Source organism: Lissotriton helveticus, chromosome 2_1 (genome assembly GCF_964261635.1).
Source record: "Lissotriton helveticus chromosome 2_1, aLisHel1.1, whole genome shotgun sequence".
Classification (NCBI taxonomy): domain Eukaryota; kingdom Metazoa; phylum Chordata; class Amphibia; order Caudata; family Salamandridae; genus Lissotriton; species Lissotriton helveticus.
In genome coordinates, this window is record NC_136059.1 from 2,118,811,010 (window position 1) to 2,119,964,442 (window position 1,153,433).

At 43.5% G+C, this 1,153,433-nt stretch overlaps 1 protein-coding gene across 1 annotated transcript; it reads right to left on the reverse strand.

Annotated features, from left to right (window-relative positions):
- Window positions 1–184,321: 184,321 nt before the first annotated feature.
- Window positions 184,322–721,110, reverse strand: GPM6A (glycoprotein M6A). The gene is made up of 7 exons (XM_078677082.1): window positions 720,542–721,110; window positions 477,557–477,749; window positions 397,708–397,864; window positions 341,020–341,173; window positions 304,846–304,922; window positions 267,573–267,638; window positions 184,322–186,713 (listed from the first exon to the last, which is right to left on the reverse strand). Exons 1-7 carry the CDS (start codon window positions 720,576–720,578, stop codon window positions 186,561–186,563), a joined length of 837 nt encoding a protein of 278 aa, XP_078533208.1. The 5' UTR covers window positions 720,579–721,110; the 3' UTR covers window positions 184,322–186,560.
- Between the last annotated feature and the right edge of the window lie 432,323 nt (window positions 721,111–1,153,433).

A 1,153,433-nucleotide genomic window follows, 5' to 3' on the forward strand; every position in this document is an offset into this window, starting at 1 on the left:
CCTTTGAGAGTGGGTGTGTGAGTGGCTGTATGGGTCTGTGAGTGGCTGCATGGATCTATGAGTGGGTGTATGAGTGGTTTTGTGGGTATGTGAGTGGCTGAATGGGTCATTGAGTGGGAGTGTCAACAGCTGTAGGGGCCTGTAACTGGGTGTGAGAGTGGCTGTATGGGTCTGTGAGTGGGAGTGGAAATGGAAGTGCCTGTCTGGGTGTATGAGTGTATGTGTGAGTAGTTTCAAGGGTGTGTGAGTGAGTGGATTTGTGAGTTGGTGAGTGGATGTGAGTGGCTGTATGAGTATGTGAGTGGGTGTATGATCAGCTGTATGGGTCTGTGAGTGGGTGTGTGAGTGGCTGTATGGATATGTAAGTGGGTTTATGAGTGGCTGATTGGGTGTGTGAGTAGTTGTGTGGGTGTATGAGTTGGTGTGTGAGTGGCTGTATGAGTCTGTGAGTGGATGTGTGAGTGGTTATGTGGGTGTGTGAGTGACTCTATGGGTCTGTGAGTTTATGTGACAGTGGTTGATTGGGTGTGTGAATGGGTGTCTGTGTGGGTATGTCAGTAACTGTGTGAGTGACTGGGCCAGCATGGAACCTCACTTTCCCCTTTATCCAACAGGAGTTCACAGTTTTGCACAAAATGTCTACCCAAATGCAGTACTTTCTACTGGTTAATTAGTAAGTTCTACCTCAGTGGGTAAATGTCTAGTGTGTATTCTACACTACTGCTGCCTAATGAACCATGAGGAAATGTCTCCAGCGATCTTATGTGCGTTTTGTCAATGTGATTGTTCCTCATGCATCTTCATCCAGAAATCTGTGATAAAATTAATCCTCGTATAGAGGAGATGACAGGACTACAAAGAGGTAAACTGCCACCAAGCAAGTGTATTCCTCTTAACTATATGAAGCAAGTGCTTCTTTGTCTGGTGGAGATGTCCTCATATTCTTGGGCATCAAGAATGTGTCACTAAAATCTTTGAGAAATGCACTGGGGTCCTATTGGTAAGCTGTCCATCATCTTGGCAAAAAAAGACGGGAAACCATTGCATACTACTGAGGTCAATGGGGAGGGGCAAAATGGGCAGAGATTCCAGGTGATTTTGCACATTTGCATACTCATAGTCAATTAAAGGGAGTACCATAAAGTCTGCTCGCACCAGGAGAAGCCAATAAAATGACATCACTGCTCGCTAGTTATAACATATTACAAGCAAATAGTGAAGCTACTGTGCCCCCTCCCCTTCACGATCCCCTCTGGTGGGTGCCCTCAATGATTACACTTGTTGAAGTTGGGAGCTCTGTCAGTTAAGAATAGCAACAATGAATCCTCTCACAGGGCATACGGACTAGCTACCTCCTGCCCTGCCTCTGTTGCCCTTTAGGAAGCTGCAGACCAGCCACAGAAGCAGGGATACTTTACCCCTTTCTTTTCAGGAAATATGAGTCTGTCTTCATGGGTGCAGAAAAAAAGGTAGTTTGGGGTCCATACTTTGTTTCTTCAGCTTAGCTCCCAAGTCAAATTGGACTGGCTTGGAAGCACCACCATTATCCAAATTAAGCCATCCAGGCCATGTGTGTATAGTGCGTATAGTCCTTGTCATGTAATCAGAAAAATAAAGCTGCAAGTCTCAGAATGGAAAGAATGGAAGGACTGAATAAACTACTCAATTCTGACTTGAAACACCTTGACAGCTCTTTCGCTGGTTGGGGAACAACACTTGTGGGATAAAATGCCCCTGCTTACACATTAAAATAATATTTACATTTGGTCTCCTAACTAAGACTTTGGGGCTTCCAATATTATTATGTACTTTTGGGGGGCACAATATAGCCTACATAACATGCTGGGAAACCATGATGAAGATTTTACCCATTAACTCCCGCATCCAAAGTGGGTTTGAGTATTACAGTAAAGCGAGATAGTTCAGCAGGTATGGTGCCTGTGTCTATTTATAATCTGTATTTGAGAGAACAAGGGCCCCCTGATAAGGATAAAGTTCCTGGGTCAGGGCAAATATTTTTTGGAAAATAAAGAACCCAGGCAACACAAAAACACTGGCAAAAGTTCAGGTAACAGAATAATAATAAATAATAAATAATAAGGCACTAGATTAGCACAGACATTTCAATTTAATAAATTGTATAAAAGTGTCACAAACAGGCATATGCATCAACGGAAATACCTCCCGGTAAAACAGCGATTCGGAAAAACAGGCCGATACCGAACGCAAAACCATAAATTGCAATGCATCAAACCGAAAATCGGAAAAAAATAAAGAACCGCTAAATGGCCCCGCGGTAAATTACCGATTCGTTAAACAGACATTCGGAAATACCGAACCACAAAGCAATAGTTCGGAAATACCGATTAGGCAATAACGAATGGAAATGGTATGCATGAACAGTCGCTAATACCGGAAATCCCCAAAATCGCTATTTAGCATGAGCAAAATAAGGGGAATCACAATCAGGAGGTAAAGTTAACAGAAGGACAGAAAAAAAAAATAAAACCCCATCAGCAGGTGCTGACAATCAGTTACCCTTCATAAATGCCCTGGGAAACCCCACATGTACACCAAAATGGCTGCCCTGTACGTGCTTGCTAGGAGGTGGAGGATCAACGCCCAGGCCCAGCGCAGGAGGATGATACAGGACAGGATCTTCAGGGTTCGCATCACTTTGCTGGGGCAGACCGAGGAACAGGTGTACGCCAAGTACAGACTGAACCGTGCCATGATAATGCACCTAATAGCAGACCTGACACCCTTACTGCAGCACGAGACCCGTCGGACCAACGCCATACCTGCCCATGTGCAGGTGCTATGCTGCCTGCACCTGCTTGCATCTGGAAGCTTCCAGGGGGTAATAGCTGAGACAGGAGGCGTGTCGCAAAGTGCCTTATCACGCTTTTTCCACCGGTTCCTAGAGGCCATGCTGACATTTCTCAATCGCCACATCACCTTCCCCAGAACCCCCCAGCAGCTAACCCGCACCAAACGGGAATTCTACCAGGTGGCACAATTCCCCCATGTCATCGGGTGTGTCGACTGCACGCATGTCCCCATCTGTCCTCCATCAGCCACCGAATACATTTACCGCAACCGGAAATCGTATCATTCTATAAATGTTCAGGTGGTGTGCAATGCCAAGTTGATCATTACCGACATTGTAGCCCAATTTCCCGGGAGCACACATGACGCCTACATTTTCCGTCACTGTGGCCTCCACAGGCGCCTGATCAACGGAGAATTCGGAGAGGGACACCTACTAGGTACATATAGCTGCATCATCGTACTCCCCATCCACTCCTTCCCCACATGTATAATTCCATTAATGCTGATTACCATTCTCTCCCCATCCTGCAGGTGACAGCGCATACGCATTGCGTGAATATCTCCTCACGCCCTATCTCAACCCAGCTACCCCGCAAGAGCAGCGCTACAACAGGGCACACATCAGTACTAGGAATGTGGTTGAGCGAACATTCGGCATCCTGAAGAGCCGCTTCCGAATACTGCACAAGACTGGAGGTGCTTTGCAGTACGACCCAGTGACCTGCTGCCAGATAATTGCTGTGTGTGCCATCCTGCACAACATCGCCACGCGCAGGGGGATACACATAGAGGTGGAGGGAGAGGAAGAACTGCGTGCCCAGCAACCCCCCCCACAACACCAACAGGCACATGTGCCCAACACAGCTGAAGGGCAAAGGAGACGGGCATACATCACACGGAATCATTTCTGAGACAGGTAAGAGAGTGACTTGACAACAGGAACAGTTTTGCAAGGGTTTAATGGGCATGGACACCTGACTGGTGCAGAAAAACGTAACACAAACAAGCTGCTGCCGCAGCGAAAAAAACTAGCAATGTCCCTTCTCAGAACAGGTGGCGCGTGAGGCACTTTGGTCTGTCCATGGTTACCTCACCAAGGACAGTGTGACTATGCGACATGTTTACTTCCGTTTGCCGCGTACCCCCAGTCTCTTGTCCTGTGACTCCTCGGGTTGTACACGATGGGAGTCAGTGGCAGTTGCACTGCGGCCACTGCGCCTCCTCACGCTGGTGTCCGGCAGGGAGACGCTGCTGACACTGGAGGCTGCCTCACTCCCCTCTTCCGCCCCCAGACTGCTGACACTGGCTGACCCTGGCTGCAGTTGCTCCACTGCAGTGGTCACCCTCTCAAGGGCCTTTGCCACATCCCCACAAAAATGACCTAGATCCACTTGCAGGGACACGGACCTGCGTGACAGCACAGCCGTGCTGTTGCACAGCTTATTGATGGCCTTGTTTGTGGTATTCACTGCCAGCATGACCTGCCTGTGACGCCGGCGCTCACTCCTTTGGCCTGCGAGTATGGCACGTGTCAGTTCTTGCAGGCACAGCTTGATGTCTTTGTTGCCCGCAGATACGGCAGTGGTGTGCTCACGCACTGCGGCAGTCATGTTGCCTAGTTTGTTGCATAGTTGTGTCATGCTGAGTTTCATGGCACCCATGTGTCTCCCCTGCAGGCGCTGGACACGCAGCATCCGGGCCTCCACTACTCCGTACCCTCCGGACAGATCGACCGGTCTTGCAGCAGCCCGACCCGGGGACACAACCCTCTGCCTGATGCGCTGTCGGCCTGCAGTGTGGCTGGTTGGAGTGACGACAGCCTGGCGTGGAACATTTGGGTGTGATGAAGATTGATCTGACTCCATCACGGACAGGGCGGCAACATCTGCTCTGTGGCTCTGCGGAGTGGGCAGCACTGGTGGTGGTGGTGTCTTGGTCCGCGAGGGTGGTGGTGGTGGTGTCTTGGACTGGGAGGATGGTGGTGGTGGTGGTGGTGGTGGTGGTTGCCTCGGCCGGGAGGACGGTGGTGGTGGTGGTTGCTTCGGCCGGGAGGACGGTGGCGGTGGTGGTTGCTTTGGCCGGGAGGACGGTGGAGGTGTTGTCCGGCGTGGTGGTGAAGGGGAGGACATGACTTCAGCTCCCTCTGAGCACTCCGCTTCTGACAACACTGGCGTCTCTGAGATGACAAGGTGGCCACTGTCGTCTGAATCGATGGGGGATGCATCTGTGTGTGAAACAGTGCATAGTTAATATCATGGTATGGTATGTGACAATAGCTGTGGCATCTCACAATAAATTACTTTTGTTGACTGACATTTGACCCTTGGCAGCTGTATTCATCTCTGGGCTCAGGCATGCACCCATTCATGTATTGACTACATCTCCCATGGTGCAACACAGTGGTGAGGGTGTGTGTGTAGGGCAACGCTACATGTGCACTGGGTCTGGCATGGGGGAGTGGGCAGGGACTACGTACACGCTGCATCGTTACGCTGGCATGCCTCTTACCTTGTCCTCCTTCCGCAGCACCTGAGGTGTCCAGACTTGTGACCCCCACAACAGCTTCACGTTCTATGGTGGCCTCCACTAGATCCTCCAGGTCAGTGTTAGGCGTCACGTTTGATGGTCCCCCTCCTGTGCCAGCAGCATCCCTGACCCTCTGCGCAATCTTCTCCTTGGCCCTCTTACGCAGGTCGTACCATCGTTTTTTTAGGTCGTCGATGCTGCGGTGGGTGACTCCGCAGGCATTCACCTTGTCCATGATGCGCAGCCACATTTTCCTTTTTTCTGCCTCTGGCACCTTAAGCGACAACTTGCCAAATATGCGATCATGGTTGCTGCTCACACTCTGTATGAGGATTTCCAGCTCCTTATCTGAAAACTTTCGTTTTCGCTTTCGGGGTGTGTCCTTTCCATGCTGGGGGGCCTCCTTCTCCATCTTGTCCTGCTACCTTTTTCCTGCTTGCTTCTGGTTCAGTGTGGGACCTCAGCTCCTGAGCTCTGCCTCCTCCTCTGTGCAACTCCGGACACTGAATGCAGCGTGGGTGTCCTACTTCCTGGTTGTGATGTCATCAGCCTGCTTCCGAAGCGTCGCGTTATTTTCCCGTTTTCGGTATTACCGAATCCGCTATTACCGGATCCGGTAATACCGACTCGGTATTTCCGAATACGGTTTTTGTTACTCGCGCTGGCGTTTACTCGTTCTTTATTAGCGATTATTACCGACTCGGTAATTTTTACCGATTACTTTGATGCATCGCGGTTTGCATGTTCATATTAGCGATTCGTTATTTTTCGGTATTACCGACTGGTATTTACGAACGTTGATGCATATGCCAGAAAATAATTCATTGACATACTGATAAAAAACAATAAAAGATCTCTTTCAGTGTGTATATAATAGATGCATATTATTTGTTTATATAATTAAATGATACAGTAGGGAGATGGTTTCCATCTACGGTTTCGACACGTTGAAAGTGTCTTCTTCAGGACACTACCATCTTGTTACTGAAAATAGATAAACAAAGTATTTTAAAATTATCTCTCTGTGCTAGGAAGTGCACAAATGTTAATACATTTTATTTAGACAGTAAAACCAGTGATTTGATAAAGTGACGTGATATACCGCATTACATCAGTTCATTCTATTTACTTTGTTATAGAAAGGCTATTAACAAGACATGATCCAGTTAGCAAGACATGATCCAGTTATAACAAACATTTGTCATTTCATTACAAGAAAACATAATTGGGAACAGGAGAATCACAGAGGTTGAAGAAGAAAATAGAGATAGTACATAGGTGCTTAACAAAAAAGAGAGATACTGGTATGCATCCTTCACAGAAAGAAAACTGGTGTGTCTCCGGTCGATGTTTTTAATATACATCTACTGGGGTGATCAGGAGTTCTTTTTTACCTATTTGGCTGTACTTAGATTAACTACCCTGAGAGAACTGAGGGGAAATACAGAGGGTAGATGATTAAATACGGGAGATACCATTATTGTTAGGAATATTATTTAGTCAGTTAGGGTATGAGATGTCAGTGCTTACCATGTATTATATCTTCGGATAAATTTGTATAAGGTTAGTCAGACTTAGTCTGGTTGAGGAATAAGCACAGGACTTCTTTATCTATTTGTATCCATAAAAAAGAAAAAAAAACAGGAGAACCACATGTTTTCAACCTCTGTGATTCTCCTGTTCCCAATTATGTTTTCATGTAATGAAATGACAAATGTTTGCTATAACTGGATCATGTCTTGCTAACTGGATCGTGTCTTGTTAATAGCCTCTCTATAGCAAAGTAAATAGAATGAACTGATGTAATGCGGTATATCATGTCACTTTATCAAATCACTGGTTTTACTGTCTAAATAAAATATATTAACATTTGTGCACTTCCTAGCACAGAGACATAATTTTAAAATACATTGTTTATCTATTTTCAGTAACAAGATGGTGGGGGCCTGAAGAAGACACGTTCAACGTGTCGAAACGCGTAGACGGAAACCATCTCCCTACTGTATCATTTAATTATATAAACAAATAATATGCATCTATTATATACACACTGAAAGAGATCTTTTATTGTTTTTTATCAGTATGTCAATGAATTATTTCGTCACACTTTTATACAACTTATTAAATTGAAATTTCTGTGCTAATCTAGCACCTTATTATTTATTATTATTCTGTTACCTTAACTTTGGCCAGTGTTTTTGTGTTGCCTGTGTTCTTCATTTTCCACAAATCTATTTATAATCTGCACACAATAAATTCTAGATCCTCACACTTTTGTGCCTTGGAGGATATCAAAATTGGCACGATTTAGAATAGTAATATTAAGAAAATGTTTTACATACCACTTTAACCGTATTTTGAGGTACTATGAGTACCAACTGTAACTATTATCTAACACAATTGCGTTCACTTTATCAACCGCTGAAAGTATGAGTTTGCTGGGCCTGGCATGAAACCTGTAACATGTAGGCTTCAAAAAAATCCCAGCAGTGAAAATAATATACCTAACAAAGATGTCCCCAGTGTACGTTTAATAGATTTGGTACCACATAGCTGTCAAAGTGAAACCATTGTTATAGCCCTGGGCTTTCATTTATTACAATGCATACTGGAAGATGTAGTCAGAGTTTCACACTGATTTTAATGGGGACATAGAGGCTCCTGGCAACACCAGCAGTTGATGGTTAGGCACTAGTGATATTGTTGTAAAAGATAGCAAATCAATTCACCATAGGCACACAAAAGTATGGACAGTCTTACTGACTTGAGAGAATATCAGGTTCCAGCTCTTCAGCACTTCCACCCATCCCTTTCTTTGACTGGATTAGTAAGGGTTAACAGAGGGGACATGCTTCAGTCCAGCTGGTGCTTGTACAGCCTGGCCTAAAATACCCATGCTAATTTCGGTCTTCATACCAAAATGTGTTTCAGTGTTTCTACAATGTCTCAACGCGCCTGAAAGCATGTGTGTAGCTTATAGGAGCATAGATCTACGGCAAGCAGCGTTGAACTGTAGGTACATAGTAAGGAGCATTGCCCAGCAGTAAGTCCACCGAACCATACACAGATGAAGCCAGTGGATGAAGCCCTGACCGAACCAAGGACGGCAAGCCCACTGCCTGGAAACACGGAGAGCGTACTGTAGTCCACGGAGCTTTTCCACTGGCTGTCAAGGCACGCAGGAAGAAAGGGAAAAGAAAAAACTGAACTTTTTCACAAAAAAGAATAAGCAATGTAATGTCATATCTCAAGTTAAAAATTAGAATGTTCCTGCCTCTGTTTGGGCTCGCATGAAGCAAGCTCTGTTTATACGATCAAGTGTGACACCTTATCAGGGATCGATACCCAATGACATCACATATAAATGGCCCAAACACATTCACCCAACTTATTAAATCCCTGATGCACTAGAGGTCAAGTTTTAATGACATGATCAGTTGTTTTCTTTTACAGGTTTTTTTTATATCTGACATTCCTAACTACATAACTGAACCTGCATGGTAACTCTCTTTCCTCTGTTCGATGGACCATTAGTGGAGAAGTTGATGGTAATACTAGTACTATCTATCTATTTATCTATCTAGTTAGCTAAATAATCACAGTCTCTGTAAAATTAATAAAGTTTATCGAAAATGTGAGAGAAAGAATTCTCATTGCATACAAGTTACAAGGCAAACAAAGAAAATTCACAAGAGTGAGAGAAAAACATTAGCAAAATGCAAACAGTGTCATACTCATCTAATGAACGAAATGCAAATGAAGGAGGGGATAGGTGAAGAGACAGAAGTTTCAGAGACAAAAATACATTTGGAAAGGATTATGCAAAATGTGGAAAACATGAGTCTATACTAACCCAAAGATCTCATAGAAATACTACCTCCTGGCCAAGGTGGTAGGGGGGGGGTCCCGCGTGATAGAGTCAGGGATCACGCGGGACAATGATTTCAGGAAACAGGAACGGGACTAGGACAGTATCAGCTAGGCCTCTCTGCAAACCGACGGAGAGCAACAAATCACCCCTCACTCTCTCTAATGCGCTCTCCACACACAAATCCCACCCCTAGGGCATCCCAGTTATACCCTAAAACCTATATGTCCAACTCACAATAGTTTAAACAGTTTTCGGAACTCGGTCTCTCATTGGATGGTTTGGAGGGTGGTCAATCACACCACCATGATCACATTCATAATTCCACAGTCTTCTTCGTTTTTACATCGTCCTCATTACTTGATCCACGACTTGTCAATACACGTTCATTTATTCATAATACATGTAACAAACTTCATTGTTCACATGAGTCCTTTTTGTTGTGTCCGTAAAAGAAGTATATAAACTGACTTTGGGTCCCATGGCCTGTCACGTCTCTTGGCAGACAAACAATGTTTTTCATAGCTGATCAACCTTGGCCTTTCACACTCTTCTGCAGTGCTCAGCTTTTCTGTCTATTTATTGGGTTATTCATGCTTTTTTTCCAGCCCCCATCTACTATGTCAACTTTAGGAAATGCAGGCCCATTCAGCTCACTATGACGAATAAAACATAGGCATTTATTAATCACATGAAATGCACGTTTCACTGTTTACCACCCACCTTTGCAGTATCCCACGTTAATATTTTTTTAGCAAAGCTTTAAGCAAAAGCGGCATTATTTTTTTTATTTTTAAAGTAAGATGCAAATCCGAAATGCAGCGAAGTTCCTTCATGCATTAGTTCACATTAGTGCACACATGTGCAAAGCGTTTTCCCGTGTATTTATGTGATTAATACCTTATTTGCGACTGCACACAGTTAGTAAATATTACGGGGATGTCAATTCGAGCAGGTTTTATTTTTCGCAAAATCCTGCCCCATCAGATACAAAATATAATGATGTAGTTCTGTTTCTGAATGTAGCAGGGAGCGCTTATACACCGCAGAACCTCACGGTGCTATAAGACCACAATAGTAGACAAATGCATGTCAGCAGCTGCTGGATGCAGCCTCACCAGGTGAGGGTGTCTGTGAACGGTCAGTAGCCAAGATGAGTTAAGGATGTGAATTCAGGGTGCTCAACACCACGGTGCCCGGTCTGTGGGAAGCAAAAAACTTGTAGCATGCCTATAGGTGCGTTGCACTGCTGGACTGAACTCAATCGCCTCAGCATCAGCAGTCTACAACACAACATAGAGTGTCGATTCCTTTCCTACCCTCTCCATGTTAAACCTCAGATTCAAGGTCACATGTACAGAGAGCATCATTAACTACTCACTTTACTCCTGTAAAATGTTCAGCTCACCACTCCACGACCACCCACCACCTAGGCCCCCAAGTAGGAGTGATGGTGCCCCTGTACAGCAGTTTGTTCTGAATGCTCACAGAATACATAGTAGAAAAACACACAGCACATAGTTTGTCAGAAGGTTATCTCCGATCATGAAACCAAGCTAGGCATAATAAAGTTTTCCTTCTAAGTTTCCTCCTCTGGTAGTTTGTCCAGCAGCAACAAAGTGTCCATTCGCCACAAAGCCACCCCTCTCTAACTTTACTTAAATCCCCCCAAAAAGCATGCCCCCAGGACTTGCCCACGGTGGGTATGGTGGGGGTGTTGGCTGACATAGAAATAAGTGTGGGAGACCTGCTTGTTTTCTTTCCACTGAAAATTCATGAATCCACCACGATTTGTGCAGTGGAAATTTAGAAAAAATGCTTTTGGTCCAGTCAAAGTCCTTTGGGTACCCCAGAACCAGGCCTGGAGACTCAGGGTATTCCTACCCTGTCCCCTTCTCTTTAATTAACGTTTTTGTTTGGGACTCAGCTGAGTCTGAGTCCCAAAATGATTGCCAAAACTTCCTGGTTGAAGTGTTAGCAGCTAATCAGATCTCAGCATGAGATCTTTTAGATTCACGTAGTGTCCACGCCTCTGGATATAGATGTTTTTCCTTTAATATCTCGAAAACCACTTGATGGATTTACACCAAATCACACAAAGCTCTTTTTGGACCAAGGGCTAGCTTTCTGCCAAATTTGGTGTAATTCAGTCCAGCAGTTCAGGCTGTAGTTGTGTCAAAAATCTCTAAGTGAATTTACATGGGAAGAACCCTTCCTTTTTTTTGGCCTGTGCTTGACAAATCACCCTGAAACTTTCCATAGCCAACAAGACACAGCATGACAATTTTCTTGGAAATGTTTGTGAAGACTTGTCCAATGACGTGAAGGTTCTAAGCAAAGCAAACAATGCTTTTCTTATGGAAACTAGGTCCTCTCTATAACTACCTACTGCGACCGCTAGTAGGTTTTAAATATATATATATGCAACATGTTACAGGGCCATGTACAATTCCTAAATAGTGAGTTGCAATTCATATGCGACTCGCTAATTAGGAATTGTGAGTCACATTAGGAAGGGGCGTGCCAAGGGCGTCACTTCCTAATAGCAAGTCTCTATCGTATGTAAGAATGTTTTGCGACTGCAATTGCGGTTGCAAAACACTAGCAAATTACCGCCCTCTTCAAGAGAGTGGTAATGGATTTGCAAATGGGAAGAGGTCCCTAGGGACCCGTTCCCCTTTGTGACAGGCTTCAAAAATATATTTTAAGTGACCACTACCTGCCCTTAAAAAATTAAACAAAAACGTTTCATTTTTTTTAAAGGCATCCCATTTTCCTTTAAGGAAAACAGGCTGCATTTAAAAAAAACTTCTTTATTGAAAAGCAGTCCCAGACATGGAGGTCTGCAAAAAGAGGCATTTCCCTATGTATGTATATGTATGTGAGCTTACCAGGCAGGTCCTTTATCTGGGCCTGCCTGAATACCTCCTCCAGCGCTTGCAGGTCACCCAGAACGCTGCTGCGCGTGCAATTTTCGGCCTTCACCGCCGCACCAGTGCCTCCAATCTCCTTGTATCCCTTCACTGGCTTCCGGTGCGGAAGAGGATACTGTTCAAGGCCATGACTCTCGCTCATAAGGCCTTGCACGGCAATGGTGCCAAATATCTTCAGAGGAGGCTGGACTTCTATCGACCTGTACGATCCCTCAGGTCAGAAGCTTTGGCTCTAGCTCGGGTGCCACGCGTCAAAACGGCCCGGCTAGGCGGCCGGTCCTTCAGATTCCTTGCTCCTCAGCTATGGAATTCTTTACCGGTGTCCTTGCGAAACACCGCAAACCTGCTTGCCTTCAGGAAAGACTTAAAAACCTGGCTGTTCGCTGGATAATCTGTCCCCTCTTATAGGCCCCTGCTCTTTTAGTGTTATGTTTTTCAGCTCTTTTCCTTGGTCTGGAGCTCAAAGCGCCGGGACACTCCTTGGAGTAGCCGTTGCGCTATAAAAGTCCCATTTTAACATAACATTTTAACATAACATAACAAAGAACAGGGAGAGTTTATCAAAAGGTCTGTCATGTAGCTCCTACAAATCTATGTAGGATCTGCGCGTTTAGACAGCATATACTAAGGGATTGGTGTCCAGACTGATTCCAGACACCCACGAAGGATATACTGAAAGGGGACCTGCCCGCAATAATTTTTGTCAATTGCCTAGGAGAGGTCCTTTGTATTATAAAAATTGTCCTGAACCCAAGCAACTCATATAACAAGTTAGATTTTATCAAAATATATTTTTTATTTTCATGAATTCATTATCATTGTATATAGATATAAATAGTTATACATCCAAATAAATAAACATCTTGACAACAATTAAATGGTGGTTCTGACTTCATACTAACATACCCTTCACATTCTTACAAAAAACATTCACACATAATGAATTCATGAAAATAAAAAATATATTTTGATAAAATCTAACTTGTTATATGAGTTGCTTGGGTTCAGGACAATTTTTATAATACAAAGGACCTCTCCTAGGCCATTGACAAAAATTATTGCGGGCAGGTCCCCTTTCAGTGTTTGATTGTTACTTTCCCCATCGACCTGCCTAAATTGATGTGGGGTCCCCCTCCGATTTGAAGAAAAAAAAAAAAACCCACGAAGGATATGTTAGTCTGTAGACCAGCTAGCTCACAGTGCCACTATGAACCAGTCTTACCAGGGAGTGAATAGTTTCTGGCAACTATCAAACATGACACACCTGACCCCTCAGGATTGCGGAAACAGTACAATACTTTTCGCTCAGTCACTCGTGCTCACTTTATCTCAGAGAGATACACAGAATGAACGGTGGAGACATTTCCAATAAGTATTTATTGAACCAGCATCATTCTAATATAAAATATGTGTGATGCAACCATTAGACATAAACAGATGTATACCGTTATTAGCACCATTAACGTAAATAAAGGGTAAAATTCTATCATAGTGCTCAAACAATGAATATGGGCAGGCGTATATACATAACAGTAATAAAACATACTCCTACGATGCAAACCCTAACCAGATGTACCTAAATGCACCTAGCATGTATGTAGGTGTATAGCCAAGAATACCCTTAGGATAGAGCCAACCCCATTACCTGATGTGGGAAAGCGAAGGACCCCGTCTTGTTCTTGAGATCAACACCCCGCAAGGGATATCAGACCACTGTGTGCTGGAGTGTCTGTGTGCAGGGACCTCAGCGTCTCACGTCAGCGAGTCACCACGGAAGTCTTTCTCCTCTAGTTTGCCCTACAAAGACGTAGTACTTATATAGCCAAAAGGTACCCACAGGAGTACTACCTAGAAGTGTACTGTGGGCATGTTGGGCAAGGATAACGATAGAGGTGACACTTATACAGTGTTATTATGCAGAAGATGGTCATCCTGCCGTGATACTTAGGGGTCCATTAGGATGATGGGCGGACTTTGTCCGCCCACCATCCTGTCGTAGAAGGGGACCGCCCGCCCTAAGGGCGGGGGTCCCGTGGGCAGCATTAGGATGCGCCCGCCACAGTGGCGGGCGCATCCTGCATTCATTCCATTGTGGCGGGCGGTGCATTCAGCACCGCCCACCACAACGGCAGGAAGGCATGCTGTGCACTTCCATGCACAGCATGGCAGGCACCGCACGGTGCCTGCCATGCTGTGCATGGAACTGCTGGGGGATACCATAGGTACCCCCCATGTGCACCCCCCACCCCCCGAGTCCTTGGGGGCCCGCAACGGGCCCCACAAGCAATTACCGCATGCCTTTCCGTGGCGGCATTGCCGCCACGGGCAGCTGCAGACAGACATCCTAATATGGATGGCGGTGTCTGATAGACACCGCCACCATATGGTCCCATTACCGCCCAGGCCGCAATGCGACCGGGGCGGAAAAGTGGTGGACGGTGTTTTCATCCGCCGCGGTCCCCCCCCCCGCCATCCTAATATGGCGGGGGGAATTAGAATGCGTATGGCGGGCGGATTGCCCCCGCCAGGCTGGCGGTGGCCACCGCCAGCCTGGCGGGGGCAATCCGCCCGACATCCTAATGGACCCCTTAGAATCCTCATGCATACTACATAAGGCTAGTTTTCGGAGAAAACTACATGACAGTCATGTAACACCTAACTAGGTAAAAGGTCAGTGCCAGACTCGTTATGTAGAACAATGGTAGGACAGATGTAGGTAAAAGGTTGTGTAACTACCCAGGCCTATATTGGGGTACATTGGGGTTCATACCAGGTCTGTCTTAGATCTTAGAGCCTGTTCATGAGAGAAGTCCAGAAAAAGTTTGCAACTTAAATCATATTACTTAAAATATGTCAGGGTCTCTTCAAAATTAAAAAAAGTGTTTTGACATGTGGAAGTTTTGACATTAATATGGCACGCTGAAGCACTGCAGTAAGAAATAGGTGACGAACTAAGAGGCAAGACAGTTGTCATGTACATGGCCGACATTATTACAGAGGAACATTACAGTCTATAGGTCTGTTCAACAATAGGTTTTGTTCAACTGGTATTCTGAACACACATATTTGAAAGTACTTTATTAAGCATTATTGAAGAATAAGGAGCTTTGCCAAAATAAAATCTTTGCCTAAGATCTCACAATTTAAGTAGTAAGTTGTGATTTATACGGGTTTGCTGGTATCATTTTGTACACATCAGTCACTAAATGGGTATTTGTAGTTTCTTTTTTATGTGAATGCTTTGTTTTTTCCTTGTGATTTTTTTCTGCAGTTTAAATGTAGCGCAATCTTTCTGTGAGAACCACTAACATTACACCACATCACATTCTTTTTTTAAAGGCACGTGGAGAGTACATTGAAAAACCAACAGTAGGGTTACTGAACTTTTTAAACTTTTTGCAATGCCCCCACACTCACTGACCTTGCCTCATAGCACTCAAGATCACAGCTTCATTTTTGTGTAGTTAGAGCGCTGAAATCCTTGCAGTGACGAAAAACAACCAAGACTATTATAGAAAGGGTGGCTTCCTCATTCTCTCCTCTCATTAGGCAATGTTTTATTACCCAAAGGTTTACTCAAATAATAGCACCGCACACTACAAGTGGAAAGCTGTGCTGATTTTATGGACACTCTTTAAAACAAGCATTTGCAATGCAACGGTCTCGCCTTTGCCAAAGTTAGAGCTATTGGCATTGTAAATGACAACATTTTTATTTATGTGTTGGCTTTGAAAACAGATAAATAAATGGCATTGTCATTTACAATGCCAATAGCCTAATCTCTCGCAAATGCGACACCTATTGCATTTGGAGCCACACAAAACCGGATCACAAGCAGGCAACGGAGGCACACCAAAAGCGGACCACAAGCAGGCAACAGAGGCACACAAAAAGCGGATCACAAGCAGGCAACAGAGGCACACCAAAAGCGGACCACAAGCAGGCAACAGAGGCACACCAAAAGCGGATCACAATAAAGGCAACAGAGGCATACGAAAAGCGGGTCACAAGCAGGCAACAGAGGCACACAAAAAGCAGGTCACAAGCAGGAAACAGAGGCACACGAAAAGTGGGTCACAAGCAGGCAACAGAGGCACACGAAAAGCCGATCACAAGCAGGCAACAGAGGCACACGAAAACCCGATCACAAGCAGGCAACAGAGGCGCACTAAAACCCAATCACAAGCAGGCAACAGAGGCGCACGAAAATCCGATCACAAGCAGGCAACAGAGGCACACGAAAACCCGATCACAAGCAGGCAACAGTGGCACACGAAAACCCGATCACAAACAGGCAACAGAGGCGCACGAAAACCCGTTCACAAGCAGGCAACAGAGGCACACGAAAACCCGATCACAAGCAGGCAACAGTGGCACACGAAAACCCGATCACAAACAGGCAACAGAGGCGCACGAAAACCAGATCACAAGCAGGCAACAGAGGCACACGAAAATAGCAGATGGGTGCAGAGTATTATTTGGAGGATTGAGCAAACACACAGGCCCTTGTGAGGGGGAGGAGAAATAACCAGAATGGGCAGAAACCTTAAAACAAAGGGGAGGCTTCGGTAACTGAGTTGGAAAACGCATTATTAATGTTATCAAAACCCTGCGCCCTGAATGTCAGACCCCCTGAAGGTGACTAAATACCAGGGAAACGCTAGTGAATAGGGTCATTTAAAGGAATCCTGTATAAACACTGTGTGAAGCACAACCATGTACAGGTGGATTTCCGTGAATAAGAGACATTAATTTTGTGATGAGGTACAAAACATCATAAGCCCACGTAAGTACGGCGTGTACCACGACCATGCAACATTGGGTCTGTGTGTTGTGAAAAGAGAAAAGCACTGAATGCATGTGGAGTTACAGGAATAATGAGCCTTCAAGGCCAAGACCAATACCAATTGGTACGCAGAACACAATTAAGCATAGTAGAAAGAGCAGGGAAGAGAGCAGTTCAAAAAAATCAAAACTTAGTCAATGGGCCGTGTGAATGTAAGTACTAATGCCGTGTTGTGTTTGTAATCACGCGGTGTGACCCCTGGCAAATTAAGGTGGGAGTGCGGAGCTCGAGAACAGCTGGCCAAAATACCGGGAAGTCAGGGGACATAGCAGATTGCCAAAACCAACAGCACTATGGAGGCCTAGCAGGAAAAATTAACTGAGGCCTGTGCACAAATCAAAGGGCAATCGAGGTTGGAAATAGACTCACCAGAAGCATCGAGATGACGACTGAGTAAATCAAAAGAGATGCCGGCAAGCAAGAAGGCGGGGCTTATATGGCTGACGTGCTGGAACAAGCCAGAGGGAAAAAAAAAAAATGATGACGAATCAGTCGGCGGCAGGTGAAGTTCTGACAGCACATCCACGGTGAGTGCTGAGCACTAGTTGGCAGACTGCAAGGGACCTTCATGTTTGTGTATTATTGCGATAAACTAGTGCACGCATGAGTCCTTCTTCCATGGTTTTGACCATTGAAGATATTTTCAATAACGTTTTTTTTAAAATAAAAAGTTCCGATGTGGGTGCACCCTTTGAGGTAGTTGCTTGCCAGTCCTGTTTATTTGTTGGTGCAGGGAGGAAGTTTCCCGAGCGGACGAGTGCAGCAAGGGGCGAAAAAAACGCACATCAGAACAGGAAGTTGGTTGGAGGCAATTTGAGCTACATTTTAGGAAGCATATGGTTACACCATGTGACGTTACGTAGTAGACACCTAATGCAGTGAGAACAAAGACATTTCTGTGAAAAAGAAAGCATTGTCCTTTTCAAAAAACCTTGCGTTGATGAAACTGAAAAGTCTTCTGTGATGGCATTTAAAGGAAAAGGAACGATTTAAGAACTATTTCGAAGCATTCCATTTATCTTAAAAAAGAGCAAGAGAAACAGGCTGCATTCCAATAAAAAGGAAGTCATTAAACAGCATGCCGACAGGCGCCCCTCGCTGCTAAATAATAGCACCTCTCCCAGAAAGGACCTATAATTAACGCAGCAGGTCTTCCGGAGAGGAGCAATTAAATTGAATGAACGCGCAAAAGCTGTTCATTTGAAGCACGTTCACAGACCTGCTCGTCGGAAGCGCGTTCACAGACCAAAGTCTGCTCGCGCACTTTGTGTGTAAACTTCCATGCAGGTGAAGTGGTGTGCCTTTTTGTTCGTACCGGCACACACAGTTTGCTACCTCTTACTTTTTGTTTGCTCTCCATACTTGCACAAGTGCCACCATTGCCTATGTAACATTTGTTCTTGTGTTTGAGTGTCCTCCATTTATTGCAGTATTATACCTCTACTCGTACTTTGTACGCTTTTGTAACCTGCACACATGTCACTTTTTCCTCTTGTAATGCACCGTTTGCTACCACTTGTACTTTGTTCACTCACAATTGTCACTTTTGCCTCATGTAATGTAACTTTTGCAATTTGTTAACTTGTATTGTTCTCTTATATCAGTTCTGTTCCTTTTGTAAAACGCTCTGACACCTTCGGGTACAGTCCACGCTATATTAAAACGCATAAATAAAAAAATACAATGGGCAGCTTGCTGCTTGAATGGGAAGGGGTGGAAGAGACGCACACGCATTGTGGGCGTGCACATTGCCGTGGTCTGCGGCTCGTGCCCCGTGGCGGCGCCTGCAGGCTTCACCGTGCTCCGGTCAGTGGGTGCTGCGCAGCTCGGCGGCACCTTCCTCATGTCGGCTCTGCAGCCCAACATGGACACCTCTTCCCTGGCGCTGCCCTCCGACCACCAGCTGGACCAGCGGGACCGCGAGCAGCTGAAGAATGCCGGCGTGCAGGAGCAGGTGCGGCTGCGCCCCATGCCAATGGCGCGGCGCAGACCTACGCAGTTGAGTGCACGCCTGGGGCAGGGGCAGCACTGCCCGGGGAGGGCCATGGCTGGGGGGGGGGGACGGGGGCAGGGGTGGACGGTGAGAAGCACCCTTGGTGGAGGGCTGCCTATTATCAAGCTGCTGGGGTTGGAGTAAATATTCGGTAATTGTGTAAAAGTGTATAGGGACACAAGACACGTATGACAGGTGTCATGCACAGAATAACAGAACAGTATTTAATCAATTGTTTTGCATAGAGTGGACATCATCCCAAGGCATGTTTAAGTGCTTTACACAGAAAAGCATTTGTATATCTCATGGGTTAGGCGACGAGTATATATAATGCATAGTAACTTAAAAAGGAGAGAAAAATACAATCATCTAAAAATGTCTAATTTGTATGTACAGTCATTTTTTCAGTACCAGCCAGTTAAAGGGTGAGGATGGGGCAATCAGACGGGTGTTATAGTTTATTGTTGTCAATATAAACGTGCTTAGCTGTAAGGGAGAGTGAAGGATGGGTTTGGTGGTGGTCTGGGCGGTGTGATTATGTAATGTGACTAGACTGTCCACACAGCCTGACACATGATGTGTGGCTGGGGCGTGTTACACAACACAGCACCAGGTAGGCCATGAAGCTCTAAACGCGAAGGCCTGTTTAGTTTCATACTGCACTGCAATTTCGCGCGTTCACACTGTTGACTCGAGCCAGCTGTGCACGCTTTGTGGCAGGCGCGTCTTACGTGCGCGTCCACAAACCAGAATCACCGCGCGTACCCCCGTCTGTCCCTCTTGAGAGGCATCTCGACGACAATAGGTCTCGAGAGCGAGACCTAAGAAACCAAATTGATGGTTTATTGAAGTAAAAGAGCATGTGAAGAAGTACACCCCAGTTGCAGACTACAGACCCTAGGTATGGTCTCCAGGGCAACTTTACTGAGTAAGAAGAGCAAACCTTGAAATCTTAGGTGTGGAAAGAGATATCCCTATAGGTTACTTGCACTGACCCAGCTATCTGTCTGCTGTCACATTCTTCTAAGCTTATTTTGTGGCACGGCTCCAACCACGTCTCGGCTGGGGGTATTTATTAATTTATGCGCAGGCAGAAGCAGCACTGAACTCACTGTCTCTCTCAGCATCGAGTCCCCCGCTGTGTATGAGACCTACGGTGCAGTGGCACAGCCAGTAGCCACCTCTGTTTAGCTAAGGGCAGGCCCCGCCGGGGTCCATGGCGTCTAATTGGGCATTGACTGTCTGTCAATGATTAATACCAGTGCCGCGGGCGGGACTGGAAATTAAATACGGCCAGGGCAGATTGCAACATTTGTCGCACTCTCAGCCAGCGCTCATCAGACAGATCAATTAACTGTTTGTTAACTATCTGTGCCAGCCACTGGCAAGTGAGTCTGCAGCAGGGAACAACTGAGCCGGCACACAGCTGTCACAGAGAGGACAGGCTGCCTCAGGTCACAGTGCTCAAACACTACAGCGTAATTATATAGCGTAAATATCAAAGTAAATAATATACAGTAAATAACAAACTAAACAGTTATAGTACAATACAGTAAATATCATAGTAAATATAATACAGTAAAGAACAAACTAAACAGTTCACAGAACTTACCGCAGTATGCGTCTTCAAGTAGGGAGTGGCTCCAATGTATGTCTTAGAATCCCCGTGTTTGAAATTGTTAGCAGCACGTTTACATAGAGCATTAGTAATATTTGAAATACTGAGTAAACAAAACTAAGTGCAAAAAAAGTCCTAAAACATGCCGCCCTAATTATCGCCTGCTGTGCAACTTTAATTCCTAATGAACGCGTGGCGCCAGTAAGACGCCTGCTCCCGGCCTGCTCACGATCACAACAAAGAAAGTAATGATCACAGTAATTATCACAGCATGCCGCCAGGCCCCCAAGCACGTCTCCCGGAGAGGTTGCAATATGTTATGTTATGTTATGTTATGTTAACATGTTTTTGTATAGCGCAAATCACCACTGGTCTCTAAGTGCTCGAATAGTAAGTAAACAAATGTAAGACGCCTGCTCAACAGTTGTCCGGACAGGAGCACTCACCTATAATTAACGCCCAGCAGGAACCACTCAAATGCAATTGAACGCGCAAAAGCTGTCCTTGGGAAGCGTGTTCCCATTCCAGAATCGGCTCGTGGAAGCGCATTCACAGAGCAGATTCTGCTTGTGCACTGGTCTGTCTCTGCCGCCCTTCACGCTTGTCCAACTTTTATTTCTTTTCAGTGTCAGCAGCTTCAGCCTTCACAGCTAGTCCCTTGTCTATGTCTCTGAGGGTGTGAGCTGACCCAGCCCATGGCTGCCAGAGCAGGTTCACAGGTCCCCGGAGAGTACTGCCTGCAGTGCACCCCCCGGGGATAAAGCGTTTTTAATGCACTTTGAGCACTGATAAAACATCACACATAACCATACAGAAAACCTCAAAATGTCAAACATAAGCAGCCGGGAACTTGACACCTGGGTTGTTAATAACTACAGAGAAGGGTAATTTTGAATGTTACTGCGAGTTTTAGATCAATTTATTTTTAATAGCTGGTATGCTTATTTATAAAGACAATAACTTACAATGATTTATTACATTAACACATTCAGTCGCACTAAAACTTCACACATAACCATACTGAAAACCTGAAAATGTCAAACATAAGAGGCGGAAACTTGACACCTAGTTTGTTAATAACTACGTACAAGTTTAATTTGGAATGTTATTGTGAGTTTTAGATCAATTTATTTTTCAATAGGTGGTGTGCTTAGTTACTAAAATAATAACTTACAATGATTCATTACATTAACATACTCATTCGCATTGCTGTTGCAAATAGGTGCAGCTCTTCCTCTGAAAGTCTTCAGACAGAGCGATGCTCAGTCAGAGCGCCGTTTGATGACGTATTATTAAGGGCGCGCGGCCAATCGAAATGCACGCTGCTTTGTTGCGACACGATACGGCGAGGAGTCGGAGATGGCGTCGCAGCAGATGATGCAGATGAATGCTCAGATGATGAACGTAGCACCAGATCCCAGTGAGGGTCTTGCACCCCCGGGGGCACAACATCACGTCTTCTCTGGTTCCATGGGCCCTGTTCAGCACCCGCAGCAGCTTCAAGATTTCGACCCTGTGCAAAAGTACAGGCTGCTTATACCACAACTAAAGGAAAGCCTGCAGGTGAGAACCCTCGCTCGTTACGTTGCTGATTTGGGTTTTCGTTACTGGCGCATGTGAACTGTGATTTTTTTTAGTCTTGAATCTATACTTTAAGCCAGTTGTACAAACACTTATGCTTGTAGTTCATGTCAAATTGGTACCCCGCAGCTCGAAGCTTAATTTGTGGGTGACATGGAGTGTTCTGGTCATTTTAGCTAGACTACCGCAGCAATTGCAGCCCCGTGGAAGGTACAAGGAAGAGCGAGCGATTTAATATGGTGCATCTCGAAAGAAAACCTCTCATGTTTAACTCGTTGTTACAGGAACAGCCTTGTCAAACGAAATAACCCAGGCCAGAGTTGTTGGTTAAAAATGTGACTTCGACTTATACATCTCCCTAACTTTACCTCTGTACTGCTCAGAAGATTTGTTTGGAGTTAGCCGCTTTAGAGAGTAGTATGCCGAGAAAAGGGGTGCTGAAAGACTGCATGCCACGCCAAGAACTCCCTTCTGTATAACCCAATGTGTGGGTTTAAATCTGTATGTCAATACGTTTTTCTTTTTCTTTTTGTATGTTTCTGTAGTAGGTAAGGCATCAAGTTTTTCGGCCACACTCGAGACCTGCTCGCGATTTGGGAAGCGGGGACCGCATTGGCTTTCTCTCCATGTGTTGATGAGGGAATGGTCTAAGTGTTAGAGTCTTAAACCACTGTGCACGGTATTAACTTTGTCCCGTAAGTAGCAACGTCCAAATAAGTAGTTCCGTGGCCTAGAAAATATATCCAGATATTTGAAGAGCAAAACATTCTGGGTGTCAGGATATTCTGAACGGATTAATGTAGTGATATTAATACGAACAAGACACTGCTTCGTCAATGTGCCAGACCTAACAAGAGCCCGGTGAGGTAAGAGGGAAGAGGGGTGTGTGTGTGTGTGTGCCTGGGTGTGTGTGTGTGTGCGCGCACGCGCACGTGTGTGTGTGTTTGCTTCCGTGAGGGTGAATGTGGAGCAACAGATGTGCACGGCGCCGGGCTGGACGTGCGCGTCCATAGACCAGAATCGCCGCACGTGCCCCGGTCTGTCTCCCTTGAGAGGCATCTCGACGACAATAGGTCTCGAGAGCGAGACCTAAAAAGGCGTCTGCTTCCTTTATCCGAGAACCTTTGGATGTTCTAGCGCTTCTGGGTGGAACTCGATCTTGAAGACGAACTGCCTTCGGACTGGAAACCCAGCCACGTGAGAGCGTGTCCGCATCACGCTGCCCATCTCCTGAACTGTTTACCAGTCCAGTTTGCTCCAAGGGGCACACCAACTAAAGATATACACTTGACGCTCCTTCCAGATGTCTTTATTTTATGGAACCAGGACAACAACAGAAGAAAAGAAAGCCCGAAATGTTCTCGTAAGGTGAACATCACCAGGTTCCTTGGCCAGTTGGCCGCCATATTGGACAATCCCAACATGAAGTCTCTGCAGGTAAGAAGGCCTCATGGGTCTGCTCTGGGAGCCGGAAAGGGTGTGGGATTTTGGCCTTTTTTGGACCCATTGTGCTTTGGGCTTAGGAGATTCTTTTACCCAGCCCGATGGCAATTAATTTACAGATTTCACTATATTATGCGCGTATTCTCACCTGTTACCACTTGGAGGTTATACGCTGATCTGTGCTGTCGACGCTCTCCAAACTAAGGTAAACATTACAATATGAGATTAAAAAAAATACATATCATAGGGAGATGCCTGTATCCACAGCCGTTATAGGCAAGCCAATCGGGAAGCCACACTCGAGTTCTGAGCACTAGCAGAAAATAATTACATATGCATTCTGTTGATTTTCCATCTTTTAATTCGAACCTGAATAATGAAAACTATTTCGTGGTGGATAGTAGAGTAAATCCTGCAGCGCACTCCAGCGGCCATGCACTCTCACGCACAGTTCTGTTGAGCAGTACTTTTCTGGGGCGCTAATTGAGAGCACTAGTTTGATGTAAATTTCAATTAAAGCAGTGGGGTAGCACAGTTGTCAAAGGCCCTAATTGAAACAAGAAAACAAGAGCCCGGTGAGGTAAGATGGAGGAGGGGTGTGTGTGTGTGTGCCTGCGTGTGTGTGTGTGTGTGTGTGTGTGTGCGCGCGCGTGCGCGTGTGTGTGTGCTTCTGTGAGTGTGAATGTGGAGCAACAGATGTGCACGGCGCCCGGCTGGACGTGCGCGTCCACAGACCAAAATCGCCACGCGACAATAGGTCTCGAGAGCGAGACCTAAAAAGGTGTCTGCTTCCTTTATCCGAGAACCTTTGGATGTTCTAGCGCTTCTGGGTGGAACTCGATCTTGAAGACGAACTGCCTTCGGACTGGAAAGCCAGCCACGTGAGAGCGTGTCCGCATCACGCTGCCCATCTCCTGAACTGTTTACTAGTCCAGTTTGCTCCAAGGGGCACACCAACTAAAGATATACACTTGACGCTCCTTCCAGATGTCTTTATTTTATGGAACCAGGACAACAACAGAAGAAAACAAAAGCCCGAAATGTTCTCGTAAGGTGAACATCACCAGGTTCCTTGGCCAGTTGGCCGCCATATTGGACAATCCCAACATGAAGTCTCTGCAGGTAAGAAGGCCTCGTGAGTCTGCTCTGGGAGCCGGAAAGGGTGTGGGATTTTGGCCTTTTTTGGACCCATTGTGCTTTGGGCTTAGGAGATTTTTTTACCCAGCCCGATGGCAATTAGATTACAGATTTCACTATATTATGCGCGTATTCTCACCTGTTACGACTTGGAGGTTATACGCTGATCTGTGCTGTCGACGCTCTCCAAACTAAGGTAAACATTACAATATGAGATTAAAAAAAATACATATCATAGGGAGATGTCCGTATCCACAACCGTTATAGGCAAGCCAATCGGGAAGACACACTCGAGTTCTGAGCACTAGCAGAAAATAATTACATCTGCATTCTGTTGATTTTCCATCTTTTAATTCGAACCTGAATAATAAAAACTATTTCGTGGTGGATAGTAGAGTAAATCCTGCAGCGCACTCTAGCGGCCATGCACTCTCATGCACAGTTCTGTCAAGCAGTACTTTTCTGGGCCGCTAATTGAGAGCACTAGTTTGATGTAAATTTCAATTAAAGCAGTGGGGTAGCACAGTTGTCAAAGGCCCTAATTGAAACAAGAAAACAAGAGCCCGGTGAGGTAAGAGGGAGGAGGGGTGTGTGTGTGTGAGCCTGCGTGTGAGTGTGTGTGTGTGTGCACGCGCGCACGTGTGTGTGTGTGCTTCCGTGAGTGTAAATTTGGAGCAACAGATGTGCACGGCGCCGGACTGGACGTGCACGTCCACAGACCAGAATCGTCACGCGTGCCCCGGTCTGTCTCCCTTGAGAGGCATCTCGACGACAATAGGTCTCGAGAGCGAGACCTAACAATATACAGAGACTCTCCCCACTCCCGAGGCAAATTCAGAAGCAGTGAGAAGGAGGAGGAGTGTGTGTTGGTGGACCGGCATTCCTTAGAGAGACATCTCCGGGAAGACTGGCAGCAAGAGGCTCTGCTCTGCTGTCTTCACGTTAAGACAGACAATATGCAGCGCCAACAGACAGCCTGTGTCTAAAACAACATGGAAGATGACATTTTCTTTACATTTCTCAGGCTCAGATCATGAAAATGCAGGCATCTGACACATCAACTGATTTTGTGGTAATATTGCGATTTGTAAAGTTGTGAAAAGCTGGGGGGTCTATTTATGGAACACTCATAATGTATTATTTAATAATTTAAATTATCCATTGATTTTTTTTATCAATTTCTGTAAACGATTGATTAATAAAAGTAATATGAAAGAAACTTATGACTTTGAATAAAGATGATTTTCTAAACTCTGAATAATAAAACCATCCGGGGCATATGTATTAAAAAAATGTTTTGCGAGTCCTTAATAGCGATTTTTAGCGAGTTTCTGTTAAGGACTCGCAAAATTAAATGTATGTAGGGGTCGCAATATTAATTGCGATTCCTACGTATTCCTTGATTGCGAATTGCAAATTGTGATTTGCAATTAAGGAATACCTTTCCATTCCTTCTTATGGACCTAAAGGCCCATAGGAATGAATAGAAAGACATTCGCAATTTGCGAGTATCCATTAGGTACTTGCAAATTGCTAATACAATTTCAAGGGTGTCAAAAGGACACCCTGTCACACCCCTGAAATATGCATGTGTGCACATGTGGCACACATACATGCCCTAAGGGCACATATGTGCGCCACATGGCACTTTGAAAAATGTGAAAAAGTGCATTTTTCTAGGAAATCGTGACTACCACCAACTTGAAGTTGTTGGCAATTTGCGATTTCTTAAGGCAAATTCGTACAACTTGGGTGCTTTCAGAATTGCATTTAAGGAATCGCAATTTGTGATTCCTTAAATGCATTAGCAAAAGAGGGAATCGCAATTTGCGATTCCCTAATATGCAAAGGCCTTTTGGGATGATACATCCCAAAAGGCTTTATCCCATTGGCAAACAGGCTGATTCTGAGACAGAATCAGCCAATTTGAGAACAGGAAAAAGGCTTGATACATATGCCCCTTAAAACTTTAATTAGCTCCCATTATTGACTAGACTTAAGATAGAAATTGTAATTATTTTTTATACAATTATTTGCTCCTGATCTTCTCAAATACAACGATCAAGGGCTATTGACCTATTGGTCTGAAAATTACAGTGGCGATCAACCCTGATTGGGATGGCAAACTGGATTTTATTTAAACTATTTCCCATTCCAAAAAAATTAGTGGCAGACGAGCAGTTATATTCTGAGAAGAGGAGCTATAAATACTTGCCCAAATTAGAGTAATGCCCAGAACTTGAAGGCTGACGAGGTGCAATTTCTTTTATAAGCTTGCTGTATTGGAGGAATAAAGATTAATAGGGTTATGCATTCTCAATTGTGTTTATTGTTGTCTCTATTAATTAGAATTGCAGTACACTTGTTGAATGACTTGGTGATGTTTATGTGTCTATTATGAAGGAGTTGAATAGGTTTTTAAGCTTGGCATAGCCTAAAATCCTGGGATACTGAGATAAGTATAGAAGAAACTTATATGGTTTTTTTGCCAGCTAAGATTTTGTGGTGTAGATCGTGAGGTATCCTTGACTACACATTTGAGGTAGGGAGTATAATAATCTGTTGTGATTATACTAATATTGGTTGATGTTGGCAGAACCTAATTGTGCAAAGGGTGAAGCTACATTGATTAGAGTGATTTCCTGCTGGTCGAGATTTCATTTGTGTGTTCAAAAATCTTTAGTGTGTGAAAGCCAGAAGGTGTAAAAAGCCTAATATTCTGATTGTTGAGTTACCTTTTTATTTTCTGTAGTAAAGCAGACAATGATTTAATATTTACGTTTGTTTAAGATTGTAGAATTGTGTCTATAAGAGAAATTGTAATGATGGGAGAACCGCTGCAATGAGTAAGAATATATATCACAGTGTGCCGCAATGAGATTGGTTGGTTTGTCTACTGCAATGCTGTGATTGGTTGATGATGAAACAGGGTGCTGCGCTGTGATAGGTCAGTTGTTGTTTGAGTATGGCATCGAGATTGGTGAATGAGTCTTCAAGAATTAAAACTGACTCAAATGGAGAGAGAAGAATTGAGTTTTATGGAATAGAATCAAAGCACTGAATTTTGAATTGCATTTCTAAACCATTTGTTGTTGAACTTTGCCAAAATCATGCAGTGTCCTAAAGGAGTTAAGAACTTTGTGAGAGGTGATGGTACAAAAGCTGCACATTATATGACAATGACATTGGGATTGCGCTTTATAAAACACACAAATAAATACATTGCATACATGTTTGTGGCTTTGTTAAAGGAGCAAGTTTACTGAAAAGGAGAGTCATTTGAGTTTTCCAAGATATGATACATTTGAGTTGAGAATTATTAAAACATTGAACAAGAATATGTGCAACATGAAGCCACCATGACACTAAGGTATGTAAGTACTGTTCCTATACCAGAAAAAAAAGAAGAAGAACAAAAGATTGACAAACACAAGGTGATCCTTAAGATTATTTCTTGGCACCCTCACACATCCAAAAGGATGTCATGCTTTATCATATTGTGTTTTACTTGTAGTTCCAGTGCTGCAATGCCCTACGGGCCCCACACACAGTCCCTTTAACAGAGATCTTTTTTTTAAAGTCATAATGAATTATGCATGTGTAAGGGCGCAGAACAGGTGGGGTGGACTGAGTGTGAATGAAGTAAGGTAAAGTGAAACTAAAACTGTTTAAGGTATACCAAATTAAGGTTTAATGTGGTGGTTCCCTTGGCAGGGTTAAAAGTGATGAAGGAAGGCTATTGTAAAATCTTAATGGACCCAAATAGCTGAAATGAGTGGGTGTCGTCAGGTCGACATGTTTCATGCCTAATGGTCCAGCCGGACCCTTTGCACTTCCCCAGGACCTAGAAAAGATCCCTACCCCACACCTAGGAAGTGATTTATCGTGTTAGGTACTCCCCTATATGTAAATCACTTAATAAAATGATTGTCTAACCTAAAACAAGAAATATAAAAAAACATTAGACAAACCAGTTGTTATCATACATGATAAGGTGCTTCTCAAGTTTCGCACAATGCTTTAAATGTCTCCTGCTGGTAGACATGCTCATGCTAATATTGGCACGGACAAGGCGCTGTGACGTGAAAAGAGTACACACAAACACACAAAACAGGCCAGGCAAGTGGACACTCATGGAAAAACAGGAGACAATCTTGTTTAAGACATATAGCATAGAATGAATGGTGTGCTCTCTTGTGAGAGCAAGGATCTTACCCTTTGGATCATTCAGTAGCTCCCCTTAGGTCAGAAGCAAAGCTGCTAAACTGTTAAAAAGTAACAATAATGAAAATACGGATATAGTAAATCAAAGAGGGAAGGGATGTCAAAGTAAGGCTCAAAGTCATATTTGTACTCACGTGGAGCAGCGCTGAGAGCCCTAGATACCTACCCTCCTCTTCTCTCCTGGATCGGTAGTGAGAAGAGGGGAGCAAGCATATATGAAGTACCAGTAATCATTTAAATTAGAGCTGGTTTTACCATTATAGATTCAAGACTGGAGTGTGGAGTTAAAACAAAGGTTAAATGGAGACCAATGAGAAGTCAATACCAACAAAGAAATCCATGGGTCTAAAAGTAACAAAACAAGCTTGCAAATTGACACTCAAAGTCACACAGGAGAACCTGTGGGCTGATCCCTTTCAGGACCATAGTTGGCATGCTTCATCATTTGGGTTTCTCCTCTTGAGATGAGGCTACTTATCCGTGCACTACGGGTAAGACATTTGAATAACTATTATATATGCAAGTTGCCCCCCATTTGTGTGCAGAAAAGATTATCACACGCTATTCGTATAAATTGTTTGCAAGCATGGTCAAAGTGACTGCATTTATGTTTTCCCATTGTGCTTTGTTTCTCCTTTTCATTAGGCACGACCAGTAAAATCTGGACCTGAAAATAGCAGGATTACTGGTTTGAAACTTGAGCAATTTCATTTGTATCTTTTGCTCTACTTCACTGTTCTCTAGCAGCAGCACCCTCCTAGGTCCCGAATAAAGCCTTGACATCCTATATGTCACCCTGGCTGAAACATGTAGATCTCTTCGTCTCACAAGTGCAGTTTTAAATCCATACTGCAGGTGCACTGTTTTTTAATCCTCACAGCGAGAACAAGCTATAAAAAGCAACTTCTTTGCTCCCGTTGGAAAAGTTTTAATATCACTCCCTTCAAAGATTATTCTTAGTTGCGCTGCGGTCTCACTCGACTGACCTTTGCCTCTCATCTTTTGGATTTAGTATATCCTCTGCAGAGTAGGAATACAAAAACATCCCTGAGCTCCTTCCTCTGAGAGAGGGAGTTGTAGCCCTTGGTGGGACTCAGTATTCTCACCAAAAGGAGAAACCCAAATGATGAAGCATGCCACCTATTGTGGATGAAGGATTTCGTCCTGAAAGGGATCATCCCCCTGCTTCTCCTGTGTGATTTTGCGCGTCACTTTGCATGCTTGTTTAGTTACTTTTAGACCCAAGGATTTCTTTGTTGATAATGAGTAAATAATTGGGGACGCAATTCTTGTGGGTCATTAAAATTCCCCCAGAGTCCCCTTTAATTCTTTGTCTACAGGACCAATGGGAAGTGCCACAAGCGCTGTGCAAGCATATTGGTGCCAATTGTGATGGACCCCTGGCATGCATGCATTTGCGTGCGTCTATGTAAAAGTGGCTGCCATCTTGGATTGTGAAAGAGGGCGTTTTGTGGCCCTACATAATGTGCTGAGTAGATTGGAGCACTGTTTAGGCATTTGTGTTGGCATGTGGTTCTATACCAATATCTTAAATAAATATGAATATGGCCCAAAGACCAAGCGTGTGTGTTACTAGGGCCTAAAGGTAATAGAGGCTACATCCTATGTGAGAACATTTGTAAGTAGTCAGTGGAATAGCTGTGACTGCCATTTTCAACTACTGTTGCTGTCTCATCGTTCTGTGTGGAGTGGCTAAAGGCATAGTTGCCTGATGTATAATGATATGAACTGTGAATAAACTGGCCTTTGACATGTTTCAATTGGTGCAATGATTTGGCATTTGTGTTGGCATATCACTCTAAGCCAATATCTGAATTATATAGATACAGATATGGTCCAGGGACAAAGCGTGTGAATGCCAAGGACTGACACCAGTGCGCTGCATGATGGACCAAACTTAGGGCCATATGTATCAAGCTAATTAGCATTCGCAAAGGCCGAAATTAGCGAATGCTAATTAGCAAAATGGTATGTATGTAACATGTTTGATGCAAAATAAGGAATCACACATTTTGCTATTCCTTATTTTGCGATTGCACTTAAGGAATCGCAAAATTTGCGATTCCTTAAATGCAATGTATCAAACAAATATTAATGCAAAAATGCCAATAAGGATTCGCAGATTACCACCAACTTCTAGTTGGGGGTAAGTTGCGAATACTTTTAAAAATGCAATTTATTTAAATTTCAAAGGTGCCATATGACGCTCATACATGTATGTGCGCCATATGCCCCCAAATGTCATTTTCAGGGGTGCAGCAGGGTGTTCTTGAGACACCCCTGCACCCTTGAAAAAATTCCTAATTTGCGATTAGCAAATTGCTAATCGCAAATTGCCCCTTCATTCCTATGGGCCTCCTGCTAATCGCAAATTAGGAATGGTAAGGAATCGCTATAAAAAAGCGATTTTGTACATACATACCGTTTTGCGAATCCTAAATAGCGATTCCTTAAAAATCGCTATTTAGGAATCGCTAAACGGTATGATGATACATATGGCCCTTAGTCTTTACCACAATCCTTTCTTGAACGAGATCCCTTAACTTGTTGAATCCAGCTCCTTGATTCCTGCAGACGTCTGTCTGTCAACATGATTGAGACATAAAGCTAGGGCTAGTGCTAGAGACCATTCTCCTGCATAGGCTTTTCTGACTTCGTCAGGGATAAGCACAGAAAAAGATGGGAGTATTACATCCTCACCGGTAGGGATGTTTGGACAAACTGTGAGGGCCAATTGACCTCAGCTCAGGGAATGTTGTATGCTAAAGTTACATTTTCCAAGAATATTACTCTAATGGTGCGCTGTATGTTACCTTCAATTTGTATATCCAAATTATTTATTCTGTCTGGAGCCTGACTCTCAACTGTAAGAAATGTATCAGTTGCTGTCGCTAATCAAAAACTCCAGGAGATTCTGGTGCACTATAGTGACTTCTGTCATGTTGCTGAGGAATGTCACTCACCTCCTCCTTTTCAGGAGAAGAGTTCTCAACATTTGTGGCATATTTTGCAGTTATAGTCTCAACTTTCTTTTTCTGAAATTGGGAAAAAATTGGGGAAAAATTGAGGACATTTCTCTTCCTGGATCAATAAAAAGAATAATTTTTCCCAACAGTTAACCTCCCTTACACCCCCCCCCCCCCCCCCTGATTTTCATCCCGGATCTGAACTATAAGTGAATCTGCCTCTTTAGTTGTTCGGATCATGTGTATGTGGTTGTTCCACATGACTCGCAATGTGGCTTGGAACCTTATTTGAGCCTTTGTCTCTAGACCATCTAGTTCAGCTAGTCTCTTCCCCAGCTTCCATTGCCTTTCTGCTGTTATGTGTGAAATGTCAGACCTAATAGAAAAGGAGAATGCAGGTAGGTCAGAAAAGGGAGATGCTATGCTGCCTGCTTTTAGGGCTGCTGATAGATTCTGTTCTTTCACTGAGTAGGACAGAAAGTTCACCAAGATTTTCCGTGGCTTTTGTCTTCTGGGATACCTTTTAAACGGGTCTCTGTGTATCCTCTGGATTTCGTTCTTTAAATCCACGTTGGAAAGGGCCTTCAACACCGTTTTTTCCAGAAGTGAGATTACAAAGCCCTTTATATCTTCTCCCTCAATAGCCTCTGGCATATTCAAAAATTTCAAGTTATTTTTGCGTGAGTGGTTCTCGAGCCTTTCCAGATCCTCTTTAAGTTCTTTATTCTGCATAGCTAATTTCTCCAGTTGAAATGAGGTAGACTCTATTGCATTCTTCATCCTCAGGATCTCTGCCTCAATTACCTCAGTTCTTGCTGTAACCTCTTCTAATTTTTCGGCTAAGATTTCACAGGAAGATTTGATAGCGGCTTGATTTGCCTCTGACACTAAAAAACTATTTTCCAATTCGGCCTGGTTTGCTTCTGAAACAGAAAATCTACTTGCAATATCCCCTTTCAAAGCAAGAAGGATATCCACCAAAGAATGGGATTGCTGATCTTCATTACCTTCCTTTTCACAGGCATGTATATTCCCCAACTTGTCCCCGTTTCTTTTAATTTCGGGAACTTTATGTACAGCCTAAGAGGCAACTTGTCCAATGTCGGAACCTGCAATGTCTACTATATCCGCCGATTTTTCAGGTTCTAAAACTGAATATCTGTTGGATAACGTAACAGTAGGGTGAACCCTTGACGTATTGTCCCATATCTCACTAGGCCATATAGGTTCCACTTGTTCTACCAGTTCAGGCGTGAATGGAGCTGGGGGCTCTATTTGGTTATCTTTAGACTTCGGACTCTTGACTCATGTGGTTTCCTTAGTGGCCTTAATAATCATAGAATTTAGAGAGACCCCTTGCAACATTGTGGGTGGGGATTCGGGCATCAGCTTATTTTCCAAACCCTCGTCCACTACTGATGGCATAGGAGGGGGAGATAGAGATATTACTTTAGATGGTGCTTTAGCAGATACTTTAGCAGTTGACAGCAACATTACTTGATAAAAGAATTTCAATGATGGAGTAATTCTAGGTTTAGTCGATATATTTTTCTTTGCACGCTCTTTTCCTTTCCCTCTCCGAATCCTTAAGTTGCGCTGTTTCGCTGACAGTTTTATTTCTTCCACTGGTGGTGGTTTACGTTGTGATATTGAGATTGAATTATCACTTTTTTGGCTGTGAGGTGTACTGCCCTCGCTTTTACTGAATACCTATTTAACTGGGGGGGGGGGACTTCCTTCTTGCACTTTGATGTCTTCCTCCTCCATACAGTCCTCAGAGATTTTTAAGCATTTGCTGCCCCCAACCACCTCTTGTTTTAGTACAGCCTCAAAGAGAACTCCTTGCACAGAACGTGCAAATCTACTTTCTCCTACTCTCTCCTCCTCTCTAGACTCCTCTCTCCATTCCCTGCAACTCCTGCTCCTGTCGCCCCCTCCTACCTGCTCTCGGGGCAAGGCTCTCCCAAGTCTTAATACGCCTCCACAATTTTGAAACAGGAGGGGGCCACTCCGTCTCCGTTCAGAGGCAGCAAGCACCCAGCGCCATCCCGATAGCAGCACACCAGGGGGGCCCCCGAAGCTGACTCCGACCGTGCTGAAACCTGAAGCGTCCACCCCTGGGCTCACCTCCAAACTCCAACTCGCCGCTGGCTCTCCCCGCATACCAGGCTGCGATCGCTGGCCGCGCCAAATGCGGAACGAGGGGGCAGAGCGGGGCAAAGCAAAGCACAGGACGGTCTTGGAAAAACTCAGCCGAACGCGACACCAACAAAGAACTGCAGCCGCATCCAAAAAAGAAGGTAATCAACTCTGCATCGGTCAGAATCCGTCACCAAACATTCTCTAAATTAGGGGGTAAAGGTGTCTAGAGGTCGCGACCTCTTTGATCCAGCATAGCTTGAGCCTCCTGCTCGGGCATCCACGACCGATCACTCGGCGGCCGCCATGTTTCTCCTCCCCAGCCAGCAAGAAACAGACATTTTTTCTCAATGTGAGGCGGGGTCCGAATAGGTAAGAACCTATTTTGGAAGGTGGGGTTCCTCAGGTCAAAGGGAAGCAGGGGGGGTCACAGTGGGGTGGGTTTCGGAAGGGGGATTGTGGGGACGGGGCACTGGGTGGCAAAAAAAAAACAAAAAACTGTCCTTACTCCATAATTTACGGATAAGTAGGCTGATGAAAGGGCTTTCTCGCCATAAAGACAAGCTTAACACAAATCGTATAAAGCTAAGAACAAAATGAAGGGTCGGAAAATTCAATTTATGTCTTGGAACCTGAACGGCCTGAGATGTCCAAGAAGACAGAGATTAATATTAAAATATATAGAACTTTTACCTGCACAAGTATTTTTGCTGCAAGAGACGCATTTGAATAAGTCAGAGTCTGAATCAGTATTTGCAAAAATACCCTGGCTTCAATGTTTTTGTCATTCTCAACAAGAAATGAGTACCCATGGAGTCGCCATCTTGGTAAAAAGGGAAAGCACATGTATAATAAGATCATTCCAGACCGACCAAACAGGCAGATGGATCATCGCACTGTTAGATTTTGAAGGGGAGAAACTGACATGCGCTTCTTATTATGGTCCTAATATAGATGATCCCCTCTGTCTGGTAAAATTGCAAGACAAGCTAATCATGGGAGACCCACCATTTATTATAGGGGGAGATTTTAACATCCTGCTTGACCCCGTAAAGGATAGATCTAACATTAGTCATATCATCGGTACTCCTAGAGCTCGAAGAGTTATGAAAAACCTACTAGTAAACATCCATGACAGTATTACCTAAACTAACCTTCCTTTTTAGTGCGCTCCCCCTTATTTTTCCACAAGATAGGATAAATAAAATCCAAGGGAAAATAGGTAGTTTTATCTGGGGCCAGAAAAGTGCTAGGTTATCCTGGAAAAAACTACGAAGAAAACTGTTAAAAGGAGGGCTGGCACTTGCAGATATAAATCTATACTTATTGGCCTTTCAATTTAAGGGGATCAGGATGCTTCTATCTAATCCATCAGAAACCGCATGGGGTAGATTATTAGGAGAACTTGTCTTAACCGAGGGCGGCAATGGACAGGCGGGGTTCCTATATAAGTTTGGGGCCCCAAGATTTTTTAAGAAGGTACGCCTTAAGGTGTTAAAGGCAGCACTTCAGGTATGGTATAAACTACGACGAATCTGGGGTGTAGGCTATTATTCTCCATTCGCATCAATCTGGGACTCACCGGGTACCCCGGCCTGTTTGAGAGCCTCTTTAGCAATCCCGATAAGAAGAGCTGGGTTAGAGAAGTGGTCAGATTTGGTAGACTCGGATGGGGTTCTCCCCTGGGAAGCACTCTCTGATAAGATAGGGTCCATATTCTCCCGATTTAAGTACCTTCAGTTAAGATCTTGGTTTGAGGCGGAGGCAGGAGAGACAGAAGGCAATTGGGAGCTAGAGCGGCTATTTGAGAGTGTTTTCGCGAGGAAAAAAGAGGTATCATTTGGTATAATAGCCTATTAGATGCAGTAGACCAGGATGTTCCTCTGCAGGTAGCTGTCTGGAACAACATCCCACTTCATCAAGAAGCCGAAATTCTGTTCGAGTTCTCCATAAAATTAATGTATAAATTCATTAAGCCGGCCACACTTAAGAAAAACCACTTCTATGTTTTAAACAGGCTATACTATACTCCAGCGAAGATAGCCAAATGTTCTGGCCCCTCTACCTTAGTACCATCATGTCTGAGGTGTCACATTAACAAGGTGGATGATATACATATGTTTTTTGAATGTGCAGAACTGGGCAGATATTGGAAAGAGGTGGGCGAATCCTTATCAGATATTTTCCAAATGCATATAGCGGTAGACCTACCTCTGGTCCTCTTTGGTGTGAATAAGCAGGAGAACACAACACTGTTACGGCCGCAAAAGGGCTTGCTTCTTAATCTGGTGGTTTTTGCCAGAAGAGAGATATGCATAAGATGGAAAGATCCTGCCCCTCCAACAAGGGAAAGTTGGATTAAAGCCGCTCTTCGCATGGCGAGCCTAGAATATGAAGTATCATTAACGTACATCTGGTCCCCTTTGACATCATGGGGACGACGCTTGCATATGATAAATGGGTGATAATTGGAGAGCAGAATATAAATCCAATGATTACGCCCAGTCCTCGGGATAAAGAGGAAGGCCGCGGATGGCTAGATGGATGCAGTAAGTCAGAGGGAGTACAGTTAGCATGAAGCAGCTTGTCAAAACTGCTATGTCTATGGGGAGATGAGGACAACATTTTTTTTTTTTTTTTAAAGACATTTCTCTTTCTATTTTATCTTCACGTCAGATGAGAGTTGTGAGTCCCTTTCAGTTTCACGTACTCTTCCTATCTGTGGTCAGAATGACCTCCTCTCTTGTATTGTGTTTCTGCCGAGTCCAAAAACGAATTGAAAGGATGAGTATCATAAAGTGGAAAACTATCAGGTGGCTGTATTTATGTGTGATCACGTAAATTATAGCATCTGTCAGATGACTCTAGAGGCGGAGATCCCACTAGAGATTTAGCTTTTTCTTTAGTTTTGGGTTTGTCCTATTATTTTTTTTAACAAACTTCTGGTTCAGATTGGCAATATCCCTATCAGAACTAGTTGTGCTTTACTCGGTCTGGTTCTCAAATTATTGTGTTCTATAGAAGTATACACTTCAGCAGTACTCCTCACGTTCATGGTTGAGTAGTGCAACCAGCATGAACTGCTGGCCTATAGCCAAAGAAGCTGCTTCGCCTTGAATCTTAGACAGAATGATTGCGTAGATTATGGGAAAGTTTCCTTTAGTTTTGTTCCCAAATCCAGGGCAGCAGCGGCCCTATGCTTGTTCTGTATTTGTTTTAACACCTCCGACAAGGCTGCCATAGTACCACCTGTTATGGCATAGACAGTGGCAAAGACTGTGCCCCAAGGGGTGCAGTCACCTGTTAAGGGTACCATCCCATGGGGTAAGCACATAGTCAATATTCTGTGCTTGTCTTCTGGTCCCGTAAGGGGAAACACAACTTCAATTTGATCCATTTTTTCACGGCAATCCAAAAAGGAATTTCTTGACAATTTGTATTAATTTTGCCCATAATTGAATGGACAATTGTAGGACTTATGATTAACACTGGCAACAGAGCTTGCCCTGCCATGCTGTCTCTGGCTGGGAGAGACACCAAGGTGAACAAAACATATTGAGTGAGCGTCTATAGAGTCTAACTAGACCATTGTACAATTGTTGTAGCTCATTAACATTGAGACCTTGTAGATGAGGGTATGATGTATAAGCAGCTACCGCTGTCCAGGTCGCCCCTTCATTACTAAGGGAACACATGCGTACTGGTGCAAGTACATGTATAAGAGAGCATTAGGACACATTTTGATGTTCACTATGTGAAAGTGGAATTTCCAAGAGCAAATACGTTCTATATTGTTGTGGTGGGGGTGGATTATTGTATTCATAGAATGTTCCTGAAGTAGCATCAACAGTCAGAAAATTTACCCAAGAGTAAAATGCTTCTAAGCAATGGCCATTGCGGACCACAACCACAAAGATAAAGACACCACCTGCAGCCCCATGGCCATGCAAAGTTACATGTGTAAATACTGCAAGTCTGCAATTGGCAGCAATTGGTATAGGATGTGCCTGCGCCATTTGAAAAACAGCAATGAAAACAAAGTGCAAACAAAAATATGGGCAAACTTTTTAAAGGTCCAAGCTTGAACAACCAACAGAAAAACGTAGGTACTTCCTACAAATACTGTGGACAATATATCCCCAACACCACAGACGTCTCCAGTGGTAGGCTTGAGGCTAGTATGGCACAAGCACCACTCAGAAGACCTGAGCATTAGTATCAGATTCTGGTTGGAAACAGAGCTGTGCCTTGGGAGAACAGTATGTCAGAGTGTAGGGACTGAGTCTCTCTACCACGTCAGGCCCAAATGAGACTAGATCACAGTACCTCACCTGAACTCCTAAACTTTTCAGAGTAGAAGGTGATTTCGGCAAACCTAGAGCATAAACCTCTAGTCCCAAAAAGAGTCATGGATACAGATCATCACCTTTCGCTCTCACTCATGCATGTCCAAGGTAAACAGAAGAAAGACACAAAGGAAATTTACAATATATTTATTGAAACTATCTTGGTCTATTTTGAAGCAAGTGTGCTGAGATTAGTAAACAAACACAACTAAGTAACATAATCAACATTACTAGCAGGCTGTAAACTATGTACGACCTGACCACGGCAACTAATATATCTATCTATATCTACCCTCACTATGTGAGTACAAGGATATAACTAAGTGGACTTTGACAAGGTATTAACCTGTAGATCTAAATATATATCAGTAGAAAATGTTTGACTTATTCAGCCATCCTGTTTGAAAATTGAACCAGAAAGGAAATGCTTGCAAACACAGTATAACTGAAGCAAAGAGGTTGAAACCAGCTCTAATGCCTATTAGAACCTGTACCTTTACATATAACAGAAGTAAATATGTGTCTGTTATGACAAACTGTAAGAAGAGACGTTATGTGTCAATCTCTGCTACCTCCACCAGAAATTAGAAAAAGTTTAGTACAATTTAGAGGTACCCGATCCTAGTGCTTTCCTTTGGTCTTCCTAGACACCATTTAGGGTTGCACTAGTAGCAGCTAATACCCCAGGTATTAATCTTTCTACTTTTGACACTGCCCTTGTGACTCCAGACTCAGCTGGTGGTACAAATGGCAGGATCATTTTCTCTCTATGATACATCAATTCATGGAGGAAAAGGGAACAAGAGTCAATCTGATGTTGATGTCAGTAAAGGAAATCGGATTATTTAGCACCATCTGCTAATCCAGGGTTTTCTCTATGAGCTTGCTAAGCCAGGGACACAGTAGGCACCAGAGTTTATTTGGTCTAACATGGCATGCATCATTGATACCTGTTGTTTCTAATATATAGAGAGCTGGCTTTTGATCAGCCCTCTTTAGCTATTGGCTTCTTGGTGTGACTCCCCACTCATTTATCCATTGGTTCGGCACATTGTAAATCACACATTTGACATTCCGGGAGGAGCATTTCTAAATCTCTATCATGCTATATGTCCTTGGCGTACTTTTCTACCATCTACCAAGTGGTTTGTTTGCAATGAATGAAGGACTCTTTTGCATCTGAATAGTATACTCAATCATCTCTCCTTCAGCTCTTTATCTCATACATGCATTGTAACATTTCATTGTAGTAGGACTTATTTTGAAGCTTTTTTCAGACGTTGAATGCAAGTTTGACCTTATGATGGCTGCCTACATTGATTTGTTGTGATTACATATTGGGACAGCCTAACTAACCCCAAATGGTTATCCCAAAATCGTGTGAGATTCACCTCCTGCTGTTCTTCACCCTCCTTATAACTCTGGGATAATGGTCCCTGCTTCATCTTAGCCCTTCCTTTATTGACACTACTTCCCTGTAGTTCAAGGATTATGTATCCTGTTGTACCCCACCCTCTATGTTACCATGGCTCATGGCAGTCTTGGCTTTTGCTCTACATCAACCTTATTGTTACAGCTTCACCGGTGCTCTGTGATCCTTGTTCCTACTGGACCATACCCTTTCGGTTATTGTGACTCATGGTGTTAATGGCATCTATTCTACCATGGCCTCCTTTTGAGCACTTAACTGCCATCACAACAGTCTAGGTTTCTCCTCTGCCACTCTGATGTCCAATAGTTAGCTTGCCAGGTCAACTTAATTATTTCCAATGTTGTAAGCCCAGTACCTCTCTGATGCATGTGCAGCTCATTTGATGTGTGTGAGGCCATCACTTCCTATTAAGGAAACTCCCCCTCACCTTTTTCTACACCAACTGCTCTCCTCAATCCTATCTAGAAAGGAACAAGTACCCCCTCTTGTTGTTACCCGTTATCCCTCTGAGGAGCATGGGTACTGGACCTTGATCATGCTCCTTGTCCCTCCGCCCATATGTTACATGTGTGTGTGTGTTCATGTATCTGTGTGTGTGGTGTGTGTGTGTGGGTTGTGTGTGTATGTATGTGTGTGTGCTATCAGTAATAAAACAGAAAGCTGCATGATCAGGATATCTAAGCCCTTAGAGCAGCCACCACTACAATAACTGGTTCGAAACCTGAAGAGTGTGCAGAGCAGCTGCCACATTTATTGCACCTGCTAAGTAAACATTTTAGTTTGTTTTTAAACAACAAAATTCAATGTCCCCGACATGATAGAGCTTTCTCCATGTGTGTGAGGGTCACTGAGTGACTTCCCTGTACAGAACAGCCATTCCTCTAATGGAGGTTCTAAAATAGAGTGCTGTGGACAGAGCTATAACCTGAGGGCCCAGTAACGATGATCCCCGGATCAATAGTTTCGGATATCAGGGACAGTTAAAGCACTGACACTGGAAACCCTGCAGTTCTAAGACATCTAAATGTGATGGTGAAACAGCGACACTTTTGATCACTGGATTAATTTGGAGAAATGTGAAACGTTGAAAAGTTGGTTGGATAGTTTATCCAGTTATGCAGTGCACTTGGGAGTGGAGCGTGGAATCTGCGCTCCCCACTTCTGTAGCAATTACAGTGCTAGGGCTAGCACTTCCCTGTTTTGCACGCAATACGCTAAATAAGGTTGATTATAAGACTAACAGTTAAGAATGGTGTGCATACCACCCCTTTCATGATATAAATACAATAGCCCTAAATGTTGGTTTTGCACCCGGGACAAAAGACATTTTTGAACAAAGAGTGAGAAAGATTGAATATTCCACATCTGGGAAAACGCAAAGTTCATGGCAGCAATTATGTTCTTAGTAATTATGTTCTGAGAGCGAGAATAAAAAAGAAGAACAATCTGAGATATATTACAGACATTGCAATTGAAAAGGATGAAAATTATAATGATGTTTTTTACACTGACGATGGTTGCTTCTTTCCATAAACAAGTGCAGTCTGGGTCGCGTAGTCCACAAGGAAGCATAAATAGTTTCAGGTGATCGGTTGGTTTGTTGATGAGGGGTGGAGCATGTAGACTCTTAATGGTGCTTGATTGCATGGCCAAACACACAAGAATTCCTTGGTTGCTGAAAGCGTTTGCCGAGCGACCATATGAAAAAGAGGAAGCAGGTAAAGAGTTAAGCTGAATTATTTAGAACATAGGTACACGGGTGTAAAGAGAAATGCGGTTCATATAGACGGTATCAGAATGGGAAGTTTTCCGCATGTATTGAAAGAGAGGGGTCACATGGGAAATAGGAATGTGTAAAGAGAGTCTGAACTGCTTTGTGCTCGGAGTTTAATATAAACCAATTATTAGAATACGGAGGAATATGGCATTCAGCAGAAAGCACAAGATGAATTTAGAGTATGCTCTGTTTAAATAGAGGGTATCAGCACAAAACTATTTAGGACATGGGGTAATATTTGTTTATTTCATGTTATAATGTCTAGCTTGCTGGGTGGATTTCGATGATCATGATGATGAGGCACTATTTTAGTATTTTAGATTTTTGGAAATATAAAAGTGAATAATTTACTGTTGAAGTACAGACTCTTGTGTATGCTTTGAAAAACGTTATTTATTTGGCAATGATGAATTTTTCTGTAATTAATTTTATAGTGACCCCCGACGAAGGTCTGATGTTACAGCCCGAAATGCATTGGGTTTGAAATAAAGAGATGCTGCTCTGAACTATCTGTTGTCGTTTGGATTATATTTTCGAAGAAGTCCGGATGGGCACACGCAAATATGAAAAGCCTCCAAAATACATTTTGTTATGGATGTGGGGAAAAGGAGAAAACAACATTGGAAAGACTTTTGATCACTGGATTAATTTGGAGAAATGTGAAACGTTGAAAAGTTGGTTGGATAGTTTACCCAGTTATGCAGTGCACTTGGGAGTGGAGCGTGGAATCTGCGCTCCCCACTTCAGTAGTAATTACAGTGCTAGGGCTAGCACTTCCCTGTTTTGCACGCAATACGCTAAATAAGGTTGATTATAAGACTAACAGTTAAGAATGGTGTGCATACCACCCCTTTCATGATATAGAAACAGCGACATTGGCAGGCATGGTATTCACTTTTTTGGGTAGGGTCCCTACATATGCTCAAATCTAACTATGGAACATAGGGATAGATGTGCAAACGTTTTGCGACTCGGTAATCAGTCGCAAACTGATTATCGGTCACAAAATCCTGAAATTAACATTTAAGAAATTCTTTTGAAACCCTAAATTTAGTGTTGCACATGATTTTCATTTAAGTTTTTACCGACTCCAAAAAGTGAATCGCAAATAGGAAATCGTTATTTATGAATCACTATTCTTATTGTCATTCCATTCGCAAATAGCGAATGGTCATAGAAAAGCATCATTTTGCACATGCAATTTACCACTACCTCGAATCAAGTGTTGTGCATGTGCAACCTATATAAACGGCAACAGAATGCATCACATCTTCCCGAAATGGTTGCTCTGTAAGTCATGCCAAGAAGAGTGAGGTTTTTAGTTGGGTCACATAGAAGGAGGAAAAGACAGGAGAGAATATTCAGACTGAGGGTTATGCTTTTTGAACAAACAGAGTAAGAGATATACAACAAGTACAGCCTTAGTAGTACAGTTATCCTCGAGCTAATTGCTGATGTAAAGCCACAACTTGAGAGACACACCTTATGCAGTAAGTCCTGCCCCCCCCCCAGGTGCAGGTTTTATGTTGATCACTTCTATTAGTATCTGGTAGCTATCAAGGTGTGATTGCAGTAGCTGGTGATGGCTAACAGAGGGCCTTTTCACAATTGTTGAGTGTATTTCTAAATGCTCTGTTAATGTGCATTGAGACCTGTATATATTTCCTACAGAAATGCACACGATTTGCACATGACTAAGACAGATTTTTATCGGATAGCCAACTTTCCCAGTGCCATAGGCTGTGTAAATGGTAGACATATGCCAATCAACCCACCATTTGCCGCTAATTATATATTAGGCAACATTCATTGATTATTCAAGTGGTGTGTGATGCTCAGTATGCGATTACAGACATAGTAGCATGGTTTCCAGGGAGCAGCCATGATTCTTTCATATTAAGACACAGTGGCATTTAAATATGGCTACAAAGAGGAGACGTTGATGATGGATGCATTTGGGGTAATGTGTTTATCAATAGTATTTTATGATTGAAAAGCATACATATTGATAATATGATGTCTACAAATCTACATTGTCATTGTAGGTGAAAGTGCATATTCCATACACACAAGGATACTGACTTCATATCTGAATGCATCCACATGGAGTGAGGGTCGTTACAATGTTGCACATCGAAAAACTAGGGATGTCATTGAGCTCAAATTTGAAATAATGAAAAGTAGATTCAGATGTCTGCACAATAGTGGCAGTACCCCATAATACCCTCCTGAAATCAGTTGCAAAATTGCAGAAACATGTGCAATGTAGAAACTCGCGGAGGTGTGGAAGTTACGGTGTGTGAATCTGAATCTGACGAGGAGGAAGAACAGCTACCACCACGTAAAGATTATGATGCATCTATAGCAGCAGAGGGCTGACCATTACCAATAATCATTTTTCAGGGTAAATTAAAAATTTAGCAAATGATAGTAAATAAACACCTAGGGCAGATTTACAAGCCCATTGCACCACTTTTGCGTCACTTTTCCCATGTTAAAAGTGACACAAAAGTGCCCCAAAATGTCTGTGTGATTGTAAGCCATAAACAAAATGTTCCCCTAAGTTTCTGATGGCATGCAAGCAAAGATATGTAGCCTTGCCTCATTTCTCAATATTTTAACAAAAGAGTGTAATATATGTGTACATACACACACAAAAGCAAAACTACATAAAAAGAAATGACTATGATTCATATTTGGAATAAACAGAAGTGGTAGCTATAACTTTTCCACCAACAGCACTGTGACACCTGGTTTCAAGCAGACTCATAATTTCACTGACAGAAATGCTGCTAACACTAGATTGACCCTTCCTTTATGATCATACTACCTGACTGACACTTGCTATATGAGTGGATTGGAATGTATCTAATGCATTTGTTATTTGTATCAGTCCTCAAGCTACATCACTGCTGTATTGACCCATTTTCACGTGTAGGTTGACACCTTAACAACACAGATGTAGCATTTGCTAGTCTATTAATAGAGATGGTTAATCCATCAATGCGGACAGACTGTTGACGTTCCCTAAGTTTCTGATGTACATGATCTTTATTTAATTCCTTGCTTAGAGTCTTTCTAGCATTTATTAAACTGTAAAGCTTCACAATCCTCCCACTTTTATTTTCTGCAAGGGTCGTTGCAATTTTTCTTAATCCTGTGGAAATACTTTTCTCTATATTAGCGGGTTTTGAAATTTGCAAGGTTTTTTTTTTGCAGACACTGAACCTTGAGCATTGATGCCTCCAAGCCACCCAAAACTTGATATTTTTGGGAAACATCCCCACTTCTAATACTTGTTTGGGATTGAGTATTGCCAAACAACGATTGTTTAAAATTAATACATTTGTGACACCTCACCTCAGCCTATAGTGAATTGACTACATCTATAGGCATGCACTGTTAAAATACACGTCTTTCTTATTTTACTAAAATATATCCACAAGCATATGTTTCTTTTAAATGTTTAATATACACACATTTTGTCAAGCCTATAGTATTTGATATGTGTTTAGACAAACCCCTATGTTATTTATTTACATATAACAATATTGTAGTACACATACCTTCAGAGGCTCCTGGATTCTCTAATGTATCAATTGTGCTCAATCCTACAACTGATTCTGGCTCCAAAGGTGTTTCCACAACTTCCTCAATTAGAGTTGATGGGGGACTATTGGGAGACCTCCTCCAACTGCTTTGCCTCAGGTACCCGGGTTGCTACCTTCTTCTTAGTTCTTCCTGAGGGCATGCCACCTTTGCAGGTTTCCTCAATAATCTCTACGTGACTCCAATTACATTGATTTTCCTGCATTTACTTCCAAATAGATTTTTCTGGCTTTCCAGCACTATGAGGGATGATTTTCCAAATAACTGATCATGGTGGTAAACACCTTTCTCAGTTAGTATCTCCAGTTCTTTTTCAGAAATATGAATTTCCTTTTTCCTAGCCACAGCCTCCTTGTCGGTCTCTTTTCATTGGCATTTTCAAGTGATATATAGGTGGATGGCAAAAAGTCAAAGGGGCAAATTACCAACATGGCTAAGAACTGGTCAGAGCAGGCATTAGTTTTTGGCGATAGCGGGAATATTTCCATCGCTACGCCAGCCTTGTTAATAGGTGATAGTGACGTTATAGACTGCTTTCAGTCGCTAACGGGTTGGGTACGCCCACTTTGTATGTCATTAGCGATAAATATCGCTGACATGCAAAGCGGGCCCCAAACCGCTCGCTATCGTCTTCAAGCTGTCGCTAACTGCTGTTAGCGACAGCTTGATAATAGGGCGATCGAATTTTCGCTGCTTAGCGGTGAAAATTGCATAGCGCCCCCCTTGATAATATGCCCCAAAGAGATTGGAATTGGATTCTCCTGATGATTTATACCAGCGATCCTCTCCAGTGTTGAAATAAGAACTACTTCCTGGATTTTATGTCATCAGACACATCCAAAAGAATCATTTGCTATTTGTGAAAACATTTGCTATTTAGGGAATCGTTAATAGTGATTGCCTAAATAGCGAACCTGATAAATACTGATTTGCTAAATCACGCACGAGTAGTTTTGTCTTCATGATGTCGGTATTACTTAATTGCCGATTGCTGATATTTGCTATTTGGAAATCGCAATTCAGAACTTCCATACGTATAACAGATGGTGTAATTTGTTATTTTGCAAAAGCAGCATTTTCACAGCTAACTTCCGATTCGAATACTACCTCCAAGCTACACTAATTGCCGTTTTAAAGAATCCCAAAAATGGATGTGCACCTTTTCATGCAAGCACTCAACAGGTTTCTGTGAGTTGCCTTAACTAAGGCAAGGCCTCAGCTATTGCAGGCCCTGCCCTGGGAGAAGGGATTATCAGGCACGGATCGTATCTGGACAGAGAGAGAGAAAATAAACTTTATTGGGTCATTCCTAACCGTAAAGTGCATGACTCAAATACAATATTTCGTTAAAACGCAGTCAAAATATATAAAACATGATTTTATTACTGAAAACCATTCTGATTATTACATGTACTGGCATATAACCCGTACCAAAATTTAGTTTAAAGTTTCCCTGCCGACTCGTTAGTCAAAGTCACTTACTAAATTGCCCTTGTGGGGGACAGTTCACATGTTCTAGGGACGCCCCTTCTTCTTTTAAAGTTTAGTGTGCATTTACGAGTCAAAACGGACTTTCAAGTACTCCTCCTCCTCTGGGACAGTAGGCAAGTTCCTGGGACTCCCCTTCCTCTTTTGTGGTGCAGTGAGTGTGTGCAGTCTAAACTGACTTTCAAATACTCCTCCATCCTTGTTCTACTCCCTGGGTCCTTGATTTTCCTGAGAACCCAGGTTTAATCTACCTTTGTTTTAAAATGAAGTATACATTACTTGTGGCCGATTTTCTTATTTTACATTCTTGCTTATTGAGCCCTGATCAATTTCCTTTTCGACACTGTGGAATTGTTCATTCACCAGGGTTAACAATCATTTGCAATGCAATTGGTCTTGCCTTTTGGACTTTATATGTATATAGCAATGCAGCACATTAGCCTGGGTGCTGAAACATCTACTGTTCTTTAACATAGAGGGAAAGTAAGTCCAAACTGCGTGACATGCCAGGTATGGGAACACAGGGAGAGAAATATTGCCTTTCAGCTGGAAATGGTATAGTCAAAAGCTCTGTTTTTAATATAAAATCAGTGCCTTCGGTGGTCATATCTCTGAAAATACAAGATTTCAAAAAAATATTATTTTCTACGGGTGCTCGTGGAAAAAGAATTTCTATGGAATGGAATCTAGAGAATGCTTAAGTGATTCTGGTATTTTACTGACCTCTGCTGGTCGGTTTCTATCAAGAAAGTTAAATAGAGGCAGTTGCCAGAAAAATAAAAAGAAGGAAGTCCCTCAGCAGAAAGCAATTCTGGTATTTTACTGATCTTTACTGGTCATTTTTTATCAAGACAGTTGAATAAAGTCAGTTGAACAGAAAAAAGTCCCTACGCGGAAGCAGACAAGTCGTAGGACTGATCTCCAGAGCCCACAAAGTACATATACATATAAGTATATACTAAAGTATATACAAGAGGTCTCGAATACTCTACCTAAAAATGTTACTCCTCACTATGCAGAAATGGAGGCACCACCCAATCTGCTGGTAACTGCTTGACGGCAAGTCCAGTTTTTCAGATTCAGAAATATTGGTTTGAGGAGAGTCTTTCTTTGGTCCATAACTATTGCTCATGGGCACATGAGGTGACATATAAAATCCTATTTGTAGCTGCATAAGTGGTAATTTGGGTCTGGCGGCTTGCCTTTCCATGTCAGTTGCAGGTCTTTTGAATCAAAGTGCCCAAAACTTTGTTTTAAAGCCAGGGGGAAGAGGGCCTCGACGTGTGCTTAGGCACTCCTATTTTTTGTAAGAGTTTATCACTGCCCAAGCGTGCCGCCTGTTTGCGAAACTGTTTTTGTCATGTGAATATGACAACTTGTTTGATGATGAGTTAGTGATCCGACTAAACACTGTTCATTCCATACTACTTTCCTATGCTTCCTGAATTTCCAATTGGGCCAATACTTTCCAAAGGTAGTCTCCCCATGAATTTGCTTGTTTTTTCCCCATTTGTGCCTGGATCTCTTGTAGTATTTTATCTAGGAAACCTGAATCGATATTCCTATTTTATGCCCTTGTCCGGTTATAATCAGTAATATCCATACAATGGCATAATAATCATATCCATAATTCAGTCGTAGCACATGCTGTCACATTAAGCAGGGCTACTTCTCCGGCCCCCTAGTAAAGCAAACCGAGTTCTCTAAACAAAACCAAGCCTCCAGCAACCTGGGAAATCCCCCTTGCTTTTGTTTTGATTTCATCCTAGAACTCCTGTAAAGCACTGTAAGAACGGCCAGTTCTTAGTGACATCTTTATTGACGTCTTATGTCCAACCTTACGTCAAACCCAGGCTTCTTTCAGGTATAAATATACCAATGTTGCCTTAAGCAAACACACGGTGGTAATTCTGGAGCAGAGCAGCTATCTACTTCCGAAAACCCAGCTGATGCGAGAGCCCACGGACGCTGCCCCTCCTCCTTGACACGCTGAGAAAGACGCTGTCTTTTCTCCTGCCGAGAAATCCAGCTCCGGCGTTTCCAGCCTACCCTTGCGGGTTGCTGGGATATCGAGTCCTGAGAGAGAGATACCAGACCTCCTGCTTTCTATTACCCAGGTACGGAACTGACAAAACCCTTACAGAGAATTCTTGAGTCAGATTCTTGGCAAAACAAACTTATCTTAAACTGCTACTTACTTACTCCTTCCTGCGTATTAGGCTTAGGTCAGGTACACCGGGGTGGGCGTATTTAGAAGCACCAGTTGAGTACGATTAGTCAATGTATATATGTATGTATATATTTTATCTATTTTAAAGTATCATATGGCTAAGAAACCATATCAATGCTTTTACAGTATTATTTTATAATCCTCCTTTTACTGTACGCACTTTACTTTACCATGAGCATTACAATCGTGGCAATTCATTTCTCTTGTATGAGGAAGAAGACTGCTTAATAAATAACACCTTTTTATTGAAAACGCCCGTCTCTCTTTTCTCTGCATTCTGGTGAAACTAAGTACGCACATTTGACTGGGTGAAATAGCTGTCTATTGTTTTCACACGACTCTAGAGATACACTCTTATTCAGGGAGAGCAAAGTTGTCATGTTTTATGGTTGTCAGAAGCTAATCCCTTCTTGTCTATCCAGGGAAGTTAAACTCCTCCTCGTTTATTCGAGAAAGTTTCTAGTGACCTCTGAGCTAGCTGGCAAACCTTAAGTCTAATATAGTCAGTAGAGACCTAGATAACCTCAGTCCTACGTCTACACTGCTGAATATATTATTCCAATGCGCAGAGCCTATTGGGAATATAGGAACTACACTACATGGCGCCCAACGTTTGGTAAGGCGATAAATCTAACGCAAGACGTTAGAGTAACTCAGTTGTGCTTTTTCACACAGACCCTTTTTCCCGTAAATACTCCAAAAGACGTCTGGAGTGGGTAAAAGGTTAAAAATCCACCGGAACTTAGTAGGAAGAGATTTCTATGTATAGTTTTGGTTTAGTCAACGTTGAAGGATACAGTGTTCCAAAAATATTGTGCACCTAATCTTTGTTTCCTTGAAACCTGATCTGCAACAAAAACCTTTCTGTCAGTAAAAATGTCAGAAAGTGAAGAAGAAAGGGAGGCAGCTAGAATAGCAGCTCGACTCCTAGAGGATGACACTAGTCTCCTGCAGACCGACCCGAATGCAATACTCATTCCGGTCAACATAAGAAAAACTATAACTCTTAAACTTATAGAGAATGGACTAACATCGAGAGGTGGTATAGTCGTATTCGTAATTGAGGCACATGAATATCGGCAGACAGAGGTATTCTATTCATGGATAAACTTTCCAGCAGCAAACGCTGTCACACACGAATTCCACTATTACAAAATAGAGGAACCACCGGATGAATACACTCCTTTCGAGGAGGTGGAAATCCCACTAAAATACCAAGAGCACCTGCTCTGGTTTAAAGGCGCCCTAAAACATAATAATCACATCACCAGGCTCGGTCCACTAGGTAGACCAGGAGCAACGTGGCCGGTTCTAGCCAGCTACACACCACATCCAGACATTGAAAAAATGTCAGTACCAGAACTTTTAGCACAGCTAAAACAACTGATTAAAATACATAGACAATTAGTCCAATATGTAATGCGGACTTCAACAGTCCAACCAGCTATTAACATTCCACAGCTGACCCCTCATCAGGGGAATACAAACAAAATTACACCACAGAACATTCAATCATGTCTGGGTAAAGTACCCGCAAAACGGGAACAAATTCCATTCTGGTTAGCACAAAAAATCACTCAAATAGAGACAGTATTTCCGGATACTACCCCTACTGAGAAACACAGAATTCTGACTATCTGTCTTCCAATGGGGATCGCACCACATGTAGAGGACTGTGACACTTGGGGCACAGTCTTTGCTTCCATTTACACAAAAACACATGGTGTTCCGTCCATGGCGGTAATACCCGATGTACTAAGACAGATTCAAAATGAATACGGTCCAGAACCTGCTTTAACTCTGGGTATGAAATTACTGAAAGACTTCAAGCAGGTCTCGGCTATATTATTAGCCAACATAAAAGGGGAAGCAGCATCTGTGGCGATCCGCCAGAAACTGAAAGAAACAAATATAGCAGAACAGCCATTTGAACTTGCCAGAATCATAGAAAATCCTATGAAGAACTAGAAAGAGATAGTTTGGGTGGGAAACCCGTAAAACCCCAACTAACTGAAAATCCTGAAAAGATATTTATTAAAAATAATCTAAAAACTCCAAAAAAGAGCTGGGATGGAAATAAATAATCCACTCCCAAAGAAAAAAGATTCCAGTCCAGAGGAAAGTCTCCTCGGCGGAGAGAAAGATCTCCGGACCAAGGACACAAGTCTCCCCAGAGGGAGCCCTCTGAGAAAAGATACAACCTTAGAAATAGGGATAATCTAAAGAAACCTGATAGATATCAAGATATTGATACACGTCCCTCTTGATCTTTTCAGACTTCCTCGCAGAAATCGGAAAGATGAGGACGGTCACAACAAAGGGAAGAGCACGTCAAGTCCAAAGACAAAGAACCTGCTCATCAAAGTAAAAATAACACTATTTCCAAGAAAATAGGTAGCCACCATTAAAATAATCAAACATGCCGAGGATACTGAGGACAGAGCTGAAAAACGGAGAGTGGGCCCAGACAGTGCTAGACAGCGCAGCAGAAGTGACCATAGCTCGCAAGATCCTGATGAATCATCTGGAGACAGTGGACACAAATGAATACATTCAAGTGGAAACTGCAGACAGCAGAGTTAGCAAACCTCATAAAATATACGAGATAACATTACGTATAGAGGGAGATAAGACTAGGAAAGTAAGGGGTCTATTTTGGGATAACCTTTCCAAAGGCTGTGACATCCTTTTAGCTGAAAAGGACTGGCCACCAAAGTTTGTCAGGGAGTGCCCTCATGGCGAAGAAATGATTATGCCTGCCTTCTCAAATCACATTCCAATTCATAAAAAATATACACTTGCAAGAAAGTGGGCAGTAGCCCAAGCTCCTGCATTATATAAAAATCATGTAGGATGGGATGATGACTCTCCTCCTCACAAAATCCAATTAAAATGTCAACCAACTGCACAAAGGCAGTACCCAATTAAGCAAGAAGCTAAAAAACAGGTCAGGGAGATCTTAGATCAACTTGAATACCAGGGGGTGATTGAAACATGCACCTCACAAATGAACAATCCTTTATTTCCTGTCTCAAAGCCAGATGATTCATATCGTCTAGTTTTGGACTACATACACCTTAATTCATGTTGCAAGACATTTGCAGTACAAAACTCACACAGTGCAGCACTAATGAATAACATCGTGCGCAAAAATACAAAACAACGATAGACATCTCTAATGGATTCTTTTGTCAAAACATTGCACCTGAAAGCAGGTATTTGACCGCTTTCTCAATAATGGGCTCGCAGAAAAAATTTCTGTCGACTCCCACAGGGGTTCAAGAATAGCCCAGGATTATTCTCAGCAAGAGTAATAGAGTTACTACAAATGTATGATGATGAGGCATTATCTTATGTCGATGACATCTATCTAACAGATGATGACTTGGATACTCACTTGAAAAGAGTGAACACCATAATACTTGGGTTCGCAGCAGAGGGTTACAAATTCAACTTTAAAAAATCACGAATTGCCCATCTGACTGACCTGTTTTTAGGATATGAATTATCAAGTGAAGGCAAAAACCTAGCAGACAACTTCTTAGAAAAGTGTGCTGTACTCCAAGCACCAAAAACGCTGAGGAACTTACAATCAATACTAGGTTTCCTGAATTTCGGAAGAACATACATTCTAAATTATGCAGAGAGGGTTAAACCTCTCTATGAAATAATAAAACCAGATTTTAAACCAATCAATTGGACTCAAAAACACACAGAAATTTTGAGATCATTGCAAACAGACATGTTAGCTAAAACAAAATTGCAAACTCGCGACAATACACGCAACCTTGTAATCCGAGTCATCCCAGGAAGATGCGGATTTACGTACCTGACCTCTAATGAGGGAGAAAAGGTACCAATAGCATACAAATCACACTTGTACTCACAAGCTGAAAAAACATTCAGTCTTGCGGAAAATGTTGTAAATGCGGTTCAAACAGCTGTAGCAAAAGAAAGAGCCCAGGTCCAAGGCAGACGGATTACTGTTTTAACAGCAGAATCAGCCTTCGAGGCATTAACAAGCCCATGTAACTTAACTACTGTGGCATTAGATCCAAAATGGATACAATGGGAAAATTCTCTTGCTACAGAAAAAGTGAAATACTATTTTGACCCGGAAATGAAAAAATTGAAACATCTAACATATGAAAGAGAATATCCTCTGCCTGACGACATTCTGCCCATACAACTTTACGCCTGCGTAATATACACAAACAGTTATGCAGAACCCTCAGTTTGGGGAAAACAAGCTTATAACGCTACGTGCGAGGTTGTCAAATGCCGGTGGCGCGGAGGTAAATTGAGACCACTGGTAACAATGTCACAATCTGTAAAAGACAATTCAGGTCAACAAACTGAATTAATAGCTTTAAATATGGCGCTCGACATTGCCGATCGCGAATTCCCGACACTAATAGTGTGCGATTCGCATTCCTGCGTCAAATCATACAATGAAGACTTGCAGAAATGGGTTGAAAACGGTGACACAGGTGCCACAATTAAGCAAAAATCGCTTTGGGAACAAGTAGTTCTTGTAAAGAAAGAACTACAAAAGACTCACGTGATACATACACTGAGTCATCAGCGTGATGGCGTTCACGCTGCAGGGAATTCATTGGCTGAAACAGCAACAGCGGAAGCAACTAAACCGGCTTCCGTAGCCACTAAAAAGCGTTCAGAAAAATACATAGACGGGGAAACCATGCTGGCGGTAAAAACGTCTTTAAAAGGCGACTGTGCAGCATTACCCGTGAATTATCCACTAAATTATACATACATAATCGATGCAAACTCCGTTCCCTTTACTCGAATCCCTGGAGTGGGGGATAGAGTGATTCCAAACACGAACAGGAGAGTCTTGCTAATAGCAGACGCACACATGGGTGAAGGTCTAGGGCACCGAAGGATCAAGGAATCCCTGACAGAATTACAATCAGAATACTGGTGGCCGGGGATGAGCCTGCAACATTACAAATTTGTAATGAGCTGTCAAAACTGCAACAGCGATCGCAGAGGCGAACCGGACGAAGTAGTGCCAGAACACCTAGTATAAAGCATAAGGCAATCTATACGCATGATTAAACAGGAAACATGCGTCCCTATGTATATTATTTAAGACTAGATTCACTTAAAATGTAGACCCCAGCGCTCGGCTGACGCCAGAACTGTTATAAAATATTTGCGAGTCTATATCCGCACATACGCAATTGGCATGCTACATTCTGACCAGGGTCCTGCTTTTAGCTCTCGAGCTTATAAGGAGGCCATAACCAGCATGGGCATTGCATTGCGGTATTCTTGTCCCTTCCATTCTGAGGGAAACGGGATTGTGGAAAGAAAAAACCGAGACATAAAGCAATCTATAACGGCGAGGGTATTAGGTACGGGTACTGGGTGGGTCCAACATTTAACAAGTGTCCAACGTAGTCTTAACAATCTGCCAGGAAATTCTCTAAAAGGTTTCAGTCCGTATGAACTATTGTTCGGTACTAGAATGCATATTCAGGACTTAGATAGTCAGACTTCAGTGATAGAAGAAAAATGCTTTGATATCAAAGATCGTTTGGCTATTTTACAGGACTTAAATGAAACAAGAAAAGACCTGAGCATCGTAAAGCTAAAACACCAGCCAACAGCCACTGAAGAGAAACCACCTGTCCCAGCAAGGCCTGTCTGGATTCCAAAGATTGTGGATCTGGTCAGAGATAAGATCGCGGTGAAGAAGGAATTTGGGCCTTCTTACAGAAAAGCAGTACCTGTCTTAGCTGTCAACGGAACAAGATCAGTTGTACTACCACCCCTTGCTGGTAAAAAGGAGAACCGAGTTGTATCCATCGACCTGGTAAAACCACCATCATGTGGCCGATAATAAGTAGTAGGCCCAGTGGACTCCCAAGAAATAGCAGAAGACCAAATCTTGCTACAATCCAAGAGGTTCAAACTTAGAGACTAATCACATTTGATAAACCTGCAGTGATTAAAAAGGGACTATGCAATAATGCCATGGAACTTGTGCCTCTTGAAGCCCAAATTGAAACAGTTCATCAAGAAACATCTGTCTACAACGATGTAGCCAGAGACTATGCTAATGAAACAAAGAAAATTCCAAAAGCAAATGAAAATCCGGAAGCGATTCCAACAATTGACAGAACTGCATCTGGCTACTTCATCAATTTCGATGACTTCTCTGAAGATCCAAGCGAGCCTGAAGAACAGCCAACAACAAAATCTTTTAAAGACAAAGCAAAAGAACTCTTTCATGAACTAAAAGAAACCTATCTGATTTCTCCATGGATTGAATTTTGGATTGTGTTAGGTGTACTTTTCCTCCTGCTTTGGCTCATCATGGTTCTTTGTTTGGGAAAATTCATTGAGGGAAAATATAGTACAATGGACACAGCAAGTCAGAACATCAACTTGGTCCTAAAGCCACACAAGTCATCTCACATCGAGAAAAGAGAACAATCATCTGTGAATGTCACAGCCAATCCAATACCCGGTGGGGTAGCTTGGGACAAAACAGATTACGATATTTATGGCCCGGTCGAGCTCTTGAAGTATCCACACCAGTTCAAAATTTCATTGAGTGACTTTGTAAAACCAAGCACATTCTCTGATGATTGGGACTTTGAAAGTATTAATGATATGATGTCAGATGTAGTAATGTCAGCAAAATTTACAGAACATGATTACTTGCAGGGTTCATCTAATTAAGACGAATTGTACTGCTACAACCACTTTGCGCATCACTATTTGCATAAATCTGCTCAACCTAGACATTTTTATGAGAAATTCCCATACTTCTCAGGGTTTAACACAAATGAAGCAGAAGTGTTTTATTTCAAAATGTTAAATAAGACAGGAATGAAAACAATGCTGACAAACACTAAATTAATCTATTCAGAAGCATTTTATGAAAAAATTACTACATTTGGTTTTGATTTTTGGAAAAACAATATTGAAACAAAAACAATCTGGGGTACAAAAGATTGGCAGGTCCAAGGTATAGAATCTTTATTTAGAGCCTGCATGATCCCAGAACAAATTATATTCTTGAATGATACCATTCAACAGACAACCTGTCTTGGCCTAGCCAAAATTAAAGACTTGAACAAACCGTCTATTCCAAAGCCAACACCTGACAATAATAGCACTACTGATGTTGAGATAGACGTATCCCATATTTTAACCAAAACAGAACACATCCTGATTGGAAAAAAATGGTTGGTCTGGCCCACAGACACAAATAACTGTCAAGATAGATTCTTGAACAAAATACAGGGGTTCAAATTGACCAGGCCAGACCCTAGATACTCCCAGAGACAACATCCAGGGATAGTAACAACATACAGTGTAGGAAAACTCTGCCTCGAATGGCTACACACATCCACACTGGCAGAAATTAAGCAACACTTGACTTTACTTAAAGACGGTGCTGACTTGCGTGATTTCATAATGGGAGCACGCAAACAGCATCAAAAACGTTTCATAGCAGCCGGTATATATGCAGCTTACAACGAAGCTTGGAAAATAATGCAAATTGAAACAGCAGAAAAAATACGGGAAATTGACTGTATTAATTTGGAAAAATCACTTTCTGTTGTGGACAATGGGTTAATGACTCTGTCTTCCAGAATATGTTCACTGGACAGCATTGTATCATCTGCTATAGATATAATAGAACAGGACTTGTTAATGTTACAACATGGTCAGTCCCAATTACGTTCTATTGTACAGCTTGGCTGGACATTACAAAATCTGCGTTCAGGCTACGTGCCTTGGCGTTTAATCAACACAACATCATTATTCTCTATCTTTAACCTTACGGATACACAATTCTGAGCATTGAAAAACTTGAGAGATTACCATTGACGATGTCAGAACGACCTGTCATTGAATGGATAATACACGGAATAATAACTATTCCGATAACAACTTTCAAATTTAAATTCTGCCAAGAATATATACCAGCAGGCCAGTATGAAAGGTTGGGTAAAGGGTACATTAAGTCATCATGGAAATTACCTTACACACACACATGTTATAGTGAAAAGGAACAGAATGTATTTCTTAGTGGTAATAATTGTAAAAGATCACTAAGTGGTATACTTCTGTGGCAAGGTATTAACTTGCATGGGGCCTGTGAGGGGACTTCAAATAACCTTTCATGTCACCAGCATGGCACACCTGCCACTCGAATAGAGCCATTCTTTAGACGGCTTTCAAACGGGAGCTATATTCAAGTAGTGGACCACAGATGTTGTGGCATGGTGCCAGGAAAAGCTTATCTAGTTAGCGTTAGTTCCATGGTCACTTGCTGTATGCAAGTATTGTTTCCAAACAGCACTCCAGACAGGGAGGAAAACATTTGGCCATTTTTGAATATCTCTTCTATTCGAATTGATACTTTAAGCAGAATAAAGTCTGTCCTTTTGCAGACAACTGTGCCCTTGACGTCATCAAAAGAAACGTATGATCTGCAAGTCGCAAGGACAACGGCAGAGATACATAGCCTTTTATCAGCAAATTGCCCCCTATATTTCGCAGAAATGTTAAGCCAAATCCTAAATATGTCCGATACTGGAGGTATCCCGCATGTATTTAAGACACTTTTTTCGGGACTGTTAACACCCTTCACAACAGTTCTGGGCATTTTTCCTAATTTTGTCCATTCTGTCTTTGGTGGCCTACCACTCCTGTTGGGACTCGTAGCAGGCATTTTATTTTTGATTCTCCTGCTTCGTTATGGCAAGCCAAAACGCAGACAAGACTGCAGCAACAATGGAAGAAACGATCCTAGCTATACGCTATCGGGACCGCATAACTAAAGTCCTTGGATTAGCCTGGCTAAGAGATCTGAATATGACCTGGTTTCTTTCATTCAGACCCATCTTGCAGAATTGTATCTTACCTGTGCTTCGATGTATGCTATGCGGAGAAGAATGCGTGTTGGACGTCTGTCTTACACTACAATCAGAAGTACCATTGGATACAGATACTTTGCTAAGTCCTGTAACGGCTCATGCATCGTGTTGTCCCCAGCGGTTACCCATCCTGATGACGGCATTCGTTGAAACTTCACCACTGCGATTAAAGGGTAGTGAAGTATGAGATGAGAGCAACATCACCCAGGTACGACCTTCTGTGAGCCCTGCTGATCCTGTCATCGATGATAGCAATCATGCTCACGACTGCACAGTTGCGGCATTTTCCAACTTGGTTGAACTTTCACCTGAAGCGGTAAACCACTTTTTTGAAAGTCTGTCTGAAATGATGTTTTTCCCCCGAACAAAAAGAATAACTTTTAAGCAAACTAGTACACAGCGTTCCCTGAACTATGAATTCGGCCTTCGACTTTGATAAACAAAAGCTACTGAACATATTTGGAACTACATTTTTTCTCTCTCCCCTGAAAGCGAAATTATTTTTTTTCCCGATTCCAAAATATTTACCTTTTTTTTGGCACATGTACTCTGCTTGAAGTAGAACTATTCTTAGAAAACAGAGAACAGAGCTTCTATTTTAGGAACTCTAAAGACAATATAACATGTCAGCCTCTAGCACATTTACAGCAACTGTATTTATATGTGATGGAATGGTCTCGACCCTTTTTTCTGTATTAAGAGCCATTTCATGTGTAAATTTCGCAAATCATTCATGCCAATATATATATGCATCCTTTTTAGTGAATGATTACACTGCTTAAAAAGCGTACAGTACCTATAATCATTTTGATGTTTTTCATACACCATTTCAAATGCAAAAAAATGTATAAGTTGTAATAATTATTTTAATAGTTTATAAATTAATAAAAAATATTATAAATTACAAATACATTTACAAACATAAAACTTAAACATAAATAAAAAGTAAAGAATGATGTTTAATAAATTAAAAAAATTAAATATAACTTTAATATTTTTAAATTTTTTAAAATTAATGTAAATGTAGATGAGCTTATATAGCGCACAGCTACCCGCAGTGGGTTTCCTGGCGCTTGCTTAGGGAACCCTTCCTGATATTCCCCTGTGAGATAGCAGGGTATCCCCTGTGTGAAAGTCAGGCATCCCGCCGCGAGGGCCGTTGTGGAGATTAAGCAAGCTGTTGCCCAGAGTCGCAGAGTGTGAACCCTTGAGTCGAGGAGGCACCAGGGCGAGAATTATCGAGTCCGTGGAATTTTTAGCCCAAGACCCGCCGGGGCGGGGAATTGAACCCAGGTCCAGGACCGATCTCAGATTCCGGGTCTGCCGCCTCTAACCCCTGGGCCACACTTCTCCAATTAATTATATACTACATTATCTAAATGTATACAAAAAAATTAAATAACTAAATAAATAAAAATACTATTCAAAATCCATAAGTAAAAAACAATACATTAATAAAAATGTTGGAAAGCATAGAACTTAAAATTACCATTCCAGCTCCAGGGAGCACAATAGTAGAGAAACCGTTGTATAAGCGTAGAGGTAAAAATTACTATTCCAACTCCAGAGAGTGCAACAGTAGGGAAAACATTAGATAGCATAGGGGTAAAAATTACTAATCCAACTCCAGAGAATGCAACAGTAGGGAAAACATTGGATAGCGTAGGGGTAACAATTACTATTCCAACTCCAGAGAGTGCAACAGTAGGGAAAGTGTTAATAGCGTAGGGGTAAAAATTACTATTTTAACTCCAGAGAGTGCAACAGTAGGGAAAGCGTAAGATAGCGTAGGGGTAAAAACTACTATTCCCACTCCAAACAGTGCAACAGTAGGGAAAACGTTGGATAGCGTAGGGGTAAAAATTACTATTCCAACTCCAGAGAGTGTAACAGTAGAGAAAACGTTGGATATGGTAGGGGTAAAAATTACTATTCCAACTCCAAACAGTGCAACAGTAGGGAAAACATTGGATAGCTTAGGGGTAAAAATTACTATTCCAACTCCAGAGAGTACAACAGTAGGGAAAGTGTTGGATAGCGGGTAGGTAAAAATTACTATTCCCACTCCAGTGAGTGCAACAGTAGGGAAAACATTGGATAGCGATGGGGTAAAAATTACTATTCCAACTCCAGAGACTGCAACAGTAGGGAAAGCGTTATTTGCGTATGGGTAAAAATTACTATTCCCACTCCAGAGAGTGCAACAGTAGAGAAAACGTTGGATAGCATAGGGGTAAAAATTACTATTCCAACTCCAGAGAGTGCAACAGTAGGGAAAGCATTGGATAGCATAGGGGTGAAACTTACTATTTCCACTCCAGAGAGTGCAACAGTAGGGAAAACGTTGGATAGCGTTGAGGTAAAAATTACTATTCCAAATCCAGAGAGTGCAACAGTAGGGAAAGCGTTGGATAGCGTAGGGATAAAAACTACTATTCCCACTCCAGAGAGTGCAACAGTAGGAAAAACATTGGATAGCGTAGGGGTAAAAATGACTAATCCAACTCCAGAGAGTGCAACAGTAGGGAAAGCGTTGGATAGCGTAGGGGTGAAAATTACTATTCCAACTCCAGAGAGTGCAACAGTAGGGAAAGCGTTGGATAGCATAGGGGTAAAAATTACTATTCCCACTCCAGAGAGTGCTACAGTAGGGAAAGCATTGGATAGCGTAGAGGTTAAATATAACATACTTATAAATAATTGTTGTAAATAAATTAATGAAAAATTACATTTTAAAAAACTCTACATCATTTGCAAATACCCATTAATAATTATAAAAAATATATTTACAATTGAATAATTAATTAACAATAAATTAACAATAAATACCAATAAATATTATTTAAGAAATATAAATTACCAAATAATAAATATTGAACATTAAAATATTTTTCAAAACAAAACACATATTAATAATAAAAAATGGATTAACAATAAATAAAATGGTAAACAAACTTTTTTTGTAATGAAAAATTATTTACCAATTAATAAAATTAATTTCCAATTAATAAAAAGTAATTAACAATTAAAAATATCAATTACCAATTTTAAAAAATGAATTACCAATTAAACAATTCAATTGCCAATTAAAAAATGTAATTACCAATTACAAACCTTAATTACCAATTAAAACATTAATTGCCAATTAAAAAATGTAATTACCAATAACAAAGCCTAATTACCAATTAAATAAATTTATTAGCAATTAAATAATTAATTACCAAATATTATTTAATTATAAATAAAATAATTATCAATATCAATTAAAAATAAATAATTACTTAATTACAATTAAATTACTTCCCACCCAATTCCCCTATAAACCCACAACCCGCTTCAGTACTAAAACATAAAATTTCATTAAATATAACATTTTTAATATATAAAAAATAGTACACATATAATTTAAAACAAATAAAAAACTTAACAAAAAACATATAATACATACATATAAAATACATAATAATATATATACCAACAAACAAATATCGATATTAATAACATTGAAATTAGTAACATCGATATCATTGATATCGATATTACTAACTTAGATATTACTTACATCGATATAAAAAAAATCGATATTACTTACCTTAGGGTCGATATTCTGTCCAACGATATTCTTGACCACAATATTCTTCACCTTCGATATTTTTAACTCGATATTAATGTTGGTCGATAATTTGGAATCGATATTTTGACTGTGCACCGAAATCAGTGTCCAAATTGTGCCTGTATCAAAGGATTATGACTCATGGGCCGGATGTACAAAGCATTTTGGCGGTCACAAATGGCCCAATTCATAGGATCAGGCGTTTGTGACCTCAAAAATGCTTTTTTAAATGTACAAACCTCAAACTGTGAATTGGTAACAAGTTAGTGGTCCTCAATTTGGATTTGTAGGCCAATACTAATTTGGTATTTGGATAGGACATGTTTATGGTGTCCTTTCTATATACGGAATGGTAGTGCTATGTGTTAACGTTTTGTGACCAAGGGGCATATTAGCAAGAACCTCGTTAAAATTATTGCCGTTTTAGCGGCAGGAAATTGCCACTAAAATGGTGATAATGGGCTTGCTAATATGCGTTATAGAATTCCAATAGAAGCCCAGGTTAGATGTCCTGCATATTTAACCTGGGCTTCTATTGGAATTGTATAACGCATATTAGCAAGCCCATTATCGCCGTTTTAGCTGCAGTTTCCTACTGCTAAAATGGCAATGATTTTAATGAGGTTCTTGCTAATATGCCCCAAAATCCCAGCCACAGAACATCCATATTTTACCACCTCTTCAATGGAGGTGGCAGGCCATTGACAAATGGGACCTCTTCCCCTGTTGAGAATATTTTTGGAGAGTAGGTAGTGGTCCATGACCATGGCCTACTCTTAAGAAATGTAAGTTAAACGTTTCGGGCCTTATTTGTGAAGCCCTGCATCACATTTACGCCACCATAGCATCACTTTTTGTGATGCTGCGGCAGTGTAAATAATGTGCCACATTGCTACCTATTTATGAAGTGCTGCATCAAGGCAGATGCGTCACTTCGTAAACCCCTGCTCTACATTATATGTGTGTCAGGTATAATGTATGCAGGGTGGGCGTTCCTCGGCATCAAAGCCTCGTAGAAGTGGCAAATCGTAATCTATAAGATTTCAGTGAGCCACTTCTAGGACACCATTGTGTCAAAACCTTACGCCTGCCTCATGGCAGGAGTAAGGGTAACACAGGCCCTTTCACATGGGCTTGTCTCATGTGAAAGGACACATTGCTGGATTGCGTCTGTTTTCAGACACATCCCAGCATGCGTCACTTTTGCGCCAACAGATACGTCAATCATACTGACGTATCTGTAACTCCTTGCGACATGATGCGCCGTACTGTAAATACAGCACATCCATGGTGTCGCAAGGAAGGCACACTGAGAAGTGGTGCATCACTGCTTTGTCGCAGCAATGCCACACTTCTCCTAAATAAGGCCCTTCATTTTTTCTTTTTTTAAACACATCCCGTTTTCCTTTAAGGAAAAGGGGCTGCATTTTTTTTTAAAGAATGCTTTAGATAAAAGCAATCACAAACATGGTGCTCTGATGACTCCTGCAGGCGACCATCCATGTGATGGCTATCATTTCTAATGAGATGTAAACTACCTCATTAATTTTCATGAGAAAGGTCAATTTGCAACCTACTAGGAATCTCTCATTAAATCTAGAAAGGTTTAATACATTAAGAATAGCGATTTCCAAATTGCAATTCACAGAAAATTACAATTTGGAAAACACTATCCCCAAATGTTGTACATCTGGCCCCAAAGTCATTGAGCCTCATTAATTAGCGGACAGTAATGTAATATACTACAAAAAAGGAAGTGCCTTGTCCACCACTCAGTCCTGCTGCTTCATATACTGGTTAGGAGAATGCACTTTTTGACTATACAATCGTCAAAAAAGGTGTATGCATCCACCACCATTCGCACAGTGCCATTCCTGTAGGGGAAGTCTGTATCTACTTTAGCAGTCCCAGAGACAAAAAAAGTTGTGAAATTTTACCCAAGCACTAGATGCAAACTCAACATGAGGGAGACATTAGTTTTAATTTTACTAAAGAAAGACTCATGGTTTTGGGGGCTTTGCAGGTACCTAGGAATAGAGAGATTGAGGGGCTCAATTGTGTGATTGTGATGCATTGCAGCGCTGCGCAGTAAGTCACCTTGCTGAGCTGTGTTACAGTGAAAGGGCAGGAATTTACTGTTTTTAAGGCAATAAGGTCCATTACTGTCCTTTCCCTTGTGCTGGTGCCTTTTTGGCAGCCTAGCGCCTACACAGGTACATGCATGCAGGATTGTTTTTGTGCGGGAAAGGGCACCTTCAGGCCCAAAATAAACCTGGGAGGCATATTCCTCTTTCTATGCGTGCTATGGAAGAAACAAGAAGAAATAGAGAGATTTCTCCTCGTTACGCCTCCCCTGAGAAGGAGTAAGATTTTGGCACATTCCCAGGTTTACAAGTTCTTGTAAATCTGGAGATGCATCAAAATCCTTGGGAGTTGCGTTGTAACACATACTCGACGCCCATGGAACGCCTTTCCTGGACAGAGGGGCATATTATCAAGGACGAGCGATACATTATCGCCGCTTTTATTGGCAGGAAACTGCCGATAAAGCGGCGATAATGGGCTTGATAATATGCTCTATGAATTCCTATCGAAGCCCATGATAGATGTCTTCACATCTAACATGGGCTTGGATAGGAATTCATAGAGCATATTATCAAGCCCATTATCACCGCTCTATCCGCAGTTTCCTGCCGATAAAAGCGGCGATAATATATCGCCCGTCCTTGATAATTTTATTTATTTATTTATTTTAGCGATTTGTACAGCGCATGGTGACCCGAGGGCATCCCCGCGCTAAAATCTTGAAGGCGAACCTGAGGGCAGACAGGGGGGAAATTTTTATTTAGGGAACAGTATCGTTTTCATATATGCCCAAGAGTATCTTAACTAAGTGATTTGTGCTACATTGCGTTACTCCATGTTTTTGATGTCACTGTGGGGCATATTATCAAGCCCATTTTCGCCGCTTTAGCGGATGATTTTGGCTGAAAAGTGGCGATTTAAATATCGCACTATTATCAAAGACACACTAACGCCTGTTTCCTTAATTTAGTAGCCATTTTTTCTCCAGTTTGCATGTCAGCGATTATTATCGCTACTGACATGCAAAGTGGGCGTTCCTCACAATGTCTGCATGATTAATGTCAATTTGCAAACACAACTTCGCACTATTAACAGTACGGCCCCAGCGATAAAACAAACTGCGCTAACCGCGGTTATCGCATGAAGTTAACGTCAGTTTTTTCTTTTACTTACCTATGCTGATAATGCAAGGTGGATCGCCATGTTACGACCACACTCCCCTATCAGCAAACATCTCCATAATCATCGCTGGATTACAGGCGATATTTCTGTTTTTTGCAGTTTTCTGCCGCTAAAACGGCGATAATGTTATCGCCTGTCTTGATAATATGCCCCATGATGCCCACTTGACCCTAGGGCACAGACCCCTCGCTCGATGTTGCTCAGCTTCATCCACCCATGAGTAGGAATGCAAATCGAGTTTCCTTGCTCCAAGAAGTGCTCAATCCACATGCAACATGGACTGTTATGCGGGAGATCTTTTAGGGGTTAAAGGGTACCTCAGTTTGATCATAAAAGCCTGCGATTATAATTCAGGGAAAATTCTAAAGACAGATCCTAGACAAGTCATCTTACATTGAATAGATAGTGATCTAAATTGGTATTATGACATGCAGTTTATCACATCCCTAACGACAGGTTGCATACCAGTCTTATTTAAAGTTTGTTATTGTGTACAAGGGCTATGCAAGACTGCCTCAGGTTAAGGGAAACAGTAGAGCTCCATGCCTTCTAAGATGCAGAATAAATAAAATGCTACGTTTAAGTTATTGCTTTAAAAATACACTCAATGTGTTGATAAGCGCAAAGCAACTAACTTAAAGAAAGATTTTAAGTTTAAGGTGCAAACTTTAACATTCTGAATGTACGCTGTAGTCAGATGATTTTCTTCGTTCGCATATAAACTGAGACTCTAAGTTACAGGACCAGGCTGACATCTCGTGGCCATTCTGTGTATTTTTCTGGTCCATCGGAGAACACGCTGCTCATCCAGGCTATAGAATTGCGTCGCACTAGGGCTTATGTTGCACGCTCACTTCTGGACTACATCCCGGGACAGGAGAAATCAACTTTTACTGAGCGCCATTGACACCACCACGTGGATTTAAGGTGTATGAAAAAAGCAATACATGTACAAACTTACCAAATCATTTAAACATACACACAGACACAGCACCAGTGCTTTAAATGGGCAAGTACTGTCCGTTACTCAGTACCGGCACTTCTTTAATTTGAAAGGGAGAGTACTTGCGCTTCTCAGCACTGCTGCAATACTTTTCATGAAACTTCACATGGGCAGATGGGGTTCTCTAAATAGGTACTACCTGCACTTCTACGTTTCTATTTACAGCACTGCCTAGGACAGAAATCGTTTTAGTTTCATTCTAGAATGACAAAAGTAAAGTCCACATTTGTAAAGCGCACAATCACCCGTAAGGGTCTCTAGGCGCTGGGGGCCGTCGGGAAGATTAAGCAAGCTATTGCCCAGAGTCACATGGTGCTGGGCTAACCTGCTGCCGGAGCAGGGGATCGAACCGTGGTCCCCAGATTCCACCGTGGTCCCCAGATTCCAGCGTCAGTCGCCCTGGCCGCTGCGCCACACCTCTCCCCAAAGAACATGGCCACAGAATACAGTATGGATCAACATTTTTTTTTTACTTCACAAATACTGCCATGTAGAAGAAATAGGTACAAAAAAGGTATATACCATTCCTTTTTTGTAACTATTTCTTCTTCGTGGCCGTATATGTTATGGGGCAGATTTACAAGCCCCTTGCGCTGGCAGCACGTCACTTTTTGTGACGCACTGGCAGCGCAATACTCTGTCCCATATTTACAAGGACAAGAAAAGCCACCCTGCGTGGCTTTTCCTGTCCTTGTAAATATGGCCCCTTAACAAGCAGCACTTTGGTTGAAAGAGGCGTTCCATGGGTGTTCCCACGCAACACCCATGGAACGAGACACATTTCCAGATTTACGATTCCTCGTAAATCTGGAAATGATTGTGAATGCTAAATTTATTCATTTCTCCTCATTTTTGTTTCCTGTTTCTGTGCGCGCTGTATTCTGCAGCACACATTGAAAGAGGACATCATGTCTAATGATTGTTTTTGTTCAGGAAGGGTTCACTTCCTGAACATAAACAATCATTGAAAGAATACTGGGGCATATTACCAAGGGCCATTATCGCCGCATTAGCGGGACTTTTTCCCGCTAATGCGACCATAATTTTATCGCCCTATTACCAAGCTCTCGCTAACACCAGTTAGCGACAGCTTGTAGGCGATAGCGGGCATTTAGGGGCCCACTTTGCATGTCAGCGATAATTATAGCTAATGACATGCAAAGTGGGCGTGCCAAGATGTTAGCGACTGAAAACAGTCGCTAACATCGCTATCTCCTATGATCAACACAGGCGTTGTTTTGGAAATATTCGCGCTAAGCGCGAATATCTCCAAAAGCTAACGCCTGCCCTGACCAGTTCTTAGCCATGTTATCCAATGAGAGGTGGATAACATGGCTAAAAGCATTGTCACGGTAATGCGTGAATATCGCTGTATTGACAGCGATATTCACGCATTTCGCCTGTTTTTTATCGCTCCTAAGATAAACCTTGCTAATAGCAAGGTATCTCAGCGATAAAATAGGGTGAAGGGCGGCGATAGAAATATTGCCGCTAAGCCAACACAGCGATAATTATCGCTAGCTGTTGGTAATATGCCCCACTGTTTTTCAACTTCAAAGTGTGCTAATGCAGCACTCATATATAAGTTGAAAAACGACACTTTAGATTGTTTTTGTGCAGGAAGGGAACCCTTCCTGAACAAAAACAATCTCCCAACAATGCAGGCATCCTTGCACCATGGTGCAAGGGTACCTGCATCAGCACATGGTTGAGGTTTGTGCGCGAGCACAGGGGGAAGCACTGAGATACGTAGCATCGCTGTGCTTTACAAACTAACGCAGCATGGCGAAGCAAAATGGCTTGCTGCACCGTGCTGTGTTAGTTTATTGTAAATTTGCCCCTCTGTGTTTAATATGCGTATATATGTATTTAGTTTGAGCCAGGGGTTGCAGATGGAGCTCACGGACACTTATTTTAGGGGATCGGCGTTAGATATTGACTGTGAGCAAGAGAGGTTAAAACCCCACAAATGGGACCAAAGGAGGAGGAAGAGAAATGCAGAAAAACTGAACAAAGGGAGAAGGCAGAGAAGGGCAAGTGTCAGACTAAAGGGTAGTCTCTTGTAATGGTTTAAAGAGGCCAAAGGGGAGCTCAATAGTTTGCAGCCTTGGTAATCGGTGTACCAATGTTTTAATAGGATGAAGAATAACGTCATGTGTCGCATAAGGGCTTGTCCAAACAGGAAGATATAAAAATTGGAACCATATAAACAAAGAAGAAAGTCCGAAGTCAGGTAATGGTCCAAGTGTTGACGAATATAAAATCAAAGCATCCTGGTCCAAGTATCATAATAAAACACCTGGGAAGTTATAAAAGCACCTGCATATACCAATTGCAAGGCTCCCCCATACGGATGTCGTGACCAAGTGTCCTCAAACAGACCGGAGGATTAATCGTAGTATTAGTCAAGTTGTCCCAATGGTGGATGCTGAGATTGTAGAGGGTATAGTCCAATGCTCACATGTAGGTGTGTGAGCTCATATAATGGTCGTCCCTAGAAGAGTGTTCCAATAAACAAGAAGCGTGAAGAGTCCAGTCTGTGTAGTAGCGGAATAGGTATTGGATCTTACCCATTGGACTATACCCTCTACAATCTCAGCATCCACCATTGGGACAACTTGACTAATACTACGATTAATCCTCCGGTCTGTTTGAGGACACTTGGTCACGACATCCGTATGGGGGAGCCTTGCAATTGGTATATGCAGGTGCTTTTATAACTTCCCAGGTGTTTTATTATGATACTTGGACCAGGATGCTTTGATTTTATATTCGTCAACACTTGGACCATTACCTGACTTCGGACTTTCTTCTTTGTTTATATGGTTCAAATTTTTATATCTTCCTGTTTGGACAAGCCCTTATGCGACACATGACGTTATTCTTCATCCTGCTTAGCCTTGAAAAAGTCTTTAGTACTTACCCCTAGTACTGACGAAACACGTGTCGGCTGTTTTTTTGTCAAGCTTACTCCTATGGAATTTTGAATAAAGAATATGAGAAACTGAACTCCGTTGTCCAACCATCAATCTCATTGAAAAACCTTTTGTTTATTGAGAATTAACTAGGAGATTTATTAATCTGCCTGTATATACTTACATGTTAGGATTGTGCTAAACCTGACCCTCTTGTTTAATATGTATCTGGCCAATCTTTGATTGTCATTAATATCTCTCTTGGTAGTTGGGGATAGTGGTCTGTACAGCACTCCGTCTTCATAATTGAAGTTTTGTTACACTTCCAGCACTTAGCATATATTTAATTGTTAACAGTGAATGTGCGGTCTCTTCCTTTTGGATACACCACTACCGTCTCTCCCTCTCTAACAATGTTTTAATAGCACCAGCCGCCAGGTTCTGAGCAGAGCTTTGGGCACTGGTACTCTTTCTTTCACGTGATACCTGATAATAAGTTCAAAAGCAAATAAATTGTTCCCATAAGATGTGCCCTCATCGGAGCCTTGGCCAAACACTGTGGAGTGTGGGGGCTCCTGCCCAGATGGCTGGTCTACAAAGAATTACCGGTGGCGGAGCATCCATGCAGCGCCCAAAAAGGGGGCACATGCAGACGAAGACGACAGCAGCACATGCTGACACTTCTGGTGAGTCCTGCTGCAGAAGCTGTGCTGCAACTGGAGCGGAGCTGAGAAGTGGCGAGGTCAAAAAAATACATATGCCAAAATGTCTCGCATTTGCGAGAGTTAGAGCTATTGGTGGTGGTAAATGACAGTCTTTTACCTATGTGTAAAGGAGTGAAATGGATGTACGTGGTGTGGGCTGGAATTATGTGGGCTGGATTGAAATTGATAGTTGTGGAAATGTGTGGTGTGGAATTGTATGGTGTGGAGTGGATGTGTGTAGTAGAATTATGTTTCACGGTGTTCAGTGAAATTATGTGGATTGTAATTATGTGGTTTTGAGTGTACTGTAATTATGTGGAGTAGTTGGTTAAATAAAGCATTAAGGTGGTGCTGGTCAGTAGTTTATGCTGGCAAGGTGCGTGTGAGCTAGTGAATGTGTATATGTTGATAATTCACATGACCATAGAAAAAGCGTGCTGGGTACAAATTGGACCAAATGTGGTTTGGATACTCTAGGAAATGTAAAGTCCTTTATTAACCAGTATAGAGACAGATGAGAGAGAAGCAACATTCAAATAAATTACATTTTGATCATGTGTGAGGTGTTGCGGAGGTAGTTTTAATAATTGAGGACCCTGTGAAAGTCAGACATCACCAAGGATGGTTGTGTGCAATGGCGGCAAACATGGCTCGTGGGTGGAAGGGAAGACGGGATCGCCGGTCATGTGGGGATCGGTCATATTAATTTTTAATTTTTTTTAAATTAACTCATCTTGCACCGATCCCGCATCTCCACTCCTGCTCTCCTCCGTCTCGGATGGAAGCACAGGGGCCCTACTGACCAATCACAACGCTGCAATGCAGCATTATGATTGGTAAGAACTCAGGCTTGTTCTCCATGCAGGCTGTAATGCAGCCTGCATGGAGAACGGGGAAAGTGCACATGACTGGTTTGGGTGGCCTGAGAGGGCCGACCAAACAGTCATTGAGCACTTAGAAGATCAGAGCAGCCCCGCCCTCTCAGCCGCCCGCCCATAAAGCAGCACGAAGCATAAAATGATAAAAATGTAACTTTTTAAAAAAAAAATTTATTCTTTTTATTGATAACTTTTTTACACAATATTTTTCCCCCCTGCACCGGGGGTGAGGAACATATTACTATATACATTCAATCCTATTTCCACAAAAGAAAAGAAAAAACAACTTATGCTACAATACACATAGAGGAACATATACATCAGGAAGAGCTTAAATTTAGTTAAATTTAGTAATTGATCAATCCAATCATGTGGGGCATCTAAATTTAACAAAAACCATACGATACGTTGTTACCCACTAGACACTTATGAGTCCTCCCTCCTACCACAATAAACATTACAAACCTATATATTATATACATTATATACATTATGCTTCTTCTCTCCATTTTGCTATCGGCTCCCATATTTTCAAACCTAATTTCCTCCCATACTTTCCTTTTCTAGAGTATATTGCTTTTTCCAAACTATAGATGTTTAAGACCTTAGCTAACCATTGTTGAAATACTGGTGATGCCTGATCGAGCCATGCTGAGGCGACACATAATCTAAAGACAGCCATTGCAACAAAAATAAAATAGCAGCCCTCTCCATATGCATTGCCTGAGTTCACTCCCAGTAGCACAATCGTAGGGGTTAAGTTGACGGTTATTTTCAATGCTCTTTGTAAAAAATTTTGTATTTCATTCAATATTATTGATAAAGATGGGCATGTTGCGTAAATATGAATTACATCGGCCTGCAAACTTCCACATCTAGGACAGTTAGTCCCAGTAATCGCCCCCCATTGTGCGAGTTTTGCTGGAGTATAGTACAGCCGGTAAATAGTTTTATAATGCTGAGCCTGTAATGTTGCAGAGCACAAAATATTTCGTCCCAATTCTAATGACAAATTAAAACATTCCAAATCTATATCCAACTTAGTCGACCAACTTTCCCCCCACTTAGCCATGTCATCCGGTTTTGTTTCAATTAACTCTGCATAAAACCTTTTAATAGTGCAGTTTACTCCGTTATGTATCGCCTCAAGTATAGAGTTTTTCTCAAATCCTCTCGGGCCCCCTCTTTTATTCACCAAAAAACTTCTTACTTGAAGGTATTTAAAAAAATGCCTTGTTGCCAAATCATATTTCTCCTGTATTTGTACAAATTGTTTCATCCCCTGTGTGCCCATCAAATCCCCCACTTTTATAATACCCTTCCTATACCATTCTATGTACACTAGATCAGAAAAGATATCCTCAGGGAATACTGAATTATCTTTTATTCTCGTATATCTATTAATTTTCCCCAAGCCATATTTCTTGGTAAAAGCTTTCCAGATATTATGGGCACCCAAAATGGTCTTAAACCGTGTCCTTTTGAAGTAAGTTGTGTCAAAGTGTTTCAAGAATATATTTTTTACCTCTTCCCCCAACAATAAACCATATATTGCTAGTGATCCTAAATCATCCTCCCCTTCTGCTTCTGCTCCACCTATCAATCCAATCATATACTGTAAAGCTGCAGCCCAATAGTAAAGTTTCAGGTCCGGTAAAGCCCACCCACCTCTCTCTCTTGGTAATACCATAAATCTTGCTGCTCTCCTAGTTTTACCTTTAGACCAGATAAATCTATTAATCATTCCTTCGATCTTTTTAAACCAGAGATTATCAAACCATAACGGGATTGTCCTAAAAATATATAAAAATTTCGGTAAAATTAACATCTTTATAATATTTACTCTACCAACTATTGTAATGTGTAAATTATTAAGTCTGTCTAGATCTTTCCCCACCTTCCTTATAATAGGGTCTATATTTAATTCTACTAGCTTTCCCAGCTCTGCAGTGATCGTTATACCCAGGTATGTTCCAGTCTGCACCACTCGTGGATCTTGACACATTGCCTTAGTATTTTTTATAATCTGTGTTTTCCCAGTATTTAAAGAGTAACCTGACACTTTTCCAAATTTTATAGCCTCCAGTTCCAGATATCTAATAGCCTCTGTGGGTACTGGTGTTACAACAGCCACGTCATCGGCATATGCAAGTATCTTACAGTCCCCCCTGGGCGTAACAACTGGAGGTATATTCCCGTTCCCTTCCATTCTGCGTATTAACGGGTCCAGATATATAGCAAAGAGTAATGGGGAACACGGACATCCCTGTCTAGTACCCCTATTAATTCTCACTTGTTCAGTTATTCCCGAGTTTATTCTTATCGTGGCCACCGGGTCCCTATACAAAGTCTTTATTGCCGTAAGAAAGCCATTTCCAAAACCCAGTCTTTCTAAGACACTCCACAGATACATCCAGGATACACGGTCAAATGCTTTCTCAGCATCTAACATTAAGACCACTAATGGTTCCCCTATAACTTCCATTTTATCAAAAAGAGTAATTAATTTCCGTGTATGGTGCGTGGTTCCTCGTCCAGGTATAAATCCATGCTGACTAATAGTAACTAATGGTGTTATTACGCTAGCGAATCTTATTGCTAATGCCTTTGAGTAGATCTTTGTATCGGTATTCATTAGCGTTATTGGTCTGTACGAACCCGGGTCTGTGGGTGCCTTTCCTTTCTTTAAAATGACAACTATTTCTGCACCAGACCAAGAGTTCGGTATTGATAAACCCCTCTGTGCCTGTTGCATTGTATATACCATATCCTTCCCTAACTCTTCCCAGAACACCTTATAGAATTCTAGCGGGATTTTATCCGGCCCAGCTGCTTTGCCAGATGCAAGATTCCTCAGAGCACTTCCTATCTCCTGTTGATCCACTGGATTGTCTAGTCTCTTTCGCTCTGCTTCATCCAATTCCACCCCTGCGTAGTCATTCAAGTATGCCGCTATCTCTCCAGGATCTTTTACATCGCTTTCTTGATATAGATTTGTATAAAATTTTCTAAAGACTTCTCTAATTTGATGCACACTCGTTACCACCTTTCCCGAACTGTCTTTTATTGCCTTTATCTCCCCAATCGATGCCTTTTGCCTTGCTCTGACTGCTAACATCCTGCCTACTCGATCACTCAACTCATAACATTTTTCCCTATTAGTCACATATTGTTTTGCTGCCTTTGCTGTTATATATTCTTCTGCTTCCATTCTCAATTTCGCTAACTTAATTATAGCAGGATTTGGTACACACCCATTACTATTGGGTGCATCTACACCCTTACTCACTTCTTCCTCTGCTAATAGTATCTCCCTTTTTAAAGCCTGGCTTCTCTCTTGTTCCTGCTTCCTTTTCCTTACTCCAAAACTTATAGTCTCTCCCCTCACCCCAGCTTTAAAACTACAGTTGCTGTATCTCTATTTATTGTCAGGTACTCTGCTATCCAAATTTTCATGTGTTGGATATATGCCTCATCTTCCAACAGTGCTCTTTCAAAAGTCCACCCCGAGCCCCCCCTTGCCGCTGATAATCCTTTTAGGTTAATAATCAGGGGGTTATGATCCGCCAATAATCTTGGCAATCTCTCAATATGTGCGCCTTCAACACCCTGGTTACTGACCAAAAAATAGTATAATCTTGCACTTACTTTATGCGGTGCAGAGTAGTACGTATACCCATCCTCTCCTGGTTTGAGAGTATCCCAAACATCCAATAACCCATTATTCCTGGCTAGTGAGCAGACTGCTTGAAACACTCTTCTTTTCCTTCCTTGGTATTTAACTGGGGGTCCTAACCCCAATCCCAGGCCTCCTGCGCCATTAATGTGAAAATCCCCTCCTATTACTACATATGGGGCCCAAGTTGCCAACTCTATATCGACCTGTTCAAAAATTTCCGCATCGTCCCCTGTAGATCTGTATATAGAACCAAGAGTTACCCACTGTTCTCCTACCAGGCATTCTATCAGAGCCCATCTCCCCCAAACATCCTCCCATTTTTTCCTAGTAGTAATGTCTCTCTGTCTTGCTAACACTGCCACTCCCCTATTCCTAGACCCCTGTCTTGAATACGCTAATAAAGAAAGTCCCAATTGTTCAAGCAGATAAATTTCAGACACCTGAATATGTGTTTCTTGCAGTATTAGGAAATCTAGTCTAAGACTCTTAATTAAAATAGCCACCTTCTGTCTCTTTTGTCTGTCATTTAACCCGCAGACATTCCATGTCATTATTCGAGTATTCATTCTGGATTATTAAATGAGTCAACATTTCTTATATCAATGCACAGCTCACACCTTATACATGATGAACTAACAGCCATATAAAAATCATACAGTTTTCTTTTATTAGTCATTCTCTTCTGACTTGCTTCCTCTGTTCCTCTACAATATCTCCAAAATTTTTGTTCCTCACCCCCCCCTGCCCTCCCCCCCTGAGCTCCCACCCTGACTATCCCACCCCCCCTACTGGCAAATAGGTCCATAGGACCTATGTGCGGCAGCTGTGACTGTCTGGGAACACCGTATCCCCCACTCCCCCTTTCTTAATACCAGCCTATGCAAACAAGATGAAAATATCCTATATATATACAGCTTCCTAGCTTACTTTACTATAATCATTTGTACTTCTCATCCATTTTGTGTGTTTTTACGGCTTCTTGCTTCCTTGCGCCACCAGAGCTACCGCTCGCTCTTTATCAGCCTGTGTCTGGGACTGTGGGCTATTCTCTTTAAACCATATCAGAAACTCCTGAGCTTTGATTTCAGAATGAAAAATTTTAAACTGTCCATCCCTTACCACTTTTAGCCTGCTAGGGAACATCAGGTACGCCTCACATCCCATTTTCTGAAAAGGCGCAATCAACTCCCGCAGTCTCCACCTCCTTTCTACAGTTGTGTGGCAGAAGTCAGGCCTAGCAAAAAACTCGACATCTTTATACCTGCACTTCGCCTGTGGTTTTGCCTTTGCCATTATCTCCTCTCTCAGCAGATAATTACCAACATATATAAGTATTGCTCTAGGTTTGCTTGATACATTCCCCTTTCTCTGTGTAAATGGAAATCTATGTGCGCGCTGTATCTCTGATTCCCAATCCCAGCCTTCTATGCCAGGGAGCGCACCCTTGAGTAGCTCAATAACGTATGCTCTCACATCCTGCCCCTCTTTCCCCTCCGCAATACCCAGGAGTCTGATATTATTTCTACGCTGCCTATTTTCAAATTCTTCCAACTTCCATAGGACATCTGATGTAGTCTTCTCTTGCTCCTGCCTGGACTCCTGCCATTTCTTCATTTCATCCTCCAACAAACCAGTTCTTTCTTCCACCTCTGTGACTCTCCCTGACAAATCTGCGTATAACTTGTTCACTTTGCGGAGAGATCCTTGTATCTTTTTACTTTCCTGCCTGGCTCTGCGACTTTCCACTCTCGCCTCAGTCTGTATTTGCTTCAACATTGAAAACATCATTTCAAACCCTTTAGGTGGTGATTGCCCTTGAGACTGACTCTGATTCTGCCTCTGCCTTTGTTCTGAATCTTGCTCTGATATTTCTATAGTACCCATATTTTTTTTATCTCCTGGGACCCCAGCAGTCTCTTGATACATCTGTGACGTTGCAGAGTAATCCCAATCCAGTCGCTTTGCAATATCAGCATTTATAGGACTTACAGTATTTTTTGATTTCCTTCGTTTTTTGTCAGAATTTTTGACTTACGCTTAGCAGGTAGCTTTTGAACCGAACCCTCTCCAGATTCTGATGTGGCTACTGCCTCTATTGCTGACCCAGACAATGTTTGAGGAGGCTACAGAAGTGTTCCCCCCCCAGCTCCTCTTCCCCGTCCTCCTCCTCCTCCTCTTTCCCGTCCTCCTCACCCTCACCCTCATTTACAGAAAAAAAACATTCATCGGAAGGAGAGCCTGGAATTACCAAAGGGTGCCTGCTAAAATCGCCTCCTTTTTTTGTATAAAGTTCATCAGCATCTACAATAGCCATGTCATTCACTGTTATCACGGGTCCGGATTTAGTAAGTCCTTGAGTAGATCCCACCCCCGTAGTATCTTCTGGAGAAAAAGCCATAACTTCAGCCTGTGTTTCTGTACTTACTTCCCCTGTTAATCCCCCTATTGCTGCCATTTCCTTATCCACACACACAGAGACAGTCCCCTCTTCATCATGGCAACTACCGTTATTACCATTATTCACCGCCCCTTGCTCCTGCCGAGTTAATGTCACTTCTATTTGGGCTATACTGTTCGCTTGCTCTTGGTTCGCCGCCTGTTTCTCCCCTTCCAGTGAATCACTCTCAGTCTCGTTCTTGCCTCGCTCCGCTCCACCCGCCTGCCGCGCTACTCCTTCCAACTGCTTTGAAGCTCCTTGCCCCGCCCCTTGCTCGTTTGCTGTGACCGTTGCCTCCACGCTTACCGGTACTGTCAGAGCTGAGTCCATAGCGCCGTCTTGATCCAAATGTTCTGGAGCAGGGGCAGGAGCAATAACTGACTCAGCCACAACAAGTTCTGCGGAAGCCGATGTGTTTACTACTGTCCCGCGAGTGCCGGCGCTGACACTAACAGGTAAAAAAACCTCGTAAACTGTAGGTTGTCTCATGGTTGTCTGTTCAGCTGCTTTACCGCCTGTGTTGCATTTCTTGTTAGACGCCGCCTTGCTTTTTTCCTTTTTCCTCTTCCTCTCGGTCGTGCTGTTAGCTACATCATTCTTAACAGCGCTCCTATCTTGCTCGCCATCACGAAGATTATCGCGCTCCTCCTGACTCCGAAGTATTTTCTTCACTCTGAGGTTAGCCGCCGGAGCGTCCGACTCGCTCCAGGTAGCTCTCTCCCTCTCTTCTCTCGCGTTCTTCATTATTTTCGGAGCCATCGTATCCCAATAGTTAGATGATGTAGCTAGTACCCTTCGATAGTATGATTGAGTCCAGCCGGTAAATTTAGTAATCAGCTGATTTGAGCGTGTCAGCACCCACACCACTGCCGTCCTCACCGTCTGGGCGGTTGATTCTTGTCCATATAGCTTATCTTCAGCTATAATCGAGGACAGTAAAATAAAATCTTTCTTGCTCTTTTGCCCAAGCAAGTACACCATATCCTCGTTTTCTCGTTTTCTCCATGTACATCAAGAAGATTTCATCCGCCGGTCTGCCTGCACGTTTCCATCTTGACTCAAAAAATCAGGGAGAGAGGAGAAACACGTCCTCTCCCTACAGCCTGCCAGCGGCCATCTTGCCGACCTATTTTATCATGATACTTTAAAAAAAAAATTAACTTTTTAAAAAAAATCCTTATTTTTCTTTTGTACACGTACAAGCATTTCAGTAGCCATTACCATGAATTAGACATTTTCCAACAGGAGTAAGCTTTATAACATGGTAAAAACGAAGTTTACACAGTCGCGTTAAATAACTTGTTGGGTTACATCTCAGTAACATGTATTGAACAATTACAGTTTGGCGTATCTGGTACAGTGGTTTTATTACCAATGATTTAGCTTCTTCAATGTGGTACTTACATGCTATATCCTTTAGGTTAACAATATTTCCATTTGGTTTCCCATATCTTGCATGTCTAGTGGTTATGGGTGTGTCTAACCAATTCCTGATCTGTTATGTCCCTCTGTCTCCTTTTCCTCCAATGCTTTGCGGTTGAGGTATGCCTGATACGGCCCTCAGATGTTCTTTGGGATGCGGTGTACTGGCATAAGGGCATTATAATTATCTGATTGTGTGTAGCAAAAGAAAAGGTAGTGCACCATTCAGAAAAGGTGGGTGTTGGGCCCTTAATCCAGCGCATAGCCAATCTCCTTTTAACTATTACTATGCCAAGCGCTAACAGTTTGCAGGTTCCCTTGGGTAAGTCTTTGAAGTATCCCAGAAGGGCCACTATCAGTGTCTTAGGTTTGGGTGATCCAGCCATGTCTGGCAGATCCGCGAACACCTTGGCCCAGTATGTACACATCCTAGGGCAGTCCCAAGCAAGGTGTGTGAAGTTTGCCTTCGTAGCCCCGCATCTTGCACAGTTATCATCTTCTCGCAGTCCGTATTTAAACAGGTGTGCTGGAGTGTAATACACTATGTGTAAATATTTAAAGTGTGTTAGGCAGTTTCTACCGTTTTGTGAAATAGATTTCGCACTTGAGCAGCAATATGACCGTTGCTCCTGTTATATCTATGCCTATTTCATCGCGTCATTCCTGTAGCGCCTTCATGTGTGTAGAGTAGGTTCCTGTCCTTATGAGTGTGTATAGTTTTGAAACTGCGAGCTGCAGGGATCAGGATCTGGAATAATGGGGCATATTATCAAGGACCTGTGTTAAAATTATCGACGGTTTATCGGCAGGAAACTGCTGATAAAACGGCGATAATGGGCTTGATAATACGCCCTTGTTAATTCCGATAGAAGCCCATGTTAACATCAGAACATGAGCTTCTATGGGAATTAAGATGGGCGTATTATCAAGCCCATTATCGCCGTTTTATCGGCAGTTTCCTAGCGATAATTTTAGCACCGGTCCTTGATAATATGCCCCACTATTCTTGCGGCTCCAACATGCCTTCTCACACTTAGTGACTGTCTTGCTCGATGATAATGAAACCTTGTGAGCAGTGATGTCTCTGGTGTTTGTGCCTGCAACTGATCCCACGTTTTGACCACCCCCTCCAAGGTCTAGTCACCCATGTTTCCTATGTTTAGTTCATGCATGGCACAGATCAATGCCTTTTCCTGATGAGATGGTAGCCAATCGCACCATTCAACTGGCAGTTTAGGAGAATAGAGGAGTGTAATCCTCCGTAAGCCTGCCGCCCTTCGTAATTGGAATCTTGTAATCCCTACCGGATCTATACCATTATATCGTCTCTGTGATTTACTAAGAAGATATTGCAGAAGAGATTTATTTATCTATTTATTTATAGTGGTTCACTTCTTCTCTCTCTGGGCCCGATTCACAGAACTAACTTAAGACAAAATCCTAAACTTACTACCATTTTAGTATTCACAGAAGGCACTTACTCATTTTGGTATTCACAGAAGGCACTTACTCATTTCGGTATTCACAGAAGTTAGGAGTCCTAACTTTAGGACTCCTAAATGCCTTCTGTGAATACCGAAAGTCTTAAAGTTAGGATTTTTCTCAATTTAGTAGTAGTAAAGTTAGGACTCCTAACTTTAGGACTCCTAAATGCCTTCTGTGAATACCGAAAGTCTTAAAATTAGAATTTTTCGCAATTTAGTAGTGGTAAAGTTAGGACTCCTAACTTTCAGACTCCTAAATGCCTTCTGTGAATACCGAGAGTCTTAAAATGAGGATTCTTCTCAGTTTAGTAGTAGTAAAGTTAGGACTCCTAACTTTAGGACTCCTAAATGCCTTCTGTGAATACCGAAAGTCTTACAATTTGGATTTTTCTCAACTTTACTACTACTAAACTGAGAAATATCCTAATTTTAAGACTTTCGGTATTCACGGAAGGCATTTAGGAGTCCTAAAGTTAGGAGTCCTAACTTTACTACTACTAAATTGAGAAAATCCCTAATTTTAAGACTTTCGGTATTCACAGAAGGCATTTAGGAGTCCTAAAGTTAGGAGTCCTAACTTTACTGCTCCTAAACTGAGAAAATCCTAACTTTAGGACTTTCGGTATTCACAGAAGGCATTTAGGAGTCCTAAAGTTAGGACTCCTAACTTCTGTGAATACCGAAATGAGTAAGTGTCTTCTGGGAATTCGAAAATGGTAGTAAGTTTAGGATTTTGTCTTAAGTTAGTTCTGTGAATCGGGCCCGTCATGTGTAAGTAAGGGGTCTCGTAAGGACAGTATAGCCAATAATATGCATGCATTGTTGAGCTGCACAGCAATATATTTCGAGGTCTGGAGTGTTGAGCCCACCGGCTAAATACGGTTTAATCAATGTCTCCTATTGTACTCACGGTTGCTTCCCAGCCCAGGCAAGTCTGATCATGGGGGAGCGTAGAGTGTGAAAAGTGATTTTGGTAGAGGGATTAGAATGTTTACAAAATAAAATAGAAAGCATGGGAAACAATCATTTTCATGAGTGAGTAACTCCCTAGCAATGATAGTGGTAGACGGATCCACTACTCAATGGCCTCTGTGAGTTTCTGTACAGCTCCCCCATAGTTTTCCTGGACCACTACTTCGGGATCAGTGTGTATTTGAACACCCAAATAGCTTGTTGGATTCATGCCCCATGTTATGGGATAATCCATCTGATGAGGGATAGTATTAGTGGTTAATGGAAATATAAGTGACTTGCTCCAATATATTCTAAGGCCAGAGTGATGCCCGAAACGTTCTACCTCTTGCTACGTGGGCATAAGGTTCTGCACCGGGTTTTGTATATACAAAAGAGTATCAACAGAGTATGCAGTTATTATTAATTTATATTGTGGAAATGTTATGCTGCAATGCCCATGGTATTCTCTCAGGGCACAAGCCAAGCGTCCCACTGTCAATGCAGATAGTAAGGGGGGGAGTGGGCATCCTTGTGAGTGCTTAATTTGTAAAATATGAAGTGCAGGTGCTTACATTTTTTTAGGAGGCCCGCCCACTTCCCTCGGCTCCACCCATTTCCCTCAGCTCCACCCACTTCCACCAATGGCTTCTCCTGGAAGTAAGTGAGGTCGGATTCAGGAAGCCCTGGGACTGCTTTGAGGTGTGCGCGGGCAGTCACACAGTCCTGTCATCCCACTGCATACAGTCAGCATAGCTGCCAAGGTTTCAGATTGCCATGTGTGACATTTTCAAAATTTCTGTGTAATTATGAGTGACATTCAATGACTACGAGTGACACATTCTCCCGAGAAAAATCAAGCAATGAAGACGATGGTAACATATAAAAATATGAAATTACACCCATATGAGCAACGAGAAACTCTAAGAAGATCTTAAAACTGCTGCAGAGTGGCAGAAATGGAAGGGCACTAATCTACTGCCCTGCTATAATTTTTAAAAAGACTTTACTTATGCTCATGTTGAGTTGACAATCTCTAAGTTACTAAATTAAATTAGGATTCATTGGAGAAGAGTGACTGCTTTATTGCCACAGGTGGTTGAAAGGGCTGTTGATGCATCAAGTTTTGTGATGTAGGGCCTGTGTTAAACCCTGCTCCTAGCCTTATTCAGCAGTAGTGTAAGCCTCTGGCATGTTGGTTAAAGAGGAAAAATGCACACTTCTTCATTAAGTGCATATTTAAAGTCACACAGGGAACAAGCAAGGTAGATAAGGACCTTGGGTACCAAGTTTTTACCAGAAACAGTGGTCCTTAAAAACAAATTATAATTACAATAAATATAGACTAGAATCAGTGTTATATTAATGATGTTTAGCCGGACAACCAATTTAATTAATCAATTAAATGTAAAAACAAATAAGAGCACAAAAATGGAATGTGATGCAATCCTGTGTATTATATCTGTCCTGATCATGATCCTACTATGTTTGTAACGAGGATCGAAACGTCGTTGACTTGTTTAAACAGTGTGCACATTAATCCATTGTGTTAAAATAGATTTACTGTTTCTTTGAACGCTTCCCCTAATTATTACTATTGACCAAAAGCTATTTTTGTCTTGCCTGAAATGTCTTGTTGTCCAGATGTAATTGTTTTTTTGTTTGTGCAGGATGCAGGATTGTGTCCCATTCCATTTTTGTGCCCTTTTTCGTTTTTACATTTAATTGATTAATTAAATTGGTTGTCCGGCTGGACATCATTAATATAGCCCTGATTCTAGTTTATATTTATTGTAATTATAATTTGTTTTTTAAGGACCTCTGTTTCTGGTAAAATCTTCATTAAGTGCAAGCAGAGTTAATCAGAATATTTTATTATTTTCAGTGCAGGGGTAGTAGTGTATCCCAGGAAGCAGAGGTGGTACAGGGTGAAGTGCCCTTGCAGTGAGTTACTGGGCAGATATCAGGCTTTGGTGTTGGCCATCTGCATGCTGGCCTCGCTGGGTTGCTAATCTGTGTCAGATGATGCCTGCTCACAAACACACCCATTACAGAGTGCATGGCCTGTATTTGAGCACCCTTGCAGCCGGGGGCATGACAGCACATACAGGCTAAACCTACCACAGCACAGCAGGTGTTGCGACCGAGGAACTGCCTGCTGCATAATTCCACCTGGGGAGACACTGCTATCGTAGGGTGAGACAGCATGTTCTGTGGGTGTCAGCTGCTGAGTTGGCTGAGATGATAACAGTGCCCAGACAGTGCACACTCGCTGGATTTGAGTTGTTTTGCATTCTAGTGTACGTTTTTGAAACTCTATGGGTTTTTTCTTTGATGCAAACAAACGTGCACATAGTTAAATTTCCAATATGCTACATGCCTCTTTCTTTTCAAGCATGGTGTTTCAGCTGTCAGCGGCTCTGCATACTCTTACTTGAACAGATAAGCAGAAACGGGGATAAACGTTCACACTGCTGGAGTGAGAGGCAGTCGGGCAATGTGTGGGGTAACCACTCAGACTCACGCTGGAGGGCCCTTGGTACGGCCAGGTCTCATGCGCTGTAAAAGCTATGAATCCCAGGATTACCTTGGCAGATTCTGGGACAGGGCCGGTAGCGCCAGAAACTCCACCAAGAAGGAGCAGAGGTAGGCCAGACTGCATAATTAGCATTTTATTTTGGGCTGACATCTTCCTTATACTTTTTTGTCTTATTCTAGTGGTTTGAGGTTTGCGAGTGCTTCTTTCACATAAGTTGAAAAAAACACTGTTGATGGACAGAATGTAGAACAATGTCATACATGCACCCCAGTACAAAGATCTGGGCCTAAATCCATCGTTTTTTTGCACTCCACACCACCCTGGGTTAGACATTGGCTATATGCAAATCAGCTCTGACCCTGTGCCTCATGGGAACAGTCCAGTCCGAACTACCAAGCCATGTCTTTCCCAGACGGGATTCAAGCATCAAAGGACCGGTTTCTGGCTATCAGCCTTCATCAGCCTGGATAGCTTGACTCCAGTGGTGTGGAGAGCCTGGGACTCACGTCTGAGCATACCCAGCCCACTCGGGGTGAAAATTGCAAAAAACACAGTTGATGGACAGAATGTAGAACAATGTCATACATTCACCCCAGTACAAAGATCTGGGCCTAAATCCATCGTTTTTTTGCACTCCACACCACCCTGGGTTAGACACTGGCTATATGCAAATCAGCTCTGACCCTGTGCCTCATGGGAACAGTCCAGTCCGAACTACCAAGCCATGTCTTTCCCAGACCGGAATCAAGCATCCAAGGACCGTTTTCTGGCTATCAGCCTTCATCAGCCTGGATAGCTTGACTCCAGTGGTGTGGAGAGCCTGGGACTCACGTCTGAGCATACCCAGCCCACTCGGGGTGAAAATTGCAAAAAACACAGTTGATGGACAGAATGTAGAACAATGCCATACATTCACCCCAGTACAAAGATCTGGGCCTAAATCCATCCTTTTTTTTGCACTCCACACCACCCTTGGTTAGACACTGGCTATATGCAAATCAGCTCCGACCCTGCGCCTCATGGGAACAGTCCAGTCCGAACTACCAAGCCATGTCTTTCCCAGACCGGAATCAAGCATCCAAGGACCGTTTTCTGGCTATCAGCCTTCATCAGCCTGGATAGCTTGACTCCAGTGGTGTGGAGAGCCTGGGACTCACGTCTGAGCATACCCAGCCCACTCGGGGTGAAAATTGCAAAAAACACAGTTGATGGACAGAATGTAGAACAATGCCATACATTCACCCCAGTACAAAGATCTGGGCCTAAATCCATCGTTTTTTTGCACTCCACACCACCCTGGGTTAGACACTGACTATATGCAAATCAGCTCTGACCCTGTGCCTCATGGGAACAGTCCAGTCCGAACTACCATGCCATGTCTTTCCCAGACCGGAATCAAGCATCCAAGGACCGTTTTCTGGCTATCAGCCTTCATCAGCCTGGATAGCTTGACTCCAGTGGTGTGGAGAGCCTGGGACTCCCGTCTGAGCATAGCCAGCCCACTCGGGGTGAAAATTGCAAAAAACACAGTTGATGGACAGAATGTAGAACAATGTCATACATTCACCCCAGTACAAAGATCTGGGCCTAAATCCATCGTTTTTTTGCACTCCACACCACCCTGGGTTAGACACTGGCTATATGCAAATCAGCTCTGACCCTGTGCCTCATGGGAACAGTCCAGTCCGAACTACCAAGCCATGTCTTTCCCAGACCGGAATCAAGCATCCAAGGACCGCTTTCTGGCTATTAGCCTTCATCAGCCTGGATAGCTTGACTCCAGTGGTGTGGAGAGCCTGGAACTCACGTCTGAGCAAACCCAGCCCACTCGGGGTGAAAATTGCAAAAAACACAGTTGATGGACAGAATGTAGAACAATGTCATACATTCACCCCAGTACAAAGATCTGGGCCTAAATCCATCGTTTTTTTGCACTCCACACCACCTTGGGTTAGACACTGGCTATATGCAAATCAGCTCTGACCCTGTGCCTCATGGGAACAGTCCAGTCCGAACTACCAAGCCATGTCTTTCCCAGACCGGAATCAAGCTTCCAAGGACCTTTTTGGTTTCTGGCTATCAGCCTTCATCAGCCTGGATAGCTTGACTCCAGTGGTGTGGAGAGCCTGGGACTCACGTCTGAGCTCAGACGTGAGTCCCAGGCTCTCCACACCACTGGAGTCAAGCTATCCAGGCTGATGAAGGCTGATAGCCAGAAACCGGTTCTTGGATGCTTGATTCCGGTCTGGGAAAGACATGGCTTGGTAGTTCGGACTGGACTGTTCCCATGAGGCACAGCGTCTGAGCTGATTTGCATATAGCCAGTGTCTAACCCAGGGTGGTGTGGAGTGCAAAAAACGATGGATTTAGGCCCAGATCCTTGTACTGGGATGAATGTATGACATTGTTCTACATTCTGTCCATCAACTGTGTTTTTTGCATGCTTCTTTCACATAAGACCTGCAAATTGTATTATGAGCAAACTACGTTAGTTTTTGTCATTTCACTCTGTTTCCTTCTCACTGTCAAAATGGCACACCCGTCTATATTAGAATTATTGTTTTACCTTTGTGAACAAGCGTTTTAAATCTCTTAAAGCAGAAGACAAGTTTGACTTCTATTTTAAGCCTATAAGAAAACTTGCGTTTGCACTAGGAGGAGGGCCATGCTGGTACGGGCCAGCAGCAGAGCATGACTATTTTTCCCTTCAGAGTGATAAGCGTGGCTCAAATCCACCCGAGTGACTTACCGCACTCCCCTATAATTACCCAATAGTAAGTCAGCCGGACAGTGGAGAAGAATAAACAGAGTAGCCACAAACTCCCATATGAGAGGGCCCTGTCCGACCTCACCCCTAAGAGTGCGCCGAGAGGACTGCCTCATCTCATCACAGCAATACATTATAACATGGTACAGTGGAGTAAAACACGCCCATACTGGAAAAGTACTGGACCCCGGAGAGAGTGAACAATGGCCTCACACAAGAGGCATCTGCACCTGCAATAGCAATATTTGGTTATCTGTGTCCAAGGCCGCGGAGCCAGACCTCAGCATCTCCAGCGTATAGGAACAGTACTGATAAGAAGTTTTGCTATTAGTTTCGATCACAGTTAGCCAAGAAACAAAACTGCTGCGTTCAGGGTTTTTCCTATTCCTACGGGGGGGGGTGAGCAAGTGCAACTCACACGCAGAGAGAAGCACTCCAAAATGGTGGCACACAAGCTAAGCTAAGAGAACTGAATAATATCACACGCATAAATGAATAACGAAATGGGGAATATAAACGTGAATGCATAAATGAATATATCATTAGTTAGACACATTATGCTAACTCATAAGCGTAAGTGTAAGTGGGCGGGGCATCGGAAAATGAAACCTATGAGACCCTCCTTTTAGCATTATGTGGCTAACATGGGCACAGCCTTTATTAGCTAAAAGGTAGGGTCTTTACACAACATTCTAGGCACGGGCAACATATCACTCGAATATATCATCATCGATAAGCATCAACCAGTGAATATCATGGAGCTCAACATCCTTTGAAACAGGATATTGGCGTGTTGGTCTCTTAGGAACTCGCAAATTGCTGGCACACATGGAACAACAAGGGGGGAGGCAATAAACACATAAGCAACAGGTCAGCAATATACAAACAACTCCTACAACATCCATCAGAATTTTCCAGCCCCAAGAGGAGAAAACACCCCACAGCCATGTTTGTAGTGACCAAGTACCAGTATCTTGATGAAGTTCAGCAGCTAATCTATGGAGTTTCTGTACCGCTAAGTTAACAGTCGGGCCGAGTCAGGAATATACACACAACAAGACGTCCCGATGACGCGACAGGCTCCACCCCTATCTGCAAGGATGACGTCGAGCACCATCCGATTCTGGATCGTAAATAATCTCATAGCCTGCATCTCAACAGACATATTGGCTGCAATGTCTGCCTCAGTATTTACTCCTTTTTTCATCACCCTTGACAGTCTCCGAATACCTCTACTGTTAAAGATGGGACCCCAGAACGGTAGTAAACCCTTAGAAAAATCCGTCCATTGCTGCAAAGAAGTGTCGGTCTGATCTACATCCTCAACTTGAAGAGCCCTCCTTTTACGCTGTCCAGGCATCACAGCAAACCGACGATGGGTCTTATGATAGTCTGAGGGTGCTACATAGACAGGAGGAAGCAAATAAGCCAGATAGCAGACCCCACCCCAACCCTCAGGCAACCACAACTATCCATTGTCCCCACAAACAAAGTAAATGTTCGGGGGAGTGACTAAAGAAGGACTAAGGGGTAGACGAATCGAAGCAGTCACATTGCAGGAGCTGTCCCCAACCTTTATAGGACCCCTCCCTAAAATACAGAAAAATGGTGAGGGCCCAACAACTGCCAGGGGTACCAAAGAACGACCACTACTATTTGTCGAAGGAGGGTGTCTATAAGCTAGAGAAGAGTTCAACTGTAGAAGACTCTCCCTCACTTTGTCAGTGTCGTTAGGGGTCACAGATCGTCCTACTTTCCTCGAGCACGTGTCCAGAAATGTCTGATCAAAACGTCCGTCAGTAAACAACTGTCCAAGGGAAGAGGTGGGCACAGGGCGTACTCGCATCGTCAAAGTCGATCCTTTACTAGGCAATCGAGGGTCCAGAAAATCAGGTTGTTGAAAGAATTTCACCATGCCAATTAAGGTGTACCAACCCACACAACTATTCACAGGTATTAAAGGAAGTGCCAGCAATCTATCCTTTTTATATGCAGCAGAAGGGAGCAACCCACAAACCCAACAATCTGTCACATTATACACGGCATGGGCATGATGTAAAGTCTTGATAAAAACATTATCTCGGTAGCCCTTTCGCATACATTGTTCACCATAATCAACAGTAACCATATTATGTTCGGGAAGGGCAGAAGGGGTAGGGATAAACTTGTGAACAGGATAGGCCTCATCTAGGAAAAACAGTATTCCGAGAATTATTAGAAATACGATGATGAATATCACAATGACCACAATTTTTCCTTTTCGTGACAGAGCAAGCCATGGAGAATTTGGTTCTGGTCTACGAGGAGCTGAAAAAGGTTGCTCCTCCTCAGGGACGGGACGGCCAAAGGGGTACATGTTCCCTAACTAAAAGTCAAAAACTAAACTAAAAGGGTATTCAAAAAAAGTTCCAGTCACTCCGAAGCCGGCCAGAGGGGTTCTTCACCCTCAAAATGGATCTTCTCCCTGTGTCCGTTAAAGCCTTACAGGCAGGCTTCTATTGTTCGTGCCCTAATCCCACGACGGAGTCGCACAGCTTTTGCAACTTAGGAGCACTGAATCCGGGCCCAGGCACAATCCTAGTATCCCATTTGACAATATCTCGACAGTGCACCAGGGCTCTTACCAGCAGTCCATCCCTAACACTTAACTATTCTTCAGCATTGTTCTCATCTAATCCCTATCTCAGCCCTTCTTCCAGTGCTCAGTTCTTCTTCTTCTCCTTTCTGGGCCGCAGATTATAACGAGTGCTCCCTCGCACCTCTGGATCTGTGAACAGAATGGGGGCTCAATGGCAGGGGACTTATCCGCTGATGCTTGCTCACTGTGATCAGGAGAGGCCTCACCACTTGCAATCAGAGCTGGCCTCTTTGCTCTTTGATCCGGCTCCTCTCCCCTCAATGAAGCATCCGAGAAGGGTATATACCGATTAACCACTTTGCATTCGTGATCAGCGACGCCGTCTCTCACCCATTCGTTATATGGCAGCGGCAATGGGACGCGCTTAACATGAGATGCATGCGTCCATGCTTTGCGGCCCTGGATCCGAAGTGCGGTGCGGGTGGTGAGGAGCACCTGCCTCGGCTCCGACCACCTGGGTTCCAAGCAGGACTTCCGTTGGTACTTCTTCACGACAACCCAGTCCCCGGGCTGTATGGTGTGGCCTGGCCCCTCCGGCAGCGGTTTCAGGGTGTCTGCTACCTGCTGATGAATAGAACGGAGATCTTTAGTCAAAGCATACAGGTAATCTATCAACAAAGATATTCTATTTCAGAGAAACATTTTGGTCTAGGGACACCCCACACGTTGGCCGGGTGGCCAAAAATGACCTTGTGGGGTGAGACTAGTGTGAGGAAAATCCCAGGACGTCTAATGTACACTGTAAACAATCGGGATGGATCATCGGGTTTTTTTCGTGGAGACGTGGTTCCCAACACACGAGCGTCGGAGCAGCACCATCCTGCTGTCCGCCTGTCGTCTACTTCTTTAAGAGACGGCTGATTCTTATTTTACGTGGAGGTCGGAATTTCTATATAACACGAACGTTCGAACAGCACTACGCTGCTGCCCGCGTATTGGTTTTTAATTTAAGAAACGGCTTTTCCATTTTCTATGTGGAGGTCAGAGATATATGTACAACGAGCGTTGGAACAGCACCACCCTGCTGCCCACACAGTATTTTTAAATTTGAGTAACGGCTGTCCCATTTTCTATGTGGAGGTCAGAGATATATATACAACGAGCGTTGGAACAGCACCATCCTGCTGCCCTCGCAGTATTTCTAAATTTGAGATACTGGTAATTAACCTTATATCCGGAAATCAGACTTATTAAATACGCGAACTGGAACAGCACCTCCCTGCTGTCCTTTCGCTTTTTAATCACCTAAGAACATTTTTTCTTCCGGAAAGTAATTGAAACTATAGGGGTCACCACCTCCCATCACTGTTACTGTATGGATAGAGCATCCAATGTTTGATTGATCCTTTGTCTCCTGAAGAAGGCGGTTCGCTGCCGAAACGCGCGTCGAGTTCTTATGTTCTCCTTTTTAATATTTGATGTATTACATGCTTTTTCATATATGAATTTTATATATTGTTCTTGTAATTTTATGTTGTTTTGATTAATTGAACTGTTTGCATTTGAATTATTTTCTACTCCAAACATATGGGCTGACCTTGTTGTCATACACTATATGTTGTTGTTTTTAAATCAAAATTTATTAAAGATATATATTTTATATAGATAGATTTACATGTTTGATTTTTCCTGCTTGATTGTTGATCCATCCCGATTGTTTACAGTGTACATTAGACGTCCTGGGATTTTCCTCACACTAGTTGTTACCCTGCCCTAGGAGTCTATATACTACCCAGGGGGTCCTTGTTACTTTCACTTGTGGGGTGAGACACCTGTCTTCGAATTGACTGTCACTCTAGTGGAAAGCAAAGCTAGGGGGAGTGCATCTGGCCAACGTAACCCTGTACTCTCTTGTATCTTGGCCATTTTCAACTTCAAGGTCCCGTTAAATCTCTCTACCAAACCCGCAGCCTGGGGGTGTTGTGCTGCATGAAACTTTTGTGATATCTGCAGTCCCTTACATATCTGTTCCATTAATTCAGCATTAAAAGATGTACCGTTATCACTCCAGATCACCCGGGGCAAGCCATAACGGGAAAAATACTCCTTTATCAACATCTTAGCTGTTGAGATAGCCGTACAATCCTTAGTTGGGAAAGCCTTCACTCACCTACTAAAGGAGCATACCACCACAAGGACATATTTAAGATTGTTGACCCTCTCCATTTCAATATAATCCATTTGGATCACTTCAAATGGAAAAGAGGGAGGAGCAAAATTGCCAACCGGAACAGGTGTTCCCTTTCCAGGATTATGTCTTAAACAAACCATGCACTGCTGCACTAAATGGGTTGCCACCTTGGAAATGTTCTTGTTACTCCACACTGGATCTAGTAATTTACATATTCCCTTCGCACTAATATGAGCTGGCCCATGAGCCATTGTCACCACTGAGAGGACATATGCATCTGGAAGTAGCCACCGTATTTTATCTGACACATCCGTCCAACACTCATCCGAGTGCAACCATCCCCCACCATCGAACCATGTCCTCAACTCATTCTCAGTCGCTTTTCTTGTATGTTCCGCACACTTTGTACATTATTCGCGAACATGTTAACATCCGGTACCCACCTAGCTGGTCCTGCCACAAACATTTGTGGGAGTTTTGGCCTAGCCGTCTCCTTTGCTGTTTGATCTGCAAATGCATTTCCCCGTCCTACATCATCCACCACCACTTTGTGTGCACTACATTTGATCACAGCCAGTCGTCTGGGGAGCGTCAATGCTGTCAATAGTCGTAATATCAATGGACCATTCTGAATCCTCTGTCCATGTGATGTCAATAAACCCCTTTCTGCCCACAGTCGCCCATAGCTATGAGCCACGCCGAAGGCGTATTGGCTGTCAGTGTAAATATTCACGTCCAGTCCTTCGCACAATTCACACCCTCGCATCAATGCTATTATTTCTGCAGCTTGGGCCGAGTCATACGGGACCCTAGATGTCTCCACCATTTTCAATGTTGTGACTGCGTATGCTGCAGTTGAGGTACCATCCATAAGTTTAAAACAGGAACCATCAACATACAGCGCCCCGTCGGGATTTTCGAAGGGGGTGTCCTTTAAATCTATCCTTCCCTTCGTCTCCTCCTCTGTCCGAAACAAACAATCATGGACATCATCGTCCTTTTCATCTGAAGGGATGGGTAGCAACGTAGCCGGGTTCAGAGTGGCACATCTTTTAATCGTAACATGGGGTGCGAATAATGTCATCTCATAACCAGTAAGTCGAGCACTAGTTTAATGCTGCATCTGCGTCCTGTTCAGTAAAATATCCACAGCATGCGGTACCATTACTGTGAGATCCGAACCCAGCACGAGCCCCGCCGATTGTCTAATTGAGACCGCAGCAGCTGCTGTAGCCCTTAGACAGCTCGGCAACGCTCTCGCCACATTGTCAAGCATAGCAGAAAAATAAGCGCAAGGTCTCTGTTTCCCTCCAAAACATTGAGTTAGGACAGACAACGCGGAACCTTCCGCCTCATGTACATAAAGCACAAAAGGCTTCTGGTAATCAGGAGTTCCCAAAACAGTTGCAGAACACAAAGCAGTTTTTAGTAACTCAAAAGCTTCTTGACATGCTGGAGTCCAGGGTAGGGGTTCGCGCACCTCCTTAGTAGTCAGATACAGAAGGGGTTTGGTTAGTAAGGCATAATTAGGTATCCACTGATGACAATACGATGTTATGCCCAGAAATGCACGCACCTCTCGCTGCGTGTTAGGTACAGCCATGTTAGTTATCGCCTTGATGCGCTCCGGTGTCAACCTACTCCCCTCCTTCGATAGGAGATGACCTAAGTAGGTAACCTCCTGTCGACAGTATTGGAATTTAGGAAGGGACACTTTGTGTCCCTTACGAGCCAAATGGTGCAACAATTTTACAGTGGCATCTCGATACCCCTCTTCGGTGTCAGATGCTACGAGAATATCATCTACATATTGCAATAAAACATTGCCCTTGGGGAGTTCCAAATCATCCAGTTGAGCCTTCAAAGCCTGACTATAAATGCTGGGGCTCTCGGTATAGCCTTGAGGAATTCTACAAAATCTGAAGCTTCGGCATGCCAAGGAGAATCCGAAAAGATAACGCTATCAGGGGGTACAGGGATACTAAAGAAAGCATTTTTTTTAAATCCAGAACAGAAAAATATTTGGCTGTGGGAGGGATCATTGTTAAAATTGTGGTAATGTCAGAGACCACCGGATATTGTGGCTCAACCACCTTATTAATGTGGCGCAAATCAATCACAAATCGATAGACATCAGGTGCACCATCACTTGCATCGGCAGAGGGTTTTTTAAGGATCGGGAGAATGGGGCTATTACAAACGTTAGAGTCTGTCTCCTCCACTACGCCCGACCGTATCCAATCCTGTATTATTTGTAGCAAAGCCATTTCACCATCCCGGGATATCTTGTACTGAGGTATTCGTGGCAATCGGGCATCCACCTTAACCTTGATGGACACGGGGGCAATATCCATCTTTCCCACATCAGTATCACTACTGGCCCACAAAGTCTCTGGAATTCCCACAAACTCAGCCGGAACAGGCTTGACTTTTGAGAAACACTGCTGTGCATGCGTGGCAGTAGTACCCAAAGTGACGTACACACCGTCCGTGGAACAGTAAATGGTGCCATTCAATCTCTTCAACAAATCCAAACCCAGCAAATTTTTGCCACAATGCGAAGTCAAAAGGAAAGGAGAGTCAACAGTGAAAGGACCTATCGTAAGAGCAAGAGGCTTAGAAATGGGGCTAATCACCGGAGTGCCTGAGAACCCTACGGAAATATTATTTTTGCCAGACAGAGCCGCCCCTGGGACCTGAGAACGTGCTACAGAACTTTTCATAGCACCCGTGTCCACCAAAAATTTCTGAGGGGACCCCAACAAATCCGCAGTCACATAGGGTCCTCGTTGATCAACATCCACAGAAACCGGTCCCATGCTCTGTCCTATGCTGTCCTAGTTATGGGAGAATCCAGTCAAATCATCCAAAGCATATGTGTCATTGTAGTACTGTCTGTCTTTGCCATGGTCACCTTCTGTTTGAAAATGTTGTCGGTCCCTCTCCTCATCAAAGCAATTTCTCCCTGGTCGCCTTCCTTCATCAAACTGCCTGTCTTCCCTGCGAAATCCACCATGACCTCTACCTCTGCCTGTTCCAGCATTGGACCGAAGCTCCGGACAATCTTTCCACCAGTGCCCCTCCTTTTTGCAGTTCGCACACTGATTCGGCCCCAGACGCTCTCTCTTCTCCCCCCTTCCATAACTACTTCCACCTCGACCCACTACCATAGGTGGTGCTCCACGTCCCCGACCCTTCGACACCTGCTGCAGCAACACCCTGGTCTTCAAATCTTTGGCTTTCTTTTCCTGTCTGTCTTTGTTCTCATTCTCTCTATGTTCATAATACTGAGCCATACTCAGAATACCAGAAGGGGTGGATGTCGTCCACATACTCTCCGATGCCTGCAATCTAGCCGATATTTCCGGTAACAAATTTGTTACGAATCTATTAACGAAAAGTCGTAAGCCCCCATCCTGGGAAAGATCCTGACCACTAAAATCCATAAAGGCTTCCTCGAAACGAGTGAAAAAATCTGAAACCGCTTCATCCTTTTTCTGCCTACATGCAGTCAACTTATCCCAATTCACCTTCTTTGGAGGAATAAGGGAGTGCGTATATTTTATTATTCGCCCTGGTAATGCTAAAATCTCAGCTTTCGGCTTCTCCCCTGGTTTCCGCTCCTTGTCCCAATCCTTAATTTCCTCCCAAGTACCACCCAATTCCTCCGCATGATCTATACCCTTTACCTGTCTCCACACATCCACCGGAACCAGTAATCCAAAGAACAATTCTGGAACCAGTAATCCAAAGAACAATTCTATGTCTGCTAAAGTCATGACTGTCGAGGAAGCTGCTTCCGTCAACTCTTTGTAATAAGCAGTCGGGTTTTTTCTAGAATCAGGCAACTGCGCCTTCAGCGCCAACACCTCGCTCCGTTTCCAAGGCGTGTATACCCACTGTTCCTGGAAGTGAGCCTCCACACGAGCCATGGTCACATGATGAGTTACTGGGTCTACCACTTCAGGCACTTCAGGATGGAAAATATGGTGGACTTCATGCATGGGATGCACTCCGGGAAGATGGGGCCCTCCTGCTGCCGGTAACTCATTCCTATATTCCAACAAAGTCCGCAGACTCCGTAACACATCCCTCATCCCCGTATTAGCCCTATAGGCTCTGTCCTTAATGTCATAAAGAACCTGGGGTGCCGCTCCACCATAGCCCTGCTCCCACAACGCTATTAGTGTTGTTGACATATGCCATAAAGCATGTTGCTGCATCAGGGGCTCATAATCCTTCATCGTGGACCAGATGTCTTCCAGTGCGTAAATATTATTCCTAGCCCACTGACAAGCCTGATTAGCCACTACCGTTTTTTCATCCAACCCAACAGTAGAACGTGTAAGCAATTTTCGTACCTGGGTAAGTAGCCCACTTCCCGCACCTTGAGTCGGGGCCGGCAACTCACCTTGGTGGGTAGCGCTAGCAGAAACAGTGGGGAGTGCAGAAGAGATCACAGAGGAGGCAGGCGGGCTTGTCGCAAAGAAAGAAAGCAAGGGCGCGGTCACGGAGGAGGTGACAGAAGATAGTGTTTGTTCAACATCTCTTAACAAAGTAGGTGCCGAAACAGAGGAAGTAGAGGCGCCGATCAAGGGAGGAGTAACCGTTTGGGGAACTGAAACCACCACAGGGGAAGCAGAACCAGTCAGCACGGGGTACAATGATTGCGGAGCATACGGGGGAGGGGGCCGGGCATTCAAAATGTTCTCCATCTCATCTTGCTCTTCCTCTCTTACTACATAGCTTTTATCTGTCTGTAACCTATGAAGTCTATCTGCGCGCTCAATCTGTTTCTCATTCTCTTTCTTTCTATGTTCTCTCACTTTTTTGCCATCGTCTGCACTGCTCTCTTCTGAGCCACCTTCTCTTCTCTCATTTGTCGTTCCCTTACTTCCTTCTGCCACATCCTCAAGGAATCGAACATACTCTGGCGACTACGCCTAGCAAATAATCAGTCCTGTAAATAATCTAGTTTTGCCACATCGAAAGAACCAGTCAAGGGCCACTGTAAATCTACGTTCCCCTTTGTATATCTATGCCACAAGGTATTAAACAAAATCGGAACAATCCATGTTTAACATACATTTCAAAATTAGGTGAGCCCTCCACTGGGGCGGGTTGGCTACCAGCCAATCTAGTGTCCGAGGCGCCGCAGCAGCACCCAAGGCACCGTAGCTTACTGAAACACGGCATTTTCACTCAATCAATCACGCACCACCACAAATTTACACTCTCCCTCTCACCAACTCCCAGACCGCGCAATCACTACCCGGTATGCACACATATATTCATGCTTCCTATGCGTCAAATCCCTACCAAACACGTGTTACCAAAATGGGACAAGGCCCGTCGATTAAGTCCTGGGGAACCTGGACCCTACCGCAGACCGAACAGTACACACACTGTTCCGAGATTGGGGAACACATCCACCTCCCAGGCGGCCCTACAAACCGTTGCACGCTTTACCATGGGAGACCCGGGACCCGTTCCCAGCGAACCCCACACACTAGGGGTTCGGGTGAGTCCCAGAATCCGCCCGCAATGAGTCACGCCTCGACCGCAGTACCATCCGGTCGGATGACCACAAACAAACGTCCACCCAATCTCCACCAAGTCTGTCAGGGCGCCACTCGTACCCTGAGTTCCCCAGAGCACACTAGCCCCAGGAGCACACCGGTTCCTCAAACCACTAGAGACACACCGGTCTCTTGGAGCATCCCAGCTCCCTCAATCAACAGTCGGACCACTCACCTTCTATACGCGGTACCGACCTCTACCTTTCTCCACCACCGGCTGCTGGGACCAACACGGTCAGCTCCAAAGTTCCGCCTTCCAGACCCCAGCGCAGGATCATGAACCGGGACCTCTCCCGATCAGCAGGGTGGGGCAGCGCTGCGAGAACCAAGCTCGGCATCAAAGTGGGTACCCAGACCCACCGTGCCGACCAGAGGGTCCCCGGTCTTCTGCTACCCACTTACGGGTAAGAAAGATCCTTATCGCGAGGTCCCTGTTCGGACGCCATCAAATAAGCATGGCTCAAATCCACCCGAGTGACTTACCGCACTCCCCTATAATTACCCAATAGTTAGTCAGCCGGACAGTGGAGAAGAATAAACAGAGTATTTTATTAGGCCGAAAACTCCCATATGAGAGGGCCCTGTCCGACCTCACCCCTAAGAGTGCGCCGAGAGGACTGCCTCATCTCATCACAGCAATACATTATAACATGGTACAGTGGAGTAAAACACGCCCATACTGTAAAAGTACTGGACCCCGGAGAGAGTGAACAATGGCCTCACACAAGAGGCATCTGCACCTGCAATAGCAACATTTGGTTATCTGTGTCCAAGGCCGCGGAGCCAGACCTCAGCATCTCCAGCGTATGGAAACAGCACTGGTAAGAAGTTTTGCTATTAGTTTCGATCACGGTTAGCCAAGAAACAAAACTTCTGCATTCAGGGTTTTTCCTATTCCTACGGGAGGGGGTGAGCAAATGAGACTCGCACGCAGAGAGAAGCACTCCAAAATGGTGGCACACAAGCTAAGCTAAGAGAACTGAATAATATCACATGCATAAATGAATAACGAAATGGGGAATATAAACGTGAATGCATAAATGAATATATCATTAGTTAGACACATTATGCTAACTCATAAGCGTAAGTGTAAGTGGGCGGGGCATCAGAAAATGAAACCTATCAAGAGCACAGGCTGCATGTACCTCTGGTCCAGGACTCAACAACTCGCTGAACTTGAAGCACCACCACCACTCCTTCAGTGGGCGCGGCCGAGGCCATTAAATGACGACTGTGCAGTGCAAATGGCGGCAGGATGGCGTTGCCAAACTTAAACTGACTGCAAGCCACTTACTATAGCTAAGTGTCGTCAGTCCATCTGCGAGTTCAGTTAACACGTACTTGCACAAACTAAGAACAACACGTACTCAGTAGCAAACCTAATCCGTTTATGTAATTTTAAAAATGCAGACTCACAGCGTATATGCTTCCTCCACTGAGCAAGTTCAGTCCCTCGGTCCCGACGGTGAGCGCGCACCATTGCCGAGGCCTCTTGCGCGCCATGCTGATCCTCATGCTATAGACGGTAGTACTTTTTTTGTGGACAGTGGGCACTCACTAATCACACTAGACATGAGCAGGGACTCACAGCAGAAATTAAATCTATTAGAAAGTTCACATTACCTAAGAGGTTCAGGAGCAGCAGGCCAGGAGCCACTGTATTATTTATTTTCACATGTTCCCTCCAGTAAGGAAAATGCCCGCCTTTTGCTGTTATTCGAGTCACCTCAGCACCATGTCAGGAGCAGGAAGCGGAAGCGGAAGCGGAAAGGCGGCGGAAGTTAGAGCCTAGGGCAAGGTTTGAGAAGCCAGTTTGAGAAGTCTGAACTGCCCTGGACGCTGCGCTGCTTTTTTTAGGCGGTACAAAAGGGGGTGGTGATGGACGGAGCATCTGAATCAATCAAACACTCAAACCCAGTCAAAAGATCTGGGTTTAATCCATCACCGTCCCTTGCTCACTTTGCCACTGAATTCAAGCAAACCGGGCTGAAGAAGGCTGTAATGCCAGAAACCGGTCCTCAGAAGCTTGTTTCCAGTCCAGAGAAGACATGGCTCGGCCGTTCGGGCTGGACTGTTCCCATGAGGCACAGGGTCAGACTGATTTGCATATAGCCATGTCTGAACTGGGGTGGCAGAGTGGGCTAAAGAACGGTGATAGATTAAACCAAGATCTTTTGACTGGGTGTGAGTGTTTGATTGGTTCAGATGCTCCGTCCATCACCACCCCCTTTTGTACCGCTTTTTTTAGGCAGCAGGAGAGACATGATTACAGCCAGGGAGAATGATCATTATCAGCCTTATGATCATAATAAGGCATTGCTCCACTGTGTGCTCTCTGGCAGTCCCAGGGAGGCAAAATGTGCCTCTTAATAAGGCATGCGTTGATGAGGAATTTAATTTGAAATATTTTACGACGTAGACCCAGCCCTGAGAAATATGTGCCGGTGCTGAGCACCAGAAAGCACCAGCACAAATTAAGCACTAGTGATTGTTATTATTGGGGCAGAGAGCAGACCGTTCACGTGAACCGGCGCAGTAGGCCCAGGATATAGGACTTTAATCAGCTTAATGAACACCTCCCCTACCCTGACTCATCGTAGCATGGCCATTAAAAATCTCCACTCCACCGAGTCAAAAACCTTTTCAGCATCAACGAAGACTGCCGCAGCAGGCGACGACAGATCAATGCATGTGATGATGCAGAATAGTGTGTAAATTACTAGTGAATGATCGATTAGGTACAAACGTGGACTGCTCAGGTGCCACCTCCCATGGAAATAAGGGGACAAGTCTGTCTGGAAGAATTTTGGCAAATAACTTAGTATCTGTATTAAGCAAGGACAGTGGTCCATAAGAGGAGCAGTGTTCCAGAGGCTTACCAGGCTTTACCAACGTAATCAGGGTAGCTTCACACATAGTTGGGGGGGGGGGCATAACACCATCTGTAGCTATTTCTTCAAAGAGAGTAAACCAAGTGCAGAATCAGTTGGTCCTGGTAGGCTTTGTAAAGGGCTGCTGTTAATCCTTCTGAGATAGGGACTTTATGACTGGGCATGTCTTTTAGAGCAGCAATATTTCATTCGGGCATAGTGGTGCCATCTACCACTCTCTATGGGAGCTGGTCAGCCACGTCATTGTTATGTGGGCTAAATAGCCTTCTGCTGAGTCTTCTACACCTGGGTGGCATGAGGTATTGAGATTTGTATAGTAATTCTGAAATCTGTCAACTATCATTTGCATCTCACAACTCTAACACCTCATTCACACCACGTACAGGCCGGCTCAGCGTGGCTAGTGTGGCGCTAGGTCTTTCGCCTTCCCCATACACTTTTGCAGTGGCATATTTTCCTAAGTGAGTTACTTCCGTTTAGGCTAATTCGTTGTATTCCTTAATCCATTCCCTGAGCTAGGTAACACCTCAGGAGTGGATTTTTCCAGTGGCCTGCGTTTTAGCTCTGTTAACTCAGTTTCCAATGTCTGTAAATGGCTCCTAATGGAGCGAAGCACCCCTGCATGTTTTCATATATTTACACCGCAGATATAGGCTATAAACGCTTTCCAAATAGTATCCATTTTGGGGATGCTACCTAAATTGGCATTGAAGTAATGCTCTATCTCTTGCGAGAGCGCCTCTCTAAGCACTGTATCTAGAAGTGAGTACTGGGAAAAATGCCACATGTTCACCCTGGGCAGGGTATCATCTATTTTTAGTGTCAGTCTTACTGGGGAGTGACCTGAGTATGTGCGTGGTAAGAGCTCACATTCTGTTATGTAAGGTACTACGTTTTGGGAAGTGAACCAGTAATCTATACATATGTGTATGTTGTGCACTGATGAGTAGTGGGTATACTCCCTGCCCTTAGGTGCGCGGTGATGCCACGCATCTACTAATCTATCGGCCTCCGCAATTGCATGATGGCTTTGGCAGCTGATGACAGTTTCCGTATGGGTCCCCTTGATCTGTCAATCTCTGGGGATTGTACACAATTAAAACAGCCTTCCCAAAATGTTGGCATCTTCGTGTACTTAGCAATATTATTGTATGATGAATGATCGATAAAATTGAGGGTCATCATAATTTGGTCCATATATCCCCACCATCCGGACATCAAAGGTGTCCTTCCGGCAGCGAACTACTATATATCTTCCCCCGGGATCGAAATCTAGTGTATGTATTTTGATATTAGCTCCATGCTGCACCAGTACCAAAACTCCATGTGCATGTGTTGAGAATCCAGCTGCTATACAAGTGCCTTTCATTCTTCTTTGTGATAATAACCCCGTGTGGGGTGTCAGGTGTGTTTCTTGCTGTACCGCTACATCTATATGGTGTCTCTGTAAGTATAAAACCTGAGTGCGAATTTTCCACTGGTCATTTAGACCTCTGCTGTTTATTGAGGCTGGGTATATCACCTTCACACACACATTGAGGGACTGAAAGAAGATATACCCAGGGCCGGACTGGCTACCGGGCAGTTTGGAATGCTGCTGAGCTGGTGACTGATTTTTTTAATGGGGACCTGCGTCAGCTAAACATAATTCATTTGTCTTTCAGTATTTTGAAGCACACGCAGGTCTCCATGAACAAAATCAGTCCCCACTGCAGTAAAATCAGCCCCCAGCTCAGCAGCACTCCAAACTGCCCAGTAGCCAGCCCGGCCCTGGATATACCTTGGCTGCAAATAACCTGAACTCACCTCTGTTATTAATGTCAGGTAGATCACTATACACATTGGATTAGGGGTCACCATATCAGTTGAGTTATAACTAATAGTATGAGAATACCAATAGCTGACAATTGTTTCGTAAATAACTCCATTTCTGCCCATTGTGGGTAGCATCACTCAAATTATCATGCTCAGGACATGGCACGCACACCGATCTTAAAGTTTGCCTTCCTTGAGTTTGTTAAAAAATATTAGCCAGATACCAGGCAAAATGAACATTGTAATCTGGCCTACTCTATCTAGGTGGTCCAAATAACGATACACGTGATTTCAACTCCCTTGAATCCAGTGTGTAACGTGAATGCGCATTCTCTCTTCAGCATGGGTACTTCCACCATTCTTTGTGGAATTGTGGGGCATATTATCAAGGACCGGTGTTAAAATTATCGCCGTTTTATCGGCAGGAAACTGCCGATAAAACAGTGATAATGGGCTTGATAATACGCCCTTGTTAATTCCCATGGAAGCCCATGTTCTGATGTTAACATGGGCTTCTATGGGAATTAACAAGGGCGTATTATCAAGCCCATTATCGCCGTTTTAGCAGCAGTTTCCTGCCGAAAAAAACAGCGATAATTTTAACACCGGTCCTTGATAATATGCCCTCTGTTTTTAATATTTAGTGTTTTTTTCTCTTCTCTAGTGTGTGACTTCAAGCCCACCCTTATTGTATTCCTCTATGAGGTGTTCTATAATTTAGATGAGGGTACATGAATGAATTTTTTGTGATATGTCTAGGTGTAATCACCGTCCACATGTTTTGGGCACTGTTGTGTAGTGATTCACGAACGATCACCTACATTTTTCCACACCTAGGGGCAGATTCCGATTCGGTAAAATCCAGTCCGAATCGCCGTACGGAGCGTTTTCCCATTCGATTCGTACAAAAGACCGTACAATTCAAGAAACCGTACGGATCACACTCGGAACACGCAGTACGCGATGTTCGTACGGATCGCAGCAGCCTTTTAAAGACCCAGCAAGTACGATTCTTGTAGACACTACTCCGTACGACTCTTTTCTTACGGGAGCGGAAAACATCCGGAAAAGCTGATTTCGCCTCGTAATGCATACGGAACGGACCCCCGGGTACGGTGCCTATACCCCATGATTGCAGGGGTACGGTTCGTAGGGGTACGGTTCGTATACCCCATGATTGCAGAGGTATGGTTCATAGGGGTACGGTTCTTACACCCCATGATTGCAGGGGTACGGTTCGTAGGGGTACGGTTTGTACAACCCATCATTGCAGGGGTACATTCGTAGGGGTATGGTTCGTACACACGATCATTGCAGGGGTGCGGTTCATAGGGGTATGGTTCATACACCCCATGGAACCATACCCCTGCAATGATGGGGTGTACGAACCGTACCCCTACGACGTACCCCTGCAATCATGGGGAGTACGAACCGTTCCCCTACGAACCGTCCCCCCGCAATCATGGGGTGTACAAACCGTACCCCTACGAACCGTACCCCTGCAATCATGGGGCGTACGAACCATACCCCTACGAACCTTACCCATTGCACGGTGCGTATGTGATTATGTGGCTCTCTGTACGAATCGCTCATACCGGACGTTTCCGTATGAATCGCGTTCTCATTCCCCGGTCCGGATCGTACTTGTCGGGTCGTACAGCATTTTTACTATTCGTACGGTTCACTGTGAGGGTCCGTGTCGTACGGATTTTCCCTTGCTTTTCGTACGGATCGCAACGATTCGGTCGTATATTTTTCGTACAAATCATACTACGCGATTCGGACGGGATTGTACGATTCGTACGGAGAGGGCTATGGATTCGAATTGTCGTACAGATTAGCTTACTGAATCGGAATTGGCCCCTGAGTGTTTCATCTTACGACAGTGGAATGCAATCAGCCTTTTCATTCGTGCAGCATCAATTTTCACATTTGGCTGAACATCATCTTTCTTGCAGAGGCATGGTCTACTAGCAGTTTAATTTATGTCAGTTTCTGTTCGTCATTGGTTTTACCTTTTTGTAATTTATATGTTGCTGGTATTTTGTGTTTATGCCTGTTGTATGGTAAATTGGTGTGTAAATAACCAGATAGAGATTAGGGATCCTTGGTCCTGAAGAAAGTTGCGCTGAAATATGTAACCCCACAGATGCAGCAGTAAACATAACTCCTAGACTTCTAGATTTCTAGACTGTCACCTCCTAAATCAACTTAAGGCAATTCCTGATTTACACTTTCCTGAGATTTTTATCTTCATTTGTCTCTGGATCCCAACCCCTCATCCATATGCACTCCCTGGCCACTCACAGGTGAGCCGGCCCACCACTAAAGTGGTCTCTGGCAAGCAAGGATGACCAAAGATGAAGCATGACACCAGGGGTGTATGAGGCCGGACCGTTCAGTTTTTTTAATTGATTCTTAGAATAACAGGGATAATAACATTTTAGGATCCCTCAGTGACTCACAGAAACTACCAAAGAACCCTGTGTCTTTTGGAAATGGACAAATATTCCACAGTTTTACCCTAGTTTGTCTCATTTGCTTTGTTGTGTAATGTAGTTCTCAGTTTGCCCAGACAGCATCACAATGGAGGATACAAGTATATATACAAATATATACAGCCCAGCTTCTTCCCCTCGACCTCTACATTTGTGTGGCTTCATATTTTTAGCAACTTCCCCCTGCATCTACTCATGTGACCCACTCTACCAAATGGTTAGGATAAGAGAATGCGAACGTTCTAAAAGTGGTATTTTCAGAACTGTGAAATAAAAATACAACTTTATTACTAAAAGGGGTTTTAAATTACAATACCTCAGCCACCAAACATATTCCTACTTGCTCCCAAACAGAAGTTGCACTTATTAAATGTAATAAGCTAACCCTATGTTATCCTATGGGAGAGGTAGGTCTTGCAAAAGCAAAAAACAAATTTGAGAGGTTTTTCACTACAAGGACATGTAACACTTAAAAGTACACAGTGTCATAGTGAACACCCCATTTAAGCATCTTAAGCAGGAGCTGCAAGTGAACCTGATAGGATGGTGAACTTGGTCTCATAAAGTGATAATTAGTTGGTTAAGGGGCACCTCTGTCTGCAGACAAAGTGGTTGTAAGTAACTGTACAGTACTGTATACCATGACAGCGGGGTGGGTGGTGGGCTAACATGCACAGCAAAGGAAACAGAGGAGGCAAACAGATGAAATGATGACATTAGGGAACATTCCAGAGAGAGGGACTATCATAAAAAGAGAGCAAGAAAGCAAAAAAACTGAAAACGCGTGTATGAGAGATAAAAATTAATTGACAGAAAGAGAATAGAATTTGAAGAATAACGGGGTGGGTGGATGAAAGGGTATTTACATGGATCTACTGATTCCACAAAAGTATGTCTATGTATATTAAATGGTGAAAGGATGGATGGAGGATGTCTGGCTGAAGGGAACAGGCGAAAGGATAGACAAATGAATAGATGAATAAATAGAAGGTCCAAAATGGACAGATTGATGGAATGAGAATGAAGAGATGAAAGAAACAGGTTTACTCAATTAGCAGGCTAGGTGTCATTAGTGGTATGGTTCAATTTGTGGGTATTTCAATTTTGTGACTTGAAGTATATGTTGAACCTTTTAAATAAAATGCACCATGCCTTATGGGCTGTTTCACGCCTAACCTAGGGGTTACATATGTATTAAAATGGAAGGTTTAGGCCTAGAAAACAAATATTTTGCCAGTCGAAATGACAGTTTAAAACTGCCACACTACAGCCTGCAATGCCAGCCCTGAGACATGTTTAAAAGGCCCTTTTTGCAGGGTCACCCCACAACATTTTGCCTTCCTCCTGTATTTTTTCTGACCTGTTGTTGGTTGTTTTATGACTCTGGGCATGTTATCACTGCTGATAAGTGCTTAAGTGCATGTGCTCTCTATGGTAAACTTGGTAAGATTGGTCTACACATGTTTGCCATATTTAATTTACCTATCAGTCCCTTGTACAGTGGTATCCCATATACCCAGGGCCAGTAAATGAAATGATACTCGGTGGCTTGCAGTGTGGTTTGCAGTGCTGATTTCGCCACCCACGAAAGAAGACTTTCAAACTGCGTGCGCAGTTTACTGCTGCCCTGACGTGGCATCTAAAGTAGTTGCCACATCTGCAACTCCCCTTTTACCTCAAATCAGGCACCCCTAAGGTAGGCCCTAGCTAGCCCTATGGGCAGGGTGCAGTGTAGGTAAAAGGTAGGACATGTGCCTTAACTGTGTGGCATGTTCTGGTTGTGACAAACAGCCTATTTGGTTTCTCAATGTTGTGAGGCTGCCCTCTCATAGGTTTGCTTTGGGGATTCCCTGATACGTGTTTCAGTGGTAATTCTTGACATGAGAGGGGTAACGCCACCATGTTTGGTATGTTTGCAATAGTAGTGATAAATCCTGCTTATTGGTGAAAGCAGATTTATGATTACTATTTTAGAAATGCAAATTTTAGAAGTGGGTATTTCTGTGTGCTAAGTGTCTTTGAGCCTGCCTGGATGTATATTGACTGTCTGGTTCTGACTGACAGGGGAGAGGGGGTGTGGATTCACTCCAGCCAGTGCCTGCGGGGATTGAGGTGTGTCCTGCCCTCCCTGGGTGACTCAGCGGTAGGCTGAGTAGACCTTGGCTGAATTTATATTAGCGGGAGGAGTTGTCCCTTGCAACTGAATAGGCCCAGTCTGCATTTAGAGTGGTGGGAGGAGTAGCACCTGCACCTAAATAGGGCTGTACCTGCCTTCAACAGTGCTGGCTCTGCCCCACTGTGGTGTGTCTGGGGCCAAGGCTTTCACTAGGAATGTAGGGTGTTGTGCACTGATAATTGTATTATAAAGTGCCCCCACAACAAAGACATTTGGACTATAAATACTGGGGCTGTGACCCCATGCTTGTAGAACTGAAAGAGAAGGCACTGCATGGGACTTGTGGCCGGCAGGCTGCTGGACTGCCCTGAGGAATGGTCTAGGAACTGGACTATTCTGGGGGGCTGAGAGAAGGACTGCCCCTATGTTCTGAAGCCCCTCGTATTGGCCTGCCTGGTTGAGCCTTGCTGGCATGTCCCCAGCACTCTTCCAGGAGGGCTGCTGTGCCCCAAGTCTGGGCAGACACAAGTGCTTTGTTTTCTTTGGTTCCTTGTATCTGGACTTGGAGCGTGATGCGAGTAGTTGCCTGAGCCCTAAGTGTGAGCTCCTGATGCAGTCGAGCATGCGGAGCGCTTCATTATTTCTGTGCCCTGAAGTACAGTGCCCACACCCCAGAAACGCTTGGTGGGTGCTTTCAACTTGTCTTCTGAGCCAGAGAAGTGGAGTCAACCTTCACAAATGAGGTGTGCGCAGGGTGTGTTCGCGCCATGAGAAGAAGCTGCAAGAAGTCAGGTAGAGGCTGAGCCTGGTTGTGGGTGAGGCCCAACAGTGGGAGGAAGCATTGTTGTGGGCAGACACAAGCCCAACCAGGAAGCCCAGGTTCACCTGCCCCCTGGCCTGTGGAAAAGAACTCGGCTCAGCCCTGCCTCTGGCGAGACACGTGCAGAGCAGAAAGAGGTCCATTCGCCAGCATCGGCCAGGAGGGCTGCACCGGGAAGAGAGCCGTAATGGAGCCCACCTGGGCCCGGCCTAGCTGCATCAAGAGGAAGTCGCTTGGGTGGCCAGGATGAGAAGAGGCACTTTAGGCAAGTGCGAGGTTGTGGGGACCAGCCTTTCGTGAGAGGAGGACTCCCTCCATGCGGGGTCAGTGTGGGTGTCCCCCTCCCTTGTTTACATGTACTGGGGGCTTTATGAAGGGTCGTTGGGGGACAGAGAGGAACCTCGACTGAGGTCTCCGATTCCCCTCATAAATCTGACTCATTCCTGGCCCTATCACAGCTGTACCGCATGGTTGCAGGGCAGTTGCACGCTTACCTCCTGTTGGGGGGGTGCATTTCCTTTGACGACTAGAGGTAAATCTCAACGGAGGCCCCCGCTCCTCCTGTTGAACAGAAGAGGCGCATCTGAGGTCCCGATTGGGATCGGGGTTTACTGCATTCCTGGTTGTAGGCTGGCAGAGGACCCAGAAGCCTACCAGGAAGGGATCAGGGTAGTGAGCAGTAACTCAGAAGTGGCATTATATGTACAGTGAAGGTGTTGTTGTACTGTATGCAACGTACTAGCATTTACTCTAGTGCACTGCTGCTGATGTTGTTTATGCATAATGGGTTGTGCTAAGTGCAATCCCACCAGTAGTTACTGTATGTAATCCCAGTGAAGTGAAGTCATGACTAGTGCCAGTGGCACAGTGTAATATATGTGATTGTGATCTAATGTGTTTCAATGGATAATACAAAAGAAATTTTTATATAACCTTTTGTGGAATTTTGTTTACGGTGTGCCAAGTGTGTCACTGTTGTTTGAGTGTGTCGCGCAAACGCTTTACACATTGCCTCTGGGATAAGCCTGACTGCTCTGTCAAGCTAACAAGGGGGTGAGCAGGGGTTATCTTCAGTGTGTAAATCCCTTGCCCTGACTAGAGTTGTGGGTTCTGCCTGGCTTAGGAGCATACCCTAGCCAACCAGAAACCCCATTTCTAACAGTGGCACAATAATTGTTGCTGTTCCACTAGTAGCAATTCATTTCCAGGCCCTGTGTAAATGTGGTACCACTTTTCCAGGGACTTATAAGTAAATTAAATATGCCAATGTTATTATGTTTAAAGGAGAGAGCAGAATTACATTAGCTCTGGTTAGCAATGGTAAAGTGTTCGGAGTCCTAAAGCCAACAAAACCAAATTCAGCAATACAGGAGAAGTGAAGGCAAAAGGTCTGTGGGTGACTCTACAGAGAGGGCCAGGTCCAACAAGCATCATTTCCTGCAAAATGACATAATTCGGTTGGGAATAGGGGCCAGCCACTGTGTTCCCCTCTAACTTCTGCTGCAGGTAAAGATGACTCGAATCTTCATTCGGCTTTGATCAATGCTACTTTCACAATACGCTTTACAAAGAATGATTATTCACACATCTTGCAAACAATCTCTGAGGAGGAACAATGCCATTATCAAAATAGAAAAAAAGAATAATCATTCTGTGACCGAAAGTTGTATTATATGTCAGTTTTTTTTCCAGATTTAAATCCCATCCAACTTTCTTTTAGGATATTGTGACTACTAGGGCCAGGCCCCTACAACACGTGTTCCTGCCGAAAGTTCTGCTCTCATTTGGTGTCAACATATGGCAGTGGGAAGTGTTCCTGTCTTTGAAGGTTTGAATAGTTTTCACTTATGTCTCCAACTTTAATGGCTGTTCCAGCTGTTGCTACACTGTTTTGGTTGGTATACATGAAAAAATAAGAAATATACCTGTCTTTAAAAGGCTGCGTAGGTTCTGCACACGTCACCATTTGGATAACTCTTCTTATTGTGATTACACTTTCTGTGAACTCAGAGTGCCCCACTGCTTCTTGTCTAGCGTTTCCAATACACTAATTCCTATACTCAACTGAGCCACCCAAACACTTGCTAACAAACAGTAAGGATTTGCACAGTATAAAGTAAAACAACTTAAAGATACATCTTGCATACACCACCTACATGCAGCTACCACAACAAGAAAGACCAGAGTGGTGGTACTGTACTTCACTGTTTTCGGTGAAGGACAAGAAACCCTGATCAGACATGGCAAAACTGTTAAACTCATCTCCATACTGGCCTGGGTGGTGGGGAAAATGCCCATCTGGCAAAATGCCCAGTTCGTACAGGATTTATTTTGCTCAAAGTAACTTAATGTCAGCTAGTTCATCTTACTGATGTAAAATGTTATATTGTCTGAATTATACCAACAGGAAACTCCGGCACTCACCAGAAGACATTAGATACCAGGGGCCTCATTTATGAGGTTGTGCGTCACTTTTACACCGCCGGTGTGTCACTTTTTGTGATGCACCAGTGGCGTAAAAAATGTGCCTTGTTGCGCCATATTTACGAAGTGACACATCGAGGTAGATGTGTCACTTTGTAAACCCCGCGCTACATTATACCTCTGCCAGGTATAATGTATGCAAGGGGAGGTATTGACGCAAGAAAGGTTCGTAGAAGTGACGTAGTGAAATATATGAGATTTCACTGCACCACTTCTAGGACGCAAATGCGTCAATATCTTACGCCTGCCTCACAGCAGGCGTAAGACTGATGAAGGCCCTTTTACAAGGGGCTTGCCTCATGTGAAAGGACGCATTGCTGGAGTTGCATCACTTTTGTGACACACTCCAGCAATGTGTCACTTTTGCGCCCTACAGATACGTCAGAAATACTGACGTATCTGTAACTCCTTGCGACATGACGCGTCATACAGTGAATATGACGCATCAATCATGTCGCAAGAAGGGCGCACTGAGAAGTCACGCATCGCTGCTTTCACGCAGCGATGCGTCACTTATCATAAATGAGGCCCTCAATGTCATGTATATCCCACACAGACAAGACTGCCCATAGTTGCCTAGCATGTAGCTTACAAAAACGCCATCAGACTGCAGGCTAAGACGTGTGAAAAAAGAAAAGAACAAAAAAGCAGGAGGTCACCTACTGAAGTATAGGAGGGTGGGGCGTGAGAACAGTAACTAGGATGAGGCACACAGGCAAATAGTTGAGAAGAAGAAAACAAAGAGAGTGGAGACAGGCTGCAGAGAAGGAGGCCAGGGCAGACTGCTAATTATGTGAAGAGGCTAACGGTAATGGGAGGACCGCGGTGATCCCTCCTGTGTCACTGGATATGCAACAAAATGAAGTGGCATAATAAAAATTCCACCTCTCATGGACCCCTCAATCAGGGTATATTTCCTAATCTTTTACGCAAAGCAGGACAGCAAGCAAAGTTGCTGCGCGTGTGGCACTGCATGAAAAGGAGAGAGTAGAAATGCACCCCTTCCAGCACAAAAACAATACATAGAGGCATTTTTCTCTTTCTATGTGTGAAGAAGAATGCAGAAGTAACAAGGTAAAATAAATATATTTGTCCTCCTTATACCCCACTGGGGAGGGCGTAGCATTTTGACATATTGCCAGGTTTACTAGCATTAGTATATTTGTGAATGTGCCACAGTCCATTGGTGGAATTATGGGAACGCCCATGCTCCACCCATGGAACGCCTCCCAGCTTGGAATAATTCAGAAGACAAGCTGCAGCGTTGCCTTACATTTCTTCGCAGAGCTATGCAAGGCGGAACAGATATATTACTTAAGTCAGCGATGGAAGTGTTCTTGTTCCTCATCACATTCTGCAAGGGGGGCTCTTCCTTTTATGTTACGATTCTGCCCAGATTAGGCATTCGAGGTGCACATGTAGCATCTGCGACAGACTGCATCCAAATGGTCATGTTGTCATTTCATCTTGCTTATGATATTCCCCACTAAATCAGTTTTGTGAGGACCATGCTACGAATGATTGTACTCAAAAAGAAAATGGACACAGATCTAATTTCACAACGCTGCTAGGCCATACTAATAATATAATTACAGCGGGATATTTATATTTGTTAGTATAACTAAAGAAACCCACACGTAAGAACGTTCTTTATTATCTTGTGACGGTGTCCACTGTATATGATTTAATTCACAGTAAACAATTATGCTCGACCACAGGTTACCCAAGACATATTATTGTCGAACATCAATCAATTTTCAAAGAGAGATTAGGCGTTAGAAATAAATGCGCAAATATCTTTACACTGTCATTCCACAAGATGGCAGCATTGTGCAAGTTTTAATTTGAGAAATGTATTTTAATCACCTTTAGAGTGCAACATGGCCTGACTCCATGAACTAGTTTATACCTGAGTTTAAAATCGGGCATTGCCTTTGATAACTTAGTCAACATAAAGTACATTTCTTATTCTAAATTTGAATTCATTCTTTCAAAAAGGCATGTAGAATAAAAAATACACACACATGAATCAATTAAACGTATTTAAAATACGGACGATCGATCATTCAAAGTTAATGAAATTAAAGGGTTAAGCCAGTCAAGAAAACTAAAAAGCAAGGAAAGGCAAGGTCTGGTTGTGTTCAAAGCCGAGGTGATGTAGAAGGCCACCTCCCTGAAAATGCCATCTCAATCCCTCTGGTTTCACAGTACCAAACCTTCTTTGCAAAGTCTTACGTAATGCTTCTCAAAATGGACAGAGATGCTACCTCCTTGCCGGCAGGGAAGCTTTGATGTATAGTAGAATAAAATGCAACGAAGTATCTTGCCCTCCACCCCCTATCATGCAGTCACAAAGACCTGTGCAGTTTTTATTACAGGGCTACTTTTTTGGGGGTGGAAGCCAGGACTGTATGCATTCTTTGTCTGAACTGTTTAGGTAGTGTCTGCTCTTTTACTTTGGGTATATTCAGTCCATTTGTGGTTCATAAATACTCAATGCTTAAGTATGGCATTAGCAAACTGCTGTGATTTGGGGAATATGGGGGCTTAATGCTTACGTATACCATTAGCAAACTTATAGTTTGGCAAATATGTTGTATTTTGTCTATTGTATTGACACTCTAGAATAGTGTGTACGTGTAAGAAATTGAGTTATTGGTTGATTGGGGTGTAAGCCCTGGTCAAACAGCAACTGCAATCCTTGTCATGGTAAGGCACAAGCAAACACGAAATTAACCTGCGCGGGATTACCCCCTCGGTAACTTGGCATGGAGCAGTCAGGCTTAACATAGAGGCGAGGTGTATTTGTGCAACACTTTAAACAGTAAAACAGTGAAACCACACCGTAAAAGGAGCCCACAACAGATTTAGAAAAAGAACGTGCGTTTAATACATAAAATAAGACTAAAACAACAAACATTCAATTAGGACCAGAGATTTTTGAACTTCAGAGGTTTTTGTGAAAATAGCACCATAAAGTACATAGAGCCAACTGTGGACGTTTGGTCACGCCAGACCGGGAGAAAGTCAAAAGTTCAGGCTGACTGTGATGCAGGAACCTGGTTAGCCCCGCTAATCAGGAGTACCTTAAAACCTTGTTTCAGAGTGTTGCATGGATCTGCGTTGAAGATGTGTCATGCATCCAAAGCAATGCATCGGTTCCGAGATGCAGGCAGGCTGCAGTGCAATGTCCTGTTGCGTTGTCGCTGAGGACCCTTTCAACGTGCCCTGCAATGAGAAGTCTAATGTTGTTGATGCGGTGCACAACTGGCAATGTATCGATTTCAAGGAGCGGCAAGACTGTGATGTGGAGTTTGTTATCATCTTTGAGGCTGCTATCGACAAAAGATGCAAGGACCTGTGCTGGTGATGTGCTGCCCCTTCGGGGCGATGCATCGGTTCTGAGGACAGCAGGGGGGGAACTTGGGTTTTTGCGATGGTTCTGCTCTGGGATGCTCCGCTCAGCTGAGGAGATGCATTGGTTCTGCTCAAGGATGTGCTACTCAGCGGAGAATATGCATCAGTTCCATTGGCAAGCACCTTAGGCACACTTCCAAAGGTCCAGGACTGGGGTGGCACCCTTTGGTGGGGTAGAATCCAAGTTAAGAGAGTCCAAGTGCAAGGTTGTTGGAAGCCTGTTATGTCCCTAAGGCTCCAGATCAGGAGGCCAGCAAACTTGCCCTTGGAATTACTTTGGGTTCTAGTGTGAATAGATGGAGGTCCAACCCTTCTTACCCAGGCAAGAGGGCAGCATGTCGGCACAGCAAAGCAGGAGACCAGCAGAGTGCAGTCTCGCAAAGTGGCAGTCCTTCAGCGGCACAACTGTCCTTCTTCCTGGCAGAAAAGCCACAGGTACAGAAGTGTACCGAAGTGGTGGTGTCTGAGGTTGTTCTTTTATACACAGTTGGGCCTTTGAAGTGGGGGAGAAGCTTCTAGAGGCACTCCCCTTGAAGTGCACCAATGTCCTGCCTTCCCTGCTCGGGCTCCAGACTAACTAGGGGAAAGGATGTGGCCTAATGGCTAGGGCGGTGGATGTCAAATCTGGGTAAACAGGTTTGAGTCTCAGCAATGCGGCTCAACATCCTGTGATTCTGGGCAAATCACTTAATCTCCCAGTGCCTAACACAAATTAATGTGTCCTTGTGTAATGCAACTGGTTCTCATGTGAAGCACGCTGATACCTGATACCTACGGTTCAAGTTTGTGCTATATAAAATTCTGGAAAACAAAACTACAGGGTGTATGCAACCCTTTGTGTAGGGACAGAACACAGCTTAGTCAGGTGTAAGTGAGGCTGGGTCCATCTCCTCTCCTTGCATCCTGCCAGTGATGGCTATTCAGTCACACCTAAGCTCCCACTGTGTGTAGCTGTCTAGGAGGAATACACAAAGCCCAGCTGTCAACTACACCCAATCATGTGACCCAAGACAGTCTGTAGGCACCAAATTAATATGGCAAGAAAATCTCTACGTTCTAAATGTGGCATTTTCAGAATTCGAATTTAAAATCCATTTTCACCATAAGTTAGGATTTTTAAATTTGGATTCCAGAGACACCAAACTTTAACCACTTTTATCTTCTGATTTGGAAATAATACTTATTAAATGTAACAAGATTATTCCAATGTAATCCTATGGGAGATATAATAAACAAATATATGAATTTTTCACTACTAGGACATGTAAAACTTAAAAGTACATGTCCTGCTCTTTAACTACTTTGCACCCTGCCCTCTGGGCTGTCCAGGGCCTACTCTAGGGGTTAATTATATGTATAAAAGAGGATGGTTTGGGTCTGGCAAAATATTTATTTTTCCAGGTCAAAATGACACTTTAAACTACACCGATAGGCTATACAATGGCAGGCCCAAGACATGTTTAAAGGTCTACTTAAGTGGGTGGCACAATTAGTGCTGCAGACCCACTAGTAGCATTTCATTTACAGGCCCTGGACACTTATAATAAGACTATACTAGGGATTTATAAGCAAATTAAATATGCCATTTGGGTATGAGCCAATATCACCATGTTTAGAGGAGAGAGCACATGCACTTTATGACTGGTTAGCAGTGGAATAGTGCTCAAAGGTTTGAGGCTAGCAAAAGAGAGGTTAGAAAAATGTCAGGGGAAGGCAACAATTTGAGATCAAACCACCACTAAGGCTGATAGGTCTAACAGTATGGAATAGAAAATATTACATACGTAACAAGACAATGTAGTTCTTGGAATTTTATGCTCTGTCAGTTGGAGCTGGGACCTGGCAAATAGCTGTTGCTGGTGCTGGACATTACATTAAGCAGATGCGTCACTTTGTAAACCCCTGCGCTATATTATACCTGTGTCACGTAAAATGTATGCAGGGGGGCGTTCCCTCGCAAAAAGCCTCGTAGAAGTGACACAGTGAAATCTGTGAGATTTCACTGCATCACTTCTAGGACGCTGTTGCATCAAAATCTTGCACCTGCCTCACAGCAGGCGTGAGACTGACGCAGACCCTTTCACATGAGGCTTGCCCTATGTGAAAAGACGCATTGCTGGAGTTGCGTCACTTTTGTGACACACTCCAGCAATATGTCACTTTTGTGCTTACAGATACGTCAGAAATACTGAAGTATCTGTAACTCCTTGCGACATGATGCGTTATACATTAAATATGACGCATCAGGTATGTCGCAAGGAGTGCGCACTGAGAAGTGACGCATTGCTGCTTTCACGCAGCGATGCGTCATTTCTCATAAATGAGGCCCCAAGTGACCACTTTACTCATCCGAGGATGGATGTGGAGGAAAGACAGGGCATGCTGCATGGATGTTCGGTGGGGGGTTAAAAGGTGGGGCACCATACTGATCCAAAAGCAATTAGAATGAGTGGCGCGTGGGCCCTCTGATTCAGGAAATAATTCAATTCAGTACAGTACATTGGGCCACTACTGTCTGTAGAGTGCCCCTGTAAGGTGTCAGAAGCAGAATTGCCATGCCATTACAAGCCGAAAGGGCCGCAATAATCTCACCATGGAATAGGGTGTAGTGAGATTCCAGTCAAGAATCAGGGCAGTGCGGCAAAGGGAGCCACCTTGCAGGCGCAGAGCTTAGTAGACAAGATCCGGGATCCTGTAGAGGGGCATGTAGACTTAACTAGTGCCCAAATATCCACTGCCAGCAAGGTCAGTAAAGTGGTGCTGCCTGGGATGGCTCTGCAGTCACTCCTGTGAGCCAAAGTAGTCGGGGGGAATTTGCAGTCAAAGAGGCTCTCTGCCCTCTTGTCTACTATCGGCCTTGGGAGAGCTGCCTGCAGCAACCAGAAATGTCTGTTCTCTCCCAGGGCCGTGGATGTGGCGTGCAGGTCGGTGTCCAGGCTGATACCACTGAGATGAGAGGAAGGATTGGAGGCCTCAGCCAAGCCCAATGACCACAGTTGTGCACAGGGGAGCTCAGTAGCCCCAGCTGGCCATGTTCAGCACCACTAACTGTTACCGGTCTTCATAAGGCGGTATCATTCAGCTTCCATCTGGCTCATGGTCACCTCTCCCGCATGCTGCTTCCCTTGCCAAGGCATAGGTTTCCAGCACCCTCCACCATTCTGAGGTCATCTCAGGAGGCTGGGATCGGCTGAGCTTTACAACAGAGATGCCACTTGCCTGCTACTCCAACCTTGATTATGATTAGATAACAGAGCATGCCTGTTACTCATATTGCCTGGAGGGAGGTATACCTAAAGATGTCGAAAGACAACTCGTCTCTTTTTAACATTTTTATGTGAGGGATGGTGAGACCCAGATAGTTTGTCCAGTCTTGGGTCTACCCTTATTGAGCTTGATTTCTGAGACTCGATGGGGAGTTCAGCCACTAAATTACATTTCTTATCTTTCCCAGGTCTCTAAGTACCAAACAGAATAGCTGGCCAGTCTCATTTAAGAATGTTTCCTATGGCTGATTTATGAATGTCGCACGTAGCTGCACCAGTATTCGCTGTATGATGCTGCTTATAATAGGTATTTATCGCCATTGGTCTGGTGAAATCTGGGGGCATATTATCAAGGACCAGTGTTAAAAGTATCTCTGTTTTATCGGCAGGAAACTGCAGATAAAACGGCGATAATGGGCTTGATAATACATCCTTGTTAATTCCCATAGAAGCCCATGTTAACATCAGAACCTGGGCTTCTATGGGAATTAACAAGGGCGTATTATCTAAAGTTTGATGGACAGTACTCTGGCTATCAGGGTGGCGCAATACATTACATTCTCCACCCTGGTGGACTGCATTCTGTCAAATTTAGAGAACACATATGGGCCATTGGTATTCTCTATCCCTTGACTGGAACAACAGGCCACTTTAGACAGCCATCCACCAAACATTAACAAATGTTTTGTTTCTCAAAAACACTCCCTCAGCAGAAACTAATGACCCCCCCACACCCAGGAAGGTTTTTCACTGGGTAATTATTTGTTTTGTTCTGTCCCTCAATGTACAAATAAAACAGACAGAAAAGAGGGCATTACACTGTCTACCCTAAGTAGGTTGGGTGATGTAATGTCATTCGTAGGATAGACTGTAATTCTTTGGGCCATCCGAAGAAGACTCCCATTCACGGAGACAATGGGGGCTTTGTTGACAGTCCACCTGACCCTAAATAGGGCATGTAGAGCGTCATTTGGAAGACAGGTTACTCAATTGTTTTTGCAACAGAGTACCCTCTCCGCCAAACGGCAAGTCATCACCCAAGTTACAATATAAAAGACTCATTGATGTTGCTACACTGATGCTAGGTGCAATAGTTGAATATAAGATGATTTCACCTTTTAAAAACTGTTGATCCCTGCCTGCTGGTATTCAGTGTTCTGGCTTTTAAAGAAAATAGTATTCGGTTTATTTATATATTTTCAGTCCCTGAAAGCTGAACTGGTAAATCCTTGTCTGTGAATCACAAATTAGTTGAACATACGTTTGAAACTAACGCTTTGTCTATCATCTGTTTGCTCTTTAAAGTCTAAGAGGCATATTATCAAGACAGGCGATAAAATTATCGCCGTTTTAGTGGCAGAAAACCATAACTAATACGGCGATAATGGGCTTGATAATATGCTCTATGGCGTTCCAATTGAAGCCCATGTTAGATGTCCTTCACATCTAACATGGGCTTCAATTGGAATTCCATAGAGCATATTATCAAGCCCATTATCGCCATATTAGCAGCAGTTTTCTGCCGCTAAAATGTCAATAATTTTATCGCCTGTCTTGATAATATGCCCCTAGGTGTCTTAATAAAGAGCTAGCCAGTTAAATTAGCTTCTACAAAGTGCAAGCATTTGGTATCATGTGGCTGGACAAACCAGCTATAGATTTCCTACTTTTCTGTGGAGAAGGTTTAATTTGCAAGTGAAAACAGTTGTTTGAGCAGTTTATCAGTTGCAGAAATAGGCAGTGTTACAATTAGACTCACTATGCTTACAACCTTACATATGTTTGTGATCAGCTAATGGTAAAACTCACATCAGCAGTGCTGTCGTGGTCAAAAGTTGATGCGTGCTATTGCTTGCCACCAGTGCCATTGCTGCACTGTGTTTAGGCATAATGTTTGCAAACATTTCAAACACGAAAAATAAACATTAAATCCCTCCTCCCTTGTAACATAAATCTTGGGAATTAATTTCCAACAGGAAGGCCTTTATACATCACCTTGGAGCACAGCTGCTTTTCCTCAAAACTCCAAAACTGCTCCCACCAAGTAGAGCCTATGTTGATCAGGGTGAGTAGGAGTACATCAACAACATTTTAGTGTAGCAAAACAATAGGAGAGTCTCTTCATCTCAGGGCACACCAAAGGGGTTTTCTGAGGAGCATCTCATTTTACGTTTTTCGGATTCATCAGGATCCGGAGTTATTCAAACTGTTATCGAACCCAAAAAGACAAGACAGATTTGCAGGCACAAAGGAAACAATATAGTTTGTGGAACAGGTGCAGGGGAATCCTTACAGCAAACAGTGCGAATCGCAAAATTCGGCCGTTTGCGATTCCAAAATCACTTTTTGGGATGCATTAAACAATTTTTCAAAAATTGCAATTTTTTGCAATTTCTAAAAATGCGATTGCATTTAAGGAATCGCATTTTTGCGATTCCTTAAATGCAATGCATGAATGTTTAAAAAATTGCGAATTCGCAAATAGGAGGAGCAAATTAACAAGAGGTTGACCCTCGTGTTAATTTGCGAAATCTTTCAAAAATGCTCAAAAAAGCATTTTTGAAAGTGTCATGTTACACACACACATGTCCTTTGGACCCCCCTCAGCACCCTTGAAATGCATTAACAAATTGCGATTCGCAAAATGAAAATCGCAAAAAGTTAATGCCTTTCCGTTGATTCCTATGGGCCTCTAGGCCCATAGGAATCAATGTAATGCCATTCCTTAATTGCGATTCGCAATTAAGGAATCGCAAATACAGAAAATTAAGAAATCGCTAAAAAATTTCAGATTTCTTGATGCATAGGAATTTGCGATTCCTAAATTGCGATTCCTTAATTTTTGCAATTTAGGAATCGCAAATTCCTACAATGATGCATGTGGATGTAAGCCTTTCCATGTCTTGGGGTTTGGGAAAGGTCAAATTCCCTGTATAAAATGTGAACATTAGACAACCAATTATCTAGAGGAACATACGGGCACATGCATCAACATTTCATTTAGCGATTCCTTATTTGCGAAAAATAAGAAATCGCAATTAAGGAATCGCAAAATGAAATGCATCATGAAAATTGCAATTTTTTTGCGATTCGGTAAAAATCGCAATTTTTACCGTTTCGCATTATTTTTGAGATTCTGTATTTGCGAATTCGCAAATTGTGAATTCGCAAATCGATAATTTCCCATATTGGTGCATTCCATGACATCACAACCAGGAAGCAAGGCCACTGATTGCACACACCTGGTCCCAGGGAGAGCTGGAGGAGAGGCAGTTGGCAGTTGGAGCTCAGCTAGGAGGTACTGGAGCTGACTGTGAGCCTGCAGCAGAAGGGGAAATGACGTCAGAAAATGTAGGAGAAGAACTACAAGCCAGAAAAAGAAAGATTCAATTTAGTGACCAGGAATTGGAAATACTAATTGAGGAAGTAACTCACAGGCAGGTCCAGCTTTTTGCAAACAATCATTGAAAATGCCTGAAGCTGCGAAAAGAAAACTAAGGCTTGCAATCCAAGCAAAAGTAAATGCTGTTGGGGTTGTCCACCGTGACATTACAAATGTACAAAAACGCTGGTATGATCTGCGCAGTCGTGCAAAGGAAAGGATTGCCAACAGGATGAAGGCAGCTAAGAAGACTGGCGGAGGAACACCCAGGAATAGGCCTAATACCCCCCTTGAGGACTTGGTGGAAGGCACCCTTACTCCAGAGGCAGTTGTTGGCGTATTAGAAATTGACACCTCAGAGCATGCAGACACATCTAAAGGTAAGAACACAACATGTGTGTTGCATGGAAATGAGAGTTTGAGAGACCCCTAAGTTTGTCGTAGTTCTTAAGAAATTGTCCCCTTAATGTAGAAAGTGAAATGTATGAAATTGCAGTAACTAGAACCCCTTTCACTTACTGCACTAATGCATCATGGGAGTCGTAGTCACTTACAAATGTAATTCTGAAGTACTATGGCAATGACTGTAAAAGTGAATATTTTACAATATTAATGTAATGCATTATGTAGGTTTTTATTTGTAAAATACTTGATTTTACACAGTCATAAGTGCAAATGAAACAAGCATTTGCAATGCAATAGGTCTCGCATTAGGAACGTTTGAGCTATTGGTATTGTAAATGACGATTTTTTTATTTATGTGTTGGTTTTGAAAATAGCTAAATTAATAGCTTTGTCATTTACAATGCCAATAGTTTTAAATTTCGCAAATGTGACACCTATAGCATTTGTAATGCAATATGTGTTGTATTTACGTACCTTAGATGTATTGATATTAAAAATAACAATGGCTTTTATTTTTTTTAAATAATTAGTACTTAAATAAAAGTTATAGTAATTTATAATGGCAATAGCTTAAACTTTTGTAAATAACTTTTGGGAAGATTATGTTCAGTGTATTTTATTGTGACGAAAATCCAAGAACAGACGTGAAATATTAACTTTTTTTGTGACATTTGTAATAAAGCTTGAAACATTGAGAGAACATATTTGAACCAGTTGTTGTTGAATTGAATGGTTGCACAGAGTGATGCTGTGGCGTTCAGTGGTTCGGAGCGATGCTGTGGCATTCATTGGTGCTGAGTGATGCTGTGGCGTTCAGTGGTGCTGAGTGATGCTGTGGCGTTCAGTGGTGCTGAGTGATGCTGTAGCATTGAGTGATGCTGTGATGCTGAGTGATGCTGTGGTGCTGAGTGATGCTGTGGCGCTGTGGTGCTGAGTGATTCTGTGGTGCCGAGGGATGCTGTGGTGCCGAGTGATGCTGTGGTGCAGAGTGATGCTGTGGTGCCGAGTGATGCTGTGGTGCTGAGTGATGCTGTGGTGCAGAGTGATGCTGTGGTGCAGAGTGATGCTGTGGTGCCGAGTGATGCTGTGGTGCCAAGTGATGCTGGGGCGCCGAGTGATGCTGGGGTGCCGAGTGATGCTGGGGCGCCGAGTGATTCTGGGGCACCGAGTGATGCTGGGGCGCCGAGTGATGCTGGGGCGCCGAGTGATGCTGGGGCGCCGAGTGATGCTGGGGCACCGAGTGATGCTGTGGCGCCGAGTGATGCTGTGGTGCCGAGTGATGCTGTGGCGCCGAGTGATGCTGGGGCGCCGAGTGGTGCTGGGGCACCGAGTGGTGCTGGGGCGCCGAGTGGTGCAGGGGCGCCGAGTGGTGCTGGGGCGTTAAGTGGTGCTGAGTGATGCTGTGGCATTGAGTGGTATTGAGTGATGCTGTGGCGTGGAGTGATGCTGTGGCGTGGAGTGATGCTGTGGCGTGGAGTGATGCTGTGGCGTGGAGTGGAGTGATGCTGTGGCGTGGAGTGATGCTGTGGAGTGGTGCTGTGGTGTGGAGTGGTGTTGTGGAGTGGTGCTGTGGCGTGGAGTGGTGCTGTGGCGTGGAGTGGTGCTGTGGCGTGGAGCTGTGGCGTGGAGTGGTGCTGTGGCTTGGAGTGAAGCTGAGTGATGCTGTGGCATTGAGTGATGCTGTGGCGTTGAGTGATGCTGTGGCGTTGAGTGATGCTGTGGCGTTGAGTGGTGTTGAGTGAAGCTGAGTGATGCTGTGGTGTTGAGTGATGCTTTGGGGTTGAGTGGTGTTGAGTGAAGCTGAGTGATGCTGTGGCATTGAGTGATGCTTAGTGATGCTGTGGCGTTTAGTGATGCTGTGGCATTTAGTGATGCTGTGGCATTCAGTGGAGGGATCCGTGAGTGGATGGATGGATGGATGGATCAGTGGGTGGATGGATGGATCAGTGAGGGGATGGAAGGTTGAATGGATCTATGAGTGAGTGGATGGATGATGAATGGATGGATCAGTGAGTGGATGGATGCATGGACGAATGGATGGATGGTGGGTGGAGGAATGGATGGAAGGCTCTAAGTGGATGGATGGATGGGTGGTAGGAAGAATGGATGCATGGATGAATGAGTGGATACACGGATGGATGTATAGAGGAATGGTAGTCACCGAGACAACTCAGAGCACAAAGTACGCAATCAGTGCCTGCGTCTATGCAAGCCTCACGCACACCTGCGATTATGCAGGATCTGGGTTCTGCCATTATGCTATCTGCGTGGCTCACCCGCCCCGGCTCTCCCTGCTCCCTCCCCTCCCCTTTGTACAGCGGGAACAGCTGTGCGAATAAATAAGCCTCGAATGAAGGCACTTTATGTCGCCCCCGCCGCCACGAGTCTGCTGTAGTGGCTGAAATCGGCCTCAGTACAATGGGAGCCGCTCCGCAAGAGTAAGATAACAAGCATCAAAGGGCCGAGAGAGGGAGAGAAAAGAAAGCGCGAGGGGGAGGGAAATGTAAACAGAAAGGAAATAGGAACCCCTAGGCAGTTTAATGCGCGGTGAACGTTCTGCAAATGGGTTAATTCAAAGGAACATATCAGAGGGGACATGAGGGAGTGGGGAGAAGGGGAAGGGAGTAAAAGAAAACACGGCGAGAAGGACAACCGAAACAGAAAGGGATAGAATGACAGAAGAATAAAATAGCAGAGAAAAGCAATGCAGAATGAAGGGGCGAGAAAAGGGGCGAGTGAGGCTGTGAGAGGAGAAAGGGTGTAATGGGTGTAAACGAGCAACGGAGAAAGGAGAAAAGGGAAGGGGTGAGTAGTAGAGAGGAATAGAAGAGGCTGGCAAGAGAGAACACGGATAGAAGTAGGGGGGAAATTAGGTTGATGCCAGAGATAAGGGGTTAGAGAAGATGGAAACGGAGAGAGGGAAGTGGAGAAGAGAATGGGCGGGAGGGAAGAGGTGGAAATGAATAATGGAGGGCGAGGGACACGTAGCGATGGAATGGATTTGAAAAAAGTGAGATACTGGAGGAGTGAAATAGAGAGAGGGAAAAGAAGAAAATGAGTCAGAAAAACAAATTAGTGTCTGCGGGAAGAAGGGATATCAACTAAGTGAAGGCGCTCAGATGAAAAAAGTAGCGCTGTATAACAAATGCGGCATGTTAGAGAAACATGGTGGCGAGTAAAGGTAATCAATGAGACATATGGTGTGTCACGTAAGTAACGAAGTTCAAAGTGATGGAAAAGACTCTCTACTTTATATGGAAAAAGATAAGAATAGGCAGTGGTTTGTTACCAGGAGACAAACGTTGCGTCCAAGATCTTAAAATGCAGCATGCCTGATGTTTCAAAAATGTGGACTGGTATTTTATGCTGGCATTTGTTCGTGAACACATTACAGGGTGCCTGGTGGGGGCAGAGAATTAGGCCGGCATCCGTTTGTATATACATGCCCGGATGGGGCTGGCACAATGAACCCGTATGCAAGATGGTTCAATAAATGCATGGCTGGGAGGCACGCTGAGCCTGATGCGCAGTGAAGGCTCGTGAATGAGTTAAAAACGGGGAGAAAATGCATTGACAGCATAAGCGCCTTGTGTGCCAGGATCTTTAAAAGGGCAGAGTGCCTAATGTTACAATGATGCGGAGACATGGCCTGGCGGCCGTGAATGTGAAAGTACCGCTGGCCGGCCACGGGCAGTGAATAAATAGGGGAGGAGAAATGGAGGACGCGCAGAGGAGAAATGCCTGAGGCCGAGCGAGCGCATCCTGGGGGAAGCTTCAGAAGCCTGTGGGAGGGTGGCTGATTGCTTTGATGTGGACGCAGATGGTGCCTGTGGGGGAAAAGCGAGTGCTTGTGTTCACATGAACTGTTTGAAATCCGCCGATGGTTTGACAAATTATTTTGCCTACTAAAATTCTCCCCTATCCATTCCTTACGGAATGGGATAGGCGAGCCCTAAAAATAAAAAAAGGAGCTGCAGCTGGACTAACACTAAATGTGAAAAAAACTAAAAATGGAAATCTTATAAAGTCTCAAAATTGCCAAAGGAGAAAGAAGATAGCCAAAGACATAATTTTCTTAAATCACAGCCACGGCGAGATAGCAATTGCAGCCCTGTAGGTAGAAGACAGCTACTACTGAGAAGAAAAGCAATGACAAGTCTGGACAAAGTAACAAAGACATCTCGCTGACAAAAAAAATACAAATAGTTAAAGCAATGGTCTTTCCTTTAACAGTGTATGGATCTGAAATCTGGACTAAAAAATGATTATAGAATTGACGCCTTCGAACTTTGGCACTGGCAACGGCTTCTGCATATCCCTTGGACTGCTATAAGACTGAATCAATCTCTACTTGACGAGATCAAGCTGGAACTTTCGCTAGAATAGTTTATCATAAAAATTAAGCACAAATATTTTGACCACATAATGAGAAAAGAAGACTTGGGGGGAGGGGAGGGGATGATGGAAGGAAAATGGAAGAGAGGAAGACCAAGATCACGGTTGTTAGATACAAGCAAGAATCTCCAAGACCTAAAGAACTCTTATCGACCGAAACAACGGAGGAATTTTATCCATTTAATCACCAAGTGTCAGACACGGCTGAATAGATAAAGACAACAGTGATTTTGGGAAGTAACCACTACACACTTTATACTAATCTATGCTTAAAACAGGACACCCGACAACAAAACATCCAAAAAACAAACCTTTCTTTCGAGGATAACTATACTGTGGTTAGAAGCCTTAGAAAATGAATTTTAACACAATGTATTTCCCGTTGATACGTTTCTACAACCAATTTTTAGTAGAGAATATGTGCTTCAAGGTAGCATGTAAATACATTACCAAAGTCCAACATGAGAAGTATGCAAATATTTTGCAGTAGTGGATACAAAAATGCCACAGGTATTTTGAATTCATTTTGTAGATGTCTGTGGCACAAGGAAGGAAACATTTAATGCCTACGTATACTGGTATCCCAAAATCATAAAATACATTTGGGACCTCTAGGTACCAGCTGGTCATGAACAAGCTATTAAAAAAAAAAATGAAGGCAAGAGGCCCCTACAACAAACAGGAAATCCAATTCCTGTTAACCAGAGAAAAAAGTTGGCAGACTATAATCAGTAACTTTTTTGTGTTTTTGATAAATAACAGAAAACTACTCCAATGGTGATGGAATTTTTCTGTACCCTACATTTCTATGAGAAATGGTGTCATTTTTCTGCGTGCAATGATAAAAGAACTAACAGCTCGATAAAACGTCAAATTAAGAACAGTATAATACATTACACACAAAAATTAACAAAAACACATTTATGACAGGATTGGTCTTCATGAAGTCACGCAAGAATGAATCAAAAACATAACTAGAGATGTACTGTTTGTAAATGGAAAGTAAAAACAATGGAAAGTAGCAAAAACTCCTTGACCTGTGCAATGTGATGTCGGTCAATCTGTGTCCAATTAAATGCAATTATAAGGAGGGAAAAATACAAATTTACCACCGTCTCTCTCTCGCACCCGGTGAGTATGTGCACTTTTAGCCTTGCTGTGTCCGTATCGTCACTGTACTTGTTTTCAGGACTATTGGACCACCGCAACATTTTATTTGGAGGTGAAGGATCTGCATGATCTTGCATCTTTTCATGGCGGTGATCCCCGGAACTAGGATGAGTTTTCGACGAGTATTTAAGAGACTAAAAAAAGAAAAAATTTGGACACTTCAACAAAAAGAAAATTATTTCTTAGGAAGATCAAAGATTTGTATTTTTTACGTATTCTCTACTGCTGTTATTGTGGAGCATCGAGTAATGTGCACAAACACTTCCTGTAAAGAAACTGCATATGTTTAAATTGATGCTCTGGCCAAAATAACATACCAAACTTTGCTAGTAACGACAATAATCAAATGCTAAGAACTTTTTTGCGGGTTTTTTTAAACTACCATTTAGATTTAATAGTGGCTCTGCAACAGCTTTCAGATATCCATTAACACTGGTCCACAGACTATCCTGTGTCTTACAAGCAGATATGGGCAAAAGCATTTGTAGTTTTTTTAGATCAGAACTAAAAAAAAACTTTGAATAATTTGCTTATGTACTGAAGGCATAAATCAGTTACTGATTTATAATTTCAGGATTCTCTCATTCAGCGGCACCACAAGTCAAGCCAATGCTGTCTAAGAGTTGATGCTACCAATAGAGGAAAATGTATATACTAGGGGAAGGAAAAGACAAGCAGGGGAAACACCACTGGTTCAATAGTAAACTATGATGAAGTGAGCGAAGAGCTAAAAATATAAGCTCGATAATCAACACCACAGCCAGGCAGACCCCCATGGTCCAAATGTAATGCTCATATGGCGTTAACCTATAGTCATTTAACAGGTTGGCGTGGTTTGTATGGCAGCTGAGGCGATGTAGCTCACTATAATGCAGTAAAGTTAAGGTGTAAGTATTGTATTTGTGACAGGTCTATTAAAGTAGTAAGTCATTATTAAAACATACTTCACGTAACACGGGGGTGTAACATACAATAAGTAGGGTCTAACAGTGTTTTAAATATAAATATAGAAGTGCAGGTACTCTTTATTTGGAGTACCTGTTCGCTCCTAAAAAAAAAAGTGCTGGAACTCATCCACTGTAATGTATTGCAGCAGTGCTTAGAAGTGCATACACTACCCATCATATTAAAGAAGTACAAGTACTCCGCACTAGACAGTACCTGCCCATTTAAAGCACTGGTGTCTACTCATAAAAAATAGTAAAGATGGTAGGAAATACAAACCTGCAAAAAAGTTAAGTGTTGTAAAGCAAAAGGTTTAATGATCGATTTACTTCCGCACTTTACAATCATATTTCACAGGTAATGATTTTTCCACTACCAGCACACCCAACACTATTTGTAAAATAAATACGTCACTGTCAGTCGGGGGTTTATCTATTAATTGTAATATGACTGCGAGGGGGCATGTTGATAGGTTCAGGCCTGTACTCTTCCTAGGCGCTACTGCCCTGTTACACACGGGACCATGTATGCAGGAGGAAGGGACTGGTGGAGGTGGGGCGCTGCTATAGCAGGGCACGACCCCGCTGGCTCTGCAGCACCGGGGCCTGCGCTGCCCGGAAACCTCGGACTAAAGTACGGCGGCCCCAGCTGCGGAGAGGTACCTGGGAAGGCTGCGACTCTCGCCGGTCGTGACAGCTGAAAAAGACCAATAGAAAGACAGCATAGAGGGGGCCGCCAGTCCCCGGAGAAGGGGTCCGTGTTATAGGGTGACATAGCTGCCAAGGTTTCAGATTGCTATGTGTGACATTTTTATAATTTCAGTGTAATTATGAGTGACATTTCATCCATTATGAGTGACACTTTTCTCGCCTAGCAAAATCAAGCAGTAATGATGAGGGAAATTTATAAACATAAGAAATGACAGCCATTTGAGCAACAAAAACCTCTAAGAAAATCCTAAAACTGCCCGAAATCACAGAAATGAAAGGGCACTAACCTAGTGCCATTGTAAACTGATCGTAGTTTTTTGGAGGAATATGCAGTGCATCATTGGTACAGTCAAGTGCTTTCAACAGTCCGAAATCACTGTGGTAGCGTTAAATGTATAATAAATACTTCTGTCTCTAGTAAAGTCACAACAATACACTAGTGCACCTAGGTGGGGGGGGGGGGACGGAGGTGCCGATGTCCTTGAGAACAATGTCTATGTCTGTTACACTCACTGGCTCAGCCAGTGGCGAAGTTATTCTGCCCCCAGTGACGACGCTGGTGAGGAGCTCAGAAGGCAAAACTGGTCACGGTGGCACAGCTGTGCCATTGTGAGAAGCGCCGGCCCTAAACCCCGCCAGCTCAGCCTCTCTCAGGACTCAGTGCAGAGTTCTAGAATTGCCAGGTCTTCGAATAAGAATCGGAACTACCCAATACTACACTAACCGCTCACAACTGTAACAACAATCTATACACGGCAGCTGCGGAGAAATGTTTACAAAGATGTCATGTTTGAAGATTACAGTTTAGTTAATACCTTCCCTGCCCTCTCAGGCAGTTCATTCTTCATGGCCGTCACTGTGCAGCTGAGCCCGGCTGCGGCCCGGCAGGCTTGGTCCCATTTGCATGATATATCGCCGCACCTTGCCTAACGACTCCCGCCGCAGTTGCACCGGCCAGGACATGATGGTGTGGCTGCAACTCCAATGACTGCCCAGGTCTGTGCGGGGGTCTTAGCTCAGCCGCTGCTCGGGCCCATTGCACAATGTGTCATGCTGCGAGGCAGCACGGCCATTGCATGCAGCCTACCAGAGTTTAATTGAACTGTACTACCAGCCCTCTGGCGATCATCACCACCGATGTTGACGGCGGCCATGAAACTCTCAACTCAAGTGAGTGACTACTCAAGTCACTCGATGCTGGCAGCCTCCTGCAGGTCCAACGCTGGTTTTATTGGTCCCGAGGACTCTTCGCTGCTATACAACACAAGCCGTGAGCGTGCACGCTCCCGAACTTCCGGTTTCGGGATGTGCACGCTCACTGCTGTTGTGGGACCGTCTTTGCAACACTAGGGCTCAGCTTTCAAAGCGAACAGTTGCCATGCAATTGGAGATATCAGAATGTTGCGGAGATGTTGCCAGGGGCATGATGAAACTCATGAATGTTGTAGAGGGTATGCAAAGTGAAGCTGCAAGTGGGAGCCTACTACATGTTGGTGGGATTGATGGGGGCTCTAATGTAAGTAGCCTGCTTGAACCTTCTGTGCCTGGGGGACACCGAAGCACCAGAAGAAATGAAATTGCAGAGAGGCCAACTTTGGTTGATGCAAAAAATTCTGGAAAGACATTAGGGGTGCGTGGACGCAAGAAGTAGGATATTATTTAATAACCTACATAGCTTTTGTACAAAGGACATCTGAAGAAAATGCATTGCAATGACTATGAACAGTAAATGCATTTTAATTTGCTGTCAACAAACTGCATGCACTAAGATGTTTTAAGTACCCTTAATCCATGCTGAAAAAAACAAAAATAAAAAGATTTCAGTTATGCAGAAAAATGTGTTGTGTGGTTCTTACCTCTATTAAAAGTAATGTTGAGTTATCTCTGCCCTTCGTCTTCTCCCCTCTGCTGCGTCAGGTCCTCGTAGTCTTGGTTGTGGTTGTTGAGGCTGGTTATCATTGTAAGGTAGTACATCCTCCTCCTCCAGTTCTATGCCTCTTCTAGTGGCTAAGTTGTGCAACATGGCACATGTTGCAACTATTTTACAGCATATATCAGGACGATATTGTAAAGCACCGCCAGTCGTATGTTGTATACGAACCCGAAATTTGAGGACACCAAATGTTCTCTCAATTACGTTGCGAGTTGATATGTGTGCGTGGTTGTAGTGCTGTTCTTTCCGTGTAGCTGGATTCAAATAGGGTGTGAGAATGTATGACCTCACAGCGTATGCACTGTCACCTATGTAATGGGATGGAAGATACACATTAGGAGTACAATATGACAACAAGGTTCAGAGATGTATGATAATTGAAGGGAATATATTTAACAAGTAAATAGCCATCTCCAAAGTCTCCGGCAAGCAGTCGTGTGTGTATGCCACTATGCCTAAAAATGTAAGAATCATGGGCACTTCCTGGGTAACTTGCAACTAAGTCAGTGATTATAGTTTTGGAATTGTATATTACCTGAATGTTTAGTGAATGGTAACATTTCCTGTTGCGGTAAATGTACTCATTTTCAGATGGAGGACAAATGTGGAAAATGTGCCATGTTGTAGTAATCTAATTTAGTTTGTAGCAATTCCTGTGGTGTGCTGGGAAATGAAATGTAATGCCTAATCCTTTGTAACATTGCATTGAGGAAAGCATTAAAGAAACGCGATAGGGAACTCTGGGACACACCTCCAGCAGTAGCTATGACACCCTGGAAGGACCCCGACGCAAGGAGGTGTAGTGAACACAAGACCTGTACATGTGTTGGTATGGCTTGTGTCCTGCGTGTCTGTCTCTGCAAGATTGGGTCTAATTCATCTATCAAATCCAAGAGGCTTAGAGACTTGTTTCTTTTTTTTGAGAGCAAGTTACAAATAATAGGTGAACAGGCTTTGCATGCATGCTTGCGGATATTCGTTTCAATGTCCTTATGTTACTGGATGTTTTAATTATGTATTTATTGTTTGATTGCTAACAATTTATAGTGAGAGGTTTTAAATTATTGACTGTCACAAAATTGGTTCAATTCTAAAGTATTTCAACAAAATTGCTAATCAGTTCTTATTATTCCTAATGTTATATGATATGACTGGAATGGAAAGTCAGCTGCACTAGTTGGTGCCCTGTAAGGGGGCCAGTTACCGTTTGGCAGAATGATTAATCTGCTATAAATCAGCAGTTCACCTTCCCCCATCAAATGTGTGGCTCTTCTTTACTGAGAGGTGAAGGAACCTTAAAGTTTTTGACTGCAGGGATCCAGATGCCTCCGCTGGTGGAAACCTCTTGCAGGCGATTCCTGTATGGAATAATATCATGAAAAGAGGGATAAAGAAAGCCTCCCGTTCTGCTATCACGTTGATCAGTGCTGCCTCTCCCAAGCACCGACCTCTGTGGGAAAGGTATCCCTGAAAAGGGGACAATGTTCCCTTTCAAAGGGTACCTCTCCAAAGTGTATTTCTGCTTTGGAATTGTGCCAGGACCGGCATGTCCTCTCCCCAACAGAAACGGTACAGTTTTACTGCTCCCTGAAGCATATTGGGGGAGGGAGACAAAAGCCCATGAGATACCAAGGAAAAATGGTCAAAAATGAAATAGAGTATGGTCTCCCACCCAGGCATCCATCCATGCCCCAACCGCAGAATGAGCCCAGCAGTCTTTCTGTCTCCCGGTGGGCAGATTGAGGGAGGATTACCCCATATCTGCCTACCAAGCGAGGAGCAAAAAGTCTACTAGACCTCAAAGAAACAAGGCAAAAAAGAAGAGTTGGCGGACCCACTTGAGGCATAGCTGTCTTTCTTCTCTGCCCTGGGGGAACATTGGAGGATTTATTTGAGCCTACTGAATGCCAGGGCTATTTTGTTCAAGAAATATCGGTGTGGGGTCAACCCATTCTGATATCAGGCTCCACCCCTAAAGCCCCAACAGTCTTTCGACCCCCCCCCCTCCATGGGAACTAGAGTACTCCCTTCCCCATGATGAGCGAGAGGAAATGTTGATTCTTTTGGATTTAGTTTTGAAATGTATGCATGAATAGTAGTGGTAAACCCCAAATTCCTTTCACTTGTCATGCCGGATGGCTGTACTATTCAGACTCAGGGTCAACCTACAACCAGGAAATCCTATTAACCCAGATGTTTCTGAAAACTAGTCAGTCAGAGGAGCCAGCCAGAGGAGTCCATGGTATTGTGACACAGGGGGGCATATTTCCAAGCCCCCAGCGCCACAAGAGCGTCACTTTTTTGGACACTCAGGTGGTGCTGTGTGCTGGCCCATATTTACAAGGTCACAGAAAGGCACCCTACATGGCTTTTCATGACTTTGTAAATATGGCCCCTTTTCATGCATCACTTTGCGTGAAAGGGGTGTGCAATGGTTGTTGCTGTTAGCGTTCCACCGCAACACCCATTGCTTTTGATGCTGACCCAGATATACAAGGATCTGTAAATCTGAGGCAGCACCAAAAACGAATGCCATTATAAAGCAGGCATTAGAGTGGTGCAATGAGGAGAAATACCTTTACTTCTCCTCCTTGTTTGCTCTTTCTATGTGTGATGCATTCTATAGCACACATAGAAGAAGCAAATCACCTTTAATATTTGTTTATGTGCAGGAAGGTGTCACTTCCTGCACAAAAACAATCATCCCTGCAATGCACCATGCTGCAAGGGTAAATGCCTTGGCACTAACCAGCTTTTTTTAGTGCTGGCGCAAGGGAAAAACACAGGGGTGCGCCATATTCTTGTGAATACGGCGCATCCCTGCATTTTGTAAATGATGCAGCGCAGCACTTCTAAATTACGCTGCGTCATTTCTTTGTAAATATGACACTATGTCGTGTTTTTTACTCACAGTGCTGGCAAATCTCAAACTTTTGCTTAAATCATACATTTTCTTCATATTTCTTAGCACCGGGGGACAGCAATAGATCAAACCAGAGACCATGCAAAGTCATTGCGTAGTAGGATCCACAGACGTCACACCACCATGGACTCCTGTGGATAGCTAGATTTCAGACATTTCTTGGGTTAGTTGATTGAGCTGAGTGGCTGCCAATATGTGCCAAAGAACTGCTATTACCTATATTGCCAGAACTAGTTGATTTTGATCTCAAACATTTGATGTCTCCATGTTGCATTTTGAGACCTTGCCTTTTGTGGCACTAGGCCCACCTACAGAGCTGAGGCACTGCTTCTATCTGCAGAAGTTTGGAAATACAGAACAGAACATTAGTTATGTTATACTGATTTTCTCTCCATTTTGGCTTTCAAATTTAAGCCAACGTGCAAGAAAGAACACATTTTACAGAATCCGCTCTGAATTATATCGTAGCATTGGAACCCACAATTTAGAGTTGCACAATTAACTACTATTCCTCAACACAGCATCTATGGGCACGTTTAAAAAATCTATAGGTTTTCGTCATATAAAATTTTCATTATTACATTTTACCGTACGAATTGACGCATAATCGAAAACAAATGTATATTCAGTGTAAGCTGCAGCTAAAAAAATCATAGATGAAAAAGCTGTCAGCTATGTGTATTATCTTTTATTTACATAATGTCTTTCTTTGGGTAAGCCATTAGCGGTTTACTCAAATGAGCCTTTCGAGAATTTAGAATGTTGTCTAGTTTTTTTAAATGTAGCGGCAAATTAATCATTCTTGACGCACCCCGGCATCAGAAATATTTGCGCTGTGTGCAGCATTTCCCAATCCCTGCACCATATATATGCAGCATTTATGATAAAGCGCTCTATGGTGCAGGATCCCAAGATGTGTCACGATTCATGACACAAAGTTGTTAAGAATTGGCGCAAAGTGCTGTAACGCAACTATTACCTACGTAACACAAAGTTGTTTTGCGTGTCATAAAACACCTTTACATGCTGCAAGTCAGCATTGCACCACGCAGGAGTGTTTGAAAAAACAAACAGAGTACCGCAATATACTCAATCAATACCCCCCTAAATATAGAAGAATGGATAGAGCCTCAGAAAGCCATGAAGGCAACAACTTAAACCCTGAAGATCGTCCAACACTCCAAGGAACAGGAAGAGAAGTCTAACCTCTCACAGGAGGAGTGCCACGTACTTATCAGTGAGGTGACAAAAATCATCACTTATTAATTGTCAAATCCAAATTGCCATTAGCAAAGAAGGATGCGATCTGGCAATCCATAGTGGACAAGTTAAACGACATTGCGCAATCAAAAAGGACTGTACTGGAGAGCAAGAAGAGGTGGCATGACTACAAATGTAGGACCAAAGAAAAACTGGACCGGAGGATGACCAGGAAGAGTTGGACTCATTGGAGGAGCAGGTGGCATCCCTTATTCCAACAGAGTTGGTAGCTGGAGTGGAAGGTCAGGACAGTGTTGAGGTAGAGGAGCAGCAAGAAGTACAGGGTGAGTAAAAACAAGGAGCCATATTTTTGAAACTTTCAGGCAGCACAACACAACAAGACACCTTATTGTGCTGCAATGCATGAAAGGGAAAGGGCAGGAAGGCTCCACATGTAATCTCTTCCTTCAAATAACTGTCCTTTCCTTGGACAGTGGCAGTCTTTGCAACCCAGTGCCAATGCTGCCCTCCATGACGCAGGTGTGCTTGTGTTGGGGCTTGGCAGGCAATAGTGTGATATCGCTTTGTAGAAGGTCAACTTATCACCTGAAAGGGTATCTCGGGCCGAGTAGGTGCATGCTCTTCAAATAGGATCAATTGAAGAGCCAGGTGCACAGTTTCTTGTTCAGATTCCTAAGTGACACAGCTGTCCTGATGTGCTGGGGGAGGTTGTTCCAGGTGAGTTTCATGATTGGTTGATGTAGATGGTGGCTGAGCTAGGTGGGCCCCTGCCTTGTAAGCATGGCTGAGCATCTTGAACCAGCAGTGTTTCTGTATCAGGATGCATTGTATTTTTCTGAGGTGAGGTGTGATGTGTAATGTGGGTGTGTCAAGGAAGGTGAAGTACTGGTCTAGTAGTGGTATTTTGGATTGTTTGCCTCTTGTGGAGCAGGTGTGCAGGGAGGCTGTATTAAAGAGTATTGCTGTCAGTCTCCATTTGATGAGGAAAGAGAATCCACCAGGATTTTGTCGGTGATCTCTACAGTGGTGGGGAGCAACCAGTGTTGTTTAAATACCCCTCACACACCAACAGGCCCCTTGGTGTCATGCTTCATCATCGGGGTCTTCGCAAACCTCTACGGAATGCGGCGTTCTACGACTCACGACTACGTAGGAGCACTGAAGGTGAACTATGTGTCGGTGTGTGTGGAGTGATTATGTGTGAGTGGTGAGGTGAAAAAAGTGATGATTAAAAGATACCTGGCTGGTAGGGAAAAAACAAAATCTCTTTATTAAGTCCTTGGCTAGTATCATTAATAAAGTGCAGGTGAGGTTGTTTTTACTGATTATGGTATGTCAACCTCGAAAGTGCGTCGACATGTTTCGGAGTCGAAGACTCCTTCTTCAGAATGAGGATGTGCACTGGTTATCCTCACCTTACTCACATGTATAAGTAGATGTTAAAGTGTGCTCTACAAAAATAAATAATAGTGAAATGTACCTATCTGTATTCTAAGGAAAGTTTGTTGTGCCCAATTGGCGTTAATCAGAACCTGTGAATGAACAAAAATTCACTTAAAACATAATATCTTATTAGGACAAATGTTTAGAAAAAACTGTGTTGATACACAGGAGGGTAACGGCGAACCAAAAATAAGGTTCAGGAACCCTGTAAAAAATGGGAAAAAGGAAACATGGACAAACATATAGACAAGGACACACATTAATTATTACTGAAGGTCGCCATTGGATTTCATAGGGTGGAAACATCAGAATGAGAATCACACATTATTCAATATATACATTGCTTACTTATAGATAAAGACTAAGTAGACTCATGAGCCAAAAGCGTGGTATTGGGGGTTCTTTTTCCTGCTCAATGTAGCAACCTGTGGGATGTTAAAGGAACTGAGTTTTAGGATCTTATATATTAATTCGCAATAGAGATACAGACAATCAAACTCTGCACCACCACACTCACGGTTACAGCACGGCCAGGTAGGCTGTCATCCACTCAACGCGGCTCCGACGATGTGTCGGTTCGTTCTAAACAAACATCCTTTTATAGTGCCTAAGGATGTTCTAATTGACACCTAATTGAAAGCGGAATCGGCCCAAAAAAGGACATAGTCCTTAAGTTATGATCCGGTTCTGCGTGCATACGATGGGTGTGTCTGATTAAAAAGAGCATGCGCGAAGAACTGACATTATTCGTGAGCGCATGCGCGAAGCGGTAGTGTCTGCAACTCGCGGAAGCGTTCCAAGAGAGTTTGTAGACGCTCGTGCATGCGTCGGTGAGAAGACCCCGATCCGAGATTGATTCTCTGGCTATTCCTCAATAAATGAGAGATATATACAAAGCCCTGAGACCTCTAAGATAAACGGGGATAAACAGGGATAAAGGTTACCCAGACAGATGAAAAAACGAAAATAATGTGGAGTAAGCAGAGTCTCTGATGACCTGACTCAGTATTACTCAGTATGACTCAATATTGATGACGTCTTGGTCATCTGGGAAGGGAATGATCAATCGGTTGCAGATTTCATGCTTTGGATCAACAACCAGAATGCCTTTCTGAAATTTACCCACCAGATGTCCAATGAATCAATGGTGTTTCTGGATTTGAACATCTACCATGAGGCAGGGTACCTAAAAACCGAAACACATTTTAAACCCACAGCTAGGAATTGCCTCCTTAGGTACGACAGTTTCCATCCACGTCACCTAAGAGAAAATTTTCCATACGGTCAGTTCCTACGCTTACGCCGCAATGTCAGGGCTGACATCAATCACACAAAAACAAAAACATGAAGACCATAATACACAAACCAATAAATAGACATACAAAATACACACATTTTACAAATTACTAATACACTTATAGATATATAATTAATACATAATACACAAAGCATGGGTTCCATGAACAGAACTTATATCACGAAACTACCCCTATTATAGGCTGAATAAGCGAAGAAGGAGATAGATCTGCCCCGTTTTTAATCAATCATAGGCTCTTCAAGAGTCCAGTTTTTTTCAATAGTCACCCATTTAGTGCTCACCAAAGTATCAGTGCCACATTAGATTCAGACAAGAACACATTCAAGTTTATAAAAAAATATATATCATTTTTATTTTTATTTACTTCATGTTTTAAAGTGCATCTAGGCATATTCATTTATTCAAACATTTCAATATAACAAGATAAAAAACACCCCATCAACAACCAGTCTTCCTGCATTCAAACTCAAACACATTCATCAATCACTAACAAACATTCTCATACATAATTCATTCATTCAAATCAGACAGGGATTAAGAAATAATGCTCTGAGAACATCCTGAACATGTCCTCTCAGCCATAGGCCGGAGATCGGTGATTAAAGGTTCAGGGCAAGTTGTTTCAACGCCTATTATAGGCTGGCACATAAAAGATCTCAGATTGCATACCATAAAAAAGGGACCTAAAAAACAAGTGTATACTAGTATTTGAATCTCAGCAACATCAATGCCTGTGACAGGCTGTATTTAAATGAGCAAAACACACAAGATGATGAACTGAATGTTGCACAATGGCAAAACATTCACCCCCAGTCACAGATCTGGGTTTAATCCATCGTTGTTTTGCTCACCAAACCACCCCAGTTCAAACATGGCCATATGCAAATCAGTCTTGACCCTGTGCCTCATGGGAACAGTCCAGACCGAACTGCCAAGCCATGTCTTCCCTGGACTGGAATCAAGCATCCTAGGACCGGTTTTTGGCTATCAGCCGTCTTCAGCCAGGATAACTTGAATCCAGTGGCGTAGTGAGCACGGGACTCACGTCTGGGCATACCCTTCCCACATAGGGTGAACTGCAAAACACACAAGATGATGGACGGAATGTTGCACAGGGTCAAGACCGATTTGCATATGACCATGTCTGAACTGGGGTGGCTTGGTGAGCAAAATATTGATGGATTAAACCCAGATCTGTCACTGGGGGTGAATGTTTTGCCATTGGGCAACATTTCGTCCATCATCTTGTGTGTTTTGTATGTAAATGAGCTACACATAATTTTGTTTTTAACAACATACAAGACAACTGCATTTTCTCTTTAAGGAAATTCTCACCTCTACACTGTGTATGTTGATTATTTTCCAACTGTATAACTTGAAAGTCCATCCCATCCATATAATATAAAATGAACAATCCTCCACATTAGATCTTCAATCTGTTTAAGGTGCCTGTGGTTAATACCAAAGAGATTCATCAAACCCCATATTTGTTTCATGTGTAAAAAAACACTATATAATTGGACTTTGTTACAACAAACCCACAGTCATCATGTAAGTCATCCCAAACCTATGACCTAGTTATCTAACATTGATGTTAGCCGTTTTGGTCAATAATATATTACGTAGACTTTTGGAGGTGGTAGTGTCTCCTGAGAGGTTTAGAATGATCTGGGTGACATTGGTGTAAGAGATTATGTAGAGTCCCTGACTCTGAATGATGCCTGCTAGAGGAGCCATGTATACGTTGAAAAGATTGGGGCTGAGTGAAAAGCCGTGCCAGACTCTGCAGATGAGGTCCTTGGGTTCTGAGATGAATGCAGGGAGTTTGACCCATTGCATGCTTATGATTAGGAAGGAGGCTATCCACTTGAGAGTTGATCCTTGGATTCTTGTATTGTGGAGTCTTCAACATCTAACAACAGTGATGTTGCCAGGCAGCTAGGAGCAATCAATGTATCCATCCAGTTCTTGGAAAGAAGACTGGAGGCATTAGGTCATCTTTGCAGGCCAAGATGGATTCTGTCATGGCATCAACAAGTGCCCTCAATAACAATGGCATTGCTTTATTGTCCAACAAGCAACCCCTTGCCATGGACCACCATGCCTCCTTACCAGCATTCACAAATGTTACTGGGAACTTGGGAATTTCAACTTCTGCCTCTGATGTTTGTGATTCAGAGGCACGTAACATTACTCATCTGCCTCCCATTCAATTACCACAAATTCCATGGGAAGCACAGCACTCAGCAGAGGAGGAAGATGTACAGACCCCAAGAACCAAAACTTCCTAATAAGCATTTGTGAAGACCATCTGGTCAGTTTTATGATATGTCCAGTGTAGGGCATCATTCCACCTTCTTTGGAACCCAGTACAGTACTCTATGTTTGTGCAATAGGTGATCTTGTCCACCTGTTCTCATCAAAAATCAGAAAATTTGCTGATGTCAATTTGTTTCTCCACACTTTTCACTTGTAACTCAAGTAAATGTGAAGTCACATTTCTACCAACATCTATTTGGAAGCACTAAACATTGCAATTTGGGACTATGTGCTTATTGTTAACAAGCATACTTCTCACATAATGTAATGTGTGGAGCTGAACCTGGTTAATAATGAAAAATATCGGAACACATTCCCAGATTTCTATGGTCGAATCTCAAAAGTCTTCACACATAATGTAAAAAAAAAATAATCTTACTTTAACCTGAAGAAGAGAGACCTAAAGTTAATTGCACATGCTTTCTTTGTATGTGCAACTACAACAATGACATCTGCTACAATTGTATTACGAGCAATATGTAGTATACCTATGGAAAGTCAGAGTAAATCAACAAGCCACATCTTCTTGGTGGACAGAGGGAGAATATTGCAAAGTACACAAATACTCACCACCTATATATGGGATGTGTGAGGTATGTGACCTCAAAACACAATTCCACTGATCCATATATGCTGCTAATTAAATATGCCAACATCATTACATAATTTAAGTAGCTCACTGCTTATACAAATGTTTATCAGCAAAATATAACTCTGAATGGGTGTACCAGTACTAGCTAGAAACTCATGCCCATATATGGATTTGCATTGTACTTGTGCCACACAAGGATAACGCAATACTTTGAATGACAATTGGCAAGACATGCAAGGGCACCTTGTGTGGCCCTGTGTATCATGGTATCAGGTGGAATAATGCAACACAGCTCAAAATAGCAGACTTATGTAACTATGCCCCTAAGAGGCGACACATGTTGAGTGTGAGTGCATCCACACAACAACACATGAAATCGTTCACACACCCACATTTTGCAAACATGGCAGACCAGGAAACCTGTAACAATGCTACACCTCCCCAGGGGAGGGCAAATGAGGAGATATATGGCCAAAACATCTTGATGTGTCCTCTTTCAAAGTGAGCTGCATTATGTGGCACACTTAGCAAAAAGTAAATGCCTATGAAGATATATTTTGTCAAGGAAGGTGTGGCTTCCTGCACAAAAAATATCCAGCCAACAATGCAGCCCCCCTTCTACTATGGTACAAGGGTGTCTGCTTTAGTCTAGGCAGCGGTGTTTGGCCCAGTGCCTGCACAATAGAGCTGAAATCTCTAGTATCATGTAAAATCCAACACTCACCTGCCCTCTCCCTTTCCCTCAGGGCTCTACAGTAAGGATACTGATGTGCTATGTGTCAAGTCAAATACTGGCCCCACTTTCAGTGTCTAACACCTTGAATGCTACAGCAATTCATCCATGGTGCTGAACTTCCTTAAATCCCTATATACTCAGGACTAATTGAACATCATGTTCTCATTTTAAATCAAAAACTTGGAGGCATAGTCACAAGGAGCTATGGCTGAATTAACGGCACTTCATCGCAGCCAGAGTCATGATAAATATATCCCACCATTCACAAGCATGTTCTAACAACCAATAGCACCAGTTTTACCGCGATAGCAGCTGCAAAAAACATTGCCACAGAGGACCCCCGCAACTATCGCAAATGAGATGCAGAGTAGGCATTCCGGTGCAAAAAGCCGCGACAACACCACACCTCAACATTCACAACGGCCAGAGAGATCGGCGATAAGAACACTAAACACGTGATAAGTCGCACCAGCAGCAGGAAATTTGCACCTGCTCTGACCTGGTGTAAAGTCGGACGTCAGCCTGCACCACAATTGGGAGCCCAGCCCAGGGCATCATCGGAAGGGCAACAGATGCCATGGAGCAACTGATTTTGCAGGCCGCACACCGAAGAGGGCCACACAAACCTCCCCCAGGACCCTCTCCCTTGCCCCCCTAGGCAAAGACATGCCACATCAGCTACACCTAAACATGTACGAAATACGTCACAGAAATGAGCATTACACATTCACTTTCGAAGCAAACAATTAAACTTTATTGAAACAACACAGAAATTAAGTAAAGACACATGGCAGCTCCCCTCGATACAATCCGTAGGTCACAGCCTGCAAGACAAAAAACATGATGAGAAGGTGTGTCCTGCACACATCAAAGAATGGAGAGAGAGCGAAGTAGAGAGAGAGAATAAGAGAGGGGGAAGTAGAGAGAAGAAGAGAGGGGGAGAGAGAGAAGAAGAGAGGGAGAGAGAGAGAGAGAGAGAAGAATAGAGGGTAGAGAGAGTGAAGAAGAGAGGAGGGAGAGAGGGAGAAGAAGAGCGAGGGAGAGAGAGAGAGAAGAAGAGAGGGGAGAGAGAGAGAGAGTCGCACCCAGGCCACACTACTCACCTGCTGCCACCAGTGTGTCTCCAACCACTTGCCGGTATGTATAGCAGCACATCAGGTCACACATCTGAGACAGAGCCTTCACCTGAAACAGAGTACAGACACATGACTGGCATAGTACACACACTTGCACAAGACAACATCACCCATCCACCCATGCACATCCAAGCAGTGGCATCCCAGCCCCTCCCGCCGCCCATCGGAGCATGCCCGCCCATGCACACCTAGGCCACACTGCTCACCTTCTGCCACCGGCCTGTGGACTGCAGGTCCCACCATGTGCCTCTGCAAGGCACAAGCCTGGGCCCACAGACATGGCACACTCTACATCATGCATCCACGCTGCGCTGGCCACCAGGGATCACGTCTGGTGCTGGGACTTTATTACACAATGGCATGGGACAAATCAGTGCACACGGCAACATTGCAGCCTCCACAGCCGCCCAGCGGGTGCCACTGACTCTGTGACCCCGGAAGCAGGGCCACGTGGCGGTAGGGCCGTGCAGGCTGCTGGCACAGCCTACACTGTGGTCCAGCAAGGCACACAAATCCTGAGCAGTCCAGATTGCCAGGACGGGCCATCATCGCAGGCTGCACACCCGCTCAGTGGCTCAAGGTGCCAATGACTCAGTGTACCCTAAGTCACCATCCCGTGGTGGGGTGCCAGTGCCGGCCACAATGCAGCGTGTGCCACAAACCCTGTCCAACCCCAGTCAGCGTCCCATGGCGGAGTGCCTGTGCCGGGCAGAATGCAGCATCTGCCACAAACCCTGTCCAGCCCCAGGTAGGCATCCTGTGTTGGGGGGCCTATGCTGGCCGCAATGCAGTGTCTGCCACAAACCCTGTCCAACCCCAGTTAGTGCCATGCGGTGGTAGGCCTGTGCAGGCCGCAATGCAGTGTCTGCCACAAACCCTGTTCAACCCCAGTCCACGCCATGTGGTGGTAGGCCCATGCCGGCCTCAAGGCCTCGGGTCTGTCATACAATCACCACCGTCAGAGGGGTACATGATGTCATCGTCCCCTTATATTTGCGGGGTCACATGGCCTGTGACGCCTGTGCCGGGTGGGTGTGGTGTGGGTGCAAACCTGCCCTCAGGGAGTGGCTGTAATGTAATGTAATGTATGTATTATTGTAAAGCGCACTGTTACCTCGTTACGTGGTGTCCTGGCGCTGTATACCGCTGGGGAACCTGTCCGGGCTTTCCCTGTGAGAGGGCACCCCAAGGTGAAGCCAGGCATCCCCGGCGTTGCTGGGGCCGTTGTGGAGATTAAGCAAGCTATTGCCCAGAGTTGCAGAGTGGGACCCATGGTTAGCGTAGGCACCTAAGCGAGAATTATCGAGTCCGAGGACATTGACCCAAGACCCTGCCGCGTCGGGAATTGAACCCTGGTCCCGGGCCGACCTCTGCTTCAGGGTCTGCCGCTTCTAACCGGTGAGCCACCCTTCTCCACACTGTGACATGCTGACAACTAGACCAGCGACTTGCAAACCACCAGCGAGTACGCCTGCGATGGGTAGCAATGAGTCCCCCCCGGAGCGTGAACAGAGTGGTGTGGCCTGTCGTATGCTGAAACAGGGCAGGGCTTGCAGAAATTAATCGCAGGCACTGGGCGTGGTTCACTCCATGTCCGGACAAGAAAGTGGTTGGTGCGTGTGTCCTTGTTGTGGTGTCCACGGGACCTGTGACGCAATTTGCTCTGTAGCACACTCTGACTGGCATCCCACAGGATGAGCATCATTGATGCAAGGGAAATACCTAAGTATGGGCCGAAAATTAGTTTGCTCGCGGAATTTGTGGATTTTCCGCAATTTCGCGATCCGCGAATCTCGCGAAATTGCGGAAAAATCCCCCAATTTGCGAGCGGTACGAATTTTTTCCAGGAAGCACTTACAGGTTACAGCAGGTGCCCAAGTTGAAGCTAATTTCTTTGTAACCCTGTAAGTGCTTCCTGAGTGGCGCCTCCAGAGTTCGTTGCCTACTTGCAACTATTCTCTGACCCTGCTCTGACCCTCGAAGCAGGGTCAGAGAATAGTTACAAGTATGGCACAATGCTCCTGTCACAAAAATTAAACCGCAACAGGAAGCACTTACAGATAAGGAAGCAGGTGCCGGACTTGAAGCTCAAATTCAGTAACACATTAACCAGCCCCAAATTAATTTGTCTTGGTTGAGGCTGACTGTGATCCAGAGGGTGCTGTGATGAACCAGAGGGTGGCAGTGGTGAGCCAGAGGGTGGCAGTGATGAACCAGAGGGTGGCAGTGGTGAACCAGAGGGTGGCAATGATGAACAAGAGCATGGCAGTGGTGAACCAGAGGGTGGCAGTGGTGAACCAGAGGGTGGCAGTGATGAACCAGAGGTGGCAGTGGTGAACCAGAGGGTGCTGTGATGAACCAGAGGGTGGCAGTGATGGAGCAGAGGGTGACAGTGATGAACCAGAGGGTGGAAGTGGTAAACCAGAGGGTGGCAGTGGTGAACTAGAGGGTGGCAGTGGTGAACCAGAGGGTGCTGTGATGAACCAGAGGGTGACAGTGATGAACCAGAGCCACTAAAGAACCCTCCCAGCAGACCCAGAAGCAAGAAGGCATCCTGGTTCACCAACGACCTCAAGGACTCCAAGAAGACCTGCCGCACCCTCGAGAAAGCCTGGCTCCTCGACCGGACCACCGACAACATGACCGCCCTCAAACACGCTACCCGCAAGCACCACCAGCTCATCCGCACCACCAAGAAGAAATCCCTGAAGGAACGACTGGACAACAACGCCCACGACAGCAAAGAGCTCTTCACTATCGTCAAGGAGTTCTCCAACCCCAGCACCGGCACCAACGACATCACTCCGTCACAAGACCTCTGCGCTCCCTCGCCTCGTTCTTTCACCGCAAGATTGCCGACATCCACAACAGCTTCGGCGCCCCACCCACGCACCCAACCGTCGAACCAACGCCCCCCACCGCCACCCTTCGCACCTGGACCACGGTGACCACCGAAGACACAGCCCGCACGATGAACACCATCCACTCCGGATCACCGACCGACCCCTGCCCACACCACGTCTTCAACAAGGCCGACTCCACCATCGCACCCCAACTCCGGAACATCATCAATGCCTCCTTCAACACCGCCACCTTCCCGGAGAGCTGGAAGCACGCCGAGATCAGCGCCCTCCTGAAGAAACCTACAGCGGACCCCACCAATCTCAAAAACTTCCGCCCCATCTCGCTCCTCCCTTTTCCTGCTAAAGTCATCGAGAAGATCGTCAACAGACAGCTGACCGCCTTCCTCGAGACGAACGGATCCCTCGACCCCTCGCAGTCCGGCTTCAGAGCCAACCACAGCACCGAGACAGCCCTCATCGCAGCCACCGACGACATCCGGACCCTGCTCGACAAGGGGGAAACAGTGGCCCTCATCCTCCTGGACCTCTCCGCTGCGTTCGACACGGTCTGCCACCGCACCCTAGTCCAGCGCCTCAGCAACATCGGTATCCAAGAGAAGGCACTGGAGTGGATCATCTCGTTCCTCGCCGGAAGAACACAAAGAGTCCGCCTCCCCCCGTTTCGCTCCGAGGCCACCGAAGTCATCTGCGGCGTCCCGCAAGGATCTTCACTCAGCCCCACCCTCTTCCACATCTACATGAAACCTCTCGCAGCCATCGCACGCCAGCACAACCTCAACATCATCTCTTACGCCGACGACACCCAGCTGATCCTCTCCCTCACCAGAGACCCCGACACCGCCAGAACCTGCCTACACGAAGGGATGAAAGACGTCGCCGAGTGGATGAAGGACAGCCGCCTGAAACTGAACTCGGACAAGATGGAAGTCCTCATCCTGGGATCTTCGCCCTCCGCCTGGGACGACTCCTGGTGGCCCCCAGTCCTGGGCACCGCACCCAAGCCAACTGACCACGCACGCAACCTGGGCTTCATCCTGGACCCCTCCCTCTCGATGACCAGACAAGTCAACGCCGTCTCCTCATCGTGCTTCAACACCCTGCGTATGCTTCGCAAGATCTTCCGCTGGATCCCGACCGAGACCAGGAAGACTGTCACCCAGGCACTCGTCACCAGCCGACTGGACTACGGAAACGCCCTCTACGCCGGAACCACAGCCAAGCTACAGAAAAGACTCCAGCGCATCCAGAACGCCTCCGCCCGACTCATCCTGGATGTCCCCCGACGCAGCCACATCTCCAGCCACCTGAGGAACCTGCACTGGCTCCCCGTCGACAAGAGGATCACGTTCCGGCTCCTCACCCACGCACACAAGTCTCTCCACGACCTGGGCCCCAAGTACCTCAACGACCGCCTGACCTTCTACACGCCCACCCGCCAGCTACGGTCCACCAGCCTCGCCCTCGCAGCCGTACCACGCATCCGAAGAGCCACCGCTGGAGGAAGATCCTTCTCTTACCTGGCTGCCAAGACTTGGAACTCCCTCCCCATCCACCTTCGGCTGACCCAGGACCATCTCGCCTTCAGGAAACAACTCAAGACCTGGCTGTTCGAGCAGTAGCATACCCCTCCCCCCAAGCGCCTTGAGACCCTCCCGGGTGAGTAGTGCACTATACAAATGGCATGATTGATTGATTGGCAGTGGTGAACCAGAGGGTGGCAGTGATGAACCAGAGGGTGGCAGTGATGAACCAGAGGGTGGCAGTGGTGAACCAGAGGGTGGCAGTGATGAACCAGAGGGTGGCAGTGATGAGCCAGAGGGTGGCAGTGGGGAACCAGAGGGTGCTGTGATGAACCAGAGGTGGCAGTGATGAACCAGAGAGTAGCAGTAGTGAACCAGAGGGTGACAGTGGTGAACCAGAGGGTGGCAGTGGTGAAACAGAGGGTGGCAGTGGTGAGCCACAGGGTGGCTGTGATGAACCAGAGGGTGGCAGTGGTGAACCAGAGGGTGGCAGTGGTGAACCAGAGGGTGACAGTGGTGAACCAGAGGGAGGCAGTGGTGAGCCAGAGGGTGGCTGTGATGAACCAGAGGATGGCTGTGATGAACCAGATGGTGGCAGTGATGAACCAGAGGGTGGCAGTGGTGAACCAGAGGGTGGCAGTGGTGAACCAGAGGGTGGCAGTGATGAACCAGAGGGTGACAGTGATGAACCAGAGGGTGGCAGTGATGAACCAGAGGGTGGCTGTGGTGACCCAGAGGGTGCTGTGATGAACCAGAGGGTGGCAGTGATGAACCAGAGGGTGACAATAATGAACCAGAGGCTGGCAGTGGTGAAGCAGTGGTGTACCAGAGGGTGGTGTGATGAACCAGAGGGTGGCAGTGATGAACCAGAGGGGGACAATGATGAACCAGAGGGTGGCAGTGATGAACCAGAGGGTGGCAGTGGTGAAGCAGATGGTGCTGTGATGAACCAGAGGGTGGCAGTGATGAACCAGAGGGTGACAGTGATGAACCAGAGGCTGGCAGTGGTGAAGCAGTGGTGAACCAGAGGGTGCTGTGATGAACCAGAGGGTGGCTGTGATGAACCAGAGGGTGGCAGTGATGAGCCAGAGGGTGGCAGTGGTGAACCAGAGGGTGCTGTGATGAACCAGAGGGTGGCAGTGATGAACCAGAGGGTGACAGTGATGAACCAGAGGGTGGCAGTGGTGAACCCGAGGGTGCTGTAATGAACCAGAGGGTGGCAGTGATGAACCAGAGGGTGACAGGGATGAAAAAAAGAGGGTGACAGTGGTGAACCAGAGGGTGGCCCAGATGGTGGCAGTGATGAACCAGAGGGTGGCAGTGATGAACCAGAGGGTGGCACTGCTAAACTGCCTGGGAGCCCTGTGGGTGGGAGCCCCCATGCTGCTGAGCTGCCCAGGGGTTGTGAGCCCCGCGCTACTGAACTGTCCTGGGGCCCAGTGGGTGTGAGCCCCCATGCTGCTGAACTGCCCCTTTACCCTCTCAGTGTGAAAATCATTTGTGCTCAATTGCCTGGGAGCCCTCTGGGTGTGAGCACACATTGTGCTAAGTGCCCCCCTGCCCACAGTACATATATACCTGTACCACACAGCACCATTATGCTCTTGCACCATGAAGTCTGGTGTCTGGATGCTCCTCATCCGTGTAGGTGGTACCACCGTCTGGTTAAGTCAAAATGTAAAGTCATAACTTGATACACAGCACCAATAAACATGTGTCCCCCCTGGCACCGGTATGCGCATGTACCAGGCATGCAGCACCCACATGCCACTGCACCCTACTGCCCAGCGCCAGCATATGCCTGTACGAGGCAGTTTAATATGAGATGGGACATTGTCCAGCAGCAGCAGCTGCATGCGCTTGAACCCACTGGGCAGGATCAGAATGGCTTTGTACCAACACGCGCAGCAGAGCTATCTTGGACATCTGAAGGTTTCTGGGGTCCTGTGCCAAACGTATTTTTGCATCCATGAGTTTCCCGAGCACCATCCCCGTGTAGCTCCTGTGACCGGGAGGCTGCTTTTTCCTCATCTGCTACTCTGCTCGGTCTCTGACCCTTTATAAACAAGATGCATGTGAACTCGCATAGAAGCCCCGCCCGTTTGGCCCCGTCCACCACACACTAGCGGTATGAAACATCTTCCCGCCCGTCCCCACTATAATGGCCAGCTCACTCAAGGGACCTCTGCGCCTTTTGGCGCACTGGCAAAGTTACAGGCACATGTGGTAACATATTTGTGCAAATGGCAAAAAAATCCGCAAGTTCGTGGGAAAATTCGCAAATTCGCGGATTTTTTTTGCCATTTCGCGCGAATCCGCGGACCGCTAATTTGCAAATTTCGACCATACTTAGAAATCACTGTGCCTACATTCATCCACACATACATACATGAATGATGGATGACATGACACAGCAGTGCGTCACTGGATGTTTATTGCACATCCAGTGCTTTTCCGCAGCTGGAGCGATACAGGGCACTGCTGAATACACCACACTATATGGGCCCGTAGAGGTCCACCCAGAGTCCAGCCGTGGACAAGTACTGTGGAAGAGGAGGGGTGCAGTCCGCAGTCTAGTTGCCATGTCATTGGTCATCAAACAGGATGTGACGGTCCATGTCGCTGTCCAAGGTGAGTGCATCTGAGTGAATCGGGGGTCAGTGGAAGGTAATGACGCCATGTACTGGACCAACCAGGAACAGGCCAGGTGGCAGAAATGAATCCCACTGTGACCTTCTGATCACAAGCCCATCCACGTCCTCGTCCCCGGATATTAGCCCTGCCCCACCTGTGGGTGTTGCTGTAGCTGCTGCGGCACTGTGTGTTATTGACACCTCAGGTGCCAGAGGTGGGTTGTCAGCCGCACTGTGTGGCACTAACACCTCAGGTGCCAGAGTGGTTAGGCCTGCTGCACAGGGAGGCATAGCTACACCAGGGCGCCGAGATGTGGATGGTGTGGGGGCAGCAGCATTCATCATCGCCACGCCTTGTGGCAGCAATGCCATGATGAGGATCTGCAGGGCATGGTAGATCCCAGGTACATTCCGCTGATGTTCAGCGGTGGCTGCCATCCTTTCCTCCTCCATCCGCACCATGTCCTCCATGAGCCTCTGCATCTGTGGCAGCTCAGGGCTGGTATCGCTGGAGCCACTCTGAGCGGACAGGTGTTCTTCCCTCCGCCTCATGACTCCAGCCATGTAAGTCAGGGCTCGTTGGAGACCATGTAGTCAGGCTACACACCCAAGGATTGCATCAAGTCTGCTTGCCATATTGCCGAAGTCCAACCGCACCTGCTCTGCGATCTCCCTCTGGCACTCCAGCACACGGAGTTGGAAGGCCATATGTTGTTCCTGTGGTTCTTGGGGGGTGCTGGGGCCTCCTGCTGGGTGCTTTGGGTAGTGGGTGGAGTCTCCTCGATGCAGCTGGCCTGCCCTGATCCTGGAGGTGAGTTGCGGATGAGGTCAATGATGTCTTGGATGGCTTGGGTGTCGATGCTGGTGTTGTCCTCCTAGTCATTAGTGAAGAGTGGCTGAGACTGCTCTGCAGGAGGTTTTGACAGTGCCCCTGTGATGTGAAGGGGAGATGGTGTATTACATGTGTCCACATGTATGTAGCTGCATGGTCTATGTTGACATTCAGACAGCATGGCATTGTGCATTGTGACAGTCTGTAGATCTGGGCGAGGACCCAGAGTCGTTGTGGGTGTGCACTGTGCTCTGCTTGATTGTGCATGTATGCCATTGTGCCATCTCCACCCATCCCCCCAGTACCTTGTGGTCACTCACCCTGTTGTGTTTGTGTTGTGTCCTGTCGAGCAGTGTCCGATCCCCCGACACCGGCCACAGTCTCCACACTGATGACTGTCGACACCAGCTACTCCATTTCATCCAGCTTGAGCTGTGGCGCTGGGCCCCCACCTCCAGTCTGCGTTGCTACCTTCAGGTTGGCGGAGAGTTTCTCCATTGTCCGCCGCTTGATGTCATTCCATGGCCTCTTGACCTAGTCCACTGTCATCTTGTGCTCCCCGACGGCATTCACCTTGTCCACAATGTCCCGCCATATTCTATTTTTGGTGCCCAATGACACATTGGAGGTGACAAACAGTTGTTTATGGTGTTCCATCACCTCCGTGTCTATGATCCTATTCGCCTGCGGACTGAACTTCGTCTTCCTCTTCTTCTTGTCTTTGCCCTTCCCTGTCCCCGAGGTCCCGGGCTGGTCGTCCGGGATGCTTGTGAGGTTGCATGCGTCCTCTGCGCCTGCTGCGGCTGCCTCCATGGTGTTTGGGTGTTGGTCAGTTGGTTTGCTTATCGCTGGTTTCCTCATCATGCTTGGGCCCATCACAGGTTTTTTGGTGTTGTGGTTTGTGTTTTTGTCTCCATCGAGGTGGTTGTATCGCGGACATTGTCCACAGTTTTGGCAGACTATCGCATGTTACCACCGTGTTGTGAATTCCACGTTGACACAGGGTTATTTTCCCGCGATGGGCTGCGATGTTGAAAGTTGCATTACGCTACTGTTGCGGTAGCTATCACACATTCTTGTGAATATACACCATGATATTTAAAAACACTACCTAACCCTATCTAGTCCACACTAACTAGCATTAAAACTATCCCATACTAACCAATCTAACAAGTAACCAATCTTAACTACTGTTGACAATGACAAGACACCCCAGCCCCCTTAATACACATAGTTCAGTGCACTGCAAACATAACCTACATCCTAAATATATACTACTTACGCATATAAGCCTAAAAAAATACATATGTTTTGTTATTTTTTAAAGAATCATTATTTTATAATACAAAACATTGACCCCAAACACTAACTTACCATAACAAAAACGTACTATGTAAATGCTACATTAAAACGTCTTACTTAACTGTAACTAAGCTACACTATACCTATACCTACAATAAACACTAGCTATGAACACTTATAATACTAATTGGAAAGGTAGAAAAAACAGGGAAGTAGATGTCCTGAGGGAAAGTTCTTGGCTCAGATCTGTGTGGCAATGCTCTGGAGAGACTCAAGTCACTTCAACAATATCAGCCTCTGTCTTTTATACACCTTTGCCATCTTGGCAATTCTCTGGTCTGTACGATGGAACCTTTTGACAAGGATGCAGCACCTCCTTTGTTCCTTAGCTCTGTAGCTTGCAGCTGCTGTCCACCTGAGGGTTCAGGGGTGGGCCGAGACCTGCTTTGCAGGTGGGTTGCCTCCAGAGCTGATATTGACAGGGGTGTCTTCTTGGGCTGTGACCTGGTGGATTTCCCCATATGCCTGCTGCCTTCCCCATCTCATAGGTACGCATGTGCATCTTATAAAATGCAAGTGCAACTTTGCAGATGTGTCAAAAGCCTGCCCTTATCAAGGCTAAAGTTTTAGCCATGCCTCTTGACACGTGAGCTAGAGAGAAAATCTCACTTCATAATAGGGCACATTTTGTATGTGCATCAATTATTACAAAATCTAACTGACATTGTTATGAAATTATAAGTGCCAACCCATGCATACACCTAGTATTGGTATAGATAAATGTTCACTATATCTTCATTACAATTACATTTCCAGTTACGAAATGTCAATCTAACCAGATTAAGGTCAGTGTAGATGTGTAAAAATTATCTTTTGTCACAATATACTACCACACATTTCACCCATACCAGGTAACGCCATTCATTCTGATGTCACAATGGAAAAATAATACCCATGGCCCAGATACGTACACTTCTGGTATTGGTCTTGTATCACGCAAGGGGGTACAAGGCAAAGGAAAAACCCAAGGGAGATGTGTTCGGGTAAGCAAGGGCAGCTTGTTTGTCTGTGCATGTCTTGAATAATCTGGAGTTATGGAAGGTATCACAAATTGCCAACTTGCCTTACTCTGCAGCAGGGAGCCATTCCATAGAAAGATGGTGAGTGTCTCACTGCATCAACACATTTTATTTTGATGGCTTCTCAGATTTAGTATCAGTGCTAGACCTGGAAATGTGTTGAAATGCATCAAGCCTACAGGTAAACCGAAACCAGGAGAAATATTCCAATTTTGCATTGTTGTTACCTCGTTCTCCCTGTGCTGCAATTTGTAGCACACAAAGAAAGAGGAAAAATACTTTCAGGAGTTTGTTTTTGCAGGTAGGTGTCCCTATCTGCCCAAAAACTGTTTTTTCTACAACACAGGCCCTCTTGTAGCATTATGCAAGGGTGTTGGCATAGGCGTTAGACAAGCAAAAGTATGCCACCACTAGGAAAGGACAGGAATGCATGAAAGTTTGAGATAAATGCCACATAGGTTAGATACTGCTTATGAGGCTGGCACTGATTTGTCAATATAAGGGAAATCTAGTGCATATGTCCTGCTGGCCAAACTTAGGCCAATAATTTTGTATCTATGCTTTGAGAAGTACTGGAGTTGCAAAGGTTTTTCTAAAATGATATTGCCACTCTGTGCTCTATCAGATACTAGAATAACTGAGATATGCAGGCTGCTATCCACGGTACATCTCCTAGGCCATAGCACAATTTTCCTACCATGTGGACTTCTACCCTCACAATGTGCCTATGACTCGTTGAGAGCTATTGCTTTGTAGCAAACTTTGGATTGATACATAAGCTGCCCTACTTCCATGCAGCCTCCAGGGCATCAGTGTAATGGGGCTGTTGGCACTCCATTCAACACAGGTTAAACATGGGCACCTCTGATGGAGGGTCGGACAAGGATTTCAACAGCTATACCTTAGGTGAGTGGTAATAGTGAGGGAATGTTTGAATGACATAGAAATGTGTCACTCCCCTGTGGCAACACATGGTGAGAAGCCAATTGTACATTTTATAGGTTGTAATCAAGATACCTCTAAAGTTGGGATGTTAGTGCCACATTTTGAAGCATCTATTGGTTGTGCAATGATTACAATGTGATAGATAACCTGGTGGCACTGTCATGAATGTCTATGCAAAGTGTAGTTAAGTATGACACCCAGGTACTGCCACAGGTTTAATATGCCCATATTGCAACTGGGATAAGGGAGAAATACTTACCAACACCTATAGTGACACTTCATTCACATTAACCCAGCTCCTTATTTATTTGACTATGTCGAAAAATTTAATTTGATGTTTGCTCAATAAATCCGAGTGATTTGTTGCCAGGTGAAGACTACCTCACCATACACATTACGCTGTTACTACTATAATGGATCACATTCAATTATTATGGAGCTACAAACATGTTGTCAAGACACTTAGCTTCAGGGATACTGATGCGGAAACTATCAATTTCCCCTTGTGAACAAGGACCATGTCCACCTGCAAAACAAGTATAGTAAAATTTCTTTAAAATTAGAGCACCTACTCACAGTTCTAAATCGAAACTAAGCACTATGACATACCAGTGTTGTTGCAATGATTCTGTGTAAAAATAGAACTATGCCTGGGATCACAGAACATCAGTATGTAGGGATTTATTCACCCTAGCACCTCAGTAACTATGGGCCCAAATCCAGACTAACTCATAGTGCTTTACATTCGCTTCTAACCTTCGAGAGTGGCAGGTAAGTTGACACCCCAGAACACAACAATCTGAACCCTTTAGGGGGTCACTGTAACAGGTCATCACCTTTTGTTCTCACACCCATATGTGTCCACAATAAACAGAAAAGACACATGTCAAAAGCTTACAATTTTATTGAAACTATTGTGCTCTATCATGAAGCAACTGTGCTGCAATTAGAAAGCATATACAAGTCAGCAATGTGATTAGCATGAATAATAAACTGTACACAATGAAAAGGCCTGTCTTAGCGATTGATACATCTGCCTAAGTCTACCATCACTATGGGAGCACAGTAATATATTAGAGAGCACTGGAATTAGTGCCAAGCCCCATACCTGATGGTCATAATAAGTTGGTCTACATCTCAGACGCGTAAACCTTTCATCTCAGGACCTTTTTCCTGCAAGCCTTACTCCTTTCTGTTTTGTCTTGGCTTCTATGATAAGAATTGTCTTGTTTGAAATACAGCATCTTGATTTCTCTATTATGCCTATGTGTTAGAATCCAACCACAGAGAAAAACAGGCACAATGTTGTTTGGCCTTGTACAAAATATTCGGACTGGATCCCAGCAGAAAAGCTAAATAACAAAACATGTACAGCCTATTTAGAAAATAAAACTGTGGCACAAAAACATGTTTGTTACTCTGTAACATGTGCAAAACAAAAGTGGCCTACTACGTGTGCAGTTAGGCTAACATAGGGGAAAAACTTCAGTGAGCCCCACAGGGACCTCACTACAGTGTAATAGCACATTCCAACACCATTAGACACCTATGTATACATTTGCAGATCAAGGAACTCAGCTCAGATCTGCCTTAAGGTGAAAGGCCAGAAATGTCTCACATCATTCGCCAAAATCATGCTTCATGCATGTGCTGTTGTAAGAACTGCTGCCCAGCTACATCACAGGCCCCCTTGCAACCTGACGCAAGGATGCAAACATTGGCACTAGGCAGTCAAAAGGGTGCCAGTGCTGGGAAAGGACAGGAATGTGCAGTATTATGTTAAACATGGCACATTCCTGCCCTTTCCATTTCACATATCACAGCAAGATGTCTTGTTGCACTGCCCTGAATTAAATATTGATAAAGGTGCCCCATGGTACATAAATACTAGCCTTGCCACATAGACATACCTTATATCTTGAGCAGCATGGATAATGATATGTATTGTGAATCTAGCCTTGGGGCACATTTAGTTATATATTGTACAGTGTTAATCTCACAAAAGTGAGGGAAAACAGCACAAAATAAGAAATTCCAATTTTACCTACAAGCCCAATCCTGGCTCAGTGCTGGAGATTGCTAACTTGTAACCATCATTTCGGCAAAGGACTGCTTTGCATACTTAGCTTCAAGAGTGCTAGCTCCATGTAATGCAACAAAGTAGTTATGCCTCGCGTGATGCATTGGGTGAAAGTTTGACACATCTGGCACCAGGTGTTACTCTACCTTGCCTTGTGTTTCACAAGGCATTCACACATCACAACTAAATGTTGATGGTGATATGTACCTTAACTAAGTTATCTACGTAACTACATGCTGATAGTAATTTTAGACATACCTAGGGGGCCTCCAATTTCCAAAACCAGCAAGCCTAGCACATCAGCCTCAATGGTGACAACGTCCACCCATCGATGTTTCAACTGCGACACCGAGCGGTATTTATGGCTCCATCTTTGTCATGTGCCACCTCACACACTCCCAACGGTACTTCCGATCCTCAGCTTTGTTGCTTTAGCTATCCCGTCCTCCAGCATCAAGCATCTTTGACAAGTAGTGTATGAAAAGCATAATCAGTGCACCAACTTCCCCCTCAGTAAATTTACATCCTCTCCCCTTCTCAACAAGCCCTAGCAATAATTATCCCCAAAAAAGCCCCTTCAACCCATAACTATACCTAGGTATATACTGCCCCAAAATAGACGAACACCCTTCAATACCGAGACAATAACAAATACAAAACACAACACTTAGACACAAAAGCTACAGAAAAAAACACTTTACAGGGACAGAACAGACACAGACTCCACCAGAAAAACCCAACAATCCACCAAACACTCTAAGAACTCCTCATACTATCAGCACCAACCAACAGATACTAGCAGATAGTTAAAGTAACATTTACACTTCCTGGTATGCAGCTACACCCATTGCATAATTTCCAGGGTGTGACAGGCAGTTTGTAATATTTTGCATTGAGTTTTCAAATGCATTGCTATTCAAATGTACATTGCATGACGCACTACTCTCTCCCAAACAGCGCAAGGGCTGATGCTATACCTATGTAACTAAATGTAAATGTAAATGTACAGGAATTTATATAGCGCAAATCACCAAGCGGTTTCTAAGCGCTTGCTTAGGGAACCCGTCCTGGTATTCCCCTGTGAGATAACCCCGGCAGGGTATCCACAAGGTGAAAGCCAGGCATCCCGCCGCGAGGGGCCGTTGTGGAGATTAAGCAAGCTATTGCCCAGAGTCGCAGAGTGTGAACCTGTGAATCGAGTAGGCACCGGAGCGAGAATTGTCGAGTCCAGGGACATTTTAGGACTCAAGACCCCGCCGAGCCGGCAATTGAACCCTGGTCCCAGGCTGACCTCTGCTTCCAGGTCTGCCTCCTCTAACCAGTGAGCCACACTTCTCCACTATGCACTGGACTATATAGTGTAACGCACATAGCAACGCAAAGCATATGTTTCCTATGCAGTGGCCGATACAGTGCAATGCACATATCCATGCAGTTTCACTTTGCATTGCTGTAGTTGGGCTACTTCATGACCCTTTGCGTTTCTGCATGAAGGCCACACAGTGGCCTGACTACAGAAACGCGGAGGGCCATGCAGTGTCCCAAATACAGCAATGCAAAGGGCCATGCAGTGGTCCAACTACAGGAAGGCAAAGGGTCATGCAGTGCCTCAACTACAGCAACGCAAAGGACCACGCAACTCATAGGTTAATGATGTCCGATTTACCATCACATGGAAGGATCCAGTAATGTGCGTTGATGTTTTTCATCAAGATAGTTAAGTGGTAATGGAAAAAACTGTGACATATATGGATATGGATACATATTGCAGATGTACATGGGTGCCTACACAGTAATGAACATAAATAGCCATATGTTTGATACATACATGCAACACAACACAGCAAAGTCCCTTGCTAGCCTGCATTGTGTTAAAGAGAAGGTGCTGGAATGCTCCATAATCCTCCTTATGTGTAGCATTTCTGTCCTTTTATAGGGCTGGTACAGTTTTGGCTACCTTGCACCAACACAGCCACCCTTCCATCATCTTTCAAGGGTGCCTGGCCTGCAGGCAGGTACTTTTTGTTGCTGGAGGGTACACCTTCCAGAATATACACAACCCTCTGAGGCATGTTTTCATTCATAAATGTGCTACTGACTGCAGCACACTTAGGAATTGGAAACAAGTTGGTCTGAATGCAATATGTTACCCGTATGCACCTCTGGTGAGGTGTTGTACAACTAGAATGCATCCATGGTCCAGCATTATTTGTCAATCTGGTGATGGGTCCGAAGTCATGGGTAGATACATGGTAACTGGCACACACCACCTTCGGCAGACCTCTCTGCTGGTGAGCAAAACAAATCTGCTTTTTGCGCAGACTTGGATTCCTCTTTATTCTTTAGGCCACTCAGGGCCACAGAAGGTGCCAAGGCATGGCTTGACAAACCTCATTTAGTTTTGTATTTGCTCTTGTGTCCCTTGTGTAGATCAACTGTGTCACAACACTTAATAATTATGCCCCAAAGTGTTGCCATCCTTTATGCACAAGTGTGTCTATCATTCACAGGTATTTATGTAGCTGACCATTTTATGGTTACTATAGTTTCTGGCGTTACAAATGCTATTTTGACAATGTCCACACACAGTTACCAATTTGGAAGGGATCTATGACTCAGGGGCCACGGTTATTTTCAAATGTTTTTGTTTACCTTTTACAATCCTTACACACTCACACATGACTGTATTTAGTATATGATTCTTGCTCACTGTAAGGTTGACATCGACTCCATCACCTCATTTAGTACAAGTGGACCTCACAACATTCACAAAGACCAGCCTTTCTATATATTGATGGCTCACATACAGGTCCCTAGGCTTACGTGTATTGTTTAGGTATAAATTGAAACTGAACATCATAAATTGTGTGACATCAACATGTCTCAATAGATAGTTCAACTGACGCCTATGGCATGATACAACATAGATTGAGGTGAGCTTCTATGAGCCAAATGATAGGATTAGGATGTGTGTAGATTGTCATAATTGACTTAGATAGCTTCATCTATTAGACATCAGGCTCCTTTGCACTCACACACAATTGAGGACTGTTTGTTAGTAGTGGACATACTGCTGATGATATACCAGTATGGTGGTATATGTAACTTTTAAGTAGGAAATTTATTTTTTGCTGCAGTTGTCCCCCCACTTTTTGTTGTCTTTTTAAATACTGGATGCTGATTATCAACTCTGACAGTGAAGTGATGCCTACTAACCAGGCCTTAGTGCTAGAGCTCTTTTCTTAAAGTGATGTATGATTGTTTTACAATTGTCTAAGGACATTAGCACCCCTGTAATTCCCTAGTAAATGGTACCCCAGGTACCTAGGCCATGGGTACTAAAGAGGGTCCCTAAGGGCTCAGCATATCTTATGCTACCATAAGGGTCCCACACACAAATTCCACACAGACTGCCATTGTAGTCTGTGTGACATGGTGTACACCATGTTTGAAAACATGACATGGCACACTCCTGTGTGTCATGTCAAAGACATTGCATGGACTACATGTAAATCACTCGTAGAGCAGGCCTTGGAGTCCTAAGGCAGGGTGCATTATAGCACATATGAGAACATATCTGCATCTTGTAATGTCTAGTTTCATTGCTGGTTATTACAAGTGAGTAAGGAAGCCAACTTAAGGTATGTCCTGGGCACTGGTCAAAATGAGTTTCCCAGTTAAATAATGGTTTCACTGAAACATATGCTGTTTCGTATGAAACACCTCAGAATAGTAAACCCACACTGATTCCAGTGATGGATTTATTAATGCATGCACCCAGAGGGTACCTTAGACATACTCTCTGAACCCTGCTAGTCCTCTAGTGCACTGGCTGACTGGTTCTGCCCAGCCCGCCACCACAGATAGGTTTCTGACCTGTAGGAGGTGAGAACCCGCTCTCAGAGGTCAGAAACAATGCCTGCTCTGGCAAGAAGTGTTTACACCTCCTATGACAGTATGGATAGTAAATTAGCAAGTCAAGGCAGGGAGCTTCAAAGAGCCCACAAACTTTGATATGCAATCCTGCCTTCCCCTAAGCCTGAGCCTCATTTGGCACCAGGGCAAGTGGGAAATTAGCTATGCAAGTAGGCATATTACACATCCAGCCTATTCACACTCCTAGGGTGGGCTACATGAAGTGAACATGAAAATTAGGATTTCAGCATCTTGGTTTTGGTGAAATTAGGAACTGTGGGACAGGGTAATGTCCATTCCCATCATCTAGGGGGTACAGGGACCTCAAGGGAAAGTAGCCGATTGCCTACTACCCATCACTCCCCTTAACACCCCTAAATTGTTTATTTAGGTGGCTCCCTGCCACCAGGAACTTCGATTCCACTATTGGGAACCGACAAAGAAAGAAGACGTGAGAACTGCAGACCAGCACCAAAGTTTGAAGCAAAACCCTGCAGGGCTGTTGTATTTTGACTTCGTTAAGAGCTGGACATCCTCCCCAAAACCCCAGGAGGACTGCCCAGCACCTTAACAGCTTGGAAAGATCTTCCTTGGAGAAGAGGAGCTGCTCCCCTGCGTCTGCATTCACTGCAAAGCATCTGATGGTCCACTGTGTTGCTAACCATCGGGCTCACCAAAGAAGCAGCATGACAGAAGAAACCTCTTCATACTGCAGGCGATGAGATCCATCTCCTTGCCAAGTCTGAAAGGTCCAGCACCCCCAGAAGACACCCAGCATCAATACATTGGGAACCGGAGCAGTTGGAGCAACCAAGGCTTGTTGGTGGTCCAGTCTGGACTCCAACAGCACAAAACAAGACCTACAAATAAGTGACACCAGGATCTACAACACCGGCACAGAGAGAGGGCCTGCTGCCCTGTTGACCCTCCTCACCAGGTCACCAAGACACAGAGTGAGTCTCTAACCAACCGCGACTCAATGCCTAAAACCGCACCTGCACTGATAGCCCCACAGCCTGAGGCTGAGGGAGGCGACAGTGCCAATGTGGTCCTTCGATCCCCAAGGCCTGAGCCCACCCTTGGGTTTGGACAGCCTGGCCCTCAGTCACCACCTGCAGTCTCTTTCTGCATGAACCGAGAGCATCTTCAGCAGCTCTACCCTGCCAGACACAGCACCACTGCACATGAGCACTCCAGCTTGTGTTTGAGTGGACCAACAGTACTCTTGTGTGCCCAAGACCCTCAAGACTGGAGCCCCCCCTGTGGGTTGTACCAGACTGCACCCCAGTCCCAGCTTGCAGCCTCTTTTAATAGGTGCCGTTACCCAATGACTTGAATGAGGCACCCGAGGCGAAAAGGCACCTCTACCCCCAGATGCCACAGAGCCAACCGAGGTGACCTGTTGGTGCAGCCTTGGTCCTTGCCCCATACTTATCTTAAATTCTAAAGAAAAGTTTTGTAAGTCGTTGTCAAGTGAATGTACGCAGTATATGTTTTTCCCCGATATGATAACATTACCGCTTTAAAGATACACTATAGAGCATTTTCTAAGTCTTGAAAAAGCACTATCTCAAAAAGTACTTGATTACGATGATTTGGTGTCTCAATTTATATTTTTATATTTTGGTGTCATATTTCTTTATTTTGTGTGTGCTTTGCTAACTGACTCTGTGTGTTCAATAAATGCTTAACACTATCCTATGATAAGCTTAAACTGCTTGCCCACACTAACACAAAAGAGAGCATTTGGTATTATTATTTTAACCCCTGTAAACCAGTAAAGGTCGCTTGGAGTCTCTGCACAGTGTACCACATTTTGGTGCACTATATAGAAAGCCAGCTTCCTACAGATGCCAGACTAAAGACTAAAATATCTTTGGTTTGATCTTTTGAGTTCCAAGCCTTCTCATCGCTCAGATTACATGTTTGTGTCTCAACCTTTTTGGTTCAGTGTGAATACCAGTATACAATTGCCCTTGATTGTGATTCATTTGGTATGCACAAAATGCTGTATCCATATCTTCGTACACATAGATGTTTGTCTGCTTTTGACTACACTTATCATAAGTGTCTTTGCAGGATACAGCTGGAGTGGCACTTTGTGTTTTTTAAGTAAATGTGATCAGTACTCCCCTACTAGTGTAGAATTCGCACAATACATTGACATTTAGTGTGGTATCCATTACATGATCACCTTCAACATAGATATGTGCAGATGGATGCACACACATGAACAGTACTCATTGGGTGATAGGCCTTTTCATCTAGCATCTTAGTGACAATCACTACAGTACAAATCTGATTGTTGTATAACTAAACCTAAGTGGGACCTGATTTTCTATGTATGTCATATGTTTGATAGGCCACATTGGGACCTATTTTAGAGACATGTCAACCTTTGACCAAGTTTCAGCCATTAAATAGTCATTTTACATTGTGGAGTTAAATTATGCAAATGGTACTTGTATGTTGAAGCACTGACAGCTGAACAGTCACGGTGATGTGATGGGGTTATATAGTTTATGATCCATACCTGGAGGGTCATGAATTTATGTTGGCTCATATATATGGCCATTCAAATCAGTATTTCTTGATTATGGATCTGATGTCACACATACCTAATTAATTACTTTAAAATATTGGCTGTACAAAATAACAGGATATGTCATGTAGATGTCTGCTGCATCTTCACATCTTTTTGATGACTGTGACATTGATTAGGTCACCCTTTTCAAACAAAATTACATGATGCAAATGTGAAGATTTTTTGATGTATGAAAATGCATTTATTTTGACTATTTACAAATCATTGCCAACAATTTGGTCCTGTCTTACGCAACCTGCTATTGTGGGCTCTATATATGCTTCAGATGTATTACCCTCTTCATCTTCAGGTAAGATTGCAGTCTTCTAGCCCCTTGGTACATTTGTTTCAAGACAGATGTTATGCAATATTGCACAGACAAAAATAATGTAACAGATCAGAGGAGGTGAGTACAGAAGTCTACCACCAGATTTGTAGAGGCATAGAAAATGGGACTTTAAGACCTCAAACATTTGCTCCACATCATTTTGAGTTTTGCTCATTGTTCTGCTCATCTGTTTGGGGATTTTGACATGAGGTCATGATCCATGGCTACAAACCATATCATTGGTTACCTGAAAAGAGGAAAAACCAACATGTTAACTTTCATGTTTAGCCAGAAGCTTTACTATGATAATTAAGTTAGGATATTTGTATCGGGTACATGAGAATTGCACTCAATATGTATGCAATTTATCCAACTTAGGAACAGATTATCTTGCATACATTTTGAACTATATAGGTAGTGACAGTGGCAACAAGTTTGACACTCAGGAAACAACTCAAAACGCTCCTGTTTAACCCCGTCACTGCGGCGGCTATTCCGCCGCAGTGCTAAGGGGCGGGGCGGAAGAGCGGCGGGCGCATGCTGGTGATGGAACCGCTCCATCACCAGCGTCGGTTGCACTGTGCTTATGACGGAGCGGTTCCGTCATGGCCCGCCCCGCTCAATAGAACGCTCAGCGCAGGTGTGGAATCCGCGCAGGCGTGCCGAGCGGGCCATGACGGAACCGCTCCGTCATCAGCACAGCGCGACCGTGGCTGATGACGGAGCGGTTCCGTCATCAGCAGGGGAGGGGTTAAGGAAGCACTGGTCACTGTCTAACCTTTCAACACTGTGGGGTCTTTTGATCTGCCTATGACCTCTGGCTGCTCCTAAGAAAGCACTTAGAGACCCGCTGGTGATTAGCGCTATACAAAATACAATTACAATTACTCGCACATACATTTGTCTACTTTTCACCTATGATGTCCTTCCTTGGCTCCATACCAGTTGTACAGCATTAGATTAGTTTACATAATTGGGCATGGCTAGTTGCTTAGTAAATGTAACCAATATTAAACATATAACATGAATATTTAAATTGGGTTTATTCAAACATCAGCTAATGCTTTTTGCGTTGCGAGTTGTCTTTCTGAACTTAGAATGACAGATATATGTTGCAATGTAGCCCTTTGTCGTGTGAGACAAAAATATGTTGAAATAAGTGACTTTATAGTACAATCCTGTCCACAACACTCTCTTTATTTACATGTATGTATGTAATTTTGCCTTTTTTGCGAATTTGTACTTATATGCCTTGATTCTTACACCATTTCTTTAGTATGAGATGGTTACATTTTTGATTGTAAATACACTGTGACACCTTACCTTGGTTACATTTTCACCTAGCTTATTTTTTAGTGTATATCATCTTTAACAGTTTATTAATTGTGTCAATTTTACATTGATGAGCTGAGATGCAGGAAATGTAGCCAACGTGAGGCATTACATTTTCATTGATAACATTAATGAAGTATGTAATGTGACTTTTTATCTACGTGTATATTTGAACCTTTAATGTTGGAATGCCTGGGAATTAGCTGGTCCTTGATCTTGTAGTATCAGATATGTACCTAGAGTACAAATCTAAGGAATATTTGAGCCTACACTTTCAGTATATAACATACGTAGAATTTAGATGTTCTTTTCCATTTGTGCTCCTGATACTTTGATCAGCCTACAGATATACTGCCATGTGTGACACATATGCTTAGGATCACAAGATTTGGTCAACAACTGTTATTTCAGTGGGAAATATGCAACTAACCTGTACCTGTCACACCAAACGTTTGTAATCGTGGACCACATGATTTTTCAGTTGATGTCTTTGACATTGCAGAAATTGTGGTTCTGTCTGCTCACATAGTGTGACATGAAACAATACTTTCAATACAAAATCAGCGAGGTTATCACACAATGGGACATCATTGGCTACATTTTAAAGTAAGATACTAGCACTATGTGCACATAACATAAGAGCCAGACACAAAGACAGAGATGGCTATTATTTCATACCTTACAAATTACAAGTATTAGTTGGTATTGAATAGATCTGCTTTCCTTACCAATGAGTAGGTCATTCCCATATCTGCCATTCTCAAACCGCTCATTGATGGTACTGTGGAGAAAGATGTATGCATCATGTGCACTTCCTGGAAATTCTGCGAGGACATTGATGAACATTCCATGATAGCCCACTATTACCTGGATATTTATCGAGTAATTTTGCATGTAGTTTCTGGACCGGTGAGATGTGGCTGGAGGGGTGCACAAATTGAATATGTGCGCAATCAATGGCACCAAGCACTTGATAGAATCCAGCAATGATGTAGAAGCCTTGCTTGTTATCTAATTATGGTAACATCGTTTTCGGGAAGAGACGATAGAGGGATATGAGTTTTATGATGGCATCCAACACAGATTGGAGAAAGGTAGAAAGTGCTCCCTGTAAAATGGCAGATATCTGGCCTACGTGATTTGGAAGAAACCTGAGGCCAACATGTGTAGCGTAGATATCAATTTGACATGTGTAGGGATGGCATCCGTCCTTGCAGTTGCTGACTGGAGACTTGGTACTATCTTCTCCAACAATTCCATGATGGACTCCCTCTTCAGTGTGTAAAACTGTATGAGCTTCTCTTCCCTGACGTCAATGAGGTATATGCTCTGTTAGAAAACACACCCTTCCTCTTTCATTGTCTACCTGGTTGTCTCCTACCTGCTCCTAGTTGCAGTATAATGACCTCTGTGGCGTCCTGGAGCTTGCCATAGTGTACTGTGATGGTGAGAACTTTGAACTACAGCCACTGCATCATTTCCTACACCTGAGTTGCCGATGCACAGCAATCTGACACATTCTATTGTTGCCTTGCCCTGCGCCACAAAGGATGATGCAATGATATGATGTTAAATAAAATTGCATTACGTTTGCATTGAATTTTCCACAGAAACTCCTACATTTCATCATGAATTCCTGGGTGACGTAGCTGGCTTCAGCGTTGCAATTGCACCACACAATTCCCAGAAAACGCCGCATTTAGGCTCTTGTATCATTACTTAAATTTGATTAATTATTTGCATCGCCTTTGCGTCACACTATGTCAGTCAAGAATTATCCAAGCCCTTAGTAAATATGCTCCGTATAGTTTTCTGGGTTCAAACATGCATGTTATACCTGTTTCTACTACATATGGCAAATAGATTGAAATCACAAAAAAATAGAAAAAAATGACTACCACTTAGAAAATTGTAAAGAGTGGTTAAAAACGTTTTTTAGCAACTCTGGTTGTTACTTAAAACTTCGAAGTTGGTGATGTTAGCACTACAAACCTTTTGTTGAAGACATTTTAAGAAAATAATGCTCTTTCAAACACTGTGCTTTTTGCCCATTTTCCCCCAGAAAATGCTATATTTTAGATGTTTTCTTGATTCTCTCTAACAGAATCAATAAAACCTATGTATCTTTAGAATACCCAACATATCTAGAATAAAGTACCCAAATCTGGCCTGAGTATATTTTGTGAGAAAAGGGTAAGACTTAAGTGCGAAGAGCCCTAATTGTCTAAAAATGCATCATTAAAGGAGCAGGAAAAGTCTCCGCACATAAAGGGTTAATGTACAAGCACTAATGAACTCAAGTGGCTTCTGGAACTAGAAGTTTTATTTTAGATTGTCTGCGATCATTTATTGCCAGTAAATAACTTTGGACATGAATAAGGGTAATAGTTCCTAAACTGCATAAGCTAAGTAATAAACAAAAATGCCATTAAAAACTGCAATCTTAATTTTTGATGAAGTCCTGCTAATCAATATCATTCAACATTTTGGTTTGCAAGTAAACAGAAACACGTTGCATATACTGTTTGACTTTTTTTTAACAAACCATTCGTTAGTGTCAAATGAAGTACTGTACTTCCGTGCCTCAATTTATAGACCTGAGAGGCGTAGCAAATCAATTTTAAGATTTAAAATGAACTTTATATGTAATATCCACCAGATGTCAGTATTGTGCATGGTTTAAAATGAGAAGGTCTTATTTCTAGATGTCATCCTTTTACAATACCTGTGCAAAATACTGTTCTTATGAATGCTCATACCAACTACACCTTAATGTTCACGCAATCTTATTATTGTCTTTGCATAATTAGCAGATGGACGTCGATAATGATTATAAACGTCTTGAATGTACTATTTCCTACAGTTAAAGCAATGTTATTATTGATGAATGAGCTATGACTACTAAGCAGTGATTCTAAAAATATAATTGTAACATAGCAGGTGTTAGTTCCTCGTGACATAGAAGTAATCGCGACACGAGAGTTTATCCTCACTAAGGGGCATATTAGCAAGAACCTCGTTAAAATTATCGCCCTTTTAGCGGCAGGAAACTGCAGCTAAAACGGCGATAATGAGCTTGCTTATATGCGTTGTAGAATTCCAATAGAAGCCCATGTTAGAGGTCCTGCACATCTAACCTGGGCTTCTATTGGAATTCTATAACGCATATTAGCAAGCCCATTATCACCGTTTTAGAGGCAGTTTAATGCCGCTGAAACTGCGATCATTTTAACAAGGTTCTTGCTAATATGCCCCTAAGAACCGCAAAAATACATCCCTTTATGAAGCCACACTGCTCAACAATTGTGTTTTGCTCGCTTTCGCTAGCACTCTTTCCTCTTCTCTTAATTACTCCAAGAGATCAGTTTTTGTTGGGTAAAAAATAAGAATAAGAGGGGAGTCATAAAATACATATTCCTAAAACATTTTGCAAACCTATAATGAACCTATTTACATCAAATTCTCAATTTAAGATGGAAATTACAAATCCTGATACGGTGGACCTGATTGTCAGGCACGTCATGTGCTGAGTGCATTTACACATTTTGGTGGTAGAGATGGCGAAGTGGGAGAACTGGCGGGCATATTATCAAGCAGGGCATTAAAATTATCGCCGTTTCAGCGGAAGAAAACTGCTGCTAAAGCGGCGATAATGGGCTTGATAATATGCCCTGGAGAATTCCAGTAGAAGCCCATGTTCACACCAGAACATGGGTTTCTATTGAAATTCTTGAGGAGGTGAAGCCTCTGTTCCTTACTGCAATGCAGGGGAGGCGAGATGACTGTTCCTTACTGTTTCGGGGAGGTGACGTCACGATGGTGCCGAACCAACTGTTCCTTACGATGGAGTCGGGGTCACCCACGTCGAGAATCGGCTCCACAATGATGATGTCGGCTTCGGAGTCGATGCGGCACAGCAGCAGGTGTCGGGCCAACGTTGCAAGTCGGAGCAGCGCTCACGGCTTTGGGCAGGTTACAACGCTGCCCGCTGGCGTCGGTGTGGCACAGCAGCCAGCTGTAGGAAGGTGGATACCTGACTATGGTTAACCCAGATTTTTCGCCTTGTGTTTAGCTGGTTTTCGACTTAATTGGCCTGGGATCCTGCTAATCAGGGCCCCAGGCTATCTGCTCTCACTGTAAAATGGACTCCATGCACCTTAGGTACATCACCAATTGGATTGGGTCACCTTATGAGCCTATGTATAATGTACCATGGGTACCCAGGGCATAGGTGCACCAAAGGCCTACCAGGGGCTGCAGCATATCTTTTGGCATCCCTGGCTGGCCATCCAAACTGACACAACTGGCTGATCACTCAGCTGGGGCAAGGTCGTGTAATCACCCATTGCTTAGGTATAGTATTCCTATACCTACCATTATATATAGACACATATGCACCTATAAGTCACTCCTATGGCAGGCCTTAACAATCCTGAAGGCAGAGTGCTTGGTTTTATGTGAGATGGTGCTCTAGCATGAGCTGAGCCTGTCTTCAGCTTTCGGAACCATGTCCTTATAGCTGTTCTATGATATAGCCATACCATATACTCTTACGTGCATTATAATCCTCGAGGTTGAATGCTAACTTTGGTTTGGCTTTATCAAAACATGTTGTGTAAAGTGTCATACGCTTTGGAATACTACCCCCTCACCAGTTCTGGTGACAGGGGTAGCATTCCACCCTTCTAGAGGGAGAAGACATGTTGTTCTTACTAATCCCGGTTAAAGCTAACCAGAGCCTCAGCATCACAAAATGGATGCTGCTGCCACAGACACAAGTCTGACCTCCTGCTGCTGGGAGTCCTTCCAGCGAGGGAGGCTTGGACAATAGGTTTCCTGTCTTGGGAGGTGCTAGCACCACCCCAGACAGGCTATAGTGTATTGGACAGGGGGGGCTGAATGAAATGAGACACAGCCTGGGGCACACAAGGTGTCCCATGCATAGTCCGGTTCAAACCGGTGCTGGGGCACTCCAGCCCCAGCTCTGGCACGAAACTGGACAAAGGGAAAGGGGTGTAACCACCCCCTTCCCTGGTCCCACCCATAGGAGGGACCTAGCAGATAATCCAGCCCCTAAATTTGGTATATAGGTAGGAGCTGAGTCCCAAGACTTTAGATTTATCCTGACTGAAACTTGAAACGAAACTCTGGACCTTCTACATTCTACTGCAACTATAAGACTGAAGAATCTCCCTTGTGGTCAAGGAGTGACCACCCTGTGCAAGCAGGCACCATCAAGCGATCAACGGTTTGCTTTGTTGACGCTCCCGCCAGAGCCCGAGCACAGAGCCTGACAAGACCTGGACTTCCAGACTTCCAACAGCGCGATCCACAGTCACAGCAGAGCTGAGACCCGTGGAGGCGACGAGAGACGTGAGACCGGCCATCTTGGAAAGCCAGCGAGTTGCTTTCCGTGCAACTTCTGAGGCACCTTTGAAGTTGTGCATTGGGGATTGAGAAGCCCCATCCCCGAGCACCAACTGCACCGAAGATCAGCCCTCCACACTCCACGAGTTCTGCGTGGGGCCCTTCTGCATTTTCCTGCTTGACGCGTCTGTCCAGTCACTTGCCCATTGGCTAGTGGCCTCTGTGATGACGAACCTTTTGATTTACACTGCTGGTCTGGTTGTTTCAGACTGGCCCTTGCTTCCCTGAAAAGGAGAAGTCCATCAGACATTGCTGGTCTGATCCGTAGGCCATCTTTGCTTCCTGCATGAGTTGCCTTTGCCAATGCTTGTTGACTTCAATCCGGAAGCCGACACCGCCAAGAGTGAGAGCCTTCATGGGACAGTCTGTATCCAGCTCCTGGTTGTCGTCAACACCTCCTGGTCCACGTGGCTGCAAAGACAAGCTTCACAACATCACCTGATTGCTTCACGACATCGCCTGGTTTATTCCTGGTTCCTTCCTGGTCACTGGCTAGTGACTCAGACTCTGTCCCCTCTGCTTTCAGGTACTCTTCATCCTCTATCCACCCTTGGATCCACCCGGACATTTCCTTCCTGGTCGCCTGCAGCATCTTTCTTCAAGGCTCCATAGGATTCAGCGACGAAACCCGACACACTTTGACACCTATGCACCCGCTTCCTGTGGGTGAGGTAACGCGAGTACTTCGGTACTCCTGTGGAAATTTACTATCCTAGTGTCTAACTTTCAAGTAGCTTTCTCCTTGTGCATCCGGAAGTGACCTAAAAGAACTAGTTTCCAATTCTTTCGTTCCCATTCTAACTCTATGGTAACTTGCGTGTGTGTAAAGACACTGCACGCGCATCCCGTGGGCCTCCTGCTCCCTATCCTTTGGTAGTACAGCGTAGCCCCAGTGATTCTCCAGGCCCTAGGCCTATCCCTTGTTCGTGACGTGGTTCTTATACCACTATTTTAATATATGGTTCGAAGTGCCCCTAGGGCATTACTGTATTTGGTGCAACTTATTGTATTATAATTGAGTATCTTGTTATGTGCTTGTGCCTCTGACCTCATAAAGAGTCAGATGATTGTGTTAGAAATAAATACATATATATTTTGATATACAACCTGTGTGGTAACCTTTCACTTGGTATTAAAGGGGTTTCATATGGTAAAACAGCTGGCTTCACATGCCCTCTTGAGTTTAGCCTAAGACTGCTTTGTCCATGCTACCACTAGGATAGCTGGTCTATAAGGTTGACTTTACAACCATCACCATAAGGGTTGTTTCGACTGGTGAGAGGTGCTCACTAGAATAGTGAACATCATATACCAGGCCAACTTCTCACACCAGCGTCAGGTCTACTTCGCAAGTTGGAGCAGCACTCACAGCTTCAGTGCAGATTACGGCGTCGCTCACCTGCGTCAGTGTTGCAATTTCCTTCTGTAGCAGCTAAAACCGCGGTTCTGTATGCAGGCAGACAGAAGGAGTGACGTCTTTGTGTTCCTGAGACTTCAGAACAGGAGGCAAGCTCAGTTTCATGCTCTTGGAGATATTTTCTTCAAGCAGGTGACAAAGCAAAACAGCAAACTTCTTTTTCTCCTTTACTTGGCAGCAAGCAGCTACTGCAGGCCAACCCCAGACAGCAACCAGCACAGGGGCAGTATTCTTCCTCAGTTTCTCCGCTCTTCTCCTTGGCAAAGGTTTCCTTTTGTTTTCCCAGAAGTGATTTAAAGCTCTGGGGTCTGGGTCCCACTTTTTATACACACAAATCCTCTGTTCTCTGAAGGCAGAGGGGGTCTGTACCCAGCCAAAACAAGTTCTGTCCTCACCAGGTAGGTGAAAGGAAATCGACTCCCCCTTCTCTAAATTCAGCCCAGGTCCATTCAGCCCAGCCCTGACTCAATAGACTGCTGGAACCGCTGCCCTCTCTCTCAGTCCCTGTCACTCACAAGCCAGACATGCAATCCACAAACCTAGCAGAGGCACTCTGGATGGTTAGGCAAGAAAATACCTACTTTCTAAAAGTGGTATTTTCAAACACAGAATGTTAAAATCGCCCACCCTTAAAGATGCACTTTAACATTCTGAGTTCAGGCATACTGAACTTTATTTTCGTATCTGATTCCCTGGGTCAGTTATGTTCATAAGATGTTATAAGCAAACTGCACATTCTGGCCTATGGTAACAGATAGCCTTAAAATGGTGAAAAACAAAATTGGCAGTATTTCACTATCAGAGCATGCCACACACATCAGGGCATGTCCTACCTTTCACATTCAATGCACCCTGTCCACAGGGGTACCTTGGGCTTACTTTAGGGGCGACTAACATATAGAAAAGGGAAGGGTTAGGGACTGGCAAGTGTGTGCACTTGCCAAGTCGACATGGCAGTCCTAGACTGCACACAGGCTCTGCAATGGCATGCCTGAGCCACATTTTACAAGCCGCTTCTGTGGGTGGCACAATCAGTGCTGCAAGCCCACCAGCAGCATTTGATTTACAGGCCCTGGGCACACATGGGGCACTGTACTAGTGTCTGAGAAGTAAATCAAATACCCAGTCATGGAATTACCATACAACAATTTACAACAGGGAGCACTTGCACTTTCGCACTCGACAGCAGTAGCAAAGTGCTGAAAACATCTAAGACCAGCAAAAACACAGGAGGCAATCGAAAACCCACACCAATGGTGCCAACTGTAACACTGTTAAACAGTTTTTTTCTCATCTTCTTGTGTCCTGTATTAAACCAAGTGGTGGGCTGCATCTTAGATTGTTGTCAGCACCAGTTATCCTTTTGTTCACAAAAGTCATGTATTTCGGAAAAATGGACTGTTAATTGGAGGTCTTTGCCCTTTAGACACCATACCACAGCTTTTTTGTTAGGTGCGATTTTTAATTTTTATAAATATTGTATGTAGATAATATTTCAGTATTTTTTTGCATACACAAAAAACGTGAAGAAGGGACTCGGAGTAGCTTTACATAGTTTGCAAACGGGATCTTCATCGCAGATCTCCGTTGTCCGGAGGTTGTTTAGCGCTGACTCAAAATAGGAACTGCTAAGAGCTGCAATGTGATATCGCTTAAAATAGAAGATTTTTTGAGGAATGTTTAAGAGACAAATCTCAGTTTCGCCCAGTAGGCCAAATATCTTGCACAAAGTATTTGTGTTGCTAAATTGAATTCTATTAGAATCTGAGGGGCATATTAGCAAGCACCTCGTTAAAATTATCACCGTTTTAGCGTTGTAGAATTCCAAAAGATGCCCAGGTTAGATGTGCACGACATCTAACCTGGGTTTCTATTGGAATTCTATAACGCATATTAGCAAGCCCATTATCGCCGTTTTAGCGCCAGTTTCCTGACTCTGAAACGGCGATAATCTTAACGAGGCTCTTTCTAATATGCCCCTGGGATTGTAGGGTGTACTCAGGGAGATTGGAGTTAATGTCTGGTCTAGTCATGTTGCCCCATAGGCATATAAAGGTGCTGTTTAATGCATGGACTGTGGTTTTCAAAGAGGCCTGATGCACTTGTGAAACCCCTGCTCCTTATGACAGACTCCAAGATACTTGTGGCTTTGACCCATTTAATTGTGATGCCATCAAATTACCAGTAGACGTTTTCGAGAATTTTCCAGTTTAAAGTGCCGATCTTGTTTTTTAATTTATTTATACTGATGCTATTGGTGATACAGTATACATTTAGCACATCAGTGCCCGTTGATGGCCTATCCGGTTTGATCCATTATTGTGTCATTGATGTATTGTTTCGATGGAAAACCAGTTTGATTGGCAGTGCCTTGTCAGCTAAGTGTGGGTCCTCCTGAAAGGGGGTTAAGATGCGACCTTCTTAAGTCCCTTGTTGAATCTTCTGTGCCAAAACCCATAGCGACAATAACTTATCTTTGAACCATGTGTCAGTTTATTGGTTTATTATGACTCTGAGTAGGGATGGTTTGATATGCCATCTTGTTACTTTACCCATAGCCTCCTTCTTTGGTTGTTATCAAAGTCCTCTGCAAAATCATTGAAGGCAGCACTTCTTGACCTGCTAACTTTATAAAGATAGTAAATTGTCCCTTATGTAACAGTTTTCTTTTTTTAAAGGACGTTTGAAAAGAAAGGAACAGATTTTTCTCCAGCGGCCACTGGTTTTAGCTCTTCATTTATTACTTTCTCAAAGCCTTTTCCCTCAATGTCCAATAAGGCAACTAGGCAGTATTTGCAGGGGTATTGGAAGCCCTTTTTTGTGGATAAGTATTAAGAGGGAGTCTTTCCAGCTTACTGGTTATGTGTTGGTGGCAATGCAACTTTTCTACAGGGGTAACAGAATTTTGACCCTTAAGGATTGGTCTGATTTCAACTAGTTCTTTTCAAAAACAGGAGCTGAGAGAAAATAGCGGTGCCCTCCACTCAATCAATTCAACACAGAAACAAAGCACTATTGTACTCACCTTACCGTAAAAAGCTACTATGGAAGCTACCAACTTTAGCTTACAGCAAAGAGATAAGAGAGTCAAGATTTGGTTAAAAAAACAGTGCTATATTTCCAATCAAAATTGAAAAGACTACATGCGCGATGCAAGGGACTAGGAGATGCCTTGTGTCAGCAAAAACAAACTGGCTGTTGGCTAGCAAATCTAACTTGCATGGCTTCTCATCCTTACCATTCTAGCCTGTATGCTGGGAAGCGTGGCTAGGAGTTCAAATGTGTGTGTTTCAGTAGCTATTGTTACTGCTAATCGTGGTAGGTCGCTAGAGCACTAATCTACACCCATATGGTCTCATGAACGATTGAGATAAAAAATCTAAAGAACTGTTTAAGTATTTTAATAGTACAGCCCTAGGATCATGAATAAAACAACAAAGTACATGCTCTGACCATTACAAATTACTGACTTATTTTATTGCCCAGTGATTTTATAGCAATTTCTACAGGGCTCTTGGACCAGGAACTCAGCTATTTTTTCACTGCACCTATGTCAAAATATATTGATCATGGGGAGACAAAATAATCAGTGATAATAGTAAATACCATCAACAGTGATTATCAGCATAATTGGTGATTGGTAACACAAATGAGGCAATGGTAATGAGTGTCAACGTGTAAAGTGTGTATGAGATTCATTTAATCTAAATGTACATTTTTTAATTCTTTTGGGGGATTTTTCCCAACCCTCTCCTTTTTTTAAATGTTTTTAAAATGTAACTTTTTTAGGAGGGGAACCCCTCCTTTTTTAATTACTCTTAACACATTTTACCCTAACCTACCCCTAAACCCTACAATTATCCTTGCCACCCTATACTAGTACCCATCCCTATACCCTAAAATACCCTTCCACCCCTAAGCTCTAAAATTTACCTTGACACCCTACATTCCTACATACCCCTACATCTTTAAAAATACCCATAATGCCCTATACCCCTTCCCACTCCTAAACCCTAAAACTACCCTTACCACCCTATACTCTCCAACCCCATACCCTACATAATATTAATTTCTAACTTCTTCTTATGATGTTAAGCACCTGTTAAGCACCTCTATGGCCACAGGATCGAAGGTAATAACTAATGTGATGCAGTCAGGTTTTGATCTTCTCTGGTGTTTCTCCAAAAGAACGTCCCTAGGGTTATTCGAGGCTCTTTTGAATTTATGATTAATGACGCATCTAGAATAAGCCCTTTGGCTCAGGTAATGTTCCAAATCTGTGGATTGTTCTACAAATCTCTGTCTGGGAACCATTTCTTTGGTATTGAAGGAACTTTCCCATAGCCAGGTTTTCTCTAGGTGATAAGAACTGTAATGTAGTAACACATTTCTATCAGTGAGTGTTTGATGTAAAGAGGTCACCAGCCAGTCCCCTTCAAAAGAAATATTCAGATCGAGATAAGTCATAGAGAGGCAACTAACCTTCTGTGTGAAATGTAGATGTGAATTATTGTGGTTCAGCCATTCAAGGAAAAAAGAAAAATCACTTTCCTTTCCCGTCCAAATGCACATGAATTGTCAATGTACCTCTTCTACATGCTTATTTGAATGGTACATATTGGGGTCATGATAGATGTAATTGCATCCAAAGAGTCCAACATAAATGCAGGCGAAGCTTGGAGCAAAAGTCCCACCTATAAATGTCCCTGATACCGAGAGGTGCCTCTCCTCCTTGAAACTGAAGAAATCTAGGGGCATATTATCAAGGGGGGTTTATCTGCGCTTTTTGGCTTTAAAAGCCAAGAAAGCAGAGATAAAATTATCTCCCTATTACCTAGCTGTCGCTAACACCAGTTAGCGACAGCTAGTAGGAGATAGCGACCATCTTGGACCCCACTTTGCATGTCAGTGATATTTATCACTAATGACATGCAAAGTGGGCGTGCCAAGATGTTAGCGACTGGAAAAAGTCGCTAACATCGCTATCTCCTATTACCAACTTTTGGAGATATTCGCGCTAAGCGCGAATATCTCCAAAAGCTAACACCTGCCCTGAGCAGTTCTTAGCCATGTTATCCAATGGGAGGTGGATAACATGGCTAAGAGCATTAGCTCAGTAATGCATGAATATCGCTGACTTTTCAGCGATATTCATGAATTGCGGCCGTTTTTTATCGCATTTGCGATAAACCTTGGTAATACCAAGGTTTATCTGCGGTAAAAATCGCCGCAGCTCAGCGGTAAAATTTTGTCTCTAACCAAGCAATAGCGATAATTATCGCTATTGCTTGGTAATATGCCCCCTAGTTCTATGCACTGTAGAACAAGTCTGATGTGTGTCTTAAAACCATTTGTCAAGAGTCTCGGCAACTGCATTCAAAGTCTCATCCTGAGAGTCAAAAGCATTTCATTGACTTGAAGCACAAGCAAAACATCAGTCGTGCCCTCCAGATAGGCCAGCTAGGTTATCACACTCTCCTATAAAAAGAAATCATACAATTGTGATAAGGGTTCCAAGACTGATTTTATCCCAGAGACAATGGGTCTGCTCGGGAGTGGTCACTGGTGCTTGCGTCTTTTTTTCTGTAGATGTAAAAGCAGAGACCTGCGGTTCCAGGTCAATCAAATACTCCCTCTCATTTTTTGTAATCCATTGTTTTTTTTCTGCTTCCTGTACCACAACTCAGATTGTTTTTCAAAGGGTCCGAGGTAGGCTGCCTTTGATGAGGGATACAGTTTTTCTAAAAGCCAAAAGATGCTGCACTTCAGCCGCGTGATCACTGGTGTTCATGATAACCTGAGCTCCACCTTTGTCGGCATGCATAATTACTATTGTATCATTTTATCCAGCAATTTTGTATTACATCTCTCCCATCTTTGGTAGCGTTATGAAAAATCCTCATTCCAGATTGTTCCACGGCCGAGATGTTATTCAAGACCATTGGTTTGAAAAAAAAACACCTCCGCTCCCACAGACGCTCGTTTTTTCAAACTTTAGCAAGCTGATTTACATTACAATTGCCTCATTTTGTGTTGCCACCCGCATTTCGTGCTCATAATCACTATTAATTGCCTTTACTATCATCACTGATAATTTTGTCTCTCCTTTTTCTATTTATTTTGACTCAGGTGCTGTAAATAAATAGGTGAATTTCAGGTCCTTCATCCCTGAACAAATTGCCATAAAATCACGAGGCAAAGAAACAAGTCGGCCATTCATAACATATTATTGAGATTAATGCTGTATCTCTGGTAACCTAGCAACAGTAGCAACAGGTACTGAAACACATACATTTTAACTCCTAGCCCCATGTCCCTGCATGCTTAGGAGTTTTTCAAGAATAAGAAGCACTGTCAGTTAAATTTCTTAGCCAACAGGCATTTGAATTTGCTACAATGAGGTGTCTCCTAGCCCAGCGCATCGCAAATGTTGTCTTTTCAATTTCGATTGAAGATACAATGCCATGATTTTGATTAGCCAATCTTGTTTCCATAGGCTTAAGTAGCTAGCTGGCATGGCTAAGGCCATAATAGCTATTTAAGTAAGGTTAATAAAACAGGGGGTTGTTTTGTGTTGCCTGGAAAAATGTAATTACGCTGCAGTAATCAGTATAATTTAAATAGTTTTGCATTGCTCTTTTGGCGTGAAATTGCCAAAAATTACACGATTATGACCGTTCACATTATTATGAGAAATTTGCCCAAAAAATCCTACTGCAACCGCAAAGGAACAAGGAATGCAGTAAGCGCGAGCAGCTGCTGTTTGTGTTCTATTGCATTTATTGTTAGTTTTTTAATGCAAAATACATCTTTGAGTCCATTTTGCATGCGAGGATTCATTGTGTGGTTACAAAATAGCAAAAAATGAATTTTATGTAATTATGCAACAGCAAAATGAGCAAGTTGCGCCCGCCCCTAATTTAACCGCATGCGCGCTAGCGGTTTTCTCGCTGCGCGCTGCGTTTTGAAAAAACCCGCGTTACGTGACGAGCTCAGCTCGTCATCCGCGTAGCGCAGGTTACGCTCATGACGAGCTGAGCTCGTCATGAGCGTAGAAGGGGTTAAACATGGTTTCTAAAAGGCCATTGAGGGCAATGCCGGCATTGCTATGGAGCGACTTATGGGTGCACAGTACACCAGTTAGCCTTAAATATTTGTTCCGTGTCATCAAAGAAATTCGATTCAATAAAAAAAAATATTCAAATTCAAGGTAACTCCATGATTTTTTAATTCAGAAATAGCCTCTTTATATGATGTGACCAGCTAGCGGGAGGGAAGTTGGTAGTGCCACTAACTTCTCTTTTTGTGAAAGGAGGGTTCACCAAATTCCAAGATGTTCTAATGACTTTTGATTTGTCCAGTTATTAGCATTGCATTCTTTTGGTTGTTTTTTAGGTGTAAATTGAGTTGTACCAAAATGATTCCTGAATTGGTTGAGAATATATTGGTAGCACTGAACACAAATGAATTATGCAAGTAGATCAACATGCCCCCCAGGCGTAGCATGAGAATGATGTAGGCCTGGACAAAACGTTAATTTAGCTAGAGGATGTGGATTAATTTTGGGCTTTCGTTTTTTGATGCGAAATTAAGCAATTACAACCATTTGAATAATTATGAGCAATGTAGCACATAAATCCTACCACAGAAGCACAGGCAAAAGGAAATGAGCAAGTGCAAGCAACTGCTAGCTGCTGCTGTTCATGTTCTGCTGCGTCCAGAGCTATTTTCTTAGCAATAAAAGCATCATTGGGTAGGTCTACTCCTTTAACAACTACGGGGCATATCATCAACGAGGCGATAAAAAATTATCGCCGCTTTTGCGTCCGTTTTCGGGCGAAAAGCAGCGATCATTTTATTGCCCAATCAGCAAGGTCACGCTATCGCGTGTAACCTTGCATTAGATAATTAAGACTAATAAGATGCAAAGTGGGCGTTCCTGCCCTGCACATAACTGGAGAAATATCGCTAAGCGACATTTCTCCAATTATCAACAGGCAGGCTAACCTGCAGAGCGACAAGCAAAGTAGCGATAACCTCTGTTATCGCTACTCTCCTTACGCCACGCCTGCTTCAAGACTGACTTAGCCATGATATCCTATGTAAGGTGGATATCATGGCTAAGTATGCCTTGCCCTATCATCAAGTTATCTCCAAACTTTGTGAGATTATCGCTGGATTTCCAGCAATATCTCACATTTGGCAGTTAGCGCTTGGAAGTTTATCGCTTTTGAGATAAGCGTTGCTAATAGCACGCTATCTCAGCGATAAAATTCCATGTTACCCAGCGATAATTATCCTAGGGCTAAGTGCGCTTAGCGATAATTATCGCCGGTCCTTGATGATATGTTCCTACCTTTTTACCTGGAGAAAGTTAGGGGCATATTATCAATGCCCAGCGATAAATTTATTATCGCAAGCTCTCTCTGGAATTTATCGCCTTGGTAGCAGGTTATTAACAACGTGTTACTCCATGGCAATAAAAATTCCAGAGATAGCGAGGTTATTGCTGTTTTGCAGGGAACATCACTGGTTTTCCAGTGATGTTCCCTGCAAAACGGCGATAACCTTGCTGATATGACCCACAGGGTCGTATCAGCATAATCCACCCCAATGTTCGGGATAGGTAAGTCTGCATTTTAGCAGACGTTAGTTTTGCGAGCAAACAGCAGTTTTCTCCAAAAAATAACGTGTGCTAAAATGCTGGGGCAGCCTTGTAAATATAGCGATGTGAACATCAGTGATATTTGCAAGGTTGCCCATCCGAGGTACGCCCATTGACGCCCACTTTGCATCTCATTAGAGATGCAAAGGGAGGCTTTGGGAAAAAGGGTGCTAAAATGCATGTTAGCACCCTCTTGTAAATAGGGTGTTAGTTTTATCTCCGATTTTTTGTCTTTTCAAGCCAAAGAAGCGGAGATAAAGCCATTGTAAATATGCCCCATTTGTTAACCCTTCTGCCCTTTCCCCCTTATTTCTCCTTGGCACATTAACGACGATCAAAACCTTCATTCTCACTCCATTAAACATTGAATCACTTGTGCGGACAACACTTACTCTTTTGTTTTTTCAGATGGTCTACTACATTTGTGGTGTTTACATCTTCTCTACCCTTTCTGCACCTTCTCAAATTACCACTAACCAGGCTCGAAGGCATTTCCACACAACTCACTATGGCTACCTTGTATCAATACTACATGCACACCTCCAGACATCTTACTGTACTCCCTCTTAATGTAAATGCTCTTACTCACCATGTGAAATGGAAGAAAATCTTATCCTTCTTACACCCAGATAAAGTGTTCATCTAAGAAATACACCTCTCCAACTCAGAGAGTGAGAAACGCTGCCTTGACTGGGGAGGCAGGGAGTACCGACAAGGAAATGGCTCCACCGCCTATAAATCCTGCCGTAAAGGAGGGGTGGTAATCCTGGTCAGGAATGGACTACCGTTGTGGGTCCAAAAACCGTGGTTGACACAAAGGGTCACTAATTACTTCTTAATCAAGTATTAAGAGTATGTCACTTATTCATGGCTCTGTAAATGTCCCGACTAGGAGCAAAGGATACTTTTTTTCAGGGAGATAGATTGCATCCTCCTTCCCCTGCCTATAGTGTTTTTTAAAGGCAACTAGAACTTAGTTTTGGGCCCAGGTCTGGATAAATCAGACATTCATGAGCTCTATTATAAAAAATGGCTGGCATATTCTTACTGATTTAATTTCCAGCCACTCACTCACTGACCCCTGATGACTGTCTCAAAGCAGCAGCCAAGACTTTCAATTACTGTACACTTTGCACACGTACTAGGATTGCCTGTTATCTCATAACAACTACCCTTCTTCCATTCATGCAGGCCTTAGAGATTACCCTGAATTACACTTCAGAGCATTATATTTTGTGGATTTGCCTGGTCATAAGACTCCCAACACCCTTGTTAAGCCAATTGAACTTTAATGCCAGTAGGTACAGGACCAAGGAACCAAAACATAAAGTGCAGGCTTTGCTACACAAACTCGTAGAAGGCAACACCCACTCGGTATCCTTCTTCCATTGGCTATATTTGCTATTAGAAGCGGGGAAGGCAATCCTTAGAGGGGAATTATTGAGACACTTTCGGCCACATGCATCAATGTTTCCGTTTGCGAATTCTTAATTGCGAAAATTAAGGAATCGCAATTAAGAATTCGCAAACGGCTATGCATTAAAAAATCGCAATTTATTTTGCGATTCCTTCATTTTCCTTAATTGCGATTCACAATTTGCGAATCGCAATTAAGGAATCCCTTTCCATTGATTCCTATGGGCCTATAGGCCCATAGGAATGAATGTGAAGGCATTCTCATTTTGCGATTCGCAAATAAGGAATCGCAAAATGAGAATGCAATTTCAAGGGTGTAGGGGGGGTCCAAGGGCATGTGTGTGTTTAAAATGAAACTTTAAAAAATGCACTTTTGTGCATTTTTGAAAGTTTTCGAAAATTACCATGAAGGTTAACTTCATGGTAATTTACCACTTCCAATTTGCGAATTCGCAATTTAAAAAAAATCATGCATTGCATTTAAGAAACCACAAAATTGTGATTTCTTAAATGCAATCGCAATTTAAGAAATCGCGAATAAATTGCGATTTCTTAAATTGCGAAAAAGCCAAGAAGGTTAATGCATCCCAAAACAATGAATTGCATTCGCAAACGGCCGAATTTTGCGATTCGCACCGTTTGCGAATGCAATTCAGTTTGATACATGTGGGCATTAGCCCGTAAGAAAATATGGGTGCATAAGGCATACCTTTAGTTAGAAACACAGGTCGCCCATCTCAACAAGAGCTATGCTAAAATGAATTCTCAGGACACTACAGGAACTACTTTGAATGAAATCTGAACTTAACATTATCTACTCCTCTCAAGCAGAAATATCTCTCTTTACTGTATATAGCAGAGGCATAATGAAATGAGTGAGAAGAAAGGTCACCTACTTGCTTATCAATTGCGGCAGCAAGAAGCATCTCACAATTACAGCAACTTGAAATGACTCCGGAGAATTGCTGACACATACTACTAACATTATATCAGTGTTCCACTCCCTTAAAAAAAGAAAATACATATCTGAAGGTCCCACCTCACCTGGATTTTGCTGAAGAAGAGATAGGACAGGTCATTGATTACCTACCTGCTTCCAGAACATCAGGGATAGATAGGTACTTGGCGGAATTCTATAAAACAACAAAAACCGAGTGGTTCCCCACCTGTGCAATATGTTCAATGAAATTTGGGAGGGTTACTTCCCTCTCACGAAGCTAATAAAGCCAGAATATCTGTCAAGCTCAAGCCCAACAAAAAACCGCCAGACTGGGCAAGCTACTGGCCAGTTCTGCTTATTAATGTTGATTTGAAGATCTTAGCTAAGGGGTTAGCCGATAGGTTTAAGTTACACTCCTATTAGGTCGGTTTCATCCCACGCCAGTCATCAGCCTCTCACTAACGAACATTGGCACATGTACTATGGCAAACCCATGGTGTGATGGATAAGAAAAAGGTGATTTATCGCAATGCCGAGAAGGTTTTTGACTAGGTGGAGAGTGGCTATTTATTCAAGGTATTGAATTACATGAGTGTCAGACAGAGATTCCTGTGAATGGTTAATGGTTATACACTGGTCCCACTGTAGTAGTTTTTTGCAATGAACATTTCTCCTTACTCTTCCCCATTAACAGAGAAACAAGGCAGGGGCACCCCCTCTTCCCCCTACTTTTCATGCTCACCTGGGAACCCTGATGATAGACATTCAACAACACCCACGATCCATAGAATCCCTACCCCCAGCAGAGGAGATGAAGGCAATACTAAATGCAAAGGACATCCCCTTGGCCTAGTCTACACCAGCTAAATCCCTAGCTTATCTCTCATCCCTAAAATCTGATTTCTCTGCCTTCTCCAGTTACCAAGTCACCTGGGTTAATGTGAAGTTATGCCCTTAACCCCGTTTACTACCACTACTTCACTGGGACTCCAACCTTTCCAATGAAGGATCTGGGAATTTTACTGAATCAAGGGCACTCTAACATAATGGAAGATAACCTGCATCCCTTGCTGTCCAAAATCAAGCTAGATATTTAAGAGAGATGGTTGGTCTTGAACCTGTCAATATTAGGCAGGTCGCAACAGGGTAAAGGGAATGATACCTGTGAAGATTCCGAAAACATTTCTTGTGGACCTCTCCCACATGATTAAACTGTTCATCTAGGGAAGGAGAAACCCCTTGTAGAAAATAAGCAAATTACACACCAGCACAGAAAGTGAAGGTCATTGACTGCCAAATCCTGCATTCCAAATGGTGCATCTTTGCTATTTCTTGTACTCCACACTTGAACATCCGAAGTGAGTCTTAATCGAAGATGCTCTGTTAGGTGAACTTGAGGTGTATTGGTACTTCATATTCAATGGAGAAACTGAAACTTTTTCGCTCTCTTCGTATTTTGCAGTCTACACATCACAGGAGGCACAAGGCACAATGTGTATTGCACACAAATGCACAGCTGCATGTGGGTGCTCCATTGTAGGACAATGGCAACATTTAAATTGCATGTAAATACCCTGTATGGACGGATTTCATTCAGCAAGGGGACATGAAACTAGACCACCTATTGTTAGATAGCAGGATGATGTCCTGATCAGTAACATGGACGAGAAACAAGCTTTCGCCCCAATTATCATAGAGATTTCAACAATTGACACAATGCCTCACAGCATTCATTGGGTCATTTTCCATTACCCTGTTGTAGAAATCTCCATTACGATTTTATCTTCAGGCTTGGGGAACACACAGAGGGATGGTCTCTGGGTTATATACTAGTTGATGCAACCTTCTAATCCCAGACATGGACTCAGCTAAAAGACTGGTGGTCCAATAACCTTCACTTTGACTTTAGAGATGAGGATTGGGCTGACCTATTATGGTACCATGATAAACACCTACCAGAGGCTGGAGTTTGGATGTTGTAAGATACTGCACAGGTGTTGCTGATCTCCGCACAGACTATTCGAGGCTCAGATCTTGGATTCCTTCTGAACGTTGGAGGTGTAGCTGTCCTCACAGTGATATAGTTCCTATTATGTAAGCATGCCAGAGTTGAGACCCTATTGGATGACGTCCTAACAGAAATTCAGAACATGGTGGGGTTCACAGGGAAGGTAGAAGACTCTATAACACTGATTCATGACATCTCTCATTACCTGTAGTTTTGCCCTAGGTTAGCTTATAGTTCACCAAAGCTCTGGCAGTTGGTTCTGAAAAATGGGGAAATTCCCCATATTGCAGTTATGGGTCAAGGAAAGGCCTCCTATGTACATAAAATTAACAAACTGGAAGACCGCCTATCCATCTTCGACAAAACTTTGCGTCCCTTGTTCCAGTCTCAGGGGTGAGTGCTCTATTTTGAGACACTTCTAGGGAGAGTTAGGCTGTATTCTGTGCTTCTTTTGCACCTCCCTTACTAGCTTTCTGACACCAGAGGATTCCAGCCCATAGTAAGGAGGGGTCCAATGGATATTTCAGTTCCCCCTTCGATTTAGGTCAGAGTAGACACTCCCATATCTGCATTCACAGGAGGTGAGGTCTTAAAGGCTTGATACTCAGTGTTTCTTCACATTTGGATCTATCTTTCTTTTCTCTTTTCTCGTTATTTACTTTTTATTAGTATTGTTCAAAAGAGGTAAATTCAGATGCAGGGCATTTGGGGAAGTGAGGGGAATAAAGAGGGGCAAAGGGAGAGTTTTGTTCTTGTTGATTATGGTGCAGTGCACCATAATAAAAAATGTAATCACTTGGATCTTGTGGACATTCAGGCGCTAAAACTCAGTTAGATCCCATGACTTCCATCATATAGACTTACTACCTAGCGTTACTATTGCTAAGCATGATCCTCGTATATAAATGTACCTCATGAAAAATTAGCAGCTGTGGCCACAATCATATGGCTGATTCAATAATTGATAAGGATTTGTCCGCGCACAACCTCTATTATTGAGGTAGGTTTAAAAAGTTCAGTGTGCCCCTTGGGTGTGTACTCCGGTCTAGTACACTATTTTTAATGGTGAACTGCATTCCCTGATATAGGAAACGTCCCCTTGGGCTCAACTGGGCCCCATAAGAGGTTATCTTAATGCTGTTTTATAACGCTGTAGGCCTGGTATAAACAAACATTCTCCAACTAATGTTTATTTCTTCATATTTTATTTTTCATCATATGATTTCAATCCTGTAGTAATTTTGTACAGGATATTACTTTCATTTTCTTAATTCATACTCCTCATGCTCCAATGAATTTCGGGTTAAACACCCTTCGTTAGGGAACAAAAAGCTGTGAATTAATATAAGGGAGACTTAATACATGAGGGGACTCTGTATGTAACTGAATTTCAGATGAGCGCTCTGGCTTTCGTAGTGTTAAATGTGCCACTAACACTGATAAATGAAAGGTGAATATCGTGTTGTGGTGAAGTTAGTTCACGGCTACATGCTGCTTAAGGTTAGCAAAAGCTGACTTAATCTAAAGAAATAGTCTTCGTTACTGGTTACCAACATTGTTAGCTCTCACTATTAAGTGACCCAGGTCCAAACGAGAAGTTGGTGTGTGTGGTACAATCATCTCTGAGCTCGATGATGTAGTTAAGCCACATCTCGTCTGAGTGCTTGAGTTAAACACAACTTTGGTGTCACATCATATGTACACGTTAATGAGTCTAAGCATGCAGTAAGGAAACCAAGAAACTTACGGGAGTAGTCGCGTGTGACATTCTCCAACGGTTTGACCGGCGCACCGATTAACTTAGTCTATCAGCAGAGTGGATTACTGCAACGGCCTCCTTTTAGGAGAAAACGAAGGGCAGCTCAAAAAGTTGCAAGTGATCCAAAACACGGCAGCAAGAGTAGTCCTCAACGCCCCCCCCAGGACTCCCTCCCTCCCTCTGCTGACTAGGCTTCACTGGCTGCCAGTGAGGGCACGAGTACATTTTAAGACCCTATGCACTATCCATAAAAGTATGATAGGCAAAGGCCCAAAATATCTGGCCAACATCTTCCTGCCTTATGCCCCTGGACGTACCCTTCGTTCCGGTAACCAGCAGCTTCTGCAGGTGCCCAGAATAAAAAGTTTCAGACAAGGAGGGCGAGCTCTGGCCCATCTTGGACCAAAGCTCTGGAACTCCCTACCTTCTGAGATGAGAATACTTACCAACCATCTGACCTTCCGTAAGGTCTTAAAAACGTACCTATTCCCCAGCAATTGATCCCTCTCTGTTTATATGTACAATCCATATTCATCTGAGGATATTCTTACTGGCAAAGCGCGGAGATACCCCTTCGGGGGTCTATTCAGGCGCTATAGAAGAATATAAAATAAAATAAATAAATAAATATCATCAATGTCTACCCTTAGGACGCAAGATCACACTTTCTAACAAACACGGGTAACGCATTATCGTCATACTGTTGGAGAACACCACGCACAACTACTCCCGTAAGTTTCTTGTTTTACATAGGTTTCCTTACTGCATGCTACATCTTTATCCAGAAACTCTGTTGATATGCTACAATTAATAACGCAGCAACAGGGTTATTATACCAAGACTATTATTCTCCTTCTTCTTAGAGTTGCAATGACACACTGAACAGCATGTTTACAGTCTTTTATCAGGAACACAAATAGATCTGGGAAAGATACCATTCAAGGGTCTTAATACATGGGGCATTTATAGTCATCTCAAACAATCTCAAGCTATGTATGAAAGAAAACATGTCGGCAAGCAAACATTTTTTTTCATTGTGATAAAAATGAGGCAAAGCCTAGGGGAATTCATGTCTCTGGCAGATAAGCTCCAAAAGGTGGCAGAAATGGAAACAGGATAAGTGCCATGACCAAAATATGTTATTCAAGGACAAACTAAGACCCTCTGGACACACCCCACAAGAGTGGCAGAAAACAGACAACTTATTGAGTCCTAGTGAAAAGACTGCGTCCACATGAACATCTTTTTTTACATATGTATCTATAACCATTTGGTAATCCTGCAAATAAAAGAATAACCTGTCAATGTGAATAATCTTCTACTGAAATATCTGATATACAATTTAAAAGTTAAATAGAATTTCAGGCATGCATAGCAAAAAATACTTCTCCAACTACTAGTAAGTACACAAAGTACACAAGTGTATTTATTACATTTTGCAAGCACTTTGTTCTACATTTCAAAAACGCCACCATCAAGCTGTTGGCACAAGTATGTACAAAACAGATCAATTGTAATGCTGCTACAAAGCATTCTTTGTGAAAATACAAACTCTAATACCAGAAAAAAAGCCAAAAGCATTAACATTATCATTACATGTGTTAAAGGGACATTATTTTAAAATTCATTACACACTGCTTTGACACAGAACTGAAACACTACATTACATAATTTTGAGATTCATATTACTTTTTTGCAAAAGAACTGTAATACTGCACATAAAAAAACTGTTGAACCAGTAAGACAGCCAACTTGTGGAAAAATCAAAGTATCTAAACCTACTGAATGCATCATCATGCAACAAAGAACTATAGTAATATCACTGTGCACTGCAAGGGCTGCTAAAGATTACCAAGGATGCATGATCAGTCATAGAACAAAGAAGAAATTCACTTCAAAATTGTATTAGGAATGCACTTACACTGAGAGAATTCACGATGGTCCAATAAGTGCAAAAACTATAAATGATGTTTAACACTGGCAATATTGTCTTGTCAGGCTACATAAATGTAAAGACACTTTACAGCATTCTTGCAATAGTAGCAGTTAAGCAAAGTAGAATAAAGAAACACCAAATTTGGTCCAATAATACTGCTTGTTTTTGTTTGTTTCTATTACTTTTTTAACATTCCTTTTATACAGGTACTTCTAATAAAGTCATATAATTTACCTTTCTTCAAAAACAAAGTCAAACATATCACTTCACTTTTAGACAGTAAACTTTAAGATGATCCTTCCTGCACGCACCTGTTGAACTTATTGGCAGGAAAGTTCTTAATCACACTTTTACACTGAGAAAACTATTGCCAATACTTTATACATTTAAATATTGTGTATATTTAGCAAGATGCAATTGCTCTCCATTTCTTAAAACAAGTCAAAAAGACTTCTTCTGATTGTATGTTTATTGTGCATGATTGAAGTTGCCCAATGTTTCTGAGACTAAAGTCAAACCTTTTTCACCATAATTTGGATGCATGTCTGGCAATGGTACTCACATCTGCATGTCTGTTCAGGCAAAGTGACCTTACTTGGAAAAGAACATTTGTAGAAACTTTCACCACTTGAGAGATGCTCATCTACAACTAGTATTCCCTCAACAATTTCTCCAAGCTGACTGGCAAATATCCTAAGAAATATATACTTAGCAAATTCAAAAGGATCTTTACTATTTCAGAAATTATTTCTGACTTTCCAAATTGTGCTCCAGTGGAAATCCCAATAGATGTATCCATTAGTTTGCATCATTTACATCTGCTGAAGTAAAGATAGGTATCACCACCAACATATAGGCAGACTCAATTCAGCATAGAGGAGGCAATTGAGCATAAAGTTGACAAGTCATTATTGAAGCTCAAAAAAGGAGTATCACTCAGCTGGAAATGGTAGTCAAATGTTTCCAGGAGAGGATTGCTCTGTTACATCTGCACAGAAAAGACAATAGCTGAACATGCATATGCATCACGGTGTGCTAGTAGCTCACAATATGAAATTGCTCAACCGTTAGAACTTTACAGATGTAGATTATTTTTATCAAGTGCCCATAAATAACAGCATTGCCTAGACTGTTCTGAAGTACTATTTACCCATTTTATCTTGTGGCATTGCACCATTGGCTTTAATGTCTGCAAATTCATACTTTCATTATGGTCCATATGTTGCCAATCCACAGGTAGCTTTTGCCAATGAAATTCATCAATATGTTACACAGTGATCTGCTAAAAACCATCACTTCAAAACACGCACCTGTATTTAAATTAGCTTCAGAAAGCAAAACTAAAACATGTAAAAAAGTTATTTTTGTTGAAAAACACATAGGAAATGATGCAAAATGTGTTATACATAACATATATAAAGTGAATAAAAAATCAAACACATTTCTTTATATACCATTAATTAATAATTGTAGTTGAACAAAGCCAAATTAGTCAATGAGAAAGCTTCATTGTAATTAATTTGGTCACAGACTTAATTGACAACCAATTAAGAAGTCTAGTGGTCCTCCACTAAGATTAGAATTTGTGGAGACACAAGTGTCACCCTTAATATCTTTTATGTGAAAAACACAGTATTTGTTATGGTTGTATGGTCTTCATTTAAACAAGAAAGTATTGAAAGGTTAGAAAGGAGAGGCATCTCTTATGTGTATGCATTAAGCCGCTCTTTAGAACGAGTAGAATGAATGTCATGAAGTTCTTGCTCCTCCTTCGATTTAATGTCTTCATACTTTTGCATCCGGCAAGCATCTTTCACATAGGCCCAGTTGGCAGAGAGAACCATAAGGTAGTGGACCTGCAAAGAAGAATATAACGAATTTCCCATTTAATTATTTGCCTGCTTTATAATGCAACATTGTTTTTTAATTGAAAAATATTTCACCATAGTTATAAAACTGTATACCTGACCAATTAAACAACAGAGCAAACCAAATAAAGAATTTTTTTAATAGAAATCTGTTCAGTGTACTGAATGGATATTATGCAAATTTTAACAAGTAATTGTGCCTTATGGGTCTATGAGGGCATGGTTAAATAGAAATTAGGAAAAACGTTTTTGCTGCACAATCTATAGAACAAGACCTTTCATGTACCATAAATGGATGCCAATATTTTGAATGAAAACAGCCATGGATTCACTATATGATTTCTTTTTTAAGGTGTATACTTGAATTTCAATTTTACTTTCAGCAGGCAACACCTACAAGTGCAAATAGTTAAATACAGCTACAGACAAACATTGAATGAGCCAAATGTATGTCCCGGGTCCAGCAGCACCACAAAAGATTATCTGACACCATGATTGACTTCCAATGCAGCTTTCCTAATGTGCCCCTGTGGCAAAAGCAAACTAATTTAAATGCATGAGCAAAACCTTATTTAGTAACCAGGGAATAAGATTTTGTCCAAGTCTAAAGTATGCCTTTTTGCTGCATATATGTTATAGTCGGAAATAAGAGGAGATAAATACTAATAGAACATAAAATAAAACGAACAGAAACAAAATCATCCTTCCAATATTCTGTGATGAGATCAGGAGGCACCCTCAGAGCTACAGGGGTTGGATTTCTAACATCCTTGCACAATGATTTATTCAATGCTCCAATACGAATTAGAAATCCAATCGGACTGCAAACCATACACACCCACTGTGCAGGAAGTACTTTCTGGTAATGATCAGTCTCCCACGACGAGTTCAGGGACACAGTGGAACTCCAAAGTTTCTTTCGTAAATGAATAACATGCTCAAAATGGTGATAAGAAATGGGACGTGTATTTAAAGATGAATATTTTAAAATTATAACCTAGTGCATAAAATATGCATAAAATATGAATGTTAACCACTCAAAATGCAAAAAGCAATGCAACTAAGCAAACTGTGGTCAACCAAAAGAGCGAAAACATTTCTAACATAGGGGCATATTGTCAAGCTTGGGCGATAAAATTATCGCCGCTTTATCGGCAGGAAACTGCCGATAAAGTGGCAATAATGGGCTTGATAATATGCTCTATGGAATTCCAATCGAAGCTCATGTTAAATGTGAAAGACATCTAACATGAGCTTTGATTGGAATTCCATAGAGTATATTATCAAGCCCATTATCGCCACTTTATCGGCAGTTTCCTGCCGATAAAGCGGCGATAATTTTATCGCCTAGGCTTGATAATATGCCCCATATTTATTGTGTTCTTAGCATCCTAACACTCTTGAGCTATTTGTAAGCTTTATGCTAATCTTTTGCTAAATTAGTATATAGCTAGTCTGCTATAAGTTTCTCAAGATGTATCACACATCATTATTGTGTCTTTGTTCTGAAATCGCAAGTCAACTATTCCCTGTCACAGATTGTTCAGGGCTGGAAAATAAACTGAGACAGGCTGAAGACCACTTCTTCTTGCTGTCCTTGATGTTGTCTTAGACTGCGGCTGGTGGTACTGCGAACCACTGTGATCTTTGACAAGACAGTCCTAGCCCAAAGTTCCTCTCTGATCCCTCTCTGAATATGATTCAATACCTAGGTTTTTATAGTATCTAAACACTGATTTTATCTTATATTGTGAAAACAAATGCAGAACTTGCACACACCGAAGCATCCACAAGACGAAAAAATCATGGCAACAAATGCATCACCACGATACAGATATTGATTACATGCATCCGTAACTACAAACAATAAAAGCATGTCAGTTTAGACACTAAGTCAACATGATTGTATGTTAACTCAGATAGTACGTGTGAATGATGGTATGTCAGCTTAGACAGTAAGTGGACATGATGTTAACATTTTCTGAACATGTCTTAACAACTTCCACTCTTTATGAAAGGGATAGGAGAGTCTGAGGATAGATGCAGAATAAAAATAGGACAGCCTGATAGGGCCAAACAATGGAAGTGGAAGAACCTGATCAGGAACTGCCACAGTGTTCATGAAATCTGCACAAGAAGTTCTATAATAGTTGTCTGTATATTACCGATGTTATGGGTACTCAGAAGATGTTCTACTGTGTTTATAAGTCATTGCCAGGCCATATTGCACAAAATGTCAGCGGTTAGTAAACGGGAATGCCCCAAATAGACCTTTTTACAATCCTTTTTTTATATTGTTATTTCCAAATTCAAGATTAAGCCACACATGAGTCTGCATTGAAACATCATTCAAAGGCCAATAAAGCATAATATTGTATCTTTTTTATGGCAGGATCATTTCAATTGTAGGGCTCTGTGTAGATTTCATAACACAAGTGTAATTGCATGTGGAATGCTTTGCATAGTTGACCTATAGCTTGCTGAGTTATTACATTATTTTGCTTACACAGTTGCATTACTTTTTGTGTGCCTGGATTTGCCTAGCCTAGTCTGAAATATGTAGAGTGATGTTGCATTACATGTTGTGAGGAATTGGGTTTTTGGTTGAGGCGGGAATGAGCTCTTCTCAAGCCACAATGCTTGTCAGGGTGAACCACAAAACCTAACCTGAGCTTAGTCCTCTGGTAGTTTGGCACAATAGCAGTCAGACTTTAATTTAGAGGCAATATGTTAAGCTTTAAGCAGGACACAACCAGTAATACCATGAGAATACACCACAAGAATAATCCCACACCAATTTAAAACAATTGAGTCAAATGTAATACATAATTGGACATTAAAACAACACAAATCCAATCATTTGAACTTGAGATATGCCATTTAAAAGATTTAAGGTAAGTATATTGCCTAAAAGCACAAAGCGGCACTCACAGTTATTTGGTCATGAGAGACTGGGTGAAAGTCCCAAGTTCAGGCTGACCACAATGGAGCGCATGCCAGATACAGGGACCAGGTTAGTCTCACTGAAAAGTTACATTTTAAAGTTCAGTGCAAAGTATTCAGTTTGCCTTGGCAGAGGCCGCAAGGACAGGTGGAGTGTCAGGTATGGGCATCGTTGTAGTATGACGAGCAGGCTGGGCATCTCGGCTGGTCGTCCCGGTAGCACAAAGATCCTGTTGGTTGTTGCAGATGGTCCTTGCTGGAGATTCACGTTGATGGTTACTGTGGGTTGTAGTGCGAAGAGCAGATCTCGCTTTGCCAGTCATGGCTAGCAGTTGCTCATGAACGAAGAATCTAGCTCACTAGAGCTTGGTGATGCCGGTCAGGGCAAGCAGCAAGATCTTGGAATGAAGGGGCCCATTCGTGGTTAAAAAGAGCCCAAAACCCACAGGATTTCTCCTTTTCTTTTAGGTGTAGCTCTACTAATGTCACACCAAGTGTCCAGGACCTATGGGGAATCTCTTGGGGTTCAGGAGCTCACTGTAGCAGTGTCCAGCAGGTCTCAGGCAGGTTAAGTATACCCGTTAAGCTGGCAGTTGCCGAAAGGCCTCTGGAGCTTATTGTGCCCCTGTAGCTCTGAACAGGAGGTCAGTCAGTTGACCCCTGGTGTTAATTCAGCATGGGATGAAGGGTGCAGGTCCAGTCTTCCTTCTCAGGCAGCAGGATGGTCCACTGCCAGCAGGGCAGTCCTTCTTCTATAGTATCCACAGGTTCAGGAGAGTCCTGAAAAGTGGGCCTGAGTTTCCTATTTTTGTACTTGGTGCCCCCTTTGAATTGGGAAAAGCTTCAGTAGCTTTTCCTTGCAGAAATGTCTGGAATTTTCTGCCTCTCAGGCCTGGTCCCAGTCTCTCAGGGAGCACCATAGTATAATGTGAAATCCTATTTGTGAGAGCTGGGCCAGTGCCTTTGCAGTGAAAGTGTGGTAGGTGACAGCACCGTCCTCTCATCAAGCCAGGATAGCCCATCTGGCCAACACCCAGACTTTCCATTGTGACACTGTCTGGGAGGAATACACAAAGACCATGCCAACTACACCTAGTCATGTCACCCAGGATTAGGCTGCAGGCAGTAAATGGTTAGGACAAAGAAAATGGCGACCTTCTAAAAGTACAAATAAAACAGATGATGGACAGAATGCTGAATAAATCAGACATTCACCCAGTCACATATCTGGGTTATATACATTATTTTTGTGCTCGCCACACAATTCCAGTGTGGGCCCAGCCGTACGCAAATCAGTCTGGACCTAGCTCCTCATGGGAATAGCTCAGCTGGAACTGCAAGGCCAGGTCCTCCCTGGACTAGAAACTTGCATCCTAGGATCGGTTTTGGTGTACCACCCCTAATCAGCTGGTCTAGCTTGAAACCGGTGGCATAGCAAGCATGGAACCTATGTCTGAGCATACCCTTCCCACTTAGCATGACAAACCAACCTTTTAAATGCAATGCATCCTGCCCTATAGGCTGCTTAGAGCCTACCCGAGGAGTGATTTATATGTATTAAAAGGGGAGTTTAGGTTTGGCAAAAGGTTTATTATGCCAGGTTTTAATTGCAGTTTAAAACAGCACACACAGGCTATAATGGCAGGCCTGAGATATGTTTTAAAGTACAACTTAAGTGGGTGGCACAATAAGTGCTGCAGACCCAAAAGTATAATTTAGTTTACAGTCCCTGGGAACCTCTTGTACTACTCTACTAGGGAGTTACATGTAAATTAAATAATCCTATTGGGTGTAAGCCATTTGTACCATGTTTAAAGGAGAGAGCAAAATCACTTTAGCACTGGCTAGTAGTGGTAACAGCCACCAAAAATTAGTTCAGAAATAGGAGGGGTGAAGGCAAAAGGTTTGGGGGTGATGCTGCAGAGAGTCCAACACTTGTGTGATGTTTGCAACATATTTTCCTCCAGGTTTTAATTTTGTAAGACAATTGCATCTTTTTTTGTAGCAAACAGATTGCTGCGAACTGCAGATTTTTTCTCAAGAACAATACACCTTGTCCTACCGCGATGAATCACAATGTCAGATACACCAAGCGGGATGCCCCAGTTCAAACATTTTACATTTTGTTTAATATGCAAATGGAGAGGAAAGTCTTTCGGGGGAGGGAGGGCAAGGTAGCAGAATGTATCCTGAGACGTCAATTCAAAGCAAATTGGATAGCCATAGGGCATAATTCGGTTGCAGTATTTGATTTAGGCTTGACCAGCTTAGAACGGGAGAAAATCAATTTCTAGTCCACTGATGGCCGACCTTCACCCACATACTTTTTCTCGTTGAAACGTAGTCTCTTTCTTCCAGCAAGGCATTAAAGGAGGCTATATCTGATGAGGGCTGTACGAGGCCCCCATATCTTTTCACTGAGGGTCCACTGAAACGGATTTGCTGCTGCAGAGAGGCTTCAAGCAGGATAAATCTGTTTCTTCAGCCCACCCTAGTTGCGCTTTCGCCAGACCGTCTCTGGCGTTTGCTGCGAGCTCCCTGGTGAATGTGGGTCAGAAAGTGTCTAAGTTCCAAAATTTTGCTGGGGTAAGCCCTTTTTCCTTAGTTCTTTACCTAAGGCTCTCAGAAGTCAGGGTAGGCTCTTAAGACTATAGGGCATGAACCAGCAATGACCTTGAGCAGGGTCCAGTGCAGGTCTACTGGGACATGGCAACTAAGGAACCAGGGGAAAAAGAGGGCCTCAGCTTTTTGTGTCCCTTTAGCCACACAGGAGATAAGGATACTGACCTTTGGATACTGACCTTTGGAGTCCACATATTTTTCCTGGACACAAAAGAGTGCAAATCTAGTCATTTTGAACCCTTTTCAGGTTACAGCAAGCAGGGGCCAGTCCTCTCCTGATCTTCCACAGGTCCAGAGGTTGAGGATGATTGATGGGTCTACTATAGCCAATGGTGTAAAGGTTCAGAGAGGTATTCCTACCCCCTTTTCCAGCAGCTCCTGTTTGCCCCACTACAAACAATTCCAAGTGCACCTTGCTTCTAAAATGAAAGGTGTGGGAACCCTTCTTCCCTTGTGCAGAATCATTCTGGTACACCCAGTGGTGTGGCACTGGAAAGGCGCAGTCTCCTCTCTTGTCTCCACTGCAAACTGGTTTTGGGGGCAGTTTCCTTCTACTTGGGTTGGAGCCAGTATGGCTAGTGCAGGCCTGGGGTACAAAGGCATACCTTTGTCCGGGTCTACATTTACATCTACTTGTGAAAGGAAAGGTTTCATCTTGGTCCCATTCAAGTTAGTGAAGTTCTTGGGCTCACTCTAACTCTCCTTCTTGCAAGGGGAAGAAACACAAAACACCACTCCCAGGCTACTGAGAGCCAAAATACCCAGGCCATTGCCTCTGGTGTCTGAGCAGCTTTCACATCTCATTGCTTGGGAGGCAGGGGCATTTGCATATACATTCCTGAATGTACATGTTTCTATAAATATAATTCACACATTCAGCCTTTCAAGAACTGCACTGTCTGCACTCATTTCTAATAGCTTTGCATCATAATGAAATAATAATACATTATCACACGACAGAGAAGCACTTAAGTGTTTCTTTTGAATGCATTTAAATTGAATGATTAGTTTTCATAGCTCACATATATTCAATTCTTGAAAAACGGCAGAGTCCATCTCAAGTTCACATAAGTTTTACACCTGACAGAGAACCTGCTCATATCCATTGTCATAGGCCCACGCCCAGAGGTCCTCCGTATCCACTGATACACTGTTCCACACCTCCTTCCTCTTACCAGAATGCACTGCATTAGTCTATGCCACTTGACTTCCCTTGAATGAAAGCACAGGCCGCAGAACGACCTTTCATGCCTCAGGAGAGGGCTTGCACCAGAGTTCAAAGTGCCTGGTAGCCAGCCCCAGCTCAATAGCCTCTTAATGACAGGGCCCACTCTAAAGAAAGAGATGATGGGCTCCTATGCCAACTGCTAGTTTCAGTCCACATCTTTTCATATGTGCAGCATTTGTTTTAACTCTTCACTTTGTGCAGGCAGTAATGCCACTGATGCAAGTACTGTTCTTCCCTTCTCAAGATGTAGGATAGTACACTCAGACTGGGAGGCAATAGTGTTGCCCAACAAGTGTTAGTCTACTGCCCAAAGATGTAGAGCTAGTATGTTTGTATATCAAATTCCGGACTTAGACTATAAATTCATAAAAGGGCTGCCACAACTGATCACTGAGATTACCTCCTTTCAATTATCCAGCCACTCAGGTACAGTTTATCATAACGACAACCACCAAAAGGCTGTACACTTTGTTTATTAGCCTATTAGTAGGAAAAGCATTGAGAATTGTTGAAAACTTAAGTCAGTAACACAAAGTATGAATAAAATAATATTCAATATTTTCGTCTCATTCTCTTTCACTACTGCTTTCCTAGCAGTTTCAGGCTCTGACTGGTGGTAAAAGTTAATGTAACTTTGAAATCATAGAGCTGATATAAATTACTGTTTATTGGATACAAATCTAATGAAATCTATTCTTTGTGTAATTTGCTTTATAAGATGGCTTTTAGGACACTATGACATTAAATAGCTATGTATATGAACAGTTAACAACTCTACAGAGCTAATTACATGAGTAACAGCCTAAGTGTTGTAACTGACAATCATTTCATCTCTTGGAGAAGTAAAGAATATACTGACATAATAAACAGTTTTAGCCTGAAAAATCAAATTTGTCATATCTAAGGTCTGAGAAATCAGCTTGTTGATTAACTGGGGTGAGAGCCCTGGTCATGCAACATCAATAATCCCATGCAGAGTGATACACAAATAGTCACTAAATTAACTGGTGCTTAACGCTGGGGAGCTAGGCACAAAAAGCAGTCAGGCTTGACTTAGAGGCAATGTGTAGAGTATTTATGCAGCACGTAAACAGTAATAAAGTGAAAACAAAACACAAGAAATATCCCAAACCAATTTAGAAAACTAGAGCATATTTTAGAGAATGATGTGATACCCAAATGACAAAAATCCAATTAGTAGAGCAGAGTTATTCATTTTTAAAGATTTTAGAAAAAACGATGGCCGAAAATATTAAAATGCCAACTGTGGACATCAAGTTGCATGTGACTGGGTCAAAGGCAAAATAAATGTCTCACCGCAATGGAGTACGGTTCTGATAAAGGAAGTGCATTGGTCTTGGTCAGCACTTACCTTCAGACTTAAAAACATTTCTGAGACAAATGTTCTGAGAAGGTAAAGTTCAGCGGGACAATGCTGCAGGAGATGTCCGAGGAGGGAGTGCCATTGTTTGGATAGCCTTGGGTCAAAGCAGATGTGAGGATTTCCACATTGGGGCCTGATTATGATCTTGGTGGACGGGCTACTCCATCACAAATGTGGTATATAGCCCTTCTATTGTATTACAAGTTTGGTAGGATATAATGGAGTCGTAAATCGGCGGACGTGGTATCCATCATGTCTGTGCTGGTGTAACCCTGTCCACCAAGATTGTTATCAGGACGTTAGTCTCTGAAATGGGAGGGATGTACCTGTAGGCAGTTCCACGAGCCTGAATACCCCTTTGATGAAGGTCTACTGAGAAGGATTTGCTGCTGTGAAGAAGAACGTAGCAGGAGAAGCCGTAAAGTCAACCCAACCGGTGATGCACCTCAGGCTGATGGGCAAGCAAGTTGGTCTTGGTCTCCTCCTGATTCTCAGAGCGGCTTGTAGACAAAAATGTTAAACTTCCCCGCTTTTGAATATTGTCTATCTGGAAACATTCATCACCTTCAAGGGCCCGGGACTGGTGAAAAACCACTTGGAGAGTCCGGACTCACTCGCACTGGATACAGGTGTGGGTCCAAAGTAAAGAGAGCATTTTGTGTCCTTGAGGCACATATCAAGAGGCCAGCAAACTAGTCCTTTGGAGTCACTCTGGTGGTCAATGTTCAAGTTTCAAAGCCAGTCCTTCTTTCCCAGGCAAGAGGGCAGAAGGGAACAAAGGTGGCAATTCAGCAAGGAATAATAATAGGTAAGTGCACCTACAAAGGATTTAAATTCATGCAATTAATCAACATATTTCAGGACAATTGCTTGGTAGTAAAGCCCCAAATGGTGGCTTACTAAAGAATAATCTAAGCATAAATTAAATGATTTTGATAGAAAAAAATCAGTAATTATTTAACACAGGAGTGTGAAATTCTCAAAGCATAAACAAGTTTAATGTGAACAAAATAAGAAAGGGGGTACACTGAGTTATATCAGAACACCATGATAGAGGCTGCAAAATAAGATACAGAAGTGGTGATGCCTTCTAATCATAGATGTAAGCATATTTTGTCAAATAATATCTGATACAAAGAAAAAGTCCAGACAAAAAAATGAAAAATTCTTTGGGGCAAACCAAAGCTGTGGAAGTAGATGAATTTGTGGACGTTTCGGTCTTTTGTGGCATAACTGTCCATTAGATCATCTTCAGGACGAAGAGAGGAGAATTTGATCAAACATAATTCTTAGAACCAGGTAAATCACAACAGTTAAAATGGAAATTCCAAGTCGCAGACATCGGAAGGGTTATTTGGTGAATTGATTAGCGATATCAAGTGACTCAGATATGTACAATCCAACTTTGGATACTTTTGATATACCTAGTTATTAAATTAAATTCCCATTTGACCTTCTTCTTTCAAATTTATTCATGTAAGCTCTTATTTTCTAAAGCGTGATGTGTCAACGTTACTAGTCAGGATATAGACGGATAGTGAGAGCTCCGCGAGTGTCTTGCACCTGAGACATGAGCACACACTGCAAGTGTAGAATGAGGACCGCCATGGTGCTATGTGAATGAGCATTTGCTCGGTCATTTGTGTATGTAGACTATGTGGTGAAAGATTCCTTTGTGTTTGCACAACACAAATTATCATCACACATAATTACTCTACATGACACACAATCTCATTCCACATAATTCTATGACACTCAATAGCACATAATTATTATCCATATAATTCCACTACACAACATACCACATAATTCCACTACATAAATCCACTCCACACCAGATAAAATAATTCCACCACACACAATTCCAATCCAACCCACATAATCCCACTCTACACCACAGACATCCACTCCAATCACCTCTAAACCAAAATACATGGGTAAAATATATTGTCATTTACACCACATATATCCACTCCACTCCAAGCCAAAACACATGGGTAAAAGACATTTACAACGCCAATAGCTCTAAATCACAAAAATGTGAGACCTATTGCTTTGTAAGTGCTTGTTTTTCTTGTTATTTATGTTTTTTAGGACCTGACAAATGATCTCGAGCTACTTATTTCTATCTGTTGTGCTCCCATACACTGTTCTTCTTACTTTAATGTTCTAAAATGATCAACAGTAATGTTGAAAAGGTGAAGTAAAAAAAGTCAAACTGGGCGCTGATGCATCGCAAGTGGTGTATGCGTATGCATCATGATGAAAGCACACGACGGACATGAAAAGATAGCAAATAGTGCATTAACCGCTATATGTATCAACAAACCATTTTGCATTTCCTAAATAGCGAATTTTAAGGAATCGCTATTTAGGAAATGCAAAACGGTATGTATGTACAAAATCGCTTTCCAATAGCGATTCCTTAGCATTCCTTAATTTGAGATTAGCAAATTATCAATCGCAAATTACCCCTTCATTTCCATGGGCCAGGAGGCCCATAGGAATTAAAGTGCAATTTGCAATTAGCAATTTGCTGATCGCAAATTAGGGATGTTTCCAAGGGTGCAGGGGTGTCTCAAGAACACCCTGCTGCACCCCTGAAAAAGACATTTGGGGGCATATGGCGCACATACATGCCCTCGGGGCATGTATGGGCGTCATATGGCACCTTTGGTTTTTATCAAAAAAGATTTTTGATAAGAATTCGCAAATTACCACCAACTAGAAGTTGGTGGTAATTTGCTAATCCTTAATGGCATTTTTTGCATTTTATTTGTTTGATACATTGCATTTAAGGAATCGCAAAATTTGCAATTCCTTAAGTGCAATCGCAAAATAAGGATTAGCAAATTTTGCTATTCCTTATTTTGCATCAAACTAGTTTGATACATTCCATTTGTCTAATTAGCATTCGCAAAGGCCGAAATTCGCAGAATTTCGGCCTTTGCGAATGCTAAATAGCTTGATACATATAGCGGTAAGTGTGCACGTGCATTGCAATGAATGCTAGCACATAGTGGCCATCAAAGATTGCTGCCAATGAATCATTAAGTATGTAAAGAAACACATGCTGAAGTAAAAATAAATAAAGTGTGCTGTGATGATACTGGAAACAATCATTGGCAAAACCAATATATCAGCCTTTAAAGGAACGCCCATTGCTTTTGTCAGTGGTGATATAGGACTACAACATCTCTAACTCTTGTTGCTGTTCATAAGTTTAAATATGACTATATCATCTAAACAATAGGGTATTCTATAACACGGGAACTGATAATAGGTACAAGTAAACATAATAGATTTGTTATTTATGTTCATACAAATAAATGTATTAAATCATTACAAAAATTACATTAAGTGTAGTGTTTATGCCTCAAAGTAAATATACATTTTAAAGGAGAACCACAGACTAACAAACACTGGATTCTTCTCAACACCAATGTATCACGCAACCAATAAAAAATGCATAGAAGAAAGTGTTTACAACTTTGTTACTGTATTTCACTCCAGATTCCACCTTCTCTCTAAACTAGAGTTCTCCAACAAGTAGTTCGGAAGCTATTGTTAGCTCTCCAGCTACCCGTGAGTGGAAATGGAGCCCATCCTATTATCAGAAAAGATATTATTGAGTGAATTAGGTATGTTTCCAAAATTGGAAAATATATTTAACAGTACATTAGGTGTACTTTCTGTACTGGTAACTTGATGTTTGGAGACAAAATAGGTTTAAGGCTAGTGGTTAAGTAGATTTATTAATATTGCTTTGGTAAGTCTGATTTCTGATGTTCTTTCCTAGACATTGTGTATATGAATGCTATGCCATTTAGAGGCATTCAAAATAAAAATTGATAACATCTTTTCTTTTCATGGTAGCTGGTGGTGTTGCCAGATGCATGAGGTCATCACTGCTTGTAATCTTGCATGCAATGGCTATGAAGCGGTCACTCTTGCAATTGATAACTTGTGTTAGTAGCTCGGGATCATTTTCATTGACCATAAGCAGCTCTTATTGAAGAAAAGGTTGGAGACCCCTGCTCTAAATGTTCTAGTGGGTTTCGAACAAGAGATGTAGCATATCGAAATGCGCACCTTAATTGCTAGGTCTCGTTATTCATGTTCTAATATTAATTTGTATGTACTGTGATAGTTGCAAATGCTATCAAATATCAGTATATTGTAATGTTATACATTATTGTCATCCTGCAAGAGATAGTAATGAAAAGAAGACCCTAAAAGTCTTCTGATTTATTAGACAAGAGTCGCACATCGATTTCCTTGCAGTCTGCACCTTCTAAACAAGCATTTGCAATGCAATAGGTCTCACAGCATTAAAGTTTGAGTTACTGGCATTGTAAATGACAATGCTTTGCATAATTTTTTTTTTACATTTGCAATTGGTATATAAACATTGTTTGTGAATGCTTAGCTATTGCTTATGCGAGTTAGTGTTAGTGTTTTCTGACTCTAGAGCAAGCTGTGATGGCGGACCCATTACCGTGCGCTGTCACTGTGCCCCTGTTCCATCCTCCCTGTACGTATATCAGGGTGTCTTTGCGTCAGCCAGAGCATGTCGGTATATCAACACGAGTGTCCGTTAGCGTCTCCTGTGTCGCTATTTACGGTCTCTGAATGAGCCTATCTCTTCCTGCCCTAGTACAATTTCAGTGTTGCCTGTTAATACTTTGTCACACTGTTCTGTGCTCGTGCCTGTTAAACGCCCTGTGACAGTGTCTCCTTCAGACAGTGCTGTCCTTGATACCCGTCATTGCACTGTCAGTGTCTCATTGCCCAGTTTCAGCTCGTTAGGACAAAAAGCATGAAATAGTCACAGCAGGGTCTACCTATAGTGTGCTGTCTCTAGTGTGCTGTCTCCCTGTAGTGTGCTGTTTCCCTGTAGTGTGCTGTTTCCCTGTAGTGTGCTGTCTCCCTGTAGTGTGCTGTCTCTAGTGAGCTGTCTCCCTGTAGTGTGCTGTCTCCCTGTAGTGTGCTGTCTCTAGTGTGCTGTCTCTAGTGTGCTGTCTCCCTGTAGTGTGCTGTCTCTAGTGTGCTGTCTCCCTGTAGTGTGCTGTCTCCCGACTCCCTGTAGTGTGCTGTCTCCCTGTAGTGTGCTGTCTCCCTGTAGTTTGCTGTCTCTAGTGTGCTGTCTCTAGTGTGCTTTCTCTAGTGTGCTGTCTCCCTGTAGTGTGCTGTCTTCCTGTAGTGTTCTGTCTCTAGTGTGCTGTCTCTAGTGTGCTGTCTCCCTGTAGTGTGCTGTCTCCCTGTAGTGTGCTGTCTCTAGTGTGCTGTCTCCCTGTAGTGTGCTGTCTCTAGTGTGCTGTCTCCCTGTAGTGTGCTGTCTCCCGACTCCCTGTAGTGTGCTGTCTCCCTGTAGTGTGCTGTCTTCCTGTAGTGTTCTGTCTCTAGTGTGCTGTCTCTAGTGTGCTGTCTCCCTGTAGTGTGCTGTCTCCCTGTAGTGTGCTGTCTCTAGTGTGCTGTCTCCCTGTAGTGTGCTGTCTCCCGACTCCCTGTAGTGTGCTGTCTCCCTGTAGTGTGCTGTCTCCCTGTAGTGTGCTGTCTCTAGTGTGCTGTCTCTAGTGTGCTTTCTCTAGTGTGCCGTCTCCCTGTAGTGTGCTGTCTCCCTGTAGTGTGCTGTCTCTAGTGTGCTGTCTCCCTGTAGTGTGCTGTCTCCCGACTCCCTGTAGTGTGCTGTCTCCCTGTAGTGTGCTGTCTCCCTGTAGTGTGCTGTCTCTAGTGTGCTGTCTCTAGTGTGCTTTCTCTAGTGTGCTGTCTTCCTGTAGTGTTCTGTCTCTAGTGTGCTGTCTCTAGTGTGCTGTCTCCCTGTAGTGTGCTGTCTCCCTGTAGTGTGCTGTCTCTAGTGTGCTGTCTCCCTGTAGTGTGCTGTTTCTAGTGTGCTGTCTCTAGTGTGCTTTCTCTAGTGTGCTGTCTCCCTGTAGTGTGCTGTCTTCCTGTAGTGTTCTGTCTCTAGTGTGCTGTCTCTAGTGTGCTGTCTCCCTGTAGTGTGCTGTCTCCCTGTAGTGTGCTGTCTCTAGTGTGCTGTCTCCCTGTAGTGTGCTGTCTCCCTGTAGTGTGCTGTCTCCCTGTAGTGTGCTGTCTCTAGTGTGCTGTCTCCCTGTAGTGTGCTGTCTCCCTGTAGTGTGCTGTCTCTAGTGTGCTGTCTCCCTGTAGTGTGCTGTCTCCCGACTCCCTGTAGTGTGCTGTCTCCCTGTAGTGTGCTGTCTCCCTGTAGTGTGCTGTCTCTAGTGTGCTGTCTCTAGTGAGCTTTCTCTAGTGTGCTGTCTTCCTGTAGTGTTCTGTCTCTAGTGTGCTGTCTCTAGTGTGCTGTCTCCCTGTAGTGTGCTGTCTCCCTGTAGTGTGCTGTCTCTAGTGTGCTGTCTCCCTGTAGTGTGCTGTCTCCCTGTAGTGTGCTGTCTCCCTGTAGTGTGCTGTCTCTAGTGTGCTGTCTCCCTGTAGTGTGCTGTCTCCCTATAGTGTGCTGTCTCTAGTGTGCTGTCTCCCTGTAGTGTGCTGTCTCCCTGTAGTGTGCTGTCTCCCTGTAGTGTGCTGTCTCTAGTGTGCTGTCTCTAGTGTGCTGTCTCCCTGTAGTGTGCTGTCTCCCTATAGTGTGCTGTCTCCTCTCCTAGAGTGTAGTCAGTCTTCCGTGCCCAAGTGAAAGTGAATGTCGGCCACTTGACTCAATGCCTTGCCATCCTAATGCATATAAGTGTCTCCCTAATTGAACATGTCAGTGTCTCATCTCCATTCTGTCCGTTTCCAATGTCCCAGTGTACTGCATGCGACTCCTGTCCTAGCGGTCACCGTCTCTTGTTCCAGTGTACAATGGTGTCTTATTCTACAATGCTCGCACGAGACCTAAAAAAGGAGGCATTTTAATTTCCTGAACAGGAAGTGTTTGTGTTCCGGGCTCCCAATAACGTAGTGTTTGCATCTTTTCAGGAAGGTAGACAAAGAGGGAAGGTACCTGTTATTTAAATCCATAAGTAAGGTAATATTTACTTTAATTTTTATCCATAAACAGCACAAAAATCTTTTTGGCGTAACAAATGCCCTCAACCCTTAGCCAGCCAGATTGCAAGCACGAAAAACATCACTTCTTCTTTGAAACATTTGCTTTAGTTGTGGGCATATTTACGTGAAATCCATATTGCAATCAGAAAGTACATGGTGTTCTTCACAAGGCAACACATTCACTTGTAAGGAAATACTTATGGCCCATTAGTCATCCAATGGCTTGCACTGCAAAATGTTCTCCTGCTTTACTGTGTTCCACCCGTGGCATTTATAGGGAAGAGAGTGTATCAATAGTACCTTAAGTCGCTGAAGCCCTTCAGCAAGTGTAGGTCTCACTAGCTGACACAAAAGGTCACCCCATATCATACAATCATCCTGTACTTTCTTGTCTGTATGCTCTTCACTCATATGGCTTTCCTCGGCTAGCACCCATACATCTGTATCTCTGACCCAGGCCTACACAGAGGGTCTAGTATTTGCAAACCGCTGTATGGCTATCCGCCTCATGGGAAGCAGAAACCCTAACAACACAAAACGGCTCCTCTTCCTTTTATTTTGGGGGGAGAAGGACCACTCATAGGAGACCATGCCTAATCCCTATCTCTGCTCGGATCCCTGATACCACCCTTAATCTGTCGGTGACCTCCCTCCAGTATTTTACTATCCCGACACAAGTCCGACCATATGGCAAACATCTGCACCCACTTCCATCTGTTAGAAATGGTAATAACAACAATACAGCACCATAAATCACTATGCTGCTTTGCTAACTGTGAATGAGTTCAGAACTATATTTTACATATGTGCTTGCGGCGGTACCACTATTTCTGGTTACCCAGACCGTTTTAAGATCTGGAGTTAGCCAAAACGGTTTGATTTTAATCAAACAATTGATATATTTACCCCTTTGATCTATCTGACGGACATTCACATTTTTGTTTCACCCACCCCAAAATGCAGCATGGGGCACAAGTCAACCACTCAGCCACTGGCTTACCTCAGTGAGTGATCATTCTGCTCTTGCTCAATGTGCACTTACACACAAGCCCTCTTGAACAGTTTCATAAAACCAAAAAACAAACATTGGCAGCCAACACCATGCCGAACATAAGGAAATGATGTCATGAACCTAGGTCACCCACCCCATGCTGTTAACATTCAGTGCTGGAACTTGTGATCCTCGGTTGCTCCCCTCCTTCATAGCAATGGCGGGACCCCAGTTACTTATTTACCTTAAATACTTTTCTCCTTGCAGTTCGGTGCAGTGTGTCACACTTCAGCTAAAAACAAATAGAAACTTTCCGTGGGGCGGGACTTCCGGCTTCGGAAGCCCGCGCACGCGCCCACGGAGAGAAGCCGCGCCCACGGAGAGAAGCAGTGCTGGTGACACGGGGCTCCCATGCCCTAGAAGAGCCCCGCGGTGGCGGCTGAATTCCGGAGTGGCGGTAAGTGGGCGGGCGCTCAGTGGACGTGTGTGTGTGTGCGCGCGCGCGTGTGTGTGTGTGTATGCGACGGCGGGGGTGAGTTCTCTGTATGTGTGGGTGCGTGCATGGGCGCTCGTGTGTGTGTGTGTGTCTCTGTTTCTGCGCATGCGTGTGTGGTGTTGGTGCTTCCCAGGAGACAGGAGCTGAGCGCGTTCGCGAGCGCGTGGCCCGCTGAAATCGCCTCCTTGAAGAGGCAATGCGCGCGGCCAGGTGCTGTCTCCTGGGAAGCACAGTCAGTAACAAAAGATCTCCTGGCGGACACAGCGCTGACGCGCTGTTACGCCACGAGACCTAAAAACAGTAGCAGTGGTTTTGCCCTATGGTTAAAAAAACCTCTGCGAAATATATTCTCTTAAACAAACGCACCTTATATAGCAATCTATCTGTACCAGCGGATAACATTTTCGTCACCATTAACGTCATACAATAACCTCTGATGCATGCATCATGTTTTTAATATTATGAAGATGAAGACCCAGGGCTGGTATCATTCTACATGCCAGGTATAGACGTCATTCATGGGATGCCAGGGGTCGCAGCTGCGATCCCTGGCTTGCTCTCTGCCATCCGTATCAGTGACCCTGAGACCCCTGCCTTCAGATCAGCAGGCAGACAGAGCGTGCAGAAGAAATATTTTTTCCTGAAGGGAAGAGGTGCAGAACAGTTTATCTTCAAACTATGTAATCAACACTTACATATATGATTATAATTGTGGACAATGGCTGATAGTGTTAACATTTTTCTTAAAAGTATGTACCTGGTGGCATATCCAGTTGACCAGTAATAAATGTGTTTTTGGTCAGATTGTGCATATGTGATTTTGGGTATTTCTTTAAGCATAGTTTTGTTTCTGTGCACACAGTCCGGCTTTTCTTTCTTGGCCGATTTCTTGTACACCTATTAAGTTCTCCAATCACGTAGTTAAGGAAACATAAAATAATTTCTCATATTGTTTTAACCAAACGTCTTTGTGCGAATGCACTCTGCAATCCTGCTTAATGACCAGTGGTTAATGTGCCATAATTAGTTAATCTAAAAGACATTATGTACACAAGGCTGCTTTTCAAACAATGCAGGGCCCTGCAAATGCACGTTTCATGACTCCAATGGGACTAGTGGCAAGAGAAGCACGGTTGTGCTGGCTGTGATGAATTTCTTGAAACTTCTCTATTTTAAGCCTGATTTATTTCTGCTGCAGGCTTTTTTCTTATGCTTCCAATTTCACGTTTTTTTTGTTTTTACATTTTCTAATCCTGTCTCCCAGTGTATGAAGAACGGACCATTGGTTTGTGGGGGGAAATATATATTTTTTACTCTGTTTATTGAAATTTTGCACATATACACCATAGAAAACATATGGCATTCACATATTCTCTGAAATACAGAAAAGAGAGTGCAGTCTCTAAATACAAAGTAAGGGGATTAGGGTAATCAGGGGATAATGGTCACGTCACAAAACTGCAGTGTAAACATTTTGCACTTATTGCCTTCTGTATCATTACAACTTGGCGGTTCCGCTCTTCCCTCACAGTTCAAGGAGGAACAAGAGACAACTTATACAATGCAATTCCCAGCATCCACCTGGTGGACCACCTGTGACCTAGTGTGAGCAGAACAACAGTTCTATGATTGTAAGTGGGGAATATCTACTTGCAGCATGGAAGTTGCTATGGTGAGGGCGTGTGCGCAGGGCAATCAGAGCTTTACTGCCAAAGTCAGGAGGTGAACAAACCTCATATATCCTTGCTCCGGGACCTAAACGGCATAAGCTCCCAAAAGGTGGATATTTGTTCCTGACAATATGTGACATCCTGCAGCCAGCTCATACTATCGGGGGTGAGGTGCCTGCCCCAGTGTATAGCTACTCTGTGCTTAGCTAGTAGGTGCAACATGGCGATTAGATGCCGATTTGCAGGTGGGGTATCATTTACATATACCAGTAGGGCCACTAATGGGGAGCGACTCAACTCCTGACCAGTTATGTCTGCAATGTGTTAGAACATCTCACCCCAGAACCCTGTAACCAGCGGGCTCGTCCAGGTCAAGTGCAGGAATGTGGCCGGTGGGGCCCTACGATGCAGTTGCACCAGGGTGCGATAATTGCAATGTACAACTGTAAAGTGTATCAGTCTCAGCCGATCAATCGGGGATTAGTATTCTAGCTGGCTGCAGCAATACGACCACTGAGCCACTGTAATAGGGGGGTGTAGATCTACCTTCCAGGCATCTAGGGGTGGTCATCAGGGAGGTGCTCTGAATAGTGGTGTAGAGGCGTGTTATTGTCTTGCGAGCAGAAGGGTCTGTAAAGTGTTCCAAGACAGGTAGGGGTGGGGTCCTTGTTGATTGCCACGTAGGTTTGGAACGGTGTCAAGTATAACCAGAGATGGAAAAATTGGGCTTGTGCACAGTATGTCTAAAGTGTGAGGTTCGGGGCCCCAGTCCACCCTGTGCCAACGGGAGGGTGACAAGCTCCTAAGATAATCAGGGTTGTTCACCCATGCATTTCAGACTAATCATGCAGGATTTAAGAAGCTTGAAAAATTGTGAAGTGAGCAGCATAGAAATGTTAGCAAAAAGATACCGCAGCTTGGGCAGGAAAACGATTTTTGTAATTACTATTTGTTTTGCAAGATTTGGAGGCAGCTTGGGCCAGATGTGTATTTTCTCGTTTATCCAAGTGATCATCTTACTGTAATTTACATTCCACAGTTGTATCTCTGCTAAGCCAGATGCCCAGGTAGCGCACTGGGCTGCCTGCCTACTCTATTGAATAGTCTGTTGTAAATTTACATGTGCCATCAGTGATTGGAGAAAAAATGGATTTAGCTCAATTTATTTGGATTCCAGACTCGCCCCTTAATCGCAGCAGTTTGTCTGTCTTGGTGCAAGATTCGCTTCTGGTTCCCGGACAAACAGTGTAATGTTGTTTGCATACATAGAGACTGCCAACCCTCTAGTGGTGAATCCTATGCCTCTGTTAGCTTGATGCTGGTGCAAGCATGCTGCCAATGGTTGCAATGCAATGGCAAATAAGTGGGGTGACAAACGGCACACTTGGATCATGCCCCGGGAGATAAGAATAGGGTCAAAAATTAAATCGTTGACACGCACCAGGGCAGTGGGAGAGGCATAGAGAAGGTGTATCTGCAGTATAAAAGTGGGGCTAAGGCCATGCTGGGCTATCAATCAAAAGAGGAAATTGCATTCCAGTGAATCAAATGCCTTTGTGGTATCTAACAAAGTGGCTACTGCAGAGACGTGGGGGCAAGATGATGCATTAAGGCGAATATGGTGCGTAGGTTGTTTGATGTAGAACGTCCGGGTATGAATCCTGACTGGTCGGGCCTTACGTTTAGCAGGAGAAGCAGCTGCAGTATCTTTGCTAGAAGTTTGGCTAGTATTTTGATGTATGTATTTATCAACAGTAAACAGACTGCAAGAGTCACAGAGGTTGGCAAGTTTGCCCGGTTTCAACAACGTTATAATAGTGGCTTCCTGCATTGAATGTGGTAGGGTCCCAGATTCTAGAGATTCTTGATATACCGCCAGGAAACGAGGGGTGAGTATGGTAGCATACTCCTTGTAAAAGGATGAGGTTAGCCCATCCAGGCCTGGAGCTTTACCTCCTGGTAGGATTTATATGACCTGAATTATCTCTGCAGTGGTGAATGGTTCATCTATATAGGCGTGTTGTGCTCAGTCTAGCCAAAGTAATTGAAGTGTATCAAAATATTCTAACAGTTCCGTCTCCGCAGGCTGTGTTGCAGAGGAGGACAGCTGGGCATAGAATGCAGTCATGGTGCCTAGCAAGGCAGACAGGGAGTACACCAGATTAGAATCCACATCCAGCAGTTCAGTGATGTATGAGGATGTCTTGGTTGGGTCGAAACAGGTTAGCCAGTGTTTTACTAGGGCGATCGCCCTCTCTGTACTGCCAGGCCTGAGCATGGCGGTGCAGGAATCGTGTCTCCTGGATGGCCTCTTCCTGGAATTCAGAAAGTTTCTCTCTAATATGAGCTATGAAAAGCGGTCCTTGAGTTTGAAAATATTGTCTCTCCAGATTCTGAAGGTCCCTCTCCAGGACATCAAGGGAGCGACTTATACCCTCAGTACTCCAGATTGTTTAGCGATACATAGACCTCTAATCATGACATTTAAAAGCCTCTCACAATGTTGGGGCCGATTGCACTGTGTGTGAATTGAAATCGATGTACTCAGGTATTCCCCTGTGAACTTCTGCCATGAATACAAAATGAAGTTATACCACTGGCTGGAGGTGCCAAGTCTAGGAGTGGGGAAAGGTCAGTCGAATCTGTAATGTAATCATGACTGGGGCATGGTCTGAGAGAGTGTGAGGTAGGTGCCTTCCTGATAGGGTCCAAGATTGTATGTCCCAAGATATTAGCCAAAAGTCCAGTCTTGACTAGGCAGTATGCTGGGTTGTTATACAGGTGCCCTCTCTTGTGGTAGGATGCATCTGCCTCCAAGCGTCCACTAATAAGTTGTCTTCTGTGAAGTTTTGGAGCATGGCGGTTTCCTGGGGGTGTTGGCTATTGGAGGTGCCCACCCTGTCCAGGTGTTCTTGCATAATTGAATGAAGTCCCCACCCCAGAGTAATGTGGAGTTTCCCCGCTATGCTATTTTTGACAAAATGTGGAGAAAAAACTCAGTGTTGTCACTGATGGGACTGTAAATGGCAGTAATATTGACCTGTCTCCCATGTAGTGTGCCCCTAGGAGGACGTATTTGCCCTCTGGATTCGTCAGAGCTTGGGATGTCTTCTATGGGAGTCTTCTTCGAGTTAGTACTGCCATCACCTGGAATAGTTAGAATAAGCAGATGGGTAGATGTCTCCCTACAAGCATGCCCTCAGCCTGGTTGGCAATGTGTCCCCTACGTGCTTCTCCTGTAGGGGGCAGACAATCAACTTATGCCTGAACAAATATGAGTGCACCAAGTGTGTTTTTCAGCAGTCATTGAGTCTGCAAATGTTCCAAGTTAAGCATGTCACTGTAGCCATATTAGGTGTCAGAGGTGGACTGAGCGTAGAACCAAGTGACACGAGGGTGCGGAGCCATGCTCTAACAGTCAGATAGTGCAAAAAGGACTGCACACAGTAATAGCAGTGAGCATTATGAGCGATCCCTATGTTTAGCATATCTAGCAGGTGCTTCAAACTTCATCCCAAAACTCATCAAACAATAACAGCTTCTGAACCCTCCCATCACTCAACCCAACCCCCCAAACAGGTTGTGTAATTTACTCACCTGACCGACCAAACAAAAGGAAGAAAGACCTTATAGCAGAAGGGCTACAGGGAATTATCCCTGAGGGACTAGGAGTCGGGGGCGTACAGCCATGCTGCCTATGACTGGGTGACCGAGACTTGTTCTCTTTAGGGGATCTTTGCAGAGTTTGGAGCATTATAGTAGGTGTGCCACAGGGTTATAGCAAGGGTATGTCTAGCTAGGCAGTCGCCTATGTAACAAAATTAGCTACAACAGCAAAAACAACTTAGCTGCAAGCTGAGAGCCAGTCAGACCTCAACGTCTATGCATTGTCCCCCTAGTGGTACAGTTAATCATTGTTACCCAGTTTGGCGTTTGCAGAGTAGGGTGCAGAGGCTGCCAGGGATCAGTGAGGGCCTCCAATGTGTTAGGCAAACTTGAGTGTGGATTTGGCATTGGTGAAGAAGTGAATATATTCCGTTGAAGGAAACTCGCAGTTTGGCTGGGTACTGGAATGCGTGGTGCCCGCCACCCTGCTGTAGAATCCAATTGGCCAGGACAAACTCTCACCACATTGGCTGAACTAGCAGGTTGAAGTCTAGTTAGAAGGAGATATTCTTCCCTTAGTACTGCAATAAGCCATATTCTCAAGGCAGTTTTAGTATCACATCATGGTCTCTATAGTTCCATAGACGTGCCACGATAGGACACGGGGTTGCACCCACTGTGGGTTTAGGCCTGAGAGAGCCATTGGTGCACTCCATGATGAACTCAGCTGACAAGTCTGTGGCAAAAAGGTCATGCAGTAATGTTTTAACAACGTTCTTCATTTTGGATATGGCTGTGATTTCAGATATACTTGTGATGCAGAGGTTGATTCTCCTGGATTGGGCCTCCAGGTGTTCATTTTTAATCTTGATGATGTTCAAGACCTTATCCATTTGTAGTAGCTATTTTTTGGATTCTGCTTGGAAGTTGTTTGCTGCTGAGGCTCTGTTTTCAAGCAGGTCAAGCTGATTTTCATGCATGTCCACCCGATGCTTGACGTGGTCCAGCGAGTTGTAAGATGGTCTGGTTTTGAGTCTATAGTTTATTAGCTAGTTTTCAGATCCATAAGTTTCATGCAAATGTCATCATCTTGCAGCGTAGTTTCCTCCAAGTCTATAGCAGCAGGGTCAGCCATAGAGCTGTGATCGAACTGACAAGTGAGCCTTTTTTCAAAAGTGAGCTTTGCTTGCTTTGTGTCATGCTTCCCCATTATAGATGTGTCTGAGTTGCTCTCCGGAGCCGGTGTGAAGGCAAGAGCGTGAAGAGCCAGACGGAGTTGGTGCACACGTTGCACAGGCATGGCATGGGGACGAACAGACCCAGCATTGCTGACCGGGGGTTGGTCTTAACCCTGATAGAGGTTTTTTCAGTGCTTAATGCACACTGAGCCTGCCACTCACAACCTGACCCTAGGCCAAACTGTCCGCAGGCCGCAAGCCAGTGCAGATATCCAAATTCTCCCCTGGGAGCAGTGGCAGGCACAGGCCTCCATGAACGCTTACTGCTGATGCTGGTGGGGTGTTTTGGTCCATCAATGGAGGAGCCGATCTTGCCAGCTAATGAGCCCTGCCAATCTTCTCCCCTACACATACTCCTTGTTGCAGGAGACTGACTTCTGGTAAGTGCGCTGTTATGTAGGGTTCAGTTGGAGTGCACTTGTCTCAGTTCAGGCGTTGTTCCCTTGCACTTCACTCGCAGCTCGTTTGACACAGGTTTGTGCCTTGGGCCCAGTGCTCAGATCCCCTCGCTGTTGAGGAGGACAATTCATCCAAGATGGAAAAACTCACAAGGTTGTTCCAGCAACCGTCCCTGGTCCGGCCCCCAGCAGCGTCAGCACGTGACTCACCTCCAGTAACTCCCGACAAGCAGCCCCAGCAGCAGAAGGGCATGCAGCCAGACCCGAGCGCTCAGACTCAGTAAGGTGCAGGCCCGGGCAGAGGAAAGCCCTGGGCAGCACAGTTGTACTTAGCACACCAGACTCCAGTTCCAAGGTAGGTCCGGGGCCACCAGCAATGCATGCAATAGGGCGATGGCACCAAAGGGTCTCAAACTCAACTCCCCTCATGGTCGCTACCCAATTTACGACAGTCCTGGCCCGATGTCTAGTAGCGCCATCACAGGGACTGCTGATGGGCGCGTGGGCCATCTGTTCTTAGTCATGTATTTCCAGCGGCAGCAGGCCTCACCATCGGATCTGCAGCCTCAGCTCTAGTGAGGATTAAAGTCGGGCGCTTTTGGAGTGAGGCAGCTGGTGATCTCGTAGTTCCAGTCTCCACCACACAAGGCCCAATAGATGCCCGTAGTTGTCCTGCAGTGTATCTGCTGCTCACTACAGTTTGTTAGTGTCAAAGTGGAGATGACTGGTGCCAGTGAGCGTTGTGGTGGTACACCTGCTGTTTCATTGATGTGTGTCCCTTTTTTTCAGAAGATTATAGCAGGATGTTGTTCTTGCCCGCAGAGCCACCTTAGAGAGCAGCCATCTTGCTGCAAGGCAAAGCCATGAACACCCCGCGGGTAAAGATGTTTAAATGTAAATGGCTAATGGCATGTAGTGCAGTGCAAGACTTTTTGAAACTGTCTAAGCCACTTTTATTTGTACCTCTCTCATCTTGGTGAAAATAGAGAAAACATTTAGTTGAGCAACCAAAGGACTGATCACCAGGCCTTTCCAGTCTGCCTGTTTACCTGATGAATGTTGGAACTGGGCCCTAGACAATTTCCAGCTCTGGTTCCTGTAAGAACCTGAAAGGCTGCTTTTCAAATCTCAAGTTAAAATGAAATTTGAGGCAGCAACATTTTGACAACATTTTGCATAGGCTTCTTCAGTTTTTACTATCCCAGTAGTGTAAGAAGTGGGTTGAGTAGCATAGTGCGGGGATGGGGATGGTTTGGTGCATAGATTGTCTGGTGTATGGTATGTAGAATATTCTTTTTTCCGCAAGGATTTCTCCTCCACAAGTCTCATGCTACCATCACCCTTTGCTGGATGCACATGCTGACCTAGAGTTAGAAGCAGTACCATTCAGCTAGACGTTCCACTGCTTCACTTTACTCCCTGCTGACAAATCAACAATTTTGCTTAATTCAAGACATTCTGGGAGCTGGTATATTGGTTCACAAATGAATACATTAGAGTTTCTTCAAAGCAATATTTTGTAAAATGAATGTCGAGGGCTGGATACTCTCTTTTATGCTGAACTGGAATGATGATTCGACAGTGCAGTGTGCTGCCTGCATTACTCCGTGAACATCCAGATTTAGTGGATGAAGCTGGTCATGCACCAGCAATAGGGACTACAAAATCCGCACAAGCGGCTGAACCTGGTCACAATCCATTTACTGCCATTCGCCAGTGCAGTCTGTCCTCCCTCTGCGCTGAAGCATATATGTTTGCCTCAGGAATGCATTAGTGCTCCAAGGGACCTGGAGACTGAACTATTTAAGCCTGTATCATTCGGTTATGCATTATTCAACTATAGAACATACTGTATATAATAGAACAGTTAAGCGAAGGTATTACAAATGTCAGATTTCTTCAAGCAACAGCCAATGTAGTGTTTTTTGATTGTATGTGAATACATTATGCTGATATACAAACCAGAACATAGATTAAGATTTCTGCAAAATAATAATATATTTGTAACCTCTCCCTTCAAAGAAGCAACAAAAATCTGATCGAGGAGGAGTACATTTGTAGCACTCTTGAGTTTTTTCAACTACTGTGAGACATACAAATGTACTAGATTTTTAAAGTGCTTATAAAGTAACTGTGAATTTTGTGGGTAATTATTTTATTGTTTGTTTGCACTGTGTGTATGTAAGTGATTTAGGTAGTTAGGACTAAATTGCAATGGCAGAGATGTGTGTAGGTGAGGAAAGCAACAGTGCTGAAAGTCAGAACTGAGGTACACTGGCGACCTTCCAGGTTTTCAAACAAACTGAACTTAGAGGCAATGTGTAAAGTATTAATGTAGCATATTAAAAAAATTAAAAAGTGAAAACACAAAAAAGGAAACATCCACACCCGTTTAGAAAAATAGAGTGAAATGTAATAAATTGCGTGACACCAAAATAACAAAAATCCAATTGGTAGAACCAGAGATATGCAATTTTAAAGGTTTGAGGTAAGTATACCACCTAAAACCACAAAGCTCCACTTGCGGCTATCTGGTCATGCAAGACCAGGTGAAATTCACAGGTTCAGGCCGCTGAAATGATGTCCCACTGAAAGGTTACCGTCATAGTCAAGCTTGAGTAATTCCAGTAGCGGTGGAAGGGGCTGCGATGAGCAGGGAGAGAGTCACGGATGGTCGTTGTTCGAGCCTGATGAGCAGGCCAGGCTTCACTGTAACACAAATTTCCTCTTAGGCTTCTCAGACTGTTTTTGCTGGAGCTTCACGTTGGTGGTCACGGCAAGCTGTCCATGCTGTAGTGCAAAGTGCAGATCCTGCGCTTACGGGCGTCGCTGGTGGTCGCTGTGGCATGAAGACTCGGCGCCATGATCTTGGCTTGACCGGGCCCATTCACATTTGCAAAGAGCCCAAAACTTCTGCAGAGCTCAACTGATGCCACAGCAAAGGTCCAGGACCTGAGGGATACTACTTGGGGTTTAGGAACTCACTCCAGCAGAGGCCAGTAGGCCTCAGGTAGATTTATTTGCAAGTCCAGGCAGCAGGCTAGCTGAACATAACCTTTCACCTGTCTTGAAGGAAGTTGTCCTCTTCGGTGACCAATCCCAATTGCAAATCAACTGGGACAAATACCAAATATTTTCTCTCGCCACGACAATGATACAGTTGGAGTAACCCCAATCAATAAGTGGACCATGGAGTCTGTGCGCTATCTGGGCATTCAGAGTCATACTGACCCAGAGGTGGCGATGCACAGAAATTACTGAAAGGCAAAACATCGCCTCACTGAGGTCCACCTTCCCCTTTCTCTTTGTGGTCACATTACCATCATGAAGATGGTGTAGTTACCTCGTTTTTTATTTGTGTTTGTTAATATCCCAATGCTGCTTGCCAGTATGGTTTTTTGGACTCTGCATACTCTGTTGGTGCACCAGCCATGGGCTGGTAAGCAGTCGCAAGTACAGTGGGATAACGTCTCTCTCATATGGAATGGGGGGACTTAATGCCACAGATCCTGAGGCTTATTATAGAGCGGTTCAGTGCATGTTCATGTTTTATTGGCTCCAAGGCCTGGCAGACCTGCCCCATCTAGGGCTGGAAAGAGATGCAGCCTCTCCCTCTTTGCTACCCCAATTCTTGTTCAGTAGGCTGGTGCATTGTTTCCATGTTTTCGATCTTTTAGGTCCCCCGCAATGCCTCAGGAAGAAGGCGCTGGACCTGCATCTTGGATCCTTATTATACTCCCCTTGACTCCCACTGGAATGGTGCATATGGTTCCCACTGGGTCTGGAGCAATCAGCTGCAGCAGCACTCCGTAGCTTTGGAATATGGAACATGGGAGACTTCCTTGAGAATAAAGTTCTATCCAACTGGGACCAGGTCAGTGCCCAGTGCTGCACCTACTATACTCTCAAGTTTCATTACTATTGAGTAAGTCATATGATGAGGACCTTATTTCATGATACACTAGCAGAACCACTTGAGCTGCCAGCCCTCACATACATATTAGAGGTCGTGTCACCAATATGGGCATTTACTACACTATATGCCTCCTTCCATGAGTTTAGATGACCTAGTGTCACCAAAGCTCGCTATGACTGGCGCATAGACATTAGCGACGTGCAATAGGCTTACTGCTGCTTCTTAATTCACACAGTTTCTTTCAATGATCACCATCGTCTTTTGAACTTCAAATACATAAACCGTGTATATTACACCGGGGCCCGATTGTGCCACTATGGCTTATGCAATGACCCCCACTTCTTATGTTGCGGGACCGATGAGGGTAATTTTACGCATGTAGCGTGGCACTGTCCCAAAGAACAACTCTTCTGACGAGATAATCTTGGTCCTAGAGGAAGTCACAGGGGAGGCTGTGCCCTGTACACCACTGATACCGCTCCTGAGTTATGATAGGGAGGTCCAGAAGGGCTACCAAAAACTTGTGGCCATCAGTCTTCTCCTGGTATGACGCAGAATAGTGATGCGCTGGATGAAGTGCCCCTTGCCTACCATGTCAGAGTGGCACAGGGACATGACCTACTGTAATACCCAATCAGACGCATACCATGGCCGTATGGCAGCATGTTACCGCCCCAATGATGTCTGAAGCCCATATCAGGAATACATACTGTGTGTACAGAATGATCTGGGTGAAATGAGGAGGCAAATGTTTTTGTCTCCTCATGGCAGCCCTGCCTGTTTGATGGTAGTCTGGAAATAGTAGCACTCGAGTGAGCAGACAACAGAGTCCACAGGGAGCAATGGCTCCTGTGTCATATTACATATGCTGCTTTGTAAATGAATGTCCTGCCCCTCCAGACCGTTGAGTAACCCTAATTATTTTTGACTGAAATATCTGCATTGATTGTTATAAACACACCTTTGCATTGTGTATTCATTTTGACTCCTTGCCTTGATAGACATGTACCAGTATCGCTTTTCTATTTGTTCGATGTACCGCAACTGTGTCGGAGATGTCATTTTTTCATTGCCTGACTGTTAAACTCAATAAAATGAAAATAATGTTTTAAAAAGAACTTGCAGTCCCTGGATACTGGTGGTACCACTGTACTAGGGACTTACAAGTAAATTAAATGTGCTAATTTGATGAAGGCAATTTTACTATGTTTAACGGCGATAGCACAAGCACTTTAGCACTGGTTAACAGTGGTAAAGTGTGCAGATTTAGCAGGGGTAACATTTGCACATTTAGCAGGGGTGAAGTGTGCAGAGTTCTAAAAGCCCACAAAAATAAGTTCAGAAAGCAGGAGAGTCCAGGCAAAAAAAATAGGGGAACTGACCCTACAGAAAGCGCCCAGTGGCGTAGGGAGAGGGGTGCGGTGGGTTGCGGGCCGCCCCGGGTGTCATCACTGAGGGGGGTGACAAAATGGTTTTAAACACATATTTTTGCTATTTTGTCAAGCCGGGGTGAAAAGAAATTTTCCGCACCGGGTACCACATGACCTTGCTATGCCACTGAAAGGGCCAAGTCCAACATGGTACATTCCAGTTTTGAAGCAGCAGTCCATGGTATGATCCTGTTATTTTCATATACAATATGGCGTTCAGAGCCTCTTCCACATCTATAAAGCATTCACCAGAGGATACTCAGCACTATTTGAGTCACTGTACAGCTCTGCAACACATTTCTTTGTTAAAATATATTCTGCGGTTGTCATCATCCCTTGGTGAAGTTCCATCCAATCCATGTGTTAGGCTTGGAGGAATGGTTACACACAGCTGTGGAAAATGTGGAATGAAAGGTGGCTTTTAAAATGTGTTGCGAGTAGAAATTGAGAGAAGGACAGACACATCCCCTTCATGGTTTTTCAGCTAAACTAAAACAAGACGTCCTTCTTCTGATTTAACAAACATTGTGACAGAATGGTGTTGAATCTTTCAATGAGATAAATAAGAATCTAGGGGCATATTATCAAGGGGGTTTATCTCCGCTTTTTTGGCTTTAAAAGCCAAGAAAGCAGAGATAAAATTATCCCCCTATTACCTAGCTGTCGCTAACACCAGTTAGCGACAGCTAGTAGGAGATAGCAACCATCTTGGGCCCCGCTTTGCATGTCAGTAAAATTTATCACTAATGACATGCAAAGTGGGCGTGCCAAGATGTTAGCTCGTTAATGCATGAATATCGCTGACTTTTCAGCAATATTCATGCATTTCGGCAGATTTTTATCACTTAAGAGATAAACCTTGATAATAGCAAGGTTCCTAAGCGATAAAAAAATCGCCGCAGCACGGCGATAAAAATATTGCCGCTAAGCCAACATAGCGATAATTATCGCTAGTTGTTGGTAATATGCACCCTAGTTATTTTCACTTAACTGCCATTGAGCAAATACAAACAATGTTCTACTTTTATCGTCATCTTACATGTCTCAATGGCAAATGTTATTTCCATTTATAATCGCTGGAGACATACCATGCACTGCAGCTGCTGCTCCTGTCACTTTCTAGCATGTCACTGAAAAACATGCTAACCAGCTGAAAGGGTTTTATTTGAAAACCCAGAGGCAGAGAGTTCCAGACATTAGCTATAGCTCCAATGAATTAGTGCTTCTAGGCAAAATGGGTTCTGAATCTTGTTACCTCTATTGTAGGGAATTGTTTACCTTCTAAAGAATTTTGTTGATTGATATCCATAGCATATCAAAAACGTAAGAGGTATAGCTCAGGTATATGTCTTCATATGCAATGCAACATTATTTAAATTGCTTTTGAACTGAATTGATTGTGAATTTTTTTTAAGCCAAAGAGCGTATGTAGCATGTGGGTATTGGGATCAAATATAATTGTGACTGTGATTATTCGTATAGCCAAATGGAGGGTTTGTCAGGATTTTATCATCACGACTCATAGGCAAGAGTACACATGATGGCAACGTCACTCAAGTTGATTGCGGGGTCACCCATTATAGAAAGGGTCAGAATTGGCAACGATGGAAGTCAGGACAATGGGAAGGTAGACCAGCTACACCTCTAGGCATTAGTGACACAGGGAAATAAAGTGAGGCTGCTTCCGGGGCAATGGTAGCAGAGTACATTTAACACTTTTATGGATGTGGCACTACAATATGAGGTTTAGGGCCAGATGTAGGTAGGGTTTTACCGGTCGGTAACGGCCGAATTCGGCCGTTACCGACCGGTAAAAGGATTTTGAGATGTAGGGGGCAGAATCGGTAAATTTACCGTTTGGTAAATTTACCGATCGGTAATTTTACCGAATCTGTAAATATACCGGTCTGTAAATTTACCGACCGGTATTTTTACAGATTCGGTAAAATTGATATGTAGGTGGGACTCTTATGAGTCCCACAAGGCCTAAGAAATCGGTATTTTACCATCAAATTCAATTTGATGGTGAAATACCGATTCAGGTGTGCATGCACATGTGTGCATGCACACCTGTGCCATATGACAGGCAGACCTGCCCTTAGGGCAGGTCTGCCTGCCATATGGCCCCCGACCCTTTTTTGGGGGTGCTAGAGGGTGTCAAAGTGACACCCCCTGCACCCTTGTCAAAATCGGTATTTACCGATTCGGTAAATACCGACCGGTAATGCCCCATTCATTCCTATGGGCTTCAAAGCCCATAGGAATGAATGGAGCATTACCGGTCGGTATTTACCGATTCGGTAAATACCGATTCTTAACGATTCGGTAAATGGAACATCTGGATGTTCCTACATACCCCCACTTCTTATTTACCGATTCTTAATTACCGAATCGGTAAAATTCGGTAATTAAGAATCGGTAAATAAGTTTTACCTACATCTGGGCCTTAGCCAAATGTAAATTCCAGCATTCATTGTGGACAGGTGCTGTATTTAGTGGCGTGGAAAAGGTATTGCGTTCTGAAGTTATCTCGGGATACAGCTGATTTTTGTGCATGCTCTCTGATTGGCTAAACCATAGCATAAACAGATCCACAATAAACCGAGACACCACTTCAAGTCCTGGAGGGTGTGGGCAATGTGAGACATGGTACTGTCAAGATTTCATCATCGAGAGTCAGGGGCAGGAATAAATGATGACCAAGCCCCTCAGATGAATTGCAGAGTCATCTGTTATAGACGGGGTCATGATTGGCAACTATTAAAGATAGGATTATGGCGAGTTAGATCAGCTAGACCGTTATTCACCATGGGGAAGGGATTTCTTAGAGTAAGGATTGCTTTTACAGACATCACAGCACAGCACATTAAACACCATTGGAGACTTATCTCTGTGCATGGCAACATTTTGGGACTGCTTTCTGCTCTCAACAGTCCATAGAATTCTTGGTGTCTTCACTTGTCATTTGTTCTCCCTTTTCAGTTTAGTTTTTGATTCCTTATTGCCTTTGTGATTAAGCTAGTATCTCCTGTTTGTTCCTTGTTTTGGTCTGTCCTGTTTGAGATCTTTGAGTCTTGTTCATTATACTGAATGTACTTGCTTAGCTTGATATGCAGTTTTGGCTACTTACGATTTCTATCCAAAGAAAACATAACAAATAATCCCTTATTTTCACCAATTTACACTGTAGAAGCCGATGCCTATACTGTCCAGGTTTTACCATTACCTTTCTACAACAACAAGAGAGCAAGGGCCTTTTCTGTCCTTTAAGGTTTTTTCAAACATTCTCATTTCAAGAGTGTAAGTTGTCTAGACCTCCAGAGAGATTCGGAGAAGGCTGGTATTTTCTCAATTCCTGTACATTGATGCTCTGTTTATCATTTGGAGAGGTGAGACTGGAAAGGCACTGAATTTGTCACCATGCTGAATGACAATCAGTTAAAATTAAAATTGAAGTGAAAATAATTTAGAATAACTCTGACCTCCAGTATACATAGAAAAGCTACGGCTGGAAGCACGCTGTTGCATGTACAGAGTGGCCACCCAAATGTTTTGATACAGAATATTCCTCATGGTGAATTTCTAGAAATTGCAGTACGGATGATGCCTTTCATTCTGAATGTACCAACATGATGAAAACATTATGTCTTTCATTCCGTCATTTTTGTAAAGCGCTCTGATATCCTTTGGGATCTTGTTCGCGCTATATAAAACTTTATAAATAAATATATGAATAAATGTAGGATCAGGGAATTGGAACAGTCCTTCAAAGGGCAAAAGAAGTATGTAGGAAAGAGCTGCGCATTCCTAAGACACAGCTTGATTTCTGGTCTACTTCTAAATTCTGATTTATCACTGCCTTCAACAATAAGGCAAAAAGACTGAGAAACAATCTGGGCAAACACTGGCAGATTTTGCTAACAGATAATATCCTGGCAGGGGTACATGGACACCTACCCTACGATAACATACATGAAAGAGATGACCTTGAAATACAGATCGAGCAGGAATTACATCAGTGGGACACCACCTAGTGCCAGGGAATGCAGCATAGGGGTTTTCACCTGTAAAAGATGGAAAGCCTGTAAAAAAAACAGTGTGAAGGTTGCTAAGTTTTCTTCGCCCCTTTTCGAAGTTGAGTAACCCATCAAGTGTGTCCATGTTGGAAACAATATGTAGAGGGAGCAACTCACCCAGTTAAGAAGCATATTTTAGAACATTTGACATCCATAAAAGATGACAACAAGCAATATCCTGTGGCATGCCACTTTACCAATCAGCACAATGGGGACAACACTTTCCTGAGATTTATTGCTACCAATTGAGTACCTCAGACAAGTAGAGGTGGCAACAGAATAACAACCCACAGACAACTAGAATATAAGTATATTGTGGAGCTGGATACCAAAGCTCCTGCGGGGGTAAATATTGACAATGAGTTGTATACACATCTGGGTTAAACATGCTGTTATGGTAAAATAATGTGTTGTTCCTTCTCAGTATCTTTAATGATGTTAATGTGGTTTTATTACACATGTGTTTTTTTCTTGTTTTTCTTTTTTATTTTCACATACAGATCCTTAGACTGTTTTGAAAAAAATGTGACCACTGTCTGTATGATCTAAGACCATTTTGATCTTTTTTCATTATTGAACTTATGGTTTGGTTATTTGTTTGATAGGTGAGCTTACCTTTCATGTCCAATGATAATTTTGATAGGCGACACCCTTCTGTTATTAATGCATTTGTTTATGTTACGGATCCAAACTGTTTGTAATATATGACTGTCCTTTTGCTTTGCATGAGTTGCACATTTACATTTCTTGGATATTGTTTGCACATGTTGTTAATTTATATGTGCTCTTTTCTGATATATTAAGCCCACTGTGGTGTGATTATCTTTTTATCAGTTCCACAATATAACCCACTTGGGTTTTATATATATCCATATATATATCCTGAACTTCGTTGTCTGCCTGAATACCTCCCACATACGGACACGAACCACCAGATGAGCTTTCAATATTCTTTCTTTATTGTGATGTCACCATTACACGTTTCGGCTCGAGTTGAGCCTTGATCACATAGCATGACGCCACAGTCTCTTTTTTGGCTTTTTACAGTCACATATGCTACGTGCAAAGTGCAACACTCAGTGCAGTCATAGACATAGAAGATCTAAAATTTACAGCTCAAACAATACATGTGGAGTTTATTTGACATATGTAAACATTATGAATGGATATTGCACATAAACATTTATGGACAAATATTTTCAAATAAATATTATTGCATAAATATTTTTAAAATGGAATTGTTATAACCTTAAAATAGTTCACAATTTCATAAAAGGAAATCATTACATAGGTGACGATATCCTTACATTATAGTATATGTGTCTACCTGTAAAATACACTTTGGTCACATATTTCAGTTCCGTCTTCATAAAGTGCCAATAAGCTATACTGTTGTTTTGCTATTATTGTGACTATGTATCCAATGCACGTCTTAAGGTGCTAGTGTGTTTAAAATTGGTGTTAAAGTGACTGGTGTCGCTACATTGTAGATACAGACTTTCACATCACGTTGCTACTGCCATACCCACAATGGTGACTACATTATATCCACTGTGGTGAGTGTTTGAATAATAATGCACCTTTCTAATAATGACATTTTTTGTTCTTTTGAGTCTGCCAAATTCTGGGTTTGAATAGCTCATGAGGGTAAAAATAACTGATGTTGGCTCATGAGTATAAAAATATTGTGTATTCATCATTCCACCTTAAATTTCAGATATTAAACATCAATATTAAATATTAAATATAGAATATCAAAATTAAAAAAATCTAAAACCTAAAGGCAAGTGTTTAGATCCTCTGTTGTATCGAGTCCCCCTTGGTGTTTGGAGTCCATTTCTATGATGTATCGGGTATCTAACCTTCGTAATTTTGTCTTTCTATTCCCACCTCTCCTACTGGGTGGCATTTTAGGTCTAGACTGTTGGACACTTGATACTCCCTGAAATGTCGTGCCACCGGGTATATGTTGTCCTGATTTACTATAGCTCGCATGTGCTGCAGTGCTCTTTCATGTGCTTGAATTTTGGTACTTCCTATGTATTTTAAACAACATGGGCATAGTTATACATAAATCACATGGTCTGTCTTACAGGTTAAAATGTTGGTGATTTTATGTTCCTTTGTACGGAACGGGGTCTGGTATGTCATTCTATTAAGACCCTGCTGGCAAGCCTTGCATGTTTTGCACTCAAAGAAGTGTTTTTGTGTGTTGAGTCAGCTACTTCCCTCTATCACTTTGGGGATAGTTTTCACTAACTTATCTCAAATGGAGGGTCCACTGCAACGTGTGATTAACACTTTTTGGGGTAGCAAGGGTCCTATTACTGGATCACTCAACACTAATGGCGAGTTCTGTAGCTTTGTTTTTTTTCTAGTTTCTTGTTGATCCGGATAACCTCTGTCAACCTTGTCCCTAAGTAACTCAGTCCTGTCTTGTCAGTCCTGTCTTGTGTCATTGACTTAGCAATTGTCCTGTCGATTACTTTGTGGGTAATATATATATATATATATATATATATATATATATATATATATATATATATATATATATATATATATATATATATATATATATATATATATATATATATATACCCAGACTTGCTCCTTCCGACTGCCAGTGGCTCCGTGGGAATTGGCATACACACCGGCAGAGCACGCCGGTAATTAATCCTCATGTCACTTTTCAAAAAGTTTTCGTACGCTTTCAGTAAACAATCATCCACCACACAATGATTCCAAGGGTGTTCACGTGAACAATGCTTCTTTGAAAACATGTCGTTTTGGAAATAAACACCCTTGGAATCATTGTTTGGTGGATGGTCGTTTACTGAGAGCGTACGAAAACGTTTTGAAAAGTGACACGAATATATATATATATATATAGATATATATATATTGCCGCTCCGATATCTTTTAACTCCAAAAGAAATCCGGCACTCACAGGAGAAGTTTCTAGGTTTGTTTAATGACAGCAAACAAACACTAAGCAGACAAACGCGTTTCGGTTTCCTTCGTCAGTGTCTACTACTGACACGAAGGAGGCAGGTTTAAAAACAATTCGTCATTTCAGGCATGTTCATAGAAAGGAGACTTAAGTAAAACCCTGTGAGCAAAGTTATACCATTGTCTATTACATTCTGATACTATTGTAAGGACGACATATAGTAATTTTATACATTTTAAATTACAATTCGCTTATTTACATTTATAACGATTGATTCGAAGACCTAATTAATCACATGATTAATGTGCCTTTTATTTCATTACTACGTCGTTTTTATAGGTGTGTTATAAAGCCGTGGATCGGCATTTCTCACAGGGTTATTACAAATTATCACATTGTCAGGCAAAATTCTCCTCCTCTTACTTTCTTAAGTGAGATGATAATTCTTCATTTTTATTAAGACCTGTCGGGGCCTTGGTTTGTAGATCGATTATATAACGGGACTCCAACCGTCTTAGTCTCCGTAGTCTATCCCCACCCCTTGGGTCCACAGGTACACAGTCTAGTGGAAAATAATGTAGTAATTCTCTTTTGCTTTTGTGTCTAATAGCAAAGTGTTTCGCTACGGGATAATTGAAATCCTTATTTACAATAGCTCGTTGGTGCTCAAGTATTCTGAGTTTCACATTTTTGACTGTACTGCCTATATATTTCAGTCCACATGGACATATTAGGCAGTACACAGCATGGGTGGTTTGACATGTGAGAAATTTTGAAATTCTTTTCTTATCATTCACCCCTGGTATCTCATATGTGGTTACTCTTCTGCTGTTCTCACATGCCTTACACTTCCCGCAGGGGAAGAAGCCTGGCATATCTCTTATTCTCCCTGTTGTGTCTATCTTGTCGCGCAAATGGCTGTGTACAATTTTGTCCTTTATTGATCTCCCTTTCCTGAAGGTAATTAGGGGTGAGATTGGGATACCCTTCCCTATGATTTGGTCAGTTTTAAGGATATGCCAGCTTCTCTTAAGTATTTTTCTCAGGTGGTTTGAGTCTTCTGAGAAGGTAGTAATCAGCCTGAATTTCCCTCCATGTTTGTCTTGATCCTTTTCTCTTTCTTTCAGTAGCTCTTCTCGAGGAATTCTCTCTACCTTTTTAAAGGTTTTTTCTAAGAGATTTTCGTTATATCCTCTAGATTTAAATCTACTTATGCTGTCTTGGGCTGCTTTTATGAAGTCAGTATTCCTTGAGCAATTCCTTTTGATTCTAAGGAGTTCCCCATATGGTATGCTTCTCACCAATGGAGGAGGATGGCTGCTTTTGGCATGTAATACCGAATTGCCGGCTGTCGCTTTTCTAAAAAGCTCTGTCTCAATTTTCTCACCCCTTAAGGTTACTCTCAGGTCAAGGTAATTTACTGTTGATACACTTATATCTGCTGTGAATCTTAGATTGATATTGTTCTGATTTAGTTCAGCTACAAACTCTTCTGCAGAACTAACTGACACTTCCCATACAAGGAAAAGGTCATCGATGTATCGATACCAAATTTTTAGATTTTCTGCCCATTTCTCAAATTTGGGGCTCTTGGTGACCTGCTCCTCCCACCAGCCGACGAAAAGGTTCGCGTAGCTGGGAGCGAAGCAGGTCCCCATCGCGGTCCCCGTAGTCTGCCTATAAAGTTGTCCCTGGAACAAAAAGATGTTGTTGAACAAACAGTACTTTATGAACTCTAAGAGCATATCATTATGTTTTGCAAACTTCATAGGTTTTTTGTCAAAAAAATACTTGATTGCCATCAGTCCCTGTTGGTGATCAATGCTCGTATAGAGACTGGTTATGTCCATAGTTATTAATATGTACATTGGTTTGCATATCACATCCTTAATTTTGTTCACAAAATCTTTAGTATCCCTAATGTATGAGTTTAGCTGTAAAACACTCTGAAAAAGAAAATGGTCAATATAAATGGACATGTTTTCTGATACACTTCCGATAGAGGAGACAATTGGTCTCCCCGGTGGATTCTTATTGTCCTTGTGTATCTTGGGCAAATGATAAAAGGTGGGGATTGTCGGGTTATTGTTTTTCAGGAAAAAATACTCATCAGTATCTAGCATGTTATTGCTGTGCCATTTATTCAGTAATGTTAAATATTCAGTGAGACTCTCTTCATATTTAACTTTTGTTGTTTTTTCATAGGATATCCCATTGTCCAATTGTTTACGTGCTTCTTGGCAATATTGTTCCCTTGACATCACCACGATGTTTCCACCTTTATCTGATGGTTTACAGATTATATTCTCATCCTTGTCCAATTTGGCTAGAATTTCTCTTTGTTCCTTAGTCATATTTGTCTTTTTCTTTTTCATTTTTTTCTGATTTTTCCGAAAATTTATCAAATCCTTGATTACAGCGTCTGAGAACGCATCGATAGCATCATAAGGCATCGTAGGTACGAATTGTGAGGGGGGTTTAAAGTTAGTCGTTGGTGCCTCTTGTTCGACTCCCACTTTTCTAGTTCTTTGTGTGAGTGAGTCTTCAGACTCCCTGCCCTCTTCTTCTTCCGTTCTTAGGTCTTCCAAGATCTCCCATGTAGTGAGATCATCGATAGTGAGAATGTCAGTTTCTTGTATATTCAATTTTCTCTTTTCTTTCACAGTTGGTTTTAATTTGAAAAATTTGTGAAGCTTCATTTTGCGAATGAAGGCGAATAGGTCAATCCTTGTCTGGGTAAATTCAAGTCTCTCGTTGGGACAAAAAGATAGGCCCAATTTTAATGTTTTTTCTTCCAATGGTGTTAATACTTTATCGGTGAGGTTGATAATTGTCAAATCATCCTCCTCTTCTACCATCTTGTTCCACGTTTGCTCCTCGTAACTCTGGAAGTTGCGCTGTTTTTGCCTTTTCCTTTTCCCCTTCCAGCCCCCTCTTCTGGTTCTTCTGTGGTTTCCGGGGGCTTGCTTTTTCCTCCCCGCAACCAGGATGCTCTGATTAGATTGAATTCTAAATGAAAAGGAGTTTTCTGGGGTTTCTCTTTAGAGGAGCCTGCCATTTCATCACCAGATTGATCATTCTCCGTAACTCCATGCTGTGCACTGCCTAATATGTCCATGTGGACTGAAATATATAGGCAGTACAGTCAAAAATGTGAAACTCAGAATACTTGAGCACCAACGAGCTATTGTAAATAAGGATTTCAATTATCCCGTAGCGAAACACTTTGCTATTAGACACAAAAGCAAAAGAGAATTACTACAGTATTTTGCACTAGACTGTGTACCTGTGGACCCAAGGGGTGGGGATAGACTACGGAGACTAAGACGGTTGGAGTCCCGTTATATAATCGATCTACAAACCAAGGCCCGACAGGTCTTAATAAAAATGAAGAATTATCATCTCACTTAGGAAAGTAAGAGGAGGAGAATTTTGCCTGACAATGTGATAATTTGTAATAACCCTGTGAGAAATGCCGATCCACGGCTTTATAACACACCTATAAAAACGACGTAGTAATGAAATAAAAGGCACATTAATCATGTGATTAATTAGGTCTTCGAATCAATCGTTATAAATGTAAATAAGCGAATTGTAATTTAAAATGTATAAAATTACTATATGTCGTCCTTACAATAGTATCAGAATGTAATAGACAATGGTATAACTTTGCTCACAGGGTTTTACTTAAGTCTCCTTTCTATGAACATGCCTGAAATGACGAATTGTTTTTAAACCTGCCTCCTTCGTGTCAGTAGTAGACACTGACGAAGGAAACCGAAACGCGTTTGTCTGCTTAGTGTTTGTTTGCTGTCATTAAACAAACCTAGAAACTTCTCCTGTGAGTGCCGGATTTCTTTTGGAGTTAAAAGATATCGGAGCGGCAATTTGAGACGTGGGGCGTCACCACGACAGGCACCCGCCCACGAGTGCCCCGGTTCCTTGACGCAACAGAGCGGCAGATATATATATATATACACATATACATATATATATAAAAAAATAGTGTGGGGGGCCCCAATCCCCCCCACTCTGCCCCGGGGACTGCCACCCCCCGGGGCTCTACCTTAATATATGCGGGGGGTCATGGGGCCCCCCCACTGTCCCGGGGGGGCCTCTAGTAAGTGCCACAGAGCTGTGTTGTAAAGTGTTGTAAAAAGGGGCGTGGCCTCTGAACACCTCTCTGCAGCGCAGCTCCCTGGCGCATACTGGAGGTACCTGGTGGGCTAGTTGGCCCCCAGGGGACCTCCGGATTGAAGAGGAATTAATTCCCCAACTTAAAATGCGCCACAGGGCGTGTTTGCACCCATGTCACTTCAGGCCCTGCCCCTTCCTTCACCATTGTACAAATATTCCTCTAAAATCAGCCGAACTACGAATTCCAACTTACTTACCTGTTATCAGGAGAGAATCCAGTGCTGCATCTTTTAGCCCAGCACTGACCCTGAAAAGTAATTCTAAGCATACTTATCAGTAATTTGTATTTCCTTCCATCGGAATCCATTGTGTGGTGTTCAGCAGAAAAGTTTCTAAGTGTCCATTTTTGAAACGTACAAATATTCCTCTAAAATCAGCCGGACTGCGAATTCCGATTTACTCACCTGTTATCAGGAGAGAACCCAGTGCTGCATCTTTTAGCCCAGCACTGACCCTGAAAAGTAATTCTAACCATACTTACCAGTAACTTGTATTTCCTTCCATAGGAATCCATTGTCTGGTTTCCACCAGAAAGGTTTCTAAGTGTCTATTTTCACAAACTAAAAATATTCCTAAAAAATTGCCTGTATGACTTAAACGCATTCTTTCAACTGTTTACAGGAAATGCAGCAGTGCTGGATCCAAGATCCACCACTGAGTAAGAAAAAATGACAATAGCACTACTTACCGGCTAAAGGGATTTCCTACCATAGGATAACATTGGTGATTCCATGTGAAAACATTTCCAAGTGTCAGCTTTTAAAATACAATAATATTCCTTAAAAATCACTACTGTAACTAAAATGCTTTTAGTCAACCATTTATAGAAGATGTCCGAGGACTGAATCTATGATCAAGTTCTGTGGTTAGAAAAGTAATCCATAAACTAACTAATTGCATTTCACTAGAAATTCACATTGAGGTCAATGTTGTATTGTGTTTGAAATTGTGTTGCCCATTGTAACAACTGTAACTACTGTACTTAAAAGTCTATTGCCTATTTGCAAAGTGTTTAAACTAAAGTAATTCATTCTGAGAAAGTAAATTTTGTAAGGTAATGTATAATGTAAATATAATGTAATTTATAAAATAAAATATCTAAAAATAAATAGTTTAGAAAATGTAGTAAATCAGTATCAAAAAAATAAATATAACAATTAATACATTTAAAAATTGTCATTTACAAAACCTTCGAAATTCACTGAAAAAACCATAGGTTTCAGGCCTGATTAGGGGGCCGATTAGGATGGCGGACGGACTTTGTCCATCCGCCATCCCGTCGTAAGAAGGGACCGTCTGCCACAGGGGCAGAGGTCCCGTGCGGCGAATTAGGATGCACCCGTCACAGTGGGGGGTGCATCCCGCATATTTAACATTGCGGCGGGCGGTGCTGAAAGCACCGTCCGCCGCAATGCTAAAAATGCATGTTGTGCGTTTCAAAGCACAACATGACAGGCACCGCGCGGTGCCTGCCATGTTGTGCTTTGAAACGCAGGGGTGTACCATAGGTACCCCCCATGTGCACCCCCCACACCCCCCTTCACCCTGGGGGCCCACAACGGGCCCCCAAAGCAAAGACCGTATGCCTTTCCACGGTGGCATTGCCGCCGTTGAAAGGCATAAGACCGCCGGCATTGTAATATGGTTGGCGGTGTCTCGCAGACACTGCCACCATATGTAGGCACTTTTTTACGCCGGTCGCGAAGGCGACCGGCGGAAAAGCGGTGGACGGTCTTGCAATCCGCCGCGGACTCCCCCGCCATCCTAATGTGGCGGTGGGTCATTTATGTAAGGATGGCGGACAGATTGCCCCCGCCGAGCCGGCGGTGGCTACCGTCAGCCCGGCGGGGGCAATCCGCCCACCATCCTAATCGGCACCATAGTTAGGAATTAGCATTTTAAAAAACCTTTGAAATTCGCTGAAGAAACCATAGGTTTCAGGCCTAATATAGTTAGGAATTAGCATTTATAAAACCTTAGAAATTCACTGAAACAAAACAGGTTTTAGGGGTGTTATAGTTAGCTGGACATTTCACTCGTACAAAACCATTGAAATTCCTCCAATATAGTTAGTTGTACTCACTATATCTTGCGTGCCCGCAATCCACTGCTGATGATGTCACATATTACATCATTCATGACATGGTCAGTGACATCACTGATGACATCTCAAATGACATCACTGATGACATCATCCACGTGACAATCAGATACACCTCATCATACACTAGTATAACCTTTCATTACTCATTGTAAAATACAGAGTACCATATTTGAATCCATGGACACAAGTTTCTAAAAACCCACTCAGTGATTCCTAGATCTATACACACATCTAATCACTTACCTAAAGATTCACTCATACATGCAGTCAATGATCAATAGAACACTATCAAATATACTTATACACCTATATCGACATTACACACCAGCACACATCCTATTCACTTATAAAGTCATCATATTCACTTATGCAAACAATGGATCATACTTACATTTACTTAGCTACACACTTATACAAACACCATGTTATCTATTCATATAGATAGTAACTCAAACTTAGTGTGTTATAAAAACACTATTACAAGTATACAGTTATCCATACAGTCACTCATACAATCACTGAGTCTTATGTATACTTATTTATATACAACAATTGACACATACTCTGTCTTTTATTTTTCTAGTTTGTTGGACATGTACCATTGAGAGAGATATTTGCTCATCACCACACCCATAAAGATATTCACTCACCCAAACAACTGTTAGAACATGTAGTTTTAACTTCATATACCTACTGAATCAACTATTTGCACATCTTTGGCCAGTCACACCCCCACACCGAACCACACACACATTCACTCTCCCATACAAATACTCAGTTAACTAATCAATATCAAATATAGACTTTCAAATAGCTAGTAACCAACTGGAGGAGAAGTTTACACAACAAACTGACAAATTGATACAGATGTTCACACAGTTTAGTCACTATCCAATATATTTAGTGAGACACTTTAAATTAGCCAAGTAAACACTGCTACTATCACACTGCTACTAAATCCTCCCTCCAGATATTTATATTTATATATCCACTCATTCTTCAATGAAAATGTATATATATATATATATAATACATATTTAAATACCGAACCAAACCACATTCACTGGATGATGTCATCAGTGATGTCATTTTAAATGTCATCAGTGATGTCACTGACCATGTCATGAATGATGTAATATGTGACATCATCAGCAGTGGATTGCGGGCGCGCGAGATACAGTGAGTACAACTAACTATATCGGAGGAATTTCAATGGTTTTGTACGAGTGAAATGTCGAGCTAACTATAACACCCCTAAAACCGATGTTTTTTTCAATGACTTTCTAAGGTTTAAATGCAAATTCCTAACTATATCAGGCCTGAAACCTATGGTTTTTCAGTGAATATATATAGATATATAAAGATGATTTGTGTGTTTATATAAGTATATAAGTACATATTTATATATAGTATTGAGTATAATATTAATGTTAAGTATTGTGTTAAATATTAATAGAATATATTTAATTTACGTCATATTCAAAATATATATTAAAATATGTAACATTTGCTACTTTAATCTCTGCTGATATATAAAACATCGATGTTTTTATCTTTTTTTGTGTCATTATCAGTGTCAACATGATTTTGTGCTTACCAATGTAGGATCACAATATTGTAGTAAACTGAATTTTTGAAACAGCATTTTTGTCATCCATATTGTTTACCATGATATTGTGTCAGTGATCTGGTGTAAGTGAGTGAAGACCAGCAACTAAATCATTTTTTCACGACTGGAGGAGGTGCAAAGTAAGATGAGTTTGGGAATGATTAACATTTTAGTCTAGTACTATGAGAGTAGTGGGAGTAGGGTTAGAAGTGGAATTAGGTAAGAGTATGATCAGGAGTATCTAAGAACAGGAGAAAATAAGAGTAAGATGAATGCCAGGCATAAGAAAGTGAAAGGCAAGGAGTAAGTAGAATTAAGCTTAAGAGTAAATAGGCATAAGTGTAAAACTAGGGGTAGGTATAAATTAGCATAAATTGTATTAAGAGTAAGAATACATAGAAATATGTGGGTAAAAGTAAGTATAAGAGTGCAAATGGTAGTACCTTTGTAAGAGTTTGTTCAGTCTTTCTCTTCATCTACCCTTAAGCAGACCCTATCGAAAGGTGAATACAGGTTCCCTTGCGCAGAACCAGGTTGTTCCTCCCACGTTACCAACTCTTTGAGAGGAATAGGCCTTTCCTTGTGGAGCATCGCAGTGAGTAACTCTGCAGCCTAAGGATCCTTGGGACACTCTTTGCTGCCTCTAATTCTAGACATTTTATAACTCTCTTAAATGTCAGTTTGATCAGTTACATGTTGCATGTTGTTTAAATGGAAAACATAACTGACATAATCCACACTAATAAATCATTCGGAAATCACACCCCTTGTAAATGCAAGTCGGACTTCTCTGAAGTTGACTTCTGTGCAGGCTTACTCTTACAGCCCTGATCTACCCTTCTTTTTGCGAATAGAGTTTCAAAAGAGAAAAAGACTCAGCTAATTCATTCATACCTCAGAGATCGTGAGTACCTAGCTGACTGTCAGATAAGATTTAGCTCAAAGAGAATGAGAGGAATGATTTAAGGTCATATTACAATGCAGCTATTAGTTTAATTAAATGATGGATGGCTGACTATATTGATTGCTCTGAACTTAATTGCGGCGTCTAGTAATATAGAACAGACAGAGTTCAATAACTGCTGTGAGCAGTAAATTGCCTTTTAGGAATTCGTTTAGGTGGGATATATCTATTTCCTGCTGAAAGAGTATAATGTTTATGCAGTTGCTAGATTTTGGACTCCATTATGAGTTGGACAATACTGGGGAATGGTAAATTTGCATGCAAATTTACTGCTAAAGTGAAGTAAAACTGACCCGGCATTAATGACGAGTTTAACCCCATGGAATGGGAACTATTGCAGAGGCAGTTTTTCCCAGTTTTAAAACCACACAGGGGGCATATATACAAGGAGTTAACGCCACCAAAACATGAATATTTCCGATGTTCTGGTGGTTTTAAGTCCTTCTCCTTATTATTATTATTATTATTTAGTAGTATGTAGAGCGCTCAGCTACCTCCAACGGAGGTGTCCCGGCGCTGAAGATACTACCTCACCGAGGGTAAGTGGGATGAAGAAGGGGGATGATAAAATAGATGAGGGAAAAGAGCCAGGTCTTGATTTTTTTTCGGAATAGAGGCTCTGACTTCAAAAATCTTACTTCTGTAGGAAGCTGGTTCCACAGTTTGGAGGTGGCCACTGCAAAGCCTCTTCCTCCCGTGCGGGCAAGGCGGAAACGGGGGCAGATCATGAGTCGGAGATGGTTGGATCTAAGGTTTCGGGAGGCTTGTGAAACTTTAATTCTATGGCGCAGGTAAAAAGGACCTCGATCATTGATAGCTCTAAAAGCCAAGGTTAAGGCTTTAAATTGAAAACGGAGTCTCACTGGGAGCCAATGAAGTTTGATCAGATGGGGTGTAATAGAGTGGCGGTAGGGGATGTTGCCGATTAGCCTGGCTGCTGCATTCTGGACTCTCTGTAGTTGGTTTATGAGGTACGCCGGGGCACCTACATACAGACTGTTTGCATAGTCCAGGTGGGCTGTGATGAGAGAATGGACAACTGTTTTCCGAGAGTCTATTGGTAGGTATGGGATGATTTTTTTTATCATACGAAGCTTTCCAAAGCAGGAGGAGGTGACTTTATTAATTTGCGTCCTGCAGGAGAGAGTATTGTCAAATTTGAAGCCCAGGTTACGGGCCGCTTGAACTGGGTTCGGAGGAGGGTTGAGCTAAGTCGGCCACCAGAGGGTGGAGGGTGTGGGGACTTTCTGATTGAAAAATAAGACCTCAGTCTTGTCCGTGTTGAGCTTAAAATTGTTAGCCGACATCCAAGAGGCAATATTCAGCATGCATTGGCGAAAGTTATGAAATGATTTTTCGGAGTGGTCTTTGAAGGAGAACACTAATTGGGTGTCGTCGGCGTAGAAGGTTACTTTGACGTCCCATGATTCAATCACTTTTGCAAGTGGTTTTAAATACACATTGAATAATAGTGGACTGAGAGCAGAACCTTGCGGAACGCCCCAGATCAATGGTTTCTTGGAAGAGAGGAAAGAGCCCAGCATCACCTGTTGGAATCTGTTTGTAAGGAACGATTTGATCCAGGAGAGGGGAATCCCACTGACACCTACCTCTTGCAGACGATCAAGTAGTGTGTCATGAGAGATGGTGTCGAATGCTGCGGACAGGGCGAGGAGAACCAACATGGCCTCCTCTCCCCTGTCCGTGCATTTTTGAATCGACTCGGATACCTCAAGAAGCGCTGACTCTGTACTGAAGTCCGGTCTGAACCCAGATTGACAATCATGGAACAACGAGTTGGATTCAAGATAGAGGGACAGTTGCTCTTGAACTACTTTCTCAAGCACTTTAGCGGGCTTGGGCAGGAGTGATATTGGTCAGTAATTGCTTAAGCATGAGGGGTCGATGCCAGCATTTTTTTTTATTGGAATGAGCATCGCGTGTTTCCAGGCAGAAGGGACCATACCCGAGAGGAGAGAGGAGTTCCATATCTGGAGGAGGGGATCAATAACTAGAGGTGAAATTTCGTTCATGATTAAGGCCGGGGCTGGATCCAATGGAGAGCCTGAATTACATTTTTCGAATAGGTTCAGGGCATGTTCCTTAGTGAGAGGATGGAAAGCGGTAAATGCGTGCTTGCTGAAGATGACAGGGTCCTTGGTGGTATTGGTAGTGTTCTGGAGAATAGTTTCCGCAATGCTGGATATTTTTTTTCCAAAGAAGTCTGATAAATTTTCACTCAATGCTTGTATGGGGGGATGGAGATGGACATAGCACTGGGATTGGTAAAATCTTTAACAATATTGAAGAGGGTTTTGGAAGAGTTTTTTGCTTTTGCAATGGTGTCAGCGAAATAGGTGCTCATGGAGTTGCGTTTAAGTTTGCGAAAGTTCTTAAGGACTTGTTTGTAGTGAGCTTTGGCTTCTGGGTCATAGGCCTGCCGCCACTGTCATTCCATCTTTTTGCACTTACTTCTATGTTCCCTTAGTTCCTGAGTGAACCAGGGGGCTGAAGGTTTTTGTCTACGGGAGGTGAGGGTTTGTAGCGGGGCTAATTTCTCAATAGCAGTTGTGAGATCATTGCTAAATATACGGACCGCTTTATTGAGGTCATCTGGAGGAGAGTTTAGGCTGTTATAGTATAGTTGTCCTAGGGTAGAGCATGATATCTTGTGCCATTTTCTGCCTTGTGTTCTAATGGCAGACTCTTTGTTGATAGTTTGGGTAGAGGATACCTCAAATGGGATTAGAAAATGGTCTGACCATGTTAAAGGTAGGGTTTGGAGGGTTTTTAATTTTTCGTGGTTAGAGAAGATAAGGTCTAGGGTATGACCTGCAGTATGAGTGGGGCCCTTAACTCTTTGTGTCAGATTTAGGTTTTCCATGGATTCTAGGAAATAGGAGGCACGGTTGCAACTGCTTATATCAACCTGGAGATTGAAATCTCCCAGTACCATGAAGTGGGGATGTTTGATAGAGAGATCTGCTGTGACTGCCAATAGCTCAGTGATGGCAGATTGGGGGGTGTTCGGGGGGTTGTATACCAGGATCCCTGAGGCAATGGCAGTCGTAGAGTCCGTGACCGAGAAGTATAAAGCTTCAATGGGCTTTATCTTTGTGATTTTCCTCGAAGTGATTTTTAGGTGGTTCTTTAAAATTACTGCAATTCCTCCACCTGCTTTGGAGCCTTCACGGCCTAATCCAGTGAAGTGGTAGCCGGTGGGTACGGCGAGAGAGATGTCTGGGTTAGAGGAGTCTTTGACCCAGGTCTCTGTAAGAAATAATGCGTCCCAGGAGGTGGACGAGAGAAGTAACCAAATATTATTTACAAGACGGCATTAAGGCACTTAATGTGGCTTAACGCCACATTGTAATTAATGCCATTGTAATTAATGCTCCTACTCACGCAGGGGCTTATCATCGTTTTTAACATGGGAAAAGTGACGCAGAAGTGGCGCAAGGGCCTTGTAGATCTGCCCGCAGTACTTAGCATGAAAGAAGTGTGCAATGGTTGTTGCAGTGGCCATTATGCTGTGATACCCATTACATTTTGCCGCTGCCCCATATTTAGAAGGTATGGGCAGCGCCAAAAATATTGCCAGGGAGTATATTAAGCAGGCGATATGAGGAGAAATGTTTAGTTTCTCCATGTATTTTGCTCTTTGCATGTGTGCTGCATTCTGAAGCACACACAGAAACAGCAAATTGCCTGTAAAGATTGTTTACAGGCAGGACAGTGCCCCTTCCTGCACATAAACAATCACCCCTGCAGCACAGGCACCCTTGTAACATGGTACCAAGGTGCCTGCGCTAGCGCTAGGCAGCTTCTTCAGTGCCAGCTCTAGGGGAAATGCAGGGTTGCAATGCATTCTTGTAAGTACATCGCATCCCTATCTTTTGAAACTGTTACCAATTTTGGCATAACACAGCACTGTGCCAGTTTCTTGTAAATATTCCCCTGAATTTCTTAGCGCAATGAGGCTTGGCTGCACCTAAAGCCTCATGTCATTTTTCCAACCGAAATTACTGGTCAGTGTAATATCTGGCTCTCCAACACCAAAAACAAATAGGTGTTGAAAAACCTACCAACACAGAATCGGCAAGAGCACTCATTACCCCCAGGTCCCTTATGTCCTTGTCCCATTCAATACTAAGTAGAGATATCATCTCCTGACAGAAAAAAAAAATCTGAAGAATGCTGGGACACTAACCCGCCCCTCCCACCGGGAGTACATAGGAGGTACTTACACAGAATTTCGCCTGTTCTTTTTTCTGTCTGTCGAGAGTATGGTCATGGATGCTGGTGCTGCTCCTGCTGGGCTGGGGTGGCGTGCACTTCTTCTCTCCTCCCCCCGCCCGGCTGCCTGGCTTTGCAGGCGGGGGTGGGGGGGTTTGTTGCTCTGCCTCCTGGCCTGCCGGGCTTCCCGGGAGGCAGGGTTGTTCCTGGCTGGTTTCCTGATTACTGGCCCTTTGCAGCTGGTGCGTCGCCTCCCGGTTGCTTCCGGGTCGCTGTGCTCAATTTCCTGTGGCCTGGCCTGGTGGAAGTCGAGCTTCTCTTGCTCCCTTGGTTTCCGGCTGCATGTTGGAGTGGGGGCCTTGTTTTAGTTGGTGTTTCGGCCCCCACTCTGGGTAAGTACCGCGTAGCTGTGTTTCTCTGCTTTCCTGCATCACGTTGTCAATGCACTGCCTTGCTTTCAGCCAAGTTGAACAGACGGTGTGTCAATGGCTTATAGCTCGGAATCCTGATGGCTGCAATGGACTGAGCGCTGCACATTGTCCATCTGGTGTTGTAATGATCGCACTTGTACACTGACTTAGGATCCCAATTCAGACACAATCGATGTTTCTACTTGGGGCGTGAGGCACCTGGTGTTGGTGGTGTTGATTGTTTCTGCAGTCCTTTGTAGTCTCTCTGCATTGTATGCTGTGTTTCTTTCCGGCTGGATCTCCGGGCGATGGGCTGGCTCTCGGAGTGTCCGCTTCCTGCGGTGCTCGCAGGCTCTGAAGGGCTCAGAGTTCTATGGCACTCTTACCACCCTCCCCCAACCTCTGACGGTGTTGGTGCCTTTCTCTCCGGCGTCTTCATGGTCTGAGCTGCTCCTGCTGCGTTTGAGTGTGTGTTCTTGTTTTCTGCTGTGCCTGGCTCACTATTCTGTGCTGTCTTGTCGATTCTGGCGAGGTTTGCAGGTTCTCTTATTTCCTGGATATTGCTGCAGGTCTCGGCTGTCCAGGAGTTGTGTCTGGGCGTTTTGCACTGCTCTGTTGCAGGTTTAGCGCTTCTTATGCTACCCGTAGTGGCTGGTTTCCTTTTTTTTTTTTAACCGCTACCGGGACTCAGATCTTTGGCCCTGTTTCAGCTTCTGTTGATCTGTGGGGCTCCCTCATTTTGACTTCGGGTCAGGTACCGGACTGTGGCGAGTATTACTTTTCGGGGTACTCGCCTGTCCCTCGACAGCTTTGTTCTTGTTCTGTGTGGGGGCTGTTTCATGACAATTCACTCCTGCTGGCGTTTTACAGGTGTGCTGGCAGGGAGCCTCCTGTACTCCTGCACCTGGGCAACTTGTTGCAGTCGCATTCCATCTTCTGGGCCTTGTGCAGGGTTGATTGTCTCCCTAGTTGGCTGAATGTTGGTTTGTGGGGTATGGCATGGTCCTTGCTTGCACTTCGGGCTCCTTTCTCACTGGGCAACCTTGGATGGTTGTTCCAGTATGTGTTGCCCTGTTCCTTATGCTGCTGTCCATTTGTTGATGGGCTATCTTCGTGCAGTGGCCGGGTTGGCTTTCTGGGCCCATGTGTCTGGTGTTTTTTCCGTCTGGGCCCCCGGTGTTGCCAGTCCGTGGGCGCCTGGTCTCTTCTACTCCCGGCCCTGGCCTGGACTTGGCGTTCCCTGTGTCTCTGAAGAGGTGCTCTGGGCACCAGTTCCTCATGTTGGCTTTGGTGGGTCCCTGCCCGTTGCTTGTCCTGGAGGGTGTGTCTGTGGCTGTAGTGCTGGTTATTGTCTCTATTATCCTGCTGCTGTACTGGCTCTCATGGTTCCGTTCCATGTTGCCTTTGCCTGCGTTTCTGCCTGGCTCTTCTTGACGTACTGATTTATGCTGCGTTTTTGTCCTGGTTCTCTGCTGGCCCTTACATTTGGGCAGAGTGGTGGGGTTCCTTGGCTATGTCCTATGCCTTGGGTTGTTGGTCCTGGCCTCCGGTGTTTGCCTGTGGCCTTTGCTCCCTGGGGTTGGCTTCTCTCCTGATTGGGGTCGCCCGTCTGTTTTTTCCGGTTGGGGTCCTTTCCTCTTTTCTCCTTCCCCGGGCTGAGGCGGGCACTGTGGTTCTGAAAATTCTGGACTCGTGTAATAAACTTTGCCACAGTATGACGATTTTGGTATCAAAAGACCGAGAATGGCCAGTACACTATGTACAAGCATTTTCTTCATATTCCAGTAACGATTTCACCTCGAAATCGTCATTTTCGTCCTGAACCCTTGGCTTCCATTTTGTGTACGGCAGCCATTTTGTGAGTTGCCCTCACATAGGCTTATAATACAGCCAAATTCAATTCCAGAGGACACGTACACCTTAATTGACTTCTCTTTGACCTGGGCAAGCTGAAACCATTGCCCCAGGCCGAACCTGCCCGGCCAGTTCCTTTCCCAGTGGCCGAGCGAGATAGCATCTTGGCACAACATGCCATAAACCTTTTCATCGCACACACACCCTGTCTAACCTTGCTCACACCTGTCCCTGATTCTTTACATATGTCTTGTTTTATGAGGAGGAGGTGCCCGTTTTATTGGGGGTACACCGATATCTGATGAAAATGTTGGGCCTTGCCGGGTAATTTGTTGTGGGCTGGACAAACTGAAATATGGGCTTGTCATCATGACTCTGCTTTTTCTTTGTAGTGGAAATATGTGAATGGTCAACAGTAATGCCAAGAATGTTTGCCTAAAGCTTAATATTTCGTATAAAAAGAGAAGCCTGGCTTTGTAAGATTGAGCAGTCTCCTGAGAATATACATCGTGATGTACTTCTAGGACGCCTGTTACTTGATTGCAGCCAATAAATTCGATCTTTGACTTCACCTAGAAGACTCTGAGTTTCTGTGTCTGAATCAAGAAAGTACTCGAGGTCTTAGGGGGTACCCTGACACCGCTGGGTTACCGGTTCGGTACCGGTTCCGAAAAATCCAGTACCCCAGATGGCGCCCAACGTGGAGCGATACCAGCGGTACCGGTCCAAGCCAGAGGTTCGTGAGGAGCTTTGTGTGAAAATTCTGGAGGAAGGCCGCCACTTCATCGACCCCTGCATGTCGACGTGGTCCGAAAGTCTTTGCTGCGAGGTTCCCCGCTTCCCGACGGCTACGAAGGACTGCTGCCCTGGCTATCACCCTGATTTGGACCCTTGATGTTTGGTAGAGCGAACCGATAGGCGAGTCTTCTGGTGACGTCATCGATATCTCAGTTAAGTATAAGTGGAGCATCTCCCAGTCCTTAGTTGGTTCTTAGTTTTGGGTATCCCCTTTGGGATCTTTGATTTGGAACTTGCAAGTACCAAAGCCGAAGGACTCGTGTATTCATGAGAATATCGTATTCGATAATCCTTTGAAGTTTGAAGCTAGACTAGTGAGCGAAGATGACTGGTCTTAGCAGACTTGGAAATTTGTTTTGTCTTGGTTGTAATAGGGATTCCCGATTGGAGGACTCGTGTCCGGTTCCTCCGATTGGCACTCCAACTTATGAATTGTATGTGAAACATGGAGTAGGCCCCATCACATATAATGAAGTGTGGATCCGCTACACCAGAAAAGATGGTGTTCTAAAATGGCCCCAATATGGTAGCTTTGACACGGAAATCCTAGATAATCTAGAAGTTAAACTTTTTAAGAAGAAAGCCTGGCCGGCGATGTTTGACTCTTTCCGCCTATGGCGTAAGGAAGCCAAACAGAAGGAAATTAAATTAGAGAAGAAAAGTAAGAGAGAAAGGGGTATTTCGATAATGCAAGCTGCTATGCAGTATAAAGATAATAAAGAAGAACAGATGAGTGAGCAGTTGCACAGGCAACGTAAAATGGTAAACGATAAATGTTATCCAGTTTTGCCGCCTCTTCAGCAAGATGCAGCAAAAGACCTTGAAAAAGATCCCCTAATGTCGCATTTGTTGAGTTCGCCACCACCCTATGCGCAGAATGCTACGTCACCTCCGCAACCTTTAGTTGCGCAACCTTTGGTTGTATTGCCTCCTGCTCCTCCACAACCACCAGCTGCCTTACAGTTGGCTCCTATTCCTCCGGTGCAGCCTCCTCAAAGGCCACCGGCTTTGACATCTGCTCTTCCTTTACTTCCTACAACTTTGACTACTATAACGACTACCACTCCTGGTATTCCTCCTGACACTGCCTCTGCGTCTGCCTTGCCTCACCCTGCTTTTCCGCCTGTCCTTTCGTCGACTTCTCCCTCTGTTCGCCAGAGAGTGGCTAGCACTGTCACTAGTCTCCTATATCCTCTCTTTGGAGCAACAAGTGTAACTCCTGACACAGAGCGTAAACAGTTACGTAGCCAACTGCCTGATTCTAGGGAGAAGGAAACGTTGAATTATTTGGCACATAAATGGGTTACCGACCCAACGAGGTATGGGCTAGAGTCTGTTATGGATGTCTTCCATCAGTGGGAAGAACCGAAGCAGAGATACGTTTTTGACAAAATGTGTACTTTCCTTTGTGAGGATAGAGAGGAGAATGATTTGGAGCCCAATCCGTCTGAGTTGTGCCATGTACGGTTCGAGTTCAGGAAAGGCGCAATTATGGGTTCAGATGTTAAGAAAGCAGTTGCGACGCTGTTGTCGCTTAGGACTGAAGGTGTTTCTCGGTCATTGTTTGAGTCTGATTCCTCTGTTAAAAGGAAGGTCAGACAATATCCCATGAGAGAAGTTCCCCCACAATGGAGGGAAGGGGACCAAGCAGCTAACCCGCCTATTCAGCCACACTTTCAGCGTGTTTGGGTACATGTTCCTTGGAAGCGAGCTGAAGTTTTGGCCCTTAAGCAGACATTGCCTGATCCCCGTAAAAATCCTGCAGGATATAACAAGGAATTGTCACAGACTGCAGGCTCATGTATTATGAATTTAGCCGACATAGACATGTTGTTTGGGAATGTTGTTCCACAGCCTTTATGGGGAAAGATTCGTCATGCAGATCATGATCAGGAGTTAGGCGATTCATGGGCTAATATTACTGCTACAGATGCCCGACAAGTTGGTGGTGCTAAACCAGAGCCTTTAGTAGCAGAACTCCCTGATAAGATCATTAATTATATGAAAACTTTAATGCCCGCGATGCGTGTGAATTGGGATAAAATGTCTGCGTGTAAGCAGAAGAAAGATGAAACGGTATCAGATTTCTTCACCAGGTTTGAAGAGACGTTTGTCGACCACAGTGGTCAAGATATGAGTACAGAAGGTGGCCAACGGTTGTTCGTCGATAAGTTCGTGCATAATTTGTTACCCGAGTTGTGTAAGAAGTTGAAAGATTCAGAGAGTTCTTGGGCAGTTTCCTCTTCAGCATAGATATTGGCTACTTCACAGTATTATGAAAATAGAGATAAAGATGAGAAAGATAGAGCAGACAAGAAAACGAAGGAGTTAAAAACAAAGGTCCTTTTACAGCAGGCGTACCCGCCTCATGGTGGTCAGAGTAACTATCAGCAGCCTCAGCAGTTTCAGAGAGACACGCAAAGGACCGAATCCCCTCAACAACGTTTTCCTGTAGGCCCTAATCAGCGTGCATATTGTAAAGAGGAGGGTCATTTTAAAAGTAGTTGTCCTGCTTTATTACAGCGCATGAATGGTGTTTCCAGCGCAAGAGGTCGAGGTATTTCACAAGCACCTAGAGGTAGAGGACGTGGAAATTTCCCCCAGAACGCGCGTTCCTTTCCGCCTCAAAATTCAATGAATAAGTTTGATCAACAGAATAATGCGTCTGATAGGACAGCTCAGTACTATGCTGATGACTACTATACAGAAGATGAACATATGGAAGGTAATGATTGCTAGGACAGCCATAGACAAAGAGAGGGAGTTGTTTCAGTTCCAGTAGATCAGAGTGGACCTTATGTTGAGGTGATTACATCAGGTGTGTCAGAGCCTTTTCTGTTGGATACTGGTGCTACAAAGAGTTCTATTATGCACTCTAAACTCCCTGGCGCACCTTTGTCTGGCGAAACGAATGTATCAGTAGGTTTCTCTGGTGCCCCAGTTGTTGAAAATGGCAATGTATATGCACATAAGCGGCGTTCATTTGTGTTCACTGTACCCCTTGTTGTAAGCAGAACGGATATCGCTAAACCCTGACTGTATTATCCCGCCAGCATAGACCCATGCACACACGTACTCGACTGCCATTTTAGGCACCATGGCCTCTCTGCCCGTTTGTTCCCGGCACCCCTCCCCGCGCGCACTGCTCATGCATCGGCCATAAGACCCTCTCCCTCTGCGTGACCCTGCCCTAGAAGTAACACTCCTGCTTGACCCACACCCCCCATTTCCTCCCAAGAACACCCTTCCCCTCAGCTGACGACCCCCCCCCCCGGCTGCACTTGGCCTCTCGACCCGGTCCCAAGTCCTAAGACCAAGCCTCGTGAATGTACACCCCCCCCTTTTCCTGCCCAGCATAACAAAACCGTGGTACACCAGCTGAAGTGCCCGATCTTATCGCCTGCCCAACCTTTGATCTGATCATCCCCTCCTGCCCTCGTGTCCTGTAGGAATGTCCATCTGAGAGATCACAATCTCTTGTTACATTCAGGAGGGGAGGATGACATCTGACCGACTGGTATGGGAATAGGCCTGAAGCTGGGATTCCAAGCATGTTTTTTCCTACTTCAAAGTGTCTTTATTGTAATAAGGAATGTTTGTGCATCGTAAACATGTGTATAAAAGACGAAGCCTCAGAGAAACTGGGGGGTGGGGTAGTGTAGTGTGGGGTAGTGTGGTGTGGTGTGGGGTGGGAGGAGAGAGCACCTCCTGAAGACACTATGCGAGTGTCCGAAATGACAGGCTCTCCTCATGAGAAATAAAACGCTGTTCTTGTTTTCCTGCTTCCAGCGCCCGTCTCTTTATTTGGTAATTGTTCAAGATGGGAACTAAGAGGCGTCCTGCGCCAGCAGCCTGGGCATCAGGTGCGTTATGGGCTGACTTTTCCACAATTGGCGCCCAACGCGGGGCCCATCAGCGACATAAGGTCCGGTAAGAGAGGTCCAGACGATGGGGTGAACATCTAAACGATTGGAGTATACCTGCCTTGAGAGGGCCCTCGTCCGGCTGCCGATTGAATGAACTTCACCGATTCCGAACGGACCTCTCTCAAGTGACCTACTGTCCTGACTGGAATCCCACAGGAATGCTGCGGTAAAAACATGGAGAAAGAGAACGATTGGGCGCTGGAAAAGGGAAGGCGAAGAATTGCCCACACGGTCCGGTCCGGGTAAGGTTAAGTAGGACGTCTTTACGTCCGATTGGTAGGATGGCTTTATCCATCTGATTGATTGATTGATTGTACTTGAAGTATTGGTTCCCTTTGAGACATTTTCTATTTGCAAACAGCGATGAATAGGAACGTTTCTCTCTCTTTGCAAATAGTTAAGGATAGGTAATGCAGACGTTTGTCCCCCATTGTAATCCGTCATGCCTATTTTTCTCCCCACTGATTGTTTGTTATCGATTTTTATCGATTATTGCTCTTTGAGATATTCTCTGTCTACAAACAGGGAAGAATAGAAATATTCTGCCCCCCTTTGCAGATAGTGAAGGATAGGTAATGCAGATTTTTGTCCCCGTTGTAATCCGTCATGCCTGTTTTTCTCCCGATTGATTGATTGATTGTCTGGACATTTATTGTTCAAGGAATAGTTCTTTTAAGGTATCCTCTGTTTGCAAATAACGTAGAAAAGAAACATTCTGTCTAATCTTTACTAGTAGTGAAGGGTAGGTAATGCGAACCTTTGTCCCCCGTTGTAATCTCCCGGGCCTATCTACTCCCCACTGATTGGTAAACTAGTTCCACCCGGACCATTTATTAGAGGTAGGTCATCTGGCTCGACCAGAGGGCACCCCTAATAAAAAGGACATATGCAACAATAACGAAGTAATCACCGTATCCTGTTAACAGAAACTTTAGCATGAAACACGCTAGAAAGAGAAGAAAAAAAAAGAAAAAAAAGGAAAAAAGAAAGAGAGAAAGAAATAAGAAAGCAAAATCAGTAGGCCACTGATGAGTTTTTTTTTCGCTACAAATAGGAAAACGTTAGAAATAGCTCACGATAAAACACATGATTTCGCTAGAAATAAGAAACGTTAAGAAATAAGTCCGTAATAAGAAACATGAAAATGGTGAGAGAAGCCAAGCTTGACATCACGGCAGCCACGAGGCAACCAGGCTTCGCCACCCCTCACTGCTCCAAACATGTCTGTCCCACCGCCTGCCACGCCCCAATAACAGCAACATGAGACAGATACAAGTCAACAGATACCTACCCCCATTCTGGAAACTCCCGAAGTGCAACAGGTTCGCGGCTACGCCCATCCGGAAGACGAGATCTTCGGCACGTGTAGGGCGGGTTCTGCTGCCAACCGTCGGCCGGAGGTCGTCGAGTAAGGTCGGCCAAAAGAGGAGCCGAGGCCGACGGGATCCGGGCGTCCCCTCTTCTTTCTTCAATAATGGCTGCGACAACACGGGGGGGATGTCTTGCTCATGCCACCGACCCCCCCCTCGCATCTCCTGGTCCAGCCACGGCCTGGTAGAAGCTCCCCGGCCGGCCCTGAAGCGGCACCTTGCAGGCCACCGGGGGGGGGGGGATGTCTTGCCTATGCCTCCGACCCCCCCCTCTCATCGCCTGGTCCGGCCATCATGAATATTAGCGCTGAGAAAAACGGCGTGGGGTGCGCTGGGAGGGAGAGGCGGCGCGAACGAGCCTCTCCCACCTCCCCAGGTGGAGGCCCCCAGCGGCACCCCCAACGCTCCACTCACCCGACGAGGGTTCGCCCACTCGTAAAATGGCGGTCGACCCTGCTGGAGCGGGCCCAGCGTGAAGAGATGGCCCGGTTGCTTCTTGATTAAGAAATGAGTCCCACAATCAGAAGTGTTCTCCTCGACTTTGAAGATTCTATAACAGCCACGGGAGACCCCGACCCCCGCGGACACCTCCGATGGGGAATGACTGCCATGATTGTCCGCGGAACGATGAAGATGTGGCCGCGAGACGTCGGCGCTCCCATGCTGACACCAGCCTCAGTTTGAATGACTAAAATCCTGCAGACTACAGTTCGGATCAGTTCCGGTGAAAACCCAGTATGACCCAGTAGAAAAAAATTGTTGCCTCCCTCCCCCCTTTGACTGATGGTTCATACTGCCGATCCTTTCTGTTATCCTTTAACAGAACTTTTGGACTGCCGAAAGAGGCTCTGGGCCAACCACGAGTTGGTGGAGATTTTGACTATGCCTGGATCTGCCTGGCTGCTCCCAAAATGGCGCTGGTACAAATGAAACTTTCAACTCCTTGTTGTACCCCGATTGCTCAGCCTTGGTGTCATGAAATATGTATGCAGTTTTTAAACACAATGAATTGATATGGGATGGGTACTGATTATGTGTTCGGACAATGAATTGAAGTGAGATGGGTGCTGATTGAACATTCGGACAATGAATTGTTGTTGAGTTTTGGCGCACCATGATTGTTGAAAGTTCGAATTTCAACACTTATGATACTCGCTCACACTGAAATTCCGATATGATTTTATTGCACTTGTCGTACTTTTTATTATGAAATCAACGACCACCGGCTCCATTAGGTTTTCCACTAATAAGTATCCCCACATGTACAATTCTGGCCGGCCCACTGGGTTGTAGGCCCGTATTTATGCACCAACATTTTTTATTAAAGATTTTTGGAAAAAGCAAACGTAGTTGTCACGCGTAAATTGGTAAGTTTCGAATAAATGACCACTATTTCCGATATAACTAGATTACAGGTGAAATGGCTCAGCTCGACAAGTTAAGGGTTAAAAAGTATAGTACGCAGAAATATCGCAAATATGAACGGTCCAGGTTTTTGTTGTATGTGTTTTGCATTTTTGTACAGCCTAAAGCAACCGCTAAAGATCCTGGTATTTAGCCTCTACTTTATATGCTACCTGTATCAGGAAAGTTGTTTTAAACTGCCCCTAAGTCACCCCGAAGGAGTGCCACCTGACCCCCCTACACACGATCTGTAATATCACACTTGGGCGACCTATGCTATCCACAGGCTTCCGATAATCATCTCTCCCACACTAAACGGTCCACCTGGGCTCTAATGCCAAGTTGGCAGGGACTGCGTCCAGTGGAGATAGCCCGAGTATGTAGTAAGTAAAAGCCTTTTCGAGTTTATGCGCGCTGATGTGTTTTTAAAATGCTGCCCCCGCCCCCCTTCTTTTTCCCTCTTTCTGCAGGTCACATCGGAACGTCGACTAAAGTACGAAAAGGAAAATGGTGATCTAGCGGACAAAGATGGGAAAAAGGGGTTATGGTGCCTACACACGACGAGCAAAGGATACTATTTCTCTCCCTGAACTTAGCGCTTGGGAGGACAGCCTGAAGCGGAAACTACAAAATATGACTTCGCTTGGCACCCCGAATAATACAACCAAGAATGACGTGCACTAATGAATAAATTACTATGTTTAACTAAATAGGGAAAGTTTAAGGAATATTCCGAGGTGAGGTTTACCCAAGTACCCTCCGCTTGGAGGACTAGGAATGTTGCCAGTGTTTAAAATCTACTACCTCCTTTTCGCACCCTCATAGACATGAAACTCAAAGCTGCCCTATTGTTCTCCCAACTGACACCCACTGTTGCCTCAGCCCACTGTGAGCATTAGCCCGACCAGGTTAGTTCTTGACCAATTGCCAAAAGCATAAGTGTGTGCAACCAAAGCCACCAGTGGAGGCAGCCGACGATAAACGAGAAGAAAAAGGTAAAAGAGCTTAGGATGCTAAGGATGCGCAGCGTACAGGAAGAGATCATTTTGGCCAATAACTGTTCTATGTTTTGTCTTGGATTTTTGTATATAATACCATTAACTGTTCTATGTTTTGTCTTGGATTTTTGTATATAATACATGTACTGTCTCCCCCGCCTGAGTTTGTGTGTACTAATGTGTGGATCTACGTCGTCCCTCTGCCTGTGTTTCCGTATTACTCGACCCCTGCTGTTCTGTGTTGTGTGCGCACTAAATGGCCTAATATTGTACACGTCTCTCTCTCTCTCTCTCTCTCCATGTCATACGTGTACAGAATGGTTCATTTAGAGTGCGGACTCTCTCTCTCTCTCTCTGAGGGTCACCCCGTTCCCTCCTCCCTTGTATGGTAACGTTGTGCCCCACCGGCACACACCTAATTGGGTCTCTTCGAACACAAAGGTGTTCGGCAAAATTGACAGAAACTAAAACGATTGTAACTTACCATATTACTACCTCTCCTTTCTGCAAAACGATAGAACCCGAGTTGGTAATGAAAGAAAGGACAGGTAAGACGACTGATGTCCCCTAATCTGGCCTTTTTATAGGGGGACTATAACGTCAATGGTCTTCTGTTTTTCAGTTAATTAGAAATGCAATTCCCAATGCCCAGATTGCCTCACCCCTCTGCACTTAAGTGCGGATGTCCAAAGCGTCCTCGCTTCTCCCGATTGACCCCAGCTCCCTGTCCAAAGCGTCCTCGCTTCTCCCGATTGACCCCAGCCCCCTGTCCAAAGCGTCCTCGCTTCTCCCGATTGACCCCAGCTCCATATCAGCTATCCCCGGAGCGTAATTGATGACTTTGATTAACCGTTGCTCCCCAAGAAAAGCATGTTTAACCTCTGCCCCCCCTCTCATGATGATAACCCCCTGCTTGCAAGAGTTAGCCGACCCCGAAGGGAAATGTAAGATTGTCAGTACTTGGGTTAAAAAGAAAAAGGGCGAGTCTCTACCTAAGAACTCGATTTCGAGTTTGATATAATACACTGTCGATAGGAGTCCGATTTCTCTCCACGTACGTCACGAATGAACGCCAAATAGGCTTACGAATTCAGTGGAAATGCCCTCCTACATACTCCATAAGTGATGACTTCTGACTGTGACCAATGAACCTATCCCCCACCTACTTAGGATTGGGGACGGAATTGAGATGTATAAATGTCTTCTCCTGCCAGTTTTTCTAAAACTTGTTTTGTACCCATTCAAAGATACAATTACCGGAGGAGAGGAGCTGGACGTGACGCACAGCCTGGCCACAGATCATGAAGCACGTGTGACCGCGACCAAAGGTGGAGTCGCAGAGCAACGAGACGCGGGACGAGGCACCACTCTCAAACTCGGCAGATGAAGGAATGAGGGGATGCCTTGAAGCCCTCGATTTGCTGACCCACTCGTGCCTGAAGTCCCCGTCCCTTTTGAGCCCGACTGATGGGCCTGTCTGCTCGTCATCCTTTGCTCCTTTGGTCCCTTGGTGTGTTCAAAGATCTGATCCCACTCCGCCCTCTCTTCCCTTGATTATTCAACAACATCACCCTTTTCACGTAACTTTTGACTATAGAATAAGGTTTTGCCACGGAAGAAGAAAGACACGCAGGTGCCCAGCATGAGGCACCCCTAAGAGGATCAGTTAGGAAACAGGACTGTGATCTAACAGCAGAGGACTGATCACACCCTGCGACGCGTAAGGATGAATCCGAGCTGGACCTATAGCTCCACCGCCGGTGCTCAACAGCGCCAACAAAAGAAGACGGACTCTGTTAAAAAGACATTGTGACGAAGACCCCCCCTTCCTGAACTTTCTACTCACCCCCTTGACTAATTGCTTGTATCGAACTGAATTCCTCCCTCAACCATTTTGTATTGCTTTCTAAAAAAACGTTTCATTGGTCACTCATGTATTTAGTTTTCCAAAAGTTTCTTATAGCACTGACAAGACCCGAAGGTATCAGAGTACTTTTACTGTATGTTGATGTCACCGGAGAGAAAGTCTGAACTTGATTCTATAATGTTTCGGAACATTTTTCTTGATTGACCCCGACTAAGTATTATGCCGATCTCTAGACTTGTATGAATAACCCAACAAATGTAAAATCATATGTACCGCATTCCGCCAATCGTATCGACTGTATAGAAATGAACTAGCTTATGTAAAAAAAGCGGCGACTGTTGAAAATGGCAATGTATATGCACATAAGCGGCGTTCATTTGTGTTCACTGTACCCCTTGTTGTAAGCAGAACGGATATCGCTAAACCCTGACTGTATTATCCCGCCAGCATAGACCCAAGCACACACGTACTCGACAGCCATTTTAGGCACCATGGCCTCTCTGCCCGTTTGTTCCCGGCAACCCTCCCCGCGCGCACTGCTCATGCATCAGCCATAAGACCCTCTCCCTCTGCGTGACCCTGCCCTAGAAGTAACACTCCTGCTTGACCCACACCCCCTATTTCCTCCCAAGAACACCCTTCCCCTCAGCTGACGACCCCCCCTCGGCTGCACTTGGCCTCTCGACCCGGTCCCAAGTCCTAAGACCAAGCCTCGTGAATGTACATCCCCCCCTTTTCCTGCCCAGCATAACAAAACCGTGGTACACAAGCCGAAGTGCCCGATCTTATCGCCTGCCCAACCTTTGATCTGATCATCCCCTCCTGCCCTCGTGTCCTGTAGGAATGTCCATCTGAGAGATCACAATCTCTTGTTACATTCAGGAGGGGAGGATGACATCTGACCGACTGGTATGGGAATAGGCCTGAAGCTGGGATTCCAAGCATGTTTTTTCCTACTTCAAAGTGTCTTTATTGTAATAAGGAATGTTTGTGCATCGTAAACATGTGTATAAAAGACGAAGCCTCAGAGAAACTGGGGGGTGGGGTAGTGTAGTGTGGGGTAGTGTGGTGTGGTGTGGGGTGGGAGGAGAGAGCACCTCCTGAAGACACTATGCGAGTGTCCGAAATGACAGGCTCTCCTCATGAGAAATAAAACTCTGTTCTTGTTTTCCTGCTTCCAGCGCCCGTCTCTTTATTTGGTAATTGTTCAAGATGGGAACTAAGAGGCGTCCTGCGCCAGCAGCCTGGGCATCAGGTGCGTTATGGGCTGACTTTTCCACACAGTTAGAAATCCGATTTCTGACCCTTTGTCCCTTTCTGTTGGACCTTGTGAATTCGAAGCACCCCTTATTTTAACGACAGGTTGTGGTGAAAACTTGTTAGGATTGGATCTGTTAAAAAGATTGTATGCGACTTTGTACTGTTCTCCTTCGGGAGTACAACTTACACTGGGTAAGAAAGTGGTTTCTCCAATGTATTTGTCAAGGGATAAACTTCCGACAGAATTGTCATTTCTTCCTAAAATTCTTTGGGCTACTGGTCCTAATGATGTAGGTCTTTTGGAAATACCGCCATATGTTGTAACATTGAAAGCCAATGTTAAAATGCCACGTATTCCACAATACAAAATCTCTAGTGAAGGTGAGAAAGCGTTGCTAGCGATCATTTATGATTTGATTGAAAAAGATGTAATTGAAGAGACAAGAGGCAACGTTTGCAATAGTCCTGTTCTGCCCGTTTTGAAACGAACTGACCCTTCCCAGCCACCTGTTTACAGATTCGTGATTGATCTTAGAGAGGTCAATAAAATAGTTGTGCCACAATTTCCAGTTGTTCCTGATATCACTGCCCTATTGACTATGATTCCAGCTTCCGCGACCTGGTTTTCCGCAATTGACTTGAAGAATGCTTTCTTCAGCATCCCGATTGCCGAGGAGAGTAGGGATATTTTTGGTTTCAGTTTAGGAGGTCGAAGCTTCTGCTTTAAACGCGCTCCCCAGGGCTACTGTGAAAGTCCATCAATATATAGTCAAGCTTTAAAAACACAGCTTGATACGATTGTTTTACCTGATGGCGCTAACCTCATTCAGTATGTAGATGATTTGCTTGTTGCTGCAGATACTGAGGAAATCTGTATATAAGCCACGTTGTCTTTATTGCGTCATTTGTGTGATTTGCATCACAAAGTGTCTCTCTCAAAATTGCAATATTGTCGACAAGAAGTGACCTACTTAGGTCATCTCTTGTCGAAGGAGGGAAGGAAACTGACCCCAGAAAGAATTCAGGCAATAGCGAAATTGAGTGTGCCAAGAACACAGAGAGAAGTGCGTGCTTTCTTGGGCATTACATCGTACTGTAGACAATGGATACCAAATTTTTCGTTATTGGCCAAACCTTTGGTGGCCTTAACCTGTAAAGATACACCGAATCCCGTCCCATGGTCTGAAGAGTGTCAGAAAAGTTTTTCCGAATTGTGTGATGCATTATGTTCGGCTCCTGTGTTGGGTACCCCCAACTACAGTAAGCCCTTTACATTGTATGTCCATGAGAAAGAAGGTTGTGCATTATCAGTGTTGACACAGTTGTTTGGAGACAAGCAGCATCCATGCGCGTATTTTTCGACGACTTTGGACCCGGTAGCTAAAGCATTGCCGAGTTGTTTAAGAGCCACAGCAGCAGCAGCTGTTTCTATTTGACAGTCTGCTGGGTTAGTGATGAATAACACGTTGATTGTGATGGTTCCACATGCAGTGGACACATTGTTAAACAGAACCAAGACACAGCACTTGACTAGTGCTCGATTGTCAGGTTACGAGTTGACATTGTTAGCGAGTCATGTGCATATAAAAAGATGCAACACACTTAACCCAGCTACGTTGTTGCCAATTGTAACAGAGTTAGATACTTCTGAACAGCATGATTGTTTTCTTAGAACAGAAGAAGAAACGAAAGGGAGAATAGACCTCCAAGATACTCCTCTTGCAAAGTGTGATGGTACCTTATGGGTGGATGGTTCATGCTTCAAGCTTCCGAATGGTGATACGACTGCAGCATATGCTGTCACGACTTTGCATACAATTGTTGAAGCTGCACGTATCCCACATAATTCAGCTCAAGCAGCAGAATTGATTGCACTTATGAGAGCATGTGTGTTGTCGAAAGGAATGAAAGTGACCATCTATACTGACAGCCAGTATGCATTTGGTGTGGCTCACAGTTTTGGACGATTGTGGAAAGAACGTGGGTTCCTGACTTCGCATGGAGCTAAGATTCAGCATGGTCAGTTGGTGAATGAGCTTCTTGAGTCACTGACTTTGCCGTTACAAGTTGCGATTGTGAAATGTAGCGCACACAAGAAGGTGACTGATGATGTTGGTCGTGGAAATACATTTGCTGACGAAGTCGCAAAAGAAACTGCAAGGGATGTGATGAGTCGAATGTATGTTGCGGGCCCTGCAAGATGGATTGGTGATGTTGGAATGTGTGAAGACACAATAGAGAGTGTGAAGTCTATTCAAGCTGAAGCTACAGAGAAAGAGTTGAGTGTGTGGAGAGAAAGTACGGGTAAAATGGATGCAAATGGTTGTTGGATTGAATTGTCAGAGCATCAGAGATAGTTGTTACCCGATGCGTACGTGCTTGCAGTGGTTACAATGGCCCATGGAATGGCTCACATCAGTGTGAAAGGGATTTGCAAGTTGTTGGCTCCGGTATGGCAAAATGCTGGAATTCCCAAGTGTGCAGAGAATGTGGTCAAGAATTGCATGGTGTGTCTGAAATACAATCCTGGTAGGGGAACCCCAACTCCAGCTGGTCATTTTGCGCCTCCAACGTATCCGTTCGAGGTTTTGCAGCTAGATTTCATCCACATGGAAAGGTGCAACAACCTGAAATACGTACTCGTTGTTGTTTGTGCCTTTTCAAGATGGGTAGAAGCGTACCCCCTAAAAGACAACACTGCCCTATCCACAGCTAAAGCCCTTGTTAAAGAGTTCTTCCCTAGGTTTGGAATGCCAAGAATGGTCTGGAGTGACAATGGGAGTGAATTTGTGGGTCGAGTGATGAAGAAAGTATGTGAAGGGCTAGGCATCCAACAGAAGTTCCACGCTGCAAATCACCCCCAATCAGCTGGATTAGTAGAATGTTACAATGGCACGCTAAAGTTAAAACTGGCCAAAATTCAAGCGAGCTCTGGTCTTAAATGGCCTGACGCCCTACCCTTAGCACTCCTATCAACAAGAATGACTGTGCATTCGCGAGTGGGACTTAGTCCATATGAGATAGTTTTCGGCCGCCCGGCCAACATATGGGGAGTGCCAAGGCCCACAAAATGTAGTGAAATCGAACACCCTGTTTTGCTTGACTATTTGTATGAATTGACGGCTAAATTGCGTGTTTTACACGAACAGGTGCATGATACACTGCCTCAGGTCTCTGAAGCTCCAGGACATCAGATCGTTCCTGGATCCTGGGTGCTGGTCAAGAACTTTCAGTGAACAAAGAAGGACCAGCCCAGGTGGACCGGCCCACACCTCGTCCTTCTTTCAACGAGATCAGCTGTTCGAGTGGAAGGGAAGAAGCACTGGATCCACGGCGTACATTGCAAGAGGGTGCCTTTGCCTCTACCGTACGACCGGTGGGTCCAGGAGGGTGTCGCTGACTCAGAGACTGAAACTGTGCCTCGTTTTTCACCTTTCAGTGATGCACGTATAAAAGGAACACTTACTGAAAAAGAGAGTGACAATATTTTGCAACCAGCTGTATCACCGTCAGTTTGATTGGACACTACAGTACCTGAACTCTTGTTCCAAGACCAGACAATACCGGGAAAACAAAGATACAATCTGAGGCCGAGAACTATGAACTATTAAAATTGTCTTCCTAAGAACTATTTTTGAAAGTGCAGCTTTCCCATCTGAGAAACTTTTTTATTTTTGTTTTTCGAACCACCATTCGGGTTCCGCTGTAGGGTCGCGGTTGCCCAAAGTCTTTGGTGTGCAGCTGAAGACGTTGGGTCGACAGTTCTGGTTGGTCTAAGGGAGTTGCCCTGGACTGACAGAAGCATTCCTTAGCATAGAACACCCAACCATCGCGAGCAGCATTGTATAGAGGATGGAGTTTTTCGAGGTGGAGAGACCTGCCAAAACCATGACTTTTAAAGCCAGGATATGTAAATTGATGACCAAGAAACGTTTTTTATTATTATGCATTTTAATGTTATTCAGTGTAATAATATTTTTAATAGGATATGTTTTATTCTCTTTTCGAGTGACATTTGCACCCACTTCATCGCCCATACCTCCTCCTTCTACTGTTTCCCCACACTCCTTTCAACCTCTTCCTGAACACGAATCCGCTAGGAGATTAGAGTTTATTAATAACTCCTTCGTTCAGCTTTTGCACCAACACCAACTAGTAATGAACACGACTAACTGTTGGGTGTGTGGTCTTATGCCTCACACAACGGGAAAAGGTATTCCCTATCTGGTCCTGCCATTGAGCCACAATGGTTCTGTGTGGGCATACAGAACAATATTCATCTATGCGCATGAAGTCTACCCCCTACGTTCTGTGGAAGACAATCGTAAGAATAGTGCTCTAGTTAAGGGTATAGTAGACATGATTAAGGAAGATATTTCCTACGAGACTATCCCTAGAGATGAGACACTAGTATACATAGGATGGAACGTGACCGGATATGGAGCTACTCTAAGTGAGAAACAGCAAGCTAAGAGATCTTCCCCGATTTGGATTGTACCCCATCAGGGTCACCTGTGTCTGCAAGGTACTGGCAAGAATCCCAGAGCTCAGTTAGGGAAGAGTATCTGTACTAAAACGTATGTTTTTGCATCTCAGACTTCCCCTTCGTTTTTAGCAGCTAAGGGTACCTATTTCATCTGCCATGATAGAGCCTATACATGGTTGCCCCCTGACTTTTCGGGCACATGTTTTGTTTCGTTCCTGTTGCCTCCCACCTACACAGCTGCGGCAGATTACCATAAGACAAGGATAGTTAGAGGTGTCTTTAGTAAAGAAGACACTGCAGGACAAGAATTTGGGGACTTCGTAAAGGGTTTTCTGCCGTTCTGGGGACCCATGGTTAACAGCAGGAACATAAGGCAATTGACAAGGGTGGTTGAATCCACCGTGGTTGAAACTGCCGGTGCCCTTAGTAACTAGACTGCTGAGCTCCAGTCGGATCGTCTCATGACCCTTCAGAACAGGGTCGCATTAGATGTCATACTTGCAGACCGAGGTGGGGTATGTAAATTGATCCAATCGAGTTGCTGTGTTTTCATTCCAGATAACGCTCCAACAGTGTACCAGGCCATCTCCAAACTACATAAGATTTCCGAATCTATTCATGTGGATAAAGGAGATTGGTCGTTAATGGGATGGTTCTGGGAACTGATATCCGCCTGGGGATGGAAAATTCTGATGGTCATTGGGATGGTCTTAGCCATTCTTTTCCTGTTCTGACTGTGCGTGCAGTGTGCTCCTGCAATATGTGGCCTCTGTGCTACATCATGTGTAAGGAAACCTGTATCAAGGGACGAGCTAAGTACTAGGATGATGTTACAGCAACATCTCAATGACTTTAGGAATATAGACCTGGACTCAGATTAGCATGAGGATAGGTTAAATTGCCTATGTAAGGGCAAAAGGAGTGTTTGTGGTTCTGAAAATTCTGGACTCGTGTAATAAACTTTGCCGCAGTATGACGATTTTGGTATCAAAAGACCGAGAATGGCCAGTACACTATGTACAAGCATTTTCGTCATATTCCAGTAACGATTTCACCTCGAAAACGTCATTTTTGTCCTGAACCCTTGGCTTCCATTTTGTGTACGGCAGCCATTTTGTGAGTTGCCCTCACATAGGCTTATAATACAGCCAAATTTGATTCCAGAGGACACGTACACCTTAATTGATTTCTCTTTGACCTGGGCAAGCTGAAACCATTGCCCCAGGCCGAACCTGCCCGGCCAGTTCCTTTCCCAGTGGCCGAGCGAGATAGCATCAAGGCACAACATGCCATCAACCTTTTCATCGCACACACACCCTGTCTAACCTTGCTCACACCTGTCCCTGATTCTTTACATATGTCTTGTTTTATGAGGAGGAGGTGCCCGTTTTATTGGGGGTACACCGATATCTGATGAAAATGTTGGGCCTTGCCGGGTAATTTGTTGTGGGCTGGACAAACTGAAATATGGGCTTGTCATCATGACTCTGCTTTTTCTTTGTAGTGGAAATATGTGAATGGTCAACAGTAATGCCAAGAATGTTTGCCTAAAGCTTAATATTTCGTATAAAAAGAGAAGCCTGGCTTTGTAAGATTGAGCAGTCTCCTGAGAATATACATCGTGATGTACTTCTAGGACGCCTGTTACTTGGTTGCAGCCAATAAATTCGATCTTTGACTTCACCTAGAAGACTCTGAGTTTCTGTGTCTGAATCAGGAAAGTACTCGAGGTCTTAGGGTGTACCCTGACACCGCTGGGTTACCGGTTCGCACCGGTTCCGAAAAACCCTGTACCTCAGCACTTTGGTGCTGGGTGTCTTCCTTTATGGGTCTGTCCCTCTTGCCAGTGTGCTTTGGGGGCTCTGGACAGCCCTCTCTGGTCCCCGCTGCTGAGTAGGGTTCTGGACGCTTCGCCTACTCTGGTGCCTCGGTTGCTGCTGGCCCTGGGGTGTCTTCTGTTTGGCCTCTTGGCTGGTGGATGTGCCTCTTCCTTTGGCCTTTTCCTCCCTGCTTTCTCTGGACTCCTCTGGTGTCAGTGGTGCTTCTGGGTGGGCACTGTTTGATGCCTGGTTGGTTTTCCCAGTTTCTGTTGGCCTCCGGTGCGTCTCTTCTGACCTGCGGTATTCTTCTCCATCTTGGTTTGCTGCGGAGGGGGTGCTTGTTCCTGCCTTTTATGGTGGTTCTTTTTGCTGGGGTTGTGCCTCAGCTTTTCCCTGTGCTCATGTTGTTCCGGAGGCTGTGTTTCGGTCTCTCCTGACCTGTGGGCTTGCAGCTGCTTCTTCTTGGCCTTCGGCGGTGCCTCCTTGTGGTTGCCTGTTGCCTTCAGACTTCCTCCCTGTTGGCTCCAGTTCTTGGCTGGTCTGCTGGTTTCCGTTTGGTACGACCTGCTCGGGGTTGCCTGGTTGTGCTCTTGCTGTGGTCCTGGACTGCCTGATGGGGCTGTGTTCGGGGTTCGTTGTGTGGCCTGCGGATTCTTTTGCTGGTGTCTTTTCTGCCTGTGGGGTGGCTTGTCCCTCTGCTATCACGTTCTGGCCTTTGCAGGTGTGGTGTACTCCTGCCATTGTGGCCTCCTGGCTCTGGCTGAGCCTGTTTGGGTCTGTCACACGCTCCTGTTTTCCCCTAGTCTAGGGATTTTGTTTGGCTGCTTGCTCTCTGGCCTGTGCTCTGCTGGGGCCTTTCCTTCTTTGGCATTCTCCCGGTTATGGGTGGGGCCTTCGGGTCCTTCTGGTAGGACGGTGTTGCTTGGCTTTGGCTTTGGCTTTGACTTCCCGGCTGCTGTGTCCTCCGTTGCCGTTTTCTGCCCTGGCTCCTGTTGCTTCTGTGGTCGGGATGTTTTTTTGTTGTTACCTCTCCCTTGGTGGGTTGGGGTTTCCGTGCTTTGTTGTTTGGGCCTGCCCCGCTACTTCGGGGCCTTTCTGAGTAGTTGTCTCTCAGTCTTTGCTGGCCTATGTGTTTTTTGCCCCTGCTGGTGCTGGCTCCCTTGGGGTTCCCTTGCTCTGGTCTTGGATTCTCTGGGTCGTTTGCCTGTTCTGTTGCACTCCTTCTCTGATGTTTGGGGTGTGCCTTCTTTGGGCTGTGGCTTCCTGCTCCGGTTTCCGCCGGTTTGCTGTTGGGATGTTCTGCTGGGCCTGTGTTCTTGGATTCATGTGCTTCCTCCTGTTCCCTTTTCTTCTTTGTTTTCCCAGGTTGTATTGCCCTGGTTGGTTGCCCTTGTCGATTCTTGCTGCTCCGGCTTCCTGGCGGTTCTGGTTCCCTTGGTGCCTTGTTTCCTGGTCGGTTTTTTGTCCTGTGGAGTTCTGGTCCTTGCTGGGTCTGCTCCCTTTTGGCTCTTGGGGCCGGGTGGGTTGGCTTCCGGGTGTTTGTTCATCTTTCCCCTGTGCCTTGGCTTTCCCACTTTCCCTGTCCGTGGACTCTGTCTCGCCTTCTGGGCAGGGTGCTGCTGGGCTGTCGGCTGGTGCTGCCCCTTTTTTTTCTTTTTTCTCATGGGGCCTGGTGCTCTTTACCCTTGGTGGGCTTCACAACCTTTTTTAGGTCTCGTGACCTTAAATGCGCGCAAGCGCATTGAGGAACGAGAATTCAAGTGCTCAAAATGCTCATGAAACCACCAGCTTTTTGCTGGCGTTTTCATGCAGTTCATGTGAACCTCGTGTTCAAACATGAACGCGCATCAGCCTCCCTCCATTTGCCGCACAGCACATCAAAGGGCTTCGCCCAGCGTGCGCTCTGCGGCTTCTCGGCTTCTCCTCCCCTAACTTCCTTGCATTTCTCCTCCCCCTCCCCAGCCAGCTTCCCCAGGCCGTGTTCCCTCATCCCTCGCACCCCCTCCTCCTTCAGCTTATCACATTCTTCAAACTAAAAATGCGTCCCCGCTTGTAGCATGCAACGGCCTAAAGTGATTGCATTAACCAAACTAGTTTTCCTACCCAATTTTTTTTCCCGACAGATAAAGGTAAGTTGCATTTATATTTTCCATTTAAGGTATGTGCGTTGTATTGTGTATGTCTGTATGTAAACATCTACCAAAATCCCCCAGGATCAGAGTTCACTTACTTTTATTTATGCACTTTGACTGCTGCCCAGATCAGTGATGAGTGCTTGGCAAAGAATAAATAGTAATAATAAAATACATTTTCATGCAGATTTTAATAATGCTAATCAGTAAGTGGCCACATCAAAGGCTCTGTGCCACTTTCACCCACACAGCAACACTTACAGACACGCAACGCCACTCACACCCACGCAAGCCCGCTATCATCCACGCAACACCACACTCACCCACGCAACGCCACTCACCCAAACAACACCACTCACACACGCAACGCAACTCATCCACGCAACCCCACTCATCGACGCAACCCCACTCATCGACGCAACGCCACTCACACACGCAACGCCACTCACACACGCAATGCCACTCACACACGCAACGCCACTCACACACGCAACGCCACTCACACACGCAATGCCACTCACACACGCAACGCCACTCACACACACAACGCCACTCACACACGCAACGCCACTCACACACGCAATGCCACTCACACACGCAACGCCACTCACACACACAACGCCACTCACACACGCAACGCCACTCACACACACAACGCCACTCACACACGCAATGCCACTCACACACGCAATGCCACTCACACACGCAACGCCACTCACACACGCAACGCCACTCACACATGCAACGCCACTCACACGCAATGCCACTCACACGCAACGCCACTCACATACGCAACGCCACTCACACACGCAACGCCACTCACACACGCAACACCACTCACACACGCAACGCCACTCACACACGCAACGCCACTCACTCAAAGCCACTCACACACACGCAGTGCCACTTTCACCCACACTGTGCAGTGCACAATAGGTCTCGCAGGAGGAAAGTTGGAGCTATTGGTTTTGTAAATGACAAAGCCCTTTATGTTTTTAAAATGAAAACAAAAATAAAAGGCATTGTTATTTGCAATTGTAATAGCTCCAACTTTCCTACTGCGAGACCTATTGGCAACGCCAGTGCTTGATAGATGAGCGTCAGCTTTTTTCTTAGTCTTCAATAAATTCGAAATAAATCAACGTGTGAAATACACTCAGGTTATTTACACTTTGTGTGCGAGCTAGTCATACGCACCAGCTTTAGCTTTACAATAAATTGTGCAAACAAATTCAGTGTCCATATAAAAGCCAAGAGGAACAAGCATTGGCATGGCCAATAGGTCTCGCATTTGGGACCTTATAAGTATTTAGTTATGCAGCACAATATCCCTGGTGCAACAACATCAACTGTTGTGTTGCTAAACACTTATAAGGTCCCAGACACGAGACCTATTGGCTATGCTAATGCTTGTTTCCCCGAGGGAGCCTTTCGTCGTCTTTTATTTGGGGCTTCACGTTTTTTTTGACCGCTTGTCTGCTGGGTGTTTCTTTTCTTTCCGGGGCCTGCGTTTGGCTGGCGTGGGTTCTCTGTGCCTGGGTATGGCTCCTGTTGCCCAGGTCTGGCTTGCTGGCCTGGTGGCGCTTGGCCTTCCTCTTTGGGTGGACTCCTCACTGTTTTGTTCCTTCTTGCCTCGATTGGCTTGTGTGTCCATGCCCTCCCCTTCTCTGGTTGGGTGTGGGTTGTTCCTGTTGTGGGCTGGTTGGCCTCTGTAGGTTGTCGGACTGGTCATCTGGCTGTTCTCCCGTTGTTTTGTTGGGTGTGTCTCGGCTTGGTGGGGCTCCCTCGTGTTTGGGATCTCTGCCTGGGGTTTTCACCGGTTCTGCCTTTTGCTTCCTGCGGTGGCTGCCTTGGTGTGGTTTCCTGGGTTGGCTTCTGTTTTGTTTGGGGAGGCCAGCTTTTCTGCTTTGGTATTCTCAACTTAGTATTGAATGGGACAAGGACATAAGGGACCTGGGGGTAATGCTCTATTACTTACCGGTAATCTTCATTACTCCGGATCCTGTTGTCCTTGTCCCATTCATACGCCCCGCCCTCCCTCCCGGACGGCCGGCCTTCCTGGTGTGGGGTTGCTTGTTCAGGTGGAATGCTGGGTAAGTACCCCTTATGTACTCCCGGTGGGAGGGGCTGGGTTAGTGTCCCAGTATTCTTCAGATTTTTTTTTCTGTCTGGAGATGGTTATATCCACTTAGTATTGAATGAGACAAGGACAATGGGACCCGGAGTAATGAAGATTACAGGTAAGTAATAGAGCAATAATTCCATGCCACCTGTCCAGGAAACAAGGACCTTTATGTGTGCCATATAACAAATGAAACTGGGTAAAATATTATCCAATCGATACACATAGAATATTCCAACAATCGACTTGAAAATAATTAGTTTCTAATTGAGACAAAGAGATAGAAACAGTTACCTTAGTTAGACGGAGATCAGTCTACGAAGTTGGAACACAGACCGAAAGTTATCCAGACAATAGTGACCTAGACATTGCCAAAGCCAAGAGGCCACTCTATAAGGCGCTAACACACAAACACACAGAATTTGTGCATCCTTTGGTTTTGCACGAGCGCAATTTCTTGATGGTTGCTCAGAAAGCAGGGTGCTATTAGTCATGTGAGCCAGTGTACAAAAACATGGCTGTGTGTTTGACCCCACCCACTGTTGTCTGCAGTCTGGGGCACCGTAGGACTGGTGGGGGTGGGATGTCAGAGTGTGTCACCAACTTCCTAGGGAGGCTTACCAGGTTAACTTGTCTACTTGGTTAGAGTTAACTGTGACAAATTGCTACCACAGTATATCTGTGCGCCTCACTTCATTTTGGTAATGCAAAATGAAGTGAGTGCAACTAGGATTATGAAGTTTTTTACTTTTGTTTTTGTCATGGACATATTTTTAGTTTAAATTGTCACTGTGCATCATCTTAAGGAATTCCACCGGCCAGCCAGAATTTTGAAAACACAATAGGTTCATGATGAATTGTTTTCATTGAGACCTGCATCAGGCGGGTTTATCATTGGAAACAAAAAGGGAAATTATAGAGAAGTAGTTACCCAACGGCAGATGCCTCCCACAGCAATAGGAAACAAATAGGTGACACCTCAGATTCAAATGTTATATTAATCCATTGTTCCTTTTTAAATTGTACAGAAGTGTTCATACAGTATAAAACGAAACAGAAAAGCTACCACTAATTATAAAGTGGGCAAAATTGCTTCTGCTTTTTATTATAAGGATTTCCTTTTCCATAGAGGAACAAGGCAAAATATTGGGTTCCTTAGAAGGCCATCAAACTCTAAGGTGATTTGCAATATTCTTTTAATGCAGGTAGAAGGGTATTTTCTTATAATGCGTTGTAGCATTATTAGCATTTCCCTACAAAGTGTAAATGCTTAGCCTCTTGCTCGTTCATATGAAAGTAAATAATTTTGAAAAACAGCTACAGTTCGTAATGTGGGATAACGTGCTAAGAAATGTCTGCATGTCTATAATGAACTGTAGCTGTGCCATACATTTAACTTCCCGCTAATGCTATTTAATTTCAAGAAAATATCTTAGGAGTGTGGGGAATATAGGCCCTTATATATCAATGCATTTCCTCTTGGACCAGAATGGGATCTAAGAGGCCCTTAGTTCTCATTTCCACTGTTTAAACAGGAGTAATAATTCCGCCCACCAAGGTATTGTGGCATCATAACGGAACTGTAATAACGTATTATATTTGAGCAATACATAATTGTTGGATCTGGCCCCTCTAAGGAGGGTTTCCCTAAAACATTTTGCTTTTTGTTCTCCTGATGTTTGCAGACTCTCTTTTCATGGCTTTAGTACCATGGGCACTTTACCACTGTACTGCAGCGGGTAAGTGCGCAGGCCCTTCCTACACATGCCAGAAGGGGTGCTTACTTTATTGGATTAGGTTTTGTACATGTGAGTGCCCTGTAAAAAGGTACACTACATACCCAGTGTGGGTACTTCCCTTGCTAGTAGTGAGATGCAGCACTGATTTTCCCACCCACTGGAATTGCCTGTCAAATATGTATCATGCTCAGGATGGCATGACTTTTCCCTCTTATTAGCCAACCCGGAGGGGTCCTTTCACTACCAGCAGAGTGCCCCTAGGGTAAGTCCTGAGGGGTGAAGTTCGGGTTCGTGCAGCCAGGTACGTACACATGGGTGTTCTCTGTCTGCGTAGTGAATAACCACCTTGTGGGTTTTCATTACCTAAGGGGTCTGTTCTTCCCGTGGGACACCTTCTGGGTTTTGCTGATTCTCTTATTGTGGCTTTAGGGCCCGGAGCACTTTCCCTCTGTAAATGCAATGTGAAGGTGTGCGCACCCTTCCTACACATGTTAGTAAGTGATGCTTACCTGATGTTTGTAAAAAAGGTCACAAGCCTGCCATTGCAGGCCAGTCTGCATGCTTGCACCAATGATGTGCCTAACAAATGTCCAGCCTGCCATTGCTGGCCGGTGAGCGCACTTGCACCTATAGTGTTCTTAAACATGTGTCTAGTATGCCATTGCAGGACTGTGTGTGCGCATTGCCCTTATGTTCAAACTGGCCTTTCTAAATCAGTAGTATATCCTGAGAGGACCTTTCCCTACCACTAGAGCATGTCTTATGGGATGAAGTGAGTGGTAGGTGAAAGGCTGAGTGAGTACACATGTATGTCCCCTGCCCAGGTAGTGAGCAATACCCATGCGTGTTTTCACTGCCTATGAGATTTGCTTTTCCCGTAGGCTAAGATGGAGAAATGGTTGAAAATACTTCAGGTTGCAAAAGTGGATTGCAGTTGAGCAGCCTCATCATGTTTCGTATCATTGGATTCACAATCACAAACCTTTTCCTGTGGTAAAGGTGGTTTTGTCATTATGATCTTAGAAATGACACTTCTAGGAAGTGGGAATTTCTCTGCTCTAAAACTCTTTGGGTGCCTTTTAACTTGACTCGGCTGGGGGAGCACATCTGGGCATTCCCCAGTGACAGCTATAAAACATTGGGCAAGCCACTGGAACGACTGACGTCTGACATTTGAGGGCTTGTTTGGATAGACTGGAGGGGGAAGTTTTTGACACTTGGCCGCTGGGATCCAGATCATGGCCCAACTAAAGATTAAGATCTGCGTTTGGCGGCCTTATGGCAAACAGGACTGAAATTTAGGGTAAACATCCATGATTCAAAGAGATACCTGCTGAACCACCCTCACTTCAAGGGCACACTATGGGTTAACTACTGAAGACATGCTTAAGCAGAGTAAAGATACACTTATGGAGACGTGGTACCAGAGAACACAGGACTGCGTGGTACACAATGCCAGAGGAATCTATTGTGCACAAGGAGGATTACTCCTATTGAAAGGGACCGTGTACACTTCCTGAATAGTGGCTGACCTGACTTCCTGCTGCTGTGTGGCACCCTGAAGTGTGCTCTCCCCATGCTTGTTGGTGTGCCTACTGTTCTTTTGAAGGTCTCATGCACATTAAAGATCTCCTACAAGGGACCCCCACGGCCTACTTGTGATACCTGGAGAAGGGTACCCTCTTAATATGCTGGATTCCAACTGGTAACGTGGCATGACGTGGAACTAAGAATTGTGACTGGAGCCAAGATTGCCTTGTATGAGCCCCAGAAATCTTGCCTGCATATAAGGCGTGTGGTCCCTGCATCGAAGGGACCTCAACACGCGTACGCGTCTTTTTGGTGGTGAGCGGATTCACAGATTGCCGGATCCAGCATGGCCCACTTTGTCATTCCTGCCTCATCTCTCTCTCATGCGATACGCTGAATTCATATTTATTACATGCGGTTCCCAAATCACAGGTTGTGACCCTCAGAGCTGGGGGCGTAACTGTAGTATTTCCTTATTGTACCTCATGTGGCATTGCTAAACGTGCACCTGTGTGTGGGACCTAAATTGCATGGTGCGACCAGTATCAAAGTGCACCAGGTGGTTTGCCTCATTTCCAGGGAGGTATGGACTTTCCACATTGTGTTTGACTAGAATTGTATAGTGCAACCCACATCAACACGCACCGGAGATTGTGCCTCATTTCCAGGGAGGTACTAAATTTGAAACTCTTTCACCAGGCATTGTGCTTACTTTCCAGGCAGGTACGGAGAGTGCGATTCTTCATTCTGGGAAGCCGGAATAGTCTGTTGCGACTCGCATCCCTCCGCACCAGATGTTGTGCCCGGATTGCCTGAGTGCGATTCTGATCAACGTGTACCTGACGGAGTGCCTTTTTCTTCTGAGAGGCCCCCATGCATCATTCCCCATTCATCAATTGTTCCCTTGTCAGCCCTCAGTGTGGCAGACCAACTGCTGTCTCCTCACCCAGCGCCTGATAACATTATGTTGCCAGGAAGTATTTCCCTGCTCTGGTCGGGGTATTGAGAATGAGTGACTGGGCTAAAGGAACACTTCCAAGAGCGATCAGAAGCGGGTCAAGAAACTGTATGACTCCGCCCCCCTCCTTGTGATTAATTTGCAGAACTAGACTGGTGATGGAATGCCCTTGTGGAACCTTTTTGAGTGACTTAATATTGCCCTCACGCCGCTTCTGCTCTGCATCCTGTTGGTGAACTTCCTGAGTGGCTGACAAACCCCCATTTGACGAATGCTTCCTAATTAGTCCTGCTACCTACCCCCATCTACTTCTCTGGGACCCTGACTAAGTGTGACTTTGCCCGCATGCGGCCTAGTATCCGGGAGGAGGGCTGCTTATCTCCAATCTGAGGGTGTAGGGTAGTTGGGGTGAGTTGTAGAATGGAGGGAGGCTTGGGCTGCAGGGGCTGCAGTGTGCTATCACTTGACCTGCTGGGTATCAGTTGCACCGCATTTTGGTGCTGCATGTGTATGAGTGCAAGCGCATTTCGTACGGAATGCCTGATATCTGTTGCACCGCTTATCGGTGCTGAGTGCGTGTGTGAGTGTTGGAGTGACCTTCTGCAGACCGCCTTTGAATAAAGACAGTGGCCAGCGGTATTGCCTTAAATGTTGATTTCTTGCCAGAAGAATACTATGTTTGACATTAGTTTTACCCTTGTGGCTTCGGCCCACGGTGCTGCTAAAAAGTGTTAGAATTGTTTGTATGTACATATTTCTGATATCGAGGTGAGCTGGGGTGCACCCTATAATTGTGTGGTATTTAATCATAAGAATTGCTAGGATGGGCCTAGGGTTGACAACGTGTCGCACCGCATAAGAGTGCTGGGGTGGTAGAATAGGATCTGTCCCAAGTGTGGATATTACTGGTGTCATTTCAATAAGTTGGGCTTCATACTGCTAGTAATATTCACAAGTGAGATTTATACTCAGAACTGCAATATGTTCATGTTGTATTGATTACTGTGTGTGCTGAATACAAACATTATTTACATACATCACGTGCAAAGTCTATTTTATGATGCTCAATGTATTTATTGTGAGTGAGTTCTGTGCTCTGTGATAAGCCTGACTGCTCAGTGCCAAGTTACCCAAGGGTGAGCGCAGGTTATACAGTGAGTGTACTCACCCACCCCCTAACGGGAGTGGTAGGTTCTCCCTGGCTAGGGCCTCTCACCAGCCAATCAGAAAGTGCTAGTTCCAACAATCATGTTCAATTTATAGGTGACACAATGTCACAAGTAGACGATAATAAGACAACTTTTTAGACACATATGATAGGCGTCCAATTATTAAATGTAAAATTATATTTGAATATGTATGCATAGACATAAATAATTATAAGGTTCTGCAAACACAGCTTGAATTCAGCTACAATATATGGAAGCCACAAACTCCAATATTAAATCTTGTCCCCAATTTCCTTAGTACAGTCAATCTAAGACATTTCTATCCACCTGAAATAAGTATGTGACATAGCTGGTCAACTATGATAACATATTGCAGCTGATATGTTACATCCAGCCAGCAGCAAATGTGAAAGGAGCATTATTTTAAACAAAGGACACAAGAACTGACTTTTCATTCTTCTCGTCTGTTTTTTCAAATTAAACAATGATCAGCAGAAAGGTGATAGTATATCAACATGCTTATTTTTTGTCTGCTATCGGTCATTAGGGGAAGAATAGAATCCCTCTGCATTCTTCTACACATTCTGTGTTACAACACATTTTAATCTGACTTACATTAAACTGATTCAAATATCACTTGGCAAAAAATTAATACGTGTTTAGTTTTACAATACAGATTCAGCTTTTATGTTTCATGTCTCCAACCTTACCATTTCTTTCCTATGAAAGAACCAGACACAAATGATTTAAGTGGTATGTAGGAAGGATTGTGGTGTGATTATGTACTATGAGAAAAAGAATACCTGCTGCCTTACGTTAAAAGTATATTGCAAGCCACCTCAGTCTCTTGACCTCATGCTGGAACTCATCCTACAGCCTAATTTCTTTATATGATCATAGAACTCCTCATTGATTTGCAATATCCTTATAATGTACAATAAGGGAGCACTTTATCCGTATGTAATATATAAGAGCCTGTTATCCCTGCATGTAATCCCGTCTCTAATTCCTTTTCTACTAGCAATTTGTGACATCTCTAGTCACCTATAATAAAGAAATGCTGTAGCCGCCCAACTGTAATAAGTTATTATAGTTGGGTTGTGACGTCAGAATGTCTTCTGTCATCGCAAGTCAGGTCGCAGAACATTATTACAGCAGCAGTTTAAAACAAACACTGCATAATTGCCGCTTCAGCTTAAAATAAACATTGATCAGCAGAATGGACATATTCATAGCAACATGTTTATTTTTTGCATGTTAATATAGGTTATTACAGGAAAGACAGAATCACTCTGCATTTTTTACACATTCTGAGCTACAGTACTTTTTTATTCTGACTTCCATTAAAGTGATTCTAATATCTTTTTCCAATAAATTATGTTTTGGTGTATTTAATTTTGAACTACATATTCGAATTTTATTCTTCATGTATGTAAACATACTTTGTTACCTGTTTCATAGATAAGTTCATAACACCAAGAATGTATGCAGTTTGCAAGAAGTATGATGGTGTGAGCATGAAATATAAGGAATACAATACCCTATGCTCTGTGATATTGTAAATCACATCAGAGTTCCATCACTTTATAAAGGAACTCTGACATCTGTCTCGTTCCTCTATATGACCAAGGAACTCCTAGGTAACGTTAGGTATCCTGATAAACTACAGCAGGGAGTATGTTATCCCATATATATTTTTTTACTTGCTACTTTGCATAATTGTATTATACATTTTGAACTCAGATTTTATTTTTGAGAAATATTTGCAATGAAATAAGCTAATGGCACTTTTACATATATCATAATAAACTATCCTTATGAAATCTGAACAAAGTGTGGGACTCTCTATATTATTACCACCAAATAATAGTTACATGCATTACATGTATTGAATGTGTCTTATGCTACATGATTTTGTAATAAGATTCAACAGCTTACCATGGCAATAACAGCTGCACCAGCTCCGGCAAGGGCCACGATAAACAAATGAAACGTCATGTTCAGCTGTAGAAGAGATGATATTGAATATTTTAAAATTCTAACTCAAAAGGAACATATCTCTACACCATAGAGAGCATGCGTTCAGGTTAGCTAAAAAGAGGTCGAGCTTTATCTATTCAGGAACAATCCACGAATATTACATATTCATAAATGCACAGTTTATTCTAAGCAGACCCTTTATTTCAAGATTACAGATGCTTTCAAAGGACGGAGCTTGACTTCGATATTGATAGCAATGTTTAGTGGAAAGGATTCAATTCACGATGAGGTATGTTAGGTTCAGTAGTTGTAAAATGTAAAAGGACCCATTTCAAATTTCTTTCTGGACACTCACTCACACTCATACACGCACGTGGGGAATGTATGTACAAGTGAAGATCACAAAAACAACAAAGTCCAGATATAGTGTTCAAAACTCACCCATAAACACACCTTATTGAAAACATTATCCAATACCATGCCCATACAACCCATCAATGTATATGGGCATTGGAGGGCATTACGCTTGAAATTTGCTACTTTAGACTAAAACAGACAAATGTCAAAAATAAATATATGCGCACAAAAAAGATGCTCACATCCCTTTGTCATAGAGATTGCACACGCACACTCACATATATAGCGCTGTGCAGCATGTACAGGTGCCTATACATTTCGTGGCATCTGCAAGATGCAGTTCAGACTCGGCACGGCACTGAAGTACCCGAAAATGTGTGATAGTTACAGCCCCCTTCATTGTGTACCAAGGAAAATAATGGTAAAGTATATCAGAAGCCACAGATAAATACTGTAACTGCACGCTGGAGGAGAACAAGGTATACACTCCCGCAGTTAATAACTGTAGCAGTGTTGCCTTTCCCAAGGGGTCAGGCTATGCTTTTGCTTCCTATGGACTGATTTGTGCTGGTATTAAAACTCAGAGCATTTTGACACAGTAATTCAGAGTCACTGTGAGTGCTATCATCTTATAAACATAAGGTAAAGTTGGTTGCACTCAATAGGCTTAGTTACCATTCATGTAAGGCCATGGAAAGTCGACAGAGTACAAACACCGAAGATGCTGATGTGACATGTAGGCTGCAATGTTATATATTACAGCTTCCTGGAGGAACTGGAAAACTGTGGCTTCAGATTCATCAGTGTCGCTTGACTGCCACCCACAGGGTTAGACATTTAGGGCCCGATTCACAAAGGTAACCAATATGTTTTGTTAATTTGCTCTTATGAGTAAATTTGCTAGTTTTGGCTGTTCGCCGAAGCAGTAGTAAGTCTAGCGGGACGCAAACAGTAGTAAGTCTAGCACGACACATGACCAACCACTGGTACTGTAACTTCCTCCTACAGAGTTAAGAAGGTACACAGGGCACTAGACATTTGACACCGTGACTGCGCAGTTCAGGGCAGAAACAGCTGGGTCGCCAGTGGTGTGATCTGCCTGTCTGCGCTCCCCCAGCGGTTGCTTTCGGTGACTCCCTCTTGGCGGTTTACTTCGCCTACTCCTACCTACTTGCCTGTCCGCCTGTCCACCTGCCTAACGGCCTGTATTGGTGTGCCGCCTCGTCACTCCTACTGCCACAAGCTGTTTCTTATCCGCCTTCCTTAGTTCCTCAGCACCCGCAATCCATGATTGGTGAGGCTGTGGTCAGCACTAGAGACTGCGGTGGTGCAGCTGGTGTGACCGGGTGGTTGTGTTCTGTTCTCTTCTGTCTTCTCGGAATAAGCCGAACTGAGCAGCTGATCTTGCTGTACTAGGAATGCAAGAGGGGCAAGGAAAGCCTGGGTCATTTCGTACTGCTTTCAGTATTATTAGGTTTTTGAGTATCCTGTACCTTGTGCCTGCTGCTGTGCTGTATGCTGTGCACTCTGCGCTCTTGCACCCTAGTCGCACTTCTAATTGCTTCTTGACTGCTTTGACCTATATTCAGGTACTTACTAGCTTACTGCCTATGTTATAAGATTGCTAGCAATATGTCCGGAAATCAGAGAAGCCTGAAGCCCATGAGAACTAAGGCGATTGAGGGGGTGTATGAAAAAGACAAGGGTTTAGCCACTTGTTACCCCCAGGAAAAAACAAGACAAACCAAATACATTTACTAAAGTACTGGCCTGTGTGTCAGTTAAATACAGTGCTTAAGGCTTTGGAAATGGATAGTGGGGCACAAAAATAAATATGCAACCATCCAGCTGGCAACACAATTGATTAACTAATGGATGGGGCATCAATCACAAACCTAACCAGTACGAATTGCAGGTCCAGTTGTGTCAGAAGAGCCAAAGCTCTTGAGCACGGGACACCAAGATAAATAAGTCAAATATAATGGCAACGACAGTGGCGATGACCATGTGCAAAGCAGCTTCTGCACATGGACACAGGAAGAGAGAAAGCAAATATTGATCTCCCGGGGCAACATCTACTACAAGGGATCACGTGACAAAGCCTCTCAACCTACATCTACAATCTGAAGGAATTTGCCTAGGGGAGTCGAATGTCTCAGAGGAACCGTCTGCGATGATCTCACAATTCTCCTTTAAGGAGGTGACATTTTAAATGGGACTCCTGTGGGAAAATGTAGCTTCATGGATATCACCAGGAAAGAGATGTGGCAATGAACTGCGCACAAGCGCTATGAAATCTGGTTTAAATTAAACCCTCTATCTCGGTCCTATTTCCCTGCCACACAACTCCGTCCCCCCATGTGCTGTACCCAACGACACATCATAATAATCGTGTATTGAAGAGAGTTATGGCCACAAGCCTGGACAGGAAAGAAAATTGAATAAGAGCTTGATGGAAAGTCACAGTAACGATGTCCGGCTCCACAACTTAAAACGACAACTGGATAGAAAACAATCGATTTACACCGAAGAAGAGACAATCGAGTCTGGCTATTCCTCCCAAGGATTGAATCTGCAGTCAAGGCATTCATTGAAGTGATTCGGTCAAGGGCTGTATAGGTCACTACACCTCTAACAAGATCATGTTATGTCATAACTGTGGCATGCGCTAGAGTAGCAAATCAACAAATTGTAAGCCCTCTGCTAACATATCAGTCCAGAACTTGGGAGGTCACACAGGTGGCACCATACAAAAAAAGTGCCCCAAGTCTACAATCAGAAAGCAGTGGAGAGGGGGCGTGGCTTGGCTGCCGCGCAAGATGGCCGGCTAGTTGCGGAGCTCCGCCGCACTGGAGCGCTTCCCTGCAGTTCTCCTGATGTGTCGGGGACAATTTCCATCACGGAGTAGCGGTTCCTGAAACCGGATCTATCGGTGAGCACCCGGGTCCTCTCTGTTACTTGGACGGTGCCGTTTTTCCTCCGCAAATTGCGATGTTTACATCGCGCACTTCACGGCCGCCATTTCGCAGCCTCTGCCTCACTGACGTGCCTTGCGCTTTACTCGCCTGACAAGACTCTGTCTTAGCGAGTCGCTGCATTTTGGCTGTAACGTCTTTTGCTGAGCCCACGCTGCTGTTGCCTCAACTCCAACTATTTTTCCTCTCATTTTCACCTTATTTTCACCTCATGACCTGCTGTTTACTCAGGGAGCCGCCATTTTGGATGCGCAGCAGCGGACCTTCGTGCTCTCCCTCACAACTATGATGGGACACACAAGTTTCCACTTATAATGTTTGTGTCTTGTGTAGGGAGTTCGCTATTTCCCTATCTGCTGCGCGTTATCACCTAAACATTTGTCCTGGAGCGCCTCTTCCTGAGTAATGCATTCAGCATTCAAGGAATGACTTTCCATGCTCCTGTGATGTTTTTCCACGCCATACTATGTACTGTTTTGCCACTTTGAGGATATTCCTGTCATTTTTATTGGAGGAACCTGTGGCACTTACATTTTCTTCGGCCTCAGAGTAAAAAGCGGCACTCGTCCTCTCTTGACCTTCTGGTTTTCTGCAGCAATGTGCTTCTTTTCCAACTAGACTGTGGTGTGCTTCCTTCAAGCTCCAGTGGTACCAATCCCAAATACTCATTGGTTATAACTGGACCTATAACCTTGTATTTCCTTCATCCTGCCTCTTCTTCACCACAGGGGTCTTATTTGTATACCCTTGCCAGTTCTCCTTTCATCATTTTCGTCTCCTATGGTGAACCTGCGCAAGCCTAAGTTTGTATTCCGTCCTTCTAAGACTCCTACTGCACCTTCGTCCTCGGCTGTCTCCTCACACCTTGTCAAAATGGCGACACCTTCCTCTCAACGCTCTTCTTCTGCTCATTCATCAGCATCCAGAACACCGCCTTCTGAATCATCCAGTAAAAGACTGAAACAGAATTCTCCTCCACCAGATTCACCTCCTTCACCTTCCATGGCCTTAATTCTAGAGGAGATTCGTGCGTTGCGCCCATTCATTGAAGAAACGAGCAGAGACATGCAACATCTGAAGGACAAGTGGGAGGTTATGGACACTCGTATCTCTTCTATAGAGCAACAAATTCCGGAGGTTCACTCCAATTCACGGCGCATAGACTCTCTGGAAAAGACTGTTTATCTCTACAACGCCACACAGAGGATTTGGAAAACCGAAATAGGAGGAACAACCTTCGTCTTTATGGTCTACAGGAAACTCTTGAGGGTGATGACCCAGTTACTTTCTTCACCTCTTTCCTCCCGAAATTAGTGGATTTACCGCCTTCCACGTCAATCAGTATTCAGAGAGCTCATAGACTGGGTCCCCATTCTTCCACGTCTACGAAACCTCGTGGAGTTATCATCCTCTTTTTGAAGTACACTGACTTATTATCCATCCTCTCTGCAGCCAGAGCCAAACGTCAATTATCCTGGCAGGGTCAACGTGTCTTCATTTCTCAAGATGTTTCTAATGTCACTGCTTCTCGGCGTAAAGAATATCTTGCTCTTCGGCCTTCATTGCGATCTATTGGTGCCCGATATGGCTTGTTCCATCCTTGTACCTTCAAAGTAACCCACCAAAACAAATCCTGGTCTTTCCAGGATCCTGGAGAACTACGTAATTTCCTTCTTCTACATAACAACGATGGAATGGACTCCTCACCCTCAGCTAGTGGCTGATTATAGTGCTTTTCGTTTTTGGTCACCTGTGATGGTTCTGCAGTTGTAATGTCTTTCACAGCTCTTTCTCATTGCAGCTTCTCGTTCTTGATTCCACTTCCTTTTTGTCTTCTGTGCTCCCTTTCTGTTGTTGACCATGTTTTCCATTGCTCCTCTGGTGTTTAACCCATGTAACTTCCTTGTTTTCCTTGTTTCCTTTTTTACAGATGTGTCTCGGATATCCCCTTCACTGTGATCTCCACCCTTGTTCTGTTGTAACGTTCCGGTGCGGTCATGCCTCTGTTCCTGGTCTCCCTGTCTTGTTACGCAGCACCACTTCCCCACCTCCCTTTCTGTATCTCCCCCTTCAGGTATGTTCTCCGCAGACATCCTTTTGGATTTGTTCTGTCTTCTATGCATTCTCTCTTTTCTCATTTCATCTCTTTCCTCTACCTCTTCTTCCTATCTTCTTTTACTCCCCCCCTTTTCCCTTTTTCTCATCCTCCCATCTATTTTTCATCCTACTTCTTTACTAGTTGAAATAGTTCTTACCTTTTCTACTTCACCTTATTACATGTACAGTATATTTATGCACCTGTTGTTTTTGAACAATTTTTTGAGTTTTCATATTTAAAGTTGTTTCATGGAATGTGAAAGGATTTAATCATCCTATTAAGCGGCAGAGAGTACTTTCCCACCTCTCCTCTTATAATCCTGATATTGTCCTTATCCAAGAAACCCACCTTTCTGACGCTGAATCTGTGAAACTTAAAAGACTTTGGGTGGGACATGTTTTCTTTTCACCTGCTTCTCAGAAAAAAAATGGTGTTGCTATCCTAGTTCACAAACGTCTCAAATGTAAGGTACTCCTTGAGGAGAGAGATGAAGAGGGGCGCTGGGTTTTGGTTAAATTACTTACAAATTCTATCCCGATCACTTTATTGAATGTTTATGGTCCTACATGCTTTGATTCTTCCTTTTGGCCCTCGATCACAGCAAAATGTATCCAATACAAGGATGATTCCTTTGTATTGGGTGGAGACTGTAACCAGATTGTTGACCCCTTTTTAGACCGCAAATCCTCTGTTCGTTTCACACCTCACACACCCCACAAGCAGTTCCTTGATACCATTTCTCAAGTTCATCTCATAGACTCCTGGAGACTCACACATCCTGACTCCTTAGATTTTTCATTTTTCTCTCCTCCACATGCTTCATTCTCCCGCCTAGATTATATTTTCCTCTCTTCCTCCTTGTCTCAAAACCTTCTTTCCTCTTCTATTGAGCCTATTGTTATTTCTGATCATGCTCCTATTATTACTGTCTTTGATCTTCTTCCTCCTGCTCCTAAATCTTCTTGCTGGCGTTTTAACCCCTCTCTTCTCACTGACCCTCTTTTTTCTTCCTCCTTTCGTTCTTTCACCTCAGAATTTTTTCAGATCAACTCTACCCCTGACATTCCCCTGCATCTCCTTTGGGATTCTTTTAAAGCCACGGCCCGTGGTTTCATTATAGACTTTGTCTCCAAAAAAAAGAAAGCATTCCTTCAAAAACGCAAGGTCGCCCTAACACACATAAAGTCACTGGAACACCAATTTTACACCTCCTCTTCACATCAGATGTCTCCTGAACTTCTTCGTTCTAAAATTGCCTTTAACAAACTCACCACAGATTCAGCCTCTTCCTATCTTCTCCGAAGTAGTGCTCGCTACTATGGTGGACGTAACAAATCAGGTAAACTCCTTGCTAACTATCTTAAATCACGAAAAGAACGTACTCTTATTGACTCTATTTATTCGCCTTCTAACACTCTTTTACATACTGATAAAGACATTTTGGAGCAATTTCACTCTTTCTACAAATCTTTGTATACGCCTGAGCATCCTCCTACTCCGGATCTTCTTCAGTCCTATTTTGAACGTTTACCTACTCCTGATACTTCCCAGCTTGACTTTTCTGCTCTTGATTCTGACCTTAGCCTCTCTGAATTATCCACTGCGTTGCTGTCTCTCACCAAAGGTAAGACCCCCGGCCCCGATGGTTTCCCGGTTGAATTTTATCTCCATTTTTCCGACATTCTTTTACCTCATCTTCTCCTTCTCTTTCACTCCTTTTGTTCCACCGGCCTGGCTCAAGGTTCCTTCCAGGACGCTACTATTTGCCTCATCCCTAAGGATGGTCGTGATCCCAAATTTTGCAAAAACTACCGACCAATTTCTTTAGTCAATGTAGACTATAAACTGTTTGCTAAACTTCTCGCTCTCCGTCTTGATCCCCTTCTGCCACACCTCATAGGGAAAGAGCAATGTGGCTTTGTTAAAGGTCGTCTCACTTCGGACAATTCCAGACTTTTCCTCAATGTCCTTAGTAAAGCTTCCTCCCTATCTATTCCTTTGGCGGCCATCTCAGTTGATGCTGAAAAGGCTTTCGACCGAGTTGATTGGTCTTTCTTGATTGCTTCGTTGAAGTGGCATGGTTTTGGCCCGAAATTTATTTCCTATGTCTCCTTAATCTATTCTATGCCCAAAGCATCTGTTTTAGTCAATGGTCAACTTACTTCCCCTTTTATACTTCAACGCGGTGTCCGCCAAGGTTGTCCTCTTTCCCCCCTTTTGTTCATCCTAGCTCTTGAACCCTTTTTGACCTCCATTCGTAATAACCCTTCTATCTCTGGATTTCCGTATGGGCCCCACCAACTTAAACTATCTGCATATGCTGATGACATCCTTTTATTTATTTCTGACCCTACTACCTCCGTTCCCTCCTTACTAGCCGAATTTGAGTCCTTCTCTTTGGTCTCTGGATATAAAATAAATTCGGATAAGACGGAGATTCTTCCCTTAAATAAATTCTGCCTCCCACATTTCTTTTCTTCCACTGGTTTTGCTTGGAATAGTAAGCACATAAAATATCTTGGTGTTCTCTTTTCCAATTCCATTTCGTCTTCGGTTCGGCTTAATATGAATGCAGTTATTTCTAGGATAGACGCCCTACTTTCCTCTTGGAATCCCCTTTGCCTCTCGTGGTGGGGACGTCTTGACTCCATTAAAATGATGGTTGCCCCTATTTTAATGTATCTACTCTCCATGCTCCCGGTCCGTATTCCGGCTCTGTATTTTCGTCGTATTGACTCCATCTTGTCCAAGTTCCTCTGGAAACAGAAAAAAGCACGATTATCACTCTCCTCCCTTCGTAAACCCAAACTTAATGGTGGCATTAATTTTCCGGATTTCCGTCTCTACCATAAATCCTTTTCTCTTCGTCAAGCTTCTCGCTGGTTGTCACAAGACATTTCCCTTTTTTCACCTCTTTGGCTATCTGTTGAACGCGACCTCTTACTCCCATATTCGTTCCAGGAAGCTCTCCACTTTACCGCTAAAGCTCCGTGCCTTATCCCCCCTTTATTTAGACACACTTCCTCCCTTTTACGACCATTGATTTCAACTGCCCCTATTTCTCGTGAATCCTTTTTGTTATGGCCCTTATGGTATAATTCCCTTATTCTCATACGCAACAGACCTATTGCCTGGTCTACTTGGAGGTCGAAGGGTATAATCTGGGTCCATCATCTCTTCGATGGTTTATCTCCTCGCTCCTTTCCTCAATTTCAATCCTTCTTCCATTGCCCTGCCTCCTTTGCAAAGAAATACTTCCTTCTAATGGAAACGGTTCTTGACCGATACTATTCTCTGGATTCAGCCATCCCTCCCTCGTCGTCCTCCTCTCTACTTACACTTCTATCCAAGGTTCCTAAAGCTTCTCTTATCTATAGATATTTCTCTGCTCCTGATCCTGCTCGCCCCAAATCCAAATTGGAACTCTCTTGGGAAAGAGATCTCAATTCCACGTGGCCAATTTGTCTTTGGGATAAAATCTGGGCTAAATCTCTGAAGACTTCCCGCAATGCCTCTCTGACTCAATCGCTCTTTTTCTTCTATCATAGACTCTACTTTTCTCCACTCTCCCTGTCACGCTTTCTATCCTCTTCTACTGCTAATTTCTGGACCTGCAATGCTACCAATGCAGATTCCTTTCATCTTTTCTTTCTCTGTCCTTCCGTTCGCCTTTTCTGGTTACAGGTGTGGACTCGTATTTCTCATGTCTTTCATTTCTCTGTCCCTTTCTCAGCCTCTTTAGTATTTCTAGGAAGTCTGTCTGACTCCCTTGATCTCCCTTCGCACTCACGAGGTCTCCTCGATCTCATGCTTGCCCTTGCCCTCCAACACATTTCTTCTAATTGGAAGTCCCTGAACAAACTATCCATAATCTGTTGGTGGAACTTACTTTGTCACTCACATAGGCTCGACGTTGCCTTTGCCACCTCATGTAAACCCTCTCGTAACGTTGATTTATACTGGTTACCTCTCACTCTCCATTTGGATCAAGCTGCCAAGAAGAAACCCTCTACGTTCTCATCTGCCAATTTTAAACCCCCTTGAATATTTATACTCCTGCTAACCGATACATTCCTCAATGTTTCACTTATGCTGTTTTATTAGCTTTATGCTTAACTTATTTACTGCCTTTACACCGAGTTTTGCAGTTCTTGGTGCTTTTACTGTACTGTTTTGTGCTTATTGTTTATCATTATTGCAATTTTGCATTTTTGCCTTATTTAATGGTTTTTTCTTACTCCCCCCCTTCCCCCCCCCTCCCCGCCCTCAACAAAAACGTAAAATGCTTTGTTCCTTACTTGTGGCATTAGCTTTCTTATGATTATCTCCTCATATCTCCTCCTCTTCCCTTATTATGCTGATGTCACCTTGTTGTATTGATTATTTATTTTCAATAAAGCTTTCAAACATAAAAAAAAGAAAGCAGTGGAGAATGTATGCCTTGGATAAGGCAGCCGGTGTATAAGGAAGGGAATCTGCATAATGTATTTGAATAAAAGAGAGACGTATAATTGCACAAACTTCATTTACTGGCCACATAAACTCTGTATTGAAATAACCAAAAGGACAAAGGAAATCCAAAAACTGAAACAAGAAAATAAAGAAGGGAGAAGCAACAACTGCATATGCAAAGGAAGAAATATTGACTTATTCTGCCTGCCAACAAACAATACTGCTTATGAAGAGCTTGAATCAAAAAGGAAAATAGAAATTGCCCATGGTAGAATGATCCTACAAGAAGAAGTGATCCTTCCATCAGATTCTCCCTTTGAGACAGCAGCTAAAAAGGATTACATTATGAAAGATGGATCTGGAACCATAGAATCGGCGGGAACCAAGAATATCCGTTGTCAGGGATGAACTCTTCCTGATTCAAGAAGAAAGACATGGAACTATAAACCCAGTGGTGCAAAACTGGATAAAAGATGCATGGAATGTTCCAATCCGAGTGTGGGGAAGCCCACCCCAGCCTCCTGTCCAGCCGCCGGATACAGGTCCGGGACTGGTGGGTCAGTACCAGGGTGTCAGTCCTGACCTGACAAGAGAGGGAGTGGACAAAGGGTGCCAAGCACCTTGGGCTAATGCCCCCCACCCTCTGACGCCACAGGGGGTTAAGAGCCCTGCGAGGCATGAGGCCTGGGTCTCAACCCCGATCACTGGCGGTGGTCACTGTGGCTGGCTGTCTGTCTGTTGGGACACACCTGTGATTAAATTAAGGTTACGTGCTGCACAGGTGGTGTCCACAGGTGAGAAGAAGGGTTCCACATGGATTGGCATGGTGGACCCTGAGAGTATGGATAGAGTGATCCAACTAGGTTCAGGACAGCGTAGAAAAGGAATTATGCCCTGCTGTTTGTGCCAGTTTCCGTGTTCTATCGCCTTAAGCAGGGAATCCCATCGAGGTATTATTTGGTCTACCCTGGCTTTTGGCTGGAAGGGGGTTGTGTTGGAACTGGCCCTTCTTGCAGGGTTATCCCCAAACGTTTTGCTTCTTCCTCCCTTATTTTTCCTGACCTGTGGCTGTTGCCAATAGGACTCCGCACACTTTACCACTGCTGATCAGTGCTAAAGTGCATATGCTCTCTGCATAAATTGTTATTGTGATTGGATAAACATGATTGGCATATTTGTGTTACCAAGAAGTCCCTAGTAAAGTGCACTGAGTGTGCCAGGGCTGGTGATGACAAATGCTACCAGTGTACCTGCAGCACTGATTGTGCCACCCACATGAGTAGCCCTAAAATGGTGTCTCAACCCTGCCACTGCAGTGCCTGTGTGCAGTCTGTGAACTGCCATGTCCTCCTGGTAAGTGTCCCCACTGACCAGGCCTAACCCTTCCCTTTCTGTGCACATTGGTCACCCTTATGGAAGGCCCCAGGTACCCCCTTGGGCAGGGTGCAGTGTATGTGAAAGGTAGAGCATGTACTTGTGCAGGTGACATCCTCTGGTAGTGAATTACAGCCATTTTCGTTTTTCACTGCTGCAAGGCTATCTTGCTCCATAGGCTATCATGGGGGATGCTGGCTACAGTGGCTATCAGCATATCATCTCATAGGAACAATATAGGACATAAAAGTCTGGTATCCCTGAACTCAGAATTCAATAACACATCTTTTAGGAAAGGTTGTTTTTAAATCCTGTGTTTGAGAACAGCACTTTTAGAACGTAGTTGTTCTCTTGTCTGACCCTTTTGTGTGCCTTGGCCTGTTTGTGAATTGACTGTCTGGTTTGAGAGTGACAGGGGCTGGAGATTTCACAGGAGGCTAGGAGCCAAGGGCTACCGAAAGAGGACACAGTGTAGAGACAATTGACCAGATATTCACTTTCTTACAAATAATTTACAAATTAAGCACAGCTATCAAAATGATGTATGTAGCATTTCTAGACTTCTCGTCAGCCTTTGATTTGGTCCCAAGGTATCGACTCTGAGAGAAACTTACTACAGTGGGCATTGACTCCATGCTCCTGGCATTAATCCAACTGGCTTATGCTGGGACTTTCCCCCAGGTAGGACGTAACAAGGCAGGGTTTATCAGCAAAAAAGTATATACCAAAAGCGGGGTCAACCGAGGTTGACTCGTAGCCCGGCTTTTATTTTCCTTGTACATGAACGATCTGTACCATGAAGTTAGAAAAGCCGATAAGGACACCCCAACAGTACATGACTCCAAGGTGCCTGCCTTGCTTTACGCTGATGATTCCATTTTGATAGCAAGAACCCCTAAAGTCTTGCAAGCACAGCTAGCGGCTAAGGGAGTTTACTATAAGTTAAATACAATAAAAATAATCAATGCAGGGAAGACCAAGATAATGACTTTTAGGACCAAGTGCTCAAGAAAATATTCCTTCTTTATATATCAAGCAAAATTGGGAGAAATTGCATCATTTAAGTACCTAGATGTGATAATAGTTAGAACTTCAAGCTGGTAAACCCACACATAATCAACTATAGGGGAAATCTGAAGCTGCCACAAATACCATCCTATGATTTGCATGCAAACATAGTCATCGGTTCTCAAGCGATAAAGTCATCCAGGCAAAAGTCGGAAACCAAATTGCGTTATGAACAGAGCTATAGATAATGGACAAGTCCATGCTAGGAGTAGTGTGGAAAATGACAATGTATATGTACATAAGCGGCGTTCATTTGTGTTCACTCATTACCAACTGCATGTACCCTAAGACTCCAAATTTCGAAGCTGAACGTACGAAAGCTTTGTATGATATCGAAAGACGTAATATAATGGGGATAGACATAAATTGACATGCTGGCTAGATATGTTGAAAAGGGAGGACTGTTAAAAATCTGGATTGTGGCGTAAACATTATCGGCGCCATCTTGTCCTTTTCAGATCCATACGTGCGCGTAAGCAGCAACCATTTTGATTACCATGGCCTCTCTGCCCACTCCCGATAGCCAGCATCTCTCTCTCCCCCTCACTCCCCGGCCTCGCAAGCATCCCCGACAGCCCCCGGTCTCTCATGCATAGGCCATAAAACCCTCTTCCTCTGCGCGACCCTGCTCTAAAAGTGACACCCCTGCCTGACCGACACCCCCTGCATTCCTCCCAGGAACACCCTTCCCCTCTTCTGATGACCCCCCCCGGCTACACCTGGCCTCTCGACCCGGTCCCAAGTCATAAAACAAAGCCTCATGGATGTACCCCCCCCGGCCCCGCATAGCAAAACGTGATACACCAACCGAAGTGCCCGATCTTATCGCCTGCCCAACCTTAGATCTGACCACCCCCTCTTGCCCTCGTGTCCTGTTGGAATGTCCGGCTGCAAGATTACAATCACATGTTACATTTGGGAGGGGAAACGACATCCGAGCGACAGGCATGGGAATAGGCCTGAAGCTGGGATTCCAAACGTGCCTTTTCATACTTCAAAGTTTCTTTATTGCAATAAGGAATGTTTGTACATCATAAACCTGTGTATAAAAGACGGAGCCTCAGGGAAACTTGTTAGAGCACCTCTTGAAGACATTGTGGGCGTGTCCGAAATGACAGGCTCATGACATTGTGGGCGTGTCCGAAATGACAGGCTCTCCTCATGAGAAATAAAACTCTGTTCTTGCGCTCCCGCTTCCAGCGCCCGTCTCTTTATTTGGTAACTGATCGAAACGGGAACTAAGAGGCGTCTTGTGCCAGCAGCCTGGGCATCGGTTGTAATTTGGGCTGTTTTTCCTCAATTGGCGTCCCAACGCGGGGCCCATCAGCGACAGAAGGTCCGGTAAGAGAGGTCCAGACGATGGGGTGAACATCTGAACGATTGGAATATACCTGCCTTGAGAGGGCCCTCGTCCGGCTGCCTTTTGAATGAACTTCACCGATTCCGAACGGACCTCTCTCAAGCGACCTACTGTCCTGACTGGGATCCCACAGGAATGCTGCGGTAAAAACATGGAGTAAGAGAACGATCGGGCGCTGGAAAGGGAAGGCGAAGAACTGTCCACACGGTCCGGTCCGGGTAAGGTTAAGTAGGACGTCTTTACGTCCGATTGATAGGATGACTTTATCCATCTGATTGATTGATTGTTTATATTGGAATCGGTATTTAAATACTGGTATTGTTCATTGATTGGTTCATTTAGCCTTGGTTGCTACTTGAAGTATTGGTTCTCTTTGAGACATTCTCTGTTTGCAAACAGCGACGAATAGGAACGTTCCTCTCTCTTTGCAAATAGTGAAGGATAGGTAATGCGGACTTTTGTCCCCCCGTTGTAATCCGTCATGCCTATTTTTCTCCCCACTGATTGATTGATTGCTCTGTTGCTCTTTGAGACATTCGCTGTCTACAAACGGGGAAGAATAGGAATATTCTGTCTCCCTTTGCAGATAGTGAAGGGTAGGTAATGCAGACTTTTGTCCCCATTGTAATCCGTCATGCCTATCTTTCTCCCCACTGATTGTTTGTTATCGATTTTTATCGATTATCGCTCTTTTGAGATATTCCCTGTCTACAAACAGAGAAGAATAGGAATATTCTGTCTCCCTTTGCAGATAGCGAAGGATAGGTAATGCGGACTTTTGTCCCCCGTTGTAATTCGTCATGCCTGTTTTTCTCCCCACTGATTGATTGATTGTCTGGACATTTATTGTTCAAGGAATGGTTCTTTTGAGGTATTCTCTGTTTGCAAATAACGTGGAATAGAAATGTTCTGTCTAGTCTTTGCAAGCAGTGAAGGGTAGGTAATGCGGACCTTTGTCCCCCGTTGTAATCTGTCATGCCTATCTACTCCCCACTGATTGGTAAACTAGTTCCACCCAGACCATTTATTAGAGGTAGATCATCTGGCTCAACCGGAGGGCGCCCCTAATAAAAAGGACATATGTAAAATACGAAGTAACCACCGTGTCCTGTTAACAGAAACTTTAGCGCAAAAACACACTAGAAAAGGAAGGAAAAAGAAATCTAGCAAAATCAGTAGGCCACTGATGAGTTTTTGACTTCGCTAGAAATAAGAAACGTTAGAAATAGCCCGCAATAAGAAACATGAAAGTGGTGAGAGAAGCCAAGCTTGATATCACGGCAGCCACGAGGTAGCTAGGCTCCGCCGCCCCTCACTGCTCCAAACATGTCTGTCCCACCGCCTGCCACGCCCAATAACGGTAACATAAGATAGATACAAGTCAGCAGATACCTACCCCCATTCCGGAAGCTCCCGAAGTGCAACAGGTCCACGGTTACGCCCATCCGGAAGACCAGGCCTCGACACGTGCAGGGCGGGGCCCGGCTGGTCGCCATCGGCCGGAGAGGCCGTGGGGTGGATGGCCCGGAATGTACTGGTCTTCCCATCCTCGTCTTCTGGCGCCTTGCAGGCCATGGGGGGGGGATGTCTTGCTTATGCCTCCAACCCCCCCCCCCTCTCTCATCGCCTGGTCCGGCCATCACGAATGCCATCGGCCGGAGAAGTCGTGGAGTGGATGGCCCGGAATGTACTGGTATTCCCATCCTCTTCTTCTGGCGCCTTGCAGGCCACGGGGGGGGATGTCTTGCTTATGCCTCCGACCCCCCCCCCTCTCTCATCGCCTGGTCCGGCCATCACGAATGTCAGCGCCAGAAGACGGTGTGGGGTGCACTGGGAGGGAGAGGCGACGCGGACGAGCCTCTCCCACCTCCCCAGGTGGAGGCCCCTCAGCTGCACCCCCAACGCTCCACTCACCCGACAAGGGTTCGTCCACTCTTGCGGTGCAACGCCACGCCCGACAGGCTGGAGTCCGTCTACTCTTGCGATCCAGCGACTGCCGGTTGCCGCGGAACTCATAAAATAACTGTCCACTCTTGGGAGATTGGGCCTGGCGTGCAAGGATGGCCTGGTCGCTTGCCAGCTAGAAAATGAGTCCCCCGTCCAGAAGCGTTCTCCTCAGCTTTGAAGATTCTATGAGAGCTGCAGGGGCCCCCGACCCCCGCGGGCCCCCCCCCAATGGGAAATGACTGCCATGATTGCCCACGGAACGACCAAGATGTAGCCACGAGACGTCGGCGCTCTCATGCTGGCGCCAGCCTCAGTTTGAATGACCAAAATCCTGCAGACTGCCAATTTGATCAGTTCCGGTGGAACACCAGTATGACCCAGTAGGAAAGATTGTTGCCTCCCCCTCCCCCCTTTGACTGATGGTTCATGTCGACGGCCCCTTCTGTTGCCCTTTAACGAAACTTTTGGACTGCCGAAAGAGGCTCTGGTCCAACCACGAGTTGGTGGAGACATTTTGACTATACTTGGACCTGCCTGACCTCACCCAAAATGGCGCCGGTACAAATGAAACTCGCAACTCCCTGTTGTGTTCCGGTTGCTCAGCCTTGATCGTATGGCGGGAGGGGATGGGTACTGATTGAACACTTGGACAATGAATTGATGTTAAGTTCTGACGCGTCATTGATTACCGTATTATTGAAAGTTCGAATTTTCGACACTTATGGTACTTGCCCACAATGAATTTTCAATATGATTTTATTGCACTTTGCGCACCTTTATGAAATCAACGGTCTCCGACTCCGTTCAAATAAATATCCCCTCATGTACAGTTCCAGTCTGCTCCGTGGCCGGCCCACGTGGTTGTAGACCCGTATTTGTGCACCAACATTTTTGAATAAAGGTTTTTTGAAAAGCAAACATAGTTGTAGCGCTTAGATTGGTAAGTTTCGAATAAATGGCCACTGTTTCCGATATAAGTAAAATACAGGTGAAATGAGGCAACTCGATTACTTAAAGGTTAAAAAGGCAAAGTACACAGAAATATTGCAAATGTGAATGGTCCAGGTTTGTTGTGTGTGTGTTTTTATATATATATATATTTTTTTTGTGCAACGTAAAGCAATCGATAAAGGTCCCGGTATTTAGCCTTTACTTTATGTGCCACATGTATCAGGGAAGTTGTTTCAGATGCCCCTAAGCCACTCCAAAGGAATGCCACCTAACCCCTCCAGTTCCCGTGCCTGATGAACAAAAAACGACCCTGTACCACTGTAGACCATCCCTCCTCCTCGAAGGAGATCACGAGTTCGCCCCCACTTTACACTGACGGCCCTTTGTTTTGACCCTCCCCTACGCACGATCCGTAATACCACACTTGGGCGATCTATGCAATACACAGTCCATCCATGATTATCTCTCCCGCACTACCGGTCCCTCTGGGCTTAAACGCCGAGATGAAAGGGACTGCATCCCGCGGAGATAGGTCGAGTATGTGGTAAGTAAAAGCATTTTCGGGTTTATGCGCGCTGATGTGTTATAAAACGCTGCCCCCACCCCTTCTTTTCCCCTTCTTTTCTGCAGGTCACATCGGAACGTCGACTAGAGTATGGAGAAGACCTACGCAACACGCCATGGTTCCGCACGGAAAAATTGTATATTGTCTATGGGGACTGCCCTGAGAACGTGACGAATTTGTGTGATATGAATGCACGCGTGTATGCCCTGATGTGTATAGCTCGACTGAATACACGTTGCACACATTTGGAGTGATAAGAGAAATGTTTTATGTATGACTTAAGTGATGATCGAACGGCCGATGGAATGGGGAAGAGGGGTCTGAACATGGTACCTATACACGACGAACAAACAAAGATATAGCACTCCCTTACTTAGAAACGTCTCTCTCTCTCTGAACCCGGCGACTGGGAGGGTGGCCTGAAGCAGAAACTTGGCGGGTTATTGCAGTATGACAAAATATGACTCCAACCGGCACCCCAAATAAGCAACCAAGAATGACGTGCACCCATGAGTAAATTCATACGGTAACTAAATGGGGAAAGGTTCAGGAATATTCCGGGGTGAGGTTTACCCAAGTACCCTCCTCCTGGAAGACTAGGAATATTGTCAGTGTTTAAGATTTACCACCTCCTTCTTGCACCCTCATAGACATGAAACTCAAAGCTGCCCCATTGTTCTCCCGACTGACACCCTCCGTTGCCTCAGCCTGGATACCCATTCGCTAAAAATGATTTGAAGATCCCACCGTGAGTATTAGCCCAACCAGGTTAGTTCCCGAACAATTGACAAAGGTGTAAGTATTTGCAACCGAGGCCACCAGCAAAGGCAGCCAGATGAATCAAGTAGGATACTAAGGATGCGCAGCATGCAGGAAGAAATCTTTTTGGCCAAGTACTGTTCTATGTTTTGTCTTGGATTTTTGTATATAATACATGTACTATTCCCCCCCCCCCCCCGCCTGAATTCATGTGTACGTAATGTATGGATCTACGTCGTCCCTCAGCCTGTGTTTCTGTATAACTTGACCCCTGCTGTTCTGTGTTGTGTGCGCACTAAATGGCCTATTATTGTACACGTTTCTCTCTCTCTCTTTCTCTCTCTCTCTCCATGTCGTACGTGTACCGAATAGTTCATTTAAAATGCGGACGACTCTCTCTCTCTGAGGGTCCCCCTGTTCCCTCTTCCTTTGTGTGGTAACGTTGTGCCCCGCCGGCACAAGCCTAATTGGTTTTTGAACACAAAGGTGTTCGGCAAAATTGACAGAAACTAAAACAATTGTAATTTGCCATATTACTACCTCTCCTTTCTGTAAAATGATGGAACTTGAATTGGCTAAGAAGGAAAGGACAGGTAAGATGACTGATGTCCCCTAATCTGGCCTTTTTATAGGTGGACTATATGTCAGTGGCCTTCTGTTCTCAGTTCGTTAGAAACACGATCCCCAATGCCCAGATTGCCCCACCTCTCTGCACCCAAGTACGGATGTCCAAAGCGTCCTCGTTTCTCCCGATTGACCCCAGCTCCATATCCCGAAGTATAACTGATGACCCTGATTAACCATTGCTCCCCGAGAAATAAATGTTTAGCCTCTGTCCCTCTCTCATGATGATAGAAGACTGCCAGGGCTTGGGTTAGAAAGACGAGTCTCTACCAAAGGATCCGATTTCGAGTTTGATGGAATACGCAGTTGATAGGAGTCTGACTTCTCTCCATATACGTCATGAACGAACGTCAAATAGACTTAGTACAAACTCAGTAGAAATGCCCGCATACATACTCCATAGTGATAACTTCTGACCGTGACCGATGAACGTATCCCCAACTACTTAAGATTGGGGGCGGAATTGAAAGGTATAAATGTCTTCTCCTGCCAGTTCTCTAAAGCTTGTTTTGTACCCATTCAAAGATACACAATCACCGGAGGAGAGGGGCCGGACGTGACGCACAGCCTAGCCGCAGATCATGAAGCACATGTGACCTCGACCAAAGGTGGAGCCGCAGAGCAACGAGACGCGGGACGAGGCACTACTCTCAAACACGGAAAATGAAAGGATGGAGGGCTGCCTTGAAGCCCTCTGCTTGCTGACCCACGCGTGCCAGAAGTCCCCGCCCCCTTTGAGCCCGATTGATGGGCCTGCCTGCTTGTTATCCTTTGCTCCCTTGGTTTGTCTCAAAGATCTGATCCCACTCCGCCCTCTCTTCCCTCGATTATCCGACCACCCCCCTTTTTTTCACATGGATTTTGACTCAGCGAAGAAGAACAGCATTTAGGTAGAATAGGGTTTGCCACGGAAGGAGAAAGAAATGCAGGTGCCCAGCATGAGGCACCCTTAAGAAGATTAGTTAGGAAACAGGACTGTGGTCTAACAGCAGAGGACAGATCGCACCCTGCGACGTGTAAGGATGGATCCGAGCTGGACCTATAGCTCCACCGCCGGTGCTCAACAGCGCCAACGGAAGAACACGAACTACTAGAGCTTACCAGTGATGGCTCGCTGCTAAAAAGACACTGTGGCGAAGACCTCCCCTCCCCTTTCTGAACTTTCTACCCCCCCCCTGACTACTAGCTTGTATTGAACTGAATTCCTCCCTCAACCACTTTTGTATTGCTTTCAAAATGTTTCATCGGTCACTTTTAACTGTACCTTGATACCGCCGGAGAGAGAGTCAGAACATGGTTCCATAATGTGTCGGAACATTTCTTTGATTGACTCCGACTGAGTTGTATACCGATCTCAAGACCCGTATATATAACACGACAAATGTAAATTCATATGTATTTCACCTCGTCTATCGCATCAACTGCACATGGTTATATGCAATTCGCCAGTATTGACAGACGCTATTTCATTGACCACCCATGGCTATATGTACTCCCCGTCAGTTATGATAAACATGGAAATGAACTAACTTATGTTAAAAAGCGGCGACTGTGGAAAATGACAATGTATATGTACATAAGCGGCGTTCATTTGTGTTCACTCATTACCAACTGCATGTACCCTAAGACTCTGAATTTCAAAGCTGAACGTACGAAAGCTTTGTATGATATCGAAATACGTAATATAATGGGGATAGACATAAATTGACATGCTGGCTAGATATGTTGAAAAGGGAGGACTGTTAAAAATCTGGATTGTGGTGTAAACATTATCGGCGCCATCTTGTCCTTTTCAGATCCATACGTGCGCGTAAGCAGCAACCATTTTGATTACCATGGCCTCTCTGCCCACTCCCGATAGCCAGCGTCTCTCTCTCCCCTTCACTCCCCGGCCTCGCAAGCATCCCCGACAGCCCCCGGTCTCTCATGCATAGGCCATAAAACCCTCTTCCTCTGCGCGACCCTGCTCTAAAAGTGACACCCCTGCCTGACCGACACCCCCTGCATTCCTCCCAGGAACACCCTTCCCCTCTTCTGATGACCCCCCCCCGGCTACACCTGGCCTCTCGACCCGGTCCCAAGTCATAAAACAAAGCCTCATGGATGTACCCCCCCCCCCGGCCCCGCATAGCAAAACGTGATACACCAACCGAAGTGCCCGATCTTATCCCCTGCCCAACCTTAGATCTGACCACCCCCTCTTGCCCTCGTGTCCTGTTGGATTGTCCGGCTGCAAGATTACAATCACATGTTACATTTGGGAGGGGAAACGACATCCGAGCGACAGGCATGGGAATAGGCCTGAAGCTGGGATTCCAAACGTGCCTTTTCGTACTTCAAAGTTTCTTTATTGCAATAAGGAATGTTTGTACATCATAAACCTGTGTATAAAAGACGGAGCCTCAGAGAAACTTGTTAGAGCACCTCTTGAAGACATTGTGCGCGTGTCCGAAATGACAGGCTCTCCTCATGGGAAATAAAACTCTGTTCTTGCGCTCCCGCCTCCAGCGCCCGTCTCTTTATTTGGTAACTGATCGAAATGGGAACTAAGAGGCGTCTTGTGCCAGCAGCCTGGGCATCGGTTGTAATTTGGGCTGTTTTTCCTCAGTAGGTCAATTTGAGAGAAAGGTTTGGTAACCTCTGCTCAGCCTGACATCAAGCTTTCCAACAGTAGCATTAGAATCAGACATCGCTTACTCCTCAATCGAAACTAGGAGCCAGATGGCCCTAATTAGGCATGGACTGAAACGATTGAGATTGCATGGCAGAAATATAGTGGAGTATGCCTGGAAAGAACACTTCTTCATGAACACCAAATCACTGTACGTAATTATGACAACAAACATAAACTTGTAGAGCCACAAAAAGGTAATTACATCATAAGCAACAAATTCCTTTACTTAAAGAACAAACCGGAAATAGCTGCCCTATGTAATATCCATCTGAAATGTCATGTTGTCCTGTTCGATCCCATACCCAATGCCCCACAGTATCTTGCTCTTCTAGAAAACCAGAGGGAAAGAAGACTGTTTGCATAGTAGGGAGGCTGCCTGCTACTGAATGATATCAAGAACAGAAGAAACCCTGCATCCTCAGAATTTTGTTCCTGTGGGGATAAAGAGGACATGCTGCATTTATGTTACATTGTCATCTGTATATTAAGGTTAGAACACACTCAATAGCAAAGAGTATTCACAAAGAACATTTAGAGAATGCATCAGAGTAATGATTCCTTCTGGTCTGCGAATTTTTCAAGTGTTACAACAAATTCAATGGGTTTCTATTGTAAGATTAGCTGGGATATTCGGATGACGCTTCAGGAAATATAACAGGCTTAGCCGGAATTAGAAGCAGCAGTGTGGACGAGGAAGAACTTTTACATTGCACTATTTTTTTCTACCTTATGGTTTTAAATGGGAGAGATTTTAATGGTATGTTAAAATGCACTTTTGTGAACAACTTTTACATCCTACTACCATATCTTGGGGTTCTAAATAGAAGTGGTTTTAATTGTTTTTAAACGTATTTTGTGACAAATTACGCCTAAGTGGCAGTTGCGAGTATTTGTCCTGTGTGAAAGACAATTATGTTTACCTTAAAGCCAAAAGCACTTTACAATAAATCAAACCCACGCATTGCAAATAATGGAGGTAAAGAATTAAAATAAAACCCTGTAGGCAATAACATTAAAATATATTACAATATTTTAAATAGTTAAAATATATATAAGTAAATGTAACTTAATGTTAAACAAAACTAAAAAAAGGTATCTATTTCTTATGTAATTATAAAGTAATTTTTATGCCCTTTTTTGAACTACTAAATAATGCAACAATACGTTGTATTTAAATATAACTCAATTAATTTTGTAATTAATTCTATACATATGTTTTATAATAGTTAATAACGCATAATAACACATTACATTCTTTTTCTGGAGGAGGAATTATTTTTAATGTTACATTCAGAAAAGTATTTTAGTTAATGTATTATATTTCCCTTAATTAAACATTTATTTTAAAATTACATTAGTAGACCTGAGGCTACACATTTAAAAATTAATACAAACAATTAATTTACAACTACATTTAATCTTAATATAGTTTTAGATGTACTTTTGAATTTAATAACGTTTTAATGTTTTTCCCTGTAGCTTATTATGCAGATACCTCTCTATTGGAAACACATTAAACTAAAATAACATTATTTTTCTGAAGTTTAAATTAAAACATAAATTCCCACCTTCAGAAAAAAAACTGTATTCTTATTTATTAATATTCAAAGTGATGTATAGACTTCATTAAAATGATTTAAGTATATTTTAAATATCAATGATGGCTACCTTAATTTCACATTCTAAATTGGGTATTAATATATTTGTTTTATATATTTGAACATTATTTTAATTATTTATGTATATTTATATACCTTTTTTTAGTACTGAACTAATTAAATTTAACATAATTCCCAATGTTTTTTTATATGTTTTCATTAACATTTCAACATCATTCAATATCACTCCAGAAGCAACTTTACAGGACTTGTACATCAGATCGTACAGTATGTGACATTTCAATTAGTGGTAGGTGCAAGCATAACATAAAATTGTACAAAGCACGAAAGGAAACCCCTCCTCCCTTGTTCCTAAGTGGGATGGGTATGCCCAGATGTGGGTCCCTTGCTCACTGTGCCATTGGATTCAAGCTAGCCTGGCTGAAGAAGGGTGACATACCCTGAAACCGGTCCCAGGATGCTTGTTTCTGGTCCAGGCAGGACCTGGCCTGACAGTTCAGTCTGGACTGTTCCCATGGGGCACAGGCTCAAGACTGATTTGATTATGGCTGAGTCCAAACTGGGGTGGCGTAGTGTGCAAAAGAAGAATGAATTTAACCCAGATCTTTTGACTGGGGGAGAATGTTTGCATTGTCAGCATTCTGTCCATCATTTGCTTTCTGTAACACTTTTCGCCCTAAGTGCGATGGGTATGCCCAGAGGAGGGTCCCTTGCTCACCGTGCCACTGGATTCAAGCTAGCCTGGCTGAAGAAGGGTGACATACCCTAATACGGGTCCCAGAATGCTTGTCTCCGGTCCACGGAGGACCTGGCCTGGCAGTTTGTTCTGCACTGTTCCCATGAGGCACAGGGTCAAGACTGATTTGCATATGGCTGTATCCACACTGGGGTGGTGTAGTGGGCAAAAGAACAATGGATTTAACCCAAATCTTTTGACTGGGGGAGAATGTTTGCATTTTCAGCATTCCGTCCATCATTTGTTTGCTGTACCACTGTTTAAATATTCCAGTGCCCCAAAGGCACAAGCCGTACAAGGAACTGTAGTAGGGCTCCCAATATAGTGAGCCCAGGTCCCAGCTCTGGTGAGTAACCACTTGATAGGCTCTTCATTTCCATAGCCCCATTCGCATGTCTGCATAGCATTCCCGGTTTCAGTGTCCACCGCTGTTGCAGGGCCAGAGAAATCCCCACCAGCATGCATCATAACTCCCCACGCTAGCAGGTCATCCTGCAATCATCACACCTCAGTTTTTTCATATGCGCCTATTCTGCCGCCGCTCACTCAGTTGCATCACACAACCAGTCAGCCGTCTTGAGGGGGGTGGTGCAAAGTTGAGCCATCTAATAGTTATGCAGTGTTTGGCCAAAGTGAATCTGTCAGCGCCGTGCTCTTGTTGCCGTACCTGACATTCCTTTGCCTGCTGTGGTTTCCTTTTGGTGTGCAGAAACAGCTCTGGAGGGACATGGTTTCAGGGCACAAAAGGACGCTCTTAAAGCGCTGCCTCTCCCCCGGGCGCAGGTTTCTCTGTCAGTGCCCTGCTCTTGGTGCTGTACCTGATATTCCTTTGACTGCTGTGGTTTCCTTTTGGTGTCGCAGAAACAGCTCTGGTGCGACGTGGTTCCAGGGCACACAAAGACGCTCTCCATCTGCTGCCACAGACGCTTACACCCTGGGAGAGGACTCAACCTCCCAGAGTGCACCCTGACAGGCCCGGTTGATGCGAGTGAGGGGGAGGCGTGACCACCGCGCTGAAAGCGCTGCCTCTCCACCCATGGCGCAGGACGCAGCCCAGACGAAGCCTGGACCAAGGGCGGGCCCGTCCGAGTCCGGAGGAGGCTGGGCTGGGCCATCCTACTAACTTCTGACCTATCATCAGAGTGGCCAGTTTAGTTGTAGCATTTTTCCATCATGCCACCAGTTGGGGTTAGTCTTTTGGGCAAACGTAAATTGGGCATGGGGGTGGAGTAGTGGGAACCCTTGATGCTTTTTTATCTAGCGCTGAATCTGCGCTCATTCATAATATTCAACTATCGTTAGAACCCCTATCATCAATAGAATCAGGTAACACAGCTCCCTATACTATGGCAACTAAATCAAACGCTCCTGTAGTTGCTCCAATAGGGTCACCAGGGCAGGTTTCATCCGTTTCATCAACCCTTCCCAATTCCAGCCCAGCAAGTCCAGATAGTCCTTACAGGGCCTAAGTAGGGTGCGGTGGGGCGGGGGGGGACCGCCAACAAAGAAAAGGAAAGCCCGCGCCTTAGCAAAAACCCATCCACACTCTCTATGGGGTATAACTCGGAAGGCCCCTGCAAAGGAGGTTGGGAGCGTCTGCAATCCCCCAGCAACTGTTCTTTTGTGGATGCTACACCTGACCCAGTAAACTGTAGCAAGGATGACTATAATATTCAGTTATTGCAGAAAATTACCTCTCTAATTTACCCCGTGATGCAGAAACTTGCTCGCTAAAAAAGAGCAGGGCCTCCCTAGGATTTCATCGTCTGACCACAATGTTCAATCAGGTGGTGGGGAGACGAATCTTAACCTGCTGTGGGGGGGCAGCAAAGTACGGGGCCTGCAAATATTACACCTAATCCTTCTAGCGGAGTTTCGGGTAATAATCAATCAAACCCGCAATTGCTAGTAGGCCTGGCCTATACGGTGCCCCCCGGCCCCAAGATTTGGTAGTTTGCAACTATTCCAACAACCATTAGCAGAGAAACTGCACCCCCCCATCTTCCCTACACTTACCGCCGGAGCCTACCCCTTACACCGTTGTTCTGGGGAATGTCTCGGAGCTTGAATTCCAGGCACGGGAACACTGGTCTACCCTGCGCAACAAGGCTCTACATCTACTAAGCTCCAGAACAGGGCTTACAACAGAACTGTTAACATAATTCTAAATGGTGTGAAGGGTACCATGGGTGGGGAAGTCATAGAAAACTCTCAAGGGGGATTGTGTGGTTTTCAGCTTTAGGTCACCCAGCATGGTTCAGTATATCCTGTCGAGGGCAGGGAATTGAGAGGTAAGGGATACCATCTCTGTATTCCCCCTGGGTGTTTTTTATCGACCCAAAACTGATCTTAGCGGTGCCAATTTAAGAGGGGCATTTCAATCACCGGGTATTTTTGTTCAACCAGTCCCTGTGAGAAATTGATTTGATGCACTTTCAACATTGGAAAGTAACAATTAACTCGGCTGTGATGGTGGGCCTGTAACAACCATAACAAGCCCAATCAAGGGGTACGGGGTATTAGACCAAGGTTCCCCCACTAAATATCTTCCTGATGGGACCAAATCTAGGAACACACAGTTAGCGGGGGCTGCCAGTATTACAGTGGGATCTTGGAACATTGCGGGCTCTTGTCCAAAACTGAATCCAGTGACTGGTCAACTTTTGTTGAACAGCACAATATCTGGGTATTTCAGGAGACATGGTCCATGGAACAAGTCCACCACCCCGGGTTCCTTACCTTTTCAAAGCCAGCTAAAGGGGGACAAAAGGGGAGACCATCGGGAGGGCTAACATGCTGGGTGAGACAGCAATCGAGTTATACTGTTAAGGAATTTTTGATTGACAGCCCGGATATCATGGCTCTCAGGCTTCGTACGGGCCATGAACTGGATATCTTGTTGATTAACATTTACGCAAGAGGGCAGCCGGGTGGGAGGCGTTCTGAGACTGTTGCCATCCTTGAGGGGTTTCTGGATACTTGGAAAGCAGGGCACAATCTGATTATAGCAGAGGATTTTAACTGTTCTTTTGAACCCCTTAACTTGGAGGACGGTAATCTAACTTCCGCGACCATGATCCACTGGTATTATCACTAACAGCACTGAGCACAATAGTTAATGCCAATAAGGACGAGGCACATACCTTAGTGGAAGCAGCTGTTACGAATGATGATGGAAGAGTTAGATGGGCCAGGCTTGTTGAAAGAGAGGGGGACCTCGAGCAGATGAAGTCTATGGTTGCCCATTCGGTTGCTATTCTTAATATTTGTTACTCTCAGGAGGATATGAATCGTATAGCTCCAAGGGTACATAGTAAGTTATTTTCAAGTCTAAAACCATTTTCTATTAAGCGTACTTCCAGGAAGAACACTTCAGGTGTAAAAATGGCTACCTGGTATAACAAACTATGTAGCGAGGCATACCGGGAGCTAACAAAAGCTATTAGATCAAAAAATATGGGCATGGTTAGATTGGCTAGGTCCAGGTTCAAAGCAGTCCAAAAAACAGCTAAGAAGGATTAGGATGATAAACGTTGGCTCGACCTACTTCAAGCTAGTAACGAGAGAGATATGATCAAATGTTGGCAGTTAGTTAAGTGGGGTAGCAATAGAACACAACACATACCGGTAAAACACGTTGCTCCTGGATTGTGGGTCACGTACTTCAAAGCACAATTTTTAACTGTAAATAACGTCCTTACCCAACCCCTATCAGGATTTATGTCCACTATCTTATCGTTTGATAGCTCTGAGGTTGAGGCGGTCCTCTCATTGTTGCTGAAAGGGAGGGCTCCTGGTCCGGACTGCATACCGGCTGATTTGTTTCAGTATGATAAAGAGAACTGGGTAAAATACGTTACTTTTATAGCCAATGCCATAGCTAGTGGTGCAGCTATCCCCGATACTTGGTCTGGAGCTATCATATTACCGATATACAAAAAGGGTGATCGCTCGTCACCTGGCAACTATAGGCTGATTAGCCTTATTGACTCTATACAAAAAATAATTGCCAGATTGGTTCTCAGCAGAATCAAAGTGTGGATTGAAGAGAATGAGATTTTGCCACCATTGCGGGCTGGTTTTCGACCTTTTACTAGCACCATTGACCAGGTTTTCAGGTTTGTTATGATTTACTGGAAAGTAGTTATCATTGGAGGAGGTTCTCTATATGAAGTCTTTATTGACCTTAAGTCTGCATTTGACCTGGTGCCACGTAATAAAATGTGGTGCATCCTTTTGGATGCAGGGATGCCTTAGAACCTATTAGCTTGATAATCAAGTTGCACAACTCGAAGTATGCCCAGGTGCGGTAGGGCCCAAAGGGTGAGGTTACAGCTTGATTTCCAGTCCTAAAGGGTGTGCGCCAAGGATGCGTTCAAGCACCGAATTTGTTATCCCTATTTATTGACAGGGTGGTACACTATTATTCCACATGTCACACAGATGCCCCTAGTCTGGCAGGGCTGAGGATGCCACTGCTCATGTTCGCGGATGACACCCTGATCCTATCTAAGACATAGAAGGGTTTGCAGGCTGCACTGTCTACGTTTGAGGTGTTTTGCCGCGATCATGGGATGGTGGTACATGTGGACAAGACTAAGTTCATGGTCGTCCACAACCATAAGACCATTGAAAGCAGTGTATCCATGAACAATGTCATTCTGGAACAGACAAATGCCTTTGCATACCTGGGGATTACCCTGGGTAAGAAACTTAGCTGGATACCTCACATTGATCTTTTAGTTCTGAAACATGCACAGTTGGCAAGAGCTCTTGTAAAAGAACACAAGCTCAAATTCACTAAGCCCATGGCCCCGGTTCTTAAGATATATAACACCTAGGTTATTACCTCAATCTTATATGGAGCGGAATTATGGGGTTTCGAGAACATCTCCTCGCTGGTACAAGCCCAGAACAAATTTGTCAGAGCTATTAAGAGCCTTCCGCAATCTACGCCCTTATTGCCGCTTTTTTGGGATCTGGGTTGCCTTCATATTGAGGATTTTGCCCGATACAGACCAATAGTGTTTTGGCGACGGTCACCCCGAGCTCTCCCAATAAGCAAAATCCCTTATGGATTTCAGGCGTGCCCGGCTTATAAGCTACCCAAGAGCAAATGGCTGAAACACATTTGCATGAACCTGGGCACTAGATCCGCTATGGAGGCGTTAAGGATCCTGCGGTCATCCAATGACGCACCTATAGCTGTAGCTTTGGCAAAATTTCTGAGTTGGGCAATGAAGAGAAACCCAAGTCAAGTTGTAGCTATATAGATGTTATGTAATTTCAGTGTGGCACTGTTAACTAACTATTAGAAGCGACGATTATCTGGTTTTATATTGCATTGTTGTATTTTTATGGTTTTTATTTTGGTTCTTTGTTGTTGGCCAATTTTATATGACACATATTCTGCACTAACTACTGTTTTAGACACACTGTTTCGATTGTTATATATGGCACTGTGTTTTTATTCCAAACATTTCTTATTCGACACTGTATGTATTGTCTTTTATGATTATCTTAATCGAAATAAAGACATAATGAAATTAATGAATCTGAGTATCACAAACATTCTGCTAATCTTCCTTCTCTTCCTAATAGGGATTATCCCAGCTGGCATTGCTTTAAGTCTCTGCGAATCAGCCACCCTACATCAGTGTGTAAATGTCCCTGAATACTGTTCCAGTAAGTAATGGTATGGTGACAGTTCCACATGACGTGAACGAAGTCCACAAGTGTGTGTCTGCAATGTGTGCACCCCCATCTTTTGTATGATAGTTTGTGTGTAGAGTTTTTGGAGAGTGGTATGTATGATGTTATACTAAGTATGTTTAAAACATGCATTGGCAGAGACCTATCACACTTGCTGGATTATTCTCTCCCATTCCTTAGTCGTGCCAAGGAAGTCACCAAGCCTTTGCAATGTATCTTCCACTATAAGGGGAGACAGCGGTCAGTCATCTCGTAGAGCCCGGTAAATATGGGTGATGAAGTGATGACCACCCACAATAGTCAGCAATGTAACACGTTTCTGAGTAGCAAAAGGGGCATCTGGGAACCCAGGGCAAATCTCCCAAGCTGTAGCTGGAATATAAGCAAATTGGAGGAACTGACTCCATTCCAGTTTAAATGTCTCTGCCTCCTGCAGAGTAATGAATTGGTCTGATGGGCAGGGTCACCCAAGGTGGCCACAGCCATGGTGTGGGTACTTTGTACGAAGGGCTGAATGCACCACACCTCCACAACTGAGGCATAAAGAGTCTTGCGTATGGCTCACTGACAAAATATCAACCTACAAAATATCGACCTACAGAAATATTGATGCTGAAATATCGAAGGCAAGAATATCGACATCCCTTCTACAACATGGTAAGTACAAAAATATCGAAATAAAAATATAGATGTTAAAAATATCTATGTTAAAAATATTGTTTTTTTCTGTAAAAATATAAATATAAAATAAATTAAATAACACAAATAAATAAAATAAACATAGTTAAAAATATATAATAATGTTTAAAATTAATAAATACATATATAATAATAATACATTAATTTAACATATACAGACAATATAATATACTTACTTATCAATAAGTTTTAATAATTATTTTAATAATTTATAAATGATAACAAATATTATAAATTACAAATGCATTTACAAACATAAAACAAAAACATAAATAAAATGTAAATAATTATTATTAATAAATTAAAAAAATTAAATATACTCTTAATAATTTTAAAATTAATTATATACTACATTATCTAAAATTATACATAAAATATCAAATAGCTAAATAAATGAAAATATTATTCAAAACCCATAACTAAAAAAAATACAGTAATAAAAACGTTGTATAGCATAGAACTTAAAATTACCATTCCCACACTAGAGAGCGCAACAATAGAGAAACCATTGGATAGCGTAGAGTTAAAATTACTATTCCAACTCCAGAGAGTGCACCTGTAGGGAAAGCGTTGGATAGCGTAGGGATAAAAATTACTATTCCAACTCCAGAGAGGTCAGCAGTAGGGAAAGCGTTAGATAGTGTAGGGGGAAAAATTACTATTCCAACTCCAAAAAGTGCAACAGTAGGGAAAGCGTTGGATAGCGTAGGGGTACAAATTACTATTCGAACTCCAGAGAGTGCAACAGTAGGGAAAGCGTTGAATGGCGTAGGGGTAAAAATTGCTATTCCCACTCCAGAGAGTGCAACAGTAGGGAAAGCATTGGATAGCGTAGGCGTAAAAATTAGTATTCCCACTCCAGACAGTGCAACAGTAGGGAAAGCATTGGATAGCGTAGGGGTACAAATTACCATTCTAACTCCAGAGAGTGCAACAGTAGTGAAAACTTTGGATAGCGTAGAGGTAAAAATGACTATTTCCACTCCAGAGAGTGCAACAGTAGAGAAAGCGTTGGATAGCGTAGGGGTAAAAATTACTATTCCAAATCCAGAGAGTGCAACAGTAGGGAAAGCGTTGGATAGCGTAGGGGTAATAATTACTATTCCCACTCCAGGAAGTACAACAGTAGGGAAAGCGTTGGATAGCGTAGGGGTAAAAATTACTATTCCCACTCCAGAGAGTGCAACAGTAGGGAAAGCGTTGGATAGCGTAGGGGTAAAAAATACTATTCTAACTCCAGAGAGTGCAACAATAGGGAAAGCGTTGGATAGCGTAGGGGTAAAAATTACTATTCCAACTCCAGAGAGTGCAACAGTAGGGAAATTGTTGGATAGCGTAGAAGTTAAATATAACATACTTGTTGTAAATAAAAGAATTAATAATTTAAGTTTTAAAAAACTCTATATCATTTGCAAATACCCATTAATAATTATTAAAAACATAATTACAATTGAATAATTAATTAACAATAACTTAACAATATGTACCAATAAATATTAATTAATAAATATTATTTACCAAAAAATAAACATTAAACAATGAAATATTTTTCAAAACTAAAAACATAATTACAATTAAATAATTAATTAAGAATACATTAACAATATATACCAATTAATATTATTTAATAAATATTAGTTACCAAAAAATAAATATTAAACACTGAAATATTTTTTTTAACTAAAAACATAATTACAATTGAATAATTAATTAACAATAAATTAACAATAAATACCAATAAATATTAATTAATACATATTAGTTACCAAATAATAAATATTGAACACTTAAATATTTTTCAAAACAAAAAACATATTAATAATTACAAATTAATGAACAATTGAAATATAGTAAACAATACATTTCTTTTTAAATCAAAAAATATTTTTTATTACCAATTAATAAAAATGTATTTCCAATTAATAAAAAGTAATTAACAATTAAACATCTGAACTACCAATTAAAAAATGTAATTACAATTAAAAAAATTAATTGCCAATTAAAAAGTGTAATTAGCAATCACAAACATTAATTACCAATTAAAAAATGAATTACCAATTACAATAATTACCAATTAATAATTAATGAAAAATAAACTAATTATCAATACCAATAAAAAAATCATTACTTAATTACAATTAAATTACTTCCCATCCAATTCCCCCATAAACCCACAAACCGCTACAGAACTTAAATGCAAACATTAATTAAAATTATTTTACAATTACTAAAAATTAATAATCAATTTACTATAATTAAATGACTTCCCACCCTATTCCCCTATAAACCCACAACCCGCTCCAGTACTAAAACATACATTTTACTTAAAATTAAAATTATTAATATATAAAAAATAGTACACATGTAATTTAAAACAAATAAAATACTTAACAAAAACATATAACACATACATATAAAATACATAATAAAATACATAACAATAAACAAATATCGATATTAGTAACTTCGAAATTAGTAACATCGATATATTTGATATCGATATTACTAACTTCGATATTACTTACATTGATATAAAAAAATCGATATTACTTACCTTAGGGTTGATATTCGGTCCAACGATATTCTTGCCCTCGATATTCTCCACCTTCGATATTTCCAACTAGATATTACTGTAGGTCGAAATTTCGGAATCGATATTTAGACTGTGCACCATTTTCTATGGGAGGGTATCCCAGTACCAGTGATTGGCCATGTGTGGTGCTGGACGTACTACTGTTTTTTTTTTTAGTAACTTACATTTGGATTTTGTGAATAGTCAAAAGTAGTAAACTTCCTCAAAGAGTAAATTGCTCAAACGTGTAAGTTACCTTTGTGAATCAGTCTCCTGATGTAGAAAAATAGGACATGCTGAATATTAAAGAAATGTTTTCCCCTGTCGTGAACAGCTATCAAAGATTGCTTGTCACCATTTAGGAAAAGTAGCATCTTTCCTTCGAGAGTCCTGATTGTGAAAAAGTCTCTTTTTACAACTTGGGCCAGGAAAAAGATATCAACTTGCATAAAAGTTATTTGTATTAATTCATCAAAATATCTAGTTCAATGACGTAAGTAGATTTATAATTGAAATAGAGGTAGGGTAACTTGTACAAATAATAATTTGTGTGACCTGGAAACCCAGCAGTGACTAAACTGGTTCCGTTAGGTTACCCTTCCCACAGGTGACAATAATAAGTATTTTCTTAAAATGTGTAGTGGTGTGCTGCCACCAAAAATACATCAACTTCCAGAGGCAGCAAGACAACCTTGGGGCAATCACTGACCACAAATCTGGAATTGCCGGTTTGGGAGGAGATAGGAACAGATGGTATCATAAACCTCCTGAGCAGAGGTTTGTATTTTGACACTGAGATGACATAAAAAGTACAAGTGACAGAAACATTTAGTTTCAGAGGACTCTCCGGCATTCGTTTCTGTCCACAAGAGGAGTGAAACCTGCTTGCAGATGAGGAGGGCATATTGTCTTTGTAGGACTTAATCTGGGATGGAGCTTGCAGTTCCTTAAAGGAGGGCCTGACTTTGGCCATTTTGGATAGAGTCCTCTGGGGCAGTTTATGTCAGACAGCCGTGGTCATTCTTTAAAAGAAAGTTGAGCGGTGGTACCAATTTTGCAGTGATTGGGTCTAGAACATCACCAAGCAAGAGATTGTGCACTGGATATCTACTTTATTTGGTGCTTTACCAGTTCTTAAGTGAATAAATAAAAAACTAATTACATTGCGCGCGCTGCAATGCCAAATGGCGATGCAGCACGCGCAATATAATTAGTTTATTAATTTATTTCTTTATTTACCTCCGTTCGGCCATATGCCAGAGTTTACTACACCCCACCCTTCCCCTCCTTCACCCCGCAGCACTCCTTCGAGGAGCCACTACTGCTGCTTGAAACAAATCCACCTGGAATGGAGCATAGTTATTTTTCAAACGCCTCTTGTCTCTTTTTTGTTCAAGGTATTTCATATTCAAGAAATAGTTGTGAATGTGAAAATCTTGATCAGCTATGCATAATATGTCTTCAACTATGGAGCAAAGTAGAGGGGGACAGGTGTAGTTTTTTCTCAACATTCGTTTGAGTTAATTACAGTCCCTTTTACCTTTGCAGAAATAATTGGTGAAACAGGGAGGGAGGAAAGTTTTTTGCGATGGGATCAATGTGTTTTCAAAGATTGAGTAAGCGCTTAGGGTATTAAAGGAAGATGCTGCCACAGAAGCATTCTAAGATGAATCCAGAAAAGTTATTGAGAGGGTCTTAATAAAGTTATGACATTTAACTTTGGAAAGTGCTCTAGTTAGCTAGGCTGCAAATGGAAACAAAACAGGGTTGAAATTAGAGGGTGTTGGAAAAGTGGACTACAAAGTGTTCTGTCCTAGTGAGCAGGAAGAAGGTGAGAACCGAGATGGATTTACAAAGAGAGAAGAGAAGAGATTTATAAAGAGAGAAGATGGAGTCAAGTAAATGGCCTGCCTGATGTGTGGTGGAAGGCACAAGTAAAAGTAGTTAATGGCTGTGGAATCAATCAATTAGGTCAAACAAGTCAGCTGGATCTTGGGACAGAAGGGCATCATATCAGTGCCAACAGCAGCAAGAAAGAAGGGCACAGTTTGATGGAGGAAATTGAGCATTCTGGTGCAAAGTGAGAGTTTACCTCAGAGACAGAGCAGTTGAGATTAGAGTGGTAAACAAAAGCTGGTCCACCTACCATTTCATGGAGACAGTCACAGCAACAGATGGAATATTCATGTTATATAGCAGATGCAACAGTGGAACTATATGAATATTTTAATTCAGTTTTGATTAATGAAAGACTATTGCATTGATAATCAAGAGTAAATTGAATAATATCCAGTTGGCGCTTGGGAAGTGATTTGGTGTTAAGTAGGAAACAACATAACATTTATAGGGTATCAATTGTATCACCCTTATGAACATTGAATGAGGATTTAACATTACGGTTAGATGGGGAATTTGAAATGTTCAAATGGATATGGGTGGTGGGGCCAAAGTAAGAGCTACAACATAAGACCAGCCCAATAAGAGAGGATAAAGGGAGAGTGGGGCAAGAAGGATGCTTTCCTGGAGTTTGGAGAGCTATCAGATCGGATTCGGAGTAAGTTACCCTTGAAGCTAGATCAGAAGCTCTGATGCTGTGAATGGTCCAAGCATGGACTAGCACAGACTTGTTTTCCTTTGGCATGCCTTCGATGCACTTTCAGCCCACCCACTGAACGCCACTCATGTGAGAATATGCAGCTGCATTTTCTAGGTATCCCACAATGTAAGAAGATCACACCTACAGAAAAACCAAATGAACTCACTGAACTGACTTGTGCTGTGAAAACAAGTGGACAAATTAACATTCTTAACTGGAGCCTGGCCACTCCTGAGTCCAGCTGTTAGCGCCCTAGTTGCTGTTTCAGTTTGACAGATGGTGGAACTGAAATGTTAGACTGATCCAACAGCACAAGGAAATTAAAATGTCATCTAGGACATTTGATAAAGTTTGTAATACGTCCTCCTGTCAGCCTGAATCTGAAGCAAATGCTTAACAACTTTTCTGAAATAGCTGACCATGTATGAAAAGTGTAGCTATGTTCTGAAAGACTAAAGAGTGCACCGAAGTACAATATGCTGTGAAAATGTGTGGGCAGAATAAAAGTGACGTGCACCTTTTTTCTGATGCCAATCTTTATGAGCTCAATATGCACAGGGAGAATGAAATGTGAAAGGGCTACTGCAGCCTCCTCAGTGAGATAGCAATGTGAGTCATTTCAACTGTTCAAGAATGCAACTCCAGTATTTAGCATGCTTCACCTTTACAGATAAGGTTACCAGGCTTAAAATTACTACTAAAGAGTGATTAGTTAATGTAAAATGTAGGGTTTTCCCCAAGACAAAATCAACTGACTTTGACATGTGCTGGCTGCAGCTTAGGCTACAGATATCCAGGCCTACAGTAGCAGTGCAGTAGCAGTAGCAGTGCTGAAGCCATAGTTTTAAAGTCTCACACACATGAGTGTTGTAAGGCACCCAACCCATGTGACATCTGACCTTTGTGTCAATTTTACCTTTAACGCCATGGTGCTGTGGCCTCACTAAACGGTCAGTGTATAACAAGTACCAAAAACTATAGGTGATCCTTGTGACAGCGCAGTGTATAGGAAGTGATCCAATAAAGATTGGCAATACACTGTCCACACAACATATACACATATGCTGTAACCATCAGGACATGCATTATTTGGAATTCAATAAAATTAATATTCAGGATTTCCCAGTGTGTGTTAAGACAAACAATTCGAACCTTTGACCCCTAACAATGATTCTAAAGTGATCTTCATCAGGACACAGTAAAACGGTAGCAACCAAGACCAAAGCATCATGAAGAATTATAAACCATCCAGAAAGCCAGGACGAGAAATGTCTGTATTCCCGATTGCCAAAGTTATTGAAAAGGCTCACCTAGTGTGTAGCTAAACAAATCACGAACATTGCAAAGCCATCACAGAGAGATGAGTCAGTGACAGATACTAGAAAGTCAGACATGCCTATTTGAACTCTGTAATATTGCTATGTTTCAAAGGACAAAACAAATGCACTGGGAGGTGATCAGGAGCTTCTCCCAATGATGAAAAAAAGTCAATAGGTAGTCAGAAAAAAATGGGGTTACGATGCAAAAAATTTACTTTCCTAAATCACCTTGTCCTGAATGCAAAGAAGGCCACAGGATACGCAAGCATCTATGAGACATATGCACACACGCACACATACAAGTGCATGTGCACACATACACTCGCACACACACACTCGCACACACACACACACACAAACACACACACAAACAGAGGGCCTAGTCCAATGAGAAAGCATTATTTAGAAACCAGCTGCTGACGCCCATTAAGGCATTAGAGGTCTTTACACATACTATTCAAACTCTAAAGTGCAGCAATGTAAATGTTTAAACACTGAAGAAAATACTGCAAAAACACTGAGCCTGCTGTCCTTACAGTGCACTTGAGCCTACATAGAGATAGTTTTTCACTACTTTTCCATGTAAATTTGGTGACCGTGGTAATATTAACATGAGCTCTAACACCCACAAAACGATCACACTGGGACACAATATCTTCTTAAACATGTATGTATTGCACTTCAGACAAAAATGAACACATTTGAAGGAAGATAATGTAATATTACCCAGAGGAACTTTAAACATAAGAAAATGAAAAAAAGATATAATCTTACCTCAGTTGACCTACACATCCCTAGGAATTTGTCGGACATAGTACATAATTTCTTTTCCTCTCCAAGTGTTACAATTCCTAAAAGAGAATTACATAATTACGTCTTTATTCGCTTTTGGTCTATGAACAAGGAAAGCCACCATACACAGCACACATTGCATTTAGTTTTTTATCACTCTGTTTGTTTTCTTCATATAACTAATGACATATAACTATGAAACAAATTAAAAATAAAGAGGTAGCAATTTCAGTGTATATGAAAACTCTTTAAAAAGCCTCATCATGTTTATAAATTTAAGACTGTAGTTATATTGGTTTTCCTGTTCCTCTGGTGTCATTTTCAGAATCTGCATAAAACTTTGCAATCAACTATTGTGTCAGATTGTGGCTCAGATTTGCAAATACTTTGCACCAGGTTTACCCAACGCAAAGTATTGTGGTGGGATTTACAATCCAACACACCTTGTGATTTGCTTGGTATTGCACCCAAAGTAAAGCAATGAAGCCTTGCATTACTTTGCGTCAAAGGTGGTTTTCCATGGGTGGTACATGAGTCTTTCTGTGCAACCACCCATGGGTTTTGAAGCAAATCCCTACCTGCAAAAATTGTAGAGGATTTGTGCCAAACTACTGCACCTTTTGAAGGCAGGTGAAACGAGGAGAAATGTTTTCAGTTCTCCTCATTTTTCTCACTTTTTATGTGGGCTGCGTTGTAAAGCAATCTTACAAAGTAGCAAAACATCTAAGCATAGTTTTTGTACTGAAAAGGACCCCTTCCAGCACAAAACATATACTTCCCACAATGCCAACATACATACACTGTGGCGTTGCTCCGCTCACTCCCGTTCAAGTAATGCAGCACAGCATAGCAACTTTCCTTGCTACCCTGTGTTGCATGACACAGGCTGCGGAAAAAGTGTTTGGGGGAAAGACAAGGGAGTAATTTGTGATGCAAATTATGGTATGCATGGTGGGGTATGAGTTATGGTTTGTGTAGCCAACCATAACTGGTGAATGTTATTGGTTTTTCATCTTTATTTCATAACCATAAATGCGTACCCTACCGCGGCCTTCCAGTCATGTCTGTAACTTGGGCGTGTACATTGACGGCTCTTTGACCATGCATCATCAAGCAGTCAAGGTCACAGCCGTGTGCTTTACCATACTAAAATGGCTTGGGAAGATCATCTGGATGCTGTCAAATGCCAACCAGAAGACAGTTGTCCATGTCCTTGTCACCTCACGGCTGGACTATGGAAATGTCCTTTTTCTAGGCGCAAATAAGGCTGTGACCTGTAGACTACAGCTGGTACAAAACTCTGCAGCAAGACTACTTTGCAGGGTTCCCAGAGCCACTCCCATCTCTGGCTACCTCTGTGACTTACATTGGCTCATGGTAGAGAACCGCATAAAGTTCAAAGCCCTGAGCGACATGTTTAAGATCAAAAGGGGTTCGGCAGCACAATATCTGCAATCTCTTGTTTGCCCATATGCTCCCACTTGTCATCTTCGATCTGCAACTCTTGAAAAATTTACGGTGCCCAGGTTCACACTCGCCAGGATGGGTGGAGGTCCTGTCCGCATCTTGGACCGTCCCTCTGGAATTCTTTTCCCCTTGCTATCCATAAAGAAACTATTTACACCTGCTTCCGCACATCCCTGAAGAGCTGGTTATTTAGCCAGTAATCTCATCTCATCACCACTACATGTTGCACCGAGTCTGTCCAGGCGCCAGGAAACCCTTCTTGGGTAGCTGTAGTGCCCTATAAATTCAACTAATAAATAAATAAATTATGCAACACGCAAACAGTAACAAAAAGAAAACACAACACAAGAAAAATTCCAAACCTATTTAGCAAATGAGAGTGCAATTTCATAAATAAAACGAACTTGTGACTTTCCCCAGCCTAGCATGACCAGATAACCGCGAGTGGTGCTTTCTGCTTTTAGGTGCTATATCTACCTCAAACTTTACAATTGAATATCTGTGGTTCTACAGATTGAATTCTTGTCATTCTGGTATCATTTTATTCATTACAATGTACTCTGTGTTTCTGAATTGGTTTGAAATTTTTCTTGTGTTTTGTTTTCATTTAATTACTGTTTGCGAGCTTTATGTTATGATTCAGCCTCCAAGTGTACCAGAAACTGTAGAGTCCCTCAGATATCCTACAAAAGAGTTGTGTCTCACGTATATGGAAAGAATACTGTTGCATGTGATCCGCATGCCTCTCATCCCGCCATTAGCTTCCAATCCCCAGAAGTTTCCGCACACATATCCAGTGTTCTGACAGCACCTCTGGGGCTGGTGACCCAAGTTGGAAGTACACTGCTGTTGTCTCTGGGAGACCTCTTGAAAAGTGTGACGCTTTAATCAGGCTAAAGCCAATGGCAAATGAGCAGTGTGATGCCTGTTCCCCCCGCATCCCTCTTCGACCATTTCCAGAGGGCCTCCGTCAGCTGCCGGCATGGGAGCACACAGAGAAAGCTGCCTGCTCCATGCACTACTGAGTGACGTTGTGACCCCATCTACATCAATAATGGGACTTTCGACCTGCAATGTAAGGTGACTGTGACTAAGACCACCATATATGTCAATAAACGAAGAAGGTCCTGGGAACTGCTTTCTCAGCAATGACACAGATTTGTCACTGATTCATCAAGTCCTGGTGCCAAAAATGAAGAGGCGGTGGCAACCACTGGCAACCAGCCACTGAAATTAAGTACTGATCCTGCCCCTTTGAACCCAGATTACTGAATAACTGAGATTTGAGGGTAAATCCATACCACAAAATATTCACTCCTTGGTATAGTGATATGGTTTTGCACGTCTCATATTGTGAGCTGAATTTTATAATTCAGCAACTTTGGAAGAAGCAGCAGGGACTTGTAATGGCAATTTGCTAATGTTAGTGTACTAAACCTGCAAACCAAAAGGATACATTCCTGTAAGCATGATAGAAAAAATAATATTTGTGATCGGTCCCTGAATGTCAGAGCTCTAAATAAATCATAGTATTTGGCAGCCAAGATCATGTACATGGGTGCCATTTAAGGGTCGCCAGGAGTAGCAGATGAGAGCCCTAGCTTGTCCCCTGTGAGCCTTGGTATTTACCTTGACACCCTTGGCCTCAGAGATCACCTGCCTGGAGCATGAACAAAGCGGGTCTCTTATGAGCTCTGTTTATTTTAATTCATTAGAGTGTGAATTGTACTTTAGATTTTTTTTAGTGTAATTCATGTAAGTGCTTTACATATGCAAGAAAGCATTTATTTTTCCAAAATACTGTTATCATTCAGGGCGAAATTAACACATATGTTATATTTCGGGGATCTATATTAGCAACAGCATTTGCTTCACTATGCGTCTGCTGTAAGCTGTCAGGTGCACATGAGGCAACATTGATCTCGCAGCTACAAGTGACAGAAATGCCCAAAGTTAAATGGCTGTCCTTCACGTAATTTGACTGCATGAGATCTAATGGGTGCCCCGCTTCCCTGTATACCCTGGGTTGGGCACTGTTCTCTTGAGAATACCATGTCAGAAGCAACACTTACATGCACACCCCATGTGGGCATCATTTCACTAAAACATAGCCACAGGCCTTTGGGGTTTCACTTCTGTCCATGCTGCATGAACAGTATTGCAAAGCACTGCCTTCACTGGAACACTGTGGCAGGCCTGCCCAAATTCACTGCCTTCTGCATTGCCTTGCAAGGAAGGCACTAAGTTCCACCACGGACCCTATAAGACATTCCTTCAGTACACCTCAATGCCCCACTGCCCTGCACATAATGGCGTAAGAAAACTGCGACAGGTCTGTATGTGGGTAGATCATTGCCATATAGACCTCCAAATCCTGGCCGAAACATTTCTCACACCACCAAAAGTGCCCAATACAGGTCCTTTGAACTATTTTAACCCCTTCAGTGCTGATGACGGCTTCCAGTCGTCATCAGTTACGATGGGCATGTGCTGATGATGGCCAGGAGCCGTCATGACCACGCCCGCGATCGGAATGTGCCGCACAGGCGCAGAATTCCGGCCGCAGCCAGGGATTAAGGAGCTAACAACACTCTGGGATGTGGACCCTCTCTCAAGGCCCAAACAATCACACCAGCTTCAGCAGACTAAAATCATGTCCAAAGCTAATTTAAATATGCCCAAAAGAGGAAAAGTTGCCTAGAATTATTGGACTTTGTCTGCCTAAGCATGCAGTTGGTTAATTAGCATTAGCCTTGCAGTAGCTGGCACCTACCTTGGAAAACTAAACTCAAAACAGAAAATATGGTTTAGGACTTCTGACAGGAAGACTTGGGTATAGGGTAAATGGCTCTACCTTAAACCAGGAAGGGAAGCTGGGGAGGGTTCAGGAACTTCACTAACTTGAAAAGGAGCTTTTGGAAAGTGGGTTATTGGTAGGGGCAAAGGTAGGTCTGCCACTGGCAATAAGGCCACTAACACATGATAGGACCCAGCATAGGTCTTAGAAAATTATTCCTATGCTCAACCCTTGTGTTAGAAGGTGGTTCTGACACTAGGGGCCGCCCCTATTTTTTGCTTTCTGAGCACCTAATTGTTGAGCTTTTACTGTGGTGGAACCTCATAATCTGGGACTCACCCACAGTGAACTCATAATGAAGGACACTGCAAGGAGAGTTTAGTGGTGTCCCCCTGGCTGACTAGGCCGCTGCGCAGCAGCTGGAGTATGGGGCACCGTGCTGGTTACATGCAGACACGGGTGTACATTTGTGTGCACACATGTAGGGGCTGCACAGGGGAGATTACCAAGCGTGCGCAGTCCAAGAGCAGGTACAAACTGAATGGTGTGGCAGGACCTATGCAGAACTGGGTGGTGACATGGAATAGGCTTTATGCACTGGAAAGAAACATGCCAGGGAAAGACAGTGTGTTTTACTGTGTTTTTCACTTCATTATTCACTTATGGGAAGGTGGAACCCATGGCTAGAGTAACTTCCACAAGCCCTACGGATTCCAGACACGCATTAAAGTCCTGTGTAGCGGATGTGAAAATAAGTATTCTGCAGAGTCCAAAGTCATATTTGTACTGCTTTTGGGTCGTCCAGAAATGTCATATTTCTCTGAGTCCCTGGCTGGGATCTGGCCTTGGCAGGTTAGATTAATGACCTTTATTCCCAGAGCAAAGTTCTTCCCTCCAAGGAGAAAAGATAGGTGGAGCTACAAACCAATCCATCAACTGCTGCCCCTGGGTGCCAGGCACCAAGCTGAACCACAGTGAGGGCAGTGAGGGGGGAAGGAGTTGGATTTCAGAGGCCATGTGGCCAGAGACACTGTACGACGCCATTTTGAACAAACCCAGAGGCTGAACAAGAAGGAGGGAGCAGGGGCAGGGAAGTGATGTGTCGCTGTTTGATAGGACACACAGAGACTTCCTGCCAGCCCTCTACTCAACTTTTAAAAAGTACTTGCACAGGAAGAGAACCTCTCTCTGGGGTGTGGTCTGCGGAGGCGGAAGGTGCTTTAGCCTGGCCATGGGCAGTTGGAAGGAGAGACCCCCTGACTGTCACCCAGGCCCCTAACAGCACCAGAAGAAGCGCCCAGGATCGGTGCGCAGAAGCAGGGGTCTCTGCACAGGGAGAAGAGAGGCGTAGGGAGCCAATGAAGACCGCTCCCTGCAGAAAGCTCTTGGAGACCCCAAGGATGAAGAAGAGTACTCCCAGTGGCTGGGGGTGCAACCAGGAGCAAGAAGACGCGAAAATGGGGCAGATCGGACCCCTAGGGGCTGAGATATGGCCCAGAGAAGGTAGGTGACCTTTGACCCCTAAGAAGACCGACGACGAAGCACGTGGGGCCCCGCCGCCGGTCTCAGAGATGCCCCCGGGGTGGGTCAGGTCCCGGGGGCTGCCCCCAAGGAGAAGTAAAGCCGGGAATCGCCGTCGCACTCCCCGTGAAGGTGCCCTGCAGGGGGACCAGGAGTCCACCCTGGCCCCCACTGATGATGGAGGCGGGGGAGCACTGTCGCGCCCCCCTACGAGGAGCGCTCCCCGTGACAATGCCCACCCTGGCCCCTGCTGAAATTGGCGATGGGGTGTGCTGTTGCGCAACCCCATCTAGAGGAGGAGGTGCCTGGCGCCCGAGGTGCCAGGATGGGGGGAGCGCCATCACGCTCATTACCTGGGGGTCCGGGTGGAACCAGGCCCCCCACCGAAGCAGGAAGATGCAGCGAAGCCGCCAGAACCACCAGCGCGGCTCTCCCCGGTGCAGTGGGAGAGCCACTCATACAATGTTCACGAGGAGGAGCACAATCGCCCCATAATGCCTTGCCAGGCATTTTGAAGCCTGTCGTTTTGGTGCTTGGTGGCCCCCCAGAGGAGGGGGGTCACCCTCATTGGTGAAAAGGTGCTGAGGGGAGCTGCTGGAGAAGTGCAGCCTCCCCCCTGCTCAAAGAGAAACGTCACCCTAAGTTTCCTAAGTATTTCAAAGGAATAACCCCTCAAGGGCTCAGCCCACAATTATCACCTTCTGGGCTGGAACTTTTGTTCTTCAGCTGAGGGTGTTTCCATAATTGCTTCAAGGATTGATGGGCTGAGTGGGGGTGTCTGGAAGAAGGCATCCCCTGCAGGTGAAGAGGTGTAATTGCACCAGAAATGCTTTTACCAATGGTTATTTCCTTTAAAGGGACTGAAGGTCAAATGTGTAATGTGAAGTACTGGTGTAAGTCAATGTCATAGCAAAGTGGGGTTATGTTATTAGACATTCCTTCTAGGGTGTCTGGCGTTATATGCATAATCCTGTGATCATCTGTGATGCCTTTAGGGGCTGTAATTGCAATGCATTTTTAATGATACCCAAATGTTACGAGTATGATCATTCTAAAGTGGTGCTTAAACATGTATTCTTGCTGCAGCTGTTAGGTGGGGAACAACCCAGACTGTTAGCCCTTAAGATGTAGACCTTAAGATGTAGAGGTGCATACTTTATGGTCAGTAGGAGATGCTCAGTCAGGGTTATGTGTCACCAAGGCCAGTGTATCTATTTTTAATGCTGGTTGACGTAATCGGGGGCGATGTCGCCACTGGGATGGTGCCAGTGCGCAGGGCCCTCACTCCAGGTTAAGTCCAATTCACTGCAAAGGGGGCAAGATGATGTGCCTACATGGGGGTGGTGGTACTAGACCCCACCCACCCTTTCGGGAGGGGTGAAGATGTTATGCAATGTCACAAAGTATTTCCAACAGCTTATGTATATTTGTAAATTGGTGGATAGTATTGAGTAGTGTGTGTGTTTAATAAATGTACTCTTATTTTTATAAAGCAAAGTACAGACTGGACAATCAATTATTGAGTGTTATTTCTGCGCACTTGCAAATGGCGATTACTAGCCTACACCACCTCCCTTGAGTAAGCCTCAGAGTGCTCTGCAATGCTACCCTCTGAGAGTCAGGCGCTACAATTGGGCGTTTGGTTCCCAGTGAAGGACAAATGTAGTCATGTTATTTGTGCAGGCCTCACAGATGCTGCCTCATTTTCCAACACCTTGGTTACGTGGCTACAAGCAGACAGGCTTAATTTCAAAGACAGGGATGTAAAGCATTTAAAAACACCATTTCAGTAAATAATTAAGACACAACATATAATAAAAATCCAACACAAATTTATAAAAATAGGAAATATGTTTATCTTTAAAATGACACCAAATCGACAAAAATCCAATGTAGGGAACCGCAGATATGAATTTTCAAACATTTCATAAAAAATAGCAATCAGAACATTATAGCACCATATTGTGATACCTGCTCGCGATAGACCGGGGCAAAGTCAAAGTTCCAGCCCGGACGCAATGGTGCCCTGAGCGGCTACTGCCCCCGGCACGTCCCGGTCCAAGTTTCTACCTTCACACTTAGAAACTTTTCTGGAGCTTTTTCTCTCGAGGCCCCTTGAAGCTACCAGGCAATCCGGGTTCGGTGACGGTTCGCCGGCTTGACTGATGATGAGGTACCGGTGAACTTCCCTGGAGCGGACGTAGAAAATATTTCAAGTTTGCTTCAGCGGGTCAAACCAGGAATCCAGGCCCACACGTGATGGAAGGCAGGCTGCTTGGCTCTCGCGGTTTCTCCCGGTCGACTTTTCTACGAGCGGACTTAGAAACTTTTCTGGAGCTTTTTCTCGCAGGATCTCTCGATGCTCCCCATGTAGCCGGATCCGGTGAGGGTTCGCAGGCTTCAGATTTTCTCTAGTTCCAGTCAATCTCTGGAAGTCAATGCTATGGAGCTTTTAGCTGGACAAACCTGGTTGGATTGGCCGTCTGACAGTTGAAGGCAGGTGGCCTGGCTGGCCAGGTTGAGTCGGTCCCTCTATTGAGCTTGTTTTCAAAGTTAGTTCAAACTTCTCTAAACTTCTTGAACTTTTTCCTGAAGTTCCTCAAGAGGTCCCAAAGTGTCTCAAACTTACTCCAAGGGTCTGGAAGCTTCAAGATGGTCCTTGAAAGTTGAGGACTTCAGTTTCCACAATCCACTGGTACAAAACCCTTACAAACCAACTGATGGGTCTCCAAGGTGTAGATTTAGTTGGTGATGTTCCAGTTGAGCTTCTTTTAACCTGTAGCTTTCATGGAGTCCACTCATTAGTTCTTTTCCAGCAAGATAATCCACAGGGCTGCAGTTTCAGACGGTGCAGTCTTCATAAGTCAGGACTTAGAGTTCCTTGCACAGCAAAATATTCTCAGCAGGGCTCTTCTTGCTTCATTCAGTTTCAAGCAACAGATCTGGAGGGCTCTGCCCCTCTCAGATCTCTCAGATACGTATTCAAAATTCTCTGGGTCAAGCAACAGGTCACATCTGATCAATGAGAGCAGGGTAACTCCTCATAGTTATGACCACATCCTGTAGAGTGTGGCATTATTTTGTCCCAGAGTGCATCAAATCTTCCAAATTCATAATGGTTGATTTACCAGCAAGGAGGTAAGAGCTGGCTAAACGCGCCCCCTGGGATGGCTTATTTCCATGGACTCTCCCCCTACCATCTGCACATACCTACCTTAAGCCTAGCCCTGACTCTGGGTCAAGAGTGTAAAAGTTAAACTGAAACCCAGACCTCCCCTCTGCCTTTGAAGTGCATGGTTTACAACTTCACCCACTGGCCTGGCATTCCTATAGACCAGCACAGTGCCCCCCCCCAGCAGAGTTGTTAACCCCAGGGGTTCTTTATCACCTCTTCAAAGCAGCACACATGCTAGTGCTGAAAAAGCTGCTGGCCTCTGAACTGCCATGCCCCAGGGTACTGGGTACTTCTAGGTAGTTTCAATCCCATGCCCTATTATATACTAGGGACCTATGGGGTAGGTCATGCCAATTACAGGGGTACCCCATAATACCACAGTGTACCCTAGTGTATGTTGGGTGTTTTAACTGTATTCTAATGTGTTCCTTTCAGCTCAGCACTGGCCCTGGGCCTGGTTGGTTGAAGTTAAGTGTAAAGGGAGATCCGAAGGAGAGCAGTCTTTGTTCCCTGTGCCATGTGTAGCTATTTTGACATCCGCCCAGTGGGAGGAGGAGCTGACCTTGGAGCCATTTTGGAGTAGTGGAGTAAGAGAGGACTGCTCATTTCAATGACCACACCCCTGTTAACCACAACAGTGACTTCTGATTGGCTCTTAACTTTTTCCTGGTGACTTTGCCCCAAACTTCAAAAAAACTAAATCCTATCTCCTGTTCCTCTTATTGGATTTTAGTCATTTTGTTTATAATAATAAGGGAAATTTATAAAGCGCCTGGTTACGCGCACAGGCGTGTCCCCGCGCTATGGTGAGTGGTGGTGGCAGAGTCAGTTTCATTTTTCTTATTACATATTTTCTGTATTTAGAAATTATTTATGAGCTTTTTACTGTTAACATTTTGATATTTTCATTGATTTGGTACTGCAGAACACTTTACATACTTTTCTTTAGTTTTGCCATAACTACCATGAGTTGAGCCCCAGTTTATTTACTGAACTTGTGAGTTGGACCTCACAAGATTTTGGACTTATTATATGGAAAAGACTCAATCGTCTCCAAGTAATAACCCATTTTCTTACACTGGTATTTCATGGAAACCTGATTTATGAGCACATACAGCATGCTTAGGTCACGCTTACTGGACACCGCCTGCGCTGTCAGTTTTTGAGATGTATAGTAAGCTTAGAACCCACCCGCTACTAACCATTGGTTGGCTTTACTGTCACCCTCATTTGCTTGTTTTTTATTCATTAACATGTGAGGGATTTTCGTCCTCTTCTTGTGTTGGTCTTCTCTGGAGCATAGAAACATTACTGTGTACTTGTACTGCTCACTTTTTCAGACACTACTTTTTCTTTTTAAATTGGTCCACAGGCATGTCTGTGTTTTCCAGCTGTCTCCCTCATAAGCCTATCTTTGCCTTTCTATGATATTCTCTTTCGCCTATGTGATTCTCTTCCTTTCCCCTCTGTGATGTGCTAGCCCTCATGTGCGTCTCCCACCTGTGTTGCTTTCTCATCCATGTGCTTGTCCCCTCTTCCAGCTCAACATTACTCTCCCTTTCCTGTTTGCTTTCCTTCCTAACCCTTCACAATCCATGTTGCTTTGCCCACCTGCACCCTCCATATTGCTTATTTATTTATTTATTTTATTTTATTTGAAGAGTTTTATATAGCGCTGGCTAGACCCGGAGGTATCAGAGCGCTTTACATGAGAATTAACAATGTAACATAAAAAGTTCAACAATTACACAATAAATCCCCCCCCAAAAATATGCACTACAATTAGGAGAGGAGATAAAGGAGAAAAGTAGTGGAGGGGGCAGGGTAGGTGAGAAAGGGAGGATAAGGGAAGAGATAGTACGGAGAGACGAAAATAAGTCTGTCTAAAGACCGACTGGGTAGGTGAAGACCAAGGAGGGAATACACGGCCCATCTCACCTATAGCTAAACCAGGTAGCTCCATTGGGCATCATACAAAAAAGTTCAGTCTTAGTACATTGAGAGAGGGGAGAAGGAGAGCCATAAATAGAGGTAGGGTGTGGGAGGAGACGACAGGAGGGACGAAAGGAAGAGCAACAATGTGGTTTAACAGTAAAATAGAAAAAGATCAACAATTACACATTGCATCAAACAATCTGCAATACATTAGGAGAGGAGAGAAAGGAGAGAGAAAAGAAGTGGGGAATAGGTGAGATGAGAACGTGAGGATAAGGGAAGAGACAACCATAGAGACGAGAGGAAGTCTGTCTAAAGACCGACTGGGTAAGTGACGACCAAGGAGGGAATCCACGGTCCATCTCCCCTAAAGCTAAACCAGGTATCTCCATCGGGCATCAGACAAAGTAGTTTGGTCTCAAGTGTCGAGGGAAGAGGTTCGCAGAAAAACAGGATGGGAGGGAGATACAGCAGAAAGACGAAGGAAAGTCTGTCCGAAGACCGGCTGGGTAGGTGACGGTTGAGGGGGAAGTCCCTAAACTCATCTCCTCTATAGCTATCAGGTAGCTCCACCGGGCTTTGGCCAAATAGCTAGGTCTCAATGAGAAACATTTTAAATAACATGGAGGGCAGAATAACTGGAGCATAGGGGGGAGGGAACAGGGAAGGTGAGAAAGGGAGGAAAGGGGAAGAGACAACAAAGAGAGACGAAATGAGATCTGTCTAAAGGCCGACTGGGCAGGTGACGACCAAGGAGGGAATCCACGGCCCATCTCCCCTATAGCTAAACCAGGTAGCTCCATCGGGCATCAGACAAAATAGTTCAGTCTCAATACATTGAGAGAGGAGAGAAGTAGAGATATAGATAGAGGAAGGAAGCGGGAAGAGACGACAGAAGAGACGAAAGGAAGTCTGGCTAAAGACCGACTGGGTAGGTGACGTCCAAGGAGGAAATTCCGACCTGTTCTCCCTATAGCTAAACCAGGTAGCTCCATCGGGCATCAGACAAAATAGCTAGCTCTCAAATGACGCGGGAAATTCACAGGTAAACAGGGTGGGGACTAGGGCAAGGACAGGTGAGGGCAAAGGTTAGTAGCCGGAAAGAGGAGAGGAGTAGAGCAGGGAGGGGTAGGGGGTAGGCAGTTCAGTAAAAGTTCCCATGGATCTGCTGCGAGGCATTCAAAAAGCAGGTCCGTTTCTTCACAGGAACCATAATGGAGTTCTCCGTGCGATGCCGCTGAGCGGGGTCCCTTGCAGACCCTTCTGGTCGTCCCCTTCTTGGGTGGCATGTGGACCAGCCCAGGGGGTCCTCGCTCATTGCGCTGGGGGCGGCCACAAGGTTCGTTTGGCAGTGAGTGGGGACGAGGCCACTGAAACGCAGCATATATGTGCTTTCAGCCCCCTGTGTTGCTCAAAACCTCACTGGCCCCGTGTTCTTTATGCGCCCTCCACCCATGTTGCTTTCACCACCCACTCCCCCCCCCCCAAAAAAGTTTCTCCATTTTACTTTTTATTAACCATGCGGGATCAGCAAATTAAAAGAAAAAAAGTGACAGTGTCATTTTATAAGCATGTGCATGCATGGTAGGCGCACCTACAAAAATGATGCAAAAGGCTTCTTTTTTTTTCTTAGTTAACCAGACTAGACAGGTATTTGGTCACAACAATGAGACCTATTGGATTTGTTAACACTTATTTATGAATATGCGTTCTTACCAATACATGCTTTGCATGCTCATACTTACTACTGTAACATGTTTTATTGAATGTTTGATCATAGGTTATATCCATTTCGAATACTACACATGGGAGACAGACATACATGACTAGTCACTAATATCTACAGAAAAGTGTTGGTGACGTCCTATTTCTCCAATGTTAATATGACACCCTCAGTGAAAGGTGCTAATACTGTCCACTTGAAAATAAAAGAGCTGTGCTTTGAAGTGCTGATATTCTATTTTACTAGCATAACATCTATTCTGATAGGTACTAATACTGTCTGTGGCTGGTACTATATTTTACCAGTATGCACCTGCTAAAAAGTGCTAGCAGTGTGTTATTACAATATGGGGGTTCAGATTACTTAGAAATCCACAACAAACCTCTGCTTGAACCCCTAGACATTCAATTGAATCCTGGGGACTTTATTCAGCATTGCATCCTACTAAAGTTGACAACATAAATACCATTGAGATTGGCACCATTAAATATATTTGCCAGAAGACCCTTTTGTTAAGTCATGAGTATGAATTGGCTCACTGAATCTGATTCTAATACAAAAGGTAGTCTTGGGCCATAAACTGAATTAGTTTGCATGATTCTGAAGTTCTTAAAATATTCAAAGTACTTAAAAAGGGATGTACCAGACCAGGGATATCTAAGAGAACAACATGTAAATTATTTTTATTTTCATTAATCACCTGCATTTTTATCCGTGTAATAGAGTAGAGAATGAAGGGAACTGATAAACATTTGAGTGATCAATTGTTATATCATCAGTATCAGAATTTTACAGATCAATGTCAAGTTTGTATGTTTTCATGCCAATTTAGAATGTAGCTTTACTGCCTTGGATGTCAGCAAATTATTAATTCGTGCGACCTCTCTTTGGGCCTTACAAACAGGCACTTTTCTGATTATTAGGCCAAAGCTGGGGATATTTGTAGCTACATAGATTGGCTTTGCAATGATTTATGGGTGGTATTTCGTTAAGCAAGCTTTTCATGAGCCTGATTTCACCGGAAGTTGTAAATCTATTTCTTCTTCTGTGGATTTGAACGTTTTTGCTGTTTTGATCCCGCACTGAAGAAAAAGCAATTGCTTCTTTATTTGCAGAAGTATCAATTCAGTATATCAATTTCAATTACACTGCCAAGGTTTTGCAATTGAAAGGTGTTTTTTATTTGAAATTTATAGCATTGTGGATTTACGTGTCATTAAACCCGGCTGATGCATATAGGCTCGCGCATCGCTGAGACAGATTTATTAAACATAGCATAAGCATGCATCAATGTTACAGAGCTAAATTTATATCTCAACCAAACCAGCCAACTATTGTAATCCATAACTATATTATTGCTGCTTTAGTTACAGTAAATTATGACATCACCGTCCACTATATGCTTCATCATATTAGTTTTTATCTTTTATACAATGATAATTGCCATAGGATAACAGGCTAATTCTTAAGAATAGTAAATCTATACTTTATTTCCTCGATATATTCGTTCTCGATATTATTGCTTCTACTCAATATTCCAGAATATAAACAAGCAATGCAGTGAAGAGATTTGTGCATTTGTATTTGTACGTGTTTTAATTTAAGTTGTCTAGAGTTCTCTTACACCCGAGGGCATCGTAGTGGGCACAAATCGACACGGCGGGGAAAAAAGCTTTTAGGTTTTGTGCATGAAAACGCCACATTTTTAATACTTCCCTGAAATTTACTTGTGATAAATGGGGTTACTTGTTGGGGGTAGGGGGTGAAATACTGCTCAAGCAGCAACCACAATCCTTGTCAGGGTGAGGCACAAGCAAACCCCAAATTCACCTGTGCTCAACCCTCAGGTAGATCGGCACAGGGCAGTCAGATTTAGAGACAGTGGGTAAAGCATTTATGACAAACTTCCAACACTAGTAATATAAAAACACATCACAAGAAAAAACCCACATCAATATAGAAAAATCGAGTACATTTTAATGAATAAATCAAGGCCAAAATGACAACCATCAGTCAGTAAAAACAGAGATATACAATTGTAATGATTTCAGTGAAAAGAGCTAAAAAAACACAATGGGGCATTTTTACAAGCCCCTATCGCCACCACAATGTCAATTTTAGTGACGTTGTGAATGTGATAGGGGCCTCACAAGGCAGCAGTAAGCTACTTAACGTGGCTTAACGCTTCCTTGTAATTTTCACGCTGTATTTAGCATGAAAGAGGAGGGCAATGGGTGTTGCAGTGGGCGTTCCACCACAACAACCTTTGATTTTGACGCTGCCTCCTATTTACAAGGGCAGCTTGAATTGGAGGCAGGGCCAACATTAAGACCAGGGAGAATCTGGTCTTAAACAGGCGAAATTAAGAGAAATGCTTTATTTCTCTCCGTTTTTGCTGTTTGCATGTGTGTTGCCTTGTACTGCACACATAGAAACTGAAAATTGCCTATGATTGTTTATTTGCAGGAAGGTCACCCTTTCTGCACATAAACAATCATTAAAAAAAATGTTCTGCAACTTCTATGTGTGCTGCATAAAGCAGCACACATAGAAGTTTCAAAACGGCATTTAAAGATTGTTTATGTGCAGGAAAGGGTCTTTCCACCACCTGAACAATCTTCCACTCAACACAAGCACCCTTGCACTATGGTGCCTGCGTTGGCGCTAGGCAGCTCAAGTTAGCGCCAGCTCAGGGGGAAACGTAGGGCAGCACCATATTCTAGTGAATATGGTACAGCCTTGCATTTCTAAAGTGAAGAAGCGTGTTGTTAGCCTTCTTGGCTTAACGACACGCTTTGCCACTTTATTGTATATATGCCCCAAAGTGCCAACTGTGGATATCTGGTTGCGCTGGACTGGGACAAAATCACTAGTTCAGGCCAACCATCAGGGAGCCTGGGCCAGCTACAGGGACCCAGGTCAGCCGGATGAACAAGAGTACCTGAAATTTTAGTTGCGAAGCGTTATGAGGTCCTGCATTGAAGAATCATTACTTAGCCAATGCGCCAGTTCCGTTGGCTGCAGAGATGCGATGCAATGCGAGGTTCTGTGTCCGTGCTTGACAATACATGGCGCAGTCGAGGTAATGCATAGGTTCCAAAGAGATGTGAGGCTGTAATGCAAGCACTTGTGTTGTTGTTGTCGAGGCTGCCATCAACAAGAGAATTGCGATTCAAGGGACTGCGTCAATGAAGCAGCAGTTCCAATGCATGCTGCGAGATTGCTCCAGAGTCCGTGCATTGGGAAAACCCTTGCAGAGGCAATGCGTCGGTTTTGCTCAGGATTGAACAGCAGAGGAGATGTTTTGGTTTTGCTGGATCCACAGATGGGCAAGGAGTGCACCTTCCGGTCTACTTTCAAGGGTCCAGGACTGGGTGGCATCATTTTGCAGGGTCGGATTTACAGTTGGCAGAGTCCAGATGCTAGGTTTAAGGTTGTTGGAGCCTTCTATTACTGAGGCTGTAGCCAGGAGGCCAGCCAATTGTGTTGGAGCAAGCTTGTCAGCCAGTTCTACAGTATTGGCTTGTGCCCGCAAACACTCTTCTTTTCATCAGGGTCATTAGATTAGGCAAAATGGGCATTTTTCTTCATATGACACTATGCAAATCTTTTTCAGTTGCAGTTTGCCTGCCCATGCCCACAGTGTAGGTTGCAAAGTTGGCCAGTTGCTCTTTAACCCCTTCCACGCAGCGCCGCGGTGCTTGTGACGAGCCCAGCTCGTCATGCTGCACAGCGGAGCTGTGCTCATGACGAGCTGAGCTCGTCACGACTCCGCCCACTCCTGTGGAACGCCTGCATAGGAGGGGAATTAGCCCCGCGCAACAGTTATGTAGAGCTCAGCTAGTCATGAGCACGGCTCCATTGTGCCTCATGACAAGCTCAGCTCGTCATAAGCACCTAAGGGGTTAAGGGAAAAATGATTGTCTTCAAGATTCTTAAAATAGAATCTCATGTGTTTATGGCCTGATACAAGTCTGGCTTACTGGATCCTTTTAAAATATTATCAACAGTCATTTGTTTTGGGGTCAAGGGGTTCTTTGTCAAGCTTAGCTGGAGACAATTGTATTCTCCTACTTATAGTGCAGCAGGTCACTGTTTGACCTGATACATTTGGCGTGGTAATCCTTCACACTTTTTGCCAGACCCATTTTGTTGGCATTAATACTCTGTGCACTTTCCTCCTGTTAACCATGGGTAATGTGTTTGTGCTATCTCCCTTAAACATGGAATAATCGGTATGCACCTAATTGGCACATTTAATCACTCCCTCATATATGGTAGTACTTGTGCCCATGGCCTGTAAATTAAATGCAACGAGTGGGCTCATTGTGCCACCAACTAAAGTAGCTCTGTAAAACATGTCTCAGGCCTGCCACTGCAGCTTGAAGTTCGGTTTTAAACTGCCATTTCAACCTGGCATAATAAACTTTCCTTTTTAATACTTATATGTCACCCCTAAAGCAGGGCCTAAAGGGCACAGTAATCAGGGTGCATGGAAATTTAAAAGTGGGGTAATTGTGTTTAAGTTTTACATGTCCTCAATTGTGGAGTAGTGTGGCTCACTGGTTAGAGGCGGCAGGCCTGAGAGCAGAAGTCAGCCTGGGACCAGGGTTCAATTCCTGACGCGGCAGGGTTGTGGACCTTGGTCAGCGGACTCGATAATTCTCGCTTCGGTGCTTACTCTAATCAGGGGTTCCACTTGGCAACTCTGGGCATTAGCTTGCCTAATCTCCACAACGGCCCCACCAATTCCGGGGATGCCTGGCTCCACCTTGGGGACTCCCAGCAAGGGACCATCCCACAGGGAAAGCCAGGACGGGTTCCCCAGAGTTATACAGCGCCGGGACGCCCCGTTGCTGGGGCAGCTGTGCGCTTTACAAGTATACTACATTTACAATTGTAAAGTTCCTAAAGTTATTTTTTGAATGGCTACATCTCCCATAAACTGACACTGGGTTGCCTTATTACACTTAATGTGACAAATTGAGTTGGGGAGCAGATAGATAATTATTTTCCCACTAATTTGAATTGTTATTTAAAAGTCCTCTTTAATAGTAAAGTCGGATTTTAAGTTGCTATTCTGAAAACTGCAGTTGTAGACAGTTGTCATGTTCCTGCCTAAACCAAATGTGTCTTTCTGTCAGTGTCTGGGGTCACATGGCTGTTATTGACTGTCCTGTGGTGTGATGTGTATTCCTCCCAGACAAGGAACGGTGGTCCTTGCGTATGAGGAAGGGTGTTCTTCTCCTAAGTAGGGTGGCCTTGGAGGGTTGTTGTCATCTCTTCCTGAGCTTTAAAGAGTAGTCTGAGGGCTAAGCCCACCCACTTCCTGTATTCTAAAGCTGCCTTCCAGGTCACTGTCACATGCCTGCACTTTGGTACCCCAGATAGTTTGGAACCAGACACAAGGGAATGGCAAGAACTGACCAGAACCGGTAGTTGACAAAGAGAGTGACCACCACACAGAGGCTGATGCTGTGTATAAAAGTGGCACCCTCAGAATCTAGAATCAGAATACTCCTGGACATGAAAGGATCCAGAAGAAGGACTGAAATGCTGTCTGAAGAAGACTGGGCCTGCTTGCCTTGAACCCAGGATACCAGAAGTGACTCCAAAGTTCAGGTGGCTGACCTCCTGTTTGAGCTATAGGGACATGACAAGTTGACAGAGGCCTTCCCTGCAACTGCCCAGTTGACCAGCACCAACTGGACCTGCCTGAGCCCAGCTGTAGGACTCTGTTGACATGAGCGCTCATTCCTCAAGAGGTACCTCCCCAGGTATCGGAGTGTAGACCTCCAATAGACAGGAATTGGACTCCAGGTGAAAATCCAGAGGTTCTAACCTCTTCTCATTGAAAATGTGAGAGGACTTCACTGAGGAAGATCCGGGACCTGCATCCGACAGCCGTTGGGACCTCCAAAGATACAGACTTCGAAGTTCACCTGATGTCTGCTCTTCATATCAACAACATCCACCCTGTCTTTACCTCCAATGCAAAGAACAAACTGGCATCCAGCTCTTCATGCCAACAACGACCACACTGCCAATTTGAAGCACCGACTAAGGCTCCTCAGGGGGAACTGGATTGAGTTAGAAGGTAAACTTCCACCAGGACGAACCTGGTCCTTGTATTCAACCCGTGATCCATTACAGTCGGTCTGAATGTTTGACTTTGGCTTGAGCTAATGTGACCAGCTAACAGGGGTTATGCACTTGTGCTTATTATGACACTAATTTTACTTGGTCGTTTTAGCATCATTTTATTCAAATGTACTCAATTTTTCTAAATTGGTTTGGCACCTTATTGTATTGTGTTTTCACTGTATTACTGTCTGAGTGCGGCATAAATACCTTTCACATTGTCTCTAAGTTAAGCCTCACAGCCTTTGTGGCAAGCTGCCAGAGGGTTAAACACAGGTATATTTAGTAATGTTTGTGGTTTACCCTGATAAGTATTGTGTTAATTACTTGAGTGGGGATCTCACCCCTGTCAATTAATAATCCACATGTTTACACCCACTCCTGAAGCTCCTTTACCTACATCACCATTTACCTTAGTCAGTACTCCAGCTCTAGAGCTAATGATGGGGAAATTCTCAACAGGTCTGTTTCCACTGAAGCTGCTTTTTAATCGTTTTTTTCTAGAAAAAGGCCACACTCCTAAAAGTTAAGCTTACATAGGTTTAACAGGGCAAAACAATGGCTTCCCATCAGTTAGCAGTGTTTATCAATTAAGTCTCAATACAGTTTGAGGAGTCTTCTTAGAATCAAATGTAGGTGTTGGGCCCATCCGTGTTAAATTCAGTTCACTAATTTTTCTATAATTACGGGGAGGAGAGGCATATTTTCTTTAACGGGGAAAAATTACAGGGGACCCCTGTTACCGTCCATGGTAAATTATGCAGTTTGGGGAACAGATCTTCCCAATTGAAAAGTGGCAATCAACATATATTGTGTGTGAGACTTCTCTTGGTCAATCTGCATCTTAATCTTATCCGATTACTAATTTAGAATGAGCCTGATTACCCCAAAAGTTTGACTTCTGATGAGATAAAAAACTGATCATTGTTTTTTGTAATGGATTTTTTTCACATAAGTTTTGATTACTGTCCCTTTTTTGTCTATTGATGGAAATCACACCTTACCTGTACTTTAAAAAAGATCAAAATGGTCCACTAGTGGAAATTAGGGCACTGGCACTGCTTGACAGGCATCCACCCCATCCCCTGCTCTGAGCTCTCCTAATTCATGACATACAGATTTGGGCCAGGTGCATGGCTTCCACAAATAAACACCAAACCCATGTTTCAGGCCAGTTCCCTATGAGCAAACACTGCTTCACAGGCCTCCCCTTTGCACCTTGCCTGCACACCAGCCTGCACTCTTCATGACCCAAGCCCACATCTCTCACAGTCCTGGTTGTACCTGTGAGATCTACTAGTCTTGGAAGTGCTTAGCTATCTTCGTGCCATTTCCTACTCTAGGATGTCCTGGAGCATAAAACTGTGGTTGGAGGTGATGCATGCATAGGCAGTGAAGGTTGTAACTGGAATTTTGGGATTTTTTATCATCTGAACAAATTACACAAATCCAACTGCATATGTCACAGATGTGTAGAGGAGTACCATGGGGTCTCCTGACCATCATCAAGGGTGATGAGAAACTCCTGCCCGATGTCTTCAATGGTGTTTTACTTCTCCTGATCATCCCAAACTTGATTGCTAACCATGATAACAAATCAAAAATATTCAGCAAACTTGGCAAAAAAATCTTGAAGAGAAAATTACAGTTAGCTTCTAAACCTCTCCCTTTGATACAGGCAAAGTAAAATCCTGAAGTAAACCTGCTAAGTACATGCAACTCACAAACGTGCAACCTGCTTGGGGTTTCTTTAAAGTAAAACAGGACTGCTGATGTCAGTTAGCTACATCTGCATGAAATCCTAGCAAAGGAGCAGCTCGTACTAAGACATGATAGCTACATTACCATCCTTTGATCTGCGACATGGAAGATACCTCAATGAGAGTTCGCAGGCATTTTTGGAACATCCTGTAAACGTTTTTTCATAATGTGTCACACTCTGCACTCCTAACTTGGACGTTGATTTGTTCAGCTCTGATTCTCTATTGGTAGCATGCTGCGACTGGAACCGTGAGATAATGACCCGCAGGAAAAGCGATCCATATCAAAACAATTCCCTTGTCAACTTTGTGGATTTCCAGTCCTCACTTCAATGAACATCTAGCAACTTTATTCACATACAAAGCTATCTAAAAAAAATTCCCAGCAAGAAAATACCTTACTATGAAGATTTCTGGCAGATTTCTATGAAAACATATTTATTAAATTGTTGAGAAATTGTAAAGAAGCAGGCTAGAGAAACAATAAAAACAGATATGGGATGGAAGCTCCAGAGCCCCTGCCTAGCCCTCGACTCTGACAAATAGCTGTGCTTCACTTCGTAAAGCAGAGGGAGAGACAGTATCTGTGAAACCTGTCCTTCCTTCCATGGCTCTGGCTATCAAGAAGAAACAGAGATTGGGTATTAGGTTATTGAAATATTGAAGGTTTATAGCCCGCTGCTACTAACCCACTGATAAAATATGTATTACTGGTATTAGTATAAAACTCCATATACTCTCAAAATTGGGTTTTCCTTTAGCCTTTTTGGTTACCAAATTTTGCATTTTGACCGTTTCATCCCCAACCTCGCCACCTCACGGAGTCACTAAGGAATCTCACACGAGTAGACACCAAGTGGAAGTGGAAACAACAAGAAGAATCAGCATTCTGGAGTATCAAGAGCGCTCTACTTGACAACACCACCCTGGTGTACTTCAACCCCGCCCAGCATTCAAAACTCCTCATAGATGCCAGCCCAGTGGGCCTAAGGGCGGTATTAGCACAAGAACCAGGAAGATAGGCTGCGCTGGCATTCACCAGCAAGTCTCTCTCACCCACCGAAGCACGCTACGCCCAGATAGAGAGGGAAGCTCTCACCATAAAGTGGGCATGCAGGCACTTCCACCTTTAGGTCTGGGGCCAACCCTTCAAGGTCATCACTGACCACCAGCTGCTGGTACCCCTCTTCATAGGATCGGCACCTCATCCACCCCCTTGAATCGAGTGATTGGCCATCAGCCTACAGCAGTACCTGATGGAGGGGATCTATCTATCAGGTACTAAGAACCCCGCAGACTTCCTCTCCCGACACCTAGCACTCCAGGAGGACCCAGAAGGGCTACCGAAAATTGAAGCAATGGAGGCGCACATCAACATGATCTCTGTGGCTGCATGCCCTAAAGCACTAACCCTAGCGGATATTGCACAAGCAGCAGAAGCTGACCCAGTCATCATCAAGGTGCGCAGCGCCATCCAAGGGGGAGAGTTGCAACACTTCCTAAGGGATGCCAATGAGAAGGCAGGACAGGGGAAAGAACATCTTGCCAAGATGTGGAGGATACGGAATGAGCTAAGTGTCACTCAGGAAGGAATCCTGCTGCGGGGTTCCTGCATTATAGTCCCAGCAACCCTACTTTATCACACCCCCAACTGGCTCACAGAGGACACTAAGGGGCCATGAAGATGAAAGCCAGAATGAGAGATAAGGTTTGGTTCCTCGGACTGGAGGAACAAGTGGAAGAGATGGTGAGATTGTGTCCAGCATGCCAACTGACCAGCGCGCCAGAACGCCCGGCACCCATCCCGACAGAACTGTCCATGAAAGCACCATGGGAGAAAATAAGCATAGACTTCGGGAGCTTTCCAAATTGCAGCAAGACATTAGTTTTAATGGACAGTTACTCAAAATATCCTGTGGTCTAAGTCATCATCTCCACTGCATTCACCTGAGTAGCCACCGTGTTGTAAAAGGTGTTTGCAATATTCGGATGCCCCGATGAAGTCAAGAGTGACAAAGGACTCCCTTTTCAAGGAGGGGAGTTTCAAGAGTTTATGCAGCTTCATGGAGTACAACACGGCCGGATCACACCCCAGAGGCTGCAAGCAAATGGAGGAATTGAAAGGTGCATGAGGACACTCAAAAAGACTCTCTAAATTGCAGTCGCCGAATGCACAGACCTAGAATGCCAACTACAGCTGTTTCAGTGGGATTACAGAAGCACGCCTCACAGCACCACACAACAAGCGCCCTGGATGCTCATGTTCAATGAACCATGGAGGGACACTATCCCCATGTGCCCTGGCGGGACACCCCCCACGTATTACAAGGAGGAAGCCCAAGAGCGGCGAGAGCGGCAGAATCGGGCAGCCAGCAACAAGTGAAGAGCCTGACACTACAGTTTGCAGCCAGGGGATTGAGTGGTCATCAAGGACAGGAGGCCGGGGAGGAAGTTCCAAACCCCATATGAACCCGGTCACTGGTCTGTGAGAGATGTAAAAGGGACCATGATGACGGTGGAAAAAGATGGAGAAATGATGACCAGGAACGTCTCTTGGTTCAAAGAAGTGGAAGGAGAACTGTTGACTCCAGCTAGAGAAGATGACACAACAATGAGTGAAGTAGAACCAGGGGATGACTAAAGGGGCCAGTGGGATGAACAGGTAGGTGATCAACCACCTCCACCATTGGTTAAGACCATCCAAGCACTAGGAATGAGGGACCCTGAGGCAGCCGAGGGCCCAGACGGCTGAGGTCAGCACCCCAGGTAACGCCTGTGAGAAAATCACTTCCCAAGCTCTCGGCGGAGAGATTTTGCATGCCAGACCACAAGACACTGTCCGAAGATAAGGAAAAGAGATAGAGTTGAGATGTGATGTGACAAGTTAGCAATCCTGTAGTTCTCCCGGCATGAGACCGAAAGTGTCCCACCCGCACTCTCAGGCGAGGCATGACCCAAGGATATAAATAAAGCAGGGGATGACTGCTCGTGGTCATTAGCCCACCAACTATAGTGTTGTGCGTGTATAGTTATTTGCTACCCGCATCCTTAGGCCTGGTCCATACCCCTCCCACCACACATCAAGAAGGAATATCACATTCGCAAGGATACTTGGATGTTAACTTCAATCTTTTGCTGCATGTCACGTCATGTCTAGCACAAACACAACATGCAATTACGGCAAGCCACGTGTCACAATCCACCACAACCATCTAAGGGATGGCGAGGGACTCCAGTTATGGAGGACTTTATACAGACAAAATCCAGAGACTTCTTTTCAATGGGTACAGTTAAAATGGCATGCGCCTATAACTACACTTTTGGCATACATCTAAGCGTCACTATACGTATCACCTGCTGAGAGGGCGTAGTCCACCTTCTATAGCATGTCACCTGTGTGTATCGCCGGGCTAGCAGAGCTCCGCTGATAGCACCATCATTCATGGCCTCATAGGTCACCAGAAACACGGATGTTTACCACAGTACAAACAAGGTACATGAATTCCTGAAGTTGTGTACTTCCGCAAATAATGCAGACGTGCGTTTTGAGGGAGGCGGCAAAACATTGTTCTGGCTGTTAAAATTCCTAAAGCATTGTCGAGCTTTCGAAAATTTCCAGCAGTTGGGAAATTGGAGTTTGATATTGATAGAGCACCAAGTTGTTTAAAAACTTGTAGGGGTGCATCATAATTGTCTGTAGTCAGCACCCACATATTTAGAGGATCCAACTAATGTTTGGTTTTAAAATTGAAGAACTAATCGAGAGTGTTTTAATATATAGAATTATGCTCATATCATTTATTGATGAATGTAGTGCTTAATCGAGAGAATAATGCTTTATGTATTTTAGGATTAATTGCTTTGTGTATGTAATGTGCATCGAGATTAAACGTGCCATATTAAAGTTGCAAGTGTAGCCTGTTTAAAGAGAAATGTAATGATTTAACATGAGAATAATGGGGCATATTATCAAGGGGCTTTATCTCCGCTTTTTTGCTTTAAAAGCCAAGAAAGCGGAGATAAAATTATCTCCCTATTACCAAGCTGTCGCTAACACCAGTTAGCGACAGCTAATAGGAGAGAGTGACCATCTTGGGCCCCGCTTTGCATGTCAGTGATATTTATCACTAATGACATGCAAAGTGGGCGTGCCAAGATGTTAGCGACTGAAAACAGTCGCTAACATCGCTATCTCCTATTACCAACTTTTGGAGATATTCGCGCTAAGCGCGAATATCTCCAAAAGCTAACACTTGCCCAGGAGCAGTTCTTAGCCATGTTATCCAATGGGAGGTGGATAACATGGCTAAGAGCATTTGCTCGATAATGCATGAATATCGCTGACTTTTCAGCGATATTCATGCATTGCGGCCGTTTTTTATCGCATATGCGATAAACCTTGCTAATAGCAAGGTTTATCTGCGATAAAAATCGCCGATGTGCGGCGATAATTTTTGTCTCTAAATAAGTTAGAGACAAAAATTATCTCTATTGGTTGGTAATATGCCCCAATGTTCGTTAACATAGAGAGTAATGTTAGGATTTATTAATGAAATACTTTTGTCGTCATATTAGAAATGCATTTAAAAGAGTAAAGGCCTGAGAGAAGAAAGGCTAGCAAAGCCTAACTGTGATTTTCTTAGCATGACAAGAAATGTCGAGCTGGAAAAATGCGTTGTGAAAGAAGCTTATGGTTGCAGTAGAATTTCGAATTGTAATTTGGGGCGTGCAGAGGGATCATTCTCATGCATTTCTTTTGCAGGTGCAAGGCCATGTGGCTTGTTAGGTAGAATGAGCCATTGTGTAGAAATTAGATTGGTAGGAGTGAAGACGAAAGGAATGTGCTGGCAGGTGCGTTTGCAAAATTTGGCGGAGAAGATGCCTGGGATCCAAGACACAGCAATGGTTTTTGGAAGTAGAAGGTTCGACACTGAAAAAGTATGAGGGGCTGTACCTGCTGAAGAAGGAGTGTCATGGGCGTACTCATTGTTTTTGGGAAAGTGCCCCGAGGGTGGAGAGTTAGTTCGGTCTTAGTGAAGCTAGGGTTGGGGTCAGTTGGGTTTAGACTGGGTCCTGTCTAAGGCAGTCCAATTGGATGTGCAGTTAGACATGGGTCTTAGTTTGGACTAGGCTGGAGAACTAAGGAGCATCCTAGAACGAGCATGGTAGTTTAAGCTATTTTCCTGGAAAGTGAATGTGCTTCATAGGGAGCCTTCACTGCTGACACCTTTTTCTCTTGCCTGGGAAGTATATTAAGTAGGGATGTCACTTTAGAATTAGTGTAGGGACAGAATAATCTTTTCTTTTCCACCCGAACAGATGCAGTCCATTTTTCCAGTAAGCACGGTGATTGCGTGTCTAACGATTCTAGAATTGACTTTGCTTTTTATTTTGAGTCGTCTGAGACTCTTGCGTAGGATTATGTTTGTATTAGTGCCAGTCTATTTCTTGAACCTCTTGCTGAGGTGTTTGTATGTTCAGTTATTTTTGGCTCTCTAATAAATTTTAAACTTTTCTTTGGAGTCAGTGGTCCTTTTAGATTAAAATGTATTGATTTAGAAAATCTGTCAAATGAGTATTAAATTTAAGAACGTCCTTCTCACTTCCATGCAGATTAAAGAGACCCGTCGACCTAGGGATTCCTCGAAGTGGAAAGGCAAAAATCTAGTTGGGAATCCCAGCGTCATCAATATTTAAAAGTTAAAACCTTTATGTAATGTTCCAAAATCGAAGGTTGAATCGAAGGTGTAATGTTCCAAAATCGAAGGCTGCAGAGAAAAACAGCCTCACCCCTTCCGAAATTTTACTGCACAACCCTTCAGAATATTACACAATAGTGCTTGCTTGAATTACATTTTACAATGAAATGATAATCACTAGGGAAGTCCTATATGGAATGTTTGCCAAATTGCCTTTACTTTTTTCAAATCACGGCGCACGAGAATGTAGGCAGAAACTGGAAATAGGGAAAATTAGGACGCAGCTATCAGTTCAAGAGTGATTAAGACACCCAGCTTTAAAGTGACTGTAGGAATATTTCTTCCAAAGTTTAAGAAACAACGTGTTTCCTGCTCACGTGCCAGCACAAGACATACCTCTGAGTTAATGGATGGCAGGAGCTGCTCCAGTGCCTGGGCTCTGAACCCAGTGCAGGGTCAGCTCAGCTTTCTGCAGCATTAATCATAAAAACCCGTGTCCTCGTGCTAATGAACAGGTCAGCTTCCGCATGCCCTTGGCTGACTCGAGCGCCGCATGATGAGCAGCAGAAATAAATGACCCAGTTGCGTGCTTCATCACATTCTGATAATGAGAACTGCTGCCTCACCAGGAAGTGAAACTAGAAGTTACTGTGTTGCTCATTTCGGTTGATGGCTCTGTACTAAATCACTGAGCAGAGTCTTAAAAGTACACGGTGGAGGCTCAATGTAAGCTGATGCTCTAAAACAGGGTTCTCCGAAGTCTGTCCTGGAGGGTCGGATACTTGCCATATGTTTAGCATATCCCCATTTAGACATATGTGGTATGGATCCGGCCATCCAGGACCGACTTTGGAGAACCCTAATCTAAAGGAAGGCATGGGTTCTTTATGAGAGCAATATTCAGAGGAGACATATGTTGGCGTTCTCAGGCCAAAGAGAATAACTGGTCCTTGATGTTTCCTTCTTGATTTACTAATTGTAGGACAGCGTGAAAAAGCCAGGGGGGGCACATCCATTGGAGTGGAGTGTCGCTCCACTTAAACTCCCACCCCTCCCCCCGAAAGCCCCAGTGATGAAAAATAAAACGGTTAACTTATTTATTACAATTTGTTTTTCATGCCCCATTCGATACAGAATGTCAGAACGGAGGGGGAGCCAATGCTGAGTGAAAGCAGCATGTCACTCAGCAGGGAGGCGGGTGGGCTGGCAAAGCACTGTTTAAAGTGTGCATGTCTTCTTGGCCACGGTCTTGCAATGGCTAGTTACACAGACGTAGTTTAAACTGCTCTAACCAAGCTGTCTTAATACAGCTGGTTTAAAGCTAACTAAAGCCTCCAGAGAGCTGTGGAGTGCTGAGTGAGGCTGCTCCCACCCATCGTAGGGCTGCTCTCATGCTGGTGAGAGCAGCCCTAGGATTGGCCAAGGGAGTTGCTGCTTCCAGTTCCAGTTCTTGCCAGAGAAGAGGTCCAGAACGGAGGACGTTATGTTACTGTAAGGTAAATTTATATTTTTATGTACGTAATTTGCTCACACCGTTTTTTTTTAATCTATGTCATTTTTGCACTTTTTTTCTAAATAATTTAAACACGCGGTGTAGATGCAAGCCTCCATTTGAAAAAGCTAATAAGTCAATAAGGAGATGGCCTCAAAAGCATAAGTATTTGGAAAGTCGTACCGGCATTGTGTAGTGCCAAATGAGAGTTGGGGGGAAGATATGTCCATTTCTCCTGTGAAACATGAACTGCACAGCACATGCAGCAAAGCCTCTGCATCTTTATTCCTGATCAGAAAAACACAGGACAGCATCAGAGCCTCACCATTTCTGACTGATGTTCGATATGTTGCCACCAGAACATGCAATGTCACCATTAGTACCTCACGCATCTTTACATCTGACTGAGATGGGCACCAAGGGAATATAGCTTGAGGAGCACACCGTCACAGGGGACTTTGTGCTCTCCTCAACAGAGAAAGCTGAGTGATCCTGGTAACAGAGCTCTTTATAACATGTGTGCAAAGGAAAGTGGGCTTTGGCTAGGACTCCTTGACTCTCTGTGTGGTGTAGGCAAGCAGCTTAATGGATGGGAGGTGTGTGGGGGAGGGGGTTTGGGGTCTAGATATAGTACTCCATTCAAGGGAAGCTTAAGTTACCTAACTATTTTATTACCATTTCATATATAAAAAGTGTAATGATCTTGTAGGTAGTTACAAGAAAATAGAAAGCACACAAAACACAGCACCCAACTGTAATGCACTAATGATACGTTGAACTGCCAATTACACAAGAGAATGATACCTTCATGTGGAATCAATTAAAGCAGATGTAATCACATTATACAGAAATAAGACCAGTGCCAGTATATGTACACTTTATATAATTATCGTGAAGATCTAATGTCCTTCAAGCTCAAATGCTGATGAAGCTTTAGTGTTTGTGAAGCTTGAAACACACCTCAATTAGAAAGACACAGAACCAATGCCAATGTTCACAAAACTGCAGCTGAATCAAGGGTCACAGTTGTCATTCCACAATTGCTTACTTGCTATATATTTGGTACTTATTAAAGTTCTGAACTCTACAGGTTCGGATACATCAAACCTATACACTGCACACAACAGCACTACAGTGCCGAGGCTACTTGAAAAGAAAGAAGACAGTGCTTAGAAATTCTGGCTGCTGACCTGTGGATTCCAAAAGTGAAGAGGTACCATTGGGGGCAACAAGCCCAAGCCTGTACTCAGCAATAAAGGGTTTCTGGATTCTGGTGTCTTGCTAGCCACCGAGGTGTTGAACAATTAGATTTGCCAGGTCAAGCGAGCAACAGATGAAATATCAGAAAACAACAAGTGAGTATGGGTGAGACAGGTGTTTGTGCCACTAACTGACCTGCATTTCAAGCAATCCATCTCCCAAGGTGTCCATTTTTGTCTCTTCGTAAGGGTGCTATGCGCTCACTGGATGCTCGTGAACACTGGCAGTCATTTAGGTCATTTATTCCGCAGCCTTTCAGTGAAGAATATAGTGGTCTTAAAAGTGGTGCATCGATTCTCTGGCCTGGCTGGTGGATTGCATGTTGGTATGGGGGTATAATGAAGCAAGGCAGTCAAACAGGGCCTAAGTCCGCGTTTGAACTTAGCCCTAGTTAAGAAGTGGACTGCTGGAGGTCCACACTCTGGATACACTGACAGCACAAGTCCAACTCAGGTAAAAGTCCAAAAGATGTTCAGTGATCTTCGGGGCAGGTTCAGCTTATAATACTAAATGTGGTCAAGTACATCATGTCAGTTCAAAAGACCTATGATGAGTCTAGGTCAGTATTTTCTCCTCAGAGAAATATGAAAGGTCATCTTCTGTAAGGCACTTCCGGTAGACATGTGCACCTTCAATGGACAGCTGAGGTGGCTGATTATGTGGATTCCCTTCATATAGGTAAGCAAACGAAGAAAAAAGAAATAGCCGGAACAATACATGGTAAATGGGGTTGGCCTCTTCTACCTTGCAACCATATTTCTTACATGAAAGTAAGCATTTGCGATTGTAGTGAACCAAACTGCAAACTGGGGGAGCGTGATCTCAGCCTTAATATAGGTGGTAATTGAGATCCCAGAAAGTTAAACAATCTAGTCCTGAAAAAGTAAAAGAAGATTTCTAGGAGGTATTCTGTGGTTACCCTTAGTAGCTTTTCACAAATGACAGGCTACTCTCTGTGAAAACAGTATGTATATTGTTTATTCATAACTAATAAAAACAGCATAAATGTCCAAATTAATACTGAATGTAAAAGCAATGACGTAATCAATAAAACAACATGACAGAGGCTCTGGGGATCAGAAGATAATAATTTTGTAAGAAATAGAAAACAATGTGGAACTCAAAAGTAAATATCAGTAGTTACGGCTCAGGTGCTCGTAATCTAATGAAATGAAAATGAAATAGAGTATTTTTAAATGAAATACAATATATGATATAGCGCACAGCTACTCAAACTAGAGTGTCCTGGCGCGTGACAGCAGAAGGAAAGGGAGCGTAAAAGGACAAATTAGTTATTAAAAAGCCAGTTTTTTAGTGTTCTTCCTGAAGGGGAGTAGGTCTGTGGTTAGCCTCGGAGACTCAGGGAGACTATTCCACAGTTATGCACCTAAAAAGCCAAAGGATATACCTTCAATGCAGGTGCGGCATATTTTAGGCACAATGGCCAAATTGGCATTAGAAGATCTTAGTGGTCTGGACATTATGTAACAATTTATGCGCTTGTTCAGGAAGCCTGGTCCTAAGCTGTAGAAAGCTTTAAAAAAGATGGTCATAGCTTTAAAATTAATCTGTTCCTTTATGCTGATGCCAGTGTAGAAACTTTAGAATAGGGGTCATACTAGATCTGGGTTTGGATCTCAGGATGGCTCTGGCCGCAGCGTTTTGTACCACTTGTAGGTGCTGGAGAAGTGACTTGGGAAGACCGAGGTACAAGCTGTTGGCTTAGTCAAGCTTTGATGTCACCAAAGCCTGCACCACGGTCTTTCTGCTCTCAAGTGGTAGCAGTGTCTACATAACCCTTTAGGCCAAACTCAATTGAAGAAACATTCAGTAAAGAGCCTAGAGGAGCCCCAGCTCAACAGTTTTCCCTTTTGACCTAGTGACAAGTGACAAGGGAGAGGAGTTGGCCTAACGGCTAAGGCGCTCGACCTCGGACCTGGGGATCTGGGTTCGAGTCTCGGTAACGACGCCAAAACCTCCTGTGATTCTGGGCAAATCACTTAATCTCCCCGTGCCTAAAAATGAAAGTGTGTGTCCTCATGTAAAAAACGTAACTTGTGCTATGTAAAGCGCTCTGATACCTGATTCGGTTTGGGTCTAGTTCGCACTATATAAAACTCTACAAAAAAAAAAAAAGATGGAAGTTTAAGAGCCATATTCATTAAAAGGTTGCGTCGCTTTTGCACCACTTGATGGGGTGCATGTGCGGTGTAACCCTTAAATGTGATTTGTCAAGACACCGAGGCCACTTAGGTTGGTGTGTAGGTGTTCCCATGCAATACCTATACATGTGGATGCTTTCCAGACTTACTATAAGTAGTAGATCTGGGAATGTGCCAAAACTGCTATGCCTCCCAAGGTGAGTTCTAACGAGGAGAAATATGTTTATATCTCCTAGTTTTTTCCTCTTTCTATGTGTGCTGCATTCTGCAGCACACTAGAAAGAGAAACATGTCTCAGTGGATAGTTTTTGTACAGGAAAGTTCTCATTCCTACACAAAAACAATCCTGCCTAGAGCTCAGGTACCCATGACCATGGTGCAAGAGTGACTGCATAGGCGCTAGGCAGCACATTGTGCGCCAGCGGTGGGAAAGGGCAAGAATGTGCTGTATTATGTTAAATACAGCACAATTCTGCCCTTTCCCTGTCATGCAGCTGGCTTGCTGTGTTGTGCGGCATCACATATTGATAAATATGCCCCAAGAGAGATTTTCAAGCAGTACCATGTATGATGCTGTGGCCTCATGATGGGCTTCATGAGCTCAGACAGTTAAATTCTGAAGCTCTGCTAAAGCTTTGAACTGTTTTACCAAAAGCTGTGACTCGGGTGAATTTTAAAACTGTAACCACTCATTTTATTGTACCATTGGATCACTTTTTTTCCACTCTCCTGCTCTGCACTGTTAGTTTTTTGTAAGTCGAAATTTTGCAGAAGGGCAAGGATGAGAGCTACTGTTAGCCATAGCCCAGCAAGGTCATATACCGATGTGATACTGTGTGAGGCAGTCTAGTGTTTTGGGGGCGGAGCTAAAGGTGAACATGAACAGGAGGAGTCCCGGGGACGGAGAAAGGACAGTTAGAGTAGGGATGAGCAAGTGAGAGGATGTAATAAAAAGTATTGCTCATATCCTCCCTGTGTCCGGTGTCTTCATGGCAGGGAAGACACGACATCTGGCGACGAGGGTGGGATCGAGCGCGCTGTGCCCCGCGCCGATCCTTGAAGCTGTGTGACCCTGTTCCAGGGTCCGCGGGACTGTGCAGCCGCCGTCGTGACAATACGCCGCGAGAAAACAACGCGGCGGAGCCTCAGCCGACGGAAACGCTTCTGGGACCGAAGCTCCGTGGTTTGGAAGCTGTGTGGAGTGCACCTGTGCGAGCGCAGTCGTGCGCTGAAGAGCGGTGCCTGTGAGTGCGAGGATGCGCTGAGGTCTGGGTGTCCACCCCAGCCTCGTGACCTGAAGAATCTGCTGCCTGAAGCTGGTGATTAAATACCCCAGATGCTTGAGGGTTGAAGGATGCGGTAGCGACGTCGGGAGCCCGCCCCGGTCCTACCTGATGTGGGGAGATCCAGCGCGAGTGAAAGCGGCAGAGAGCGGAGGCCCCAGCATCCAGTGTGGACCTCACATGCCCGGTGATTGTCTGAAGCCTGCCGGTAATTGAATTTCATGAGAGGGAGCCAAATCTCGTGAGAAACGAGATTTCAAGTATGGTGGCCATCTTGAGGTCAGGCTGTTCCCACCAATCCCCTGCTGAGGCCAAGGAGCGGCCATTTTGAAGTCAGGCAACCTCCAGTTTTGCTATCAAGCACAAGCAAGTGCAAGAGTTCACAATAAATAAGCATGAGTAAATGCAAAAGGGAAACCAGGAAACAAGCACAAGCCAATACAAAAGGCTAAACAAGTAAACAAGCACAAGCAAATGCAAGAGGTGAAATAAGAAAACAAGCACAAGCGAATGCAAGAGATAGACACAATCAAACACGAGCAAATTCAAGAGGTTAAATAAGAAAACAAGCACAAGCGAATGCAAGAGATAGACATCAAAGAAGCACGAGCAAATGTAAGAGGTGCAGTAAGAAAACAAAGCACAAGCAAATGCAAGAGATAGACAAAGGCAACAGTAAAGACAAATGAGCACGAGCCAAGACAAGACTCAACTAAACAAGCGCAAGGAAACGCAAAGTGTGAACACAAGAAGCACAAGTAAATACAAATTCTGAAAGCCACACACACAAGCAAATGCCAGTTGCGAATGCAACAAGCCCCAGCTCATGCAAGTGTCAAACGCAACAAAGCCTGAGCAAAGGCAAGTCCCAAATTAAACTTTTAGCACCACGTGAAGATAAATGGTTAACAGTAAAAGAAGCTAAGAAAATAAATGATCTAAAAGCAGGAATAAACAAATATCAAAGAAGCCTTCTCTCATCAACTAAGTGACTGGATAACCTGCACTAGTATAGAACGGCCATTTTGAACTCAGGAAATCCAAGCTTAACTCACTGAAGCATACCAAGACAGTCGTGCCAAGGGCGGACAAAATACAGTAGTAACCCGGGAGCGGCGAATCTTACCAAAATCAAAGGAAACGACCAAACAAAGGATCTCGGCCAAGGAGGGTCAGCAAAGAAGACGGGAAGCAAAGTGAACAGTCCCGTGACATTCCACCATCATGTCGGTGAGAAAAGAAACACATAAATCTAACCCCTGCATTGGAGTACCACCCACAGTGACACAGACCAGCCACCAGAGTTTGGGTCCCAAATGGAACCGGTGGTTTGAATCACTGGATGCATTTCTTGAAACAACCGGAGAGCGAAGAGATAGCAAACGTCTACTACTATTACTACTTCAACTGGTGCGTCACGAAGGCCGACGCCTAATCAGAACATTTTCAGCAAAGGACACAGAGACATATAGAAAACTCAAAGAGACAATACGCGCTCATTCCAACACAAAGGAAGATCATGAACGCATCGTCTTCAACGCAGCACGGCAGGAACCAGGGGAATCATTACCGAACTTCATTACAAGACTGCAAAGTCTGGTACAATGCTGCCATTTCAATACATTCACAAATGAGGAAGCAATTCGACTCCGGGTAATCGAGGGCTGTTTAAAACCTGATACAAAGCGCAAGATCCTTCAAGGGCAGTTCTCGCTAAAGGAAATCATCAGGAGTGCCGAAGCTGGAGAGTGGGCCCAAGCAAGAGAATTATCACGAGAATTGCGCCTTCATGCAAGAAGGGAAGACTTGTCTATAGGGATGTCTATATAGGTGCTCTATAGAGGTGCTCTAGTCCCCATACTGCCAGACGTTTCTCTGTAAGTATGTGAAATGTGAGCACACCCATAGCAATTCCATATGGGGTCCGTGCACGAACCTATGGACAATGGTATTGCTTTGTCTTTTAGTTTTTGTTATTGTTTTCTGTAAAATAACCAAAACAGAATAGAACAATTGACAGTATCTGGCGGTTGCGGTGAATTTCAGCATTAGGTTCTATTATGAATTTAAAACCTTGAGAGAGGCTGCTATGTGTCGTATTATCCATCATTCCCGGCCCCACCCAAGGGTGTGTCCCTGCTGGATTGGGTAGGATGGGAAGGGATGGAGAGGGCTCGATTTATGGGTCTGTTGGGAGAGGTCATTGCTAATCAGCTTGCAGGCAGGAGAGTAGTGTGTGGGTTGGCCTGAGAACTATTTTGGTGTCTCTGCCGTGTACCAGTAGGGGACCCCCAATGGGAGATCATAAGAAGCCTGCATGGGTACTGTGCCAGGGATCATCTTCCACAGCTTGTTTAACTGGCTGAGGGGCAAGGTGTTGCAGTTGCTATCTGTCAGTGAGGAGGGTTGGGGTCCTGCTGATGGGTTCTGTTGTGTGGGGAGTCGCCCCCTGGGCCAAGTCAGAGGCCTTCTCGCTGGATTGGTCTAATGCCTGCATCCTTCCAAGAATGATACTCCAAATTTCCAAGTCTCAGCATTTTCATCTGTTCGGACAGCGCTTAAATGGAGTTCCTCCGCAATTCCCCATTCACGCAGGTCTGCCTTCCACTTCAACGGTAGAGGGGCGGTGGTCTGTTTCCAGTGGATGGGTATGCAGCGTTTCACCGGCACCAATCCTAGCATGGTGAATTTATACTGCATAATGACAGTAAGCCCAGCAAGCAGTGCTTAATTGACATCTCAACTGGGTGTTTCATCGCATTCTGCAGCATGTCCAGGATCGTGGTCTAGTATGAGCAAAGCACAGCAATAGGAAGAACAGAGAACTGACCTACCCGTCAAAACTGGGCTGCACCTATTGCAGGTCTTGGACTGCAGGTGACATCTCAGCCAAAAATGCTGACAGCACCACCCAATTCAAAAAAGTTACTTTTATGCAAAGTCTACTTAATGTGTGCCAATGGTTGCTGGTGGGCACATCTGCCATTTCTTTCAATTGGTCGGTCACTTTGGCACTTTCTGCACTTTCCGTGTCTGTAGAGCAGCAAGAACCAACACATCATCAGTCCCTCTTATATTTTCACTAAAGTAACGGAAGCAGACGATGGAGCACACACAGTGTTTAGTCGCCATTCAGTATATCAACCGCCCAAGTTTTATTTCAATGCAGCATAGTGGAAATAAAGGAACTATAGTTCACATTTTTGGACAGTGTACATATTGACTCACCAGCAGGCAACTATCAGTGGTGGTCAGGTGCTCCAGCTGGTAGTGGTGCTGTAGCCCTGATCACAAAGTGGTACAAATAAGGTCTGCCACCCTAATTTTACGGACTTCCAATTATGTTTTTACAAAGTAAGCGGTGCATTCAAGCATACTACAAAGAAGATGCATAGGACTCATCATTTGAGCTGAGACTAGGAAAAGTAAGAAATTGAGATGTGTTGTACTGATAAATATAAACTCAATCACTTTTATATGGGCCACACGTACTGTGTGGTCCATACCATATAACAGTGGTTGAGTTTATATTTATGTTGCCCACAAGAAGCATGATGAGGAATGTCGAGCGTCCACTCTGAAGACAGAACTTCTCTAAGGCCAACAACTGTGAGGATAAATATTTTAGACGTGTATAAATCTTTAACATAAAGAGTGCTCTTCGAAATTACACACATATTTAAAATCTTACTTATAAGGTTTGCTTCTCTTTTTTAACCTTCACAATCATTTTACACTTACCAAATTGACGAAGGTCCAAACAGAAATTAGCTCCTTCAACCATGGTAGTATTTCGGCAAATGGTCCACAGATTGAAATACATGTAGACAGGCAGTGAGGTGAATGCAGTGACCCCGAGCCAGGCCAGCATGAAGATGTACGTCAGCATAATGAACTGCAACACAGGAAGAGAAGGAAAAACATCAGCAATCAATGACACAAAAGCTATTAGGATGACATTAGGAGTGGATTTCGAAGGGATTCATGGTATGATTATATTTGGAGCAGAGAGCAGAACCTCAGGCATCAATGTGAACGGTACACACACTTTTATTTACATACACACAGTGTTAATGGTGAGCGGGTGCACTTTTTCTGCTGTGCTCCTTTGTTTCAGTAGCAGGCTAACTGAGATAATAACTCTTCTGAGTTGCAGCTATCTCTTTATGGTTTGTCACTTTTCGTGCAATGCTTGTGTTAGTGTCGGAATAGTGTTAATTGCGCCAACATATTCAGAGTACTTGGCCAACATCCGGGTGTCTCTATAGGGGAGAAACAAGGGACACATGCCTCAGCTCTATTTGTTCATTGTGCACCAGCTACTATTTCCTAGAGTAACATATCTGCTGCATTGCCATGGGATCATGCAGGGCAGCACAAGGCAAAGCAAGGGCTTCAGTGAGACTTACTAAGCCACGCAATGCCACATTGCATGACTCCTTGTAGCTTAGTAAATCTGGAGTAACTCAAGGCAGTGCAAGTCACTGACTTGTGTTTCTCTGCCCTGGGAAGGCATTCCATGGGTGGGGCGTGGTTATTTCCACAGATTCACCTATGGATTTTGGCGCATTCCTAGATTTACTAAGACTAGTAAACCTGGGAATTCCTCACAATGCTACACCTTCCCAGGTGAGGCATAGCAAGGAGAGATCTTTTTATTTCTCCTTGTTTTTTCTTTTTCTTCGTGTGCTACAGTTTGAAAGGAAAACGCCTGAATGTAATACAGGCACCCTTGCACCATGACGTAAGGATGCCTGTGTTGGCACCAGGTGCACTCTTAGTAGCTATGGCAGATTCCGGTCCTCTCCCTATCGCACAACATAGAGCAGCAAGTTGGCTTGCTACGTTGCATTGTGGGATTTCTTATTAAATCTTCTCTTAGATGTGCGAGGAGAGGACACAGTACATCTTGTTCACACATTAATCAGTCCAACTACCTTTCATTGCAAAGCAAAGTTATTTGCTTAAATTGTTTAAATCTGACTATGTATGAGTTTTTATATGTATATTCATGTTTAGATATACACATATAACGTCAAATCTAAATACTGTAAGAAAATGTACACACATTAATAAATAAATATTTAGGTTCACTGAAAAAATCAAAGGTTAAGAAGACACTATGGTTAGGTGAAAACATCAGGTAAAACAATGTTTAAAACTAAGAAAACCACCGCAATTCACTAGTTATAGTTATCTCAAGTAACTCTAATTCATGCCATAAATAACTATAACTTGCACCCTCATCATGCACCGTATTGTTATCAATGATGTAATGTCAGATGTTATTAAAGCAGTCGTTTAACATGTCATGAGTGTTGTATTATGAGGGTAGCTGCATACATTTATAAAACTTTGTTGGTGGCCCCACCAGTTATCTTTAAGGCTCACTGTGTGTCCCCTTAAAATGAACCGTTAGTGATGCCACTGCATCACAAGGTCTCCGCTCAGCTCTAGATGTACATTTGCTCATGCAATATAGGCCTGCATGAAAAATTGGAGCACATCATTGTGTGAATAAGGAAAAATTGTTAAGCACCTTATTAAGGAAGATGTGTATGCCAATTTTGCAATCAACTGCACAGGTGCTACGGGAGACATATTTGTGGCACGGTAGGAGTTGCACTAATGCTCAAAGCTGAACTCAGGTGCCTTCTTTGAAATTTGTACTCAGATCACACCCTCCAACGGTGTTTCCAACACAAGGATAATCACCCAAGAGTAAGCTTGTAAGATGTTTAAATCTGCGGTAATGGCACACCTTAAGTGAAGGAATATCACACAATAGTTCGCTTGCGTGCCCCTGGTTTCCTTTGGCATTAGGATTTTTTACAAAGTTAGGTCACACTATTTTAGTTAAGCTGACTATGCATGATAACAATGGCTGTTTATACTGTTCAGAGCCTTTTAAGCCCCCTTTGCATATGAACATTGATTGCCATTTTAATTTGAACCGATTTCTGCCATGAAGTCCCAACATGCATCAAATGAGTACCTGTAATTCCGGGCATCAATATTGTCTATAGTTTGTATTGTTCTAACACAAAGCCATTGCAGGAGAGGAATAAACTCTTGATGGGTTGAATTTTTTGCATAATGATAATTAGTAAGATGAAAGCCAGAGTAGGAGTGGTGTTTCCTGGAAATAAAGATCAGGAACACAAGATGTGCGAGCCCCATGCAAACGTACTGCTAAGCGAGTCCTTTGTGCATTCATAATCCAATCATATTATGTACTATACCACATTATATAGTTGATTGAGTTGACAAACCACGGCTGGTAACAAATTTGGACTACCAACATAATATTGATGCATAAAATATTGATATACAAAAAAACCAACATTAAATATTGAAAAAAATATCTACTTCATATACTTGAGAAGTAAAACCACAAATTAATATATAACACCCATATTGTTTTAAACCTATATCGAAAGCAGGAATAATAGAGTCAAAAATATTGTTACCTTTAAATAAACACATAATATGCCAAAAATATTGATGCACACAATATCTACTACAATATCACCCTAAACAATTAAATAAGCATTAAAAATATAAAAAAAACAATTTATACATAAAGTAATACTGGTAATAAACCTAAAACATTTTATTAAAATTCTAAAATTGAATTACATCAACAAAATAGTTACCAATCAACCTAATAAATTATATACCTTAAATCACACTAATACAATAAAAGAATATTACCACTATCTACAAACATTTAAACAACACCCTAAATATATATATATCAAAATGTACGGAAAAACGATATATCTTACATTAAAAACCAAAAATAACATTAACTTAGAAAGGCACTACTAATCAAAAAATTCAAACTCAAACTAAATCAACCAATACAATTATAAACAACTTTAACCAATAAAATCACACAAAAAATCCAATCAACAATATATAAACACACTAATTTAAACAAATAAATATTTCAAAACAGACATATGCTGCTTAATTCTCTCACCAATGCATTAAACGGAAAATATATATATTGCAACAACTACTTAAACAAGTGTGTTAAACTTACATTTAACCTACAAAAAAATGACAAAAAAACGACTAAATAAAGTATACATAAATCATTTCAAAATTGTCAACTCACCCAAATAGATAGTAAAAATCAACCTAAAGACCTCAATCTCTACATATTACCACCAATTTAACAGTTAAAATCAAGCTACATTTTTTTTTTCATCCAATAGAAAATAAGACACCTGCTCCACATTAGAACACCCCAACAGAAAAGCTGCAAAACTGTCTAAAACATATTAACAGAACATACATGTAAGTATACAAAGTAGTAGTGAATGCATAATTTTACATTCATATAACAAACATACAAACTTTAAATTACTCGATAAATTTAAAATATTACATTACTTTCAGATTCAACGACAGAGTCAGCAAAGTACATCACCTCCCAGAAAGGAACGCAGTTCATAAAATCACATGGGCTACTCCTACAGCCACGAATGTGCATCAACAGAAAATATGAACTGGTGCTGGAAAAGCAGCAAATATTATGCTAATGCATGCTATGGGAGGGCAACTACAAATAATGATGTTCATGTAAGAAAGCACAGCCACCCCCAAATGTGACATAAAAAGAAGGGAGATATTTCAAGACATAGGAGATGTAAGCACTTGTTCAAAGAAACTCACAACCAGAAATCTTAAAGATATACTGCCTAAAGTCCCAGAACACATGATAGGCTAAATACCACTTATTCCCAATTTAAAAAGTGTAATTGCATGAACTAAAAAAGCTACCAGTGATTGTCCTCCTGCTCCCAGAATATATCAAGACATAGAAATAGCTCAACATTTAAGAATGACACATAATGAAGAATAATTTAATCACGATTAATGTAGCTTACTAAAAACACAAAATAAAAAAATGGCAAACATATACTATTAAGCATTCTAAAATAAATTGCATACAAATGTACACTTACACATGATACTACATACACCTAGATTTTCTACATGGATATTGTTTACAAATATATTAAAAACAACACTAAAACAGTATTTTATTCCTATTGACTATATTTCTGTAACCCTGATATTGTTAACACAATATTTTTTTTCTGATATTTTGTCTAAATGCCAAGAAATTCAAACCCTACTGACAATCATTTATCTTTTTGAGACAGGTGCAATGAGCACAAGAGAGCAAACAATAATAACCTAATACAGCAGAAATTGAGAACAGATCATGAAAAGCACAGTGCTCATGCCACTGACTGCAGCTGTGACATTGAGACAGAAGCTATGATACAGTCACCATTTTTGACACCAAATTAAGAAAATGCTCAGTTGAACACCTTTGTAACTTGATTTTAGTCAAATATGGGAGCGCAAAGTGTTTCGATCCATGATCTGAGATTACTGAACACATCTATGATCCAGAACTGTCCAGGACCTGGCACTCTTGTAATAAAAGGGCGTGACAGTCAGAACCTGATTAAAAGAATGCATGCCAGTGAGACACTGAAAAGGTAATATTCTCAGTTGTAAAGGACACTGAATAACTTCAGGTCGATATATGTGATGCTTCTTGATGAGGAAGTCCCAAACGAGAACCCTTCTGTTTCCTGAATATAGCATGCTACAAGATGGCTGAGGGCTAAGCACCTGATGTTGTCCCATGTTCAGTGGGAGACTCAATGTGAATCTTAGACTTAGTTCACCAGTTTAACTTATAGCTATGTTACACTGCATCACTTAAACTGAAATCCTTTCAACCCTGCCCTTAACTAATCAAAGCCCTTTACAAGGTTTTCTGCATCAGATTTATGATTTGAGCAATACAGCCAATCTCCTCCTACACTTATCTCCCCTCTATTAGTGTCTGTCTCAAATCACTGTTTGTATATTTTGTACACACCACTAACATTGATATTTTGCCAATTCCATAAACTCTCAAGTTAATAACAGAAAATATTGAATTTTCTGTATACCATGGTTTTATTTGCTAACCAAATTAATTACAGAAAATATTGAATTTTTCCTATGCCATGGTTTTATTTGCTAAACAAAGGCCAGCTGACTGAAAATGTTTGAATACAGTGACTGAAATTACACTTACTTGGACTCATTTCATACAGACCATCATCAAAGAACACCCATACATGGAACATTCTGGAACACCCAAGGTAGTTGTTGTCAGAAATAAAAGAGAAGACACTTCATTAAAGTGAGGAATAGTGTAAGAGTTGGCATAGTGGACATGAAATAAACAGATGAAAAATGTTAGCATTTTAAGCTAAATATTGGAGATCCTCCTCCTTGGGCTTATTTGCCATGTATTACTGCTCCAAATAGAATATAAGGACACCAAACTGGGAGAGACACCAGACTGCAGCATATATCTCAATAACACTGAGATACACTGAGATAAAATACATACCCTAAGCAAACACAACTGACAATTCTTAATATTGACTTTATTATTGTTACCTTATGTGCACAGCGGCAATTTATTGTAGGTATTCACGTGCACAGTTCTACTTCTCTTTGTTTACTTCCACACACAGCTATTTGCTTAACTTTTGTCTAATTTATATTCTTGTCTTTCTTAAATATTCGCTATTGCTTACGTCGGTGTGAAACTCTCTTCTTAATTTTTAAACATGCAGAATGTCACTGCTGCTCCATTTTTTTCTAGCTGCACCTAGTGATCCTTTAATTCCGTGTATCAACTAGAAAAAGTATTTGGCAATTATGCAAGGGTCTGTGGCACTTCATTAAGTGTGGAAAGGAAAGCCTCTTTGTTTATGCATTGTCTGGGTACGGAGGGTCAGGAAGTCTTTGAACATCTCGCTGATCTTCCGGAAAGTGAAGCTGCCACTTTAAATGAATATGAAATATGTCTAAGAAAGATGGACATACATTACCTACCAAGAGTAAGTATGGTTCTTGAGCTTTATCATTTTGGGAAGTGAATGCAAAAACACTGTAGAGCAATATATTATCATTTTAAGAAAACTAGCTTCTACTTGTTGTTTAGGTGCAACCTTGGAGGAGAGATTGAGAGATCAACGTATGCTTAGTTTTGCTATTGATAAACCAAGGACAGTTTATGGCAAAAAGATAATCCCTCCTTACAAGAAGTTATTACTATTTTGAAGTAACATGAGCATTCCAAAGCTTGTGTTGACACCATTAGAAAGGAGTGCTCAAAAAACGGTGCAGTTAAGAAAGATGAAAAAGATGTTAAAGAGATTAGTATCAAACCTCCCCAGCTGCCTGTCTACCGCCGCCTCGCATTTCACTTTTTCACTGCTTTTCACTGTTTTTGACCTTAAGTCCTTTATTGTCGATTATTCCTTTCTCCTGATTTGTTCACATTTCCCCTAATTACTTATTGCGTACCGCTCCTTTATTTCCAGATTTTGGCATCCCTGCCAGCGTTCCTTGCTGCCCGCCCACCTCGCTCACCCATTCGCTCTCCCCTCCCACCTCCCAGGTGCTCCTCCCTCCCACCTCCCCTTTTGAATGGCGGCCGCTGTGCAGCCACGCCGCTGGCGCACCTAAGGCAAGCCCGTCTGTGCCGTCCGTGCCAGCACTGCGCTCAGCGCCAGAACCACTGGCCCCCGCCAGCACCACAACAGCCGATGCCGCTACAACGCCAACCCCTTCCGCGCACTCAACGCCGGCCGTACATCCACCGGCTTCCAGGTCACCCAGACTCGCACCCACAGACCCTTCACCTGCCAAAACTTTAGCTTTACCAGCCAGCGCACACCAGCACAACCTGACTCTCCCAGGGCAGGCCAAAGCCACCTCAGATGCATACAACTCAACACCTGCTAAGTCCACAAACACGCCATCAAACTCTAGGACATTCTCGACTCATCCTCCCCAGACATTGCCTTCCTGACGGAAACCTGGCTGAACCCCTCATCAGCACCCGACGTTGCCACAGCCATCCAGGACGGCTACAAGATCACCCGCAGGGACCGCACCAACAGACCGGGAAGAGGAATCGCCATCGTCCACAAGAATAACTGCAGAATATTGACCAGCACCAAAAACACCCTCAGCACCGCCAAACAGCTGCACTTCCAGATCCACATCGATCTCAATACCACCCTCAGAGGAACCCTCGTTTACAGATCCCTGGGTCCGCGGCCACAGTTCAGCGACTCCATCACCGACATTATCAGCTTGCACGCCTTTATCTCCACAGACTAAATCCTCCCCAGAGACCTGCACTTCCACCTCGAGAACACCAATGACAGCAACTCCACCACCCCGCTCGACAACCTCGCCAACCTCAGACTCAAACAGTTCGTCCTGACACCCACCCACTCCACCGGACACACGCTCGACCCCATCTTTACTGCCAGCAGCCACGTCACCTTCAGCCACACCACTAAACTCCACTGGACCATTAACCCGCTGCATCCCTTTCTCCTTTGAAAAAGACACTGCACACAACCACCCACAACGATTCCCCTGTCGCAGCTTGAACAAGGTCACTGAATGCTAATCACCACCCTCGCCCGAGACCCAACAAACGACCACACCGACTCAGCCACCCGTAACCTCAGGCAATGGAACATCAACTGCGCCAACACTCTCGCCCCGGTCAAGAAACCCTCAAACAGATGCACGAATAGAAGGGCCATCTGGTTCACCACCAACCTCAAGGCATCCAAACAGACCTGCCGAAGTCTCGAGAAAAAGTGGCGTCATGAACAGACATCGACAACAACGCGCCCCTCAAGAACCCCAGCTGCAGGCAACACCAACTCATTTGAACCGCCAAAAGGACCTCCTTCAAGGAACCTATCAACAACAACGCACACAACAGCAAAGAGCTCTTCAACATCGTGAAGGAACTCGCCAACCCCAGCTCCAGCACTAATGACATCCTGCCATCACAAGACCTGTGCGACTCTCTTGCCACCTTCTTCCACTGCAAGATTAGAGACATCAACAACAGCTTCAACACACAGACCCCCCCTCGACAGCCGCCGACACCCCAGACCCACAGCACCCCAGCCACATCGGCCTCCTACTCTCCTGGAGCGACGTCAATGAAAAAGACACCATCAAAACCATGAACACCATTCATGCCGGCTCACCGTCAGACCCCTGCCCTCACCACATAATCAACAAAGCAAGCTCCATCATCGCACCCCAACTCCGGAAGAGCTCGTTCGAGACCACCACCTTCCCCGAGAGCTGGAAACACACCGAGATCAAAGTCCTACTCAAGAAACCCAAGGCAGACCCAAAGGACCTCAAGAACTTCCAGCCCATCTCCCTGCTCCCGTTCCCGGCGAAAGTCATCGAGAAGATCGTCAACAGGCAACTGACCCTCTTCCTCGAAGAGAACAACACCTTGGATTCGTCCCAATCCGAACAACCACAGCAACCACAGCACCGAAACACCCTCATCACCGCCACCGACGACATCAGGACTCTGCTGGACAATGGGGAAATCGTGGCCCTCATCCTCCTAGACCTCTCAGCCACCTTCGGCACCATCAGCCACCACACCCACCTCCACTAAGCAGGGATCTGCGACAAAGCCCTGGACTGGATCACCTCCTTCCTCACCGACAGAGCCCAGAGAGTCCGCCTCCCTAGATTCCGATCCGAAGCCACCAAGATCACCTGAGGCGACCCTTTTCAACATCTACATGGCACCGTGCGCCAACATCGTCTGATCCCATTACCTCAACATCGTCTCATACGCCGACGACACCCAGCTGATCCTCTCCGTCACCTAAGACCCCGCCACCGCCAAGACCAACTTCCACGAAGGAATAAAGGCCATCGCCGAATGGATGAAAAACAGTCACCTGAAACTGAACTCAGACAAGACGGAGGTCCTCATCCTCGGCCCCACCTCCTCCACCTGGGATAACTCCTGGTGGCCGGCCTTGCTGGGAGCTGCACCGACACCCACCGACCACGCACACAATCTGGGGTTCATCCTGGACTCAACACTGTCAATGACCCAGCAAGTCAAGGCTGTGTCCTCCTCCTTCTTCAACACCCACCGCATGCTGAGCAAGATCTACGGACGGATCCCCACCAGAACCAGAAGGACGGTCACCCAGACCCTCATCACCAGCAGGCTGGACTACGGCAACGCCCTTAATGCGGGAACCACAGCCAAACTCCAGAAAGGACTCCAATGCATACAGAACGCCCCCGCACGCCTCATCCTTGACATCCCTCACCACAGCCACATCACTGCCCACCTGAGAGACCGGCACTGGCTCCCCATCAACAAGAGGATCACATTCAAGCTCCTCACCCACGTTCACAAAGCACTCCACGACGCAAGACCTACATACCTCAACAAATGACTCACCTTCTATACCCCCAACTGCCAGCTTCACCCGCTGACCTCGCCCTCGCCACTATTCCATGCATACACCGAACGACCATCAGTGGCAGATCCTTCTCCCACCTCGCCGCCAAGACATGGAACACCCTCCCCATCAACCTGCGACGGACCCAGGACCTGCTGACCTTCAGGAGACTTCTCAAGACCTGGCTATTCGAGCAGTAGCAGCCCCCACTTAAGCGCCTTGAGACCCTCACAGGTGAGTAGTGCGCTCTACAAACTCTTGATTGAATGATTGAACTCCCTCTAAGTGTAGATCTGATAGGCCTTGAGTCTCAGCCAAGCCTTCTGAAGATTTTTCACTTTCTAGGAACACTTTTTTTCAATGTAAATGTTTTAGGTGTGGCTATCCTGGGCTCATGGCCAACTTTGAAGACTGCCCTGGGTGGAAGGTTTCCTGTTCCAAATGTGGCAAGAAAGGCCATTTTTCGCGTTGCTGCAGATCCAAGAGGGAGCAGAAGAAAGTTAGGGAAGTTGATGTTTACGAGCAAGATGGTGAAGTTGTTGAGATTTGTCAAGTTGCTGATGCAAGGAATGAGGGGCCTTTTGAGAATGTATTGATAAATGATCAGTCTGTTAAAATGCTTTTTGACTCTGGTGCCAAAATCACCCTTATTTCTAAGAGTTTTTATGATCAACAGCTATGTAACAAGGTCAAATTAGTCAAGCCAGACATCAAACCCAGGGGTTATGGAGGAGAAGTTATTGATCTTTTGGGATATTTCTGGGGCACTATTGAATTCAAAGGGAAGATTGTTACTGGGAAAAGTTATATCTCTATGAGAGGGTATTCTTTGATTAGTTGGTTCAACCAGCGGGATCTTTATGTGTACCTAGATCCAAATCAAACTCCTTCTGTGTGTTAGAGGGATATGCCAGCTGTTAAATCTGTAAATGATGGGGCTGATGTCTGGATTGGGAAATAGCTAGAAGTCTTTAGCAAAGAATTAGGCTGCCTCAAGAACTATGTTCACCACATAAAGATCAAATCGGGTGCTCTACTCAAACTAGCAAAGGTCAGAGGAGTTCCTTTACTAGTGAAAGATAGCATGAAAAATGAATTAGATAAGCTTATCAAAAATTGAATCATTCAAGAGGTAGAGACGAATGAGTGGATTTCTCAATTCGTTGTGGCTCACAAGGCCAATGGGGAGGCTAGATTATGCATAGATTTGAGGGAGTTGATTAAAGAAGTCATTGTGGATGTTAGAAACGGAGTCTCTGGTCGGCAGGGGTATGCACCCTAGTCCAAGTAGGGACCACTGCTTCCGACAGGGTGGGTCGCAAAGTATCCTAGACCACCCTTCTGGTAGCTTGGCGCAGAGCAGGTAGGCTTAGCTCAAAAGGCAATGTGTAAAGTAATTGTGGAACACCCACCCACCATAATACAGTGAAACCCCACAAACAAACACCACACCAGTTGTTTAGAAAATATAAAATCTTTATCTATATTTCAGGCGAGGTCAGCTCAATAAAAATTCCACAAATATATCATGAGTTCTTGCTCGGAATACCTCTGAGTGTTCTTTATAACAGGAGAAGGGGAATATACTTGCAGGATCTTGGACAGTCCTTTAGTTGGGAAAACATTAGGGAAAAAACGATTCCCCAGTCACTCAGAGTAGGATAAGCCAGCTTCTGGCATTAGCACGGACTGTCTTTCAAAGGAAAAACCATTAAGGTAGACACTGATCGCCGTGTCAGGAATTCGTGCCACTTTCAGGCTGTGGGGCGGTGTTCTATCTGTCCATTACCCCACACCGCTGCGTTGCTATCACAGGGTTACCCTCGAAGCGATTTGGGTTTTTGGTGCAGCACGCATCTTTAGTTACTTGTGGCAACAAGGAGCAGTGTTAATAGGCCCGCTGATTAAACGCAGAGCCCCTGGCAAGCCCGCAACTTCATCAAGGCAGCCCCCGCAGTCCAGTAACCCACCCGAGCCTAATTAACCCACACGGCAGCTTAGCTTCCCACGCTGTCCGTTACCTGGCGCAGGCAGCTGGTTCACGAGAGGCTCCCGGTTGCTAGGCGAACCTTCAGTTCAGTTTCCCCGTCACTCCCTTAAGCAGCAGTGGTGCCGGGCATGGTTGCCTCGCGTTCCTCCGGCTGCCAGCGAGGCTTCCCCCGATGATGCTTTCCTGTTGCTGGGAAAACCCCCGGCACCTCCACCAATCCCAGAGCAGATCTCCTGATGTCACAGGGATTCCTCACAGTGCTGCTCGAGGCTCCCGGACCGGTAGCGGTGATTTTTAAGCCACAGTTCCTTCAGTAGCCTCACACACCCAGTGCTACAGAGGCAGGTCAGGCAATAAAGAAAGCGCAGTGATCCTTATGAATCCCCCACCAGGCAGGGAGCAGACAGTAGTATGTTGTGGAGACACTCTGGGGATGGTTCTTCAGTCTCACTGGCAGGGCAAGATCAGCAGGCAGTAGGGCAGCTCAGCAAGTTGGGGCTGCAGTTCCTGGGAGCAGTCAGACTCAGCAGTGTGGCAATCCTCCTGGTGCAGCAATCTTCACTCCAGCAGAGATTCTTCCTGGTCCAGTAGTGTAACAAAGATGTGTGGCCAGGAGCCTCCCTTATATACCCTGGAGTCCAGTTACTAAAAGGGGCAGAAGTCTCTGGAAGGGTCTAGGGCGTAAAAGTTTCTGGAAGGGACTAGGGAATTCTGGGATCTTCCCTGCCTTCCCTGACCTGGCTGTCTACAGTGATGAAAGGCAGAGCTGTTAAGGCTACGGTGGGGCAGCCAGTCACAGCCCATTCAAGTGGAGAAGGTGTGAATCACCTCTCCCTTCTCCCAGCCCAGGCAGGCTATCAGTGTGCAGATAGGAGGGGAGAGTCTGCAGTGCCCATACTAAGTGTAGGCAGGAAAATACCCACTCTCTAAAAGTGGGAATTCTAAAGTAGTGGTGCCCAAACCCAATATACTATAGGAAAAGATTCCCAGTCACCATTCCAACTAGACCAAATATATTATTAGGTCCCTGTCAGAAGTTATCCCATAAGGGGGAGGTTCCTAATGTTAGTCTATGGAGAGGTAGGCCTCCCTGCGGTAGCATGGCCCTGTGGCAGATATTCCAGTGTCACCATGTTTTTAGGGGAGAGCACCTGCACCTTAGCACTGTTTAGCAGTGGTAAGGTGCCCAGAGTCCTAAGTCCAACAAAAATATACAGTTAAAGTGGGAGGCACAAGGACAGAAAATGTAGGGGGAGACCATCCTAAGGCTGACAGATCCAACAGTGGACCATTATCCTCTCCCCAATATCACTAAAATGTTGTCCTCTTTGGCTGGAGCCAAACACCTTTCCACATTGGACCTTTCATCAGTGTACATTCAGGTCAAGCGTCATCAAACTTCACAAGATCTTACCACATTCATCATACCTTTTGGTACCTTCAAGTGTCTCAGGATGCCTTTTGGACTTATCTCAGCGGCCTCTGTTTTTCAAAGGGTGATGGAGAGAGTTCTCAGTGGTATTGCTGGGACCAAAGTATATCAAGATGACATTCTTATCCATGGTGTTAACCTGAAGAACATGATAAAAGGTTGACTCTGGTATTAGACAGGTTCTTTTCTGCTGGACTCACTCTGAAGTCTGAAAAATCCAAATGTAATGTTGGGGAAATTGAGTACCTGGGTCATTTTATTTCTTGTTCTGGTATTAAACCCAAACCCTCTTTGGTACAAGCCATTTCCAACTTGAAATACCCTAAGGACAAAGAGGAATTAATAAAGTTCCTGGGTATGACAGAATTTTATAATAAGTTTGTTCCCCATTTTTCCCAAATAACTGAAGTTTTGCCTAGCTTGCAAAAAAAGGTTGTGGGTTTTTTGTGGAATCATGCCTGTAATGAAGAGTTTGATGTAATCAAACAGTGTTTGACTGATGCCCCTTCCTTATCTAGCTTTGATCCCTTGTTAGAGTCATATCGCATGACGGATGTTAGTTCAAAAGGTTTGGGTATTGTTTATTACAGTAAGATGGTGGTTCTGAGAGGTGCAGCATGTGATTATTTTGTCGAGGAGAAAGAAGCTCTGGGAGTCTACTGGGCCATTCGCAAGATAAAGAAGTTTTTGTGGGGAAAATCGTTTCATGTTGTTTCTGATCACAAACCTCTTAGAGGTGTTTTCTGCAAGAAAGGGGTTGACTTTGTCTCGCACAGGATTAGGAAGTGGGTTGCTGCCTTGCAAGAGTTTCAAATTGTTGTTTCTAATCACAAACCTCTTAGAGGTGTTTTCTGCAAGAAAGGAGTTGACTTTGTTTCGCACAGGATTAGGAAGTGATTGTTGCCTTGCAAGAGTTTCAATTTGATGTTTCTTATCTTCCCGGCTCTAAAAACATTTTGACAGACTGTCTCTCCAGGCTTTGTAGTCAAAATATTATTGCTGATGTGCCAGAGGAGTCTGAGTTCTTTTCTGGCCAGGAGTTTGAAGAAGAGGAGAATGTTTGTGTTATCACTGAGGGTTTCTTTTCAGAGGTAGTGTGGAGAGAAAATGTTGATCAGGATAATGTCTTGAAACATGCGTTGGCGAAAGTTTGTGATAGCTGGGGCAACAAACATGACTGTGATGAAAATCTTAAAGGCTTTTGGAATGTCAAAGATGAGTTAACCTTGGTGAGTGCTATCTTGATGCAAGGTAGTAAAGTGGTAGTTCCTGAAGCTTCAAAAGATAAGCTCGTGGACAATGTCCATGTGAGTCACATGGGAATAGTAAAAACCAAAGAAAGAGTTATAGAGGCTTACTGGTGGACAGCGATGGATGTTTTCATAGAAAGGGTTGTTCAAAATTTCCCCCGGTGTGCTCGGAGTGACAAGGTGCTGAAGTGCAGGACGCAACCAATGATCGTCCGGGAGACGGTCTTCTGGTCCTTGAGTTGATCTTGCAATTGATATTTTGGGACCTGTGAAGTTAAGGTCTCAGGATATATTTGTTTTGGTTTGTATGGAAATTGTCAATTCTGTTGAATCTCAGGTTGCAGTGGAATTTTTGGAAGAGCTTTTTGAGAGTAAAGGGTTTCCAATTTCTTTATTGTCTGGCAAAGGAGTTCAGTTTACTTTACATTTCTTTGAGGAATTTTTGGAGGAGAGATGTATAATACATAAAAAGGCTGCATGTATCACCCAGAGTGTAATGACGTCATGGAAAGGTTTGTGAAAGTGTTGGAAGATGCCATGCAGCTAGCAGTTGTTTCTGGTGATAATTGGGAGTTGGCTATCAAAAGAAAAGTTTGCGAATATAGGTTAACAATTCATTCAGTCACAGGAGTGGCTCCCTTTAGATTATTTAAGGGTAAGTCAGCCATTACTAATATAATTCCATCTTGGGTGGCCTCCTGCAGGAAAATGTCTAACTGTGGGTCTGAAGATACTGCTGCTTGGAGGGAAAAGGAGTTGGGGTATATGCAGAGGAAGAAGGATTTGTTTGATGTGAGGAAGGCTGCTAAGAAAACGTCCGTAGTTGGTGGTGACTGGGTCAGAGTGAAATTACCAAGAAAAGGTGCTGCTGCCTCAAAGTTTAGTAATCCCTTGCAAATTATTAAATTATTCAACAATGCTGTCAAGACCAGTGACCATAGGATCTGGAACCTGAATAGGGTTGCCAAGTGTCCTCCTTGTGTTTCCATTGGTGCTGGTGTTCCTGCTGCTTGCTCTACTTCTAAAGTGCCCAGGAGGTGTTCTTCTCATTTGAAGACCACTCCTTGTCGCTTACAAGATTGTGTTTGCTAAGTATTTCATTATTTTTTTGTTTGTTTTTCTTTCTCTGTATTGCTTCATTTTTATGCTATAAGGGAAGGTATGTGGTATTCTGCGTTTATGTCTCTACTTTCTGTGCCTTATATAGTGCAATCTCCTTTTCTGATGTTGCTAGGTTGTGTTCTATTGTGGAACTTTCCTCTTTGAGAGAGAATGTCATTATTGGAAAGCTTTTGCCAGTTGGCTTGGACTGTTGGTGGCTGTTGGTGCATGAGATGTAAAATAAATTTATGCTGTTTCTTCAACTACTTTAGGTCTCCGGCCTTCTATTTATCCTGAGGAGAACACCTCAGTGGGCTAATAATCACCATTCACTGGAATGCAATATTAATACGTAATAATTGTTCAGTCAGTGCTTTTTCTTTGAAAAAGGAAAAGTACATTTATTACACACACAGTACTAAATGATATTCATTAATTTACTAATATAAACATAAGGCAGCTAGAAATAACTTGTGTGGCATTTTAGAATCACATTTGGCCCCCTATTGGGTCATGACCCCTAAAATCACAGTACCTCCTTCCTAGCATATCACAGTATGGGGATATCACTTTAAATAAAACAGGCTTATTGGCTTTGCCAAGGGTCATCACAACAACATATAATGCATGTCTATTGGCTTTGCTAAACGTTCACCACAATAAAAGACATATAATCCACATGTTAAAAATCACCATCATTTCACTGTAATCAATAACTATGTAAATATACAGCCATAGAGCCAACCATTAGTAAGCACTGCACTCTCAGCTGAACAGCTAAAGCTCTAGTCTCAGGAAAACATGATAATAATGGTGAAAATCCTGGGGGGGGGGGGGGTCATTTCTTTGACTCTGCAGTCAAAGGGTCACTTTTAAAAACTCTTGTGGGGAACTGCTGCGCTCCTTCAGACCCACAAATGTTCTTCTTAAAGCTGTGGTTTCGCTGTCACAGCAAAAGATTATTCAAATCTGGAGCCCTGCAGGGCTTATTGGGAACTCCCTCTGAGAACATGAGTATCTAATGAGCGGCTCTGGCTGTGGCTTTGTTTTTGTTTCCTGTGGCCTCATGCCTGTGATGCCTTTGCCTTGTTTTTTTTTCCATTTTTAATGGGGGTGCCTGGCCCCACATAGGCACTTGACTGGCCTCTTTGTTGGGGGCAGCATGGGGAGCTCACCCTAGGCTTGCCCCCTGGCTCCCCACCCGATGTCCATACAGGCAGGATTTTCTTTGTGTGGTGGCTGCCCCACTCACCGCAGACACAGGAAGTGGGACAATCCCACCAAATTTGCGGGGAGTGCGACAGTGCTTCACCCTGTTGCCTTTCCTTAAGGCATGGATATGGAGTCCCAGGACCCATTTTCTTTCCTGTTGGAAATGGTGCAATGGTGCTCCCCCTCTTTCAGCATTGGAGGCTTGGAGCTGGGATCCTTGGCCCATTTCTTCACGCTTGGGGGGCTACATTGGTCTCATTGCTTAACGGAGCACCGGAGATGGGTTCCCAGCCCCCTTTATCATAAACCGTTCAGGGGTTTGGGGTACCTGGCCTTCAAGATCTCTGGGGAGGAAGCTCTCCAACCCATGGGGTAATTTGAGGAGACTCCGTCCCTACGCGCTTCATCGTTTGGTGGTCAAATATTAAGAATCTTCAGATGTTGAAGTTTATGTCCCCATGGGCCGATTCTAAAGAGATTGGGCTTATTTTTCTAATTGTGGTGAGTTCCAGCCACCAGGAGTAGTTTCAGCACACCTCACGTCCATAGCGGCACATTCTGCAGGGAGTGTTTTTTTCTGGCTCTCTGTGCCAGCTTTCCTCATTCGCTTTGTTGCTCCTCCTACTTGGGCACAGAAGTACATATCTTTACTTGACTGGTTCTTAGGAGGTGTAAAATAATCAGCTTCCCTGATCCTGTAGGAAACCTACTGGTCCTGGGATCAACTGCAGGCAGATTCTTTGGTGCATTAGGGCATCAGGGGCCTGTCCTGCCAGTTGCCCATGGTGTTGCTGCTGTACCAGTTCAGGTCCAGAGTTCGACCACAGCGTTCTCTCTCTTGTGCAAAGGTTTTTGAATGGGGGTGGTCAGTTCTAGAAGCCAGACACCCTTTGCTAATTGTAGGGTGCCAAATCACCCCTCCTACCCGTCCCAACGTTCCTGCACAGTATGCTGCGACACCCCAAGGCGGCACCATCAAAAAGTCACTGCTCACATCTCCTCTGGGGGACTCAGCTCCTCCCCTAGCTTACATTACTGCCAGGGACTTTCCCACCAAAATGCAAAGAGAAGCTCCCCCCTGTGTTGGCTCCAGAGGTCTCTGCTATCCCAACGCTGGTACAGTTTGACAGCTAAGTAACAGATGCATATTTTCTTCCCCGCCCCTTCCTCCTTAGGAGCTCAATAAAGCACTGTGAAATGCTTCTTTTATGTGGGAAGGCCTTTGGTCCCTCTGCTGGGAACCACAGTAATTAACTTGGCCCAACAGGGTGACAGGTATGAATGTATTATCTTGAGAACTGCATAGTCAAATTGGGCGCACATGTTTCACCTCAGTTTCATACCTCATTGGACTTTACAGGCCTATGGGAAGAAAAATAGCACTCTACTGCAGATTTCCCCCTATATGTATAATACAGTGTTAGTGCAGACAAACAAGTAAACCATACTGACTTTATGTGAGTGCCGACTAATAGTATAAGGTTATTCCAGGTCAAGATCTGACCTTGCAGAATCCCGTCTGGATACCTGTGCGCATTTATTAGGCTGCACATGCTGGTAGTCTCCCACAGGCAGCCCTGCACATGTTCACGTGTAGCTAGCCAAGTAGTGAGACTCACCCCAGTAAAAAGTCCAGAACTGGGTGGTCAAAAAAGCTAAAGGTTGGGTGCACTAAATGGGCAGACCCCAATAGTGACAATCACAAAACGGCAAAATATAACAAAACAACAACACAATGATACACATGTGTTGTGTCTTTGTGCTCTGTATGTACCTTCTTGTAGTTTGTGATGTTATATTGCTATTGTGATATGTTGTTGTATTCTTGCTATGATTTAGTAAGTTCTAATTGTATTATAGAGTTGCATTACTTTGTTGCTGTGTAGTGGTGTAGTGGTACATTTTTGCAGAACTCTGGGTTTTTCTACTGCTGTTTTCTTGATTTGCTTTTGCTGCTGTGGTGTTGTGTTGGATTACAGCAACTATTGTGATGTATTCAGTGGTGTTTTCATTTTATTGTGTTTCATTGTTGTGTTATATTCTGGTGTGTTTTCTTGAGGTGATATTTTGATGTTTTATGTTACTTTTTAGTAGCTTTTCAATTACATTGTTTGAGTTGATTTTGTGTCTCAATGTTGTGTTGTAATTCTGTGGTGTCTTGAATTATTTTGTGTTATTTTGATAAGTTGGTTTGTGTTGTTATGGTTTTGCGTGATAGCTGTGTAGCATACTTTTTTGCACAGTATAATGGTGTGCATTAATTTATGATGTGCTGTGGTGTTCTGTCATGCTGAGGATGTGTTTTCAATGTGTTGTTGCTATGTTATTATATAGCATTCAATTTTGATGTATGTTGTTTTGTGTTAAAATGTGTGCTATTTTTTGTGTTGTTGTTTTGCTGATGGTAGTATTGTGCCATGATATTGTGTTGTTATTTTTTTCTACTGTGTTAAGTAGTTCCTTCACAGTCTTTAGTAAATCCTACGACATTTCCACCCAGTTATAGCTCCTGCCATTAACCCGTTGGCTGCTGCCGTCGGCCATTGGCCGATAGCAGCACTACCTCGCTGGTGCTGCCGTCACCAATGGCCGACGCGACCGCGCACATTTTTTAAAACGGCCGCACTGCCGCAAAAAAGCGGAAGCAGCCAACGGGTTAAAGTTCCAATTATAAACAACCATTTAAAATTACCATAAGTGGTAATGTCCCACCACTGCAGTTCCTTCACCTTTTAGGGCACCACTCAACCCCCAAAACCATGACCAATAGTATGCCTTGGACCAGTAATTACAAGTATCATTTTATGTGATCGGTATAGTTTGACAGAAGTGTTAAGTGGAAAAAAACACCCAGAGAAAACAGTATTGCATGATGGTCGAGCTACACAGTACTAAAACATGTTAGAAGTCTGAAACATGATTGATGCAGTGAAAGGAATCTTGTTCTTCAAGAGTTTAATATTGAAAAGGTCCATAGTACATGGATACAATACAGCTTGCGAGGTGTGCGGAGGTTTTTGAAGTCAGCTCTTTTTCTGCTTCACAAAACACAGCACGTTACTTCAGTTAAGTTCAGTCCAAGCTGTTTGAAACAGCCGACTGAACACAGACTTTAATTTTATTCATAAGATTCATGCGGTGATCCTGTATTCTAAAAGCTATTTGATCAAAGAATAAAACGCTGCTCCAAATATAGCCGGTGCGCTATTTCTCTCACCTGCACTCTATAAATCTCGGCAATCACTCTTAGACGCTTACTGTGAAGAGATGTAATGAGTTACTCTTTAGATCGATAATGTACTGTGGATTATATTTGTTCCCTTCAGTTCTCTGTGTTCCGAGCAATAATGATGCATTTTTTACTTCCTTTTAGATTAATAAAAGCCAGTTGGACGAATTGCTAAACGCAGAAGAGCATCAACTCATCTCAATTCTTCCCGGGGGAGGGAGGGGGAGTAGTAAGATAGGGGCTGGCCCTAAAGAAATTATGTTTTCCTCTAGAAATTCGAGGTTTTTCCAATGCAATATTATTCTCCTTTTATCATTTTGTATTTCTAAAAGCTTCCCCCCAAAGAAACTCTAACTTGTAGAAGAATTTATTTTCCTCAAGAAATTTTACAACATTGCTTCTGTTATGGAGACGAGTCACACTTTTGGAAAAACTAGACAGCTTGAACCAGTGGATAAGCTGGGGGGTGGGCAGCACTCTTTTTGGGGATGGCAGAAGTGAGCAATTGTGTCTGTTGACTACCATCATACCCCCGCACCCGAGAACAAGACGTTCGTCGGCAGCCACCCTTCCCCCTGAACAAGTCACCCGTCTGCCGCCACTCCACTCTTACCTGCACCGGGCAGAAAACTTAGGGGCCACCGCGGGTGGCAGTCGGTCTAGCAATGCCATTGGCTTGAACAGAGCGTATGAAGGGCTGGAATATCATGTGGGCATAGATAAAGTGGCATTCATTTCCGCCTGTTTGAATCATTGTGCAGATACAGGGGCACACCATTGTCCCAGAAAAATAAGTGGTTTCAATTGTCATGCATAAAGCACAAAAAACACTTATCCTGCACTAAGATCTGACAGGCTTGGGTGGGGCTATATCACTATGAACCATAACAAGATTTCTGCATCCTTACAGGTGAACATTATCCCTAGGTATTTCAGTGAATCTCAGGCATCCACATTTTGACGGAACATACCTAGAAAATATTTTCGGGTAGCGAGAATTGTCAGTGAGTGCAGATACATTAACTACAGGCTTTTTCACATTCACAGGCCTGCTATGAACTCCTGGCTATGGAGCTCGAGTGAGGTTTGGCTTCTCTGCTGCCAAGTATATTCCTAGAGTGTATGCCAAGATGTATGACATCTAAATTGCTTATTAAACTTACTTTTGATTAAGGTCAATCTGATGAACCAGACAGGGTTGCCCTTCATTGTGGAGTTCAAAAATATAGTAATGTACTTCAAGGACCCTCATGGTCAAATCTGTTCCACCTTCTGAAACCCCGTCATATTTGCGCCAGTTTTTATTGACTTTGTAGGGTTGTCCATTAGATAACCCTAGACCAACTGATTGAGGAATGTTCTTTAGGGGTAGAGTAGGAGAGGGTCATTCTTTTATTGAGGATGTTGGGAATTGTTCTCTAGATTCAGGTTAGTCTGGGACATGATAAACGGTATTGTGAACACAATAACAATGGACTATATCTGCTGTGTTGGATGCAGATTTGAGTATTGTGTACTTGAAAGGAGAGTATGACTCCCTTATGAACCTAGTGTAAAGAAATAAAAATGCAATGTAAGCACAACATGATTAAGGATTTCAACAATGGTGCCTTCTTTCTGTAAATCTGACTGTGGCCCACCCTATAGTTTTGAAATGTTCCTTTGGAAAGCAGTCTTGAGATATTATATGCGGACAATATCTGCTTTTGTATCAGGTGTACAATAGTTAAAATGCTCTGTCTCACAAATCAACAGAGAATAAGTGAAATGCAGAGCATTCTTTGGTACGGTAGCACCTGCAGGGGCTGTCTGGAGGCAGCTCTTATGTGTGTGTGATGCTACAAGGAAACATGTATGTATGTATATGTATGTATAAACCATTTTATAGCGCGCTCCGTTACTGGAGAGTATCCTGGCGCGGGAAGAAGAAAAGCAGACAGCCGAACATGGGAAAGAATCTTAGATTGCACTATTAAACAGATATGTTTTCAAATGTTTTTTGAAGGCAGCTACTGTAGGTGTGGAGCGCAGATGAAAAGGAAGAGCGTTCCAGGCGCGAGCCACAACCACCGAGATCGACTGGTCGCCAAGTCTGGCACGTTTAAAGCGGGGAAGGGACAGTTTAAACGAAGTGGAGGATCTCAGGGTGCGTGCAGGGGCATAGCTAGTAAATCTTTTCCTCAAATACTGGGGACCCTGATTATGGGTAGCACGAAACGCCAGAACCAGAGATTTAAACAAGATGCCCTGTGCAACAGGGAGCCAGTGGAGTGTGCGCATCTCAGCGCGAACGCTCTTCCATCTAGGGATATTAAATAATAGACGGACAGCCGCGTTCTGGATAATTTGCAGGCGTTTTACCAAGTAAGAAGGTATACCACTGAACAATGCATTTGCATAGTCCAGCCTGGCCAGTATGAGCGCTCGAGCAACAGACTCCCTGGCCTCTCTTGGGAGCAGGGGAAAGAATTTGCGGAGCATTTTTAAAGTAGCAAAACAGGTGCCAGTAAGTTTTTTAATGTGATGTTTGAATCTTAAATCCTCTGCGAACCAAATGCCAAGATTTTTGGCAGGTCTCCCCATCTCTTTCGGGCTGGGAATGTCAGGAGGCCATAAAGTGCTCATGAACGAGGGGGGAAAGGAACCATAAAAAAGCACTTCAGATTTGTCCTCATTGCACTTCAACTGTGCCTTCGCCAGCCAGCGAAATACAGAGGACAAACACAAATGGACTATAGATGTGTCAAGGTTATCATCTGGCCAGGTGAACAGCAGTTGGGTATCATCTGCATACCCTATGATCTTAGCCCCGAACTGTTCCGCTAGATAAACCAGGGGGGTGATGTAAACATTGAACAGTAAGGGGCTAAGAGTTGATCCCTGCGGGACACCTGTAAGCAGAGGTTTGGGCTCGGAGGCATGGGGAGGCAACCAGACCTGCTGAGTCCTGTCAGAAAGGAAGGAGGACAGCCAGTCTAGCACAATCCCCCCAATGCCTATGTCAGCCAGCCGGCCAAGGAGAAGCTCATGAGGGACGGTATCGAACGCGGCAGAGAGGTCCAATAGGATTAGGACCGCTCTGCCACCTCCGTCTAAGCAGTCCCGAATGGCCTCGCTCATCTCTAACAGGGCCGTCTCGGTGCTGTAAGCAGCCCTAAAGCCCGATTGAGCAGGGTGGAGGGCGTTAGAGGTTTCAACAAAGCTCTCTAATTGTTGAAATGCCACCTTCTCACAGATTTTCGTGAGTGCCGGTAAAAGGGAAATGGGTCGATAATTCCCAGGAGCCGTCCAGTCCAGTCCTGGTTTCTTCAGAAGCGGCAGAAGCTTAGCCTGCTTCCAAACAGGAGGAACCTTGCCCGTAGCCAGAGAGAGGTTCACTATCTGCGTGATCTCAGTGCAGACTATTTCTGCTACCTCCGAAAGCTCCCGGGCTGGGCACGGATCGGCTGGAGAGCCAGATTTCAGGGACTGGAGTAGAGGGAGAGTAATATCCTCCGCAATTTGCTCAAAGTTCGTGAACTGCTGTTCGGAACTAGGGCATAGGGAGGGACACGGGCCAGCTGTTAAGCAGTCGGCGGGAAGAGCCGCTGAGAGGTCTTGCTGGATCCTCGTTATTTTGGTAATAAAAAAGGAGGACAACTCCTCGCACCATTGCATCGAGGATGGGTGGGAGACGGCCTCAGCGACGGGTGCCACAAAGCTTTTAACAATAGCAAAGATCTCTCTGCTGTTATTGTCTGCCTTGGCGATGCGCCCGGCATAGTAGTTCCCCTTAGCAACCTTAATGGCTGTATAATAATCTTTTTGGGCAAGCCGTAAAGTGGATTTAGCCTCAGGGCTATAATCACGTCTCCACGCACGTTCATGCTTTTTACACCCCAGTTTCAGTTCCCTCAATTCTGGGGAAAACCAAGGTTGGGAAGGGGAGCGTCTGGATCTGGTCAGCGTGGTCTGCTTAGTGGAGGCGGTAGCCGCCTGCTGTACCCACACATTAAATTCGCAGACCGCATCGACCAGAGGCAACTTAGATTTAGGGCGAGTTTTAGCCAGAGCCTGTCTAAACGCAGGTAAATTGATCTTTTGAGAGTGACAAATAGGTGGCGGGGGACAAAGCTCCGCAATCTCCCACTTAAATCTGACCAGAGCATGGTCGGACCAGGTCGTTTTTTCAACAGCCACGGACTGGATGAGGAAATTAGAGCATACCAGATCAAGCAGATGGCCACCCGTATGTGTCGGGGCAGTCACCCATTGCTTGAGCTGAGCGAGCTCCAGGATTTCACCAAGCCTGTAGGCTTCAGGGGAGTCAGGAACATCCATGTGAATATTTAGGTCCCCGACCAATAGAAACTTAGGAAAACCTAGGGCCCTCGGGACTAAATATTCTTCTAGGGAGTCCAGAAAGTGGGTAGCCAGACCCGGGGGTCTGTAGATCAAAGATCCCCCTAAGGTAAAATGGGGAGAAGTTTTGATAGAAAAGTGGAGAATCTCACCCCCTACATCCGCAATCGGAGGCTCAGAAGCAAAGCTCCACTCTTCCTTGAAAACAACTGCTAATCCACCCCCTCTACCCAGGGGTCGGTCCACCCTAACGATCTTAAACCCCCTGGGGACAGCAAGTTCTACGCTAGGTGCGGAGGTGCTGGTCATCCATGTCTCCGTGAGGAACAGCACCTCCAGCTGGCCGTCCACCAGTAGTTCAAAGATCTCAGCGGCATGCCTAACCGCAGATCTAGCGTTGATCAGTCCCGCCCGAATGTTAGTAACAGAGGCGTTAGTAACAGAGCGGGGGAGGGGGGAGGGTTGGGGGAGAAAACCACAGGTGGGGCATTTGAGCATATCACAGTTCAAATCCGCACGTGTGCAAGGCACACTATTGGCTGGGGGAGCAAGTCTCCAGAGGTCATGGCGTGAGTACTTGCGTGTCTCTGATATGGCCATCCCCAGAGATCGCCGAGCAGAGTGGCTGGCCCTGGGCCCGTCCGAGGCACGGAGGGGCACAGATGGGCCCTCCTTTGGCGCTCCTTCGGCGCGCAGACGGCGCGCCCGCTGCGCGCGACCGCTGCGCGTCCTAGGAGGCATCCCCATTTAATGCACAAGCCCCTCCCCGAGCTGGAGCGCTAACTCCGTTGCAGTAGGGGTCCGGGACTCTCAAGATGGCGCCCGACCTGTCCCTCCACACAATCGGCACTGGCAAGCCGCGGTGGACCGGGGAGCAGGGGGACCAGCAAGCAACAGTTAGGTAAGTTTAAAAAACACACAAGTTATAGCAACACTACACAATTATCAAATCAATTGAGTGAGTGAAAACGAACTCGTTATTAAAAAGGATTAAAATGGTTAAGAGCGCCTGCTGCGCTAGTACTGTGCAGACAAGGAGGGCAGAAGAGATTCACTCGCAGTCTGCTCGCCTTAATTTTTCCAAGCGCTATCGCAAGGCGCTGCCACCACCTCGCTCAAACGCCCAGGACTGCCAGAACTAATCCTATTTAATGCACAAGCCCCTCCCCGAGCTGGAGCGCTAACTCCGTTCCAGTAGGGGTCCGGGACTCCCAAGATGGCGCCCGACCTGTCCCTCCACACAATCGGCACTGGCAAGCCGCGGTGGACCGGGGAGCAGGGGGCCCAGCAAGCAACAGTTAGGTAAGTTTAAAAAACACACAAGTTATAGCAACACTACACAATTATCAAATCAATTGAGTGAGTGAAAACGAACTCGTTATTAAAAAGGATTAAAATGGTTAAGAGCGCCTGCTGCGCTAGTACTGTGCAGACAAGGAGGGCAGAAGAGATTCACTCGCAGTCTGCTCGCCTTAGTTTTTCCAAGCGCTATCGCAAGGCGCTGCCACCACCTCGCTCAAACGCCCAGGACTGCCAGAACTAATCCTATTTAATGCACAAGCCCCTCCCCGAGCTGGAGCGCTAACTCCGTTCCAGTAGGGGTCCGGGACTCCCAAGATGGCACCCGACCTGTCCCTCCACCCAATCGGCACTGGCAAGCCGCGGTGGACCGGGGAGCAGGGGGACCAGCAAGCAACAGTTAGGTAAGTTTAAAAAACACACAAGTTATAGCAACACTACACAATTATCAAATCAATTGAGTGAGTGAAAACGAACTCGTTATTAAAAAGGATTAAAATGGTTAAGAGCGCCTGCTGCGCTAGTACTGTGCAGACAAGGAGGGCAGAAGAGATTCACTCGCAGTCTGCTCGCCTTACTTTTTCCAAGCGCTATCGCAAGGCGCTGCCACCACCTCGCTCAAACGCCCACGAAACATGAAAGAAAAGTGCAGGAAACTGTGTACACTGAGTTTAAGGTGAGCTTCAAGAACATTGCTTTTGTAAGAAGGGTACCATGAGAGTAAAATAATTATAGCAGCATTGAAAGAATATACACTTGAAGCAAGTGCTGACAAATAACTACATGAGGGACACACGACACATCAGAAGAATTCATAAATGGGCACAGGGACATGTAACAGCACGAATTAGGGACATACTCAGAGGTTTGCTTTTTCAGCCCACAATTGAGACTGTGAACCGATTCTCATCTATGGATTAAACATATGCGCCCTGATGAAGGATCTTCTGAAATAACTTTGTGTTTCCGAAACGCGTGTCGGCGCTTTTCCCCATCGCATTACGTTCCTTGATGCTGTGATTGATAGTGAATAACTGGTTTGTCTGAATGAGAGCTTGTGGATGACTGTTAGAATGAAAGAATGAAGTGTCATGTTTTTATTGTTCTATTTGAATTTGGGCTGATGCTTATTTAAGCTTCCATCATTTAAAGAACGTTTGTACTCTATAAGCTGACCTTTATCAAACAGGGTCCAAATAATTTTATTAGAAATGATTGACTCAAAATACATTTTTCAAAATATTTCAGCCTTTCTGTGGGTGTTCTTCGTTGATTTTCATTGTTTAATTCTCTATTCTCTGGGGAAGCTCCCTTTCATGTTTAATCAGTTATTCCCCCCTGGTGGGTGGCTCCCCTTGCCTATTGGACAGTAGGTTCACAGGGTCCCTCTTCTGTATTTTGATAGATATCTACCATATATGGCAACTCCAAAACCCGGGGTCTACCAGTCCCACAGCATGCCTTTAGCTGGTGCATTCCAAACTGTGTGGAAGTAAAAAGTACTCAGATTTGTCATGGGTAAAGCAAACCTGTAGGTTTCCAAATTAAGGTTTTACTTACAGGGATAGGTAACTCATGTTAGAGGGCTTTAGTTTGGGAAGATGTAGATTGATTGGCACGGGGGAAATTACACTATTACACTAATGTAGGTTTTTGACTTTAGCTTGACAGCCAAGCAAGATGGGTTGATTTGTTTATGGCCTGGAAGAAAACACATAATTAGGTATTAAAAAAGCATGTAGTAATTTGTGCTTCTTACTATGTTCGACGATGGTGTGAAAATGCTCATTTCTTTTACTTTTGACCTGCTTCAGGAACGAGACAAGCGTTTATCGTGCAACCTTTTTTCAAATATTAAGATGTCCCAGACATTCTTCACTATCTGTACCTATCTGTATCTCCACCATATGTGGGAAACAAAATTACTTTGTTAGGTCCTCACTCTCATTTCAAGGTGATGCACACAACAATTAGCATCATGCATTACTTTGTACCTGGTCAACATTAGGAATATATAGCCATATTCTGTTTTATTGTGCATTTGTCATGTAATTACCTCATCTGAACATATTGCTTTAATGTATCATCTTATATAATAGCCTATGATATTGATGTGTGTCACTCATGCTCTCTGTGGACATTTTGGGGGCACATAACTTGTACTACACTGCCAATTGTATGGTCAATGGCAGTGTAACAATGGGAATATGTCAGTCGCTATTTACTAGAAAAGAAACTGCTTATCACACCACAGTAATAATGGTCAATTAAGACCTTGCTAGATAATGAACAGTTCAGTGAATTTGCAAGAAAGATTTTAGACAGAAAGCAGTTTGTGTGTAATGTTACATGTGCCACATACACGTATGAAGGATCTAGGAGGAATTCCCTAGCTCCACCAACCCACTCCACTTCTTCTTGAGATGAAGTGGGAGGAATGTAGAAAGGAGGGAGGGAGAAGCAGCCCATGAACCACGCCACAACTAACAGAAGTGCCAGAAAGTGAGAATTAGAATGAGAGGGACGAAGATTTTTCCTAATCCATACCCTCGCAACACTCAACTTTTCCATTTTAGATGGCTCCATTGTCTCACAATGCTTTTTTCTCCATTAGAAGCATTGTGAGACGATGGGGCTATGTGTCGGTGCCTCACCAAGTGGCAAGACACTGCTCATTTTCTTTCCTAGCACAAGAAAACATCCACACAGTAGTTGCTTCCTTCTGCAAGAAGCAAGACACTGTAATGGTTTTTCTTACAGGAAGAAATACTTCAAACCGTATCTAACTCCTGGGTCCCAGTACAGAGTCAGTATAGTTTGGAGTGTATGTTCACCTAAGTAAAAGTCTAAATACTATTTGAGCCTTTTCCCTATAAAGGAACCAAAGTTCTGTTATTGTATGAGGGAGACTGGAGGGAATTCGAATGATTTGGGAAACAATTTCTACAATCTGACAAATGTCACATTTCATGTGTTCTCTTGACCAGCCAATCAGACTAAGAGATGTTGGGTATCCAGTGATAAACGGGCATCTGGTATCCAACAATAGAACTCTTAGAATGTGTAGATGTTGAAAGCCTATGGTTTTGGTAGGTGTCCATACACTGTAGGGTTGATACTTGCACCCAAAAGACAGGTATCCTAACAACATCAGCAATTCACTATAATTTGCTTTTGAAATGTCCCAAGTGGACTGCACCAGATTTATTGAGTGAGGGAACCTCAAACCCATAAAAAACCCTTGAATGTATTGTACCCCCATGCTCTGGAGACTCATGGAAACAAAGATACAAGTCAAGGCATGGCTTCACAAGGAGCACTGGAAGGAATAAGCCTATTTTGGAAAACTTGTCAAGAATCTGATAAATATCATATTTAGTGCTTCCTTAAGGCCAGCCAATCAAGGCAAAGGAGGATTTGCACTCAGGGATATAAACTTTTAGATGAATATAGATTTAAACTATATAGTTTAAGGATATTTCAATAAGGGCCAGGGTGGTACGTGTGACTAAATGAGAGGTACCTTAATCTTGCATTTTCCTTTCAGTTGCTTTCCAAATTTTCTGAATGCAGTGCACCCAGTTTATCACCTGTCGACAAGGTTGGATTGGCCTATGAGTCAATCTGGCAGTGCTGTTCCCAAAGGGCTGGTTTGACAGGTTAGTGTGTGGGCAATTCTATTTAGGTGTTTGTGGGACTTTTTTGGTCTTGTGGGCCAATTTATTCTCTACAATTATCGCAAACATTACATGCAGCAAGCATTAATGCATGCAGTCACCCATATATTGCAAAACACATATACAGCTAGTCTCTACAAGTTTAAAAGTGGCCTGATTTGCTACTTTTTGGCTCTCAGTTTCTCTAAGGGGCATTTCTATTTCGATGCCAAGACCTATTTTCTGTCTCAATCTGACCCTGCCTAGGGCACCACAAGCTCGTACAAAATCGATACATGTCTGATACCCTACTCTCAGGAGACCTAGGAAAGCACAGATGTGGGCCAAAACATGTCTGGGGAAAAATTGAGAGAATTGACACATTTTGGAAACAATGCTGAAAAATTGACTAATGTAAGGTTCTATGCATTCTCTACACCAGCCAGTTAGAGCAAAGAAGGTTTGGTTTGTGTCGCTAGATTCCTTTGGTTGTGCAGAATTAGGAAATATGAAGCTATTATAGTTCCATACAGTTCTGAAAACGATATGTGTCCTCAGAACAACAGTGAGCCATAACCAGTGATTCAGTCACAATTTAGTAATCTATACTAATTGATTGTGCAGACTACTTTCCCCAGAAAACCACATATACATTTAGCATTGTAGACATTTGTGGCAACATTTTCTTGGCTATCGTTCTAGGATTTATGTTTGTCCATTTGAGAAATGCAACAAAATTCTAAGCAACTTATCCATTAATGCAGTGTTTGCACCAACACATAACTCTGGGGGGCATATTTACACGCCCCTATTGCCAAAGAAACTTCACGTTTAGTGACGTTCCTGTGGTGATATGTGCTTCGCCTTACTTACGAGGCAGCATTAGGCCACTTAACGTGGCTTAATGCTGTCTTGTAAATAAGTCACCCTTTTACGCTCTACTTACTGTGAAATGGAAGTGCAATGAGTGTTGCTGTGGGCATTCCACTGCAACACCCATTGACTTTGACGCTGTCCCCTACTTACAAGGGCAGAGTAAATAGGAGGCAGCACAAAATTAAGACCAGGGGAAGCCTGGTCTTAAACAAGCGAAACAAGGAGAAATTCGCTATTTCTCCTCGTTTTTGCTGTTTCCATGTGTGCTGCATTGTGCAGGAGACACAGAAACAGCAAAAGGCCATTTATTGTTTAGGTGCGGGAAGGTGACCCTTCCTGCAAATAAACAATCTTTAAAAAATGACATTTTGTAACTTCTATGTGTGCTGCATTACGCAGCACACATAGAGGTGACAAAACACCATTTAAAGATTGTTTATGTGCAGGAAGGTGTGTCTTCCTGCACATAAACAGTCTTCCCCTCAACGCAGAGACACTTACACTATGGTGCAAGGGTGCCTGCGTTGGCACTAGGCGGCTAAATATTGCCCCAGCACAGAGGGAAATGCAGGGCTGCACCATATTCCTGTACATATGGTGCAGCCCTGCATTTCAGAAGTGGCGGAGTGTAGCGTTAAGCCAAGGAGGCTAACACCACACTCCACAACTTCTATGTGGATATGCCCCCGAATGTGTCAAAAAATATACATAGGACTTGAGTAATAAACATTAGTGTATGAGTAAGTGTGATTTAATCTTCTAATATTCCTGAAATCCAGATGCAATCCAGGAGTAAATCAGGAATGCTATTGGTGTACTGCCAGCTTACTCCTGAGCTTGATATCACACACCTTTATTTTTTATGAGTGCCTAAAGAAGTACATGGGTTTGAACAAACTTTACACTGATTTTGTTATAAAAACGCTCCACACAGAGGTGCGGGGAAAACCCTGCTGTGACAGGGTTAAACAAGACAAGCAAAAATAATAGGTTACGGAGTTTAGGTAGTACATATTTTGTCAGGTACAGATTATAAATTGCAGGTGTAAAGAAACATGAATTCTGAAGCATTTCTGTAATCAGCCATAACAAGATGAATATGCAAGGATGCCTGGATCGAAAAGTGAAAAAAACTTCCCTTTCTGGTAAGGCACAGAGTCAAACAACTGCACACACTCGCCCATCTGCGTTTAAACTCATAATTTAATCATAAAACATTCTTGTTTTTTATCACAAGCTTTCTTTATCTCAATTGTGTATTTTCATGCACATTAAAGCAGTGGCGGCTGGCATCTATTGGGAGGGGGCAGGTGCGTGTGCCCAAAATAAAATGCTAATTAATAAAACGTACCTGAACATGACGTCCTCCGCTCTAGTCCTCTTCTCTCCACAGGAAGTGGATGCAGCAACTCCCTTGATCACTTGTGGCACTGCTCTTATGCTGTGAACCATAAGACCAGTGCTCTGGAGGCCTGCACTTGCTCTAACCACAGCTGGGCTAGAGCTGTTTAAAGTGTGCATGTGTGGCTGGCTGTTGCAACACACCTGTCCAAAAAGACATGCACACTTTAAACAAGAGCAAAAGGCAGCCCTCTATTCTCCTTGCTGTTGTCACTCATCAGTGGCCAGGCCCCTACCCCCATTGTGACGCTCTGTTCAGGACAAGGGATGAAAATTTAAATGGTAATAAATTACTGTTAGAAATGGGGTTTCTGGTTGGCTGGGGCTAGCGCCAAAGCCAGGCAGAATCCACCACACTAGTCAGGGTAAGGGGGAAACACGCACTGATGATAACCCCTGCTCACCCCCTTGGTAGCTTGGCACGAGCAGACAGGCTTTTCCCCAAGGCAATGTGTAAAGTATTTGCACTAACATGCACAGTAATACAGTGAAACACCACAAATTGACACCACACAGGTATTTATAAAAAAAATATCTTTATCTAGTTTTGGCAAGATCAAAAACGTTGGCAAAATGCACATACATATAAATAAAGTTAGTTTCAAAATCACTGGCTCTCTCTCGTGATGTTTGTTTGACTTATTCACAGTTCTCTTGGACAAAAACCACCTTTGTATGCCTTTTCTTTGAATGTTCCTGGTCAAGTTCTCATACAAATAAACTCCCAGCTTTCTGCATTGTTTGATAAGAATCTAACATTGCAGGTTTCTGTATTTCTTTTCTTCACCCAGGTTCAATAAGGCAAGACAATTCAGAATTGAGTGCCCAACCGGATGCACTTTAGCACTGATCAGCAGTGGTAAAGTGCTCAGAGTCCTATTGGCAACAACCACAGGTCAGGAAAAACAAGGGAGGAAGAAGTAAAAAGTTTGGGGATAACCCCCGCAAAAAGGGCCATTTCCAACAATTACCATTTTATTTTTCAGGATTTTGGCTGGATCTTAAATAAGGCGACACTCCTACAGAGGAGCCGCCCCTCCATAAAATGTTCTCATTTCCACTGATCATCATTTGAGGCACTCTGTGGCACAGTTACAGTCACTCGTAGGCTGCTCACACACTGATTCACCCCCTCACTCAACTCCACTACTTGATTACACGTTTACACCGAGATCAGTCCCCTAATCACTCACCTGCATGACGTGATATCACAGTTACACCGAATTTGTGTCATCTATCTCACCTTGTCAAGTTTTGGTGTTTAGCACTCTCTCAATTATTAATTGGTCAATGTTTCCCGTATGATTGTTTACTCACATAATATAGTGTACATTACCGTATAAGATATTTCTGATGCATTCAGAGAAGGAATCGAAATCTAATGCACTGGACCATATTGACCTATGATATAAGTGTGGGAAATGATTATTGGAAGTTAAAAAAATTATAGTAAAAAATGCAAACATGGTTACCTATACCTTCGAGTCTTAGGGCCTGATTTAGAGCTTGGCAGACAGGTTACTTGTCACAACGGTGACGGATATCCCGTCAGCTGTAATACTAATCCCATAGGCTACAATGGGATTAATATTTCCGCAGATGGGATATATATCAACGTTGTGATGGAGTAACCCATCTGCCAAGATCTAAATCAGGCCCTTAGTCTGATCCCTAATGTTGAAAGACACCCCACCAACACTTTTAAGTGTAATGCTCAATTTGTTGGAAGGGCTGTAATGCTCAGCCATTGTGTGGCAACACATGGCAACCTGTTTTTTTTTTATTTGAAATATAACGATTACAATTTAGTGCAACTTACACTTTAGTGCAACAATTTCCAAAGGATCCAAATCTCACAAGTTTTAGCAGTGTTACTGGGGCAAGTGCAAATAGGTAAAACCAACCACAAACATCCTCATTGGCTCCATTTATACCCCTAAGACATGCTCCTGTTTCTCCAAGCATATCCAGCATTTAGTGGAGGGGTGTGGCTCACTGGTTAGAGGCGGCAGACCTGTAAGCAGAGAACGGCCCGGGACCAGGATTCAATTCCCAATGCGGCAGGATCTTGGACCAGGGTCAACGGACTCGATAATTCTCACCTTAGTGCCTACTCTAACCAGGGAACACACTCGGTAACTCTGGGCATTAAGCTTTCCTCATCTCTACAACGGCCCCCCACAGACACCGGGATGCCTGGTTTCACCCTGGAGATACCCAGAAAAAGGGACCATCTCACAGGGAAAACCAGGACGGGTTCCCCAGCGGTCTACAGCGCCAGGACACTCGGGTAGAGTAACAGTGCGCTTTACAAGTATCCCACATTTACATCTTTACAAGTATCCCACATTTATAGACCTGTCGCTCGAGGACACTGCAGCAGTCCATTCCCGCTTTCCATTTGGCAAGTCTAGGAGACCCGAAACATCTTCTAATCTGTGCTATGTCAGCAGACCAGACACAAATCCACTAAAATTTTCATATATCTGTTGAGTTTAAATTTGCCCATGATGTTCAATAATGTTAGTCTGGGAGCGACTGTGATAGTGTGTTCTGGTACTGCAGATAAAAGTTTAGCAATATCAGGCCACTTCTTCTGCAACACCCATCAATCCCACTCTCAGTGTAGAAAATCAGCTGTTTCAACCTGACATTTTGAACACATGGGGGGAGTGAATCCCTGCCCATGAGCCTTAGCTTATCTGGAGTGTAATATGCTCATTGCAAATATGGAATTTGCATCACTCTTTACCGAGCCGACATTGCCATTTCTCTCTGTACCATCAGTGCTTCTCTCTAGTCAGAATTGTCTAACTGTCCCAGGTCTTTTTCCCTTTGCAGTCTCGGAGCATAAAACGTGTCTGGTGTATTTATAACCAGTTTTTTGTATATGGGCAACAATTTCTTATCCAGGAGGAGAGCCATAGTCTGTTAGGCCTCTAAAGAGTTGAACTCTGAGAAATCCTCCAGTGCCACCAGCTATGGGGACACTGAGTGCCTGAGTTACAGAAGGATTGCCACCTAGCCGGCTTTATAACGGTATTGACAGTATTTCAATGTCTCTACCAGTACCAAAATTTGACAAATCACCTAAAGCCAGTATTTTTCCCATTATCAGTTCTTACTTTAAACACTACATTTAGAAAGAAAACTCTTCAAATGTGTTCCACAGGTGCCCTAATGGCCCCTGACTGATAAAGTAAATAAATAGATAGAACACTGGTTAAAAATTAATATGGAGGACATGATATAAAGTTCTACCAAAGAATCATGTCTAAGCCTTTGCAGAATGTTAAACTTTGAACAGATAGCCAGTATTCTTACCTGGAAGCCCTAGTTGTAGATGTCTCATAAACTAGGTTATCTGGGTTATATGCCAGCCAAAGTCATAATGTGGTGTCAGAAATTCCTTAAGCTGTGTTTTGACTTTGATGTACCCTGGTATTGTAACGGCCAGTCTATCCCATCCATTGAAACCTTCCAGAACATTAGCCTGCAGCACTATTGCTCAGGCCCAGGGTTGGGTGGTGGGTCTGCTGGCTGAACTTCCTTTTCCACCCCGGAGACCACAATGTGACCTTCCATATTGTTATAAATGTTTTGACGACTGATCGATCTATTCAATGCAGTCGACTCCTGTATCGGAACTGTAGTATGTTTCCGAATCCCATTGCATATCACTCACTATTGTTGGCCAAACCAACACGGAACTCAAGTCATAGATCACCAACTGGTGTGACACCCAGTAATAAGAGAGCAGGTCAGGCATTCTAAGTCTCTGTGTTGTACTTACAGCACCTAACCATACTGATCCTGGTGGGCCAGTTATCCCCTAAAAAGGAGCAAATGTTATATATCAATATTCCAAAAAAGGGAACTGGTGCTTTAAGCAGGATATTTTGCAATTAGTACAGTATTTGAGGGACGGGTGACCATCTTGAAAAGGGCAACCCAGCCATGAGTGAAATCAGGAGAGCCAAACTGCGAACCAACTGTTTCCCAGTCTACGTTATGTTATGTTATGTTATGTTATGATTTTATTTATATAGCGCACGGCTACTCAACAAGAGTGTCCCGGCGCTTTCAGAGGGCGGCTCAGCAATTAAAAAAACATAACAGAGAACAGACAAAAAAAAAAAAATGAGGTGAAAAGAAAAATAGCCTAAAGATTAAAAAGCCAGGTCTTCAGGTTTTTCCTGAACAGGAGCAGGCTCGGAATGCTGCGTAGAGCAAGGGGCAAAGAGTTCCACAACTGGGGGGCCTTAAAGCTGAAAGAACGACCCCCGATGCGAGCCTTCCTCACACGGGGCACCACGGCAAGGAACAAAGATTCCGACCGCAAGGAGCGGGCCGGACGGTAGAAGGCCAGTCTGCGCTGCAGATACTTAGCACCGGAGCCAGAAAGTGCCTTATGCACCAACGTCAGCGTTTTGAACATTATCCGCTTTCGGATAGGGAGCCAGTGGAGTGACTGTAGCACCCCCGATGTTCTTGCCCGCCTAGGAAGGCCGTAGATGGCGCGAGCCGCAGAGTTCTGCGCCACCTGCGGCCTTTGGCTCAGATACTCCGGAAGCCCTAAATAGAGAGCATTAGCGTAGTCCAGTCTAGATCCTATAAGAGCTTGGACAATGATCTTCCTATGCTCCTCTGTGAGCAGGGGTAGGAACTTCCGGAGCATCTTAAGGATGCCAAAGCAGGTGCCCGTCAGACCAAGAATGTGCGATCTGAACGTGAGGTCATTATCGACCTTGACACCAAGATTTTTGGCAGCCACAGACGGCTGGGCGGGGGGGCACATGTCAGCCGGCCACCAGTCACGCCATTCCGGTTCCGACGCGCACCCAAAAAGCAGAACATCTGATTTACTAGAGTTGGCCTTAAGACCATTCTGCTGAAACCAGCCAAAGACCCTCTTCAGACAACCCTGAATGGTCTCACCGTCGAATGATTGATCTTTCCTGCAGGTGAAGAGAAGCTGCGTGTCGTCCGCGTAGGACACGATCTGGGCCCCCGAGGCCTCCACGAGTTCCGCCAGAGGGGTCATAAAGATGTTAAAAAGGGTCGGGCTCAACACAGAGCCCTGTGGGACCCCGACTCCCAGTGGCGGCATCTCAGCGGAGCTCGAAGTAGCCCAGACCGTTTTTCGACGGTCCTCCAAAAATGAGGTGAACCATTGGAACACCGTCCCCCTCAGACCGATGTCATAGAGTCTGGAGAGTAAAGCCTCGTGGGGGACGGTGTCGAAGGCCGCCGACAAGTCCAACATGACAAGCACAGCCTTCCCCCCTGCATCCAGAGTCTCGCGGATGACCTCTGACACCTCGAGGAGTGCCGTCTCTGTACTCAGATTAGGCCGAAAGCCGGATTGCGAGGGATGCAGGAGATCATTGGACTCGAGGAAACCCGAGAGCACGCCATGCACGTGCTTCTCCGTGAGCTTCGCAAGAGCCGGCAGTAGAGAGATTGGCCGATAGTTGGCCAGAACCCCGGGATCCAATCCCGGCTTTTTGAGGAGGGGGATCACCATCGCCCTTTTCCAGGACAGAGGGAGCCGCCCCTCTCTCAAAGATGAATTCAGGAGAGGATTCACCAGGGGGTTGAACAGCGGCGCCATCCTGGCCAAAAATTTGGCCGGGCAGGGATCGAGTGGCGACCCAGACTTGAGCGTGGCCAACAGTGCAAGGGAAGCATCTGGGGAGACCGACGGAAACTCCACCAGAAATACATCTGGCGTAGCCGATGGAATACGTCCCCCCCTGATGCCACCAGCCCCATCCGCAGACTCCACAGAAAAGGAGGCCTGGATCATTCTGATTTTATCAGTGAAAAACCTAGCCAGGTCACTGACCCAGGTCTCAGATGGAACAGCTTGCTGAAGATTCGACCTGGGGGCTGTGAACTCCCTAACCACGGTAAAAATCTCCTTGCAGGAGTTGGCGGCCGCCTCGATCCTCCTGGCGAAGTACTCTTTACTACCCCAGCAGGAGAACTACATTGCACTCAAAAGTTCAACTATGGTATTCCAATACAAAGACACCTAAATGGACAATGACATTTATCACTATGGATGTTTGCACCTTGGAAAATTCAGTTACCCGTAAATTGGTCTAATCTTCTTATGTATTTGTAGAGCCCTGGGAACCAAGAGATCAGGCTCTTTCTCCTCCACCCCTGTAGTCGGTCTATATCCCTTTACTCGAGGATCTGATCTGAGCAGTGTTGCAATAGCTCTATGGCCAGAGCGGAAAAGCAGGGAGTAAGGGGGCAAGCCTATCTAGTGTCACATGGTACAGGAAAGAGGTACAACATAACAGTACTCACCCATACAGGAGAAATACAGCCTGTATAAAGTAGCTTAGTATGTGAGTCCCTGCCTTAGCTTCATGTAGTAACTTAGTCCAGCCGAGCTGAGGTATTTCAAGAGGTATTTATTGAGATGTTAAGTTGTCAAGAATAAGTCAAGAATAAGGACCCACCAGGAGCAGCCAGCAGGTAGCTCAGCCCCATCATAACTGTGGTTTATCTTCAATCATCATCCAACATTCTATGGTGCATCACAGTGCAGAGGCATTCCACTTGAATGCATGAAGTTGGTAAAGGCATGTAAAGGAATATGCAATAGGTAGAATATAACATACCTCCTTTTCTTCCAAAACAAAACAACAAACAAAATAGCATAGAAACTAAAAGAAGAAAAAGCGTACCAATCATTACGAGCTGACACACCCACTGGCCAGACAGATGTGACAGGAAGGAATGAATAGCAAGAAGCATAGAAATTACGGAGAAGATATGAATGAAAATAGATCAGATACATTCTCACTCTGTAAATACGAGACAAAGCAAAAGCGAAAGAATACCCAGATTAGAGGAGTGAGATAGAGAAGTAGAAGAACATAAATAGGAACTGTACTTCCCTGTCTTTCCAACGAATACATAAACGTGGAACATGCAGGTAGTAAGAGTGGAACACAAGAAAAGTAAGAGTTTCTATTCTCCTCAACACAAAATAATGAGAAAAAGAATGAATAGAACTACCCAACAATCACTCGAGACATACTCACAGTTAAGGAAAGTATGAAAAGGTGAGACATTGAGTAAAAGATGGAAATATCAAACAGAAGTAGAGGAAAGAACAAATAAAGGTCTTTCATACTACCTTGTTCAACAGCATAAATAATTAATAAGTTGAATCGATTAATGAATAACGTTAAAACATTGAAAGGTTGTAATGGAAATTACATCCTCAAAAACATTGAAAATGGAGAATCCTCCATGCCGATAACCTCTGAAGGTCAAACATTGAAATATTGATAGGCAGCAATAAAAATTGAAAACCTTAAAAGTCATACATTGAAAATATTAGATAATCTCTTGAACGTGACTATTTGAAAATTACGTGAGTACGTCGATAAGTACAACACGATATAATCCCAACCTGTCCATTTTCTGGTGATAGGCACACCAGTGACTTTAACATCATTCTTATGTCGATAACCTCTGAAGGTCAAACATTGAAATATTGATAGGCAGCAAAAAAAATTGAAATTCTTTTTTTTTTTTTTACTTAGAATTGTGTTTATTTGTGTTTGAAGATTTCAGAACCTTTATAAATATAGACATTTACCAAATGAGTGACGTTAGTCACTGAAGTCCGTACATAGAACCCAACATACAAAAAAAGCTCCATTGGAGGCTACTTCATGTTAAAATGACTATGGTTTCATTAAAACTGCAGTGAGACAAATAAAGTGCATTTTTGGTTACCCTCTGAAGAGAAATAGTCAACAACTTGACAAATGAAAGTCGAGTTACTGACAACAGTTTAATACTAGTCATATTCAGGTTTCAGTAGTCAAATCTTGGTAGTCAGACCAGTTTGTAACATAACTGAGAAACATGGACTAAATAAAGGGGTGAATGTGTCAAACAGTTCATACAAGTGTATGGGTGGCTGCCATTTGTTAACACTTCCTATAATAATTTCACAGTGCATATATAAGTTTACAAAGCTATTCACCTCACAGGCCAAACCATTCCTCCTTCCCAAAACGTGACACTTGTCTTTCCAAAAGTACGCACTCTTCGAAAGCTTTGTAAACACTAGTTTAAAGTGTACCCTGTGTTTGTGTGTACTCCACTGCAACTGTTGCACTCCGTAATCCGACCCACAGCTAAGGCGCTGAGACTCCAGCAAGCGAGTCCATTCTTGAAAACTCTTTAGTCTCTGAGGACTGTCTCCACTAACCAGTTTGATGATCGATTATTCAAGTTAGTGTGAACTGCAACTCTGACATGTCTCTGCTGTGCCAACCTTTGCTTGTTATATGCACTTAACCAAACAGGTTAGGAACGTGGTGACTTACGCTGCGCCTTGCTTTAGAAGGCCTTAATCACATGCAATTCCAACGTTGCTGCTGGTAGTTGCTAAATACCCATTTTTTTTATTTTTTTTATCATACTCGGTAAGAAGCGCTGTTGGCAAGGAAATAAAAACATTTAATGAAAACAAGCTGGATATTAAGCGTAAATCAGTGATGACAGTACGCAGGAATCTTCACGCTGTTACGTCTTCACTAGATGGTTCACGGCGAATATGTGCTGAGATTTAAAAAGAACTCTGAAGGTCAAACATTGAAATATTGATAGGCAGCAATAAAAGTTACTAAGTTACTACATTTTGATGGCGACGAATTGATCCCATCCTCGTCGCCATCAAAATGTAGTAACTTAGTCCAGCCGAGCTGAGGTATTTCAAGAGGTATTTATTGAGATGTTAAGTTGTCAAGAATAAGTCAAGAATAAGGACCCACCAGGAGCAGCCAGCAGGTAGCTCAGCCCCATCATAACTGTGGTTTATCTTCAATCATCATCCAACATTCTATGGTGCATCACAGTGCAGAGGCATTCCACTTGAATGCATGAAGTTGGTAAAGGCATGTAAAGGAATATGCAATAGGTAGAATATAACACTTCTCTAGCAAAGCAAACAAATATGTTCAATCTATGTTATCAAACGTCTTCTCAAAGTGTTTCTGGAATCCTGTATCCAGGAATTTATCTGGAGAAATAGGTTATAAACGCAGTTATATCACTGTAGCTTTGGTGGGATCAGGAAATTGCTCCAACCACTTTGTAGCCCACTTCTTTGTCCACATCATTCTATTTCTGTCTAGGGATATCCTGTGTCTGCCCATAGGGTAGTGTTGCAAAGCTGCTTTGGGATTCCGTTTGTTCCTGGTACTCCGCTCCCTGACTCTAGCCATCTTCGCTGCAGGGTCTGTCACTCCAGCCATTGGCCTCCTATCAAGTCCAAGTCCTATATCACGCTCCGCCATCCAGCCCAAGGCCTGGTATGTAGTGTCAAAAAATAAATTACTGTTCTAAATGAGGAACTTGTGCCTGGTGGAATGCAGGAGCATGTACATTAGGTTCATGGTGCACAGCTTTTGTTTGATTTGGTCAAAGGATCTACAGGCTCGTTTTTGTAAGAGACTTGAAAGAGATTTAAGTCCTTAGAACAGCAGTTCTTAACCTTTTGACTTCTGTGGACCCCGATGAATCAATATTGGAATCAGGGGACCCCCCACTGAGTCATATTTGGAAGCTGGGGAACCCTGGCCTAAGCAATTTCTATGATTTGCACCACAAAACAATACACAAAAATACAAAAACAAGTAATACACCAAGCACATGCTTAACAGAGTTGATGGCCCCTTGAGTTGATGTTGCAGACCCCCAGGGTTGCTTGGACCATTTTCAGATCCACTGTCCTAGAACATTAAATCTCCAGGTCCTCATTATCACTGCAGCTTTGTTTTGTGCAGAAATGTTTGCTGCCAAAACATAGTGGAATTATGAGTTTGGCAGTTTATATTGCACACCTACAGTTATCCAAAAATAAATATCTATTCGATTTATTGGGGAATATATGCCCGTTAATTACCGGGTTAAGCAGATTTTGGTGTGGTAAATGCCAAAATATGGATGTTAATTTCCACTATAAGGCATAGACTTCTGCTTGAGTGTTATATGATGCACCTGATAAATTCTGACCTAGCGGAGTCAGATTTGACCAGGTCCGATAAATATTTCCCTAACACTGGGCCACTCATAAAGAGGACTCTAAACTACATGCAGTTCCAGGGATTAGAGAGGGTGGGCAGGGGTAAGGTTAGTCCATTCTAGGGGGAGTGTCAATATGTGTAAAAGTAGAAGATGTGTTTACTGCCATTTCCCTTAATTTTTTATTAGGATATGTTGAGTTGATGTTTTATTATGGCTTCTTTTTTATGTCTGGAGCTGTTACTGTGGCATTAGAAATAATTTGCTAACTACACAGTCAATGTTTGGGATGGGGTGGGTGGGAGGAGGGTATGGGAACCGAGGGAGGTTTTAAGATGTGTGGTTTTAGATGTGTTCTTTTTTTTCTTACTACATTTATTTTGGTTCAATTCTCTGTCCAATTTTCAGCTACTCTTTCTTCTCAGCCTCTTGAGCTCCCATTTAATTCACACTCAACCGATTACCCAAACAGTGCCCGGGTCGTGCAAACTTGTCTTGTCATGCGAAACGATACTGCCCTGTGAATAGAGAGTCATGTGTTGATTTTAAACTCTCTCTGTTCGTTAGCGGATGCTTATCTTAGCGAACCCTGGCCAGTTTTACTCCACACGCTTAGCAACCCTGCTGCATAGACCGTCCCCTTCAACATAAATAATCATCCTGTTGATATGAATCTGAAAATGTTGTCACTAAACGTCAGGGTTCTTAATAACCTGGTTAAACAGAAAAAAATCAAGAATTACCTCTACAAGCTTAAAGCAGACGTGATTCTCCTACAAGAAACAAAACTATCTGTAGGACTTGCCCTTTTGGTTAAAGTTCCCTAAACTTTCTGCTTTCCCCCTAGACCGTTTTCCTGACCTAGAGACCCCAATTTAGATGCTTTGGGTACTTTGCCACTGCTGATCAGTGTCAAAGTACAGGAGTTCCCTATGTAAAATGTAATGGCGATTGGTTGGCCATGATTAGTATTTTGCCTTACTAGTGAAAGTCCCTAGTTATGTGAACTGTGTGTGCAAGGGCTAGTAATGCAAGGGCGCGCAGAGAAGGGAACTCAGGCCTTCAGTTAAGGGCCTGCGCACAGAATGCTAGGTTAGCATGTGGTCCTGACACGTTTTAACCACGAGTCAGGTCTGACTTTCCCTTTTACATACATGTGGGGCACCCCTCTGGTAGGGACCAGGTAACCCTTGGGCAGGGTGCAATGTAAGTAAAAGGCAGAACATAAACTGTGTGTGTGTTATGTTCTGACAGGGAAAAACAATCTATTTCGTTTTTCACTGCTGAAAGGTCATTCTGCTCGTAGGACAGAATGGGGGAGGCTGGGTGTTGTGTTTGTTAGCCTAGTTTCCTGTCAGTTTATAATGGAGAGGTGAAGTTTGGTATGTGTGGACTCACAGTGTCATAATGCATCTCTCTGTGTAGGTGGTTTTTTCACTGTGTGTTTATAAACCACTCATTTAGAAAGTGGCTGAGTTTTGTGCTCTGAGCATTTTTGTGTGTCTCTGAAATGTGGATTGTCTGTCTGGAACTGAAAAGTGAGAGGAGCTAGGAGAGGTCTTGATCCAGGAAGAGGTTGAGATGGCACCAGGCTCCCCTGCATCTGGAGAGTAGGGGGGAGGAGAAACCCGGGAGGTGAAAAGGCCTGGGCTGGTGCTATAAACCAATTGACCCATCTCCTGAATGATTAAGGATCAAGACCCCCAGTATCAAAGGGAGAGAGGTGACACTGTGAGGGTGACACCCAGAACTGAATAAACGTGGGGTCCGAGACCGCTGAGCACATACAAACTTCAAAGACATTAAGGGGTAAAACTATGAGAGCTGAAACCCTTGAATATTGAAATGAAATAGATATGGATTGAGACTAAAGAGGCTTGGACCCATTTTGTGGTCAATAGGAACCTCTGCTAAAAAAGGAGCCGCTGAAGGGACTGCTGTGGATAGACCAATCCTTGCTTTGTGATCTGGGGCTGGTTCACAGATTGCTGTTCTAACTAAGGAAGAGGTTGTTGGGACTGGCAGCGTGCGTGTCGAAGTGCAACCTGAAGGTGCTGGTGAGGAGTGCCAGGTTCGGGTGTGCACCGAATTAAAGTCAAGTCTCCATAGTGCTGAGGGTGGCTCTAGGTGTGGACTGAGACTATCATAGTTTATTTGTTCCCCTTTGGGCTGTTCAGATGACTTTGACTCTTAGTCGCCATGTTCTTTCCATTTTTTGTTTATAATTCTTTTACTTGGTACTAAATTATATGTGTTGCTTTTGTTTCACAGTTTGTTTAATCATCAAGAGGTTTCCCATGAGTTGTGTCGAGCTTTCCCTAAATGTCTGTCTACTCCATGTGGCCCCACACACCCTCACATCCATATTTCCCTTGTGTAGGTATGTATTTTGTTTTGTCTTTTGTTCTTTGTGCAGTTTTGTTTCTGTTCGTCTACTGTATCATGCATTCTCAAATTGCTGGTTCTCTAGATGTCCTCGATACTCTTAATTCCTTTTATGGGCCAATTACTATTTTGTTTTTTGTTTCGTTTTTTGTTCTGTGTGTTGCATTACATTCTTCTACTTTGTTCTTTTATCATCCAATCTCTTCACTTACTTTTTCTTATGTGACTTTTTTCCTTTTCACCCCTATATTTGCTTATCTACTTTCTATATTTCTCTACGTTATGAACTCATTTTTCTTCTTCTTTTCTCTATTATTTCTTTTAACGCTAAACAATATTTCTGCAATGAATTAGACTTTGGTGTTTTAAGCTCGGATTTCTCCATTTTTGACCCTTTCACCTTTTCTTGTTTTTGCTTAAATGCTCTCTACACTGCTCAAGGTCTTAAAATTATTACACCGTCTCTTTTTTTTCCTTGATCTCTTTTAATGCCATACAATGTTTTTGCAATGAATTGGACTTTTGCACTACAAGCTTGGATCATTCTATTGATTTTTTTTATCTTATTGAATTGGATTGTTACATTATGCTGTTTTTATCATCCCACGTAAATATCTCATGTCACTTAAGTTAGTTTGCTGGAACATTAGGGTCTAAATGCTCCTATCAAGAGACAGAGGGTTCTATCACACTTGGCTAAGTTGAATGCTGATATTGTTTTCTTACAAGAAATCCACCTAACAGATATTGAATCTCTGAAATTGAAAAGGGGCTGGGTGGGTGAGGCATATTTCTCTCCAGGGGATGGTAAACAAAATGGAGTGGTGATATGTCGTAAATCTTTACCAGTTATGTTGTTATCGCAAGAATCAGATGATGAAGGGAGATGGTTCATTGTTAAACTATCACTATAGGGTGTTCTAGTCTCTCTTCTTAATGTTTATGCACATACAGGTGGAGATGCTTCCCTTTGGCCTGCTTTGGCTAAGCATATTTCTCCATGCATTGAAGATAATTTTATTATGGTTGGAGACTGTAACCAGGTGTTTGACCCCTTTTTAGACAGAAACTCAAATGTGTCCTTCGTACCCAACAAGTCACATAAATCTTTTACTCACACTATACATCAACATAAATTGCTTGACGCTTGGCGCCTTTGTAACCCGACTACGAGACAATTTTCCTTTTACTCCTCAACCCACCATACCCAATCAAGAATTGACTATGTTTTTTTGTCCCATAATATTTCGCAGTCTCTTACCCATGCAGAAATTGGTCCTATTCCCTTATCAGATCATGCACCAGTTTCAATTGGCTTTTATATTCTCCCCAGAAATGACGCTCCCAGAAGATGGTGTTTTAATAGTGCACTCCTCTTAGATTCCAAATTCACTACAGCTTTTGCCTCCTTCTCCACGGAATACTTTGAAAGAAATAACTCAGACTTCCTATCTCCCACGACCATTTGGGATGCCTTTAAGACGTCAGCAAGAGATTTTATCGTAGTTTGCGTGGCAAAGAAACGAAAAGCTGCGCGTAAGATTACTGGAAACCTTCATCAAGAGTTTAAGGCATAAAAACATTTGTATTACACATCACACTCGGAAGAATGTTTAAAGACCCTCATTAACGCTAAATTAAAATTTCATAAGAAATCAACAGAAGAAGCTTCACTTTATTTATTAAAATCCAGAGCAAAATGTTATGGAGGTAAAAACAATAACAGGGGAAAGCAGGGAAAAATGTAGCCAATAACTTAAAGATTTGCCAAAACAAACATTGAGTCTGTCTTTGATGAGCATTCAGTCTTAAAATTAGGGGTGGGTGGAATTTGCGTAATCGTGTTACGCAAATCTCTGCAAAATGGTATAAAATCTCTGCTAACGCGCAGAAATTCCACGAACACATGGAATTGCTTGTTCCCAATGCTTTTTTCCTGTTCGCAATTGCTGTTTGCGTGCTCGGGGGGAAAGTCATTGGTGCCCTCGCAGTCAATCAGCAGCAGCCCGGACCGGCAGCCACCGAAGAACTGATCCGCTGGCCCGAGTCCACCGCAACCCGTGACATAGTTCTGGATCAAGGCCCAAGTTGCTGACGTCGTGGAGGAGAGTGGGATTGCACCTCCCAGGTAACGTGGATCAACACCTGGGGTGGGGTGGGGAGCGGGCCCGGAGGGACACTCTCTTGGCCTCCCGCCACAGTCAGCTGCGCGAACCGTTGCTTCGGCTCGAATCCCGGCCTGTGCTGACCCAAGACGGGGCAGTACTGGGGCTGGAGTTGGAAGCAGAACTTTTTGTGTCATCATTTGATCCATAACGGGGGCACAGTTAATGGAGCACGTAAAACTGTTGTATTACACTTTGCATTATTGCTGCTAATGAACTATCAAACTGTCGTATGATGCCTGAACTCATTTGTGCCTGACGAACTTTATGCTTGGTGCGTTCAAACTACAATTTTTCTCCCTTGCATATTACCTGATTATAACGTGGTGCATTGCATTATTTCTTCAGTGCACAGTATCTGAGTATAACGTGGCACAGTGTATTATTTCTTTATTGCACCGTACAGGATTGTAGCATGCCGCAGTGCTTTGTTTCTTCCTGATACAGGGCGTGCTGGTGGTGCTATACATTGCTTATTCCTTAAATTGCAAGTACATGACTGTGACGCTACGTATGGCATTGTTTCTCTGTTGCACAGTACAAGAGAATATTGTTGCGGATTGCAGTAATTTTTCCTTTTGCAACGTGTGTGATTCTAGCAATACGACTTGCCTAACCTTTTGGGAAATGGTTGGAAGTGAGCATAACTGTTGGTTAGAAGTGGTGGTTGGGATTAGAACCTACCAACTCACCGGAAAGAATACTGCCCATTCTGATATGTTGATTTTGTATCGTGTGGTTGCATCGCATAATTGCTTATATAAAGATTATACTCATTTTATCAATACTTGTGTGGGGTCTATTTGTGATGAGATCATGGGGTTACTGTGATCGTAGTTGCACATACTGAACACTTGTGCCTTGGAGATAAACCTGGCTACTCGTGCCAAGCTACTAAGGGGGTGAGCAGGTTATCAGAGTAACATTGAAGTGAGGGGTCGGGGATGCATGCCTTCAGCATTTGGTAGTGGAGGTTAATGACATGGACCTCCACTTCCAACAGTATCCCATAGGGAGGTGACCTTCTTTGGGAGTGGCTGGCTCTCTGACACCCTCTGCTCCCAGGCCAACAATAAAAAAGTGGGGGTACTCACGTTAATCTCTAAACACTCCGGCCTCACTGTTGATTCTCACACTACAGATGACAATGGTAGCTGGATCCTTACAGAACTATCCAATAATAACAATTGCCTTCATGTCCTCAATGTTTATGGTCCAAATGGTGAGTATTCTGATTTTTGGGACTCCTTAGCCACCCCGTTGAATCAGATCGCCACTGACAATCTTATCTTCTTTGGGGGTGAACGTAATCTTTCCATTGACCTTACTCCACCAAATCACACAAATCACTTCTCAGACTTTGCACCAGATTCAGCATACATGACCCTTGGAGACTGCCACACCCAGATACTAGGGGCTATACTTTGTACTCCAATCCCCAGAACTCTTACTCCAGGATTGACTATCTTCTGATTTCCAAGTCTCACACCTAATAGACCAGTTAGACATCTTACCCAGGCGGATCTCAGATTACTCAGTAATTACTCTGTTGCTCAAAGGCACAAACACATTCGTACTATAAAGATCTGGAGTTTCAAAGAGAAGTCAGTCAAAGATGCCACATCCAGGGCCACAATTGAATCTAGAATTAAGAACTACCTGAAAGAAAATTAGGTTTCTGATACTTTCCCGACTATCCACTGGGATGCTCTCAAGCCCACTGTTAGGGGTACCCTAATTGAAATTCAAACTAAATTAAATAAAGCCCACAACAGGGATATTTATTCCTTGGAGAAGCAGATGAAAGCACTGGAATAAACAAACATCTCCCATCTGGACACCTTTAACCCTCTACTCCCTATCCAGCAAAAAATACATATACAAGAGAATTCTGAGTGTTTTAGGGCAGTGATCTGAATTTATAAATACAAGTCCCTAAAACTTTGTGAAGCCAATAAGGCAGGGAAAATTCTGGCCTCACACTTAAAACATAAACAAAACCATAGGGGGATTAACTCTCTCAAAGACAATTTCACTGTTCCCCATTCAAATCCCGATAAAATTATAAAGATCCTTAGGGACTTCTACATATCCATATACAAGAAAGAATCCCTCCCTCTCCAGTGGAGGAGTGCAAGGTGTATCTGGAGGAGACCACACTCCCATCTATCACGGACCAGGATAAGTTACGGCTCAGTAAGCCAATAACACTTGAAGAAGTGCCCAAAGCAGTTGACTCCCTCACAAGGCTCCAGACCCTGATGGCTTTACGGCCAAATTTTTATAAAACATTTGCCCCAGTACTTAATCCTGCTCTACTGGACTTTTTCCAACACTTCTCAGTCTCAGGTTCCATCTCAGGCTCTACCTGCAAAGCCACCGTAGTGGTTATTCCAAAAGAGGGTGAAGATCCCTTGCTGGTAAAAAACTATAGGCCAATTTTTCTAATTAACCTAGATGCAAAAATCTATTCCAAAATCTTCTGTACAACACTAGAACCATTATTGCCATCCTTAATTAACCAGTCCCAGGTGGGATTCATGAAAAGCAGACTGTCCAGCGACAGCATGCGCCTCCTATATCACATCATTGAGAAAGCCAAGCTCTCTACGTCTGATACTGTAGCTGTCACCCTCGTTGCTGAGAAAGCATTTCACAGGGCCTCTTGTTCCTTTCTCTGAGAGACCCTGTTTTAGTACAACCTTAGTGAGACCTTCACAAGGATACTCATGGCCCTATATAGCGCCCCTTCCGCTAGAGTACATTCAGACGGTCTCTTATCGTTATCCTTCAATTTGGAGAGAGGCACCTGTCAAGGCTGCCCCCCTGTCTCCACCCCTCTTCTTCCTCACTCTGGAGCCACTCCTAAACAGGATTCTTTAAAACACCTCCATCTCAGGATTTACTTTCAAACAAAATACAATAAAGGTTCAGCATATGCTGATGATATTTTGATTATGTCGGAAGACGTGACATGCTCAATTCCCTCTCTACTAGAGACAATAGAAAACTATGCTAGGGTGTCCGGATACAAACTCAATAAAGAGAAGTCAGAAATCCTGGGATTGAACAATCTTTGTTCGAGAGACATTTTTAAGTCTACAGGTTTAACCTGACAACCTTTCTTCATTAAATACCTGGGCTTAGATTTCAACGCAGATTTATTAGAATCCCTCCGACATATTGAAAATGTAACACTGAAAAAGGTCAAAACGCTCCTTGAGGGCCGGAACCCTTATTTTCTTATGTGGTGGGGCTGTATTGAAACCATCATAATGATGGTCACTCCAATAGTTATTTATCTTATTAGCATGCTACCCCTTGTACTAATCGAGGATTTTCACCAAAAACTGGAAAAGCTATTATCAAAATTCATTTTGCAAAATAAATGCGCTAGGATCTCGCAAAAAAAACTGTGCCTACTCGTACACCTTGGTGGAGTGAACCTGGCTGAATTAAAAAAAATTCTGTCAAGACAAGGCGCCTTGTCGTTGTCTCAGCCTCCTGACTACACTACGTCTTTGCTAGTAATCGATAAATAAAACCTGGGTGCACTTCATCGTATGGCATTTTTAACAGGTAACATAATACCCACATTACCTGGTAACACAATTTTTAACAATACTAAAAGAGAGCTGAAAAGAATCTATAAGATCTTAGATACTCCTCTTAATCGCTCAAACATGATATCGATCTGGCACAATCCAAGGATCAAAATCCAGGGGGAAAATATTTTCTGGGAATCATGGACATCAAAACACATCTACTTCTTAAAGCAACTGGGCATCCCATACACACCAATACCTACACAGTACTCCAACAACAATACAATCTAATGATTTTCTTAAGCTCAAAGTCAGTTTGTCTAAGATAAGTTACCCGGACAAAGATCCTTCCATCATTAAGACAATGCCCTGCCTCAATAAGGCAGGCCACCAGTCCTCCAAACTTTATCAAATCTTAAAACCAAAAAACACATCCATCACAGGAACAGTCTTACAAAAGTGGGATAGCCATGGGTCCATTCCCCCAGACAAGTGGCAGTTAATCTGGAAGTCCATTGTATCCCACAAGACCTCTCCTTCGCTCGCCCAAACAAAGTACTGGCTCCTCCATAGGATATTTTGGACAGCGGCGCAGCTTCATAAAATTACTCTTAGAGATGACCCAACTAGTTGGACTTGTTATGCAGATACGAATGCCCTTTGCCATTTACCCTTTATCTACAAGGCGGTCTCCTCTTTCTAGGATAGTGTTCTCGACTTCATTCACTCTCTGTGCAGGATATGTCTTAAAAAATAACTACTCTCCCTAATTCAGGGATTCCTGGACCCTCAGATCCACTCACAAAATGATTGACTTCTCGTAAACATACTACTGACCTCAGCTTGCAAATCAATATTGACTAACTGGAAGAACACAGACTCTACCTCCTTTTGTGCTTGGCTGAACTGGATTACTTTTTTAAGAGGAGCAGACAATAACTCTCTCCAAAATTCTCCTTGTAAGCCACAGATTACCAATGCCAGGGAGTCCATGGACAACTACTTCACCATGACACAATCCCCATGAGACAGCAGGTCACCTTCTACATATACCAAATAGGTATCCCAACTTTTATATGAACATTAACATGTATCAATTATTCTGTAATGTGGCCTATCGAAATACCAATTGAACTCTCCTTTCATGCTAAGTATAGTGTGAAAGGGAGCCTTTTTTACAAGGCAGCATTAAACCCCCCTAAGTGGCTTAACGCTGCCTTGTAAATAGGGCGAAGCTGCTATCGCCACCACAACGTCGTGAAAAGTGGCATTATTATGGCATCCCAATCAACATTTCTAGCTCCGTGTCAGTTAGAAACCATGTTGACATTCATAATCATTCATTTGATAACCTAATTTTCCCTAGGAATTGTAGTTATGTTATGCTTTCATTTAACTATTTGGTCTGGCACAGCTGACATTAATGATATGTAACAGAAAAGATTAGAACTGGAAAGAAATTGTTCTAACTAGATCAAGGAGGGTGGCGTTCTACTCTACCCTCACTCATTACACTATCCAGCAAGATGTAAAGCAGTCCTTTTACCTCTTCCTTTGCCTCCTAGAACACTCCCCAGATACGGAAGATACTGACCATGCACAATATTCACCACATTTAATTTCCATTGTAATTCCTCTCTCTTTACTTACTTGAATGCTTAGACTACATTAATGAGTCCTGTGTGTAGAAATGTGAATTAATGTGCGTGCTGGATGCCGCACATATTAAATAAAATAAATATGTGCTCAATTCCAGATAACATAACATTTAGTAGTTGTTGGCCTTAAATCGAATGCAATGAACATTTAAGCATTGCATGAACACCATACAAATTCACACAAAACACAAGAAAGCCCCACAAACAATTTTAAAATGAAGAGAAGCAATTTATGCATGAAATAAGAGCAAAACAAGAAAATTCCAGGAAGGCACACTATAGATATGAATTTTTTTATAATTTTTTTGAAAAAACTTAAAAAAGAATGAAGTGCCCAATGTATGTCAATGGTTGCATTAGAAAGTGACCATGGTGAGATTTCAGGCTGACCATGGTTTAGCTCAAGTCAGATACACCAATTGAATTGATCCCAGTGAAAGTCTGGAAGTTATAAAAAAAATTCAACTTTTAAGTTCCAAATCAGAAAGGGACTTTTTCACTATTCTGAAGAAAAATATTGAAATTTCCATAAGTCCCAATGCAGAAGAAAAATCCTTCCCATGCAGGATGACGCTGAAATCATTGCCACTGTCGTGGAACTGAAGTCTGGATACCTAAAGCACTTGATCATACGGGCACTCTGGAATGTTTGAGGTTTCTCACTAAAACTGTTCTAACTCGTGTCTCAGAATGGCACTTGGTTATTTAATCCAGTGCTGTGAAACTGCTGGTTGAATACTTTTTCTGGAGAGTACTGCTGAAGCTCAGGAGCAAAAGTTTCAAAAGTTTCTAAACTTTCTCCTGGTGCCCATACAACCACAGGAGTACCTTACTGAGGGAGCCAGGACCACAGGAGAAGACACTTAGAGAGCCACAGGTAATTGAGGCACAAGCTTGTAGGGTTCGCCAGCCTGTGGGTGGTGGACACCTCAAGATATTACAAGTCTCTCTCTGTTCGAAAAAGTAAATGTTCCTAGTCCCAGGCCTGTCTACCTTTTCAGAAGTTCCTGTTTCCATTACTGCAAACAGCCCTAAATGCAATTTGTCAAGGCAAATCCAAGAAAGCCTCAGACAGGCCTGTCATGCCGGTTTTGACACTCCTGTGCCGAAAGGAGGCACACCAGCTGCTACCCTGAATATCCTTCTAAGCTCAGATGGGTAATCCCTTCCCAATCAGGTCAACCTGCTTTTTAAAGTTGTCTACTGTGAGGCTACTGCAAGGAATTTCACACCTCTTTACAGATAGGGCAGCAGCTTTAGTTTAAGGCTAATTAGTCCACGGTGGCTTAGGCAAATGTATAGAAATTTTCTGAAGGTAATATTTCTTAACTAGTTAGTAAACAGTACAACATTAAAATGAATTGTATTTTTTTTTTTTTTGTTAAGAAAAGTTATTGAGCTTTTTCTGAAGCTGTTTCCCACTGGATAATGCAGAAATAGTGATTTAATCTGCTTTCCTAATTGAATATGAAACTCCCATGGAAGGGTTTTGGTGATGTATTCACTGTAAGTCCATTTTAACATCACTTTAGGCTATTGACTGCCCCAACGCACACAGCAGGGGACACACACTTGACCCCGTCTTTTCTGCAGGAAACAGCATCTCCTAAAGCTACACCACAGAACTTTTCTGGATGGACAACCAATGTATCCACTTCTTCAACAAACCCTCTGTACCCAAGCATGCCTACCGTTTCCCCCTCAGAAGCTGGAACAAGGTCACTGAGGACCAGCTCACCACCTCCCTCAACAGCACCTCACCACCATCAACCTCTGACGCCAAACACTGCAGCACGCAACCTTCACCAGTGGATTGGAAACTGTGTTGAAACCCTGGCCCCCTTCAAGAAAGCCACTGTAAACACCTCAAGAAAGTAAGCTGGTTCATGCCTTCCCTCCAAGAATCCAGACACTCCTGCCGATGACTTGAAAAGACTTGGAAGAACCACAAAACCCTGGAAGCCCACACCACCTTCAGAGCTGCCACCACCGCACACCACCACCTCGTCAAAAATACAAGGAAGAAGGCCCTCCAAGACTGAATCAACATCAACACACACAAAAGCAAAAAACTATTCACCATCATCAAGGAATTCGCCAAACCCTCTGCAACAGACTTGGAACCGTCTTCCACCACAAGATCAAGACGAACTACGATAACTTCGACAACCAGGACCTCACCACTGCACCAGCAACCTCCTCAACCGATGCCCCCAACAACATTAGGCCACGGCTACGGTCTGTTTTTATAGGAAGAAAACATTTATGGAATAAAGAATACATCACAAATAACTCCACTGAATCTCTATCATCTGTATTGAATAAGCTCTGTTAATACATGAAATGATTTTTGTTATTTGACTATAAATATATTCAAGTGTGCTGGACCATTGTATATTGTTTTTGGAAAGTAAGACACGAATGTCTTAGGAGGTTTAGGGGTTTTGAATCTCCGGTCCGCTGCACCTAAATTTGAGATAAAGGAATTACTAAGGATAGGTGCAATTGTGCTTGGCCCCAAACCCCATGTCTTCTTGTATTGTGATGCCCCCAACAAACCCTGCTCTGTTGGACCCCACTCAGCATGGACCACACCCTCAGGACCATTAAAAGTATCCACTCTGTAGCACCATCAGACCCCTGCCCGCCCCTGCATCATCCACAGAGCCGCCCCAGCCATCACACCTGAGCTATGCTGAGCATCAACTGCTCCTTCAAGACTGCCTTCTTCCCTGATGACTGGAGACTTGCCGAAATCAACCCACTCCTGAAGAAATCCTCTGTGGACCCGACAGACCTTAAGAACGTCAGGCCCATCTTCCTGTTCCCCTTCCCAGCCAAAGTCATCGAAAAAGCTGCCAACAACCAACTATCCGACTTCATCGACACAAACAACATCCTGGACATCTCCCAATGTGGTTTCCGAAGTAATCACAGCACCGATTCCGCCCCCCTAGCCGCCATCTATGACATCCGCTCCCTCCACAACTGCGGCCCTCATCCTCCTGGTCCTCTCGGCAGCATTCAACACCATATCCCACTGCACCCTAACCACTAGACTCCATGACACCGGCATCCGGGACAAGGCCCTTGACCGGATCCAATCCTTCCTCACATGTAGAACACATCGGGTCAGACTTCCACCATACCTCTCAAACTGACAGAGACCAACTGTGGAGTGCCCCAGGGCTCCTCTCTCAGTCCCACCCTCTTCAACTCCTACATGGCCCCACTCGTAACCATAGTCAGGAACCACAAACTAAACACCTACGACACACATCCTCTCCCTCACCAATGAACCCAAAGTCACCAGGCACAACTTCCAAGAAGGGATGAAAGCCATTGCCAACTGTATGAAGAACAGCTGCCTTAAACTCAACTCAGACAAGACAGAGGTCCTCATCCTGGGATCCACACCCTCCGCATAAAACGGTACCTGGTGGCCCTCTGCGCTAGGAACTTCCCCCACCCCAACGGACCACGCACCGAACCTCTGCATCATACTAGAGACCAGATCAACCAGTATACTCGGCCTGTTTCAATTCCTTCCACCTGCTGTGAAAGACCCTCAGATGGATCCCCACAGAATCAAGAATGACAGTCACTCATGCTCTCATCAGCAGCAGAAGCACCACGCCAATGCACTCTATGCTGGTGTTACCCAGAAAAGCATCTGCACGCTCCAGAATATCCAGAATGCAGCAGCCAGAATGGCCCTCTACCTCCCCTGGCACAGCCACATCACTCAACAACTCTGGGAACTACACTGGCTCCCGGCAGACAGAAGAATAACCTTAAAACTCTTCACCCACGCTTACAAGGCTATCCACAATGCCTGACCAGCATACCGGAACAACCGCATCTCCTTCCATGCATCCAAAAGACACCTCCACTCTGTCCAGCTCACCCAGGCCACCGTCCCACTGATCCACAAGACCAGAACTGGAGAAAAGTCCTTCTCCTTCCTGGGACACCCTACCCCTCCATCTCAGGCGATCTCCCATACTAACCCAGTTCAGGAAGGACCTCAAGACCTGGCTCTTCGAATTACCCAGAAATCAGACAAATCTGCTCCCCACCTCCCCCCAGCACCTTGAGACCTCACGGGTGAGTAGTTGTGCTTTACCAACCCTTGATTGATTGATTAGGCGTTTACCTCTTCAAGGCACTATGCACCCTACCTTATGGGTAACAGGGTAATTTTAGGGGTGACATATTTAGTACTTAGAGGCAAGCTTTTATGTCAATAAAAGTGTTTATTTTTACAGATCTATCTGCAACCATGAGAACTTACAGGCTATAGCGGACTAGGTCTCAGTGAAGGTGTGTGTCTTGTTTTCAGGGTCACAAAGAGGATCGCACAATATAGTGCATCATTCCACGTGACTTTTATTTTTACATGCCGTAGGTGTCGTTTTTACGGCATATACATTGCCCTATAGTAAAATGAAATATGTCAAATGGGGCTTTAAGCTAATTTTGACTTTGATTTAGTGTTAAAAGGACATACGCCGTTCACTGGATAAAAAGTGTCGCAGTGTTTGAGTTCATCATTTCCAGCAGGTAAATAACAAAAGAAAATGAAAAGCAGGAGTGACCACCCAAGAAAGGGCCACTTTTTCTAGTTTGGAAAAATTAGCAGAAAAATATAGAATTACCCCAGGAATTGGATACGGTTTTGCTGATCTCCACGATGAATCGACATAAAAATACTTGCATGGCAATGGTATTCCAGCATCCCAAATTACTGATTACTGAGGGGCTTTCAGTCATTTCAAGAGCAGGTATAACTGTTCAGTATGTCACATTGATACCCCTCTTAAAAGGTAAGGGAAAAAAGAGAAATAACTTTGTTCCTTTGAGTTTTCTGCTTGTAGTCAAATTAGTTGTAACGAGTACTCTAATATGATGCCCGCTTAATTTGCTTGAAAAAGACGCTTGATCAAAGAAAGTGACTACACGATTGTTCCAGTATTTTTGCCGGCATGGTTGGTGTTTAAACACTGGCCATTTTCTGTATTTTGGCAGAACAAAACACCAGCCAAATAGTGGAGTATGCCCTATCTCATGAATTCAGAGTGCAATGCATTCATAATATGTGGAGGGGACGACTGGCACTTTTTGAGAGCTCTCGCGCATCTGGTAAAATTCAAAATATTACACGCATTTCTTTTTTAAAAAAAAGAGAAGGCTTCCAGAGAAAAAAATGACCTCAGGCTGTGTATTCACTCTAAATATTGTAGGGCCCTTTATCTGCCCCATGATCTGAATTAATTATTCCGGGGTAACTTTGTTTTCCTTTGTGTAGTTATTAAATTACCCTTCGCACCTCCTGGCATTAGCTACTTCACTTACTTACCATGTTTCATATGCACATAAATAATATAATGCAACTATGTTTTCTGTGAAAGTTAAATCATGCTATTGAGAAAGGTCAGCAATATGTAAGGCGCAAAGTGCACTTACCCAGGCGCTCACACATCTGCCACAGGTGGTGATCTTGAAGTCCCCATAAAGATCCTTGATAGCTCCAGTGGTAAAGAAGCCCTCCACCATCAGAAGGATGCCATAGACAAAGAAGGCAGCCGCCAGCCCATAGATCACATATTTGAAGATGTCGATCCTAGAAAAGATAAATTAAAACGTATCAGTTAGTCAGATATTTCTTCAAATTAAAGCTTTTGAAATTACTGCTCTTCACTCTGATGTCCTATTACACTGTGATTTTCAAACTGAGAAAAGATGGGCGTTAGGTGTGAGGTTTGAATCTAAACCTGGCGTAAATGGTTCTTTGACCTCCATCTACACCGCTCTCTTTTTATTTTTAGTCTAGAAAGCGCATGCGCAGTATTGCCAGCCTCGTGCCATAAAAAATAATCCAATATAGTTAAATATATAAAAATGTATACAAACATAGAAAGTGTTTTGTTAGCCCTCTTCATCCATTGATCTGTTCATCTGTCATTTACGTTTTGCTTTCATCCACCATAACATATAGCTTGGGCAATGGATCAGGCCACTTAAGCTATTGACGCTATTACACTGTGAGCAATGCTGCTTTTCAATCACATGTGCTCTTTATTGCCAGGAATGGTGGGCCAATATATACTCTTCTATACACAAACACACCCAAAACTGCTCACACAAACATACATCACACATCAGAGCCTCCTCATCGCTTCTGGAATTCTGCAGGAAGCTGAAGCCCTGGCTATTTTGAATAATATCCTCAAGGAGACAGTCACCTAAACATTGCGAAGTGCTTGTATACCCTCACAGGTAATTAGCAAGATATACAAATACTCATGATGTAACATAAAGTCATATAGCATAACATACCAATATACAAGGCAAGCCTATAAACTTTGTCAGGGGTCACCACATCGTCATTAAATGAAGGCAAGTCTATTGGCTTTATCGAGGGGTGGCCAAATCAATATACAAGGCAAGTCTATAAGCTTTGTTAAGGTCCACCACATAATTATAAGAAGGCATGCTTAAATGTTTTGTCAAGGGGTATACAAAGCTGGCCTATAGGCTTTGTCTAGGGGTCACCACATTAATATATGAAGGCAAACCTATTGACTTTGTCACCATCGCAATAAAAAAGCAATCATGTTATGATTGAACATAAAAAGCAATTAAATACAATACCATATTCAAAGGCAATTTAGCCCACGTAGGGAGTTATGATGTGCTCCTTGAGAGGAGCAATCATTAATGAATGTGTGGCTCCGGCTGCTCTTTAGAATTATTGTTAGCATTATTTATGTTTTGCATTGGAAGCCCTGGTGCCACCTTTCCTTATTGTTGGGGCAAGCATGGGGAGGCTAAGGCCCTCTCGACCGCCCAGCCATCCTGGGGTGCAGTTTGAGTCAGTTTTCCTGTGTCCTGGTCTCATCTGAGGCACTCACAACTAAGTCACCTATTGTAGAGAGTGGGGAAGTGGGTGCCACTCACAGTTCTTTATGCTACGGTCAGGTGGTAGCAACCTTCTTTTATAATCCAGTATCTCCTGCATGTCCTTTTGCAGGAAGGGAGAAAAACAAATACCTCTATCATATCCCCGGGTATAGGGTTCTAGGTATATGGTACTTATGTTGGGCCCCAGGGATATGGGTCCCTGGGGCTATTACTTGGCTCAAGGAGGGGTAGCCACCTACATTTCCCCCTCCCCACTTTAATGTGACCCCCACCCCCAAAAACAAATGCTGTCCCATCAGTCCCTTGCCCACCCAGGGGAGATTGTAACAAAAAAGGGCGCCACCCTTTTTATTATTTTTGGGGGGCGATACCCAGGAGCACTGTAGGACCACAAAACTTTACAAAAAATAATTTTGGCCCCAGGAGGGATCCCTTTGGGATCCACCCAAAAGGGCTTACTGGTCAGAGTATCCCTACTCTGACCCCCTATGACCTTTTCTAAAAACATTTTCTGGCCAATAACTGGCACATCATTTTTTTTTCATGTTGCGGCCAACCAATCAGAGTTCTTGATCCTAAAAACATCCCCCTCAGCCAATTTGAAGGCTTGAATGTTTTTTCAGCCCAACTGTCAATATATCCATAGTTTTGAACATTAATTTCTCCCAAGCTACTGAATGGCTCCCAACAATTTCCTATACAAACTGCATCCAGAAAACATGTTTTGGGACTCCGTCACTTTTCTTGGTTTTGCTTAATGGATCACCTCAAACCTTTCTAACAAGGAGCTGAGGTGGACTACATCTGTTTTGAATGTTTAATGAAGATTCCTCAAATTGTGCCAAAGTTATTAGCAAAACAAAAAAGTTCTTCCTATGGAAACTCTGACCTAATTTTAACTATGCAGTGGCGACTGCCACTGTTTAATATGTATTTCTTTGGACTGCCTCCCTCTCACCTTTACAGAAGACTGCTTCCTTTAATGTTCATAAATTAGGGGTCAAATGCGAAAGCAACTGGAGATAAACTGGTAATTCCACTCTGAATGTTTTAATTGACGTTTGACATAAATACAATATAGCAAGGAATGAAATGGACAGGCTAACTGCTTTAATGTTTTAATGTAGCTCAATTGGCTGGTTGCCTGGGATAACGAAAGCCCCAGGCACTCAACCACAAAAGAGAAAACCAGAATGACCTGTAATTCAAATATATAACCAGGAGCAGTCCAATTTTAGAAATGTAAACATCCACATTACTGCCATGGCATTTCCTGAATGTCTAATTTCATATTCATGTAATTCTTATCTCTTTATCTCTCTTTATCTCTTATCTCTTTTCACTTTTATGTGATCATAATTGTAATTGATATTTTTATAACTCTTACTACCACTGATGAGGCATCGAAGAGCGCTACTCTGAAAACTCATAAAGGATTAGTGGTGGGTTAGTCTAGTGAAAATATGTGCTAATTCAAGCTGTGGATCTGTGAGTCTATTAGTTGGGCTGAATAGGATAAAGGAGGGATCAAAGAGGAAAGAGTGTAGTAGGGTTATTTGAGAGATCATTGAAGTAATCGGCATCAAAAACGCTTTTCGGTGAGTGGCATGCGGCTCTGGAAACTCTCCTCCTGGAATCCTTAGGACTCCAAAAGGTTGAGGAAAACCAGCTGGTTTGTGGATGGCCCTCATCCTCCTCTGGTGATGCAGGTTGCGGTGAAAAGACAGCACTGGCGAGGATGGTAGGTGATGTGGAGGGTCCTCTTTGGTATTGATTTGTGTCTTCCTCCTCATCCATGTGATTCCCCTATTTTTCAAATAAAGAATCGCAATTTCTGGGCTTTGTACATGTGGCACTTAGTCATTAAAATGTGATTATTAGTGCAGCAAGTAATCTACCATTATTTTAAGTAGAGAGGATAGCTGTTGCAAGTAGATGTAGGTGAGTGCACGCATGAGCATTGTACTATACAAGCAACTGGAAGAGATATGATTGCGATGGAATCTAATGTACTAAATTGAAACACACGAGTGCAGGAAATAACCTAGTTTTAATCTGAAAGTGGCTTTGCTATCATTTGCATGGCATTAGCATTATCATTTACACGTCAATTATTTCGATGGTTCGGCTTGAGTGTTAGCTCTGGACCGCCTATGCAAACGCATTTCCTGGCATTCACAATTCCACATATTATACAAAATTGGTATTGTAGGATACTAAAAATAAGCTTACTTCTAATGAGGCAGGAAGCAATAGTCTGACTGATATATGTGCCCACCAAAATGTTGACATCATACCCTTAATTATTTTGTGTTAGCTAATGATATATTCTTCTGCCGTTCTATACTTTGCTACTGTGCTTCATGCTGTTCTCCTTTTATACTGCCAGATGTATTCATTTCATTAATGCTAGTTATTTTCTGTTAATATAACCTTTACTTTTATCACAACGTTAATGCTCCCTATGGGAAATTCCATCTTCCAAAATGTAAGGTTCATGTGTTTACCTATTTATCAATGTTGAAGAATGTGCACCTCACTATGTGGTGTGCTTAATGTGCACTTCACTATGTGGTGTGCTTAATGTGCACTTCACTATGTGATGTGCTTAATGTTTCTTTCGGTGCTACAACTATTAATTCTCGTTCATATGTTTTTCGTGGTTTGCATTACTTGGATAGCTGCCCACAATGCCATGACATTTTGAGTGGTTCCATTGTTCCATGTGTATTATGGTTGCGTTTCTATTTTGATAATGAGGCTTTAAGTATTTAATTTGTTACTCTACAGATGCAACATGACAATTGAAAGCAAGTGTGCGATCTTTGACAGATAGATTTTCCTAGCAAGGCAACGATTTATTTGCTGATTGACTGCCATTTTCTTTAGCACAGGTGTGTTGGTTCAGTGCCTTAGCTTGTCACAGTGTTGCTGTGCATATTACACTACTATTGCTACATTGTTATGAAGCAACTCATGTAATTCTCTTGATGAACAAACTACTAAGTATTGTTTACTTTTAATCACCCTCCCTTTATCAATTTTCCGTGGACAAACTCCATGCAATTTACCCGCTCAAATCAATTGTACAAACACTAGCAAATTATTATCATCCTATTTTAACTAATACCCACCACCAATCATTCATATCTACCATTTTCAAATGCACATTTCCTTGGTATGTATTAGTATTTGAACTAATTACATTTCATCATTAATTAGAATCAGCTGTAATCACTCATCTAGAAAAACATACTTTTTTTCTAGAAACCCCTCACCCACCAGGGTTGCCCCTAGGTGGCATGCTTCATCACTGGAGTTCCTCTCAATCCTCTACAGATTGAGGCGTGCTGCGACTTGCCAAATACATAGGAGCACTTACTGGTTCAGACTATGTGTAGTGCAGTGAAGTGGAGTGGAAACAGGAAAGAAAACTTAAAATTACCTAACTAGTTAGCCACTCTTTTATTGCCGCCCCTAGTTGGTATGGTTAAAAATCAGGGGTTGTTACCGAGGAAAAACCTGACCTAAATGAGTCTGGTTGTCTCAGTAATGTATAGTTGTCAACATGTTTCGAGCCGTTCCTCTAAAGGCTCTTTATCAGGGCTCCACAGGGTCCAATCCCTTGTATGCCACTCTTGTCACTCCTATAATAAGGACGCAAAACATGTACACTTAATGCGCATGCACTGTATATACATATGGTTTTTTTAAATTAATCTGTATTTCTGTAAATGCTATATTAATGCATCATGGTCAAAACCTGGGGTAGAGGGGCTTGTTGTCAAACTTTCATCAGAGCCGCCTCTGGTTGGAATTAGGTTATTACTACTCAATTTTTGTTTCCCTACATAACTGTCAGAAGGATACAGCTATCCTCTACCTCTGCCTCCCTCTCTTCTTTGTTTGTAATTTCTGTAATATAAGTCAAAATCTTGAGGCGGGCAAGGTCCAGAGTTGTGGCTTGTGAGGGTCCCTCAAAGTCAAATAATCGCTGTTATGCTGCCACTGAAGCCATTTGGTTTTGGGCCCAAAAGCTCTGAGTGAGGTAAACTGAGTTTTCATAAGAATTCACTTTACTATTTGGATAGATTATCCATCTCTCCCAGTGCAAGGTTTTACCTTTTTACCTTTGGACTTAGTGACATTTTTGGAAGTCAAAATTGTCTATCGGGGCAAGCTTAAAGCTGTAGCTGGGCAGGGCTCCAAGGGGCTTGAGGTCCCACGGAAAAAGTTTTCTGTGCAGATAATAGCTCACAATGGGACAAACCTGGTTTTCCTGCCCACCTATAGTGCAATCGTCCCAGGATAGGATAGCATCAACACTTTTACCAAACAGCCAGAGATAGAAAAAGTGCATAAGTCCCAACTTTTTTCCAGCTGCTGGAACACCTCTTTCTGGCAGGTACTATATGCAGCTCTGAACAGGGCAGGCTTCTAGGCACCACTTCTCTCTTCAGCCTGGTCTCTAGTAAGGGCCGGTCCTCTGAGGAAAGCTAGGCTGTCTTGGAGCCTGGAGTCTTTCGACTTTCTGTGTACCTGAAGTAGCCAAACAGGAGGCCAACCACTTGACCACTGGAGACAAAGAACAATCTCCGGGTGCCACCATGAGTTAGGAGCCCTTGAATGAGTCCTTGTCCTCCAGCATGAGCCAGGACTGAGAAGTCTTTATCCAGGAATGCCTTGTTTAGGTGGAGTCTTCCCAGGTCCAGGAATGTTCTATGGCGTTTCTGGTTGGGGCCAGATTTATCCTGTGCACCACTGAGAGATTGGAGAAATTCTGTCACCCAATTCCAACTATTATCTCACAGTCCTCCCTCCTCCCTTTGCCGTACTTGCTCTTTATCTTACTCTATAATTCTCCAGGAGCTCCTTTTTCAATATGGGAAAACTATTCTACTAGGCAGAACTTTTTTTGAGCACCACCGCTAAATCCTTATTATATGAGTTCTACGCCCATTTTGCAGGGTCCACACTGGTTCTCCCTTTTAATATGGTTGGAGCCTGGCTTTCTAGGAGGGGCCTGGGTATAAGTACAAGAAACCCTCCCTGGCACCTCTAAGTGAATGCAAGGTAGTGCTAAAAGCTGCCTTTGCTCTGCCAGCTGTTCTTGCCAATTTTGCAATGAATAATTCCTACAAAGTAGTCCACGGTTAGTATTCAGCTGCTTTTCCTGGGCTCAGAACGAGGCTATTTTCCTCGGAGCTAGAGTCATTTACTCACTCAGCCAACGTTGTCCATTTATTTTTGAAGGGCAGCTGGGGCATCACAGTCAGAAAACTATTTCTAAATATTTCCCTTTGAAAAAAAGCCAGAACTATTGCATTTGCCAATGCTTGTTTTTGCTTTTGTATCTTTTAGATATACATTTTGTAAAATTCCTCATTGAAAACGGATATAGAATTTGTCATCAAACAAAATAGCACATTAAATATTCTATTAATGTTACAATATTCTTCTGGGACCAAAGCCACACTGTACTCCAAGAAATACTGATATAACATCCCGAAATGAGACCCACCATGTAGCAAGTATTACCAAATCAGTGCAGGATACTACAAACAAAGTCAGAATTTTGGCAGTCTGTTAAATAAAAGAGTCTCATACCAATCATTAGAGTCCTCCAAGCGACGAAATAAGAACCTCCTTCAGCACTCTGCGGTGGCTTCCCTAATTTATGTTGTGTTGCACAACAAATAAAGTATAATTAATATTAATTTATTATATCTTGAAAAATGAGCAAACTTTATTCTAAGCTTTCCCTATACTTTCATTTCAGTACCTGTTTATTGTAGTAAGGACCTAATTTAACGAGTGGCAGGCCATTTTTGGTAATACATCAATTGCAGTACTTGCATTTCAGCATCAGATATCTACAATTGTGGTATTATACTTGGGAGCCTGCAATCCATGTGTAAATTATTGCACTAATTTCCTTATTGAAATCGACTTATGACACACCTAGCCACCTGTAATACAGAAAAGATGTAGACTCTCCACTGTAATAACTTATTATCAGATGCCATGATGTCTGTTGCCAGAACCAGCAGCCGATTAGAAAGGCAGGAAATAAAATGGAATTGCAGCTGCACTTTAAAAAACGAAAAGGAATTGTTACTGTTCCTCCTGCTGTTTTCCTAGATGAACAGTGGTAACCAGAAAGGAGATACTTATGGCAGTATGTTTATATTTTTCTCAATTTAAGTAATTGTAAGAAAGATAGAATATGACGGCATGTTTCTTCACATTCAGATCCACAGCATTTTTTGTTAAATCTGGCTGTTATTAAACTGATTTGAATAACTTTCTGCAACTAATATCTAACTGTTTATCAGTGTTTTACATTTTTCATCGTAGATTCTAATTGTATTCTTCATGTTGGAAAGCATCCTATCTCTTTCATTTGAAATATCATCCCACTAAGGAATTAAGACGTTTGTGGGAGTGCTTGGGTGTGACTCTGTTTTATAAGGCATAAAGTACCCCTTGACATACATTGTTAGGACATGCAGTTCATCTCGGAGTTCCATGAGCTTGTAAAGGCTCTATATGTTCACGGATCTCCTCCTTGACTTGCAATATCCTTATAATGTATGGTATGGGTATTTTATCCCACATATTATTATAAAGGTAGTTTACATTGAGTGTCAGATTTGAAAACTCAGGGGTATATTCACAAGAAGGTGTGATAACTACCGCAAGAGTAGCATAAAGCAACTTTGAACAGCGCAGCATATCGTGGGAAAACAACACTGTGTCAAGAAAGAATTCACAACACGGCGGTAGCCTGCGATAGACAGCAGATAACGTGCCAAATGTCCGAGTGAAAATCAACTCCATGCCGCAAAAATGCGATACACGAACGCAAAAAAAATACGATGCGGCCAAACGCAGTACAAAACGTAGCGTAAAGCAGCCACAGGCCTGCAAATTCCACGCGTCTGGCGGGACAATGCACCATAAAAACCACAGAAAAAATACACCAGAAACAAGCCAAAGCACATAGCAACATGGATGCACCCTGACCCTGCGCAGACGCCAACTCAAACCCCACAACCCGCACAGGCTACCAGCAAGGAACAATGGGGCCGGGGAAGGCCAAAGTGAAGAGAGAGAAGAAGACGGGGTGTAGACCGCTGGAAAACAAGACCAGCGTCAAGGAGGTGACAGAACACAACCAGCAACTGACCCACCAGCAGACCACCAGGATTGCAGTCGGGGTGCCGAGGAGGCCAATCCAGGAGGTCAATAGGGGACGGCATGATGTGACTACCTGAACAAGGCACCAACCCACTTCCAATAGGAAGGCAGTAATGGCGACAGGAGGTGGAAGTCCAGCGCCACCGGAGGAGCTGAAGGAAACCCAGGCCACAGTCATCAGTGTGGAGACGGTGCAAGGAGTAGGGACACAGCTCGAAAGGACCTGACACTAAATCAACAGGGAGTGCAACAAACGGGGACTGGGGGGACAGGGGGAGATGGTCACAATGGCATGCATGCACAATGAGGCGTAGCACACTGCACACCCACAAACTCCCTGGACCATGTCCCAGATCACCTTGGCACACTGCAGCACACACACATAGCACAAACAGCACACCCATATTGACGACAACGTGGCACAATGCGCACAGCCGACACTGCAGAACAGAGGACACAACTGGCTCCACACATGCACGGAAACATACCCACCACATCTGACAGAGCCCTAAACAGTGACATGGAAATGTACGCGTACGACCTCACATCCGTCATGTAGTCCAAATGTACACTAACCCGCAGGAGGATCCAGCACCCTCCCAAACAGTGAAAATGTACAATGCCAAACAGCCTGCATGCAAACCAGCACAATGTGCCAACATATATGTCTACACAAAGTCATCACACACCTCCCCTTCAGATCGCAGAGGAGCACACAACACCTTCAGCAGAGCACAGAACACAACACATCTGTGATGCTGGAGAGGACCACCACACCGTCGACACCGACACGCTACAACAGCCCATGGATTGCCCATGCCCCCCTCCCCCCAGGACCCGGCCAGCCAAGCTACTCAGAGGAGAACACCGAGCCTGCAACAGACCACACAGCAGGAAGCACCCACAAGCACAGCTGGCTCGCAATACTTCACCCACCCACACATGGCACCCCAATGCCATGTATCAGCACACCAAAAGGAGGTGGCCCAACAGGTGTGGGTGGCGGCTGAACCCATGGAATGCGAACAAGGACACATATGTAGGGATCCATCACCCTTCAGGGCCCACCTTCACCCCACTAAGGAGACCCACCTGCCATAGACAGACATGCAGATGCACATGCACAGCACAGAACCACACCCAGGGGTGCTCAATTAGCAGTCACACGCCCATGTTGGCTGTGCTTACGATGGCCCTGGCCACTCCCCTAATGAATTGAGTGGGTGACGACAAAGCTACATGTCCAAGCTCAAAACCGCTGCCTGCCGTTATATGTATGCATCCAAAGTACACAGCACAATCTAATGTCGTTGGGCCCAGGGCCCACATGCATACTACAAGACCACAGGGACACACGCAGATATCATGTGGAACTTGCTACGGGCGCATGCGCCCAGCCCCTTTATTGGCAGGGCCACATGTACAGTGATGCCTGTGCTGGATATGTGTGGGGTGAGTGTAAGCCATTCTGCATGGAATGTCTGGTCATGGCAACCACTAGAACGTTTGACACCAATGCTATGGAAACAGAAAACACATGCATTACAGGGTCAACTGCTGAGCAACATGGAGTGAGCCGGAAAAAGTCCAGAGGACAGTCAACATGCAAACAGTTGTGTCCGTGAGTTGCAGGGCACTGGGCTTTGGACACTAGAGACGAGCGAGCTCATGCGAAGAAAAAGTCTCGGATTGTGTCCCTTTGATATATTCCTGGTGCAGATGCAGTGGGGTGTGTTAGACCTGCATCATCTTCCCTATCAATGTCTCAGGGCCCCCACACTGTTTGAGGTGACATACCTGCGCAACCGCTCCACAGCACAAAACACATTCAGCAGCGGACAATGGCCTGCAGTGCACTGAGTCATTGGCATCTGGAGTGCTGGAGTGCTGAGCAGGGCATCAGGCCAATGATGGCATCCACAACAGGCCTGAGCAACTCCGTAAGTCTGTCAGGACCACCGTTTCAACTCTGGCAGATGGCGGTTGGAGGTGGTCATTGTGGTGGTGACGCGTGCCTCCTGGGGTGAGTCGTCGTCCGAGCTTGTCTGGACTTGCTTTGAAGTGTGAGCCTTGGTGGGACGCATTCGGGCCTGGAGTTTGCGTACAGCGCAGGGCCAGAGAGAAATGGTGTTGATGACCCCAAGGCCTACGCTTCAGGGCCCAACCAATGTCTCCAGAGAAGGGGTCCAAGACTTGGCCAGCACAGAGTTAGTGACTCCGGATGCACTGAGGCCAGCAGAGGCACCCAGCCACGGGACTGTGACTTGCGGTGCAGTCAGATGGGCCATACGACCTGAGCGGGTCACCATCAATGTCCGAGGTGTATGTTGCGGAGGTTTTCGGGGGACAGTGGAAGGTGTCCTTCAGTGCAAGACCCCAAAAGGTTTGATGTTATCCGGAAGCAGCAAATGGAGGAGTGGCATGCGACAGCCTCGTTGCTACCACCAATTCGGTATCAGCTACATGAGGATGAAAACTGCCCCCTAGTCCATAGACTCAGACGCGACCAAAGTTTGACCAGAGAGTGTCCGTGAATGTCGGGAAACAGACTTAGTGGCACCAGTGGGGATGCAGTCTGCGAAGATGCCGGTACACTGATATGGACTCCGCCATTGCTGAATTATGACTCTGTGACCTACTGGACCCCAGTGTAGGCCGGAGGCAGTGGTCAGCAGTGGCCCACAGCCATATGTTGTTTGCTCGCGATGCACAGCGCTGGTGACACCAGGGCAGTTGTCGGTAGTGTACGAACACCTTCGTAACAATTGTCCTTTTCTCTCTACCAAGATGCAAGGCGTCAACCTCTTATGCCTCTCCTCACGTGCAATGATATGTAATCTAGGCCTGGGCTGTTAATTCCGTTCCGCTCGCAGAATTTGGGTAATTGTGCGTTCCGTGGAGAACGCAGAATTGCCGAAAATACCGCGATCTGCGGCTTTGCGGAATTTTTGCTTGTTCGCGCTTTGAAAGTGCATGTACGCAAGATATTTCGCCCTGAGCACACAAACAGCGTTCGGGAACAAGAAAAAAGCATCACGAACGGGCCGTAACAAGCAATTCCGTGTGTTCACGGAACTTTTGCATGATCCCGGAGATTTTTGCAGTTTCACGGAGCTTTGCATAGCGGGACTACGGAAATTCCACCCACCCCTAATGTAATTTGCCTTTACATGCTCAATGTTCAGTTCAGAATCTGTGACCTACTCGAGCGAAGCCTAGGCCGAAAGCAGTATAGGCCAGAGGCAGCGGGTAGCACGGACCATTCACCGAGTTTCGCTGGCATAGTTTGGTGGCCCCACCGGCCTGCGTAGTTCAGTTTCAGTGGCACCACGTGGTCGGTCGCCTCTGTGACTGTGACCTGGCTTTCGTCCGGACTGAGTCGCATCTTCCTCTTACACCTCTCCGTGCGGCCACTGGTGTGTATTCTGCCAATCGTGAAGCGCAACTAGGTAATGGATGTGAGCCCTACTGGCCCGCAGGGTAGTCCTGTTCCCTTATCCACTTGTCGCCGGATGGAGTTTAACAGAGTTTGTGGCAGCACGTGTCTCCGGATGGCGTTGAACAGGGTTTGTGGCAGCACATGTCACCGGATGGCGTTGAACATGGTTTGTGGCACCACGTGTCTCAAGATGCCCATATGGAACTATGCCTTACTGATCAGGGGGGGTCTGGTGCTGTGGCTGCTGGTCCAGATTTGGGGTCACTGCCATTCATTAGCCAGGACAACCTTTCACATATGGGACCCACTGGGAAGCAGAGGACGCCAGTAGAATATGTAAACGAGAAAGGAGTAATGTGGGCCAAAGTCGAGGAGGACAGCTGTGGTCTGAAAGTCTGTCTGGGTCGCGGGCCTCAGGCTTGGAGGGTACTGTGGCACGTGGTGGGCCCTCCTTGACACACGCAGGTGTCTGCTGCTGATCAGAGTGGCCTGGCTGCGCACGGTCGGCCCTGACGGGTTCATGGTCCAGCGGGCCGGGGTATATCAGGCGCAAAGGATCTCATGCACCTCCGCTAACGAGGACGGCATCTGCCTCGTGGCGGGGTGGGAGGCGCCGCCCTGGCAGAGACATTGTGTTTTCTCAAAGAGGACCACGCCCAGGGCTACTTGCTTTTTACTCACACCCCTACGGCTGGCCTGGAGTACGCCGGCCCATCCCACTCTGCTCACGCTTACGGGGGCGTAACAGGCAACATTGCTGCAAGGACCCCCACTGGCTGGAGTGACATGGCTGCGTCCACTGTCCACCACAATCCATACACCAGAGGTGTATGTCACCGTGGATATGGGTGCGTTCTGCATACTGCAGTCTGCCCAGCACTTCACCGCCACTCTTGGCATTGTGTACTTTCCCAATCATATTTCTACTGCATCCTTCACACATGCCTGCTTGCCTCCTCTCCCCAAATGTGTCTATTGTGTGGCTGAGTTGCCATGACATTGATTGGTCATGTTCACGGTTTGCTCAGGTTACCATTGTAAGTTGTTAAATCTTGTCTGGTGGGTGGGCATGTTGTTGTGCATGTTGGTTGTGAACTTGTGACGTGTGCGTTGCCAGATTTGTGGATAGCATGGTTTTAGAATTGAGGTGAGTGGGGTGTTAATTGGGAATTTGCTCAGGAGCTGTGCATTTCCCTGGGTGCCATCCTGGGAAGGCTGGTTGCTGATGGAATGTCAGAGGGTGAAGCGATCAGGCACACTGGCTGTGTATTTTGATGCGACATTGGTGAAGTCCCATGGTTTACTGATGATGCCTGCACATAGATGTGTGATGTGTGCTTCCTGGTGCGCTGATTGTGTGCTGTGTCACCAGGGGGCATAAGTGGGACATGTGTGCAGTGGATTGCCCCCAAAACGTGCGTGCATCCGACTATGGCGCATGGTCCTTGCTTGGTCTCCAGCGGTTCATGCGCATTGTATTGGCCATACGGGGCATGGGGTGCCAGGATGATGGCGATGTCCAGGACTGATGTGAGGGACTTGGATATGGCAGTCTGTGAGACTCTGCCGACTTTGGCGGGTGTTGGTTGGGGTGTGCCAGGGGCCACCAAGTGCAGCACAGCCAGCAGCTTGGTGTGGGGTGGGATGTTGGTTGTCTGCTGTGTTGGTGTCTTTGGCCTGTTGGGCGATGACCGCCAGGATGTGTATGATGGTTGTCCCTTTCAGCCTGAGTGGACAGCGACATTGTCAGAAGTTGTGCCTGAGAGGTTGGTGCATTTCCTGTAGGGCCGCTGTCTTTGCCTGCGCTGCCTCTGTGGTGGGCCTGGGGGGGGGGGGTGCCTGGTGGGTGTTGTGGCCCTCTTGGGTCTGAGCTGCATGATCAGTAGCTCCATGGCTTCTGTTTGTCTTCAGGCGTGGCTCTGGGCTGGGCTCCCTATTGTGGTGCAGGCTGCCGTCCGACTTTACACCAGGTCAGAGCAGGTGTAAATTTCCTGCTGCTAACGCGCCTTATCATGTTTTTTGTGTTCTTATCGCTGATCTGGCTGTGGTCGTTGTGAATGTTGAGGTGTGGTGTTGTCGCTGCTTTTGTCACGGGAACACCTACTCTGTATCTCATTAGCGATAGTTGCGGGGGTCCTCTGTGGCGATGTTTTTTGCGGCTGCTTTTGCGGGAAAACTGGTGCTGTGGGCTGTTAGCACCAGCTTGTGAATGGTGGGGTAAATTTATCACTACTTTTACTGCAATAAAGTGCCATTATTCCGGCGATAGCTACTTGTAAATATGCCAGCCAGTTTTACCCTTTTAAAGATGTATATATTTGTAACCAACTTTTTGCTCATGCTAACAGGCACGAATTTCGTAGTGAAGCCACATTTCCTGAAGCAGTAATAAGGCTTTTCCCTAAATAGAAAACTCAGGTTAAATGCAATCAAATCCACTTACAACACATTTAACACCATTGTTACTGCAAACGGATTTGAAACTGTTAGGAAATGAAACACTCTGTCAGCTGTTTGTGTGACTGCAAGTTGGTGCAGTTAAAGGCCCATCTTGCAGATATTGTATGCCTCATGCCGTTGCATCTGATACTAACGTGGATCCGCGGAGCGTTAGCAGTGCACTATCGCATCCCTTGTCAATTGATACTGTCAAAGCCAGCAGCTTCCAGAAATATTTTTATTCAAGTTTAATTTGCCATGTGATTTAGATTAAACAGGTTTAATTCCTTAAATGCATGCTGATGTTCGTAAGTGATTCTTCATTAGGAAAAATCTCTCTGCCCTTGATGGGTGTTTGGACGTGGTCCAAGGTGCACGGAATGAGAATTCGTTGAAATGGAATGCACTTTATTTTTAAATCAAGGGATTTTCTTAATTTATAATCAAATTGTGCAGTGGTTTGGAAGAGCGCGTCTATTTTTAAGAATGATATCAATCACTTGCCTGTGGGAGGGACGGAAATACTGAGCTGGTTCATCAATTTCAAAAAGGTGTACAGGACCGAGATTGGAAGATACAGCGACAGATGGCCACGTCAGCACCTATTTTGACAGGGGTGTCAGCAGAAAAAGCTTATGCTTGGAATTTACATGAAAGAAGAATTAATAAGCTACTAAAATACTCTCCCGATCAAGGAGAACTCGCATATTTCATGTTAGGCATCACAAATACCAGCATATTTTTATTTTTAGGATATTTTATAGGGCAAAAATAATATCAGGAAAGTAAATACATGTATTATTTAAAGAGCATTAATGAAACGTGACGGCTAAAAACAAACAAGCTCGCTGACCCAAGAGTCCTATCACGAGGGGCTCTGCTGGCTCAGTGTAGGACCGATCGCCTGTACTTTTAGGGGGCTGCAGTGTGTAAAGCAAATACATTTAACCTGGTATTTGTCCAAGTTAGTGATTTATTATTAGTTAACTTTGCTCACTGTTTCCGAGGTCTGACAAGTTAAATGAATTTACCGTGCACTCTGCAGGCATATAAAAGAGGTACTCGACTCTGCTCGCTGATCAAGCAGAGCCCATCATGATCCGGCCCTAGGTCTTTCACCTCAAGAGATAAGCAGACAGTATAATGTACAGTTGTAATCACACAAAAGAGTACCGAGGCACACGTCAGTAGTCCATACAGTAAAGCTGACTCGTAGCAAAACCAAATGTACAAATGCAGTCCGGTCTTTTCTTCTCTAAAACGTGGTGTTTATTGTCCAGTGTTGTAACACAAACCAAGCAATAGGGCAGCCGACACGTGTTTCGGCCTTCTGAAGTTTTCAAGGTTGCAAACAACGTATACATATATGTAAGCACATAGAATCAAGAGTGAATATATTTTATATATCTATAAAGAAATTCAAAAGCACATAAAGTATGTGTCCAAGTCAACCTTATTTGTTCATAGACAAGAGCTGGTAAAGGAGTGTGTTAGACAGAGCGAGGCACCCAAAGAGTTGGTGTTAATTAATACTCCCATCACAGAGTTATTTTCCTTGCATGCCAAAGGTAAGGGAAAAAAACAATTATTATTCTCAACAAGAGAATGTGTGAAGGTGTAACTCCTAGTTATTCCTGCTGATAGTGTTAGGTGTGCCACAGTCCTTGTCACGAGTAGAATAGTAACATGCATGTTACTAATCACACAGCAAGTTCCTATAACGTTCTTACCAAGCAGCAACATCAAAATGGTGCTAAGAGATTAAACTGTAGTCATGCAGAGTAACTGAGCCAAGCAAGGTCTGACCTAACTTAAGCATACTTGCACGAGAAAATAGATGTGTTCTGGAGCAAATATATAGAAAGGAAAACATTAAACAATATTCAAAGTGATAAAACACCAGAGTTGAGTACACACCACATATGCCTATTGAACTTTTTTCCTTTCTCCTTTATTTTTTCTGACCTGTTGTTGGCTGTTTTATGACTCTGGGCACTTTACCACTGCTGATCAGTGCTAAAGTGCATACGATCTCTATGTTAAATTGACGTATGAAATAGCGACTCCATCATTGGCTGGTTTGGTTTACTTGTCAGACCCTAGTACAGTGCACTGCGTGTTCCCAGGGCTTGTAAATCAAATGCTGCTAGCGCCTTGCAGCACTGATTGTGCCACCCACAGAAGCAGCCTGTAAAGTGTGTCTCAGGCCTGCCATTGCAAAGCCTGTGTGCAGTCTGGTACTGCCATGTTGACTGGGCAAGTGCATCCACTTGCCAGTCCCTAAACCTTCCCTTTTCTACATATTAGTCACCCCTAAGGTCGGCCCAAGGGCAGGGTGCATTGTATGTAAGAGGTAGGACATGCCCTGATGTGTGTGCCATGTCCTGATAGTGAATTACAGCCATTTTCGTTTTTCACAATTGAAAGGCTACCTGCTCCCCATAGGCCAGAATGGGCAGGTTGATTATAACATCTTATAATCCTAACTGGCTTTGGGAACGAGGTAGAAATTCAAGTTTAGTATGCCTGAACTCAGAATGATAAAATACATCTTTTAGTGAAGTTGGTTTTAACATTCTGTGTTTGAAAATACCACTTTTAGAAAGTAGGTATTTTCTTGCCTAATTATCCAAGCCTGCCTCTGCTAGGTTGTGTATTCCTTGTCTGGCGTTTGAGTGACAGGTGCTGGGGCATTCCAGGAGACATGGTAAGTCAGCACAGGGCTGAATAGACCCATCTGCATGTAGAGTGAGGGAAGGGGAGCACCTGGGACCTGAATGGGGCTGTGCCTGCCTTCCACAATGCTGGCTCCACCTCCTTTACTTTTATTTCTTATTTAAAGAGTTTTATATAGCGCTGACTAGACCCGTAGGTATCAGAGCGCTTTACATAAGGTCAGCAATGTTACAACAATGATAACAATTACACGTTACATCAAATATATGCAACACATTAAAGGGAGAGAAGGAAAGACAAGTAGAGAGGAAAGGGGGAGAGGGGGAGTGAGAAGGGAGAGGACGAGGGGGAAGACGGAATGAGAGACAAAGGGAAAGTCAGCCCAAAGACCGAATGGGTAGGTGACGGCCGTGGAGGTAATCCACAGCCAGTCTCCCCTATAGCTCTCAAAGTAGCTCCAATGGGCATCGAACAGAAAGATAGACAGAAAGGAGACAAGGAAAAAGCAGAATTGCAGAAATACGATGAGGGGGGTTGGGTGAGACAGGGAGATGGGAAGAAACTGTGCCCAAGGTCCGGCTGGATAGGTGACAGTGAGGGGATGAACCAAGGTCGATCTCCTCATTAGCTTAACAAAGCAGCTCCGCTGGGCCTCTGACATAATGCTTCGATTCCGCTGTCAGGATAGAGATCATGTGTACTCAGGGATTGTCAGATTAGTGCGGGGGGGAGCCATGGTCCGAAAAAATTCCAGATGTCATCCTGAGGTCAGGCACAGTCCTGGTAGGATTATGTAAGGAAAAGTTCAGCAAGGGGGAAAAAAGTCAACACTGGCGGCCATGTTGGGGTCAGGCATCCTGGGACCCTTTTCCACACCGTGAGTGTGCCGGGTATGACAGAACTTTACAGGGAAGAAAAAGGCCAGTGTCCCTTAGTTCTTTAAAGGACACAAGATCTCCCCGGCGTCCCTAGGAGCTCGGGAGTAGCACAGTCCCTGTAAGCGCACTAGATACATCTCCCATTACGGTAGGCAGCGCAGTAGGAGCCGCCATTTTGCTTCACGCTGGAAGGTGAGGGGGGACCGCTCACCTTTATCTTCGGTAACAAGTGCCTCTGGTGGCATCGGCACGGAAGCGCAGTAAAAAACTGACGCATCACCACCCCACACAGAGAAGAACAACGCATCACAGTTTTTGCGTATAAAGAACCGACGCATCACCTTCCCTGCAACACTTTTATTGTATAGCGTTACGCATCCAAAGGTACATTGAACTCAAAGTGTCGCATTTTACATCTAAAGAGAACTAAGCTATTTCTACCATTTTTAAAGTACACAATTGTTTGATTTTTTTTGTTTGTGGTCTTGTGTTTAGTCTATATAAAAATACTTATTTTTATACTACAACTTGTGTGGTGTCCATCTGTAGTGTTGTCACTGCGTTACTGTATGTGTTCACAAATGCTTTACACACTGCCTCTGAGATAAGCCTGTCTGCCCTTGCCAAGCTACCAAGGGGGTGAGCAGGGGTTATTTTAGGAGTGTACCTCCTTACCGTGACTAGACGCAAGGGTCCCTATTTGGTCAAAGGTACCTACCTCTGCAACTAGAGACCCCCAAATTTAGCAGCTACCCACAACTATATTCAAGAAGGATAAAGGGGCAAATAACATGGGGCATGACTACATGCTGATCTGAGGTATGACAGCATAAGCAATATAATAGTACAGAGAAATATCTCTTCAAGTGAAATTATTAAAATGGAACCCTAGAGTCCACATCATAACCAATTTGGCCAATGTTGTATCATCACGTTATGCAGGCACCAAACGTGCATTCCAAACATAAAGACCCTGGTAGTAAAAATCAAAAGCGGGCCACGTTTGTATAGAGAAAAGCTATGATCAAAATCAAACACAGAGCAAGTGAGGTTTTAAAATCTAAAAGGTGAGTTGGCAAAATGTTATCTTCCAGGTGTTGGATTACTAACAATAGAAATCACATGTAAATCAATCCAGTACCTGCATGCCAGCCGAATGTATATGAAAACTATTAGACTGCACAATTTAGTAAGAGATGGAAAAGCACACATCGGCGGATGGCGAGTTGCCACCAAATTGAAGGGCTCTGTCCGAATCACTGGATTAGTGGTGGACCTCTGAGGCCTTGATATGCCTAAAGATAAAAAATAACAATGCACACTGTCAATGAAGCCTGGCAGACTTGCAAATATGTGTAAAGCAATTGTTGGTAACAGAAACGTGAGCACCACTAACTAACCTTACATCCGTTCGGACGTGGATCGTTCAACGCTATGGTGTTGATGTCTCACAAAAACACGCCGCATATAAACCGGTCAAACATGTACTTCCACCAGGTGTTAGGAATTAAAATAGGACTAGACCAGGGTAATTGCTGCAACAACACAGCCAAAAAAGGCACCTTGTTTGTATTGTGTAACAAACACGACTTATAGTAGCTTATGGACAAACTGTAGCATGCAGGCATCAAGAGGGAGATAAAGTCAGGTAGATGTAAAACAGGCAAGATAAATATGCAATGGTAAACTGTGAGATTAAAAACACATATTGTGTTTAGCGCACAGTGCAGAAAGTGAAAAGTATCCATACTTGAGCATACAATAGTATATCTCCGTGATGTTAGTGAGATGGATGCTGTGACAGAGATAGTTGTTGTTTGGCCCCAAACCCACAAGAGGGTACAAGTTAACAGATTATACTCATCTTAATAAAGATTTAATATCTTGCTAAGGACATAGATGAAATGAAAATAGTGTCAAGTCAATAAAAAACCATGTGCCACATGACAGAATACTTGCATTCTATATCAGGTTTTGGAGAATGGAACGATGTGCATGTGCCAATTAATAATTTAAACAACTTTATAGAAGAATGTGAATGCACATGTAGTTCTAGACATCACTTATAAAACATATTGAACCATGAGTATGTACAAATATTCACTGCATATGAACATTATCAATTGGAATGGGCGTAATTCATATCAACGAAAATGATAACAGCTGTTCATTAAACACAACCTTGCCATATACACAGGACATACCGCATGTCAATCGAGAAAGTGGTAGTTCTTCATTGCATTACATTACTAAGGTATAGAGTTATCTATCCATATTAAGGCCCATGTCCACCGCTCAAAGCCGTATGATCCAACGACTTTCCAGCTGTCTAAGAGACATGGTTTTGTTGCCTCCTATATTCATAGGGCCTAATGTGTCTAAACCGTGGAAGGCAATTAAAAGATTTTTATTCTGACCATGCAAGCTATTGTAATGTGCAGCAAAGGAATCATCAGGATTGTTGTTTTTAATGGTACGTACATGTTCCTGAATGCATTCCTTAAGGGGTCTTATTGTGTTCCCCTCATATATAAGACCACACACAAAAATTATGCAATATACAGCAAATTGTTTGTTGTAAATGATGTACTTGATACTTCTATTTGCTTTGCATGTATTGTATTGGAACTCAAGAACCTTATCTTTCGCAAACCAACACAAATTATAATGTCCATATTTGAAAAACCCAGTGGGTAGTTTGGGCAGCCACGTGCTTGGAGTAGACGGGATAAGATAGCAGTGGCGAAGAGTTTGTCGAATAGTTCTGCCCCTACTGTGAACCATATTAGGCTTGGTGGTAATAAATTCCTTCAAAGTGTTATCCATCTGTAAGATGCACCCATGTTTGGACATAGCTCTGAGTAAATCAGTACTGAGCGCGCTGTAAGGTGTAATCAGTGTGGGTTTCTTATTCCGATGACAAGCCCTTGTCCTTTTTGCTGTCGGATTTCTGAGCAAATTCGTACGTTGGACCTTTTGAATCTTATTTTTGGCCTCGTTTAGAACCTGTGGTGAATAACCTCTGTTCCTAAATCTATTTTTCAATTTGTATAGTTCCAACTGAAAGTAGGCATTTAGGCTACAGTTACTCCGAATTCTGATAATTTTACCAAATGGGATGGCTCTAATCTGTGATTGGGTGTGTGCGCTGGAAGCATGAAGGATTGCAATACAGGCAGTATGTTTTCTATACAATTTATGTTTCCCCTCCACAAATAAAGTAGTTTCCAAATAATTGATACTTTTCTCGCAGTGGAGGTAGGTGAAGTGAATATTAAAGCTGTTGCTATTAAGAAATTGTATACAATTGCCAGGTGTTGTGACATCCCCTGCCCAGAAGAGTATAACGTCATCTATGTATCGGGCCCATAGAATTATATGTTCGGTAAGTTCAGGAGGTCATAGGGTCCATATGTGTATCATTTCACAAAGGCCCATATACAGATTGGCAAAGGAGAGCAAACATTGTGCACCCATCACCACACCTTGTGTTTGACGTTACCATTCTCCATTGTGTACAAAGAAATTGTTTTCTAGTGCTAAGGTGAAAATATCCATAAGCATTTTGTTTTGCTCCAACATTGTAGCACTTCTGGAGTTCAAGAAGTGTTCAACAGCAGCCAAACCCTTGATCTTAGGTATAAATGTGTATAAAGAGCTAACATCTAATGTCACCAGTATGTTCTCTTCCGACCATTCAAAATCTGCAACTTTGCTAAGCAGGTCCTTAGTATCTTTGATATACGAGGGAAGGTTACGTACAAGCGGCTGTAGTAAAAGATCTATGTATTCTGAGATCTTCTCCATGGGTGAACCAATGCTAGAGATGATGTGTCTCCCAGGTGGAAAATCCCCAGATTCATGAATCTTAGGAAGGATATACATGAAGCAGTGGGCATGGGGTTGAACAAATATCTGAACTCTGCATCCAAAATCAGACACCGGTCCTTCCAGTGTTTGAGTCTGTCCTCAGTTAGATTGGTCCTAACCCTCAATGGATTGAAGGTCATTTTTTCATACGCTGAGGCATCAGATAATTGAAGGTCTATTTCCTTTATCTAGAGGTTTTATTCATAATGACCTTGTTGCCCCCTTTATCAGCTTCTTTTATAATGATGTCGGTATTGGTAGTCAGATTCTGCAGGGCAAGTCTTTCACCCTTTGTAATGATGTGTCTGATGGTTTTGCGACCAGAGTTGTCTTCATCCTCCAGTCTATATATTTCTTTAGTCATTGTTTGGTAGAAAATATCAATGGCATTGTCAGAAGCACGACAGGGTGTAAACCTAGACCTTTGTTTCAGTCCACTATTTATGTCAAGATTAAAGTTAATGTCAAAAATGCTTTGGAATTTGCGTGAGTGTTGGGACATCCCACTCCCCTTGTTCCAATGATAGAAGCAATTGGACATCTCTTATATCCTTAATAGTCATACTGAATTCTGTTGCTTGACTGATTGGTGGGACATTGGAGAGTACCTTGCTATGGAAATATTTTTTTCAGTTTGAGATTACGTATAAATTTAAACAAATTAATGTGCATGTCCGTGAAGTTAGTTAGAGATGCAGGACAGAAACCCAGGCCCTTGTTCACTATCTTTATTTCATCATCATTCAAAGCATAATCAGACAAATTAATAACTGTAAAGTTCTCTCCAGATGTTGCTGTTGGCAATGTGTGCTCTTTGCCATTTAGTTCTGTTGGTTTCATATGACTGACCGTGTTGTTATTCCCTCTGTGTCTATCTGCCCTCCTTTCTTTTCTGTTTTTTCCCCTTCTGTTTTAAAAAAAACTTTTTTCCTGTCTCTTTGGATTTTATCTTTTACCCTTGCGAAACCTCTCCATTTCTAATAAAAAAAGAAGAGGATTGACCTGTAAAGGTGCTGGATAATTGTTCAGTGGAATTCGAAGACTCCTCACTGGTCTAGCTGGTTACATTAGACCAATCTGTTTCACTTGAGGAGGCAGTAGCCCCCGGTACACTTATGGGACGATCTGTTATATCCTTCCTGTTGCTCACTTTGATATTATCAAATTTGCTGGCATAAGTGAATACTCTGCCATTCTTGTAATTATTATTGTCCCTTTTGAGTTTACACATTTTCTTGTCCTTTATATTGATGGTTGTATAGGACATCTTTCAGAATCTGGTATTTTTTGTCTGCCACTTTCAGTAAATTAAATAGTTTAATCTTATGTACACTTGTGGTAACTGAGAGCAGAGGTGAGCATCTATGTTTTGCCTTTCCAATGTCTACTCATAACTAGGCCTGACCGAAATGTAAATTAGACCAGCGTAATTCATTTATTTTCAGGAGGTTTGTATTTCACTGGTTAGCAAAGTTCCAGAAACAAGATAATTGTTCCACTTTGTGACTATGCACCATCCGGGATCAAAATTTACGATGAATGCACCAGGCACAGTAAACATTTATGCACACAGATACAACAGAACACGAATGGCTGTTATTTGTTGTGCATTTGCTTTTTTGCATTATATTTTTAGCGTGAAATCTGTTCTTGCATCAAAAATTGACACATGTATCCACTTCATACTAAAATATAGAGCTGAAGGATTGGTTAGCATATCACATAATTTAGCCAACATTTCATTGAATTTTGCAAAAGCAAAGTAAGTGAATTTCGCGAACTCTATGTGTAACTCGTAATTTCTTTAGTTAATGCATGAACTACAAACCGCACATCCCAGAAACGGAGAGACAACCCCTTTCTCACTATTTCTGACTTGTGCTCTCTGTAGTTCTGTATATGACCTTCAGGCAGTGTAATCACATAAAAACAGGCAGTGGGTCGCTGCTGAGCCAGCAAACCTGTTCCTAAGCAGCCTATATTTTGATTCTTCACATGGCAGCTGCTTTATCTGTTTCAAATGTGTGAAGTGCGCTTGATGGCCCCTGACTGGCTTCTGGTGGGTGGATGCTCCTGGTGTTCTACCAGTTCTTCCCCACACTCAAAAAAACGAACAGAGCTGGAAACCCAGAACTATGTTGGGTTGTGCCTCAGTGAACTGGTCAAGGAAAACCAGGATTATCCAATCTTCAAAGTAAACAAGGTCTGATAAAAGTGTGGAAGAGGAGAGCGCTGGAAACTGACCCAGTTCTACCACATGGACTCACAAATCTCAAACACAAAAATCCTACTGCTTCGGCTTGGGAACAACCTCCTCTGAATCACTTTTAAGGATCTTGTGGCAATTAATGTCCATCAAACACAATCAAAAAGAATTTGTCTTCTTTGAGAAAACAAAAGAGCTCATTCGTTTAAGGACTCAGAAAAGTAACTGTAGTATACACATATCTGTAAATATTTATACAAATCTTCTCCCTGCCCGAAGTGAGAAGGTCTAGCTCCTATTTCAGGCTGATGGCTACACGCTGTGAATCGCAGAACTGCCCCCTTGCTTCACAATGACTTTGCTACACACAATGGGGCATATTCTCAAGGACTTATCACTGAGTTAGTGGCAATTTATCACAGCCAAAGTGCAATAGATATATCGCACTATTCACAAGCTGGTGTTAACAGCCGATATTGGCAGTTTTCCTGCGATAGCAGCCGCAAAAACATCGCCATGGATAACACTGGCAACTAACGCTAATGAGATGCAGAGTAGGCATTCCTGTGCAAAAAGCCACAATAACACCACTTCGCAATATTCGCAACAACCAGTCAGATCTGCGATAAGATCCCAAAACAGGCAATAAGGTGTGTTAGCAGCAGGAATTTAACATATGCTCTTACCTGGTGTTAAGTCGGACGACAACCTGCACCATAAAAGGGAGCCCAGCCCAGAGCCACACCTGCAGAACAACAGATGCTATGGAGCTACTGATCATGCAGCGTGGTTAATTTTAATGGGGTCATTTGGCGCGTTATTGTGAGACCATCACATGGGGCCGCCGGGTTGAGAAAACAACGTTAACAGAGTGTTATTTTCCTGCGATAGACTGCGATGTGCAAAGTTGAGTTACCGTAAGCTAATTTTGCGATAATTATCACACGTTCTTGAGAATATTCCCTAATGTCTCATAACTGGAGATTTGTCATTTGTGTTACTGATACCATTCCTGTCTTTACCAATTTTATTTCTCAGACTTTTCAGAAATAATTCTGCACCTGCATAAAGAAATGATTTTGAAAACGAATCTGCACTTTTACTTTAGATGTTTAGCACGGCTTGAAAGTTATAGTGATGTTGCATATGTTTGGAGTGTAATTTGAAGTGCACAAATGCTTCCTGTCATTAAAATTGATAGACAGAGATCACAAATCGAAAACAAGCACTAAAGAGCATACTGCAAGTTGGACATAACTTCAAGTGCAAGAAAAACTAAGAACAGCATTAAAGGAAAACTACAGTAGAAACCAATCAAGGTAAATCCAAGGACAATGGGTACATATAGCAGGACATCTATGAATCAAGAACGTTTTACAGGAGATATGGTGTGTGCAATAAACAACAAAGCTAACAGAGACCTAAATTGAAGGCAAAACAAAAACAACACTTCACCTGTAGGTACAGCCACTGACATCTAACACAAAAGAATCAAATGTTGTGATTTGGCACCATGCTGTGACGGATATGACAGGCTATGACAGATTTTCTACCTCTTTTTATGACGATTTCAGCATCAATACATTACTATTTGATTCGCATTCTCTTCTTTGAGAGTATCAATTTACAAACACACACAACTAACATGACTATGATTGTGAATATATCAATCTGCGGCAAGTGGCTAAAGTAGACGGATTCAGAGCATGCCTGATCACTGGTATCACCTTAAAACTGAATATACATGGAAAATACAATGCCTGGAACATGAAGTAGTGTGTTTTACTTGTAAGAGCAAAATAGCAAGGTTCCCAAATTTGGAGCACTTTAGTATTAAAATGGTGCAATTTAGATACCCTGCCTACAGAGCACACTCAGTTAAGTAAACATTGTGTCAGAGATCTATCGCCATAGAACATAAACACTTGCAATAAACAGACTCATCTTCATGCATGTTGTAATTTACAGTTTTAATGTGGCTGTTTTATTCTCTGACCTATTGATCTGGATTTCTCAGTAGTTCATTTAAGCAAACCACATCCTGGACTGCTCCCAATCTGGCCTCTTCACCTCAGGCTCAGGCAATCACCATCACTGCCTCAATTCAGGAAGGACCTCAAGAACTGGCTCTTCGACTGAACCACAGTGCCACGGTGAACCAGCAGTTCCCCTGCCCAGCACTTTGAGACCCTTGCGGGTGAGTAGTTGTGCTTTACAAGTCGTTGATTGATTGATAGAGCAGTATGACCAAGGACTTTTGAGCTCTTTACAGGTTCATATAGGAAAAATTATAATGTAAGGGGCTCAACAGGAGTAGGTTCTGTACTAGAGTGGAAAGGGGAATTAAATAATCCCAGAATTTGTAGGTTGTAGGGGAATAGGTTTCTCCATGGCAAAAAGCATCTACACTGTAAACCAAAAAAGGTACCAAAGAAAGTACCATTGAGTAAAGGTATAGGCATTTGATAGCGTAAACTGGACATTGTGAGCTAGATTTATTAAGGCTTTGTGTCAGGTTTGCAATACTTTTAAGCTATACATATATTTAAATTCTACTAATTTTCACTTTTCAAGTTGATGATAACTATGTACACCTGTAATTAACTTCTTTGTATGGACAAGCAATCTCTGGCTTCCAATGATACTTTTTTTTCACCACCCTTCCCCCTGTGCAAGAAATTAATATTTAACGTTTGTAGTGATTTGTGATTTAGCTGAAAAAAAGATCTGAGGGATCTCGCTTAATGAACATTTTAATTTGATTTAAGTTAAAATAAGATAATGGACACCTATTTCCTAATTCAAGTGTTGGGTGTTTTGCTCACATTCTATTGTTTTTAGATTTCCCCTTTTAAAATAATTCCATTTTAAAGAATATAAAATCTACACAAACAGTATTTTCAATATGAGAACACACTTTCTGAGAAAGGTTAAGAGAAAAACTATGTTAATTACACATTCCTAAGACTTCAGCAAAAATGTTTCAATTCTGCATCGACACATTAACTGAACTCAGATATTTTTTCAAAATTTGAAACAAACACCAACCAAGTAAACCGTTTTCTCCAAATGAGTTTGTCTTCTGCTTTGTGTCCAAGAGTATACTGCTGTAGTTCACTGTTTGGAGCCTTAAAATCGATCTTTATTTTGAAGTTCATTTGGAAGCTCGTCCATCCATTTGATAAAATGGAATTGAACACACTTTCACACTGTCATTTTTTAGTGTTGCGATGACAAACATGCACCATTTCAGATAGACAACAAAACATACTCGTGTGTGTGATGCAGAGCAAGCGAACATGAACAGAATCAAATCACGGTCTTTGCCAGAGATCAATGACAGTGGTTTGCAGGTTTCAGGATAAACTGATGATTTAAACTGCTGAACTTTCAATGAAGTAGAAACAGTCTCTCAGTCACAGTTTATAGTCTAGACCATGTTCACTTCACACGACACCACTCATGCTTAAAGAAAGATATCTTTTTCAAAACCTAATAGCTAGTGTACTATTTATTATGGAGTCACTCTGAAGGTTCAAATCAAATCTGAAAATATAGATCTCACTAGAGGATGATCAATATAATTATCTAGGAAAAAAATATTTCAGATAATTGAACATGTATTGACTCCTTGCGAACAATGGCAAGAAAAGCAAATGTCTACCCGGGATATCCAGTAAAGAATAAATCAAGGCATAGTAAAACATTGGTTGGTATGCACTGTTTGGAGACAAGCAATGCCACCCCCCTCCCCCCTCCCACACACACACACCTTATTTGCCATGTTTAACAGACAATTAGGGCCAGGGAATGGACGATTTCTAATTAATATTGAGGACATGTCTACTCGGAAAAAGTTCAAGGTGATATGTACAATGAATATTGCATTGAGATTGTTAGCACTTTATGATTTTCAATAGAAATGTATCGCAATATGCAACCCTTTATAATCAAACTTTATGTTAATGTTAATGTTAATGTTATGGGTGTCTTATATAGCGCTCGGCTACTCCAAGGAGTGTCCCGGCGCTTTCTAACCCACAGCAGACTACAGAGGGCAAGGCAGAAAAATAGAGAAGAAGCAAGCGGATCACTGTCCATAGAGCCACGTCTTCAGACCCTTTCTGAAGGCCAGCAAATTCGGAGTACAGCGGAGCGACAGAGGGAGGGTGTTCCAAAGCTGGGGAGCCAGACGTTTAAAAGAGCGTCCCCCTACCCTTGCTTTCCTAACAGCAGGGACAATGGCAAGACCAAGAGATTCCGATCTAAGGGATCTAGTTGGTTTGTAGAAAGCAAGACGTTTCTGAATATATTCAGCTCCCACCGCATGGAGTGCCTTATGCGCCAGCGTAAGTGTTTTAAAAACAATCTGCTTCCGAATAGGGAGCCAGTGTAGGGAGTGTAGGAGATCCGAAGCTCTCGCTCGACGAGGTAGGCCAAAAATCGCCCGTGCCGCCGAGTTTTGGACCACCTGAAGTTTTTGTAGTAGATAGTCCGGAAGACCTAAGTATAAAACATTTGAGTAGTCCAGCCTGGAACAAATTAGAGCCTGGACCGTAGTCTTCCTATGCGCAAGCGAGAGCAGGGGAAGGAACTTGCGTAACATTTTGAGGAGACCATAGCAAGTGCCAGTCAGTCCAAGGATCTGGGACTTAAGCGATAGGCTGTTGTCAATTTTGACCCCCAAGTCCTTAGCAGCCAAAGAGGAGGACGCAGGGGGGAACATGTTCACAGGCCACCAATCCCGCCAGCTCGGGTCGGCCTGACATCCGAAGAAAAGCACCTCTGATTTATCGGGGTTGCACTTGAGGCTGTTTCGCTGAAACCATTCGAAAACAGCCCCAAGACACCCGCGGATGCTCTCTCCATCGAACTCAGCCCCCTTACCACAAGTGAAAAGGAGCTGGGTGTCATCGGCGTATGACACGATCTGAGCCCCAAAGGACTCCGCCAGCACCGCCAAAGGGGTCATAAAGATATTAAAGAGAGTCTGGCTCAGCACCAACCCCCTGCGGGACTCCGACCTCCAAAGGCGGCACTTCGGCTGAGTATGGGGGGCCCAGACCACCTGCCGGCGACCAGCTAAATAGGATCTAAACCAGCTCAACACCGTCCCTCTCATTTATAACAATTGAACCTGAGAGAGTTTGTTCCTGCTGCTCATATTAGAATCAACAGACACATGAACCGATAAGGAACAAAGACATCTCAGGGAAATGTAACCAATATTTTATTAAAATTTTACATTCTTTACAATTCTTCAAATGTTAAATACAAGCTTGAAAATGCACTAACAATTAGGTTAAGTTTCTATAACATGAGTTGCAGCACGCAACAATAATGTATCGCTTAAAATGAAATAAATTCTGATAATATCTCCAATAACTGGTTTCAGGTCGCTTGAGTTCAGAGAGGACCTGTCCTGCCAACTCAGGGTGGATTGTTCTTCTCGGACAGGACTAAGGCTGATATTCACTTACTGGGTCCTTTGTGAGGTGGCTTGGTGGGCATCATAAATTAACTTGGATTCAGCCCCAAGTAATTTTCAGTCTCTGAGAATAATACAAGCATTCAGCACATCACCTTTTTGTATTCCTTATTATTTACACATTAGACCCTCAGCTATTCATAACATTCTCTCAAAGTCATTCACAACATAACAAATCAATACCAACTCACAATGCCAGTTACCATTCCCATCCTTGTTATATTCAAGTTATAGCAATTCATACCACAATCCAGTGCCATTTAACACATTGCGCTCACATGGTTTCAGTACACCACTGAATAGCAAGCAACCACAACCATTGAATGTAATTAATATGCAACTCAACCATCCTCTTACCTACTTAACTATTGTATACAGCATTAAGTCACAGTCACTCTCAGAACCACTTACCTACAACAGCAACGACACTGCTCCTTAAATGGCCACTCACCATGACCTCGCATAGCTTTTCTCATAATTCATTATCACCATTTTCAACACAACACATCCACTGCCATGCACAGGGTTGCTCTCTGCATCACTCATCAACAGTGAGCCATAAACTGATAATCCATTTTTCATTCACCATCAGTCCTTACCAGGACAAATATTTTGCCTCGAATACAAACTATCATCCTTATTGTCCCCCATTATCAGATTTTGCAAAAATGTTTTTTTTACCATTACCCAATAAATGAACAACTTTCTAACTTCGGGATGCAGTAACTTCAAATATGAAATGTACTAATTAATTTCTCAAAAACAATGACTTGCATCAGATATCCGATTTACCTGAGATTACCAGACCATTTTAGCTACTCAAGAATCAATTAATTCTTCCCTAGAGAGGTATGGTGGCAGGGACTACACGTTTTCCAGCTTTCCGGAGCCATGAATTATTGGAAGTGTAAACAACTCCAAACTTGATAATTCTGGCCTGGGAACCAAAGCCTGATTTTGCTGCTGCACGAGCAGGCCCCAGCCCCCCCCCCACGTCCCCTGCATTGCTGGAATGGTGATGCGTATGACAAGCACTGCAGACAGAAGTCTTCCGAGACCGCCCTGACCTTCCACTGCCCACACATCCTGTTACCCTCCGGTTGATACTTTCCTCCTGCTCAGAACAGGTCGAAATTATTACAGTTTGTTGGCACTGAAGAACTTCCCTGTAAAGTATTTGGTACCTCCAGGCCCAAAATGTAATTCCCCATTCTGAGAAAAAGGTCCATCATATCTGGAATTTGTTGCAAAGGTTCTGGAGGTGATGTCAAAGGCCTGCTCAATGGGGGTTGGGTGCAGGCCCTTCACTCAACCCTTTCTGTACATGGAAGACTTTGTGCAGTGAGGAAAGACTTTCTTTTATAGTAGCTAGGTGTGGTATATCATAAAAGAGACTGACAGTTCACTAAAAAAAAGGCTATTAAAGTATAGTGAATGTGTGGTGATGTGTTTATACAGAAGACTGTGAATATTCCGTGAGGTCATCTGGAATGTTATGCTTGGCAGTTGGCATCCTCGAGGTGCTCCTAGTGACAGTTGCTGCCTGACTCTCAGCTGCACCAGGCACGGTTAGCTTTTGTTACGATATTTCATCAGTAAAATCCTATAGCAACTTATGGCTGTACCTAGAGTTAGGTCACTTCTGCTGTATTTTCTTTATATTACCTTTACCCAACCAAAGATAATTTGATAACCACTATGAACTCAAACACAATTGTGTAAAATTAGTTTCACAATACACAATATAAAAAGCCCCTCATTTTCAGTGTGTTGTTGCTTGTAATCATGGTGAGTAGTGAAATTTGAGAGATACATATTTTTTACGGAACACCTAATTGAGAAGGAAATATTTTGGGGAGGAAGGTATTATCATTTTAACTTGATAATTTTTATTAAATCCATATTTATTTTTTTGTGTGTGGTCCTTACACTTTCTGAACCACTCCCTTCTGCCCAAGTTACCTTTACTACCATGGTATTTGGTAGGAATATAGTAGCAATTGTAATGTTTCCTTTACGCCACCGTTTTATAATTGCATCCTAAGATGGCAGCAGGACCTCCTTGCATTTTAGACTCAATGTAACATTGCCTTGAGCAGCTGCTATTTCACATCTATAATACCATGCTGGCTCAAAAGTTACTGCCTTCAGTCTTATCATTTAATCAAAATTAAAATGGTTCCTGCATTATATTTGTCTGCTTAGTCATCAATTATCATCACATTACGTTTTAACACTTAAAAATAAATCTCTATTTTCGATTCATCCTTACCAGCAAACTTTTCTAAATACTTGCGGCTTGTGATTTCAATAATGATTCTAGGAAGGCAGAAAGACTAATGCACGTGACAAACAGATCAAGTTTCATATCTTTATCAACCAGCCATGGTAATTTGATGAACAATATTGGGTAATGGTAATGTATAATTTTTATTTAAACGTATGAGGTTGTAATGGGAGATAAATCACTTTAATTCATTCATACATTCAGCATACACATTTCAACCTGGAGTAGTACGTCATTTAGTTTATATGGGATCATATTCATTTTTGATTGGAAATGTTAACTCACTTCATCAATTTTGTCACAGAAAATTAGGTAGTCAAACTCAGTACGTCAGATTTTTTGTATTTTCATAAGGCCATTCTCTCTCTCTCTCTAAAATATTTTCTATCGAGAGATAGATTTTATGATTAGCATAGAATATCAAAGACCCTAAATAATCAAACATATGTTAAAACAAGCAATGACAATGTCAATTGGTCGGCCATTCGCAAGACTGCATCTCTTTCCTACTTTCTCCTCTTCTTTTTTTCCGTGCAAATATGCAACACGTAAAAATAGCAAAAGCTTAAAAAGTCTAAAAATAAAGAAGACTGTGCAGCCCAAGTGTACTAGCCCAAGTACTGAAGTCTGCTCTCCTACAGGTAGCTGTATTCATGTGATCAGGCAAAATGCTACCATTCACAGTGCAAGACACCTGATGGATATAATGATCTAATTCATCACCCCATCCTGTATGTTGTGGTGGATGGAAAAAGAATATGATTGACTGCTGAATGGACAAACGAATATAGAGAGCTGACACAAAGTCCTTGCATGTAGATATGTATGTGTTTTTGGAAAACATAAAGCTTGCTAAACAGCTGAAGTTGTCCCTGGGTTGAAAGTAAGTACAAAGGAAAAAGGACGGTAAAAAAGGACCCAGCTGGGCTTCCTAAAGCAGAAATCACTGGAAAATACTTTCTATTTGAAAAAGCCCAGAAAAATGCCAATACAATAAGCACTGGAGAGCCTGCATTTTTTATTTCTTTTTTTGCAAACATTTGCAATAAGCCTTAAATATGCGGAGCATGCATATGTCTGCAAAAAGATAATTATGACCCATTCAAAAACTACGTTTAAAAAACCCCCAATCAGTATGACATTTCACGTAGCTACAGTTAGCTCTGGTAATTACTAGATGTCTTTTCTAAGTCAAAATAACATTGTGTGAAGTCTTTACCAAGACTGCATCCTTTCAGAACTTTACTAGATGTACCTCTCAAGTCAGAAGCAACTGTTGAATACGGGTCGTCAGAATGTTTCATTCAGCCCACAGAATAGGCGGAATTTGGCGATTCAGCATTACTCTTGTGCCGCGAAGTTCCACAATCGCTGCATGGTAGAATCGTTTCCCCGTGAGGCTCTGTAAATGCAATTGAGAGCAAGATCTAGCGTCCACTAGTGCAATTTTTTAACGAGTGTGGTCACCGGCAGTTGTGGTGAGAAGGCTGCTTCTCGGTCAGATTAGGAGCTGCTTGATAAGATCTTCTAATCAAGAGGCAGCAAAATCAACTCGAATGGCTGTGTGCTCCTGTACACTGCAAGGTGGCGTTCATGCTGATTTTTCAGTGCTGCTCACGCTACTGGCACTAAACTGCAGCACGATCATTGTGACTTGCATAATGTTACCTGTTGGCTGAACTCCACTGAATCTCTCTGAGTTTTTATGTAGCTCCGTGGAATTCCACAGAGTAAAACTTCTTGTGTTCTGCCTAACCCTACTAATAACTCGGTCACAATGTTGCAATAACCCATGTGGTTACCAGCCGCGGTCGGTAGTAGGAGTTTCTGCAGGGCGGTGACGTGGGGAGTGGGAGGGGCAGGGTGGCGGGTAGTAATGTATGGATTACAGACTTTAACAGGTAAGTAAACATATAAATAAATAAAACGAATTTCGTTGCGTGCACTGCATCACCAAATGCGATGCAGTGCGCGCAACGAAATTCGTTTTATTTATTTATATATTTACTTACCTGTTAAACTCCGTAATCCATACATTACTACCCCCCACCATGCCCTTCCCCCTCCCCACGTCACCACCCTGCAGAAACTCCTACTACCGACCACGGCTGGTGGTTACTAAGGGGCAGATTTACTAACTTGCCACACAAAGCAACAAGCCACCTTGCTGAACTGTGTGGCAGGGAGAGGGTCGAAATGAGCCATATCTACTAAGATATGGCACCTTCTGCTCTCCCTTAGCTCTGGCACACTGTGGGCAGCCTAGCGCCAACACAGATACCCTTGCACTATGGTGCAAGGTTCCTTGTGTTACAGTAAATAACTGATTTTGTAAAGGAATGTACACCTTGCTGCAAAAAAAAACTTCTCTGGGACTTTTTTCTCTTTCTATGTGTACTACAGAATGTAGTATTTTGACATATGGCAGAGTAACGCAAAGCAGCGACTTGCACTGCCTTGCATTACTTCAGAATTACTAAACCACACAGAACAATGCAAGGTGGCTTTGCGTGGCTTAGTAAATCTTACTGAAGCCCTTGGCCACCTTTCATAATGCAATTGCAGTCCAAGGACTTTATTAATCTGGGTCTGAATGTCCCTCGTGAGTATAAAGTAACTGCTTAAAATGTCCTTCAGAAAGTTGAGTGTGTGTGGCTTAACATAAAAGGTACATATCCGCTTTTGCAACTTTAATAAAGCTTTGATATTCTTTCATGTAGGTGCAGTTCCACATGCCGTTTCTAGACGTCCCTCACAAGTCAAATGGAAAAGCATTGAACTTCTCACATAAATCTGCAGTTCCACTAGTCATTTCTAGGCATCCCTATCAAGTCAGAGGCAAAACACTGAAACTCTTAAATGAATCTATGCTTTCTCTAGTGGTTACTAGGCGCTCTTCACAAATGCAATGTAAAAGCATTGAAATTCTTACACAAAACTGCAGTTCCACTCTTCATTTCTAGGTGTCTCTCAGAAGTGAAATGCCACAACATTGACATTCTTTTTAAGTGAATTACAGTTCCACAAGTCTTTACTAAGTGTCCCTCTAAAAGTCAAAAGCAAAATCTTTGAAATTCTTACTTGAAGCTTCAGTACCACTAGTTGTTTGAAGGTCTCCCTCAAGTCAAATGCAAATACATTGATATTCTTTCGTGACACAATTCGTTACTAAGTGTCCCTTACGATTCAAATGCAAAAGCATTGAAATTCTTACATAAACCTACATTTCCACTTGTTGTCACTAGATGTCCCTCAAAAGTGAAATGGAAATGCATTGAAATCTTTTCATAAAATTGCAGTTCCACATGTCACTACTAGGTGTTCCCTCCTAGTCAAACGCAAAAACATTAAACTAATTACCCATATAAAGTGCAGTTCCACTTGTTGTTAATAGAGGTCCAGCTCAAGTCAGAAGCAACAGCCTAAAATTACCTGCACCAAGATGATAGAGTGTGGCTTTAGTATATAAAGTTTCATACATTTTGCTTTTTTAACAAGTTGTGCCTATTTTCCATGGGTTTAATTGTTGCCAAAGCTTGTTTATAATAATGAGTCCAAAATACAAACTTCAATACATTACTTGATTATTGTTTTAAGTTTGTGATCACACCCTACTATTTATAGGAACTTTTATTCATTGGTAAGTGAAACATAAATCCTTTATATTGAATGTTTATGTTTTGGTGACAGGATAGTCTTGCGTGCTCCGCATGGGAGATCATTTTATTTTTGAATTCTACCTTTAGAAGAAATCGGCATTAATGCAGCCTTCTATTGACAGTTTCTCTGGGGCATGTAATATTACAATAGTTTTGTAAAGCTTCCTTACTGCAGCCTTTTGAAGCTCCCCTTTGTGAGAATGCCATTACTTCAGCCTTCTGATGAATGACCTGCACCAAGCTGAGGGCGTGTGGCTTTAGTATGAACATTTGTATACACACTTTTGCTATTTTAACCAGATGTGCTTGTTTCTCACAGGATTATTTGCCAAAGCTGGTTCATAATAATAAATCCAATTACAGCTTGAAATGCATTTAGTGAAAATATTTTACGTTTGTGATCACATCCTACTATTTATAGGAATGTTTGTTCACTGGTAAGTTCAACATAGTTAATAGTTTATTTGATTGTTTATGTGTTGGTGACAGGAAAGTCTCACCTATTCCATGTGAGATTCTAGGGGATAGGGGTGTTAATGCATCCTTGTGAGGCTTCCTCTAGGAGTGAGTGGAGTTAATGCAGCATTTTGACACTCCTCTAAAGCACTGAGTGAATCTATGCAGAAACACATTAACAGAGTCTGTGCAGCACGCCAAGACATCCCATTCTTATAAAAGGTCCCTTAGCTCTGATGGTTGGAAAGTTGAGTTGTACCCCATCTGTCCTGGGCACACAATAGCATGAGGCACTGTTAACATAACTACAGCAATCAGCAGTAGTCGAAAGTGATGTGTCTAAGGACAGGCTAAAACCTATTCTTCATTTCTTCATAACCAGCATTCATTAATTAATGTAATGGGCTCTCAAAAAACATTTTGGACAAATATAGTACTGTATGAACTTCCGATTTTCACAAAGGGAGACAAATACATAAAAAGATGTGAAATAAGTTTAACAGTCATTTAATTTATATTGAATTTCTGCATTCAGCTTATTGTATTTAAGTAGAATGAGGGTCCCTAAAATGGTTTTCTAGATACTCCATATATTTATTTGTCAAGTTTGCAAAGATAGCCTTTCTTCAGTACAACCAGACATAGGTTTTAGCCTATGAACCGACGCATTTCCCACACAACTGGCACATCTCCTTTGCTGCTCAACACTTCTCCCTCCAACTCGATGCATCGCCCTTGCTGCGTGGACTTTTCTGATGCAAGGACATTGCCAAAGACGTTGCATGGCTCAATGTAGACCATCATTGCCAATGCATCTCTATGCAAGGATATCGCCTTGCTCAATGAAGCTCCCTAGAGCTACCGTTGCACGATGCATCTGCTCGCCTAGACATTGCATCACCTCTGCTGTGCAATGCATCCTCGACACAAGACTCAGCATCTCTTCACATATAGGGTTAAGGTACTGTTCTCAGCAGGCCTAAGTGAGTCCCTGTAGCTCACCCAGCCTCCATCATTGTCATCCTGAATTTGTGAATTTGTCCCGGTCCGTTGAACAAGATAACAACAATTGCTGCTTTGTACTTTTTGGCTCTGTTTTTACTTGGATCTTTAAATTTGCATATCTCCTGTTCTATTGCTTGGCTTTTTGTCATTTTGGTCTTGTTTTATTTATAACAGTTTACTCTAGCTTTCTAAATTGGTGTGGGATTTTTCTTGTGTTGTTTTTTCACTTTATTACTCTTTGAAGTGCTGCATAAATACTTTACACATTGCCTCTAAGTTTGACTTCTCTGTGCCCAGCTACCAGAGAGTTGAGCACAGGTTACTTTGGGGTTTGATTATGACTTCACTCTGACAAGAATTGTGGTTGCTGCCTGAGTAGGGTTCAACTCCACTTCAGTTAGCCAATTTCTCGCATGCTTATAAGACATTGGGATCCAGGGACATGCACTCAGCTGGATCTGCTCCTACCTGACTGGAATGACCCAATCAGTAAGCCTGGCACCGCACACCGAAGATGCCTGCGGCCGCATCTGCTATGTTCCACACGAATTGTCTCTGAGATTGACCCTCTTTAACACATACATGTTATGTTAATAGGTTTTTAAAGAGCGTGTATACCAATTGTGGTTGTGGCGTTAGTGTTAGATAAATGTCACATGTAAGGCAGAACCGAAAAGCCAGGTTTTTAATTGCTTCCTAAACTTTAGAAGATTAGGCTGCACTATAAGATGGTCAGGCATTAAGTTCCACCAAATAGCTGTAACAAGGGAAAACCTTCTTCCTCCCCAGTGAGCTTTGTTGTTTCTTGGAGTCACAACTAGTCTTTCTACACTAGACCATAAGCTACGTGAAGGTATATACCATTTAAATATCTTTTGAAAGAAGAGTGGTTCAGTCTGTGCTGAGCTTTATGAGCCCGATATAATACTTTGAATTTGATTTGAGCCCTGATTGGTAGCCAATATAGATTTCTAATGGTTTGGGAAACAGAGCGGACTTGAGAAGGGTCAACAGCACCCATTGAGCCACGTTTTGAATCGTCTACAGTATGTTCAGCAGTTGATTTTGGGAACCAACATATCATTCATTACAGTAGTCTAATTTAGGACTATGATGATAGATTTCTCTTGGGAGGAAGGGGAGAACTTTTTAAAATATCCTCAAATGGGAGGATGTTACCCAACTGGTGTGGTTCATGAATACTATCTTATTTTCAAGGATGACCCGCAGGTTTCTGGCTTTCTGAGCTGGTAGTGGAAGGGGTCCCACATTAGGGGGCCACCAGGTAGGATTCCAATAAGAGGTGTTATTGCCAAACAACAACTCAGTTTTCTCTGAGTTTAACTTGAAACAGTTCAATTGCATCCAATGTGCAATGCTGCCTATACAGATATTAAACTGGGTGGTGACTTTGTCATATTCAGAAGACACCAACATCACTATTTGGGTGTCATTGGTGTATGAAAATATGGAGAAGCCACATGGTGGAATTAGTTTAATCAGGGAGTGATGTAAATAATAAAAAGGGTAGAACTCAGTGAAGATCCTTGTGATACTCCACAAGGAAGAGTGAAGGTGGAGGAGGTTAAATCATCTAAGGTGACCACATGCTCCCTGTCAGACAAACATTGACTGATCAGTTGTAAAGCCACACCCTTGATGCCAATGCTATCTAAATGTTTGGCCAAAGTGGAATGGTCAACCATGTCAAATGTGGTCTAAAGGTCAAGCAAGATCAGGATTGATTTGCCTCCTCCATCCACAATGGCTCTGATTTTCTCTGTGGCTGCTACCAGAGTAGACAGGGCCGGCTTTAGTACACTTGGCACCCAGTGCAACGATCCCTTTTGACGCCCCCCACGTCCCATGACCACGTCATCGGATCTCTCACTACCACCTGCAAATGTGCCCCTCATCTCTCCTAACATGAGATATTGCTAAACACAGCACCACCCTGAGGTCACGGCGCCCCCTCCACAGGTCAGCGCCTGTGCGGAATGCTCGTCTGCACAGTCGCACTGCCCTAAAGCCGGCCCTGAGAGCAGATTCCGTGCAGTGGTTCGATCTAAATCCGTATTGCAAGGGATCGAAGATGTTACTAGATTCGAGAAGAATCATGATCATGATCTCTTGGTTTATGGCTCTTTCAAGAATCTTACCTGGTAGTGGTAAGTGTGAAATTGGTCTGTAATTCTTGACTTCAAGAGGGCCACATTAAGGTTTTTTCAAATGGGGAAAGATGGATACATTTATCCACGTGAGAGGAAACTGACCAGAGGGCTGAAATGGTTTTAGTCACAGGGTGTAGGACCTGTGGGAGACAGGGATATGAGTGTGGACCTGATTGAAAGGATATTATAAGGGTTGTTATCTTCTCTTTCATCAACAAAGTGAATGTGGATATAGTGGTCAGGCATTGACCAGCTTTAGCGGAAATGGTTTCCACCACCTTCTCAATCAGTGGGGGCTGATTGGAAATATCCACTATTTGAGTGGAAGCTGAAACAATTGTATTCACAGAACAAATTGTCAATTCTGTTGCATAGTTGTTAATCTGAGATGACCACATGCTTGTTACAAAAATTGGAAAGTAACTGTACAGTATTGAAAAGCTCCCAAATGGAGTTGCTGGCTAATTTGACTTGATCTGCTTTTAATTAGGCACATTTGTGCTTTGTATTCTTTTCTAGTGGTTGTATATTTAGTGTTTTCCTCCGGGCAGTACTTCAGCCTCCAGGGTTGCTCCTGCTGCCTGCATTTTTTCTTGAGATCTCAAGGCTCCTGGGAATACCACGGTTACAAGGGAGGGGCCATGTAGTGAGGCCTGATTTTCAGGGGGACTAGCTGAGAAACAGCTGCCTCAATACATTCAGCAAAGTTGGCAGAGGCCTGCTCAATGCTGTCACTCGTAAGAGGCAGTGACTCAGACAGCAGATTATTTAATTGCATTTCATGTAGTCTATTTTATTCCACATGATCGCTCTAGCAAGCATGATTCACTCTCACAAGATCAACATTCTCTAATACATCAACTACACATAACTCATTCTCTCCCTCGCGGACAAGTCGCCAAAGACCCGGCTCAAGCTCAATGCATGCATGACTGAATCCTACCACTCGATAAAGACCAACTGTCTGAAACTGAACACCAACCAGACCGAAATCTTGATTCCCGCGGAAGAGCACTTCACTGTGGGACTCCACCTAGTGCCCAACATAGCTAGAACCAACTCACAACTCCACCAGCCATGTAGAGAACCTCTGCACCATCATCTCATCTACAGAAAACTCAAGATGATTGCCCAAGTCCATGCTGTTACCCTCCTCATGCTTCCATAGCCTGAAGATTTTAGGTAAGATTTCCAAATGGCTCCCAATAAGCACCTAGGAAGCCTTTACGCATCTCCTCATCACAAGCAAGCTAGACTACAGGAACACGCTCTATGCTGGATCAGCAAAAAACTCACCAGAAGGCTACAGATCATTCAGAACTCAGTGGCCAAAATTTGTCTTCACCTCCCACACCTCACTCACATCACACCAAACATAAAGACCATCCACTGGATCCCCATTTTCAAACATGTGCAATTCAAACTCCTTGCCCACTTTCAATTCACTGCATAACACTAGCCCAGCATACCTCAACAATAGCATCTCATTTCACAAACCTTACAAACACCTCCATTTTTCTGGACCCCTACTTCACACATCCCACGCGTATGGCAAACCAGATCTGGTGGTTGACCTTCTCTGACATCACCCCTATTGCGGGAAATGACCTGTCACTACATATAACAGACTCCTCCTCATTCCTTGAATTCTGCGGAGGAGCTGGCTTTTTGAGTATGCTCACTACACCCTAGGTTTGGCTCGATTCACACCTTCTCAGTGCCATTCTGTAGAAAAGCATCCATCACCATTACACATGGGTCCGGCCTCCAACTGAAATAATGTATTATCTGTGCTTTTAAATGGGAGACAAAGAGATCTTTCATGAAGGGGCCCCAACATTTTGTTGAGACTGAGAAACCTTTGGATGTAACTATCAATCTCTGTGATGCATTTGAACCCTTGAATATCAGCCACTACCCAATTTGACTGGACCTGGAAGATATTTAGCTTTAGGGGGTGTACCTCATTTGAGACAAACTTTTGATTGAGGGGTCACAAAATGTGTTTGCGTCATTGACTTTGCTACCCTCAGACAATTTATGTACTGCACTGCTCTCAGACTATCCATGTGTAAGAGCATTGCCCTTTCTACGTTGGCTTTTGAAAAGCTGCAAATTACAAAGGAGCCTGCAAGAAGGTCTAAATAATTTGTGTGCAGCAACAACTGCCTCTCTGACCATTCTCTCCCAGTGGAGTACCTGCACACTGAGTCCCCAATGCCCAGAGACTTGCACCTGAATCTACTACTAGATCTGGAGATGTAGATAATAATAATAATAATAATAATAATAAAGGAGTTTGTAGAGCGCCTGGTGACGCCATCCCGGCGTGTCGCCGCGCTGTGGAGAGAGCAGCAGAAAAGGAGTGACAGACCTAAATGGTAAACAGATGCGTTTTTAAAAGTTTCCTAAAAATTGTTTCAGACTTGGCTAACCTGATGTCGATTGGGAGGGAGTTCCATTGGTTGGCTGCCAACACACGAAAGGAGCGACCTCCCATTCTGGTCTTCTTTATACGAGGGACTTTAAGAAGACCCATGCCCATAGAGCGAAGTGCTCTGTTGGGCTTGTAAGGGATGGCTAGATCCTTCAGATATTCAGGGGCTTTCATCGTGGTTATCCTATAGCAAACTAGAAGTGCTTTAAATAGGATCCTCTTTTTTATAGGGAGCCAGTGAAGAGCAGCCAGAGTGGGTTTGGATGCCGTTCTTTTGGGGAGTCTGAGGACTAGCCGTGCTGCCGTGTTTTGAAGCACCTGGAGCCTTCTTATGTTCTTTTCAGTTGTCCCCAGTAGCAGCACGTTAGCGTAATCAATACGGGAGGTGACTAATGCTTGTGTCATGGTGCGTCTGGCCTCTAAAGGCAGAAGGTCCAGAGTACGATTTAAGGTCTTCATTACCCCAAAGCCTTTCCCTACTACTTTATTAACGTGGCTCTCAAAAGAGAGTTTGGGATCAACCCAGACCCCCAGGTTCTTAGCCTCCTTGCAAGGGATAGGTAGTGGGCCCAGACAAGGAGGCCACCATTCCTGAGTCCAGCTAGCATCATTGCCCCCTATCACTAAAACCTCAGTTTTTGAGCCATTGAGCTTCAGGCAGTGTTGGTTCATCCAGCCTGCAAGCTCCTGCATGCAGGTTTTAAAGTTGGCAGCTGCTAAAGTGGGTGCCTGTGATAGGGAGATGAGCAGTTGAGTATCGTCGGCATAAGATACTAATTTTATGCCGTACGATTGGACCACATCTGCCAACGGGGCCATATATAGGTTGAACAGGGTGGGGCTCAGGGCAGAGCCCTGAGGCACCCCCTGTTCTAAGGCTATGCTGTTTGAGAGAAACATGCCTCTCTGGACCTGAAAACTGCGGTCAGTGAGGAAAGCTTTTAGCCAGCCCAATGCCGCCTTGGTGACCCCAGCTCTGCTCAGACACTGTAGCAAGATGGAATGTGCCACAGTGTCGAACGCAGCGCTGAGGTCCAGCATAATAAGTGCCATTGTGTGACCTTCATCTGCTCCGATCCGTAGAGTTTCGGTCGCTCTCAGGAGGGCAGTCTCAGTAGAATAGTTCTTCCGGAAACCAGATTGGGAGCTGTGCAGTGCTTTATTAGATTCTAAGTAATCCATGAGTTGGGTGTTGGCTAGTTTTTCAGTCACTTTCGCAAGGTAAGGTAGGAGAGAAATGGGTCGTAAATTTTCCAGTATGTCCTGGCTTACATTGGGTTTCTTTTTAATTGGCAAAACTATTGCTTTCTTCCAATCTCCCGGAAGGGAGGCCGAAGAAAAGGATAGTTGAATTATGTGTCTAAAATAGGGTTCCAGTACTTCTAAACTGGCAGTAAGTACTTTCGGGGGGGCCGGATCACGAGGGGAGCCTGATTTGACACTTTTACAGACGTTTACCAGTATTTCAGAGGGAGGAACCGAGAAACCGTGCAAACATGACTCAGTAGGACTGGCCTCTATGCTTTCCTTGAAATCATGGCCAGAGGTCAGATTGCCAGAGAAGTTGGCATAGATATCAGTGATTTTCCCCGAGAAGTACTTTGCAATTTTATTGCAAGTTTCCATCGAGTCATTGCAGGACATATTATCATTTGAGAGTACAGAGATCTCCTTAAAGATTTTGAAGAGCTCCTTAGAAGAGTTTTCTGCCTCACCAATACGATTTTTATAGTGCGCGGCTTTGGAGGTACATATTTTTTTATTATACTCCTTTTGCATTTTTTTATATTGTGCTTTAATAATAGGGCAGAAGTTAACACGCCATTCACGCTCTAATTTTTTACAAGCAGATTTAAACGTCTGAAGTTCAGGAGTATACCACTGAGTGGATTTCCTCGCGTTTTTGGAGTTTTTCTCACTACGAATAGGAGCAGTTTTGTCAAGGGCTCCTAGGATACGGTTCTGCAGGTGACTGTAGGCAGTTTCACAGTCAGTACCTCCTAAAGGACCTCCTATTACGAGTAATTCGTTGAAAGTAACCTGAGAAAAAAGTTTCCATTTCCGCCGCTGGTACCGGTGCTCAGAGCCCTTTTTGGAATCAGCCTCAGATAACTGAATGAAAAAAGGAATGATGGAATGATCGGACCAGGGGACCGGAATAGGGGACGAGGATTGTACTCCAGAGTGGTTTCCAAAGATAGGGTCTAAGAGGTGACCAAGTCTGTGAGTGGGGTCATGATTGATGAGGTCAAGCTGTAGGGAGTGGAGTTCTGACCTGATGTCCCTCGCTTCCATATCAAGGGGATCATCGAAGTGAACATTCATATCACCAAGCACCAGGAATCTGTTTTTCCTAATCGCTTGGTGTGCAGTGACTTCTATCAGGCTAGCAATAAAATCGTACATCCTACCTGGGGGTCTGTACACGAGAATGCCTGAGAGGGAGGTTTGAGGTCCTGTGATGATGGTGAAAGCGCCTGCTTCACAGTGATCGATAGTCAGGGGCAATAGGGAGCATTGTATAGGGGTTCTAGTAGCAATTGCAATACCTCCTCCCCTGCCTTCCTTCCTATCCAGTCTAGCAAGGGAGTAGCCAGGCGGCATAGCCTCTATGATGTCAGGGTCTGAGAATTCTCCCAGCCAAGTCTCGGTGAAAAACATAATATCAAAGTCCTCATCCTCAAGTAGGTGGTAGATTTGAGTACTATGTTTACTGAGAGAGCGGCAGTTTATCAGTCCCGCCTTAGTCTGCCTATTAGCGGGAGCCTTCATAGGTGGAATAACGGGCTTGAACGAGCACAGGGAACAGCCATGTAGTGATAGCGCCTCCATGGAGTGTTTGCAGTGTAGGGAGACCTCGGGACAAAGAGCTAGCAACTCCTGTCTATCATACCGTAGCATGGGGATGACATGAGACCAGAGTCCTTGGCCCCGCGCCCCGTCCTGTCGCGGACGGGCGCAGACGGGCTGGACTTTGGCTCGACTTCGGCGCGCTTTCGGCGCGCCCGCTGCACGCGTCCGCTGCGCGGTCGCGGTCCTACGCACATTTTATGGGAGGGGTAGGGGCGACTAGAGCGCTGAGCTTGAAGCCCTGAGCCCGGAAGTGTTGGGCTCCTCCTCCACCCTCCGCAACAAACGCCCAAGATGGACGCGGCGGACCGGGGCGGGAGTTAGACAGTGAAGTACCCAAGCAAAGTAATTTCAGCCTACAGGTGAGGCGCAGTTTTAAAAATAACACAGCAATACACTGACAAGTAAAATTAGCAGTAGTCGCCAAGTTTTAAAAACGCTATAGGATCAGCGCTCACAGTGCATGCTATGAACACAAGCGTTAGCGGATAGAATCAGGACCACCAGTTTCCGGAATCCATGTAGCTTAGCTATGAAAAATAAATGTATTTTCCAATTTCCCCCCTTTTCAGGTGTTGTAGTAGTTATTGATAGAGGGGACCTGACAATGCTGCTTGAAGAAAACAACATTCTTTCCAACCCTTCCAACTGGAATAGAAACACAGAGTGAAGATCCAAAACTAAATACAGTTCCCTCTTAATTTGGGCAAACTTTTCTTCTGGGAGCCTTAATAACTCCCTCTGAGAATTCACAAGACACCCAAGAATCTCCATCTGCTTGAATGGAACAAGATGAAACTTCCCCCAGTTTCCTACAAAACCAAGCCTGCGAATCAGCTGTATGGCTGAGTGCACCAGCCTCGCTAACATGACTTTCTCCTGATTCAGGAAGATCATGACATCTAGATATGACAACACTCAAAGACCCTGCCACCTGAGTTTAATAAATTGGGTGAAACACCAAAGTGTAGAAGACAGCCCGAAGAGGAGGGAGGCAAACATGTAGATCTGATTCTCCTAAATGAACATAAAGAACTTCCTGTGGTGCTGACACATGGGAACTGTAAGTAAGCATCTTTGAGGTCTAGCTAATCCGTCAAATCACTGGGAGTAATATACCTCCAGGAAGAGTTATGGTTCCTATCTTGAACTGTGGTACAGCAAATAATTATTGAGACTCTTCAAATGTATGATAGGATCAAACTTGTTATTTTTCTTTACTATACATATCTTGCTCAACCCCCGCCTCCCCCAAGTCTAAAGTACACAGCTCTACTGCTCCCTCTAGAAGCAAGTCTTTCATCTCTAATTCAATGAGCCTTATTTCTTCCTAGGAAAAATGCATAATACCTGGCAGCTGAGTTTGAATCAAACAGGACTAGAACTCTATCTGAAAACCTCTTACAGTCTGCAGAACTCACTCGACAACCTTGTCCTTTTTGCATGCTAAATGAGATGTCCTGCCCAAAACCTTCATGAAGAGACTGGAAGACTTACCTCACATGGCAACTCCTCACCCTTGTCCTTTAACTGAGGGCATGTGGGCTACTCTCCTTCTCTGGGGGAAGAATCCTGGCCAATAGGCTGGCTATTAGTACCAGAAGGAGGGACCATTTTTGGGTAACTGCATGTTTGTTGCGAAAATTGGAAAGTAACTTTACCGTATTGTGTTCCAATTTTACAGCTTGTGTTCCAATTCAGAGAGGACCTGGCTTGACAGTTCTGGCGACACTGGTCCTATTTGGTCAGGGTGAAGACTGATTTACATATGGCAAGCTCTAATCTGTGATGGCGTGGTTAAGAAAGTATTGCTGGACAGTTTGATCCTTTGTTTATGTTTATCACTTGAGCACTATATTGCTGTTGTTTTCGCAAGACTCTGTGGTCAAGGCTTTTTGCCAAAACACATTGAAAATGCAGCCAACTTGGAATAACAAGGGTATAGAGAAATAGCACTGATAAACAGACATAGACACTTTTATTCACTACAGTGCAAAGGTACAATTCGAGTTTATTACCACAGTAGTTTAAAATTGCTATTAAAAAATAACTTTTTACTGCCTCACAGATTAATTCTAACCTTATTTTTCACAGGGAAACTCTAACCTGATAGCCTTCAGTGTTATTTACCTGCTAAACAAACCTACCCCCTTTAATTCTGGTTTTGGTTAGAGGAAACTTCAGTTAAAAGAAATACACATGAAAAAAGACCACCGAATAAACCATATATCATGATCTGCAGTGTGTACTTTGCTGTTTAATTTTGTTAATGCAGGGGAGGAACATCATGTCATGTTCAATTTGCTCCCCATAAACCATGGCCATTCTACACACTCAACAGTAGTAATAAATAACATATTATAATCCAAAAGTCTTCATATGTATGATGTATATGTATGATGTATATGTATGCACACCACACATATAGCATATACACCTATATAATACATACATACATATAATGCATAAATATAATATTGATATATAAATACATACAATACATGTATATATATTATACTGAGTAGATTTGTATTATATAGTCTTGCAGTGAAATGGCAAACATTAAAAAACTGTCTTAAAAATTCCCTGCAAAATTATAGCAGATCTGAAAGCAAGGATGTTCTAAAATAAAGACAACTGTACTTTTTTTTTGCTCTACAACAATTCTACATTCTATCCCAAAAGCATCTGATACTGGACTTTCAATGCTGTTCAGTGCAATACCCTAAACACTTTAATCTAAAAAAAATGGTGGGTATTAGGTGGATGTCCAAGCTCCCAGCAATGCTACCTATCATAATTGGAAGCTCACCCATTAGCAGTCTACCTTTCAATTATATGAAAATCATGTTTTTAGCGTTTCACAACATTCGGGATCAGCATGGCCTATAAATGAACCAGTTGTTCAAACTTCTCACCCTGTCATTTTCTAACCCGAATATAGAGTGGCACACTCTAATACCTCCAATGACTATTCTTGCATAATACCAATGTTAGAATCTTGTAGGAAAGTAGAATCTGCTTTCATAGTTACCCCCACTTTTTGCTGGCGTCAGTAGGTTTTTGACTAGTCTGGCTGGGATCCTGCTAATCAGGACCCCAGCCACTGTGCTTCCTCCATAAATTTGACATGTTAAGTATTTCGATACCTCCACATTTGGCTACGGGTGTACTCATGTAAGTCCCTAGTATATGGTACTAAGGTATACGGGGCATAGTTACACCAGGGGTTTCCCATGGACTGCACCATTTATTATGCCACCCATGAGCGGCCACTCAAACTGTGGCCCCTAGGCCTGCACTTCCAGCCTATGTAAGTGGCCTTTCAATCCTGAAGGCAGGGTCGTAAGTGTGAGGGTGCCCTGCTTGAGCAGGACACCCCCTACAAACCCCGGAGTTGATTCTCCAGGCTTTGTACGTGCAGTGAGACATGTTCATACATATAGTGGCCATGCGTCAGTACACAATGGCTAACTATTTTTTGGCTATACTGAACCTGGGCATGTTTTGTATCAAACATGTTGGAAACATACCCCCCGCTACCGGTGTTGGGGTATGATTCCATGCACGGGGGGCTCCTCCAGGAAGCCCTTAGTACTCCTGGTAACAGCCTAGTGCTACTGCCGATTCCAGAAAAAATTCTGCCCTCCTTCTGATGAGCTGAGCTTGAGCAGGGAAGGGAAAGTAATACCTTTTCTGTCACAGGGAGGTGTGACCACCTCCCAGACAGTACTTAGTGTATTGGGCTAGGGTGCGGGCGCTTCCCAGTGCATCCCAGACTGATTTGAAGGGCACATTTGGTGCTCTCCTTTCAGACTCTATTTAGAACTAGTTCAGGGAGCCCTTGGAACCTGCTCTGGTGCACATCTGGACAAAGGACATGGGAGTATCCTCCCCTTTGTCCAGCCCCTCCTCTGGGAGGGACACCAGAGTAGTCCTAACCCCTTTCTTAGGGTATAAAAGGGCTTACCTGTGGGTGGGTACTTATATTTGTCATGGGACAAGATTCAAGCCTGAAACCACATCACTCTTTGACCATCTGGACACACTGGACTTCGCTGGACTTTGCCGGGAACCACAACTGCATCACAGAAGACTCCTACTGCTGTGGCCTTGCTGTTCTGCAAGTCTTCTTCGTCATCCGTGTCTATGCTTCTTCGTCATCCATGTCTATGCCTCAACTGGGATCTTCTACAGACCTGTGGGCATCAAGGATACCCAAAATAATCTCCCTTGGAGTGAAGGAGTCACTCCCCGGCATTTGCAGGCACCGCAGAGGAGCTGACCAGTCTGCTGCTCCTGATGTCGCATGGACTTCGAATGACTGCGCAACACAGGTGGTAGATCTGCAACTCCATTGAGGCCTGACCTGTCCTCTCTGCAATTTTGAGGCAAGTATCTCTCATTGAAACTGCAGGGACTGCACCCTTGTGCACTGCGTCGATTTGCAATTGCCAAGGCTTGATGGCTGTGTCACTCCAGAGGTGTTCAGGCTACATGAAGCTCCAGCCTCCAGCATCTCTTCCCACAAAGATCTTTGTTCTCACTGCATCCTCTGCACCATGGGCCTTCTTCTTTGGTAAGCTGCTTGTGGTCCTCTTGCTTCAGTGGTCTCCCCTGCTTGCTCGTGACATGCTCTACTCTCCTGCACTTGGTGAATCCCTTGGACCTTGCTGATCCTAACATTGCTCCTTCATCGCTTTCCTCGATTGCTGCCAAGGCTTCTTGGTGCTCCCGCTGGACACCGACCCCTTGGTTTTCGTCTTCCAAAGTGGGATAGCTCATGAATGGCTCCTGGTCTACCTTAGTGTCGCCTGGTCCTCACAGCTGCAGCGACAAGGTCACAGTCATCACTCCTATATCAGCCGGCATCAGTGGTCATTGCTTTTCTGTGGCTTCTGGTCACCTCCGAGTGGCATACACTCTGTCCTGTCTCGTTTCAGGTTCTTCTCTTCAAGAATCCACCCTTGGATACCACCAGACTCTCACGCAGTTTTTGCCAGCAGCATATTTTCTGAAGTTCTCCATTGCCATCTACAGCAGATTCTGAGACCACTTTGCACCTATTCACCCGGTTTTCCTGGTGAAGGTAGCCTTGTTCCTGGGGTATCCACGGGTGGGGTGGCTCTCCAGTCTTCTGTCTTCGAAGGGGTTTCTTCAGGGGGGTCCACTGGTAAGGGTCCTCCTACTTCAAAACTGCAACTATGCCTATTCCGTTGACTTTTGAATCTGCAGCTGTGTTTTCACTCTGCACACAGCCTCCATGGGGTTCCTGGGTACTTACCTTTGGTGGTTCTGTGTATCCCCAGCTCTTCTGAGTCTCCTTGTCCAGGTCCCAACTTCAGTTTTAGTTCAAATCTTACTTTCTTAGTATATGATTTGGTCTCCCCCTGGAGACCACTGTGTGTTGTGCTTTCTTACCTGTTTACAATTGAAGTATTGTTTGTATTTGTGTTGATATCTTTGCATAGGAGATATGCAAATGTGTTAGTGAGTGTTGTAAAATAAATAGACATATTTTTAGAAATACAGTGTGTGGTTCCGTTTCTTTTAATCTACACTACAAGAGTAGATCTGGTAAAACAGGCTGCTTAACACTCCTTCTGGACTAAACCTGAAGGCTGCTCTCCGCAGCTCCCACATAGAGAGCTTTCTATGGTTGTCGAAAACCACTAAAATCACCATAAGGATTGTCTGGATTAGTGCAAGGTGCTTCACTCAAAATAAGTGTGCACCATATAATAAGCCAGCCTCCTACAAATCTCAACTTTGTATTCATTTTTGGTTGACTCTTTATCATCTGTACTGCAGGTATGGCTAACTTATTTAAAGCTCAATATCACGGGCATACACATATGTAATGAATGAACAACATCCAAACTCCATCTCAGCAAAATGTTGATATTTAAGATGTACAACTGTATGTGTTGTATTAAGAAAGCATATAGTAATAAATGTAGGATAAAATATCAATTGAGTATCATATTTTAAACATGTTTATTGTGTGTTCTACTGGATAAAAAGGGAAAGGTCAGAATTTATACTCAAACTTATAATATGATATACAAAATACCTGTTAGGCTAGGCCACCAGTCTTCCACAGTTTCATGTAGGAGAGAGTGTTTGTAACTGATACATTATGATCACATTGCAGCTGCTGAGCGTATATTGCAGACTTTTGTACCACAAAATCTCATGCAGAAACAATCATGCCTATCATCTCATAACAGAGAATTTCAGGAAAATGACCATGGGGTTGTTGCTTGTTGAAGACACAGGAGCAGAACTATTAGACAATGAAGTACGCATTGAAAGCCGCTCCAAAATGCTAAGAGAGCTCAAACAACTTCAGACTTTGAGCCAGATTTAGAAAGGTTTGTGTCAGGTTTGTGTTAATTTCATAGCATAAACCTGACACAAAATCCTTTTCAGGATTTACACACCAACACAATATTTGGGTTGCTGTGTAGGAAAAAGTATAGCAAACCAGTGGAAAGTGCTGCTTTGAGTTACTTTGCATCAAGGGGGTGTTCAATGGGTGGTTCATGCACCAAAGAGTAATGCCACTTGAAAGCAGGTATTAAAAAGAAAAACTGATTTTATTTCTCCTAACTTTTCCCACTGTTCATGTGTGCTGCACTGCACAGCATGCTAACAAAGTAGGAAAATTTATGAAGTTAGTCTAAGAATAGTATTTTGTTCTTGAAGGTTAGGGTTGCAGTACAAAACCTGTGCTAGACTCCTGCAGACACTTTGCATTTAGGAACACACTGCAAAGTGGAGCACCTTATAAATATATATTATCTATATGTATAATTTGAGTGTCCAGAGATCCAAAAGAAAACCAACAGTGGAGATTTGTTATATATTTATAATCAATTCACTCCTTCATTCAGTCTATTAAATATGAATAATAAAAGCTGTTGTGAAGAACGGACATTGGCTCAAGTAGTTTGAATGGACTGATTGAAGAAGTGAATTGGATTATAAATATATGATGGACATCCACTGTTGTTTGTTTGTTTGGATTTCTGGACAATCAATTAAAAAAAATATAGATATTATATCTTTTTAAGACGCTCCCCCTTATGCACTGTTGTTGTTGGAGTTATGTGGAGGCTTTCCTCACAGTGGGGCCTTAAGGGTTCTAGCACATTGGATTTTTTGATTTACTGTCAACTTTCACTGGTGCTCTATATTTTGGTCATTGCTATCATTGTGCAAAGGTGTGTGCGTGGAACTAAGCAGCATGAGTCTGCACCAGCGCTGGAGAGAGAGCAGGATTGCGCCATAGCCTTGTAGGTGTGGCACTTTTCTGCTCTCTCCCTGTCAAACACTACAGTGCACAGCAACTTTGAATGCTACACTTCATTGTGTGACAGGTTGGTCAATCTGGGTTTTTGTTTTACGTTCTTTGGGTGTAAATTTATTTAAGTCAGTCCTTTCTTCGCTCTTTGAAAAAAAGAAATCGGTTAACTTACTTACCAAATTCACTTACAAAAAATCCCTTTGGGGCAGGTTACAACTTTGACCTTCCAGAGAGAATTCGGTTTTAGAGGTAAATAATTTGCAAGGCTTCCCTTCTCTGTGCAACTCGTTTGCTTTTCAGAATATGTCTGCCAGAACTGAAGAATCAGAGCTTAAACTGGGACAAATGGCTATAGACATGGTTTTACCGTTCATGGAATGACTAAAGGTGATAAACACGAACATCATAGCACCTACGATATTTTAGACAGACTTTCTGGTGGAGACCCGTTCCATTCAGCTAGTACCTTATATGGGGAAATAAATCATGCACAAACGTTTAAAAAATATTAATCCTAACTGAGTTGTACTGGAAACAACAAACGACTCTAGAAGGTATCACAATAAAAGTAGAAGGTACTCCTTTTCAGAAATGTAATAGCTTTTTTAAAACTTCCAAACTGAATTGCAATGCAGGAGTTCAAGAACATTTTTGTGACGAGTTCCAAAATAAATGATTCACATGATAATGTATTTTCTAAAAAAACACATTTACCTAGCAAACGAGCCTTAAATGATATTTACAAGAAACCTAGAGATCAAAGTTGTTGCCTCTATACTGCCAGCTCGATAGCCATTTATATCAAAAATCAATAACGCACAGTCACACTCTATTACCTGGTCTCAAACCAGGAGACGTAGATAAATATAACACAGAAAACAGAATGGTACACAGAAAGGACATCAATTCAGTAATATTGATCCACAGGCTCACCCTCTATACTCACAAGCATGAGTTATGACATAGCTGAAAACCGACTAAAAATAATGACCTAATGATGACATGCAACAGAGAGAAGAAAGATAAGGGAAACCACAATCAAATATTGATACTGTCACTGCAGGCTTAGACAATGAAGGTCACATAAAGTATTCAACCCCACTGGTGCAAACTGGATGACACTTAAGCTGTATTTTCATAGATAATAAATCTTTCAAAAGACCTGTAAGTATTTCAGACAACGACAAATACAGCATATCAAACCGCATCCATCGATCTGATTGAGGACTAGATGTTCATTATCTATGTTTTATATCAGTTTCTGTACAACCTTATGACTTATATTTGTCTTCTATTCTGGTTGTCGAAAACCACTAAAATCACCATAAGGGTTGTCTGGTGTGTGCTCCATATAATAAACCAACCTCCTACAAATCTCAGCTTTGTATTAATTTTTGGTTGACTCTTTATCATCTGTACTGCAGGTATGGCTAACTTATTTAACGCTCAATATCATGGGCATACACATATGTAATGATTGAGCAACATCCAAACTCCATTTCAGCAAAATGTTGATATTTAAGATGTACAACTCTATGTGTTGTATTAAGAAAGCATATAGTAATAAATGTAGGATGATATATCAATTGAGTATCATATTTTAAACATGTTAATTGTGTGTTCTACTGGCTAAAAAAGGAAAAGGTCAGAATTTATACTCAAACTTATAATATGATTACAAAATACCTGTTAGGCTAGGCCACCAGTCTTCCAAAGTTTCATGTAGGAGAGAGTGTTTGTAACTGATACATTATGATCACATTGCAGCTACTGAGTGTATATTGCAGACTTTTGCGGTACAAAAGGGGGTGGTGATGGACGGAGCACCTGAACCAATCAAACACTAGCCCCAGTCAAAAGATCTGGGTTTGATCCATCACCGTTCTTTAGCCCACTCTGCCACCCCAGTTCAGACATGGCTGTATGCAAATCAGTCTGACCCTGTGCCTCATGGGAACAGTCCAGCCCGAACTGCCAAGCCATGCCTTCCCTGGACCGGAAACAAGCTTCTGAGGACCAGTTTCTGGCATTCCAGTCGTCTTCTGCCCGGCTTGCTTGAATCCAGTGGAAAAGTGAGCAAGGGACTCACGTCTGAGCATACCCTGCCACACTTATGGCGGCCAAAGCGGTACAAAAGGGGGTGGTGATGGACGGAGCACCTGAACCAATCAAACACTCACACCCAGTCAAAAGATCTGGGTTTGATCCATCACCGTTCTTTAGCCCACTCTGCCACCCCAGTTCAGACATGGCTGTATGCAAATCAGTCTGACCCTGTGCCTCATGGGAACAGTCCAGCCCGAACTGCCAAGCCATGCCTTCCCTGGACCGGAAACAAGCTTCCGAGGACCAGTTTCTGGCATTCCAGCCGTCTTCAGCCTGGCTTGCTTGAATCCAGTGGCAAAGTGAGCAAGGGACTCACGTCTGAGCATACCCTGCCACACTTATGGCGGCCAAAGCGGTACAAAAGGGGGTGGGAATGGACGGAGCACCTGAACCAATCAAACACTCACACCCAGTCAAAAGATCTGTGTTTGATCCATCACCGTTCTTTAGCCCACTCTGCCACCCCAGTTCAGACATGGCTGTATGCAAATCAGTCTGACCCTGTGCCTCATGGGAACAGTCCAGCCCGAACTGCCAAGCCATGCCTCCCCTAGACCGGAAACAAGCTTCCGAGGACCAGCTTCTGGCATTCAAGCCGTCTTCAGCCCGGCTTGATTGAATCCAGTGGCAAAGTGAGCAAGGGACTCACGTCTGAGCATACCCTGCCACACTTATGGCGGCCAAAGCGGTACAAAAGGGGGTGGTGATGGACCGAGCAGCTGAACCAATCAAACACTCACACCCAGTCAAAAGATCTGGGTTTGATCCATCACCGTTCTTTAGCCCACTTTGCCACCCCAGTTCAGACATGGCTGTATGCAAATCAGTCTGACCCTGTGCCTCATGGGAACAGTCCAGCTCGAACTGCCAAGCCATGCCTTCCCTGGACCGGAAACAAGCTTCCGAGGACCAGTTTCTGGCATTCCAGCCGTCTTCAGCCCGGCTTGCTTGAATCCAGTGGCAAAGTGAGCAAGGGACTCACGTCTGAGCATACCCTGCCACACTTATGGCGGCCAAAGCGGTACGAAAGGGGGTGGTGATGGACGGAGCACCTGAACCAATCAAACACTCACACCCAGTCAAAAGATCTGAGTTTGATTAATCACCGTTCTTTAGCCCACTCTGCCACCCCAGTTCAGACATGGCTGTATGCAAATCAGTCTGACCCTGTGCCTCATGGGAACAGTCCAGCCCGAACTGCCAAGCCATGCCTTCCCTGGACCGGAAACAAGCTTCCGAGGACCAGTTTCTGGCATTCCAGCCGTTTTCAGCCCGGCTTGTTTGAATCCAGTGGCAAAGTGAGCAAGGGACTCGCGTCTGAGCATACCCTGCCACACTTATGGCGGCCAAAGCGGTACAAAAGGGGGTGGTGATGGACCGAGCAGCTGAACCAATCAAACACTCACACCCAGTCAAAAGATCTGGGTTTGATCCATCACCGTTCTTTAGCCCACTTTGCCACCCCAGTTCAGACATGGCTGTATGCAAATCAGTCTGACCCTGTGCCTCATGGGAACAGTCCAGCTCGAACTGCCAAGCCATGCCTTCCCTGGACCGGAAACAAGCTTCCGAGGACCAGTTTCTGGCATTCCAGCCGTCTTCAGCCCGGCTTGCTTGAATCCAGTGGCAAAGTGAGCAAGGGACTCACGTCTGAGCATACCCTGCCACACTTATGGCGGCCAAAGCGGTACGAAAGGGGGTGGTGATGGACGGAGCACCTGAACCAATCAAACACTCACACCCAGTCAAAAGATCTGAGTTTGATTAATCACCGTTCTTTAGCCCACTCTGCCACCCCAGTTCAGACATGGCTGTATGCAAATCAGTCTGACCCTGTGCCTCATGGGAACAGTCCAGCCCGAACTGCCAAGCCATGCCTTCCCTGGACCGGAAACAAGCTTCCGAGGACCAGTTTCTGGCATTCCAGCCGTCTTCAGCCCGGCTTGCTTGAATCCAGTGGCAAAGTGAGCAAGGTACTCGCGTCTGAGCATACCCTGCCACACTTATGGCGGCCAAAGCGGTACAAAAGGGGGTGGTGATGGACGGAGCACCTGAACCAATCAAACACTCACACCCAGTGAAAAGATCTGGGTTTGATCCATCACCATTCTTTAGCCCACTCTGCCACCCCAGTTCAGACATGGCTGTATGCAAATCAGTCTGACCCTGTGCCTCATGGGAACAGTCCAGCCCGAACTGCCAAGCCATGCCTTCCCTGGACCGGAAACAAGCTTCCGAGGACCAGTTTCTGACACTCCAGACGTTTTCAGCCCGGCTTGTTTGAATCCAGTGGCAAAGTGAGCAAGGGACTCGCGTCTGAGCATACCCTGCCACACTTATGGCGGCCAAAGCGGTACAAAAGGGGGTGGTGATGGACGGAGCACCTGAACCAATCAAACACTCACACCCAGTCAAAAGATCTGGGTTTGATCCATCACCGTTCTTTAGCCCACTCTGCCACCCCAGTTCAGACATGGCTGTATGCAAATCAGTCTGACTATGTTTTATATCAGTTTCTGTACAACCTTATGACTTATATTTGTCTTCTTTCTGCCCAAATAGCCCTATGATTTATGTTTCTTTAAAATTCAGTGTAATTCATCTACCCAAATAGAATGACATTGTTCAAGCCATTAGTATGTCACAAGAAACGTCAAATAATTCCCACAGATGAGCTGTCAGCTTCGATATGTTAACTTTGTGTATTGTTTTGATTAGAATTTTGTTTATTGTATTTATTGGGGAGAATCTAGGCATATCTGCTACTCTGTGAGATGGCACTTAACCCATTCAGTGATTTTTACAAAGCGGTTGAATTGGGATGTAATAGACTGATGGGCAACAGCAATATGATGGTGTTGGACCTTTCCCTTTTTGCAGCGTCCTTGCCAAACCTTTTGTCTTCCTCCTGTATTTTGTCTGACCTGTTTGTATTGCATTAGGACTCTGGCACCTTACTACTGCTGCTTAGTGCTTAAGTGCATATGCTCTCTGTCCAAATTAATAAAGACAATGACAGGCAGTTACTTGTTAACATGGCACATCATGGTGGCCACTTCTCAAGAGGGTTGGACAAACAGGAAGTGACTGGCAGTAGAGACTTAAACACAAAGTTGTATAGTGACTATGAGATAGGAGACAATAATGTTTAATAGGGAAATCGAGGATGAAGTGCTGCAGGAAGGTGCTATCATGACAACAGATGTACTTCATCGGACGATATATATATCTATTTTTAAAATGATGAAAAATAATCAGCATATTACCAATCACAGGTGTAAACACCTGTTTGTGTTGCATTTGGACTCTGGTACCTTACTACTGCTGCTTAGTGCTTAAGAGCATATGCTCTCTGTCCAAATTGGTGTATCCATGATTGGCATATATGATTTATTGGTAAGTCCCTAGTAAAGGGCACTGTGTGTGTCTCTGGCCTGTAAATCAAATGCTATTAGTTTGGCTTACAGAGCTGATTGTGTCACCCACATGAATGGCAGTGCAACCATGTCTCAAACTTGCCCTGCAGTGTCTGTGTAACCAGTTTTTAACTGCCATGTCGACCTGGCAAGTGCACCACTTTCCAGGCCCAAACCTTACACTACATGTGAGGCACCCCTAAGGTAGGCCCATGGGTAGGGTGCAGTGTATTTAAATGGTAGGATATGTACTGGTGGGTTGTACATGTCCTGAAAGTGAAATACTGCTAATTTCGTTTTCACTATGGCAAAGACTATCTATCCCATAAGTTATCATTGGAGCTGCCTATTAACCTATTACAAGTGTAACTTCCAGTTGGGGAGAGATAGAGATTTGGAGTTTGGAGTCCTCAAACTCACATTTTAAAAATACATCCTTAAGTGAAGTTGTCTTTTAAATTGAGTGTTTAAAAATGCCTCTTTTAGAAAGTGGGTATTTTCTTGCTTTACCATTCTGTACCTGCCTATGAAATCCACGTCTGAGGAAGGGTGAGAGTTCTGCTGTTTGTGCATTCACTGTAGAGAGTCACACAAAGTGAGCTGAGGTGTGCCCTGCATATCCTGATGGCCCATCACTATGTTGATGGGCCTTCCTGAACTAGAGTGGTGGGAGGAGTTGTCTCTGACACCTGAAAGAGCTGTGCCTGTCCTCACACAAAGCTGTCTCGACCCTCAGTTTATAATTCTATGAAGTCATAATATTGGTTGAGAGGGATGGAAGCCCTAATCAGGCAACAAACACAATCCTTGTCAGGGAGAGCCACAAAAGTCACTAAATCCACCTGTGCTTAAGCCTCCGGGAAGCTTAACTTAGAGGTAAAGTGTTAAGTATTATGCAGCTTCCCTATCCTAAAGGAGGCCAAGTTTATTCAAGTGAGGCCAGGCATGCTGTTCCTTTCCATGATAGTGAACCTTTGAACAGATGTATGTATGGGCCACTTTTCAAGTTGTGTAGTAAAGATTTGAGTTGCCTGCCCATAATGCATCTGTATTTCATGAAGAATGTTTTTGTTTTACCGAAACCTGTTTACAACTGGTACCTGTTGATAATATGATTTGCTTTTTACCAATTCTGCGTTGTAAAATGTTATTTGCTAATAGTCTGACTCGCCTTTTATGTACTTAGCATTATGAGTTATGTTTACATGTATGTATTTGTTTTTACTGAGGTTTTATAATGTTCTGTATCTGTTATCAGTATTTATTACACAGCATAAAAAAATTCTCCTTCTATTATGCAGCACACAAACAGTTATACAGTGAAAACACAACACAAGAAAAATGACAAAACAATTTAGAAACATAGAGTGAATGTTAAAAAATAAAATGACAGGAGTCCATAAACAGAATCTAGGAGTCACTCAGGTAGCCTAGGATGAAAGAAGCAGGTACTCAGAGATCAAGGCAGTCCTCAAGCAGAAGGGCAACCCTCTGGGGATCAAGCAGTCCTCAAACAGCATGGCAGTCTTCAGATAGCAGCAGGGCACTTCTCTGGGGAGCAAGGCATGCCTCAATCAGCAGGGCTGATCTGTGGAGAACAAGGCAGTACTTCTTCTGTACTGTCCACAGATCCAGGAGTGTTCTGATGAGTGACTCTGGAGATCCAGTATTTATGCCTGGTGCTTGAAGTGGGGGAATTCCCTATACTACCCCCATATCTGGTTCTGGAAAATAGTTATCCTCCCCTATGAAGGCTCCAAGACATCTGGGGTGATAAAAGACTAGTGTCAGGTTCCTTTGTGTGTGCTGTAGGCAAGCCCTTTAAAGTGTAAGTCTGACAAGTCACTGCGTTCACCCCTAGCCATCCTGGCAGGATAGCCCATCCTACCCACAGCTAGTGGCCTTTTGTTTCATCGTCTTGAAGAAACACACAAACCCCAACATCAGAGCCCTTCAAAGTCATGTGATCTAGAATAATGGAGGATGACACAAATAGGACTAGAAAAGGCCAACATTCATAAAGTGGAATTTTTAGAATTGTGACTTACAATCTGACATTACCATTTTAGTGATTTTAAATTAAACATGACATCTATACCTTTTCCCAACCCAAGTTAGCATGAGCCATATCAAGGTAACCCCAGTGTTAGTCTATGGACGGGATAGATAATTTTTCACTACCAGCACATTTAATACTTAAACCCACATATCCTGCTTTTTAACTACCATGCACCCTGCCCTATGACCGTTTCGGGCCTACCTAAGGGGTAACGTATGTGTATTGAAAAGGAAGGTTTAGGACTGGTAAAATGTTTATTTTTACGAGTCGAAATGGCAGTTTAAAACTGCATTATGGGCTGCTGCGGCAGGCATGAGACGAGATTTAAGGTGCTACTTTAGGGCAGGCCCACTAGCAGCATTTAATTTACAGGCCTTGGGCACATGTCGTACCATATACTAGGAACTTAAAAGTAAATTAAATGTGGCAATAAGGTGCAGGCCAATTTTTCCATGTTTTAAGGAATGAGCACAAGAACCTCCTCACTGGTTAGCAGAGATACAGTGCACAGAGTCCTTATCAGGTGAGCAAACCTCACCAATTCAAAATGCTACACCTCTTCCTGTAACAGGCACTGGCTGCAGACACCTTAGTCTGGTTCAAAATAGGCCTACTGTAGAGATGGAATTTGAATTCATATTCTTACCTCTAAGATGTGCATACAAGTTCAGAAACAATCCAGGGCAGCAGCAAATGTTGCACATTTCCAGAAGTTCTCACATGCATGCAGAAACATACATACAGGTGGAAATATTGGCAAACTACATTTCTACATCCATAAATCAAACATAAACGTTCTCCTTTTAGCCTTTTGTCTTTTTCTCGAAAGAGAAAATATTGTTCCTATTGAAAAAGCATTTCCTCCTCATCCGTGCTAATTTTGCAGGGGTAAAAAACTGATCATATCCAGGCAGGGAAAGGTCCTGCCAAATGTTTGCTAATAACCACAGCCATGTTACTTTGTGTGTACTCACTTAATTTTCCAGGTAACCCCATTCTGGAACAGACACAGCCAACCTCTTTGAGCAGATTTATGTTTCTACCATACAATCAGCGGAAACAGCCTTTGCAATGAGGTTTTTACCAGGCTGTGACTTCACCATGCATTTTTTAGAACGTATGTTTTTACAACTTGTATGTTTTTACACCGCTTGCCTTTACCATGCATTTAAGGTTAGTTGGAGGGAGTGGAGGTCTCGCCGCACATATATGTTGTTTTTATATATACATATATAAACAATGTGTGGTAATGGCCTACGTTGCAAAAACATATGTGTTGTAAACAAATGCGGTGTAAGAAATGTGTGGTTCAGGCATGCAAAGTATTTCCCTGCATTGTTCTGTCGTACATACACCATCAGAGTTTATGTGTACAAGATCAAATTAATGGTTTATGAATCACCTATGTAAAATTGTATTTGACTAAGGTGATATCTATCCGGATGTACGACATTACAACGCATGCTTTTACCACGCATGCCTTTACAACGTGGGTTTTACAACACAAACCTTTACAACGCATAGCGCTTTGGGGTGCTGGATAGTGAATAGTTTAATTTACTACTCCAACTCCAGTCCCCGTGGACACTAGGGAAGGTGTTGGATAGTAAATTAAACTTATTCCCTATCCTAGAGCGCCCCCCAGCGCAATGCGTTGTAATGGTTTGCGTTGTAAAAGTTGCGTCGTAAAGGCACTGCGTGGTAAAAGTTGCGTTGTAAAGGATGTTTCCCTATCTATCCACCTACATGTCACAAGTGTGCGAGATGGCAGGTGAGATGGCCTGTCTGTGACAGAACCATGGGGCATATTATCAAGAATGAGGATAACATTATGGCCGCTTTAGCGGCAGAAAACTGCCGCTAAAGCGGCGATAATGGCCTTGATAATATGCTTCATAGAATTCCAATAGAAGCCCAGGTTAGATGTCCTTCACATCTAACCTGGGCTTCTATTGGAATTCTATTGAGCAAATTATCAAGCCCATTATCGCCGCTTTAGCGGCAGTTTTCTATGTTATCTCCATTCTTGATAATATGCCCTCATGTTTTCCCACTAGCTGTATACACTGAATTTACATCGCCGCGTCAGACAGTGTTCATTTACAGTTTGGTGGGCTTTATACAAATAAGGCACAGGCCCTGCTTGTATAACAATGCCAACATTGTAAGAGGCAAATTCAACATAAAGAGTGGAATTGCACTGGGGGCTTTGAAAGGGAAGAATGTTACAAAATACCTAGAAAAAAAGACGGATATGTTCATGATTTTCATTTCGCAGAGTTACTGTTTGGCTGTGGATTGGCAACTTTTTTCTAGAATAAAATCTTCAACCATTACTCTTTCACAAAAATTAGATGCTTTTAATTCTTGTCTCAAAATTAAAAATCAACTGTCTCAAGATATACCTCATCAAAAAACATTGGATGTCACGGCTGCCACACTTGCATTCACCTCACTCTATTTACATTCAAGACAAATCTTGTTTCCACTTTGAACAATGGCCCATATCTGATGTTTTCTTTGGTTAATGTAAATCAGTCTGTCCACCCTATTTAGCATAGATTTTCTGATGTGCATTTTTCTTTTACAGGATTGCCAGAGAAAGCGACCCCGAGGCACTACTGGAGAAAAAAATCCCTCCACAGCATGGCCAGTTGTTTTTCAATTACGGAAGACAAAAAAATGTGGTTAGCCTGTTCTTTAAATATCACACAAACTCGGCAAAACTTCAATGTCTTGAATCAAACAAGAGAGGCGGTGGCTCTTCTGGGGGTTCTGTGTTCCCCACTTGTCTCAAAGCATAATCGGAGGTCTTCTGCCATGGGAATAAAGGACATCCTTCTGCTAAACTGGTGTGCCAATGGGACACCAACCAAACTCTATATCTCTCCCTTGGCTTATTCATAGATAGCAAACACATCTTAAAAAGAATGATTTACCCACCACAATTGTAAAATTAAAAAGGTGCAAAATGCCAGCAAAGGAAGTTTGGGGATACCTGTGCATGAGAATGCAGTCACACCTGATGGATAGAGGAGAGTGCTGTTCACTGCCAGCCATGACATTCTTTTGTTCGAACACAATGCTCAGCACCAAAGAATATATTATATAAAGGGCAATGAACCCTGCTTGGCAGAAACTATGCTGAATGCCAGGTGGTAGTGTACAACCAGTCGCATAATGAAGGCAATTGAATGTTTACATAGTGGGAGTTCAAAGTCAGTATGTATGTTTCTAACAACATATATGTCTGTGCTTTGAACCTGCTTGAATATGGTCTAATGTAGAATTTCTGTAGAAAATACATTTGAAGTCATTATTCTGGAGGGCGTGGCTTGCGCCCAAGGAGAATGGCGGCGGTCTAGTGAGTGTCTTGCGGATGCGGGCACTTGGCGGAGCGGATTCAGCGCATTATCGCACGCACCTATTCCAAAATGTAGGTAGTGCAGCGCGAACATCCCAGGATCCAGAGGACCCCTTTATTGCAGCTTTTGCCGGCCGGAAAATAGAGTGGTGACTCAAGTGCTCCGGGATGCAGCTCAGACGAGTTCGCGCCCGCCATTTTGCCGCTTCTGGCGCCACTGACAGAGTTTTTTCTCCAACGCGGCGCCTCATAACCTGTGCGACGCCCTCGCCGCCTTCTTCCACTGCAAGATCACCAACATCCACGACAGCTTCAAGCCTTGGATGAACCCCGCCAACCCCACCACCCCACAACCACCGATCCCCACCGACCACGACCGCCTCACTGCATGGTCCAGCGTGACCACCTAGGACACCATCAAAACCATGAACACCATCCACTCAGGCGCCCCATCCGACCCTCTTCCCCACCACATCATCAACAAGGCCGACAGCTCCATCGCACCCCGCCTATGTAACATCATCAACCTCTCCTTAGAGACTGCGAGAATGCAACTTCGAGAGCTAGAAACACGCCGAGATTAAAGCCCTACTAAAGAAACCCAAGGCGGACCCGAGCAACCTCAAGAACTTCCGACCCATCTCACTGCTTCCGTTCCTAGCAAAGGTCATCGAAAAGATCGTCAACACCCAACTCACCCGATACCTGGAAGACAACAGCATCCTAGACCCCTCCCAGTCAGGTTTCCGCAAAAACCACAGCACCGAGACCGCCCTCATCGCCACCACAGACGACATCAGAATCCTACTCGACAACGGCGAAACAGCAGCCCTCATCCTCTTGGACCTCCCCGCCGCCTTCGACACAGTCTGCAATCTCACGCTTCGCACACGCCTCCACGACGCAGGGATCCGTGACAAGGCCCTGGACTGGATCACCTCCTTCCTCGCAGACAGAACCCAAAGAGTCCGCCTCCCACCGTTCCATTCAGGAGTCACCAAGACCATCTGCGGTGTCCCGCAAGGATCATCCCTCAGTCCGAGGCTGTTTAACATCTACATGGCACCACTTGCACGCATCGCCAGACTTCACGACCTCCACATTATCTCCTACGCTGATGACACCCAGCTGATCCTCTCCCTCACCTAGAACCCCCCACCACCAAAGCCAACCTCCACCGTGGTATGCAGGCTGTCGCCGACTGGATGGAAGAAAGCTGGCTCAAACTGAACACGGACAAGACGGAGATCCTCATCCTCGGACCCAACCACTCAGCCTGGGACAACTCCTGGTGACCCACGTCCCTGGGCGCTGCCCCTACACCAACCAACCACATACGCAACCTGGGAGTCATCCTCGACTCGAAACTCACCATGACCAACCAAATCAACGCAATCTCCTCAACCTGCTTCTACACCCTCCACATGCTCCGCAAGATCTACAGATGGATCCCTACAGACACACGAAAAACCGTCACCCACGCCCTCATCAGCAGCAGACTCGACTACGGCAACGCCCTCTAAGCCGATGCCACGTCCAAGCTCATCAGCAGACTTCAAAGAGTCCAGAACGCCTCAGCATGCTTGATCCTCGAAGTCCCCCGCCGAGAACACATCACCCCCGAGCTGAGAGACCTTCACTGGCTCCCCGTCGACAGAAGAATCACCTTCAAACTACTGACCCACGCACACAAAGCACTCCACAGCTCTGGCCCAGAATACCTCAACAACCAACTATCATTCTACGCACCCAACAGGAAACTCTGCTCCGCCGACCTCTCACTGGCCGCCGTCCCACGCATCCACAGAATCACCTTCGGGGGCAGGTCCTTCTCCCACCGCACCGCCAAGACATGGAACTCCCTCCCACTCTTCCTACAACAGACAGAAGACTCACAGACCTTCAGGAGACTACGCTCTTCTACCACTAGCAGCAGCCTCACCCTCCCCCAGCGCTTTGAGACCCTCGCGGGTATGTAGCGCGCTCTATAAATTTTTGAGTGATTGATTGATTGATAACCATGACTTTCTCTCAACCTTAGAGCTACTTCGGAGGCCCTCGTGTCCTTACAGGTACTTTTTCCAATGCTCTCAGTTAGGCTGGCCGTTTCACGCTCTTGAATGTACTATACTACCTTGACCATGCTGCAGTGTAAGTTCGTCATTTTGTGTGCTTTTTGAATTCAGTTTCTTGTTCCTGTGCTCCTCTCTGCTTCATCATTGTTGTAAACAGCCACTACACATTGGCATTTTTCGGCTGCATATTTACCCTGCTCTTCTCTGAGTCTTCCATGGATTTAGGTTTTGACACAAAATAAGCGATGGAGCAACTTTTTTCTCAGGAGTCTGACTGAACTTCACTCATATTGCATTATATTCCTCATGAGACGACACTTGGCTTCATGAGTGTCTTATTCTTATTATTCTTGTTATGTTTCTTCTCTGACCAGCGCTGACTACATTGTTTAAATATGCCACTCTTATCTAAATGTATGTAATGGTTATATAATGTTTTTACAGCCGCTTAATGTTTACTCTGCATTAATGGTATTACACTCCTGATAGCAGAAACACTTCTCTTATTATTTGAGATTAAGGTTTTGCTTGCCTATATTACAGAGTTATTTTCCCTTAGTAATACAATTTGACATGTAATTTCTGATATTTTGTGCTTGTGATCAGTTCTTTTCAGGTTTATGGGCAGAGTACCTAAGACTTTACCTCTATCTACACCCATACCTCGGAGGTTTTTGATTCATATTAGCTCACGCTATAATGCTTATCCATGGAGGACTCAGTTGTTTCCTCTCCTAAAGGTGCAATGTCTTCCCATACTGCCCTAGATTCTAATGTAACCAAAGCGTCGACAAAAAGATTGAAAAAGGATCCTCCTTCTCCACCTAAGCAATATTCTTTTGTTACAATGGATCTGTTATTAGAAGACATCAGAGCCTTATGCCCATTTATGGAAGAGACTAATTCTACGCTTCAGATGCTCTCTGACAAATGGTCAGCAATGTATCAACGAGTCACCACGTTAGAGCAGAATTTTGATTCCTTATCTTTCTCTACTTCTAAAGTGGACTCTCTTTGATCTCAGGTCCCCTTACTACACAAACAAATTGAGAATTTGAAAAACAGAAATAGGAGAAATAACCTTCAAATGTATGGTTTTCTGAAGGAACGGAAAGTTCGGATCCCCCTACCTTCTTTACATCCTTTCTTCCAAAGCTTCTTAAGTTACCTGAAGGCACTATGTTGAATATCCAGAGAGCTCACAGATTAGGACCATCACCGAGCCTAACGCCTTCCTCACAGCGCAAAAGCCGAGAGGAGTGATCTTGTATTTTCTTGAATACACTGGCCTCTTAAAGGTTTTGTCAGCAGCCAGGGCAATTACTCACATAACTTGGTCAGGAAGCTCTTTGTTCTTCTCTCAAGATTGTGCCAAACCGACTACTGATCGGCGCAAAGAGTTTTAATATTACGACCGCAATTTCGTTCAATGGGTGCAAGATATGGTCTTTTTCACCCTTGCCTGTTTAAAGTGACCATCAACAATAAGACCACCACCTACGAAGATCCGATTAAGCTGAAGAGTTTCCTGTATTCTTATCATGCTGACACAATGGAGACTACTTCCTCATTTAGTTCTAGCTAGATTGTGTATAGACTTTGTTCTGGTTATGGCATTTTCATGATCTCTCCACTGGTTTTGGATTCATTCGTATTTTATTAATATGTAAACCGCAGTTAACTTATGTTGTTATTGTTTTCCTCACATTTACTCTTTTTTCCCTCCCTCACAGGTTGTAGCTGCGTGTTCTTTTCTTCCCTATGTTCGAAGTATGTTCGTTTTGCCTTCCTTTTCGCCTTCCCTTGTGGGTCCTGGATGCGTCATTTTTCCATGTAGCCTTCCATCTCTCCACCTCTCGTATGTCTTGGATTGTATGCAAGTTTTTTTTTCAATTACTCTTTATATTGTTCATGATATTTTTTCCTCTATTCTTCTTTTTCCTTCTTTGAGTATTCTATTTTTTCTCTTCCTTTCCTCGTCTCTTTTATCTACCTTGCAATTCTCTTCTCTCTTTCAGAGGTTCTCTCCTCGTTTTGTTGCTTTTCCTTCTTGCTTTTCTTTTCTATTTCAATTATTTTGCTTTATGTGCAGTTGGTTTGATATTCACCATATTCCTCTTCCTTTTTCTTCTCTTTTCCTAATTCAATTACTTCATTTCTTGTACGGTTGGTTTGATGTTACACATGGTTTAATCAACTTAAACTGTTGGAAATTTTTGTATTTTCATAGTTTTAACTTATTGCTTTAAAAGTCATTTCTTGGAATGTCAGAGGTTTACACTCATCTATCAAACGTCAGAGGGTTTTGACCCATTTGGCTAAACTAGGGGCTGATGTTGCATGTATACAAGAATCCCACTTAACTTCTGACGAGTCTGCGAAACTCTAAAGAGCTTGTGTGGGTGACGTTCTTTTCTCCCCAGGTGATGGCAAGCGTAACGGAGTTATTATTCTTTTTTTTAAATCCCTCTCCATTAAGATTCTTTCACATTGCATGGATCAAGCAGGTAGATGGATATTTGTCAAATTTGTGGTTGATAAGGTTCCGGTCTCTTTATTGAATAATTATGCACCCGCAATTTGTGACCCCTCTTTTTGGACTTCTTTGACTCCACAACTCACACAATGTTATGATGATAATTTTATTCTTGCGGGGGACTGTAATGAAATTTTGGATCCTTTTCTGGATCGCAATTCCTTAGGTCTAATTATACCTCATCGCTCTCACAAAGCATTTACAGGCACCATTAAACAACACAAACTCATAGATGCTTGGAGGCTATGTAATCCAACCTTAAGAGAATACTCCTTTTACTCACCAGTACATCATACCCAGTCACGTTTAGATTATATCTTTTTATCTCACAATATTTCTCAATCATTGATGAACGCAGATATCAGCTCTATTCTGATATCTGATAATGCACCTGTTACCATACACCTTGATGTTTTACACAAACCCAACTTGCCTCGCAAATGGCACTTCAATAATACTCTCCTTTTAGATCCAGTCTTTACATCTTCCTTCACTTCTTTTTTTCGCGAATATTTTACTATTAATCAAACAGATGGCATGTCCTTTCAGCTTGTTTGGGATGCTTTTAAAGCTTCCGCTAGAGACCTTATTATTCGCTTTGTTTCTAGCAAACGTAAAAAGGCACAGCAAACCACAAATACCTTATTGTCTAAAATTAAGAAACTGGAACACTCCTATTATTCCTCCAAATCAAAGACCTGCTTGTCTGATCTCCTAAAACTCAAATTTCAATTTAATCAGGATACCACTAATAACGCCTCCAACTATTTACTCAAATCCAGCGCAAAATTCTACGGTGGACAGAATAAAGCCGGAGAACTATTAGCCAAATATTTAAATGTTAAACAGAACAAGGTTAATATAGAATCTATCTTTAGAAACGATAATTCATTACAATTTAAGGAGATCTGATACGCGCCCGGATCTTTCTCCTTTAGAATCCGATATTGCACAGAAAGAACTTCATGCTGCCTTAAAACGTCTCAAAAAAGATAAGGCCCCTGGTCCAGATGGTCTCACTGTAGAGTTTTTTTACTCATTTTGCTTCTTTATTGATTCCCAAATTGCATACCCTTATATTTTCCTTTTTACAATCTGGAGCTCCTTCTGGTTCTTTCTCTGATGCTCTTATTTGCCTCATTCCTAAAGATGGTAAAGATCCTCAACATGGTAAAAACTATTGACCCATTTCTCTAGTCAATATAGACTATAAGATTTTTTTCAAAAGCTTTGGCATCACGTTTGGAGTCTTTTATGCCCGAGTTATTGGGATCTGAACAATCTGGTTTCGTTAAAGGGAGTCGTATCACGGACAACACACGCTTATTTTTTTATATTCTCTCTAAGGCCTCACATGTTCCCCATTCTCTGGCAGACATTGCTTTGGATGCAGAAAAAGCATTTGATAGAGTTGAATGGCCTTACCTCTTTCGCACACTTCAGTGGTCTGGTTTTGGTCCAAAAATCGGGCTCTAATTTCTATTTTCTAATCTAATCCTAGAGCGGCTGTAACAGCGAATGGTGGAATTTCTTCCTATTTTATCCTTGCTAGGGGAGTTCGGCAAGGATGCCCCCTTTCCCCATTTCTTTTTAATATTGCCTTAGAATCTTTTTTACGTTGCATTCATCAAAATGTTAATATCCATGGCTTTAACTATAAGGAGACTAACATAAAATGGCAGCATGTGCAGATGATGTGGTTTTATTTTATCGTAACCTCAGGCTTCTCTCCCTGCCTTTCTGAAGTCATTAGTCTAAGATGAATATATATTGTTTGGGCAAAAAAAAAACAACATCATGCACATTTTATGCCTTAAAATAGAGACCTTATATTTCACTGGCCACACTGAGTTGTTTTTGCACTGATCTTATCTGATCTTATGCATTATTGACTTGTGTTCTTTTTTCCATTAGTTGAACAGTCACAACACCACTGTCATGCTACCATGAGAGCATGACATAGTGTGTAAAGACTGCAAGTATAATTTTGACACATGGCCTTAAAATGAATGCGTCAACATATTTCCAGTTATCCTCTCCTTTGCTACTGAATTCCTGTTCTGGTTGCGATGTTCAAGGGTAGACTGACCCTGCTGCTGCATTCTGCTTGTTTTGTATTTTATTTCAAACTCACAAAAGCTACCCCATCCACTTGGTTCAACCATTGTTGTCGGGCCTTCTATGGAGTTGAAATATAAAGGAAACTGAGTAAAACTGTGTAAAGGCAGTATTAAACGTCTCCCCGGTGTGCTTCAACGCCAGATTTACTGTGGAGCTAGTTGTGTTTGTGGGGTGAGTTGGTGATAATGTTCTTACAATTAAAAATGTCAGAATTGTGTCGTGCAAAAAGAAATTTTAATTTGGCGACCAATCGTACACGTTAAAAACAAGGTGTTGGAAGTGGACGGCCAAATAAATAGTTTGGCTACTTCCTCTAAGTGGGGTTAGGTCAAGATATTTCTGCCAAAAATAGTGTATATTAACCTGGCATTCGTCAGGACCAAGAAAGCAACGAAACCTCGGTGGTATGGGCACGCAAAGGCCCACCCTAACCTGAGGACGTGCGAGTGAAAAAAGGTGTAAAAAAGTGCAAAGAAACAAAAATCCTTAGGAGGTTACCTTGAGTTCGAGGAACCAGTTGCACTTGTGGGGTGAGAAAATATCACACCATGGGTCACAGGAGGGGGGTGGTGGCGAAATCGGCACACTGCCCTCATCGCCAGGCACCCGCTCGATACCTGCTCCAAACCCTCTCAAACCGGACACTGTCGAGCGGATGCCTGGCGACGAGGGCGGTGTGCCGTTTCGTCACCACCCCCATCCTGTGACCCATGGTGTGATATTTTCTCACCCCACTAGTAGCATTTGGATTACAGGCCCTGAGTCTAGGGTATACCACTTTACAAGTGACATACACGTAAACTAAATATGTCAATCAGGTATATACCAATGTCACTATGTGTTATGGTAGAAGTGCATTCACTTTAGAACTGTTTAGCAGTAGTAAAGTGCTCAGAGTCCTAAGGTCAGCAAAAAGATACAGCAAAAAGGGGAGTTAAGCAGTAAAAAAGTTGGGGGAAGACCAACCTAAGGATGACAGGGCTCACATAAAACAAAAATATATATATATATATATATATATATATATATATATATATATATATATATATATATATATATATTCGGATGGCCCTGCTATACAAGCGACCCGGACTTAACTGGCACCGCGCTGCTCCGCAGTGTTTGTGAGGCTCGAGGGATCGGGAGTTCCGGTGTCCGCCGTGAGGATTGGGTGACACGTGCGGAGTGAGGTATTCCACCTCCATCAGGACATTGTGTGTTGCATGGCTTTCCCTGCACATTGGTCTACCACATTGCACGGCTGTAGCAGGTCGATGGGACCTGAGGAGGCGCTTTAGTTTCTGGTTGTGTGGGATCGAGTCATGCCATCCCAGCCTGCACATAGACACTAAAGCCGGTACCATCAAGGTTTTTGCCCCCCACACCACCGACCCAGATGCATGATTATGATGCATGCTGGGAGTTGGAGTTTGTTTGTTCGCCACGATCCCTAACAGGTGAGCTGACTGCTAGGGGAGGAGCTTAGTGCCGTCACCACTATATTCGGTGAAGCAGAGCTGCTGGATTTATTGCTGGACTTGTGTGAGTGGAGGGCGCTGAGGAAGGCAAGAAGTTAGCCGAAATGCATCCGCCGCCACTTAACGATGCATCTTTGAAATAAAGTGCTTTATAGGAATCCCCTCTGGCCTCCGCTGTTTGTTTGAATATATATATATATATTACAGTGCATATTTAATAAACAGTGCGTAATTCTGACCGTGTCTGCTATGTCGATGTCCGGTTGTATCTGGGAGCTGGAGTGCGAGGTTGATATATATATATAAGCAAGAAAAGGAACAGTCTGCCCTAATCACTAAATTAATAAAAGATGAGAATTGTATTGTACGTAGTGCAGATGAAGGTGGAAATGCAGTGTTATGGGACAAGAAAAAATATCTTTCTGAAGCATATAAGTAGTTAAGTAACAAACAGTGTTATTTGAGAAATACATCGGATGTAATGACACAGAGCCACCTTTCTTATAATTCTGAGTTGTGTGATTGGTTTGGGCAGCAGTTGCTCATGATGGATGAGTACAAGTTCTTGAAGATTAACAACTCAGTTACACCTGTTTTTTACTTACTACCAAAAGTGCACAAACATATCTGCAATCTTCCTGGTAGGCCTATTATCTCGGCCATTGGAAGTGGTTCAGAAAATACCTCCAAATATGTCGATTCTTTCTTAAATCCTTTGGTCAGTTTGCTCCCTTCCTTTATACAGGATACTAGTGCCTTTCTGAAAGTGATTTATGATATACCTTGGGAAGAAGATTTATTGTTAGCAACTGTTGACGTCAGCACGTTATACACAAGCATTAAGCATAGTGACATGTTAAATGCTGTAAGATACTTTTTGGGCAGTAGACCAATTAAACTTTGGTCACATACCCAAATGCTCCTGTCTATGTTCTTAACCTGCCTAAAAAATAACTTTTTCATCTTTAATGATGAGTTATTCCATCAAACCTGTGGTACTGCGATGGGCACCTGCTTTGCATCCAGCAAGTATTTTCCATCCGGCAAATCTGGTGAACAGTATACCATATGGAGAGTGCTTAAGGGTATTACGCAACTGCAGTGAACCAGAAATTAAGGATAAGGAAGTGATGAAACTTAAGACAGAGAGGCTATACTGAGAAATTCTTAGCAACATCAATGGAGAAGGTGAATCAGCAAACTAGGGAAGAAGTCCTCTTTAAGATAAAGGAGAAACAGAACAATGGTAATGAGTGTAGATTAATCACAGACTATAACAAACTCCATGGGCCAGTTAGAAAAATCATGACGAAACATTGGCATGTGATTAAAAATTATCCTATACTAGGAGCAATAGTCCCTACAAGACCATTGATTACGTTTCGAAGGGCAAGATCATTTAAACAGATGTTAGTGAGTAACACTCTGACTAAAAAGAAAAGTACGGCCAGTGCTTCTTGGTTGACAAGAAAAGATGGCTTCAAAAGATGTACAAAATGTAAAGCTTGTGAACATGGTAAAAATGTTTCGACCTACCAACCTGGGTTATCAAACAGGGTAAAGAAGATCAAGGGATTGCATAACAGAGTTTGCCGTTTTCTGTTCTAAGATGTGAATGAAACTTACAGTACGTTGGTAGCACCATTCTACCTGTACATAAACGGATATTGCAACTTCTTAGAGCAATTAAAAATGGGGATAGGTTGTACCCAGTAGCACACCACTTTGAAAGGTTCCATAATAAGGATGTTCGGAGTTTGGTGTACTTCGTGATTAATGCCATCCCCCTAAGTATAAGAGGGGGGATAGAACAAACAAACAATGGTAGCTACAATCCTGGTACATTGTTGAATTAAATTCTAAAAGCCCTGCTGGTCTGAATATGGAAGAGGTCTTATATACTCATTTGTAAAAATAAGAAGTGACAGGTACTGAATAATTGTATATATTGATAGCTGTAATGTAGACTTGTAATGTAGATTGCTGCTTAAAATTTCTTTCTTTCCTTTTTTTAGGTTTTAGGCACTGTTATTTGTATTTTATTTGTTTCTTTTTTTGTACAATGGAGGACGCTACATTTAGTGACCAACTAATAATAATTATTGCCCACTAGGGCTCTACTCTTCGTGCAATGCATTTGATATAGATGGGCTATGAACCCCTTTTTATTTTTGCCCACTGGGGCTACATTTGTGCATTTTTTAACTTCATGTATTCGACACTCTTATTAGAGTTGACAAATGAATTATTGTATTCTCTTGGCTTTAGTCGGAATTCTAAGTGCAATTTTGGATATATGAATTTCAAACCCGGCGCTTATTGATCTGTTACGTGCAACACAATGTAATTATGCAATTGCGGGTATGTTAATTGTGTCGACATTTCATGAGTTATATTTGCTTGTTAAAAAGCTCGTATTCATGAATGGACATTGCACGAACTATCGCATGCTTGTAACGAACTACGAGACTGTTGTTTAGTTCTATCACTATGTAGTTTCACGTGATTGGATCACATGGTGAGAGTTTAAAAGGTGCTTTGTAAATAGAGAACTTTATTCATGAACAAGCCTGCTGGGACAGGCAAAATGTGTTGAAGAGCGACATTAAATATTGAATTACTTCACCACATGGCGTCGTTTTTCCTCATGGTACGTGGGGTTGATGTTGGAGATTGTGACCGTTTCCTACTTGGGTGACCGGCTTCAACGACGCGCCTCTATTCTGATGGTGGCAGCAGTAACGCAAGCAAAAGGAGGTGATATATATATATATTTACATATATACATATATGAAACAAAGAGTTACCCACGTGGCCGGCACTCATGGGCCGATAGGATGAAGACTCCTGTCAGGCTAGCAATGTTCAGCGTCGCCCCCTCTTGTGCGCTGATTCAACGCTTTTCGGAAACAATCCCTTCATCAAGGAAACAATGCAGCAGTGAATAGGGCTACATAAAGTCCAACTTTTATTTCTTTTAATTTATACAAACAGGAAGTCTGTCTCATGTGAGCCAAGAAAACATTATGGGACAAGTAGTCCATTGGGGTGAGTAACTCCCAAGTGGGATGCCTGCCACAGAGCAACTTGAAGCAAAACGTTCTTTAAAAGCAGGAGATTGAGCACTGCTGAAGCCATTCACAAGGCAGCCTCCAGGCCACCTGTGCCGCTACCCTGTCAAGTGAAACAGGAGAGGTTCCACTAGGATCTCGCAGCGGTGCCATGCCGTGTGAGAACCACACATTTCTGAAACAAAGAGTTACCAACGTGGCCGGCACTCACGGGCAGATAGGATAAAGACTCCTGTCAGGCTAGCAATGATCAGCGTCGCCCCCTCTTGTGTGTTGATCGACTTGTTTCGGGAACAATCCATTCCTCATGGATCATCAAGGAAACAATGCGTCAGGCAATAGGGCTACATAAAGTCCAACTTTTATTTCTATTAATTTACACAGACAAGTCTGTCTCATGTGAGCCAAAAAAGCATTATGGAACAAGTAGTCCATTGGGGTAAGCAACTCCCAAGTGGGATGCCTACCACAAAGCAACTTGAAGCAAAAAGTTCTTTAAAAGCAGGAGCGTGAGCACTGCTGAAGCCGTTCACAAGGCAGCCTCCAGGCCACCTGTACTGCTACCCTGTCAAGGGAAACACGAGCAGTTCCGCTAGAATCTCGCAGTGGTGCCATGCCGTGGCCAGGTAAGAGCCACACATTTCTGAAACAAAGTTATCCACGTGGCCGGCGCTCAAGGGCAGATAAGATAAAGACTCCTGTCAGGCTAGCAATGATCAGCATCGCTCCCTCTTGTGCGCTGATCTGACGCGTTTTGGGAACAATCCCTTCATCATGTATCATCAAGGAAACAATGCAGCAGGCAATAGGGCTACATACAGTCCAACTTGTATTTCTTTTATACAAACAGGAAGTCTGTCTCATGCGAGCCAAAAAGGCATTATGGGACAAGTAGTCCATTGGGGTCAGTAACTCCCAAGTGGGATGCCTGCCACAAAGCAACTTGAAGCAAACAGTTTGTGATAATATAAAATAAGTTCATTGAAGCAGAGGAAAGATGCATTGCATAGAATATAAGATATAACACAGTCCTTTAAAAGCAGGAGCGTGAGCACTGCTGAAGCAGTTCACAAGGCTGCCTCCAGGACACCTGTACCCCTACCCTGTCAAGTGAACCGCTGCAGGAACCTTGTGGATCCGCCTCTGTGTTCACTTGGCAGGATGGCGGTATGGGTGGCCAGGAGGCTATCTTGTGGATGGTTGAAAGCGGTGGATCCAGGCCGTTTCCCCATTGTTTTTTTAAAAAGTTGCCTTAAGGTGCTCAGCGGTGGCAGGCGGCCCACTTGGGATTTATAATTTGGACTACTAGTCCTAGGATGCCGGAGGGCTCACATGAGCTGGACTTCCTGTTGAATAAAATAAAAGACGTATTTCTACGTAGCCCATTGTCTGCTGCTTTGTGTCCCGTGAGATCCATGATGAAGGGTTCCCCACCCGAAAAGCGTTGTATCAGCGGAATGATGGGGGAGTCTGTGCTGATTATCGCTGACCTGGCAAGGCCCTTTAACCTACCTACCTGTGAGTGCCAGCCACCAGGGTACTCTCTTTTTTCAGTAATATGTGGCCGACCCGGCCACTGCGTGTCATCGTTGCAGAAACTTTGCGGTCCGCCCCTGCGTTTACTTGTCAGGATGGCGATACGGGTGGCCAGGAGGCTGCCTTGTGGATGATTGAAAGCGGTGATTCCAGGCTGCTTCCCCTTTGTTTCTTTTAAAAACTTGCTTTAAGGTGCTCATCAGCAGGCTTCCAACTTGGGATTCATCATTGGGACTACTAGTCCCAGGATGCCGGAGGGCTCACATGACCTGGACTTCCTGTTGAATGAAATTTAAGACAGATTTCTACGTAGCCCATTGCCTGCTGCTTTGTGTCCTGTGAGATCCATGATGAAGGGTTCCCCACCCGAAATGCTTCGGATCAGCGGAATGATATGTTAGGGGTGTCTTTTTCATCTATACATACATATATATAGGCTGTCACAAGTACGTAGTTATAGTTGGGACCTAGTTTCCATAGGAAGAGTGTATTTTGTTTTACTTTGACTTTGTTTGACAAATACTCGCAAACTTTTCAAAACTAATATGATTCTCATTTCAGCTTCTGTCTCAAAAATGTCATGGCGATCTATCAAGCAGGGCCCAAAAAAGAAGGGGGTTCCAAAATGTTAGACATAGCTACAGCCCAAACCCCAGAACAGAATTACACCAAATCTGGCAGAAAGGTTGATATTGGTCCACAAAAGTGACTTTTGCTTATTCGGTGTAAATCTATTCAGTAGTCGTAGAATTATTAAAAACATTCAAAAGAGTATATATAAGGACTTGTATCCTCTGAGGATCTATCAGTCCCAAGCTCAAATCTTATTATTTGCCATCACCTCAAACCAGGAAGTGCTGGCATCCAGAACAAATAACCTGTTTTTTTTTTAAAACAATTTCAGCAGGAGTCGTGCTTGAGCCAAGGCTCACACCAAAAAATAAATAAAAAGAAGCACGGGCTCCCCTGCTTCTCTATTATTTCCAGTGGAGTGGTGTGGCTCACTGGTTAGAGGCGGCAGACCCGGAAGCAGAGGACGGCCCGGGACCAGGGTTCAATTCCCGACGCGGCAGGGTCGTGGACCAGGGTCAGCGGACTCGATAATTCTCACCTCGGTGCCTACTCTAACCAGGGATCACACTCTGCAACTCTGGGCATTAGCTTGCCTCATCTCCACAACGGCCCCCCACATACGCCGGGGATGCCTGGTTTCACCTTCGAGATACCCAGTAGGGACCATCTCACAGGGAAAGCCAGGACGGGTTCCCCAGCGGTCTACAGCGCAGAGATACTCCTTCGGGAGTCAATTCTAGCGCTTTAGATACCCACAATTAATTGGGGGGGCCAGGTCCTGGGGCCATGAAGCCAAAAATGAAATGCAAGACGAGGGGTGCACTGGGACACCCTCCTGGTGCCCTAGCGATCGCTACCTCCCCCAGCTCTAGTGAAAAGAAATAAGGGGGCCTCGGGTACCACCACCTCCCTGGGGCTAATTTGTTTGTTATGGGGGACTTCAACGACCCCCTACAGTGCACCCCGGGAACCACAAGCTCCCCGGGGCCAAATTAGGTTTTAAAATAAGGGGGGCCCACCACCCAGTACCAGCTCCTGCTATGTACCAGTGACATTGCTGTTTGCTGTTTAACCGCGCCCACCAAGCCACAGCAAACACTCTGCTTTCAGCAAGCGATAGCTTGCTGGAAGAGGAGCATTATTTTTGTTTCTCTGTCCACTGTCAAGTGAGCAGGGAAACAGACTAATTGCTTTCACACACAGAGAGCTGCATGTTTGCAGCTTTCTGAGTGTGAAAGCAATGCTGGCTCCCGCAGGGGGCACGGAGCCAGCAGAGACCAAGGGGGCTTTCAGACTACCCCTGCAGTCCCAGTGCAGGCTGGGTGTCCCGGTGGCACCCAAATCAAATCGCTGGGCCCCGGGGCAGAAATCGTCCCAGGAAGTGGGCTGTGTGGCCCCCTCCCTCATTTGTTAATGGCTGGGCCCTGGAGTCTCGAGAGCTATATTGGCTTGGGAAGGGGGGGCCGCATGGCCCACAACCCCTATTAAAAATATATATTTTTAAAGGACAGATCGGATGGGGGCCCTGGGGAATTGGCCTGGGGTTGGTGGGCCAAGGGGGTTCTTTCTTCTCATCTGCTGCTGAGATCCGAGATCATGCTCTAAACTAACCCTGGGCAAAGCACTACGCTACGCTCGCGTAGTTTGCGAAGTTTGTGCAACTTCGCACTGCGCGAGCTGCACGAAGCACAGTGCGAACACGCGTAGCGCAGCGTAGCGTAGTGCAGCGGTCATTTTTTGCTTGTTCGCGGTCCTCAACGTCATGTTCGCGACCGTGAGCAAGCAAAATGATATCCCGGCAAGACTCTCAATGCAGGGAGGTCAGGTTCCTCATTGCGAGTGGTCGTGCATGCTCGCGACCGCTCGTGATGAGAAACTACCAGTTCGCGTTGAGAAAGCTGCCGCTCGAGTAAAAATCTCCTCGAGCGGCAGAAAACTACAGCTCGCACTGTGCAAGATGTCGTTTTCAATGATTGCACAGTGCCGGATGCTTGTTCGCACTGTGCAATCATTGAAAATGCATCTTGCACAGTGCGAACATGCTACTACGCAGCTCGCGTAGTGCGAAGTGAAGTTCGCGTAGTGCGAAGTGCACTTCGCATAGCTTCGCGTAGCGCTACTTCGCGAACTACGCCCAGGGTTACTCTAAACTTTTAAAATCTGGAAGTATGTAAACCAACGTGTTTGACCCTGCCTCATATACATTAGTGGTATGCTACGTCTTCCTGCCCATTTCCAGGATAATGGGCAGCTTACTAAAAGCCTCCCTGGAGCGTGTTTTCCACTGATTTTGGAGACTGGGTCTTGGTGCCTAGGAATACGATGACATCTGCTGGAGCTCAAGTTCTAGTTAACTCAGGCAATTATAACTGCTGTATTTCACTGGTTTATATGAGTGAAATCTGAGGCCTAACTATAACGTCCCTGTAGCCTTTGTTTTTTTCAGTGAATTTCTAAGGTTTATTTTAATACTATTTTATTTTTATTTATTTTATTTTACAGAGTTTTATATAGCACAAACATGACCCAAACCAGGTATCAGAGCACTTTACATAGCATCAGTTGCATTACATGAGGACACATTCATTTTTGTTAGGCACGTGGAGTTTAAGTAAACAGCTCAATGGTAACCAACATCCTTAAAATTACATATAATGGATTTCCTGACAGAATGAATAACTATGGCAGTCACTTATGATACAGAAACACATAGTTACATAAAACATGAGGCCATTATCCTATCCATGAAATATCACGTAGACACTACATTTAACAACATTAACTAGAAAATAAGGCATATGCTAAATCATAGACACAACAGAGCAATTGTCTAGGACTTGATTAAGTCCTGATCCTCTTATGAAAATTTAGCAACTTCATCAGTGCCTCCCTATGCTCAAACCACTTCTTTATAAATATAGATAGGTATGGTTGCGTGATAAATTCTGCTCTGCCAGTGGAGTTGGCGGAATTTTGGCAATGCATTACTCGGAGTCCAGGCCAAATCACGTTAACCACTGCGTGGCAGAGTTCTTCCTCACATGTGCCTCACAAACAGTAAGGAGGCAAGTGCAAGCATTATTTGGTGTCCCCTAGCGTGATTTTCAGTTGCTAGGAGGGCACCCGCAGAGATTTTGCCAGTGCAGTCATGGCCGTTTGCGGTCAGAAAGTAACTGCTCGACTACAAAATCTAGTTGAGCGGCAGCAAAGTCAACTATAAAAGCACCTTGTGGGTCTGTGCAGATTTATTTGTCAGTGCACAGCAAGCTCCCGGCACTACAAATCAGCATGAGCAGCATGGCATGCCCAATTCCACACATTCGACGAACTCCGTGGAATATCACTGACTTTTCATGTAAATCTGTGGAATTCCGTGCAGTGAAACTCTGCAAGTTCCGAAACATCCCTAATTCTAGGTAGGCTTTATGGGACAGATGGGTGAGAGGAGGTACTCTAAACAAGGGTCTTGGCAACTTGGAAACACATTTGCATTTTTGGAACATAGTTTCTGTTTTTGGTAATTTCTTCATACAAATTTGTTTAAGCAAACCAAGCAATTGCTGTATGGCAGAGAATTACCTCAGATGCAGAATGTTCATGCTCTATGAAGCAAACCTACATTTTAATAATGCCTTATTATACACATTTCAGTCACAAGCCAAACAAATTAAGAAGTTATTACTTACATGGTGAACACGTCAATGGAGTCCCCATCAGAGTTATCCATATCAAAGTAGGTCTGCAACATGACAACAGTTCCAGAGAGGGCTTCATGACCACACCCGCAAAATAGTGCAACACCAGCATACAGCAGTATAGTGGCAATCAGCGAAGCATAGGGAATGCCCCCTAAGCATTTGATGCAACATTCAAAACACCCTGAAGAAGAAATAAAATAGTATTGAGAAGCTGTTGCTTTGAATTACAATCGAAAAGCAGGGAAAATTTGCTGGCTTTCAGTTCAAAAGTTATTTGACACTGATAAAGACTGAAAGACATTTCCTAAACATTTTTATAACATATATCGTAAGAATTGAATTGCATTCACATCTTCTGGGTATATGTGCATATAGGAAGTGGATCATTATTTGGGGTGGGTGGAAGTCCACCATCAAAAATAAGACCTCAAACTTGTTTAGTTAGAACACAGTTTCACTAATTTAAACCTATGGTCAACCCCCTGGCACCTATTGCACAGAGCAGACAGATTTCACTTAGGAAAATGTGCAATGTATTTGGCACTAACAAAACAGTGAAAAGGTCAAAGCACAAGACAATAACAATCCCACAACCAATTTGGAATAAGAATTTTTAAAGTTTTAAGTTAAAAGGTACCAAGAAAAAGTAAAGTGCCAATCAGTTATTACTGTTGACCGGGACCTACGTTTGATTTCAGGCAGACCTTCTGACTACATTTCTGAAATGGAAGTTGAAAGCCAGATAGTGATTGGATGAGCTCCAGCTGATACCATTGGAACAGCACTGAGGGGCCAGTAACTATTCCAGCTGAGGTTACCAGCAGGATCCAGGTCATGTCTAGTTGCTACTGGTAACCTGGGCACTTCAGAAAAAAGATCTCTTGTACCTTGTTATGTCCCATTTTACTGTAAATCAGTAGATCAGCTAAACGACCATTGCAGCACACCTCTTAAGATGCATCCCTTCCAGTCTCCATACAAGTCTCAAACAGCAAGTCCTGTCTTTGTTACTCCATATATCAAGGGAATATTCCACTGAGCTGTGGGTGATGTGTCACTTTTATTTCACTAGCCATTGTGTGGGTGGCGGGCTTCTGGACACTCCCTAACCAATGATGAAAATGTTCCCAAGGGCAAACCTTATCACTTTTGCAGCACCACCGGTTTGCCTTACTTCAAGCTATCCCACAATGCACTATTCGAAGTAAAATGCAGGATGGAACAACCTTTCTGCACTTTGAGGTGGCTTATGTGCCAGCCAGAGGTGTGTTTAGGGAAGCAATCAGACCTTTCCTCCTCAGCTACACCAAAGTAGTTCTATGAACCCTCCCACTGGACTGGGCTGGGTACATGTTGACTACAGATAGCCCAGGAAACAAAAGACGTTTCTTTCCCGGTTCCCCATTACACTTAATTGTGAATGGGCAGACCTCAGCCTGATCCCTTTCAAGTTAGTGAAGTTCCTTAACCCTCCCTAGCTGACTTTCTGGAGCTGATACATCACAAACCTCACACACAGGTGTTTCTGCCAAGAGGCCTGACCCATTATTTCAGCTCTTAGAGCAGTTTTCACACCTCTGATAAGCCAGCTGCTGGCAGGCCAATGCTAATTATAATACTGGAGCTTTAGGAAGTAAAAGTCATACCTCCAGATGCATCAAGAACCCATTTTGCTGTTCCTTATTAGCGAAAAATAACGATTCACTAATAAGGAATAGCAAAATGCTATGCATGAAGAAATCACTAAAAAATAGCGATTCCTTAAAATTCCTTAATTGCGACTCGAAAATTGCGAGTCGAAATTAAGGAATACCTCCCCATTCATTCCTATGGGCCTAGAGGCCCATAGGTATGAATGGGAAGACAATCTCAATTTGCGATTCTCAATTAGAGAATCGCAAATTGAGATTGCAATTTCAAGGGTGCCAGGGTGTCAAAAGAACACCCTGTTGCACCCCTGAAATCTGCATATGGGTACATCTTGCACACACACATGCCCTAAGAGCATGTTTGTGTGTAAAATGGAACTTTGAAAAATGCACTTTAGTGCATTTTTCAAAGTTTTTGCAAATTACCATGAAGTTCAACTTCATGGTAATTTGCGACCCCTATTAGCGAAATCGCTATTTTTTTTACTTTAATGCATGGCATTTAAGGAATCTCAATTTGAGATTCCTTAAATTCAAGTAATCGCAATTTTGCGATTTCTTAAATTGCGATTTTTGCATTTGGGATGATGCATCCCAAGTGCAAAAATACCGGTCTGCCCCTTTGCAAGCGTATTTTACCTTGATGCATCTATGCCTAACTTTTTAAAAATGACTTTTCCTAAATATGTATTAATAATCTAACTTGACTACTGAATTGGATTTTTAATAAACATTAATGATAGTCTGACTTGTATTTTAGCTTGATCCAAACCAAAGTTGGCAGAGTTATGACAGTATTCAGACCTTAAGATAGACAGCTACTGCTAAAGATACAGCCATGCTTTTCACAGTGATAATATCTTTCAGGGGGTAATCACGTGGGTACATGCCAACAATAAATTCTTGCATGCAACACTTTTAAATACTGGCCACCCGACCTTGTGGGCTACAAGGCCTGATTAGTAATGACTTATTTAATATATAAAAGTAGAGTTCTTTCCTGTCAGAAAGGGTTATTTTCACGAGCTCACCTGCAGGTTTGAAATCTTTAGGAGTCAGGCTACACTGGTAGACCTGAAGCCATGTTTTCTTTATCAACCTAGTGGATAGCACAGCATGTACTGCAGTCCACAGCTGACATAACTTCTTCATGCAATTGGTGTATTTCCCTACAGTATATGCTAAAGATTTACAGGAAATATAAAGAGGACAATGAGGAGTTAGCCAATGTTACCACATGTTTCAGGGCCAGGCCACATACACTGGGGCCTGGACTGCAGTGCCATAGTGTGCAGAATTAAAAAAAACAACTATAAGAGACAACAACAACAAAAAACCTATGGCTTCAAAAACAGTTTTGAAAATTAATTACATTTGACTTTACTTGTTCTATTCACAAAGCAATTTGCATATGTATGTTATTCACAAAAGGGAAAATGACAGTTACTGAGGTGGTTACAGTTGCATAAAATTGTACCAGTATGGGTTTGTTTTATGCAGGCGTAAATCTCCTGACCGAAGCATGCAGGGTGATGGTGCTTTTAAAGGTAGGGGAACAGACTCACTTATGAGTTTGTGGGAATTTTTTTCTAAGGCACAGTTATATCCTGGATAACGCCAGGGATCTGTTCTTAATAAAGATGAGAGTAAGTCCCTATCCAGAACAAGAATGGGGGAATCACTTGCAAAGTGGACTTAGATGTAAGTGAATGTGTTCCTATATGTGAAAATTAGTGCCCACCTAAAATTTAAAAACATGATTTAAAGTGCCAATGCAGCAGTTCACAAACTTGATACTTTACCCGGTTTTATTTTCCTCTCAACTAGCTCTCTGCCTTGTGACATAAATAATTATTATGCCAAGCAAAAATCGGTGGCAGATCATATAGGCATGTGGTCGGTCTATCAAGGGCATGCCTTTCCTACATAGCAGCACATTTCCTTTCCTAAGTACAATTAACTTGATACTGGGCTAAACGAATCTAGGCAACCACATAAACATGCCTGAACTGATGAAAGGGGACAATTACAGATGCTCTGGAACAGTCAGTGATAATTAATGGCACAGCAACACTCTGGCATTATCTAATTGGCTGTAAACACTCAGCAGCTATTGCCTTTCTAATTGCACTCTGTAAAGTGGTTAGGTGTTGCAAGGAAGGACTGAAAAAGACCCTGATGATATAGTCTGTTTTAAGAAAATATACACTTTGAAGGGGTCTTCCAGGGTAGGGCAGCCAACGGTTCTCTTTACCCATTCCTGCATCTCTAACAATCACTAGATTGTTTCTTTGCTTGATGATGTGAGCAGTGGTTTCAAGATGCATTGTGACATCCTTCAATGTTTGTTCCCTTAAAGTAATGTGATGGGCATTAACAAAAGTCATATCACTACTGCCAGTCAAGTGACTAGGATTTCCAGCTCTCTAAACACACTGTTGAAACACCCAGGCATTAACAGCAACCTCTCAACACAAGAGGCTGGCACCACAGCAGCTGGATCAACCCCAATGATCCCCTTATCTTCAACATGCCCATTGTGGCAGCAAGCTCTCAGGGGCCAAGCACAGCTGCGTGCCACTGGTGCTGCAGCAAAAGTTGCTGTTGCATGGCCAGTGCTGCTTTATGGCGTTAGTGGAGCGCAGTGAGCTTGACTGGCGAGTAAGAGAGGGTTGAACATGAGCAGCAGTTTGTGGGGCTATCCCGGGAGCAGTTCGAGGACATGTGGCTGTTACAGCAGAGCCCCTGCCAGGAGCAGGCATGCTGCCCCAAACTTGTGGAGCTCATTGTCTTTGCTATGTGAGCTTCTAGGAGGCAGATATTTTGTTGTGTGACTCCCTGGTGTAAAATCTAGACTGCTTACCTCCCCAATTGGAAGCCTTTTTTAAAATCTGGACCACTTTTCTCGCATGGAAGTAATAAGTAAACCAGCCAATATCCTTTTGTATTTGTATAACCTAGTGATTCTGTCTTTGAAGCCCACTTGATGTAAACTGCCATTATCTGTATGAATAACTTCTTTCGTAATATGTTTGTCTGAACGAATGTTACCGGGTAAATGTTTTTTAGGTAATGAATCCTATGAAATTGGTATGTTGAAAACTCTTGTGTGCTGTAGTAGCTTCTATTATATAAAGTGCTCAGATACCCTTTTGAGTCTAGTTTGTGCTATATAAAACTGCAAATAAATACATTAATTATTCATTTAACAAATTCATTTTAAAGTTACATTAAAATATTTTGACACAAGAAATGACAATTCTTGCTACTAGAACACCTCGAAGGTTATACACTTTTATAATGGCTATCCATTGGTGATAATATTGCTATGGTACCCATGGCAAATGATTGAAAGGCATGGCTGTGCTGTGCCAGGAGAAGGAGTCAACTGCTGGTGTTCCTCTCACCTAATAATACATTTTCAACACACTACAGTTCAGGAACCTAACACAGGCAACAGTGCATCAGGAAGAGGGGTCCTCAAGTCTCAACTTTCATCTATTTTGGAAAACCTAAAGTATAAGCAGAGCAGCTCTTTCTAGTGTTTGTTGAAGGCTGCTTATGAGGGACATTGCATAGTGGACACCTCACCAGGAGATAGAAAGGAGTGCATAGGTTATGCTCAGCAATAAGATTAGTGAAATACGAAGATGAGGGAAGATGTGCAGTTGGCCAGATGATGCTAATGAATAGGTGTGAAATACTGTTACAGAAAATACATTTTTTCAGGGGCAGCGTGGAGGCTTCTTGGTCATTCCCATGCCCTCACTCTCTGCAGGGTTCCACCATTTAGATTGGCTACTCGCCTGATCCTTGGACCTGGTAGATTATTCACAGAGAAACTGCAGACCAGAAAGCCTTCAGGGATATATGAAGACAAGTGAGACATTTATTTTTGCCACATCAGCAACACTTCCAGCAGGGATCTAGATCTAGTAGGAGTCAGGGCAAGATATGAAAGAGACAGACTGTGGCTGTGGTGCCAACAACAAGAGTGGTGTAGAAACTGGAGTAAGATCAAAACACATGGTAAAACTAGGTTCCTGAATTCATCCTTGGACCATCAGGGGTGAGAGCCTACCACTCCAGGAAAATCTGCGAAGATTAGAATCTGATTGGTGTGCAGGTGTGTGCTGTAAAACCTGATGTTATGAAGAGAAGGCTTTGGAAATTCTTGACCACCGTTTGGTAATAGAAAAGAGCAGACCTTTTCAGCTGGCTAATGCAGAGTATCTGGCAGAAGAACAACCAGCACAATGAATCATTACAGTGCTCAAAGAGGGACAGACATGGCTGAGAGGGATGTTTGTTGTGGTGCGGGAAAGTGTTCCTTCCTGCACATAAACAATCTTTAAAAAAAATGAAATTATGCAACTTCCATGTGTGCTGCATTTAGCAACACACATAGGAGTTACAAACACTCCATTTAACGATTGTTTATGTGCAGGACATCTTCCTGCACATAAACAATCTTTCCCTGCAATGCAGACACCCTTGCATTATGGTGCAAGGGTGCCAGAGTTGGCACTAGGCAGCTAGATTTAGCTCCTGCGCAGATGGAAACACAGGCTTCACCATATTGTTGTAAATATGGGGCAGCCGTGCGTTTCAGAAGTGTTGGAGCGTGGAGTAAACCCAAGGGGGCTAACAAGATGCATTGTGACATCCTTCAATGTTTGTTCCCTTAAAGTAATGTGATGGGCATTAACAAAAGTCATATCACTACTGCCAGTCAAGTGACTAGCATTTCCAGCTCTCTAAACACACTGTTGAAACACCCAGGCATTAACAGCAACCTCTCAACACAAGAGGCTGGCACCACAGCAGCTGGATCAACCCCAATGATCCCCTTATCTTCAACATGCCCATTGTGGCAGCAAGCTCTCAGGGGCCAAGCACAGCTGCGTGCCACTGGTGCTGCAGCAAAAGTTGCTGTTGCATGGCCAGTGCTGCTATATGGCGTTAGTGGAGCGCAGTGAGCTTGACTGGCGAGTAAGAGAGGGTTGAACATGAGCAGCAGTTTGTGGGGCTATCCCGGGAGCAGTTCGAGGACATGTGGCTGTTACAGCAGAGCCCCTGCCAGGAGCAGGCATGCTGCCCCAAACTTGTGGAGCTCATTGTCTTTGCTATGTGAGCTTCTAGGAGGCAGATATTTTGTTGTGTGACTCCCTGGTGTAAAATCTAGACTGCTTACCTCCCCAATTGGAAGCCTTTTTTAAAATCTGGAACACTTTTCTCGCATGGAAGTAATAAGTAAACCAGCCAATATCCTTTTGTATTTGTATAACCTGTCTTTGAAGCCCACTTGATGTAAACTGCCATTATCTGTATGAATAACTTCTTTCGTAATATGTTTGCCTGAACGAATGTTACCGGGTAAATGTTTTTTAGGTAATGAATCCTATGAAATTGGTATGTTGAAAACTCTTGTGTGCTGTAGTAGCTTCTGTTATATAAAGTGCTCAGATACCCTTTTGAGTCTAGTTTGTGCTATATAAAACTGCAAATAAATACATTAATTATTCATTTAACAAATACATTTTAAAGTTACATTAAAATATTTTGACACAAGAAATGACAATTCTTGCTACTAGAACACCTCGAAGGTTATACACTTTTATAATGGCTATCCATTGGTGATAATATTGCTATGGTACCCATGGCAAATGATTGAAAGGCATGGCTGTGCTGTGCCAGGAGAAGGAGTCAACTGCTGGCGTTCCTCTCACCTAATAATACATTTTCAACACACTACAGTTCAGGAACCTAACACAGGCAACAGTGCATCAGGAAGAGGGGTCCTCAAGTCTCAACTTTCATCTATTTTGGAAAACCTAAAGTATAAGCAGAGCAGCTCTTTCTAGTGTTTGTTGAAGGCTGCTTATGAGGGACATTGCATAGTGGACACCTCACCAGGAGATAGAAAGGAGTGCATAGGTTATGCTCAGCAATAAGATTAGTGAAATACGAAGATGAGGGAAGATGTGCAGTTGGCCAGATGATGCTAATGAATAGGTGTGAAATACTGTTACAGAAAATACATTTTTTCAGGGGCAGCGTGGAGGCTTCTTGGTCATTCCCATGCCCTCACTCTCTGCAGGGTTCCACCATTTAGATTGGCTACTCGCCTGATCCTTGGACCTGGTAGATTATTCACAGAGAAACTGCAGACCAGAAAGCCTTCAGGGATATATGAAGACAAGTGAGACATTTATTTTTGCCACATCAGCAACACTTCCAGCAGGGATCTAGATCTAGTAGGAGTCAGGGCAAGATATGAAAGAGACAGACTGTGGCTGTGGTGCCAACAACAAGAGTGGTGTAGAAACTGGAGTAAGATCAAAACGCATGGTAAAACTAGGTTCCTGAATTCATCCTTGGACCATCAGGGGTGAGAGCCTACCACTCCAGGAAAATCTGCGAAGATTAGAATCTGATTGGTGTGCAGGTGTGTGCTGTAAAACCTGATGTTATGAAGAGAAGGCTTTGGAAATTCTTGACCACCGTTTGGTAATAGAAAAGAGCAGACCTTTTCAGCTGGCTAATGCAGAGTATCTGGCAGAAGAACAACCAGCACAATGAATCATTACAGTGCTCAAAGAGGGACAGACATGGCTGAGAGGGATGTTTGTTGTGGTGCGGGAAAGTGTTCCTTCCTGCACATAAACAATCTTTAAAAAAAATGAAATTATGCAACTTCCATGTGTGCTGCATTTAGCAACACACATAGGAGTTACAAACACTCCATTTAACGATTGTTTATGTGCAGGACATCTTCCTGCACATAAACAATCTTTCCCTGCAATGCAGACACCCTTGCATTATGGTGCAAGGGTGCCAGAGTTGGCACTAGGCAGCTAGATTTAGCTCCTGCGCAGATGGAAACACAGGCTTCACCATATTGTTGTAAATATGGGGCAGCCGTGCGTTTCAGAAGTGTTGGGGCGTGGAGTAAACCCAAGGGGGCTAACGCCACTCTCCGCCACTTCTTTTATAAATATGCCTCATAGTTCTCTATTCACAAACCCTAGTGTAGAGAGGTAGGAAATTACGCCCATTGGATTAGACCTGGATTTCTAACGTTCAGGAATTCACAAAAGATCCCTGGCGTTCTAAAAGAAATGTACTTCAAACACAGATTGACTGGAGCTCCAATGCAGGTGCATAAATAACTATTTGTTTGGCGTGGCAGAATACCTTGAAGAAAAATCTATACCCCCATCAAATATGGGGATGCTCCATCCTGATGTCCACATTGGAAAGAGCTTTAGTCCTACCTCTGCCAGTAGTAATCACACTGATGTTCTGTCATCAGTATGTAAACACCAGCAAGATGATCGAATACTTCGGTATGGTGCCACAAAAAAGATGTTCATCCATAAACCTCAAATTATGCATTCATTTCAACATATTGGCAGAATTCCAGCCTTATTAGATGGATATTATGAACATAAAATTCCACCATTCCTTTTTCTGTGAATCAGCATTGGGAATATAGGATCCGCACAGAAATATTTAAGTTCACAAGTCACAAAACCTTTTCGCCAATCTGCTGGTTTTTACTTATCACTCGACATTGAGAAATAGGTGTGTGATAACCATCTCCAACTAGATCAGTACAGATCTGTCCAGAATTTTTGAGTAATAGGAATATGCATTCTGGGTGTTGTACTATTGTTTCCATTTACCAAATCAGTTTATCACACCTGAAATCAGTGATTTGTAGATGCAAATTTCAAGACTGGACACTGTGTCCGTAATCGCCTGACGTGAGTTGATCACCCTATATGGTTTAGGAGTAAGTCACAGCTATCCACCCCAGAAAATATTTAAGACTTTGGCTGTAATGCTTGCAGAAAAGATAAAAACGGCCCTATTCATGAAAAAGAAGGCTAAGTACAACCAGAGTTCCCCACCTACCCATTTTATTCTTCTATTTACCAACAGTTCCAGGAGAGCGACTACAAGTATGTGCTACTCCTGGGAAGGGCGGGGGTCTTTTCGAGCTGGCACCTATTCCTGCTGTGTGGAGTGCTCCCCAGCAGAGAATACCACAGAAGGGTAAAAACCACCCCTTGGAGAAAGGCCTTCCCCTTACAACTCACGAAATTTGGGGGTGATACATTCTCCTTCCACCTTGCTATGGGAAGTTCTCCAGCCCTGTGCTGTAGTACATCTCTGCTTCTAGAGTGGAAATTATTCCGACCCAAAAATGTACATGCTGGTGGGTGCTCTCTATTGTTCGACGAAATCCACTCCTTGGAATACCCACTTCCTCCCACCTGAGTGGGATTCTCAACTATAGACATTTCTCTATTCATGGCAGATTTTTGCAGCCTCACATATGAGTTTACACATGCCTGAATTCCCTTTGTGGAATCCTGAAAGGTATAAAGAAGGCGAATTCAGTCATAAGCATATGTGTATGATCACATTTTCCCTCGTGAATAGGACACCAGTGCTACACACAGCAGTGAATCTTTAGGTAAATAACTGTTTCTCTTCCACTCAGATCACAAAAACGTTCATCCCAGGAGGCTGAACAATTCTTAATAATATAATGCATGCCTCTGTGTCATATTTCTACAGAACACACGTAGTCGAAAGGCAGCAGAGTACAACACAGGGTCAAATACAAGCATAATCTCAACAAACGATAGGAGAGATGGCTAGTTTGTGGACTGTCAATACATTGTGATTCAATGTTCTTTAAAGAGGTGCATCTTCAACTCTTTAGCTTTGGGACAGTACTAGCTTCATTTAAAACAGTGCCAATTTTCGTTGCAGGTATCACACATGACAGGCAAGAATGAGGACCATCAGTACAGTTGTCTGATGCCTTTATCTCGTGCTCCAAGGATTTTAACAGAAACATTACACTTTCAGCAGAAAAAGCGTACGCCTTTCCTTTCAATCACTCAATAAATCAAGTGGTGTTTATATAGCTTGGCTTATCACCCGAGAGAGTATCCAGGCGCTGTGCTGCGGGTATCAGTCAAAGAGCCAGGTCTTGAGTCCTTCCTGAGATGGATCAGCGAGAGTGAAGTGCCAAGGTGGAGGGCGTTCCAGGATTTGACGATGAGGTGTAAGAAGGATCGTCCTCCAGAGTGGCAGCAGCGGATTCATGGTATCTGTGCGAGGATAGGGTGAGCGGAATGGAGGTTCCTAGAAGGATGGTGGGAATTCAGGTGGTAGTTCATGTAAGCTGGTCCTTGGTCATGGAGGGCTTTCTAGGCAACAGTCAGAAGCTTGACTTGGCATTTCCTGCAGACAGGGAGCCAGTGGAGGTCCTTCAGGTCCTGGGTAATTTGGGTCCTCTTGGGTAGGTTGAGGATCAGTCTGGCTGCTTCTTTCTGGATTGTCTGGATTATTTTCATGAATACGGTGGTGGTGCCTGTGTAGAGTGCATTGTCCAGACAGCTGGTGATGAGGGCCTGGGTCACCATTTTCCTGATGCTGATGGGGAGTCACTTGAAGACATTGTGGAGCATGTGGAAAGTGTGGAATCAGGCTGAGGGGTTGGAGTTGACCTGACGTTTCATGAATTTGCTGTCCAAGATGATGCTGTGGTTGCAGGTGTGGTCTGTCGGAGCAGGGGTGGTTCCGAGTTCTGGTGGCCACTAGGAGTTATTCCTGAGGGCAGTTTGTCTGCCAAAGATCATAAGGTCGGTTTTGTCCATGTTGACTTTCAGGTAGTTGTTCTTCATCCAGGCTGCAACATTCTTAAGGCAGTTGGTGAAGTTTGTCTTTGTCAAGGTGGAGTCCGCTGAGAGCAAGAGTGCGAGCTGGGTATCGTCGGCGAAGGAGATGATGTTGATGTCATGGGATCTGATGATGTCTATGAGTGGTGTCATATAGATGTTGAAGAAGGTGGGACTGTGTGATGAGCCTTGTGGGACGCAGCAGATGGTGTGCTTGGGATGTGAGGTGAAGGGAGGGAAATGGGTTCTCTGGGTGCACCCCGTGAGAAAGGATGCCATCCATCTGGGCGCGTTGTCTATGATTCTGATCTTCCTTTTTCAGACAGGGTGGTGAAGGTCATCTATAGATGCCAGAACATTTTGTTAACATTTTGTATTTCAGTATTTTTGATGAACACATGAGTAAACTGCCAAAGGAGAAGAGATGGCTAATAAAAGTGATTGTTTGTACATACATGCTGTAACCACCATTCTCCAAGGCTTGCACTAGTTGTGGGTGAAGCCAGTTGTAGCATGTTTTTTATTCTCCATGACATATTTACATTAATACACAAATGAATGAAAAACGCATATAGTACAGATCCTCAAAGCAAATTTACTCCAGGCAGTATTGTGATCTGGCATTCCTGCCATAGGCTCTACCTTTACAAGAGAAGAAGTTTACGGTAAGACATTAGTTTTGAGGATTTTTCCAAGTCGTGAGCAGAAAGAGCCACAACGAGGATAAAGTGTCAAGGAATTCCAAAAGGTAAATGCATAACCTCAAATATTTATTCTTCTATTCAATGGAAGGGCATTCCGTGAATGAATACATACATGAATGAATGAATTGCTTTATAAATCGGTTGATAAGTAAGCATTAGTACATTTTTTGCATGACTGGGGAACTACAAACTAAATACCCTCATGGAGGGCAACACAAATACCCATAGCCACATGTCATCCAACGCAAACCATACAGAGATGTTCCCCAAACACAAACTTATAGTTTTTGGTACTAAAATCATCGTGTCATCAAGCTTCTGTGCCTAGATATTCGTGGTGCGTGCACAATCACCGTTACCTATACGAGGGTTTCTCAACATGACTGAAAAGAATAAAATGAGTACAAAGAAATAAATCACAATCAAATTGCTTACACGGCCACTGCAATTCTCTCCCTGTTCAACACTTTCGACCTTTCTTTTACTGTCCTCTATTCCAAGTACATTTGTCAAACTGTGTCTAAGGTACATTTTAATTCCATGTGAATTATTAACATGATTCATAAAGTTAATTTCCCATCTCCTTGGTGATGAACATTAAATAATATAATTGCCTTGAAATATGCACACATCTTACTTTCAGTCAAATTAGATTAACCGAATAAATGGTGTATGTACAAGAACAAATGTGTGTGCCAAACAGCAGGCACATATGCCTCTGTCGTCTTACATCCCTAAAGCAGTCAGCACAAAATCTGACTAGAACGTTAGTATGTTTTTTTTTAATGAGAAAACTATAGACAACTGAGAATGCGATAAGAAGAACAAGCTACACTTTAGGCCTAACAGTGCCCTCATACCTGATGCAATCAGGGAACAGCCACTACCTACTACAATGTTATGTTGTGCCAATAATCCTGAAGTGAAACAGGTAGTTATCTTACTGTTTACCCATCACTGTGTCAATCACGACCTCTCAATGTGGCCCAAAATGCTGGTCAGGCTTAGACCATTGTGGCATAATAAGAGCCGAGACGCCTGTTCGAGAGGTTAAGCCCAGATTACTGACAGCCATGGTCGGCCCACATGTATTCAATGAGAGCAAGGTCCTGTGCCTCAGCATCATAGAGAGGGATGTTTACTTGAACCCTGCTGCCCTCATCTCCCCACAAGCCCGAGGCTCATATGGAAATGAAAAAGTGCACAACCAGCAGCCCCTTAGCTATGTGTCTCCTCCCTATTTGGCAAAAAGCGGGCTCTGTAGGTAAATGGATCTTTTAGGGAAAAAGAAAAGAGGGGTCTCCTCTTGCACCATTGTCATGAAGAAAGCTGAGAAGACTCATAAAGTGGTAAGTGCACCCCTGGAACAGAGAACATGGACCAGGGAAAGTCTGGAACAATGTGACTCTAGGCCAAACAAAAAATACTAGGACAAGGGTGTAGAAAGCAAAACAAAATGACACGCAGACAGCAAATCTGTTAAAAATATAAGGAGACAGCCAAGAAAATGTATCAATCCCAGCTCGATCAAAACCAAGCGTAGGAACATGCACTCCAAATAAGCATAAAAAAGAACACCACCCTCTAAAGACAATCCACTGGAAGAATAAAATATCCTTCATCCAGTCAGTGATCAGTTCAGTCTCTAGAAATGACAATCCCGTGATTTAGGAGTCATGAATTACTTTGACAGTCTCAAAATCTTCCCTTCATAGACAACCCCAAAAGGGTACCGTAAGACACACACAGTTAACACTCATACAACTTACTTGATAGTAACAAGTTCATTCCCTTTTTATGAAGCAACACCTTAGGGAAATCCCTCCCTCTTGAAACCAGTTCACCCACACATGCGAGTAGGTAGAAAGCTCTACTGGGACCCTCCGTTCAGCCACCATTACAGAAAGCAATCTACCCAAAGCCCTGAAGCAACACAAGACAAGAAATTGGCAAATGCTTCTCTAGTCAACAACCCTGTACCATAACCATAACATAATATATCATAAAAGGCAGTGACTAAGGGCCAAGTGGGACATCTATCAACCTTCCTATCTCTGGATTGTTTCTAATGTACATCGTCTGAAAACACGTTTTTGCAACACTTAACACAAGATGCCGACTAACAATGACACTTCACCCCTTATGCAAATTTTGCATTACCCTTCGAAGTCTATAAATCAACTTCCCACTTCAGCTTTATGTCTTAAACATCTATGCAGACCATTGGCAGAAAATCACCAGATTGCAATTATTTCATTATAACTCGGGTATTGTAATCCTGCTTGTTGGCTCTTATATTGAGAGGCAAGTCATTCTAAGTAGAAGACCTTCGCTACCCCATGATGAATTTCTTGGATGTATGACGTTACAACGCATGCTGTTACAACGCGGTTTTTACAACGCACACCATTACAACGCATATCGCTTTGGGGTGCTGGATAGTGAATAGTTTAATTTACTATTCCAACTCCAGTCCCCGTGGACACTAGGGAAGGTGTTGGGTAGTAAATTAAATCTATTCCCTATCCTAGAGCGCCCCCCCAGCGCAATGCGTTGTAATGGTTTTCGTTGTAAAACCTGCGTTGTAATAGCACTGCGTGGTAAAAGTTGCGTTGTAAAGGATGTTTCCCGAATTTCTTGTACCAATGGGTTCATCGTTATTAGTGAAATTGGATGTAGAGATGTGATAATCATAGGAAAACAGCCGCCATCCTCTGATGAGCCCGTCAAAGAACGCAACCAAATGATGCAAAAAAGATCTATTGAAAAGAAAATAGGTCAGAATTAGCTAAAGGTGTAGAGAAGAATTTACGAAGAGCAAGGACATGTACCAAGATCAAGTACCCCACACAGTGGTGATTGGCCGTTGATGCTGCTTGACTTACTGCAAGGCCTGACTCGATTAGAGGCTGTTTTGTCAGTAGTACTACTCTAGTAGATGTAGGTGTCATTTGTGTAAATAGCAATTTTCCAATTTTTTTGTGAGTGTATTTGATATATTTGCATGTGCCTCCCTTAAGCCCTCCTTAAATTGCCCTTACCACGACCGGTGTATAAGTAGATATTTACCATTTACCCTTGTCTCTCCCATATTTAATACAAAATGATATACTTGTGAAGCGATCTTGACAGTCATGCCAGAGATCTCCACAAATAAGACATATGGCGAGTGTTGTTTGGGAGCTCCAGAAAGAAGTTTGTTTTAGCATTTGTGAGTATGTAAAGTAGTACTGCTGCCCATACTCAAAAATGGTTTCGGGAAGGGAGCATCAATTAAGGCCATTATAAATTCACACTCTCATTGAAATGTCATCATAAAAGACTTATATTTTACATGTGTAATACATGTAAAATATTTTAATGAAAGTATGTATTTTGGTTTATGAAAATATAAGGATGATCGGAAAATATGTGAGCCTTCTAAAGCTCGGAGCAACATTGCAATGTGCTAAGAAAAATGTGTAAACTAGAAAGTGTGTTGCACTGCAGAATTAGCAATGGTAAGCAGATGGCGAATTATAAAACTAAAATGGCACTAAATGCAAATTTATTTCACATATGTGGATAGGCAGGCAATGTTAACTACAACCGCTACAAACGAGCTGTGATGCTTATTGTATTTCAGAACCAAGCTAGAACTAGCATCTGTTAAGTATTCCCAAATTCACTTACATTTGGTGACATGAGATTAATTCAAACATGAAATAAACACAAAATATACACGTCTTATTTTTAAACCATCCCTATTATTTATAATCTGATGTTATATATGTAATTAGACACATACATTTTATCATTATGGCATCAAATAGGATTTCATTTTGAAATAATTATTTTTCAAATCCAATTAATTTGCGTACGGATACAAAATGCCCAGCACATTCACTGAAGGTAATTGATTTACTTCTAATCGACGAGGAGTGAAGTAAGGCATATTTAACACTGGGGAGAAGCTGAACACCTTTCTACTAACAAATGTCACTTTTCTTTCAGGAACTATGGAAATGAAATTGATATTTCCCAGTGACTTTTAATGTTATACACAATTATGAATATGAGAAGAATCTATAGTTATTCCTAACTTTCGATGGAAAGTATATATTTTTTTCATTTTTGGGCAGTACGATTGTGCATTTTTTTCACCCATGAGATATGAATGTGGAGGGATGGTATTTCAAGTTACTGCCAATTCTCACACTGATGGAATGCAAGATATTTGAACTGTGTCATGACATTGTTGGAAAATGCCTCTTTCTGCATAATCACCCCCATATTTTGGACTGATACTGCTGATTTTGTGACTCCGTGTGCTGTGCCCTTCTAACAAGGCCCCAGTTCGTGTTCTTTGACCCCTAAAATACGTTAATATTGGCTATTCTCCTAATTGCCACTTTTTACTTACGTATAAGTCTTTAATATATGGTACAAAGTGTGCCCAGGGCCTGTAGCTTAGATGACACTTGTGAACTGCAGCACATATTCTACCCTCACCAAAATGACAATGCAAACATAATGGCAGGCTTTCCACCAGTATCTTGTCTGAGCAGGTTTAAACTGTGAATTAAATTTGTCAACATTTGATGGGCTTAAACCCCTCCTTTTATATTCTGATGAGTAACCCCTATATAGTTCTTAAAATATCCATGTGGCAGGCTGCATGATACTTAAAACTAGGACATATAACATTTTAATGTGAAAAAATGTCCTTACAGCGTAAATGCCCTAAAACCTATTTTCACTGTAGCAGGGCTAGGTATTCCTAAGGAAAGCAGTGGGATTAGCATTAAAGTTGAAAACGTTATCTCCACCTAGGAACCAGATATAACATTCGCTATTAAACTTTTCAAAATATTTATTACACATCCAACTTGTTGGCAAAGTCAGATTTGTGAAAAATATTTTACAAAAGTTACCATTAAAAAGTTACCTTTAGCCTGGCTAAAGTCTCTTGAATTTGCCTGAGCTTCCAACTGTCAACCAGGAGACTAATATTTATTTATTTATTTATTTATTTATGCGTTTTTATATAGCGCAGACTTTACCCGAAGGTGTCAGAGCGCTTCACAATAGGAACAGAACTGATACATGACAACATTACAAGTGAACAAATTACAAAAGCAAACATTACATTACATGAGGCAAAAGTGACAATCGTGAGCAAACAAAATAAAAGAGGTAGGAAACGGTGCATTACAGGAGGAAAAAGTGACATGTGTGCAGGTTACAAAAGCATACAAAGTACAAGTAGAGGTATAATACTGCAATAAATGGAGGACACTCAAGCACAAGAACAAACGTTACGTAGGCAATGGTGGCACTTGTGCAAGTATCGAAAGCAAACAAAATGTAAGAGGTAGCAAACAGTGTGTTACAAGAGAAAAGTGACTTGTGCATGTTACAAAAGAGTACCAAACACAGGTAAAAGGGTAGTGCTGAAATAAATGGCAGACTCTCAAACCACAAGAACACACTGGGAAGGAACTTCCATAGTCATGGAGAATAGAAATGTTCTATACTAAAAGGTCATTCTTCAGATAATAGAGAGGGCATGAATTAACTTTGAAGTGTCTTTGAAGGAAGAGAACTTTGAGGTCAGTTTTGAAGGCCTGGGAGGAGGTGGTGGTCCGGAGCTGAGGTGGAAGTGAGTTCCAGATTCTCACTGCGTTGCCTGAAAAGGATTGGGCCATCGATCTTTCCTCCTTGAAAGTGGGAGGTTCAAGCAGTAGATTTTCCGCATTTCGTGATGGTCTAGAGCCTCCAGAGAGTTTCAGTTTATTCGCCAGGTAGTGAGGAGAGGAGGAGTGCAATGCTTTGTGGGTGATGCAGGCAGTCTTGTAGATAGATCTTGCCTTGATGGGAAGCCAGCGGAGGGTGGATAACATGGGTGTGATGTGGTCGCTTCTTTTGACCCCATAAATGAAACGAGCTGCTGAATGGAGAACAGACTTAAGGGGGGACAGGTGGGATTTGGGGATGCCAGTAAGGTGATTAGGTGTGAATTGGCTTGCGGAGCACAGACAAAGTATGGGGAGAAGTTGACCACCTTCTGGTAGGTTGACTTGCAAACTGTAATCAGCCCATTGCATACCTTCAAAGGATGCCTACCCTGTCACTATCTGATGAAGCTCACATCTGGGCATGCCTCATGTATGCCTATCTGGCTAACCAAGCACCAATCCAAATGGGAGAATAGTTGCCCCAAGAACAAATTTTGAGTGACCACAGAGTTGGGTTTGCTCATTTCTATGTACACACCCCTAGAGTTTGCACAGGAGCTCCTCACAAGGGAGGAAAGTATCTTTCATGTTGGATTTCGGTAGAGAGAGGCACTCCAGGATTGTCAGCAGTAAGGCACACAGGAACTGGTGCAAAGGTGGGTATGATTACCCCTGGAACTTTCCATATTGTTTAAGGAGGGCCAGAACTCACCCCACCCACAAACTAGTGCCAGCACAAATGTGGCATCCCTGGGTACTTTCTTCAAAACTCTATTGGGCCTGAATAAGTTAGAAGAAGGATTGCACCTAAAGTGTTGCCATGTGAGGAGACCTGAGGGGATGGACCTGCTACCACTTGTGCCCAGGACAAATAAATGGACTTCAAAGATCAGTTGGCTGACGTCCTATTCAGTTACAGTTTCACAAAAGCTACAAGAAGGCTACTTTCCTGAAAGAGATCAGCTGACCAGATTTAATAAGACCTGCCTAGACCCTGCTGATAGCTTCCCGTGGGGTTAGTCCTGACTCCAAACTGCTGTTCCTGATGTCCTGGGATCCTTGGCTGGTGTTGGAGTGTATTGCTACGGCCCAAATTGCAAATGCTGTGACTTAGCAACTTTTTGCCAACTTTCTGCCTCATGTATCGATGGAGACATCAAACCTGCTGCCATCAATTTCGAATTGCTGGCCAGCCCAAACTTACTGGTTTGACTGGCTGAAGGAAATCTTTCCATAAGAAAGGCTTCTATTTCCATAGTTGGAGAGCTTCACCAGCACCAACGATAAACAGCATCCGATCGATGTTGAGGTCTTTCTGGGCCCAAACTTAGGGCCATATGCAAGAACACATTTTCCCATAGACACAGAATGGGCAAAACCCTTTGATGCATCTGGCCTTTAGTACTTTTCCTGCTCTGAGCTTTCCTGCCTTTTCCAAGACTGCAGAGGGATCCCAATCTTCAGCAACCTGCCAGGGTTGAGCCCTGCTCTGGATCCAGCTTGCAGCTTGCCAGAAAGATGACCACTTTTTCTGCATAAATGTTTATAAGTCTGGAGGTAACTCTTTGAATAGGACCAACCTGCTCCTCATATCTGACCTGCACTGCATCAGGTCGACCTCAGTCCTTACCCTCGTTCCAATCTAGCACGACCAGTTGCCTACAGTTAATGCTTTGTGCTTGTTGGAGCTATTTTTATTTAAAACTCTAAAAAATCAGTTTATTGGATTTCTGCACTTTTGGTGTCATTTTGTTAAATAAAATATTCTCTACTTTTATAAATTGGAGTGTGATTTTTATTGTATTTTGTTTTCAACCTTTTAACAGTTTTGGTACTTGAAAATGCTTTGCACATTTTCTTATGTTAATCCTGTCTGCTCTATGCAATAGCTACCAGGGGTTGAGCTCAGATTTAAATTACGGAAACCTTCACTGGACCTTACACGAACAGTGGCATTATTACTTGTGGTGGACTACCAGCTACCCAACAGTAATCCATCTTCTCATTGGTGTAATTTATGAACTAAAACTGAGAAAGCTCATTTATATTATGTGTGCATCCTCTATTAATAGAGACATGCTCAGCAGTGTACTTCTCCAAAAGCGTATTCAGTTTACATTAATTGAATGAGAAATCACTGGCACAATTTTTTCATGGACATAGGAGATAATGTAGAGGCCCCGAACAATAACTGATATTACAAGTGTACCATTTTAGAAAAGTTTGTGAAGGATAAATGAACAGCTTTATCTACAAGAGTAATTCAAAGGTTTTAGTAAATATTCGAATTTAGATTAGCTAGGCTGTCCCTTCTGTATTCTGCTCTTTATAGCTGTCTTCACGTAAATGAAGAAAAAGAAGGTCATTGATGTACTGCTTCTGGTTGGGAAACAGCATTTACGACGCAGGAGGAACCACGCGTTCCGTTACTCCACAAGCGTTACGACATTAGCCTTTACCATGCATTTGCCTTTACCACCCAAATGTGTGGTAAAGGGAGTCAGAGTTCTAGATTCAGAGTGGATGGGCTGGGAGCATAGAAGGAGAAATAGGAAGGATCGGGACAAGAAGGATTAGGATGCATCCTAGTATGAAGACGGGGAGCCGGGTTTTAGGGCTCAGGGTGGGGGTTCAGGTTGTTTTTAGGTCTGGGAGTTGGCTTTAGGGCTCCAGGATGCGGTCGGGGTACTTTTTAGGGCTTGGGGTCGGATTTTATGGCGTATGAGGGGTGGTTCGGTTCAGGGCAGGTATTAGGCTGGGGGCTGGGTTTTAGGGCTCAGGGTGTAGGTGGGGACTCAGGCAGTTTTTAGGTCTGGGGACGGTTTTAGGGTTCAGGGTGGGGGTCTGTTGTCATTGTTAGGGCTGGGGTGGGGTCGTTTGCAGGGCTGGATCAGGGTTTTAGGGCTCAGGGCGGGGGCTGTGATGTAATCTTTTCCATGCATATGCCTTTGCCAATCATGCCTTTGCAGCAAAATTTGTTGTAAAGGCTTACATGAAAAAGACGCAATCTTAGTAAATACTACATTGTTAAGCCATGCGATATGATCAAATGCGTGGTTCGATCATACAAAACTTCAGTTTGGGCACTGCTATTAACTCAAGTATGATATAATGGTTCCCATCTCTCCATAACTGACTTGTCAATTGGTTTACTTTTGTGCACCTTAATGTTAACTCCAGAGGGCTAATGCCAGTAGACCTATCTCAACCCAACTTTGTTTTGCTGATTGACATGGCCTCTACAGTTTACACTAGTGAAATGAGTGTGACCTGAAACCAGTCAGGTCTAGGAATCAAAACACAACATGTATTTCAGACAGAAATACATTTTGGAATTGAACTACTAGTATGTGAGCTTGCCAGTCAAGCTCAGAGATGCAACAGCCTGGAAGCTCAAGGTGCAAGGGGAGCCTGGTACCCCAAAAACCTGTATGTCCTCAGCTTTATGACTGGCTAAGCAGAGGAGTAATATTCTATAGTCGGACGATCTGTGCCTGACTTTGGGGGCGCTAGGTGGTGCACAAGCAGTATGGCCGCACACCAGTGAGGCTCCTGCAGCCTGGTGCATTTATCCGGCCTTTATCCTTCTTTAAAGCTCTAATATGACAGAGTCCTTATTATTATTATTAATATTATTATTAAGAAGCTTATAAAGCGCACAGCTACCCCCATGGAGGGGGTGTCCCGGCGCTAACAGATTGCATGCAGGAAGAGGTAAGTCCTTGTGGTAAAGGGTTGCGGGGGACTTGCTGGAGCTCCACTGTAAGTTTCAATCATTTTGGGACTGCGTTGTCCTTGTTGTGCCCGGAAGAAGAATCTGCCGAGAGTGAGGGGGAGATCACAGCGGAGCGCTGTGCCGGCTCATAGCTCTAAGCGAGCCCGCGGCGTGCCACGAGGCATCCAGACCCCGGGAAGAGATCCCACTGGCTGTATCGGAAGGAAAGGTCATGCATCAAGAAACGGCTGGGTCCACCATGAAAAGAGGTGCGGGGAAGCCCTGACTGCCTGCTGACTAAACAGTGAAGTGCGTAATTTTTATACTCGTGGCAGGGCGCAGGGGAGAAGAGACTAGAACGCGGTGCTGTAGCTACCTGTGACTGAGCAGTAGCGACGGCCACTGTAGGCTCCCCACCGGCTGCTCGTGTGAGAGTGCAGGCTGACCGGGAGTGTAGAACTGTCCCTGCACCTGGCAGCGCGCAGCTACCCTATGGCTAGGTGGGCACCACTAATAGACATTGTGGGCTGTGTTGGCACGCACTAGACGCGCCCGCATCGTACTACCGGCGGAGAGGGCCAGTATTGGAAGTGGCAGCAACGAGAATCCGCTTTGCGGCGGCATGCACAGTGGATACAAGACACCCAGTTGAGCTCCTTCTGGGTGCTGATAGGAGTGCAAGTGTGTAGGCGGCCACTGTCCCCACAACGTGGAGTGAGATACATTGGCCAGGCTGGGCTACGAAGTAGAAAGCAAGGGGCTGGGAGACAGCTTGTCTCTGTGTGTGACTTGCATGGAAGAGCCACCCCCACTGTCTGCGGCATTGCCTGCAGCCCGGATCCCCGCAACAGGAAGGCATAGCGAGGGAACCCAGGACTTGCCCTCCGGTGCATGCATGCAAACACTGCCACTGGTATCCTGAGAGTGGACTGAGCGATACTGAGAAGATAAAACACCGCGGGGCTGTGGACCTTTTACGAGAACATATGGAGCTGACTCCGCCATTTGTGTAAGACTGGTTTGCTGGGACTTGAGGGCCCTGGCATATGAAACAAGTTCTGACTGGTGGACTGACTGTACCCCTCAGCTAATTCCATGCAGGTGTGCTACACGGCGATACTGCTCCTCCGGCTGCTACGCGCACCTGACCCTGAGCGCGCAGACGCAATACACAGCTAGTACCATATCACGGGGCTGACCGGGAGGGGACGAGATGTATCCCAGAATCGCCATGGGTAAGCCAGATACCAGGCAGCCCAAGTTGAACTTTGAAGTGGCCAAACGCACTGCCAAAGGCTTGCAGGAGTAACAAGACAGCGACAGGAGAGAGGAGGCACAGACGAGAGCAGCGACACAAGCATCAAATGTGCAGAGTATCTTACAAGAGGTGCGCCAGGGATTTGCCACCATTGTGGATAAGGTAGATAGAATGTCCTCGCGGATGGACGCCATCGCTCATAAGCTGGAAGGGCACGAGGACCGGCTGACGGAGGTGGAAAGGCACATACCGGACACCGAAGACACGACAGCCAGAGCCACGACGCAACTTGCTCAGATGGATAAACTCATGAAACTGATTTCCGCCAAGAACGAGGACTTGGAAGCACGCAGTAGGTGCAATAATATTCGCATAGTGGTAATTCCAGAGTCGACCAACACGGCAAGATGGAAGAATACATGGAGCAACTATTATTGTCCTCGATAGGCGCGGAGTCCTTATCCTATCAGTTCTTAGTAGAAGGGGCCCACTGCTCGCTGGGACCACGGCCACCGCCAGGCAGTACTCCACGACCTATATTTGCAAGACTTTTGAACTACAGGGATCGAGATGTGGCATTACGGGTGGCACGGAGTAAGCAAGAACTAACTTATGATGGTAAAAAGTTCTCCCTTTACCCGGACTTCACCCCTGTTGTTCAAGAGGAACGGTGCAAATTCATAGGTGTCAAGAACAAATTAAGGCTTGCCCATATTGATTATGCATTGCTACATCCTGCTCGTTTAGGGTCACCCACCAAGGGAAGCAGCGTTTCTTTACCAAGCCACAGCAGGTGGAGGAGTTCCTCAAACATGTGAAGCGTGCGGATCGCTCTTCTGGCCCTGTACCGGCATCATAGCAATCCCCCTCGACGGGAGCAGAAGATGACTCGCAGTGAACAATGTCCCTTTCTTTGTCCTTGATTTCTGTTGTTCTTTCTGACTGTTTGGAAGCTGGCAACAAGAAGGGACGGATATGTGACAGTCAGACCTACTGCAAGGACTACACATCTCAGACTTTCCTGATCACCAGAGGTACTCGACAAGGGTGCCCCCTGTCCCCCTTGCTTTTCGCCTTAGCGATGGAGCCATTGGCGGCAAGGTTGAGACATCGCCATAATGATAAAGCCCTGCGATGTAACATGAGGCAGATAATTAATTTCGTTATATGCCGATGATATCACTTTATATGTCAGAGACCCGAAACATAATCTAAACACACTCCTCTGGGAATTCATTGTCATTGGGAAACTATCTGGGATCCAAATAAACTGGGGGAAGTCCTGTCTCTTCCCGCTGACCACATCAGTAGAACGCTTCTCACTGGACTATCCATTGGAGTGGTGCGATGACGAATTGCGTTATCTAGGTATCCGTGCTACCAGGGATAGAGAGGAACTGATGTATCTTAATTATGGAACTGCGCTGAATCGCATGGTGGACTGTGTTACCCGCAGGATTACATTACCACTCTCTATTATGGCTGGTCGGGCGTCTCTAATTAAGATGGTAATACTCCCCTAATTACTTTACCTTTTCCTAAATATACCATATTCTCTGGGGAGACACTTATTTAAATGGAGCTGATACGACTGGTATGGGGAGGTAAGCAACCAAGGTTGCAATGAAATGTTCTGATAAGGCCCTATTCGAAAGGTGGGTTTGGAATTCCTGACTTTGAACTTTACTATATTAGCGATATTAGCGCACAGGCCCATTATCTGTTCTTTTGGGTGAACCAACCAAAATATATGCCACAGGTAGCAGCCGAACATTGGCTTGCACACCGGATGCCGATCGAAGGTGCACTTTATGCTGTTTCGGGCACCCATGAGAAGACGCAGAACTCTGTTAATGCTGTGATCACGGCATGGCGGCGCATTGGACAACTGCTGAACGCCCCTATGGCCTACTCCCCGCTCTTGCCGCTTGTGTTTCACCTGGACATGTACCTTCTCCAGGAAACAGTATTTCATAACTTTAGAGACCAAGTTGGAATTAGTACTTGGGGTGACCTGTACCAAGATGGACAGTTTCGAGACTCAGGAAGTGTATTTCAGGACAAGCGACTGACCCCGCTTGAAGACTTTTTGTACATAAGGCTTAGACAGGGAGTCCGCTCTCTAACTCCGGAATTCCTGGATGAACGCCCAACACTTGCACCACTTCACTTAACCCTCCAAATACGACAGCTAAACGCCTTGTCTCATCAATATACCGCACAGTTCACACACAGGGGGAAGTACTGACTTCGCCGTCCCGCACACACTGGTATGAGGAACTAGGGGGCATATTATCAAGTAAGGGCGTTACATTATCGCCGCTTTATCGGCAGTTTCCTGCCGATAAAAGCGGCGATAGTGGGCTTGATAATATGCTCTATGAATTCCAATCGAAGCCCATGTTAGATGTGAAGACATCTAACATGGGCTTTGATTGAAATTCATAGAGCATATTATCAAGCCCATTATCGCCGCTTTATCAGCAGTTTCCTGCCGATAAAAGCGGCGATAATGTAACGCCCTTACTTGATAATATGCCCCTGGGTTTTATTCTGACCGATGATCACTGGGAATATTGTTGCTCGCAGACTGAGTGTGTTTCGGCTAGCAGTAGGTTGCGAATAATTAATTATAAATACCTGCATAGGTTGTATTATACACCGGTCAGGATGCACAAATATCAGCTACGAGACTCGGACAGATGTGACAGGGGTCATGCTCCAAACGCTGATTTTCTGCACCCGGCCTAGGACTGCCCAGGGGTGAGTGACTTTTGGAGGCATGTCTTCGAGGCCTTGAATTGGTTGATGACTAACACGCATATCGAGCCTACACCATTGATGGCCTTACTGGGGTATGTTAAACATGTGCTGGTGGCGCATCGCAAATATGTAGCCTTTGCAGTCCTCATGGCCAAGAGACGGGTGACCTGTAGGTGGGGCAGGGGAAGGGTGCCCAAATTTAAGACCTGGCTTGACGACATGATTTATTGTCAGGAACAACTCACCAATTATGCCGAATTGTTGCCCAGCTCTTCCAGGCCAAGGGATATTTGGTCACCACTAGCATGTTACCTATTGGCGCACCCACGTGATCCTCCGATAGCTGCACCACGGGGACTGGTCCCTACATAAAACTTCCCCAAAATAGAGTATAAAGATCATGGGGACTTATTGTGAGGTGTTACAATCTCTACTGTGAAATACATGACATGTCTTCTGGAACAGATGACCTACCTGTTACACATCTGAGCACACAGCGCCAACAGACTTATGTACCCAACAATTCTTATTGTATAATAGAGTAAGAGATGCCCACATGGAGGAATGTATGCCTACTGATGACTCTGTAGCAAAGAAGTGTTAAAGCCTTGTGATGTACTTTCAGATTCATGTACTTGCATGGTGATACCATTAAGATTACGTGTCGGATGCTGTCAGAAATGTAACCTAACTATCTTGTTGGCATTTAAAAAAAACAAGAAAGAAAGTTAAAAAATAAATAAATCTGTGCCTGGCTTTCAGGGACCAACGTCCACATAAAGGGTTCTTGTGGATCGCAGAGAATGGTATTCAGTGCTTCTCATACATCAGAAAAATGATGAGAAAAGTCAGCGGAGTAGGGCTGGGTGCCCACACAAATCTGGAGAAGACGTCTTTTCCAAAGACCTCACCACCACCACAACCGAGTCAGAGCTTTTGGAATCTCTGAAAACCTTTGCACTGTGAATTAAACAAGCCCTATTTAAGACTGTGGCATAGAGCTCGGTCTTTCTATCCCACAATAGCAGGTAATGCAAACCAACAATAAAGAAGACCCCATTAACAACTAACCACTCTGAAGAAACGAAAGTAGAGTAAACATTAGCACGTATGCCTCTGCATCTTTCAGAAACGATTCATAAAGGGGGTGGTGATGGACAGAGTATCTGAATTAAGCAGAACACTCCTACCCAGTCAAAAGATCAGGGCTTGATCCATCACCGTTTTTTAGCTCACTGCACCATCCCAGCTCAGAACCTGGCTCAATGCAAATTAGTCTGACCCTGGCCCAGTGCATCATGGGAACAGGGCAGACCAAACTACCAAGCCAATTCTTTACTGGAAAGGAAACAAGCTTCCGGGGACCGGTTTCTGGCATTACAGCCGTCTTCGGCCCGGCTTGCTTGAATCCTGATGGTGCAGTGAGCAAGGGACTCACATCTGAGTATACCCTTCCACACTTGTGGTGGCCAAAACGATTCATAAAGGGGGTGGTGATGGACAGAGTATCTGAATTAAGCAGAACACTCCTACCCAGTCAAAAGATCAGGGCTTGATCCATCACCGTTTTTTAGCTCACTGCACCATCCCAGCTCAGAACCTGGCTACATGCAAATTAGTCTGACCCTGGCCCAGTGCATCATGGGAACAGGGCAGACCAAACTACTAAGCCAATTCTTTACTGGAAAGGAAACAAGCTTCAGGGGACCGGTTTCTGGCATTACAGCCGTCTTCGGCCCGGCTTGCTTGAATCCTGATGGTGCAGTGAGCAAGGGACTCACATCTGAGTATACCCTTCCACACTTGTGGTGGCCAAAACGATTCATAAAGGGGGTGGTGATGGACAGAGTATCTGAATTAAGCAGAACACTCCTACCCAGTCAAAAGATCAGGGCTTGATCCATCACCGTTTTTTAGCTCACTGCACCATCCCAGCTCAGAACCTGGCTACATGCAAATTAGTCTGACCCTGGCCCAGTGCATCATGGGAACAGGGCAGACCAAACTACCAAGCCAATTCTTTACTGGAAAGGAAACAAGCTTCAGGGGACGGGTTTCTGGCATTACAGCCGTCTTCGGCCCGGCTTGCTTGAATCCTGATGGTGCAGTGAGCAAGGGACTCACATCTGAGTATACCCTTCCACACTTGTGGTGGCCAAAACGATTCATAAAGGGGGTGGTGATGGACCGAGTATCTGAATTAAGCAGAACACTCCTACCCAGTCAAAAGATCAGGGCTTGATCCATCACCGTTTTTTAGCTCACTGCACCATCCCAGCTCAGAACCTGACTACATGCAAATTAGTCTGAATCTGGCCCAGTGCATCATGGGAACAGGGCAGACCAAACTACCAAGCCAATTCTTTACTAGAAAGGAAACAAGCTTCCGGGGACCGGTTTCTGGCATTACAGCCGTCTTCGGCCCGGCTTGCTTGAATGCTGATGGTGCAGTGAGCAAGGGACTCACATCTGAGTATACCCTTCCACACTTGTGGTGGCCAAAACGATTCATAAAGGGGGTGGTGATGGACAGAGTATCTGAATTAAGCAGAACACTCCTACCCAGTCAAAAGATCAGGGCTTGATCCATCACCGTTTTTTAGCTCACTGCACCATCCCAGCTCAGAACCTGGCTACATGCAAATTAGTCTGACCCTGGCCCAGTGCATCATGGGAACAGGGCAGACCAAACTACCAAGCCAATTCTTTACTGGAAAGGAAACAAGCTTCCGGGGACCGGTTTCTGGCATTACAGCCGTCTTCGGCCCGGCTTGCTTGAATCCTGATGGTGCAGTGAGCAAGGGACTCACATCTGAGTATACCCTTCCACACTTGTGGTGGCCAAAACGATTCATAAAGGGGGTGGTGATGGACAGAGTATCTGAATTAAGCAGAACACTCCTACCCAGTCAAAAGATCAGGGCTTGATCCATCACCGTTTTTTAGCTCACTGCACCATCCCAGCTCAGAACCTGGCTACATGCAAATTAGTCTGACCCTGGCCCAGTGCATCATGGGAACAGGGCAGACCAAACTACCAAGCCAATTCTTTACTGGAAAGGAAACAAGCTTCCGGGGACCAGTTTCTGGCATTACAGCCGTCTTCAGCCCGGCTTGCTTGAATCCTGATGGTGCAGTGAGCAAGGGACTCACATCTGAGTATACCCTTCCACACTTGTGGGGGCCAAAACGATTCATAAAGGGGGTGGTGATGTACAGAGTATCTGAATTAAGCAGAACACTCCTACCCAGTCAAAAGATCAGGGCTTGATCCATCACCGTTTTTTAGCTCACTGCACCATCCCAGCTCAGAACCTGGCTACATGCAAATTAGTCTGACCCTGGCCCAGTGCATCATGGGAACAGGGCAGACCAAACTACCAAGCCAATTCTTTACTGGAAAGGAAACAAGCTTCCGGGGACCGGTTTCTGGCATTACAGCCGTCTTCGACCCGGCTTGCTTGAATCCTGATGGTGCAGTGAGCAAGGGACTCACATCTGAGTATACCCTTCCACACTTGTGGTGGCCAAAACGATTCATAAAGGGGGTGGTGATGGACAGAGTATCTGAATTAAGCAGAACACTCCTACCCAGTCAAAAGATCAGGGCTTGATCCATCACCGTTTCTTTCAGAAACAGCACAACCTTTCCAAATACCAAAAATGTCTCCTACAAAGTAACGGGTAAATCACTTTAAAGACTGAATATTATTGGCCTTATGGTATTTTCTAGAAATATGTGCAACCAATATTTACAAGTAAATTTTAAGAACATTATAGGTCACATCAAGTTTCTTTGACTGTGGTTATCGCTCAGCTTGCAGCATAGTAATGTATAATGGCAAACACCTTGCAGAATTGTATTATCGGTGTAATCAATATGTGGGCATTTTATAGGTCAAACAGGGATGAAAACTATAATATATATTGCTTTTTATTGATTCCTAGGCAGGCAATAGGAACCACGGTAAAATCTTATTGAGAAGCTGAAGCAAAACACATCACAGCCACCACAGTACAACACTACCCCTTGTTTTCATCACATTTGCCAAGAACACGTATTGCTGAGGAGAATTATCTCTATGATCTACACTTGGCAATATCTTATTCTTTATGTCATTCATACATACCTGCTTTCAATGCGGAATGATACTGCTGAATAGAAACAGTTAAAAATCAGCAACAACCTTAACTTAGTGGTGAGCTCTCTGTTACTTTGGTAGAAATAAAGTAAAATAATTTAACTTCAACTTATTTTCTCAGCCGATTGACGTTTGCCTAATTGAAACAGTGATGGGGCTAGTATAGGAAAATGAATAGTGAAAATTTGGAGGAGGATTTTGGAAAAATAGATCATATGAGAATGTAAATGGGCATTACCATATACAACTGTCAAGGTTGTTCTTCTGGAATATCACTCCTTTTATCACCTAGACTACTAAGAGTGACAAATATCTCGCTACAGCACCTCTACTGTTTGATGGACATCTCAGACCCTCATCTATCCGTTCTATTTTGCTTCATACTATTACCATGACCACATATCCAAGTTCCTTAAAGTAATAAAAAAGTCCCATGCTAAGATCTCCTGCATAAAGTATTGCCTGTTCAAATATGTCTTTATTGATGTCAAATTCAGATGTATAAGGCAGATTTATCAATGTGTATGTTGTAATGTGCATAAGCTGTATTGTATAGTAAATCAATAAATATTATGTTAAACAAGTATTGCCTGTTCAAACAATCTAGCACCTGCTTTGCAACTACAGCAGCCTCAATTTAGACCAACCAGAAATACTCCTGACCATTATCCTGCAAACATCTTAACTGCTCTCCAGGCTCCAGCAAACACCCTTCAGAAACAGATGAAAAAAACAAAATTGAACACCCACACGCATGGACTCTGAGAGATTACATTACTCCAAACCAATTCCCTTCTCACCATTAGCTATCCCTCTTCCTGTCATTATCATGGCACAATATATCACTTAATAATATCCATGACTATATATATGGGCTATGCTTTGACCTTAGCATTCAAGGCTTCCTGTATTCCATGTAGAGCCATCAGAGTTTCAGAACCAAAGCTGGTTAGACACCTCCCCATCATCAAATGCTTAGGTCAGCTCTGAATGTCCAATACTGCTGAAAAACACATAGGATGTTCCTCCTTTTCAGCACAAGCATACAGATCAGGAATACAATACCAAGATACATTTGCTTCATTTACTGACATATGGTACTCTGTAAAAACTCTAACTAGGCTTTTCACCGTTCCACCTGTTGAGATCACTCACTCAATGACCTAGGTTAAAGCTCCATTCCCTAAATAAAATACAATTAGACTGGATGGCTTACACCTCAAATATCTGGCTTACAAAGGAACCCCATGTGGCCACCCATGTCTAATGCCATTTTAACTCTAAAAAGTGGTTTCATGAGATACTTCACATCCTGTTAACCAATATTCATATATGCAGAGTCTAAAGGACCTATAACACTATTACCAGCAGTGTAGTGCTCTCCAAGTTAATATTCAATACCTACTAGAGACCCAGTTGATTACAACCCACTACCAGTCCCAAACCCATTTCACCATCTGCACCCCACTTGAAGAAACACTGTCACTGATCTTAACTTTGAAAACAATCACGCCCAAGGGACACACCGTAACCCCCTCTATCTTGACCCTCACAACATCTCAGACTATTAGCTACTCGCCTCTCCTGCTTACCTACCATGCCTGTTTTACAAATATTTATTCTGTGTGTCTACTTGCATCACAAAATCCAATCTGAAAACAGGCCCTGATGCATCTTCCTGGTCTGTTTGTACCACAAGGTTTGTTATCAGTAGGATATCCCCCCTTTCATTTCTCTGCCTCATGCCACTCTAGCAGCTGTGGTAATACTAGATAAATGTCCATAAGAGCCCCAAGCCTGGAATAGATGCTGAGCAGGCATGAGACATAACATATACTAATATTCTCAGGCCCCAGCCTGCCAGTAGGCCACCCACTATCCCAACTCAGCAGTGCTTTTCTGACCCAATAGCTGACCTCACCTTGCTGAAAAATAGTGCTACTGCTGGCGTGGAACATATGCCAGGGTTCATGGAAAAAAATGCATACGCCTGCAGTTGTAATAAGGGACCCTGTCTATTACAAGCAAGAGGTAGGCAAACAAAAAGTTTTGTTGGAAGGAATGCATGGGCTCTCATTACCAAATCATCTCCAAAACAAGTTACTTAAATAGATCCAGCACAAAATACAACTCCATTGCAAGGGTTGTTCCTAGATACTCCTCTATTAGTAACACAATCCTTTAGCATACCCAATCATATGAGAAAATACCACAACCAAAACCATAAGTAGAAACGTTAGAGAACACGGGTACTAATAAATCTAGAATCATAGTATCATGTTAAGTGTAGTGCGAGCCAACGCGCTTCTGGTACCCCATGGATCATTGTTGCAGTCTTTTATTAACCCTTGCTAATGGCCCTCGACTCGTGAGGGCCATTAGCAAGGGTACCTATAGAAACTTTGGGGCAGATTTACAAGGAACTGACGCATCTGCATAGATGCGTAAGTTTCCTTGCGCCAGCGTCAAATGTCCTTGCGCCACCATGGATACGCTGTTTACAATACAGAGCTCCATGGTGCAAAAATTAACAGATGTGTCAAAGATTCTGACGCATCTGTTGGCCCAAAAGTCACGCATTGCTGGAGTTGTGACGCAAGAATGTTGCAACTCCAACAATGCATTTTGAAGCTTATACTTACTGTACTGTGTCACTCCTTACGCCTGCTTCAAGCAGGCGTAAGGTTTTGACACAGTGGCATCCTAAAAGTGTCGCAGTGAAATCTTGTAGATTTCATTGCATCATTTTTATGAGGCCTTCATGCATGGGAACGCCCACCCTGCATACATTATACCTGACGCAGGTATAATGTGATGCAAGGCTTTACAACGAGACTCATCTCCCTAGATGCGTCACATTGTAAATAGGCCGCATTGTTTGCGTCGCCGTTGCGTATAAAGAAATGATGCAACGGCAGCGCATGAAGGAGCAAGTGGCTTGTAAATGTGCCCCAAAGTAACTATAATTCAATTGCATTTGTTTTTTGTTTATAATTCCTTTCAGAAAACGAAGAAGTCTACAGAAGATGCAAAAAGCGTCAGAACACAGTAGTGAGCAGAAAACGTGGTCTTGCTTCTTCGCCGAGACGGTTCATTCATTTTCCAGTTGTCAAGCATATCCAGGGAAAACTTGTGACATTGAAATATAGGGCATGTACTATGGCACTCATATGTGAGCAGGGGCGAAATGAAGGCCCCTGCACCCCCTGCTGTGCAGGTGGACACACAACCCTCCACAGTGCCTCCATTCCTTCAAAGGGGCCCCATTCAGCCCAAGGTCAATAAATATCCGTGAAATTTAGGAGACTCAAACCCACTCACCACAGTCTGCAGGGGGCCCCATCATTTTGCCTACGTCACTGTATGTGATGTTCCTACTCTAAAAAGTAATTTTTAGCTTTTTAATTTGCAATACTGAAGAGAAAATAATGCCCTTCGTCGATCAAAGAAAACGAGACCAATCAGATGGGTCCTTCTGACGTACATGCAGCTCAAGGATCACTCAGACATGACAGACCCTCTGTAGAGGCCATGAGCACAGTCAGGACTTTGGAGCAGCGCCGAAGTAGATTTTTTCAGCAGATCCGAATTTCAAAAAATACATGTCAGACCTTTAAGATGGGAAGGAATTAAAAATCTGCCCAGGACAAAAGCAGAGAAGATTGAAATTATCTGAAAACTCTGCACATAGAGATTTCTGGGATCCCCTTTCCATCGTAAAATGCTTTTAATAATCAAGGGAGCAAAGTTTGCCTTCATTAAATTTCTTTCAAAAAGAATATATTCATGTTTTATTTATTTTGTCTTACATTAAATACTGGGCCGACCAGACCTAATGATCTCTATTGTATGTAATTGGTACAATGTGAGGCATTGTAATGCTAGGCTAGGTTTAATTTTTTCACCCGATGTGTGCTGCTTTTAATACTATCACATAATAAGTGAAATTCCACAACATGAAATATATGTGGATGCAGCAGGTGGAGTGTACTTACACCCTCTGCAATTCCAAGTGGGACACTGTATTACAAATTGAGAAAACCATTCTGCGCTACCCCCAAACAAGGTGTTTGTGTATGGTCACTATTTCCTCCCGCAAATATTCACTGACCACATACCCTACCTTGTGGAAGTGAGCTCGGTGCCTCACTGGCCTTTGAGGTGGGAGGTGGGATGTAGTAGACCAACGAGTATAGATACAGTAAGAACCTGCCCCAGATCCAGGGCGTACCTAAAGGCCTCACCATCAATAGAGGGGTGCAAGGATTCTCCGCCACACATCCTGGATAAACCTGCTCTTTTTTTTACACCTACCTTTAGTAACTGACCTGAAAAGAAAGGAGGTCAACCCCATGGCCTTCAAGCTACAATTTCGCACAATGTTTCCTCCATGCTTAAAACTCTCGCGGTGAGCAACTCAGACCTCTCGGCCAACCCAAACCACTCGGCCAGTTTACCCTTTCCTTGACTTTTCGCTTATTGGAAAGGTTCTCCATTATGTTATGTTATGTTATGTTATATTTATTTTTATATAGCGCGCGGCGACTCAAAAAGAGTATCCCGGCGCTTTAGCAGCGAGACCTAAGACGAGATAACATAACACAGCAATAAAACAAAAAAAAGGGGAGCTCAGAAAAAAAAAGGGAACAGAGCCTATGAAGTAAACAACCAGGTCTTTAGACCCTTCCTAAAAGCAAGTAGACTGGTGGCGCCCCGAAGTGTCAGCGGCAGAGAGTTCCACAGCTGTGGTGCCAGCAGTCCAAAGGAGCGACCTCCAATGCGAGCTCTTTTCACACGTGGTACCACCGCCAAGAACTGTGACTCCGATCTGAGAGCGCGGGCAGGATGATAAAAGGCCAGTCTCCTTTGGAGGTACTTCGCGCCCCCAGCATGGAGGGCTTTATAAGCCAGAGTTAGCGCTTTAAAGATGATCCGCTTGCGGATAGGCAGCCAATGTAAGGCCTGCAAGAGACCCGCAACACTGGTTCGCCTATTTAAGCCATAGATGGCTCTCGCCGCAGCGTTCTGCGCGACCTGGAGCCGCTGCAGCAAATACTCTGGCAGGCCCAGGTAGAGGACGTTAGCATAATCCAGCCTGGACCCGATCAAAGCCTGCACGGTCAGTTATGTTTATGCTCCTGACTACTCCAGTCTCGTTTCCCTTTCCAAATGCCCTGCATACATATTTTCCATTAAACAGCGAACACTTGTTTTGTAGCTAGGTTGCCATTAAGTAAGTCCACATGCATACATACACATGTACAACATATGTGTGGGCCTGCACTCCTGCTGTTACCATACAGTCGGATCCATGTCTATGAGTCATTTTATTTATTCTACAGTCAGTCTGCGGTCCTAGCAAGTAGAGAGCCCAGTGCCACAATATGGGAGCGGGGGATTCAGCTGGAGAGCAAAGGAAAGACCCACCATTTTAGCAGACTGCAACAAGCTGAGGATTGTTTAGCAGGCCCCAGTTCCTGGCAGAGGAAAACATCATGTAGCCAAAACAGGCGATAATAGAGGAAACTATCGCGCTGGTAGTTATAAAGTACATGTTATAGTGGTGTTTTAATTTTTTTTTTTAACTCTATACATCATATTTATTGATTCACATTTACAGATAGCTAATAGTAAAGATCAGTATGAGCACACTGGCTTCACAAAAGCAAAGCTCAATGTTTGTGCCCTCTCTTTCATTTTCTGAATTAGATCGTCATTTGTCTACATTGCTTTATCTCTGCTTTTTATGTGCTTAAAAACATTCGGCTGTAAAAGCTTTAGAAATGTGTTTTAAAGACTGTTTTTAGTGCTGAAGGAACATGCATTAGAGAGCCCTCCTTCAGATGTACATTGTTTTACAGGTCAATGTTAGTAACTCATACATTTGGTATTTCAATAATTATCATATATTGTTCTCCAAATATATGTAAGAAACATCCTAGTGCAGTTAATATGACTTGATGGTCAATGGCAACACATAAAAGGTTATATAATGCTCCAGAGCGTGGAGGCGAGTTTTGAGCTTCATTTTTTTCACCCGAGCATTTGATGTGCTCAAGTTTGTAAAGCCGGAATCACACTTCTGTTGCCTCCATCAGAAAAGCTCAGTCAAGTTGTCACTCAACACCAATGTCCCATTGCCGTAGGCATGCACAAGGTCAATAAACAAATCCCACACTTCAATCTCTGACAAATGTTCTGTTCATTCGTAGGTTGAGGAGTGCACTCACATATATTATAACAGACACCAGTGCTGGAAGGCCATTATTCACAGCGGACTTGTTTTGAAGCAATTTCAAACCACCCTAATTGGAATGCGGATAAGAGGCCCTTGGTAGCATAGTCACCTTTTAGCTAAGTCACACCATATTGCTCTTCTTTGATGAAATCATTCTGCAAGAGGCATCATTCTGAGGAAAACCTAACAAATGTCATTTAGACAAGTGTGTTCAAAATACTATGCCTGTGGTGCTGCTAAAGTGAGCCTATGATTAGAAAGGAATAACCAGATAGGTTGCAATCAACTGGGCTTTGGTCCTCAATCACACAGACTTTGCTAGGGGTGATGCATTTTTCAAGGGATGAGTTCCTGCAGAATACTACAACCAACAATCTGAATAGATTCGTAAAAAAATGCACTCATTTTGAATTCTGTGAGAATTTTTTAACAAAATGCTAAACTTGTCAAGTTAATAAAAGGATTTATAAAGTAGTAGGAAGCAACACATGAAAGACACTCACTGATTGCAAAACCAAACAATCTGATGTGGCCCTTACATGCATATACAAGGTGTGTGTGCCCAACCAAGGGTATTGCAAACCTCCTCACTTTATCAGGGGCAAATAATATTCAAAAAGAAGCAATGGTTATCTCTGTTTATATGTGTTGCCAGCTAATCTTGTGGCATAGATACTGATTCGTACTCCAAGATGTATGTGCAGTTATTTCTGCAAAAATCTCCAATGAGACAAACGGTCAATTTACAAATATTCTTCAGGGTAACACTTTGTAGGGACTAAAGAAATCCGTTCCAAAGCTTTCCACAGACTGTCAGTTCAAAATACTGGAACACGAGGAGAACGTCTGAAAACAATGCGTTTGTTGTTAGTGGCACAGGGTGCACATTCTTTAATCTTCCTGTCCACATAAGTGTCTAGACAAGGTCACCAATAGATCACTCACACTTGCCTCTTAGTGAAAATAGCACCCACATGCCTCTTATGCATCAAATCTAAAATATTCTCCATCAAACTCTACAGAAAAACCAACTTGTTTCCTTTCGTTAAAATGTCATCCACCCTCAGACAGCTCATTGTAGATTTTCAAGAAAGGTTGAAGTTTCAATTTCAAGATTTTTTATCTAGGTCATTGCTTGACCAAATAATTTAAAACCTCCATGCTGACCTCGCTTCAAGCCAATGTCACTCGCACTATATAAACAGCTGAATCTGCTCCAATCTCTGAAATTATCCATGATCCTTCATACATCGTTAAGCTCATCATCATTCTCTTCAATCAAAGGTTAGGCAAACAATCAGCCTTAACATTTTCAACGCTCAGAATGTAGTCAACTCTGACAATGAATTCTATATCCTTAACAGAAAGACTGGCCTTTCATGTGGTTGGTTTCTTTATTTTACCATCAGACAAAATGCTGATCAGGGGTGATTATCTGTCTTCAAAATGAATGAAGGTCCCTTAAGATTGGATTTAAATTTCTCTATGCTCCAAACACTGGCCAATCCTTCTTTTTCAATGACCGAATGCCTCCACTCTACTAGTTAGTTTTAAAGTTCTGGATGTGAACCCCACAATGATTTCTTCTCTCTCTTGAAATTGATTCAAAACAGCCCTAAGGCCATAGGCACTCTAATCAATCATAACACAGCTTTAACTACCTTCCACAGAGGATTTACAAAGCTGATGCTCCCAAAATAATTTTTTATATCATGGAATGGTTTCTGACAATTATTATCCTAAACATAAGCAGTGTTCCTCTGGAGTAGAGGTCTAAAGCATTCTGTCAAATTTGCAAAACCCATAATGAAACATAATTGATCCCTTTCTAAAAAGGAAAAAAACAAACCCAGAAATTAACGTAATTTATCACTGTCAACTGGGGAAGGAGTAATGAATATATGGTCAATTAAATGGCTTGGGCCCTATTTCATAATCGGTAAATGCATGGCCCAAATGATTTGTAGTGAAAAATACACACTTTTTTGAAGTGATTCCTCATTCACACAAAGTTGAATACACTTGCTCACTGCTTCATCATTGTGCTAAACATCTTTTCCAAATTCAGAATATCAACTTGGAATTCAGCAGTATTACTTGGTTTTTTAAACAATACCAGATAAGTCACTTTAAAAAAATGATGCTGAGGATGTGAAGCAAAAAGGCGTGTGGCAAACTGCTAGGTATAATCTTATGTGATGAACATTGTTAAATATGAAGATTTCTGATTCAGAATAAGCAGGTGGTCTGCTCCTTTAAGAGACAATTTTGTGAATCACTTTGCCTGGCGTTTCCTGGCGAGGAGTTTTTCCATTCTGGGTTAAGGAAAATGTCTTTGTCTCAATGATTTCTATTCAGTGTCTAAACCCAACTGACTTCTTGTAGGCTAAAGCAATAAGAAATAACTACAGAGAGGCATTTACTTGTTCAATGATTCCCTGATTAAGCATGTCTTTAATTTGTTTTTCTAGAGCATTGCAAACAGTTTATGTTGCATTGATTGTGCTTCACTGGAATATGATGTTTTTAAGTTTACTAATGAGCATAAAATCAGACTTTCCCCAAATCTGTTATTGAAAAAGATCTTTACCCCCAGTCATTAGATGAATTTTCTGGACAATTAAACATGTGCATTTTCTCGAATCCAAAGGACCATTTTTAAATCAGACAGATGCCACCATCCAAAAACACTGAACCCCGTTGTTGCTAAATACATTTTGTCTTGAATTGCCCTGCCTTTAAAAGCAATGAGAGCCCGAAATTAACCATGTATATCAATGTATTTTCCTTTAAACACTACAACTGATACACCAGGAGGTAAAAGTACTTTGTGAATCCAGTCCTTTCGCATAATTGTTCACTGAGTTAATAGGATTTCTGGCACCTGAATCAACCAGTAAATTAATGGTTTTTTCATCACCTGAAACTCATAATTTAGGATCTTCACATTTCTGGTGGCAGGCTGTTGGCATTGGTTGAAATTATGTGAACCACTAACACAATTTCATTCATATTTTCACAGATGTTATTTTCACCAGCTTTTGCCTTTTTAACCATTTTATGTCTGTGTTTAACAATGGTTCCACCTCTATAAACCTTTCTAAAATGACAAATCTTACCACATTTTCAAAAAACTTGTTTAATGGCAGGACAAGTTTTAGAATTGGCTACAAGCAATACCGAGCCACATTTACAGCATAATGTGATTTATGACTTCCGTGTGATATTTTGTTTGGCCATATTACTTGAGACTGGAATTTGTAGCAAGGTGTTTGTTGATTTTCGGAATGTGTTTTGTGCCGCAGCATTCACACTACCAAGAGAACCTTGAACAATAGGTGATACATTTAGTTGTCTAGCGTCCCCGTGTGATGACTCAGTGCTTCTTGCATTATTAAGAACCTTGTCCAGTGAGGGATTTTTGCAAGTTAGGTGTTTCTCCTGGGCCCTTTCTGAATGGCACCTAGTCACAAATTGATCATAAATTATTTAGGAAGTAAAGCCTTCTAACTCATATTGTTGAGTTAAAACTCATAAGGCCCCAGAGCACATGTAACAAACTTATAAAGATAGCCAACTAAATGTTTCTATTCTTCAAAAAACGTTTTTAACTTGTGTTAAGGCAATTTGAAATTATTCCAAATTGCCCTCATTTTGCCCCATACATGGGAGATAGCCATAACATGTTGACCTTAATTACTGTGATAGTAGTGCAATACATTCCTTTTACCATCAGCTCTATATCCACGGCCAGTGGTAGATTGCCAGTGTAATGGAAGAATTGTGGAGAGGCAATTACATTTTGCATGAGACAGCATCTAATACAATGATGTAGTAAAAAAGCTGCACTGTACAACTTGCTGGTACTTGTTAGTGCAAATCGTTGTAAGATGGGTAGTAGTCTCTTTACATGTAAGTCAGGGTATGCAAATCACAGAGGAATCTGCATAGCAGCGAACACTAATTGTGTGCACGTGACATCTAATAAACCTTTGAAGGCTTGTGAAGTTGGTGATTTGCCATTAATCCAGCATATAACGTCATGGAAGAAGTAAGACGACATTGCTGTCTCTATTAAGTAACTGCAGTGTGTCGATACAAACATGCTGATGTGACCCTTGTGACACTGCAGGCTCTTCCGGCCGGTGCAGAGAAGCAAAAACAAGTTTTGCACCAATAAAAAATGGGAGGTGATAGAGGAAGTGTGGCGTTTACTGCTAAAACAAAATGCCACCTGACTCCTGTGCTAAGGTAACTAGATCTGAGACTCGGTTGAGGGAAGCCGCATGTAACTAGCATGCTTCCAAGGCCTACTGATAGAAGCAAGAGAGATCAAATGCACTGAGCACGAGGAGAGCACATGGATAGCAGGCAAGAGGGAGCAAACTCACAAAACACATCACAACCGAGGAAGAACTGACGCTGGAGTGGGGAGGTCAGAGCAGATGCCAACGCCTGAGGGTTCTAACTTGTTGTTTTAACGTGATAACCACAGACGATGAGATTGAAATGAAATGAGAATGAAAGAAGCAAAATAAAAGTTTAAATAAAGTTAAAAGTCCTTTAAGGTTTGGTTACATTGCCAGGGTTTTCCATGTGGTCAGGGGTCACCAGAACTCACCTTCAAATGGCATCACACACACGTCTGGGTAGCACTGCAGAAGGCTCATACGAGGGCCCGGGAGACAGATGTGCCCACTACTCTCGTCGCTTTGAAATGATGGAAATTCAGAGATTAAATGATGAAACGAGTAGGTGTATGGTACAGCACAGGAGAGGCTCACCTCCCAGTGGGTAAGGCAGAAATTCACCGCAAAAGGTATCTCAGTAATTCCATTCCCTGAGTGTGCATGATGCAGGAACTTCATAGAACACAACCTCATCACCTCAGCACCCCACACATTTTACCAGTTGCTTAGTGAATAAATAGGAGTGCAGAAAAAAAGTGTGTTCTCGCAGAACTTTCTGATTCGGCTGGGAGCTCTCATTGGTTGAATGGGACCTGCCTCCATTCTTTGAAGTGCACTTCAAGATAAGCAAGACCTTGACTTCAGGAACAGGTGAGCATGCCTTTAACAAACTGGCAAACATAAAAAGCTGCGTGTTCTCTTAAATAACCTGCTTCCTGTAGAAGTAGAATCTCACCAACAGTTAGAAAAATTGTGATTCATTGAAATCTGGGTGAGCTATAACTTCAAATATGTCCGCTAAATTTAGAGAGTAATAGATGGATTAAAACTATTCAAAAACAATTAAGAAGTTTTCTTTGCTCCAACATTATTTCCATTCCCCTCTTCTCCAACCTTACCTTAAAGGTCATGTCACGAAAAAACACACACAAGCATAACCAACACCTCATTAAAACGTGGGTATAAATTAGAATTAAATATCATTCAAGTTAAATGAGAATCAATTGGCTGACTGTTGAGATGACTTCCAAGATCAATGCGCTGATTTACAGAAGCTGTTTTAATCCATAAATCAGCTGCAATTTATTCTGCTTCGTATTGCACATTGCTTAGTGGATAAAAAATGCAATGTAAGCATGTCAGGCTGAGCACCTACCTGTCTAATAAAATATGATTATTGCAAAACGATGTGGTATGAAGTAGAGAGAAACAACGATAAAGTCATAAGACAAGTATTGAAGGAAGATTGTAAATACATACATTGACTACGATACAAGTCAGTGACATGAGTACAGAGTAAACCAGGAACTGAAGACCAGGTCTACAACCTAAGAGTGCTACACGGATTAAATGTATATACACGTGGAGCCTTATCTTCTGCCGAGAGCAACAATGCATTAAGTATTTTACTTGGGGTGGTAGAAGGGGCAATATTAGCATGTTCATAAATTGGTGTTCCTGTGCTCTCAGGCAAACCAAAGTCAATGTTTGTACTAAAGGTAAATAACATTTTCATTCACATCTACCGAGAGTGTACTTAAAAAACCTCTGCATTTTGCATCGACTTAATTATCTTTTTCATCAATGTGTGTTAGAATGACAACATAGTGAGATAATACTGCCTCAGAATGTGCTGCATAAAGACATATAATTTGCCTTTCCTTCCGCGTAATTTATGTTCCCGTGCATGACACATGAATTAGTCCTCTAATGCGAGATAATTGTAGTGGCCCGGGTGGAAGCTGATGTAAGATTTGATGCTAAAAAAAACAAAAACGTTTTAAGTGTTCCCTCTTTTTTTAATGTTGCATTCCCAGTGGATTTTTAATTTGCTAAATGAATAAAACTCGAAAGGATTTTACCATTATTTGTGTGGTACAAGTCTACGATGGTGAGTACCACTTGTATAGCGGTGGCTCACTCAGACTGACAGCTTCATTCTCTTGGAAAGCACTCAGAGAGGGTTCACTCTACCTAGAATCTTCATGTGTTCTCATCCGTTCGCTAGCTTGCGCTTTTCAACCCAATTCTCTAGACCATTTAGAATTCTGCATTGCTCTTAAGTGCATAAAATAAATATGTTTCTTTAAATTTCCATGAGACCCACAGTAGCTTTAATAAAGTGTGGTATTTAATGTGGCAATTGCACTATTTATGGCGAAGAGGCAGGAGGCGATGTGCGCCGGTATGGGCAGAAGTCCCAGAGGGAGCACTGGCTGAAAGACTTAGGGGCCTATTTACGAATTTGTCACGCAGTGCAACGCAGCAAGTAACCTTCCTGTGCTACTTTACATGACAAGGAAAGGGCATGCTTGTACCGTATTTAAGGCAATCCTGACTTTTCCCCTATGCTAGTGAATCTTTGCAGCCACGGCCGGTGGTAGGTGTAACTGCAGGGCGGTGACGTAGGGAGGGGGAGGGGCAGGGTGGGGGGGTTGTAATGTATGGATTATGGAATTTAACAGGTAAGTAAACGTATACATTAATAAAACGAATTTCGTTGCGCGCACTGCATCGCATTTGGTGATGCAGTGCACACAACGAAATTCGTATTATTAATTTATATGTTTACTTACCTGTTAAAGTCCGTAATCCATACATTACAACCCCACACCCTGCCCCTCCCCCTCCCTACGTCACCGCCCTGCAGTTACACCTACCATCGGCCGTGGGTGAAAGTTTGGCAGCGTAGCGCCAAAGCCGTCACACTTGTACCATGGTGCAAGGTTGCCTGCGTTGCATGTAGTATTGTTTTTGTGCAGGGAGGGACACCTTCCTGCACAAAAACAATCCTGGGATGCATATTCCTCTTTCTATGTGTGCTGCAACATGCAGTACACAGAAAGAGAAAGTAACGAGAACAAATGCAAATATTTCTCCTCGTTACACCTACCTGGGAAGGCATATGTTTTTGCCACATTCCCAGGTTTACCAATTCTAGTAAATCTGTGAAGGCATCAAAAATCATGGGAGTTGCGTTTTAACACCCATGCAATGCCCATGGAATGCCTCCCTTGAGCAGAGTAACGCAATGCAGCAATGTGCTCTATGTTAATTACTCTAGATTTATGGAGCCACTCACAAAGTGGCCTTGTGTGGCTTCATAAATCTCATTTAGGACTTGTGCCACTCTTGCACCACCTAGTGTGGTGCAAGAGCGATGCAATTCCACTCATAAACAGGCCCCTTATTATAGTATAACAAGCAATTAGAAATAGATGCTGAAGAATTGCAGAAGAAATCCAGGCCTTGGGACATATGGGGACCTTTGAAGTTTTACCTGCTGGCACAAGCTCCAGGCACAAGTTTGGCATACAATTCAATACAATATAATACAGGTGTCCTGGCCCCAATGGCATGGAGCGAGGGCAGCGACATTCGGATCGAGGACTCTGCTCCTTAACTACTAATTGGTGGTTTGTGCTATATTGTGAAGGCACCATGTCTCTGATCTATGACTAATGCAATGTGCAATAATATGTGTTACGAACTGTGAGTGTGCTTATACATTATGTACAAAATGAAGTTCCTTGAATTTGTTACCTTTGAAAATTAAATAAAAGAAAATAATTTCTGAAATACAATGAAAGGGAAGGGCCGACATTGCCCAAACTAACTACTTGGGGAGGAACATTTTGAAGGGGTAGTGGCTAGAAGATTCCACCAGTTTTGGAAAAGGGCTTTGAAATGGGTGGATCAATCCAGAGCCCTACAGATAGAGAAGGGTACTTCCTTGTCAGTCCACAACATGCTGACGAGTTCACAGGGAGTGCCCTGACCAATCTCTCTGGTTTCCAAGCAGGTTGGGATAAACACTCTAGTAATTTATTGAGGTATACAGCTTAAACCCCTCACTTCTCTCACAACACCAGATGGAGTGATGTAAATCCAGGCTGGTTCTTGGAGCTATTTGAGAGGCTTATTATACAGAAAATTACATACAGATTCTAAGAATATACTCTATAATTATTGAAGAACAATTCTGTAATTAGACCTTCTGAAATATACAATGTACAATTCAGAGAAAAAGAAAGCGTGATAATTAAGTGATGTGAACTTTAGTTCAGTCTTACTACATCCCAAAAAGCCTCCCTTTTAGACAGTGGGTCTGATTTAGAATTTACAGAACAGGTTACTTCGTCAAAACCATAATGGATATCCTGTCCGCTTAATTACAAGTGTCATAGGAGATACTGCACTCGTAATAAGGCACAGGTTATGTCCACCATGGTTGTGACGGAGTAACCGGTTGCCCAGTTCTAGATCATCCCCATTGTCATTACTTTGACCAATATCCAGCATAAATATAGGAGCACCCTGAATTACCTGAAAGGACACATTGTGCGTTATAAAACCTTTCAATAACAATTAAGCAATTATTCTATTGTTTCTTAACTGCGCCTTTGGAAAATAATTTTTTTTACAATTTTAATAAATCCTCAAGGAAGCTTGAGATAAATCCCAGGAGTACAAACAAGGAAAAAAACATACAATCCCCAAACCAATGAAAAAAATTGAGAAAACAGTAAATATTAAAAACGCATCCAGATCAGTGTGTAGGAGGTCTTGTTTTTGTCAGAATTGAAACAGTTAATTGATAGGTCCTGGTGACTGCCACGTCTGCCTCTGTAGGCAAACATCACTGAATATCCTCAACCAAATCATCCTTTGAGATTATGCTGGATTTTTTAAAGGACAGAGCATAATTCAGCTAAGATCTGAAGGTAATTTTGATATAGAGCAGAAAGTTGGAGAACATGTTTGGCCTATCCTCAGCAAAACCTGTAACTAACCCTTTCTGAAAATTCAAAGAAAACCTGGATTGCAAAGGGGTTTCTGTAATAAGATGTTTCTTACTACTGTCTTAGGTTATACAAATAGCATGTATTCCTGTTTTATGTAGGTCTCTACTTGTATGTCCAGAGAAAGGCCTAAAATGCAAATTTGTCCAATTTTGTCCCGTGCATGTTGAATTTGTTGGTAATGGTAGGGTGGTTATATTCAAAATTGCACTGGATGTTCCATGATATGTTGTTAAAAAGTAGTATTGTCATGTTTACACTGCCAAATCTACTGCAAAAAACATACTTCCTGCAAATAGGTCTCATAAATTAACATAACGTGGCTACATGACATTTGCTATGTTTCACTCCTCATTTGTGTATTCAGAATGCTGTTACAATAAAAACGAATACTACTTTTGATACTTTAGTTGCTTTGTATTAATTAAGTGGAAAGTTCACACCTGGATACAGTAAACCTTTCTCTGAAACCTCTACTGCAGTTAAAATATGTTGTGTTCTATTTAATTGTTACATGTCTGGATGTCTATCATTTATTTCTAACAGTGTTAAGCTGTAGTACTATTATCAATTACTTCTCTCTCTTAAAGAAAGCCCTGGCAGCTTTCCTGAGCTTTAAACAAGATAGACTTGTTGCGTTTAATCCTGGTATCCTTTTATGTAATACACGCTTCAAATACCCCAAAAGTTAGAATCTAAGTGTACCTGTCTGTTAGAAATGGGGTTTCTGGTTGCCTATGGTATGCTCCTAAGCCAGGCAGAATCCACCTCTCTAGTCAGGGTAAGGGAGTTACAGACACAGGATAAACCCTTCTCACCCCTTTGGGAGCTTGGCAGAGCAGTCAGACATATCCCAGAGGCTTTATGTAAAGCCTTTGTACAACACACACACCAGTGACACAATAGGCACACCACAAAAAGAGACTTCACACAAGGTAAAATAAAAAAATACCCTATGTATTATACACAAAACACATTGGACCGCAATCACATGAATCACTTTGCCAACTAGGTCATTGTCATGACATCATAGATAGGTCAATAATATGAAGACATATATTTGGACTCTGTCACAAGAACATCATTACTGTGCACCCTCATTGTACATATGGTTCAGTTTCTAAGAATAACAGTTCTTGTTATCCTGAGCATGCAAGGCACCACCATAGGGCATAAAATGCAGTAGTTAGGGTACATACCAAAAACGAATTACATCAGGGCAGAAAAATGTAGGTGAATGCCACAATTCACATGAATTACCAGTGTGCACCCTAAACATGAGGCCACAGTGATCTTGCGCTGTTTCTACAGAGTATATGGTAATGTAGGGAAAGTAGCCTGAGCAAGATCAGGGCGGGACCTCCGTCGAGGATTACCACCTCGTCCTGCTTTTTAATGACATGGGGGCCCACCCTGGCCTCACCCCGCAATGGCCACTAGAGTAAAGCAATGCCCCCAAGGTATGTGATCCAGCAGCTGCCCAAGATTGCACTGAGGGGCAGCTGTGGCAGGACCACACGCCAGAGACCTCTATCTATGCGCAGTCAACTGGGGAGGGGCCGCACCTTGATTTCCTATCAACAATGCCCAAGGGTGTAATCACGGTGGAGACCTTGATGGTTTCCCATCCCTCCAAACAGCACCACATGGCTGCCCGCGAGACTGAGGCACAGTGAGTGACAAAGTCGGGTAGCCCAGGGGCGAAGGGCTTTGTTGGCCCCAAGCCCTTGCTAGGCTCTCTGGTTACCACACTGCTTGTGGCCTTCTTCCCCAGCCCTCCTCCTACACAAAAGGCATCAGATCTCGTCCACTTTCTCCTCACACGCAGGGCCCTACCCCCTTGCTGGCGTCGGCGGACTTCCCCCACTTCCTTGTTGAAGTTCTGCAATGGGGCTGCGCCGGACTCCCATTCTCTACCGCTGCGCTGCCTCAGTGAGAACTCCACCATGTTGCGGTGTCAGTAGCGCAGGTTTCTCCTCACTTCCTCTTTCCGGCCAGGAAGAGTTGGCCTGCCTTCCTGGTTGACGCCAGTTGTGCACAGCACCGGGCCAATTTCCTTCATGGCTCTTTAGTCGCTATAGTGACCTGCTGGTGCTGCACCTTTGTCAGCAGGCCCTCTCTGCTCCCAGCTCTGCTCCGCAGTGGGTGGGGCTCAGTTTAGAGCTGGGGCAGCGCTGGATGTGAACAAAGAGACAGCTCAAGAGGATTCCAGCACCTAAAAGGCCCCAAACAAATTATTTCAGTCCAGCAACTGCACAGGTTAATATTCCCCCACCGCAAAGCACAGAGAGGTTTTCAGCTACTCAAAGATTAAGTGCCTCACCATGCACTACAGTTTGCAAAGTCAAAGAGCATAACAGCACTCCGTGGAGAGCACTGGGGGCACCAAAGCAGAAGTTGAGGCAGTAGTCAGCACACAGGGTTCCTTTTGGCAGGTCAGCACAATAGGCAAAGTCTCATGGCGGTTCCCCCTGGCACCATAACAGCTCCTCCTAGCAATGTGCTGTTTGTAGAGTTAGCACTGTCTGGTTACAAGACCAACGCAGTGTCTAAAATCATGGGGTCACATCCCATGTACTTATACCCACAGATTCTTTGTTCTGGGGCAATGTCAAACAACTTTAGAAGTGCACAACATCCCCATTCAATCCCCAGTCCTGGCTCCAAACACACTACAGGGAGCAAAGACGGCATTGTGAAAGGCAGGCACAGCCCTATTGAGGTGCAGGTGACAACTCTTACCACCACTCTAAATGCAAACTAGGCCTATTCAGCCCAACTATAAGTCACCCAGGAAAGGCAGGGCACACCTCAACTCCCCTTGTGACTGTCTACTGTGAATGCACCTTCCCAGCCCCAGTCACTCCAAAACCAAACAGTGAATACACAACCAGGCAGGACCCAAAGAGTCATAATCACACATAAAAGCCCACTCGTAAGCTTGGCATTTGTAAAATAGTAATATTAAATCCACTTTCACCAATAAGCAGGAGTTATCCCCACTATTCCAAGCATACCAAACATGGCCATTCTACCCCATTCATATCAGGGAATTTCCATTGCAAATCTATAGGAGGAGCAGACTCACAGCAGTGAGAAATCAAATAGGCTGTTTGTCACTAACCAGGAAATGGCTCACAACAACAACACATATCCTACCTTTTACCTGCACACCCCCTGCCCATATGGCTACCTAGGGCCTACCTTAGGGGTGACCTAAATGTAGTAAAAGGGGAGTTTCAGACTTGGCAAACACTTTAAATGCCATGTCTCTGTGGTAGTAAATTGTGCATGCAAGCCCTGCAGCAGCGACGCCTGAGACTGGTTTGAAATGCTACTTCTGTGGGTGGTTCAAGCAGCTCTGCAGGACCACTAGTAGTATTTACTTTACAGGCGCTGGGTATATAGGATGCCACAGTGCAAGGGACTTACAGGTAAATTAAATATGCCAAACAGGTGTAGGCCAATCATATCAAGTTTACAAGAGAGAGCACATGCAGTTTAGCACTCATCAGCAGTGGTAATGTGCCCAGCAATAACACCAACAAAAACAGATCAAACAAAAATACAGGAAGAAGTTTAAAGGTTTTGGGATAACCCTACAAGAAGGGCCAGTTCCAACACTGCCCAACAGTATAGAAAATGCATATGTGTGTTCCATTTGCCTCCTATTGAAAAGGCACATTTCACCATCTGAAAAGTGGTACTCCAAACCACATTCAAAAATGTTTATATGCTTCACAGAATCTTTACTTATTCTATTTTACTTATAAACTGAAAGTCACTCATTACACTCGCCAGCAGGAGAATCCCTGTCCTAGTTGGTAAGGCAGGCTATGTTGGCTCCCAGCAAAGTGAAAAAAAAACTAGATCCTTCAAACGGTCAGTGTGCCTTTCGCTAAAGTGCTGCCCACAGGTCATGCATGAGTTCCCATCTGCCCTGGGGGCACCACATTCACTTTAACAGGGTGCTCTAACCAGGTCCTGGTTAAATGTGTGCCAAAGTGCAGACCAGGGCAGTGCGGCCTCTGGTGCATAACACACACTATAACAAACAAATATTTTTTAAACGTATTTCAGTAATATCAAAATTATGTCTAGTTGACTGAACCTTCTGGTATTCAAGCCTGTGGCATCAGCCTACACACATATTTATTTCCGCTGTGAATTTGTTAGTCGACACCGCTATCTCATAAGAATATCTGGGAAAAATAGTGCGGCCTGTCATTAGCTTTCTCGTATATGGTAACAATATTGTACAGCATATTGGAAAAGCATAGCATCTGAGTTTTAGTCTAGACAAAATACCATAGTATATATAAGCCATCTTGATCTTCCATCTTAGAAAACTATGGATTTTTGAATTACATTCTAATATGTCTCTGCTGTATTAGTTAGGGTTAGTATTCCAGGCATGCCCACATAGGAAGCCAAAGCAGAGTTTGTCATATTAATTCAGAGCAAAAAGCTGTGCAGGATTGGAGCGCCTTCATTCTCTGAAAGCAATCAGTAGAAAACAACAAGAGAACAGTGGGTGTGACTCATCACCGCATGCACAATATGTTGTCTGGTAGATGAGAGGGTTGAGTGAGCAGGGAGCAAAAATGTAAGTGTTTTCAAATTAGAGCATGAATTGCAATTGCCAAAGTTTTCCCCACACCATTTATTTCACATTAGATCCACATAAAGCTGAAATTGCCATTTGATGTATTGCAACTGCATCGCACTGTTCTCCCAGCATCTAGAGAAGTCTGATTTTGACAGAAAATATAAGACTCAACGGACAGAAAGGATACCCTATGAGCAGTGTTACGAGCTATGAGGATAGTCTTGTACCACCATGGGGCTGATTTCGAGGCAGGTGGAGCAGAATTACCGTATGGAATTCCACCCCACCTGATCATGACTGGCCAGGATTTCCGGCAACCAGTTTTCCTAGGTGCATGAACACTGGACGTGATTTTACCAGCCGGCTTGTAAAATCGAATGAAGCTTTGGCAGCAACAGAAGGCGAACTTCGTCTCCCAACCCCTCACTAACTTTTTCTTAGGCAAGGACCGAATATGCAATGCTGTTCCCATGAACATCATTTAGGGTTCACCAGGGGTTGTAGCTACAACCCCGGGTTTGTCTTTAGCAACCCCTGGCACCGCCTTTGCAACCCCTGGCCTCAAAGCTGGCACAATCAGTGCCAAAAACACAGGGGTGGCTCTGCAGTTCTTATTTTCAGCTCATTTGTAGGTTTTGCCTAGGCATCGCGTGCTCTGTCTGTTCTTGACATGTTGTATTCCCATCCATCTATTTTATTGGCTCCTTTGACTGTCTTTAAAAACAAAATGGTTCATTTGTTTAGTGGTCCCTCCCAAGTACCTCCTTTTCACCTGTTGTAACCTCCCATAAGGACTGCCCCTGTTACGTGTTGTTATTTAGTATGTGTTGTTTACAGTTTGTGAGCACTATTTTGTTAATTACTTTTACCTAAATGATGTTGAAAGATGCTCCCTACCCGCCCTGCTCCACGGCTGGTGTCTACATGGCATCTTTTTAAAGCAGGGAGGCACGCTAACAATAGGGGCAGCGAGCCTTTCTTTTGTTGTGCATGGCTCACCAAAACATATTTTTTTTTATTAGGTGTTTTTTAAACCAGTGCGGCACCCGTTGCTTTAGCTTTAACATTGGCAGCCACGTGCCTTTCTTTTCTTATTCGTGGCTCACCAAGATCTTTTTTATATTAGAGTTTTTTTTAAAGAAGAGCGGTACGCCGCACTTGTCACGCTTCATCTTGAACAATGGCAGCTGCACGCCTTTTTATCTTCTTTGGCGTGGCAGCTTGCCCAACTCGTTACATATGTTTTAACCCCTTCCATGCTGCCGTGTGCTGATGACAAGCTGAGCTCGTCATGTAATGCGGTACATTTAAAAATGCTGCATACCGCGGAAAAACGGCCGCACGCATGCGGTTAAAGAGGAGCTGATCCCAAGAACAGAATAGGTTACTGTACAGGATCACACTATGTGATGAACGTCCAGCAGCCCGCTCTGCCCATGCTATTAAGAAAACAGAGACAATGGTAGCTGCATGCCTTTCTTTTAGTTCACCCAACTGTATTTTTAAATATTAATGTTTCTGAAACAAGTGCAGCACTTCACGGTTGCGGTGGTTTGCAAAAGGATCATTGCTGCAAGTTGTGCTTCATTTTAAAGCATGGCCCTTTCAGGGGGGTTGTGTCCACTTCAGAGATGGCCTCAGGGGGTGTCAAAAAGTCTGTGTAAAGGGCAGCAGCTACATGCTACAAGTAAGTGAGTAATTATTAAATAAGAGCACAGCTCTTCAGCATATTTGTTTTTATTTCCACCCTCTCCTCGCCGTGGTGCACGGTGCTAATTCCACTTAATTTACTCCCCTCTGCCTTTCCTCAACAACACTTCCCACCCAGAGTGTGCATATCATCTTGAAATAGTCACAGGCGTGTCCATCTATCTTTGCAAATGGCAGCAGCTTCATACTACATACAGCTAATTACATTACTAATTAAATAAAAGCACTGCTCTTGAGCATATTTGTTTTTATTCCCACCCTCTTCTGGTTCTCCAGAGCCAAGAGGTCATGCTAATAGCAATATTGCTATGCAAATATTATCACTCCACTGCAAATAAAAAAGGGCATTGTTAATTTCCACACCAACAACTCTTAACATTCACAAATGCGAAACCAATTGCATTGCAAATGCTCGTTCATTATAATAAAAGTTAATAATATTCTATTACTCACTATTAGTGTAATTAAAAATAGAGCACATTTAGTTGGAACTGGACATTTGGTGGCAGCAGTGATTAAAAAGAATTGTTTTAAATGTATGTTGTTTGCATGCTTGCGGGTGACATTGTGTTTGTGTGGGAGAGAGCATGTGTATGTGTGAGCATATGTCTATACGTGTAAGCATGTTTGTGTGATTGAAAGTGCCAAGATGCCCAAGGGTGAGTTGTGCACTATATCAAATTTAATTAACATAACATAACAAAGTGAGTGAGAGTCAGTGACAGGCAATGAGTGAGATTGTTTGGGATTATGGACAATATTTACTATTCTTTGATGCAAGGCAACACTGCACCAAAGTTGCTGTACTGTCTTGCATCAAAGGGAGCAAGATAAATGCACTATTTCTAGTAGGATATGGTGCATTTTCTCTCTCCCTGTGCACTAATGCACTTTTAGCAGCCACATGCCAACGCACACACACTTGCACCATGGTGCAAGGGTGCATTCTCTGAAGCATAGGTTTCGTTCTAAAATGGGTCTCATCCAGAGCGAAAACTATGCTTTAAGGGTTTCCCACTTTGTATAGGTGCTGTATAATGCAGCACACATGCAAAGTTGAAAAACTTAGGAAAAAATTAAAACATGTATCCTCATTAGGCCTGACTTGAGGATGTGTAAGATTTTGGTGGAAATTCTTGTCTATCAATGTTTGTAGATAGGGATCATCCATGCACCATTGATGGAATCCTTCTTTCAAAATAATGCAAAGCAACACACAGCACAACTGTGTGTTGCTTTGAGATGCGATCCAATGAAAATTAGGATTTGCATTGAATACTAAATCCCACCCTACCAATTTGAGCCGGGTTTGTGCTACAACAGTGATGTAAAAATGGTGTACAGTGTTAGTAAACCGGGGCCTGAGTTTCAGTAAGTATGAGTGAGATTAAGTGAATGAGTGGGTGAGTGAGAATTAATAAGAATGAGTCTAATGGGGTGTAAGAGAGTGTGAGTGTAATGGGGTGTAAAAGAGTGTGACTTTGATGTTAGGGTTATGTGACATGCCTTCCTAGACGAAATTAGAGTCCAGGGTCATATGTGATGTCATTAAGGTCAAAGAGTTTGTGATGTCACTTTTACTACCCCAGACATTTTGGTGAATTCGAGCCCTTGGCTGTACCTTGACAAAACTATTCATACCTTTCTCTCTCCTAGCATCCCAGCCCTTCTTTCTCCACCGCCACTCTGAAGAGAAGGCACTGTTCTGATTTATCAGCTACAAAGAGCAGCTGGTAAATTGGAGCATTGAACCCCCTCAGAAAAGGCAAGCCCATGCATAATTATGCATGCTAATTCCATGTTTGCACAGGTATTCCCCATATTGAAGGGACTAGCTTATAATAGGTGGAATTCCATGTACAGATACCAGTCATTAGTGGTAACTCCAGCCACCGGGCATCTATGCATGAAATTCTGCAAAACCCATAATTGGGCCTAAGAATGGAAACAGTAATACCTGTTCTGAAAAATAAACTACAATAAAATACAAGTATTTGTACCATCTCACAATTATAGTGGTGGGTCTCATTCCCTTTCAGAATACTCTCCTATAGCAAATAATTGATAATATACATTTCAAATTCGATGTCAATTATTTAGCAAATCGGATCTCTCTTGCATCTTCAAAAAGTTTATACCAGCTTCTGTAATCATGCAAAGATTCTAGAAAGATGAACAGTTAAACTGATTGAAATTACTGTTGATAAGTAACAGACAGTTTCAAGTGGATCCATTTGGTGCATACATTTGTTTTGGTATTAGACTAGTTGATAATGACTTCATTGGACAACAAATTCTGTCCAGGTGACAAAATAAATATTTCATTCCAAAGGTAGGTATTGATGGGTATAGAAGTCTTACAAAGAAACTTAAACTCCCTCTGTCAGGGAATTAAAATGTGCCATCATCCCTGTTTTACTAACACATAGAATGATATCCACTGCTGGTCATGTGGAACATTGGCCAAAATCAATCCAGAGGAAGAGACAAAACGTGGTGTCCCCTTGTCCCTGTGAGGAAGCATTCTGATCTCTATCCTAGGGGGTCATGAGATGTATCATGTCTTCCCACCTCGACGAAGGATAGGTTATGAAGACTAGCCTGTGTCTCTCCAAAATCATACAAAGTAAAACCAGACTGGAAGAGGGTAGGCCATGAAGACAAGCTAGTATCTCTGGCGAAATCATTCAAATAAAAACAGGCATTACTGTGGGCAGAATTTCATAAGACTGTGCCAATTCTGAATTCCTGTGAGGTCTTATACCACTAGCCAGCAGAGTCAAAGCTGTCCCTTGGTTGCATTCGAGTTCAGTAAATCATCATAGATCCAGTAGCAGAAATGCAACCACATCAGTCTTGCGTGCTGCGAGCATCTTCCCTTTGCTCACACTTAAGTTGAGAATGGAAATTTACGCTAACAGAACACCTCCCTATTCTCTGGCAACACATTTCCAGACTGCTGAACTGAAATAATGCAAACCATTAGACAAAAATAAATCCAAACCATAAGAATGTTCTCCATGGGGGATTAGCATGATTTCCATATGGCAGAGCCTACCCCATGCATAAAGTGCCCTTTTGTTCCAGCAGACAGTAATATTAACATTGTAATTATCCCCAATTCACCACATCACATCGTTTACATATTACTATTTGTGAATTTTGTCTGGATTTCACAGTCTGTTTCATTTCAGATTGAAACCATTCAAGTGGTAGACACTCATTCATCTTCCCTCTCCCTTTATAATGCAAGCTTTGCTAAAGAGTTCATTTTATGTTGTGCTTAGTCAAACACATTACAATCAGCTACCTAAATAGCAATCAACAAAACACTTAATCAAATAACAATATGTAATCACAAGTGGATAACATAAATGTAGGTTACTATATCACATGTACCCTTGTAAAGTGTGTTCTCACCCAGAAGTGTATCTTGACACTGAATAACAGGATGCCTATTGCTACCCAATTCAAGAAGTCTCATTTTCTCAATCAGAGAAGGATGAAAAGTTGAGTGGACATGACACGTTTTAACCTGTGACCATGAGATCAAGCACAGGTCCTTCCAGTGGATGCATTAGTCCACTGAGACACCAGACCCAACAAACACCTCTTACGTAACTGAACATTTATCAATTACATCAGGATCAGCTCAAAACCTAGCTTGCACTAATGATGGGTACACATTAATTGAAAGAGTACACACTGTGGGGCTGATTAAGGAACATGCTTTAGCCCTAAGTGCTGAAAAAGTAAATATTTTCGATCTAAAATCTGAAATTGATTCACAAGGGCAAGATCAGCATAGTTTGGCACAGAGGGCAGTCACTTAGGAATGAAAATGTTCTGACACTTCGGTAAATTTGTCTGCAGTTCCAGAACCTATAGGAAGAATAGAGGGTGTTCCTAAGGACGAATCAAAGAAATGAGCTAAGCAAATGAGGTGAACACTCACAGTCATATTTTTAACCATCCCTCTCCACGCTTAAACATATATGTAAATGATAGATTTTGCAGTAAGAGTGGGAAAGTTCAAACAATCCGCCAATGCTCCAGGAATTGAGATAGCCATCTTCACGTGGAAAATTGTTTAAAGGTGAAGAAAGTGAAATTACATGTGATGTTTGTGTCAGTTCACAAATACTTAAAGGTCACATTTTTCAGAATGGTCAAAATAAACACTCTTTGGAGAGACAGAAAACTCTTGTGAAGTTACATATATCCTAAACGTCCGTTCCTATACCTTCAGTGAATTAGGTAAAAAGTCAGAAAGATCCTTGTGAATAAGCATGCAGCTACATATGCAAACACATAGATTTTGTTTTGTGAACTGGACCCAATATTTCCTGTAAAGTGTTGCAGATTTGATGGTGACTCTAGATATGATTAAATTGGTTAGTCCAAAGGTCACATGCTTTAGATCACTATTAACTATGGTCTTTTTTCATTAAATGTTATAAAAGAATATACATGAACTGTGGAATATTCATGGTAAGCTAGCAATATTTGGTCAAGGAGAGGATAAGTGATACTAAACTCTAACATAGATGAGATATTTTGCTTCCAAGTGCCCCTTGACTTTTCACAAATGTGTCTTCAATGTTTCCTATATGTTTTAATGATTTGTTTTATTATTGGAATATATATGGTTTTATTTCTCAGTATTTTCACAAAGGCGACTCTTTTATTAATCTCATTTCACTAGGATACTTTTTTTGATTGGCATTTCCCATGTAAGTGTATGAAATATAAGAGCTTATACAAAGGTATGCAACAAAAAAACCAGGAAAGGTGATACAAGATTTAATTATGACAAGAAAAAACCCAATATTGTTTTACTTAAGGTAGATGAAATGAACTAGATTAGAAAACTTGCCAAATAAGCAAGATAAACTCTTCACTTACAGTGTTATTTACAAATTATTTCAAAGATTTATATTTAAAGATTATATAGTAATTAATGTTGTCTCACTGTGATACAAAACCAGGGTGATCAGATTTCACAGCACACATTTGGGTGGCAGTTAAATGTATTATTAAACTCTAGGCCTCATTTATGAGTAATTAGCGTAGGGTAGCGCCACAAGTTTTCTTGCAGCACTACCCTATGTAATGTGAACAGGCAGGAATGCACTTTATTTACAAAATACAGTGTATTCCTGTCCGTTCCCCCTGTGCTGGTGCACAATTTGCTGCCTAGCCCCAATGTAGGCATCCTTGCATCATGGTGCAAGGGTGCCGCCATTGCAAGCAGGATTGTTTTCTTGCAGGAAGCAGCACCTTCCTGTACAAAAACAATCCAGAGAGGTGTTTTCCTCTTTTTATGTGTGCTGCAGAATGAAGCACACATGGAAAGAGGAAAAGATGAGAAAAATATTTTTCCGGGGCTTCTCCAAGAATATGGAACTCTCTCCCATCTGACATCAGAAGAATACCCTCTCTGACTTGCTTCAAAAAGGATACCAAAACATTCCTTATGGGTACATTTCTCATTTAAACTTTGCCTCTACCACCACTACGGCCCTGATCTACGGCCATCTATTGCCTCCCTTCAGATTATCTAGCTCACCCCATCAGAAGCCTGGGGCCCTGTCGCGAACATTGGTTATCGTAATCTGTAAATATGTTATCTCACCTTGAGTATTTGGATATTTAATCTGTAAATATTTGCCCTATCCCCTCATTCGATCCGTAACTAGATGATGCTATGCCTATTCTCTACATGACTATGTTTTTCCTGAAAGGCGCTCTGATACCCTAACGGGTCAAGTTTGCGCTCTATAGAACACATAAATAAATAATTGAAAATTATACCTGTTCTGAGGAGGCATAAGGATTTGTTGCTGCCCCAGGTTTACATCAGTCAGTAAATCTGGGACAGCATCAAAATCCATGAGTGTTGCAAGGGAACACGCATCGCCACACCCATGGAATGCCTCCCTGATGCAGAGTAAGGCAACACATCGACTTGTGCTGCTTTGTCTTTCTCCATATCTATGAGGCCATGCAAAGTCATGCTGGGTGGCTTTGAGTCACATCATAGATATGATCGAGAGGCTTGTGCTGTATGAGCGTCAAAAAAAGCAATGCTCCAGCGGTGCAAGCCTCTTTTAAATAAACCCCTCTGTTTACAAATGCATTTTTCTTGTTCACCCTCAATGTTGACCTCCTTCCTTCTGCCACTGGAATTTCTATGCCTCAAGAAAAAATTCAACACTTTACAGTCCAAATGAAAGTTGCTCATAATCAGTTTGGGCATGAACAAATAATGCAACAAATATTTTCCAGTTTTTGATCAACTGACGAAAGCAAGTAATCCAATTCAAAATTGTGATGTCTGATCTATCACTTGAAATAATTTCCTTAATAAACATAATAAAAATATACCCTTTTTTTTGTTGACCCTTGAATTTTATAAATCACCAAAAGCAAAAATATAGAATACTGAGAATGTGACACTATTCTGCATGCTTGTCCATAGAAATTGACTGAAGGAATCAGTGCTAGCAATAATGTAGAATCTCACAGCATTACATCGCTAACACCTTCTGTTAGACTTGGTCCATTTTACAGGGTCATCTCTGAAATTTTTGCCTTCCTCCTGGTGTTTTTTCTGGCCTGGTGTTGGTGGTTTTAGGACTCTGGGCACTTTATCACTGCTGTCCAGTGTAAAGTGCATGTGCTCACTAAGGTAAACATGGTGAGATTGGTCTACACCTGTTTGGCGTATTTAATTTACCTATCAGTCCCTCGTAAAGTGGTATCTCCTACCCAGGGCCAGTAAATTAAATGCTACTGGTGGGTTTGCAGCGCTGCTTACGCGACCCACCAAAGTAGCCTTTCAAACCTGTCTTAGGCATCTGCCATTGCAGGGCCTGCACACGCAGTTTACTGCTGCTGTGACGTTGTACATAAAGTGGTTGCCACGTCTGTGACTCCCTTTTTACTACACATCAGTCACCCCTAAGGAAGGCCATAGCTAGCCCTATGGGCAGGGTGTGCTGTAAGTAAAAGGTAGGACACGTGCCTTAACTGTGTGGCATTTCCAGGTTGTGACAAAGCCATTTTGCCCTCTCACTGCTGTGAGGCTGCCCTCTCATAAGAACGCATGGAGGATTCCCTGATATGTGTTTCAGTGGTAATTCCTGAAATGAGAGGAGTAGCGTGGTCAAGTTTGATATGTTTGGAATAATGGTTACAAATGCTGCGTAATGGTGTTCACAGATTTATTATCACTATTTGAGAAAGTGGGCATTTATGTGTGCTATGTGTCTTTGTGCATGCCTGTTGTGTATTGCATGTCTGGCGCTGGATGACACGGGCTGGGGAGGTCGGGTGGCTCCAGAAGGGCTTGGTGAGTCAGTGCTAGGCTGAATAGGCCAATCTGCATTTGGAGTAGTGGGAGGACTAGCACCTGGACCTGAATAGGACTGTGCCTGCCTTACACAATGCTAGCTCTGCCCCCCTGTGGTGTGTCTGGGGCCAGAACCTACACTAACAATAAGGGTGGTGGTGCACATGAAAAGATGTATGCAAGTACCCCCCAGAGCTTGTTTTGACTGGGTGCAGAGCCCTGTGCCATGGGGAGAACAAAGACACTAACTGGTATAATTATTGGGGCTGTGACACCATGAAGGGGTGCTGTTGTGCTTGCTTGTAACAGAAGGCTGCGTGGGACCAGAAGGAACCGCCATAAACCTGGGCTGCTGGAAGTGTTGAACTGCTGCTTTTCTGGGTATAGGGGGAACTAAGACCCTGCCTAAAGGAATCCTTGTACTGGCCTCACTGGGGACACTTTGCAGGTGTGCCCCTGTGGTCCACCATGATTTGTGCTGCCTGGGTGGTTTTGGTACAGGATGTGGGGAGTGCTGTGCTCTCTTCCCCTACTGTTGCGGGGCAGGTGTAGGAGCACTGGAGCAATATTGATTTCCTTAGAGAAGAGGAAGCAGCTGGTGTGCATGTCGGCATCCCCCCTTGCTCAGTGCTGCTTGTGGAGGGCCCTTTGCAGTCTGTTTCTAGGAGCCCGAGAAGTAGGCTCACCCTCCCTAGACGCGGGAGGTGCAGTGTGTTTGTGCCATGAGGAGCTGCTGTTTGAGAGCGGCCGCTCGTTGATGAGCTGTTACCATGCCACCAGTACCACAGTGGAGAGGCCGGAAGCTAGGCAGAGGTTGAAGCCTGGTTGTGGATGGGGTTAGCCGGATCAACGGAGTTAGAGCCTCCCCAAGTTCTTTAACTCCGAGGGAGGATGAGAGGAAGTCAGGAGGAGAGCCTGACCTTGGGCAGGGCTGGCCAAAGGAAGCCGAGAAAAGGCGGGAAGTCATGCAAGTCTGTGCCTGGGTGTGAGCTGGGCTCCCGTGTTGCCAGTGAGAGCCCCACGTGCTGAGCCTGTTTGTAGGTAGGCTCCTGGGACTGGCCAGAGGAAACTGGATGCCGGGGAAAGGTCAAGCCTGTTTGAAGGCGGGTCCCTTATCGTGAGGAGACAATCAGGAGGCATCTGAGCCTTGCGTCCTCCCATCACCTGGGGGCTGCCGGAGGCCCACTGAAAAGGAGTGGAGAGGCGGAGACTTAGCTCCATTCCTTTCCACCTAGATGGACCTGACCGGAGGACGACGCCTGCCACTTATCCCGTTCAGCCCCAAGGAGTGGTGAATGCGGCTGAGCCTCTTTTTGTTTCCATCTAGGCCTGGTGTTGTGCAACTGCTGCCCATCCTACCGGGTGGTGGGAGCATTACTGCGGCTGCATCAGCAGCCAAGGGGCCAGTTTGGCTTGTGTTGAGAGGGGCTGTGAGTGCAGTGTCGCTGTCCCAAGGGGGGGAAATGTAGATCCCTATACTTCACATTGAGTGGGAAGTTACTGCCATCCTAGCGGCCAAAATAGTTTTACCAGACCTACTGATGATGGGCAGTGATGGTGCATGGGCGCCCAGGTGTTTTTCCAAACAGTGCTATGCAGAGCACCCATGTATGCAGTGATAGTGATGAACTGCACTAATAATGTTTACCTAGTATGTGGTACTAGGCGATGTTAGGTTGTTTATGCCTAATATGTTAGGTGGAGTCATGCTATGATGTTCATGCCTAATGCATTTGGGCTAAGTGCAATGTTGCCAGTAGTTACTGGTGGTTTTACTAACTATGAGTGCTAATGGTTATGACAGTGGCCCGCTTGGCCCTGTCATGTATATAATCCCTATAAAGTAATACCTAGTGCCAGATGTGATTACGTTCTAATGTGTTTTATGAGTAATACAAAGGCTATTTTTGAAATAACCTTCTGTGGCGTTTCTTTTGTAGTGTGTCGCTGCTGTGTGAGTGTGTTGCCCAAAATCTTTACGCATTGCCTCTGGGATAAGCCTGACTGCTCTGCCAAGCTACCTAGGGTGTGAGCAGGGGTTATCTTTGGTGTGTAACTCCCTTGCCCTGACTAGAGTGGTGGTTTCTGCCTTGCTTAGGCACATGCCCTAGCCAACCAGAAATCCCATGTTGAACGCCTTCTATATACTTGTGTAAATTCACTGGCACAAACCTTGCAACGATACAACCCAAACACAGAAAAATGCAATAAGTAGGTGTCCACCTAACTATTACACTTTATCAAGTATGTACTACTTTGCCATTTTTCTAAGGAATCTAATATTATCATTATGGATAGGGACCCACTGTTTCTGCATTACTTGTGATGCTATTCTATAATATCCAAAAACAATCCGTAAATGTTGTGTAATATGACAGAAATCTATGCTCAAATATGAGGCTCACATGCTTTATGAGAATTCAAGAAAAGCCTAACGTGTTCAGGTTTTTACTAGTTTCAAATGTGGTGTTTCATCTACATGATTTAAAATGTTTTTATGTTAAAAAATCATCCAACCAAGTGCTGCAGATTAGTACAAATTATAATTTAAATAAACATTGGCACATAACTTTTTTGTAGATTCAGCATTCAAACACTATCACGTATTACTAAACCATACAACAGGTATCTAGCTTTCATTTTTTGGATAGCAGAACACAGAAAAGAGGTTGCATCGACACAAAGGGTCTAAAAAAGAAAGGAGGTTCATCTTCCTTTCTTGCATCCAAGATGGCATCTGACGTAGAGACTCTGTGGTAATACTGAGATGTTCAATAACAACAAAAGAGTGAGTAGAGAAAGTGGAACAGCACGAGGAATACCTCTGATTTAAAAGAGGTATTCCTCGTGCTGTCCCACTTTCTCTACTCACTCTTTTGTTAGTATTGAACTTATACATTAGGGGGACTAAGAGTGCTTTTCCCTCTCTCTCCTGTTGTTATTATGTATGGTAATACTGAGATAGCCAGTAATAGTCAGGGTGGATTAATGCATCTGATGGACTACCTATCGGCTATGGTCATAGTTTCTTCTGAAGCTGGCATTGTGGGAAGGGCCAAGGGGCTCGGCAGGATGGTGTGTTAAGAGAACTCCACAAAGTTGTTGGCTCCAAAGTTCTGGGAAATACAAAATAGGTATGACATCCTTGTTCTGATGATGCCACCTGAGAGGTTCACTGATTCCTGTCCCTCAAGACGTGGCTTGTATCAGAATAGTGGACCTACATGCAAGAAGGGGGGCGTGCACTAGAAACTGAAAGCATTTGAATAAGCTTCCCACCAGGGAAGCTCATGTTGAGCTTCTTCTGGGCAGAAAGGAGGACTACTAGGATCAATAAAAAGTTCTCCCTCTCTCCCAAATGCAAAGTAGGTCTGTGCTAGAAAGTAGAAATGTAGTTTCTGGTTTGAAGAGGTATGTACCCTATTCAAGCAGGAACACACACTCTAGTCAGGGTAAGTGAGATACACTCTAAAATATAGCATGTGCTCACCCTCTTGTAGATCGGCACAAAGCAATCAGGCTTATTTAAAGAGGCAATGTGTAAAGTATTTGTGCAACATAACACCCAATAAAACAATGAAAACACCACGAAAATACTCAACAAGAGGTTAGGAAAGTAGATAATATTTTAATAAGTACATCAAGACCAAAACAACAAGAACCAAATAAGTAGAACCGGAGTTATGAATATATAAAGATTAAATCTAATTATACTGCTTAGAATCATAAAGCCTTAACCGGGGACATCTGGTCGTGCTAGACAGGGGTAATCCAAAGGTCAGGCTGATCGTGATGGGTGGCAGGCTGGCTACAGTACTCACGCAGGTCCTGCTAAAAAAGTACCTTGGATGGAGGAAGTGTTGACATTGAAACTTCGATACATCGTTGATCCCATGGATGAAGGCAATGCGTTGGTAGCATTCTGCGCAGTCGATGAATGCTTCACCGCTGAACCCATTTACAATGCAGACAAAGTTTTGTCGAGCCACGCAGTCTGTTATTGTCGGGCCACGAAGTCTGATGAAGCGATGTCGTTGGGCAGAAGCAGCGTCAGCTCAAATCAGATTCTGCTTGATCAGCATTGGGAAAAGCACTTTCTAGAGCCTATGGCTGCATTGTCACCACTTACCAAGGCAGGACAAACAGTTGGCAGAGTCCAGGTTGGAGGATGTCTTTGATGGCCCTGAGACTTCAGAACAGGGAGCATAGTCAGCAAGCCCTTGAAATCAATCTGTGTTCAATTGGGATGCTTCCAGTCCTTTTCCTCAGCAGGACAGAGGACAGCAAGTAGCAGGCAACAGGCAGCACATCATAGCAGAAAAGCAGTTCTCCCAGAACAGTAGTACAGGATAGTGGCAGTCCTTGTAGCAGAAGTCCTTCTTCCTGGCAGAGTTCTTCATAGTTTCAGTAGTGTACTGTCTTAGTAGTGTCAGAGACCCAGTACTTATACCCAGTTGTGCCTTTGAAGTGGGGATGCATACAGGTCCTTTCCTTCCTGCCCTTGCTCCAGACTATCAGTAGGAGGTAATCTGTCCTGTATGTGGAAATAGGACACTGCCTATTGAGGTGTAAAAGTCAGCTCCTACCTCCCTTCCTGCTCAGGAAAAGCCTTCAGATTGCGGATGGATATGCAGACACACCTTACCTTCCTCTGTTTTTGGCTGTCTAGAGGGAATGCATAACGTGTAGCTGTCACCCACCCCATACGTCTATTGGAGACATACTGCAGACACACAGAGCAGGAAGAAGAGACACATTTTCACTTCCTAAAACTAGCATTGCTAAAACAGTAATGTTAAATCCAACTTTCTTAGTAAAGAGGATTTATCATTACCAGTCCTGATGTAACACATGATGCAGCTACTCCTTTCTGGCCAGGAATTACAGCGTAAAGGTTTATAAAGGAATTGCCAATATTAACCTATCCCAGTCGCAGCTTGCAATTCTCACAGGTGGGGCGTGGGGCTTATCACGTGGGGGCTAAAATAAAACTAAAACTTACCTGACCGGTCCCACGCCACCTCTGTGCCTGGGCTGGGTCCCACGTTTTCCAGATCCTAAACAGAAACAGGCATGTTCCCTCCCCTCCTGTAAGCAAATCACAATGCTGCAATGGCAGTGTTCTGATTGGTGCAGAGTACCAGACAGTGCCCAGCCTGGCACCTGAACGAGGCCATTTTCTCTAAGTAGGCTTCATGCAGCCTACATAGAGAAAATGTAGAGTGCGCCTGACTGCTTTTGTCGGCCCCAGAGGTCAGGGTACTCACCGTGATGCAAGCCCCTCCTCCCGACCTGCCCATCTGCCCGCCCGCCCCCAAACAGGCATATCCTCCCATCCACCCCAAATCAGGAATACCCCTGCCTTCTGCACGAGAAGCAGAAAATGAAATAGTATTTAAAATACCATTTTATTTTCTGCTTCTTGCATTGCGAGAAACCAGTGGGGCGGCACTCCTCCACCCTAATGAAGGAGCCGCCCCTGACCTATCAACGAAGTAAGCCTCACAGTTGAGAAAAAATAATGTGGGTGTTAGTCACTATGAAGGCATGCAAAACTGAACAACAAATGTCCTACTTTTTAGGTACACAGTACCCAGCCGTATGAGCTACCTTAGAGGTGACCCATGTGTAAAAGGGGAGTTTATGGTTTGGCAAAGGGTTCTAAATGCCAAGTCGAAGTGGCAGCAAACTACACACATAGGCCTTGCAGTGGCAGGCTTAGGACACGTTTGCAGGGCTACTTGGGTAGGTGGCACAATCAGTGCTGCAGGCCCACTAGTTGCATTTAATTTACAGGCCCTGGGTATACGATATACCACTTTACAATGCGATAACAAGTAAACTAAATATGCCAATTGTGTAAACACCAGTGTTACCATGCTGTACATGCACTTTAGCACTGGTCTGCAGTGGTAAAATGCTCAGAGTCATAAGGCCAACAACAAGAATCAGTAAAAAGAGGAGGTAAGCTGGCAAAATGTTTTGGGAAGACCACCCTAAGGATTACATGTCTAACAGTCTGTCTTCCCTTAGATTCTCTAGAGTCCATATACAGAAGAATAGGACAAGTGCTGGTTACAAATGGAGCTGGGAGTGGTTGGCAGAGCACTGTAGGACTTCATCTGGTTCTCTAAAATGTATATTCATCTGCAGTGACTAAGACTTCCCATTAGGAATCAAAAAGCGTGGAGAAACGGCCTCACTACCTTCCCAACCACTCTTAGTCCATTTAACTTTAACTGTCTCATTACCTTGTGCACGAAGGGGATTTTTTTTCAAAGTTTTGGTGACAGCAGGAATGCGGGGTCCATTCAGCATTTGAGTGGAAATTAGAATCAAATCTTTTGTCATCTCTGAATGCGACTTCTAGCTCGTTCATTGATCAACAAATCTAAAATCTGTACCCATTGAATAAGGAGGTTTTGGTTTCAGCAGTTTATTTTAGTAAAATTTTTTTTTACTTTTATATTTTGTTGTGTGTCACTTTATATTGAAACACTGCGAAAATGTGGGTTACATTCAGAAACAGGCTCCTGCGTTGAATAAACCAGTCAAATGTTTAAAACAAAAAACAGAAAGGGATTTAACCATTATATGCAGCCACACACTGAGAAGGCACACATGGGGCTTTGCATTTTGTCTTCTTTTTGGCAATATCTTGAAAAAAGTAGCAGCTCAGAGTCGTTCCTATCAAGGAAATTGCCCTCATATCCCCAATCCAAGGATCTAACCTGTATTAGCCTTGTGAAAGGAAAAGATATCACATGGTATCTGCTATTTTTTCCTCACAGACTAGAATGATGAGGATACAAAACACCCATATACTCTTGTCGACATGACAACATTCATAAAAAGCCTTTTATGGTATCATATATGAATCTTAGTTGATAACAGTTATGACTCCATTGATAATGTCATTTGTGATTTCACAGGTAAGGTAATTGAGAGCATCGTACATAATGGTACGTGTGATGCCACGGATACTGTCATCAGAAAAGCTTTTTGGGAATTCTGTAATGCAGCTCTTCGTATGGTTTATTTTACACCGATTTATAACATTCTGTATTATCAAATAAATCAAATGTCCATTGATGACTTGAAATATGGGTAGACAGTGAGGCAGGAAGACAGGGAAATAGGAGAGATAAATGCAACCAGAAAGGTAGACAGACTTGGGCAAGAATTCAGAAAAAAAGCACTGACATAAGGGACAGACACTGCACAGGCCCAGAGGGCAGGTGTGACTAAGTGGGTTCTGATTCGTTTAAAGCCCCCTAGATTATTGGATAATAGACTTGGATGTTTGGATCTCAGCAATGAGTTTCAGTAATCGAATCTCACCCAGTATTAGCAAGAAAAATTGTATTGAGCAATAACAATGCCTGCCTTTTGAATTAAGTCCTTCTACTGCATAACTGGTTTAAAAGGCTTTGAGCTTGTGCTTTCACGTGATCGCAGATATATTTGTATGGTCACATGTGTACAGGCGCTGATAGTATGCCCGCTGTTTAACTCCAGAATCTGTACACATGTAGCCTGTTGCAGATGAGGCCTTGAATAAATATTGTTATGGCCTGTGCAAACATTATATTTAACTTTCTTTTTGACTACAGCATTAGCCTGTGTTGGTTTGCTGTATTCTCAATCTGAGTGAAAGCTGCTCTAAAATATAGATGTTTGGTTTCGCCAAATAGAGAGACATTATTAACGTTATGTTCTTTATGTTTAACGAGTTACAGAGTGAAAATATAATTATGATTTGGTCTTATTTGAGCTTCTTCATGCACTTCAGTTTTCACTACATTTCCCGCTGTCAGCCCCTAATGAGATTCAGGCTTTGAACTACCCTCCTATGCCAAGTTAATTACTCTGCAGGCTATCAGTAAAATCAAAGCCACTCCTCAACAATAGGCTCATGTGGAGGGCATTAGCTTAGAGGGTTTCAAGAGACATACGTGCCCCGCAGTGGCCAGGAGGCCATGGAATCTGTGCAGTGCAGGAAATCTGTGATCTGCTTTGAGTTCCACAGACAATGGAACAAGTCGACAATGTGACTCCTTGAGATGAGGGGGCCGAAAGGAAGGTCCTTGAGCGCCGATGGACCAAACCACCAGGCCCAGGAGCTCTGACCTTTCCACTTCCTCTGGGGGCAGTTGAGGTTGGACCCGCTGTGAACCCTGGAGAAGGTGATTCCATTGGACTTCAGATTCCTGTTCTGGTTGGAGGATCCACAGGGTGCCGCATGCTGAAGCACCAAGGAAAAGGTGACTTCTAAGAAATGAAAGGGCCGAAGGAAAGATCCCTGAAGTCTTCCTTGTCAGCGGCAGAGCAGCATAACTAAGCGCTCTAGATGGCTGAGGCACGCCACCAGTTTCAAAACACACAAGATTCCATAGCCATTTTCTCAAACGGGTTAAAAGAAGCAGTCTTTGTTTAAACCCCTGGGGCTGCCCAGAACATGTCAGCAACTGTTGGGTTGAGAACTGCTGCACTGTCTTGAGAGGCTTCCTCCATTTTTGCCGTGGGAGGTCCAATGCCCCCAGGAGACCCGCTGAAGAAAGTGCACATGTAGCACCCCCATTTCTCCCACTGTATTATCCCCCCGGAGGGCTAAGGCCCCTGAGGTATCTCCATGTCTTGAGTGTGCTTTGCTCCTCCACATAACTTGTCTAACACAGAATCATGTATATCCACATTGCTGGGTCATTGGTGTTGGTGGGCGAGAGTACCAAAAAGAACAGCTGGCACCCTCCCAGCGCTTGGAGGTGCATTCATCTAACAAACAAACCCAATAAAAACCAACAAAACATATTTACTGGCTGCATCAGTGGCCAGTACAAATGAGTAGCCCAAAACAGCATAAGACACAGCTCCCCATAAGCACTGAGGCAGCCTGCACAGTGTGCATATTTTGCTGTACGGTGCAGTATGAGAGCAGGTGCACAACTGGGGGCCTTGAATAATTTGAGGGGCACCCCAGAGGTAGTGGCAGACACCACATTAGTTCCAAGGCGACCTGGATCATTTTGCATATTTACAACCTAGGTCTCCAGGTTGCTAAATAATAGACCTAGGAAGATATGATTACTTTTCAATTATTAGGATTTTAGGGTGGATGGACCTTTTGGATATTTTCTGTGCTTGGTTATTAAATGTAAAACTAAGATCTTTACCACTAAAATATTTGAATGACCAATGTTACCCTAATATACATTTTGAAAGCTAAAATCATTGTATATTTCTTCTGCCCGTGTAATTTGTGAATTTTGCATATTTTGGTATTTTTTTCAAATGCGGAAGTGCATAGTAGATACAAGGATTATGTTTTGAAATAGTTTATGATGGTGACACCATGCCAATGCCTGACTAATGCACCCCTCATTTCTTTTAACATCTGCATTTACAATATATAATGTGTACATTCGTCATCACAATATCACATTGCATAGATTGCTTCCTGCAGTAAATAAATTGATTACCTCCGGGAAGCATGCAATCGGTTACCTCAAACAAGTTACCTGCATGGGGGTTTGAATGTATAGTGTCCGTTGCTCATTGTTTTTTTACAACTAATGCACCCCTCACATTGTACTAGGCATGGAGTATGGTGTTCCTGTCTTCCTGCCATTTTGTATATATCTGGTCATTTGTGTGTACTATTTAGTAGTTTGTTTATTTTTTGTTAAAAAAACACGATTAGACAGTGATTTATTAAGTGTTGTTTGATACATTGCTCACAGTTATGGCTCTAGCCCACAGCACCTCTTTTGAGAAAGACTTGAATATCCCCTCTCCTGAGGTGTTAACAACCATTAGGATAACCAATATGTCTGATGTTGACTGTTGTCCTTTTTCCTTTTCCTGTGACTATTTTATTTGTGAATGCTTTTTGTATAAAGGCACACATTGTATCGCAAACGAGCAGAGTATAAAAGCTAAAACATATCTTTTTATTTACACATAGTACTCGTAGTCCCTGGCACTGTAGGGGACTACCTATTTTGCAGATGTGCAAATTTTTCAAGAACAAAAGGCTGTCACTCACAGTCAGGAAAGCCAATGACTGAAACGAGCTGACCCGGTGGCCTATGCTATCTGCTGTAGTGGGTGGAAACAATTGTGTATGACAAAACAGGCAACCAATGGATGAAGAAGGCTAACTGAAAATGCCTGTAAATAGGTGAGAATAGAATATATATATACTTGCAACTATGTTTTCTAGCTTTTCTGAATTTTATCATGTATATGGGTGTTCTGTTCTATATGAATATTTAAAATATGTCCATGTATCTCAGGTTTCCTCTCTCATCTTACCTCCTCACCCACACAGTATCCGTAAGTGCGAGCATACCTGAATGCGAAAAGACGATGCAGCCACTGCAGGGAAATGTATGTAGACCGCATTTCAAGTTACCAGGACGTATGTGCGTGATACCGTTGCATGGTTACTTCCTACTTCCACCCAGAACAAAAGCAGGAAAATTGTAATAGGTGATGTCCCCTTTCTCTACAGGTGTGCCACTGTAAGCTCTATGTGGATATGACTATAAGACCTTATTAAAGTCAGTTAGTTACCCACTTTCAAGGCAAAAGATTAAGATGCGTAGTGTTCATAAATGCAGTTTCTAAGAGAATCGTCATTATAAATAAAAGTTGTTTTTCATTTAAGCTTCAAAACTCTGCCAAAACACTAAATATAGAAGCCTAGTTTCCATAGTAACAGAATAGCAGACAGAGATTGCAAATGTCCTCTTCGTTGGTTGACAACAGCAGGAAAATTACAGCAGTAGGCTACGACTTGCATACAATTAAGGAAAGCGGTTTTATGAATATTTACATAGTTGTACGTGTGTTTTCAGTTTATTAAAACTAGTTTAAAAAAGCTAAAAGGTATTAGTGAATGCCGAGAATTAGCCAGAATGCTGCAGAAGACAACATTACCTGCTCTACCATTGCATAAACCAAAGGGCAGGCACGTCCACTAAGGCAGAGGAGCGTCACCGCACTGCCTTTCAGCACTGCAAAAAACGAAAAATAAAATGATAATAACAAAAGGTTATTATCCTTTTATTTTTCGTGCTGAGGCAAGTTCGCTGAGCAGGGCTAGCCTAGGCAGCGCAGGGGGGAGGAGTGGCCATGAATCTTTGGCTGGCCGTCTTAAGCGGGCGTAACAGTCATGCGCACTTTGCATGTTCTCCACCCAGGCTGCATTTCAGCCTGGATGGAGAACATGCCCTGGCTCCCATTCCCTGTCTGAGCGCAAAACTAAGGCGCTCAGACCAATCACAATGCTGCATTACAGCCTGGGTGGAGAACATGCCCAGGCTTCCATTCCCTGTCTGAGCGCCAAACTAAGGCGCTCAGACCAATCACAATGCTGCATTACAGCCTAGGTGGAGAACATGCCCAGGCTTCCATTTCCTGTCTGAGTGCTGAAGCATGCTGCTTTGCATTATGGGCTATGGGAGCCTTGGTGCTTCCTGCTCACAGAGAAGCCAGAAAGAGGATGGCCGGAAGGTTAGTGAACATTTTTACTTTTCAAACCCATCTCCCTCTCCCCCAACCCCTTCCCCCTCCCCACCCTACTACCACTTCCCTGGAGCAGCCGCTCCTGTTAAACCACAAGTATGTCAGCAAAAGTGCTGTATGGAAATTTGACAGCATTATAGATGTTTCCCTCCACAACACATGCTCATGGCCCACATATGGAATTTGTGGAGATGGGAATCTGTCACTGGGTGGCTCTCCAGGTCAATATGAAAGAGGAGCCTAGGTCACTCTGGCTGCATGTTGAATATATTCCACTGTTCCTATAGAGGAAGTCTATGGTGCATCAACACAGCCATTAGGACCTCTGAGGCCAATGCAGCATCTTAGGTCTGTGTATATGCTTACCGAGCTGCAGCGACACCGGAATTTATTACATAAGAAGAGAACAACCAAGCTTTCAGTTGTGGCAGTAGACAAATAACCAACAGGAATCCATATACAAACAAAATGTTTCGCACCCATCGAAAATCGACACTCTGTAACTCGACGTCCCTTTTTTCAATACATCTGCATCACTTTTCAAAATCCTGAAGGCCTCGCCAAGATACAATGTAGATTTTGTATTTAAAGAAAGAAATACAAAGTGTACAATGTGTTGCTGTTGTGCGTTTAAGCAATACAGTAACTTGCCGTGCACACACCGGATTGTATGAGTCACTCACCCTCAAAATATTTCAAATAAATACGGGGGTGGCTGAGAAAACTTTGTGGATTCTGATGTACGAAGATGATAATTATACTCAAAATGTAATTTGCATTTTCAAAGCAAACCTAAAAAGAGAGCCTTCAGTGTTTTCAAGCTTTAAGTTTCTCATTCTGAACAATAATGTGCCTGAACTTGGCTTCACATAGCTATTCAAACATAAAGGCCGTCCCCAGTCCCTATTCATATTCGTTAAGAAGAACATTGGGGCTCATTATGATGGCGGTGAAACCGCCACCAGCAGCCTGCCAGTGACGGTTTCACCACCATCGTGAAGCACTTCTCTGCCCGCCAGGTTACTATGGCGGGCGGTGTGCTGTCTGATGCAAAGTCCGTCCCCCACGGGTCTGCCACAGGCAATCATTATGATTGCCTGGCGGACCCACCCCACATCTACAATATGGTGGCTGTGCCTAGCAAGCACCGTCCGCCATATTACAATGCTGCATCCCCGCCAGCCGATGTATGGTGGTGAAACTGCCACTCACAGACTGACGGGGATTGTATTTGGGGGCCCGTTGTGGGCCCCCTTGTGTTGAGGGAAGTGAGTGTGCACTGGGGGGTACCTATGGTACCCCCTGCTTTTTCCTGCTTCAGGTGGCAGGCACTGTGTGGTGCCTGCCACATAGTGCAGGGTCATGCACGATAAACATTTTTAGTTTTGTAGTAGGTGCTGCAGCAAGGTGGTGGTCGCATCGTAATCACAATGGTGGGACCCCCGCATTGCAGGCGGGTAGTCCCAGTACCTGCATCGATGGCGGATGTACTCAAGTCCATCAGCTATCGTAATGATGCCCATTGTTGTCTACAGAGTAGAGAGGGTGATCCTTTTTTGATGGGAATTCGTTTGAGTTGGAATTTTCCCCCGTTTGACACATTCAGTATTAACGTCGGAGCCGTTCAAGACTCTTTCTTAGTTTTGTCAAACGTGGGTCAAAACTCATTCTGCTCTCAGAACAGAAATGAAACATATTGGTTCTATGCTTTACAAGCAAACCTTTCCAGTAACCGTGACCTGAGAGAGGAAATGGAAGCTAATGCTTTCTTCAGAATGAAGGTGAGCCGTGTAGTATTTTTCTCAACTTTATTTAGTGCAATTGGCTGAAAGGCCCATTTCATAGAAATTCCCATGCATTTCTTTAGGGGTAATTAGGCTTAAGGATTTCTTTTGTATGATGCCAGCATGTACATTGCTTCACTAAGCAATCCGGCATTCACAAAAAACATTGTCCACCGAAATCCTGTCTGTCTGTTTGCCAAGAGCCCCTGCATGACCAACAATGGCCTTCAGGACAGACTGTTTCCTCTCTGACATTTCTTCAAGGGCAGATTGCATCGTTCTGCTTTGTTGATAGCAACACGAAACCGATGGCCTCATTTGAGGTTGGCAAATGAAGAACGTATGCCAAAAGGTGGTGGATGTCCCACCTGCCAATCTTGCATTCCCAAACGCCATGTCTCAGATGGTAGTCCCTCAGTGGGCTTTGCTGGTGGAAACCTTTGACCAATGGCCGGTCTGACAAAGGACTGTCGGTTAATGTAAAACAGAATTTCCCCCTATTTAGGATGGTCACTCAATTGAATGTTTTCCTGTTTTGTCATCGAGGTAGCGTTGTCAGTCATAAACAAGAAACTAAATTCGTAACACCTCTTAGCACTCTGCCCCTCCTACACAGGGAGAAAGGAACAGCATACCAGAGACATTTGATTTTTGTTTTTCAACAACAAGCTCCTGGTTTGGGAATTTGATTCTTAAACACAACCACCTTAGCTGAGCGAGCTCATTAAAAATAGTCCCATTGCGCTAAGGTTGAGAAACTGCAGCACAACCACTGCAGCTTATCTGAAGGCACAGAGATCTACTCCTGTGTGATGCAGATTTGGAAGTGGGGAAGGCAGTCTTCCACCATGCTAGCAGAGGGCATCCTTCTGAAAGGAGGGGGATACACCAGTTCAACATGAAACAGCTGCAGGAATCCGTAAACCTCCGTCTCTGGAAGCCAGGCTTGAAACACTTTTGGAGCAGCCAGTTGGCACTAACCATGCTTATTCATCTTTTTTGTATTAACTGTAATGTGTCTGTGCTTTTGAGAAATGCCGTCAACATCAAGGATGCGTTTTTCAAAGCATTCTGAGGCATGGTATGTTTGTTCAGTAGACAAAAATGTCATGCATATGTCTGCTGTAGCAGAGATAATTGAGTTTCACTCTACCAATTGGTAAGACTTTTCAGTTGATACTAATTTTGTGAAAAGTCAAACGTGACTACCAAAAAACATAATATTATTTTCAAATGGACACACTATTCTGACACACTATTCTCCTCCAATACTGTCAATGTCCCAACTAACTCATTTGGACATTGCTGCAGTCTACTTTTTAAGATAACTTGATTCCTAATGGGATCTTAGCAGCTATCTTGGTCGGCCATAGTTTAAATAAATTCCCAAATGACAGTGAGTTCTGTACAAAAAATAATATTTGTTTAGCCCCAGAGCACCTTATTCCACAGAAACTTAAACTCTACCCTTCCAATTTCACACAACTGATTCTGTGCTAACATGGCCCCATTTGGGGGCGGCTTATGAAACTCTAGTACCTCTTGAAAAGATGCTCTTGTGCATTAGGTACACCAGCCCTGTTGTCCACCTGCAAGTCTAATCTCATGAAGTCCACTAATGGGACACAGATAAACAGCACAGATTGAAACATCAATGCAGAGCACTTGAAAGACTGGAATACATCAATTCTGCTATGTCATTGTACAACTTGCAGAGTATACTCAATGAGCTACACATCACCTTGCACCTTGCTAAAAAAGAATAGTTCCTAGACCAGAATACTGAGGCGGATAATTTAGTCAGTGAACGTATTAATTTCTATAAAACAATAATAACCCATAATCTAGTAACAAGCCTACTGCACCCTCAAATGAGCTGTGTGTTTGCCTTCTCAAACAGCATCATTGATGCTCTGAAAGAAAATGCCTCTTCCACCAGCAGCTAGTCTGATGACTCTAGAACAGTATTGCCTGACTGCCCTACCCTTTTTCGTGAATTCTCTCAGTCACCGATTATATTTAAAAAATATCTTGATGTCCTTTTAAAAATCCTCCACGTCGCTGGATTTTTCTTTTTTTTTTATTTAGAAAAATTTTTTTTATTGAAAAGAAGGCCGTACAAAAATATATATATACAGATGTGCGTACAATGATGGCGGTCCTGTCTATGAATAGTCCATTCGTGAGTTCGTTCTCCCTCCACTGGGAGAGGAAAGAAAGAAGAGAGAAAGAAAGAGAGGGGGGGGGGCAAGCTCGTTGTTGTCTTTACTGGGTCTTCCTCAGGTGCTCGTCCAGCGGGTCCCACATGTGTAGCTTGGCTTTATGTTCTTTTGAGAAGGTGCCTGTGATGTTGTCGGCACCCCTCAGGAAGGTGACCCAGTTTACCCATGTCTTGAAGTTTGCTTTGGCTGTGTTTTTCCAGTTCGTTAGGATTATTTTAAGGGCTGCTGTGAGGAGTAGGTCGAGGAGTTCTCTCTCTTCTCTGCTTTTTAGGTTAGCTGTTAGGTGTTCAGTCGCCAGGCTCACGAAGCTGATTTTCAGATCGGTCTTGAGCATGTCGTTCAAGAACGTATTGATTTGTGCCCAGAACCTCTTGACTTTCACGCAGGTGAAGATGAGGTGCTCGAGGGTGCCTTCCTCTTTCAGGCAGTTCCAGCATCTGGATTTTTCTAATGCAAAAGTGATTCATCTGTATCTGAGTTCACTGTTACCTTTCATCATCAAACTAATAAAAACTTCATCTCGCTGAGATCAAGACATGAAAAGGCCATCCTCACCCACAGCCTAAAAGAAAGCTTTAGCGGACTCAGACAATATTTCAATCTACCTACTTTTCCGAGGCGTATCCTGTGTTGCAAAAGCAACAATAACAGTAGTAATTCCTTGCATCTGTGATCATGTGCTCTCTTCAGTGACTTCCAATGGAATGCTACACTCCCTCCGGGGCATACAGTCAAAACTGTTAAAAAATAAGGTAATAGCTGCTCAATCAACGGGACCGATGCATACTCTGTGCTTTGATTTTGTTAGACCTTTTCCCCCTGTTTAGACACTGTCACTCACAAGGGGATTTTTAGCAGCCTGCCTCTTTTGGTTAACATGAGTGATAAGACTTTCTGAACGACCGTGCACTGCAGCAGTGAAAGTGGTTTATCCCAGCAGGAACCCTGCTGCAGCATTCTGTTTATTGCACCCAGGTCTGCGCAGCACCCCTTGCACCAGTTTCATTGTACAGTGTTCGTAGAGACAAAAATGGCGGCCATCACACACACACTCTCCTCTCCTTTTTGCCACAAAACCAGCATGCGACCACTCTGCCGAAAGCCTTCATGGTTAATTGACGCACATCAAGAGGATACACCTTTTCTCGTGAGGAAAAAACAGTGGGCATATTATCAAGGGATTTATCTCCGCTCTTTTGGCTTTAAAAGCCAAGAAAGCGGAGATAAAATGATCTCCCTATCAGCAACAGGGTGCTAACACGCAAATTCGCAGGTTAGCACCCTTTTTCTCTAAGCTTCCCCTTGCATCTCTAATGAGATGCAAAGGGGGCGTACCAGAGAAAAATAATAGGCGAAATGGTGCTGAGCGACATTTCTCCTATTATCAAGGATTTTGCTAACCCTGTTAGTGATAAAAAAAAGCAGCGCTAACCGCGGTTAGCGCTGCTTTTTTTACACCTGGTATTTTCCTGACTTAGCCATGATATCCTAAGGAAGGTGGATATCATGGCTAAGTTTGTGAGCCCCTATCATCAAGCTAACGCCAAACTTCGAGAGATTATCATTGGTTTTCCCGCGATATTCTCTCATTTGGCAGTTAGCGCGAGGATTTTTATCACTTCTGAGATAAACCTTGCTAATAGCAAGTTATCCCCGCGATAATTTCCGGCGATGCTTAGCGTCAAAAAATGTGTTGCTTAGCCTCGTTAGCGATAAATATCGCTAATCGTTGGTAATATGCCCCAGTATTTATAATAAATAGCAACGCAGAAAAAGAAAGTAGAAATAGGGGAGTATGCCAAAAAGGGGAAGACAGATACATTAAAATTATTGAACCAATGAACAAAAGGGGTTGCAAAAAACGAGGTTGTTAAAGATGTTTAAAGCAGTTAATCCAGGGATTGAATCAGTAATATTTCAAGATGTCAAGTGTCTGAAGCTAAAATTGGGACAAGGAGATGATCCAAGACGAGGTGAATACCCTCTGCACCATCAGACTTCAGGGTTCAACTACTAGGGAAGGTTCAGTCAACATTCATTGGAGCATCACAATTAATAAGATCTGATGGAAGTTGAAAGGGGAAATTCAAATCTAGACAACCTACCTGTACAGTTAATACTCCAGCACTGTGCCTGTCTCCACCTATACTATATAAACCACTATAGCCTCGTTAAAGACCCTTTGCAGAAGTAGCTAATAAAGATCGTTGCCCAAAGTACAATCCTCTGCAGTGCCGAAAGAGTAAGGCAGCACCAGCAAATCCACACTCTCCTTTTTGTCACTGCTTTTATCACAAGTTTGGTCTTTCCCTTTCATCATTCTTGGATTTACACGCTTCATTTGTTTATTGCATATTAATTGCATGAACTGCAAACTGGCAGGTGGATGTCTTGAATCCTAACCAATAAACAAATCTAAACCCACAAATGTTTTTTCCTCATCTACCTGAGAGTTAGAGAAATATATACCACATAAAATGAGGCCCTACTCAGTAGTCTGGTCAAATAACAATTGTCCCACAGCGGAATGAGGGACATATGTTGGTGTTCCAGCCCCTTGGTAGAAGTGTCCAGCCAGCGTCCTCTGTTGAGTACTGCAAGCTTCACAGCGTTGCTGAAGGGGGACCGGTGGTGGCATGCTGCCAAGGGTGAAATACGAATAAAAGTACTTCTGCACAACATGGGCCTACTGTTAGATGACTTTGAGAGGTCAGGCATGTCACTGCATAGCACAGATAGATGTTAGGGAAGTGAATTGGGAGCGAAATTCACACCTCTCTACTGTTGCTAAAAAAGAGCAGATTGGTTTATTGAAAATAGCTAGCTTATTTTTAAAACAGTTTTTGATTATGGGAGAACTCAACTGGTATCAAAAACATCCAGGGCACCTAAGGGATGTCCTTTTTTTTACCGTAACAAAGTTTTCAGGTGACTAGAAACATGAGGCAAAATAGGGTATGCTGACAAAATATCGATATTTAAATATCGATATACAATTATATCGAAGTTTAAATATCGATGGGACAAAATATAGAAGGTAAGTAATATCGATAAATTTAATATTGATATTAGTAATATCGAAGTTTTAAATATCGATGTCAGTAATATCGATGTCAATAATTTCGATGTTACTAATATCGATTTTTAAATTATTTTTGTGTATATTATTATGTATTTATTATGTATTTAATTTATTTTTATGTAATTTAATTCAATTTTATATTTTAGTACTATAGCGGGTTGTGGGTTTATAGGGGATTAGGGTGGGAAGTAATTTAATTATGTTAAATTATTTATTAATTAGTAGGAATTATAAATTAATATTTATTAATTGGTAATTATTTTTAATTATTGGTAATTAATTATAATTAATTGATTAATTGATAAATATGTTCTGTAGCCGGTTGTGGGTTTATAGGGGAATAGGGTGGGAAGTAATTTAATTATGTTAAATTAATTATTAATTAGTAGGAATTATAAATTAATATTTATTAATTGGTAATTATTTTTAATTAATTGGTAATTAATTTTAATTATTTGATTAATTGATAAAAATTTCTGTAGCGGGTTGTGTTTTTATAGGGGAATAGGGTGGGAAGTAATTTAATTATGTTAAATTAAATATTAATCAGTAGGAATTATAAATTCATTTTTAATCATTGATAATACATTTTAATTAATTGGTAAATAATTTTAATTAATTGATAATTATGTTTTGTAGTGGGTTGTGGGTTTATAGGAGAATAGGGTGGGAAGTAATTTAAATGTAATTAAGTAATAATGTTCTTTAATTAATTGTTTGGTTAATTATATAATTGTTAATTAATTATTAATTGTTAATTAAATATTATTAAATGGTATTTTTATTAATTTTTTTAATTACATATATTTTGTTCACATGTTTTTAATAATTATGTATTGGTATTTGTAAATGGTTTATATTTATTTAATAGTTAATATTTTTATTATTTAAAATCCAACATTTTCCCTACTGTTGCACTCTCTGGAGTGGGAATAGTAATTTGTACCCCTACGCTATCCAACACTTTCCCTACTGTTGCACTCTCTGGAGTGGGAATCGTAATTTTTACCTCTACGCTATCCAACACTTTCCCTACTGTTGCGCTCTCTGGAGTTGGAATAGTAATTGTTACCCCTACGCTATCCAACTCTTTCCCAACTGTTGCACTCTCTGGAGTGGGAATAGTAATTTTTACCCCTACGCTATCCAACATTTTCCCTACTGTTGCACTCTCTGGAGTGGGAATAGTAATTTTTACAACTACGCTATCCAACATTTTCCCTAGTGTTCCACTCTCTGGAGTGGGAATAGTAATTTTTACCCCTACGCTATCCAACACTTTCCCTACTGTTGCACTCTCTGGAGTGGGAATAGTAATTTTTACCTCTACGCTATCCAACACTTTCCCTACTGTTGCGTTCTCTGGAGTTGGAATAGTAATTTTTACCCCTATGCTATCCAACATTTTCCCTACTGTTGCACTCTCTGGAGTGGGTATAGTAATTTTTACCCCTACGCTATCCAACACTTTCCCTACTGTTGCACTCTCTGGAGTGGGAATAGTAATTTTTACCTCTACGCTATCCAACACTTTCCCTACTGTTGCGTTCTCTGGAGTTGGAATAGTCATTTTTACCCCTACGCTATCCAACACTTTCCCTACTGTTGCACTCTCTGGAGTGGGAATAGTAATTTTTACACCTACGCTATCCAACATTTTCTCTACTGTTGCACTCTCTAGAGTGGGAATGGTAATTTTTACCCCTACGCTATCCAACATTTTCCCTACTGTTGCACTCTCTGGAGTGGGAATAGTAATTTTTATAACTACGCTATCCAACATTTTCCCTACTGTTGCACTCTCTGGAGTGGGAATAGTAATTTTTACCCCTACGCTATCCAACACTTTCCCTACTGTTGCACTCTCTGGAGTGGGAATAGTAATTTTTACCTCTACGCTATCCAACCCTTTCCCTACTGTTGCACTCTCTGGAGTTGCAATAGTAATTATTACCCCTACGCTATCCAACACTTTCCCTACTGTTGCACTCTCTGGAGTGGGAATAGTAATTTTTACCCGTACGCTATCCAACATTTACTTAATTTTTGTAATTAGTTTTACATTGTTATTGATTGTTATTTATATTATTATTTTATGTATATAAATTTATTTGTAATTTATTATATTTTAATTTATTTATAAGTTATTAAAATAAATATTTTAGAGTTAATATTAATTAAGTATATACTATGTATTATATTTTTATTATTAATAGTTTTTATTACATTATTTATTAATTTTAAATATTATAATATATTTTTAACTATGTTTATTATATTTATAAGTATTATTTTGTTAATATTACATTTTATTTAATTTTAAAAAACGACATTTTTTCAAAAACGATATTTTTGACATCGATATATTTTTGTCGATATTTTTGTACTTACCTTGTTAGAGATAGGATCCCGATATTATTGTCCTCGAAATTTTTGTTGCGATATTTTTTTACCTCGATATTTTTGTAGTCGATATTTTGTCATAGATTCGCAAAATAGATCTAAAACATTTTTATATTGCTAGGTAAATGTTTACAAGGATATATCTTAACTGATTTTCCTGTATAAAATCCAATTTTTGTTTTACTAAGGTGGGTGACATTTTGCCCTGATGCGATCTCCTGACCAAAAACGTTCCTTTTACCCACTGGGTCTCCTGGGATGGGATGAAAAAGTTCAACGTAGGATTACAGTTCTAAATTACCAATGGCGATGAAGAAGACATTGTGAAGAAAGTGCATGCATGAAGAATAAGCTAGAAGGAAGATTATTTGGTGGAGATGGTGGAAAGGAGCAGGAATGATTGAGGATGACAACGAAGCAGGGATGATGGAGAAGGTAACATAAGGAAGGAATACTGGAAAATGCTAAAGAAAGCAAGATGACAATGAAGGCGTAAGCGTGAAAGGACAATGGGAAACGTAAAAGGGGTCAGAAATAATGAAGTAAGTGAAAGGGGACAGTGACTATTCACTTTATAAAGGGGGCAGCCAGCAGGGATGATAATGACAGCACAAAGGGCCATAGAAGAGGGAGTTGGCAACTAGACCCAAGGGTAAAGAATATATCAGGAAGCACGAATTATTGAGAACGTGGAAAGATGCGTAGAATATGACTCACTGTCGAAATCTTATGAGTGTTTCTTGGTTTCCATAAAAGCTAATCTACTGTGGCACTTTAACTTCGCAAAAAACAGAGCCCAGGAAGGGCAAAGGAGTTCCCTATTTCAATGCATTATTTAATTTTTCTCTATCAGTATCCTTAAACTGACCACTAATATACAATATTTGCTGCTTTTATGTGGCACTAATGTTCATCTAACACTGCAAATGTTCGCAGATCTTGAGTTAACAAAATCAGGATGTGGTTGTTACTAGTGCAGATGGCATTTGTTGTTTACCTAAGCTAAATGTAGGAGGTGCCAAAAAGTTGTGATGTGTGCCTTTTCAAGTTCAGTGCTTCTTATTTGATCACAATAAACATTTTAAAGATTACGTCACCCCTTCCAGATTAAATCAAACAAAGTTATTATTATTAAGCACCAGAAAGACATAATTTTCAATTTCTTTAAAAGACTGACTTTATCTTAGCCGGTTTCAACATTAAAAGTGAAGATTAACCTTAGATAGTTTATTACTGTGTAATTAGCCATTTTCTGCCTTTTCCACCCTACCACGAGCGATTGCAAGCTAATATTAAAATGTAAACATAAATCTCCGGATCCAACGTTCCTCCCAGCTAGCTATATCTTGAGAAACAATGTTGAACCTGTGGAGCTAGACCCTAATTTAGAGTATGGTGAGCTGTAATCTCGTCCTCCAGGTCAGTGGAAGAATGTGTTTGGCTGCCCTGGCAGAGCATAATGCACTGTATTTTGAGATCTCCACCAGGCAGGCTTACATTTCTTGGCATTCGGTAGAGCCACAGTCGTGGCAACTTCAATGAGAATTTTCTGATTGGCCGCAGTGTTTTATGCAGCACTCAGCAAAGTTATTTGAAAAAAAAGTCCTAGAAACTCTAGGATTTGTGTGTGTGTGTGTGTGTGTGTGTCTGTGTGTGTGTGTAAGAGAGTGAGAGAGAGAGAGAGAGAGAGAGAGAGGTACATTGGCCAATGACACAAGACCCAATGGGCCTGTGGGTCAAAGATTCTAACCAGAGGGACCAGTGTAGGGTGCCACTGGCCTAACGAAACTCCAGGGGGCCTCCCTTCAGGGCACGTGGAGGGCCCCCCTCCGGGCTCAATCAGGAGCTCAGCAGCCAGAGTGCTGTGCTGAGTGGCCCCCTGGATCTTGCCCCCTCCCCGCACTGCTGGGTATGCAGAGGCCTGTGTTACGCCCCTGTAAGGTGCCACAGTGGAAACATGGCAGTTTCCCTGACTCTAATAAAGTGTGAACATTGCGAGTTTGGCAGACAGAATAACTCCCATGTTTTAATGGAGTATTTTTTCTGCCAAACTCTAAATGAAGGGCTCAATATCTATCCATTATTGCTGCAGCTTGTAAGCAGGCCAGCAACAATAAAGAGGGCGCTTTAATGCCAGCAAGTGTAAATCGATCAAAAGAAATATCAAGGAATGCAGAAAGTAGTGCCTTATGAGAAATCCAGCTTCAGGATTTCATGGCTGAGAACAGCCTCCTCCAGTTCATATCCTTCCATGAACAGTCTACTGATGGCATTGTACCATACACTATGCCACAAAAAAAACCAAATAAAATCATAAGGCTTCCTGTTCAGCATTCTAATCTTTCGCAGATAAAATTGTATATTTCTGCAAAGTACTTCTGCGGGACGGTTCAAGTTTTAATTCCACACACGCTGTTCACTAATAAAGATATTTATATTTGAACCAATCCGTATCAGCAATTATTTATTCTCTAGCCAGAACGCACAAGTCTGATCAAGATTCCGAAAAATGCAATGTTGCCCTTCGACATCCACTGTGTATCAGTTTAGGATTTCCACTGAACCATTTCCAGACTTTGTTGGCCAAGTGAATATATTTGAAGATCTCACCCCTGATCAATTTACACTTGTTCCTTTAAAAAGTAGATTTCAAAATCTGCTATTTCAAGCACAAGCATTTATTCTTGTAATTCTTTTCTGTGCGGCGGATGCCAAAGTTCAGATAATGAACCTCCCCCTTATTCCTTTGTGACATCTCAGCGCGACAAGATGGCTTCAGAATGGTCCTGTCATTGCTAATTTGAAGCTTGTCCTTCCTCTGTTTGCCTCCATCTCTGTCTGTGACGTCAAGTGTACTTGTTGTTTTACCTGCAGCTGGTAGATGCAACTGTTATTGGCTTGTCAGGGACTTTACAAAGAAAGACCTTATACAGGAAATTAGCCATGAGCTGAGAGTTTGAAAAGTGGTGTCCCAGTCCCGCTCTAGGTAGATTTTGCTGTGCGGAGGGCAGCGGCTAAGCAATGGTGACAACGTGTGAGTGCCTGATCACACAAGGTGTAGGCATGCTTACTTGCTAGTCATGGGAGCAGGGCCAATTGCTGCATATTGCTCCCAGCTCAGCTTCATCCCCACCCCATAGACTTAGCTCTCTCTGTGTTTTGGTGATTATGTAGTGTTCATCTGTGGAATGTTTGCCTACTATGATAGTATGTTAGTAGTCAAATGCTGAAGCTTCATGTCTACGTTTACGTAGAATTTTGCAGTTTCAATTTCACTCTTTCTGATACTGTAGTCTTTGTTTGATCAGACCATTCTGAGCACGGTTCGTCGAGCTACAGCGGTACATCTGAAGTAAGAGAAACCTATTCTTTTAGGTGTTGGTAGCAGTGACCGAACTGTAAACCAAAATCATTCCTGGCAAAAATGTTCAAACCAGATCCATAATCCAGTAGACTAGTGACTAGTGACTAAAATGGACCATTGGGGCATGGCTGGGTTACGTTTGCCATTCTGCTGACCTGCAGGCTACTGGGGAAATGCCAGAGGGGTATAATGGCCAGTATGGCCCTGTATCTTTCTGAAATGTTCATTTTGTCTGTTTCTTTGCACTATTTCCATAGTAGTGGTTGTGTTCTGTCTTCTGTGGATCGGTTTGTAAGTCTGCTTTGGCTATCATTTGCTTCAAGTTCTTACGTTGTCTGTAGGCTAGAAGCAGGGATTCTTGGAAAACTTCTCTGATAGTTTCATGTTCATGGATAAGGGGCAGGTGGTTATTAGCAATGTTTCACAGGGCGGCTACCTGGACGTGGTGGAAGACACTTTGGGGCTCACTGCTATTATTTTCTTTTTGTGTTCCAGGATTGTTTCTTGAGGCATTGGGATAGCCTACTGAATTTAGTCACCCTCTATTCCATATCATTATTTTTTTCGCTTTGTTTGTTTGCACTGATTGTATTGTAAAGAATGTGCTTTTTCTTCTGTGAGTTGGTATGTGGTAGTGCTTTGCACCACTGTTTGTTTCAAATTGTGAAGTTTCCTGAGAGCTACAAGCACAGTTTCCAGAAAAAGGACTCTCAGTCCTTCGATATCTTGAAAAATGGAGTTGGTGGTTATTACCTACCTTGTGCAGGACTTCCAGATGGGCATTGTAGTTGGCCACTAGGTGGGCCCTATTATTATGCTGATGCTCGAAGGGTCTGCTGTAACTGGTCATCCTCAGTCTTAGTGGAATATTGACTTGTGAATCCCTCACGAGAACCAGAAGGACCAGATAACTAAACAATTTTATGATAAAAATGGTTGGTTAAGCATTACATGATTTATAAAGATGACTATGTTGGTGTTCAGATGAGTAAACAACGCATTGCTTTCAATTCATCTGACATACCTGTTCAGAAGAAAACTGCACACACATTTGCTTTGCCAAAACGAAATCAACTTTGATAAATAATTTGCACCTAAAGACAGTAACATTCTTTAGAGACCTGGAAAATATGTCACAGATTCACAAAAACAGCGGCTCTCTCCATTGTAGTATCTTGACACCCATACCGTAAAAAAGACTTCTGAGGGTACAAGTACGTGCATAAACCACATAGGATTGCAACAAAAAGAAATCATGACATCATATTCAGTGTTCTTACCATTACCATACCATTGACTTGTCCATAGCGAATTCTATGTAGGAGTTTTTACATTGATCAGGAAGGCATTTACTACTGGTGTAAGTGGCCAAATGAGACAGGTGGCTGAGCACTAATGGGAGGTAATCATTTTACAGAAAGTGTCATAAGATGGCCTACATAAAAAGAATTGGAAAAAATGGAAGCTATGTTGATGGATTACGGTTGAAGATTTGGAGTCAGTGGTGTGATTTTGAACATTCATTCTATAAAGCCTGAGGATGCGACCACGTCATGAAATACATGATAAACAACCAACTAATGGTTAGTGGATTTTGCACTCGTGGTTATCATATGAGTTTTTGTAACTTTAGATTTTGATTGTGTAGTTGGTGCTGCCAAAGTAAACCTTCTGGGCCCAAGGTGAGTATAAATTCAAGATGTGCGTTACACGGCTCCCGTGTAACGTCCCTTTGGTGCACACAATCAATTCTTTCTTACTCGTTTTTTCATTGACAATTGTTGTTTATTTTCGTAATCTTTTCTTCATAAATATTTCTTCAATACATTATTAATTTTCATAATATATCCATTTGTATGCCCAATGCATTTCGGGCTGTGGCCCTTCTTCAGGGGACTTAGTTCTACAAATTAATCCAGAATTTTATATCTTTTAGTGATTTCGACTTATACTGTGCCAGATGTCTATATGTTCTTTCTTCAAATACCTCGGAAGAACAACACGGAAACTAAGTGTTTCCTGACACCGTCTTAGACACTTCCGGACGCCACTACACTGACACGGAACGGCGAGAATATTTCGGTAAGACATTCTTCCACCGATGCCGTCCATTGCTTCACTTAATTTTATGTTGTGCAATTTATGGACCATCCCGCTAATTTGATCGTTTAAATTCACAGAACCTTTGTGAAAATCATCTTCGAAGCTAGACGTGTTTCTAGCCTCAGGTTAGTGTATATTTGTCCACACATTTGCCCCCCAGGCACTATAAGCATACGTAACAGATTTAAGGGAAGTGCTGCTGGCGATTCAGGAGTGACCACTGTGCCTTTTTGCTAGGCCGGGTCACCCCTCCTGCTGCCAAAACCTTCCTGTCTGCCTGCCTGTACCGAGCGACCCAGCCGCCGCTGAGCCGCCCGTCTTCACCGATTCCCGCCGCTGCCTCCCTGCGGCCCCGCCCACCACCAGCCCATTGGCCGCCCCGCTCCCGCCTCCCAGCTGACCCGCCCTCCCGGCTCCAGATTTATGACGCCCCCAGAGCGACCGCGCTGCGGACGCGCGCAGCGGAAGCACCGAATGAGCGCCGAAGGTGCGCCAAAGGTAAGCCTGTCTGCGCCCGTCCGCGCCTGGACCGCGCCCAGTGCCAGGACCCCTGGCCCCCGCAGACCCCAGCCCGCCCGCCGGACGTACGACGCCGCCACCCTCAACGTCCTCAACGCCGGCCGAGTCCCGGGCTGCTACCGAGCCACCCCGAGACGCACCCACGGACCCTTCTGCTGCAACTCCTGCAAGTTCACCTGCATCCGGACCTGCACCACTCCAGCACCAACCAAGACCAAGACAAGCAACAACAGCAGCCCCCTGAAATGCATCCTGCTCAACACCCTTTCCGTCCACAGGCACGCCATCGAGATCTGGAACCTACTCGATACCACAGCCCCAGACGTCGCCTTCCTCACGGAAACCTGGATGAACGCCTCCTCAGCGCCCGACATCGCCATCGCCATCCCAGACGGCTACAAGATCATCCGAAGGGACCGCATCAACCACACCGGAGGAGGCATCGCCATCGTCCACAGGAACACCATCCGCATCACGATCAACACCGACGACACCCTCGCAACCGCCGAGCACCTGCACTTTCAGGTCCACATCAACCCCAAGACCACCCTCAGAGGTACCCTCATCTACAGACCCCCGGGACAACGGACACAATTCAGCAAAGACATCGCCGACTTCATCAGCCCGCACGCCCTCCGCTCCGCTGACTACATCCTCCTAGGGGACCTCAACTTCCACCTGGAGAACAACAACGACCGCAACACCACCACCCTGCTGGACAACCTCGCCAACCTGGGACTCAAGCAGCTGGTCACCACCCCCACCTACTACGCCGGACACACACTCGACCCCGTCTTCTCATCCAGCAAGGACATCGCCTTCAGCCACGCCACCGGACTCCACTGGACGGACCACAGCTGCGTCCACTTCAGCTTCCGAAGGACCACGATCCACCACCACCAGCAACAGGTGGCTCGCAGGAGCTGGAACAAGATCACAGCCGACCAGCTCGCGACCTCCCTGAGCATGAACCCTCCCACCAGCACAACGAACCCTAGCCAGGCGGCCACCAACCTCACAAAGTGGATCAGCGACCCATGGTTCACCGACGAACTCAAGAGCTCCAAGAAGAACTGCCGAGCCCTCGAGAGAACCTGGCGCAGAGACCCAACACCGGACAACATGACTGCCCTCAAGCTCGCCACCCGAAAACACCACCAACTCATCCACGCCACCAAGAAAACTGCATTCAAGGAACGACTGGACAACAACGCACACAACAGCAAGGAACTCTTCAACATCGTCAAAGAGCTCTCCAACCCCAACGCCGGAAACAACGACATCACCCCTTCGCAAGACCTCTGCAACTCCCTCGCCTCCTACTTCCACAACAAGATCGCGGACATACACAACAGCTTCAGCACTCAACCGACGAACGCCACAACCGAACCACCGCCCCCCACCACCACCCTCCGCACCTGGACTCCGATCAGCACCGAAGACACCGTCCGCACGATGAACTCCATCCACTCCGGATCTCCGACCGACCCCTGCCCTCACCACGTCTTCAACAAGGCCGACGCTGTCATCGCACCCCACCTGCGGGACATCATCAACACCTCCTTCGACACCGCTACCTTCCCGGAGAGCTGGAAGGTCGCCAAACTCAGCGCCCTACTCAAGAAGCCATCGGCCGACCCCACCGACCTCAAGAACTACCGCCCCATCTCGCTGCTCCCGTTTCCTGCAAAAGTCATCGAGAAGACCGTCAACAAGCAGCTGGCCGCCTTCCTCGAGACGAGCGGATCCCTCGACCCCTCGCTGTCTGGCTTCCGGGCCAACCACAGCACCGAGACCGCCCTGATCGCAGCCACCGATGACATCCGAGCGCTGCTTGACAACGGAGAAACAGCGGCCCTCATCCTCCTCGACCTCTCCGCGGCCTTCGACACTGTCTGCCACCGTACCCTAGTGCAGCGCCTCAGCAACGTCGGAATCCAGGAGAAGGCACTGGAGTGGATCATCTCCTTCCTCGCCGGAAGGACACAGAGAGTCCGCCTTCCCCCGTTCAGATCAGAAGCCACCGAAGTCATCTGCGGCGTTCCTCAAGGCTCCTCGCTCAGTCCAACCCTCTTCAACGTCTACATGAGACCCCTCGCAGACATCGCACGCCAGCACAACCTCAACATCATCTCCTACGCCGACGACACCCAGCTGATCCTCTCCCTCACCAACGACCCCGCCACCGCCAGGACCAACCTTCACGAAGGGATGAAAGAGGTAGCCGAATGGATGAAGAACAGCCGCCTGAAACTGAACTCGGACAAGACGGAAGTCCTCATCCTGGGAGCCTCACCTGCCGCTTGGGACGACTCCTGGTGGCCCCCGCCCTAGGCAGCGCACCCAAACCAACGGACCACGCACGCAACCTGGGCTTCATCCTGGACTCCTCCCTCTCCATGACCAGACAAGTCAACGCCGTCTCCTCGTCGTGCTTCAACATCCTGCGCATGCTACGTAAGATCTTCCGGTGGATCCCCACCGAGACCAGGAAGACAGTCACCCAGGCCCTCGTCACTAGCCGTCTGGACTACGGCAACTCCCTCTACGCCGGAACCACCGCCAAACTCCAGAAGAGACTCCAGCGGATCCAGAATGCCTCAGCACGACTCATCCTGGACATCCCCCGTCGCAGCCACATCTCCGGACACCTGAGAAACCTGCACTGGCTCCCGGTCAACAAGAGAATCACCTTCCGTCTCCTCACCCACGCACACAAAGCCCTACACAACCAAGGCCCAGGATACCTCAACAGCCGCCTCAACTTCTACGCTCCCAAACGCCAGCTTCGATCGACCAGCCACGCCCTAGCCGCCGTCCCCCGCATCCGAAGAGCCACCACAGGGGGACGGTCCTTCTCCTACCTCGCCGCCAAGACATGGAACACCCTCCCCACCCACCTCCGCCTGACCCAGGACCACCTCGCCTTCAGGAAGCAACTCAAGACCTGGCTGTTCGAGCAGTAGCGGACCCCCCTCCCCCAGCGCCTTGAGACCCTCTGGGTGAGTAGTGCGCTATATAAATGCTATGATTGATTGATTGATTGATTGATTGATTAACACATTCGGGTTTAAGTCATTGAATTACCAAACGGGTTATCGTGGTACTCGTTAAATTTCCACCTTGTTTTCAAGCACGCTAAATATTTGTTTTCAAGCACGCTCAATATATGTGTAACACACTGGTACACGTTCACGATGTATGACTAATTTGGACTGTACATGATGCATGAATGTGTACCTTGTATTTGATTACCCACACCGGTCGCTTCTCTTTGAACACTGCATGAACCTATGATGATGTGTAAATGACATATAGACATCTGGCACAGTATAAGTCGAAATCACTAAAAGATATAAAATTCTGGATTAATTTGTAGAACTAAGTCCCCTGAAGAAGGGCCACAGCCCGAAATGCATTGGGCATACAAATGGATATATTATGAAAATTAATAATGTATTGAAGAAATATTTATGAAGAAAAGATTACGAAAATAAACAACAATTGTCAACGAAAAAACGAGTAAGAAAGAATTTATTGTGTGCACCAAAGGGACGTTACACGGGAGCCGTGTAACGCACATCTTGAATGAAATACATGATGACTTACTGTTGTGCATTCAAATTACATATTGATTATTTTGGTCGATGAGCCTCTGAATAAAATTGGAAATTACATTTCTTTTTAAATCTTCTTTTTGATCTCTATTACAAATAAATCCTCATCTTCATGTTTCACGTGTTTGTTCATTTCGATTTTATTTCTCGACTTCTTGAAGCAGAACCACATCTTTACTAACAAGCATTTACAATGCAATGGTCTCGTCTTTGTTAAAGTTAGAGCTATTGGCATTGCAAATAGCATTTTTTTCATTTTTTGTTTTTTTTTAAACATAAATAATTGGTGTTGTCATTTACAATGGCAATAGGTGAGCTTTAGAGAGTAGTAGAGAGTATTAGCAGACACAGAGCCCTACACACACACACACACACATAGCCCCCCCCACACACACACAGCCACACACACACAGAGACACACACAGACACAGAGCCACACACACACACACACACACACACACAGAGCCACACACACACATACATACAGAGAGACACACACACACAGAGAGCCACACACACACAGAGAGAGCCACACACACACAGAGAGCCACACACAGAGAGCCACACACAGAGAGCCACACACACACACAGAGGGAACAGAGGCAAGAAAAGCGAGCACAACAGGGAACAGAGGCAAGAAAAGCGAGTGCAACCAGGAGGCAGAGGCAAGAAAAGGATCACAACCAGGGAACAGAGGCAATAAAAAACGATCACAACCAGGGAACAGAGGCAAGAAAAAACAATCACAACCAGGGAAGAGAGGCAAGAAAAAACAATCACAAACAGGGAAGAGAGGCAAGAAAAAACGATCACAACCAGGGAAGAGAGGCAAGAAAAACAATCACAACCAGGGAACTGAGGCAAGAAAAACGACCACAACCAGGGAACAGAGGCACACACACACACAGAGCCACACACACAGAGCCACACACACACACACAGCCACAGCCACACACACAGCCACACACACAGCCACACACACACACAGCCACACACACACACACACACACACAGCCACACACACACAGCCACACACACCCACACAGCCACACACACACACACACAGCTACACACACACACACACACACACAGCTACACACACACAGCCACACATCTTCCATCCATTCACCCATCCAGACATATACCCCCCTACTGAATCATCCATCCAACATGCAATCCACCCATCCAACACCTAACTCAATTCAACCATCCACTGGCTCAATCCAACCATAAAACTACTTCCAGCCACCCACTGACTCGTGCATTCCATTAACTCCATCAATGTAACTACCATTCAACTGCAGCCACCCACTAACTCATGCATCCACTGACTCCATCCACCCGCTGACTCATGCATCCGCTGACTCATGCATCCACCCAACCACCACTCAACTCCATTCCCCCACTGACACATACGTCCAACCATCAATTCATGAATCCACCAACTCTATTCAACCAACCACCACTCAACTTTATCCACCCACTGACTCCATCCACCCAACCACCACTCATCTACATTCACCCACTGACCCCATCCACCACTCATCTCCATTCGCCCATTGACAAAAACATCCACCACTGTACTCCATCCACCCACCAACTCATGCATCCACTGACTCCATCCACCCAACCACCACTCAACTCCATTAACCCAATGGCACATACATCCACCACTGTACTCTATCCACCCACTGACTCATGCATCCACTGACTCCTAACAGTTTGAGCCCCTCAGTCACTTCGGGACAGTCGCTGAGTCTCTGCCCCTCACTTTCCAAGCCCCCACCCCGCAGCCTTCCTCGTACACACTCTCACATCACCGTCCTTAGCTGCCCACAGGTAGCCTCCGCCCCTCCCTCCCTGAAGCGCCGCCAGAGCCCGGCTTACCGTGGGCCACTTCCACTTGATCATGAAGTCCGGGCTCATGTGCCGGTGGCCGTGGCCAGCTGGTGGGCAGGGGATGGCGTAGCTCTTGCAGCTTTGAGTGACCCAGGCGTGCTCCCACTGCTCCCGGAAGGCCTGCTCATAGAAGTAGCAGGCTATGACGATGGTGGCAGGCACGGTGTAGAGCACGCTGAAGATGCCAATGTGCAGCATCAACTTCTCCAGCTTCTCGGTCTTTGTGCCATCGTGCTTCATGATGTTGCAAATGTGGAAAAGTGACATAAAGTCAGTCAGCAGGAAGGAGGTGCCAATGAAGAGGTAGACAAAAAGTGGGGCGAGCACGAAGCAACGCAGAGTGTCCACGCTGTTGATACCCACAAAACAGACGCCACTCAGCACATCACCGTCCACTTGTCCCACGGCCAAGATGGTGATGGTCTTGACGGCGGGCATGGCCTAAGCAGCTAGTAGAAGTACTGTGAGTTGGCTCCAATGGCTTTGTGGCCCCACTTCATGCCAGCCGCCAGGAACCAGGTGAGAAAGATAACTCACCAGATTGACGAGGCCATGCCAAAGAAGTATAGCAGCAGCATGAGTAACCAATTAGGTCAGGACCAAAGAAAGCGAAGCCATTGTTTACCTGTGCTCAGGTCAAGCTGCTGTCAGGCCGCCACCGAGCATACCTGACCTCAGGCTATCGGCTGCCTGCGCTAAGGAGAGGCAGGGCCAGACCCCTCCCTGCAGCAGTGGCTCGCCTTCCCTTCAGAGGGAACCTCAGTCCACGCCCTCCCTGCTCAGAGATGTGCCACGTGGACTGGCACCCGAAGGCCTGAAGACACCCGGGCCGTCGTGTGCCCTTTGCCCTCCGCGCCCTCTTTCTTGTGAGCCTCCCTTCGCCGGTGGTTGCAGCAGGATGGCCAGAACGTGATAGCCGGCAGCTAGGCCGGCGGACATTTTGTAAATAGCTAAGACCCATGCAGAACTATAATTAGGGCAACAAAATGTGCGTATATTAATATTAACTCTCCAAATTAAAGCATTTATCGTTCATTTGGTACTTTTGTTAAATTTGAACAGTACATTTTAAAAATATATAACACTGATTAATATAAATCTCGTTATTTGAAAATAAATAAACAAATTTATTTTCATAGTTCAAATATAACTCATGTTGTATGCGCTACTCGTTGTTACTGTGTAATGTTAACTTTTGTTTAAAAAACGCGCCTGCATACGTGCGTCGAGGATGGGCCTTGGCATTCTAGTCCTCTTTCTATGGGGAGAGAACCGACTCTGCCACCAGAGCGCCATATGATAAGGCAGCTGCTGTGACCCGCACGCCCGGCAAAGAAAGGCGCTGTCCTTCCCTGCCTCACTCATTTGACTACTCCACAAGGTCCTTTGCCGGTGATGCTTTATTAACTGCCATCCAATAGTCTTCACATCACTGTAGTGATGCTGCATTTGTGCCGCAGAGCAGGACCAGTGTCCCAGGTAAGAAACCATGTGATAGTTGAACGAGTTTGCTATGTGAAAAGAAACATGCTGGTTTTCATCATGACCATGTTGGAATGGCAGAAGCGCACAATTTTTATATACAAGTCGGATGGAAGAGCGACGAGCGAGGGGCAAGCTGTTTCCACCCTAGCACACCTCTCGGCGCAGACACGCCGACGCAACCCGATACCGGCACACTGTAAGCCCCGTCCTTTTCAGACTGGGGGCGTGTTTTTTGAAAAATTTCAACCATATAAAACACGCCCACCAGTCTGAAAAGGACCGGGCTTAAAGCATTGCCAACACAAAGTTCATGTCCTCGAAAGGCAGCAAGCCCCGTCCTTTTCAGACTGGGGGGCGTGTTTTTTGTTGAGTGACGGATGACGTCACGGATAGAAAGGACAGCAAAAAACCTGCCCCTCAATCCGAAACGGACGGGGCTTAGAGTGACAGGCAGAGCTCTTCTCCAATGGCTGGCCGCCGTTTAGGAAGCCAGCCAATGGAGAAGAGTTGGCTCGTTTACCTCCCTTCTCTAGAAACATAAAATCTCGGCAGCGAGACGGCGCAAGAACAGCCTACGTAGGCCGAGACCAAAAAACGACTATTCTGGCATACACTTTTTACTTTCTTATGGCATATGAGTATTTCCATCAGACTTCGATTCTGGAGTGTAAATATTTAGGTCATTTGGTGTTTTATAGTATCAATTACTATTTAGGCTTATTCTATTTTGTAACTTAATTACATTACTCAGTACAAAAATAATAAATCTCCTAAACCATAAATATTATTCAGAACTATGCTTTTGTGATGTATTCCTTGGCCGGTATATTCTAATAAATCCTGTTTATTGTTTCTCATTTATCTTCACATTCTCTCTCTAATTAACAGCTTCATTCGGGGTTGAACATTTTCTTTGACAGAGAAATGTTTTCAACAAAGCTTGAGTGCTCTGTAATTAATTTTAATTTGCCACAAGTCCTCGACTCACCTGGGCTAAGATGTGGAAAAATACAATCCTTCTCAGTTGGAGAGCATGTAGCCTCTATGAAATGTCAATCCACACACTGTGACGGCAGCTGTTGCTTTAATTGATATTAAAAGGGCAGTAAAGACTACATTATTTGTTGGTAAGCACCAAGTTTCTCCGATGCAGTTATTTTAATTGGTACCCCAAATACATGAAGGTCAGTTTTGAAGCAGGCAGAAGCAAAAGGATGACTAGAAAACTCCTTTAGAAATAAATGCTTGTCGTTTGTATTATTGTAATATGATTTTAGAAGCTCTCTCTCTCTCTCTCTCTCTCTCTCTCTGTCTCTCTCTCTCTCTCTCTCTCCTTTCAATAGGAAATTGATTTTTAGGTTTGCTAATAGCATTGGTGCCATTTAACCAATCTTCATAAAATGTTGTGTCAAAAAATGAGTCAATTTAAAGGGTGATAGATTTTTTTCACAATGTAAATCATTAGTTGGTGCTACCATACTAATTCTAGGAATTGTGGTGTGTTCTAAGGAGATTTTACCCTGTGGAAAATGCTGATCCTCTGCCCTGATTTGATGAGCCATGCTTGAAAGAAAACAGTTTTCTCTCATGATTTTGTCATAGAGGTTATGGAAGGTGCTCCAGAAAATAAAATGAGGGCATTTTCTAGACTTCACACTATCTTCCCTAGCCATGTGAAAATTATGTCTGATAATCTGATTAAATATGTGCCGCAACAGTATGTCAGTTAAGTGCACAGTGTTTTAATGCAGCTTCCCACAGTGTTTTACTGAACAGCTAGAGCCCTAACATTCGGGGCCGTGCAGTGTTGTCCGCGCTTGGGAGGAAAGGGTAGAATGGCGCAGTGATGTGGCGGCCCAAGCATAGCATCAGAGTGTACGGCAGTGAGCACACTGTCTTTTGTGCCCACAGCCAAAGCAAATCCCTTGACCTCCCAATTTTGTGACACAGTTATCGAAGGCCTAATTTGGGGCGCAGTTGGCACAATTGTTACTCTGTTGGGTGCAACACTGATTATTCCGCCAGGTTGGTGTTCATTTTTGGCACTTCAAGTGATTAGATGACTACTATTGCCCCAACATAACTCAAAATGTACCATGCTTTTTCTCTTTTGGAAGCAGTCAGGCAGCTTCCCCCTTGCCATCCCTGTCAGTTCTGAATTAACCAGGGCCCCAGTCAGAAGGAAGGACATGTGCATACCTAATGATTTTTTCTCTATCAAAAACATATGTTGCAATGTTTTGTTGCTAAATGGTATATTGCATGTAGAAATGCTGTGTGTCCAGTATTACCACTGTGGAAGCAGAGGAGTCTGTTTCCCAAGGGCCAGAGCACGATGTAAGGTCCTGTAAGTTTTTGCACTATGTTTTTCTGTTGTTGCAAGAATAGTTTTTTAAGTTGATAGGACACCATCACTGCATGTAAATTTGGCTTCGAAAAAGACCGTCCTGGTCAAAACACATCAGCCGAAATTAATCAGAATCTTGAAACTTTCCCTGGAGAGAGGTTCTTACTGGTGTCTTACTGGCATTGAATAGGGAGTGCTGCTTTGATAGATATATATACATACACATGCATTTCTATCTATCTCTCTCTCTCTCTCTCTCTCTCTCTATATATATATATATATATATATATATATATATATATATATATATATATATATATATATATATATATATATATATATATGTATATAGAAGCATGACAACCAGTGGATATGAACTGTGGAGGGAGAAAGCAAAATGTGGATGACACTGAAACAAAAGTGATGAATGAAGAGGTCTGACTGAAAGCCCATATGTGTTACATAAATGTATGCATTTTTGTTAAGATTTTTTTCTGGAAAGCATGAGGTTAGTGAGGCAACTAAAGTTGTCCCTAAGCCAGGCCTAATAATGCTGGACTAAACACACTCGTATTGGACACTCGTATGTGCGTGGAATTGCAGTTCTTGCACACAAATGCCAAGATTATTATACATCTTGTTGGCTTTCTTTCTGACTTTAAATTGGTATCACTGAAAGTGATTTTTGCACCGACCGAATAAACATACTTACATTCCCCAAAATACCTTTACACAGGTGGCAGTCTTCTGAGAGCAGATTGCGCACAGCCATTTCTTTTGGTAATCACCCTTTACGGCTTTGTGTAATACACATACGTTTATAAATAAATGCATGAATAAACAAAGGCTCTAAAAAAACTTTTTTTTTAATTATGCTTTACCACGCCAAGCAATCGAATCTTCATACATTTCTAAACCCCGAATACATTCTAATTCGGTGTTTTATGTGATAGTGTAAAATGAATAGAATGATGTGATCAGCGAAATATGAAAGAAGGACATGCCAGCATGTTCCATAATGAACGAGCACCCTTGTTGATAAGAGGCAGCTTGGCCTAGAATATGCCTTAGTACTGACCTCTGCACCAGCCATCTGCTCAGATACTGCAAATGACCACAAGGCAATAATCCCTACCAGGCCAGAGGCCCTAATTGTCTAATGATTATACCGTCTGAGTGGGAAAGGCGGGCACTTACTGTGGCACAAAGACCAGCATCCATCCCTGCATAACAAAGCACTCTAATTAGAGCTGCTTCAGTGCTAAAATAACTTGCACTTGAGGGGGTGCGTATTTCAATGAGATTATGCACTATCCACCATAAGTAATAAAACCACACCAAATTCTCAATAAATATCTATGTCGCTTTCTTTTGGTATTCTGCATACAGCAATAGGCGGCAAACACGTGCCAAATACAAGTGAGTGCCTTTAACAACGACGAATATTTATAGGGCGGTAGTGCAGGAAAAGAATGTGCATTAAAACATGAACCCGTTGCATGATTTGGGATGCTGCTACTGCTACACTCATTTGCTCGAAGCAGATGTGAAGAAAATCTCATCGTCACACAAAGGGCATCTGTTGATTTTCCTGCGTAGGCTGGCATGAAGGGGAGAGTCGGCTCCTGTATATTCTTCCGAGCTGCGCTTGAGAACCACGGGCATCCAGGCCCTGTCTGCGCATGTTTAATCGACCACTGCGGTTGCCATGCCAACACGAAAAGAGAGCTTGGCGCTTAGGCTGGGCATTTGAATGCGGTGACCCAATTATCTGTCTGTCAACAAATTCGTTGGGACAGTGGCAACCTCAACACATTACCGAGATGAAATCCCACAGACGCGACTGGAGAGGGAAGTCTCGTAATTCTTGGTCAACTTTAAACCAGGGACACTATATGTGGTGAAATGGTAATGCGTTCTAATCCTTCTCGGGTCGATAGTAGATTTAAACAGGGATTTGAACGTTAATTTAGACCCAACAGGTTCCTTAAGGTTTTGATTTCGTAAACAGTTAAAAAGACACACCACAAACATGCGAAGTTTCAACAGTCATAAGAATAGAAGATGATTTATCTGACACAATGTTGAGAGTTTCTGGAGAAAAAAACAGTAAGCAAAAACAGTAGTCGAGACGAATCTGCATCCACCCATCGACTGTGCGATCCTCATCTATGCGAGGCTGACACTTTATTATATAAAGAAACAGAATATTTTCACAATTCAATATTGCAATGTTAGAATAATCCATCTATTTCGTTTACAGACATTGCTGCCTAAATAAATCTGAATTGTCAATGGAACCAAGAATGCAGGTAGGTACTGCCCCTCACTTCTAACTCAGTAAAGGCACAGGAATTCCACACTTGAGAAATATATGGAAAAACATTGTTACTGGAAGACACCAACAACTGACCGCAGCACCTACATTCTAAAACAACAAGGTTTACAAATGAAACTTCAAAAGATGGGGTGGGATCCATTACCGTGTCAAGGTGGTAGTAAGTACCGCTTATTTCTCTGTTAGCTGTCATAAATGGAAGAACGCATAAAAGTGTCTTCTGTCCTATTCATGAATGGTAATTGTTATACATGGCTTCCTAGGCGTGGTCTTCCCACTGATGCTTTGCTTTCAACCCTCCTGTTTTGCTAACTTCGCTTTGCTGGCTTTAAGACTCTACACTCTTTACTACTGCTAACCAGTGCTATAGTGCTTGTGCTCTCGACTTAAATCTGGCTCAAATCAAATTGGCATATATAATTGGCTTGTGCACCTATAGTAAAGCGGCACTACCTGTGCCCAGGGATTGTAAATTTAATGTTACTACTCGGCCTGCAGCACAGATTGTGCCACCCACTTAAGTACCACTTTAAACATGTCTCAGGTCTGCCATTGCAGCCTGTGGTTGCAGTTTTAAACTACCACCTCGACCTGACAAAACAAATCTTTTCCAGGACCAAACCTTCCTTTTCAATGCATATGTCACCCCTAGGATAGGCCCTGGACACGCTCAGAGGGAAGGGTGCGTTGTATTAAAAAAGTTGGACATGTACTTTTTAGTTTCACATGTCCTGGTATTGAAAAACTCACAAATTAGTTTTTCACTACTGCAAGTCCTATCTTTCCTATAGGATAACATTGGAGTTACCTTATTGCATTTGATGAGTAATAATTTCCAAATGGAAGCAGGAAAGAAGCTCATGTTTTGTATCTTTGGAATTGTGATAAAAATCTCTCTTAAAGTGGTGAAGTCGAATTTTTAATTCCAATTTTGAAAATGACACTTTTAGAAATTTGGCATTACCCACCTCAACCATTTAGTGACTGTGGCCTGTCTCTGGGTCACATGACTGTGTGTAGCTTACGGTTGGGCTTTGTGTATTTATTCCTCCGAGACAGCCACACAAAAGAGGGCTTAGGTGTGCCTGGATGGACTATCATTGGCAAGATGAGAGGGTGGAACTGGGCACAGCCCTACGCACAATTAAATAGGCTGTGCTCGCCTCCACTCAAAGGGTTGCATACCCCCCTATAGTTAGTCTGGAGCCAGGACAGGAATTGTAATGAATCACCAAAATATATCATAGGCTAACCACAGGAAAAGACACACATGAGTTGCAGGAGTATGCATGGTAAAGCACAAAGCAATAAATTACCCAAGAAGCACGATTGAAGGAATCATCACGGAAGAAATGAGGCGCATGCTTTAATATCTGCATAGAACTGTAAATATAATGTCAATGTAACATAAGAATTTTAAAAAGGACAAAACTTCATAATCCTCTAGAAAAAATGCTGCAATCAAATCTTTTGGTAGAGACTGTCTGGGGACATTCCATTCAATTTGTGCTGGAAGCTTTTAACGGAAGGTATAGGTAGTTTCCTCTGAAGAAATGTATCATTTCATTAACATCCAAAGCAAAAGTGAGATCTGAGAAGGATGCCATGCTGAGTAGAAGAACTGAGTATTACTATAAATGAAGACAAACAACACCTAGATTCAGTGCGTCATTTAGAATAATAAGATTGAACTGATGTTTAAATTTTATATTGGTATCATGTATTGTTTTTAAACACACAGGCATATACTCCATTGAACTTGGTGGTACTGAGACAAAAGAGTGATAAAACGGCCATGTTGCTGTTATGATCTGTTAAGCTAGAAAAGCCAGCTTTGCTAAGCTGTTTTTAATTACAACAAATTTGAATCCTGACAAAGGAGCGCAGGTGGCCCCAGTGCACTACTGCAGTGACCGAAGAACCCCTACAGATCACCCAAAATCAGTCTGCTTTAGGAGCATGAAGCAACAACTGCTTTAGATCTCTTGGTGTGTGCTGGGGGTGATTCCACGTATACGTGTAGGAAGCTTTAGAAACCTGGCTTTTTCCTGCCTTAGTCAATTAGTGCCTGGAATCTGTCTCTGGTTCACATGACTGAGTGTAGCTGGGAGTTGAACTTTGTATATTACTCTTAGACAGCCAAACACAATAGAGAGCTTAGGTGTACCTGGATGAACCATCCCGGGCAAGATGGAAGGTGGAACTGAGCAAGTCCCTACTTACACTTGAATAGGCTGTGTCCTGCCTCTAAACAAAGAGCAACTAGTTTGTACAAACAATGAAAAACAACGGATATATTTTAATTTACGCTTTTCTTTTCTTTTTCTTTCTTTTTATTTGTTTTGTCTGTTGTATGTCAACGTCTCTTTTCTTAAAGAATAAACTCGGTTCCTCTCCAACTTTTTGGAATCCTATACAAAATTGTATGTATTTTTCACATATTTGACATCAGGTTAGGGTGGGCCTTAGCGCACACATACCACCGGGGTCTTGATACACAAACACACACATCCATATTTTAAATTCACTGGTCCTGACGAATGCCTGATATAACATTTCACATAGGCAGAAACATGTTGACCGACCTCACGCTGTGATAACAATGGACTGGACCGATTGGCAAAACTAATAAAATCCCTTTTTTTGACTCAATTGGCCATTTTATCTTTCACTTCACAATCACATAAACCAGCTCCGCAGTAATCTGGCGTTGCAGCACACCAGGGTGGCACTCGGCCACTCCCGGTGGGGCCCAATGATGAAGCATGTCACCAACCAGGTCGGTGAGTGAGGGCTTTCAAACAAACCTATTGAGGTTTTTTCGCAAGCAATTAAGACTATATGCCAGACTACTTGTTTGCTTCATTTTGTAGTCATTTCTCAGTAGTGACACTCCTACGTTGTTATTTTCTTTTCTAAACAAAGGGCGCCATACCCCCTGTAGTTAGTCCGGAATCAAGGAGGGGAGGCAGTAAGCCAGTGCTCTTCAACGGCCAACCTCTAAAAGCATCTCCCACTTCAAAGAAGGCATCTGGTATAAATATTGGACCTCAGACCCCAATTCTTCAGTAAAAGTCTGGACCTGTGGTGACTGCCAGGAAGAAGGACTGCTGTACTGCTGAAAGGACTGCCACCCTGCCAGATTGCTGCCCGGCTGGAATACTGCCTTGCTGAACTGCTGCCATCCTGCCCGAGAAAGGGGGATTGGACCTGCACCTGAATCTAGGACTCTCAGAGTGACTCCAATTTTTTTCTGCTGGCCTCCTGTTCAGAGACACAGGGACATAACATGCTGCCAACCACCTGAACCAACACCCTTATCCAGCAGGAATAAGCCCCTGACCATCAAGTGGTGCCCCTCAAGTCCTGGACCCTTGGTGTGGCCTCAGTTGATCTCAATTGCAGTTTTGGGCTCTTCATGACTGCAAACAGGCCAGTTGGTGCCAATATCTTGGCCTTCGCACTGCCCATCAAAGAGAAGTAACATCAACCATACTGTAGAAAAGTGCCAATTTTGTATGGTCACCCTTCTCGCCACTTGTTGCTCCAATGGTGATGGTTATTACTCTGATCGTACACTGGTGTCTGCTGCCCATATCCAGTGTTCCAGACCCTGACCAGTGCTCTCTACCGAAAACTATTGTTTGTAAATTGGCATCCCCAATGACAAGTACTTTAACTTCCTTATAAGTCCCTAATTATACTAGGGGTACCCAAGGCCTGGGTGGTTAAGGGGTCCCCGGGCCTACAGCACTGTTTGTGCCACCCTGAACGACCCAAGTAAACTACTGTAAGCAGACTGGCCACTGCACACAGCAGGAGAAGTGCTAACTGCTTCAAGTCAACTCTTCCTTCACAATGTGTGGCAGAGTCAATGCACTGCCTATAGTAAATATCAGGTACCCCTAAGGAAGGCCTTCTAAAGCCCAAAACGCCTTTTACTATTAATGGATACTATAAGTGATGGACAGTCAGCTCCAATCCCACGGATGAGAAATCTCGTTTCTCAGGAGGAATGTTAGCTATCTCGGAGTGGATGAGGGAACGTTGTCTCCAGCTCAACCCGGGGAAAACTGAGCTTATGCTCCTGGGTAGAGCCGCGCACTCCTTGTCAGCCGACTGGTGGCCAGCAGAGCTGGGAGAGGCCCCCTCCCCTTCTCCCTCAGTAAAAAGCTTGGGAATCCAATTGGACCACAAACTTACCATGAAAGATAATATCAAATCCATTTCAGGGTCATGCTATTACAGCCTCCGTCTGCTACGTAAAATACTCCCCTATTTACAACTAGAACATCGCAGAACCGCAGTCCAGGCTTTGGTTATAAGTAGGCTTGACAACGGGAACGCTTTGTTGGCCGAAGTAGGGGACACAGCGCTAACCAAACTGCAGGTCATCCAAAATACTGCAGCAAGGATGGTTCTGAATCGCCCCTCAGGATCTCCATCTCTTCCCTTGATGAGGGGAACTTCACTGGCTCAAAGGGGAAGGCCCTCTCTACCTACAAAACAAGCTGCACAAGCAGACGTCTGAATGTAATTTAAGATCTGATTCATTAGCCCTCTTGAAGGTCCCACGCATCCGCTTGAGCGTACAGGAGGTAGAGCATTTCCAAATATTGCCCCCAAATACTGGAACTCGCTACCAGAGGCTCTGCGTAAATCAACATCCCTCCTGACCTTCAGAAAACAATTAAAAGCCTTCCTGTTTTAACTTGACGTGTCACTTGAGACATTATGTTCCTGAACCGCCCTATGTTATCCCCCAGGTTAAGAGCCGAGATGCCCCCGGGTGATTCACGCGCTACACAAGAAACCATTAACATAACATAACATAACATAACAGTCCATAGGATAACATGGGGCATCCAGGCTAACCCGAGGTTAGTAGCTCCATTATGGTACAGCCTAAATATGTTGTGTTTGGTATCAAGCAATGTGCCTTCTCATCCCTGACACGAATCTCGAGTCTCAGGTGATGTGGCATGCAAACAGGTGGCTGTTGTTCACTGAGCTGTTCCAGCTTCTCTGTGCTCTGACTCGCAGCCCGCGCTTGCTGCTAAGCAGTGTGATAACTCCCAGGAGTCTGGAGCAAAGAACTGGGCAGGAAAGAGGTCATACTTCCTTCCTCCCAGGAAGTCTACTGAAGTGGCACGTCAAGGAGGTGAGCTTCACCTCTGATATGCTTCAGGTCTGAAACCCAGAGGAGGAAACAGCCCTCCCGCCTGCCCCAGGCACATCTGCAGCCAGGCAGTTGGGAAATTAGACAGTCAAGGAGGTGTCCAACCCCAGCCGGCTCGCTACACCTCCAGGTTGGGCAGTCCAGTCTGTACACTAAAAGAGGGGTTATGCCATTTTTAGAAGTGGCAGAATAGAAGGTTTTGGGTGGAAAAGGTGACCCACTCCCTCGGACGTGGGCACCTCAAGGGCAGATTAGCCACTGGGGCAAGCAGCCCATTGGCCACATGAGCCCAAACCCCTAACACTGGGATTTAAGGGCAACCCCTGAAACCAGAACCTCAGTTCTGAACAATCTGCAGTGAAGAGGACCAAAGAAGAGACCCGTGTCTGTAACAACAGGACTTGCACAAAGCAAAAGAGGGATACTATGAACCTGTGGCAACGCTCCAGGAACTGCATGATCAAGACATGTCTTAGGCTAACTCTCGGTTCCCCAGATAGATTGACCCCTGTGGAAGCCTGAAGCACCCTCAAACTCCTCTGGACTAGAGGCACTAGTCCACTGTAAACTGCAGGTAAAACAACACTCGGTATCAGAAGCATCGCTGGCCAGATCCAGATGGTCTAGTGCTCAATCGTGTGCGATGACAACAGGATCTTGGTGCTACAAAGACGACCATCTACGACGCCAGGCCTGCTGTTCGAGCTATATCAAAGACCATAAGTGACGTCTCCCTGCTCCTCACAGCCTCTTCCACCATGAATGTGACTTTTTAAGCTGGACTGAGAAGATAGCTTTCAGCTGGACTGAGAAGGTAGCTATCAGCTGGACTAGCGCTGTCCCTGTATCCACCCGTTCTCTATCCCGGTTGGCCTGAACTTGCGACATTCACCCAGTCTCTCATGGCCATATAGCTGCGAGTGGTGCTTTAGGATTCTGGAGCTATTTTGACTTAAATCTTCATAATTGCATATCTTCTGGTCTACAGATTGATTTTTTGTCATTGTGGTCTTGATTTATTTATTACATTTTGCCCTATTTTTCTAAATTGGTGTAGGATTTACTTTTTGTGTTGGGTTTTCGCTTTATTACTGTTTGAAGTGTTGCCTAAATACTTTACACATTGCCAGTAAGTTAAGCCTGACTGGTCTGTGCCAAAGGATCAGAGGGTTGAGCACAGGTTAATTTGAAGTTTACTTGTGGCTCACCCTGACAAGGATTGTTGTTTCCGCTTGAGTATAGTCCCCCCCAATTAATAATTAATTTATCACACCATCCCAGTGTTAAACCGGTATCATCAGACCAGGTGGATATCCTTGGTGCTCATATCAATCTAAAACATTGTAACAGGGATGAATAACATAACAACAGTGTGAGGCACCTTAATCTTAGTGGTTGCTTTTAAAATTAGACCCCTGCTAATGAATTTATGCATGCCTTTTAGAATGCATTTGAATATTTGCTGGTGGGGATAGGCACTTTGGGGACTTGGCTCCTTAGCGTCAAATTACAGAGTGATTTTACTAATCAACTGTGACATTAAAATGTGTGCAAAATATGGGCCGCGTTTTAGAGACTAGATTCAATTATTTATTCATCTGACCAAACTAGCTTACTTAGACATCAATGTCATCATGGCTCTTGCTCACACAATATTCTTCTACATGCAAACTACCAACTCTTTTGCTTTCTAAGCCAGTGAAATAGTTCACACACAAATATACCTGGGTGCTACAGAAAATAATCACTTGTGTGCAATCCATCCATACTAAAACACAGGGCCGTAACACAGGCCCCTGCAGCCCCCACGGTGCGTGGGGCCCCTCACCCTCCAGGGGGCCCCGTCAGCACCGCACTTCTGCTGGGGAGCTCTAGATTGAGTCCGGAGGGGGCCCTTTACGTACCCTGCAGGGGGGCCCCCTCAAGGTTAGTTACGCCACTGCTACAACAGTGGGTAATGCCAGTTCTTTTGTGCTCGGACATATTAATGCACTTCATAAACCGAATAACCCCGCACAATCAAAACAGGAGGAGAGCTCACTCACTTGATTATGCATGTTTAACCAACTTGAACACTCATGAAGAGATAGTTTAGTAATTTATGGGAGAGTAAACCGAATGCCAGAGAATGACTTGATCAGGCAGCCATCATATTAAGAATAAATGTATAATTCATAGTGCCTCCAAGCATTCCCAGTATACATCAATGATGTCCAGGGCCATCCCTTATAAAACACAGATATCAGAAATCAGTTACAAAAAATGACTGTACACACTAATACGTGTTCGTAGCATTTTTGATATTTAAAGTATGGATGTCTAAAAATTGTTACTTTAGCTGGTCGTTTATCTTGCTATTCAGACATTCCTTCCATCTGAGCAATATTCGAGTTGTCTCTATGGGTTTATAACTTCATCTTTTAATCTGCTTCACCTGTCAACATCGTATAAGTTATCGACGGATGAATGGAAATCTAGCCCTGTGGACATGACAGGCTACTTTTGAGTAATGGACGGTGTAAACGCTTCAAACAAATTAATCCCAAAACAGTAATCCGGGAGTCACAGATACTAATTAAACAACGCTTTTAAGTATTGTAGTTACATTTCCTACGCTACGGCATCATATAAAATTAAATCAAGGCATTTTTCTGAAACCCTTCGAAATGTTAAACTATTGGCTCGTGTCAGATTATCATAAAATCTACGATAACTTCATAGGTCCACCTATGCTCTGGCTAGTCTTGGCATGTTCCCAGAATAAAAGTATGCACAGTATTCTTACTTCTAAAACATATAACCTATGAAATGACATAAAACACAGCTCAAAACTAGGCAAGTCACTGTTAAATAATGTCTTTCTTGCAAAGTAGTTTTCATACATGAGTGCTATGGATAATTTTGCATAGTGATTCAAATAAAGAAATAGTACTCCGCACATTTGTGAAAGATCACAGAAAAAAATTACCTTGCATGTCTAAGTCTAAGTCAAAAGGGTCATGCTAAAGCAGCCCTTTGTTTTGGCACCTGTGTCTGTTTATACATTAGCACCCATATTGAATCTGCATGGTAAAGGCACTTCTCCTGCCATGTGCCAATGAAGTGCATTTCAACTGAAATCCAGCTAGAGCACAGAGGTGTCTACGGAAGAGTTATACTTTTGTGACATATGCGAGAGGTGTAAATACCCACTTAAACCACATACGCCATTTGATTTCCATGCCAAATGTGCATTTTCTACACCATTTACACTGGTCTTACAGGACAGCCAACATAGACAAATTGGCTGAAAACAACCCTTTCCACTACCATTCTGGGGTCAGTCAATCAACACTGCAGCACTAATTACCAGTGCTACAGGACACACAGTTCCAGCACCAGACAAAATTGGGTCGAGGAAAGGGAGAAAAATCTGAGGTTACCATGCAGAAAAAGAGACGAATGTAAGGGTTTCTCAAAATGAATTCCTATTTTGACTGTGGACTCAAAATATAAATTGTAGTTGTATGGATAGACGTCTTTTTTGTATACATAATTGTACACTATGCACAATTACATAGGCTGAAAATTCATTGTATTAGCATTAATTGGAATTTTGTGAAGCGTTTTTCCTGGAGCACTCCTGGGAGCCTGTTAATAGTGTAGCTTCCAGTTTCCTAGGCATAATATTTGAGAATTTTAAAAATAAACAAAATTACAACCAATCAAAGATATACACCTACAAGTGTACAACTTTGGATTTTTTTTCTGATCAGGTCCTTCTTGTCTTTATAATAGTAGTGAGGGCCAGGAATACGTATGGAGAGAGGGCAAGTCAATGATACTTTATCCTGCATGGTTTATCTACAGGCATGAAGGCTAATCAAGACTTAATGTCAAAATTAACATAAAAATGGGGGAAGCTGAAATATTGTGTATTTTTAAGAACATGTGGGGAGGTTGTAAGGAGAACATTAGAATGCATATACAATATGAAAAAACAATACGTCAGTGAGGTATTCTATATGGCTAACACACAAGGTAGTGATGTGGATTTCTGGCATGCCTTCTACTGGACAAGGAGGAAGGAAATTCAAAAAATTCTGCATCTATATATTACTTAAGAGGAAGGCAGGAAAGGCATGTCCTGGAGTTCATTCCATGTCCTCGTGCAAAATTCCAGTATTATAACAAAGACTTCAACAATGTGGGAAAACACCTAGGGCTAGATGTAAGTAATTCTAATTTACCGACTCATAAATACCGAATTTTACCGATTCGGTATTTATGAATCGGTAAATTAGAAGGAGGGAGATGTAGGTAAATTTCTTTTTTTAATTACCGAATCTGTAAAATTCGGTATTTACCGATTCGGTATTGCCCATTGATTCCTATGGGCCTTGAAGCCCATAGTAATCAATGGGCAATACCGATTCAGTATTTACCGAATCGGTAAATACCGAATCATGCAAGGGTGCAGGGGGCACCCCAAGTACAGGCACGTGTAACATGTGGCACACATACATGCCCTAAGGGCATGTCTGTGTGTCACATTGCACAGGTGTGCATGCACAGATGTGCATGCACACCTGAATTCGGTATTTTACCCCCAATAGGATTGGGTGGTAAAATACCGACTCTTAAGGGCCTGTGGCACTCTTTGAAGTGCCCCTACATCTCATTAACAGAATCTGTAAATTTACCGATTCGGTATTTTACCGATTCTGTATATTTACCGATTCGGTATTGCCCATTGATTCCTATGGGCCTTGAAGCCCATAGTAATCAATGGGCAATACCGATTCAGTATTTACCGAATCGGTAAATACCGAATCATGCAAGGGTGCAGGGGGCACCCCAAGTACAGGCACGTGTAACATGTGGCACACATACATGCCCTAAGGGCATGTCTGTGTGTCACATTGCACAGGTGTGCATGCACAGATGTGCATGCACACCTGAATTCGGTATTTTACCCCCAATAGGATTGGGTGGTAAAATACCGACTCTTAAGGGCCTGTGGCACTCTTTGAAGTGCCCCCTACATCTCATTAACAGAATCTGTAAATTTACCGATTCGGTATTTTACCGATTCTGTATATTTACCGAATCGGTAAATTTACCGATTCTGTAAATGAGATGCCCCTACATGCCAAATCCTAAATACCGGTCGGTAACGGCCGAAATCGGCCGTTACCGACCGGTATTTGGGCTCCTACATCTGGCACCTACTTGGCTATTCAACAGGAATATTTCCATTGTTTCTCATTCCTCATCCCTTCCTTGTACCCATCATAGAATATATTGCATTTTTTCCTTTTCAATTATAGGACATACCTTTACTTTATTACATTTAGATAGTAATTCATTTTTTTCAATTTCAACGTTTCATGTGAATTTCTGAACGTATAATTTTCACTTTTCAGAAAATGCAAATGATGCTCCATTTTGTTCATATTCTTATTGGTACACAACTTATTCCAAACATTTAGTCAACCAAGTCGGTGTAATTTGTGAATAATGCCCATGACAAGGTGAAATTCTGCAGATATATTTATCTTAATAAATACTAAGAGCACATGAAGCCACTAAGTCTGTTCTAGCATGCTCATGGTAAAACAAGAAAATTAAGGGGAAAAAAAAGGGTTAATCTCAGCTGCGGCCAGTAGTGGGAGTACCGGCCGGGCGGTGACGTGGGGAGGGGGAGGGGCAGGGTGGGGGGCGGTAATGTATGGATTACGGACTTTAAAAAGTAAGCAAACATAAAAATAAATAAAACGAATTTCGTTGCACACACTGCATCGCATTTGGTGATGCAGTGTGTGCAACGAAATTCGTTTTATGTATTTGTATGTTTACTTACCTTTTAAAGTCCATAATCCATACATTACTACCCTCCACCCTGCCTCTCCCCCTCCCCACGTCACCGCCCGGCCGGTACTCCCACTACCGGCCGCGGCTGGTTAATCTATTGCTATTGACTAAGGAAAAACATAAACACAACTATCATTATTAAAACTCTTGAGATTGAGGGACCACAAATTATTGAGCAGAACGGTCTTCGCCCTCCCCGTCTCATGTTCCTAACTTGATGTGCTCTATGCTGTGCTGCCCGATAGTGATGGTAGGATAATATGTAATAAAACATCTGATTTATGTGTCTGTTCCTAACTTTTTTAGTTACTGCAATACTCATTTATGCAACCATTCAATTTTCTATTAAATTTCTTAATATTTAGCAGCGGAGGTGGGTAAGACATTAAGTGAGTGCTAAATTCAATAAACAGGGTATATAACCTAGGGGTGGGCGTAATAAATTTGCATAGTTAAATTGTGGCACAAATTAAGCACATTTTGTGAATCATTCCGCACTATATTTTAGTGCAAAATGTATCCTCCTGTCAATTTTTGATACAAGAACATACTACTGGCTACAAAATGAGTGTAAAAAAATCAAAAGAAGTGCCAACAACAGACACGTTCTGTTGTTCGTTTGTGTTTCCAATAGATGTTTACTCTGAATGGTACAACTGCAGTAAATATTTACCATGGATGTTGCGTTATTGCCTCAAGTAGGGTAATGTTTTTAAGAATTTTGCTTAATAAACGTAACCCACAATTGCCAAAATTATGCGAATTTCAGTGGTATAATTTAAACTTCACTCAGGCTTATATTCACATATAGATCATACTTCAGTAGCATCATGACTACTGGTCATGTTGCCTTGAAATACGTTTATACATAATGAACAAATTTAATAATTGTAGCACTCTGTCCTCTGAATGTCATTTCCAGTTTCCACTGAACAATGTGTGGCATGCTCTTCTTTAACTAACAAGCATGTTTTACCTATAAGCAAAACAGGTTGATTCATTATTGATTGAATTAAAACCTTTATAGTAAACACTAAATACAACTCATTATGAATAATGCATGTGCATTGAGATGGCTTGTTATCTTTAGTGACAGATATGATTCAACTCATTTAAGTTCTTTAGCACTTGTGATTATAGCCTTTGTTCAGGTACCTTTGTTCTGTAACATCCAGGTTCTATACAGATGATGACTGTTTTAATTCTTACTGCTCGCACAAATAGGAATTTGCAAGGAATCTTTATCATTGGTGGAGGGTTGTGGCAGGAAGGCAAGTGTAAGGTATTTCTCTAACATCTAACCCGTTTTTGAATAGATTTGTGCATTTAAGAATGTTTACATAGGTTAGGAAATTACATACAAATTTGATTTTGTCTTTTCAGGATTATTGCTCAAGATGGATGTTCTTATGAAGGACCAATATAATAGTTTGCATAGAAGTAACACAGAAACGGATGGTGACTTTAGCAGTCTTTAAAATCTATCCTCAGACTCCAATGCCGTACTAGATGTAAACCTAAAGTAAAAAAAACATGTATTTATTGATGGCTTCGCAATCTCCTCAAATGCCTCCAGAGGTACCTGTATCCCATCTCCAAAATGAATACATGGGTATAGAGAATGCATAACTAGAAATACCATAATATTTGTATTAATAATTTGAAAGTGAGTCTAGCATCATAATGACACATTCTTCTGGAATGTGGGAGTGTCTTCAATGAAAAGGTTTAGGAAAAAGAGTCCGATGGAAGCCTACCTTATAGAGTTATGAGTGGCTTATGTATTTTAGCTAGCATGTAGGCCATCAGGACACTAAATATGAAGTTAATCGCTTATTACCCGAGCCATGAGTTGTTCAGCTTCTGAGTGCTGGATCAATATTGCTCTGCAACAATTTTGACCCATTACAAATCCATTCCATTTGTCAGCATAATTATATATGATCTACATTCCATTTCTGAGATTTTGTAAGGGCTCAAATTAAATCATGAGCAACGTTTTGTTTCACCAGTCTTCTAACAGTTTTAATTAACTATCAGTTCTTGAAGCCCAGTTTCTTGGATTGCTTTACTGTTGGTAGTGGATGTTAGCTGTTATTTTGCTTACTAGCTTATTTGCCTCATCCCACTTGTCAAACATGTTGCTTGATCACCTGCATACTGGGCCTCTTTCAAATAACATGCATTTTTAGATGGAGAGTAGGAGATAGCTATGTTATATAAATACCCTTTCTATTAAGGTCAGTCACTTCAGGGCCTTGTGCTTCTAGCAAGGGATGGATGATTCTTCATTTTCTGTATGTATCCTGGTTGAAAACCAGATAATTCAAGCGGTCTTTCATTTGAATATATATTACAATTTGTTATCCTTAGAGGTGCTCAAATCTTTTATTAAAGGGCTTTTGATAGCTTGGTTTCTAGGGGCCAGATGTATCAAAGGGTTTTACCCATTCTGTGTCTATGGGAAAATGTAAACATTTTTTTTGATTTCTTACACATTGGAGGATAAAATGCCTTTTTTTTACAGCAAATCCAATACAAATAGTCGTACTCAAAACTAAGCAAATATAAACCTATATTTAGGAGCACTTTTGTCTCAATGGTAATATATGAGTAGCCATAACATTTTCAGAAAGCAGGTTCCTTATTGCAATTCTAAACATTATATAGAAAAGCTTAACATTTCAGAAGGATCACAGAATCTTTAGTAACATCGTACCTGACCACCCACCATTCATCACCCTGTCAGATGCTTGATTTTGTGTGACAGGATTTATTTTTTTTACAAGGTTGAATACGTAAAACTGTGGATATCATCGAAACATTGATTTACTTTGGAGAACACCAACTCAATGTATATTTGTGCTTTATTTTTTCTTTGCTCTGAAAAGCCTTTGATCAGATTTTAGGACTAAACTTTAATGCTTTCTGCTTAAATTAGTAAACTGTGATATATGTTTTATTTAGTATCAATTGTTAATGCAAAGAGGCAGCCTTACGCTTTTCTTAACATTTGTTCATATTTGCATGAGAACTGTTCTTCTTCAATCAAAATATATCCATGTATCAATGGAATTGCAATTATTTATAATACCTTTGACTTCTTTTTACTCTGTGATGGTTATACTTATAGTACTGTGAAGAACCTGCCTGTGAGGCTTTGGCAGGAAAAGGTTACAGTATTTCTGCGAGCTCTGACTAAGGCTTCTCACTATTTAAATAGGTGGACCCTCAGAAGGTAAGCAGATTTCAGTGCTACACCCTTGGCTCAACATTGGTGTCTTGGCCCGAGTCATAATGCACTCCATAGTAAAAAATGCTTAAATATATTTTGTGTCCAACAAGTCAAAACCAGTAATGCTATTAATAAATAAAATGCATAAATATTCAGAAATGTATGTAGAAAAATATTCATTGGATTGAATACAAAAAGGAATACACACATATAAGTGGAACAGTTATCAAAGAAAAAAGAAAATAAATATTAACAAGTGAACACGTTTCTCAGTGTCCTTGAGTTGAGGTGAACCTACACACTCTTAGTCGCCAAACTACAAGTGCACTGGATGGATACAAGCTGAAGGTTTGTCCCATTGAAGGGTTCTAACAATGCACTTTAAAAAAACATAATGAAAAAAATTACTGTCCTGGGGACACTGTCTAAAGAGAGCTCCAAGAGGTCTTGAACACATTTTGGGAATCCTCTGTGATATCCCCATATACCGTTTTAAAAGCTCAGAGCTGGGCACAGTCACACCGAGATTTTATAGACAACTTCTACGATTAAAGATACAAAGTCTGTAGGGAGAAGGATCACTTGCCAGAAAAAAGTCTAGTGTTTGTTACATAGCTACTTGTCTAAAGTAGTACCCATTACTACCCTCTTGTTCCCTTCTACTCACCTGGTGGTCGCATCGGCTGCAGCGGTCACCGTTTTTCCTTTGTCTGCCGTTTCTGGATGTCAGATGATTTCAGGACCTTTACTTGAACCCAGCTGAGTTGATCAACATGGCCATTGCCGAGTGGAGCTGCATCGCCAGCTAAATGGGATTCTGGCCATCGGTATACCGCCACGGCCATCACCTACCTAGCCAGACAGCAGACACGTCCCATTGTTCCTCCGCTGCTTGTCTCCCTCCCCCTGTACTGCGGTGAATCGCTGATTGTTCTGCTGAGGAAGGAGCCAGTCACGACAGTGATTACCCCTCGCGGAGCTCCCTGAATGGCTGGTGAAGAGTGGGGACGAGGCTCACCCATCCTGATCATCCCCCCGCCCCTCCAAGCATGACCGCAGTTTCCTCCCTTACTGCCTGCCCTCCAGCTTTGCCTACGATGGGACATTAGGGACACGTGAGTGCAGTGGTAGTGAACCTACTCGGCGCCGTGACACGACGCTCCCCGGCTTTTCCGTACCACCCTGAGCCTGGGAGGCGCCCCCCCGAACTTCGCTGCTTACTTCCAGCTGGCTTCCCCAGACATTCATCTGCGGACCATCTACACCGATGCCCCTGTGGTCCAGAGCCTGGGCATGGGTTTTGTGGCTGCATCCCCCCTATTTATTTTATTTATTTATTTAGATTTGTATAGCGCCTTATCACCCAGAGGTCTCTAAGCGCTTGTCTAGAAGTACACACTAAATATTCCCCAGGCCAGAGCACATTAGGACGAACCCTAAGCCTCCCGGAAGAGCACAGTTTTGAGCATCTTCCTGAACGACAGGAGGCTTGGTTCCTTGCGCAGATGTATTGGCAAGTTGTTCCAGGCTACTGGGATCGCATTTGAGAAAGCCCGCCCACCCATAGTTGATAGTCTGAAAAGGGGGCAGACCAGAAGGGCGGCGTCTGTTGAGCGGAGAGCCCTACTGGGGACATATGGAACCAAACGCGCTTTGATGAAACTTGGCGCATTTCCATGTAGGGCTTTATGTGTGATACAAAGTCCCTTAAACATTATTCTTTGTCTGATTGGCAGCCAGTGTAGCTTGCGTAACAGAGGTGTAACGTGTGTCCGCCTTGGTTTTTTAAAGACCAATCTGGCTGCATCATTCATGACTGTTTGTAGCCTAGTCAGCTGTTGTTGGGAAAGACCAGCATACAGTGAGTTGCCATAGTCTAAGCGCGACAATATCATGGCTGATACAGCGCATCTAAGGGTTGCCAGGGACAGAAGGTTGAGAAATTCTCCGGAGTTGTCTCAGAAGGCCTACACACGTTCCGCGACTGAAGATACTTGTTTTATCATAGTCAGTTTGCCATCTATGTGGATACCCAGACTTTTCACGGCTACTGCTGGTTCAGGAAGAGTCCCTAATTCCTTCGGCCAAAATAAATCATTCCAAGGGCTACCAGAGATGGTAATTGGCAGCACCTCTGTTTTATCTTTAAGGAATTAGCAGACATCCAGTTGACCGTGCATTTCAGGATGTTTTGCAATCTCGTATGTGCAAAAGGTGAGTCCTCAATTTGAATGACAATCTGGGTGTCATCTGCATGATTATAAATTTGGCATTCCATCTGATTTAATGCCGAAATCAATGGTTGCAGATACACATTAAAAAGAAGAGGTGAGAGTGCCGATCCTTGAGGAACTCCACACGAAATACCAGCTGAAGATGACACCAGGTCTGCCAGTTGTACTCTCTGGGATCTATTTTTAAGAAAAGAGGTTAGCCAGGCGTGCGCAGTTCCCTGGATGCCGAAATCTCCCACCCGCGACAACAGTTGACCATGATTAACCGCGTCAAATGCCGCGGAGAGGTCTAACAGCACCAGGGCGCCCGGGATCTTTTTATCTGCTCTACATCTCAGATCATCAAGTATGGACAGCATCACCAACTCCGCACTATGATGTGCCCTAAAACCCGCCTGATTCAGTTCTAGCAGCCCATTATTTTCGAGGCGGCTGGAAAGATGTGTAAGAACATGTTGTTCCAGAGTTTTTGCTAGGAACGGCAGCTGGGAGATGGGCCTGAAATTTTTCAAGTTCTTAGCATCTGCACCCGGCTTCTTCAATAGTGGAATCAAGCGTGCCTCCTTAAAATTAGAGGGGACCTGTCCTGTTTCCAACGCACTATTGAGGAGGAAAAGGACATCGTCCTCTATTCCTGGTAGTGCTAGCTTGAATATCCTAGGGGGGCACGGATCCACCAGCGACCCAGATTTTACTCACCCCATTAGGCTCGCCAGTAGTTCTTTTGTAATTAGGGGCAGTGTACTCAAGGGGTGGGTGATCAACGGGGCTGCCGGAGTAAGTTGAACAGGACAGTCAAGTCTTGGGGTATGAGAGATTTCTGTTAGGAGATCCGATGTTTTTTAAAAAAAAAAGAAATCCTGAAATTTTTGGCAGTCGTCCTGTGTGAACGAAGGGCTCTGCTCTTTAGTTTTTCTTAGTTCTGTTAGGATTTTAAAGATTTCCCTCTGGGGGTCTCTTGCCGCCGCAATTCTATTCTCATAAAATTCTGCTTTCCTAGGCGTGATTGCCTGTTTATAGTGAGCAAGTTCCTACACATACAAAGCCTGTGCACTGGGATCGTACTCTCTACGCCAGGCTCTCTCAGTTTTACGCAAGGCTCGCTTCTTTAACCTGAGTATATAGTTGAACCATGGAGCCCCTATTCCCTTGTCCACGAATTTCATACTTCGTGACGGTACAATGACTTCAATAGCTCTCTCAAGTTTTGTTGTCAAATTGTGGCATATAGCCTCTAGGCTGTCCTCAGGCTTCTTGTGGGAGGGTGAAATTTCCAAATTAGCTACCAGATCCCCCGCTCTGATCTTGTTCCAGCTTCGTATGGCTTTCCACCCTGAGGCTGGCTTTTGCCTTTGCCCTAAAACCGCAAGCTGACCCTGCAGGAGATGGTGGTCTGACCATGAGCAAGGTGGGATGGCAATTAGACTCAGCTCCGGGGCAGTCATCCAGATTAAGTCTAGGGTGTGACCTTTCACATGTGTCGGGCCCACCACTTGTTATACCAGACCAAGTGAGGTCATTGCCTCCTCTAACTGGCAGTCTTTAGGAGATTTCTCCCAATGTAAGTTGAAGTCTCCCATTACCATCAGCCTTTTATAACGTGACCGGAGGTCGTGGACTAATTCCAGGAAAGAGTCAATGAAATCTGGTGAAGTACGTGGGGGCCGGTAGTCTAGAAGCATTACCAGACATTCAGTGGCAGCATGGAATTTAACCCCTAGAACATCAGCGCCCTCAAGACTTTCTGCACAGACCCTTTCTGCTTTATTATGCGGCTGTTATATAGGAAAGCAACTCCCCCCCTTTCATGGTGCCTGGTCGAATTTTACAGATGGCCAAAAAATTTGATGGTAAAGAGGCCACCAGATCAGGAGTGGAGGATTCCTCAAGCCATGTTTCAGTGACTCCCAATATATCCAATTCCCCTTTCTGCAGTAATGAAAAGATCTCCAAATTATGTTTTTGAAGAGAGCGGGTGTTAAGTAATGCAAAATGATGCCTCTCTGCTGGGGACTTTCTGTTGGACCCTCTTATCAGGGCGGTACAAGAAGGGTTAAGCAACCCTTCCCGCCGTATGTCCATGATAGTCTGATGGCTAAGCTGTAGTTTGCCATGAGTCAATGCCATAAGCGCAGACCTAGAGTACAAACTGCAGGGGCCAGGGGTTGTGGCACCTGGTCCCGGCAGGTCGCGGACGGGCGCAGACGGGCTTGCCTCTGGCGCGCCTCCTGTGCGCCATTGGTCTGCACGCTAGCATTGTCTGATTTAAATAGTTGTCAAGCATGGCCGCCTCGCCACTAGAGCGCTCCCAAAATGGCACCCGCGAACGGATATTCCTTCCCCTAAGATGGCGCTAGAATCGGGTGAGATGAGCTAAAGATCCTGCTCAAGCAGCAGGTGAGTGAGGTAATTTTTAAAATGCAAGTAAGCGTATGGTGGATAATGACAATCAGCATAAACACAAACAATTATCAGCGATAATCTCGATGATGATAGCGCGCGTTTTCCAATAGCCTCAAAAGCAGTGGTACCTTGTCCTAGAACCGGCACGCCTGCAACGTCCGGCTTAAATAGTTGTCAAGCGTGGCCGCCTCGCCACTAGAGCGCTCCCAAAATGGCGTCCCCGAATGGCAATTCCTTCCCCTAATATGGAGCTAGAATCGGGTGAGATGAGCTAAAGATCCCGCTCAAGCAGCAGGTGAGTGAGGCCATTTTTAAAATGCAAGTAAGCGAATGGTGGATAATGACAATCAGCATAAAGACAGAAAAATATTTTAAAACAATTATCAGCGATAATCTCGATGGTGATAGCGAGCGTTTCCCAATAGCCTCAAAAGCAGTGGTACCTTGTCCTAGACCCGGTACGCCTGCAATGTCCGGCTTAAATAGTTATCAAGCGTGGCCGCCTCGCCACTAGAGCGCTCCCAAAATGGCGCCCGCGAATGGCAATTCCTTCCCCTAAGATGGCTCTAGAATCGGGTGAGATGAGCTAAAGATCCCGCTCAAGCAACAGGTGAGTGAGGTAACTTTTAAAATGCAAGTAAGCGAATGGTGGATAATGACAATCAGCATAACTGTACTCTGTGTTTTCATGCTCTCTGTGTTTTTTTACTTCTGGATTTATGATTTCTGTGACTTTTGTGCATCCCGCCATTTTGGAGATGGTCTCCGTCGATTCCCTTGATCCGCCATCTTGTCTGAGTTTTGCCTGTTCCTTCTTTTTTTTTTTTTGCAGAGTTTTATATAGCGTGAACTAGACCCGAACCGAATCAGGTATCGGAGCGCTTTACATAGCACCAGTTATGTTACATGAGGACACACATTCATTTTAGGCACGGGGAGATTAAGTGATTTTCCCAGAATCACAGGAGGTTTTGGCGTCGTTACCGAGACTCAAACCCAGATCCCCAGGTCCGAGGTCCACGCTGGTGTGATGAGTAACACGTAGGTTTATTCAGCAAGTAGGTAAACAAGTATAAATCTTCATCAACAGGTATTTAAGTCCATAAATCAACAGGTGTAGAACTCACTCAGCAATCCCACCGGGAGCAGCCTGCTAGCTGCTCAGCCCCATCCATCAATTGTCACTCCTCATCCAGTCACCCAGACATTCTACACATAGCCCACACACCAATATTCCACTCAGAGCACACACACAGGCTGAGCAGCTAGGGAAAGGGTAATATAGGAGAAATACCATGACATGAGAATACTACATACCTCTTCCCTAATGAATAGAAGAATGAACAAAACAAATGCAAAAACTATAAACATGCAATAAACCATAAACATAAAAGTACATCAAAAGTAAATAGTCCACAACCCAAAGATGAAGGTAACACCACCCGCATCATGAAGAGGAAACTACCTTTTTAAAACAGAGTCATAGGCCCAGACCCAGGGATGACGGGAACACCGCACCACGAGAGGGAAAGGAACCAAAGACAAGAAGGAAAGATGGAAACGTAATACAATATACCCGGGCTGAGCTGCTAGGGAAATGGTAAGATAGGAGAAATACCATGACATGAGAATACTTCACTCTCAAATGCTTTTCTCTTTTTCACTGGACTCCCTTTACTCCCTCACCCCTCAGGTTCCTTTCTCTCCTCTCACATATTCTCTGACTTCTATTCATGTCCCCCTTTTCCTTCTCTGCCTCTTATGATTTTCCATTTATTTTGTAATTTCTGTGCAACAAATGTTTTAATTATTGTACCCTGTAACTCGCTATGCTGCTATGTTGTTCCTTATGTAAAGCACTCTGATACCTCCGGGTCTAGCCAGTGCTATATAAAACTCAAGATAAATAAATAAATACATTAATTAATACAAAAGATACTACATTCCTGTAGCTGCACTGTTTCCAGCACAGTTCAAGTCATGGCCTGATATCAGGCTTTGAAACCTTTTGTGTTGTCCCTAAGCTTGAGTTATGGTTTACTGCTTCTGATTGCCTGGGACCGTGCTGTCTCAGAGCCACACTCTCATGTATTTTTCGCGTGTATACGCTTTCCAGTGCTGCGCTGAGCTACATTGTAATTCAATATTTCAGTCTTAAAAGGATGTGCTTTATTACACAATCCAATCAGATCAAATAACCTCACAAGAGTCCGGAAATAGTTCTACAAAACAATCAGTTAAACCACTTTAAGAAATAATTGTCCTAGAAGCGAAACCGCATTAAACCTCTTTCAAACAACCTGGAATGAAACAGTCCATCAGTAACACAGACTCTCGTGTGCTTCCTCTGCAGGCAGACATCTGGTTACCAGAAATGTTAACTGAATATGCAAAGCTCATACTTCAGAAGTATTTGCCAGTAACATTCCAGCACAAGCACTGGCAAAGCCAACGCATCTGGCTAGCATTCTGTGAGGAACCTGGCTCTCACATGTGGGGGCTGCCTTCAGGGAGATGGGGGATGGGTGTTTGCAGCTAGCGGGGCTGTGAGCATCCGATGTTAAGCACATGCCAGGACTGGTAAAGCTGCTTTTCTGCAGCTGATAGATCTGCTCTGGCGGTTCGTGCAGTAGGGAACTCTGTTGCTAAATCATCAAAGTCATAATGTAAGGTCAATGACAGAGTAAAACCATTCACGAAATTCCATAGCCCCACGGTAATCATTAAAATTCGCAACAGACAACAAGAGCTGTTTGCATCCAGCCACTAAACACGACAAAAGGTGAAATAAGAGGTGTAAAATAACATAGGTGTCAACTGACTTATTTGAAAGACCTAAACATCGTTTTACTAACATTTAGCTGTGAAATGTTTCGTGTGTAACATTCTAAAATATTCTCCTTCTGCATTCAAATAAGTGGAATTGAAATTGAAGTGTGAACCAAAATACCATAAATAAATGGCCTATATTACTCTGGCAAGTAGGAGAGAATTAAAAATCTGCAATCAAAATTAGTACTTTGCAAAATGTAAATTAGGCTGGTATATTTGAGTAATTTGGGGTATTTCGTGTCAAACTTGTTACGCAAAATTCTTGCATTTACTCAGTCTTACAATCAAGAAGGTTGAGTAAACGATGATAGATCTTCCAAGAATGATAGATTTTCATCACTATCGTTCTAGGAAGGAATAGGCAGAGGAGGAAGTGCTACCCAGTGGCTGCTGGTGACATTTAAAAGTGGTGTGCATAAATGCCTGTCCTGAATGGCATGAGTTGTGTGAGCCGAATTCTTCCAATTCTGGAGGTCAAACAGTGATTATTGCAACAGGTACACTAACCCACTAAACTACCCTAACAAAAACAATAAGGGTTAAATACAAACCTGAAATAAAGAAGCTGCAGATATTTGTGCCTGACACACAAGAAACAAATGACAAGACTTGTTGTCACTCACCAGCCAATAAGAGCGGTGGGAAGCAGAAAACACATTCAAACCTTCAGATTTCTGTAAGAGAGGTGAGTATTGTATGAAGCAGCATTACCTCTCACTTCGACTCTTTGACTTTTTGTTTTAAAGGGAGTGTCATGAGGTTATTGAGGAAATAAAAACTCCAAATTTGTGCAGCGGTTTTTGCTACTTCCCATTTAGTGAGCTATGCAGAAACCTACAGGAATAACTTGAATAGACATTATAGGAATTTTAAAGATTGTGTGTTTGGAATGACTGATGGAGGCATATGGGTTCAGGTGAGGGGATTAGAGGCTTCTCCCCTAATTATGAGTAATAGAGAGAAAGGGACTTTGGGGAGGGAGTTCCACACCGTGGAAATGCTGTTTTCATTTGGCCATATTTATGAGAACTCATATTGAAAAAAAAATAACACAGTCTAAACTACAAATAAAAAATTTAAATATAAACATGTTAAGGTGAAGTCGCAATTTACAATAAAATGTGGTTTAGTCACCCTGCTAGAAGACATAGAAGCACAATATTATTGTAAACGCTGTTTTGAAAGATGAATTGTGGAGAAAGATGTTTAGTAAAAACTATATTAATACATGGAACCTTCAAACCTTTCACCTCCCTTCAAAAGGGTATTCCAGCTCCCACTTGCTCAAAACCACATTCTTTACAGAACAGAAATATTTCCTCGTGCAGCTATGCCTCATTTTAGGTCATCTGCGAGATGTAGTTTAGCTACCAATCCATTGCAAGCAAAATGGCAGCCATGTGTGGATGACTGACGCAGAACCATTCTGCTGAAGTGAACTAGTTTTCATTAAACACCAAGGGCCTTATTTATGAAGGCCTTGCGCCGCCGGTGCGTCACTTTTAACATGGGAAAAAGTGACGCAGCTGTGGCGCAAGGCCTTCATAAATAAGGCCCCAAGTTTTGGATATTCACTTGTTAGTAACATATCTATCCAAAGTAATCTTTGCTCTACAGCTGCCACCAATAACAACACCTGTTTTCCGAAATGGTATCAGCTAAAATCAGAACAGCTTGCTATAAAGTACCGCTGCAAGAAATACCGGATGTTAGAAATGAAAGATTTAAACGTAAATTTTTTATGTGGCGCTCAATTCTCGTTTACTTTGAAATACTTAATATTTTAATGAAAAGGGGAAAAGACTCCGAGGCTCCAATTGGCAGACAATGAAACTTTGCAAAAATCCCTTTTTTTCCAGCTCTGCAGTGATTATGTTCTTCTAAATTCACAGCTTTACTCCCACTCAATTGTCCAATTAGCATTCCCTTTGTGAATTTGTGTTGAAGAATCTGCTACTGATCTGGGCCCATCGCTTTGCATCTTGTACCATACTTTCTATCGTAAGTTCTTGTCTCAGTGCATTCCCAATCCATTTTCTCCTTTTTTGTTGCTTCACAATATTACTTTTGTAGTGCATCTAATGATATTAGTTCTGTTTGGAGTTCTTGCTTGCACTTTGTGCGGTGCAGGCTTCATTCCTCGTATTATACTCTTTCTCCCTCTCTATCAAGAGCCTGCATGCTGCTCTACCTCTGATGCTGCTGTCTGGTCAAGGGTGGAGCTCAAAAACGTCCAGGTGAACCTAACCAATCCTGCAGCTGCTCTTATTCGGTTTTCAGCATGAGAGAAGCATCAGGACTGGTTGGAGCAGGCTAACCCAGCATTCCTTTTGAGACTGGAGGCCAGTTTCTGCAATCCCCTGGCTGTTTATACAGATTCATTGTTGCAGTGTGAAGTGCGCATGTCAGGCTGGCCATCGCAAGACAGTATGCAATTCGGCATGTGCACCCTGCTCTTTACGTGTCAACCCTGCAGCCTGCTGCCAATTAATCAACAGGAATTGGTTTTCTGCCGGCTAATGAAGGGTTACGGCCTGAAACTCGTCCCAGGATGCTTGTTTCTGGTCCAGGGAGGACCTGGCTTGGCAGTTTGAGCTGGACTGTTCCAATAAGCGACCGGGTCAAGACTGATTTGCATATGGCTGGGTCCAAACTGGTGTGGTGTGGTGAGCAAAAGAATGATGGATTAAACCCAGATCCTTGTGACTGGGGGTGAATATTTGCTTTGTCCAGCCTTCCGTCCATCACTTGTTTCTCTTGCATATGTCGCCCTAAGTGGGAAAGGTATGCCCAGATGTGGGTCCCGTGCTCACTACACCACTGGATTCAAGCTAGCATGGCTGATGAAGGGTGATGCCCTGAAATCGGTCCCAGGATGCTTTTTTCCAGTCCAGGGAGAACCTGGCTTGGCAGTTTGGTCTGGACTGTTCCCATAAGGAACAGGGTCAAGACTGATTTGCATATGACTGGCTCCAAACTGGGGTGGTGTGGTGAGCAAAAGAATGATGGATTAAACCCAGATCCTTGTAACTAGGGGTGAATGTTTGCATTGTCCAGCATTCTGTCCATCAATTGTTTCTTTTGCATATGTCGCCCTAAGTGGGAAGAGTATGCCCAGACGTGGGTCCCGAACTCACTACACCACTGGATTCAAGCTAGCCTGGCTGATGAAGGGTGATGCCCTGAAACCAGCCCCAGGATGCTTGTTTCCGGTCCAGGGAGGACCTGGCTTGGCAGTTCGGGCTGGACTGTTCCCATAAGGAACAGGGTCAAAGACTGATTCACATATGGCTGGGTCCAAACTGAGGTGGTGTGGTGAGCAAAAGAATGATGGATTAAACCCAGATCCTTGTGTGGGGGTGAATGTTTGCATTGTCCAGCATTCCGTCCATCAATTGTTTCTTTTGCACAGTAGGATGGGCGATGCTCCTCTGCCCTGAAGGATGAACTGCCACTGGTATTACCCCTTTTCTAGTAGCATCCATGTGAACCTCCCCCTATGGGACACCACACTTGTTTTACCATCTAATATAAACATTCACTAAGCAGAAGAAATATACTCACTATGTGGCATTCATAGATTTATCCTTAAATTGTGGCACATCAAGAAAAAATATATTTGACAAGTGATGAATACAACAATGAACATAGTCTGAATAAGATTATAGTGGACTTTTTTCAACAGCAAATGGCTAAAGCAAACACAGAGTTATTGGGAAAGAGAGAACAACATTCACTACTAAGGGAGTGAAACAAAGGTACTTGTTGGCAAGTTTGTAATGACAATCCATTACTCATGTATGCAGATGATTCCACAATGCTTGGCAGAACACAAAAAGCACAACACACTGTCATCAGAAGCTTAAGCAATAACAAGCTTTAGCAAAGGTCTTTCGTCTAAAATTTATTTATTTAACTTGGCAGATGGTCATGATACATAGGCAAATAAAAGTTGCATTTTAAAAACAAATGGTGCTATTAATGCACAATTTAAGGAGGAGAGGGTACAGGACAGGGAGCATCAGGGAGTGGGTGGGTGGAGAATAAAAGTAGATCACAGATGGCACAAAAAAGAAAGAATTTGTGTGTGAGCACAAATAGGGGAACCAATCAGCATGGAAGCTCTTTGCAGCTCCCAGGTCCTCATAAACAAATATACCAAAATAAAATACAGCAGGACTGTGAGCATAAGTAAGTAAAAATAGAATGCACTGGTTGCACAGTAAGTGAAACGGACAGAGACAAAAGTAAGGAAACACATGAACTCCTACTTGTAGTTCCATGGGGTACCTAATGGTATATGAAAAGAAGAATCTCATCAAATCAGCAGTGGTAGGAAATAACTTATCCAAAAGGAACAATGTGAAATCACAATATTTTTGGGTGGGACAATCGAGAGGAAAGCCATTCAATCAAAAGCAGATACCTGAGATAGATTTAAAAAAATCCATTCATGGGCAGGGGACTGACCCACATCCCAGTCTAATTATATTTATTGTTAGGGCAGCAATAGGTTTTGCCAACAGACAGCAAAAGCTAAACCTGTCTGTAGATAAGATGTCATCTTCTAGCTCCCAAGAAATGGCCTTCAGTTAGAAATAATTTAATCAAGAAGAGGAAGCCATACAAAGGTGAATGTGTTTGCTTCTATGTTAGACCTGACAGCCTTAGGGTGGTCTTCCCCCGAACTTTTTGCCTGCTTGCCTTCAATATTTGCTGAATTTGTTTTGTTGGCCTTAGGACTCTCAGCACATTACCACAGCCAACCAGCGCTAAAATGCATGTGCTTCTCCCCTAAAACATGGGTTGACTTATCCACAATTGGCATATTTAATTTACCTATACGTTCCTAGTAGAGTGTACTACATGTACTCAGGGCCTGTAATTTAAATGCTACTAGTGAGTCTGTAGCACTGAATTTACATAAACATGTTTTTTCTAAACATGTCTAAGGCATGCACCCACAAAGTCTTTGTGTGCAATTTACAGTGCCATGTTGACTTGGCATTTAAAACCCCTTGCCAAGCCTTAAACTACCCTTTTATTATATGTACGCCCTCCCAAGGTAGGTCCTAGGTAGCCCATAGTGTTGGGTGCTGTGTAATCAAAAGTAGGACATGTATTTTTATGTTTTGCATGTTTTGGTAGTGAAAAATACCAAATTATTTTTTCACTATTGTGAGGCCTACACCTCTCAGAGGTTAACATTGGGAATTCCTTATTACACTCCTAAGCTGTAATTCCTGATTTAGAAGGAGTAACTCTGTCATGTTTCATATAATTGTAATCATAAATGGTCTTTACTGGGAAAGATGAATATGTCATTACCCCTTTCAAAATGCCACTTTTAGAAAGATCTGTGTCAAAGAAACAAGGGCAAACCTACTCACAAAGAACCAGGCAATACAATATATACAGGGAAATAATGGTTCTAGTGAACAATGTATGAATACTTATTAGTAAATAAGCACAATGGCAATTAACACAGGATTTAGGATGTCAAAAGAAAACGTTAACACAGAACGCAATCAGAAGACTGATTGTACAAAATATCATCTGTATTGAAAAAATCCATGTGGACTATGCTCTGAGTCCCAAGTGAAAAATAGAACCAACACAATATTCGTTTCCAATTATAACATGCAGCAAGGTTTCTTAAAACATGAAAACTACTATTTTTGAATAAACAATTTCGTGCAACAACCTCTGTATTAATTAAGAGATGCCAGAATTGGTTTGTTTAAAATGCGAGCCGGCAATGTTTCGACTCCGCAAACAATAGGGAGTCTCATCAGAACCTAAAAATTGGGGACAGCTGAAACTGAACAACAAAAGAATGAATAAACAGAGGAAATGGAGAGATTTGAGCATGCACGCATTAAGGCATTAAAGACCTGGGCATTCCTTATGAATCACAGCAATCATTGGTTGGTCATCCTAGCAGAAAAGAGAGTGACAGGAGTTATCTAACAAATTACAAGTCCCCAATCTAGGCAAAGTCAGTATTGACAAAGTAAAGAGTAAAAACTGGAATGAGATTGGAAAAAAAGGGGAAAATGTGCCGGTGCACTGGGGACTATTCCGGTGGTGTCAGCTACTGAGCCGGCATCCATGAATACAAATTATTCATGACCTACTGAACTGAAGACGGGTGCCTACATAAAGGTGAGGGTGGGCTTACTTGTCAAATGTTGTGTAAGAAGGGTACAGAGCACTCACTGGGCTTTTTTTTAAATTTATTTTTTATTCATCATCATCAAGAATACGCGGGAGTACAGGTTACAGAGAGAGAGAAAAGGAAAATAAAAGGGACAAAATTAAAATATTGTAGCCGTTACATCGATATTCTCAGATCCAATGATTTCCGACATAAAAGAAAGAACGATATCTACAGTTACAATAGAAAAATGTGTCCTTGAATAATATAATACACTCAGTAAACATTCCCTTTATAATCAGTCTCATTATTTGATGCCTGCTTTACATCTCTCCTAGACTCTGCTTCCATTCTGAAACTGGAGCCCAAATCCTTCTTCCAGCTTTTTTTCTTTTCCCTCCCCTTTTTTCATATAAGGCTTTCTCTAGTATATATGTAGCCAATACCCGGGAGATCCATTGTTTCAGTGTTGGCGGATTTGGGTCTTTCCAAAGAGTAGCAATACATAATCGGCTGAGAGTCATTGCTAGATACAAAAATTCATGATGCATCACATCCGATCCCCCTTTTGTCACCCCTAAGATCATTATTTCATCTGTTAGAGTTATATGCATCCCCAGAGAGTTAGCAAAGAATTGCTCCAATGACTGTTTATATGTATCTAAAACGGGGCATGAAGCAAACATATGTATGGTATCCGCATGAGGGGATTGAAATCTTGGACATAATACCCCACTAGTCCCCCCCCCACTGTGCTATTTTGTGGGGTGTATGATACAATTCAAAGAAGGTTTTGTATTGTTGGGTTTGTAAATTTGCTAATCTCAACACCGAGTTTGACAGTATAAGTGATTTCTCCGGTTTGCTCCCTGATAGATTTAGTTTATTTCTCCATTTTTCAAACCTGTTATTACAATCGTCTTCTTTATGTTTGCAAATTTCACCATACAGCTGTGAGATGGAGCATCCAGTTTCATCTCCTAAATATTCCATAAGATCTATTCTTTGGAAGTTAATTCCCCCCCTTGCTTCTTTACTAAAACAGACCTAACTTGCAGATATTTGAAGAAGTCTCTGCTCCCCAGATTATATAGCCGTTGTATATGTTCAAAAGTCATTAAGCCAGCTGCCCCTATAAGATCCCCTACAATTTTAACCCCTGATAGATCCCAGCCCTTCATCACTGAATCGTGAAAGATCACGGGAAATGAGGAGTTTCTAAATAGAGGTGTATAATAATTCATCCTCCCTATCTTTAATTTCTTCCTGATCCCAGACCATACTGACATGGCTGCCCCTAGGGTCTTAAACCGTACTTTCTTATAATAACTTCTTTCATCATATGATAAAAGCCACCTGTCAGAGTCATTAACTAATAATTCATATACATTCGGGACCCCTTCTCTACCTCTCCATCTATCCATGACATTTCCGCCTAGCATCCCTCTGATGTATTGCAAAACTGTAGCCCAATAATAGATTTTAAAGTCGGGTAGTGCTAGCACTCCACGTTCTCTCGGCAGAGACAAGAATTTTTGGCCTCGGCGTGTTTTGTCTGTAGCCCATATAAAGCTGTTTGTGACTCTCTCTAACTCCCTAAAACAGCAATTATTAAATCTTAAGGGGATAGTCCTAAATAGGTATAAGACTTTTGGCAAGAACAACATTTTAACAATATTGCACCTGCCAATTGTTGTCAAATGTAGGTTATTCAACCTATCGAAATCAGTTTTAGCCTTCTTTATAATTGGATCCAGATTCTTTGCCACCACTTTTGACAAGTCAGATGTTATCTTAATCCCTAAATAAACTGCTGTCTCCATTATTCTTGGATCTACCATAGCTATTTTTTGGTTTACTACCACTTGGGTTTTATTCCTGTTTAATTTATACCCTGACAAATTCCCATATATTGCTGCTTCTTCTTCTATCTCTCTCAGGGCCGACTCTGGATCACTCGATGTTATGGCTAGATCGTCGGCATACCCCAAAATTTTTGTTTCATGCCCATTTAACGTCACTGGCAGAATGTTTCTATTCTGCTCTATCCTTCTAATAAATGGATCTATATATAGAGCGAAGAGGAGCGGGGAGCAGGGGCACCCCTGCCTGGTCCCTCGCCCGATGTTTATTATACCACTCATCTCCCCCATAATTCTCAACCTTATTCTCGGATTATGGTATAATGCCCTCACAGCTCCCACATAGCCTTCCCCTAGATTTAACTTTTTCATAACTGCCCAGAGGAACCCCCACGAGACCCTATCGAATGCTTTCTCTGCATCTAGTAATACTAACGCCATAGGGTCTCGTGAGGCAGCAGTTCCATCGAATAATGTAAGTACTCTTCTAATATGTTCTGCTGTGCCTCTTCCGGCGATAAACCCGTGTTGCCGAGGAGAGACAACTTTTCCAATTAAATTTCCGAGCCTGTTAGCCAGCAGTTTTGAGAAAATGTTTACATCGCTGTTCATTAGACTGATTGGTCTATAAGACCCGAGACTGGTTGGGGGTTTATCCTTTTTCAGAAACACCACCATAGTTGCCTCCCCCCAGGATTCCGGAGGTGTCGCACCGCTTTGTATATTAGCTATAAGATTATAACAATCCTCCTCTATTTCGGGTAAAAACTTTTTGTAGAATTCCAATGGGATAGAGTCTGGGCCTACCGCTTTTCCTACTGGCAAGCTTTGAATCGCTCTCTGCATTTCCCCCCTGTCAAATACGATCTCCAAAGCTTCCCTATCCTCCGCAGTTAGTTTCTCTAGTGTTACACTTTCGAGATATCTATCTATTTCATCGATATCTATCCCCTGATCAGATTTATATAATTTTTGGTAGAAACTCGGGAAACTAGGACATATACCACCTGGTGTTGTTACTGTTCCCCCATCTTCCAGCCTAATTTCAGCTATATCCCCTTTGGTAGCTGCTTGACGTGTTCGAATGGCTAGTGTGCGACCAATCTGCTCACTGTATTCATATTGTTCTTTTTTCCATGCTAGATATTTTCCCGCAGCCTTGGGCGCGAATAACTCTCCTCCTGCTGCCTTGGCTATGGCTAATTTAAATGTTATTTCCGTTACGTCTAGTGCTTCCAACAACCTTTTGCACCATTGATTCCATCTGCTGCTCCGATTCGGTTGGGAGCACTATGTCTCTAAGATTCAGCTCCTCCAGACCGGACTCCAATGCGGCGTGGGTCTCCATAATCTCCCCCCATTGAGCCTCGGGTTGTGCCCCCTCTGTCCCTGACCCTGCTCCAAATCCTATTCCTGAGGATGTCAATGATTTCCTCTGTATGGCTGTTAAGGCAGTAGTTTTAGAGATCTCTCTGGAGGTCACTATAGGGGTGTCCGCCCTTTCCTCAGCACCTGGTTTTGGTGTGCCAGCCAAGCTGGAGGGAGAGAAGTAGCCTGTTATGGCCTTGGATGTTCCTGTGTTCAGGGTTGGAACCAATGTGCTCTGCTTTTTAGCCCTGGTTTTCCCAAAGGTACTTGCCACTTCGCCATTCATATCTTTGCCCCCCACTGCCCCACACTCACTGGGGTTCTTGCTGGTTTCCTTTCCTTTGTCCTTGCATTTGGCAGGCTCCTTGTGTGCTACAGGCTGCTTACCAGGGATCTCTACATCAGGTCCTTCCCTCTCCCTCCTCGAGCATTTTTCGGGGCCATTGTTCTTGCCTCCACCTCTGCCTCTCTACTGCCGCGCCTTGACCCCTTTGCCGCAGAGTCTTTTGTGTGGTCACCGCAATCGCTGCAGCCCCTCTTACCTCCTACGTTGCTCTCCCAGCTCTTATCGCTGCTGCAGCCACTGCCACGGCTACCGATGATGTTCTTCGGGATCTCCCGACATCCCGGGGATCCTCCGCACCGAGGTTGACCTGCCCCTTGCGCTCTGTTCGTATTGCGGGATCCACCCCGTGCTACAGCGGCTCTACCCCAGCACACGCCGCCTGATCCTACTTTCCGAGCTCTGCCAGAAAGCCTGGCTCCGCTCCACTCCAAAACTCCGGCTCCGCCCCTAGCGATGAACCAGTGGCTCGGCTTGACCCCGTCTGCTCGGCATCGGCGTCCTCCCAGCTCTGCAACGAGCCTCTCCACCGACGCTACTGTTGCCAGCAGCCGCCGCCAAAGCTCCTCGCAGGCTCCCAGAGACAGGTAAGCACTCTGACCCGTTTCCATGTGTTGGAGATCGGGATAGTTGGTCTCGAACTGCACCACCTTCTTTTTTCCTTCTTAGACCGGCATGGGAAGTGATCTTGACCAGCCGCCTCGCCAGGCGCCATCTTGCTCCCCGGTCACTTTTGGAAGTAATGACCCGAGCACTCACTGGGCTTGTAGTTGATATTTTAATCTTCATGCACATTGCTTTTATCAATGCAAATGATTAAAAGTGAGATCAGCACTCGAAATTTAAATGTAAAAGTCACAGGTGTCAATTCCCATTGGTGGAAGAAGTGGCCAATTGGCATCAGCTTCAGTTATCTCATACGATGTTATGTACAATCGACCAGCATGTGTGCTTGACAAATCAAATTAAACACACAGATAGTTAATGTCGATTTTTTCATCTTATATTGATTATCCAGCACAATCCCAGTATGCTTTAATTTTTCTACCATTGATGTGCAAGATTGAAATCTCATGGGTCATGCCCATGGCCAACCCCAACATATACCGTCACATTTTGGCTGCCAATTGTCCTAAATACTGAGGCTCCAAACTCCCAAACCCCTCATCACAGCTGCGGTCCTCGGGGCTATTCCTCTGGTGCCGGCTAATGAGCCGGCAACCGTAAATACAAATTATTCACAGCCTCTTGATCAATGGGGTAAACCAAGACGAAGCGGTTCAGGCAGACAGAAATCATTCCTCGCAGATCGTGTCCATTAACTGCTGTCGATCTGAAGACGGGTGCCTCCATAAATGTGAGGTTGGGGCTCATTTGTCATATATTGTGCAAGAAGAGTACGGAACACTCATGGGTCATGTAGTTGATATTTTAGTCTTTAGCAGACGTTTTTCAGCACATTGCCTTTATCAATGCAAATGAATAAAAGTGAGGTCAGCACTCAAAATCCTAATTTAAAAGTCACTAGAGTCAATTTCCATTGGTGGGAGAAGTGGCCAATAGGCAGCAACTTCAGCTATTTCCTACAATGTTATGTTCAATCACCCACTATGTTTGAGTGAGTATTCAAATTAAATACACAGATGGTTAATTCCGATTTTTTCATTTTATATTGATTATCCATCACAATGCCCAAAATGCTTCTATTTTCTTCCCATCGATATGCAAGATCAAAATCTCATGGGTCACGGCCATGGCCATTGCCGCAAGGTATATATATTGATTGTATTTTGACATGATCGTATTTTGACAATTTTTGTTGAGCTGAGGTTCAAGTAATTGATTGTCCTTCAACACTGTTTATTCAATTATTCAATTTAGGTTTGTGGAATTTATAAGACATGGTAAATCATCGCTAAAACCTGAGGTCAGGTTTTGGAATGTAATGTGCCATAACATATACATGTATATGTTCAAAGATGGTCACCAAGTGAAAGGTAACTGTTTAAAGCCTTTGTATAGTCCTACTTGTATGTTGGTGATATATAGGTGAATTATTGAGTAAACGCTTTGGACCCTTGACCAAGAAGTTTGTTGAAATTGAGCCCAGGCTGTGTTTTGTGGATTTGGCGCTACACCGTTGACCGAAAAGGACTGGTGTGTGTGTGTGTGTATATATATATATATATATATATATATATATATATATATATTACCTACTGGCGGTCGCCAGTAGGTATATATAGTTAGGATTTTTTCTCTATGGGATTTTTGAAAATTCTATGTCTAATAACTTTGGCGTTTGTGGACGGAATTGGCTGAAATTTTCAGGAAAATGGAACATTTTGTTTCTGAGAAGCCACTGAAAATTTGGGGGGGTTCGTCAAGGGGGGGCCGAGAAAAAAGGGGGGTCCCAAAACGCGTTTTTCCCATGTTAATTTCCATAGGGCGGTTGGCCTCACTTTTAGCCCGAACGGCTGAATGGATTTGCACGAAACTTGGCAAAATTGTAGGGACTGTTAGCCCGATGTGCCTTTGCTAGGTCTCAATATATGTGCTTCAGTGGATTTTGAGAAATTAACGTTCAAAAAAAGATATATATCTGTAACAGCGCTCCGGGTAGCGCTCCGGTTCGCGTACTTGACGCGTAACGGAACTTCGCGAAGCGAAGCTGATTGGCTCTCCGGTGTCTGTCAACATTCTAAACAGTCCGGAGCGGCCGCCATCTTGTCTCTCGGTAGGATCGAGAGTCAAGAGGAGGCCAAAACAAAGGGGGAAATGACCATAAGGGGGCATAGTAGATCCTCCCTGACCCCCTAGGTTTGATGTGGAGGCTTTAAAAGGGCCCCGCGGGGCAAAAAAAAAAAAAAAAAAACGTTTTTTTTCGTGGGGTGCGCCCGGTATGCGTAACGGAAAGCGGACTGGGGAGCGTACTACAAGGAAACAAGAATGATTGACTTTTAACTTATTGTATGTTTATAAACTTTTTTTTTATTTTTTTTTTTTCCTGCTGAGTGACGTCTCGGCCTATCTCCACGGGATGCAGTCCCTACCATCTCGGCGTTTAAGCCCAGGGGGACCGGTAGTGTGGGAGAGATAACGTCTGTTAACGTTCGATTAAAAAAATCAGGAAATCAGGAAGTGTTGAAAAACATTGTCTGCGCCATCTTGCCTTTTTTCAAATGCACACTTTTGTGGTGCACGGCAGCCATTTTAGATGCCTTGACCAGACCCACTCTCTGCACGCTGTCGATCCTTAGCATGGCTCCCCACCCTCGCAAGCATCTCCCCCAGGCACTGGTCACCCCCGCTCTCTGTCTTATGCATGGGCAATAAACCTCCCCCCATCTGCGCTGCTCTTCCTTGAGAATCACACCCTGTGCCCGCCCGACACCTCCCTTTCGCCCTATTCACTACCGCTCCCTCTGACACTCCTCTTCCTCTGTGTCCGATTGTCCAGGCCGGTCCCAGGCTATCACCTAGCCCTGCAGATGTAGTTTATGGCCCCAGCTGTAAAGAATCACCCCTCTTCAAAGGAGTTACAGTAGATCAAGGCCCCCACCCGATGAGATCCGTCACACCACACGCGTTCCTACTATCTGAAAACCATCCTGTATTGTGATTGGGGAGGGGACCGAGCCTGAAGCGGAAGATTCCAGGGATGCCTCTTTGTACATCAAAGTTTTTACAATTGTAAATGTAAATGTATGAAACTTATATAGCGCAGGACTTACCCTGGGGCATCTCCGCGCTTGCTTAGGGAACCCGTCCTGGTATTCCCCTGTGAGAAACCCCGGCAGGGTATCCACAAGGTGAAAGCCAGGCATCCCGCCGCGAGGGGCCGATGTGGAGATTAAGCAAGCTATTGCCCAGAGTCGCAGAGTGTGACCCCGTGAGTCGAGTAGGCACCGGAGTGAGAATTGTCGAGACCGTGGAATTTATGAGCCCGAGACCGGGAATCAAACCCTGGTCCACGGTCGATCTCAGATTCCGGGTCTGCCGCCTCTAACCACTGAGCCACACTTCTCCACTTGTGTGACAATTATGTGTCACATTAAAAATATATAGCACTCCAACAAAGTAGTAGGATTATAAAACTTTAATAACTTATAAATATATACAACGCAACAAAAACAGTAAATACATTTAAACATTTTTTTGAAAAAAGAAGCAACAATGGTCAGTAGCTGTGTTTTGTGCGAATAGTCCCAAGGCAGCACAACGTGCTGAGTTCTGGACGGCACCCAGGTGATGTTACCTGGGTGCCGCACTGGTTTTTGGTATCCTACAATGCAGCTCCGAAAAACGGCGTGGGGCGTCCCGGGGGGTGCGGGGGGAGGCCTCGTCAGTAGCGGTCTGTTGTGCGAATAGTCCCAAGGCAGTAGAACGTGCTGAGATGTGGATGGCACCCAGGTGATGTCCAGTAAGTTGCCGCACTGGTTTTGGTATCCTACAATGCTGCTCCGAATAACGGTGTGGGGTGCCCCGGGGGGGGGGGGGGTGAGGCGGCGTGAACGGGCCTCCCCAGGTGGAAGCTCGTCTGCTGTAGTGGGGCGCCCCTTTACCGTTTCAGTTGCCATTCCGCCCCGTTTTGGTACACTGTGCCAAAATCCGCCATTCAGCTGAGTTGCGCCCACTCTTGCGGTGCAGCGATAGGCGGCTGCCACAGGACTCTCAAAATGGCGGCAGGCTCTTTCCTTTTTGGGCCTGGTCCACTGAAATGGCCCTGGGACACCTTGGAACTCGGACGCTTGTCTGCTAGGTCTTGGACCCCATTTTCGAAAGCGTCCCCTCAGCCTTGAAGATTCTACAAAAGTCTTGGGGGCCCCGACTCCTGCAGGCTTCCGGTGGGGAGCGGCTGCCATGATTGCTCGCGGAATGACCACGACGGAGCCACGATATGGTGGTGCTTTCATGCTGATGCCAGCTTCAGTCTGAAACATCCAGAAACAAGGTGGGGCTTTCATCGTTTGGGAAAAAAAAATGTTTTAATCCAATGAAAAGTGTTATTTTTAGGTCATATGATCAAGCCTTCCATCATTAGGAAACCAAAAGTAAAATGAACCAATGAAAAGTTTTATAAACAAGTCACATGACCTGTTATGCGGCATAGGGCTATAAAAAGCGTAGAAAATGCGTTGGCACGTGAGGCGGCGTCAATAGCGGACCGATGTGCGAATAGGCCGAAGGCAGCACAACGCGCCAAGATCCGGATGGCACCGAGGTGGTGTCCAGCAAGTTGCCGCACTGGTGTGGCCATCCTACAATGCTGCGCCGAAAGTCGGCGTGGGGCGCCCCGTTGGCCTGTGAGTTCGCGTCAGTCAGTGGGGGCTGTTTGAGGATCTGACTGCATTGGAAAGCAATGTGATGCTGTGCGTCGCCCCCAAGATGGAGGTTCCTCGGCTGCAGTGGGGCGCCCCTTGGTGTTTCACTCGCTATGCAGCTGAGTTGCGTGCGCACTTGCGGCGAATAGGCCGAAGGCAGCATAACGCGCCGAGATCTGGATGGCACCGAGGTGGTGTCCAGCAAGTTGCCGCACTGGTGTGGCCATCCTACAATGCTGCGCCGAAAGTCGGCGTGGGGTGCCCCGTTGGCCTGTGAGGTGGCGTCAGTAGCGGACCGATGTGCGAATAGGCCGAAAGCAGCACAACGCGCCATGATCCGGATGGCATCGAGGTGGTGTCCAGCAAGTTGCCGCACTGGTGTGGCCATCCTACAATGCTGCGCCGAAAGTCGGCGTGGGGCGCCCCGTTGGCCTGTGAGTTCGCGTCAGTCAGTGGGGGCTGTTTGAGGATCTGACTGCATTGGAAAGCAATGTGATGCTGTGCGTCGCCCCCAAGATGGAGGTTCCTCGGCTGCAGTGGGGCGCCCCTTGGTGTTTCACTCGCTATGCAGCTGAGTTGCGTGCGCACTTGCGGCGAATAGGCCGAAGGCAGCACAACGCGCCGAGATCTGGATGGCACCGAGGTGGTGTCCAGCAAGTTGCCGCACTGGTGTGGCCATCCTACAATGCTGCGCCGAAAGTCGGCGTGGGGTGCCCCGTTGGCCTGTGAGGTGGCGTCAGTAGCGGACCGATGTGTGAATAGGCCGGAACCAGCACAAGGCGCAAAGTTCCGGATGGCACCGAGGTGGTGTCATAGTTGAGAGTTCTGAGCAGCGCTTGTAACACTGTCTGAAGCTTATTTGCACCTGCTGCAGCTTCACTATTGCCCTGGTGTGGCCTAAGATCGCCCATGACATAGGCGGCCGCCTCCCGGGGTCCGGCGGAACTTTTTTCCTTTTCCTTTGTGCATCTTGTCCCACAATCCGTTTGACCTGAAGACACGACCAGGTCCCTGAATGTGTGCAGGGGGACGCTATTGTTTGAATCAAAATGGCGGCTTCACACAAAGCTGACTCAAGCGTTGCTGCTGATGCTATACAGACAAAAACTGGTTTTCAGTTTGTACATTCTTCAGGATTTTTCCATCCAAGGCTGGTTGAAAGTTTGTAGAACAATGGCTTCAGATTTTCAACATACTACTCTTCAACATTCTTCCTAAATGTAACAATGTGAGACTCACTAGGAGAACGGTGTAGTGAGGGCCACAAACGGCTGTTTATCTTTCCTTTCAAAATGCTGCCAACAATATTTTCGGAATGGAAGACACCACAAGGCGCTGAGATTCGGTTGGCACCGAGGTGGTGTCCAGCAAGTTGCCGCACTGGTGTGGCCATCCTACAATGCTGCACCGAAAGTCGGCGTGGGGTGCCCAAAGGGGGGGGGGGAGGCGGCGCAAACGAGCCTCTCCCGCTTCTCCATGTGGAGGCACTTCATCTGCAGTGGGGCGCCGAGATCTGGATGGCACCGAGGTGGTGTCTAGCAAGTTGCCGCACTGGTGTGGCCATCCTACAATGCTGCGCCGAAAGACGGCGTGGGGTGCCCGAAGGGGGGGGGGGAGGCGGCGCAAACGAGCCTCTCCCGCCTCTCCAGGTTGAGGCACTTCATCTGCAGTGGAGCGCCGTCTAGCTGAGTTTCGCCCGCTCTTGCTTCTACAGCGACAGGCGGCTGCAACAGGACTCTCAAAATGGCAGCCTGTTCTTTGGATTTGGGCCTGGTCCACTAAAATGGCCCTGGGACACCTTAGAACTCGGACGCTCGATTTTTTTTTCCTTTCCTCTACATGCAAAAAAGGTAAATGCCCAGTACGTTACCTGCCTCATCTGCCACGATGTACTCTCCAGAGGAACCGAAAAAAAATATAGTTATGGTAATTATACCATGCATCGTCATATGGAGAGGTGGCACCGATTAATTATGGTGCTGCACAAAAGAGAGATTTGGAGGACAACCCCCGACCTGCCAGTACATTCACCAAAGAAGTGGCACTGACAGCATCAGAGGCAAGGGAAACGGTCCCAAATATTCAGAAGAACTTTGGAAAGATTAAAATGACATGTTTAGATTGTGGCAAATTAATTTCATGTGGACAGATGAGTGTTACTCTAATAAATACAGCATATGAACATCATCATAGTCGATGGTTGGTGGAGACATTTTGACTATATCCTGGACCTGCCCGTCCTCGCCCAAAATGGCGCCGGAATAAATGGGACTCGTAACTCCTTGTTGTGTACTGGTTGCACAACCTTGATATCACGAGATACGTATGCAGTTTTGAAGCACATGGCGGGCGGGGACGAGAATTGATTGAATATTTCGACATCCCTATTGATATTAAGTTCTGATGTGTTATTGATTACTGTACTATTGAAAGTTCGAATTAACGTCACCCATGTTACTTGCCCGCAAATGTATATCTAGATAATTTTATTGTAACTGGCCCTGTCGTATTTTAATTATAAAATGTACGTCCACCGATTCCGCAACTGTTAGACACCTTAGTTCTTGCAACAGTGTAAATGTCTCCTCATCATATACGATTACAGTTTGCTCCGTGGCCGGCCCACGTGGTTATAGGCCCGTATTTGTATACTGACATTTTCACAATAAAGGTTTTTAAAAGAAAACATGGTAGTAGTATTTACATTGGTAAAGTTTTTAATAATAGTCACTGTTTTCGAATCAGTAAAAGGCAAGTGAAATAAAGCAGTCCAATTACATGAAGGGTAAAAGGTATAATACGCAGGAACGCAGTAAAGATAAATGGTCAAGGGCTGTTGTGTTTTCTACTCCTGCAACATAAAGTGATCGATAAGAATCTGATATTCAGGCGTATCGGCGACTAAGACAGCAGGCCGAGCCTCTTTTGCTCAACGGCTCCGTCATGGGACGAAGAAACGCCCTTTTTCTCGAAAAAGGAATATATTTTACTTGCAGGACAGTTGTAAATTTTCCGGGAAAGTACATTAGCCTGGAACATTATAACATATATGTTTAAGAAAAAATAATGTTCGAAAGTAATAAAAAGTGTAATTTTTAGGTCATATGACCAAGCCTTTCATCATTAGAATAAGAAAAGTAAAATGAACCAATGAAAAGTTTTATTAACAAGTCACATGACCTGTTATGCTTACGTTACGCGCTGAGCGCCGCGCCCCGGATCGCTTCCGGGAAGCTGCGCTTCGCGCACCGGAGCACTTCCGGATGCGCTAACGCGGCGCGTCATATGACGCATTACGCGACAACGCAGGTCCAGAATATAGTCAAAATGTCTCCTCCAACCAGCGGTCGGAACACAACCCCTTTCAGCAGGCTAAATAGTTCTGTTAAATGACAACACAAGGGACAGGCAACAAGAACCATCAGTCAAAGAGGGGAGGGCAAGTTCTTCTCTACCGGGTCACGTTGGGGCGCTACCGGAACTGATCGAATTGGTAGTCTACAGTGTTTCTGGATGTTTCAGACTGAAGCTGGCGTCAGCATGAGAGCACCACCATCTCGTAGCTCAGTCATGGCCATTCCACGAGCAATCATGGCAGCCGCTCCCCACCAGAAGCCTGCGGGAGTCGGGGGCCCCCAAGACTTTTGTAGAATCTTCAAGGCTGAGGGGACGCTTTCGAGAATGGAGCCCAAGCCCTAGCAGACAAGCGTCCGAGTTCCAAGGTGTCGCAGGGTCATTTTAGTGGACCATGCCCAAATCTGAAGAGCCGGCCGCCATTTTGAGAGTCCTGTGGCAGCCGCCTATCGCTACACCGCAAGAGCGGGAGCAACTCAACTACATGGTGAGCGAGACGCTGTAGTCGCAAGAGCGGGCGGTAAACAGCTGAATAGCGGAAGAGGCACAGTGTAGCAAAAGCGGGCGGAATGGCAACTGAAACGGTAAAGGGGCGCCCCACTACAGCATGTTTTTAGGTCAAACGGATTGTGGGACAAGGTCAAGAATGGAAGAGTCACCAAAAGGCAAAAAGTTCCGCTTGACCCCGGGAGCCGGCCACCTATGTCGGGGGCGATCTCAGGCCACACCAGGGCAACACGACTTGGGGAGGGGGCCGGAGCCAAGCGCCCCCTCCGAGTCCGCGCCATCACACCGTCCCTCGGGGGCCTCCGTCAAGCGGTTCAGGGAGGCACCGCATCACATTGTTTTCAAATGCAGTCACGTCCTCAAACAGTCCCCACTTACATTGAGAATAGTGAAGCTGTAGCAGGTGCAAATAAGCTTCAGACAGTCTAACAAGCACTCCTCAAAACTTTGAACTATCAGAATGCATGAGTTTCATGCTCGATCGATTGAGCTAGCCGGATCGGGCAACAAAAAGTATGAAATAGTTATGTAAATAGTTATTTAATAAAATGTTTTACCCTGTTACTTTGCTGGTGTGTTGTATATATTTGTAATATTTGCATAGAGTTTATCGTTATTTTGGGCGGGGTGGGTGGCGGAGCCGAGCTGTCTTGCAGCCATCATGGTGTGGAGCTCAGTTCATCTCACTAGTTTCGTATTTCTCATGAGGGGTTGTTCCTAATGTTTCTATTTTAGCGAGGTCAAAAAGAGATCCCATTAGTGGCCTACTGATTTTGCTCGATTCCTTTTGTTTTTTTACACGATTTTTCACTATCTGCAAAGACTAAACAGAGTATTGCGACTCTGTGCTTGTTTGTAAATAGAGAATGAACCAAAGAGAACCAATTCTAAAACAGTAAATGCTTGGATAACAATCAATCAAATGGAGAGAGAAGCAGGCACGATGGATTACAACGGGGGCAAAGGCCTGCGTTAACTACCCTTCACTATCTGCAAAGAGAGAGTACTCCTAATAGAAATGAGGGGGGGGGCAGCATTCAAAGCAGATCAGTGTGCATAAACACGAAAATGTTTTTACTTACCACGTACTTGACATTCGACAGCTTATGATATTTGCTATTAAAAAACCATTGAAATTCACTCAAAAAACCATAGGTTAGAGACCATATATAGTTAGGAATTAGCATTTACAAAACCTTGAAAATTCACTGAAAAAACCATAGGTTATAGACCATATATAGTTAGGAATTAGCATTTAAAAAACCTTTTTTTACTCACACAAAACCATTGAAATTCCATATATAGTTAGTAGTACTAACTATATATCGCGCACCCGCAATCCACTGCTGATCATGTCACATATTACATCATTCATGACATGGTCAGTGACATCACTGATAACATCACTGATGACATCTCAAATGACATCACTGATGACATCACTGCTGACATCTCAAATGACATCACTGATGACATCACTGATGACATCTCAAATGACATCACTGATGACATCACTGATGACATCTCATTTGACATTACTGATCACATCACTGATGACATCATTCATGTGATAATACGATGAACCTCTTCAGACTCTAATATAACCTTAGATACACTCAGTGTAAACAGACACTCACAGACTGTCACTCATCCATGGAGTTACTTACACACCTAGTCAGTCATGCAAAGAATCAATCACACCTCCATTTCCTCAACTATACAGTTATACACACCTTACTTATTCATACATATACTAACACATATTTACTCTCTTTTACAATCCCTGATACAAGTTCACAATGATCCATACAGCCACTCACACATTCACTGGCTCTTATGCACAGTTATTTATATATGCCAACTCTCACATGTACTGTGTTTTACATATGTACTTACTTTGACATGTAGCGCTGAGATATCCATTCACTCACCAATGCACTCATGCACACAGTCAACCACCCATACAGCTGTTTCCACATGCACTTTTGAACCCATACATCTAGTGAATCAACTGCTCACACATCTATGCACAGAGTCATACACCTCCCAGCCACCCACACACACACTCAGTCTCCCATACAAATACTTGAGCAACCAATCAATAACCCATATACTTACTCATATAGCTACTGATCAACACATGCAGCAGTTTACAGAACAACAAACATAATGATGCACAAATTAAGACAGTTCAGTCACTAACCCATGCACTCAGTGAGACACATTTAACCACTCACTCATACAGTCAGTCATGCACCTACTAAATCCTTCATCCAGACACTTCTACATCCACTCATTCTTCAATATGTAAGACATATTTTAACTTTACAGAAATACACAGTCACTGGATGTTGTCATCAGTGATGTCATTTGAGATGTCATCAGTGATGTCATCAGTGATGTCATTTGAGATGTCATCAGTGATGTCATCAGTGATGTCACTGACCATGTCATGAATGATATAATATGTGACATGATCAGGAGTGGATTGCGGGTGCGCGATATATAGTTAGTACTACTAACTATATATGGAATTTCAATGGTTTTGTGTGAGTAAAAAAAGGTTTTTTAAATGCTAATTCCTAACTATATATGGTCTATAACCTATGGTTTTTTCAGTGAATATATATATATATATATATATATATATATATATATATATATATATATATGTATATGTATATAGGGCTCATGGAGGGAAGCCACACAGCCCCCTCCCTAAACCTTTAAAAGGCCCTGGGGACCCCATCCCACAGGGATACTACTTCTCTAAAAGCGGAGGGGGCTGCACAGCCTCCCTCCAAAAGTCTTTTCCAGCCCCGGTGACCCCTTCCTCTGAGATCCGCTTTATTTAAGGTGGCTGCCAGGGTCCCCACCCTGGGCACCTACCATCCATAATGTTGGGGGCCACAGGGGGAACCTCAATGCCTCCGCAGCTCCAGCCAGCTCCCTACATGCAGTAGGAGCCAGCACTGCTCCCACTCGCAAAGAACAAATACTTTCACCATGTTGGACCAATCTGTTGATCTAAACAGATCAAAAGTCTGCTCCGAGATAGTGGAAGCATTTTCAAAGCTCCTGCCCGCTGGGTGCAGACTTTATGTTTGGTGCCCCGTGGTGGGAAATGTAAAAATGCTATTGCCAGGTGAGAACAAATACAGATTTCCCTGCCTGCGTGGGTGTGAACAGGGAACGGCTATGTCCCGGGGGTAAGCTCTCCATGACATAGCTACTGATCTGGCCACAGGGATGGGGTCCCCGGGACCATTAATGCAAAGGCAGGAGGACCATGTGGCCTCTCCCTTCTCAAAAGGTAATTGGCCTAAAAAAAATCCTAATTTTAAGACTTTAGGTATTCACAGAAGGCATTTAGGAGTCTTAAAGTTAGGAGTCCTAACTTTACTACTACTAAACTGAGAAAAATCCTAATTTTAAGACTTTCGGTATTCACAGAAGGCATTTAGGAGTCTTAAAGTTAGGAGTCCTAACTTCTGTGAATACCGAAATGAGTAATTGCCTTCTGTGAATACCAAAATGGTAGTAAGTTTAGGATTTTGTCTTAAGTTAGTTCTGCGAATCGGGCCCATTGAGTGGTCAAGAATGCATGACTGCCAAGTGAGTGAGAGTGGTTGAGTGACAATGACTAAGAATGGGTAAGCAGGGAGTGTTACAGAGTGAGTGAAACTGAATGAGTTAGAATAGGTGAGAGTGAATCAAAATGAGTGAGTCAGAGTAAGAGTAAATGCTAGTGAGAGTGAGTGAGAATATATAAGCGAGTAAGAGTAAGAATTAGTCAGTGAGTACATATGAGCACAAATAAATAAAACTGAGTTCAAGAGAGTAAGACTGAATGAGCACGAGTGAGGGTGAATGAATGAGAGTGAGTATGAGTAAGAATGTGTATGACTGAGTGAATGAAAGTGAGAGCGAGTGAGAATGTGGTTAAGTGATGTTAGGCTTGAGAGTCTGCTCTAGGCCCTGGTATACTGAAGGTAACTACCGGTTTATAGAGGCACAAATAGCAAAATACTGGTGTTTAATAAGGGAGGCAATTCTTTGCTCAAGTAGGCCACCACAAGCATTTCCTAAGTGTGCCCCATATGCTATCTTTTGGGGACACTCATAGCAAAATGCTGGTACACATTGGTGATAATTCTTGTCATAAGAGAGGATAGTTACGACATTTGAGAGGGGTTATACATGAAGAAATGTTGCCCATAACATACTAGAAGTATTTTTAACGGTCAAGCATGGTAAATGGATGGCATTATTGGCATAATTCTAGAATTGGCATATTGTATGTATTTTTTGGCATACGGGGGACCAATGGCATATGAGGGATTCTCCTGACAAAATGCTGAGTCTGGTACAATTGGAGGTAATTTTGTACATTTGCGGGCACCAGATTCACATGTAGAAAAATGGGATCAACTCCTGGGAAGCATCAGATTTTGTTGGCTTACAACATAATGAAATTACTTGAATTCTAAATGAGTGGCCATTCAGGCCCTACAGCTTTTTCACAAATATACGTGAACATTGTGCTTTAAAATGCGCTATGACCATCTTTGTACATGCTTTGCAGGGAGAATCCCCCCACCACACCCGTCTAGAAGGGATTCAGCTGACTTGCTTCACTGATTTGCTACATTTCTGGTAAAGTATTATGCCACATCACCTTCAAATATCATGTCAGCAACCTAATACAGGGTGTATCTCAAATGAACATGTATCTGGTTTGTGTTTATATGTTAATCATGCAGTTACTATGGCACTTCAGCATAGTTGTTTATTGCAATGCCACAGGGTTAAGTTCATGAGACATCACTTCCTAGGAACAGTCTGGGTAATAGGCCTTATGATATCACTTCCAGGGATTTCCTTACGGTCATAAGGTGTGTGATTTCTCTTTCACTAACCCTGGCATTTTGGTGAATTCACATCCATGTATGGAACTTGCTAAATTTACAATATGCTCTCTTGCCGAGATAACATCTTAACCTACATTTTTTTGTTATGCAATCTTTCATGACCACATGGGTGCCAATGTCTTGCATTTACAACACAACTGAAACAGATATTTCCGTATTTAAAGAAGCAACATAACTGTTCTAGCAATATAAGATACATTCAATTTGGTATAAACAGAATGAATGTCAGCAAGAAAAACACAATGTGCCCTAAAATCCAGCAAAAATGATTATGTGAATTACTATATACGGCAGTCAGCTACTGTTTAGAGCAATTAGCTTCAGTGAACTTGAGTGATGCACAATTGTAATGTTGTGTGCAATTTTAAGATTGACCGAATAATAAGCCATAAAGTAAAATAGGCCTAGTCAAACCAGCACGCAGCCTTTCATATTCATGTTTGCATTGCGAGACTAAATAACCATGGACTCTGTAGGCCCAACAATACGTGAACTGCTAATGTGTTCAACTACAATGTACGAATCTCCATTTTCTGCACGAGGTTCGCTTCCTCCCAAGACGAAGGTTCTTGGTGGGGACACGCTTTTCATTTCACATCTAAATCTGTTTAATGCATTTTCTGTGTTCTGCCTTTGGGTAAGTGGTTGTATCTGGCAAGACACGCACATCACACATGGAGCAAACCATTTCGAACGACACAGCAAACATCCCAACACGGTATTAAAACTGTCGCAGTGCCCACATATTACCGGACAACACATTTCTGAAATATATTAAAAATTCATTTTAGGCTACCCTATTTCATTTTATGAACAATATCAATTATATTAGAATGACAATATGAAAGAATTTAAAAACAAAATGAAGTGATATGGCGGTAGAATGATATGTCATTAACTATATAATCTATAGTGAAAAACAAAAGATATTAAGAGCTGGGCGCCTATTATGTATTTATGTGACAGATGGTGCAATGCTTGTATTTCCGTTTTCTCCTGAGCCTGTTGTATTGTAAGTCAACAAAAATGAAGAAAAAACTGTAGTGACCTTATTATTTCATTTAAAATAATAGCAAATACCATAAAAAATTACATTTTGTACTACTTTTTAGAAGTAACAAAACTGGCAATCACGGGTGTGGGTAAACTACGGTTTTTGTCAGTGTTTTGACATGCGGCAGAATAGCATGCCAGAGAAATTAAGAAAGCCGTAGGGTGAGACCTCGAGAACAGTGGATCAGACCCTTCTACTGTCCCATCCGGCTGGAGGAAATGCTTCTCTGGTCGGTGCCCCAGAGACCCCTTAAAAGCACTGAAAATATACAGTCGGACTATTGAAAGATAATCACACCCACGCGGAACCTCCTCCAGTGACTCCCACCACACGGACACATACGAATGCAAGGCCAGTTGCTTAGTCTGAGTCAGTACACCCTACAACCCTGCTTTACCTGGCACCCAACAACAGGAACTCCATCAGGTCGCACACAAAGAACATCACCAGACCTGAATTAAAGTAAGAAGGAGCAACCATGTAACTAATTCTTCTTGTGCTACACAGTCACGGTATATATATATATATAACTCCACTCTGTTTGAAATCCAGCAGGCCGTTCCGTTCCCCATTTCCAGAAGGGGCTCAAGACTCACTCACCTCTCAAAGTAACACCTCAATGAGCTATACATTCACCCTTGCACGACTCTCCTAGGGATGAAAAATTGCATCTTCCCAGTATCAGGGCTAGTATCTTAAAGCTCCTCTCCTACCACCCCTAAACTCCCATGCCACCCTCTGCCATACTCTGTTACCAAAATATATAATCCCTGTTCGCCTCTCCCAGCTGAGCTATGGAGCTCCTATCTCTCGGTTCTACTTTTTCTCTTCTGTCTCGCTTTCATCTTGAAATGTTCCGCACACCACACTGCAGCCCATATTGCATCCCTTCATTGCAGAGATCGATTGCTTTGTAGCTAATATGTGCCATATAAATAAGAGGCATAGATGCATACTTGTCAGCTGTAATTTAAAACTGTTTAGTGGGCACAGCCGAAAAAATAACCTGTCATGAGGTAGGGAAAAATTTTAAATTTCCTTTTTTTGTGGAGAATCCATAACCCACTTCACCCACACTTTCCAGCACTAACTACACAACTTATCACTTTTTAACTGAAAGTGCAGTTAGGTTGAGTAAAGCAAACATGCAGAATTCCCAACATTTGTGAGTGCTCACTGCATTTGCTGTGTGGTGACCCGTCACTCTCAATGTCCTGTCTTTGGGAGTCACAACACTGGGAAATCTAACTGGTGTATCTTCTAGATTAGTAAGGGAATCAGCGGCCAAAAGAATGTGCCTTCAATAACATCCTTGGACACCTAAGTTTCCCTGAAGTGTGCAAATGGTCCTTAGAAACGAACATAGAAATCAAGCATTGGTTCAGTATCTGGACTTGTGGTGGCATATGTAGCTGCTGAAAATGGACAAAAAAGCCATCTTGGAAATTGGAATTGATTGGTCTCGAGTGATGTTGTTTTCTTACTGTCCATGCACCAGGTTTTGGAGGTACTAAATCTCCAGTGGTAATCTGATAAACCTCACAATATTGGAAAAGATCTGGAGAAAAATGGAAAATACGGACAGTTGGAAAACTCTCCAGGAAGAGTGACCTCAAGCTTTCTTTTTTTCCTTTCTTTGCCCATCAGTTGTGAGTTTCCTATAAATGTGACAATCGGCTGTACAATTCCACAAAGAATTATGGATGGCATATTATTGTACACATGAAAAGCAAGGCTAATTTTCTTCAAATATTCAAGCGTGATTGTGTCTCATTTTGCTCTCTTGCATATTGTAGAAATCGGTTGCCAGTTGGAATGTGAAGGTACCTTGTTGAAATTCTGAAATGCATACTCAAATATTACAATAAAGTTAGTGGTACCCTCCTACTACTTTCAATCAAATTCTGCTCTTGAATATTATGTAAAAGTCCCTGTTACAGTATGAAAGAGAAGCAGACAACTGTTTATTACCATCTTGGGTTACAATAGTGCAGTCAGTGCAGTGTTCCCTAGTCCAACATCAAGACAGTACAGCCCAATACTGCTGCAGATCGACAGATAATATTTTAATAATGTGTACACACAGATTGTTAGAGAACTTTCTCCTGCTCAAGTGAAAACGAAAAGTAATATGCAACTTAGACAGGAAGCAAGTCTAGCCCGCATGTGTACACAGTATAACTTTCACATAGAAAAATAAAGACTTGTCGGCCTTTATTTGATTGATATGTGTAAAAGCTGGAGATGCAATGTGATTAGAAGGTATACATATTTTACAGCTAGCATAAAATCATTAAGTATTTTGCAGCAAAGTCAAGAAAGAGAAGAATTCCGGGTCATAGGGCATGAAGACATTCAGTGGCGTCACTAGGTTTGGTGTCACCCAGTGCGGGTAACTCATGGTGTCACCCCCAACTCGTCCATGATCGGATTACAAGTTATAATTTTCACTTAATTCATAAAATACATTCAGAATGCCCCTTTATTTTGGCTTACATCATGCACGGACAAGCCCATAATGAGATATTTGCAAAGCTCCCATAATGCATATGTATTATGACACACCACATGCAGGAAAAGAACACCACTGAGCAATCAACAGAGTTAATGTTATGCACATCAGGATCTGTCGTACACACTGCATAGTTTAGTACTTACACAGCAACATTATTCACAAAGCGCTGGGTGTTTCAGATTCCAATGCACGCACCTTTGCAGGGTTATCGTATTGCACCTCAACGCTGATACGTCATGCCCTAATATCCCACCCCTGTGACATCAAGAGAGCCAAAAAAAAAAGTCACAACTGGGATACTGAGGTGGTTCTCGCAATGAACCTCTATCCTGATTCGCATCATGAATGAGCATGCCGGAAGTGGGGCTCTACACACACCGCTCAGACACGTGCATTTTCACATATGCATCTTTTCTTTACGTTGTTAGTTATCCAAAGAGTTCTTACAAAGTCACCCATAGCTTGCAGTATGGATGCCTGCTTTCTACGGACACATCTGCAGAGCCCTCATTCGTAGTGCACTTTCCTCTCGCTGCTCTGAGAGTGACAAGGGTCTTAAAGTGCCTCAGTCCGGTTCGCAGCTCGCCTCTGTTCGAGGCTGCTCTGTGTGCTGCACTCTCTGTGCGCTGAGGCATTAACATTACCTACCAATTACACCAACGTCGTAGCCTAATTATTGACAATAATCTTGGCCGCTGGCCGGGTAAAAGGTTCGACAGAGTACAGACAATAATATTATTTTGTATTTTGGTGTCACGTGACACCAAAATGCAAAATAATATTACTGTGACTGTCTGTCGAACCTTTTACCCGGCCACCGGCCAATATTATTGTCGACACGGACCACGGGGTGTCATCCCATGGGATGGTGTCACCCGGTGCGGTCCGCACCCCCAGCACCCCCCTAGTGACGCCACTGAAGACATTGTGTGTGATACCTAAAAAAATATGTAAACGTTGCCCTGTAATTTTCATACAAAGTGAATTTTTACATTTTTGGCTAATCACAGATGAGTCCAGAAACACTCACAGGAATCTCTGAGAGTCACAATTTTCCAGGAGCAGTTCAGGGATTCCTTTATGAACTCCAGGCTCCTCCCATTCATAGACAGTGTCACATATGCAAAAGCAGTAGGTGTACAGTTACTTATATGTTAATACTTCATAACAGTGCAAATGCCTGTAAAATCTGATTATCAACCTGTAAATTATGTTTCTTCTACAGCTGCAAATGTGTTTAGGGGTGTTCCCTGTCCCGATTCGCTCCCTGCACTGTCGTGCCCACCACCAGAGGGGTGCATAGTGTCACTTTCCTGTATTCTAATAAGCTTCCAGATACTCCTCTGCATGTCCTGACTTCCATCCATTTGGTCACTATTTGGGAATTACCATCCATTCGCAATCCATGCAGAGTTTTGTGAAAGCCAGCCTGCTAATGTTTGACACTCTGTTACCTAAAATTCCCTGCTCACTTCTTCATCTCCACCACTGCAGGCCAAGGATGGGTGGAGAAATTCAGCTCACCTGTGGCTGGCCGCTGCTAGCCTGCTCACACCTGGTGCATGTGATTACTGTGAGCTCTTTTAAGCCCCAGTTCTCTTCAGGCCAAGGTTGGTCATTATAGCTCTGAACCGGTGAGTCTGATCCTTGATCCCAGTGTTTCCTGGGCTTTTGATATCCTTGTTTCCAGTGTTTTCTGAGCTTTTGATATCTTTGTTTACAGTGTTTCCCTGAGCTTTAGTTATTCCTTGTTCCTGAGCTGCTGCAGTTTTCCTTGTTCCTGAATTAGCACTGCCTGCAGTGCTACCTTGACTCCTGAGCCTCAGCATCCTTGTTCCTGAGCTGCAGCACTTTCCCTTGGTTCTAAACTAGCACTGCCTGCAGTGCTACCTTGACTCTTGAGCTTTTGCTCAATTCTAGTTCCTGCTCCAGCAATGCCTTCAGTGCTACTTTGTTTTCTTGATTGGTGAACCAGCATTATTCTTGCATACCCTTGTAGCCTCCCCTTCTGTATATCATTTTCCAGTCCCTGCTTTTATTCCCATTTTCTTTGTTTGAGTGCCTAGTTTGCTATCTTTCTATTCCTGCTGTCTTGCTTCTGCTACCTTGTATGTTTGTTACTTGCTTTCCGCCAAGTGTGGCCTGTGATTTCTTCCTTTCCTGTTAAGCACTCCTCCTTGCTAGCTCCTTGTCTATTGTGCTTGTATTTAGTTCTACCCCCTTGCTGTTACTGCCTTGCGTGTTCCTGTTTGATCACCAGGATCTGTGGGCACAGCTGACAACCTAAGTGGGGTTTCTTGTTCACTGTGAGTATTGTCTTTGAGTTACATCTATAACATTACCATAGGTATCAGCTCCGCAGACCCTGCCTCTGCATGCATATCCTATATGTGGGTATTTGCGTTCAGTCTCTGTAACAGCAATTATGGGTGAGGAACTTACTGAGCTTCAGTCTTACCGAGTGGAGCTCCCGAATGCTTAACCCACATTCCCTTTATTGTTAATGTGGTTTTGTGTGTGTATATATATGTATATATGTCTGCACGTCCATCCTGGGTGTAGTTATTCTGTATGCTAAATTGCCTCTTAAGTGCCCATCCTTTGAGTCTTAGTCATCCTGTTCACTTGTTCAGGTTTCCCCTTTGGATCACATTTCTCCTCCAATATCCTGTGTGATTCTGGGCAGCGCTGTACTACTATTTCTGTGTACATTTTCTACTCAGTTCCCAGTCCTTGCCCAAGTCCCTGACTGTGTTACCGACACAGTCCTGGACAGTCCCTGCCATTCCAATACTGATAGGAAAAAATATATCTTACTTTATCCCGAGGGGGAAAGGGCCTTGCAAACATTTCTGAATATCCATAAAATCAGGTCTGGGCGTATTTATGAACTTTACAAGGCATTTCTTTCCTCAAATATTCACACATGAACCTGTGAGAGATTTGCACACACACAATATTCCATTATAGTGGTGTGCAATTATATATGAGCTAACCACATTGCAAGAATAAATCCACATTTTTATGAATGCAAAACACAAATTTACTCTCCTAAACTAAGCCATTCATGTAACTGATTTTAACATGATTGCACAATGGATTTGGAATTTGTTGTTGTCCAAAATGTTTTTTTTCACTTGAACAGGAGAGTGTGAATTGTTTGTTCTTGATTGTCTCGCGTTCCATGGATACCGCTGGTACCCTCTCTTGCTATATATACCACGTTTTAAAGGGGCTATATGATGTAGCATTTTACATTGTGTGCAGCGACCACAAGATTAGTGAAATAACTCCCTGTCCAGTCCCAAAAGTCCCTCCCTCCGGCTGCACAAATAATGAATAAAATCATATATCTTTAATATTGACTGGATTGTTAGCGGGTATTGAAATGACATTGCTAAAGACTCTATATGTATGTCATGAAAATATTTTTGTTTTAAACGAACTATTCAGAAACCTCAATAAAAATATTGAAATTTAAAAAATAATAAAAAAATTAATACACAGCTAGGATTTTGTGGCAGTTTTTAAATTGTGAGGCAATAACGAAGATTAACCATCACAGTAAATTTCGCAATTGCAGCACCAAAATTAGCATCGCGCATAAGTGGAAGAGGTGAGTCAACGCATGCATTTTAAGCCTGACTCCACTTCCCATGAAAGTAAGCACCTTGCTTAAGCGGGCACTCCTGGGGCATCTTTCCAGCTCCTGCTTCCCCAAGGAATATTTATTGATTAGCAGATTGATAGTTCACGAACCAGGCCCAGAGAAGGGATGTTGGACACACTTTTCATGAGAGCATATACATTCAAAATACATGTAGACAACGTGACAGATTCACTGTGCATAACTCAGTTGCAGAAGCGACAATGATGAATAATGGGAAAGGCTAAGTTAGTGCTTGTTCATGAAATGCTTGTTAAAAACAAACATTGGAATAGCCAGAAAGATTCAGTAGTAAAAGGCTGTTATTGACGCAGGCAGTGATTAATTACACTGTCTCTAGCTACTGTCACAATAGCGACCAGTGCACCATGACGCATAGCACACTGGCGAATAGAAGGGAAAAATAATAAAGAAAAGAGGTGGAAAGTTTGGGAGAGAAGGAATTGGAGAAAGAGATGAGCACGAAAACTGAGTAAAAAGGAGAGAGACTAATGAGAAAGAAGGATGAAGAAGAATGTGTCAAGAGGCGGTATGCAGAGGAAAAGCATAGAGAGGATAAGGAGGTGGTTGGGGATTGCAGAGAGCATGACAAACTGGAAATAGGGAAGAGGAGAAATGTACAATGTATATATAAACCAGCAATGAAAATGCAATAGGGCTCGCCTTTGATGAAGTCAAAGCCATTTGCTTTGCTAATGGTATTTTATAGCTAAGCAAATGGTTTTAACTTAATAAAAGGTGAGACCTATTGCATTTTTAATGCTTGTTTCTAAATACGTTGAAGTCGGTTACTGAACAACAAAGACTTGGCTCACTAAAATCTGCAACACAAACATTCAGACTTTCCTGACACTTCCGGTTGCTCGAATCGATCGCACTAACGTAACAGGTTAGCACTCTCATTCACAGTTTGCGCTATACCCATGCAAAATATTCTTAAATTATGTGGTTCCTCTGTAGTATATCTCCATGTAAACAAAAGGGAAAGGGGGGTGCTTAAAAGGTGGTAATATATGTAGCATTGCCACAGCAGGGGTGTAGTCATCAATAGCGAAGCAGCTCCAGGGCCTAGAAGAGTTAGGGGGCCATTGAACTAGTGTCATGACTGTATTTTACTACCCAACGAACAGACAGAGCCTTGTTTGCTCGCCAGCACGGTGGCCCATGGCTCTCTTGCTGCGCCACAGGGTTAAAGAACACTGAGGCACTGGGTTTGCCTGGGGGTTTAGACAAGTAGATAAGCTGCTATCCGACAACCAGTTTGCCTGATATTTTTTATAAGTTATAACTTTTGTATGGGGAAAAAGAAAAGAGGAAGAATAGGGAAGAAACAGAGTGGGGTCAACGAAAGAAGAAGATATAAAGAGCGACGGACGTTTATAGAGATAGAGTGAGCTATGAAAAGAAGGAGAGATGATAGGTTAGGAAAGATTAAATGGGGCGAATACAAAAGTTGGAAGACTGAAGATGGTAACTAAAATGGAATGGCAATGAGAGAATGAGAGAAAACAGATTTGGGATTGTACATGCCTAGAGGAACATGTCCTGCCACTAGAAGGCATTATCCCATGAGTGGGCTGCTGACATTTTCAAGTCCAATATTTTTTATGAGTCATCTGTGGATTCTTTTCCAGTGTTCAGTAGCTCATAGGCGTGAAAGATATAAGCATCAGTGGAACTGCAACAGAGCCTTCAGTAGGGAAGTGACAAGAGACAGCAAGTATCACCTCTTGTCTGGGCATCTGGCTCGACAGCTTCCTTGGCTTCAAACACCAAGCCTCTAAGTTGTCGTTCACTTGCTTTTGTCGAATGAGAATGCTGAGAAAGATTCTCCCCCTTCTCCCTTTCCAGGCCAGAAGGATTGTGGTCCAGGCTCTCATACTATCACGCCTCGACTACGGAAATGCTCTGTACCTGGGTGCCCCCAGTCTACGACCAAGAGGCTACAAGTCATTCAGAACTGTGCGGCTCGACTTTTGCTCCAGATTCCCCGTAGACAATCTGCGAAACCCGCCTTGAGTCACCTCCACTGGCTTCCTATTTGTTCCAGGATACAGTTCAAGGCCATGTGCATATCCCACAAAGTCATTTGGAAATCAGGCCCAAGGCATTATTCAGTCCCTTATCACCCCCCTATCCACCCCCGAGGAGTCTACGCTCCACCTCAGCGTTCCGGGCAACACCCGTGAAAGTTCTCAGATCCAGGTGGGGTGGACGTTCTTTTTCCTTGAACGCCTCCAACCTCTGGAACTCCCTTCCCCTCACCCTTCGAGAAGAATCCAATCTGCTAGCATTCCGCAAACATCTCAAAACTTATCTTTTCACTATTCCACACTAGCACCACCTGCACCTCTGTCTCTCCGCTCCGCAAGCGCTAGGAGGCCTCCTGGTAGCTAGCGCTATACAAATCCAAATTCATTCATTCATTCTTGTACCACCTGCTCCCTCACTTTAATGAATGTCTCTAAAGTTACATTAAGGGAGAATGAGCCGCCAAGGGCTCATTAGTCCTATAGCATGTTTCGGACTGTTATTGAGACATTTGGATATCATTAGAGGGGGCAGGTGAAATGGAAGGGGGGAAGTAGTACATGGCAGAAAGAGCAAGAACACACATGCAATCCTATGAAGGGCTTAAAGTAAAAGAAAATAGCAGTTCTCTGAATGCAAACAGCATCAGCACTGGCAGGATACAAGTCAACTACTCAGAAGACGGTAAAGCCGAAATTCTCCTGGGTGGACAAACGCATTTCTTCTTAAAGGTGGGATGCTGAAGTGATCTGCCATATGACAGTGGGGAATAAGTTCTACTTAGCAAATTTGGACTTTCCAAGGCAGAGCATATTCCCCACCTAAAACTATTAACTTGTAGGCTAGATGAGATGCGGTGTATTGTCTAATAAAGCAGTTAAGTAGGTTTGAAAATGCATCTAGGTTCTGCAGAGAAGCAGTTCAAGGATTTCAGAACCAGAGTTATGTGTTTATTCTAGCTCCAGTGTTCAATCTGTCTTCCTGCTGCGTGGAGTAAACCTTTTCTAGGACTCAGGTTGACTTTTGACTGTAAGAAGAGAACTACCATAGTCCTATAGAAACACGTTGTTAAGAAGGTGCAGATGGTAAGACACAAGTTTAAGTATGTTCTTAATGTGAAGGTCCAGTTTGAATTCGAAATGTGTTTGAATTCGGTATAAACCAAAAAATCGTATTCTACAGAAGCTTCTGAAATCGCTGGGACATAAAAATAGATCTGGGAGAGCATGGGGAAGTCTCTAGTCTACTTGGTGATTAGAAAAGCAACCTCTAAAAAACATGCTTTCTGCTGATAGTGATCAGAATGTCAATTCCAAGGCAGAGTGAAACCTGTGCAGAGGATCTCTGAATACTGCCTCTGTTGTCTGAGCAACCACATGGCTGTAGATGGCCCATCATCTCCCGTGCCGGTAAATACCTGTAACTGCACCTTTGAAGATCATTTATCCAATGTCGTCGTTCGTGTCAAAATCCCGGACTTCCAACAATGCTCTTTAGCCCATATAAAAGATAATTACAATCATAAATCCAATGGGATTCGTGGAGAAATAAGAAATCTATCTTGGTAGGCACTTAAGAAAGATGGCCCATTACCAGATAGCAGCCAAAGCTTGGTTGCATGACTGTTAGCGCACTCCGACAGGAAAATGTGTTTTGAGGTTCTTTATGATGTGCTGGAAATAAATTCTACAGCCGTATCTTATAAATTGATATTAGGCTTGTCAAGCAGCTATAGATGTCAGCGGGCGGCATACAAAAAGTAATGAGAATGTGGAGAGATGAGCTGAAATGAGGTTGCGGGCTACTTGCTGGAGTGTTGCAGAGGCTTAATGGAAAATGATTCCTTGGAGCAACTTACATATCATACGGAAGTCCAGCAGAACAGCCAGGTCTAGGAAATGATGTGCATGCGCATCTGGCACAGCAGCAATATATCAAGATATTGCAATCCGCAGCATGTCATCACAACAGATGTGCTTTTTCAAAAAGGCTGAAACCGCGTTGAGCGGTTCATGGGTCAAACGTACTGTAGGGTATCCAAGCTTCCAATCAAATTAAGGACAGTCACAATGTGATACATGCCATTGACTAGGCAGACAACTCTCTGAAGCCTGAAGTCCTGCCTTTCTTGGGTGGGTCATACGACTATAAGGAACTGGAACATGGTGACACTACGACTTAGGAAGTCGGAAAACTTTACCAGCTCACATATTATTCAACTTTGACTTTGCAAGCACAGTTTAAGCTTCGTCAATGTAGCCAGCACTCAAGCTAGATCTATTCTTAATTAATGCTAAAGGTATAGAAGAATAAACAGACAGTATAAATATGGCTTGTACTAACTTGCTATTTAATATATTTAATTGCAATTGGACAGAGAAAAAGAATAAAGTGCTTTGAGATGTAAATTGATTTTGATTATATGAAGAAATATTATTTGTATTTCGTTTTCTCGCTGTATTCCACAGGTTCGAATTCCAGTCAACCATTTGCAAATGGCTTCTACTAAATCCAATTGTAGCATATCTATTTTTGGGTATAGCACTAGATGTATTCAACAGAAAAAACAAGGGACATTCTAGTGCTTTAAGAAACCAATTAGAATAAATACAAATCTGGGGTCATATTGTGGATACAGCACAACGACCCACAATGCACCGTGGCACAAACTTAAGTCTGTGTGCCTGACGCAGAGTGGGAAAGCACACCATGTGACAGCAATGCTCTGGCCTCAGTGCAGGCGCGAACCTGTTTGAGCCCAACAGTATGCTTTTCAGTGAGAAGGCAACAGCACACCACTCATTTGACAGTGGCACTGAGAACCCCCACAGAAGTGTGTAGTGAGTAATTGCACTCAGTAGCTGGGGGATGTATGGTGGGCATATGAGATTAAAATTCCCTTGTTTTCAGGGGCAGCCTCGGTGGTCACACAGACTGTGTACCTTCTAAATGTAGCTCACAGTCAGTGCATTCTTAGACAGCTCCTTTACCTCTGCACCCACATCTATAATACAGCAGAGGCACGGAGGTAAAATGTTTCTGTATTTGTATTGGGCCACAGCACTATGAAAATGAGGGGATGCCTCCTTGAGATTGCACCCATGCTACATGTTGCACCTGAATGATCTGATACCAAAGTGCTCTGGGATACCGAAAGCAGTCACACATGCCTTACGGACTGCCAATGTTGTTACTTTAAAAATGTAGCTGAAATAACATGGGCAGAAGTCATACATATGCTATGATAGTCACAGTTTTCTTTTTTGTATTTCCTAGCACCCTGACACATTCTACTGAATGTAATACATTACCTATGTAAGAACATGTATTATTTGAGGTGGACAACTTCCCATCTCAAGGAATAATAGCATCGTTGACAGGGTCAAACCATAAAGTCAGTGAATAAACCTGAGCTCAATCCAATGGTAGCTATGGCACAGAGCAGACAGTCTCAACTAAGAGCAACGTGTAAAGTATTTATGCAGAATTGAAACATAGTCAAAACACCAAGTAATAGAAATGCAAAACCAAATTAGAATAATAAAGTAAAATGTAGTAAATAAAGAAACAAAATGAGAAAAATACAATAAGGGGAACTGGAGATATGCATTTTTTAAGTTTTAAGTAAAAATAGCACTAGAAAGCACCAATGATAGTCTGTGGGAGCAGTAATCTAGGACCTAGGTACAATTCCAGGCAGACTGCGATGAAGCCCATGTTAGATACACTGCATTGATTGGTCAAGTGGAAAAGTTCAAAAAGAAATTCTAAGCCCCTCTTCAGAATGGACTTTGAAACTTTTTGAGAAGAAAAATCCTCCTCATGAGGGGCTCCAACTGACATTTTAGCCTCTTCCATGGAACCAAAAGTTGGATACCCAAAGCAGGTTGGTCCAACTGGAGCTCTAGAGCTTTGGAGATTTTTCCCTGAACATTTTGTAAGTCCCAGTGCAAAAAAGGGATTTAGTCATTTTTTGGAGGTACAGAGAGCTCTAAGCTGAAAGTTAATCCAAAGCTGTGGAACTGCTGATTGGATACCTTTCCCGGTGGGTATTGCTTAAGTTATGGGGCTGTGGAGGAAAGGTTTTTAAAAATGGCCAAACTATCTTCTGGTGCCCGAGCAACCACAGAAGTATGCTTCTAAGGCTCCCAGGGCCTCAGGGTGTCAGGCAGAGGCCAACAGCAAAGTTCAGCCTAGGTTTATTTGCTACTGGTCAGTTGGGTATTTCAGGTATAAAGTCTCCTGCAGCTTGTTGTGTCCCTGTACCTACACTGGAGTTGGCCAATTGACCCCTAGAATCCACTTCTTTGCCCTAGGTACAGGAGGTAGCCCTTCCAATACGTCAGGGCTCCTCTCGGGTCACAGATAGCAGGTCCAGTCCTCTTCTGATCTTCTACAGGTTGAATAACTGTTCTAAGGTAGGTGGCTTGGAGTGCCACATTTATGCCTGGTACTCGCTAGTGGGTAGGTGTAACTCCTGAGCACTCTCTAGCCAATGGGCCCAATGTTCCCAGGGGCAACCCTACTCACTTTTTCAGCAGGTCCTGTTTCTGCTACTGCAGTCTTACAGTGCCCCTCACTCTCAACATCCAAGATGAGGACACCCTTCTCTCCTTTTGTAGAGCCTGTGTGCCCACCCAGAAGTAAGGACAGAGTAATAAGCAGTTTCCTCCTCTGTGGTCAACCAAGACCGGTACAGGAAGTAAGTGTCCTCGCATTGGATTTGGTGCCACCCTGACTAGGGTGACAAAGGCTGAAACATTCCAGGTGTAACCTAGGATGTACTTTTGCCAGAGCAGGCCCCTTTGAAGTTAATAAAATTACTGGGTCCACTCTGACTTGTCTTCCTGCAAGGGGAAGAAAACACCTTCACACAGCCAGCCCATTATCACTGCTCTGAGAAACGTTTTCACACCTCATTCAGGCTAAGTTACACAAAGTAGGTTTGAAGTCATGTTTTCATTGCCACTGCTGTGGATGGCACAATAGGTGCTGCAGTCTACAGGTAGAAAATTTTCCATGCCATTGGTGTATTTCTGCACCATATGCTATCATCTTACAGGAAAGTTAATCGTGCCAATCAGGCTTAAGCTAATTTCAACATGTTAAAAGGAGAGGACAGACACTTTTGGTTAGCAGGGGTGGAGTGCACAGAGTTCTGAAGACAGCAAAAAGTAGGGTCCAGAAAAAGACAAAACATCTGGGGTGACCATGCACAAAAAGGCGATTTCCTACAGACTGGTTTTGAAGACACTGTTATTTCAGTGTGTAGGGACTTGCAGTTTCTACACTTAGGGCTTGATTATGAGTAGGCTGTGGGGTTTCAGGTTTAAACCTATAATAACGGATAAAACCCCACTGAAAGAGAAATAGCCCTCAATAGTGAAAACATATAAACACTGAAAAAACACCTGCACAACCACAAACTAAATGCCATTCAAAGAAAGGAAAAAGAGAGTGAAAGTCATCTGTTTTCTCCCTGAAGAGGCCAATACAATGTAACTTTGTTATACAAGCTAGCAGTAAGAAAGACTGGGCTAACATTATTCTGCTTGAGTTTTCTTGTTTAGGGATGCCACTAAAATATTGTTTCTTCTTCCTTTTGCTTTTTTCAGTTTTGTGGTCTTTGGTCTGAAGATGCAGGGTTTAGAAGCATGTTTTAGGTCTTGTTTAATTATTTTATAAACTGTATAGAATCAGGAAATATCAAAATCGTATGTGATATTTTGGCTGCGTTTGTTTCTTTCACTGATAGGTAAAATGGCTAGTTTCATAAGAATCTTTCCTAATATGTGTCATCACATTTACCCACAGAGAATGGGTAAAAACCCTTAATACATCAGCCCACAGTTTCTAGTGGGTCAGTATTGATAGTAGGTGAATTGCCAACACCTCAGGCTTTAAACATTCAATGCAAGGTATAGTAACAAGTATATGTATAAAGAGCGCTATCACCAAGCATCTGGGATAGTGGTGAAAACATGAGACCAGACTTTTGGAAAACATGTAACGTAGTGTCGCTTGGAATGCTCTGGAAAAAAAGGTTCCCTCCAAGTTCAACAATGATTGGAGTGATATTGTTTGTATTTGCAGTGATTCAGTTACGTATATAAAAAAGTTGTGTGATGACCTGTCAAAATTGATACCCGAGCTTTGAAGTCAATGAAATATCACTGTGGTACTCTGTACAAGTTATAGATCCCTTCAGTAAAGGGGAATTTCCTCTTTAGGTTCAAAAGTGCTGCTTCATTTTTGACCGCTTCAATATCTCTGAGGGCATATGCGCCCAGATCAATGCAAATGTTGCAGAACCTGCCCTGAGAATTGCAATTTTGAAGTACACCAGTATTGGCATGGAAAGCTATGTCAGTGGTCAGAGTTAACAAATTGTGAACTGGCTGTTTTAGCGTTGCCTTTCACAGAAGTTTACATGGAAAGGAAAGAGCAAGCGCACATGACCAAAGACTCACTAAATAAGTATTGTAAGGTGTACTATAATAAGTTTAATTTTCAAAAATCTATTTGGACCTCATATACACTATACGTATACTGTCTGTATACCATGATCTATCAGTGCAGAAAGCAAGCAATAATAAAAGCAAAACGTTCCATAAACACGGGAAAAACTGTTTTTCTGTTGTTTTTAGTGGCACGAAAATGTGTAACCAGATTTTTAAAGGTATTGAAATCCCTGAAAAAAAAACACCAGAATTTACCAAAAATAGAAACTGAAAACAGGAAAGCCTAATTATGAGACAGACTTGCCGAGGTGCTGTGGGGGTGGTTTCCGACTGCTCTATTACAATTAGGGGGTCGTACCGCCATTGCCCAGCTACAGCCGCCAGGGAACTACTGTTCTCTGGTGGTAGGGGTGCGGTGGTGTAGAGGCAGTAATATGCTTGGCAGAACCACCACAGTCCTGCCAAGCATATTACAAGTTACCTCTCTGCCATGGTTTTCATGGCGGTTCCTCCTCCATGAAAACCATGGCAGAAAGGAAGCAAAGGGGTCGCTACCCGGCGCCCTGGTGCCTCACATCATGTGGATGCACACAGGGTGGGGGAAACTTGTGCCCCCTCTGTGTATGCACACCAGTTCCTGCACAGCACTGACTTAATAGTCCATGCCGTGCAGGAACTGTTTTTGGCGTTCCCATTGCGTTCCCATTGCAGTCCCCATTTTTAGAGGAACCGCTGTGGGAATGCCAAAAAAAGCCCACCAGACAGAAGGAAACTCTTAATCTGGCGGGTGACCCAACCACATCTTTGATGGTGCATCGGCAGGATGGCACCAACGCTGTACCGCCAAACTCGTAAGCAGGCCCTAAGTAGCAATGACGTCTATGGTACAGAAGCACCTTCTGCAGTACCTCAAGATGCAGTGCATTTTCCAGAGGCTATGCAAGTGCTACTCTTGATGGTGCTACAAATCCTTGGCCAAAGCTGGAAGATTAAAATGAAATGTGTTCTAGATACTAAGAAAGGTGATAAAAAATTAACTGAACAAGAGAGGAAGGGATAGGAAGGAAAAATATATAATGAAGTAAAACAGTTAAGAGTAGAAACAAGAAGGATATATATGTGAACTGATAGAGAGAGGATGGGAATATGAGAAAGAGGAATTATCGTAACATGGGAAATGAAGGAAGTGAAGATTCAGATGGAAATAAATAACATAGAGATGGAGAAAGAACGAGAAATATGAGTCAGGAGAGAGCAGGAAAGAAGGGCAAAGATAGACGATAGGAGATGAGAAAGTGAAAACAAAAACACTAAAGAGTACATGTGAAAGAAGGGGACACAGACAAAGGAGGGATAAAGAAAAGAGGGGAAATATCAGTGGGGCAATCCGACACTGGCAAGAGTAGAAGAAAAAGAAAAGATTCCCCAAGAAAATGATGCAACAAAGAGAAATACGTAAACGGGGAGACAGCGTATGAGGAAAGGTTTTAGAGTGGTAGCTCATAAAATATGTTATCATGTGAATGGAATACATTAGTAGACAGACCACGGTACACCATGTCATCAGGACACCACTTCACCACTCCTAGACTTTCATTAAACAAATCATTAAATTCTGAGAGTTTTTGGTTTACTTTAATTGAACTGATTGTGCTACACAGGGGGGAAAAGAGTGGAAAAAGCACAGCAGCTATCTGAAAAAGTAATGCCCTGGTGGCATTGATCATCCTACGAATATAATTATTTTTGCTCAATAAAAATGTTTATTACTTCTTTGCTAAACAGTGGCATTCGGCTCCTTGTCTTAATTCTGAACCCGGAACATTATACCCCTTTTACAGTAATTCTGAACAGTGTTTATTTTGAACAAAACTGCAATTGAGGTAGGTCGGGGAGAAACAAACACAACACTACAAAACCCCATCAGTGCCAACTACCCTGCAGAGTGAGCTCCCTTTGGCCGTGTCCTCTCAATGAATTAACCTGAAGAGTTTTTGTTTTTCTTGCACTAGTGTAACTTGCATTTCTTATATTTAGCAAGAACTCTGAGAATGCAGATTGTACAACTTCACTCTTTCTTCTGTGTTAGTGACTGATGTCATTATAGTCCTTCTGTTTGAATTATCACTGACCGCTTGAACTCCTACTTCTGTATCTGTATCCTGTACCTATTTTTTATTTTAAAATCGGGCCACACTCGACTGAAAAAAAATGTTTTTCAGAGAAATATGAGCTTTGTTCAAAACCCAACATGCTAACTTATTTATTTAGGTTATTTATTTATATAAGTTTTATATAGCGCTAGCTAGACTCGCAGGTGTCAGAGCGCTTTACATGGTTGTGAAATAAAACAGTAATGCAGGCATGCAATGAACATATGAGACAGTAGTTCAATAGACAAATGGTATCCATCAAAGGTGCAGGCTGAGTGACCAACACTAGAGACACAATTCGAGAGGATCTAACAGTCAGAGAAGCATAAAAAAGAAAGCGAGACCCGTTGCTTTAGACAGAGGGTCTAGGTCTGATAAAGCGATACTTTACTAAGATCCGTAGACTTGGAGTTAAAGTATTTGTTGAGGAGTAGGAGTTTCAGGTTTCTCTTGAAGCAAGGGAATAAAGGGTTGCAATGAAGGTCACACGGTAAGGAGTTCCATTTGCTTGGAGCATTTCCAGAAAAAGAGTCCAACTTGGTTGCTGTCTTTTTTAGAATGGGATGTAGGAGCAGAAGAGCATTGGAGCTTCTCAATGATCTAGTGGTTCCTGCTTTTGTCAGCTTGTTTTCTAAGTAGTTAGGCGTATGAGAGTGAAGGGCTTTGTGGATGAGACATGCAGTCTTGTAGGTACATCTGCCTTCAATAGGAAGCCAGTTGATGCTCTTAAGTACAGGAGTGATGTGCTCAAACCGTTTAAAGTCTAAGATGAGCCGAGCTGCCATGTTCATTAAAAAATATTTTTATTGCCTGAATTGGAATGTCCACAAGACCATTTTGTGAAGTGGTACCGAACTGACGGACATTTAGTCACTCGATTGCACCCTCCCTAATTAAACTAACACAGCAACAAAGCAAACAAGTGACAAGTTCGGTCTGGACTGTTCCCATGAGACACAGGGTCATAATGGCTTAGCAGTTCGAACTGGACTGTTCCCATGAGGCACAGGGTCAAGACTGATTTGCATATGGCCATGTTTGAACTGGGGTGGCTTGGTGAGCAAAATAACTATGGATTAAACCCAGATTTGTGACTGGGGTGAATGTTTTGCCATTGTGCAACATTCCGTCCATCATCTTGTGTGTCATGCTGTTCACCCTATGTGGGAAGGGTATGCCCAGGCGTGGGTACCGTGCTCACTACGCCACTGGAGTCAAGCTATCCTGGCTGAAGACGGCTGATAGCCAGAAACCAGTCCTAGGATTCTTGATTCCGGTACAGGGAAGACATGGCTTGGCAGTTCGGGCTGGACTTTTCCCATGAGGCACAAGACTGATTTGCATATGGTCATGTCTGAACTGGGGTGGCTTGGTGAGCAAAATAACGATGGATTAAACCCAGATCTGTGACTGGGGGGTGAATGTTTTGCCATTGTGTAACATTCCGTCCATCATCTTGTGTGTTTTGCTGTTCACTCATTGTTATGTACAGCTTCTCTTTGCAGAGGGGAATCCTCTGTGGTTATTAAAGCTTCCACCTGAACTTCCTGAATGAATGGTAGAGAGAGGATTGCGGTGTCTACGCAGGAGCACACATGGCCTGCTGTTGAATATCGGCCACATAGTGTGGTTTGATCAGATCAATGGAGACACACCTTTTGTCTCTGCGACCCGCAAGCGGTGGGAGAAGTACAATTCTAGTACCCTGGACAGCCAGGCCAGGTAATTAGGCTGAAATTCTTTCTTGTCCACAATTTTCTCTTTGACTAGGCCCCCAATCTGGTCTTGCCGGTACAGCCTTCACTTCTACAGTGGTGGTGCGTTTTACTTGGACGTTGCGTGTCCCAGAGTTCATTGAGTTCCTGTAAAACACCCAAATGTACACTGATGTCAAACGGTATTTCTGCTGCCACTGTGCTGACATTATCGAGGCCTGGCACCCAGATTCTCACACCGAACAGAAGTTTGTAAGGAGTACGACCCCCAAGGGATTATCCTGCCATGCTATTGAGTGCCCACTGGACCCCATTTATGTGATTAACCCAACTGCCACCAGAGCCTAATACTTTTTCTGTTGAGAACTGCTTTAAGTCATGGTTTTTCCTCTCAACTCCTAAAGTTCCATCAGAATGGTAGGGGGAGGAGTTCCGCAAGGCCCCACCCAAACTTCCCATGGCTTCTTTTTAAGCCTTAGAGCTAAACACCGGACCCTGATTGGAATGTAGTGTGTCAATTGTGTATGTTCCGATGAAGATTCACAAATCCTTTATAACAGTTTGAGCATCAGCTGAGCACTGCGGCCAAACCCTTAGGAATCTGGAGCATGAATCCACTGCCACCAAGATGTACTTGTAAGCACCGTCTGAGTGTAAGGGGCCGCAGTGATCCAAATAAACAACCACTAGAGGTTTGTCTGAAATCAATAGAGGTGTCTGTGGAGGACGTGCTGTGGTGGAGCCCCCCCCATCTGGCAGATGTCACATTTGAGGACAATGTCCTTGGTCTGTTTTGTAAGACCAGGCCACCAATAGCAATGCTTCAGTAATAAAACTGTAGGACTGACCCCTGTGTGTGCTGACCCAGACCCACATGTGCAGCTAGTATTAAGCCCAATCTAGGATCAGTGTTTGGTATTACTCTATCCCCCACTCCTGGAACCTGAGTAAATGGAATATGTTGTGCTTCTAACTTGTAGGAGTACTTGAGTGGAAAATATTTTGGCAGGTGGGTGTTGTTGCGAGCAGCATTGATGGCCACCATGATGTCTCTATCTATTCTCGTACTTGAATGAGTGATTGCAGCAATGGCAGCAGTGCACACTGTTGCCTTAGCTGCATCATCAGCTATGGAATTCACTTCAACATGAATGCCAACATGCTGATAATACAATGTGTAGATAACATGAGCCAGTGGAAGCATTCTTTCAGCTTTGTCACTTGTTCCCAAAGCAACTTATGCTTGACTGTGCAACCCTTGGAATCTTGAAATCCATTTTAGCCCCAATAGTGAAGCTATTTATTATAGGGCTGTACACAGTATTACGAATCGCACACTATAAGTGTGGGGAATTTGGAATTCGTAATTTGTAGTGCCAATATTAGGACTATGAGCTCTTCCAGCTGCGCTGTACAATCCCCTAAGGACTGCGTGTATGTTAGTTCAGGACAGCGCATTCCATCATGCATGCACCCCTTTACGATTGCACATGCTGTGGAATATTGGTGTTGTATCCCTGCGGCAGGCTGAGCAGATCCATCAGTATAAATGATGTATTCATATCGATCTAGAGATATTACTTAATTTGGCATAGGTTATTCTTGTTCGTACTGCAGGAATGCTTGTGTTTGTAGTGTGGAATCGAATCTGTAATCTACATATGTTGCAGTGAGAGGGTTAGCCCATTGAATTCATCCTGGATGTAATGGATTGGCATTTGGAATGCTTGTTTTAGGAATGGCCTCTAAGGTTGATGCTGGGGTATTGAAAATTATTTGCTTACCTTGAGCTAGTGTTCTCTCTTTCTCACTACAGCAGTCTGTACCACCGTGAGGATTTTCTCATTAGGGTCAAAACGCATTTCAGCGTTGGTGTATCATATCAGTTTGTACAAAACGTGAAATGTTTGTATGTTCCTGTGTCCAATGGTTGATTGAAAAATCAGGTCTGATTTAATCATAGAACACTTTTACTGGTTCCATAAACTGTTCTTGCAGAGTGAAGATTTCTCAGTGGAAATATTCAGCATTCAAAGTCTGGTTGTTTGCACGACCCTGGGTAAACACAACTTCATGAGCACTGGACAGCTTAGTGAAACTAGGGGCGAAGTTTACATCTACTTGCAAAGTAACACCGAGCTGTCTTATACTGCACATCGATGAAGTGAGGCAAAAAGAATTCTTGGGCAGTTCAAATAAAAACTGCATGCTGTTTGTCAGTTGTGTGTTTTTAAAGTAAGGGGCAAACTTCCCACTGAATCAATGCTATGTAGAACCAGTTGCCGAAACAAGCCTCCGTTTTCACACTACCAGTACAGGAGCTTGTTTTTGTCCAATATCCAATACTTTACTAAGTAGGAATACGTACACAATGAGCAGGCAAAATGTTTGCGGTATGCAAACGATTACACTGGGATCAGCACAGAAACAGTTGGTAGTCCTGTTTAGCTGTTGGCTGTTAAAAAAATTATATTTTAGAATCTATTTGGATGTTTCTCTGTTTTTTTAATCGGCTCTTTTATATTAAAAAGCTTTTGAGGGAGAACCGGAAAAAGGACAGACAGTGGATTGAGTAACAATAAGCATAGTTTTCACAGCTGTCAACCTCGTCAGGGAGAGAGACCAAGTAAGAAAGTCTTCTGGTTTCATGCAACCACAAAACTGCACATGTGATGTAATCGAAAACCTGCAAAATAAAAAAGTCATGTGGGCTCAGCACACAGAAATGTTTATATGTGAAGAAATTGCCGACCAGGAGGAACAGTGAACGCTTTGTGATGGTCGACCCGAAAGAACAATGATTAAAATCGCCTGGGAGGGAACCAAGCACCCAAAGGAGGGACAATTACAGTGAAAGCACCATCAACAAGGTAACATTACTGAATGGCATAAAAAAAAAACGAATGGCAGTGATGGGCATTTCAAAAGCCCACAGAGGAGATACAACAGGTATTGCAAACAGCACATGCACGCTGCCTAGGCTGGACCTAAAAAGGACAGAGAGAGCTGCAAAAGTGGTGTGGGCAAGAGAAAGTCAAGTAGGAAAAATAATGAGAGAATGGCAGAATGGTGATAGTTAGTAACTTTACATGAGGAAAAAGGGGATGAGGAAGAAGGAGTGAAATTAATAAAAGGTCAACTGTATAAAATATGAAAGGAAGACCGACATTTGATAATAAAAGCGAATGAAAGGAAGGGGGCTTGAAAAGAGAAACAGAAGGGTGAGTGCAAACAAGAATGACAGCACAGATGAAAAGATGGCTAGAAGGGTGACAGGGTCACTTGGTCAAAGGATGAAAGTAAGGGGGAATGATTGCTGAAGGGATGGATAGGTATGTACAGATGGATGGAACCTTGACAGAAGAGTGAAAGGATGAATTGATAGAAGGTTGAAGGAGTGGACAGATCTATGTGTGGATGGATGATGGATGGATGGATGGATGGATGGATGGATGGATGGATGGATGGATGGATGGGTGGATGGATGGATAGGTGAAAATATGGATGGGTGAAAGGATTGATGACTATGTGAGTTGATGAATGGAATTTAAATGGTGAGAATAATGAAAGGATGGATGGAAGGAGGGAAAGGTAGCAGCATGGATGGATAGATGAGTGATTGTGAAGTTCAAGGGAACTATTCTACTAAGGGTCAGGCTTACTTGCTTCATTCACTCTATGCCATTAGAGGCGTGCTTTTAAAGTTGGGGAGGGGGGTATTTTTATTTTCTGGCTACTCCCTTGGATTTACCTATGGGAGAATTTCAATCATTTTTCATCCTCCATACAAATTTGCAAGGGATCAATCGTGACAACAATGTAAAGTGAAGTTTAAGAAAAATAATCTGAGTTCCTAGATTATACTCCACTCAATATGCCCCGATACTTAGGCAGCTTCAGTTTCCCCAGTACCCAGTCTTAACAGTTTATCAGTTTGCAAGATTCAAATATTGTTGCTGAGCCATACTCTGGAAAACATTTTAGGTTTGTGTCACTGTCCCACTGTAAATATTTTCTTTAGCCTAGCCCTTTGAAATATCCACACATTCTGTCAGTTTTAAATGTACAATTTAGTATGGATGCTCTACTCCATTGTTTTGTGACATGATTTTGGCAGGACATGAAAGTCCAAGCAATAAATGAAGATGTCTTTAAATCCTGTATTTGTTGTGTCACATTTGCTGTACTTGAAATACAAATGTCAAATAAAAGGCTGTATCTTCTGACAAATTACTTTTTGCTTTTTTTAACTTGGGGATTGGTGTTTACAAACTCCTCTAATTTTGCAGTCAGAGAAAGAAATGTAAAGGGAATTATGTGGCAATCTTGCTTTAGTACACACAACAGAATGGAAATACCTGTAAACAAATTGTACACATTCAGCAGTTAGGAAAGCAGAAATGTAGCACTTTTTAGTAAATTCTGAAAGGAGATGAAAACAAAGATTTTAATAGGATTAAAACAAATGAAGACCCTTTACTTGGTAATGTGCAAATGATAAATATTCACCGAAATCTGATTTCCACACATAATTATTTGTGTGCAAAATATAATTTTATCAGAAATCTGTATGTCTGTGTGCATTCTGTGCCTATTTCAATGGAAAATGTGCTGTCTGTAAATGACAGGGTGCTACCTACCACACAATGCTTCAGTTACATTAAAGTTACATTAGAAAATATCACACACCTCATGTCGTTTAAAACTTGGCAGGTCGCGAACGTATGCCATTCTAAAAATGTGGTCCTTGTTCTAAGAGGTTTGGGAAGCACCACGCCACTCTCAAACTGTTGCTGCATTAGAACTAGAGGAATTATTGTTAATGCACTCGTGCATTGCTTAGTTAATCAATCTGGCACAATTACATTCTGTGTCAATTGCACAGTCCACATGGGAGGAGTTGACCAAAATGTGAATCCCCAAATTTACCTTATTGTTCATTGTGCAAACTTCTGCTTCAACAGTGGTGTGATAGAAACCTGCTCACATCACTTTTGAAGGACTTGGTGCTTCTCAGAAATAAGATGATGTTAAGGGAACTTGCAGGCTTTTTGCATCTGCAATCAGCTCTTTATGAACATTCCTCCACATAAATTACAGAACATCCTGAGAGGTGTCTAAAAGGTCTGAGGCAAAACTTGGTCCTGTGCCAGAGAACCTCCTCTGATTATGTACTTTGCCACAGGGCAAAAAAGAGGTAATGTGGTCAAAGGAGACTTACCCTGCTTCCATTGTTTCACTTAGGACACCAGCATGGCCTAGATTTGGTAGTTCGCTTGTTTTTCAGTCGTAGTCCAGTTCTCTGATCAATGCTTATCTTTTAGCTCTTTAGAAGAGCGAATACGCCATTTTTAATGTGGAGGCAGAGGTCTAAGCAAGGTATTGTAATAAGGTATATATGTTTCGGGCGAGTTCGAGCTCGGTGTGGTTTGCATCACCCATTACCCACAGGCAAAGATGCAATAACCGCTCCATAGTAAATGTACATTTTACATCGCGCCAGAGAGCTGCAGTTCCCTATTCGTCTATCCATGAAGTCCGTCACGAACTCATGAACTATTTCTTCCATCTGAAGTAAGAAACTTGGTAATAGACAATTATTTCATGCATCTCTTTTTCTAGGATCCGACCCCATTTTGGTCACTTTAGAGCCTTTTTTTAACGATTTCTTATTAAGATGCTCTGTAGGCAACAGAAAACGAAATGAAACAAAATTAAACACATTTTCAATCAATAGTGTGACATTTTTCTCTTATTTGCTGTCAAGTTAAGAGTTGTAATTGTATGAGGCCTGTGTGCTCTCTTTTTAGCCAAACCTAAAGCGAAATAAAGGGACACCGGTGAATCCCGAAAGTATTTTGTGTCACGCTTTGTAGGTGCAGTGCAGAGACACCTCTGTAAACATAATGATTTTTGCTTTCAATGTCTGCCATCCACTGGAAGCAATGCATGAAACACCTATTTTTATAAGATTGTGAATGACATCGCCATTTTGAAACAGCTAGCACAAAGTGTATCTTATGGGTAATTGGGCATATACAATGCTGTATAATTTTATTTCTCTTCCAAGGGCTGTTACCAGCTGTTATAATGCTTTATTTTTAAAGCATGTAATTAAAATTGGTATCTTTATAAAAAGGCACATCCAGACAAGAAACCTACGGCCTTTCATTCCTCATGTGGTCCTATAATGGCTTGTCATGCCAATCCAACCATCTGCTGGGCCCAATGGCAGTCACATGTACATTTGCCTTGCATTATGACAAGAAACCAATCAGTATGTCTTTTCCGTAGATCAATAATCAGCACATTTTATTAGATAGCGATGAAAGCTGAATCAATATTACTGTTTTCGATGTAAAACCGAAATGGTTGACGTGCCATTAGACGCATTTCTCGGTTTTCTCCCAGCATGGGGACGGACGACTTTGCTCGCTCGGTATCTGGATTTCATTCTTGGCTTCTTGACCGTGTGAAGGTTTTTTTATGTCCCTGCTGTGGTTAATGGATTTAATAACGCGCTAGTAACTCATGTTTCCATGTCCTGAGCAACAAAGGTTACAATAGTGTCTCCATACGGCGGAACAAACCAGAAGAAACGCTGCTGAACCATGAATGAATGCATAGCAGACCGTCAATCATTTTCCAATGTCAGAATAATGTGTGCCTATACCTCTTGCTATTACCTCTGAATACACAATGTATGGAACTGAGCGAGCTGATTTGCAAAAAGGGAAGCGTTTGATTGATTTATTTAAATATAGGGCGGGTGTTCTGCTTTTTACCCTTCTCTACATAAATATAAAACTATATGGTGACCGAGGAGCTTGTACGAATTTCCGGTTATCCTTATCCACTGAAGCCAGAGGGTTGCTTGATCTAAATAGGTCATACTGTTTAGGAGGACTACACTGGCTCGGAGATGTATGGGCCTGGTATGATTGTTCTTATGGAGGTGCTTTGTGATAACTTGGAAGTTTAAGGTCTCTCTCATGTACCTGACATGAAGATCGGATTTGGTGGCTTGGGGTGGAATGTACCACACTGAGGGAACACTCTAGGTGGTGTATGGGGTGGGAGCAAGCTGGAGCCTGAAAAATATTTTTGTTGGGATTTAAAAGAGTTACTAATGACATACCGCTATTAACCACACCTACATAAATCTCTGTAGTTGATGCAACTATGTTGATGAGAAATTGGGTTGTTGTTTGACTGTGGTGCGTGCCCTGGTCAAGCATCAGCAATAATCCCTTGCAGGGTGAACCACAAAAAGTCACTACGTTAACTTGTGCATAACCATGGGTAGCTTGGCACAAAAATCAGTCATGCTTAACTTAAAGGCAAATTATAAAATATTAATACAGTACACAAACAGTAATAAAGTGAAAACACAACACAGAAAAAAACAACACTCATTTAGAAAAATAGACTACATTTTAATAAATTATTTGCATCCACAACTTCAAAAATCTAATCAGTAGAACCGGAGTTATGATTTTTAAAAACAATTTGTTCAAAGAAGCGCCGAAAAGATCAAAGCGCCAACCACAGACATCTAGTCATGTGACATTGGGTCAGAATCAAAAAAGAATGGCTGACCGCGATGAAGCATGGTTCGGATGCAAGAAGTTGATTGGGCCTGGTCAGCGTTTACCTTCAAACTTAAAAGACATTTTGAGAAAAATATTGTGAGTAGTTAATGTTCAGCAGGGCAAGGCTGTAGGCTGTGTCCAAGGAGGGAACGTTGTCGTCAGGAGCCTTGGGTTTAAGACATGGTAATATTTTCTACATTTGGACATAGTCTCTTTTTTGGAAGTCAAAAATCTTCAGCCAGACGAGGCACAGGGCTGGAGCCAAAGACAGTTCAATGAGGCCAGATACTCCTTTGAAGAAGGACTGCTGAACAGGGTTTGCTGCTGCGGAGAAGAGTGTAGGGGGTAAAGTCAATCTGACTGGCAATGCACCTCGGGCAGTTAAGAAAGCAGGTTGGTCCCTGTCTTCTCCTGGTTTTCAATACAGTTCTTGGCCAAAAATGTCCTAAGTCCTCAGTTTTGGGATTTGGTCATCTGGCACCTTTTGTACCACAATCAAGGGTCCAAGATTGGTGAGACACCAATTGGGGGTTCATGACTGCAGGTCCAGGTTTGGGTTCAAGATGGTGGGCGCCTTTTATGTACTGTTAGTTCTGAACAGGAGGTCAAAAGGAGTTCTTCCACAGGCCCAGGAGTGAATTGAAGAGTTGGTGTTTGAGGTTCTATTTCTATACCCTTGTGCCCACCATCTGGAAGCTGGGCAAAGCTTCTAGAGAGGGGCTTTGAAGTGCATGGACATTTCTGGCTCCCTTGCCCTGGCTCCAAGCTTGCTCTAGTGACAATGTGGAGGTGATAGGTCATTTGTGTGAAGGCAGAGCACTCACTATTCAGTTGCAAATTGAACTGAACTGTGCTCAGCCGCTCCCCCATCCTGCCAGCAGATGGCATCCCTAATTTCAGGCATCCCTAATCCCTCTATTGTGTGAATGTCTGGGTGAAAATCGTAAAGTCTAACGATCAATTACATCGAGTAATGTGCCCTAAAGCGGGCTGCAGGCTGCAGGTTGCAGGCACAAAAGGGCTAAGGGTAGAAAAATGCAAACTTTCATAAAGTGGCATTTTCAAAAATGTAATCAAATACCCGACTTTACAATTAAATAGTGTTTTTGATGATAGTTCCAAAGATAATAATACTCCAATGTTATCCTATGGGAGGGGCAGGCCTCACAGTAGTAAAAAAACAAATGTAAAAGTTTTTCACAACCAGGACATCCAAAACTTAAAAGTCCATGTCCAACCTTTTAATTACAATGCACCCTTGCCTATGGGCTCCCTGGGGCCTACCTTAGGAGTGACATTTATGGAATAAAAGGGGAGTTTAAGGCTTGGCAGGAGGGTTATATTGCCAAGTCTTATTTTATTTATTTATTAAATTCTTTGCACAGCTAATTAAAACCATTTCAATAGTGGCACCTTCGATAAATCCTTGGGAGCAGTAGTCATGCTAGCCATCACTTTTAAGAAAAAACGATTACTCATAAATGGCATTCTTGAGCAGTGGCCTTGCTAAGACTAAAAACATAAAAATCTGAGTTAAGACGTGTAAAGTGACTTAGTGTGATGATAGAACTCTGGGGCCTGCTACAAAGTAATTAGTTATAAGTATTTGAGGAACGAAAACCAGTTTGGGAAGAACTGGACTAGGGAAAAGTAAGTCTTCCAGGATTCTCACATATTTTCCTCACCTTGCAAACGTTTTAGTGCCTCTTCATGTAAACAAAGTGCTGATGCCTCCAAGCATGTGTAGATGCCCTTTTCTAGATATAATGACTTCTGAAAAGATTTCCTGGGGGCGTTAGAGGAAGGACAGCAGCACAAAATGTGGAGCAACGATTTGGACCTATAGTTGCATAATCTGCAGGCCCGCCTCTCCACGTGGGGCCCATTGGTTAAAATCGATGGTTCGCAGGCCTAGGATGTGCATAAACATAATATCCGTGAGAGCCAGTGGGCCAATATAGTTGCGGTAACCCTGGGAGATAAGAATCATTTAGAACAGACAGAATAGTTGAAGATTTTAATGTTTTTAAGTGCCGCTGGTATGAAGTTTGTCTTGCATGCTTGTTTATAGACCGTTTCCAGACTCTATAAGAAATGGAGTCTGATTTTAGTGCTGATTCATCAATTTGTACAGGTCTTATAGTCTTTTCGATTTGTCGGTTCCATGGGTTCCTTGGATTTCTGGGACTCACAAAGGTTTCTTTTAGGTGAGCTTTGAGGGTGTTGTCCGGGGCTTTTAGTACCCTTATGCAGTATTTCAGGGTATCTGCCTCACATGAATGAGATTGTCTGGGGAGGCCCATCTTGTGTTGTAATCTTGCCCTGCATGTATATTTGTGGAGTCGAAAAATTTATTTGGAAGTCAAGTTTTGGGCGGAGTCTGGACTAGATGCGCATGCCTCGGGGAAGGTCTGGTGCCCAAGCAAGTCGAATTGGCAATTTGAAACTGCATTCAGTCTGCAATGGCAGGCCTGGGACATGTTTTAATGTGATACCTAAGTGGGTGGCACAATAAGTGCTGCAGGTCCACTAGTAGCATTTCATTTATAGGCCATGGGTGTATAATACACCACACTGCAAGGGACTTATACGTAAATTAAACATGCAAATCAATTCTAAGCCAATTAGTACATTTAGGAGAATTCGTGCAAGCACTTTAGCACTGGTTAGCAGTGGTAAAGTGCACAAAGTCGTAAGGCCAACAAAAACAAATTCATCAAAAAGTGGAGAGAAAAGTCAAAAAGTTTGGTGGTGACCCTGCAGAGGGGGCCAGGTCCAACAATAATGTAATGCTTGGTAATGTAATCCTAATGGTGTAAATATGGGTAATGTCATGAGATAGCTGTTTATTATGGGTATGAGTGCACCTGGAGATTTATGTATGCTGGATATGCTTGAATAGTATCTACCTATATGTCACGTATCATGTTTTGGTTATTTGTTTCTACAATGAACCCAAAACCTACGTTAAAAAATATATATATTACTGTATGGATAAAGTACTCTTTCTGAAAGCCTTCATTTTAAATATGTGTAAAGGTTTATGTGCTCTTGGTTAAGGTGCTATATTTGTGTGCCTACTTTTCAATATCTCAACCATGCCTGTTTGTACCTTTACACTACCCAATGTCTCAAAATATTTTCCAATTCAATGCTGCAGGCTTTGCTTTGTTTTTTTGACAGCACTCATGCTGCGTACATGAGCCTTTTTTATCAAACACTTTCTTTCCTCCGTCCCCTCTTGTTCCTTCTTCCTTGTACTCAGGGGGTCAGCAAGACTATTTTAAACAGCTAGAGTTTATATTCATAACTTAGTCTTAATTCAGGTATTCCAGGCTTTGATTAAAATGCACATGTTCTAGACCAAACAAGAAGAGGTTTTCGCCTGGAGGAAGGCGACAACTACTTAACCACTCTAGGCTGAGCCGATAGGGAACCAGTGATTGCTGGATCTGCAGGTCTTCTGCTCAGTTACAGCACATTCCTGTGACTGTAGAAAAAAAGGAATCTGAGAACACCCAATCACTGTGGATCTTATGGTGGCAACTGGGCCTCCAACATGTGGGGGACAAAGATTATGCTGACTGCAACAGGAGACTCTACCGTGAAACAAAGAGAGAGCCTGTTGACAACTGGTGCTCAGTGAGAAGTGGGTAAGATGTGTGTTTTGGACTGCACACCAGACCCAGATCCTAGGAAATTCATGCTGGGGAAATTGGTTAGCTTCTTTTAAGTGGAAGGGCTTACTAGCGATATTCTTCACTAAGCAGACTTGCACCACAGATGAAGACTGCCATGAGGAGATGGCACACTGTTAGTTTTGTAAAACTCCTTAGAGACAGAGACATTTGAAAAGGCAGGAGTTCTTGATCTTATAAATGACCTTGCAGTCTCTGTGCTCCCGAAGGCAGAGTGATATGGGTGAAGCTGTGGTACAGTGACCAGCGATGGAATTACTTCATCATTAGTAAGGCTAAACCCCCCAAGACTCGTTGCTTTTGGGTCCATCAAGCAATTGAAAACTAGCAACATTTGGAGAAATTTCATTTGCAACTGGAACATTCAAGGACTACAACCTTGGTCAAATAGATCAACTGGATCAAATTCTGGCAGCTATCACATTTACTAGGGAGACTTTGGAACATAAAAAAGACTCATTTACATTGTGTGTGAGCCTTTAGGCATTGCTTAACCATGTGTGATAAAACCAATGAATCCCTGATTGAATCATTTCCCATAACTACGCCTTTCCTCCCAACACAAATGCAGGAAATCACAGTAGTACAAACCACATACATATCCTGGGATGCAGAACTGAAGACTCTGAGGGCTGCTGAAGATAGAATAATGTCTGTGTGAATGGCCTGACATGGAAGATTGAGGGAAAGGACATGGTAACAAATTACAGCACTTACAAAGGACAATTCTCTTTAAAAATTCAATTGGAGAATCAGGAAAACAGATTGAGGAGATTAAATCTGAGATTTGTAGGGAACTAAGAACAGCAAGAGTATAATTAATCAGGTAAGGAAGTTATCAAGGGACTGATTTGACTGCAAGTATTACTTGAAATTAAAGAAGATTTTACGATTACCAGAGCTCAACGTGTTCCTTTCTCAGCCAGACCAAACAACTCCCATCCAAGAACTGTTTTAGTGTATTTTGGAGACTATTATATAAAGGAAAATCTGGCTGAAGCTCTAAGACAAAAGGAGTCAAAAGTATCAAATGAATTCAATGTTCAGATTTTCTCTATGGGGCTGATTACGACTATGGCACAGTTGCACCGGCTCTCAACCGGCACCACTGAGCCAAAGCTGCACAATAATCACTGCCTTATTACGAGTTGAACTGGTGTAAGGCAGATGGTCCTTTGCCTTTCCCATGGTGGTGCCAGGAAAACAGGCACCACAATGGGAACGGCAAAAAAGTACCAGCACAGGATGAACGGTGAGGTCCTTCCCGTGCTAGAACTTTGGGGGAATATAGACAGGGGGGCACATGTTGTGCCCGCCGAAGGTATCCTTATGGCTGGGGGTGCATGGGAGCCTTGCTGTGCCCCCTTTGTTCTGGCACCACCAGCCTTTTCATGGTGGGGCTCCTGCCATGAAATGGCTGGGGGTGCAGGCACTCATATATGCTCAGCGGGACAGACTCAATTTCAATAGCAGGATCTGGGTATGGTTATTTTTTTTTTTTTAGATTTTTATATAGCGCCAACCAGACCCAAAAGTATCGGGTATCAGAGCGCTTTACATAGCACCAGTTTTGGTTCACAAGGACACATTAATTTTTGTTAGGCACAGGGAGATTAAGTGATTTGCCCAGAATCACAGGATGTTCAGCGTTGTTGCCAAGACTCGAACCTGGTTCCCCAGCTTTGACATCGACCGCTCTAGCCGTATCTACTTTATGTAAAAGTATTCTCACGCTTTTCATTTAATTTCAATCATGGGATAAAGAAACAAATATGAAATGTGTGTTTTGGGATAATCGAAGTTCAAGAATTATCCAATGTGCAAATAACTTATGAACTTTGAATAAGAGGGGAAAGCATTTTACTGAATCATGCAAACGTCAGAATAACTAATTTGAGTACATTTATAATTTATTAGAAAATTAAGAATAAAAAAATAAATTAATTTCCAATGCACATTTTAGGTAATAATGTTCTGATAAGAGCTAGCATTGATTAATGATTACAGTTTAACCCTCCACATTTATATGTGTTTGCTATAGACTAGTTGAATTTTTTTACATGGTTAATATGTTGTTCTGCTTCATCATGAAATGGGTGAAGACAAGTTGAATTGCATAAACAAGAGTAATAATCCAGTGCATGTACTTGAACTGTTGATATGGTGTATATGCAGATAATGAACCATGTAAAAAATACAAAAATATATTTTAGAAAAAACATGTATTGTGCATAACGCATAGCAAAATCAATGCCTGCACATCTGAGCAAAATATTTCCTTGGGAATAAAATATGTAATCTTCTTACGAGACCAATGCTGGTGTTCGTGGAATGTTTTAACATTAGCACTGATACGCTTTTGCAAACAGAACTAAAAGAATGAGTATTGACAAAGCCTATGGGTGAGAGCTATTGACTTTGCCAATCGGGTAGTGATGCACAACGGGATGGCGGGATCAATAGTTGCCAGGAAAATAAAATTAAAACTCTATGAAGCGGCCAGCACTGGTTGCATCATATTGTTTTTTCTCCTTCTATCAGTTGGGAAGGGATAAGCAACATGGATGAGGTGGGAGGGGAAAAAGCAACACAGGTGGGTGTGGGAGGGGAAGAAGCAATCCAGACAGGGGGAGAGAGGGGAACAAGCAACATTAACAGAGGGGAGGACGGGAAAAAGCCACGTTGATAGAGGGTGGGAAGGGAAGAAGTCACACGGATGGGGGTGGAAGAAGAAAAAGCAACACAGACGTGGGTGAGAGGGAATGGAGCATTACAGATGGGGGTGAGATGGCAAGAAGCAAAACAGACAAGGTGTTGGAAGTGGAGAAAGCACACCAATGGGAGTTGGGAGGGAAAGAAGCAACACATGCATCGGTTGGGAGGTGAAGAAGCAAGAAAATGAAGAAAATTGCAGCACCAGCAGCGGAAGGACCCAAATTGAGATGAAGCAATCAGTGCTCCAACAAAAAGAAGAGGCAGGGAAGCTATCTGGCACCGCAAACTTAGAAGGCAGCAAATGAGAGTGACAACGAAGCCAACAAAAGGCAAGCAATCAGTGGGCTCCTTGCCCCTTCAATAATACAATATCTCTTGCTGGAGCAATCAAAACCAAAAAATGACATTAAGAACAAATTTCAATACCATGGCTTGATTAGCCAACGGTGGATAATTACTGTCATTAGCTGGCTCATAAAGTCAAGTCTGCATGCCCAAATTATATACTTTTTTGAGTCTCACTAATATATTTCTTATATGAGCACACTTGTTGGATCAATTGCCTTTACTAGTTAAAGGTGGCTGGGCTAATCTAGCTTCAGAATTATTTAGCTTGATTCTGTATTCACATTAATTTGGTTTACATATTCATGATTTCTTGATATGATGCAGATTCTACTTTACATAATTTAGATTCCTCATATATGATTTAGTTCAAGTTTTAATACAAAGAACATTCAAAGAGTGACAAACTATTATTAATATTACAGACACTTTTGCCTGAAATACGCTTCTTAACAATACTTCAAATTAATGCAATTCAGCAACGTAACAACACGTCAATTGCTTTACATTTTCCAAGTATCAGATAGCTGAAAACGAAAGATAACATTTAGTTTTTGTATCCTCATGCAAAATCCTCTGAGTCCAACTTGAACCATTGTATCTGCATCACTTAGAGTGAGCATGTCTTAGATATAAATATGGTTCAGAGATTGTCTGGCCTCCTCAAAAAGGAATAGTGTTAGTCAATCTCTATGTAGTGTTCTTTACTGTGCGTTGTGTATACATTTTGTATTTTCATATCTTATGTAGCACCGTGTAAGCTATGTCGCCTTAGAGGTGACTTTAATCGGAAGATACTGAGAGTTTAGGAAATCAATGGAAATTGATTTATTGATTTTCTTACTGCTGTCTACGCATTTGTAGGCTACATTTATAACTATTTAAACTTCGCAGACACCAATAGTACATTGATTTTACATTTAAAACATTATTTTGACTGACTAACCACGCTTCCATGTTCATGGGTACCTCTTAACCCGAGCAGGGTCTCCTACAGACAAAATGAGCATATATTAGCATAGACCTGGGAAGATTAGAGGCGGACTAGTGGGGAAAAATGACATTATTTTCCAGGGCTAAGACTTTGGCGGGTGCAAGGGTGCCTGCGCCGGCGCATGGCTGCAGTTTGTGCGACAGCGCAGGGGAGAGCACAGGAATGCAACATATTATTGTAAATATGTTGCATTCCTGTGCTTCGGATGTGCCCCAGTGTGGCACAGCCAAAGGTCTTGCTGTGCCTCACTGCTGCACTTCCTTGTAGATCAGCCCCACAGTTGCTTCACTAACTGCCCATTCCAACTCATTGGCCTCCTTACAAAGGCAAACACAAATAGGAGGAAATTGTCAACGCAAAAAACAAAGGATAAAGGACACTTAATAGCCTTTGGTTGTTGGTAGTTTGGTTTAATCTGATTTGTAATGCTCAGTAACAGCATCCCACTAGTGAGAAAATGGCTTGCTATATACTTCTTCCTCATTCCAGCTTTGTTTTTATATAAACAGAGTAGGGGCTCTGTACAGATGCAGTGTGATTGATTTTAGTGCAAGAGTTTTCACACAGGTAGCTCATTGTCGGATTGAATGCTGCTGTGTTGGGGTCTAGCTCAAATATTTCCCAACAGTGTTCATATTTGCTAAAACATCGTTTTTGGCTTCATTTTTTTTGTCCAGAGATTGCTGAATATTGAACAAAAGTCCCTCGCTGTAAACTTAAGGAGGGGCTGGGTACTGCTTGAGAACAAGTACTTGCATATTCATACTAAATGGCACAATCGCTTCAATATCTGCTTCCACAGAAAATAAAAAAGTTACAAAAATGTTTTGGCCTTTTACATTGCACACGTACTTGTTATTTGGGAATGTGTGTGTGCCCAGATATTTTACTCAGCCTGATTTTGATACGTCGTACGTTCAGTGACTACTGAAGAAATTGCATGAAAATGAGGGACTGCAAGTATGGGTTTTCCAGCCAGTGGTTTCCATGACATCATTGAACAGTTCCAAAGATCTTGTACATTACAAAATAATCAGGAGCAGCCAGTTCATAAAGGCTGACCTAGACAGTCACCAAGAACACCAACCTAAGTACGGTGTCAAGATCAAGGAAGAAAAATTCAATCGTAAAAATATTGCAATGGAAAACTTGTACTTTGTTTAGGGTGGCAATTCCTGGCTGGTATTTTATGGCAAACTTTTTTGGAATGTTGCAGCCATCACTCACAGGCTCGTTTTCTGCAATAATGTGAGCTGGAACTTACAGCTACAGCTCTGTGCTACAGTAGTCGTCTGGGTTCATATTGCAGGTAGGACACTTTGCCCTGGTCTATGCCATGTTGCATGTTTAACTGGGTGCTGGGCATTGACTGGGTCAGTGTGACCTATCACAATGAACGCGTTATTTACTAGGGGTAGAGCACTAGTGAAAGCCCTGTTTGAAGTTGTCGGTCCACCTTTTACCGTGCTTGCAGAAATCCGAACTGCACTGAAAGAGAGAAGAGAATCCCTCCAGGTGGGTTCATTAAGTGACTGCATCCATGTGCAGGGGTATGTATGGGGGGTCTTTAGGACCCCATTTCGACCCTTGCCAGGGGACGCCCTCAGGATGTGCACTGATTGTGCTCCACCTCCATGTTGCCCACGGTCAAAGCACTTCCTGATAGCCTCTTTGTTTTGAGCCCATGTCCACTAAGGCATGAGCACACAGAGAAAATGTTACCTCCTTAGCACTTACTTACCTGTTAAAGTCCGTAATCCATACATTACTACCCCCCACCCTGCCCCTCACCCTCCCCACGTCACCGCCCTGCAGTTACACCTCCTACCGGCCACGGCTGCCTGGTTGAGGACCGAGAATGCTAACCATTGTTGGTTTTAAGTGGCAGGAGAAACATTTTCAGAGAGGGACTATGCATGATTACAATCAGAAGTGAGTTAGAGTGGCAGAGTCATAGCATCCGAAACGGGTGAATCTCGATGCTGGTCAGGGTAGTTTAGTGAATTTAGGAGGTGCTGATTGGTGAGCCAAGATGTACCATGTTATGACACCGCTGTGCTACCATTTGCTTCCCCTTTCAAGACGCGGAAGAGGACAGAAGTCATTATGTGTTTTTGTGATATTTAATTATTTATTTATTTGTGCATTTATTTATTTATTTATTCAGTTTAGTGCACAATGACCTGGAGGCTTCTTCATGCTGAAATGTTTATGCATATTTTCAGTACTGTAAGCAATAATGTCATAAGTTATGCATTTTTGTATCCTTACTTCATTCAATCAATGGTTTTTAACAAAAAGAATGAGGCTTAAGTGCTTCTGGAAGCAGAGTCAAATCTTTGGAATGTATCGGCTTCCTATGAAATCCTTCACTTGAGTGGACTGTTTAGACAATTTTCCCAAACTCTGTTGTTCAAAAACGTGGATTATTGCGCCTTTGTCCTGTTTCTGTGGTTCTCAGCAGCATCTTTCAACTGCAACAGAAATCCAGTGTTTCTGCTGTTTATTTATAGCACAAGATTTAAGAGAATCTTTTCCAGGGAGTGTCCCCGTCAAGGCAGCTGATCAAATCATAGATTAGAGGCAGTTAGCCATGCTTCCGCTTGGCTCTCAGCCTGAATTCATGTGGAGAGTTTCTGGCTGTTACTTAAGTAATGTTAATCACAGTACGGCCTGGCCCTGTAGAGGCTTTTATTTTTCCTTTACATAACGTTTCAAAGAGCAGCTGGGGACTTGGGAAACAGAGCAACCATCTCACATGAAATCGTCTGAAGCTAAGTCCCTGATTAGGAATACAAGGCTAAATTCGTACGGATCTGAATTATGAGTAATGTGTAAATTGTTGCACACTCTCAGATTGATTCTCCAGGTAACTACATTGCAAAAAAAATTGCATGTGTTCAGCAGTGGCGGCTGACACAGGTAAGAGCAGTGAGGCGGACAGGGCGCGGCAGGGGTAAGCCGTCAGAGGACGGAATAGATATTATTTAATTATACCTATTCTGTTGTCTGTCGGCTTCCCCCCTTCTCACCCCTCCCCACCCACCCCGCCCACTTTGCTTACCTGTGCAGGCTGCTGCTGGTGTTCAGTGAGGACCTGTTTTCAAAAGTAATAACTCATTTTCCAAATGTAAGCTCAGAATTTAAGGGTCCAGATTTACGAAGCCCCTGCGTTTCCCTGGCATCACACAATGCGACACAAGGCAATGCAAGGTTCTTCAGTGATATTTATTAAGCCACGCAAACCCACCTTGCGCAGCACTGCGTGGCTTAGTAAATCAAGAGTAATGCAAGGAAGTGCAAATTGCTGCCTTTCTTGGGTGAAGTGTGTGCATTTTCTTTCATCCACCCATGGATTTTGGCGCAATACCAGATTTACTAAAATAGTAAACCTGGGTTGAGTCAAAATGCTGTGCCATCCCAACAAAGGCATTACAAGGAGAAATGTGTTATTTCTTCTTTCTACATTTGATGTATTTAAAAACAATCCTGCCTCTAACCCAGACACCCTTGCACCATGACACAATAGTGCCTGTGTTGGCAATAGGAAGCACTCAGTGCACCAGCGCTGGGAGACAGTAGGCATGTGTCATATCTGAGTAAATATGGTACATTCCTGCTCTCTCCCTATCATGCAGTGCAGCAAGTTGTCTTGCTGCGTTATGTGACTTCTATGTAAATCTGGCCTGAGGTGTTCAGTGAACTTCTTTAAGACTGCAACCCAGGGAACTTGCATTTACCAGGGCAGGAAATATCTCACCCCGTTTCCGCCCATTCACTACTCAAGAGTTGGCTCTTTCCTACATAACCACCATACTCACCTTTAGGTCTGTCTAAAAAAATTATATATTACGGGAAACATCATTTACCCTGTAGGCAGAACCACGACCTGCCTTTACTCCTCAGTCACTATCCAGATTGAGATGTTACCATGCATTTCTTTACCATGCAAGTAATTATGACTTGCTTTCGAGGGCTCGTTGTTGAACTGGTGTCGGATTTTAAGTCCAACACTTTCCCTGCTGATACACTGACCAGAGGTGGAACAGGAATTTATGCTATTCCAAAGTCCAGCACCCCCTCAGGCTAGTCGTTGTAACAACTTGATGGTAAAGGAATGCGTGGTAGTTTCGCCTTTAGGGTAATGACTGCAGAGGAAAGGCATGCGTGGAAAATGCATGCTAGGTTCTGTTATACATTCATATATTAGTCTCCAACTACACTAGCCAACGATACACGTTGCCTCTGCTGCCGCCACATTGATTAGATTGACAGAACCACCTACAATGGAAAGGAACAGTTACTTAGTTTTCTCCATCCGGATTAGACCACCAGGCAGCCAGTTGCACCTGCACGATTGCGAGATCGCTATCCTCCACATAGAAAAAAGGTTGTGACCCAGGAAGCTGGTGCGCTTCCAAGTCTGAAAAGATGTGTCCCCTCCGGTAAAGGAACAAGCTGCTGTAGCTCCCGACAGCCAACCGTGGGTGCCCACAAGGCACAATGAAACCCATTGTGCTCAATCACAATGTTCTCCACAACAAAGTACCATTTGGCGTAGTTCCAGGGAGGGGGAGCAAGCTACCCAGGATGTAAGTTGCGATGTCAGGAACTGTTGTTGTCCTCCGGATCTGGAGGTCAATGACAGTCTCAGCTCCAAGGTCAGGTCTCCCAACACCCTTCGGACACCACACGCTCCGGATGGAAGCTAGCACAGGTTCCCTGGTTGCAAGCACTGGATTGTCTGACTCTGCAAGCATCCCCTGCACTCCTCAAACTCCTCAAATCCCAGCACCTCTAGTGGGCTGCTGATCTTTATGAGCACACTCCTCTGCACAGTGTACATAAGGACAGTTCTCCCAACAGGTAATCATTTCCACTCGTTTCCATCGCACACTGCTTGGTCCTTACCATCTTGTTGAAACGGGGGGATCCTTTGTGTCCCTGGGATCTTGTGGAGAGGAGGCCAGCCAACCAGTCCCTGGAGAGTACTTAGGGACCTGGGCCATGACAGTTGGCACTTAGCTGCAGGCCAGCAACATCCAGGCAAAATTCATCAAGTGATAGTCCCCTTCCTAGAGCCCAAAAAGCTTCAGACAACCACAAGTCTGCAGATAATCCAGTTGCAATCTCCCTGGCCCTAATGATTCCTCATGTTGATGTACCAGTCAAACCAGTGTAGTATGATTCCAAATCCAAAAGTATCTCTGCTTTCAGAGGCTAGAGCCCTATTAGTTATACCCACAATGGCTTTGAAGATAAGATCAGTTCAAAATGCTCAAATCAAATCACTCAAATCAGCCAATCATGTATACACCAATCACCAGTATGTATATGACAAGCACAGCGCTTTGGCACTGAATGCCAAACTTGCTCAAAGTTCTAATGCTAGCACCTAGATCAATGGAAAACTGAGAGCGTTAAAAGCAAAAAGTCGAGAGAAAGCATCCTAGAAAGGGTAATTTCCAACACAACCCTGTCTAAATTCTTCCCTCATGTATTCCTCTTTTAACTCATCCCAAACCTCATTTTACTGCAATGATTTCCCTAGTCCCTTTCTCGAGACTCTTCCATCCTCCATCCCTCCTTCTGCTCATCCCAAACCTCATCTTACTACTATGATCTCCCAAACAACACTTTCTAGACCCTTCTAGCCCTCCATTATCCTATTCAATCCAACTAATAGACTTGCACGTCCACTGCTCAAATTAACCTATATTTCCCTATACTGATCCACCACTAATCCTTTTTGGGTTCTGGAGTAGCGTGTTAATCTCCGAAAAGCGCTTTAACGCCTCGTCAATAGTAGTAGGCACTATATAAATACATTTACAGGTACCAAGTCTTTACTGTGTGTGCTCAAGTAGACTATTCCAGCAATGTCTCTGGGTGATTCGTGCCACCTCAGGCACCAACAAGCAATACAAGTAACTCATCTGTTATGACCTGAGTTAGTATCTGCAGTCGTGCCAAAGCAAGGTGCAATCAACACAATCCAGAGAGAAGGACACTTTCTTGAATCGGAAGCTTTTCAAACATTCTCCCCTTCACACTCAAAGAGGCAGAAGGAACTTCAAGGGGCTACAGGTAGGTTACAGGAATTCCGCACCGAGGAGGAACAGGATCCTCGAATCTAATAGCTCAAAAGAGCGGAGCAGGTTCTTGAAAAGCAGGCCTCGGACCCATTTTCTCAACAATCATTTGCCACAACGACAAACACATAAAGGCAATCCTACAGTTCGAACAAGGTGCACAATTCAGGTTCCTCATGTTTTACAGATTCACTTTAAATCCAGGATGTTATAAATGCATTAATGTTTTGCCTTCTGTAATCAGCGATGGGCTTTAAGTTCACATGAAAATGTGTGTCATCGGGTTGTTTGTTTTCTACTTGCAGGCGGCTCCGTCGTGGAATGAAATGCATCTTCTAGTTGAATCTTGCTGGAAAGGACTCGAGAGCAGCCCGCTCTTTTAATTTACAGTCCATAATGCAGAGGCAGGCTATCAGACAGAGAATATGAGAGGACATGCAATGCCCCGGTGGGACATCAGCTCGCTGTGGCTATTTCAGATCAGTTACCGAGCTCGCAATAGCAGGATTCCCCACGGGCAGCCTATGTAGTAAAAGCTGTCAATCCTTGCAGTCTAGCGTTGGAGCGTTGTAAATAATGGCATCACCTCTGTCGGTGTACAATACTGTGCAAAGCACTATGGAACTAAAGATGAGCTTGTAACACAGATGTATCTGGAATACATATCATAGTTGTCATATAGAGCATAGCAACTATGAAATTCTGCCTTGGCGGTCAAGTGATATATGTTACTCAGTACCTGCATTTCTTTCATTTGAAAGGGAGAGTACCTGCATTCTCAGCACTGCTGCAATACATTTATTGGGACAGTACCGGCACTTCACAGGAGCAAACAGGTACTGTAAATGGTGAGTCCCTGCACTTCTGTATTCCCATTTAAAGCACTTCCACTCAGGAAATGATACAGACGGAAGACGTAGTAATACTATGACATATCCAGTCAAGAAACAGTTGCATGCGTTGTTCTGTTTATTATCACTCGTTAACCCATCCCAAAACGAGCGCCGAACAGAGAGAAACCACAGAGAGCTCGCTAGCTACTGACATTTTATTGAAGGTTCGTCAAGAGCAGCTAATTGATTCGCACTGTTCCCACGGGAGTACAGCGAAGACGAGCAGCCAGCACACAGTGTTAACTGTCAGAAACAGACAAAGGGCGGCTACCAGAGAGGAGACAGCGAGCCGAGCCTGTGCTGTCAAGGTAACGCGTGCCAATGCACATGACACGTAACACTTGACTGCCCTCCAGTTACACGCAGCTAAAGGCGAGTTCTCCTCTCCGTGTTCCAATATGCGGTAAAAACAAGGCCTTGGGATAAAGCAGTATTCTAGCCTAGGAAACTACTCGAACATCAGCATGCGAAAAGCAGCCCTCGGTGATCTCATTTCGACAAGAAAAGCAGTACTCCGGGTTGCCATGGAGACAAGTGCTGCACCCCCGCTCTCGCACTGTATAGATTATCTCCATGAACTAGCACGCGCTTCCTCTCGTCTGCTACCTGATGGTAGCTTCTGGTTTAGCACCGAAGCCTTTCGACAATCGGTTTTAGTTGCAGATAAATTGGGGATAGAACCCACCATTTCTTAGTAGCATACCTCCCATTTGGGTAGCTAGTAGGATGGTGGGCCGAACGTTTATAATAGAGAGTGCATGCCCAGCATACAGCGTTGAACACTACCCTTGATCGAAAAACCAGATATCAAGTTCATGGGGTGCATGCTTTAATGGAAAATAGTGACTAATGTTCCTGTTGGAGAGAGATCGGAGTTTTGACTCGTGACAGTTTAACTCATCATAAAGTAGCGCAGAGGGTTAATATGCATTCTACAAAGAATGCTACCATGAAGAACACAGAACTGGGGGGCATATTATCAAGCCAGGCGATAAAATTATCGCTGCTTTATCGGCAGAAAACTGCTGATAAAGCGGCGATAATGGGCTTGATAATATGCTCTATGGATTTCCAATCGAAGCCCATGTTAGATGTGAAGACATCTAACATGGGCTTCGATAAAGCCGATAAAGCAGCGATAATTTTATCACCTGGCTTGATAATATGCCCCTGTATTTTATATGGATCGCTCAGTGGATTACTGCCTTTGTCACATTTTGTTACTTGCCGTTCATAAATTAAAATCCTATTATAACGCAGTGACTTACAAACTTGCATCAAAGAGCTGCATGCAAACTGCATATTATAGTCTTTCATGATCTATTCCTAATGCTGCTAAAAAATGTGGGTGCATATATTCTTATTAGCAAAGCCAACCCCAACCAGTGATTTAAAATAAACGCATTTCCAAGCTCTGAGGCACTTTGGAGGCTCCTTTTTCACTGACCCGGCAACTGCAGCGGTACTACCTGTACCTTCCTGGACCTAGCAGGACGACTCGCCGCACCCGCTCCGCGGGTGCCGCTTCGCTTCTTGGGACACCGGCCACCGGGTGAGTGCGGTCAGCGGGGCTGCGAGCGTGCAGGGGACTCCATTGCCCAGGAGTCCCTGCTAGACCTTTGACTGACATCCGGTCCGCTCTCCCTGCTGCCGCCCCCCGCCCTCTGCTGTTTAAAAACCCTTTCCTTCCTTTTTACCTGCGGGACGCATTTCCAAGCTCTGAGGCACTTTGGAGGCTCCTTTTTCACTGACCCGGCAACTGCAGCGGTACTACCTGTACCTTCCTGGACCTAGCAGGACGACTCGCCGCACCCGCTCCGCGGGTGCCGCTTCGCTTCTTGGGACACCGGCCACCGGGTGAGTGCGGTCAGCGGGGCTGCGAGCGTGCAGGGGACTCCATTGCCCAGGAGTCCCTGCTAGACCTTTGACTTACATCCGGTCCGCTCTCCCTGCTGCCACGCCCCCTTATTTTACTCGGCCACTAATTTATTGTCCCAACACTCCCGCAGCGCGGGACGCAGCCCGGGCGAAGACAGGGCAAAGACTGGGCCGTTTGAGGCCGTTCGAGGACCAAGAGGGCTGGGCTGGGCCACCCCCCTTTTATGAGTCTAGTCTCTTTAGGCACATCTTACAGTTTTATTGTTGTGTGTATATTTATTTATTGACTTGTATTCTGTAATATGTGTTCACGGGGTAGCCGGAGCAAAACCCTCATGGCTGCTAGCAATTCCAATAGATCCATAGATGATTTCCTAGTCAAAACCAATCTGGCTATTGATGAGGAAATCAGCAAAATGCAGCACAAGGTCTCTTTAGAACTTGACGCTGCACGAAGGTTGTCAGCGCATATTGCTAGCTCCAAAAAATCTTCCCTGGGGAATATTGCATCTGCCCGTACCCCCGATCGTTCTGCCGCTCCACGGCCTCTGATAACAACGGCAGTAATGCATCCTGCCCCCCCTATTATTCCCTTACATTCCCCTCCTATTTCCCAACCTAATCCAGTGCTACAAAATACTGGCCCTGCCCCTCTATTTAGTATCGCGGGCTCCTTTCCCCCTCCCAAAGCAATGCTAGCAGCCAGCCATTGTAGTGCTAAGAAAGCCGCAGCATATAAAAAGAAATGCCTTGCGAGAACTATACACGCTAGGAAAAAAGCTAGAATAGCAAGGTTAAAGTTTTTTAATAGTAGACGGGCCATGGGTTCTCCTGGGGTGAAAAATGTTAACCCCAAACCGACTCACAGTGTTCTTAATGGGGAAGTTACTCCGGAAATATCTAGTTTGGTGGAAGATGATATTCCTATCATCTCTCCTAGTCAGAACAGTACAAATATTTTGGAGGGCCGGGTGAGTGGACCCGTGCACGATAGGGAGGGTGATAGCGAATTCCTCCAACTAGTCTGGGGTACGTTAAAGCAGCTACTTTCCCCCCTGGAATTGAGGCTTTCTCGTATAGAGAATAACCTCCTTGAAATGGATAGGACCATAGTCACTCTAGCCAGCTTGAGCCTTAAGGAAATGGATGCTAAGCTTACATGTGTAACTGAACCTACTCCCCAGCCCAAAGAAACAGAACCCGCTCAATCTATTTTACAACCAGCCCAAAGCATTCCTGCGACCCTATTCACATCCAAACCCATTCCAAAACCCCGCACCACCTTTGCAAATACTACTGTACCTACCCCTAGCCCAGTAGTACCTAAACCCTCCCACCCGCATAAAACAGCACACAGGTCGAACACTGTCTCCAGGGCACCAGCTAACCACCCCCCTAGGCCACCCTTGGTACATAACCCAACACGTCAGGCCAGTCGCCACAACTTCCGCGGAGGGTTTATCGACCTCCCGCCAGAAGCAGGGTCGTACGTTATTATTCTAGCCGGTGTTCCAGAGTTGGATCAACAATCCCAGGAGAATGATTTCTCTCTAAAAAATAAAGTCATCCACTGGCTTAATTCCAACAAACGACTCCCCGACCATCAAAGAAGTAGTATACTTATGGTTCGGAGAGTCCCTTGGATTGGCCGTACGCACAAGTCCATAGCCGGCGACTGTGTGGTGGTATCATTTTCTGATCCCCACACAGCCCAGTATCTATGTGCAGGGCCATCTTTTGAGGCCAATTCCACAATAGTGGTGAGGCCTCTCACCTTTTTCTATCCTCCTAGACAACAACTAGTGCGTGAGGGGTCATGGTCCACTGTTGGGAACGCTAGTCGATCGACACATAGTTTTGTTGGACAAAATCAACTTAATTGGTGGCAAGGGGCTCCCACTTCCAATAGGTTCGGCTGCCTGGAGGAGGTGGACTGACTCGGGAGGTCTGGAGACTTATCTCCCCTCAAGACTACTCCCCACCAACGGAGGCCTCCACCCCCAAATTCATTTCAATGGTTGAAGGATACATTGACAACAAGCTTAGATGAACCGATCCAGACGTCAGCTATGACAAATCCTTCCCCACCAATTGCTATTAGCCCATCGGGCTCCATACATCCCTCTCCAACTTATAGGGTCCATCAGGAACCCAACGATATGGCTGCGAGCCCGCCCCGCGCTAAAGTACCACATATAACTGTAATTTCGTGGAATGTGGCTGGGCTCTCCGGTAAATTAGACTGCCCAGAGTGGGGCTTCTATCTTAGTTCCAAAAACGTAATACTCTTACAAGAAACCTGGGCGCGAGAAGCAATAGACCTACCTGGCTTTGCTTCTTTCTCCAAAACAGCCAAGTGGGGGGGAAAGGGGAGACCATCTGGGGGAATAATGATAGGGATAGCAACGGATCTAGGCTGCCAAGCCTCCGATTTGGAGACCGCTTCCGACGATCTGTTGGCCGTCCTACTAGAATGGCCTGACGCATCGAAGCTCCTAGTTATTAATATCTACTCTAGGCCGACTAAAATGCATAACGAGTCGCCCACTATAGATGAGTTAGCCAGGTTTCTAGAGGGCATCCCGTGTGATCTCCCCTGTCTAGTCGGGGGCGATTTCAACTCCCATTATGAACCTCTGCCCGGATTACGCGATGGTCCCTCCCTAGATGAAGATTCCAGCTGGCTCATACCTGAGTCGGCGGCACCACCTCCAAAGGCTTGGACTCCCCTAGCCCTACAAATAAATGCCCTTACTCTTAATCTCGGTCTTAGGGCATGTAATGGGCGCTGTAATTCGGATACACCAAGTAACCCGACTTACAACAAACCCGGTAGTGAATCCCGACTAGATTATATTATGGTCAAAACTTTCATGTGGCCAGCAATAATTGACTTCAAAGTGTGCCCAAGAACGGACAGTGACCATAACTCACTGGAACTGACTTATTCCCTCCCTAGGAACCAGGACCTATTACAGGGATCTGGCCGTGACAAGTCTGGCCTCCTACTTGAAAATAATCGCAGGAAAGTCAAGTGGGAGAAGCTGGCTAGTAGTATAGACAAAATACCCTGCCTCTATGAAAGGCTAATTCCATTACTAGAGTGTGCCTTTGACCTAGGCATTAAAGACCTAGATGAAGTAACTAGAGGAGAACTAGCAACAATACATAAAAACATTACAGACTCCCTTGACCAAGACTTGTTCACATCCTCTACGAAAAGGAAGGGTTATAAGCCAAAGACCTCGTGGTATAACGCCACGTGTAGGAAGGCTAAGGCCCATTTGCTATCTGCCATCAAGGGACGCCTTGGCAGGGAAGAAATCCGGGACAGGAGAAATAAGTACAAGTCCCTTCTAGCGAATGCCAAGGCGGAATGGGACCACGATTACTGGGAGAATCTCGTGAAAGCACTATCAACCAGAGACTCACGCAAATTCTGGCGGGTAGTAGCGAATGGCACGACTGAGTTATCTCCAGCACTTGAGCCCAATATAGCCCCCTCAGTATGGCAGGCCCACTTTGAAGCGCTGTATGCAGAGGGAGGTGGGGATCCTAGTAGCGAGATAGTGCTGATTACACCTACCCCTTTGGGGGCCTCATTCACCGAAAAAGAGGTGAGGGAGGCCATTAAAGGCCTAGCTGCTGGAAAAGCACCGGGATTGGATGGGGTCCCGGGGGACCTGTTCAAACAGGAACCAGGGATTTGGGCACCGTACCTCACACTTATATTTAATGCTATCCAGGGGGGAATGACTGTCCCCGATACTTGGATGGGAGCAGAGGTAGTCCCAATTTTTAAAAAGGGATCCCCTCTGCTCCCATCCAACTATCGTCCTATCAGTCTGATAGATATATCCCAAAAACTTTTTGGCAGACTGATCTTAAATCGTTTGCAAGTGTGGATCCATGAAATGGATATCCTGTCCCCATACCAGGCAGGATTCCGGGAGGGTGTATCTACTACACACCAAATATTCAGGCTACAACTGCTCTATTGGAAAACAGCGGTAATCGAGGGCGGCAGTCTATATACCATCTTTGTAGACCTACGTGCCGCCTTCGATCTGGTTCCCAGAGCAAGGCTGTGGAGTGTTATGAAAGAGCTGAAAGTCCCAGAGGATATTTTGGCAATCCTGATGAGACTCCATTCTAACAACTACGCCCGCGTTAGGTGTGGCAAAGGTGGCAAACTAACCGAAAGGTTCCCCGTTCGCAGAGGTGTAAGACAGGGTTGTGTGCTTGCACCTACCCTGTTTTGTATCTTTGTGAACGGGGTAGTTGCCCACCTCAGCAGGATTGCTAACTCTGATGCCCCAAAGTTGACTGGCAACAGGGTGCCTGCAATTATGTTTGCGGACGACACCCTGTTGCTGTCTAAATCCCCGATGGGGATCCAACGTATTTTGGATGGCTTCTTAGACTTCTGCTCTGAGCGGGGACTGGAAGTCAATCCCCAAAAAACTAAATTCATGATTTTAAATCCCAACCCCCGAAATAGAGCCCCTCCAAAGCTAGGAATGGTCCAACTAGAACGGGTCCATAATATCGAATACTTGGGCATTACTATAAATGAACATTTAACCTGGTCGTCGCACCAGGCCAAAGCGACCATCAAACTGGCACAGTTGGCGGGTGGCACTTTGCGCCTGGCAAACAAATCAAGCTATCGACCACTTACCCCAATTATTCATATATATAAAACACAAGCTAGGGCAGGGGTTACTTACGGGGGCGAGTTGTGGGGCTACACCCAACATCCGAAGTTACAGGCCACGGAGAACAAATTTTTGAGACAGGTAGCTGCCCTTCCCCAGAGTACCCCATTACTTCCACTCAGATTAGACTTGGGTATTAAACCCATAACAGAGGAGTTGGGACTCAAACCCCTAAAATTTTGGAGGCGTTTGTGGTCCAGCCCAGATCTTGTAACTTATAGAGAGGAACTTCAGGAATTCCTGGAACTAGGGAACATAAAAAAGATTCCTTGGTTGACCTACGTCAAGGGAAGGCTCGAGGAAATGGGGTTCCCGGAACTATGACAGATCCCATTAATTCATGCACGAAGATCTCAAAAAAGGTACTCGCGAGTGCCTACAATGACATGATGCTCACCAGAGCCTCCAACGACTCTCGTGAGGGGTCCCTGACAAATTCATTCCTGAAAATGAAAGACACCTATTCCCTCGAAAAAACTCTGGACAATATTTCCCCTGCATTAACAAGGAAACTGTTCCTACAATGGCGCTATGGATGTCTTCCTTTAGCTTCGTTCACAGCGTCCTGGACAGCGTGCACCACCGTACCATCTTGCCCAATGTGTGCTCACCCGAAGGACGACGACATGCACGTGGTCTTCTTCTGCAAGGGTTATGAGCGTAGTAGAAAATATTGGCTAGTTCCGATGCTCAGGAACCTGGGATTCAGATCTTTTCAAACTGCTTATAGAGTTCTAAAATCTGACCTCTCCCCTTATGTAGTTTTTGCACTCTCAAAATTTTTAACTGCATTGTGGTTTACCCGAACCCGAATGATGAAAAGACTGGTATAATGGACTCCTCCAGCTGTTCTTCCCACTGTTTTATCTAATATTTAAATCAATTTTATCATATTGGATCACATTACGTTTAATAAGTTTTTAATTTGTATGTTCTTGTTGTATCTTTTATGATCTGTGATCGAAATAAAGATTTTTGAAATGAAATGAAATGAAATAAATTAAATGTATGTAAGAGGGGCTATGGAGAGATGAGGGCCACTGTTGGAGGGTGGTAGTGAGGGAATATGTAGAGGATGCAGGCATGGCCGGTACAGGTAACAGCGGAGGGGCTGGGGCCGGGCGGTGGGGCAGGGGAGGGGGGTTAAGTGGACAAATGACAGGATAAGTAAAGTAAAATAAAAAAATAAAATAAAACCACTTACTATGTGCTCACCACATCGCTGAGTCAACATTTTTTTATTTTACTTTCCCCATTCTGTCACCTGTCCACTTCCTCCCCACTGCCTCGCCCTGCCCCAGTACCAGCCCCAGCCCAGCCCCACCGCTGTTATCTGTGCCGGCCGCACCTGAGAGGATGCCATTGGTTTGGGGAGGCTCCAAAAACGATTGTTGCACCGGGTGGCACCAGTGTAAATGCTGGCCCTGGCCATAACACTCAGCAGTTAAGCAGCCAATTGTAGTTCATAAAGGTTCCATATAATTCCCTTATATTGCTTCACACTCTTACACTCACATAAGATATAATTGCTACAGGTAATGTCCATCACCCCATACTATACTAGTTAACAGCAATAAATCACTCATGACTAACTTAACAGACATGGAATAACTGAAGAGATCTGCCACATGCTGCTGGTGAACGGCAAACTTTAGTCCACCACTGCAGGTCCCAACAAGCTATATACCATGAACACGTATTTGTATGATGACAATCAAATTTGGGGGTTATTAACAAAGTCCATACCAGCAGATCTCACCACCATTTCCCTCTATTATATGCCTGCCCAGGACCATAAACTTTAAACAAATTATCTCAGAATGACAACCCAGTGCAGTGACTAGCTAATTGGAGGTAAGAAATACCACACAGGTACCTGCATAGGTAGTCAAAGTCACCAGATATCTGAAAACCACAAACTGTGCACATCTCTTTCACACTAAAGCACTCCTATGCCTTGTCAGAGGTAGTAAGTGCTATATAAATACAATTTACAATTAAAGTACAATTACTTCTTCATCCATCACATTGCTAAGCGCTGTTTCCCATAGGACAATAACTGCATATCAGGTAGTCATGACACATGACATGGAAATACTTTCCCCATATGATTTAAACAAAGAAACCACTTCCAACCATACACCCTACCCAGTGTAGCATGATATTCATGTAGGCAGGCACTTCAGCACCCGACATGGGATAGTAAGCACTATATAAATGTTGCAATAAAATACACAATGCAAATGTGGGGGTCAGGACAGTGACTTCTTTTCATGCATATGGATGATGGTACCTATGAACTCCGCCAACCTTATAAAGTCAATGAATACATACACAAAATGATGCATTACCTAGTCAAAGTGACTCCTCAATTTTGAATGGCTTATCACTGCCTTTTTCCCCATGAAGTTTTCAACCTTGCCTCCTACCTTGCAACTCCTCAGATTCATGTCCACATCCTTGACTACTATCATGGCTTACTCTTTTTGTGTTTCAGGTATAGTTACTTTCCAACACTATTGTATATTATATTGAATGCAGGTTATATATACATGAACAAGTAGTTACTTATTGGACGTTTGAAATGCCTGGCCTGTAACCTACAAAGTTTAGCAGCCTTGATAAAGTTAGAAAAGATGAAACACTTGTCAGCTGCCCAGAGTTTCTATGTTCTCAGCTGGTCATATTGCCGAATGAATATCTGCAATATTTCTTGAAGAATATTACATTTGTTTTATGGACATTTACTACAAGCCTAGGACTTTTCTTACTAATTGTATACTTACTACTAGGGCATCCCTTTTGGAGTGTGCTCCAACCCTTTTGTGTCTCATATATTACTAATCTACTAACTATTCAGCTCTAACCTTCAGTTCGGGAGTAACATGCCACTCGCTGCGAAGAGGTTCAAATGCCTTGTCTGGGCTTGGAAGTGCTATATAAATACAACATGCAATTCACAATGCAACATTGCCTTTACCAACACTATTAAATATCTGCCACACCTTAAAAAACTGCTGACTGAGCTTTTCAGAGTACTATAGAAGTGGAGCAAGTCTGTGTCTTCTCCTGCTCACACAGCAATACCTTATCTAATGTTAAATTCAGAATAGGGTATAAGAAATCCCAAAATACAATTCAATAATCAATCCGTGTAGAAAACTTGTTTCCATAGAATAAACCGATTGCCCGCCATTTGTAAAGGCAAGAGCATTGCATTTACTAGTGCATTTTAATACTGGTTTTTTTTTCTAGAAGACAGTACAGTTATTCTAATTGAAGAAAGAACATCTTACTTTCGATATTGAGATAACCAAAGACTGTATGTTAGTCATGCTTGACTTCTGTTGTTTGCAACAGCTTTAAACAACCGATGTCAGAATATCTGTATATTGAGTGCACCTCGCTCATTTGCAGTCAACTTGTCAAGCCTCATCTGCTGTTATATTCAATATCAAAATGATAATTTCATGAAATGTGCATCTGAATGCCCATATCATGGCATAATAGATCATAGCATACAGAAACGTCAAGCAAAAAGGTGTGCTGTTGTTGATATGAATACAACTCCAACGCATCCAGAACGCATCCAGAACGCCTCCCCACGCCTGATACTCGACATCCCCCACCGCAGCCACATCACACCTCACCTGAAAGACCTGCACTGGCTCCCCATCAACAAGAGGATAACCTTCAAGCTCCTCACCCACGCACACAAGGCACTCCACGACACCGGACCAGCGTACCTCAACAGACGACTCAGCCTCTACACCCCCGTCCGCCAGCTCCGCTCTGCAGACCATGCCCTCGCCACCGTCCCCCGCACCCGAAGAGTGACCGCCGGCGACAGATCATTCTCCCATCTCGCTGCCAAGACGGGGAACACCCTCCCCATCTGCCTACAGCAGACCGAAGACCTTTCTAACCCTCAGGAGACTCCTCAAGACCTGGCTCTTCGAACAGTAACAGCACCCCCCCCTCTAGCGCCTTGATACCCTCACGGGTATGTAGAGCGCTTTACAAATGCTATGATTGATTGATTGATAACTTGCAGTATGTGCAAGATTGTCAACTCAGCCTTCTTTCATAGGTTAAATAGAAATATATCATTTAATTCCTTGTAATAACAATCATGGATATCTTAGAGAAGCTTGGCCCCAGGTCTGACATAGATGACTTTTGGCAGACATTTGTTCCTATGGATAAATGTAACGTAGGACTTATTGTAGCAAACCCCACTTGGTCACTCCATATGTTTCACCTTTTCTGGATCTTATTTTTCCTGTTTTTATGATTATATGCATCGTAACACTGCTAACTAGTAGACTAACTATGCTTCCCCCCTAAAATATGAGCTGTACATTGTAACTTATTATATGGCCTATTTACCTACATTAAAGGCCTATTGTCAATGGTGCCTTAAGCACACATATGGCATGGAAAGTTAAATGCTCTACATAGGTTTGAGTGTGTATTTACACGACCATATGCATGACAAAAATAAAGGTCTGCCAGAAGCATCACTCTGCTCTGGCTGACCTGTAGCTTAAATGCACTTCAGTGACACATGGCAGGGAAGTTACCACAAATGTGTGCCTTGTTAGCCCACAGGGAAGGGTGCTAACATATATCAATAGAGCACACTACATATTGGGGTTGGTGCCCTGACAGTGAAATAAAAAACAACAGCTGTCTCACCATGTAGGCCTGGCTAGACTTCTCTCTAATACATGTAGAAGGTATAAAAATCCTTGTTTTTCACGCTCTGATTCAGAAAAGATAAGAAAACTGCTTCAAAGTTATTACCTGTATGGTATCTAAAATCTGACTTAATGGAGAAATCAGATTTTGACAACTTAAGCAGAAAAGGAACTTTGTATAAATATACATTGGGTTACCTGAGCCAAGCAGTCTTGCCACTCATTAAACCTCTAGAGCTGGAATATACATCCTTGGATCGGAGATTTAGCGGCTGGCTCAGAAGGCAATGGCTTGCCTCTGAGGCCAGGGGAGGCTATGAGTGTTAACTTCTAACCCCTTAGTAGGTGTTATTTCTCTGTAACTGGACAGGAACAGTTGGCAGAACAAAGGGCAGCTATTAGCCCTACCTCTTTTGAGTTGTAAATACAAGGGAGGGTTTCTCCTATTCATTCCCGGAACCTCCTAGCCAGTCAGTCTCCAGCCACAGTAATGCTGAAACCAGTTCTGCCACGTATCACACCTTCAGATCTGGAATACACACCCTTGGCTGGACAAGTTAACAACTCTGGCTCAGAGGCCAGTGGCTTGCCATTGGTTCGTGGAAAGGCCAATGGATATTACCTAGGACAGGAACAGATGGCTATCTGTATCTGTATCTCTTTTGACTCGTAGAAGCAGGGAGAAATTCTCCATTTCAGCCCCACTACCCCCTAGACAGTGAGACCTCAGCCTTAGAAGGAAGGACCATCTGTTTTGCCACCTGTGAAGTGACCAAGAAGGTGAAGACTGGCCTGTATTGTGGCAGATGAGTCCTGCCATGTTGAAAAAGGGGGTACCGGGTAGTATTACAGTAAGACAAATAGGAAGTGCTGGAAAAGGAGGTGGAGGACTACGAGAAAATATTTAATATTGGGTGATCACATTTTTGCAATCACTGGCTAGTAAACAAGATAAATCTGGCACCCCCACCAACACTTCCTCAAAACATTCAAGGACCTGGGAGGACTCAATTTGAGGAAGAAGAAGGCATTGCTGGAAGTAGAATCCTGACTTCTGACTCCTGCAGGAACAAGACATCAACCAAGGACTTAAGGGCCCATCGATCATGCTTCGAACTAAGGACTACAACTGCTCTCTCAGGTAGAAATATTTGGCCTCCTGTTTACCTGCTTCAGCAATAGAAAAAGCAGAGCAACTCCTGACTCCAAGAGGGCCCAGTTAACTAAAGAGAACTAGATACTACAACAGACCTGGGCTGGAGAGAGACCTAATGTCCAGAAGGCTGACCTTTGGAGGTAGGGACTGCAGGACTGAACAGAAGCTTCCCCAACAGTTGGAGACTAAAGAGCTTATTTACAAGCCAGTTGCGCCAACAGTACGTCATGTGTTCCCATGTTAAAAGTGATGAACTGATGGTGCAAGGGGCTTGTACATAACCCTCTAAGTCTGAAGAAAAGACCTTTGATTTGGACAACCACTTAGTCTATCTGACCTCCACTTTGTCACGGTTGGTCTGACATTAAGCTTAAGTCCTAGTACATTGCGAATTGTTGTTTTTCCCAGGTGTGTCAGGGTTTCTAGGTGCTTTATTGCCTTACAAATGTTTTATTTCATATCTATGGATCCACTTAGCTCATTCTGATCATCTTGATGTAATTTTGCTCATTGAACATTTCTCTGTTTTTCTAAATTGCTTTCAGGATTTTATTGTGTTGTGTTCTGTAAATGTTTTGGTACTGCATGAACTTAGCTCACACTTATTTGGGGTGGCCTGCTGCTTGTGCCATAGATACAAGAGGCTAAGCAAAAATTCTCACAAAACTGTGTTTTTACATAACCAGAGTAGGTTTATTGAGTTGGTAAATGTACGTTCTCCCAAATTATTAAAATCATTTATGTCAGGAGGACCTAGTCATTCTTAATGTGCTTGCATTCCTAGGATTATGAACAACTGGGTGAAGGGAATAGAATAAAGGCTTTTCACCCTCTGTTGGACTCAGGAGAGGATTCTGGCTAACTGTAGCTCATAGAATAGAGGTTCTTTCAAGAAGAGGATGATGATGAGTGTATCCAAAAAAGATCATTGGATTGGCTCTGCGGTGATTCCCAGTCATCTTCTACGATTGACCAACAATAGGGTGTTCACTTTTCTCAGTCTCGGGTAGAAGTCCCAGTCTACAATGTAGACATTCTGTGACCATAGACATTAACATTGAAAATACTTGACATTTGCAGCAGGCGTACAGAGCACTTGGAATCAGATAAGTGATCACCCAGCTGTGTGCAGCTTTAGGAGGTTGGACTGTGCCCTCAAATGCCAAAACCCAAGTTTTGGAGTTCATCTGGAGCAGACAACTGTTGGCAAAACGGGTGTCCACAGCATTTCTGCACAGATTAACCACAATGTGGACTGGTGAAGACTACACTCCTTCCAAGCTATGAACCAGTCATAAAACCAGGGTAAATAGTTCTTCCTAACTATGCTTTACTCTGCATAGATTGTTCTCCCCAGTTTAGCCCTTTGGTCTCTTAGAAAGTATTGATCTCTTCATCCAACCAATTCCTCTCTTTCCTATTCCTGTATTCTTTGTTAGCCCCCTACCCCCTTTCCCACCTAAGCTGCCTATTTATACCCTCTGGTTCATTCTCACACCTGTATACACAATTACTTTCCTCTTTCTGCCTATTCTACTTACATCCTTTGACTTGATAAAGCTCCACTATCATGATTGGTTTACTGTGTTGACCCTGTAATTAGCTGCGGTCCGTTCAGGTAACAACGGTGGGGCCGCGTTGGTGGGGATTTCGAGCGACGCTGATGAGGGAAAATTAAATAAATAATACATTTTCCCTCGGGATCGTCCCTCGAAATCCCCCCCAACGCGGCCCCACCGCTGTTACCTGCACGGATCGCAGCTGACTGTAATTTCTCTAATTGTTGGGCCTATGATTTTTAATCTTTGAGACTCTATGATTCACATCAGTTTTCTGCCCGGGCTCCTGTCTACAGCACCCTGGTCCTATAGGAGGATCTTATGACTCTTTCAACGGATTGTCCTCTGAAGCTTAACTGGCTCTAATGTAACTAAACTATCTATCTATCACAGGAATAATATTGCTGTTCTTCCATTCAAATTTACCCTCAGATGTGATAATAACTAGATCTGTCAGAAAAATGTATCCTATTATATCAGCATCTACTCAAATACAAAACCTACTGTGCAGTGGAATTTGCAAAGGATTCGTACAAGGATGTGCTCAACAACAGAGAACTAACAAAATATCCATGTTCTTTTTTTTTTATCAAACTATATTCTTAAGGAATGAAAATTACATGTGCATGATATTGTAATTCATTTTACATTACCATATCCAATTTTTTCCTTATTGTTAATATTCATTTTCATAAAAGTGAATCACTTGGTCGAATGCAAGCATTCAGCCTGCTACTCATCATCCTTCACGAGTTGCTCAGTTGGATGCTTTAGTAATTCTCTCTTCCAATGACTAGCTTTAGTCCTATGTAAAATAGGACTGCCTGGAACCTGCTGCTCTGCATTCAGGAAAGGATGTTGCTTTGCGACTGTCACCTTTTCTGATTTGCCAAGCATTAGGTGTAGTCAGTTGATAATAATTGCAGGCAGCCAAAGCGCACATTTCACAAAAAGGAGAGAGGAGCACTGAGGGCCTGGTTTATTTCAAGTCTAATTCAATATGGAATGTGGAAATGTATTCCTATTTCTTATGCTATGGTAAATATTTAATCTAAACTTTGAATTCTGGGACACCAATAGTTCTGCTAGTCTGGAAATAAATCTAGGAGTCAAACACTAGCAAAGTACTGAAATATAAACGCGTGGTAGTAATTTATGTCTAATATTTCTGCCCCATCCTCTCACTGACAATCACTCTGGCCTCTTAACCTTAGGATATTGAAAGATTGCCCGCTCCTCTATCAACCTCCCGCCTTCTCCTATCTGTTTTTCAGATTCGACCATCAGCAACAACTTTTCTCCGTTGTTTTGTCCTATCACCTGCATTTCGATACCATTGGATATAATATATTTAATTCATTATATTTTCTTGTTGCTTGGGGTTGTCCAACAATATACAAATTATTGGAAAACACTATTTTAGAATCATTTGGCAATAAATATATGTCAATGGTTGAATTATGGTTAAAGGTGTTTTGGGAAAATATGTGAGACCTAGGGCCTCATCATGATGTCGAGTGAAAAGCCATCTGACAGCTCGTAGGAGTCTCTCCCCCCAATATCAGAGGTTTCCGTCCGACCACCATATTATGATACTGGCAGTCAGACGGAGACCCGTGGGTGAATACCGCTCCACTTCCGATGGGCTCACGGAACCCGCCGGTGCGCCAGTCGGAAATTTAATCAACAAGTGGCAGCGGAGCCAGCCTCGGCTACTCTGTCGGGATTACACTTTTGCTTTCTGCCTTCCCTTTGATGGCAGTCTGCCTGCCATGAAAACACAGGCAGAAAGTGACTTTGGGGGCCCCTAGCATGTCCCCCTGGCACTCCACTATGTTGCCCCCCTACGCAACCCTGCACCGTGTGGCAGAGATGCCACACAGTGCAGGGATGTTTAAACTCTGCATTTTTTCCATTGTGACTTGTACTGCGAGCAGCAGCACAAGCCGCAATGGAAAAAATACAGGTTCTGACTGCCAACACGGTGGTCAGATCATAATCTAGGTCAGGGGTCCCCAAACCGGTCCTGGAGGGCCGGATCCATGCCAGATTTTTAAAATTACTACATGTATCTCAATAGGGATATCCCAAAAATCTGACACGGATCCGGCCCTCCAGGACCGGTTTGGAGACCCCTGATCTAGGTAGTGGGACCTCTGACTCCTTGTTGGGCGGTCCCGCTTCCACTACGATGCTGGTCGGATGCGCGTCCAACCAGCATTGTAATAAGCCCCTTAGTGTCTAACTCGATCTACGAGGAAAATAATTGAACTGAAATCAAGTATATGCAATTATCTTTAATGTTTGTCAGGATTACATTCTACTTAGTAATTGTTCTTTATCACGTAAAACCAGGGACCAATAGTTGCCTTACTTTTAAATGTTTAGTGTTAGGCAGAGCTACTAGAACTGGAAACAAATGTTCGTAAGAACTCAAACACCAGATAGGGCGGCATTTATGATTGTCCTTAATTTATGTTTATGGGCAAATGATAATTATCCATAACTTGCACATTGCCAACCATTGGCGGCCACTATTAATCCATGTTATTGATGAGAAATTTCCAGAATAGGGTTGCTTCACTAAGGCACATGCAAAACTGAAAACACGATTGTTAGAACTGTCACCCTTAGGGTGGTCTTCTCCAAACGTTTTGCCTTACTCCTCCTGTTTTTACTGAATTCTTTTTTGTTAGCTTTAAGACTCTTACCAATTTATCACTGCTAACCAGTCCTAAAGTGCTTTTGCTCTCTCTTTTAAACATGGCGAAATGGCTTATACCCAATTGAATAAGACGTGGTGCTAGTGAGTCACTAGTTTCATCCCTTTAGGCACACATACTTGTCTCTTTGCTAGAAGAAAACTTCCACACTAGTTTGGTGACTTAATTCATTCTCATGTTTATTACTGGTTCATATGTTCATTCCTCATATTGTCACATTGTTACTTATTTCTTGTAAATATGTTTAACCTCAGGCAATGACTGGTTAACAAATCCAATGCATTTCGGGCATTAATTGATGCCCTTCATCAGGGAACAGACACTAGAAAAATCATATGTACAAACAATAATGTTAAAAAACCTGTTTTGTTCGTCATGTGCACAAAGTACATGAGGGGTTGCAAATGATAGGTTAGGGAGTGGCGATATTGTGGCGACACCTTACAAAAACCATCTACCCGTGAACAATGGGGATTTAAGTAGAAGCGGAGGGTATGTTACTCACAAGCCTTTCATTGTATATGATTCGGTTTCGCTTGTGGCTTGGTGAAAACCAAGCCACAAGCGATAACCTATCATTTGCAACCCCTCATGTACTTTGTGCACATGACGAACAAAACAGGTTTTTTAACATTATTGTTTGTACATATGATTTTTCTAGTGTCTGTTCCCTGATGAAGGGCATCTATTAATGCCCGAAATGCATTGGATTTGTTAACCAGTCATTGCCTGAGGTTAAACATATTTACAAGAAATAAGTAACAATGTGACAATATGAGGAATGAACATATGAACCAGTAATAAACATGAGAATGAATTAATTCACCAAACTAGTGTGGAAGTCTTCTTCTAGCAAAGAGGCAAGTATGTGTGCCTAAAGGGATGAAACTAGTTACTCACTAGCACCACGTCTTATTCATTGTATCCTCTGACGTCGTGGGACTCTCGACGCCACCTTTGGAGCACCACCAAATAACAATTTATCATTTGACTAACACCGTAGGAAACAGAGCTGTGCATTTGCCCTAAAAGCAATTATCTCTATTATACCCAATTGACACATTTAATATACTTGTAAGACCCTAGTCAAGTGGTACTACATGTACACAGGGCTTGTAAATTTAATGCTACTAGTGGGTCTGCAGCACTTAATGTGCCACCCACTTAAGTAGCCCTATAAACAAGACTCAGGCCTGCCATTGCAGCCTATGTGAGCAATTTCAACCTGGCAAAACAAACTTTTTGCTAGGCCTAAATGTCCCTTTTTAATACATAAGTAACCCCTGTGGTAGGCCCTGCACAGCCAATACTGCAAGATGCAGTGTATTTAAAAAGCTGCATGTGTACTTTGAAGTTTTAGATGTCCTGATAGTGAAAAACTCCAAAATTCGTTTTTCATTACTGTGAAGCCCATCTCTCCCACAGGATAATGGGATGATGATGGTTTACCCTATTACCCTTAATGAGTGCGAACTTTCAATTGAAGCAGGTGGTAATGTCGAGTTTGCTCTCTAAAGAATTGTAATTTTATTACAAGAATGGAGGCTACATTATGCATTATTCCTTTAATGCAGTCCAAGCAGCCGCTTACATCACAATATTAAAAGGTTTCAGAATAGAACAATAGCAACACACGAAAGGCATGAGCCATCAACAATCTGCCTCTTTTAAATGCGGCTCCAAGCGGATAAGATCACTTTTCTTCATTACGATTATTCATTTTTATCTCTATTTTGAAGTTCCCTAGTGTGTGGCTTAACCCCACCCCCCCTTCCTACTGCCTCTATACCAATCTCCTATTTACGGAGATCTCCCTACACCCTCTTCCCTAGTTCCATCCTTGAGTGACTGACCAAATTAATCTGCCTTTTCTTTCAGCTCATGTACTATTTCTAATGTTTGAATATATTGAAAGATTTTTAGATGTTTAATCGAACCTTAATATTTTGGTTTTTGTGTAAATGATTATTCTTCAATTTCATCCTTGTTCTACTTCCTCATGCCATAATGAGCTTACCTAATGTCTTCGTTTAACTCCTGTTTTTCACCTCTGGCCCCAACAGCGCTAAGGATGCCTGGCTTAACCCTGGGGGTGCCCAGGAGTGGACACTCACAGGGAAAGCCAGGAGGGGTCCCACAGCGGTATGAGTATCAGCACCAGGAAGCCGAATAGGCGACACCGCAAGGTGACCGTCTGGTGACAGTGCGCTCTATAAGTACCATGACATTTACATTTTACATTTACCTCTTTCCACCGATGCAGGCAGCGTACTCTAACGTGGCTCTGCATCGCTACCTTTTTTTATTTCGGATTTCATCTGCCAGTTGTTATTGTTTTACAAACGTATTCATAAAAAAAGGGGTTTTAGCAGGAAATCCTAATTTAACTGGCCTTTTCAACATTCTATAACAAAATTAATTATAATAAGAGATGAATTATTCTCTTGACATTCCTTTATCTATAAACCTTGTCACTATTATTAAGTGGCTTTACCACTTTTTACAAGTTAACATTTCCTATATACCATGTCTGACTCAGACAAGGCTTCTGCTCCTACACCTAACATAGACAACGAAGCCCTGCAAAAAATCATTCATAAGGAATTGAGTTCCTGCATGCCTGAAAACTTAAGTCAGATCATGTCCTCTAAAAGGTCACCCCCTGATGAGGACAAAATCTCTACTCTGACAAGATAACTGATTTAAAGGGTAAAAGACTTAAGAAAAGTAACAACATTAATAAGAGCAATATAGGAGGTCCAAGCACCTCATCAATTTAGAGAGGTCTTAGCACCTCAACTTCTAATGGAGGTCCTCGCATGGAGGGCATTCATCTCTTGAGGGATTTACCTCTAGAGAGAGACTGGCTAGTCAAACTAGACCTAAAGGATGCTTACTTCACCATTCCTATGGCCGAATCCCACCAACGCTTTCTTCAATTTGTCTAGGAAAAATCACCTTTACCAATTTCAGGCTCTCCCTTTCGGACTCTCCTCTGCCCCTTGGTGCTTCACCAAGGTCACGAGAGCTGTTGCCTCATCTCTAAGAATAAGGGCTATTCGTTTAATCATTTACTTAGACCACATTCTTATAATGTCTCAAGAGCCTTCACAACTAGCCAAAGACCTGAAGACTGTGGTGGATCTCCTAGAAAGTTTAAGATTCATAATAAACAAAGATAAATCAATTCTGTCCCCTTCCAGATCTGTGGAGTTCCTAGTTTCACAGTAGACACATTGAAATGTCTCATTTTACTACCTTCAAAAAAGATGATCAAAATCAGGAAGGAAATAAGGCACATCCTGAAACAGCAAGGCGTATCTCTGAGAGAGCTAGCCAGGCTTCTGGGTCTCCTCTCCTCCTCCATCCAAGCCATCTTTCCCCATCCCCTCAACTGTCAGGCCCTCCAAAGGGTAAAGGCGATAGCCCTAAGAACTGGCCTCCGGTACGGAGATCGGATCTGTCTGGATCAAGAAGCCAAATAGGAACTAGCCTGGTGGCTCGAGAACCTAGTCGCTTGGAATGGAAAAGCAATCTTTGGTTCAAAACCAGAGTTTGTTTTAGAATCAGATGTGAGCCTTCATGGCTTGGGAGCGTGCCTGCTCAATCAGAACATTGGTGGTATATGGTCACAAGAGGAATCATCTCATCACATAAATTATTTAGAACTAACAGCTGGGCTTTATGCCCTCATGAGCGCACCAAATCTGCGGCCCTCTTGAATCTAGCAAAGAAACTTTGGATGTTCTGTCTGGAACATCAGATCGCTCTTCTGTCCGGAACATAAGATCGCTCTCAAAGCGGAATACTCTGCAGACTGGAACTCACGATTGCTGTTAGATCACAGCTATTGTAAACAGAATGTTTTCATGTTCAGTACCCTAAACAAGATCTGGGGCCCTCTAGAGGTACACTTATTTGCGAGCAGACTAAACTGTCAACTGAAGAAAAACTTCAGCTGGATGCCCGAACTGTGTGCTCTAGCAGTCAACGCCTTACTACAATCTTGGAAAGGAGCCAAGGTGTATGCATTCCCTCCCTTTGCCATTATTCAGAGAGTCCTTCAGATAGTGAGACAAGATCAGTGCTTCTTTATACGAATAAGTCCCTTTTGGCCATCCCAAGCATGGTTCCCCACCACTCTAGAACTAGCTTGTAACCCCCCCCTTCCTAATTCCTACCCCAGAGAATCTTCTTGCAGACGTAGACGTAGGAGTTCACCCCCTAATTCAGAACAGGAGTTTAACCCTTCTTGCCTGGAGAGTGTCAGGAGATCCAATGAAATCTCAGGACTTTCGGCGACGGCTGCAACTCTCCTCAGAGAGTCTTGGGCCCCAGGCACTCACTACAGATATAACAACATATGGAGAATCTGGGTACGTTGGTACCTGGAAAGGAACCTGCATTCCTTGGAAGCACCTATTGTTGACATAGTTAATTTCCTTGTTAAACAGTTTGATAAAGGCCTCAGCTATAGAACTATCAATTGCTATAGATAGGCTATTTCTGCTGGTCAAGTCCTTGTCAATGGTAAAATGGCAGGTAACAATGTAATTGTTTGTAGTGTGATGAAAAGCATTCATTTAAGAAGACCTCCTAAACCTAAATATGAAAGTCTTTGGGATGTCAAACTAATCCTTGATCTTTTCAATAACTGGCCTGTTAATACTCTCCTCAATAAAAAATAAAAAAAAACAAAAAAAAACATTTCCATTAAGTTGGCTACTCTACTATGCCTAATCTCAAGCAGAAGGGTCTCTGATGTCAAATCCCTGGAGATTAAAAATAGATCTTTTAACAATTTAGGAGTCAAATTTGAGATTTATAGAAGAACAAAGACTATGTCTGATTCAATCTTTTACCCATGTTTTGATTTATGTCCAAAACTTTGCGTTGTGGATTGCATGAGAGAGTATGATCACAGAATGTTTGCTCTTCGCCCTCAGGATGTTAACCAATTACTTATATCCTTTGTTAAACCTCACAAAGACGTAACCTCAACCTCTATTGCTAGATGGGTTAAAACTGTTATGAGTTTAGCAGGTATTGACTTAAAGAAATTTCAAGCTCACTCCCTTAGAGGGGTGCTATGGCCAGTAAATCTCTCTGGTCTGGAGGTAAGTTGGACAACATTCTCAAAGCTGCTGACTAGTCAAATGCTATACCAAAGGGGATGATGGACAGAGCGTTTGAGCAAATCAAACACTCACCCCCCCAGTCAACTGATCTGGGTTTAATCCATCCCATTCTTTAGCTCACTCCACCACCCCAGTTCAGACATGGTCATATGTAATTCAGTCTGACCCTGTGCCTCATGGGAACAGTTCAGCCCGAACTGCCAAGCCATGTCTTCCCTGGACCGCAAACAAGCATCCTAGGACCGGTTTCGGATTCATAATCCTCATCAGCCAGGCTATCTTGAATCCAGTGATACAGTGAGCAAGGGACCCAAGTCTGGGCATACCCTGCCAACTTAGGGCGAAAAAAGCGATACCAAAGGGGATGATGGACCCGAACTTGTGAATTTTTTCTAGTCTGGAGTGACCTTATAACCACACTTGGTACATTGTGCTTTTAAGCCTTATTTTTACCTAAATCACTATATATACGTATCCCCAGTTCTACTTATTGGATTTTAGTCGTTTTGGTGTCAAATAATGTATTTCATTAAACTCTATTGTTTCTAAATTAGGGTGGGGTTCTTGTATTATGTTTTTACTTTATTAATGTTGGAGGTGAAGTATAAAGTATTCATGCAGCACTTCAAAGTTAAGCCTGACTGCTTTTGTACTAAGCTACGAGAGAGTAAAGCACTGGTTAATTTGGGGTTTGTTTGCTGTTTTATTCTGACAAGAATTATGGTTGCTTATGAGTAGGGTTTCACCCTCCCCTCCCCCAACCAAACCAGTAACCCAATTTCCTACAACAATCCCCTGGAACTGCCCAATTTTCGGCCAATTTCATTACTACCAGGTATCAGCAAGATCGCTGAAAAAATCACCAATTAGCAGCTCTCTTCCTATCTGGAATCTACCAGGCTTTTACGCAACTCCCAAACTGGATTTTGCCCAGGTCAGGGCACGGAGTCCTCTCTGATAGTCGTGGTAGAGGAAGCAAGGTGCATCTTGGATTCAGGAGGATCAGCTGTGCTGATCCTCCTGGATCTGAGTGCAGCCTTTGACACAGTAGACCATAAGATCTTAATCCAACGCTTGACCAACCTTGGAGTAGCGGGACCAGCATTGCTATGGTTGACATCCTTCCTGAGCAACCGAACCTTCCAGGTTTGGGAAGGCAATGTACGCTCCGAACCAACCCCCCTCTATTGTGGGGTGCCGCAGGGCTCTTCATTGAGCCCTTCCTTGTTCAATGTGTACATGACCCCACTAGAGGAGGTGGTTACTCCGTTTGGGATTAGGGTGGTCACCTACGCAGACGACACCCAACTAGTTGTCTCACTATCCCAGGAGAAGCACTGCACGGAAAACCTCTATTCATGCCTAACAGAAATATATTCATTGATAAGCAGATCGCGTCTCAAATTGAACGGAGCAAAGACAGAGCTGATGCTCCTTGGGCATCATATAACATCTTTACCCAGTACTACTTGGCCAGCCTGCTTGGGGGACTTTCCCAATCCAAAAAATGAGCTAAAGAGCCTAGGGGTCTGGCTTGAGCAAGACCTAAGACCCATGAGAAAAAAACTGCGGGTATTTGCTTTGGTTTACTCCGATCTGCCAGGAAGATTCTCCCTTTATTAGCACCGCATTCTAGGAAGCTGTTGGTCCAAGGTCTAATTCTGTCCAGGTTGGATTTTAGCAATGCCCTTTTTTTTAGCTGCCCCGGAAGCTACCATCAATATCGTCCAACGTGTTCAAAATTCGGCAGCTAGGCTGCTCACAGGCACGTCCCCTAGATCTTCAGCCAAGCCCTCTCTCAGAGCCCTTCATTGGCTACCTATACGGGAGAGAATTAAATTCAAGTCCCACTGCACTGCATCGTTCACAAGGCACTACAGGGGAAGGGGCCCCCTATCTTAGGAAGTCTTATTTAACCTTACAAGGCTACTACTGCTCACGGTAATCTAGTCAAAATTCAGAGTCAAGAAGGCTCAAACAGGGGGACGTCGATTCTCAGTTAATGCGGCTACTTTGTGGAACGCCCTCCCTGTCAGACTCCGTACTGAACCAAGTTATCCTAGATTTCGAAAGCTCCTGAAGACGTTCCTGTTTCCCCAGGACTCCTAAGTGACGGTTTCCCTATACAGTTTCCCTAACCAGGCGAGGTCGCCCCCACACACCCCTGCTACTGCCTCAATTGCCTTGTTGCCTGCTGTGCCCTCGTTCTTCTGCCTCGTGTGCTGCCTCGTTGATCATTGTGCTGTGCCCTCGTTTCGCTGACCCGTTTCTTTATTCTGTTGTGCCCTCGTTTTTCTGACTCGTTTCTTAACCTGTTGTGCCCTTGTTTTTCTGACTCGTTTCTTAACCTGTTGTGCCCTCGTTTTTGCTGCCTCGTCTATCTATTCTGCTGTTTGTCACCCTGCTGTGACCTCGTTTCCCCATCTTTGCTGCCTTGTCTTTTTTGTTTACATTCCACAGGACAGGACGACCCAGCCGCCGCTGAGCCGCCCCCTGCCCTCCTTTCCCGCCGCTGCCTCCTGCGGCCCCACCCCCCTCCTGCTCATTCGCCACCCCGCTCCTGCCACCCAGCTACTCCTCCCTCCCGGCTCCTTCCTATGTCGCCCATGCATACGCGCAGCGGGCGTGCCGATTGTGTGCCCAAGGCGCGCCAAAGGCAAGCCCGTTTGCGCCCGTCCGCGCCTGGACCGCGCCCAGTGCCAGGACCCCTGGCCACTGCCGATGCAAGACGACCCGACTGACCTACGACGCTGCCGCCCTCAACGCACTTAATGCCGGCCGGAACCACGCCTGCTGCCGATCCACCCCGAGACGCATCCACGGACCCTTCACCTGCAAGACCTGCAAGTTCACCTCCCTCCGAACCTGCACCGCACCCGCCAAGCCAAGCACCAGCAGCAACCACCTCAAGTGCATCCTGCTCAACACCCGCTCCGTCCACAGACATGCCGTGGATCTCTGGAACCTCCTCGACGCAACATCACCAGACGTTGCCTACCTCACGGAAACCTGGATGAACGTCTCCTCAGCCCCCGCCATCGCCATCGCCATCCCGGACGGGTATAAGATCATCAGGAGGGATCGCGTCAACCAGACCGGAGGAGGCATCGCCATCGTCCACAGGAACACCATCCGCATCACGACCGACTCCAACGGCACCTTCGCCGCCGCCGAGCACCTCCACTTCCAGATACACACCGACCCAAAGACGACCCTCAGAGGCACACTCGTCTACAGACCACCGGGACCACGTACACAATTCAGCGAAGACATCACAGACTTCATCAGCCCGCACGCCCTCCGCTCTGCTGACTACATCCTCCTAGGGGACCTCAACTTCCACCTGGAGAACAACATGGACCGCAACACCGCCGCCCTGCTGGACAACCTCGCCAACCTCGGACTCAAGCAACTGGTGAACACCCCCACCCACTACGCCGGACACACGCTTGATCCCGTCTTCTCATCCAGCAAGCACATCACCTTCAGCCACTCCACCGGACTCCACTGGACCGACCATAGCTGCGTCTACTTCAGCTTCAGAAGAACCACGACCCACCACCACCCACCACAGGTTCCCCACAGAAGCTGGAGCAAGATCACCTCCGACCAGCTCACCACCTCCCTTAGCCAGAACCCTCCTGCCAGCACAACGGACCCCAACGAAGCAGCCCGCAACTTCACGCAGTGGCTGACCGCCTGCGCCGACGACCTCGCACCCCTGAAGAACCCTCCCAGCAGACCCAGGAGCAAGAAGGCATCCTGGTTCACCGACGAACTCAAGGACTCCAAGAAGACCTGCCGCACCCTCGAGAAAGCCTGGCTCCTCGACCAGACCACAGACAACATGACCGCCCTCAAAGACGCCACCCGCAAGCACCACCAGCTTATCCGCACCACCAAGAAGAAATCACTGAAGGAACAACTGGACAATAACGCCCACGACATCAAGGAACTCTTCAGCATCGTCAAGGAGTTCTCCAACCCCAGCACCGGCAACAACGACATCACTCCGTCACAAGACCTCTGCGACTCCCTCGCCTCGTTCTTCCACCGCAAGATCGCCGACATCCACAACAGCTTCAGCACACCATCCACGCACCCAACCGTCGAACCAACGCCCCCCACCACCACCCTCCGCACTTGGACCACGGTGACCACCGAAGACACAGCCCGCACGATGAACACCATCCACTCCGGATCTCCGACCGACCCCTGCCCCCACCACGTCTTCAACAAGGCCGACTCCACCATCGCACCCCAACTCCGGAACATCATCAACACCTCCTTCAACACCGCCACCTTCCCGGAGAGCTGGAAGCATGCCGAGCTCAGCGCCCTACTGAAGAAACCAACAGCGGACCCCACCGACCTCAAGAACTTCTGCCCCATCTCGCTCCTCCCTTTTCCTGCTAAAGTCATCGAGAAGATCGTCAACAGACAGCTTGCTGCCTTCCTTGAGACGAACGGATCCCTCGACCCCTCGCAGTCCGGTTTCAGAGCCAACCACAGCACCGAGACCGCCCTCATCGCAGCCACCGACGACATCCGAGCCCTGCTCGACAACGGGGAAACAGCGGCACTCATCCTCCTGGACCTCTCTGCAGCGTTTGACACTGTCTGCCACCGCACCCTAGTTCAACGCCTCAACGGCATCGGCATCCAAGAGAAGGCACTGGAGTGGATCATCTCGTTCCGCGCCGGAAGAACACAGAGAGTCCGCCTCCCCCCGTTTCGATCCGAGGCTACCGAAGTCATCTGCGGCGTACCGCACGGATCATCACTCAGCCCCACCCTCCTCAACGTCTACATGAGACCTCTTGCAGCCATCGCACGCCCACACAACCTCAACATCATCTCCTACGCCGACGACACCCAGATGATCCTCTCCCTCACCAGAGACCCCGACACCGCCAGAACCAGCCTACACGAAGGGATGAAAGACGTCGCCGAGTGGATGAGGAACAGCCGCCTGAAGCTGAACTCTGACAAGACGGAAGTCCTCATCCTGGGACCATCGCCCTCCGCCTGGGACGACTCCTGGTGGCCCCCCGCCCTGGGCCCGCACCCAAGCCAACAGACCACGCACGCAACCTGGGCTTCATCCTGGACTCCTCTCTCTCGATGACCAGACAAGTCAACGCAGTCTCCTCATCGTGCTTTCACACCCTGCGCATGCTTCGCAAGATCTTCCGATGGATCCCGACCGAGACCAGGAAGACGGTCACCCAGGCACTCGTCACCAGCAGACTGGACTACGGAAACGCCCTCTACGCCGGAACCACAGCCAAGCTACAGAAAAGACTCCAGCGCATCCAGAACGCCTCCGCCCGACTCATCCTGGACGTCCCCCGACGCAGCCACTTCTCCGGCCACCTGAGAGACCTTCACTGGCTCCCCGTCAACAGGAGGATCACGTTCCGGCTCCTCACCCACGCACACAAGTCTCTCCACGACCTGGGCCCCAAGTACCTCAACGACCGCCTGACCTTCTACACGCCCACCCGCCAGCTACGGTCTACCAGCCTCGCCCTCGCCGCCGTACCACGCATCCGAAGAGCCACCGCCGGAGGAAGATCCTTCTCCTACCTGGCAGCCAAGACATGGAACTCCCTCCCCATCCACCTTCGTCTGACCCAGGACCATCTCGCCTTCAGGAGACAACTCAAGACCTGGCTGTTCGAGCAATAGCGGACCCCTTCCCCCAAGCGCCTTGAGACCCCCCCGGGTGAGTAGTGCGCGATACAAATGTTATGATTGATTGATTGATTCCTTATTCTATAGCGCTGGGACGCTCCCGGGCAGCCATCCGCTTTATAAATCTAATTTCATTTCATTCATTTCATTTCAACAATCATGTTATATATATAATTTCTTCTTACAAAAATAATACCATTTTAAATAAAAGATGTGGACAAATGTACACCTAGATGTAATGATCACCGCAACATTAAAATCGCAAAATAAGTCACAAAAAACCCAGTAACTGTAATCAACAATAAGCGTGCAGCCACTAACTAACCTAAAATGATATATTCTGTCAAAAAATGTTTTTCTGCACTTGAAACTTGATCGGAAGTTGATCAGTAAAGATAGAAGCCTACATTGTGGTCTGTATACGATAGTTTTAAAGGCGCTGCATGCATTTCAATGGTGGGACCATTGTGATATAAGTTTTGGGATGTTAGGGACCTTTCAGATTTTCTTTAGGTGTGTATTTCTCTATTTTAGCTTTGTTGATAAATGCAGCTTTTAAGATCCAAATGTGATAATAATTCTGAGGTTTGCAGGTTCTGTCTATGATGCTTGCTAAATGTTACCTGACATGTTTACCGTCTTCTCTTCTTTATTTAGCTTTGACATCCTTAAAGTAGTTCATGATTTGAGTATCCAAGCAGTAAATGCGAAAACCACGTAACATTAAAAGCTTATAACGCACACATTTGATTTATATGAGGAGCTGTTGAGCACTCCTTCTATTCGTGATTCTTTTTTGGTTAGATGTGGTACCCTCCTTTTATTTATCCTTATCTGTGTTCCTTGAGTGTTGTCCTTTTTTTTCCTTGTCTTGTTCAGTTCAATATTATCTTTATTTATTTATTTTATGTAACTGTTTTTATAGCGGTCAGTCACTAGAAAAGTTTGTGGTCACTTTATACCTCAACAAATTTTACAAACATGTTTCTAGACAATGCCTATTTGAAATTAGAGACATGATATATAAAAATAGTACTGTTTACAGTAGACAAATAATCAAATGTATTCAGTACAAAGACATATACAGAGATTTTTTGTTCAACCTACTGCAAATACTAGAACTGGTGTTGAAGCACAAAAGAGGACAACAGGGGCAGAAAAATCCAGACTCAGATAGTAGGAATTAATAACGTGCACTTCAGAGATACTGATAACTGAGCATAGGAGACAGAAACATATAAAGCATGGTAATTAGCGGCTGTGTATTAGGTGAACTATGAAAAGGTGAGTCTTCAGATGCTATTTGAAAGATAAAGGTTTGGTTCTTAGGCCCACTGGCGGTGAGTTCCATAAGATTTGCTCCAGATAAGAACTAGTATTGAATTCCAGGCTTTCCACAAATTGGGTGACTTGTGCCCTTACTTCTGGGCACTCTTTACCACAAGATATAATAAGATGGTTGATGAGATAACATAATCTGTTCTGATGCAATACTTTTAGGTTACACATTCCAGTTTGAACATTATTCTGGCCAAAATAATGAATACGTGTATGTTGATGAGAATACGGATGCTATGGTCGAATTCCCTGGCATATGATAGGCTGTGGAGTGAGCCTACAATGAGAAGTTTTTAGGTAGAATTGGATATCATCAGTATATTCTTGGAATATGATACCTCCCCTCATATACTTTGTTTATTGGCACAAGTTGCAAACTGTAAAGCACTGACACTCAAATGAAACCTCTGAACCTAACAAGTTACTGGAGCAGAATTTCAAATATAGCCACCATTCTTTACCATTTTTTAGCATAGGGTTAAAAGTGTCTCTGTGCAAACAGTAATACTATGTTTTGTATAATGTGACAGCAGCCCCCAAGGTTCTGTGTGAAAGATTGTTAGGGGAATTATTGAATGAAGGCGAATTGTATGGTATGCTATTGTAAGGTGAAAAAGAACAGGAAGATGATCAGACCAGTAATTGTCTACAGGGGGGGCTTCAATTGATCAGAATACGATTTGAAATATTTCAGTGTCGAGTTTGCCCTCAGATTTGATTAGGTAAAGATGAGGGTTGATGTAAATCTTGAAGTTGTAAGAGAGATTTAAGGTATTTGAATGTTTAACTATATTTGTTGTCCCAATTAATATTGAAATCACTCAGAGAAGCGAAAGCGTGTGTCTCAAAGATATTTAATCTGGTATTTGTACTTCAATACTGACTCTGACATTAGGCATCTGGTAAACAAAGTGTAGGTAGAGGCCAATATTGGGATCTCTATCTTAAGGCATTTAAAGGATGGGAAGGCAGGAGAGATAACTTGCTAAATATAATGAAACGTATGGACTAGTGCAGTTTTACCATCCTGTTTGGATCATCTAGCTCCCTAATTATGCAGTTGGCTTGCAGCACTAAGGAATCAGGGATAGGTTTTGAGTGTGCATTGAGCTACAATTCATTGATACAGATGAGGTCCAATTTGTCAAGATGAATATTAGAGCTGTAGGTAGGAGAGGAGTGAGATGTGTTTGAGTAATAAGGTGCTTAATTGGTGACAAATCACAGTGTCATTTGGGATTTAATTTTTGAAATGATAAGCAGGTGCCTTGTTAGCACACAGCAAACGTGTTCCTGTCAGTTCTTTAATTAGGAAGCATATAATTTCGATCACTTTCATGTATTTTTGAATACTTTGTTGCATGTGCTTGATTGCTTGCATTCGAAATTTCGTCATTTAAGCTACAAGATACAATATTATTTATAGACTGGGTGTGGTATCCTTGATGTATGTCAGTTGGTATAATAGATTTTGACCGTTGTCTTATCTCTGGAGCAGGAGACAAATGTCAAAATCTGAAAATAACTCTAATTACAGTTCGTCTGATATTCCTGAAGATGTCCTCTTCATTCAAGTGGCATTATAGAGCCTTGCCCAAATTAACATCCTCAATTTCTCAAAGTATAGCTAATATCATTGTAAAAGTCATTGCATCCAGACCTAAAATAAGCAAGTCAATTGATTTAGACACCTGAAAACATACAAGCAAAGCGGTTGCAATGCATGCAGGCAAGTTAGCATACTAAAACCGATCAATTGTATAAGCTCCAAGACGCTCCCTACTAAGAGGGAATCAGGGGGTGCCCTAAACAAAAAAGCACATATTTTCCGAATCCCCCACTGACCTCAGGAAACCAAACATTATCCTCAGCTATCAAGCAATCACAAAAAATGTGAAATATCTTATCAACATTTCTTCAGTAGAACTGCCTATCTGATTACTCATAGCACCCATCTCAACCTCCAACCCATGAAATAGCAGACACCTCAGCCTACAAATTCCACTAGATGTCAGCATCAAACTTGCAAACAGGCATTGGTAAAGCCTATGGGCCTTGTCTTTATAGTGTGAGTGATAAGCTACTGGCTTTTCCTCTGCTTGCTTGTAAATCATTGTTAAAAATGTAAAAAATTAAAATATTGGAGAAAAATCAAATACCATTCTTATTGAAGATTACATTCATTATTTTCATTTTTTTAACTGGTATGTGTTATTTTTTTTAAAATCACCCAGGACACTGTGAACAGAATCTAGAGGTAAAACCACTCGCAGTAAAAAAACTCAATGTAAGGTATTAGAGTTTCTCAAGTAGGTTTACCTCCTCAAAATTCTGTGGACCTCAGAATAAGTCCTAATTATACAGTTTGACATATTTCTAAAGCAATAATCTGTAACACATCCATTTGTGTATCCACAGCAACTTTTTTCTTGACCACAAAACAGGAAAATCTGTGATTCTCTTAACAGTATTCTATTTAGGCTGGGTTATCTAATTCGTGGTATCACATGCCTATTTTATCCTAATGCAAGATTTTCAGTTCATGGGATGTTTGCAGGAGAGCGTTGGAGAAAAATGCTCAAGGGGGGTTTACAGGCTGCAAATGCAAAAAAGCATTGGTAATGCATCAGTTTCACCTATGTAATGATTAAAGAGCTGTTTTCATCAATCATCATCCGGGAGAAGGAAAGCGCTCCCTGACAGATAACACAGGAGTGGAGAGGATGTGGCGCAGTGGCCAAAGCTGCTGACTCGTGAGCTGGAGATCCCAGTTCGGGTCTCGGCGGCGCTGCACAACATCCTGTGATTCTATGCAAATCAAGTAATATCTCTGGGCGATAAATTGTTATATAAATATGCTGCAAGAGTAAAATGCAAAGCTTTATGAAAATATAGTTCCACCTAAGCGGATGCTAACAGTATTTCAGTGGCAGGAAACTGATAAGAGAAGCAGAGGAGGCACATGCATTGGTAAATGCTGGAAATTATGCTACAGCCAATAGAAATGAGGGAAAGGTAGGGGGCACTCACATGAACCAATGAGAAGCCAGGAAAGAGAGGAGGCTGGATGTAAGTCCCTTTTAAGTTTATATTAAAAACAATAGGGGGCAGATTTATGAGGCCCTTGCGCCACTTTGCGCCGCAATTGGGTCACGTAATGTGACGCAACGGCGGCGCAAACAATGCGCCCTATTTACAACGTGACGCATCTAGGAGATGCGTCACGTTGAAACCCCTGCGCCATAAGGAGGCGTTCCTGCGCAGGGGGGGGTGTTCCTGCGCAGGAACGCCTCCTAAAAGTGGCTGAGTGAAATCTATGAGATTTCACTCAGTCACTTTCTTGAAGCAGGCGTAAGGGTGACGCACCATGCATTGAAAAGGTGGCCCCTGTAAATTGCAGGAGTCATGTCGCACTTGCGACATGACTACTGCAATGCGCTGCCCGTACGCCGCGAGATGCGTCACGCATCTTCACTGCCTTGCACCATGGTGCGCCACACTGTAAATGCGGCGCACCATGGGTGGCGGAGCAGTGGCGCACTGTGGCGCACATTAACTGGTGCATCCCTGGGGATGCGCCAGTTAACATAAATCTGCCCCTAGATTTTTTAAGAACAGCGCAAGTGTTTTGCAGGCGAAACCTAAAGAGTACTCCTGTAATGAAAGACTTTGGGGACAATCATGAAGCTCACTGTTACTCTGCTACATTTATTTATTTCCACTTGAAGAAATTTAAAGATGAATAACTTCTGCAGTTTGAGAATTCATAATTACATTGTGTATGTTTTTTTCTATACACGGTGAGCTAACTGCACTTTTCCAACTCTAAAGAGTGCCAAGTTTCCATATAATTGGTTCTTATGTGTGTTCAAAGAACCAGGGGCCACATCATGAACAATTGTGCTGGTTTAGAGAGAGTCAAACAACTGTTTTTATGGGCTCTAAAAGTTCTGTGTTAAATGTGCGCACGTAATACAATGCAAGCTCATAGAACAAGTGGCTGAGCAAGCGAAGCTTTTCAGGATAGGCCCTCAGATATTAATGCACCACATAATCTTAGGAAAGCGCACAGACTCCTTTGTATAAAGTTACAATTGCCATGTAAACTATCGTAAAATGTCTTTACCTAACAACTTTACAAAATATATGATGTTGTGAAGAATCTGTTAAAGCCAGCAGGAAAATCATTAGAAATAAGCAAACGCGGTAATTTAGATTGTCAGCAAGTCACAAAATTGTCCAGGTATACAAGACTAATCATAAAAGGCTTCGACATGACTAACAATGTATTTAGGCTTCATGGCATCTAGAATTTGATGAGTTCTGAAAGGAAATGGAAAGTTAAATTACCTTAAGTTTCAAAAAGGTGTGGGAGGGGGATAAAACAATGTTGCTTAGATTCCTATCTCTATACAGACAGTGCTGTAAAGTAATTTATTGAGCACTTTTTGGCTCTGGGATTGTGGCGATATCTCTTCCATTTTGTTTGTGGTGCATACCATTTCTGGTGAAGGTCTTAAGGCAAAAATGATTAAGTCAGACTTATTAGAAGTTGGTTAAATAATGATCACAGGTTCCTTACTATCTCTCATTATTATACTAAAGGCTTGATTTAATGATTGGGGAGAAATGTTAGTGGCAATGTGAAAAAGTTATTATGGATATAGTTTGAACACAGGAGTTGCTTCTTATGAATAATAAAGTATCATTGAGGCAACCACTTCATGGTGGCAAATATAATCTTCATGAAATACATGTCATCAAAAATGTTTGGGTTAGGGATTTTGGAGTATAAAACATTGACGCTGTCCTCATAAAGATGTATGCTGATCTTCTTTGGATGAGTATTTGAATCAAAGTGATGAATAGATATTTGCACTACGTACAGGGTCAATGATTTTTTTCATGAAAGACCAACATAGGTGATCCATGTAGATGTTGATCCAGAAATTTCATATTTATTCACCCTTGTGTCTCTCATCTTGACAGTCATTAATAAATTAAACAAAAATCCTCCACCGATGTAAAACATTATCCATCAAAACATCTATCGGGTTAAACGCTCAGTTACGGAGATGCTTCTTCTCTACACATTTGCAAATGGTTTTTGCCTCATTTGTTCATTGATGCTTTTCATATTTCTCAGTGATCAAAAGTAAAGGTAACCACTGTGTACAACCTTGATCACTTTATTTTAAAATATCCCAATTGTACAAGCTCACAATAAATATTGTGATCCAATTTTAAAGCTTTCCCAAATGTTTATACTTTACCTATACCTAGCTCTTTATATTGTCAGGCATCCTTCATCTGTACTCAAAGAAACAAATTCAGATCTCTAGTTTGTTACATTCTTATTTTATTTACATATTTGTAAAGCATGGCAGCGGGTTTGGCATCATGGCACTAAGATAAGATATATAGAGACCTATAAAGCTTATAACAGAATAAAAAGAGGAGATAGCCAAGAACTTAATGAGCAGGAGTCTTCTAAATCACAACTATTTTTTTTTATAATTTCCAAAAGGATACTATATTTCCAATGAACCTCTGGAAGTAAGGCATTTCAGATTCAAGAGCCAAGAAGTCTAAAAGTTCTGGAGTGGGCCCATTTGCCAGAGAGCCCTTTAGCGGTTGTCCAGAACGTAAGCACTTAACCCTTACCTAGGCATATCGGATGATAAGAGAGGATTGAGGGATCTGTATAGTAGTGTATCTACTGTACAGAACAGAGCAATTTAACTTGCTCATAAACTGGTATGCATGACAAGAATGTTGTGTAGCTGACAAGTGGTTATCCTTCCACTTGGACTTTAGTCCACCCGCCACCCTAGCGGTGCTGGGAACGGCCGCCAGTGGTGCGGCAGTCCCGCACTGCCAATTAGGGTGTGACCACCACCCTGGTGGTCGCATTCCACATATTTGACATTGCGGCAGGTGCTGCTGTAAGCAGAACCCGCTGCAATGCCAAAGAGGCATGTTGTGCAATGCCATGCACAACATGGTAGGCACAGTGTGGCACTTGCCACCTTGTGCATGGCAATGAAGGGGGGACCATAGGTACCTCCAAGTGCAGCCCCAAGCCCAAAAGCACATCCTCAGCAGCCTTTCCATGGTGGCATCCCCGCCATGGAAATGTCTTTCAAACCAGGCATCATAATATGGATGGCAGTGCCTTCCAGGCACCGCCCCATATTATGTCCCAGCTCCACTGGCCGGCAATCATAAAGATTGCCAACCTGAGGAAAAGCGGTGGACGGACTTTCCGCCCGCCGCGGTACACCCGCCATGATAATGTGGCGGGGGTAAATCCAGTTGGGATGGCGTGCGGATCTCCATTGTAATCACACCCTTAAATGTAGTTCAACTCACTTGCAACTTTTTGTCATACTGAAAACAGGTTCAAAGGAACCTCTCTAATATTTTCCAGCCACTTGGAGCCATGTCCAGCTATAGCTCCTAGTCTTGCCTCGCTGGATGACTTTGACTTCTATTAAAGTGACCAATTCTGAAGGTAAAATCATAGACTATTCTGAGGTGGAAAATACATCTGATTGCAAAGCAACTTCAACTGCCACAAAATTCAGATCAGTCCCACTTAGAGCTTTGTAACCTATCCATTCAGTCAGAGAAAAATGTATCTCACTTCAATGGACCCTTGTAAGGCAAGGTTTTGTACTTAGCTCTGCTGCAAGATTTTAACATCCACTTCAGAGACTAAGTTAAAAGGTAAAAACATTGACTGGGATGACCCACTTGGTGTAGCCAACCTCTGCTTCATCACTGTCAACCTGAGATCAGGCCTAGGTTCCAGTCAATCATAGAATGCTCATTTTCACTTGCTCTTTACTTTTTCTAAGTGCTTTTGGCCTTAAACATTTAAACTCCACATCTCCAGTTTCACTTATCCAATTTTTAGGGTTCCTAGTGTTTTTTGGTCATTACATTGTTCTCTTGTTTCCTAGATTGAATTAGGGATTATATTATGTTATGTCTTTCATTTTAAATTGTCTTTACTGATTGAATTTAGGGCTGAGACACCCATGAGTATTTGCACGCTTTATAAATTGTTAAATAAATAAATAAATAAATGAAATTTAGTGCATGCTTTACTGGGCATTGCCTGATGCTTGTGCCATAGCTACCAGACTTTGAGCACAGATTCTCTCAGAATTGTGTTTTGACATAAACTGATTGTAATTATGAAGTAGGTAGGGTTCATCACCTGCCAAAGTAAACACCCAATTTCTGACACTTCTGCTTCTGACTACTCCCATTTAAGGCAGCTACACTTTCATCTAAGTACATGATTACAAGTTTAGGTGATGTTTAACGCACCTGACAAATAATGATACCATGGGTTTAATTATTTTTTGGGTGCTATAAATAACACCAATTTCAGGTTTATGGAGAATAACATGCAAATTTTGGTGTTTAACCCACCAGAATCTACATGATATGGCAAAGGTTTGGGCTGACGAAAGTTAACGATTGTTGAATTATTTAACACATCTAATGAATATTTGTCGTGTTAAATACCTAACAACTCATAATACCAACCTGTGCATAAACAGGGGTTTACGCATGGGTTGGAATTAACCAACCCACTCGTAATCTATCCCCATGACATAGTTCATAACATCACATGTGAGCTCCCTTGTCAGATCACAATTGCCATCATAAAATACACCACCAAAGACATATTACACTATGACCTGTTCAGAGAAGTTTGAAATTTTGTAGCAATCTAAATAATTCTGGTTCTCAATAGAGCGCTTATTAGTAGTAAGTAAATCTTAATTCGATTATGTATCATAATCATAAAAGATAAAAACATAAGATCCACATAAATACAATTAAAAACATAAAAAAATAATTCCACCACAATACGCTCAGATTGCACATTCTATAAACATTAAGTACAACTTGGGGGAAAGGAAGCCAACCTGTATGTCAAATTATTGTAAGTTAGGCACACATAATTTTATTCCAACATGGGGCTCCTTTTAAATAGTCTGTAACCGCCAGTATCACCACATTATCAGGTAATAGCTGTAAATATAAAAATGCAGGTCGAAATTGTAGGAAACCCTAGATTTTAAAAGTGGTAATAAATATGTTTTAACTAAAAATTCATAAAATTTACAAAATAAAATCAGATGTGTCATGGTTTGAAGGGAGCAATGACAAGTTAAAAGGGCATGGGGATCATACTGACACTGGGGGAAACAGATCATTGTATGGATAGAGTCCAAGCAAAAAATGTTAACCAATGATCTGTCCCAAGGTTGTCTAACAGCTGTGAGGTATAGTTCAGTACCTGCTACGGTTTTCAGCAGCAAAAAGAATCTATAGGTTTGTTTCTCTAGCGCCCTGACTTCACTCTCCCCCTTCATGTGATTTAAAAAAAATTCCTCAAGGAGGCTCCAATCTCATTTTTTAAGAAACTGTGGCCTATTAAAAAGTTCCATATAATCTAGGGAGGGGGCAACAGTTTTTATATAATTTAACCACATTATGTTGTGGCCATACATACACCCGGGACAATCCTCAATCATGCTCTCATTAAAATTCAATCTCTCCTCATACCATACAGAGATCCAAAGTAACAATGAAGTCAATTTAACTTGATCCTACACATAGTCCAATCTGAATTCTTTATGACCTAAAAAGGATATTCTATTTGTGCCCAAGCCCAAATATTTCAGACAAAATCAGTCGTCTTCCTGCTGAATAGCCTTGCAGTTACTGTACCTCCAAATTGCCACACCGTAAGTCAACACTAGGAGGTATTTAAGTCTATGAATTTGCAGGAGGGGCAGAATGGGTTTATTGACTATCAACAAGGAAAATATAAACACAACACTAAAAACTTAACTAAATTTAGAGCATCAGTTAGATATGCAGGTAAGCCAATTGTTTTGATAGTCCAAAGACACTCCCAGGTATGGAAAAGAAGGGACTCTAGTAATTGTTAGCCCCTTGATATCAATAGGTCTAGTTTTTGGAGTCTTCCTCCCACAAACCATATAATGAGTATTGGATATGTTTGTGTCTACGTACAGGTCATCCATAAAATCAACAAAGAGGTCAACCAATAGCTTTAGCCTTTTTATAAAAAAATGTATAAACATTTTATATAAAAACCTTTCTAGCCATCAATACTGTGTATCAGCCTAGAGGAGGGAGGGGAAACTAACTGACTTTATCTTGGGCAGGTCAACCCCTTTGTCTATCAGACAGGTATTCAAACTATTTATATATAACAAAAATAAATTTGATGCCACCACACAACCGTGCCTTACCCCAGAGGGAGACTAAAAGCTTTGTTGCACTCCCCTCCATACCATATATGACACAAGTATTGACGTCCATATGTAGGGCTCTAATAAAATTAACAAGGTGGAAAGTAGTCCTAGTACATCCAGGATGTCCCAAAGCTTTGACCTGTTTACCCACTACAAGTCATTACTGAGATCCATAAATGCAAGACAAATTGACCCCTTTAATGCCACTACATATTTACATATCAAGAGTTTGAAGTTCATACATTGTTCCAGCATGTTGAAAGTTGGGCTGAAACCGTCAACATTATCGGCGCCCTCTTGCTCTCCTTAAACCTTTTGTGCGCGTAAAACAAGCCGCCATTTTGGGCACCATGGCTTCCCTGCTCCCGCCGAGAGCCAGCGCGCCTCTCTCTCCCTCCTAGCTTCGCTGGCAACCCCCTGCTTGCACCTGCCTTGAGTCATAAACCCCTCTTCGGCGCTGCTCTGCCCCGGGCCCTCATCCTGTTCCCAGCGCGACACCTCCCTGCTCCCCTCTCATGATCTCCGGACCTTTGATGCAAACCCCTTTTCCCCGTGTGCCCGTTTGTCTTCCCCGTTCCCAGGCCGACACCCAGCTCTGCCGATACCAATCCCTTGCCCCTCCCCGTACAATAGAAAGCTTCCCTCCTCAAAGGACCCCCTGAGATGATCAAAGCCCCCCCCCCATCCCACGAGATCCGATCGAACCCCACACACTCCGTGAATCAGCGGAATATCCAGCTGCGCGATGATCACCACCTGTTGTGAACGGGGCGGGGACTTCCACTGTAACCTTGCGTGGGAACGGGCTGGGAAAGGGGGATTCTGAGGATGTCTTTCCGTACATCAAAGTATCGACGAGAATGTGTTACATGCAATAAACAGATAAACGTGTGTATAAGAGGCCAGGCCTCAGGGATGCAGTTAGAGCACCTCAGAACGATACCTTCTGTCCGTTTCGTTGTGTTCTCCTCCGGAGAAAATAAAAACCTTGTTTCCTGCCTTCCAGTCTCCAGCGCCTGCCTCTTCAATAGTTTAACTTCTTTGTGGGTTCAAGAGGCGATACCGCCGGGCAAATACTTAAGGATCTTATATTCTGGTTGGTAGTGCCCCCCAGTTGTATTTTTTCCACAATTGGCGTCCCAAGCGTGGGGCCCATCAGCGACCCATGGATCCAGTGGGAGAGGTCCTGACGACAAAGTGAACGACTGCAACGATCGGGAACGCGTCTGTCCGATAGACCCTCGTCTGACAGCCGATCATCCGAACTTCACTGGTTCCGAACAGACCTCTCTCGAGTGATCTACGGTCCTGACTGGGAACCATCAGGAGTGCCGCGAGGATAACGAAGAAGAGAGGACGATCGGGCGCTGGATTCGGAAGACAGGAAACTGTCCATGCGGTCCGGGTAAGGTCGTGTAACCACGACAAGTCGCGAAATATTTGCTTGATTGCTTGTTTGTTTAAAAATACTAGTATTGCTCTTTTTATTTATTTGGAGATTCACTGTCTGCAAACGGAGAAACAACGGGCTCTCTCTTTGCAAGCAGTGGAGGATAGGTAGGGCAGCAGCCGTGCTTATTTTTCTCCCCCACTCAATAATCACTTGAAACTGAACTGTTGTTCCCAAACTATTGTTTCCTGGAGATTCCCTGTCTGCAAACAGGGAAGAGACCACCCTTTTTGCAGATAGTGAAAAAGGTAGGTAACGCAGATCTTTGCGGACCTACTCATTCTCCCCATTGTTATTTATTGGTCTTTTTGTTATTTTGATCTATGAGGGATTCACTGTCTGCAAACGGAGAAACAACGGTCTCTCTCTTTGCAAGCAGTGGAGGATAGGTAGGGCAGCAGCCGTGCTTATTTTTCTCCCCCACCCAATAATCACTTGAAACTGAACTGTTGTTCCCAAACTATTGTTTCCTGGAGATTCCCTGTCTGCAAACAGGGAAGAGACCACCCTTTTTGCAGATAGTGAAAAAGGTAGGTAACGCAGATCTTTGCGGACCTACTCATTCTCCCCATTGTTATTTATTGGTCTTTTGTTATCTTGATCCATGAGGTATTCACTGCCTGCAAACAACGTAGAATAGAAATATTCTGTCCAGTCTTTGCACCTAGTGATAAGATAGGCAGTGCTGACTTTTTAGTCCCTCGTTACGAGCCGTCATGTCTGTCTTCTCCCCACTGATTAGTAGCCTGTTTAGCCCGGACCGCCTATTAGAGATGGACCATCCAGCCCCACTGGAAGGCACCCCTAATAAGGACATGTTCATGAAGCATGGATTGACCGCTATAGCCTATAGTAAACTATGGCATAAATATACAAAGAGGGGTCAAGAAAGTCAATGGCCCCTGATAGGATCCTTCGATGATGATAAAATAAAAACGCTAGAAACTGCCCTGGGTAAAAACAAGACAACACCAACTATGCTTGACAGCTTCGGCATGTGGCGAAAAGAAACTGAACAACGTAAAAAGAAAACTGAGAGTAGGTTGGAAAAAGAGCTGCAAAAAGCAGCCCACCTAGCTGCTCAGAGACTAAAAAAAGAGATAAAGGAAAGAGAGAAAGCTAAACAGAAACTAGAAATGGAAACGCCAAGCCAGTGTCCGGTTAGAACCCCCTCCATGCTCTACCCTGATTTACCCTCGAAACGACAAGCCAATGAGGACCTGCTGTTAGGTCCTCCTATCATCTACATGCCCCCTCCATATGCCCCTTCTCAACCCTTGGCGCAGCACGCGCCACCCCCAGGTACAAACGAAGGTACCGCCACAGCGTCGGCCCCAATGGCCTCTGTGCCAGCCGAACCCCTTGTATTAAAACCCGCATCCACAACAACGATAGACGACCATGAGACTCGAGGGGCTGGTCCTGCAAGAACAAACAGACTAGACAAAGATGAGCGAGCGGGGATCGACAAAGTAGCAAGGACACTGGTAGAAAGGAAGGATGATGAAGAGTACATCACAGATATGTTCAGCTCGTATACAGGGAGTCACAGACGACATTTTACCGTACGACTGTGTTATCATGTCTTGAATGCATACGAGGACCGATATCGAGACAAAGGTCCCGAGAGCCTAAGGACTCTGTACCGGAAGGTCGATATCGGGGATGAGGGCGAGTGTGATGTGTCGGACCTCCTTACGCGTACGCTTGAGGTTTTCCGCCACCTCACTGAACGAAAGCCGGGAGCTAAATCCGCAGCCCCCGTAGTGACCGAACCACCAACCGAGCAATCTAACCCCATGATGCCGATACGTGAGGCTGCCCCTTACTGGGTTCCTCCTCGGGGTACAGGGACTCACGATGATGCAAACAACCAAGATGCGAAGGGAAGGGTAGTGTACAACTGGGTCTACCAGCCATGGGACCGGCAAGAGATACTGACATTCCGGAAATCTCTACCCGACCTACGTAAAAACCCCACTGCCTTCTATACTGAATTGGGTACAGCCCTGGGTTCAACGATCATGACCCTGGCTGACATCGACTTGTTCTTCGGGTTATGTCTACCAGCTGATGTGTGGAAGCAAATCCGGAAAGTCGACCACCTTGAGCTGTTTGGACATACCTGGTCACAACTCGATGACCTGGACAAACAACGGGGACCAGGACAAAAGCCGTTGAAATCCATTCTAGACCTCCCAGATAAAATCGTAGAGAAATTAAAAACCCTAATCCCAGAAAAGAAAGTGGACTGGTCGATAGTAACAGCCTGTCGCCAAAAACCCCAGGAGGATGTATCGGAATACTTCTCCCGGTTTGAAACGGTGTTCTCCGATTACAGCGGCCAGGACATGACCACTGCAACCGGACACCATCTGTTTGTCCAGAATTATGTTAAGGGCCTATCATCGGAAATCTCCCAGAAACTACAGGCCAGCGAGAGTAGTTGGGCAGCCTCCAAACCTACAGCGATTCTCCAAATGGCCCAATATTATGAGCATCAGAAAAATGAAACCGATAGGGCGACAGAGAAAAAGAAGAAGGACTTAAAAGAGAGGGTGATGATTGCCAAACTGCAAGGGGTGACTATAGGACGAGACCAATACCGGGGAAACTACCAGACAAACGTCCCTAAGACTACATTTCCCCAGGACCGCACTCTGACTTCCTACAGTGGACGCACAGACCTTAGAGAAGACCAGTGCGCCTTCTGCAAAGGGACTGGCCATTGGAAATCCCAGTGCCCAGTTCTTCTGGAAATGATCAGAAACAGAGACCCCAGGGATGTAGCAAACGGACCGAGACCTAAGGGACCACAACGAGGGCCCCCAAATGACGCGACTAATGACAGATCAAGCAGACCAAATACGTTCGATCGACCCAGGCAGAACCAATATCAACAATCTGACTATGACGACACTCACACCTTCGCATAGGACAGCCAAGGGCGAGGGAGGGATCCAGTCGAGCTCTATGTTGACCAGCAGGGCCCTTATGTCACTGCTAAGGTCCTGGGTACCAAGTCTCCATTTCTGGTAGACACTGGCGCAACACGTAGTGCGTTATCTAAACGACTGATTCCAAGGGCACCCTTGTCTGGCTCACTCATAACATCGACAGGATTCGATGGAACGCCCTCCACCAACCCTTTGTCTGCCCCGATTCTCTTTGACGTAGAGAACAACACCACCGACACCACGTTCTTGCTTTCCTCCAATAGCCCTGACGCCATTATGGGACTTGACTTACTGAAACACTTCCGAGCGACGATTAGGTGTTCTCAAGATGGAGTTCGAGTGTTTCTTTACGACAACCCCGTTCTGCTTAGACATTGTTCCCCCCGACACATGTTTTCCATCACCGACGTTGACGCGTCCCTGCTTGACACTCTACCTCCGTATCTGTGGGCCAAAGCGGATTCGGACGTAGGGCGTATGTTAATTGACCCAGTGCACATTACTGTCCGACCAGACGCAACACTCCCAAAACTCCCACAATATCGGATATCGCCAGAGGGCGAGAAGGCATTGGTAATGATTATCCAGTCACTGATAGACGCAGGAGTGGTAGAGGAAGTGGTTAGCAACGTTTGCAACAGCCCTATCTTGCCCATTATCAAGAAGCAGGGAGAGGGAGATGAGAAAGCATACCGTTTCATCATCGACCTCCGAGAGATCAACAAAGTGGTGGTACCCCAGTACCCCGTGGTCTCAGACATCACCACCATCCTGACCTTGATTCCATCCACTGCCACCACCTTTTCCGTCATCGACCTCAAGAACGCATTCTTCTCCATCCCCATCCACCCAGACAGCCGATATCTCTTCGGCTTTACCCTAAAAGCCCGCTCATATAGGTTTTGCCGAGCGCCTCAAGGCTACACGGAAAGCCCTAGCATCTACAGCCAGGCCCTCAAAAGACAACTAGACCAAGTCCAGTTACCCGACGGGGTGGTGTTGGTACAATATGTCGATGACATCCTTTTGGCAGCCGACACCACCCCTCTAGCGGTTACCGCCACCATTCAACTCTTGCACTTCCTTGCGGAAAATGGCCACAAGGTCTCCAAGAAGAAGTTGCAATTCTGCCTACCCCAGGTCACTTACCTGGGCCACCTTCTGTCCAAAGATGGAAGAAAACTCACCCCTGATCGAATCCAAACCATTCTAGATACCCCTGTCCCTAAAACCCAGAAGCAGGTTCGCTCCCTATTAGGCCTCACCTCCTTCTGCCGACAATGGTTGCCAAACTTCAGCCTCGTTGTAAAACCACTGCTTTCTCTGCTAAACAAAGACGTCCCTTTCCCACTCCCTTGGACTCCTGAGTGTCAAACTTCCTTCACAGAACTACGAGATGCCCTTTGCTCAGCCCCTGTCCTGGGTACCCCTGATTACAGAAAGCCCTTCTCCCTTTACACTCACGAAAGGGAGGGGTGCGCTTTATCTGTCCTGACCCAGGCCATCGGCCCTAAGCAACGACCGTGCGCTTACTTCTCTGCCACTCTTGACCCTGTCGCCAGAGCCTTGCCTGCCTGCCTTCGAGCTGTAGCTGCTGCTGCAGTCTCTATCCGACAGAGTGAGGGGATTGTACTCTCGAATTCCCTCACGGTACTGGTACCCCATGCAGTCGACACCCTCCTGAACCAAACCAAGACGCAACATCTGACGAGTGCACGACTGACAGGATACGAACTGACCTTGCTTGCCCCCCATATCACCCTGAAAAGATGCACCACACTGAACCCAGCAACTCTGTTACCCTTGCCAGAGAACGATCCCAATGTGCACCCCATACATGACTGCGTGACTCTTACGGACGAACAGACCAGGAGTAGGGTCGATCTCAGAGACACAGCTTTCCCTGACCCCGACGGGGAGTTGTGGGTGGACGGTTCTTGCATCAAACTCCCCGATGGTACCACTTCCGCTGCCTATGCAGTCACCACGGCTCGAACTGTAATAGAAACAGCCCGCATCACCCAGCGATCTGCCCAGGCAGCGGAACTGATTGCTTTGACGCGAGCCTGCATCCTGGCAACGGGAACCACAGCGAACATTTACACCGACAGCCAGTATGCCTTCGGGGTGGTTCACCATTTTGGGCTTCTCTGGAGGGAGAGAGGATACTTGACCTCACACGGCACACCCATTTTGCACGGAGATCTAGTCTCCGCCTTAATCGAAGCTGTCCTCCTCCCCAACAAACTTGCCGTTATCAAATGCCAGGCACACAAGAAAGTGACAGACATTATCGGACAGGGAAATGCACTAGCCGACATCACCGCCCGAACGACAGCTGAAAACAGAACGACAACACATATGTACGTGACCAGGTCACAAGCAGAAAACTGGACTGACGCCAAGGACACAATTAGAGACATACAAACGACTAGCACACAACACGAATTGACCGAATGGACACGGGTGGGATTGAAAGACGATGAAGGCTGCTGGCGGACAAAAGACACGAACAGATGGTTGCTACCTGATTCGTACTTGATTCCCATATTAACCATGGCACACTCCCCTGCCCACATAGGATCAGCCCCCATGATCGAACTTGTCTCCAGGGTTTGGCACAATGACAAGATCCCAGATTCCGCCAAACGCCTGGTCCAACAATGCTTAATATGCCTGCAACACAACCCCGGGAAAGGAACTGTAGTACCCCGGGGGGGATTTGGGGTCCCAAACCACCCATTTGAAGTCCTGCAGATGGACTACATCCAGCTAGACAGATGCCAGGGCCTGAAATATGTACTTGTCGTGGTGTGCGCATTTAGCAAGTGGGTGGAAGCATATCCAACCCGTGACAACACCGCTATGGCCACTGCAAAGGTTCTGTTAAAGGAATTTTTCCCCCGTTATGGCCTCTGTCGTGTTTTATGGAGTGATAATGGCCCCCACTTTGTAGCCCAAGTTATCCAGCTCATCCTAAATGGGCTGGGTATTAAACAGAAATTCCACGCAGTCTTCCACCCTCAATCTGCTGGGCTTGTCGAACGACACAATGCCACGCTAAAGCTTAAACTGGCCAAAATAGTGGCTACGACGGGCCTGAAATGGCCAGATGCCCTCCCATTGGCATTGCTATCGATGCGCTCTACCCCCACCCGACATCACCTAACCCCTTATGAAGTTGTCTTCGGTCGACCCATGAGCGTCTGGTCTGCCCCGAAACCAACTTCCATTCATGACGTTCCGGATGTCCTAATGTCTGATTATCTGTACAAACTGACTGAAACTTTGTCTGTCCTTCATCAGCAGGTGCAGCAGGCCATCCCCGATGCTTCCAGGGGTCCGGGTCACGCCATCCAGCCGGGGGACTTCGTGCTGATCCGAAATTTTCAGCGATCAAAGAGTTTGGAACCCCGGTGGACGGGCCCCTGGCAAGTGCTGATCACCACTCGGACCGCACTTCGAGTGGAGGGGAAGAAACACTGGCTGCACGCTCATCACTGCAAAAAGGTCTCTCCAGCCCTGGCCACGACAGACACCGTCAACACCCAAGAAGAGCTCCTGAACCAGGACCGACCATCGTTGAACTGCTATCCTGACACAGAGACACTTGAACTTTCAAAACATCCTGACCCCACTGTGCCATCTCGAGAAGGGTATTTCCTGCGTCGAAAGGAGGGAGCTTCGGCTAAGTAGGCCACGGACTAGGTTAAAGGATCTCAGAACGGTGACCCAAAGCTACCAAGGGTTACCTGGAGAGAAGCTAAAACTAAGTCTGTGGTCCTGCCCACTACCGAGCACCTTGAAGACGAAGATGATGGAAGCGCCAGACAAGAAGATGATGGAAGCGCCAAATAAGAAGCCGACGGAGACAGCAGGAAATACCCACTACAGAAATCCGAGAATAGACAGACTCCATAGCTCAAAGACAATTGCACTCTTCATCGTAATCCTCCTCTGTTTTCTCCTCATGACTACGCTCTGGATTATGGAAGAACACGCACCTGCTCACGAAACATTCCTAACCACTGCTCAGCCTACCACCATGAAGGAACATCATCTAATTTCGCTCTCTCCTCAACTAAGAGAGAGGCGAAAGGAGTTTTGGAACAACTCTTTCGTGCAGCTACTTCACCAGCACAATCTTGCCACCAACGCCACCAACTGCTGGATCTGTGGGTTGCTAACCCATGCCACTGGACATTCAATACCATTCATCCCTTCACCCTTCTCTGTCCACGGCTCCTGCCTTGCCTGGCTGATCCTCCTGCAAGAGAGCTATACGGGCAATGCCACCTCCAGCAGAACTGCAGCACATTCTTCTCACGGGGCCGGGCGAAACAAGACAAAGACACACTTCTGCCCGCTGACCCCCAGCGACTCGATCCAAATGGACATCCCGGCCAAAGAACGAATCGAAATGCAGGTGTTCAACAATCCAACCAGACCCACCTTCTCCTATCTGCGGAAACGAACGGCTGCCACTCTGACTGTGGCCCTGACGGTCATCAACGTCACAGGCCACATGTGTGTAGAAGGACTTGGGACACAGCTGGTGGGTCGCAGCGCTTGCCGCTTTACCAGCACTCTGGATTCCCCGGATCCACCTTCCTTTGTGTCATCTCCAAACATGTATTTCATCTGCGGCACGAAGGCCTACACCTGGCTCCCCAAAGGCTGGGGGGGCACTTGCTACATCTCCTTCGTCCTTCCTCCAACTTATGTGGCCCCAGCGAATCACCACAGACAAAAACGAGCCAAAGACGTTGAGCAAGCCGACTCAACAGGGGCACAGTTCCTCGATGCTATGAAAGGACTCGTCCCCCTCTGGGGCCCGATGGCAAACAGCCGTGCCATCCGACATTTGACTCAGGCAGTCGAGACAACCATGAACATCACAGCGGGCATCTTTGCCAACAACACTGCCGAGCTCCAAGCGGTCCGTTTGGTGGCTCTTCAGAACCGCCTCGTTCTAGATGTGGTTCTGGCGGACCGTGGAGGAGCATGCCGCATTATTGGGGCCAGCTGTTGTACATACATACCGGACAACTCACCCTCAGTGTACAAAGCCATCGAACATCTTCACAGACTCTCTTCGGAAGTTCACCAAGAGCAAGAAGAATGGTCGCTTGGTGGTTGGTTATGGGACACCGTCAAAAGCTGGGGCTGGAGACTGCTCACCATTATCCTGATTCCCGTAGTTGTAATATGTGGCCTATGCTTAGGAATTCAATGTTTGCCACCTATGTGTTCTTTATGTGCGAGTTGTATTTTTCCCAAAACTGTGGACATTGGAAGCGAACATATGAGAGCATTGTATGATACCGAAGTTAGGAATTTGATGAAAATTGACATTGAGTAAAGCAAGGTGGCTAGATATGTTGAAAAGGGAGGACTGTTGAAAGTTGGGCTGAAACCGTCAACATTATCGGCGCCCTCTTGCTCTCCTTAAACCTTTTGTGCGCGTAAAACAAGCCGCCATTTTGGGCACCATGGCTTCCCTGCTCCCGCCGAGAGCCAGCGCGCCTCTCTCTCCCTCCTAGCTTCGCTGGCAACCCCCTGCTTGCACCTGCCTTGAGTCATAAACCCCTCTTCGGCGCTGCTCTGCCCCGGGCCCTCATCCTGTTCCCAGCGCGACACCTCCCTGCTCCCCTCTCATGATCTCCGGACCTTTGATGCAAACCCCTTTTCCCCGTGTGCCCGTTTGTCTTCCCCGTTCCCAGGCCGACACCCAGCTCTGCCGATACCAATCCCTTGCCCCTCCCCGTACAATAGAAAGCTTCCCTCCTCAAAGGACCCCCTGAGATGATCAAAGCCCCCCCCCCATCCCACGAGATCCGATCGAACCCCACACACTCCGTGAATCAGCGGAATATCCAGCTGCGCGATGATCACCACCTGTTGTGAACGGGGCGGGGACTTCCACTGTAACCTTGCGTGGGAACGGGCTGGGAAAGGGGGGATTCTGAGGATGTCTTTCCGTACATCAAAGTATCGACGAGAATGTGTTACATGCAATAAACAGATAAACGTGTGTATAAGAGGCCAGGCCTCAGGGATGCAGTTAGAGCACCTCAGAACGATACCTTCTGTCCGTTTCGTTGTGTTCTCCTCCGGAGAAAATAAAAACCTTGTTTCCTGCCTTCCAGTCTCCAGCGCCTGCCTCTTCAATAGTTTAACTTCTTTGTGGGTTCAAGAGGCGACACCGCCGGGCAAATACTTAAGGATCTTATATTCTGGTTGGTAGTGCCCCCCAGTTGTATTTTTTCCACAAGCATGCCCATCCCTTCTCTGAATCAATATTGGACATGCAAATCATATAATTGGCTTGGGATCAGGCTTCTACATGCTTTAGGACTATACAACCTACCACCTTCACAACAGTTTAACAAAGAGATTGGTCTATAACAGGTGGGATCATGCCTATTGCCCTTTTTAAAGACTGGTACTATGGTAGCAGATTTCCAAGATGGGGGTAAATCTATCTGGGCCACAGCAGCAAATTCATTAGTCAAAACAGAGACTCAGAGATGAGGTTCTGCATTTATAGATCCATAGGTATCCCATATGGGCTTGGGGCTTTGTTGGAGGGGCGGCTGATAATAGCTGCATAAACATCCTCTGAATAAAACTTGATATCGACTGGGTACAAGCCACCATCTTTATCCGTAGCCATGGGCACAACAGTATTCAGAGCATAGATCCTATGAAAGTGAGTCACCTAGTGAGCTGTAGAGATGGAAGAACCAGTGTCAACAGAAACAGCCACATTGGGTTGCCTTCTCTTGACCACTGCCCAAAATCCCCTAGAGTCCCTAGTGGAACAAGTCAACACCAACCGTTCCTAAGAGGCCTCCTGGAGTTCAACTTTCCACTTCCTGATAGCTAATTTATATACCTTTCTTGCTTCCTTGATGGCGTCCTGGTTGCGAGGTTTGAAATTCAGAGGCTCGCGCAGATACTTGCTGGCCTGCTGCATGCTTTATCAAACCAGCTCAATTTTGAACCCCTATGTTTGCTTGACGTTTCCCCTCACAATGTTATTAGTAGAGCTATTTAACTTGTCAAAAGCTTCCAAAATGTTGTCAGTTGACGTTTCAAGAGCTAATAGGGGCTCCATAATAACACCTAAGTTTGAACCAATTACATACTTAGACAGGGTTGGGATTGGGAGCTGTGCCACTTCACCCTAAATCCCCTATCTTTCACACTTAAACCAATCAGACCTTGATAGGGGTTTGCCTCTAAAGAGGTATTTACTTCTGGCCTAAATTCTATTGGATTATGGTCACTAAAACAGGTTTTGTGTACCATCCCTTGAGCGACATAGTTGTCAAGCGGCCTTGATGTGAAAACATAGTCAATAATAGTCCCTTTCTCACGTCCCACAAAAGTGGGTAATTCCCTGGGTGGTCGGAGACCCCTAGAGATAACATTTCTTAAACCATTCTGACAAAGTGCATTCAGTAGCTTAAGTCCCCACTGATCAGAGCCTAAATCACATATCAGAGAATCTTCAGCCACAAAGGGGTTACAATCATTTGTATTAACTCCTAATTTAGCATTAAAATCCCCTCTTATTATGATGTTAAAAGATTTGAAATAGGCATATGATCTAGCCTCTAGAATAGTTACTACTTCAAAAAAAGCCTCAATCTGACACCCAGGATCGCTGATCGAGTTATTAAAATTTACCAAGAAAAAATGGAAATCTTTAGCGGCAGTCGCCCATAAGATCCGTAACCCACTGTAACTCAGGGAAACTGGAAAGACCCTTAATTCCTTGGTAAGACAAACCAGTGGTGGTTAGCTCACCTCGCGATCTATGCCCAGGGGACGGGGTCACTACCATGATAAAGCTTTCATAGCCATCCCAGCCAACCGGCTCTTGGGCCCAAGTTTCCTGAAGCATAATAATGTCAAATTGAATGACAAAATTAAGCCATTCCACAATCTTATCCCTTATGCCAGCAATATTCCAGCTAAGGACTTTCAATGAAAGTCCCAAACCCGCTAGCGGGTGTACTCTCAATGGGCAATTTACTAATACTATGCTCAGCTGAGCTAATAAGCCTATAGTTAGGACCACAGGGGGGGAATGCCCTGGAGTCAGTCATTTTGGTCTAAGTCAGTCAAGGGGAGAAATCTATTAGCAGTAGTGATAAACTGTTGTCTGGGATGGTAATGTATTATGCTGCCCCTCATTAAAAGATTAGGCTATATGCATTGGTAAAGAAAAAACCAAGCAGGAGAATATTAATACCTATTTCAGTTATAGGCAATGAATTGGAGTGTTAAATTAATAGCTTAGCCAAATTAGGAGACCTACAGTTGATTACAACACAATCCCCCTCTAAGGTTTTGGACATGGGTCCGATCAGTGCAACCCTCCTAACAAATGAAATATCATAATAGTCCTTGCAGTTAAAATGTGCACTATCAGCTATCCAATGGCATACTTTGTTTTTTAGTTGAACGGTGGATTCTATAGTATTTCCACTAATGCACGAACCCCTGTCAAAATGTCTACATAAGGACAGCATTCAGAAGGTAGACTTACACAGGGAGACCCTACTTCTAGTTGCACACCCCTCCCCCCTTTCCCCCATTCGATGTAAGCCTCCACTAGAACTCATTACACCTCCCTTCATATTCCTTGGGGGGCGGCAATACCGTAGGCACCAGAGTTTGGGAGAGCAGATGGGGTTGCTTAGTAACACAAATATCCGGGGCTTCAAGGACTGGGTGTTGAGACAAAGTCTGTCTACCAGTTTGAGCATTCACACCCGAAACCTTAGGTCCCGTAGGATGAGGAGAGTTAATAGATTCCTTAATAGGCTAGATCCCTTTCGTCAACTCTATAACAGCTACCTACGGTGCAGAAAGTCTTTCAATCGGGGGGGGGGCAATACTTTGCAAAATGATGTCTTTAATTTTGTCAAGCACCATCGTCAATCCATATTTACAGCGTTTACAGCGTGCGTCAGCGCTGGGTTAGCAGTGCTATCCTGATTCATTTGTGGATAAGAACGGACACCCCCCCGCAAAACGGCTCCTACCGCAATGGCCTGCCGTGAGGAGTGATGCGTCCAGGTGGGCTCGGGTGGCAGGGGAAGACAGGTCCATCCTTTCTTTCCCCAGGAAGTGTGGTGGGGCCTGGTATTCGTTTGATGGGGAAGGGGGCCCCTGTACACTCGAGGCTGAAGCAGATAGCTGCCTGATCCTAACATGGCTGCCAGTGGTGATTTCGTCCCCGAGCTGAACTTTTTCATTGCGAAGCCCTACAGAGACATGTCTGTCCTCACAATGGCATCCGGATTCCCTTCTGACCATGGTTTCTCACTCCCCCTGCGCCATCCTGTCTCTTTCTGAGCGCACCTGATCATTGCCCGGACAGCGGAGTCTGAGCATTGTGTCCGTCACCCGGTGGAGCTGCTCGACTTAGCTATTGAGGAGATCGGCCTTGGTTCTTCCCCTTGCCCGTCACCTACCCAGTCGGACTTTGGACTCAGTGTCTCCCCTTCTCTCTGTCTCTCCCTTATCCCCTGCTTCGAATTTCTGTAATTCTGCTCTCTTCTTTAAACTGTGTCTTTTTTACTGTGGAGACTGAACACTCTGACCGATGGAGCTGTCCCATGCAGCTATAGCGGAGTCTGGCTCTGGCTCACCCCCTTGGCCGTCACCTACCCAGCCGGATTTTGGACACTGCTTTTCACTGTTCTTCATGGCTCCTCTGACTCTTCTCTGCAACTACTCGACTGCTATATTCACACTGAGTACCTTCCCCCTTCAGACCCCCCCTGTCCTTATCCACCTGCCTCTATCCAGACTATATGTCCCCTCTATCCTCCACCTTTCCTATAACGTGAGTCTTGGTTAAGTTACGCTCTAATATCTTATATTATTGTGTCAAGATCACATCTTTCTTTCCCTAGCATTTATTGTTAATTGTAATCCTAATTGATGTAACAATGTAAAAATGTTTTGATGCTCGGTCCTCATGTAAAGCACTCTGATACCTTTGGGTCTAGCCTATACCCTGTTCCTAACCTCACACCAGGACTTTTATTCGATGAACTCCTCTTGAACAATTGAGACCTAGCTATTTTGACTGATGCCCGGTGGAGCTACCCCGCTAGCTATAGGGGAGATGGGCAATGGATTCCCTGCTCGGCCGTCACTTACCCAGCCGGTCTTTGGGCAAACTCTCCTTTGTCTCGCCTGGTTTTATCTCCCTTATCCCCCTGCACCCTACCCCTATCCGCTCTACTCTTCTCTTCTTTCCAGCTCTTGTCCTCTCTGTGAACTTTCCCTCGTCTGTAGAGACCTAGCTATCTGACCGATACCCGATGGAGCTACTCTGATAGCTATAGGGGAGACGGGCTGTGGATTCCCTCCTCGGCCGTCACCTACCCAGTCGGTCATTGGGCAGACTTCTCTTCGTCTCTCCTACAGTCTTTTCCCTCATCTTCTCCCTTTACACCTGCACCTTCCCCCTCCTGCTCTATTTGTTTCATCTTTCTTTTTTTTTTACGGTGTTGTATATTTTGATGTAATGTGTAATTTTTCATTATGTTTCTGTAACATTATGTAACCCAATGCAAAGCGCTCTGACACCTACAGGTCTAGCCTACCCAGCCAGACTTTGGGCAGACTCTCCCTCGTCTCACCTTCGCATTCTCCCTCCCTCCCCTTTACCTTATCCTCTCTCCCCTTCTATGCTCCAATTTTTTGTCCCCATCCTAATGTTATTAAGTTGAGACCTAGCTATTTGGCCGATGCCCGGTGGAGCTACCTGATAGCTATAGAGGAAATGGGCTACGGACTTCCTCCTCAGCCGTCACCTACCCAGCCGGACTTTGGGCAGACTCACACTCGTCTCTCTATCCTATTTCCCATCTATCTCTTTACCCTTCCCCCTCTCCCTTCTTAGCTCCTTTCTATTTCGTCTTTACACTCTTGAAATGTTTTTCTAGTAACTGATGTAATTGGTAACGGATATAATTTTGTAACTTCGTGGAACCTTATGTAAAGTGCTCTGATACCTCCGGGTCTAGCCAGCGCTATATAAAACTCAAATAAATAAAAATATAAAATAAAAAAATTATGGCCCTTGGCTGTTACAACTCGTTTTGCTTTTCGTTTCCATTTAGGTACGGGTGAGCAAATACTAATGTTGGAAATTTCAAATGCAACTCTGTCCTGGGGGCATTCCACTACAGAGGGAAACCTTAGAGAGGCTTTGATTAGCTCTTCACCAGGCTTGGCTTGAGAGGCAGTTTGTAGATCATGTGTTGAGGTGGCCCCCAGCATAATACCAGCCCCCCCACTACATTGAGTGATAACCTGCGTTCAGCCAAGTCAATCTCAGTGGTGATGACTCCAACTGCCCGGGCCAAAAAAGAGTCCAAAGTAGTGCTATTTGTAAATTTGATGGTAGTATCTTTGGATCCTGGAACTGTACTCTTCCCCATTTTAGTACTTTCACTGCTCCAAGCCCAATAGTCCGCGATCAAACTCAGTAAAACAGCTACAATATCTAACAATCTTGGAGGCGAGGTACAACATGATAAACTGTTATATTGGGACTCACCCACCTTGTGTGGCCTGCTGGTTTCTCAATAAATGAGGGGGGCCCCAGCCCGGCTTCCTCAAGGTGATGATGGGCGAAGACGGGCCCGCTTTAGGTCTGGTCTTTTCCCGGGCCAATCCTGGGCGCCACTGCTGCGCTGCGGGACACCTCTCAGCTATTTATGGTGCTCCGGCACCACTGGATGACTTTGAAGCCCCCGGGCAAAGCAGAGGGTGCTGGGAGGTGTAGTTTGTCTCCATCCCAGCACGGCAGCAAAAAGTCAGTGAGTCGAGTACCCCCAGAGCGCTTATTGTGTGATAGGTTAATTATATTTTACTGTGAATATACATTCTTCACTATAAGTCAGCAAGGTGACACTGTGAGTTAACCCCTTTATGCTGAAATTTGGTATGAGACACATGGCACGAGTTTGAATCCAGATGCAGTCAACTCAGCTTTTCATCTTTGTGGGGCTAATAAACTCAGTACCCTTAAATTAAACTGATTTACAGTAACTTCTGTTATTTAGAGTTCTTGGGAATGGCAACACATGCAGCTCAGCATGCTGTATAAAAATTAAGTCATTGTTTGAGAAACAAGTTAGATCCAGTAGAAGAAGAACACTTCAAACAAAATAACACTTTGCTTGAGGACTTCTCCCTAACCACTAACAGCAACACAGTTGTGTTGCATTTTAGCACCACCTAGTGCTGGCGCCTTAGGCTACTTGAATTCAGCATGTATTTGCCTTAGGCAGCAGCATGCTGCTTTAGCTGCATATGTGCAAATGGAAAATAAAGTTTTATAAGCATGTGAAGATCAAAACATTTTGACAAACAATTGAGTAAAATAGAATCTCTTTAATAGGCCTGTGCTCTAAAAGACTGAGCTATTAGTTTTTCCATTGCTTTTTTCTTGCCTTTCACATGTGAACACATGCATTAAGATGCGTGCACATGACTGGAAGGAGTCTTGCATGTTTGTTTTAATTAATGAAATACCAGCCCAAGGTGGCTGGGATGGGTACACAGGTGTCACTAAGCATGTGACATTGTGCATTTGCACGCATGAACCACGGCTGGTTCTAGGATTTTAGAGGCCCTTGGAGAAGGGGAATGTGGGAGGCCCTTCTAATTTACATAAGTGACACCTTCAGGGCTCCAGATGCTGCTTTGTGGAGATTTCTCCTGGGCTACAGCACCTCCTGTCTGCCTCCTACACACTTCTCTTTTACAGCTTATATGGGGCTGAAGGTGTGAGAATTGCTTGTGGGCTGAGAGGTAAAACTGTTGGGGCACTAAAGTGCTGGACAATGGGCGTCCTGCAGTGTCTCTGAATGGGCAGCTGGGAAGAAGGCCTACTTGCAAGTCAAATGTGTTTCATTGCAAACGGGACAAGAGGATGTGTCCCCCTCCCCTAGATCTGCCCACCCCATCCCTGAGAGGCCCAGGGAGGGGGGCCCCATCCCATGGGCCCAATTGTTACGAGACACCTTTCTTTCAATTGGATCGGCAGGGGTACATGAACACCGGTGGTTGCAGTTGTGCGGGCCCCATTCTGGTAGGCTGGGCGTGAGGCCCTGGGCTGCTGCCACACTGCCCATGCCTTGCGCCAGCACTGGTATGAACCATTTGTGTGCGTTAATTGTGATACACTACAGGAATTTCGTTTTCTTTTATTTTACCTTTCTAACGTGGCAGATTGTCAGGTTAAGATGGTAAAGTATACATTTAAAAAAGAAAACGAAAGTGCACGCCAGCCCCAAAAAATGGAAGCGAACAGACTACCAGCACTTTTCAGCTGCTAAGTCACCACTTAAAGTAAGTAAATAAATAATAGAACAATTTACCACTGGGAACATGCTGCGGAGTAGAACTGAAAGTATATGAGAGCTTCGAGAGCACTAGTGCAAAAATAGAAGCAAGAAGCCTAGCATTACATTGCAGCTCCTGGGTGCTCGTAAAACATATAATAAACAGTAATAAATAAATTTAACATAGGGAGTGGGACGAGAGCATCGGGGAGAGCAGTAAAAAGAATGCATGGAAGGTAGAGTTAAAAAGTAGGGAGAGACACCAAAGAAACACAAGCATTCCCATGTAGTGCTGAATACAGAAGGAAAAAAGAGTCCCCATCAAGTCAGCAGTGGGAGGATACTACTCGTCCAATTAAAATAATGTGAGACTGTATTGCTCTTTGGTGGAACAATTAGAGGAAAGCCATTCACCAAGGAGTAAATATATGAGATGGACAACAAAGCCATCCAATCATGAGCAAGGGGCTGATCCAAATCGCACTATCAGTATAGTGCGTATTGGAAATATTATGTCTGCCACACGCCAGCTAAAGCTGTCTGTAGTCGAGACATAAGGAGTCTCTTGTTGATATTGCAATTGATCAATTTCAAAGGGCAACCAGTTGCTGACATAAGGGTTGTAGGCGTCTACCACACTGCTAAGGCAGACATTGCAGTCAATTCCGGGTTCAGCTTGAATCTGGTTGTTTTTGTAGAATGACGTTTATTAGTTTAATTTGATATTTTAGTTAATTTCTGGAAGTAGATGTGCTTTAGACTAGATATTTATGGAACCCGAAAAAATCCATGTGCGACAACTTGAACAATTTATAACTAATTTGGCAAATCTTCATAAAACGCTGGTTTAAACTTGAGTCGGCAGGCTGTAGGTAGTTATAGAAGCAGCTACGCAATGCTGCGTGTACAAGAATAATCTGCAATACGTCATTATTCTTTGTTGAGGCTAGTGCTCGCTGAAACAGAAGCACGCGCCTACATAATAAACATCACCAAAGGGCTGCACCGCGTGAAACTGGGTCAGCCCCGAGGAGACTGCGCGGCTTTCACTGACAGCAAATGAATAACTGATCGAAGGCTGCCCAATGCACAGGCACGACAAGGGATCAATAAAAATGAGGCTTTTGCATTTGACATCCTATCTCTTTCGTTACTTAGGTTAAGGTGCAGTGATATTGATCCTTAAAATTGACACGTTGTTTGGATACCAGAGCTACACGAACTTTAGTGCACGGTACGAGCTATGTTCATATTGCATTAAAAACAGCGACAAGCATGGGGCACGCAGGTACTGATGGGCGATGCTGCATTGGCATGAAACCATGGCAATGCCCAGGGATGCTGCTACCTGGCGGGCACGGCGATGGCATCACGACGGTGCTGTAACTTTAGAATAAACAGACGAGGTCGGGTCCGGTGGCCGCACCTGCAGCAGCAGCCCCACACAAGCAACCCACAAGCAAGCAGTGTCCGTTAAACGTTTCTCCTGCTTTTTAAATGCACAAGCGAACGCGCGTGCCGTACACTCAATACGCAACAGGAGAACCGAGGGCTTTACAAAATGACAGCTGATATGAGGCATAAAAATAATGAACGCGCAGAAGAAAATGTGAATCGTAACCGACAAAAAACATGCCGCGTCCAATTAATTACTAAATGTAGGGTTGCCTTTTTGAAAACAACCTTTAAGTTTAACATAAATGGGTCGGTTGCCACGCTGGGCTTCCTTCCTGAGACGCCCGAGCACCGAAAACAATAACGGTAGGTTCACAAAAGGCTAACAGGTTAAATGCATCATAATAAATGACTGCACCATTTCGATATTAATACAATCGCATTAGGGATGCCGGATACTAGAGAGCTACGCGCGAGGGGAGTGGTGATTAAAACATGTCCTACCGCTGATATAAATACTGGTGCGACTGGCAACGCAGCAATATGTGAATTAATAAGAAAAAAGGATGCCCGCTTGTAAAAACACCATACTATGGCTTACCTTTTTGTGTCTGCCCCTCTTCCAGATTTTCCTCCATGTTCACCTTTCTTCGGTAGAAGCTGCTGCACAAATCTGCTGGAAAGCCTCAATTAGACGCTGCAAAACTGTTTTTTTTCGGTGAAGCTCCAACAGCAGTGGCTTAGGCAAGTCCTCGGAGCTCAGCTAAGACTCCCTCACTTCCGTTGTTTACTGGGAGACAGCCTGTCAAGTGCAATTTAATTCAAATTATTCTTCCATGAACATTATCAATTTTTCCTTTCAGGGCTGCTCACTGTATTCGACTGCAAGCAGGTATTCAATACAACAGCCAATGGATTTTTTTTTTTTGTGAGGAGAATCCTTTCTCACAATCTCCACGTATTGTGAGCTTTAGAGCGCATATAAAACGAAAAACATAAATAGAGGTTTGTGCTGAACCATGGGATTTAAATTGGAATATTGCTGCACTGCTAGCAGACGGGGGGGTGTCCTTTTAGCGCGAGGCAGACCACCACCCCACAATTCCCCCCTCTTTTCCTGTCACAGTGGGAAAACCCAGACGCCTCTGAGTTCTTTATGCTGCAGTAGTTGTTTCTCACTCGGTGATATTTTTTGCAGAAGACTTTTATCTCCAGCCATTCGGCATCCTTAATTTGAATGTTATGTCAAAGCAGTGATAAAATATACAACAGGGAGCTATGCCAATAACGGCTACGGCTTTCCAAATCCTCCTCTTTCAAATATCAATCTACAACAGAGCAAACAAGAGAAGGAAAATTAAAAAGGAGGTCACAGCAACCCCCTTAGGGCTTATGATTAGATAATATGTGCTCAGCAACAATATAATTGTCTTGTATCATGGACTTAAAGGGTATGTTACTGTTCAGAATTATATGTGAGTTAATGCTACACTATCTCACTACAGTAGCAGAATAATCCACTCTTTTAATAAAATATTGCTTTTTAAAATTATTATATTACAGCACCTTCGTGATAATTGTACCCTAGGTTGTTACTCATTGAAAAGCGACATAGGCAGAAGTGTTACCACGATGGGTCTGGATAATGCGCATTTTGGGAGCACATAAGGGTGATTTAGAATACAAATGGAATGCTGCAGCCTGGCAAGAGATTGGGGTTTTTGCAAATGTGAGAAGCATGACATACACTGTGACTTCATATTTCCGCGTACTATGAGACTACTGCCAAAAGACAAAAAATATTTCTGGGTCATAGAAGAATTGTCTGAAGAATGTATATGAGAGGCTATACTCACATCTTTCCTTCTCTTTAGTTATCTTGCATATCTCCACTTCAGTGTAGGTGATCTTCAGCTTTCCAATTAGAAGATCCTTTAAGACTGAAGAGAATCTGGAGTTGTAAAATAATTTCCGTCTGCACTCTTCACAGACATGCGTCTAACCTATTCCTATTGGGAAGCCAGACTAATATGTGACTAAGTAATGCTCTTGCAGGGATTACTAGACTCAAGTTTTCCTCTTGAATGGCAATGCTACATAAGGGCATGCTGTGGAAGATCGAGTGAGATAAAGTACTATTGGTCATATGTACTAAAATACTGATTGCAAAAAGTGTTTGCAAATTGTGACTACGTTTTGCGACCAGTCTCATATTTTGCAAACTGACCTAAGTACTAACAGATGGGTTCGAAATATGCCGAACTGGAGGAGGGTACAGAATGACCTGCCTAATTAATATTCATTAGACGGGGGAGGGTGGAGCCTGATGGGCCAAGGAGGAAGTCGGTCTCTCCTGGAGCTCCCGCAGGCCTCGCCTAATCACTTAAGAGCCTGGTGCTGGCAGGCCCTTTGGGACTGCTGGAGACTGCCAGCAGTAGAGCCTTGGGGGGTAGCACAGCTTATGGTGTGCGGCAGCACCCACGGTGACTATGCTGCTGCATTTCAGGTAGCGACTGCTACGGCTCAGAGGTTTCAACATGGTGGATCTCTAAGGACGCAGCAGGAGTGGTACCCAGTGCACAGGGTTTAGGCTGCTGCTAGCGGCGGGGTCGCTGGGGTCGGAGGGTGCCCTTTTCTTCCCCCTCTGCTGCTCTTCACCCGCAACGATGGGAGAACAGGCCGTGCAGGTCTTACAGGCCCAGAAACCAGGGCTGTATGCTGCTTTGAAGACGGCATGGAACCAAGGTGGACTCTGAGCTGGACCACGCTAGCTGTAAGGAGGGTCCGGACTTCTGGAAAAGCCCAGAGAGACAAGAGTGGCCTGCGGGACTGTGGGGGTGCCTCATTTTCTTCCTCACCCCCCCCCCCCACTCAGTGACATGTGATCCAGGGATGGCCTATTGGGCTCCAGCAGAGGAGGGCCCTGATGGTCGGAGGGGTGCCTGATCTGGTGAGGGGCTGCTTTAAGCAGGAATCCCCCCATCTCAGATTCCTGGAGGGTCCCCAGTTCACCAGTAGGTGAGCACAATGAGTGGTATTTGAGGCCTGGAGGAGAATCTGTATGGCTGAGCCCGGTGTGGGGTGACAAGGGCAGCCTCCAGCTGCATGTGCTGCCAACCTAGGAGACTGGTAGTGCAAGCTGGCCTTGGAGTTGTGATCATCACTAACACCAGACTCCTGCATTGATGGATTACCTTGCAGGAGACCCTTCGCTGTTCTAAGGCCTGGAGGGGCTATTTTCTCCATGAGGTTTGACAGACCTGTTGGGGCCCAGGAACATTCCAAAACTCATGTGACACACATGGGGCCCTGGAACGGTCAGTCGTACTAACACCCCAGCTCCAGAGGAAGGAAGAATATGGGGCCATTTTGTTGGCTATTCCCCAAGGTTTTCATGTTTCTATGCTTAGTAGTGTCAAATCCTGTCACAGTGCTTTATTTGATCGAATACAAAATGGCAGGGCAAAAGTGGGGTGTTCGAGAGCTGCCCCTAACTACACAATTCAACCACTACTTACCAATTAAGCTCAAAGAGTATCTAGCATGTTGATTAGTGGAAACTTTTAATATATCAGAGAAATATTTATTTATTTATTTATTTATTTGAATAATGGGATACATTGAGATCAGAGAGTCAAAGGTCAATCAAAGTTTAAGAGGGTTCTTTACATCTGGTGTCCTGTGGCTCTGTACTGCGGACCCACAAACTAGGAACTTAGTATCCCTTGTAGCATTTGACTCTCAGAATAGTGACGCAGAGCAGTCTGAGGCTTACTCAGGATGATGCTGAGGGCTAGAGACCCTGAAGTCAGCAACATAAAAACAACACTTAATAAATCGATGTCACCTCAGTGCTTCTTCTTTAAAAAAGGAAAAGTACTTTAATGCACACTAGGCTAAATACTACACAGAAAAGTACAAATATAAATAGACTGGCAGATGGAAATGCCAATGTGGATATGTTATAAAGGGCCTCACAAACTGAAGAGGGCATGCAACTTTTAAAGATCACTGTTAATTAATAACCCGTTACATGCAGATTAGGGGCACCCTATACCAGAGACATCTATAATGGTATCTGCACCCACAGGCTCCAGCAAGTAAAACAATACCCCAATATATGTTTAACAAGTCATGCTTAACGGCTTTGTCAGGGAATGACACCAAACAACAAAATATAAAACAGTCAATAGTAATAAGCATTTAACCAATATATTATTACAAATAATTATTGTTTTTGATGTTTACTGTGAATATGCCAGACCTATGGGTTTTGACACTCCCCTCAATACAAACAACATAAAACAGCAAGCAGTTCATATTACCTAATTCCTTCTATTAACCAGGCTGCCTAGCAGGGACCAGGAAATAAACACCAGCACGCTCCCGAGCCTCCGAGGGAAAACCCCACCATTGGAAGTGCTTGACAAATCATATAACTTCTCTTAAAGTTGTTTGTTGGGCTATGGGAAAATTATGGTTCCAGACACAGAAAACAAATGAGAGGTTTCTGTGAGGCCTGTCTCGCTCCTGACAGAACTTAAAATGCAAACCTTTTTTGTTGTACACCTGGCCTTCTTGGTCCTAACAACTATTAATATGCAAATTTGGCAGCTCCTGCTGGGACTTATGGGGTGATCATCTACTCTGAGGCAGCGCTTTGAACTGGACAGCCCCGTGGCTGATAACTATTATTTTTTTTTTAAATGTCCACTGGCATCACAAGTGGGTGCCCTTCCCTTTATGTCTGGCACAATATCAGAATGGGTGTTTCAGGGACAGTACTCAAATGGTTCACCCCCTTCCTTCATAACCGGACTCAGAAATTCAAAATTAACAACACTATGTCCACACCCGTTCCAGTAACACTAGGTGTCCCGCAAGGATCCTCCTTATCCCCAACTCTGTTCAATCTAGTCATGGAACCACTCACCGCACTGCTTCAAGCCTCTAATGTGCAATTTCACATGTATGCGGACGATACCCAACTCTACCTTAAACTACAATCCCCTGAAGACATCAAACTTCTCAACTCAACAGTTAAGGACACACAGACATGGCTGGCAGAGAACCATCTCAAACTTAATGCTCTAAAAACAGAATTCCTCCTAATAACACCCCCTCCAAAATCCCCATCGCTCAGGTTTGGCTTAAACACCTCACTGCACTCAACGTTCAACCTATCATTTTAGACTCAGCAAAATCTTTAGGTATAACCCTCGACTGCAATCTCAACATGCAACAACATATCAGCAATGCAACGAAGGGAGCTAGCTTCCAAATCAGTCCTTGAGGAAGCTGAAACCCTTCATCCCAGCCAATGACTTTAGGACTGCAGTCCAAGTTATCCCTCGGATTGATTATGGAAGTGCCGCCCTCTGCGGCCTCCCCTATCAACAACCGCACCCTTAAGAGCCTCTATTAATGCTGCAGTGAGACTCATCACTGGATCAAAAAAAGCTCACACTTCTCTCCTGACTTAAAATTTCTGAATTGGCTACCCTTCGAAGCCAGAATACACCTGAAAATCGTGTGCATTACTCATAAGGCCTTACACCACAATTCATCCAGTTACATTGCTCAGAAATTGACAATTTCATGAGGCTCAAGAGCCACAAGAAGCGCAGACACTCTCCTTTTGAAACAACAAAGATTCCACAAGAAAAAAACACATAAACGCTCCTTCTCAGGGTTGGCACCCGGGATCTGGAATGCCCTCCCTCCAGAAACAAGCCTTATCTCATCCACTGCATCCTTCAAAAAGGAAGTCAAATCGATCTTTTTGGCTCAATTCACATGAACATAATCTGTAGAAATACTGTGACTATTTATCTCTCCCTTGTATTACATTGTCTGAACGGACCACCCATTCACAATTTGTTACCTTGCACTGTTCTCTATTTGCACAAAATGCCTTGTTAAGTATTCTTTTTGTCCTCATATCTCATATTTATGTAAAGCGCTCTTATATCTGTAAGGATCTTGTTCGCGCTATATAAAACTTTGAAAATAAATGTTCTCAGTTCAGGGGAACTGCTTGGTTTCCTAAACACACGTGGCCCAGGCTTGCTCCCTCTGCCTGCCCAAGAGGTCTGTGGGATCGATGTGGAAGAGACTGTTTATTCTCCTCCTCCCGGCTTCCTGCTCTCCCATTCTTCTTTGTCTAAGATACAGTGAGCCAAGCATGGGCCAGTGTGACTGTGTGCCTATGTCCACAGGCCAGCTCCTCATAGACCCTTACAGGGTCAGCGCTGGCCCTTGCGGATTAAATCTGATGTTTTCTAGACCCCAAAGTGTGCAGTATCAGTAGCACCAGCGAGAAGGCACCAATGATCGGGTCAATCGTCCGGGAGGACCCATGACTTTAAGGCTTCTTGGGGCTATATCAGTAATACTACTGGATGTGGTGGATTTGTTTTCGACCCAGAAGGCTGACAAAGAAAAAGGAATGCTCCTGAATACAGTAAGGAGGCTGCACACCAGTGGTCTTTTCAGTTAGCAATTTCTCTGCCCCACCAAAGACAATTTGGGATGGCATTTGGTACTCCTTGCTCTTGGCAGCACATTCAAGAGTACTTATGTAAGCCCCCCGGTCATCTAAAATAAATTGTTTCCAATTGCCTTTTAAAATGCTTTCCCCAGGGGCATGGCTTGAGCGCCGCACAAGATGGCGGCTTAGGGTCGGAGCCCCGCTAACCGAGCACCGACACCGGCGGATTCCAGCACATTCACCGGACTTCCACTATCGACAAGCCCTGATTTACTTGTGGGAGCATGAGGTGAGCAACTGGCTCTGCTCCTTACCTATTAAAACCAGCGATATGCGCTGTTCTTCGTTGTGACGCGGTCCGCTTTTGCTGCGGCCGCCATTTTCTTTTTTGCCGCGATTTACTGCGAGTGAAAATTTCTACATAAATACCTCGTCTTTCCTACCTACAATGCATTTGTTGTCTGCCTCCTCTTTCATCATCCTCCAAATCACTGTGGAATGCACCTCCAGTCGCAGTTTTCTCCTTTTTCCATATTGAAATACAGACGTCATTTTAAATAACTCTGCTTCTTCTCTTCAATTTTCCTAATCCTGGTTGGCGCATTTTTTCGACCACATTCATTATACGCTTTGTTTACTGGCGTGCCACAGTGTTTTTCTTTGCGCAGTGTTGCTACAGCGATTTTCCTAAGGAACATGGTTCTGATGTACATCTACCATATTAAATGAACTGCATATCCTCGACATGACTCTCTCTGTTTGACACCTTGTTTAACCACCTGTACTGCGCCACGCTGATTGTTAATGTGCCACAGTGTTTTCTTTGCGCATTACGTATATGGAAGTTTTCCTGAGGATGGGAGTTGTGCTGCACAACCGCCATATTGACTGATCCTACGTCTCCTCAGCATTGCTGTTCCTGTTTGGCGCCTTTTTTTGACCGCATTTTCTGTACGCATTCACTATTGCTCTGCCACAGTGTTTTTCCTTTGCACACTGATACTACAGAGCTTTACCTGACGTCTGTGGTGGTACTAGTGTCTATCCTCCTACTTTTACATGGGGAAATTGCATACCCTCAAGCTTACTTCTGCGGTCAAGCCACGTCCTTCCTCGGATTCTGACTCTACGCCTACAACTATGGAAGATCTTGCTTCTCATAAGCCTGACTTAGCTCCTGGGGCAATTCCAAAAACAATTTCCTCAGGTAAACTTTTGCAACCTGCCTCGACGAAACGCCTGAAAAAGGATCCACCCTCCCCAGGCTCCTCATCACATTCTGCCTCTATGGATCTCATTCTTGAGGAAATTCGTGCGCTCAAACCCTTTATGGCTGAGACTACTAAGACATTGCAATTTCTTCACGACAAGTGGTCATCTCTCGAATCGCGTGTTCTTTTAGTGGAACAGTCCACGGAATCCTTCCAAGCCTCTTGCTCTAGAATTTCACTTTTGAAAAAAGATGTATCTCTCCTGAGGAGGCAGACAGAGGAGTTGGAAAATCGTAATCGCAGAAATAACCTACGAATTTATGGACTTCCTGAACACACAGAGGGGTCCAATCCAACTGCATTTTTTCAGACCTTTCTGCAGAAAATTTTGGACCTTCCTTCATCCTCTTCACTCAACATACAACGTGCGCATAGACTTGGTCCTAAAATCTCCACCAAACCCCGTGGTGTCATTATGCTATTCCTACAATATACCGATCTCCTGCAGGTTCTTTCAGCAGCAAAAGCTAAAAAGCAAGTTATGTGGGAAGGCCATCGGTTATATCTATCCCAGGATGTGGCTAAAGTAACAGCGGATCGTCGGAAGCAGTTACTTGACTTGAGACCACAACTACGAGCTCTAAATGCCAGGTTCGGTTTGCTTCACCCATGTCTCTTCAAGGTGACCTATAAAGACAAGACTACTACATTTGATGACCCACTTGTCCTTCAAGAATTTCTTCGCCAGCAAGGAGCCGACGTCATGGACACTGCAAGAGCTGTTTAATTACGCTTGACTGAGCTATTTGCTTTTACGTTATCCTATCATGTCATTTTATTGTTCTTCCTTCTCTGCTGCTTCTGTCATGCCCTAGTATTTTGTATTTTGTACTTCTCTCTAATATCCTTCTTATTTTTGTTTTTCTTGCAGATGCTCTCCCCCCTTTTCTTCACCCCGGTGTTATCCATCCGTCCAATTCAGTCCTACGCTGGTTCCTCAGGTGTTCGGTGGCGTGTGTGCCGTTGTTGATGTCGTCATCTTCTGGCGTCGTCACCCCCACTCTTCGTTCTGTTTCTGTTGGTATGTTTCTATGTTCTTCTTATATTGCTATGTTCTTTCTGCTACTATCTCTTTCTCTTTTGATATCTCTTTTCTTCGCTCTTTTCTCTCCTTCTTTCTTCTTGCATTCTCTCTGTTTTCTCTTTGTTTATTTCTCTTACCTACACTTTGTCTCTATTTTCTCCACCATTATCTTATTTCATCATCTCATTTTCTATACTTTATCTACTTTTTCGTATCATTCTATTTTTGATTTACATTCCGAGTAGTTACTTGGAACGTTAAAGGGTTAAATAACCCCATTAAACGTCAACGAGTTCTGACACATTTGACTAGGCTTAAAGCTGATGTAGCCCTCCTCCAAGAATCCCACCTTTCGGAAACGGAGGCTTTAAAACTCAAACGTTGCTGGGTGGGTCATGTTTTTCACTCTCCTGCTTTAGGTAAGAAAAATGGTTCTGTTATATTGTGTCATAAAAAGTTAACTGTTTCTGTTATATCCCAAGAATGTGATGTTAATGGTCGTTGGGTTCTTGTAAATCTACTCATAGACAAGATATCAATAGTTATTTTTAATGTTTATGCTCCTACAGGTGTTGATAAATTGTTTTGGCCTGCTATTTCTGAAAAACTTGTTACGCTTGATGAACAATATGTTATTTTCGGCGGTGACTGCAATCAAGTACTAGACCCCATTTTAGCCAGAAATTCTAAGGTTAAATTTGTTCCCTCCAAAATGCATTCTCAATTCACTGCATCTATTCAAAATAACGCATTAGTAGACATTTGGAGACTTTGTAACCCCGACCTTAGAGAATACACTTTTTATTCCCCTACTCACCACTCCCAATCTCGTATTGATTACCTTTTCCTTAGCAAATCCTTAGCTCAACTTGTCTTTCACTCAGACATTGGTTCTATTTTAATTTCAGATCACGCTCCAGTTTTTGTCGATATTGACCTTATCCGCTTTTCTCCCCACTCCGGTCGTTGGAGATTTAATAATTCTTTACTCCTTGAATCTGATTTTTGTACCCAATTCACTGCTTTTGCCACAGAATTTTTTACACTTAATCATCTCCCTGATTCTTCCTTTGTAATGGTAAGGGATTCTTTTAAAGCAGCTGTTAGAGGTTTTGTCATTAACTATGTCTCTCAAAAGAAAAAGAAGTCGATTTCTAGGTCAACTCAACTGTTGGATAAAATTAAGAAGTTAGAATATGCTTATTATAATTCTGGTTCTGAAAACTCCCTTCGCGAGCTCATTTCAGCCAAATTTGATTTTAATAAATTTACCACAAATGCTGCCTCTAATTCTTTACTTAAATGCAACTCTCGATATTACGGAGGTCAGAACAAAATGGGTAAATTACTAGCTAACTATCTTAAAATACGACAAGAAAGGACAAAGATTGAATCTCTACAAGGCCCAGCTGGAATATCTTTGTTTAAAGATAAAGATATATTAAATGAATTTGTTTCCTTCTATCAAAATTTATATACTCCTGAATCCCGTCCTGACCCCACTGATCTTCTTACTTATTTTCAAGACATCCCTTCCCCTCTCTCTTCTCATGTTGATTTTCACTCACTTGATTCGGATATCACCCTCTCTGAAATTTCACACGCCGTTTCTGTACTACGTCGCGGTAAGGCGCCTGTTCCTGACGGTTTCACTATTGAATTCCACAATCATTTTTCCTCTCTTCTCCTTCCTAAACTACTCCTGTTATTTCAATCTTTTGTCGACTCTGGATCTTCCCGGGGATCCTTTCAGGAAGCACTCATTTGTTTAATTCCCAAACCAGACAAAGACCACACCATGTGTAAAAATTTCCGCCCCATTTCCCTTGTAAATACAGATTATAAAATGTTCGCCAAAATTTTAGCTCTCAGATTAGACCCCCTATTACCGGAAATTATTGGCCCAGAACAATCAGGTTTCGTTAAAGGTCGTCTATCGTCAGATAACTCCCGTGTTTTCTTTGATATTTTAAGTAAAGCCCCCTCACTTTCATATCCTTTGGCTGCCATCTCTCTTGACGCCGAAAAGGCATTCGATAGAATAGGTTGGGACTTCATGTTTCAAGCTCTTCGTTGGATCGGTTTTTCATCTAAATTTATTTCTCTTATTTCTTTACTTTACTCCAGCCCTCATGCTTCAATTTTTGCAAATGGTATGGCATCTGATTATTTTCCCCTTCAAAGGGTTGTACGTCAAGGTTGCCCCTTATCCCCTCTTCTGTTTGTTTTAGCTCTAGAACCCTTTTTAACAAAGATTAGACTTGATGAAAACATTTCTGGTTTTCTTTTTGGCTCCCAACAACAAGTTAAATTATCAGTCTATGCTGACGATATTTTGCTATACTGTTCTGATCCACAATCCACTTTATCTTTCTTTTTAAATCAAGTTTCCTCTTTTTCTAATGTTTCTGGTTACCGTCTTAATATTGATAAATGCGAAATTTTACCCCTAAATCCTCTTTGTCAAAAACATCCCTTTGATTCTTCTGGCTTCTCATGGCAACCTTCTAAGATTAAATATTTGGGTGTTTGGTTTGCTCCACGTCTCTCAGATACTCTTAAGTTTAATTTCGATTCACTTTCTGCAAAACTGAATGCGGCAATTACTCGCTGGAATCCTCTTTTCCTTTCATGGTGGGGCCATCTTGATTCCATCAAAATGATGTTGGCACCTCTAGTACTTTACTCCATCTCAATGATTCCCATTCACATTCCAGACTATTACTTCAAGTCGATAGACTCTATTTTGCTCAAGTTTTTGTGGAAAGGTAAAAAATCTCGAATAGCTCTTTCTGCTTTAAAAAAAGATAAATCACTAGGAGGGGTTAAATTTCCTAATTTCAAATCTTATCATAATGCTTTTTCATTAAAGCAAGCTTTGCGTTGGCTCTCTTCTGACCTCCCATTTTATCCTCCTCTCTGGCTTAAGTTAGAATCTTCCTTCCTTCATCCTTTTGATTTTAACGAGGTTCTTTCCTTCACTTCTAACGTAACGTCTCTTTGCTCCCCCATCATTTCCCGTTCTTGTTCTCTTCTTCAACCATACCTGCAATCCTCTTACCCATCTGCTTCCTCCACTCATATCCAACCTATTTGGCATAATAAACTCCTCAAAATCCGTAATCGTTCATTATATTGGAAAACCTGGCACTCTCTTGGCTTAAAATGGATCTCTCAACTTCTTTCGGGTAATCAACCTCTTCCTTTTCAGGATCTCCAAAACCAATTTTTGTTACCCTCCTCTTCTCGTACACAATATATATCACTTCTTCCCTCTCTTACCCAATATCTCTCTTCACTCCCTACTACGAATTCTATCCCTATTGCATATCTTCCTGTGTCCAATGCGCCCGACCACTCACCCTCTGCTTCTTTTCTCTATAAATCAATGCAATCTTCTACTGATCGCATCAAATCCAAGGTTGAGTTGGCTTGGGAAAAAGATTTTTCTCAAGTTTGGTCTTTCACTTTGTGGGATAAAATTTGGTCAAAAATCCATAGTACCTCCAGAGCTGCTAACACTACTCAAACCCTATTTTTTGTTTATAATCGCACATTATTTACTCCATTACTTTTGTCATCGTTCTCCTCAGACACTCCTTCCACTTGCTGGTCCTGTCCCTGCTCTTCAGCTGATTTGAAGCATATGTTGTTGGATTGTCCTCCCATTTTTCGTTTTTGGCAATTGGTTTGGTCCCAGTTTAAAAAGATTTTCAATTTTCATTTTTCTTTCTCCATTGTTAACATTTTTCTAGGTTCCCTTTCCCCTATTTTTACCAATTCCTCCCAAAACTATAAATTAATTGACCTTTTGATAGCCATCGCCTTACACCATATTACATCCCATTGGAAACAAGCTAATGACGTTTCATTTAGTGCTTGGTGGAATGCAGTCTGTTTTAACCACCGTCTAGATACTAATTTTGTTTCCCCCATTTCCCTTGCAATCAAACGTGATCTTTTATGGCTTCCCCTTACTGAGTATTATCCAGAGTTGTTACAATCCCACCTGCTTCTCAAGTTCGCACTGCTGAGGTTCAAAAACCACCGTGATTACGTTTTCTTAATTGCATTTAATGTTATTTCATATCATTTATTTGCCTTATTTTACAGGTTATGACCTCATTTCTTCTGTTTTCATAAGCATTATTGTTTACTATATTTTTCTGTATTGTTTCGTCAATCTGATTTACTCTTCTGTAAGAGAGAATTCTTGTTTTTTATAATTCATGATTGTTTCTTCATTTTCTGTCTTTACTCCTTTATGCTTCAATAAACTCAAACTAAAAAAAAAAATGCTTTCCCCAGCCCTTAGATAGTGGATCTTCCCTTTTTCCTGCAACAGGGGTATACAAGGCTCTGGACAGGCCTTCCCAACCAGTCATTTGAGTGTCCCCTGACCTTGCATCTTCCTGCAGCAGTATCCCATGTTTCTCAAGGAAGAATACCCTCCCGGCACTCCCCAGGCACCTAAGGCCTTGCACCACTGGCAAGGTGCCTGTGTGTACAACAGGCACCCGTAGTCCTCTTCTAGAGTGCCCAGAGCCAGAGGTAGGCTACAGAAGTGCAAGGAACACCAATCTCTTAAGGTCAGTAGCAATTCCATCATCTACTGCCCCCAGAGGGAATTGGAATGCCAGTTCCTCTTATTCTGGAGACAGAGTCTAACAGCGTCCAAGATGTATACGTGAAGTGCTCTTCCACTAAAGACTGCTTTAACCAGCACTCTGGTCCATCTTGCTTCTTTTGTTCAATTCTTCAAGTCTCCTCACTTGGTACAGGGAATTAAACATGAAAGTGTCAATTTCTAGAATTCAGTAGCCCGTACCAAATTAAGAGACATTGCAGCATCCCTGCATCCCCACTGATATTTCATGGGAGCAGACCGCAGTCTGGCCAATACCCCTGCGCAGTATTCTGGAAATTTACGAGACGGTGTTTTAAACTTCTCCTGTTTGCTTTGATCCTGCCAGTCTTAAACAAGTTTGTTGTCTCCAAGACTTCAAAGCGATCCTTGGGGTGATAAGTGACACTGCTCTGCTTGTCCTCACTCGGTCTACAGTAGTGGCAAACATGCTCAAGCTTGTTAGCGAGAGACAGCTACCAACCTCAAGCAGTTTTCTCCCCAGCACCCTTTCTCCACGAGAAGGTAAATCCTCCCAGGGAAAGTAAAAGCTGGCCAGCACAGTAATTACAATTTCCCAGCAGAATAGTTCAAAGCCTAAAACTCATTAAGGCTTGCTCAGTATTATTGGAAAATGTAACCTGCATATATGGAAACTTATAGGAAAAAATTGTCATTCTTCATGTGCTAGGGACCCAAGAAAATGTAGGAACAGTCATGTCAAGGCGGTTTCTATGTTGTACAAAACACAAAAGAGCAGATCAAGTCTAGGAGAAGTGTGTGTCTGCAATAGCAACCGTGCGGCACTCCTGGTGAGTCGTGAAACAAGGGGTGCCAAACATGAAACCTCTTGGCGGCGGGGGGCTGATAAGATTCCCATCAGACCACCCATGTGGTGGAGTTTGCGTCATGTGGGAATTGATAATCATGCCATCCCAAGTCCAACCAAATAGTGTCGGTACAAAAAGTCACAGAAATGTGATCATTGTGGCATCCTAGACGTGATGTAAACTAGAAAAGTGCAGTGCTCAAAATTAATCTAAAATTGGCTACCCAGATTCCAAGGAGAATTCTTTACACTAGAAGTCTGAGTGTCAAGGATTAAAAACACGCTAGGTAGTGAAGCTACCTTGTAGCGCTCGATAATGTGGTCGACATGTTTCAGCCATAAGGGCATCTAACCCGGCTTTCTTCAGGACCTTCTATAACAGATTCTGCTACTGCGACTACAAATGAGATGTCATAGTGAAAAATTGACAAACATGCACTTAAAAAGTTGCAAATATATCAAAAACGTAGAATACTTAAATGTCCACTCAAGGGGAAGTTGTAAATCTTCTTCCTATCAAAAAAACCAACAGAGAAAAATGTTGAAGCAACACCAAGTATCACATAGACACCAAAGCGCACACACGTGAAGATAACACAGACACACCTGCATGAATAGTTTACATTCTGCATTCAAGAAAAGCATAATAGCTTAATCACATAGAGGAATTACCTCACCAGTGATACTCACCCAGCTTTATGTGGGTGATGGCCTCACCTCACCCGGCAACCGCTCGGGAGTATGAGGCCCCGCTCTAAAGTGTAGAAAGAGACACAGTAAGCACACAACTTTACCGTGTATGACCAATTACTCTGCACTTAAAACCCAACAGACATATGGTAGTTACCCCTCTGCCCAAACCAAACCTACATCAACATCAGAGCCTGCAGGAGGATTATTAGGTCATACTAGCAAGATACTAATCCAAAACCTGCTGTATACTTCTTGGAAAATCTACCTGACATGATGTGTTTACAGGCATGGTCTGTTAGTCGACCAAAGTGCCTTGATAATAGGGTGGACAATCTGCCATCCACCCTTGGTAGTTAACTAAGCCATTTGTGGGGATAAAATGCTCAATTTGTAAAGCCATATACATATATAAAAAGATTCTTTTGAATATATATATATATATAAGGGAAACAAGCCACCACCCCAACGAAAAAATAACGGGGACATGGGGCCACAATAGCTCCCCTATCTATATCAGACTCGATTATCTACAGCTAACCCGATAGTTTGGTATGCTGAGGCGGGCTACATTGCAAGTACACCGAGCCCCAACCATCCTACCTCTCCGTCGGTGCCTCGAAATGATGGCGAGCGGAAGTGGAGGTAGGCTCCAGCAAAAGACTTCCTCCTTAAAATAACCGCCCCACGTGGGGAAGCCAGTCCCCCAACACTGTCTCACACCCGCAATGAATCTTCCCAATCGAAATGGAAACGCCCGGTCACAGAAGAGAGACCGCTAGCTTGTAGCGCATGCGCGGGCACACAAGAGAGACCGCTAACTTATGGCGCATGCGCGGGTAGGTAAAACGCACTGCTCTATTGTGCATGCGCGAGCGAAGTTAGGCACAAAAACCCTCGATACTGTCAGGGATAATAATCATATATTATCGCGACGCGTTGCTCGCAGTAAATAGACCGCCCATCAGACAGTTTGCTAATGAAGTGGATCAGTTTAAACATACTTTTAATTTTCACAGGTAAGCAAAGGCTTCCCTCTATATACATGTCACTAAGGACAGATATGTCAGAAATGTCCAACTAAGGGAGATATTACTCTGCTACTAAGAGTATAATTGATCAAAAAGGATCTATTTCAACAGTGTATTAACACTGTGAATAGAGATAGAATTGCAAGGCCATATTACTCATAGTAGAGATTGCCAATATCATAAGAGATGGAGCCTTTTACTACATCACTGATGTCATGCATTGGGAGATGGTATAAACACATATCGAAGAGGGGACTTGATATAGAACGCCCGTGCCGTACAGCGAGACATTTGAAGGGGTAGTCACCTGGCTATTTATGTGGAGGAAAAAGATACTTGACTAAAGCCAAGAGTGCTAATAGTGGCACAGAAGTCACCCTTTTCTTCGGATTATATAGAAGAAAAGTGTGACGGGACTTCTTTAGTAGATTTATTTGAGTGCTATGATGAGGAATAGGCAAAGGTAGACAGAGGGGCAACACACACAGTTAAGTTGGATGAGCTCAGAAGGTGCAAATCGTACTGTATTTGCTACCTAGTTACATAGACCCGCAGCCAAAGACTGCACTAAATATTGTGAAACAACAAGGGTGTGTGGAGGGTCAGGGGGACAGTTTAATGACCTGTCTGCTCGCTCCCCAGTCTTAAAGATACAAAACACAAAAGAGCAGATCAAGTCTAGGAGAAGTGTGTGTCTGCAATAGCAACCGCGCGGCACTCCTGGTGAGTCGTGAAACAAGGGGTGCCAAACATGAAACCTCTTGGCGGCGGGGGGCTGATAAGATTCCCATCAGACCACCCATGTGGTGGAGTTTGCGTCATGTGGGAATTGATAATCATGCCATCCCAAGTCCAACCAAATAGTGTCGGTACAAAAAGTCACAGAAATGTGATCATTGTGGCATCCTAGACGTGATGTAAACTAGAAAAGTGCAGTGCTCAAAATTAATCTAAAATTGGCTACCCAGATTCCAAGGAGAATTCTTTACACTAGAAGTCCGAGTGTCAAGGATTAAAAACACGCTAGGTAGTGAAGCTACCTTGTAGCGCTCGATAATGTGGTCGACATGTTTCAGCCATAAGGGCATCTAACCCGGCTTTCTTCAGGACCTTCTATAACAGATTCTGCTACTGCGACTACAAATGAGATGTCATAGTGAAAAATTGACAAACATGCACTTAAAAAGTTGCAAATATATCAAAAACGTAGAATACTTAAATGTCCACTCAAGGGGAAGTTGTAAATCTTCTTCCTATCAAAAAAACCAACAGAGAAAAATGTTGAAGCAACACCAAGTATCACATAGACACCAAAGCGCACACACGTGAAGATAACACAGACACACCTGCATGAATAGTTTACATTCTGCATTCAAGAAAAGCATAATAGCTTAATCACATAGAGGAATTACCTCACCAGTGATACTCACCCAGCTTTGTGTGGGTGATGGCCTCACCTCACCCGGCAACCGCTCGGGAGTATGAGGCCCCGCTCTAAAGTGTAGAAAGAGACACAGTAAGCACACAACTTTACCGTGTATGACCAATTACTCTGCACTTAAAACCCAACAGACATATGGTAGTTACCCCTCTGCCCAAACCAAACCTACATCAACATCAGAGCCTGCAGGAGGATTATTAGGTCATACTAGCAAGATACTAATCCAAAACCTGCTGTATACTTCTTGGAAAATCTATGTTGTGCCAATTAAAGCGTTCTTGATAAGCACGTTATACTTATATTTACATTTCTGCCCAAACTAAAGGGAACATTTCTTTTTTAGGTTCCCAATTAAACGATAAGGTCCTGGCAGACCATAAATATTGTATTCTGGTTCCCATCTGTAACAGTGCTACATGTGCACAGATACCAGTCTGAGTGTAACCAAGAACAGGGCCTGTAAAACCAGATTTGTAGTAGTGGAATTATCTCAAAAGATGGGCACTCACAGTTACAGGTCAAGTCCATTTTAGGGAAACTTACCCATAGCAGTATTCCAAAACATTTGGAGGTTCAAAAGCAAAAACTTTTCTGTTTACAGGTCAGAGTCCCGTGTTGTACAATTAGAATCAAGTGTAATCTGCTATATCCACAAATATATGTCCATGCAATGCACTCTGTTCTTTTCCTCTCTTTCTGGCCGTTTTATATTTTCTCTTGGAAGATTGGGAACAGAAAACTACCAGATGACACTGGCACTCCAAATAGTTTTCGAAAAAAGTTTCAATAAAGTATTCATCACATTAGGCTGCTGTAACAGGATTTTGTACAAAATATTGAATGCCTTCACAGTCACACACAGATAGCTGAAATATGATCACAGGTGTACTAGTTTCAGGTCAAATTATATTTACTGTGTCATTGTTGGCGTTGTATGTATTTCCCAAAGCAGAGGTCCAAATTAATAGTTAATTAACATTTCTATTTAACAGGTAATATGGGCTGAGTCACAAACATTTGGCTGTGAACATGTGTTATTTACTCTTATAGTACTCTTGGCTTACTCTTGAATTCCAGGACTTACCCAGGAGTAATACAGCAGTACTCCCATCTCATTGGAATAGTAAGTGTGGAGCACTACAGGATTAAGTGATACATACAGCAACATCTCAATTAATCATGCCTATGGTGTCTGCTGCAAAAACCCTCAGTGTCTAAGTGCAGCTTACACGCTGTTTAAAAAGGAAAACTATTGGTATAATGTGATGATCACCTCAGACTTCATAACTACCCTCTTAGCATCAGAATAGGCTCGTTCACACAAATAATGTTGCTTTACAAGAAACGATTTGTTAAATGTGCCAGTGACAACCAAAACTCATATAGAATCATAACAAACCTAGACCATTAGGGGCTGTACTCAAATGTTAAAGTCACGGTATGTGGAATGCCTCAGCATACAGAAGAAAAAAAAGCCATGCATTCTGAATTAGGAATCAAAAAGCTTATTTTACAAATTGGGTTACTGATTGACTGGGGCATGATCCCTGGTCAAGCAGCAACCACAAACCTAGTCAGGGTTAGGTGAAAGCAAACCCCAAATTAACCTGTGCTCAGCCCCCTGGTAGCTTGGCACAGAGCAGCGACGCTTAACTTAGAAGCAATGTTTAAATTATGTGTGCAACACTTTAACCTGTCCAACATTGAAAACATCACTCAAAACAGAGTTAATTTAATAAATATAACAAGGCCAAATGTCAAAAATCCAATCAGTATAACTAAAGTTGTGAATTTTTAAAGTGTAAAGTTAAAAATTGTACCTAAAAGTATAAAGTGCACATCGTGGATATCAGGTTGTACTGGACTGGGTCAAAGTCAAAACTTCATGCTGACCGCGATAAAGCTTGGGTTGGATATAGTCCCATATTTAGCCTGCTCAAGGTTAACCTTCTCAAGCTTTGTGCCAAGAGTCACATTCACATTGGAGAGGGTCGCAGGGAGCAAGGAGAGCATTGCGTATAGTGGTCTGCGTGGTGCAAAGAGCAGGTTGGGCATCGCAGACAAGTGGCTTGAGCTTCAATATGGTTGCCGTCCATGGGGTATTGATGCTTGCTGTGCGAATTGGCAGGATAATCTTGCTGAATTTTGGTGCGAGCGGCACAGCTCCGGTGCAAACAGAGTCATTTGCGGTTGTGAAGAGCACAAAAGCTTGATTTCAAGAGACTGTGGGTGACCAATGGGGGTCAGTAACTTGCTGCAGAGGGGTCCAGGAGCTCTTGGGGAGCCTTTTATGTCCATAGAGCTCAGACCAGGAGACCAGCGGACTAGGCCTTTGAGACACTCTGGGGATCTGGGTTCAAGATGAAGTTGCAAGGCCAGTTCTTCTTCCCCAGGAAAGAGGTCAGCAGGTCAGCACAGCAGGGCATCAGTTAATTCAGAGCAGCAGTCCAGCAGAGTGGCAGTTCTTGTAGCAGGTTTGAGAACCTTCCAGACAGCCATGTGCCATATGTGCTGCATGTGATCAAGCTACATCCATTGAGCATTTGAGAGGGTATAAAAACTCTGACCAAACCCAAATCGTGGCTTGGCCTTGCTCCCTGCGGAGCTCTTCCTTCTCACTCACCTGAAGAATCCTGTCTTCCTCCTTGCTCCCTCCTGCATAGCTCATTTGTAGCCCCCGCAGCTCCCTGAGTCAAAGTCTAACGATCTTCTTTGAAGGAACTAGGCTAAGTAGTTGATATCATGTTAGTGTGCACTAAACCGCTTATAGTAGTAAAAGGGACTGAGCATCCCCATCTTCAAAGATTATAGACTTTTCCTCCATGTCCTCTCTGATTTACTCCAGTGCTTCTTGTGTGTTTATACTCTATTGTATCTTGCATGGATTAAAGACTTGAGCTCTCTGTTTTTCTGATGAACAGTAGTATCCAGAGTAAGCACATCCCAGTCTTTATTATATGTGTGGACCTTGTATTAAAATCAATCTGTATTTCAAGCTTATTTCTAGGAGTGCCACACTCCAATCTGTGATTCTGGTTATTCTGCTCTCATGCAGAGCTGCTGATGAAACCTCTAAGTTTCTGTCACTGAAGTTAATGCATTTTCATTGTATGCAGAGACTTGTTTGTGTACTCATGGTAACTGCCTCCTCTTGTTGTTTCCAGTGTATTGCGGCAGTACAAAAACAGAGGTTCTGGTTCCGGGCACATCTACCTAACAAATGTAGACGGTCTAAGAAGTGACAGATCCTGTTATGCAGTGTTGCACAGCCTCAGAGTATATTCAGTACTGAAAGTCTCTCTTTTCTTATTTTATCCCAACCCCACCTTCCCCCAAGAGCCACGCTTTGTTTAAGGAGTTCCCGTTCCTTGAAGGGCTAAGCCCTGAGAGGGATAGGATGTCTAGCATCAGCTCCAGTGTTTTCCTGTGCTCACTGTGCCATTGAATTCAAGTTAGCTTTGCTGATGAGGGGTGATACCCCAAGCTGGTGCCAGGATGCTTGTTCCCAGTCCAGGCATTTTGGGTGGGACTGTTCCATAGGAAGCAGGGTCAAGACTGATTGGAAAATGGCTGGGTCCAAACTGGGATGGCGTGGTGAGCAAATAAATTATGGATTAAACCCAGATCTGTGACTGGGGTGAATTTTTAATTAGTTCAGCATTCCTTCCTTCATCCATTCTTTCTATCTGGTAAGTGCATGACATGACAGGTCCAAAAGTGTACTCAGTAGTTGGTGTCTGAGGTCCCTATTACATATCCTTAAAGTTTTTTGTGTTTTTAAACCCTGGGATTATCTAAATTATTATGCTTACAACAACTAAAAAGGTTTTGCCTACGTACTAAGTCCATTTGCTAAAAGTATTTGTGATTCAGAAGTGAGTTTAGAAATTGTACATGAATCACTACTTAGAAGGGACGTGTTGTGAATGGCTCTTCCAAATAGCAATTCAGTACCGTATGTATCAATGGCTTGTGCCTGTAATTTCATCCTCAAACCACTGAAAAGTTACAAACTCCTCAAAGAAGTCCCCCGGAACTCTTTATCCTTTATGACTTTGGCAAAAAGTGACCCCTGCCAACTCTAAAAAAAGATAAGAGCAGCCTTATTTCCTTTAGGGGAATCAGGCTGCTTAAAAAAAAAAAAAGATACATTATTTAAATTCAACCCAGACATGGTTGTCTGCAGGCCACCATCCATGTGATTTTTTCCAATTGGATTGAGTAACAATTTGCAACCTACCTCAAACATTCTAATGAGATAGGTCAAATGGCAACCCACAGGAGTTCCAGTGCAAAACCTTTTGCCTGCAACCCTCCTGTTTTCTTAACCTGTTTTTGTTTGGCTCTAGGACTCTGCACACATTACCACTGCGAACCATTGCAAAGTGTTTGTGCTCTTTCCTTTAAAAATTGTAAAATTGTGGTACACTTAATTGGCACATTTATTTTGCTTGTAAGTCCTTAGTAAAGTGGTACTAAATATACCAGGGCCTGTAAATTAAATGCTACTAGTGGGCCCAAATCACATATTGTGCCTTTGACTAAGTAGCACTTTTATACATCGCAGGTCTGCCATTGCAGCGTGTGTGTGCAGGTCTAATCTAAACTGCCAATTTGACCTGGCAAAATAAACCATTTGCCAGGCCTAAACCTTCTCATTTTTAAGATATGTAAGTCACCTCTACGGTAGGGTCTAAACAGCCCATAGGGCTGGGTACATTGTAGTTAAAGAGTTGGACATGTACTTTTAAGTTATAAGTGTCCTGATTGTGAAAAACCTTTCAATTCATTTTTTCACGATGGGGAGGCATAACTCTCCCATAGAATAACTTTGGGTTACCTTATTACACAAAAAAATATAACTTTCAATTGGTAGCATATAGAAATATCGAGTTTGGTCTCTAAAGAATTCCCATTTAAAACCCTCATTAAAGTTGAAATCAGATGTTAAGTCACAATTCTGCAAATGCCCATTTTAGATGGTTGCCATTTTCTTTACCTAACAATTTGGTGTCTCCAGATTGTTTCCAAGGGTACTTGACTAGGTGCAATTTACAGTTGGCCTTTGCGCATTCCTCCAAGATAGCCACAGTTTGGAGCCTGGGTGTTGGCAGGATGGGCAATCCTGACATGATGAGAGGGGCAGAGCTGTCACTCTCCCTATTGCGCTCCAATAGACACTGCTCAGCTTACACACAGAGAACTTCACTGTTCTGCTTGCCAATCACTGGTTTTCTGCAGGAACAAATATATTCCACCACTCCCCTCTGAACAACTTTCAATGTGTGATTGCATATGTGGACATTTGCAGATGATTATGAAGGTAAATGGGGCTGGGGATAAAAAAGAGAAAGAATCTCCACTTGACCTGAATTGGATATTCAACATTTCTCTCTAAGCAGCCTTGGATACTTACGGATCACCCCTATTATCTTGTTTTTTAGAGTTATCATATACACAAAAACATAACACAAGTACTTCAGGAATTATCAAAGTAGTAACATGCTTAAAACAATAACAGTTTTGCACCACAATAGTGGATTTTTACTGATAGGGCAAGGAGAGCTTTTGCTAAAGGATTCTTGAGCCCATTTCAGAAAGTTCCTTGACGTATGCAAGCTGTTTCAGTCACAGCCCTCGACTCTCTCATTACTACTTTTATCTGGGGGCCCAGCAGGAACAGGGTGGCCTTAGCTACGCTGAGAAGGGCACAAGCCGAGGGAGTACTAGCGGTGCCGGATATGGAGAGTTATTACCTGGCAGGACAGCTCCAACACCTCACGGAATGGGAGGCGGGTAGTCTAGACCCAGAAAGGAGGGGGCCCCCATTTACCCCGAATAGGGCGGATGTCCTGAGCACATTAATGGGCACCAGTAAAAAGCGACAAATACACTCTGCGGAGCACAGAGTCATAAGGAATTGCTGGGTCAGGTGTCTTCAGAAGACCAAAACCAAACGCCCTTACTCCCCAGAGATGTCTGTGGCATTACTGGAGGCGCTCCCACATGGGGGTCACTGGAGGGGATTGGAGGAATGGGCACAAGCTTGAGTCACTAAAATAAGGGACTTATATGGAGACGGGGAGCTTCTTACGTTCGCGGCCTTCGGAGCAAACAGGGACATTCCGCAGGGACACTTTTTACTGTATGGGGCGGTTACTGGGGCTATGCGCAGGCACTGGGGACAGGGGACAATTGAATCACCCACGCACTCTACATGCGAATACATAAGCCTAGCAGGAGGTGTTATCAAGGCGGTATCGTGCCTCTATCGAGCCATTTGGCGGGACTCCACGAGGCCCCTAAAGAGACTGAAGAATAAATGGGAGGCGGAACTGGGGATTTCTATGGAGGATAAGGACTGGGAAAATACGCTTTTCTGTGCCACCAAGGTATCTCGTAATGCACGATTCCAATTAATTCGTTTTTACACCCTGCATAGAGCATACATTACACCTGACAGAATTAATCGCTGCCAGGAGATAGGAACTAGCTACATCCACATGAGGTGGAGATGCCCACGACTGTAGGGGTACTGGTAAGAAGTGGTTAGGGAGACAGCACGTGTCACAGAGAAGGAGATCCCATCTACCCCGTCATGTGCTGCTCAATCTATTCCCCCACTCCGCTAAGACCAAGGTAACGGCAAGGTTCCAAGTCCTAGCATATATACTAGCAAAACGCGAACCAACAAGCAAATGGAAGGCACCGGCAGGTCCAGGGGTGGGCAATTGGAAATGGGAACTAGAGCAGGGGGGCGGGCCGCAAGTATAGAATACTGCTTAGGAATGCAAATCGAGGCATGGGACGACTGGAGAGGGCACAGGCTTGGGGAGTATTAATAGATGACTTGAAGAATGTGGGTCAGGAGTCTGCCCCCAGCACACCGCAGGCTCGATCTCGTCAGCCCAGATAGCCAAGGCCAGGAAGGGGGGGAAGAGGGGGCATGAGAAGGCTGTAGTACCCTAGCATCCATGGACCTGGAGGTTTATATGGGTCAAGCCCACGGCTTGGCCTATATAGAGAACGGCCCAGACTACACACACAGCGAGAGGCATAGTGGCAGGTTGGTCGGCAGAAGCGCGGGAGAGGGGAGGCGGGGGGATAGTTGAGGGGGGAACTGTTAGGCTGTCATATTGGATGAAGGTCCATTACAGCCAGAATGGCAAAATACAGCAGAATGTTGCTTAACAAAAAGAGATATGGACAAGGGTCCGGCTGAGCAGCTAGGAATAGCAATTTGAACTGTTAGCTGGGAACATCAATGAATAAGAGAAGGGTTGTATATGCAATGTTGATAACTAAATGCCCTTAAAGTGTGTTTAAAAAAAAAAAAAGCTGATTCAGTCATAGCTCAAAACTCAAAGTCAATTCTTAACTGCTTAGTCCTCGACAAGTTGCGGAATGGTCCAAGTCTATATCTTGTGTAACATCCACTGCACTAGCTTTGATATCATGCCTGGATTGAGACTCATAAAAACCATATGTTTTATGTTATGGGGGTTCCTTTATAAACAAATCAAATCTTTGTTGTTTTATGCACTGTTTAGTATTGTACTTTGTTCTTCTGCCAGTCTCTCTGTTAGTGCACTAACCTGGATTGGAGATTAATGTTCTTTTCTCTTTACTCAAATTTGACTGTTAAATAAGAACCAAACCAACGTTAGTGGCGCCATGTCGTGAAGTTCCTAATAATACATAGGATCTATGCGTTTAGACAACATAAAATAAGGAATTGTGGTTCAGACTGATTCCAGACACCCCCAAAGGACATGTTAGCCTTTATACCAGCTAGCTCACAGTGCCACCATAAGCCCCCTAACTTTACCAAGGAGCAAATAGTTTCTGGCAACTATTGAACATTATAACCCTTGATCCTTCAGGGATCGTGGAAACAGTGCACTACTTTTCGCTCAGTCACTTGTGCTCACTTGGTCTCAGAGAGATACACTGAATAAATGATGGGGACGTTTTCAATAAACATTTGAGGAGCCAGTGTCATTCTAGCCTAAAGCATGTTTGGTGCGACAATCATTAGACAGAAACATATATATATAAGATTACAAGCACTGACAGAGGAAATAAAAGGTGGAATTCTACCATGGTGCTAAAATGATAAATATATGCAGGCATATTGATACATGGCAGTAATCATGCGTACTCTCAAGATGCGAACTCTATCTAAGTGTACCTAGAATGTATGTGGGTGTAAGGCCAAGAATCCACTAGGAAAGATCCAGCCCCATCACCTGATGGGAAAGAACGAATCACCCCATCTTGGTCTTGAGTAGGACACCCCGCAAGGGATGTCAGACCGTTGCGTGTTGTAGCTTTCTGCAGTGTCTAGTGTCAGCGTGGAAGCTTCTCCTCTGGTTACCCAGCAAATATGTGGTTCTTTTATACCCAGCAAGTACCCTAAGGGGTTCTTCCTAGATATATAATGGCTTGCCATTATGTATAGTGGACCTGTCCTCCAAGGATGACATTAGCGGTGACTTTTGTACAGAGTTATTATACAGAAGATGGTAATCCTGCTGTGTACACCCTGAGCAGGGGATTAACATATTATACTAGAAATCCTCATGCATAATAAATGAGGCAAGTTTCAGAGAAAACTGATTGCGATATTTATTCATCACATAACTAGGTAAAAGGTCAATGCCAGAACCGTTATGCAGAGCAAGGTAGGACAAAATGTAGTTAATAGGTCTGGTAGCTACCTAGGCCTTTATTGGGGTACATTGGAGCTCATAACACTCACTACTCATCCACACGACAATAATATTAAGTAATGCTAAAATATGCCTGTTAATAAAGCATAAAAACATTGCTAAAAAAATCAAGTATAAAAACATCTAAAAACGTGGTATATGTAAAGAAAGTGCAAAAGTTAAAAAAGCTCTATAAGTCTTCTAAGTAGTCAGTATACTGTTAGACTAACTGAGCACATCAAAAGCCATGGTGCCCAGCGAGACCAGGAGAGAAATATAAAAAAAATGATGTTTTTTAATTCCAGGAGACTTGTTTTGGAAAAAGGTGGATTGTTCCTATAATTTGGAGAGTCAAATGTATATGTGTCCTGTGTGGGAGACACAACATCACTGTCACTTGCTTTCGCAGACAAAGAACCCTGTAACACCTCTTTAATCAGGTCAATGGAGCAAAGGTGAGCATCTTTAGTTCACACAGCAGCTGCTGAGTAAACACTCTGTACTTGTGTGCTTGATGTAGAGCTGGTGACTGTTCAGACAGGAGCTGAAGCATCCAGTGGAGTTTCTAAGAATTCCGTCATCAACACAGGAATATGCTGAGGACACTGTAATATGTAGACCTTTAACAGGCCCGGTAGTATATCGACATCCGGTGGCGTAACCAATGGAAGCTTTAGGCATATGTCCAACAAGCATTCATATCCGGAGAATAGGCAGCAAAATACATGCAAGATGCAGTCGACCCAGACGGATCTGAATGAGAGAAATCAATGCTCACTTAGCTCTGGAAGCCGAGGTGTACCCAGATGCATAACCATGCATTCACTGCAATGTCGCACAAGGAGTACTTTTTCCATCTCTGGTGGAACTGGGCTGTCCATTCCGTAGCAGTAAATTTAAAACCAGGATACCCACTACAAGTAGTAGGACCAACAGAAGCCCTTCAAACACGTTTCCTCATACGGAGTGTATAGATGCTGGAATATCTCAGAATATTGTCTCAAAGGTGCTCAATAGTCCAAAACCTATGCTCTTAAATAGGTGCACGATCCCACTCGTATCAGACATGTTAAAGATACGAAGTACCATTTCTCGGAAATGGAGCTGAAAGTTCATCTAGATTAGCTCCTGCATCGCAGCCGAAGACCTTGCAATGTTTAGATCAAAAGTCTCTTGGGCTGAGGTTAAGTCACATCCTTCTATAAAGCATGCTCTCAGTCTGCTCAGAGAATCAAACCATATAATGGAAAAATCCAACGAAGGCCATAGCGTTGCCTCACTACCTGTGTGGGTTGGTAGAAACAATACTTGCATACAACAAGTAACCCTGGAACTTACTGTGACCATATATGCCATGCATGGTACAATCCACAACAACCTTGATCATTCAACGTCAAATAGCTCCCATTTGAGAGCAGTTTGAACACCGGATGAATCACAGCATCTGGGGATCCTTCCAAGTGATACAATAAATTTGCAACTGAAGCATTACAAGTTTCGTGAAGCTAAAAATCCTGACAAATTAGAGACCCACTTAAAGAATTCCAGCATATGGTAAATCCCAAGATTCATGTATGTGTCCCTGTCTTAATGCTTCATACCTGCCTACTTGTTGATACTATGAACAGTACTGAAATTGGAATGTGGTGAAAGGCAGTGTAATATGACCATGGATGAACCATTCTGTGGAAGGTGACTCAGCCACAGTAAAAGGTAATTGGTCCAATTTTTCAACATTCAGCATTGTATACTTTGCATCTGTTTGTGCCCTTGTTGTCTGCCTTTCTGTTGAATTATATGCCGAAAACAGAGTCGTACTGTTAATATCTCAGCAGGGCACATGACTAGAGCTCAATGAGTGTAGCGTCCCTCTCAATAATAAAATGGATCGCAATTGTGATTGTCCATGTTGTAATATAGACACATCTTATTCCATTATATCTATTGCAGAAGACATAATGTTGCCCACTGAATAAATCCTGAATGATAATGTGGTAATATCACTGTTGACCACTGCCAAAGCCTTTTCCAGGTTAACTCTATCGATTTCACGTAGTCTCTCAGCAGCTTCCTGTTGAGAGATTTTCCAAACCTCATTGTAAATAGCATATAAGAAGTGTTTCCGACATGGCTTCTGGGGACCTAACTAGAAATCCCTGAGATCGATGTCATCTGACAGTAAAGACAAGTGTTGTTTCAGCTGGGACAGTGTTGAGGTTCTTAGCCACTCTAGGCATAACTTCCCAACACTGTAAGATGTCACCACCCCGTGTGTTCTCTTTGTACATAGCGCTGGTCAGGCCTATAGATACTAAACACTTCGGTGGTACCCCTGAATCTTGACTGACAGCTATTTGTGTTGATTGGCCAAACTAACCATCCTTTCCAATTGGGGTCAGATGAATTGTACTAACCATCATGTAGAATGTCATTTAATGTATCCTCACTAAGTTGTGTATAATGGCGCCATCCTTCAAAGCGTGTAAGTGAGGTCCATGGTGTGTTCAAGTACTTGTTCTTGGCTAGCCCAAGACAGGAAGTCTGTTGCACTGTGTCATTCAGGAACATCTTATGATGTGGTGTGAGGCAAGCTCTAAATACGGCCTCAGGTCCCTGAATCTGTCAATCTTTAATACCACAGACAGATTTGTTTATATAGTCTCCTTCCAAAAGTCGAAACCCTATACAGACAGCTAGGAAAGAAAAGAAGCAGAGTATATCTGTTTCATGTTAGTGAGCCTATTTTTCTTTGACCTTGTAGGTGCAACCTTACAATAAAATGTGGTCGGGTCTGATGCGTTAAACCCAGAAAAATAGGCAATTGTTTGTCCAAACGTAACTGAACTCACTTTCGGTGGTGATGGGCAATGTTCTCATTGATCGTAAGAGAAAACTTTACGTGGGAAACTTGCTTTGTGCAATAAATTATGACCATAGTGTTGGTAACAAAACATGGTTTCAAAATTAGATGTATCATCATACAATTCATCACTAGAAAATGCAGCAGATTGTTCTAAATCAGACAGCATAGTATTTATAGTTTCAAAATCTCAATCATCAGAGAAGGTATTGGAGGTGATGATATAACTTAAATACATTTTAAATTAGGGTGGTATTTTAAAAGTTCAGTTGGATCATATACATCATATGAAATTCTGTCCCAAACCTATTCCTTCAGGAACTGAAACTGCTGTAATGTTCACTAAGGCCAGGTCTTTGTTCACGGTGTGATGATGCATGCGGTTTCAGGACTATGTTCACATTTTGTGCTGTAGGGCATTCTGGGAGGTAATGTCCATCCATGACCAGGAAAAATATAGTCACTACACCTATCAAGAGGATTAGGAACAGTAGACCTATAGTAATCCAGAGCTGTAGCCAGGGAGAAACAAGGTAAGTCTTTTTCAGCCAAAGGTAGAAGTCACAAATTTGTTGTTTGTGGGAAACAGTCGGTTACAGTAACTCATGCTTACTAGGATCCAATGAGAAAGTGTCAAAATTAATGAAGTAGTCAGACGCACTTCAATCTATCTTTGGTAGCTCAGCAGTTTTTGTAGAACTGGCAGATGTCTCCTGTTGAGACATATTCACATAGATACCGGTATTAGGCCGAATTGGGATTTGTGTTTCATTTGTACTTTGTTTTTGTTCATTTTCAACAGGTACGAATTCCATTTCATTGTTGGTAACTCCTTCACTTCATGTGGTAGGATCTTCAAACGTTATTAGTCTTTCTGGATGAACTTCCTGTATAGTAGCGAGAAGAGATCTGGTGCTAACCAGGAGCCCACACTGCCTACTTTTTAGGATTGGCCACATAGTGTGGTATGATCAGATCAATTGAGACACATCTTTTCTCTTTCTTGCTGACAAGAGGCTGAAGAAGTACTGTTCTCGTTCCTTCGACAGCCAGGACAGGTAGAGGCTGTAATATGGCCCAAATTCTTTTTTGTCCACAAACTTTTCTCTGACCAGGTCCCCAATCTTCGGGACCCAAGCAGGTCTTGCTGGTCCAGCTTTTACTTCTCCAGTGGCAGTGCGTTTTACTTTGACGTTGCTTAGTAACGCCCAGAACTCATTGAGCTCCTGTAAAACAGCCAAACGATCATTGTTGTCAAATGGTTTTCCATCTGCCACTGTGCTGCCACAGTCGAGGTCAGGTACCCACATTCTAATCCCAAATAGGACTTTGAATCAAATACAGCCCCCCAAGGAACTTCTTGGTAGGTTGTTAAGTGCCCTTAAGAGCCCATATAGGTGAGTGACCCAACTGCCACCCAAGCCTAATGCCCTTGCTGTTAAGGATTGCTCTTAGTCCTGGTTTTTCCTCTCCACAATCAAATTTCCTTCGGGATGATACAGAGAGGAGTACCGCAACGGAACACCTAAACTTACCATGGCTTCTTTGTAAGTCCATGAGTTAAATGCAAAGCCACGCTCAGAATGTAATGTGCCAATTGTGTATATTGCCATAAAGACTCACAAATCCTTTATAATAGTTTGAGAGTCAGCCGAGCGCTGGGACCAAACCCACAGGAAACTAGAGCATGAATCCACTGCCACCACAATGTACCTGTAAACCCTGTCAGATTGTAGGGGTCCACAGTGATTCACATAGACACATGCGAGAGGTATGTCTGATATCAGTAGTGGTGTTTGCAGTGGACTTGCTATGGTGGAACCCTTCATCTGGTGGCAGATGTCGCACATAAGGACAAAACCCTTGGTCTGTTTTGTAAGACCTGGCCACCAATAACGCTGCTTCAGTAGTGAAATAATTGCAGCAAGACCTTCGTGTGCTGAACCCGGGCCTTGGTGTGCAGCTAGAATTAAACCGAATCTGCAATCCATGTTTGGTATTACTCTATCCCCCACCTTACCTTAGTGGAAAACCTTTTGCCAATGCTAAGCTGTTGTTGCGTGTAGCATTCACAGCTATCAATATATGTCGATCTATTTACATATTAGAATGAGTGATTGTATCAAAGTCAGCAGTTCTCACTGTCTGCTTTAGCGGCTTCATCAGCCAATGAATTCCCTTTAACGCGAATGCCAACACGTTGATGACTCAATGTGTGAATTACATGAGCCTGTGGCAGGCCTTTTATGAGCTCTGCCACTTGTTCCCACAGCAACTTGTGCTTTATTGTGCAACATTTGGAATCTTTAAACCCATTCTGTCCCCAATAATGCAGCTATGCATTGTATGACTGAACACAGTAAAATTAATTGCACACAATGAGTGTGAGGAATTACCAATCCACATTTTTTAGTGCCAGTATCAGGGCTTTTAGTTCTGCCAGCTGTGCCGTGCAATCTCCTAGGAACTGTGTCTGCATATTGCTAGGACAGAAGTTGCCATCCCACATATGTCCTTTCACAATCACACATGCTGCGCTGTACTGCTGTTTACTTCCTACGGCAAGCTGGGCAGATCCGTCAGTGTAAATGATGTATTAATACTGATCTAGAGGCATTATTTCATCTGGGAGAGGATATTCTTGTTCGTACTAAAGAAATGCTTGTGTTATTAATGTAGAATCAAATTTGTGATCTACATCTGTTGCAGTGAAAGAATTTACTCATTGTATCTATCGTAGATGTAATGCTTTTGCGTTTTTAATGCTTACTTTGGTAATAGCCTCTAAGGTTGGTACCAGAGTCACATCAATTGTTAGTTTCCCCTCTATTAGTGCTCTTTCTCTCACTACAGCAGTCTGTACTGCCATCAGAATTTGTTTAGTGGATGCAAAGCGCATCTCACCATTTGCATACAAATTTGATTTGTATGCATTAGGTACAGTTTTGTCATCATTGAAGGGTAGGTAAGAGTACCTGCGACTACACGATTCACCAAATTCATGGTGTTTACACATATGTGTAAGTGTTTGGAAGTTATCATGTCAGCTTGTATGGAACTGAGAATTTCTTTGTGTTCCTGTGTCCGATGTCCAACTGAAAAATCAGGTCCTGTTAGGTCGTAGAAAGGTTTTACTTTTTCTGCGTAATGCAAAATGTATGTTCTGCCAAAACTTAGGAATCCTAAAATGGATTATAATCCTGTCAGAAACTTTGGAGGTAGAAGCAGCGTGCATCTTTCTAAAACATTAGCTGCCAGGCTTTTCCCTTCATTTGTTAATTCATATCCTAAAAATATGACACTGAGGTAGGCAATTTTAGATTTTTTAAAGTTACATTCGTAGCCCACAGTGGCAAACCCCAAAATGATGTTGTTCACCCTGTGCAAGTGATCCAATAGTTCATTGTTTGTCAGATAAATATCATCTACATAGGACAATGCCTCCTTAGCACAGTTTTAAAGTAACTCTGTCTCTTTTGCTGAGAACAATCCTTGGGGCAGTCTACAGAATTGGCGTTGAGAGCCGAACGCTGAAAATACTGTTAAATGTCTGCTTTCAGGCACTATATTTTGGCAGAAGAATCCATTTGCGATATCTAGTGTTGTTTTGTATTGCTTATGCACAATGTTATTCATTAATGTGGCACTGTGTGCATTTTGTACTGCAAATGTTTTTGTGCATGTGTTTAAATGCCTGTAATCTAAAAAAAGACAGTATGAGTTGTTGGGTTTCAACACAGGAAACAAAGGATTATTCGTAGGAGAGGTGCAATTCTCAATCACATATTGGTATTCAAGTTGAACTAAGATCTCCCTGACCTGTTGTTTGCATCATGGTTTATTGGATACTGCCTCTGTGGTGTAGGAGTAGTTTTAACTGGGATTCCATAGTGAAGTGACTCAGCATCTTACCCTACGTAATTGCGGTAAAGTGCCAGAGCTAGCTATAATTGCCACTCCTGTGCAACTGTATGTTTGAGTGACTATGGAACAAGGTCAGAGAAAGACGGTAAAATTACCTCTTTCCCCTTTGGGCAATCTATGATGAACTCAGGCAGCCAATCTCTTTCAGCCAAAAGGATATCGTATCCGAAAGTCAGGATCTCCCAAAAGAGACCCTTTACTTTTCTGGGTATGTCCCTCTCCATTTGGAGTGTTATCTTGTATAACTGATGTGGAACACGTTTCCTAGTATCAGGTGTTTCCGCCGTGATATGTTCATTCAATGCTGCTGTCACCAGAAATTCCATCAGGTTCTGGCGAGCTATTGTTACTTCTGCTGTGCTGTCTAGCATCGTGAGAGCCCAAGTCCTCAGTAGCCTCGGTATTTTGTATTTTAAGGCCGGCCACTCTCTTCTTTTTAAATTGAGGTTTACTTTTGGATTTATCCTCTTGTTTGATGATGTAGTCTGAAGTGAGATGTCTGTCTCTTGGCTTGGCTTGCTCTTCTTATCTGCGTTCTGTCCGTACTTCCCTCTCCAAGTTTTTATGTTGAAACCTGAAAGGAATGAGAGGCATTTGTATCAGAATCCTGATACCTGTCAGGTTTTTTAATATTGTCATGGTTCCTAAGATTATATTTTCTATCAGAGGGTTCCTGTTGAGGAGACGCACCCGGTGATTGTGATGCATTATGCTTATTATTTTTTGTGGCCCATTGCTTTTTAGCAGAATAAGGTGTTTACTTTGACTTGTCCTCTTGAGGATTACTCATTAATTGTGGTTTCACAGGTCTAGCTCCCAAGAAATCTCTACCCAACGAAGCATTGGTATCTTTGATAATCTTAGGTAGTTCTCAGGCTGTTGTGCAGGGGGGCATTCCCTCAGGCGTTGGTGTATAACCACCGCTGCTACCTTCCCTTTTATATTAGCTAACATAATTATCGATACCTGGGCAAAAATGTCTATCAATTTCATACCTAAGTACAGGATAGGTCCTTCCTCGCACTCATTTTGTATTTGTTTCAATACTTCTGTTATAACTGCTATTGAGGGGTGTTTAAACAATAAGAATCCACCTTTCAATGGAAGGGTTTCCCTTCAGTTGTGGGGAGCACCCAGTGTTGGTAAAATACCCCTCACACACCAAAAGGACACTTGGTGTCATGCTTCATCATTGGGGTCTTCGCACCCCTCTTCGGGATGCGGCGTGCTGCGACCTACGACTACGTGGGAGCACTTACTTAGATGGCGCGGAGCAACGCGTGTGGCAGTCAGGAGCATTTCTCTCCAAGACATCGTAGCGAATCGGCACGAAAGCCCCAATGTTCTCAGGCTCATCAGGCACCAAAGATGACATGAACAAGTCTGCAAAATGGCAGAAATCATCAAACATTGTAGGTACATTATAGCCTGCACCATATCTCACTTTTTGTTTTAAAAAACAGATTTTAGGTAGAGAAACGTGAGTAAGGTGGGGATTTGTGTACCCCGTCCTGAAGAAGGAGTTCCGACTCCGAAACATGTTGACACACACACACAGGAGGTGATGCACATTGTCCTGCATAAAACACCTCCACTCACACCTTTTAATAGTACCAGCCCGGGGGCCCATTAAATATTTTTTAGTTTACCCCACGAGCCAGGTCCTTTTTTAACCATCACTCACCCATAACCTCACCACTCACGCACATAATTTAAAAAAAACCTCACACGCACCACACATAGCCATCTAAGTAAGTGCTCCCAGGTAGTTGTAGGTCGCAGCACGCCGCATCCCGTAGAGGGGTGCGAAGACCCGAATGATGAAGCATGACACCAAGGGTCCTTTTGGTGAGTGAGGGGTATTTTACCAACACTGGGTGCTCCCCACAACTGTAGGGAAACCCTTCCATTGAAAGGTAGATTCTTATTGTTTAAACATAGTCTACCAGGGAGAATGAATCCACAAGAAAAGTCTCTCTCTCTCCCCCTCTTGTTATTTATGCTATTGAGGGGTACCATAAGTTCTTGTGTAAACAGCTTCGAAAACTATACCCAAGTGGTACAAGCCGCTATAGGGGGAACTATTCCCATTGGCAAGCAAATATTCAGTATTTTGTGTTTTTCTTGCAGGCCCATATGTTGGAATACTGCCACAAGCTGGGCTATTTTCTGTGCTATCCAGAATGGCATTTGCTCATGTCTAATGGGCATTCTTCCCAATATCGCATTCAGCGTTTGTGCAGTGATTTTTGTTGCTGTTCCTTGTGGTTGACCAGCTTGAGTGACCCTTGAAGCTTGAATTGTAAGTGTTCGCATTAAAAACTGCATACGATTTCTATAAAATGTTATTATTTCTCTGTGAGGAGGACGTAAGATTGTTGCTTGCAATGTATCCATCTCTGGATGCAGTGTGTAAGCAGCTAGATCTGGCCAAGTCGTTCTGTCTCTGCTCAGTGGACTGAGTCTCACTTTATCTGTGGTATGGGGGAGGATGCCTTTAAACCAATTAATATTCTCTTGGTAAGTTAACAGGACTTCTATGTCCTCGTATGGATCAATTTTTCTGGTAGTTCTCCTGGAGTGTAAGTATGAAACGTATATGTGTGTTTATCTGCTGGTGGGAATTTAACCCAAGAATAGAATACCTTTGTTCTGAATGCCTCGTGTGCCTCAATCACAAAGGTTACAATCCCACCCAATGATGGGACTCCAAAATCTAATAATTTCATAGTAAGTGCATGTCTGCAATTTTCTGAGATATTGAGAGCACCTTCCTGCTCAGCTTCCTATGCACTAGTACCACTAGTACCACTCATACCATCGTCTCAGGTCTGAGACATTATATATGAGGGAGTATTTACAGAAAAGAGATATGGTTTATGCACAATGTAGGGAACTATAATACTTCAAGCTTAAAAAACCTACAGCCAATACATAGTATATACCTACTCAGCTGCGGCAGATTTTTCCCTTCCCACTCCAGACCTTTCTGAGTAAATGGGAGTAGGGATCTCTGAGAAAGTAAGACTGAACTACTCAAATTTGACTGTTAAATAAGAACCAAACCAACATTAGCGGTGCCATGTCATGTAGTTCCTAATAGTTAGACCTGGCATCTTTGGCACCGTTTCCCCTGTCTTTTTGCCTCTGCCTCCTGTATTTTTGACGCTGTGCTGGATTTCGTTTTTGCTCCTTTAGATGCTTTGGGCACTTTGTCACTGCTGATCAGTGTCAAAGTGCAAGTGCTCCCTGTAAATTGTTATTGTGATTGGTTATCCATTATTGGCATATTTGTATCACCAAGAAGTCCCTAGTAAAGTGCACTAAGTGTGTCAGGGCTGGTGATACAAATGCTACTGGTGGGCCTGCAGCACTGATTGTGCCACCCAAATGAGTAGCCCTAAAATGGTGTCTCAGGCCTGCCACCGCAGTGCCTGTGTGCAGTCTGTGAACTGCCATGTCAACCTGGTCAGTGCCCCCACTGACCAGGCCTAACCATTCCCTTTCTGTACACATTGGTCAACCCTATGGAAGGCCCAAGGGACCCCCTTGGGCAGGGTGCAGTGTATATGAAAGGTAGAGCATGTACTATTGCAGGTGACATGCTCTGGTAGTGAATGACAGCCATTTCGTTTTTCACTATTGTAAGGCTACCTTGCCCATAGGCTATCATGGGGAATGCTGGCTACAGCGGCTACCAGCATATCTTCCCATAGGAGCAAGGCAGGACCTAAAACTCTGGTATCCCTGAACTCAGATTTTAGGAAAGCTGTTTTTTAAATCCTGTGTTTGAGAACAACACTTTTTGAAAGTGGCTGTTCTCTTGTCTGACCATTCTGTGTGCCTTGGTCTGTTTGTGAATTGACTGTCTGGTTTGTGAGTGACAGGGGCTGGGTGGCTCCCAGAGGCTGAGTGGGCCACCCCTGGGCCGAATAGCTCCATCTGCATCTAGAGTGGTGGGAGGGGGGTAGCACCTGGGCCTGAATAGGGCTGTGCCTGCCTTCCACAATGCTGGCTCCACCTCCTGCTGGGCAGCTGATAACCCTACCCCTCTCTCTGAAAGGAAAGGAGAAGCCAGGAAAACAAAGTGCTCAAGGAACACCCAGAACTGGTTCAGACTGGGCTTAGAGCCCTCCTGCACAACGGGAACAAAGACTTTTTGGGTATAAGTACAGGACCCCTGACTACAGAAAATCAGATCATCCTGAATCAAGAAGGAACCTCTGCCAAGGAGAAAGATGGAAGACTGAAGAAGGAAGACTGTCCTGCTGTTGCTTTGCTGGAATGACCTGCAGTTGCTTTGCTGCCAAGGAGAGGGGAAGGACTTTTTTTGTGCTCTGTCCCCTTGCTTGAAGGAATCTCCAAGAGCCTGTTAAGAAGTCCCAGGAACAAAAGGACTTTCACCCCCAGCTTCCCTGAACTCTGCTGAGAGAGTTCTGTCCTTCCTAGAATGCTTGAGCCAGTTGTGGTGCCTCTGGAAGTGTACCTGTGTTGGGAAGCTGTGTTGGGAAGCTGGAAACCAAGATGTAAAGAACTTTCTGCAAAGTTTACCACATCGCTCGCATGCGGAGCACATCCCCATCAGTGCGAGGAAATTCCCGCTGCTACGAAGGCCGAGAGCGTCGCAGCCCCTATTGCCGCTGCCAGAGTTGTCGCATCCTTCGTTTGCGGGATGCACCAGTCCGGTGTGGGAAGATTACCATCATTGCGAGTCAGCATGGGCGGATTTTGCGGATTGGCAATCCGCGAACTTGCGTATTTACGGATTCGCAATCCGCGAAGATCCGCGAACTCTAGCGGATTTGCGGATTTTTCCGTTTTTTGTGTTGGCGCGTGTTCGCGCCGATTTTGGGACAAGTTCGCAATTGCGAACTTACTTTTCGGCTTGCAACGGCCGCGACTATGTTGTTTCTACGTCTGGTTTATCATCACAGGTTCACAGCACCCTCTGTTTCACCACTGCCACCCTCTGGGACACCCATGCCACCCTCTAGTACATCCTCACAGGCACCTATTAGATTTATTTATTACTGTAGATTATGGTGGTTGAAAAAAGCTAGCACACCTGCCCTTCTTCAACTGCCATCAATTAATTTGTGTTTCATTAATGTGTCAGTAATTTTGAAAGTTCCAGTCTGGCTGGCACCTGCTTCCTTCCTTATCTGTAATTTGCTTTTTGTTGCAGTGAAATTTTTTTTTTACAGGACCTTTATGGTGCTATTCTATGAGCCTGCTGTTTGGGTCATAGCAGGGTCATAGAATTGTTGCAAACTCTGGAGGGGCCCATCAGGAAGCACTACCTTGAATGTTACTAATGTTAAGTTTGAACTTTTGCACCTGCTCATTGCTTTCATTTTAGCTAAAATCGTTTTTTTTGCAATTTCGCGCGTTATTTGGGGCGCGAATCCGTGCGAGATCGATTTCGGAAGCCGCGAATACGTGCGAATACAAAATTGTTTTTGTTGCGACGTGTATGTTCGCGTGATCTTGCGCGTGTTCGCGAGGCGCTTCTAGCTATTCGTTTGCCAAGTTACCCTATCGGTCGTACACGGGCGCGGCCATCTTGTTGGCGTGACGTAATTCCATTTCCGCCCGCTATGTGTAATCTCGCAAAGTGTGCTGCTCGCGAGTACAATTTCGCGCGTACTCGCAAGGAAAATCTCGCGCGAACTTACCCACGCGGTCGTGAACGGGCGCGGCCATCTTGTTTCTCATTCATTGCTATGGTTCTGGGCATGCTTTCTGTATCCTCTCTCAATCTCTGCCATCCTTTGCTTGTTTGAAGTTTTTTTGATCTAATTTTACTTATTATCTAACCCTCTATTTTTCTGGCTCTATATTTTTGTGTTTTCTGCAGCTTTTATTTACTTTTAAACTACTTTTTTAAACTCTTTTCTTTTCTTCTTCACTATTCTATTTCTTCTTTATCATTTAAGTTTATTTCTGCCCAGACCATGGTAAAGGGAGCCGGGAAGCACCCTGAGAAGGGGAAGGGTCCCGCACCCCGTGCCCGGCTCCCGTGCGGGCGTTTAAGGGGGGAGCAAGTGGTCCCGAGGGAGATCTTCAGCGCGGAGGAAGTGGCGGCACTGATCTTCCATGTCCAGCGCCGCCTCCCCAAGACGATCCTGGGAGGCGGCAAGATCGCGACCGGCTATGGCATCCGGGAGCGCCGCCAGCGGTGGGAGAAGGTGTGCCGGGCCATGTACAAGATCTCTGGGGTCCGGCGCACATATAACCAGGCCACCCACCGCTGGACCGATGTCATGGACCGGGAGCGGGACTTGCTGGACGCGCTCGGCGTAGAGGTCCCCGGGCTTGGTGAGTAGTAGTAGTAGTACATTTACTACTCTGTTTTATCCTGCTCTGTTATTTGCAAATCTTTGTTCTTTACCAAGAGCAATAATGCTGCCGATTACATTGAGGTAAATTATATTTCAAAATCTTCTATGCATTTCATTTTCAGGTGCACTGCTCTCCTTCTCAGTAGCCTTGCTTGCTACTATGCTTCTTTGTTTTGTATGTTGTGTTCAGAAGCATTTCATTCGCCTGAGAAATTATGTATCAGTGTACTGTAAAGAAAAGAACTGCGTAATGCTAGACAGTAAGGGTCATATTTTCAATTACCGGCGCATCCCTGCAAAGTAGCAGGGATGCGGCAGTAATTGTGTGCCATGCCACCACCACCCATTGGCCCAAAACGTCACAGAAGCCTTACGCATCTGTGCCGTAAAGGCAGCGCATTGCTGGAGTTGCGTGCCAACGATGGCGCAGCTCCAGCAATGCTCTGGGGTACCCTATCTCCCCAATGCTGCATCAAGCCGTACGTCGGCTTCAAGCGCGCAGGGTTTGAGTCATGCATCATTGTCCTAAAAATGACTGATTGACATCTTGTAGATTTCCCTCAGCCACTTTTAGGATTCGTTCCTGCGCAGGTACGCCCTCCCTTGCGCCGGAACGCCCCCTGATGGCGCAGGGCTTTACAACGTGATGCATCGCCCATATGCCCATATGTGTTTTTTTTTTTAATATATACGCCGCACCAACACCATGGCGAGTCTTTTGTTCTGCCGCTGCGTCAGAAAAGGCACGCAACAATGGAGGAAAATCAGCCGCAACTTCCGCAAGGGACTTATAAATCAGCCCCAACAGACTGAAGTCCAGTGTCCTTCCTTTAGACAGTCACATGGCTATCAGAAGAAATAGTGGCGGTGGTGGCGGGTGGATTGATAGTTTGAGTATTCACTGATCTGCAAGCAGGATGGACTTTGTCTGTCACGTGTTGCGCACTACTGCCTGCAGTGCCAGGCCTAGGCAAACCTCTTTAGTAGTCTGTTTATTGAGTTACATAGGAACTTTCTAAGTCAACGTTCCGCAAATCAGGCAATACGAATAACGTAGTATACCACATGAGATAGATCCCGTGGAATAGTTGTCTATCTATTTGCTATTTTTCCAAAATATGTTGTTATTGTTCTTTTGAAATGTTTGATTTGGTTGAAAAATCTCATCCATGTTTTATGGTTTTTCTTTCTTTCATGTTGTACATCAGCTCCCCCCAAGGGCAAGAGGACACAGGAGGAGGGTGCTGAGGATGCAGGCCAGGATCGGGCAGGCGAGGGCTCCTTTGCTGGCCCCAGTAAGTTTACATTTTACTAAACAGTACCTATTTTTTCCTAGCGTTCCTCATTCGATTTTTTCTAAATCGTCTTTGATCTTCTTGTAGACTGGATATAAATTCTTATCCTGCCTCGAATATGACTCCCTGTGGTATTACTAGACTATTCTTATTAGTCTGTCTGTGTAGCTAACTAAGATTGGACATTTGGCAATTCCATTGGACTCCCATTATATTCAGCAATACCTCTATGCACTGTCTCCTTACTGACTAGATAGTGTGGCAGAGTCATTCAGCTCCCGAAGTCACCGATTATAGATCCCCAATGATCTCTAGATTATCGTACGCAGGACAAGAGAGTAGTACGGAGTCACAGCACAGTCAAGAAGTGTCAGAGGCACTCATGCTTGCAAAAATTCCAAAACCTTTAGCTCATCCACTCTAGTCTAGAGGAACAAAAACCACAGAGTCTATTTAAGTGTAAAAGCTTTATTAAAAGTAAACACATTTATTAAAATCTACTTTGTCATAAAACTATTTAACTGTAAACGGAAAAGTGGTTAGTGCTGACGATTAATTGGACACATTTCTTGTGGTCGAGCCGAACTCTCACCTACTTTGAACTTGATCCTGGTCGTGTTCTTAGGACTCAGGAGTCAAGCTTCTGTCTGTTAGGAGAAAAAGTGGTGCGTGTTAAAAATCAAAAGCAAGCATTCATCAGTTGTGCATAAAAGTGCAGCAAGACAACAGCCTTCCCTGGAAAATGGGACATTTTTACTATGGAGTAGACAGTCACAAATTATTACATTGTATTCTGTTTTTTTAACATTTCTCCTAGACCAAATATTATATAGTAGTGAGTGGTGTATTCTAACTTTCTTAAATGTACTTTGTAGGTGTAACATCTGGTGACGGGGCCAGCGCGGAGGTGGCTGTGTTGGACTTGGACTCGGAGGCCTCTGGGGAGGATGCGGCGTTAGAAGAGCTGGTGGCCGTTCCTGTGGGGGATCAAACGGTGGTGGCGGAAACAGGTAAGCTATATATTCCTTACTTATTGAGATTGAAGACTGCATAGTGTGCTTTCTGCACGGGTGTATTACAATTACAAATCAACCAGGTAGTAGCCTCCTCGAAATGTACTTCGACTTAGCTGTGAAGTTTTTGGTGAGAAGAATCCCAATAAGTTCTTAGACGAACGTGATGGATGGGATGAACGAAAAGCGAAAGAAGGGTGTAAGTAAGTGGGACGCGAACTTGTATGATGGCTGGCAAAGAAGAACGATATGTGTTTGCTTGGACCCAGAGGTGGCTGGGAAGGAAAGAATATGGTATGGTGCATGGCTGGGTCAATGATGAAGCAAGGATGGGTGGAAGGACAGCAGCCTGGGTGGGTGAAACAGAAACTGTATGTGTGCGTATACTTTGAATGAATGGATGCCTGGAGCATGGTATTCTCTGACTCTTACATAGCAAATGTGTATCTAGAGAGAGTAGATGGTCGCCAGGTGAAGTAAGTGTTACCTTGAAGAGCATGTACCACCGCACCCGCACGTCCGTCCCAGTGCAGGGAAGGCAAGGAAAAGAAATTGTAAATGTGTCCAATACTACCATGAATAGTAGCAGTACTTTGTATTGCGTTTGCATTCACAGCATATATCTGGTTATTACGGTGGACACTCCGTACCTCTCTTAATAACTTTAGTTTACTTGTAGTACGTCATTCATGTGTGGGTGTATCACTGTGTTCACTCAATATTAAGCAAAGCACCTAAAGTCATCTCATCTGTCATTAAATACGTCCCATGTGAAGTGATAGATAATCAAATTAGTTAGCTTCTTCAGTTTCCTTTTCTAGTACTCATTTGCACTGTAGGGTGAAAGGTAAATTAATTAAGCAGTAGCCCTTGTAACAGAGTATTCTCAGTGCCACCCGTAATAGAAAAGTAATAGCTTCACCACCTGCATGTACTGGACCGGTACAGTAACGCAAGTCTGTCTCCATCATCATGGTGTGCAACTTTTTTTCTCGGGTGCAACTTCACTGTGCTGTGTCCATGTCATTCTGCCGGCTTGCATAAGATAACGTACCCATTTCCCTAAACAAGAGAGAAGAAGAAGAATAAGACTGGTGTACTGTCATAGTCGACTGTAATGGAAGTCCATAGTGGTCGTAGAATTAGTTCATTAAACTACCACTACTGTTAGAGCAAGGATGCAGAAGTGGGAGGTTACATAGATACTGTCCTCAATAGTTATGTACTGTGCTTTCAATTTGCTACTTGTACTCTGTGACCCAACTTTCGGCTCAATCACTTTGTGTTATTAATAAGGAGCATTGGTTACAGACTATGTCTTTCTTTCTTCATATAGTTGCTCCTTCCAAATCAACAACAAGGAGGGAGCAGGCTAGATTGGCCCGGCAACGGAGGCTGGAGGCCACAGTCGCCGAGTATCGGCGGCTGGTGGCCCTGGAGGAGGAGGAGGACACGCAGTCGAGCGGGGCAACATCTTCGACTGTGACCACTGCATCCTCCTCCGTGACTAAACCAGCGGGACCGAGCCGGGCTAAGAAAGCCGACCGCCACCGCCAAGCACCCGAAATACCAGCTGCCCCCCACAGGAGCTGCAAGGAACGCCAACGCCGCCTACGAGTCCGCATGTCCAACCTGGAGCAGGAGGTCCTGAGGTATAAGACCTTGGTTAAGGGCCTCCGCTCCGAGCTTGCCACCCTCCGCAAGGAGTATGATGCCCATGCCGCATCATGCACCAGCACCAGCACCCTCCAGTAGTGGAGTGTCCCTTGCCCTTTTTTTATAGACTTTTGGGGGGTGGGATTTGGGAGTTGGGATCGTTTTGGGACGTTTCAGAGACAATCGTTGGGGTTAGGGTGGGTGAGGGAGATTATTTTGTTAGGGATAAATAAATATATTTTTCAACTTTATCTGACCATACCTGTTTTTTACTGCTTTTCAGTCTGGTGGGTGGGGGGCGGGGGTGTAACAGTAACTTTGTTTTCCTGAACAGTCGTAGGACTTTAGTAGTACAACCGTCAATCTCTTGTCTACTCCGAAATAATACTCCATTATACTACCTCCCACCAAACGCTTATCTTACCTGTAATTTGTGTTAGAAATTAGGGCTAGGCCCAGGGCTGGCTCCAGGTGAAATGGGGATTAACGTTGTCATTCCTGGGCGGGTGACATTTCCTCATTGCGGTGTTACTAGTGGTGTGACACAGTGGCAGTTGCATGCCTATGGAAAAAAAGAAAACGAAACCTTGTTTGTACTCCTTACTGTAGCATTACAACGGTTACGGTACGATCGAGAAAATAGCAGGTGACAGTACACTAGAACAGTGCCATAATGTAGCCTAACAAATGGTAAAGTATTGCAAGTATAACTAGTACTTGCGTTGAATTTATTTGACATTGGCTACTACTACTAGAAGATATAGTACTGAAGCTGAGTAAGTCTAGAAGATATCCTCGTATTCCTTCACCAGCCTGTTGCTGCTATCACCTTATCCTCCCCAGCAAGTGTGTGGAATTATTGATGTCATTTTAGTCAGACATCAAGCAAAACAACACAGCCCGGGGGAAGAGGGTTAGGGTTTGTAAAATGGATGGGAATGGGGGTTTCTTTTTGGGTAGGTTTTGTTGAGAGAAGAAAAAAAAAGCAGAGCATGGACAAACAATAATTGAAGATACAGAGTTTACAGACAATCTTTGGTTACAAAGTAAAGGTAAGCACATGCAGTCACACTCATAGAATAAAAGACAACAATGGATACTGTATCTGTATTGCGTATGTTGTTGGAGTTGTCCTGTTGAAATTGGTAAGTAAGTTGCATGCAGCAAACAATTCCTCTTATTGGCGGCACTCCTCCATTCCAGCTGACGCTTCGTCCATCAATGTGGTGGTGACCACTGACAGAAGAGACACCCTGTCCACTGCCTGCCTGGCGGATGTTGACTGAAACCCGGCCTGTAATTATTGAACGGAAAACAGGAAGTGCTATTACAATACCACTGATAAATAAATAAAAGGTATGTACGCTGTGTGGTTCAAAAAGTGACACTTTGATTTCCCTAATAGACAGTACAATATTTTTGAAATTGCGTGCTCTGTCTGAGTCACCTTTTTAAGGATCAATAAGTATGGCCAAAATATTATAGCGGATCTTTCCCCTCAAGGTGGGTGTACTACTGTGTTTTAGAACAAAATTTGACCTTCCCAGCAATGCTCCCACCAAGACCCTTACTAAAGCCAGTCGCAAAAATGTAGAAGAACCCAATCATATCTCCAAAAACGATGCCTAGCAGAAAAATGGTTACAAAACGTACTTTGAAAGTAACAGTAGACCCAAATACAGACCGTGGATTGTATTCAAACCACTTGCCTGCAAGCAAAAGTATCCATAGCCAGCATCGCTCCAACAGTGCTCTACAACAACAGAACCGCGTTGCAATAGAACCCCCCTAAACACATGCAATCCTGCTGCTAGGGCTAACCCTAACGAACCCTAACTTACAAAAAGTGCAAAAACTGGTGTTTCCTTATGGATTTTGTCCAACAAACTTCTAGCCGGTATTAGACCTTCCCAGGAATGCCCCAGGCAAGACCCGCCAACCCACCCGCAAAAAAACACGCGACACAACACCACCAAACAGCGAAAAAGCTAAATCTCATACTTACAATGTCTCTCGGCCTTCGGTCCAAACGCGGCGCTGTGCAGCTAGGTCGTCATCATCATCAATCATCATAACTCCTGTTTTCCACCACGGATTTCCTGAAAAGCAAATGCAATCAAGATTAGACTGTCGCAGCAGTGCTTCGACAGAGACCCCGGCCGCAACCCACCCACGAACAGCAGGAAGCCCCCCAAAACGCTACATTGAGCAAGATGTCTGAAGAAATGGCAAAAAAAAGGCTTTTCCTTAAGGATTTTGTCCAAAACACTTCTATCCGGCATTAGACCTTCCCAGGAATGCCCCAGCCAAGACCCGCCAACCCACCCGCAAAAAAACACGCGACAACACCCCCAAACAGCGAAAAAGCTAAATCTCATACTTACAATATCTCTCGGCCTTCGGTCCAAAGTAACGCGCTGTGCAGCTAGGTCATCATCAATCATCATAACTCCTGTTTTCCACCACGGATTTCCTGAAAAGCAAATGCAATCAAGATTAGACTGTCGCAGCAGTGCTTCGACAGAGACCCCGGCCGCAACCCACCCACGAACAGCAGGAAGCCCCCCAAAACGCTACATTGAGCAAGATGTCTGAAGAAATGGCAAAAAAAAGGCTGTTCCTTATGGATTTTGTCCAAAACACTTGTATCCGGTATTAGACCTTCCCAGGAATGCCCCAGGCAAGACCCGCCGGCGCCAACCCACCCGCAAAAAAACACCCGACAACACCCCCAAACAGCGAAAAAGCTAAATCTCATACTTACAATATCTCTCGGCCTTCGTTCCAAATGCCGCGCTGTTCAGCTAGGTCATCATCATCAATCATCATAACTCCTGTTTTCCACCACGGATTTCCTGAAAAGCAAATGCAATCAAGATTAGACTGTCGCAGCAGTGCTTCGACAGACACCAAAAATTACACACAAACCCCCGGAACCCCGCCAAAGAGCACCTCAAAGGCAAGCAAGTCAGCAAAAACGGCAAGAAATTTCCACCTCATATTTGGTCCAAAACACTTTTGTCCATTATTAGAGCTTCACAGCAATGGGCCCAAAACCGTCAACTCACCCGCAAAGAAGTACAACACCCCCACAAGTGCTGAGTCTTTCTTCATTGTGCGTAATCCAGCACTCTGCTTGGAGGGAAATCGCAGTCTGGAGGAGGAGGATAGAGGAGCATGTTCTTCAGAACTTGTGAACCTGAGGAATGTAGACTGCGGCACCTTCAAATCAATAAGCAAACAAGTGAAGACAGTTCTGATGATGGTCTTGTTTTTGGGATTAGGTGATTAAAGTTTGAATTAAATTAACTGTGCAAAACAAAGAAAGAGAGACACAAAGCACACAGGAATAAAAGTGAATAAGGACGAAAAAGAAAGTTCTTGATTGATTGTCTCATTTTCAGGGCTCGGTGTCAGGGAATAAGAACAAGATTTCGTCATCATACTCTGCGAATTCAGGCTGGATGAGGTCAGTGGCACCGAACAGAGAAAAAATCCCCTCATCTACGTTGCTGTCCTCATCGTCTTCATGTGGCGTGCTTTCTCGCACTTTGTAATCTGGTGGTATGAGGTGCTGATTCATCTTGATCATTGTCAGCCGCTCCACATTTTTGGGCGATAGGCGGCTCCGTTTGGCAGTTACAATGCCACCAGCAGCACTGAAAACACGTTCAGAAGACACACTTGCGAGTGGGCAAGACAAATAGTTTATAGCCAGGTTGTAGAGCTGTGGCCACAATTGTTTTTTGCCATGCCAATACTGCAATGGCTCCTCATTAAGAAAGACCACTGTTGAGTCATTCAGATAGTCCTGCACCATCGACTCAAGGTCATCAACTGTTCCTCCACTTTGCTTACTTTTTGCTGTGCCTGTGACATTTTTTCGAGAACCATACCCCATCAAACTTAGCCAATCCTCCTCCCCAGCCACTGTTAGTGTTGTCATTGTGTGTGGTGCAGATGATCCAGTTGCCGGTGTCTTTAACGGCTGAGAGGTCACTTGTGCCCCAGCCACAGGTGCAGAAGTGGATTCTTGTGACTGCGGATGGCCTGCTGATGCTGATGCTGATGTACTGGCTTGTCCTTCAATAACCTGCCGTTCTTTTTCAAACCTCTTGGCTGACCAGGCTAACCAATGTTTGTACTTTTGAACATCTGCATCAGCGAAAGGAAAGAATGCGTTGTCTGCCAGCGCCTTTTTGTAGCGTGGATCCAGAATAGTAGCACAAATGTAATGCTGATCTGAGTTGATGTTTTTAAGACGTTCATCACCACGTAGGCGATGTAATAATTTCTCAGACAAAATGAAATGTTTTTTTTTTTTTTCATCTTTTTCAAACTCAGAAGAAACCGCCATCAGTTGGTGCTCCAGTATGCACAACAATGGGATAGCTTTTCCCAAATTACAGTCCTCCTGGCTGACTGCACGCGTGAAGAACTCAAAAGGACGAAGCATGTCTGTCAGGCTTTTAACTATGGCCCATTGCGCCTTACTCATCCGCAGGTCCTCCTTCTGAGATGTAGCCTCTGTCAAGAAATAGTGATCGAGTACCGTATACTGCTCATGCAGACGCTCAAGCATGTAGAAGGTTGAGTTCCAACGTGTTGCCACCTCCTGGATGAGTGCTTTCACTGGCATTCCACGTTGAAGTAGCAGTCTCCGCAGATGCTTCCGGGCCTTAAAAGAATGGCTGAAATGGTTGCACATTTTGCGGCAGGTGGCCATTACCTCGAACGCTGGACTCTCTTTATCACTCAAGAATTTTTGAACTACCAGGTTGATACAGTGCGCCAAACACGGCACTCTAACATGGTGACCCTGTAACATGGCCTTAACTACATTGGCGCCATTATCCGTGGAAACATAACCAATCTTGCGTTTTAGGGGGGATAGCATTGACAACACCTTTTTGTCAAACTCTTCCAAAAGGTTTTCTGCTGTGTGACTTTTCTCCAAGGCAAACATGGCTAGTGTTGCATGTTTCCGAGCAGCTTTGAAAACTTGGTCCGGGTCAACACCTGCGTTTAGCTTTGCTATAACACCTGAAAAAGAGACCCAGTGTGCAGTGATGCACATGTAATCATCGCCTGGGCCACTGGTCCACATGTCTGTTGTCAGATGTATTGTGTGAACAGCACTCTTCTGCAAAGCTGCCCCAATCGCCTGCAGCACATCTTCATGTAGTGCTGGAACCGCAACTCTGGCAAAATAGAACCGGCTCGGAACCTTCCATTTAGGGCAGAGCGTTGCAACTAATTCAAGAAAACCTACCGCTTCTACAAAAGAAAAAGGTAGAAGGTCCACAGCTAGCATTTTAGCCAGCTTAGTGTTATACAGACGCGTCAGTGGGTGGTTGCGTTCATATGGCACCTCTGAAGTAAGCATTGTTCTAATGTTGCCCTGGACCAAGCATTTACGGGCTGATAATGACTTCGTTGACCCAATTTTGCTCGCTGGTGAACTTTTGTGCGTTGGTGTCTCACTCGCTCCAACACTCTTAGTGTGCCTCACATTGGGTGTGCTGCTGAGAGGGGTACTGGGTGTAAGGGAAGTGTTTGACACGTCTTCTTCCTGCTCGTCAACATCAGATGAAACATCAACGTTTCCTTGATTTTGGCCTTTCTTGATCGCAGCTAGGTGCGCAAACCATTGGACAGCGTGCTTTCTGTCAAGATGACCACTCTGGCCGCCGGTACCATAGTTGCTACCTGGCTTACCACGACTAACTGCAAGCTTACAAAGGGTACAAATGGCAAACCTTGGATTTTTGGGACAAACAGTAAAGAAGTCCCAAACTGGGGACTTGAAGTGTCTGTGGGACCTGGAGGAGGCGGCGATACTGGTGGTGGTGGTGGTCATGAAGCTAATGCCAGATGAAGTGGAGGATCTGGATTGGCCAACTTTTGTACGTTTTCCACTTTCACCGCCACTAATTAAGGTCGAGGTTGACGCAGGTCTCTTCTTGCCAGAAAGAAATATGGAAGCGGGACGAGTTGGTGTACTACTTAACTCCAATGATTGTGGTGTTTCCACTGCCTCCTCATCGACAACATCATCATCATCATCATCACGCGCAGCAGCTCTTCGGGCTAGGGTCAAAATGTCTGTTTGCTGCATGCCCGCTGGGGCTGCAGTGACCTTTATGATGACTGGGTCGTCGTTGGCAGAGTCTTCATCAGCAGCAGTATCCGCCACTTCTTGTTGAGCCTCATCACACTCCATAAGTCTGAGACTTTGGACGAGCTTCCTTTTACGCTTAAGTACCTTTGTTGGATCATGGTGTGCCTCACTCTCAGACGGCTGTGGTGCTGGTTCCCAAGTTTGATCCGTATCATCAGAAGGAGGTGTGCTTGAAGAGGATGTAGACACCACCCTTGATCTCTTCCTTGCTAGGGTTGTGGAAGACAATGAAGGATCATCAGGAGGAGTGGCTTCCTCAAATGATACCTCGCCTTGATTGTCGATTTCCTGATGTGCCCCTACTTCGGGAGGAACAACTATTGTGGGCACTTGTTGTGACCCTCCATGCACCTCTGCATGCGCATCTCCTTGCGCTGCCTCTCCTTCCACATGTACTTGGGCTTGTACTTGCACATGTGATTGTTGTTGCCGCTGTGGTTGTTCAACACTCGTCAGATGAGCTACAACAACCTGTGTTGATTGAGGGACATTGCTGCTGCTTTCTTGCGATGAGCCAACATCACTGGTCGATGGTGATTGAAGAAGTATACTGGCTGCCTCTGCAGCACTCAAGGGCTTGGACTTAAGTTGGCGTGGTGGTGGTGGTGGCACTGAGCCCAATGGAGCGGGGGTGCTGCTGCCAGCTTGGTCCCCAGCAGATCCCGCTGCAGCTGCTGCAGGCATACTTTTTTTTTTACTCACAAAAAAAGGGGCGGGCGGCACACCAGTGTCCTTGGTAACTTGCTTCTTCTGCTCCTTACTGGCACCTTTCTTGCTAGAGGAGCTACGGGTTACTTTTTTTGGGGCCATCTTCTTCAGAGCAGGTCAGCAGGCAGCAGTTGCACGAGTTGCAGAGGGTTCTGTGTCCAGACGTGACGTCGCGTGACGTTATGCTGCACACACCGCTGCAGGACTTCTTCCTGGCACTGGTGGTTCTATTGAGTCTTCTTGTGCACCTAAAAGCAATGGAAGACAGAGGAACATCAGTTCAGTTATACACCCCAAAAAATCGACAAAACACAGAAAAATGAGCACAATCCCATGCCATCCATGATGTTTACATTGAAGACACCCCACAGAAAGACTAGGGACATGCAAGTATGCAACACTCACTACCCCTGGGCATAAGGGATGAAAAGTAGGCAAAATAAGTGCAGGCCTCAGACACTGCCTCTCCTCAAAATGGCCCCCTTACACCCCAAGCACATGTTGCCTGTACCAGCCAGCACTCAAGATGGCCACCACCACCACCCACATGGCCAGTCCACATCAACAGTACACCCCCAAAAAACAGAAAAACTGCCAGAAATCACCACAATCCAATGCCATCCATGATGTTTACATCAAAGAGAGTGAGACAACACCACAGGCACACTCAGTCCATGCACCACCACCACCCCTGGGCAAGCAAAAGGCCACACCAGCAGCCCCCCAAAAACGACAAAAAACAATAAAATAAGCACAATCCCAGCCCATCCATGGCCTCAATTATGTTTAAATTCAAGAAGACACCCCACAGAAAGACTAGGCCCATGCAACACTCACCACCCCTGGGCAAAGGGCCACACCAGCAGGCCCAAAAAAACGACAAAAAACAATAAAATCTGCACAATCCCAGCCCATCCATGGCCTCAATGGTGTTTAAATTCAAGAAGACACCCCACAGAAAGACTAGGCCCATGCAACACTCACCACCCCTGGGCAAAGGGCCACACCAGCAGGCCCAAAAAAACGACAAAAAACATTAAAATCTGCACAATCCCAGTCCATCCATGGCCTCAATGGTGTTTAAATTCAAGAAGACACCCCTCAGAAACACTAGGCCCATGCAACACTCACTACCCCTGGGCATAAGGGATGAAAAGTAGGCAAAATAAGTGCAGGCCTCAGACACTGCCTCTCCTCAAAATGGCCCCCTTACACCCCAAGCACATGTTGCCTGTACCAGCCAGCACTCAAGATGGCCACCACCACCACCCACATGGCCAGTCCACATCAACAGTACACCCCCAAAAAACAGAAAAACTGCCAGAAATCACCACAATCCAATGCCATCCATGATGTTTACATCAAAGAGAGTGAGACAACACCACAGGCACACTCAGTCCATGCACCACCACCACCCCTGGGCAAGCAAAAGGCCACACCAGCAGCCCCCCAAAAACGACAAAAAACAATAAAATAAGCACAATCCCAGCCCATCCATGGCCTCAATTATGTTTAAATTCAAGAAGACACCCCACAGAAAGACTAGGCCCATGCAACACTCACCACCCCTGGGCAAAGGGCCACACCAGCAGGCCCAAAAAAACGACAAAAAACAATAAAATCTGCACAATCCCAGCCCATCCATGGCCTCAATGGTGTTTAAATTCAAGAAGACACCCCACAGAAAGACTAGGCCCATGCAACACTCACCACCCCTGGGCAAAGGGCCACACCAGCAGGCCCAAAAAAACGACAAAAAACAATAAAATCTGCACAATCCCAGTCCATCCATGGCCTCAATGGTGTTTAAATTCAAGAAGACACCCCTCAGAAACACTAGGCCCATGCAACACTCACTACCCCTGGGCATAAGGGATGAAAAGTAGGCAAAATAAGTGCAGGCCTCAGACACTGCCTCTCCTCAAAATGGCCCCCTTACACCCCAAGCACATGTTGCCTGTACCAGCCAGCACTTAAGATGGCCACCACCACCACCCACATGGCCAGTCCACATCAACAGTACACCCCCAAAAAACAGAAAAACAGCCAGAAATCACCACAATCCAATGCCATCCATGATGTTTACATCAAAGAGAGTGAGACAACACCACAGGCACACTCAGTCCATGCACCACCACCACCCCTGGGCAAGCAAAAGGCCACACCAGCAGCCCCCCCAAAAACGACAAAAAACAATAAAATAAGCACAATCCCAGCCCATCCATGGCCTCAATTATGTTTAAATTCAAGAAGACACCCCACAGAAAGACTAGGCCCATGCAACACTCACCACCCCTGGGCAAAGGGCCACACCAGCAGGCCCAAAAAAACGACAAAAAACAATAAAATCTGCACAATCCCAGCCCATCCATGGCCTCAATGGTGTTTAAATTCAAGAAGACACCCCACAGAAAGACTAGGCCCATGCAACACTCACCACCCCTGGGCAAAGGGCCACACCAGCAGGCCCAAAAAAACGACAAAAAACAATAAAATCTGCACAATCCCAGCCCATCCATGGCCTCAATGGTGTTTAAATTCAAGAAGACACCCCTCAGAAACACTAGGCCCATGCAACACTCACTACCCCTGGGCATAAGGGATGAAAAGTAGGCAAAATAAGTGCAGGCCTCAGACACTGCCTCTCCTCAAAATGGCCCCCTTACACCCCAAGCACATGTTGCCTGTACCAGCCAGCACTCAAGATGGCCACCACCACCACCCACATGGCCAGACCACATCAACAGTACACCCCCAAAAAACAGAAAAACAGCCAGAAATCACCACAATCCAATGCCATCCATGATGTTTACATCAAAGAGAGTGAGACAACACCACAGGCACACTCAGTCCATGCACCACCACCACCCCTGGGCAAGCAAAAGGCCATGCCAGCAGCCCCCCAAAAACGACAAAAAACAATAAAATAAGCACAATCCCAGCCCATCAATGGCCTCAATTATGTTTAAATTCAAGAAGACACCCCACAGAAAGACTAGGCCCATGCAACACTCACCACCCCTGGGCAAAGGGCCACACCAGCAGGCCCAAAAAAACGACAAAAAACAATAAAATCTGCACAATCCCAGCCCATCCATGGCCTCAATGGTGTTTAAATTCAACAAAACAGTTGTATCATGCACCCATAACCAACCCTGGTCCTACTGGATACTGTGGCTACCCACAATATAATTTATTTAATTTTCTGAAAAAGTTCCAAAATTGTACTTGCAGCAACTGTAATGCCCCAAACAAACTTACTTGTGAAAGTTGATTTCTAATCCAAAAGTGATCCAAAGACAGTCAAAAAGGCCTCAAATCCAAATATCCAGCAGCACCCACAAAAAGTAATCCTTCCAGCTCCAGATCCAAATGAAAGTGACCAGGAGATGGACAAAGCACTGGGAGGAGCCTGCTGGACAGGAACAGGAAGTTGGAGACTGTGGGGCACTTCCTTCCTCCCCCCCCCCCAAAATGGACTCCTTGCAAAAAAAAAGGCCATGCAAATGTCAACCTGAGGAGTGATTCTGATAAAAATCATAATTTTCTGAAGGTTTATCCTGTTTGCTGGTGATTTTCTTGTGCGAAATTGCAAAATCTCTATTTCGCAAGTGCGAGATTGTTCCTTTCCGCCGCAACTACGTGTTCGCAATTGCGAACTCTCGCGAGGTGTGCTGTGCAAGGTGGCAAGCCGCGAGTACGTATTCGCGGGCGACAAACTCCCGCGGGAACACGCAGCAAGATCTAAAATGGCGCGTCACTCGCAAAGAAAAACAACTCGGCAAACGCTAAAATGACGGAAAGTGAACGCCGTGCACCACGCCGCGCGCCGCAACCAAGCAAAAAATCCGCCGCGAGCGGATTCACGGATTTTCGACAAATTCGCGAGCGTTCGCGGATTGCGGATTTGCCGAAAATCCGAAAAATCCGCGAGCGGAGCGGATTTTACGCCCATGCTTAATTGCGAGTATCGTCGCAGAGCTTGTCTTCACTGGGTGAGATTGTCGTACCATTTGCTTGCGGACCGCATCACGCCGCTGTGAGAGTCGTCGCAGAGCCATTGCATCGAGGGGGCCGCGAGAGGAGAAGATTGACGCTGAGCCACGCATCGTCGCTGCACCGGATATCGTCGCCGCACCGAAGATCGTCGCATCGTACCTTTTGCGAGCCGCTTCCACCGAAACCTGTGCACCGGAATGCACGCAAGGTATCGCATCCCTCTCCATACAGACCGGAGTCACCGCAGCACGCCTGCTACATCCAGCGGGGTTGTCACAATGCCTCCCCAGGGTCTCAGGAGTGACGCATCGCTTGCTTTTCAACGCTACAGCTTTCACTTGGAACTTTTGTCGCATCTAAAGGTACTGTTCGCTAAAACGTGACGCAACTGTGGATTGTTTTTACGCAACCTTAAGAACTCATTCTGAAACCATATTCTTGAACTGTATATGTTGGATTTATGTCATTTTGGTCTTGTGTAGTTTAGATTGAATACCTTTATTTTTCTAAACTGTTGTGGAGTGTTTCCTCCTTACCCTGACTAGAAGCAAGGGTCCCTATTTGGACAATGGCACCTACCTCTGCCAACTAGAGACCCCCAGTTCTAATACTAATTATATATAGGATCTGCGTGTTTAGACAACATAAACTAAGAAATTGGTGTCCAGACTGATTCCAGACAGCCCCAAAGGATATGTTAGCCTTTAGACCAGCTAGCTCACAGTGCCACCATAAGCCCCCTAACTTTACCAAGGAGCTAATAGTTTCTGGCAACTATCGAACATGACAACCATTGATCCTTCAGGGATTGTGGAAACAGTGCACAACTTTTCGTTCAGTCACTCGTGCTCACTTGGTCTCAGAGTGATACATCGAATAAACGATGGGGACGTTTTCAATTAGCATTTATTGAACCAGCGTCATTATACTACTAAGCATGTTTGCTATGACAATCATTAGACAGAAACAGATATATAAGATTACAAGCACCAACAGCGTAAATAAAAGCCAGAATTCTACCATGTGCTAAAACAGTAAATATATGCAGGCAAATCGATACATGGCAGTAATCCTGCATACTCCCAAGATGTGAACCCTATCTTAAGTGTACCTAAGTGTACCTAGCATGTACATGGGTGTAAGGCCAAGAATCCCCTAGGAAAGAGCCACCCCCATTACCTGATGGGAGAGAATGAAGGACCCCGTCTTGGTCTTGAGTTGGACAGCCCGCAAGGGATGTCAGACCGCTGCGTCCTTTAGCTTTATGGAGGCAGGGACCTTAGCGTCTAGTCTCAGTGTGGAAATTTCTCCACTGGTTACACAGTGACATTGTGGTTCTTCTGTACCTAGAAAGTACCCTCAGGGGTTCTAGTTAGATATGTAATGGTTTGCCATTATGTATAGTGGACCTGTCGTCCAAGGAAGATGTTAGCTGTGACTTTTGTACAGAGTTGTTATACAGAATATGGTAATCCTGCTGTGTACGTCCTGGGCACAGGACTAAGATATGATACTAGGAATCCTCAAGCATAAAAATTAGGCCAAAAGGTCAGTGCCAGAATGGTTATGCAGGGCAAGGTACGACGAAATGTAGGTAAAAGGCTACATTGGGGTAAATTGGGGCTCATAACAGCGAGTCCATTGGAAGCAGCCATCATTGCTTGTTGCAACAGGACAGGGATCCAGGAGTTTGACAGGTCAGTAGCAGAGAAGGGAAAGGATTGTCCTTTTTTCTCTGTGCCAGGAAGCCAAGCACTGTCTCGTGGAGGGGCTATGTATTTATACACACCAGTTCTTAAATGGCTTCGGTCACATGATCTGCTTGAAATCTCACAAGATTTCAAGCAAGATCTTAAACCTAGATTGGAAGTGAGGGAGGGCTGGTGACAAGGCATGTTACATGACAAAAAGTAGGGTGTAAAGCCAAAATGAAAGTTGCAACTTTGGGCAAGTCAAGGATATGCCACCTGAACTCTGGCTAGGACACTGGGGAACTAACCTCTCATGGAGGCTTACCTTGGGGCAAGGGGCAATAATGAAACAGGCAAGTAGGCTTAATAACTCAGGTAATATAAAAAACAGGGCAGAATGTTGAAGTTGGCATTTGACACAGGTGTTGCCAGTGGTAACATTCACACTAGCCATTGTTTCTGCAGACAGAAGAACCAGAAACACGTTTCCTGGGACCGACTGAACTGGACATGGCCGGACCTGCAACTGTACCTGCCAGGGACCTGCTGGCCTCTACTGGAGTGAGTTCCTGATCCCCAAGAGATGCCACCCAGGTCCAGGACCCTTGGTGGGGCATCCGTTGAGGTCCTCCTTGAAGAAAAGGTGACATCCTGAAGTTGTGGGCTCTTTTTGACTGTGAACAGGCCTGTTCACACCAATATCTTTCCACCGGTGCTGACTGCCAACATGAAGCTCTGGTGAACGTAATTCTTTGAGCTACAGAGACTACCAGTAACAACCTGCCACACAATATCTCCACTTTGCACTATAGCATTGACAGACCGCTGTTACCGCCAATGCAAAGCTCTTGCAATAACTGACTGCAATGCCCAAGTGGATCTTTGTGCTACAGTGATGACCGTCTGCGATGCCCAGCCTGCTCTTTGCGCTACACTGAGGACCCTCTGTGACACTCTCCCTGCTCCTTCATGCTCTCCTCCACCATGAACTGGACATTTTGGGCTGGACTTTAGTAGGTTCTTTTTTCAGCAGCACTAACCTAGTCCCTATATCCAGCCCAATCAGGGACATTTTATGGAATTTGGGTGCCCCACGGCCAATTCTATTTTGGGGGCCCATGTTCCCAATTTGTGATGTATTTTGAGCTAAATCATGCTTGTTAAGTCCTTTCTTAACATTTATGAAATAGAAGACGAAAGAAGACAAATGATAAATAATTGTTTATTTAAAGCCAGCACTCATACCCCTTAACATCTCTCTATTTCTCTAGCTGCTATTTGAATGCCTTGATTTGCATATAGTCCACAGATTGGCATGAACGTGGACCATGGGACAGCCCTCTATGAGGCTGTACTATACTTGCCAACATTCTATGATCAAAAGAGTTAGGATTTTTTATATTTCAAACATGCTATTTTGCATAATGATTATATCAACGGAAACTTTATTACAGGGCCTTTAATATAATTGTGAGATCACAGGAAAGGACCACACAACACGAGTTGGAGCACATCATAGGAAAAACCATCTGGACATCACTATGGGATGGAAGAACTAGGCTAAATGTATAGAGATATTTTATTGTGCACCATAGAAACCTAGTACCAGTTGAGCACTGCAAGCCCATCCTATCGGGGCATTTGATACCTATTATTTATTAACCAACCATATGTGTTTTTCAGCTTTATCCTCAACTTTTTCAGTTCTATTCCTATCCTGTGTCTAAAGGCATTTCCTATAACCTTTGCAGATTTTTCATTACTCACAGCTTCAGCCTTTCTCATCCACGTGCACTAGCTCTATTCTATTTCCTGGTGCTTTTACGAATAACAATAAGGGGCAGAAGAATGTGCCCAGAGAAAGGAGACATGGATATATAGGAGAAGGGAATGACAGATGAGGTAGGACAATAAAGGAGGTACAAAAAATATGGGAGGAAAAAGAAGAAGAATGTGCCCAGAGAAAGGAGAAATGGATATGTAGGAGAAGGAAATGACAGATGAGGTAGGACAATAAAGGAGGTACAAAAAATATGGGAGGAAAAAGAGAGAGAAGGGATGGTAGCAAGGCAAAGGGGTACTGGGCCTGATCCTTTTCCAGGCTTATTCCCAAAACGTTTGCCTTCTTCCTCCTATTTCTCTTACCGTCTGTTGTTAGCTTTAGGGCTCTGTGCACTTTAATACTGCTAATCGGTGCTAAAGTGTATGTGCTCATTTCTTTAACCCCTTCCGTGCTCGTGACAGAACCACTCCATCACGAGCCACGGACGCCCTGTGCTGGTGACGGAGTGGTTCTGTCATGGCACGGCCGCCCCGCCGACACTGCAGGAATTCCGTGCCTGTGCGGCCGTTCTAATGAGCGGGCGGGGCTATGACGGAACCACTCCGTCACAAGCACAGCGCGCCCATGGCTCGTGACGGAGTGGTTCCGTCACGAGCATGGCGGCGCGGCGCTGCCCCCCCTGTCCCCCAGCGCCACGGCAGTAATACCAAGGGGTTAAACATGCTATGATTGGTTTACACCCGTTTGGCATATTTAATTTACATGTAAGTCAGATATACAGTGGTATCCCATATACCCAGGGCCTGTAAATTAAATGCTACTAGTGGGCCTAATGCGCTGCTGGTGCCACCCAAAATAGTAACCTTTCAATCCTGTTTCAGGCCTCTGCCACTGCAGGGCCAGCGTGTGCAGTTTACTGCCACATTGACTGAGCATTCAAAACTAATTGCCAAGTCTTAACTTCCCTTAGGTAGGCCCTAGGTCGACCTATGGACAGGGTGCTATACAGGTTAAAGGTAGGACATGTGCCTCCTGGTAGTGATAAACAGCTTATTTGGTTTTTCACTGCTGTGAAGCCTCTCACGGGTTTGCATTGGTAGTTCCCTAATATGTGTTCCAGTGCTAATTTCTGATCTGAAAAGAGTAGAGATTTCATGTTTGAAATGTTTAGAATGGTAGTTAAAAATCATCCTTACTGGTGTAGGTGGATTTTTTTAACCACTATTTTAGAAATGCACTGTTAGAAAGAGGAGTTTCCTCTGTGCTTATGACTTTTTTTGCTTTGCAGCCTGACTCCAATCCACGTCAAGTGTAGAGTGACAACTGGACTTGTGCATACTTTCCAGACAGCCATCACACAGGAGGGTCTGGGTGCATCTGCATACTGATAGTCTTCCTGAGCAGGGAGACGGGCACATTTACATTCGTAAAGGTTGTGCCCTGCCATTACACAAAGGATCTGTTTACTCCTTACTGATATCTAGAGCCAAGGCAGGGGAGGAAGGAAACACCTGGAACTTCACAGGTCTTGCTGGAAACTTTTAGTACAGTACTGGACCTGGAAGAACCAACCCTGGAGTAAAGGGTGCTGTGCTGAAGGATTGCCATTTTGCTGTGCTGACTGTTTCAAGGAACTTCTGCCCTGCCTGTGTGAGCTGTGCTGCTACCTGCTGACCTCTCACCTCCCCCATGCTGTAAGGACTATTACATCCACAAAGTGACTCCAATGGCTTTTTGGCTGCCTCCCGTTCTTTCTTGAGGTCTAAGGAATATGTAAGACCTTATAAGCAGCTCCCGTCTATCTCACACATCTTTCTCATGTGCTTGCTCTCCGTGCTGTGAGAGCACTCTTGCCGGCCATCTGGGACTGAAGTGCACCGTGTAATCACTGTGCCCATCCCACGTGGTAGGAGGTGGGCCATACCTCTCAGGATCTTTTTTGCCAGCACGCTACGCCATCCCAACCCGTCACGAGCATGGCGGCGTGGCGCTGCCCCCCCTGTCCCCCAGCGCCACGGCGGTAATACCAAGGGGTTAAACATGCTATGATTGGTTTACACCCGTTTGGCATATTTAATTTAGATGTAAGTCAGATATAAAGTGGTATCCCATATACCCAGGGCCTGTAAATTAAATGCTACTAGTGGGCCTAATGCGCTGCTGGTGCCACCCAAAATAGTAACCTTTCAATCCTGTTTCAGGCCTCTGCCACTGCAGGGCCAGCGTGTGCAGTTTACTGCCACATTGACTGAGCATTCAAAACTAATTGCCAAGTCTTAACTTCCCTTAGGTAGGCCCTAGGTCGACCTATGGACAGGGTGCTATACAGGTTAAAGGTAGGACATGTGCCTCCTGGTAGTGATAAACAGCTTATTTGGTTTTTCACTGCTGTGAAGCCTCTCACGGGTTTGCATTGGTAGTTCCCTAATATGTGTTCCAGTGCTAATTTCTGATCTGAAAAGAGTAGAGATGACATGTTTGAAATGTTTAGAATGGTAGTTAAAAATCATCCTTACTGGTGTAGGTGGATTTTTTTAACCACTATTTTAGAAATGCACTGTTAGAAAGAGGAGTTTCCTCTGTGCTTATGACTTTTTTTGCTTTGCAGCCTGACTCCAATCCACGTCAAGTGTAGAGTGACAGCTGGACTTGTGCATACTTTCCAGACAGCCATCACACAGGAGGGTCTGGGTGCATCTGCATACTGATAGTCTTTCTGAGCAGGGAGCCGGGCACATTTACATTCGTAAAGGCTGTGCCCTGCCATTACACAAAGGATCTGTTTACTCCTTACTGATATCTAGAGCCAAGGCAGGGGAGGAAGGAAACACCTGGAACTTCACAGGTCTTGCTGGAAACGTTTAGTACAGTACTGGACCTGGAAGAACCAACCCTGGAGTAAAGGGTGCTGTGCTGAAGGATTGCCATTTTGCTGTGCTGACTGTTTCAAGGAACTTCTGCCCTGCCTGTGTGAGCTGTGCTGCTACCTGCTGACCACCTCCCCCATGCTGTAAGGACTATTACATCCACAAAGTGACTCCAATGGCTTGTTGGCTGCCTCCCGTTCTTTCTTGAGGTCTAAGGAATATGTAAGACCTTATAAGCAGCTCCCGTCTATCTCACACATCTTTCTCATGTGCTTGCTCTCCGTGCTGTGAGAGCACTCTTGCCGGCCATCTGGGACTGAAGTGCACTGTGTAATCACTGTGCCCATCCCACGTGGTAGGAGGTGGGCCATACCTCTCAGGATCTTTTTTGCCAGCACGCTACGCCATCCCAACCCGTCCCGCCCTGCATCTGCCTGCTATAAGCCTCCCTGTCTGTTTCACAGGCTCTCCTACCGCAGGCACCCCACCCAGTTGTCAAGGATCCTCTGACATGCTGTCAGCGCCTGCATCTGTTACGTCCGGTGGACAATCCCTGAGCTCAACTCTGCATTGCACAGTGACACCTTCAGCTAGCAAGGTGTTCTGTCATTTTGATCCGCAGCTGCAGCAGTGACTTTAACTAATTATGATGGACCAGAACGGTCCTGGAGTGAGCATTATTCTCACTGTTATTTGAGATTTTCCATAAAGCGTGAACTAGAAGGGCATGTTCTTGTCCTACATTCAACAGGGCGCTCATCGCTTGACCAATGCACCTAACCTATTACCGTAACACAATTGGTAGGCACACAGGTACCCCTGTGCACTAAGTAGGATGTCTGACAACCCTATAAAGGGTGGTAGGAGTGAAAGTGTGCTTCAACCTATACTTATGGTGTTAATTTGGTGATCCATGTACTTATGGTGACATGTGGGGAGTTATGTGTTTCTTCCTAACCAAACAGATGCATTTCATGCCTTGATGTTGCAATGTATGTAATTTTCATCGTGCACTGCGTGTATTGTCTCAAGATTTACATAATATGCACAGATTCCATGCTTATGCTGTTTATGTGATATGTGCAATATACTATATATTTTTATATATTCCTGTGTGGAGTATTTTTTTGTGGTTTATTTTTTGTGTTGCTGGTGCGAGTGTGTTGCACAAATGCTTCACACATTGCCTGTCGGGATAAGCCTGACTGCTCTTTGCCAAGCTACCGGGGTTGAGCACAGGTTATCTTTTGGTGTGTAACTTACTAGCTCTGACTAGAGTGGTGAGTTCTGCCTGGCTCAGGTGCATACCCTACCAACCAGACACCCCATTTCAAACAAGGGGCAAAAGAAAGGAGGAACCATGGTGCAAGGATGTTGTGTTGCTCGCATGATTGTTTATGTGCAGGAGGAGGCACCTTGCTGCACAACAACAAGGTGTTTTCCTCATTCTTTGTGTGCTGCAGAAACTGCCGCACACGTGGAATGAGTTTACGCCTGCTCTGGAGAGGCGTAGGTTTTTGACACTGCCACAGATTTACTCTATGTTGTAAATCTGGGGCTGTGCCAAATTTCATGGGTACGGTACAAAAGGGGGTGGTGATGGACGGAGCATCTGAATCAATCAAACACTCACACCCAGTCAAAAGATCTGGGTTTAATCCATCACCAATCTTTAGCCCACTCATGGGTACTGCATGGGAACACCGACAGCAAGACCCATGGTAAGCCTCCAAGCCACAATATAAGGCCATGCAGCGACTTGCGCTGCATGGCCTTACAGCTCATCTAGAAGGCCATGTAAAGTCACGCAGGGTAGTTTCGCAAGGTCTTGTAGAAATGGTCCTGCACTGTGCCCCACAGGAGCATTAAAAAAAGTGACGCTCCAGTGGCACAGGGGGCTTGTCAAACTCTTTTGTTGGACTTTTGGCATTTCTACACCAGGGAAAATTTACCCAGGGATGGGTTGGATCGTTCCTTAGTGATATAACTCTAATGCATCAGAATCTAGTCCTGTTCTATCTGGGATGCCCTATAGTTTGTTTCTCTCCCTAATGATGTTTAACTTTAAGTGGCTGCTTTAGCTTTCATGTTGCAAGAAAATGGGTTCTCCTTTATGTATGCAGACAATACTCAATTGGCCTTTGATATGTAAGTGTGAGATAATTTATTTGTAGCAGTGCTCTTTGATGTTCTCAATAAAATATATGGTTGGGTGTACAAAAACCGTTGAAAGCTGAACTCTTGTAAAACTTGAAGATCTACGATGAATTAAGCTTCTTGAACTCCACACTATGGACATTTGTAATGCCCCTATGTCAGTCCCTGGGAAAATAATCAATCATTTTACACTTCCTTGTGAGCAGGGGGTGTCAATCATTAATCAAAGTGCAATAGTATTGAGAGCTTTTCATTCATTTTTGCCAATTTGAAGGATTTTACCTTATTGCTTAAATGTTCTTTTTAAATGCTTTTTTTATTCATGCCTAATTGTTTGCGACTCTTTCTATCTTGGTTTACCTGTCAATAAATAGAATTCAGTACATCCAAAATGCTGCAACTCAGATGTTGTTTACTCAAAAGTTTTAAGGCAGTCTCAGCTACGCCACACCAAATGCACTAATTATTGATAAAAAAATGATCAGTTTTCAAAAACCGATGCATTCTTTATACAATTTTGCTAATCCTTATTTTGTGACAAAATCTTGAACACACTAGCTACCGAAGTGTTCCCTTTACTCTTCCTCATACTTACTATTGGTAGTGACTAAATTCAAACTGTCTAGATCAAGGGTCTCCAACAGGGCAATGTAAATTGCAAGTTATTGGTAGCTCTCAAGCAACCAGTGGTGGCTCCTCCACTAATGCGGTGGAGCTCCGCCCCACAAGAAAAATGAGATGATAATAATGTTATTATCATTTTATTTTTCACTATTCTCTGGTGCTGTGAAGGTGTGGGAGGGGTGGGCTGTGCCCGCCACCGAGCAGGGGGAGGTGTGGTGTGCACACTCGAAAGTGGGCAAGACTGCATTGCTGGCTGTCTTGGCCCAGCCAAACAATCATGTGCACTTTGCATGTTCCCCTCCAGGCTGCATTACACAGCCTGGTGGGGAACATGCCCAGACTCCCATTCCCCCTCTGAGCGCCGAACCACAGCACTCAGACGAATTACAATGCTGATGCGAGGCAGTGTTGTGATTGGCTAGGGGAGCCTGGGTAATTCCTGTTCCTGTGCAACTCGTGGACAAAGAGGACGGAGGAGAACCGGCCTCTAGGAAGGGAAGTGCACTTTTCTTTTTCATTATATTCCCCCTTTTCTTTCTTTTCACCCCCTTCCCACCTCACCACTACTACAAAGTAGCAGCCTCTACTGCAAGCAACATGTAAGTAGCTTACGCATGATAATTATCCCTCATTTGTTTTGACAATATGTAGCTGCGAAATATGCCAAGGCAACACTCTAAAACTGAAATTGTAGGACCTTATAGCCCCAAAGTCTTCTGAAAATGTCGTTCTTTGTTTCTTTGTTTCTTTTTTCTCTTTTCTTTCATTTTTTTTCGTTGCTACCTTTGTTTCCTTCTTTCGCTACTTTGTTCCTTTTTCTCGTTTTCTTCAGTCCTTACATGTTTTGTAAGTTCCTTCTTGTTTCTTTTGCTTATTTTCTCTCTTGTGTTTGCCTCCAATTTCTCTACATTTCTTCCTGTCACTTTTGCTTTCCCTTTATCCATTTTTACCTCTTTCTTTTCTCGTCCTTCATTCTTTGTTTCTTTTTCCCCTCTTTCATTTCCTCCTCCTATCTCTCCCTACTCTCCTTTTCTAGTTTTCTCTTTCTTTCACTTTGTTTTTTTCCCTTGCTCAATTGCTTTTCAAATTCTACTCTCCTTGCTCTCAATTTCTCTTTCCTTCACTATTTTTCTTCCTAATGTGCTCATTCCAGTCTTATTTTTCTACTTCTTTTTCTGTTTCTCTCCTTTGACTTCATCCTCTGTTTGTTTCTTTTACTCCCCTTTTCTTTACTCCCTTGTTTCTTTTTTCTCCCTTGTTTAGATTCTGTCTTATTCTTTTATTTTTCTCCTTTTTATTTTTGTTGTTGTTATTTTGCCTTCTTTCATGTCTTTTTTCTCTCATTCTCTCCTTTTTGTTAATTTCTCTTGCCCTCTTTTACTCTCCCCGTCTTTCTCCTTCCCTTGTTCATGCTCTTCCACCTTACTCTTTCTTCCTTCATTTTCTCTCATTCACTCTCCTTTCGTAATATTTTTCTGTTTTTGGATCCTTTTCTCTTTCTTCCTCTCTTTCCCTGACTTTCATTGCCTCTTCCATTCATTTAATCTCTCTCTCTTTCTTCCTTTCCTTATTTTATTTTTCTCATTGAGTCTTGCTTTCTTCCTCGCCTCCTTTTTCTTCCTCACATTTCCTTTTATTTCTCTCTCTACTTCATTTTCATTTATTTCTCTCCACCCTTTCTCATCCTTTCATCCTCTCTTTTTTCTGTATTTTTCATTCTTCATTGTTTTATTTGTTTCATTCTTTCTTTCTTCTTTTTTGAAGAAAGCCATGCTTTCTAAAGCAATCTCTTCATACATGAATTTATATGTCATTATTGTCTGGCTCTTGTGTAGTGTTCTGGTGATTGCCGAGATATGTTTACTTGTAGATAACAATGTAGTAGGCATGGGCCTCGGAAAATCTATTATTGCTAATGGCCCTTTGTGCCCTAAATCACCAAATTAGAGCAAGGTCCTGTTATGTATCGAATGACAATGAGAGCGCAAGTCAAAATTAGACTCTCAACTCTCAGTGTGGCTCAGAGATAAGGAAAAAACTGATCCTTGGGGACCCCTCAAGTTAAAATTTGCTATAGAGCTCATGGAGAATTAATGTTATATGCTCACTGAAGCAGGACTGTGATAATCTGGGATGGTTTTTAAGCTACACGGACCTTATGTACCATTGGCTAACATCCATATATTAGGCGCTAATTCAGTGTGCTTTTCCGTGTGCAGAAGTAGCTCTCAGTAAGGAAAACGTTGGAGACCCCTGTTGTAGATGAAGTGGTTTCTACTACAGGGTACCAATATGTGAAATTCCTTGACGTGATGGATTCCAATTACGTATATTTCAAAATTGTTTTTAAAAACCTGCCTGTTTGATAAACAGCCAGCCAGACAAAAATAGTTAGACAGACAGATAGATAGATAGCTAACCTCTGCTTTTGAAGGGTAACCTGATACAATGCATACACACTTTAGGGTATGTGTAAAAGATTTTTAAATAATGTTGCACAATTGTTTTATTGTTTTATTATTAAATTGCTGCTGCTATCTTTAAAACAACTGCTGCTGTTTTAAGTTTGAATTGTGCACTTGCATTTTGAAGGCCTCGTCTGTCAGAGTGGGATTTTCTATAATTGCCTTCTTTGGTGCCAGTCTAGTTTCCGGGTAGGAGGGGGCTACATCTTTCACTGCTGATGCGACCACACAGCAGACGCTCGCAGCAGGCGTGCCTAAGGCTTGTCTGTTGCACCCAGGTTGTGCCATGAGCTGGAACCCCTGCCCATTTCATACAAAATGTTCCTTTGCTGTTCAAATACACTAAGGATGAACTTTTGGAGCTTAATTCAGTAGGTAAGAATCCTTCATGTGCTTTTCTTGAGCCACACAATTTCATTGACATTTTAAAATGCTCACACAAGGAGATGATGGACTGAGTGCTGAAACTTTTTCAACACTCACCCCCAGTCACAGATCTGGGTTGAATCCATCATCATTCTTTCTCTCACTGGGAGGACCAGGCCTGGCAGTTCGGGCTGGACTGTTCCCATTGGGCGCAGGGTCAAGACTGATTTGCATATGGGTGGGTCCAAACTGGAATGGCATGGTGAGAAAAAAATATATGGATTTAGGCCCAGAACTCTGTGTACTGGGGTGAATGTATGACATTGTTCTGCATTCTGTCCATCAATTGTTTATTTTGCATTTGTCGCCCCGAGTGGGTCGGGTGTGCCCATACGTGGGTTCCGTGCTCTCCATGCCACTGGCTGATGAGGGCTGAAAGACCAAAACCTGTCCTAGGATTCTTGTTTCCAGTCCAGGGAGGACCTGGCCTGGCAGATCGGGCTGGGCTGTTCCCATTGGGCGCAGAGTGAAGACTGATTTGCATATGGCTCGTCCAAACTGGAATGGCATGGTGAGCAAAAAATGATGGATTTAGGCCCAGATCTCTGTACTGGGGTGAATGAATGACATTGGTCTGCATTCTGTCCATCAATTGTTCTTTTTATATCAAAATGCTTGACATGTAACCTTATGCTCAAGAATCATGCTACTTACTCAATTTGTCCAATTAGGCGAGGTGCAAGTATTATAGAGTCTACATTTGAAGTTTGTATTTGCACTTTAATCAATACCAGATCATTAATAATGCGCAACATTGAATTGGGCAAATTTATAGATAACCACAAATTTGATATATTGTTTGTGACAGAAGTGGGTGGATTCTACTTTCGGCCCAACAGGTTTTTCCATTTTTACAGCAGATAGAGTTGGTACGCGGGGAAGTGGTCTGTTGATTATACATCGCAATCATCTTCCTGTATCTTTTTCAATAGTATCTACCAACTCTCAGTGAGAAGCACTTTTATTTCAACTAAGACTTACAAATATTTATACATTTAAAGACTGCTATTATATTGTCCTCCTGACTCTATTTTCACATTTGGTCAGGACTTTAGTTCACTGCTTAGCTCAAGTTTTATTTTCTCAAACTTTAAAGTTCTAGAAGACTTTAATTTCTACGTAGAAAACATGAATGATATAGACACAGTAGGTGAATGGACCTACCCATGTTGCCGACCTTACGTTAGAGGTTATTTTCTCTGACAATCCCTTCCTGCATTTCACTGCCTCATTACCACTAACATGGTCGGACCATACAGCAGTTATTTTCGACATTAAGATACTTCACTCACATTTGAAAGGAGAGACCCTCCCACAGTCAGTAAAGGTCAAGCATGGAATAAAATTGATCCTATGGAATTTAACATGATGCGGTTCAGCTGCAAGCCCACCACTATCAAGGATCTTGATTCAACCATTTCGACCTACTCTGTATGGGTAGGCTCGGTGATAGATTCACTTGCACCTTAAAAAGTTTGCACAATTGGAGAATTACACCATCAGAAACCTGGTTTTCTGATAACTCAGAGCACAGAAATAGCTCTGTAGGAGACAAGTATGCAAGTAGAGAAGAAACTATGATCCATCAGAAAGAGATTAAGCGTGGGCGGTTGACTCCACTGCGCGGACGGAGTATGCAGATTTTTTGCTAGTCTGCGCTCTGCTCGGAATGCGGAGTTCAGCAGAAACTCTGATTCCGCAGAGTAGTGGAGATTGCCCCAGCATTGTTTTGAGACCCTTTGCTGCTGCCCCACTGCCCTCACCACCCCAACATTTAATATTGTAATTATGTCAGGCCCCACCACTTGCCTATATAAGTGCTTCAAAGGACCCCTTTACTCACTCAGTCAGTGTCATGACCTTGTGCCATCGGCGTTGATAACGTGACAAGGAAGACATTCGAACGGAGAAAACTCTCAGTAAGGACCATCTAATGAGCAAGAGAGGCAGGAGTGAATGTCAGTTTTAATCTTTCAATAAGGAAATAGCATTCAAATAACCTTATTTGCAGCACCAACAATTTAGTAGGAGCTCCATCCCATAGAGGTTGCAGTGGGATGTTGGAGCAAGGCTTGGAACACAGAGAGACTCCTTTGTTGACATAGTCGGACTGGGGGAAGTGCATCAGGCGTCACCTGTCGCGTGATCCTGGTGCCGCGATGCCACATGCTGGTGTGCACTGTGTAGCCGATGACATGGAAGCAGGAAGTGGGATATGCTGGAGCTGAGGTTCAGCGGAAGGGAGGAGGAGGAGAGGAAGAGTAGGGGACTGGGAGGCGGATGTGGGCAGCTTGGGGAAAGTGGGAAGTTGAGTCCCCCTTCTTGGCGCAGACGATGGCCGTTGTGCTGGCGTGGACATCACGTGTGTGGGAGGGCAGCCACTCCATCGTAAGTGGTGCTGCACTGCCAGCGCTTTCTCCATTGCCTCCCATGTCAGTGTTGCTGGTGTTCTCCATGCCATGCCCAGGGCCTGGGTGGCATTCGCCTTCCCTGTTGATCACGTTTGGCCGTGGAGCTTGGCGTCGTTGGCATGAGCTGCTTTGGTCGTGTGGAGTGGGTGAAGTGCCATGAGGGGGGCCTACCCTGAGTTTCGTGAATGGCAGCCTAGTTGGTGTTGTGTTGGCAGCCCCTCTGTGGGTCTTTGATGCGATGCCTAGTCAAAGGTCTACTTAATGCCGTCGACAGGCACTGCGGAATTATCTTTACTTATACGGCATGAGCCGAGGCAGAGGTGAGGACAGGCCGCCCCACCACACAACCCTGAGCATGAGTACCCTTTACACTCTATATTCTACTGGTGTTTGATTCTTTCAGTGCTTTGCACACAGGGAAACATTAGCAACAAATTTAACATACATAAATGTTGTTTCCATCAAGAACGCGTTGTGGTATCTTAGAGAATTTTGTGCAATGGACAGATTTTGTGTCCAAAGGTTGCCCCCTGTATTGACTACTTAACGTGTATGGACAATGTTTCTGTGCAGTGAGTCATGTGAATGCTCGTTATGACAGTGCAAAAAACTGGGACAGCTAAGGATGGCTGAAGGTACCAGGGATTTCGACTTCCCAATGACCATCAGGAAAGTGCCCAGTTTACCTTTGTGCTCCCCGCCATTTTCTTTTTATGACTCGCTTCTTCTACCTTTCTCCTCCGCCACTTTAGCGATCTCTGACCTCCCCCTCTGTCCTAGCGACCTTTCTATTGTCTCTCCTGTTGCCTCTGACACACTCCTCGCTTTTACTTTTCCTTCTGTCCTGCCCGCCATTTTGCTGCAGTTCTCAGGCGTTTTTCTCTGGTCCCCGGCCTGTCTTCTTGTCCATTCCTTCGTCTTTTACCCTTTTCACTAGTTTCCCCCTTGATGTTCCTCAAATGTTTCTTCCCTTTTCTGCTTTGCCTTCTCTCCTTACCCTTGATTCCCTCCCACCCTTCCTTGGTGTTGTGACCACGTCCCCCTTATGACCCCACTTAACGGAATTCTGCCTGAGGGAATCTACAATGTGTGTATATATATATGTATATTGGGATAACTCTAATCACTAGTATATGCAGTAGACCTTTGTACCATCTACCGTTCCTATGTGACTCTTAGAGTATATCCAGTCATATCCCTTCCCTATGCATATAGAGATAACTCTAATCACTAGTATATGCAGAAGACCGTTGTGCTCTCTTCCATTTCTATGTGACTCTTAGAGTACATCCATTCGTATCCCTTCCCTTTGTATATAGAGAACTCTAATCACTAGTATATGCAGTAGACCTTTGTACTATTGATCCAGCGGGCTATAGAAAATATATCATAAACAACGCTACCCAACTTCATAACCTATAAGCAAAATTCTATACTAAATATGGACCCATTTATGAACCTGATATATTTTGGGCCTACTGAATCAGGTGGTCAGAATAAATCTTTATACACATTATCTACAAACTATATACATATTTATACATTTGCTGAAAGAATATTGTCATTAGAATAAAACCCAACCATTTAAACGACCACCATAGGCGACGTGATCTAGCTAATAGTAACCTACACTTCTGAATAACCAAGACCAGCTTGTTTGTCAAAAGTAAGATTTTATTTACTAAATTATGGTATATAATTTGGAGGTTTTAAAAATGAATTTTATTAGCAATAAAGCAAGCATGATTGTAAAGAATTAAGAGAAAATACAATTTAAGCAAATGAATCAAAATTCAAAGTGAATATTTAAAGTTTAGCATTTCTAAAACCTAATTCCCTAAATAAGCTAAATAGATAGAAATTAAAGTAAAGTTCTTTGAGGATTCTTACGTGCTCCACGCAAAGTCCAGCAGCACTTCGCCCTCATCGGAAAGTCAGAAAGCAGCAGCCAGCCCAACCCTAAGGGCATGACTTTTTATACCTTTCTACGCTAACTAAACTAGCAAAGGAAAGTTTTCAGAAATCCTCGACGTCCCATTGGCTGAGAGTGACAAGTGACATGTCACCCAATTCTCAAAAAGTTCCATAAAATCAAGTCTCATAAGGACCATTGTCTCTTCCACGTGAAGCCAGAAGCTTCCTGAGATTGCAACAAATGTATTAAGTCATTCTCGCAGCGTCCATAGACTTTCAATACAACTTCCGCGGATGCCAAGTTAAGGACTGACAAAATGTTCACTTTCGACCTTGGCCATGTCCGACAGAATGATGTCAGCTCATCAGTTTTTGCTTTGTGAATGCAGCTTCAATAAACGCTTTAATTCAGAATGGGCGTCTCGTGACTTTCTGCAGAATTATATGTCAGCTCTTTTTCTGCGGTTCAAATGACTAGGCCCAAAAGCAGGCAACTTATGATTTCTAATATAAAACAAACACAAGAAAAGTATTAATGTAAGAAATAATGTAGATTCTGTATCCACCCCAAGTTTTACTAATTAATTAACCCACCCGATTAATCAAATGTTACCTAGCCATTGCAAACAAATAAAGCAGCGTTTATATCTACCAGTCTTCGTTTTTCTTCATGAGACCCATATGCACCTAGAATAGTAGAAATGACATCACACAGACAAGGAAAAGCAAAACAAGCACATGCTTCTTTTAAGTTTGCAGCAGTTAGTAATGACAAAAACGAAAACAATAATTTATTTTATTATTTTGCACGAACAAAAAGATGCAACATTTATGCACGTTTATGAGCACATATGTTAGTCCCCCCACATGTAAAGTTTAATCTAAGTTGTATTAGTACAACATATCACAAATCATTAATATTATTATTCATGTTATGGAAATATGACTTTGCGAGTTTAAACAAAATTTTGTTTTCTATCTCGCTCCATCAACTCCCTCATCTGGTGATTAACAAATCACCACACCAGCACTCAAAATTTTGGTAAATTAAATTTATAAGAAATCGATTCAAATTCATTTGTATCAGTAAACCTAAAAGTCTGTTTCTGCATAATCTTTGCAATTAACATGACGCTCTCTATGTAATTCCTGTAATTCGATCTCCCTTTCTTCTTCTTTTCTGAGTTTATAGATTCTTTTCTTTTCTTTCAACTGTTTCTTTCTTTTATGTAACAAACAACCTAATTTGGTCAAAATAAAAATGAATACTATTACAATCAAAGGTGCCAGAATCTTGCCAAGAATTGAACTTCCGATATTATGAAACCAATTTTTAATTGCTTGAAACCTTTTTGAAAGTTTCCCTGTAAAATCTTCTTCTTCTAAAGGAATTATCTCTGAATGCATTTGTGTAATATTCTTAATATACATTTCAATATTTTTACTTTCGTCAGGTATATATGTACAGCAATGTTGAACATGTAAAATGCCACAGACTCCTCCCTCTTTTGCTAGGAGTATGTCTAAAGCAAGACGGTCTTGAATTACCATAGATCTAATTGCAATAACTTCAACATTCACTAATTGAAATCCATCAGCAGTGTCAGTTGATAATCTATCAACTATAGTGGACAATTTTCTGATTCTCCCTGCATTTAGGGTTATACCAACAAAAGGAATTACAGCTTGAAAAATATCTCCCAGAACTTCAGTAAAAGTTTCTCTTTTAGCTCTATTTACATAATTATGAATTTTAAACAATCCTTCTGAATCTCTGTCAACATGAAACACTTTAGGAAAAACAATTCCCACATAACAAGTTCCATACCAATGGTCTGGAAGGTTGTAGTAGGCCTTGTCACCACAAACAAAATAAATCCCAGGAAAGATAGGATCTTTTCCACCTTTAAATCCCCAACCTCCCATAATCTGATAAGTATCTTCACAGTTACTTGCACCTACAAAATAATTATCAAAAAGTGTGTTATCTCTTCTAATGCAAAGTTTTCCACTAACAGGTTTGTCTATGTGAATTGCAATATTTTCAAGCATTTTACCATTTAACTTCTCATCCTCTTTCTGCCAGAAAGCAGTTTTAGTCTGCTTGACTAATTCATTCCTTTTATAAATTGCTCTTCTCTCTTCAACCATATTCAAAAATTTCTTTCCTTCAGCACTTAATTTACATGTTAGATTATTCTTGTAAGCATACTCATATGTGAGTTCGTTAGTAACAAGGAAATATTCTCTCATTTGTTTTGCTTTCTTATGCTTATTTAAAGCATTATCAATCTTAACATTAGCAAAAATCTCATCATAATTTGAATAGTAATATTCTAAACGTCCATTTTGATAAAATAAACTAGTTAATACACTACATGTTACAGCATAAGTGAGAGGAAGCATATTATATGTTACTCCCTCAGAAACAGAAGCAGGTAACTTAACACAGACATAACAGTCTTTTGCATCCATTACCTTGACATATTCACTCAAAAGCTTTGTGAATGTATTACTTGAAAAATCACCTATTGATTTATCTTGATGAATGTTAGGCTGATGATCAATAACTTTTGCAGATGCACTATGTTTAGTTTGGCTAACCAGAGCTTTGCTTGTTAAATTAACTTTGTGTAATTCTCTATTCATTTCTAAAGGGATAATCACAGCTAGAACCAACCAGAGCAGAACTAAAATGAGCAGACACACCAGAGTCATCTTACAGCATCTTTTAAAAACAGAACATTTTGAAGTGTTCTCCTTAACATAAGGCATTTTTGGTTAAATTTAGCCTCAGAAATAAAAATAAATTTTAAAATTTCTAAATTTATATTTACACCCCCCTTTTAAAATATATTTTTCTTTCTCTTAAAACCCTAAACAAGATTTCTTCGACCTTATGTCATACATAAGTTTCTTTTAACTAAAAACAGTTTTTCTTCGACCTTGTGTCAACTAACAAGATTTCTTCAGCCTTTTGCCAATTTAATATTTCTGTACTTCAATCATTGTCACTAATTTCTTGGATTTCGTTTTCTTCTTCACTACTATCATATATGTCAATAACAGGTGGAATTACTAAGTAAGTCCACTCAGGAGACTTGTATTTTTGATTTGGTCTTATTATCCTCTTCCCTTTTCTTGATATCACTTCAATTTTTCTTCCAACTCCAACTTCTTTTCCAGGACTCTTTTGACTACTGATTTCTTCAACTTGTTCTATTGGCTTTTTGATCAATCTGACTCTCAATCTTCCACCAGGCCAGTAGTCTGCTTTTCTCACGTACTTCTTCTTTGGTTCAGAATTATTTGATTCTGACTTCCAAGTCCTTTTCTTTCTCTTTTCACTTTCACTTTCCACGTCACTTTCTTCAGTTTCGTAGTCTGAAATTTCAATTGACTCAGGAACTTCTCTATTCGGCAATTTCACTCCTTCAGGAACTTCACTTTGTCTTCCATCACTGGTACTCGGTAATTCGTTCTCTTCCTCTTCTTCAATTACCTCTAACTTCCCAGATTTTGGATATTTGTTCCTTACTTCAGAGCTTGTTCTCTGCCTTTCGATACTCTCCTGGTCTGAAACTTCCTTTTGTTCAGCTTCTCTGTCTTCAATGGAGACAACCGAATCCTCAGTTATCTTTCCTTTTAACAGATTCTCTTCACCTTCAGAATCTATTTCAATGATTTCTAAGTCTTTTCTTGTTACATTTCCATTCACAGGCACAGTTTCCAGATGTCGACTTTCTTGTCGATCTTCAGAATCTGGAATTATTTCACCTTCTGTTCTGTCTTCTGCCTCAGAATCAGAATCATCTGTGGTGTCACTTTCAACATCAGAACTCTCAGGAGTTGGTACTGGAATAGTATGACTAGGATGTATCCAACGTTTCAATCCTCTGCACTTTACAGCATTAGTAGTGATCAAGATTATCTGCCTAGGTTTTTGCCATCTAGGAGCTAGACAATTCCTCCTCCGATGTACTTTCGTTCTGACCCAATCGCCAGGTCTCAGATCATGAGTCAAAACCTTTTCATTTGATTGTGCTTCAGTTCCCACCTGATTAGACACAGAAGTTACCATATCAGATAACCTTTTACAGTAAACCAAAATTGCACTGTCATTTATGCTCAACAGTTTACCTACAGGTACAAAAGCTTGCCTCATAACTCTTCCCATTAAAATTTCATGAGGACTCAAACCTGTCTTTTTATCTGGTGTACTTCTTATTGACATCAAAACAAGTGGAAGAGCATCTGTCCACTTAATTCCTGTTTCAAGACACATTTTTCCAATTCTGTTTTTGATTGTTCCATTTATTTGTTCAACTACACCTGATGCCTCTGGTCTGTATGCACAGTGTATTTTCTGCTCAATGCTCAAAGCTTCGCAAATTAATTTCATCAATTTGTTATCAAAATGGCTTCCTCCATCACTCTCAATAGTGACTGGAAAACCGTACCTTGGGATGATTTCTCTTAACATTAGTTTTGCTACTGTAATTGAATCACAATGTCGTGTAGGGAAAGCCTCTACCCATCTTGAGAATAAGCAAACAATTACAAGTACATATTTCAAACAATTGTGTAAGGGCATTTCAATGAAATCCATTTGTAACCTGGTAAAGGGACCACCTTCTCGACCAATTATTCCTGTCCCCACCACTGATTTTCTGTTTGGATTCATTTGTTGGCATGACAAACACCTTTGACAAAAAGATTCAGCAATAGTTCTAAACTTGGTATTGAACCATGTTTCTCTGAAAAGTCTGACCATAGAATCTCTTCCTAGATGTGCTGGACCATGATATAATCTGGCCATATCAGCAATCAAACAATTTGGTAAAACTACTCTGCCATCTTTGTAAACCCACACTCCATCTTCTTCACGTGGTCTACAATCTGATCTTAACCACAAGTCTTTTTCATCATCTTCTGCTTCGTTTTGTAAATCTCTAATCTCATGCCATGTCTCTACAACAGTTGTTAGCATTAATGAATTTGAATCAGTTTCTTTACTCCTCTCCCGATTGTAAGAATAATTTTTCCTTGCGCAGTACTTTGCTGTTTCATCTGCGAAGGCATTTCCCTTGGAAATATAATCAGTTCCTCTAGTGTGCGCTGCACATTTGACAATGGCAATTTCTTTTGGTAATTGTATTGCTTCAATTAATCTCCTAATGAAAACTGCATTTTTAATTGGTGATCCTGTTGATGTCATGTATCCTCTCTGTGACCAGAGTTGTCCATAATCATGCACAACTCCGTACCCATACTGACTATCAGTAATGATGGTAACTCTTATATCTTTTGATATTTCACATGCACGAATTAAAGCAATCAATTCAGCCACTTGTGCTGAACGAACTCCTTCAAGACATGATGCTTCTTCAACATCTACGACTGTACGAACTGAGTATGAAGCTTTCAAGACACCTCCTTCGGATCTTAAACATGACCCATCTACAAAGTAGACATAATCCGATTCAGACAAAGGTCTGTCTTTGATGTCTTTTCTTGGTTTAGTGCAGAATTCCATGACATCTAAACATTCATGTTCTGTCTCAATGTCATCAACAATTTCAGAATCAGGCAGTAATGTAGAAGGATTCAGATTCAAACATCTTGAAATCGAAACATTATCTGCTCCCAGTATGATTTTCTCATATTTTGTCAATCTGCTACTTGTTAGATGTTGAGTCTTACCTCTTGTCAATAATATTTCAACTGAATGAGGCACAAAAACTTTCACAGGAAATCCCATAATGATTCCTTCGCTTTGTTCAAGGCTGATACTTGTAGCTGCAACTGCTTTTAAACAACCTGGTAATGCTTTTGCAATTGGATCAAGAACTGCAGAGAAGTATGCAATAGGTTTCTTTAAATTTCCATGTCTCTGAATTAACACAGATAATGCACATCCTTCTCTTTCACTGCAATACAGTTCAAAATCTTTCTCATAATTTGGCATGCCTAAAGCAGGAGCTTGGCATAAGCTCTTTTTCAGGTTTTCAAAAGATTCCATCTCAGCATCATTTAGAATAATTGGATCTTTTACATCTGATTTGGTCAGTCTTTGTAGTGGTTTTGCAATTACTGAAAATCCACTTATCCATTGTCGACAGTAACCTACCATTCCCAAGAACATTCTGACCTGTCTTTGTGTTCTTGGTGGTAACATTGCTTGAATCATTTTTATTCTCTCTATTGTTACTTGTCTTTTTCCCTTTGCAATTCTGTGACCAAGATATTTTACTTCTTGTTTGCAAAACTGTAGTTTTGCTGGGGACACTTTATGTCCTTCTTCTGCAAGGCGATTTAACAGAATTATTGTGTCTGTTACACAATTTTCTCTTGTCTTTGCAGCTATCAGCAAATCATCAATATACTGCACTAGCGTAGACCTACCTGGTAAATCTAGGTCTTCTAATGATCTTTTTAACAGTTCGTTAAAGATTGAAGGACTTTCTGTATAGCCCTGAGGGATTCTTGTCCATCCAAGGGTCTTACCTTGGAATCTGAAAGCAAATATTTCATAACTGTCTGGATGTAAGGGAACAGTAAAGAATGCATTGCAAAGGTCAATGACTGTATACCATTCAGCATCATGTGGAATCTGAAATAGAATTACTGCTGGATTTGGAACCACAGGACAACATGGAACGACAATTTGATTAACCTTTCTCAAATCCTGTACGATTCTAAATGTTCCATTAGACTTTTTAACTCCCATAATTGGTGAATTACAAGAGCTACTCTTCATTTCCTTTAATACACCTTGCTTGATTAATTTTTCAATTATAGGTGTAATACCTTCAATTGTTTCTGTTTTCATTTTATACTGTGGAGTGTTTGGAAATTCTATTCCTTGTTTCAATGTAATCTTTACTGGATCTACATTTTTCATCAGACCCATTTCATTTCCAGTAAAATCCCATATTTCAGATTTCACTGTTCCTTTGAGTTCTTCAGGTAGATCTTTTTCTTCAAATGTAGGAAACAATTTTGTTTCTTCTGCTTCTATCATCATCATTGTCATTCTGTATAAACCATCTTCCTCCATTGTTTGTAACTCAACTCCATCAGGAGAACAATATATTCTACAATTCATTTTACATAGGATGTCTCTGCCTAATAGATTTACTGGACTACTATTACAAACCACAAATCTGTGTTTATCTTTGTAGTTTCCAATTTCAACTGGTACTGGATCAGTTAAGTCAGTTTTAATTTGTTGATTACTTACTCCGACAACTTGGATGGTATCCCCTGAGAGAGGTAGGTTTTCAATTTCCACTGATCTAACAGTAGAACGGGTAGCACCAGTGTCCACTAGAAAAGTGATGTCTACATCATTAACTTTCCCGTTTACATAAGGACCAGACTGGTCAACCTCAAGAGTGGCTCCAACAACACACTCTTCCTCCTCTCTCGGGCACCGTCAGCAATAATCATCAGAATCGCTGTCTTGACTTTCTGTTAATAAGAATTGTTGTGACGCATTTTGCATTTGAACCCTTTGCTGCTTTTGCTGTTTCTGTGGTTTTATTACCTGTTCACTTCCCTGAAATCCCACGTTTGGATTATATTTTTGAATTCCCCCACAATTCGGAAAAGGTGGTTGTGGTAATTGGTCTTGACGGTTATTCACCTGTTGTTGTTGCTGTTGCTGTAACTGTCGCTGAATATTAAATTCGTTTAACCCCTGTTGCATCTGTAGCTGTCGCTGCAGGTCAACACCATTCTGCATCTGTGGATTCAATAAGGGATTCTTTAAGTTTTTAGGAGGATGAGGACACTCGTCCCTCCAATGTCCAATTTCGCCACAATTAAAACAAGGTAATCTTTGCTTTAACTCCTCAATCTTTGGGCTAAATTTCTTTGGGAAATTATTACTTTTAAACTTTCCTTGTATCTGGTTTGTATTTCCAGTTTGAACAAAATTAGTGTTCTTATTACCCATGCTGGCAATCTGTTGCTCAGCCACCTTTACCTGAGCCCACATGCAGCCAACAACACAGCAGCCAACAATTTTGATGACTGGATCTCATCTACACTCAATATGGTCCTCCCCGTACAGGCTAGTAGCTCTACGAAACGACCCAGAGCTGCTCCTTGGTATACCCCTGCCCTTAAGGCCATGAAACTAACCTGTCGGAAACACGAAAGAGCCTGGAGACAGGACTATTCCGAAATTAAGAAGGAGGATTATAGAGCCGCCATTAGACTCTATAAACAGGAGATAAAATTGGCACAAGCTTCCTTTTATTGCAGCAAAATCGACGAAGCTGCCAATGCTCCAAGGGAAATTTTTAAAATTGTTAAAACACTCATTTCACCCCCCATTGAACTCCCTTCTGCAGATAGTGCCCAAGACCGCTGCAATGAACTAGCTGTTTTCTTTTCTGAAAAAATTCAGACTATATACTCTTCTTTTGGGGATGCTGACAGTGATTTAGGCCTTCCCATGTCTGCCACCTCCGAAGCCCCCGTCCAGTGTATGCTTGATGCAATCCCCCCACTAGACACTCTGGCACTGGACAGACTCATCTCTAAAGTCACCACAGGTTCCCCTAATGACCCAGCTCCCCCTCAGACCCTTGTTAAGGCAATAGACATAATTCGCCCGGTCATATTGGACGTTCTCAACACCTCCATCTCTTCAAGAACCGTACCTCCCTCCTGGAAGTGCGCAATGGTGAGGGCCCTGTTGAAGAAGCCCAACCTTGACCAATCCATCTTGGCGAATTATCGTCCTATTTCCTTACTTCCCTGGCTGAGTAAACTACTCGAGAGGCACGTGAACAACATCTTGATGAACTTTTTGGAGTCAAATGGTCTCCTACGTGCCTCCCAGACTGGGTTTCGGCCCCTACATGGGACCGAAACAGCCCTTCTGGCCGTAACTGAGGAAGCTAGAGCAGTGCTGGACCGGGGCGGCAAAGTGGCAATCATCCTGTTAGACCTCAGCGCCGCGTTCGACACGGTGAACCATGTCATGCTATTACAACGTCTGGCAGACATGGGCGTGTCGGGCCCGGCGCTGGACTGGCTGACATCCTTTCTGGCTGACCGTTTCTTTCAGGTCTTTGAGGGCGAGGCGGTGTCACCCAAACATCCTCTTAGGTGTGGGGTTCCTCAGGGCTCCTCCCTGAGCCACACCCTGTTTAATGCCTACATGGAACCTCTAGACAGGATTGTCCAGCCCTTCGGTGTGCGTATTGTCACCTACGCGGACGATACCCAACTGGTGGTCTCTTTGGACCACTCAGAGGTATCGTCCAACACCCTAGGTCCCTGTCTAGAGGCTGTTGCCAGATGGATGCAATCCTCCCGTTTAAAACTTAACGGGGAGAAGACAGATGTCATCTTATTGGGCAACCCCTCGCCCTCTGTCTTTTCATCCATCTGGCCTCCATGTCTGGGCCCGCCTCCTGCTCCCAAACCCCAAATAAAAAGCCTGGGGGTTTGGTTGGACACCGCATTGAACTTCTCAGCCCAAGCCACAAAGACCGCAGCCACCTGTTTTGGCTTGATGAGGATGCTACGGAAGGTGCTCCCTCTGCTCCCATTCCAGGCCAGGAGGATTCTAGTCCAGGCCCTTATACTATCCCGCCTGGACTATGGTAATGTCCTCTATATGGGAGCCCCTTCCTATGTCATTCAGAAACTTCAAGTCACCCAGAACAGTGCGGCCCGTCTGCTCTACAATCTCCCTCGCTGGGAGTCAGCAAGGACCGCCATCGTGGAACTTCACTGGCTCCCCATAGCCGCCAGAGTACAATTTAAAGCTATGTGTACTCTACATAAAGCCTTCCACCATCTTGGTCCTGCAATTCTGCAACCCCTGATCACCCCCTATGTTCCCTCACGTTCCCTCCGTTCTAGTACCCTCCAGCTGGCCTCCTCTATCAGAGTGAGGAAAGCCCGTTGGGGAGGCCGTTCCTTTTCATACACTGCTGCCAAGTTTTGGAACACCCTCCCCCTTTCCCTTCGAGGAACCACCGATCATCTTTCCTTCAGAAAAGCCCTGAAAACCCACTTGTTTGCCACATCCCGCTAATCTGCCCGAGCCTGTGCTAAGCTAGCTTTAGTCATAAGCGCTACGAGGCCTCCGGGTAGATGGCGCTATACAAGTGCAATTTCAATTCAATTCAATTCAATTCACATGGCTTTCTCCTTCAGCTTCTTCTGTTTTACTTCTATTTCATCACTGCAATACTTTGCTTTTCTTAGAATATCATCTACAGATAGTGATTGCCATCCGACAATACTAGTTCTGATCATTTCTCCAATTTCAGGTTTTAATCCATAAACAAATCTATAGACAAAATGACTCATGTCTTTTTCATCTAATTTTTCATAACCACTGTATTGTTTAAAGATTAACAGTAGTCTTTCATAAAAGGAATGAACTGATTCTTTTGTTTCCTGCTCTGTTCTTTCTATTTTAACCCAATCAACTTCTTTGGGTGGAATTTTGTTTTTCATCCAAACAATTACTTTTTCATAGAAGTCCATTACAATTGGATTTGGGGCACCTGTTTCTTTAATTCGCTCAGGTTCTGCTTTTGGCCAACTAATCGATATTTTGCATTCTGTCCAAAGATCAGATGGAACAACAATGTCAAAAAATCCATCTAAATCAATCCACAGAACTTTTGACACTTTGATAAATCTATCAACTTGCCTGTACCACTCAACTGGTTTTTCCCTCAATTTTGGAAAATCATTTGTAAATAACAGAATGTCTTGTCTCGACCACGGGATATGAACATATCCTCCACCTGCAACTTCTCTCATTGGAAATTGTTTTGACAATTTATCCAATCTTTCATCTTCCTTCTTTTTCGTCCATTTTACTCTCCATTTATTCAGTTCTCCTAGCTTTTTGATATAGACAATCAAATCTTTAATATGAACTATTCTTCCCATTGAGTTTAAACTCTCAATGTCACTTTCTGAAAAGTCTAATCTGTAATGTTTTGCAAAATTCTTTTGTTTACTCACATCGATTTCAAGTTCTGCTGCTAGATCCTCTAGTTGATCATATTTATTTTTCGTTTTCCACTGAATGCTTTTACAAATGAACAGTAGTTCATCATCTCGATAGTAATTTAAACTATCTGGACCAATTGTTCCAATTATTAATTCTTCGATATTCGCTTTTAATTTGGCCACGTCAAGTTTTGGTGTGGTTACCCTGACTTCAGGACTCCCTATATCTGATACAGCACCCATTGGTGTTTTTGGAGATAAATCCTCATTAAAGGTTAAATCAGGCATTCTCGATTTAGAAGTGTTTATTTCAGATAAATCTGAATAAAATCTTTCAGCAGCCTTTTGAATTTCTGTATTTAAAGGAATAGTTAATCCAGTTTTGTTTGTTTCTCTTTGCTCAAATACGGGTTGAACAGGACCAATCGTTACTGGAACTGTGACAGCTTCCATGCCTTTTGTCATTCTTTTTATTAATTCTTCCTTTGATCTTATATATTCATTATAATCAACATCTTCAACATTTCTTGTCTCTCTTGTATAATCTTTTGGAGGTTCCCTTGCTCTTGGAGTCATTGTAAAATGTCTACCTTCATTTCGAACATTCTCAAATTCTGATCTTCTAGGAGTTTCAGTGATTTCACAATTATTTGGATAAAGTTTAGGAGCTTCACTAATTGGAGGTGCACTCGGTGAAGTTTCAGTAGAAACCACTGGAGTAGACCATGATCTAGGAGGTCTCAAAGGCTGATTAGGCTGATTCTTTCTAGCAGTTGTATATATTTCTTCCATAACTGCATCCTCAGATTCACTTTCCATAGATTTCCCTGTAGGAGTACCCATTACCATTTCATGAATTAAATACAATCCTTCACTCATATTTCCCTGTCTCCACATTCGCAATCTATCTTCATGAGTTTCTCTTTTCCAAGATGGATTTTTAGAAGGTCTTTTAATTCCACTAGCTTCTCTTTGTAACTGACACATCTCATCTTCCCACTCAACTAAAGCTTCAAATTGAGTTGGTCTCGGTTTAGGAACAAGAGCATTCATTTTCTCTCGTAAATTTCTTAAGACTCTTACATTAAATGAACCTTCATCAGGCCAAGTTAAAACACCGTCATTTTTAGTATAACGTTTCCAATTATCGAACCATAAGACAGTATGATATCCGTATTCACCTTCCATATACGCTGCAGGTGTTTTATACTTATGAAGTAGTTTACCACCTCGCGTTTCGATTTTCTTGTCAGGTGAAAATAAATTCTTGAATTTCTGAAATAATGTTGACTTTTTCTCAACATGTTTAAAATGATAACTCATTTTTAAAGTTAAATCTAATTCACAAAATCGTTCGTAAAATATTTCCGGGATGTTCCGTAAAACAACCAATCCGTGCGCGAAACACACCAACAAGCCAATGACAGTTGAGCTATGTCACTTTTCTGCTCAACCAATAAATTTGGAGCTTTTCCGAACTACCAATCAGCTCACAGGCTGTCAGAGACTCAAGAGCCAATCAGAATACAGCTTGTGACGTAGGTCACCCAATCCCAGCGCGGCTCTGTGACGTACACAGTAGCTGCGGTTTCTCGTTTCTTACTCCTGGCGCTTACCCCTCCTTCACAAAATCTTTTCACAGCGCCATTTTAAGAACACTTTTCAGTGTAAATTAATTCTTAACGATGACTATAAAGACAACATCTGTTCGTTTCACTATTTAGGATAGTTTACATACATTCAAGTATCCACACTTCGGAATAGACGGCGCTATTCACACTAAGGATAATATTCAATTGTCAGTAGAGTAACCTTACCCCACCCTTCTAACACGTATAATTATGAACTCGCTTTGCTCTGAACCCACCGCGAAGTGAAAGTTCTAAGAGTTCCACTTGAACATAAAATACAATTCAAACTCGCACTTTCATACGGAAAATTCCCTAATTTCAAACACACATGAAATCCGTACAGGACTCTCACCTGTTTATAGAAATCATGCACCGTTAGCAAAATAACGACGTTATCCGTACAGGGCTCTCACCTGTTTATAGATATGAAACATGTACCCGTACAGGACTCTAACCTGTTTATAGATAATCATGCACCGACGTTAATTTACCCTTCACTCAAGCTCGGATATAACTAATACTTTTATCAAAGTGAGTTTTATGGAAGGCGCTTTGTCCCTATTCTCATGCTGCTCTAATTTCTTAGAAAACCCTCACTATACAAGATTCACACCTAGCCCTAAAACTGTGCTGCTCGGCGACAACACTATGGTACACGGCGATACCTCTTGTGATACTCGGCGATATCACTACAAACAGAACAGATGGCTTGCGTGACTAATTTCTCGCCACACAATCTATACCGGTATAGCTTACAGATAGGCACGAAAAACGAACTTAACATGTGTTAGAACATCGATCCTATTTCCATACCATAACGTAACCCTTAGCAACCAACATATTACCTTGGTTACCTCTTAGCAACCATCAATTTCTGCTACCAGAGAATTGATCCAGCGGGCTATAGAAAATATATCATAAACAACGCTACCCAACTTCATAACCTATAAGCAAAATTCTATACTAAATATGGACCCATTTATGAACCTGATATATTTTGGGCCTACTGAATCAGGTGGTCAGAATAAATCTTTATACACATTATCTACAAACTATATACATATTTATACATTTGCTGAAAGAATATTGTCATTAGAATAAAACCCAACCATTTAAACGACCACCATAGGCGACGTGATCTAGCTAATAGTAACCTACACTTCTGAATAACCAAGACCAGCTTGTTTGTCAAAAGTAAGATTTTATTTACTAAATTATGGTATATAATTTGGAGGTTTTATAAATGAATTTTATTAGCAATAAAGCAAGCATGATTGTAAAGAATTAAGAGAAAATACAATTTAAGCAAATGAATCAAAATTCAAAGTGAATATTTAAAGTTTAGCATTTCTAAAACCTAATTCCCTAAATAAGCTAAATAGATAGAAATTAAAGTAAAGTTCTTTGAGGATTCTTACGTGCTCCACGCAAAGTCCAGCAGCACTTCGCCCTCATCGGAAAGTCAGAAAGCAGCAGCCAGCCCAACCCTAAGGGCATGACTTTTTATACCTTTCTACGCTAACTAAACTAGCAAAGGAAAGTTTTCAGAAATCCTCGACGTCCCATTGGCTGAGAGTGACAAGTGACATGTCACCCAATTCTCAAAAAGTTCCATAAAATCAAGTCTCATAAGGACCATTGTCTCTTCCACGTGAAGCCAGAAGCTTCCTGAGATTGCAACAAATGTATTAAGTCATTCTCGCAGCGTCCATAGACTTTCAATACAACTTCCGCGGATGCCAAGTTAAGGACTGACAAAATGTTCACTTTCGACCTTGGCCATGTCCGACAGAATGATGTCAGCTCATCAGTTTTTGCTTTGTGAATGCAGCTTCAATAAACGCTTTAATTCAGAATGGGCGTCTCGTGACTTTCTGCAGAATTATATGTCAGCTCTTTTTCTGCGGTTCAAATGACTAGGCCCAAAAGCAGGCAACTTATGATTTCTAATATAAAACAAACACAAGAAAAGTATTAATGTAAGAAATAATGTAGATTCTGTATCCACCCCAAGTTTTACTAATTAATTAACCCACCCGATTAATCAAATGTTACCTAGCCATTGCAAACAAATAAAGCAGCGTTTATATCTACCAGTCTTCGTTTTTCTTCATGAGACCCATATGCACCTAGAATAGTAGAAATGACATCACACAGACAAGGAAAAGCAAAACAAGCACATGCTTCTTTTAAGTTTGCAGCAGTTAGTAATGACAAAAACGAAAACAATAATTTATTTTATTATTTTGCACGAACAAAAAGATGCAACATTTATGCACGTTTATGAGCACATATGTTAGTCCCCCCACATGTAAAGTTTAATCTAAGTTGTATTAGTACAACATATCACAAATCATTAATATTATTATTCATGTTATGGAAATATGACTTTGCGAGTTTAAACAAAATTTTGTTTTCTATCTCGCTCCATCACTATCTACCATTCCTATGTGACTCTTAGAGATTCTCCTCAAGTATCCCTTCCCTATGTATATAGAGATAACTCTAATCACTAGTATATGCAGTAGACCTTTGTACTATCTACCATTCCTATGTGACTCTTAGAGTATATCCATTCGTATCCCTTCCCTTTGTATATAGAGATAACTCTAATCACTAGTATATGCAGTAGACCTTTATACTATCCACCATTCCTATGTGACTCTTAGAGTATATCCACTTGTATCTCCTCCTTGTGTGACTTTACATCTTGTACATTTGCATTTTTTTCCATGTGTATCCTTTTTGTAACGCATGTAATCCTAAGTCCTTATGTTTTTCAACTGGCGCTTATGTAAAGCGCTCTGACACCTTCGGGTAAAGTTCGCGCTATAGAAAATCGCATAAATAAATATGCCCTATTAGCGCTGCGAGTGGTAGCACAAATATAATCAATTAACCAGGCCCATCACACTCCTATAAATGTGACAATCTGTATTGTTCCAGATCGCCAATTGCAGTAAAAACTACTAAAGGTGGTCGAGTGGAGCAACTCCGCCCGCTTGAGGAACTCCGAGGACTTCCACAGTTTTTCTGCACCTCCGCGGAATTCCGCGCAGCACAACTCTGCGAGCTCCTCCAACCCTTAGAGGAGATACCAAAAAATGTTTGATTGCTGAATATGAAGCATTGATTATAGAGAAAAAAACCTCTATATTTCACTAACAAAATACAAAATTCAAAAGACTGCTATAAAGAGCTTTCTAGCACAGTAAAAAGCAGCCCAACTTGCCTGAGATAAATAATAACAACTGTAGCCAAAGCTTTTGAAACTAACTGGCTAGGTTCTTCCAGGCAATGGTGAAGGAAGTTTTCGATAGCTTTGTAGCTAACAAACATCGAACCCCTTGTTTTTCAGGATGAGAAGGGCTTCCCTCCAGGCCGGAAATACTAAACTTTTTCTCCGCTCAGCACTGAGCATGTATTAGGCCTAACCAAGTCTTGGATTTTGGTGCATTCCTAGAATCATTAAGACTACTAAAGTTGGGAATATGTCAAATGTGTATGCCATCCCAAGAAAGGTGTAACAAGGAGCATACATAGAAAGAGGAAAAACACTTTGAGGATTGTTTTTACGCATTTAGGTGCACCTTCCTCCACAACTATAATGGAGCCTATCAGTGCCTGAGTTGGCGCTAGGCAGCTCATAGAGCTCCAGCGCAAAGAGGGAGCAGGAATGCGGCATAGATTAGTAGAGGCTGCACAATCCTGCTCTATCCATTTGACACAGCACAGCAAGTTGTCTTGCTGCGTTGTGCCAATTCTTAGTAAATCTGGGCCATAGTTGATTGATGTGTCTGATGTCTACTGTAGTTCAAAGTCACATGAAGCAAAGTACTGTAGTATTCCTGGAGTATTTGCAGATGACCCTCCACAAAACTTTCAAACTTAGACCCCGATTACCGGAAAGGGAAGATAGTTGAACAATTGTTCCCTTGAGGTTACTTGTAGCTTTACTGCCAATTTCAACTTTTCTTGCAATTTCCAAAGAATTACAGATGTGTCCATAGAAAGCTGTGACTATCACAGTCACCCATCCCATCCCTAAAAAGTATACATGAATTTTTTTTATAGCAAATGTACTTTTTCTAATAAAACTAATGAAACTATTTATTAGGAGAAATATATTTTGCTATGTGGAGAAGTCTCATTACCTACACGCCACAAGCAATATGTTGGGAGGGGCGTTCGCTTGTGATTCCCCTAGGAAAACGAGTTTACTTCTGCCTTAAACAGGAATACATTTCAACCAATTGTAGGATAGAAAACTATGAATGCTAGGTTTGTGAATATCCATTGGTGTTTGTAAGTTTAACAAATTGTAATAGTATTCCCACTCCTAGCATAAAATGAACAGTGAGTAAATCCCCATTTACAAAAAATATATAATCCCCTACTCCTGATTCTGTGGAGAAGGAAATGGATTGTGTCCTCACAAAAGCTGTTATTTGCACTCAAAAAAATAAAATGTTACCATATCCTATTTTATTTTATTTATTTTATGTTCTTGTATAGCGCCTGAATAAACCCCCGAAGGGGTATCTCCGCGCTTTTGCCAGTAGAAGGAACATAGAGTGTGCTAGTTCATGTTAAAGAATAACTGAGTTGCTGATAAGTGTTTAACTACTAGTAAAAAGATAGGTTTTGAGGGTTTTTCGGAAGGATAGATGGTTGGTGGTTTGTTTTAATGTCCGAGGAAGAGAGTTCCAGAGAACAGGTCCAGTGTGTGCTAGGGCGCGGCCTCCCTGCCTAGATTTTTTAATTCTGGGTACCTGTAATAGCTGAAGGTTACTGGATCGTAATGAGCGCCCTGGGACATAGGGTTGGAGGCTTTCGTTAGGTATTTAGGCCCCGTACCTGTCAGACATTTGTGGATGGTGCACAAGATTTTAAACTTAGTGCGTTGCCGCACTGGTAGCCAGTGTAGTTCAGCCAGTAGAGGACGGGAGGGAGTCCTTGGTGGAGCATTGAGGACTAGCCTTGCCGCCGTGTTTTGGACTACTTGCAGTTTGTTAAATTGGCCTATAGGTGATAAAAGAAGGCCATTGCAGTAGTCCAATCTGCTAATGACTAATGCCTGGACTAAGGTCTTCCTGTGTCTGTCAGGTAGGTATGGAAACACCCTTCTCAACAGTCCAATGGCCCTAAAACATGTACTGGCAACTTGGTTAACGTGTTCTTTAAATGTTAGGGCTTGGTCGAATAGCACTCCCAAGTTTTTCACGGTCTGTTTTGGGATGGGAACAGGTCCCAGTTCTAGGGGCCACCACTCATCGGACCACAGTGTCACCGCCTCCCCGAACAGCAGTACTTCTGTTTTGCCTACATTACATTGTAGGTAGTTCTTGGCCATCCACTCTGACACTGCCCTCATTCCATCTGCAAAAGATTTTTTTAGAGAAGGTGTAAAGGTTTTGAAAGGGAACAGAAGTTGGGTGTCGTCGGCGTATGACACCGGGGTGAACCCATAGGACCTCACTAAGTCAGCCAGGGGGGCCACATACACATTAAATAATGTGGGGCTTAGGCATGAGCCCTGTGGCACTCCCCTGGTGAGCTCCCTAGAGATGGATTTATGGGAGCCCAACCTGACTTCTTGAGAGCGGCCTGATAGAAAGCTCTCCATCCAGGACAGAGCTACACCCCCCAATCCCACATCCCTCAGACGACCGAGAAGCACTTCGTGAGACACCGTATCAAAGGCAGCGGATAAGTCCAACAGCACCAAAATCATAGACCCCCCACCATCCAGTGTCATCCTGATATTATTGGTCACTGCTAGGAGGGCTGATTCGGTGCTGTGGTTAGGCCTGAACCCAGATTGTGAATGGTCCAGGCCTTCCGTTGCCTCGATATGATTTGAAAGGTGGGTGTTCACGTGCTTCTCGGTCATCTTACCGATGTGCGGTAGGAGGGAGATGGGCCGAAGGTTTGAGAGATCTGTCCAAGGGGAGGCCGCTTTTTTCCTTATTGGGTTTACCACCGCGATCTTCCATTCTCTTGGGACTTGCCCTTCAGTCAATGAGATGTTCATCACTGACTGGATGGAAGGTCCCAGGAGGGTGATCAGAGGGGCGACCATTTTTGCAGGGAGGAAGTCATTGGGAGACCCGGTTTTTATGTGGCTGATGAGTGGTGGCAGATCTAAGTCGCTGACTGGTGGAAAGGTAAGTAGTGAGTTTTTATTCTGTGTAGGTGAGTCATTGGGGAGAGGGGTCGTGGTTCCTGCACCACTGGAGGCTAGGATTTTGTTATAGATGAGATTGATTTTGTCCTCCAGGAACATAGACATCTCATCACAGAGTGTTTGGGAGAATTCATCGGGGCTCTCACTGGCTGTGGGTTTTACAAAGCTCTGTAGTATTTTAAACAGCTCCCTTGGACAGTTTCCTGCCTCTGCTAGTTGTAAGGAGAGGCTGTTTTTCCTTGCTTGCTTTATGTTTTTATAATAAGTTGACTGGGCCTCTTGGTAGGTTTTCCTTTTCTCTTCAGTTTTTGATTTCCTCCATGCTTTTTCTAGCCGCCTGCATTTCTGTTTCTCTATTCTAAGGTCTAGTGTATACCAGTTTTCTTGCTTGGTTGGAGGATATTGCTTATGGAGTTTTAGTGGGGCAAGGGTGTCAATGGCTAGCTTAAGTGAATTATTAAATTTTTCTAATGCAGTATCTGCTGAATCATCGTCTAGAAATGTTGGTAGTGTCCAGATTTCCCGCAACTTTTCCACCGATATTTTGTGCCATTGACGGCGTAGAATTGGCGGGGGCGGTGTTTTGTGCAAGGATTTAATCGGATCAGTCAGAAAGAACTCTATCAAAAAGTGGTCTGACCAGTAGATTTCTTTGGCAGGAAAGCATCGTATTTTTGTACAGTTGGAGAATAGGGAGTCCTGGGTGTGACCACCTGTGTGGGTAGCACCGCTATTTATAGCCTTTAACCCCAGGTTAGACAAGTCTGCTGTTAGTGAGATCGTTTCAGGATGTGCCGGGTTATCCATATGTACATTAAAATCACCAAGGAGGATAAAGTCCTCTTTGGCTTTAAAATGTGGGGCTACTAGCTCCAGAAGGGATAGGGCAAAGTCCGGATTGGATCCTGGTGGGCGGTACACTAGTGCGCCTTTCCAGGCGATGTGACCAGCCGAATTGATCTTAAAGATCATTATTTCCAATTGAGGACTAGACCTTTGTTCCAAGATTGTTACCTTAAGTGTGTCTTTATATATGATGGCTAAGCCACCACCAATTTTATTAGTTCGGTCAAAGTGTATAATTTTGAGGCCTGATGGGACCCCTAGTGTTATTGCTGTAACTGTGTGGGGTTTCATCCATGTTTCGGTAAGAAAACATATGTCAGGCTGCATGGTGAAAATAAGATCCCATACCTGAAGTTGATGTTTTGGGAGGGACCGGACATTTAAAAGAAAGCATTTTAGTCCCTCTGGAGGTGTTATTTTTGGAGCGTTTTCATTAGTGCTCTTCCTAGCAGCTAATGATTGAAAGCAACATTTTAGGCACGAAAAACAGCCCTCAAGATGTTGACAAGGTATTCGAGTGCCACAATTTCCCGTAGGTTGTAAATCTAGGAGAAATTTGGCGGGGTATATAATGTTTCTAGTACCTGCGATGTCAGGGTCCACAGCGGTTGTGCCCATTGCCCCTATGCCACGTCCTGTCGCGGACGGGCGCAGACGGGCAGCTCTTTGGCTGGTCTTCGGCGATGCTTCGGCGCTGCTGCGCGCTTCTAGGGGGCGATGGCTAAATAGGCCCTCAAAAAGCATCCACTAGAGCGCTAACCGCTCAGGAAGTGCCCCCGCAGGAAGTGACTGGCTCTCCCTGACACGCCCTCCGCGCAACGGTATTGGCTACCGCGTCGGACCGGGGCGGGCAGGAGTGAAAGACGAGCACAGGCTTCTTGGCTTACAGTCAGTGTTTCCTCCCCCTTGTAATCAGGTTTTAGGAAGGTGGTACAGATAGCGCCAATCCAGCAAGTGTGGCGATTTTGCAGTGCGTGCAGATTAAGTGAGTTTTAAAATGAGTAAGCAAGTAAAAGTTCAGTTTACGAATAACAGAATAACATTGTTTTTAAATCAACAATGAATAGTTTTAAAATGTGCAGGCAGTTCAAGTCTCTCACATGCAGCAGTTCACAACATAGCACGAGGCACATTCGTGTTACCTTCAGCAGGCAAAGCGGAAAGGGGACTCTGCCACCGTCACCCTTCCGCAGCTTGCAGGTGTCTGGGCTCCGCCTAAATAGGCCCTCAAAAAGCATCCACTAGAGCGCTAACCGCTCAGGAAGTGCCCCCGCAGGAAGTGACTGGCTCTCCCTGACCCGCCCTCCGCGCAACGATATTGGCTACCGCGTCGGACCGGGGCGGGCAGGAGTGAAAGACGAGCACAGGCTTCTTGGCTTACAGTGAGTGTTTCCTCCCCCTTGTAATCAGGTTTTAGGAAGGTGGTACAGATAGCGCCAATCCAGCAAGTGTGGCGATTTTGCAGTGCGTGCAGATTAAGTGAGTTTTAAAATGAGTAAGCAAGTAAAAGTTCCGTTTACGATTAACAGAATAACATCGTTTTTAAATCAACAATGAATAGTTTTAAAATGTGCAGGCAGTTCAAGTCTCTCACATGCAGCAGTTCACAACATAGCACGAGGCACATTCGTGTTACCTTCAGCAGGCAAAGCGGAACGGGGACTCTGCCACCGTCACCCTTCCCCTTCCTACTGGTTGCAGTTAAAATATTTTATTACACGCTGAGTTTTAGGGTCACTGGGGGCCTGGTTGTGAGTTCAGAAGACATGATTTACACTATTAGGGCAACGGAGTGAAGTACTCTGTGTTCCTGAGGGAGTACCCACCTGTCAAATTTAGAGATATTTAAAGGCCCAGCAGACCTCACTTGCCTTGTCAGGAGGAACCACCGTAATGGCGGTTGCTGTCAATGCATTGAATGTCAACATGAATGAGCCATATGGCAAACGGTATTTATTTTTTCCTGTTTTTTAAAACAAAAAGCTAAAGCAGGATTTTCTTTTTGCTAATTTAATAAAAGCAATGACCCTCACACCATGGGGGATTTCTCCCATGTCATTGGGGTCTGTTGTGCCTGGCCCTTTCTTCAGGGCTAATCCAGATTTTTTTTTTCATTGCTTTTTTGCTGAACCCATTTTTGTTGTCTTTCAGGACTGTCTGTAATTATTCCTAGTTAACCAGTGGTAAAGTGCTTTTGCTTCTCCTTCAAACATGGTAGAATTAGCCTACACCTAATTGGCACATTTAATTGACATGTAAATCTCTAGTAAATGGCAATACCTGTACCCAGGGCCTGTAAAGTAAATGGTACCAGTGGGCAACAGGACTCATTGTGCCACCACTAAAGAAGCCTTTTAAAACATGTCTCAGGCTTGCCACTGCAGAATTAAATTGGCATTTCAATATGACAATTTTTTTGGGGGCCAGGACTAAATCTTCCTTTCTAATACTAATGTCACCCCTCAGTTAGGCCCTAAAGGTTCAGAAGGCAGGGCACAGCGTATTTCATAAGTAAAACATATGTACCTATGTATTACATATCGTAGAAGTGAAAAACTTATTTCTGACTAACACTGGTTACCTTATTACATTTAATAGGTGCTAACTTTGGAGTGGAAGTGAAGTGAGATATTCAACTTACAATCAAATGAATTGTCAATTTAAAGCTTCTTTAATGGTAACGTCGGATATTAAGTTACAATCTGAAAATGGCACTTATATAAAGTTGTCATAACTTTTTGTGCCTTCTGCCAGTGTCCTGTGTCACATGACAAGCATAGTTTCCCATGTATTATCCTATAACATGCCTGTGATGATGTCAATTATCACCCATAAACTCCCCACACTACCATGTAGTTGGAGAATAAATTAAGTCACATTTCAAAATCTGGTTCTCATATCCAACATCCTCAAAGCTTTAAGGAACTACATAGATAAAAAAAAAACAGAAGAAATGTCTTGTGCCATACTATAGCATGCAGCAAAGTCTTTGATGAGAGGTGAATTCTTAATATGTACAACTACCTTTGTGAAGCTGGTTAAAACAAAACAATGAAACTTGGAGGCTGAAATCTCTCAGCGTGAACTAGAACATAAAACTAAACATTCAGGACCAACATAGAGGAAACTACACAGAGCCAGAGGAGAGTAAGACGTTTAAATTGCTAAGGACACTGACATTACTGGATCTTAAATAAACCTCCCATGAGAAAGGCAGCAAGCTGGATAAATTGTCAGGGTACAAAATAAGACAAGCCAATAACAATTATTATATATGAGCTGTTCAAAGTGCAGGTGAGGCAGCCAAACAATCAATCAATAGCGTATGGAGACTTTTATACATTTCTAATAGAAACATTTTGGGGCAGAACCTTGTGACTCCTCATTGTAAGAAAAATATTTAGATGGAATTAAACTCCCTGTCATCTTTTGTGAGGTACAAGAGGTGCTAGTAAAACAAATGTTAGAAGATACGGTCAAACAACACATTAAAATGTTACCAAACGATAAAGTTCAAGGATTGGATGGGATGCTGAACTTGTTTTACTGGGCATTTCTTGATACAATGACACCTCAACTAAGTATTGAATTCCTTCTTTGAATCTGTAGCAGCAACTCCAAACATAATAGAATCATCCCTTACATTAATACTAAACTTCCCAAAAAGACAGATAATCTTGTGGTTCCTACACACCAATATCCCTTTTTATTAGTCAATATCTTCAATGAGATGCTCACAACAAGAATCAAGAACTTATGGCTGACCCTGATTTTGCCCTACTAAGCTGGCTTTCTAACAAACGGAGATGGGAGATAATACCAGACTGACCTTTGATATTATAGACAGAGCCACTCGGAAAGTCATCCAGTTACTCCCTCCGTCACCTGATGCAGGGAAGGAATTCAATCGACTTAGCTCAAAATGCCTCAAGAAAAACATAATAAAAATAGGTCTAGGACCAAGATTGTGCCCATTCATTTTGGCCAACCTCTATCGATCACCCACTAACTTAACAGTGAAATTTAACTAGTTGGAATCTATTACTTTATCTTGAGGGACGAGACAAGAGTGTCTACTATTTCCGTCAATGTTCTCATTAGCTATGGAGACCAAGCAAAATACCTCCGACCGGTTCATAAAGAAAGGGCAGATAAAAGAGAGGTATCAATGGATGATTCCCTTTGCTTTTTGTCTAAGCTGCCATGTTACTCCCAGGTCTGCTCAAAGAACTACACCTGTTCTAAGCAGTATCAATCTTTAAAGTTAATTTTCAAAAATTAAAGTGGATGTGAAAAGGCAAAGCAAATGAGGATGGCAGGGACATAGTAAGAACATATGGGTTTTAATGGGCTCCTTGGTATAATGGTTCCCACTTATCGTACAAGAAATATACAATAGCAAACCCTATTAGAAAGGCTATAGAAAGATTTGGACGGATGGAGAAAACTCAATGCCAAGGAAGATACATTGCATGAAAATGAATCTCATGCCTAGACTATTGTGTCTAACTAGAAACTTGCCTATAGTATTTCAACCAGGCATCTTCTAAAGCAACTAGAATAAACTGTGAAACATTTAACAGGAGACAAAAAAAGACCAGAGTGGTAAAAACAATTATTTATGGGTCCCCATATCAAGTAGAACTTGGAGCCCCACTCATTAGCAGACATATGTTGGCAGGTACAAGCTGGCAACAGAGTTGACACTGGCCCTCACTTGGTTCTCATCCTCCAAAGCCAAATCATGGCGCCAGATGAAACCATAAGTATGTAAAATTCTATTAAGGAATCTCTTATGGCTACCTCTGTGAACTCACAGTAAACAAGATGATTGTTAGACTCTACCACAATTACACTGATCCATTGAAACAGAGCTATAAGGACAAAACAAATACTACCCATAACACCCATATCCCCTGTCAGATGTAATCCATAAATCAAACTAGGCACGTCAGATAGAGGATGTTAGACCTGACAGCCCCCAAATGTTTTGCCGCCCTACCTCATGGTTACTGAAATTCATTTTCGTTGGCTTTATGACTATGTGCACTATACCATCGCTGACCAGGGCTAAAGTGGTCGTGCTCACTCCTCTAAACATGATAACATTGTCTTTTACCCAGTTGGCACATTTAATTTACTAGTAAGGCCATAGTAAAGTGGTACCACATGTACCCATGGCTTGAAAATGAAATACTACTAGTGGGCCTGCAGAGCATATGTGTCACCCCCTTACATAGTCCTTTAAAACATGTATTGGGTCGGCCATTGCGGCCTGTTTGCCATTTTAAACTGCCAATTCAACCTGGCAAAATAAACCTTTTTCTAGGCCTAACCCTCCCTTTTTTAATACGTATAAGTCACCCACAGGGTAAACACTCCAAGGAGCAAAAAGCATTGAATTATTTTTAAAAGTTCCTCAAACTCCCACTTTCCAGGAGGAAGGGTGCCTGAAAATGTCACCCTAGAGCCTACAGAGAAGAATATTGCAGCCCTGGGCCTGAGCTTGCTTGGTGGCAAGTTGATGGTGGGCCCACAAGAAAGGTGTTCTGTAGAACTCAGAAATAGTAACCAACTCTAGAAATAGTGAGGCAGCAAAATGAGACCCAGGCAGCTGATGACACCTCTGGAGATCACCCAATCTATTTGAAGAATGACCTTTTATACAGCCATCCTAAGGTTCCTGAGTCTGGGGCAACTCATGTGTTTACCCTCCCCCAGAGCTACAGAGCCTTCCTACTGGGTCTTGCTCATGATTCATCTCAGGAAGGACATCTGGGGCAGGATAAATCCTTTGCCAGGGTTGTCCTTCACTTCATTTGGCCCAGGATGAAGACAGCCTAAGATGTATTCTGCAGGTCATGTCCCACCTGCCAGGCCAGTGGAAGTCTGACTAAAAGCTGAAGGCTTCCCTGGTTCCCCGGTCTGTCATTGACACCCCCTATGAAAGGGTGTGGGCATTGATATTGTTGGACCCCCATACCCTGAAACTGCCTTAGGCAACATGTTTATCCTGGTCTGATGGACAATGCCAATAGGTACCCAGAAGTCATACCTCTGAGGACTTTGACTGCACCTGCAATGGACCGAATGGGATTTGTACCTGAATGTGGTTCCCCCCAAAAAGCAGTGTCTGATAGGGTCGCAATCTTCATGTTTGCATACATGAAGTCAATGTGAGATGAGTGTAAGGTTACCTATAAGTACTGCACACCCTATCACCCTCAGAACAATGGGCTTGTTGTGCGGTTCAAGAAGATCCTGAAAGGCATGATTATGGGCCTGCCTGATCCCATGAGGCAGAAGTGAAACATCCTCTTACCATGCCTGCTTTTGGCTAAAGGGAGTACCACAGAAGGAACTTGGGTTTATCCCATTTGATCTCCACTTTGTTCACCCTGTTAGGGGACCTTTCAGTCTGATGGATAAGGGTGGGAATAAGCTCCCAAAAAGACCCACCCAGCATGTAGTTAGCTACATGCTAGCTCTTCAAAACCAGAAGGAATGCTTCTGGAAATAGGCTGTAGAAAACCTAGAAGCAAGCCAAGAAGTGATACAATTTCTGGCATGTCCAGATGGCCATTCTAGTTGAGTTTCAGACTGGACAGAAAGTGTGGGTGAAGGATTCAGAAGAGCACAGGGCCTTACAATAATTCTACAGCTGGTTAGCACCTTATGAGATGAAGGAGAGAAAAGGGGACTTTAAAACCCCCAAACTCCTTAAGGGTACTCTATGTGATTTGCCTCAAAGCCCATTTTGAGAGGTCTGAAGTCACCATGCTCCTGGTTACAGATGATGGGTGTAGGAGGAGAGTGAACCTCTGCCCAAGCTCTTATCTTCAAAGGAGCAGGATTGGCCAGTGGAAGATGTCAACCTTGCTCCCACCCTGCCTTCCAAGCAACAGAGGCACTGTCTTTAGTTGTTGGGGCAGTTTGCCTCTCTGTTCTCTCTGACCTCTGGGGAAATCCCAATTCACAGGCTATCTGATAGGGTGAAGGCTTGCAGTAAGGAGGAGGTATCCAAGATTCTGGAATTGGGGGTGATTGAGCACTCCAATAGTCATTGGTCCAGCCCAGTTGTGCTGGTACCCAAAGACGCCCCTCTGGGCACGGTCCTAGAACTGTAATTCTGCGTGGACTACAGGGTTCTCAACTCAGCCACAAAGACTGATGCTTATCCTATCCCCAAGCTGATGAGCTCATAGATGGGTTCCTCAACACTTTTGACATGACTATGGTTGTTGGAAGATTGCAGTGAGTGACTGAGGTGGCTAAAGAGAGGTGAGCATTTTCTACAACAAAGAGACTTTGCAATTTAGGGGGTATCCCTTTGGATGGAAGAATGCCCCTGACACCTTCCAGAGGTTGGTAAACAGAGTTCTGGATGGGATAGATTTTTTTAGTGCAACCTACCTTTATGAAAAAGCAGTCTTTAGATCCAGTTGTTAAGGGCTATTGCACTACTGTTGAGTTGGCCCATCTCCCTATAGGGAAAGGGCTTTACAGTGGAACACCTTCTTGGGTCATGCTACTCCAATGCTGATGGTCTATCCAGGTTCTTCTGCCTTAGTGATGAGGACTCCCATGAGGGTGAGTAGTTCTTTCCACTTTCAGCTGGGTAGGACACATGTTTGGCCGAACAGCCCTTAGGGTGGTTTTTCCCCAAATGTTCTGCCTTCTACCCTCCTGGTTGCTGATATTCATTTTTGATGGCCTTAGGATTCTGCTCACGTTACCACCGCTAACCAGTGCTAAAGTGCTTGCGCTCTCTCCTCTAAACATGGTCAAAATAGCTTACCCCAGTTAGCACATTTAATTTACTAATAAGTCCTGAGTACAGTGCTACTGCATGTACCCCAAGTCTGTAAATTATATACTAATAGTGGGCCTGCAGCACTTATTGTACTACCTCTTCAGGTGCCCTTTAAAACATGTCTCAGGTCTACCATTTCATTCTGTGTGCAATTGTAAACTACGGATTTCACCTAGCAAAATAAGACTTTTCCAGGCTTAAACCTTCCTTTTAAATGCATATGTCATCACTAGGATATGCCCTAAACAGCCCATAGGGCAGGATGAATTGTATTTAAAAACCTGGCCATGTACTTTTAACATTTACATGTCCTGGTAGTGAAAAACTACAATTGTTTTCCATTACTGCAAGGCCTACCTCACCCATAGTGTTGGAAATTGCCTTTTCAGCCTCGTCGCACGCAGACATTTTGCCTTCCTCCTCTCCTATTTGCTGAAATTATTGTTGTCGACTTTAAGACTCTGGGTACTTTACCACTACTAAGCAGTGCTCAGGTGCATGTGTTCTCTGCTTAAAACATGATAATACTGCCGTACCCACAATTGGCATATTTCATTTACGTGTAAGTCCCTAAACAGTGCAAATAAAATATCATTAGCAGACCCGTAACATTGAATGTGCCACCACCTGTAGTAGTCCTTTAAACATGTCTCAGCATGTGCAGTTTTGAACTGACATGTTGACCTCACAATTTAACCTTCTTGCCAGGTCCAAAGCTTCATTAAAAACATATAAGTCACCCCTAAGGTAGGCCTTGGACAGCCACAATGGCAGGGTGCAGGGTATTTCAAAATGTGAGGATAACCAAAGGAGAGAGTGGGAAGAGAGGATGCCTGCCTCACTTTCCTTATCGAATACAACAATCAATGAAAGCAAGCTAGTTACCAAAGTTCAAAATATCTTGAGATGCTTATTACTTATGTGAGTAGGGAAACCCAATAGGTTTATAACTAGCTGTCGAAGCACTGCAATATCAGTCCAAAAATATGGAGCTCTAATTACCACTATTTCTTTACTGCAGGCATTAATGAAAAACTCGGAAATCTGAACGTCCTGATAACAAGAGCGCAATAAAATACTTACCTCAGCTGCAACTGTGACAAGGTTGTTGACAAATTATCCACCTTGCCCTCAATGCTAAGTGGTCTGATAAAGTATATCAAACTCAATAAAAGACCATGGCATCTGCAATAGCACGGAGGAAACAATCAACAGCAAAACAACTGGTAGCAAGCAAAAAGGCAATCTAGACGTGGACATCGAGAAGACGGGAAGGCTCTGTGATGGAGGGCTTTCAAAATTCAATGTCAAACAACGTTGCCAACAGAAATGGAAAGAGCACAACCAAAAGCCCCAAATAAACATAATGAAATACTTCCCTATCTTCTTAGGTCCACAGAGCAAACATGACACCAACTTCAGAGACGCAAGCTAAAGAAATCAGGTACAAACGCTTCCAATCACTTCCAAATACTTCCTGGTACAGGGAACACCCCAAAACAACCAATTGAAATCAAGGCATATGCGGAAGCCGGAGAAGAAAAAGAACAAGGACCCCCACTAAGGCACAATGCAGAACAAAAAGAAGTAAAAAGACAAGCAACCACAATTACTCTTCCAACAACAAAATCTGACAGAAGTCACAACCAACAGACAACACACAGACAAGAATTAAGGGGAGAAACAAGGGACCTATCCATAGAACCTGCATTCCTGCAGCAGGCACGCAGAGAGGCGTGGAACTCAGGGGCCTCAAGGCTGATTGAAACAAAGCAAAAAGTCACCAACACAAGCTCAAACACAGGGCCCAGAAGAAAAGCCTGCGGAACGACAGACAGTCCAAATCAGGTCTCACCGCTCAGAGAAACTAATTGGCTTATAATACTAACCAAAGTCAGCCACAATTGGAAGCCACTCTAAAAAAAGGGCACAGAACAGGGGGCAATAACTAAAGCAAACATCCCTCATGTTTATAACATCCTCCTCGGATAATAATCCGATTTCCTTAACCTTTGAGTCTGCAATTGAAGAGTTTTCTCCTCGCCTTTTCTCGTTTCCAAGATATCTGTTTACTGATTTTGTGTTTATAAATCAACTTAAAGAGCACATAAAAGAATTCATTGCCATAAATATACACTCTAGCTTACCATTGATAGTTTGGGATGCTTGTAAAGCAAGCATACGTGGATTCACTCAGCAATATATTTGGCGACAAAATAAAGAACGCCGAAATTTACAGGAGGAAAGGCTTGGAGAGATCCGTGATATTGAACTTCAACTGGCAGAAGCTCTTTCTGATGGGGTATTGAACGTAGATGCACTTAACCTTAAATTAATCGAACTTAAAACTGCATTAAAAGATTTTCTTAGGATCAAGAGTATTGACAAATTAAAGAAATATCAGCTTGATCAATATGAAAGTGGTGAAAAAATTGGTAAACTTCTGGCCTACAAAGTTGCTGAAGACCGCTCCCAGAATACGGTTAAAGAGATCAAAGGGGATAATAATCAACTATTCTATGATTCTAAATCAATACTACAACAATTTGCCTCTTTTTATCACGATTTATATACACCAGAAAATGCAATTTCGGATGATAGTATTAAGAATTATATAGAGTTAAATATGGTTAAAATACTAGCGTCGGAACAATCTATACAATTAGAGGTAGATATTACAGCAACGGAAATTAAGGATGCTATCAACTCCCTAGCAACTGGTAAAGCTGTAGGGGAGGATTCTATTCCTTTGGAATTATACAAATGCTGCACTGAGGAATTGATACCTCTATTGACCGATGTGATCCGCGCTATAGGCAGTGGGCAACAAGCTCCCAAAACATGGAATTTAACTCAAATTATCTTCTTTTTAAAAAAGGGTAAAACACCACAAGAGAGAGGATCATACAGGCCAATTTCGCTTATCAATAGCGATGCTAAAATCTTTGCCAAAATATTGGCTAGGAGGCTTGCGCCAGTAATGTCTCAGCTTGTCTCTTCTCAACAACATGGATTTATTCCAAAAAGAGACACTACAGCGCATATTAATACGGCCATCTCTGCTTTTGATGCTGCACGGACTCAATCTGCCCCACTCGGGATGATTTTATTGGATGCAGATTTTTGGGATTTTTTGTGGGCGGTCTTACAAGCATTTGGTATTAGAGGTCGATTTCTGAGATGGATTCGATCGCTTTATGATACTCCTATGGGTAAGGTATCTTATATGGGAAAATGCTCTTCTATGTTTCCAATTAGGAGGGGGACAAGACAGGGGTGTCCTTTATCACCCCTGCTCTTTGCTTTAGGTATAGAACCCTTTTTAATCGCACTGCAACGTCAGGCTTTAATTTGCCCTTTTTTCAACGGCTTAAATAAATTGGATATTACTGTGTATGCGGATGATGTTGCAGTTTTTTCTTCAGATGTCCCTCAAACAATGAAAGGTATTTTAATAGAAGCAGGTAAATATGGCTTAGTTTCTGGTTATAGACTTAACACTACCAAAACTCAAATTGTTATGAATTATCACTCGCCTACCCCCATCACAGGCATATGCGGTGCTGCAACCTATCTGGGCGTCAAAATCTCTTCGAATAATGATTCCATCGTAGCATTAAATTATGAATCATTGTTAAAAGAGACTGCTATGCAATTCAAGAAATGGCATAAATTGCCACTCAGTATTATTGGCCGAATAAATGTAATTAAAATGAAAATTCTGCCTAAATACTTATATTTATTTCGAGCGATTCCCCTACAGGTTAATAATTCTTATTTTCTCAGATTAGAGGGGAATATTAGCAGTTTTATATGGGGGTATAAAAAAGCCCGGCGTTCTGTATCTTTACTTAAATCTCCTTTCAATCAAGGCGGATTGGCTCTCCCGGACTTTAAGCTTTATTATTGGTCGGCCTTCTTTATTCGTCTTCGTAGTTTAATAGTTAGTGATAAATGTTTTTATTTTCACAAATTTTTACTTGGACAGGATGCTAACATGTTTCTTTACAGGCTAAACGACCCTAACTATTTCAAAAGGGTAAAATTCAAGACGGTACGAGATACCGTCAATATTTGGCGATCCATTTTGGCTAAGTGTAATGTTTCTCATCTACACTGTAAAACTCCTTTGTGGGGCAATCCGGGCTTTCCTTTAATTTTTCATGATACATCTTGCCTAATATTCTCAGATTCTGGTATTAGACTCTTGGGAGATGTATATGATCATCAGGGATTTATGGCATTTGAAAAAATGAAGCAATGTTATAATTTACCTGAATTGGCTAGGTTTAAATACTATCAGATCAAAGATTATTTAGTGAAGAAATTAGAACTGACTATGGTATTAGATTCTACGCTATGGGACTGTATCTATAGAGAAGTAGACAAATCTATGATCAGTATGGGATATAAGATCCTCTCTGGCTTCAACACTAATGATATAGTTAAATTAACTGAGAAATGGAATAAAAAATTGGCCTTGAATGTACCAGCTGATCTAGTTCCTTCATCTCTTAAAAGCTTAAATCTGTCAGTTCAATCTTCTAGTTTAAAACTGCAAATGTTTAAAACTGTTTGTCAATTGTACCATACTCCCGAGAGAATTCTTAAATGGACAACGAATAACAATTTTGGTGATCGTACGAAATGTCCTAAATGTGGTCTGAGCGGTGCTGATATTGTCCACATGCTTTTTTCTTGTCCTCATCTTAGGGAATTCTGGGATGGAATAATTAAGGTGGTTTCTGATAGACTTGCTCAATCTATCTCATTATCACCCATTGATGTTTTGGTGGGTATTTGTGGGGGTATTAGCGCATTCAGGGATCTGCTGAATATTTAAGTCACCTGTGCAAGACTTACTATTGCTAGAGCTTGGATTCAAATAAATCCACCTATGGTTATGGAATGGTGGAGCCTACTTAAAGAAACATACAATATGGAGATTGCACTTGCTGCTTCAAGGGGTATACAGGCTAAACTAAAAGTTGACAGAATATGGGGTTTGTTTATGTCTTAATAATAGTATCTGTCATTTTCTGAAATGTTTTTCTTTGGGTGTAATAATTTTTTTCTTTCTGTATGACCTCTTTTCTGTTTATTACTTATGGAATATTTAATGGAATATCTAATGTTTACTTATTACTGTTACAGAAATCAATTGATTTTGTAAATGATGGTCTTTTTTCCTTTTATGTGTCTATTTGATGCAAATAAAGATATTTAAAAAAAAAAAAATGTTTATAACATCCAAACCAATCACAAAGAACTTTATGGTAGAAGGACCAAGCAACCAAGCCGAAATACAGCTCGAAAAAGCAACTAGCTTTACACTTCCAACTGAATCAATGGACACAGCAAACCTACAGCTTCCGGCATCACAAATACCAAGAATTAGACAGCAAGAAACAGAGGTCTTGGTCTTTCATCATTTATATATCTCAAAGGGACTTCAGGATCCGTTAAATCAAGGAAACATTCTAAGACTAACAAAGTCCAACTGAATCAATGGACACAGCAAACCTACAGCTACCGGCAGCACAAATACCAAGAATTAGACAGCAAGAAACAGAGGTCTTGGTCTTTCATCCTTTATATATCTCAAAGGGACTTCAGGATTCGTTAAATCAAGGAAACATTCTAAGACTAACGAAGTCCATTCCAAACCTGGCCGGCATAAGTTCAAAGGATCTACTCTCTGTAGAGTTCATACTTACTGCTTATCCTCAAAGCCCAGAGGCAACAAAGACAACAGGGACCACAGGCAAAATTGCAGATACAATCCTAGTTGAACTGGGGATATTCCAAAACTGGGGCATTGACATTGCCCCTTTTTCAAAAACCAGCCTACCCATTTCCATTACTGAGCATCGTAAGCCCTGTAACAGAAAAACACCAAGCACAATTAAATAGCGTACTTAGAGGCACGCGGGGAAGATCGCGACAACGGAGTACCAGCAGCCAGCGGGACCGACCAGATGTATGGTCGAGGGCAGTCGCCTACTCAAATCAAGGTCTCACCAGGGAAGCACTATCTTGCACAATAACTATAGCACAGAGGGGGATTGACACAACCCACAAGATAGAGCCTAAAGCAGGGCAAAGGAATCTTCCCTTAGTCTATGCTCGTGGAACATTAATGGTTTAGCAAAAAAAATAGAGGACCCTGATTTTTTTAACTATGCTACTACCTTCAATATAATTATGTTGCAAGAATCCTGGCTCACAGCACATTGAGGGTTACACATGTTTTGCCACACCAGCAACAAGGACCGGTAGGTATGGCCCTTGCTCTGGAGGGCTGACTACCTATGTTTCCACAACAAGCATAGCCTCAGCAACCCTCATGGACTCGATGTCAAGTGCAATACTAGCAGTCACTCGACCAAACTCATCAACCAATTGGCTGAGTATGCCGCAGAGATGGAAAACCCGATGTTCATCATGACAGGGGACCTAAACCATTATCTCATCAGCTCGGCAGAAGGGTAGGAGTTATCGGCTCTAACTAGAATCCACAACATTCCCACACAATGTGCCCCATTGCAGGGAAAGAAGAATTGCTGCAACAGCCGCTTCCTTGACGACCTAGAACATCTAAATCTTCGCACACTAAACTGAAGATTTCCGGAAGACTCTCCCCCAGTCGAATATTTTTACTCTACGACAAGAAGCTCTATATTGGATTACACCTTTGCAAGCCTTGCACTGTTCCCTTATATCCTTGGGTTCAGAATCGGGGAAAAGGTTAACAGTGACCATTACCCCCAGGAAATTCAACTAACAGCTACTGCACCTAGTTCAATCAGGCCAGACATATCACTGGGGCCTATTCACACCTTAAATCTAAAAAGGATCAAATGCACGACAAAGAACTCATACTTGCAGGCTGAAGCTGCAATACAACTCTTTAATTTGCAAGCTTCATGCACAGATTATCAAATGGCTTACTGGGGACATTTTACAGCCATATTGCTAGAAAAGCTTGCAGATACTCTCCGCACAAAAGACAACTTTTTGAAAACAATTGGAAAAAATAACACACAGTAAGAGCAGAGAGTACAGCTCAAGTCACTCAAAAGATCAGTAAACTTGGTTCTGCGTAAGCTGAGAAGATCCCCAGGTAATATTAGTGTGCGAGCATTCCTGAATCTTCAATGGGCAGTGCTAAAAAGATTGAAATGGAACATCAAGAGTGATTATGAGTACGAAACCTGGGCAAAACTCCTATATGATACGAATTGTGCCCGCTTCTGGAAAACTGCGAACGGAATCCTGAGCCCACAACTTAAGGGCATAGGCTCTCACATTTTTGAAGCAATTTGGATACAATATCTTACCAGTCACTTTAATAACCATACAGAAAACGCAGGAGCTCAAACGGTCAACAGCTGGATTCCAGAGGGACAAGCTGAAGCAAGCGTATCCGAGATAAGGGAGCAGGAGTACCCAGCCACAGGAATCCAACCATCAGACGTAGCGAGCCGCCCTCTGTCACTCGTTATTAAAAAGCAGATCACCAAAGGGGTGAAAGAAGGAGCCCCAGGACTGAATGGCATGCCACCTCCCATGTTCAAAGCGAAGAGTGAACATTGGGCGGATATCCTACAACCTCTCTTTCTGGAAATTAGGCTGCTAAACAGAATACCAGAATCCTGTTGGGGCTCGAAAATAGTCCCTATTCACGAAAAAGTGGACAAGGTAGAGCCCAACAACTACCGACTAGTGGCTCTGATTGATAATGAAGCGAAATATATTGCGGGCACCATTTTAGAGGAGCTCACATTCTGGGCTGAGACGAACCAGATAATATCACTAAATCAGACCGGTTTCCGCAAAATGACTAGCACATCTACAAATATCCTTGCAATCTCTCTAATAATTGACGCAGCAAAAGCTTCCAAGTTACCTCCATACCTGTGTTACATTGACTTCAGTGCTGCCTTTGTCGAGAGAGGTAGACTGTGGGGGAAACTGGAGCGATGGGGCATTCCACAGACTATCTTAAACTTGCTGATGCTTCTACACACGGACATTTGGGTGCAGGTGAAACTAGGCGGTGGCACCCACCTCTCCTCAAAAGTACCAACAACAAAAGGACTGAAACAGGCTTGTGTGCTTGCACCAACCTTGTTCAGTTTATTCATGGCTGACCTTCCAAAGGTGCTTTACGCCTGTAACTCCCACTATCCAAGGGTGGGAGGGAGAACTTTAACCAATCTCATGTACGCAGACGACGTAGTTCTGCTCAGTCACACTCACGTCGGTCTTCAACACCCACTAACGGGAATACAGAAATCGGCAACAGAAAACAACTTAAAACTAAACCTGAGCAAGTCAAGGACAATGTCAATAAATAACAAAAAGAACACACAAAATGTCTGGTTCCTTGGCGGCACTAAAATTCACCCAGCTTGTGAGTTTAAGTACCTAGGAGTCATATTCGACAAGGAAGGGTCGTTTTGGCAGCAGAAAGAGGAAATAAGAAGGAAAGGTCTGTTGACTGCCCTGATGATGAAAAATCTTGCAAACCAATTTATTGGACCGACTCTGACCCCGCTATTGAAAGTAGTTCAGGCTAAACTTCTCCCCTCGATCACTTATGGCAGCGAGGCAATGCGGGGAAGAGACGCTAAGGAGTTGGATAGTACGCAGGTTAAAGCTTACAGAATCATGTTCTGCCTTCTGCTCTATCCATCACCCGCTCAAATAAGGTTGGAGTTTGGCCTTCAACAACAAGTCTTAGCCAGGTATGGTGAATACATCATCTGTTGGCATAAGATAAGAGGTGCCACGACAAACACGCTAAACGATCTGTGGTGGCACGATATGCAACACAAGAAGTTCTCTTAGGCAAGAAACCACCTTCAGTTAGCCTTGGAATCTACCAAACTCTCTGGACTTTGGGATGCGCAACTCGGCTACCTCAACTTAAAAAAATGTGTCTGGAAAAAAATAAAACTAATCTCCTTATTGGATGACAAGGTGACCCTCAACTCCTACAAATCACTCGCCCTACAACCATACTTTAATCAGGGCTATCCTAGGGCCATAAAAATGAACTTCCTAAGGTACAGACTGGGGATCCTTCCATTCACCCAGCATCTACCACCATGGCTGAGGATAAAAGGACAAAACATTGCAGGCTATGCACCATCAATAATATTCTTCACTTAATTTGCCTATGCGAAGAACTTCACCAAGCGCGGCACAGTTCCTAAAATAACCTCTTAAACAGAAAGGTATCGGCACTAGACGGCAAGCAGTGCTGGCCGGCTTAAACCCAGTTAATATTCAACTAAACTGCAGACTGGTAAAATTCCTGACGATGGCTGAACAAAAAATGCCAAAAACACCAACAAATGCTTCACAACGCCTACAGCCGCGAAGCTGACTAGCAGACGGGTAAAAGGACTTAGCAGAACCTCATCAAGGATGCCCATCAGCAGCAGAGGGACAAATCTTGCAATAAGCAGAGACAATCTAATCTGACAAATGGGCAAGCAGGGCTGGAATAAAGATAATCTGAGACAAGCACATCACAGCATCGTGAGACAAATGGACTTTCCTTAACTAGCAAAACCTAACTGTGATTTTAAACTGCAATGCATTTTCCATCTTTGGCTTTTAATTGGTTTGAATAACGATGTTTTAAGAATTTTGTAGTGTTATTATTGTAATGGTTTTAATTAACTATGCAAAAATAAAATACATTTAAACTATAGGTTTATAACAGAACTCTTACGCATTATCACTAGTTAGTGGCATTTTTCATCATATCGCTCCCACCCGTGACACCTACTGCGTCTTGGTGTACTACAATGCCTGCATTACAGCAGAGTGGTTGTCGGTTTTTGAAGGGATCAGTGAATTAAACTTACCTCAAGGTTGCCCACCACTCAAGGCAATTTTAATATTAGGAATATTGGGTATGGTCTGAAAAACAATGGTGGGTGTGATGTGAGATAGTGATGATCTCCCACAACCTGGGTCTACATGTTTCAGCAATTTGTTCTAATGCTCACAGGGTCGAAATGATGACTCTCTTCAAGAGGGAGATGTCACTAGTCTATGTCACTAGTCTGTCCATCCAAATTGGTGAACCCATGTGTGCTAAGACATGCAGCACTGGTGTGTCAATATGTAGCTTACTACTCTGTGTAATTATGTTTGGTGAAAAAAATTTGAGAGATATCATTTGTGTTAAATGGTAGCCCATAGAGATGTTACATGTGGGTATAGCCAGCGGCTCATGCAAATACCATGCAGTATGTTATAATCATGCTGCAACATACATTTCTTACTTACAGATTAGTAATGACTTAATTGTCACCCAGCCCATTTGCCTTCATGTAGTAGGCTTTGATTTCATATCCACACAGGGCGTGTGTGTCTCCCTGAGTAGTGTGAGTATACTAGTATTCAACCATATTTGATTTACTTATAAGTGCCTAGTATAGTTTACAACATGTGCCCAGGGCCTGCAAATAAAATGCTAATAGTGGGCCTTCAGCATTAATTGTGCCACCCACTTTAGTAGCCCTGTAAACATGTCTCAGCCAGTCATTCCAGAACCTGTGTGTGTAGTTTTGAACTGTCATGTCGACCTGGCAGGTTAACTCTCTTGACAGGTCCAAACCTTCCTTTTTAAAACATATGTCACCAGTAAGGTAGGCCCTGGACAGTCCCAAGGGCAGGGTGTAGTGTATTTAACATGTGGGACATGTATTTTTATGTTTCACAGGTCCTGGTTGTAAAACACATTAAAACTCAGTCTTCACTACTTCAAGGCCTAGCCCTCCCATAGCTTAACATTGGGATTACCTTATTACACTTTATAACTGTAATTTCCACTTGGAAAACTAAAGACTTGTCAAGTTTGGTGTCACAACTTATTGTGAAGTTGGATTTTAAGTTGCAAGTCTGAAATTGCCATTTTTGCAAGTTGAAATGTTCTTACCTTAACCATTCTGTGCCTTCTGCCTTTCCCAGAATACACATCTGGGTTCTGTGACAGCTGGGCTTTGTGCATTCGCTCCAGACAGCCACACACGATGGGAGCTTAGGTGTGACTGATGGGCCATCCACATCCTGATGGGACATCCTGGGCATGATGGTAGGGAGGAGCTGATCCTTGTATGTGAATAGGCTGTGCCTGTCCCTACAAAACAAGCTGCATACCCTCCTCTAGTGAGTCTGAAGTCAGGGCAGAGAGGACAGGGACCCTGTGTGCTTCAAAGGTCTCTCTTTGAAGTCTCCCGACTTCAAAGGCACACTTGGGTATAAGTACTGGGCTTTAGTCACCACCCCTGCAGTACACTCCTAGATTTGGGGAAACTCTGCCAGGAAGTAAGGCTGCTGTGCTGCTGAATGAACTGTCATTCTGCATTACCTTGCTGGACTCCTGCTTTGCTGTGCCTACCCTGCTGCTTGCTGCCCCCCTTGTCTAGGAGTGAGAAGGACTGGACCTGCATCTCTACACCCAAGATCCAAAGTGACTCCAAGGGCTTGCCTCCTGTATTGAAATCTCAAGGAAATCAAAGACGTCCAACAACTCTGCTACAGCACCTGAAAACTGTGGGGCATATTCTCAAGGAGCTATCGCCGAGTTATCGGCACTCTATCGCAGCCAAAGTGGCGATAAAACTATCGCTCCATTGACAGGCTGGTGCTAAAAGACCATATCACCAGTTTACCTGCGTTAGCAGCCACAAAAAACACCGCCACAGATGACCCCGACAACTATTGCTAATGAAATGCAGAGTAGGCGTTCGCGTACAAATAGCCGCGACAACACCACTCCGCAACATTCTCAACAACCAGCCAGATCGTCGATAAGATCACAAAACATGAGCTAAGGTGCGTTTGCAGCAGGAAAGTAACACCTGCTCTGACCTTATGTAAAGTCAGACAACAGCGTGCACCAGAAAAGGGAGCCCAGCCCACAGCCACACATAAAGAACAACAGATGTCATGGAGCCACTGATCATGCAGCTCAGAGGCCCAACAGGGCCCCAACACCCACCACCACCTCCCCAGGACACCCCCCAGGCACACACCCCGGCACCCTCCCAGGCAAAGACGTGCCACATCAACTTCACCAAATCATGTACCAAAGAATCTACCTGATGTCGCACAATCAAAACAGGGAACATGCATGTGTTGTCACAAAAATAAGCATCACACATTCACCTTCGAATTACCAAATGACAATTTATCCAAATAAACTCAGAAGAACATAAATAAAGACACATGGCGGCTCTCCTCTGGACAATCTGTAGGTCACAGCCTGCAAGACATAAAAACAGATAAGGAGTGCCATGCGGTCATCAAAGGACAGAGAGAGTGTGAAGGTGAGAGAGAGAGAAAGAGAAGGGAGAGAGAGAGAAAGACGGAAATCAAGGGAGGGAGAGGAAGACGGAAAGAGAGGGAGGGAGAGAGAAAAATGGAAAGAGAGGGCAGGAGAGGAAGACGGAAAGAGAGGGAGGGAGAGAGAAAGACGGAAAGAGAGGGAGGGAGAGGAAGATGGAAAGAGAGGGAGGGAGAGAGAAAGACGGAAAGAGAGCGAGGAAGACGGAAAGAGAGGGGAGGAAGAGAGAAAGACAGAAAGAGAGGGAGAGAGAGACACAGAGAAAAGAAGAGAGGGACAGGGAAAGAGAGTGCCTACACTGCGCTCCCAGGCTTCACTATTCACCTGCTGACACTGGTGTGTCTCCAACCACGTACCGGTATGTAGTGTAGTCCACCAGGTCCCTCATCTGAAATAGATCCCTCATCTGAAACAGAGTCCAGAGACATGAATGGCAAAGTACCTACAATTGCACATGCCATCATCGCCTGTCCGCCCCTGCGCACCCAGGCAGCTGCACCCCAGCCCCTCTCGACTGCCCAGCGGTGCATGCCTGCCCCTGCACACCCAGGCCACACTGCTCACCTTCCGCCCCCGGAGTGTTGCAAAAAGGGCCCATCACGTGCCAGTGCAAGCCCAAGCCCGGGGCCTATGAACATAGCACCCTCTACATCATGCAGCCCCACTTCGTGGGCCACCAGGTCTCACATTTGAATCTGGGTCTTGATTTCGCTATGGCAGAGGACATACCAGTGCACACGGCATCATGGCAGGCTGCACACCTGCTCAGCCCTTCAGGTGCTACTAACTCTGTGACCCGCGAGGCAATGACACGTGGCGGTAGGCATGCACTGCCCGCTGGCTCAGGCCTACGCTACGGTCTAGCAGGGCTCACAACCATCATCACCAGTCCGGACCGCCAGGTTGGGGAATCATCACCGGCTGCACACCCGCTCAGCATGTTAGATGCCCCTACCTCAGTGCACTGAAAGTCACTGTCCAGTGGCGATGTGCCTGTACCGGCCATAATGTATCCGGTGCCACCAAGTCTGTGCCCCGCAAATCTTGGACCCTGGGGAATGTGATCTTGCAGGGCCCTAGTCGCTCATACCTATACTAACACCACACAGATGCAGCCAGATCGATAGTGGAAATGGCATCAAGCACGTGCGCCCGGCCCTTTTTATTGGCAGGGTGACATGTCCTGTGACGCATGTGCAGGATGGGTGTGGTGTGGGTGTAAACCAGCCGTGAGGTAGTGGCTATGGCATGCTCACAACTAGACCTGTGATTTGCAGATCACTACAGGGAAGACCTGGCACATGTAGTGTTGTTGACCTCCCCTGTAAGCGTAAGCAGAGTGGGCGGGCCTGGCATATGCCAGTCCAGCATAAGGGTATGATCAATGACCCTGGAGCTCTGGGCATTGTTCCATACTGGGCTGGACAAGGAAGTAACTAATGCGTGTATCCTGTTGTTGTGTCGGCGCCACCCGGACCGCATTCGGCAAAGTCACCCCATGACTCAATTCCAACGACATGAGCAACATGGACTTAAAAGGGAATCACTGAGCCTACATTCATCCATACTCCCATACTTGAAAGATCATAGACATAACACATATGTGTGATTATAAATGTTTAATGCATATTCAGTGGAGTGTAGCAACTGGAGCAGTACATGGCCATGCTAACCCCAATCTACAATGTTGGCCCGTGGAGGGCCAGCCAGAGTCCTTCGGGGAAAGACAAGTCCAAAGGAAGAGGAAGAGTTCAGTCTGCAGTCTGATTGCTGTGTCATTGGCGATCAAACAGACTATGGCAGTCCATGTTGGGGTTCAAGGTGAGTGTCGCAGAGTGAATCGGGGGAAAGTGGAAGGTGATGATGCAGAGTGCAGAACCAAGCAGAACTGGACCTATGGCAGAGATGCATGCTAGTGAGTCCTTCTAACCACGATGGCAGATTCATCCGCATCTTCGGCCTCTGCTGTTTCATGTTCCTCACATGTGGGTGGTGGTATTCTGTGTCCAGCACTGTGTGGCAGTGATACCTCAGGGGTTGGAGGTGGAATGTCTGCTACTCTCTGTGGCACTGACACTTCAGGGGTCAGAGCTGTGGATGTAGTGGTAGCAGCAGCATGCATCAGCATCAGGCCTTGTGGCAGCAATGCCGTGAGGATGGTCCTGAGGTCATTGAGAAACCCAGCTACCTCTCACTGGTATGCAGCCGTGGCAGCTGCTCTTTCTACCTGCGTCCATTCCTTGGTCTCCATTGACCTCTGCATGTGTTCCAACACCCATGTGACATCGCTAGTGCCACTCTGACTGGACAGTTGTTCTAGTCTCTGAGTCAGGGCTCCAGCGATGTCAGCCATGGTCCATTGGAGAGCATGGAGCGGACTGTGGGTGACCGTTAGGGACCGGGAGTGGTCCCTGATGGGACTGAGAATCCCAAGTATGGCATCTAGTATGGCTGCCATGTGGTCAAAGCCCACCCACACCTGTTCAGCCAGATTCTCCTGGCACCCCAATACATGGTGTTGGAAGGCCATGTGTTATTCATGGGGGTCCTGGTAGGCAGCCGTGGTGGTGGGTGCTGCCTTCTGTGTGGTCTATGCAGGTGGTGGGGTCTCCTCATAGCAACAGGCTGCCCTGCTCCTGGAAGTGGGCTGCGGAGGCTCTCTACGAGCTGTTGGAGGCTGTCAGAGTCGAAGATGTGGTGGTCCTCTTCGTCATCAGAGAAGAGAAGTTCGGGTTGCTCTGCACGATGTGTTGATTCTCCCTCTGCAATTTAAAGGAGAGATGCAGTTTAACAATGTGTTCACATGTATGTTTTCGCATTGTATAAGATTTCATTCAGACTGCATGACTGTGTACATTGTGGATGTTTGGGAGGAGCTGCCTATTTGATGGGAGACAGTGGACATTTCAACAGCATAACTGATGTGTGTTTGTACTTGTACATTATCAACTCACATTTCCCTGCAATGCCAAATGTGATTTGTCAGTTTCTACACACAAGCCGCACCAGTTGTGTCCTGTGTTCCGTTGTGGACGTGTTGCAGTCTGTACCACATTGTTGTCATTGTTGATGTGCTCTGTATGTTATGTGTGTGTGTGCTGCATTTCGTGGCAGTCGCCCATGCAGCTCTTATTTTGCTGCCCCTTATCCCTTTCATGCGGTGTGCCTTTGACCTCTGTGCTTCTACAGTGCTGGGATGTTGCATACATGTTTACATTGGTCTCTTGGTGGGATTTGGGGGTCTGGGGCATGGTTTGTCCGCAGATGTGCTTTACTTCATTGTGCATGTGTGCCATTGTGCCCATCTCCCCCGTCCCCCAGTCCCAGGTCGTTACTCACCCTGGTGCTGTTGTGTCCGGTCATGTTGAGCAGTGTCCGGTCCCCCAACTCCTGCCACCGTCTCCCCACTGATGACGTGGACACCATTTCCTCCATCTCATCCAGGTCCTCCTGTGGCACAGGACTCCCACCTACAGTCTGCATTGCTGCCTTCCGGTCGTTTGCGAGTTTCAGCATGGTTTTGCGCTTGACATCATTCCAGCGCCTCTTGAACTCTTCCATTGTCCTCTTTAGCACTCGGACTGCATTCACCTTGTCCACGATGGACTGCCATAGTCCATTTTTTGTTGCCAAGGACACAGTGGAGGTGACGAACAGTTGTTGATGGTGTTCTACCACGTCCGTTTTCAGGATCCTGTTTTCCTGCGGACTGAACCGCTTCTTCCTTCTCTTCTTCTCCTTGCCCTTCCCTGATCCCGAGGTTCTTGGATGGTCCTCCGGGGGGGCTTGTGGGGTTCTTGTTGTCCTCCGTACTTGCTCCAGCAACACTCATTGTGCTTCGCTGTTGTTTGGCATTTGTTTGTCTGCTTTTTTTCATCTTTTATGGTGATTTTTCCAACCTGACGTAAGTGAATTGCAGGCCTGTCGCTGGTTTTTGCTGATTTTTGTATCATGATTGGCCTCCTCACAACTTTTTTTGAGTTCGTGTTTCGCATTTTTGCAGTGTCGTGTTGAGTTTATTGCGGACATTTGGTGCGTTGTCGTGGGCGCATGCGCATGGTACGTCCATGTTGTGAATACTTAGTTAACACAGCAATATTTTCCAGCGATGGACTGCGATATGAAGAGTTGCGTTAAGCTAATTTTGTGGTAATTATCCCACGTTCTTGAGAATATACCCCTGTTAGTCTTGCCCTGCCAAGTGGTGTCAATCTAGTGCTGGGTCCTTAGAAGTGGGTTTTCTGTGCTGTTCCTATCAAAACTCACGCATCGCTGTTGTTGCTCCGGTCAGAATCAACACATCTTGTTTGCCTTGAGGACATTGCATCATTGGATGCATGGTTCAATAACGATGCATCGCCTACCTCAGAAGAAGCTGACACATCTTTATTTGCGCAGCTCCGAACCAGCGCATCTCCTACATACAAAGGGATCGACGATGAATCACTGACTTCTCTGCTCTACGCTTCAAGCCGTTTGACGGAGCAACAAGGCACTTTTTCAGCAGGAAAAGGTTGCTCCATGTATCCGATCCACACTTCATTGCAATCAGCCTCAATTTTGGGATTTGACCCAGTCAAGAGTGACCAGACAGCCCTGGCTGATTCTTTATGCTTTTAAGCACTATATTTGCAGATAATATTTAAAAGTTCATGACTCCGGATCTACTTCTTTAATTGTTGTCATTTTTGTCTTGTTTTGTTGATTAAATTAAGCTCTGTTTGTCTAACCTGGTCTAAATTATTGTTGTGATGTGTTTTCACTGTTTTAAGTGTTGCACAAATACTTTAGACATTGCCACTTAAATTAAGGCTCATTATTCTGTGCCAAGCTACCAGAGGGTGAGCCCAGGTTTATTAAGGGTGTGTATCTAACTTACCCTAACAGGGATTGTGGTCCCTGCTTGGACAGGGTACATAACTATGCCAACTAGAGGCCCAATTTCCAAAGCATAGGATAACTTTGGGTTACCTTATTACATTGAATCAGTGAGAACCTTTAAATGTCATGTTTGGTCTCAAAAGAATTGCAATTCAAAATCTTCTTTAATGGCAAAGTCGGATTTTAAGTCACAATTCTAAAAATGACACCTTTAGAAAGTTGGCATTTTCTTGCCCTAACCATTTGATGCCTATAGCCTGTGTCTTGGCTCCCGTGACTGTTATTAGCATGGCAGTTGGTCTTTTTGTATTCCTAACATAAAGTGAAACAGAGGATGAGATAGTGTTAGCAGGATGGGCCATCATGGCAGGAAGTGTGCAGGGGCTGTTCCCTGCCTCACTTACAAAAAAAGGAGCTGCCTATGCACACTCAAAAATAACTTTACACTAGCCTTTTATGACCCAAGACTCTTTGGAGATCGGGCAGGGAGGAAGGAAATTCCAGAACAATGTGTAGGCGTATAGCTCTTGTAGCATCTTACACTTCAAAGCTAGCACAATATATAAAAATAGGACTTTTAGACCCACTCTTTGGTTCACTCCTGGACCTGCAGATGACACCAAGTAGGACTGCCTTGTACTTCAGAGTACTGCTCTGCGCTTGATGCTTGGTTTGTAAATAAGCAGACTGCCCTGCTGCTACCAGAGGACTGTTTGAAGCCTGCCTTGAACCCTTAGAAGACTGCCCTGCTGCTTGATGCCTGACTTGCTGCTTGATCGCAGGACCACCAGAGTGACTCCAAGGGGTAGTTGTCTGGAAAATAGGGACATTAAAAGCTTCAACAACTTCCTACCTGCAGCTCGATCCTGGCTCAAGTGAACCCACCCAGTCCTGGACCCTTGGAAGTTGTGCTAAAGGTGCCCAAACAACCATAAACCAAAACTTGGGACTTGGAAAATTTTCCATCAGAAAGTGCTCTGAGAACTGGCAGGAAACTGAGATCTACCTGTTTGGCAATTCACCCAAGGTGCATCACCAGTCGCCCTGACTGCTAGATACTTCTCTACAGCAGCAAATCCTGTTCAGTGGTTCCTCTTCAGAACAGTTTCAAGCCTTCTGGAGCCCTCGTCAATTGCAGCCTGCAGTTTTCTCCCACTGGTGATTTTCAACTTCCTAAAAAGTGACTAAGTCCAAATGTAGAAATCTTCACCACAACTTCGTCCAGTGGCTCTTGACAATGATGCTTCCTCCTAAGGCACTGATGGCTGCGTTCCCCCGCGGAACTTTACCTACTCAGACATTTTTCTTCAAAAAATTGTATAAGGCCAGAGATAAGCAGAGACCATGCCCAATGCACCTTACATATCCTTTCCTCGTACCATTACAGTCACCCACCACTTTTGACTTTGCCCCGGTCTCTTGCAACTAGATGTCTCCAGTTAGTGATTTGATCTTTTAGGTGCTACTTTTTGCTAATAATTCCAAAAAATTCATAACTCTAGTTTCAGTAATTGTATTTTTCTCATTCTGGTGTCAGATGATTTATTACATTTATTTCAATTTTTTTAATTGATGTGGGATTTGTCTTGTTTTGTGTTTTTACTTTATTAATTTTGGAGTGCTGCATAAATACTTAACACATTGCCTCTCATTTAAGTCTGACTGCTTTTGTGCCAAGCTACTATAGGACTAAGCACAGGATAATGTATTGACTTTTGTAGTGCACTCTGACAAGGATTGTATATTTCAGCTTGAGAGGGGTTCTTACCCCCCTCAACCAAAAACTCAATTTACTACAGAGGATAACTAGGTTAGCCCACTTTTTGAAAATGGTGTTCTTAAAAAAAAAAGTGTGCCATCGATTTTCAGTTAACATTCATTTTCAATGGGGTGACTCTGTTCCTCAGAATCTGGACATTTTAAATTACATTATCAGGATGGTCTGTCAGAAGAATTTTAAATCATCTTAGTGTATTCAGGATTAAGCGTTACCCAATCAATTACATTGTATGAGTTTCACTAAGGAAAGAAACATTTAAACTGAAAAAATCCAAACCAAATGAAAAGAAAATTGGTCTGGTTCACTAGAATGATGTGTACTATATGTATTGTAATCCTCAATACACAAAGACGATTCTTTATTCTTCCGATAGAATCACCTTGATGATAATTCAGATTTTCAATTAGGCCAGGAGGATATTTCAGAATAACTCACCTCTTCTACTGGACACAACAGGCATCTGTTAAAGAGGGAGGGAGCAGAGAAACCACTAAAACGAACAATATATTCACTGAATGAGAGACAATAAGAGTAAGCCTGGGCGGAGTTCTGGGATTTTTGCAAATCGGACCTCCGCGAAGTGCAAAAAAAACTCTGCTGCACTACATGGAGCTCCGCAAGTGGCAGAGTGGGTTAGAAAAAATGCAGTTCATGATAATTTTCAGTGCCGGGTGTTTGTCCACGCTGTAAAATTATCGCAATCAGCACAGTGCAAGCAGGCGCTTGAGCAGATTTGTTTACCCGAGCTGCAGCTTTCTCAACGCAAACAGGCGGTCTCTCCATGCAAATGGGTGCGAGCAAACGCAGCCACTCGCATTGAGAAATCCGACCGCTCGCGTTGAGTTATCTCACCTGGCGGTTTATTTCCCTCGCGCACGCCGACTTGACATTGACGAGAGCGAATGAGGAAAAATCTCACCAGGAGGTGGATTTTCCTCACTCGTGCTCACCAACTTGATGTTGATGAACGTGAGCGAGAAAAAAAACTATGCTTTGCGGAGCAGGGTTTTTCGGAACTCTGCGAGCTACGCGTAGCGCAGAGTCTGGAAAACTCCACAAACTCCGTGAGCAAAGCAGAGTTCACCGCCCAGACTTAAATAAGAGCCATGTCATGCATTTACAAAACCCTATAACCTAACCAACCCTTACAGTCACTACTCCACACCATTAAATGGTCTGAAGACCTAGAATAAGAAATGTCTGAAAGTTATTGGAGAATGATATGGAAAGGGCTCCTAAAACATCAATATGCACACAATAGAAAGAGAATGCCTATAAAACTAATGTTAAGAAGATATCTGACTCCAGTGTGATTAAAAGTAATGCATGGTAGCTCAGAGGGGTGTATTAGAGAATATGCTGAACTAGTTCCACATATCCGCATGTGGTGGGTATGTGGTTGTATGAAGGATTTTAGGGAAGAAGTCTTGTCCTACATGGAAGAAGAGGTTGTGAACATACTATTACAAATGCATCCCTTGATTGTGCTGTTATGTGACATTGATGAAGAAGAATTATAGCCACTCGCATCACTTACAGGCAAACTCATTTCGTAATTTTTACTGGTGAGCAGATTGATCATTCCCTAGAAATGGAAATTCTCAGACCCATTATATAAGGAGTGTAAAAACTGACTGCAGTAGTAAAAACAAAAACTAAAAAATCGACCCTAATTTGAGAGAATCTTGACACCCTTCTAAAAATAGACAGATTTCTTAAACTTTAGTCCCATCCTCTCAAAGATATTCTGATTAGAATAACAAAACAACAAACATAACACCATGTTATGCACACCCCGCATGATGACTATGATAGAAAATGCGATTTAGTCTTTGACCTTCCTTAATTCTTCACTATTTAGAAATCCCAGATATTTCACTATAAATATTGAAGCAAAATGTAAAAAGTGTACAATAGGACAGCTGATACCGGCTGGTACAAACAGTTCAAAGAAATACTATGGATATAAAATATAAATAGACTCAATTTAATGGAACAGATTGTATCTAGAATATGATGACAATATCAAATTAGAAGATTGATTTTAGTTTTCTTTTCCTTTATAGCACATAATCAGATATTAAGAAATATATTGATGCAGAGCTTGGCGGTCCCAGGTAAGAAAGACCATCAATATAACCCACGTGCTAAGAAAAAAAACATGAATTTATTTGTTTTTAATTAGGCTGTCCACTATCTACGAAGTTTGTGCCATATATTTAGAACCTTTTAGTGATACCTCAGACAATCTATGGCTATTCAATCATTGTTTCTGAATACAGCATGTTTCCATTGCTGCATTTTCAGATGGTATAACTGTAGTCACATATTATCCAGCTATTGCTTTCCCCTCCATCAAACATGAAGCCCTACTATCTATTAAACTTTTTGGCCATCACTGCTGACCCGCGCAGAAAAGGCTCTACACAAGTAAGGACCTGCCTACATTAACCACCGCCTGAGTTCCACCAGCCTTCGAAAAGACTACGCTCTGCCTCCCTTTCAATTGCCCATACTCCCTGCATCTACTGAAGCAGAAGTGGAGGACGCTTCTTTTCCCACATCACAGCAAAGACCTGGAACAGTTACCCCAATTACCTCAGGACCATCACTTCCTGAATTCCAAATGGCCTTCAAGACCTGACCGTTCGACTAAGCCTCTGGGGCATGCAAGCTCCTGGATGCCCTATCAGGTCATTATCCATGCTTTATAAATCCTTATTGAGTGATTGATTGATCTCTTATATCCTGGGAAAACACCGATCCTTTATAATCAGGTAGGTTGGATATACATTATGTCATATATACCACTTACTTAAGGGTTAATCTATTTTTTCAAACTGATGAGATGCCTTCCCTTAATTTCCAAATACTTGAGAATGGCATCAAGTACATGTATAAATTCCCTTTAAGATTATTTGGATGTTGTAATCTAACAAATGATCATTTTACTATGTTTTCCTATTCTGTTCCATTCCATCCTATTATATCTTTTGCTCGAAAGAAGTAGAGCAAATAAATGTGATTATCTGTTCAGCACATGGGTGCACCCCAAAGTGAGAGTTGCCTGCTATAATCAGAACAAATAAAATTAAGATAATCTAAGGCAGGAGGCACCCCCACAAAAGATCATCAAAATACAGTTTTTTTTATTTACAATATTACATGTGTTGCTCTATAAAACAGTTTTTCTTATTCATGACACCAACACGAGATTTCACATCTATTCTGCACAATTGATACATTTTTGTGATATACTGCTTTTTCAAATCTAGCTATCAATATAATGTTAATAGATAATTTTTGCAAATCTGAAGCAGAAAAAAAAGACAAAAATATAGTACAATTGATTATCAAAAATAATCAAACAATTAAATTTATTTATAGCAGCTTCCAGCCGTGGGACAGCCCACGCCTTTTCAAAAATAGCCAGCCAATATGTTTTTCATGACTCCTGTCACTTTTTTCAAGGCTGTAATGGCATAAGGAGAGATAGTACGTTATAAAAAATGAATGCATGAAATTAAGAAGTGCTAATTATTTGATTATGTTTGAAAATCAATTGTATGATATTATTGTATTTTTTTCTGATTCAACTTTGTGAAGATTAGCATTTGATAATATATTGATAGCTTGTTTAGCAAAACTGTGTATCACAAAAAAATCAGCATACAGTTAGTATGGAATTGGGTCCCCTGTATGGCCCATCTCTCAAAGGTGTATATCAGGCCTTGCCTGTGCCAGTATTAATTGATTACCACTAAATGTGTGGCCCTGTAGCATGAGAGGAGATCTGGAGTGGCAATGCCTTATTCAAACGTTGACTTGTGGCATTTGGTCAGTGCTATTCTGTGTGGATGCCAATTTCAGAGGAAGCAGCAGAGCGCCTCACTGAGGCATTTATAGAAAGTCTTGGATATGAGATATCGGTAGTTTTGCAGCTGGGATGGTAGTCGGGGGAGCCAGACCATTTTATAACTTGTCGATGTTCCCCATGAGTGAGAGTGAAAACATAGAACAGAATTCAAAATCTGTGTTTAGCCTAACCATATGTGATTTAGGGTACCCCTTCCAAACCCTACGGCTATCCTAAGTGATGTATACACCCAAGTATCAGAAAAAATCAGTGCATCTCCTGTGCACTGTGGCCCTAGATAATGATTGTGTCCGGCTCCCTACCGGGTAAAGATTAGATTTATTGACATTAGTATGTAAATCAACACATTCCCCTAAGATCTGCAGAATCTGGCGAACGTGTGGGCCCGACAGGGGTGGACCTGATGTAAAAATTAGTACATCATCAACATAAAAGGGGTCTCATCCGACTTTCCTGGGCACCACTCGAAACACCGCAATTGAGCATCCACCCATACCAATTTTGCGAGGGGCTCAATTGCCAGTGCACAGTGAAGTGTAAAGAGGGGTCAACCGGGTTGCATGCCCTGTCATATGGGGAATCCCAGGACATCGAGCCCCCTATCCGTACATTGGCCATTATGTCAGTATAAAGAGGTTTTATTAAACTAATGGATTTCAGGCCAAAGCTCAATTTAGCTCAGTTTAGAGAGAAGGGCAAAGAGGTAGGGCCACTCAACCAAGTCAAAGGCCTTACTGAAGTCAACAGGATACCATTTTTTGTGGAAAAGTATGGAAGCAAAGAAAAGTAGAATGTAGGAAAGTGGATTATTATTTAGGGTGGACAAGTGTCCATCTTCAAGGCTAAGGCCATTAGCTGTTAGATGCCACACAAAGTAACAAAAATAAACCTGTGCTCAGTATCTGGTAACATGACGAAAAACGGTCAGGTCTAAATCAAAAGCGATGTGTAAAGAATTGAAACAGTACACAAACAGTAGAAAAAGTCTTTCAAAACACAATAAATGTCCACATTCGATTTTAAAATAAAGAGAAACATTTAAGGTGTAAAATAAGATCACATCATAAAAAATCCAAAAGGGGAACTAGAGATATCAATTTTTAAATAATTAAAGGGAAAAACAGCCAACAAAAGAGTACCTGATGTAAATCAATGGGTGCTGTAGAGTGGGACCTGGGAATAGTTACAATATTATGCCAACCGGGATTGAGCCTAAATTGCGTAAAAAACACGTAGTTATCTCCAGGTGAAATTCTGGAAGTCAAAAATTATGAAAACGTCTCTAAACCTTAATTAAGAGAGGAATTGTTTCACTACATGAAGAACCATTTTGAAATTTCTTCAATTTAGAATCGAAATTTGTAGTTTTTTAAGAAACAAATCCTCTCTATGCGGGATGCCTCTCCTAGTCTTTCTTGTCAGCCAAATAATTGTCCCCAGGTCTTTGCCTACCTACTTTTTCAGTAGTGCCTGTTTGTCTTAGCAAGTTAAATGTGCCAACTAGGAGTATAGTCAAGTTCAACATGTTTAGGGGCCAAAGCACAAGCACTAGGACCTAGTTAGCAGTGGCGCAATGCTTAAGAATAACAACAGCGCTAGTCCAGAAAATTGGGGTGATCATGCATGAAGAGGCACTTTTTTACAATGCCAGTTTTGGAAAAAAACATATGCTTTTTGTATAGCTGTTATTCCCATATTCACAAAAAACAATATTTTGGCTTGTTTTTTAATTTTCTCCTACAGAATCGACATATCCTGGTTACCAATAAAATCCAAAAAATGTGTGGAAAAGTGATACAACTTTATCCTGGATACGTTTTGAGTAATGAAAGTTATGACGGTGTAAGCAAGAAATGACCCTGAAAGGCCGGGCCCATAAGTTCTGGACTGTTCTAGAGTCACACTCTGATGGTTCTTTTTAGCAGCATGGAAGTGTGAGGGGAGAAAAATAATTAGAATAGTAATCAATTTGCCAATAACTCTCATGGATATAAACAATCAACGGACAACTACTTAAGGTTAGTTAATTTATTACAAAGCCAAGAACAACTGAACATAGAGACACCTCAAAAGTGGATTATAGATATACAGAGAGACTTACATGAGGCCAAATCTGCGTATCCAATTTAGACGATTTAACATGAGCAATACAATTAATTCAAGGAGTAGAATACAGAAAATCAGGAAGCATGAGTCCAGATTTCCCTTGCATGGAGGGTTGGCGAGTGAAAAGCATAAATCTAGCCCTACACTAACACTAAGGTGACATCCCTAAATAAGCATTTTCGGGAAAAAAGGGTAAAAGGTGTGTGCATGTGGAGTCTCCCTAAGAAGTTTCTCCATGATCCATGGGTCAAGTAGCATAAAGCTACAGAAGAGAGAGCTTGATCTAGTATGCTCTCTCTCTTAAGGCAAGGAAGGAGTGGCCCTCTATTCCTACTCTAACGACCAGTTTTCAGTAGGTAGCAATGCCAAGATGCACTTCGGATCACAACATCCACCCTGGGTACAGTCCTTAGGAAGCTTTCCATGATGTCAACGGCGAGCTTCCATAGTTACAATTTGTCCTTGTTTCCCAGGCCTTCTCCTGTGTGAAGCACGAAGACCTTCCTTTATCGACTCAAGCCACATGATTGTAACCTTTTCTCTCCTTGCCTAGCTTAGTAAAACAAAGATATTACTTATCTTACAGAATGTATTCTCCGCCTGCAATTGAAACGTGAAAAATCAGAATCTGCAATGCACATGAAATTAAACTATTAGTTAGTAACGCGGGTTTCCAGGGACTTACATTTCAGGCCTAGGACTCCAGCTAACATAAGAGAAACACTGTATAACCCCTACGAATTCACATATCATTAATGCAGTTTCAACTAATAGATTTACCTACGTGGGAAATTACAAAATTAATAAACACATTCAATATGCTTATGTTAGTTGCAAAATACGAGTTTTTAATGTTAACGTTTTCTGCTAGTTACATTTATTTTCTAAGTTAATTCTCCATGACATTTATCCATAACTAAGCATGCCACATAATTCGTTTAATATGTTTCAACATTCTAACACCTCATGTTAACAATAATTCCATGATTATATGTGCATGTTTTCTAAACCTGATTATAATGCACCCCCACAATTTCAATAATTTTTCTGCTACAATAATCCCAAAAAGCTAAAACAATGCTGTACATAGGGGTCTAACATGGGTCAAGGATTTCTCAAAAGACAACCATCAGATAGTGTCAGGTGGAATGGTGCTCACCAGGCAGAGATACAAAAAAGCGTAAAAGGCACTCAGCTAAAGTATGCATCTAATTTGTTCAGTTCAGATCCAGCAGGCATAAAATATGTCACATGTGAGATAAATAGCTACAAATTCTAATTCAAATATGTGCAGAAGTTTGAATGTTGCAGGCCAAATTACAATTAATATATTATTTCGATTTGCAGATCAGCATTGAGGCTGACTGAAAGGTGTGAATAATTTAGGTTAGAACAAACTTTTAACAATTTTGCTCTGTTATGGTGGACCTACTTTAGCGCAATAGCTATGGGATAGCAGTTGATGTGATAGAAAAACCACTCAAATTAGCCATTATCATTTTGCATTGAACTATACAGGAATATGATAGCCAAATCCTTACTGGAGAGGTCTCGTGTCGGGCTTTGCCAGCAGGGAGTTGCTGCCACGGTTGAGCTGCTGCCACGGTCGAGGAAAGACCGCAACCGCCATTTAAGCAGAAGCTGCCCGAGATTGCCTGAACCGCCCTGTGTGGTCTGGGGGGCGAACTACTAATCCCAGCATTCCCGGGGAGGCGCACGAACAACGCGTCACCGGGAAGCGACAGGAGCCCTTGAAAGGGCAGCGCGGGCTCCCTCAGCGCGGGATGCGCGCGGGCGTGCCCGGGACGCGCCCGGGCAAAGCCCAGGCCAAGGGCGGGCCCGGTTGCGCCCGTCAAAGACCAGATAAGACCGTGCTGGGCCCACCCTCCTGGCCTCAACCTGACTGGACTATTGCGTAGCCGATCCATCATGAGGGTTGTTTGCTGAGCTGTATTCTGGGCTATTTATTTATTTAGTGGTTTTATGCTACATCCCAGGGGTCCAGGTATTATACGAGTGTTGGGGTGTTTCCAGTGGGTGCGGGGTGTAAACTTTGAGTGCTCAACATGGGGAGAAGGAAGGCTCATGCCTGTCAAGAGGAGACGCGAGTTGCTACTAGGGCCAATGTCACAACCATCCCAGCTGACTATAAGTTCATTCACTTGGATAGAGCAGGAAAGGTGGGAGGTGGAATAGCCATTGCCTGTAAACACCACATAAACATCTCGCGGCTGAACTCCATATCAGAGGAGGAGCTAGAAATTGGTGTTTTTAAAGTAACCTTCTCTGCTTCCGAGAGCTGGTCAGGAGCCTTAGTGTATCGGCCGCCTGGCCCCAAAACTGATTTTTCCGATAGGTTAATCAACCTGCTAGCTATGAATGCTCTGGCAACCAACAAATTCCTAGTCTTAGGAGACTTTAACTTTCATGGGGAACTGACTGCCATGGCGGAGGTGAACAAACTCCTTTCGGACATGGCACAGATTGGGCTAGTACAAAGAATCCAAGGCCCTACCCACATAGGGGGACACGCTTTAGATTTAATTTTCACTAACATCACCTCTTTAGAGTATGAGCCACCGTTGCCCCTCACATGGACCGACCACACGCTGATCAAGTTTTCCTCCTCACGGGCCTCACAGGACACTAACAGCTGGGCTAGAGTTAGCCGTAATACGGCTCTGAGACCATGGAATAAACTCACCCTACAAGCCTTTGAGGCGGTCTTCCAACCCATCTTCCAGTCAGAGGACAGGGGGTAGAGTCAATGTTGGCAGGATTTAATGAAGGGGTAAGGAAGGCACTGGACTCTATTATCCCTAGTAAACCTAAAGCCTGTCCAAACCGAAAGAGGCCGTCAGCCAAATGGTTTACATCTGAACTCAGCCAGGAAAAGTCGTCCTGCAGAAAATTGGAGAGACAATGGAGACGACTAAAAACTCCCCAATCCAGAAAAATCTATAAAACAGCCTTGACGACTTACCACCAAAACCTCAAGGCGGCACGTTGCCTGTTTATTGCCAATCAAATTAAGGGCTCAAAAAATTGTGCCAAAGCACTATTTGATATTGTAAAAGGCTTCGTTGAGCCAGAGGTATGCAAGCAAGCGGTAATTGAATCCAAAGACCTATGTAATTCACTGGCTGATTTCTTCCAGGAGAAGATTGAGAAAATGTATACCAATTTTCCTCAAACGAATCAGGCAAGCTCACCTTGTCTGATCGACCCCCCCCCCCCCACTAGAGCAAGTACTGTGTGCTTGTTGGAAAATTTTGATCCCATCTCCCTAGCGGATACGGAAAGGGCCTTAGTATCAGCAAAATCAGGCTCTCCTGCAGACCTTTGCCCCCCTAAGATCATGGCATTACTGGCCCACGCCTTAGCCCCGTGGGTACAAAACATTTTTAATTGCTCTATCTCAGAAGGATTCTAGCAAAAAGAGGAGTTGAGCCCACGGGACAAAAGGGTCGGCTGGGCCAATTGAAGATAAACAAGAAAGATTTGCCTGCCCTTCATATATTTTGATTTTTGCAGTTACTGAAGCAACAATGATAAACACGTTTCTTCTGTTTATCATGGAAATTTATTTATCATTCCATTTATTATTTTCATTTTTTAACATATATTTGTACGTGGAAAAGGTTACCATTGGCTTTTCAACTTCTACTCACATACCACAATTAATAAATTATGTCTAAAAAAGACAAGTGATTTTCATACAGTGAAAAATTGATCAAATTGTATATAATTCACAAACAGTGAAAACAATAGTGGTGCTTGTCAAAACACGTATGCAAGTTGATAACAAATTCAACAATACATATACCATTTATATTCCATTAATACATTGTGAACAATAAAGTTTTTTAGACAGAAAAAAGACCAGCTTGTCGATTTGAAATGAATACGAATCAATGCGCCTTGTTGTACTACGAGGCTTGTGCCGACGCGTTTCGAGCCCAGGTAATTAATCACCAAACTCTCTTCAGGGCTTTATTATTCTGATCTATAAATGAAACGTTTTGACAACATTAAAAAAGGACCTCACTCTACTTGTGATTGATGCACTTTCTACCATCATATCTAAGAGAGTACCTGAATGAATGGTTTCGTCTTTCTAATTATTCTGGTGTTTGTCAATGGTTTTAGGAGCGCAGAGGGCATCCGCCAAAATCCTGCAGGGGAACATATTTAATCTCTATCAGTGTGGAAGTCGAATTTACAGGTTTATGCATATCTCAATGGAAAGGCTACATACTTATGGAGGGCAAGAATCGTGAAGTACTCTTAAACCTTGATTAAATCATGCTGTGGAACGGATACTTTCTGGGGACTTTTTTTCTGAAATTCAAAACATTTATGTTTTTGTTACCAAAGCCCAAACCGAATTTGTCAGGTAAAATTAAAGTAGAAGTGAAACAAGGGCGCTACCTGGATGGGGTGTCAGTTGCTCATGATATCCGACCAGTTAAGCAGTGGTGCACTATTTATACACAAAGACTGTTCTTCGATTGCTTTCTGCAACAAAAAAACTGTGTGATCTTTAGTGTCTGCTTCTAAGGTCGTTTTGTTTATTTAAGCCAATGTTGCACTTCTGAGACTCACCGCAGTTTTAAAGCTTGTGTTCCCAACAATCAGTCTCCTCTCCAAAACGCCATGTCTCCTTCATTCACTGTTTTTTCATGTTCGTGTTCCTATACAGTCATGTGATGAATCAGGTGACCTTGTGATGAATCAGGTGACCTTGTGCCTTCCCTAAGGATTATGGGGTATGGAGTCCATTCGATATAAACATGGGGTTTATACTTAAAAGTAGTTTTCAATATTCGAGCCGCATTATATCCCTTTGAATATTGACATTAAAATTCTATTTATTTCGCTCATGCTGTTTAATCCACTGATTGCGCTATTGAATTTCATTATTAAATAAGCTTCCCTGCGTAATAATGCAGTTTCAATATCGGAAGAAAAATTTGAGGCATTTATGACTGATAAAACAGTCCATTGAAAATCATTTTCCCCATGTTTTTCTTCCAAAAAGTGTTCCACCATAGGTGCTGTGGACACTTTATTCTTTATACGCGATCTGTGCTGCGTTATTCTGGCATTTACCTGCTGATTTGTTTTGCCAATGTATATTCGACTGCAGGGGCAGCGGATGGCATACACCACATTTTTGGTTCTGCAATTAGTAAATTGCTCATGTTTCCACCTTACTCCATTATGGGTAAATTCTGTACCTTCAATGGTATGATTACATGCCACGCAATTGCCACATTTGCGGTGGCCCTGTATAGGTTTTAAATTCCATTGGGAAATCAGGTCACTTTTCTGTTTGGGAATAGAGACATCTGCTCTAACTATTTGTTGCCCAATACTTGTATTTTTCTTCATGGCAAATATTGGTTTTTGTAAGGGGACCTCAAGATTCTCCAATAAGTGCCAATTTCTCAGCACGATTTTTTTAAACTGATTGGTTTGAGGACCAAACGTGGTCACACATACCAGTTTTTCTAGTTCTTGTTTTTCTTTTACCTGCAACAATGTTTCCCTTGGCGTGAATCTGGCCCGTTTTTTAGAATGGTTCAACAATTTCTTAGGATAACCCCTTTTAATCATCGCGTCACAGAAGGCCGTTGCGTGATTTTCAAAATCGGACAGCTCAGTACAGTTTCTCCTAATGCGCAATAACTGCCCATAGGGAAGGTTCTCTTTTAAGCTCTTTGGGTGCGAACTCCTGAAGTGTAGAGTTGTATTTTTATCAGTGTCCTTTCTGTACAATGATGTTTTGAGCTTCTGATCATGTGCACTGACTTCCACATCTAAAAAGGTCATTTTTATTTTGCTGGACTGAATGCAGAACTTTATGTCTCTATGTCTGGTATTAAGCCAGCCATAGAATACATTGAGCTCGATCTGGCTCCCCTGCCACAGGAGCCAGATGTCGTCAATGTACCTCAGCCAATGTAGAATGTGTGCTTTATAGGGATTGTTATTTTGAACAAATCTTTTTTCATATTGCGCCATATAAAGCACAGCCATCTCCGGATGAATATGGACAACCCATAGCTGTACCTTTGATTTGAACGTAGAAGTTGTCTTCAAATTTAAAATAGTTGTTTTTTAGGGTCACCTCCGCCAGCTGAATAATAAACTGGGTTGGGACACGGTGGGGACGTTCTCGTTGATCAAGGTAAAGTTCCATCACCTCAAGTGCCTCCTCTTGGGGGATTTGTGTGTAAAGTGATGCGACATCTAGTGTCGCCATCACTTGGGTCTCCTCACTGAATGCTGTATCCTCAATCTTTGTAATAAAATCGGTGGTGTCCCTTAGGTATGAGTCCACCTCCTGTAGGAAAGGCTTAAGAAAGAAGTCAATATACTTAGATACCGGTTCTAATGCCGAATCACACCCCGAAACAATCGGGCGTCCTGGTGGTCTAGAGCTGTTTTTGTGTATCTTTGGTAGAAAGTAAAGGATAGGAGTCCTCGGTGATTTTTTGTTTAAGTATTCAAACTCTTTCGGACCCAGATAACCTTCATCTAGCCCCCCTTGAATGATTTTTAGAATTTTCCCTTGGACTTCCTTTACTGGATCAGTTTTAACTGGTCTGTACCATTCTTGGTTGTTAACGTGTGATCTCCCTTCCTCCAGATACATATCACGAGGCCAGATCACTACAGCCCCCCCTTATCAGCTTGTTTGATGACCACAGACGTGTCTTGTTTCAAATTCTGAATCGCTTTAATCTGATCTTTACTGATGTTATTATGATTGAAGTGCTTCGCCTTTTCAAGTTTTGAGATAGAGGATAAAACCGCTTGTTCATAAGCATAAACCTCCTTAGGTATATTAAAGGAAGGCACAAATTTTGATTTTACTCTGAGTCCAGTAGTTTCTATTCCAGCAGGTATGTCAGACCCCGCAAAGAAAGTTTTTAATCTAATCTTTCTACAAAATTCTAGTGCCTCGAGTTTTAATTTAGTGAAATCAGTCTTTCTCGAGGGAACAAATTTGAGACCTAAACTCAAAATTTTCTCCTCATCTTCAGTTAGGTGTTTATCGGATAGATTCACTATTGCCGATGTCTCTAAGATTTGTAGACCCGACTGCGGGTCCGCATTTCCCATGGCTGCTTGTAACGGTTTCTTGGTTGTCCTCCCTTCTCTAAAAAAGAGACTTGTTTTTTGGGGTTAGTGTCCCTTGAGTCAGACCTTGAAGACTCCGAAGAGGAGGCGCTTGAGAAGGTGGTGAACCTGCTCCTCGATCTTCCCTGGAATGTATTTAGAGCTCTTCGTGATTCTGGTAAGGTGTAGAAGTCTTCTTTCAAGAAGGGGTATACTTGTTCAATATTAAATGACTTTGAATCTTTCTCAAACTGAGTGGTTTTGGAATTGATGGTAAAGTCCCTAAAGCTTTGAATTTCTTTCTCAATTTTGTCTAATAAAGCTTTAGCATCCGTGACAGTCTGGTTGTCATTAATTGCCTTTATGAGTTCATCAATCTCTCCTTCTTCTTTACTGCAAAGTCTCTGGGCCGTCTCAATTGTATGTACCATGAGATCACGGCTACATTTAGTGTTGATGTAACTAAATCCCTTTTTATATTCAGTGTCCTCAGTAAAAATTACTGGTATATGTTTGACCTGTAAACCCCAAGGTATAGTGCCTGCTTTAAGATGCTGTAACAGAAAATAACCATGGAGTTCAGTGCGTACATGTTTTTTAAAAAGACGTGTCAATTTCTCAGATTCATTCTGTTGTTTAGCTGATACACTCAATTTTACGGTAGAAAAAGGTGCAGAAGCAATTAAATTCTGTATGTGAGTTTCCGTGAAAGACAACGTGTCCTTTTCCGACATTATTTGCAGGAGCTGACACCCCTGCTCACAAGAAGGACTGTATAATTTAGAAGTTGTGGATTTAATTCCTGTCCCAACTCTCGCGAGTGAGTACCCGCTCAAAATTCTAGCAAAAAGAGGAGTTGAGCCCACGGGACAAAAGGGTCGGCTGGGCCAATTGAAGATAAACAAGAAAGATTTGCCTGCCCTTCATATATTTTGATTTTTGCAGTTACTGAAGCAACAATGATAAACACGTTTCTTCTATTTATCATGGAAATTTATTTATCATTCCATTTATTATTTTCATTTTTTAACATATATTTGTACGTGGAAAAGGTTACCATTGGCTTTTCAACTTCTACTCACATACCACAATTAATAAATTATGTCTAAAAAAGACAAGTGATTTTCATACAGTGAAAAATTGATCAAATTGTATATAATTTACAAACAGTGAAAACAATAGTGGTGCTTGTCAAAACACGTATGCAAGTTGATAACAAATTCAACAATACATATACCATTTATATTCCATTAATACATTGTGAACAATAAAGTTTTTTACACAGAAAAAAGACCAGCTTGTCGATTTGAAATGAATACGAATCAATGCGCCTTGTTGTACTACGAGGCTTGTGCCGACGCGTTTCGAGTCCAGGTAATTAATCACAAAACTCTCTTCAGGGCTTTATTATTCTGATCTATAAATGAAACGTTTTGACAACATTAAAAAAGGACCTCACTCTACTTGTGATTGATGCACTTTCTACCATCATATCTAAGAGAGTACCTGAATGAATGGTTTCGTCTTTCTAATTATTCTGGTGTTTGTCAATGGTTTTAGGAGCGCAGAGGGCATCCGCCAAAATCCTGCAGGGGAACATATTTAATCTCTATCAGTGTGGAAGTCGAATTTACAGGTTTATGTGTATCTCAATGGAAAGGCTACATACCTATGGAGGGCAAGAATCGTGAAGTACTCTTAAACCTTGATTAAATCATGCTGTGGAACGGATACTTTCTGGGGACTTTTTTTCTGAAATTCAAAACATTTATGTTACCAAAGCCCAAACCGAATTTGTCAGGTAAAATTAAAGTAGAAGTGAAACAAGGACGCTACCTGGATGGGGTGTCAGTTGCTCATGATATCCGACCAGTTAAGCAGTGGTGCACTATTTATACACAAAGACTGTTCTTCAATTGCTTTCTGCAACAAAAAAACAGTGTGATCTTTAGTGTCTGCTTCTAAGGTCGTTTTGTTTATTTAAGCCAATGTTGCACTTCTGAGACTCACCGCAGTTTTAAAGCTCGTGTTCCCAACAATCAGTCTCCTCTCCAAAACGCCATGTCTCCTTCATTCACTGTTTTTTCATGTTCGTGTTCCTATACAGTCATGTGATGAATCAGGTGACCTTGTGATGAATCAGGTGACCTTGTGCCTTCCCTAAGGATTATGGGGTATGGAGTCCATTCGATATAAACATGGGGTTTATACTTAAAAGTAGTTTTCAATATTCGAGCCGCATTATATCCCTTTGAATATTGACATTCAAATTCTATTTATTTCGCTCATGCTGTTTAATCCACTGATTGCGCTATGGAATTTCATTATTAAATAAGGGGTGTTCTTAGAGCCTTTGATGATATTACTTTTAAAGTAGGGAACCTGTTAAGCGCTCCTCACCATAAACCCCTGCCCTCCAAACCTAGGTGGTTTGATGCCTCTTGTTCTAAGGCTGCTAAACTCTTAAAAGTAGCCTTAAAAATCACCCCGAGAGACCAATCCATGATTAGAGCCTGACGCCGCTTATACAAGCAGGTCCTGTACTCGAGAAAGAGAGAATTGAAGGAGGGAACCTGGCATGAATTACTAGAGCCCAGTAACTTAGCTAGCAGTTCCAGATTTTGGGGTATTATTAATCGCCCCCTTTTCGAGAAGTCACGGGAAGGAGAAATGGGTACTAACTTAACTGAGAGCGATTGAGTGGCACATTTTACTTCTATTTTTAAGGGTGGGACTGATCCTGAAAAACCCAGAGTTTGGGGAATTTTGTCTGCCCCTATACTATTTGAGCAGAAGGAGGTGGAGTCGGGCATCCGAGGGCTATCTAGCAATAAAGCGCCAAGACCGGATGGCATACCGCCGGACCACTTTAAGTCCAACCCCCAGTTTTGGGACCCGGTACTGGTGGGCGTGATTAACGCTGCGGCCATGGTCGGGTGTCCGGGATCCTGGAGTACGTCCACGGTTGTGCCGGTTTTCAAGAAGGGGGACCGAAATAGCACTTTGTGCTACAGACCAATCTCCCTTCTTGATTCCGTGGTCAAGGTCATTGGTGGGGTAATACTGAGAAGATTAGCCTCCTAGGCGGAGCAAAACGCAATAATTTCAGACATCCAGTATGAGTTCCGTTCGGGGCATTTCACCATATCCCAATGCCTTAACTTATATTTGATCCCGGGTAAATATACAATCGTCCGTCAGGGCACACTTTACATGGCCTTCATGGATTTATCCTCCTCTTTTGACTGTGTCAATCAGGAGAAACTGTGGCAATCCATGAGGGCCATGGGGGTAGAGGATCACTTTGTTGGATTTCTCGAGGACCTGCATAGGGATACTAGGGCTCCAGGGATTTTAACATAGAGAGGGGCGTTCCACAGGGCTGCATCCTGGCCCCGTTTTTATTCAACCTTTACATTAATTACCTACATAAGATGTTGGTATCAACAGGGGCCGATTTTCCTTATGTGGGTAGTCCGGGTCTGCCCGTCCTGCTTTACGCGGACGACGCTGTACTTATTGCTAGAACTGCAAAGGGCTTGCAGACCCTGCTTGATTCCTTCCGGAGTTTCATGGAGAATCGTGACCTTTTAATTAATAATTCCAAATCATATATTATTTTGGTAGGGTCCCGCCCCAAGAAAGTATACCCTTTTAAAGTAGGCATTGACAGGGTGCCCCTGACAACGTCATTTTCTTATTTGGGCGTCCTGATGGATGACAAACGCAATTGGGGGACGCTCATCCAGAGTACTAAAGGGGAGGTCATACGGGCCAACACAGCAATCTTCAACTTTGCCACCAAAATGGGTAAGCGCCCTGTGGCGGCAATGTTGAAGTTGTACCAGGCGAATAGTGTGGCAATTGCGAGCTATGGGAGGGGCCTATGGGGCTACACTGCAACTGATGCCATACAGGTGGCAAAGAACAACTTTTTAAAACACCTCCTTGGAGTGCCTAGGGGTACCTCCAATATGGTGGTCCATGAAGAAGTGGGGCTTCCATACATCAGTGACAACTTGGCTTTGCACCCCTTGTTGCTCTGGCTCAACTGTTGGTTGAATGATGAGTTAGCCCTTAATCACCAGATTTTAAGGGACATTTTGAGTCTGGATTTCATGCTACGAATTCCGTGGTTGAAATATATAAAGAGTTGTTTTGAGGAGTTAGGGAGGCCAGATTTATTTTTAAAACCTGATCTCATCACAATGGAGGATGTGGGCTACATTAACAAGACTTTTACGATGACCAAGAAGCTTGCGAGAGATCACATTGAACTGGGGAAACAAAGTGTTCGCAAATATGTGATGCTAAAAACAATCCCTACCATGGAACCATATCTTCTGTGGCCATTGTCTACCTATGAGCATTTTTAATGACAAGGTTTCGCTTGAATTATTATCATTTGCTTTTAGCGGTCCCAAAGGGGAGCTGCAGGGGACAAGTGCTAGCACCCTGTGGCTGCGATGGAGTGTCTCCAAAGGACCTGCTGCACTTTGGTTTTTTTTGCACTTTTTACATTGTCCCCCATAGATATTTTTTAACATCATTATTAAAGAAACTGAATTTTAAGCAGGTCCGCCCTGCTGTTATTTTTTTACAATTGTTAAAACCAGACTGTATCCCCTTTGTATCAGGTTTTTTAAAATCGGCCCGGAGATCTAGATTATGTAGGGAGCACTGATAGTCACCTCTTGTCTTAGCACCTTTCACCTCATGAGTTGTATTTTGCACATTGTCCGTTTGACCTGTATTTGCTTTATAACTAGGTGTTAGGTGCCTATATTTTAACTTTATTGTACTGTAATTGGAATTAATATTATTTTTTAAGAAATGTCTGTATTTTTTTAAATGGTTGTATTGTGCTGTGAAACTTTGATGGTTTTATCTTTAAAACCGAATAAAGTATTTTGAAATGAAATGATAGCCAAATCAAGAATTTTTGCTCCATCCAATGCATTTGCTAGGTTTATGCAAACACTGTTTGTGTTGGACATGTTTTTACCTGGAGAACCCCCACACCCACATCAAACAGCAAGTCCTTTTACTTTTACAAATTATTGTTTTCTGGTGTGATAGTCCAGTAGGTTCTGTCTACCAAGGGTCTGCCTGGGCTCTATCGGTCCGTGTAGGAACGCTGTGAACACTTTTGGCGTGTAGATCATACAATTAACAGCGTGTAAAAATATGAGCGAGTTTATTCAAAATTCAAATGAGCGTATTTCTTTAACATGCAATCGTGTTTCATCTTAGTATATCTGAATCTATCACAGCCTTGACATGAATGTATCAAAGTTGATAACGTTTTTAAAACATTCCTGCGTACTCCCCTTGAACCGACAGCCGTGCCATCGATGAACTAAGGGGCACGCCGCTTCCATATTTACACAATAATATATGACCTAGATTCTTCAATGGAGCCACATTATATTTATAAAGCATTACATCAAACAAAAAAAGCTTTCCTCTAGCACATACGCTAATCTTGCATATGTTAAGTTGTTCTCCTATGTGATAAAAAAGGAGGCTCGGTAAAAAAATATAGGGGCAGATTTACAAGGCCCTTAAGCCACTTTTGCGTCACTTTTCCCGTGTTAAAATGACGCAATAGTGGCGCACGGGCCTTGTAAATCTGCCCATAATATTTGCCAAGGTTCACACAATTTTCCGAAGCAGGGAAGCCGAGAATTGATCCCAGGTTTTGTAGTTCCAGATTGTTCAGTTCAGCCACTCAATTAGTATATCTTTCTCTTGCCCATTCTACATCCGAGGTTACTACTTTGCTTATAGTTCCTGGAGAATTAAAGTAGAGCATGGGTGGCAGACAGAACCGATATTACCGATCGGCTCGCTTTAGGTTTGAGGGTCCAAGTGGTCTGGCATCAGGTTCGAGCCCTGTGAAGGGAGCTGATCTGTTCTGATGTGACACACAGTGTGGCACCGAGTGAGCTGTAAGGGCTGAGTGGGAGTGTATCTCAGCCACAAGCCTCGAATGTGATATATTTTATTTCGGATAACAGACTCTAACAGTGAACAGGATGTGTGATGGACAGCTCGAAATGTAATGTATAAGTATGATCCTATAATTCTACGTTTTTTTTTTGGGGGGGGGGGGCTTTGTGGACCATCTCATCAAGTAGGAGTGCACTCCTATCCGTTTAAGGTTTCGTCAACATTCCTTTAATATAACAAACTCCCTTTTGAAAATCAGCTTTAGAACCGAAAGTCAGTTCTTATTTATTGATAAAAAGTGTTGTTAATTTTTGTCTGAAAGAAGGTGAGGGGAAATATGCATTTTGCCCTAGTTTTACACCACTAACCACTTAATTATGACTTGAATGAACACATTATAAAAACGGTCAAGACGTGAAAATCGACATCTGAAGAATTATTTACAGTAACTGCACATCCCAGTTGCTCTCCGTAACAACGGCCTACCAAACACTGCAGTCAATTAAAATCTCGCTTACCACAAAATACTGTTGCTGGGAGGAGAGAAGGCATTATTAAGTAATGAATCATCGATGCAAAATAAATTACAAAGTGAAAACGGAGGCAGTATATGTCATTCTGTGCTCTAAATTAGACTTCTATTGCAATATTCACATACCACAATTAAAAGGACAACTTCAACCACAGACTTTAAAAGAACAGCTTTGTGCAGTTTCTGTTGACATTATATGGAGTGATTTGAGCATGGCGTGTGGAGAATAGCTATGCCTGTTATTCTATGTTGACTTTCAAAGACTTAGTAGACCTTGCTTTGACCAAATATGGTATTCTCCATTACCAGCGCCTTGCTCATCTTCAGTATATTCTTTACTTTTGAAGATATAACCAAGCTATAGAAAAGCAGGTTACATGTGTCACAATGACGAGCATGCAGGGAACCAGTCAATTCCACTGCGGATTACAGAATATCCACCCTGCAGCTTCTCGTGGGACATGAAAGTAGTCAGACAGGCACTAGAAGCCGACATTCAAATTTCCAAAAGGTGGTCACTTATTGCCCCCCCACCCCACCCCTGTGTTGCTCTCCCTCCTGCACATAGACAGCACGGTAAACTGTAAATTTGCACAGGCACCTCAGAAGTCATAAAGATGAGGTGGCATACCAGTCTGCTTAATGTGGAAAGGGGCAGGTTTAACCCCTCTCTAGCCATGCCAAAACAAATGAACTAATTATGGGTAAATTGAAGAAAGGTTGTCCTTTTAGATATATCAGGAATTCTCCTCTTGTAACTAAACCATCTTGATTCTCTCCATTTGCATTACTAAAGTCACAATCTGTAACAAGAATCTCCTCTTCTAGAGTAGAAGTCAAATTTGAAAGCCAAATCAATCTCGCCAACCCATTAAACCCTTACAAAATGCCAGGAAACAAATTTATTGACCTATAAGTTTATGGCTGCCACAAGCATTGAATCTTACATGACAACCATGTCTTCTAGAGTCTTGGAAGGAAGTACCCGCAGAAGATCCAAAGTCGCAAGGATCATCCACTGCAGCAGATTCAGCCAAAGGAAGCCAATCTAGAGATTAAATACCAATTGGTTGAGCATAACAAGCATGTAATGACTAAGGAAAAACTTCATACAGCACACTGACCTTTGCTAATCATAAAATCATATGAAATGTGAAACTCTTCCTGATGAAAACCAAGAATATTTAGTGCATCACAATGTCAAGTGTTTACCTTGTACACCCAGGATTACGAATAACATCTCCGTATTCATCAGGACTGCCCCAACGCTGCTGCTATTTAGAAAAGAGTCTAATACTCACCTCTTTAATGAACACTACATCACAATGCATTAAAATCCACAACTCAACTTCGTTTTCTGTTACTCCTGTTGACTTTATGCCTGTCTTTAACCCCATACAGTGCTCCATTGCTTTTTGGTTAGATTTGCACTATAGCAATACCATATACACACATACATATACATTTATGATTGGTGTGAGGTCACTGGTAAGTGCAGGCACAATATGAGTTGTAAGCCTTTTGTTTGACTACACTCCTGCTACTTGAGCGGAAAACACCACATTTTCTAATCCGCCCATTCAACCTACTTACTGCCAATCATCACTTGCTAACCTCTTGATGTAACTGAACAGGATATGACAGGGCACATAGTGACAGAAGTAGGAGATACTTTGGATCATGATATGGAGATCAGAATCTCTGCTAATAGAAGTGGCTACGCTAATACCAATTTTTCCATATAACTCCTTAACATCTTGTGACTGCAAGGAAGAGCCAAGGCAATTCCTGCTGTCTTTAAATCATCAATGATTCATTTTCAAAAGTCGCACATAGTGGAGTCTGGAATAAAAATAATTTGTTAGTCTACTGTCTGTCTATCTGTGTGTTATCAGGTCTGGAAGTGGTAGATTGACTCTCCCACATTCCCTTGGAACAGCATGAGGGAAATCCGTAGTTAGTGAGATGGAGAAAACACTTGGATAATCAAACAGGTTATCAGATTTTATACTAACTTGACATGGGCCACTGTCAAGATTAACAGCCCTATGTCCACATAATCATGTTCTTCCCAGTCTTACAGAAATTGACGTCTTGCACAAGCTCCTTAGAGGTTGATTTAGGACTTTGCAATATAGCCATCAGTACTGACTAAGATTGCAGCATGCTTCAGACTGTCTCTGAATGTTATTAGAAACTGAATACTTACACCAAACCCTCGTCATGTGAAATCACTTTTCTACAATCTCTGACAACTGACTGATTGCTGTCACCAATTCCTCCCAATGTGACAATCAGTTGGCTTCCATGTTTGACCACTGACCACCTTCAATAACACTACCAATGCTGTTCTCACCCGAGGAATAAGTAGTCCAGCACACTTTCTTTGAATGGATTTTTTACACGCAGCAAACATTTGAGATCCCTCTTAATCATCCCTAATACTAAAAACAGCCGGATGTATCTCTGTAAAGCTGAAACCAAACAGGACATGAGATGAGACAAGAATGACTTCACATAAGCTAGAGTCTATGTGCCAGTTAAGAATGTAGTTGCAAATACACCCCTCCCTGCAAGCAGAAGCAATTTTTGTCTGGCGTCTCTGGTATTTTTATAAAAGAACACAAATCTTACTTTTAGTCCTGATCTTAAGCTATTGGCAGAAAAACTGCTATACTTTCAGCTTCCGTGATGCCATTACAAATTCAAGTAATTGTGCATGTATGAAGAGAATTGCTTCAGGCTGTCTATGATTCCATAAATCTGCCATCCCCCACACACTTGATTCATGTCTTTACTAAATTAACCTTCAATGTACAGATGTCCTATGAATGGCGCTGTCCTTGTTGCAACAGTCTGGAGAGTTGTCTTCAGGTAGATGGGCATTGTTATGCTTTCTAAAAGGTTATTAATTGATTTGTGATCTGTATACATCTATCTTCTAGATATATTGCTGCCAGAAATCCCAAGGTTCCTAATAAGACCCTATTGTGTATGACGAAATATCACAGACAAATAATATTGGTGACAAAAATATCACCAAAAAATATCAAGGACACACATATTGACTTTACGTACTAGATAGAAATGTAACTAATATACCCTACAATAACTATAAATCATATATTAACTTAAAAATTGTATTACATCTAAACATATATTTATAATATAACTAGCTTACCCGTCGCACGTTGCTGCGATCTCAGAAGAAAGGAAATTTAAGGAAACTTGTTATGATAACATTCAATTTACATTGTGTCATTTTTATTGAAACTTATTCATTTTAATATGGAAAACATTTCAAAGTGTTGTTTCAATTCTGTTTTTTTATTTGAGTGCTTGTGGATACACAATATTTTTTGTTTTCCGTCTGGAGCGTAGACGAATAAATCAGAAGGTTTTCCGACGCATGAGCTGGCCACATACAGTTGTCCAGGTGAAAAGCACGGATTCCCCAAATCTAGTCCACACACTTGCAGCGATTGTCCTTGTGCTTTGTTGATGGTCATTGCAAAAGCGAGTCGCACCGGAAACTGTAAACGTTCAGTATTTGAAAGATTATAAGGGCCCTGGGGTGCCAGGCGGCCGATATTGAACAAATTTGTCTTTTTTTTTTTTGCCAGAAACCTTCGCAGGAGTGTACTCATTTAACAATTTTTTTTTTTTTTTGCCAGAAACCTTCGCTGGAGTGTACTCAACAACTTCCCAAAGTTTCATGCCGGTCGGATGAATGGTGTAGTAATGCATAAAGGATAAACAGATATACTTTGTTTTTTTATATATATAGATAAAACATATGAAAAATGTATGACATGCGAACATAAAATAAAGATATATTCTTTAAAATAATCTCACTTCAACACAACCAACAGTAGGCAAAGATTTGGACTTTGGATTGATTCGATCTACTATTCGCACTCCAACCTGAGCAAAGTAGGAAAGTAGTGGACTTTGGAGGGGTTTGATTGACTATTCCCATTCAAACATAAGCAACTACAGGGAAAGTGTTATATTTTGGAGTGGTCAGAACTACTATTTCTGTTCCAGGTTAGGTATCAATAGCATAAATATAACATTTTACAAAGATCATATTTAATTCTCCCTATCCTAAATGAATACAATATATATATATTACATTAATCCATGTTTAACAATGTATAATTTATTTCCATTATTAAAATATAAAACACAAAATTAACATACACAACTATACATACAATTATAGAAAAATAAATAAGTAAAGTTTTAAAATTCTTCACACTTTATTGCGCTATTATTCTAAAATTCCAACAAACAAAAAAGCTCATTAATAGAAGGCCTGCACAGGGTTTAAATAGAACAGGATGTTGGCGCTCAAACAGATGTATAAATGGTTGGTCGTAAGTAATAGGATTGTACAAATTCTCACGGTGCAGCCAGTGTTGAGGAATACCCTAAACCTCCCAAAGTGCCAAAAAGTGACACTAGAAAAACATATAGTAAGTACTGGGCACACGTGTAAGATAAACAGTCTTAATGCTGAGAGATTGACACACAAATATTGGGTCGACACCGGTGGTGTAAAAAGGCACTTTGTTTATGTAGGTTTCTTTCTTTTTTTCAGAACATACAACGCCAGCCGACAGGTGTTTCCTCAACAGGAGGATACCTGTGACTCTTCAGGGCTTGAATGGGCGTGATGTTCAATTTTTAACACCGGTGATAATTCCAACCTGGTCGACGGGTGAACATGGGGCTGTGGGTACGGTCACGCATGGGTGGAGGAGTAGACACAAGCGGGTACATCTGTGTAGGCCAGACCTAATGGTATAAGGTCCGACAATGCTCATCTCGGCAGAAGTATGGAGAGAAAAAACTCATTAATATTAATATATAAAGTATTTAAAAGTATAACATAACACAAAAACGTAAACATAATAACTTAAATTCCAAATCTAAATCATTACACAAAATTAAATAGTATCAACAATCAATTATCTAGCTAAGGAGTTAGCAAATAAAAACATTCTGACATATTGTGAAAATTATCTTTTAAATAACTAAACAGATGTATAATTAATGATGTATTGAACAAGTTAAAACTTGTAAGAAAGTGATATTCAATTACAAATAAATATCTAAACAAGCTTCCCACCCAATTCCTCTACAACCCCATCAACCAACTGAAAATGGTTTTACAGAAAATAAAAACATAAAATATAACCAAATCAAAAAAACAAAACCACACTTAAACAAAATTAAACCACCTTCACATTAAAATAATAAAACATAAATAACTAATTTAATAACAATGATTTGTACAACAATATTGAAAGATTAATAATATGAAAGACTTAAAACAATGGCCCTTGTTATCACTGCAGGACGAAGGCTGTCTGACATGATGTTGGCGGCTCCACCTACCATATTACAATCCAAACATGCAGTTTATTACTGAGGCTTGTGCTGCAGCCCAGAAAAGTCGCAATAGTAAAATGCATGCCTACAAACATCCATGCACCGTGTGCCAGGTATTTTGTGGTGCCTGGCTCACGGTGCCTGATTTTTTTGGGGTGGCACCTCATGTGCCCCCCTGATCTAATAGCGGAGGCTTGCATGGAACAAAGGTCATGCTAGTGGCCCTCAAAGTCCCTTTCCATCTGTCTAAACATGGTGGTGGGAATGCCATGTAAAGACTGAGGGAAAGGGACATCCTAATCCATATAGTGGTGCCTCGGCAGACATCCCTTCCATTACCGGAATTAGGCTACGATCACCATCCCAACAGTCCCCTTGAGCCTGTCGGAGGCAGCAATGGTCATCCTCCGGCCCAAATCGATCCGAATGATCTTAATCTGGTGGTCGAACCGATACACTGGATGTCGGGTGGACCGTCACCAATGGCCTGTTGGTGGCAGTCTGCCCGACATACTAATAAGGCCCAATATTCTTCTATTCTGTACCACAATATTTTTTACATCAAAATATATTTGACACACTTTTTGGATCTCTTGATATTTTTGAAACAAGATTATGATGGCATACCATCTGCATGATCCACATCTTCTTCATATTAAACCTAATTGATCACATCTGTTGACTTTCAAGAGGCTCAGTGCCAACTGGAAATATCCTGACATTTCCTCCACCACATAAATAATGGCAAAGACTTTGGTACAACTGAGTTCTTGCTTAGAAAGTCTTAAATTGTACACTATAGGACATTCCTCCCATTTCTTAGTGTGAGCCAATGCATTACAACCTCACAAGTATGGCATCAGGCAGATATTCCACAACTGTATATGAACCCCATGTCAGACCACTGACCATTTCCAGCCATAATATACTGACTTGTGGAGAAGTGTGGCTCACTGGTTAGAGGAGGCAGACCCTGAAGCAGAGGTCAGACCCGGTACCAGGGTTCAATTCCCGACGCGGCAGGGTCTTGAGCCCAATTATCCACAGACTCGATAATTCTCGTTTCGGTGCCTACTCGAATCACAGGTTCACACTCTGCAGCTCTGGGCATTAGTCTGCTTAATCTCCACTATGCCCCCCCGCGGCGGGATGCCTGGCTTTCACCTTGGGGAAGCCAGGACGGGTTCCCATGGCAAGCGCCAAGATGCCTACGGGTAATCGAGCGCTATATAAGAACGCATAATAATAATAATACTTGTACCAACTTGTTCAAAAGAAGGATATTCTGCTTTGCTCTGACATACTTTACCCATTGTAAAAGAATTACGATTGCTGTTGTGAGGACTCGCTAGCCAATTACTGAAATCATGATTTTTCTTTACATACCTGCGCCCGATTTCATTTCTACCTTATTTTTCTAAATTAGCAAAAAAAAGTGGTGAACTTACAGTTAGTTGCACACATGAACCAGCAAAACTTACTTCACCCCTCACAATGGGGTTTCTGAGTGACATACTCTACAGAGTCAGCGTTGTTCCTTGCCACTGAGTCCATAAGTAGGGGCGCAGATGAAGGACAGACCATGGCCTTTGTCCTAAATGTAGCTTTTGACACGTTTTCCAACCATCTACTTTTACAACGTCTTAGAGTAGGATTGTTGGATAATGTCGCACTGAAATGGATGACTTCCTTCCTGCATGACAGGAGCTTCCAGGTGGCACAGCGTCCACACATTTCCAAAAGCATAGCTCTGCCTTAAGGGGTCACTCAGGGCTCCATTCTGAGCCACACCATCTTTAATCCATATGTCACACCCCTGGCAGAGATTATGGAATGACATGGCATCACCATTGTGTCATATGCTGATGACACGCAACTGATGGTGTCATTCTCCCACACCTCTGACAGAGTAACCACATAGTTCTCCTCGTGCTTAAGGGACTTGGCCTCCTGGATGACAAACAACTGCCTTAAATTAAATGGCAGTAAAACGGAGATCCTGGTGGTGGGGAAAACCCCCTCTATCGGGCCCTTGGCATGGTGGCTACAGACATTAGACCCCACAACCACTCCAAGTAAACAGGTTAAAAACTTAGTAATATGGTGAGATTCCAATGTAACTTTTGAAGCTCAGATCTTGAAAGGGGGCAGGCAAGTGTTTCGGAATTTTAAAGATGCTGTGGAAAACTCTGGATGTTCTTCCCACTCTAGCCAGGAAAACTCTGGTCCATGCCTTAGTAGCATCTCAGCTGGACAATGGAAATGTTCTTTACCTAGGAGTAGCAAAAAGATACCTTCATAGGCTGTAATGCATCCAGAACGCGGCAGCCCGCCTGGTTCTGAAACTACCTAGGAGAGTTTCTATTGGGAAGGTTCTTGACCAACTGCATTGGCTACCGGTCGGGAAAGAGTCCTTTTTAAAGCTCTATGGATCAGTCACGATGTTTTACAGGGCAAAGGCCCAAACTATCTACATGGCTTACTTACTCTGTATACCCCCTCACGCCAGCTCAGATCAGCCGGGTTCCATCTTGTCAAAGTCCCTAAGATGCTTGAAGTCAGAATGGGGGCTCGGTCTTTCAGCTATCTGGCAGTGAAGAACTGGAATGCTCTCCGTCTTTCTCTCCGTTTGGAATCTTCTGAGGTTTTTTTCTGGAAAAAATTTGAAACATGGCTGTTCCAGATATAGGTCTTCGATCTGCCCTCTTTCTATGTAGAGTTCAGCTCAGCGCGGGGACACGCTATTGTAGTGTAGCCATGTGCTTTATAAGTGTCATTATCATTATTATTATAGGTAAAGGGTATAAAAAGGCATGTAGACACTCTGGGCCTGATTTCTTTTATGACAGTCTTTAATCTGTCAGGGTTGTGAAGGACATTAACTTCACCAGTCTGCGGATAGAAGACCACCATATTTAGAGATGACTGCCAGCCCAGCAGTGACCTCTGCATCTTCAGAAGAATCGTCGTAACATATATTCCTCTGTTGGTCCAAAAATGTGGTGGGTGGCTGCATCATTTTTGTCAGCTGCCTACCAAACTTTTTTTTCCCACAACACCCCCAAAGTGGGAGTTTGTTTTAAAAAAAACTAATAATTAATGACACATTGAAGGTGTGTTTTTTGCCTGGGTGGTGGTGGTAATTTCCCTGGCAGTGATGGGCACAAAAAAGGACATCATACTGTCAGATAATGAGATGCCCCTATTTTGATGGGTAGCACTCTGTCAGGCTATCAGAGTAATTATTTCATTGACAGAGATAACATGGGCACCTCTGATAGAATGCTGATGGTCTGCCATACTATAAGTATGCCAGGTTGACTGACATTTTGGTAGACAAAGCACTGTGTCATGTTTGTGACAGAGTTCCTTGACCACCAAAATCTAGCAGACCCTATTATGAAAAGCAAAAATTACTGTTTACTACTTCAACTGGCCAATCTGTTTTTATTTCATTTCTTGCCCCAGATATTCCACTGAAGTATTTCATTAGAGCATCAGCTCCGATTAAATTAAAAGTCGACATTTAATAGTAACACAGCTTGTAGTTCTTGGACTTTAAAAACTCACAATAAACCTCTTCCATCATTATACCTTGCATAGTCTCAAATAATTGGATCATGATATATACATGGAATACATTAAGGGCCATATGTATCAAGGCTTTTTTGATTCGCACAGGCCGGAATTCGGCGAATTCCGGCCTTTGCGAATCGCAAAAGGCCGTTTTGCATTTATTGATATGTATTAAAAAATCGCATCATAAGGAATCGCATAAATTTGCGATTCCTTATTTTGCTATAGTATTTAAGGAATGGCATTTTCCTTCAATTTACCACCAACTTTTAATTGGTGGTAATTTGCGATTTCTTTTAAAAACGCACAAATTGGCATTTTTTAATGTGGCATGTGACGTACATACATGCCCATAGGGCATGTATGTGTGCCATATGCGCACACATGCTGATTTCAGGGGTGCAGCAAGGTGTCCTTAAGACACCCCTGCACCCTTGAAATCAATCTCATTTTACGATTAGCAAATTGCGAATCGCAAAATGAAATGCATTTCCTGGCCCATAGGAATGATTGGGAAATTATTCCTTATTTGCGAATTCGCAACTTGCAAATTCGCAAATAAAGAAGATTAAGGGATCGCAAAAAAAATGTGATTTTTTACATACATACCGTTTTGCGAATTCTAAATAGCGATTCCTTAAAAATTGCTATTTAGAATTCGCAAAACGGAACTATGATACATATGGCCCTATGTCCCTTAACTGTAGGTAGCATTGAGTTTTAAGCCAGCATCATCCTTCTTATCCACCTCATCTAGAGGAGTTGATTCCTTTGTGGCCATGGGTGAGCCTCCCATAAAATTTAGAAGCTTTGGAAAACCTGCAGTATCTCTACAATGCTCATGCCTACCCATTCAATTGAGTATGTTTAGTAAAAGGAACATGGAAAAATGACTTTCCCTAGGACTTTCCCTTCACCACAATTGCATCAATGAGTAAATGGTGGGTGATCTCATGCCCTAACCTGTCAACAAGCTCATCAGCCTAGTGGATGGGGTGAGCATCTATCTTTGTCATTTAGATTAGCCCTCTATAATCAACACAGACCCTTAGTTCAGGCGGGGCAGCTTTGGTACCAGAACCACATGCCTGGACCAGGTGCTACTGGAGGGTTCTAACATCCTCAATTCCAGCATTTTTGAGACTTCACTCTTAATGCTAGCCCTCACCTTATCCAACAACCATATATTTATTCTTAACAGTGAGGTTGACTCCTGTATCCACATCAAGGGGACACAGGTTTTTAGTCCCAGGTATAAGGGAGAACAGAAAGGAGTACTGCCCCAACACTTGGTGGTAGTCTCCCTGCTGTTCAGGAATTAGACTGGGGAAAGGATTACTCCTGCCATGGGCCCTTCTTTCTTCTTGGAGTCTAAGAGGTCAGGGCAAGGTTAACTCTCCCCCTCCTCTTTTCCATCTGTCACAAACATCATGGTGAGCTCAGACATCTCAAAGTGGGGTTTGAGGCAGTTGATATGGAGCACTCTGTGGGGATGCCTAGGGGCCTTGAGGTCCACCATGTCGGTGGCCTTATCCTTCCTCTCCATCACCTCATAGGGCCCAGTCCAATGGCCCCTGGAGGTCCTGGGTTCTACAGGTTCTGTAACCCACACTTTCTCCCCAGGCTGCAATAACTCAGCGGTAGAATGTTGGTCATACCACTCTTTCATCACAACCTGGCTGGCTTCTAAGTTTGAAGTTTGCTCCCACAATTTAGCCATTTGGCTCATGAATGCCAGCATGTAGCTCATTATTTCATGGGTAATCTTCCTGGAAGGTTGCTCCCGTCCTTCCTTGAAAAAACTCAGAGTTCCTCTGACAGGGTGCCCATACAGAAGCTCAAAAGGAGCTGAGGCCCACTCCCTTATGTGGTACCTCTCTGTAGGACAATAGCCGACACGGCAAGAGGATGTCTCACTCATTCATCAAGGTCACAGGTAGGCCTCTAATCATGTCTTTCAGGGTCTTGTCTAATCTCTCAACAAGCCCATTTGTTTGTGGATGGTAAGGAGTGGAGAACTCGTAGGTTACCCCACACTCCTTCTACATTGACTTCATGTTCCTTCCACATTCACTACTTTCAGGAACCATTTCCTTGGGGAAACCCACTCAGGTAAATATTCCCATTTCAGCCTTTGCCACTGCAGGTGCATTCACGGTCCTCAGGGTATTGTCTCTGGGTACCTAGTAGCATGATCCACCAGGACCAGGATAAACCTGTGGCCTGTTGCAGTCTGGGGATCCATGGGCCCAATAATGTTGATGCCCACCTACTCAGAGAGTGTGCCAATGACAGCAACATGATTAAGAGGGGCTTTCAGCCGATGCCCTGCCTTCCCACTGGCTTGGCAGGTCAAACAAGTCCTACAGAATGCATCTAAGGAATTCTTGATCCTAGGGTAATACAAGTGAGGGACACGCCTTGCAACGGTCTTGTCTAACCTAGGTGTCTACCAGTGCAATTTCATGAGCCAGCTCCAGAAGGAAGGCCCTGTGGCATTGGGGAACCACCAGTACCCATCTTGTCCATGATCAGGAGCCTCACTGTAAAGGAGGTTGTCCTCTCTGTAACTGCAATAACTCCCAAAGATATCACCTGCTGTTGGGGCTTTAGCCTGTTGCCTCATGCCCTCAAGGGTTGGGCATTCCCTGTGTGCCCTACAGAACTCCTCCTTGGTAGGTCAATCATGCAAGTGTAGGCAGGTTACCAAGGGAAGCAATGCCTTCCTCAGTTGATTTGAGGGTGGCCACCACAGATGCCCCCTCAATCTCACTGGGAGCACATTCAGGCCCTCTGCCTTTCCCCTTGTAAGCAGCTGGCTGGGTAAATATTCCAGTGTCCGGCTTTTTTTGACTCCCATCCTGGGCAGCCAATGGACTGTGTGGTAGCACAGATCCAGTCATGTAACCCCATCCTCTCCTCATGAGCCTTGATATCCTCTTCCTTCCAGGTAGTGTGCACAAGGTCATTACCAAGCACACCATCCAAAGGCATGGCAGGGCTCCCAGCAACCTTCAGAAGACCTGAAACCCCCCACAATCAAATGGAACAAGGACCTCAGGGTGGTGATCACCCCTGTTGTCAGCCATCACAACTTGGTGGGATGCATTGGGGACACCAGCTGTCTTCTTATCATAGACATGCTGGCACCTGTATCCATCAGAGCCTCAACACTATGCCCATTGATGGTGACCCATTGCCTATACTTTGTAGTATTTGAGGGCACATGGATGTTAGGAACCATCCCACTGCCACCCAGGGACACTAGGCTAACACAACTAAACTCCCCTCAATAACTGGGACAAACTCCACCCTCAGCACTATACTAGCCACCCCTGGACTCTTTCTTCCAATGGGAGGAGGTGCGATTTTTGGACACTTGGGATCCTCTTTGTAGTATCCATACTCAGAGCACTTATAGCAATTGGGAGTTTTGGGCTAATGACTTTTGGCAAGGTTGTTTTTCTTCTGGTGGCCGGATTGGGATTGAGAAGCAGACCCTTTTCCCTGTGAGTTGTTTTGGGGGCCTTTAGAAACTTCTGTCATGTTATCTCCCTCCTCCTTCTTCTGGTGGGAACCCTGACCACCCTTTTGGGAGTCCCCCCAGATGCCTTCTTGGACACTTTGGTGCTGACTCAGATGTTAGCCTCCTCATCAAGCTTCCTGGGGTCAGTAAGCTTACTATCACTGTTGACGCAGCTCTGGAAAACAAATAACAAGCATGTGCTTGAAGACATACTGCTGCCTGCTCTGCTGCAGACTTTCAGTGTTGGGAGGATGCTACCCCCCACATTAGTAGGTTGCATGAGAAGACCTTCAAACAGGTACTGCTCCAATTCCTCCTCAGACTCTGGCCCCTCCTCCTCATCCTCTGTGTTGGTCTGCTGGGCTGCTGCTCATGCTCTTAAGGCTTTCTGAAACGCTGCCTTCTTGGCACTTCCTTTATTGAACACCTTCTTTCCTGGCTGAACCCCTTGAGCTGGGCCATTCTTTAGGTGACTAGATTGTCCAGCTCAAATTCCATATTGCCAGATAAAGCCACAGTCATTGCAGATTATAATAAGTATGTGGCAAAAAGAGTTTCGGAAAGAGCAAAGATGCCAATTTATGGAAAATAAAAAAAAGGTTAAAATTGATCTCAGAATAGAGTTGTAATGAACATTGAGTTACTATATGGTATTGCACAAATACACGTTCTATCCTCACAGCTGATCACCAACATCAGAACTGGGGTTTCTAGTTATCAGAGAATGCAACCTGTACAAGAAGGAACCACCACTCTAGTCAGGTTAAGCCTTATAGACACTAGGATATAGCCTGTGCTCACCCTCTGATAGCTTGGAACATACCAGTCAGGTGTATCTAAAGAGGCAATGAGTAAAGCATTTCTGTACTCACTGTGACTCGCTCTACGCTTCCGAGCTGAGTGGTCGCTCCCCTGCTGCTGCCGAGGTATCGTCTGTGCAGCGCTTTTGCTCTAATCTAGATTGCTAATAATTGCGTGTTGGAACTGCCGCTCTGCCCATTTTGTTTGCTGCTTTGCCCATTTCATTTTATTTGCTGAATTTGCCGATCTGCCCATTCGCAGTGTGATACTGCCAGCGTGACTCTGCTGCTTAATTTATTTACATATCGCCGCTTTTGCTAATTTGCATTCTGTTGATCAGCGCGACCCTGTTGCAGTACTTGCGTTTCCCCCCCAAGCTCTCCTGCCGCCCTGACCCCTCCACCTCCATTTTGTTGTTGTTGTCGACCTCCTTAGCCCGCCCCGCCTCCCAGCTGAAGCGCCCTCGCCCCTCCCCCTCCACCATCCATTTATGACAGTTGTTCCCGCGCGCAGCGTTTACGCGCAGCGACCGCGCCCAATCCGCGCCGAAGGTGCGCCAAAGGTAAGCCCGTCTACGCCCGTCCGCGCCTGGACCGCGCCCAGCGCCAGACCCCCTGCCCCTCTCGCCGCCCACCCCCCCCGCATTACCTACGATGCCGCCACCCTCCGAGCCCTTAACCCCGGCCGCGCCCCCACCTGCGTCCAAGCCGCTCCTGGACGCACCCATGGACCTTTCTCCTGCTACTCCTGCAAATTCAGCAGCACCGTCACCAACTCCGCTACGACCACAACACAGATTCCCGACCCCAACCACCTAGAATGCATCCTTCTCAACACCCGCTCGGTCCACAGGCACGCCATTGACCTTTGGAACCTACTAGACACCATCTCTCCTGACGTCGCCTTCCTAACGGAAACATGGATGAACGCTTCCTCCGCCCCTGACATCGCCATCGCCATCCCTGATGACTATAAGATCACACGCAAGGACCGCACCGACCATACAGGAGGTGGAATCGCTATCGTCCATAAGAAAACAATCCGCATCTCAACCAGCTCTGATGCCAACCTCGCCAACTCCGAACACCTTCACTTCCAGATCCACATCGACCCCAAGACCACACTCAGAGGCACCCTCCTCTACAGACCACCAGGACCACGCGCAAAATTCAGTGAAGACATCACGGACTTCATCACCCCACACGCGCTCCCCTCCAAAGACTACATCCTTCTGGGAGACCTCAACTTTCACCTTGAAAAGATCAACGACCGCAACACCGCCACCCTCTTAGACAACCTCGACAACCTCGGACTTAAACAACTGGTCACTTCCCCCACCCACATCGCAGGTCACACTCTCGACCCCATCTTCACCTCCAGCAACCATGTCTCCTTCAGCCACACTACGGATCTCCTCTGGACTGACCACAGCTGCGTTCACTTCACCTACAACAAGCCGAAACCCATCATCCACCTCCAACCAACTCTACAAAGAAACTGGAACAAAATCACCACAGAACAGATCTCCACATCGCTCCTTCAAACCTCCCCAGCCCTCTCTTCTAACGCCAACGAAGCCGCCTCCAACCTCACCCTTTGGTTATCCAACACCGCCGACACCTTAGCACCACTGAAAAAACGTCAACACAAACTTGGCATCAAGAAGGCCGCATGGTTCAACGACGACCTCAAGAAGTCCAAGAAACTATGCCGCTCCCTTGAAAAGGCCTGGAAAAAAGACCCATCCACCAGCAACAAGGACGCCTTCAAAAGCGCCATCCGTACTCACCACCAACTGATCCGAAAAGCCAAGAAAACAGCATTCAAAGATCGACTTGACAACAACGCCCACAACAGCAAGGAACTTTTCAACATCGTCAAGGAATTTTCCAACCCCTCGACCAACTCCAACGACATCACCCCCTCTCAAACCCTCTGCGATTCCCTAGCCTCTTTTTTCCACAACAAGATTGCTGACATCCACAACAGCTTTGACAACCAACCCGGAAGCCAACCCACCCTACCATCAGCTGACCATCTTCCCCCCGTTAACACCCTCAACGCCTGGAAGCCAATCTCCACTGAGGACACCATCCGCCTGATGAACTCCATCCACTCTGGATCCCCCACAGACCCATGCCCTCACCACATCTTCAACAAAGCAGACTCCGTCATAGCTCCGCACCTCCGAGACGTCATCAACTGCTCCTTCAACTCCGCTACCTTCCCAGAAGACTGGAAACACGCTGAACTCACCGCCCTTCTGAAAAAACCAACAGCAGACCCCACCGAACTCAAAAACTACCGCCCCATCTCGCTTCTTCCATTCCCGGCCAAAGTCATCGAGAAAGCCGTCAACAACCAACTCGCCGCCTTCCTCGAAGCCAACAAATCCCTCGACCCCTCACAATCTGGCTTCCGAGCCAAACACAGCACTGAGACCGCCCTCATCGCAGCAACAGACGACATTCGAACTCTGCTGGACAATGGAGACACAGTCGCCCTCATCCTCCTCGACCTCTCTGCAGCCTTCGACACAGTCTGCCACAGCACCCTTTTACAACGCCTCAGAAACATCGGAATCCAAGGACAGGCACTGGAATGGATCACTTCGTTCCTCACCGGAAGAACCCAGAGAGTCCGCCTCCCACCTTTCAAGTCCGAGGCCACCGAAGTCATCTGTGGCGTACCACAAGGATCCTCACTCAGTCCCACCCTCTTCAACGTATACATGAGCCCCCTCGCGGCCATCGCCCGCCAACACAACCTCAACATCATCTCTTACGCGGATGACACTCAACTGATCCTATCTCTCACCAAGGACCCCAGCACCGCCAAAACTAACCTACACGAAGGAATGAAAGAAGTCGCCGAATGGATGAAACAAAGCCGTCTGAAACTGAACTCAGACAAAACAGAAGTCCTCATCTTAGGTAAATCCCCCTCTGCATGGGATGACTCCTGGTGGCCGGAAGCCCTCGGAAATGCACCCATCCCGACAGACCACGCACGGAACCTTGGCGTCATCCTGGATTCTTCACTCTCAATGAACAAACAAGTCAGCGCCGTATCCTCTTCCTGCTTTAACATTCTTCGCATGCTCAGAAAAACATTTCGCTGGATCCCCCCCGAAACAAGGAAAACAGTCACCCACGCTCTAGTCACGAGCCGACTGGACTACGGAAACACCCTCTACGCAGGTACCACCGCTAAACTCCAGAAGAAACTACAACGAATCCAAAACGCCTCAGCCAGGCTCATATTAGACATCCCACGCAACGAACACATCTCTGGTCACCTTAAAGACCTCCACTGGCTACCCGTCAATAAGAGGATTACTTTCCGACTGCTTACCCACGCACACAAATCACTCTACGACATCGGACCAGATTGCCTCAACTCTCGACTGTCCTTTTACACCCCCTCCCGACAACTTCGCTCTTCCAGCCAAGCCTTCGCCACTGTACCTCGCATCAACAAGACCACCATGGGAGGCAGATCCTTCTCATACCTGGCTGCCAAAACATGGAACTCACTCCCCGCTTACCTTCGCCTCACCCAGAATCACCTAGCGTTCAGAAAGCAGCTTAAAACGTGGATATTTGACAAATAATCCTCCTCCCCTTCCTAAGCGCCTTGAAACCCTCTGGGTATGTAGTGCGCTATATAAATGTTATGACTTGACTTGACTTGACTTGCAACACACCCACACACAGTAACACCATGAAAACATCACCAAAATACTCCACAGAGGCTTAGAAAAATAGACAATAATTTCATGAATAAAATCAGACCAAAGCGACACAAAATTCAGTCAATAGAACCAGAGTTAGGATTTTTTAAAGATTAAATAAAAATCTAGTGCTTAGAGTCAAAGAGTGCTTAGGGGTTACTTCAGGTCATGCTGGACCAGGATAAATTCGAAGTTCAGGCCGACCACGAAGGAGGGCAGGCTGGCTACAGGACTCACGCAGATCCAGCTGAAAAAGTACCTTGGATGGAGCAAACGTTGACGTTGAAGACTCGATACGTCAATTCCGATCTGTACAAGCGATGAAGGTATCTTTTGATGAATCCCTTTATAATGCAGGCACTGTGTCATCGTCGAACTGCACTGTCCATCATCTTCGAGCTTAACAGTCAATTGAAACAATGTCGTCGATCGGCTCCTGCATCGAAGGGCAATGAGTTCTGATCGCACAAAGTGGTCAGAGCGTCGATTTTGATGGTTCGGTACAGCAGAGGTCACATTTCAGGGACCCAGGACTGGATTGGCACCACTTGGTAGGGCAGGACTCAAAGATGGCAGAGTCCAGGTGCTGTTGCCGGGTTGAAGAAAGTCTTTGAAGGCCCTGAGATGTCAGAACTGGGGCACGCCCTTGTAGTCACTTTGGGTTCAAGTGGGATGGGTCCAGTCCTTGTTCTCAGCTGGGCAGAGATCTGCATGCAGCAGGACAGCACACCAAAGCAGAAAATAAGTTCTTCCAGAGCAGCAGTCAAGCAGAATCGCAATATGTTAGACTTGGCCCTTTTTGGCTAAAATTCCTTAAACTTTTTGCCTTCCCCCTAGACCTTTTTTCTGACATGGTGTTGACAACTTGATGCTTTGGGCACTTCGCCACTGCTGATCAGAGTCAAAGTGCAAGTGCTCCCTGTGTAAAGTGTAATGGTGATTGGCTGTTCATGATTGGTTGGTTTGCCTTACTAGTAAAGTCCCAGGTAAAGTGCAAAGAGAGAACTCAGTGCTGCCACTGCAGTGCCTGCACACAGTTTGTTAAGCTGCTATGTTGTCCTGACAAGTGCACCCACTTGCCAGGCCTGACCCATCCTTTTCTATGCACATCAGACACCCTATGGTAGGTCCAAGGTATCTCCCTGGGCAGGGTGCAGAGTATGTGAGAGGTAGGACATGTACTAAGGTGTGTACCATGTCCTGGTAATCACACAAGGGAGCTTGAGGAGATTTTACGACCTGCGAGAACCAGCTCCCCACTCATCAATTATATCACAAAACAAAAGGCCGTAATGATAGGGAGGTACAGAAAAATGCTGAGTGTACTCTTAGTCGCACAGGGGGATTCCCTTTTCAGGACATTTCCTCTCACACACCAGAGGTGTCATGTTTCATCATAGGGGTGCCTCCTCGCGTGAGAGACCAAGTCTCCACGGGGCTACAACCCCCTCGCTGAGAGGGGGGAGCTCAGGGCTGTTTTTTGTATGAGGTCGGCGGGTGTTCTAAAACCCTATGTGAGCCTGGTGTGTTGAAAGCTAGTGCAGTGCCGTGATGTGAGTGATTTAAAACTAACTACGGGGTTAGCAATACTGCAAATTTTATTCAGCTACCCAGTGTCAGGATTAAAAACAGAATATTGCTGGTAACACAGGCTCCATAATTAGAGGCTTCTGTGTTGTATCAAGACCAACAAGTTTAAGCCAGCAGACCTACAATAGTGTCACAGCCTTCTTCAGGGTAGTTAATACAGCTAACTGAAATACATGAGTGCATATTACGTGGAAAAACATAATAAAACATGAAAAAACACGTGCAACAAATAATAGAATGATACTGGACCAGTGGTTTTAGGCTGTTCAGTATGTTCAACGCACTACCTATGATGGAGACAAAGAACATCATATCATAATTGTGTACCATTATTTGCAGAACATTAGGACAAATATAGCGCATGTACAACTTTCATTAATACTCCCAATTACATAATACAGTGAAACACATTCCCATATAAGATCAATGTGTGTTGTAATGCGATGCATGACTCACCACTTTTGGTTTGTGCAGTTCAACACATCTGTCCCCGCATAATGGCCAAAAGGTACGTAGGCCAAAACCTGACAGAGAAGGTTTCAAGCATTAGAGATCATCCAGAGCACCGTAATTGGTGCCAGAGTACATTTTTGTTGGCATTATGAACTGCCAGATTGTTGCATTACGCATTGCACTATTTTTGCATTACGAACTGCCTGATTGTTGCATTCAGCATTGCATTATTTTTGCATAACCAACTGCCTGATTGTTGCAATACACATTGCATTATTTTTGTATTACAAACTGCCTGATTGTTGCATTATGCATTGCGTTATGTTTGCATTATGAACTGCCTGGTTGTTGCATTACGCATTACATTATTTATTGCATTATGAACTTCCTGATTGTTGCATATTGAACTGCATCATTTTGACATTACGAAGTGCCTGATTTTTGCTTTACAAATTGCATAGCAATGCATTAGGACTACTTTAGATCATTGAGAATTGCTCATTAATGCTGCAAGAACCTACAAGGGCTTGCTGACCTAATAACCGGCAAGGTGAAATATTACAAATACGCATCAGTTGGATTTTTATTGTGTGGTTATTTTTTTATGAACATATAATTGTTTTTATGAAACTTGTGTGGAGTCCATTTGGGCTGTCATTACTGAACTATTGAGAGCATGGTTTCAAATACTTTACACATTTGCCTTGGAGATAAGCCTGGCTGTTCATGGCAAGTTACCGATGGTGTGAACACGGGCTATCTGAGAAGGTTTCCTTCTTTTCCCTGACTTAGAAGCAAGGGTCCATATTTGGACTAAGGTACCTACTGATGAAAAAGCAGATTTTCCCCAGATATCCTCAAGCACTGCTTGGCGTTAGTCGCCTCTAATTTAATCGGTAGTTATCAAATAAAGAGGCAGGCGCTGGCAATTGGAAAGCAGGAAACGGATTTATTCTTCGAAGGAAAGCACGTCAGGTCGGACAAGCAGGGCGTCGTCTCGAGGTGCTCTAACTGCATCTCTATGGCCTGACCTTTTATACACAGTTTTATCTCTTTATTGCAGTGTAACACATTCCTGATATTACTTTGATGCTTTATAAACCATCTTTGGAATCCCCGCTTCAGGCCCGTTCCCACACATATCAACAGTACTGTACCCCAACCCCGTTTCAATAGGTGATTGCTATCGCGCAGCTGGGCATTTTGGCAGGAGCTGAAATACGCGCAATCTGTCGGAACTCATGGGGTTGTGGCATTGATTAATTCCGGCTCCTTTGATGGGAGGCGGAATCCTACTGTACGGGGGCAATAAACTGTATCCGCAGGGATTGGCTATGGCCTGGGATCGGATCGAACAGCCAGGTGCAGGGGAGGAGATTATCGAAGGGTCTGTTCATGCGCAAGGGATGAAAGGGTATGTGGGCTCGGCACGGGAAGTGGCTCCGGGGCAGGGTCGCTCTGAGGATGCTTTATGACTCTAGCATGTGTGCTTGGGGGCTGCCAGCGCTTGGGGGATGATTGCAAGGTCGGGGAGACGTGCAGGCGATCGTCAATGCTACGAAATTGCCACAGTGTCTAAAATGGCTGCTGCTTACATGCTCGCAAAGGCCTAAGTGGGACAAGATGGCGTCGGTAATGTTCACATCGCATTCTAATACTTAACAGTCCTTCCTTTGAACATGCCTCGTCATCTTGTCAATCTATGTCAATGTTCATAATATTCTGTATCTCTTGGTCATACAATGCTTTCATATTTTCAAATTTAGTGTCCAAAGTCTTAGGGCATATCGAATTCATTAAAAGAGAGACCAAGGGCGGTATGCATTGTATTCCCAAGCAGCAACCACATATCACAAAAACTGGCACCAATATTATCATCAACAGTTTCCAGCCCGTCTTTCAAAATGTTCCAAAACCAGCTTCCAAGTGTCCAACCTTCTTGTTCCTGATGGCTCTCTGATGCCAGTTTATGAATGTGTTCTATTGCTTTGTAGACGGAAGGTGAATAGTCTGGGACGAAGGTGCAACAGCTGGCATCGATGATGCGGCATGCTCCACCACGATCCGCCAGTACCACATCTAGCACAAGGCGGTTCTGCAAAGCCACAAGGCGGACCGCCTGCAGCTCAGCTGTGTTGTTGGTGAGGATGCCAGCTGTGATGTTCAAAGCTGTTTCGACTGCTTGGGTCAGATGTCGGATGGCTCGACTGTTTGCCATCGGACCCCAAAAAGGGATGAGTCCTTTTGCTGCATTGAGGAACTGTGATGCGGTGGAGTCTGCTTGCTCTGTGTCTTTCGAGCGTTTCTGTCTGTGATAGCCTGCTGGTGCTACGTACATTGGAGGAAGGACAAAGGCAATGTAGCATGTGCCCCCCAGCCTTTTTGAGCCAGGTGTAAGCTTTTGTACCGCAGACAAAGTACATATTTGGTGATACAACAACTGAGGGGGGATTGACAGTGTTCAGAGTCCTTTTTATGGGGCAGGAGCTGTGGCCCACGATTTTCGTCCCATGGCCCTCAATGCAAACAAGGCCTGAGACGTTCACCACAGATAGGGCAACAGTCAGAGTTGCAGCAGTCCGTTTTCGTAGATATGAGAAGGTGGGTCTGGCTGGGTTGTTGAACACTTACATTTCGATTCGTTCTTTTTCCGGAATGTTAATTTGAAAGGTAGTGTTTGAGGTCAGAGGGCAAAAGGGAGCAGAGGTTTTTCCAGTTTTGTTCAGCCAGAACTCGTTGTAGAACTATGTGATTGTTCCGTCGGATGTAGCATTGTCTTTGTAGCTCTCTTGCAGGAGCATTAGCCAGGCAAGGCAGGACCCATGAACAGAGAAGGGTGAAGGGATGAAGGGAATAGAATGTTCAGTAGCATGTGGTAGCAGCCCACAGATCCAACAGTTCGTGGTATTAGCAGCAAGGTTGTGTTGATGCAGCAGTTGTACAAAGGAGTTTGTTATATCCTAAGGTTTACATGTATATGTAAATCAGCCTAGGTCCTCCTAGCGGCTCAGCCAGAGTGAGAGATGGTGACGGAATGTTGGTGTGACTGTGATGAATGGAATGCCTGTGTGGATGAGTAGTGACCGTTGGAGATGGGCTGAGCAGCTAGGCAGGCTGCTCCTGGTGGGGCTGGCATAGGAGATATGGGAGCTGGTGTAAGAGCTGGTATATGGCTGATCCTTGATTGACACCACTTGACATAGATTAATAAAGAAGACTTTAGGAACTTACAACCTGGCTACCAGTGTCTTCATGTACAAAGCACAACAGAGTTGTTCCAAAATTCTTTGCGTCGTTCTCGGAGATGGGGTGATAGTGAGACCAGATAATGTTCTTTCTTGGTGGTGGGCTGCATAGTGGGTGATATTGTCCGGTGAGCAGGTGAGCAAGAGCACTCTCTTCTATGATCCAGACTGTGACCATTAGCAAGAGGCAGATGAGGGATACGATAAAAAGTACAATTGTCTTTGTGCTATGTATCTCGGCAGTCTTGGGGTCTTTGCCGTGGGTCTTCGGTCGTCCGGGATCTTCCATCACCTTCAAGAGACTCGGTGACTGGCAGGACCACATACTTTGTCTGGCGTCTCTCCTGGTAGCCTTTGTAGTGTTAGCAACCGCTCTGAGATTTTTGACTCAGTTAGTGGTCTGCTTTGTCGAGGCACTCACCTTTCGTCACAAGTTGTACCCTTTTCTGGATGGCACAGTGTGATCGGGAAATTCTGTCAATTCGAGTGTCTCTGATTCTGGGTAACAACTCAGGGCCGGTCTGTCTTTGGTCAGGAGCTCTTCTTGGGTGTCCACGTTTTCGTTCGTTGTCAGGGTCGGAGATATACTTTTGCAATGGTGCGCATGGAGCCAGTTTTTCTTCCCTTCCACACGAAGTGCAGTTCAGGTGGTGATCAAGACTTGCCAGGGGCCCGTCCACCTGGGTTCCAGACTCTTCGATCTCTGAAAGTTCCTGATTAGGACATATTCTCTAGGTTTGATGTCGTGTCCGGGGCCCCTGGATGCGTCTGGTATGGCTTGCTGCACCTGTTGGTGGATAACAGTTAGTTCTTTGGTAAGATTATGCAAATAATCAGACATTAGGATGCCCGGGACATCATGGATGGAGGTTTGCTTCGGCGCAGCCCAAATGTTTATTGGCCGGCCAAAGACAACCTCGTACAAAGTCAAGTGGTGTCTTGTTGGGGTGGAGCGCATTGATAGCAATGCCAGTGGGAGGGCATCAGGCATTTCAGTCCTGTGGTGGCAACTATCTTTGCTAGTATTAGCTTCAGTGTGGCGCTGTGCCTTTCTACTAGGCCTGCAGATTGGGGGTGGAAAACTGCGTGGAACTTTTGTTTTACTCCCAACCATTTCAATATGAGTTGGATAACTTCGGCTACAAAGTGGGGGCCATTGTCGCTCCAGAAAATTCTACAAAGGCTGTAGCATGGGAAAAACTATTTTAACACCTTTGCAGTAGTGGTGGAGGTATTGTCGCGGGTGGGGTAAGCTTCCACCCATTTTCTGAATGCACATACAATAATTAGAACGTATTTCAGACCATGGCACCTTTCTAACTGAATGTAATCCATTTGGAGGACTTCACACGATGGTCGGGGACTCCAAACTCTCCCCGTGGTACTACTGTCCCTTTCCCTGGATTGTGTTGTAGGCATATCATGCATTGTTGAACTAGGCGTTTTGCTGAATCTGCTATCCTGTCATTATGCCATACTCTAGTGATCAGTTCGGTCATGGGAGCGGAACCTATGTGTGCCGGTAAGTGTGCCATGGTCAATATGGGGATCAAATATGCATTGGGTAGCAGCCATTTGTCTTTGTCCTTTGTCCTCCGGCAGCCTTCATCGTCTTTTAGTCCCACCTGAGCCCATTCAGTCAGTCAGTGTGGTGTACTCGTCAGTTGGATATCCCTGATAGTGGTCCTAGCATCTGTCCATTTCTCTGCTTGTGACCTGGTCACATACATTCGTGTCGTCGTTCTGTTTTCGGAAGTGGTTCGGGCAGTAACGTCACCTAGTGCGTTTCCCTTTCCTATAATGTCCGTTACTTTCTTATGTGCTTGGCATTTGATTACTGCTAGCTGTTTGGGGAGGAGGACTGCTTCGGTCAGGGCGGAGACTAGATCTCCATGTAAGATCGGTGTGCCGTGTGAGGTCAGGAATCCTCTTTCCCTCCAAAGGAGCCCGAAATGATGAACTACCCCGAAGGCATACTGGCTGTCAGTGTAAATGTTTACTGTTGTCCCTGCTGCTAAGATACACGCTCGTGTGAGGGCAATCAGTTCTGTCGCCTGAGCGGATCGCTGGGCAATTCGGGCTGTTTCAATAATGGTTCGGGCTGTGGTGACGGCATATGCGGCTGAGGTGGCGCCATCGGGGAGTTTGATGCACGAGCCATCTACCCATAGTTCTCCGTCATGTTCTGGGAAGGCAGTGTCTCGGAGGTCTACTCTACTCTTTGTCTGTTCGTCAGTGAGGGTCACACAGTCATGTAGAGAAGTTACATTAGGGTCGTTTTCAGGCAGTGGTAACAATGTAGCCGGGTTCAGAGTGGTGCATCGTTTCAGAGTAATGTGTGGTGCCAATAGGGTCAACTCGTATCCGGTCAGTCATGCACTAGTCAGGTGCTGGGTCTTGGTCTGATTCAGGAGGGTGTCAACAGCATGGGGTACTAACACTGTAAGGGGGTTGGAAAGCACAATTCCTTCACTCTGTCGTATCGAGACTGCTGCGGCTGCAACAGCTCGTAGGCAAGCTGGTAATGCTCTGGCTACGGGGTCAAGAGTGGCTGAGAAATAGGCGCAAGGGCACTGTTTGGGGCCAATCGATTGGGTAAGGACAGATAATGCACATCCCTCTCTTTCGTGTGTGAAAAGGGAGAATGGTTTGGAGTAGTTTGGGGTTCCTAGAACGGGTGCCGAACAAAGGGCGTCTCGCAATTCTTTGAACGCGGTCTGGCATTCAGGGGTCCAAGGGAGGGGAAAGGGAACATCTTTGGCTAGAAGGGAAAGTAAGGGCTTAACAATGAGACTAAAGTTCGGCAACCACTGTCGGCAGAATGAGGTGAGGCCTACCAGGGAGCGGACTTGCTTCTGGTTCTTAGGGACGGGAGTGTCTAGGATAGTCTGGATTCTGTCAGGTGAGAGTTTCCTTCCTTCCTTTGATAAGAGGTGTCCTAGGTATGTTACTTGCAATTTACAAAACTGCAACTTCTTCTGGGAAACTTTGTGACCATTCTCTGCAAGGAACTGTAGGAGCTGGATGGTGGCTGTGACTGCAAGTGGAGTGGTGTCAGCTGCTAAAAGGATATCATCGACATACTGTATTAACACCACTCCGTCCGGTAACTGAACTGCATCTAACTGTCTCTGAGTGCCTGGCTATAGATACTCGGACTTTCGGTGTACCCCTGGGGTGCTCGACAGAATCTATACGAGCGGGATCTTAGGGTAAATCCGAAGAGGTGGCAGCTGTCTGGGTGAATGGGTATGGAGAAGAAGGCGTTTTTGAGATCAATGACAGTGAAGGTGGTGGCAGTGGACGGGATCAGGGTCAGGATGGTGGTGATGTCAGAGACTACAGGGTAATGTGGCACAACTATCTTGTTGACTTCTCGTAGGTCGATAATGAAGCGGTACGCTTTCTCATCTCGCTCTCCTTGTCTTTTGATGATCAGTAGAATTGGGCTGTTGCAGATGTTGCTAACTACTTCTTCTACCACTCTTGCGTCTACTAGCGACTGTATTATTTCCATTAGTGCTTTCTCGCCTTCTGGTGATATCTTGTACTGGGGTACTTTCGGTAGGGTCGCGTCCTGTCGTACAGTCACATGCACTGGGTCTATCATCATTCGTCCTACGTCTGAGTCAGCTTTCGCCCATAAGTGCGATGGTAAGGTATCAAGTAGGGATATGTCTGCGTCAGCAACGGGGTACATGTGTCGTGGAGGGCAAGATCGGAGTAAATGTAAATGTAAATGTAAATGTACATGTATTTATATAGCGCAAATCACCGACCCGGTATCTAAGCGCTTGCTTAGGGAACCCGTCCTGGTATTCCCCTGTGAGATACCCCGGCAGGGTATCCACAAGGTGAAAGCCAGGCATCCCGCCGCGAGGGGCGTAGTGGAGATTAAGCAAGCTATTGCCCAGAGTCGCAGAGTGTGACCCCGTGAGTTGAGTAGGCACCGAAGCGAGAATTATCGAGACCGTGGAATTTTTTAGCCCGAGACCTGCCGAGGCGGGGAAACGAACCCTGGTCCACAGCCGATCTCTGCTTCAGGGTCTGCCGCCTCTAACCACTGAGCCACGCTTCTCCACTAGGCCAGGGTTGTCATATAGGATGACTCTGACTCCGTCGGGCGAGGATCTAATAGTTGCTCGAAAATACTTCAACAAGCCAAGACCCATAATGGCGTCTGGGGTATTAGAGGAGAGGAGAAATATTGTGTCAATGATATTGTCTTCAAGATCAAAAGGGATCGGTTTAGACAAGGGGTTAGTGGAAGGCGTACCATCAAATCCTATTGATGTCACATATGAGCCAGACAAGGGTGCCCTTGGAATCAGTCGTTTGGATAATGCACTACGTGTTGCTCCCGTGTCTACCAGAAATGGAGACATTGTACCTAGGATCTTTGCGGTAACATAAGGGCCTTGCTGGTCAACATAGAGCTCGACTGGATCCCTCCATTGCCCTTGGCAGTCCTATGCAAAGTCGTATGCGTTGTCGCAGTCAGACTGTTGGTACTGATTCTGTCGGGGACGGTCAAATGTATTCGTTCTACCTGGCCTTTCGTCACTAATGTCGTTTGTGTACCCTTGTCCACATCCTCTATTTCTCAGTCCATTCGCTAGTTCTCTTGTCTCTTTGTTTCCTATTAATTTCTAACAGGACCGGACATTGGGACTTCCAATGCCCGTATTCTTTACAAAAAGCACATTGGTTCTCGCCTAAGTCTCTACGTCCAGCGTAGGGTGCGAGTGCATTGCTTCGGGCGGTGGAGTTCTAGGGGTATTCTATTGATAACCTCCCTTGTATTGTTCTTTCCCTATACTCACGCCTTGTAAATGGGCTTTCATAACTCGTTCCTTCAAATCCTTCTTTTTCCTTTCGGAAGCTCTATCGCTTTCATTCTTTTGGTGCTCGTAATACTGGGCCATTTGGAGGATGGCCGCGGGCTTTGAGGCAGCCCAACTGCTTTCACTAGTTTGCAATTTCTGTGAAACTTCCGGTAACAGACCTTTAACGTAATTCTGTACAAACAAGTGATGTCCGGTTGCAGTGGTCATGTCCTGTCCACTGTAATCGGAGAACACCGTTTCGAACCGGGAGATGTATTCGGAGACATCTTCTTGGGATTTCTGGCGGCAAGCTGTTACTATAGACCAGTCTATCTTTTTCTCAGGGATTAGAGTCTTTACCTTTTGTACAATTTTATCTCGGAGGTCTAGTATGGCTTTTAGGGGTTTCTGTTCAGGGTTTCGTTGTTTGTCTAGATTGTCGAGTTGTTCCCAGGTATGCCCGAACAAGTCAGTGTGGTTGACTTTCCGGATTTGCCTCCACACGTCAGCTGGCAGACATAGCCTAAAGAATAAGTCGATGTCGGCAAGGGTCATGATTGTCGATCCTAAAGCGGTACCTAATTCTGTATAGAATGCGGTGGGATTCCTTCACAAGTCCGGCAAGGATTTGTGGAACGTCAGGATGTCCTGTCTATCCCAAGGCTGATATACCCAGCTGTATACCACTCTTCCTTTTGCGTCTTGGTGATTTATGTCATCATGAGTTCCCTGTCCTCTAGGGGAAACCCAATAGGGGCAGCTTCTTTTACGGGCATCATATTGTCAAATCTCTCTATCGGGGGTTCAGCTATTACAGGTGTGACGCTCTTGACTATTCGTCCCTGTTCTATGAGGTGGCGGAAGACTTCTAAATTGTAGGAGAAGAGTTCTGCTATGTCGCAATCACTCTCTTCCCCTGTGTCCACCTTTCTATATAGAGTCATGAGTCGGTCAGGTCCTGTTTCCTTTTATTTTTCTTCATACGCTGTGAGGGTGTGATAACAAAAACGCAAGACGAAATGTCATTTGTAATTGCCAGCGTACGAGCTACACGTGTCTGTAATATGTTCTTAGGTTTCCTTCGTATCGACTAAGGTCTTAACTACTTTTCGATGCCGGCCCGTTCAGTTTTGCTCAAACGGGGAATTCTTGACGGTTCTTTCTCTTGGGTTTCAATCTTTTCTGAGGTGCCTTTTGACAAGGTGTTTAGTACGAGAGGCTCGGTCGGCGCGGAGGCCGTGGGTACCGAGGCCCTGGCACTACCTTCAGTTAAGTTCTTGCGTTCTAGGTGCTGAACTAAGGGATGGGTAGGGGCATAAGGAGGAGGCATGTAGATGATTGGGGGACCTAAGAGTAAATCATCGTCCGTCCTTTGCTTTGATGGGAGCTCAGGGTAAAGCACTGAGGGTGTTCTAACAGGGCATTGGCCTGAGGTTTCTGATTCTCATTCTTTTCTAGCGTTTTCTCTTTCCTTCACTTCCTCTTCCAACTTTTTACCAGCTAAGTGAGCTGCTTTTCGTAGCTCTTTATCGATCTTTGCTTCGTCTCTCTTTTTACGTTGCGTTGCTTCTTTGCGCCACATGCTGAGACTATCAAGCATGGTTGGCGTAGTTCTATTTTTGCGAAGGGCTATTTCTAGCGCTTCAATTTTAGCGAGGTCAAAAGATCCTATCAGTGGCCACTGACTTTCTCGATCTTTCTTAGTATTTTTATGCCATAGATTACTGTAAGCTACGACGACTAGTCCATATCTAACATACATCTCCTTATTAGGGGTGCCTTCCAGTGTAGCTGGATGATCTACCTCTAATAAACGGTCAGGGTTGAACCAATTTCCAATCAGTGGGGAGAAGATAGGCATGACGTATATCGGACAAGTGAAGATCTCAAATAATGGTGGACAAAGGTCCGCACTACCTATCCTTCACTACCTGCAAAGACTAGACAGAATATTTCTATTCTTCGTTGTTTGCAAACAGAGAATATCTCAAAGAGAACCAATATGTCGAGTAGCTAAACGAACCAATAAATATGAGTAACCAATATGTCGAGTAGCAATGAAGGCTAAACAAACCAATAAATATAAGTAATACTAGTATTTTCCAAACAATCAATCAATCAATCAAAAACAGTCGTGCTGCACGACCTTACAAGGACCGTATGGACTGTTTCTCGTCTTCCAGTTCCAGCGCCCGATCGTCCTCTATTCTCCGTTGTTGCCGCGGCAGTCCTGTGGGATCCCAGTCAGGACCGTAGATCACTCGAGAGAGGTCCGTTCAGAACCAGTGAAGGTAGGATGATCGGCTGCCAGACGAGGGTCTATCGGGCAGGAGCTCTTCCCGATCGTTGCAGTCATTCACTCCGTCGTTAGGACCTCTCTCACTGGACCCACGTGTCGCTGATGGGCCCCACGTTTGGGCGCCAATTGATGAAAAAGCAGATTTTCCCCAGATATCCTCAAGCACTGCTTGGCGTTAGTCGCCTCTAATTCAATCTGTAGTTATCAAATAAAGAGGCGGGCGCTGGAGATTGGAAAGCAGGAAACTGATTTATTCTTCGAAGGAAAGCACGTCAGGTCGGATAAGCAGGGCGTCGTCTCGAGGTGCTCTAACTGCATCTCTGTGGCCTGGCCTTTTATACACAGTTTTATCTCTTTATTGCAGTGTGACACATTCCTGACATTACTTTGATGCATTATAAACCATCTTTGGAATCCCTGCTTCAGGCCCGTTCCCACACATATCAACTGTACTGTACCCCACCCCGGTTTCAATAGGTGATTGCTATCGCGCAGCTGGGCATTCCGGCAGGAGCTGAATTACGCGCAATCAGTCGGATCTCATGGGGCTGTGGCATTGATTAATTCCGGCTCCTTTGATGGGAGGCGGAATCCTACTGTACGGGGGCAATAAACTGTATCCGCAGGGGTTGGTTTTGGCCTGGGATCGGATCAAACAGCCAGGTGCAGGGGAGGAGATTATCGAAGGGTCTGTTTGTGCGCAAGGGATGAAAGGGTATGTGGGCTCGGCACGGGAAGTGGCTCCGGGGCAGGGTCGCGCTGAGGATGCTTTATGACTCTAGCATGTTTGCTTGGGTGCTGCCAGCGCGTGGGGGGTGATTGCGAGGTCGGAGAGACGTGCAGGCGATCGGCAATGTTACGAAATGGCCACAGTGTCTAAAATGGCTGCCGCTTACGCGCTCTCAAAGTCCTAAGTGGGACAAGATGGTGCCGGTAATGTTCACATCGCATTCTAATATTTAACTCTACCTCAGCCAACTAGAGACCCTCAGTTCTAACACAATCCTTATAGCAAAGAAGTCTTTACTCCTTGCAGAGTTGTTCATAGGTCCAGTATTGTACTGCATTGGTAGGGTCAGAGCCAGTGTTGAATTCAAAGCAGGCCCTTGCGGTGCATATGTCCCCCTTTCATCCCAGCCCTGGCTTCAGACTATCAATAGGGGGTAATCAGTCCTTTATATGGAAACAGGAAACTAATATTCTGATGCAAGTATCAGCTTCCTATCTCTCTTCCTGCCCAGGAAGAGCTATCAGAAAGCATATGAGTTCTCTACCACGCCCATCCTTCCTGAGTTTCTGGCTGTCTAGTGGTAATGCACAATCTGTAGCTGTCACCCACGCCAGATGTGTATTGGACACAGGCTGCAAAGCACATAGAGCAATAGGAGCAGAGAAATGCCCACTTTCAGAAAGTAGGATTGCTAAAATAGCAATGTTAAATCCAACCTTACCATTAAGGAGAATGTATAATTACCATCCCAAAGATATGAAACATGATCTGCTACTCCTTTCTAATCAGGAATTACAGCTTAAAAGTGTATTAAGGAATTCTCAATGGTAGCTTGTGAGTGAAGGAGGCCTCCCAGTAGTAAAAAAGACAATTGTGGGTGTTTGTCACCAACAGGACATGTACAACCTAAATGTACACATTCAACCTTTTAGTTACACAATACCCATTCCTAAGGGCTATCAACGGCAGAACTTAGGGGTGATTTATGTGTAATAAAAGTGGGGTTTAGGACTTGGCAAGTGATTTTAAATGCCAAGACGAAGTGGTACTAAACATGCGCACACAGGCCTTGTAATGGCAGACCTGAGACAGGTTTGAAATGTTACTTGTGGGGGTGGCACAACCAGTGATGCAGGCCCACTAGTAAAACAAACAAAGGATGGATCTAATGCTGAACAAATCAAGCATTCACCGCCAGTCACAGACATGGGTAAAATCCATTGTTTTTGCCTGCCACGCCACCCCAGGTTGGACCCAGCCATATGCAAAACAGTCTTGACTCTGCTCCCCATGCAAACAGTACAGCGCGAACTGTCAGACCAGATACTCCTTGGACCGGAAGCAAGTATCCTAGGACAGGAATCGGGCTATCACCCCTCATCAGCCAGGCCACTGGAGTCAAGCTATCCTGGCTGATGAGGGAAATCGCTTGTTGAGCAAAAAAACGATGTATTTAGGCCCAAATCTCTGTACTGGGGTGAATGCTTAACAATGTTCAGCTTTCCATCAATCAATTGTGCTTTTTGCACAGGCCCACTAGTAACATTTAGATTACATGCCCTGGGTATATGGTATACCACTTTACAAGGGTCTTAAAAGTAAACTAAATATGCCAATTGTGTAAACACCAATGTTAGCATGTTTAGGGGAGAAGAACAGGCACTTTAGCACTGGTTGTCAGCAGTAAAAGGCTCAGAGTCATAAGGCCAACAAAATGATACAGCAAAAAGAGGAGATGCAGGCAAAAAGTTTGGGGGAAGACCATCCTAAGGATGACAGTTCTAAAAGTGTTGCATTTCTTTACTCCCGATTTTTGGAGCCACTCAGAACCATGTCAAATGAATTTGCTTGTCTTCAAAAATCTGACTTGGAGGTTCCTGTCATGCATTTCCAACATTGGGTGGTGAAAACGTGATGCAAGCCTCTCATAAATGTGCCCTTAAATCTTGGTGGTACTGGCCAAGGTGCTCCCTTTCATGATCGAAGATCAGCCTCTTCATGTCTTTGGAATGTCTCTATAATAATACTGCTCTTTGATCACAGCTTCCTATACCTCTTTACAAGAGGTCACATTTAGTGATATAGACTGCGCACCAAGAGCTACTCTTGCTTATGCTATTTTAAAACTGAATGCTTTCTTCCCGACGTAGTAGGAGAATGAGAGAGCAGTAGCAAATTTCTCCTTCAGCTCATCTCGCTCTCCTCTGACCTCAAAATGAACCTATATGTTCCCAATACTTAACAATCACATGTTCCCATTAGAGGTGAGATATATTTAACATGTATTTTAGGGTTTGTATAACGAGTGCTACTGTTCTCAGTGATGTGTGTATATTTAGAGTATAAAAGAGCAACAATTGCCGAATGTCTGACAAAATATCGAGATTCACAATATCGACGTACAAAAATATCGGAGCAAAAATATCGAAATCAAAAATATCGGGTTCCTATACTTAACTAGATATATACACAAATATCGATTTTTTAATATCGATATACAAAAACATCGTTTACTTTTATATCGACTACATTAACATCGGAAAATAAAAATATCGCTATCTATAAAAAATAATGACATTAACTATAATATCGACATCAAAAATATCGTGCACTTCAATATCGGATTATCAGCTATATCGACTTTTTATATGCATCTGTTTGCATAATTAATTAACGTTTTATATGTTTTCACATCTAAATAAACACACAATACTTAAATTAATACTATAGACACACTATTAATTTGTCAAAAATATCCTATTGGTATAATTATATCACCTACACATATAAAAATATTCTATACTACTTCGTATAATTTTATAATTTGTTTTTGTTTTTCACTTCTATTACAAAGTAATCACAACTGAAATTCAAATATACTAACTAACCAATCACAAACCTAATTTTTTAAATGAACCAATAGCAAAGTAATTACTACTGACACTCCCCTATATAAACAATTAATTTAATTTATTTTAATTTAATTTCATTTAATTAATTTAATTTAAATTTTATTTTACTTTTTTTTTACCCTATACCCCTGTACCCCAAAAACCCAAAACTGACCCTGAACCCTAAAAATACCCCTTTACCCAAAAACCCAAAACTGACCCTGAACCCTAAAAATACCCCTTTACCCAAAAACCCAAAACTCACCCTGAACCCTAAAAATACCCCTTTACCCAAAAACCCAAAACTGACCCTGAACCCTAAAAATACCCCTTAACCCAAGAACTGAAAACTGACCCTGAACCCAAAAAATACCCCTTTACCCAAAAACTGAAAACGGACCCTGACCCCTAAAAATACCCCTTTACCCAAAAACTAAAAACTGACCCTGAACCCAAAAAATACCCCTTTACCCAAAAACTGAAAACTGACCCTGAACCCTAAAAATACCCCTTTACCCAAAAACTGAAAACTGACCCTGAACCCCAAAAATACCCCTTTACCCAAAAACTGAAAACTGACCCTGAACCCAAAAAATACCCCTTTACCCAAAAACTGAAAACTGTCCCTGAACCCAAGAAATACCCCTTTACCCAAAAACTGAAAACTTACCCTGAACCCAAGAAATACCCCTTTACCCAAAAACTGAAAAATGGCCCTGAACCCAAAAACTACACCTTTACCCAAAAACTGTAAACTAACCCTGAACCCAATAAATACCCCTTTACCCTAAAACTGAAAACTGACCATGAACCCTAAAAATACCCCTTTAACCAAGAACTGAAAACTGACCCTGAACTCTAACAATACTCCTTTACCCAAAAATAATTATTATTATGTAATTACAAATTAATTATTAATTAACAATAACAATAAAGTTAATATATTAGCACATTAGCTGTAAAGAAATACATTTAATTATTAATATTATTTTTTCCAAATTAATTTACAATAAGTAAAAAATATATATTAAACTAAATGAAGCTAATTAATATAATTAACTAATTTATATTAATTAATTACCAATTAATTATTATTTAAAAATATGTAAAAGGGGGCGTGGCCAAGACTGCAATGTGATCGGACGTGCCACGGGCGAGCTCTGTCGCCCCGTTGCCTGCATAAGCCTTTAACAGCGACATTTGGGGGCCACCGAACGGAGTACCTGCGCAGCTGCTGGCGCCTGGAGTGCGGGACAGTCACTGGCGAAACGGACCCGGCGGGGGAGACCGGAGAGCACAGGCCGGAGGGCTCGGAAGTTTTGCCGCCGGCGGGCCCGCCCGCCATCTTGGTCCTGTGACGGGGGACCGGCGCCTGGGTGACTGCGCCTCAGCAGATGCCCTAACCCCTGGCAGCGGCTGGGGATCGCGGACTGTGCTGTCTCACCCCGCTGGGTGCCCTCCGGTTACCGGGCTTGAGCCCATGCATGCCTGGGAGCCGACCTGCAGTCTCCTCGCGCTCCGGCAGCACATGAGGCCAAGATGGCGCCGCCCCGTAGCTGAAGACTAGCCTGACGCCGAGGGCTGGACTGGACCCCCCAGGCCAGCGGGAGGCCCCTGCGGGACTGCGGGGAGGAGAGGAGCGTCCGGCCAACACCTTCACCCGTCCCTGAGGTGAGGGTCCCTGGGGTGAGCTGCAGCGGAGGGCCGGAGCCGGCTGGCCTTGCCTGACCCTAAGATGGCGGCGGTTCCCGAGGCCCGCGGTGACCTGCAGCGCTGCATCTAGCGCCTCCAACCCAGCGCTCGAGACGCCCCTCTGGTCCATCCTGCGAGAGGAGGGGAGCCCTTCGGACCTGCCCTGGCGACCCGACTGGGGGTGACGGGGGACTGCTGCCCGGCGCTGCTGGACTGCGGCGGGGGCCACTGCTCACGCCGCCTGCCGACTTGAGGCTCCTGAGTACACAACATCTGATAACTCATTAAAGGAGGTACAATTACCTTACTGTGAGGCTCCTGGACTGGGCACTGCTTGGCATCCTGACCCCTCCGGCCGCTGCGACCACAGACATCTGTGCCCCCGGGGCTGGCCCGACCGGGCTGGAGCGAGGGACCAGGGCTGCGACATACCAGTGAGTACCCCCGCGCTGACTGTGGGCCCCGGGGTGATCAGAGCTACTCCCCGAAGGCGACGCCATTCCCCGAGGGACGGAAGGAGTGACACCCGGAGCCCGAGGGGGGGGCTGACCTGTGAGGCGTGCTGGTGGCGACAAGAGGACCCGGGCCTGCACCCTGTCTTGCGGACAGAGCGAGCTTGCACACCGGGGAGTGCTTGGGTGGGGAGTGAAGGTATGGTGGCGCTCTGCACTATCTCCACACCCCGGCGACGCTATCGAGGAACCGCGCCCGCGACGAGGGACACTGCGCTCCGGGTGGACGATGACCCGAGGCAGAGGAGGGGGCAAGGCGGACCCGGCGACGGCGTCTAAGGGCACGTCGGTGGTGGCCATGTGGGGCAAAGCGGGGGCGTCGGCCCCAAACGAAGACACGCCGCCACCTGTCACCGACTCTCCCCCGGTGACCCAGGCCTTCATGTCCTCTTTCATGGCAGACTTAAAATCCGAGATAGGATCCCTGCGGGCGGAGGTGCACACCTGCGTCCAGGAAATGCGCACAGAACTGGGAGACAGGGTCGATGGACTTGAAAAAATTGTCGACACACGCACTGAAGATGTCGAGCAGTTGTGGCAGAGGGTGGCGGCCCTAGAGGAGCAAAACATCGAGCTCCAGGTCAAGCAGGAGGACCTTGAGAATAGGGGGCGCCGCAACAACCTCCGAATCCGTGGCGTACCACTCGGAAAGGAAGGGACTGACATCATGGCCTACACTGCTCAGCTCCTGCACGAGGTGCGAGGCGGAGAGGGGCCTCCCTGCCAATTCTGGACCGCGCACATCGAGTCTTTAGCGCGGGAGGCAGGACGGGCCTTCTCCCGGATATAATTACCCGAGTACACTATTTCACGGAGAAGGAGGCTATAATGAAAGCGGCAAGGGACAAACAGGACCTGCAATTCGGAGGGCATAAGATCCAAATCTACCAAGATCTGGCACCTAACACGCTACATAGAAGGAGGGTCTTCCGTCCTGTGACAGAAAAACGACGGGCTCTCGACATCCCCTATCAGTGGGGGCACCCCTTCGCCCTGATCTTTCGCTGGGGTGACAAGCGCAGGGCACTCCGCTCCTACAATGGGGCGGCGCAACTGATTGGGCTCTCGGAATTCCCCGAACATAGTCCACCTCACCCCAAGCGACAGGAGAGACCCCCGGCTCGACCGGATTGGACCACAGTGACCCGGCGTCGCCGGACGACCCCGAAGGACGACCTCTCCACATCCCAGGCCAAGCAAGACATCATTGACCACATTCGCTCCCTTGAGAGCGACCGCGAGGAGCACCCCGCGAAACCGCATACACCGTGACCCCTGATGGGCCAGTCTCCACGTCTAGATGACCACCGATCGCCGAGGGAACTGCCACTGCAACCACCTGTGCGGGAATGGGGACTTCTGCGTCCGCACGCTCACTGATGGACATTCTGGCACCACCTGCATTCCTGCGGCTTGCGCGTACTCCCACACCCCGGCGACAAGGGGGAAGCGCATGCTTGGCCCTACACCCTGCCGAATCTCTACAGGGGGTCAACTGAACAAAAGTGGCGGCTCGGAGGGGCTGTCGAGGCCATGGCCAGCGGTTGGACCCCTTGGGGTGATCGAGAGGATACGCCCTGGCGGACCTTTGCTGCAGGACTTTGCCCCCGTCACTGGATCCAGGTACTCCTGTAAAAGTTATTCAACCTTCCCCGTTTTTGAGATACACTAGACTCACTTCCCCTGAACCCGCCCTGAGGCAACGGGGCAGACGGGCTCCGTGGCTACCGGGACCTTCATTTTCAACAGAACCCCCCCCACTCTGTCCCGTAGGAAGTGACATTCCTGAGATCATCCAAACCTTCGGGTAGAGGATGTCCGGAACATGGGACATTGTGCTGGGGCCCTGTTGGCCCGTCGTGATTCCTATCTCTTTCTGTTCTCTTTGTTTTCCCACTCTGCCTACTTATCCTACTCTTCTCCTGAACTGTCCCTATGCTGTCCCCTCTTCTGCCCTCGGGTGGGGTGGCAGTCCCGAGACCCTTGCAGATGCATATCTGGAGCTGCAGCAGTGGTGGCGGAGGGGGGTGATTCTTCCCACCCATGCGGGGTGGAGGGTGCTGGGTGATAAGGCGGCAGTATCCCCCCTAGTGTTATGGCGGTGAATGTACCCAGGCCCCTAAAGATCCTATCGCTCAATGTCAAGGGGCTGAACTCCCCCAACAAAAGGAACCAGGTATGGCGCTACCTTCTCCATCACTCCCCAGACATTATATTTCTGCAGGAGACGCATCTCCTACGGGGGGACACTAAGCGCATGGCACACCCTAGATACCCCACACAGTTCTGGGCATCGGCTGACACCAAGACGGCAGGGGTGGCGATCCTGTGCAGAGCGGGCTGTAGGCAGGGGCCCACGAAACCATACAAGAGCAGTGATGGGCGCTTCATCCGGGCTGCGGTGCAGTTGGGGGGGTTACAATACACCCTGGGTAATGTATACGCACCCAACCAGTCGCAGGACAAATATCTCCAGTCACTCCTGAGGGCCCACTTCAAGTCTGACGAACCGCGTACAATCCTGGGTGGCGACTTTAACCTAGTGTGGGACCCAGATATAGATCGCGGGGAAAACGCGGGTGGCGGCGCGGGAGCGATGTCCTCTGCGCTCAGGTCACAGTTTGCGGACTTGGGACTGGTCGACGCGTGGCGCTACCACAACCCGGGGGTCCGAGACTATACTTTTTACTCCCACTCACACCGGACATACTCGCGCATTGACTACATTTTCACCTCCCTAGACCTTGCTCGGGACACGCTGCAAGCTGCCATTTTGGATATCTCGCTGTCGGACCACGCACATGTGAAGCTTACGTTGCAGGACCCCCTGGCGTGCGGCCCTCGGGAGCGACGCTGGACTCTCCCACCGGGTGTCCTCCGAGATCCGGACGATGTGAATAGCATCCGCGAAGCCATAGACTCGTACTTCACCGTCAATGATCTGCCTGAGACACCCCTCCCGGTAGTATGGGACGCCTTTAAGGCCACCATACGGGGGCACATCACGTCCCTAGCGATCGCAGGACGACGGGAGACCCACAAGCTGGAGTCTCAGCTTACGGGCGAAATCAAGCAGGCGGAGACACGGGACAGGACTAGATCTTCCCTAGCGTCCAGAAGGGAGCTAGCTAACCTCAGGGGACAATTGCGTCTCCTACGCACTAACAAGGCAGAGTACTCCTTATTAGCGTTGAAACAAAAATATTATGAGGGCGGAGACAAGGTAGGGCATATGTTGGCCAGACGGCTGAGAGCGAGAACAGCCAGAGCCCATATCGCTAAACTCCACTGTCAGGATGGCTCCACGGCCGTCATGGAGAAGACAAAACAGGACGCCTTCGTGGCTTACTACACCTCACTGTACGCGGGGGCACCCACATCACAGGAGGCGCGAGCGGCGGTCCTTGACGATTACGAGGGGACTCCGTTACTGCCGGCTTGTGCTGCGGACCTGGAGGAGCCCATATTGGAAGAGGAGATTTCGGCGGCCATTAAGGAACTCCCCACCGGGAAAACCCCAGGCCCGGATGGCCTCCCGCTGATCTTTTATCAAGTGTTCCTAACCCAGCTCTGTCCCTATCTGCTCAGGCTTTACCACTCCTTCTCTGACACGTCCGGCCCGTCCTCCGACATTGGAATGGCGGAGATTGCGTTGATCCCGAAACCCGGAAAAGATCCTGCGCTCTGTGCTTCCTACAGACCTATCGCCCTCTTGGCCAAGCGATTAGACCCCTACATGCCGGGGCTTGTGGACCCGGACCAGGTGGGTTTCATTAGGGACCGACAAGGGGCGGACAATGTACGCCGACTGGCACACCTGGTGGGCAAGACACGACACTGGGACATTCCGGCTTGCCTTCTCTCGCTTGACGCAGAGAAGGCCTTTGACCGGGTGGACTGGACCTTCTTGAGAGCGGTGCTCCGGAGGCTCGGTCTAGGTCCTAGAATGATAACTAGCATTATGGCCCCGTACCTTGGGCCGCAAGCCAGGGTCAGAGTGAACGGCCAACTAACACTGCCGCTGCAGATCCCTCTTGTTCGCCCTCGCGGTGGAACCACTGGCGGCACTGATACGACGCGACCACAGAATACATGGAATAGCCCACGGGGGGAGGGACAACAAAGTGGCGCTATTTGCCGACGACTTGATCCTCACTCTCACACACCCCAGTGAATCCTTGCCTGCGCTTCACGAGGTACTGTGTTTATATGAACAGGCATTGGGCCTCAAAATAAACCACGATAAGTCCTGGGCGCTCAACCTCACTATACCCGCTGACGAGCTTCAACCGCTGAAGGCGGCGGTGCCCTACCAATGGGCGGAGGGCCAAATTAAATACCTGGGCCTCACGCTGACCCCCTATCTGGACTCCTGGTCTTCGGTAAACTGGACGGAGTGTCGTAAAGCGGTTCTGGAGGACCTCCGGAGGTGGAGGCCTCTGATGATTTCCTGGCTGGGGCGCCTAAACGCGGTCAAAATGTCGATTCTGCCAAAAAATGTGTACGTTTTTCAGTGTCTGCCCACCCCGATTCCGCTTCACTGCATCCGGAGCCTCCAGCGAGAGATCACTTCCTTCATCTGGGGCGGGAAACTCCCCCGGTTCTCGCAGAAAATCCTTATGGAACCAAGGGACAGGGGCGGCCTGGCATGCCCCAACTTGGTTCACTACTACTGGGCAGCACACCTGCGCTTCGTAGTAGAGTGGGGTGCTCGTGCAAGTGACAAGCACTGGTTCCACATGGACCGGGCGGTCACGGGACGCACTATATGGGACCTGCCGTGGCTTCCGCGGGCGGCGCGCTCCAGGAGCGCCTACATAGCAGTCCCTACAAAAACGGTCCTGGATATATGGGACAAGATTGCCGTGCCCAGGGGTCTCACAACGTTCCCATCCCCGCACACGCCGATAGTGGGTCACTCGCAATTTCCTCCGGCCCACAAAACACGTGCGTTTGAAGAGTGGACGCAGGGAGAATGCAGAGTCATTGGGGACCTTTTCCTCGGGGGCCTGCCCAAGACCTGGGAGGACTGCAGGGAAGAGTTCAGACTCCCCCCGTCGGCTGGTTTTCAGCACACCCAGCTACGTCATTGGACCGCGGGTGATGAAGTATATCAGGCGGCCACCAGGGCTTTCACACCCTTCGAAAAGCTGGCGCGCTCTCTCGGGGGGCTGAAGAGACTAATCTCGCAAATATACCACATACTGCAGCACCCTAAGTCAACCCCCGCACACCCGTATCAGAAGCAATGGCAACTGACGGCGGGAGCGGACATCGAGCCCTCCCAGTGGAGCAGGCTGTGGCGCGATATCCCCAAAATCTACCGCAGCGTCCCGCAGCAGGAAAATGCCTATAAATTGCTCACCCAGTGGTACTACACTCCGCTGTGCCTTAGCAAAATGTTCCCTAAAACCTCGCCGATGTGCTGGAGATGTAGCTCTGCGACTGGTGACTTTGTGCATATATGGTGGGCGTGTCCAACCTTGACAATCTTTTGGAAGGAGGTACTTAGCCATATAAGAGGGGTGCTGGGGTTCCCCATACCTGAAGAAGTGTCCACAATACTACTCGGCATTTTCCCTAGCACACTCAAGGCACTTACCCGCAGCGACTGGGTACTTGCACTCCACATGCTAGGTGCGGCTAAGCAGCTCATAGCCCTGTATTGGAAACGCACTGAAGCGCCGCCCATAGCATCCTGGTTTGTACGCCTTTGGCAGGTACTCGCGCTGGAACTGCTCACGGCTAGGCTACAGCTGAGAGACACACGCTTTACAGCAGTTTGGAAACCCCTAGTGCGATACCTCTGTTCGATACAACATGCACGACACATGCCCCCTAGACTCCGCACTTTACGCCTCTTTGAGGACGCCATTGCACCTGCGGACCCTGCCAGGCTGTGTCCTTGAGTGTTAGACACACTACGGTGTCCCGCACTGCAGAGCAAGCCCCCCCCACCTTGCCCCCAGACACGCCACCCACAGCCACTATCCCTTCCCCTCTCTCTACTCTCTGACCTCAGATTCTCTTGCTCCCTATACTTTCTTTCCTCCTACTTGCCGCTCTGGCCTTCGTCTCGCTCGGAGACAGATGTGCCCTGTTGGGCTGTTTACTACGGTTGGGCTCGTTGCCCGCTATATACCTCCTATGACTAGTGGGTGTATGCCCGCGTGTGATGAGCCTCTGTCTACTCCTCCATAAGCCTCGCGGCCGGCTCTCCTGAGAGAGTTGTAGGCACGGCGCTGTGTTAAGGCTTTGAGCCGGCTCCAGTTGCTCCGCAAGCATAAGAACTATTGCAAACGCGGCCGGCCTCTACAAGAGGTTGTAGGCTTAACGCTGTGTTTCAGATAAATAAATGTGGACTGTATGGGCCTGAACATAAAAATATGTAAAAATGTATATTAATTAATTAACTAATTAATTAACAATTATTTATTATTTAAAAATATATACAAAATTATATTAATTAATTAACTAGTTAATATTAATTAATTACCAATTAATTATTATTATTTAATTACCAATTATTTATTATTTAAAATTATGTCCAAAATTATATTAATTAATTAACTAATTAATAATAATTAATTACCAATTATTAATTTTGTACAATTATGTACGATATTATATTAATTAATTAACTAATTAATATTAATTATTTACCAATTAATTATTAATAAAAAAAATTACAAATATATATTAATTTATTAATTAATTTTAAATTACTTCCCACCCTTATCCCCTATAAACCCAATAACCCGCTCCTAAAACTATATATGTTTTTTAAAAATATTTTTATATTAAATATATTGTAATTTTTTAATATAGACCTTTTTATCAAATTTTTATTTACAATTATTATATTTTTTCCTACACTATTTATTTTTTCCATTACTACACGATATTTTGTATTGTCGATATTTTGTCATACGATATTATTTTTTTAGATATTTCTACTTACTTACCTATTACGATATTTTTGTATCCGATATATTTGCTTCCCAATATTTTTTACCTTCGATATTTTAACTTCGATATTTTGTCTTTCCGATATTTTATTTTCGATATTTTGTCTGTGTACCACAATGGCCACAATTGGAGATTCAAATTTATTCAAGGTGATACAAGCAATGGATAGTACCGACTGGCTTTATGGGGCATCTTTCATGTCTGTCATACCTGCCTTTCAAATATTTATCCATTTTTAAAACTGCTTTATCGAATTCAATTTAACATTAAAAATGTTCAACTTTCAATTTTAATTTCGTTTTTTTTAATTTATGTATGTAAGCTTCATACAGTGATCCTGCGCACCAGTATGTTAGTGCACATTGCAAAATACTAGAATTTTAGAAACATGATTGACAACAATGGCAAGAAACAACAGTGACTTTTTTATGTTTAATAATTCGTTATTAACATTTTACTTCAGCAACAAGTGTAAACTATACAGGAAAATGCAAAAATTATTTGGGTCCCTAGACCAGCCAAGTGTGTGAAACATGCATCACCTCCCTCGAACCAGTGTTACTGTGCGGTTCGGATATGCTATATGCTATAGAGCACCCGCTCCAGTTTACATAACCTTGTTACTGCAGAGGTCGCTGATAGAACAATAATCCAGACACCTTCCCTGTGCCTTACAAAGGCTTAACAACCAGCTTAGACATTCTGCATCCCACGCAAAGTAAGTACGTGGACCTTACCGTTACCGTATTCTCAGGCCTCGAGTGCTAACACGCAAAGCATTGGACATAAGAAGTAAGAAGCAAAACATGCATAGACATTATCCCCGAACAATAAAACAAGGTTGAAGAGATTTCCCTTAAAATACAACCACCCATCAATCAGCCCTATTGCCCAGGATGAACATCAGAGTGGAGAGATAGCATTGTGCCATACGCATTAGATTCAGTGTGTGGTATAATCTTTTAGGCACACGGGAAAGGGGTGAGTTTTTAGATGCTTGTGAATAACAGGCTAGCACTTGCAATCTGTAGCTCAGCTGGGAAGGCATCCCTGAATGATGTTGCAGCGCCTGAGATGGACTCTTCGTTTCTTGAAAGTATTGAATATATGTGTTTGGATGGTTTGAGACAGTTTGCTCCTGAGACTTCTTTGTCACCCTCAGGTGCTGAGAATGTCTGCCAGGTAAGGAGGTCGGTGAAGGGGGATGACGTTGTGAATCAGGCAAATAATTTTGTATTTTAACCTTGTTAAGTTGTGTGGTGAATCTTGGTCCTTGATGACGGGCAAAATCTTGGAGGTTTTGTTTCCTTTTTATTCTGTGCTGTGCTGGATCTGTTCAAGAACTTTGTAGGTTTTGAATTTCAAACCATAATTTAATATTAATACAAATCATTTTGCTGCTGCACTTTTATGTTTTATCTGATTATTGGGAACATCAGAAAAAGTACGTCCAAAAATGTTAGTCTTTGAACCTGCTCACGCACACACTTAACTATCAATTAGACCACAAATACGAACAGGCTGACACTGTACTGTACAGTCTACCATCATCACCGTGCACTCTCCCCAGCTTCAACGGACAGACTGTGGGCCTGCACTATCATATCATTCACTGCTCCCTGGTTTAAAACTAGAAGCACCTAGGAGCCCGGATCTGACAGCAGCAAGAGAACCACACGTCTCCCTGGCTTGAGCTTCACCCCTGCCTCAACCAGGTACTGTTATCAGATTGTAATCCAGGTTAAGATGTGGTATCTTCTTTGGCTATACCCACCTATCATGAACCTCAAACACCCAGCAGTAACCTGTACTCTCAACACTGTTCCCTTCTTCTCAGTTTGGGGACAGTTAAGTGAGTTTGACCACCACCAGCTTCTGTAAAGTTTCAGTGAATCACTGTTCAGGAAGCAGTCTGCAGGGATTGCAGCAGTGTCACAGTGGTATGTGTCACATCAGCAGCAAATCAGTTCGTGCACTCACTGAATTCACGCCACCTCAAAGCAACATGAGCAATTTGGTTCACCCTCGGTTGAGTGAATTGGCAAGTGCAAGTACAGAGCTCAAAGAGAACGCAGCTATCCACACACCTTTCTCTGTTGCTGTGTTTTTAAATATGTTGTTGTTAGAAATGGGGGGCTCTAGTTGGCAGAGGTAGGTACCTTTGTCCAAATAGGGACCTTTGCTCCTCGTCAGGGTAAAGGGGACACACTACAAAAATAACCCCTGCTCACCCCCTTGGTAGCTTGGCATGAGCAGACAGGCTTATCTCAGAGGCAGTGTGTAAAGCATTTGTGAAAACATACAGTAATACAGTGAAAACACTACAAATGGACACCACACCAATTTAGAGAAATAAGTAATCTTTATCTAAACCAAATAAGACCAAAATAACAAAAACCCACAATACAGTAATAAAAATATGACCTTTAAATGGTAGAAATAGTTCAGTTCAAAGCAAATTGCAAATGCAACACTTTTCACACAAAGTACGTTGGATGTGTTTGCACACAAACACAAAGGGTCGCAGGAAAGGTGATGCATCAGTTAATTACACTCAGGGAAGGAGATGAGCCCGTTCCTTGCTTCAGGGCAGGTGATGTGTTGGTTCCTTACTGCTGCGCAGGGGGAATGTATGACATTACAACGCATACATTTACAATGCATGCCTTTACAGTGCAGTTTTTACATTGCAACATTCTTTACAACGCATAATTTTACATTGCATGCCATTACATCGCAATTTCAGAAACTAGCTTTACAACTAATTCCATTACATCGCATTATACATTTACAACGCATACCATTACAATGCTAACCATTACATCGCATTTAAGGTAAGTGTTGGATAGTATAGGGGTAATAATTACTATTCTAACTCCAGTGAGTGCAACAGAAGTGTAAGTTTTGGATAGTGCAGGAGTAACAGTTCCTATTCTAAATCCAGTGAGTGCAACAGTAGGGTAAGTTTTGGATAGTGTAAGGGTACTATGCGTTGTGATGGTATGCATTGTAATGACTTGCGATGTAATGCCTGCATTATAGTGACATGTGTTGTAAAGACATGCGTTGTAGTGACATGCAATGTAATGGCAAAAATATTTACAACAAGGGGTGGTGAGGGACAGAGTCTCTGAATTAAGCAGAATACTCTCACCCAGTCAAGAGATCTGGGCTAGATCCAACACCGTTTTTTAGCTCATTGCACCATCCCAGTTTCAGAACCTGGCTGTATGCAAATTAGTCTGTCCCTGGCCCAGTGCATCATGGGAACAGGGCAGACCAGACTACAAAAGCCAATTCTTACACTGGGAAGGAAACAAGCTTCCGGGGACCGGTTTCTGGCATTACAGCCGTCTTCGGCCCGGCTTGCTTGAATCCTGATGGTGCAATGAGCAAGGGACTCATGTCTGAGTATACCCTTCCACGCTTAGGGTGGACAAAAATACAATGCAATGTAATGCCTGCATTGTTATGACATGCTATGTAAAGGATGTTGTGATGTAATAACTGCTATGTAAAGGTAGTGCAATGTAATGACAGGGAGGTGATGCTTCGTTTCCTTACTGGAGAGGAGGTGATGCGTCGGTTTCTTACTACATGGGGAGGTGATGCATTGGTTTCTTACTGACTCCCTTAACGATGCGGCAGAATTGACGCTTTGATGCGTTGCGTGACAATCTGCTGTGATGCATGAATTCTTGCAGCAGCACAGCAGACCTTGCGTCGGAATCGGTGCAGTGATCTCGGACTTTGGAGATCATTGCACTCGTTGTGGAGTGCAGTGATTCCTTGAGCCGCAGGAAGCCACTACAATGATTTCTTCGGTGAAGCATCGGAATCAGGTGTGGATGCAACGCGCTTCTCGAAGTTGCGCTACTTTTCTAGCTCCCAGCGGCAAACAGACTCCAGAGGTCCAAAAGAAACAGCAGGCATCTCTTATCAGGTTAGAACAAACTCCCAGCAAGGAAGATCAGGGGAGCTGGGTCTGAAGTCTTTGTGTGCCTGCGACTTCAGAACAGGAGGCAAGCTCTTCTTAAAGCCCTTGGAGATCTTCCTCAAGCAGGGGACACAGCAAACAGTAAAGTCCTTTTCCTTTTCCTTGGCAAAAAGTAGCCACTGCAGGCTAACCCCGGGCCGCAAACAGCACAGGGGCAGTATTCCTCCTCAGTTTCTCCAGCTCTTCTCCTTGGCAAAGGTTCCTTTTGATTTCCCAGAAGTGACCAAAAAGTCTGGGGTTTGGGCCCCTCTTTTTATAGAGCAAAATCCTTTGTTCTCGGGTGGCAGAGAAGCCCTGTGCTCAGTCAAAACCAGTTCTGTCCTCTCTGGTGCAGCTTCCTGGTAGGAGGTGGAGACAGCATTGTGGAAGGCAGACTAGGCCCATTCAGGTGAAAGAAAATCACCTTCCCCTAATCTTTAAATGCAGCCCAGGTCTATTCAGTCCAGCCATGACTCATCCAGACTCTCTGGAGCCACTGCACATCCCCATCACTCCAAAGCCAGAGAGTTAATACACATCCTAGCAGAGGCACACTGGACAGCTAAGCAAGAAAATTCCTACTTTCTAAAAGTGCCATTGTAAAACACAGGATGTAAAAATCACCCTCACTAAAAGATGCATTTTAATATTCTGAGTTTGGGCATACTAAACTTTATTTTCCTTCCTTGTTCCCAGGGGTAGTTATGTGTATAAGATATTATAAGCAAACTCCCCATTCAGCCCTAAGGGGACACATAGCCTTGTAATAGTTGAAAACAAAAGTGGCAGTATTTCACTATCAGGACATGCCACACACATCAGGCCATGTCCTACCTTTGACATACACTGCACCCTGCCCACAGGGGTACCTTAGGGGTGACTAACATGTAAGAAACTGGAAGGTTGGGGCCTGACAGGTGGGTGCACTTGTCAAGTCGACATAGCAGTACTAGCCTGCACACAGGCACTGCAATGGCAGGTCTGAGTTACATTTACAGGCTGCTTATGTGGGTGGCATAATCAGTGCTGTAGTCCCACTTGCAGTATTTGATTTATCAGGCCCTGGGCCCACACAGTGCACTGTACTAGGGACAGACTAGTAAATAAAATATGCCAATCATGGAAACACCAATCCATAACAACAATTATCAAATGGCGCACTTGAACTTTGACACTGAACAGCAGTGGCACAGTGCCCATAGCATCTAGACCAGCAAAACGAAGTCCACACACAGCAAAAACACAGGAGACACAGCAAAAAATACAGGGGAGACCACGCCAATGATGCCAGGTCTAACAATTGTGATATGTTTGTGGTGCATTTTTGGGATCAAATAAACATTAATCCATAAACAAAAGCCCTACCCATTTGCTTACTTGTAGACATCTTCATCTAACGTCTTGTTAGATAATATTGTAATACTAAGAAAAATGTATATTTTCTAAAGTCTGGGATGTAGAAGGAGGCTAGGAACAGTACGACTGTTACGAGAACATGTTAACATGTGAAAAGATAACTGTGAGAAGGTGGATTATTAGGTGGGTTTGATGGTGGTCTACCACAAGTAATATTGCCACTATTCATGTTAGGTCCAGTAAAGGTTTCAATAAATTAAACCTGAGCGCAACCCCTGGTAGCTATAACACTGAGCACACAGGAGTAACTTAAGCAAATGTGTAAGCCATTTAGAAGCACTAAAACAGTTAATAAGTAAAAAACATAGCACAATAAAAATCCCACTCTGGTTTATAACAATAGAGACCATTGTAAGCAACAAAATGATCCAAAAATGACAAAAATCCAATAAGGGGAACCAGAGATTTAAATTGTTAAAGTTTTAGATAAAAAAAAGCCCAAAACACCAACCAGGATCAACGGGTGGTGCTAGACTGGGACAAAGGAAAGATTTAAGCCCAACCATGCTCTCAGATTGAATACAAGGATCAAGTTGGTTCTAATCAAAGAGTTACCTTCTGGCTTATAAATTATCTGAGAATGTAGGGTACTCAGAAGGGCTAGGCTGTGTGCAAAATAGGGTAGTCAACATTGGGGTGCCAAAAGATGAGGTCTCAGTGTAGCTGTCGACAAAGGCCAGAAAAGCTTCAAGTGGGAAAATTCTGGAGTTTGTGCCCAGGAATTCATCAACATTGATCTGATGCTGCATGGTGTTTGATCTGGTGAAGATCTCTCCTTTTGGACATAGGACCCACCCGATTTATATATTGGTGAGGAGGGTACTTCATCAGAATGGCAACTGGCCCCTATAAACCGCCAAGGACCCTCCGCTCCGAGGGGGAGAACCTGCTGTCCATCCCTAGAGTGAGAAAAGCCCGGACTGGAGGACGCCGGTTCTCCCTAAATGCAGCAAAACATTGGAACACTCTCCCTAGGGAAATCCGGATGGAATCCTCCTATCCCAAATTCAGAAAATCTCTCAAAACTTTTCTCTTTCCTATTGCAGAATAATCCTATTCCCCTCCCTCCCTCTTTAGGGCTTTTCTGTTTTTCAGTTAAGTTAGCGCTGGGACGCTCAAGGGCATCCATGCGCTTTATAAATCTAATTTCATTTCATTTCATTCATTTCAACTGTGTTCCCTCCGTGCCAATATAATGGTCCGCCCACCAAATCTAATGGCAAGTAGATCTTAATTTTGGCCACAGTGGGGACTACTCTGTCTCCACCATGGCCAAACTTCTCCAACACCTCTATTGAGTAAATGCTGTCGGAGAAATGTCTACATGTCCACCCAATTTAGATGGGTAGACATGTAGTAATTTTTTACTGTTTATTACCACCAGGTAAAACCTGGTGGTAAGGACTATTAAAATCATTTTAATGCCCCCTCATCATGGGAGAAGCCTCTCATGCCAGGGGAAGCATGACTCTTTTTCTTTTAAAAAAGAAAATTGCATTTCGGGATTTTCTTTTTTAAATAAAAAAGAATACTGTTTGCTGCAGGGCTGTGTCCTTCCAACCCTGCAGCAAACAGTAAAATGCATTGACAGGAACCACTGTGAAGCCCTCTTACCTGCTGACCTTCATCTTCAATTTGCTGCACCAGGAATTGCTATTGTTGCCCGAGTCCCTGGCCCTCTTGCCTGCTGACTTTTGGCCTGTGTGCGGCACCAAGGTCCGCTATTGCTTCCATTGCCGCCTGAGCCCCTGGGACTCCATTTCCCGGCATCCTGTGAGGTGCACACGCTGCGCTCCGCAACGTCCAGAGGCAAGAGGTGCTCAAGAGGGGGGCCAGGGCTCCTGCCGGGCGGGAGCCCTCTTACCTGCTGACCTTGATCTTCATTTGGCTGCGCCAGGGATTGCCATCATTGCCCGAGTCCCGGGCCCTCTTGCCTGCTGACTTTTGGCCTGTCTGCAGTGCCAAGGTTCGCTATTGCCGCCATTCCCGCCTGAGCCCCTGGGACTCTATTTCCCGGCATCATGTGCAGCGTGCACGCCGTGCTCCGCAACGTCCAGTGCCAGGAGGCACTCAAAAGGGGGGCCAGGGCTCCCGCAGTGCGGGACGGCCACGGGCGTGCCCGGGCAAAGCCCGGGCCGTGGGTGTGACCATCCGTGCCTGCTGGGCCACGTTATTTCCATTTTCCGATCAAAGCTATATGGTTAACCGTTTTTACTAAATGTTCATTTCTTTCTCTCTCTGGTTTTAGCAGGTGGTTAAAACGTACCATTCGAGTTCCTGCAGGTGGGAGAAGTGGACTCCTTAGGGTGTCATTTTAAAAAAACTCTCACTTTTGTCTAATATTTGTATTGTGGTAAACTCAATAAAGATTATAAAGAGCGGGGTCATCTCACTCTCCGAGGCCTCAGCTAACTATATAGGGCAGCAACTATGGGGAGGAGAAAGACCCAGGTGAATCAAGAAGGGTCTACAGTTGCATCTAAAGCAACAGTAACCACCATGGACTCCTTTTTGACAAGGGCTGCTTCAGTCATTGACAATGAGATTGAATTGGTTAATAGGCGTATATCCAGATCCCCGTCCAGTGTTCGTTAACCCCCTCTGAGTGGCCCTAATAACCGTTCTAAAGAAACTATTGATGAGCCATAGAGTACTCCTCTTTCCCCGGGGTTGGGCAGTGATACACCGAAGTCGTGGGGGAGGTACCCCCTAGGCCCTTGTCCCCGGTAGTGATAATCGCAGACAGGAAGGGTGCTGCTCACACTGTGACAGCAGGGAAGGGTGGGAAGTATATTGACTCCCTAATAGAGGTACCCCGTGGCCCTATCCCACTTCAACAATTGGGGAAGGCTAGTCGTTCCACCGGAAGTCTGAAAAGGAAAGTGTAAAGCAATTGGTAGCCAAGCTAAAAAGACAAAACCCAATGCGCCACTAAAACCTCCATCTGATATAGGGGTGTCTCCGGTAGCAGTGTCCCCCATGGTTGACCGTTCCACGTTGGAATTTTTTTAAACTATTTTGAGCTCCATGTTGGAGGAAAAGTTGTCCCCTATTGTGGCCAAGTTAAATCATATAGAGCAAAGTATAGCAGATCAGCTGTGTTAACTAAATCCGAAACTACAGTAGGCATTTCGACTCCATCAGGGGTAACCGGGGACCCTTACTCCTCTAGTATTACTGCGACCAGTGGTATACATTTGGACCACAGCTGCATGGGGGCTGCCCCATGCTACAATTGAGGGCTTAGTAATGAATGGGGCCCTACCAGCAAGGCAACATGGTCAAGCTACTCAGGACTTGGGGAATAACACGGGAAAGCCGCAGGGACTTTCCACCAATGCCCTACCGAACTCTGTAGTCATTAACTTACTACCTCAATCTACTCCGTTGGTAGTCATCCTCAGGGAACGTCCCGCCACTCTCTCGAGGTATTAATGAGAATTTCCCCCAACTTACGAACAAGGTTACCCACTGGTTGTCCATCAATACCTCCGTAGGCCCAGCAGTGGAACGAAATATCATTATGGTGCGCCGTGTGGGCCGACTGGGTAACTCTAAGAAAACAGGGGGGGCATTGTATAATTGTTAATTTTAATATTCCAATGATCATGGAGAGAATCTTTAGGGAGGTCCTTGCCGGTTTGACTTATAGGGACCCCGATATCCAGATCCTTCCCTTAGGCTTTTTTTTTATAAGCCTGAGCTTCCAAGGGATAATAATTCAAATTTACTACGCAAATGGCAGCTTCAAGGTCCTATCGAAGCCCTTGGGACCAGACAATTTATCCCCCCGTAGTGAGGCATAACATCTCGGGGGACTGCCATTTTTCCCCTATTCCGCAGAGGTCAATTAGATTCGCAGCACTCTCGAGGCTGGATGACTGCGACTGACTGAATACTAGTTTGGAATCTAATGTGGGTAACACACTGCGGACCTCGCTTTTGGCCACGGCGCTGTGAGGCTTCGGATCTCACCTTCCTTTCAGGACTACCAGCACTTCCTTTTGCACCTCGCGGTACCCGCTCCGCGGATCCCGCGTCGCGTGGGAGGCACCTCTCAAGACCCTTCGTCTGTGGAGGGGTTTTGGTCAAAGGTCACCTGCAGGGCTGCGAGCAGGCGGAGGCGCAGGACTACAGGTCCCAGAAGCGCCCGCCTGCCCTGATTCAATCCACCTGGGCAGCTCTCCCTGCAGGCTCCTCCCCCGTTGGTGCGAAGAAAAGGGTTCTGAGCCGGATTACTGGTGTAACACACTGCGGACCTCCCTTTTGGCCACGGCGCTGTGAGGCTTCGGATCTCACCTTCCTTTCAGGACTACCAGCACTTCCTTTTGGACCTCGCGGTACCCGCTCCGCGGGTCCCGCGTCGCGTGGGAGGCACCTCTCAAGACCCTTCGTCTGTGGAGGGGTTTTGGTCAAAGGTCACCTGCAGGGCTGCGAGCAGGCGGAGGCGCAGGACTACAGGTCCCAGAAGCGCCCGCCTGCCCTGATTCAATCCACCTGGGCAGCTCTCCCTGCAGGCTCCTCCCCCGTTGGTGCGAAGAAAAGGGTTCTGAGCCGGATTACTGGTGTAACACACTGCGGACCTCCTTTTTGGCCACGGCGCTGTGAGGCTTCGGATCTCACCTTCCTTTCAGGACTACCAGCACTTCCTTTTGGACCTCGCGGTACCCGCTCCGCGGGTCCCGCGTCACGTGGGAGGCACCTCTCAAGACCCTTCGTCTGTGGAGGGGTTTTGGTCAAAGGTCACCTGCAGGGTTGCGAGCAGGCGGAGGCGCAGGACTACAGGTCCCAGAAGCGCCCGCCTGCCCTGATTCAATCCACCTGGGCAGCTCTCCCTACAGGCTCCTCCCCCCCACTCTCTCGCGTTATAAAGCAAGTACACAAGTCCCGCTGCGCGGGAGCGCGCCGGGAGAAGCCCGGGACAAGGGCGGGACCGTCTGTGGCCGTCCGGGGCCAAAGGAGGCCGGGCAGGGCCCACTCCCTTTGCCCCTATTCATGTGTTATAGATCTGTTAATATTGTGCCATATGTAATCTTGTGATAGATTCCCTATGCTACTAACGATACCCTAGGCGGAGCAGGTTCGCCATTGTCATATATATCCCATAGAGGTTTTTGGTTCCGTTGGTATATATATATATATTTTTTTCCTCTCATCCTGGTTAGGAGATGTCTTCACCCGAGGTAAACTCTGTCCTAGAAACGATAGGGACTACTATTTTAGGACCCCTGGATACATTTTTGCCAAAATCAAAAGTGAAGTCGATAGGGACATTACCCTTGCAGAGAAGAGAGCTGGCCGACGTCTCTCTATTGAATTGCTCAAACAAAGGCCCCTCCCGCACCCGGATGTAGCTACAGGTCTCTTAATAGATCTTACAAAATCAAATGATCATGACAACGATTCCCTTTCTACAGACGATATCCCCCTCATTTTTCAGAATAAACTATCTGGCCAGATGGACCCTATAATTATTCCTGATACTATCCCTTCTCAAGTACTGGATAGTCAGACAATAGACTTAAGTACCCCCCTCAATGATCCAGCCCCACTTTATGATATAAATATACCTTCGCCCATATTTACCCCAACTGGACCAATTCAACTTCATTCCAGTACTCCTGCCGGGAAGTCTAAAAATTCACCTGAAAATAAATCTATGAAGGTTATTAACAAGTGTCCTAATAGCTCCTCTGGTGCTCCCCCAAGGAAGAGGAGAAGGAAAGATGCACTTCACAGTGGAAATGGTACTCTCACGAAATTTACCAATCCTCTGCATATACTACACACGACTCCGCCAAAGGAAGGGATAGTGGACCCAACGGGGCATACGACCCCTAAACCGTTATCTGTCCCTAGTTATCCAGGGTTATTAGATGACATTAATTCTCTTATAAAGGCTCTCATTTTACCTCTGACAGAAAGGATTGTAAGTCTGGGGGAGAAAGTCGACCAAATCCTCCAAGGGCAGAAGGGCTTACTTTGTTATATACCTGACGAAAGTAACAATTCAACACAGTCTAACAAACATCCTAGCCAACCTAAGCTAACGCCTGGTACCCCAATAACAACTAAAAAACCCACAGATGGGACTTGTAAACATGTGTCTGATATCAAATTAAACACTAAACCTAGTTCAACTAACAACACCACTAGTAAAGACAAGCCTATTCCGAATACAGGGACCCAAAACAGACGCCCCAATAATACTAACCTTCTGGGTAATACAACTTCTGACCCCACATTAAGATTAAGATCAAGAAATATAGTTGACTTACCGCCTGAATGCCTAAACTATGTCATTGTACTTACAGGTGTACCTCCTCCGCCAGCGGGTAACCCAGAACACCATTCTAACTTAAAAAATAAGGTTATCTACTGGCTGAGGAGAAATAGGCCACCCCCGATGCACCTAAACTGTGATATCGTTTCAGTGAGGAGATGTAAGTGGTGGGTACCAGACCTAAGGACATTGAGGGTGATGTGATCATAGTTAATTTTAAAGATCACAGACTGGTCACTTATCTCAGCGATTGGTTCCCTGGGATAGGCGAAGGGGGGATTACCACGCACAATTTAAGTTACTTTTATCCGGAATCTTTGATGAAGCCGCCGCCCCCCAATATACTACCAATGAGGAATAAAACCCAAAATCCCATGAATACTTGGAAACCGGAACTCCCGTTAGGACCTATGATATCTTTGCAGCCGGATCAAAGATATCATATCCGAAATGTTCCTGCTTCCTCCCAACCAATGCCTATTTATCCCCAACCCATTAGGCACATATCACATATACCTTATCGCTCGCAGCCTTCAATGATTCCCAAGGCCTATAACCATTATAACTTCAATAGCGATCCTCATGTTCCATCGTGGCAGTCTAACCAACTGCCGCCAATTTACAAAAATTCCATCCATCATAATCAATGGGACTACCTTCAAACTTATAATCCCAAGGAAGTCTGGAACATACCATTGACTAATTTATTCCATCCTCCTTCTGGGATGGATGAGAATGAATGACTCATTGAGCCCAACAATAGAGAGAAGACGTGCGAGGGGCATAGGGTGCGACAACGTATTATCATTCAAAATATTCCTACTAGTCTGTTGAACGAGCAACAGGTCAAGGCGTGGGAGGGGGATATGCCATCAGGACTTGCTCTGAAAATTAGCCCTGTCCCTCATTGTCCCCAACCAACTTCCCATGATTGTTGTACTCCTAGCGTTACGACCTCATCTGATCTTATCATCACATCTTCCCAGCCCTCGAGAAATGCCATGGGGATCACTGGGAGCCCAGATCTACCCACCACTATGGTATTCCATCTTAATTCTCTTCTTTCATGGAATGTGGCAGGTCTAGGAAGTAAAGTCGCAAACAAAGCATGGTTAGCAGTCATACAAAGGCACGGTATCCTGTGCTTCCAAGAAACATGGCTGTTAGAGGAAACTCATCTGCTGGGGTATCAGACCTTTCACTCCCCGGCAGAGTTGTCAACACAGGGACATAATAAGGGTGGGCTCTGCGTTTATGTTTCTACCACTGTGGATGTTAAGGTCCATAAATTTTACTCTAGTTTGTATTTTCAAATTTTAAAATGGGGCCTTAATGAGAAAATCTTATTGGTGAATTTCTATAATAACATCCCTAATTGCGAAATGGAGTCTACCATGTCAAACATGCTGTCTCATATGACCCGACTTGTTGAATACTCAAAGGGGGCAAAGATAATCTGGGTTGGGGATTTCAATTGTACCATTTGCCCGTCCATTGAAACAGATTTGTGTGGTCTGTCAGATCATGGGGTGGAGGGTCCCATCCACTTCTCCCACACAAAGATGGGGTCACTTCTAAATGGTATTGTTTTTAATTTTGATTTCTTCTTTGTGAATCAGACCTGCTCACCGCCTATCCCTTTTGAGCCAACCTTCTTTGGTAGAGGATGTAATTCGGTTATTGACTTTGCACTTACAACTCATGCCAATCCAGGGTTTATATCTTCCTGGGAAGTTGGCAAAGACATATTTAGTGACCACTACCCTTTAAGAATTGGGCTAAATGTAAAAGGGCGCTCTGATAAAATGGGAACTCCCCGCTTGTATCCTTTCAAGATCGTTTTATCCAAAACTAATAGATACGTGGTAAAATGGGAAAAAATTGTGCCCAGCACGTTCTTACAGAAGCTGTTTTCTCATTGTGCTAGTGATATCAATGTTTGCTTGGCGGAATTTGAGGAGCCCATTAATACTATGGCAGCCTTTGCCAACATCCAATGTCATATTAAAAATGTTCTTGTTCGTATGCCTAAAAATAACCTAACAAACTCTGAGGGGTGGTTTAATGGGAGTTGTACAAAAGCTCTGAAAGCCTTAAAAGGGGCCCTGAATCTGAAACCACGTAATCCGTCTATTATACGAGAATCCAGGAAATTATACAAACTGGCCACCAAAGAAAGAAAATTGGCATTAAAAAAATGTGCATGGGATTCACTGATGGAGGCTTCTAAACAGAAAGATAGTTCCCTCTTCTGGAGGCTGGTGAAAACTTTATACCAACCGAGGGAAAGTGGCAACACTATGGATCTCGCTATAACTGGGGAAAGATGGTTAACCCATTTCAGTCAATTATATATTCAGACAAGGAAAGAAGATATGAAACTTCTACCAGGGGTGGTTTCTGACGCAGATAAAACTATAGTTAATAGTGGATGTGATTATCCCTCTCTTCATCCATTTCCAATAGATCTAACCTTTACTATAGAAGAAGTCCGTGCTGCAATAAGGGAAAGCGCATCAGGCAAGGCAGCAGGGCCAGACTGTACTCCGGTAGACGTATATAAAGCTGAACCAGAGTTTTGGGCACCACTGCTCACAAATGTTTTAAATCAGGGAAACCGAAGTGGGTTTATTGAAACATGGTCTGATGCCATAGTGGTCCCTATATTTAAGAAAGGCAATAGGGACGATCCTACCTGCTACAGGCCAATATCCCTACTGGATGGCCTTATGAAAGTAGCATGTAGAATCATTTTAAAAAGATTACAATTGTGGGAGGAAGATCATAAAGTAGTATCACACTTGCAGTATGGGTTTAGGAAAGGCATCGGGACAACCGAACAGTGTCTAAATTTATCCCTTCTTATCTCCAAATACACCAAAGCCAGAAGCGGAGCATTATTTATAACTTTTATTGATCTAAGCTCCGCTTTCGACTGCGTGGACCATTTACTATTATGGACCACGTTGGGTGAACTGGGTATTGATGCTCGCTTAATCACTTTTATCAAAGAGCTCTATAACAACTCAGGTGCTAGAGTGAGGTACGGCAATCAGGGGGAATGTACTAAAAAAATTCCAATCTCAAGAGGGGTGAGGCAAGGCTGTATCTTGGCCCCACGACTTTTTACTTATTATATTAATTCAGTCGGCCAACACCTTTCACTTGCATCAAACGATTATCCCATGGTGAAAGGTTTACCAGTCCCAATTTTACTCTATGCCGACGACGCTGCCATAATGTCTCAGACCCAAGTCGGTCTACAGAGGGCGGTAACCAACTTTGCTAGTTATATGAAGGATAGAGGTCTCAGAGTGAATATATCAAAAACATTCACTATGCCATGTACTAGAAAGATCAATAGAGCCCCTTGTAATATATTCCTGGATAAACAGAAAATAGCCACAACTGATAATTTTAGCTATCTAGGAGTTCTGTTTGACAGAAGGTGCCGCTGGAAGCCGGCGATTGCAGCTAGAAAGCTGGCCTTCACCCGCACCTTAGGCGCTTTGCACACTTTCTCGGCTAGACTGGGCGGTAAGCCAACTAAGCAGCTGTTACAGATTTACCAGGCGAAGTGTGTGCCAACAGCTACTTACGGGGCGGGCCTATGGGGCTTTGAGAATGACTACTCTCTGCAGGGTTGTGAAAATACATTTTTATGCTATTTACTGGGAGTACCTAAAAGTACCTCTACTTTTATGGCGCATATTGAGGCAGGAGTCAAATACCTCAGTGATATCATTAAGATGTCTCCAATCATCCTGTGGCATAAGGTGTGGGTAACTCCCGAAGCTGGCTTCAACAGGGATCTCATAGTAGACTGTTTCGCTTTAGACGGGGTTGCCAATTTCAGATGGTTATCATATGTAAGATCAATTTTTTCAGAGTTGGGACACCCAGAATATTTTGAGAATCCAAGCACTTTGGAGGGTATTTCAAGATCAATTCTTAAGAAAATGCTAATCAATCACCTGGAAATTGGGAGATGGAATTGTGAAAAACAAAAACACTCAGTTTTAAATTTCCAGGAAATTACCCCCAATGAAGGCTTGCAAACCTACTTGACTGTTGTCCCTAGTCAGTTTCATCGTATGCTTTTGTCCCGCTTGCGCCTTGGGACTTTCTTTCGCATGGTCACCTTACCGGACGTGAACATCTGGTCATCTAGTAAGCTGGTTTGCCCATGCGATAATATTGCTGTGCAATCCAACATACATATAATGTTCTTTTGTAAACTGTACAGTTATCCTAGACAACAATTTTTAAAATCCCTACTAAATCAATGGGGCCTGAGAAATTGTAGACCAGCCTTTCAGAGAATGTTACGGTTAGAAGATGACCATGTGATTTTTGCTGTATCAAGCTTCCTAAATACAGTTATAAAGTACCGTAAATCCATGTGGTAAAAGATTTCTTTCCCTGGTACCCCATTGTACATTGTTGTTTAACGTGCTAGGTTCTAAGCTCATAACAATTGATGTCTTACTATGATTTCTTTTTTTTAAAAACTTTTTACGCAAGCGATTATTAGTACATGTTTTAATAATTCGTAGTAATAATGTATAATGTAAAATTTCAATTGATGTATCTGCTATGCTTTTATGATTTTATTTGAAATCGAATAAAGCTTACATTTACTTACTAATGTGCCATCTGTCGAATACCAGGTGTCCTCCCACCCCCCAACATGGTGCCGGGCCCCTTATGCAGCTGTTACCCGGGGCGCCTATTTCTGAGTCAAGAGAGGTTTTATCTACTGTATTACCGGGGTGCTGTTCATCAGGCAATTCCCTTTGATTTGCCTCCAGTTGACTTGGCTGGTGAACTGTAACTTATTTTTAAAGGGTTATAAAGCCTTTTTTGTGCCGGCCTCCCTGTCAGAATGTGGCAGAGCCAGGGGTGGCTTGGTTATGTTTACAGCATTAGCTTTGAACTGTAGGATCAACGAACTTCTCACCATTCACAATGATCTCCAAGCAGTCATCTTAAAGCGAGGAAACGTGAGCCTGTGCATGATCAATTTTTATAATGCAGTAAATACTCCGGGGGTTTGCAAGGTTGCTTAGCTAAGTAACTTTGTTAGTCAGTATTGCGGTCATGTCGCCCATAGCCTTATGATAGTAGTGGATTTTAATGTTCACCCGTGTGGTGACTCTGCGACCACTAGTATGGGTGAAATGGGCTGTGCCAGGATGCGGGGACTCCACTTTGAGCATTCAGCTCAGGGGGATGCACTTAATGATCTTCTTAATCAATTCAACTTGATTTCTTCTATGTCTTCTGTTGCTGTACCTAGCAAACAGTCCATTCCAACCATTAAAGGACGCAACAGTGGGACCTTTATAGACCATATTCTGATTTCGGCTGGGTACCAGTCTATTATCCGGGGATTTACAATCTTAGAAAGCATTTTAGTGACCATAACCCTGTATGCGTACGCCTGGAGGGTCGTTTGTTGAAAATGCAGGCAAGGGTGTTAGCGTCAGGTGTGATGAGACCTACAGATGGCAGGCGCCGCCTTAAGTTGTCTCAAGTGTCCCCGGATTAATTTTATGATAAGGTATACGAATTAAAGTCTCAGAATTAGCATTATGTGTGTCCCCTGATTCCCTTGCCGTGGATGTTCTCAAAGCTGTTGAGCGGATTGTTTCAAAGGAGGGGGCCCCATAAACTGTCCCCGCACTAAGAACACCATTTAGGGATCCCAAATGGTTTGACTCCGTATGCTCTAAAGCTACCAGAGAGCTAAAGGTTGCCTTGAAAGCAAGCCCGAGAGACCAACCCCGGAACCGGGCCCTCCGTCTTAAATATAAAAAGTAATTGGCAAAATGTAAAGATGCAACATAGAGAGAACTCCTAGATCCAAGCACCCTAGGTAGCAGTACGAGATTTTGGGGACTAATTAACAGACCCTTGTTTGAGAGGGAGGGGACCGATGATATAGGCACCAATATATCCGAAGCTGAATGGGTGTACCATTTTGGGTCCATAATCAAGAGTGCCACAACCCAAATATATCCCCAAGCGGGAGGTCAAAACGAAACCTTGATCCCATTTACGCAGAGTGAGGTAGAGAAAGGTATCTCTGTGCTGACCTGTAACAAGGCCCCAGGTCCGGATGGTATCCCACCGGACCTTTTTAAATCAAATCCATCTCTCTGGGCCCCGGTCCTTCCAGCCGTGCTTAATGTGGCGGCAGGGGCCGGTTGTCCAGAGTCATGGGGCACTTCAACAATTGTCCCGGTATTCAAGAAGGGCGATCGTAACAGTACTACTTGCTATACACCGATCTACCTTATTGATTCCGTGGTCAAGGTCATGGGCGGAGTTGTGCTGAATAGATTGGCAGCCTGGGCAGAAGGTAACAGGATTATTTCTGATATCCAATATGGGTTTTGCTGAGGGCACTCCACCTTAGCACAATGCCTTAACCTATACATTATTCTCGAGAAGTACAAGGTTGCCCGCCAGGGTACGATCGGCATGGCGTTCATGGATCTTTTCTCCGCTTTTGATTGTGTCAATAGGGGGAAACTCTGGCAGGCCATGAGGGCCATGGGGTGGAGGGCAGCCTGGTTGACTTCCTGAGGGACCTGAATAGGGATACAAAGGCACACGTAAGATTCGCCCAGGATCACAGGGTATCTAGGAATTTTAATGTCGAAAGGGAAGTACGGCAGGGTGTCTCTTGGCCCCGTTTCTTTTTAATTTGTACATTAATGATTTGGATACGATCCTGGTAGAAACTGGGGCCGTTTTCCCCTATGTGGGGCATAGGGGTCTGCCCGTCCTGCTTTATGCGGACGACGCGGTCCTCCTCGGCAGAACCGCCAGAGGTCTGCAGTCTTTACTCAATACCTTTCGTAGCTTCATGGCTGAACGCGACTTAGCCATAAAAAAATTCAAAATCTTACATAATGCAGGTTGGGTCGCGTCTCAAGAGGCAGTACTCTTTCATGGTGAACGCTGAGAAAGTGCTCATAACGTCAACCTTTTCATACCTGGGCGTCCTTTTTGATGACCATTTAAACTGGGGTGCTCTAGTACAGAGAAAAAGAGGGGAGATTACAAGAGCAAACACAGCTATTTTCAACTTTGCAGCAAAAATGGGTAAGCGCCCAGTTGCGGCAATGTTGAAAATATATCAGGCAAAAAGTGTCAAAATCGGTAGTTATGGCAGCGAGCTATGGGGATATGTAGCATCTGAGGGTATCCAGGTGGCAGAGAATAACTTCTTAAAACAGCTCCTGGGAGTACCCAAAGGAACCTCAAATCTAGTAGTTCATGAAGAAACAGGGTTACCTTTTATTTGTGACACCTTTGCAATGCGCCCCTTGCTTTTTTGGCTTAACTGCTGGTTAAATAAAGATCTAACCCTTAACCATCAGTTACTGAAAGAAGTCTTGTGCCTGGACCACATGCCTAATATTCCATGACTAAAATACATGAAAGGCTGTTTTGCTGAGCTGTGTTTTTTTTAAGACCTGATCTTATTACCGCTGCGGATGTGGAGTTTGTAAAGAAGTCTTTATCCTACTCAAAAAATGTAATAGAGATGGGGTAGATTTGTCTAAACCCAGCGTCCGTAAATTTGTGATGCTTAAAACTACGCCATCAACGGAGCCATATCTCTTGTGGCCCTTGTCGGCCCACAAGCTGTTTTTATTAACCAGGTTTTGGATGGATTTTTTCCATCTTTTACTTACAGTACCAAAGGGAAGACACAGAGGCTAGGTGCTAACACCCCGTGGCTGCGACGGAGCGTCTCCTCAGAATTTGGTGCACTTCATGTTTTTTTGTCGCCTCTATGATGCTCCCGGAGGTTCTTTTTAAAGCCACTTTTAAAAAAGTTCCATTTTATTCACGTCCGCCCAGCCCTTTGCTTCTTACAAATGTTGAAGCCAGACTGCACTTTACTTGTGGTTGGTTATTTGAAATCTTCATTGAAAATCAGAAACTGCATGGAGAACTAATATATTCCCATACTGTAGCTATCATCCTAGTAGCTATCCCCCAAGAGTTTATATGTTTTTTATAGGTGACTGTTTTTATTGTACATATATCCCCTTATCTCTACTGGAATGAACATTTATGCATTGTGATTGTACATATATCCCCTTATCTCTACTGGAATGAACATTTATGCATTGTGATTATGAATTATGTATATGAGCTCTTATAGATTCTATACATTTTATTGGATGTAATGTTGCTTTTATGGTTTTTCGATTTTTAAAACCAAATAAAGTATTTTTAACCTGAAACACTGTGAAGGTGGTTCCTGCCAGTACCTCTATAAATGACCACCTTCTTGGCAGTATTTAATAAATTAGGAGGGCCACCTCTACACCACGGGAACAGAGTAATTTATTCTGGTGGACCTGTGGGCCATTCACCTATATCTAAATCAGGCCTTTAGGCTCTTTTCTGGAAGTTAGATTCCTTCAGCAGGGCAAGGCTGCAGGCTGTAGCTGGAAAGGGCTAGACATGCTGTATTATCGGTCGGTGTTGGGCCCATTGAATCTGATGCACTGTTCTGGAGAAGAACGTAGCTGGAGCTGCGGTGCAGTCTGATCTACTGGGGATGCACCCTCGGTGGATCGGTTTGACAAGTTAATGCCAGCCTTCTGTCAGTTCTCCAGGCAAAAAGCTTTGAAATAGTCCAAGGTTTTAGGGTTAGAAAGGAGGAGTAAACTCTGACACCAGCCAAGAGTTCCAGGACCTCAACAACAGCACTAGGGGGTCAGGTTCACTCCACAGAAGCCCCTAGCAGGGACCAAGGCCAGTCCGGTTGTAACTGTTTATCCAGGATTTCTTAGGAAAGTGGGGTTCTTGCAAATTTTTGGTTCCTGGGGCCTAACAGGAGGTCAGCCAACTGATCCTCAGAGTCCACTTATTAGTTATGAGTGCAAGCAGGAGTAGGTCCAGCGACTAGAGCTCTCTTCATAAGCCATAACAGCAGGTGCAGTCTTACTGCTTTCTTTCACATGTTCAGAGGTATTATGAACATGGTGCCCATTGGTGCCACTTTTATGTCTGGCACTAGCCTTTGGGTGGGAGTGACTTCTGGCTCCTTTCTAACCAATAGGAAAAAGGTTTTCACTGATATTCTTACCCAGTTTTGCAGCAGTTCCTTAGTACCCTACTGCAAAACATCCCACAGTACACCTCTCTACCTAACACCAAGATGGCAGAATATTTCCAACCTTCTGCAAAGCTCCTGTGCTCACCCTAGAGGTGTGGCCTAGAAAAGCTCCTCTCCTCCTGAGAGTTGTGCCTGGATGGCTTGAAGAACAATGGAGGAGTCAGGCCCAGGTGTGAGGTATATCTACCAGTAACAGGGTCGGCATACTTTGAAGTTATTTAAGGTGCTTGACACAGCCCAGATGGCCACCCTGTCAGGGGGAATTCAACCTGTCTACCTTTATCTCAGCTCTGGGAGCCTCTTCACGCCTATTCAGCTTTTGGGAGTCAGTTGGAAGCTTAAGCAACTGAACCTCTAGAGGCTTTAGGTAAGCTAAAGTAACTTTTTCAAAAATAGTACATTTCTTAATATATTTGTTACAAATCTGACTTTACCAATAAATTGAATTCGTAATACTTAAAAAAAAATCCAAATAGTAACTTTTTATCAGGGTCCTAGATGAAGATACCATTATATTATTTCAACATTGAACTCCCAATGCGTTCCTATCAAGTAGCTAACCCTGTTACAGTGAAAATAGCTTTTGAGGCCTGTTTTCTATAACAACATGTTATACTTTAAACTGTAACATGTTCTACTCTTAAATACCATGCACCCTGCCTTATGGGAACTTAAGGCTAACTTAGAGGTGTTTTATTAATATTATTAAAAAAGAGAGGTTGGGCCTGTCAAAAGGTTTTTTTTGACTGGTTGAATGTGCAGTTTAACCCCTTGGGCGCTGCACACATTCCCCTGCGGTGCGGGCGAATTAATGAGTGGGTGGGTTCAGATGGGCCCCAGCCGTCCTCTTCACACGCCCACCGTGACATCGGATGGCCGGGGGTCGTCCGAAGCATGCACAGGCTAAAAGTGGCAGACCGGTAATCATGTTTTGTTTCAGCACTGGGGAAACCCCTCTCCTCTCTAGTGCAAAGGCTGATCCTCCCCTGTTTCCGTGTCGTTAAAAGGAGCCTGGTTGCTACCGCAACATAAGTGTGGCTGCATTTAGGGCTTCCTTAATGTCAGCAGTGAGCTCTATTCTGGGATTAAGGTGCGGGCACCCACACAGTTTGAGCTATAAATCGGGTCATTCTGTTCTCCACAGCACGGTGCACTTGAATTCCACAGGGCGGAGTGAAGGCTCGCACTGGATGGGACTTATAGATAAAGGTGGTCACTCAATTCACGGTGTGCTGAGTCCAGCTGATGAGCAGACAGCGCCGACTTATGGTAAAACACCAAACTCTTGGACCTCGCAGATTGGGCACAGCAGAAAGCACGCAACACACTCCTGGCATGCAATTTCCTCTCAGGGAAGAAAGCACTCAGCATGCACCGGCCCAATTGAGTCTTTAAGTTCCCAAAAGAATCAGGGAGGGGAGTAGCCACCCATGAGAACAGAAAGTCAGCCAGCACACTAGTTTCCTCAGCAAAGTGGCAGTCTTTCTAGTAGCTAAGCTGGCCAGCACAGCAAAGCAAAGTTCTAAGTGGTGGATTTCCTGGCAGCACAGCAATCCTCTGATGCATTATGTAAAGCCAGCAGTATCTGGTTACAAGTCCCACGCAGTGTCTAAAATCATGGGGTCAGAGCCCTTGTACTTATACTCAAAATGCTGATGAGGTAACTTTAAGAGAAATCTTTGAGGTGCACAACACCCCATTGAATCCTGGCCCTGGATCCAGACATCAGTAGGGGGTAAACAAGCCCTTTGCATGAGTGTAGGGCCCAGCCTAAACAAATGCAAGTGTACTCCACCTCACTCTCTCCCAGCCCAGGAAGACCATTCAGCATGCAGATGAATGTAGATGCAACCTTGTTACACCCAGCCCTCCCTGTGTGATGGCTGTCTGGAAAGTATGCATGAAGTGTAGCTGTCACTCTGCCTTAGATGTAGATTGGAGTCATGCTGTAAAGCACAAAGAGTCAAAGCACATAGGAATGCCCACTTTCTAAACATTACTGATATGTCACTTCATCCAAAGTGTACGTTACGTTTAAGGAGCAACTTTAGCGAAAATGTAACACAAATCTTGAATCATATGATCAATGAAAACAAGTAACAATTTCCAAAACGTATCATAAATGTGGACAATAACAACATGAAAAGATGTTCACATTCAAAAACTGCTTTATAGTCATTCCCAAGCAAAATCTTTGACAACAGAAGCGCAGTGAAGCTTGACTCAGCAACAGCGTTCGGGCGACAGATACATTTCCCTGTCCCAAATATTTTGGGCGGAATTCAGCCCTTATTGCAGGGGAATCTACAAACATCAATAGATACCATGAATATGAGTAATCCTTCCCAAAAATGTATACAGCTCATTTACATATTGAAAGAGCTCATTCAGACAAGCAATTGTGCTTCAGATCAATATGTCAAACAATGAAAAACCATCATTAGAAATTCAAGAAGTTTAAAGAGATACGACTAACGAAAAGCGAAAAACCGTGAAAGAGGAGTATCGTGCACTCAAAGAATTCAAGTGAGCCTTAGTGCATGCCCGCATGCAGTATCAAAGAAACATGCGATACCTCAAGTGTAAGTCAAAACACGATGCAATAAGAATTATTGACACAAGCGCTGTGTCGAACTGTGAAAACAAATGAAAGGAAACTGTCAGTATCCAGAGTAACACTTAAAGAGTGTCCCTGTACCATAGCCAAAGTGAAATAAATAGAGTTTACCTCTAATGCCAACTGTCGATGAACACACTTGAGGTATAAAATCTGCAGAAAAAAGATCGGTTCAGTGACTACATCACACTTCCAAGTGTCAGCGTAAAAGTAAAGCGCACAGATGGTGAATCTTACCTAAGCCCATAATGGTGTCTCAAACGGATAAATCTCTTGGGTGAGTCGCAGCCGGAGTATCAAACGAAAGACGCTGAACTGGGTCCGCGCTTGCCGAGATATAAAAAAAGGAAGCTAGCATACGTAGCTAACGTGTTCATGGTGATAGAAACAGGACTTACGAAGAGGAAAGACAGCAAAGGGGGAGCGCGTTGGAGAAACAAGCAGCCCCATCACCAAATAGTAGACAGACTCTAACAACTAGAAAACCTGAACTGAATATAAAAAAATAGACCGTCTTTCATAAAGAAAAAAAGTGCAAGGAGCTTAACAATAACGATACAGTGACCACTATATATGTATATATACATAAATAAACATCATCTGACATTCTGAATGTAAAGAAAAAAATATACAAAGTGATGCAAACAATAAATTACTAGCCTAATATACAATATTAAAATACAATCGACAATTTCACCTGCCTATACACTCCTAGTGAAAATCTGCCTATACAAAACTAAATAGACAAAATAAAACAGTAGACAAAACAATTATACCAATTTAAAAAACTGTAGAAAAAGGACAGAGTCAGTAGATCAACACTAAGGGTAAAATCCTAAAGTTGTAATCACAGAAAGCACGACAATTCGACTTTGTCATTCATTCCCTTGGGGTGAATACTTTCTAGAAACCAAATCCAATGTGTCTCGTGTTGCAAGAGCAAACGAGATAGGTCACGACCAGGTGATGCTTCTGTGAATAAAACCTGAATAAGGAAGAACATCTAGCTCTTAAAAAACTGGAACAAGATACAGACCTTACTGTCAAACCGGCAGATAAGGGAGGCAGCATTGTTTTGATGGCCACCTCAGACTACAATAATAGGATACAAATGTTGTTAAATAATGAACAACATTATTGTAGATCGAAAAGATCAGAATGGACTCCATTGGCAGACAAGATTAAAGAAGTCTTAATCTTTGCTAAAGAGGATGACATTATATGCAATGAGGAATATAATTTCCTAATGAATGAACATCCCATGATCCCATCAATATATGGTCTACCTAAAGTCCTTAAATGCATTAGCGACCCGCCGATGAGGCCTATCGTTTCTAGCATCAATTCACTAACCAAACCTTTAAGCCAATATGTAGATTTTTTTACAGCCAATGGTAGCACAACAAAGGGCATATATAAAGGACACCACGGCTATGATAAAAAAAAATTGAAAACATCACATTTAACCCAGATCCCCAAAGCCTTGTTACTTTAGATATCGAGGCTTTATATACAAATATCCCCCAGGAAAGCACTATCGAGATGATTAAAAAACTTTTTACGTCTGGTGATGAAGATCTGTCCACACATGCCACCTTTATTGTTGATTGCTTAAGCCTGATTCTCAAAAATAACATCTTTTTATTTTAAAAATAATTCTATAGAAAGGTCAAAGGTACCAGCATGGGAGCAACCTGTGCTCCTAGTCTGGCCTGTCTATATGCAGCTAATTTCAAAGATGTGCACATTTTTAACACCTTGGCACCATTTTATGAGAACATCTCACAATGGTCACGTTGCATTGATGACGTGTTCTTTATTTGGACAGGGCCGGATGTACTACTAACAGAGTTTATTTCATGGTTGACCCTTGGAGATGAGAACCTCAGGTTTACTTCAAATATCAGTAAAGACAGATGTGAATTTTTAGATATTCTAATCAAAAATGTAGATGGTAGCCTTAATGTTGAACTCTTTACTAAGAGTACCGACAGAAATACCATGCTTCCCTATAAAAACAAGCATTCAGCAAGCCAGAGGGATATAATTCCCTTTGGTCAATTTTTGAGACTTAAACAAAATTGTACGAACATGAAAGATTATGATAGACATGCCTCTGTACTTACCCAAAAATGTATTTGTCGAGGATACCCCAAAAAACTAGTAAAACATGCTTACAAAAGAGCCAAGTATTTCAATAGGGATACCTTTTTTGTAGAAATAGACAAGAGAAAAATTAAAGATAAAGGACCAATAATATTTGTTACCAACTTCTCTAGTGTTAGTAATAAAAATAAAAACACTATCAATAGGAGCTGGCACCTTATCACCAATCGAAATAGAGAGATGTTACCAAGACCTATGTTTTCCTTTAGGAGGAATCGGACAATTAGGAACTGTCTTGTCCATACTTATAGAGAAAAGAAGACCAATACACAATCTAGATTATCTAACACTAGCTTACCAGTGGGGACCTTCCCATGCCGCGGTTGCAGTATTTGTTCCCACATCATGAAAGGCCCCCAGATCTCAATTAATGAAGGCAAATACAATATGGGTAACTTCATCAATTGTCACTCCAAGAATTTGATATTTCTTATTAAGTGTCCTTGCAACTTGGCATACATAGGTGAAACATCAAGGGAGGTCAAAACGAGAATCTTAGAACACAAATCTGCTATTAGGACAAATAAGAAAAATGCACCACTCGTTGATCATTGGACAAAAGAAAATCATACCTTAGACGAGTTGAAATGGTGCGGTATCGAAATTATGACAACCAGTTATCGTGCGGCAATGATTTTATAAAAAGAAAAAATGGTAACAATACTATATGTGTCTTTTCAACTCTGTTAAGAGTAGACTTAACAGCAGGGAGGATTGGAAAAGACTGATAAAACTTATTAGGGAGTATTGACAAGGAGAGATCTGATGCCGGTTAATGACAGTAAACCCCTTCCATAGTCATTTAAATATTCCCAAGCATAGTCATTTAAAGAATTTCGGCTTTTTAGCTTTCCTCAAAATTTATAGTGCTAACCGAAATCATAATAGGGCTTCCAGTAAATATACAAGGTAAGCGCCAATAATCCTTAATTGCTGTCACCATAAAAAATGTTTCTTGAAATAATCCTTTCAGATTGACTTTCTGGGATCAATGCTTACAGAAATCCCCCCATTCCAAGATGTCCCCCACAGTTAGACATAATATTAGGTCCACACTTTCACACACGAGATTCATTAAATCTTTCATTTCAATAATGTCTTTCCCTTTGTGAGATTTGCGATTGAGAAATTACATAACACAAATACCATGTATAAGTCAGGATCTTTAATAGCTGTGATCGTGAGACGTTATTAAGCTACTTCCTCCCATTCAAAGATGGCCTCCATAGAGACATATAACAGTATTATTGTTTATCAACATTTAGAACTACAGATACCTTTCAGAAAACATCTTGCAAACATTAAGTTTGGGGAATGATATTTGGATATAATTTTAATCGCTGGAATAGGGCCGGATGAAATCTTTGCTCAGTTCGGTGCTCGATTAACACATGAGGGCTGTGTGACCTTCAACCTACGTCGGCACGCTATTAAGACGCTAGGTTGTCCCATGCTCCAACTCCGGATAAGGAAGAGACCGCGTTGGATGCAGGGAGACCGTTCCGCATTTCGAAGGCAGGTAGAATGGTAGAGTAAGGCGGTGATTGGGAGTCCCGTTTTTAGCAAGATACGGTAGCTACTCTGACTTAATTTGCACGCTTTTTATTATTATTATTATTATTATTAAATTAAATTTATAGGGAGCACAGCTACCAGGAGGTTTCCCGCGCACAGGACAGAAAAGCAGGCATAAAAGAACAATCTAGTTACTGATTGAAAAGCCAGGTCTTAAGGCCTTTGCGGAAGTTTTTGTGGCAAATTTCGTGGCGAAGTGGGGAAGGAAGAGAGTTCCACAATGCTGGGGCCAAGTACGAGAAAGAGCGTCCACCAATGCTTGAGAGTCTGAATCTAGGGACTATGAAGTTGGTTTGGGACGTAGAACGTAGTAGACGTGAAGGAAGATAAGCCTGGGCTAACGAGCACAGATAGTGTGGAGCAGTGCCCAGCTTAATCTTATGCATATAGCATAAAGCCTTGAACTTCGTCCATTTTTCAATCTTAAGCCAATGGAGATCACGCAAAATGCCTGTGACGTTTTCTGTACCTGGCAAAGTAGCCTGGCTGCAGAATTCTGCACCACCTGCAGTTTTCATATTAGCTCCCTATTAGCTGCTAGATAAAGGACGTTTCCATAGTCAAGCCTTGGCATGATCAAGGCCTGGATGACTGTTCTCCGCGAAGATTTAGGCATCATCCATAATATCTTACGGAGCCATTTGAGGATCATAAAGCAAGTAGAAGTGGTCTTTGCTACTTGCTGCTTCATCGTCAGCTGGTCGTCAATCATTATGCCCAAATTGCGTGCCGACTGTACTGGTTTGGGAGGTTCACCCATTTCAGGAGGCCAATGGTGCGGGCCTCAGAGATCTTTCTCCCTCCCCATGAGCAGAACCTCTGTCTTTCCTCCGTTTAGCTTTAACCAGTTGGTGCGCATCCAGTTAGCGATTTTATGTAGCCCTAGCTGAAGGGAAGAAATACTAGGTTTGTCTTTGGCGGATAGAGAAAAGAGAAGCTGGGTATCATCTGCATAAGAGAAGATTGACAGCCCAGCCTCTTCCGCAATGGAAGCTAAAGGGCTGACATAAAGATTGAATAGCAAGGGGCTCAAAATAGATCCCTCAGGCACTCCATGCGGAGATGCATAGGTCCTGGAGCAAGCCGATGGAGAGAAGACCTGAAAAGTCCTGTTAGTGAGAAAACTTTTGATCCACTCAAGAGCTGATCCTATCATTCCTAATGCCTGGAGTACTTTTAAAAGGGTAGAGTGAGATATCGTATCAAAGGCGGCACTCAAATCTAACAGAATGAGTGCCACTGTTTCCCCTTTATCCAGAAGCAGGCGTATAGTTTCGGTAACTCCTAAAAGAGTAGATTCAGTAGAGTGGCCGGCTCTAAAGCCCGATTGGGATCCGTGGAGGATGTTATTAGATTCCACGAATCGTGTTAGCTGTTGATTGACATGTTTTTCAAGAATTTTTGAAAAAGCAGGGAGTAAGGAAATTGGGCGAAAATTAGAAGGCTCAGTCGGATCCGCATTAGGTTTCTTCAGAAGAGGAAGAACCATTGCGTGTTTCCATTCTGTAGGTAGAGTCGCTTCTCTTAGTGAGGCATTAAGTAGATCCATAATGATCCTTAATGAGGAGCAGTACAGTTTTTGAAAAATATTGACTGGAAAAGGATCATTGGGGGAGCCTGATTTAAGACTGTTTAAAATGGAGCTAAAAGATGAAGGGTCTAAGAGTTGCCAATTTTCAATTTTACTAGTGAATGCAGAATCGGAGATCCCGACTGGGCTAAGGCAGTCAGAAGTGGGGAATGAGTATGTTAAGTGCTGTTCTTTCCTAGTATTAGACGACTTAAGTTCTGCATGGATCTTTTCTACCTTTTCAATGAAGAACTCTGCCACAATTTCACAGTGCGCCTCATCAAGTAACGGGGGTATCGGTTGGCAAGATGCTCCTGAGAGATCCCCAACTATCTTAAACAGAGCTTTAGCATTGTTTTGCGCCAATGCGATAGATTTGTTCACGTAGTCCGCACGCGCAGCTTTACATAGAGAATTATATTCTCTCTTCGCGGTTTTATAGCATCGCTTAGATTCTGAGGCATAATCCTTCCTCCAGCATCTCTCTAACGCCTTACATTTCGTTTTTTCAATTTTAAGTTGTCCAGTAAACCAAGGGGCTGGAGGGCGGTGATTGTTTAATTTCTTCAATGAGATGGGGAGGCAGGTGTTCACGGCTGTCGTTAGCCAAGTGTGAATAGTGTCAGAGATTTGAATGGGAGACAAGTCAGGAGTATTGCTTTCCAAGTGTTGGTTAAAAGAGTCTATATCTAATTTCTTCCAATTTCTGCTCCTAGCTTTAGGTGTGGGAGTGACTGAATGATCAGACCGTAGATCAAGCACCAGCTTGAACTTAACTAAAAAAATGGTCAGACCAAAGTAAAGGCAGAGCTGTTTGGCTGTGCATATTGGGTAAGTTAGAAAATATGGGGTCAAGCAGATGGCCACCCCTGTGAGTAGGCCCTGAATTACAAAGTAGTAGATTCATAGTTTCTAGGTCAGAAATCAGGCTGGAGCCAATCGTACATGTAGGATCATTAAGATGTATATTAAGGTCCCCCACGATAGTAAAGTTGGCTGCATTAAGTAAACAAGCATTAAAAATGCAATAGGGCTCGCCTTTTATTAAGTTAAAGCCATTTGCTTTGCTATACAACACCATTAGCAAAGCAAATGGCTTTAACTTAACCAAAGGCGAGACCTGTTGCATTTTCAATGGTTATCCTTGTATTTTCCTTTCTTCTCTCTCTTCCCTGTACAATCGTATCTTCCTCCTCTCCGTCTACCGGTTTGTGCTTCTTTTCCACTACCTCTCCTCTTCCCACAGATAAAGTACTTATATTATTTCAGATGTTAGATGGGCTTTTGAAACACGAGTACAACTTTCAACAGTGCTTTCGTTTTGCAGGCTGACTTGACCTTTGTTTAAAAACCGGGACATGCATTTAACATTTTAAAAAGCTTCGGGCACCTGGAGAGTCCACTGAAAACCGGTACGTCTGTCACCATTCCCCTTACCACCCAGTCTAGGGTAGCTCTACCGCCGTACTATGGCCTCTTCAGTTTGTCACCCTGTCATGGTCGGAGCTATGAACATGCAGCAGGTGCAGTGACACCGCGGTCCAGGGAGTTCGAGGGCCCAATTTGCCCCATTATTGTATTATCTTACTATCAAATCATGGGATTGGTGGGCAGAAACCTGGAGCCGAGGAGAGATGTGTGTGCGGGGGTGCGTAGGAGAAACTGCGTGCTTTAAATCTGCACCTGAGGAAATACGTGCGTGGGGGTAGAAGAACAATCGTGTCCCTAATAAACATTTTTTTTGCACATGTATGGATGTTAGAAGAAGATACAACAAGGGCTGTTTAGTGTTCTTGTTGCATTTTTGGGGGTTGGTCTAACGTGATATCCCCCGTCCCTTCAGCTTTTTTATATTTTCCCCAAAGAAATTCGAAAAATGTCCTGCACATGTTCCCGTACTTGTCTGCATGTTTGGACTACCCCGAGGACACATTCATTTTTTTGTTTTTAGACACGCGTAGATTGTCCGATTTGCCCCAAATCACAGGATGTTGGGCCGTTGCCGAGACATGAACCCGGTTCTGCAGTCAGCAGCTCTGGTCGTTCCGCAACATCCTCGTTCGATTCAGGTTCGGGAGGGATGATGGGTTATGTGGGTCCCGGCAGGGTCGGATCTCACAGAGACAGAGATAGTCACCTGCAGAAACATCTTCCCGTTAGCAACAGAGAGGCCTCGGGAGCGAATGGGCTCGCAGCAACTGACAACAAAATTAAGAGGGAGGCCTTACTCACACGAGGAGGCCATTATTGAGTGCGCAAGCTCCATGGGAGGCAGGTTTGTGGGCATTACAGCAAACAAACCCCTTTTTTCATTACAGAGGAAGAGGGTTGTTTATTTGCCCCAAACAGCATCTCGGCGCAAAACAAAGAATTGGACATGCACCCCTCCCACGTCGCATTAAGTGGTGAGGTGTGTTTACTGTCACTGCAGATGTCCACGGCACAGCTGCCTGTGGGGATTAACACGTGACACTTTCCCTCGTTGAATTTCCATAAGAAACAGCCCACTTTAGGAACACAGATATGGGCAGACGCATTTACCGAATGTTATACTTGTATGCAACCCATGATGCAATTAAAACAAGTCAGGTCCCGGGCCAGCAGCCAATCACAGCGCGGCCCGGGGAATGACGTCACGGGGGTGTCCCGGCCGGCAGATTCGGGGCGTGTTTTTCATGCTCTCCCCTTCCCATTGGCTGGAAGGTAAAATTCCAGCCAATGGGAAGAGGAGAGGGCTTAAAAAAGACACGGAAACGCCCCCGAATCGCGTTTTCACGGGGAAAGCGTGATTGACAGCCAATCTCTTCCAATGGCTAGCCTCCATTTATGGAGCTAGCCAATGGAAGACAGAGGCGGGACTAAGCTTCATACTGTAGGACATAAGATTTCGCCCTGGGCGGAGCACCTGCTTTGCAGGTGCTACGGCCAGGGCGAAACCTAAAAAGGGGCAATGATGTCAGGAAAGCGTGCTGCCCATGGCCCTGCAGCGCCCAGAGGGCGGTATACCTGGAAGCCTGTCAGTGTTAACTGAGGATTAAGGTTAATCTGAAGAAGCCTACTTCACAGCCTTCGCAAGGTAAGATCTCCCATTTACATACATAGTCTTTTTTGAAAATAATTGCGATACCACCGCCAATTTTATCTCCTCGATCTTTCCTGATGATTTGTAAGTTGGCGGTAAGGCCATAGCAATATCAGGACCTGAGCTTTCATGTAGCCATTAGTATAAGCATTAGGATATTTGCAATGAGCGATACATGCTCATTTAGTTTGTCCAGATGGGTAGGCAGTTTTTTAGCATTGGCAAATTCAGTCATGTTTGCTTATAGCAAGAATACACGCAGGTTGATCCAGGAACAGAACAATAAGCCATAGGCAATCAGTGGAGTCATTTAATTAACTATTTAGCGAGTTATCTCTATGTCCTGACATATTCATATGTCTCGACATAGGGTGTATTATAAATAATACAGCCCCTGTTGTTTAAATTAGGGGAGAGGAATACAACGAGAACGAATGAAACCACAAATGCATATGTATGGAAATATGCATAATAGAATCTTTAAAGAGGGCACATTAGATCAAGGCCCGCACTTGGACATTTGTGTGTATAATTGCTGGCATTTCCAATTGCCACTGCCAGAAATTTTTGGGGAGACAATATCCCTGGTAACAATATGTGAATTTACTCTGGGGTTACCTTAAATACTAAGTAGGCAGTATTCAGATTGGTGAGTATGAGATCTCAGGTTTTGCATGTGAGTTAATAACTGACACACGCCTTGATCCTTTTATTAATAGGTCTATCAAGAGCCTACAGCCGTAAGAACAAGTGAGTTAAAGACTAATATAAGGTAAAATTATGTATCATCATTAGATTAACATCATCAAGAGAAACCAATAAATCTCGAGAAGTATTAATACTCTCGTTTTAACAAATCTTGCAGACTCTTCGACTTAGAAGAATAAATCCATGGTGATGGTCTAGGCTCAGTCGCTATCCAGTCGCGATTTGCAAGTAGACCATATTAAAGGCCGCTTGTCAGGCACTTACCAGCCAAGTCTAAACGGGTTAATATATTAATCAAATGTGAAAAGCAATATCTTAAAGAAAACTCATTGAGTCTTTTGACTTACCCCTACAGTTTTTATTATACAAACACGTTGGCATCCAACGAAGGTCTCTAAAAATTGAGTTCTTCACTCATTGGTATGTATTAATTCCTTTGCCAATGTTAAGATCCTAAGAGATAAATTGCCATCAACTAAATACATTTTTAAATATTATAGGTATTAACCTGGGTGAAATTTTATTGAAATTCTGAAAACCTATCTTCATTTGGTCCTGTCTACATTTTATTGAAAGTCAAAACTGATATTAGACCCAAGCCTTGTGGGTAAAAGAGGTATGTCTATTTTGATGTGTCTTAAAGGTCCTAAGCTCCTGGTTAGGATAAATTACATTGTATTTTGAGTTAAGATAATCCAGTGTAGATCTTTGTTTATTGGTTTATAGTACTGTTTTGAATATTTTGTAATATTGATGGATCTTTTCTCCTAGACATGGTCTGTTAATAACATAGGGGAATAATGATGACAATAAATTGTAGGTGCCCGATAAAGGGTACAGGGCAAGAGAATAGATTGTGTATTAAATAGAGGGTGCCGTCAACAACATGTATTAGCAGTAACATCATAAATTGTCTTTTACTGTTTAGAAAACTGTCCTGAAGAAGGTGAACATCTCTGTGAATCACCGAAACGCAGCGTCGACTTTGTTTTCATGAACCATGAATTGTATATTTTTTTGTCAGAAGTGTGACCATGAAATGTTTTAATGTATGAATTGTTTTTAAAATTTTGTGGAATTAATTGTGAAATTTGTTTTTATTTCTTGCATTTTTTGAATTGTTTCTGACTGTCTACTGTTTGTTGTTGATTGACCCTCTAAACATAGATAACTGCACATGTATAATGAAATTTTTTAACTTCTGATAGACTTTTTGCTTGCCTAGAACACACGTATATTTGATACAAGCCAGTTAGGACGCCTTTGTGCTTGCCATCTGTGACTTCAATGACACTAAATCTAAGTTGTGCAGTAGTGTGATTGTGATCAGACCAGTGTTTAGCCAAAGAAGAACTTAAAGTCTTGGTGCGTATTCTACTTTTATGCTCAGTGATACAAATTCTTAAGGCTCTCTCAGTCTTCCCAACATAATACAAGCCACACGGGCATTTAATTACATAAATTACATGAGTACTGTTGCAATTGGCTGAAAAATTCAACTTAATGTTTCTGCCCGATCTTGGGTGCGTAATTGATTGCCCAGCTAACACTTTGTTACAATGAGAACAATTGTGACACTTGGTCATACCTTTGTGTGTGGTCACAATATTAGGTAGAAGATATGACAATAATTCCTTCAGGTTTCTAGACCGTTTGTATGCAAACAAAGGAGAGCTAACAAATAAACCCTGAAAATCGGATTCAGTCTGAAGCAGTTCCCATCATTTTAATAAAATCTTTTTAATGAATTGTGACTGAGATGAAAAAGTGGAAATGAACACTTCTCTAGATTTAGTGGGTTTGTGAGTCTTTTTTTCAAGTAAGTCTTTCCTAGCTACTTGTAGCGCCTTAGTTTCAGCTTGATTTACAATCTCACAAAGATATCCCCTGGCCAAGAATTGTGTCTTATAATTCTGTATCGTTTGTATGCTGAGAGCAGGGTCAGATGTGATACGTCTGATCCTGGTAAATTGTGAATATGGAAGATGTTGTTTAAGGGACCAAGGGTGAAAACTCTGATATAACAGAGCATTGTTCCTATCTGTACTCTTCTTAAAGACTTCTGTACTAATCTGTGACCCGTTCAATTTGATTGAGACATCCAGATAAGAAATCTTCTTAGAGTCAATAGAGGAGGTGAATTGAATCCTGGAATTCTTAGTGTTGAGGTCACTAACTAGTGATGGCAGTTCAGTGTGTGTACCATGCCAAATGATTAATATATTGTCAATATAGCGACAATATAAGACCAGATTCCTTTGCCAAATGGGGTTTGATAATATGTATTCTGTCTCCAATTTTGACATGAAAATGTTAGCGTAGCTGGGCACTCCAGAAAAACCCATGGAGGTACCATTGGATTGAAGATAAAAATTATCTTTCCACTTGAAATAGCAATGAAATAAATAAACAAAAGTGTAGGATTCCAGCAAAAAGATTTTTTTTAACCCCAGCTACTTCATGATGCAACAACACCCACACAATGGCTTCTATACCTCCATGTGCCGGATCGAGGTTTACAGTGCTATCACATCTCCTGTGCATAGCCAAGTCTCACCAACCGTGGGAATCTGAACAACATTAAGAATCTGTAACAAATGTGTGGTGTCTTGAAAGTAAGTATTCCCTGCTTAGACAATCAGCTGTAGGAATGTATCTAAATACTGGCCAAGAGATTCATGTAAAGACCCACACCCAGAAACAATGGGTCTGAGCGTTTGGTCCATAAGATTTTTATGTATCTTAGGTAGCATGTATAACCCCGGTCTACGAGGAGATTTGGTAGTCAGAAATTCTTTGGTTTTATCCAAAATCCATCCCATAGTTTTAGCGTGAACCAGTATATCACCAAGCAACAATGAGAACGAATCAGTAGGATCATCCAACAAGGGAATGTAAGTAGTCTCATCCATAAGGATGGACTCAATTTTATCCTTCAATTTTATAGCTTCCTTTTTTTATATCTCAGCAAGCGCGGACCGGGTTCAGCGTCTTTCGACTGATACTCCGGCTGCGACTCACTCAAGAGATTTATCCATTTGAGGCACCATTCTGGGCTTGGGTAAGATTCACCATCTGTGCGTTTTACTTTTACACTGACACTAAGAAGTGTGATGTAGTATTTGAGCCAATCTTTTTTCTGCAGATTTTATACCTCACGTTTGTTCATCAACTGTTGGCATTAGAGTTAAACTCTATTTATTTCACGTTGGCTATGGTACGGTGGACAATCTTTAAGTGTTGCTCTGGAGACTGACAGTTTCCTTTAATTTATTTTCACAGTTCGACACAGCGCTTGTGTCAATAATTCTCATCGCGCCGTGTTTTAACTTACACTCCAGGTATCGCATGTTTCTTTGATTCTGCATGCAGGCATACAATAAAGCTCACTTAATTTCTCTGAGTGCACGATACTCCTCTTTCACGGTTTTTTGCTTTTCGTTAGTTGTCTCCCTTTAAACCTCTTGAATTTCTATGGATGTTTTTCATTTTATTGTATTGTTTGATTTATTGATCTGAAGCACAATTGCTTGTCTGAATGTTCTCTTTCAATATGTAAATAAGCTGTATATATTTTTGAGCAGGATTACTCGTATTCAAGGTATCCATTGATGTTTGTAGATTTCCCTGATGAAGGGCAGAATTCCGCCCGAAATGCATTGGGACAGGGAAATGTATCTGTCACCCGAACGCTGTTGCTGAGTCAAGCTTCACTGCGCTTCAAAGATTTTGCTTGGGACTGACTATAAAGCAGTTTTTGAATGTGAAATCTTTTCGTGTTGTTATTGTCCACATTTATGATACCTTTTGGAACAGGTTACTTGTTTTCATTGATCATATGATTCAAGATTTGTGTTAGATTTTTGCTAAAGTTGCTCTTTAAACGTAACATACACTTTGGATGAAGTGACGTTTCAGTAGTGCACTTCTGAGTTCCTGGATACTCATCCGGGCTTGACTGTTCATTTGTGTATTAGGAGGCAGACAGAGCTTCCCACAGAGTGCACACTACATTTTGAAAACTTTGGTAGAAAAGATATATATACTAAAAGAGGAGTTTAAGGCTTGGAAACAATTTTTAAATGCCAAGTCAAGGTGCCAAAAAAATCCCACGCACAAGCCTTGCAATGGCAGAGCCCTGAGACAGGTTTTAAAGACTATTTCTGTGGGGGGCGCAATCTGTGCTGCAGGTCCACTAGTAGCGTTTAATTTACAGTCCCTGGTTACTTGGTATACTGCTTACAAGGGAATTACAGGTAATTTAAATATGGCAAACAGGTGTAAATCAACCATACCATGTTTTAAGGAGAGAGCACATGCTCTTTAGCACCAATTAGCCGTGGTAAAGTGCCCAGAGTCCTAAAGCCAAAAAGAATAGGTCAGAAAAAATACAGGAGGAAGGCAAAACATTTGGGGATAAGCCTGCAAAAGGGCTAGGTCCAACACAACCCTCTTCCAGCCTAAAGCCATGGTAGACTAATCAATACCTTGATGAGCTTCCATGTTTGGGGCAATAGAACATGGACCCTGGCCCGCACTGCAGGGGCACAATTCAGTTCTACGCCACTCTGAACCCAGTTGGATTCCTCTGTCTATGTTCCCAGGACAAAGTAAGCTAAACCAGGGGGGACCCTTAGCTGTCAGTGGCCAGAGCCAGGCCCAAGGCAATTCAGGTGTTTCTGTCTCTGGAATCTCTCAGAGTGGGAAGCAGTAGCCCTAGGTGAATGGCATCCTTGCTCCAATCTACCTCCCACCTTTTCAGGGTTTTCTACCCTCCACTGGTCCCCCAGCCCAGAGTCTGCACTCTTAGGCTGGACAGGAGTCTGGGCGAGTTGCTTGGGGTGACTGGCAATTGCACCACCCGCTCGTTGGCAGCTGCCTCTGACTGCTCCCTATGAGGGAGACCCAGCGAGGTCTCTTCACTGCTCCTTGCAAGGTGCATGTGCCCCGTTGGGACTCGCTCTAGGGGCATTTTTTCCTCTTTCCTGTTATTCCGGGTGATTCCTCAATGGAGGCCCCTGCTTCATTCATTCAGGGAAGTACCATATTCCCTGTGGTAGGAGTGCAGGTGCTCCTGTAGCCACTGTTTGGGGTACAATTTACTGTAACACTTGTACTAGAAGCACAAGAAAACTGCATCCATGGCTTCACCTCGATGGTAGGTGATATGTGCTGATTTATGGATTTATCTCTACACAATACTACAGTTCCTGCAAAGTATTTTTGGTTGTTGTCATGATATATGGTCACTTATGTGGTTTTATTCTCTTATCTAGAACTAATATATTGAAATATGTAATTTTGCCTTGCCGTGTGTAGGATAATGATTACTCTATAAGGTGCCTGCATAGTATGCACAGTAAATCTGTGTTGGATGACATGTGCAATAAGAAAACCTTTCTTTTATTTCACTCATTATGACGTTAGGATAATTGCCTAGTTGGCAAAGTAATTATTGGCTCATGTTGTTTTGGTATATATTTATATACAATACAGGAATGTATTTATTTTAATACTTTGTGGAGTCTACTTTTGTGGTGCATTTATTGTGTTACTGGTGTGAGCGTGTTGAGCAAACACTTTACAAATTGCCTTTGGGATAAGCCTGATTGCCCTGCCAAGCTACCAAGGGGGTGAGCAGGGATTGTCTTGTGCAACCCCCTTACCCTGAATAGAGTGGAGGGTTCTGCCTGGTTTAGGTGCATAACCTAGCTAATTAGAAACCCCATTTGTAACAGGCACCAACTGACCTTAGGCAGCAAAATGCCAACTTTCTAAAAGTGGCATTTTGAAAAGTGTTATTTAAAACCTCACTTGACCATAAGCTAGAATCTTTCGTTACAATTCCAAATATACCAAACATGAACTGGTTACATGTCCACATTTGAAAATTACAGCTTATTACAAGTAATAATGTAACTCCAATGTTAATATGCAAGAGGTAAGCATTGCAGTAGTGAAACATGAATTTAAAAATTGTTCACTAGTAGAACACGTAAAACTTAAAGGTACATATCCTACTTTTTAAATATATTGCGCCCTGCTCTCTAGACTACCCAGGCCTACCCTGGGGACGACTTATATGTATTTAAAAGGAAGGCTTTGGCCTGCCAAAAGGTTTATTTGGCCAGGTTGAAATGGCGGTTTAAAACTGCACACAGTAAGGCTGCAATGGCAGGCTGGATATATCTTTAAAGGTATACTTAATTGGGTGGCACAATTTGTGCTGTAGGCCCACTAATAACAGGAAATACAACAGGAGAAGTCCCGGAAACCCAGTTGAGACCTAGGAAAATGTGGTAACAGACATCAATGTCTCAACAGGTAATACTACCAAGGCAATTAACAAGGTGTAAAATAAATTACAAGAAGCAAACCAAATTAAATCTAGGCAACAATATTACATTTAATCAAATACAAGTGTAACCCAAAGTGTAAGTGCACACAAAGTGCTTGCAGCAATGTGAACGACGCAGGTGAAAGATATGATGCGGTGAAGGAAACAGCAAAATGGTGCATTTAAAATCGATACATAACTTGAACGTTGAGAGAACAATTTGGTAGAAGCATGTTAGGAACCAAGCAATCCGTGAATGCACTGATTTTTGACAACGCTGTTTCAACCTGTTAATTGTTTCAGGTCATCATCAGAACAGAATTCCACGTAATGATTTAACAATAGCTGATATGCAGTTTGGAGGCACATCAGGAGCGGAGTTTTGGAAACTGCGAGGTCTCTAGTAAGAGCAGAAATCAAGTCAGAGAACATGTGGGTGGGGGCATCAGGGTGTGCGATGGCTGCACCTAGGTGTTGGGAGTCAGGCGGGGTGCACGATGGCTGCACCAGCAAGGGGGACTCCAGAGGTTTGAAAGTGCGTGAGTGCCCAATGTGTCAGAAAGATAATGAATATTCATCAAGTAAACAGGGTAATTGTCTAGTGGCCAGCCAAGAATTTAAATAGATCCAGTATAATGGGGGTACCAATCAGCCCAAGGTTGCAATATGTGTGCAGTAGTATCAGAGGTGATGCCTCACAGGAGATGAGCGCGAAAGTGAACTTTGGCAGAGCGTCGGCCTACCTGACTGCACACATCCCATGTGAAGATTCATCAGCGATACTTCGGTACACATATTTGCGACCTGAGGCTGATTGGTTCCCCTGTCCTACTGTGCCTAATTAGGTTCTAGGCTGGCTACTGGACAATTAAAAAGGCAACATACACCCTTAGAAGCTAAGCAAAGTGTGTTTAAAAGACAACTTAATCTGCTTTGTGGTTTAAACTGTGTTGTCACAACTGTTGGTTTTTCAACCTGTGCCTGTTTGTCTGACTGAATTTGTGTCCTAGTTTCCCCTGTGCTGTGCTTAGGCCTGCAGGGGCAATCCCCCAGCCCATAACCCCCCTTTTTGATGTTCAATGTTAAAAAGGCAAGGGGCTAAGCAGAGTGCATTAAAAAGACTGATCCATCTGCTTTATGATTTAAACTGTGCTTGAAAAGTGTACATAGCACTTGTTTCTGGCAAGACAAAAAGTGATTTAAGTGCACCAAAAGCAGTATGTTAAGTGGCTTAGGTTTGGGCCTTCCCTATAGGGTTAAAACCTGGACCTGCAAAGTGTGGATTGAGCCTGTCTTACTTCAAGGAGATTTTGGTCTTCAGGAGCAGCTTTCCTGCCCCGGACCATCAGCCGGTGCCTTTCTGATTGGCCCCTGGCTTCAAATCTTGTGGGAAGGAGCCATTCTAAAGCATTTTCTGGATTCATCTTGCCAAGTTACAAACTTTTCCTCTTGTTGAACTATACTCTGGGCTGGAGATAATCTGACTGCTTAAAGGGTGTGTGGTGTGCTGGCTCCTACAAAGCATACAAACATGTGTGAGAGCAATGGGAATGTTCATATTTTAATCTGGGAGTACTCCCATGCAATTGAAGGAATGTCAAAGGTCACATTACAAATTATACCAAATTGCCTGGCCAATGCAAAAATACTGTTTTTTGTGATTTTATCATGTAATGAGTCATGGACACTTTTGTCCCTTGAATACAAACATAGTTTTATGTCAATTATTTCAGGAACTCCACTGGATACGGTACTCCAGAAAATCATCGCTCTTGAGCCTGAAACTATTGTCCCCACTCTGCTAGACGTGGTTAATATTTCTCTGGAAACAGGCACAGTGCCCCTCTCCTGGAAACATGTGATTGTCAGAGCTAACCTTAAGAAGTCCAACCTAGACCCTGACTGCTTGGGGAACTACCGCCCAATTTCCTTATTCACAGGTCAAAGTGGCATAAAAATATGTCAACAGCGTCTGTCATATTTCCTGGAAATCAACTCCATTCTACACCACATGCAAATGGGCTTTCGGCCCTCACATAACACAGAATCTGCTCTATTGGCTGTGGTTGAGGAGACTAAAAGGAGACTGGATCGTGGGGGCCACGGTTGCTATCATACTCCTGGACCGGTATCACAGGGAAAGCCCTGGAGTGGGTGAGTTAATTTTTGAGATAACAAACATTCCAAATCTTTGATAAGAATTATTTTTTGAAAGTCAGGCCAGTTACTTGAGGGGTTCCGCAAGGGTCCGCACTTAGTCTGACACTGTTTATTATTTATCTGCAACTACTGGTGAACCTTGTAGCTACCTATGGGATCTCAAAATTTCCTATGCAGACAACGCCCAGCTGGTCTTCTCCCTTGCTCCAGGCTAGGATACCTCTCCATCCATACTTGGACCTAGTCTGGAACAGGTGGTCAGCTGGATGAACAAGTCTTTCCTTAAGCTCAATAGAGCTAAAACAGAACTTATGATTCTGGGAAACAACTCTGCCACCCAACACGTTCTAGACTGGCCTATTAGCCTTGGCTCCCCTCCAGTCCCTAAGAAAGTTATAAAACATTTAGGGATGTGGTTTGAAAACACTCTAACGATGGAATCCTAGGCCATCAAAATTCCAGTTAGTTGCTTTGGATTGTTAAGGATGCTGCAAAACATCCTGCCCCTGCTCCCACAGAATTCTAGACAGGGATTAGTACAGGCCCTTTTTCTCTCGTGTTTAGACTATGACAACTCATTTTTACCTAGGATCCCCTAAAGGAGTGACAAGCAAACTTCAAGTCATGCAAAATGAGGCTGGAAGCACGTAACTTGAGATGCCAAGATTGCAATCAGTAAGACAGGGCTTGGGAGATCTGCACAGGCATCCCATTTTGCAAAGAATAAAATGTAAGTCACTGTGCATTTTCCACTGTGCTCTGCAGGGGCAAGCCCACCTATTCTACGCCAGTTTCCTTGCCCCTACATCCCTAATAGATCTCTTCAATCTGCAAATCTCTATCTGGCTACAGTCCTCGGGATTAAAAGAGATAGAAGTGGATGAAGATCTTTCAGCTCAAATTCAGCCAAGCTGTGGAACTCTCTTCCCCTAGCTATTCGAGCAACAGATAATGAACCAAGCTTTCGAAAAGCCCTCAAAACATGGCTCTTAAAATAGTTGTCTTCCCTTATTGCCAATCCGTTCTATAAAGTGCACCTCTGCGAACTAGTGCTGGGGTGGTTTTGAGTTGCCATGCACTGTACAAATCCTATAGTATAGTGTAGTACAGTATCTCCGTTCAACTATACTCTCACCTCTGTGCCAGCCTACTCTTCTCCCTTAGACAAAACCAAGTGAAATCCACACTGAACATTGCTCAAAAGTTTACACCTGTACATAGGGCTGGACTAGGTGTTTATTTTACCCAATAAATACATAATTTGCTGGGGAGAAGGGAGGATGCTTTTGTAATTCCTTGGCATGGTCCCACTGATGTGACATGCAGGCAGACGGTAGAAGAGGTCGAAGTGCGCAGGTGAGCACATTAAAACTTTAATGCAGTCTGGAGAAGTAAGCTACATCTGCTGCAGGTGCTTGAAAGGCACACCCTACTGGCTTCACCACTTTAAACATTTTAATGTGGTGCAGTGCTGATTTTGATGTGCTGCAGGCTGGGCTGGCACCTTTCAACACTGGCACCAGCGCTGGGAACTGCATTGACTCTGGAAAACAGTTGTCACTCATGGGCGATGAACTCCAACCACCTGTTTAGAAAACCGTTCTGTGCGTCAAAGTCTCGCCAAAGGCAAGTCCGCCTGCGATAATCCATGCCTGGACCATGACCAGCATCTGTCCTTCTGGTCGTAGGGCCTCTCAGCATGAGCTGTGAATGACTTACTCTAGAGATGGCCTATTATCACTCAAACCCCCAGGTATGGTTTCTAGCTTCCCACTACGGTGCCCTTTAACCATTTAAAATAAAAACCATCCTATCTGTCAGATTTGTTGCATTAGATTCATCTATTTGAACTCACTCAGTGATGGTGAGTGGTCTGACATGGCAAGATAGGAGGTGAATAATGAAGACATACATTTTTTTACTAGGCACCAAGATAATGATGAAAGTATTGTATCCTATGTCGCTGTGTTACGTATTCTCACATCTGAATGTGAATTTGAACAGTTCACTTCGCAACTGATAAGGGATCAGGTTGTTGCTCATTGAAGTGACAAAAAATTACAAGAAAAGTTGTCGACGTTAAAAAATCCATCTCTGCAAGAGACTATTTCTAGAATTGTTTCAATTGGCTTCTAAAGAATTGAAACCTTATAAACCAAGTGCTTGGGAAGTAAAAGAACACAAAGAGCTATCAGAAAAACAGTTTATGTAATGTGTGGTAACAAGAACACTCTTACAGACCTGAGTAGAGGTTTAACCAACAAAGGAACGTATGCATGAAATGTAGTTTTCATTCACATTTTCCAAATTCTCATGTCTGTCCAATTAAAAGTGCGCTGTGTCGCAAATGTGCAAAGTTGGGGCATTTTGCTAAGATGTGCATGTCTAAGGGCAATCTGGTCAATTCTGAACATGATGATGAAGAAAAAGGTGAACAAGTGGATGAAATGGTAAGTTCCATGAGGGACCTAATTGTTGTTGTTAAAGATGATGCTGATGAGTGTGTTGATCCTGTTGTTGAGGTGATTGTGGATGCAAAGTACATTCAACTCTTGGTTGATTCAGTGGTGCGCATTACCATGATTACAGAAGAATTGTTCAATAGTGTTTGGCAGGACAAACCTTTGGAAGCTCCTGACAGGAATCCTGTATCTTATGAGGGCAGGAAAATTGAGCTCAGAGAGTTTTTTGAAACTAGTTTGATTTTCAAAGGGAGGTGTGAAGGTGCATGTGGCGAAGAAAGGACTCTGCATTTTGGGTGGTATCACCAAGGGCTATTTGGCATGACCCATAGACCAGGTATAAAGGAGCAAGTGTTGGTTGTGAATGAGACAGTACATGGATGAGTGTTTGATGGAATGGAGTGACACGTTCAAGAGTGTGTTTGCTGACAATTTGGGGTGCAACAAAGGATTTACACACTGGATTAAAATGAAGGATCAGGCTACCCCAATAAAGCACAAATTGTGTAATGTACCATACAGTTTGAGAGATGATCTGTAAGATGAACTTAAAAGGTTATGTATGAGTCTGGTGTTATTGAACCTGTGGAGTCTTCCCTGTGGTTGTCTCCAATGGTCGTGGCCCATAAAAAAAGGAAGTCTGAGGGTATGTATTGATTTGCGCAGTCTTAAGAAAGAGATTTGGGTTGACTCCCATCCTCTTCCTCCAATTTATGACATTCTTGCAAAATTTTCTGGATGCAAGTTTTTAAAAAAAAATTGATCATCAGGTGGAGTTGTACCCAAGTTGTAAGCATGTGACTGCTTTTGTTTCACCTATTGGCACTTTTCAGTGTAGGAAAATGCCTTTTGGGCTTGCTTCCGCTGTGTCAGCTTTTCAGGGCATTATGGAAAGTATACTTCAGGATTTGAAGGATACTGGTTTTTTCCAAGATGACATTTTGATTGCTGGAAAGTGCAAAAATTCTCATGACAGACAGGTCTGCTTTGTAGGTTACAGAAAAGAGGTATTGTAGCCAACAAACTTAAATGTGTGTTTGGTCAAGAGTCCATAGAGTACCTTGGGCATCGGATTTCAGGTGAAGGTATTCAACTGAGAGAAAAACTGCAATGGAAATTGCTGAAACAATCCTCAGTGAAGATATTGACATTGCCTTCCTCATGGAAACTTGGCTCAATAACCACTCTACTTCTATCCTTGACCTACTCGCCACCCAGGTTACTCCATACTCAGAAAAGATAGACACGATAAAGTTGGAGGTGGCCTAGCCATCATCTACCATAATGAACTCCAAATCTCGCCTGTTAAAAACACTGACCCCATAACTTTCGAATACCTCGGAGCTGAACTTAAAATCCAGGGCGCCCCCCCTATTCGCCTACATAACATTTACCATTCTCCAGGCGAATCCCTTCCCTTCACTGAGGAACTTTCTGAACTCCTATCCCAATCTTCACTCTCCAACTCAAAAAACCTCTTCCTTGGAGACTTCAACCTCCACTGGAATGACAGCAAAGACCCTGTAGTTTACTTCCTCTCGAATCTCCTGGAGTTCAATGACCTTAAAAAAATCTGTCCCTCTCCAACCCACTCCAGAGGAGCCACTCTTGATGCCATCATCACTAACGTCGATTTGGCTTCCCTTGACAGCATCACCCCGATCGACTGGTCCGACCATCACCTCATCCTTTTCACAATCAACACCATGAACCCCCATCCACGCCAAAAGCTCCAAACTCAAGAAACTGACCAGAAACTTTCACCTCATCCCCCCCGCGAACTCGAATTAAAAATCAAAACTCAACTCCTGCTAGCTCCCCCCTCCCAAAATGCTAACACGCTCACCGAACACTATAATAATTAAGTTACTGAGGTCCTAGACCAATTGTCCCCCCCAAACTTAAAACCCAAAGAAACATTCCTTCCAAATCCTGGTTCAACTCTGATCTCAACAACGGAAGGCACTCTCTTAGACAATCTGAAAGAACATGGAAGCAACATCCGTCCCCATTTCATCTAGCCCTCCTCTGTTCTGCTAGGTCCAATTACAAGAAACACATCCTCAAAGAAAAATCCGCCTTCTTCCACACACAGCTGGACAGGGCCAAAAATAGACCTAGAAAATGTTCAGCATCGTCAAAAACCAAACATCCTCTGCCCCCCAAAAGCTGACTGCCTCTAATGAGAAATGTGAAGATATTGCTATGTTCTTCTCTGATAAAATCACCAAAATAGACAAATCCTTCATCTTAAATCCTCTATCTCCTTACCCTTTGCCTTCTTATAACTTTGCCCCAGTTTCTTCATCCCATTGTGGTAAATAAATAATTAATTACCGGTTCTATTTTTTAATACAATGAATGAAACAGATAGCTCAATAAATAAGAGTCAGGATTCGAGGTATCTTGAGTCTACAGGCTTTAATCAGGCATAAAGGACAGGAACAGGACAGCCTGCAATAGTACGGGATGGCAGCTGCCAGGGAAGGGACAAGGGAAACTGGGTGGCTAATTGGCAACTTTTAATATGGGTGCACAGTATATATACTTAAACAAATACATTACATTCAATACAGTAGGCGTAGCAGTAGGCGTGACTCGTAGCAGTCACGAAAGATAAGGGCAAAATGATGTAACAAGAAGGCGTGTACAGGGCGTATACATAGACATGTGATGTAAACGTAACAGAATATGTCATAAACGGGGCGGAAACATGGAGGGGGCTACCTGAGCAGCTGGGACCTCTAACCTAGTGGTGCGAGTAAACGGGCAATGACGTGTTACCAGGGAGAACTGGGGGCTATGACTTCTGCGCTAGAAGAGGAGACTAAAGTCTGGAGTGTCAGAGCGACATGTACCCAAGGCATATCTGGTATCTGGTGTTTGGAGTACATGTTGATAGAATCCAAAAGTTATCAGGGCAAAGACTAATAGACACTAAGGCTGGTGCATGCATAACTCTACATGTATTGCGTGTGCGAAGAACATTCTATGAATATTAATACAGTATTTCTCTTATATGGAGACATAAAGGCTAGACCATGACGGAAACTATTGATGCGATTCAGTAGCTTAGGAATGCAGAGAAGGAGGGCTGGACTGATAACTAGAAGCATAACATACTCTTGGCAGACTGGGAGGCAGAGCCAGGCCGGGCCGGGCACTGCGAGGCATGAAGTAAGCTAAGGGTCAGGGATACAGGTGGGGGCTGTATCGCTCCTCGGAGAGGGTTCAGGAGACAGGAGCTGAATCTGAGTCCGGGCCATTTTGAGGCCTAGAAACGGGGACAATCCAATGAATTAACGTGCACACTGTGAAATGTGGCAACGTAGGTTTACATAGGCCTAATATTCGTTGTTTTCACGAGGTCTGGAAACTGGCATACTAGAGATGGACACAACTGTAATTGCGTCTTTAATCGATCAGAGGGGAATACATGCATATCGATCATGCACATATAACATAAGATGGGGAACACGTAGGCACATACAACATGGCAAAATTTACTTTTCCACATTCCCTCCTTGTGCCCTACGTTTCCATCAGGAAACATCAATATTCATGATACCATCTATCATTTCATATAGCATCATTTGTTCGTCTCGAATTGTCTTGGAACGGGATTTAGGACTAGGAATACAAGAGGTAGCACACATGCCGCAAATCGCAGGGCCACATTGTATACAGAGGCAGCAACTGAATATGATCATTACTGCAATACCTAGGAATGACAATACTTTCCATCCCCAGGCAGATATGATACTCCAGAGCCAACCGGACCATGTCCAGGTGCCTGGATTCTGGTGTAACTGATGGGCAATTTTATGAAGTCTGGTTATAGCTGAATAAACAGACGGCGCGTTATTAGGAATGAAAATGCAGCAACTAGATCCGATGACTCTACATGCTCCTCCTCTATCGGCCAGTATGACGTCAAGAACGAGACGATTTTGGAGCACGACAAATCTCATAGCAGATTGCTCTTCAGTTAAGTTACCTAGAGCAGAAGTAGTCTCATTCACTACTGCTTCAAGGGTTCTGGTTAACCTACGTATTAGCTTACTATTCTGGATAGGTCCTATAAAGAAGAAGAAACCTTTATTGAAGTCTTGATACTGTTCTAGAGTAGTTTCAGTTTGATCGACAATTGGGGACTCGATCTCCCTTCTAGGTCTGACGTGTACTAGATGTGTGTTTCTGTGATAATCGGATGGGGCTAGAAAAACTGGTGGCAGTAGGAAGGCAATGTAACATGTTCCATCCCAATCGAGGGGCAGACGAACATATGCGGTCTGACCACAAACAAAATAAGAATGACGTGAGGCTTTGAAAATATATTTCCCACTGTCACTATACTCGACAGTAGTAGTACAATCACTATGTCCTACATGTGCGGAACCATTCTTTCTGACACATAATTCGCCTTTGACTGGTAGTACTGAAATAGCAGGTAAATCTGGAGTAGTATCAGACTGAACATTCAGGGCCATGAAATTCGAGGAATAATTACCTAAATCATATACTTCATTTTCTAGATCTAACCCTGTTCTATGGGAGAGACCCTGCTTGTCTGGAAAACATGTTCTATTCAGAAGGGACATATCATTGGAGGATGACGTTAACGTGGACCATGCTCCACACGAACCATTATGTGAAAACGGATAAGGAAAGAGTGGCAGAACTCCCTTCGGTGTCTGGAAAGGGGGGAGTCGACCACACACCCAACAATTAGTGGCATTGCTGGTCTGGTGTGAATAGTGTAACATTCGAATGAATGTGTTATTGCGCATAGCAAGACGATAGGATAGCTCGTGAGGAGGCAGATCACTAAATATGTGCTCTACTGTAGCATTAGAAAACATATGTACATGTGAAATTGGAAAACATAAATGTAAAGCATAACTTGTGCAGGTAACCATAAGACTCAAAAATAACAAGAAACTTAGAACAATAATACATCTTTTAGAGTTTTGACTAACTCTCTCACTGTGGGGGTCTATCTCATACATGTCAGGAACCTGTCTAACCGTTTCACCCGAGAGGGACTTAGACAATTAAACTGGCTGGCTTATTTTACTAGACCTTAATTTTTCTTTATACTCCTGCTGCGGAGTTTTCTCTAACAGGGGAGGCTTGAGTTCAGAGTCTGTTTTTAGGCAGTCTTTAGGAATAAGGCAGTCCTTAACAAAAGTCTTTTCTCGTAATCCATGGAACTTCTTTATATGGCTCAGGTGGACCCACCCCTTCCTGCCTTCAAGTTTGACGGCGGTCCTTGTTGTTAATAATACCATGCGAGGCTTCTTCCAGCGGGGCTCCAGCGGACTTGAACGATCAAAATTTCGGACAAATACGTGATCACCGGGAACGACTTCATGCGGTTTTACCTCGGTGTTGTCTGGAAATGCGGCGGCAACCTGTGAACGACAAGAGTGTAGGGCAGACATCAAGGAAGCTAGGTAATCTGTCAGCATATTACTGGAAACATCTGTAATACTGCGGGGTCTAGGTGTACCCCACATGTTTGGGGGGTGGCCGAATACGACCTCATACGGGGACAGACCTGATCTGGAATGTGCAACCATCCTCATATAGAACAGAGCAAATGGCAGAGCTACTAGCCAGTCTACACCTTTTTCTCTACATACTTTTGCAATGCGGATTTTCAAAGTCTGATTATGTCTCTCTACGAGACCGGCTGCTTCAGGATGGCGCACACAATGGAACTTCCACTGGTACCCTAACAGAAGGGAAACATGTTTCATGAGCTCAGATGAGAATGGCTGGCCGTTATCTGAATACACGACCCTTGGGAGTCCATAGCGGGGAAAGAACTCACGAACCAACTGCCTGGCAGTGGTCGCAGCTGTGTAGTCTGGGACTGGATATGCTTCTGTCCACCTGGACAAAGCGCATACAACTACGAGGACATACTTGAAACCTCGACATCTCTCCATCTGAATATAATCCATCTGGAGGACTTCAAAAGGGTGGTCAGGAGGTTGGAATCCGCCTTGTTCCACCGGGACACTTTTACCTGGATTGAACTGACAACATATCATACAGGTACGGACTTTCTGCTTGGCTGCAGCTCGTAAATGCTTGTTGAACCAAAGGTTCTGAATACTGTCTAACATAGCTTTTTCTCCTAGATGTGCTGAACTATGTGCGGTATTAATAATGACTTGAACCATAGAGTCGGGGAGAAACCATGTGGCTTTTCCCTTCGTCAACCATCCTTGATCTGTCTGGACCCCTCCTTGTTCGGACCATTTCTTTATTTCTTCAGGAGTAGCATGTAACTGTATGTCTATGACATCTTGTGTAGGGTCCTTAACTGTCATACAAGTAGTCTGATCTGGAGTGAGTGTCTGTGTCGTGTTAACTGGAATGTCTGGAGTCTGAGCTGTAAGCTTGGCTGTTCGATCTGCTAGATCGTTACCTTGGGAAATGATGTCAGTGACTTTCGTATGTGCTTTGCACTTCATGATAGCGATAGCTGTCGGTAAATGTATTGCATCTAACAGAGCTTGAATGAGGAGACCATGCTGAATCTTGGTTCCATGAGAAGTCATGAAACCTCTCTCCTGCCAGAGCACTCCAAAGTCGTGTACAACTCCGAATGCGTAACGTGAATCTGTATATATGTTTACTTTCAGGTTCTTAGCACGTATGCAGGCTTGGGTCAGAGCTACTAGCTCTGCTGCTTGAGCAGACAGGGTGTCAATACGATGTGTCTCTATAACTTCAGTGTCAGTAGTCACTGCATACGCGGCTACTAGTTCTCCTGTACTCGTTCTCATACATGAACCATCCACATAAAGTGTCAGGTCGGGGTCAGGTAATGCAATATCTGTCAGGTCTTGTCTTGGCTTTGTCATAGTGTTAACAACTTCCACACAGTCATGTGTGGCCGGATTTGAAGTAACTGACGGTAACAGTGTAGCTGGATTTAGAATGTTGCAGCGTCTGATTTCTATGTGTGGCTGGAACAGTGTCAGTTCATAACCTGTTAAACGTGCAATGGTCAAGTGCTGAGTCTGTGTTCGGTTTAAAAGAACTTCCACAGAGTGTGGAACTTGTACTGTCAGGGAGTGTCCTAACACTATGGAATCACTTTGTCTGATAGCTAGAGCTGTGGCTGCAACTGACTTGAGGCACGCAGGCAGAGCCTGGGCTACTGGATCTAATGTGCTCGAAAAATAAGCACAGGGCTTGTACTGTCCTGCTTGGTCTTGTGTGAGAACAGATAATGCAGTACCATCGCGTTCTGTAACAAAAAGTGTAAAAGGCTTACTGTAGTTCGGTGTCGCTAGAACAGGTGCTTGACATAAGGCTTTCTTTAATTCATTAAAAACAAGTGTATGTTCCTGGGTCCAAGGGAGGACAGTCGATACGGCTGCCTCCTGTGTCGTTAACTGTATCAGTGGCTTGGCTAGAAATCCATACTGAGGAATCCATTGTCTGCAGTAAGAAGTGAGGCCGATAAAAGCTCGTACCTTCTTCTGTGTCTTGGGCTGTGGAAGACTCGCTATTAACTGGATACGGTCTGGTGTCAACTGCCTACCCCACTTGGACAGTAAGTGTCCCAAGTATACCACTTGCTGGACACAGAATTATAATTTGGAAGGGGACACCTTGTGCCCCTGCTCGGCCAGAAAATATAGAACCGTGAGTGACGCACGCTCGCAGTCACGTTCAGAATGGGCTGTGATCAGTAGATCATCGACATACTGGAGCAGGGCAGTGTCAGTTGGCATGCGGATATTGTCTAGTTGTCTCTTAAGTGCTTGACTGTAAATGCTAGGACTTTCTGTAAAACCTTGAGGAGCTCGTGTGAATTTATAGCTTCTTCCATTTAAACAAAAACCGAAAAGGTACTGGCTGTCTGGATGAATGGGGACACTGAAAAATGCATTCTTGAGATCGATAACTGTGAAGAACGTGGCTTCAGAATCAATGGCTGTCAAAAGGGATGAAATATCTGGGACTACTGGATACTGGGGTATGATACATTTATTAAGCTCCCGAAGATCAATCACTAATCGATATACTGGAAGTGCATTTGGATCAGTACGTTTCAGGACTGGAATGATAGGAGAATTACATACATTGGAGTCAGTTTCTACAACCACTCCTTGAGCAATAAGCTCGTCAATAATTTTGGATAAGGCTGCTACAGCCTCAGGTGGCAATTTGTACTGTCTGATTCGTGGCAAAACTACACCTTGTTTGAGAGTCACACGATGGGGTGTGATATGCATACAACCTACATCAGTTGGACCTTGCGCCCATAAATGCTGTGGTACATTCAATAATCTTGGATCAAAATCACGTAATACATAATGACCTTTAAAGTCTCTCAGAAACAATCGGACCCCTTCTGGGGAGCAGCAAATAACTGCTCCTAATTCTTTCAATGTCTTAATGCCTAACAAATTTTCTGGACAAGATTTCGTGAGTAACAAATCAGTAGTTCGGGACAATGGACCAACTTCTAGAGTAACTGGTTTCGAAATTTCATTAACAATTGGCTTTCCTGAAAATCCAAGGGAAACATTTTTAGAGCCTGAGAGCGGAGCCCCTGGAACCTCGTCATGACTGATAGTAGTCCTACTTGCCCCTGTATCAATCAAAAACTTTCTGTCTTTCCCTAATACTTGACTGTGTACATAGGGACCCTCTTGATCTACAGGTATCTCGATGAGAGGCAAGCCTGCCTCCCTCTCTAGGCTGTTTCATGAATACGGCTGATAATCTGGATACTCTGACTGGGCATACTGGTACATCTGCTGTGTAACATGCTGTGTTGCAGCGATAGGCTGCGGTGCTGGAACTGTCTGTTGTGCATTCTGTGGTGGCTGAGAAGTCTGTGAAACTTGTTCTTGTCTAGGCGGACGTGGTCTTTCTTTAGTCTTACCAGTAGCTATGTTGTGTTTCAGAACTGCACACTCGTTTATAAAATGACCTGGCTGTTTACAGTAATTGCAAGTCCCTTTAACGGGAGCTGCAGGATGACTGGCTTGATTCGGACCCCTCTTCTGACTGTCTTGTGGAACAGATTGTGCAACTAATACTTTCATTTTTGTGTCTTTCATACATCTTCTTTCGTGTTCTTGCTCTTCCCTGATTCTATTCTGGTGATACTGGAGCATTTGTAACATTTGTGACGGAGTATTAGCTTGCCAACTACTTTCGACTTTCAATACTCGATTTTTAACTTGTGGACTTGAATTCTCAACTAGTTTGGTAACAAAAAGATGAGGGTACGATTCACTACTTGTTTTCAGACCACTGTTAATAATAAAACATTTTTCAAATCTAGAATAAAAATCACTAGTGTCTTCATCCTGTTTCTGTTTACAAGCTGAGATTGCATCCCAATCTTCCTTTTTCGTGGCTAGTAATCGTGGCAAAACCTGTATCAATAACTCGGGTAATTCTTTAACTTTACCCCCAAGACCGGTACCTGGTACTCGTGAATTATCTTCAGCTTCTAGAGCTGTCCAATCTATCTTTTTCTCTCCCACCTCCCATTCTTTTTCCTTGAGTTTTTCATATACCCCTGCGGGCAACAGGACCTTTAACATTTTAATGATATCAGGATACGTGTATTCTCCCATACGGAGCATGTCTTTTAATTCTCGATGGAACCCTGCTGGATCTTTGTCGTGACAGGGAATTAACTTTTTCATCTCTAAGAGTTCCATCTTTGTGACAGGGGTGTAAACAAATACTCGTTCTAGATCACCACCCGCTGTCCTAACTGGGTGTACTTCTCGTAACGGATGCTGTCTATCTATGTAAAATGATTTACTTTCTGGAGGTGGGACATGAACAAAATGCGGATTCAGAAACGTTCGATATTTGTGGCGCTGTTCTAGAATGACGCTAATTAAATCGGTACCTAGACCTCTCCATCTATACTGGAGTAACTCGTTCAGAACATCATGTAATGGACCTGGATCAGAATGCTGTCCCTCATATAGTGTAATGAGGTGCTGGATCATATACATACCCACCAGTCGCTGCTCGGCTGGGGGCAGTTTCAGAAACATTTGTGCCACTATTTCGTCTGGAAAAGTGGTAGAATCAGTAGTCCATCGGACTGCTGATCGGGCTAGTTCTTGTTCATGCATGGTACTAAGTTCACTATAGCCGATTCGTGATTTCAGAATGTGATCGGTAGCTTGAAATACTTGCTCAAGAGAACCTTGTTCTGGTGCTGGAGGAGGGAAAACTTTCTTGTGATCTAGGCGTGAATGTCGGTCAGGAAGTCTAGTTCTACCTACATACGCTATTCTGGAGGGATTCTCGTCGTCTACCTCTTCAGTAGACGAGTTGTCTTCTTTCTCGGTTACTTGTGCTGCTTCCCGTTTCTCGTGTAATTTTATTATTTCCCTACGGATTTTCTTGTACATACTCTCTATACAGTTCTGTGTCTTGTGTCTTCCCTCGGCTATATGGTCACTCCACCTGGTCAGGACTTTCATTTCTTCTGGATCTTTATCCGGATAATCTTGTTCCCTTATTAAACAATTAATTAGAAATTTTAAAAGCATGAGCTGAATCTCGACTTTCCTTTGAACCATGGCGTCGCCAATACTTTCTGGATCTACTCCGGTACGGATAAAACGATATATTCTGTCTAGATATCCTTTCATATTCGGCAAGGTGTCCAAATATTCGGTCACCCGTCTTACACGCAATGAATACAGGACCTTATCATCATCGCCTGGGACTGGATCATAACGGCATTCGGTAAGGGCTCGCTTGATATCTGCAACGGACTGAAGTTTGGGCGAACGCTGTAACGCTCGTTCATGTAGTTCAAGTAGCGTCAGACGTCTGTGTTGAGGCGGGGTTCCAGGAGAACTACCCCCCGCGGCTCCTAAACTGGAATCGTCGACAGGCATTGTACGTGCGGGCAGAGTGACTGATGTGGCGGGTACATGTACTGTAGGCTGGACCGGGGGTGCCGTAACAGGTGCTGCAACGGGTGCCCCGGTGGCTGGAGGAACAGGAATTACATTATTTACAGGAGCAGGCGGAACAGGATTAGCATAGGCTGGAACTGTGTCGTCCAGATAGGACGAGAGAAAAATATCAGCTGCAGTCGGTTTGTGACGTAGCTTAATCGGAACTAATGGCGGCGGAAAATTACATGGTGCTTCCGGGGTTGCTTTTGGCAAGCCCTCGGCAAGAAGAGGATACATACCCTTAATAAGGGCATTTCTCTGTCGGTCTGACTGTTCTGCTTTAACTTGTTCACCTACTTCGATTAATTCCCTTTCTTCGGCTCTTTCTGAGGATTTCCTACTTAATTCTGTTTTTCTGATCTCTTTTTCGGTTCTTTTATGAGATTCTTTGCGCCATAACTCGATGGCATCTTTCTGGGACTGTCTGGATTTCTTTTTCCATAATGCTTCTTCTACTCGCATGATGCACTCGGCATCCCACGTACCTGATACGGGCCATCTATATTTCTCTTCTAATTCCTTGGTGTAATCCACCCATAAGTCTAGATATAATATGGCACTTAAGCCATGCTTATGATACATAAAATGACCTGGACTGTCCCTAGGCGGGACAGGAACTGCTTCCTCTAATAACCCTTTTCTGGTTTTTAACTGACGTAGTTTCGAGAATAGAGGCATTGTCTAGGCTGGAATCTGGACACAATACAATACACGATAAACACAATAATAACTGGAAAAACAAATCACTCATACCACGACATTGAAAACACATGGAATAACATTTAAAATAACAGTTCGGACAGAACACATGAATTTCTCGAGAACAGAACTTACTAGAATGACTAGATGCACTGCTAAAACAGCACGAAACTTACCGGTCCCATAAAGAGACACGTCAGGACCCGCGTCCACCTAGGTGAACACTTCGTGTTGGATCTGTGTACCCAAACCCACGGACCAGAGACAAATTAGTTGACCCTGTCTAGATACTACCCCAGCAACGGTACTCACCGGGCAGCAAGAACGGAAGGCCTCGGACTGGACTGGACTGTTACGACGACGGACTACGAACTTCGGACTTCAGTTACAGGTGGGCCTCCGGATACCTCGGACCTTGGACTCTCGGCTTGGGCTCTGGTCAGGACTCGACGCGTTCCTCACCGCCTCGTCTGGATGCTGGACCGCAACCTCCGTCTCCTCCGTGGGCCTGAGGGATACTTGAAGCAGAAATATCTGCACGTGCACGGTATGGTTCCGTCACGGCTGCAGAGGGTCAGGGGGCCTGCGTGGCTTCTCCGGCGCGTGGGGAAAGGGCAAGTCCCTATTCGGGCGCCATTATGTGGTAAATAAATAATTAATTACCGGTTCTATTTTTTAATACAATGAATGAAACAGATAGCTCAATAAATAAGAGTCAGGATTCGAGGTATCTTGAGTCTACAGGCTTTAATCAGGCATAAAGGACAGGAACAGGACAGCCTGCAATAGTACGGGATGGCAGCTGCCAGGGAAGGGACAAGGGAAACTGGGTGGCTAATTGGCAACTTTTAATATGGGTGCACAGTATATATACTTAAACAAATACATTACATTCAATACAGTAGGCGTAGCAGTAGGCGTGACTCGTAGCAGTCGCGAAAGATAAGGGCAAAATGATGTAACAAGAAGGCGTGTACAGGGCGTATACATAGACATGTGATGTAAACGTAACAGAATATGTCATAAACGGGGCGGAAACATGGAGGGGGCTACCTGAGCAGCTGGGACCTCTAACCTAGTGGTGCGCGCAAACGGGCAATGACGTGTTACCAGGGAGAACTGGGGGCTATGACTTCTGCGCTAGAAGAGGAGACTAAAGTCTGGAGTGTCAGAGCGACATGTACCCAAGGCATATCTGGTATCTGGTGTTTGGAGTACATGTTGATAGAATCCAAAAGTTATCAGGGCAAAGACTAATAGACACTAAGGCTGGTGCATGCATAACTCTACATGTATTGCGTGTGCGAAGAACATTCTATGAATATTAATACAGTATTTCTCTTATATGGAGACATAAAGGCTAGACCATGACGGAAACTATTGATGCGATTCAGTAGCTTAGGAATGCAGAGAAGGAGGGCTGGACTGATAACTAGAAGCATAACATACTCTTGGCAGACTGGGAGGCAGAGCCAGGCCGGGCCGGGCACTGCGAGGCATGAAGTAAGCTAAGGGTCAGGGATACAGGTGGGGGCTGTATCGCTCCTCGGAGAGGGTTCAGGAGACAGGAGCTGAATCTGAGTCCGGGCCCTTTTGAGGCCTAGAAACGGGGACAATCCAATGAATTAACGTGCACACTGTGAAATGTGGCAACGTAGGTTTACATAGGCCTAATATTCGTTGTTTTCACGAGGTCTGGAAACTGGCATACTAGAGATGGACACAACTGTAATTGCATCTTTAATCGATCAGAGGGGAATACATGCATATCGATCATGCACATATAACATAAGATGGGGAACACGTAGGCACATACAACATGGCAAAATTTACTTTTCCACACCATCCAAATCTTCTTCTGTCCCTGCCCATCTCCTGTTCGTTTCCTTACCACTGGAACCCAAACCTTCTATCGCACAACAACTTAAAAACAACGCATTCTTGCAGAATTTTAACCCAGTCACAGAACACGAAGTCTATAACATCATGGTTAAGCTGAAACCATCCTCCCACTCCAAAGAGACTCTGCCCCCTAACCTTGTCCAAGACCTTAAACATATCATTGCCCCTTTTTGGACCACCATTATTAACTCCTCCCTGGCCACGGGTTGTGTCCTGTCTCCTTCCAACTGAGTCAAATCACACCCGTTCCCAAAAATCCCAAGGCAGATCCCAATGACCCAAATAACCTCCGCCCCATCTCCAACCTCACTCTTCTCTCCAAAGCCCTAGAAATATGCGCCATGTTCCATCTAGATAATCACATCAACACTTTTGACCTCTTTAACTCACTGCAATCTGTCTTCAGAAAAGGATGCAGCACAGAATCTGCCATGCTCAACATAGTTGGCGACATACATCATTCACTTGACAAAGGTGAGTCATGCCTTCTCATTCTCCTGGACCTATCCACTGCCTTTGATCCTGTCAACCACAATTCTTTACTAAACACCCTTAAAGTCCGCTTTAGATTCAATGACCTTGTCCTCAACTGGTTCTCCTCTTTTATCCAACACAGAGCCCAACAAATCAAAATAGAGAACTGCCTCGCCAACCCTACTCCGACCTCTCTCGGTGTCCCCCAGGGATCCATTCTCTCTCCTGCTCTCTTTAACCTCTTCATGGAACCCCTCACCCTCATCATCAAACATGAAGGAATCAATTACCACCTCTATGCCGACGACACGCATCTTTAATATAAGATCAAATCATACTCTGATATCCTCCCCCTGAATGACACTGACCAAGATCCAATCATGGTTCCACCATAACCATCTCAAACTTAACCCTAAAAAAACCGAAATCATTCTCTTCTCGCCTAAAAACAAGTCCCACCCCATACACAACTGGATCTCTGATCTTAATGCTCTCAATTGCTCTCTCACCACTTCTAATTCAATTAAGTCTCTTGGCATCACCATTGATAATAACCTGGCCTTAACCCGCACAAAAAATCCTCAGCAAAAAGGAGCACTCTTCCCTCTCCGTCATCTCTAGAAAATTATACTGTTTATCCCTGCTGATGACTTTAAAACCATTGTCCAATCACTGGTCTTGTCGAGAATTGACTACAGTAATGCTATCCTCGCCGGAACTCCGAAAATTCACCTTGCTCCACTCAAATCGGTGCTCAACCTAGCTGCTAGACTCATCTCTGACTACAAATGCTTCAACCACATTTCCCCCGCCTTGTAAACCCTCAAATGGCTGCCCATTGAAGGCCGATCCACCTATAAGAATGCATGTATCATGCACAAAGCCCTTCACCAAAATAACGGTATGCGACGTTTACAACGAAACTATTACAACGCCGTTCCATTACGACGCGGTCATAACAACGAAAGTTGTTACAACGAATTGCGCTGAAGGGCGCTCAAGGATAGTAAATCATTTAATTTACTATCCCAACACCTTCCCTACTATCCACGGGGACTGGTGTTGGAATAGTAAATAAATTTTTTTTAATTTGCGCCCCCCCAACGCAAGTCGTTGTAACGACTTGCGTTGTTACAACCGCGTTGTAATGGAACGCATTGTAAAAGTGTGCGTCGTAATGACGTACATCCCAAAATAACCCATGCTACCTCTCAGACAAACTCCACAAAGCAGGCTGCGCCCCAACGACGAGAAACACCAAAGTCCTAATTCTTATCCCCTTTTAAAGAAGAAATGGACACAAGTTCGCTCCTTCTCCGGAAACGCTCCCTCCATCTGGAATTCCCTGCGTAAAGACCTAGGCTGTAACCCCTCCTACTTCAACTTCAAAAAAGAACTCAAAACATATCTCCTCAACAAATACTGGGGTCCGTCATTTTTCCTACCTCCGACTCTGTTCTCATGCTCTGCACCCCGTCAGAGTTCCCTCTATTTTTACTCCAATTCTTTCCTCTACACCCTTTCCTTCCAAACCCCCTAACACTAGCTACTCTTTATCCCTTAACCCCCCTCCCTGTTCTCTGTGTTTACATGCGACCTCTAGCCACAAGCACAACCTCCCACTGATTTTCTACCCCCCTATTTTCCTACTCTCTCTGTCTCCCTCTCATCCCTTCTCTCTCACTCTTTCCCACCCACTCTAGCCTTAGTTCAAACTTCCCAAATTAACTGATTTGATTTCTCTTGTAAATAGCATTCATATATATCTGTTTCCTAGGTTATATGGATTCTTTTTGCAATGTTTATTATTAAGTGTTCTTGTATACTGTACCCCCTCATATACCTGTAAAGCTCTCTGATAACTCTGGGTCTAGCCAGCGCTATAGAAAACCTTTAAAATAAATAAATAAGGTTTGATTGAGGCTATCCGGAATGCTTTTTGTCCCAAATCAGTGTGTTAGTTCTATTCCAAATGTATTCCCAATTTTGCAGCTAAAACGGTTCATCTGCGTGAGCTTCTCAAGAGAAAGGTTGTTTTTGTCTGGGACCCGGTGTGCCAGGATGAGTTTATTCGCATTAAGGAGGTACTAGGTAAGTGTAAGATTCTCACACCTTTTGATCCCCTTTTACAGTGTATTGTGTTGGTGGATGCGAGCTTGGATGGTTTGGGTGCCATGATTACCCAATTAAGACAAGGCAAGGAGCATACTATTGCGTTTGCTTCTCGAGCTTTGCGGCCTAGTGAGAAGAACTACTCGGGCATAGAAAGGGAGTTGTTGGCTTGCTGCTGGGCAGTTGAAAGCTTTAAGTGTTTTCTTTGGGGAAAGTCCTTCAAGATATTAACGGACCACAAGCCACGTATCCCTATTCTAAATGGTCACATTGTCAAAGAGCATACACTGAGGATAGCAAGATTGAGTTCTAAGTTGTTGAAGTACAACTTCAATGTCGCACACACTCCAGGAGGGAAAAATATTAGGGCGGATGTCCTGTCCAGATCATCTCTTCCTCTGGCAGTGGAGGAGTTGTCTGTTATGATGATGAGGAGTGCTTGATTGCTACAGTTGATGTTTGTGGTGTGGGAGACTTTTCCAAGAAGGAGTGGTTTGATGCAATGCAATCTGACTCTGTTCTTAAGAGAGTAAAATAACACATTGTTTTAGGTTGGCCTAAAGAGAAGCATTTAGATGCTGAACTCCAACCCTTTTCCAAGATTTCTGTTGAACTCACTTTGGAGGTGGGAGAGTTAGTTTTGCGAGGTGATAAATTTGTACCTCCTGTACCCTTGAGGTCACGCATAATTACGCTGGGTCACGAGGGTTACTTGGGGCAACCAAGCACTTAGAGAAGAATTCGCTCTGTCTGTTGGTGGCCTTCGATGGACAGGCTGATTGATGAGGTTGTAAAGGGGTGTGTGATTTGCTGCTCGAGTGATAAGGTTATCAAGATTGTCACGCCTCATGTCCAAGTTGTGGCACCACCTACTGAGCCTTGGATGAATCTTGCTGTAGATTTTGTAGGGCCTTTCAATGCTCTCCCCCACAGATACAAATTTGCTTTAGTTGTGGCGGGTTATCACAGTAAGTGGTGGGAGGTCCATTTTATGATTGATCCCAATACTAGAGAGGTCATTCTTTTTTTGAAAGCTTGTTTGCTTGGGAAGGCTTTCCCAAAGGGATGTACGTCATTATGACGCACACTTTTACAAAGCGTTCCATTACAACGCGGCATTAGACTGCTGCAATGGTCTGCTAAAAGGTTCCTCAAATAGACTTCAAATTATACAAAATGATACAGATTGCATGCTCTTGAATATCCTAGATTCCAATCTGCTTTAAATGCCATTAGAAAGCTACACTGGCTGCCTGTGAAACAGAGTATAGTATTTAAAGCCATATGCATTGCCTTTAGGGCACTTCCTGGACAAGGTCCCGCTTATCTGAAGGCGCGCTTTAGATTGTAGTGTCCTGGAAGGACTCTCCGCTTCAGCCGCAGCAGTAATCTGGCCATCCCTCTCTAAACGCTCCTCTTGGTGAGGCAGGAGCTTCATCACTGGTTTGTCCTTGAATTGGAATAAATCCTCCCGGGACCTGAAATCTGCTACTCCCCTACCAGCATTTAGGAAGTCCTTATAACTCGGTTATTTCAACAATAGAAGTTTAGGCCATCTCATCGTGTCACTTATAGCACCAAGATGCCGCTGGGTATTTGTTTTGCTCAACAAGTTACCTCATTCATTTATAATCTGAACAGAGCAATATTCTCTTAATCTGCCCCAGAAAGCTCAGTCATTGCCAGTCTATGGCTGACAGCATAAAGGCAAACATTTTTGGAAGGGGAAATATGCAGCTGTTGTCATATTCTTATATCTTACATTTCGGTATTCATATCATTTTGGAAACAGGAAACAATTAAAAATAAAAAAACTAGATTTCAGACCTCTCCCTTTTTGCAGGTTTATCCCCAAACCATTTGTCATTTGCCTCCTATTTTTCTGTCCCTATTTTTGTTGGCTATAGTATTCTGGGCACTTTGCCAATGCTGAGGAGTGCTAAAGTGCATATGCTTTTTGTGTAAATTGTAAATATGATTGGTTATTTATGCTTGGCATATTTCATTTACCCAAGACCCTAGTAAAGTGCACTGGGTGTGCCAGGAACTGTAAATCAAATGCTACTAATGGGCTTGCTCTATCAACACAATAGGGCAACCCTTTTTTCCGCAAGGAACTGGGTAAGACAATTATCTCATACAAACTATATCCCTTGAGGAATCATTAACATCTAGATTATTTCCAAACTTTATCATGGTCATATATGTGATCCGAGTGATTAATCACAAAACTGATAATTGCAGTCACATACAAATGTTTTTACTTCATTTATATTCAGTTCATTACATTTATGTTATACCCATTATTTAGATAATCCAAATTCCATATAGAGGCAGTATACAAATATAATTAATAGCAACACTGGCACTACCAGAAAATCCCTTCAACTCTCTAGACTCAATCAAGGGATTGTTGGAAGTGCAGTCACTCCTTTTATCTAAAACAGTGTAGAAAACACCTTCAATCCCAATGAATCAATCCTTCAAACGTTCACATAAATTGGATTTGACAAAGACCAATTTGTAATGTTTCAGGTTAATATGGGTGTGGTGTTGACGTGTTGGTATTCAGTGGCCCAATGGGTCTGCAAGGCCATCCTCAGGACTCATAGTTGCAGAAGAGTAAATCCTGTAAATAGTTGCTTCCTTCTTACTCGACTTCATGAAAAATGCCAACAATCTGTGTATTGAGTACCGACTGCAAGGTAAATAGAGTTGTCTCCCTCATAGTCCATGCGGACACGTCTGATTAATATGTTCGTTACGAGCAGGCTAGTGGGCTTGCAGCACTGGTTGTGCCACCCACATGAGTAGCCCTGTAAATGTGCCTCAGACTTACCACTGTAGTGTCTGCACACGCAGTTTTAAACTGCCATGTTGACCTGGCAAGTGACTTACCAGGTTCAAAACTTCAATTTTCTTACATATAAAACACCCCTAAGGTAGGCCCAAGGTACCCCCATGGGCAGTGTGCAGTGTATATGAAAGGGAGGACATATACTGGTGTGTTTTACATGTCCTGCTAGTGAAATACTGTGTATTTCGTTTTTCACTGTTGAAAGGCTGTTGCCCCATAGGCTATCGTTGGAGCTGCATCATAACATTTTACATATGGAACTTTCAATTGAGACAAGATAGGAAAATGGAGTTTAGGTTTTCTGAACTCAGAACATATTCACACCTTTTGGTAAAGGTGATTTGCAAATTATGTGTTTGAAAACGCCACTTTTAGAAAGTTGGCTTCTTCTTGCTTTACGATTCTGTGTGCCAACGACTGCTTGTGTATTCTGCGTCTGGTTTTAGAGTGACAGGAGATGGGAATTGCATTCACTCTAGACAGTCAAAAGTTTGGTTGAGGCGTGTCCTGCCTTGCCTGGGTGACTCATCGCTGGGCTGAATAGACCTGGCCGCATTTAGAGTGGTGTGAGGAGTTTCACTAGCACCTTAATAGCCTGTTTCTCCTTTTCACAATGCTGTTTCCACCCCCTGTGATCATGCTGGATCAGGGAGGATTGAACTGGTTTGGACTGAGCTCAGAGACTCTGAAGCAAAGAGAACAATGACAAAATGGGATATAAGTATGAGACCGTAAACTCCAGGACTTTAGATTCACATCAAGAAACAAGCGGGACCTGCCCAGGAGAGGAGCACAAGGACTGCGCAAGGAGCACTGCATTTTCTGTGTGAGGGGTGGGTTGGCCTGCAGTTGCTGCTTCTGTCCATGGTGGAGGAAAAGGTCTGACTCTTTTTGTGCTGCTGCGGTATCCTGCTTGTGATGAAGGCTTGTGTGTGCTGGCCTCCTGTTGGAAGTCTCTCTGTTTGTCAAAACAAGAGAAATAAGTTGCCAATAGTAAGGTTGGTAATCAGAGTCCACTAACTAAACTGATGCCAGAGGCTGGCATCTCATTTACTTGTGTGTAAGTGATGCTCATTGAAATTGCAGATTTGTGTATTGATGTAAGGCCACTGGAGGATGTCATTAATGTTTATCACTTTAATAGTTTTGCCTCTATAGCAGCAATCAGAGAAGCATGGCCTAGTGAGACACCCTGCTGACTCGGTCTCCAGGAATTAAAGCACAAGTATAAAATGTAAGCCTAGTTACAGCAAGAGTAAACACATCGAGATCAATAGGATGGTCAAATGGATGAGATGAAAAGGATGCAGGGGAGGTGATGGGACCAACAAAATAGAGGGTAATAAGAGAGACATCATGGAGAGTAAATAGCACCCTGTGAGAGCTTGTCAATGATGAGGGTACTCTGGATAGAATGGAAAAGATTGAGGTGATGAAAGGATAAGTGATACTATAATCCTTGGGGAAATGGATCCTAAATGGTGCAGGGATTTTAAAGATGGTTGGGAGAATCAAAACAAGAAATCAAGGATGGGTATATCAATATTGTAGTATAAAGACATACATTTTGATATGACCAGCAATATGTATTTGTACTGCAGAATTGCTACCTCCAGCAATGCACAGGTACTTTGTGTTGGGGGCCTTGACCCCTATAGAAGTCCACTGAGGTGCATGTTCTTATTTTGAAATTTCCTTTTCATAATGAAGTTATATAGGAATGAGTTGCCATTAAAAGATAAGGATTTACAAATGTAGTCACAAGGTGTTGCTTGTAGACTTCTAATAAGTTGCAAAGGGAGATGCCAGCAGTAGTGGCCCTTGGGACAGATGAGATGCAATGAGTGAAGTTAGGCTTAAACTTCAAAAAGTAGATTGAAAAACATCAGCAATGCTACTGAGAGCACTGACTAACCAGATATTGAGCTATTTCAAGACAGTGAGGCACTGAGAATATGCATGTGGGGTGGCTGGGGTCCCACAAAATGTTTACGGGCAAGCCACATGATACCCATGTGGTCTATCTACTAGGTATCATATATTCTCATCAAGTAATTTAGATATGAAACGTGCAAGGAAATCATAATGTTTTTCATTACGATTATCACCATTCCACCCTCCTTTCACAGGGTTTGTCTACCTCAGAAAGGTAGCCCTTTAGAACTATACTGGGCACAAAGGTAGTGTTATAGGGACCTAGCCATGTTTTTAGTAAGGCAAATAATATCTAAGTCCTAATTAATGAGTGAAGCATGCATTATGAAAAAGGTTCTTCACCATCAGCCTATGACTGAGGAGAATGCACATTATGGTTAAGTAGGGTTTTTATAAGATAGAACATTCTATACTCTGCACATCTGCATATATACTGTTTCATGCCACGGCCGTCAGCATTAATGTGGTCCAATAGTCCATGCTATTTAGTGCAAGTATACTAATACATACATTTATTACCACAGTGCACAGCAGAAAAAACTTGACAATAAAAACATACTTTTTATTGCCTTATGATTTGCATATTACATTTAGTGGTTACAAGGACAATTCAATATGATTTTACCTTACTGTGCAATTATACACCCTTACATCTGTCATAGCATAAGCCTAGCAGGCAGATGCACACTGTAATATAGTATTTATTAAAATTGTCGAGTTGGGTGGGCTCATAACCCACTCAAGGCTGCACTTCTCCCCCCTCCACCTCAGCAATCATTATGAATCACTTTTTCCACTTCAGACAGTTTATTCAGCATTAGGAGACATAATAGAATGATTGGTGGTCTCAATTCTTGCTGACCCATCCTCCTCATTCGCAAAACGCTGCTTGTTGGTAGTGATTGCTGCCACTCAAAGAGATTCATCCAAACGCATGTGCAAAGCTACACGGCCTGCAGAGTTGTCAGTGAGTCATTTCTGAGGCAAGGTTGGAAAACTTTTTTAGCTTGAAGTTCTATAACAAATCCCTACAAAAATACGCTCTTAGGCATCAAAGAGCCCACACTCTAGATACATTAGAAGTGATCACAAGAGGTTACAATCAGATCATACACAGATCGCAAAGTGGAATTATGAATCATTTACAGGAAAAACTGTTAATAATAAGCAATTTACATGTGTAGGGGACAAAGTGAATGTTCACTAAATATGATACCCTCTAATATGTTCCGGAATTACGGCAGGATTTGGGAATGAACAATTCTCCAAGGAAGACATTTGTGTATATTAAAAATTATGCCCACAGAATTGTATGAAGACACAACAGGGCTGTTCACAAAGGAATGCTACACTTGTGAGTAAATTACACGTGTAAGTTTAATTTACTACTTTTGCCTCTTCACCTTAAAGTTACTCCAAAGTGTAAACTTACATGTCTCCACACCTTAAACAGGGGGTGGAGCCAAATTTAGAAATATAAATACTACTGCCATAAAGGAGCACTGGTAAGTTCAGCACCACACATGGCCAACCACTGACACTGCAACATCCTCCCATCAAAATAATTGAGGCAAAGCTTGATAATAGAACACAATAGGAAATAATGTTGAATTTAATTCATTTATTTCGTTTTTCCAAAAATTATATATAAATGTAATTTGATGTTAACATTTTTAAACATAATGGAAAAATAAATATTATTTCATGTTGAAATATGTTTTTTAACTTTTTATAACTTAATGCTACATGTATCTTTGATTTAAAATTAAATTATTTTAAATTAATTCTATACATTACTTTTTGTAATTCTAATATACAATAAATAAACATTTTACATTAGGTCAGATTTTTGTAATACATCTTTAGAAAAAGTTCATTTAATATTTTACAAATAAATAATGTAAATATTTGTTTCAACATTCAGTTATTAGAGCTGTAACTACTTATTTTGTTCTACATTTAAAATAATTGTATGAAATAGATGTGTATTAATAGTAAACAAAAAGTTGTTACTTTTCCCTATAGCTTACCAGAGGCCTAGCGGCGGAGATCCCCCAATAGTGAAGTGAATGGCAAAAAAGTGTATTAAGTTTGAAAACAATTGTAAAAATATTTTTTAATGTTAAATATTAACGTCAATTATTTGTATCTTTTATTTTAAATGTGGAAAGAAATAAAGAAGCTACAACACTATTACCTTAATGTTAATTTAACATTTAATTAATTTGAATGCATTAGACGAAATTTAAATTATTTTATAAAGTTTAAATTTATAAAATCTCACAGAGAGTGAAAAAGTATGTATTAAAAAGTATTAAAAGTAAGGTATAGAATTATTTCAAAATAATATTAAATTATTTTTTACATTCAAAAAGGTTATTACAATGTGTTAAAATCAAACAAACCTTTGTTTTATTTTTAGATAATTTTGTAATATTACATTTAATGAATTTCTATTAAAACGATATGAAATATTGTAATTGAATTTACCATTATTTGCTATGTAGATGTGCAAGTCCCTGTTTCCATTATTTTTCAAGTGTGTTGCAGTACCAGTTGTTGGCCATATGTGGTTTTGGACTTATTCCAACTCTGAATTGGAGTACATTTACTACTGTTTTGTGTACTTTTTGGCTGTAGTAACTTTAGAAGTGGAGTTTGGGAATAGGAATGGGTGCACATCCCTTCTAAAACCCCTCCCGACCACTCCCATAAACCATACTTACTCCCTCCCTAATGCTTACCTATTTTATAGTAAGGACACCATATTTTCAACCACTCCCCTAGTACCTCCCTTATTTATAACTAATTAGTAAACTTACATGTGCAAGTATCTTCCCATATAAAAGGAGATAGGAAAGATGGAGGTGGGGATTTATGATCATGGGTTTGTTAATAGCATTTTGTAATAAATTAATAGTACTACTGTAGTGCTACTAAACATACTGCAAAATGCAGTTGGTGAATAGATCACAACATGTCTTTCCGGAGGACTAAGCACTAGGAAACTTGATCAAAGTAAAAGGTGTTCTTTTGTAACAGAAAGCCTCCATAACTTGCCTTGTAGAACTAGTCTTGAAGACAGCTGTCCAGAGTATTCCTCTAGGATACACAAATTGACTCACTTGAGCGGTAATGGGGAAGAAATAACTCCATGTGTCGTGAGTGGTTCCGGTACTCTTTGATTTTCACCAATATAAGATGGGATAGATAATTGCTGCTAGAAGTTGGCAGTGCATTTAAACACGAAAAAGAAAGAAGTTGCATTAGGCCAGACCTCTCTAGCACACCTCCCCCCGAATGTACGAATGATAAATAGCAAGGATTTGGTTCAACTGTGTTTACCATTTGCAGACATGCAGCCACAAGTGCTTTCATGAATGTCTGATTAAATTCATATGCATTTCAATTATGTTAATGCAAATATGTACTGAAAATGGACTGATAGGTCCTTTTATAAATGGGGCAAAAAATGGCGCTGTAATCGACCCTGTTGCAGGGACTCTGTTAGTTAACAGAACTATGCCTGGGGCCACAGAATGTTAGTATGTGACAATAGAGGCACATCAGTACCTATGAGCTCCAGAACATACTAGCCTATAATCTTTTCCTGCCCTCCTAACCTTCCCAGAGTGACAGGTAAGTTGGAACCCTAGAACACAACACTCTAGTCTCCTCAGGGAACCGTGAAAACAGATCGTCAACCTTTTGTTTTCTCACTCATGCATTTCAATAATAAATAAAAAAGACATGAGAACAGTGTACAAAATGTATTGAAACTTATCATGCTCTATTATAAAACATCTGCACTGCAACTAGAAAACATATGCATCCTAACAATGTCAGGAGCATTGCAAGAAAACTTTAACAATAAGAAGTCCTACCATGGTGAATAATGTATTTGCATCAGCCCACCCTCACTATGAAAGCACAGTGTTATATCATAGATCTCTGGGGTGAGTGGGGGATCCCATACCTGTCATACACAAAATAGCCCTTCTACCTATTGTGCTGGTGGGGCAGGAGTAATTTATGTATGAATTGTGTTTAAATTAGCATCTACAGCTGAGAAATGGACCCAAGAGTAAAGTACTACCTAACAATAAGCATTATTTCCTTCTACCACAGAGATAAAAGTACCACCTGCATTAGTAAGTCCATGATGCGTTATATGTGCATGGACAGCAGGCCTGCAATAAAAAAGAATGACAACAGCTGGTGCAGCTGATAGAGATCGTAGGTCACCCAACCAAATAATTTCACCATATAGTTTTCGGGCCCATAAATTTCAGTTCAACCTATACATTAATCAGATGACCCACGATTCTTCTACCAGTAATCCAGTTTCCTACCTATTTATTTCTATTGTACCTGACTTACCAATCCACCGTTGCAGGTACCTAAGATCCACAATGGATCAGGGAGCTAGCTGTAAAAGAAAGGCAGGCAAAATACAAACCCAACTTATTTCTATTTCGCATTAAATGATCACAGACAACTGGGAAGTTTTAAAAGTTTATCTAGAAATTAGATTCGGAAATAATCAAGCTTACAGTTAAAAGGCAATCAATAATCAAGATAACAAAAAGAACATAACCATAGAGGAACAGTGTCAGGGCAACCATTTATGAGTCTATAAGAAAGTTATAACAATGCGATCTACTAAATGGATTTTGGAAACTTGAATCACGAACTAGACTTTACGGTTGGGAAAAACACTGCAAGGTATGGACTGGAAATCCTATACATCTATAGGAGGGGAAAAATTTGGAACACGCTATAGTTCTAGTATTTACGCAAAATCAGATTTCAGGAGAAATTTATATACCACAGTTATGCTTCATAAACAGTAATGGAGAGAAAGATGTGTCCTAAACAGGTAGGGAAACATAGGAACATGCTAAGGAAATATACTGTATGACTTTATAATAGGTTGCGGAAAGCATGGAAAATTAACATGTGCAAAGAAATGTCTTTATTAAAGCAAAGACAGAAATATAGAAGATGCAGGGAAGAGTTTTCGCACTATATTTACCTAGAAAGGTGTGCAGACCAACCCTGGCCACGGATCAGTCAAGGACAGGAAATACCCCAAGGAAGGACAGTCATCTATGGGACAGCAGGTGCAGATTGGACACCCCAGGACAGGACAGGAAAACAAGATTAGGATCAGGATAGGACCACCAAGGCACGACCAGCACCCGCAGTTTGGAAGCAACGCCTGCGCTCCACCCTCTCTGCAGCTATCAGTCAGAACCCCGATTGGGTTAGCGAACTCCCCAGCAAAGTGCTCCGCCAGCACTTAAGGTTTAGTAAAACCTTTAGAGTCTATGGTCAAAATTCGGACAGAGTGCTCCGCAGCGCTCTGTATTCAGTCACCTATTGAGTGCGTTGGGTCAGTGACAGGTCAGCTATTCAGACAAGTCGGACAATTTTCCTAGCTGAACCTAGGCTAGATATACTGTTTTCGGGTCAGTGTACCACCCCCCAATGTTGCAAAGTGTCAGAATCCCCAATTTCGATTGGTCCCCAAGTAGGATAGGTCAGCACACCAATCAGAATTTACTTGTACAAGCTCATATTTGCATTCTAAGGATCCGCCTAGTGAATTTGGGGTTCTCATGAGACAAGCCAGTGGAATACAATGGAATATTAACAAATGTTTCAATTTGGGTACATACAACTCCGTCCTGCTGGGTCGCAGGTCATTTTCTCAGGAGCATCTTGACCGTCTCTGCCAGCTGGCTGAGTTCCACTGTTCAAGGCTGACTTTCCCCTGGCTGCGCGACATGCGCAGAAAGGACCTTCAAGATGGTTCTCGGCTCATTCAGACCCCCCAGTTATCACGGTACATGAAAAGAAAGCGAAAACAAATTAAAACATAGAAACAAATGAATTTACTACATATCATGATTTTGTACTTTAGGTTTCTCACTGTAAAAATATACTATGCAATTATAGATTAGTGCAATACACAATAACACGAGAGCATCTGCGCAAGCTTCACCATGTGAGTATTTCAGACAGCCATATTAGTGGCTAATACGCATGCGCACATTTTCCCACCACAACTGCGACTACGTCACGTCACGTGAGTGTGACTAACGCATGCGCAGTAGTTAATTCCCAAGCAGCGGCCATTTTAAGGACAAGGGTTACGAAGTTAGTAAAACACATAAGCAAGCATCACTAAGATACATGTATATAGTAAAAATAAAGGAAATTAGTAAGACGTACAATTGGATTACAGAGTTATACATGAATCGAGGTTCTTGATTTCAGCAAGTCGCGTAATGTGCGAAATCTTGCTTCATCAATCCCCTCTTTGATGATATTTACTATCATCACAACTTAATGGAACCAGATGCCAACTTTTCTCACACTTTGTGCAGTTCAATTTCTTCCAACATCCTATTCAATTTTTCTTTCACATCTTTATTAGGGTGAGAATTTTTCACCCTTTTGTAAATCTGATTATTCAAGTCTTCCAATTCTAGTTCATCCACACTCCGTTTCACACCTCTCTTATTCACAGTGTATTTCTTTGTGTGTTTGCGACATTTGCAGCAGACAAATATGAGAAAGATTATGAAACCTATCACTCCAATTGGCATCAGTACCTTGAACAATAAACTTTTACCTAAACTAGCAAACCAATGACCTACATTGGAGAGACCATCGACAAGTCTCTTACAGGCACTGTCAACATCCAGTGGTTTGAGTTCCTTTTCCAAATTAGTAATGTTTTTCACATATCTTTTGATCTGTACACTTTTATCCGGTATGTAAGTGCAACAATGTTGCGCCTTCAGCATCCGGCAGATTCCGCCCTCTTTTGCTAATAAGGTGTCCAGCGCAAGTCTGTTCTGCAAAACCATTGATCTGATCGCAACCATTTCGGTATTGACCAGCAGGAATCCATGAGCTGTGTCAGTAGACAACACATCCACTATTGTGAATAATTTGCAAATTCTGTGTGTGTTCAGAACCACTCCCACTCCAGGTATCAGTGCACTAAAAATACTACCCATTATTTCACCTACGCTTTCTCTTTTACTACGCATTAAGCCATTAGTGTTTTCATTGCTTCCAGCAATTTCTTTCTCATGGTATATTTTTGGGAAAACAATGCCAAAGTAGCAGCTTCCATACCAGTGATCCGGCAATTTGAAATAAGCCTTGTTTCCACATATATAATATATACCGGGAAACACAGGTTCTGACCCATTTTTGAAACCCCAACCTCCAATTACCTTGTAATTGTGTTCACATTGACTGGAACCAATGAAAATGTTATTATAATAACTAGTCTTTTCGCGATGAAGACAGAGTTTCCCTTTCCTTTCGAAATCCAGCAACAAAGCAGGACCACTCCCACCATTTGAGGTGCTTTCCATGTTTTCAGCCCATTTAGGAGTTTTCTGTCTCTTATCATTTGCCTTTCTTTGGAAACTCTCCCTTCTTTTCTCTGCCATGTTTAAAAACACCTTTTCTTGTTCACGTAATGAACAGGTCAAGTTATCTCTGTGTGCTTCATTTAAATCTATAGTACCTATAGTCAGGAAGTACTCTCCCATATAACGTGTAACGTCACTTTTAGTATGTACAGGATTCAGATTTCCACGTATGGGAAGTTCAGAAAATATCACGTCAGAGTTAGAGTAATAGTACTGTAACGGTCCTCTTTTGTAAAATAAACTAGCTAAAATGCTACAGGAAATTCCATAGGTCAAAGGTAGGTGATGATAAGTCACGCCTTCAGCTACAGAAGTAGGTAGCTTCATGCAGACATAGCAGTCTTCTATTTCCATTGTTTCTACATAGTGCACTAAAAGATTAGCGAAAACATTTAACTGTGTCTGGTTTTTAACTCCATGATAATGTAGTCCTTCCTCATCTGATGCTTCTAAGTCTCATTTTGTTTGTCTAAGTGCTTTTTCACGTCTTTCTACACTTCGTGTTGTCAGTTCTTCAGTGTCAGAGGTCACAGTCTGAGTAGGGTCAATATTAGTATTTTTGCTCACCATATAAGGAATGAAAACTGTTAGTCCTATCCAAATTATTATCACTATAACTAGTCTAGGCCTTCCATTCACGTTTGAATCAGACATTTTCGTTCAGAAGAAGATTTCTCAACCCCTCTTTGTAACTCTGCACAGGTAGCTTACCCTGCACAACTTCAGGTTGGTTCGTCTTCCTCGGCAGAATAATCAGCTGTCTGTTCTTCGTCACTTTTGTCAGTAATATCAAGATCTTCGAATTCTTCTAACACTAGATATGTCCATTCATGATCTTGATATTTTTCGTTCAGTCTTTTTATTCGGTCACTCTGTCTTTTGGAGCTTTCTCCAGCTTGATTGGTAATACGGGGACTTTTCCTTCTTTCTGCAAGTTTTTCTTCTACTGTTTTTATTCTTAGTCTCAATTTCTTAATATATCCTGGTTCAATATTTTTCTTGAGTCTTTTAGCTGGCACTGTGATTTGGCTTTCTTCTAATACTCTTTTATTTTTGTTTGTTTGTGGCACTTCTGTCTCTGTCTCCAGGTCTTGTATCTATTTCTTCTGCCTGGTTACTAAGCTGGCCTGGTTCAGGGGAATTTTTGTTTTGGCTTTCGAATGTCTCTATTTCTGAGTCCTGAACACATTCTTCTATTTCTATCTGATCCTGTTCAAGCACTTCAATCTCTTTATTTTCTTCTACTCGAACTTTTGTACTAGTTCTAGTCTGTCCCTTTTCAGTTTCAGGAGTTTGTGGAGGTGTGTCAATCACCTGTTCTGTCCCTGTCTGACCTTCCTCTTCTTCCTCAGATTTGACGTGAATCTCAATGATCTGAGGGTCTTCGCCTGTGCCTATCTTTTCCTCTCTATTCCACTCTCTATCTTCTTGGGTTCGCTCTCTTGTTCTGATTGGGTCTTCGGTCAGGTCGATTAAGGGTATCCAATCATCTTGACTGGTGCTCGGTTGTTCGTCATCAGCTACTTCAGGACCAACGTCTGCAGACCCCTCAGCTGGACAACCTTCAGCGCCCTTTTTCTCGTCTGGAATCACCTTCTGTGTATGGCTGGCATGGATCCACTTGGGAACGCCTGCACACTTCACCGCTGTCGTGGTCACCAGTATTATTTGGCGTTTTTCTCCCCACCTCGGTGGCAGGCAACTCGAACGAGTATGTTTCTTTATTCTGACCCAATCGCCAGGGACCAATTTGTGGACTGGAGTCGTTGGATTGGCGACGGCGTCTTCTCCAATCTGGCGGGAGATAGAACGCACTTGGTCACCCAGTTGCTTGCAGTACTCAAGTACCAAATCATCAGAAATGTTTAACAGTTTGTATCCTGGTACCCACGCTTGTCTCATCACTCTTCCCATCAGGATTTCATGAGGACTCAGGCCTGTTTTTCGGTCTGGAATACTTCTGAGTCCCATCAGAACAAGAGGCAAGGCATTTATCCAGTTCATGCCAGTAGAATCACACATTTTTGCTAATCTCGATTTTATAGTGCCGTTTATTTGCTTTACTACTCCAGAAGCCTCTGGACGATATGCACAGTGCAGTTTTTGTGTTATTCCGAATGCTTTACAGAGCTGATCGATTACTTCATTCTGAAAATGTTTTCCTCTATCTGATTCAATAGTGACTGGAACCCTGAACCTAGGTATCAATTGTCGTAGTAACATTTTGGCTACTGTTATGGCGTCACTCTGTTTGGTAGGGTAGGCTTCCACCCATTTTGAAAACAGGCAGACAATGACAAGGACATATCTTTTTCCCTCACAACGAGGCATGGTGATGAAGTCAATTTGTATCCTCACAAAGGGACCCCCTGATTTTCCAATTTTCCCCAGTTCAACTACTGTCCTTTTGCCAGCGTTGAACTGCTGACAGGTCAAGCACCTCTGGCAGAGTGATCCTGCTACTTTCCTAAACTTCGGATTGTACCATGTTTGTTGGAAAACCAGAACCATGGCATCACTACCAGTGTGTGAATCTCCATGTATCAGTCTGGCCATAGAAGCAAGCAGATGCCTAGGCAACACAGGCATACCATTTGGGCCCACAATGACACCCTCCTCACTTCTTGGTCGACAACCAAGTTTCCTCCACTTCTCTTTCTCTTCCGCTGGCACAGCATGCTGCCAATCTCTCACCTCATCCCATGTAGGCACCTCTCCAAACACCATAAGTTGGCAGCTGTTTCCATGTCCTCCCAGTTTAACATTTACAGACATGCGATTTATTGCACAGTGTCTGGCCACTTCATCAGCAAAATTATTTCCCAATGATACAGGGTCAAGGCCCTTTTTATGAGCAGCACATTTGACCACTGCCAATTCTTTCGGTAACTGTATGGCCTCTAGTCAACCCATGCTCCTGAGTTAAAACTGACAATGCACAGTTGTCACGTGTGTCACAGAACAGTGCAAACTCCTTAGAATAGTCAGGCATCCCTAAAGCAGGGGCTGTACACAGGCAGTCTCGTAATTTAGTGAATGCTGTTAAGCTTTCATCATCCCATTCAACTGGGTCCTTTGCTCCTTTCTTTGTCATTTTTATCAAAGGCTTTGCCAGGACTGCGAATCCCACAATCCATTGCCTGCAGTAACCTACAACCCCAAGGAACATTCTGATCTCTTTCTGAGTACGGGGTAACTGCATCTTTTGAATTATTCTGACTCTCTCTGAAGTGACTTTTCGGATGCCTTTTTCTATCTGGTGCCCCAGATATTTTACTGACTTTGAACAGAATTGCAATTTTTCAGGGGCCACTTTATGTCCCTTTTCACCTAGGTGATTCAGCAAGGCAATGGTGTCAATCACACAATCTCTATGACTTTTAGATGCCACCAAAAGGTCATATATATATTGCACCAAAACAGACTTCCCAGGTAAGACTAAAGATTCGAGGCACTTTTTCAGGATCTGATTAAAGATAGAGGGACTTTCGGTGTACCCTTGGGGGACCCTATTCCAAACGTACACGTGACTGTCGAAAGCAAATGAGAAAAGAAATTTGCTGTCTGGATGCAATGGGATTGAAAAGAATGCATGACATAGGTCTATTACAGTGAACCACTCAGCATCCCAGGGAATCTGATACAGGATCACTGCTGGGTTCGGGACAATAGGGCAACAAGGTACCACAATTTTGTTTACATTTCTCAGGTCCTGCACTACTCTGTACTTGCCACTAGGTTTCTTGATTCCAATTATGGGTGAGTTACACGGGCTACTCAATACTTCTTGTATGATGTCTGCTTCTAGCAATTTTTGTATTTCAATCGCAACTCCTGCTCTCACTTCGGCACTCATTTTATATGGTTTGGTATTGGGATAAACTGCATTTTCTTTCATGGCTATTTGTATGGGGTCTACATTTGCCATTAGTCCTACATCTTTTCCAGTAAAGTCCCATACTTCTGATTTCACTGTCTTTTGAAGTTCTTCGGGTAAGTCTTGTACAGTCATTCGTTTAATTTCTGAGTCAGGTCTGATTAACATTAATTTATATGTGCCATCCTCGTCTGGGGTTTGAATCTCGACGCCTTTTGGTGTGCAAAAGATGGTGCAGTTCATTTTGCACAACAAATCACGTCCCAGTAAGTTTACTGGACTGGTATCACACACTACAAATCTATGCATTTCTTTAAAATTCCCTATTGTGATCTCCATGGGCTCGGTAACTGGGGTACTAATCAATTGATTAGACATACCCACTACTTGGATTGCTTCTCCCGAGAGGGGTAGGTTTGGAACGTCCGCTGTTCTCACAGTAGAACGGGTAGCACCAGTATCCAATAGAAAGGTGACATCATTTCCATCAACCTTTCCTTCAATGTATGGCCCTGACTGGTCTACCGGCAAGGAGGCGCCAAGAACACACTCCTTGTCCTCCCCTCTCAGGCCCCGTCAGTATTGATCGTCACAGAAAAAGGTATCATTCAACAAAAACTGCAAAGTTGCTGCATTTCTATTTTCATCGCCTCCCCAGATCTCTATGTCATCACCCTGTGGTGATTTTCCCTTATAATTTGGCTTTGGTGCTTGGGGCAATTGACTTGCCTTTACTTGATGCTGAGTCTTTCTTGGTTTTTCATTCTGCGTCTGTGGAGTTAAATCAGGGGTTTGGGTATTATCATGCTGTAAATATGGACACCCGTCTCTCCAGTGCCCGATTTCTCCGCACTGGTGGTAGGGAAATTTCTTTTTAGCTTCTTCTCTGCTCATTTTTACCTTGGGCTTCCCTCCACCCCCAGCTCCTGGATTTTGGGTATTCTTATTCATTTTACCTAATTGTTTTTCCTGCTGCTCGGCTAATTTTACTTGTGCCCACATCACCTTCTCCTTCAAAGCCTTTCGTTTATCTGCCATCTCGTCTTCGCAATACTTTGCGTATCGCAAGACTTCATCTATTTTCTTGGACTGCCAACAGATTTTATTGTCTTTGATCCACTGGCAAATTTCAGGTCTTAAACCGTTTACAAACCTGTAAATGAAGTGGGTCATGTCCTTCATCTCGATGTTATCTATACCGCTGTACGTTTTAAACACCTGTAACAGTCTTTCATAAAAGGAGTGCACAGTCTCATCCCTTTCCTGCGTGGTTCTATCTATCTTTGTCCAATCAGTTTCCTTCGCAGGCACCTTTTGCTTTAGGTGTAAAATCACCTGCTCATATTTTTTCATTACTTCATCAGAGGGTGCTCCTGTGTTAGGATCCCTTGTGTATTCCTCACTAGGCCAACCTATGGCAATCTTACACTCGGTCCATAGATCTACAGGAACCACAATATCAAAGAACCCATCCAAATCTTTCCACAGGCATTTCTGTACCTTTACAAACCTTTCCACCTGCCTGTACCAGTCCACAGGCTTCTCTCGTAATTTTGGGAAATCATTTGTAAAGGACACAATATCCTGTCTGGACCATGGAACATGCACGTATTTTCCACCTGGTACCTCCCGAATAGGACATAACTGCTCTGGTTTATCAGCTTCCTTTAGCACGAACTGAGGAGTCACTTGTTTGGATCTAGCCTCATCTTTCTTTTTGGCCCACCTGGCTTTCCATCTGTCCACATCTCCCCATGTCTGTAATACTGTCAATAATTCTTTGACCTGTGCCTTTTTCCCTGACATGTTCAGGTTTTCCAGATCCTTGTCTGAGAAATCTGCTCTGTACGGTTTTTGCAAAGGTTTTGATTTCGAGATATCTATTCCCATACTAGCTGCAGTGTCAGTTAGTTTTTCATGGAGTACTCTGGTATTTCGAGTAAGGCTCTTGCAGATAAACAACAGCTCTTCTTCCGAATAGATATTTAGTCTGTCTAATCCTACATTTCCTGCCATAAGCTCTTCTATTTCTACTCTCAGTTTGTAGAGATCTAGAGGTTTCGACTGAAGAGTTTGTTTTTCTAATTCTCGACTCCATCTCTCAATTTCTTCAGGAGTTACTACCGTGACGCTCTTAGTACCCGAAGCTGATTACATTTGAATCTCCCTCGTATTGAAAGGATTATGTCTTTTCTGCATCGTTTTTCCTGTTTCCCTAATGGGCAGATCCATTAGCGAGACTTCAGTCTCGCACTCACTTGTAAAGTCATCTACAATTAAGGGCTCTGATCTCAGTTGGGCTACAACTGGGATAATAACTGGAGTTCTTGGACTTCCCTGTCGGTCCCCATACAATGGAACCACTGGTCCAATAGTAACCGGGATTGTTAAAGACTCAGGACTTGCATTTAACTGGGAAATCTTCTGAATTATTTCAGCTCTCTGCTTAGCTAGTGCATCTCGTTCTCTGTCCTCCAATATCCTTTCGACTGAATTGTCATGTAATACTTGTGGGGTTAAAGTTGGAGCACAACTCGGGGCAGTGGGAGGTGTCTCTCTGGGTCCTTCACCATAACTAGGTCTTGGGTGCAAAGTAGCTGTGCCTAGGGATCTTGGTTCTTCCTCATATAGAGGGTTTAGGAACGGCATTCCTGAACTGGATGGTCTTGCCTCACCTTCGTAGGGAGATCTGGGAAAAAAGTCTCTTTCGCGTGTGTATCTCGTTTCTCCACCAGCGTGTATTCTAGGATAAATATCTCTTGCATCTATGGGTCCTAAACTCTCGGTATAGGGAGGTATTTGACAACTCCCTCCTACACCTGCGGATCTGGCCTCATCTTGGGGCGCAGATCTTCGAGAATTATCCCCTTCACTAGAAGGTCGGTGTCCTTCATTATAAGGAGGAGGACTTCTCATAAACATGTCATCTAACAACTCATCATCCGACTCTCCAATGGGCACCCAGTGTTTGCATTTTTCTGTTCTCTTCTCTCCTGCAGGAGGACCACCCACTGGCATCATTGGAAACAGTCCCTCCACAATCATATTCTGTCTCCACTGTTTCATCTTTTTGTCACGGGTCTCTTGTTTCAGTTTCGGATAAAATTTTGTAAGTCCTTTATCCATTCGGGGCTTGTCCCTTTCAAAAGCCTCAATTTCCCATTCCTCTAGTGCTTCGTACTGCGTTAATCTAGGTCTGGGATGTAAATCATTCATTCGGGTTCTCAAATTAAATAGAATCCTGCCGTTAAATGTACCTTCTAACGGAAAAGCCAATACTCCGTCATCTTTCGTGTATTCTGCCCAATTTTCCAACCATACACACGAGTGGTACCCTTTATCAAACATCATGAAAGATGCGGGAGTATTAGGCGGCGGAATGACAACACCTTCTCTGGTTTTAATCGGTTTGTCCTTTTTGAAATAATTTTTCACTTTATTTACAAGGGATAATTTTCTCTTATTTCCGTACATAATGTCGGTCTTATGCCCTTTCCACTGATCGTTCTCAAACCCTAAATATCGTGGATCAGGTCTAGTATGCGGTCTATACGAGTGCCACATACGATTTCTGCGAGCAACTTTGTGCGTCTTTTATTTTTCGTGCGACCAATGAAATGCACGAATTCAAATAATCTCGACCAATGGGTGCGCGGCCTTTCGCGAGACAGATTCTCACGCTTCGGCACTCACCCCTCCTTTACAATTCCAGCTCCGCTACACACCCGCTGCGTCTACCAATCCCAGCGCGGCACGGAGTGACGTCAGAGCTGTTTCGCAACTGACTCCCTCCTTCACTAGGTAACGGAAACTTAATTTCTCTCTAAAGTGCTTGTGCTTGGTTATTTAACTACGAATACACATTCGCCACTGTACTCAAGTGTCTAGACAGGAAAGATTTGTTTCACTGCAAGTAAACTCCTTCTGTCTACTTTTCACACGCTACGGATAGATCTCTTCTGCCTACCCTTCACTCAAGCATTAGGGACCCTACTACTTCTTTCGACTCATCCACTTCTTATCGGGATATATTCTAAGCCCAAAGTTTCACCAGCGAACCCCTTTGCTATCACTCAAGCTCCGATGAACCTGCTACTCCTTCCGGTGTGATCCTTACTAGGTTTTTCTCACAATAGAAGTTTTGCCAGTGATCTCGTCGCTATCATTTATTCAAACAAACATTCAGAAAAAACCCTAGTTAGTGCTTCCAGTTCTACCTAACCTGTACTAACTTTCCTTAAGTCAGTGACCTCAAAGCAAGTGGATTCTCTTCACCACTCGCTATTCAATTCCCCGGAGATTCCAGACAAACATTTAACGTTTTACTAATGAGTGGGTTAATACATATATTAGTACAATAATAAGAAAAACAATTTAAAACATTTCATAATTTTTCAAAGCAAACATTTCACGTGGGTGATCAATCCACGAAAACGTTTATTTTTAGCAGCAATAAAATGTTATCATAAAAACTTAGCAGCATCCAACCTATCTAGCTTAACTAGTCCTACCTAACTTTAACTAGTCCCTAACCATTACCTCTGCTACCAGAAAATTACTGATAGAGATCGTAGGTCACCCAACCAAATAATTTCACCATATAGTTTTCGGGCCCATAAATTTCAGTTCAACCTATACATTAATCAGATGACCCACCGATTCTTCTACCAGTAATCCAGTTTCCTACCTATTTATTTCTATTGTACCTGACTTACCAATCCACCGTTGCAGGTACCTAAGATCCACAATGGATCAGGGAGCTAGCTGTAAAAGAAAGGCAGGCAAAATATAAACCCAACTTATTTCTATTTCGCATTAAATGATCACAGACAACTGGGAAGTTTTAAAAGTTTATCTAGAAATTAGATTCGGAAATAATCAAGCTTACAGTTAAAAGGCAATCAATAATCAAGATAACAAAAAGAACATAACCATAGAGGAACAGTGTCAGGGTAACCATTTATGAGTCTATAAGAAAGTTATAACAATGCGATCTACTAAATGGATTTTGGAAACTTGAATCAAGAACTAGACTTTACGGTTGGGAAAAACACTGCAAGGTATGGACTGGAAATCCTATACATCTATAGGAGGGGAAAAATTTGGAACACGCTATAGTTCTAGTATTTACGCAAAATCAGATTTCAGGAGAAATTTATATACCACAGTTATGCTTCATAAACAGTAATGGAGAGAAAAATGTGTCCTAAAAAGGTAGGGAAACATAGGAACATGCTAAGGAAATATACTGTATGACTTTATAATAGGTTGCGGAAAGCATGGAAAATTAACATGTGCAAAGAAATGTCTTTATTAAAGCAAAGACAGAAATATAGAAGATGCAGGGAAGAGTTTTCGCACTATATTTACCTAGAAAGGTGTGCAGACCAACCCTGGCCACGGATCAGTCAAGGACAGGAAATACCCCAAGGAAGGACAGTCATCTACGGGACAGCAGGTGCAGATTGGACACCCCAGGACAGGACAGGAAAACCAGATTAGGATCAGGATAGGACCACCAAGGCCCGACCAGCACCCGCAGTTTGGAAGCAACGCCTGCGCTCCACCCTCTCTGCAGCTATCAGTCAGAACCCCGATTGGGTTAGCGAACTCCCCAGAAAAGTGTTCCGCCAGCACTTAAGTTTAGTAAAACCTTTAGAGTCTATGGTCAAAATTCAGACAGAGTGCTCCGCAGCGCTCTGTATTCAGTCACCTATTGAGTGCGTTGGGTCAGTGACAGGTCAGCTATTCAGACAAGTCGGACAATTTTCCTAGCTGAACCTAGGCTAGATATACTGTTTTCGGGTCAGTGTACCACCCCCCAATGTTGCAAAGTGTCAGAATCCCCAATTTCAATTGGTCCCCATGTAGGATAGGTCAGCACACCAATCAGAATTTACTTCTACAAGCTCATATTTGCATTCTAAGGATCCGCCTAGTGAATTTGGGGTTCTCATGAGACAAGCCAGTGGAATACAATGGAATATTAACAAATGTTTCAATTTGGGTACAGACAACTCCGTCCTGCTGGGTCGCAGGTCATTTTCTCAGGAGCATCTTGACCGTCTCTGCCAGCTGGCTGAGTTCCACTGTTCAAGGCTGACTTTCCCCTGGCTGCGCGACATGCACAGAAAGGACCTTCAAGATGGTTCTCGGCTCATTCAGACCCCCCAGTTATCACGGTACATGAAAAGTAAGCGAAAACAAATTAAAACATAGAAACAAATGAATTTACTACATATCATGATTTTGTACTTTAGGTTTCTCACTGTAAAAATATACTATGCAATTATAGATTAGTGCAATACACAATAACACGAGAGCATCTGCGCAAGCTTCACCATGTGAGTATTTCAGACAGCCATATTAGTGGCTAATACGCATGCGCACATTTTCCCACCATAACTGCGACTACGTCACGTCACGTGAGTGTGACTAACGCATGCGCAGTAGTAAATTCCCAAGCAGCGGCCATTTTAAGGACAAGGGTTACGAAGTTAGTAAAACACATAAGCAAGCATCACTAAGATACATGTATATAGTAAAAATAAAGGAAATTAGTAAGACGTACAATTGGATTACAGAGTTATACATGAATCGAGGTTCTTGATTTCAGCAAGTCGCGTAATGTGCGAAATCTTGCTTCATCACAGCCATTAATAAAACAGAAATGAAAATGAAATCCAACATAACAATGGATTCTCCTTTGAAACTTTCAAGCTTGAAAAAACACAGAATCTGGTGCTACCTAACTACTGCGGAGGATTATTCCCCAACACCATGGACATCTAAAAATGATAGGCGTTAGGGGTACTATGGACACGCACAAGCACTACTTAGGGGACCTGTGCAATAAGTACCAGACCAGACGTTGGTCACACCATGTTGCAGGAAATCTGTTGATGTTCTGTGGTCTGGGACCACAGAACATCAGTATCTATAAACTGAGCTTAGAGCCCAAATCCATACTAGCTCAGAGTACTTTACTTGCCCTCCTAACCTTCCCAGAGTGACAAATAAGTTAGCACCCCAGATCATAGCAATCTAGTCCCCTCTGGGAACTGTGGAAACAGATTGTCAACCTTTTGTTTTCTCACTCATGCATTTTCATGACAAATAAAAAAGGCACGAAAACAGTTTACAATATTTATTGAAACTTATTGTGCTATAGTATAAAACATCTGCGATTCAGAAAGTACACATCTGTATCCAAACAGCATAAGAAGCATTACAAGAAAACTATAAACAATAAGAAGTCCTACCATGGTGAATTATTTATTTGTATCATCCAACCCTCACTATGAAAGTACAATGTTAGAATATAGATTTCTGGGATGAGTGAGGCACCCCATACCTGTCATGCAGGCGGCCCACCACTCAGCCGGCTCAGTCCTTTCGGCTCTGGACCATTGTTCTGCTAGACTGTCTTCCCTCTGTTTTCAAAATAGCCCATCTCTATATATATTACAAGGTGTCTGTTTGAAAACAGCAGGTGTGAATGTATGTTGTGTCTAAGCGTTAAACTACATTTGCTAACCTGATCAAAGCAAAGACCAGGCACAGTATTCTTTGACCATGTACAATATGTTCAGACAGCCGGAAGCAATAGCAAAAACATGTGGACTGCTTTTCTGAAATAATGATGTGGCACACAAATAAATGTGCCAAACGTAACATGTGAAATGCAAAGCAGACTAAATGTGTAAGCAAACTAAAATACAAGCAAACAAAGTGGGCCTTAATGGAAACAAAGTACAACCCTCGCCTCCTGAAATGATTGATACTGTGAACATCAGTTACGCGAGGGGCAGAATTACTTCTTATTACAAATATCATGGAATAACAGGCGGGATTTGTACGACCATTTTTTTGCCTTCACAAATGGAAATCTGCCTGTTTGCGACTGCAAAATAGGTCTGCCCCATGTACAAACGCTATTTTGCGAGTCCGTAACCTATTACTAACTTGCAAAATAGGATTTACGATGCTCTTGACAAGCCCCTTCCTAATAGTGAGTAGCACTTCAATGTACGATTGTTTTGCAACCGCAATTGCGGTCGCAAAACACTTGCACTGTACCACCTACTTCAAGTAGGGGGTAAGGCACACAAACAGGAAGGGGTCCGACCCCTTCCCTTTTGTGAATGTATGCGAAAATAATTTGTAAGAACAGGCAGTGGTCCCAAATTAAACAGAAACGTTTCATTTTTCTTTTTTAAATGCATCCCGTTTTCCTTTAAGCAAAACAGCATGCATTTACAGCATGCATTTTAAAAAAAACTGCTTTATTGACCCCAGCAGGCCACCATCTCTGGGAGTGCTAGCCATTCCCAATGTGGTTGCATACTGCTTCTGCCTCATAAATGTTAAGGAGCCAGCCAATTTGCGACCCCATTAGGAATCGCAAACATTGTCTGAGACACTGTTGTAAATTTCATTTTGCAAGTCGCAAAACAACGCAATTTGCTATTCGCAGATTGTAAGGGTCGTACATCTGGCCCTTGGTGTTTCTGCACTATTCATACACGTGTTTTGCATTGTGTTTCATTCGGATACTTCACCTGCTTCACTAAGCAACATTTCCAGTGACACTTGCAATCATGATATGGCGCTAAAGAAGGATCACTCCCAGATTTGGAACCCATGTAGTTATACATTTGCTGATCGTTGGTGCTGATGCAGAGTTAAAACCGTGTGGTAGGACATATTAATGCTGACACGGCATGCATGAATTGTCAGTGGCAATACCGGGGATGGGAAGCCGCACGATTGAATGCTGCTGTGTGCAGCCCGAGGGGACACGATGAGTGGGCTGGAGTGAGGTCTGGAGAGCAGCTAAGATCTAAGGCGTCCATCTGGAGAGTCTGCCTGTGGCTCGCCTAAATATTCATGAGCCAGATTGCGCATCCTGTCCTTAAGCCTTTTAATATTACAGAGGAGGCCATGGTATTAGCCCTGCCTTGACTGGCACAAAAAATGTAAATGTTCATTGTCTCAGACTTTTAATGAAGTGTTTGCCTAGCTATGACTTTTTAAAACACACACGGAATCAGGTACTGTCAGATCGAGACGGACAGCTGTCAATTAAACTGCCACCACCGCAAGCACTCCTTGGCAATATAGATTGCTTGCATTGTGAAGTGCAGATTAGACAGCTACGCTGTGACATGCTGTGCTTTCTGATATAATTTAGCAAAGTTTTGCACACGTTATTATAAGCAGGTCGTTGTGCCTCAAATAGTATGGAAAACCGGGAAGATGTTTAACATGTTATTTCACACAGGTCGTTTTAGCTTAACCATGAATCAAGTCATTTGGCCGTGTGGGTGACATTGTGATTTCTTATTTTTCGATTCCACTGCACCACATAAGTGGTTGATCATTCACTGTATTGGATTTCATTTACATAGGGCCTTCAGTTTAGAGAAAAAAAATGTTCTCTGTGCCCAGTCGTCCATATGTAACAATCATCACCAACAGGCATTCTAGAATGATCCAAGCGGGGTCTGAGATTTACCCGATGGCCTTTGAAAGGAACAGCATTTGTCAACAAATGGAAATCCGGATGACATCAGTGAAATGTTTCGCAGAACACTAAATAATGGTAGATTTTGTTTTGGCATAGAGCTTTTTTTTGTTTTTTTATTGCAGATTATAGCGCGAACTCAACCCGAAGGTATTGGTGGGCACGGAGAGATTACGTGATTTGCCCAGAATCACAGGCTGTGGAGCACACGTGTGCAGTTTCAGTAAGCTGTAAGTGTCACTACAAGTGTTAACTGCAAGTGTTTAACAAAATGTGCAGGCGTGGCTGTCAAGAGGTTTGTGTGTGAAATTGAGCCTCTCCTCTCTTTTTACCAGATATACAATTAGCATGCAATGATTTTGCACCTACTGTTTGCAATGTCAACATGGAAACTACAACTCCCAGGATTCAGCGTGCTGTGTATCCCATATGACACCCGTACTGTGTATCCCACTTGACCCGCGGTCACTTGAGAGCCAAAATTAAGGTATCATTTAGTTGGGGTTTCTCAAAAGTAGCATGACCACAGACTGATGTGTCCATACCTCTGTGGAAGGAGGGATTCTTAAGCAGATGTCTCAACATTCTCCCGCACAGGTTCAACAGCCATGGGATACTGCATATATCTGAGGGATACTACATGTATCTGAGCCTGTAAACCGTACTGTAGATTATTTAAATGGGGAATCGCTGTTTAGTGCTCTTTTAGTGCCTTAGTGTTATATTCGACTCCACAAATGGGGCCTTATATACAAGCCTCTTGCGTCACCGGTGCGTCACTTTTAACATGGGAAAAAGTCACATGGTCTGTGACTGCCGGCCACCCCCCGCCTTAACATGCATATTACAGTTACACATTTATCAGACTACTGACACAGAATTTCTTTGGAAGGCAGGGGGTCTCGAGCCTGAGACCCCCCGGCCGTATTTATTAAAATATGAAAACAAAATAAAAATTTTTAATAAAAGAACATTTACATAATTATTAAATGCAAACTTCAGAACATTAGATTTACATCCATTTGGACAGGTATGATGGGCTAACCTTAACAAATGTCTAATACAGCGTGGTTCCTACCCGAATCTAACATCCTGATACATTTTTGTATTCTAATAATTTCTGTTCCTACCGCAAGGTCGCTAACCGGTGTCAGATCCTTTTACCAGCTACGCACTCACGTCCGAGATGCGCATGCACAACAAGGGCCCGTTTACCCTCGTGCGCTCCGTGAACTCCATTTAACCATAACAGGAGGGCCCTTACACTCGCGCCCCTTGATGACGTCATAGTGTATGTGAGGGGTGGCTACCAGCCTGAGGAAAGCGTGACTCCCTCCCCCGCACCCTTTTCAAGCGAGGGATATCCTGCCCCTGAAGTTCTGGGAGAGACCAGTGGCCCCTCCCCCTGGGCGGCCCCCTTCGTGAATGGGACCGCCCCCCCTAAGGACCTTAAATTGCTGCTCACCGATTATGACCTTACCGCCACAGGCCAGCATAGTTGACTGACTATCTGGCCCCCCCAACCTACACTGAAAGGTCATACTCTCCTCACAAAACATTCCACCCATGCTAAGATGTTCCTTATGAATAGGGCATTCCCTGACTCTGTCAAATGTACCCCATCCCGCACATAAAACTGTTCCCCCCAGATGCAACCATGCGGTATGCTCTGCAGATACGGAGTTCGAAACAGCTTATCCAGTTTATTGTTGACCCTCTTTACCGAGTGATTTAACGCACTGACTGATTCCCCCCCCTCCACTGCAGTCTTGGTATCAACTGTGACCATACAATAGTGCAATCTGGTACAATTTTTGCCAGCCATCCTGCCGCTGATATGATTTCCTCCAACAAGACCCGTCTACCCAGATCAATTAAATCATTCCCCCCCAGATGCAAGATGACCACTGAGGGCAGTGAGGTGTGTCTCTCGAGTAGATCTGACATGTAACCCCTAAGCTGACTGAGGCGAAGCCCCCCCTGCCATGGAAGGAGACCTTGAAACCCCCGCACTCCGCCCTCCATCTACCCGGTCCTGCAAGAAAAATTGGTTTAGCACGTTTCACATAAGAATGGCCGACTACCCACACTACCAGAGTCTTCTTTGTGCCTTCTTGTCGTCGCCGTGATGTTGATGGATGGCTGTGCTGGTCCACGATTAGTTTCCGTCCTGCGTCACAGGCCCGAAAAACTAGAAATAAACAAGACAAAACAGCCAGCGTGAGACAGGTGGCGACTGACCCTTACAACATGTGCAACCGCACATAACGTTTGTAGGCATTGGAAGACCATCTCCCAATCCTCTTAACACTATTTGCATTCAACCCCCTTGCAGTGGCTTCTGTGGCTGCCCCTATCCGGAAAGAATGTGTCCCAAATTCTTTGTGATTGAAACCTGCTTTGGCATTACTCATGGCTAAGACTCTCTGGAACTGAAACCTGGTCAAAGGGGTACCATCCTTATGCATTAGCAATGCTCCACTAGGCTGTCCTGTGCGCTGCATAATTAATGCTTCCACATGTGACACCGGGCAGCACTGATTATTCGGCGCCCGGTGTAACACCACACTTTGACCCCTAGCCTCCTGATCAGTCTTGGATTTCCGAATAGTAACCCGCATCGTGTTGTCCCTTATGCAGACATCGCGCAGCTGAAGGCCACCTTCCCTATCTAGCTTGTTGGCTGCCACCAATTCGCCTACCCTGAAAGCCCCGTAGAATGCAAGAGCAAAAGCAGCACTGAATAACCCCACCTCGGCCTTAGAACTGCATGTGTCCGGCAGGGCGAGGAGCACTGCTGACAAACGTTCCAACCCTATCGGTTTCCTACCATCAGCGGTGGGTGCCTGCAAGCGCCGCCATCCTTTCAACGCTTTTTGAACTAGGAAACTGTTTGTCGGGTCCCTGACTCCCTTGGCGCGCGCGAAAAAGGAAACTGCGGTTTTGTGTCTGCTAGCTGTCGCCGCCGTGCGCCCTTCCTTGTGTAATGTGCTCATGTACCCATTGAAACTAGCCTCTTGATCCCACTTGCTCTCCCAATCATGACCCAGAAAGTTACAGTAAGACCTGAACGCCCCTTCGTAAGCTGTCCTTGTCTTTGGCGCTAGGCTGGCTGCCACGAGGTCGTGTAGTTGGGGGCACCAATCTGCCAAAGAGTCGATGGGAAGTGAGCTGGGGATGCCTCTGCAGCCGGTAGGTGCTTCCTGAATACCTGCATCTTAAAGCGAGAAAGGGCATCAGCTGCGTTATTTAAGACCCCTGGGACATGCTTGGCCCTGAAATGTATATTCAATCTCATGCAACTTAGCACAATTTCCTTCAGCAGGCGCAGTATGAACTGACACCTCGCCGCCTGTTGATTGATGCATTCCACCACGGTCATGTTATCCGACCAGAAAATCACCGAGCGATTGGCCAATTGCTCGGGCCACACCTTCAACGCCACCCAGATTGGGAAGAGCTCTAGGAAACCAATGTTTGCAGTCAGCCCGCTCTCTTCCCACCAGCCGGGCCATTTCTCCGCCACCCACTTCTTGCCAAGAATAGCGCGAAACCCCACACTGCCTGCAGCGTCAGTCCATAAACCTAACTCCGCTGAGGACAGTGGGGGGGCACCCCACAGCACTTTGCCATTGAAGTCCTCCAGAAATGCAATCCATATCCGCATGTCCTGGCGAACCTCAACAGACAGCCGTGTACGATGATGCTTTTCCCGCAGACCCTTCATGGCTTGTGCAATTGAGCTGGAAAACGGGCGTGCCATGGGAATCACCCTCAATGCAAAGTTTAGCTGACCCACTGTCTGCTGCAACAGTTGTAAAGTGACTTTCTTTGTCTGCAAGCATAGGTCCAGAGTTGCCCTGAACTTTTTGATTTTGTCTGTGGGTAACCTGAAGCAGCCTTCCACGGAATCCAACTCAATTCCCAAAAATTCTAGACACGTCAATGGCCTAACCGTTTTCCCCTGCGCCAGCGGGACCCCAAAAGTAATGCATGACAGACTGGTGGCCCGTGGATTGTCTCAGGACCCACTCTAGGAAAGAGCTGAATTGTTCAAAATAGGCACATGAAATAGAGCAGCCCATGGACATGCACATATCCATGTAGTATTTACCTTCGAAGGAGAAACCCAACAGGTGTTGATCCGCCGGATGCACTGGGAGAAGTCTAAAAGCTGACTCAATGTCTGATTTGGCCATCAGTGCCCCAGGGCCCAAAATCCTCAACATATCAACCGCCTGATCAAAAGACGCAAATTTCACACTACAAATTGACTCATCAATTGCATCATTCAAAGATAAGCCCTTTGGTGCCGACAAGTTGTGTATGAGCCTAAACTCACCCTTTTCCTTTTTTGGTACTACTCCTGAAGGCGAGCAAACAAAATTCTGTACAGGGATGTCAGGAAAAGGTCCCGCTACCCTACCCAGGTGCAGCTCCTTCTCTATTTTGTTCGCCACTACCATGGGGTTGTTCTGAACTGACAACTGGTTTCTACACTGCAGTGTCCCGATATAACTCCCAGCTGGAATCCGAAAACCATGCGTGAAACCCTCTTACAACATCCTTGCAGAAGTGTGGTTAGGGTATCTATTGAGCCAGGGGATCATAGTCGTCAACAAAATAGGGGAATGTGCCATAAGTGGATGTATTCTGCTATTCTGGTTTCCTCCTCCCTCTGTTACCAGACCAATTACTCTTCGACCGGCATGTCGTCTCTGGGTGGGAAGGGTGGCCTCATAAGTTACACGCGTGCCTGAATTTGCAAGTGCCCGGTGCCCTGTTGCACGTCCCACTATTGAAATCCCAGCACACCCCTTTCCCGCCCGTACTACCTCTGGTCTTGTTGGCCATTTCCCCCCATGCGCTGGTCGAAAGGGCTGCTGAAAGGGCTGCTGGGGCTTGGGGGAGGAACCTTTATTCCAGGTAGCGCTAGTACTTGCGGCCTGGCCCTTCTCAAACTGGGAATGCCAGGAAATAGAATCGACCTTGTCCCAGGCTAATGACCTGTTGAACTCCCTCGATTTCCTGAAAGCTATGTCATACTCTTTCCATGCATCCCCCCCATGATTCTCATGGTACATTTTGATCCTGCTCTGATAGCAGGCCATCACAGCTTGCATACCTGGGAAGCGTTCTCCAATCACTGTACTATACACAGAAAAAGCCTTAATCCAATTGATGAGTGTCTCTTCCACCCTAAATTTGTACAGTTGCGATCGCCATTCACTTGGGCAATATCATATCCTTCTGTGATTTTGCATAGTCCCACTCCCTATTGTCAATCAGTAATGAAAAAATATTAACATATTTGTCTGCCCAAATTAACTCCTTCACACTTTGAGATACATGCTGCGCTAAACACTCTCCCCTGGAGGCAATCGCGCCCTCGCCCAGCACCGGCAGGGCTACCTCCTTACCACTTTCGGTGGGTTGTTTTGCGTCCACTGTCTTGACTGCCTCACCGCCGCTCGCTGGACCTGTTTGGGGAGAAATCGGTGAACACGGGGTGCCACTCCCACCCCTAGCCAACAATATTTGAGCAGCACTTTTTTGGGCCTCTGTCGAGGGGTCTGCTGGGCAGGTAACATTCCCCCAATCCCTAACCAAGGAAGTACCGCCGCTATCTGTGCTGCCAGTTCGGGCGGCACTGTTCCCGGAGCTGGAGTGACCGGCGGGACAATTGTCGGGACAGGGCCGGTCGCTGGCGCGACTGGCGGCGGGTTACTAAGGGGGGCCGAGGCAGCGGGTGGCATGACAGGCGCTACTGGCACATTCACTGGTAGTTGCGATGCAGGGGCCTGAACGCCTGCAGGGGGCTGAGGGGTAGGATTTGGTGCACTAGGAGCCACCAGCGGTACATTAGGAGTCAGACTCGGGTACCCCCCACCCTCACCGCTGGGGGGGCGACCACCCACTTTTTTAGTTCTGGCACGTTTGGGTGGTGTTTCAAACTCCCCCCTTGGTTTGGGGGGCACTATGGTCCACTTAGGCTGTCCCGATGGGCCTGCCTGGGCATCCACCCTCGCTCTCAATTCCGCTACGGTCTTACCCAACTTGTCCACCTTCCCCAATCGTTTGTCCATTGCTGACATCCTGCGCATCATCGTTTGAAACATCAATTCCACACTCACATTTCCTGCACCCCGTCTGGCAGACATGTTGCTCTTAACCTACACTACACAATAGGTTACTTATGAGCACACCGTGCTCTGTACCTGACCAAGTTGGAGGCTCACGAGCTGGCCGTAGGCACCACGCAACTGTGACCGCACACCCCAGCTAGCCTGGAGTGTTTAGGCGAGTGAACTCTAGCCCAGCGGCCCACCAGAAGCAGTGAAATGCAGGCCTGCCCGTGTCCTCAGGATCCACTGTCCACCGAGTGCTCCCCAGCTACCCGGTCCGCAGCGGCCCCTGTCTTTGATCCTAAAATGAGAAAATAGTTAAAACCGAATTCGGGCTATACAACTGAGGAATTCTACGTCCCAAACGTGAAATTGCTTCCTAAAAGTTTTTGCCTCAGATTATTATTCAAGCACACCGTCGGTTTCAACACACAGTCAGTTCCCCACAGATTACTTTAACAACAAGCTGTTGTTAAAACCCTTTTATATAGTGCAACACTTGACCTGAATCAGACAGTATGCTAGTGCAAAACGAGCCGTTGTAAAACGATTTTATATAGTGCAGTCTTGCCCTGTATCAGCTATACATTTGCTTCATGTAGCACGAATTCATTAACTGACTTTTGATAGGCACCGTGAGATTAAGTGAATTGCCAAAACGATTTTATATAGTGAAAAAACTTTCCCTGAATCAGCTATACACTTGCATCATGTAGCACAAATTCATTCCCCTTTTGATAAGCACCGTGAAACAGAGTGATTTGCCCAAGCTCGCTCCGCTTCCTCAAAACCACCACACCGGCTCTGCAAATCGATCGACAGACAGCCCCCGCTTAAACTCCCAACGATCCGTTATCCTGTTACGAAGCCCCGGTCTGGTCTCCCATCCACTCAGTGCCCAGACCGCCCCTGCTTCGCCCGTGTCTGGTGGTGATCGCACACGCTCAGCTGGGCCAGATCTCGACCGGCCGTAAAGCAGAGCCCAACACGTACCTTGTTTTCACCAAAAAACTGGTAAAAAAACGTTCGTTCCCTGTGTCCACAGCTTCCCCACGGGTCCTGCTCCTTAGGCTCGATCCGAAAGCGCCTGTCCACAGCAAGCTGCACCACTGCCTCAGCTCTCCCTTGGATTTCCGGATGCCGACCCTGCTCTTTTGGCGAACGCCGACTACCGATCCAATCCTCAAGACCACCTGAAAAAATAAAAACAAAGAAAATTAACGGCCCCAACAGCGGGGCGAGGAGCGAGCCTGGGAAGCGCGGGCACAAAGAGGCCGCTTCCCGCGCTCCCCAGGCTCTTAACCCCCCCTATGCCTCGATCCCGCCCCCTTGCCCCGGAAGCACAAAACTGCTTCCGGGGCAATGGGCGCGACACGCGACATGACCTGCGAAATGGGGGGGGCCGGGCCCAGCCATGTGTGCGGGGGGGCCAATTGGCCCCCCTTTCCTCGCACCGGCGGCACATGGGGCTTGTAAATAAGCCCCCCATGAAATATTAACACAGTTTCCGTTGGCTTGATTCTCATAAAAGAATACGTTTTCACAAAGACATGGCAGGTAAGGCAAGAGACCGGGAATGGAATCAGTGCTAGAATGAAGGCGGGAACAGCTGGATCTCCGATCCGTCAGCTATTATTCAGCCGGATGGGGGATCCGTCAAATATGGTGAATTGGTTCCGGTGTAATTTAGCAACACTGGGACACAATTCAGTAGTGCCCAGATGTTGTCAGGATTCTCTTCATAGAAGCAACTGCAGGCAATGAGGAAGCTTGTTTATTTTCACTTCCAGATGGGTACATACAAAGGGGAAATGAAAAGGGCCATCAGCCCTCTTTTGTTATAGTATAATTCTGTCTCGAAGTTGCCTTCACCTTAATATTAACACCTAATGCCAATGCAATGGGGAAACAAAGGAAGACACCGTGTATCACTTCACAAGTTCTTGAGACAAACTATGATTTGGAGGGAGGTATTTGACTTTGTGCAACCCCAATATATAAGAGATAGGCATGCTTTGTAAGAATGTCAGATGTATCAGTATTTGCACAAATAACAATAAAAATAGCACTTGCTAATTTTTTTTATTTAATACTTTTATAATGCAACTCATCCCACTGTAGTGTGTCAGAGTTCTTTACATAACACACACATATCACACATTGACAATAAATCAGACAAGTGTGCAGTACAAATCAATTTACAGGACGTTACCTAAGACAAACACGCTTTCAAGGTGTAAGAGTCACACATTGTCTTCACTGGTAGGGATTATATGTGAATAATGTATAGCTGGAAGAAAGACAAAGTCAGGCTTTAAAACGAAATGCACCGCTTAGGGATGTCCTTTATTACCACCCAAAGAAACCCCTTCTAGCAGCCTCATAATAACATATTGAGAAAAAAACAAAAGGGTCCTGCACCCATGTCTTGCAGCTTGCATGCAGGTATTTAATGTCGGTTCATTACTCACTGTGCTATATTAGAAGGATTGTAATTTGTGAACTGCAAGTAACAAAAGAATCTCTGAGTCAAAAACAGTGACCCACCTACCTAGATACATAACATAATAATCTGTCATCTGCATGTTACACAATGGTGCTTCCAGGAGATGCCTTAACCCTCAATGTTACTTTGTGAGTTAAAACTGTGATTACATCAAACACAGATCTCTCCAGCAAGTGCTTTAACCACAAGAGCTATCTTACCATTATTATTATTCCCTGAGATTTACTGAGTACACAAAGCTTGCTGTAGCAGGTACGTTAGCCCCATATGGTATTTTAAAATGCAGCCTTTGCAATAAATTAAGCCAGAAGAAGGGGTGTAACTTCAGGGGGGTGTTTGGGTGTTACAACCCCCTAATAAATGTATTTTGTGGTAAAATAGTTGAGTACGGGTGCTTTCAATCAGGCATGGTGCGGTGTCTGTCAGAATTCACCAGGAATTTTTAAACACACACATACACTCTTCAGCTCTCTGTTTAGAAATACTTTAAAAATGTTGGTTATTTCACAAAATAATGTGCTTTGTTTCACTTAGTACCCCACCCAAACTGCAGTCCGCCTCCTTTCCGCTACCCCTTAAGCCCCTCCCGTGCACTCTGGTTGTCATATAATGTATTTTAACTTTATGTGCCAGCGTGAGTATTTGGTAATATGAAGCTCACACCCCATAATCTGTAGTGTTTTGTGAGTTAGCAATGATGGAACCCTTTTGGCTCCTGATGGACTCTGTAGAGCTGTGATTTGAGTGCTAAAGAGGAATGCAATGAAGGCTTGTTTTGAATGTGGGGTTTGCAGTTAAATGCATAAGAATACAGAAGTATAATACTAAGCTCCTTTTTTGGCGTAATAATTGGTGGGTACCCAGGCTGGGGAGGATGCTCTAATTGGCAATAAGATAAGGGATAGGTAACTGGAAGATCGACAGTGCTCTCCCAAAGAGTTTGCTGTTGTCCAAACAAACTGCTTCTGCATGCCACGTGTGTCATTTTTGAAGTACAGAAATTACTATTTATGCATGTGGAGTCAAAGTGCAGCTCAAGCTGCAGAGAAGCTGTTGAAGATAACGAAAGAATTGCATGAAATCTAGACGTCGTTGGGCGAGTACTTGCTGATCAGGCCATAATTAAAGGTACTGTGCAGCCACACAAGGTCAAGTTATACAGAGTGTTAACACTGAAGGCAGTTACAACTAAGTTTTGAAAGAGCAGTATTGATAATGAAAAATTGCAAAATAACACTGTAAACCAAAGCATTGCAAGGCGGTGATCAACTAGGTGTCAGAAAGTGCAAATTGACATTTAGAAAAGAAGAAAAAATTGACTTACTGAACCCATTAAAGAGAATCATCATATTACTGCACTCTGAAGTGGATCAAGGAGAAGTACCCAGAGTTGTGCTTACAGAGTCGTACTTACCAATAACGGCGTGCCACCTAAGTTGTTGAGTTGGGTTCAGAATGACGCTGTAAGCCATAGAAGAGCTGAAAAAGGTGTTCAAAATAATGGAAGGTTCTTTTCCGATGGAGACCAAGAAGAAAGTCACGTTTCCAGTTATCATTAAAGATGATACAGAGGCCACCATGTCGAAAGGCCTCACATGGTTTGCATAAACCAATTCACAGTGATTCCCCTCCAGCGACCTCCTTTAAGCGCCACAGAGCTGCGTTGCATAGAGGTGTAAAAGGGGGCCTGGCCTCAGAACACCTCTCTGCAACGCAGCCCCCTGTTGCATACTGGTGGTTCCTGGTGGGCTAGTTAGCCCCCCGGGACCTTCAGTATTCAAGGGGAATTTGTTCCCCATCTGCAAACGCACCAGGGGGCATGTTTGCAGAGTGCTGCTTGGAGGGGGCGTGGCCTCGGGCGCAATGCTGGTCGTTTATGTTAACTTTTTTATTAAAAAGGGGGGCTCTGTGTCCCCTCTTCTTTTTCTAATTTATTGACCCTGGAGACCCCATCCCCCAGGGCTTGCCCCCTATTTTTATTTTAAATAAAAACATTTGGAAGGGGGCCGTGTGGCCCCCCTCCCAAGGCCTTAATCAGCCCCGGGGACCCCATCCTCTGGGGCATGACCTTTTTTTAGTGTTTTAATTCTTTTGGAGGAGGGCTGCGTTGCCCCCCTCCTCAGGCCACTTATGACCCCGGGGACCCCATCCCTTGGGGCCGGCCTTTTTTTTGTATTTTATTTTGTATTACATTTGGGGGGGGGGGCACGTGGCCCCCTCCAGGGCCACTTGTAGCCCTGGGGACCCATCCCCCGGGCTGGCCCTCACCGGTGGGGCCCGTGGGGGGTCCTCAATCCTCCCACAGTCCCGCCGGCTCCCCGCTTCCCTCGGGAGCCGACATTGCTTTTCCACATGGGGAGCTGCTCAGATGCAGCTCCCCATATTGAAAAGCAATTTTGTTTGCATTTTGAAAGAGAGAGATGGTTTCCCTGCTCTCTCTTTAAAATCCAAACCAAGTTTGCTATGGCAGGGCAGGAGCCGCTAGGCCCTGCCCTGCCATAGCAATCTACAGTGTTCCGGGGGTGGGCACCCTGGGACACTGCAGGAGATGGCCCTGGGGGATGGCGGTGCCAGGACCATAAAGGGCTCCAGGAGGGAATCCACGTGGCCTCCCTCCCAACATTTCCAAAGCCCCGGGAGATGGTGGTCCCCGGGGCTGGGGGTCTGTCACAGGCCCTCCTCTTTTAATATTTAGAGCCCCAGGGAGGTGGCAGTCCCCGGGCGTGTAGAGGGGCTCGAACCCCCCCATACAGGATACTTATTTTATTTTTAAAAGCAGCAGAAGCCCGGGCGGTGGCGGTCACTGGGGCTGCAGGGGGGCCGTGAGCCCCGGCAAATATATTCATAAAGCCCTGAGGAGTGCAGTCCCCTGGGCTTGGGAGGGCCTTTGATCCCCCTCACCCATGTTTTGTTGAAGCCCCGTCGGTGGCAGTCCCCGGGGCTGGGGGAGCTGTGAGCCCTCCCACCATTAATTGCAGAAAGCCCCGGGGGTGGTGGTCCCTGGGGCTTGGGGGGCTTTGAACCCCTCTCTCATTTTTTTTGAAGCTCCAGGGGGTGGTGGTCCCCGGGGTTGGGGGGACCCTCTGGTCCCCCATTACATTAACGATATTGCCTCCGGGACTTGCCCCCCCCCGGGGGCTAAATACTAACGGAGCGCGGGATGCCGCGCTTTGTGTTTTTTTTCTCGCAGCCGGATGTGCGGATCCTACGAGCATCCCGGGATTTAAAAAACAAAAAAAAATTGGGAGGCCTTGAGGGTCCTTGTGGGACCCCCTGAGCAGGCACAGGGGGTCAGGGTGTTTCTACCCTGCCCCTTTGCAAGTTTTCCACTTTTTTTTGTTTTCTTGTGCCTCGGTTCTACTGAGGCACAAGATGGCTGCCAACACTTCCTAGTTTGGAGTGTTGACAGCCAGTGCTTCCGTTTTTATTGTTGCAGACAATCATACTCAGGTGAGTCAATATACGCCAATTGCATCCTGGAACTGGTAGTCTTTAACATGATACCCCAGTGGGCTGGTAGCAGGCACCCAGTAAATTATTACAAAAATCAAGGGCGTGTCGCTTGAGTTCTCATCCGTTCAAGTTAGTGCCAGATTAATCCGCACGCCGATAACCACACCAGCAGCGGAACCGCTAAAAGTCTGCGGCGGTGCAGCCCCTCCGACCGGGTCAGTCGGATTTAATTAAGGTTCACAGTTACCCAAAAGAGCGGGGCACACTCCAAATCAGCACGTTCAAAGTTTGGGCAAGAAGCACACAGCACCCAACGTCAGCAGAGCCTGACGCGTTTCGGGACTCCTCCCTTCATCTGAGGCTACTCTGCATACTGAGTGTCTGCCATCCATAAGACTCCAGTACTGCTTCCGTTTTTATTGTTGCAGACAATCATACTCAGGTGAGTCAATATACGCCAATTGCATCCTGGAACTGGTAGTCTTTAACATGAACGGATGAGAACTCAAGCGACACGCCCTTGATTTTTGTAATAATTTACTGGGTGCCTGCTACCAGCCCACTGGGGTATCATGTTAAAGACTACCAGTTTTTACGCCAATTGCATCCTGGAACTGGTAGTCTTTAACATGATACCCCAGTGGGCTGGTAGCAGGCACCCAGTAAATTATTACAAAAATCAAGGGCGTGTCGCTTGAGTTCTCATCCGTTCAAGTTATGCCAGATTAATCTGCACGCCGATAACCACACCAGCAGCGGAACCGCTAAAAATCTGCGGCGGTGCAGCCCCTCCGACCGGGTCAGTCGGATTTAATTAAGGGGCCCCAGGGACACTTCACCAGCAGCTATAAAGCAGGGCAGGCCCCCGTCCCTTGTGCACTTGAACTCCACTTGGATTACAAATTGGTTTAATCTAACAAAGAGGTGCATCCACTGAGAACTTACCTGGCACTACAGATCCCGGATAGTCGCAGTGGAAGGACACGCCCAGTGGCACAGGATCTGTTTGAATATGTGCAATATAGAAGGCGCCCCTTTGTATCTTAACCTATGCCATTGAAGAAGAGAGCCGTGGCTCTCGAAATGCGTCTGGCTTTTCATTTTGTCAAGGACACCTGTGACGCAGAGCCTGCTGCAAGCTGCTGGAAAGAATAAATGAAGTTTTTTGGATCCATTTCGTGTGGTTTCTTCCGAAAGGGTTTCCTGCTTTGTTATATATATATGTATTACCTACTGGCGGTCGCCAGTAGGTATATATAGTTAGGATTTTTTCCCTATGGGATTTTTGAAAATTCTATGTCTAATAACTTTGGCGTTTGTGGACGGAATTGGCTGAAATTTTCAGGAAAATGGAACATTTTGTTTCTGAGCAGCCCCTGGAAATTTGGGGGGGGTTCGTCAAGGGGGGGCCAAGAAAAAAGGGGGGTCCCAAAACGTGTTTTTAACATTGAGTTTTCCATAGGGCGGTTGGCCTCACTTTTAGCCCGAACGGCTGAATGGATTTCCACGAAACTTGGCAAAATTGTAGGGACTGGTAGCCCGATGTGCCTTTGCTAGGTCTCAATATATGTGCTTCAGTGGATTTTGAGAAATTAACGTTCAAAAAAAGATATATATCTGTAACAGCGGACCGGGCAGCGCTCCGGTTCGCGGACTTTACGCGTAACGGAACTTCGCGTAGCGAAGCTGATTGGCTCTCCGGTGTCTGTCAACATTCTAAACAGTCCGGAGCGGCCGCCATCTTGTCTCTCGGTAGGATTGAGAGACAAGAGGAGGCCAAAACAAAGGGGGAAATGACCATAAGGGGGCATAGTAGATCCTCCCTGACCCCCTAGGTTTAATGTGGAGGCTTTAAAAGGGCCCCGCGGGGCAAAAAAAGAAAAAAAAATGTTTTGTTTTTTTGCGTGGGTAGCGCCCGGTTCGCGAACCGGGAAGCGTTCTGGGCAGCGTACTATAAGGAAAAAAGAATGATAGACTTTTCAAATACTGTATGTTAATTGATTGTTGGTTTTGTTGATTATTTTTTATTTTTTTTATTTTTTAAGCAATTAGTTATTATTGTAATTGTGTTTCAAAATTTAATAACATTTCTAACATTTCACTAGTTTATGAATTACATATAAAAATGATTAAAGACTCAATAATTTTTTAATATTACATATAATTTTATTTTTCGGATTGTTTTTCAAAATTTAATAGAATGTCTAACATTTGACTGTCAGATATGTCCTCTTGTTGAGTGAACATAACTTCCCACATCTGACCGTCATCATAATGAAGTAAATGATCCACAGATTCTACACATTGAACTAATTCATGGTCCCGTGATTCATCCATGAAATCTGAGTCATCATTATCCTCAATATCTTTTTCTGTGTTGTTCTCCAGAACAATTTCGAAGGAAATATTCTGCTCACCTTCCATTTTATTGCTGTAATTTGCATAAAAAATAATTATATCAGTAGAGATAGGGCACTGTTGGGTTTAAGTTCAGACAGGTACTTGTGAGTTTATAACAGAGAAGTAATCTATGGGCACTGTATGGTTTCAGGCGTGAAGTAGTACTATTAAAAAGTGCCTGTGAAGAAGCCTAAGTAAATTCATAATTATACCACAGAAACCTAAATCAATCCATAATTATAATAAAGAAGCCTTTCTCAATGTCTAACTCTTACAGAGGGATAGTATATAACTATCTGAAAATATTTTCAAATTTATAAAATAATATCTCACCTTCTAAAAACAAGTTTAAGTTGTGAGTGAAAATGATCTTGCAATGTAGTTCAGGAAGTAGTAGTCAATCAATCAATCAATCAATGACATTTATATAGCGCGCTACATACCCGTAGGGTCTCAAGGCGCTGAAATGTCTGTCAAGTCTAGTCAAAATGGCTGTGTTTCTCTATCTTCCTTTATATATATTCAGGTACATAACCAATCAAATGTCAGGTAAAAAAAGTAGAAAATGAAAGTAACATTTTAATTGGTTGTCAATTCCAACACTTCAGATGTGTTTTGTGAAGTAATTACCTCAGGGTATTTAGAGAGGTGTACAGGCTAAATGGTTAAATGGAATTTCAATCAAATTTGTGAAAATGGTAGGGATTGGTATGTAGTATGAGCTAATCTATATTTGGTGAAAGTGTCTCCAGTCGCTTTTCTGTAAACTACTTTCCCACCTTTTTTGATGGTGCGCTTCCCAGGGAGCGACCCGGTACGCGAACTGGCGAGCGCCCCGGGTACGCGAACCTTAAGCGTTACGGAAGTCCACCATTTTGTGTTTTGGTCGAATTAAGATACAAGATGGAGGGCAAATAATGTTCAGAATGGGTAGAAGGGGGCACAGTAGACTTATCTTGACCCCCTAGGTTTTCTGAGGGTGGCTGAGGAGGCCCATATGTGCGAGAAAAAAAACATTTTTTTAAAAATTTAGCGAGGTTAGCTCCCGGTTCGCGTACCGGGTAGCGTCCCAGGGAGCGTACTTTGTTGAAAATTAGTGAAAAAAGTTAGAGTAAAATAATAATTGTGAGTGATCAGATGTAGGGTAGCTCTGAGAAGAGCTTTTGGGTTTATGGTACATTTAGGTACTTATAAGTAGGTACCAATGCACAGTCTTAAATTCAGAATGAAAATTCTGTTGCCCTCATCTGAGAAGTGAACTCCATCTCCTCTGTAGATATCTTGCATGTAGTAACGCAAGTTATTGTTGTACAGGGAGCCCATTCCATGGTCTCTCATGTAAGCTGAAACAGATTTGTTTACATGCTTCCTCGACTTCTCAATTTGTGGACAAAATTGGTTTGACCACCTCCATTTCTGTGTTTGGCATATATTTGAATATACCAAGGCAGTCTGAGGAAAAAGTGCCATTATTTGCTCAAAGGTGTCCTTTAAAAGCATTTCCAGACCTACCCCAGTCAAAGTGCCCAAATCATTACCTCCACAGTGCACAATTAACAGGTCAGGTTTTGGCAAATGCATAAAGGTTTTCACCAATGGTATCAATTGGTGACATTTTAATCCTCTGTGGCCAAACCACTTATTTTCCACATCTTGTAAATTGAGGTTAGGTAAATTCCTGTTCTCAGCATACCTCTGAGCCCAATAGATGTAACTATGTCCAACAATCCAGACAGAAAACATGGTGAGAGAAGGTTCTCCTGCAGTCAGATGAAGTGTGGCAATGAAATGGCAGTTGAAAAAATAAGAGTTTAAAATGAAAAAACTGTGGAGTTTCTGTGTTAATGAAGCAGTAACAGTGATTGGTGGATTTTGATTGCTGAAAACAGAAAGTTAGGGTGCATGGATGAGTTCTTTGAAAGATGTATTTTGAGTGGTCAAGAAAAAATCATTAAATGAAAGAATGCACTGGATATGAGGTGCACTGAGAGTTCAGAGTTCAATTGCAACATTGTTGTGTGAACTTGCAAACACCAGAGGCCTTCAAGGAGGTGGTTGCTATGCAAAAAAGGCAGAAAGGGCAGAGGGGGGAAGGGTTTTGATTTGAAAAAAAGTGAGGGAAGAGTTTTGATTGGGTGACATGAGAGATATGTGTGAAGAATTACAGCATTTCTGTGCTTTTGATAGCTGCAGACTCTGGAGTGCATACCTTTTGCTCTGCTGAAGACAAATTGGTGTGTTTCTGAGACTGTTTTGAAACTCAAAGTATTTGCTAAGGTGAGAAAAGATTTCTTTAATTTAGATAGAGAATAGTGTGCTTTAAGGAGAAAATTATGAAGAAAGTTGTGTTTTTCAAATGTTGCTTTGTCTCAAGTGTTTTACAAATAGATTTTGTTTCTTTGAGAAATTGTAATTGGAGAAAATGTGAAGTATTAGTACTGACAGGGTTTTTTTGTGCATAGGAGCTGTGGAGTGTTTTCAAATTATGACTTGAAAATCGTTTTTGAGGAAAAGGAATGGTTATAATATTTATGACAAGGACATAATGGTGTATGCTTCTTTATAAGGCAATTGAGTGTCTCTGATGTTATTTTTCCCATTTTAATGTAAGACCTTTCCCTGTGGAGCAAATTGCTTGTAAATATGCTCCCACCTGTGCATGGCAAATTTAGATTTTGAATGTTTGCGTTACATAGCCATGTTAAAAGTGACACAAACATGCTGCAAAGGCAATCAAAAAACGCTTTTATGTGTCTTAAGGACATTTTAAGTCATTTCCCCATGTGCAGTGTTTTCAAATTATGATTTGAAAATCGTTTTTGGGGAAAAGGAATGGTTTTAATATTTATGACAAGGACATAATGGTGTATGCTTCTTTATAAGGCAATTGAGTGTCTCTGATGTTATTTTTCCCATTTTAATGTAAGACCTTTCCCTGTGGAGCAAATTCCTTGTAAATATGCTCCCACCTGTGCATGGCAAATTTAGATTTTGAATGTTTGTGTTACATAGCCATGTTAAAAGTGACCCAACCATGCTGGAAAGGCAATCAAAAAACGCTTTCATGTGTCTTAAGGACATTTTAAGTCATTTCCCCATGTGCAGTGTTTTCAAATTATGATTTGAAAATCGTTTTTGGGGAAAAGGAATGGTTTTTAAATTTATGACAAGGACATAATGGTGTATGCTTCTTTATAAGGCATTTCAGTGTCTCTGATGTCATTTTTCCCATATTACATTAAAAGACCTTTCCCCGTGGAGCACATTCCTTGTAAATATGGTCCCACCTGTGCATGGTAAATTTAGATTTTGACTGTTTGAGTTACATAGCCATGTTAAAAGTGACCCAAAAAAGTTGCAAAGGCTTTAAAAAAACACTTTCATGTGTCTTAAGGACATTTTAAGTCATTTCCCCGTGGGCAGTGTTTTCAAATTATGACTTGAAAATCGTTTTTGAGGTAAAGGAATGTTGTTAAAATTTATGTGCGCCATATGCCCCCAAATTTCTTTTTCAGGGGTGCAGCAGGGTGTTCTTGAGACACCCCTGCACCTTTGGAAAAATTCCTAATTTGCGATGAGCTGATTGCTAATCGCAAATTGCACCTTCATTCCTATTTGCCTCCTGGCCCATGGAAATGAATGGGTAATTTGCAATTAGCAATTTGCTCATCGCAAATTCGGAATGGTAAAGAATCGCTATTTATTCCTTAAAATTCGCTATTTAGGAAATGCAAAATAGTATGATGATACATATGGCGGTTCATCTCTAACAAGATAAGAAGCTTAGGGATACATTTATGATGACTGGCGCAATGAAGTGGACATCACTTACTTCATTGGTAGGCCTTTACATGTATTATCTCCTCTGTATTCTTCATCAAGCGTAACTTTGATCTGCAATCCTGAGTAGGCCTCACCTTAAACAAACCTCTGGATAGGCCACACCTTATCGTCATCCTGAATTAATCATTTAAAATGCTAGGGACAGATTTATGATAGGTGTATGCCTCTTTTGCGCCACTGTGCGTCACTTTTCTGATGCAGCGGCGGTGCAAAAGATTTGTTATGAGGCGACAAAATTACAAATTGATGCATTTAGGCAGATGTGTCATGGTGTAAAAAAACCGTGCCACATGAAACCGATGCAGCAGTGATGCAAAAGATGCACCATGTTGCAAGACAGGCCTCACTTGGGGCCATATGTATCAAGCTAATTAGCATTCGCAAAGGCCGAAATTCTGCGAATTTCGGCCTTTGCGAATGCTAATTAGACAAATGGTATGTATCAAACAAGTTTGATGCAAAATAAGGAATAGCAAAATTTGCTATTCCTTATTTTGCGATTGCACTGAAGGATTTGCAAATTTTGCGATTCCTTAACCCCATGGAAGCTCATCATATTCTGCTGCTGCGCTGGGATTTACAAAAACCCATTATTCATGACGAGCTGGGCTCGTCATGAGCGTGCGAGGAGGCTACTTCATGACGAGCCCAGCTCGTCATGAGCGTCGAAGGGGTTAAATGCAATGTATCAAACAAAAAATATGCAAAAAATGCCATTAAGGATTTGCAAATTACCACCAACTTCTAGTTGGTGGTAATTTGCGAATTCTTTTCAAAAAGCTTTTTTCAAAAAAACAAAAGGTGCCATATGATGCCCATACATGCAATTAGCAATTTGCTCATTGCAAATTAGGAATGGTAAAGAATAGCTATTTATTCCTTAAAATTCGCTATTTAGGAAATGCAAAATATTTTGATGATACATATGGCAGTTTATCTCTAACAAGATAAGAAGCTTAGGGATAGATTTATGATGACTGGCGCATCACCAGTGATGTGCCAGTCATCCTGTGCCGCTGTTCCGCCACCCATGGTGTGCTGCATTTACAATGCGGCGCAGCATGGGGCAAAAATGGCACAGATGCGTGACGCATCTGTGCCGTTAAGGTGGCGCATTGCTGGAGTTGTATCGCAAGTGCGATGCAGCTCCAGCAACGCTCAGGGGTGCCCCATCTCCACAATGTTGCGTCAAGACCTATGCCTGCTTCAAGCAGGCGCAGGGTTTTGACGCAGCTTTCTCCTATCTGATTGTAAATGCGGCACACCATGGGTGGCAGAGCAGCGGTGCACGTTAACTGGTGCATGCCTGGGGATGTGCCAGTTAACATAAATCTGCCCCTTTACATTTAAGTATGTGCAGGGGACACAGAGTCGGTGAGGCTTATCCAAGGTTAAGAAGAGATGAGTCCTGTTCAGTGAAAAATTAGACATAGGCTTCACCTGCTCAGCATCACTGGACATGGCTAAATAATAGCTGCAAAATGTTACTCTTGTTAAACAATTTTACTATTATAATCTCTGAGATTTGTCTCTTACTCTGCAACATCTCATTGTTGTTATCTTTCTTTAAAGATAAAGACAACATCAACATGAGCGACAATCAGCAATCAGTTGATTTCGACCTCATCATTGAACTCGTAATTGAAACATCAGTGGATGTTGATCCCTTGGATGATTTAAATCCTGAGGATGAAGAAGAACGTGATGAGTCAGAATTATATGACATAGGATGGGAAGCTGACGTGCTTGAGCCTATGGAACTATAAACATTTATTTTAAAAATTTATAATAAATAAAAAGTAAAAATGTAAACCGTTTAATTTAAAAATAAAGACACCTTCAAAAACAGGTTATGTGTAGTGTATTCAATAAAATATTAAAATATGCTCATAAAATTAGATCAGATTCACATATAAAATAGCACAGGTAAAATGAATATAAATTCCATTTCTTTTCTGCTATTTCTGTATTCTAAATTTGCCAAGGACTAAAAAATCTTCTATGTAAAAATGTCAAGTAGTGTTTTAAGTTTTTGATTACTGTTATTGATTTACTGTTGGGTAATAGTGGTTAATAACATTTTTTAATATATTTTACCACAGATTCAACTGCAGATCATTTCAAGATTTCACCATGCCAACCAAAGAAAGACTGAGAAAGGCTGCAAAACGTCAAAGACAGCAGGTCAATGAAAAAAAGCAGCAGTCCTCTAACAAAAAGATTTGTCAAGTCACCAAGAAAGCACCGGGTAAGAGTACAAAAACATTCATAAGAAATATCTGTAGTAAAAAAAATATTACTACAGAAAATGTTTCAGTCCAGAAAAAGAGAAGCAATTCAAACGGAAAGGAAAGGCCAATGAAAAATGTTACTGCTAGAGCAAGAGATAACTCTGTGCATGATAGTAGAAGGAAACAACAGTTTAGGGACATTCGTAAACGAATGTTCCGCAATAGGATAATTGGCAATTTGTTAAAAAATATTAAGAAAGGTCAACAGAAAGTGGTTTTTTATAAGAGAAAAAAAAAAGTTGAGAAAGTTATTGATCAGGCATTTGAAATTAAACGTAAGTTATTTATTTTGATAATCAATAGAATTAGGAAGCTAAACAAGGCAATTTATGATTTCAAAAGAAATAGTAGATGGAAGAGAATAGTTAATCGTAGTAATTTTTGTGAAGTTTTTTCTGGAGAATGGATGCATAGTTCAAGCTGTGAGGCATTTTTTAATGAGGAGAGTTATTTCCAGGATAATGATTTGGTGCATGCAGTTGACACCAGTGGTCGAGCTTATGAAGTGAAAGATGGTTGTCCAGTTGAAAAAGAAAAACTTGTGACAACAGAGGCAGAAGAGGTGTTAGGTAATGAGGTTTTAGGAAGACATCCTAAGGGTCCTGTGTACACCTGGAAGTGTAGTAGTATTTGCAGTGTGCGACAGGATTCCATCAATTTGCTTTGTGATTTTGTACGGTCATTTAATAAGAAAAGTTTGAAGCAGAAAATGAAGTTGTTGCAAGAATTAGATCCTTGCAGAGTGAGAGAAGTGACAGGTTTGCATGGTCATTCACTGGCTTGTCTTTCCAGGAGAGTATGCCAGAGTGTTTTTCATCATTTCAGGATGCTAGCAGTGCATCATAATAAAGTGAGGAAATTAGTTAGAATGTTGTATTATGCTAAGAGTCCAGCAATTATGCTTAAACAATTATGCGCTGCTCTTTTGCATGGTTCTGAAATAGATGTGAAGAATATATGTGAAGAAATTGAGTTTTGTTACTTTGGAAGTAAAGAGGAGAATGTTGAAATTGACCAAGAAGAAGCGGGTAATGTGGAAGATAGTGTACAGGTTTCCAGTACAGATAATTTCCAGAGGGAAATTGCGACGTTTCAGGTCAAATCAAGTGAGAGGCCAAATTTCACTTGTGTGTGTTGTCGACGCACTTATTATAAGAATCAGACTAAGTTAGTGGATTTATATGCAAAAAGTGAAAGGGAAAATAATAGTGAATGGAAGGATTTCGCAACATACTTGATGGTAGAAAATTGTTTTGATTTGAGATTGGATCAACGTGTGTGTACTTATTGTTGTAATAAATTAAATCAAAACCAGATGCCTGCTAGAGCAGTTCATAATAATCTGGAATTGGTTGAGATTCCTTCTGAATTGAAGGATTTAAATACTTATGAATCTATTTTGATTCAAAGTATCCATCCCTTTCAGGCTATTGTAAGAATGGAGCCAAAGACAGGGAAATTGCCTCCATCAGATTTACAGAGAGGATTAAAGGGAAGAGTTGTTTATTTGCCTCTAGATTTGAAGAAAAACATTAACACAATTGGAGTAGAAAAAGTGGAAGAGGAACCTCTGGTTATCTTAGTTAATGGGGTTCCGACAAAGAATAAGAAAATATGGCAAGATTTAGTGGATGTTAGGAAAGTTAAAAAGGCAACATTGTATTTGAAAAAAAATAATAAATACTATAAGAATGTATATGTTGCAGAAGAGGAAGTAAGTGAGGAAGAGGATAGTGATTTGTGTGCTGGTCAAATTGAGAAAGTAGAACCCTCTACTAGTGAAGAAATATATGAACATTATAGTGTTCATCCTTTGCATTCCAAGGAAGTCATGGGGAATGCTATTGAGTTGTTTCAAATGAAACAAGCCAAAGGGAGTCCCATTAGTGTTTGGGAGGAAAGTTTGGAAGCTCGGTGTTTCCCACAGCTTTTTCCAACAGGTCAGGGAGGAAGATATGATGAGCGACCTCATCAAATTCCTGCTTCTGAATACCGGACTTTGCGATTGTATGCAGGAGATGCTAGGTTTCGACAATGCATTCCTTATTTGTTTCATCTCCTGTTTGAAAGCGATCTGTCTGGACTGTCATATGCAGTGAACCACATCTTGAAAAGTGGTATACACATGCAAAACATCTCGGCAAGTGACTTTATGGATAAAGTCAATGTCCAAGACAGTATTTTGGATTCTCACCTGATTAATCTCATGGCGTGTCAGCGTGGTACTAATGAGTACTGGTACCGTCGTCATGGTGATTTAAAATGTATGCTGAGGAACTTAGGAACTCCCACATGGTTCCTCACTCTGAGCTGTGCCGAGTATGGCTGGGAAGACTTACTTGAATTTCTACGAGAGGCAAATGCTAACGTAGAAAACATCGAATTCAAGACACCCGGAGAACTGTGCTCTTTGGATCCAGTCAATGTATGTAGGTACTTCAATCATAGATTTGAAGCTATGATGTCTTTCATCATGAATAAGAAGAATCCACCTCTTGGAGAGGTGTTGGATTTCTTCTGGAGAAAGGAGTACCAAGCAAGAGGTGCTCCTCATATACATATGTTGCTGTGGATCAAGGATGCACCTAAATTTGGAACGGATCCAGAAGACTCAGTGATGAGTTTCATCCAACAGTATTCTACGTGTGCTGTTCCAAACGCAAAGGAGAAGAAAAGCCTAAGAGAAAAAGTTCTACGTTTCCAAAGCCATCGATGTGGAAAGTACTGTCGTCGTAAATTCCGAAACAAGGACAAGTTCTACACCAAATGTCGTTTCGGCTTTCCACGACCGGTGATTTCTAAAGGAAGAGTGAACAGTTTGATGTCTTCGCTGCGACATAATGTGATGAAGAAATCACCTAAAAACACATACAATTTGAAGAGGAACAAAGAGTCTAAATACATCAACGACTACAACCCGGTGATTTTGTCCATGTGGAATGCTAACATGGATATACAGTTTGTGGCTGATAACTGTATGGTTGTGGCTCGGTATGTGACATCTTACATCACCAAAAAAGAGAAGACAGAATTGAAGGATATGTGGGAGGACATTTCCCATGAAAAGAGCCTCAGCAAGAAGTTGTACAGTTTCAGTCTGAAGATGTTGTCGCATCGAGAAATCGGAGCTTACGAATGTTCTGACCGGTTGTCTTCAGCAAGTCTCTATGCCAAGTCCAGGAGTATCGTTTGGGCGAGTCTTGGTCTTGCTGCAACGCGTAATCGAGTTCTCAAACCTGTGCAGGAAATTGAGTATTTGGCGGAAAAGGAGCCAAACAGTACCGACATTTTGAAGACAAACATGTTGGATACATATTATCCAAATCGAAGTAGTCACCTCGAGAATGTTTGTCTGTATGAGGTTCTTCAAAATTACATATTCAAGAGGAACATCAAAGAAGATACTGAGAAAGGAGTGTATGCTGTAATAGGAAGTGAGGGATGTCTGGTCAAGCAAAGAAAATGCCACTTGATAAACCATCGAAAATTGAGTGGCGAATCTCCTGAAAAAAAGGAGTTTTTCTATTTAGCACTTTTGCAACTATTCAAGCCATGGCGTGCAGAAGAGGAACTGCTTGGAGATTTCCTCTGTTACGAAGACTCTTTCAATGCCGCCAAGGAGACCATAGAATGTCCTGCTTTTCCCAAATATGTAAAAATGTTGAATGTGGAAATCGAGCAGGAAGCAACGATTGCAGCCGAGATTGCCAGAGACAGTTCTCAGGACAGTCAGAGTTCTGCTTCATTGAGTCAGGATCCACTAGGAGGACCTGTTATCGAAAATGAAGCTGCCACTGCTATGAATGAAGTGGAAAGAGCCATGGCACATGCTTAGGAGGATGCGGTTAACTTAGAAGAGTTGGAAAGACAACTCAACGTTGAGCAGAGGAAAATATATGACGAAGTTACCATGCAAATTGATCATGGATTAAGTCATGACAAGAAAGAGTGCTCATGTACGTCGTTGAAGCCTGTCCGACTGTACGTGAGTGGAGAAGCGGGAACTGGAAAAAGTTTCCTTATTAAAGCAATTTCATGTTATTTGCAGGAAAGGACAGAGTCATCGCTGTCTTGTGTTGTCACCGCTCCAACTGGACTGGCAGCACATAACATTAAAGGGATTACTTTACATCGTTTACTGATGCTGCCAGTGGAGCATGACAACAAATTACAATATCACAAGCTATCTGGAGATGCTTGTTGTGAAGTTTCAAGAGTCTTGAGGAAAATGAAACTTCTTATCATTGACGAAGTAAGCATGGTTTCCAATGTCATGCTTGCTTTTGTGCATTTGAGAATGCAAGAAGTTCTCAAAACAGAGTATGATGTGTTATTTGGTGGCAAACACATCATTGTTTTCGGAGATCTTCTGCAGCTGACACCAGTGAAAGGGCAACCTGTGTTCAAAATGCTCACGCATGAAGATACCAGGAAGTGCCTAGGGAGCATTGGCAACGTCAATATTTGGTTAAACTTCAATTATGCTGAACTGCATGAAAATATGCGTCAGGCGAAGGATGAAGTTTACAAGACTATTCTACAAGATGTTAGAATTGGAAAAGTGACCGAGCATGGGAAAGAAGCTTTACATGCACGATTACTGTCAAATTTATATCCAGAACAAGATGTTGTGCCTGAGAATATTTTTCAGAAAATTACTGAGAACAAATCTGGAATATGTTTGATGCCAACTCTTGCAGAATGTGCCAAATTCAACAACAAAATGTTGCATTTAGAAAAGCAAGAGATTGTGAAACTGGAAGCTATTTACAGAGTTGAGCATATGGGATCAACAATTATTTTGTCTGAGAATTTGAAAACAAAATTGGATTCATTAGAGAAGAGTATATCTAAAACTGCAGGTTTTGAAAAGACTCTGAATGTGTGCTTGAACTGCCGTATAATTTTAAGAAGGAATTTACATGTTGAAAGAAGTCTGGTAAATGGATCAATGGGTAATGTTGTTGATTTTGTAAAATACAGAAATAGAGATGGAATTTAATTTTTAAAAATTAAATTTGATGGCATTGAGGAAGTACAGCTAATTGGTCGTTGTTCTGCTAGATTTTTGCTTGTAAAAGACTTATATGTTCGCCGTAAGCAGTTTCCTGTTTGCTTGGCATATGCGGTGACAATCCATAAATCGCAAGGTTTAAGTGTAGACAGTGCATTGGTGAATATTGGCAGTTCTGTGTTCAAGGAGGGTATGGCATATGTGGCATTGTCACGAGTTAGAACTTTATCGGGATTGTACTTGATTGAGTGTGATGTCACAAACATTTGTGCGGATCTAGATTGTGTTAAGGAATACAATAGGTTAAGAAGAGAGTATGCGCCACATTTGCCTCAATATCCTTTGTTTGAGAAACGTGTGGTAGGCCGGAAACGAAGAAATGTGACCAATACTGGGGAGGTTGTAGCAAAAAGACGAAAAGTCGATGAACCTGAAATTATAAGCAGAAACAAAAAGGATTCTGTTGAAGATGTTGTTGGTTTTCAATTTGAAAACAGTTCTGGTGTCAACTGCTATGCTAATGTAGTAGTTAATGTTTTGTTTTCTCTAGAAAATGTAAAAGAAGAGATTGTGGTCAATTCTGATCAAAGATTTTGCAGTTTGTTAAATTCTGTCTTAGAAAAATGTAGCACTGATAGAACAAACATAGAAAGTGTGTCTGAAATTCGAAATCTGTTAGACAGATGTTCAGGCCAAACACAATTCTCTCAAAATATTCAGCAAGATTGTCAGGAGTTTTTAATGTATATGCTTGATGTATTGCATGCTGAAGGTGTAGATATAGATCAGCTGTTTGGGCTTTCTTATCAATGGCAGCATGACTGCGAGAACTGTAGGGTATCAAGTACTACTAGTGTAGACTCAGAAAGATTTATATATTTAACTTTGCCAGACAGTAAATCAGTCTCCTTTAATAAGCTAGTAAAAGCAGCTGATCACAACTAAGCATGGGCGGATTTTGCGGATCCACGATTCACGAATTTGCGGATTCACGGATCGTGGATCCGCAAAATCCGCGGATTTTGCGGATCTGCGGATTTGGGGGCGGGGCTTCCTCGAGTGTGTGGGCGGGGCCAAACGGACGGGGCTTCCATGCGAGCGCACATGCCTCTTGTGTGTATAAAAGGTCAGAGACCGATCAGAGCAGCAGATTAAGAGACAGAAGCCCCTGGTCACAGGAACAGCACGGGGATTGTGCTCTTAGAAGTCAAAGATGCAAATGCCACGATTTTTTTTGGGCTGATGAATGAGTCACCGCATTTGCGCTTCAACTAGTTCCAGCGACCAAGTGTGTGTTAATGCAATCGCGCCGAAGTGCGCAGGGGTCCCTTGAGTGAAATGTCCATCATAGTGGGTAAATGGCGGGAAGACGGTGCACACCTCGAGTGTGTGGGCGGGGCCAAACGGACGGGGCTTCAATGCGAGCGCACATGCCTCTTGTGTGTATAAAAGGTCAGAGACCAGCATCACAGCGGATTTCCGATGGTATATTTGGGAACAAGGCACACCTGCAAGTGTTTCCTGTTGAGGTTTATTTTTTGTGCCAGGACCGTCGTGCCAGAATGAACCCTGCCCTTCAAATTTATGCAAGAAGACACTGTAAATAATTTACGATGGCGCCGGCAAGCTGCCAGCGCCATCCTGCAAAAGTTACTTAATTAGCTTCAACAGGAAGCTCCAACTGATAAAATAAAGCAGGCGCTCGAGCCCCTGCTTTATCTTATCTGTTAGAGCTTCCTGTCGAAGCTAATTAAGTAACCATTTGAGGATGGCGCTGGCAGCTTGCCGGCGCCATCGTAAATGCATTAGGCTTGAACTTTTGACCGCAAAATCCGCTCCGATCGCGGATTGCGGATTCTCGGTAAATTCGCGAGAGTTCGTGGATCGCGGATTTACCGAAAATCCGCAAAATCCGCGATCGGAGCGGATTTTGCGCTCATGCTTAATCACAACATGGAGTGTAGCCAATGTAAATCTGAAATGATGTCCACATTATTTATACGAACATATGGCCAGTATGTCATTTTAATGTTCCAACTATGTAGGAACAAAATTGACAAATTTAATTAAAAATGTTATGGCTTCACAGTTGTCAATATCAGGAAGGACTTTTGTAACTGCAGCAATTATATATCATGATGGTCCTTCAATAACATCAGGACATTACACAGCTTATTTAAAGTCTAGAAATGGCTGGTCATTCTGCAATGATTCTGTTTTAATTTTCAAAACAAAATTGCCGTATGACCTTAAAAACTCTTACCTGGTGTTTTTAAAACCAAAATTTTAGGGAAAGAATCTCGGGATGTGCTCTGAGGAATTTTAAGAAGTTCTAATGGCTCCTACACGATTTGGCCTTGAGGATAAGTGTAGTTCAGAGACATAACTTCTAACTATAAGACTGGACGTCATGGAGAAATAAGTGCACTTTGAATGAGTTCAGAAAAACTGTTTCTTTTTATAAGCTAATTGAAGCAGCCAATCAAAACATAGAGTAGAGGGAATGTAAGTCTGCAATGCTGTCTACTGTTTTACATTGCTTTGTGATTAAAAGTGATGTAGAGAATTAAATAATTGTAGTAGTCATAGAGGTAGTGTAAGTCTGCTTCATAGTAAGCAGTATCAGTGTCATAGGAAATGTAGAACATGACTGAGCAAGAAGGGGAAGATATTACTAGTCCAGGATTGTGAAAATGATCTTCAACATTTTAATTGTGAAAGTTGCGGAAATACAACATGACGGGATTGGCTTACAAGAATTCCAAGAGTTATAAATGGCTCTGACACGATTTGGCCTTGTGGAAACGTGTGGTAGAGAGCGAGAAGTCATTTATTGTATGTAACATGTTTTTCAAAACGATGGAGGTTTTCTTTCAGAAAGTGGCGGTCTGAAAGTAATAACAGCACAACAGAGTGTAAGCTGTTCATAGGACATCCTTCGACGTCATGGAAAGTAAGTTAACTTTAAGGAGTTCTGAATTCTGATTTGTTATGTTGTATGGGTTTTTTAAACACAATCATTTTGATTGTGTTTTTTTTTCCCCGCTGTTATATGATGAATACCTTCAAGTCACTGTTTTTAGTGAAATTTGATACATTCTGAGAACAGCAAAAATAAACCATTTAACATGTATAATTAATTCTGTACTGTTTGCATTTATGATGTACATGTAGAACTGTGTAGGAGGCATGGAGAAGGTGAGGCTTCTGTAAGTGTCAAAGTTGTTGCATACAGTGCTCATATTCTACGTAGTCTTTCATATGATAGACTACATTTCCACAATGAGATACCTAAGCAAAGGAAACACAGGTGATATGATTGTGGAATGAGCAAAATAAATTGCACGTTTTTCAATTATATTACCTGTGTTTCCTAACATTACACATCACATTGTGTAGGTGAGGTTTAGGCCTGTTCCAGGAGACAGAGGAGGTCTGACATTTGTTCAAGAGTGCAGTGGACATGACTCACTTCGTTGGTAGGCCTCCACATGTATTATCTCCTCTGTATTCTTCAACAAACCTAAATTCCATCTGCAACCCTGAGTAGGACTTACCTGAAACAAATCTGTGCATAGGTTACACCTTATTGGCATCTTGAAACAATCATTTAAAATGTTAGGGTCAGATTTATGGTGGCCGTGCGCCTCTTTTGCTGCATTGTGGGTCACTTTTGTGTAAAAGATGCACCATGTTGCAAGATAGATTTCAGTTCATCTCCAGCAAGATACCATCAGTTTAAAATGTATATAATTAGCACTGTGTAGGGGGCATGCAGAAGCTGAAGCTTTTGTAAGTGTCAAAGTTGTTGCATGCAGTGGTGCACTTCTGGGTACTGTTTAATATGCTGCACTACATCTGCACTATGAGATACCTTAGCCTAGGCAACACAGGTGATGTGATTGTGAAATGAGGAAAAGAAACTCCACATTTTTCAATTACATCACCTGTGTTTCCTAAGTTTACGAATGACATTGTGCAGATGAAGTTTAGGTCTGTCCACGGACACAGAAGAGGTCTGGCCTTTGTTCAAGAGTGAAGTGGACATGACTTACTTCATTGGTAGGCCTTCACATGTATTATCTCTTCTGTATTCTTCAACAACTCGAAATTTCATTTGGAACCCTGAGTAGGCCTCACCTCAAACAAACCTCTGGATAGGACACATCTTATTGGCATCCTGAAACAAACATTTAAAATGTTAGTGTCTTGCGACACTTTTGTGAAACAACAGCAGTGCAAAAGATGCACCATTTTTTAAGATAGGCCTCACTTCATCTGCATCAAGATACTGTTAGTTTAAAATGTATATCTTTAGGACTGTGTACGGGGCCTGGAGAAGCAGAAGCTTCTGTAAGTGTCAAAGTTGTTGAAAAACTGTTTGTCCTTCAATCTTTTCCCTTGTCTTTTCTAATTTTTAAATACATGTTTTAATATTTTTCAAATGTTTGTTCTCTCTTTCACAGATTGAAAGTATAAAAACAAAAAGTGAGTAAGTTAATGACAATTATAAGGTAAATGTTTTGTACTCTTTTCGTTACATTTCTATCACATTCACCTACTAGTAGTTTGACAGCTTCATTTCTTTAACCCTCAGTTTCCTGCCTTTGCTACTTCCCTCATTCCTTTCTCTATTACCTACTTACTCTACTCCTTCCACTCCTTTTCTCAGTCCCTCTCTTCTCATAGTTCCTCACTCTTGTTCACTCACTCCGTCTCTATTACTCTTAGTGTCTTTGACTGATCACTCTTTCACTACTTGTTCATTATGCTTCTTCTGTGTAGTTGAAGCACACTAAGGGGCATATTATCAACACAGCCAATAAAATTATTGCTGTTTTTATTGGCAGAAAAGTGTTGCAAAAGTTGTTTTAGCGGCAGTTTTCCGCCGCAAAAGCGACTTTAGCGACACATTTCTGCCGATAAAAGCTGCAAAACTTTTATTGCCTATGTTGATGATATGGCTCTATGTTATTTACATTTCTTTGCTGTTTCAATTAATCTTTTTCTGTTATTTTTTCTTTTTTGTTTTCTGTTTTTTCTCTCTGTTATTCCACATGTTTTACTCTGAGTTTGAACATTCACTCACATTGTCCAAGAAACTCTTCTTTGTTATTGTTCTACTCTCTTTTTTTTCTTTCACTTCCTAATCTATTTTGTTTTTCACAATTATACCCTCTTAAATCTTTTCTTCGGTAAATAGATCTATTAAACAGTATCTCTGGTTTACTCCCTATAGCTGTCTTTCTTTTAACATCACTCTCTGTTTACTTTCCTTATACTTACTCTTCTTTTTTTTAATTTTTTTTATTTTTTGGTTCGCTCCCGGTTCGCGAACCGGGAAGCGAACTGGGAAGCGAACTAAAAGAAATAGAGCTTGCCAGAGTGCTAAACATTCTAGCAATTTTTTTTGAAAGGGGAGGTAGTTCTGAAAAGAACTTTTTTTTTAATGTTTTTGTTGTTTTATATATTTATTTTTTTTGTGAACATTTTTTGTTTTTTTTGTATTTTTTGAACAATTTTATATATTTTTTTGTTTTTTGGGGGGGGAAACAACAAAAAACAGGCATTGAAAAGGGCTCAACAGGAGCAAAAAAAAAATTATTTTTTGGGGCGTTTAGGGCAATTATGATTTTCATAAGCTACATTTATTAATGTTATGCTCATGTTTCCACAGGAAATCAATGCTCCACAATACAAACAGGTGAACTTGAAGTGTGCAAAGTTCTCTTGAATGTTTGGCACGGTTTCCCGTGCCTCTGCTCCTGACAACGATATTTGAGAAGTTGACCTGGCCACAGGAGTTGTTGTTGGGTTCTCCTGCTGGTCACGTATCTCTGCCCGGCTGTAATTCAATGGATGCCACCTGTTCATGTGCCGATGCATGGTATAGTTCCCATAGCTATACTTTTTATCAGTCCCTCTTGATAACTTTTCTTTGCAAATGAGGCAGGTGACATACCTCGCATTTACTTTCTTCTGCCCTGGAGGGAGTGAAAAAAACTGCCAAATGAAACTGGCTTTCCTATGGGAAACCCGGGGCACCTCTTCCAAGAACTGTGGTCCTTCTCTCTCCTCTTCCTCTAGTTCTTCCTCTTCCTCCTCTGTGTTGGTGATGACCTGGGGAGGTGGTCCTCTCTTCCCATGAGGAGGTGGAGGTGGTGGTGGGGGTGCACCAGCTGAAGCAACTACTGAAGCCATTGCTCAAGTATGAAATAAGGTCTTCCTCTCACAAAGATGAAAGTCAGAGTGAGGAAAGAAGGAGGGGTTTTCATCATTTGGGAAAAACAATATTTCTAAACCAATGAAAAGTGTTATTTTTAGGTCACCTGACCTAGCCTTACATCATTATGAAACCAAAAGTGAAATGAACCAATGAAAAGTTTTATTAACAAGTCACATGACCTGTTACGCTTATGTTACGCGCTGCGGAACGCGCCCCGGATCGCTGCGCTTCGCGCCTCGGTTCGCGCTCCGGAGCACTTCCGGGTGCGCTAACGCGGCGCGTCATAAGACGCATTACGCGGCAACCCGATACGTCGCGCTTTCGCGACGCGGCCCGGATCGCTTCCGGGGAGCTGCGCTTCGCGTCTCAGTTCGCGTACCGGAGCACTTCCGGGTGCGCTAACGCGGCGCGTCAAAAGACGCATTACGCGACAACGTGATATGTCGCGCTTCCGCGACGCGTCACGATGTTCATTTCTAACGCGGCAGTTCCGCAAATGGAACGTTTACCGGTTCGCGGACTGGGTCGCGGCATCAAGGTGAGCTAACGGGAAGCTTCCCGGTTCGCGAACCGGGAGCGAAGAAAAAAAAATATAAATTTTTTTTTTTATTAATAAACATATAAAATATATTTTTGGATTTAAAGAAGAATACATTTTACAGCTACAGATATTAGCTTTTAAAAAACCAATGAAATTCACTGAAAAAACCATAGGTTATAGACCATATATAGTTAGGAATTTGCATTTACAAAACCTTGAAAATTCAATGAAAAAACCATAGGTTATAGACCATATATAGTTAGGAATTAGCATTTAAAAAACCTTATTTTACTCACACAAAACCATTGAAATTCCCTATATAGTTAGTTGTACTAACTATATATCGCGCACCCGCAATCCACTGCTGATCATGTCACATATTACATCATTCATGACATGGTCAGTGACATCACTGATGACATCACTGATGACATCTCAAATGACATCACTGATGACATCACTGATGACATCTCAAATGACATCACTGATGACATCACTGATGACATCTCAAATGACATCACTGATGATAACATCTCAAATGACATCACTGATGACATCTCATTTGACATTACTGATCACATCACTGATGACATTATTCATGTGATAATACAATTAACCTCTTCAGACTCTAATATAACCTTAGATACACTCAGTGTAAACAGACACTCACAGACTGTCAATCATCCATGGAGTTACTCACACACCTAGTCAGTCATGCAAAAATCAATCATAACTCCATTTTCTCTACTATACAGTTATACACACCTTATTTATTCAAACATATACTAAAACATATTTACTCTCTTATACAATCCCTGATACAAGTTCACAATGATCCATACAGGCACTCACACATTCACTGGCTCTTATGCACAGTTATTTATATATGTCAACTCTCACATGTACTGTGTTTTACATATGTACTTACTTTGACATGTAACACTGAGATATCCATTCACTCACCAATACACTCATGCACACAGTCAACCGCCCATACAGCTGTTTCCACATGCACTTTTGAACCCATACATCTAGTGAATCAACTGCTCACACATCTATGCACAGAGTCATACACCTCCCAGCCACCCACACACACACTCAGTCGCCCATACAAATACTTGGGCAACCAATCAATAACCCATATAGTTACTCATATAGCTACTGATCAACACATGCAGCAGTTTACAGAACAACAGACATAATGATGCACAAATTAAGACAGTTTAGTCACTAACCCATGCACTCAGTGAGACACATTTAATCACTCACTCATACAGTCAGTCATGCACCTACTAAATCCTTCATCCAGACACTTATACATCCACTCAAGACATATTTTAACTTTACAGAAAAATACAGTCACTGGATGTTGTCATCAGTGATGTCATCAGTGATGTCATTTGAGATGTCATCAGTGATGTCATCAGTGATGTCATTTGAGATGTCATCAGTGATGTCATCAGTGATGTCACTGACCATGTCATGAATGATGTAATATGTGACATGATCATCAGTGGATTGCGGGTGCGCGATATATAGTTAGTACAACTAACTATATATGGAATTTCAATGGTTTTGTGTGAGTAAAATAAGGTTTTTTAAATGCTAATTCCTAACTATATATGGTCTATAACCTATGGTTTTTTCATTGAAAATATATATATATATATATATATATATATATATATATATTTATTTTTTCACTGAAAAAACATAGGTTTCAGGGGTGTTATAGTTAGCTGGACATTTCTCTCGTAAGAAACCATAGAAATTCCACTGTTATAGTTAGTTCAGCTAACTATAACTCGCGGTCCCGCAATGCACTACTCATGACGTCACATAATTCATCATTCATGGCATGGTCAGTGACATCCCTGATTACATCACTGATGACATTGAAAATGACATATTCTGGAGTTGTAAGTTGTTTGAATATGGAATAGTAGATATTTATATACGTAACTATTTGTCAATATTTAAACATTTAAATGTAGAAAAAAGTGTTACAGCATGTTTTTGCACCATTTAAAAAAAGGTTGCTTTCTGAACCAAGCTCTACCTTTCTGCCAAATCTGGGGTAAATCTATTCAGCAGTTCGGGCTGCAGCTCGTCGCAAATTTTCCTATGGAAATTAACATGGGGAAAATGCGTTTTGGGACCTCCTTTTTTCTCAGCTCCCGCTTGACGAATCACCCCCAAACTTTCAGTATAGAAGCTGACCTGAATAGACTTTTTTTGTGGAGAATTTCACAAAGATTTGTCATACGACGTCAAAGTTATTAGCAAATCAAAAAATGCTTTTCCTATCGAAACTAGGTTCTAACTATAACTACCTACTGGCGACTGCCAGTAGGTAATATATTTATATATATATATATTCACTGAAAAAAATATAGGTTTCAACCACATTTTAGTTAGAAATTAGCATTTAAATAACCACTGAAAAAAACTTTGCTTTCAGGGACGTTATAGTTAGTGGACATTTCACTCTTACAAAACCATAGAACTTCCACCGTTATAGTTAGTTCAGCTCACAATACCTCACGCCCCCGCAATGCACTGCTTATTACGTCACATATTACATCATTCATGACATAGTCAGTGACATCACTGATGACATCTCAAATGACATCACTGATGACATCATCCAGTGACTGTGTGTTTCTGTAAAGTTTAAATATGTTTTATTTATTTATATATATATATATATATATATATATATATATATATATATATATATATATTCACTGAAAAAACCATAGGTTTCACACCAGTTATAGTTAGGTGGAAATTTTACTCGCATAAAACCATTGAAATTCCCACGTTATAGTTAGTTGGACTCACTATAACTTGCGCGTGCAATGCACTGCTGATGACGTCACATATTACATCACTCATGACATGGTCAGTGACATCACTCATGACATCACTGATGACATCTCAAATGACATCACTGATGACAATATCCTTGTGACAAAGTGGCAGACCTCCTATCAGCATAAAATAACCTTTGACACACACATTCAAAAATAGAAACTAACATTTTCTTGAAAAAGGAGAAACCAATACCAATTACAACAACTTATTAGGTAATTCCAACATCTACATACACATCCACTCATTCACCAACAGTTCTATATAGTCACTCATGCATGTACTTACTCATCATATGTACTCATACACCTATACATCCTGTTACACACTAATACTCATCCATATAGTTACTCACACACAAATTCACACATGCAAATAAACTATCAAAAAAACATTTACTTGATTATACTGCTATATACACACCACTACACATACTTCTACAGAAACGGAAACATATTTACTCTCTTAAACAATCAATTATAAAAACACATACTCACTAACCCACCCATACACACAATCATCCACCCATACAGTCTTGCACACATGCTGTCTTCAAAATACATACAAATAGTGAGTCACTCATTCATGCATCTGTGCTCTAAGTAATATCCCCCACCGAACCATACAGACACTGATACTGATACTCAAAAAAACAACTAATAACCCATATACACACTCATGTAGCTACTCACCAACCCATGCAGCCCCTTGTACACAAAGTGAGACACAGATACAGATATTTAAATATTTAAACATTACTCGCTAATATATGTATTCACAAGAAACATTTAATAAGTCAGTTAACCAATCAATTTTACACAAAAAAACATCCATTTAGACATTTATTTACCCATTTATTCTTCCATCAACCTTTAGATATACATATATAAAAAATATTTATTTTTCAGAAAGATACACATTCACTGGATGATGTCATCAGTGATGTCATTTGAGATGTCATCAGTGATGTCATGAGTGATGTCACTGACCATGTCATGAGTGATGTAATATGTGACGTGGGAATTTCAATGGTTTTATGCGAGTAAAATTTCCACCTAACTATAACTGGTGTGAAACCTATGGTTTTTTCAGTGAATTTAATAGGTTTTTTTAAATGCTAATTCCTAACTATAACTGGTGTGAAACCTATGGTTTTTTCAGTGAATATATATATATATATATATATATATATATATATATATATATATCAACACACTCCACCAGCGTCGTCTTTCTCGAACTCACAGAAAGAAAAACACAGGAGCCGTGGCCTCAATAAACGGTGCAGATTTAATGCAGTTACAACGTCGTTGGTGGAGTGTGTTGATTTTTGGGGGTGGCTACCCCTGCCGTGAGCCCGCCGACACAGAGGCAGAGGTTCAGCCAAACGTTTGTGTTGACATATATATATATATATAACATTTCTATGGCAAAATGAAACCCCTCATTTTGTTCCTTTTCAAATTAAATGTATTAAGTGTTACCACTTTATTCCAATCAAGATGACTTCAGGTGTGCCATACTTTTGTCATAAGTAAGACTGTTAGCGTTCTAGTTGTTCTTTAGAACACTCTGGGACATTCTGTCATTGGGCTATAGTTGGGCTACATCTGGCTGATATTTGGGCTACATTTGGGCTCTTTTGTCTCTGGTGGCCATCTTGGGAGACTGCATATCAGAATTTTTTTAATGAAATATAAGAGGATTTTAGAAGTCACTCAAAATGTGCCCTAATTTTTCTTTCTTTAGCACTAATCATAATTTCTATGGCAAAATGAACCCCCTCATTTTGTTCCTTTGCAAATTAAATGTTTTAAGTGTTAACACTTTATTCCAATCAAGATGACTTCAGGTGTGCCATACTTTTGTCATAAGTAAGACTGTTAGTAATCTAGTTGTTCTTTAGAACACTCTGGGATATTCTGTCATTGGGCTATAGTTGGGCTACATCTGGCTGATATTTGGGCTACATTTGTTTTTTTTTTCTCTCGTAGCCATCTTTGAGCTACATTGGGCTACATTGGGCTACATTTGGGCTCTAACATATATATAGCCTAATGTAGCCCAATATATATTTTTTCAAAGTTAATTTTCGTAAAAACCACTGGAGCATATATCTTGAGACATAGCAAAGGCACATCGGGGTACCAGTCCCTACAATTTTGCCAAGTTTGGTGGAATTCCATTCAGCCGTTCGGGCTAAAAGTGAGTCCAACCGCCCTATGGAAATTAACATGGGGAAAACACGTTTTGGGACCCCCCTTTTATCTCGGCCCCCGCTTGACGGATCCCCCCGAAACTTTCAGGGAAGGAGCGGAGCGCAGCGAGGCAAAGTTAAAGAAAATTACAGGCAGATCCCTCATTTGGCGCCAAAGTTATTCCCAATAGAATGTTGCCGATTTCCTATGGAAAACGATCATAACTATAACTACCTACTGGCGACTGCCAGTAGGTAATATATATATATATATATATATATATATATATATATATATATAGCAAGGTGTTTTGAAGAATGAGTGGGTGTATACATGTCTGGATGGAGCATTTAGTATGTGCGTGACTGACTGTATAAGTGAGTGATTAAATGTGTCTTACTGAATGCATGGGTTAGTGAATAAACTGTGTGAATGTCTGTATCAGTCTGTCTGTTGTTGTGTAAGCTGCTGCATGAGTTGGTTAGTAGTTAAATGAGTGTCTATATGGTTTATTGCTTGGTTGCCTGAGTATTTGTATGGGAGACTGAGTATGTGTATGGGTGGGTGGGAGGTGTTGTTGTGAACATATCTAGGACCCTATTTAATTATTCCCGATTTATGCCCTCATGTGGTTATAACAAATCATATCCTTATAATGGCATAAGAATCATATCCATATTTAGTCATAGCCAATGCAGTCCAAATACGGCAAGGCTACTCCCATAGACTCCTAGAAAGTACAACGCGTTCTTAAACAAACCAAGCCTCCAGCAGCCCGGGAATTCCCCCAGCTTCTGTTTTGATTTGTCCAACAACTCCTGGAGTCCTGAAAGAACTGCGAGTTCTTAGTGACGTCTTATGTCCAACCTTACGTCAAACCCGGCACTTTCCAGGTATAAATATACCAACAGCTGCCCTAGCACACACACAGTGGTTTGGAGCAGATCAGCTATCTACTTGCCCAACGCCCTGCTGTAGCAAGTGCCAAAGGAAGCCGACCCTCCCATTGACGCACTGAGAGAGACGCTGTCTTTTCTCCTGCCGAGAAATCCAGCTCCAATGTTTCCAGTCACCCTTGCGGGTTGCTGGGAGATTATTATTATTATTATTATTATGCGTTCTTATATAGCGCTCGATTACCCGTAGGCATCTCGGCGCTTGCCTTGGGAACCCGTCCTGGTTTTTCCCTGTGAGATACCCGTACTGGGCATCCCCAGGTGAAAGCCAGGTATCCCGCCGCGGGGGGGCCGTAGTGGAGATTAAGCATGCTGATGCACAGAGCTGCAGAGTGTGAACCCGTGATTCGAGTAGGCACTGAAACGAGAATTATCGAGTCCGTGGATATTTTGGGTTCAAGACCCTGCCGCGTCGGGAATTGAACCCTGGTCCCGGGTCTGACCTCTGCTTCAGGGTCAACCAGTGAGCCATCTCCATCGAGTCCTGAGAACGAGATACAAGACCTCCTTCATTCTATAAACAAGGTATGGAGCTGATTAGACCCTTAGAGAATTCTTGATTCAGATTGTTGGCAAAAACTATCTTAACTTAAACTGCAGCTCACTTACTCCTTCCCACGTACTAGGCTTAGGTTAGGTACACAGGGGTAGGCGTATTTTAGAAGCACCAGTTGAGTACATTTAGTCATGATTTTATATATGTATATATTTTATCTATTTTAAACACTGGATGGCTTAGGAAACCATACCATGCTTTTACAGTAATACTTTGTAATACTCCTTTTATTGTACGCACTTTACTTTATGATTAGTATTGCAATTGTGGCAACTCACTTCTCTTGCATGAGAAAGAAGACTGTTCAATAAATAACCACTTTTATTGAAAACGCCCGTCTCTCTATTTCTCTGCGCTTCTGGCGAAACTAAGCATGCACGATTGACTGAGTAAAATAGTTATCTATTGTTTCCGCGACTCTGGAGATATACTCCTTATTCTGGAGGGAGCAAAGTTGTCATGTTTATGCGGTTGTCAGAGCCTAATCCCTTCTTGTCTATTCAGGAAAGTTAACACCTTCTTATTTACTCAAGAAAGTTTCTAGTTACCTCTGAGCTAGCTGGCATTCATAATTAAGTCTAACATATTCAATAGAGACCTAGTCGACCTCAGTCCTATGTCTAAACTATTGTTTATGTTATTCCAATGGGCAGAGCCTATTGGGAATATAGGAACTACACTACAGTGTGTGACTCTGTGCCTAGATGTGTGAGTGGTTGATTCACTGGGTGTAAGGGTTCAAGAGGTCATGTGAAAACAGTTGTATTGGTGGGTGAGTGTGGGTGTGGGTGTGTTGGTGAGTGAATGGATGTCTAAGTGGTACATGTCCAAGTTGCTACATATGTAAAAGACAGTATATGTGAGAGTTGGAGTATATAAATGACTATATGTGAGAGTCAGTGATTTTGAGAGTGGCTGTATGGTTGAGTGTGTACTTGTATCAGTGATTGTATAAGAGAGTAAGTACGCGTTAGTATCTGTATGAATAAGTGAGGCGGTGTGTGTATAACTATATAGGTGAGTAAATGGGAGTGTGATTTATTATTTGCATGACTGACTAGGTGTGTGAGTAACTCCATGGATGAGTGGCCGTGTGTGAGTGTCTGTATAGGTGTATGAGTACATATGATAGTGTTGTATTGATGAGTGACTGTATGTTTGAGTGATTGTATGGGTGAATGAGTGGATGTGTGTGTAGACCTAGTGCATATGTAGTAACTGGTATTGGTGTGTCGATGGTTTCGAAAATGATAGTCTGTATTTTACAGTGGGTGTATCAAAGTTTATACTAGAGTGTAAAGAGGTGCATCACATTTTCCTGGCTTCCGGTGTCTTCCAGTGCTTCCTGGCTTCTAGGGGGAAGGCCGTTGTCGCACTGCTGGAGTCTTGATGGGTAGCTTTTGATGTACAATGTAAAAAAAAGTGACAGCGGTTCTTAATAAGTGTTTATGGATACATATTCATTTAAACGTTTGAGGATGACGTGAGCTTCGAGGGTTAGAAGGTTAAAGTTGTGGGTATGTGTGATATTTCTACACATGGTACTGCAGCAGCTAAGATTACATTTTGAGTTAGGCCTGTGTTCTTCACCGTCATCCCTCGGAGAGCGTAATAAAACCTACGGTAAGTTTTTTTTCCTGGGGGGGCAGTGTAACTCACGCCTGCGCACTTGGCCCTGGGGTGGGGCAGTATATTTTGCGTAGTTTCCGGGCAGGGCCGGTGCACCTCTGCATTCTCCTGGTGCACTGCAGGCCCTGGGGTGTTCAGATGAGAATGATCAACCATGATGAGCCCAGAGGCCTATTGGACACGTCAGCAGCCCCATCTGTGAGCTCCCCTCAGTGTTCTATCTATAAACAAAGGAGACATCCTCAGCTTGTCACCTTGTGGGTATGGCCAGGGCCCCATTTCCCTGCCTTGCAGAGGGCGGGCCCCCGTAAGTATTCCTTACGCCATGATCCACCCATGAAAGGCTGTGCATGCCATTATATTAGCAGCCTGCTGTCGTGAGCGCCTGGCTCAAACCTTTTGCGAGAGCTTATTTAGTTTTACAGTAAAACTGTTTTACAGAAAGATGCGTGCTTGCAAGGACGTTCCTATAGTGCATGGCAGGGCAACAGACTAGTCCCTTCAGAGGCGGGTGCCTCTGCCTTCTACTTTGGCCTGCATTGATCAGCACTTTTGAGGTGCTAGTGGGCAGGGGTGGTGTCAGATGGTGCATTGATTGATTGGATCTACATGGTCATTGTTCAGTGTGGTCCTGTTAGACTCTATGTTGTTGACTCCACTGGCGGGCCCAGTCTCCTTGAGGGAGCTGGATAGAGGGGCATTTGCATGCATGTGAGCAGGTAAGGCATAAGAGCCAATAAGATTTCTGGAAAAGTCAACACAGCGAGTGAGTGGAACATATTTGTCTAAAGCCAGTCCTACTAGTATCTTCATATGGGTGCGCTGGAGGAAGGGGTTTGGATACTGCACTATGTAGTAAATTTACTTAGCTCCTCTGTTGATGGAAACAAATCGATGAAGCAGTGTAATAGCCAGCCGGGCTTTAATGTAGCAGTCATCATCAGAAGGCTAAAAAGCAGAGCTGGCTGAGACCAGCTGGCGTGTAATCTACAGGCTTGCACACAAACTGATTATCACATTATAGCCTGTCCGCTTAGCTTTACGGGCGAGGGGGAGCAAAACTGGCAAAAAACTATGCCTTTACCTTTACAGTGCACAGAGAAGACTCAATGTGAAAGACAGCGCAATGATTGAGTGCACTTTTCAGATGCAAAATAGTCCCTCGTGCAGGCCAAAGCTCTTCCAAGAAGGTGGAAAGATACTACAAAAACATAAGGCGAGAGCCAAAGCTCATTCAATTTGCAATTAGTAACAATAATAACGGCTGAGTTATGAAGTCTGATCTAAAAGTGGGTTAAAACTATTAGGGGGGTAAAGGAGGTAAGGAAAAGGTAAATCCGGACTGTTATGGGGGGGGTTGGGGGATACTGGCTTACCAGTAGCCCTTGTCTTCCCATAAGTAGTGACCATAGGTGCATTTACCCCTGCAGAGTGTAAGCTGCCACGCGGGATGAGATAATTGACCCCTTTGAAAGAGCACTGGCTGGCACTCGAGCACGGGTAGCTCTGGGCACGACACACACATTGATGCCACAACCCATGGTCCCTGCTTGCAAAAACATGGGCCTAATGACCACTTGCGTGTAACAAGCCCCACTAGTTTTGTCCAGTCTTAACTGGCCGTACGTCCACTTTCCCTAAGGGAAAGCACCAGAAGGTAAACATCAGTTGCACTGACCCGTTTGTATGTGATGAACCCGTCTGTCCCCTTCATAGCGCGCTGAGAACACAGGCAGCGCTATAAGTTCCCAGAGGCAGCCAGGAGAGTCTCGAACAGAAACGCTTTACCGAGCTAGTAATTTAGAAATGGGCAAATTCCATTCCATAGGAGCGAAGAGGGGTGGGGGCAAGGGAGGGGTGCGGGTGTATATTTCCAGCCTTGTTGTCTCTCACTATAGGCGTTCACAGCAGTCTTGAACGCAGGGAAGGAACGAAGAACAAATACACACGGAACTCGTTTTCCTGTGGTTTAGTTGTTGGTTTTGCTAAACTGCCCAAATGCCTACGTTTTGCTCAAAGCAAACACAAGGAGATGATGGCAGAAGTGCTGAAATATTTCAACCACTCACCCCCAGTCACAGATCTGGGTTGAATCAATCATCATTCTTTAGCTCACTTTGCCATCCCAGTTCAGACACAGCTATATGGAAATCAGTCTTGAACCTGTGCCTCATGGGAACGGTCCGGCCCGAACTGCCAAGCCATGTCTTCCCTGGATCGGTAACAAGCATCCTGGGACTGGTTTTGGGCTAACAGCCTTCATCAGCCAGGCTAGCTTGAATCCAGTGGCAAAGTGAGCAAGGGACCCACGCCAGGGCATACCCTGCCAACTTAGGGGGAACAAAGCAAACACAAGGAGATGATGGACGGAGTGCTGAAACTTTTCAAACACTCTTACCCAGTCACAGATGTGGGTTGAATCCATCATCATTCCTTAGCTTACTTTGCTAACCCAGTTCAGACACATCTATATGCAAATCAGTCTCGACCCTGTGCCTCATGGGAACAGTTCAGCCCAAACTACCAAGCCATGTCTTCCCTTGAATCAGAAACAAGCATCCTGGTACTGGTTTCGGGCTAACAGCCCTCATCAGCCAGGCTAGCTTGAATCCAGTGGCAAAGTGAGCAAGGGACCCACGTCTGGGCATACCCTGGCAACTTAGAGTGAACAAATCAAACACAAGGAGACCCAGAGATGAAGCATAAACAAGGCCCTGGTGTCCTGATAGATTGTAACTTCATTGCATCTTGTTCCGTCCCGTTAGTCGCAGAAAGAAACACTTCTTTTCTCAAGTTTGCAGCTGAAATTGAATCAGCGGCATTCAACCTTGAGCAAGTACATTTCCTGTGGATCCTCTCTTTACAAGACCTCGTTAAATAATGCCCGTGCCTCTGTGGCGATAATCACTCTGTGGGTGACATGACATCATATAAAGTTAGCGGGCCGGTCAAGGGCAACAAACGCATGCAGACGAATAGGATTTTCTTAAAGCAAATGTCCATGGATTGAGCAAATGTCCATGAATTGCAGAATGGAACTGCGCAGTTAGTTTCGAGAGAACTAAGGCCCCCACAGTATATTTTTTGATTGCCCCCAGGATCTGGCCTACCTAGGGGCTGATTAAAATGAAGCTCTTTGTTTTTAAAAAATAAATTTGGCTGGATTCGCACACCCAGCATGAATTTAGTCGATTTGTTTTGAAAAAAATTGTTTTTTTTGCCCTGGGGGTCCTTGTGTGACCCCCCTGAGCAGGCCTAGGGAGTCAAGGTGTTTCTACCCTGCCCCCTTTTCTTGTTTTTTAATATTTTTCAACTGTTTTCTTGTGACTCGGATCTACCGAGTGACAAGATGGCTGCCAACACTTCCTGGTTTGGAGTGTTGGAAGCCAATCAGAGTGAAGCTCGTGCTCCCGAGGAATCGCAACTCCTCCTCGGTGCTTAGATATCGATATTTTAGTTTTCTAAATTTCTCAGGAACTACTGAACGTATTTACACCTTTGAAAAAAAGGTCGCATTCTGTACCAAAACCTACCACTTTGCCAAATTTGGTGTAATTCCGTTCAGCAGTTCAGGCTGTAGCCTGTTCCAATTTTTCCTATGGAAATTAACATGGGGAAAATGTGTTTTAGGACCCCCATTTTTCTCAGCCCCCGCTTAATGAATCACCCCAAAACTTTCAAGACAGGAGCTGACTGTATCGCCCCATTAGTTTAGAAAATTTCGTGAAGATACATCAAACAGCGCAAAATATATTGGCAAATCAAAAAACGCTTTTCCTATGGAAACTAGGTTCTAAATATAACTACCAACTGGCGACCGCCAGTTGGTAACATTTATATACTACTGTCAGTCACCAGAAGGTAGTTATAGTTAGGACCTGGTTTCCATAAGAAAAGCATTGTTTGACTTGGCTATAACTTTGGCGTCATTAGACCAATCTGCATGAAATGTTCCCCCAAAAATGTCATGGTGGGTACTATTGTTATGGAAAGTTTGGGGATGATCCATACACAGGGGACCAAGAAGTTTGGGGTGCAAAATAAGGTTGCGTTTATAATGTTAATTCCCATAGGAACTTTTAGCCACACCTACAGTCTGAACCACTGAACTGACTTAGACCGAATTTGGCAGGGATGTAGATGTCAGTTCAAGGAGGTGCCTTTAGCTTATTTGGTGTAAATCCATTAAGTAGTTTTTGTGAAATGTAGGTTTAAAATTATAGTGATAATCTATGGCCACTAATATTTTGCTGTGGTTTCGCGATCAATCATGAATGCACGTGCCAATGGGAATGCTCTGATTCGCTGCACACAACCTGAACAAAAAGTTGTCATTGCCATTTTATCTATCAGGAATGGTTCCCGGGACTGAAAATCTGCGTGAAAGCCCACATAAGGGCTCAGGGTGAAGGTACTCTGACCCCATGGTTGAGAAATGGGGGTGTTATTGACACAAGTTATGTGTCCAGAATTTTTTTAATGGCGCTCTATATTCACGACAACACCACAACCGCCTTCACGGCCCTGTGTACTATTGTGGGAAAATCGTGTATATGGTAATGTCATCGCGAAGATTGGTAAAAAAAAAAATATATATCAATGAATCAATAATATGCATTGTCATTGAGAGATATTGAGGTATTGAGAAATGTTTTAATAACGTAATTTGTATAACAAGTTTTCTACTGTGATACAGTTAGAATTAATTACAGTGTTATCATTTGTTAATGGGGTGGTGGCTATTGAATTCTTGCTTTTGCTTTCTGTTACCGCGATGTAACTGTGGGATCACGATTACCGAAATCATCCCGATCTCCGACCTCACTGCGAAAACAGAAGATAGGTTTTGGAGATAGTTGTTCTAGAAATACACTAGAAATACATGAGTTTTAAGTGTACAGGAATAAACCCATGAAGTGTAAAATACTGTAATATGTGTACATATATATATTTTCACTTTATGGAAAAGGCGCAAAAGCCACGGTTAATGAAGTCATTGCGACGTCCTGAATAACCGCAAAAAAGGAAAATAGGTCTTAAAGATGGTTTATAAAGAAACTTAGTACAAAAATATGAGTTGAATCATGCTTTGAAAGAAGTATGTATATAGTAATATGTGTAGGGCAATGTTCCGAATTGATTTTTTACATATTATTTTTGGAAATGTTGGTGGCCATTGAATGTCTGCTTTTGTTTTCCGCTTTCGCGACGTGTCCTGTGGGATTGCGGTTACCGATGGTTTTTATAGAAACTCTCTAGAAAAACATGCCTTAGAAAATACTGTAAGAAACTCCTGGTTTGTAAAATACTGTAATATGTGTGGATATATGTGTTTTACACTTTACGGAAAAGGCATGACCGTCTGTTTGTGTATAGTAATATGTGTAGGGCAATGTTCAGAATGGAATTTTTTTACATATTATTTTGGGATGTGTTGGTGGCCATTGAATGTCTGCTTTTGTTTTCTGTTTTCGCAACATGTCCGCCGGGATCGCAACTTCATCGCGAAGATCCCCATAAGTGAAAGAAAAAATATCTTTAAAAAAAAAGTCACAGTATTTCGGGTAATTAGGTGCTTCTGATAAGAGCAGTTCTGTTGGTTGTGTGTATATGGCTGCTATACAAGACCGGATGCAGAGTTTCAGGTTACTTTGAGACACCCTGTTGCCTTCATCTGTAAAGTGCGCTCCATCATTTCTATAAATTCCATGCATGTTAAAACACAGATTATTATTATAGCTACAGCCCATGCGATGGTCTCGGAGGAATGCAGAAACAGTTTTGTTAACATGTTTGCTGGCTTTGTCAATCTGTGAACAGAAGTGATTTGGACACTTCCATTTCTGTCTTTGGCATATACTATAGTACACCAAAACAGTGTGAGAGAAAAGCAACATCATTTCTGCAAAGGTTTCTTTCATTAGGATTTCCAGCCCTACTCCAGTCAATGCACCTAGATCATTATCACCACAGTGCACAATCATGGGGTGAAGAGTATGGGAATCCACAATGGATTTAACCAAAACCAGCAACTGATGAAACTTTAACCCTTGCGAGGTGGTTCGGAGGAGAACACAGTTGGAGCGACTCATAGATACAGGCTTATCAAGGCTCTATCAGGTGAACTTCGAGTAGCGGGAACGGCTATCTACCGATTCCTGGGACTACAGGTCCTTTCAACATACTCGTATGTGATTGTTTTATGGCAGAAAACATTCAGTACATTTACATGTGCTTCTATTGTTTGTTAGCCTTGATGAAGTCCTTTCGGACGAAACACGTGTCGGCTGCCAGTTTCGCCTATATTGGATTTGTTGATACAAAATAAAAGTATATACAGAAGGAAATTGGAATCAAATTATGGACTTCTTTGCTTCCACTATGGCCTAAGACACAGAGTTGGACTAAGTTTGGTTGTACCTCGGCATTTGTGTAAGATGCTTGTAAACCTCGGAGGGGATTTTTATTCCCTAGAGAGTTGGTTTGGTCTCCCAAGGGCAGAGGGAGGCCACAAGCCTTGAGAGCACCACAACACAATGGAACCTTAAGAAATACTCCCCGACATATTGTAAGCTGTGGATGTGCAGTCGCAAGTTGGCAGTTCTACTGCAGCTCTTTGTGCAAGAAACTTTAACCCTCTCTGGCCAAACCAAGTAATCTACACATTTGGCAAACCCAAGTCCCTGTCAATACCTCTCTTTTTTGCAGCCTCTTTGTCCCAATAGATATAGCTGTGGCCCACAATCCATACTTTAAGCATTTTGAAGTGAAGGGGCAATAGTAGGCAGAAGAAGGCTGGAGCTGAATGAGATAGTTTTCCAAAGGAAAAGCAGTTAAAATAGAGGTTTAAAAAAAATTGATTTGTACTTCATTGGATGCTGTCAGCACGAAAATGAATAAAATGTATGGATGGCTCATGATGAAGTCTTATTATTGGCTGTTACTTAAAGAAAGAAATGTAACACAGACATGCTTTTGTATCTGTTAAGTAAAACCACACCTGCTGTATTTAATTTTAGCCCTACTGCTCTCACTTTCAGACTTGAACCTTTAACTAAAATACTCTTTGACTATATTTATGTTACCTCCTAAATGCCATTTAATTTGGACTTTATGCACTTGTATAATCCTGTACTGTCTCCTTTATGTTACCTCAATACTTTTCGCTTGAATGTTGAATTTGACCTGCATGCACTTTATTCATATTATATATTTACTGTTCACCACTAGGCCTCAACCTCCCTAACCAAAATACGCCGTGATTATTGTTTATGTTTGCCTCCTAAACTCTATTTAATTTGGATTTTATTCTCTTTGTATATTCCTGTACTGCTTCATTCTGTTTGCTTGAATGCTTTCACTATCATCTATACTCTAGCTTCACTGCTCTCACATCTAGGGCTTCTATTCATACGTTCATCAAAATCGTACCCTTCTGACCTCTCCCACCACACCCACATGCCCCCTAGCGCACTCAAATCAAATCAAATAAGCTTTATTCGATATTTCAAAGAATATCATACAAGCATACATAGCAAAAATAAAAACATACAACAGTACAAATGATACAATTTAAAAATAAAAATCAGGGGAACCGAACAGTATATTTACAATGGGCCATGTTATGTTATGTTATGTTATGTTATTTTATTTTATATAGCGCACAGATTCCGCAGCCAAGTGGCGTCCCGGCGCTTATGGAGATGGTAAAACAAAACACATGCATGTACAATTATTAAAAACATACTAAGCTTTTCCTTTTACATGCATTTGTATGGGACTCAACAGTTATTTGAAGCAAACTAAAATCAATCTGGTGCGGAGTAATAACACATAAATAGACAGAGACCCCTTTCACCAAGTGTTATAGTTCAATACTCTGGGGGCAGGGTAAAAATCAAATAAGTCCCAAGTAGAAATATGGCCATCTCCCGGTTTTGGCTGAGAAAATCTTAAATGGGGGACAATGTTCTTATGTTTAAATCTGATTAATATCAGATCTCCCGGAATGTCTTTGGGAGACCTGCCTAGCCACCCCACCCTCCTGACACTCAGGATTCCGCCATCTAGGACAGGTGGCAACGGTCTGTTGTTGTTAAGCCAAAAAATGGCTTTATTCAGCAGATCCTCGCTTGTTTCAATTGTGCCCTGACTAAGTTCAGGGACCCCGGAAAGAACAGTGACGTAGGGGGCAGCTTCAGGGGGTAAATTAATTAGATGCCTTCTTTCTTGAGGGAGCCTAGGAGTTTTGAAAGGGGCGCGAGTGGGCTTTGAAGTGGCATTACGGCCCCTTGGAATGAGTGTCCTGTGTTCAATGGGTTTAGGCTTTTCAAGTTTGTCAGGGTTGGTATAGAGCGTAGAAAGTGAGGAAACAGCAGTATTTACAAAGGTTGGGTAAATCCTTTTTACTATATTTTCAACACCGGTCAACCTGTCTCCCAAATCCTTGATTTTGTTGACCAGAGGTGATAGAGCAGCATTTAACAATCGCTCTATTTGAGCCAATAGGGTCGACTGGAGGGGGAGAACAGAGTCATTTATTGTAATCCCCGCATGAAGTGGCGTTGAAACAGTTGGGTTGGCGGGGAAAGAAGAGGAGCAACCGCACATTTGATCGACATTCAATAGAATCTCCTCGTTGTTCCTTTTGCTGGGTGACACCCGTGACATTGTTTTAGCTTGTAACAAGATTGTTCCAGGGGATAAAGGTACATCCTGGGTAGTACTGTTTATGAGGTTAGTATTTCTCCCCACAGTAGGGGGAGTTGATATATCAGGGGCATAGTTCGTGCCACACACGTCATTAAGCTCTTCCCAAATAGACATGGTATTTGGACAACAAAAGCCCGATAACAACACTGGACAGGTAGAACACAATAATAAACAGGGAGAAATGTATCTGTACCTCCTCTTTTGATGGGGCCAAGTGGGGTGGCCCGCCCCGTCCTCCTCAGGTCCTCTGAGGGCCACAGAGGGCCCGCCCTTTGCCCGGGCTTAGCCCCGGGCGCTGACCCGCGCGCGATCCCGCGACGCGGGGGCTCGCGCTGGCCTTATGCGCACCTCCGGGGGCGGGACAGGATGCGCGCCCTCCTTGGCGCTAGTGAAGCTGGGGGATGTAGTCCCCGAAACCGCCGCCTCGCCGCGATGGCCGGGAGGCGGCAAACAACAGGAGGCAAACTGGCAGCAGGTAACCCGGTGACCGTTCGTGGCCCAAGCTATGGCCTCCCAGACCTCCCTGGTCGATAGGTATGTCAAGTCCCCCGCTCCCCCGGGGCTCGCGCTGGCCTTATGCGCACCTCCGGGGGCGGGACAGGATGCGCCCCCTCCTTGGCGCTAGTGAAGCTGGGGGATGTAGTCCCCGAAACCGCCGCCTCGCCGCGATGGCCGGGAGGCGGCAAACAACAGGAGGCAAACTGGCAGCAGGTAACCCGGTGACCGTTCGTGGCCCAAGCTATGGCCTCCCAGACCTCCCTGGTCGATAGGTATGGCAAGTCCCCCGTTCCCCCGGGGCTCGCGCTGGCCTTATGCGCACCTCCGGGGGCAGGACAGGATGCGCGCCCTCCTTGGCGCTAGTGAAGCTGGGGGATGTAGTCCCCGAAACCGCCGCCTCGCCGCGATGGCCGCGAGGCGGCAAACAACAGGAGGCAAACTGGCAGCAGGTAACCCGGTGACCGTTCGTGGCCCAAGCTATGGCCTCCCAGACCTCCCTGGTCGATAGGTATTGCAAGTCCCCCGCTCCCCCGGGGCTCGCGCTGGCCTTATGCGCACCTCTGGGGGCGGGACAGGATGCGCGCCCTCCTTGGCGCTAGTGAAGCTGGGGGATGTAGTCCCCGAAACCGCCGCCTCGCCGCGATGGCCGGGAGGCAGCAAACAACAGGAGGCAAACTGGCAGCAGGTAACCCGGTGACCGTTCGTGGCCCAAGCTATGGCCTCCCAGACCTCCCTGGTCGATAGGTAGCGCACTCATATTCTTACTTCATAACACTCATACTTTCCTTCTATGCTAATCCCCACTGTAGTTATGTCTCACCCTTTCTTTATTGCACTACCCATGCTACTCCACATCAACTAATCCTCTCCCTACTCAGGCCAAATCCTCACCTTCCCATATCTCCCTCCCCACCCCCCCTCCTTGCAGTGTCCTCTCACTACGTCACATCACCCCTCTTTACTTCAATTATTCCTTCAACTAATTTGACCTATCATGTCTGCCCACAATCATGCACCTACTTCCCTCCTCCTTCCCTCTCTCCCCTCTAAACCCCCCTCCCTCACCAAAAACAGCCCCAATTCCTGGACCATTCCTTATCCCCCCAAGCTTACCAAAAATGGCAAGAAAAAGCTCAAACACAAACTACTTATCCAGCACCCTGAAACCCTTATTGTTGACAACTACCACAGCCTCACTTTCCCCATTAAGACTCATTATATCTTCTACTCCAAACGCCCTCCAAGTGGAAAAGCACCTTCCTACACCGCCTCCCTATATCTAAATCATGCAAAATTCCTTATGGTTTTAAACTTTCCACCACCCCTTCTGCTCTTTTCCCTGGTGAAATTGACATTTAAATTTTCAAAACAGGTAACATCTCGATACAAGCCTCCGAACACCACCTCACTATCTTTGAACATCATTTCAACACCCTCTCTCACCAGATGTCTATACCAACTTCTCTCCCCACACCTGCACAACCCCAAGACCCCTCTTGGCTCTCCCTTGACTCCCCAACGTCAACCCCCACCTCACGATCACTCCAAACCTGAATGACATTCCCCTCCTGATGAGCACCATGCTACCACACTCTCCTGCCCTCACCCCCCACATCTCACCTAAATCAGACACCACACATCATATCACCCTATCCACTAATACTTGTCTCTCCCTAACCCCTTTTCATATCCCAGCCTTCCTCCCCCTCCCCCCAGTGCTGCCCATAACTTCAACCTTGTCCACCACCTCAACCCTTCCTCCATCTCAACACACACAATCTCTCACTTTCCCCTCTACTCCACCCCTAACCCAACCGTGATCCCCATCTCAGTCCTTCCTCCATTCCAACATACAACTTCTCGCACACTCCCGCTAGCTACTACACCCCCTCCTTCCCCTTCTCCTTCCCCACAGAATCCCACGCCAGACCCCAACCCTCTTTTTATTTCTCCCCACTCACCGTCCTCCACTCCCCCTTGACAGACCCCCACCTCCTCAAGCTCAGTATAACCCCTATCCCCCACCCCCTGCTCTTCATCCTTGCTGTCCTCCATTCCGCCTCCCACAGACATCTCTCACCCCACCCCTTTCCCTTCTCTTGCCCCTACACCATCCTCCCTGTACACACACCCTCCCTGACCCCAAACATACCACCCCAGCTAACTAAAACCATACTCCCTGCCCTCCTCTGGACCCTACCATATCCCACCTCTCTTTTTTAACTCATACTCTTTGTAACATTGAACGCAATATGTCTGCCTTGGCACCTGAATTTATCAGGCTTAGGGAAGATTTCAAAAACTTCAAGTCCCATAAACATAGAATCTCCTCATGGGCCTCTTTATTCAATGGACCTAGCAAATACCTATATCACAAACAATGGGAATCCCCCCTTCTCAACCGCTCACACAGACCTGTTCGCACCTTAAATGACTACTCCACCTCCAACCTAGCTGACATTTGTAACTCATACCGCAATAAGCCCACCCATAAGGATTCTTCCTTCCCTCAATCAGACATCCCTCTTATTATAGGGATCAGCAGAATCCACTCTCCTCCTGAATCCAACCTAGCTGACATCTGTATCCCTTACCCTAATAACCCCTCTCACAAGGATCCTACCTTCCCTCAATCTAACATCCCTGTTATTATGGGAATCAACAGAACCCACTCAGCCCCCGAATCTCCTAGATCCCCCTAACTCACCATCATCCCTCCATGCTCTCCCCCCAACTCAAACCCTAATCCCCTGGCCTGCATGCTCATAAACTGCCGTTCAGCTTTTAGACATGTGACCGAAATATCTGAAACCATCCTTTGTGAAGATATCGACATCGCCTTCCTCACAAAAACTTGGCTCAAGGACCACTCAACCCCCATCCTTGGCTTACTAACCCCCCTGGTTACTCCATTATTAGGAAAGACAGACCTGAGCGAACAGGAGGTGGTCTAGCAATCATTTTAAAAAGGAACTCCAAATCTCCCAATCCAAGATACGGACTAAACAACCTTTGAATATCTCGGAGCAGAACTTTATTTTAAACAGCTCACCTCCAATACGACTACACAATATATACCACCCTCCTGGTGAAGCTCTGCCCTTCGCTGAAGAACTATCTGACCTCCTTACGCAATCACTACTTTCTAACTCAAAAAATCTATTTCTTGGTGACTTTAACCTTCATTGGAATGAATGTGGTGATCCCACAATCAACCTTCTCTCTAACCTTCTGGAGATTAGTGACCTCAAACAACTCAGCCCCTCCCCGACACACAACAAAGGGGCTACTCTCGATGCTATCATCGCAAATGAAGACTTACCCTCCTTATCCAATATCATACCCACTGATTGGTCTGACCACCACCTCATACTGTTCAAAATTTCCCCACCTTCCCCACCCGCCCGACTAGAAACAACAAAACCAAGATCACACCTAGAAATCTTAAGCAAATCCCTCCAGGTATACTTGAATCTAAACTCCAAGCACAACTCTGTCTCACCCCACCCTCTCGCAATGCAAATGACCTCACAGAGCACTACAACAATCAGCCTCTGAGGTCTTAGACCAACTCGCCCCTCTCACAACAAAAAACACTGAAAAATATTCCCTCCAAATCCTGGTTTACCTCTGACCTCAACAATGAAAGACGCTCACTCAGACTCGCTGAAAGAATGTGAAGACATCACCCCTCCCCTGCCCATCTAACCCTCCTTAGAAACGCTAGAGCCACCTACAAAAAACACATCTTCTCTGAAAAGGCTTCTTTCTTTCGAACACAACATTCCCGGGCTAAGAACAGTCCCAGAGAATGACCCATGCCCCCCCCCAAGCCTTCTGGCCTCCACCAACAAATGTGTTAAAATTGCAAGCTTCTTTAGCGACAAAATTGCTAAAATTGCTAAATCCTTCCTGATTACACAGCCCCCCCACAATGCCCCAATGTCCTCCTGATGCGACCCTAATTCCACTTTCCCTCCTACCCCCCACACTGTTCCTTTCCCGTCCCTCACCCACCCTACCAGAAGCTAGCCCCACTGAACCTCGGCTTAAAAGCAATGCCTCTTGGCATAATTTCAAACCCATATCAGAACTAGAAGTCTTTAACATCATATCCAAACTTAAACCATCTTCCCATACAAAAGACCCACTACCATCCCCCTTGTCCATGAATTTAAGCACATCATCGCCCTTACTGGACCAATATCGTCATTTCCTCACTTTCCACAAGGTGCGTCCCAGTTTTCCTCCAACTTGGCCTAAGCACACCCATTTCTAAAAACCACAAAGCCGACCCTAATGACCCTAATAACCCCTGCCCCATCTCTAACCTCCCCTTTCTCTCCAAAGCCCTCGAAAAATGTGCCCTTCTCCAATTAGATATACACAATTACTCCTTCAATCTACTCGACACTCTTCAATCTGGTTTCCGCAAAGGGTGCAGCACAGAAACAGCATTGCTTAATATAGTAGATGATCTCCACCTCGCTCTAGATAAGGGAGAGTCCTGCATACTCATTCATCTTGATCTTATGGCTGCATTTGACACAGTAAACCACTCAACCCTACTTAAGGTACTTTAAGACCGTTTTGGCTTAAATGACGCTGTCCTTAATTGGTTTACCTCCTACTTCCAACACAGAACCCAACAAGTTAAAATACAAAACCACCTCTCCTGCCCCACACCTGTCTCCTTTGGTGTCCACAAAGGATCAATTCTATCTCCCGCCCTTTTCAACCTCTTTATGGAACCCCTGACCCTCATACTCAAACAAGTCAGAATAAATTACCACCTATATGCGGATCACATCCAACTGTACTATAAAATTAAATCACACGCCGATATTCTATACCTCAACTCTGCCCTAATCAAGATTCAAGCTTGGTTCTACTCCAATCACCTTAAACTCAACCCCAGCAAGACTGAAATAATCCTCTTCACTCCTTAAAACAATCCTCTCCCCATTCAGTCTTGGATCTCTGACCTTAATGCCCTCAACTGCTCTCTTTCCCTAGCTGAATCAGTTAAATCTCTTGGCATGACCATCAACAGAGAGCTAACGCTCAATTCCCATATAAAAAACTTGGCAAAGGGAGCACTTCTCACACTCCGGCATCTTAAAAAAATCAAACCGTGTATCCCCGCTGAAGATTTCAAATCGATTGTCCAATCTTTAGTCCTCTCGAAAATTGACTACGGAAATGCTTTGATCGCTAAGACTCCCAATGTTCACCTTACCCCCTCAAATCCATCCTCAACTTAGCGGCTAGGCTAACAACAGACTGATAACGCTTCAATCACATATCTCCGGCCCTCAAGACCCTTAAATGGCTCCCTATTGAAGGACGTTCCTCCTATAAAATAGCCTGCATTACACATAAAGCCCTCTACCAAAAAACCCCACCTTACCTCTCAAATAAACTCAAGAAAGCGGGTTGCGCCTGACAGCTGAGAAGCACCAACTCTCTTCTCCTCATCCCCCCGCTCTCAAAAAAAGAAACCTCAAAATCCTGCTCCTTCTCTGGAAAGGCCCCTAGCATCTGGAATGCCCTGCCTAAAAATCTACGAAAAAACCCCTCCTATCTCAATTTAAAAAAAGACCTTAAAACACACAATACAGGGGCTCTTAAGCCCCTATGTACTACACTTTCTACACCCTCCCTCTCCCCACTCTTTCTCTCCCCCACTCATACATCTCCCTCCTCCTCCCACTTTCTACCTCCTACCTTAAACCTCTCCCCTAACCATATATGCCCGGCTCAATATGTTTATGAGAAAACCCCACCAAACTCAACCACTCTCCACACCTCAACCTCTCTTCAACCTTCAACTCCCCCCCTCATAACCCTTTACCCTTATCTTTATGACTCCATTCAACTCTCATCTCACCTTATTCATGAACCGTACCTGCCAACCTTAGCCTGTTTAAACTAACCTAGTTGAATGCTTACAGTATAATATTGTGTTACGACATCCTCTTAATGTTATATCTTCCTGATGATCATCCCTTAACAGATCTCTCCAATAACGTCTATGTTCATTATGTTATCTCTATGTATTTTCGTTGATTGCTTTTTTGATATACTTGTCCTGTTATTCTCGTGACTATCATACCCCCAATTTATTTATTTATTTATTTATTTGCGGTTTTTGTAGAGCGCGACACTCATCCCGGGGGATATCACGGCGCTTATACCAAGCAGAAACTGCTGATGACTAATACTGAGGAGAGTTTAGAAATTTGGGAAAAGGTGAGTTTTCAGCTTTTTCCGAAACAGAAGATAATTTGTGGTATGTCTTAAGTCGACAGGAAGCTCATTCCACCTCTTTGCTGCCAAATAAGAAAAGGAACGGCCACCTGTTCTGACTTTATATATGCGCTTAGTCCTAACCAGTGCCGATTGAAGTGAACGTAGCTCCTGGTGGGGACATAGAATTCGATCTTCCCTTGAAGGATAGAGAGCCAGTCTTATGCAGAGCCCAATGGGCATGGCTAAGCAATTTAAAGGCAGCCCTCTGACGCATCGGGAGCCAATGAAGTCTCTTCAAGCATTCCGAAGCCGAGTCTAGCTTGCCTTTGCTGCAAATAAGTTTGGCCGCCGAGTTCTGTAATACCAGTAGGCGAGAGAACAGATGTTCGTTCATCCCTACAAACAGCGCATTACCATAGTCTAAACGACTGATCAATAGGGCCTGTGTGACGGAACGTCTGCAGTCCAGGGGTATCCAGGGAAATAACCTAGCGAGAAGTTTTAGGATGGCGAAACCCTTGCCACAGAGTGATCGCACATGATCCTTCATGGACAAGGCGTCATCCATGAAGATCCCCAAGTTCCTAGAGTGTTGTTTCAGAGTGGGGGCCAAACCCAATGAGGGTGGCCACCACGAGGCATCCCACACACGTTTGGCGCCACCAAACAAAAGAATCCCAGATTTTCCTGCATTCAACTTTAAACAGTGTGAATGCATCCACTGGGCCATCTCTGAGAGGCAGTCGTGTAGTTTGGTTTTCGTGATATCAGACTTCTCATTCAAGGCCACCATCAGCTGCGTGTCATCTGCATAAGAGCAGATGCCAATGCTCCACTTCCGTCCAATGTCGGCAAGAGAAGACATATAGACATTGAAAAGAGTGGGGCTCAGCGAAGCACCCTGGGGGACCCCGCAGCTGATGGAATTAGGCCTGGAATGGAACCGACCCATATGTACTGCCTGAGTACGGTTGCTCAAAAACGAGTGCAGCCAGCTCAGTGCAGTAGACTGAACTCCTTTACTCTGAAGTATATTCAACAGGCAACTGTGGGATACCGTGTCAAACGCCGCTGACAGGTCGAGCAGTATCAGTGCCACTGCCCCACCTTGATCGGTGGAGGATCTGATACTGTCCGACACTGCCAGCAACGTTGCCTCGGTACTGTTGTTAACTCTGAAGCCCGTCTGGGAGGGATCCAGGAGGAGGTTGGTTTCCAGGTACCTTGTCAATTGTGCATTGACCAGTTTCTCCAAAACTTTAGAGAGATAGGGAAGCTGGGAGATGGGTCTGTAGTTCTCTGGATTGAGAATATCGGATCCAGCTTTCTTCAGGAGGGGGATTACCGAAGCATGCTTCCAAACATCAGGGAAAATGGCAGTTTTTAGTGATTTATTAAAAAGTTGTGTGATCAGGGGACAGAGTGTGGATGCAACCTTTGAGAACTTTGAGAACACCAAGTGTGGGCAGGGGTCCGAGGGAGAACTGGATTTAACTGTGTTCATGGCTGCTAGGACCTCGTCCACTGAAAGTTGTTCAAAGCCAGCTAAAAGGGGAGTAGTTCCCGAGTCTGGTGGCAGGGCTGTTGATGCTTCTGTTGTGATCACAGTGTTGGGAAGTTTATCTGTGTTGCTATGCACGTATTGGGGAGTGAAGGTAGAATAGATTTTCTTAATGTTAATGTTTCTCCAATGTTAAGCACTCTGATACCCTTGGGTGAAGCAAGTGCTATACAAAACTTCAATAAATAAATAAATAATATAAAAGTAAAACTTGTGACCTACTGGTTCCACTGGGTTGTTAGGTTCATTGAGCTAAGAGTGCATTGGGGGAAGGTTGTTAAAGAGACCGAACATTTTTTTAAAAGTGGCGAAGTGATGACACAATTTAGGTAATGGCAAGCGTTATTTTCCAAATCAGGACTATGTAATGAACTGTAGGGAGTATTTTTTTTTAAAGAAGTTAGATATAGGTTTGAATTCTAGTTTTTTTTTTAGCTTTTTCTCTGCGATCATCACGAATACATAATAAACACAAATAGATAGGAATCTCTTTTTGAAAGGGAGGGAAATGGTTAACACACTAATCATTCACAAGTCGAGATAGTGCAGTTTTAAATGAAACAATGATTTCATTTGCTGCCTTTCTCATGATTACAGAGTGCAAAGTTGAAGAGGCTGCCATTTCTTGGAAGCTTTGTATGAGAGTGGTGTATCATTCTTGTGCTTAGTTTTTACAAATCAGTGTCAAAACTATCCAGAAAAAGCTAAAACAACAATATAATCTACAAACTGAATTCACTGGTATGTACATAACCTTTTAATCCTTCATAAAAATAACATTAGAAATATAGATGTATATGGGAGTTTGTTAAAAAATAGTATCACAGTGATGTGAAAAAATATATCTGTTTAACTGTATGTATTCAAGGGTTTGTGTTTAAGAGGTTAGTGGAGAATGTTTTGGGAAGTAAGACGAAAATGAATTAGTGCCTCTTTATTACATTGTGCACTTTATTGAAAATAATAGTATAGTATTGTGGAAAGTTGCAACGAAGAACCAAGAATGTTTTAAATGTTAAAATATCATGTGCAGAAGAGATGCATCTGAATTTGCATTCTGGGAGCTGTAGCACTTTTAGTAACATTATTGAACAGGACTATTTTAATAATAAATAAAAGATGAGAACATGTTGTCTGCCTGTATATGAATTAGAAAAAAGTAATACTTGTTAGTTATATATTGAGAAGTATTTGTCAATGTGGTTTTTAACTTAACTGATTGCTTAGCATATGCTTAGAAGGTGAGATATGGATCTTGTGGTTTCAGATAACTATAAATACGCTGGGAATTTTGAGTTTAGTTAAAGATGCAGAGATGTATATATTTTTGGAAAGGTGGTTTGAAGGTGTAAATCTATTAAGAAATTGCACATATGTTTACACGGTGATCTATATTCAGTAGGCTGATAAATACATCATGCATGTGGTGAGGGTTGTGTTTTTTCTTTAAACATGGTTTGTTTAAAATTGAGAAGGAGAATGCAGAATGCCTTGAGAGTTCTTGTGCTAGCTTCATTTGGAGTGTATATTTTGTTTAGAAAATGCTGAATATATGTTTTAGAAGCAGAAGGTTTTGAGAAATTATGTAGCTAAACTATTCACAAAAGGTGTATGTGCTTTGACTTTTTTTTTAAATGTTATTTTCCATTTTATAAACGTACTGATGCATGTGTATGCTCATTAGCAAAGCAATGCATGTTCCAAGAGAGGCGTGTATGCAGAGACGTGTATGCAATTATATACCCAGTATGATATTTACAATTATCTCACTCATGGCTCAGTAGAAAAGCATATATACAGTGAAACAGGTAGTTTGATACTGACAGAAGGAGATAACCAATTAGTCAGTTATATACACTCAGGTACTACTCATGCACTCATCTAATTACATAGAGAGTACTATTGTAGTAAACCCGTTATTCATCCAGTAGCAATGTACTCATTTAATTACTGAGGGAATACTCTTGCACTAATAGAATCAACCCAACAGTACACTTAGGTACTATCTATGCACCAATTCAATAATCCGGGGAGTATTTATATATTCAACCACACACATGTTTTTCCAAGTTATACTGAGGAATATGTAGCCTTTTAGATCAATCTAGTGAATTATATATGCAAGCTGTGACATACTCTTTGCAGGTAATTGGAAGAATTGGTTAGGTATATGCTTTGATAGACATTAAACATGCAGATTGTGATATGCACTGTTTCCAAAATTTTTAATCTGATACATTTAAGTAGAACAGTACTGACACAGTAAATAGACAACTATCACAGTGGTAGAGAGGCATCCAATTGCTCTTATGTTGTGTTTTTGTATTCATAGTGTTGAGACACTATATCTAATTGTACACTTGGGGTTATATTTGCCTGTGTAGTGGGTAAGATTGTTTTTGTGCCTTAAGGGACACCTTCCCGAAGAAAAACAATTATAAGAAGGATTTGCCTCTTTGTATGTGTGCTGCAGAATGTAACATGCATACAAACAGGGAAAAAGGAGGAGAAAAAAGTATTTCTCCTTACTGCATGTCCCTACACCTCCCTGGGGAGGTGTAGGATTCTGAGAAATTGCTGGGTTTATGAATTGTTGTAATTTTGTATTTTTGGCAGAATCCATGGGTGTTGGGTGGGAACACTCACAACAACAATCATTGCATGCTTCTTTCACACAAAGTGCTGCCAGAAAAGCGCCTGTATTTTTAAGACCATGGAAAGCTACTCAAAGTGGCTTCACGGGGCTTAGTAATTACCTCATTATGGCACCGGTGTGTCAAAAAATGTGATGCTCCGGAAAGTGTATGGGGCTTGTAATTATTCCTCCTTGCCTTGATGTTCATTTTAAAATTTACTACAGAAGGGATGAACTGTTCTTTCACCATGTGTAAGTAAGAAGTGAAAAGTAAAATACGCTGTAGCTGTGTTGTACACGAGGGTGCTAAAAATATTAAACGGTAACTAATAAATAATGTGCTGTGTTTTATTTGTGTTTGTTATATTGATGTAAGTGCACTTAGTAATATATCTAGGTTCATCTGTAGATTTAAAACCGCACCATAACATGAAAACTGTTTTTGTATTACTTGTAAGTCAGTAGTAAAGTAGTTGATAGATTTGCTAGGCTAAAAATGAAAATATACTATTTTTTTTTTCTGAACAATATCTACATAACTACACAAAGTTACACTGCCTACAAAAGTTCGGACGAAAAAGCAACAGAAGCAACTACAGTATGCTTGCAGAAATGAGTTACAAAAGGGGCAAAATGCCAAAAGGTGGTGAAAGAAAAAAGAGCTACTGGTAATAGGACAAAGTCATTTCTTAAAAATATATGCGCACATTTGGAAAGATTACAAAAAAAAGAAAATTTAATTATGACTATGAGAAACAATAGGAGTAGACAAAGTGTATATTACAAGAATGGAAAATATTGTAAAAGACATGGACGCACCTTATTCAGGAGATAGGAGCAGTTTAAGGAAGTCAGTGCCAGAATGTTTTGTAGTAGAGTGGGTATAAATCTAAAGAGAACTATGAAGAAGTGTAGAAGATGAAGAGAGGCACTGAAACAGAAAGAACAAATCAAGAGAGTAGTTGATAAGGCCTTTGGTTTGAAGAGGAAGCTTTTCATTTTAGCAAAAGAGGTGATGGTACTGGTACCTAGAAATTTAGAAGAAGTTATTGCAAAAGAGGTACAAGGGAGGCATAGTTAGGCCCCTGTATACCAATGGAATTGTAGTATTGTTTGTAGTATTAAACAGCAATCCATTGATATATTAATGAAATTCCTACATATAGTTCCAAGGCAGAATTTAAAACACAAAATAAATACTTTGCAAGGTTTGGATCCTTGCAAGCTGAGAAAGCATACACATTTGCAGGGACATTCACTAGCTTGCTCATCAAAGAAAGTGTACCAAAGCACCTTTCATCATTTTAGGATGTTAGCTATACACCAATCAACAATGCGAACTTTAATTAGGCGATTGTATTATGTAAAAACTCCTGCTTTATCTTTAGGAGAATTTAATACGTCACTTTTGGCTGAGGTCGAACATGTTTGTGATGTTATACAGTTTTGTTTATTCGGTCCGAACAGGACTATAGGGACATTGAACAGTGGATAACAGAGGGAGTTGTAGAACAGGACACAGAAACTACAGTTGATAGTTTTGAAGAAGAGATTACACAATTTAAGACAGTACATGCTGAAAAACCAGAGTATGTTTGAATCTGCTCTCAACAGACTCACTACAAGACTCAAACGGACTGTTGACTTATATTTAACATGTGAAATAGAGAATAATGATAACTGGCAAAAGTTTGCACTGAACTGATTTATAGAAGAAAGATTTGACTTGTCCATATGACAAGTTATATGGAAGTACTGCTACAATAAATTAGTGGATAATAAAATACCTGATAGAGCTGTGCATAACAAGTTAGAACTGGTTCCCATTCCAGAAACACTACAAGGTTTGTATATTTTTGAGTCCAAACTATGCATCCACTTCAGGCTATAGTACCTATGGAGCCAAAGACAGGCAAGTTACCCCCAACAGAGCTGCAAAAAGTCTAAAATGTAAAGTTGTTGTTGGAAGTAGGGCTCCTTATCGCTTACCGAGGCCACCAAATGCTGGAGGCGGGAGTCCCCGACCCTCGCTTCAACGTTAGGCTAAGTAAGGACACTGACTGAGATAGCCCCGCTCACCCCCTTAGTAGCTTGGCACGAGCAGCCAGGCTTAACTCCAAGGCACGAGTGTAGGAGTATGTGTAACCACACTCACAGCAACCCAATGATGTCACCACAAATAGACTCCACACAAGTTTTTCTAAAATGAGTATGTTCTTTATATAAGAAGTTATAAGATATGACCACACAATACAAAACCAACATATAAGAATGGGTAGTATGTTTTCCGGTGGGTTGCTAGGTACTAATCCCAACCACCGCTTCTAACCAACAGTTAAGCTCACTTCTAACCGTTTCCAAAAGGTTAGGCCAGTCGTATTGCTAGAATCTGACACGTTGCAAAAGAAAACAAATACTGCAATGCGTAACGATATTCTCTTGTACTGTGCAACAGAGAAACAATGCCATATGCAGCGCCACAGTCATGTACTTTGCAATAGAAGGAATAATGCAATGCGAATCACTACCAGCATGCACTGTACCAGGAAAAAACAAAGCAATGCGTCACGCTACAATCCTGTACTGTGCAAGGAAGAAAGAATCCACTCCACCACGTTATAGTCAGATACTGTGCAACGAAGAAATGATGCAATGCACCACATTACAATCGGGTAATTTGCAAGGGAAAAATAACGCAGTGTGTAGCGCACCAAGCATATAGTTTGTCAGGCACAAATGACGTCAGGCGTCATACGACAGTTCGATAGTTCTGCCCCTCCTTGGGTCAGCACGGGCCAAGATCTGAGCTGAGAAGCAACGGCTTGTGCAGCTGACAGAAGCGAGAGGCCAAGAGCGTGTCCCTCCGGGCCCGCACCCCACCCCAGGTGGTGATCCACGTTACCTGGGGAGTGCGATCCCAGTCTCCTCTCCGATGTAAGCGACTTGGGCCTTGATCCAGAACTCCATCACAGGGTGCGGCGAGCTTGGGCCAGCGGCTCAACTCCTCCGGGGCTGCCAGTCTGGGCCGCTGCTGTTTTACTCCTAGGGCCCAATGACTGGGCTCTCCTTCCGGTGGTCTCAGTGACGCAGAGACCCGCCCTCATTACTGTGGAGACTTTACTTTAAATTCGGTGCACACCCTACCCAAGCACTCCTACCAGCGCCTCAGGTTGCACCTCGACACGCCTCTTATCTGGGGTTCATGATGACCCGGCGCTCTTCACCAGCACCTATGCTTGAACCATGACACGCACCCTGCGCGTCTGAGTCTCTCCTCTTCTCCGGGTGCACACGATGACCAGGCGCTCCTCACCAATACCCTGCCTGCACCATGACATGCACTCTGTGCGTCTGAGACTCACTTCTTCTTTCAGTGCAGACGATGTCCAGGTGCTCTTCACCAACGCCCTGGCTGCCCCACGACAAGCACTCTGGGCATCCGAGTCTCACCTTTTCTCCCGGCGCACACGATGATCAGACGCTCCTCACCAATGCCCTGGCTGCACGTGACACTCACTCTGCACGTCTGAGTCTCTCTTCTTCTTTCGGTGCACACAATGACCAGGCGCTCCTCACCAACGATTTGGCCTGCATCACGACACGCACCCAGCGCGTCCGAGACTCCGCTTACTCCTGCGTGCCCACGATCACAAGGTACAACTTCTGAGGGTCTCAAGCAGCAAAAGCACTTGCACACTGCATTCCTTGGGACTTCTCCATACACTTTTATGATCTTGTATTTCCAAACAGGGAGCCAGCTCACCAGAGACCCTTGGGGTTACAAGACAGAGCACAAAGCACAGTCTTCTTCAAGCAGGGGACCCAGCACCTCCAAGCACAGTTCCAACAGCCTCTCCCTTAGTTAGAACAGCAAACTGCAGACCAGCCCCAGATCACGGAGCAAGGATTGGTCTTTCCACAACAGTCTCTTTAGTTCCTCTTGACCACAAAATAGATCAAAGCCTTTTCAATCTCAATCCATTTCTGTTTCAATCAACGGTTCAGGGGTTTCTACTCTTATAGTTATACCCCTTAATATCTTTGAAGTTCGTTTGTGCTTAGGGCTCCCTGAACCCTCCCTAAATCAGTTCTGGGTGTCTCCCTCTCAGTGTCACCGCTCTCCCTTTGATACTGGGGGTCTGGACACTTAATCACTCAGCAGGAGATAGGTCAGTTGGTTTATAGCACCAGCCCAGGCCTTTTCACCTTGCAGGCTTCTCCTTCCCCTACTCTCCAGATACAGGGCAGCCTTGTGCCATCTCAACCCCTCCCTGGGTCAAGACCTCTCCCAGCTCCTCTCACCTTTCAGATCCAGAAAGATAATCCACATTTTAGCAGAGACACTTTCCTAAAGCACACAACTCAGCCACTTTATAAAAGAGGGCTTTCTGATCACACAGTGATAGAACCACCTTCACAGACAGATGTGTTATGACGCTGTGAGTTCATACATACTAAACTTCACCTCTCCCTTATAAACTTACAGGAAACTAGGCTTTCAAACACAACACACAGCCTCCTCCATGCTGTCCTATGGGCAGGATGGCCTTTCAGCAGTGAAAAACGAAATGGAGTATTTTTTAACTGTCAGGACATAACACACACCTTCGTATATATCCTGCCTTTTACCTACACTGCACCCTGCCCAGGGATTACCCGGGACCTACGACAGGGGCGCCCAATGTGCATGTAAAAGGGAAAGTCAGGCCTGACAAGTGGTTGCAATTGTTAGGACAACATGCTAACCTAGCTAACTGCATGCAGGCCCGACACTGCAGGCCTGAGTTCTCTCCTTCGTGCGCCTTTGCATTACTAGCCCCGGCACACACAGTGCACATCACTAGGGACTTTACTAGTAAGGCAAACATACCAATCATGGCCAACCAATTACAATTACATTTTACATAGGGAACACTTGTACTTTGAAACTGATCACCAGTGGCAAATTACCTAAAACATCTAGATTGCAAAGGAGGCAGAGGCAAAAAGTCAGGGGTAATCACGCCAAGATATACTAGGTCTAACAGTCATGTATTTACCATTAGATGTCAAGAAAAATATTGAAATGGTTGGGTAGATAGACATTTCCAGGAAGGACTAGTAACACTTCTAATTGGTGTGCCTACCAAGAACAGGAAGATATGGCAGGAGTTACCAGATGTTACCAAAATTAAAAAAAGCTACTTTATATCTGGTACAAAACAATTTAAACTATATAAATGTGGAAAGCTTGCAAGATATCACACATATGGAGAATCTGACATTTCCATCAAGAGGTCAGATTGAGAAGGCGTATCAGTCCAGGACAGAAGAAATTTATGAACATTAGAGCATCCACCCTTTGCATTCTAAAGAGGGTATTGGTGATGCCATTGAGCTGTTCCAAATGAAGGGAGCAAAAGAAGCTCCATAAGTATGTGGGGAAAAAGTTTAAAAGCTTGGTGCTTCCCATATCTATTTCCAACTGGATTAGGTGGATAGTATGACGAGCGGCCTGTGTAAATACCTGCAACTGAGTAGAGATGTAGTAGACTTTATTCAGAAGATCCTAGATTTTGTCAGTGTATTCCATATATATTTCACCTATTATTTAAGAGTGACATGTCTGGCCTCTCATATGCCATGAATCATATTCTAAAAACAGGAGTTAATTTGCATAATATATCAGCCAGAGAAAGCTTAAGAAAAGTTCAAGGAAAAAATGAGCACTTGGAATACAATTTAAGAAACCTAATGGCATTTCAGAGTGAGACTAATGAATATTGGTATTGATGTCATGGTGAACTCAAGTGCATGTTAAGGAACCTATGAGCACCTACTTGGTTCCTGATGCTGAGTTGTGCTGAATATGCTAGGGATGACTTGCTAGATGAGCTGCTAGAGTTCTTACAGGAGACACATTCAAATATAAAAGACATTCATCTGAAGACGCCAGGAAAACTGTGCTCACTAGACCCTGCAATTGTTGCAGGTATCTTAATCACAGATTTCAAGAAATTATGTTTTATTTATCTTGAGCAAAACAAAACCTCCTCTTGGTGAAGTGATTGATTTCTTTTGGCATTCAGAGTACCAAGCCAGGTGTGTTCCCCATATTCACATGCTCTTTTGGGTAAAACATGCCCCAAAGATAGGAACAGACTATGAGGAGGCTGCGTTGTCTTTTATTGAGCAGTATGTAACTAGTGACAGCATATATAGAGAACAAGATCTACGATTCAAAAATCATAGATGTGGAAAATATTTTCAGTGAAAATGCAGAGCAAAAGGGACATTTTATACAAGATGTTGTTTCGGATTCCCACAACCTGTCATCCCACAAGGAAGAGTCAACAGCATTTTGTCTGCAGCCAGACATACACTTACAAAGAAATCACAGAAAAATACATACACCCTAAGAAGAACAGATGCCTCCAAGTACATTAATGACTACAACTCTGTGAGTCTGAAGATGTGAAATGCAAACATGGATGTGCAGTTTGTTGCAGACAATTCAATTGCTGTTGCTCTGTATGTTACATCTTATAAAACAAAGTCAGAAAAAACTGGGATGAGAGTGATGTGGGAGGAGATTTCAGCAGAAAAGAGTCTTAAGAAGAAATTGTACAGTTTTAAGTTGAAAATGCTTTCTCACAGAGAGATATGCTCCTATGAATGTGTAGAACGGTTAAGCTCAGCTGGTTTGTTGTCTAAATCTAGAGGAGTTCTACGATTGCACTCGGAACCCATGTGCCACGCCACGTTGCGCTATACTCGATTTGTCTGGATTGATGGACAAGACAGATTACACATCTCCCTTACAATTGCTTTCTCCCATAGACTGAGAAAGGGAGACTAAAGAGCGGTGCTTGTTATCGCAAGCCCCACCACTTGGATCGCACCCGGCTCCTATTTTAGGGCCATTTGGGGGTCCCCGCGTGAAATAAATCATTAAGAGGAAAATATTGAATGTCCTGGGTATCAATTGGACATCGAACTGTTTTTAGAATCTGTATTTGGACTACAAGAAGCATAGAATTGGTGATTACAGGATCCTTCCCTCGTCATTGTTTTTGACTATAGGAACACCAACTGGTTCCGTCTGACCCTCAGAACTCACGGAATGACACCAGGTTCCAGTATCATCGATTCGGTCATTTCTGTTTGCTCTTACATCTCCGATATTGACACTCTTGTTTTTCGGTGTAAAAAACGTGTTGAAGTTACTCTTCCTGCCCGGAGGAAGCTCCCAGTGTGGGAGCGAAATGCGTTGGCTGATTTTGTGTTGCAACTAATATTTAACTGAAACAACTTGACAAAATAACGAAGAAATATTTTCATATACTTCCCGCCTCGTGGACTTTTTAAGTTGTGTACCCCCATTGTTAATCAAGAGTTCTATGATTAAGTTTAGGGCTTGCTAATACTCGTAACAGAGTACTAAAGTCTTTTACTGAAATTTAATATCTTGCAATATTTGAGCCACACAGTACAGATATTTTGAAGAGTAACATGCTGGAAACGTACAATCCAACAAGAAATCGTCATCTGGAAAGGATGTGCCTTCATGAAATACATCAACATTATACTTTCAGATGTAATGTCAGTGAAAATATAGATGAAGGTAAATTTTCTGTGGCTGGAAGTGAAGGATTTTTGGTGAGACATAACAAAAGAAATGTAATCAACCATCGAAAGCTAAGTTTCCAAACTCCGGACAAAAGAGAGTTTGTTTTATTTAGCTTTGCTAAAGTTGTTTAAGCCATAGCAAATTGAAAGCGAGCTACTTAGAGAATTTGACTGTTATGAAGACTTATTCAACCCTGTGATAGACAGCATTGAGTGCTCTGCATTTCCAGTGTATCTTCAAATGTTGAGAGATGGGATTGGACAAGAAGAAACAATTGCGCTGAGATAGCAAGAGAGAGTTCTCAGAACAGTCAAAGTTCAGCACCTGAAAGTCAAGATACTCTTGGACAGCCAGGCATTGAAAATGAAGCTGCAATAGCTATGAATGAGGTAGCGAATGAGATGCAACAAATAGACAGACAACTGTGGATCTAGAACTACTAATACAGCAATTGAATGAGGATCAGAAAGAAATATTTGAAGAGGTAAAAGGTAAAGTAGGTCATGGATTTGTCCATGAGAATAAAAAGTGTGCATTTTCTACATATAAACCAGATCTATTGTACATAAGGGGCCAGCTGGAACTGAATGAATGAATGAATGAATACACATTTTATTTGTGGTTACTCAAAACCAATAAATAGCGCAACAAAATTACAGATAATCGTTATTGTTAAAAAAAAAAGAACAAAGAAATTTAAAATGGGAGCAACATAAGCATAGTTAAAACTGTAAGGTTCATTAGGCCATTAGTGCTTGCCCACAATTCTTGCCTGATCTCATAAGGGCTAGATTGTCTCTGAGATGTGGGAGTTCGCCATCTGGGCAAATGTCCTAGCTATGGGAGTCCATCAATTTCCGGCGTGTCTCTTGAATGAATTTACTGAACGTAGCCATGTCTTTCACTGTTTCCATTGTGAATAGGTGGTAAACGGCCTCCTTTATGGTTCTGATACCGTGTTTCAGTAAGGTTGGCTTTAGATAGAGGTTACGCTCAGAGGACAATGCTGGGCAACAGAATAAAATGTGTGCAAAGCTCTCGTATTTGTATTTACATAGCCGGCACTCCGAGTGCTTTATCCAAGATGATCCCAAGGGGTAGAGATCTTTAAGGGGGAGAGGATGTAATCTAAGCGCTAAAATCCTATTTAACGCCTGTTTCCCCACCGCCTGGGTGAGATGGAGTTTGGAGTTCCGTTCTGTGTGAGGCAGTTTTAAGGACTCGTGAAAGCCTCTTGATTCCAAAGATTCCAGATCCGAGGTGCGCGAGGAGAGGCGAACCTGTTTTTTTATCACGCTTTTAATAGCAGCGTACTTTATTGATTCAGGGTCCCAGTTTTTCACTGCGAGCTGCAGAGCATCTTTGGCGACACAGAGGCTATTTGACCACGGATTATCTGGTTCCAGGAAAATATTTTTTATAAAAAATTTCAGAGTGTTTTCACTTGCCGCAGTGGCAAGGAAGAAGTATTTGCTCATTGCGGCCAACTCTTCATATTTTTGTTGGGTTAGGTCGAACTCCAGCCGCACTAAAATGTTTCTGGTGCGAGCGGAAAGATGAAATAACTTTTTATATGCTGAGCAGTGGATTTTTTCTAGTGTGTTTGATAATTTACCAGGGAAGGCTTGCTGTGCGTAGTTCAGTGAAGGTATTAGCTTTGCCCTTAGTACTCTTCGAATTGCTGTTGTTGTAGGGCTATGTAAAGTGGCAAGCAGTTTGCTTAGGGCATATGTAATGCTGGAACTGGAAAAAGCTTCTCAATTAAAGTAGTGACAAGTTATCTACAGAAGACAACAGATCCAATTTGTCGTGAGTAGTCACTGCTCCAACTGTCTGAGCTGCTCATAATGTTAAAGGAATTACCCTTCATCGATTATTAATGCTGCCTGTTGAACATGACAACAAATTACAATACAACAAATTATCTGGTGATGCTTGTCATGAGTGGCAAGAGTATTAAAGAAATTAAAGCTACTAATATTGTTGAAGTCAGTATAGTGTCTAACCTAATGCTAGCTGTTATACATTTAAGAATGCAGCAAATATTAAATACTCACTACGATGTACTTTTTGGCAGAAACCCCTTAATAGGCTTAGGAGACCTGCTACAACTGACTCCCACAAAAGGACAACCTGTATTCAAGAAACTACTACATAATGAGACACAAGATTCACTAGGAAGTATTAAAAAAGTAATCATTTGGAAAAACTTGCAATACAAAGAGTTAATCCAAAATATGTGCCAAACATAAGATATGCATTATGCAGATATACTAAAAGATATAAGAGTGGGAGTCCTCACAAAAGAGGGAAAGACAGTATTACAAACCCGCGTCATCAAAAATTTGTTTCCAAGTAATGTTTTCATCAGCTAAGATAATGTACAATTTTGTTAAGGAAGAGTTACAGTCCTACTGACAGAAAAACTGCAATCAAAATGGGATAGTTTAGAAATGTTTGTGTCGAAAACTGCAGGATTAGAAAAACAGGTACGTACCTGTAAATACAGTTGTATAATCTTATGTCATTATTTAAATGTTGACAAAGGGCTAGTGAATGTTGCAATAGGGAAAGTTATGAAATTAGCTAATTATCCAAACAGAAATGATGTGGAATACTTAAAATTTGTTGATCTTGCTGAAGCTAAGCAGATTGGTAGATGCATTGTGTGTTTCCTACTTGTGAAAGACTTGTATGTCCAGTGAAAGCAGTTCCCAGTGTCTTTAGCGTATATGCAGTACCTATTCACAAATTGTACGTTTTAACTGTAGATACAGGTCTTGTTAATATTGGTAGAAGTATATTCAAAGAAGGAATGTCATATGTTGCTTTGTCGTGAATTAGCCCATTGGCTGGTTTATTTCTGCTTGGTTTTGATGAGAAGAAATTAAGTGCTGATGTGAGCTGCTTAACGGAGTATAATCGGTAAGAGCTCAATATGCACCTCATTTATGCCAGTATCCTGTGGTTCAAAAATGAATACTGTGCCCAAAGCAGAAAATATCTAAACAGTCTATCAGAGTTGAACAGAAAGATAAACAAAACGGAAATTAAGAAGGAGGAAAGAAAAGAAAACTAGAGCACAGTGAGGAAATACAAGGCTGTCACTCTGATAATAAATCTGGAGTGAACTGTTATGCAATGGAGTGTTAAATGGACTATATCATTTGTCTCATTTTTCAAATTCTATTAAAGAAAAAACAGATAAAAGAATGTCTTCACTACTGTTTAGTTTACTTGAAGCACTAAGCAGTGATAGGAAGTATTGTACTTTTTGCTACTGGAATAAGAAAACTTACTGACGACTGTACTGAATCAGTAGTGTTCTCTCAAAATCTTCAGCAGGAGGTGCAAGAATTTCTAATGGTAATGCTTGGACTATTAAGAAGATAAGAATATCAATTCATTATTTGGTTTAACTTATAAATTGACCCATAACTGTGAAAATTGTAAATTTACGTCTAGCACTCAAATTAATTCAGAACGATTCCTCTACTTGACATGACCAGATTGTGAAGCTTTGCCGTTTGAAAGATTTAACTACAAACGCTCATCAAGACATGAACTGCCAAAACTGCAGATAAGAACTTCGGCCAATGTTGTTTCTACAGAGGTACAGAAAATATAACATAGTCATGCTACAATGATGCAGAGTGGTTGGTACTAAATTAGGAACTGAAATTACAAACTTTAAAGCTGCTCAAATTTCCATCTCAAAAAGAACTTTTACATCTATAGCAATCGTTTTTCATGAAGGAGTTAATTTGACCTCGGGACGCTAAACAATTTATTTGAGATGTCAAACAGGATGGACAGAGTGCAATGATATACATGTGATATTCAAATCAAAACTACCCAAAAAGTTACCAAACTCATATCTGCTGTTTCTAGAACCAAATGTTTAAGGGGAATCTTGGATAGGAAAATGTGGTATTGTGTTGACATATATATGGAGTATATGTTTCTGAGTCATTATTCGGCCTGTTGGGGGTATTGTCTACAGCAAGCTGTTAGAAATGAAGGACTCTTTTTAACTGCAGGAAAGGAATTTATAAATATTTGAAGACTAGATTGTGTTACTTCAGATATAAAGTACATTGAGGTACTTTAAAACCATTACCCTTAAGTTTGTGTGTGAAAAGTCTCTTCACCACTAAAAAAGTCCCCTTTTGTTTCTGCTACAGCACCATCTATGTAGTACTATGAGTTGTGTTTTTCATACATGGACTAAGAACATTTTAGACATCATTTGGCCTAACAGGGATGATGTTTACAACAGGATATCCAAAAATGAAGACTGCTTCATAATTGTTTGACATTTTGTATCACATATAAACATATCAGTAAGAGTTTTCACATATAGTTGCTTTCATTAAGGTAGTAACTTATCAACTAGACAGTACTAAAAAACCTGGCAGTGAGTTCAGTGAACAGTATGACATAGTTGTAATGATCTACTGTTTACTTTGTTTTTTTTTTACTATCCATAGATTTTTTCCGACAATTTCATGATGAGTCTTCATACAAAGCACTGTTGAAAGTGAACAAGAATGAAATCTGAAAACAGGAAAAACAGTAAAACATTTGTTTATGTTGAATTAAACTTTACCCTAAAAATGATTGTTAGCTGTTTGGTTACCTAGTGTTCGAAATAACATTCTAATACATTTTTGTCTGTTTCAATTTTTTCACAGTGGTTGGAGGTCAATATGTGTTACGTGTGTCTAATGACTAATCTACTGATGGATTCATTAAGTTAGTACTCATGTACTCCTTCCATCTCCCAGGCACAACAGTTGCACTTGTCCAATAATCCAGCCACTACCTAAGCAGTCATCCAATCTCTCAAGTACTGCACCTGAATTCATCTAATCTCCCAGCCAATTCTTAGGCACTCATCCAATCACCCAGCACTACCCATGCACTATGCAAACACCCAGCCACTGTGTATGCTCTCATCCATTCACTGAGGCAATACTCATGTACTCATCCACTCACCCTGGCACTACGCATGGGCCCATCCAATTACCCAGGCAGTACCCATGCACTCATTCAATCACCTAGGCACTATCCATGCTTTCGCCCAATCATGCAGGCAGTATCCATGCATTCACCCAATCAGCCAGGTGTTACTCTTGCATTCATCTAGTCATCTATATGCTACTCAAACACTCATCCAATCAACCAGGCACTACCCATGCACTCAAACACTATCTATACATTCACACTATCACCTAGGCACTATCCATGTACTCATCCAAGCACCTGGACACTACCCTTGCCCTCATCTATTCACTGAGTCACTACCCATGCACTCATCCATTTGCCCAGGTACTACCCATGAAGTTATCTAGTCACCTAGGCACTACCCTTGCACTCATCCATTCACTCAGGCACTATGCATGGGCTCATCCATTCACTAAGGCACTGACCATGCACTCATCCAAGGACCTAGACAGTACCCTTGTAGTCATCCATCCACTCACACACTACCCATGCACTCATCCATTTACTGAGGCACTACCCATGCACTCATCCATTCACCCAGGTACTACAGTTGCACAAATGCATTCACCCAGGCACTACACTTTTGCTCATCCATTCACCCAGGCATACCCAGGCACTCATCTATTCACCTAGACACTACCCATTGACTCATCCAGTCATTCAGGCACTTGTCTATTCACCCAGGCACTATCTATGCACTGAACAATTCACCCAGCCATTATCCATGCATTCATCCATTCACCCAGGCACTACCCCTGCACTCTTCCATTAACCTAGGCACTATCCAACTATCCATGCACTCACCCAATAATTCAGGCACTATGCATTCATTCCCCCAATCACCCAGGCCCTCTCCAAGCACTCACCCAATCACCCAGGCACTGCCCTTGCACTATCACCTAGGCACTATCCATGCACTCATCCAAGCACCCAGATACTATCCTTGCACTCGTCCAAGCACCCAGATACTACCCTTGCACCCATCCATTCACTGAGCACTACCCATGCACTCACCCATTCTCCCAGGTACTACCAATGCACTCATCCGATCACCCAGGCGCTACCTTTGCACTCATCCATTCATTTAGGCACTACACATGGGCTCATCCATTCACTAAGGTACTATCCATGCACACATCCAATGACCCAGGCAGTACTCTTGTACGAATCCCTTCACTCACACACTACCCATGCGCTCCTCCATTTACTTAGGCACTACCCATGCACTCATCCATTCACCCAGGCAGTATAGTTGCACTAAGGCATTCACCCAGTCAATTCATATCAGCTCATCCATTCACCCAGGCACTACCCATGCACTCATCTATTCACCTAGACACTACCCATGCACTCATCCAGTCACTCAGGCACTCATCCATTCACCCAGGCACTATCCATGCAGTCACCCAATCATACAGACAGTGTGCATTCATTCACTCAATCACCTAGGCCCTCTCCCTGCACTCACCCAATCTCCCCGGTACTACCCTTGCATTCATGCAATTACCTAGCCACTATCTAGCCCTCATCCACTCACTCAGGTATTACCCTTCCACTCATCCATCCCCCAGGCACAACCCATCCACTCACCCAGGCACTATGCATACACTCATTCACTCACTTAGCTATTATACATGCACTCATCCATTCACTCAGGTTCTGCTCAGGCACTCCTCCATTCCTTCAGCCACTATCCATGCACTCATCTGTTTACCCAGGTGCTACACATACACTCATTCATTCACCCAGCCATTATCCATGCTCTCATCCATTCACTCGGGCACTATCCTTGCACTCATCCATTCACTGAGGCAGAACCCATGCACTCCTCCATTCACTCACATACTACCCATGCACTCATTCATGCATTCAATAACTACACTTGCACTCATCCATTCATTCAGGTAGTATACAAGCACTCATCCTTTCCCTCAGCCATTACCCATGCACTCACCCATTCACTGAGGCACTACCCATGCACTCATCTAATCACTCAGGTGTTACCCTTCCACTCATTCATTTACCCAGACACTACCCTTGCACTGATCCATTCTCTCATGCACTACCCAATTCACTCATCTGTTTATCATACACATATCCAGTCACCCAGAAACTACCTTTTTACTCATCCATTTACCCAGGCACTACCCATGCACATATCCAATCACCCAGGCACTACCCTTGCACTCATCCATTCACTGAGGCACTTTGCATGCATGTATCCATTCACTCAGGCACTACCCATGCACTCATCCAATCACCCAAGCATTACTCATGCACTTATACATTCACTCAGGCACTAGCTATGAACTCTTCCAATCATCAGGAACTATCCACACACTTATCTAATCACCTATACACTTCTCTTGCACACATCCGTTCACTGAGGCATTACCCATGCACTCATCTACTCACCCAGTCACTACTTATGCACTCATCCAATCACCAAGGCAGTACCAATGCACTCTTCAAATCACCCAGGGACAACTCTTACATTCTTCCAATCACCCAGGCACTATCCATTTACTCACACACTCACCCAGGCACTACCCTTGCACTCATCCATTCACTTAAGCACTATGCATGTGTTCATCCATTCACTCATGCAGTACATACGCACTCATCCATTTACTCCAACACTACCCATGCACTCCTCCATTCAACCAGGCACCACCCAAACACACAAGTAATCACCCAGGCACTACCCTTCTACTCATCCATTCAGCTAGGCACTGCCTGTGCACTCAACTATTCACCCAGACAGTAACCATGCACTCATCCATTCACTGAGGCACTACCCATGCACTCATCCACTCATGCAGGCACTATGCATGTACTCATCCAATCACCCAGGCAGTACCCATGCACTCATCCAACCACCCAGGCACTATTAATACACACATCCAGTTACCCAGGCACTACACTTGCATTCATCCATTCAATCAGGTACTACCCATGTACTCATGCATTCACTTAGTCACAACCCGTACACTCTCCCAATGACCCAGGCACTTCTGATGCACTCATTCATTCACTCAGGCATTATCCATGCACTCATACATTCACCCAGGTTCTACCTATGCATCTTATCTGAAAATATCATTACGGCCTGGGCAGCGGTCAACGCTATTAAAAGACGCATCCACGGAAATATTGTCCAGTTTTTTATCTTCGGTTGGTTTCTGAACAGCAACCCTGCCTACCACAAAATCACACTTTGACGGGCCATCTATCGCCTCCAGAATCTGCCTATATCAAGCTCAACTTACTGGAGAAAGGCCCTACTTCCCTGTCTCATGACAAAGTAGAAGAACATCCTCTATCTACGCTTGCTAAGAAATTCACTACACACAGAATAATTGGAGGAAATTTCGTTATCCCTTTACAGAACAACCACTGCGTCCCCATTTTAAAGACAAGAAGAGTTCTTTATTGCTCATTTTCCATCTGCTTCTATAGACTCAGGAATCTGTGGCTCGATTTCCCAGAAGAAGGCGCTGGTATAGCGCTGAAACGCGCGTCAGAATTAATCTTAATCTCGCCACACCCTTCACAATATAATGCACTGTCTGAATAATGTATTTTTTAATGATGATTTTTTTATATTCATTTAATGCATACTGTATATCATGATTGAGCACTTCATGTATTGCATCTTGAGATACCAAGATTTTTAATCTTGATTGTTTTTAATGTAAATTCATATCCTTTTTTATACAATAAATGAAGAACTTTTGCATTTAGCTTTGTTTGTTTGACAATTTACTTGCTAGGCCTCTGCATGACACATCTATGTATTGTTTAGATCGTCTAGGGAGATACCTACACACTCTACCTATGCATCCATCCAATCAACCAGGCATTACCATTCCACTCATCTATTCACTCAAGCACTACACATGTGCTCACACATTCACTCAGGTACTATCCATACACTTTTCCAATGACCCAGGCACTACACTTGCACTCATCCATTCACTCATGCACTACCATGCATGCAGGAATTCACCCAGGCACTACCCATGCACATATCAAGTCACTCAGCCAGTTCCCATGCACTAATTTATTCACTCAGGCACTGCCCACACACTCATTCAATCACTCAGGCACTATCCATGGACACATCCAATTACCCAGGCACTACCATTTCATTCATCTGTTCACTCATACACTACCCATGCGCTCATCAATTCACTCAGGCACTACCCATACACTCATCCAATCACCCAGGCACTACCGTTGCACTCATCCATTCACTCTTGAACTACCTATGCACTCAACCATTTACTCAGATCCTGCCCATGCACTCATCTATTTACCCAGGCACTGCCCATGCACTCATCCAATCACCGAGGCACTACTTTTCTACTCATCCATTTACGCAGCCACTACCAATGTACTCATTTATTCACTCAGGCCCTACCTATGCACCCATCCAATCACCCAGGCACTACCCATACACTCATTCATTCACCCATCCATTATCCATGCACTCATCTATTGACTCACGCATTACCATTGCACTCTACGATTCCCTTAGGCACTACACATGCACTCATCCATTCACCCAGACACTACCCATGCACACATGATATCACCCTATCACTACCTTGGACTTTGAGCCTCTGATCCGGTCCTCATTTTGCAATTGCTGGCACTGCATTCAGAGCACTCAGATCACTCAGAGCAGAGGTGTAGTCGCGCCTCTCCTCGCTCCTCACTGCTTCCACCAAGCTTCCGCCAAGTGCTGCTGAGCAGCTCAGAGCATCTGGGAGTCTCGAAAGGCCCCGCCGTAAGCAGCAAGCTCCCGCTAAGACCGCTGAGACCGCGAACCTCAACCCTAGCAGGCTTGTGGGCATGCGGGTTTGCGGGCTGCTGGGCTTTTGGGATCTCGGATCTGCCATCTGGGCCTGCCAGCGCGGCCCATCCCAGGGAGTTGAGGCGGTATGGAGGCGGCATAGAAGCGGCTGGGAAAAACGTGCTGAAAGTGATGGCTTGAGGAGCCTAAGAGCCACAGTCGGACCGGGATTCCGGCATTCCGGTCCGTGTATTGCTTTGTTTGCTTTGCCTGCCTTGCCTGCCTTGCTCTACTGCTGTTCTGCCAGAAAGTTGAGCTGAAAGCTGTGAGCTGGACTGAGAGCTGAGCGGCGAGCTGAGAGGCGAAGGGAGGCCAAGCAAACAGGGGACCAAGCAGACTAAGTAAGCAGTCTGTTTACTACCGCCTTACTACCTCCGCCCGCTTCCACCCTCCCCTCCACCGCCACCGCCGCCACCATCGCCACCACTGTTGCTGCGAAGTGAGGGGCTGGTAGGAAAACGTAGGCTGGCTGGCTGGTTGGCAGGTTGACAGACTGTCGGAATGTCAGGCTGTTAGGCGGAAGGCGAGCAGCTATAACAACAGCTACAGCTACAGATTACAAAGCCAGTCTCTCCCTCAAGTACAAGCAAGGAATAGTCACTGGGGAGTCCAGTGCAACCACATTCCAATTTCAAATTTAATTTTAACTCAATTTTGAATACTACACCAAACGAGAGGAGGAAATTGCTGCAGACTTACGTTGGGCAGAGTTGGGTTGAGCCGGGTTGAGTCGGGTTCTGTTGGGTAGAGCCTGCTGAGTATCCCCTGCTCCCCCGCTCCGCTCCTCTCTGGCCACCTTCTCTTTAACTACGCTGGGAGTATCACAATCCCAACAATCTTATAAGTAATCCAGATACTATGACTGGAAAACAATATACGTTTTCCTTCTTTTTTACTTGAAACATATAAATAGGCTTGGAAAAGCGCAGTACGAGGTCAGGCTGTATGCGAGGAGATCAGGCGGCAAAAGGAATCACAAAAAAGCATAAGCGAACCACCAAGACGCTAGAGGGCACCAGGGAAGAACCACCAGCACAGCATGACTGATATAAACATTTCAAGCGAACAAACGAGCGAGCATCTATCAAAACCGGAAACAATCAAAAAAATAAACAACTGCCAAACCTCATTTCAACCAAAGATTTACACAAAATGTTGTTTTTAAAAAATGCGGGGGTACACTCTCCTTTCAAATGCCAGAAAAGTGCTGGCTTGCAGAGAAGCACTTACAAAAAGGAAAGTCCTAGTATGTTAGTTAGCAGATCACTGCAAGTAACATCGACCCCACAAAGTCACAAGACGCAGATGGCTCAGGACACTAAAACCACCGGCAAGAAAGCTGCATTTGATACTGAACTAATCCAAGCACAAGAAATTTCTGTAAATGGTCTAGGAGAAGGACAAACAGATATACATGAAACACCTAGGGTCAGAGGATCATTTCAAAGCAAAAATATAATAGGCAACTGTGTCACACACAATTGATGTACCAACAATCTGAGAACAGAGAAGCCCAGAGGAAACAAAGCAGCCTAGGAATATAAAATATAAATATATGAGGGTAAGGGAGGAATGGAGAGAAAAATAACTTTCCTGGCATCTCCAGTTTCACCACCGAATGATCAAGTGACAGATTACAAAATACCATTGGGATCAGCAGCAAAGCAAGAAAAAGAAGACAGGCCACCAATTCACTCCTCAGATGACACAGAAGTCTCTTCATACCTGGGGAAGGAAGAATGGGAGTATCTTATGGCTGCTTATTCTCAAGACAAGTGTGGGAGTGGGCTTCCCGCAAACACTTTCAATATGACAACTGAAGGCAATCAGGAACAACAGGCGGCAGGGGCGACTAATGGAGAGCAAAATGCTACAATGAACTTAGGAAGTCAAGAGGGATCTCCAAAACATACAAATTATGAAAGTGCTTGGCCAAGTCTTTTAAAAACAGTGCAACTCCTGGTAGAGGCCATCCAATACCAATCCGACAAGATGGACACTCAACTAACGCTACTAGACACTTTGGCTGTCTTTGTGGTTGCCATCAACGGAAAATTGGGTACATTAAACACGCTTCTACAAAACAAGTATGATCATTCACAAGGTGTCAATTTGAATTGCGGATGTGGTCCAATCATTGATAAATTAGCCTCCTTCCCAGTAATGCTGAGCGATCTGTGCACACAACTCAAAACGACCACGCAGTGCCCAAATAATCAACCTTTTGAGGGCCATCCGAAAAAAGAAACATATGATCTGACAAACACAGACTCAACTAAAATCCATAAAAATGGGTATTCCATGATAAAGGAAACCCTGGTACACCCTGTTATAGGACCAGAGGATTGTAAAACTAAAACATTAGTTGGCCAAACATCTGAAGGCCTATCGGAATACAATGTAGACAAACAAATTAACGCAAAGCAAAGGCGAGCAAAAAAATGGAAAAGCAGAAATCAAAAAACAAATTCAAACCAAGATGGATTCATGCGTCTCTTTGGGTCATCATCATCAGCACAAAGCAATCTTAAGCCTGAAAATGAGATCAGCTCAGCAGGGACCACTGAACGAAACACAGTAGGTGCAAAAGTAACAAATCAGACCTTCAACAGAGCTAAGCAAGTAACTGAGAGAATGCAAGACCTTAGGAACCTCATGAATGAAGATCTAGAAGACCCCCACCAAAAAAGGTCTAGCATGATCCCCCAATCAATCAAAGAGGAAAATGCATCTCTTGACCCTGATCAGAAGCTACCACAAAAAAGCAATACCACAACTCATTTTATCGTCAATCAAACAACAAACGGTGAAAACACTTTGGTACTAAAGCTTGAGAATGATAACGACCAATGCGCACAACTTAAGATATCAGGAGAAACAAAATGGTGCGATTGTATAGAGATAAATGATAATTAACTGGCCTCCACCACTCAAGCAACCTCATCTATAAATATAAGGGGCCATCAGAGACAAGGAACCCAGGCACCTGCAAAAGAACCAGGAACCACGCTAGATCTCCCTTGGCAGGGAGGAGGAGGCCAATTGTTTAAATCAAGACAACAAACAGTTCCTCAAAGTTAGGGAGATGAAGTAGAATCTTCCAATCATCAGGTATCATTATCAGAAACACGGGGATATGAGCTTACATCACTGAGCCAAAAATGACAAAGGGGCCATGAGCTCAGAGTAATCGCAAAATGTAACAAGTGCATTATGGTTCAGGCCGGACTGTATCTCGAAAGGTAGACATGATATCCTGAACAGAGGTAACATTCTACTGCTTTTATCTCATATTGCCTCTCTGAAAGAAGTGACAAATATGGATCTGGTTTCAATTGTATTCATCATAGACAAGGATGGAATGGACGGCGAAAAAATGAAAGAAACATGGACAACATCATCAATTGTACAGAAAATACTAGTAGAGGCTCATACATTTAACAATTAGGGGATAACAATAACTCCTTACATAAAGCCAAGAAATCCTGAATTACTAATTGCGGCAACAATGGTGGGAGGTCAGGCTTCTGTAAACAGATCTAGAATATCTGGAATATTTTTCTTTTCTTTATATTGAATATCTTGATCATTGTATACCTTGAGCTAGCGCAATGCAGCCAACAGTTGATATGACACTACTCATATGTTAAGTGCTATAACATCAGAAATATAGACTTGTCTACTGCTCCTGTTTTTGAGGAGGTCTCAGTCAAATCCCTGAGAGCGAGTCCATGGGCAAGAGAGTCCTATGTAAATTGTATTGAGGGCTCTGATCTAGTTTGTCTCTTAATATGTGACACTCAGCATTAAATTAATGTAGCACATGGTATTGTCTCACACTTTAGAGATAATATCTGATAGCGGCAATGGCAAGATTGTACCCCTCGCCCCAGAAATTGATGCCATTGATTGATACCCCTAATTCACCGTCATTTATCTGACTCTTTGATTTATCAATTGGGTATGTCCATAACTAACAGATGTATTGAATACAATTAGAAATATAGGTAGTATCATCGGATCTGATGACATTCCTTCATCTTCTAGTGTTAATCCTGCCATTTCTATATGCGGATCTGACTACATACTCACAATAATGATTAATCATGGGAACTTTAAGTAGTGAAGTAAGCATGCCTTTTTACATTCAATAAAAAGAATTCAGGCGAGGGTGGTTATATACACTTAGCATCTTTTCACCGAGAATGTCTATAAAGTATATCTTTGCACAAGTATGTTGACGCAATTGAAAAGTCACACAAGATATACAGTTTTGAGTTCTGGCTTGTACGCGGGTATCTTATTTAATTGTAATAATATTCGTTTATAATACAAATTTTGTTTGCAAATTTTTGTAACTGTCAGTATTATCTTTGAATAGGGGTCTTTTCATATGCAATTCCAACTGTCCTAAAGATGGTCTGACGGACTGACGCCATTGAGACCGGAACGTCGACTTTACCATCTATTTCTGAGGCATTCGTTGATCCTTAGTGACCATTATTCTGATTAGGGGATATGTCATTATCAACCTTTTTTGGAATAGATGTTCTTCATAAATTGTTGGATTCATTTGGTTTTACCTCTTTTCATGATTTATTGCTGATTTGATTGTCAATTTGTACTCCTTTTTAATGAACTTTTGATATATAAACAATTCCATATTTTCAAAAAAATAGGATATTCCCATGTTTTGTGCTCTTTAACCAAATTGATTTCTATTGCTGTTGTCATATGACACTAGGGTGGATTTCCTTTTGAGACCTACCGCTAAAATAATTTGAGAACAATTGCTCATTGAATTTTTCTTTAAAACAAAATCCCTTGTAGGCACATTTTACCTATCATTGTTATGGAGGGTCCCAAAACGTGTTTTCCCCATGCAATTTCCTAAAGGAAATTTTAGACACGGCTACAGCCGGAACTGCTGAATGGAATTACACCAAATTTGGCAAAAAGGTAGCCCTTGGTTCAGAAAGAGGCCTTTTTGTTAAATGGTGTAAATCCATTCAGTAGTTGCGGAGAAAATCAAAAGTTAAATGTTAAATGTTAAAAGATTTCTAAAGCGCATGTAAAGTAAAAAAAACAAAAAGTAAAAACACATATATATCTAATGCCGCGGAGGATTCGTGCACCCTCCCGATCATGCGCTGCATGCTAATTGGCTGTCAACACTCCAAACCAGGAAGTGTTAGCAGCCATCTTGTGCCTCGGTAGAACTGAGGCACAAGAAAACAGAAAAAAGTGTGCAAAATACGCAAAGGTGGCAGGGTAGAAACACCCTGACCCCCTAGGCCTGCTCAGGGGGTCCCACAAGGACCCCCAGGGCCCCAATTTTTTTTTTTTTAAATCAGCAAAATCTGCGCAGGGTGCGCTGGTCCTGCCACGAAAAAAACCCCGAAGCGCAGACTCCTGTGCTTTGTTGCTAATTAGCCCCCGGGTGACCAAGTCCCGGGGTCAACATTGTTATGTAATGGGGAGCCCAGAGAGGCCCTCCAGCCCTGGGGACCGCCATCCCCGGGGCTTTTATAATATGTAAGGTGGGCTCTCAGCCCCCCCAGCCTGGGGACCGCCACCCCGGGCTTAAAAAATAATGGGTGGGGAGGCTCAAAGGGCCCCCTAAGCCCCGGGGACCGCCACCCCGGGGTTTTTCTATAATATTTGCAGGGGGCTCATAGCCCCCCAGCCCCGGGGACCACCACACCCCGGGGCTTCTAGAATCAATGAGTGGGGGGGGCTCAAAGGCCCCCCAAGCCCTGGGGACCGCCACCCCAGGGGCTTTTCGAAAACATTTGCGGGGGGCTCATGGCCCCCCTGCAGCCCCGGGGACCACCATCCCCCTGGGCTTCTATTTAAAAAAAAAAAAAAACCTGTGTGGGGGGGTTGAACCCCCCCCCAGGGAATCCTGCTCTCTCTTCCAAAAATCAAAGACAACTGCTTTTCCACACGGGGAGCTGCATCTTAGCAGCTCCCCATGTGGAAAAGCAATGTCCGCACCAGCAGGAGGCAGGGATCTGGCGGGACTATGGGGGAATCGGGACCCCCCACGGTCCCCAACAAAGAGGGCCAGCCCCGGAGGATGGGGTCCCCGGGGCTAATAGTAGCCCAGGAGGGGGGCAACACGGCCCCCTCCACAAAATATCAAAAAAGAAAAGAAAAATAGAAAAGGAAAGGGCGGCCCCGGGGGATGGGGTCCCCAGGGCCATAAAAGGCCTGAGGAGGGCTGCACGGCAGCCCCCTAGAAATAAATATTAAAATTAAAAATGGCCAAGCCCCGGGGGATGGAGTCCCCGGGGCCGATTATGGCCTCTGGAAGGGGGCCACGCGACCCTGGGGGATGGGGTCCCCAGGACTAAGAGTATTAGGAAAAAAAGGGGGGCTACACAGCCCCCCTTCTTAAAAAAAAAAAGAAGTTCGGCATCACGCCCGAGGCCACGCCCCCTTCTTGCAGCGCCAAGCAAACACGCCCCCTGGCGCGTTTGCAGTTGGGGAACTAATTCCCCTTGAGTACTGGGGGTCCTTGCGGGCCAACTAGCCCACCAAGAACCTCCAGTATTCACCAGGGTGGTGCGTTGCAGAGAGGTGCTCTGAGGCCACGCCCCTTTTTACACCTCTCTGCAACACAGCGCTGTGGCGCATAATGGAGGTACCTTGTGGGCTAGTTGCACCCCAGGGACCCTCGGGATTTGAGAGAAGTTAATTCCCCAACTTAAAAACGCACCATGGGGTGCGTTTGCAAAGTGGTGAAGGGAGTGGGCCGGGAATGAGTTGACACGTGTGCAAACACACCCTGTGGTGCGCTTTAATTTGGAGAATTAATTCATCTTCAATCTTGAGGGTCCCTGGGAGCCAACTAGCCACCAGGTACCTCCAATAAGAGCAACGGAGCTAGGTTGCAGAGTGTTGGTAAAAGGGTTGTGACCTCTGAACACCTCTCTGCAATGTAGCTCTCTGGAGCAAACTGGAGGTACATGGTGGGCCAGTTGGCCCTCAAGGACCCTCAGGATTGAAGAGGAATTAATTCCCCAACATAAAACATGCCACAGGGCGGGTTTACAGACATGTCACCTCAGGCCCGCACCCTTCCTTCACCATTCTGCAAATGCGCCCCCTGGCAAGTTGTAAGTTGGGGAATTAATTCCCCTTCAATATTGAGGGTCCCTGGGGGCCAATTAACCCACCATGTACCTCCAGTATGCGCTAGAGAGCTACATTGCAGAGAGGTTTTCAGAAGCTGCGCCCCTTTTTACACCTCTCTGCAAAGCAGCTCTGTGGCGCTTACTGAAGGTACCTAGTGGGCTAGTTTGACCCTAGGGACCCTCAGGATTCAACAGGACATAATTTCACAACTTAAAACTGCCACAGGGCGTGTTTACACAGTGGTGAAGGGAGAGGACGGGGCCTCAGGTGACATGTGCAAACACGCCCTGTGGTGTGTTTTAAGTTGGGGAAATAATTCCACTTCAATCCTGAGGGCCCCTGGGGGCCAACTAGCCCACCAGGTGCTTCCAGTAAGCGCCACTGCGCTGCATAGCAGAGAGGTGGTCTAGGCCGTGCCCTTTTTCACATCTCTCTGCAATGCAGCTCTGTGGTGCTTACTGGAGTTACCTAGTGGGCTAGGTTGACCCTAGGGACCCTCAGGATTCAAGGGGACTTAACATCCCAACTTAAAATGGCCACAGGGCGTGTTTACACAGTGGGGAAGGGAGGTGACGGGGCCTGAGGTGACGAGGGCAAACATTCCCTGTGGTGTGTTTTAAGTTGGGGAAATAATTCCACTTCAATCCTGAGGGCCCCTAGGGGCTAACTAGCCCACCAGGTGCTTCCAGTGAGCAACACTGTGCTGCATTGCAGAGAGGTGGACTAGGCCATGCCCCTTTTTAGACCTCTCTGCAACGCAGTTCTGTGGCGCTTACTGGAGGTACCTAGTGCGCTAGTTGGTCCCTAGGGACCCTCAGGCTTCAAGGGGACTTAATCTCCCAAATTAAAACGGCCACAGAGCGTGTTTACACAGTGGGGAAGAGAGGGGACTGGGCCTGTGGTGACGTGTGCAAATACGCTGTGTGGCGCATTTTAAGTTTGGGAAATAATTCCTCTTCAATCTTGAGGGCCCCTGGGGGCCAATGAGTCCACCAGGTGCTTCCAGTAAGCACCACTGCGCTGTGTTGCAAAGAGGTGGTCTAGGCCGTGCCCCTTTTTAAACCTCTCTGCAACACAGCTCTGTGGCGCTTACACGAGGTACCTAGTGGGCTAGTTGGACCCTAGGGACCCTCAGGATTCAAGGGGACTTAATCTCCCAAATTAAAACAGCCAAAGAGCGTGTTTATACAGTGGTGAAGGGAGGGGACAGTGCCTGAGGTGACGTGTGTAAACACACCCTGTGGCGCATTTTAAGTTGGGTAATGATGTCCTGTTTAATCCTGAGTGTCCCTGGGTCCAACTAGTTCACCATGTACCTCCAGTAAGCATGACATAGCTGCGTTGCAGAGAGGTGGTCTGAGGCCATGCGTCATTTTACACCTTTCTGCAATGCAAGTCTGTGGCACTTACTGGACATACCTTGTGGGTTTGTTGGCCCCTAGGGACCCTCAGGATTCAAGGGGACTTTATCCCTCAACTTAAAACGCTCACAGGTCATGTTTGCACACATGTCATCTCAGGCCCTCCCCTCCCTTCACCAGTGTGCAAATGCACCCCATGGCACGTTTTAAGAGGTAGTTTGAATCCCCCTGCCCTATTATATACGACAGGCTTACAGAGGAGGTCATGATAATCACAGGGGGACCCCAATGCATAGTGTTCCCTAGTGTATATAGGTGTTTTAACTGTATTCTAAGAGTCTTTTAACATAGCACTGGCTCTAGGACTGGTTAGTCAGACTCAGTTACCACCAGTACCCGTCTGAAAAATTTGAGCATACAGGATGATTTTACAAAACGGCTTCTTTCTGCTCCTCTGTTTGTTCTTTCTGCACGTCTTGCTTCTTCATGCACTTTTCTTTGTATTTGAGGACTTCTGTTGCTTCTTTCTGCATTTGTTTTGCTTCTTTCTGTGCGTTTTTTCTTCTTTCTTCACATGTCCAACTTCTGTAGGCATAGTTAGAAACTAGCATTTAAAAAACATTTGAAATTCACTGAAAAAACCATAGATTTCAGGCACATTATAGTTAGGAATTAGCATTCAAAAAACCTTAGCAATTCACTGAAAAAACCATATTTTCAGGGACATTACAGTTAGCTGGACATTTCACTCGTACAAAACCATTGAAATTCCCCCGTTATAGTTAGTTCAGCAAACTATAACAAGCGTGCCCTCAATGCACTGCTGATGACGTCACATATTACATCACTCATGATATGGTCAGGGACATCACTCATGACATCACTGATGACATCTTAAATGACATCACTGATGTACGAACCAGCGAGGCTGAGTCCTCTTGATGTTGCGGGGGCCCCCAAAGCGCGTCACTGGAACCCGCGCTAACAATATTAAAAAAACATCTTATCCAAGGAAAATAATGAGGGCCACAGCAGGGGAATACAAAGAGGCAGCTTTATTTGCGAGCTTGGCGAATGCATTTCGGCTACAGGTAAGCCTTCTTCAGCGCCTAGATGGTAGCAGGAGCAAATAAGCCCGTTTGTGGTTTAACTGTTCTTTAAATGTGTTCTGCTTACAACACATTGGTTGCTGCCAGCTCTTCCCCTCAACAAGTGCAAAGGTTCACCTGCTGCATGCAATTAGAGCGCAGGTGAACTACCACACCCAGAATGCAGTGTGGATCCCAGGTTGGTCTCGGTTTGGCGGAGATCTTCTTTGGCAAACAGGACAACACAAAGTTTAATCAATGCCGCTCTCTGCATGCAAACATAGCCCCCTCGAGTCCCCAACCACAACAACCACCAGGGCCACGGAGTCCAAATTGCGGGGGCAAGTGTGAAAATTCACCTCGCCCAGCGAGGAGCCGGATGACCCCTACACCGCTGCTTTCTTCCTGGCCAGGGGGTGGGTCTCAGCCATTCCAGGCACCTGGACAGTCCCAATATTCACGGAAGTGAACGAACCAGCGAGGCTGAGTCCTCTTGATGTTGCGGGGGGCCCCAAAGCGCGTCACTGGAACCCGCGCTAACAATATCCAAAAAACATCTCCTCCAAGGAAAAGAATGAGGGCCACAGCAGGGGAATACAAAGAGGCAGCTTTATTTGCGAGCTTGGCGAATGCATTTCGGCTACAGGTAAGCCTTCTTCAGCGCCTAGGTGGTAGCAGGAGCAAATAAGCCCATTTGTGGTTTAACTGTTCTTTAAACGTGTCCTTCTTACAACACATTATATATATACTTTATTTTTTTCATCTGTAAAGGAACCTTTTTTTTTTTTTTCTTGTTTTGGGGTTTTGCAAAGTTTTACATTTTTTTCTGGTCTTTTTTAAAATAACAAAACTGGTATCTGAGACAGCAGGAATTGAAAAAACATGCACTGAAAAATGTGCAAAACATATAAAAGGCGAAATATTACCATAAATAGAACACTTTACTGTTGGGGAAGGGCAAGATGGCCGCTGACAGTCTGTAGGGAGAGGACGCGCTCCCTACCTGCTCCCCCGCTCGTGTTTTCACGCAAGGATTAAGCGCAAGGAGAAGGAGAAGAATGGAACCGTAAACGACGGTGTTTTGATAGCGTTTATCTGTTCTGTGCAGCGGCTTTTATTTTAAGAGACATAACGGGGAGAAGAGCGATCTATGTGGTTAACCTCGAAGGTAATAGCGGAGGTACTAGCCCTCCCGACGGTGGAAGTGGTGCTGACCCGAGCATTGGCTAATGCACGTCAGCTGATGGTGAAGGCGAGTGGCTGGAGGAAACAGTATCGGCAGCGGCAGCAGCTGAAGCGTTATTGGCAGCAGAGCTCAGCGGGTGCTTTGTCTACGAGTTGGCGTTTAATGGCGCCGAAGATTTCGAGAGCTCTGAGGGAGGAGAAAGCTGCTTGGAGCGAGTCTGATGCTCCGGCGGCTAACCTCCGCGCAAAGAAACTGACGCGGACACAGGAGATGAGCGAAGACCCTCGCGCTGCCGAGCAAGTAAGGAGTGCAATACGGAGTAAGGAGGCTGGTAGCAGCGCGGGGGAGAGGCTGAAAAAAAAAGATAAAACTAAGGCAGCACCGATAAACAAAGGAAACAAGGGAAAAGTAACAGAACAGGGGAGTCTGAGACAGCCATTAGTTTTAGAGGCTTTTTTCCCTGTAACCACAACTAGCTCTCACGTAACGTCTGGCTCAACTATACCCCAAATAGACTCTGGTGAAGCTGTGGACTTAGACCCTGACCATGGATCCCTTGCGAGGGAGATAGACAGTAACTTTCAGGCAACCAGCTATCTAATACAGACCGATAATTTGGGAGCTCTAAGCAAGAAGGTGCACAGAGACAATGAGCCGCTACAAGGCGCTCCGGTACAGGAGAATGTGGAGAATGTGGAGATTTCTTCTGGACAGGTCAAACAGAGTCATGAGAAAGGGGGCAAACTTGTACCCGATACTGGGAATGTTAGAAACGATAACAATGTTTCAAATAATACAAATGTCAACCATGGTATTATAGAGAATGATAGTATCTTGCACCATGCTGAAGAGAGCACTCCGCCTCCAAACCCGGGGTCAGACAACATTTTGATTCTGACGGAGGCATTGACAGAGGCGCTAAGGGAGGAGCAGAGTAATACTAATGCTTCTAATTTTCTTGTCACTACAGAGGGGGGCAGTAATGATACTAACGCATCTAAACAGCCTGAGAGGGGGAGAGTTGGTGAGGGAAATGGTGATGGAAACGGAAGTGATAATATGAGTAAAATGATTAATATTGATCCTAAGGTTGTGATATCTCTAACTGGTTCCCCTTCTGACGAATGTTTTTTCTCTGTTAATGAGGGTGAGGAGGAAGGAGAAGAGGTGGGGGCGGTTGGGGGGGGTGAGTCAGAGAATTCCTCTATCGCCGGCTTGGGAAGTGACCAGACATTATCAGGACTTGTGACAGAGACCATATCTACATCTGGTTCTGTCTCTGGAGAGCCTTCTGATAAAGACTTAGCTGCAAAACGTAAATCTAAAGTCTTGACCAAAAAAAGGAGAAGAACAAAAGGATCTATAAGCCCAGCAGCTATTAATGTTGCAAAGAGACTCGACTGGGACTACGCAGCTACATCTCAGATGTATAAAGAGGGTGTTGGGAGTCTAGATGAGACTATGGGATCTTTACGGTTGAATGAGGAGAGAGCCAGGCAAGGCCTACCCGAAACTCAGATTCAAAATCAGGAGCAACTCCAACGTCAAAATTCACCTTTGGGGTTTGAAGTGATGTTTTCAATGCTTAAACAAATTCAGACTGAGGCAAGGGTAGAGAGCCAGAGAGCCAGACAGGAAAGTAAAAAAATACAAAATGCCCTTCGAAAAGTAAACAAAGCGTGTACAGAGTTGGCAGGGAGAGTTACAGAGGTGGAAGAAAGAACGGGGGCCCTGGAAGATGAAATGAAGGGATGGAAGGAATTTAGACAAGACCAAGAGAAAATTAACAGCGATGTATTATGGAAGCTCGAAGATTTTGAGAACAGGCAGCGGAGAAATAATGTCAGACTCTTAGGTATTCCGGAAGGAAGGGAGGGACAGGACGCTAGAGCTTACATAATCGAATTCCTCAAGGGTGCACTTCCAGACATAAAAGGCTGGGACTGGGAATCAGAGATTCAGCGTGCTCATAGATTTCCTTTTACACAGAGAAAGGGGGATGGTTCAAAAAAGCCTAGAGCATTCCTAATTTATGTGGGCAACTTCTTATTGAGAGAAGAGATAATGGCCAAAGCAAGACCACAGGCAAAATGTAGATGCCAGGAGGTAGAGTTCTTTGCTAGACCAGACTTCTGTCACATAACGGTAGAGCGCAGGTGGAGACTGCGGGAGCTAATAGCTCCATTTCAGAGAATTGGGTGTGAGGCATACCTAATGTTCCCTAGTAGACTGAAGGTGGTAAAAGATGGCCAGTTCAAAATCTTTCATTCTGAGGTCAGAGCGGCTGAATTTTTGGCATGGCTCAAGGAAAGGACCCCGCAGAGCAGTACACAATCTCAGGGTCTAGTGGTAGATTTACCAGCTAAAGGCAGCAGGATATAAAGTTAGGATCTCTGAAAATTCTATAGAAGCACAAGAACAGAGAATTGTAGTGCATTGTTATGTAACTTTGTAGATTGGTAACAATAAGTGAGCATCTTCTATGTAGAGGGTTAGGAACACAATAGGAGCGGGGGGGGGCGTGGGACCCAAGCAGACACAGCTGTCACATATAGGTCCGTTGGACCTATTTGCCTGTAGGGGGGGTGGGATAGTCGGGGTGGGGGGAAAGGGTGGGGGACACGGGGGGGGCAAGGAGCGCAAAGCAAATAGGAAATATATAATACAGGAAACATTATGGAATAAGAGGAATAATGAAACAGAAGGAAGGTTTGTGTTGGTTGTGTTATATAAAGCCGTGGTCATAATGTGTAGTGTGGTTTTTTTAATGACTAAAATTGTGATTGTTTTTCTTAAAAACCCAGGATGAGTACACGAATAATGACATGGAACGTGTGTGGTCTTAATGATAAGACAAAAAGGCAGAAGGCAGCTGTCTTGATTAAAAGTTTAAGAATAGACTTTCTAATACTCCAAGAGACCCATATACAACTGTCTGAAATTAGGCTGCTAGACCAGCTAGGTCTTACTGTTTTAGCACACTCTAGGCAGGGAAGTAGGAATAGGGGGGTTGCGGTTATGGCAAGGCAAAGAGATGTCACCACTAGGAAAAAATGTGAGGATGTATGGGGTAGATGGGCCTTGATAGAATGTCTGATTGGAGAAACATGGGTCACCCTCGGGTCTATTTACGGGTCTACAGGAGATGATCCGGAGATTTTTGAAGAAATCGATATTGAGTTGGCAACCTGGGCTCCATTTATATTGATAGGAGGAGATTTTAACATCAATGGAGCAGGGGGATTGGGGTTGGGGCTGGGGCCCCCAGTTAAATATAAGGGAAGGAAGAAAAGAGTTTTTAAAGCAATCGTTAATTTAGCCAGAAATAATGGCTTGCTTGATGTTTGGGATACCATTAACCCTGGGCAAGATGGTTTTACATATTATTCAGCACCCCACAGGATAAGTGTTAGATTAGATTATTTTTTAGTTAGCAGCCAAGGCATTGATGGGATAGACATCGAAAGAATACCAAGGTTGTTATCTGACCATAATCCTCTTATAGTCACCTTAAAAGGTATGACAGCGGTAAGGAAGGCCTCGGAGTGGTCTTTTGAAAAGGCTTTTCTAGTGGAGGACGCATATATTCAACATATGAGGAGATGGATATCTGAATTTTTGAATATAAATAGGCATACAGCACCCGTAGGGATAGTGTGGGATTGTTTTAAGGCTGGAGTGAGGGGTGAGACCATCAGCTATGGGGTCAGGAAAAGGAAACAGGAGAAAGAAAGAAGTGAGGGGGTAAGGAGGGAACTACTGCGGGCAGAGGAGGAATTGAATAGTAGGACAGATCAAACTGGTAATGGAGCTCCAATGGACTCTGCATATCTTAAACTTGTGAAATTGCGAATGGAGGAGGAAGAACAGATAGCAGAAAGGGCAGCCAAACAATATACAGTGAATAGAGAGAATTGTTATGAGATGAATGAAAGAGTGGGCAAAATGTTAGCAGCTAGAACTAGACAGAAGGTATCCTTTGGGGAGATAAAAGCAATCAAAGACAGTTCAGGGGTGATTTTAACTAATGTACAACAAATAAGGGAAGTCTTCAGGAATTTTTACACGAATTTATATTCTGAAAGCGATATAAAAGATCCTGAAGACATAATGGAGTATTTGAACTATTATGAGGGGAGGCAGTTGGAGGAAACAGAGAAGAAGAGGATTGACAACTCGTTAGACTTAGAGGAGGTAAAAACAGCTATGAAGAGTTTACCATCAGGAAAGGCGGCCGGTCCAGACAAAATCCCGCTAGAGTTTTACAAGGTGTTTTGGGAGGAGCTAGGTGGAGATATGCTTTATACTATGAAACAGGCACAGAAGGGAAGTTCAATACCAAGCACTTGGTCTGAGGCCGAAATTGTGGTTATTCTTAAGAAAGGGAAAATGCCAACTAACCCGGGGTCATACAGACCGATCACCCTCATGAACACGGACACAAAGATTTACTCAAAGGCACTGGCAACAAGATTCGCCAGTGTAATAACACCTCTAGTTACTAATACTCAACACGGTTTTATACCGGGACGGGGGACTACACATCACGTAAGGAAGTTAATTACCCTTATGGATAAAACAGAGGCTGATGGGGACCCGTTCGCGGTATTATTACTTGATGCTGAAAAAGCTTTTGACCGTGTTTCATGGGTATATATGTGGAGTGTTTTGGAAAAATTGGGATTTGGTAGTGGCTTTTTAACAGCGTTAAAGACATTGTATAGAGATCCTGTGGCGGCAATTAGAATTAATGCGGGGTTAACGGATAAAGTAAAAATTAACAGGGGCACAAGGCAGGGTTGCCCATGCTCCCCGCTACTGTTTGCGATATATTTAGACCCACTAATCAGGAGACTGGAGTCAAATAGGAATATCTCCCCAATTGTCACACTTAGGGGGGAGTGTAAGATCTTGGCCTATGCCGATGATGTGGCGGTCATAACATCATCACCCACAGAGGCTATAAGACACGTGGAACAGGAGGCAAAGGAATTTGGGAAGGTTTCCGGGTATTCTTTGAACACCGGAAAAACACAAATTATAAAAAATAATAAGGCCTTATGCCAGGATCCACGGGTGGCGCGGACGGGAACCTATTTGGGAATAACTATAACTTCAGAATTAGATAAGATAGTAGAACTAAATATCGATCCTATTGTACGGAAAGTTGGGGGAGAACTAGACAGACTGAATAATCTTCATCTTACCTTGGTTGGAAGAGTGAACATTATAAAAATGTTAATCATGCCGAAATTCTTGTATCTCTTCCGAACAATTCCCTTATGGTTTGATAACGCGTGGTTTAAAAGGATTGAAAATATGATTAACAAATTTATTTGGTCCAAAGGTAAAACTAGGAGAGCGGCGAGATTCCTGGCACTCCCACGGGAAAGAGGAGGATGGGCGTTACCAGACTTTAAGTTGTATTACTGGGCCGCTGCCTTGCAGTATATGGTAGGATTAATAGGTGGAGCTGAAGCAGAAGAAGACGATCACTTGGGGTCATTAGCGATATATGGCATATTGATGGGTGAAGAAACAAAAAATATTTTTTTGAAAAATTTTGACACGGCATATTTTAAAAGAACACGCTTTAAGACTATACTGGGTGCATATAACATATGGAAGGCTTTTATGAAAAAGTTTGGTTTGGGGAAGTTTAATAGGTATACGAGGTTATACGAGAATATGTTATTTCCGGGAGATATATTCTCTGATTCAGTTTTTACAGAATGGTATCGGAAAGGGATAATAAAACTAGGGGATGTAATGGGGACACAAGGGGTGAAACAATTTGCAATAATACAGAAAAAATTCAATTTGTCGACAAATCACTTCTTCAAATATTTACAAGTAAGAAGCTTTCTACAAAACAAAAGAGGGGGAGCAAGAGGATTTGAAAAAAATAACATATTAGAGATTATAGAGACTGGAGTAGATTGCACAATTAAAAGATTTTATTTCGAGCTAAATGAACAAAGACCGGACGACATGGCTAAATGGGGGGAAATCTGGTCAACGAAGCTGGGCATAGAACAAGAATGTTTTAATATATCATTAGAATTAGGGATGAATATTCTATGCTCTGCGTCATTACAAGCACAGCATTACAAGACTATGTATTGGCTATATTACACCCCGGCTAAACTGGCACAATGGGGAGCGACAACTGGTATAAACTGCCCCAGATGCACGAGTGCAGATGCAGATGCCATTCATATGTTTGCAACATGTCCGAGTTTAGTTACAGTACTAAAAGAGATAGAAATGTTTCTACAAAGGGCACTAAAACTACCTGCTAACCTAACACCTGCGATTATTCTGTTAGGTGTAGATGGAAATAATGATGTTGAGACAGGGAACTATTTTATTTTTGTGGCCATGGCAGTGTACAGACTGTGTGTTGCCACTGCATGGTTAGATCAAATGGCGCCATCATTCCAACAATGGTTAGCCAGGTTGTTGAGTATATACAATTTAGAAAAAGCGATCTACTCCAGAAGAGGGAAAAGTTTGAGGAAATTAGGCTTGGAAATATGGGAGACAATAACGAAATGGAAGGAAGAAGCATGATTTGTATAGGAAATGTATATGTATATAATTTGTATATAATTTGTATAAATGTGTATATAATGTGTAAATAAGGTATAATAAGGTATAATAACGTATAATACATATAGAATGTATAATTGATATCAATATGTAGGTATAAGGAGAGTGATCTCATCCTAATAAGGAGTGATGTATTATTTTGGTATTAAGAAGAAGTTTCTTTTTGTTTACTTCAGATGAGATATACGGTGTAAATCTCATATGATTAGGCAATATTGTTTTTTTTTTTTTTTATTATTTGCTCCATGCCTCCTCTGTGCTCCAGAGGGTGGAAAAAATTTAAAAATTCTGTGAATAAAAAGATTTAAAAAAAAAAAATATATATTACCATAAATGCTGTTTTACACCATTGCGAATAGCTGTAAAACACAGCTGACTAGCACTTATAACAACACTATGGTCCATGAAGTACATGGCAATTCTTGACAATTCTGGAGCTATATCTGGAGCCGTAGTCTGCACCTCAGAAGGGACTTTCTGGCCGCCAATTATTAGTGCTGCCACTGAAGTAGATGATCCTCCAGCTTCCTTCTGCTCGATCACCAGTTGTTATGATAGGATTGTTGATGGGATAACATGGAAGTTGTCCCACTTGAATACTTCTTGTTCGTTCCTCTAGAGAGGGTCTTGTTGCAAATTGTGCATTTCATAAGTTTGGCAGCTGTTTTTGGTTCCCCTAATGGACTTTTTTTTAAATCCCATGCCACACTGGCTCTTTTTTGTGACGATTCCTCTTCTTCCAAATCTTTAAACTCCACCTCCTCCACATCCTGGTACAGCTATTGTTCCTGCTGAACCCCATCTCCTTACTGCGTTGCCAGTTTTGATAGAAATATTGGGCAAAAATGTGTACAGCAATATGAAGCCATCTGCTCAGAACGAAGTTCTATGAAAGAAGATTCAAGAATGAGGAGTGGGTGTTTACTCCCTATTAAGTTTGCTGAAAAGTATATTATTCAATGATATTCCTTGCGTTTCTGGTCATGTGATATACGTGGGGACCAATATATTTGTGGTACCGCAGTGAAGCAGAAATGTAAATACAAGTTTAAAGTAGTATTCTTTCACAATGGAAAGAAAAGTAGAATGTTCAATACTATAATAGTAAACAGCTATACTAAATTTGTTCACAAATCATCTACATATATGTTTCAGAGTTGTTAAAAAATATCTACTGTCTGCGATTACCGACGTCTTCGCAACTTCTGCTGTCTTCGCAGAAGCGGAAAATAGTGTTTGAAGGCGATCATTCTGTAAACTCAATACAAAAATATGAGTTTGAAAAGTACACTAACAAAGCTCTATTGTTAAATATACTGTAGAATACGTCTATATATGTGTTTTAACTACACGCTCTTTGCGACTACCGACATCATCGCTGTGAAGACGGCAGTCGCAAATTCAATATTTATGTACAGGTGGCTTTCTTCTAAATTGGTCATAGAAACAAAAGTTAAAACAATATTTTACTAAATATTTAGAGTTAAACTTTATTTAAAAAATGTCTTTAAGTGTATTTTTCAGCATCTTGACAGAATCTCCACAGTAAATGTAACAATGTTGTGCCACCTTACAAAATTGTTAAAAATAAAACCAGTTATTAATGTATTTACTAATAAACACATATAAATATAATACACAATATATAATTATAGAAAGAAAGTATGAAAATCTTACAGGTTCACTTACAAAAAAGTGGATGTTACAGTTAAAAAATAGCATTAAAAAAAATCTTAGAAATTGTAAAATCCAAGGGTTACAGGGACTGTATAGTCAACGATTAGCATTTAAAAAAACGTAGCAGTCACTGACAAAACCAAGGGTTTCAGCTACATTATAGTTAGGAAATAGAATTTAAAAAATCAAATGTTACAGGGACGTTATAGTTAGGCTGATATTTCACTTGAACAAAACCAGAGAAATTCCGCTAACTATAAATTGTGCCTCCGAATTGCACTGATTATGACCACATATATTACATCACTCTTGACATGGTAGGTGATTTCACTGACAATATCACTTCCACACTACCATTCTCAAAACCATTCACAATCCCCATATCATTACAGACACACCTACTCACTGATCAATAGGTCTACTCACACATTCACTCAGTTACCCATACAGCCACTCATACACCAACTCACTCACTAATACAGCCCCTGATATATCCAATCATACACCCATACAGCTACTCACAAACTCTCAGTCACACATAGAGCTACTTACACACCTACTCACTCGCCAATAGAGTCAATCACACAGCCACTTACTTACCTATACAGTTATACACACAACAACTTACTTATCCATATAGACACAAGCAAAAACTCATCCATACTGCTACTCTCGCAATTACTCACTCACACATGCAGTCACTGATATAATCCAACACTCACCTATACTGCCTTTCATATATGCAGTTACTCACCTATATACCACTGACACATCCATTTATTCACAGACACAGCCACACGCACACTCACCCACACAGCTCCTCTCACATGCATTCATGAACCCATACAGCCAGTGATTCGGCCACTCACTCATCCGTGCAGGGAGTCAAACCCCCTCACCTACCTGCACAGACACTCATACACCCTTACAGGTACACCAATCAATAACCCATATAGTCACTCATGTTCCCCTTCACCAACCCATGCAGCCACTTACAAACCAACTGATAGACTCATACAGTCATTCACACAAATTAGTCACTCACCCATACAGGCACTCGTACACACACTGATTCATCAGTACACCTTGGTATAAATATATTTATCACTCATAAACTTTTTAGAAACATTCACAGTCACCAGATTATGTCATCAGAGATGTCATTTGAGACATCATCAGTGATGTCATCAGTGATGTCACTGACCATGTCATGAGTAATGTAATATGTGAGGTCATAAGCAGTGCATTGCAGAGGCACAAGTTATAGTTAGTTCAGCTAACTATAACTGCTGAATTTCACTGTATTTATACGAGTGGAACCTGGGCCAAATTACAACATCCCTGTAACCTTTGTTTTTTTTCAGTGAATTTCTAAGGTTTTTCTAAATTCTATTTCTTAATTGTAACATTAAATTTTTTTTAAGTGAGCATCTAAGATTTTGGTATTTTTTTTCTATATTTGGATATTGTACATTATAAGTATATTGTATACCACCATTTTTTTTATTTGGAATGTGTTTATCAGAAAGTATACTAATAACTGTTTTTATTTTTAAGAATTTTTTGAGTCAGTACAACATTGCCCCATTTACTGTGGAGAATGTTTGATCAGCAAATGTATTTCACATACTGAAAAACACACTTAAAGACTTTTTTTTAATAAAGTTTAATTCTAGATATTTAGACAAATATTGTTTTAAATTTTCTTTCTTTGTTCAATTTAGGAGGAAACCACCCTTACCAAAAATGTTAATAATTGCTACTACTGAAGTACGTTGCTAACAGGTCGGTAGTCGTGAAGAGTACATGGTTTGTACAAAGTGTAAAATAAATATATAGAAATATTGCACAATATATTTTACAGTTGAGCTTTCTTAGTGTACTTTTCGAACTCATATTTTTGTAGTGAGCTCCCAGAAAATCGTCTTGAATATCAATAGGAAGTCCCCACCCATATTTCTTCTTCTTAAATGTTCCATTCATTGGGGAATCATTCTGAGCAAGTGTGTGTGCAGTGGAGAATTCATTGTTGACTTTGGCTGCTTTTTCATATTTTAAGAGAAAATGTCAGCAGAAAATGCAGAGGAATACCAGCTCCAACAGGAGGCAGAACAGGATATTGAGGATGTGGAAGGAGGAAAAGAAAATGAAGAGCCCCAGATGCAGAAGAGCATTATAGCTTGGGAATTTTTCACTATCCCATCTGGGGAGTCTAAAATGGGGGCTCAGTTTGTAAAGTGCTCTCTTTGCAAGAAAACATTATCAAGAGGTTCAAAGAAGAAGAACTTTTATGTTGTACTATCTTAAAACATAATTATTTTAAAAGGGCAACAATAAACAGAGAAGCTGCAGGACCATCATCATCTTTAGCTGCACCACATGTACCTGGGCAAAAGGTCCCTTCTGAAATTGAGAGCATCATGTAGACCTGGTTCCAGAATACCATCATATGGCAATGTACCGCCTCAACTGTACCACTATAGTCACTGCAGGAGAACAGACAACTGCAGCTGTGAGAGCTGCAGCAAAGCAGAACAAATGTAAAAAAAAAAACTTATCAAACTTACATTTGTGCAGTTTGTTCCAACTACTTGTTTTAGTATTTTGTATCATGTTTACCATTTCTTTTGAAAGAAAACGCAAAACAAAATCTAAAATCTAAAGAAAACAAGAAAACAAATTGTTCTTTTTAAAACAGCCTTTCGTGGATAAACAGCTCAAAGAATTTATAAATGCATGGGTAGTGCATGAGTGATTGGATGACTGCAAGGGTAGTGTCTGGGTGAATGGATGAGAGCAGTGTCTGGGTGAATGGATGAGACCAAGAGTAGCGCCTGGTTGAATGAATGAGTGCAAAGGTAGTGCCTGGGTGATTGGATCAGTGAATGGATAGTGCATTGGGGAGAGAGTCAGTGCATGGATAGTACCTGGGTGAATAGATAAGTGCATGGGTAGTGCGTGAGTCAATGAAAGAGTTCAATAGTAGTGCCTGGGTCATTGGATGACTATGGATAGTGCCTGAGTGAATGGATGAGTTCATGGGAACTGCCTGACTGAATGGATGAGAGCAATGTTGGGGACTCCAGGCCATGTCAAGTCAATTAAAACTTTATTCAGCCATGTTCTGGCCATAAAAGTACATTTTACATGAAAAATAACACATGTGATATAGATTAAAATACACTTGTTTAAAATAAAAGACATATTTTGACGATCCAGGTCATAATTATTAACCCACCATATTATTTCTTTTAAAAATTGCCCTTGATAAGAAATGTGCAACCCCTTAACAAACAAATTGGGAAGAAAGCATGTGTAGGTAGATCAATGCTGACTTAACTTGTGCAAATTGGCAATCTCTTAAAAGTGGTAGGATGTATTTAACTTGCAGCTCGGTATAAAAACCACAAAAGAACATAAAATGCAATAGTGCTTGTTCAGAAAAGTTATCACATGCATATGGTTGCAAGGAACCTAACTTTGAAAAACATTTAGGTACAGTTAGGAGCCAGAGGATTCAATTAAATCTAAATCTAGATAAAATAAAGTGATGATGCAGATTATTTACAAAAGACCAAAACGGTTGAGTTAAAATACCAGGACTTAAAATCATGAAATGCCTATATGTAGGTTTTATAAGTTCATTTGCTTCTCTGTCCAGCTGGCTCCTCATTAAAAATTGAGTTTTTACATTTTTCACAATTTCAGGGTGCAGCTTTCTGGGTTGATTAAATAGCTCTGGTTGCCCATGAGATCAAAGCTGCCGTGAGATGTATTCTAAGCAAGGAATTTCGGAAGCTCTGTCCAAACTCATGCAGTCCTCTATGATAGTCTGGTTTAGATTTGCCTTTTCTCTAGACCAAATGTTTAGCCACCATGTCAGGGGTGCTACAGCAAAGTTATCTGTCAAGTAGCCCTGCCTTAGTTCCTCTTATATAATAAAAGCTGAAATGTTGGGGGAAGCAGCTAGGAGTTTTCTTAAATGTTCATTTTCTACCCCTTGAAGTTCATTACAATCCTTGTAACCCCAAACCACACTACCATACACTGTCATAGCGATACATTTCTCATTGTATATTTTCAGCAGTGGTTGTATGGGTTTGCTCCCTAGTCTTCTAGCAAAATCCAGTGAGGCTCCAGCTGCTCTTATCAAGGCATTTTTCTTTAGAGCACTCTGTGCTAATCAACTGCCCCTGTCATCAAGTAATACACCCAAATATGGATAAGTGGGCACATTGGTTAGCACTCCTCCTTTACAAGGAAGGGATTTATTCTCCCTTTTTGGGAAACCAATTGACATTATGTGAGATTTGTTCAAATTGCCCGCAAGGACAAGAGATACCCTAAAATTAATAAAAGTATTAACTAAAGATTTCCACGCAATCGGGGTACTAGCAATTAAAACTGCATATAACAGTGCTAGGATTGATTTAGAACCTACTCTAGGAAGGTCTAGACAAGAGTTCGACAGCACTGCCGCCAAATTATATATACACAATGTAAATAAAACTGGGGCAAGAATGCACCCCTGCCTTACTCCTCTTTTTACCTTCCAAGCATTAGATAAGGAGTGATCCTCATTATACCTTACAGAGGCAGTTAGATTAAAGTGGGACCAGTGCAAGAAACGTACTAAATTCATGTCCATCCCTATTTCTATTAACAAATACCAAAGTTTGGACCTATATTTTCGAAAACGGACGTTAAATCCATAAAAGCCAATTACATATGTACCTTTTTGGCCAGGGTATATTTACTGGTAATCATGAGTAGATTCATACATTGTTCCACTCTACCCCTGCCTGTGCAAAAACCAAATTGTAATTCTGACAACCAGGTTGCTATCCGATCTAAAATTACTTTACCCATTATTTTTGCTGCAGAGTCCAACAAAGAAATTGAACAATAACATCCGGGTCGTTCCTAGAACCTTTTTCAAAAATTTGCAATATCACTGCATTTGACCATGAGTGTGGTTGACCGACCCTTATGGCCGCATTGAACACTCTGGTTAAAATGTGCAGCCGGATCTGACTTATAGAGGTCCACAGGTATCCTATCAGGACCGGGAGCTTTCCTGGTGGACATACCCTCAATCGCTTTCTGAACCTCTTTTACATCCAGACTTAAATCGCATGGTAAAGCACTCAGTGCCCAGGAAGGGTTTATGTGTTCAGTAACAACCTCAGAATATATTTGTTCAAAGTGGCTAACCCACCGTTTGGCTGGAATTACACTCTCTACTTTTGTTGTAATATTATCTTTGAAAAAGGAGCTGTTTACCACTTTCCAAAATGTCGCACTATCGGCTTGTGCACTCGCCTGTGTTAGAACGTCCCATGGCTGCTCCCTTAAAGCAGCCTTCCTTGATTTTAAAGCGGAATCATATGTTTTTCTATGGGTTTTGGTCAGGTCAGGATCTCTAGGTGCGCTTTTTATAGCAACCATAGGGCTTTATGGGCTTTGGAGCAATCGGCATTAAACCACTTTGCCTCATTAGTTCCTGCCTTGATCTTTTTACTAGTTAACTTTTTACTAATTAGCTTACGTAATTTATCATAAGCCTCTAGTACTTCTGTTGGCTCGCTGTGTACATTTAGGCAGCGCTCAATTTCCTATTTGCCCTCAGTATTTAACTCAGCTAAAAATAGCTCCGGAACAATTTTCTCCCATCTTATTTTCCGATCTTGGGCCATAGGTCGAAATTGCCCATTTGCAAGGTTTTTGGTTCCGCTCCCTAAGACCAAAAAACCTTTAGTTTTCGCAGTAATGGGATTATGGTTGCTAAAACCAGTTTGAACCACCCTGACCTCCCGCATATGTTGATATAAGGGGGTTGAAATTACAACGAATCTATAGTGAAACTGCATCCTCTACCAAAAAAAGATGGTATCACCTCTGCTTCCTCCCCAGGCTCTAGACAGTACAAATTATTACTTGCTAGTAAGCTATCAAGCCGGGTACCTTGGAAGGAGTGTTCAAAAGGGCCACAGGTGGTAATCTTCATAAGTCTCCCGGACAATTTAATTTACATTGGTGTATATTAATATCTCCCATTATAACTAATTCGCAGGGAGTATATCTCTCCTGAGCAAGTTCCTCTAAAAAGACATCAAGACCAGTCGATGTTCACTCTCAAAATCCCTACAAAATGAGTTGTAAAAATTTACCATCACCAGAGTTACCCCACTTGAAAAAGTCAGTTCTACTGCTAAAAGATGTGGAGATGGGCTAGAAAGACCCTTGATGGTACAAGATAGTTTAACCAAAATTAAGGTAAGCAAACCACCCTTCGCTCTTCCTGCAATCAAGGAGGATGATGATTTGAAGAAAGGGGCAAAACCATTCATTACAAAAGAGTCGGAAGTATCCCAGGTTTCTTGCGATGCAATGATATGTGCCGCCTTTATTACCGCTGACCATTGTTCATCAACTTTTTTTTTGCCTTCAGACCAGCAATATTCTATGTCATAAAGGTGCATACCAGGGGATCTGTCACTTTGTCACATGGTGATTGGGATGGACTAAACGATTGTACTCTTACTGGATGACTTATACTACCTGTAGTCACTGAAGCGATTGGCTGTCAGTCCACACTATCCAGGTCCCTTAATGGTGCAAATCTATTGTAGTGGGGAATTAATGTGTTCCTAGCAGAGCTCACTACTTGTGTTTGCAATGCGCTCCCTTGGGGCTGAATGTATCTGTTGCACTCCAACCCGGGGTGTGGTGGCCCTTCTGGATAAAAAAAGGAAAGTGGGAACACCTGTATTCCCGGGGACGTAGCAGCTCTCATCTGGCCTTGTAACATGGCTCTTGCATGTGCAGGGTGTATTACATTAACCACAATGCAATCCCCACTCCTGTCTTTTCCTGTGATTTTCTCTACCTCCGGGGGGCAGAGGATCGACTGTGTAATTGTGTTTTGCCCAACCAGTGTGTTACCTTGTGTATTAAGTCCATTGTTGTCTCTTTAGTATTCTCCTGTAGTCATGAGCGGGGCTGACTCAAGGGGCAGGTGTAAAACATCAGCTCTCGGACTCACCGGGCTATTGAGTTTAACTGCTCTCGGCCCACTGGGTTAGTTTCCAAGCATCTGTCCTATCTCTTCGGGCAAAGCCCCAAGAGAATTATGCAGAGCGACTAAGTGATTGGGGGTGTGCATGGGAAGCACCTGGGTAAATGGATGAGAGCATGTGAAGTGCCTGGGTGAATGGATGAGTGCATGGGTAGTGCCTGAGTGAATGGATGAGTGAAAGGGCAGTGCCTAGGTGATTGTGTGAGTGCATGGAGAGTCCCTGTGTGATTGGGTGACTTTTATGGGTAGTACCTGAGTAATTAGATGAGTGCATGGGTACTGCCTGGGCGACTGGATGAGTGCTAGAGTAACACCTGGATGTTTGTATGAGTGCATGGGTGATTGCATAGGTGAATGGGTAGTCCCTGGGTCATTGGATGAGATGAGTGCATGAGTAGTGCATGAGTGCATGAGTAGTGCATGAGTAAATGGATGAGTGCATGGGTAGTGCCTGAGTGAATGGATGAGTGCATGGGTAGCACATTTTATGAGTGGATGAGTGGAAGGGTAGTGCCTGGAGCATTGGATGAGTACATGTATAGTGCCTGGGTGATTGTGTGAATACATGTGTAGTGCCTGAGTGATTGGATCAGTGCATAAGTAGTGCCTGGATGACTGGCTGAGTGCAAGAGTAGTGCCTGGGTGATTGGATGAGTGCATGGGTTGCACCGCATTGAATGGATGAGTGCATGGATAGTGCCTGGGTGATTGGATGAGTGCATAGGTACTACCTGAGTGAATAGATAAGTGCAAGAGTAGTGCCTGAGTGATTGGATGAGTGCATGGGTTGCACCGTATTGAATGGATGAGTGTATGAATAGTGCCTGGGTGATTGGATGAGTGTATGAGGAGTGCCTGGGGGATTGGATAAGTGCATGTGTACTAAATGGGTGACCGGATGAGTGCAAGAGTAGCACCTAGGTGATTGGATGAGTGCATGGGTACCACCTCATTGAATGGATGGGTGCAAGGGCAGTGCCTGGGTGATTGGATGAATGCATGGGTAGTGCCTGGGTGTTTGCATAGGTACATGGGTAGTGTCTGAGTGAATGGATGAGTGTAAGGGTAGTGCCTGACTTATTGGGTGAGTGCATGAATAGTGCTTAGGTGATTGAGTGAATACATGGATAATGTGTGAATGATTGGATAAGTGCATGGGGAGTGCCTGAGTGATTGAATGTGTGCATACATAGTGTCTAGGTGAGTGGATGAGTGCAAGATTTGCACCTGGGTGACTGGATGAGTGAAAGGGCAGTGTCTGGGTACCTGGATGAGAGCAAAAGTAGTGCCTGGATGGTTAGATGTGTGCATGGCTAGTGCCTGGATGAATGGATGAGCACATAGGCAGTTTGTGGGTGACTGAATAAATGCAAGAGTAGTGCCTAGGTCATTGAATGAGTGCATGGGTAGTGTCTGGCTGAATGGAATAGTGCATGGGTTGTGCCTGAGTTAGTGGGTGAATGCAAGGGTAGCGCCTGGGTTAATGGGTGAGTGCATGGACAGTGTCTAGGTGATTGGATGAGTGCATGGGTAGTGCGTGGGTGATTGGATGAGTGCATGAGTAGTACCTGATTGACTGGATGAGTGCATACATGGTACCTGGGGGACTGGATGAGTGCAAGAGTAGATCCTGGGTGATTGGGTGAGTACATGGATAGTGCCTGGGTGATTAGATGAGTGCAAGTATAGTGCCTGGGTGATTAGATGAGTGCAAGTATAGTGCCTGAATGATTGTGTGAGTGCATGAATAGTGCCTGAGTGTTTGGATGAGTGCATGGGTAGGGCAAGGGTGACTGGATGAGTGCAAGATGAGCACCTGGGTGATTGGATGAGTGCATGGGAAGCATCTTATTGAATTTATGAGTGCATGGTTAGTGTATGAGTGAATGGATGAGTGCAATGGTAATTCCTGAGTGATTAAATGAGTGCATGGGTAGCACATTATTGAATGGATGAATGCAAGGTTAGTGCCTGGATGACTGGATTAGTGCATGTATAATGCCTGGGTGATTGTGTGAGTGCATGGATAGTGCCTGAGTGATTAGATCAGGGCATAAGTAGTACCTGGATGACTGGATGAGTACAAGAGTAGCACCTGGGTAATTGCATGACAGCACCTCATTAAATGATTGAGTGCAAAGATAGTGCATGGGTGATTCAGTGAAAGCAGATATTGTGCCTGAGTGATTCAGTGAATGCAATGGTAGTGCCTGGGTGATTCAGTGAATACAGAGATAGTGTCTGGGTGATTGGATGAGTGCATGGGTACTGCCTGAGTGAATAGATGAGTGCACGGGTAGTGCCTGGGTGATTGGATGGCAGTAGTGCTTGGGTGAATGGTTGAGTGCATGGATAGTGCCTGGATGATTGGATGAGTGTATGGGTAATGCCTGAGTGATTGGAAGAGTGCATGGGTGCTGCCTGGGTGACTGGATATGTGCAAGAGTAGCACCCTGATGATTGGATGAGTGCATGGGTACTGTCTCATTGAATGGATGAGTGCAAGGGTAGTGCACTCCAAATTTCTCACTACCATTCTCAAAACCATTGACACACCCATACCAGCACTTACATACTCATTCACTGATTCATAGGTCTACACACACACATCCACTTAGTCCCCCATACAGCCAATCGTACACCAACTCACTCACTGATAAAGCCGCTAAAATATTTACTCATACAGCCACACAACCACTAATACACTCTTAGTTACCCATAGAGCTACTCACACACCTACTCACTTATCCATAGAGCCAATCACACAGTCACTTACTCACCTATACAGGTCTTCACATACCAACTCACTTATTCATACAGATACTCACACATACTTACCTATGCAGTCACTGACACAAGTACACATTCACCCGTATAGAAACTCTCACAATCACTCACTCACACATGCAGTCACTTATATATTCTAACACTCACCTATATTGCCTTTGACATATGCAGTTACTCACCCATATACCACTAACACATCCATTTATTCACAGACATACACTCCCTCACCCATACAGCCCCTCTCAGACGCACTCATGAACCAATACAGACACTGATTCACCTACTTACTCATCTATGCAGGGAGTCACATGCACTCACCCACCTACACAGACACTCATACACTCACACAGGTACTCAGACAACCTATCAATAACCCATATAGCCACTTATGTACCGACTTACCAACCCATGCAGCCACTTACACACCAACTGACAGACTGAAAGTCATTCACAGAAATTAGTCTCTCACCCATACATTCACTGAGACATGTATAATCACTCACTTATACAGTCAGTCATGGATCTACTAAGTCATCCATACAGGCACTCATACACCCACTGAGTCATCAATACACGTTGGTGTATATATTTATTTAGCACTCATAAACCTTTTAGAAACCCTCACAGTCAGCTGATAATGTAATGAGTGATGTCATTTGAGATGTCCTGAGTGATGTCACTGACCATATCATGAGTGATGTAATATATGAGGTCATAAGCAGTTTGTTGCGGGGGCAAGAGTGATAGTTAGCTCAGCTAAGTGTAACTGCTGAATTTTTCTTGTTTTTTTATGAGTGAAATATCAGCCTAACGTCCCTGTAACCTTTGTTTTTTCAGTGAATATCTAAGGTTTAAAATCCTTCTTTCTAACTAACTATAACAGCCCTGCAAACTTTGATTTTTTTCTGTGAATTTTTAAGGTTTTTTAAATGCCAATTCCTAACTATAACTTACCTGTAACATTTGTTTTTTTCAGTGAATTTCTATGATTATTAAAGTAGCAATGGTCTTTGCACAATGGTGTGGAAAGGGAGCGGACCTCAAACCAGCTCTCAGAAATCCCACTGAGGAGGGCTTATAAAAAGTACCAGGGGGGGTTCTTGGTTCCCAAAGTACTATAGCATCGAAGACAACTTTATTCCCCAACTAGAAGTGTGCCTGGAGATGTGTTTGCAGAGTGGTTGCAGAAAGAGAGTATGTTCCCCGAAGACCTCTTAGCAAACGGACTGTGTGGAACTTGCAGGAGATAACAAAAGGGATAATTGGCCCCCAAACACTCTAAATAGTCAAGGGGGATTCATACCCCCAATAGCACTATGCCAGGAGACGCGTTTGCAGAGTGATGGAGAAAGGACGTCCTGGATAATTACACAGATCGTGCATGTATGATTCTATGAGTGCCATTGCCAAGGACAGACTGCGAATACTGGGTGTTTTTAACAAAGTGTATATACATAGGCATATTTTACATATGGTTTCAGTGTAGCTATTTAGTAAGATTCTAATTTAACTTTCCCCTTTGTATTCATTGTCAAAATAACTAAATCAAAAATGCATTTTCCTTCTTCACAGCAACACCGGAGGTCACAATGACATCAGTAGTCATAAATAGAAATGACACAGGGAAAAACATATATATTGACATATTTTACACAAAGTTTGAGTCTAGGTGTATATTAACATATTGGTTTAGCTTTAACACATTTATAAAAAAAGAACTGTTTCACAAAATAACAACATCTGAACTCACAAATAGAACATAACTACCAAACACCCATCAAACTGCCCATTGTTACCCAAACTCATGGGGAATTAAAAACTTCTGCAAAACTAGAACTATGCACAATCTTGAAACATCACATGACTGGGAAAGTAAGGAATATCAGTGGATAATATACTTTTCAGTAAAATAAATAGGAAGTATACAACCACTCATCCTTCTTGAATCTTCTTTTCCAGAAGTTGATTGTGAGCAAGTGGTAGATTTTAGCTGGAGACATTTTGGATTCATGTGGGACAACATTTCATGTTATATCATCTTAAAACTTATCATAGAAAACGTCTCCAACTGCTGATCAAGCAGAAGGAAGCTGGAAGACCATCTACATTAGTGGAAGCAGTAACATTTCCAAGCCAAAAAGTCCCTTCAGAGGTACAGACTACTACAACAGATTTGGCTCCAGAGTTTTCAAGAATGGCCACGTATTGCATGGAATGCAGTGTTCTTATAAGAGCTGATGAACACTGTGTTACAGCTATTCCCAATGCTGCTAAAAATCATAAATGAAGAAATGTGGGTTGTGTAGCGCACTCCTGTTCAGTCCAATAATTTAATATTTGACTGTTTATACTCAGTATTTTTAAAGGCGTGCTGGGAGGGATAGAGGAAGCTGCCCTCTAATTTAAACAATGAACTTTTCTGGTGACCCAAATCACCAGACCCTTTCCGCACAGCTGTATGGCAGAGCTCCTTCTGCCTAAATTAAATCATCAAATACTTATAATTGTTCCTGTCTTATTTAATTTTCATTCATTGTATTTGTTCAACTCTTTCATTTAATTAAGCTCATTTTACACAAATTATGAATCAACAATCAGTTGCCATTTTTCAATGCCCTAAGCTAAACATATAATTTCCTGTCTAACCATACACAAGAAAAAATTATTTTGTGTTAAATAAAAATATCTTCCAATCCCAATGCATTTCGGGAATGATCCCTTCATAAGGGGCACTGTAGAGAAAATAAAACATGCGAAAACATATATATTAGCGGACGTCCAGCACATAAACTAGGCAAAACATATCATCATTGATAAATAAAAACTAAGTGATTTTCTCCGTTATCCCTTCGGACATTGTGTAGAAAATGTGATTAGTTAGTAAAAATAGGTAAAGGTGGGAAAAGTATAAGGGTGAATAAGAATAAAACTGAACATAAGCGTACAATGACGTGTGTTGGTTGATGTGACTGACCAATGGCCATTCAATGTAGACTGCTTCACCAAGTTCAAATCCGTAGAACCCAATGATCTGTGGAAATGTAATTAAATTCAAACATCGCTATTTTTCGTGAAAACTAGAAGCCAAACATTGCTTTTATCATTCTATGCGATATTGGAGCACAATGTTCTCATTGTCGCTCTGTGATCTGCACTTGAAATAAGTAAATGAACTTGAATCAATACGCATTCTTTGTAAAACAAAAAGGTATGTCGCAAATATGCCCTGCTATGCCAAGTGAACTAGAAATGCAAGAAATGCAAAGATACCTGAGTTCTATGATGTGTAATTCCTGAGTGAAGCTCCGTCAATATGCAAACAGTAGCGTAACCAAACTTGTTCACGGCTGTAATAACAAACGTGCATATTTAAAAAAGTGCTTCAGATAAAATGGCTTACTCTGTTATATACAACCTCTTAATTGAACTCTCGTACCTTAGACTAGGTGTATTCTAGTTGTAGCCGTTCACGACGTTAAAAGCTGCCAATCAAGGCTTCCCTCCAAAAGAAGCTCGTTCCTCTTTCATGCGTCTACAACAGACATGAAAAGCGCTTAAAAAAATGTTCAAAACCAAAGCTACTCACTCTGTTCCATGACGCCTGGCCATTAGACTAGCATACCTCTGAATTTCTCCACGCATTTCAAAAACTCCTCACAGTTGGAAATCGACGATTGAACCTTGACATTCTATGACGCGCATATGAAGTTGCGGTAATTAACATAAACAACAGACTAATCCTATCGACTTCCTGCTCGAGACCTCTCCAAGTTCATCAACTATAACGACGGACTCATGTACCCGAAACCACCGGCGGCCATCTTGACTGAATTTACGAGAAAAACGTGTCAAAACACCTGTATATTCTGTCAGTACTGCCTATAGTAATGATAAAGTTTGGAAACAAAATCAAAGTAGACGAAGTAAAATAAATTGAAAAATAGTGACAGAAAAAGTAGTGAAAAAAGAAAAATTTGTAATGCTGTTTGTGATGTCTCTAATATTAGAAAGTTACATTTTCATACATCAATTATAACTTCAAATAGTGATACCAAAATATCCGCTCGTATTTGATTGCTCAAAGTCAAACTCAGTGTAATATTATACACTACTTACATAACCTTTACAAGCATTCTGTGACTATGAGTGCTAATTGATGGTCCAAGATGGAGAAGTTCTCACTTATTTATGTCACAAAATATTAATGCTTATGTTGTAATAAAGATGCTAGATTAAAGAAAACATATCATGTCTAATTTATCATTAAGACCGTTCGGTATCATGGTTCCAAGAAAGTCAATCCACCATATTTTTCTTTGATATAACCATTTTCCATTGTCACGGTCAGGTAACGTCTGTATCTGTTCTAGCACTTGAAACCTGAGTTGAGGGATAGTATGTTTCATTTCTGTCCAATGGGTGACCAGACTTGAAGTGAGAGACTTTAACTTTACGTTCTGTTTTCCCTATGTAAAGTTTGCAGCATGGGCATTTAATGCTGTAAATGACAGAAGATGAATTGCAATCAGTCTGTTGTCTAAGTTTGATTTTTTTCCCAGTTTGAGGATGTAATAAAAAGGTTCCTTCTATGACATTATTGCAGTGCGTGCAATTGTGACACTTTTTCATGCCTGGATTCAAGTGTTGTTTAGGTTGTTCTTTATTGCCTGGATGCTTATATAACTACATGGGTAGTGCTTGGAGAATTTCATAAGTGCATCAGTAGTGCTCGGCTAATTAGGTGGATGCATGACTAGTGTCTAAGTGACTGCATGATTCCTTTTTTTTAAAAAAAAAAAAATTTTGAGAGTACGTGAACACATGTTACACAACAAAATACAATTCATTCGAGATGCAAAATGCAAGATACAAAATCCAACGTACATAAATAACATCCGCGGGTGCATCAGTAGCTACCAATAATATATAAGGAAAAAAAGGAAAAGAAAGAAGAGAGAGACAGAGCTCTAATTAATTAGTGGTAACCATTCTTAATTTTCGTGTCCCACACTCATGGTTCTATATAAGGAAAAACTATAAAAAGTATTGGCCCAGAGGGGGTTTAGCATGCAGTACAGAAAGCCAAGGCTAAACAGATGACATCACACTCATCTAACCCCTCATCCTTGCCGCCCTCCAAGCGGCCACTGGAGCCCAGAGCCGTAGCCCCATCTCTCTTGTTTTTAAGCCCTTAAGTTCATATAAGGCTCCCTCGATGTTATGGATACCGAGGAATCTACATAGCCACATTTGAAATGTTGGGGCCTCTATATCTTTCCAGGCAGCTGAAATTATTATTCGAAGTACAGCTGCTGCTATAAAAACTAAAGCTTCCTCCTCGATCCTTAGATTTAATTTAATATCGCAGCCGATAATCAGTAATGTTGGGATAGATTTATTTTAACATCTAGCAGCCCCTCTAGAAAGGACACGATCTCGATTTTGATTAGCTCCAGTTTCTCGCACCCATAAAACATATGTACGATATCCGCTGGTCCTTTACCACATCTAGGGCAGTCACTATCTGCCCTCTTCCCCCAATCGAATAACTTAGAGGGCGTGTAATATAAATTAAATAAAGTTTTAAAATGCTGAGCTCTAAGATTGGAGGAGCGCAAGAATCTTTTATCAAATGAAAGGGCTCTGTCCAGGTCAGTCTCTGGGTCCCCCAATTTCATAGCCCAGACTGCCTCAGTCTTAACCATATAATCTGGGGCCCATTCCATAAGTATTTTGTAAAGTCCCTTAATTCTACGCACCCCCTTCAGATAGTCCAGAAGTGCACTTCTTTTTTCCAAAATTACGCGGGGTCTTACTGATCTAATTGTATTAACCACCTGAAGGTATTTATATTCTTGCCCTTCCTGTAATGAATATCGCATCCTTAAATCCTCCAGTGTCCTACAAACATCCTTCACCATTATTTGCCCAAGTGTGACAATGCCTTGATGCTCCCAATGTCTCCAGAATCCATCCTTACACAAGTTTGGAAAAAGTCCAGAATTCCAGAGAGGAGTATGGTGATTATACCTGGGAACTCCCATTACTTTCTGCACTGATGCCCATACCCCCACTGTGCCTTCTAGCAGTTCATATCGAGTTTTCTTATAGTACCTTTTTCAGTTCTCCTCAGGAGTACCCCAAATGCTTCATTACCCAGTGCCAGCTGAAATATAGATGGGATATCATATTGACCCAAGCCCTGCCCCGCCCCCCCCTGATCAAAGAGTATTGCCATTTCTGTGAGGAGACAGGACCAGTGATAATTTTTGATATTTGGCATTCCTAACCCTCCCCTTTCCTGAGGTAGAGACATAAACTTATTTGATCTTCTAATCTTGCCATATTGCCATAGGAATTTCATAAAAATGGTTTCGATTTCCTTTATTAATTTATCTTCTATTTTGAATGGGATGGATCTGAATTTATACAAAATCTTGGGAAACATAGTCATTTTAATGACATTGGCCCTGCCTATTATCGATAAATGTAGTGTATCCATCCTTTTTAGATCCTGTTTCATTGATTTCAGAAGCGGTGTAAAATTATCTCTGATTATATTCCCTGGTTGTGAATCAAGTGTTATCCCGAGGTACACCACCGAATTAACATACCTAGCATCCAGTTTAGTTATATTCTTGGAGCACAGGACTTGGGTCTTAGCCTCATTTAGTCGATATCCTGAGTGCTTCCCAAACAGACTTGTAATATTCACTATTTCCCTCATAGCAGACTCCGGATCGATCGTGATGACGGCTAGGTCATCGGCATATGCGAGCAGTTTTGTTTGAAAGCCTTTTGTGACTACAGGTTTTATCGCCGTATTGGTAATTATTTGAGTTATTAATGGGTCAATATACAACGCAAATAGAATAGGGGAGCAGGGGCAACCCTGCCGAGTCCTCCTCGTTATTCTAATTTTCTCTGAACTCCCCCCCATCAACTGAATCCTAGCTGTAGGAGTGGAATACATTGCCTGGATAGCCTGTCGAAGCCTTGGACCGAATCCCCTCTCCTCCAGCACCCTCCACAGAAATGACCACCTTACCCGGTCAAAGGCCTTTTCCGCATCGAGGAGGACCATCGCGGCCCCCTCCCCCTCGGCAGCACAGATATCAAACACGGTAATCGCTCTTCTGATGTGATCGCCCGTACCTCTCCCCGGGATGAACCCATGCTGCCAGGGTGAAACTAGGGCCCCGATGGTCCTCCCGATGCGGGTGGCCAAGATCTTAGCATACAGTTTGTTATCAGCGTTTACTAGGGAGATAGGCCTATAGGAGCCTGGATTTTCTTTGGGTTTACCTTTTTTATGAAACACCACGATACTAGTGCTCATCCATGACTCCGGTATTTTGCCGGTATTCATAATCCCATTAAACAGGCCTAGAAGGAGTGGGGATATTTCTTCCCGTAAACACTTATATATTTCAAGTGGTAACCCATCCGGGCCCACCGCCTTTCCTATTGCCAAACTTTGTAAAGCTCCTATTACCTCATCCTTTGTGATAACCTGTTCGAGAGCGTCCCTCTCTCCCTGGCCCAATCTCACACCCGTACTTCCCCAGTTTGAAATTGGGGTATCTGTCACCACCTCCTCCTGGTATAGGTCTTGATAATACCTTCTAAAGACCTCCAGAATCTCGGATGGCTCCTCATATACTCTCCCCTGTTCTTCTATTTGCGTACATTTTTTGACGTGACCTGCCTAATACGCAGCGCTAGTGCCCTCCCGGCCTGTTCCCCTGTTTCGTATAGCCTGGTTCTCTGTGTATGATATTCTGCCGCTGATTTTTTGGCCAATTGGTTCTGTATTCCCGCTTTAATAGTGTTGATCCTCTCGATGCTTTCCAATCCTTGCCGCCCCTGACATATATCTCTTCGGTGTTGCCCTTCTGCCTCCGTCAATTTATTTAGTAATTGCTCCCTTTCCAGATTAATCCTTTTCCACAGCCTGTTAGTGTAGCTGATAGTCTCCCCCCTTAAGCCTGCCTTATAACTGTCCCAAACTACATTACGAGAGGCACTGTATCTATTGGCATCGAAAAATAACTGTGACCAGTTTTTAATGTGTTCTATGTAGACACTGTCGGTTAGTAATTTCCTATCAAAAGTCCAGGGTCTAGGTCCTTTCGTAGGTCGATTGACATCCATTGTCATTACCAGAGGGTTGTGATCGGACATTATCATTGGAAGTTTGGAGATTTTAACCTTGTTCAATTCAGTAGCTGATATGAAAAAGTAGTCTAGTTTAGAGTATTTGTTAAAGGGGTGTGAAAAGTAGGTGAACCCAGTATCCCCTGCTTCTTTATTACCCCAGACATCTCTCAGCCCATGTGACTGCAGCAGCGAGGATATAGCTCTGTATACCCGGGGCTTGCGTCCAGTATATGGGGTACCATTAACGAAGTCGGCTGATATATTGAAATCCCCGCAGACTACTATTGGGGCTGGCCAATCTGTCAATTCCTTCTCTATAAGATCGAAGGTCTCAGGATCGTCCGTAGTGGCTCCATATATTGAACAAACTGTAAATCCCAGATTTATTTCACATACAGCCCACCTGCCAAGGGCGTCTGCCTTGCAGCGCTTAACACCTCCCAGGCCCAACTTCCCAATGATAGCTACCCCCCTTGTAGTAGACGTTTGAGAAGAGCATGACAGAATCTCAAACCCTTTTAACTTAAGCCAGTGCTTTTTCTTCCATGGCAAGTGAGTCTCTTGTATCCCAAGGATGTCTATACCTGTTGTTTTAAGGTATTCCTCCAATCTACCCCTCTTCTTCCAGTCATTCAACCCACTGATATTAATAGAGCCAATCTTAAGCTTAGGCATACTCCTGGACCAAACATTGCCAACTTTTCAAACGACAGAAAAAAATATTAGATACATAATTACAAAACCTCTTTTTCGTAAATGTACAATTGAATTTGTGTGTGAATTAGTGACACGTGCTCTCTTTTCTTTTGCATTTACTCCCCCCATCCCCCCATCCCACCCCCTACCCCCTCCCACTCCCCCCTTGCAGCCCCTGCCCCCCCACCACCCTACCCCCTCGACCGCTCACCCTCTTCTGTGAGGTGCTCAGACTAGGTCTGTGCATGTGATGGGTGCAGCGTCAGAGCGGGGACTCAATATATACTGCTTAATGGCCTTAATAACCTTAGCCTCAGAGCTCATGTTTACATTAACAAGAGAATAACAAATAGCAAACACTTAGCAATTCCATGCATTGCCTTGACCTTAAAGACTCCCATCCATTACCACCACCTTACGCTATGTATAACTACTAGCATCATGTCCTTTCATGTGTATATAACATCTGAGTCCATCCTGATATCTAGCTATCAGCCTACCCAAACCCAGCGCAAAAAAAAAAAAAAACAATTCAAATTAAAGTTATATGGAGTCCAAGAATTCCTTCGCCTTGATTTCTGACGAGAAATACAATGTCTTCCCATGATGGATTATTTTGAGCTGGGCCGGGTTTATAAGGTAGACTTGTATTTTCTTGTCCTGGAAGGGCTTAATCAGTTGGCGTAACCTCCAACGCCTTTCGACCGTAACATGGCAGAAATCAGGTCTGACAAAAAATGATAGCCCCTCGCTTGTCCTCTTAGCGTCAGGTCTAGCCTTTTCCGCTATGGCCTGGCGCAGAATGAAGTTCCCCAAAAATATCAAAATTGCCCTAGGTTTGTCTCCTTCCCTTGGGTTTCGATTTATCCTGAACGGGGTTCTGTGTGCCCGCTGAATTTCTGACTCCCAGCGCCAGCTAGCCAATTCAGGGAATGCCTGTGCAAACAATTTTACAATAAAGGCTCCCACATCCCCTCCCTCCGAGCCTTCCGGGATCCCCAAAACCCTTAGGTTATTTCTCCTGAGCCTATTTTTGAGGTCCTCCAGCTTCCACTGTATGTCCTGGGCTTGAGCCCCATACGATTCCACCTTGCTGGTAGCAGCAGCAGATTCAGCCTCAGTGGAGACCACTCTTTCTTCAAGGTTCGACACCCTATCATCCACCGTCGCACAGGTCTTTGAAAGTTTCCTCACAACACTCTTTATCTTCCTCATGGCTGCTTGGGACTTGCGATTGACCTGCCTGGTTTCCTCCCGATGCGCGATTATTTCCTGGTGAATTGCCTCTAATATTGACCGTTGGGTGAACTCTTGGTCCTGATCTTGATTGAGGGATCCTTTAAGCAGAGTAGTAGGTGAATGGTCCCAAGCCCACCCCTTCTGATCATTTTTTCTGAAGGAGGTCCCTGGTTTCACAGCCGTTGCGGGGAGGTCCTCTTCCGGGTCACTGTCTGACTCTGGGTTACTTCCATCTATGTCTGAGCTGTGCTCCACATCATCTTCAGACCAGTCTGCTTCTTCGGCCACAGAATGGAAGCACTCACTGGGGGTCCTCTCACTCTCAATGTTGCTAGCTACCGCCGTCTCCTCAATAGAAGTAATGCCGGTGGTCGAAGTACTGTTTAAAGCAGGATCGACCTTGGTTATATCACAATCTTTAAGATCACTGCCTCCCGTACCCTCCAGGCGTTCCGTTGCTATTACATTTGTTGGGCCAGGGTTAGCAGCATCAATATCTACCTGACTGTCACTCTCATCTGGGGGTACATCTGGGGGTATATCATGACAGCGGGACAGCGGGATCAGTGGTATCAGGCTCGCCGATAGCTTTTTGGACTGTAGGGCCAACTCCATTGCAACCAAGATCATTCTGAACCTCCAACATGATCTCACCCCCAGGTGTGCCAACCTCTAACTCAGTCTCAGTTTCAGGAGCTTTCCCCCCTTTCTCCTTACCGCCGCGAATGAACATCTCTGCTATGCTGATGTTTGCGGTATTAGCGGTGGTTTGGCGGGTCCTGACCGCCGGTAACCTGGTTTCCTTCGCCATGGGTTGTGGTTGAGCTGGTGTCAGAGCCTTCATTCTTCCCGCTGGCTCCGCAATATGACCGGAGTTGCCCTCAATTGTTGCAAGAGTGCTCGTGATTTCGCCCACATTCTTTTTCTTATTTGTAGCCTTCCCACCGGCATTAGCTTTTGGGGCCATCCTGCACACTCGCTGTGTGGCCCTGGAGCAGAACACTTTGCCCCGCTCAGTCCTCTCGGGTCGGCAGCACCGCTTCTCTCCACTGCTGAGAACGACCGTGAGCACGCCGGGTCCGCTCCGCCCACTGACTCCGCGAGCTCCGCGAACTGCTTCCGTGTTACCCGACTCTGACTCCAGGCAGACCGAGACTCCCTCCGTCACGATCTTCTGAAGCAGGACAGATGGCAGCATCAACCGGTACGTAACCATTTGTTCACCCCCGAGGTTTCTCACATATATTGCTGAGTATTCGCTCTGAGACAAAAATAGCTCATGAATCCATGTCCCCCGCTACGGACTGCTGCCGCTCAGCCGCGCATCGCGGCCGCCATCTCGTGACTGCATGATTCCATTGTTAAAGCTTGAAAGATTGGATGAAAGTACCTGTACTGGTGAAGTGATTGTATTAGTGTATTAATGACTGTATAAATTTGGTTATGGTCTACAAAGCGGGTGATTTTGCACTTTAACTTGCATTTAGCTTCAGCACTTCAAGAGAAAGCTTATATTAATTATTATTGGCAAATATTTTATGTGTGTGTATTGTGTATTTTTACCTGTAATTTATTGCCAACGTATGTCTAGAGTTTTAAATGTGTAAATTTACATGTGTGTGCTTTTATGAGTGTATAACTCGAATAAAGCTTTTTCATCGTATTAATGCAAGACTATTGCCTCGGTAATTACTGCATAAGTACTGGATGGGTGACAGGTTTACTACAATTGTACTCTACGTAATTAGATGAGTGCATAAGTAGAGCCTGAGTGCATCAGTATTTGAATGACTGTGTGGGTGTTTAGATGGCTTCATAGTTTCTGCGCAAATGTAATAATGATTGCATAGTTACAGACTTGTTAATTGCATTAGTCAATAGTTAGTACCTAGGTGATTGGATTGATGTATGGGTAGTGCCAGCATAGTTCAATGACTACATAATTGCTGCCTGCCTGATTGCAAGAGTACATGTGTAGTGTCTGGGTAATTGAAGAACGCCATAGATAGTGAATCACTGATTTGATGGCCGCCTGAGTAGTGGCTGGGTGATTGCATGAGTTGCTGAATACTATCTGATTGACTGTGAAAGTACCTTCATTGCTGTTAGATACATAACAGTTTTGTCTGTATCTCTGACTCATTGGTTATCTCCTGTCAGTATCAAACTACCTGTTTTAGTGTATATATGCTTTTCTTCTAAGCTATGTGTGAATGAAATCTAGGTATCTGACTTGATATATAATTGCAACCCTGGTTCTCTAGTAACATACATTGCTTTGTTACTGAGCATGCCCAGGCATCAGTAAGTTTCTAAAATGGAAAACAACATTTTGAAACACTTTTATGAATTGCATATCTACATAATTTCTCAAATACTTCTTCTGCTTCTAACACAAATATTCAACATATCTCATATAAAAGTTTTACTCAAAATAAAGCTAGCACAAGAACTCTAAAGGCATTCTGCACTATTTATGCTTCTCAATTTTAAACAAAACATTTTTAAAGAAAAACACTATCCTCGCCATATTCATGACATTTTCATCAGCCTTACCGATCATAGATCATCATATAAACATAAACATAAATGTGATTTCTTAATAGCTGTACACCTTCAAGCCATCTTTTCCAAAAAAATATATAACTCTTCACCTTTAAGTAAACTCAAAAGTCCCACTAGATATATAGCTGCTTTCAAGCACAAATACCATATCTCACAATCTAAGCACATGCAAATCAGTCATATAAGTTAAAAACAACATTGACAAACACTTCCCAATACATACCTAACAAGTATTACTTCTTTCTAATTCATATGGAGGCAGACAACAGGTTCTCATCTTATTTCTCACTACACTATTCCTGCTTAATAATGGAACTAAAGGTACTACAACTCCCAGAATGCAAATAACAGATGTATCTATTCTGCACATGATGTTCAGGCATTTAAAACATTCTTAGTTCCTCATTTAACCTTTCCAGAAGACTATACTGTGATTTTTGAATAAAAAATAATCAGTATGCAACATACTAGTTTCCTCAAAATAAAGAGTTCTGAAGAATTACCTGCAGTGGTGTGCGTCCTCAATTAAGGACAACATGGGATCATCCATCAGTGCAGTACAGGCGTGGAAGACTGCATCACCCCCTTTTAAGTAAAATATGGGGTCACAGTGGCAGAGAACCTTCTTCAACTCTAAAAACGACACAGCAGTGCTTTATAACTAAACTAAGCAAGTTGTTTCCTAAGGCCCACTGGAGGGCTTGAAACACAGAAATACATAACTGCTGCCTCTCAGAACCCACTGAAGGGCAAGGATTTCACCAAAGAACACTACATATACCAGCATGCTTGGCAAATTAAATTCACCTGTGAAGCCCACCAGAGGGCAATGAAACTTCTCAGCATGAAGATAAAAGTGCGCTTTGGATGTTTCTGTGCAGTTGCTGGCAGCCTATAACTAAGAAGCTGGGAGCTCCGAAACGTGTCAGGCAGGAATAATCAGTATGCAACATGCCGGTTTCCCCCAAAAAAATAATTCAGAAGAAATGCCTGCAGTGGCTTGTGTCCTGAATTCAGAGCACTTTGCCTTTTCACACAGGGAGCTGCATGTCAGCAGTTGCCTGTGTGTAAAAGCAATGCTGGCTCCCACGGGAGGCAGGGAGCTAGCAGTGATCGAGGGGGTCTTCGGGCTCCACCTGCGGTCCCCAATGAAGTAGCCTGGCCCCAGAGGTTGGGGTCCCCGGTGCCTAGTATGGCCCAGGAGGGGGGCTGCTTGGCCCCCCTTCCTTTCAAGAAAATATTTTTTTTTCAAAGAAAAAGCCTGGCCCCTGGGGATGGGGTCCCGAGGGCTGAAATTGGTTCGGGTCAGAGGGGCTGTGCCGCCCCCCTCCCCTTTAAAAAAATAGATATAAAAAAGCCAAGCCCAGGGGCATGGGGTTCTCAGGGCTGAAAATGGCCTGAGAGGGGGCCTGCTCAGCCCCATTCCCCTTTGAATTATAAAAACAATAGAAATAACGGCCAGCCCCCTGGGATGGGGTCCCCGCTGCCATGATCAGCCTGGGGAGGGTGCCGCACAACACCTTGATTTTTTTCAGTGAAATCGACGTTTTTTGAAATGCTCATTCCTAACTACAATGTTTTTTAAGTGGTAGTCACCTTTGAAGAGTGGTGGAGAAAGGGGGTGTGGAACCCCGCTGTGGAAGACTTACAGGAGGTACCCGGTGGGGTTCTTGGCAGCAAAGGTCCCTCAGGAGTAAAGTTGACTACATCCCTTAACCAGTAGGGCACCACAAGCCATGCTTGCAGAGTTGTGGAGAAAGGGGGTGTGGCCTCTGAAGACCGCTTAGCAATCCTGCTGTGTGGGACTTACTGGAGGTAACGAGAGGGGTAGTTGGCATCTACAGACTTCCTCCAGTAAGTCCCACACAGTGGGATTGCCGAAAGGGGTTTGGTGGCCACACCCTCTTTTTACACTACTCCTGGTGCACTTCTAATTGGGGGATTAAGGCCCAGACGTAGGTAAATCTGATTTACCGACTCTAGAATATCGAATTTTACCGATTCGGTATTCTAGATTCGGTAAAGCAGATGTAGGTAAAAATTCGGTAATTTTTACCGAATCTGTATGATTCGGTAATTACCGAATCAGTATTTACCGATTCGGTAATTGCCATTGATTCCTATGGACCTGTAGGCCCATAGGGATCAATGTCAATTACCGAATCGGTAAATACCGATTCGGTAAAATTACCGATTTTGCAAGGGTGACAGGGTGTCACTTTGACACCCTGTTGCACCCCTGATTTTGACTTGTGTGCCATGTGACACACAGACATGCCCTTAGGGCATGTCTGTGTGCCACATGGCACAGGTGTACATGCACAGATGTGCATGTACACAGGTATTCGTTATTTACCATGCAATAGAATTACATGGTAAATAACGAATCGGTAAGGGCCTGTGGCACTGTTTTCTGTGCCACCTACATATTGATTTACTGATTCGGTAAATTTACAGAATTGGTATTTTACCGAATCGGTAAATATACAGATTCTGTACATTTTGAGGCCCCTACATCTCAATTTGTAAATACCGGTCGGTAACGGCCGAAATCGGCCGTTACCGACCGGTATTTGCCGACCTACATCTGGCCCCTAGTCCCCTTGTCTTTTGAGAGCCCTTGGGGGCAACTACACTTCCTGTTACCTCCAGTAAGACCCACAAAGCTGGATTGCTGAGAGGTCATCTGCAGAATCCTAAGACGAGGCATCTGAGCACAGGCAAGATACAAACCAATACTTGCTTAGTTCCCGAAGCCTAGGTGTGCCCAGATGGAGTACGATGCATTCACAGACATGTTGCACCACGAGAGCTTTTTCAATTGGCTGAGGAACTGGGCCATCTCTTGCATAGCAGGAAAATTAAAACCAGGATACCCACTACAAGTAATAGGACCAGTGGAACCCCTTTAAAAACTTCAGAGAACCAAACCGTATAAAGGAAACATTCAATGAAGGCCATTGCATCACCTCCCTAACTGTGTGGGTGGTTGGAAACAATATTTGCATACAAAAGTAACCCTGGAACTTACTTTGATAAGATATGCAATGCCTTGTATTATCCCAGAGCAACCTTGATCATTCAGCATCAAATAGCTTCCATTATAAAGCAGTTTGAACACCGGATGAATCACAGCAGCTGGGGAACCCTTCAAGTGACATAAGTTGGAAAATGAAGCATTACAGACTCCATGAAGCAAAATATCATTGCAAACTAGAGACCCACTTAAAGCAGTTTCACATTCTGAACCGCTGAGGAAAAAGTCATTGTCCTCATTCCTGCATTTAAATCTGTATGGTAATTCCCAGTACTCATGTATAAATCTTTCTCCTAGCACTTCATACCTGCCTACCTGCTGATATTGTAGACAGTATTGGAATTGGATTGTTGTGACTGGCAGTGTAATATAGCATGGATTAACCATTCTGTGGAAAGTGACTCAGCCACAGTTAAAGGTATTTGGTCTAATTTTTCAATGTGTAGCATTGTATATTTTGCATCTCTGCATGCCAGTGACATCTGTCTTTCCATTAGATTGTATGCCGAAAACAGAGTCGTACTGTTGATGTAGCGCCAGTGCACGTGGCCAGAACGCAATGATTGCAGTGTCCAGCTCAATAATAGAATGGATCGCAATTGTGATTGTTAATGTTAAAGAATAGACAATTCCTGTTCCATTATATCGATTGCAGAAAACACAATGTAACCCATTGAATACATTCTAGATGATAGTGTGGTCATGCCATTGTCGACCACTGCCAAATTCTTTTCTAGGCTAACCCTGTCAAACTCATGCAATCTCTCAGCAGCTCCTGCTGGGAAATTTTCCAACCCTTGTTATAAATAGCAAACAAAAAGCGTTTTTGGTGTGGCTTCTAGAGAACTAACAAAAAATCCCTGTGATCCATGTCATCTGAGAGTAAGGACGAGTTTTGTTTCACCTGGGACAGTGTTGAGTTTTTTTAGCCACTCTAGGCATAACTTCCCAACACTGTAAGATGTCACCACCTGAGTATTCTGTTTGTATATAACACTGGTCAGGCCCTTTCGGTGGTACTCCTGAATCTTGACTGACACTTATTTGTGTCAAGAACCATCATGTAGTATGGAATCTAATGTATCCTCACGGGAAACATCCTTTACAACAAAACTTTTTCCACGCAGTACCTTTACAACGCAGGAATTACAACGCAAGTCGTTACAACGACTTGCGCTGGAGGGCGCTGTAGGATAGGGAATAGTTTAATTTACTATCCAAAACCTTCCCTACTATCCACGAGGACTGGAGTTGGAATAGTAAATTAAACTATTCACTATCCAGCGCCCCCAACGCAAGTCGTTGTAACGACTTGCATTGTAAAACCTGCATTGTAAAGGCATGCGTGGAAAAAGCATGCGTTGTAACGTCATACATCCATCCTCACTATGTTGTGTGTAATTCTGCCATCCCTCAAAGTGTGTAAGTGTGTAAATGAGGTAATCGGAGGTAAGTTCAATGCCTTAATCTTGGCTAGTCCAAGATAGGAAGTTTGATGCACTGTATTGTTTCGGAAGATTATCATCATCATCTGATGTGGTATGAGGCATGTTCTAAATAAGGCCTCAGTTCACTAAACTTGCCAGTCTTTAGTCCCCCAGATAGATTGTGTGTCTATAGTGTCCCTCCACAAGTCAAAACCCTGTAAAGGCAGTTGGGAAATAAAGGAAGCAGAGTACATTTGTTTTGTGTTAGTGAGCAAATGTTTCTTTGCAGGTGTTGGTGCAAGCGTATAATAATAAGAGGTCAGGTTTGAAGCGCTAAAACCAGAATAATAAGCAAACTTTTGTGCAAATGTGTTTGAACTAACTTTCAGCGTTATTGGGCAAGGTTCCCATTGGTAGTAAGGGAGAACATTTTGTGGGATACTTGCTTTGTACAGAAAATGATGGCCATAGTGTTGGGAACAAAACATGGTGTCAAATTTAGATGTTTCATCATACAATTAATTATTTGAAAATGCAGCAGATTGTTCTAAATCAGACAGCATAGTATTTACAGTTTTAAAGTTCCAATCATCAAAGAAAGTACTGCAGGTGATGATATCACTTATTTTTTTTTTTTAATAAGTGTAGTATTTTAAAAAGTTCAGTTGGACCATATACATCATAGGACACTCTGTCCCAAACTATTCCTTCGAGGACAGGAACTGCTGTAATGTCCACCAAGGACAGGTCTCTTTGTTCACAGTGTGATGATGCATCCGGTTTCAGGACCATGTTTACATTTTGGGCTGCAGAGCGTTTTGGGAGATAATGTCCATTCTGGAGCAGAAAAAAGGCAATCACTATTCCAATCAGTAGACCAATTACAATTCAGTTGTATCCAGGTAGAAACAAAGTAAGACTTTTTCAGCAAAAGGTAGAAATCACAAATTCCTTGTTTGTGGGAAGCAGACAGTGGCAGTAACTCAGGTTTACTGGGATCCAATGAGAAAGTATCAAAATCAATGAAGTAGCCAGACGCAGGTCGATCTATTGTTTGTAGCTCAGCAAGTTGTGTGGTCCGGCAGATGCCTCTGTTTGAGACACATTCACATAGATGTCGGTGTTAGGCTGAATTGAGATCTCTGTGTCATTTGTAGATTGAAGCTGTTCAAATTGAACAGGTACAAGTTAATTATGTTGTTGGTAACTCCTTCACTTCATAGAGAAGACACTTCAAAGGTTATTAATATTTTTGTCTGAATCACCTGTATGGTAGCCTGAGGACATCAACGGCTACCCAGGAGCCCACACGGCCTGCTATTGAGTATTGGCCACATAGTGTGGTTTAATCAGATCAATTGGGATGAATCTCTTTTCTTTCTTGCTGGCAAGAGTGAGAAGAAATACTGTTCTTGTTCCTTTGACAGCCAGGACAGGAACAGGCCCAAATTATTTTTTGTCCACAATCTTTTCTGTGACCAAGTCCCCAATCTTTGGGACCCAGGCAGTTCTTGCTAGAACAGCTTTCACTTCTCCAGTGGCTAGGTGTTTTACTTGGATGTTGCTTTGTAATGCCCAGAATTCATTGAGTTCCTATAAAACAGCCAACTGATCATTGATGTCAAATGGTTTTTCATCCCCCACAGTCGAGGTCAGGTATCCTCATTCTAATCCCGAACAGGACTTCATATGGAGTACAGTTCCACCAGGGACCTTTTTGGCATGTTGTTGAGTGCCCTCTGGACCCCAAATATATGACTGACCCAACTGCCAACCGAGCCTAATAACCTAGCTTTTAAGGATTGCTTTAAGTCCCGGTTTTTCATCTCCACAATCGAATTTCTCTTGAGATGATGATATGGAGAGGCGTACCGCAATCCAACACCTAAAATCCCTATGGCTTCTTTGTAAGCCCGTGAACTGAATGCAGGGCAACAGTCAGAATATAATGCGCCAATTGCTAATGTCCCTATGAAGACTCGCATATCATTTATAACAGTTTGGGCATCAGCCGAGCGTCGGCCCAAACCCACAGGAGTTTAGAGCATGAATCCACTGCCACCAGGATGTACCTGTAAGCCCCGTCAAATTGTAAGGGGCCGCAGTGATCCAAATAGACATATGCGAGTGGTCTGTCTGATATCAGTAACAGTGTTTGTGGTGGACATGCTAGGGTGGAACCTTTTATTTGCTGACAGATGTCACACTTAAGGTCATAACCCGTGGTCTGTTTAGTAAGACCTGGCCGCCAATAACATTGCTTCAGTAATAAAATAGTTGCAGCGATACCTGCGTGTGCTGAACCCATACCCTTGTATGCACCTAGAATTAATCCTAATCTGCGATCCATGTTTGGTATAACTATATCCCCTACTCCTGGAATCAGAGCATATGGAATGTTTTGCGCATCTAACGTGTAGGAGTTCTTCAGTGGAAAACCTTTTGACAAGGCTGAGCTGTTGTTGCGCGTAGCATTCACAGCTATCATTATCTGTCCGCCTATTCCTGTACTAGAACGAGTGATTGTTATGTTATGTTATGTTACTATGGTTTTATATAGCGCAAATCACCACTGGTCTCTAAACGCTTTTAAAGAAAAAGGAACACAACAAATAGCCACCGGTAGACCGCCCGCGACCACGCAGATAATTTAAAGTATAGATGTTATCTTTCTAAACAGGTGGTTGCAGCAACGGCAGCCGTTCACACTGACGCCTGGGCGGCTTCATCAGCCAGTTAATTCCCTTCAACAAGCACGCCAACACACCGAGTGATGCATTGTGTAAATTGCATGAGCCTGTGGCAGGCATTTTTTCAGCTCTGCCATATGTTTCCAAAGCATCTTGTGCTTTATTGTGCAACCTTTAGAATCTCTAAACCCATTCTTGCCCCAAATGTGAAGGTATTAATTGTATGACTGGCACCAGTAAAATGAATTTCACATAATGTGGGGGATTTCCGGTCCGTATTTTTTAGTGCCAGTATCAGGGCTTTTAGTTCTGCCAGCTGTGCCATGCAATCTCCTAGAGACTGCGTCTGTGTATTGTTAGGACGGAACTTGCTGTCCCGCATACACCCCTTCACAATCGTACAAGCTGCACTGTATTGCTGTTTACTTCCTATGGAAGGCTTGGCAGATCTGTCAGTGTAAATTATGTAAATGATGTATTCATACTGATCTAGAGGCATTATTTTATTTGGGAGAGGATATTCTTGTTTGTCCTGCACGAATGCTTGTGTTTTAATGTAGAATCAAATTTGTAGTCTACATCAGTTGCACTAAGAGAATTAGCCCATTGTATCCATCATGGATGCAGTACTTTTTTCGTTTGGAACACTTGCTTTCCTAACAGCCTCTAAGGTTGGTACTGGAGTCATGGCAATTATGCGTTTCTCCTGAGCTAGTACTCTTTCTCTCACTACAACAGTCTGTACTGCTGTCAGCATCCTTTCTTTGGATGCAAAACGCATTTTAGAGCTTGTGTACAAATGCGTTTGTATGCAATGGGTACAGTTTTGCCTTCATTAGAGATGAGGTCAGTGTACCCTGATTGACCTGCGACTACACGGATCACCATATTTGTTGCGTTTACACGCGTGTGTAAGTGTTTGGAAGCAATCATATCAGCTTGTATGAAATGGAGAATTTCTGTGTCCGATTTGGAACTGAAAAATCAGGTCTTATTAGGTCATAGAACGGTTTGACCTTTTGTGCGTAATCCAAAATGTATGTTCTGCCAAAAGTTAGGAATCCTATAATGGATTGTAAGCCTTTCAGAGTTTTTGAGGGTTGGAGCAGCGCACATTTTTCAAACAAATTAGCTGCTAGGATATTGAGGTGGGCAAATTTTGATTTTAAAAGTTATATTTGTAGCCCACAGTGGTGAACCCCAAAATTATGCTGTTCACCCAGTGCAAGTGATCCAATAAATCATCGCCTGACAGATAAATATCATCCACATAGGACAATGCCTCCTCATCACAATTTTGAAGATACTCTGTTACCCATGCTGAGACCAACCCGGGGCTATTCTTACACCCTTGGGGCAGTCTACAGAATGGGCACTGAGAGACTCACGCTGAAAAATGTTGAAAATGCTGTCCAATGTCTGCTTTCAGGTGCTATATTTTGACAGAAGAATACAAGTGAGATATCTAATGTTTTTTTGTTTTTTTTAGTCAGACAACTCCTCCAGGAATTGCCTTTCAAAAATTGTGAAAAATGATGAATCACTGCCACACGAAGTACAAGTGACTATCAAATCAACGATGGGAGAGTCTGTTACAGGTACTTCTGAGATATCTAATGTTGGATTTTATTTCTTCCACACAATGTTAATCATTAATGTGGCACTGTGTGCATTCTGTACTGCGAATGTCTTTGTGCATGTGCTCAAATGTCTGTAGTCTAAAACTAGACATTTTGAATTGTTGGTTTTCATTACGGGAAACAAAGGATTATTCATAGAGGAGGTGCAATTTTCATTCACACCTTGGCATTCAAGTTGATCTAAGATCTTCCTGACCTGTTTCTTTGTGCCATATTTTATTGGGTACTGCCTCTGTGGTGTAGGAGTAGTTTTAAGTGGGATTTCATGGTGAGGTGACTCAGCGTCCCACCCTACATGATTGCGGTATTGTGCGGGAGCGAGGGCCCACTCCTGTTTGTATGTATGCTTCAGAGACTATGGACCTGGTCAGAGAAGGCTGGTAATGTCACCTCTTCCCCTTTAGGGCAATTCATAACAAACTCAGGCGGCCAATCTCTTTCAGCTAAAAGGATATCGTTTCCAGAAGTCAACTTTTCCTAAAAGAGACCTTTAACTTTTCTGGTTATATCCACCTCCATTTGGAGTGTTATTTCATATAACTGATGTGGGACACTTATCCTAGTAGGAGGTGTTCCCACTATGATATGCTCCTACAACGTGGCTGTCACCAGAAATTCCATAAAGTTCTGGCAAGCTATTGTTACTTCGGCTGCGCTGTCTAGCATTGTCAGAGCCCATTCTCTGTTCAGTAGTACAGTCCTCAGTAGCCTTGGAGTTTTGATTGTAAGGCCAGCTACCTTCTTCTTTTTAAATTGAGGTTTACTTTTTTTTGGGAGGGATAATGTAGTCTAAAGTGCCATGTGTGTCTCTTGGCTTTTCTCGCTCTTCTGATCTGAGTTCTGACCATCCTTCCCTCCCCGAGTTTTTGGATGAACCCTGAAAGGAACGTGAGGAACGTGTATCAGTATTGTAATACCTGGCAGATTTTTTTAATGTTGTTACTGTTTCTAAGATTTTATTTGATATCAGAGGGCTCCTCTTGAGAAGACGCCCTGTGGTTGTGATGATTCTGCTTATTATTTTTGGTTTGTTTGTTTTCTCATTTCTTTTTAGAAGAATCGGGTGCCTGCTTTGAGTTTTCTTTTTCAGGATTACTTGTTAATTGTGATTTCACTGGTCTAGCACCCACGTTTTCTCTACCCAGCGAAGCATAGGTATATTCGATAATCTTAGGAAATTGTCGCTCCTGTTGAGCTGGAATGCATTCCCTCAGGCATTGGCGCATAGGCACCTCTGAAGCCTCCCCTTTTATATTAGCTAACATAATTGTTGATACCTGGGTAAAATTACAGGCCGGGCTTTGACACATACCTTTCTGGTGCAAAGCGTCAGGGACAGTGTATAGAGTATTAGCATTCGACAAGGGACAACATTGTCTGTTCGATGTACAAGCTAGTGACCCCATTGGTTGTACTGCCTTACACAGATGCCATGCCTAATCTTGTGGCGCTTGAGAGCCCCTCTCACCAGTCTGCATGAAGAAATGACTCTGAAATGTTGTAGATGAACATGTTTTAGGCTGCTTATACCAGTCGGGATCAAAAATACCCATTCACTCACAAGAGATGTATTAAAGGCAAATGGGGTCAAAGTAATAGAGTTAAATCGTTAAAGCATGGTTTTGAATACATGATATTGCTAAGACCCTTCCGGGTGGTGTCAAATAATCAATGAAAATACTTCTGTTTAGTTTCTTTTTTGAGCACAAAGGCATGATGACCATTTATTAAATATATTTTTTGGAGCTTAAATAGGGCTGTTCTAATGCCATTGTCGTCTTTGGTGCTAGATTCATTGTCCTTATTTACATGCTGGTGCTCGACTGATCAGGGGCTTGATGACTACTTTAGTAATTCATTTCTTTTCATTTCCAATCTTTATTTCGGCCATTTGGCCATAAAAGATGAACAATACACATATACATCACAGATAAATCAGTTCATAAAGAGATAAAACCATTGGAATGCATATACAAAAATACTTAAAAACTGTGGATCTAAAATTTTAAGAAGGACCCAACATCTTTAAACTACGATTACGCGTATGCCAAACCTTGGTAAAAAATGTTGTTAATGCGAAAACAGTTGGGCCAGAGACATCAGATTTTAGAATCCTATACATTGGTGCATATTCCCTGCAGCCCATATTCCTTATCAGTGGGAGGAGCCAGTATTTTCTAGCTACCTTGTAGGCTGGGCAGAAGAAAGCCACGTGTAAGTCGGTTTCCTCCATAGCATCACAGGCCGGACACTGCTTTGTAGTGGAGGATGATGACCAAGTGCTTGTAAAGGACCGGAAGGGCAGCGTGCCGTATCTCCATTGGAGAAACAGTTTTCTAGCGAGTACAGGGGAGATAGGATCCAATACCTTCTCAAACCTATAAAGGTCCTTGCTTTGCAAAAACACAAAAGATAAAGACCCTTCTGCCTGTATAGCTTGGGCCCTAGCTAGTTTTTGTTCATGGTATATATTAGCCAGGGACCTTTTGGAGATGTTTAATGCGGCATTCGCCGGCTCCGTCCATAAGTCAGGGAGCCCTAATTCCATACAAGTGGCTTGGATGTTTTTGACCCAGGGGATGCAGAGCGCTTTTGGATGGTTCAATAATTCGACCAGTTCTGCCCTGTATTCTGCCAGATCATTACTGCTCCACAGCCTACGCCAGAAGGCTATGGGTCTCAGGCTTATTTCATCGGCTAGCGGTCGTAGGCCCAAATCAAGCCTCAAGGGGAGGAGCGGGGTACTGGGCGGGAGTACGGCTATCTGTCTTATAAACTTGTTTTCCGTTAATGACAGACTCCGACAAGGTGTATGACCCCACAATTCCGCCCCGTACATGATCGCTCCCCTAGCCTGGGCCTTGTATATCTGGATTAGTGCCCCCAATGGGCGGTATGATGAGCCGGTCATCATCCGGGCGATACCCCCAGTAGTTTGTGTGAATTTAAGGTTTGCCCTAGTCTGGTGGGATCCCCAAGACATGGTTTCGTTAAGAGTCACACCAAGATATTCAAAGGTGGCTACTCTCTCGAGTCGTACAGCTCCCAGTTGCGGATTCGGCCGCAATTTTTGGCTCGGATTCAAAACCATGAATTTGGTTTTTGCCGCGTTGATTTCTAGCCCCCTGTCTGTACAGAAGGCTACAAAGGAATCGAGGATCCTCTGTATCCCCATTGGGGTTTTGGATAACAGCAGGGTGTCATCCGCAAACATAATTGCGGGCACCCTGCTGCCATTCAGTTTGGGGGCGTCAGTATAATCAGTGGCATTCAGGTGGGCGATTACCCCGTTGACGAAGAGGCAAAACAGGGTCGGTGCCAACACACAACCCTGTCTTACCCCCCGGCCAACGGGGAATCTATCGGTCAGTTCCCCCGACCGCCCACACCTCACTCGGGCGTAATTATTGTGGTGCAGCCTCTGTAAGATTAATAGGATGTCCGGGGGAACGCCCATCTCTGCCAGGATGCTCCAAAGTTTCCCCCTAGGCACCAGATCGAAGGCGGCCCGTAAGTCCACAAAAATTGTGTACAGACTACCGCCCTCGAATTTTGCTGCCCTCCAATAGATAAGGTTCAATCTGAAAACCTGGTCCACTGTGGATACCCCCCTCCTGAATCCCGCCTGGTAGGGACTAAGGGCACCCACCTCCTCCATCCAATCTTGGAGCCGATTCAGCAAAACCCTACCAAACAGTTTCTGTGCTACGCCTATTAAACTGATGGGTCTGTAGTTGGCTGGGAGCAGAGGCGAGCCCTTTTTGAAGATGGGGACCACCTCTGCCCCCAGCCAAGTACTAGGGATTTCCATGCCGCCAAGGACTCCATTGAAAAGGGCAGTGAGGTAGGGCGCCCAGACAGTGGGCTCCTGCTTAAACATATCCCCAGGTAAGCCATCCAGTCCCGGCGCCTTTCCAGAAGCCAGACCTGAGATGGCAGCAGTGACCTCACCCAGCGTTATTGGCTCCCCCTCGTAGCCCGGCCAGCCCGCCTCAGTGACAGCAGGAGATTCTCCCGGCTCAGAGCTGTATAAGGACTGGAAGTGTGCCTGCCACACCCCTGGAGAAATGTTAGGCTCTAATGCCGATTGTAAGTTCCCCGACCCCCCGCTCACTATCCTCCAAAACAGACGATGGTTTTGGATCGCTAGGGCCTTGGTGAGTTCTTCCCACTGATTTTCCTCCCATTTGGCCTTAGCGTGGGCAACAAGTTTCTTGTAGGCTCTCCTACTTTGTTTTAAGCTATCCCCCCTAGCCCCTCCTTAATTAGTCTGAGGAGTTCTGCTTTTGCCCTTCTACATACTGAGTTGTACCATGATATTTTGCCTTGCCGCGCCTCTCTTGGCTTTCGTGAACTACAAGAGAGATGAGGGGACGCAGCTTTTATAAGGTCCTCGTGAGCCTTGTACAATTTGGCCTGGGAGTCTTTGTTGTTTGCCTCGGTATCCAAGCTCCCCACAGTTTCCAAGATGGGAGTTATCCCATCATAGAGCATGGGGAGTTTGTTCTTGCTTGTAACCAAGTGCTCCCACCTGATTCTTCTCCTGCTATTATCCAGGAGAAGAGCAGGTTTGTTCCCTTCCGCATTAATCGCGAGAGCTTGGGGACCAGGGTGGACAAGGTCAAGCTCAAGCGGATTGTGGTCACTATCGGTCCTCTCCGTCACCCTAAAGTCCTGTATTGTCGGCCACTTCACTATTTGGGCCAGGACATAATCCAGGTGAGACTCTCTTCCCAGTCTGTTATAGGTGGTTTTACTGGGTATGTCAGATTTCATTCGCCCGTTACAAGCTCTGATTCCAAACTTTAGGGTAAGGGCTGTGATTTGTAGTACTAGTGGGGTCCAAGCCTTCGGGGGGGGGAGCTTCCACTAGGGGCACTGCCCATCTGGCCTCTTCTTCCGATGAGAACCCCTCCAGAAGACCAGGTAGTGGCTCAAAGTGGGAATTAAAATCCCCTCCCACCACATAAAATGAATCACTCGGTAATTCAGATATGTAATTCGAGAGTTCATCTATGGTCGGTGATTCCTTTGCATTTCCCACTGGCCTAGAATAGATGTTAATAAACACAAGTTTAGCTTGGTTAGGCCAAGATAATGAAACCACAAGGATGTCTTCAGAATTGGCCGACAGCCTTGTTGCCACGCAACCCAGATGAGATGCAACCCAGATCGTAAGCCCCCCTGATGGAAGGCCTTTGCCTTCCCACCTAGCTGGAATGAAAAATGACATGTAGCCTTGGTGACCATAATCCTCTCTGGCCCAGGTTTCCTGGAACATACATACATCTCCAGTCTCGATGTAATTTACCCAGTCCGGGTCACCCAATTTATTGGCCAGTCCGGCAACATTCCAGCAAATTAACCTCAAGTGTTCAGGGGTGTTAGTTGTCATGCCAGAAAGGTTGAAGGGGATGGTTTCAGACACTGTTTCAATCAAGAGTTCTGACGCATTACCAACAATAGGGGCAGGTGGCTCAGGGAGTCTGCAGGAGCCATTATCCACAAGCACCGGCTCATTCAGTATTCCAGATGCATTGTCAACATTATGGACAGATGGATCAAAAAGTCCGCTGGTGCCATTATCCGGAGTCACTGTATCATTCAGTGGTCCCGGAGTTTTGCCAACAGTCGGGGAAAATGGCTCAAGGAATGTGCGGGAGCGGTTATCCCGGGGCACTGGGTTGTGAGCGGAGAGTCAATCAACCCCATCCAAGCCGTTCAAGCAATTAAAACGGTTGAAGTGGAAATAGGGTGTGTCCGGCAATTGAAGATTTGGGCGTTGTGCATAATCCTTGAGTCTGCGTCTATGTTCCACCCTTATCCATTCATCATGCGATGGAGCATTGTGCATGCGAATAGGAGGGAAGAAGAAGGATACTGGAAGGGTCTGAATAGTAGAATCCAGTGAACGATTTACGCCTTCACAGATATGCAAGACAGTGCCCGGATCTTTAAAAGTTACCAAAATACAGTCCCCTATTATTGTTTTTCTGGACCTCCCTAACCAAGGGACCCTTCTAACCATAATGATCTCATTATTAAAGTGTGATGGTAGGGGTCGGTTCCAATTTAGCCATTTAATGACCTTTTTCTTTAGGGATTGGTAATCTTCATGTTCTCCTGTTCTTTGATGGGGGGCGCCTGCTAGTACCACCGTTAGACTATTAGCTTCTGGCGGGAGATCTGGTCTCCGTAGTCTTGGGGCTGGCCGACCCGGGGAGAATGCAAGGGCGCTGCCAGCTTCTTGGTGGCCATCATTGGTCCCTATCTGGGAGCTTTGAGGGGCAGAGACTGTTGATTGTGTAGGCCTACTGGATGAATTATTGCGCGGGGCCTCGACTGAAATAGCCATTAGTGGCTGCAGGGGGGGAGCGGTAGGCGCGCTCGGAGGGGGGACTTTATTGGCACCCTGTGAGGCTCCTGTTTTAGGAGGGTTTCCTACGGGGAGATAAGGTCCCACATTTTTGGATTGCTTACTAACTAAGGTGTTCAGGGTAGTAAGGGATGTCTCTAGTAGAGTGAGCCTAATCTCGACTTTTTTCAGGCTATCGCTAATGGGCTGGAGAAGGGAACGGAATAAGAATTCTATACTCCCTATAGATATGGGCGGGGAGTTTGTATTGGATGTATTGGCCACTGAATCGCTGTTAATAATAGCTATGTTAGAGCTTGGGACATTAGAGGGGACAGCAATAGGCGCGGTCTCATTATCCTTCCCAAATTGGAATACGTTTGTATGTTTTTTCCCAAAATCTAAATGGGATAGTTTGGTTTTCCCCCGCCCCCCCATTGACTTCCTACTGCGTTTGCTAGGTGGAGGCCTATGCAACTCCACCACAACACTTGGTTTTGACTTGCTCTTCTTATTTATATTCAAAGCGGGAGTTTGAGTAACCAGATTCACTGGGGTAGCGCATGTCATGGGAGGAGTTGTGTCTGTGATCTTTTTAGGCACCATACCGGGGGTGCTTGGAATTTCCCGCAGTAAAAGGGGGAAATCCTCAAGAGGCGGGGGATTTGAGCTATTGGGGGGCGTACCTTCCTCTTGAGAGATAGGATACGGGATAATTTCTGTCGAGAATCTACTCTTCATGGATTCAATGGAGCGCCGTCGCTCCGCCCTACGTCTCTCTAGGGAGTTTTCTTTGGCCCCATCTCCTTTGGCAGATTTAAAATAATTGTCCAGCGTCCCTATGTTGCTGCCCCCCTCCCTTGATGGAGTTTCACATGCTGCCGGCGAAGGCATCACATTAGTCAGAATGGAAGTTGGAAGTAAAAGGTTAGGGGTATGGCCCAGCCCGGCCTCCTTTGGCCCCTGACGGCCACAGACGGTCCCGCCCTTGTCCCGGGCTTCTCCCGGGACGCTCCCGCACGCTCCCGCTTAGCGGGTACTGACCTTCCCTTAAATGGATAGTCCGTAGGATTGCAGGCGGGGCGTGGTGGCCAGGGAGAGCGGCCAGGTGACGGGAGGCGCGGTGTGCAGAAGCTTCTGGTAATCGAAGTCCTGCCCCGCACGCTCGCAGCCCTGGACCTGCCCACGCAACACAAACAGGCTCCCCTGTGGCTCCGGTGCGCAGCGGGACCCGCGAAGCGGGTTCCGCAAGTAGTATGCAGGTAAAAGGGGTCCAACAAAGTCCTCGACCCTCAGCAGACAGTCGGCAACAAAAACAGAGGTTTCCCACGTCGGTCAATCCTCACGAGCCTTTTAAGGTTGCAGGCGGGGCGTGGTGGCCAGGGAGAGCGGCCAGGTGACGGGAGGCGCGGTGTGCAGAGGCTTCTGGTAATCGAAGTCCTGCCCCGCACGCTCGCAGCCCTGGACCTGCCCACGCAACACAAACAGGCTCCCCTGTGGCTCCGGTGCGCAGCGGGACCCGCGAAGCGGGTTCCGCAAGTAGTATGCAGGTAAAAGGGGTCCAACAAAGTCCTCGACCCTCAGCAGACAGTCGGCAACAAAAACAGAGGTTTCCCACGTCGGTCAATCCTCACGAGCCTTTTAAGGTTGCAGGCGGGGCGTGGTGGCCAGGGAGAACGGCCAGGTGACGGGAGGCGCGGTGTGCAGAGGCTTCTGGTAATCGAAGTCCTGCCCCGCACGCTCGCAGCCCTGGACCTGCCCACGCAACACAAACAGGCTCCCCTGTGGCTCCGGTGCGCAGCGGGACCCGCGAAGCGGGTTCCGCAAGTAGTATGCAGGTAAAAGGGGTCCAACAAAGTCTTTGACCCTCAGCAGACAGTCGGCAACAAAAACAGAGGTTTCCCACGTCGGTCAATCCTCACGAGCCTTTTAAGGTTGCAGGCGGGGCGTGGTGGCCAGGGAGAGCGGCCAGGTGACGGGAGGCGCGGTGTGCAGAGGCTTCTGGTAATCGAAGTCCTGCCCCGCACGCTCGCAGCCCTGGACCTGCCCACGCAACACAAACAGGCTCCCCTGTGGCTCCGGTGCGCAGCGGGACCCGCGAAGCGGGTTCCGCGAGTAGTATGCAGGTAAAAGGGGTCCAACAAAGTCCTCGACCCTCAGCAGACAGTCGGCAACAAAAACAGAGGTAATTACTCACTGTCTTTACTACCTTTCTTGTCTGAGCTTTTGCTAGGTCAGTCAGACAAAATACCCACAGGACACTGGTTTGAGGAGGCAAAGTCTTTCCGTGAGACATTTTCTGTAAGGATTTATATCCAGCGCTCTGCTGCCTTTTGGCTGGGCTTGCACAATAGATAGAAATGCCATATATATGCACAACCATCTCCCAGGGATGAAAATTAGACAAACCTGCGGAATGCAAATAATGCATTGCATTAAATTAGCAAAATCTGGCGGTGCAGTTCACATTTTTCAGAGGCCTGTTGGAATATTGACTATCCCTTTGTACATTCCCTATGATTTTGGATACCAACCCCTCACTGTTTTTGCCTAAGTATTGCCGTTAAAAATTTAAACCAATTAGACACCTTGAATTGCTTCTGGAATCTCTGTTGGTGCGGGGGTGCTGCGTAACCCCTGTGATCCCGTGACCCTCACGTGACCCTTACGCTGCGCGAGCCGAGAGACGAGAGACGTGAGACCCGACCCGGCACCCGGCACCCGGCCCCCCGGCCCCCTGGCCCCCAGCATTCGATACCCGGCACCCGTGACAAGCAGAGAGGCAAGAAGAGACGCCTGAAGCCGGATTGCATCGGGGGAAGGCGCAAGGAGCAGGGCACAAGGTGCAAGGCACGACGCACTTGTAGCACCTGCCACTCACCCGGCATTACTTGACCCCTGGTCCCAGGCTTCAGGAGAAGCAAGGAGAGGCAAGGGACAAGGCAGATGACGACGGGGTGAGTGTGTGGCAAGAGCGCTGCAAAATATATCAAGGAACTGTGTGTGCAGCCTTAAGGGACTTTATAATTAAAGAAAATAGTTTCCTGGTATTCTTGCTATAGTAAAAACAGTAAAAAGCAAGATTTACCGCAAAGGGAATCCCGTCCTCTAGAAGGGTCCCCTAAGTGCAAGTAGGGAAGGGCACGGGCGCAGGCATATGCACAAGGCACAACAGAGGTAAGTGGAAAAAAGGGAATTTTCTCTTTTCTTCCCTTTTTTATTTTTTAAATTTTTTTATGGTTTAACTGGCCACCCCTGCCCTGAATACTGTGTTTGGAAAACAAGGGGTCGTGCCAGGTAGGGTACAGAGAATTAGCTATATATAATTCAAAGAGCTCAAGAGATGGCTCCAAGGAAGAATAAAAGCGCTCTGAGACAGACCAAGAAGCAAAAAGACCTCCCTATAGATCAAAATGCTTCGGGAGGAAGCCTAGTATGCCTAGGGACAAAACCAAAATCTAAACGCATACAGAAGAAAAAAGAGAAAATACCCAAGGAGTCACCGCAAGTTCGACGAAAGGGGGGTATAGCATCAAACTCCCTGAAAGACTTTGTGGGGAAGCACTTTAAAAGGGTTTTCACCTGAACTTGAAATAGCCTGGGAGGAATCATGGAAGGGAGGTTCCTTCCTTATCTTTGACGAACAAATGATGGATTCTGCAAATCTAATCAACCAATCCCTACAGTCCTTAACAGGTTATAAAGGACCAATAATGTCACCTCGACTATCCTCATCTCCAAGGTTGTCTTTACACCATGATCCCAAGGAAACAAATAGTGGGGACTTAAGGCACGAGGAGGAAGATGGTTCAGCCTTGGACGGAAGTTCAAAGGGAGTAGAAAGACATGAAGTGTATGATGATCACATTACAGGGTCCAAGGGCAGTAATGACTCTAATCAATCCCTACAGCTTAACTTAGAATCTGCTGCAACTCCAGCCTTTTCAAAGCTGGAATTGATGTTAATGCTGCAAAAAGCACTCCAGGGGATCCTGGAAGTTACAATGCTATGCTGATGATACCCAGCTGGTACTGGCTGTTCATAATAACGGAGGAACAGTTGCGGCCAACTTTCAGGATGGTATGATGGCAATCAGTTCCTGGATGGACCATAATTGTTTAAAATTAAACTCAGACAAGACGGAGGTCATGATATTTGGTAGTCTGACCCCGTCTTGGTCTCCAAGATGGTGGCCTTCTGACTTAGGCCTTCCCCCAACCCCGGTCAATAAAGTCAGGAATTTAGGAGTTCTATTTGACAACAAGTTGTCATTTGTAAGCCATGCCAATGCGGTAGTCTCAGCATCTTTTTATACTTTAAAGATGATTAAGAAATTACTACCATTTTTGCCAGCCAGTGCAGGCAAAACCCTGATGTTAACCTTGGTTCTTTCTAAGGTTGACTATTGTAATGGATTACTCCTAAATGCCCAACAACAAGTACTGAACAAGCTACAACTTGTTCAAAACGCCGCCGCCAGAATCCTGACAAACACTTCAAAATTTTCCTCCATTTCCCCCATGATCCGACAATTGCACTGGCTCCCAATTAGGAGTCGTATTAAATTCAAGGCGTTATGTATCACCTACAAAGCCAGGAACAGCATGGGGCCAGAATTTAAAAAAAAAGCCTTGTCAACTAATACGCCCAAAAGAGCATTGCGCTCCGCTACAGCCAACTTGCTACAAATTCCACGCACTAAAAAAGTGAATTGGGGGGACAGACCTTTACTGTTGTGGCCCCCAGGCTATGGAACACTCTTCCTCTCCAAATAAAATCTTGTCCTTCCTTGATGAGTTTCCGGACACAATTAAAAACATGGCTTTTTATTCAATAAGATCTTGTTCTCCTTTTGCACATGATCTGTACAGCGCCGAGACACCTTAGGGTATTTGCGCGCTAAATAAATTGCATAAATAAATAAATAAATAAAGCATGAAATGTTAAAATCAGAGAACTCAACTACAAGGAATCAGGGGCCAAATACCTTTAATGTTAAGAGGTGTTCCTGACCCTGAGCCTATTACCCCGACTGTGGGGGGGGGGGAGGTTGGGAATATAGAACCCCCAATTGCCAACCATGAAGTATACATCTCGAGATGGCCGATGTTGGTAAAAAGAAGGGGCGGTTATACTAGACATGGCTTACTAAAACAGGCGAGACCCATAAGAAAAGGCGCGCAAAAAAAGGGTATAGTGAGAGTGGTGGGAAAAGGGAGAGTGATGGAGGAATCGTCAGGATTAGCGGAACAAGTGCCAAAATCAAAACCCCTTAAAACCATGAGAAAGAGAGTGAGTAGAATACGAATAGGAAGCACAGAGAAACCAGTAAAGAAGCAAGCAAAAAAGGGTATTTGTAGTAGTAAACAAAATTACAAGGAGAAGTCGACAAGATGCATAAAACATGTACCATGTAATATAACTAGAATACCTGCTACTACTGCTACCCTTAAAGGGAGGCAATATTTGGGCAATATATCAGAGGATGGGGCTAGAATTAATATACAACAGCCACACAGGGGGCCAAAACCAATAGGAATGGAGGATAAAGGGAACCGGTGGCTGTATTTTGAACAAGTGAAAATGGGAAGGGGTGGGAAAAAAATGAAGAAGAGATCGTATCTAAATAGGTCCCTTCTCCTTAATTCATTTGCTCATTGCCCCAACTTGAAAAGAATAGGCTCACAGGGCCTCGGACAGGTGGGTTTTCATTCAACTTTTGATGGGAAAGAGCTTATCAGGGTACAAGTGTACTCTGATTTGGTAAAAATTGACAGAGAGAGGGCAGAGAGGGCAGCGCCGAGACACCCACGGGTATTTGTTGTGCTCTACAAATTGCCTATATAAATAAAATAATAAAGATACCAAAAGCAGGGATTTAGCTAGTGCCTTATTAAGAAGTAGGGGCAGACTATAATGTTCAGCAAGAAAAAGCCTTCTTAAAGTACCATGCAGGGCTTGGAAAGAGGAAAGTGAGACTACTAGAAAGAGATGAAGGTTTAGGCTTGTGAAACCTTAATATAGTAATAAATAATTCTGCTCTCGAGGATTCTTGGAAGAATTGGAGCCTTAGTACTAGTCCCTTAGGGCCTTCCCAACCTTACTTAGAGGAATCCAATGGGTATGGGCCCCTTAGCAATGTAGCATAGGTAATGGGGCTGCCACATGGCTTAAAAATGGTCTCCTGGAATGTAAATGGATTAGGAAATTAAATAAAGTATGAACGGATAAAAGAACTGGCAAAAAATAATGAGATCATTTGTATCCAAGAGACCTGGCTATGTGGTGAGAACCCGGTAGTAGATGGGTTCCGCCAAGTCTATCGTCCGGCAGTAAAATCTAGGTCCGGCCGCCCCACAGGTGGCTTATTGACATTATTATCCACAAAACTAGTGAAAAATGTATTCCAGCTCACTCTAACATGCAAATGGCTGCAGGAAAATGTGTTGATTTTAAATGTATACATGCACTGGAGTTCTCAGGAGGATTATGGTGTTGAAATGGGATATTTTAAGAATGATTTAGATTTATTGTGTAAAAAGTATGATTCAGATTCGATTTTGTTGGTAGGAGAGTTTAACCATAAACTTAACCCAAAGCGGCTAGATTTCATGTATTTGAAAATTTTGGAGTCCTATTATATAATTCAAGAAAAATTTCCTGTAAAGTCTTTGTTCAGTGCATGATGCAAGATTGGGAAATTACCTAGCCACAAAAAGCCTTTTTTGTTTGAACGGTAGGTTACCCCAAGACTGCCCGGCAAATAAATCTTTCAAACAAGGGACCCAAAATTGCCCCATAGATTATGTTTTTATGCCAGCATGAAATTTTAACTTCATAAAGGGCTTCAGGGTTAACCATATAGCAGGCAGTGATCACAATATTCTAGAATCGGAGCTGGTATATTCCCATCAGATTGTCTGTGAGAAAGTAATTATACAACAGATGGATTACCCAAGGCGCATTTCAACACGGTTTACCGAAAAATATATAGAAAGGTTAACCAGGCTCCAACAAAACGTCGTTCAGGATGTGTGAATGGACTAAACCTGGCCTGGTACATTGAAAAAATAAATCAAGTGGCACAAAGTATCAAGGTTGAACTTAGAACAGATGCAAGGGCCACTAAGAGCAAACAAAAATCACAGGTTAGGCAAGGTAAGTGGTTTAATATAGACTGTTTAAATAAGAAAAGAGAACTAAGGAGGGAAGTGCGCAGCTTGCGTACCAGATTTGATAAGTCTAGGGCAGAAAATCTTGTCAAATTAAAGAAAGAATACACCATGCTTCTTTATAGTACCAAAAGAGCCCATAAGGAACCTTGTTGGGGAAAACTGCTGGAGGCTATCAAATCCAAGAACATATGACTGTTCTGGAAGCTAGTACAATCAACAACAGAGCCCTCAGCTGCCTCAATGAATTGTGTGGTAGAAGAGGGTGCCTTGGAGGATTATTTGAAGGAATTGTATTCTCCGGGGAGAGAAATTGAAGTGGAATTATTAGGGGAATGGAGTGTTCTGGTAGATGATCTAAAACCAGACTTTTCAGTAGAAAATGTTCTTACTACGATAAAGACCCTAAACTTAACAAGAGCTGCTGGTCCAGATAACTTGCCAGCTTTGATAATAAAGTCACGGCCATCATGGTGGGCTGAATTTTTCTCCCTAATGTTCTCAGTAATCCTAGAAACAGGGACGATTTCAATTGACTGGAAGGGTGCGATAATTAGGCCGATCCATAAGAAAGGGGATGTGTATGCACCCAGGAATTATAGACTAATTAACCTATTTGATATTGGTGAAAAGATCTTCGCTAAAATAATATTAGGTAGGTTACATATTTGGGCAGAAGAGGGATCAATCATCCCAGTTGAACAAGGTGGATTTAAAGAAGGCCATTCCACAATAGATCATTGTTTTGCCCTATGGGCCCTGGCCCGGAAATCGATAGAGCAAAATGGGAAGTTGCATTGTTTCTTTGTCGATTTTCGGGCAGCCTTTGACTCTGTGGACCGTAATAGACTCTGGGAAGACATGATAAAATACGGAATCCCGGATGATTTATTGATGATCTCAAAAAAGTTACATAGAAGGAACTGGGCCCAGGTTATTAGAGACATGCATGGGTCATTAACTCATAAGATAACTGTAGGGAATGGCCTTATACAGGGGTGCAGCTTAGCACCCCTGTTATTTTCAATTTTCTTAACAGATCTCCCAGTATTAGAAGTTGAAAGAAGCGCAAGCCCAAGAATGAGTGGTCACAAAGTGCTCTGTCTCCTATACGCTGATGATCTAGTGATCCTTGATCAAACAGAAATAGGACTCCAAAGGAAATTAAAGGTTTTTAAACATTATTGTGATAGAAAATTCTTGACAGTAAATATGGAAAAAAAAAGGTTTTATGTTTTTGGAAGAGCCATAAGAATTTTCATTGGTTTTTAGGCCAAGACAAATTGGAGGCAGTTAAAGAATATAGATACTTAGGCCTCTGGTTTGATAGTGCGCTAAAATGGCGCACCCACCTGGAGACTCACAAAGCAAAAGCTTTTTTGTCCGTATGTGGGCTAAAAAAGTTTAACCAAGAATATGGCGATATGTCACACAGACCAATGTTAAAGGTATTTGAAGCAATGATCCCACCGCAAGTATTGTATGGGGCTGAGGTTCTTTACCTGAGTGGTAAATATGGGTGGGATCAGGAAGAAGGAAACATTTAAAAAATATTAATGTCTTTACCTAGCTGCACAATGATTCAAGCAATCAGATTTGAGCTAGGGTTAACATCTTGGAGCGTGCAGTCCCAAATGGCCCTGTTAAGATTTTGGAAGCATCAGGACCCAGGAGATGTACAGAAGGTCTCACAATGGTGCAGAGAGGTGATTCAAACAAGTAGCTTCAGTTGGGCAAAGAATGTGAGAAGAATCCTCCAGAAAGTAGCAGGGCACCTTAATGTGAGACTCTCTCATCTCTCCTTGGTGGTTGATTTTACAAAGACAACTCTTAGGGAACAAGGGCAGTCTTACTCAAGGTCACAGGACCTTGATTATATGTTAGAGAAAAAATCGGTCCATTGGCTAAAAAGCTCATGGGTAAATGAAGCTTGGTTTCTGTATCTGGATATTTTGCCCAACCAAGGGTTAAGACATGAAATATTAAGCACCCGAGTTGGGATTAACCCTTGGAAGATAGACGGAAAAATAAAGGCTGCATTGATTGGCTTAGATGGTAATTGTAATTGTGGGCTAGGACTAAGAAAACACATTTTGCCCATATTGCCTGATTGCACATTTGTCCTTGCCATACGGAAATGGTTTTTACGCCCAATATTTTTATCACATAAGATAAATTTGCATGCCCAAGTGGTTTGTTTACTTACAGATATGCCCGCGTTGGAAATCGCAATAGGATTGGGAAAATTCCTGAAGGCCACAAAAGAATTTGTAAGAGAGAAGCTGAAGGAGGGGCATTGATCTTAAATGTTTTTAGGGCTCTACCACTAACGTGAATTTTCTGTAGGAATTTAGAGATCCTTGTAAATTGTCTTTAATTAATTGTATGTTTCCGAGGGTGTCACCTTCTTTTAACATGTATAGTATTTTAATTATTTATTATGCTGTAGAACCTAGGGGCATATTATCAAGTAAGGGCGTTACATTATCGCCGCTTTTATCGGCAGGAAACTGCCGATAAAGTGGCGATAATGGGCTTGATATTATGCTCTATGAATTCCAATCGAAGCCCATGTTAGATGTCTTCACATCTAACATGGGCTTCGATTGGAATTCATAGAGCATATTATCAAGCCCATTATCGCCGCTTTATCTGCAGTTTCCTGCCGATAAAAGCGGCGATAATGTAACGCCCTTTCTTGATAATATGCCCCCTAGATTGTCTACATTATCTGGATCCCGATTGTGTTTTGTATTGTTTAAAAGACTATGGTCTAAATAAACAAAGTTTTCTCTCTCTCTCTCTCTCTAGACACCTCGAATTTTACTTTACCCCATTAATGAATGCACATAAACACAGTATAAAGCGATTGTATCTTTCTTGAAATGCCAATATCACAATCAGCTGTGGTTTAGGCTCTAAAGTTGCAGTATGGGCTCAGTTCCAGTTATGTGACTATGACTGAGAATTATTATAAGCCGACATAGAGAAAATAATCGTATTTTATGCATGTGTGCCATAGAAAGGTGTCCGGAATAGCGTCCCACTGCTTTGTGCCTTCCAGTGCACAGAGGCACCACAGCCCTAACATGCAGCAGCATGTTGGCAATCAGGCTTCGGTCAATGGTGTGTACCGCTCTGCTGTGCATTCAGAACAGTAGTTTGCTTCATTTTCGTTGTATCAGTATAGTACAGAGCAAGCCTCATTTAGTGCACTAGCTACGCTCGAGCATCATTAGCAAAGAGCTGACACGTAGCATAAGCAGGCCTGATGTTTCCTTTCCCACTGCTAATATTCTATCCGTTCTCTGCACAAAACACAGACAAAACTACAAAGGATATGCTCATTTAAAATTGTGAGATGTTGACTTGCGTTCTTCTCCTTTAGGACTGTTGCCAGTCAGTGTGAGATGATTACAGAAATATATCTAAAAAGAAGGTCTCGGCGAGGCAGGTTTGATGCACGACGCGAGCCACACGAGCATCTGTTCAAAGCCAATTTACAGAGAAAGGAGGCCTAAAAACAGCATCGCGCAGCACATCCACCACGAGAAGTGAGAATCTCAGTTTCCATGGCAACCGAGGCAGAGCATTTAAAGGCCGGTGCACCTCTGTCTGTTCTGGAAAAACACGCTTAATATTTGCAAGCACCTTTTACAGGACAGAGACTGCGCTGTGAATTTTGCATTCTTTTCGCTTTTTGAGAGAAAAGCGAATGCGCCGGCGATATGATTTGAGAAAGGTACAGATGAACATCGTGTAAGACTTTCGTGCTTTAAAAGAATAGGGATGAGATGGCAGCACGTGATAACATATGTGCTCTCCTCAGAAATCCGTGATAACATTGTGTGTGATAAATGTTTCAGTGCGCAAGAGTGGCTCGGATATAAAAACCACAAAAACGGTCTTCCACAGTTATTGATAGATACCGGCTACACTCAAGTATACAAAAGAAAGCAACCAACAAAGCCCCCACCTGCCCCAATGACCGTAGATCTGTCTAGTTTGCTCATGCATTCTGGAGAAATGGAAATTAACTGTCCCCGTCGAAAGTTCAGGAGTTCAACTGAGGTGCGCAAAAACATAATTGAGCGCACATTCCAATGTGCAAAAACAGGGTTGATGGAATTTTGCCCTTGCAAATGGTGTAAGCAATTTGGTTACTTCTTGTAGAAGGTGGAAGCAAGCCCCACTCAGACAACAACCACAATCCTTGTGTGGGTGAACCACAAAAGCCACTAAATTAACCTGTGCTTAACCCTATGGTAGCTTGACACAAAACAGTAAGGCTTAATTTCAGTAGCGGTCGGTGGTGGGAGTGCTGCCGGGCGGTGACGTGGGGCAGGGGATTGGGATTGGGAGGGTGGGGGGTAGTAAACTACGGAATATGGCCAAATACAAGTAAGTAAACATATAAATAAATAAAATTAATTTTGTTGCGCCCACTGCATCGCCAAATGCGATGCAGTGCGCACAAGACATTTTTAACATTTATTTATATGCTCCATACACAGCCCAAGTCCGCTTCCCAGGCAAGTTCCACCTTACTCTTAGCATGAGCAGGGTCAGGAGATAAGGTATGTTTATAAATTGTGGAATCTTTAGGAAGAGTTGTAAGAATTTTAAGGAGAACACTTTCTTCAGAGGAGGAAGGATTTAAAGGGAGTGAGTAAAAAATGTCTAGAATGATTGCCATTAACATGAAGAATGTATGCCAGAATGAACAGGATATTGAAAAATAGTTTGAAATTGAGGGAAAAACAAGGGGTTGTACCATCAAATAGGTCATTGACCCGAATTGTTCCCAGCTGTCTCCAGGATTTCCGAAAGAGAGGTCTATTACTAAAGGCAATGAGGCAATTATGCCATATCAGTGAACGTAAAAAGGATTCTCTTGAATTAATCTTAGATTGGGTTAGCAGTTTCAACAAGGAGCACATGTGTTTGAACAAGGGGAGAGTAGTGTAAATAGTTTTAGATGAAAAGGCCAGTACCTCATTTGTAGAAAAGAGTGTAAGCAAGGAGTGTTCAATAGAAAGCCATAGAGGCGTGAACGGGAGGATTCTGAAAGTAGCTATTTAGAAGCTTGACGGAGGCAAAAGGATTTATGGTAAATTTGGAAAACAGGAAAATTAACACCCCAATTAGAGTTTGGTTTCCGGAGATGTGATAATGATAATCTAGATTTTTTATTTCTCCAAAGAAATTCGGAGAGAAGAGAGTCTATTTTCTTAAAATAGAAAGACGCAATAGGAATAGGAAGCATGAAAAAACTTTATAATAGAATAGGAGTAATCATCATTTTAATGTCAATATGAGATAGAGCTTATAACATATATTTAATTTGACTGAAGTTGCTATGGAAATATTGAACCATATTCCTAAATATTTAATTTTAGTTCTGGTGCACAAAAAAACAGTAGAAGAGAATGAATGCTGAACACAAAATTTTGTGAGAGGGAGGATTTCTCTTTTATCCGAGTTAATCTTAAAGCCTGAAACAAGGGAGAATGAAGAGAGAGATTTCTTGCATTAAGGGAGGAATAGATGTTTCAGGGTTGGAAATAAAAAGTTATATATTGTCCACATAGGCAGAGAGTTTCAAATGATGATCACGATAGTGGAATCCAGAGATAGAGTCATTACTACAAATAGAAGATAAAAAGGTTTCAAGAGCTAGGATGAAAAGAAGAGGAGAAAGAGGGCATCCTTGGAGAACTCCATGCTGTAAAGGAAAATAGGTAGGTGTACAACCATTGACTTATACAGACTTCCTAGGTGCAGAATATGGCAGGGAAATAAGAGAAATTATTTTGGGACTGAAGCCATGCTCATTAAGGGTTTGAAATAAAAAGGACCAGTCAACCCTATCAAATGATTTTTCTGCATCCATGGAGATTGCAGCTAAGGAGGAAGAAAGATAAGGAATCTTGCTTAGAACATTAGGAAATAATTGAGAATTACCCGAGGTTAATCTACCCCTAACAAAGCCACATTGTTCTTTACCAATCAAGTGAGGCATGAGGGGTTCCAACCTTAAAGCAAGCAGCTTAGCAAATTCCTTATAATCCACATTATCCAGGGATATAGGGCAATAATTTTTTACAAAACATAGGGTCACAACCCTCTGTATGAATCAAACCAGATGTGGCTTCCTGAAAAGTACCATCCGTTTTGCCAGAGAGAAAGAAAGATTGAAAGAGATGAAGCAGTTTAGGAAGTATTATATTAGAAACATGTAAATAGAATTCGACCGTAAAACCGTCTGGGGCAGAAGTTGTACCTTTTTTTATAACTTTTAAGGCACTGGAAATTTCTTCAAGTGAAATGTCAGCTTCAAGGGCAGAAAAGCTGAGATGACCATTAGAAGGAGCAGGAATGTTATTGAGATAAGATTAAATAGGGGAGATAGTGGGAGGGGATTCTGGAGTATATAAATCTTTGTATGATATCATGAATTCATCCAGGATATCTTGATATGTATGAATAAGATTTCCCTCTGAAGAGTATATGGAGTCAATTAAAGTTCAATCTTTCCGAAATTTTAGGTAATTAGCAAGAAGCTTACTGTGTGAAGGTGGTTCTGACCATCTGAGCCGCCTGGATTTTTCACTTTTTGAACACCTAAATGTTGAGATTTTACTGTGGGGGAGTCTCATAAGTTGGGACTCTCTCACAGTGAACTCATAATGAAAGGGACTGCATTTGATTTTACTGGTGTCTTCCTGGTGAGAGTAGGCGCAGCGCTGTAGCCGGAGTATGCACTGGGCTGGTTACATGCGGACACATGTGTACATGCTTGTGCACATGTGTAGGGGCTGCGTGGGGAGATGCCTGGCGTGCGCAGTCCAGGAGCAGGTACAGATAGAATAGTGTGGCAGGAATGATGCAGAGTTGGGTGGTGACATGGGATAGGCTTTATACTATGGTAAGACACATGTAAGGAGAGGTCAGTGTGCTTTACTGTTTTCACTGAAGAAACACTCATTATTCTTCTATGAAGATGGGGACCACATGGGGTAGTTTCACTTCTCTAGGGCCTACAAATTGCAGACACACACCAAAGTACACTGTAAGTTGTGTGAAAAGAAGTATTCTGCTGAGTCCAAAGCCATATCTGTATTGCTTATGGGTCGTCCAGAAATTTCATATTCCTCTGATTCAGCTCATAACCAGAGCCTGGCTGGGTGTGACCCTGCCAGGGATTAATGACCTTCCTCCCCAAGCTGTAGCATCAGAGGCCTAGCTCTTCACTGCAAGCATTCCAAAGGTGAAGGACTCCTATCCAAGAGGGAGAGATGTTGAGTGGAGCTGCAGGTTATCCATCAGCATCTGTCACCTGGTTCCAGGCACCAAGCTGCTTTGGAGAGAAGGCAGTAAAGGGGGAAGGGGGCTTTTCAGAGACCATGTGGCCTGAAGCCCCTCGATGACACCATTTGGAACTATCCAGAGGCCTGTGTAGGAAGGAGGGAGCAGGGACTGAGAGGTGATGTGTCACTCTAGGACAGGGCAGCACAGCCTTCCTGCTAGCCTCCTCCAAATTCTTTTGAAAGGTCTTGGACAGGAAGAGAAGCTCTCTCTGGGGTGTGGCTGCTGAGGAAGACTGGTGCTGGAGCCTGGTGCCATGGGCAGTTGGACGGAGGACCCCCTGACTTTCCCAAGACCCTGGATTCCGCCAAAAGGGCCAGTGAGCAGAAGCCTGGGCCTCTGCGCAAGGAGAAGAGGGGCCAAGGAGGAGAGCCAGGTGAAAGGCTGACGCAAGGAGCCAGTGACGATAGCTCCTTGCCGATTTTGCCCTATTGGAGGCCAGGAGGGCAAAGGAAAATGCTCCCAGTGGCTGGGGCGGGGCCACCAGGAGCAGGAAGAGGCCAAGCTGATGAGAATCAGTCTCCTGGGGGCTGAGATATGCCCCCCAGAAGGTAGACGACCTTTGACCTCTAGCCTGACCGACAATGAAGCGCGTGGGGCTTTGCTGCCGGTCTTGAATGGACCCCCGGGGTAGGTCAGGTCCCCGGGGCTGAGCCCACAAGAAATTAGGTCGGGGAGCGTCATAGCGCCCCCGTGAAACTACCCAAGTGGGATGCCAGGAGCCCACTCTGGCCCCCGACAAAAATGGGGACAGGGGAGCACCGTCGTGCCCCCTGGGAATGTTGAAAGGGGCCTGGGACCCACAACTTTGGGCCCGCTAAACTCAGGGAGTGCCATTGCACCCCCCTGAAGAAGCTAAGACAGGGAGTGCCATTGCGTTCCCTGCCATTGTGTTCTGGGGCCTGGGATCCCAACTCCGGGCCACGAATCCCAGAAGCCAAGTCGGGGAGCGCCATTACGCTCCCCAGGAAGATGTTCTAGGATCCCAACTCTGGGTCCCGTTGTGGACTGCGAGGGAGGAGGAGTGCCGCCGCACTCCCCAGCTACAGGAGAAAGGCGGGGGTGCCATTGCCCTCCCCCGAGGTCAGGCCGGACCAGTGGCAGCCTCCTTGTCTGCCCGCTGGAGCGGGCAAATCAGAACAGATGTGCCGGCTCCCATGGCAGCACACAAGGGTACTGGCCTGTCAGGGAGTCACTGGGAGTGGGCTCCCCGAGCGGCTCTCCAATAAGCCGGCAATGCGGGGTGCCCGGGTGGGTCCCGGCCCCCAAGGAGAAGCGGTGGGAGCCTCCGGGGGTAGGCTCCCCGAGCTGCAATCTACATACCTGAAGAGAAGGGGTCTGGGTGGGACTGGGCCCCCAACAAGGGGCTAATGCGGTGCAGGGCCGCCTTCCCAGGCAGCACGGCTCTACCCAGAGCAGCGGGAGAGCCGCTCATCTAAAATGCACAAGATGGGGGAAGAGTGCCCCATAAGGTTTGCAGAGCCTGGACAGGACTGCAGGAAAAAAATGCCAGTTTCTCGCATGTGGTTGCCGAAGGAGGAAGGGGTCACCGCCAGGTGTGTACAGAGGTGCCGGGGGAGCTGCAGGGGTAACACAGTCTCCTCAGCACGCAGATGTGAAGTCCTCCCTAAGTCTCTAGGGGACTTCAAAGAAACAACCCCTCAAGGGCTCAGCCATGCATCAAAAACATCCTGTGGCTGGAACTTTTGTTCTTAAGCTGAAGGTGTGTTAGGGACTGCACCAAGGTGTGAAGGGCTGAGCTAGGGATGTCTGAATAAGGGCATTCCCTGGTGGTGAAGAGGTGCAATTGCAAAAGAGGTGCATTTATATAATGTTATTTCTTTTAAAGGACTGAAAGTCACATGAGTAATGTGAAGTCAAAAGCAAAGTGGGTTTATGTTGCTGGACATTCCTGCTAGGGTGTCTGGCTGTATATGTTTAATTCTGTGCTTATAGCAGTGATGCCTTTTAGGGGCTGTAATTGCAATGCATCATAATTGTTATCAGCTATGATAAGTACTTTCATGTTAAGTGCTGCCTAAATATGTATTCTTGCTGCTGTGTTAGGTGAAGAACAACCCAGACCTTTAGCCATTATGATGAAAAAGTGCATACTGTATGGTCATATGAGATGCTCAGTCAGGGTTATGTGTTGCCATGGCAGGTGTGCCCATTTTAAATGCTTGTTGAGATAATGGGGTGGGTCGCTACTGGAATGGTGCCAGTAGGCAAGGCCCTCACTCCAGGTTATGTTCAACCCACTGCATTAGGGGGCAAGATGATGTGCATACCTGGGAGTGGTGGTACTAGAAACCCCCCCTGCGGGAGGGGTGAAAATGTTATGCAATGTTACTAAGTATTTTCAACAGCTTTTGTATATTTGTAAATTGTTGCATATTATTGAGTAGTGTGTGTGGTTAATAAATGTACTCTCCCTTTTATAAAGCAAAGTATAGACTGGACAATCAATTATTGAGTGTTATTCCTGCGTACTGATAAATGGCAATTACTAGCCCACACCACCTCCCTTGAATAAGCCTTAGACTGCTCTGCAACCCTACCCTCTGAGAGTCATGCTCTACAATGGGGTGTGTGGTTCTCAGTGAAGAACAAATGTAGCCATGTTATTTCTGCAGGCCTCACAGATACAGCCTCATTTTCCAACACTTACCAACCTTATTACAATCACCATAGTAGCGAGTACTGCTACGGAGTAGTATAGATGATGCGTTATCAGTAGATGCTTTATTAAAATTTAGTTTTGCACAGTAAAGCTCTTGCATAACAGAATCCGAAGGTGAGGTGTCAAATTTGTGTTCCAGAGCTTTAATATTTGGTAGTGTCGATTTACGCTATTGAAGAAACTGTGTCTTATTGTTTTTTACAAAATCTATGATAAAACCACAAGCCTTGGCTTTAAAAGAATCCCATAATATATGAGGAGAGAAGAATGGGATAATTATTCAATACCCAAAAATATTCTCCAAAAGATGTAAATGAAGAAGAGAAAAATGGGTCCTGTAAAAGAGAATTATTAAAGCGCCATTGAGAAGGCCTGGGATGCAAAGGGAGCAAGTCCAAATCTGCAACAACCGGAGCAGGATCAGAAATGACAATAGGTTCAATTGAGGCAGAGATAAGAGTTTGAGTAAAGGTTTGGGAAAGAAAGATATAGTCTAATCGAGAGAAAGAGTTATGAGGTGGGGAGAAAAATAAAAAGTCAATAGCGTCTGGGTGAGATAACCTCCATGCATCTACAAGGTGAGGTTGAGATATGGAATTGAGAAATTGTTTATGGGATTTGTGAGGAATGAAGTGTACCTGGGATCGGCGATCAATAAAGGGGTCAACAATCTGATTGCAATTACCTCCTAAAATAAAAAGATCATCTTTAAATTGAAAACATTTTTGGGTGAAAGTAGGCCAAAATGAATAGTCTGGTTGAGTTGGACCGTAAACATTAAATTCCGTCAAAGAAACATTATTAATGAGCAATTTAGCTAACAACCATCTCCCCTCCAGTCAGTTTCTTGGGATAAAACTCACATTTTCAATTTTTTATGACATAAAATATTTACTCTGTTTCTTTTGGCGGGAGTGGGGGAGGCTAAAACAGAACCAACCCAACCCTTTTTCAATTTTAATGCTTTTGCTTTTGTGAGATGTGTTTCTTGTAAGAAACCCAAATCTGGGTTATAAGAAGGAAGATGAGATAACATTCTCTATCTTTTGATTGGTTGAATAAAACCATTCACATTCTAAGAAACAACTCTGAATGAAGAATAACAAGGGTATATAAAGAACAACACGTTCAACAATGGAGTGATGTTAGGTGTAAATAGTAAAGGAGAAAAAGAGAAAGATAATGTAATGCTGTCATTAAAAGGGAAAGGAATAACTGACTGCAAGATACCAAGAATACAAGTAGCACAAAAAGAAACACAACGAAGAAGGAAGAAACATATATAGGGAAAGAGAGAAGTAGAATAAGATTAAATTGCAGTAGCGTCAAAAAAAGGAAAGGTAAACCATCACTGAAAAGGAAGAAGAAGGGAAAGGAAAGAAGGAACAAGAAGAGACAGTACATGTCATAAACCTGATGACTGTAATACATACTTTCACAGGGGAACAGAGGTAAAATGAGGAGTGGCAACAGACATACAAAGAAAGCACATCCAACAAGGGGCAACGCACCACACCAGGATGCTGTGTTAACATAAATAGGAGCAGGAACATGAGGCGGGTATACATTGAATTTCATGGAACCTGTAATAGCAACAATAGGGAAGCAGAGTGAGTAAAGGCGACTAGTCAAAAAACATGCTTCAATATAAGCAAAAAAGATCAAATGTAACAGAGGAACTATTAAAGTCAAGTGTGAGAGGAAGGGCCTGCGATCTCCATCGAGGATGTAGAATGGGAAAGAATGAATTTCCTGAGATCTGCAGGGTCCTCAATTGAAGAAGTCTTGTTCAAGAAGGTGACCTTAAACAAGCAAGGGTGGATTAAGCCATAGCGGGCACCAAGAGAAGAAAGAGCAGGGCGAGGGTCCAGGAATTCATTTTTTTTGTTTAGCAGTGGCAGATTAAATATCCTGAGAAATAAACAGCCTTGCACCAGACCAAAAAAGCTGTTTCTTAAGTTTAGTTGCATTCAGGACTTTTAAAAGATCAGTGAATTCCAGAAAGAAAATAGTTACTCCTTGAGGTTTGGAAGGAGCAGAAGAGGAAGATAGGCGCACCTAGTCTATGTGCACGTTGAATATTTGATTTGGTCATCATGGGAAGGTCTAGAAGCTGTGGAAGGAAGGTGGTGAAGGAAGAAACAGGGTCATTGCCTTTTAGGCGTTCAGGAAGGCCATACAAGTGGAGGGTATTGCGTCGATTTCTATTTACAGGGTCCTCAGATGATTTTTTTAGTTGCAGCACCAAGCATGTCATTCTGGTAGATGAATCCTGTTTATCACTGATCTGTTGCTCCACCAAAGATAAACAAGAATCCATAGATGACCATTTGTTATCCAGAGTCTGAAGACCGGTGTTTGTATCCTCAATAAACAGTCTTAGCGCACAAATCTCCTCCAAAATAATGTCCAAGGAAACTGGGGACACAGATTTAGGTGGTGAAGTGGGATCCTGCTTAATACTTTTGTTGGCAGATGAAGATAATTGTGCCTTAGACGCAGTGGTAGGTGAAGTTGTAGGACGAGAGAGCACCGACTTCGCCTTTTCCTCAGATGGCTGTGAGGAATTAATTAAGGAACTGTGTGGTCAGAGCAAGAGCACGGTTTGGTGGAAGAATGTCCCTGGATAGAGCGTAGAAATTTTTTGCTACTGCCCATGGGCAAGTACAGCAAACTGTAAAAAATAACTTATGTGACGAAGTACAGTAATTAGCATAAAGCACTTCGCAGGTAGCAGAATCCCTTCAGGCAAATACTTCTCCCAGTAGAATAATACCATTCAATAGTAAAAAATGAGGAGAAAGTACATCAAAATTGTAAAAAAACAACATACCAGAAGGTAATCCACATTTACTACGAATCTTTTTTTCCGCTGACTTTGACTCCGCATATCATTACTCCATGAGGTCATTGACCCTGCATACCATCACTCTGCATTTTTTCACAATGCGTGTGCATTTACCATGCATGCCTTTACAACGAATTACGTTGTAAAGGCATGTATGGTAAATGCACATGCGTTGTGAAAAAAACCAGACTACATGAAGAAGGAACCAGGAGGAGAGAGGAACCACGATGAGAGAGAGGTAAGGGGGTTTGGGTTAATTTTTTTAGGGGTGGGGGTCGTGCTGGGGTAGTGATTTTGTAGTGTAGGGTAGTGTTTGTGTAGTGTAGTGTAGTGTAGTGGTGGTTGTGTAGTGTAGGTTCGTGCTGTTGAATAGCGTTTTAGGAGTCCAGTGTAATTTTCCTGATTCATGCCCTTATATAGGTGTAAAGTACTGTATCCTTATATAGGCATAGAAATCATAACCATACTAAGACAGCTCAAGTAGTCCTAATACCTATTGGCTACTTCCACTAGTTCCGAAAATCTACAACGATTTCTAGGAAAAACCCGCCTTCAGCAGTCAGGGACTTCCCCCTGAATGAATATTAATTTATCCAAGAACTCATAGAGTTTTCAGAGAATTAAGTCTCTAATGAGGTTATTATGTCCAATCTTACATCAAACTCGGCACCTTCAAGGTATAAATATGCCCACACTTGTCCAAACAAACACACGGTGGTTTGGAGCAGTTCGACTATCTACTTGCCCGACCTGCCCGACCCTCCAGCTGACGCACTGAGAGACGCTGTACTTTCTCCAGCCGAGAAATCCAGCTCCGGTGTTTCCAGGCTAGGGTCATGCTGGGGGTAGTGTTTTAGGGTTTAGGGTAGTGTTGTAGTGTTTGTGTAGTGTAGGGTAGTGTTTTAAGATTTAAGGTAGTGTTGGGGGTCATGCAGGGTAGTGTTTTAGGGTTAAGGGAATTCTTGTAGTGATTGTGTAGTGTAGGTTTGTGTTGGGGGTAGTGTGTTAGGGTTTTGGGTAGTGTTGTGGTGTTTGTGTCGTGTAGGGTCATGCTGGGGTAGTGTTTTAGGGTTTAGGGTAGTGTTGTGGTGTTTGTGTAGTGTAAGGTTATGCTGGGGGTAGTGTTTAAGGGTTTAGGGTAGTGTTGTATTGTTTGTGTAGTGTATAGTAGTGTTTTAGGGTTTAGGGTAGCTGTGGTGTTTGTGTAGTGTAGGGTCATGCTGGGGTAGAGTTTTAGGGTTTAGGGTAGTGTTGTGGTTTTTGTGTAGTGTAGGGTCATGCTGAGGGTAGTGTTTTAGGGTTTAGGGTAGTGTTGTAGTGTTTGTGTAGTGTAGGGTAGTGTTTTAGGGTTTAGGGTAGTGTTTGTATAGTGTAGGGTAGTGATGTGGTGTTTGTGTAGTGTAGGGTCCTGCAGGCGTAGTGTATTAAGGTAGTGTTGCAGTGTTTGTGTAGGGAAGAAAAGTGGTTTATGGTAGTTTTGGGGGGTCGTGCTGGGTAGTGTAAATGTAGGAAAAGGACTGGGTGTCAAGGGTGGGTTGTGCAGGGGTACTACATTAGGGTGTAGGGTAGGGTAGGGTAGGGTAGTGTACTCTCACTTACCTTTAAAACTTTTACAATGAGTATACCTTCAACATGCATGCTTTTGTGTTGTAATGGCATGCTTGGTAAAGGCATAGTTGTTGTAAAAGTTTGTGTTGTGATAATTTGCGGGGTAATTGTACTTGCTGTATAATAATTGTGGAGTGATGGTATGCGGGGTAATTGTTTGCGGGAAAACGTCACATATTCATACCAGATTAAACCCAGGTGCTTTCTGTGAAGAAAGAGTGCAGGTTGGAATATAAAATGGCAGCCGCTAGATAGCTTGCAGAGTCACCTGAGATGATTTGGGTCCACCAAGGAACAAGTAGCACACTAAAATCATCCTTCTGAAGAGCAGGTGTTCTGATGCATAAAAACACCTGCAAAGAGCCGAAAACGTTGCTGGAACTGCCAAAATCACATCGTCTCTCCCTGATCGCTGATGTGGCGCGGAGCTCCGTACCTAGGTGGCCATCTTGGGTTGCGACACGCGCGCCCTCCAATGAGTAAATATTCAATTTGAAAGTTTTATGTAAAGCTAGAAAGCATTTGTATCCTTCTCCATGGTGGATTTTTCTAACTCCTGCCACTTTCCATTTGATAAGTTGATTTTCTCCTTCTCTATTAGGGATTTTTTACTTGATCTTGTGGCCCTTATTACTTGTTTGGAGGATTTACTGCAATGGGCAATTTGTGGTTCTAATTTGATTGCTTTGCATTCTTCATCGATTTCGATTTCAAAACTTTATTCGAATTTTTGCAAAGTCATAAAAGCAATACAGACAATCCCAGATAAAATACCATATTTACAGTAATTAAAAACAACAATATAAAAAACAGTTATAAATATGATTTTCAGATTTACTAAGGGTTCTCCATTGTTTTACGAACATGGGTAATAACTCTTAAAAAAGTGCTAGTGCGGAATATCAGCTCTTCATTATTCAAAGTCAATAACATCAAATTGGATTCCACTAAAGAAAGTGGTCTGTGCTTTTTAAAATAAGGTGCTAAAAAACAATTGAAATATTTTTGATAAAATTTGCAAAAGAAAAAGAAATTTAGATCAGTTTGCGGACTGGTATCATCACATGGGCACAAATTATTACCAGATTTCAAAGAAGTATAGCCTAGTGGGAAACATAATAGGAATCTTACAGTACCTGCCCTGAGGCGAAAGAGCAAAGATCTTTCCCACTTAGACATTGGAAGCGTAAGGTACAGAGGGATTGGTTGTATATACAGGTCTTTACTCACATAAGCCTGAATTGTCGGTTTAGTAAGCTCCCTTGCCAATCTTTCTTCTCTGTAGAGTGCATAAAATGCAGATTTTAAATCATTTTTGTCCTTGAGTGTGATTTTGCTAGGATCGTAGAAAAGGTGACCTTTACATACACTGTTTAATTTCTATACACTCCAGAGAGCCAAGGGATTGACATCCCTTTATCACAATTAAGGCAATCTCTTATGATGTCCTGGGTTAGATCAGCCATATCATTTTTCCATATAGCAAGCCAGAACATTGCCGGTCTGGAGGTGATAAAATCTGATATATAATACAAATTCAATTCGCAATGGCAAATATATTCTGAGGAGGAAATAGGTGCTCCGAGGATTTTTCTACAGAAGCGGTTTTCCTCTCTCTGGATGCTTGGAGTTTTTCCCAGGCCCCAAATCTCTGCCCCGTAAGTAGCTACTGGTACACATTGTGATTTAAATTTTTTTAAAATAGCCTTTATAGCATCCACTTTCCTGGGCCGTGGGAGGCTGAGAATGGAATTAATGGATTTTGAGAGCTTGCTCGTGGCGTGGGCTAAATGTCCACTCCACGAGCCGCTCGCAGCAAAGACCATTCCTAAGTAGGGAAAGGTGTTGGTAGAAGAAAGTTTATCAACACCCACTGAAATAGCACTTAATTGTCTCTTACCCGGGCCACAGGACATAATAAAAGATTTTTTTAAATTTACTTTAAGATCAAGTTTTTCCATGTATTGCACAAATTCTTTTACCAGGCTACGCAGGGCGTTCGGGGTGAGGCCCATGAGCACCGCGTCATCTGCATAAAGCAGAGTCGGTAACAGTCTCCCCCCTATTTTCGGGACATCTGGGGTTGTTGATTTTAGGGATTTGTTTAGTCCATTTATATAGATATTAAATAACAGGGGTGCTAAAACACACCCCTGCCTGACTCCGCTCTCTACTTTTATGGGTTCTGACAATTCCCCCCCCATCCCAATCCTTACTTGTGCCCTTGTGTCAGTGTGCAAATATGCAAGAAAATAAACAAGTGAATCATCCAGACCGTATTCTAAGAGAATCGCCCACAATTTAGACCTATTTACTAGGTCAAATGCGGACGATAAGTCCATAAAAGCTAAATAGATTGGTACAGACCGAGCAATTGTATATTTACCAATTACTAAATTTAAGTTTAAACACTGCTCGGTTGTTTCAACCCCGCTCCTGAACCCCATTTGGCAGGAATCTAAGATCCCAATTTCATCTGCCCACTCATTAATTCTGTTGTATAATACTCTTCCCAAAATTTTAAGAGTATTATCTAGGAGGGAGATCGGTCTGTAGTTCTTCGGATCTGTTCTCTCTCCTTTTTTATATATAGGCACTATTATGCTTGTAGACCATGTGTCAGGTATGGGCGCTAAAGGTAGGCTATTAAATACATTTGTCAGAATGGGTGCCCACAATTCTGGTTTCCATTTAATAATATCAATTGGGAGGCCGTCCGGCCCTGGGGCTTTATTGCCGAGGCTTTGTTTAATACCGGCAATGACCTCTCCCAGGCTAATCTCTAAAGGGCGCAAATCGCCTGATACAGAATTGTTGTTAACATTTGATGGTATGTCATATACTTTAGAGAAATGGTTTTCCCACAGGATTCTTCATCAAACTGCTCTTCTTTGCAGATATTATTTGCTGCCCGGGAATTTTTAAATATGCATGTTCTCGAGACAATTGAGGTTAGTGATTTCGCTAGCAGATCATAGCACGGTAGTGTGGCTATGTCTACTGAGCCCGTCAGTATTGGATCTTGCAGGTTGGCTGTTGATAGACCTGTTTTTGTCTCTTCTATGTTGGACTCTAAATTTGGATTCCATCCTATTCTGATTTGACCCCCAGAAACTATATGTTACAACTTTTGAATTTCTCTGGGTCCTAAAGATATGTTATTTTTTTTAGATTTAAAAGCATAGGAATATGATCACTTTCTACTTTCCATTGCACCATCATGTTTTCAAACATGGTCCAATTGGTGATCTTAATCAAGATGCAGTCAAATAAATGTGGGCACACTGGGGTCGTTGGTTTTGTAGGAATTATGCGCCGAAATAAGGCCTTCGACTGAACAGAATTGATCCAGGTGATTGCCTTTGGCATATATCTTTAGTAATGTATGTATTTGATGGAATACTGCATGCTGCTTTCAGTTCTGTTAGTGGTTCATCGTCATTCCCCCATTCTCCGATTCTGTAATTGAAATGACCGCAGACTAAAGTATAAACTTTAGTCTGGATGGGCAGATTTAGAAGTTCCTTAATACAACTTAAATGGTGTGTGAATCCGGCCATCTTTTTCTGTTGCTCATAGGTGTTTATTATTCTTAGGGTTGTATTGTCTAAGAGTTGGATGTCAACAACTTGAACGTTTTCGCGGATGTCATCCCTTACTTTGGTTGAAAGATATTTGTCAGTTCTGCATGATACCTGTAGTTCTCCACTATTTCTTGTTTTCTAGAAATCTCTTGCACATTTTGTATAATTGACATAGCTGGGTAGGATCCACAGTAAAGAGCTGCCCGTTTCTTGAACTATTATTGCATCATGAGTTGTTAAGTAGTTTTGAAATTCACTATCACCCATTTTTGGGGAAATTCTTGCCACATTCCAACAGATGATTGAGTTATATGGTTCCCATCCTCTAAGTTCAGGGTACCGATTAATGTAGCTTGTGATGAGTCAGTCTGATTTGGCATGGTTTACTGAGCCCAAGATTGTGATGACATAGGCATTTCTTCCTGACCTATGCCATCCGCTGTTTTATGGCTGCCTAGGGTGGCTACTACCTCACCATCCCTGATTTACTGCCCTTGGTGTTTTTGCATAGTTTAACTTTTTTGTTTTCCGCATCCTTCTTGAGTGTGTGATCTTTCTTGCTACTGGCTACGTATGTCCAGTCTTGCCTCTCAGAGGGGGAAGTTCGTGGTAGTCAACATCTTAAAGTTTTGGAAAGGTAAGTTTATGTTTTCCCTGCCTTAGGTTCAGTTCCAGCACAATACCGGTAACTAGGAAGGGATTCACTAGCGACCATCCAATTCATATAGTCAATTACACTTGTGCTTCCTGGCCTGTCTAGGATGCAACTGATTTCGCTGTCCAAACTTGTTTGATGGTGTTTAACAATCTGCAGCTCATTCATATTTACAGTATTGTCACCTAATTTGCAGGTTAATTATTTATACATTTTATTTTTCAATGACTCTCTGCCTTCCTTCTTAGATGCTAATGACAGGTTACAGATGACACATTTACTTGCAAAATGTAGCCAATTTGACACCACAGGGCCTATATTTCTGTACCTCTTATCTTGGAGCAAGAGTAGATCTTCCATTACAGTGATGGTCTTAGTGCCTGACCATTCTGTTTTCCCAAATTCATCCTTCAAGAGGCATTCCTTTTTTCCACTTTGTCTGAAGATTGAGTGACTAATTAAATTACTGTTGGCCAGAAGTTGGCAGGGGGTCCAGACCCACATTATTCTCAAATGCCTCCTTGGTTATCCTCTGAACTCTCTGGTTTCCAGGAATTCTCGATGCTAGCCCGACCTATTGGCCTTGAAAGTCGGAGTTGGAAAATCTGGTAGCCTGTTGACTTGAAGGTTGCACCAAAAGCTTAACAGAACTTAACAAATACTATGCAAACATGCAAGTCCCTTTGATAACCAGCAAGATGAGGCCTGGCAGCATATAGGTGTGGTCTACATATAAACCAACTTCTGCTTTGCCACAAGCGTATATTGCATTATGGCGTTGTAGCTTAGTATTAGATCACATCTCATCACTCCCCCGTGACTCATTATGCTGGTGTAGCTTTTTTCACTTTCTAGCTTGCCACATAGAGCGAGTGCGTGCATGTATACAAGAGAGTAAGGCAGTTTGAGGTCTCCTATACACAGGTACTTGCACAGGGTACTACGGTAAGAAAGATGCAAATAGTACCAAGTATTGTGAAAGTATTATTAGGCATTATTTGTGGCAATATCACTGCAATATAACAGAAAAATCATCCCAGTAACAGTATCACAGGCTGGGCAGAGCATGGAGCACTGAGGGAAGGGCATGACTGGAGACCCGGTTTACTGACATTAATTTGCAAGCCTGTCTCTGCCCCCACAATATCATCTCAGCTTGTCTTGTTTCCTCCAACACTGTGCCACCGCAATGAATATGCATGTAATCCTCACTACCCCACACTGCAAGGCCAGCCCAAGACTCAGGTGCTGCAGTTACCAGACAGATGAGTGAGCAGGGCTGAGTAGTGTCCAGTAAGTGCAGGTGGGGTTGGCTTTGAAGGCTCTGATGATGCAGTGTGGTGGGCAGGCACAGGTGAGCAAACTGCACCAGCTGGTAAGCCGGCCTCTTTAGCGTCAGTCCTGCGGGACACATGGTGTCGCAAGGCTAACATGCTGATGCTTTCCCTGTAATGCAAAGAGCCAATCAGGTATCAGTGATGGTCACTGCTGAAGCTTTGCATTGGGGATCATGGTGGGCTGCCGTTGCTGTACAGAGAAGTGCGGGTCTTGCATTACCCATAATGGCTGGCAGTCACTGTTGATGCAAAGAGCAGGTCTCACCAGGCATCCAAACTTCAGAATATTTACCTTTTTTGTGGAGGAGTACACTCTGATGCCAGCCAAGAGTCCAGAACCTGTGAATACACTATTTGGGGATCAGAGACACACTCCAGCGGAGGCCAACGGGCTCAGGTACGTCCAGTTGCAGGTCCAATTGTAGAAGGTCAGTTGGGCTGTTGCAGGAAGGCCTCTGAAGTGTGTTGTGTCCTTGTAGCTCACACAGGTGGTCATTCAACTGAACCTTGTAGTCACTCTGATTAGCCTGGGATGAAGGCAAGCAGGTGCAATTTCCTTTCTTAAATGACAAGGCAGTCCATCAAGTAGCAGGGCAGCCCGCAGGCAGCAGAGCAGTCATTCTTCTGTAACTTTCATAGGTCCAGTACAGTTTTGATGCATGGCTGTGGAGGTCCAATATTTATACCTGGTTGCAGTGTTAGTGTCCTATCCCTACATCTGATTTTGGAGAGTTCTTCCCCTTCACCTGTCAAGGTTCCAAACTGCCTAGGGGTGACAAAAGGCAGGACAGGCCTGGTGTCCGATTCCTTTGTGCGTGCAGGAGACAATGCCCTTTGAAGGGTAGGCGGGCTGGGTACAGCTCCTCCAAGTCATCCTGCCAGGATGGACCACCTCTCAATATTTCTAGGCAATATTTTAAAACCCCAACAGCACAGCCATTTACTGTCATGTAACCCAGGACATTGGCAGAAGGCAACAATGGTTGGGGTAAGAAAAAGGCACCTCTTTAAAATGCCATTAACATAATTGTGACATAAAGTCTAACTTTATCATTAAGGAGGATTTTAAACTGCAGTTCATTTGAGTGTTTCTGACTGCTTCCAATTGAAAGTTAGCCCTTATATGTAATAAGGGAACCCAGTGTTAGTCGATCAGAAATATGGATTTTGCAACAAATTACTAAGATGTTTTCTCTGCGGGACATGTAGAACTTAAACACTCTTGTCCCACTTTTTAAATACAGTAACTCCTGCCCTACGAGCCTTTAGGGCCAAAGTTAAGGGTGGCTTCCATGTATTGAAAACGAAGGATAAGACCTGGCAAAAGGTTTATTTTTCCAGGTAGAAATGGCAGTTAAGAAACTGCATCACAGTGTCAGTGGCAGGCCTGAGACAAGTTTTAAACTGCTACTTTAGTGGGTGGCACAATGAGTGCTGCTTGCCCACTAGTAGCATTTCATTTACAGGCCCTGGACACATTTAGTACCATTAAAAAAGGACTTACAAGTAAGTTACACGTGCCAGTTAGGTGTAATCCAATTTCACCATGTATGAAGGGTAGAGCCCACAAAAAGCAATTCAGCGAAAACAGGAGAGGTGATAGCAAAAGGTTTAGGGGAATATCATGCCTAGCTTGTCAGGTCTAACAAATAGTATTTGCGAAAATGGAAATCAAAAGAGTATAGTTGAAAGTTTGGAATTGTAAGTTAAATGTTAGAGATGATTTTGTGGGGGTTCCGTGGAGTTTCAATTTGAAAATGTTGGTAAACAGGTACACTCATCCACGGTTTGATATTTTTATAGCCCTTGCAGGCAGTTTCCTGCTCCTCTGAAACATGTTGCAAATTTAATTTACCCAAAGATTTGTATAAGTATATTCTCAGTATCTATGTATGTATGTGTGTATGTATTGGTATTTGTAAAGTATGAACCTAGCTCAAGATTAACAGAGAGCTGAACATAGAGCATGGCTCTAGGTAAAGACACAATCATTGGGGGAAGGTCCAAGGTAGACTATTAGACTGTTGTATCAGAAGTAGCACTCCTTGATGAGGCCTGTCTTTAGTTTGTTCATTAATTATAGAAGGTGGTCCTGAATTTGGGGCACAAATAGGCGGTAGAAGGACTCTGTGAGCCTATCTAGTGTATATGGGGACTCCAGGCTGCGTGTATGGACCGGTTTCTCGCATGTGGTTGCCGAAGGAGGAAGGGGTCACCGCCAGGTGTGTACAGAGGTGCCGGGGGAGCTGCAGGGGTAACACAGTCTCCTCAGCACGCAGATGTGAAGTCCTCCCTAAGTCTCTAGGGGACTTCAAAGAAACAACCCCTCAAGGGCTCAGCCATGCATCAAAAACATCCTGTGGCTGGAACTTTTGTTCTTAAGCTGAAGGTGTGTTAGGGACTGCACCAAGGTGTGAAGGGCTGAGCTAGGGATGTCTGAATAAGGGCATTCCCTGGTGGTGAAGAGGTGCAATTGCAAAAGAGGTGCATTTATATAATGTTATTTCTTTTAAAGGACTGAAAGTCACATGAGTAATGTGAAGTCAAAAGCAAAGTGGGTTTATGTTGCTGGACATTCCTGCTAGGGTGTCTGGCTGTATATGTTTAATTCTGTGCTTATAGCAGTGATGCCTTTTAGGGGCTGTAATTGCAATGCATCATAATTGTTATCAGCTATGATAAGTACTTTCATGTTAAGTGCTGCCTAAATATGTATTCTTGCTGCTGTGTTAGGTGAAGAACAACCCAGACCTTTAGCCATTATGATGAAAAAGTGCATACTGTATGGTCATATGAGATGCTCAGTCAGGGTTATGTGTTGCCATGGCAGGTGTGCCCATTTTAAATGCTTGTTGAGATAATGGGGTGGGTCGCTACTGGAATGGTGCCAGTAGGCAAGGCCCTCACTCCAGGTTATGTTCAACCCACTGCATTAGGGGGCAAGATGATGTGCATACCTGGGAGTGGTGGTACTAGAAACCCCCCCTGCGGGAGGGGTGAAAATGTTATGCAATGTTACTAAGTATTTTCAACAGCTTTTGTATATTTGTAAATTGTTGCATATTATTGAGTAGTGTGTGTGGTTAATAAATGTACTCTCCCTTTTATAAAGCAAAGTATAGACTGGACAATCAATTATTGAGTGTTATTCCTGCGTACTGATAAATGGCGATTACTAGCCCACACCACCTCCCTTGAATAAGCCTTAGACTGCTCTGCAACCCTACCCTCTGAGAGTCATGCTCTACAATGGGGTGTGTGGTTCTCAGTGAAGAACAAATGTAGCCATGTTATTTCTGCAGGCCTCACAGATACAGCCTCATTTTCCAACACTTACCAACCTTATTACAATCACCATAGTAGCGAGTACTGCTACGGAGTAGTATAGATGATGCGTTATCAGTAGATGCTTTATTAAAATTTAGTTTTGCACAGTAAAGCTCTTGCATAACAGAATCCGAAGGTGAGGTGTCAAATTTGTGTTCCAGAGCTTTAATATTTGGTAGTGTCGATTTACGCTATTGAAGAAACTGTGTCTTATTGTTTTTTACAAAATCTATGATAAAACCACAAGCCTTGGCTTTAAAAGAATCCCATAATATATGAGGAGAGAAGAATGGGATAATTATTCAATACCCAAAAATATTCTCCAAAAGATGTAAATGAAGAAGAGAAAAATGGGTCCTGTAAAAGAGAATTATTAAAGCGCCATTGAGAAGGCCTGGGATGCAAAGGGAGCAAGTCCAAATCTGCAACAACCGGAGCAGGATCAGAAATGACAATAGGTTCAATTGAGGCAGAGATAAGAGTTTGAGTAAAGGTTTGGGAAAGAAAGATATAGTCTAATCGAGAGAAAGAGTTATGAGGTGGGGAGAAAAATAAAAAGTCAATAGCGTGTGGGTGAGATAACCTCCATGCATCTACAAGGTGAGGTTGAGATATGGAATTGAGAAATTGTTTATGGGATTTGTGAGGAATGAAGTGTACCTGGGATCGGCGGTCAATAAAGGGGTCAACAATCTGATTGCAATTACCTCCTAAAATAAAAAGATCATCTTTAAATTGAAAACATTTTTGGGTGAAAGTAGGCCAAAATGAATAGTCTGGTTGAGTTGGACCGTAAACATTAAATTCCGTCAAAGAAACATTATTAATGAGCAATTTAGCTAACAACCATCTCCCCTCCAGTCAGTTTCTTGGGATAAAACTCACATTTTCAATTTTTTATGACATAAAATATTTACTCTGTTTCTTTTGGCGGGAGTGGGGGAGGCTAAAACAGAACCAACCCAACCCTTTTTCAATTTTAATGCTTCTGCTTTTGTGAGATGTGTTTCTTGTAAGAAACCCAAATCTGGGTTATAAGAAGGAAGATGAGATAACATTCTCTATCTTTTGATTGGTTGAATAAAACCATTCACATTCTAAGAAACAACTCTGAATGAAGAATAACAAGGGTATATAAAGAACAACACGTTCAACAATGGAGTGATGTTAGGTGTAAATAGTAAAGGAGAAAAAGAGAAAGATAATGTAATGCTGTCATTAAAAGGGAAAGGAATAACTGACTGCAAGATACCAAGAATACAAGTAGCACAAAAAGAAACACAACGAAGAAGGAAGAAACATATATAGGGAAAGAGAGAAGTAGAATAAGATTAAATTGCAGTAGCGTCAAAAAAAGGAAAGGTAAACCATCACTGAAAAGGAAGAAGAAGGGAAAGGAAAGAAGGAACAAGAAGAGACAGTACATGTCATAAACCTGATGACTGTAATACATACTTTCACAGGGGAACAGAGGTAAAATGAGGAGTGGCAACAGACATACAAAGAAAGCACATCCAACAAGGGGCAACGCACCACACCAGGATGCTGTGTTAACATAAATAGGAGCAGGAACATGAGGCGGGTATACATTGAATTTCATGGAACCTGTAATAGCAACAATAGGGAAGCAGAGTGAGTAAAGGCGACTAGTCAAAAAACATGCTTCAATATAAGCAAAAAAGATCAAATGTAACAGAGGAACTATTAAAGTCAAGTGTGAGAGGAAGGGCCTGCGATCTCCATCGAGGATGTAGAATGGGAAAGAATGAATTTCCTGAGATCTGCAGGGTCCTCAATTGAAGAAGTCTTGTTCAAGAAGGTGACCTTAAACAAGCAAGGGTGGATTAAGCCATAGCGGGCACCAAGAGAAGAAAGAGCAGGGCGAGGGTCCAGGAATTCATTTTTTTGTTTAGCAGTGGCAGATTAAATATCCTGAGAAATAAACAGCCTTGCACCAGACCAAAAAAGCTGTTTCTTAAGTTTAGTTGCATTCAGGACTTTTAAAAGATCAGTGAATTCCAGAAAGAAAATAGTTACTCCTTGAGGTTTGGAAGGAGCAGAAGAGGAAGATAGGCGCACCTAGTCTATGTGCACGTTGAATATTTGATTTGGTCATCATGGGAAGGTCTAGAAGCTGTGGAAGGAAGGTGGTGAAGGAAGAAACAGGGTCATTGCCTTTTAGGCGTTCAGGAAGGCCATACAAGTGGAGGGTATTGCGTCGATTTCTATTTACAGGGTCCTCAGATGATTTTTTTAGTTGCAGCACCAAGCATGTCATTCTGGTAGATGAATCCTGTTTATCACTGATCTGTTGCTCCACCAAAGATAAACAAGAATCCATAGATGACCATTTGTTATCCAGAGTCTGAAGACCGGTGTTTGTATCCTCAATAAACAGTCTTAGCGCACAAATCTCCTCCAAAATAATGTCCAAGGAAACTGGGGACACAGATTTAGGTGGTGAAGTGGGATCCTGCTTAATACTTTTGTTGGCAGATGAAGATAATTGTGCCTTAGACGCAGTGGTAGGTGAAGTTGTAGGACGAGAGAGCACCGACTTCGCCTTTTCCTCAGATGGCTGTGAGGAATTAATTAAGGAACTGTGTGGTCAGAGCAAGAGCACGGTTTGGTGGAAGAATGTCCCTGGATAGAGCGTAGAAATTTTTTGCTACTGCCCATGGGCAAGTACAGCAAACTGTAAAAAATAACTTATGTGACGAAGTACAGTAATTAGCATAAAGCACTTCGCAGGTAGCAGAATCCCTTCAGGCAAATACTTCTCCCAGTAGAATAATACCATTCAATAGTAAAAAATGAGGAGAAAGTACATCAAAATTGTAAAAAAACAACATACCAGAAGGTAATCCACATTTACTACGAATCTTTTTTTCCGCTGACTTTGACTCCGCATATCATTACTCCATGAGGTCATTGACCCTGCATACCATCACTCTGCATTTTTTCACAATGCGTGTGCATTTACCATGCATGCCTTTACAACGAATTACGTTGTAAAGGCATGTATGGTAAATGCACATGCGTTGTGAAAAAAAACCAGACTACATGAAGAAGGAACCAGGAGGAGAGAGGAACCACGATGAGAGAGAGGTAAGGGGGTTTGGGTTAATTTTTTTAGGGGTGGGGGTCGTGCTGGGGTAGTGATTTTGTAGTGTAGGGTAGTGTTTGTGTAGTGTAGTGTAGTGTAGTGGTGGTTGTGTAGTGTAGGTTCGTGCTGTTGAATAGCGTTTTAGGAGTCCAGTGTAATTTTCCTGATTCATGCCCTTATATAGGTGTAAAGTACTGTATCCTTATATAGGCATAGAAATCATAACCATACTAAGACAGCTCAAGTAGTCCTAATACCTATTGGCTACTTCCACTAGTTCCGAAAATCTACAACGATTTCTAGGAAAAACCCGCCTTCAGCAGTCAGGGACTTCCCCCTGAATGAATATTAATTTATCCAAGAACTCATAGAGTTTTCAGAGAATTAAGTCTCTAATGAGGTTATTATGTCCAATCTTACATCAAACTCGGCACCTTCAAGGTATAAATATGCCCACACTTGTCCAAACAAACACACGGTGGTTTGGAGCAGTTCGACTATCTACTTGCCCGACCTGCCCGACCCTCCAGCTGACGCACTGAGAGACGCTGTACTTTCTCCAGCCGAGAAATCCAGCTCCGGTGTTTCCAGGCTAGGGTCATGCTGGGGGTAGTGTTTTAGGGTTTAGGGTAGTGTTGTAGTGTTTGTGTAGTGTAGGGTAGTGTTTTAAGATTTAAGGTAGTGTTGGGGGTCATGCAGGGTAGTGTTTTAGGGTTAAGGGAATTCTTGTAGTGATTGTGTAGTGTAGGTTTGTGTTGGGGGTAGTGTGTTAGGGTTTTGGGTAGTGTTGTGGTGTTTGTGTCGTGTAGGGTCATGCTGGGGTAGTGTTTTAGGGTTTAGGGTAGTGTTGTGGTGTTTGTGTAGTGTGAGGTTATGCTGGGGGTAGTGTTTTAGGGTTTAGGGTAGTGTTGTATTGTTTGTGTAGTGTATAGTAGTGTTTTAGGGTTTAGGGTAGCTGTGGTGTTTGTGTAGTGTAGGGTCATGCTGGGGTAGAGTTTTAGGGTTTAGGGTAGTGTTGTGGTTTTTGTGTAGTGTAGGGTCATGCTGAGGGTAGTGTTTTAGGGTTTAGGGTAGTGTTGTAGTGTTTGTGTAGTGTAGGGTAGTGTTTTAGGGTTTAGGGTAGTGTTTGTATAGTGTAGGGTAGTGATGTGGTGTTTGTGTAGTGTAGGGTCCTGCAGGCGTAGTGTATTAAGGTAGTGTTGCAGTGTTTGTGTAGGGAAGAAAAGTGGTTTATGGTAGTTTT

Bases quoted from the DNA above. Each gene is read 5' to 3' on its own strand.
- GPM6A (XM_078677082.1), bottom strand. From the start codon at position 720,578: ATGGAGGAAAATCTGGAAGAGGGGCAGACACAAAAAG. The intron at 477,750-720,541 runs GTAAGCCATAGT...TTTCTTCTTCAG, and splicing joins AGAGGGGCAGACACAAAAAG to GGTGTTTTGAATGTTGCATC. The intron at 304,923-341,019 runs GTAAGTGTAAAA...ATTCTCTTTTAG, and splicing joins TTTGGACCTTCGTCAATTTG to GAATTGTAACACTTGGAGAG.